Genomic DNA, 1,153,433 nt, shown 5'->3' with positions numbered 1-1,153,433 from the left:
TCCTGTCTGGAGGGGGGATGGGAGGATAGAGAGAATTGGAAGCTGGCAAAATTGTCACGAAAGGAGAGACTGGGAAGGGCTGACTCATTAGGGTGAGAGCAAGTGGGAGTACGGAGTAAGGTGTATATAAACTTATATGTGACAGTTTGACTTGATTTGTAAACATTCACTTGAAGCTCAATAAAAGATAATAAAAAAAAATACACAATCTAAAAAAGGTAAAAAAAAAAAATGTTTATTTCATTATTTTCTATCATCCCCCAGATTGTACACTCCATGAGAAAAGAGGAAGACCCTCAATGAGATAGACTGACAAAGTGGCTGCAACAATGGGCTCAAGCATAACAAGGATTGTGAGGTTGGCGCAGGACCAGGCAGTGTTTCATTCCATTGTACATAGGGTCGCTATGAGTTGGAACCTACTCGACGGTACCTAACAACAAAGGGTGGCCTAGTGCTATGTAGGTCGGTATGTTTCAGTCTGATTTACTGTGAAATCCCCAGCACCTACAACAGTGTCTGGCATACAGCAAGTGCTCAATAAACATTTCTGGAAGAATAAAACTGTTTCAGGATGAAGACTTATTACCTTAGCTGCCATATTAGAACCAGTGCTCCGTGACGGGGTGGATTATTCTATGCGCTCTTATTCTGACATTGCAAGAACGGTCGCGTTTCTCAAATTCACAGTGAAAAGCACAGACTTGGAGTTCACACCTCAGCTTCTAGCAACGTGACCTTGAGCAAGTCACTTCACCTCTCTCTGTGTGCCTCAGTTTCCCTGACTGTCAAGCAAGAATAATTACCCTCATGGTGATATTATGAGGAATAAGTGAGAAAATACATTGAGCATAGTGTCTGGTGCACAGAAAAGCACTGAGCATAAAGGAGCTACCCTTGTTCATTTGCTATACGAGAATGTTAAAAAAAAAAAAAAAGTAGAAGAAGAAAGCTGCATCAAAGATCAGATTTTTAGCCGTAGGCTGTGTAACAGCTGGCCTGTCTATGGGTCACTCGGAGAACCATCCCAAGATGACCCCTGGCCTGGCAAAGGAGAATGTGGAGACATCTGGGTAGACACCTGCCCAAGCCTTCCCTCAACTCCAGTGGGTACCTGGACCGGGCCAGGCAGGGCTGTTGCCCAGGAAACAGCTTCCCACTCCCCTCCCATCTGGGGCTTTGGGGCCCAGGGAAGCAGGAAGAAAACCCATCCTGAGTCAGAGAGCTTCCACATTCCCAAGGCCTCCCTGCTGCAGCAGCCACAGGAGTGAAAAGCTTCATGCCAAGCTGAGCTGGGTCTTAAGAGCTGCTAACTGGTAATAAGGGGAAAAAGGAAAACAGTGTTAACGAGCAAACCATTTGCCTCAAAGCGAATGGACCATAACCCAGAAGGATTTTATCAGTCTAGCTCTGCTTTTTAAGAGTTCTCATTTCAGGAGTGACTCAGACCTAAGGCAGTTCTCACTGGGACCCCGGCTGTGTGGTAATGGGGGGATATCTGAGGATTACAGGATTTGAGCTGTGGCAGCCCATCCTGCCCTCATTGGCCTGTCCTCCTGTTGAGCTTGGGGCCACTCCAAGGCCTAAGATGATCCCACCTGCCCTAGTGTTTCAGGCCCTTCCTCTTACCCATCTCACTAACACACCCAGGAGGAATTATCCCCACTCCAACAGAGGACTGCACCCTCATTTCTAGAAGAGACTTTATGCAGAAGGGTCAGGAAATGGGGTGCTCTCTTCAACTGAGAACTACCACATCTAGCATGCCTGAGTTGCCAATTTTCTTTTTTTCTTTTAAGATTCTCAGAGCAATATATATTTATTAAAATTTACACTGTACAGAAATATATAAAGTAGAAAGACAAAATATACTCTTCCCCATAATCCTATTCCTCAGAAGTAACCATTGGTAACATTTTGATATATAGCCTTCCAGATGGATAGATGGATGTTATGTTTTATATCAAGCATTTCAGAGATAAATGAAATGAATATCCTACTCCACATAAGAAGTAAAACATTACAGGCAAAATTGAAAGCCCCTGTGTTTTCTTCTTGTATCATTTCCCTCCCAGAGGTAAAGATTGATTGTCTTCCATATGTTTATTGGCCTTCCCAGTTTTTTCTGTGAACTGTCTATTCATACTCTTTGTCCAATTTTGATAGATGGATGGGTGGATGGGTAGACGGGTGGATGGATGGACGGACGGACGGACGGATGGGCAGGCGGGCGGGCAGGCGGGCGGATGGATGGATTAGATAGATAGATAGACAGATAGACAGATAAAAGATGAATTAGAATTCAATGAAAATATAATGAAATAAATTCAACATTAATCTCTTCTAGAGTTAATTCCTTCTTTTTCAAAAAAAAATTTTTTTTTTAACAATGTAAAAAGTAACCTGAGAACAGCTACTTTAAAATACATCTGGCAAGGTCTGTTAAAGCTAAACATGCATCTACCCTATGACCCAGCAATTCCACTTCTGGGTATATGTCCAACAAAAATGAGTTCATATGTCCATGAAAAGACATATATGAGAATATTCATAATTTATGAATTGTGAATAATTTTTAAAACTATGCACAATTGCCCCAAACTGAATATGACCCAAGTATATCATACCTAACTCATGGGGGTAGTTATAAAATTTACTAAGTGTAAAAACGTTTATAAAAACTGTCAGTCCAGTTGTCAACACTCAACAAAAATCAGTTTTCTTCCGTTCACCTTGGCAGAATCTAAAAAACCAGAAAGTAAAAATAATCAGGTTGTTTCTTTAAGAATTTAATTTTCATAGCATAACAAATATAAAGTATTCAGATCTTAAGGGTAAAGTTCAATGACCCAGATCAGACATACCCACAATGCAAATCAAGATGGAAAACATTTCAAACACCCCAGAAGGCTCCATTAAGCTCCTTCCCAGTCACTTCTCTAACTTCTAAACCCAAAACCCATTGCCGTTGAGTTGATTCCAACTCATAGCTACCCTATAGGATAGAGTAGAACTGCCTCATAGGGTTTCGAAGGAGCAGCTGGTGGATTTGAACTGCTGACCTTTTGGCTAGCACCCACAGCTCTTAACCACTGTGCCACCAGGACTCCTAAACTCTAACTCCTAGAGGTAGCCATTATCCTGGTTTCTAACAAGGGACATTCTACCTGTTCTTGAACATCATGTAAATGGAGTGATAGAGCGTGTACTCTTGTGTCTGGCTTCTTCAGTTCAACACAAAGTCTTCAGATCCATCCACGTTATCATACATATCCATTGTCTCAAGCTGGTCATGTCTTACTCTCTGGTTGCTTAGATTCTGGGCTAAGCATTTCCATAAATGTTGTTCCACTTAATAATTTTTATAACTATCCTCGTGATAAAGGTATCGTTGTTCCTTTGTTTATAGATGAGGAAACCAAGGCATGAAAAGTTCAGGTAACTTGCCCAAGGTCAGAAAGCCACCTAAATTCTATTAATAACTGTTTGAATTGGAGCTGTAGAAGGTGATATTTGTGAGGCACGCTATGTGTCAGGCATTATCCTAAATGCTTTGCAGGTGTTATGTTACATTCAAAATGAAACTCTGAGACAGGAAGCCTTATTACCCCCATTTTACAGATGAGGAAATGGAGGCACAGGTGGATTAAGTCACTTCCTCCAGGTCACACAGCCAATCTGTGGAGGAGCCAGGATCTTCTCATTTCTGTACTGACAAGTCCCAGTTCTAAGTTTGCTAGACTCATGGCTGTCTGTGGAAATTGCCTCCTACTAGATAACACCGGGGGTGCTTCAGTGATGCTGAAGTCTGTCTGCTTTGTTTCACTATCTTCTGGTGGAAGCCTGTGTTTATTTGTTGGCTTGTTTTTCACACTCACTCATCTGTTTAGAAGTTGGAAAACAGAGCTGTTAAGCATTGAAACCCAAACATTCCAAGATAAATTATCAGACAGCTTTCCCCAAGGAAAGAAGGCTCAGGCACGGGAGGGAGAAAGGGAGAGAGAGACAAGGAGGATTCCATCCCCATTGTTTCACTTTACACAGAGCCAGTCCTCATCACCCAGACCCCGGGGGCCCCAGGCCCAGACAACAAACTAGCAGCAAACGGCTTGTGGCTACATGTTTTTTGCAGAAATGGATATCACCTCAGGACTACATTTTAATGGGAAATATAATTTGATGGTGATAAACTTCAGGGGTTGGAGAAGAAATGCTAGCCTAGTAGGACCAGTTAGCCAACCTGGACAATGGGTAAGTGGGAGAAAACGTCTCTCTCACTCAAAGGAAGAGAGAAGAAGGGGCTGGGAGGGGTTGAGAAGGGAGGGAAGACGCCTGGCCCACCACCAGCTTATGGTCCAGCAGAGGCCTGAACAGCACCAGTGAGTCATCTTGTCACCCAGCCAGCCCTCCTCTGAGTTGCTATTCCTCAGCTCCAGGGCTTCTCTCAGGCCACGCTCCTCCCGTTGCCAGCTGTGAAGTTGTTTCCGCAGAGGGAGGCGAGACCCTCACAGATGAACGTCCTGACCCCACCCAGGCAGACTGCAGAGCGTGCCATAAGCATGTGTCCCTTTCTCCCATTTCAGCGGGAAGGTAGTTTCCTGCAGGGCCCTTGGAGGAATAATGAAATCAGGCTGAGAGGAGAAAGAAGCAGAGCCCCAGGGCAGCCATAGGAACCCTGGGCTCACTAACAACAATATCAGACACCACTTATTGAGGGCCTATTGTGTACCAGACCCTTTCCCATATATTACCTCTAATGCCTTCACTAACCCTACAAGAGACATATTCACCCTATTTTACAGAGAGGAAAACCAAGGCTCAAAAGAAGTTAAGTCAGAGTCACTCGCCCCAAATCTTGGCTTGGCTGACTCCAAAGCCCCTCGTTGTTATGCCCTTGACTTTCCTCTGCAGAGGGAAGAAGGAAGGAAATAGAGGGTTGTGACGGAAACCCTGGTGGCGTAGTGGTCAGGTGCTACGGCTGCTAACCAAGAGGTCGGCAGTTCAAAACCACCAGGCGTTCCTTGGAAACTCTATGGGGCAGTTCTACTCTGTCCTATAGGGTCGCTATGAGTCGGAATTGACTCGATGGCAGTGGGTTTGGTTGGTTGTTTGTTTTTTTGCTGGGGGGTAGGAGGGGCAGGAAGCGGGTAGCACCTGCATCGGCCCAACGCTTTGTACATATACCACCACCAGTTACGGTTGAGGATTCCAACTCACGGCGACCCCACGTGTGTCAGAGTAGAGCCACGCTCCACAGAGTTTTCAGTGGCTGGTTTTCCAGAAGTAGATCACCGGGCTTTCTTCTGAGGGATCTCTGGGTAGATTCAAATCTCCAACCTTTCCAATAGCAGCCAAGCACAATTAACCATTTTCACCACCCAGGGATTTCTTCGTACATATAGTAAGTGTTCATTGAGTGTTGGCTATTACTATTGTGATGGTTAACCTCACCATGTATACCAGTTAGAATCCAGCTTGCTCCTGACCATTTCCTGTGAGGAAGGTCATTGAGAGTCCACATCATCCATGGCCTCTCCTGGCCTGCACACAGGGGCGCATGCTTACTCAGCCTTCCCGGAGAATGTCACCTTGAGGGAGAAGTGACAGACCTGAGCATGGTGGAAGCTGTGGTGGAGGCATGAGCTTTGGATCCAGGCTGTGCTAATGCTGCAAGACTTGGAATCCTGAAACATGTTAAAAATGAGTTCTGCAGGTGGTCAGCTCTGCTGGAGAATGGGAGACGTTTCCCATGACTGGGAGCAGTTAATAACGCCATCTGGAAGGCTCCAAGGGGTCAGGAAAGGAGCCTTGAAGCCTAAGGTCCTGGTGATTGGAGAAAAGCTAGGATCATAGGTGGCCTCCATTTAGACCAGGGTTTCAAACTAGTTCATTCTGGTTCAAACCTCTGCTGAGAATTTGCATCTTCACCCAGATATACTGAATCAGAATCTTGGGATCTTGCCAAAATATCTATTCTGATTCAGTATATCTGGGATGGAAACGCAAATTCTCAGCAGAGGCTCGAACCAGAATGAACTGGTTTGAAGCCCTGATTTAGATACACCCACTCATCCCCCTTCAGTGACCAGGGATGTCACTCAATAGTCAAAATGGGAGAGGGTCAGCCACAGCTTCAGCCCTCACACAGCCCCATTCCCACAAGCTCTTCATGGTAGCAGCCAGGCGTCCTGGAGAAAGACTTTGCTCCATTCGCCTAGAGGAGCTGGAGAAAAATCACTGGATTGTCCCCTATGGGTGAAAACTGGCTATTCAACTTCTACTGTGTGAAGAAGGAAGCCCCTTGGAGGACACTCCCATCTATTGCTGCCCATCCATTCTGACTCATAGTAGGTTCGAACCGCTGAGCTTTTGGTCAGCAGCCGAGCACTTAACCACTGTGCCATCAGGGCTCCTCTGGGAGACATTACCAACCTGAAAAGAACTCTGAGAATACAAGAGGAAACCCAGGCTTCCCAGAAGAGAACTGGCAGAAAACCTGGATTCTAAAAGCAGAATTGTTATTATTCAGCATTTCCCAGTAATTACTTACAGGCAGTAAGGTCACTTCTAGCCAAACAATCACACCTAGTGGTCCTGGGGGTAATTTGCAGTTCTGAGCACCTGAAGTCTGGGCCCTGATTATACTAGCTGTGTAAAACAGCTGGCCTCTCTGAGCCCCCAGCTTCCTCATCTCTCTTAAACAGCCCTTCCTTCAGCTCCTCTGGGACTTGTAATATCATTTGCTTAGCTGCCAAAGGAAAAGTTCTGGGAGTTATAAAAGATTTGGAGTCCCTGTGTGGTGTAAATTGTTAATGGACTCAGCTGCTAACAGAAAGTTTGGAAGTTCAAGTCCGCCCAGAGGTGCCTTGGAAGAAGGAACTGGAGATCTACTTCCAAACAATCAGCCATTGAACACCCTAAGGAGCACAATTCTACTCTGATACACTTGGTGTCGCCATGAGTTGGAATCGACTCAATGGCAACCGGTATGAAAGACTCGCTCTCATGGTAGATAGAAGACCACAAAAATGGCCTAATTTCTTCACCTCCCTTGTACCTAGGCCCTTGGCCTATCAAGATTCGGATTCCATTTCCCCGCTCCTTGAATCTGGGCTGTCTTTGGGACTGGCTTTGGCCGATAGCAGGTGACTAAAATGACAGTTTGACATTCTTTTCATGGTTCCGCTCACTCCCTTCACCTCTGCAATTCCATGAGAACATGCCGGGGCTGGTCTCTAGAGGGTCAGGCTCATGAAGCAGAGCCATGTCCACTTAAGACTTCAGACTTGTGAGAGCACTCATCCAAGATTGGCAAAGCCACTTGCTGTCCCACAGCTAACCACAGACCCTGAGTGAGCTCTGCCAAGTCTATCTCAGAGCAGCAGAACCAACCAGCCAATGCATAGACTTGTGAGCAAAAGTCATTGTTCCTTGGTCTATGCCACCGAGGTATCAGGGTTGTGATGCAGCATTGCTGTGGCCACAGGTAACTGGTACACCCCTGCATACCAAGTCAATCACCGCAGTGAAGCACAATTTTTGAGAAGACAATGTTGTAGTCAGGCAGCTGGTTCCAAACCCTAGCTCCACCACTTACCCGATAATATGGCCTTGGGCAAGTTACCTAACCTCTTGGTGCCTCAGTTTCCTCATCTCAAAAAATAGAACAGCCTACCATATAGGTTGTTGTGATGATTAAATGAATAAATACATGTACATAAATATGTGTAGAACAGCACCTGGTGCATAGGTAATGCTATATAAGTATTTACTATTACTATCATGCTCTTTCCTAAATATTTTTTTAATCCATCTGTCTCTATCCCCCACTAATATCACCCTAATCCAGATCATTTTCTGGGTGGTTTTCTGCCCCATTTTACTCCCATTAATCCATTCTCTATAATATAGCCAGGAGTCCCTGGGTGGAGTAAAGAGTTAAGGACTTGACTACTAACCAAAAGGCTGCTCAATAGAACCCAACCAGAGGCACCTCAGAAAAAAGGCTTAAGCTTTCTGCTTCCCCAAAAGTCATAGCCATGAAAACCCTATGGAGCACAGTTCTACTGTGCAACACGTGGGTCACCATGAATGGGAATCAACTCGAAGGCAACTGGTTTATAATGAAGTCAAAGGGATCTTCTCAAAGTGCCCACCTCAATAGCATCACACTTTGCTTAAAACTCTTCATTGGTGCCCCACTGAGCTCAAGATGGAGTTTCAACTCCTCAGTGGACATGCAGGGCCCTGCAAAATCTGGCCCCTAATTAATTCTCAAGCCTCTTCTTCCCCCAGCCCCCACACATGACCTCAGTAATAATAGGAATGATCATAGCCACCATATTGAGCACTTACTCTGTGCCAGGCCCAACCCTAAGCATGTTGCTTACATTATATCACTGACTAACACTCATACCCACATTACATTATATCACTGACTAACACTCATACCCACATTGCAAAAGAAATAATCCAAAGATCACCCCCTGCTTTACTGCCTCTAATATGAGCAGGCAGCTCTAGGGGACAACTCCAGAGATGCTAGAAACTCTTGAGGCAAACCTCCTCTCTGCCCCGGCTTTGGCCTGTGGCCCAGACCCTGCTTGGGCCTCACTCCAGAAGGCATCCGTTTCCAACAAGGGTGAGGAAACATCCTTGTCATGGTTATGGATTTTCATTCCGTAAAGTGCAAGGAAGTTGGCAGAGCAGTGAATAATCAGAACAAGCAGCAACGGCCTGTGTGAAATGGTTGTGGTTCCTTGACCCTGACATCCCCACCTAAGCTAGCCTCCGACTTATTTTCACATGCACCTTACAGTCTAATGTATAATAGGTGCTCAGTGCTACAGGTAATAGAATTAATTAGAATAATGCTTACATAAGGCTTACTGTGTGCCAGGCAACTTTCTGAAGCATATTACATGTCTGGACAATTTAAGACTGACAATAACCCAGTCGGCTGGGTACTATCATTGTTCCTGTCTTACAGATGAGAAACTGAGCCTCTGAAGGGTTAGACAATTTGTTCAGGGCCAGCTTCAAGCCCAAGGAGTCTGGCTGTATAATCCATGCTCTCAATCACTCCACCATATTTCCTCCTGAGAATTAGAGGCAAGTTCTTGAGAACAGGCTTCTCTGAGAAGGTGAGGTATTGAGGGTTCCCAAGAAGGACAAACCACCTGGGATTGGAGAGGAGCAATGCAGAAAGGATCTAAAAACAAAGGCATAGCCTGAGCAGGCCCCAGAGGGGGTCTTCAGTGGAGCAATAGACACTACTGTTGGTCACCAGTATCCACTTCTCTTCTACTATGGACACGGTACTGTTGCTGTGTGCCCTCGAATTGATCCCAACTCATAGTGACCCTATAGGACAGAGTACAACTGCCCCATACGGTTTTCTAGGCTGTAATCTTTATGGGAGCAGACCATCAGGCCTTTTCTCCTGCAGAGCAGCTAGTGGGTTCGAACTGCCAACCTTTTGTTAGCAGCCAAGCATTCAACTATTGTGCCACCAGGGCCCTGCCCCTTAAGAGGAGTGACTGGGTGGCATAAATGATTAAGTGCTTGACATCTAACCGAAAAGTTGGCAGTTCAAGCTCACCCATAGAGTTTGCCTTGAAAGAAAAGCCTGGCAATCTGCTTCTGAAAGGTCACAGCCCTGAAAACCCTGTGGAGCACAATTCTTCTCTGCACACATGGGGTCACTATGAGTCAGAATGGACTCGATGGTAATAGGTTTGGGTTTTTTGCTTTAAAGTCAGGCTTGTCCCTGTGACTAGTCATGGACAGAGTAAGGTGAGTGGGCCCAATTCTCCAGCCACCTCTTTCCCTGACATCAAGAGCCGTGGAAACTTTGTGTTGAAATGTTAGTGACATAGGATGAGGAGCTTCCCTCAGTCTGAGTTCCTGAATGACGAAGAACATGGACAAGGGTCTACCCTCTCCTCACCCCCTCATTTCCATATGGAGCTGCGTTGGACATGAAGTGTCACTGAGTCATAAACCTTTGCTTGAGGCCAATGACATCTGACAGTTGGGGCTGCTTCTTACCACATTATAACCTAGTCTCGGAGAAAGGAGGCGGTTTCAGGTCTCTGATACTCTGGCGATCTTTAGGGGTTAAATGTGATGGGGGTGAGAAAAGGAGAAGGTGGGGGGATTCTGGGAAACTGCAGAGTCTTGTTACTTAGACTTCAATGGGAATAGCATGTTCTTTCTGCAGATGAGCAGACAGAGCTCTCCAATCTGACTGGAACACTGTCCAAACGTTAAAATTAGAGACAAAACTTAGCTGCAGAGAGAAATGTCAGAACATGACCCTTCATTAGACCAGGCTGAAGCAGATATGCCCCACTGCTTCTGTGATAACCTGTGCAGGGGGCTAGGCAGGCTGGCAGAAATGTGCTTCTCAAGGGACAGCTGACTTGGCTGGGACCAGGGTAGCCTCCCACTCTGCCACCACCACCCTTGTGGAGGGCAAAACCACCCTCTGGCCACAGTCCAGCCTCCTTTGCCCACCAAGTCATTGCAATAAATTTTAAGTTATGCCTTTCAAACATTAACAAATTCCCAGAGATCTGCTAATACCAGTGTCTTAGCTCTCTAGCGCTGCTGTAACAGAAATATCAGAACTGGATGGCTTTAACAAACAGAAATTTATTCTCTCACAGTTTAGGAGACTAGAAGTCCAGATTCAGGGTACCAGCTCCAGGAGAAGGCTTTCTCTCTTTGTCAGCTCTAGGGGAAGGTCCTTGCCATCAATCTTTCCCTGGTCTAGGAGCTTCTCAGAGCAGGGACCCGGGTCCAAAAGACACGCTCTGCTCCTGGCTCTTCTTGCTAGATTCTCTCTTTTATACCTCAGAAGAGATTGACTCAAGATACAACCTAATCCTGTAGATTGAGTCCTTCCTCATTAACATAACTGCTCCTAATCCTGCCTCATTCATATCACAGAGGTTAGGATTTACAACACAGAATAATCGTATCCGATCACAAAATGGTGGATAACCACACAATCCTGGGACTCATGGCCTAGCCAAGTTGACACACATTCTGGGGGGTACAACTCAATCCATAACATCAGTTTGGAGATACTGTTTTGATGCTTATTTCCACCTTCTTAGTTGGGGAGGGAGGCCATAAATCTCTCCCCACTATCTATTCTCCCAAGATTTCTCTACCATCCTAATGTTACCCAATTAGACCTGCAAGTCCCACCATAGTCAGGGGCTCTGACAGTTAGTACCAAATAAACTAGGGGAAGCCACCACCTTGAGAAAATGTTCCCTCTTACAGAGCCATATGCATAGAAAAAATAAGTCTGGAAAGCTTGTGGAAGTCAGAGGGAAGTTGTGTTTCTGTTCAGTTTAGGTTTGGTATGAGATTCTGGCCAGCACTAGGCCACCAATCCTTTGTTAATTTAGTCCCAAGTCGCTAAGCAGCAATGGAATAAGCAACTGATTGCAAAGGGTACAAATACTGAGGGAGGGAGAGTGAGAGATCTCCTGAAAATCTCATCTATGGACAAAGATATGGAATGCCCCATCAGTTGCCTAGCTCTGTTCCAAACCCTTCTCAGCTTCTAAAGTTAGGAAGCTGGAATCTGGGTCTTCCCTTGGCTCACTTTTTGGCTGTATGAGATCAGCCCCTACCTTGGATGGGGATGGGGGAAGGAAGGCTGGTGTCATCTGAAAACACCAGTGGCCTCCCCTGGGCTTTGGGATCCCACACCACAGGTATCTGAGCTGTTCTTCCTTTATTTTTGGGGCCAGAGAAGCATTTGCCTAATGAAAGTCTAAGCATCAAGAGCTTGAGGCCAGTGAACTGACTTGAGTGCCCCCAGCAGTGTCCTGCATAAAGTGACCTCAGTATGCCTCCAAGAGTCTATGTCACCCATCAACAGCAGCACAGCGGTGACACCTTCAAATGGGCTGGAGCCAGCAGGCAGAGGCACCCTCTTGCCATCTTAGTTCTCATATGGGATTCTTTGGTTAACGTCATAATGCCTTGGCTTACCACTGTTTGCCCAGCCCCCAGTACTACCTGGGCATGAAATTAGAGGTTCAGCTCATTTTATTCTGAGAGTAGAATGAGACTGAAAGAGGGGTTGCAGAAAGAAGCTAGAACTAAAACCAAAAGCATGGCAGTGGCTTCACAGGCCCTTTGTGGTGGTGAGCTTAGCCCCCAACCTATCCTGCCTTCCTAAAACACAGCTGCTTTCAAAGATAACACCAGACTAAGTCTTAATTTAACCAATATTTATTGGGCAATTACTATGTGCCAGGCACTGAACTAACAGAAGTTAAAAACAGCCAAACAGACTAAGCCCTTATCTGGACTAGCAGGAGCAGCTGATGTTAATCGAAGAATTACACAGGTGAGGTACAGATATAATTAAAAACCAAGGTTAATGCTATGAAAAGCAAAGAAGGTGCTGCAATTAAAAACAAAAAAAGGACATAGCTTTAGATTTGCAGCAGGGGAGGTACCAAGGAAGACCACTCTGAAGAAGTGATATTTCAGATGTGCCTAAAGGAGGAGTAGGAGGAAGTCAGGGGAAGACCTGGACTACGGAGCGTTTTAGGCAGAGGGGCTGGCATGCATGAAGATTCTGATATCAGACAGCACCTGAGAGTTTAAAGCAAGTGGGAGAAGGCCCCTGTGGCCAGGTATCTTGATGAGTGGGCAAGAGCGACTTCAGGTGAGACCTGGAAAGTCTGGGGGACTGTCTACGGGTTCTATCTTCAAGGGGTTGGCTCATGCGACTGTGGGGGCTAGCAAGTCCAAAATTTATAGGTCAGACAATAGGCTAGAGACTCCTGCAGGCTTACGGGATTGGAGGGTGGGGACCATAGGTCCCCACATAGGTCAAGTGGCAGGCTGGAGACTTCTACAATCTTAAATCCCATAGGTCAGATGGCCAAAAGAGTATAGAGTGCAGAGAGAGAGCAAGTTCTGCCAAAATGTTTATATGTAGCCTGGAGGCAGACCATATCCTAAGGCACTCCCCCTTTCAACTGATTGATTGATTGCATTACATTAAATTAGATTATGGAAAGTAGTTACATTACTTTGCATTAGATTACATTATGGAATAGCAACTAGTCTAGTGTTAGGCCAACCACTGGGAACCATAATGTAGCTAAGTTGACACACATAAAGTTAAACCATCATAGGGACCCAGTCAGGCACAAGTCATAAAACTATAAGAAGTCTGGACTGTAGCCGTTGTGGTGCAAAGCAAGGCAGGCCCTGGAACTTCTCATTGACCTCAAAGGAAGCCTGTTCACTTGCCCAAGTGAGTATGTTTCTTAAGGCTTATGTGTCCCCTGGACTTCTGCTATGTGTCCCAAACCATCACTAACATATATTGAGAATCTACTATGTGCCAGGCCATGAGAATACAATGTTGCACAGCCCCTGCCTTCAAGTAGCTCCTCGCCTAGTGGTAAAACTATCCTAATATGAGATGATTGCCGTATAGCGTACTGCTACCATGCAGATAACTCAGCCTGAAAGATCACAAGAGGCCTTACTGGTGGTAGTAACACTTCAGTTGAGGCTTAAAATACATTTTGGAATTGTTCATTGGAAGAAAAGGTCATCCCAGCCAGAGAGTGGAAGCTGTTGGTAGGCAATGGCACTTTTGCTCTACTCCATGGTTCTCAACCCAGTCACACATTAGAATCACCTGGGATGCTTTGATAACTTGGGCTATCCAGGCTTCACCCTCCGGAGATTCTGACTTAATTGGCCTGGGGTGGGGCACAGATGATTCTAAAGTGCAGGCCAGGTTTGAGAACAGAAACCCTGCTCCAGCCAACCCTTAGTGTAACCAGAACCTTGGAAAACATCACCCATTTGTCACTCAAAAAGCTTGTCTTTTTGCCATCAAGATGTTTGGGATCTGCCCCCAAAGCTCAAAGCAGCCATGAGGTGACTTCGGGACAAAACAGGTGTCCCAGAGGCCTCAGCCTGGGCAAGAAACACATTTACTCAACCATGACAAAGAATTCCTGGCTGGGGCAGTGGAAAGTGAAGGTAGTCCAAGGCAAAGAATCAGGAGGTAAGCAGGGGTAAGGCAAGGAGTGCCCCACATGCTGAGGGCCTTGGACCCAGCACTGGCTGTCCGGGATTCAGGTACCCCACCTGATGAAGATAGGGCTAAGGCGCCGATTCCCAAACGTCAGGCATTAGTTTTCCAGCTTCATGATTTTTGCTTTATCCATGTACGATCATTTACTTGCCATTTCCCTTTGCTTACCTAAAGGTATTTCAAAAAGAAAGTTTGTATCAAATATATATTTGAAAATGGTAAGTCTATATCCTTTGTCCTAAATAGAAGACAATCTTAAGAGTAAATTCATTTTTTTTTAATAATGTTATTATGGTGTGGTTAGATGTATTGTCTACCAAAGCCTCTGTGCTGGAAGCCTTTTCTTTGTTTTAAAGGGAGATTAAAAAGAGTTGGAGAGGTGTTAATGGCATATTAGCACCAAACTGAGACTCTCTTTTTAACTTAATTAGGATTGAAAGGGAGTTGCAAAGGCAGTACGTATCACTGTATCGGATTCAATGTTATAATGCTTCCAAATGGCCTCTCCAAAAACCAAACCAAACCCCTTGCCGACGAGTAGATTCCAATGCATAGTGACCCTATAGTACAGTGGAACTCCACCATAGGGTTTCCAAAGAGTGGCAGGTGGATTCAAATTGCCAACTTTTTTGTTAGCAGCTTAACTCTTAACCACTGCACCACCACGGCTGTTTCCATGCCCATCACCAAAAAACCCACAGTTGCTGTCATAGATTTCAATTCATGGTAACACCATACATGTCAGAGTAGAGTTATGTTCCATGGGACTTTCAAATGGCTGTGACCTTTCAGCAGTAGATCACCAGGCCTTTCTTCTGAGGTGCCTCTAGAGTGGATTTGAAGCATCTCTGTATGGATTCGAACTGCCAACTTTTCAGTTAGTAGCCAAATGTTTAACCATTTTTTGCACCACCCAAGAGACCACCCACCACCTACACCCTTGGTATTCACACCATAAGTTGCAAATACCACAGGACCAATCTCTAGGTTTCTTTTCTAGATCTCTGGTCTTCCAGCAAGCACATGATATATTCTGAATCTAACACCTGAAAGAGCCAAAGGGCAAGAACCAGCACCGTGTCCATGATTTCATTTCATTCTCCCAACAGCACCGAGAGATAGAAATTATTCCCATTTTACCAAAGAGGAAACTACAGTTCAGCAACACAACAACTTACCCAAAGTGACACCTAGAGCCCATGGCAGGGCTTATTGATCCAACCACAAGCCTCTGGCCCTCCCACCCCACTCTAGTGATTTCCATGGGGCAAGTCTCAGGAGAAGCAAGCCAAAGAAGATGAGCAACAACAGGGACCGTGAGCAAACAGGCTGCTTTGTGGCTCTGTAAATGCAGTCCACACACAGGCAGCAGACTCCTAACAAGTTAATCAAAATAAATCTGAACAATGCATGTCTGGGAAGAGCTCTTCCCGGAACGTAAATGGTCCTGGCACTCTCTAGCCATGGGGCCACCGAGCAGGCCCATTTAATGAATGCACACAGGAGACACTGGCCACCTGAAAAGGTGCCCCTCTGCACTTCCCTGGGGCCCACGCAGCAACTTCCTAGGCCTTCGAACCAGCAAATGGCTGTGCATACTCACTCCGTATTTGGGTGTTTCTGCCCCTGCAAGATTCTGATGCAAATAGATTTGACAAGTACACACAGCAGACCCCTCCCAGCTGAGTTCCTCTGTTTGCTGAGGTTTCAGCATCCTCCCCAGACTGCTTACCTTCATCTTTTGTGTTTGTTTAAATAACAGCCAGGTAGGGATCTCAGTTCAGTGTCTTCCAAGATGCCAGGATTGGCAGCATTCCCCTCTACTCCGCCCCACCCCCGACAGCCGGTTCTGTGTTTGTAGCAGCTTCCAGATCAGTTCTTTGGCTGGTCTCCATCTATTTGTGAGGCTGAGATGGAGCCACAGGAATAAAGCTTGCACATTAGTGGGAGCCCCTGTGTTTCCAGGCTAAGGAATGCAGCCAGGTACCTGGCTTGACCCTTCAGCTGCCTGCATGAGCTCTATTACCCAGGCCCCACTACAGGCATTAGCCTCAGAGGCCTCACACACACCAACACCCCAAGAAGAGTTTGACCATTTTCCCTTAAAATGAAATTTTTTGCATCTCCTTCTTTTTGGGGGAAGAGCGTTCCTTACTATAATGAAATTGACTTTTTAAAAAAATTAGTCTAAGATTTACAAAACCAAACCAGTTGCCTTTGAGTTGATTCCAACTCATGGCGATCCCATGTGTGTTGGAGTAGAACTGTGCTCCATAGGGTTTTCAGTGGCTGATTTTTTGGAAGTGGATCACCCGGCCTTTCTTCCGAGGTGACTCTGGGTGAACTCAAACCTCCAACCTATCTGTTAGCAGACAGGCGCATTAATCTTTTGTGCCACCCAGGGATCACCCTAAGATTTACGATTAACCCAAAATGAGCTCATCACCAGGTGTCGGGAGAAGGAGTTGCAACCCATCAAGAGACCATAGGGTGGATAAATGTGGCCCCCAGGACAAAGTACCAGGAACCAGGTTCAAATCTGAAGGCAGTTGTCTAGGAACTGGAAGAGTCTCCATCACCTCCCACGGGTTGGAGTGGCCACTGCAGCCAGACTGTGACTATGGCCTGGAGGTTAAGAGCAAACATCCTGGAATCAGACAGACCTGAATCCATGTCAGAGGCCCTTGGGCCTCTCTGAGTCTCAGCTTTCTCATCTACTTCGTAGAGGTGTCAGGATTCAAAGATAATCCATGTAAAGCCTTTAGCACAGTTTCCAACACACAGTAATTGCCAGATGCTATGGCAGACACCCTCAGTGAGATGAATTGACAATGGGTTCAAACATACCAATGATCATGAAGGTGGCACAGGGCCAGCCAATGTTGCGTTCTGCTCACAGAAGGCTGTCATGAGTTGGAGCTGACTTGATGGCAGCTAACAATAGCAAACAGCAGACAGAGGAGACCCTGGGTGGTGAAACAGTTAAAGCACTTGGCTGCTAACCAAAAGGTTGGAGGTTCAAGTCCACCCAGAGACACCTTGGAAAAAGGTCTGGCGATCTATTTTCAAATTAGCCATTGAAAACTCTATTTAGCCCTGTTTCACTCTGACATATATGGGGTTGCCATGAGTCAGAATCACCTCTCTGGCAACCATTTATTTTTTATGAAAGACATTGATGCCTTCCCACAATCTAGCCCCCTTCCCCTCTGTCTTACTTGCTGGAGGTTTCAGATTTGGTGCAGGGTGACTGTGTGCCCAGTGCTACGCCAGCACGGCAGGCTAGCTGCTAGAGAGTGGCTTTAAACAATGAGACATAAGGAAAATGTGCCAGCTGCTTTTAGAAAAGTTTTTTTTTCCTCCCTGATAAAAGTACAGCTTTTTCCCATCAGCCCCTTCTCTTCCTGCCTTTAATCCGGCAGCCATTTTGTGACAATTTCTCAAAAGTCTAAGAATGAAAGGCCAGCAGGCTGGGAACAGCAGAGGAGAATCCAGAAAGAGCCTAGGTACTGGATAATATTGCTGAACTCCTCGCCAAAACTGGAACTGCCCTTCTCCAGAACTCTTGTTATGGGGTAGGATTGAATGATTGTGTCATGTCGGCCTATTGGTTGGATCTTATATTTTCTTCTGCTATCTGCAGCAGAAAGCACTCCCGTTCATTGGACTCAGAACTACCCAAACTTACCTTTCTGCCTGGGGATCTGGGAAGAGCCATAGCAAGATAGACCTCCAAAAGAAGAACATTCACATTTTTAAAATAATTATTTTCATTTCTCAGTAGTTCCACTGGCCCAGGATAACAAAAACAAAAAACCAAACCCGTTGCTGTCCAGTTGATTCTGACTCATGGCGACCCCATGTGTTACAGAGTAGAACTGCTCCATAGGCTTTTCTTGGCTGTAATCTTTACAGAAGCAGATCGCCAGACCTTTCTTCCACATTGCCTCTGGGTGGGTTCAAACCACCAACCTTCAGGTTAGCAGTGGAGTGCAAAGCATGATACCAGCTCCAAAACCCAGCATAATTCCCAACCTGAGGGGAGGGGGTGACAAGAGCCGCATGGGGGTAACTGAGCAAAAGCTCTAGGCATTGGTGTGGAAAGCTGGCCTCCTGCCCACCACTGTCTGCCCCAGATGCCTCTGACGGAATGGCCTTGGGCAAGCCACTTAAATCCTCTATATGCCTCTGTTTCTTTAGCTATAGCAATGAGAATCATGATGCCTACCTTATAAAGTTGTTGGCAAGACCCTTCTCCAGGTAGAGATCCTTCTAAAACAAATCAGGTGCCCTGCTTAACTCCTTGGGCTCAGAGCTGCCTTCCTTTCTGCTCTGTAAACTCTCTAAGGGCAAGGATCAGATCCCTCAGGCTCACCATTGTACCTCTAGCATCTAGCACAGGCCTAACACATAGCAGACAATGAATAAATACGTATTTATTGGAGGAATGAACACTTACATGAAATAATGTATACAAAGAGTTTAGCACAACCCCAGGCACTTGGCAGGCATGCAATAAACATCAAGAGATACGTTAATGTAGAGGTTAAGTGCCCCTAACATGAAGCAATCCTGCCTGGGCTTGAATTCCACGGAACCACTTATTAACTGTGTGACCCTGGGAAAATCACTTAACCTCTCTGAGCTTTAGCTTTCTCGTCTATAAATGATGATCCTAATAATAACGACCTCATGGAGTTGTGAGAATTCAATAAGTCAGCAAAAATAAAGTACCTGGCACATTTGTCATTAGTTGCTGTTGAGTGGGACCCCTGCTCCTGGGACCACATGCACCATGAAATGAACACTGTCCAGTCCTGTGTCATGCCCATGATTGGTTGCAGATCAGACCATTGTGATCCACAGGGTTTTCATTGGCTGATCTTCGGAAGTAGATCACCAGGCCTTTCTTCCTAGTCTGTCTTAGTCTGGAAGCTCTGCTGAAACCTGTTCAGCATTATACCAACACACAAGCCTCAATGACAGATGGGTAGTGGCTGCATATGAGGAGCCCAGGCCAGGAATTGAACCCAGGTCTCCCACATGGAAGGCAAGAATTCTACCCCGAACTACCAATGTCACAGGTGCATAGTAAGTGCTAACTATTAATATGATTGTTATAAAGGCAATTATTAAGTCAGAGATGCCCAAAATGGGGGCTGGAGTAGGCCCACCCACAAGGGACTCCATCACCCAGGCTTTCTCCATCGCCTAGACTCTGCCACCTCCATTGACCCCCACTCTACCCCCAGCCAGTAAGCCCACCTACCCAAGACTTGCCCTAGACCCCACACTCTAGCCTTCCTCCCCGTCCACCAGCAGTCACAGACGCACTCGCCTGATTGATAAAGTCCCTATCTGGTCATTTACGATCTGGCTGCTGAAGAGACAGCGCCTGCCAGCTCGAAAAGCAATTAATCTGCAAACAAGCTGGGCAACAGCAGGCCTGGGCATTGCAGGCTCGGGCCACGGCCACTCCGGAGAGCAGATAAGGCTGCAGTTGGCTATTTATTGTACATTTTAATTAAGTGCTTGTTAACGACAGTTATTTTAACAGTCATAAAATTACTGTTGTAATGCGTTTTGTTGGAGGGAAAATGGAGGGGCCGCAGGACTTTATGAAAGCAACCACAGATTGCCTTCACTTTAAATCAAAGAATAAATTCTAAAGAGGAGGGACGATGCTGTGGTCCGGGCCCAGACGCTAATGGTTATTTAATGCGCTCATCAGTGTTTGTAAGTCCCGAGCATACGGCACGGACACAACAGCCTCCAAACCCTCTTTAACACTTATTTGAGATGACAGGAAAAATGAAACCGTTTGTGCTTTCAATGGCAAAGCAATCATTGGTACATTATATTCGCCTTGCCCTATCATGCTAATTCATGGTAAAAGTGCTACCAAATGTATTTAAGGGCCTGATGGACTGTTACCGTTGGATTCCTGGTACTGGACTGATTAATAAAAATCTTCAATTTGTATGTAAATGCAGCGAGGCCTCATATCATCCGTGTACCTGCACCCAGAGAAAATAATAAACTGGAGTTTAATGCAGCAATTATCAGCATTTATGGGGCTCCTAAAGCAGTGGCAGCCCTTGGAAGCAGGCGTGGAGGGAGAGGCTAGGTGTGGGTGGAGATGCTTCTTATGGGATGGGTGAGCTTGTCCCGAGGGCTGGCGCTGGCTAAGCTGGCCACGTCGCACCACAGAACCCTCCGCTCATGGAGCCAAATGGAGCTACTCTGCATGCTGAGCTGGGGCTGCTGCCAGGGAGCCGTTCCCAGAGACGGCTCCTCTCCAGCTAACACCCCCTCCTTGAGACACATGCTTGTGACAATCCGAGCTCTGATTTGGACAAACCCCACAGACCACCTGCTGGGCCAAGTCATGTATGGTGGTGAGAAGAACATACAGGATGCTTGCAGGGATCCGATCCCTTGGCACAAATGAATGGCAATGCTGACAAAAACAGTCACTCATCACATTACCATGTGTCAGGCACAGAGCGAAGCACTTTACGTGTTATCTTCGCTGTCATAATGTCTGAGGCAGAGACTGGCTCACTATTCACCAACCCCATTTCCTTTTCTTTTTCCTCCTGGACACACAGCTAAACTACATTTCCCAGACTCCCTTGCAGTTGAGTGTCCTTCAGCTGGCTGAGAGACAGGGACACAGACACCAAGGTAAGATTAGACATGCAAGAGTGTTATTGGGGGAAGGAGCAGAAGGCAGGGAGAGCCTTCAGGCCACCTGCAGTCTGACTCCTTTGGAAGCCAGGTGGGGAGGAAGCAGGAATGAGTAGGAAAAGTCTCAGACTGCAGCACAATTCCAAGAGCGTTTCTGCCAGCCCAATGGGAAGTCCTCGAGCCAGAACTGCTGTCAGGGATTGAATCGTGTCCCCTCAAAAATATGTGTCAACTTGGCTAGGCTGTGATTCCCAGTATTGTGTGATTGTTCACCATTTTGTCATCTCATGTGATTTCCTATATGTTGCAAATTCTACATCTATGATGTTAGTGAGGCAGGATTAGAGGCAGTTACATTAATGAAGCAAGACTCAATCTACAAGATTAGGTTGTGTCTTAAATCAATCTCTTTCAAGATAAAAAAAGACAGAAACGAGCAGAGAGATGGGGGGACCTCATACCACCAAGAAAGAAGAGCCAGGAGCATAGCTCATCCTTTGGACCTGGGGTCCCTGTGCTGAGACCTCAAGATAAGGAAAACAAAAATCCTCGCAACTGGACCAATAAGTAACATCAGGATAAACAGAGAAAACAATGAAGTGGTTAAGGATTTCATTTTACATGGATCAACAATCAATGTCCATGGAAGCAGCAATCAAGAAATCAAACAACTCATTGTGTTGGGCAAATCTGCTACAAAAGATCTCTTTCAAGTGTTCAAAGGCAAAGTTGTCTCTTTAAGGACTAAGTTGCACCTGACTCAAGCTATGGTGTTTTCAATCGCCTCATATGCATGTGAAACTGGACAATAAATAAGGAAGACCAAAGAAGAATTGATGCCTTTGAATTACGATATTGGTGGAGAATATTGAATATACCATGAACTGCCAGAAGAAGAAAAAAATCTATCTTGGAAGAAATATAGCCAGAATGCTCCTTACAAGCAAGGATGGAGAGACTTCATCTCATGTACTTTGGACATGTTATCAGGAGGGACCAGTCCCTGGGGAAGGACATCATGCTTGGTAAAGGAGAGGGTCAGCAGAAAAAAGAGGAAGACCCTCAACGAGATGCATTGGCACAGTGGCTGCAACAATGGGCTCAAGTATAACAATTGTGAGGATGGCGCAAGACCAGGCAGTGTTTTGTTCTGTTGTACATGGGGTCAGTATGAGTCAGAACTGACTCGACAGCACCTAACAATAACAACACATTTTTATGATGTCAGAAATGTTTCCGATAAACAAGAATTACTTCTAGAATCAGACACAAATTTAAAAAAAAAAAAAATTTTTTTTTTTTTTAGTATTGTGGGCTAGACACTACGATCCCAGGAACTATAGTAAAGGAGTGAGGAAGTGGGAGAGGAAAAAAAGGCTAGAAAAGACGGATAGTGGGTGAGTTGTTGCTATGGGCAACTAGGGCTCAATCTACTGGGGACTCTCTGAGAAAGTATATAGAACTCATCTCAGAGTTGCTCCACCAAGGAGTGAGGAAGCTGGGGTATTTATCCAACATCTCCTATCTCCCATCTCCCTTTGCCTGAGGGTGCTCCTGGGCGTGTTAACTCCCTGGCACTTCTGGCTTGTCCCACCTAGACACTGAGCTTACTCCTGCAGCCACAGAGAGCCTTCAGGCAGGAGATGAGATGCTCAAAGTAGGAAGCCATTGTCCAGGGGATTGTCCATGGAGGCTGTAGATGACCTCTGGGATAGACATCAGGGACACAGATGGCGTACCAACAGCTTCTGTTACGGCATGCTTCCTCTGCGTTCCACTGGGTCCCACACAGTGTTGGGCCCATAGTAGGGACCCAAGAAACACATGGTGAATTCAACTGAATGAAGACGCTTCAACTAGACTGGCAATTACCTCCAAAAATGAGAAAGCTTTTGACCTTTTTTCTCCATCTAGACAACATCCAGGACCCTAAAACAAGACAATAATATACTTGAAAAGGCCAATGACCATGTCTGGGTAGCTAATATGTGCCAGGTACTTTACATGCATGACATAATCAAATACAGCCTTCCATCCCCCATGAGGCACATGCTATCAGTAGTGGTTGTGCTCTTGACTATTGGTCCTATCCAATGGGCAGGCCGAGCATGAACTTAGGGTAGCAGCAGGGCAGGAGCACTGAAAATTAGAGAACAAAATTAAAACATCTGATAGATGCTATTTCAAGAATCATTGAAGTAGTCATTTGCAGAAAGCTTGGGACCTTGTTAAATTTTCTTACACCTTAGTATTAGCTGCATTTTGAATTACATTCCTGTGTGTTTTGAGATACCATATGCTTTTCAGAGCTTTAAGTTTCTAAAGTCTATATGGGGCACCACTTGGCCCCACTCTTACTGCAGCCCCTGCAGTGTTGAACAATCGCATGTGGGCTTTGACCAGCTTCTCCCAGTGACAAGTGGACAAACACTTACCTCAGCTCCACCATATTCCTCTTGCTTCCTGTTCTGTGGCTTCTCTGACACTGTGAAGTGGGAGCCTGTGTGAGAACCCACTCAGCATTTGCTAAGCCATGTGCACCCAAAAAGTACCAGGGAGTTAATACCTGTGGTGCCCCTCTTGACCAAAAAAACAAAACAGTTGCCATCGAGTTGTCTCTAACTTATGGTGACCCCATGTGTGTCACAGAAGAACTGCGCTCAGCAGGGTTTTCAGCGGCTGATTTTTTGGAAGTAGATTTCCAGGCCTCTGGATGGGCTCAAGCCTCCAGCCTTTTGTTTAGCAGCCAAGCATATTAACCTTTGCTCCATCCAGGGACACCCTTCACCAACAGGGGTGGAAACTGGTGGAAAAATGCTTCCCTTTCCATCCCCGGTGAACAGTACTGAGATGTACTTTACACTGCACCCTATTGGCTCTCCCACCCTCCTTGTTTCTTCCCACTCCCATCCAGTGCTCCTGCTCCCTTGGGTAGTCTTCCCAAATAAGCTACCTAGATATTAGCTTCCGACTTAGGGTCTGCTTTTGGAGGAGTCCAGACTAAGACAAGGTTTTAATAAAAAATAATCAAAGTTCCTACAGGGCTAGAGGTTAGAACTGGGATTTAAAGTAGGAAATAGAAATAGATTGGCAGAGAGAAATGGGACCAGGAGCCCTGGAAAGACAGGGAGAAAAATTAAGCCGAGAGAGAGAGGAAGTGGGGCGGCGGTGGGGGGTGCGGGGGGAACCAGCTCAATTTGCTGGTCACCTCTGCTTACCTCTCTTTTCTAAGTTCCAAATTGCCTTCACTTTCTCAGAATTCTAATCAGGGCCATGCCAGAGGAAGCAATTTCTGCCACAGCCTGGTTTCCCCAGCCCCAATCCAGGAGAAGATCTCAAAACTTTAGTAAGAGAAACATAGCAGACACCAGCAAATTAACGGGAAAAGAAACGCCTACCCACAAGTCATTGCTGAGCCTGCTCCACCTGACACAACGATTGCACTCACCACTGGAACTTTAAAGAGATTGTGGCCCAGGCCATTCCCCGGGAGCTTTGGGGCAAAAGAGGAAGGCGTCAGGTCTCCAGCAGCACACACACCAAAACGAATGGGGCAGTGGCCAAAGCACAAAACACACAATCATAAAATAAGACTTTTCCCCCGAATTTCAAAATCAAGCCATTTTTTCCTTATGGTTGTTGTTCTTCTTCTTTTTATTTTGTTGGTTGTTGCTGAGAACATACACAGCAGGACATACACCAATTCAACAGTTTCTACACGTACATTGATTACATTTTTCACTTTGTGCAACCATTCTCACCCTCCTTTCCCAAATTGTTCCTCCCCATTCATGTAAACTCGCTGCCCCCTAGGTGTCCTATTAACCCTTCAAGTTGCTGTTGTCAATGTGAGCGACCAGCCCTGGCCAGCTCTCTCACACCGCTTGCTCTTCTTCTTGAAGAGGAAGTAAGGCTAGGGCTTGACCACCCCTAACCACTCCCAACAGGTCCATGGCCCACTGCTGTTGGTCACCTGCAATGTCACCATACCACGTGGTCAGGGCATAAGCGAATGATGGAGTTGCCACCTGGGGCCACCACAGTCCCCAGATTAACAGCAAAGGGGACATGAGCAAAACTGAGTCCAGTAGTCTCTCTTTTGTGATGCAGTAGAGCAGAAACATTTTTTGTGACTAGAAATGGCCCCACAACAAACCAGAGGGAAGGAAGCAGGACAGTAGTTAGGGGAATAGATTTTGCTGTCAGAGAGGACTGGTTTCAAATCCTGACTCTTTCCCTTACTCTGTATCATAAAATAACGAACACTCGTTGGGCACTTACCACATGCTACTCTTCTAAGCTCTTTTACATATATCATTAGCTTAATTGGAAACCCCGGTGGCATAGTGGTTAAGAGCTATGGCTACTAACCAAAAGGTTGGCAGTTCAAATCCACCAGGAGCTCCTTGGAAACAGTATGGGGCAGTTCTACTCTGTCGTATAGGGTTGCTATAGTCAGAATTGACTCCCCGGCAGTGGGTTTTATTATCTTAATTAATCCCCACAGCAACTCTATAAGGCAGGTATTATTATTAACCCAGGAGCCCTGCTGGCACGATAGTTGAGCACTGGGCTGCTAACAGAAAGGTTGGCGGTTTGAACCCATCCAGCGGCTCTGTGGGTAAAAGACCTGGTGATCCGCTCCTACTCTGTCACATGGGGTCACTATGAGGCAGAATCAACTCAACAACACCTGACAAAAACATTATTAACTAGTTAAAAAAAAATTTTCCGGATGAAGAAGCTGAGGCACATAAAGGTAAAAAATGTACCCAAGTCCAAAGAAGTAGTAGAGCCAAGGTTTGAATCCAGGTAGTCTAGTTCCAGAGCCCACACAATAATAATACGAGCAACAACAACAACGAGGGCAACCAGTGATGACGATATGGTAATGATGAACCACTCTCCTTAGTGCTTACCCTGTGCCTGGCATAAAAAAAAAAAAAAAAAAAAGCATAGTTAGAACTAATTCATTTAATCTTAACTGCTCTCTGAGGTGAGTATATTGTTTTCCCTATTTTGCTCACAAGGAAACTGAATTTTCCAAATGGCTTCATCACTTGTACAAAGTCACATGGTAAGCAAGAAGAGGAGCCAGGATCCGAACCCAGAACCTTGTGCTAGCCAAGGCCCTTAGCTCACTCATCATGATCTCGGCAGGATCCAAACCCAGACCCTTGTGCTAGCCAAGGCCCTTAGCTCACTCATCATGATCTCGGCAGGAATCCCTCCATGAAGAGTGAGGAACGACTGGAGGCAAAGAGGGATCATGTTCTCCAGCGCTTCTCTCCTAGCCTGTTCTCCAGACAGAGCAGAAATTCTGGGACAACATCTGGTGGAAAGGCCATAAAGGGTGACATGTGGAAAGGAAGAAGAGGAAACGCCATGTAGGCTGGAGAAGAGGAACAGATTTGGGTGGCTTTGAAGAGTGAGCGCGTCCACAGCAGCTGCGGATGTGAGAGAATAAGAGAAGGGAGAAAAGGGGATTTGAAGAAGTGGGTTATGAATCGGATCCATCTTAAAGGTTTTGAGAGATATATATACATATATATATATATATATATACACACACACACACACACACACATAGTGTCTTAGGCTAGGTTCTCTACCATGTGAAGAAGGAAGCCCCTTGGGGGACATTCCTATCTATTGCTGTCGAGTAAATTTCAACTCATAGTGACCCTATAGGACAGACTTGAACTGCCCCACAGGGTTTTCAAGACCTTAAATCTTTATGGAAACAGACTGCCACATCTTTCTCCTGCAGAGCAGCTGGTGGGTTTGAACCACCGACCTTTTGGTTAGCAGCCGAGTGCTTAACCACTGTACCACCAGGGCTACTATAAATATATGTGTATATATAACCCATTGTCATCAAGTCAATTTTGACTCATAGCAACCCTACAGGACAGAGTAGAACTGCCCCATAGGGTTTCCAAGGAGTGGCTGGTGGATTCAAACTGCCAATCTTTTGGTTAGCAGCAGACTGCTTAATTACTGTGCCACCAGGGCTCCATATATGTGTGTATATATGTATATATATGTAAAAACATATGAATAATATTTACTTCCTTATATAAATAATATTTAAAGAGAGAGATTTATTTCAAGGAAATGGCTCACACAATTATGGAAGCTGGCAAGTCCTAAATCCATGGGTCATTGGCAGATTGGAGGCTTCACCTGACTCACGTAGTAGCAAGGGCTGACGAACCCAAAATCTACAGGTCAGCAGGCAGGCTGCTGGCTCACATTCCAAGATCTGGGGCTCAGAGGACGACAAGGCAAATGCAGGATCAAATGCAGGATCTAGAGAGAGTGAGCTTTACCAGAGCATCCATATATATTGGATGCAGTCCACATCCACATCCAGATTGGCTGCTCACATCAGATCACAAAATGGAGGATGATAACACAATATCTGCCAAACCACTGAGAATCATGGTCTAGCCAAATTGACACATAACTTTAACCATGACAGATATACAGACACACATACATATACTTATATATATACTTGTTAGGTGCTATCAAGTCAGGTCCAACCCTGTGTACGACAGAACAAAATACCGCCCAGTACTGTGCCACCCTCATAAACGTTGTTATGCTTAAACCCATTCTTACAGCCACTGTGTCAACCCATCTCGTTGAGGGTCATCTTCTTTTTCGCTGACCCTCTGCTTTACCAAGCATGATGTGCTTCTCCAGTGATTGGGCCCTGCTGGTCTCACATATCCAAAGTGCTTAAGACAAAGTCTTGCCATCCTCACTTCTAAAGAGCATTCTGGCTATACTTCTTCCAAGACAGATTTGTTCCTTTTTCTGGCAGTCCATGGTATATTCAATATTCTTCACCAACACCCTAATTCAAAGGCATCAATTCTTCTTCCGTCTTCCTTATTCATTGTCCAGCTTTCATATGCATATGAGGTGACTGAAAACACTGTGGCTTGAGTCAGGTGGACCTCAGCTCTCAAAGTGACATCTTCGCTTTTGAACACTTTAAACAGGTCTTTTGCAGCAGATTTGCCCCATGCAATACGTTGTTTGATTTCTTGACTGCTGCTTCTGTGGTCATTGATTGTGGAACCATGTAAAATGAAATCCTTGACAACTTCATTGTTTTCTCCGTTTATCGTGATGTTGCTTATTGGTCCAGTTGTGAGAATTTTTGTTTTCTTTATGTTGAGATGCAATCCATACTTTGATCTTCATCAGTAAGTGCTTCAAGTCCTCTTCATTTTCAGCAAGCAAGGCTGTGTCCATCTACATATTACAGGTTTTTAATGAGTCTTCCTCCAATCCTGATGCCCTATTCTTCTGCATATAGTCCAGCTTCTAGGATTATTTCCCCAGCATACAGATTGAATAAGTATGGTGAAAAGATACAACCCTGATGCACACCTTTCCTGACTTTAAACCACGCAGCATCCCCTTGTTCTGTTCGAACGGCTGCCTCTTGGCCTAAGTACAGTTTCCTCATGAGCACAATGGAGTGTTCTGGAATTCCCATTCTTTGCAATGTTATCCATAATTTGTTATGATCCATGGAGTCGAATGCCTTTGCATAGTCAATAAAACACAGGTAAACATCTTTCTGGTATTTTCTCTGTTTTCAGCCAAGATCTATCTGATATTAGCATATATATATATAATCTATGGGTATATATATATATAATCGACTCGACAGCAATGAGTTTTTTTTTTTTTTTGAGATAGCTATATCCATAATACATTATTACTGTAGTGACTGGTTCAACACCTGTTTTCCCCACTCAACTGTGAGTGCCATGAGACTAGAAAGAATGTTACCCACTGTGATAACCTCAGCCTCCAGGCCAGAGGCTGCATAGAGTGATGTGTGAAGACACAAGTAATCAATCGCCCTTGTCTCCAAGTGCACTCCTGCTTTCCTCCAGTCCTCCTGTCCTTTTGTCCCTGACTTGCTATGTTCAACAGACTCACAGTCACCAGTCAACACAGACCACAAAACCTAGCAACCATAGAACGGGGAACTTACAGTCTAGTTGGGGAGGCAGAACTAAAAAGAACATCAAATATTAACCACCCAGCATGGTGGTGCAGTGGTTAAAACACTCAGCTGCCAACCGGAAGGTCAGCAGTTCCAACTCACCAGCTGCTCCATGGGAGAAAGGTGTGGCAGCCTGCTTCTGTAAAGATGACAGCTTTGGAAACGCCATGGGAAAGTTCTGCCCTGTCCTATAGGGTCACTAGGAGTCAGAATTGACCCCACGGCAGTGGTAAAATTAAAGTAGATATATTTGTTAGGTCTCTTGGTAATAAGAAACAGAAACTCAATTCTAAGTGACTTAAGCAAATATGGAAAATGTATGGATTTCAGGCATGGCTAGATCCAGGAGCTCTAGCTGTGTGTAATAATGCCATCAGGCACATTCTCTCCCTCACCCCCAAGCTTCGTGTATGTCTCATTCTGCTGATCTCTGTGTTGTCTTCACTATCTACAGGATCTTCCCCTTGTGGTAGCAGATGACCACCTCAGCTCCATGCCTGTATCCCACCAGTTCAACCATCCCTAGCAGAAAGAGTGTCTCTTTTTCTAATAGTTTCAGGGTAAAAACAACAATGACAAAAACAGGATTTAGTATCACGGAACTAACTTGAGTCTTGTGCTCGGTCCTGAATCCCTCACTATGGCTTGTGACAATAAATATGCTTACTGGCAAGACCTGAGTTACACGCCAACCCCTTGAACCAGAGTAGTATCTGGACCATCTCAAAACAGGTCTGAGGTTGAGAAAGATGTAGTTCCTCAAGAAAGTGGAGGCGTTGTTAGCAGAGGTGGGACTGAATCACAGGCAGGCCACAGAGAAGCTATCGGCCACCTCAGCTTCAGACACTTCCTTCCTCTTTACTCTTGCTCCATCTATTATGGCATCCAACCCTCAGAACCATGTTGAAAAATTGGAGGAATCTACGTGATTAGCCTCACCTAATGAATGAGCAAGCTAGGCCCCACAGAGATAGAGCAAACTACCTAAGGTCACAGAGCAAGTTGGTATCAATGGTTTAAAACTTTAACTTAGGATTGCAATAGAGAAACTGGCAGGGAGTCAGGTGGGTGCTGGGGCTGGCATGGCAGGTCCAAGTTGCCAAGGTAGTGTCCTAATTTGGGGTCCCCAAAAGCAGACCCTGAGAAAGAAATTGAGAGGAGCCCTGGTGGCGCAATGGTTAAGAGCTCAGCTGCTAACCAAAAGGTCAGGAATTCAAATCCACCAGCCACTCCTTGGAAACCCTATGGGGCAGTTCTACTCTGTAGGGTTGCTGTGAGTCAGAATCAACTGGACAGCAACAAGTTTGGTACAGTATTTGCGAGGTGATCCCAGGAAGCACAAGTGAGGCAGCGGGGAAGGCAAGGCAGAGAAGGGAGAAAAACCAATGATTGGGCTGGAGTCCCCAGGTGGTGCACACAGGTAAAGTACTTGGTTGCTCACCAAAAGATTGGAGGTTTGAATCCACCCAGAGGGGCCTTGGAAGGAAGGCCTGGGGATCTACTTCTGAAAAATCAGCCATTGAAAACCCTATGGGTCACAGTTTTACTCTGACACAGGTGGGGTCGCCATGAGTTGGAATCAGCTCAACAGCACTTGGGCCACTGGGGCCAACCTCCCTGGGGTCTTCTGAGGAAACTCGTAGGGTATGCGTCACAATCACGAGTACGGGGGGAGGGGACATGGGTGTTAAACCATCAGTTCCCGTCACCCATGGGTTAGCTGACTAGTTATAAAAAAAAAAAAAAAAAAATGACTATAAATGCAAACACAAAATCTTATCATACTTACATATCACGTGTCTGACGTGCTGGGTTGTGTTTGTTAAATGTGCTTATTTGTTTGTGGTAAATGTTTAAATGAACCACAACCTTTTCGAGCCTTCTCTTGGCATGTCTTCACTTTTTGAAATGGCTGGGAAGCTCATGAGAGTAGAAATGGGGTCCCTCCTTGCCTCTGAGAGGCCCCACCCACAGTTGCCCTGGGCCCTGCAAGTGTGGCTGGGACATGGGGTCCCTGGGATGCTGAACATCCTGGTGGACTAGTCCAGGATTCGGATTTCATCAGTTTCAGATTTTCAGCAGCAGCTCCCTGGGGCTCAGCTGCACTTGATGCAGTGGCTGGATCATCAAAGCAGAGCAGAGATGACCGGGGTCACAGCCTGTTGACCCGACCCAGGTCACCAGCCCATCCGGCTCCCCAAGCTACCCCAGCCAGCCACTCTGCCGAAGAGTTAAACTTCCCTCCCGGGGGCCTTGAAGTACAAGTGCCCGGCTCTTGGACACCCTCTCCTTTTACAGTGCTCTTCCTTCCTTCCTTCTGGCTCGCACAATGGAGAAACCCCCCTTACCATTAATCACCTGGGGCCTCCAGGGACGGAACTGCAGGGTTTCTAAGCCATGAAAAGCCCACATCAAAAGCAACTGTGCCATTGGGATCCTGATTTGCTCTCAACGAAGCTTCAGAGCCAGGTTCAGAATTTGTGAGGTTTTTTTTTTATTTTAGAGAAATGAGCTTGGAGGGGAGGGATGAGGGGAAACTGAGGACATCCTTGCTGTCTTCAAGGTTTAGCTACTTCGGGGTATTTGGCATTCAGTTTCTATGTTCACCACTGGCTCCCTCCATCCTGACCCCAGCAGAGATGGCAGGATTCTTTCATCCTCTCCAGGAACCTCAACAACCTGGCAGGACCAGCTACATAGCTCAGAGCAAAATGAAAATGTGGGGCCCTTGTTCAAAAATTATTTTATGACCGCAAGAGTTGAACATTAAACCAAGTGTGCAGGACTGCACGCCCATGAGGCTGGCCCCGGTCAACAGATATTTCTAAACCAATAAATGATGTTCACTAGCCAGGTTTCCCTGGACCCTGTCTCCAGTGCTGCCTCCCTTCCCAAGCACTTTCTTCCCCATTTCCCTGATTTATTCTTTTCATTTTCTTATCATGCTCTGAAAATAATTTTTTAAATTTATTCATGTCCATGTTTATATCTGTCTCCCCCAAGAGGAGTTAAGTGCTCGACTACTAGCCTAAAGGTTGGTGGTTCGAACACACCCAGAGGTGCCTTGGAAGACAGGCCTGGTGATCTGCTTCCAAAAGGGCACAGTCTTGAAAACCCTATGGAGCCATTCTATTTTGCACGCATAGAGTCACCATGAGTCAGAATTGACTCGAGGGCAACTAACAACAACCCCTAAGAGAATGTAAGCTCAGAGAGGAAAGGACCTGGTCTGTACTCCACCGTGTCCCTGACACCCAGTTTGTGCCTGGCCACCCAGGGGGTGCTCAATAGATGTTTGGCAAATGAGCGAGTGGATGAGCCACTTGATCGTGCATGGTGGGTTCAGAGACTGTCAAAAGAGGTTGGATGCCAGGCTGTGCCCTCCCTGGGGTAACGTTTTCAGCATCAGCCCCACTGCTTTTAGCTGACTCCTTTGCCTTTCAGCTCTAACAAGTGACATCATGAAACCCACATGGCCTGCCCTTTTGGCCCAGTTTGCAGGAAGAGGATATCCTGCAGAAATTAAAGAAAGGTGGGATGTTTAACAAAACCCCATAAATAAGTCCCTGGCATGGCTTGGTGACTCTGTCTTCCACCAGGTCCAAATGACATCTTTTATTTCCAGTCAGTTGCCAAGAAGAGAAATTCATCACAAAATTCCCAGCCCCTAATTTCATTCCCAACATCACACAATGTCCTGGAAAAAAAAAAAAAAAATGTTGGAACACTGTTTGGCAGTACCTACAGAAGCTGGGCTTATGCAGACCTTACGATCCAGCAGTTCCACTCCTAGGCATACACCCAGCAGAAATGTGAATATATGTCCACCAAAGGGCACACACTAGAATGTCGCTAACAGCACCACTCATGAAAACTACCCTCAATGGCCGCCAACAGTAGAAGAGATAGTCTGCAAATGGAACACAAATAGTAATGACAATAAATGATCTACAGCCACAAACAACAACATGGATGAATCTCACAAACGTAATGCTGAGCGAAAGGTGCCAGACACAAAAGAACTCATGCCATATGATTCTATTTTCACAAAGTATGAAAATAGGCTAACTAATCCATGCTAGTGGAAGTCAAGTGGTGGTTATCCTTGGAGGTGAGGTAGTGACTGGAAGGAGACTCGGGGGGCTTTTGAGGGGCTGGACATCTTCTGTGTCTGGATCTAGATGCTGGTTACATGGGTGTTATCACTTTGTAAAAACTCCTGTCCTACATTTTTGATACACGCATTTCACATACATATATTATTCTTGAGGATGGTGGGGGTTCAGCAGTCGAATTCTCACCTGCGATGCAGAAGACCTGGGTTCGATATCTGGCCGAGGCACCTCAGGCCCAACCACTGCCTGTCTGTCACTGGAGGCTTCCATGTTGCTGTGATGTTGAACAGGTTTCAGGAGAGCTTCCTGACTAAGATGGACTAGAGAGAAAGGTCTGGTGATTCTCTTCCGAAAATCAGCCAGCGAAAACCCTAAAGACCACAACGGTCCTATCCATGACCCTGGGGATGGTGCAAGTCTGAACAGCATTTCGTTCTGTTGGGCATGGGGTTGCCATGAGTTGGGAGCCAACCTGATGGGAGCTAACAACAACAACTCATTATTCTTGGATAAGAAATTAACATTTTTTTAATGAAAAAGGAAAAACTCTAACTGCCCAACAAGGGACGAGTCATACATATTAGCAGAGCACGGTGGTTAAATGTGGGCATTTTGGAGCCTGAAACCTGAGTATGAATCCTGGCTCTGCCCCTTATTAGCTGTGTGGCCACAAGCAAGTTATTTAACCTCTTTGTGCCTCAGTTTTCCTTGTCTATAAAATGGGGAAAACAACAGTCCCTACTCCACGGGGTTGTTTTGAGGTTTAAATGAGCTAACATTTGTAATGGGCTTAAAACAGCAGAGAGTGACTATGCCTGTTAGTTTTTATGGAGAGGATTATGATAATGAAGGTATCAGAACATCCATTAAAAAAAAAAAAAAAACCCTTTGCTGTCGAGTCGATTCTGACTCATAAGGACCCTATAGGACAGAGAACTGCCCATAGGGTTTCCAAGCCTGTAAATCTTTATGGAAGCAGACTGCCATATCTTTCTCCCACAGAGCCGCTGGTGGGTTCAATCAGCCAAATTTTGTGCTTAACCACTACGCCACCAGGGCTCTAGAACATCCATCCATAATAATAAATGCAAAAGCTGTCTTGAAAAATATGTTAAATACTCGACTATAAGCCTAACATTAAATTATGTGTTCTAAGTACTTTACATGTACTGAGTCATTGAATTCTCCTCACACCATTTTACAAGTTGGGAAACTGAGGCACAGAGCTAGTTAGTTTCCCAAGATCCCCCAGAGAGTAAGAAAATAGGCAGAGCTGGGATCTGAGCGCTTACTGGTAGCCAGTGGGCCAGGTCATGATGGCCCCTGGATTATAACCTACACCATGTCTTGGTTTCCCCACGGAAGGAAACAAATGATTCTCACTGGTACCCAAAGAGCCAATAAAACAATCCTTTCAACCAAGAGGAGTCCCTGGATGGCACAAAGCGTTAAGCGCTTGGCCGCTAACCAAAAGGTTGGAGGTTCAAGTCCACCCAGAGGCTTCTCAGAAGAAAAGCCTGGTGATCTTCTTCCGAAAAATCAGCCATTGAAAACCCTGTGGAGCACAGTTCTACTCTGACACACATGGGATCACTGTGAGTCAGACTCAATGACAACCAGTGGCGGCGGTGGTGGTGGCCCCACCAGGAGATGGATTTAATGAGGAAAGGATATAAAAGCTACTAGATTGGTGCCCTGGTGAGAAGGAAGTGAGTCCATGGATCCCTGGTGAGAAGGAAGTGAGTCCATGGATCTAGAAACAGGAAGGGAGAAGTTACCCAATTAAGATTTCACTTTCCGGAGGAAAACTCCCAAGTGCAGATGGCACAGGCCGGCATGAACGTTCCAAGAGCCTGGAGTTTTTACTTCCTTTTTCCTCAAAGCCACGAGGATCCAGGGAGGGGAGGGAGGTTAGAACTCACACACATCCCAGCATGCCAGCCTGTGCCCTGCCGAGCAACCTGACTTGTCTACTGCTTCTAAACAGCTGGAAAAATGTCAAACTGTCGTCGGTGATTAAAGTGGGATTTTCCAAAGGTTTCAAAAATATTTTAGAATTCAAGACCTCATTCCTCTTGCAGAAAATAAATCCAAGCAGCATTCCTTTAGCGGAAGGCATCACAGGACATGGTTTCCCTGCTGGTTTTCCACTCTGGGCTCCAATGGTGGTGTAGGCCAGGCTCAGCCTTTGCTGTGGTTTCCTTTGTGGCCTCAATCAAGCAGGTCTTCCTGGCTCCTTCCACCCAACCAGGAGCACATGCTTCGGCCCAATGCTCCACCAGGATCCTTAGATCTCTGTAGTCATTGTTGGTTGGCCCACTCCCTGACTATAAACTGGCCTATAAGGCCCTTGAGGATCAGGAATTTGCTTAATCCACCTGTGCGTACAGGATCAGTTACAGAATGTGCAGGGCCCAGGGCAAAATGGACATAGCCTACTGTTTTTAACTTATTAAGAATTTCAAGATGGCGGCAGTGAACCACTGAACAAGCTCAGGGCCCTTCTAAGTGTGAGGTCCTGGGCTCAGGATGCACACCAGTGCAGCTGGCCCTGTCTGCATGCACAGGGCCTGGAACCTAGTCGAAACTTAATGAACAGTTACTCGTTGTACACCCTGCCATGATCATGGTCCCCTCTGACCTTATCCTTTTTCCCCTTGGACTGTGGTAATTTTTTCTAACATTTACTGAGTACTGACTTGGTACAAGGCTTTATTCTTGGGCTTTACATGTGTTACTTCATCCTTACAAAAATGTTATGAGTTATCCTCGTGTGTTGCTGGTGGGGATCTAAAATGGTGCAGCCCCTGTGGAAAACAGCCAGTTGCTCAAAAACTTAAACATAGGCTTACCATATGACCCAGCAATTCCACTCCTGGATTATACCCAAGTGACTTCAAAGCAACAACTGAGACAGTTGTATACCAAAATTCATTGCAGCATTATTCACAATAGTCAAAAGATGGAAACAATCCAAGTGTCCACGAACATAAGAATGGATAAACAAAATGTGGTATATCCATACGATGGAATATTATCCAGCTGTTAAAAAGAAATAAAGTCCTAATGCATGCCACAACATGCATGAACTTTGAAATACTATGCTGAGTGAAATAAGGCAAACATAAAAGGACAAATATTGTATGATCCCACTTACATGAAATATCTAGAATAGGTAAATGTGTAGAGACAAAAGGTTATTAGGCTACCTGGGGCTAGAGAAAGAGGGGAATGGGGAATCGTTGGTAAATGGGTACTGAGTTTCTGTTTGGGGTGATGTAAAACTTTTGGAAATGGTGAGTGGGGACAGCTGTACAACATGGTGACCAATCAATGTCATTGAATTGTATACCTTGAAGTGGTATACATATATATATAGTTGGAAACCCTGGTGGTGTAGTGGTTAAGTGCTATGGCTGCTAACCAAAGGGTTGGCAGTTGGAATCCACCAGGCGCTCCTTGGAAACTCTATGGGGCAATTCTACTCTGTCCTGTAGGGTCACTATAAGTCGGAATCAACTCGACAGCACTGAGTTTGGTTTTGGGTTTTTATATATATATATGTATATATATATATATATATGTATGTATGTATGTATGTATATGTATATATAACCATGATAAAAAAAAAAAAAGTTTTTAATGCTATGTGGTAGAAACTGTGTTATTGTCACCATTTTATAGATAAGGAAACTGAGGCATAGAGAACTGAATTTCTTGCCCAAGGCCACATAGCTTCTGGTGAGGCTGATTTCAACCCAGATGGCCTGGCTCCCGACCCTCCTGTGAGTTAGTTAGGATTGTTGTCTTTGGGTGCTGTCAAATCAATTTTGACTAATAGTCACCCCACGTAAGAGAGTAGAACTGTACCATAGGGTTTTCGTGGCTGTAATCTTTACAGGAACAGATTTCCAGGTCTCCCTCCCACAGAGCCACTGGGTGGGTTCAAACTGCCAGCCTTTTGTTTCCGTTTAGACATAAACAATCAGATTGCCTTCTCCTTGAATCAGAGACCGATACCTTATTCTTTTTTGTATCCTGTTCCCTCTTTCACCCCAAAAAGGAGCACAGACTCAATAGACATCTATGAATTCATTCATGCAGACAGCATTACTGGGTTTCTCTTCCGGGCCAAGCCCAAATCTGGCACCGTAGAGTAGTGGTGTGTTCTTTCCTCTTTCCATGCCCAAGTCTAAGGTGGAGGGTGTGGGATAGGTGCTCAGGGCTTTGTCCAGGGATGACATGCAAATATTTAACCACTGCCATGGCACGTGAACTGGCCAATCAACCTCAGAAACTCAGGAGGCTCTTGCCCTGCCATCCCTGTGCCCTTTGGTTGCTGGATCCTTGGGACAGACAGGAGGATGGGGCAGCTGGGGTAGCAGGAGGGCCTGGAAGGACAAGACAAGACAGAAGTGTTTCAATATTTTACAACCAGCATGACTGCATCTACATACCAGCTGAATGTCCAAGCATGTGGTCCTACCAGAGACTCACACTCCAGTCCCCCACTCATAGCCCCGTGATTACAGAGTTCTCTGTTGTGTTCCCAAGATGGCCCTGCTAACTCTAGCCTCTAAACCAAACCAAAACCAAACCCAGTGCCATCAAGTCGATTCTGACTCATAGCGACCCTGTAGGACAGAGTAGAACTGCCCCATACAGTTTCCAAGGAGCGCCTGGCGGATTCAAACTGCCGACCCTGGGGTTAGCAGCTGTAGCCCTTAACCACTATGCCGCCAGGGTTTCCTAGCCTCTAAAAAAAGCCACTTTAAATCCACAACCTTTTGACTCACCTGCAATGTACCATACACCAAGGAAGTGCTGGAGGGGGCAGTGGATAAAGAAATAAATGCAGCACTCTGAAATGTGATTCAGACCATGCCTAGCACATAGTAGATGCTCAGTTAATATTAATAAATTAAGCTAAATGTAAATTAGAAGCCTTGCCCCAACACATGCAAGCCCAGTTAGGCTTATTGTTCTGGATTTGGAAGTCATTGCGTTATCTATTGCTGTGTAACAAACTATTCTAAAACTTAAATCTGAATTCAGGGATTGGCAAACTTTTTCTTAAAGGGCTAGATAGTAAATATTTTAGGCTTGTGGGCCATACGTTCTCTTTAGCAACTACTCAGCTCTGCCACTGAAGCACAGAAGTAGCCGTAGACAAGGTGTAAACTAACGGGCACTACTGTGTTCCAATAAAACTTTATTTATGAAAACAGGCTGCTGCTCTGTACACTGTAGTTCACCAACTCCTAGCTTCAAACAGCAAACATTTATTGTTTCACAGTTTCTGTGACTCGGGAAGCCAGGTGCGATTTAGCTGGGTACCTCTGGCTCAGGCTTCCTCATGAAGTTGCAATCAAGCTATCTATCAGCCAGGGTTGCCAGTCGGTCAGGAGTGAAGAATCAGCTTCTGCGCTCACCCACATGGTTGCTGCCAAGCCTCAGTTCCTCACCACGTGGACCTCTCCACAGGTTGCCTGAATGTCTCGCGACACTCGGTGATAGTGCCTGAGAGAAGAAGAGCCAGAAGGTACCCAAGACAGAAGCCACAGCCTTTTTATAACCTAATCTCAAAAGTAGCCTCCGATCTCTTCTGTTGTATTCTATTCACCAGAAGGGAATCAGTAAGTCCAGCTCGTACTCAAAGAGGGGAGATTTCACAAAGGCATGGATCCCAGGAGCTGGGGACCATTGGGGGCATCTCAGAGGTTGGTTACCACACTCGTTCACTTTGTTATTCATTCAGCAAACATTCCTTACACACCTGCTAAGTCCCAAGTTCAGATTAAGCACTGAGAATACAGTGGTGACAAGATAGCCACTGTCCTGCCCTGGCACAGCCAGTCTAAATTTATTTTAAAACCGACCCTCTTATAATAAAACAGAGAAAGAGAAACAAACTCATGCAACCAAAGCACAAAAAAAGTGAGGAAGATCCTCATGTAATAAAAGATTTCCAAGAACTTGCAGATGTCTACTTCAACCAAGAGTCTCTATAATAGAGATGAAAACCCCACGGGCCTACTGGGGCTAGGCAGGCAACATGAAAAAGTGAAGACCCTTCCCCTCAGGTAACAGATGTGGACAACAGAGGGCTTGGGTCCCATCTAAATGGGGCTCGTACCAACTCAAGTCCAGGCTATTTGTGGATTTACCAGAATCTGGGCCCAGTGTTGCCAGATCTTATCCTTCATAAAAAGCCTAAAATTGGGATTTTATATTAAATCTCCTCATTTTTAAATATGGGCAATGGTAGTAGATTACATCACCGTTCACCTAGTCCATGTCTGTCTTAGCATCATTTCCCCCGAAAGCAGGTCTTGAGGCAAAGGGTTATGTGTAGGTGGCTTACCTGGGGAAATGATCCCAAATATGTACTGTTGGGCTGACCACCACTATAAGTGCTTGACCCTGCCGGAAACTTCCGAGGGGGCTTAGAGTATGCATCTCAGAACTGCCTGCCCTGGGAATAAAAGAGGGAAGCGTTTAACCACAGGCTCCCTCCCCTTACTACCACCCATCTGTCAGTTTGCCATGCTATGGTGGCTTGCATATTGCTATGATGCTGGAAGCTATGCCACCAGTATTTCAAATACCAGCAGGGCTGCCCATAGTAGATAGGTTTCAGCAGAGCTTCGAGACTAAGACAGACTAGGATAAAAGGCCTGGAGATCTACTTCTGAAAATTGGTCAATGAAAACCCTATAGATCACAACAGAATATTGTCTGATAGAGCGCTGAAGATGAGCCCTGTGGCTCAGAAGGCACGTAAAATGCACAGTGGTCACAATGGACTCGAGCATACTAATGACCGTGAAGTTGGTACAGGACAAGGCAGCATTTCATTCTTTTGTGCGTGGAGTCGCCACGAGTCAGAGCCAACTCGATAGCAACTAACAACAAGCCCTCCCCCTTGGTCAGGGATGGCCTCATGGGTATTAACTCCCCTGAACTTCCAGGTTATATGTGTATGAGTGCCAGAACATTCCCCCTGGCATTCCAAACCAAAGCAACAGAGAAGCAAGAGGTATGTACAGAGTGTTGTCAGTTGGACCTGCTCAAAACAGTGGCTGTAATAGGAGGTAGCCCTAAGTGGATTTGAAGTAGAACACAGAGTACCCCTCCCTGCAGGAGGTATATACGTCCCTACCCTATTGAATTCAGGCAGGGTCACATGATTGTTTCGGCCAGTTAAACACTAGCAGAGTACTATGTGTAACTTTTCAAGCAGAAGCTTCAAAGGCTTCGCTGTGGTTCACCATGCTCTCTTTGCCCCTGACGTGACATTTAGCAACACTCCAGATGGAAGCTGCTCTGTCAGCCTGGATCCTGGAGTAAAGACGACATGGAGGAGAGCCATAGCCAACAACAGGTAGAGTGAGTGATTATCAGCCATTACGATTTGGGGCTGGTTTGTTACTGTAGCAAAACCTAGCCTAGCCTGAATGACAGAAGAAACAAACCAACAAGAATCTTAAAACTGGACAAGATGAACAAAATATGGCAGGGTTAGCCCAGGCCACAATTTTGCCTTAGAAGAATAAAGTTCTAGCTTAATGAGTGAACTACCACGGGTCCTTGAAGTTCACTTTGTAAGCTGTTGTTTGGGGGTGGGGGGGAGGGTTCTGCTCCATAATACCATGGCCTTGGTGCCAGCCACCAACCTTCAAGGAAGCTTATGTAGGTGAGATGGACACACCAAACCAAAAGGACAGGCAGAGTGTGGGCCTTCTCTCTTCACCTGAAGTCTAAGTAAGCAGATGGGGCTGGAAAAGAGGAAGGAGACATCAGGTTGAAAGGCTGAATTTCATGACTTCCCTCTGGACTTAACAGGGGAATAAGACAGACACCCATACGCCCACCCCTTATTGGTTCAAGAGGACTTCTTAGATCAGCTCCCTGGGTTGAGCAACATCACCAAATAAATCTCAACATGCAGGAAAACAGAGTGACCAAACACACACGCTAATTCCCTACCTCAGTGCCTTTGCACTCACTGTTCCACTGTTTAGAACAACTCTGTCCAATAAAAATATGACCCACAGATAAAAAAAAAAATCATTTAAAATTTTCTAGTAGTTGCAATCAAAAAGGTAAAAATAAACAGATAACATTAATTTTAATAATTCATTTTATATAACTCAATATATTTTTTATTCAAGATATTATCACATCAACATATAATCAATATTAAAAAAAAGAATGAGATCTTTAACATTCATTCCTTTTCATACCTTTGAAATTTGCTGTTTATTTTATACTTACGGTATAACTCCTTTTGGGCCAGTCTCCCCTTGAGGGCTAGATAGACACTCATGGCCAGTGGCCACATATTGGACAGAGCAGCTCTAGAATATACTTCCCCCAGGTTTTTCATGACTGGTACCATCTCAGCTTAAATGTCACCTCCTCACCTCTCTAATAATTGTGCCACCTAAAGTCACAGCTTCTCCCACCCCTACGCTATCACACCACCCTGTGTGATTGTTTGCGTCATTTTGTAGAACTTAAAGCTATCTCAAATTGCCCTGCTTATTTTCCTGTCTACTATCTGATTGTCCCACTAAAATGCAAGCTCCATGAGAACAGGGCCCTCATCTGCCTAATTCTTCACTCCGTCCCCAGCACTTAACACAGTTTCTGGTGCATAGAAGGCACCGGATAAATATCTGTTGCAAAGAGAAAGGGTGGAGGAAGAAAGGGAAGGAAGGAGGGAAGAAGCAGACTTTCTGGTTTGACATTTCCTAAGATGGTGCATGGGAATCAAGAAAAGGCTGGGCCCAGAAGGGAGAATCAAGAAGGGGTTGAAGCTGGGAAACGGGAATCCAGAGGAGTTGGGGCTCCCCAGTAATTTCTACTGTGGGGCCAGCTTTCCTATTCTCTTCCCAGAAGCTTGAGAAGAGGTCCACCTGGGGCTCCTGGACAACCTCTCACAGGGGACAGAGCTATTCATTACTGTAACTCCTGAATCCCTGCCCTCATCCTTACCCACCATGGAAAGGCAGCTTCCCAGCTAAACAAGAGAATGGACAAGAGAAAAGGAAAGAAGAGACACTTGAAATCCCTGCCCAGTTCACACTCCATGCCATGTTCTTCATATTGGAGGATAGTGTGTGCCCTAGGGTGTCCCATTTTCCCACCTGAGGATACAAAGCAGGGCTACCAAATTCAACCTCCCACAGGTGATTGAAAGAAGTGGGCCAGGTAAGGGGCCAGGACAAACTGGAGCATGTCCAGGTAAAGGGGCAACAGCCATGAACTCCAGGTGATTGATCTTATAAAAGAGAGCCAGTCTTGTATTCCTTAACCTTCCAGTTTTTTGTACAATCCCTGAGCTCTAGATTTTTAAGTAAAATCTTCAAATTTGCAAGTGTTGGCAAGCGATACAATCTATAAAAGAAAAGAAAGAACACTATGGAAGCCAAAACAAATGACTGTGGCCAGAGGTAACCCCTAGTTTACAACCTCTGGTGCAAGCAATTCCTCAGCTTGTCTTTAAGAACCTGAAATATCTGAACAGTGTGGACAGGAGCGAGGCAGAACTCTGGTCCATAAACTCTTGCAGGTAGACTGAACCAAAGAAAACAAGGAGCAGGTCTGACACCCATACTTAGGCCTAAGCAAACCACAGCACCTTCTCCCCCTCCTCCAGCCCAGTCCTGAGCAGGGATAGTGCTCCTTGACCACAGCAGTAGTTTTGCCCAGGTCTTCTGCAAATATTTACACCAAGTGTGAGGACTGAGGTAGAAGAAAGCTGGGCAACCCAGCTGCCATTTTTCTTCAATCAAACCAGGAACTAGGCTTCCAGTATCCCCTTCCCGAATTCCCAGCACCACTTCTCTACACCCCCCAAAAGACCCTGTTCTTCCTGGTTAGGAAACAAACAGACCTGGATTCCACTCTGGGTTTTGCAAAGCTCTATCAGCCTCTGTTTCCCCATCTCTAAGATGAGATCAGAGCTGCTGCTAGGTCATACCCCACCTTTATGGAAATTAAAGGCACTTTTCCTCTAGGGTAGCCCTAAGCCAAGGCACACAGCTTGATAAGCACTGGAGGGCCCCTTCAGCCCCTCTCAGCTCCTCAGCTGGGAGCTGTTGTGCAGAGAACAACCTCTACAACCATACCTGGCCACCCTAAAAACCAAAACCAAACCCAGTGCCATCAAGTCAATTCCAACTCATGGCGACCCTATAACTATAGGGTCGCTATGAGTCTGGCCACCCTAGTCTCTCCCATATAAGCCTTTTGTAAGAATTAAATATGATAGATACTGTTTGAAAGACTGAGCACAAAAACCCGTTGTCGTGTTGATTCCAACTCATAGCGCCCCTACACACAAGTAATTGGTAAATAACATGAACTCAAACATTTATTTTATTTTTATATCTTAGATTATTTTGCATATTCTACAAAAATGTCACCAATTAAACCAGCGCCAAAGTTAGGGTCCTAAAGATGATTTAAAAGAAGGGTAAAATTTTTTTTTTTAAGGATAGAGAATTCATTAACATCAAATAGTGGAAAAAAGTTCCCTTTTCAACTGTCTCATTTCTTCTGTGAAAGAGTCAGTCTTTAACAACCCCAACACTTGCTAATACACACACACACACACACACACACACACACACACTTGCACCTCTAGAAGTCTTTCCCAAGCAATCAGCACAGGCTAAAATGTGCTAACATGACTTGGTTTTGTTTGTGTTGATCTTTTTTTTACAATTTCCTCTTATGGTGAGTAATCACTGCTTTCCCATTTACAGTAGTAGTATCAAGTTTTCTTTCCAAAAACATATATTTAAGTTTTTTTTTTTTTTTTTTTTACCTAGTTGATTTAAAGAAAAATGTTAAGTAAATAATCGGAGAGGTGGTAGTGGAAGGCTTGAAGTTGGGGAAACTTGACACTAGGCAATTCCAGACAAGGCCAGACCCTGACATTTTTGCTTTTGAAACAAGAGCTCTGGACTTTCCCTAGCATGAAGTGAAGGGAAAAAATAGGAGAATTAGGGCAAATGCTCAACTACCAGAGGTCCCTCGAGCGACTGTATCTAGAGCCTGGGCTCCAAGTTCTTCTGATTTCTCAGTCTAAGTACCAAGTAGGTTCCCTCTGAGCCCAGCTCAGAGTTAGCACCGTTGAAAGTTCCTGGTTTTCATAAACCTTTCCCTCTCCTAGAGCGCTTCTGGGTCCTATCTCCTCAGCTCCGCGGACCTCCTGGAGAGGGCCCGCCCCTCTCCAGTGACTGGGTCCCCCAGGTTGTCTCTGCCCCTGTTGTGTCCAGGTGAAAGCAGACTCCCAACAGTCGAGGGGCCTGCGCTCAACCTTCCCTGGCCAAGCGACGCCAACGCGCCCTCCAAGATTAACTAGCTGAGCGGCTGTGTTGTATCCCGCGACGTGTCATTCGGAATCGCAAACAATTTATCGCCATGAGACGATGTTGTCAGGCGCTAATTTCCTGGTGTCGCTCCATCACAGACCTCTAAACAACAGGGGAGGGCGCTCAGAAGTAGGTGGGCAGGATGCGCGGAGGAACCGTCGTGAGCGAGGCAGGGGTGCCAGTAATGAGGCTTTAAAGAGGAAAGCGCAGCCGGCCTTTGTGGCAGTGTTCAGGCCCGGCCCTCGGCGAGGACACCTCTTCCCTTGGACCCCGGGCGCCCGCAAGGCCCGGCGCCCACTGCGAGACTCTCTCGGGCCCACGCCACCCTCGCCAGCTCCGAACTGCGGCTGGAAACGCAGCATTTCCATGCAACAATGCAAACACGCTCATTACCATCTCCTCAATATGCATGAAGAAAATGCGCGACGCTGGCCGAGCCCCATCACCCGGCTCTGACCTCAGCATCCAATAAGGCGACACACTCATCTCCAGAGATGGATGGGGAGGAGCGCGGGGGAGGCCGACCCACGGGGGGAGGGGACAGATCCTGGAGAGAGAGAGATGGGGGGAAAGACAGAACAGACACGAAGAGGAGAACCCGAGAGACAGACCAAGAAACCGACAAAGGAAATAGAAGAAGATTAGGGTGAAACAGAGAGGAAACACAAAAGGAACGAGAAATGAAGGTGGGCAGGAAAAGTCACAGAGTCAGAGAAAGAGAGAGAGAAAAAAAAAGGAGAGACAGAAAATAAGGGGAGAGGGAGATAGCTGAATTGAGAGAAATTGTCTAAAAAGTGGTTCAGAGGAAAGGAGGACGGAATGAGGGAGAGGAGGAAAGAACAAAAATGAAGGACCAATAAATCGAATGTATAGAGTCCGAGAGATAGGGAAACACAAAGGAGGGGGAGGGGGCTGCTCAAGTCAGGTGAAAAAAGGATGATCCTGGAGAGAAAAGAAAAATAAAATCATTCGCGCTGAGGGCCAAGTTTTAAATCCAGGCCCCGCTGCGCGCTGCGCGTCGAGGGCCGCTGGGAGCCCCAAGAGCATAGCGAGGGAGCGAAGGGCCCGCCGGCGGCCTCGCGCCCCTCCTCGGGCTGCTGGTTCACCAGGGGGAACCTAGGCCTGGCCAGCCACCCACCCTGCGCGCCACCGCCCGCCGCCGCCGCCACGACCACTCCGGCGTCCTCTCCGCCAAGGAGAGCCAAGTTGGTAAAGTTTCCCCCAAAGTTTCCCCGTCGCTTCTCCGGACCCACCGAGGCCCCAGCAGCTGATGAGGAGCGGCGGCCGGTCACTGGGCGGCTCTGGGGCCCCCGACCCTCGTCGCCTAGGACGCTCCGGGTCCGGATTCCTGGCCAGATAGGAATTCCTCCCGGTGCAGACCCCAGGCCACGCACTCTGGTGTCTGCGCGGCTGCTAAGAGCAGAGAGAGAGAACGCCAAAGAGAGAGAGGGAGAGAGAAAAGGAAAAAAATATTCTCAGCTCAATTTAAGTCTCATGGAAAGGGCTTACAACTGTAATTAAATCATTAAATTCTTGTCTACGCTTCACAGAGCGGAGAGAAATTAACTTCCCACCAACCTCATTTTCTATTTGAACATGAAATAATGATTTTCTGCCCGTCTAATTACAAAGCCAACATCTGATCAAGCCAGCATCCAGAGGGGATTATCGCATGCACGAGTATTAGACCTCATTACCAGCTTGAGTGCAAAATTATTACATCTTGTAATTGGATGGTGAGATTTATATACAGATCGGCCCGGTTTCTGTAAGATTGTAATTACAAGCTTCGTTGGTTAGCTACTTATCAGAACTTTGCAGGAAAACAAAACAAATGACTGAGGAAAACGAGCATTTCATTAACCTGTAACCCGAGCGCGGGGGGAGGGAGCGGTGGGAGCGCGCGCTGCGGCTTCGGCAGGAAGCGGAGGGCTCGCCGGCTAGCATCGCCTCCTGTGGACTCCGGGCCTGGGAGGGAAGGACAGAAGATGGGCCTCAGCAGGAAGACCTAGGGCTGGGGGAGCGCCCCTGACCGGGACGCGCGCGTACCGTTGGGCTGGCCCAGGAGTGGGCAGGAAGGAGGCCTGGTGGCTCGGGGCTCGCGTGCGGAGCGCGGCGCAGCCCCGGAGCCCAGTGGGCCACCGGCGCTGGACACACGTCGGGTCGCGTCTACCTGTGCGCGTCTAGCGCGTCTGTAGCGCACAGCTGTGTGCGCCGAACGTGTGAGTTGGACACCCTCTCCGTGCACTCCGGGAGCCCTGGGCCGCAGTGAAAACGGACTCTACAACGAGCCTGCGAAGCGCTTTATGCTCTGGGAACCTTGGAAGAAGGCGAGATGATAGTCTTCTACATACGGCGCGTTTGTGCGCGCACATCTTTCCCAAATCAACTTCTCGTACACCTGCTTTTCCTCCCCGTGCGAGGGTGTCAATCTAGCCTAATCTCTTGGATTAAGAACCCCTGGAAAAGGTTCCAACTGCCCTTGGACCTGCGAGTTCAGTCCAGAACCGGGCCCCACTCGCCCGGTCCAGTTGAGTGCCAGTGCCACGTCGGGGCTCGGGTGCCTGGGACACTTAGTTCCGACGTGGGCCGAGTATCGCCCAGTCCGAGCAGGACTGTTCGAAGCTGGAGACTAGGGTAGCGATGGGGCCGCTTCTGCTCCGTGCTTGGGGCGCCGGGAGGGATCTAATTAATTGAGGTTCTTGGGTCCGCGTCTGGGTCTTCTGAGTCTTGAGATTGACCCTCCAGGCCAAGAACGCCCGGAGCCGGCGTGGCGGGTTCCCAGAGAACAGCCTCGCCCCTCCCCCTCGCCCTTTCCCGCAGTCCGGCGCGACCAGGTCGATAGCTGGTTAATCCGGAAGGAGCATCTTCGAGGCTCATTACTGTTGGTTTTTTTTCCCCCTTTACCTACCCGAAGAACTGAATTAAATAGAGGGCATTTCACCCGGGCACTTACTGCGCAGCCCCAACTCCCCCACCTCGGAATCTCGCTCTGGTCTCCGCCCTGGTCTGGTGCCACCATTTGTGCAAACTCTAGGACTTCAGGGTCGTCGAGGCTCGAGGTCTGACACCTAAGAAACACCCCAGGAAATAATGTTACCCTCAATTTTGTAACCCTGAGATTTTTTTCTAAGCAGATGAGCCCAAGATTCCCTATGACCCTCGCTAGGAGGTTTAACCGGAAACGAAATCAGGCGCCGGGCAAATACTCCAAGGCCAGAGAGGCCCCCGATAGCTCCCCCTTGGGCGAGGCTTCAGCTTAGGCCAATGCCAGGCACTAGGCAGAGGCGGCTGGGGAAGGGGATACGGGAGAAGCAGCTCTAGCTCCATTTGGGAAGGTCAGACCTCAGCTCGAACCCCAAACCTGGTCGCTCCCAAACTTTCCTTTGTGTCCCCCCGCCCCCTCCCTGTATCTCGGCTTTCACACCTACCGGAGCCCCGACCAGTACTAAGACTACTAGAAAGAGGTAGGCATGGGGGTGGGGGTCAAAACTGGGTGCCCGCCAAAGGCGGAAGAACCTCTCATTCCGGACCATGGCTCCCCTGAGATCGCGCCACCTTGGCGAGAACTGGACTTTATTCCTCGATCAATCAGTGCGATGCAGCCGGTTTCCCCCTCCCAGCAGAAGCCCGCAACTTCGCGGTAGAGTCGCCGCCTCCGCGTGGTCCCCGGGGCGCCCCGGCCGCAGGTCTGGCCCTAGCGTCCGTCGCCGCCGAGGCCTAGAGCGCTAAGCCCCGAGCCGCCGCAATTCCGGGGATTTCAACACCGCTTTCGGCTGCACGCTCCAATCCGTGAAGGAGGGCGACTGGATACCGGGATTTCAGGTTTGATTTAGGAAGATCCCACCAAAAAACTAAAGTTTCGCCTTCCATCCCCGCTCGAGGCGGTACGAGGACCAGTGCAGAAAGAAATCCGGTGGGCTCGGGGACCGGGGAGTAGTGAGACGAAGAATCTTTACAGATTGAAAATGCCAATACAGAAACTTCTCGAAGCGCTCTCCGAAAGTTTCTGGGACCACCGCCCTAACTCCGTGTCCTTCCCCCACTCCACTCCGTGCTTAGGGCTCCGGCTGGATCCACGTACCTGTCGCAACACCCCCAGGACCCCCGGGGCGTCAGCCCTTCATCCTGCCCCCGCCCCCCCGCGCCGGGCCGAGCCCGCCATTTCTAATTAGGGGTTCGCACCGGGACACTGGGGCAGCATTAATGTGGGTTATTTCAGGGTTCGATTCTTCTGGGTAGGGGGCTGCCTCGCCCCCCCACCCAGGCAGTGAAACGGCCTTTGAAGACTCTACTACAACGCATGCCCACCCCCAGCGCGCACTCTTCTAGCTCCATCCCTCCACCTCTAAGAGTGGCCGGGAGTCCAGGATTGCGGGCTAGAAGAAAAGGCCGGGGCAGAGGTGAACCCAGCGCCGCTCTGCTCCAGGGTCCGGCGCGACCCGGGAACCGTGCGGCAGCCCAGGGAGAGGCACTGAGGGGCAGGAAGCGGGGAGTGGCGAGCTGACCCGACATTAACCCGCGTCCTCGCGCCTCTCGCTCCCCCTCCCGGCGCAGGCAGGAGGGGCGGGAAGGGACTGAAGCGCCCCGGCTCCGGCCCCCACCCCGTCCCGCCCAGCGCGCGGTATCCGCGGGGGTAGGCGGCCTCGCCTGTAAGGCGCCCCGGCGATTGGCGACTTCGGAGGAAGACGCGAGGAAAAGTCGAATAAGAGGGCGCAACGTCAGATCCGAGATTTTGGGAAGGGTGAGGGAGGGGGGAGGCGGGGACGGACACACAGACACGGACACACCCCCTCCCCCGTACAGCACCCCGAGCGTCTACAACTCTAGGTCGCCTAGCAAGGGACACAAGGCCAGGAAGGGGGTGGGGAGGATTGTATGAGTAGAGAAAGAGATAAAAAGCCAGAGACGAAAGAGTGGAGAGACCCGCAAGGGGGGAAAGAATAGTGAGAAAGAGAAAGGGAGGGAGAGAAAAGAGGATAGTTTCCCAGCGTCCAGGAGAGCGACGGAGCCCAAAGGAGCGGAAGCGTTCCTGGGGGGAAGAGGAGCGCGGGGAGGGGAGGGAAGAGGAAGGGCGCGGAGGGGGAGTGAAAACTAGAGGAGGGCGAAGGAAGCGAGGCGCGACACTGCTCCGGTAGAGGAGGGCAGTGAGGAGCGAGGCGCAGGCAGAGGCAGCTCCGGCTGCCGAGAGGAGGGAGCACGGCGCAGAGAGGAGGGGCTTGTGGCCCCATAGAAATGTCAATCAGAGCCCGGAGCCCCGGGAACCTCCGCCAATCTGTTCGGACCTGACCTGGCTCCTCGCCGCCGCCGCCGCCGCCGCCGCTGCAGCGGAGCAGATCAATAGGCGAGCGCGGAGCGCAGCGCGGGAGGCAGCGCGGCCCCAGCCCGGCCCAGCCCCCGATGCGCGCCGGAGCCCGCGGGCGGCGCTGAGCAGGGCGGCCGCGGGGGCCGGGCCCCCTCTTGGTGGGTGTCCCGCGGGCCACCATGTCCTTCCCCCAGCTCGGATACCAGTACATCCGCCCGCTCTACCCGTCCGAGCGCCCAGGGACCGCCACCGGCGGCGGCAGTGCGGGGGCCCGGGGCGGCCAGGGCGCCACAGGCTCAGAGTTGACCGCCTCGGGGTCCCTGTCCAACGTGCTCTCGTCTGTATACGGGGCGCCCTACGCCGCGGCTGCAGCGGCGGCCGCCGCCGCCCAAGGCTACGGTGCCTTTCTGCCCTACGCCGCGGAGCTGCCCATCTTCCCGCAGCTGGTAAGAGCCCGGGAGCTGGCTGGGGTGGGGGCTGGTTGGAGCTTGGGTGCCAGGCGAAATGAGTGTGCAGGAGTGGAGCGGGGCCCAGGCCGGGAGAGTTGAGGCGGCGACCGCTGAGGCTTACCCGCGCTACCTCCGCGCGTATCCTCTTCCCTCTCCATGTGTGTATAGGGTGCACAGTATGAGCTGAAGGACAGCCCTGGGGTGCAGCACCCGACCGCGCCTGCTGCGTTTCCGCACCCGCACCCCGCCTTCTACCCGTATGGCCAGTACCAGTTTGGAGACCCGTCCCGTCCCAAGAACGCCACCCGGGAGAGCACAAGCACTCTCAAGGCCTGGCTCAATGAGCACCGCAAGAACCCCTATCCCACCAAGGGCGAGAAGATCATGCTGGCCATCATCACCAAGATGACCCTCACCCAGGTGTCCACCTGGTTCGCCAACGCGCGCCGGCGCCTCAAGAAGGAGAACAAGATGACTTGGGCGCCCCGCAGCCGCACCGACGAGGAGGGCAACGCTTATGGGAGCGAGCGCGAGGAGGAGGACGAGGAGGAGGATGAAGAGGACAGCAAACGAGAGCTGGAGTTGGAGGAGGAGGAGCTCGGGGGGGAGGAGGAGGACGCCGGGGGCGAGGGCCTGGCGGACGACGACGAGGACGAGGAGATTGATTTGGAGAACTTAGACGGCGCGGCCGCGGGGCCTGAATTGGCCCTGGCTGGGGCGGCTCGCAGGAACGGCGATCTCGGCCTGGGGCCCATTTCAGACTCCAAAAATAGCGACTCGGACGACAGCTCCGAGGGCTTAGAGGAGCGGTCACTGCCGGTCCTGAGTCTGGCCCCAGCGCCACCACCGGTGGCCGCGACTCCGCCATCTCCTCCCTCGCCCCCCGTCGGCCTGGACCCCTGCGCTCCGGCACCAGCAGCCGCCTCCTCCCTACAGAAGCCTAAGATTTGGTCCCTGGCAGAGACGGCCACAAGCCCGGACAACCCGCGTCGCTCACCGCCCGGCGCGGGCGGCTCTCCCCCCGGGACTGCTGTCGCGCCCCCAGCCCTGCAGCTCTCTCCGGCGGCCGCCGCCGCCGCCGCCGCCGCCGCGGCTCACAGACTTGTCTCGGGGCCGCTGGGCAAGTTCCCGGCTTGGACCAACAGGCCGTTCCCAGGCCCGCCGCCCGGCCCACGCCCGCACCCGCTCTCCCTGCTCGGCTCGGCCCCTCCGCACCTGCTGGGACTTCCCGGAGCCGCGGGCCATCCGGCCGCCGCCGCCGCTGCTGCCTTCGCTCGCCCCGCGGAGCCCGAGGGAGGAACAGGTGATTGCTGAGAGCGGGGTGAATAGGGAGGGGGTCTTTGGGGATTCCGCCCAAACAAATGGAGATGGGCAGGCCTCCGGGGCGCGGGGCGCATTTCGCTCCGCGCCTGCTCCCCGCGGCCCTGGGCCTCGGAACCGAGCGCACTAAATGTCCTTTTTCTTCCCTTGCTTCCCTTAGATCGCTGTAGTGCCTTGGAAGTGGAGAAAAAGTTACTCAAGACGGCTTTCCAGCCCGTGCCCAGGCGGTAAGAGACTCCGAGGTTGGGGGATTGGTAGGAAGGCCTGGCGAGGGAAAGAAAAGAACACGGGGCCTAACGTGGGCTTTTGCCCCAGGGGAAACGGGGTTGGGGCGTGTTATTAAAGGGGGATTAAATGCACTCCTGCGTCGCCTCTACGGGCCTGGAGACAGCTCACTGGCCCCAGCCTGGGCACTTAGGGCTCGGCCCGCGGAGAGCGCGCTGAGGGAACCGGTCCCTGGATCGGCCAAGCGACCCCTGGCGCAGGCAGCAGCTCTGTGACATTCGCCTCCTTCCAGCCCCAGACCTCGAATCCTGACGACTCTTGCCCAGCTGGACATAATTTTGCACTGAGACACCTCCTTGCCCCGAGTCCGGCCCCTGGTAGGGTCTCCCAACCCTAGGCAGCTTCAGCAGCCCAAACCTCACGTCCTTTGCTACCACCGTCTCTCTTTTTCCAGGCCCCAGAACCACCTGGACGCTGCTCTGGTGTTATCGGCTCTCTCCTCATCCTAGTTCTTTTTTCTAATTTTTAAAAAATTCTTGTAATAATTGTAAAAAAAAATCGCTCTGTATAGTTACGACTTGTAAGCATGTTCGTGTATGAATACCTAAATAAGAACACTAAACAAAAAGAAATAAAGCAAGTGCCCCCCCAGCCCTCCTAAGTCGCTTCTGTACCCCAGATTAGCTAAGTTTGTGAGGTTTGTTCCATTGATTTTGCGGGGTGGTGGAGTTTCAGTGAGAATAAGCGCGTCTGACGTTTTTGTATATACAGAAAAATGTACATATGTGTGAACCAAATTGTACAAGAAAGTATCTATTTTTGGCTAAATAAATGAGCTGTTGCCACTTTGACTATAACCCTCCTGTCTGCCCTTGGACGGATCTGTTTGGTGGGTTGTTTTTGGTTCGGGTTTTTTTTTTTTTTTATTATTCCTTCCCTGCCCCCCATGTTTGAAGAGTCGCCCGGATCAGAGCAAAAGGACGAGAGACGAGTCAGGACGCAGTAACGACGGAGGTGGCACAGAAGTAGCGGGCTGGGGGCGGCGCAGAAGAGGAGGTCGGAGAAGTACCTGGGGCTCCTAAGAGAAGGGGCGGAGGAGACAGGTGGGACTCCGGGGCAATATTCCCGACGAGGAGCTGGGAAACTGGGCCCAACCCGCCGGTCCACGGGAGCAACCGCGGGACTCTAGGCCTCCTCTGGTGACGTAGCAAAGGGCCTAGAGAAGGGTCTGGACGCTGAGGGGTTTGGATTGGAAGTTTCTCATCATCCCCCGCCCCCCATTTTTTGATAGGAACAACTGAGGTTTTCTCGGTCTTACATAAAGGTCAGCGCTAGCCCGCCTCCAAACCCCCCTTCCAACCACTTTGCAATGCCAGACCCCTCCTGTTAGAAGCGCTGCCTCTAAGGATGTGGAGTGACAGTGGCGGGGGAGGTGGGGAGAGTCTATGCAGGAGAGGGAACCCAGGGGTGTACAGCTTTCCCTTACTGACTGTGGGACTGCGCCCAGCTTGAGTTGAGAATGGGGGCCGGGTCCTGATGGCATCTGTGCGTCTTGGCACTCCAGTGGGTTGTCGCCAATGCCCTAGAAAGGGTAGCTTTCTGAAGGCCGGGTGCGGGAGCGAGGACGCTGCACGGAGGAAGCCAGGCTTTGGCTCCAAGCCGGACTGGGGTAGGCGGGCGGGGGTGGGGGGGAGGGAGCCGGGAAATTTGGAGCTGGAGCTCCCTCTACAGGACAAAAAGGCGGCTCCGCGCCTTGCCTCTGTGGCCTCTCCAGCCAGGCTGGATCTTGCACCTCCTCCGTGCCCTCTTCTTCTCTTCCAGGTCTCGGGTTCTTGTCCAACTTGTACCTGAAGACATTGTAGGGAACGCAGGAAGAGCGATGCCTCGGGGGTACTAAGTGTGTGCGTGGGGTAGTGGACATCCTTCCCCACCACGTTTACTTAGTGAATTACCAGGCAGCCAGAAGCTGGGTGTTTGGCCCTCACAGGAGGGCATGTGCAATCTCTCCGGTCCCGGGGGAGGTTTGGAAAGCGCTGTCACACCCGAAGCCACGGAACGAGGCATTGCATAATATTGTACACTTTTTGAGGCTTGGCAGGAGCAGAGGTGAGTCCGGCAGGAGCAGAGAACCGGTCCACGCAAGCACAGCTGCCTGCGCCGCGCCCCTGAGGGCGAGGCTGGCGGCAAACCGCCCTCATCCAAGGCTGGGGTGCCCAGAGTGCGGCGGCGCCCGGGGGATGAGTGAGGGCTGGTGTGTTGGTCTGCGGCCCCTCCGGGCGCCCAGAAGGCTGGGGCAGCGGAGGCAGACACCAGGCCAAGACGTCCCCAGCTGGGGCTTGCGCTCGTCCCCCCACAGGCGGAGGAGACCTCACCTAGGCTTCTTCCTCTCCCCCTCTTTGTTTCCGGTGTCTCCGGGTTCAGGCTTCTTCCCAGGCCCAAGGCCAGACAGAGGTTCCATCCGCTCTGGCCCTGCGATCATCTCCCCTCAGGCGACATGGAGCGGGCTCGCCCCGCAGTAGGAGACTTCAACTGTCCGAGCCTTGAACCTCCGAGGTCAGGACCCCAGGACCAGGACCAGGGCCAGAGCGGGGACCTCTGGGTAGCACACACTCCTAATACCCTCAACTCGCCCCTCCTAAGCTTAGCCATGGTACCGACCAGCTCGGGTTTACCGCCTGTGAAACCTGGGTCAGATAATTCACTTCTCTGTGCTCTTATTTCCTCTTCTGCAAAAAAGGAATAATGACATCTAATTTGCAGGATGGTTGTGAGGGTGAGAGATAAACAAGCCCAGAGCCAACACGTGGTAGTGAGTGTAAATAACCCCTACTTGGGACCCCACTTCTCGAACGTAAGAAGCCCCACCCCTCCCATCGCCAAATAAAAGTGAGGTCCCAGCGCCTCTGCAACTCCAGCTGAACCCCGGGAGCAGAGAAACCTCCCAGGCAGGGGGTCCTGAAAATGGAGGTGACTGCAGAATTGGGCAGCCTCTCCAAGCTGAACATCCACCAAAGAACCGCACCCGTTGCTTTCCAGTCGATTCAACTCACAGCAACCCAATAGGACAGAGTAGAACTGCCCCATAGGTTTTCCAAGGAACAGCTGGTGGATTCGAACTGCCGACCTTTTGGTTAGCAGTGGTAGCTGCTTAACCACTGCTACACCAGAGCCATGAACATCCACCAATGGAGGAGAAAATAAACCTGTCCGGATGGAGATGGGTGTGGAGAGGCCAGGGGGAGCTTTCGGAGGTCTGCCTGTCCCTGGGTCTCTGGCCAGTCAAAACCCTGAGGTTCAGTCAGTTTTTCAGTCCATGATATTCCAGAGATAATGGTTCTGGGGTCAGATCACCATCCTGGGATGAGAAAGAGCGGTTCGTGCAGGTGCCCTCTGGGGAGACTTGGTGGTAATGAAGGATAGCTCAGGTACATGTCTAACTTCTCTTATCCCAGAAAGCACATGGACTCCTCAACTGGCAGAGCCTCAAGCTGACCCCAGTGAGAAAATGTAATCAAAACAGAAAAGAATCTCATATGCTTTTCAGCTCAAAAAGGGAAGAGAAGACCGCTTCCCGCCCCTCTCCTTGGTGGTACTTTTATTTCAATTTCACATCTTCATCCTGTTCCCGGGACCTCATCCCTGGCCCTCCCCTTATCTCTCTCCTCTCAAGGTTCCCAGAAACTGCTTCTGTTCTCTATTGTTGGGTCCTAAAAATTACAACGGAAACCAGGGGAGAGAGAGAGAATGAATGTGGGAATCTCATGCCTGGTCCTGATTAAGCTTCAATTAGAAATAAAACACGTCAATCACTCTGCCAGGAAGGGTTGCTGCTGTCTGGGCTGGTTATGCAAAGCACTCCAAGGTGTGTGGGGATAATCAATTAGGTCAGAGGAAGGAGAGTGTGTCATCACTTCCCTCATTATCTGCATGGAGCCTAGGGGGAGGGGTGTTTCACAGGGCCAGGGAGAAAGAGGAGAATAAAATTATCTCCCTAAGTGATTGCCCACCTCTGGGACCAGCAAATTAACAGTTTCCAATTGAATTCATTTTCAGGGGGGAGACCAGGAGGAGGAAGTGGGTCCAGCCAGAAGGCAACATGGGAAGGCCAGAGGGCTAGTGCAGAGGTGGAGGGAGAGGAAGAATGCTCATGGCACACCCCTGCCCTGTGAGGAGTGGGGGGAGGACAGGGCTTACCCCTGGGGCCAGTGTTGTCTGGGCCCCTGCTGGCTGGCAGGGTCAGAGGGCCCACCGTCTTAAGCCTGCTGGAGTTCTGGAAGGTTAGGGAGAGGGATTGAATGTTCGGGTGAGAATTGGATGTCAGATATCTTCACTAGTTTGTTGGGAGTTTCAAAAACTTGCTTTGGGCCTCCTTATTTGTATACTTCTGGTAGAAATGTCTTCTGCATCTTAAAATCCTTGCCCACATGACCTTCCTCTTCCATCAAGAGAAAATGGGCAATTGCAGATGAGTAAAAATAGTATCTAGGGTCAGGGCTAACGCCACCTTGAAGGGGGCAAGTCACATACTCTCTCCAGGTCCCACTTTCATCATCTGTAAAGTGGGGGAATTGGAGTAGATGAATTTAGCCACACTTTCTTACAAGTTCAGAGTTGTCTAGGATTCAGAAAAATGAGTGAAGTGTGGATCCCAAGAAGATTATGGGAGCAAGGGGACAGTGTAACCTCTCCAGACACTGCCTCCAGATCCTAGTTATTAGGCACCTTCATCTGATCTGATCTAGACAGCCAACTTGACCTCTTCAATAATGTCCCTCTATTCTGTGACAAAGGTGGTGCAGTGGTTAAGTGCTCAGCTGCTAACCAAAAGGTTATCGTTTGAACTCACCAGCAGCTCCTCAGGAGAAAAGACCAGTAAAGATTTCAGCCTAGGAAATCCTATTGGGCAGTTCTACTCTGTCCTATAGAGTCGCTATGCGTAGGAATCAACTTGATGGCAATGGGTTTGGTTTTTGGTTTACTGTGTGACCAGCCTAGCTTTGATGCAGCTGCTGTTTCCTCTGAAGGGAGGCTGCAGCCCTTCTGAAGGCCATCCTGATTGTCTGGATGGAAAACTAGCACAAAAGTTTCCCTTCCTGAGGTAGGGGCAAGGCTGAGGAGCAAGGGGGTGAGCACTCAGACCTGGAAGATGTCCTAAGAGCAGAGCAGTGATTCTCAGTGGGGTGAATTTGCTCTCCCCTCATCCCCAGGGGATACTTGGCCTGTCTGGAGACATTTTTGATTGTCATGACTGGGGTTACCACTGGCATCTAGTGGGTAGAGGCCAGGGATGCTGCTAAGTGCACTACAAGGCCAGGACAATGCCCCACAACAAATAATTATCAGGCCCAAAATGTCAATAGTGCCGTGGTTAAGAAACCCTAGAAGGGTGGGAAGGGAGGATGTTTAGGGCAATCACACCCAATTTTTTTCCCCAAAATCCTCAGCTTCGCGGAGAGAAACGTTAAAACAGGGTGCTAATTGGGGCATTTTTTTTTTTCTTCAAAACTTTTGAACCTGTAAGGGGGAAGTCAGGATGAGGGAGAGCCGACAGGAAACCACACCAGCCAGGGAAAAGGAAGAGTGGGTTTCCACTCAGCCTGGTGCACATGAGCCTCCGGCAGTGGAATCTTCTCAGGTGAAATGTAGCCCTCAGGCCAGCTCCAAAGGGAGCGCTCAGCCCCAGAAAGGATGTGTGTGTACGAAGTTAGGGTTGCCCTCCGTGGATATTTGTATCAGGAGTAGGTTACGGGAACCTTCTCACAGATGAAAGTTTAATGCGTGTGGTTGTCACCTCATAATTACCACCACCTCAGCTGCTGCCAGCTCTTCCAGGCACATAAATGCACCTATTTATTTACTTGCTATTTTACCAGGAAGAGGAGTGTGTGAGTGTGTGTGTGTGAGTGTGTAAGTGTGTGTGTTTATATGTGTGTGAGTGTGTGTGTGTGTGAATGAGTGTGTGTATGTATGGTGCTGTGTGAGTGTGAATGAGTGTGTGAGTGTGTGTACAGTGTTGTGTGAGTGTATGTATGTGAGTGTGAGTGAGTGTGTGTGAATGTGAGTGTGGGTGTGAGTGTGCGAGTGTGTGTATGTGGGTACGAGTGGGTGTGGTGTCAGGGAGCAGAAGGGAGATAAAAGCAAGGTAAAGCCTTACTCTGGGGCCCTAGCAGTGGCTGGTCAGAAGGGGAAGGCTGTGATTTCATGGCTTTTGTGCCGACCGCCGAGGCCCGCATTCTCTCACTGCACTCAGCTGCTAACAAGTGGGCCCACAGCCCTCCGGGGCCTTTGGAGTGCACTCATCTGAGAGATTGTGCTTTTCTCAGCCGCTCAGATTTATTTTGCCAAAGTTACAGGGCAATTATGGAAATGCGCCCTTTGAAGCTGGGCTGATTTCTCTTTATTTTCTTCCCCTGACAAAGCAGAGCTTGCCTGTTCTTGTGGGTTTTTTTTTTTTTTTTTCTTCTCCCTCTCTCTCCCTTTCCCTTTCCTTTCTCTCTTTTCCTGATAATTATTAGATAGCAGGAGTTTCCAGGGGGTAATTTGAAAAAATTTTTAAATGGCAATAAAAATGTGTGTAGGTTAAAATAATGTTACTACTATTTTATTTATCTCATTTTCTAAATGGACCAAGGAAAGGAAGTCTGTCAGAGCTAAAATAGCCTCTACTCTGGGAAGGAGTTCCTGGCTGGTGTAAATGGTTAACGCACTCACTGCTGACCAGAAGGTCAGAGGTTCCAGTCCACCCAGAGGCACCTCAGAAGAAAGGCCTGGCAATCTGCTTCTGTAAAATCAGCCATTGAAAACCCTGTGGAGCACAGCTCTACTCTGACACTTGTAGGGTCATCGTGAGTTGGAGCTGACTTGATGGCAGCTGGTGATGGAACCCTGGAAAGGCCACAGAGGCCAAGACTCAGGTCCTGAAGGTGACAAGACTTTCTGTTGGTGTTCGTCCACAGATAATAATCTTGGTAACTGGCGCGGGGGGTGGGGGGGAGAACAAAACAGATTAATGATGGCAAGAGCAGACACCTCCTGCCCAGACTGTGGGTCCAGAACATCCTTGCAGAGCCTCAGGCCCAGCAGTAGGTGAGGCCTCCAGGAGATTAGCTAATAGCCTGGACTAGGCTTCTGCCCACTAGTTGCTCTTGAGTCAGTTCTGACTCATGGAGACCCCATGTGTTTCCAGGTAGAACTGCCCTCCATAGAGTTTTCAATGGCTGTGATCTTTCTGCAGTAGATTGCCAGGCCTTTCTTCTGAGATACCCCTGGGGGATTCAAACCGCCAGCCTCTTGGTTAGTAGCCGAGTGCTTAACTGTTTGTGCCACCTAGGGACTCCTGGGGGTCCTGCTATGCCCCCGGAATTGACAGCTCCATAAATTTAGCAGGATTGGTGGTTTGCTCCCCTTTCCTCACATCTCATGAATCAGAGGCCCAGAATCCACAGGGCTGTGTCTTCTGGGCTTTGTACATTATTTATCACTGAAGCGTGGAATCTGGAGGCTCGGTGTGAACCAGCCCCACTGATTTCTCTCCTCACGCCCCACTTTGTGGACACAGGGGTGCTGAGGAAAAGTATCTGAAGCCAGATGGTGTTGACTTCATTTCTGGTGAGACCTGCTGCAGGGAGAGCCAGCCTGGATTGCTCTGTGCCTGGTGGCCTCAGTTTCTTTCAGTCTTTTAGAGTGGCTTTGAAGTTTTCTTTATCCATTTGAAGTTTTCTTTATCCATGTGTTTGTTTATTCCTTCCTTCCTCTTTTGGGGGTTAATGCCTCATTATCTGTGGGCAAACACCAATAGGAAGTCTTGTCACCTGTGGGAGCTGGTTTTTGGCCTCAGTGGCCAGCCCAGTGTGGAAGCCATTTTAACTCTCAGTGACTTCCCTTCCTCGCCCTATTTTTTGAAAAAGATAAAATGAAATAGAGTTTAGTGAGTGCTTACGATCTGCTAAGCCCCATGCTGAGCACTTTCCATGGCTTTTACTTCATGTTCACAGCCACCCTTGGGGAAAGGTGCTGTTATTATCTGCCTTCACAGGTGAGGAAACCAAGGCTTTGGTGGTGGGGGGGAGGGTGTTAAGAAAGTCTTCTGGTGCCACAGAACAATCTCCAAGCTATGTGATAGAGTTAAAAACATCGAGGCACAACATTCCATGTGGCGTGCTACCATCCGAATTAAAAAGGGGAGGAGACCTCTGTTCGTTCAAGAACTTGGTAAGTGTGGCCACCACAGGAAAGGACCTGGCAGCTGGGGGCCAAAGGCAGGAGAAACATTTTTAGTGCCTATTCCTTTGCTCCTTTTGAACCACGTGAACGTGTTAGTTGCCTAACCCTGTGACCTTGGGCTAGTTACCGTAGTTCTCTGAGCTTTGCTCCCTTATAAAATAAAAAGAATAATTATAATATTACCTTCCTCGTAGACAGCTGAGAGAATTAAATGAATTAATTCATGCTTAGAATAATGTCTCATGCATAACAATTACTTACTAAATTACAGGTATTATTCTTATTAATTATAACAACAATCCTAAGCAATAGGTATCATTGTCTTCATTATGTAGGTAGGTAAACCAAAGCTTGGAGTCCCTGGGTAGCACAAATGGTTGTGTTCGGCTGCTAACCAAAAGGTCGGAGGTTCGAGTCCACCCAGCGGCACTTCGGAAGAAAAGCCTGATGATCTACTCTGGAAAAATCAGCCATTGAAAATCCTGTGGAGCACAGTTCTACTCCGACACACATCGGGTTGCCGTGAGTTGGAATCAACTCCACAGCAACTGATCCGGTTTGGTTTAAGCCAAAGCTGAGCCACTCACTCCTTGTGGCCAACAAAGCGGAGAGTAAATATTTTGACCCAGGTCTTTCTGACTCCAAAACCTGTGTTCACCTGTGCTGGAATCTACCATTTTTCCATACATCTGGACTTTGAGTGGCGTACTTTGCCATTGTTACTCTACTTTGTTACTGCCCCACCCAAGTACCTGGCCTACCTGATGTTCACAAGCCTGGCACTGTCTCGGACGGGCCAAGGTCATGTGCAGCCCCCACCAGCTCTCACCACCTCCCACCCTCTTCTACTGCAGAAGACCTGGCAAAATGCAAGGGCATGTGAGTGGCTTTGCCAGAGGCATCGCCTTGAATCTGTTCTCTTCCAGGTTACTTAATTTTTTTTTTTTTTTAGTAAGTACAGGATAGTTTGGGATCCCTGTCCACTTCACTCCTTTAACTCCTTCTCTTTGTCAATCTTGGAGAAGAGGGGCTTCCAGTGCATTTACACATCCAAGTTTGCTGTGAGCAGCCATCCATATCAGCAGAGGAAAGGCTTGTCTGGCTGCTGGAGCTTTGCTACTCAGCATGCAGTCCTTGGCCCAGCAGAATCAGCAGCACCTGGGAGCTTGCTGGAAATGCAGACTTTCAGGCCCCACCCCAAACCTGTTAATCAGAAGATACTTTTCCCAACATTCTCTGGGTACCTAATTAAATGCACTGGTCTAGATGCTCCTCAGTCAAACATGTGCCCCCCACCCCCACTCCGAACGGAGCCAGGAGCAGTCTCTGAGGCTTGGATCTGGATGGGACATGCCCACGGAGCTGGGGTGCTGGCAGGAGGGTGGGGGGCGGGGGAGGCAAGGAAGGAATGAGGGGGTCAAGGAAGAAGGTGCGGAGTGCCGAGCTGAGGCTGATTTACAGTGCCAAAGGCACTTTCTGCCCCTTCCTCCTCCTCTGAGCAGATTCGTGGCCTGCTGTGAGTCACACTGGGTTCTCATGCCTGCAGCCTCTGCCTGCACGCCCTTCCAGACATTTCTCAGCAGAGTCACCGGAGGCTTCTGTAATCAGGAACATTTAGGATTTTATTAACAGTAACTGATTTCTTACAGTCTTCGTCATAGCTGACCCCCACAAACTCAGGTATAGCTCATAAAGGCGGGGAGAAAGGAAGGAAGGGGGGATAAAGGAAGGAAGAGGGGGAGAGATGGAGGGAGGGAGGGAGGGAGGAAGGAAGGAAGGAAGAAGAAGGAAGGGAGGGAGGGAGGAAGAAGGAAGGAAGGGAGGGAGGAAGGGAGGGAGGGAGGGAGGGAGGGAGGGAGGGAGGGAGGGAGGGAGGGAGGGAGGGAGGGAGGGAGGAAGGAAGGAAGGAAGGAAGGAAGGAAGGAAGGAAGGAAGGAAGGAAGGAAGGAAGGAAGGAAGGAAGGAAGGAAGGAAGGAAGGAAGGAAGGAAGGAAGGAAGGAAGGAAGGAAGGAAGGAAGGAAGGAAGGACGGACGGACAGGGGAAAGACATTCTAGATGGGCGCAGAATAAGTAGGAGCCCTTAAGGGCAAGGATTGTCTCATTCTCTTCTTTTCATTCATTCATTCAACAATATTTATCACTCAAGAAGACACAATGTGAAGGAAGTCCCTACCCTCCTGGAGCCTCCAGTCTGCTGGAAACAATTTAACAACACCAGCAATGACAATAGTTGTGTTGCACTTGTGGGGCTATGAAGGATGAGAACACCATGTTACACACATGGATGACTTATGGGGACCTAACATAGTTTGCCGGGAGGAGGAAGGTATGATGTGGATGTACATGTGTGTGTCTGGGCACAAAGGAGGCCTGCAGCATAGAGGGAAGGGGTGAGCTGTAGGCCTGTGCCATCCATATGGCAGCCACTGACCATGTGGCTACTGAGCGCTTGACATGTGGCTGGTTCTAACTGAGAAGTGCTGTAACTGCGAGATACACACTGGATTCAAAGACTCAGCATATTAAAAGAAATAAGAACAAAACATTTCAATAATCATATGCTGGTCATGTGCTGAAGTGATAATATGTTGGATATATTGGGTTAAACACAAGATATTATTAAAATTAATTTTACCTGTTTCTTTATATACATATTTTTTAATGCAGCTACTAGAAAATTTTTTAAAGACATCTATGGCTCACATTGTATTTCTACTGGGCAGCATTGCTACCAGGAAAGTGAGATGCCCAGAGACCATATTCCAGGGCCACTGCTGACTAGCTAAGGGACCTTGAGCAAACTCACTTAGCCACTCTGAGCCTCATGTTCTTCTTCTGTAAATAATAATATCTAGCATTAATTAAGCAGATAGTATGCACTAAGCCCATGTATTAATTGCTTCGATCCTCACAGGGTCCTATGAGGTAGGCACTGTTATTCTCTCCATTTTGCAGAAGAGGAAACTGAGGCTCACAGAGGTATAATTCACCCAAGCCACACATAGGAAATGTTAGAGGCAGGAGTTAATCCAGGCAGTCTGGCTCCAAGGCCTACACTCTAAATCACTACCCTAACACGAACATAACAGTGGCATCTTCTCTTCAAGACTGCTGTGGAGACTTTTCACCAAGACAATAATCTATGTAAAGGCTTTAGTCCAGCACCTGACACCATGGAAGTGCTCAATAAGTCGTGTTGTTGTTGTTGTTGTTAGGTGCTGTCAAATCAGTTCCAACTCACAGCAACCCTGTGTACCACAGAACAAAACACCGCCCCACCCTGCGCCATGCTCACCATCCTTGTCACGCTTGAGCCTGTTGTTGTAGCCACTGTGTCAATCCATCTCATCGAGGGTCTTCATCTTTCTCATTGACCTTCTACTTTACCAAGCCTGATATCCTTCTCCAGGGACTGGTCCCTCCTGATGATATGTCTAAATTTTGTGAGACGAAGTCTCGACATCCTTGTTTATAAGGAGCACTCTGGCTGTACTTCTTCCAAGACAGATTTGTTCATTTTTCTGGCAGTCCAAGTGACTTAAAAAAAAAAAAAAATTCGTTGCCTTCAAGTTGATTCTGACTCGTAGCGACTGCACAGGACAAAGTACAACTGCCCCATAGGGTTTCCAAGGAGTGGCTGATAGATTCGAACTGCCGATCTTTGGTTAGCAGCTGAGCTCTTAACCACTGTGCCACCAGGGATCCGGTCCATGTAATAGTTGTTATTATTTAGTAAATAACTTTTTACCAAAAAAAAGAAAAAAATCAGATCATACTGTGTAAAGCACTAACCTTCTTTGGCAGTATTACATATTACAGCACTTCATTAATTATCGATTGTGACGTAGCAAATTCCTCCACCAATTTGTCAGTTTGTCCTACTGTGTTGGTTTGCATGTTGCTATGATGCTGGAGCTGTACCACCGGTATTTCAAATACCAGCAGGGTCACCCATGGTGGACAGGTTTCAGCGGAGCTTCCAGACAGACTAGGAAGAAAGCCTGGCAATCTACTTCTGAAAATTAGCCTGTGAAAACCCTATGGATCACAACAGAATATTGTCTAGTATAGTGCTGGAAGATGAGACCCCCAGGTTGGAAGCCACTCAAAATACACAGTGGCCACAGCAATGGACTTGAGCATACCAACGATCATGAAGATGGCACAGGACCAGGCAATGTTTTGTTCTGTTATACACAGCAGCCAAGACGATGGCAACTAACAAGAGCAACAAACAACAAATTACTTCAAAATGTAGTGGCATAAAATAATAATAAAAAAAAGTTATTCTTACACAGTCTTTGGGCATCAGAAACTCAAGAGCAGCTTAGCTGGGTGGTTCTGGCTCAGGATCTCTCATGAGGTTGCAGCCAGGATATCAGACAGGGCTGCAGTCCTCTGCGGATTTGACTGGGGCTGGAACATCCATTCCCAGATGGCTCCCTCACGTGGGTGTGGGCAGGGGACCTCAGGTCCTCACCACAGGACCCTTCCATAGGGCTGCTTGAGTGTCTTCACAACATGGCAGCTGGCTGCCCCCGAAGTGATCCGAGAGACAGCAAGGTGGAAGCTGCAATGTCATTTATGACCTAGCTTCAGAAGTCACACTCCATCATTTCTGCAATATGCTGTTGTAGCTCCAAGGGTCAGCCCTATTCACTATGGAAGCGGACACCCCAAAGGCATGAATACCAAGAGGTGGGGGGGGGTCAATGGAGCCATCTTGGAGGCTGGCTGTCACAGACTCTGACACATCTGTGTGACTTAGATTAGCACCTGCTTCCCTTTGTAAGAAAAAAATGCTCCCAGGATCCTGAGAGTGGGTACCTGGGTGCAAAGAACAGGACCCCAGTTCAAACAGTGTTTTCTAAAAAGAGGGACTTACTGGTTCATGTAAGGAAGCTATGGGTGGAATAACTAATATAATAATAGTAGTAGCAGTAGTAGTGATAGCTAACTTTTATTGAGCACATACTATGTGCCCAGCACATGAAGTTACTCATGTGACAGGTACTGAATTTAAAGCAGAATGACCTCCAGGGACATGAAGTATCACTACTTTCCTTTTTACTTTCCCACTCGTATTTCACTGTTGATCTTCTTCTCTCAGACTCTCCCAGGAGGCAGGTACACAACCATCTTTAACTCCGTGGCCATGGCTTTAGAGCTGGGGACCCAAAGGGAAAGAGATGGTTTCTCTTACCTACCTTCATTTATAAAATCCCAACAAAGAACTCTGACTGGCTCAGCTTTGGTCATGTGCTCATTGCTGGGCCAATTACAATGGCAAGAGGGAGTGACAGGAAGAAAGCGAAGGTGCTAATATCATAAAAAGCGGTGTGGAGAAGTATGCTGAGCACTCAGTCAATCCTGTCTACAACACTGGAATAGTAGGGGGAGGCTGCAGAGATGGGGCTAAGGGAAAACCTGTGAAGGGCTTTGGGGGCAAGTGAGAAGAGAGGGCAATCAGTTGCTTTGCCAAAGGTGAGTCTTCCAGGGCTGGTGACTGTGTGCAAAGGCTGAAATCAAAGGCAGGCAACCTCTTGGCTCTTCCCAAGCTTCTCAGACCCAGTAGTCACCAGTCAACACATCTGGTCACTTACTGGGATGGCATGGGACATACCACAACTTCTCAACCTTTTCCACTTGAGTACCCCTAGGAAAAGAGGTGAGTGAACTTACAGCCTGAGGAATCTATGGTCACATCCAGAATGTCCCTCCACAGGAGTGAAAGTGCTTCTATGTCTCATTTTGCATCTTAAATATATAGGCGTTTGCCACTTTCTCCCTGATATTTCCCTGTTTGTCTTGTTATAAAAGTAGCGTCCCCTGTGAATATCTTCAAGGAAAATAGATAATTTGGGGCTCATACTTATCCTGTGGCTTTGATACCTACTGGGGCATTGCTGAGTACCCAGGAGGTCTGGGTACCCCAATCAAAGAAGTGTGTGCACATGGGGTTGGCAAAAGCTAGACCCCACTGGCTTAAGAGGGTGGCAAAGGGCAGAGGATGAGGGTGGGGTGGGAGACTCCTGGGGGACCCATGGTTTGCTTAAACTCAGTAGAACTTTAGAACTTGACATTTCTCCTTCTCTTCATGGTCCCTCCATCTCTGTTTTCCCTTTCACACTTGAACCTGAGGGGTGGGAGGAGGGATGCATCTTGTGGCCGGGAATTATCTTGGCATTGAGTGCATCCCAAGACCTCGTACTACTAAGCGCTCAATAAATACTTACTGGATGAATTTCTGCTTTGGAATCTAGCAATTAAGTTAGACTTTTCCAAAAACATCTTCTAGATCTTTGTGCAAATCTCTTGCAAACATTTTCTATAATAAGAATTATTAAATATTATAATTATAAACAGAATTTTGGAAAAGTATTTTAATTATATGATACAATAACTGTTTAAATACAATTATAAAGTGTAATTATTATAAAGTGAGACCTGGTGGTGTAACTGTTAAGGGCTCAGCTGCTAACCTAAAGGTTGGTGGCTCAAACCCACCCAGCAGCTCCAGGGAAGAAAGACCTGGCAATCTGCTTCCGTAAAGATTACAGCCAAGAAAAGTCCACCACGCTGTTTCGCTGTCACATGGGGTCGCTATAAGTCAAAAATTAACTCAATGGCACCCAAAAGCAACAAGAATCGTGTGGCAAGGACTTGTCATTGTGTTTTCAAATACAAGATCAGCATGAGAGTATGGTTTGAAGGCAGCAACTACTCCATTTTTAGTTCTCGTGTCCTTCATGTAGGAGCTCTGGTGGCGCAGTGGTTAAGCACTCGGCTGCTAACCTAAAGGTTGGTGATTCAAACCCACCAGCCGCTCTGAGAGAGAAAGATGTAGCAGTCTGTTCCCATAAAGATTACAGCCTCGGAAACCCTATAAGGCAGTCCTATGGGGTCACTATGAGTCGTAATCCACTCAGTTTTTTTTTTTTTTTAAAGGGTCCTCCATCTGTCACACCTACCCATAACCCTATTGCCTTAAAGTCAATTCGACTCATAACAACCCTATAGGACAGAGTAGAACTGGCCCGCAGGATTTCCAAGGCCGTAATCTTTATGGATTAAGCAAAGATTGTGACGATGGCACAGGACCTGACAATGTTTCATTCTGTTGTACACAGGGTCACTATGAGTAGCAACCAACTTGATGGCAGCTAACAATAACAATCTTTATGGAAGTAGGCTTCCACATCTTTCTCCTGACGATCACCTGGTAAGTTCAAACTGCTGGCCTCCTGGTTAGCAGATGAGTGCTTAACCACTATACCACCAGGGCTTCTTCTGCCACACCTAAGCACCCTAAATATATATGCAGCCCCTGCCGACCCCCACTGAAACATTAAGGTGCAGACAGGACCATTTATGAAGTCAGTCGTTGAAGCTGGGCTTGGTCCACTTTGTCATATGCTCTCACTGAGAATCTTAAGCCTCTGTTTTCTTTTCCACATAGTGGTCAGGCAGGAGGTTCCCACACCAGGGCCTGCCCTTCTGGCAGTTCCCTGATCTTTTGTGTCCTGGAATCAGCAGAAGAACAGGATGGCATGGCCCAGCTGGAAATAGTAGTACTTTGGAAAAGGCCATAGCACGCAGAAGGGCTATTGCCAGAATATAATTATCCAGAAATATGGAACTGAGACACTGCAGGAGAGAGGGGCTGCACAGAGATGGTGGGGGAGGAGGAGAATTGAAAAGCTGACAGAAACAGAGCCAGTACTGATGGGTAGGCAGGGTCCCTCCTGGTGGCCCAGGGAGCACTGACTGAAGGGTAAGACAATGCACAAGGCTCTAGGGACTGATCTGTAAATGAAAGGCCTCTAAGGAAGTCATGTTGACTATCCAGCTTTTTCAGGAAAGAGAGTCCCTTCCTTCCTGCAAAATTGTGGACTTCAAACTCGCTTTGCAAAGGAAGAATCCAGGTGATTTCCCCTAGAACGAACCAGAGGAGGAATCCACCAGGTCTCCCTCTGTTTTAGTCAGCCCTCCTTACTCCCTGGTCCTCAGACAGGATATTTGTGCTAGGAGCGTTTGCCTGTGGGGAAACCACAGCAGAATGTTCTCGTAGCCTCTGAGATCTTGGGTTCAGAGGCTTTTGTGCAAATGTTGAGCTCATTCTGGCTCTAGTCCTCATTGGTGTGATAATTAGAGAAAAGCTGGCATTTCTCTTTGCTTTAGCAACACCCCCTCGAGGTACAAAACTTGATTATTAAAGACAAATTAGGAGACATCTCTGAATTGATATTAGTATCTCCAAGCCTGAGAATGCGTCATAACGCACACCAACACACAGGTGTGACATTCAAAATATTTAACAGCTGGGACCTCGCCAGCATCTGAACTAGCAGAATCCTGTGGCCTCCTGCTGTGTCAGGCATTGACCATTCAGTCGTTGAATTATGGGAATGTTCAGGAGGCCGGGGAAGGGACAGAGCGGAAGAGGGGGCACTTGGGCATGGAACTGTTTACCAACTGGCATGGAACTATTTCTGTATTTTTAAAATGGGAACAGCTGGATATTCACATACAAAAGAATGAAGTTGGACCCCTTCCTCACACCACATACACAAATTAGCACAAAATGGATAATAGACTTAAAAGTAAGATCTAAAACTATAAAACTCTTAGAAGAAAATACAAGTAAATCTTCATGACCTTGCGTTAGGTAAGGCCTTCTTAGATATGACACCTAAAGCACAAGTAGGGCATGTCTTTGTAAGAGAAAGGACAGGGAGATTTGGACTCAGAGATACAGAGGAGACACAAAAAAGAAGGCTGGGTGAAGAGGGAGGCAAATATTGGAATGATACAGCTGTAAAGCCAAGGAACAACCAAAAGTTTCTGGGAAGCACCAGAAGCTGGTAGAGTCAAGGAAGGGTTCTTTCCTAGAGTCTCCAGAGGGAGCATGGCTCTACTGACACCTCAGTTTCAGACTTCTAGCCTCCAGCATTGTGATAGAATAAATTTCTGTTGTTTTAAGCCACCAATTTTGGAGTAATTTTTAAGACCAACCTCGGAAATAAATACAAGTGGTAATAGAGTGAATTCTTGTTGCATAGCTATGGCTGGGCGGTCCTACTGAAAATACTTCCATATAATTTTACCTCCCCAAGAGAATAAGAAGCTGTCGTACCCCCAAAATATTAGAGTCCGAAGCTTTCTTAGCTGGGAAGCTCCCAAGGGTTGTACCCCTACCCTTGTTATTACTGTAAAGGGATTCCAAATGGCAATATTGGAAGGGAGACCTGCACAGAACGGATAAAAGCCTGGTACTGCTTTCCCCTGAAGAAGCAGACAGCCTTCCCTCCACACTGGCAAACTGCTACTGCCTAACATTAACCAAGGAGAGGCAATGGGGGAAGGTGTTTTCTGGAAAATTACAGTGCAGTGATGCAGATCTGTAGCCAGGAAAGATGGCGGCTTCAATGACTCCCAGCCAGGCTCAAGGAAGGGATCCCTGAGTTATATATGGTGTGGGGAGATTTGGGAAGGCAATTTGCCAGGCAGCTTGAACACATACCTTTATCTGGAGGACCTCAGAATCTATCAAGTGCACTCATTGGCTAAATGAAATTACAGGTCAGATTGGTTTGGGTTCAGGAAAGCAATGCGACCTTCTCTGTGGCTCCTCTTTCTTGCTGCTGCACAATATTGCTACTATTGACACTGTTACACCACTACTAAAGATATCTAACATTTGTTGAGCACTCTGATAAGCACCTTACGTGCTTATCTCATTTAACCCTCGAAACTACTATATGAGGTCAATGCTATCGACATGCTCACTTTGCAGGTTCAAGGGGCAGAGTGATGTTTTGAACCCACTTCTTCCTGACATCACTGCCAAGCTCTTAATCACATATGCTTCCAGAGTAGGAGCTCTGAATACTCACTTACAAACTAATGGAGGGGGGTGGCAAAGGAGGGAAGAAGCTTGTTCCTTTTATCCTTTTGCCATTGCATTGATTTGCTGTTGAAATTCTTGAGATGCAACATTTTTGAGTATGAGAGGAATATGAAAGAAGTATTTTCATGCAAGATACTGGGAATGGGGAAAGATAAGGGAGGGGATAATATATCACAGTGAATAAAGTCTCCCTGTATATGTTCAGGAAACCCTGGTGGCATAGTGGTTAAGAGCTACAGATGCTAACCAAAAGGTCAGCAGTTCAAATCCACCAGGCGCTCCTTGGAAACCCTTTGGGGCAGTTCTGCTCTGTCCTATAAGGTCACTGAGAGTCAGAATTGACTTGATGGGAACGGGTTTGGTTTTTTGGCTTGGTATATGTTCAGGGAAGACAGAGGAGACAGTGGGTGGGTGAGATGGAAGATTAGAGTGCACAGGTGCCCCTCAAAGGCTGGGCATGTCCCCCTTTGTCCACACCAGGACCCAGACAGAAACCTCCTTAACCTCTGCTCCAGCAGCTCCCAGATGATCCTGGAGACTTGGTAGCAAGTCTTTGGAGAGCACCCTCTCATTCTTTCTTCCTTCTCCCTTCACCGATGACAGGGACCCCGTCCATAAATGACTGGACTTAACTTGAAGCTCCTCAGTAGATCCTCACTGAGCAAGGAGGAGAAGCATGAGGGACAATAGAGAGAACAGGGGTCAGAAGGACTGGGTTCAACTCTCAGCATAAACTCTAACATGCCATCTACTTTTGTTATTCTCTTTTGATATAATTTCACATTTACAGAAAAGTTCCAAGAATTTTACAAAGAATTCCCATAAACCCTCATCCTTACCATCACATTACAGTCTAAAATGACTTTTGAAGCTCCCACTATCACGTTTATGTCCCAAGAAGGAGAAGGGAATAAGGGCAAAAAAGCTTTCCTTAGCTATCTGTTACTCTTTTATGAAGACTTCCTGGAAGCCTTTCCCAACAACTTCCCTGCACATCTCACTGGCCAGAATTTAGTCATAGCCCCAGATGGCTGTAAGAGAGGTTGGAGAAAAGTCTTAGAGCTGGCCACCCTACTGCCATCAATGATTAGGGTTCTGTTGATGGGGAAGAAAAGAAAGTGGGTGTTGGCTGGGTGACAATCTCTACCACATGTTACTGTAATTAACTTTTCAGCCTATCGCTACTGTGAGGAGTCCCTGGGTGGCACAAACAGGTAAGCGCTCAACTCCTCGCCAAAAAGTTGGTGGTTCGAACCCACGCAGAGGCGCCTTCGAAGACAAACCTGGCAATCTGCTTCTGAAAGGTCACAGCCTTGAAAATACTATGTAGCAACTCTACTCTGCACACACGGGGGTCACCATGAGTCAGGATCAACCAGACAGCAACTAAAAATCGCTTCTGTAAAACCACTGTATCTTTTGTTTGCAAGAGTGAACAAAACATGTCATCTCTCCCCCTAGAGTATTTTAGGCATTTTCATAGCACTGAACCAGCTTGGGGACCTTCCCCCTTGATGGCCCCCAGCTGCACAGGATGGCCAAAGCAGACACTGAGGACTGCCCTGATATACAATCCACTAGGAGGGTCACCTGTTTCAAGAGAAGAGGAAATACAGTGACCCTCCAACAGCACAGGAGATGAGCCCAGATGCCGGATGCCACTGTCTTTCAGCAGGGGTGAGAGTAACAATGTACTCACTGTTATCAAGAGAAGCAAGTATATCAAGATACATTAAAAAGTGCCCAAGCTCATCCCAGGGGGATGAGGACTGTCATACAAAACAGCACTAAGTACAAACTGAATCATATCAGAGGTGCCAGAAAAGGCGACGTATTTATGTGTGCATTGGGAGCAGGGGCTAGGGAGGGACGAGCTTATGTTTGGTAAGAGGAGTCGAGGCTGAGCTGTTTGACTTGTGCTTGGCAACAAGGAAAAGGAGACGCCCATGGTGGTTCCATGAAAAACACTGGGCTTTGGTGACCAACAAAGCCAAGTTCACACCCCAGCTTTATATGTGACATCCATAAAGTCACGTCACCTCTTTGGGGCCTCAGTTTTCTCATCCACAAACTGCTTCCTAGCCTGGAACTTGAGGAAAGAAATTAAACGATGGGTAGAAGATTAAGCAAAGTGGTTATTGGGAGTCTCTGGGTGGTGCAAAATGATAAGCACTCAGCTGTTGTGATCATTAAGGTTGTGTGTTAACTTGGCTGGGCCATGATTCTCAGTGGTTTGGCAGCTGGGATCTAGTTTGGCAATTGTATAATGATGTAATCACCTCCATGATGAGATCTGATACAATGTGATCACCTTCATGATAGAATCTGCTGTGAGTAGCCTATCAGTTGAAAGGGAGTTTCCTTGGGGGTGTGGTCTGCATCCAATATAGGTGGACTTCCTGGCAAGGCTCATGGGCTTTTGCTTGCTCTGGCTCCTGTTCTTCTGATCTCCAGTTCTTGGGACCTGAGCTAGCAGCTGACCTGCCAACTTGCCTGCTGATCTTGAAATTCATCAGCCTCTGCAGCATGTGAGCCAGAAGAAGCTTTCAGTCTAACCCACAGACTTGGAAGTTTCTAGCCTCTACAAGCGCACGAGCCATTTCCTTGATGTAAATCTCTCTCTATATATAACTATATGCTTTCCTGGCTTTTCTTCTCTAGAGGACCCAGCCTAAGACAGCTATTACCTAAAAGGTTGGAGGGTCTGGAAGTTCAGATGCATCAGAAGAAAGCCCTGCCAATCTACTTCCAAAAAATCAGTCATTGAAACCCCTCTGGAGCATAGTTCTACTCTGACACACATGGGATTGCCATGAGTTGGAATCAACTTAATGGCATCTATCATTTGGGTTTTTTGGCAGGGGAAAAGTGGTTATTATCACTAATAGTTACTCTTTTGAAGATTTTTGGTCAGTCCTCCTCCAGGTGTTAATGTCTGGTTACAAGGCCCTCCCCCATGTGGATGGAGGGTTAGAGAGGCTGAAAGGAGGGTGAGTTAGAGTCCACCAAGGAGATAAGGGTTGCAAACAGCACATAGGGGCTTCTCCACTCTTTGAAAGGCCGAGCCTCACTACCCTTTGCTAGGAAGGGCCAGACGGAAGACTACCTTTGGAGCAAACAGAGGCCACTCCAGCTCAAAATGTGGGAGGATATTTATAGGTTTTCTTTTCTGGATTTTAACATGCTGGGTCTAAAGGCATTTTGTTCCCAAGGGGACTGTTTATTAAGGAATCACTTCCCTTGTAAAGTGATTTCTCAGGATTCCAGAGATGCCAACCTATGATTTAGTTTTGTCCCAGTGTCTGTCTACTGGAGGTGCAGCCCTGGACACGCCTCAGCCTCTGGACCTGTTGCTTCATAGGGGACGCTTCCCTCTTGGCCCTTCACAGGTGCTTTGAGAAACCAACAGAAGCTCTGCTTGGAATGGTTAAAGTATTAGAAGTACTCACATCCATAAAACAAACATGTCCAAGAAGTACATTAGTTCTTACTCGTTAGACTCTTGGATAAGTTAAAAAAAAAAAAAAAAGCTAACATTTATCGAGCATTTATACAACCAGAACGCTCCTTAGAAATGAGGATGGCGAGACTGTGGCTCACTTACTTTGGAAACCTCTTCAGGAAAGACCAATCACCAGAAGAGGACAACATGCTTTAGTAAAGTACAGGTTCAGCAAAAACAATGAAAACCCTCGATAAGATGGGTTGACACAATAGCCGAAACCGTGGACTGAAATATACCATATAGATGACACAGGACCAGGCAGTGTTCTGTTTTACATGTGTTGGAGCCGACTTGATGGCACCTAACAACAACAACAAAACCAAGAGCTAATATGTCCCTATCCTTGATATGCATTATCTCATCACATCCTTACAATCATCCCATGGGTATGGGAGCAGGTATTAGTAGCTCCATCTTACTGAAGAGTGGTTAAGCGACTTGTCCAAGGTCACAGAGCTGGTAAATAGCACAGCTGAGATCCAAACCTAATGCTCTGTGACCCCAAAGTTGCAGCCTTAAAAAGCTAGGCCCTTTGGCAGAAGGCCTTCCAAAGGCTGAAAGGCGGGGCTTGGATGGGCAGGAGTGGAGCAGGTATCCTGGTGTGCAGCTTCCACCAGCCTCCCAGGAACCTCCATTCTACAGAAGGCCCCATCCATGTCCAATGACAGCTGCAGGGGCAGGGCACCCACAGCTTAAAATCCAGAGGTCTCCCTTTGCTTCTCAGCCGCAGTAAAACCAAAGTTTATTTTCATTCTCCGTTCCCATGTTAAAGGAAAACAGAGCCCAGGCCCCACATTCCATTCTAAATAAGGGACTGGAGAACTGTTAAATCTAATTAAGATGATTTTGTAGTTTTGAAAGAAATATTGCACACACACGCTCACACACACACACTTACGCCATTAGGTACACATGTCCTATCGTTTCCAGCCATGAGCTCTGATGCCACCCTGGGGCCACAGCAGCATCTACCCCACATCCCTGACTCTACCTGGAAGATTTGTAGACAGGTGTATATTTCAGGGGCTGTTCATTCAGATGTGATCTGTGAGTCCTCCAGGCCCTTCTTCTCTGTCCTGCTGATAGCCTACCTTTTCAGATGTCCACAGTTCACTGCCTCCTTCCATGCTTCAGATAGGAAGCCAATTGTAACTTGTGAGCAACTGTGATTCAGGCTGTGGGGACGGTACAAAAGGGAGGAAGAAAACAATGAATAATTGCAATGACAACTACCCACTCTGGCCTGAAGGTTCATTGCATTGCCCAAGGGGGATTGGCCAATTGAAAGTGGTCTTCTAAGACCCTCCTTCAAATGTGGTCTGTGGACCAGCATCAGCAGCACCACCTGGTTAGAAATACTGGATCTCAAGCTCCATATTAATGCATGCACACATGAAAGTGTGAAAAATTCTGATCGAAGACACTGAAGACCTGGAGACCTTCTCCACTCCAGGCCCAGATAGCTTGGCTTTCAGGGCTGAGTACCTTTCCAAGTAAACAAACAGTTCTGCAGGAAGATAAGTTTGAGAAGTATTGCATGTCATGTCTCTCTCCAGCACACAAAACACATCAGCTTACTGTTGTTGTAGGTGCCATCAAGTTGGTTCCGACTCTTAGTAACTCTAGGTACAACAGAATGAAACACTGCCCTGCCCTGTGCCATCCTCTCAATCATTGCAGCCACTGTGTCAATCCATCTCGTTGAGGGTCTTCGTCTTTTTTGATGACCCTCTACTTTACCAAGCGTGATGTCCTTCTCAAGGGACTGATACCTCCTTATAACAGGTTCAAAGTATGTAAGAAAAAGACTCACCATTATTGCTTCTAAGGAGCATTCTGCCTGTACTTCTTCCAAGGCAGGTTTGTTCATTCTTCTGGCAGTCCATGGTATATTCAATATTCTTTGCCAACACCATCATTCAAAGACGTCAATTCTTCTTCTGTCTCCCTTATTCATTGTCCAGCTTTTGCATGCATATGAGGCAACTGAAAATACCATGGCTTGGGTCAGGCACACCTTAATCCTCAAAGTGACATCTTTGGATTTGCCCAGTGCAATATGTCATTTGATTCCATGGGTATTGATCATGGATCCAAGTAAAATGAAATCCTTTTCTCTTCGAACTTTTCTCCATTTATCATGATGTTGCTTATTGGTCCAGTTGTGAAGATTTTTGTTTTCTCTATGTTGAGGTGTAATCCATACTGAAGATTGTAATCCAATCTTCATCAGTAAGCACTTCAAGTCCTCTTCACTTTCAGCAAACAAGGTTATATCATCTGCATATCGCAGCTTGTTCATGAGTCTTCCTCCAATCCTGATGCTGCATTCTTCTTCATATAGCCCAGCTTCTTGGATTATTTGCTCAGCATACAGATTGAATAAGTAGGGTGAAAGGATACAACTTTAAACCACATGGTATCCCCTTTGTTCTATTCCAACGACTGCCTCTTTGTCTATGTACACATTCCTCATGAGCACAATTAAGTGTTCTGGAAATCCCATTCTTTGCAATGTTATCTATAATTTGTCATGATCCACTCAGTCAAATGCCTTTGCATAGCCAATAAAACACAAGTCAACATCTTTCTGGTATTCTCTGCTTTCAGCCAAGATCCGTCTGACATCAGCAATGATATCCCTCTTTTCACGTCCTCTTCTGAATCCAACTTGAACTTCTGGCAGTTCCCTGTTGATGTACTGCTGCAACCACTTTTGAGTGATCTTCAGCAAAGTTTTACTTGTGTGTGATGTTAATGATATTGTTTGATAATTTCCACATTCTGTTGGATCACCTTTCTTTCGAATGGGTACAAATATGGATCTCTGCCAGTAGGTTGGCCAGGTAGCTATCTTCCAAATTTCTTGACACAGACAAGTAAGAGCCTCCAGTGCTATATCCGTTTGTTGAAACATCTCAGTAGGTTTTCCGTCAGTTCCTGGAGCCTTGTTTTTTGCCAATGCCTTCAGTGAAGCTTGGACTTCTTCCTTTAATACCATCAGTCCTTGATCATATGCTACCTCCTGAAATGGTAGACTAATTCTTTTTGGTGCAATGTCTGTGTGTGTCCCTTCCATTTTCTTTTGATACTTCCTTCTTCACTCAATATCTTCTCCATGGAGTCCTTCAGTATTGCAACTCGAGGCTTGAAATTTTCTTCAGTTCTTTCAACTTGAGAAATGTTGAGTGTGTTCTTCCCTTTCGATTTTCTAACTCCAGGTCTTTGTACATTTTATTATAATACTTTACTCTGTCTTCTCGAGCCACCCTTTGAAATCTTCCTTTCAGTTCTTTTACTTCATCATTTCTTCCTTTCAGTTTAGCTACTGGACATTCAAAAGCAAGTTTCAGAGTCTCTTCTAACATCCATTCTGGTCTTTTCTTTCTTTCCTGTCTTTTTAATGACCTTTTGTTTTCTTCATGTATGATGCCCTGGATGTCATTTCACAATTCATCTGGTCTTTGGTCATTAGTGTTCAGTGCATCAAATCTATTCTTGAGACAGTCTCTAAATTTACGTGGGATATGCTCAAGGTTGTACTTTGGCTCTCTTGGACTTGTTTTAATTTTCTTCAGCTTCAGCATACTAAAGGCCTGCATTAAAGGAATGTTCTTAATTTTGGTTAATCAAACGCTTCTCAAATGTATTTGACCACAGAATATTCTTTTCATAGAGCATCCAATTGTACAAATCATTTCGGAAACACTGCCCTTACTTGTAAGAGAGGCAGCCACGATCTTTTAAGCATTAGCTTTAGGAAAAGGCTGCTGTGGTGTCCATGTGACATTACATTTGAATAACCCATTCCAAGACCTTAGGATGTACAAATCAGGAACCTATAGTAAAGGTAATGGGAAAGCTTACATCAGTTACCTTGAACTACAGCCTCATCTCATATTTCCTACTTCTTGGTGGATATCTCCATCAGGATCTACCAGGATACACATGAAAGTATACACCTTCAGAAGTAAATACATTTGGAAGTAGATGCACACCTGGATTCCAACCATCCCCTCAAACTCAACATGCCCTACTCAATTTCATTACTGAACACTGTCCTCCTATAACAGCACCACTGTTCTCTAGTTGCATAAACTCAACATCCTCCCTAAAGCCCTCACTTCTCCCCTACCTTGGCCCTTTCATCTAATCACCTGCCAGGTTCATTAGATCTTCTCTGTTACATTTTCCTACCCTGCTCCTTCCCACTGTTACTCCCCTAGTACAGGTGCTCATTACCTTTAACCTGGTCTCTTGTACCCTAAACATCCCCCTGTCCTGGCTCCTCTCTAATTCATCCTACCCACTGCAACTAGAGGGATTTCTAAATGCATACGTGTGCTTCTGTCACTTGCTTGCTCCAATCCGTCACCGTGGGAAGCATTTATTAAGCACTTGCTTTATTCTCAGTTAAACGTGATATGCTGTCACCTTGAGTCCTCAGCATAATATCCAATCCATATTCAAATTTCTCTGATTGAAGAGAGATCTTTTAAAACTGTAAATCTCACTATGTCTCTCACCTGTTTTATTTTCATTGGCTTCTTGTTAACTGTGGGATGGAAGCTCCAACACCCAGTGGAGCTTTTCAGCCCTGACCATCCACTGTGCCAGCCTAACCTTATTCGTCATTTCGTCCTGTGCTCTGTTCCAGCTGTGCGGGTCCTTTTTCAATTCCTCAGCCAATTCCTTCTCAGGGCTTTGGTACAAGCTTCTCTGCTGGCCTCCTCACCACCCTGCTGTCTTTATCCAGATAACACCAACTCTTCCTTCCATTCTCAGCTCACACCCTGAGCTCCCAGGATCCTCTGAGGATATGCTTTCACTGAGCACTTTCTTCTTCATCTTTGCCTTTACTATTTCCTTTTAATAATATTTTATTGTGTTGTCAGTGAAGGTTTATACAGCAGTTTAGATTCCCGTTCAACAATTTCTATACAAATTGTATAGCGGCATTGGCTACAGTCTTCACAATGCATGACCACTCTCATTATTTCCTTTCTGGTTGTTCTGTTCCCATTAATCAAGTTTCCCTGCCCCTTACATTCTCATCTTTAAAGTGATTGTGGACCATTTGGTCTCATATACCTGATTTTTTTTTTTTTTTTTTTGTCGGGGGGAAGGAGCCGTATTCAGTGGTGATAGTCATTTTTTTGTAAGCCAATCTGTTGTTTAGCTACCAGGTGACCTCAGGGGCTAGTTTCAGTTCAGAGTTTAAAGAGTATCTCAGAGCAATAGCCTCAGGACAAGAGCCTCCAGCGTCAGCCAGTCCAGTAAGTCTGGATTTTTTAAGAATTTGAGGTTCTGTTCCACATCTGCTTCAGAGCACTAAAATGTTTGTAACTATGCATTTCATTGTGTGACTGTCTCATTGCTGGCCGACTCCCCACTAGATGGTAAGTCTGAGAGGGTGGTCTATGCTCTCTTTCTCATCTCTGAATCCCTGGCATCTAGCAGGGTGCTTATCGCATAGCAGGAGCTCAATAAATCCTTAGCAAATGGATGAGACTAATTTCTATTTGTTGAAATGGAAAATCCCGGAGTAAAGAGGCAGAATACTTGACTGTGCCAAGACAGTTTTCCCATCTAGTCCATCAAGCACAAAGAGACAAGGTTTTGAGGGGCCTACTATGTGCCACCACCACCCATCTGTCAGTTTGTCATACTGTGATGGCTTGTGTGCTGCTGTGATACTGGAAGCTCTGCCACCAGTATTTCAAATGCCAGCAGGATCAGCCATGATGGACAGATTTCAGCAGAGCTTTCAGTCTAAGACAGACTAGGAAGAAAGGCCTGACAATCTACTTCCAAAATTAACAAAGAAAACCTATAGATCACAACAGAATATTGTCTGACATAGTGCCGGGAGATAAGACCCCTAGGTTGGAAGGCGCTACACAATACCTGTAATAACGGACTCAAACGCAGCAATGATTGTGAAAATGGCGCGGGGCCAGGCAATGTTGTGTTCTGTTATATGTAAGATGACCATGAGTCAGAGGTGGCTTAATGGCAACTAATAACAACTATGTCTAGGCACTATAACTCATGGCATTTAATATTCACTACAGACTTGCAAGGCAGTTATTACCCCCATTTTACAGATGGAAGGAGGAAGCTCTGAGAGTTGAAGAAATGTGTGCACCCAGGGCCAGTCCTCACTCTTCCATGATACTGAGCTGCTTTTGTCCAGCTGGAGGTTGCTCCAGGCACCTACTCCAATTTCTAAGGAGCCCTGATGGCACAGCAGGTATAGCACTCGGCTGCTAACCGAAAGGTCACCAGTTCAAACCCACCAGCTGCTCCGTGGGAAAAAGATGTGCAGTCTGCTTCCTTAAAGATTACAGCCTAGGAAACCCTATGGAGCAGTTCCACTCTGCCCTATAGGGTCACTATGAGTTGGAATAGACTCGACGGCAACAGGTAGATTCAGTACCCTGGCTGGGTTGGCTCCATCCTTTTATTAAATCAGAAGTCATCATGCTTCCCCAAGGTGTGGCCTCCTGACACTCTTCCAGCCTGTCATTCAGGGGAGCCCTGCCTTGCTTCTCCCCAAAAGATGACCATGTCTGTCTCAGAAGCTGACCCAAAGGCTTCCCACATGCTGCTGTTCCACATTCCCACAATCTCCTGGCAGGGGCATGAGGGTGAACCCCGGCTGGCCCTTCCCACCGCCATACACTTGAACCCCAACGTACCACGCTTGCTGTGAGATGCAATTTCAATTCAACAAGAACCCATTAGGTTCTAGACGCTGAGAAGAGAAGCTTATCGACTAGAAAAGACCTAGTCCCTGCCCTCAGGAATGATAACAAGATTTACTATGTGTCTGGCAGTGAAGCACGGGACCCTCATAATATCTAATGAAATAAGGACTAGTCTTGTCCACCTTTTACGGTGAGGAAACTGAAACTCACAGAAGCAGGGGCACCTCCAAGCTCACACAGCAATAAACAAAAGAGCAAAAATTCCGTCTTGAGTCAACTGCTTCACTGGAGTTTTTAAAAAATTATTTTATTTTTTTAATTACAAAAGTAACATACATGTGTAAAAAATTCAGATGATACTAAAACACATAATGGTAAATAAAATGTCCCGTTTCCATTTCTGAAGTCACTGATACTGTGTATTTCATTACACATCTCTAAACATACAAGTGTCTACACACACACATACAAATACCCCCCACGCTCATACACGTGGAGTTGTATAAATATAGAAGCACGCCACACATCAGCTTCTGAACGTTTGCTCTATGCAGCCAACATTCTATCTTTGACGTTCTTCTAGGTTGGCCAGTGCACCAGGTGCTTTGCTTCAGGGCTGGGACTAGGGTGAGGCAAGTGAGGCACCTAGGGTGCAAAATTTAAGGGGGCACTCACTCTCAATTGCTGACTCTGCATTTTGCGCCCCTGAGAGCAAGTGCCTCCTTAAATTTTGTGCCTTAGCACCTCGCTTGCCTCACCCTAGTCTGGGCTCTGCTTTTTAGACATTTCATGCTCTGAAGCCTGTGTTGCAGGTGCCGTTGAGTCAATTTCCACTCACAGGGACCCATGTGACCCAGTAGAACTGCCCCATAGGGTTTTCTAGGCTGTAATCTTTATGGGAGCAGATCACCAAGTCTTTCTCCTGTGGGGCTGCTGGGTGGGCTCCAACCGCCAATCTTTCTGTTAGCAGCTGTGCTCTTAAGTGTTCTACCACCAGGGTAGGTATTATTATTATTGTTATTGTCATATCTCCATTCTACAGATGAGAAAACTGAGGTGCAGAGAGCAAAGCGATTTGCCCCAGGAGAGCATGAATTTGAACACTAGAGTGTCCATCTCCAAAACTGTAAACCACGGGGCTCTGTCTGATTCAACTGTGGTCCGAGAATAACACAAATGGAGTCGGTACTCGGCAGACTGTCGTGATGTCCATACGTGGAGTGCTGGGCGGTGTGCAGGAACACACTCGAGGGAGAAATGGAGAAGAACTCCTCGAGGAGCTGGCATTTGAGATGGGACATGAAGGACAGCTAGGATTTCAACAGGTGGTGCTTTTGGGGAGAGCAGGCCAGGAGGAGAGAACAGGAAGTGCAAAGATGTGGAAGTAGGCTCCAGGACGGCCCGAGTCTGGATCACAGACACAGCAGGGAGTGGGGAGCAGCAGCTGTGGGTGTGCCAACACAATGAGCCCCCTGGGTGGGGTGGGAGGGCTTCAAACTGCTCGGTGTAGCAGCTGCCCACATCTGTGGGCCCCAGACTAGGGCAGACCCTTCCTCTTTCTCCATGGAGAAGCAGCTCCCATGGGAGGGAAATTGGACAAGGCCTTTTGGCCTAAGTCAACACAAAAAGGATTACCCAGAAAGTGCCAGTGAGCCAACCCCCTCCACCCAACTGGGGCAGAATCCCAGGGTCCCATGGAAAGTGGTATTGAAGGAGATGGTTTCTAGGCCCCCAAAGGGGAGACGGCAAGTAGGCAGGTGTGAAGAGAGGGCTTGTTTGTCTGCACCCAATGATAGAAAATGGCCTCCTTCTCCCTTCCCTCTCTGTTTAAAAATACATCTTGATTTCCACCATCCTGTAAAGCATGAGGACTGCTAAGACTAGAAAGCCCAGGCCTTAGGAAAACAGGCGCGTTCTCATTATTTGTTTCCTGATTGCCTTCTCTGTGGATCATCTGTGAAAAATCATTAATCCTTAATGGGCTCCAGAGTCACCCAGCTCATTTCCAAGCGACTCCCATCATGCACTTGGTGTGGTCTCCCAGAGTGTCTGGCCTCCCTTTTGGGATCTGTGTCTTCAGCCCAGAGCAGCATGTCAGAGCCAGTGGGGAAGCAGCAGAGTCCGTGGCTCAGCCCCACAGGACCAGCTTCCCCCGAAACAACACCTTTCCTGACTCGAGTGGCCTCATTGCCCACCCTGGGCCCATCCTGGCCCACTACACAGCCTTGCTGCCTGGTATCTGGTAGGTGCTTGATAAATGCTGGAAACCCTGGTGGCATAGTGGTTAAGTGCTATGACTGCTAACCAAAAAGTCACAGTTCAAATCCACCAGGCAGTCCTTGGAAACTCTATGGGACAGTTCTACTCTGCCCTACAGAGTTGCTATGAGTCAGAATCGACTCAGCGGCAATGGGTTTTTTGGTTTTTTGGTAAATGCTCGTTCCGTGAAGTAATGAATCTTTTAAAGGCACCTCTGTTAAGTCCCCCTGCCCCTGATCTCTGGCTCTGAGGTGTGACCGGCCCTGGGATCATGGCCACCCTTGGTCACCTGGCAAAAGCCACTTGGGCAACCCTCACTAGTTACATACAGCCACTAAGTTTTTGCATTAGCTCTTCAAACTATCACTTTTTTTTTTCCTTTTTTATTGTGTTAAAATATATATTCATAAAACTTACCATTCTAACCATTTTAAAGTGTACAGCTAGTACATTTACAATGTTACACAACCATCGCCACTGTCTTGTTCCAGAACATTTTTATCACCCCAAAAAGATACCCCGTACCCAGTAAGCAGTGACTCCCCATCTCCCCTCCCCACAGGCCCTAACAACCACTGTCTCTGTGGAATTGCCTGTTCCGTATATTTCATATAAATGGGATCACACAATACGTGACCTTTTGTGTCTGGCTTCTGTCACTTAGTATGTTTTTGAAGTTGATCCATATGATTGCATGTGCCATTCCTTCCTACGGACACATCACATGCCACTGTATGGATAGGCCACATTCTGTTTATCTGTTCATCTGCTGGGCATTTGAGTTGTTTCCACTTTTTGAATAGTGCTGCTACGAATATTCATGTACCAGTTCTTTTTGAACAGCTGTTTTCCATTCTTTTGGGCATATACCCAGGAGTGGAATTGCTGGCTGAGTAAGATGGTGATTCTATGTTTAACTTATTGAGGAACTGCCAAACTCAACTGCCGCTTTGTTTTTTTTAATTTCATAAGACACATGTATGTGTATCATAGGACATTTGAAAAAATACATCCGGCAAAAGAAAAAGTTGAAATCACCCGTAGTCCTGGCACTCAGAGATAAGCACTGTCAACTTTCCTGAATGTTTTCTACCAGGATTTTTAAGAACGCCTAAATGTGTACTTACTATCACGCTTTTCATTTAGAAGTTTGTATAAAAATGGAATTAGGGGTGCCATTTAATACCACCTTCTCAAAAAGTTTTTTTTTTTTTCTCAGTGCAAGATTATTTAAAATTGCAAACTTAGAACTCCTTACTCCCTTCTCTACGTGGTTTTTCTCCCTAAAGCTTACATTAACCAATCACCTATATTGTGCTTATTGTAAACCTTGTGCATACTGGGATTGCTGACTGTGTTGTTCACTGCCTGGCACATAGCAGAGATGCAATATCTATTTGTTGAATGAATTAATATTTATTAACGAATGAAGCCACCGTCTGTTTACTGTGGTTTGTACAGTTTGCTGTACTGTGGTGACTTGAATGTTGCTACAATGCTCTGATGCTGAAAGCTATACCACGAGAATTTCAAATACCAGCAGGGTCATCCACAGTGGACAGTTTCCAGCAGAGCTTCTAGATTAAGACAGACTAGGAAGAAAGGCTTAGGGCATTGTCCAACTCGCTTGCTTTGGACATGTCACCAGGAGGGATCAGTTGCTAGAGGAGGGCATCATGTTTGGTGAAGTAGAGGGTCAACGAGGTTGAGGGAGACCCTTAGAGAGATGGATTGGCACAATAGCCCAACACGATTGACTCAAGCATGCTGATGATTGTGAAGATGACACAGGACTGGGCAAGGTTCCATTCTGTTGTACATAAGGTCACCTTGAGTAGGAATGGACGCAACAGCAGCTAACAGCAACAACAAATGAAGGACAACACAGCAGTTTGTTTAAAATTTGAACTACATCTTAGATGCATCTGCTGGAGTGCAGCTGAAAGTGCTCTGCTTTGTTCCCCATTGGCAACCATCACATTTGAACCCTGAAAGCCCTCATTCTTCTCCCAATGCCATTATCCCCAGCATGGACATACCAACCAAAAAACAGGGAATTCCATCAGCTAGGAATGCCCACCTCTGAACTTGTTCTATTTTGCAAGGAAAACCCTCATTTCCATCCTGGTCTCCTGAAAGGGGGCTGTGAAAAACAGTCCTGAAAATTTCCTAACGACTCACAGCCCATTTGGTCCTAATTTCAGAACTGGGTTTCTTCCGAACTCCAACCAAAGCCAAGTCCCCAAAGGGAGACCACGTCTCTGCCCCCACCTTCCTGTCCACGTCAGAGCAATTCTCCCTGCCACCTTGTCACGAGCCTGCTGCGCTGCTGATATTAGTTACATATGATGGCAATTAGAGGCCGAATCTCCCTGGCTCCTGGTCGAATATTGAGACAGAGCTACAGCTATTTTAAGATTTTAAGCAGATTTATACTTAGTGCTTCAAAGAAAGCCAAGCAGCAAGGAAAATATGGTAACTGTTGCTTTAAATTATAGCTATCATTACTTCAAAAGGATATTCAATCAGAAACCACTGAAGACTAAAACTATTTACATCTCCTGACACTTAAAAGCAAGCGAGCGGTTTTAGCCTGTCAGCCCTGGACATGTTGGCTACAAAGAGAGAGGTACCTCACTGGCCTGCAAAGAAAAACATTTTCAAGGGAGTAGGAACTGAGAAGGTATCTTGGTAGTCCTCCCGCTCGGGGCTTGCCTTCTGTCTTTCTCCCACAGCCTAGAAGATTCTGGTTCTGGTACACGTGCTCTGCCCAGGTCTGTAGGTGGCAGCCTCCGTGCTCCTAGAAAACCAGGCTTCCCCAATGCTAGACAACTGCCCTTTCTACCTGGCCTCTGGCCTTCAGGTCCCTGCCCTGGGGGAACGCTGTTTCATCGCATTAACAGAAGTCCCAGGACAGGACCATCTCCTGCTTCTTCACTGGCTCTATTGCAGGGGCCGGCCAGGAGGGCTGGGTTATGTGTCAATCAAGACTGAGAGCCATCAGAACCCTAAGTTGACACAGACGGTGGTCAAAAGCATGGACTTTAGAGACAGGCTTCTCTAGGTTCCAGTTCTGGCTAGGACAAGCCACTTAACCTCTCTGAGATGCAGCTTCCTCATCTGTAAAACCAGGGGGATTAGAGTCTCTGTTTCGTAGGATTGTTGAGATTAAATGAGATGGGGTGCATACAGCACTTTATTAGTTATGGTAACCAAAAACCCACTGACATGGACTTGATTCTGACTCATAACAACCCCACAGGACAGATTAGAGCTGCCCCACAGGGTTGTCAAGGCTGTAGTCTTTATGGATGCAGACTGCCACATCTTTCTCCCACAGAGCAGGTGGTGGGTTTGAACCTCTGACTTTTTGGTTAGTAGCTAACCTAAGGTTAGCAGTTCGAGCCCACCCAGCAGCTCTGTGAAAGCAAAGGCCTGGCCATCTGTTTCCTTTAAGATTACAGCCAAGAAAACCCTATGGGGCAGCTCTGCTCTGGAACACATGGGGTCGCCATGAGTTGGAATCCACTCAATGACAACCAACCACAACAAGATGCTGTAACAAATAATCCCTAAAATTCTAGTACCTTAACCTAATCATGCCTTATTTCTCTCACATGACAATTCAAGGCAGGTGTTTGTAGACAGTGGGTGCCTTTCCTCCCCGTGATGATCTGGGGATTCAGGACTCCTCCATCCTATGGTGATGACATCTTCTAGGCTCTCAGAGTCATCTGCTCCCAGCCTCCAGAAGGGGAAAGAGGCAGTGTGCCAGGAACTTAGGACACGGATGAATAAGATTTCACAGGTTATCCCACCTCTGAACACCAGTCAGCAGTTACTCCCCTCTGTGCAAGTGTCATCCCTTCTGAAAGAAAAAAAAAAAAATTTTTTTTTTTCTTTCAGAAGGGGAGTCAGACCATTCTGACTCATCGCAACTGTCATAGATTGAATTATGTCTCTCCAAAAATTTCTATATCCGTTGGGCTGGGCTATGATTCCTGGTATTGTGTTATTTTCCTATATGTTGTAAATCCTGCCTCTGTGATGAGGGAGGATGGGCAGCAGTTGTGTTAGTGAGGCAGGACTCAACCTACAGGGTGGGATTGTGTCTTGAGGCAGTCTCTTGAGATATAAAAGACAGAAACAAGCAGAGAGGCGGGGAGAACTCATACCACCAAAAAAGCAGTGCCAGGAGTGGAGTGTGTCCTTTGAACCTGAGGTCCCTGCGAGAAGAAGTTCCTAGTCTGAGGGAAGATTGATGAGAAGGCCAACAGAGGAAGACAGCCTTCCCTTGGAGCTGACGCCCTGACTTTGAACTTTTAGCCTACTTTACTGTGAGAAAATAAACTTCTCTTTGTTGAAGCCACACATTTGTGGTATTTCTGTTATAGCAGCGCTAGATGACTAAGTCAGCCACCCCATGTATGTTAGAGGAGAACTGTGCTCCATAGGGTTTTCAATGGCTGATTTTTTGGAAGCAGATTGCTGGGCCTTTCTTCCACAGTGCTGTGCCTCCTAGGTGGGTTCAAACAGCCAACCTTTTGATTAGTAACTGAGTACAAACTGTCTGTGCCACCCAAGGACCTTTTCCCCCTTTCTTAACCTTAAGCCTTCCTTAACCTCTTAGTCTGAACTAGATGCTCTTCCTACATGCTCTCATAGCACTTGCGTGCACTTGTATCGGTCACATTGGTGGGAAGAATTTAACAGTAAAATCCAAGGCCTTGCCACATCCCCACACACGGTAGGTAATTAGTAGATTAGTAACTGTTGTTGTTATTATTAGCTGCCGTCAAGTTGGCCCCAACTCATGGCGACCCTATGCACAACAGAACAAAAAGCTGCCTTGTCTTGCACCATCCCCATGACTGGCTGCAGATCAGACCAATTGGCTGTGACTCACAGGGTTTACATTGGCAGATTTTCAGAAGTAAATCACCAGGCCTTTCTTCCTAGGCCATCGTAGTCTGGAAGCTCTGCTGAAACCTGTTCAGCGTCATAGCAACACACAAGCCTCCACCGACAGTCAGGTGATACCCACACATGAGTCGCATTGGCCAGGAATTGAACCTAGGTCTTCTGCATGGAAGGTGAGAATCCTACCACTGAACAACCACTGTCCCTTAGTAAACGTTACTAATTGGCAAATCTGGCAAAAAGGGTATATCGGTATTGGCTCATGGGCCAAATTCAGCCTACCACCTATTTTTGTGAATAAAGTTTTATTGGAACGCATTACTACCTAGACACAGGGGGAACTGGGAAATGTGGTCCCTGGCTGGGCTACACTGCCTCCCAGGGAAACTTCACAGTACGGCAGGAAGAGCTCGACTTTTGGGTGGACAGGTAGCTGTCATCTGCCACAAGCACTTAGCACAGTATAACTCACTTATAGGAATATTATTTTAACTGCTTTTATTTTCTAACCCAACCTTCTAATCACACAAATGAGATCCAGAGAGATCTGTGAGTCATGCAAGGTTATGGCTAGTAAGTGCGGAACTGGGATTGAAACAGAGCTCTCTTGGCCTCTGACCCACACCCCACAACTAGAAGAAAGAATAAGAAGTTCCTGCCCTGGGCTATTTGCTTTAGATGGGCAGGGACTTTGGAAGGTACACTCCCCGGGTTTTAGGGAGCCAGCATTTCAGGGCTGCTGACAATTTTGCAGGACAAAGGAAGGATCAGTTTTGCTTTTTTTTTTGGCAGGGGTGGAGTCCTGGAACCAGGCCCTCCCCATCTGCCCTGCTCATCTGGAGTCCCTAGCCCACCCTCACCACCTCCCCACATGCCCCAGACCCCTTCTTCCAGCAAGCAAAGTCAAATCAGGCAGGACAGACTAGACCAAGGCCCCTGCTCCTGGTGGAGTTGGTGGCTGCCTATCCCTGCCTGGAAGCTGTTAGAAAAGGCACCTTCTCTGTGCCCTGACCCACGACCCACTCTGCCTCTAGGCTGAGGTGGGTGGGGCACAGCCCTGATTGTCCTGGGCTCACCTCAACCCCTCCCTTGCCAGGCGGTCCTTGGGTGGCCTGATCAGGCATGCATATCAGCACCGGCTGCCTGGCCTGAAGGATGGCAATGGTGGGGCAGGGTGGTTACGGCACAGGAGAAAGATAGATGCTGTGTGTTATCTGGGCAAGTCATTTCCCTCTCTGAGCCTCCACTTCCCTTTCTCTGTCATGAAGATGATGCCACCTGTTGTACCTTGTAGGGATGGAGAGAATGGGAGTAAAATCTGGAAATGTGACAACGTCTTGCACAGTGGACATCTGCCGCTTTTTCAACTTCTCATAATAATAAATTCCATCTTCTTTTAATAACACCAATTTGATTTCCTTTGGGTAGATTACCTCTCCCTCGAAATATGTGTAGTCTTGGTGGAACTGTCAATCAAGAAGCCCTGCCCCCTGCCCAATGGATGTGTACGTGACCCCAGATAAACCAATCAGACTCTTCCCTGGGATTTTGATCTTGAGTGCAGTCACAGAGGATGGGAGAAAAAAAGAGGATAGCTGGGGCTTTTTCTTCTCAGGGAGGCAGTCTGCCCATGCTCCAACCCACACAGTGGCATCTGAATCGTACAGCACCCATGACTGCTGCCTGAGCCTTTGCCTTGTCTACTCAACTAGACCATTAGTTCCTTGAGAGCCTGGAATTACATCTTACAGTTCTTCTGGATTTTCCTGTCCCCTGGGAACCCTGCGAAGCAGTGATATAGGGAAAAGAGAACCAGATTCCCCATTCAAGAAGGGGTGGGTTCCAGGCTTGTCTCTTGTAACATCAAGCTGTGTTGGCTTGGGCAAGTGCCTCAAGGTCTCCAGACTTGCGTCCACATCTCTTAACTACTTCGTACAAGTGTTCTAAGGATCAAATGAGAAACCAGAAATAAATTACCTAATGCATTTGGGTTATGGGTAATGCATTAAAAGGGGTTGTGGCTATGCTCACTAATATTATTAACACTCAAGCCTGAAGGCAAATAAATGGCTTTTTAGTAGCAAAGTGGATTTAGCTACTTTCCAGGGAATGGTTGGTATAAAGGAAGATTTTAATAAGAATCCAACTCACAGAGAACTATCTTTTAGGTCCTGCAACTCAGAGTCCACGGACAACTTCTTAGTACCTACTATATGCCAGAAGTCCCTTGTTAGCACAATCGGTTAAGCCCTTGGCTGCTAACGAAAAGGTTGGCAGCTCAAACCCAACAGTGGTGCCTCGGAAAAAAAGGTCTCGCCATTTGCTTCTGAAAGGTCACAACCCTGAAAATCTTATGGAGCAGCTCTACTCTGACACACATGAGGTCACCATGAGTTGGAACTGGCTTGACAGCAGCTGGAACTATGTACCAGGCACTACCCTGGGTGATCTCAAATAAGTTTCTAGAAGCCTGAATAAGTCCCTGTTATGGATTGAATTGTGTCACCCCAAAATATGTGTCAACTTGGTTAGGCCATAATACCCAGTATTATGTGATTGTCCACCATATTGTCATCTGATGTGATTTTCCTACGTGTTATAAACCCTATCTCTATGACGTTAACAAGGCAGGACTCAATCTACAAGATTAGGTTGTTTCTTGAGTCAATCTCTTCTGCCATATAAGAGAGAGAAGCCAGTAGAGAGACAAAGAGACCTCCTACCACCAAGAAAGCAAAGCCAGGAGTGGTGTGCATCCTTTAGGTCTGGGGTTCCTGTACTGAGACGCTCCTAGACCAGGGGAAAATTGATGGCAAGGACCTTCCCCCAGAGCTGACAGAGCCAGAAAGCCTCCCCTGGAGCTGGCACCAGGAATTCTAGCCTCCTAGACTGTGAGACAATAAATTACTCTTTGTGAAAGCCATCTACTTGTATTTCTGTTATAGCAGCACTGGGTACCTAACACAGTCCCCTTCAGTTCCAGCTGTTTTTCCACAAATTAGGAATGTGACAGAGAGATCCCATTGTCAAAATGGATGTGGTCTTCACCTATTTTCCTAAGAACTCCTTAATTTTCAAGCTGTTAGGATAGGCCTTTAAGCTCAAGGAAGCCTCAAATTCTGGTTGCTTTTTAGTGCTAGTTGGGCAGAGAGGACCAGGAAGGTGTCATTCGATGCTCCTGCCTGGAAGCCATCAATCTTCAGAAAGAGTCAGAGGCAAGGGCAGGAGCATGGACTCCAGCCTGAAAGGCCCCAAGTGTGCAGGTTGCTGGGCCTTGCTGGAGCACCCAGAGGACTGGCCCTTGGCTACCCAGAGGAGAGTGACAGTGTGGGGCCCAAGGGGACAACAAAGGCCATGGAGCTGTGCATGGTAGGCAGGGAAGATGGTTTCCCAAACAAAAGGGCTCTAGGCAGAGCCTGATTGTGTCCCCCTTCTGCTGCCAACCTCCTCCCCACCCTCCTCCCGGCTCCCCTGTGGCCCAGAAGGCCCATCTGAGTGGTCAGAATCGGAGTTCCCCTGCTCTCCCCACCACCACACACAGCTTACAGGAGAGGACGGAAGTGAGTGCTGGAAGCAGGAGGAGAGGAACACACCAAGTGAGCTGGGGTATTTATTCTCCCGTGGAAAGCCTAGAGCAGGCTCTGTGCCTCAGTAGCGCAGTCCTCACCATATCCTTCTTTCTTCTGGATTCTGATACCTCCTTCCTTGTCCCTTAGGACCTAATGGCACCAGCTCCACTGTCATCTGGAAGTTTCCGGGCACCCGGTCCATACCTTTGTAAATAGTGCCTTTTTGAAGCCATCTAGAGGTCTCTTATCTCCTGCTGAGGGCCTGCTCTACTGGATATCACATCGCCCACCCCTCCAGCCCATTGTTCATCAGCCCCCAGGATTGGAGCACCCCTTCCATCTTCATCATGGAGGGGGTAGTGCTCCACTCGGGGCGCACCTGGGGAACCTCACCCCTGCAGCCGTCAGGGACCCCAGTCATTCAAGGAAAGCCCACTTGGTAAGTAGCTGCTAACCATAGATCTTTCTAGTGAAGAATTCTGGAAGCTTTTCAGCCACAGGGAGTGCTGCGGTCAGAGGCGGGGCAGGGGTGGGGGTGGGTAGGAAAAAGGCTGAAGGATGCAGCGAAACCTTACTTAAGCTTCTCACCACCCTGGGGAATTCTATTTCTAAGCGATCATAAAATACCTACCTAATTTAGGAGGAAGTGATGACAAAAGATGTTACTGCACCAGGAGCACTTTGCGACAGACAGTCGTGATGATAAGTCACAGCGGCCTTAAAAGGCCGCTGACATTTTCGGTTATGTATCTTTTCATTAGAGGTAACTATCGCTTTAAGCAAATTGTTTCAGGGCCTGGAATGTAGCAATAACTGATCTAATTAGTGTAGGTTGTAATTTAGGAAGGTTCATTATGTCACAGACATTATGACTCCTGGGTATTACTAAAGGACTCATTTGTAGCCCTTGAAATGATTTTCTCATGAGCACACATATGTCACCATGGAACTAGTGGGGAGACTTAAGATAATCTGTCGTATACGAAACTCCAACTTTCTTGGGGGCTAGATTTCCAGGGAGTAATAAACAACTGACCAGAGCTTATACCAGATTTACTCCCGGTTTAAGGAATAGAGCAACATTGGACCCTTCAACTCTGTTACCCCACGTCAAGGGAATTGCTTAAGATAATTGTCACATTAGCTACTAGCCAAGAAGCTTCTGACGTCTGGATGTTTGAGACCCTGTGAAACCAGAGAGCGTGAGAAATGACTGGTTTGGAGGGTTTTATATATACATAGACTAAAAAAAAAAATAGATAAAATAACCGATATATATATCTGATACAGATATATATATATATATAATGAAAACAAAACAAATTATATATATAGGTGTATGTATAGTGGCGTAGTGGTTAAGTGCTATGGCTGCTAACCAAGAGGTCAGCAGTTCAAATCCGCCAGGCGCTCCTTGGAAACTCTATAGGGCAGTTCTACTCTGTCCTATAGGGTTGCTATGAGTCGGAATCGACTCGACGGCAGTGGGTTTGGTTTTTGGTATATATATATATATATAGGTGCATACATATAATTTGTTTTGTTTTTGTTATTGTTGTTAAGAACATACACAGCAGCAGAACATACACCAATTCAACAATTTGGTTTTGAGTTTTTGTTATTTTCTTTTGTACCCTCTCTCCCCCTAAATAAAACACACCTGTGATATCTACATTCACGAAAATACAGCATGCTTTCAACTTAGCCACCCACTTGGAATTATGTTACCAGAATGTGGCAGAGACAAGCTAGTTGTTGCCCACCTGTTTTTCCTGTTTCCTCTGGGCATCCAGCTAGACTACATTTCCCAGCCTCCCTTGCAGTAAGGGGACCATGTGACTGTATTCTGGCCAATGGGATGTGGGCAGAACTGATGTGCCTCAGTGCTGGGCCTGGCCCACTCAAAGTTCAGCACTATACTCCATGCTTTCTCTTCTTACAGCTTGCTGCTTTGAGTCAGTGGAGCTTAGGGAGTACAGAGGATGAAAGAGCCACCAGGTGGAAAGAGCCTGGACTTGGAATGACTGAGGGGAGCCGAGTCCCCCCTCCTGCTTGCCTTCAGCAAGACAGTGAGGTGAATGAAAAATAAACGTGTTAGTACATTAAGCCACTAAGTTTTACAGGTTGTATTTTACAGCAGGAGTTATGATAGTTGCTGCTGAGTCGATTCCGATTCACGGAGACCCTACAGCAGTAGTTATAGCCATTGCTATTGAGCTGATCCCAACTCATGGCGACCCCATATGTTACACGGTAGAACTGCTTCATAGGGTTTTTTTGGCCGTAATCTCTAGGGAAGCAGATTGCTGGGCCTTTTTTCTGCAGCGCCACTGGGTGGGTTTGAACCACCAACCTTTGGATTAGTAGTCTAGTGCAAACCATTTGTGCCATGCAGGGGCCTACTACAGTAATTATACGTTTGGCTAATGCATTGGATGATGACACACACACACATACACCCGCACATGTATACGCACATGAGTAAAGGCACAGTTGTAACAAATTTCTTGCAAAAACAACCGAAACACCGGGCTTTTTTTTTTTTTTTTTAAAGTAATAATGACTATTTGACTCACCTGACAATCAATGCCTCTGGTTCCCAATTTCTCATTTTCTTTCTTTCTCAGGTCTTCAGTGTGAAGTGAATACCAACTCTTTAAAACAACAAGAAAAATCTTTTTTTTTTTAATTAAATATCTGACCTTCTCCTCCTCTAAAGGGAAGTGGCTGGCCTGTGGTTGGGAACATAGTTCTCCACAATGGTGACTGGTTTCTCCTTGTTAGTCAGCTGTCACTTCAGTGAACTGTAGATTCATTTTCGTTGATTTCTACCAAACTCAGGCTAAAGCAAAAGTCTTTCCAGAATGTAAAATCCATGTAAGTTCCTCATATGAGTGTGACCAATGTCAACTAAAAGGGCCTTGCTGGTGAACAAATGAATGAGGTAAAACTAAATGAATTAGTCATGTTGTTGTTAGGTGCCCTCAAGTTGGTTCCTACTCATGTCAACCCTGTGTACAACAGAACTAAACACTGCCTGGTCCTGAGCAATCCTCACAATTGTTGTTATGCTTGAGCCCATTTTTGCAGCCACTGTGTCAATCCATCTTGTTCAGGGTCTTTCTCTTTTTTGCCAGCCCTCTACTTTACGAAGGATATTGTCCTTCTCCAGGAACTGATCCTTCCCAATAACATGTCCAAAGTACATGAGACAAAGTTTTGCCATCCTTGCTTCTAAGGAGGAAACCCTGGTGGTGTAGTGGTTAAGTGCTACAGCTGCTAACCAAAGGGTTGGCAGTTCGAATCCACCAGGCGCTCCTTGGAAACTCTATGAGGCAGTTTGACTCTGTCCTATAGGGTTGCTATGAGTTGGAATCGACTGACGGCACTGGGTTTGATTTTTTTTTTTTTTTTTTTTGGTTTGCTTCTAAGGAGCATTCTGGCTGTACTTTTTCCAAGACAGATTTGTTTCTTCTTCTGGTAGTCCATGGTATATTCAATATTCCTCGCCAACACCATAATTCGAAGGCATCAATTCTTCTTCTGTCTTCCAAAGATTAGTTGGAACACCAAAGAATTAGTCGTATACCAAACATATCAAACGTCTGTCAATGTAAGTTAAAACTTTGAGTACTTATGGTCAACCACTTGTATATCATAATATTTATCATTACAAATATTACTTATGTTTTCCCCAATGACATATTCACCACTGAGATTTAATATTGAGAAACTATTTATAGTATCTACATTAAAAAATAAAAATAAAAAATTGGCATATGTGAAGTCTGGGGCTACACGATGGATTCAAATTTTTAAATAATGAAAAATGGTGTCAAGGGAGAGAAGACAAAGTGAAAAAGAAGTGAGAGGGAAGCAATCTGGACAGTGACCCCCAAAGTCATTAGCAAATGATGTCACTTCTACTCTCAGGGTTGGCATCACTGAAGGATAGACTAGGGACAAGAGGCCCACCCAACTGTAGGTTCCTTTCCCCAGCACCTGTGACAAGGTGATGGCACCAGTCTTGGTGGCCCTTCAGATGCCTGTGGTGTTCTCCACTAAATCAGTGCTTCACAGCCTGCTAGCCAAGATCTTGTGGGGCTTTATTTTCTCTAGTTTGTGCTCTAAAAGCAATGGGTCTCTTTTTCAGTTTTCTAGATTTTTTTTTAAAGAATTACAGAAACTTAACTACATCCAAACTTCCAACTTGGAAATATTCACAAACATGAACAAAGCTAAGCATCAGAGTAAAAAACATGTCAAGTCCCCACCCCATGAGCAACAGTTGTTTATATGGCACCAGGGAATTGAGTTTCTTTGGTTTTGACTAGATCTGGGGTCATGTGTGCCCGCTAAACCAGTCACTGGGGCTAGCTAGAGGTATGTGATGTTCTGATTGGCCAGAGCTGGGTCCCATGTCCAACCCTAGATCTAAGACTAGTGTCAGTCCCCCAAGCCACAGGGCTGAGAGTGGGGAAGGGATGGTTTCATAAGAAGCCAAGACGCTGTTATCAAAATTAAGGAGGAATGGGAAAACAGTTTGGTGGTTCCTCAAAAATTTAAACATAGAACTAACTACCTTATGACCTAGCAGTCCCAATCCAAGGTATATACCTCAAAACACTGAATGCAAACAGAAGCCGGTACACCAATGTTCATTACAGCATTACTCACAATAGATGAAAAGTGGAAACAACGTGATTGTCCTCGATGAATGGATAAATGAAATCCAGTATGTTTATATGATGGAATATTACTCAGCCATCAAGAGAAACGAAGTCCTGGTATATGCTGCAATGTGAGAGAACCTTGAAAACATTATGCTGAGTGAAATAAGGCCTTTGCAAAAGGATGAATGTTGTACGGTCCCATTTATATGAAATAGGCAAATGTATAGAGACCAGTGCTTATCAGTGACTATTAAAAGTGGGAGGGAGGGGGAAAGGGGAGTCATTGCTTAGGGGGACTGACTTTCTGTTAATAGTGGTGGAATAATTTGGAAAAGGATAGTGGCGATGATAGTACAACATGATAAATGTAATTAATGTCACTGAATTATTCATGTCAAAATTGTTGAATTGGCAAATGTCTTGTTATATGTATATATTTTCACCATAAAAAAGGAGGAAAGAAAGAAAGGGAAAAAAAAAAAAAAAGGAAGGGAGAATGGATGCCGGGCAGGTAAAAAACTAGAGATATCAGCTATACCCACATTCACATCAGGAAACTAGAGAACATTCCAGTGGCTTGCCTAAGATGGACCAGCTATGAAGGACAGTAGGCAGAACCATCATCTGCTATTTCAGCTTTCCGCCCTTCGCCCTGTGGTAACGCAGGACAGTGTGTCCGTGGGGCAGGTGGTTTGGGTGAGATGACCCCCACAAGTGCCTGAGACTGGGGATGAGCTTAACCACAGAGGAACCATGCTCTCTAATGCATGGACCATAAAGCCATCAGCTGTCCTGAGGCTGCAGAGGGATTTATAAAAGGCCATTAATCTAATTAATAATTGGTCGGCTGCCAACTTAAGTGGTTTGGTGCTGTTAACTGTAAGTATATTTTTAATGTAAGGAACTTACTTCCATTAGCTGTCTTCTCTTGTGAAAATATGACCGAGCGAAAGGCTGGGATTTCACAAGCTGTGAGAATCACCTGGCTCCCGCTGGCCCGTAAAGAATTAACCTGTAGAGCTAAGTTTTTATCCAACATCTGGCTCCAGAGGACGAAATCCATTTTACGTGGAATAAAAGTTGAGGGAGAATCCCACAGATGGTGCTGGTCCTCGGACAATTTACTTTGTGCCGGGCTTGCCTGTGCAAACGTTATCTGGCTTATAATATCAGGGGCCAGGTGTGGAGGAAGAGCACCTGGGTGACATCCCATGGATGACAATGTTGCCTGCCTTGATGATCAGGACACTTACCTCCTTTGTGCTTCTTAATGCAGAAGTGTTCCTTGCAGGCATCATTTTGGGGAGGCTTTCGTGTCTTGGTTTATTAAAGGTTTTGAGGCTCTGGAGATGTAACTTGGTTAGATCCTTTCTTTCCTGCCAGTTAACCTGCTGAGTGCCCTGCCCTTAAACCCACTGCTATCGAGTCGTTTCTGACTCATGGCGACTCCATGTGTTTCAGAGTAGAACTGTGCATAGGGTTTTCAGTGGCTGTGCACCTCTGGGTGGATATGACCTGCCAACCTTTTGGTTAGTAGCTGTCCTGCAGTTAGGAGTAAAAAGAATCCTTCTTTCCTTACAGAACAATGGCAGTAATTCACTTCCAGCAGCCTTGCTCGTGGTGATACTTCCAAAGTGTGCTCAAGAATGTTCTTCTGGACCAGCTGCAAATCAGAATTCCTACAGCTGATGGTGATTAAAAAATTGAGTTATCGAAATGTTTAATTTGATCCAAAGCTTGCTTCAGCTGCTTGATCTGATAGAGTGAAACAAAAGGAAAAAAAAAAAAGTTAAAATCCTCCTAGGACGTTTCCAGACTTTCTCTTCTTGGCCAGGCTGTGATCTAATCCTAGAAACTTCTTCAGGACTGTTTGGGCCCAGTTAGAGTTATTTCAGGCAGGCAGGCTGCGCTTTTGCTGGTGGCACTCCACGCCTATCAATACGTCTGGGCCCGAGATGCTTGTATTTAAATGGCAGCTGCACTTTATGAACTCGAGGTTGTTTCATGCACCCTATAAACATTTGGAAGTTTCGGGAAAGCCCTTTACACAGGGAGAATAGAGCCAGTTTGGGGAGAATCAACTCTGATAAATCACCTCTCTAAACGTGAAGTGGCTTTATGAAGCTGTTAAGCATATTCGACATTTTCCCTCAGATCTCCAGCTGTTTCTTTCTAACTGTTTCCAGAAAACCCAGACAGAACCAGAAATGCTCTAAGAAAGAAGATTCTAGCATCATAGAAAAACAAAAACAACCCCCTCCCCCAGCCCCAACCGGAGAGATGTGATGTTTTCTTGTGACTCCATGCCCGGTGAGTGACAGGTGTCTGCCACTCTTGGACAGGTGTGCTGTCAAGCACTGGGACACGCGTCTCTTTCCGGGCCTGCGTTGCCCACAGCCCTATTCTGCCCACTCTTGCTTGTCTGCAGTCAGACCCAGCTGGAAAACAGATTACAGATTCTGTGTTTTTTTAAGAGCAAAAACAAAAACACTGGCGTCTCTTCAGTATTCCCTGCACTGAAACCAAGCTGGGGAAGTGAACCCCCGGGAGAGTGTAATCCAAAGAGTCAGTGCCCGACAGCTTGCCTTAGAGGTTGACGGCTCTGCAGGGCTGGAAACATCTGGGGTGTGGAGATGAGGTTCATCTCTCCTCCAGCTGGAAAACACACACAGCTGAGCCAGAGGCTGAGGGGAAGGCACTGGACTTTCCAGTTCACCCTCGCCTCCTGAGGCCGATATTCCAAAGGCAAGGACTTCATTTGAACACCATGTTTGTCATATGCCCTCACTTGGCTGGATAATTCACTTCATGCTTTTTAGCACTTTGGAAGCCAAGGGCAGGAAAAGGGCTGCAAACAGATGTTTGCACACCCAAAGCAACGATTCTGCACATTTGTGGCGTCATCTCTTTGGCCAAGCTCTTCAAACTCATTGCTTTATGCGATCCCCTCAATAAAGCTGCCCAAAGGGCAGGACAGTGACTGGCAACCCCATTTTATGGATGGGAAAACTTATACAGTTTAAATGGTCATAAGAAAGATCCTTGGGAAAATCCCCTGTGTTGTGTCTGAGATCCCCACAACACCATAACCCTATTAAGCTTAAGCAAGATCACCAAGGTCAGTCTTGCTTGCTCTACCAATTAGTAAGCTGTGTGACCTTGAGTAAATGTCTCCCTTTTACAGAGTTCTGTAAGATGAGGATAATAATCGTACTTACCTCATAGGGTTGTTGTAAGTAGTAAATTAGATAATTATATAAAACTCTTAGGACAGGGCCTGACACATAGTAAACAGTTAATGTTAGCCATTCTGATGGTGATGATGGTGATGATTTTGAAATACATATTTATATGTGTTCCTAGAAAGACTAGGTATAGGCTTGCGATCAGACTTTCCAATAAGATAAAAGAAGATTAAATTAAGGTGATACTGTGGACCTTTAATTTCTTCCCAATATCAAATAATGAGAGGGTCAAAACATGACCTCCCACCCTGCTCTATTTTGGAACAGTGTCCTGGTCCTATTTGAAAAGTTATGGGCTCAAGTGTCAGAAAAAACTCCTCTGCTACCCACTCCTGAATAGACCACGATTGATGCCCCAGGCCATTTGTGAAACTGAAGAACCTCCCCTTTCTGTAGCAGTCAGAGGTAATGCAGACAACACCCGCCTATGTTCTTAGGGAATAAAGGAAATCTGAAGGCCTTTGGAAGACCGAAGAAGAATTGATGCCTTCAAATCATGATATTGGTGAAGAACATGGAATACTCCATGGACTGCCAGAAGAACAAATGAATTTGTCTTGGAAGAAGTACATCCAGAATGCTCCTTAGAAGTGAGGATGATGAGACTTCGTCTCATGTATTTTGGACGTGTTATCAGGATGGAGCAGTCCCTGGAGAAGGACATCATGCTTCGTAAAGTAGATGGTCAGCAAAAAAGTGGAAGACCCTAGACGAGATGTAGTGACACAGTGGCTACAACAATGGGCTCACGCATAACAATGATAGTAAGGATGGCGCAGGACTGGGCAGTGTTTTGTTCTGTTGTGCATGGGGTCACTATGAGTTGGAACCAACTCGGTGGCACCTAACAACAATAAAAACAGAAGACTTTTGAGTCTCTCCTTTTCCTGGTATCTTACATTTTACTGTTTCTCTGTGATCAAAAACCATCCAGAGGCTAAGTGGCAGAGATAGCGAGCACTCACCAATATCCTTGTTCTTTCTTCCTGGGCACACAGCTGCCCATACTGTTAGGTATGACCATATGACTGAATTCTGGCCAATGAATGTGAACAGAAGAGATGTGGGCCACATCCTGCACTTATATACATACTCCTCCCCACCCCCAACCCATAACTAATCCTCATTCTCTCTCTTTCTTCACATACCAGCAGAATGGAAAAAGCTCCTTGGACTAGTTTCAAGATGGGAAGAGCTGCTTCCCTGAGTCACTACATGGAGGAAAGCTGCCCACCATCCAAGAATGCCTATTTGGGATCATGAATAGGATGTAAACTTACGTGAAGCCACTAGAATTGGGGGGCTATGGTTTTAAAAAGTTAGCCTGTCTCTGACTAATGCAGGCCCCAATTGGACAAGGTCTAAAACAATGACTTAGCCAAGTACACACAGCTAGTTAAAGATTTAAGCTTTCAACTTTTTCTCCAAAGCTCTCACCATTAAAAGTCCATTAAAAGATACTATTCATCAATGTCTGAAGCATAACAGACTCTCCAGAGTCTGGTGGATGATGGATGGATAGATGGGTGGGTGGATAGGTAGATGGGTAGTTGGATGGGTGGATAGGTGGATGGATGGACGGATGGACAGACGGACGGACGGACGGATGGGTGGACGGACGGATGGATGGATGGATAAGCTATGTCTCCTGTGGTCATTCGTCTACTAAGTTGTCTTCAGTTCACAGAGAAGGGACCAGAAACAGTTTGTTTCTCCAGAAAAGTGGGAAGGAGCTCTCTGGTCAACCCATAGCTCTCAGATGGGCAATCCTGGTCCAGGCTGTGAGGCCTGGGCAAGGCAGTTAGATGTGCACTGGAATCACTAAGGAAATTGTTAACAATTCAGACTCACAGAACTTCCAATTCAGTAAGTCTAGGGTGGAGCCAAGGAGTCTGCAGGGTCTTCCAGGGGCCAAACACTCCTCAAGACAAAACCGAACATAAATCTAGAAACTGAGACTGAATCTCTGTCCTCATGTTACAGCATTTCCCCTTTGCTTGCTAGGTGTGGGTCAGCCGAATAAGAATACAGTGTGTTATCAAGACAGAGGGCATCTCAGCCAGCTAGGGCACTGGCCACCTTCTTATCACCCCAGAATGCCAGTTCCTTGTGTCCAAGTGTGGAACACTCCAGGCTCTGCCTGGGACCGCCTCTATGCAGGGTAACAGGAGCTGAGCTCCCATGCTCAGCTCTCGCAGGGTTGGCTGGGCTTCTCTCCTCCTAGGGATGCATGAGCCTCTCTGCCTCTGGCAAGCAAGCCCTTTAAGCCCGTCTTTATGTCCTTATCAGAGCCCCCACGGCAGGCACAGGTGCCAGGCCTCATTCACTCAATTACCATCTTCGCAGGACACAATGCTCTCTTCTGAAAGCCTACACTGTGCACAGATAGAGACACTTTCATGGCAAGGGTTCAGAGCTAAATCCTCTTTTGATACTGTCAGAAACTCCCTGCCAAGCTGACACTGTACGTTAGCGGGAAAGGAGCTCACCGGCGCAGAAAGCTGAAATTAAATTAAACAGGATATTAATACCTAGTAGTTAAGGAAATGATATTTCCTTTCTTTGATTCCTCTCTCTCTCAGTGCCGAAGCCAAAAATGCATCCCAGCTTGGCTGAACCAGCCAGGCCGGGGTTTTCCAAAGCAAAATGGCAACGTGTCTCCTCTAGAAGAAGAGGGTTCAGGGGGGTTCCTGCCCCCCCGCTCCCCCCAAGCCCCAACTTTTTCCAGTCTCCCTCAGCCCTACTCACATGCAGTCTGTCTAATCCCTCTGAAGGAGAAGGAAATTGATATTTGGTCAAAGTGGTGGGATTATGGGTGGGATTTTTTTTTTCTTCTCTATTTTCCAAATTTTAAAAATTGAGGTTACATTAGCTTTATAATAGAAACTGCACTGATATTAAACATAGAAAAAGAAAACTCCCTTTGCCCTCTCTTTGCACTTGTGGAATTTTCCAGCAAGTGCTTGCCAATAGGGTATCATTAATAAGAACAGCTCTGTTATTATTGAATCGCTTTTTAATTTTTCCATAAGGCAGTTGAATATTAATAATAATAGCACATTCTGAGCATTTTCTTTGTGTCAGGCCTTGTACCTAGATTCTCTCATGTCATCCTCACCACAACTCTGTGAACTATTAGCCCCATTTTACATAGGGGGGAACAGGCAGACACAGGCTAAGTAACTTGCTCAAGGTTTTGCAACTGGAAGGCAGTAGAATGAGTCTAAAACTCAGATCTGTCTCCTGTCTCCTACATTCCTTCCTACCCACCCATCTCTATCAGAGTCTCAGGGAGCATCATGGGGTGATGAAATGCTCTAAAATGAATTTATGGTGATGTTCGCACAACTTGGCAAATTTATTACAGGTCACTGAATGGTACACTTGAAAAGGGTGAATTATATAAGTAAGCTCTGCCTCAGTAAAGTTGTTTTTAAAAAATACAGTCGAAGTTCTTACACAGACACAGCCCTACAGAGATGTCTCTGTTCTTTTCCTGACACCCTCCCCCTTACTAACTCCACACCGGCCTCCTCTCTGTCCCTTGAACACAGTAAGCATGAGTGCCTCAGGACATTTGCACTTTCTATGCCCTGTCCCTGGAATTAGGTTCCCCAGTCATTCATACGACTGCTAAGCCCAGGTTCTCAGCCTCCAAACTGCATGCCTCCTTCTGACCAGCAGCTGCCTCTCACTAGGTCCCACTTCAGCCTTCCTGACCACACCCCCCACCCCCCACCTCCACCCCCACCCCTACCCCGTAAAGTTGTTGGTTGTTATTAGGTGTGGTTGAGTCGAGTTTGACTCATAGTGACCCTTTCCCCGTTGGGTTTTCTTGGCTGTAATCTTTAGGGCAGCTGATTGCCAGGTCTTTCTCCAGCAGAGCTACTGGTGGGTTCAAACTGCCAACCTTTTGGTTATCAGCCAAGCACTTGACCATTGGGCCACCAGGGCGCCTTTAAAAAAAAAAACAAAAAAAAAAACCCAAACCCATTACTGTCAAGTCGATTCCGACTCATAGTGACCCTATAAGACAGAGTAGATCTGCCCCATAGGGTTTTCAAGGAGCACCTGGTGGATTCAAGCTGCCGCCCTTTTGGTCAGCAGCCATACCTCTTTTTGGGGCTTTGCAAATACCCCTTGGTGAACTCTCTCCAGGATCTGAAAATGGGTAGATCAGGGAAGCTATTGTGTGCGGTAGAGTGGATTCTGACTCAGCGACCCCTTGTGACAGAGTAGAACTGCCCCATAGGGTTTCCTAAGCTGTAATCTTTACCGAAGCAAATCCACAGGTCTGTCTCCTTTGGAGCTCCTGGGAGAGTTCCAACCCCCAACCTTTCAGTTAGCAGCTGAGCGCTTAACCATTGTCCCACCAGGGCTCCTTGAGAGAAGCTAGAACTGTCATTTATGTAATATCCTTCTATGGCCCCAGAGGAAGGGAAGGCTGGGGAAAGTCAGGTGAGCCAGGAAAGGGTCTGGGCTCATTCTCTACATCCCCTATTCTTGCATGGGACTGTATGGCTTTTCACTCATAGACGGTATAGGAGGTGGTGGAAAGAAAATGGCTCTCTGTCTCCCACATCTGCAAGCGCGCACTCCATGTTTGTTTTCTCTACTCTAGTAAAATGAACTTCTCTGACAGCCTCCTGGCATGGAATCCTGCGGAACGGAGACCGGCAGGAAGATTGATCCGCCATAAATCAGTACGGTTCAGTCTAACAAGTAATTACGTGATTGCAACAAGCACTGTCAGAGGGCAGAACGCCACCCGAGTCCTCCGCTCGCCCGGCTCTCCGCCACACCATCAGATGGTTTGTATTTGTTGTGTGTGTGAGTTTTTATACAAAAATAAATCATCAGAATTCATGAAAAATAAAATAAAGCCCAACCGGAAGCCCAACAGATGGGAAAAAAAGGAGCAGCAATAACTATTCGTTCAAGAGGAAATGAGGTGGGACTGGCTTCCCCCACGTAGCCTCTCCTCACCCCACGCAGCTGCCTGAGCACTTACCCAACTCACCTCTGGCCTCACCCTGTCAGGTCCCATCTTCATTTACGATTTTGGTATTTTGTTCACCATGGATTTTTGGCATTAATTTTTATTTCTAAAAATATTTCATTAAAACACCGTTTATCTTGAGTAATGAGTTTTTTTGGCCCCTCCTACGTGTTGCCTCACCCTAGCTGAATGCTCTGGCTGAATGAATGAACTTGTCAGAAGATGACCAAATCATTGAACGAGTGTGGAGTGCTGGTTTTCCTATAGGTGCGTGGGATGAGAGAGGACAGGGAGACAGGTATGTCAGCTGTATCCTCTCTCCTCCCTAAACCCCACTGAGTCCAGACAACTTCCAGAAAGATTAGCCCTTCTGGGGACTGGTCTCCCCTCAGGCAAGAGAGTGACAGGTAAGAAGAAGCACCAGAACAGCTAACATTTATTGAGCTCGTCCCACGTGCTGTGTGCTTTACATGCTTCTGCTCCTCCATCTCAAGACAGCTCTATGATCATGTGCTCTTAGGCTGAGCCATAAGAAATTGTCCTTCATTGACTGTGACCTACACTGTCTGCAATTTCGTGTGGTTTAGCCTCGTTTTTATCTCCATTTTGCTGATGAGTAACACTGAGGCACAGAGGGCTGAAGTAACTTGCCCCACGTTTCTGGTGCCCCCTACAGACCCTCCCCCATCACAGCAATCCTGCCCAGGTCAGGGAGGTGGACTTTGCTTTGCAAGGAGGGATGTATGACCTGATGGATCAAAGAAGAAATGCCCCAGCAGCCCTAAAAAGGGGCTCCCTGAAGCCTCCTCCACGCAACCTGAGGGATTTGTTACCTCAGTTGGCTGCTCAGCTGAAGGAATACATACAGTGGAGTTATACAGGGCCCTGAAACCAGGAGGTGACAGTGGAAGTGAACATGCCCACGACTTGTTATTCATGGTGGCTGCTGGGGACAGTAGGGCCACGGGAAGACTGACCACATTTGGTCCTGGAGTTCAGCAGGGCTCTGGAGTCCTCTCTCTCTGCCAGCATTTATGGGAGAAGGACACCAAAGCAATGTCCCTACTTTGAAACTTCCACCACCGGCCACAAAATCTGCCAGCTCCTCTGCTAACATCCCAGAAGTTGATTAGACATTGGGTAACTCCAGGTCAAGCGAAGGTGAAGCCACCAAACCACTGCTGTAGAGTCCCCGGGCACCCACTGGGCGCAGATCCAAAGATGCATTAAACCAGTGCACTCATCGCTTTCAAAGGTGCCAACCCAGAGGTGAACATAGGTACAGAGATTTGAGTGGTGGACGTTCTTTTTGTCATCATTACTTTTAACTCTACCAGCTTAGTAGTGACAACCAGCCATGGATCCCCAAGAAGCCCTGTATGCAGCCCCTGAGATGTGCGAGAGATCTTAGTTGCCACTTGCACCATCCGGGTGCATGCTGGTGAGCACAGGATTGTTCAAACATTCCTTCCTCTAGCCCCCAAGGGACATCTGGGCTCAAGAACTCTTAGCTGATACGTTGCAGCGTTCCACTAACGCCTCACCACCATTACCATTTCTGATTTAATAGTTAACACAAGGTGTCCGCCTGGAGCCCCAGAGAGCAGAGTCCAAAAGAAGCAAACCTGCAAATCGGCAATTACCCTCCTTTCTTCTTTCTTCCCCCATCTTGGCAGGCAGATGACTTGAGCAGGACTTAGGGAGTTAATATTTGAAGCTCCTTCCCTGGTAGCACCAGCCCCTTGCGTCTCTGTCTTTTGTGCAAGTTTAATAAAATAAATTTTGAATATCAATAAAGTAACGTTCTGTTTTTCTTGGCATGTCCTGGCCTCGCTCCATCCCTCTATTGCAAAAGTCATGCTATAGACAGATCACTTTCCACAGAACATTGATGTGGTGCCACAAGGGCTGCAGATGATTTGCTAAAATGCTCCAAAGGTATTCAAATTTCTTTAAAGAAGAAATTCAATTTATGTGCATTTATATTACAATGTCTGTCAGGAAGAAAGGTTATAATCACCAGCATATTTTAGATTTACATTTTCTTCTGTACATGAGGTAATGGTATTAGGGGGAAACTATGAACCTTGGAGTTGAATTGGACGCATGGTTCTATTTTCATTGCTGCTAAAAGCCTGTTTTTGAAGTTCTTGAGGAAAGCATATGTTAGCATATGTTAGGGAAATATCAAGAACAGGAGGCTGAGTGGACAAGAGTTTAAAACATTTGTCTTTCCTTCTGGCCTCCCCATGTGTGGCACAGCTAGGCTATTGCTCAGCACCTCCAATCCCTCAGGAAGCCATTTGGAGGTTCAGCACCTGATACCAACTCAGGGCCAGATTTCAGGCTCAATGGGTGTGTTCAAGAGCGCTGCCCAACGCACTCTGTGATGCCCAGAAAGGCAACTCAAGTTGTCTCCAGGGAGCAGAGGAGTGAGTGAACTACTAATTCACCCTAGAAGCAATCCTTGGTTCTGGATACTTTATATTGCTTCCAGTGCTTTATCCCAAGAAAACACATCAATCATAGGTGTCCAGGAAGCTTCCCACTTCAACTCTTCAAGCAACTGATGGACCAGTCCAAGCAAGATGGTTGGTCCTGGCTTCATGTAAGCAAAAGGCTGGAAGTCTCAGTTTCTTGTCCAAGATCCAAAGCTGATAAACTCCAAAATCAGGATTCCAATCCAAGAGGTGCATTGTGAATCCAGTTGCCTTGGGCCCTTCAGATGGAGACCACGTTGAGATTCCTTGTGCTGTGCTTCCTAAATGAGGATCAACAGGAGGCTGAGTTGACAGATGTCCCTCGGTGACACAGATCAGGTCCTCAACCTTTCACCCCTCGTTCCAGAGCAAACACTTGGATGGCTGGCTTCACTGCTTCCAAATTGTGCATTAAAAAGACTGGATGAGGGAGGGGAAACAACATCTCCCCAACTTCTTTTCCATGATCAAAAAAATATTTTCTTTGATGGGTATTTTTAAGTGAATGTCACCACCTCTTTTATTGTATTTCCCCGTATTATAAAAGTAATAATTATTCAGCATAGAATATTTAAGAAATATGAACAAGCTGACAAAAAAAAGAAAAGGAAAATCAACCTTAATTCTATCCCTAGAAGCAGCCATTGTTAACACTTCGATAAATACTTTTTGTATATTTCACACATTCATGTATCATATGTATAACACATATTTTTATATAAAATATATTGTTTCATAAAAGTACAATCATACTAAATCATTTTATAGATATTATTTTATAACAGATTATAAGCATCTTTTTATATCATTGAATAGTCTTCTACAGCATAATTTTAATGGCTGCATAGCATTCCTCTCTATGGCTGTACCCTAAACTATTTAACTGTTATCATTAAGATTGTGTGTCAACTTCGCTGGGCCATGATTCTCAATGGTTTGGCAGTTAGGATGCAGTTTGGCAGTCATATAGTGACATAACCACCTCCATGATGAGATTTCATATAATGTGATCACCTTCATGGTAGGATCTGCTGTGAGTAGCCAATCAGTTGAAAGGGAGTTTCTTTGGGGGTGTGGCCTGCATCCAATATAGGTGGACTTCCTCGCAAACTTGCAGGCTTTTGCTCGCTCAAGATCCTACAGCTGACTCTTGTTTATCTGACTCCTGGTTCTTGGGACTTGAGGTAGTAGCTTGCCTGCTGATCCTGGCAGTCTGTGAGCCAGAGGCCTGTTGTCTAACCTACTGATCTTGGATTTGCCAGCCCCTGCAGTTACATGAATCGTGAGATACCTCTAGCCTGACCCACAGACTTGGGACTTTCCAGCCTCTACAAACATGTGAGCCATTTCTTTAATATAAATCTCTCTCTCTATATGTGTGTGTGTGCATATATATATACACACACATATATATGAACACATTTATAGACCCTTCACTGTTTTTACTTCTCTAGAGAAACAAGCCTAAGACATTAACCAATCCCCTCTTGTTGTTTATACCTAAGGAACATACCAATATGTCGGCTGTACCTAACCAACATACCGATACAATACAATACACGATATACCAATACAATGTATATCCATGTAGCTCTATCTTTGCTAACACTCACAATTATTTACTTAAGATAAGCCCCTAAAAGTTAAATTGGGGATCACAGAACATGTATTTTTAAGACTTTTGATCAAGATTGTCAAATTATCTCCAGAAAGTTGTACCACGTACTGTCCCCATCAACAGTGTGTGAAAATCTACCTTTCACTGGCCTAAACCCGAACTTAATTGGTTTATAAGCCTCTTATAAGTTATTATTACCCCAAGGAGAAATATAGACAATGGATTTACTGGCAGCTCAGCCTCCTTCTGGGGCAATAGGAAAAAACACCTTTAGATAATGAAGGAGTTGGGGCAGGGGGTGGGGTGGTGGGGAGGAAGTCCATGGCTTATAAACAGGTGTTCATGTGACACTACCTAAGAGCCTCTTGAATCAACCTGGTAAGATGGAAACTCCTGGCTCGGATGGGAAAATGAAAGGGGAGACCTTGTTTTGTTTTTTAAAAGATATACAAATAAATATCACCAAATAGAAGGAGTTGGCTGGAATAGCACAATATATATTGTCCTGGGGATCCATGAACATAACAGAGAGAAGAGTATTTGGGTGACTACAAAGAAAGACACATGGATTGGCAAAAAGAACAATAATTCATTATTTCTCATGATTCTTTGGCTGGGAAGTTGCTCTGAGGGTTTTGCCTGAACTCAGTCATGCAACTGAATTCAGCTGGAGGGTCAGTTGGACAAGATGGACTGATATGGCCTCACTCTCAACTTGGCAATTGGTGCTGGCTCTTGGCTGGGACGCCTCAGTGCACTCATCCTCCAGGAGGCCAGACTGGCTTCTTTACATGGTGATCTCGGTTGTGATCCAAGAGGCTCAAGAAAGAAACTGCAAGACCTCTTAAGGCCCAGGCTCCAAACTCACCCAGCCTCAACTCTGCCACGTACCATTGGTTAAAGCAATCCTGGGGCCCGCCCAGACTGAAGAGCAGAGAAATCGATTCTACCTCTAGATGAAAAGAATGGCCACATCACATTGTAAGGGACATAGACACAGGGAGACCTGACTCACTGCAGGCCATTTTATGATACTGATCTATGACAGAAGAAAACAACAATCCTGAAATCCAAAAAGACCTTGACAGAAGCACAATAAAATATAACAGGCTATGAGTGAGAAGTCCAGAATGTTGTTTCAAAGAGTAATTTGCACGTGCACGAGAAGACAGTGAGAGTGTTTGTGTCACATAGATTCTGGATGAGACTTAAGTTTAACACCTGGCCTGTGTAGGAGGTGACATGGATTATTAGAAAAAGAGAACAGAGGACCTGAGTCCGAGTTCCCCCTCCCCTCAGAAGAAAAACTAGCCATGTTCCCTTAATTTCATACCTTCTTTGCTCTTAAGCTTTCTCAATAGTAAAATGGAAATCGTGATATCTATCTTGTCATGGGTAGACGGTGAACAAATGTTTGTGAAAGTCATTTAAAAAAAAGAAAGAAAAGGAAAGAAAAACACTATTATGGGTTGCTCCTTCCTCCTGCCCAGGTGATCCCTTTCAAGTGCCCACATGCTCTTTTCTGGTGTCCAATTCTCCCTTCTCTTCCATCTGGGGTCACTGACAATGTTCTTGTCTTTGCTTTATCTGATTTCTCTCTGAAGTATAGCCAGGTGCCACCTAAAGACTAAAAGCTAAGTTTACCAGGATTCTTCCTGGTACATTTTGATTTCAAAGTACACTGCAGGTTCTTAATGCATGTTAAACAGTAACAACAACCAAAACAGAAAGGGCCCATTGGCACCTTGCCTTGTCACTATTCACTGTCTCCCCTGCAGGAGTAAATGAACAGGTGCCCAACCGAGGATCACTAGGAGCTGGAGGAAGACAGTCTGCCTTGTCACTGCAGCCTCAATCAAAAGGCCTGGAATTACAAGGCAGGAAGGGAGGTAGCCTCACTGAGCCTCAGTTTCCTCATCTGCAACGTGGGGATGATGCAGGGCCAGGATTAGGGTAAGGCCGGTAAGGCAGGGCTGATCAAGTGCAGGGTAGGATCTGGTCTTTATTTAAAATGTTGGTATTTTGCTCATTGTGAATATTTGTGTTCATTTTGATTTTTTAAATTGCTCTCAAATATTTAACTGGATTACTAAGTTTTTTGGCACCCCCTTAAATTTTGTGCCTGAGGCAAATGCCTCACTTTCCTCACCCTGGCTCAGCCTTGGATAATAGTGCAGATCGCGTGCATTTGTTGTAATGATTAAGGGAGGTGATACATATGTGACGCAGTGACATGGGAGCACATAGGAGCTGTCATTGTCGTTCCCATGTCCATGTCATCTGTCCTCCTGCCTGGACAAGGAAACTGAGGCTAAGTAAGCTTATGCAATCTATCCAAGGTCACCCAGCAGCTAAACCCAGGACTGCCTGAGAAGTCACTGTAATCCATTTTCCTCAGTGCACACAGAGCCGCAGTTGCATGGGACACACATTGGGAGAGCGGGAAAGAGTCCATTTTCTCCCAGAGTGTGCAATGCATTCCATTGCATCTTGCGATCCCCAGGGATGGCCTCTGTCCAGGGATAATCCAGGGTATCCCTCTCTTACAGCAGCCTTCCCTACAGTCCTCCCCTCCCAATCCCATCATTCTCCCCCGTGGTGGCCTGCAGCTTCCCATCCATCCTCTGTCCCCTCCACCAGGTGGGGAGCATATCCTGTGTAGACTCCTTACCCATCTCGCTCATGCTGTACCTTGGAGACCAGTACAGAGCCTGACACAGAGCAGACAGCCCAAGAGTGCTGATGGAATGGAAGAATGCATGAGGTCAGGAAGGAGAGAACCACATTATCTGTGGTCCTGGGTTTGAAACCACCCCTCTCTTTTACACACCAGGTTTTTCATCTGCAAACCGGCATTATTTATAACACCTGCCCTGTGCGTCACTGTCAGGATTAAATGAGTGGAGGGGGGTGCCCTGTGCATTGTAGGATGTGTAGCAGTATCCCTGGCCTCTACTCACTAGATACCAGTAGCACCCCCATCCCCACTTTGACAATCAAAAATGTCTCCAGACATTACCAGATGCCTCCATTCTTAGGCTGGACTCTCTAGAGAAGCAAAATGAGTGAAGTGTCTATGTCCATATATGTATACACAGAGAGAGAGAAATTTATATGAAGGAAATGGCTCACGTGGTTGTAGATGCTAGGAAGTCCAAAGTCCACGTAGGTCAGGATGGAAGCTTCTCCTGACTCATGTAATTGCAGGGGCTGGTGAAACCAAGATCAGCAGGTAAGCTGCTAGCTCAGGTCCCAAGAGCTGGAGATCAGGTGAACAGGAGCCAGCTGCAGGATCCACAGTGAGTAAAAGCCCATAAGCTTTGCCAGAAAGTCCACCTATATTGGATGCAGGCCACACTCCCAAGGAAACTCCCTTCCAACTAGTTGGTTACTCACACCAGATCCCATCATGGAGGTGGTCACATTACATGAGATCTCATTATGGAAGTGATTACATCACACAACTGCCAAACTACACCATAACTGCCACACCACTGAGAATCATGGCCCAGCCAAGTTGACACACAACATTAACCATCAGACTTCCTGACGGGCAAAATTGGCCCAGGTTCAGAATCACTGATGTAGCCCAATGACCCAGACATTTTAAGAGAAAAATTGATAATCCATATATTGTTCTTTTTTTTTCTCAGTATTCTCTGTGACATAAATGAACCAGGGTTGCGTGAGCAAATACTAGACTAATAATAAAAACAATAGCAACAACAATTATGATAATAGACAACATTAACTGAGCACCTACTGGGTTCCAGATCTGTGCTTAACACTGTACGTACGTCACCTTGAATCCTCTTATCCCATTTCTCAGATGGGGAAACTGAGGTTCAGAGTGGTTGAGTGACTTGCCTAGGGTCACCCACCAATGAGTGGCAGACCTGGAATTCCAACCAGGTGATCCTGGCTCCAGAACATTTATCTTTCCCACAATTCCATTTATCTATTTTTCAAAAATCCTCCCATCTGCATTCCAAACTCTAGCTGAATCATCTAGTTAAGTAAGCTTCCCACCCCTCACCGAATGTTCAAGAATGAAAATATCTGAGAAAATAAGCTGAATTTCTAAAAACTTCCATCCAAAAGTCTGGAAGGCTCTTGCATGGGTGATTCAATTAAGAGAAAGTATGCTTAAACAGAAAGCGCCCCTGCCAAATTGAATTCTTCTTCCCCTTGTTGTTTTTGGAGCCAGAGCAGGGCCCTCCGTTTCAGGTTAGAGCCAAGATAAGTCTACCCATGAGCAGCACACAGGCTTTGTGTAGCCCTACACGCAGGACCCTTCCTCTACATTTCATTCCTGAAACTCCCTTAGGAAAAAGGTCACCCATTAGTGCCATCCAGGGTCATCTGTCCATCCCTCTATAGGCTTTGGAACCCACCAGGAAAGACCAAGGGTGGCTGTAGACACCAAGAGTCTTGGCACTGCCACTCAGAGTGTGGTTGCTGGACCAGCAGCATCAGCGTCTCCTGGGAGCTTGTTAGAAATTCATATTCTCAGGCCCCTCAATCAGAAACCCTGGAAGTGAGGCCTATCAACCTGTGTTTTCATAAGTCGTCAGGGGATTCCAATGTGTGCTAATGTCTGAGAGCCCCTGGTCTTGTCCAGCATCAGTCTTCAGCAATTTCTTTTAATGGATTTCTCTTCTTGAAGGAAAGAGATCTATCCAATTCTAGCCAAGATGAGGAATTTAGGATCCAAGAAGGGGAAGGGAGTTATCTGAATCCTGGAAGCAGAAAGATTTGGGAAGACGGGGATGCAATGGGAAGAACAAGGAGCAAAAGTGGAAGACGACTCAGAATGAGATGTCCCAGCAATGCCACTGTTCCTTGCGGGTAAACAAAGGACAGAATGTCAGAACAGAAAGGGACCAACGTCTAGGCAATATCACTTCTTGCCTGAATTTCCACAACAGACGCCCCCTTGGTCTTGCCCACAGAGCTATCAAAGGGGTCTTTCTAAGTCATGAATCAATTGTTTTACTTCCTTCAGAAGCTCCCCCATTGGCCTCAGGCTGAGGTCTAGAACTCCCTTCATGATCTGGCCCCTGCTTATCTCCCAGCCTCATCCCCCCACCTAATACTCAACACTCCAATGATGCCAACCACTTCTAGTTCCCACAGTGCACCTGGGCTCTCTGGTCTCCAGACTCCATATGCTTTTCCTTCTGCCTGGACTTATTCATCCAGGCTGATTCATCCACAGGCATTCCTTATTGGTACCTGCTCCCAAAAGGTCAAACTCAAAGTCAATGGCAGTCTGAGCCCCACCCCCCAACTCTCATACATAATATGTCCAACTGTCTCCAACTCTTCTTAACCTTAAGGTCAAAAGATACAACCTTTCAGTAATGCCACGCAATTCAGGGATTGCCAACAGGGGCTATTCAGAAAAAAAAAAAAGGGCACTGTGTGACACACTCGGTTTGGAATGAGCAAAGCGTCAGGGGTCCGATGCCTAGCTCTGGAAGTAAGTTGTAACCCTGCATCCCACTGCTCCAGCTCCTCTGATACATCCCTAGGGTTGGCCTCTGTCTTCACTTTCCAAAGCATCCCTCATGATTTCCAAACTGACTTTCCTAATTGCTACCAATGTCGAGCCTCTGCATAGCAAGAACCCGACTGTCAAGAAGCTAGAGCTCATTTTCTAGAAATAAAAATTCCAAGGTTTCACCCCACCCTGACTCATGAATAGAGATGTTGGTAAATTATCACACAACTTGCTTTAATATTTAGCCAGCCTCTTGGTCAGGGAGGAGTCATTTTTCACTGACGTTTACAGTGGTTTTCCACAATCTAACCCAACTTGGAGATGACTTTTTCCAACTTTACAAACTACACAGGATATGTGCTTTGCAGAGCCCACTCTTTGTAGCCCAACACAACAAGCTAAGCAATGCTGGGAAACACCCGAGGCAAGAATGGATGTCAGCTACAGAGAGCACTTAGCAGCTGGGCATCTCCTTGAGAAGAGCCTACTGTGGGGGAGAAGTAACAGAAAAGACGGAATCAAGAGAAGGCAAACAGTAGAGCCAAGCATTTAAGTGGCGAGTGGGTAGGCTGGGTGCTGTGCCAACTCATGGTGTAGTGGCACATGTTTTTGCTTTAAGTGATCAGTTTTTACTTTTAACATTGGAGATTAAAATTAAGTGCATTACCATAGATCAGTTTACATCTGTTTGGGAAATGTAAAACAAAGCTGAGTAACATCGTTACGTGTATTACCAGAATTGGAGTAAAGTATCAGTGTCAGCCTGGGCTACTTCCACGCTGCTACCTCCGCATTGTAGCAGTCCTTGCACTGGGTGGGGAAGACACTTGGACAAGGATAGTGGGAGAGCTACCCTCCAAAAGTGCAAGAACACAGTCCACTTCTCTTGGTGGCTGGGTACCAAATGCCAGCCATCCCTCCATCCATGATGGCGGGGGCAACTGGGTAAATGGCTGTTGCTGGAATTCAACAGAGACCCCAGCCGTCCCTACTCCCATGCCTGGCCTGACACCCCAGAGCAACTTGCTTGCCAAGAGTTTGACACTGACCTCCGAGGTCCAGCTAGAAGGCAGAAGACTGGCAAGTTAGATTATTGCTTCAATAATAAGCAAATGGTTTCTGGTTTGCTATTTACACTGCTCTCTGGGAGAGAAAACAAGTCTTCCAACTGAAGTACTCCAATTTCTACTATTTATCTAAGATTACACATATAATCCCATAATAAAACACCATTCCTGCCCAGAAAACAGAGTGATTGCCTACAGATGTGCCCAAACCAAAACATCTGCACATCCAAAATGGCCGCCAGCATTATATTTTATCTACTCTGGGTTGATAACCAGGAGCCCTGGTGGCCCCGTGGTTAAGTGCTCAGCTGCTAACTGAAAGGTCAGTGGTTGGAACCCACCAGGGTCTCTATGAATTGGAATCAACTCCATGGCAATGGGTTTTGGCTTGCGTGGATAACAAAAATGGCTAATCAACTTCTGAAACTCTTGGTGTGCAAGTCCCACCCAGGGGATAAAGAGGCATGCTGGTGACAAAGTCGCAGCTTCTCAGACGTGCTGCCTGAGATAAAAGGCCATGCTGTGCCTGACTTCGAGTAACACCTTGTAGTCTGATGAAGTTTGGCCTCAACAGCGTGCCGTCACTGACACATGAAAATAAAATGCTTTCCTAATGGTGCCTGGCACAGCATCAGGAAAATACCTCATCTGAATTTTTATGCAGCTGACAAATGGTGTGTGCCCCTGCCTTTATCTGGCAGCTTATATTGAATATCTAAGTGCAGCAAAGATTTCTTAATTTGCCCATTTCTCTTGGTGCCGTTTAGAATGAGAGCTTAAAATGAAAGCGAATCAAGAGCAGGAGAGATATCTACCTGCTCGGAGCAAACCTCTGGAAATTGCTGGATCCCTTTGGATCCTATCACATAATCATCTCAGCTCTACTTTGATTTGTCTTTCAATATATTGTTTAAAAATGTAACCTAATCACCAAGCCCAACAAGCAGTCTGTTATTATTACTTTTGATAGAAAGGTTCATAACAGCCTGTAATGGGTGTGCATTTTTTATTCTGTTTGGCTACTAGACGCTGAAACCATTGGGGACATTTATTAAAATGCATTCAGCCGCTCTTTAGGATGAGGTTAATGTGGGATTTATGCCTCTGTGCTGCGCCCTGCGCTAAGCGGTAATAATGGTTGTTTAGTACTTAGTTCACGTACGAAATGGTCGGCTGTAAAAATCGAAGGAAGACAAAGATTGGCTAAAAAAGCACAGAATAGGGAGTGATTTCTTCAAGTTGAGGACTTAGCTAGAAGGCCAGACAAGGAGGAGAAATTTGTTTTAATGGAAGCTTTAATTCTCTAGCTGTAGAAGACAGGCTGGGCGTGGGGGTTCCCAGATGCCATGCCTGGTCCAGTGAAGCCAGGCCTGCCAGCCTTTGCAGAGAATCTGTGCCCTCAGCAATGTCAAGAGCCGCTTTCTGCATGGCCCCACTTTCCCTCATGTCTCCCTAACTCCTTTCTACCTTCAAACAGGCTCGAGCCGGTCAGAGGTCCGGGTCTCAGCTCCTCCGGTACCAAACCAGATGGACTCAGCATGACGGGAATAAAAATTCCAAGCAACCACTCAGTGATGGGTCGGGCGTCTGGGAAGCGGGGTTCATGTTTTCTACACATGTGGGTAATGTGTCTGCTTCCAAGAGAAGCGATCCAGAAAACCGCGGAAACCACCCAGTGTCATCCCAGGAACACCTGCCCGTTCCTGGAGCTGCTTTCCAGCTGGCGAGGCTGGAGGCCAGGTTCTGCATCCCTTCAGAAAGTGGGGGTCTTGGGGACCTGGGAGTGGGAGGAGTCTTCCCCTTGATTGCATCTCAGCTCTCTTCACTGGGAGTCCCTGGGTGGTGCAAATGGTTAACATGCTCAGCTGCTAACTGAAAAGTTGGAGGTTTGAGTTCACCCAGATGCACCCTGGAAGAAAGGCCTGGCAATCTGCTTCCAAAAAATCAGACACTGAAAACTCTATGGAGCACAATTCTACTGTGACACACATGGGGTCACTGTGAGTCAGGATTGACTTGATGGTAACTGGTAGTTGCTGGCTTTGCCAAGGCAGGGGCACAAATGTTCCAGCTACTGCAGCTGGCATATGGGGGGACTGGACTCAGTGCTTCACTGTACTCACCCCCGGTGGGGGCCAGATGGAGGTAAGAATCAGCAGGGGCAGCTCCAGCTGCTAGCACCTCCCACTGGAAGACGGCAAAAGCCCTCTCACTGGGCTCCTTGTTCCCACTCTTGCCCTCACGTTAGCCAAGGAATCATTTATCTTAAAATAGAAATCAAAGCAAGTCACTTGCCCACCTGTTCAAATCCTCCCATGGTTTCCCATGGCACTCAGAAAACATCCAAAGTCCTTCCCAGAGCCACCGGGAACACGATCTGTTCCTGCTTCTTCCCACATTTTCCTCTCCCCCACCTTCCCCTGGTTTACTCTTGAACCCTGGCCTCCCTTCTGTCCTTCATACGCCAACCTTAGGGCCTTTGCACATGCAGGTCCCCTGCCTGGAATGCCGTTGCTCCAGATATCTTCATGGCTGCCTCCTTCATTATGCAGACCTCAGCTTAGCTGTCGCCTTCTCATAGAGATCTTGTCTTCTCTCCTAATAGAGTGGGCCCCAGCCACTCTCTTTTACCTCACCCTGTGTTAATTATCAGCATAACGTTTAGCCCTGTCTTTTTTCCCTTGTTTGTTTATTATTATTATTCTTTGTTGTTTGTTTAGCATCTCTGTGCTAGGACACAAGCTCCTTGAAGGCAGGAGCCTTGCCTGCCTCATTCACCCCTGTGTACCCAGCTCCTCAAGGAGGGCCAAGCACAAACTGAGTAACCTAACCTAAGCAGTTGCTGCAGAGCCCATTCCAACTCATGGTGACCCCGTGTGGGTCAATGTAGAACTGTGCTCTACAGAGTTTTCAATAATGTATCACTAGGCCTTTCTTCGAGGTGCCTCTGGGTGGACTTGACCCTTCAATCTTTCAGTTAGCCACCAAGTATATTAACCACTGCACCACCCAGAAACTCCTAAGCACAGAGCAGGTCTCAATAACTAGTTGTTGAATGAATGAAGGGCAGCCGTCACCACACACCAGGCATATGCATGTTTTACGAACATGATCTCATTGACTCCTCATGACAGCCCTGCTCTCTGGGGATGTACAGGCTCAAACAGGTAAAGCACTTACCCAAGGTCACACAACCTAGCAAGAAGGGGCAGAGAGGACTAAAGCCCAGGGCGGTTTCTCACCCCAGAGCTTACATCTTGACCATGAGGCTATAGGACCTCAGTGTGGGGGTGACCCGCAAGGAAGATGCTGTGTCTCCTGGATGTTGTTGTTGTTAGTTGCCATCGAGTCAATTCTAACTCATGGTGACCCCATGTGTGCAGAGTAGAAATGCTCCATAGGTTTTCAAGGCTGTGACCTTTCAGAAGCAGGTGGCCAGGCCTGTCTTCCAAGGTGCCTCTGGGTGGGTTTGAACCACCAGCCTTTCATTTAATAGCACTTGGCCAGTTGCTCTACCAGGGGACTCTGCCTCCTGGATAACCTGAGTAAAAGGCAAATCGGTCTGTTTTACAAGAGCTTTTGTGCAACAGGTCCTTGTAACCACTTCTCTGCTTTCCCCACCCCGGACTTGTCTGGATTCCTGGCAGTTGCCATGTATAAATTTAGCTTATGTGAGGTCCAACAAGGCTAATTCAAGACAGCACATTCTATTCCCTGGCCCTCCCTTTGTGACAACAGGGTTTAGCGCTTCCAGCAAACCTGCACGTTCTGAGACCGGCCCTGGGTGTCCTTTGTCTTGCCTTTCCTACTACCACCCCCATGCCCACACACACACCTACTCTCCTTCCCCATCCTCCTCTGGGTCCCCTTCACCCCACCCCCTGCCCTGAAGTGAAAAAAAAAAAATTTTAGGGCTGTTTTAAACCCGCACAGTCTGACCCACAGCAGGCCATGAGAAAACTGTGGAAAGAGGAGCAAACTTGCCAATCACAGCTTTAAAAACGGGTCCTCTGGCTCCACTGGCTTTCACTACATGCCCGGGCACCGCTGGTGCCCCGTCTCCACCACAGGTGTTAGACACGTCCCAGGGCAGGCCGCTGTGCTTAGTGCCATTGGGTGACAAATGTTTCCACAGCTGCGAACGAGGCACTGCTACTAAGAAGTCGGGGCTGTTGGAGAAGGCAGAGGACCTTATTGTTGGTCAACCCATAGACTCGATGGCACCTAACAACACAACCCTAGACCTGTTAAATCAGAAACTCTGGGAGTGGAAGCCAGCAATTGGTGTTTTAACAAGCCCTCCAAAAAAAACCAAACCCACTGCCGTCGAGGCGGTTACAACTCATAGCAACCCTATAGGACAGAGTAGAACTGCCCCATAGAGTTTCCAAGGAGCACCTGGTGGATTTGAACTGCCAACTTTTGGTTGGCAGCCGTAGCTCTTAAACACTACGCCACCAGAATTTCCAGCAATTCAGAAACATGCTACAGTTTGAGATCCACTGTTCCATCTAGACTATAAGCTCAATGAAGGCAGGGACCTTGTTCTTGTTTTCACCTATGTTCCCTAGTTCCAAAATACTAATGAATGAATGAATGAAAGAGTGACTCCGTACAGCATGATCTGGATGTTTCCATTACAGTAAAAAATCTTTCACTAGTAAGGATTAAGATCTTCCTTCACAAAGTCAGTTAAGGATTCAATCAGCTATCTATATTGTCAAGATTAAAATCTTTGCCGTCCAAAAGTGTTTACTTAGTCTGTCTTTTTCCAGCCCACTCTTTCGCAGGGGACTCACCTATACCAAATCCCCTGCCACCGAGTTGTTTCCGGTTCATAGCGACCCTATAGGACAGAGTAGAACTGCCCCATAGGGTTCCCAAGGCTGTAAATCTTCATGAAAGCAGACTGCCACATCTTTCTCCCACAGAGTGGCTGGTGGGTTTGAACCATCCACCGTTTGTTTACCAGCCAAATGTTTTAACCACTGCACCAGGAGGGCTTCTTTCTGCAGGGTACAGAGACAGTGAAATTAATACCAACCACCAACCGCAGCGGTAACTGCTAGCCTGGCCCCTACTGTTATTAGTCCTGTCTAAGTAGGCAGGACTACTTTTTTTTTTTTTTTTAAGTAGGCAGGTAGCTAGTCTGCAAGGCTGTTTCCTTTTCTGCCCTCACACCCTACGCCCGAGGGAGGAGGGCCTCTTCTCACTGACGAAGACTGTAGCTTAATCAGAGAAATTAACTTCGCTTCCAGCTCTACTCATTAAAAAAAAAAAAACTCATTAGATGATGGAAATTTGCTGTGTCTTTCTGCGTTGCTGGCTTCTCTCACAACTCCCTTTCCACACATCCTGACCACAATTTTACTGCGTATGAAAAATGGCTTGGAATTGCAACAGTTCTGCAAGGCAGCGGTGATTACATTTGTCCCCACAATTAATGTGTCTGTGATTGGCAGAGGGGAGGGCTGGGAGGGCTGGCGAAGGGGGCGGGCGTTACAGAGCAATCTACAATCAATGGCTAGAAGGTGACCTGACACCACAATCTTCTGCAATTGTAATCAATATCACTCGGGCTGCAGCCAAGCCCCTCTCAATCTCCGCTGCTTCATCTCGATAGAGTTTATTCGGGCAGCGACACCTCAAATAAATAGCGCCAGGAGAACACGCAGGGCTACTTTCAATTACTTCCATAGCGTACAAAGGCAAAAGCGAGTTGCACTGGGGAGGATCTGTCTCTCAGAACCAAACAAGCTTCTCCTTTAAAAAGCCCATAACTGGTTATTTACACACGCCGCAACTTTGCATTGATGCCACATCCCGATTGTCATAAGCATTGCCAAATTGACAGAACCCAACTACAGGGGATCCGCAAGCTCTTCTAATTTCTGATGTGACAAACTGCAGATGGTGAGGAGGGATCATTTCTTTCTTTGCCGTTTGAATAGGAGAATGAACGCTTGTATGGTCTCAAAGCCACGGCTAGTTTCTGGGAACATGTGTTGTCTTGAAACCTTGGCTGACACTCTTCAGGAATCATGAAAATTATAGGAAGTCAGTGAGTTTTGCTGATGTTACTGGGATTTTTTTTTCCTCTTTTTTTTCATCAGGTAGAGCGAGGAGGGGCGTCGTGCTGAGCAGTTGTGCTCTGGAAAACAATGCGGTCCCATTGACATGGGTCTGGTTTGCAGGTTGGCGAGAAGCAACATCAATTAGGGGCAGATCAATTTAATCGCAAATGCCAGAGCAGATTGCAAACAAAGGCAGCGCTGCTAACTCAGAGGTGCTGGGACTTGCAGGGATAGTGGAGAGGCAGGGGAGACAGGTAAATAGAGATCTTCCTGGAAATGCTCCTATTTATAAAAGCTTTTGGGAAAGGGTCCCTGGATGGTGCAAACAGTAAACACGCTTCACTGCTGTGAATTGAAAGGTTCATGGTTTGAGTTTATCCAGAAGCACCTCAGAAGAAAAAGGCCTGGCATTCTACTTCCAAAAAACACAGCCATCAAAAACCCTATGGAACACCTTTCTACTCTGACACCCACAGATGAAGCCACCGTGAGTGGGAATTGACTGGACAGCTACTGGCTTATCAAGAAAGGAGCTTGGAACCCTCAGCAGCTCTACTGTTGAAGAGTATCCTGAATTTACCCCTTCTCTCCATTTCTCCATTTCCACTGCTACCACCAAGCCTGCATCACCTCAACTATTTCGAGAGCCTTCTAACCCACCTCCCTGCTTCCACTCTTGCCCACCTCAACCCATTCACCACAAGGCATCCTAAGTGATTTTTATTTATTTATTTGGTGTGTAAGGTAAATATATATGTAACAGAATATTTGCCGTTTCAACATTCTTCACACTACAATTCAATGATATTGTGTTCGTCATGTTCAACCACTACCATGACCTGTCTCCAAGTTTTTCCACCTCCCTTAACAGAAAACCAAAAAAAAAAAAAAAAAAACCATTGCCATTGAGTCAATTCTGACTCAAAGAGACCCTATAGGACAGAGTAGAACTGACCCATAGAGTTTCCAAGGAGCACCTGGTAGATTTGAACTGCTGACCATTTGGTTAGCAGCTACAGCACTTAACCACTACACCACCAGGGCTTCCCCCTTAACAAAAGCCCTTTATAAATCAGTTCTCTATGCCCCTATGTTTAAAACCATCCAGTATCTTCCCATCACGCTAGAGTACAAGGCTCTGCAGCCAGGGGCCCCAGCCCACCTCTGCAACTTCGATGCAGGCTACACACCCCTCAATCAGCTATGCTTTGTAGAGTAAGGTCTTCTCTCTGTTCCTTGAGCACACCAAGTTTCTTCCCACCTCTGGGCCTTTGCCAAGGCTGTTCCCTCTGCCTCGATGGCTTTGTGCTTTTCCTGTGTCTTCATACAGCTAGCTCTTCTCATCATTCCTGCCTCAGCTCAAATAGCACCTCTCCCAAGACGCCTTCCTTGATGCTGCTTCCCAGCCCTTCTCTCCATCCACCCCATCATTCTCTATTGTATCACCATGAAGTATTTTCTTCATGGCATGCTCTCATTTGTGTAATGCTGTTGTCCCCTGTCACCAGGGTGTTGGTCCCCTGAGGGCAGAGACTCGTCTGCTTGTTTCCTGCTGCTCCCACAGCATCTAGAGCACTGCCTGGTGCTCAGGAAACATTTGGAAAGTGAATGAATGCATGCATGAATGAATGAATGAGTGAATTCCAAGAAGGATGCTCAGTAGCTAGATGCCCATCGGCCCCACCTTAGTCCTGGTTCCACCCCCTTGACTTAGAGACTGCTTCTTTACTATCAGTTTCTCCACCTACAAAACTGTGAAAATACACCATGAAGCTCCAAAGCAAAGATGCTGGCCACTTTGAGCACCCCACTTCCAAGTCTTTGCCTCTGCCTTCTTCCCTCTCTATGCTGCTGGCTCAAACCCTGTATCTTTGGAGACCCAATTTAAGAACCGTGAGACCTTCTCTATCACTTGTACCACCAAGATATTTGATCCATTTAAGGAGGCTAAGCCCCAAAGCTTCCAAAGCCCTACACAGAAGAGTTCATGGGCTCTATGCTGTCTCCATCCGCTTCTGTCACCTTCAATTCCTTTCTGTCTCAGCCTGTGCTTGGGAGCTTCCTAGTCATCCTTCAGTGTCTCTGGAGGGAGAGAGTTCTGCACTCCCAGCATCACTGGTCCTACACCAGTCAACACATTAACCAAAAACAACCCCTAGGCTGGAGAGCTACTTGTCCAGCTTCACTTATACCTGGTTTTATGTGTAAACCATGTAATGGTTAAAAGCATGGACTCAGGAGTCAGAGAACAAGCAGAGTTGTGATCATGGCCCTTCACTTACTAGCTGTGTGACCTTGGTCAAGTTGCTTAACCTTTCTGAGTCTTGACTTCTCCATTTGTAAACTGGGGATAATAATATTTAAAAAAGAAAGCGGGGTTAATTCTGATCATGTTTGTAAAATGCCTGGCCTATTATGTTGTTGTTAGTTGCCATCAAGTCAGCCCACAGCTCAAGGCAACCCCATGAACAATGAAACATTGCCCAATACTGCACCATTCCTGTGTCAGTTGTGGATCTGACTATTGTGCTCTGTAGGGTTTACACTGGCTGATTTTCAGGTAGATCAGCAGACCTTTCTTCCTGGTCTGTCTTAGTCTGGAAGCTCTGCGGAAACCTGTTCAGGATCATAGCAACATGCAAGCCCCCACTGACAGACGGGTAGTGGCTTTGAATGAGGTGCATTGGCCAGGAATTAAACTCAGGCGTCCTGCGTGGAAGGCGAGAATTCTACCACTGAACCACCTGTTATATTGCTGAGTAAAAACGAAAACACACAGACACATAGATTTCTGTTATTTTCTCCTCTCAGCCTTGGTTGATTGTATGCGGTGCCCCATATAAATAGAATTCTTCTCCACTGCCCCACAGCTATAAATTCTCAATTTTTCAAGCATTATAGCATTTTAATCTTTGAATTTTTTTCTTTAGTGGTTTCAACTACCATTTATTCAGCAATTATCTCCTGAGGGCCCATTTATATGCAGGTCCTGTGCTTGGTGGTAGAGATATAAATGTATATTGAACAGATTTGGGTTTTGACCTTGATGAGGTTTACAGTCCAGTGGGGGAAACAGGCATGAGACAAGGAAACAAATAAGTAAACGCGTGATTACAGATGGGATGCATGTCATGAAGGAAAGCGCGGGGTACAGAGACAAAGAAAGGTGAGGCGCTGAGGCCAAGAGGGTACTTGCTTCAATAGAGCCATCAGGGAAGGGCTCTAGGAGACAGTGACATTCAAGTCAAGATAGGAGTGAGTTTCAGTCAAAAGAAGGGCAGAATGTTCCAGGGGGAGGGAATAACGTGTGAGAAAGGGCCCAGGTGGAGAAGAACTGGGGGGTGTCTGAGGCACTGAGAACCCTGTTGGGGAGGAGAACTGGACTGCAAGGTCAAAAGAGTAGGGACTGTGTCTTCTTCTCACTTCTGGATATTCTATAGGACCCAGCTTGTTGAAAGAAGAAAGAGGTGAGTCTGTCCTTTGGAGCCTTATCTGCCCAAGCACTATCCTCTGGAATCCAGGGGATCCAGCCCCAGGCCCCAGGAGATGATGGCATGTGGTCCTGGTGGCCAATCACAGAGCGAGAGAGCAAGTAGCCTCAGTGAGAACAGGAAAGAGGAGTGAAAGGAATGGCCAACTCGTTCACTGCTGGTGGGAATGTAAAATGGTACAGCCACTTTCTGACCTTCTGACAGTCTCTTACAAAGCTAAACATTGGCCTACCATGCGGTACAGAAACCATACTCCTAGGTATTCACCCAAGTGAGTTGAAAACTTATGTTCACACAAAAACCTGCACATGAGGGCCTCCTGGGTGATGCAAATGGTTAAGCGCTCGACTACTAGCCAAAGGGTTGGCGGTTAGAACCCATCCAGAGGTGCCTCAGAAGATAAGCCTGACAATCTGCTTCTAAAAGGTCACAGCTTTGGAAATCCTATGGAGCAGTTCTACTCTGCACACATGGGGTCGCCATGAGTTGGAACAGACTTGACTGCAACTAACAACAACAACAAAATAGAGTCAAAATCAACAATAAAAACCCACACATGAATGTTTGTAGCAGCTTTATCCACAATTGTAAAAAATTGGAAGCAACCAAGTGTCCTTCAACAGGTGAATGGATAAAGAAAATGGGATACATACATACAATAGAGTATGTTGTTGTTAGGCGCCTTCCAGTCGGTTAGGACTCATAGTGACTCCATGTACAACAGAGCAAAACAGTGCACGGTCCTGTGCCATCCTCACAATTGTTTCTATGCTTGAGCCCATTGTTGCAGCCACCGTGTCAATCCACCTCCTTGAGGGTCTTCCTCTTTTTCACTGATGATCTTCTCCAAGGACTCCTCCCTCCCGATAATAAGTCCAAAGTATGTGAGATGAAGTCTCGCCACCCTCACCTCTAAGGAGCATTCTGGCCGTACTTCTTCCAAGACAGATCTGTTTGTTCCTCTGGCAGTCCGTGGTATATTTGATATTCTTCGCCAACACCATAATTCAAAGGCATCAATTCTTTTTCAGTCTTCTTTATTTATTGTCCGGCTTTCATATGCATATGTGGTGATTGAAAATACTATGGTTTGGGTCAGACACACCTTTTCCTCAAAGTGATATCTTTGCTTTTTAACACTTTAAAGAGGTGTTTTGAGACAGATTTGTCCAACGCAATGTGTCGTTTAATTTCTTGACTGCTCCTTCCATGGGCATTGATTGTGGATCCAAGTAAAATGAAATCCTTGACAAATTCAATCTTTTCTCCATTTATTATGATGTTGTTCACTGGTTCAGTTGTGAGGATTTTTGTTTTCCTTATGTTGAGGTGCAATCCATACTGAAGGCTGTGGTCTTTGATCTTCATCAGTAAGTGCTTCAAGTCCTCTTTACTTTCAGCAAGCAAGGTTGTGTCATCTGTAAATGATAGATTGTTAATGAGTCTTCCTTCAATATAGTCTGGCTTTTTAGATCATTTGCTCAGCATGCAGATTGAGCAGGTATGGTGAAAGGATACAACCTGATGCACACCTTCCCTGACTTTAAACCAAGCAATATCCCCTTGTTCTGTTCAAACAACTTCCTCTTGGTCTATGTGCACATTCCTCATAAGCGCAATTAAGTGTTCTGGAATTTCCATTCTTCTTAGTGTTATCCATAATTTGCTATGATCCACACACTCAAATGCCTTTGCATAGTCAACAAAGCACAGGGAAACACCTTTCTGGTATTCTCTACTTTCAGCGAAGATCTATCTGACATCAGCAATGATAGTCCTCATTCCATGTCCTCTTCTGAATCCATTCTGAATGGAGTACTTTTTAGCAATAAAAAGAAATGAGCTATCAAGCTACGAAAAGATATGGAGGAACCTTAAATGCATACTGCTAATCGAAAGAAAAGCAGTCCTGGTGGCATAATGGTTAAGCACTTGGCTGCTAGCTGAAAGGTCGGCAGTTCAAACACACCAGAGACTCTGTGGGAGAAAAGACCTGGCAATCTGTTCCCGTAAAGATATGAGCCTAGGAAACCCTACGGGGCAATTCTACTCTATCCTATAGGGTCGCTAGGAGTCAGAATTGACTTGACAGCACACAACAACGAGTGAGAGAAAAGCCAATTGTCATGGAGTGGATTTCAACTCACAGCAACCCAGCGTGTGGCAGAGTAGAACTGAGCTCCACAGGGTTTTCAGTGGCAGAATTTTTTGTAAGTAGATCACCAGGCCTTTCTTCTCAGGTGCCTCTGGGTGGACTCTAACCAGAGTCCTTTAAGTTAGCAGGCAAGCATGTTAACCATTTGCAATACCCAGGGACTCCAAGTGAAAGAAGCCAGGCTGAAAAAGCCACATATTTTATTGTGGAAAAGGTAAAACTATAGAGTAAAATGTCGGTGGTTACCAGTGGTTTGGGAGGAGAGATGGATAAGTGGAGCGCAGGTCATTTTTAGGGCAGTGAAACTGTTATGTAGGATACTGTAATGGTGGATCCATGATATGAATTCGTCAAAACCCACAGGACCGTACAACAGAGAGTGAAAGCCAATGTAAACTGCAGACTGTAAAAAGCTCTCAATATCGGTTGATCAGTTGTAACACATGTGCCACCCAAATGCAAGATGTTAGTAGTAGAAGAAACCGTGTGCAGGGTAAGGGGAAGTACATGGGAACTCTCATATTCTTTCTGTACATTTTTTCTATAAGCCTAAAACTGCTGTAAAAAAAAAAAAAAAACTCCATTAAAAAATTTAAAAATCGATGGCCACCATATGTCAAGGATGTGGACTCAAAGATGAGGGGCTCAACCTGTGACCAGAGACCTTCTCAATTCTCTTCAGAGTAAAGCCAAGCATGATAGGCACCTCCAGCCTGTGACACACCCCGCCCTTCCCCCGGGTAAGGCATTCCCCCAGGTCCATCCAACCTGGAGTAAAATGAGCCAAGTGTGCCAGCATTCTTGGCCCTTGGCTCTCCCAGGTCTCAAGAGAACTGCTCCTCTGTGGCCCCATGGGTTCCAGGCTGGGGCCAGTCCTCTCATCTACCATCCATAGACTCAGGGCCACCCCTCCGTCCCCCATGGTGACCACTCAATTCTCCCTGGAGTTACTGGCTTTCTCACAGCAATTGGGCTGTTGACCCTTCCCCCACACTTCCTAAAGGAGTAGGTGGTGCGACAGTTTAGCACTCAGCTGCTAATCGAAAGGTTGGTGGTCTGAACCCACCCAGGGGCTGTGCTGGAGAAAGACCTGATGATCTGCTCCCGTAAAGATTACAGCCTAGAAAACCTTATAGGGCAGTTCTACTCTGTTACGTGGGGTCACCATGAGTTGAAAATCGACTTGACAGCACCCTCACCACCACTGCCATTCCAAGGAGGCTACTCTCGCTGAATCCAAGGAGACTGTCCCTGGACCTGGGACCTCCTTCTAATGAAGAAAAGGGAAAGAACACAAGTTTAATCCCTAGCAGGGCACCCCTTTTAGAAAACCCAGCTAGGCGGTAATGCAAATTATGGCAACCAGGGCTTGCCTTGCCAGTTTGCAAAGGAACTTATGCCACTCAGGAGATAAAAACACCCTCTCACTACTCTGCCCAAAGCTACCACTTCCACTTTCCCTGTATTTCACCATTAGTCATTCACTTATTTGTGCTGTCCAAGTGCAGTATTAAAATACAGATTACTTGGGAGAGGGCGGTAATTCATACATTCGCCTACATGAAGGGGAGGAAACCTTGGGCCAGTAGCTCTCAACCCTGGCTGCATATCACCTAAGGCTCTTTTTCGAAAACACTCAATACCTGGACCACACTCCAGAATAACCCGAACCAAATCCATTGCGGTCAAGCCGGTTCCGACTCATAGTGACCCTATAGGGCAGAGTAGAACTGCCCCATGGGGTTTTCAAGGAGCAATTGGTGGATTCAAACTGCCAAGCTTTTGCTTAGCAGCCGAGCTCTTAACCACAGCGCCACCAGGGCTCCACACCCCAGAATAATTGAAATTAAATCTCTGGAGGAAAGGCCCAGGCTCCCGTAGTTAGTAAAAATTGTCTAGATTGTTCTAGTGCAACAGAAGTTCTGAGAACTACTTCCATGGACAGACCTTCACCCACTAAAATGTTGTACCAGAGAACACACTGTTGATTCCTTTCACTTGGAAAACTGCCCGAAGGAGGGACCAGCTACCATTCGGGTGGGGCACTGGGCTGGTCTCTCCCATGGCAGAGCTCTCCCTGCTGATAGGTGTGAGATAGTTCCCCTAACCTACCTGTGGTCTCTCGGTTCTCTTGTCACAAGGGATGGAGCAAAGGACCTTGGAGCATATGGGGAAAAGAGAAGAAGTGGATGATAAGCGAACATGGAAATGTAGCCAAAACACTGAGCAGAAACACTGTGGCAGAGGGGTAAGATGTCTCAACCCAGAAATCAGAAGCAAATCACTGTGGCACATTTCAGTTTGAAGTGAACACTCCGGCCACCACTGCTGTGGCCTGCAGCCTGCCTTACAGGACTTGGGGGAAATGAAAATTAATGGGGTGGAGAAGGTAATCAGCAGTGAGTTCCACTTTTGTTAATAACCACCCTCCATCATGGGTAGAATGAGACAGAACATCCATTCAAGGCCAAGGTCACCTTGGGAAGGGAGGGTGGGAGCCTCTGAAGGGTCTCTCTCTAGTCCAGTGTCTTCCCAAGTCCTGGAAGATGGTTTCTGCCATGAGACCGTCCCTTGTGAGCTTTCGTGAACTGAGCAAACTTGGAAGCTCCATGGACTGGACTAGAATTGTCCATTGAGACTCCCTGCAGGGAGCCTCCCGTTCCGCCTACACCAAGTGGTCAGGCCTGCCCACCACCATTTCGCTTTTGCTTCCAGTATCGTTCAGCTCTTGTGTTGTTAACCCCACCACTTCTATCCGCACATCCACATCACCACTGAGAAAGTCGCCATAAAAATGGAGATATTTTGTGGCTGGTACTGTTGCAATCTGGTGGAGTCTCCAGTTTCTCACCCTGGAAACTGACTCCCCAGCCCTTCATACCCCAGCCTGGGGATAACTCCCCACTGCCAACTCCCCACCCTGCCCGATACCTAAAACTCAGAAAGCAAACAGCTCTCCCAGTTTGGCTCTTTGTTTCCAAGGCCATTTTCTCTTCCCATTTGCTTACTCAGCCTCCCCTGTACCCTGTTGCTTGGTGATGGGTGAGATGGGCAAACAGGAGCCTACAGCAGCCACCCTTTGATGTGTGCAGTGGAGAGCTGGGAGCAGCCTGCCATGGAAACCCCACGATGCCACTCATCTGGCTCATGCGGCCTTGGGCCAGGGTGGCCAACCCTGCCTATGAAGTCACAAGTCAGCAGGGAAGAGGGTGAGAAAGGAGCCCAGTCATTTCCTGAGCACTTTCCGTATGCCAGGCACCATGATAAGCCATGTGCATAGAACATCTCATTTATTCTGCACACTAAGCAATCAAGTACGTATAGTTTAGTGGTTAAAGCTTGAATTCTCAAGCCAGGTTCCCTGGTTTCAAATCCCAGCTCTGCCCATTACTGGCTGTGTGACCTTGGACAATTGACTTAACCTCTCTGGGCCTCATATTCCTGTAACTAATCTTTAAAACACAAGTAACAGTACCTTACATCATAGGGTTGTTATGAAGTTTCAATAAGGTATATACGTATTGTTGCAAGCTGGAGTCTCCAGTTGCCCCAGAGTCCTTTGCTCCAGCCCTTGTGACAAGAGCATTGAGAGACCACAGGTAGGTTAGGAAATCTATCTCACACCAGTTTCTTATCCTGGTGGCACAGTGGTTAAGTGTTCAGCTGCTAATCAAAAGGTCAGCAGTTTGAATCCACTAGCTGCTCCTTGCAAACCCTATGGGGCAGTTCTCTTCTGTCCTATATGGTCATTATGAGTCAGAATCGACTGACAGCAACAGGTTTGGTTTTAGAGAGAGAGAGGGAGAGTTTAAAACAAAGCCAAGCACACAGTGTGCTCTATAAATGTTTCTCATCGTGAGAAAACTGAGGGACAGAGAAGCTACAACACTTGCCCAAGGAAATGGCAGAGCTGGGATCTGAACCCAGGACTAGACTGACTTCAAAGCCCATGGCTGTAAAAAAAAAAAAAAAAAAAAAAATTGTGGCTGTAACTCGATGCTAAATGCTCGACTCTTCCCACCAGACCTGAGGGCTCTCAACTCCCTACCACGTGCTTCCTGAGTGCCCTTTGACCAAGGCCCATGCTCCTACAGGCAGTAGACAAACTTTTGGCCAAAATGCTGAGATTGTCAGGTCATGGACAGGGGCTGCAAGCCAAGCCCAGCAACGCCTTCCCCACAGGGAGCTGGAGATTTGCCCTTCCTTGTCCCTCCCCAGAAACCTGCATCTATGGCCTTGTTCCTTCTCAGCTCTGGGTGAAACAAATGGTTTGCTCTCAGCCACTAAGCTAACGGTTGGCAGTTCAAACCCACCCAGCAGCACCACGGAAGTAAGGCCTGGCCATCTGCTTCCAGAAAGATTACAGCTAAGAAAACCCTATAGAGCAGTTCTACTCTGTAACACATGGGGTTGCCATGAGTTGGAATCAACTCCACAGCAACAAGTTTGGGCTTTTGTTTTTTTTTTTTTTTTTGTTTGAGGTGAGATTTTTTTTGGTTTGGTCAGGTCAGGAAAAGGGAAAGAACCTAGCCAGGCTTGGCTGTGACAGAGCAGCTGTTCCCTGTCAGTGGGCTTCCCCTGTCCCCTCAAGAACTGAACAAGTCTGAACGGAAGATTTCGCAGGAGGGTCCTTCTTGCCCTAATTGTATCAGAAAGAGCCAGGACCCTCCACTGTCCCATAGCTAGGCTTTAGTGGTAAGTTATGTAGCAGACATCTGTCTGCCCAGCACTTATTCCTTTCTTATGGAAACAGCACCTAGTGTTGCTTTAAGGAACCATCCCTCACACATTCTGCCTATGTGACTTGAGTGGGGCAAAATCTAAGCTGTCATGTGACCACAGTTTGACCAATCCAAGCACCATACCTTTCCATACCTTTCTAGATATTATAATTCGTTTAGGAATGGGTACATGTGCATTTTAGGCAAATCAGAGCTAAAAAAGACACGATTCCAGGATTATCATTAGCATAATCAGGGAAGAGGCATTCCCTTCACTGAACTGAAGTCTGAGAGTGCAAGAGGTCAGCCGGGAGCTGCTGGCCGCCATCTTGCCACATGAGAGCGGAGCCAGAGGAGAACAGAGCTGAGGGAGAGAGACACAATCCAAATGATGTTGTTTAGCCCCTGGATGTAACTGCTTGAAGCAGAATCCTAAGACATTATAGTTACCTGAGTCAAGATAGTCCCTTTCTTGATAGTTTGGCTTCAGTTTGGTGAGTTGCAAGAGGCCCTTAAAACGAAGGTAAAGAGAAAGGAATTTGAAATTCTGAAGTAAGGTAAGGTGTGGGGTTCCGGATCCTAGCCTGTCCATGTGCTGGGAAAAGAGAGTAATTGCTATCTCCTTTTCCCTCATGGGAAGCCCTAGCATAAGCCAGAGAATATTCCAGAAATCTTGGAAAGATCTCCAAAGAAATGGAGAGAAATACCATGTCTGGCTGAGTAGACAGTCAGTGCCCTCCAGAGTACCCCCAGTCGGGCCAGAAAAGACAATGGGAATATCAGCATTGCAGTCGGGAGGCACAGGGTTCTTTATGGCCCAGAAATCAATGCATCCTCACAGGGAGCCGCCATTTGAGAAGAACACGGCATTGATTTTAGGTGAGCTGGGCCACAGATACATCAGGCAGACCTGACTGATCTCATGGTTGTATGCCCGTCAGAGCCCGCTGGTCAGAAACGTTTGATTCCAGGCAGCTAATGAATCAGGGGTCAATAGTCAGTTAGAAGGGAGAATGGCCCCCTCTCACTCCTAAGCCTCGCTCTGCGCCAGGGTCGGGACTAAAGCAGCTGTCCCAGAGAAGGCCCAGGTACCAGGAGGATCTGGAAGCCTTCAGGGAGCAAAGGGCAGGAGGGGTCTAAGGCTGAGGGGTTCAGGCCCCTAGAGGCTGGGAGGAAGGAAATGCGCCTCCTCCCCCCACATTCTTCTTGCCCTTGAGGGTTTGGGGATCTTTGGGAGAAGAGGGAAATCACAGTGAGTCCCCTTGCCCATGGTAACTCCTTTCTCCCCACCAAAAATTAGGGCCACCCCTGCAAGGAGGACCTCGAATGGCTACATTCACTGAGCCTTGGGAAACAGCTAACGGGAGACGAGACAGGACAAAAAAAAATGCAAGCAAAGGCAGGAGGAGAGCTGAGAAGGATCTGAGCACCAGAATTTGAGCAAGGGATTGGGCTGCAGAGAATGTGGGGATTAATTAAGAAGGCAAAGCTAAGGACACCTCTCAGAAGAGCTTGCCCAGGGTCAGGGAAGTCAGGCTGATGTGGCTCACACAATGTTTCTGGGCCCCCTTCTCAGGACAAATTCACGAGGATCAGCCCCTTGCTATGGGATGAGGGAGGCAAGACCTGAGGGGAGAGGAGGGGAGCAGCTGAAGGAATTGTCCTCCCTTCCTTCATCATGGATAACCAAGAGATGTTTGCTCTTGGTTCTGCTTCCCTCCTTTAACACCTAAGGGAGGCAGGGGGTATCTGGCAGGGCTTTTGGGTGACAAGCAACAGAAACCAACCCTGGCTGGTATAAGCACAGAAGGGAACTATTTGGAATGGTATAGGGCAGCTCTCAGAATTGTAAGAAAAGTCAAAGCCTAGGCTCCAAAGGGACAGGTGTGAGGGACCTGAGGAGCGAGAGCCTGTACAAAGTCTCCACAGATTGAATGGAGCTCCAGTCAGTTCTCATTTTGAGAGACTGAATCTTTTTGGCTGAGCTCCTGTCAGGTGCCCAGCCACTGGTCAGGACCAAGGGTTCAAACACCGGAAGAATCTCATTGACCAATCTTGACTCATTGTCCCACTCATTGGCAGGGTACCTCGATGGACAGTTCTACCAAGCTCACCCCATGGGGTGAGGTCAAATAATCAAAAATAAAACCAGTGGTGTCACTGGAAATGAAGTGGGAGGCAGGGGAACTGATGTTATACAAAGAAAACAAGAAATGGCCATAACAAGGGTCATCCACGCTTTAGTATACATAATCATTAGACTTCTAGCTCTGGGAAGATCATTTTCCTGAGAATCCTAATTAAGAATTTTTTCTATCTACTCATGCCCCATCAAGTGATTGGAAAGTGTACCTTCTAGTCCTGACTAAGGAAAGAAGGGAGTCAGTAGGAAGAGATGCTCTTGTAACTACATTTATGGAGCCCTCACGCGAGTAGTGCAAATGGCGACCATGCTCAGCTGGAGATTCTAGTCCATCTAGAAGTGCCTCACAGAAAGGCCTGGCGATCTGCTTCCCCAAAATCAACCGCTGAAAACCCTATGGAGCACAAGTCAAATCTGACAACTCTGGGGTTGCCTTGAGTCCAGTCTACTGGACAGCAGCTGGATTGGGTTTGCACTGTGGGCCAGGCAGTGTGCTGAGCATTTTGCACCCATGATCTCATTTCAACCTTTTGACAGTCATGAAAGATTACAGACTTTGTAGATGAGGAAACTGAGACTTGGCTGAGGGACTGCCCAGAGCACAAGGCTCCTAGGGCCAGGACTTGAACCTTGGACTGTTGGACTCTACGTCACACCGATTTTACGGAGGGAGAATGGGAGTACATGTGGGGGAAATTCAGGAAAGATGATAAGGAGGAGAAAACAAGTAGGAAGAGCAGGAGGAATAAAAGCAAGAGAAGGAGAGAATTTGGGAGAAAACTCAAGGAACCAATATGGTGAAGCTTGAAATCTCAGCCCCCGAACAACAGGCCTGTCCCTCTTGATGCCAACACTTCCTCTCCTCACCATTGGGCTCCCACCTCACTTCCTTTCACCGCTTGGTAACAGTCACATGTAGCATATACTGACTGAGCCACAGAAACCCAATGCCGTTGGAGGCCATTGCCTCACCCGTGGATGCCCCTAATATGCTTGGAGAAGAACAGAATTCAAAACTCCACAGCTGTATATGCTCTGGACAACATGATGGAATTTTCTGGCTGCCTTTTGCTCTTCCCCCACCCTCCACTAGGTATCTTAAAGCGCAAGGGTCAAAATCAGGGGAAGCTGAATGGAGTTCCCATTTGTTGAGCACCTGCTAAGTGCCAGGTGCTTTCCCACATTATCTCTAAGCCTTATGAGAACTTGGAAACCCTGGTGTCACAGTGGTTAAGAGCTTGGCTGCTAGCCAAAAGGTCAGCAGTTTGAATCCACCAGGTGCTCCTTGGAAACCTATAGGGCATTCTACGCTGTCCTAAAGGGTCGCTATGAGTCGGAATTGACTCAACAGCAACAGGTTTGGTTTTTGGTTTAGGAGAACTTTGAGAGGTGGGCATGCTGCTCCCCATTTTACAGATGAGGAGACTGAGGCTTGGAAAGATGCACTTGGATTTGAGCCCACGGTGAGTAATACTGAAAGCCCCACTGGAAGGCATGGGGGTGAGGAGCAGAGCTGGCTCCAGGGAGAGGGCACACAGGTTAGACCACTGGGTGGCCTGGCCCCTGCTCTGTCTGCTGGGCACAGGGTGCAGGACACCTGGAAACCTGCCCTCGCTAAATTACAGCCTCACTTAACCAGTTTGCAAAAGGGCACCCTGAGAGAAAAACCAGGCTTACCTAGCCAGAAGCCTGCTAAAATCCCTATAAGCCCATTTTGAGTTGGAGATTGAAGTGCGATTTTGGCATCTCTCCTCTGGTGTGGAAAGAGATTACACTGAGTCATATTTCAAAAAGGCACAGCTGACAGTGTATAATCTCTGGTCTTAACTTCTCCTGACCTAGAGAGAGTGGCAATCAAGCACAGGGACTGCAGCCATTGGGAACACGGATTGAGACAGTCACCCAGAAGCACGGCTGCTAGGGGACCCTCATTCACCCCCATCTGGGCCGTGTGGAGACAGATGTTGCTGCAGGGGCAGCTCCAGAACCCCTTCAGAGTGAGGGCTTTGGAGCCCCCCCCCCATTTGGGGTGAAGCTCTCAAGGACTAAGGCCCAGCCTCGGTTTCCCGGGATCCAAGCCCACCGGCCCCAGCCCTACTGCCTACCTCAGCTCTGCTCCAGCCCCAGTAGCACCCCACTGCCTTCAAGCCACGGAGGACTCACCAGCACCTCTCTCGACTTCCTCCATTTCTGCTCCCCCGCCCCCATCCCTTTTCCAGTGACGGTAATGAAGCAGAAACTGTCGCCAGAAAAGGCATCGATCTGTTTATCTATCTATCACTTGCTAATCAAAAGTTTCCTGCCTCCTGTTAAAATATCAATGATTTCCTTTGCAGAATCAAACAGGTCTGCTCCCAGAGACTGAGCACATCTGTGGGGACAGTTTAATTACCGGCTTTGATGCTCCTTCCCTGAATACCAATCTTTCATGAGTGACTTGATGAACACACTTTAGGGGAAGGATTCGCTCCAAAAGCAGGAGCTGACTAATGGCAGAGCGTTTCTCATGCAAGGCGACTTCCCCGCCACGTGTTCCCCGGCTTCCCAGGGTTTCTGAGGAGCCAGGTCTGGAATTCCAGCAGAGACTGAGGGAGGTGCACTGTTTACACCGGGTTCTTTTGAGGTACCGTAAATGCAGTGGTGAGCTTATAGGCTTTGGAGTCAAAGCCTGGTCTTACACTCCAGTCCCAGCTCTGGCAACTTAATTTCTGACAGCTTCGGTTTCCTTGTTGTTGTTTGGTGCCATTGAGTCAATTTCGACTGACAGCGACCCCATGCGACAGAGTAGAACTGCCCCATAGGATTTTCCTGTCTGTAATCCTTATGGAAGTAGATTGCCAGGTCTTTTTCCCACGGAGCTGCTGAGTGGGTTCGAACCGCCAACCTTTTGGTTAGCAGCCAAGCACTTGAGTTGGAATTGACCCAATGGGAACAAGTTTGTTTTGTTTTTTTTTAATTATTATTATTACCATTAATTATTGCAGTAACCAAATGTTTCTATTATATGTTATTATAAAATATACTACTAAATGCTCATAAATGTTTATAACGTTAGGCTATTATTAGAAAGTATAATAATCAGACTTTGCTCCCTTTGTGCGTTGCTGTGTCCCCAGTGCCCAGGACTGTGCTGCTCATACCACAGCCTACCCAGTGCCGTCGAGTTGATTCCAACTCACAGCGACCCTATAGGACAGAGTAGATCTGCCCCATAGGGTTTTCAAGGAGTGGCTGGTGGATTCAAACTGCCAACTTTTGGTTAGCAGCCAAACACTTAACCACTGCGCCACCAGACCCCTGTGCTACCCATAGGAGGTGGTCGATACACATGAAAAATAATGATGAAGGCAGGCACAGTGAATGGCACAGAGTAACATGCTTGAGTACTACTCCTTCCCCACCTGACTCTAATGCAAAGATGAAATCCACATGGTCAGTTACATGGTGTTAGATCTCTCTCATTCTTATCTCTCTCTGACCTTGATGTGCCTCACTGGGCCTTTACTTCAAAGCTATTCTGCAGAAGAAGTGGGAGAACCTCCACGCTGTCAATGGGCGCACTTAATGAGGATAACCACAGTGTGGGAACTTCCTCCCTTCCCCACTGCTGGCTTCATTTTGACAGCCTTCCTTCTTTAGTACAAGATATGTATCAAGCTCCAAAAAACAGAGTTTCCCTTTGGGTGCACACAAGCACACACATACACTGGTGCTGCCAATGATCACAAACAGTACAGCAGCAACAACTGTGCACCTGGGGAGCACATCATACCTTCCCAAAGCACTCCCCTTACTGTCTCCAGTGTCCTACAGGTGGATGGGCAGGCCCAGGACTAGAATGCTGGCTTCGAAAGGTGCTCTTCTTCAACAGACTGCCTCACAGGTCGGATTGGGTTGGAAACTTGCAAACTCATTTCCTATGCTTCTCTATCAATAAAAATGGCCTTCTCAAGGAGCTTGCCAAGGTGTTTGTTACAGAGTTATTTATTTAGAGTTAAGAAAAAAATGGGAAATAGCCGAAATATCCATCGATAAAGGACTGTAATGTAACTTACTGTACACCCATACAGTTGGTCGCTAAGCAGGTTGTTTAAAAAGTTGTACCTGGATTGCACAAACGGTTCAGCACTCAACTACTAGCCAAAAGGTTGGCGGTTCAAACCCACCTAGAGGCACCTTGGAAGATAGGCCTGGTGACCTGCATCTAAAAGGTCATAGCTGTGAAAACCCTATGAAGCAGTTCTACTCTGCACACACGGGGTTGTCATGAGTCAGAATTGACTCAACAGCAACGGACAAGATCAACGTATCTTCTTCGGAGAAATGCCTATTCAGATCCTCTGCCCATAGCTTAACTGGGTTATTTGTCTTTTATTATTGAGTTCTAAGAGCTCTTTATATATTCTAGATACAAGACCCTTGTCATATATACAATTTTCAAATACTTTCTCCCATTCTGTAGGTTGTCTTTTCACTTTCTTGATGGTGTCCTTTGAAGCACAAGTCTTTAATTTCGATGAAGTCCAATTTATCCTTCTTTCCTTTTGTTGCTCAAGCTTTTGGTGTACAAATGGCCAATAAGCACATGAAAAGATGCATGACATCATTAGTCATCAGGGAAATGCAGATTAAAATCATAATGAGGCACCACTTCACGCTCTCCGGGATGGCTAGAGTCAAAAAGTCAGATAACAACAAGTGTTGGCGATGACATGGAGAAACCGGAATCTTCATGCATTGCTGGTGGGAATGTAAAATGTTGCCGCTGCTTTGGAATACATTCTGGCAATCCCTCAAAAATTTAAACAGAGTTACCATAGGACCCAACAATCCCACTCCTAGGTATATACCCAAGAGAAATGAAAAGATACGTCCGTTTAGAAACTTGTACACTAATGTTTATAGCAGCACTTTTTTAGAATAGCCGAAAGGTGGAAACAACCTAAGTGTCCATCAGCAGATGAATGAATGGATAGACAAAAAGTGGTATATCCGTATAATGGAACATTACTCAGCTATAAAGAGAAAAGAAGTTCTAATACCTGCTATGACACAGATAAGCTTTGAAAACATTATGCTAAGTGGAAAAAAAGTCACAAAAGACCACATACTATATGATTTCATTCATGTCGTTGTTGTTAAGTGCCTTCGAGTCGGTTCCGACTCATAGAGACCCCATGCACAACAGAACGAAACACTGCCCGGTCTTGCGCCATCCTTATAATCGTTGTTATGCTTAAGCTCATTGTTGCAGCCACTGTGTCAATCCACCTCGTTGAAGGTCTTCCTCTTTTCCACTGACCCTGTACTCTGCCAAGCATGATGTCCTTCTCCAGGGACTGATCCCTCCTGACAACATGTATGTAAGGCACAGTCCTTGCTTCTAAGGAGCGTTCTGGTTGTACTTCTTCCAGGACAGATTTGTTCGTCCTTTTGGCAGTCCATGGTATATTCAATATTCTTTGCCAACACCACAATTCAAAGGCATCAACTCTTCTTCAGTCTTCCTTATTCATTGTCCAGCTTTCACTTGCATATGATGCAATTGAAAATACCATGGCTTGGGTCAGGCGCACCTTAGTTCTCAAAGTGACGTCTTTGCTTTTCAACACTTTAAAGAGGTCCTTTGCAGCAGATTTATCCAATGCAATGCATCATTTGATTTCTTGACTGCTGCTTCCATGGCTGTTGATTGTGGATCCAAGTAAAATGAAATCCTTGACAACTTCAATCTTTTCTCCGTTTATCATGATGTTGCTCATTGGTCTACTTGTGAGGATTTTTGTTTTATGTTGAGGTATAATCCAAACCGAAGGCTGTGGTCTTTGATCTTCATTAGTAAGTGCTTCAAGTCCTTTTCACTTTCAGCAAGCAAGGCTGTGTCATCTGCATAACGCAGGTTGTTAATGAGTATTCCTCCATTCCTGATGCCCCATTCTTTGTTCATATAGTCCAGCTTTTTGGATTATTTGCTCAACATACAGATTGAATAGGTATGTTGAAAGGATACAACCCTGACGCACACCTTTCCTGACTTTAAACCACTCAGTACCCCCTTCTTCTGTCCGAACAACTGCCTCTTGATCTATGTACAGGTTCCTCATGAGCACAATTAAGTGTTTCGGAATTCCCATTCCTTGCAATGTTATCCATAATTTGTTATGATCCACACAGTCGAATGCCTTTGTGTAGTCAATAAAACACAGGTAAACATCCTTCTGGTATTCTCTGCTTTCAGCCAGGATCCATCTGACATTAGCAATGATAGCCCTAGTTCCACGTCCTCTTCTGAAACCGGCCTGAATTTCGGGTAGTTCCCTGTCGATATACTGCTGCAGCCGTTTTTGAAAGACCTTTGGCAAACTTTTGCTTGCAAGTGATATTAATGATATTAATCCATAATTTCCACATTTGGTTGGGTCACCTTTTTTGGGAATAGGCATAAGTATGATTCCATTCATATGAAAGCCTAAAACAGGGAAATCTATAGAGACAGAAAGTAGATTAGTGGTTGCTTAGGGTTTTTTTTTTAGGGTTAGGAATGGGAGACTGGGGGGGGTAGGAATATCGGAGGTGACATCTTAAGGGTATGGGGTTTCTTTCTGAGATGCTGAAATGTTCTAACATTGTAGTGATAGTTGCATATATATGATAATACACCAGAAATTATTGAACTGTATACTTTAAATGGACGAATTATATGATATGTGAATTATACCTTAATAAAGCTGTTTAAAAAATATTTTTAAAAAGTTTGTAATGGATGAGTAATAATATGGAGATCTGCCACATATACTCTTTGTGTGTGTGTGTGTGTGTATCAGGTGAAAGTTTACAGAGAAAATCGAATTCCCATTCCATTGTTTGTACATAAAGTGTTTCATGGCCTTGGCTTCATTTCCCACAATGTGTCAGCACTCTCCCCATTTCCGCACTGGGTTCTCTGTTTCCTTTCGTCCGGATTTTCTACCCCTTCCTGCCTTCTCATCTTTGCTTTTGGGCAAATATTGCCCTTTTGATCTTGTATAGTTGTTAGTTCTAAGGAGCACGTTCCTCTCATGTCTTTGTTTATTTTATAGGCTTGTCTGTTGTTTGGCTGGAAGTGGTCTTTGGGGATGGCTTCAGTTCCAGGTCAGAAGGGTGTCTTAGGGCCATAGTCTTGGGGGTTCCTCCATTTCTCTGTCAGACCAATAAGTCTGGTCTTTTTTGTGAATTTAATTTTTTTTCTACTTTTTTCTACCACTCTGTCTGGACCCTCTGTTGTAATCACAGTTGGAGCTATCAGTAGTGGTAGCTGGGCACCATCTAGTTCTTCCGGTCTTGGGGTTATGTAGGCTGAGGTTTATGTGGTCCGTTAGTCCTCCCTTAGGTCTTTGGTTTTTCACCTTCATTTACTCGGGACTGGAAGAGACCAATAGTTGTATCTTAGATTCACCTTATACTCTTTAGGGAAAATAGCAGGTTACACGTCTTGGTGTCCTGTACAATTCTACCTTTTATGTTTTAGCATATCTATTTGGGTGTTTATGCATAAAAAGTTATTTGGAAGGGCTGGGAAAAACTTGCAAAACACACTCCAAAATTAACAACTATAATCTCTGAATAGATGGATTGTGGGTAGTTTCAATTTTTTTCTTTGTACATATTTGTATTTCATTTTCTACAACAAAACATGTACTGCTTTTTATGTTTTTAAACTTTTGATTACCCAGGATGTGAATGCACTCACACTATTTTAAAAAAATTCAAATATTACAAAGAGAAAACCCCCTTGGCCACTATCCCAAGCTTTGTCTGCTCCCCAGAGGCAACCTTTGTTACTGAATCAAGGGTCCTTCCAGAACTTGTCTTATGCAACATGGTTTGTAATGGCAAAAATTAGGAAACCCATTAAGTGGCTATCAATAAGCAGTTGGTCTCTGCTATGGAGTGCTACCCAGTGGCGAAAAAGGGTGCTCTATTTCCAAGCATCCACAGGAAAAGAGACCTAAGATAGGTTGTTGATTGGAAATGCAAGTCCTAACCGGAGCCCTGGTGGTGCAGTGTTTAAGAATTATAGCTGCTAACCAAACAGTTGGCAGTTTGAATCTACCAACTGCTCCTTGGAAACCCTATGGGACAGTTCTACTCTGTCCTATAGAATCGCTATGAGTTAGAATCAACTCACTGGCAACGGGTTTGGTTTTTGGTTTAAAGTGATAACTATTACAATAAAACCTGCGAAGCCAAAACCTGTGTAAGGCATAAACCTGTCAGAGAAGGAAAATTTAAATATTTTCCAGCAATAGAGAAGGAAAGGGATAAGACGGCACCCTGTCAAAGACGAGAAACTTTCAAGACCTGGAAAAACAAGGCAGTCCCATTGAGTTCTGGCTCTCACAGGTTTCACTGTATATGATACTAATACTTATGGAAAAGAATACACACAAAAATAATTTTAGGATCATACCTATTCTAAGAATAATGATAAAATTATTTACAAATGTAAACAAAAATAATTTGCTTTTCTGTCTGGGGAAAAATGCCAGCCACAGCCCCCATGTCCCTCTACCATCCCCAGGCCTTCATTTTTCTCTCACTTAAACACACACATACTCTCTCTCTCTCTCTCTCTCTCACACACACACACGCACACTGTTCTCTTCCAGCAATGATAATTCCTTCTTCCCATGTGAAGGGAAACTGGGTTTCCCCTGCTATTCATCAGTGCTCTGCCCACAGACACGTTGCTGGGCTCCCCAGTCAGGGGACCAGTTGGGAAGAAGTGTCACCAAATTGCTGACTCTCACCTTTCATTGTTAATGATATCGCTGAAGCCCGCTGCTGTCAAGTTGATTCTGACTCATAGCAACCCTATAGGACAGAGTAGAGCCGCTCCCATAGGGTTTCAAAGAGCGGCTGGTGGATTCGAACTGCCGACCTTTGATTAGCAGCCGAGATCTTAACCACTGCACCACCAGGGCCCCTCATGACATAAAAAAAAAAAAAATTTCATGACATAAGGAAGCATCAATTTGCTTGAAATCTACACCTGCCTAACCCAGGAGGCAGGTCTGTTTTCACCTTGGCTGTGAAGGTTCTACGTATAGGCTCATAACTGTGTGCAGCTTCCTGTCCTTCCGTCCTGCCTAGTGTCGTGAGTAATGTCAGTAGAAGAAAAGAGGGAGGCTCTTCCAGCTCATCCATTTCTCCTGGCACTCACTGCCACCACCCCAGGGCACAGGGAACATCTGTGTCTGCTCTTTGCTTTTCCATCTAAAACGTAGCCAGGGGGAAACTAAGGTTTGACTGGCTTCTTTTTTCCCTTCCCTGAACCTCAGACAGAAACTAGATAGACTGTTTCTTTAGGTATTTTCCTCCAAAAGATCACAAAGCCTTCAAATATAAAAATAAGGAAAAAGATCCTTTTCTGAGGATTCTATTAGAAAAGATTAAAATCGTTCCATACAGGTCACAAATATGTGACAGGTCCCTATACATACAAACAATGTCATACAATGGTGACTGAAACAGACCACTACCCTCTTGGAGCATAGAATACCCTGGGAAACAGACAACTCAACAGACAATTAGAACACAGTGTGCTAAGTCTGAAATAAGGGAAGGCTAGAGGTGTCATGACATAGGGAAAGACCATGGACCATTTCCAGGAATCAGGTAAAGCTTCCTGGAAGAAACTGAGTTGCAAAGGATAAGTAGAGCTTAGCCAGGGAAATGCAAGGTATACAAGGGTAGAAGGTAGGAAGGGGTCAGATCATCCAGGACCATGTGCACATAACATGGGGATCCTCATAATATTCTCTTGAGGTCAGTTGGGGGTGTCAAGGTCAATGAACTCTTGAGGTCAGTGGGGTCTCAAGGCCAATGGACTCTTGAAGTCAATGGCAGTCACTAAATAGCTTTGAACAAGAGAGTGACATTGTCAGGGATTAAATTGTGTTCCCCCAAAATATGTGTCAACTTGGTTAGGCCATGATTCCCAGTACTGTGTAGTTTTCCTCTGTTTTGTGATTGCCTATGTGTTATAAATCATAATCTCTGCCTGTGGTTAAGGAGGATTAGGGTGGGATGTAACACCCTTGCTCAGGTCACATCCCTGATCCAATGTAAAGTGAGTTTTCCTGAGGTGTGACCTGTACAAACTTTTATCACAGATAAAAGGGAAGCAAGCAGAGAGTTGGGGACCTCATACCATCAAGAAAGCAGTGCTGGGTGCAGAGTGAGTCCTACAGACCTAGGGTTCCTGCATGGAGGAGCTCCTAGTCCAGGGGAAGATTGATGACAAGGACCTTCCACCAGAGCCAACAGAGAGAAAGTCTTCCCCTGGAGCTGACACCCTGAATTTGGTCTTCTAGCCTAATAGACTGTGAGAAAATTAATTTCTCCTTGTTAAAGCCATCCACCTGTGGTATTTCCATTATAGCAGCACTCGGTGACTGATACCATGGCAAATTATAGGTATTTGAGAAAAGATTCCAGCAGGACATTGGTTTCACTCATACCATAGGAATGGCCCCCCTTCTTCCCTGGAAGACTGGCAGCTTCCTGGCTGACTAGAAGAGATCCATATTTATGCCTATTCCCAAGAAAAGTGATCCAACCAGATGCAGAAATTACAGAACAATATCATTAATATCGCACACAAGCAAAATTTTGCTAAGGATCATTCAAAGGCAGCTGCAGCAGTATACTGACAGGGATCTGTCAGAAATTCAGGCTGGATTCAGAAGAAGATGTGGAACCAGGGATATCATTGCTGGTATCAGATGGATCCTGGCTGAAACCAGAGAATACCAGAAGGATGTTTACCTGTGTTTTGTTGACTATGCAAAGGCGTTTGACTGTGTGGATCATAAGAAATTATGGACAATATTGCAAAGAATGGGAATTCTGGAACACTTAATTGTATGCATGAGGAACCTGTACATAAATCAAGAGGCAGTTGTTTGGACAGAACAAGGAGATACTGAGTGATTTAAAGTCAGGAAATGTGTGCATCAGGGTTGTATCCTTTCAACATACCTATTCAATCTGTATGCTGAGCAAATAATTTGAGAAGCTGGACTATAAGAAGAACAGGGCATCAGGAATGGAGGAAGGCTCATTAACAACCTGCTTTATGCAGATGACACAACCTTGCTTGCTGAAAGTGAAAAGGACTTGGAGCACTTACTAATGAAGATCAAAGACCACAGCCTTCGGTATGGATTACACCTCAACATAAAGAAAACAAAAATCCTCACAACTGGACCAGTGACCAATATCATGATAAATGGAGAAAAGATTGAAGTTGTCAAGGATTTCATTTTACTTGGATCCACAATCAACAGCCATGGAAGCAGCAGTCAAGAAATCAAAAGATGCATTGCATTGAGCAAATCTGCCTCAAAGGACCCCTTTAAAGTGTTGAAAAACAAAGATGTCACCTTGAAGACTAAGGTGTACCTGACCCAAGCCATGGCATTTTCAATGGCATCATATGCACGTGAAAGGTGGACAATGAATAAGGAAGACAGAAGAAGAATTCATGACTTTGAATTGTGGTGTTGGGGAAGAATAGTGAATAAGCCGTGGATGGACTGCCAAAAGGATGAACAAATCTGTCTTGGAGGAAGTACAACCAGAACGCTCCTCAGAAGCAAGGATGGCGAGACTGCATCTTACATACTTTGGACATGTCAGGAGGGATCAGTCCCTGGAGAAGGACATCATGCTTGGCAAAGTACAAGGTCAGCGGAAAAGAGGAAGACCTTCAACGAGGTAGATTGACACAGTGGCTGCAACAACGGGCTCAACCATAACAATGATTGTAAGGATGGCGCAGGGCTGGGTAGTGTTTCGTTCTGTTGTGCATAGGGTCTCTATGAGTTGGAACGGACTTGAAGGCACCTAACAACAACAACAACAATCCACCAGCTCTTTGCGGGGCCTCCACTTGGCCGCTTGCTGCTCTCCGCTGTCCCTGGTCTTTCCATGACTCCATCTCCAGCCTCCATCCTTGTCTCTCCCCTTCTCTCCCTTGGTCTCTCTTTCCTCCCTCCCTCTACTCTCATTTTCTTGTGTTGCTCTGCCTCTCCCACTCACCTCCACCTTTCTCCCTCTTTCAGTTCTGCCATTTCTCACTTCCAGCCTCCCGGGACTCCCCACTCACACCTCCTGCAGCCGCAAATGCTGAGAACTGGATGTCATTTATTTCTGTGATTTTTTTTTCACTGTTTGCACGCACACAATCCCCATCCAGCTTGTAGTGTAAATACAACTTTTCCAATAGTCATTATCAATTAAGGGAACAAATTCCCCTCTTCAAGAGTCCTCTGAGCAGCACAAGAGACCTTTCCAACGGAAAAGCACAAAAGGGCCTTTTACACTGACGTCCAGATTGTCTGTCTCCTGTCTCTCGGAGGGCTGCGTGGGTGGGTGGCAAGGCTGGCGTAGACAGGGCCAGACAAACAGAACAAATGTGGTTGGAAGTCCCTCAGACGTCATTTGGTGGATTGCCCTGCATGGCAAATTTTTAAGCCCTCACAACAATCACAGAGAGTCAAAGGAAATTGGGCGTCTTCAGCTTTTTTTTTCTTCGCTTCTGTGTTGCCCACACCGGTGTCCCCAGCACAGGCCAGTCTTCTCGCACAGGTCACCTTCTGCTGAGCTCTGGCCACCAAGGCTTCGGAAGTTCTCCTTTGGCATGCCCCAGGAGTTGCTCCTTCCCCACCGCAGTCGATGGGAAGCTATCATTGTCTCTCAGCCAGAGACAGACAGATCTACAGCTCATGGAAGGAAGCAGCTCCTGGGGCCCAAATCCTGGTACCTTGAAAAAAATTTTTTGTTTTTTAATTTTATATTATTTTTTACATGAAGCCACAGAAGCCATCTGGTGTGGAGCTGCACTTTCTCTGACTTTCTCACATTGCCCAAACCTGCCTCTTCCTCCTTTCTGGTTTTCCATGCCTTCTCCTCCTCTGCCTTTTTCTGGGTCTCCTTTTCCTCCCTTCTTGTCACTCAGCTCTGAAAACACACAGTTCCCCCAGGACACCATCTCCCTGAGGAACCAAACAAAAGACATCCAAGGAGGCCAGGGACCCTGCGGAGGCATTTGATTTGGGCCCCTGACTGGTTTTCAGCCCTCTTAAAGGCCTTCCTCTTGCCTGCTCTGTGGCCCAGGTGTGCTGGAGAGAGTGAGTCCCCGTAAGCCAGGAGAGGAGGAGGGCTGCCTAGGATCAAATACAGCCCCTATTGCTCGGTCAGATGTAGGGAAGGTGGCCTCAGAGAAACGCCCAGGCTGTGTCCCTTGGTGCTATCCCACAACAACCTCCCCAGTGCCATTCTTCCCGGTTCCCCTGGGCCCTGGGGACATAACAGCCAAGGAGGAAAACCCCAGACACCACCCCATCCCATATTGCTGTAACAGCCATAGCTTAATTGCTGACTAGGAAGGGGCAGTCGTTCCCTGACATGGCCTGTGTGGCCAACTGGGTTAACCACACCCATCTGTGAGCATCTTGTCGGGGGACATGCTGTGGGCATTAGAGCCTCACTGTCGGGCAAAAGGCATTGGGCATGGTGGTTGAAGATGCCTGTTTCCCATTCCTCAAACAGTGTGCCCACCAGCCCCCAGAAAAAGAAGGCAAGACTCTGCCTGGAGTTAAATGCACATTCTAAACAGGGGAGGGTGACTGCAGACAGATGGGGATGGGGTGGTAGGAGAGAAAACTCAATAGGCCCAAGTTGTTAGACAATTTGGTCTGGGGTTATGAAACTGAGTGTGTGAGCTGCCCAAGTTGGTTCACATTAGTCACTCCTGACAATGAATGGTTTCTCAAAACTCAACCCAACAGAGAACAGGTGATGTCTCCTGATCCTGAGCCAGGATCTCTTCCTGTGCCCTCTGTGGTCCTCGGAGCCTGAGGGCCCAGAACACTCATCCTGTGTCTGCCCTTGCGATTCCTTTCCAGGTGAGGGTGGAGCCCAGCACACCCAGGCCTTCAGTGGCTGCTCCCTGGAAAGACCCATGGTTTCCTTCAGATGCCCAGTGCCGGCCCTTTGGAAGGTCCCTTGGGCGGACTTCCTCAGCATCCTGCGTCTTCTCCTTCCTTATAGAGGAGGTGCGCTCTAGTGACACCACAAGGCAATTCAGGGTACTGCAGTAGGAAAGGCCACATCTGGACTAAGAGGAAGACCCCAAACTGGCACACTGCCTAAGGAACACACACACACACACACACACACACACGCCAGGAGCAATTGTATGTAGCTGACAGCCTGGCCAAATAGCATGGGCCCTTCCATCTGGGCCACATCCCTCCCCCAAACCTTTGGGCTGGCAATCAGGCAGGGACTCCATAAAGCCTCTCCTTCATTCCCCACCCTCAGGGCATGATTGAGCTCATCTAACCTGAGTATCTACCCCCACCTGCTCGCCCTTCCTTTGCAGCTCCTGGGACTCCTGTCCTAAAGGATATCTCCCCAAATTCAGAAAGTGAAGAACTAGAGGCCAAGGTAAATACCCATGGCAGGAATTTACCCTAGGGATATACAAGGCAAAAAAATTACAGAATGTGATCTTTGGAGTATTACTTACAACAGCAAAATAACTGGAAAGAACCAAATGATCCATTGGCAGGATCTGGTTGAACACTGTCTTGCGCCTGAGAAGCAGACTACAAAGCAGGGGCTAGGGCAATAGAAACAGTCATACTCTAGTCCCCTCCTGCTCCCAAAAAGCTCAAAGGCCAGTAAGAGACTGGGAAGAACATACCTGAAGCTCTGTGAAGGAAAAGAATTTCCTGGCCCCTCTTGCTTTCCTCACCTGTCCCATCTCTATCCAGCTCTGTGTGGTATTCTTTCACTGTGGACACTTTGATCTGGTCCCTGGAGGGTCCCCTTACCCAGAAAGCATGGCCACATCCATGTGAGGCAGCTGACATCAAAGTATAGCGATCATGGGAAGATCTTAGGTAAAGAAAGTACAGTCTAGGCATGGAAGAATTAATCTGTGAGCTTCTTTCACTCTTTACTGAAATGAAATATTCCTTAAGCTAAAAGTTCAGCCACCAATGACTACGTTTTTTTCCCGTTCTAAAAAACATTACAATCTGCTGAACAGAGGCCAGACAACGAGTCATTTTGGTAATTGCATTAGCTATCTACTGCATATCTATTGCATAAATAAGTACACTAAATGGAATCAAAATGGATTTCAGAAGAGACTCTGAAACTTGCCCTTGAACATAAAGCAGCTAAAGCAAAAGGAAGAAATGATGAATTAAAAGAGCTGAACAGAAGATTTGGAATGGCAGCTCAAGAAGACAAAATAAAGTATTATAGTGAAATGTGCTAAGACTTGAAGTTAGAAAACCAAAAAGGAAGAACACGCTCAGCATTTCTCAAGCTGAAAGAACTAAAGAAAAATTCAAGCCCTGAGTTGCAATATTGATGGATTTTATGGGCAAAATATTGAACAACAGAGGAACCCTCAAAAGAAGATGAGAGGAATATACAGAGTCACTGTACCAAAAAGAATTGGTTGACATGCAACCAATTTCAGGAGGTAGCATATGATCAAGAGCTGATAGTATTGAAAGAAGTCCAAGCTTCACTGAAGGCATTGGCAAAAAACAAGGCTCCAGGAATTGATAGAATACCAACTGAGATGTTTCAATAAATGGATGTAATGCTGAAAGTGCTCACTAGTCTGTTCCAAGAAGTTTGGAAGATAGCTACCTAGCCAACCTACTTGAAGAGATCCATGTTTATGCCTTTTCCAAAGAAAAGTGATCCAACCGAATGCAGAAATTATCAAACAATATCGCTAACATCACATGCAGTAAGGTTTTGTTGAAGATCATTCAAAAAGTGGCTGCAGCAGTACATTAACAGGGAACTGCCAGAAATTCAAGCTGGATTCAGAAGAGGATGTCAGATGGATCTCAGCTAAAAACAGGCAACACCAGCAAGATGTTTACTTGTGTTTTATTGACTAGCAAAGGCAATCAGCTGCATGGATAATAAAAAAAAATATGGATAACCTTGCAAAGAATAGGAATCCAGAACACTTAATTGTGCTCATGCAGAGCCTGTACATAGACCAAGACCTGTACATAGTAAAATCCATCAGTATTGCAACTCAAGGCTTGAATTTCTTCTTTAGTTCTTTCAGCTGGAGAAATGCCGAGCGTGTTCTTCCCTTTTGGTTTTCTAACTTCAAGTCTAACTTCAAGTCAAGACCTGTACATAGGCAGTCATTCAAACAGAACAAGGGGATACTGTGTAATTTAAAGTCAGGAAGTGTGCACGTCAGGGTTGTATCCTTTCACCATACTTATTCAATCTGTATGCTGAGCAAATAATCCGAAAAGCTGGACTATATGAAGCAGAGCGGGGCATCAGGAGTGGAAGAAGACTCAATAACAACCTGTGATATGCAAATGACACAACCTTGCTTACTGAAAATGAAAAGGACTTGAAGCACGTACTAATGAAGATCAAAGACTACAGCCTTCGGTGTGGATTACATCTCAACATTAAGAAAACAAAAACCCTCACAACTGGACCAATAAGCAACATCATGATAAACAGAGAATATATTGAAATTGTTAAGGATTTCATTTTACTTGGATCCACAATCAGCTCCCATGGAAGCAGCAGTGAAGAAATCAAGTCTGCTGGAAAAGGCCTCTTTAAAGTGTTAAAAAGCAAAGATGTCACTTTGAGGAAAAGGTGCGACCGACCCAAACCATGGTGTTTTTAATCACCTCATATGCATGAGAAAGCTGGACAATGAATGAGGAAGACCAAAGAAGAATTGATGCCTTTGAATTATGGTGTTGGTAAAGAATATTGAATGTACCATGGACTGTCAGAAGAACGAACAAATCTGCCTTGGAAGTACAGCCAGAGTTCTCCTTAGATGTGAGAACGGGGAAATTTTGTCTCATGTAATTTGGACATGTTATCAGGAGGGACTAGTCCCTGGAGAATGATCATGCTCGGTAAAGTAGAGGGTCAGTGCAAGAGAGGAAGACCCTCGTTGAGATGGATTGACATAGTGACAGCAAGGATGGGCTCAGGCATAGCAACAACTGTGAGGATGGCACAGGACCGGGCAGTGTTTTGTCTATTGTACGTAGAGTTGCTATGAGTTGAAACTGACTTGACAGCATCTGACAACAACAACAAACTTTTTAAGCCTAAAACTTAGTGGCTTAAAAAAAAAATAAGCATTTATTCTCTCACACCATTTCAAGAGTTCAAGAATTCAAGAGCTGGAATTTGGGGTGGTTCTGGTCTTGGGGTCTCTTTTTAGGTTGCAGTCATGATGTCAGCTTGGGTTTTAATCATCGAAGGACTTGACTGGGGTTGGAGAGTCCATTTCCAAAGTGGCTTACTTATATGGTTGTTAGCAGGAAGCCTCAGTTCCTTACCACATGGACCTCCCCATAGGACAAGTTGAGTGTCTTCATGATATGGCAGCAAGCTGCCCCCAGAGCAGGTGATCCAAGTGAGAGTAAGATGGAAGCCACAATGCCTACATGCACTAGCCTTGGAAGTGGCGTACCATCATGTGTGCACAGGTCATACCTATTCAGTATGGAAAGGAGTGTGAATACCAGGAGGTAGGGATTATCAGGAGCCATCTTGAAGGTTGGCTGTCAGAATAATTAACATTCATAATCAGCAACACTGAGCACCACCACCCTGACCCACCCCACCACTGGCCTTCTATCCCCTCCTCCCCTACAGAGATTCCCGCTTGCCACCCTCTCTCAAATCCCTTTTGGAACAGAACAAGGTATAAATAGATTCATCCCTTTATTAAGACTGTGCTCACCCTATTGTCCTATATTGAAGGTCCAAGAGTATCTAGCTCTGACACAATCTCCCATTTTGTCTCTATCCTTTCGCTTCCATCACCCTGTGTTCCTGCCAAAATCAAAGACCTAAAGATCCCTAAATGTAGATGGTCACCCCTCTAGCTGCATGTTTGTTAAGACTAGATGTGTGAACTTTGGAAGGTTTCTTAACCCTCTGGGCTTTCCCTTTCAAATATGCAAAATGGGGTTAATAAGAATACCTGCCTCCCTGAGATATTATGAGGATAAAGGGAAATGACATGTGTCACGTACTTAGAAGTGAATGACCAATAAATGGTAATCATCTCCCATAATGCCTAGAACTTGATAACTGTTTGTTGAATAAATCAGTGAGAAGAAGAAGGAAAGAGAGCAATGGGGATGATTGTGGCAGATAAGCATTTCCAACTAAGCCCACCAAGAGATTTTTCTTCCTGTTCTCTTTCTAATGGAGGATCTCTATATGTATAGTCAGTACACATTATTAAAAACTCTGGTTTGGAATGAACCAAAAAGAGTCAACTTCCTCAAAAAGTTAAACATAGAATTACCTTGTCGTCGTTGTTGTTAGGTGCCGCCAAGTTGGTTCTGACTCATAGCAGCGCTATGTACAACAGAGTAAAACACTGCCTGGTCCTGTGCCATCCTCACAACTGTTGTTATGTTTGAGCCCATTGTTGCAGCCACTGTGTCAATCCATCTTGTTGAGTGTCTTCTTCTTTTTCACCTACCCTCTACTTTACCAAGCATGATATCCTTCTCCAGGGACTGGTCCCTCCTGATAACATATCCCAAAAGTGCATGAGACAAAGTCTCACCATCCTCGTTTCCAAGGAGCATTCTGGCTGTATTTCTTCCGAGACATACTTGTTCATTCTTCTGCAGTCTGTATGATATTCAATATTCTTCACCAACACCATAATTCAAAGACATTAATTCTTCCTTCATCTTTGTTATTCATTGTCCAGCTTTCAGAATTACCATATGACCCAGAAATTCCATTCCTAGGTGTATACCCAAGAGACTTGAAAGCAGGAACTCAAACATATAGTTGTATACCAATGTTTATTGCAGCTTTGTTCACAATAGGCAAAAGATGGAAACAACCCAACTGTCCATCCACAGACAAATGGATAAACAGAATGTAGTATATACATACAATGGAATACTCTTCATCCATAAAGAGAAATGATGTTCTGATATGTGCTATGACATGGATGAACCTTGAAAACATTATGTGGAATGAAATAAGTCAGGCGCAAAAAGGACAAATATGGTATGATCTCACTTATATGAAATATCTATAATAGACAAATACATAGAGACAAACGTATACTAATGGTCACCAGGGACTTGGGAAAGAGGGAAATGGAGAGTTCTTGCTTAAGGGGTCCCCAGCTTCTGTTTGGAAATGGATAGTGGTGCTGGCTGCACGATACAGCAATATAATTAGTATCATTGAATTGCACACTTAAAATTGTTAAAATGGCAAGTTTTGTATTATATATATTTTACCACAATCATTTTTTTTAAAGAGCCACATGTGTGTATATGAATAATCACACACACAGCATTCTTATGGCATGTGGCATGCATATATGGAATCTCACCTGAGTGAAGGGAAGTGATGGGGGCTCTGACCAGTGTTCTCCAGAGACCAGAACTACAGTCTTCCATCTTTTAACCTGTTCCAGGTAAATCAACACTTCACCTTCTATAGAAAGGTCATAAATTTAAAGGAAAAAAACGACTTCATTATGCTTACGACGAAGTCCAGTTCACTTGGGTTTCCTCTACAAATGTCACATGATAATTTAAGTCCAAATCCATCTACTACATCATTCCTCCATCCTAAAAGAACCAGAGAAAAGGTTTACGCACAGCAAACCCACGCCACAAAATGCCTCCAGGGATAGCACCATCCCCTGTGGAAACTCTTCTACACTTAGTGTTCAGAAAAGAAAAGACAAAGATCCCTCTGGTTGCTTCCTAAACCTCGCATGGCAGTTCCGCCATGGAAAGGCAGCATGGGCAAATCTGTTTGGGAGAATTGCTTACAGGCTTACTTGCCATGGATAATTCTCTAACCCAAGGCGTGAGGCTTACAGCCCTAGTGGAACCTAAAGAAATTTTCAGTGGCACACAGACATTCCATTAAATGACACTGAGTCACATGGTGGTGAGAGTTATTCCTTTGTCAATACTTCTGATTAGTCCAAAGAGAAAGTCTCAGTTTGGGGCTAGTGTGTTTTTAACATCTCTCCAACCCTGTTTAACAAAGGCAGCCAGGTCTCAAGTCTGCAGCTTTAGATGTCAACAGTACCCAGTTAGAAATTATAGTGTTGTTTTATTTTCATTTTTTTTACAGAGATATTTTATGTACTGCAAGTGATACTGATTTTCCATTTATGAAATCGATACAAACTTTCATCTGAAATATTTTATTTAAATAAAGAAGTAATTCCTTGGATGAAAGTAACAATAGAGTAACAATAGAGGGAGTACTCAGATATACTGTAAGTCTCGATGGCTGTAATGACAGTAATGTTTGGGAAGAGTAATCTAACCAGCCAACTGTCCCCCAAAGCACAACCTTTTGGTTTACATGCGTTCACTTAGCCATCAGTTACTTGTTGTTGTTGTTTTTGTTGTTGTTAGGTGACACCAAGCCAATTCCGACACATAGTAACCCCATGTGGGAGGGTAGAAGTGCTCCATAGGGTTTTCTAGGCTATAATCTTTATGGGAGCAGATTGCCAGGTCTTTCTTCTGCAGAACCGTTGACTAAGCTCAAATGGCCAACCTCTTTTTTTTTTTGTTTTTTTTTTGGTTAGCAGTCAAGCACTTAGCCGTTGTGCCACCAGAGCTCCTTATCAGTTCTTTAGTTAGTGCCAATTACTGTTCAAAGAGTGATTTCCAACTGGGCTGTTGCTGTCTGTTATCAACACAACATCACCATAATCTCTTTCCAAGGATTCTTCAGCAGGGCAGAGAAGCTAGGAACTACATTTCCCAGAATCTCCTACCCAATATGGTTCTAGCTTAGAGTTTGCCTGGGAAAGGCACTGGTATGAGATTTGGAAAGGTAGGGGAGAAGGAGAATCATTTTGCTTTGGAGGCAATTTCGGGCAAACCAATAAGATGACATGAGGTTGATAGCAGCTTTCCAGAGAACTTTGAGAATGACTCCCTTTGGTGCTGCAGACTGATGGAGTTGGTGGGAGCTTGAGAATGGCAGAACCTTCCCAGCAAACTATTGAAGATTCACTCACTTAAATGCTTCAGGCTGAGACCTCTGGTGGAGTTTTCCTCGCTTCACTCTCCCAACTCCTCCAATGGTTGTGCAAGCCTTGAGTCCCAGCTTTAAATACTCATACCTTGAATGGATAGAGTGGCTTCTGTTTCCCTGATTAAGTAATCAATCTTTGGGAATTCTCTTACCTTAGGTTCCCTGACTAAGTAATCAATCTTTGAGAATTCTCTTCCTTTTTAGGTAGGGAAATAAGACACAGATACACCCAACGATTAAAGAAAGTATCATCGGCTCTCATCAAAATTCAGGAAAGTGAAGTTCACACTATATGCCAACTCCTGTGACAATCCAAAATAGAAAAGACAAACTTCGGTGGCAGATGTTGGAGATGATGATCTTGACCCATAAAATCTCATATGTGCAGTCCATGAGGCAGTCCAAAAAAAAAAAGCATTGCCCTTTCACTTGCCTGAGAATTCTTCTGGTATCAAAACACAAAAGTCAATGAGAAAATAATGCTTTGTTTTCCAATAAGACCAACAGCACAGATCACAGATGCTGGCTTTGAGACAATCTATTTCAAGATTCCGGAAGAGACTGGTGGAATAAAGATGGTGTTGTCTAACCCCCACCCTGCCCGAAACATCAAGCTGGTGGAATAAGAGAGGCAGGGCTGCAGCCTGTATTCAGAGGGCTTTAGACCTGGGTTTCACTGGGCATTGGTGTGACTCCTTGACTATTTGAGAAAACACAAGACTTCTGTTTCAGTTGAGCTACATGCAAACTAGGAGCCCCAGAAAGCCTGCAAAAAGCTTAAAGTAACACTTCCCACACTGTGCTTAGGAACATGAGTTCTGAAAGACATTGATCCTTTGGAGAAAAAAAAAAGCATTCTATGGTCAATCAAGTCTGGGAAATGCTAGCTTTAATAAAATTGAACAGGTTACTTTCTTGAAAGGCTTTTTTTTTTTTTTGTACTTTAGATGAAGGTTTACAGAACAAACTAGCTTCTCATTAAAGTTAGTACACATATTGTTTTATGACATTGGTTAACAACCCCACGACATGTCAACATTCTCCGTTTTCGAACTTGGGCTCCCTATTACCAGTTTTCCTGTCCCCACCTGCCTTTTAGTCCTTCCCCCTGGTCTGGTGTGCCCATTTAGTTTTGTTTTGTTTTATGGGCCTGTCTAATCTTTGGCCGAAGGGCAAACCTCAGAAGTGACTTCATTACTGAGCTAAAAGGGTGTCTAGAAGCCATACTCTCGGAGTTTCTCTAGTCTCTGTCAGGACAGTAAGTCTGTTCTTATTTTGTGAGTTAGAATTTTGTTCTACATTTTCCTCCAGCTCTGTCCGGGACCCTTCATTGTGATCCCTGTCAGAGCAATCAGAAATGGTAGCCAGGCACCATCTAGCTGTACTGGACTCAGTCTGGTGGAGGCCATAGTAGATGCAGTCCATTAGTCCTTTGGACTAATCTTTCCCTGTGTCTTTAGTTTTCTTCATTCTCTCTTCTTCCTTGCAAGACTTTTCAGAGTGTTTAATATGCCTCTGTTCACAGGCACCATCCCAGAGAGGAATATAGCCAGCTGTGTTTCCCAAGCTTATTTGAGCAGGAAATCTTCTCTTCCCTTTCCTCTTTCCCAGAGCATCTTGGGAAACTAGTACCCCAAATTTTGGTAAATGCTGGTTCAAAGGATAGAGGATTCTTAGAGTTCTCGAAGCATCTTGTTTCATAAAGAACCTTAAAAATATTCATGCTCTTTCACCCAGAAATCTGACTTCTGAAGAATTTTCTTCATGAAATCAGTGATCTTGAACGTGGGTGAACAATTACTACAGAGATTTATTACAGCAAATCTGTAACTGTAAAAAGTTGGAACAAACTATATGTCCAACAATTGTTGTTATTGTTTCTAGGTGCCACCCAGTCAGTTCCAACTCATAGCAACCCTATGTACAAGGAATGAAACACTTCCCATTCTGCGCCATCCTCACAATCATTGTTATGGTTGAGCCCGTTGTTGCAGCCACTGTGCCAATTCATCTCTTTGAGGGGCTTCCTCTCTTTCGATGACCCTCTACCTTACCTAACATGATGTCCTTTTCCAGGGTCTGGTCCCTCCTGATAACATGTCCAGAGTATGTGAGATGAAGCCTCAACATCTTTGCTTCTAATAAGCGTTCTGGCTGTACTTCTTCCAAGACAGATTTGTTTGTTCTTCTGGCAGTACAGGATATATTCAATATTCTTTGCCAGCACCATAATTCAAAGGCATCAATTCTTCTTTGGTCTTCCTTATTCATTGTCCAGCTTTCATATTCATATGAGGCAATTGAAAACACCAGGCACACCTTAGTCCTTAAAGTGATATCTTTACTTTTTAACACTGAAAAGAAATCTTTTGCAGCATATTCGACTGCTGCTTCCATGGGTGTTAATTTTGGATCCAAGTAAAATGAAATCCTTGACAACTTCCAAATTTTTTCTGTTTATCATGATGTTGCTTATTGGTCCAGTCTGAGGATTTTTGTATTCTTTGCGTTGAGGTGTAATTCATACTGAAGGCTGTAGTCTTTGATCTTCTTCAGTAAATGCTTCAAATCCCCTTCACTTGCAGCAAACAAGGTTGTGTCACCTGCATAACACAGGTTGTTAATGAGTTTTCCTCCAATCTTCATGCTGCATTCTTCTTCATCTAGTCCAGCTCTCGTACTATTTGCTCAGCATACAGATTGAATTAGTGAAAGGATACAACCCCGATGCACAACTTTCTTGACTTTAAACCACACAGTATTGCCTTATTCTGTTCAAATGACTGCTCTTGGTCTATGCGCAGGTTCCTCATGAATACAATTAAGTGTCCTGGAATTCTCATTCTTCACACTGTTACCCTTAATTTGTTATGATCTGCACACACACATATATATAACAAAAAATTGCCATTTCAACATTTTTTGCACTTAAAATTTAGTGACATTAATTAACCATGTTGTGCATCCATCACCATAATCCATTTTCCATACTTTCCTATCATCCTTAACAGAAACTCAGTGACTCCCTTTTTCTCCCTCCCTACCACTCCTGGTAACCACTAACAGACTTTGGTCTCTATGCAGTTACCTATTCTAGATATTTCATATACGTGGCATTATAAAATTTTTGTCCTTTTGTGTCTGACTTACTTCACTCAGCTACTGTTTTCAAAGTTCGTCCATACTGTGTCAGGACTTCATTTCTCTTTATGGTAGAGTAATACTCCATTGTATGTATAACCATTTTTGTTTATCCATTCATCTGGATAAACTCGCTTTTAGAAAGCAATCTCTTTTAAAATTAGACCTCGTAATTGCCAGCGATGGGATTTGAACTCATATTGCTTTCCAGTCCACCATGCTGTCTTCTGTCTCAGCACCAGATATCTGCTCTTCAGTCTCTTTTCTTAGAATGGACTTTTACCCACGGGATGCCCACTCGCAAGACAATGCCTTGCTGAGTTCCCAACTCACAAATTCAGGTCTAGGAAGTCTTTTTTAGGTTAAGAGAACCTGAAGTCCCATCATTCATTTGGCTTCATTTTTGGATTTTGGACTTGCAGTTGACTTAAGGCTTTTGCTATGATATGACGGGGTGAATATATTTTACAAGTGGCAAGGATATGAATTTTTGGGGATCAACAGGTAGAATGTTATGGATTGAACTGTGTTCCCCAAAAATGTGTGTCAACTTGGCTAGGCCACGATTCCTACTATTGTTTGATTTTCCACCATTTTGTTATCTGATATGATTTCCCTATATGTTGTAAATCCTACCTCTATGGTGTTAATGAGGTGTGATTACTGGCAGTTATGTTAATGAGGCAGGACTCCATCTACAAGGTTAGATTATATCTTGAGTCAACCTCTCCTGAGGTATAAAAAAGAGAAATGACGGGGGTGGCATGGCAACATCCTACCACCAAGAAAGCAGTACCGGAAGAAGAGCACGTCCTTTGGACCTGGGGTGCCTGAACTGAGAAGCTCCTGGACCAGGGAAAAATTGATGGCAAGGACCTTCCCCCAGAACCAACAGAGAGAGAAAGCCTTCCTCTAGAGTTTCGTTGTCGTCTTCAGATGCCATCAAGTCAGTTCTGACTCATACCAACCCCAAACACTGCCCGGTCCTGCGCCATCCTCACAATTGTTGCTAAGCTTGAACCCACTGCTGCAGCCACTGTGTCAATCCATCTTATTGAGGGTCTTCCTCTTTTTCGCTTACCCTCTTCTTTACTAAGCATGATGTCCTTCTCCAGGGACTGATCCCTCCCGATAACATGTCCAAAGTATGTGAGACGAAGTCTTACCATCCTTGCTTCTAAGGAGCATTCTGGTTGTACTTCTTCCAAGACAGATTTATTTGTTCTTTTGGCAGTCCATGATATGTTCAATATTCTTCTCCAACATCTGTATTCGAAGGCACCAATTCTTCTTCAGTCTTCCTTATTCATTGTCCAGCTTTTGCATGCATATGAGGCAATTGAAAACACTATGAGTCAGGCATACCTTAGTCCTTGAGGTGACATCTCTGCTTTTCAACACTATAAAGAGATCTTTTGCAGCGGATTTGCCCAACGCAATGCATTTATTGATTTCTTGACTGCTGCTACCAAGGGTGTTGATAGTGCATCCAAGTAAAATGAAATCCTTGACGACTTCAATCTCCTCTCCCTTTATCATGATGTTACTTATTGGTTCAGTTGTGAGGATTTTTGTTTGCTTTATGTTGAGGTGTAATCCATAATGAAGGCTGTGGTCTTTGATCTTCATCAGTAAGTGCTTCAAGTCCTCTTCGCTTTCAGCAAGCCAAGTTGTGCTATCTGCATACTGCAGGTTGTTAACAAGTCTCTCTCCAATCCTGATGCTCCATTCTTCTTCATATAGTCCAGCTTCAGCATAGAGCATGCAGATTGAATAGGTATGGTGAAAGGATGCAACCCTGATGCACACCTTTCCTGACTTTAAACCATACAGTATCCCCTTGTTCTGTTCAAATGACTGCCTCTTGGTCTATGTACAGGTTTCTCATGAGCACAATTAAGTGTTGAGGAATTCCCATTCTCCAAAAAGTTATTCATAATTCGTTATGATCCACACAGTCAAATGCCTTAGCATAGCCAGTAAAGCACAGGTAAACGTCTTTCTGGCATTCTCTGCTTTCAGCCAGGATCCATCTGACATCAGCAATGATAACCCTGGTTCTACATCCTCTTCTAAATCCGGCCTGAATTTCTGGCAGTTCCCTGTTGATGTACTGCTGCAGCTGCTTTTGAATGATCTTCTGCAAAATTTTGCTTGTGTGTGATATTAATGATATAGAGTTGGCACCCTGAATTTGGACTTCCAGGCTCCTAGACTGTGAAAGAGTAAATTTATCTTTGTTTTAGACACCCATTTATGGTATTTTTGTTATCCTGTCATTTTGGATAACTAAGATAGTTTTCTATTCTAATTATCTATTACGCCAAATGTAGCTTTTCTGCATATAGATGATGAATATTCACCATCATTTCATTTACAAAATAAGAAGCTACTCACGATGACCAACACAACTTCTTCATGTCTTCTCTGGATCTTCCTTCACTAATCATTAGTACAAAAGCCAAGAATCAAAATGACCAAACTGTAACAGCTAGATATTCTCATTTCTGAATTTGTCAAGGTCTTTTAGCAAATTTCCTCTTAAGTTTACATGATTTCAGCTAGCATCATTTTCCCCCAAGGGACTTTTGGATATCAAGCATAAACAGGAAATATGAGTCAGTTCCTTCACCTTTGCCAAAGCCAAATTAAATCAAATAAAAAAAGTAATAAAATAAAATGAATGATGGTCATCACCTTGCCATGCCTATTTCACAATAAGAAGGGCTGACACGTATTAATTCACAATGCAGCCATATACATGCCAGACTATATGAAGCTATACTCACTCCCTTCCCATGTTTCCATCCCAAAGAATATTTAGAATTCAAGTCTATAAACTTTGAACCATGCAGTGTCTACAATAATAAAATTCTACCAAGGATGAGATCCAATTGCAGCCAACTGATAAATCCTTCCACTTGGCATTTGCTGCATTTAAAAATGAAACAAACCTCATCACAAATCCAGGAGCACTTTGCCACCCAGAGTAGAAAACAGAGCCATCTCAAAGTCATGTACTCAACCAAGATGCTAAACCCCTGAAATTATTAACTTGGCAAGTGGAAAAAGATTCATTTTATACTTGAGGGATGTGTTGCTTTCTGGCACAGACTCTTTCAAGTTTCAAGAGGGCCTCAATACATAGAGAAGTGACATTCTCCATTGGAGAACTCAATGTGGGTTCATCTAGCTTCAGCAGAGCAGACAGCTGAGAGGGTGATCTGCACTGAGTCCTAGGGCTTCCTGGGAAAGAGCTCATGCCATGGGAAGTGAGAACCAGAGTACAGGCGTGTGGTGCTCAGACAATGGGTCAGTGTGGGAGTTGACAATCTACTGCCCAGATTGTTGTCCAGCCCAGCCCAGCTGAGAAGACTGGAATGTGAATATACACCCGAACTCTAAGATCTAAGCAGAAGTGAAATAAAGAGTGAGTGAAATGTGAAGAGCTGGCTCACTAACATCTCTGTAAAATATTGAGAGCATAAGTTAGACCTCCTCTGTAATTGATGCAGAGTGGAGTCGGGGGAGGTGAGTAAGGGGAAGGAGTTAATATTAAAGCTATTAATGGACTCAGGAGACTGAACAGCCTACATAAGTGGTGGAGAAGTGAGAGAGAACTTAATGAGGTAGCTTCAGCAGCAGTGGGCATAACAAAGCAATTAGTAGTAGGAACGAGGAACATGGCGGACCCCTTATGGTAGCTGAGAAGACTGGAGTGTGAATGCATGTCAGACACTGTCTGGCTGCTCCCAGAATGAATGGGAATGAGTTTGAGGGGCTGTGGGATCCACAGAACTAGCAGACTTACAACAGGCTTAGAGAAAGGAGACTGTCACTTTTATTGGGACCTTTTTTTAGTGCCTGCCTTATTGGGTAGCCTGGGAAACAGGCAAGTTGTTTGTACACACACCTGCTCTCACAACAAGGTCAAGGACTTGGTTCGATTCTGTTGGAGTTTGTCAATAGAGGAACCAAGAAACCAAGTCAATCACTTTTAAGGAAGCATCTTCTGAAATATATTTTGAGATTCTTTTGCTTCGATGACGAGAGACAGCTGTCAAACACAGGTGGGGGTGAGGGGAGTGGAAGGGGAGGAGGTTGCTATGAAAGAGAATTTAGTCACACAGAGACAGAAAAACAGCAAATAATCCATAACCCACTTATTCCACACCCTTACTTCCTCTTTATCACAAATAGATCTGTTTCCCTTTGATAGGGGCAAGTCTGGAAATAATGGTGACATGGGCAAATTTTTCCCTCTTTAATACCTACTTCTGTCTTCCATCCTTTTCAGACTGTTTCCAAATGCATCTTCTAAGGAATCTGATTACCTAAATATTAACTGGCATTTGCATTTTAGTAGAAGATTCTAATTAGTGTAAGATTTTTCAAAACTCAAAGAAATAGAATTTCTAATGATAGGAATTCCATACAGGCTGCAGTGAGCACAAAGTGAGATCACTGGAGCATCTAAAGTAAGACCACAGGAGCTAACACTAGGCCCTGAGCCTGCAGGTCCCTATGCCCTAAGGATTAGGAACATGAGTATGAAACTTTTCATTCAAGATGGCAGCCTGGCTTCACTTTAGAATGAGACAGATCTGAAACCAGTCATGTTCTGTTCTTATTAGATAGGTGACTTTGAGCCTCTGTTTCCTAGCTGTATATTGGGTATAATGTACAACCTCTGAGACACTAACACAGTGCCTGGGACATGAAAAGCTTTCCATAGCACTATTCTTTGAATTATTAATATTGTTCTCCTTCGCATCACTCCTACGCTCACGAGTCCCACTTTCTAATTCAAACTGTTTTCTAATAGAGTAGATGAAATGAAATCTCTCTAGTAGGTCATGCCCCTTAGTGATATCAGAATATATAATGATCAGGATTCTTTTGGTTTCAAGTGATAGTGAGTCAAATTGACTTAAATAGAGTAGGACTATATCATTTCACATAATTGAATATTTTAGGGGTAGTCTTTTTTTACTGGCTTTATGGCTTCAGGCATGGTTGGATCCAGGGGCTCTCGTGGTATTATTAAGACTTAGTTTCTCTATCTCAAACTTATTTCTCTTTCCTCTGCACTGACTTTATTTTCAAGCTGGGTCTTTCTACGCAGTGGTTCCGCTGGCAGCTCTTTACGGCCAACAATCTCAGCATAAAAAGAAGGCTCCTTTTCCCAAACAATTATAGAAATCCCAGAACCTATAACTGTGGCTGGAGTGATAGGATGCTCAGCTTAGCCAGCCTGTGTCATATACCTACCCTGGAAGGCATCTGGACTAAGTCAAAGGGGGAGGGGTCATTCTCCCAAGGGAAAATCAGAATTCTTTTAACCGAAGGAAAGGGGTAGTGCTAATGAAGCATAAAGAGCAGATGCCCCATACAGTCAACCTCTTTAAAAGATCAAACAATGAAGGAAGCCTCAGATTTCCAAGCAGAGGTTGAGGAATGTACCCCGCTCTCTCCAGTAACAGTCACGAGATACAGAATCTAAGGAACAAGAATCAAAGTCTAAAAAAAGTTTGATGTTCACAAACAAAAACTACTTTTTTTTTGTAGTAAGCTAAGGCCTTAAACCAAGATTCTAAAAGGGAAAACGTATGAGTCAAACCTGTACCAAAGGAAGGCAAAAAAAAAAAAGAGGGTGTCGGTACCACCTGAGGGGCTACAGACTTTTCAGGGGCCTATGAAAACATTTGAGACCCAAAATCTATATACTTCATTGGCTCCAGAATATACAAAGAAAACCACAAGATTGAAATTAATAGGTGTTTAATTAAATGTCTGCAAAACTTAATATTATATCAACTTCATTAATGGCTAAATTTAGTACTTATAAAAATTCCATTATATTGGAAAACAATTTGATATTTCTCACTTTGCAAAAATTCCTAAGTGGGTCCTATGATTCCAAGAAATCTCAGCCACTCATAAATTAAAAGAAGTACTCAGCCAAATCACTTCAAAGGCAAAATGATTTTAAGAAGTCCTTTCAAAACACACTTCACCTAAAACCAAACACAGTTACCGTCGAGTTGACCCAACTCTTGGCAACTCCGTATGTGTCTGAGTAGAACTTTGCTTTATAGGGTTTTCGATGGCTGATTTTTTGGAAGTAGACTTTTCTTCCGACATACCTATGCGTAGACTCAAACTTCTAATCTTTCAGTTAGCAGCTGAGTGTGTTAAATGTTTGCACCAGCCAGGGCTTCCTCTCACCTGGAACAATCATATTAAAGTGAACCGTGCGTGCATTTGAATATGTGTGATGTGATGTGATGTGGGTGGGGTCTCCCAAGGTAAGTGTGCCTGGGTCTCAAAGCAGTAGGCTCAGGGAGGCAGCTGCCAGGGACCTCTGCTCTGCACCATCCCCCACTGGCCTTTGGGTGGCTTAAGCCCTGCCCCTCTCTCAGCACCTCCCTGGCTGAGCCCCCACCTTCCTTTTAAGCCTCGATCATAGCAACTGCCCCAGGGCCAGACCCCCTAATTGCCAGCTTCTTCTAAGTGCCAGGAAAAAAGGCCCTCTCTAGCCCCCAGCCCCCTGCCCAACACAAGCCCAGGGGGTCAGGCAGGTTCAAAAGGTGAAATAAATGAATCTTTACACATTATAAGGACCCGAGCAACATTCTCTGTGGCATTAGTGCCTGAAAAGGCAGCAAGTAAAAGCAGGTGTGCTGGGCGTCCTGTCAGCTAACGACACTGATAAGCCTGCCATGCCGGGTTCTGCTTCATTTCAAACAGACTGCTGGAAAAAAAGGAGGGGAAAGCCAGAGCAGAAATAATTGCTGGAGCTGCGAGTGAGCCGGGAGAGCCTGCAGGCAGAGATCTGTGCGCCCGATTTCACCCTCTTCCTTTTATTTCTATAACCTTAAACGTTCTGCTATTATAAAAGTCATCATGTCAGCTTTCTCCCCAGCCTCTCCAGCTGCCCATTTTCAAATTGTATCAATTGGTAAGGCTTTGGGGCTGAAGGATTTTCATCTTGATTTATGGTTTCTGTGCTTTAAAGATGAAGCAAAACGTCACTGACCTGATTCAAGCATGAAGGCACGCTGTCCTGGGCATCTGTTTATAATCAGAGCCTCCCGGAACAGTGGAGGAACTCGGGAAGGCCCGGTGTGTGTGTCTTTTCTGTCTTTCTTTCTTTTCTGTTCTTTTTTTTTTTTTTTTTACGATAATGATACTAAGGCAAATTGCAAGTGAATAACATTTGTCATGAATCTCTCTCTGGCTAAAGCGGGTAAAGGGGAGTCTTTGATTCTTAGCCGTCATTTGGGATTGAGATCCCAGGCTTTCAAGTTCTTGAGGATATTGACAATGACTGTTGGTGTCAGAATGGGGAAACTAAGAAATAAAAGAGGTGTGGGTTCCCTCTCACCCCCAACTTTCCCAGTAAAGAAAGGAAAGGGCTAAGAAACCAGGGCTTTTAAAGCAGCAGACTGCATAAACAGTAAAACATAAGTAAATAAAAAACGCAAGCATAGACTGCCAATATGAGCTTGTGATTTCAGTCTTTGCAGAGAGAGCTCACACATTGTTCTTGAAGGCCTTGTGGCGGATGCCCCAGAGAACATGTTGTTAAAATGTCTCAGCACATCAGGGCTGCAGAACAGATGCCAACTTCCACGGTCCTCTCCATACAGCGTCCATCAGATACTGGGGAGTAAATGACCCATGGACTTTGTAATGCAAAAAGGTGTGCCCGGATCCCACCGTCACCCGTTATCCCCACCTGGGCAGCAGACAGTAAGTAACCAAAAAGGGAGATAATATTCGGGAAAGGAGGTTAAACCAGAAATAAGGAATGAGATTGAGTTCTCCTCTAGGCTCTCAGGCAGAGGATCTCAAGCCTTTTGGGAGCTGTGGGGTGAGCCCGGTGCAGTACAGGAGAGACAAGAGGAAGACTACTTAGTGGGAATCGTAGGATGGGATTCAAAGGCTGGGCAGACTGGACACAGCCATAAAGAACAAACAAACGAACAAAAACCAAACCCCTCGTCATCCAGTTGATTCTGACTCATAGCGACCCCATGTGTTACAGAGTCAAACTGCTCCATAGGGTTTTCTTGGCTCTGATCTTTACGGAAGCAGGTCACCAGGTCTTTTTTTTATGGAGCCACTGAGTGGCTTCGAACCACCAACCTTCAGGTTAGTAGCCCAGCGTAAACCGCTTGCACCACCTGCATATTAACCAGATGCCGCACCACGAATTTATCAACAGGACTTGCAGGGCAGTAGAAATGGTGAAGAGCTATGTGGCGCCATCTCTGAATTTCCCCAGAAAAGATCACGGTGGCTCTCGTGATCTAATTCTTTACAATTCTTTCCTAATTCTTTACAATTCATCTAAGCGGGTAGATTACAGGCCTATTGAGTTACAGCAGCTTCAAAACCATGCTTTCCTGTGACTTGAGCCTTCTTCTCAATAATGAGAGAGGTGGCTCTCCACAGCACAGGTAAAGAAGAGGTAAGAAATAAAGCTCTGTGTTAAGAAAGAAAGAGAGAGAGAAACGAGAGAGAGAGAGAATGCTAATTGTGCTGAGGACGCCTACAGACTTGACAGAAAGTGTCTTCATTGAGAAATTGTGTTCTGAAGTCCCCCCTTGTTCCTTCAGAAACAGGAGGGGATCAGCTTGAGGGAGCCTGACAGGAAGTGAGGAGTCGAGACTTCAAATACAAACATTATGAAAAACAAGCAACATCTGCAAACAGTAAGTACTTATTTATATTTTATGGAGTGTGTGCTTGGAATTCTGACAGGTTTTTAAACAGAGACCATATTAGGCCCCTCTCAGAGGCGAGAATGTCCCTTTTAAAAATGCATTACCCTGCTGTACGGGCAGGCCGGCCCTGGCACCGCCGGCCTCAGGTGAGCCCTGACCCCTCCCGACCTGGTCTAACAAAACACACATGCCGGTTGGCAATGGAACCGTTTACGGCTCCTCTGTCAAGGTCAGACCAGGCAGGCACTGGAGGCTTAGTATTCAGCAAGCTTTTCCCTCAGCTGACAGGGCGGCTTTGAACTTTTCCCTTTTGAACAAATAGGAAGGGAAACTGCAAGGAAACAAGAGCTGGGAATCATAGAAGAGAGTGCGCCTACCAAATAAATACATAAGCCGCAAATAAATAAATAACCGGCCAGCCTTGTCTCTGGCAAATAAAAGGCACCATGCGTCCATTTCCAGCCTTCCCCTGTATTTGGTGCCTATGAGAAACTTTAAAATAAAAACCATATAATAAACCTGCTATTTTTTTTCCCCCTCCAAAGGATGAGCCCTTTATTTTTGACAACAAATAAGAGGCAGTTGGCAGGTACGGTGTGCTGTGCACCATGAAATATTTAGTAAGGCAATAACGACTCCCCGGACAGCTTAAGAAAACCACGATTATATTCAGAGAGAAAGCCATGAACAAACAGAGAGGGGGGAATACAAAGAAAGATAAAGGAAGGCCTTTCATCAGGACTTTCTGTCCAATAATACAGTCAGGCTTGATCCATATGTTTTGAGAAAAATCAAAGTGTCACAACGATCCAAAATGTCAATAGCTCCAGTAAGGAATATTGTCTAACATTTTCTATTACACTGTTCAAGAATTTGCCTCCCAGCACAATTTGGAAGAAAAAAACTCTTTTATTTCGAAAACACTAAAAGAAAAGAAAGGGGCAAGGGAGTGGGGGGAGGCAGAACAAGGCGCATTTCAGTGCCCTGTGTAATACAATCACGCCCTGGGCTCCCCAGCCATCCTGAAAGCCGATCTTCTGATGAAAGTGAGTTCCCTTCCACACCTCTCGTATGTTCTGTCCTTTCTTTGCGGACACTCTTGCCAAGGCCCTTTCTGGACAGTTGGACGGACCTGAGCGATTTCTATGTGGTGGGAAACCAGAGACGCCCAACTTTCAGCAGCCTTAATGGTTGGATAATTCTGCGTAATGATTTCAGAACTGAGTCACAGAGACCTGGACTCAATCTTCTATACGCTAGGCATGCGGACCACCGGGTAGCCTGTGCTAGGGAGAAAAAGTAAGACTAAAAGAAGATCTTTGTCTGTAAAAAATTTATTGCTGCTTTGGCAAAATGTTAACAAACAAAACCCACACACCTTGCCCTGGGGGGCAGTTGGCAATAGCTGGTCTGACGGAACTTCCTGTGTGGCATCTCTTGGCCTCGCCCCCTCAACACCCTGGCAATTCTAGAAGGAAAAAGCAGGCGTGATGCTGCCATCTGTGCTTTGTGGAATCTTAAATGGAACGGAGCAGGCCTCTGACAATCAATATTAATGACAGATTAATCTCTGTGACTACACTGTAGTTAGCTTCAAGGCTGTCCTGGGCCCCCAAACCATTGTTAAAATGAAGTCAAGGCCTTTTGCCAGTTTGGTGGCATTTTTCCTGGTCATCTACCTTTGGGCAGCACTTAGATTACCCCAAGCAACTTGGTTTCATAAAATGAAATCATATAGATTGACCCCGACCTTGCCCCTTGAACTGCCTTTCTGCTAGGGCCTTGTCCCCGCTCCCAAGCAAATCCTCCCACCGGCCGCTGAGAAGACGCCCTTACCTCACCTTGAGGAAGACGGGCAGCAGGAGGAGGGCAGGCGACACTTTGATACGTTTCTGCGCAAACTTGAGCGTTTATCAGAAATAGCTGGGAAGCATAACGTTTCAGATTTCTTGTTTATTTTCTCTTAAGGACCGGGAAGGGCATACAATACTTCAGGCTCTTTTTTGTTTGTTTTGGCGGGCGAGGGGGGGTCCTCATATCCAGAGCTAAAATTCAACCAGTCAGCACCACCATTAAATATTAAGATACTTTGCACCAATTGCTAAATAGCCATTACTACCAAGCCCTCTGCTGCTCTCGCTCTGGCCCTTTCTCCGAAGTTAATACAGCACCTGAAGTGTTCACATCTGACAAAACAGAGGGGCCTCCAGGACACCACCACCCCCAGTGCTGATTGGTCGGGGGAACCAGTGCCCACTGATGTTAAATATTTTGAACACCAGCCTTGGTCACGTTCATGGTCACCACCCCACCCTGAAGTCATTCGGTCCGTTCTTGGTCCCACTCTTGCGCTGTGTGCTTCTCTGCAGAACTTTTTCAGGCGACCAGGCCAACCAGGCTTTTCTGAGCTCTCCCCTCCTTGGGGCTGAGGCTCTGACTGGCCTGGGATTTTCGAAGTGGCCAGAGGTGCCTGGATGCTCAGAACACCTGAACAAGCAGGCGGGGCTCCAATGGCCCTTTCCTAAGTCACCAACAGTGAACAGCAGCAGAAATCAACAGTCACAAGGGTATAATTGTCATTACTATGTAAATTTTAAAAGCTCAGTCAAAAATATCAATACCTCCCACTTAATTTATTACTTTATAAAGATGGATGGTAGTGAAGTCTACTATCGATTTTCAGAGCCCTTAAAAAAAAAAATGAGGAAGAAAATAGTCAAAGACAACATGAAAACCATGTCTCAAAATTAATCATTGTTTTTTTTTTTTTTTAATGCACTTACAAAAACACTGTACCAGCAGCCTGGGCCGTTCAATAGTATTTCATTGCCTTTTCTGAAAATGAAGAAATGGGATCAGCCATTTATGTAAAGAACCCTTTCAGAATGGATTAGATGTGAAGACGGGGTTAGCATTTCTACTGTATCGACAGCAAACCAATAGGCAGCCACACTCCAGCCCGGCCATGGAGAGGAAATCGAAGGGAATAGTGCCCCAGCAGGGCTTGGCAGGCCAACTCTCAGCTCCTGGCCTCGGCTGACCAGGCTGTCACCGAGGTCCCAGCTCCTCTCCCTGCCTGGTATGATGACACCGTCACCCTCGTATTTACTAAAATCTTACTAGAAATAATCATGGCCACTAAACAAATAAGTAAATTCATCATCAGGTTGTAAAGTGTCCCGGAGAGCCTGGGCATCGTGCTGCGTCTGGATGACGCCAGCTCCGAGCGTAATCATCCCCTGGGCGGTTAAATGGTGGGTCACTTCTCCACTTTGGACACTTTGAGATGTTGGTGTTCATTCAGAGGGCGAAGAGAGGTGGACAGAAAAGACTGAGAGGGAGCAACAAGGGAAAGGAAACCAGGTGTAGGTGTAGGGACGCATTCATTTGGAAGCGTCTGTGTAGCCATGTTTGTTTTGTTTTGTTTTGGGGAACAGTAATTCGGCGTCTTTTGAACAGTATCCTGATTGAAGCTGGCACATCTTTTTGTCATCTGGATAGGGGTTCCATCTTTCTACATGTCCTGGAGAGGTAGGATTTCCAAAAAGAATAGGAATGCCCATGTTTTAAAATTTCAGATAGAAATACGGTTGGTCACCTATTTCCAGAATTCCAGGGCTCTCCCTCCCACCTTCCTGAATAAACTCTGTGAACTACGGATGATTCATTAATGTCCTGGGCTTTATCATGGCATCTGGGGGTGACTTATTTTTTATCAAGATCTTCCAGCAACAATCAAGGTACAAGCCAAGAACAGTACCTCACATTCCTCAAACTAGAAATATGCATCTTTTAGAAAGTATTTTGTCCAGAGAACTGCAGTCCCCAGTGAGGGCTGTTCATCAGGGTCTGCACTATCAAGCTGGTATGCTAATTTATCAGCATGCTGCCACTGTATTTAAGCAACATTGTCGTTCTTGTACTGCCGTTGCGTAGGGTGAGGAGCTGCGGTTCAAAATAAACATCAGGTTGCTAGATGTTTTCCTGCTATAACTGCATTTAAGTCATTATCTTTCATTTCAATAAAATCACCACCAAACACAGGGATGTAAATGTGTAGGCTAATTGCTTATGGAAATCAGGTGCCGCACTTGGTATAAATTTACCCTTTGCAAGAGAAAGACATGGTTGTGCCATTATTCCAGAATTTTACAACAATATGCAATTATAGAGAGAAGCAGGTGTAATTAGCAAGCCTTGCCACAAAGCAGGTAGCTTTCTTGGTTAAATATTCACAGCTGCACAAACAGCCAGAAACAACAAGATTTTTCTCAGCCACACATTTCAATGCAACAAATATTGCGAAGAGTGGTCACTATCAGCCCGGCAAGCACTGCTTTGCCTTCCAGTTGGTGGGTGGATACTTCTGCCTGGTTTGCAGGATGGGAATCCAGGCTGAGTAGAAGGTGCAGTTTCAATGGTGATGAAAACAAGAAACTAAGATCGCACCCTTGCTCGTAGCTGCAAAGAGAGGAGCAATTAAAGCTGCATATTTAGAGATGACATCAGCCAGGAATCCTGCACAGAGAGAGAATTCCTTGCACTTTTTTCCTTCTTTCTCTCATGTTCCCTTTTCTGTCCAAAGGCAACCCACAGCAAACGCAAAACCGCCCAAAACTGCAGGCGAGCAAACTCCAAACCACCTGACCTGCAGCTGTTGCGCAAGATAAAATCAGCTGGGCAAACAACCTCTGTGCCTCTTTATTATCAAATGATACGAACTTTGACCCAGCCTGAACCAAATTTAATATTTTCTCCCAAATATTTAAAAAATTCATTCTGGGGCTCCAGAGGAGTCAGGGAGTCTGCGAGCGGTCATTTGACGTGTGAATTATTCTGCGGCTAATACGGAGAGCTAGTCAGCAGCTTATTTGGAGATGTGTCAATCAAGATACCACTTGTGCCGGAAGATGGACTCTGGCTTAGGTCTGCTGATAGCTTTCAGGGAACCACAAAATAAACGGAAGGGAAGCTCTGATGAATATGTTACGTCTTAATTTACGATGATGGCTTTTTTTTTTCCCCCCTTGATCGGGAATACAAACCTAAGAGAGCAGGGTCCCAGCCACATGCCTGCCTCCACACCTGTAAAAACCACTTTAACGTTTATTAAAAATGATAACCATAAACAACAAACATGGTGTCGAAACTCGCCTCTGCTAATTTCAATGCGCTGATTAAGATTTTAAGCAACGCTTCTAAATTAGACTGTCAGGCCACCATCCTGGATGCAGGGCTGAGGTGCTGAGCTGGCGCAGGCTAGCCTGGGGTGATTTCAAGCAGGGCCAGCCACGTTCACTCTCCTTGCATTCATTTTCGGTGAGATGGGGGTGATTCAATTAGCCTTGATTGTCCATGAGATGTGGCCCCAAATAAAATGACTGGGCTCCGATGTCCTCATCCTGAGGTATTTCCCAGCTGACAAGGAACAATGGTAATTACCCATAGTCATGATCTGAAAAGACACTGGAATTTTAATTATGTAAATTTGGAGCCATTTTGTACCCCGATAAAAAAAAAAATATTTTTTAAATTTTGTTCATAGGAGCAAAAAATCAGTGGACACTGTTTTTCTTGGAGGGAGCGTTAATCCCTACTTAGAATCTCTGCAAACTTAACTGCAATTTGTGTGATGTGTCAGGAGAAGCATCACCTCCATCCATCCCTGAGGACCCCGGGGATGACGTCTTCCTCGAGAGACAAAGCAGAGGACATTGTCTCTGACATTTCGTTTCTCCTGGCATCATTCTCGGGAAGCTCTGACAGCCACTTTGCTTGGCCAGGTCTGCTAACCGAGAGGGTGCCTATAATGAATGGCTTTGCAATAGGCAAACGAATGCCTCCAGCTTCAACACCTGGGAGAACCCAACCGTTACCAGACATAAATAACATCAAGCACCTTCTATAGATCTCAAAACAATGAGTTAGAAAACCTTTTTGGCTAACAAAACTCTACACTGAAAAATTCTGCAAACTGGGAAAATAAAATTGATTTCTTTCCAAAGTGGTGGAGAGTTCAGGAATCTTTCCATTTCCCAGGAGAATTCTTTATTCTAGAACTATGCTTTCCATGGCTATTTGCCTTCACTGCCTCCATCATTAGAAATTTGTCAAATGTCCAAGGGGTACATGATAGCAAGGAGAGCGTTCAGGTACTAATGGGGTTCAAGTTGGATGTGATCTCAAGCTGAGATCCTCCTAGCTTCTTGGGGTTATATGGTAGTTTGACTTGGAGCCCTGGGAAAACTAAGCTAGAAAAGAACATATAATTTTATTATCAGGTTAAAAAGGACAGCAACGTAGTATGGACTCGATTTTAAATGTATTAATCTGTAAGACGAAACAGGAGACTTCAAAGACAATATGCCCTTGGAGTACATCACAAAAGCCTGGCCCCCTTCACACCCCAAGCCCCGGGAGGCTGGGTGAAGGGTGGTTCAAGGTCATTCTCCTTTGCTGGAGTAAGGTCATTGAGAGAGTTTGAAAGCATCCCTGTTATCATACTCAAAGAGTTTTCCGACTGCTGTCTCTTTTCCTGCTTCCTAGTCTGCTAAACTATATCACAGAGGATCAGGTCCAACCACTTAGATCATCTTTAATGCGAGGGACCAGGAGGGGTAAGAAAAGGAGGGGAGGGAAATACGGAGGGGAACAGGGCCGAAGGAGAAGGCATTTCTTACATATAAAACCAGACCCCTTGTCGTCAAGTCGACTGCAACTCATAGTGACCCTACAAGACAGAGGAGAACTGCCCCATAGGGTTTCCAAGAGTGTAATCTTTATGGGAAGAGGCTGCCACAACTTTCTCCTGCGGAGCGGCTGGTGGGTTTGATCTGCTGACCTTTCGTTTAGCATACCAGTCAAGCACTTTAACCACGGTGCCACCAGGACTCCTTTCTAACATATAACAAAAACCAAACCCAATGCCATCGAATTGATTCCAACTCATAGAGTCCCTATAGGACAGAGTAGAACTGCCCTGTAGGGTTTCCAGGGAGCAGCTGGTGGATTCAAACTGCCAACCTTTTGGTTAGCAGCCTGAGCTCTTAACCACTATACCACCAGGGCCCTACTATACCACCAGGGCCCCTCCAATGTATGGGCCTCATCAATAGCCTAGAAAACATCAAACCAAATTTTATCTGCAGAGTAAGGGAGTAGAGCCAGGGACATCACAAAAAAAACAGTCCTGCTTTCAGTAGGATTTTGACAGAGTTGACAGCAGGTAAAATAAAAATATAAGTAAAAAATAACCTGTAGGCAAGCCTACCCCAAGATGATAAATTAAGTCAGGTATGTGAAAAGAAAGGAAGAAAAAGTAACCACGACTAGTTGAGCACCTACTAGTGGCAAACTTATTACCTTCTCACTTGATCACCATCACAGACTCATTTTCCAGATGAAGAACTGAGGCTTCTCGTCCAAGAAGACACAGCTGGTAATTGGCATTTTGCGCTTTGCCAACTTAGCCACACTGCCTGCCTCACGTGCAATTCTGTGTTCTAGGTGCTTGAAATTTGGGATGTCCTTAGCGATCACTTGGGGAAGAAGAATGAGAATTGAAAAGATCTCAGTTAAAAAGACACAACCATGTAATCATTCCTGATCATTGAATTCATGGCCTCCTAACCGGGGCTGCTCTCTCTTGCTTGGTCTCATTTACCTCTTTCTCTTCTGCATTTTCTCCTACGATCACTCCTTTCTCGTTGACTTCTTGTTGTCATGTACCATCAGGCGATTCCGACGCAAAGTCGAACTGCCCCATAGGGTTTCCTAGGCTGTGATTTCTACAGGAGCAGATCGCCAGGTCTTTTCTCCTGCGAATCTGCTAGTGGATTTGATCTGCTGACTTTTGGATTAGCAGCTGAACTCTTAGCCATTGCACTGCTGGTGCTCCTTCCTTATGGACTTGCTCTACATTGAATGTCAGAGCTTCTCAGGGCTCCATCCTAGACTCTTCTCATTCTGCGTTCTCTGTAGATCAGGATTGCCTCAACTTGGGCACCGCTGACATTTTGGGCCAGAAGATCCTCTGTTGTGAGGGGCTTTCCTGTACATAGCAGGATGTATCCCTAGCCTCTGCTCACCAGTAGCAATGCCCCTGCCTCTGGTCTTGACAACCAAAAAGGCCTCCAGATGTTGTCAAATGTCCCCTGGGTGAGGGACAAAATCGTTCCCCAGTTGAGAACCACTTCTCTAGATGATTTTATCAATTTCTATTTATTTAATTACCAACCACACATCTGACCATCTTCTAAATCTGCTTGTCTGACCAACCCTCTCTCCCAAGTTCAAACTTATTTACTGTCACTTAAAATTGGACCTTGGCGATCTTACAAACCCCTCAAATTCAGCACATTTCAAACTGAACCCATCATCACCCCTGACCCCCAGACCTGCTCCTCTTCCAGATTCCCTATCCCAGAAAACAGCACCAGAAACCTAGGAGATGCCCATCATTGCTCCATTTCTTCCATCCTCTCCCCCCTCCATAAGCACACATTTCTAATCCATTACTAAGTCCTATTGGTTCTGTCTTCTCACTTTCTCCTGCATCCATGCATCCAATTGCTTCTCCCCATTTCCACTGCTGCCATCCTGTTCAAACCACCAGCCTCTCATGCTAGAACAACTGTACTGGACAAACCGGCTGACCTGCTGTGTCCTGCTCCTCTCCAATCCATTTGTGCACAACATCCATCGTGATACATGTGCAGTCATCGGATCAGAGTTACTTCCCCACTTACAACGTTCTGGTGGTTTCTCATTGCTCTTGGGATGAAGTCCAAATGTCCATCATGGCTAGTGATCTGTGTGATCTCAAGCCAGTCTCCCCAGGCTATGCCATTTGATCAAATGTGGCCAGCAGCCCCTCACGCATGCAGTTCTGCCTGCTAGGAATGCTCGGTCACTTCACTCAACTGACCTTCTTTCATCCTTAAGTACCCAACTTAATTTTACCCTAAATTAGGTCCCTCTGCCATGCTGGGTGTCACCACCATGTTAATGCTCAGTGTGTTATTTTGTCCCCTTGTGCAGTTGTTGGTCTTTGCTAGGCTCTAAGCCCTGGGAGGGCAGGGACAATGATCATCTTGTTCATTATACTCTGGCCCTGTGCTGTTCAATATGGTAGCCGCTAGCCACAGGTGACTCTTGAGCACTTGAAATGAGGCAAATGTGAATTAGAAACCCTATAGAGCAGTTCTACCCTGTCCTATATGGTTGCTAGGAGTCGGATTCGACTCGACAGCAATGGGTTTGGTTTGGTTTTGGTAAGCACAGAATACTCACTGGATTTCAAAGACTTAGAACAATAAAAGGAAAGTAAAATGCATCACGCAATTTCGGACTTACTGGGTTAAATAAAATATACTAAGTATTTTATTTTTATTTTTTTAATGTGGCCACTAGAAAAGCTGGAGTCCCTGAGTGGTGCAAACAGTTAATGTGCTCAGCTGCTAACTGAAAGGTTGTTGGTTTGAGTCTACCCAGAAGTACCTTGGAAGAAAGGCCTGCTGATCTACTTCTGAAAAATCGGCCATTGAAAACCCTGTGGAGCACAGTTCTACTCTGTCACACACGACTGGTAGGGAGGTACGCTGCTAAACCAAACCTGTTGCTGGTGAGTTGATTCTGACTCATAGCAACCTTATAGGACAGAGTAAAGCTTCCCCATATGGTTTCCAAGGAGGGGCTGGTGGATTCGAATTGCCAACCTTTTGGTTAGCAGCCAAGTTCTTAACCACTGTGCTGCCAGGGCTCCAGGTAGGCTACTAGCGAATTTAAAATTGCATAGGCGGCTTGCATTATGTTTCTATTGGACAGACCACCCTGGACTCAGCGCAACACCTGGCCTATAAAACAAAAACCAAACCTGTTGCCATCAAGTCAATTCTGACTCATAGCACCCTATAGGACAGAGTAGAACTGCCCCATAGTGTTTCCAAGGAGTGACTGGTGGATTCAAACTGCCAACTTTTTGGTTAACAGCCGACCACTTAACCACTGCACCACCAGCAAATGAGTTCATCCTCCATGCAGGTGACCTAAAATGCAAATCATATCTTGTTGGTTTACTGCTTAAAATCCTTCAGGAGCTTCGAGAAGATATCCAAGCTCCTCATTATGGTCTGCAAGGTCCTCCCTGACCTAGTATCTGGAGGCCACTCCAGCCTCAGGCCTTGCACAGTGGGGCACAAGCTCTACACACCAGGCACACAGGAGCACTGGCAGTTCCCAGCTATGCCATGGCCCCTGTACCTTAGCATCTTTGCACACGCTGTTCCTTCTGGCTGGGCCGGCCATTCCACCACCTCTCTGCCCAACTTTCTCTGACTTCCCTTCAAGACCATCTCCAGGAAGCTATCCTTGAGTCTCATGGGATGGAATAAAGGGTCTCACTGTTTTACAATTCTTTCATTCATTCACTGTGTTCTCTGCTGGGGATCCAGTAGTGAGCAAAATCGGAGGTGCTTCCTGCCCTCCAGGAGCTGACAGGCTTCCCCATTGGACTCTGGGCTCCTGGTAGGGCCCACGTCTTTCACCTCAAAGCCCCATCCCTAGCATGGAGCCTGGTATATGGTACATGCTCTAAACGTGTTTTTATGGATAAAAAGTATTGGACAACAGGTCTCACAAGGAAGTGTTCACCAGCAGGTGTGCTCTTTCCTGGGGCTGAGACCTCCTAGTTCCTGTTCGAGCTTCAGCCTGGAGTGCTGGGCTCACCTGGCCCCTTCCTGACTCAGCCCCTGGGGAAAGGGGCTGGCTCAGCCATAGAGTTACCAGTTAGGCCAGGCATTTGCTCAGGGATTACTGGACCCCTTCCAGGAGAGGATTGCCTTGTGTCCAAAACCCACCAGGCACGGAAACAGCCCTCCAAATATTTGCTGAGGGTTCCTGACCTTTACCTTCTGTCCCACAGCCCCACGGGGCCCTCGCTAAGAAAGGGCCTCTGCAGCTGAGTGACAACTCAGGGCTCCTCCCTCCTCCCAGCCCAGCTCCTGCCGGTGTCTCTTTGGTATTCAGACCAGGCCTAGCTGGAAGGGCAGTGCTGCTGCTTAGTCACTCTTAATATTAAACAGGGAATGCACGATGCCGTCCATGTTGACTCTGCTAAGACCATTAATGCTCTTGGTGGCATCACTTTAATTTGTGCTCTTGAAGGCAAACTGCTGTCGTCGGAGCCCCGGCTGGGAGGATATTGCTTATATTAAAGATCAGGATGAAGAGGAAAACCAGCCCTGACCTGCAGCAATGCAGCTGGAGACGATCGTCTGGAGCCCGGTGCTCCAGAAAAGACAGGCCCATTATTGAACATCTGGAAGGAGATCCAGGATGTGGAGGGAGGACCTGTGGCTTCTGGGAGCTCAGAGTTCCCCTCTGGTCCCCCACACCAAGATGAGCCATTCGACTAGTCCCAAAGAGTTGTCAGCAATGTTGGGGTTCTCCCCGGAGGCAAAGCCAAGGGGACTGGGCAGCACAAAGAGTCTCAGGCAGTCACTCCACGCTATCCAGGCTGCAGGCTGGACTTAGCGACATGGAGGTCATTGGGTTGTTGATGTGAGAAGCTTCAACGGATTGGCCTAGTGTGGAGTGGATTTAGGAGGAATGGGAGGAGAGAAACTGTACGGACAACAATCTATCCAATTCTGAATGGTGAGTTACACACTCTCCTAATTTACCATCTTATGATCATGCGTGTCTTGTCTCCCTTGGAGAGGGTGAGCTGCTCGGGGGCAGGAATTCTCTCTTACTTCTTTTTCCTCCCCCACAGCACACAGAAGGAACCCAGTTAGTACTTGTCAATATCATGGACTCTATAACCATCATGAGAGAGCCACACATAGTGTGCAGCTGTTGTCCAGTTTTCTGGAGGTGACATTATGGTGGGAGCCAGGCCTCCCTCACACCCTGCATGTTGCAGCCCTGTCTTACTCCATGGTCACCTCATTTCAGCTGCTAGGAAGTGCCATGCTCCTTCCTGCTGCAGACCTTCATACATTCTAGTGGATGGATGCTGTGATGCGCCACCCCGATCCCTCTCAGAACTGAGGACTTACTCCCCAGCTGCTGGCTGTGCTGGTGGCAGACCACCCTTGGCTGTCAACTCTCTTCAAGAATTGCCTCAGTAAAGAGAGCTGCCTTGCTCAAGGGCCCCCTCCATCCCTGAAGTAGCCTGCATCCAGTGTTTAGTCACTGCTGGGGTAAAAATGCCAGCACCCTCGTGCCAACTCAGGACAAGTCCGAAGGCCATTCCAGCTTCACAGCTCCCTGTGGGGATGGCTGAAGCCTTCATTGAAACTGCGTTGCAGCCCATCTTCTCCCTCTGCCTTGTGCTGCTTCCTGCCCTCCCCTCCCCTCCCCTTCCTTCCTCTTCCCTTCCCCTCCCCTCCACAGGCTGTGATCTTAAGTGCACCGCTGTACTGACAACTGTCTGAGTCTGCTCCTGGGGACTCCAACCTGCCACACAAATGCTGATCCCTCCACCTGGAATGCTCTCCTCCACCCCTCCCATCACCTGTTAACTCCCATTCATGTCCCAATTCACTCAGTGCTTCCTCAAGGGAGCCCCCCACCCCAAGGCAGGGTCCTGCCATTATTGGCTTCCCTAGGACTCCAGTCCTCCCCGTGGAACGGATCTCAGCTTGCGATTGCACATCCATGACCTGGTTAGTGCCGGTATCTTGCGTTAGGCACGGGCACAGGGACAGTACCCAGTTTTGTTCACCCCATTTATCTCCAAGGCCATCGTGTGCCTGGCACGCAGTAGGTGATCAGAAGACATGTGTTTCATAAACAAGACCCCAGTAGTGACAGGGGTCCAGGCTCTGGCCCGGGTTGTGTTTCCTGCCCGGTGAAGGCCTAGCCTAGACTATTGCACTGAGGCTGAATTCTCCCCTGCGGTGAAGACCCCTCTTCGAAGATGAGCTTTTCTTTCTCGCTGAAGAGCAGCAGGCTGTTTTTCTGATCTTCCTCCCCACCGCAGCCAGGTGCCATCACGTCAGCCACGACTCGTGGAGACCTCACGTGTGTCAGACAGAGTAGAACTGTGCTCCATAGGCTTTTCAATGGCTGATTTTTCAGAAGTAGATCACCAGGCCTTTCTTCCTAGGTGCCTCTGGGTGGACTTGAACTTCCAACCTCTCAGTTAGCAGCCGAGCATGTTAACCTTTTACCATCACAGGGACTCCATCTATCTCCCCACCCTCTACAAACAACCGGCCAGGAGTCCTGAGTCCAGGTACACCGACGCCTCCTTGTCTGGCCACCCCCCCCATTACACCCTGCCCTGGGCTCTGGTCCTGACTTAGTGCCAAGTTTTTCCTCCTTTATACACAGGTTACTGGGAGGGCTGGAAGCTGGTGGCCCCACCAGGGCCGAGGGCTCGGCGCCTCTCATAATGGGAGGTCAAACGAAATAAAAATCCACCTCCCTTGCCCCATCATCTGAATTCCTACATTGGCTATGACATGGCTAAGGGGGAAATATTGGATTTATCTTTATGAGTTAGTCATAACCCTAAGGCCTCGAAGAGGATGCGTACGAAGTGAATCCATTCAGAAGGTCAGGAAGGTCACAGCTAACTTGTAAAAATAAATCCAATATTTTTCACTCTGTCTTATTAGATTTATATGATGCAGACATTCGAGGGAGGTTTGTTTAAAAAAAAAGTCATTTTCCAGCGTTATTTAAAGTATTTGTTCCTAGCCTCAACCAGACACCCGTCCTACCTCCAGTTCCCTCGTGATCATCTGGCCCTGTGCCATTTTTGTGATTTTATTTTATTTTTTTGGAATTTTAAAGAGGGACCTGGGAATCTTCACGTGCCCCTTCCATCAGTTCATCTCCCCTGGAACCAACACCTGTGTTTTTGCACTCCAACCTGGAGGTTGGAAATTAAAAACAAAACAAAACAAAACATTTGATGGAGGTGCTACTGGCAAGTTCAAAAATTCACTTTTCATCTAAAAAAAAAATATGTCAGTAGTTTAGGATCAGATGAGACCATTGTCATCACTCAAGAAAGGAGCCCTTCTGTCTTGAGTTCTCTGGGCTGGCTCTTTCTCAGTCAGCGTCTCTCAAAGAGGACTAGTCCATTGGTCGCATGAGGAATTGTGGGGGAAAGTTGCTAAGCAGGTGAAAATCTATGCCCAGGTCAGGTCTTCCCTCCCCTCGCCCATTTGCCACTCCCTCTAGAAACACTTCAACACGGTGACCCTTGTTTTCTGCACCTGGATCCATTCTCTCCTCCCAGGCTGGACACTAACCTTTCCAATGAAAAGGAGTCTGTCTTCAAGTGGCCTTCATGCTCCTCAAAGCCCTGCATGCTGCCAAGTGCAGAACGAAGTACAGAACCAGTCAACTCCAGCTCATGGCGATCCCACGTGTGTCAGAGCAGAACTGTGCACCATAGGGTTTTCAATGGCTGATTTTTCCAAACTAGATCACCAGGACTGTCGTCCAAGGCATCACTGGGTGAACATGAACCTTCATCCTTTCAGTTAGAGCCAAGTGTGATAACCGTTTGCATCACCCAGAGACTCCACAAAGGGCAGAAGGGGCTCCAAAAGACTTGTAGGGTTAAGTCTTCACAAGAAGAGGGCAATGCTATTTGAATTATCTTCAAGACAGGATCATAACTAGCCATCACTCTTGTTATTTAGTAGTGCATGACATATTTTATTTGTGTGCACACACCCACATATGTTACCTTCTCCCAGATCACCTCGCTTTAACTACAAAGCCACTTTGACAAAAAAAGAAGTAACAGGGTAGGCTGATTTCAATCTGCCAATTATGAACAGTGGGAATATTGATAGTCCCCATGGTTCATGGTGTTCTGACCTTTCTTGAAGCTGAGATTTCAAATTATTACACGTTCTCAGGAGAAAAGCTACTGGTCTCTGCTCTGAATTTCCAAGGCCACTGTCCAGCCTGTAATACCCAAAGCTAGCCAGATGGATCCCAGCTATTCTCTCCAGGTGGGTGTGCCTCAGCTCACCTGGAAAGAACAGGAGCAGCAATGTCATCACATACCTGCCTTGCCTGCCAATCTGGTCTGCTCAGTCCCTTCTGGTGGGTTCAATGGAGAGAACAAAGCCCACTGGTTAGGCCAGGTGGCTTGGAAGGAAGTAGGTTTTGGTAGTCCTACAACATACATCATCTGATGTTTTAAATTCTATTATATATAACATCTATTACAACATCACAAACTTCATCTTTCTAAGGGCCAGGACTGTATGTAACCAAGGAAGAGACTGTCTGAATGGGCACTGAAAGGCCCTCTTGCCCCCAGAATATCAACTTTATGAGATATTCCTGTGCCTCCAAATTCCACCACTAAAGCCATTCCTTTGATTTAATGAAGCTTTTCTCCAAGTGTGTCCCATGGAGCACTACCAACCAACCAACCTGTTGCCAAGTCAATTCCAACTAATGGCTATGCCAGTGTAGAACTGTGCTCCATAGGGTTTTCTTTCTTTTCTTTTTTTTTTTAATTGTGCTTTAGGAATTTACAGAGCAAATTGGTTTCTCATTCAAAAGTTTATACACAAACTGCTTGGTGACATTGGTCACAATTCCCACAATGTGTCAATACTCTCCCCCTTTCTACCCCAGGTTCCCCATGTCCATTCATCCAATTTTCCTGTTCCTTCCTGCCTTCTTATCTCTGCTTTGGGGCAAGCGTTGCCTGTTTGATTGCTCTAAGAAGCACGTTCCTCACGTGTGTTACTGTTTGTTTTACAGGTCTGTCTAATCTTTAGCTGAAAGGTGAACTTCGGGAGTGGCTTCGGTTCTGAGTTGGAAGGTTGTCTGGGGGCCATAGTCTCAGGGGTTCTTCCAGTCTCTGTCAGACCAGTGAGTTTGCTCTTTTTTGTGAATCTAAGTTTTGTTCTACATTTTTCTCCCGCTTTGCCCGGGACCCTCTATTATGATGCCTGTCAGAGAGGTTGGTGGTGGTAGCCGGGCACTATCTAGTTCTTCTGGGTTCAGGCTGGTGGAGGCTGTGGTTCATGTGGTCAGTTAGTCCTTTAAACTAATATTTTCCTTGTACCTTTGGTTTTCTTCATTCTCTTTTGCTCCGGATGGGATGGGACCAATAGATGTATCTCAGATGGCTTTTTGAAAGCTTTTAAGATGCCAGACACTACTCACCAAAGTAGGATGTAGAACATTTTCTTTATAAACTATGTTATGCCATCTGACCTAGATGTCCTCCAAAACCATGGTCCCCAGCTCTCAGACCCAATAACTCAGTCCCTAGAGGTGTTTGCATGTGTCTAGGAAGACCCTCAACAAGGTAGATTGACACAGTGGCTGTAACAACAGGCTCAAACGTAGCAATGATTGTGAGGATGGTGCAGGGCCAGGCAGTGTTTCTTTCTGTTGTACAAAGGTTGGCTATGAGTCAGAACCAACTTGGTGGCACCCAATAACAACAGGAAGCTTCTACAACTGTGCCCCCTTTCCACTCTATTATATATATCAATATACATGTTGTACATACAAATATGTATGTAAAAATATTCACAGCCTAACCTATATATGTACATGGGTATACACTTTCCTATACACCCTCCTTCCGCTATCCAGCTTCTGTATCTGCATGTGTAGTTGCCTGTAAGTTATTATTTGTTTTTACTGTTGTATGGTTGTATATGGTATAGTATTTACTGTGGCTGCTGCTTTTTTTTTTTCCTTGTGGTCCTCTAAATATCTTCCTTTGCCTTGGTCAAGTTGTGCTGACTCCCCTGTATTTGTGTTGTCTTTTCCTTTACCAAAGTTAACACGTGCCTACTATCTCGTTAATGGTTTCTACTCTCTACCCTTCCCCTTCCTTGTGACCATCAAAGATTGTTTCTTTCTGTGTGGGAATCTTTTCCTGAATTTTGATAATATTGTAATTTATAACAGTTTGTCCTTTTGTGATTGACGTATTTGACTCAGAAGAGTGCCCTGCAGATTCACCCATGTTGTAAGATGTATCCCAGATTCATCATTGTTCTTTATTGCTGTGTACCATAATTTGTTTATCCATTCATCTGTTGATAAGCACGTAGGTTTTTTCCAGCTTTTTCTATTGTGAATAATGCTGTAATTAACATGGGTGTGCATATTCTATTCATGTGACGGCTCTTATTTCTCTAGGATATATTCCTAGGAGTGGAATTGCTGGATCATACGGTATTTCTACTTCTCGCTTTTTAAGGAAGGGTGGTTGCACCATTTTACATTCTCACCAGCAGTGTTCCAATCTCCCTACAACCTTGCTGGCAGTTATTGTTTTCTGAATTTTTGATCAGTGCCATTCTTGCAGGGGAGAGATGGTATCTTATTATGGTTTTGATTTGCATCTCTCTAATGGCGTAGCGGTTAAGTGCTACGGCTGCTAACCAAAAGGTCGGCAGTTCAAATCCACCAGGCGCTCCTTGGAAACTCTATGGTGCAGTTCTACTCTGTCCTGTAGGGTCGCTATGAGTTGGAATCGACTTGATGGCAATGGGTTGTGGGCTTAATGGCTAATGATTGTGAGCATCTTTTCACGTATTTGTTGGCCATCTTTGTGTCCACATGTCCTCTTTGGTGAAGTGTCTGCTCATGTCCTTTGCCCATTTTGTGATTGGGTTGCTTGCCTTTTTATTATTGAGTTGAAGTTTTCTGTATATTTTAGAGATTAAATTTTATCAGATATGTTGTTGCCAAAGATTTTTTTTTCCAGTCTGTAGTTTCTCTTTTTACTCTTGGGAAAGTCTTTTGATAAGCAGAAATATTTAATTTTTAGGAGGTCCCAGTTATCTGGTTTATCTTCTGGAGTTTGTGCATTTTTAGTTAAGCTTTATATTCTATTTATGCCACAAATTAGTGCCCCTAGCATTGTCCCTGTGTTTTCTTTCATGAACTTTATAGCTTTAGGTTTTACATTTAAGTCTTTGATCCATTTTGAGTTAGTTTTTGTGTATGGGGTGAGGTATCAGTCCTGCTTCATTTTTCTGCATAGTGCCCTCCACATTCATTCATGTTGTGAGACAGATAACCAGATTTTCCAGCACCGTTTTTTGAAGAGACTATCTCTTGCCCATTTATCGGACTTTGACCCTTTATCCAAGATCAGGCATCCATAGGTGGATGGATTTATTTCTGGGTTCTCAATTCTGTTCCATTGGTCTATGTGTGTGTTGTCATACAAGTACCAGGCTGTTTTGACTACTGTAGCTGTATAGTAAGTTCTGAAACCAGGTAAAGTGAGGCCTCCTAATTTGTCCTTCTCTTTCAATAATGTTTTACTTATCCAAGGGCTCGTTCCTTTCTATATAAAAGTTGGTGATCAGTTTTTCCATCTCATTGGAGAATGTTGTTGCAATTTGAATCAGGATTACATTGTATCTACAGATCGCTTTGGGTATTATTGACGTTATCACAATGTTAAGTCTTCCTATCCATTAGCATGGCATGTTTTTCCATTGTGAAGGTCTGTTTTTGTTTCTTGCAGCAGTGTTTTGTAGTTTTCTTTGTATAAGTTTTTCCACGTCCCTAGTTAGGTTTATTCCTAAGTATCTTATCTTTTGGGGAGCTATTATAAATAGTATTGTTTTCCTGATTTCCTTTCCAGGTTTCTCTTTGTTAGCATAGAGGAATCCATCTGCTTTTTGTCTTTGATCTTGTACCTTGCCACTTTGCTGAACCTTTCTATGAGTTCCAGTAGCTTTCTTGGGGGTTCTCTGGGATTTTCTATGTATTGAATCCTATCTTTGAATAGGGATAGTTTTACTTCTTCCTTACTAATCTGGGTGCTCTTTATTTCCTTTTCTTGTCTTATTGCTCTAGGTAGTCTCTTTCCATTTGAGAATAATATTGGCTGTTGGTTTTGTGTATATGACCTTAATTATGTTGAGGAATTTCCCTTCTATTCCTATTTTGGTAAGAGTTTCTTTTTTTTTTTAAATCAGGACTGGGTGTTGGACTTATCAAATGCCTTTTCTGCATCAGTCAAGATGATTGTGTGATTCTTTTCCTTTATTTATGTAGTGGATTACGCTGATTAATTACCTCATGTTGAACCATCCCACTTGGTTATGATACTTTTTTTTTTTTGATATGTTGTTGGATTCTATTGGCTAGAACTTTGTTGAGAATTTTTGTGTCAATGTTCATGAGGGATATTGGTCTGTAATTTTCTTTTTTAGTGGTGTCTTTGTCTGGCTTTGGTATCACGGTTATGCAAGCTTCATAGAATGAATTAGGGAGTATTCCTTCCTTTTCCGTGTTCTGAAATAGTTTGAGCAGTATTGATGTCAACTCTTCTCTCAATGTTTGGAAGAATTCTCCAGCGAAACTCTCTGGGCCAGGGATTTTTTTTTTGTTGTTGTTGTTGTTGTTGGTAGGTTTTTTTTTTTTAATGACTTCTTCAATTTCTTATTTTGTTATGGGTCTGTTCAGATTTTCTACCTCAGTTTGTGTTAGTTTAGGTAGGTAGTGTGTTTCTAGGAATTTTTCAGTTTTCTTTAGGTTTTCAAATTTGTTGAAGTATAATTTTTCATAGTAATCTGTTATGATTCTTACTATATCAGTTGGTTCTGTTGTGGTGTCACCCATCTCATGTCTTATTTGAGCTATTTGCATCTTCTCCTTTTTTTCTTTTGTCATTTGGGCCAGTGGTTTGTCAATTTTATCGATCCTTTCAAAGAACCAGCCTCTAGTCTATTTGACTGTTTCGATTGTTTTGTTGTTGGTTTCTGTTTCATTTATTTCTGCTCTAATCTTTATTATGTCTTTTCTTCTGGTGTCTGTGGGCTTCTTTTGCTGCTTTTTTTTTTTTTCTATTTGCTCGAGTTGTAGGGTTAAGGTATTGAATTTGGCCCTTCCTTCTTTTTCTATAGGATTTCCTATGGCTGTGATCTTTTGGAAGTAAATCACCAGGCCTTTCTTCTGAGGTGCCTCTGGGTGGAATCAAACCACCAACTTTTCAGCTAGTACCTGAGTGATTAACATTTTGCGCCAGGGAACATTAAACCAAAACCAGAACCAAACCTGTTGCCACCAAGTTGATTCCAACTCATAGTGACCTTATAGGACAGAGTAGAACTGTCCCATACAGTTTCCAAGGCTGTAGAGCCATGCAAATCAGTATCATGAGAAGAGAGTTCTATAAGGGAAAGGATAGACCACATCTTTCTTTTACACATTGTTTTTTAGAACCTAGCATGAGGCTGCCACATGGCCTATTCAATAAATCTATGTAGAATGCTTCATTAAATGATAAAATAAGTTTGTGAAACACCAAGTGAAAGACAAAATTCAATGTGTTTCCTTGCTTTGGGCCTTCTCAGACCTTTCATAAACGGATGTACCTTAGGAAATGCCAAGAGAGGGAGCTGCTCTGCAAACATATTTATTTGGATCTAATATCCCAAAATGCATTTAACCACCAGACTGAGCTATTCTTGTCCTATGGTAGAGCGGTTTTACAGATTTAAGAACTAAGTCTTCGTAGCTGTGCTGAAAAAGTGCACTGAAGGGGAAGTGAAAGGGCATAAACCTGGTAAAGGGCCTTTGGGGTGGCTTGAGAAGCAATCACCTGGACCTGGAGGTTTTTGAAACTTGGAGGCCTCCAAAGCACATTTCGGGGAAATGCTGATTTAAGACACTATCTCTAGAAGGTACCTGATTCAATATGTTTTGGTTGCGTTGGGAGTGAGGAGAGTACAGAGACAGAGGCCCCTCAGACTTTGGATGCATTTGTCACCAGGTCACCAGCAGGGTGGCAAATGTCTGTTGTTGTTGTTGTGCGCCGTCAAGTTGATTCCAACTCATAGTGACTCCATAGGACAGAGTAGAACTCCCTCACAGGATTTCCAAGGCTGTAGTCTTTACAGACGCAGATTGCCACACCTTTCTCTCCCAGGGCAGCTGACTGCTCACCTTTCCCTTAGCAACCGAGCACTTAACTGTTGTGCCTCCAGGGCTCCTTGGCAAATGTCTAGGGTGGGTAAATCTTTATGGGGATGGGATGTCTCCAGGGATGGAGAAGGGCAAGGAAGGTAGGGAGCCAGTAAAACAGAGCCTTGCAGCCTGGCAGAGCCACAGAGATGGGCAGGAAATGAAGAGCTGAAACCCTAAAGAACACTGAAGATAGGAGGTGTTGCCTATTTCACAGTTAAGGAGGCTTGGTGACGCAGTGGTTAAGCATTTGGCTGCTAACCAAAAGGTAAGTGGTTTGTGCCCACCCAGTGGCTCCGCGGGGAAAAAAAAAAAAACCTAGCAATCTGCTCCCTTAAAGATTACAGCCTAGGAAACCCTACGGGACAGTTCTATCCTAGGTTGCTAGGAGTTGGAATCCACTCAACGGACACACAACAACAACAACAACAACATTCCACAGTTATGCCCAAGCCAGACCCTGCTCCCCATCACCACCAAATAAACACCATCACATTATCAAGGAGCTAAGACCATTCTTCTCATTCTGGATAAAGGGAGCGAGACAGAAAGACAGACAGAACGGCTCTTATTTCTCAGGGCTTCAATCTAGCTTTCCCTTTGATGAGCTGCTGCCACGAAGCACACAAAATGAGTGCAATTTAAAAATCAGGAACTCTGCTTTCAATGATTCCCTGCTAGGTTTCCATCTGTGGAGGAGTAAATAACACAACTGCTACAAATGCTGGGAGCAAAGTCTCCAATCACGGCTGCGTGCTTAGGATAACTTTCCCAATTTTCTGCAGTCTCCACCGCTTCTCTCTTGACTTGGGTCTCTATCAGATTTTTTTTTTTTCTTTATTGAACATCTGCCTGGGGAGCCACTGTCACAAAAAGTAATAAACACATCAATCCAAAAGAAACAGAGAGAACCGTGCGGTCCAGACTACTTAACCAATCAAATCGGCAGCTGGTGGGATGAAACGGAGGCGTGAGAGCTGAGAGACCCACTTTCCAGAGAACGTTTCTGACCATGGTAAGCACCCGCGGCAAAAGATGTACCCAAACTGCACACCGCTTCCTAATAAGTTAATTACAGTTTCTAACACTAATTACAAATTTCCACCTTGGTTGAGATTTCAAGCCCTGGGATTAATTTGTCAGTCTTTTGCTCAGCCAAAACTTGACAGCTATTTCTTTGCCTTTGTCTCCCCCAAAATAGAAGGGAACAGACAAGAAGATCTGTCTTGGACTAAGCAACTCCTTTCCTTTAAAAAAAAATCCAAACAATAAAAATGCCTTCTCAACTTATTACCCGTGGACTCAGCAATCGTGTACTGGAGCTGGCAATTATGATGTTCACTGTCCCTGAAGGTTGCCACCCCCCTCCCCAATAACAACAACAAAAAATTATGCCTGAAAGGAAAACAAAAGCAATTTATGTTTTCCAGTTATCGTCCCAGAAATAGCCAGAGATTACTTGCATACCGAGCAGAGGAAATCAAATCTTTCACTACTGCTTAAAAAAAAAAAAAAATCCTATTACAAATTACATTTAACTCAGATGTGTATAGTTTGCCCGTTCTTATCCAATTGTAAATTAGACCAGGGCTGCCTGTTGGGAGGGAAAAGTGGCTTTTGAAACATGTCTTATTGACTGGGTATAAATTACCTGCAGCAGATTTGTGAAGCAAATTTGAAGCAGGAGATGCCTCTAGGCAACATTGTATTGATTGTAGGTTGATATTTGGCTGATTTTTAAGGTGAAAAATAAATACTGTTTTAGCAGCAATTTAATTACCAAATCATTGCACAAATGGTGAGAATATTGTGTTGTCTAATACAGGTATATAAGTTGTTTGTGACTATTTTTTGTTTCGTTTTGTTTACAATTATCTGATAAATGCTTACTTTCACATGTAGACTAATTGTCTTATCACTCTAAGCTTCTCTGGGTAGCCGCATAAAGCCAACTAACGGTTATGGACACCCTGCTCATTTTTCTCTATGCTCTTGTAGTGAGGTTTTCCCTCTGCCTAAATGAGATAAACTTCTATCTACAACTGCTAACCAAAAGTTCGGCAGTTCGAATCCACCAGGCGTTCCTTGTAAACTCTATGGGGCAGCTCTACTCTGTCCTATGGGGTTGCTAGGAGTCCGAATTGAGGAACAGGTTTTCAGCACTGGCAAGAATTGAGTTGTGCTGTTTTTAGCACAGTCCCGGTGGGACAATTGGAAGCCAGAGTGAGCCGGAGGCCTGGTTGTCAAACCAGAGCCATCACAAGCTGCTGTGTGACCTTGGGTGGGTGACTTCACTTCTCCCAGCCCCAGTCTTTGTGGATTAGATCACCCCTAAAACAGTGGCGTGCTGTGGAGGGGGGAGCTGTGATTTCCAGCATTTGCCAATTTCCATGGTGTAAATATTCCCACCTTAGCTGATTTCAAGCTACCAATTTGACGTTACTGAACACATAGTTGAGTGGTGCGCTCCAGCTCACCACTGCCCCTACCTAATGTCCCTTCCGGTTCAAGAATTCCATGGGTTTACAAATGTAAGGTATATAAATGGCTCACAAGTTTTTAGAGCATTAAATTCAACAAAATTTAAATGCACATACACAGGAAATAATTACACTTTTTTTTTTTTTTGGATGGTTCAGCAGATATTTCTGAATTGTTCAGTGTAGCAGGATTATAATGATGAATATCAACATGATTTCTGGTTACTAGCATGTCCAGGAACCCTAGTTTTTTGTTTTTTTTCATTCTTCTTATTTTGTTCTTTTAGAGGGAGGGAAAAAAGGCAAAATAGTAGCAAAAACCATCTAATAAGGAGATAATGTCTATAAGTGTTTTCTGAAATCCTCCAAGGAACTGATTTTTTTTTTTATCCTTTTTTCCCTTAACATAAAGGTACTAAAAAAGTGTACGTTAAAGAGAACGAAGATGAATTCAGGAAAGTGAAAGGAATAAAACATTTCCTTAGCTTTATAATTATCTCTTCCAGAGATTAACACATTGGTGTATTGTTATCCAGTTATCTCTCTCTCTGTCTCTTTCTCTTTCATATTCCTGCACTATTTGTAATCAAGATTTAATCAATCAATCCTTTATTGTTGGACCTCTGGGTGGTTTCCAGTTAATGTGAGACAACTGTGTATTCACCATCATGGGGGTGACTCCTTCTACACAGCTGTAATTATTACTAATGAATCAATCCCAAGAACAGGTGTTGCTGCATCTACTAAAATACTTTTTTAAAAAAGATAAAGTTTGTCACCAAAAGAAACCAGTTATTGTTATCTCTATATGAGATCAAAGAATACCTATGGCCCAACATTGATTGACATTATATGGTTTAATTTTGTTTCTCCCAAAAGGCAACAAAAAGCCAGAAAGAGTTGGTCACTGTCAGCCTATCAATCGAAGAACCACTGGCCTTCACCAGGATGACCCTTAGACATGGGGGAAGAGACAAAGGAGACCAGCTCTCGATCCTTCTTCCGATTTCAGGGCAGCATACTCAGGAAGTAAGTGGAGGAGGTTTGACAACCCCACAGAGCTGACCTTCCTTGGAGGGGAGACAGCAGGAGTAGCCAGACCTCCCGCTAGGTGGACAGAGTGGGCTTCACACACATAGGGACTTCTGTGGGTCTAAGGAAAGCAGGCTGCCCAAAGGCAACAGAAAACACTCTGCTGCCTGATACACTTACTGCAAGAAAGAGATGGCTTTAGGGCATTTCGGATTTGCCTTTTCGCGTTATTCAAGAGGACATGGAATCCAGAAACCAGAGCCAGCAGTTGTGAGAGGAACAATCTGAGGTAAGGAGAAAGTGAACGAGGGGAAAACACAGTCGGTTAATTAACAACTATCGCGTGAACAGCGGGTTGGATACTGCAGAAAATCAATGTAATGAACGGAAAGACAAATTCAAGGCATTTTCCATTGTACACATGGGAAAGTTTGATAGACACCAACGTGTAGTGATAGAGAAAAATATCAGATGCATTTGAAAACCTAAAAGTTTGCCACTACAGAAAAATGGGGTATGTCCTTCTAAAGGAGCCCTGGTGGCACAGTGGTTAAAGGCTCAGCTGCTAACCAAAAGGTCAGCAGTTCAAATCCACCAAACACTCCTTGGAAACCATATGGGGTAGTTCTACTCTCTCCTATAGGGTCGCTATGAGTCAGAATCAACTTGAAGGCAACGGGTTTTTTTTTTGTTGTTGTTGTTCTACATGATTTTTTTAAAGGATGAAAGTAAACATAATTTGAATAGAAAAAAAAAAAGGAGGGAAGGGAAATCAAAGGAGCCTACAAAATAAAACGAAATAATAGATCAAGTATTACTGTTATATATGGGTTAACTCTATTAAATATAAACCCATATAAAGGAGTCGATCCTATTATATTCAGATTCTTAGAATAAAAGAAACACTGCTATTTAAGTAGACCCCCCTAAAACAAAAGGACTCAGGAGTATTAATGACAGTAATTAGTAATATTTTAGTAACAAAGATACAGAGCATTTGAATAAGATAATTAATAAGAGTGCTTTAATATATACATATAAAATTGTATTCCCTACAAAGGAAGACTATATTCTTTTAAAATTTCCATAGAACATTTACAAAAATGTTATCTTCTAGGTTCCAAGGATGACTTTAATAAATTCAAAAAGAAATCACACAGCTCTGGAGAGGTGGTTTTAAGATGGAGAATTGGACCCAACATTTATCTCTTCCCATTTTCAAAATTCCGTAGAAATTATTGAAGACATCTAAGAATCACAAACAATCTGTAGCTCTTAGAAAACTGGGAAGAATGCAACCAATGGACCCCAAATCATAAAATACTTCTGGAATCTAAAAAAACAGAAGCGAAAAATAATCCAAGGAGTTAGAAAGAGCCCATGTTCAACATCAGCCATGGAGGAACCCTGAGAAGGTGCCGGATATGACTCAAGGGCGTAGGAGAATCCTCAACACAAGAAGGTAGGCTAAGGTAGGCAGGCTGTGGGGCAGCCAGCTGGGTTGCTTAGGAAGAGCCCTATTTGGCTTTTAGCCTGGGATCTTCCTGACAATAGATCAGCCACTACCAACGGATGGAAATGTCAGCTGGGTGAAACCATGTCCCCTTTGCAGTCCACAGTGCTCCCTGTGGCCCCTGGGCACTGGACCCTTGCCCTCTGGATGGTGCATTATTGAGCATCAGAAAGCGTTGGCCTAGTCTCAGCCCAGTACTATAAAAATTATTGTACAGTGAAGACCCACAGAAAAGTTATCATTGTAGAAGGATATTTTTCCAAAGTATGAATTTGCTACAGTCTCTGTTTGAAAATGCAACATATTCTCAGATTCCAAAATGCTGAGTTTTAGAGATTAAAAAAAAAAAGGTTGAGGTGTTAAACAGGAAACCAAGCCGTATCTCCATTTGGAAAGCCAGCCCAGTATTCTCATTTCCTTCCCCCCTCCCCCCACCATGAAAAAATAATATCTAGGAATATTTTTTTAGCTGTTTTCCCAAATAGTATCTGGGAATACTTTTAAGCTGTTTCTTAAATTCAAAATGAAAGTAAAATACATGGTAATATTCTACAAAGTGCTTTGAGACATAACAATTTCATTTGATCCTCACATGAGGCCTTTTAATTAGCTAGCACAGGCATTATTATACCCATTCAACAGATGACAGATGAGAAAATGAGGCCAGTGAAATCAAATGGCTTGCCCAGAATCACAGAGTGGTAAAGCTGACTCTTGAGTCCAGAACCTCTGACTCTCAGTGCAGTGATCTTTGCCCTTCCCCAAGGACCATAAAACCTTGACCTGATTAATGAACTGTTTGAAGGAAGAGCCTTGGCCACATACATGAGAGCTGAGATGGTTCTCAAAGCCTGAACATAACTAATAGGAGCAGCTATTACACATGAACTTTTCTGTTGAGAGCTCACCCTGATCTTTGACTCATTCTTCTCTTTAATTAAATCAGAGCTTCGAGAACCCCTGTCTAGTCCCTTCCCCAGTGAACCTGCCCCCCTAGCCACTCATGTGAGCCGATGGGGGATACGACACAGCAGTCTATCACTCAAAAAGAGGCAGCCTCGGTGACTTCACTACCGCAGGGCAGAGTGGGCAGGGGCCACAGGGAGGGGAGGGTGTCTGCCCTCCTAATGCAGATTAGGCTCAAAACCTTTTCCATACGACTTGCCTATGGCTGAGGACAAGGCTCTCTGAACTATGGAGTTAGTTAGCTTTTTAGTCCAAGGCTTGGCACCAAGATTTATGTTCCTAGTGTGACCATACTCACCATCCATCATGATTAGTTACAATAAAATCTCTCTTCGTGTTTTTAAAAGCCCTTCGAGTTACATTCCATTATGCAGTTAACATATCGCAGATGGTTGGGCCATTGTTCAACCAGGGAACCATTTTTTGATCTCTGAAAAGGAAGGCAGGGAACCAGCAACTGACCTTCCCAGAGGCCCTTGAGACCCTGTGCCTGGAGGAGAGAAGAAAGAACAAAGACGGGGGGCCCTGGTTCGCCCCTAAGAACTTGGTGGTCAGACTGAAATGAGCTGGAGGAACAAAGCAGAAAGGCTTGGGTTACCGGCCATTTTCTTAGGGAAAGTTAACCTGGATGCCCTACGGTCTCTCTAATACCCAGCCTGTCTTCTCTGAAACATTTGAACCACACAGGACTACTGTCTCAGAGGCACACTCCCAGGCTGGTCTGTGTCCAACGTGTTCAATTAACATTTGATCGAAGCACCTGCTGGGAACTCAGGTGGCAAGAGGTGAAGGAACAATTACTGATGTTGTCCCCCCCAAAAACTGCTGCTCTATTCTTCCTCCCCCCACTCTCCATTCCATTCTTTACCATCTCAATAAATGGCACTACCATTCACCTAGGTCCCTGGGTGGTGCAAATGCTTTGCCCTGGGCTGCTAACTGAAAGATTAGCAGTTCGAATCCATCCAGCAGCACCGCAGAAGAAAGGCCTGGTAATCTACTTCTGTAAAGATTACAGCTGTGAGAAACCCTATGGAGCAGTTTTACTCTGAAACATATGGGGTCACCATGCACTGAAGTCCACTTGATGGCAATGTTTTGTTTTGTTTTTACTGTTTACCTGAAAGCCCAGAGCCTGTGGTAGATTTTGTCACTGGTCTCAAATATTCACCCCCCTTCTTGTGGAAAGGAGCCCTGGTGGTGCAGTGGTTAAGTGCTTGGCTGCTCACGGAAAAGTAGGCTGTTCGAACCCGCTCCTCGGGAGAAAGATGTGGCAGTCTGCTTCCTTCAAGATTACAGCCTTGGAAACCCTATGGCGCAGTTCTACTCTGTCCTATAGGGTCGCTCTGAGTCAGAATTGACTTTACCTCAACGGGTTTGGGTTTTTTGTTTTGGGGGGTGGGTTTCTTGTGGAAGATTCTACATCCCTGCTCACGCTCTCTGACTTGCAGTGCTGCCTGTGGGAGGCATATACCACCCTGCTCCTGAAGTTGGGCTTGCTTGAACCAATGGCGTGTGAGTGGACAGGATGTGGACAGACTTTAAGGGCTGTTGCATGTTTCTGTTAATTCTTTTTTTTCCTCAGTCCATCCAAAATAGGGGTTGTTCCTTCAAGCTGGCTCCTGGAATGAGAAAGGCCCGTGAAGCAGACCCCACAAGCAACCCACAGTGACCCACACCTGACGTGTGACTTGAGTGAGGAATAAACTTTGCTTTGTCAGCTCCTGAGAGTCTGGGGTTATTTGTTATGTGGCATAACCTAGTAAAAGATGAAGAATTCAGGCCCCAAACTGAGGTGTCAACCTTGACAACTCTCTTTCCCGAAGCTTCCACATCAACCTATGCCAAGGCCTGTCATCTCTACTATCAAACTCTGTCTTGAGCCCATCTACTTTTCTCCATCTTGGCAGCCCACTATAACCCACAGCTGATATGTGACATAAGTGAGCAATCAGCTTTGCTTTGTTGATCCACTCGTCTCTGGTCACTCTAGTCTTCTTCTCCCAGTTTGTATTTTGCTTCTCTCCAATCCATTCTGCCCTCAGCAGCTGGACTGTCTATCAAACAGGGAAAATGAGATGATGCCATTCTCGTGCTTACACCCCGTTCTAAGACTTCCTGTCTTAGTACCCACAAGTTGAATGGCTTAGAAGGACAGAAATTTATTGTCTCAAAGTTCTGGAGGCTGGGAGTCTGGAATCAGGGTGTCAGCCATGTTGATTTCTTCTGAGGCTTTGAGGGAGAATCTGTTCAATGACTCTCTCCTAGATTCTGGTGACAGCCAGTGGTCCATGGTGTTTCTTGGCTTGCAGCTCCAATGTCTGCCTTCATCATTATGTAGTCGTCTTTCCTCTGTATGTATCTCTGTGTCGTTGTTCCTTTTTTATGGGGACATCGGTCATATGGGATTGGGAAACACCCTAGTCCAATATGACCTCATGTTAACTAATAACATCTTCAAAGACCCTATTTATTTTGTCATGTTCACAGGTACCAGGGGTTAGGAATTTAACATATTTTTTTGGGAGGGGGCACAATTCAATTCATAACACTCCCCATAGTTTTCACAAGAAAATCTAAACTCCTTGTCCCCCTCACAAGACTCCCCAGGACCAAGCTCTTTATACCTCTCTACTCCAGCTCAAACTATTGTCTACCATGTTCACTAGCATCTGCCACCCTGACTACCTTTCTCTTCTGCAAACATACTACGTCCTTTGCCACCCCCAGATCTCTTCCTGGGATGTTCTTCTCTAGATCTGACCACTTTTCCAGGAATTGGTGCAAATGTCATGTCCTTGGAGATGCCTTCCCTGACCACCTGCCCCCAACTCTCATTTTCAGCACAGAGGTAGTCCTTATCCTCATTTGTAATTGCCTTGTTGGTTGGCCGGTTTGCTTTCTGTCTGCCACCTACACCCCAGACCAGAAGGTAAAGCCCATGGAGAAGGGACCTGGCCCACGGGTACTTGATAAATATTTGCTGATAAATGTCTAAATAAATGGATAGACCCTAGTCAACCCTCTCATCTTATGGATGAAAAAACCTATTAGTTAGCTAGTGGCAGAGCCTAGAGGAGAAACCAGATCTCCCAACCCCATTCAACACTCTCTTCTACTACATCACACCCCCTCTCATCCCTCTAAAGACCTTTAGTCTCCTTTCTTTATGTATTCCTATTTTTAACATGCAGCGATATCAGAAAATTCTTCCCTATGTGTAATATAGAGCCACCAAGCATCCGCTTATATCCCCATGAACTAAACCACCAACCTATTAGGAATCTGCCTAAGGAAATGACCATGACTTCACTCCTCGCCCTGAAAAAGGATCACACTAATAACTAACATTCATTCAGTGTTTGCATGTATTAGCTCATTTAGTCTTCACAGCAGCCTATGAGGTAGGTAGGTACAATCATGGTCTCCATTTTATAAATGAGGAACTGGAGGTACGGAAGGATTATCTAACTCACCCAAGGTCTCACAGCTGGGGAGTGGTGGACATGGGATTTGAACCCAGGCAGCTGGGCTCTAGAGCCTGAGCACTTAACCACTGTGTATCCTGACCAGATCAATGGGCTAGTGGATGGAGCTCTCATGAGTCACACTCAACCAGAGAAAACAGCATTAGTCAGTGCAACTTCCAAGAAAATATACACATTTTTCAAAGTCCAACCACACTTCTTCCTTTCTGTCTCAAGGTCCCTATGATATTATGAAAAGAACTAGGACTCTGGACAGACCTGGGTCTACACCTTAGCTGTCATTTATTGAGTAGAGACTATGTGTCAGACATGGGGCCAAGGACTTAGCAAGTGTTATATCATTTAATCCTTGACATAAGTAGCCTCGTTTAAGAGATGGGGAAACTGAGGCTTAGGCAGGTAGAGTAGGATGTATAAGCTCACAAGCAAAGGGAATATTCCAGTTCGGGCAGCTTGACTCTATGACTGCCGTCCAGATACTTAATCCCTCTCAATCTCAGCTGCCTCACCTACAAAAGGATAAAAATGAATAATACAAACTCAGAAAACATCAGCACATACTAGGTCCTAAAGCGGTAGCTACAATTAGCAAGGTGGCTTCCCCATTGTTGCACACAATTGCTCATTAGAAATAACTGCCCGTCTTTCAAGGGGCCATCTAAGATACATCTGTTGGTCCCATCCTGTCCAGAGCAAAAGAGAATGAAGGAAACAAAAGACACAAGGAAAATATTAGTCCAAAGGACTAATGGGCCACATGAACCACAGCCTCCACCAGCCTGAGCCCAGAAGAACTAGATGGTGCCCGGCTACCACCACCCACTGTTCTGACTGGGATCATAATAGAGGGTCCCAGGTAGAGTGGGAGAAAAATGTAGAACAAAACCAAATTCACAAAAAGAAGACCAGATTTACTAGTCTGACAGAGACTGGAGGAACCCCTGAGACTATGGCCTCCAGATACCTTCTAACTCATAACCGAAGCCACTCCTGAAGTTCACCTTTCGGGCAAAGATTAGACAGGTCTATAAAACAAACAACAACACGCGGGAGGAATGTGCTTCTTAGAGCAATCAAATGGGCAACACCTGCCCAGAAGCAAAGATGAGAAGGCAGGAAGGGACAGGAAAACTGGATGAATGGACATGAGGAACCTGGGGAGGAAAGGGTGAGTGCTGACACATTGTGGGGATTACAACCAATGTCATGAAACAACGTGTGTGTAAATTTTTGAATGAGAAACTAATTTGCTCTAGAAGCTTTCACCTAAAGCACAATAAAAAGAGAAGAAGAAGAAAGAAAAAGAAATAACTACCCAGGCTCAACTATCAAGCAGCCAGGGATTTCAGGGACTCCTAAGAAAAGTATTGATCCACCAACGACCCGCCTAAATCACTAGAAAGCCATCTGCAAACAAAACACCCTTGAGAAATCATCAGTTGTCATTAGCTCCTTAACCTTCACAGCCTATCCAGTCAGACGGCAAACTTCATTTCCTAGTGTTCTGGTGCCCTCGCCTTCCTGGGCCTCCGAGTTTGCTGGTTAACTGCTTTGGGGACAGGATACTAACGTTTCCAGACCCTCCACCTTGCAAATAAAAGGAAATCAAGCCCAAAGCCGACTCCATAGAGCTTCCAATCAGATCCATTTTCTCTAAGTCCTAATAAGCGAGAAGGAGGCAGGGGGGTTTCATCTCTCTCTTATCAACTGCATGACCCATTAATATGGCCACGATGCTGGGAGCATGGCAAACCCATCTCATTGGGTGGTGAATGCATTGTATCTCCCATCTCCATTCTAGGTGCCTTCTCATCCAGCCCCCACCCTGCTTCCCTCTAACTAATACCTACTCAATAGCACAGCTATTGGCCAAGCCACAAAGTCTTGAAAAACACTAGGGCTTTCTTCTTTGAAGACCTTACTTCATTTATTTCCATATAAATCTAGAACTCAGACTGTGCCTAGAATGCTGGTAGGAAGCTAGTGGAGAAAAAAAAAAAGAGAGGTAGGTGAAATGGGGAGAGAAAGCAAGATGGAGGAGAGCAAAACTCTGACTTTAAACCTCACACCTTAGTTTTCTGGAATCTTAGTAAAATGGACCATAACACATTATAGATAACATTCTGAAGAATGGGAATTTCAAGACACTTAATTGTGCTCATGTGGAACCTGTACATAAACCAAGAGGCAGTCATTGGAACAGAACAAGGGAATACTGCCTGGCTTAAAGTCAGGAAGGCTGTGTGTCAGGGCAGTATCCTTTCATCAATCTTATTCAATCTGTATGAAGGGAAATAATCTGAGAAGATGGACTAGATGAAGAAGAAAGTGGCATCAGGATTGGAGGAAGACTCATTAATATCCTGCGTTATGCAGACGACACAACCTTGCTTGCTGAAAGCGAAGAGGGCTTGAAGCACTTACTGATGAAGATCAAAGATTACAGCCTTCAGTATGGATTACACCTCAACATAAAGAAAACAAAAATCCTCACAACTGGACCAATGAGCAACATCATGATAAACGAAGAAAAGATCGAAGTTGTCAGGGATTTCATTTTACTTGGATCCACAATCAACACCCATGGAAACAGCAATCAGGAAATCAAAGGACACATTGCATTGAGCAGATCTGCTGCAAAAGACCTCTTTAAAGTGTTATAAAGCCAAGATGTCACTGTAGGGACTAAGGTGCACTTGACCCAAGCCATGGTGTTTTCAATCGCCTCATATGCATACGAAAGCTGGACAATGAATAAAGAAGACCGAAGAAGAATTGATGCCTTTGAATTATAGTATTGGCAAAGAATATTGACTATACCATGGACTGCCAGAAGAACAAATAAATGTGTTTTGGAAGAAGGATAGCCAGAAGACTCCTTAGAAACAAGGATGGCAAGACTTCTCATGTATTTTGGACATATTGACAAGAGAGCCCAGTCCCTGCAGAAGGACATCATGCTTGGTAAAGTAGAGGGCTAGCGAAAAAGGAGAAGACCCTCTACAAGATGGGTTGACACAGTGGCTGCAACAATGGGCTCAAGTATAACAATTGTGATGGTGCAGGACCGAGCAGCATTTCATTCTGTTGTACATCGGGTCACTATGAGTTGGAACCGACTCAACTGCACCAACTACTCTCAGATCAAGAGAAGAAGACGATCTCCCTGAACAGACTAGACAAATTCTTCAAATTCCAGAGCCAAGATCTACCTAGGACTCCTGTTGGGTCCTTCCTGTCCTTAGATTTCCCTAAGAAGCCCTGGTGGCACAATGGTTAAGCACTCAGCTGCTAAGTGAAATGTTGCTTCTGTAAAGATTATAGCCAAAAAACCCCATGGGGCAGTTCTACTGTGTCATATGGGTCGATAGGAGTTGGAATCAATGCAAGGGTACCCAACAACAACAAGGATCCTAGGAGAACTCCAGTTGTCCTGTGAGTGAGTTCTACGCAGGGCCCAGAATCAGGCTTTGTCAGAATCACGAACTTTTGGAGAGCAAAAGCTATAACTGGTCACACAAAGAGACAAGTGCTGCTGTGTCAGAGTGTCTGCCCTGCAGAGAACAGGGCACACCTGACGGGACACCCCTGAGCTGCCAAGATCAGCTGAGTTCACCACAGAACTGGATTTAAGTGCCAAATAAGGAGGGCTTTTTGCTACCCAAAACCTGCTGTCCATGAAGGAGAAAACGGTCACTTGGTCAAACCTTGACTGAAAGCCAAGAGAAGAGCAAAAGATTGGGAAAAGCTCACATAAGAGAGCTCAATACAGGACTCTATCTTCCCCCCTCCCTCCTTTCCTTTCATTTATCTATTTGTCTACCTGTCTGTCTGCCTGTCCACCCAGTCAGCCAGCCAACCATCTACCTATCTACATATCTTTTACATTTAAAAGAAAATATGAACTACTTGCTTCTCCTATAAGAGGTAAAAGAGATGTTATTGGATAGGGCTCTGGCCCATAGTTTCTTCCTTTAAGAGTTAATAAAGGAGTCAGAATACCTTCCCACTGTAAGCCTTGGAAGCAGTTGCCCAGCTTTGCCTACAGAGCAAAACCCTCCATGTCCTACCTTAAGACCATTTTGGGAATTCTGGCCAACTCAAATAGAACAAGATCTCTCCTTAAGGCAGAGATTTTCATTACCATCTCAGAGTTGCTCAATATCGTCTTGGACAGGAAATAAAAGGGTCATTAGAAAGCTTTGAGAGATATAACACCGAAAGCACAAGCAACAACAAAAAATATGAATTGTTTCAAAGGACATCATCAAGAAAGTGAAGAGACTACCCACAGAATGGGAGAAAATATTTGCAAATTATATATTTGATAAAGGACTGGTGTCCACAATATATAAAGAACTTTTACAACTTAACAATAAAAAGACAAATAACTGAATTAAAACATGGATAAAGGGTTTGAATAGAAATTGCTCCAAAGAAGACATACAAATGGCCAATAAGCGCATGAAAGGATGCTTAACATCATTAGTCATTACCAGGACCTTAGTCATTAGGGAAATGCAAATCAAAACCACAATGAGATACAGCTTTACACTCATTAAAAAAAAAGAAAAAAATTTTTTTTTTTTGGATAGCTATAATTTTTTTTTTATAATAGAGAAAAGAAGGACAATAATGAGCACTGGTGAGGAAGTGGTGAAATTGCAATTCTCATAAACTTCTGGTGGGAATGTAAGATGGTGCAGTTACTTTGCAAAATAGTTTGGCAGTTCCTCAAAAAGTTAAACCTAGAGTTACTACAGGACTCAGTCATTCCACTCCTAAGTATAGACCTAAGAGAACTGAAAACATGTCCACATAAAACTTGTATATGAATGTTGATAACATTATTTGTAATAGCCAAAAATCAAAACAACAAAACATCCATTAGTTGAAGAGCAGATAAAAATGCAGTGTATCCATATAATGGAATATTATCCAGTCATTAAAAGGGATGAAGCACTGATACATGCTATACCATGAATGAACCTTGAAAACACTATGCTGAGTGAAAGAAGCCAGACAAAAAAGGCCACATATTGTATGATCCCATTTATATGAAAAGTCCAAAATAGGCAAATCCATAGAGAGAAAGTAGATTAGGGGGGCTGAGAGAAGTGAGGAATGCGTAGTGACTTCTAATGAGTATGAAGTTTCTTTTTGGGATGATAAGAATGTTCTTAAGTTAGATAATGGTGATACTTGTACAACTTTATAAACGTACTAAACATCATTGAATTGTACACATCAAAAGAGTGAATTTTATAGTACTAAATTATACTTCAATTGAAAACAAATTCCTTGACAGTGATTAAGGGGATCAATGTCAGTTAAGACTGAACCTAGAGAAGGGTGCATCCACTAATTTTAGCAGATCCCAAGAACGTAGTGGGAGCCACTGTTAGAACTTGAAAGTGGGTGGGTATTGACCAGCCAGGGAGCGTGGAAGATGGCTGGTGGATTGAAGGGGAGAAATGGAGGGTGGCAGACAGGCCAGGCTGCTGACTCATTGGGTAGGTAGTCCAGTCATAAATGAGCTGGACCTGGGTAAGTTCCTTCTGCTTCAAGCTGACTTAAGCCCTCATGACCTCAAGGAAGATGGATCCTTCTGTGTCCTTTGAAGGCTCAGGCACTGACGAGTCCCCTGAGAGTATCCATTTTGCCCATGCCACACGCTAAGGACTGGAAGTCAGGAAACCTGGTGATAGGCCCAGTTTTGACTTAACTACCTGCATGGCCTTGGCCAAGTCACGTAACTGTTTTGGAGCTCAGCCTCCTTCTCCAAAATAAAGAATTTGGAACAGTTGAGCTCCAAGATCCTCTCAGCTATAGAGTTCCAGGATTCTGCTACAAATTCCCAGAACAAATACACTCTAAGACGTTGCTCAATGATGCTTTTCCTGTTAACTGGAGTCTCACTTTCTGAATCAGTCTTTAGTTATGAATCATATTGTCTTATTTCTGCAGTATTAACATTTTCCCCCTCAAGCTGGGCTGAAAGCTCATTCAGGCCAAACCAAAACTCAGTCTGTTGCTGTGAAGTCTCAGTTCCAAATTACGGTGACTCTATGTGTCGCAGAGCATAACTGCTCCATAAGGTTTTCTTAGCTGTAATCTTGATGGCAGAAGCAGATGACCAGGCCTTTCTTCCGTGGCACTGCTAGGTGGGCTCAAACTGCCAACCTTTAGGTAGTAGATGAGTGCAAACTATTTGCACCACCCGGGGATCTCTAGACCAGAGTCTTGAATTCCTCACAGGACTTAGCAGGCAGTGAAGCTCGGTAGGTGTTCCATGAATGCCTGTTGGCAGTAGATTAAAATATTCTCCAGGGTCCAGCCCAGTGATCTGGCCTGAGCTTCCGCACAGCTGTGGAGGAGAACAGCTACTGAGTAGGTTGAAAAATAGGAGGGATAGCAGGGTTGTCTGAGATTGGACCTAAATATGTCTGAACTCCTACCAGCAACAAGGGTTGGTCTTAGGGGTAACTCCCACTTTGGAAAGGGCCATTTGGTGGGTATGTCATTCATGCTGAGGTTAGTTTAAGACATTCCCCGCTGTTGGAACCCTGGTGGCACAACAGGTAACCGCTCGGCGGCTAACAAAAAGGTTGGCAGTTCAAACCCACCCAGTTACTCCAAGGGAAGGGAGAAAGGCCTGGAGATCTACTTCTGTAAAGACTGCAACCAAAAAAACCCATGGGGCAGTTCTGTTCTGTCACATGCAGTCACTAAGAGTTGGAAACGACTTGAGCACACCTAATAATAACTCCCACTGTGCTCACTGTGCTGGGAAGTGAAGTCACCCTGAGACACTTGCTTCCAAAGAAACGCTAAGACTTTTGCTTCATCATGTCAAAGGTGGGCCTCATGGAGGACAGGGCATATCTCTGCAGAAACTATGATTTAAAAAAAAAAAAAAACATTGCCGTCGAGTCGATTCTGACTTATAGTGATCCTACAGGACAGAATAGAACTTCCCCATAGGGTTTCCAAGGAGTACCTGGTGGGTTTGAACTGCCGACCTTTTGGTTAGCAGCTGAACTCTTAACCACTATGCCACCAGGGTTTCCAAAACTATGATAGGAATTGAATTTTAAAAAACTTTCTCTTAAAAGAGGTCAACAATGAGCCATTTGGACTGAGGACAAGGAAAGAGAGGACAAGAGAACTTCTTCTCTGGGGAGAAAAGCTAGCTCTTGCAATATGGTCATAAGCTCAAGCTAAAGAGAGGGGTGGTAGGCTTAGCTTCCCTTGTGAAGGGAAAGGAATGCTGGTTTCTAGGTAGGGACAATCTGGTGTTCAGAGCTAGGTTCCTCTTTTGAGTGTTGTAGGTTCCTGTAGTTACTATCAACCCTTCTTTCAACATTTGATAAGCATTGCAGCTCCGGTCTTGACTTTCCTAAGGGGTACTATGGGATGGGCCCTTGTCTTTCTTTTTTGGGCAGGGACCTAAAGGAGGGTGTGTTTCTCTGTGATGGCTCTTCTTCATGACAAGAGAAAAGGGAGCCCTGGAGCCTCAGGAAGTGCCCAGGAGCAAAGTGAGAGGCATCCGAAGCAGAGTGGAGAGATGGGGGCCAGGCAACAGCAGGTTCCAGACAGCATGGCTCTTGCCTGCAAATATTCTAGAGGAAAAGGAGGAAGTGGCTATCCCGGGAGCTGAAAGCCGCTACAGATGTCAAGTCCACGCCATCCCCACTCCTTCGGCAGAGTTACCTTCTGTTAACTGGCTTTCAAACAGGATGCAACCAGCAATCAGAGCTACTTATGATCAAAGAAATGACCAGAGCTGGAAAGTCTAACCTTTCTGGAGCCCATGTTACTGGCTGTGGCTCCACGCCCTGGACCTCCGGGTGGTGGCAGGAAGCAGCAGCCCCCAAGTGTCCATGTTCAAAGGCTCAGGAGCCATGATGCCACTTTGGTTGTCACTCTGGAGCACTTCCAAAGCAAATGGATGTCACATTTGAAAACGGAATCTGACAAGGCCTGGCTGACCAGATACCCTCAACTAGGCCTCCTTCATGACGCCTTATGCTCGTGGTGCCCAGATGGGTCCTCAGAGATCCTACCCAGAATGTCAGGACTCACTGTCAGGCCCTATTAAAGGTTTAGTCCCAATGAAGATGCTGAGCTTTAGAGTTGGGTGTCATGTGTTCTCAGGGAAACTTCTGGGCAAAGTCATGTCATTGTGCTGTCATGAAGCATATCCAAGAGGACCTGAACCCAAAGACAGTAGACAAGGCAGCAGCACAGTGAATTGATATAGCCCTAATTCAGGAGCTGCCTTATGGGAATGGGGCCTTCTTTACATGAGGCATTATTGTCCGTGGGATTTAACTTCAGGGGTACCCCACCCCCAGAACATTTTCCTCACTGAGTTTGGACTACTGTTATCAGCAATGCATTTCCTTGTGTGAAATCCTTCCTGTGTAAACAGCAAATACTCCCAGAGGTCTCACTGTCTTGTCAGTGGAAACGAGTGCTTTAGTGTGGAAGAGGAATGGTAAGAAGGGGCATTTGGAAAGCGGGTAAGACACAGGAAGAACAGGTATTGAAGACTGAATTCATCCATGTCATAATTTTGCCAAGGGCTGCTTTTATATTCAGAGCCAATCTGAATGCATTTCTCTGGGACAGTGACAATTATGGCTCTATTCCCTCTTAGAACAAAGAATGAACTGGTAGCTGAAATGTGGGCCCCTCTTTCTTCTAGGAATACACTTACAATCAGGTTGAGATTAGAACAGAAGATGTATAGGTTGGGATAGGTTAGGTTATGCTGGGTAACAAGTACCACTAGATATTCTGGCTCATGGTACATGTCCATCGTGGGTCTTTAGGGAGAACTCTACTCAAAACAAACAAAACCCATTGCCATCAAGTCTATTCTGACTCATAGCGACCCTAGAGGACAGAGTAGAACTACTTCCACAGGGTTTCCAAGGAGCAACTGGTAGATTCGAACTGCCGACATTTTGGTTAGCATCTGAACTCTTAACCACTATGCCACCAAGAATCCTACTCATTAAGGGACTCAGCTGGCAGAGCAGCACATGCCAGAGGGAAAAAGATGTCTGAGGAGTCATGTACCAGCAAGTAAATGCTTTGGCTCGGACATGATATGCGACACTTCTGCTCAAAACTCTTTAGCTAGAATTCATCCCATGGTCTCACTCAAGGCTGGGAAGTGCAATCTTACAATGTCCTCAGAAGAGGGAGGGCCAGAAATCTTTGGCAATATGCACTAATGATTACTGTACATGTAAGAATAGTCAAGGGGTAGTGATGTTCTCATTTCCTTTGAAATTAAAATGTCCTGCTCCTATCCAACCATTCATCCAAGCATCCAGGCATCTAATCACTCATTCATCCCACGCACCTTTTTTGAGGGCCTGTGATCTGGACAGGGCTTTCTTTGTGGGCCTGGTCACGTCTTGGCATCACGGATGGTTTCTGGTTCCACCGAGGAAAAGCTCAGTTTGTAAGTCACCAAGGCCTAATTCCAGGGAGGGGGTGTGTGGTCTTTGGTGGTAGCCAATTCTCTCCCCTCAACCACCCAGGCAAGGGCTTCTTCAGGGCTCTAATCACTTCTTGCCACCTAAGATACTCTCTGGCTGTTTCATGTGATGGCTGAGCAGGCCAAGCTCTGAGGATCCACTGGTAACCAGGGAAGGATGAGAGTTCTCAGAGCCAGCAAGTCCACCACCTCCACACTGGAAGAGGTATTAGAACTCTCCCTAGAAGCATTTTACTTGGAATCTTGAGTAAAGGCTGAGTTGGGGCAACATGTTTCTAGCTCCCCAGGCTGCTGATTGCATCCGGGCTTGTACATGCATCAGACTGGAACATTGAGGCCAGCCATGCCTCTCATCCTCTATTTCCTAGTCAATCTTCTCATCTCCACACTCCTTGTACTTCCTTCTCTCACCCTCTCTACTCTGACCTCTCTCTTAACTTGCTCTACTGTGTCATCTGGAAACTTCATTCATTTGCAAACAAGCTCCCCAACATTCATTCATTCTTCCAATTAGTACTTACTGAATACCTCCAATGTGCCAGGCACTTTATAGGTGCCAGAGATAAAGCAGTGAACAAAAAAGACAAAACCGCCTGCCTACATGGACCTATTTCAATAACCCACACAAGAAGATAGGGGCTTGAACTAGATTGGTGGCAACGGAGATGATAAGTGCTTGGATTATACATACACTGGACAAACTCCACCATTCTTCTGGACACCTTGTCTTAATCAAAACCTTCTCCATGGTGAATTAGTTTCTACAGATGCCCTATTCTGTTGCTTCTCTCAGCAAAAAAAAAAAAAAAAATAGGTGCCTACTTCTTTACACAGAAACAGAGGCTTTCAGATGTAAAGTCTCCCAACTTCCTGCTGTCTCTCCGACATATGACATATTACTCGTATGAATACCCGTCCTCACATTCTTCCCTCCAGCACTCCCCACCCCCGCCATTCAAGAAAACTCTATTATTCTCTGACCCAATTCCCTGCCATTGTTCAGAATCAAGATGTCTTCCAGCATTCCTTGAACCCTCCTGAACTCTTCAATCTCTTCCTATATACTGGATCCTTCCTCCATATCTCTAAACATGCTCAAGATGATTCCCTTTTAAAAAATTTAAATTTAGAATATAAGAAAAGTGGATTTTAAAATCAATTTCAGAAGCATTGGCAACTGGTGCTAAGGCATTGGTACATTTGGGGGAGTGGGGAAGAGCCAGAACCTTATCTCACTTCTTTGACCAAGTAAATGTGAAATGAATTAGAGATTTGAAGATAAAACTAAAAAGAGTAACAAGAAAAGAAGATAAAGCACAGAAATAAGAGGCAATAATGGAAAATATTAACAGATTAGACTGTATTAAAAATTCAAATGTGTATGTATGATGAATGGTACCATTATATAAGACACCATAAACAACATTGAAGTACAAATGATATGCTAGAAGACAATATTTGTGATAAATACAACAGAGTGATAATATCCAAAATATATAAAGAGCTCCCACAATTTACAAAAAAGAATTTACTGTTGTTTTGAATGAGTCAAAGGATATGAACAGGCAATTCTCAAAAGAAGAAATTCAAATGCTAATATGCATATAAAATATGCTCAAAAATACCTTTCTTTAACCCTGCAGGCCCACATCCAAATTCCCACACCCTATCTTTCCTTACTCTCTAATACAGATTATTTGAACTAGTAAGGTCTGCTCACTGTGTTCGCTTTGTCTTCATTGCAATGAAGTCTCTACCCCAATACCGCCACTGAAACTGCTATAGACAAAGCACCAATGGAAGCTGTTTAGGGCCCTGAAAGGACCAGGTGTATTTGGAAAACGAGAAGTGCTTTGTGATTGGAACCAGGAGGGTTTGGTAGGGCTGGGGTTTGGGGAAGGCTGCAGAGATAATGACATGAGATTAGAGGGATGGTTTGGGACCCTATGGGAAGTGTGGCAATCCGTTTACTTTTTTTTTTAAGAATCTAATTCTGGCCTGGTGGCACTACGGTTAAGCACTTGGCTGCTAACTGAAAGGCTGGCAGTTCGAACCCATCCAGCAGCTCTATGGAGGAAAATCCTGGCGATCTGCTTCTGTAAAGATGACAGCCTAAGAAATGCTATGGGAAAGTTCTACTCTGTCACATTGGGGCACTATGAATTGGAGTCGTCTCAACGGCATCTAACAACAACAGCAATTCTGGCTACCACTATGGATAACAGACTAGCAGCGCCAAGGGTGGAGGCAGAAAGACCAGCTAGGAGGCTGTTGCCTTTGTTCCAGTGAAGATAATGAGGACTAGAAACAAGGAGTTGGTTAGTGGAGGAAGACTGGGATCCTGAGGCAGTAATGAGGAGGCTGACTCATTGAATGGTGGGATGGGCAGTGGGGGGAAGACCAAGAAGGAGCTGAGGTGAAGCCCCAAGCTGCTCTTCAGAGCAGTGTGGCTAAACCACAGTGAGAAAATTGCCCCAGGTCCGAACACACCTTCCAAAACCAAAACCACACCTGTTGCCATCAAGTTGATTTCGACTCATGGCAACCCCATGTGTTAGAGAGCGGAACTGCCCCATAGGATTTTCTTAGCTATAATCCTTACCGAAGCAGATGGCCAGTCTTTCCTCCTACAGCGCTGTTGGGTGGGTTTGAACTGCCAACCTTTCGGTTAATAGATGATCCCAAACCACTTGTGCCACCCAGGGACCTTTAAGAGATGCTTATTCCTTCACAAGGCCTTTGCACGAACACCCAGATTGTTTGTCTGTTTTTGAAATGCAACCAACATAAGAAAGAGTTATCACTAAGTAGTATGGTGTTTTCAAGGATATGCCTACTAATGTACTATGATTAATAGAATTTCAGATGCATAGAAAGTGTTATTTGGGGAGCTATCTACCTACAAAAACATCCAAATTCACCTTCTGATGTCCTGTAAAATCAGTCACTGAATATTTTATAGGATCCCTTTTCCCCCCAGTGCAATCTTTATACGCCAGGAGACAATCTTCTCTACGTCCTCGCCCTCTGTAGGAAGTGATTGACCCGATAACACGAAGTGTCTTCTCCGCAGCCTGAGTCCAGTTAATTGTGGATCTGATTCCAACGATATGGTGCCGGCAGAATGAGCCCGTCTTCCCAGCATTGATTCCTTCCCCCACCCCCTTACCAAGCTGGGAGCCCTCCAGAAAGAACAATAGATTTATAATATGAGCAAAACAAAGGAGTCGGGAATGAACAGCTCTTGGAAATAAGTAGGTCAAGACACAATCAATTTCCAAATTTAAAATTATGTTTGAAAAATAGATCTTTAATACAGGAGCCAGCCTCTTCCCTATGGGGGAAAGCATGTAAAGTTTCAAGTTCCTGAATGGCTGCTTTATCAAGTAGCCCGCAGTTTACCCTGGAGGTTAAACAATAAAATGGAAACAAAAATAATTGAACGGTTTTGCAGTTAGTTTAACCCAGCAACAGCTCCTTCAATGGCTTTCACCTTTCTGGAGTTTGCTGTGCTGGCAAAGCTACAAGATGCATTTCAAAGCTATGAATTTGCTAAATAGAACTTCATTTCCTCTTCTTATTAGAGGTAATTAAATTTATTAGACGTCAGTAAAAGCCTTGTAAACAGAAAATATGAAGGCTTATAAAAGTCTGCCCTCTCTTTTCAGCCTAATAATTAAGATGCAACGAGAAAGAAGCTCATAACAGCTCATAATTTATGAGGTGCCATTCAACCCTGAATCTGAGACGTATTGTGGTGGAATTAAACACTGAAATGAAAATAATACCCACTGAAACACATTATTTATTAAGTACAGAAGCACTCCAAGAAATAAACACATCACACAAAGAACGTGATATTTCTGATGGAAACAGTATATATATCATCTCCTGCTTCGGATATATTACCTAGCCAGTCAAATGCTTAAATCAAAGTCACAACTTGTTTAAATGCAAACTGCCTGTGGCGGCCCAGCAAGCCCCAAATTTCCAGGAGACCTTCACCTTGATATCAGTTTTCAAAGACTGAGTTACCGTGAAGGTGGTTTTTTTTTCTTTTCTTTTCATTATTTTTGTTTTTACCATTCTGAAAAGAAACCCCCCAGCAAGCCTAAGAGAAGGAGAAATACAAGAGAAGAGAGGGAAAGAGTCTAAAAAGAATGGCAAAATGGCAATGAGAAATTAGGAAAAAATTTCTCACCCTCTAACACCCATGAAAGGAGCCCTGGTGGCACAGTGTTTAAGTGCTCTACTGCTGACCGACGGAAAGGTCAGCGGTTTGAACCTACCAGCCGCTCTGTGGGAGACTGATGTGGCAGCCTGCTTCTGTAAAGATTTCAGCCTTGGAAACAATATAGGGCAATTCAACTCTGTCCTATAGGGTCGCTATGAGTTGGAAATCTACTCGAAGGCAATGGGTTTGAATACCCATGAACTCTGAAGCAACTGTAGACCCAAATGTTTTCCCCCATGACGTTATCTAACCCCAGGTGGAATTTCTTTTTAATGCAGTTTAAGGGTGAACTTTACCTCTGTATCAACAGTCCAGCTGAAACCTGTACTTTGAGCTCTTTCGAAGAAAATGACTATGAAAACCTTAGCTATATTTCATCAATTCAAAGATGTCTTTGATTATAGGTGTGCCATTATTTTATGTATCAGCAAGAAAACGCTACCAATTCAACTATGACATGCTATCACTGTAAGGTGTATCTCAATGTCAGAGAGGTTAAAACTGAAAGAAACATGCATTTTAGAATCCACGAAATATGGCCCATAAAATTAAATGAGGTAAAGAGAGTAAGATCAATCTTAAAATTGTTATCTTGGTTATGGTATCTGAATTACATTTCAATAAAGCTGTTATTTAAAAATGTTATGTTGGACTTAATGTTGAAAATCTTAATGCTTGATTTTGTAGAGGGTGGTCAAGAAATGGTTCATTTTGAAAGTGACAGTGAGGGAGCAAGCTGTCTGGGTACCTGGGAGAAGAGAGCTCCTGGTAGAGCCAAGAGCAAGTGCAAAGGCCCTGAGGTGGACAGGTGCAGGGTGCAAGGGGGTGGCTGGTGCAGAGAGAGACAATGGGGGTAGAAGGTGGTGGAGAGGACTATAGGACAGAAAAAAATAAAAGTTTCCTCTAGTTTCCTGTGAAACTGAACAAAACATTCTAAACTATTCTTTTTAAAATTTGAGAATAGGGTGGGACTGTCAATTTCACTCCAAAACTCTACCCTGGCAGCATCGAGAATAGTTGAAGAATCCATTTGTCTTATCACCTCTGCCATCCTTGCAGGTGACCCTCCCCAAGGTCTCGTTTCACACATAGACTTGATGCCTGAAAGCCATCCCCTTGTCTGTTTCCATCGCCCCCTTTGTTTCAGAGAGGACATGTTAACTAGACTGGCTGCAAGCTACAGAGGGCACAGATGACTTTCAAACAGCTGGACTCTTGAGAAGTTGCCTTGTTTTTCTTAGGGACCAAAAATTGCTCTCTTTTATACCATCCTGCTCATGCAGAAGCTGCCCCCGCCCCGCAAGTTACCACTCAACACCAAAAAAAAAACGTAAAAGCCAGGTTTCTCCCTCAACAATAATAGTTAACATTTTTCAGCAATTACTATGAATCTTGCACTGTGCTAAGAGCTTTGTATGCTTTCTCTCTTTTAGCCCTCAAACAACTCTAGGTCACAGATGTTGTCTGTGACCACATTTTACAGAAGGGAAACTGGGGCACAGAGAGGTTAAACAATTTGCCTGTGGTCACACTGTTGCTGCTACTACTGCTGCTGTGGTATGTGTGTGTGTGCATGTGTGCGTAGCGGGAGCCTGCTGGGACTGGAATCTGGGTACCATTCACCCCAAAGCCCAGGTATCTAACCACTCTGCTACAGTGCATTGCTCTCAAGTGGCAGCAGCTGAAACTGTCTCTTGCCTCTATCAGATGTGGCATCTTCTATGTTTGGTGGAAACAATAATTGGATGGAATTAAAAATGTTGCCAAGGGCAAGCTGGGAGAGACAGAGGTTAAATGTTTAAGCTCTGAAGCCAGACTGCCTGGGTTTGAATTATAGCTCTGCCGGCTACTAGCTGACAAGTTATTTAGCCTTTCTGTGCTTAAGTTTCCTCACCTGGAAAATGGTGATAAAAATAGTATTTTTACCACTCAGGGTTGTTGTGAAAATTATGTGAGATAGTCTATGTGAAGCACTCAGAGCATTGCCTGGCGCAGAGAGTGCTCTAGGCATATAGTAGCTTATTGTTTCTACTTCTGGGTTTCAAGGGAGACTTACCTTTCAAAGCAAGGAGCATGGTCTAGGGCAGTCCCAGATATATTTGGTTAAAAGTCATTTCAGATGGCCAAAGGTCCCCGTGACCAACCACTCTACCTTGTCAGAAAGAGACTCACCCCAGTGAATGGGGAGATGGTCTCCTTCTGGCAGGATACACGATGATATGGCAGTAACGTCCAAGGCAAGCCAATTCACTCAGTTGGCACTGCCCTAAAGTACAAGCATGAGCAAGCAAGAGTCCCATTTATAAGGGGTCCATGCAAGAGATGGAAATCATGGACTGTGAAAATTACTCTTGTGAATCTCCTAGGGGGTTTCCATGCTGGAAGCCAACACATTGTCTTTTATTTTGTCCAGCCTAGACAGCTTTTCTTTTTTAACTTTTATATTGGAATAATTACAGATTAACAGGAAGTTGGAAAAAAAAAATACAGGGAGGTGTCGAATACTCTTCACCGAGGTCCCCCAGTGGTAACATCTTGCATAACTATAATACAATATTAAAACCAGGAAACTGATATTGGTACAATTCATGGAAGTTACACAGATTTCACCAGCTTTACATGTACTGGTGTGTGTGTGTAGTTCTACACAATTTTATTACATGTGTAGAGTCGTGTAACCACCACCACAATCGAAATACAGAATTGTTCCATCATCACGAGGTTCCCTTATATTATCTCTTTATAGCCACTCTCACCCCTCCTTCTCATCCCTAGCTCTAAACAACCACTAATCTGTTCTCTAGCTCTATAGTTTTATTTCAAGGATGTTAGATAAATGGAATCATACAGTATGGAACCGTTTGAGATTAATTTTCTTCACTCAGCATAATTCCCTCGAGATTCATCCAAGTTGTTGCGTGTATCAAGTTTTGTTCCCATTTCATTGCTGAGCAGAATTCCATGGTATGGATGAAACACTGTTTAACCATTCCCCATTGAAAGACATTTGGGTTATTTCCAGTTTGGGGTTATTATGGATAAAGTTGCTGTAAGTGTTGTATACATAGGTTTTCATTTCTCAGGGATAAATGCCCAAGATTTCAATTGCTGGGTCATATGGTAAGTGTATGTTTAGTTTTTTAAGAAACTGCCAAATTATTTTCCAGAGCAATTGTACAATGTTATATTCCCACTAGCAACATATGAGCAATCCAGTGTCTCTACATCCTCACCAAAATTTGGTGCTATCGCTATTTTTTTAGCCATTCTGATAGATGTGTAGTGATATCTCATTGTGATTTTAATTTGCAATCCCCAGTGGTTAATGATGTTGAACATGTTTTCATCTGCTCATTTGCCATCTGTACCTACTCTTCGGTGAAAAGTGTGGCCAGTCTTTCCTTTAGAGCTGGAATGGATTGTTGTTTCTTCTAGTAGCACCAGGTGAAGTATTTGGCTTATGTTTAGAAGCCATGTGGGAACTTCCCAAACGAGAAAACAGAGATTCTTGTCTCCCACCTCACTACACTCCATGGTCTGAAAAGGAAGGCTTGGGAGGTGCAACTCTAGAGAGAAGCTGGGAATAGACTGCAAACACCCTCTTAAGCTACGGCCAGACAACCCAAGAGGAAGGAGGGACTACAGGAAGTTTTAAAGCAGGGTATGGTGATGATCACAGCAACACGTAAGCCACCACAGTATGAGAAATTGACAGACAAGTGGTGGCGTCAGGGTTGAAGGAAGACTAACGACCTGTGTTACGCAGATGACACAACCTTGCTTGCTTAAAGTGAAGAGGACTTGAAGCACTTACTGATGAAGATCGAAGACTACAGACTTCAGTATGGATTACACATAAAGAAAACAAAAATCCTCACAACTGGACCAATAAGAAACATCATGATAAATGGAGAAAATATTGAAGTTGTCAAGGATTTCATTTCACTGGGATTCATAATCAATGCCCATGGAAGTAGCAGTCAAGAAATCAAACAATGCATTGCATTGGGCAAATCTGCTGCAAAAGACCTCTTTAAGGTGATAAAAAGCAAAGATGTCACTTTGAGGACTAAGGTGCACCTGACCGAAGCATAGTATTTTCAATCTCCTCATATGCATGTGAAAGCTGGACAATGAATAAGGAAGAATGAAGAAGAACTGATGCCTTTGAATTACGGTGTTGGCGAAGAATATTGAATATACCAGGGACTGCCAGAAGAACAAACAAATCTGTCTTAGAAGTACAAACAGAATGCTCCTTAGAAGCGAGGATGGTGAGACTGCATCTCAGGTACTTTGGGCATGTTATCAGGAGGGACCAGTCCCCGGAGAAGGACATCTTGCTAAAGGAGAGGGTCAGAGAAAAAGAGGAAGACCCTCAATGAGATGAATCTACACAGTGGCTGCAGCAATGGGCTCAGACATAGCAATGATTGTGAGAATGGCACAGGACTGGACAGTATTTTGCTCCGTTGTATACAGGGTCGATTGAATTGGAGCTGAGTGGACAGCATGTAATAATAGCATGGTCATGATAGGAGCCCTAGTGGCGCAGTGGTTAAGTACTTGGCTGCTAACTGGAAGGTCAGTGGTTTGAACCCACCAGCTGCTCTGTGAGAAAAAGATGTGGCAGTCTGTTTCTGCAAAGATTTACGGCCTTGGAAATCCTATGTGGCAGTTCTACTCTGTCCTGTAGGGTTGCTACGAGTTGGAATCGACTTGACAGATGGGGTTTGATGTTTGGTTTATGGTGATGAGCAGATTAATTTTGCTCTGGCAGTCAGCCAACAAATTCTTATTGAGCACCTATTATGTGTCAGATAAAAGTTAGCTGGATTGATAGCTAATAAATATTAAACAATTTGGGGATATTAAGTGCGATTCTGAGAACTGTGGAATGTAATAAAATGGAAATAAAGATTTGATCCTGTGAGTCCTGACCTCTAATAATTTATAATCCAATATGGAAACCAAATCTGACAAGTAAAATTGTATTCATAAATACTCTGGTAACAGAACAAATGGAAATGATCAACATGGCACGACTTGCACATGGCCAGAAAGGCAGTTTGGAAGCAAAGGTCCAAGGCACTCCTGGAGAGCTTGGACAACAGAAGCAAACTGCAGAGGCTTTAAGGGGCCTCCAAGAACTGAGCCAGGTGTGCTGGTGGCACAGTGGTTAAATGCTTGGCTGCTAACTGAAAGGTCAGCGGTTTGAACCCATCAACCATTCTGCGGGAGAAAGATGTGGTAGTGTGCTTCCATAAAGATCTCTAGCCTTGGAACCCCTATGGCGCAGTTCTACTCTGTGCACAGGGTCACTTTGAGCGGGCATCAACTCGATGGCAATGGGTTTGGTTTTGGTTTTAAGAACTGAGCAGCGTCCCACAGGATGGACAAGTGAGCTAGGCTCACTCCGCAACCATCTCCCTCTGGGATTCATAGTTACATTATAATGTCTGAACGAAAGTGAGCGATTTGGATCCCATTAATAGAATAACTAAGAGCCAGTGGCTGCTGGGTAATAAGTCAACCACAGAGTAAGACACAGCTACTTTTTACTGACCCTTTCTAATGGTGTATTAGTCAGCCCTGTGAGGTAGAAATCATAGACACCCACCCCTTAAAAAAAAAAAAGAAGATGACGATCACAGACCAGATCACCACCTCTCCCAATGAGGCATTAGAGTAAACGTTAACACTGTTACCAAGACCAGACAGGCTCCTGAGCACTCCATTTAGTTCTACAGGGAAGATGGGTCTTCAGCCGGCTTCTCTCTAACCTGTCGTCCATTGGGAGTGTTATACAAGATGGCTATACCTGAAAACCTGTGGGCGGCTCTCCACCCTCTTGGGTTGGCTTCTTTTGGTCCCCTCACAAAGTAACTGAGGCTTAATTCAGAAAAGCCTTATTTAGGTTCTGCTCCTGATTCTATTTTGCTCCTTAATACTGTTGATCTTGAATGCTTTTTTTCCCCATGTTTCTCTATGGAGTGGTTTTGGCAGGAGTATTTAGGTTGAGATATCACTGATGATATTTATTATCATAATGATGTGTATATATTAAGTGACTACGTACTAGATATGATGTTAATCACTTAACCCACATAAGCTCAGGTGATACAGCAATCCTCTGATCTAGGCTAGGGGTTGGTAAACCATTTCTGTAAAGGTCCAGTTAGAAAACTTGTTAGGCTTTGCAGGCCTTAAGATCTCTGTCTCAGCTATTCAACTTGGCCATTGTAGTGCAAAAGCCATTGTACATAATATGTAAACAAATTAGTGTGGCTGTGTTCCAATAAAACTTTATTTTACTAAAGCAGGTGGTGGGCTGGATTTGGCCATGGGGCCCTATTTTGCTGACCCCCGCTCCAGATTTTACTACTGTGACATTTGCTTGACCTGTCACTGTTAGGAATGATGGATCTTGGCCTCATCAATTTGAATATTCCACACCATAAATTTCAATGGCTTGTTTGGGGAGTTAAAATCACCCAACTTTTGTAGACCTTTGTGGCCAAAGGAAAAAGAATTAATGACACACACACACTTTCCCAGGCTAATCAAATTTCTCTTTTCTGGACTGGAATTGGAGCGTAGGCTGTTGCCCTACTTGTAAGCAACCTGGAACCATCTTCCTCTTCAACAAGTTGTTGTCGTTAGGTGTCATCAACTCGATTTCAACTCACAGAGGCCTCACGTGACAGAGTAGAACTGCCTCGAGTATTTTCTAGGCTGTAATCTTTACAGATGAAGATCTCCAGGTCTTTCTCCCACAGAGCCCCTGGGTGGGTTTGAACTGCCAGCTTTCAGTTAGGAGCTGCGCACTTAACCACTGGGCCACTAGGGCTCCTCCTTTTTCAACATACTTTACGTTTATTTGGGAAAGGGAAATCAAGAATGTTTATATTTTCCCCAAATCTTAATGTATACCAGAAACTTGCAATCCAATTTCTAAACCTCACCTTAAATAACAACTTTTCCTAAATAGGCTTCAGTTGCCCCATCTATAAAACCAGTATGACATATGAAAACTTCTCTTTGAGACATATGCCTTTTAAAACGTGGTAACTATCGCTGAGTCGGAATTGACTCGATGGCAGTGGGTTTTGGGTTTATTGCTTCTTTGGGCAAATTGTTTTCCTAATCTCAGGCTCTGTATTAAAATGAGCAAGGGGCTGAAACCAGAAATGCCAGTTATACACAGGACTTTGAGGATAAGATCCTTTTATCTCTACTAGCACAGAGTCTGGTATTTAGGATGATTTTGGCTGAGGCTGAGGAGAAATGCAATACTACCAAGAGTTGGCAATATGGCAGCCAAAGGAGACTGGCCTATGGCCTTGGCTAACTTCCCCACCTGGCTCTTCCCAAGTAGCTTCTGCTCCGTAAGCTAGGCCCCAGTGAGGACACCCCTGATGTGGTCACACTCTTCTCCTGCTTTGTCCCGGGCAAAGAGTTCTGCTGGCCCAAGGCCGTCAAACTCACTTTGATTTGGGCTGTGGCTGGGCTTCATGCTTTCAGAAAAATTTCCCCCACTGTCTTTCACTTGAGGTCCTTGGCAGGGATGCCTCTCCCATTCTGCACGCACGGCTTACCTCATGGGCACCAAGAAATGGGAGAAAGCGCAGGAAAAAAAAAATAACAACCCGGCCCAGTCTAAACCTTGGGAAATCTAACAGGGTCTGCATGTCTTTAAAAACTATACACAGACATTTCTGGGTGAAGTGAAACCATGCTTCTCACAGAGGACTGGAGACAGCGAATGGAGGCTTAGTCATACACAGTTAGTTTCAAACTTATATTGCTGCTCTCAGGGAGAAATCAATGTACAGTATATTAAAAACAATCACTGCGGCCCTTAAATGATCCAATAGTTTAGCTTTGAATGCATTCAAGCTAATGGGGGCTTTAATGGCTTCTGACAGATCATTCCATTGATCAAGAGGCATGTATGCAATGCGCTGCCTACTAAACTCTGTTTTGATTTGGAGAAAAGAAAACTAAACGTCCATGGTAAACAGGGCTTGATTGTTCACATGCTCACCGAGATCTCGCTCTGCCTGACCCTGGCCAGCAGCAGAGGAGCGGAGGACAACTGGAATTCTATATACCTGGTTTGCTTCTTTCCCGGCTCTAATCAAGGCGTAATCAGCTAGAAATGTCTGTCTGAAGAATTGAGGGCGGGGGGTGGGGACCAAGAAGGTCCAGCTTTCTGTGCTGGATGGATTACGAGTGGTAGCTCTAGCTGCGCTGTGAAATTGATTCATCCCTTGCAGGGTTCAGGGTTGGTAGGTTAGCTCTGCTTCCTCCAAAGTGAAAACCTGAACTCACTCTTTACAAGGATAAGCAGGATTTTCACTTGGGGATGGCAGTTTTGCAAAGGAACAAATGAAAGCGTGCTTCCTCCATCCACATGTCCTGTGGCTCCAAGGTTATTTTACAAAGTGCTGAACATACCTCTAACTCAGGTGTGGGACTTTTCCCAGGGTGCATGGAGTCTGAAAGATTTAAAAAGGGGGCTTCAGTATTAGTCTTCGAGACTATTGTGCAAGAGACGTGTATGTTCTGTCATTCTCTGGCTGCTTGTTGTGCCTTCAGATGTGTGCCCCATGGTGATCCTGTGTCAGATTGACCTTGCCTGATCAGAAGGGATAAACACGTGTGAAAATTCTCCCATCACTCCCCAAAGTTGAACTGGTTTCATGAAATAAACAGTAAATGTTAATCCCCCTCCCTTGGGTGTGCAAAGGGCTTTAGTGTTTATAAGGTCCCTGGGTATGCAAATGGCTTGTCCACTAACCTAAACGTTGGTGGTTTGAACCTACCCAGTGGTGCTGCGGAAGAAAGCCCTGGCAATCTGCTTCCTTAAAGATTACAGCCAAGAAAACCCTACGGGGCACAGTTCTACTTTGTAACGCATGGGGTCACCACGAGTCAGAGTCGGCTTGACAACAACAGGCTTGGTTTTACTTTTTAGTGTTTACAAAGCCCTTCTAAATGTTATCTCCATCAGTAAAGGTGCTGGCTTTGCAGTGTGGGCGGGTTTCACCTATGGGGTGTGAGCCGGCTTGCAGACCCTCTCCTCTTAGAAGCTGGAGAGCCTTTGAAATTGACCCTGCTAAGGGAGGATCACCTGTGGTCTCTACTTGTCTTTAACACCAAGGGAGACTGTAAAGGAGCTGGATGGTACCCGTTACTAATCAAAACCAAAATGAAACCAAACAAAGAAAACACATTGCCGTCGAGTCAACTGCTACTCCTAGTGACCCTGTAGGACAGAGTGGAACCGCCCCATAAGATTTCCAAGGCTGTAAATGTTTACAGAAGCAGACTGCCACATCTTTCTCCTGCAGAGCAGCTGGTGGGTTCCAACCACCAACCTTTTGGTTAGTAATTGAGCATTTTAACCACTGTGCCACCAGGGTTCCTGTTACTAACTAAGCAGTCACAGGTTTCTGTTACTAACCAGAATTGCTCTGGGCCCTGCTTTCCCTAAACTTCCTGAAGAATGGCCTTGACCTTTCTGTCCCCATCTGTGGGGCAGAGTGCTGTCCTAGGCCAGCACTTCCCACCTCTCAGCAGGAAGCCGCCTCACTTACCAGCTTAAAAACAATGGGAAACCCCGCATGCTAGAAGCACTTCATTTGTATGGGGGCCATGTGTAGTCAGTAGCTTCTGTAAAATTGATGAATTTTGTCTAAAGGCAAGTGCAGACAGGCAAACAGATCTGTATCTCCTGTTATCCATTTGCCTTGACGCACGTGTGTGGAGGGAAATGCAGGCAGAGTCATGAACTGTATCATTGGAAAAGAATCACTGACCCGACTGCTGGAACTTAATTAATGCCTCCCTCCCCTGGAAACAGACTGACCCCAGTACCGAGACATTGGGCGTCAATAAACAATGGTTGTACACAGAACATCCATTAGAAGGTGACGACGGCAAGACTGTTTTTAAAGCAAATCTAAAATTGCAGTGAGTGACCTAATCCTGTTGGAATAATGGAGTACTAAAGCATCATTTTTCATAGTATCTCATTTATAAAGAGTACTGTGCCATCTCCCTAGGAAAATTGGATGCAATGAGGGGCAAATAGGATAATACGGGATGGCAATGTACAATTCTTCTTAGAACAGACCAGAGCTGTTTAGCCTCTTTCTTTGGTGATTCTTGAATGTTCTGGTTAAGATACTGCTGGTAATATTTCTCAGCCTAATAATTTACAAGCACTAAGTAACTGCTAAGTTCCAGGCCTGATGCTAATCACATCATAATAGGCATGATGGCAGGTGATACAGCAATCCAATGAGCTAGGCATTACTACCCTCCTCGTTACATAAATGAAGACTTTCCAGCACTGAGGCTGTGATGTCCCAAGTTACATACCTACAACCGTTATCACAGGAAACTGGGATGATGATGATGATGATACTAAGAACAATAATAGCAGCTAGCACCTTGCTGAGTACCTGGACGTGCCAGGCACCGCTGGAAGGACTTTATATGCACATTATCTTATTTAATCTCTACAACAACGGTAGGTAGTAGATAAATTACTGTCATTCCTATTTTGTACGAAGAAAACAAGTTTGAAAGGGTGTGTAGTCTTAGGGTCACACACAGTGACAGGACTCAAACCCAAGAGGGCTACAGCCAGAGGCCTCTATGGCTTCTAGGAATCAGAAGATTCTGAAAAGGCGGTGGCTGTTAACAGCATGGAAGGGGCCCTCATGGCACAGCGGTTAAGAGCTCGGCTGCTAACCAAAAGGTAGACAGTTCGAATCCACCAGCCACTCCTTGGAAACACTATGGGGCAGTTCTACTCTGTCCTATAGGGTCGCTACGAGTCAGAATGGACTCAACCGCAACAGGTTATGGAACAGCATAGATAAAACAATGGGTGCAGAGGCTACTAGTTTTCAATCCTAGGAGGAGGGTTTAGCAAGACATCAGGAAGAACTTCTTGCCTCTAAAAGGTTCTGAGTGGGAACTGGAACCCTCCCATGAGAATGGGGAATCCTGGTGGTGCAGTGGTTAAGAACTCGGCTGCTAACCAAAAGGTTGGCAGTTTGAATCCATCAGCTACTCCTTGGAAACCCTATGGGGCAGTTCTACCCTGCCCTATAGGGTTGCTATGAGTCGGAATCGACTTGACAGTAACGGGTTTGGTTTTTTGGTTTGTGAAAATGGGGCCAATAGCATGAAGAATTATGGGGACAGCATTCCTTGGGAGCCCTGGTGACGCAAATGGTGAAGGCTTTTGGCTACTAACCAAAGGGTTGGCAGTTTGAACCCATCCAGTGTCTCTGCAGGAGAAAGGCCTGTCGATCTGCTGCCATAAAGATTATAGCCTAGAAAACCCTAGGAGGCAGCTCTACTCTGTCACGTGGGGCTGCTGTGAGTTGGAATTGACTGGACAGCACACAACAGCTACAGTAACACTGGGAACACAGCAGGAGAGAAAGCTGGCCCTTCCAGGCTGCCATTCAAGGAGGGGCTCTTAGGCTTTCCCTGTTAATAAGGGAGAAATGAGAAGCCTATCCTTCAGATGCTCTTCCTGGAGTTCCTAGCCAGCTCTGGAATATATGAGGGTCTCTCTGGTGAGCTAGAGAACCAGGTGTGTTCCTTTTCCTGCTCCCAAGCAGCAGCCACCATGGGTGCCCTTGCTGTCTTGCCGGAAGTCATTATTTGCCAGCTCTCCCCCCCCCTTCCCCACCATGTCCTCTTCAAGATGCCCAGCTTTCCCGACAGCCCCAATGGTTACAACACTGCTGCGCCTTCTCTCTCCCTTTATGGTTGTCAAATTGATTTAGCCACTGCGATACCTATGGCTCCCAATGAAACTTAATTAAAAATACCATTTAATCACAAAGGAACAAAGGCGAACTGGATAAACAGCATTACCACTTCAGCGCGTTTTAATCCACCGCTGCTTCTCTCCATCTGAATCGGCTTGGATGAGAATTGCCTTTTCAAATCAGAATCCCTTGTCTTCCATGGGCTTGCCTCTGACAGATCTCCAAAATAAACAGTATTTAGCATGGCATGGATCCAAATGTATGCAATTTGCCCAGTGGTAAAATCAGCCTGAACCAGAGCACGGGGGGAAAAAAAGGCCCATTCAAGAACACCTTCCTTGGAAACACCCCAAAAATCTTCTACTGAATGTGTGGTACCCATTAGATAAAAAACCAAAACCAAACCCGTTGCTGTCAAGTCGATTCTGACTCATAGCGACCTTACAGGACAGAGTTGGACTGCCCCATAGGGTTTCCAAGGAGCAGCTGGGGGATTCAAATTGCGGACCTTTGGTTAGCAGCCAAGCTCTTAACCACTTGCAGGGCCTATGGAATCTCATTTCTAGCATCCCTCCACTCAGTTACTGATGGATTTAGAAGCTTGTTACTAAAATTGTGTCACTAACTATGCCACGACCCTGCTCTTTTCCTTTATGTCTAGAAAACTCTCCCGGGCTGGAGGCGACCAGCGAAAGCAGGAGAAACTGATGCTGTTGTAAGTCTAGAGGGTGGCTGGTGGGGAAGCTGCAAACAGGACCAGGTGGCTGCTCAGTGCAATAGGAGGGTTTGTCCAGCCTCTCTCCAATTTGAACCCATCAGACACAGCATGGGAGAAAGAGTGGCAGTCTGCTTCCACGGATATTATAGCCTAGGAAGCCCTGTGGGGCAGTTCTACTCTGTCCTATAGGGTCACTATGAGTTGGAATCAACTCAATGGCACACGAAAACATCACCCTCCTTCCCCGACCTGCTGATCTAAACGGCCCTTCATCAGTTGCCAGTTAGGCTCTGTCCCCTTACTCAGTTGGCCCCTTTCCAGCACTTAGCCAATCTGGATTACCGTCTGTCTCCCTACCACATGGAAGCCCCTATTTTGGTCAGCCATATCCCCAGCACCCAGCACAGGGGCCGGCACAGGAGGGGCCCTCAGGCAGAGAACTGCCCTGGGATCCCCAGGGCTCACCACCCTCCTGGCTGTGACAGGCATTTAAGAAAGGTCTGTGGGAGGGAGGGAGAGTCAGCAGTATCTTAGGGCAAAGAGATCTCTTAAGACGACTTTTCTCAAGATGGCTGGGGCCAGGTACTAGGAAAGCCCAGCAGGAAGGCAGGTGGAATTGCTGCCTGCAGCTGGTCCCAGGGGCAAGCCTGTCCTGCTCCCTCAGTCACACGAATGGGTGTGGGGGTTTGGGAAGCTCTGGGTCTATTTTCCCAGGAAAGCCCTTCGCTAGTTCACAGGGAGAAACAGGTCTCCCTTGGGCCTGCAGGAAATGACTTGGTTGTCAGTGCTCCCACTGGTTCCTTTCTGATGGTCTCTTGCCGCCCCTCCTTCCACTCACCTGAAATGTCCCTAGAAAGCACGTGCAATTCTCAGACACACCAAGCTCATGCTCACTGAAAGCCATCAGGTCTTCGGAGAACGTTTCCTCTCACCTTTCAGATTCACTGAAGGCAGTGGTTCCCCCAAGCCTGGCTGTACATCACTTAGTATGCACCAGGCCAATGTTGACGGCCAACCCACTGGCGTGCAAGAAGAAAATGGTAGAACCTCTTTATTTTGTATCTCATCCTTTTAATATTTTTATTGTTTATGAATGTTTTACGGTGTACATGACGTATTAGCACAAGCAGTCCATGAATAAAATTCAATAGGGTATATATATATATATTGGGGCCAGCACTACACATTAGTATTTTTTTACTATAAGGGTGCAAGCAAACAGGTATGGAGAGGACTGACATAAAGGGGTACAACAGGTCAAGTTTACAATAAATGATAATGGGGACCAGTAGGGACGAGGGCAAACCATAGCGGGGTCATGCCTCACCTACTAGAGGTAGACACTACTTAGCTTGTTACCATGCCAGAATGGAGGCCCAGGGCTGCCAGGTGTTCTGAATTTTAAAGAGAATGCAGCCACCTGTATGTATGTGAAATCTCCCAATTTTAAAATATTGGCACCTAATGAAAAACATGTATATCTATAAAAACAGCATTGTGAGAGCAAAATCAAACAGTGGGCTACATGGCCCTGAAGGTACTCAATCTGTGACTTCCATGTGCCTCACACCTTGCACGCATTATTCCATTTAATCTCTACAACAATCCATTGAGGTAGCGTCTGCCATGTCCCTTTTACTGATGAGGAAACGGACACTCAGAGACATCTGGAAATTAATCCAAGATCTGAAGACTCAAGTCTCAAGATGATGCAAACCTGGCTGCTTTGTGCAACATGACTGTCCTGTGGTTATTAGCTTGGTGGGAATGAACGCATACCTTGAACCAATGTGATCCTGACGGCAAGGAGAGGTTTGGTTCTTGCTGTGCCTCTCAACAGGGCAAAGCTCTTTAGCTTCCAAACTACTATGAACAACTTCAAGAGAAGGCAAATGGGTTTGGGAGAGGGGCGAACTATTCTCCCAGTTTCTGGGGACACCAAAGGGCAGGAGCCAGGCCAGAAAGGGAGAGATGAGTTGATGGCATCATGAAACAAAACTGGCACAGGGATCGAGGACGGAGAGAGAAACGTCTGCATCTGCTTACTGACCATATACTGATGCTAATATTTATTGGTTATTTAATGATGCTAACATTTACTGGGTAATTAACGATATGCCAGGAAGTGTTCTAAGTCTGCAGTTGAATTATTTCACTTAAGCCTCACCATGTGCCTTCAGTGGATTCACTGTAGATATGAGGAAACTGAGGCACAGTACTGTGGCAAAGGTCACAGAGCTACTGGGGGTTCTAATGCATACTCTGAAACCACAGCCTAGTTTTGAACCTCTGCTTTCCACTGTCTCTGGATATGTCACTGTCATCAGGATGGGGCAGTGGGGGTCCTCAAGCCCCAGTTCCACCTGTCATTACACAGGAATAGGGGAGTTATAGAAAAAACTGTACTGTGCTGGCTAAGTCCACCAAGCAACCTAAATAGGGCTGCTTCTCTCTCTTTCATTAGATGAGGGAAATGTCCTAAGGACTGGATGTCAACTTTATTTTTTAATACTTCCTCATCTCTGTGCAGAGTATAGGACTCGAGACTTTTACTTAGGTTGTCTTAGAGAAGAGAATGAGGCTGCTTTTCAGTGAGTCGTTTCCCCCTTACTCTCTTTCTCCTATGGGCACAGCTGCTAAAGAGAACTAGAGAAGAGACTCTCCTGCTATCACACTCTTTAAAGCGCATTGTCTGACAGGACTGTTTACAATGATAAAAAACGTTCTGTATCTGTGCTGTCCAATATAGTAGCCACTAGTCACATGTGGTTATTAAACCCGTACCAAACCAAACCCACTGCTGTTGACTCGATTCCAACTCACAGTGACCCTATAGGACAGAGTAGAGCTGCCCCATAGGGTTTCCAGGGGTAGCTGGTAGATTCAAACTGCTGACTTTTGGTTAGCAGCCTGAGCTCTCAACCACTGTGCCACCAATGCGCCATGTGGATATTCAGCACTTGAAACAGAGCTAGTGCAACTGAGGAACTAAATTTTTGATTAAAATTAATGTAGCCACATCTAGTTAGTGACTGCCATATTGGACAGCACAGCTTTTATAGGGTGTGGTGAGAAAATTGGGATGAACGTATCTGAATTTTGTTGTCCTCCAGATGACTGGGTCCACTCTAGTGTCTCTGAAAAGGCTTGGGGAGGATGAAGTAGGTTAGGCTTTGTCACAGGCTGGGCTCACTGCTATAGATCCCTTGGCCCTTGCTTGGGGGCTGAATGGCTCATATCAAAAGTCCAGTTGGAAAGTTTTTGCATTTTGCGGGGGGGGATGGGGGGAGTAGGTTCTTGTTTAACACAAAATCAGACTATAACACTGTCTCATTTTAAAAATTTTTCATAGTCGTGAACTCCATTTCCTGGCTGTTTCCATCTAGGACCCAGGTTTTACAATCTAATGGCCAAGAGAAGTCTACCCACACTGCCCTTGCCCATGCCCATGCGAGAGTCGGAGGAGAAGTGCCAAAAGTATCTTCTCCTCCCCCACCTAAGGCTTGTGCTCTTTCTAGGGTTTTGCTTCCAGAAGTTGACCTCTGAGCTCTGAAACGATGTCTGTGAGATCGAATGGTAGAGGCATTGAAGGGTCATCCTTTTCCCAATATGGATAACATTCTGGTTTCTGATCCACTGATAAAGTTCGGGCAATTCGGGACTGGCACCTAGAAGAATAAGAATAGGCAATTAATTCATGGGAGGAAATTCCTAGAAGACCCAAACCCACAAGAGGCTTAGAGTAGCACTGGAAAATGCTCCACAAACAATCTTCCATGATATTGGTGGTGGTGGTGGCGATAAGGAGGAGGAGGAAGAATGAGTTTGTGAGGCAGAACACAGGGGTTTATAAGAAGGAGGAACTGTTCTTTATGGTGTTCTGGAACTTCTTTTATTTCAATTCCCAGATTTGTGTTATCTCCAGTGGCTTCCTAGAAGCCAACCATCAGGGAAATTCAGTTGCTCTGCCTTTAAAACGGTGAATTATTTTTTCATTATCTCAACTGTTATTTAAAGTGTGTGATTAAGCCATTATCAGATTTAAATGTTTGTGGGATTTCAATGTATTACTAGATTACTGGGAAAGATTAAATTGAATTTACTGCATTAAAACGTCCAAGAATAGATTAAACAATATTACAGACCAGGATTGACTTTGGAGATCCTGGGGATTTACAAGTGTCCCAGCTTGCCGTGTGCAGAAAAAGGCACTCCAAGGAGAGACCGATTCATAAGGATATATGCAAATAGGGGTTAATAATCATTTCCACTGATGAATAGGTGGAGAAAACTTCCACAAAATTAAATTAAGAGGCTAGCAAGAGTTAGTCCCTAAGGAAAACACTTAAATCACAGTTTTTATTAAATGGATTATTCATCAATAGTAGAGAAATTAATTATCATATGCAACTGAATTAGAGCCTTGTAGGAAGAAAGTTGGGACGACAACATCACACTTTGGCGGGCATCTGTTTCTCCGAGAGACCAGCTTATTTAAAATGAGCCTGGGAAAAGCTTAGTGGCTTTAGCTTTATTTATCTGAAAAAACGGCGATCAGAGAGAAGGCAACACAAACTGCAATAAAGAATCTCTCCATCCTCTTGAAGCTTGCGGAAATGAAAGTGTGAGGACTGAAAAGGCAAACGATGAGTACCTCTGGGAGAGTCCCTGCCTCCCGCCCCCCGCTTTCTCTCCATCCTTCTCTAAATCAATGTAAGAAGTGGTCATACCCAGTATTTGTCATCTGACTGCATCGGACTATGAAGAGATGGCAGAATGGAAGATCCTGTCCATTTCCCAGCCAGATGGTGGAGAAGGTTCCTAACTAAAGGATGTCTCCTTCTCTGGGGAGTTATTAATGGTGAGGGTATCCCCACGGGAAAACATACTTCAACTTTACACCTATTTTCGCGTGTGGTTAATTGCTCTACCGGCATCCTGCGCACTCAATCCGTCGTCCATTACCCGTAACGTTCCCATCTATCTTCAGCTCTCTGCGTCAGGCCCTGATAATAGCGTCTGTTAACATGCACCAAGCACTATTATGTAGCACATCACTTCATAAATAATAAGATTAGCTGACCTCGGGGCCCCAAGAAGAGTAATGTGTTTAAATGTTCTCATTATTTATTTAAAACAAGAATTAAAGCCACAGAAGCTGCTTTTGACAATCCTCTTAGCATAAATATTAAACTGTTTGCACTGATAAGCCCCGCACCGCACTGAAGAACAGAGGGTGTGTTCTGCCACTACTCCGTAATAGGTGCAGTGGTTCTGAGGGTGTGTCTCTCTGTCCTAGAGACAGCCGCTAAATCACATGAAAGGGCTGAGGGGAAAATTAATATTCAAGGGAAGCTGCAGCTAATTACAAAGGCGCTCGGCAAAGCTTTTTAAACGGTGCTTTCTCGGTGCCTCGGAATCAGAGAGTAATGGTGAATTTAGTGCGTAAGGAAAGTTATTCCAGATTGAGCATTTCAGCCGCACAGTGGATAAATCATCTATGCACATGTTATCCTGGCTGGCAGATTAAAGGGCTATGATAAGTGTCGCTCCACCTCAATAGATATGCCTTTTCACCTGTCACATGGGTTTTGCCCCCTCACTTTGGGAAAGTATTGGAAATATTAAAACCTGCTGCAGAGCCTTCGTTATGCCACGTTGTAAAAGCTTCCCAAGGCCACTCACTGGCTTTTCCTCTGTGCAGGAAAAGTTGCTACACAGCTTTGTGCCATTGTTCTCATCACAGGCCCGGCTGGTGTGGGAGCCACCTCCTCTCCACGCAGGCCCTGATAGGCCAGGAGTGGTACCTAGCTACTGACGGCATCTAGGCAAGGACTAGAACCCTGCTGGGCTTCTTCAGGACCTCAATTCAGAACTTTCTATATCCCTTTAAAACTCTGAACGCCCAGCACTCCTTGCCAATTTCCAGATGACAGGGATTAGGCCCAGCAGAGGGCCTGTTGTTAGAGGTGATGTGTTTACCTATGAGAGAGAACAGGTATCCCAACGTAAATAATATTGTCTCATTCAGCATCATGCCAGACTGTGGAACTGAAAAAGAAACGGTTGAGACTTGAAGCCATGTTCTCCTGTGGGCTTTAATTCCTTTTGCCCACTTCACTCATTCTCTCTCCTGTGCTATTTTCATACGATGGGGCTATAAAACTATTGCGGCACCAAGGGTGTGCCCTCAGTACTGCCACTGCACTTCCCGGAGGCATGACACCTTGGGCAGGGTCCTTAACTTCGCTGAGTCTCAGCTTCTTGCCTGTCAAATGGGGATGATGATCATCACAATAATATCTTTCTTATGGGGCTGCTGTGAAGATTAAATGAACTAATACATGCCAAGTGCTTAGTAATTGCCTGGCACATACTAAGTGCTGAATAAGTACTAAACATTATCATCACTATCAGTACTTGGGGGCCCTGGTGGTGCAGTGGTCAAAAGCTTGCCTGTTAACCAAAAGGTCAGTAGTCCGAATCCAGCAGCCACTCCTTGAAAATCCTGTGGGGCAGTTCTACTCTGTCCTGTAGAGTAGCTATGAGTTGGAATTGACTCGACGGCAGTGGGTGACGGGTATGGTTACTTGTAGTGCTACTACTAACTATTGTGACAGGTGAGAGATGCCAATGACAGTGCTGCTGGGTGTACCTGTGGCAATTCCCCCACATTAACTGGGTGGGCAGCCTCTGGATTGGCATTTTCTAGGGGAAGCTCTGGCGATACAGGAGCAGCTCTTTCTGGCTTGAATCAGATTGAGTCCGCGGCTGAATCCCAGCAAAATGTGACATTCTGAAACACTGAGGCTTATATGTTCATGCTGCTACAACCTTCTGGTGACAGGCTAAGACATTCAGATTCAGAAAGACTCAGCAGTTGGTCCTGAAGACCTAGAATTCATAAAAGGCACCAACGTCAGACTTTTTAAGTAGTGGTTATATAAGACTGATTTGGCACTTACAGGAAGCAAAGCTGGATTGTCTCTTAGCATACATACTCTATGGATTTGAACTGCCAACCTTTTGGTTAACAGCTGAGCTCTTAACCACTGCGCCACCAGGGCTCCACATACTCTACAATCCCTTGCAAAATAAAGGGGCCCCAAGTTGTCTTAAGAAATGTTTTAGGAACACTGACTGTGGTGGACATTTGTTGTCTAGTATCCATTCCCACCTTCCCCACCAACAGGATTCTAATTTTCCTGTGGGGACACCAACCCTTCCCTGTGCTTAGTCATGGAGTTTGTGTGGGATTGACTCCACCTCTATGGTCAGGGGATCCAATCTGGGGCAATAGAGAGAGAGAGAGAAAATCAGAGGACAGGTATGAGAGCTGAAGAAAGAGACTTTCTCCTCTCCTGGACTGTGAACTGTAAGGATGTGCTACCTGGAACTGCCATAGTCATTTGCTACCATGCAGAATACTGAATATACATACCATGGATAGCCAGAAACCGAACAAATCTGTCTTGGAAGAAGTACAGCCAGAATGCTCCTTACAAGCAAGGATAGCGAAACTTTGTCTCATGTACTTTGGACATGTTATTGGGAGGGACCAATCCCTGGAGAAGGACAGCATGCTTGGTAAAGTAGAGGGTCAGCGAAAAAGAGGAAGATCCTCAATGAGATGGATTGACACAGTGGCTGCAACAATGAGCTTAAACATACCTACTTTATCATGAGGATGGTGGAGGCCAGGGCAACGTTTCCTTCTGTTATACGTGAGGTCGATATGTGTGGAGCTGACTCAATGGTACCTAACAGCAACAGCAAGGGGCTGGGTCCTGGGTGATACTGTGTGAGTAGCTGGATCAAGCCTCATTTGAAGATAGTTGCACTTAGACTTTTTAGTTTCATGAGTTAGGTTTTCTGTCACTTGCAACCCGAAGAGTGCTGGCTGATGTGCTGGCCATACTCTTACCTCTCAGTCACTTCTGCCTTTTACCACAACCACCACCACGGCCCTGCCTACCAAGTGGCTGCTGACAGTCCTCTCTGCGAGCTGAGAGTTGCTGCTGATGCAGTGGAGTGTGTGTGGAGACTGCCTGGGTACAAAAGCATGAAACGCCGGCCTTTGTTTTTCGTTCAAATAATATTTCTATTTAGGATAAATTTCTACCTGGAAGGCCAGGGAGTGCTAGATGTAATCCAAACTAGCTTTTGCATGAAAGTAAACCCGTTTTCCTAACTATAGCGCCATGATCTTTCTGAAGAAAGTTTCAAAAATTTTCTGTAAAGTCAATGTTCCCAAGAACAGCGGGCCATTCTCAATTCCTACTGAACCCAGCTACACAGTAAGGAGGTTACAGTTTTCCCTTTCGACCTTGTTGTCTCTACTTCTCTCCTAAAGAAAAGCCCTACCTTTAAATGCTTCTTGGGTTGTAAAATAAAAGTAGATCTACTTGTATTTTTTTTTTCCTACTAAGGAAATATTGCCCCTTCCATGAGGCATTTCAAAGGGAGCAAAAGAATGTAATATACGCTCCATCTCTCTCCTCTCCTAAATTCATGTTATTTAGAATCTAAGGACTCGATTAGATTCCAAAAATTCTTTGCAGCTAAGGAATGATTCTCTCCAAGTGACTAGTCACATACAGGAAGCAGCTGAAAGGTGTCTCGCTGGCCGGCCCCTTCTTAGCTGACCCCCCGCAGGTGTAACTCACACAGGCCCCATCGCCCACTGACTTCCCCCAGGGCGGCACTTATATTTGGAGGATCGGGGTGGCAGCTACATTAGTGAACGCTGGTCACCATGCTAAAATTAACCACTTTAGCTAAAGTGTGTGTTAATTATGGGTATGCAAGCAGTCAATAAAAGGTTAATGCAAAAGTCAAAGGATAAATTTCCTCCCTTATTGCATCACTTCACAGACTAAATGACTAACATTACACTTTGTGTTTTTAATCAATAGGTTTTACAGTAATGTGTTGGCCATTGATTTTTAAGAAAACATACACGGTCCTCTTCCTTGTCCCTAAACTTTGCAACAAATAAGGAAAGACAGGTAACATTTCCATTACTCTTGATGAAATGATAAAAGAAATGGAGAAATGCTTTCTGCTAAAAGACTGAGAATCAGGATAAACAGAAATTAAAAAGCAAAACCAAACCAAAACAACAAAAACTAGAACTTCATGGAGAAATACTACAAGCATGGCGTTGCTAATTAAGAGAGACAAGAAAAAACAAACTCCTCAAAGAGAGAATTCTTTAATGGGAAAGAAGAGAGTAACTCCTGTTTAAAATAACAATTATATTTTGTACATTATTCAAAGGTCCCAAAGAATTTCAATACACAGCACTGTTTCACTCAATTTTCACAATAGCCTGAGAGAGATGAGGAGAGAGTGATATGGATCCCCCTTGGTAAGTGAGGCTGCCTTACTCAAGGTAATCCCATGGTAAGTGGAAAGCAGGGCTGGGCCACACTCCAGACATCTAGCTGGCTGCCCTTTCCACTACATCCCTCCTTTTTCTGTTTGGACTGAGGTGGACCCCGTCCCCTTACTACTTAGCTCTTCTTTCCAAATTTAGACATTCAAGGGATCCCAAGGTATTTGAGGGGAAATAAAGGAGCAAAATGCTTTTCTAGTTTCCAGAAGGACTATTATTATGGCAAAGGACTGACGTAACTTTTTTCTTCTTTTCATTCTATGACTTTGAGGTTCTTATAGCACAAGTACCTATATTCTATGGAAATAAAAGATACATGTTCACCTTTTGAAGGCATAAACTATCTCTGATCATTTTCCTATATGACCTTGGGAAGGTCCCTAGGTGTTGCTTCGTGCTCGCCTGCTAACCTAAACGGTTGGCAGTTCAAACCCACCCAGCGGTACCAAGGAAGAAAAAGCCTGGTGATCTGCCTCCATTAAGATTACAGCCAAGAAAACCCTTTGGAGCAGTTCTACTCCGTAACACATGGGTTTGCCCTGGGTTGGAATCAACTTGATGGCAACTAAGAAAAACAAAATGACGTCGAGAAAAATTTCTCTCTCAAACTCTTAGTTTCCTCAACCGTTACATGAAGTAAATGCTTCCCTGCTTCACAGGGTTACCCAAAAACCAGTGCCGTCGAGTCGATTCCGACTCATAGTGACCCTACAGGACAGCGTAGAACTGCCCCATAGAGTTTCCGAGGAGCACCTGGCGGATTCGAACTGCTGACCCTTTGGTTAGCAGCTGTAGCACTTAACCACTACGCCACCAGGGTTTCCTTCACAAGGTTAGGTGAAGATAAAATCAAATCATATATATAAAAATCTTTTAAAATATGTAAAGTACCATGTGTGTATAAATGTATAATTACACCTCAATTCCCCTCTTCCTATATACAGGTTCTATTTTTAAAAACACAGCTAATTATGCAATGTTGACCAGAGAGGTTTGTAATGCTCATAAAAAAATATGAAAGAAATCATACTGTAAAGATTAGAGCAGTTTAAACTATCAACTTCATCAGAAAAATATTCAATGACTAAGAAAGTACACTCTTCTTCAAGTCAGAGTTTTTCTCTGGAACTTTAATTTACAATGAGGAGTTGACAGTCATCGTGGTTCATGTTAAACAAGAGTCTGTTTTAGGACATTAGCCACATCAGAATGTTTTCCCTCAAACAATAAAAGCCAGACTTCAAGGCTTAAAAGGCTTCACGCAGAGCCCCTAGTGTTGTCCATGTTTTTTCTTCCATGATCTTTACAGTTTTAGGTTTTCCATTCAGGCCTTTGATCCGTTTTGGGTTGGTTTCGTGTATGGTGTGAGGTATGGATCTTGTTTCATATTCATACAGATGGATACCCAGTTTTGCCAGCACCATTTGTTAAAGAGACTTTCATTTCCCCATTTAATGGACTTCAACCCTTTGTCGAAGATCATCTGTCCATAAAAAAACAAACCAAATCTGTGGTCGCTGAGTCAATTCTGTCTGACTCATAGCAACCCTATAGAACAGAGAAGAACTGCTCTGCAGAGTTTCCAAGGAGTGGCTGGTGGAGTCAAACTGCCAACTTTTTTTTTTTTCCAACTGCCAACTTTGTGATAAGCAACTGAACTCTTAATCACTGCGCCACAAAGGCTCCCATCTGTCCAGAGGTGGATGGATTTACTTCTGGGTTCTGAATCTGGTTCCATTGGTCTATATGCCTATTGTTGTACTAGTACCAGGCTGGGTCCTGATAGACAATATAAATAGTGTACCAAACACAACTAAAAATGTACAAACACCAGAAGATAAACTAGATAACTGGGACCTCCTAAAAAATTAAACACTTATGTTCATCAAAAGAACCTACAGACTGGGAAAAAAATTTTGGCTACGACATATTTGACAAGTGGCTAACCTCTAAAATTTATAGAAAACTTCAACACTTCAACAACAACAAGACAAACAATCCAATTAAAAAATGGGCAAAGGACATGAACAGACACTTCACCAAAGAAGACGGTCAGGCAGCTAACAAACACATGAAGAGATGCTCACGATCATTAGCCATTAGAAAGATGCATATCAAAACTACAATGAAATATCACCTTTACCCCAGCAATAATGGCGCTGATCAAAAAAACAGAAAGCAAATGTTAGTGAGGTTGTGGGGTGACTGGAACTCTTATACACTGTTGGTAGGAATGTAAAATGGTATAACTACTATGGAAAAGACTATGGAACCTTCTTAAAAAGCTAGAAATGGAAATGCCACATGATCAGGCAAGCCCACTCCTAGGTATATACCCAGGAGGAATAAGAGCTGTAACATGAATAGATGTCTGCACACCCATGTTCACTGCAGCCCTATTTACAACAGCAAAATGACAGAAACAACCTAAATGCCCACAACAGATGAACAGATACACAAAACATGGTATATACACATAATGAAATATTACACAACACTAAAGAATAATGATGAATTCACAAAACACCTCATACAACATGGATGAATCTGGAAGGCGTTATAATGAATGAAATAAATCAGTCACAGAAGGACAAATATTGTATGAGATCACTATTATAAAACATCAAGAAGAGGTTTACACAGAAACATTCTTTGATGATTCCTCTCCTTTCGGCTCACTCCTCTTTTTCATATCTCAAAAGAGATTGACTCTTTTGGCACAACATAATCCTGCAGATTGTGTCCTCCTTCATTAACATAACTGCCTCTAATCCTGCCTCATTAACATCACAGAGGTTAGGATTTACAACACATAGGGTAATTACATCAGATCACAAAATGGTAGACAACTGCACAATACTGGGAACCACAGCCTAGCCAAGTTGACACACATTTTTGGGTAACACAATTCAATCCCTAACAACAATCAATAATTTGGAAGTAGATGCATGGGCTAATATGTATGCTAAAGAGGTGACAGGGGTCATACAGGAGTACATCCGTGTATACATACAGGTATGGTTGTGGATATTTCTATATACATATTTGTAAATGCTACATGTATAGTCATATATATATAATAGAGTATATTAGGGGGCGCAGTTATAGAAAGTACTTAGACATCGGGACTGAACTACTGGACACGAAGGCTAAAGACCATAGTCTTGGGGGACACCTAGGTCAACTGGCACAACACAGTTCACAAAGACAATGTTCAACATCCTAGCCTGGTGACTAGCATCTGGGAACTTAAAAGCTTATGAGTGCCCTTCTAAGAAGCAACTATTGGTCTCTTCCCACCAGAGGCAAAGGAGAACAAAGAAAACCAAAGACCCATTGAAGCAATTAATCCAGAGGACTAATGGCCCACATGAACCAGAGCCTCCTCTAACCTGAGACCAGAAGAGCTAGATGGTGCCTGGCTACCACTACTGACCACTTTGTCCAGGATTACAATAGAAGGCCTGAGTATAAGGGGTAAAAAAATGTAGAACAAAATTCAACTTCAAAATAAATAAAAAGACCAGACTTAACTGGTCTGAAAGAGGCTGGAGGAATCCCCAGGCTATTGCCCTAAGACAACCCTCTAACTTGAAACTATAGACGTTCCCAGAGGCCACTTTTCAGCCACATAATAGATGGGGCTATAAAATCAACAATAACATCCGTGAAGAATGTGCTCCTTAGAACAATGGACTATACAAGACCAAAAGGGCAACATTTGCCCAAAACCAAAGATGAGAGAGGGAGGGACAGGGAAAGCTGACTAATGGACACAGGGAACCCAGGGAGGGAATGGGGACAGTGCTGACACATTGCAGGGATTGCAACCAAGATCATGAAACAATTTGTGTAAGAATCACTGATGGAAAAATTAATTTGCTATGTAAACTTCCACCAAAAACACAACAAAATGTTTAAAAAAAAAAAAAGGTTTCATGTAGAAAACACTGACACATGAAATCTATATTCAACTTGCAAAACACAACTGCCAGGGACAGCAGGAAATAACAATGTAAAGAGGGACAAAATTTCCCTCAATGGCCTTATACTCTAGAGCAAACATGAGGCCAATATGGGATCAGAGTTCTCTGAGTCTCAGTCTCCATGAGCCCGTCAGAGTTGGAGGATCTTGCCACACAGAGTGCGACTGTAGTGTTTAAAGGTAAGTAAATATGGAAAATAAAAAAATTTTTATTTTCCATATTACATGGATCTAAATCCCTGATCATACTTTATGCACAATTTGAGGCATTTTCATATATAATTTTGAATTTATAGGATTCTTACGTTAAATACTACATTGAGTCAGAGGCTACTCTATTGTATGTTGCTTTTCATGGTCTCGCTATGCTTCTCCACCAAATAACCTGTGTCAATCTGTGAGGAGAAGAGTCTGCAGTCCAGTTTATAATAACCTTAAACCCTTGACATTCTAAATCCTCTGAAAAGATAAGAATGAGTTCATGAATTTACAACTTGTCTTCTTGGACTTTTTATTCTTGTTATCACGGAACTGTGGACCACTCTGCAAATAAATAGTCGATTTAACATCTGTCATAATGATCTACTTGGTCAAAGTACAAAATCAGCTTGCTAAACATGCATAACTCAGTTTACCTATTTTGAAACCACTAAGCAAAACCAATTTCTAAACCTTGAGTTTCAACAAAGGACACATTCACTTTCTCTCTGAAAGGCTTTTAGCCTTCTTTCCTCTGAGCCACACATTAATGTTTCTAGATCAGTAAAGTCAACATACATCAGAGTGAGGAAAAGCCAAAGTTTTGCCCATGGGTCTGCTTTGTTTTCAGGTCAATATACCTTTTTAGCAAGTAGCATTTTTCAACCACGGCCACTTGAGAAGCTGGGCTTGACTTGTAGTTGTATACAAACCTACTTCTGGGCGTCATACTTCAGGGAAGAAGTGAGAAACCCAATACAAGATGGCCTGTTTAGGTGCTTCAAAAATGCTCTGAGCATCAAATGTAACCAAAGTGCTTCTGAATACCAAGCTGATACCCTTGAGCCACATGTACGATATCCAGCCATTTTTCAAAATGTTGTTAAGCTATTCATCACGGATACTGCTGCTGCCTGGATCACAGCCAAACAAGCCACATATTTGTGAAGTGCCTACTGTGTGTCCATATTGTCCTTCTACTCATTGAGAGAAGAACAGAATAGTACAGGCAATGCCCAGCTGCTACAAATGGTTCGTGTTCATGTTTGTTCAGAACTCAAAAGGCATTTTCCTTATAAACAAAGGTTTTCATGGTTCTCAATTCTTCTCCTCAACACTTGGCTATAATGTCTCTCAAATATAACATTAATAATACTATCTAGGCTAATAAAGGAAACCCTGGTGGTGTAGCCGTTAAGTGCTACGGCTGCTAACCAAAGGGTTGGCAGTTTGAATCCGCCAGGCGCTCCTTGGCAACTCTATGGGGCAGTTCTACTCCGTCCTATAGGGTCGCTATGAGTCGGAATCGACTCTACGGTACTGGGTTTTGGGTTTAGGCTAATAAATGTAAATATCATATATTTTTTTTTTTTAAATGAAAAAAACATTTGGAGTTCCATCTTAAGATTCTGAGAAGAAATTTCCCTTGATAAGGGTTTTCCTCCTCTTGGACCTCTTCCCATTCCAAGTTACTGCTGAGTTCCCCTGGCCTGTGGCAAAGGTTCCCCTTAAGAAGAGAGGACCCTGGGGTGTGGAATGAAGGTACTCAGATGGTTTCTGCAGGAGGCCAGGAGACGAAGAGGCAAAAGACACAAGAGCTTTTGTTGGTATAAAAGTCAGGGACACACCTGGTCACCGAAGAACTGAAAGGCATCTCGATTCTTTCTTTTGAGGTCCAGTGGAATCCTGTGCCCTCTTCCCTTCTACTACTGGCACCTGCTGTTTCCACCATGGCCTCTTCCCAACCCACATGATTTCCATACTCTGGTCCCTCTGAAACTGCCCCTGTAAGTTTTTCAGGCATTTGTTGATATGGGAGATACTACACAGAAATTGTATCTCATGCCAATTCTCCTCCAATGACATCTCTCAGACCAAGGAGATGGTAACATTGCTAATGAAAACATTCATAATAACCTATAATAAATAGTGAGGGCCTGGTACTGTAAACTTCTTCTATTTAAATGCTTATCCTCAAAACAATCCTATGAGAAAGGCACTATTCTCATTCTCATTTTACAGATGAGAGAAACCGAGGCCCAGGTTAATTAACCTGTCCAAGATTTCACAGCCAAAAAAGGGAGAGGGTCAGGATTTGAAACCAAAATTGTCTCATTCCAAATCTGAAGCTCTTTGCACTATTCTAAAACACAGACACCAAAAGCATCACTTTGGGCACTTGTTAAAAATAGAGATTCCCCAAAGCACCTCGCCCCAAGTCAGACTCTCCAGAGGCGGGCCTTGGGAATCTTAATTTACACACGTACCCCTGGTGGCTCTTAGGATTAGGCCAGTTTGTGAAAACACTGTACCACGTTAAACTGCCACAAGGACCACAAAGATGCTGAAGGTAGAATGGGGTGGGGTAGGGTGGGGGGCATGTGAGGTCCGTAAAGAGTTCACATTAGATTCATCTCCATTTCCGAGGAAACCATACTCAGGGTTGGCTCTTGTAGGCCTGCCACTTGAACACCCCCATCCCAACCCCAAGCAGGCAACGGTGATTTCCCAGGGCCCATCACACAGTACAGGTCTCCTGGAGTCTTTCCTCCTACTTAGGGGATTCTGGTAGGCACTTGGAACCACTTAACACGTGAGACTGCTTGGCCCACCACTGGGGTGTAGGCCCAGGCAGTAGAGGGTTGAGAATAATTTTATCCTCAGGTTCATTTGTCAGCTTGTGAGTTACATAATGATAGTGATGAATGGGCTACCTTGACAGCGGAACATTTAGGAGCTGCTGACCTTTGATCTCTGGTCACATGATAGGGTCACCTGAAACTTGCATGACTTCTGCTTGCCCAAGGTTAACAATATAAAGGTCAAATGGGCTGGACAATTATATGTATCAAGTCTGAGGCAGCTTGGTTAGAAGCTTTAAGAGAGGCCGGGTTGGGTTCCCCAGCACACAAAGCTATGGAAGCGCTGCAGAAATGTGCTAAACAAAAGATATACAATTTCAAAGCAGTCTAGAGTAACTTTCCTTGCAAGGGAATAGAATGAACTCATTATTTTTAAAGGGCAACAATGAAAACAAACACTTTGGAAGAAAATGTATTCTGCCAGTGACTCTGCCATTGGGGGGGAAGCATACACGCGTACAACTTAATGAGTGACATTAATGCTATACCTTCAACATGGCAGAAGGTCCAATTTGATGCAATTACTGGAACAGAATCCCCACTGGGTAGTATCAAGCCCTCCTTTCAGCCACAGAATACGGTCTCTGCTGTCTTCTGTCAGCACAGTACCCCATGAAGGAGCATGATTGACAAAAGATAACCTTTCCAAATTTCATGGCTTCCCAAATCGCTTGAAATTTAAATAAAGTTTGCATGGTACAGTTTCAAACTTCAGAAAGATTCCAGAATAACTCATAGTCAGAAATTCAAGGCCACTGTTGATTTTTAGATACACTATAACTTTTTTTTTTTTAATTTCTTTTTCCATATCTGAAGATTTTGCTTTCTTAAATTTGGTTAAATTCTATTTACTGAGAATCAGATAATGGCATCTCATAGAGGTTATGAAAAAAAAGCTAAAAGGCCAATGACATTGACTTCCAGCATGTAGAAACGTCATAACCCACGGAAGCAGCAGACATTACAGAGAAATCTGATTTATACAAAGAGTCTGTTTTCTACAAAGGATTTTCCCTGAAAAGACAAAGACTGACAGACAGACCGCCAGTGGAGCATAATCCACTCACACTCCTGAGAGAGGAGCAAAGCAAAGGACAGTGGCCTACAGAATAAAAGGCCAGCTGTTCTGACTTTGGAATGCTCATTTGAGTTGTAAGCTGTAAGATAAATTTGAGTTGATGGTCCCTCCATCTGCTCACCTGTCAGTCTATTTCCACAGTATTGCTGTTTTTAGAAATACTTCCATGTAACCTGCTTAATTGGTTTCTGGATGCCAAGAAACATCTCTCGAGTTTATTTTAACCTTTTTCAGAACATGAGGCAACTGGGCCCTTGTTTCTCTTCTCTTCGTTAAGAACATTCACTAACAGGTCAAGAGCAATTAAGGTGGAAAACTCAATGGTGTCCAACACCACCAAGGTGAGGTAGTTCAAACTCCTCACTATTAGAGCTAAAATGGCAGGCAAAAGTAAAAATGCTAAGTTTCTCAAGAACTTACCAGTATTCTGATGAATTTATGCTTTGCATTGATTCAAAAGTCAAGTAAAGGTCACAATTCTTATAATGGTCTCTCTGCAAGGTCCTACATGATCTACCCCTTGCCACCCGATTCTTTGATCTTCCTCTCCGTTCACTTGTTCCATTGCTCACACTTTGCTGCAGTCATACTGGCTTATCTGCTCTTCCTTAACAGGCCAAGCGCACTCCAGGTATTAGTGCCTGCTCTTCCTTCTACCTTGAAATGCTTTGTAGATATCAATGCGACTTGCTGCTCTATTCCTTTAGGTCATTGGTTTAACATAATCCAATTAGTGAGGCCTTCCCTGACCACCCTATTTAAAATAGAAACATCTCTATCTCCAACATCTGTCCCCGTTCCCACCAACCCCAATGCTCCCCATCCTCCTTTCCTGCCCTATTTTTTTCCACAACGCCTGACACCATCTGACGTGCGTGTGTGTGTGTATGTGTGTGTGAGAGAGAGAGAGAGTGTGGGTGTGGGGGGGGGCACCCCAAAGTAAGCTCCCTGAGGGCAGAGATCTCTGTCTGTTTACTCATCGTTACATCCTCAACGCCTAGAGCAGAGGCTGGCACATAGCAGCCACAAGAAATAGTGCAGAACGCACAAATGACTGAAAGCACTTCATATAGGAACTGTACCACCTTAAAATGGAACTAATTTCTCTGCTACAAAGCAATTTATTAATAATGATAAGTAAAAATATAAGGCACAAAAGAGGTCTAATAATATCATCATCAGTCAGAATTAGGTAATAGCGATAGCATGATATAACAGAAAAAACATTGGTCTGGGAATTTAAGACTCAGCTCTGCCACTATCTTATCCTGTGACCTTGGGCAAGACCTTGACTTTATGAGCATCAATACTCAGATCTGTCATATGAGGAGCTGGGTGAGACAATTCCTAAAGTTATTCTCATTTCTAAAAAATTGGGATTTTACATATAAATATTGGTTTATCTCCACATACGTTATCTTATCAATGTATCTCCACATACATTACTTATATTATCAACACCTTACTACTAAGGCAGGAACGAGAGGTGCTATCCCAGTTTGGGAGATGAAGCTGAGACTCATACAGGTTACGCAACTTGCTTGAGGTCACACAGCTAGGAAGTCACATAGGGCTGGAACTCAGGTCATTTGCTAGTCTAGCACTTTTCTACTAAACTATACTTTCTCTTTTGGTAAAATTGGAAGTTCCACCAGCCACTGTTACTCTGATTCAAAAGCTACTTTTGCAGGTAAATTCTAATCCCCTCAGAGGTAACACATGTATATCATGAACGCCACTTCCTGGGCACTATTCTACTCTAGCCAAAGAATCCCTGGATTTTTATCTGCCATTTTACTCAAAGGCAAGAGGTAATAAACTGCTCCATTTCTCTACAGACGTACAAGATGGGGAAAGAGTGACATTTCGGTAGCTCTTCTGCAAAAGTGGAGGAAGTCTAAGAAACTGTAGAATCAAGGCCATTGTGCTAACTAGCAAGCCCACTTGATCAGGTCCTTCAAAGATGTCAGAAACATCCTAGTCTTAACCCCAAAGCATATCTGTATTTTATACTCCTAGGAATGGAATGACACTGTTTCTGCAGCTACCATTTGGAAGTTAAAATTGTTTTTGTCCCCATGAATATCTATGCTACTGAGTTTAGTGATCAAGAAGGACGACAGCTCAATGCAGCTTACTAAGTGCTTGCCTACTGGTGAAGCCAGGGTTTAGGCCAGAGGGGTCTGTATTTAATATTAATTAACTCACTATTTAACAAATATTTACTAGGTACTGGGATCTAGAGATACCGTAGTGAACTAGATAAAACCCCAGGCTTCACGCAGCTTACATTCTGCTGGGGGAAGACAGACAATACACATGTGTGTCAGTTATAAACTGCATTCAGCTGCTAGTAACTATGACTAGAAACAACAATGGTTGAAGATGGAAATTTATTTTTTGCTCAAATTAAAGAAGATGTGAAAGTAGTCCAAGGCTATAGGGACCCAGGCTGCTCTATCTACCTTTTTGCTCTGCCAATCTTAGCAGGTGGCTTCCATCCCTGGGGTCACCTAATAGTTCAGGATGGTCCAGCTACTATATTTAAGTCCCAGGCAGCGAGAAGGAGACAGGGCATATGATAGTTAACTTTATGTCAACTTGACTAGGCTAGGGCACCTAGCTGCTTGGTCAAACACTAGTCCAGAGGCTGTCATGAAGTAGTTACACGTGATTAAATCAGTCGGCTTTAAGTAAAGCAAATCACCCTCCACAATGTGTGTGGGGCTCATCAATCAGTTGTAAGGCCTTGAGAACAAAAACGGAGTTTTCCCTAGGGTATAGTCTGCCTCCAGACTAAATGGACATCTTGCCAGAACTCCTACTACACTCTTTTCTTTCTGTCGACTGACCTACTGATTTTGGCACCCAAGACTGCAGGAATCTCTTCCCTGTCACTTGACCTATGGATTTTGGGAAAGAAAACTGACAGAATATAACCTACAGATTTTAGACTTAACAGCCCTCACAACTGCACAAGCCAATTCCTTAAAACTTCTCTCTCTCCAAAAAAACCCATTGCCATCTAGTTGATTCTGACTCACAGCAACCCTATAGGACAGAGCAGAACTGCCCCATAGGGTTTCCAAGGAGTGGCTGGTAGACTACGCTAGCAGTTGAGCTCTTAACCACTGCACCACTAGGGATCCTATATATATGTATATCTATACACACACACACACACACACACACACACATACATATATCTAGTTACGTTTTTCTAGAGAAAGTTAAGACAGGCGAGATGGGTAAAATATGCCCTTTCTACCTACCTGTCCTTTTTTTAAGGGGGTATCCAACCAACCTCCACCCGTATCTCACTTAATTTAGTCACTGGGCTGCAAAGGAGACGGGAAGTCTAGGTTTTTAGCTGGACATACTGTCCCTTTCTTTCTCCCATCAAAACTTAGATTCTATATTGCAAAAGGAGAAAAAAAATGGGGACTGGATGAAAAACCAGAATTCTCTGCCACAAGACATAAGCCAAAAAAAAAAAAAATTAAGATAAGTCCTGCTAGAAATAAATACTCTGGAGCAAATCAAACGGGGAAATGAAGGAGAGAGAGAATGGAAAGGCTGGGAAAAGGACTTTGGCCAGGGTGGTCGCAGAAGGAGTCTGTCTGGGGTGAAACGAGTTAGGCGTGTTCAAGGGACAGCAAGGAGGCCACTGTGGCTGGAGGAGGGTGATGAGGGGAGGAGATGGGATCAGAGATGGAACCAGGTCCCTGGAAGCCACTGTGAAGACTGAATTTTATTCTCAGATGGAAAACTATGGGAGAGTTTTAAGGAGGTGAGTGCTATGCTCTGTGTCACAGTACCCTGCAGAGAGCCTCCAGATTCCTTTAGGAATTGGGTGATTTTGTGAGTAAATGTCTATGCTCAACCTACACACAGCATTTGGTTGAGGAAGCAGAATAGATAGCTTCCTTAAGACTCTTCCCTGGTTTGAGAGGTCACCCCCTACTCTGGGGCTGGAGGGGAGGGAGGGCTGTGAGCTTTATCGTTCAGTGGCTTTGATGCATTGTTCCCCTTTGCATGGGAATAGAAAAGAAACAAGGCCAAAGCCTCCTTGTATTCCCAAGTCTACTTGATGTCTATCTTCCAAACTCAACTCACATCCAGTCTACGCTGTTCTTTTTCTTCTTGGGGCAGTGGATTCAGGCTGAGGAAGAAGGGTAATTCTATATGCTGAGAGCCATGGAAGACTGAACAGGCTTTCTGAGTCAGCGCTGGGTTTGCTTCTAAAATGACTTGGTTTGAAAGGAGTTGTTTTGTTTTAAATCGTGCTTCAATAGACAACAGTCCAAATTCTGAAATCCTACGACTGAAGTTTCTGCTGTGCGGCTAGCGATGCCACCATCGGACAAAGCCCCTCGGAGCTCAGGAAGGAAGGATGAGGACTTGCCAAAGAGACTGCCTTAGGGTGGCAGCACAGCCTCCAATCTCCAGGTTAACTGGGCAGATTCATTAATTAATCATCAAGTCCACAACATTCCCATTTGGGGCACTGGCATCTTTGAGGAGGAAGACTGCAGAAAAACAAGCCATTATCTATTTATTTCTTACCGTCTCATGCTCCCTGATCTTCAATGGGCTGATGCAAAGGCTCACTTCAGATCTCTGAAAGCGTGGGTCTGTGGTTTCTACCCTGGTTAGGGGTGATCTCATTCTCCCACCACCAGTGTTTGCATGCGGGGTGACCTTAGGAAGGGCATTTAAGCATTATTTTCTCATCTGTCAAGTTGAGACAACCGCAGGGACCTGGAGTCCTGTCTGGTAAATACCAAGTGTAGAACGGTACTGGCCACTTCATCTCAAAGCCCCTGGCCCCGGGAAGAAGGCTATTTTCCAACAGGGAAAATGAACAAGGCCACGTCCCTGCCACGTGCTTGGTGTGGGTGGAGGGTGGAGGGTGGAGGATGAGAGTGGCTCTTTGTGGGAAAGACACCCTTAGGCCCTCACTGAAGATCCCAGGCACTTTCTCATTTGCCAAAACTCAGAAGGTCATAAGGAATCAAAGAACGACATCTGCTTGTGCAGAATGTCATTATAGAGGAGTCTGGGAACAAGAGGCCTATTACAAGTCACCTTTCCAGCTCCTGAAAACAGGCGATTAACGGAGCAGCCTGGCTCCTCACAGAGCCTTACAGGAGAGGGGTCAGCTGGGAGCTGGCCAGGGCTCGGCGGTGAGGCAGGACAGCACAGCACGGACCTGATTAGCTGCTATAACCTCCTGCCCCACGTCTGGCCTGCGAGGGAGCCAGGCTTCACTGCTGACTGCTAAGTTAGAATGTGCACTTTTTGGAAGAACAGTTCCGCCGTGAAGACCATCTGGGAGATGGCCCAGAATACCTTACCAAGGAGCCATCATGCTTTCTCTGCAGTGCTAGCTGATAGGTTAGCATGGGCAGGACTGCAAGACCTCAGAAAACTTGCTGTTCCTAATTTAAATAGCTCTTTCTAACCGGAGACTGGCTTACAAAGGTCCCGGTACCCAAAGGCCCCAGTAAGTTATAAAGCCAGGCTCGCTGTCTAAGTGCCATGAGCAGTTGCCTAGGCGGTGTCTTGCAGAGAGAGGTACCAGGACAGCATTCTGGCCTTCAACCAATGGCAGAAAGCCTACCATTAATTCATCTTTTCAAGTATATGGGGAAAAAAGAGGGAGCAGCCTTTGCTAATGCAACTACTCGAAAAGGAGGGTAACCTTTGAAGTCATCTCGCCGCTAGGTTGTGTGGCTATCTGGTGTGCTGGAGGACCCTGTGAACTCTGCAGTCCTCAGGGGGAGGGGAAGAGGCGAGGGTCTCCAAAGCCCAATTTTACCTTCTTTCCAGTTTCACCGAGGCCTGGCTACGTGGACAGTCTTCTGGGAGAGATTCGTTCAGGAGGCCAGCAAATACAGACTCGAAGCAATTTAACTGGTTCCAAGTTAATGTCCTTTTCCAGTTGGTCTCATGTAAGCACCTGGGAGTTATGGTCACTAACTTAAAATGATTTATCAAGTTCTTTTCCAGGAGATGGGTCTTTGGGCAGGCAGCGAGTCTGTGAATTATGTCTCCGTCGTGGGTACAGTGTGGGGATGAAGGGACAGGTTAAACTGTAAAGAATCTGAAGCGCTCTCCTCAAAGGGAGAGAAGTCTCATTTTTCAGCATGGTAATTTTTGACAGCCTCAGCTGGCTCTTCTACACTTCAAACTTGACAGAATTTCGGCTCTTAGGAGCGGAACTTATCCACCCTCTGTTTAAAGGTGAGGTCAACACGCTTGCCCGGCACATTCGTGGCAGAGCCAAGACTAGAATCTGTGTCTTGGGATCCTTAGTTCACTGTTTGATTGCTTGTTTCATTTTTAATGTCGTAATTGTTAACAGCTAACATTTTTTGAGGAATGACCATGTGCCAGATGGCATTCCAGGTGCTTTACATATTTAACTCATGTGATTCTAATAATTTGATGAGTTTAGAACGATTACTAGCCCCATTTTACAGATGGCAACGCGGATGCCCTGAGCAGTTATGCACCTTGCCAAGGTCACACAGTTTGTGAGTGATGTGGTCAGATATGAACCAAAATAGTCTGGCCCCAGAGCCCAAACTCAAAAACCTAGTATCTCAAAATGTTACTGAAACAATGCACATAAAAAAAAAAAGAAAGAAAAAGTGCTATCAAGTCGTTTCCGACTCATAGCGACCCTATTAAACACCCCATAGGGTTTCCGAGGAGCACCTGGCGGACTTCAACTACAGTGTTAAATCTAATGGCACAGAAGGGTTTATAATCAAAACCAAGAGTTTCCCAGCCTTGTCCGTGCCATCCCCAGATTTGTTTCTTAAGGTGGTTACTTTCTGTGTTTCTAACAATTTTAGGTATCATCCGTTGGCTTCCTGTAATACTACATGAGAATTTAGCTCCCCCCTTATTCCATATAGAAGCCCTGGTGGCGCAGTGGTTAAGAGCTACGGCTGCTAACCAAAAGGTCAACAGTTTGAATTCACCTTGGAAACCCTATGGGGTGGTTCTACTCTGCTCTATAGGGTCACTCTGAGTCAGATTCGACTCAACGGAAATGGATTTTTTACTTCTTTTTTTTTAATTCTGTATAAGGAGTACCTGGTATGCAGTGGTTAAAGCACTCGGATGCTATCCAAAAGGTTGGAGGTTTGAACCCACCTGCGTTAGTGGGAGAAGGATGTGGCAGTCTGCTTCCATAGAGATTTAAAAAGAGCCTTGGAAATCCTGTGGGGTCACTATGAGTTGGAATCAACCCAATGGCAGTGTGTTTAAGTAAGGAGTTATTCTGTATATGTGGGAATGGTGTTTGTGGTAATAAACCTCCAAACATGGCCCTGATAAACCATGCCTCCTACACTGAGTCCTGGCTGGTCCTCCCTGTGACTTGCCTTAAACGATAACTTTCACAAATGCCTAAGATCTGACTGTGTATGTGTCTTATTTATTCCATTAGCCCAGAGGGAACTGGTGAGTATCTCCATACCTATCCAATTCTAGTCCAGAGGAATGACAGCATCTTAGATCCCTAGAGAAAAACTTCTCAAGGGATTCACCTTTCAAACCTTCTGGCAAAATATTCTGGTTCTTTAGAAGAATTTCCTGCCATCTCCTACTGGATTTGTAAGAGACTCTGAGCAATGCTTATTAAGGCCATGTGTGCATATCCTGACTGGAAAACTCTCCTTTACATGGTGAATAACACCCCTTTACAGCAGGGGTGTAGAAAACAAGGCAAATGGTGATCCCAATACCACGTAGAATGGTATCACAAGGATTATCCCAATATGAAGTTGTAGCATGGGGGACATAGTTTGTTTTTCTGTATAACCGAAGCTGTGTAACAAGAAACTTGTAATAATGATGTTTTCCTTGCATAACAAGCTTTACTTGGGCATTTCTGACAGCAGATTATCATTTTTTCCCTATCCAAAACATCTAATTCACTGCCGTGTTTGGAAAGTCTATTTATTTGTAGGGCACTTAGGATACTAAATGTCTCATAATTGTTTTTGTCCTTACCATCAGAAAGGAAGTGTGGCTTGAAAGAAAACAGAAAAAAAAAAATTTTTTTTTATAACTATCAAATCAGTATACACATTCTTCAAACTGTATTTGCAAAACCTAGCACACTCTTAAGACAATTCTAGGAACTATCTCAGTTCCAAATAGATAATGATACTTTGCAGAATTGCTTAAAACCTGAAAAACTGAAAGCAACCTAATGTCTATTATTGCAGGAACGATACTAAACTATGATATGGGCATACTATGAACCTCTCTGTGGTAAATAAATAGAATAAAATAGATTTGTATATTCTAACATGGAAAGATTTCCAGCCACAAGACATCGAGTAAAAAAAAAAATCAAGTTGTGTATTGATTTGTTCAGCATAATTACCATTTATGTAAAACAAAAACCAAAACATGTATTTTTCTATGGGTACATCTATATGTACATAAATGCGTGGAAACATATTGGAAAGGGCAAGAAGGTCTGAGACTGGGAGTAGTGGTCAAAGAGGACTTTAGCCTTATCTATGAAGTCTTCATTATTTATAAGTGAGTATATTTGTGTATTACTTGTGTAATTAAAAATAGACAACAATGCTAACAGTGGTGGCAAATAAAACTAAATACCTCAGCTAGGGATATGACTCAGTTATTACAGAATATTAAAGAATTAGAACCATCTTCACTTCTAATTTCATCTCTACCAGTCAAAATTCTGGGAATTCAGCAAGAATCAGTAAATTCTTGGCTTGGTCAATACAGAGGTTTGAAGTCAAGGAGGCAAAACAATTCTTTTGCATCTTGAGGGAGAATTTGCCTACAGCATTCTCTGATGTTTTACTAAAGGCACGGTCATTGAGGACTGGAGTAGAAGAAGGGAGTTCTTTTGATTGTCTCTCTCACCTTTTTCAAACTTCTGCCATCCAACTGAAACTGAAGCTTTGGAAGGGAAGGAATAAAAATAAAGGACCCATTACTCTCCTTATTTTAAACACCTAAGCTTTCTAAGAGTTCTTTCATCTACATGTCTGTTAAGAAAACTGTCAGAGCAACAAAGATGCAAAGTGAAAACAGATGTTTTTCCACCCAAAGTGCTCTCGGGGATGGTTTTGGATATTCGTGTTTGTTTTCTCAGTAATGGTACCAACCTACGTTTCCTGCCTACCACTCTAGCCTCCGGCATGTTTCTTGGGCCAACCCTCCGGGCATACACACTCAGACAGAGCTTGGCCAGGCTGCCTAGGTTTCCTGCAAGCCCTGAAGATGCTGGATAAGGCCTGGGGCTCTTGGTCTCAACTCTGCGTCAGAGCCCCCGGAACAACAGGCCTGAGAGCACATGCTTAGCACAGCCGGGAGAGCGCAAAGGCACTTTATTCTCTAGATGATTTTGTTTTTCCCTTTTGGGGAAGGGCAGCCTACCCCGACTCCTTTGTGACGTGGAGGGAGACTTGGGAACACAAGCTGTCTCCTCAGTTCACGACCTCCCGCCCCAAGACTTTGCTTTTAGGCACCTTAGTTGCTAACGGCATTTAACTTTAATTCCATGTGACTTCAATTGTGTCCAAATTACTGTAAAAAGGAAGAAGACAACAAGCTGTAAATATGAAGAGAGACAGAAAATCATTGTGAATCCTGCCTTTATGAATATTTGATGAAGAAAGGTTAGATCCATAGCTGGTAAATTATAAGAAATTATGTCCATCATGTGACTCTGTCAGCAAAGGTTAATACAAATGGGTTGGGACTTAGTTGGGATGACAACGCAGATTAAAAAAGATTTGTCCTGTTCTCATTGCAATTAGTTTTTGCCCTATTATTAGTGTAATAGAGTTGATCATTAGGATTATGGCAACAGGATGACTGCTCAGCGAAATTATTTTGTTTTCCGGACCGTCATCGCATTTTCACAATAAATTTTTCATCTCTACTAATCTTGCCCTTAATTGTGTGGTCACTGTGGGCAGGATCCAATTATTAACTCTTTCGATGCTATAATGCCTTTGCCATCGAGTCGCTGATTATACGCAGACTGAAGGGGCAATCCTATGCTCTTCTACAGCTGGATACATGGATCTTGTGGTTCATTTAATGCAAGCAGAAAAGTGGTTACTTTTGCTCAAATAACAGCTCCAGTCAAGTGTGAAATTGTATGTAATTGTGTTATAGGATTCTGCCCAGGTTAAAGGGTTTTTCGGGGCTTCCATTATGAACCTCATTTCTCAGGTATTTATGATTGGTTTTCCACTTAAAAAAAAAAAAATCTGAATCAGGTGCTTAACGTGCTTGGCCTGGAGGCATTGTTGTTACAATTATTATCATTACTTTGCAAAGGGGATTAAAGTATTCATCCTGCACACTTTGTACCAAGGAGGAGAATGTAATTGATGTCAAGCAGAGTAAGCTGTGATGTTGAACAAATGGCACCATGGACCCCAACAGCTGAAGGCATCATTTGTCCAAGGGGCAGTTTGGATTTCCAAGGGTACCTTTACGCCCTTTCAACACGTCCTCCCTTCCACCAGAAAAGCTGAAGAGCTTGGAGACTGAAGCCAGAGAGAGGGTGAGGTGAATAACCAGTGACTGAAGAAAGTGGCAGTCAGAGGGTATTTCTGTTTCCAGCTCTTCCATACCAGGTCCTAAGTAAACAACTTGCAAACAAACTTCAATGACATGGCACTCGCTAGCTTATTACCATCACTATGTGCCTGTGGAAAACTCCATTGCCCTGGCCTGGGGTCACCCTTTTTGCTGATAACTACATCACGAATTATATGCCTTTCACCATCCACTTTTTAAATGAGGAGCATGGCTGGTGGAATGTTTAGAGATGGGTCTAGGATGAGGAGAAAGGCAAATGTAATTTCTGCCATGGAGGGCACGTGAAGGAGGAAGAGATAAAGAGAACGGAGTATGCTCACAACAGAACCAAAACCCATTGCCATTAATTCTGGCTCCTAGTGACCCTAGAGGATGGAGTAGAGCTGCCCCATAGAGTTTCCAAAGAGAGCCTCGTGGATTCAAACTGCTGACCTTTTGGTTAGCAGCCATAGCACTTAACCACCACGCCACCAGGGTTTCCTCATAACAGAAAGGCAAAGAAAAAATGAAAATCTAAGCACACAAATATAACATCTGCTAATAAATAAAGAGAGCCTAGAAGCTCAATGCAGAAGACATTGTTTTTCCTAATCTCAAGGAAGGCTAGAGAAAGAGGCAACTTGGGGGAAAATGTCCTAGGAAGGGTTAAATGTGACAGCCAAAAGAATAATTGGAACTGTCATGCCCGCAGCGTCTCAGCAAGGTCCACTGAGAGTTCCCCCAACAGAAGCACACACCCTGCCCACACTTACAGTCATCCAAAGGTAGGAAATTTAACACATCAGGGAGCCTGCTGGATTATCAGATCAACTAATCAATAGCATTGACAATATTTCTGGCTAAAAGCATAAGGGAGCAGTAAGTAAAGCACCAAAGCAGACAGGATCTTTGCCAATACATTACCTTGGACCTTTGACTTCTGCCAAGGGCCCAAGAGGCACAGTGACTTTGCTTCCCAAGACGTGGGATTTTCTGCCTAAGTGACTTTGACCTGCTTGAGTTGAGTCAATTGCATCCTTCATCAGGAATTGGTACAGGGTACGTATGCAAATGGCACAGGCCCGGTCTCCCCGGCATCTGAAGCAGCATGTTGGGTCATGCCATTACCCTCTTCCGGGTAGTACCTCCCTCCCGACACCGTAAATCTCAGTCGTGTGTGTGCAACATCACTGGGCTCAGTGGGATACAAATGGCTTCTCTGTGTATCTGGATGACTCCTGAGATTTCAGCAACCTGAAGAGTTCTGTCCCCTCTGTGTGACCTACACCTGGCAGCTCTGAAAAGGCATTTTGGCCACTCTTAACTCACTGAATTTAATGCTCCAGAAAGCAACCGGATTTCATCACTGAGGTTGAAGCTAACTCAGAGCGACAAAGAGAATACACTGTTTACGTCCCCAAGACTATAAAAGAGCATTTGGGCCAATACAGAACTCAACTCATCAAATCTACCACCAAATATGCTCTGTGGAGGTGACCATCTCCCCAAACTGCACAGTAGCCCACCCCCCAAATATCAGGATGAATCCCATCTCTAGAAACACATGCGTGGTAGGCAAAAACTAGAATGTGACTATCAAGAGGGCTAACATTTGTTAAGCACCTGCTATGGACTACGGTCTATAAGGTTGCTATGAGTCAGAATCAACTGGACAGCAAAGAGTTTGGTTGGGTTTTTGGTTTATGGACTAGACGCAGCTCTAGTGGTGTAGTGGTTAAGAGCTACGGCCGCTAACCAAAAGGTCGGTGGTTCAAACCCACCAGCCGCTTCATGGGAGAAAGATGTGGCAGTCTGCTTCCGTAGAGATTTCATCCCTGGAAAACCTATGGGATAGTCCTACTCCGCCTCATAAGGTTGCCATGAGTCAGAATCAACTTGATGGCAATGCGTTTGGTTTTTTGGTATGGACTAGTTGCTTTATTTCTTTTACCTCATTTCATTCTCTTAACCCTATGATAATTCATAATTTACTGCTCAGGAAACTGATGTTCAGAAAGGCTAGATAACTTGGCCAAGGCCACAGAGCCAGTCCAAGGAAAGACTGGGATTCAGGTCCAGGCCTGCCAGCCTCCAAAACCACTACCCTAAACTCTACGTACCACCCAATGTTGCCTCACTTCTCTCAGGAGAATTAAAGATGGTTTACCAAATGGAATAAAGGCAGACAGAAAAAATGCCAAACCCTCCAAAGCTTCCAGAATCTCAGAGAATAAGATGGCTAGGGAGTGGCAACCTTTGGAAGGAGCCTTGGTGTTGGCGCTTTTCCTGCTCTCTGACAGGATATACTGGGAGTGTCATAATGGAACCTGAAGAGGTAAAATGCAGGACTTATTTAGAAACGGATTTCTTGTGGTCCACATCTGTGCCAGTCGTTGGCTCTCTAAGGTTTTCTAAAACTGGCATATCATTGTAGTCTGCCTGGCTGTGGTGTAACTATTTCAAGGACTATTAAATTAAACCCTGGAGACGGTTTCCCTTAAGATAAAGAGCATGCTTTTTATTGTGCCATCAAAGGAGACCAGAAAACCTGAATCTCTCAGCTTTAAAGACAACATAATGAGATCAGAGATTTTGCTTGCAAAGAAATTAACTCTCGGTTAATTAACGAAAGTAACCTTAAACAGCGGGCGTGTTGCCAACAAGCAGGACACTATAATAAACGGGGGTAGGGAGCAGGGTGGGGGGATAATGGACTGCTTTCAAGGGGCCAGGGCTCAGCAGCCCAGAAAAGAAATTTGATGAGGATGCTGCTTGTAAATTTGATCTCAAATTCTTAAGATGAACAAATAATGGTCTTATCTGTAATAAAGTCGGCTACAAATGCTTTCTTTTCCCTCATAATTTTCTGTTCAATTTAGATAGAAGATTTAATTAGATGTCGGTGAAACACCAGTTATTTAATAAAACCCTTAATAAAAATCTAATCTATGGTACATAGAAGCCACTGCAATATAATCACAATTAAAAAAAATACATTTTAGAGTATTTATTTTTTACAATTAAGAAGATACATGTATGTGATGTATTCTGCTTTCCACTCAAGAGAAGGGCCAAGAAGGCAAACCCAGTTTAAAAAAGCGCCCCAACTGCAACCCTTTCCCCCTTCTCATAAAGTTTTCTTTTAAAGGTTTTGTCAGCTGCAAACCAAAGGGGTCCTTGAACCTGAATGAAAGGATTGAAAAATGATCCCTCCCATTTCATAGTTTCTACACTAAAATTGCCATCATAAGGGACTGACTTTGAAAGATTTCTAAAGTTATACGAGAAACAATATGGGCCCCTACATTTGATAAATCTAACCACAATTTCACCATTATAGACTATCAGCAAATCCTGAGGTAGAGATAAGGGCTCCCCCCTGACGAGATATCCTCAGTCTATGGCAGTATGTAAATTCCAAAAGGGCATGATAAATTTATGGAGCTTGAGTGACCAACAGTACATATTAAGGAGATATTAGGGATGTTTTGAGTATACCCCTAATCTTCTAATACCTTATCCAAAGGCATAACTCTGGGCTGCACATCCTGAGTCCCAAGTTTCACTCAACATGGTAATTCTTAGGGGCCCTACATAAACTTTCAGTATTGGTAGAGATGTTGGTTTCTATGTGAGGTTGCTCCTGAGTTTTCAGCCTTGGGAGCAAGATTCAAGTAGAATTGGGATTCGAACTCTTAAAAACATCTGGTGGTCTGTTTTTTACAGGCTGATTGGAAGGAGCTGAACAGCTTGGAGTAAGGCAGTCCTTGATTCAATAGCTCAAGTTGTGTTTCCTAAAAGTCATGTCCCTTTATGTCACATCATATAGTTCTCATGCTCTTTCAATATTTAGGCAGAAAAATCTGATTGAAGTAACTTCTCAGATAAACAGGGGGCAGGAAAGTGGAATCTAAAGTAGGAAAGCAAAACTCTCCTGGTCTGAAGGGACATGTAGACATTGGTGGAAATCAGTCTATTTTTCTGCAGTACCTCCACTGACCTAGCACCCGGTATAAAATGCCTATAAACTAACTCTGTGTGTCCTTGGCAGGGCCACGTGGCATCTCTGCCCATGTCTGATTCGAGAAGGTCACTGCTTAATGCATCTGGATGTTGTGATCATCCAGATTTAATCATCAGGATGGAGTTCCACAGGCTTCCACTGTATATAAATTTAAATAATGGCCCCTCCTCTCAAGAAGGAAGGGAAGTCCACAGACTTTGCCCATCTGTTCCGAGAGGCTGTTCATTTTGAGTTTCTGATTAGATGCCTCCTGCTATTCCTATGCGTGCCATAACCTAAAAACAATGCCAAGGTGTTTGGGGGGCATTTAATGATGCATAGTGCTGGTTATTTTCTGTTCAAATCTGATTCCTCCTTGGCTACTGACACAAGGACTTGGCATGGACTGAACATGGCCAGTGTTTATTTACATGCACCGTGCCCCAGAGGCAGCCAGCGAAGGCCCATCAGGCACTCAGGCCACACAACTGCTCAAGAATGCGCCCTGATTGGGTGTCAGATTGGATTTCACTTCTGTGAAGTGCCATGTCACTACCTGCATGGCTGGCTCAGCCACTTACACAAGCCTAACCCCAGACTGGGCTAGAGGACAAGAGAAATTGAGGATCTGCCACAGAGCTCCTGGAAAATGGAACAAGGACACACTAAGAAAAACTATCTAAAACAATATTTAACTGCCTCCTCTGGGGAGGGGATGGGACTGCACCACAAACCCCGGTCTTGTATCTCTTTCCCATGGGTACTGACTTCAGTCAGTCACCTCCTCTCCCTTCCTCTACAAGTCAGCTTCACCTTCTTTGCAGCCTTACCATACTCAGGGACAAGAAACACATTCTTTTGTTCGGGAGGAAAAAAAATGTTGATGCACTTTCAGGTCCAAAAAGCAAAAGAGAGAGAGAGAAAAAAAAAAAATCCCACCCTTTTTTGGTATAAAGCATAGAGGCAGCTTCTGAAGCTTTCTTAAATATTAACGTTATAATTACGAGACATGTGGTTTTGCTCCGCTTGTGGTTTTCGCACAACATCCTGCCTTAACAGGATCCTTTGGAGCTTGTGACGCCTCCAAGCACGAGCTGTCCTTCCAGAGGGATGTTGACTTCCGTGGTCTACTAAGCAAGCAACGCGTAAGTCAAAGTGTACCCTTCAGGAGCAGAACGCTGACGCAAGGGCTTCAGGTCAAAGTGCACGTTAAGTCAATGCCTTCTCTCATGGGCTTTGTTAAAGACAATTTTCCATAACAGGACAACGTTAACGACAAACTTTGGTGTTTAAACAGCTTTACCGACCAGGTGACAAAAACCACCTAACGAGTCTGTTCATCTTTGTGTTGCCGGGCAAGCCGCCAAGGCTGTTGGGGGATAGGTCAAAACCTAAGAGAAAACCTGATGAACTGCTTCAGAGGAGTATTCAAGGCAAACAGCTTCTTCGTGTAGCTAACAGAGTCCCCCTAACTCTGAGCAGCTAAACATTGGTGGTTGAGAACCTGAGTTTTGAAGTCCAAGAGAGGTTTGGGTTTGAGTTCTGATTTTGTAACTCCAAAACCTTGCTATATTTCTTTATCTGAAAATGGGGATAAATATACCCATTTCATAGAGTTCCTGTGAGGATTCAGTGAGATCATGAATGTTAAGTGCATATCACAATGCCTGGAATATGGTAATTAGCTCAATCAACGGTAACTATTAGTATAACATCTTCCCTGGTAGTTGGTGACTGTAGCCTGTGACTGTTTTGTGACAGCCATGCTATCACTGTCTTTAACATACAGGAATGTGTCCACTCTTCTATGAAGTATGATTATTAGCCCTCTTCAGCATTCTAAAGCGTGAATACCATCTATGGTTAGTACTAAGGGCCGGCCACCTGGAACTGTTTAAGGCTCTGGCTCCTTGTTGTTGTTAGGTGTGTGGAGTCGCTTCTGACTCGTGGCAACCCTGTGTACAACAGAACAAAACACTGCCCGGTCCTGGGCCATCCTCATAATCCTTGCTATGCTTGAGCCCACAGCTGCTGCCGTTATGTAAATCCATCTCATTGAGGGTCTTCCTCTCTTTCACTGGCCCTCTACTTTACCAAGCATCTGTCCTTCTCTAGGGACTGAACCCTCCAAATAACATGTCCAAAGTATGTGAGAAGAAGTCTCGCCATCCTGGCTTCTAAGGAGCATTCTGGCTGTACTTCTTCCAAAACAGATTTGTTCATTCTTTTGACAGTCTATGGTATATTCAATATTTTTCACCAACACCATAATTCAAAAGCATCAACTCTTCTTCAGTGTTCCTTATTCATTGTCCAGCTTTCCCGTGCATATGAGGTGACTGAAAATACCATGCTTGGGTCAGGTGCGCCTTAGTCCTCAAAGTGACATCTTTGTTTTCTAACCCTTTAAAGAGGTCTTTTGCAGCAGATTTGCCCAATGCAATATGTCGTTTGATTTCTTGACTGCTACTTCCATGGGTGTTAATTGTGGATCCAAGTAAATGAAATCCTTGAAAACTTCAATCTTTTCTCCGTTTATCATGATATTGCTTATTGGTCCCGTTGTAAGGGTTTTTGTTTTCTTTATGTTGAGGTGTAATACACACCGAAGGCTGTAATCTTTGATCTCCATTAGTAAGTGCTTCAAGTCCTCTCTGCTTTCAGTAAGCAAGGCTGTGTCATCTACGTATCACAGGTTCTTAAAGAGTCTTCCTCTAATCCTGATGCCATATTCTTCCTTATGCAGTCCAGCCTCTCCGATTACATGCACAGCGTACAGTCTAAGTAAGTATGGTGAAAGGATACAATCCCAACACAAACCTTTCCTGATTTTAAACCATGAAGTATCCCCTTGTTCTGTTCAAACAACTGCCTCTCGGTCCACATACAGGTTCCACATGAGCACAATTAAGTGTTCTGGAATTCCCATTCTTCACAACGTTATCCATAATTTGTTATGATCCACACAGTCGAATGCCTTTGTATAGTCAACAAAACATAGGTCAACATCCTTCTGGTATTCTCTGCTTTCAGCCAGGATCCATCTGACATCAGCAATGGTATCCCCGGTTCCATGTCCTCTTCTGAATCCAGCTTGAATTTCTGACAGTTCCCTGTCCATGAGCTGCTGAAACAACTTCTGAAACTTGCTTTTGAACATAAAGCAGCTAAAGCTAATGGAAGAAATGATGAAGCAAAAGAGCTGAACAGAAGATTTCAAAGGGCAGCTCGAGAACACAAAGTAGAGTATTTTATGTAATATGTGCAAAGACCTGGAGTTAGAAAACCAAAAGGGAAGGACATGCTCAGTATTTCTCAAGTTGAAAGAACTGAAGAAAAAATTCAAGCCTCAAGCTGCAATATTGAAGGATTTTAAGGGCAAAATATTGAATGATGCAGGAAGCATCAAAAGAAGATAGGATGGATTCACAGAGTCACTGTACTGAAAAGAATTGGTTGATGTTCAACCATTTCAGAAGGCAGCATATGAACAAGAACCAATGGTACTGAAGGAAGAAGTCCAAGCTGCACTGAAGGCATTGGTGAAAAACAAGACTAAGAATTAACAGAATACCAATTGAAATGTTTCAACAACCAGGTGCAGCACTGAAGGTGCTCACTTGTCTATGCCAAGAAATCTGGAAGACAGCTTCCTGGCCAACCGACTGGAGGAGATCCATATTTGTGCCCATTTCAAAGAAAGGTGATCCAACAGAGTGTGGGAATTATGAAGCAATATTATTAACATCGGGGAAACCCTGGTGGCGTAGTGGTTAAGTGCTACGGCTGTTAACCAAAGAGTCAGCAGTTCGAATCTGCCAGGAGCTCCTTGGAAACTCTGGGGCAGTTCTACTCTGTCCTATAGGGTCACTATGAGTCAGAATCAAATCGATGGCACTGGGTTTGGGTTTTATCAATACCACATGAAAGTAAAATTTTGCTGAAGATCATTCAAAAAGTTCTGCCTCAAAGATGCCAAAATGGTGACTCAGGGACCATATTAAGCCAACAGACATTTACTATAGTCCAAATAGTATGGTTCCTGCAAGCTTAATTAGTTAAAGTACAAAGAAAAGAAAAAGAAATCCCAGGATTTCACTCATAAAGTCAGATTTAGGCATTACTTGAAAACTTGGAAGGCCTGGTTATCTGGGCCAATATTCCCTCATGGCTATCACTGGACAGAGCTGTAGATAAGACACACACTCTTCAGTTTAAAATAAATCCCACCTTTCTGTATTTGGCCTGCTTCATTCATCTGTTACCAGGTTCTGCTCCAAGTCATTGGGCTATAAAAGAGCCAGGTCATTTAGTGTTGCCATTAGCCATCCATTATTCACAGCTCCACCATTTTTCTTCCTAGATTTGTAGCTTAGGATGGCCTTGGAGTTGCTTTAGTATGGTCTGATACGTTGCCTCATCCCATAGCAATTACTTGGGTGGCATCTACATGCTTTTCCCAGAGTGGCCATCAACAATTAGTCTATCCACCATTTGCTTTGTTCTCTAATTCTAGCGAAATTTATTTACATATTTCCTTCAGTGGTTCAGTCCTGCCTTCACTTTGAGGCCAGTTCAGACACAGAAATCTGCAGGGAGATACCAGTTCATATAACTCAGAATCAATGTTCATTCTTGGCCTTTGCCATCCTGTGCTTATATTACCTTATTTCTACTGATTAGCTCATGAGGTGCTGTATTCATTAGGCACTCCATAAACACTATCCCATCTCCAGGGACGTATCTAGCATATTTGACACCTGAAGCTGATCAGTTTTTACAGCCCTCTCCTCTACCCAACAGAATTATTTCCAATAATAATCATATAATAATCCGTAAAAATAATCATTTTCTCCGTTTATTCTTTAGTTTAAAAATAATTAAGAATTGAAGAAATTTCCATTTAAAAATTTTGTTCAAATTCAGTCAAATATTTCATGTAGAAAATTAAGTGAAAAACATTACACCAAGTAGTTAATATACTGTTTCATGGTTTTAAATATTAAGCAAAAATTAAAACTTCAAGTGGTCACATGGTATGATGGAGTTGAGGTACCTTGCTGTTGTTTCTTCCTCTTAACAATCACTGTTGATCACTGTTTATTTTGAATCTACTGTTTAAACGCTGACCCATGTGGTGCCCTAGGGTTAGGAGACACAAACTACGCCTGAAGTGAGCTCAAAACAATTTCAAATGGTACTGAACTTACACTCTTGAAATGATTAAGTACAGAGTCTGCATGTGTAAGCGGATGACTACATAACTGAGAATTCTCTGAATTTAAGTCCATGCAGAATACAATGTTTATTAAGGAATATGCTAAACAAATGTGCTAATTTGAAGCTTAAAGAAGTATTAGTAAAATTTAGGAGTAACTTCAGAAATTGTTTAGAACTTAGACCAACAAAAGAATTTTTTAGGAAGGGGTATTTTATCACTGAAGGAGCCCTGGTGGTGGAGTGGTTAAACACTCAGCTGCTAAATGAAAGGCCAGCAGTTCAAATCCATCAGCTGCTCCTTGGGACAAAGATGTGGTAGTCTGCTTCCATAAAGATTACAGCTTTGGAAATCCTATAGAGCAGTTCTACTCTGCTCTGTGTGGTTTCTATGAGTTAGAATTGTCTTGATGGCAGTGGGTTTGAGTTTGGTTTTATTTTATCACTGCCATTGTTTAAAATTGCTGGTGAATGGTGATAATACAAAGTGTACCGACTCTTATTTTTGTTTTGAAATTTTTTATAAACAATGCACCCCCCTTATTGCCAGCATGGGGTGGGAAAGGAAACTTATTGTTGGTTGCAGACCACTCCCACTGCCTCATCCTTGGTACCCCACTGCCCATCTCTTAACTAGTTTTCTGCTTTTTACTGTTAAGACCTTCTGGCCTGGGTTCTTGATCCCTCTTGGCCCAGAACTTTGGTCTGAGTCTTTGATCTTCTCTTCCCAAATCCACTAATCTGGATTCTTGATCCAACTGCCTGCCATTCTGGCCTCCAGTCTTACTTGCCTCTTCCTTCTGATTCAGTTTCCTGCACCCATCTGTGCCCTTGAAATCTGCTTTTTTCGGCTCACCATTCTTTCCTCTCTGCCTTTGATGGTTTCTCTGAACATCTGCCTGCCTGAGAAGATGCAACCAGCTTTCTTTCCTGTCTAGCTGAACTTTTAACACAAATTCCACATTGTCCGAATGCTGCCTAAATCTGTGACAATCATATGATAAGCATATATTGATGTTGGTAGCTTGGTGGGGAAGTTGGCTAGGAATTGGAGATCCTGGCTGAATACCTTATGTGTGACTCACATAAGGAGCCCTGGTGGAGCAAAGGTTCAAGCACTCAGCTGCTAATTGAGAGGTTGGTGTTTTGAACTCATTTAGCAGGTCCACAGGAGAGAGACCTGGAGATCTTCTGTGAAGATTACAGCCTAGAAAACCTTATGGGGTAGCTCTACTCCATCACATGGTATCACTATGAGTTGAAATTGACCGGACAGCACCTAATAACAACAACAAATGTGACTTGCAGGTGATGCTAATCAGATGTTCAAGGGGAATGGATGTGTTACAAATGGCAGCCAAGGCTTACCAAAACTTAGAAGAGTACAAGAGAGGGAAACTCTGTAGGTACTGGGCTTGGTCTGGGGTTTAATGCTTCATCTGACTTCTCATTGCATTTACTGGGTTTCCACAGACAGCTTTGGCATTCACTATGTCCATTCCTTACCACAATATACTGCCATTTCTTAGGACAGTCCATATTGCCCAATAGCAGAATTTATGGTCTTAATTCTGAGCTGTCAATAAAATCACAGGCCACGTGAGGGCTTTCTCTAGTACAATCCAATATAGAACGCTTATCTTGTTCAGGCACAACATCGGCTTTTAATATCCCACTGACTCTGCAAACCAATCTGAGATTTTTAGGATTTCCGTGAGAATAGTCTTAGGCAGCCTGGAGCTCCTTTATATATGGAGATGATGATGATGCTCATTAACTTTGTCAGTTAATCACATATGTCAATAATCACACGTATCAGTTAACCTAAATTGTTTTCCTCTGGCTTTGCTTAAAAATTTGACCTATTATTAGAAGAAACAAGAGCCTTCATAAAAGGGTGGTGGCTGTGCCTCATTATTCTGGAAAACCAAAACAGAGGTTCAATATTTAATTCTAAATCCTAAGCATCCATACTAACACATCTGCCGTCACTCATTTGCAGTAAGGAGTAACAACTCTGGCTTTCCTTTCCCTTTTAAATGAAATAATACCAGGGAAGCATTTGATAGGCTGGGATAACAATTCCATCCCCTGTATTTAGCCCCTAAAATCTAATAAAATATCAGTATCCAATCACACATGCTGCTTAACTCCATATAATAATTTATATACACATACATACATATATATACACGCATATGCATAAACACACACACGTGTATATAAAATGCATAGGACTATCTGACAAGGTTTCCTGTCATAGACAGTTTCAATGTGGAGTATATCAGTGTGTCTGAAGAACAGTATTCAAATGATTTTCTGATATTATTTTCCATACACACTTACTTTGTGGAATTCAAATGTTGCCTGATTCTGTATAGCTATTATTGTTTCTAGGACGCTGCTTTGAAAAATATGGGCTACTTTGAGAAATTTTATAAAGTGAACTCCTTTCTCCTCACGAAAAGCAGAAAGGCAGGCTAACTGTCTATTGACTCCTCCGTCTTATTACTGGTATAAAGCTCTGGCTTTGCCAAACTTCCTCTTTTGTAGTTACCTAACAAACATACATCACCAGGAGGTGCAGATAAAGATCGAAAGATTAAGCTTTGTCACTCAAATGATAATTAAAAAGAGTATTTTAAACACACTGTAAATAGACACAAGACATCATAAAATCATCAAACCTCTGCCAGAGCTCACCGCCCTCCAGAGTACATAGATTATCAGGGAGAGGGATATTGACGTTAAGTCCTGCTTGTCTTGGAAGACTGTCATTAGCTGTCCCAACCCTGCACTCTGCCAGCCACCTGAGCTGGGGGAAGAAAGGGACTCTAGCTTCACACATTCTAGTGGCAGATTAGTGGGGCTTGAGGTGAGCACTTCAGCATGCACTTAATAGTGTTCCTTTTCCATTCAACTCTCAGGTTCCTTAAAAAATATTATTCTAAGTACTGTAAATAGAAACAACAGAAATAAAGATTCCGTTGTCCTGCTTTTACGAAAAAACTCAAGGACGGGCAAGATTTAGGGAAGCAGGTTGATTATACAAAGATTCCATTTATAACATGTCATAAAAAGACACATGAGCCCACATATATTAGAAGCATGCAGCAACATTACCTTTCATAAAACAGAAAAGCTTGTCATCACAATCTTATTAGGACGTCATGCACTGTTAAACGAGTAAAACATTTCTGTATATTCCAATTAGTACAACCATTTACTGGCACAGACATTACAGTCAAAACTATCTTCTTTAAAAAAAAAAAAAAAAGTCCTTTCCACAGGGAACTAATCTTTTGTTTGACAATTCAGAGAACGTTATTTAGAGAATTTTAATTGCTCCGTTGATCTGTGGCTGGATCTCAATAATCAAAACAATAAAATTGTTGGGTTTTTTTTTTAAACAACTGTAATAAAATGTTGGTAGTGTCCTGGGATAGTCAGCTTGAGCTGGATTGACACTGTCAGATGGTTTTTCATATATCTTTCTTATCAAAGGGAAACCAACCATTTTTAAAAAGTTAAAAGGGTATTAATAACATCGCCATTATCAACAGATATTCCAAATGTAACTTAATCTCTACTTGACAAATCCAATCTGATTACCTGTAACAATCTAATCTGTGAAAGGCCACAATTCTTAATTGAAAAAAAAAATTCTTTAAATCAATTAGAAAAAGCCAAACATGCCAATAAATATGAGCAAAATGTATGGACAAATATTTCACCAAAGAAGAATTATATATAGTCATTAAATATAAGAAAATACTTCCACCTTATTAGTAATCAAAATAAATCAAATCAACAAGACATCATTTTTCTAATCTATCAGACTGAAACAGCTTACACATGTGCGCACACACATGCAATCACTGAAAAGAGATTTCAGCACAAACACTATAATATTCTCAGTGGTTACCTCAGGTGGAGGGATTACAGACTTCCCTGCTTTGCATTTTCAAAAAGTGTTTTTAATTAGCACAGATTACATGTTAATGTAAAACATGTTAATTTAAAAAGCAAACCCCGAAACATGTAGCTTTAAAAGATGTTTTCCTACCATATTTTCTAAATAAATTGGCTAATGGAAAGTAGACTTAGATCTAAATAGGCTTCTTCCTTTTTTAGAGAAGAGTATGTGGTGTCTTCACAATGACAAATCTCACAAAAATATGGAGACAGGCATTTTTGAAAGTATTCAGGGTGGAGCTGACAGAACATTATATAAGAACTGTTCCTTATGGAATGTTAATCCACTGGACAGAGTAGGACACCCCAAAATGTGACATTTTGGTGCCAAGAGCATTTGGTATGGTGCAAACAATTGGCTATTAACAGCAGCCCACAGGCCAAACGGAAGTCAGATCCAACTTTGTACTCTATTTTGATTCTAAAACTCTATAAATGACAAAATTCTTATTTTAACCACTCACGTTAAAAAGGAGAACTCCTCTCAGCAACCACTAGCCTTCCCACTTCCAGCTTCTCAACCCCAAAACACACATGGAGGGATTTTCTGCAACTTCCTTTCTCAGGGACTACGAAAAAGCCACTGGGCATGGACTCAGGGACCACACTCGTTGTCTGCGGCCTACTGAAAACCCAGGCCGAAGCCTGACCGTCAGGAGGAAGGCCGTTACGACCTTGCTTCTGTGAGATGTTTCAAAGTCTTGGGATTTTTCACTCTGAGAATTAAACTTAACTAACGCCCTTACTGAAGAGTAAGGTCAGAGAGATATCATATTCTCCAACTTCACACGCCTCTTGCCCAGTATCCCTGCTTCTAAATTTTCTCTTTTCTATTGAATTCCTGCTGGGAAGAGAGTGTCCCAAACCTTGAGAAGGCTATATACTCTGGTCTATTTCGAGGATGAGAAGGCAGAGAATGCATGGGGGATGCAACAGGACATGTATGTGAGGAAAAAAAATGATGGGGCGGGGGGTCAACACTTACTGGTTAATTGGTTGAGTACCCACTATGTGCATTATCTCATTTGATTTCATATTATCCCAGAATACCAAACCCCAGCTTTATAAAGTCCTTTCTTCCTCAAACTCCCACCAGAATAATTCCTGGTAGCTGTCAATATTAAGGAATGACTCAAAACACAAAGCATAAGAACTTATCTAGCCATAGGCTCATTCGTTTTTAAGAACAGGGGATTAGCTCCATGTCCAGTGGCAGACGTTATAAAGGTGGCCAGCTCTTCTTTCTGAAGTAGTCAGAGGGAAGCTCCTCTAAAACAGGAAGCCCACTGTGGCACTTCCTGTAGCCAGTCTAGTGAGGAGGCCGATAGGATTGGGGCAGCACAAAGCTACAGCTGAGGAAAAGGAAGATGAACAGTCTGCCTCTGAACCATGCCTCGTGAACCTGGATATGTGATTTAGCTTTTGTTTGAAAACTCAAGATTTCCAAATTCAAATGCAGAGTAGAATCCTTCTTCTTCCCCCACTTAAGACTGCCAAGACCCCTATACTGCTCCCTAAGCACTGCTGTATAAATAATAGGAAGGAATGCTTTAGGCTTGGCCACCCCTCCAGCAAGAGACAACTGGCTTTCTCGGTGGTGTTCAGCGAGCCACCGTGGACGCCTCATTAGAACGCAAGACACTCCTGCCAGCCCTGGGCGCTGGCTGTCGGCTGCCTGTGGTCTACATCTGCAGTCGTGACAGACGGCTGAGACTGCTGCCTTCCACTGAAGACCAAGTACATGATCCACTGCAGTTAATCAATAGGATAATGGAATGAATCAATAGGAAAGATTTTTAGAAGGTCTTAATTAAAGAAACACTTGCAGATACAAATGATGTCTTCAATCTATTGATAGTGCCAAGGTGAAGGGTTAAACACAAACAAAACCATCAACTTTATTTTGCCGGCATGCCTTCCACAAGAGAACAACCCAGCAGCCTCCTGGCCCCAGGGTCGGCCCATTAATCAGTCCCTTGTCAATTCCGCAGCCACACTGTATGGGAAAATTAGTCTATGATCAAAAATTTTAATTACTAAACAGCAGCTCAAAACAACGATGAAAAATAGATGTGAGCACCCTGTCTGGCCTTCTTTGCCCTGAAAGTAGGGGTAGCAACCCCCATGAAAACCAGTTCTGCAGACAAAGCCCCCTTCGAATGTGATACACAGAATTAGAATAATTAAAGAAAGCCTAAATTGATGGATCCCATTTAGGAAGGGGAATTCTCCAGTGGGCCTTCTGCTCAAACACGTTACATCAATATTTTTGATTCCCTGGATGGTCCTGCACTAGGTACTGGTTTAAAGAGACATCAATCTGTGATGTCAGCATTTATCTAATGAACCTTCAAAAATCAATGTCCAGGACGGCCGTTACATGCAGGCACCCAATTGGCCACTCTCCTAGCCTTGCTGGCTAAACCTAAGGCCATAATGACAGTAACTGGTCAGGCCGATGCTTAGACCAGAAGAAGCTGAGATAATATAAGCAATTTCAATACAACCCATTGCCGATGAGTTGACTCCAACTCATAGCGACCTTACAGAACAGAGCGGTACTGCCCCACAGGGTTTCCATGGCTTTAATCTTTAGGGAAGCGGATTGCCACATCTCTCTCCCATGGAGTGGCTAGTGGGTTCAAACTGCTGACCTTCTGGTAAGTCGCCGAGTGCTTAACCACTGTGACACCAGGGCCCCCTAATTTCAACCCATAAAACTCAAATGGCACAGGAAAAAAATCAGGAAGCCAAGGTGCCCTTCTAAACTTTCCATGTGCTCCCTGACATGCATATCCTGAAACAACTGCTTCTGAACATCATTCCCCCTCAAAAGTCACCTTTCCCCCATTCCCATTATTGTGACCTGACAGAGTTTTGGTCCCATTCCTGACAGCTGTGGTAATTCCCTGCTTTTTGGGTTTCTTGGCTGGGATTCCCATTTAGCTCCACTCAACAGGAGGCCCGTGCTTAGCTCTCTCTCGTTAGTGTTTATGCTTAACTCATCCCTGCGCTTCTGTGAAGAGGACCCCTTGACACTGATATCCTGACACCCTAACAGGCAGAGGAGAAGGGCTAAGTTTGTTTCACTTCTTTTTGCCTTTTTAAAATAAATTGGCCTGTACTGGCTGCCATGAGACTGAGCTATTTATTTCAAGTGCATAACATGGGGTGACAGGTATGCCATTCACAGTGCCTGTATTTGGTCTGCCTTATCATCTCTTCTTTTATTTGCTGCAGTGCTCTCTCTCTTGACCGAAAGAGTCAGCCTTCGGAGCAGTGTGGAGCTTGGACAGTTCGTTGTAAGATGTGTTGTGTGGGCTGAATTAGTTGTTGTAGGATTCCTGTCTGTCTTCCCTGGAATACAGCTTTCGCGGCCCCTCGTGCCAAGTTTGAGTCCAATTAAACTACAATGAAAGGTACCATGATTTCATTTGCTTGGATTGTCACATTTCAGAAGTTCAGTAGCCTGCAAAATGTTCACTGTCTCTCATTAAGCCGGTTTCAGCAACTGTGTAAAGTCTCTAATTTAGCTGCTTTTTATACTCTGCTTTCAGCCCTGAAGATGGCTGCCTGCGGGGAAGGATCCCATGTCATCCATGGTATTAGAAAGTGTTTCTGACCCTACAAGTGGAAAATGCTTGAGAATAGCAAACGGACTCTATGACAAAAAGAGGTGATATTCTAAGGATTCCTGTTTGTTTTATACCGTTTCTCTGGAATAATTCTTATTTTGGGGAGGAGGGTCTGTGTGGGTGTGTGTTTGTGTATCTGGGAGAGGGGCACATTCTGTGCTAAAGAACTATCCGTAAAGTGACCATACTTTCAGAACCATAAATAGAGACCTGTAAGTTTTTTCTCCTGATACATACATACATTTAAAAATTCCTATAAAAATATAAACATAAAATTCTAGTTTAGATACATATTTAGGAATGAATTGCCTTTAATCAAAGTGGGCTATGTGAAATCAGGTTTGTCCCAGAATATCTGATATGTATGAGACACTGGCTAGAACCCAACTGATTCTCACTTGGGCTGAAGGAGAAAATAACAGTCCCTTCTGTGGGTTGTGTGTATGCTCATTCCGATTATGGTTCTGGCTTGATTAGGAAATTGCTATACAAATGTCAATAATGACAACTGGCATTTATTGATTGCTGCCTAGATGACAGGCACTTTTTAAGAGTTTAGATATAATGATCTTATTTACTCCTCTCTCTAACCATTTTCCTGATGAGGAGATCAGGCACAGAGAAATTAAGTGACTCTCTCAAAGTCACAGCTGGCAGGAGAAAGAACCAAGAATCAAATCCAGCCTGCCTGCCTGATTCTGAAGCCCTTCCTCCTAACCACTTTACCCTTCTGTCTCAGTGGCAAAGGCTAGTGCAATCCACAATGGAGTCTGTATTAATTTCCCAGGGCTACTGTAACAAAGTACCATAAGCTGAGTGGCTTAAAACAACAGAAATATATTCTCTCACAGTTCAGAAGGCCAGAAGTGCAAAATCAAGGTGCCAGCTGGACCATACTCCCTCTGAAGGCTCTAGAGAAGAATCCTTTCTGGTCTCTTTCAGCTTCTGGTGGCCCCAATTGATCCCTGGCTCTGAAAGTGCATCACTCCAATCTCTGCCTCTCTTGTCACATGGCCTTCTCCCTGCATCTCCTCTGTGTCTCTGTGTGCAAACTTCTCTCTTCTTATAAGGGCACCAGAGCCCTGGTGGAGCAGTGGTTAAGAACTCAGCTGCTAACTAAAAGGTTGGCAGTTTGAATCCACCAGGCACTCCTTGAAAACCTTATAGGGCAGTTCTACTCTCTCCTATAGGGTCACTATGAGTCGGAATCAACTCAGCATCAACAGATTTTATATGGACACCAGTCACTGGACTGACCTCATCTTAAACTTGACTCTATCTGCAAGACTCTATTTCTAAATCAGATCTCATTCACAGGTACTTGGGGCTAGAACTTCAACACATCTTTTTGGGAGGACAAATTCAACCCACAACAGGTTCACAAAATAAAATCTGGCAGGTGCTGGGTGACAGGAGTGCTGTCCGCCCCCTTCCCCAGAGCCAGAGATCAGCATGGCCTGTGAGACAATTTCCACCCCGGCTAACGCATTCACTTTGGTAGGCAGGGATCTTCTGGAGTGCCCATCCTTCTACTAACCTTCTTACTTTTCAAAGCACTTTTGAGTAGGAGTCTGTCTTCTAGTTACAAAAAAAAAAAAAAAGAAACTGTAGAAATGCCCAAAGAACAAATAACCTGCAATTCCACCATGCAGAGATAACCATTCTTGGTGCAGATTCTCTTCTGCCTTTTTTTTTTTTTGCCTATAAGACACCTGATATCCAGTACTCTTTGCACAATATTTGGTGTTTTTCTCAATAAACATACAAATCCCCCCAAACTATGTGTCTTCACCATGGGCAGATGTGGTTATACTCACTGTGTTAGGTAGGACACTCAGAAAGCACTCCCTAAAGGTTGAAGCCCTGGTTCTCTTCAACACCCTGCTGTCTCAACTGACTCCAACGAGGCAAAAGATGGAACTTTTTTAAGCCCAGGTGGTGAGAATACCCCAGCTGGCTGAGAACCCAAGGTCAAAGAGACCCACGGTCTGGCTAAGCGTGCCAAACCCTGAATCCCAGAAGCTTAAAATGTAATCAGAGTTCCTCCTGCCAGTTCAGGGATGCACAGGTCTTCTAGCATTCCTTAAAAAAAAATTACAGGGCAAGCCCAACATAAAACTGAGGAGATCAGTTTAATCGTGTATGCGTAAAAAAATAATCAAGATCAAAAAAACGTGTTCATTACCTTGGGTTTTTTTTTTTGAAACATATATGGTTGATAGTCTGGCTTGGAAGCTGGTAATGATACCTCAGTTTGCAGCAGTCAAGGGTTTACAGAACTGGGGCTCTGCTCTTTGCCTGGCCCCGGGAAGGGCGTGATGAACACAATCTGAAATCAATACCAGGGAACAGTTACTGCATCTCAATATTATTTGCCGAGACGGGCTGCTGGAAGAGGAGTGGGGGAAGAGAGATATATGTCAATAGCTTTAACGAAGCACTCCACAGCCATACACAAAGGGAGGTCAAATAACTATCGGCCGACCAATCCCCATTGTAAGTAGTAAAAATGATAAAATCAATATTATTAAATAAAAAGTTAGCACTGCTATTGAACTCTCTCATGATCTTAGCAGTACCTGGCTGAGAATGAAGGAGGCTATTTTCCAATCTATTTGGGGGCAAATGTTGAAGGTCATAAACGTTTGCAAAATGTCGGGGCAGAGAGGTATTTTTCACACATGACCTCAGCAGTGGGGAGAAGCTGAACAATAGAGCCAGGTAACTGTCACCTTGCTAGAAAACAACAATCCTTCCCACCCCTGGGTGAGCATATATTCTGAGGGCCACTGAAGGCTACAGCTTTGAGAGCTGAGCTTTAGCCCTCTGTCCTTCAGGGTGACAGGGGCTGGGCAGGCTCAGGGCTTGCAAGGAAAAGGAAAAGGTCCTTTCAAACCTAAAGATTTGGAAATGAACCAAAAATAATCATGGTGGAGGAAAGAAAAGAAGAAGAAAAGGAAGAAAACGACAACAAGGGCATTTCAACAGCAGAGGGTTGACCTGTTCTTGTCGTCAGCCCAGAGGACTGTGGGGAAACTGCTGCAAGCCAAAGATGTGTTCTTTGCTGCTGGCGTCAGGTGGTTAATTGTGCAAGCTGAAGGTAGCGTGCAGCCAGGTACTGGAAAGGATAAATTTAGAATAAAGATAGTCCAGCCAAAATTTCCTGTGAAAGCGGCAAGCTCCAGTTACATCCAGAAGAAGAAGGGGGGAAAAAAGGAGAAGACAGAGAGAAAGAGAGAAATACGTAAAACTGAGCGACAGCCCACCGGCAAAATCGCATTTGCTGCTCTGACCTGCATTTAAACACTGAGCTGCTTAGCCTTTAGAACACCTAAAGTTCGCTCCCTTGTTTGCATTTCATAGAAACTACTATGGAAAGTAAACAAGAACGTTTGGTGAATTATTTAGCATACAAATAAGCCAGCAAAGAAGGCTAAGTAGGCCTATATGAACTAACTGGATTGAAATATTCATCTGTAAATAACCCTCCAATCTGGTGCTTTCACGTACAAATACTACATGGAACATTAGACACAACTAGCTTCTAGGGATATTTAGGCTCACTAGAGAGCAATTTTTATGTCTACTGGCATCTGTGGATAGTGATATGGACTGACTGTTAATATAACTAACATAAAATTTATGTGAACGCTCACTGAAATAGCAACACACTGTCAGACAGCTGGTGGCTGATGCAGAGCACATGCGGATTTTACATGCACTGCGTAAACTAACCTTTGCAATAAAGATTTAGCAGGTTTATTAGTTTAGGAAATCGCTATAATTAAGGATAATTCATAATGGCCGCTTAGCCACTCTCCGGCAATAGCTAGCTTAATTTAGGCTCCATTTCTTTGAGCCATAAATAAGTGAGCTGCTATCTTCTGCACAGATGTGGCATTCAACCTGTTCATGTTGGCTGGTTTTTGCTTGTGTTTTAATCAAAAGCATTAGTAGATAAGACTATAAAAAGCACAGGGTTTGAAATAAATTAGCGAGAAATGCATAGGCAAAGTTTTTTTTTTTTCCTTAACTTCTCGAAAACAAAAAAGTAACCTCTTCCCCTCCAAAGGTAAAACAATTAAAAAAAAAAAGTTTCAAATGTACAAAAGGAATTTTCATTTAGAAACCCAAGGAGAGAGAAAGTGACAGAGCAATAACATTAATGAAGGCCACAGAAATACGAGTGTGGCCTCTCTACAGTGCTCCCATTTAACTGCGCATATAACTAAAGCGTGACCTTTGCAAACGCAGCACGCTCTGACGGACGGTAACCTTCCCTGGGATCTAAGCAGGGGCTGCCGAGACGGGAGGTTTCCATGGCGCAGCCTCTGGCCTTCCATGTCTGCGGGGAGGAGGGACTGCTGCTTTTGCTGTCTGTCCCCACTGACGGGGATGCCTTTCCTGCTGGTCCTCAGCTACACCTGATACTCTTCTTCCATACAGCCATCTCTGTGTTACTGCCCACGCACTGCAAATGCTCAGGTAGGAGTCAGCAAGAGACAAGCAGTGCAGGAATCCATGCCAAGCCCCGGGAAGCATGCACGAGGTGCGGGGCGCTCCGCTAAGCCTTCCCTGGCCTGGTCTGAACATCAGCCAAAGGTGACTTTCCCCTTGCTACATCTCCCTTGGGAGTTTCCACTTGATTGACATGGGAATTTGGGATCATATTAAGAGTAAAGCTATACAGAGACTTAAGGGTAGCTTTGTTCTTGAGATTTTCCTGATTGTGGAGTTAATCCCGGTGTAATGGAAAGGGCGTTGGTCTGAGAGCTGGAAGGTCTGGGATGCGTTCCCAGCTGTGTCACCTGTCAGCTGCCATGTCCCCGAGGCAGTCAGTCAGCCTTCCTCGGCTTCAGGCTCCCCATGTGCAAACTGGGACACCACCACCTACTGCACCGACCACTGCGAGGGCCCAGGGAAACAATACCCACAAAGGTCTCCTAGGACAGCCTGATCACTTAGTAGTGGGAACTCTCCTAGTCTCCCCATTGTAAATCAGGGCCAAGAGTATCTGCCTTACTCATCTTACCGTGTTATGAGGATCAAGAGAAATAATGCGTGCAAAAGTGATCAATAAACCTTAAGGAGCTTTACTGTGTGAGATATTTTAACCAGGTATTAGCCCATGGGTTCCAAACACACTAAACTTCCTCAAAGTCACTAAGACCAGAGAAGGGTGGTGAAGAGAACCTGGAAGAGTCTAAAGTAACCCGAAGTGCTGATGGAAATGAGGCATTGACCCCTAAGAATGGGCTGGGCATATCCATTTTTTTTTTTAATCTACTATAATTATATATCTAATTAGATTTTATTACCAAAATAATTTTTCCATTCCTGGAAAACCACACAGGTGTCTCAGTGTCGTCTGTGAACAGCTCTACCTGGGGAAGACAGGGAGAGCTGGCGAGTGGGTGAATTAAACTCTCCAGAATAAATCTCTCTCCCAAAGAACTCTCATCGAGAGGCTGGATTCAGAGCTAGAATGGAAGATATTAGCATCATTTGAGGCTTTTTATTGACAAATTCTGGTAGTCAGTGTCCTGACTCCAAAGTTGGCATATATACAGAAGAACAGCAGACAAACAGGCAATACAAAGAGCAGTTGTGGGAACTGTTAGTCCAACTTGGCTGTCCTGGCTTCAGTGCCCCTTGCTGTGGTCCCCCACTGACAGTGGCCACCGTGGTCAGGAAACCCTGGTGGCGTAGTGGTTAAGTGCTACAGCTGCTAACCAAAAGGTTGGCAGTTCAAATCCACTAAGTGCTCCCTGGAAACCCTACAGGGCAGTTCTACTCTGTCCTAATGGGTAGCTATGAGTTGGAATCAACTCGAAGGCAACGGGTTCATGAGACAAGGTGGGTAGGAACCAGACAACTTCAAGAGAATCCTTGCAAATCAAATGAGGAGATCCCCAGCCAGAGAAAGGCCAGTGGCTTCCATTTTATTGCCAAGATCTTAGCTCTGGAGTTACTGAAAACAGCCACAAAGTTCCCTTCAGTCTACCGTGCTCTGGTTACTTGGCCTGATTACCTGTAACCTCGCCATGGCAAGTGGCTCACCTTTTTTTTTTTTTTTTTAATTCACATGCAGCCCTATTTAATCAGGTATACACTGGGAGATTTATATCCCATTACAGGAGTGATCCTGGCAAAATAAAAATCTAATGCTGCAGGTTGTAAAATAGTACTGGATCACAGAATGAAGGAGCAAGTGGGGTCAAGCAGTGGCCTGGCCTTGCCCCATTCAAGCACTCAAACTGAAAATATTAGCCCCAAATGAGGAACATATTTATCAGGAAAATCTTTTATTTATTTTTTTTTAAATAGAGTTTCCTTTAGGAGTCAAAGTTCACAGGAACGTTTACCATTCTGGTGCACAAATTGACATCGTTAATAAAGCTTCTGGAAATCCAGGATTTAAATCATGGTTAGAATGCTAGAGTCCAAACAGTCAAACTAAGAACCTAGGGTCAAAAAAAAAAAAAGTTTTCATTACAGCCTGATTTCTTTAAAATATTCTTAGGCTCTAAAAATTATTAACAAAAATAAAGAATCATAAAAATAACAAATAGGATCCAGGGTTTTCTAAAAAAAATACCTGGTTACCAGGATGTGCCTAGGCAGGAGAATAAATGTTTTAAGTAATAACAGTAACAGCAGAAGAAGTAGCAGTTAAGCTACACATAACCATTTTTGAGAAACCAGTAAGGAGCCTGTGTTAAGCTCCTAGAAATAAAATTAGCAGGGTGAGAATCACTGAGATCAAAGGCATTTCCCCTGATGATAAAGGTAGGTGGCAAAAATGATAGCAAAGGAACAGGGAAATAGGACTTATTTTTAAAAATAGCTTATTACTGTGATTTTTTTTTTTAATTACTACATTAAAAACTGTAAGAACAAGGATTTGGTAAGTGGCTCAGTACCTTCCACATCTTATTAACACTGGCAATCCTGATCACTGCTATAGAAAATAGATGCTTAAATACTGGTTTGCTTCCATTCCTGCCTCCTGCTAAACTGAACAGGACGTAGGACCCATCCCACTCGAAACCTCTGGGTCCCTAACACAGTAATGCTTATCTCTGGGGTCGAACTAACTATTCTTCCCACGTAAAAGAAAGAAAAGAGCCCTCATTGGCTACACAAACCCTCCAGGCTTCTGTCCAAATCCCTGACAATGACCCAACGAGGTTTTTCTCCTATCACTTATGTTTATTTTTCACCTCAAATCGATTGCATAATTGTCCAGAAAGATTATAGGGCACGGCTCGGCATCCATGGCCTCAAGAATAATTAAAACGAAGACGGTTATAGTCTGCCTAGTAACAATGGATTTCAAAACTGTAAACCTCAAGCCAAGTGCGAAAGAGCTGTTCCAGCAGACAGCCTGTTTTTTCAAACTATTTCCTCAGAATTTCTTTCACTGAAGAAAAGCAGATCCTCAACCAGAAATAACAAACTTTTCCAGCACAAAAGATAAATATGAGGCCCCCTGCTTCCGCCTGCCCTTTGCCTGGTGCCACCGACACCAGCCGCTTAGCAGTAATATTTTGCTAACTATCATAACTTGGATTAGTTTGATTTGCAGATGGGGACCCCTATTGGTATGAAAAAAATCCCAGGGAAAACAGAAAGTAAACATAACCTTCTGAACCAAATCTCTCTGAACTCACCATTAAAAAGACACAACGTCCAGGGTTTCATCTCACAAAGCAAAACAGTGTTGAAATCCTCTCCTCCCACCCCCACAACACACCCCTCTCTCCAGAAAGCCTCACCCCTCCCAGGCAAGGCTCTGAAATGAACCTTCCGGCGCGCCCCTGCAGGCCGTGTGCGCGTGCACACTCACTTTACTCCAGCTGCCTGTGTCACCAGGTTGCAGTCCATCTCTTTGCTGACAGATCTCCGTGTTGGGCAGGATTTCCAATCCTTCATGACTATCTATTTGTCACTGCAGTGAGTGGTGGCACTCAGCCTGATCCCCAGCCACTTTCACAGTTACTTATCTGTCTTTATGGATTCATCCTGTGTGTCAAGCCAGCGCATAACAGCATTACTGTCAGGGTGACAAAACTGTCCCCAGAGTGCCACAAATGATTCTCTGTCCTTATGGCTGCTAGCAGGGGGAAGCACAGCGACACACCGCCTTGCTTCCCTCATCTTTCCAGCCCCAGCCTGCTGCAGCACCTCCTCCTGCAGGTATAGCTAGCTAATGGTGGGCTCCAAAAAAAGCAGCTTCCGGAGGGTTCTCAAAATCATAAGGAGCAAAGAGGCAATGCTGGTGCTGACTGCAGGGAGCTAACTTCACTGCCGCCCACACTCTTGTCACCTGCTCTTAGGTGAGACACTCAAGTGTTTAGATATCTATCACTGAGGAAGCCAGAGTGTGGGCTCCCCCTGCTCTTCAGCCCCTGAGGCCTGTCAGTTTCCCACCCACTCAGCACACATACAATAAACAGTGAAGGGGGCTTACTCCGAGAGGCTGTTCACCGCTAAGCCCCCATGTCTGAACTGCTCTGGCAAGCCGAGGTGTGAACGTTGTCATTGGTAGAGCAGAAATATTAACTGGAACTAATAATAAATGAGAATTGCAAGGGCGCTCTCTACTTGCCAAATGATTTGTAATCATTTCCAGGAGTTGACTGTTTCAGAAATAACATCTCATTTCTCTTCTGTTTTCAAATGAAGCCCCAGTTCCATTTCCTTCCACCGGCTTTCTTTACAATGTAATTTTGACAGCGACGTGCTGCCTGTGGCCATGCTACTTGGAAGGAAGGTTTCTGCTACCCCTTTATTTTAATCCACAACAGCATGCCAAAATTAACGCATCAAGTGAAATACTGAATTTTATTGCTGCCAGAAACTTGCTGGAGGATCCCACATTAAGACATGCTCGTCCTGAATCAAGTCCACAATCATTTCACTGGCCTGCCTAGAGTGGCTTTCTAATGGCACTCAACAGTTTCACAGATCCCTCCAAAATCAGTGTCAGAGGAGCATCACTTTGCTCGCTGGGGCAGTCACACTGTATCTGGGGGCTTCAGTAAGTGTTAGAAAAAGAGATAGTCAAGAAGGCACTCTACTCACCAGGTGGGGTCGGGGATGAAGTCTGGTTGGAAGGCTTTGCTTTCCTTTAGAAAGGTCAACTGAAATACAAGTGCTCTTGCGTGCGCACACATGCATGCACGCACACACACCAGTTCAGGCGTGCCTGTGCCTCAAACTCGGCTTTGTTCTTATCCTGCTGAGCACTCACTGTCTGAGTTTTTCTAAATAGGTTCAATCTGATTTCTGACACTGGAAAAACAAACCTAAAAGCAATTTAGAAAACACCTGCCCGTGAAGTCAGATGGCAAAATATCTAAAGCTTCTCTCGAAATCTGTGACCTCAGAGGCTGACATGGTTTGATGGGAAATTTAATGTAATAGGCTGGGAAAGCCAAGAGGCCTGTTGTCAGCAATGAAGTCTGAAAGTTAGCAGAATTAATAACACTGTACAATGGAAGAGCCCTCAAGGGACAAGGCTGCAGAACCAGGGCAGTGGGGAAAAATGACTTTTGAAGTCATTTCACTCTGACATTTTGTCATCACTGCTAAACGGAAATAAAAAATCATCCGAATCACCACATGTTTCTTTGTGTGTCCTTCCCTTATCTAATATAAAGTAATAACACCCCACCCAGGCTGGGAACGGACCCTCGAGGGATTCCAAGGGCTCCATTTTGAATCACTAAATGCAATAAGAATAAATGCAAGTGGGAGTCTGTTTAGCAGAGAGTGATGCCTGGTCTGTTGCCCATCGAAAGCCAATAAATCTCAATGCTTCAACAAGAGATGAAAATGGTTATCTCATCATTGCAGTGCCAGGGCGAAATTTTCTCCGAGCCAGAGTATTTTTATAGATGATTTATGTCTGGGAAGGATAGTTATTTAGCAAAATGGCAGATAATGATGAATAGAAAGTAAATATGAATAGCGGCAAGGGAGTGGTGCTTTGCTGCCGCAACAGACCCAACAAAATACCTCCATAAAATACATGCCACAGATAATTGCCATTACATTGAAACTACCATCCCTGTATAACTGGGAGTGAAATACAAATGAGCCAATCTGACTTAGTAAGTGATTGCTTTTTGTTCCTCTAGAATACATGCCCCAGGAGTCTGCTAATTTTCCTTGAAAGCATACTTTGTGGCTATAGAGTACCAGTGAAGAGTGCAGGCTCTGAGCTACAGCGACTGGATTCAAATCTCGGGACAACTTCCTAGTTGTTACACCTTGGAGAAGTTACTTAGCCTTTCTAATCCTTAGTTTCCCCATCTGTAAAATGGAGAGGTAGATGGTATCTATCTCTTAGGTATGTTGGGAAGATTAAATGAGGTGATCTGTATAAAGAGTTTACCATGATTCTGGGCCCAAAGTTGATGACACATAAATATTAGCTATTTACTATTATCTAGGGATCAGCCACCTGGGGAACTATTTATTACTCTGAATTTTACCCAGTGTTCTTCACTGACTGAATCTTTCACTGAACAGGAGCAATATTTGAAAAGAGGAGAATCACACGTGGAGAATGAATAGGCAGAGGTCAGCACTCCACCATCACTACCCTTAATTCTCAAGGCACATGAAATGGCCACATTGTCATGGTTGGAAGAAAAGGCAGGAACAAAAGAAATTATTCAGGGATTTACATGAAATCTATTTTAAAAATAAACAGAACTGAGTTTTTGGAGCCTTTGAATAAAAGATAAATTGTACATAGAATGTCACAATGGAAGGAAGGAAAGCATCTTTTCTTAAATCCTTTTTTGGGGGGAGGGGGGAGCTGAAGTACTGTGTAGGGGAAGAAAAACAAAAAACAAAAAAACTAATTATAGTTTTAAATGTCCAAAACACCATGTCCACCAAAAGCCCGATGCTCATTAGTACTAGTAATTAACTTTACAACTGTCAACACAAACAGCACACAGGCTGACAGATAGAGAGGAGCTCTGAGGCTGCTAATAAATCCGGAAATAACAACTTGACACACAGATGCACAAAAGGATGCAGGTGATAAAGAAATGTTGACATCAAATCTAATTATCTTCGCAACGGCCAACTACAGCACGAGCCACAGTAATGCAGTGTTATTGCTAGTGATGAGCCCCACTGGAACAGTGCTTAACCACTGCCTACAATCCAGCTTTTACAGCCCCTTGTCAGAGCTGCTGAGGACAACATCAACCAGGACATTACGAGTGCCATGACCCCTCCCGGTCGAAACTCCAGCCAGGAATATGGGCTCAGCAAGGCATAGCAGATTACCCCCTCACGAGTTCTAAAGCTGGGATGATATATGACATTTTTATCAGGCACTTTCTCAAGAATGTCACCAAGAGGGAAAATAAAGGCCCTGCAAAGAGACGACTAGGTGAATTATGCAACTGTAATTGCCGATCATAACCTGATATGAGTTGAAATTGCTCTGTTTTCATATTGAGATAGCATAAAATTGTCGGCAAATGCAATGGCTCCTTAATGTGGGCTAGATGAGTCTAATATTCTGATCATTTTTCACTCGGCTGCAAGGTAAATCGAGCTTCTTTAACACAGCCACTGTGGCCCAGGGCAATCGAGGGGCCCAGTTTTACACTTGAATTGAGCAAATATGTGTAAACTACGATTTTTCATATTTTCTGCATGCATAAGAAGATGAAACATCTTTATCATCTGTATTGTCTGGCTGAGCTTATACAAAATATTAGTTTATCTCTCCTACTTTGGTTCATTCCATAAGCGAGACACATAGATCTGAAGGACAGGCAATATTCCATATATAAAACAAGTCCATCTTTTATGCAGTCTCATTTCACAAGTTCTCCTATTTAAAACAACACTACCACAACAAAAAATAGACACAGCAGCAGCATACAAAGGAAGATTTTTTTTTTTTTTTAAGGGAAGAGAGAGAGAAAAAAGCAAATAAAAATCCTAACTACCACCAATTACTCCATCCTTCTCCTGTTCATGCACAGGAGGTGGGAAAAAGCCCAATGGTCTGTGGTCTTTCCCAGGCTGTCCCCTTTCCCCACTGAAACCAGCTACACTGCAGGAGGATGGTATCAGCATTTTATTGCTTTCCCACCACAGCCTGAGGCAAAAGGAAAAACAATGTGTAGGCTTTCTTCCTCCTTGGAGTCATCTCCGAACTTGGGAGCAGATTGACAGTATTGTTGGGGTTCTCTGGTGCCTGTTCCTGATCTTTCTTGTTCCTGAGCCTCACCCCTTCGAGGATGGAGGACTCAGGCCCAGCAGAGCTGTTTCTTTACTGCAAGGCGAGTTTTCCCTCTACAACTCGTCATTCATCCTCTGCGTCTAGGTCAGCCACATAACACCATCAGTGTACAGGGTATACTCTGTTTAGCCCAGAGGCCAAGGTCCTGGCCATGGGACTACTGGGGAATCAGCCCAATAAGGGCCACCATGGAAGGGTCTCTAAGGAGATGTGTTCCTATCATTATGATTTATTACTGACCATCAATATATTAGGGGTTTATTGGCTGATGTCTTTATTGTCATGACATTCTTTAGAAGTATCCTATTGGTGGATGGAGCTGGATCCAGGGCAGGACTCATATTCTTCTGCCATGTTCAGCCTCAAGCCACAGGGAAACTTATATTTCCACACCCAGCAAACACACAAAGCATTGAAATAATCTCATGTGTTTTTCGTCCTTTTGAAAATAACCAAACCATTTGGCTCTAATCAAAAGACCCTGAGATAATAGGGTGTTAATGACAGAGAGACCAGGGAGTAGTAAAGAAAACTGACAGACTGGCAAGAGCTGCTCAAACTGAGTCAAGTTCAACATGAGATGCTCATACCCAAGGAATAAGAATATGTAAATATAGTGGAAGATCTATGTCGAAGTTCAGTAACATGACTGTTGGCTCATGGCCTCCGTTTCTTGCCGTGAGGGATTCTCCAAGGGCTGCTCACAACATGGCAGCTGGCTACCCCGAGAGTGAGTGAGTGGTTCAAGAGAGAAGAGAACACAAGTGCAAAGCCACACTGCCTTTTATGACCCAGTTTCCCCCACTTATTCTATTGTTAGAAGTGAGTCACTAAGTCTAGCCCACATTGAAAGGGAGGGAATTACACAAGGCTGTGAACACCAGGAGATGGAGATCATTAGGGACCATCCTGGAGGCTGGCTAACACTGCCAGATTCTCAGATAACAATTCAATTCAGCCAATATTTCTTTAGGGTCCTCTATGTGCCAGACCCCATGCTGGGTACTGGGAATCAGGAGTGGATTAACCAGTAAGCACAGTATGCACCCGCCTGCATTGAGCAAGGTGCTCAAGGCTTAATTGTATTTACTTGCTAATCTGTGGTGGGCAATTTCACGTGGGTTTCAGCACATCTTTGAGGTGATGGGGGACAGTGGAATTGTGCACAATAGATTGGTGGGAAGGCACAACTGGAGCCATGTGGACCTTGCTTATTGGGTAATCATCCGTATGTATGAGTGTTACCTAAAGGAGAGGGATGGGCATGGGGGTGGGAACGTAGGAGCACAGAGCACCTACACAGCTTAGGATACTGAAACTAGAACCGTAGGCCATTAGACAGCTTGTGTTATTATGCATGTTATTATTATGCACTAGCCATTATTTTGTCTTCTTCCCAAATAATTATACACTGTCCTGAAAATACAGCGCTCTCTGGTAAGTGAAGGAAACCCTGGTGGCGTAGTGGTTAAGAGCAGGGGCTGCTAACCAAAAGGTCGGCAGTTTGAATTCACTAGGCGCTCCTTGGAAACCATATGGGGCAGTTTTACTCCGTCCTATAAGTCAGAACCGACTTGATGGCAGTGGGTTTGGATTTATTGTAAGAGTGAAGGTGAGCCCTTTATAGGTACTAGGCAACACTCAGAGATGGTTATCAGCTTTCTCTTTCCAGTCAGGAGCCTCCAGGCCAGAAGGGCAAAGATTTTCTCAGTTGCACAGTAAGAATTTTGTATCAAAACACCTTCATTCTTTGGATAGAAAACAAGTCATAGGTGGAGATAAAGTCTGCTTTCTGAGCTCTAAAGGAAACTTTCTAATCACCAGATAATGGGAGACTGAACTGTGCCCAAAATCACCTGTACCAAGCAAAACCAAAGCAAAACCTTCCTGTGTAATTTACTTTCTAATTTGTATTTCCTTCATCTATTTTTAAGGTAGTAGAAAGAAGTGAGCATCAATTCTTTTCTTTTCGGTTTTGTTTTTTTAATCCGAGAATCGACTTCTTCCTTCCCAGGGAATCTTTATTGAGTTGCAACACACTCGATATTATTAAGAATTCCGATCAGAGGTAAACATGCAAAACACTCAGCCAAAGGGATTAAGACTCTTTGTTAGTGTTTACGTTATCTGTTTTTAATTCCTATATATCCTTTCTTTATCTCAGTGTTTCAACACTAATTGCAAAACAGCCCTCACTAACAGTAATGAGCCCCTGGACCTTTGCAGACCTCCAGACATAGCTCGTTGAGTAGATAAGGCAGCCCCTTAACAAAGCTCAGTATCTGGATCAAGGTCTTTTACCGCTTTTCCACTTTCCTTTGCTCATCTGGCCTTCCAGAGGCTAAACCAGCTGACTAAATCATGTAGTTCAGGGTGATATCTTAGTCTGCTCAGAGTCTCCAAACTTCGCTAAGTCTAATGAAACGAATATGCTGTTCCTTGGCTTCTTCAAGACACTCCCCTATTTTAAATGGAGCGAGACTAAACACCAGTGTACTAGAGCACCAATTCCACCTGGTACCACAGCAGGGCTGAATCAAAACCCTGCCCCTCAATTAATCCTAGGTCACTGGTATAAACTGACTGATGCTAAGGGTTTCAAGAGAGCGTAATTTGATTCTCCATCTCTTCCTTCCGTGAATTTTCATGCTGCACTTTGGGTAAATGACGCTTCCTGAGTTCTGCTGGCATCAGAGTCACAGTAAAGTGTCAGAAAAGAGGATGAGCGCTTACATCACCGTGGGTGTTCAGCTGCCATTTATTTACTTAGCAAGAGAGGAACTGCGTTCTGCCTTCCCTTAGCCCCAAATTTCCACTCAGTCATCTCTATGATTATGGATAGCTTTTTCTCTTTTTCATAACCGACTCACCTATACACTGAAATGGTCCCTATTTCATTTTCCTGTCTTGTCTCTTCCTGTATGCCCCTTCCAGAGACTTAATTCAGGGAACGTTGCTAAGCAACTCTACATTGTAGCAGCCAGTCACCAATTACTAATTGTCCTCAGCACTTTAGCCTCACAAATCTGGACTGCCTGCGACAATGGCAAGTAGTTCCGATGGCCAAAAACACACCCACAGGTTTCTTAGCTCGAGGAAAACAGAGGCGCTGATGGCAAGGTACGACCATCACGGCAGTAACAAAGACTTTCAGTCCCATACCTACCGAATCGCACAGCGATAAACCCACCAGCTTGGCACAGTCCTCTCCTTTCTGCTCAGGAAATAAACTGAAGGTAGGGCTGGGGTATCTGAACACATGCTGGATGTGGATGCCGACATTTCCCAAGCATTCACCTTCCTCCCCACTGGTACTCCCCGATTTCTACAGTTGCGAGGTGGACTAAGGATCTATTAGTAATCAAATTTCAGCCTCAATTTTATGGTTAGTGTAATGGAGTTAATTTTTCTAATGCTAGCAGTTCATGGAAGGGGTCTCTGGTGGCAGCGCAGACCTGGGATTCGCGGCAGCTGTCAGAGATGCCGCTAAGGAATTCCTTATTAGCTAAGATGCAACCAGGCAGAAAACTCATTACACAGTGCTAAATATACTTAATCACATCTATTAGAGAAAAATGAACTTGATAATTACAACAAATAACTAAACTGCAGAAAGTGTTCAAGGAAAAAAAAAGCCTACACCAGGATCTAAGAATACCACGAATCTGAGATGCACAGAGGAACAGGAGGCTAGGAACGCAGCTTTGTGCTGAGGGAGACACCAGTCTCAAGGTAGGTGGAGCTGATTTAAGTTGCCAACGAAAACGACAAATTTACATTTCAAAAGTGCCCTTGCTTATTCGGTATACGTAAAATTTTAATTAGGAGGAAATCCTCAGAGGATAGACGCTTTGTAGCCAGGTTCTTGGCGTGGGCAGTGGGGCGGGGTGGATCTAAGGGGGCCCACAGTAAACACTCACTTTGACAAATAGAGATTTGAAATAGCTCAGTGGCACACACAGCTCCTCTGGAACCTAACTCATGTTGAGAGTCAATTTTGTCTTTATCTCTGGCACAAAAATTGATGTTCCCCGGGGACCTTTACCATCCCTGATTGGGGGATGCTCACGGGGAGCCCCTGAGTGAATGCTGCCTATCAATTTTTCTAGTGCCTGGCCTCGGTCAGAAAAGGAGTCCCCACCACCAGAGGTGTCCGACCAGTGTAGCTTCCAGCAACTCGGCCACAGAATCCAGTTAACTTTGGCCGAGACCTGGCAGGAGATGATCTTTGGGAAGTGGTCACAGTTAATTGTGAAAGAGTTATGGGACTTCTGGGAGACAGAAAATTAGGGCGGATGGAGATAAGGACCAGAATAAAAGCTGAAAGCAGGTGCTGTCTCATCTTAGCATTAAGGAGAGCTGCAAGGACACAAAGGAACCAGGCCGAAGCTGGCCCGATCCTAGAGGAGTGTGACTCTGGCAACTTCTCTCTTCAGAAAGGGGAGATGCACGTGGTGTTTGAACACAGAAGCACAGGCTGGTTTCATTTCCCTGAAGTCTATGGAACAGTTCTTACCCTTGGCCACTGATGACAGCAAGAGAAGAGGCCCATCCACTCCAAACACTGGGGAAATCAAAAGTCAAGCCCATAAATCTGTGCTGCATAAAAATTTCAAAGCTTCTTAAGGAGAATGAAAATGGAAGCGATGAATGTGCTTCACCTAAAACCTGGGCACTCAATTTGCTGATCAAAGAGTTCCACTTCCCTGCCCCCCTGTTTTGGTGGAATGACCTTTGGCATAGATAAAGGATATTCCTTCTTTTTGTCACCCTGTAAACATCTAACATGTCCTAGTTTCCCTCCAAAAAACCTTCCCCAGCATTTAGTCCAAGGGTTTCTAGTGTAGTTGACTCTACCCTTGGCATTTTCCCTTTCCCCTGGCTAGGATAAAGGCAAATGGGCACCTCTGTTGGGAATGCAAGGACAGACCTCTCATTCCTTCCCCCACTGAATGTGAACATGGAAGACGTAGCCATGAGAGAGGCTGGCAACCACCTTGTGACCAAGAGAGGAGAGTCTGACTGAAGGAAGACGCAACACCAAGAAAGTAGAATGTTGTTGTTAGGTGCTGTTGAGTTGGTTCTGGCTCATAGCAACCCTATGTACAAGAGAAGGAAACACTGCTTGGTCCTGCACCACCCTCATAATTGTTATGCTTCAGCCCATTTTTGCAGCCACTGTGTCAGTCCATCTTATTGAGGGTCTTCGTCTTTTTCATTGACCCTCTACTTTACCAAGCATGATGTCCTATAGAGCTAAATAACACAGGTCATAGACACCTCATTTAAGCCTGAGATCACACTGTACTAAAGTCAGTTACTTTTGACCTTTTCAGACAAAGGAGTCAATAAATCATCTCCCTCACCCCCCAAGTAGATTTTTCCCTCCTATTTTCAACTGAAAGAATCCTAACTGATTGAGCATCACATGCCCACTATCAACCATAATGCTTCACAGGGACTCAGCTTGCCCTTGAGCAGGAATGGTTAAGAGCACAACGTGACTCAAGAGGAAAGACCTAAGCCAGGCGACCACTGACTTTGTGCTTGGCACCTGCATTCTGCAGTCCAGATGCCCGGGGAATGGGCATTTCAGAACCTGGGCGACAGTATGGCAGATCACCCTGCACTGGCCCTGAGAGCTGGGTGGGGAGAACAGAGGACATGGGAGTAACAGCCCAAACCAACCACCCAGCTGTACTGTGTTTCATCACTTATCAATTTTTACTGAAAAGAAAACCATACAAATTTAATCAGCTCTTCATATGGAAATATTTAACTTTGTTCCCCTGGAGTTGTTTGATATTATTTTAAGAGTCAGGATTAAAAAATCAAGATGTGTGATAGTGGTGGACACAGAAAAGCATCCATTTCTGGCAAGAATGAAAGTCCTATTTCCAGTAGACTCAAGTCTTAACTGCCTTGGCGTCTCTGTCAATCGCCTGGCTCAAAGAAGAGCATATTACATGCCCATAGCCATGAAGTACAAGACAAGAATGATTCATCTTGCACACCCTCATCCACGTTCAAGGCAGGAGGCTATTATCAGTGAGAATAATATGATCTCAGAAAAGCTCCTGATGCTCTCAAGTTTAGGGAGTGTTCTGCTCTGACATCCAAAGCTCTGATGCTCTGAAGTTTCCATTTTCTCCTTCACCCTTCAGAGATGTTATCAGACAACCCTGTTTCAGAACTTTTAATCTCTAAAAATTTATAATGTGTAACTTTCTTACATATATACCTATTAAAGAACTATGCTCTCTCTCAGTAGTCATAAAATGTAAAACACCTCTTAAAAGAGACTTCCTTTGTTTTCCAGCCAAGGGCACATAAGACAATAGACTCTGCCTTTTAAATAAAATGTAAAAAAAACTATATGAGTACTGATGTACAGGGTGATTTAAAAATGAGGAATGCTTTTGAGATCATGGGCTTTTTAAGTGCAAAAGGAAGCTGTAGGCCAAAGCCCAGAATTTTCCATCCCAGATATGGGTCATTAGACACTTAAGCCAACTGGTTATAGTTGGGTGGATTCCAACTCACGGAGACCCTACAGGACAGAGAACTGCCCCATAGGGTTTCCAAGGCTGTAAACCTTTATGGAAGCAGACTGCCGCATCTTTCCCCCGTGGAGCGGCTGGTGGGTTTGAACCACCAATCGTTCAGTTGGCAGCCGCATGCTTTACCCACTGCGCCACTAGGGCTCCTTATTAGAAACTTAGGGATGGGGAGAATATAGTGCATTGTCACCAACTACATTGGGAGGACACAGAAATTCGAAGACCACATCACCTATGCTAGTTGCAAGGAGGGCAGGTCAACAGCAACGTCTGGCTCAGGGCCAGACAGGACAACTGTCCTTAACCACCCCCAAGCATGGTCTCCAATCCTTAGAAGCCCTGAGATACTTGCAAAGCAATAACGTGCATTGGCTATGCAGCTATCAGCACTATTTTGTTTTATGGTGAGGGACTTGTTTACTAAATGCCACAGTATCTGCCAGGTAGACGGAGTTAATCTTCCCGCACCTGAAGATTTCTCCTGGCCTTCCTCATGTCAGCAACATTGACCTTGTCAACTGCAGGAGAAGAAATGGTAGAAACTGTTAGCAACTGAAAAGATATCGGTCCATCCTTGAGGCAAGGCCTTTTTGGAACCAGAGCACAGAAAGCTTTATGTCAATGTTCTGGATAATGTGTTTTTAAAGGAAAAAGAAATCCCATTTCTATTATGCAATCCGGAAACTGAAGATGTCTATCTCCACATAACCAGCTGCTCGTGGTGCCATTTCAGTTGGGAAACTTTCATGTAGAATGTTTTCAGACTGTCTGTTCTGCTGTTTCTGTCACTTCACATTGACTTTTGCTCTGTGTAGCAAATAAATCAGAAAGCTAATAGTTCTGTTGATTTGTTGGAGTTTTTCTTTTTTTCCCCCTCTTTAAAAAAAAAAAGAATAGCTTTAAAGGGGGAAAAACTGATCCCGGTGTGTTAACAACTCCATTGCGGTTTCAGGCTGCAGTCATGCCAACTGTCTAGTAAAAGGAGAAATTCCACTGTAGCAGGAGTAATAAAATCTTCTTTTAAAGCCCAAATGCCATGCAGGGAGGAACTGTAAACCCAGTATTAGGACAAGGGAGATGGGGGGGTGAGGTAAAATATGGACTGGAGTACTGGGGATTCCTGGGTACCACACTGCTTTGAATAATCTTTCACCAAAAGCAGCTGTTTCCATGACCCAGAACCTTCTCTTCCTCTTAATCCATCACCCAGAGGATTTTAGAAAGATGCAAGTTATTATCTGAAGCTATCTTCATTGTTATTCACATGACGAACTATTTATCACCCACTATTCTTTCAAAGAAGCTGATCTCTGAGATGGATGGATAGAAGATTCTCGTCAGCATGGCAGCATGCTTATGGCACGCCAGGGGCAGCTGCTCGGGGAGAGAAGGGTAGATATGGAGAGGACACTTCCATATCTTCAAGTTCACTAACACTACCCATCCCTAAACCAGAGACCCAGGCACTAGCATCTGTGGGTCTCATATCTGGATTTCTAGGACTCATAATTGACAAATAATGGACTTTCCTTAAATCAGGGTCAAAGCTCCCCAAATTACCACCCCTGGTGATGAACACACTGGGCCGACTGTTCCCCAGGCAGCCAGGAGGAATCCTGTCTGTCCCACAGGCCCCACTCAGTTACTCCAACAAAAGGTAGCAGTTGAATGCAGAGAAAAGTCAAGTGAAAAGAGCTGGGATCCTGTGACACCATGCATTCAACAGCCAGATTGTTTTCACACAATCACTCAATATCTCTGAAGATGGCCAGACTGGGAAGGGGGATCCATTTGCCAGGTAATGCTTTGACACTGAGAGCTGGCGAGCTGGAAGCAGAATGGAAAGTCAAATTCCTGTTGCTTAACTCAGGCTCTTCATAAAACATCCACTACCCTGACCCACAGCAGAATTTTGGGAAAAGAGCCCCTGAAGCAACAGGGCAGGGCCCCTCTGGATGGATGTCTTTGAGTTTCCACCTCCTGATTTGCTCTCTTTCTCCTCTTTTCTTCCAATGGGGGCGGGGGGGGGGTGGAGCCCAGCTGCTGGGGAGGCAAACTGCAGTAGCAGCAGCAGCCTGGGCCACCACCTTAACACTTGAATGAGTTAAATGCAAAGATACAAAGACCTGTATTTCATTTCACCTGGTATTTCCTCAAGCCCTCCCACCACATTAGCTGTATGTAAACATTACAATTTCCCCCCCTCACCACATTGGATTTAATTGTATTCCTAATTGAAAATGAAAATTAATTTGCTTTTGATCAATTCCAGGTGGCAGATCAGCCTGAAATGAGAGCAGAGCGTTCTTCTCAGGGAGTGACCACACGCACGCACGTGCCCGTGAACAGCGGCATGTGCTACTGGCTTAAGCAGGCAGCTGCCTCTTTTTGCACGTGGTCTTCTAATGTCTCTATCTCTTCCCCTGGCTGATTGGCACCGTTCAATTTTTAATAAAAGATTTACAAAAGTGACGATACTTGTGGAAGTAAACTGCTGACAGGCTTGCTGAGTTAAGTGAGCAATTAAGACTGTGCACGTACAGATGTTGAACAATGGTGGCTTACACCAAGATGTATGCGGTGGTACCACAAATAACCCAGCATCTGGTTTCTTTATCTAAGTACCTTTCTTACGGTTTGGATCTTAATTTTTTACAGTTGACAGCAGTGTTATTTGAGCCAGTCAGTGGCATCTGGCTGCTGGGGGAAAAAAAGAGGAAAAAAAAAAAAAAAAACTCTATGCACTTTAATTAATTGTGGAGAAATTACATGGTCCTTCAACCGTGTAGTTTGTCATCAGTGCATATTACAGATTTATATTAGATGTTTCTCCACAGTGTCAGGAATAATTAAAAGGGGGTAGGAAATGAAGCCAACCAGCAATGCTTTACATCAGTGGTGAAAGTTTTATGTTTATTACAGCCAAACAATTTTAGAAGAAGATGTCAACTCAGAGGCTTGACTGTGCATGGAATACGTATCAGGCTGGCAAGAAAGCCAATGTTCTATGGCTGCCGAAGTAATGAGAGTGGGCTCATGTTTAATCTATCAGGCTGACCAGAATTGGTGTGGCGTGCCAGAGTTATTAACGACGCGGCATCCCCTTTTCTCATAAAAAACATGCAGCCAACACAATAAGTAACATATGCTTTTTTCTTTTCCTGAATTGATCTCCATCCAGTTGCTCTTTCTGATCCTAATAAGACCAGAAGTGCCAAATGTATGCGAATCACTTTTTTTTTGGCTCAATTAATTTGTGCCACACTTATGGCTCGGGCAGCACTGGCGGGATTATTTAGTAAGAAGAAATCAAAATGACTTTTGTCTGCAATGAACACATGATTATGGCCTCCCCGCTAGGGCCTTCCAGGGAAGGAGTCACACGCAGACAGCAGCCAACATGAATGGTAAACGCCAACCCCATCCTGCAACCCACGCCAGGTGAAACACTCAAATCTTAACGTCTTTATTCCTAACCCAGCCGTGGGACAAACCTGGAGCATGTACCTTTGTCTTTTCCAGAGATCGGAGTCGGGGACTACATTTAGACACGAAAGGTTGCAAAAAAATTTCTTCGGAACATCCCAGTGATCCATGTCAAAGGCAACAGTCATCCACAGGACATCGATCTTCTCATCTGCTCTTCGAATAGAGCAGATTTCCTTTTGTATCATCGGCCCATCAGGCAGCACATTTCAGGGGGATTATTAGATGCCCTCAACCTTCAGTGTGTGTCTTGCGGGAGAGGCAGTGCCCACAATAATCCACTAATATGCGATGCCTGTCACTTCTTGTTTATTAGCTTCTTGCCCTGGATATTTTCATAATTTCCATTTAGCTAGTGTGGCCCCAGAAGTGGAGACATCCTGGGAATCACCACCTCAGGAGAGCCTCACCTTTGCCCTCATGGACTCATATGACAGCAGGGCAGTCAACAGGGATTCTCTCCTCAGGGGCTGCGGGTCTAAACGGTGGGATCTTCCTTCCTTAGGCTTTCACAAGATACAGGAAATGGCATTAGAATCCACACAGCGATGCACTGCTCAGGAAACTCCCGGTGGATCTAATTGGGAGAGTTTACTTATGCTTAAGGCTGATTCTTCTAGAATAAAATACTAATACCCTCAATTATGTTAAAAACTTTAATAAAAATATTCATGAATTTAGAGTGCTTTAAAATTTTCAAAGTACTTTTATAAATAATATTTCCTTTCACTAATACTTGTGAAACTCAAGGTGGTTTCTGTTAGTTGCCATTGAGTCAGTTCCCCACGTCTGCAGAGTTGAACTGCTCCATAGGGTTTTCAAGGCTGTGATCTTTCAGAAGCAGATCACCAGATCTGTCTCCTGAGGGGCCTCTGGGCAGGTTTGAACCACCAACCTTTTGGTTAGTGCTCCTATTTCCTGGCTCTGAAATTATTTATGTATTTGTTTAAATATAGGTCTCTCCCACTGGAATTTGAGGTGTAAGAGAACTTGGGAATAGTAAAACTGTAGGGTGGATTTCTCTATGTGCTTAAAAGTAACCTGTTTACAATTAGTTTCAAATATTTGATGTGTCAAATTTGTCTTTAATTCAGCAAAAGTCTTTCCCTAGTTAGTGTAACTGATGTTTTACCATATGAATGATTTTTCTTCCTCTCATCTGGATTTCAAAGCCACTGATGAACCTCTCTTTTGGAGTGATCTTAATGGAACTAACCAAATTTAAAGAGATGTTGACTTAAAATTATTATTATTGGAAAGAAAAGGCCAAACCACTGCATCTTGTGTCCCTAAAAGGATTATTTTAAAGTCATTTTCTCCACTGATAGTATTAAAACAGTTGACTCCACCAGTAGCTATGTCTGGACTCTGAATTGACGTTTGCAGTAGTGCAAACAAATTCCTGCTAAATCCAGCTTCAGAGGGGAGCAGCTAAGAATCCTTAGCTTGCAACACTCCAGCCTGGGACAGCAGGTACCAATAGGAATCCTGCACACTGAAGGTTGGCCAGGGCCAGATGGAAGGATGTCTAATTTAGAAGAGGCAGATTTGAAACCAATATGAGCAATAAAGTCCTACAGGAAGTGAGAGACCTGACAGGTGACTAGAGAAATGGTCTGGAGAGACTGAGAGCAAGATAAATCCTCTCTGATACTTGTCTTTCTTGAAGATTGTGTAGGGTACACTTACGTAGCTCCTCCTAGTACCTAACACATACTAAGCACTCCAGACACATGTGGTGGACAGAGCTTGAGCTGGTGTGGAGGACAGGCCTAACTTGTAGGCTCCCTGAGGGCAGGGCATGTCCTTCTGGTTCTCCGCTGTAGGCTCCATACTTGGCACAATGGGACACGTTGAGTAAACATTTGTTGAATGAAAAAAACAAATGAATAAATCAGTCATTGAATGAGTGAGGCACATTAGCCCTGTAGGCCTAAGATCTCTGATAAGCCTAAAGAGGTGAAAATCCTACCTCCACCCCCGTGTTTCTCCCTTGAGCCCTATAGTGTCTTTCTAGAAAGCAGAGTGTCTTCCTGTCTCCTCCTCCTTCCTCTGTATCAACCCTGAAACAAAAGACTCCTACTTTTGGAGAATCAGAAGTGCCTCTGAGGTCGCTCTGACAACCCTCTCCTCCTCATCAGAATTCATTAAACATTACCTTCATTAAGCCACTACCACATAGCGCTCTGCTATGTGCTGTATAAAGAGCTACAAAGAGCAGGTTCCCGGGGTCTGGAAGCTAAGAGTTTAAAGGCACCTGACAGGCGGGGCACGTGTAATGTCAGCTCTGCTCCGGTCCCTTCCCTCCAATTCTCCTCCTTCTCGAAAATCCTGTTTGCCCTTTTCAAGGAGAGGCAAAGCAGCAGTGTAACCAGAAAGCCCCCCTTTCCAAGGTAAAAGCCTCCTGCCCTCACAAGCCCTGCTGGCTGCTCTTATCGCCCCTGGCTGCTCTACAGGAGGGCTGTGGGGGTGGGGGGGCAGATTAGAAATCAGACGGTATCTAAGAGACTGGATTTTCTACCCCAGTTTTGCAATCAGGAGTAGACAGTGGGGCTTCTGGGGGAGCACGTGGGGACAGACGCCTAATTGGGGGGTGTGGGTGGGGTGGGATGGGGTGCATGTAGGGTGGGGCAAGTAGGGTGCGTGCCCTGGGCACCGCTTGAGTCAATGCGCCAATTAGTTTCTACTGGCCATCACTGCTAACCGAAAGGAGCCCTGGTGGCTCAGTGTTTAGGAGCTCAGGCTACTAAACAAAGGTCAGCAGTTCAAATCCAGCAGCCACTCCTTGGAAACCCTATGAAGCACTTCTACTCTGTCCTATAGGGTTGCTATGAGTCCAAATCGAGTTGATGGCAACGTGGTTTTTTTTTTGTTTTTAAATAAATACCTTATAATTAAAAAGCTTCTAAATACTAGGAAAAAATAACATCTGAAATAGATGCAGCTGTGACATGGCAGAAGAAAAGTGAATAAAGGATATATTAGACGATGCTCTTAACTAACAAGATGATCATTGAGCACTATTAATTAGCTTTAGGACCTCTAGAAAGTTAATCGCTTTACTTTTGCCTTAGTTTGTTCAATGTGACATGAAGAACAGGATTTAGTGAACTTTAAAATACCTTTTTACTCTGAAATTTTATGCTCATTCTTTAAAGCAACTTTCTTCTAAGGAGTAAAAACAGCTCTGAGTACTTTTACTCCTTAAAGGAACAGCAAAGTAAAAATCTATTGGGTTGTATCCCTTGTTCCCCCTTTTCAGGAACCAACCCCCCCAACATGCCTAGGGTTCAGCAGCAGGTTTCTGGCAGCCATGTGTGTTCCGTGTGGCCTCACCCGCTAGCCAGAGTTTGTTGGTCTGGCAGTGGGCACCTAACCCAGGCTGAAATAATCAGAATTCCTTTTCTAGGGACCTGAAATCGAGATCCTTAGGAGATTCTGTCTCTACCCAGGTTGCTGGACCCGAGACATGAAAACTGGCAGCCATCTTTTCAGCCATGTGGACCAGAGATACAGCAGAAGCTGGTGTAGAGAAAGACGGGAGAAAGCGGACATGCAGGGGAGGTATAGAAATGAAAACGGACAACTTCCCAATCTGAAGTCAGGTTTAACGATGAATCCTGTATCCATATAGAATTCTATCAAAACAATCACGTCCCTCATTTCGTTGGTATAGCTCACCTAACAAGAAAGACTCATAGTTAACAAGTCTTCCTGAAGTGTCCTCTATGTTACTACACATCTATACCCCTTGGTAAGAGAGAGATGAAGCCGTATTGTTACCTCCATCTGTGGAGGAGGAACTGAGGCGATGAGCTTGTAAAAACTCAACTAACAGAGATGCACTGGCTGAGCTAGAACTCAAACCATGGGCTCTTGTTCAGCACAAAGGTTGTCTTTATTTGTTAACTATTTCTGACCCTACAGCTTAACTTCTATTTTATGATGTGAGAAACCAGCAGAAGGAGCTAGAGCTCCCTAGACTTCAGCGTTTTCAGAAATGAACTAATTTCTGAATGACAATGGAGCTCTGGGCCCTAAGACAAAAAAAGGCTCAATTTTTTTTAGTTTTGACCCTTCCATCTATCTTTATGACTCAGAGGGATCCTCTCAATTCATTCTGCTGGGGCCTGGGATTTCTAGCCACAAGAAATACCGCCTGGCCTTTTGGTGGTTTTCCCTCAACCCAGCCCTAATGGATACCCCCTTCTGCATGCAGAGATGTTAACAGAGACAGGCAACATGGAAGCTGGGAACTGAGTCCAGCCAAAACGTTTTAAACATAAAAGAACTAAATATTAGATTAGGACTAACTTGGTAAATTCAGAATACTGAGGGGCAATAAAAAACAAAATAGGAACATTAAAATAGGACAGCTGAAAACATGAGCTGTGTGTGTGTGTGTGTGCGCGCGTGTGTGTGCGTGCGCGCGCTTTGCCTTGATCCACCAACCTATCTGAAGGTTTAGTCTATCAGGTATTTCACCATATACCAGAGATATTTCCTTCACTCCCTGGGGGAAGAAGGCAAGGAGGGATTGTTTCCATATGAAACAATGTGATCTCTATTACATTTCTAAATTAAAGCTTTGCAGGCCCTGGATGTGGTAATTGTGTTTGTTCATCACACCATTTCTACCACTACCACTACCACCAACAAAAAAAAATCCCCAACCCCAAAACAAAGAAATTAGAAAGGGGAAAAAAAAAACGTATTCAACGTATATCTAGCAGCCAGGCGTCTGTGTACAACTGAGGTTTGATTTAAAGATGAAGGGGGTGAGAAGATACAAAAACCTCTGAAAATTCCAGTTATTTAAAAAGAACAAACCTAAAGAATGTTCTTGGGCCTGTCTGCATCAAAATTTTCCCAAAGTTTCCTGTAAGTGGCAGGAAGCTGCTTTGTCAAAGACCCTGAAAAGGTCTTGCAACATGTGGGGACAATGCTCTACAATGACGTGTTCTCCAGCGCGTCTCAGCAGGACAAACATAATGGCCCCAAAGGCGCCCTTAACCTATTGTGTCAATGAGCCCCAGAAAGCACAGGAATTTAGAGTTATGGATAAGACCTTTCAACCCTTCTCCGCCCTTCAAAATACCTCAAAGACCCTTCCCTCCCAGGGGAGGAGTGTTCTAATCAGTGTCTGGCTAAGAGATCTTTGTGAAGTCACATTCAGTCATGGTTACAAGGCAACAAATGAAGACTCTGCATTCAGTTGAGATACTTCTCAGGCTGCCATAAGCCAGACTGAGGGGCCAAAGCCACAGTGACCTCAAAAATGAGACCTCTGAGGGGGTCTCATTTCATTTCTGAATGTGAATAGCTATGTGGCCTTCAAAATGATATATATATATTTTTTATGCTTTAATTTTTGTATCTGTAAAGTGCCAATGTGGCCTCTTACCTTGCAAGTTTGTATTAAGAACTACCCTAAAAGTAGAGTAGTTAACTAAAGAGAATATCTGCTTTAAACCAAAAATAACAAACCAGATCCTGTTCAGTCAATAAGACATTTCCTTGCTGAACATCAAAGAGCTCAGGTGGCACAGTGGTTAAGCACTCAATTGCTAACCGCAATGTTGGAGGTTCGAACCCATCAGTTGCTCCATGGGAGAAAGATGTGAAAGTCTGCTTCTGTAAAGACTTACAGCCTTGGGAACCCTATGGGGCGGTTCTACTCTGTCCTATAGGGTTGCCATGAGTTGGAATCAACTTGACAGCAATGGGTTTTGCTGAACATCAGTTACTTTGAGAGATAAATGAATTCCTTCCAATCACAAGGAAAGGGTTGGAACCAACTCTCCATTTCCTGAGTGGAACGGTTACAGTAACACAAAGATGATATCAAAATGGATAATCCCAAAGCAGACCATATACTATTATCTTGGAAGGGATTCGCTTTTCCTACTCTGTTTTGCGTGTGACTCAATGTGCTTATTCCCTAAGCACATATTGCCAGTGGGGGTCGATAATCTAACAAACACCAGCTTAATATTTAAAATTCATTCAAGCTAATTTACGTGCAAATGTGAAACACGACTGTAGGAAACTATAGCTGCTAAACGTCAAAGATACTTCAGTGGCTTGAAAACATTAATGATCCTTTTCAAGACCCTAAAACTAGTAGGAGAACAGCACAGTTACCTGGTCTTAAGTTTGCTCCATCCGACTGGTATTAAAAGCTCAGTTCATTCCCTACCCGTGGATGAACAAGTTCCAGGGCACAGTATAGCACACAGCATTTGGGGAACTCTTTGGCTAATGACTGCAACAGAACAGGCAATCATTAGTTCCTAATAAAAGCTTCCTCCTTCCAACGAACTCATGCCAATAAGCTATGGTGAGGAGCCAAAGCAAGGCACATTTTTCTTGCGAAAATATTCTATCACTCTTCCTTTTCCTTGTATAGCAAGGGATTTCTTTTCATTTTAAAATCATAAAGCTCTTAAACTCAGGTTTTGAGATGGAAAAGTAACTTGGTCTTTTATGAGAAAAGTGCAGCTGAGAGCAGCTTTGTTTCCTAGTTACACAAACATCTGCCTTCTCCAAGAGAGGAAAGTCAGTGTTTATTGTAGAGTCTATTAAAAAAGGTGAAAGCAAGACTTCACATATACTATTCAGTAATAGGGAAAATAACCACCTTTAATTGTTACTTTCAGATTTTTAAGTGGTTTTAAACTTGGCGAGCACTGCTATGCCCTTACAAAGTGGCAGTGGGCCCTCGCAGCAGACCACTCAGAAGTGATTTTGGGATTGCTGAAATGCAGGCAAGGCCATACAATGTCAGACACACTGTACATTAGAGACCTGAAAAGGTGGGGCAAGGACATTAAAGGTGGGGTGCCCATAAAAATGTTTGGACTCAGCTCTTTCTGACCAAAGTAGAACTTTTTCGATTCCCTGGAAAGGGAGGAGTCTGAGTTTTAAACAGTTTTATACTGGACAACTATATACCCTCAACTCCTTCTTAAAGCTGGGCAAAGGGCTTGGCAAAAGGTACAGGGTTTTTCTGTTCTATTTCTCTTCAGACTTGTAGGCGTTGCCCCAGAGATTTCCCAGTTCCACAGCCTCAAGGACACTGTTCCCTGTCAGCTGGATTGCCTTGCCACGACTTCATTTCTCCGGTAGAGAAAAAGTGGCCAGTTCTTCAAGTGTTATATAGGCTTAGTCGCATCAATGAAGAAAATCACTAGTTCCTAAGGGACAACAGTATCTCTTTAAGTAGGTGAAAAGTCAGTCCAGATTGCCCTGGTGGCACAATGGGTAAGCCCCGGCTGCTAACCTAAAGGTCGGCAGTTCAAACCCACCAGGTGTTCGCTCTTCGGGAGAAAGATGTGGCAGTCTGCTTCCATAAAGATTACAGCCATGGAAACCCTACGGGGCAGTTCTACCCTGTCCTATAGGGTCACCATGAGTTGGAATCAACTTGACGGTAATGGGTTTGGTTTTTGGCAATTTACCAGTTTCTGAAAACCAAGGTGATGTGAAAACTTTTTAATCTAAACAGGGATGAAGAGGGAATTGGGCCAGCAAATGATAACTGAACTACAAAGCCTGCAAGAAAATAGTCAAGACAATTATTAGCTTGCAACGAAATACCAAATTCAACATTTGGGAATTTTCATTTTTCTTTTCATTACTAGCTTAGTACTTTATCAGTACACATCAGGTTACTCAGTTAATACGAAGGTTAAAGTAGTACTTTGAGGCATAATCTCCTAATTTTGGAAAGAGAACATCAAGGCTGTACTTTGTTCCTCGTACCTTAGGTCTTGCCAATAGCTACTTACATGGCTGTAGCCATAAAACTCCCCATACTCAAACAAGGGCTGGAACACACAACCCCTTTTCCATATGTCCGCTTATTTCCAAGTCTGAAATCAGAGAATCACCCTTGACCCTTTCCTCTTCTTCATCCCCACAAGCAATTGGTTATGAAATTCTCTCACATCAGAAATTCCTCTGAAGTTCAGACTTCACTTATCGCTGCTTCTACCTAGCACATGCCCACTTTACCTCATTTGAAGGCTTCTCAGAACTTCGCCATCTTTTAGAGCCTCCCACATATTTGGTCTAAGTTTCCTGATCTTTCTGTCTCAGCCAATTAGCCTAACACATGAACCTGGTTTATACTATCCTATTCTCACACTCATACCATTCTACCTGGCTTGGATGACCTCTCTCCATCCAAATGTTTACATCTTAAAACAAAATCTGTTACTATACAGTCCATTCTGACTCCTAGAGACCCTATAAACAAACAACCCCAAACACATTGCTATTGAGTTGATTACGACTCATAGCGACCTTACAGGACAGAGTAGAAATGCCCCGTAGGTTTTCAAAGGCTGTAATCTTTACAGAAGCAGAATGTGTAGCAGCTGGTGGGTGCAAGCCGCCGACCTTTCAGTTAGCAGACAAACATTTTAACCATGGCACCACCAGGGCTCCTGAGTGACCCTACACCCATCACCCATTGCCGTTTTTCATGATGTTGCTAATGGTCCAGTTGTGAGGATTTTTGTTTTCTTAAGGTGTAATCCATTTTGGCGACAATCTAAAATAATGAGTTTATCAGTTACATAGACCAGATTTCTCATTTGCATTGAAATTTCTAAAATGAAAGGCATTTTTATAGAATACTTCAGTTTCTTAATGCTTGAAGGATTCAGAATTAGTGTCTATAAGCCCCTACTACTGGAACGGTTCAAAAGCATTTTTTTCTTCTAAAAGAATTTCTTAAATACACATACCAATCACATATTGTCTTATGACATATCTCCCCTAGTGTTGTCTTGAACTGTTTTTTTAATATTCCTTATTAGCATTTACTTTCCATGTTTTTATGTCTTATTTCCCAAATAGATGGTAAACTCTCTGTCTTAGACTTCTTTGGATTCCTGATGCACCAATCATAATCTTGCAAAAAAAAAGCAACTGCTTGGTCAAAATTGGTTGCTCTGGCTTTGACTATGAAGGCCTGATCTGGTCTTCATTGGATGCTAGGGAAAAAAAACAATGATGGCAGAGTTGCACTAGATATTAAAGTGAAAACTATGGAAAGGGAGCTCAAACCATCGTCCAATGACCCTCCTCTGTCCAAATGTCCCTCATCTTTCAGAGTCCTTCCCTCCACAGTCCCAAGTGGTCCCGGATAATGCTTTTTATACAATAGGTCTTTATTATTCCTTCCTTCCCATAAGACAAGAAAAATCAAGACTGTTTATTAGCACTATGCAATAAAACTGAAGCATGTCTTTCTCATGCTGGTTGAGAGGTTCCAGAAAAAAATGGTTGGTGACTCCAAACTGCTAAGTCTGACTACTCTTCATGTTTCTGAGAAGTCCTTGATCTGTGTTAATCTCATGCTATTGTACAGAAAGTCTAGAACTATGATTCATCTCCCGTATGAACAAGGTGATCCTGTGTGTCACTCTAACTTTATTAGGCAAAATGAAGTCACAGGGAGATGACAGGAGAGATGATTAGCAGGAGAACCTCAAAATGGAATTCTCCCACTTGAGCTGGGAGAGGGCAGGAAAATTAATTGGCCACTATCCATACACAGTGCTCCACTGGTTACCTGAAATCTTTTCTCATGCAAATGTGTAGAGTTGACTTACATGGATTTACAAAGCTTACTTTATTTGGGTGGCAAGGGAGAGCAGAGGCCAGCACAGATAAAGCCATGGACTAATTTACTAAAAGGGAGAATATTCTTTAACTAGTGTCTTTCTCATTGTTGTTACCTACAGACAGGAATGGGATCGACCGGGGAGCATGGAACAAGACTGTTGAAGGGATATTAGTGAACACCTTTCTCTTCTTCACCACAGAAAGAACCCTGTGGAGTTTCATGTAGAGCAAAAAATCAGGGATGGGAATTGCTTGAATTTTACCAACCAGCAACAGATAAATAAACACAAATTTTATTTTGTAAAGACAGTTCCAAAGAATATGCTAGGATTATGGAAAGTAGGAAGAGAATGATAGGAACGAATGATGAACTTCTTGCAAAACAGCTTGCTCTTAGGCCTCCTGCCTCAACCAAAAGAAAAGGGGGGGTGGGTGGTACCTTTAGAAAGATAATAACTAATGCTAACGCTACAGGCAAAGTGAGAACGGTTTTCTTCCACCGTGAACCATCTTTGTTCTGGTGCTACTGCGTGTTCAGCATGAAAGCTAATTAACACACTGCACACTGTTGCCTGGAACGCCTTGCATAATTACACCTGGAGTCTAATTAGGTAACTCTCCACTATCTCTTGTCTAAATCATCCAAGCTGCAAATCTCTCAAACTGCGGCTGGCATTCATTTAGTGAGGCTTGCGACATGCCTGTGAAACTGAAAAGATGTCACTTCCAACATACGGCATGCGCTAAACAGCTTAAATGAATTTTCTCATATGTGTTTTATGCAGAGAGTGAAACCCTGAGAGAAGTAGGATCTTTGTGTGTTCTTTGGGATTCTCTTCTGGTGTTCTACAGACTCCAGAAGGGCACGGCACATCGAATCAGACTTTATTGATTACACTGTCAAGTAATCACTCACTGAGGTATTTGTGTTTTTACTTATTTATTTTTAATAGGATGACATAATGTTACTATTGATTAACTCAGAGTTGATGGGATTATGTGAAATTTAAATTTTTTTCTTCAGACATTTCTAGAATTTTCTAAGCTTTCTATAATAAGGAAATATCTTTATACTAAGATTAATAAATGTAGAAAGATAAAGAAAAATTGGTAAAAGACTCCACCATAAAGTGATTTCCCACAGTAATGTACTGATGACTATCACATGGTATAAACAGTATAACTTATTATTTCAGGATTTTATATCAGAACTTTAAACACTGTTTACAAGAAAATATCAATCTACAACAAAAACATTCATTTATCTGATCAAACTGAACAAATATGCAAACTATGCTATAAATCACCCACAAGAATGTATTGTTAAGTGCCATTGAGCTGGTTCTGACTCATACTTACCCTACGTACAACAGAATGAAACACTACTCAGCTCTGCACCATCCTCACAGTTCTTGCTATGTTTGAGCCCACTGTTGCAGCCGCTGTGTCAAGCCATCTCATTGAGGTCTTCCTCTTTTTCACTGACCCTCTGCTTTACCAAGCATGAGGTCCTACTCCAGGGACTGGTCCCCCCAATAACACGTCCAAAGTACCTGAGACGAAGTCTCGCCATCCTTGCTTCTAAAGAGCATATGGCTGTACTTCTTCCAAGACAGATTTGTTTGTTCTTTTGGCCCTCCACAGTATATTCAGTATTCTTCATCAACATCATAATTCAAAGGCATGAGTTCTTCTTCGGTCTTCCTTATTCATTGTCCAGCTTTTGCATACATATGAGGTGAGTGAAAATACCATGACTTCAGTCAGATGCACCTTAGTCCTTAAAGTGAGATCTTTGCTTTTTAACACTTTAAAGAGGTCTTTTGCAGATTTACCCAATGCAATACATCATTTGATTTCTTGACTGCTGCTTCTATGGGCGTTGATTGTGGATCCAAGTAAAATGAAATCCTTGTCAACTTCAATCTTTTCTCCATTTATCGTGATGTTGCTTATTGGTCCAGTTGTGAGGATTTTTGTTTTATTTATACTGAGGTGTAATCCATACTGAAGGCTGTAGCCTTTGATCTTCATCAGTAAGTACTTCAAGTCCTCTTCATTTTCAGCAAGCAAGGTTGTGTCCTCTGTATATTACAAGCTGTTAACAAGTCTTCCTCCAATCCTGATGCCCCGTTCTTATTCATATAGTCCAGCTTCTGTGATTATTTGCTGAGCATACAGATTGAGTAAGTATTATGAAAGGATACAACCCTGATACACACCTTCCCTGATGTTAAACCATGCAGTATCTCCTTGTTCTGTTCAAACAAATGCCTCGCGGTCTATGTACAGGTTCCTCGTCAGCATATACGTGTTCTGGAATTCCCATTCTTCTCAGTGTTATCCATAATTTCTTATGATTCACACAGTCAAATGCCTTAGCACAGTCAATAAACAGGTAAACATCTTTCTGGTATTCTCTGCTTTCAGCCAAGATCCATCTGACATCAGTTATGATATCCCTGGTTCCACATCCTCTTCTGAATTCAGTTTGAATTCCTGGAATTCTCCTGTCAATGTACTATTGCAGCCACTTTTGAGTGATCTTCAGCAAAATTTTATTTGTGTGTGATATTAACATTGCTCGATGATTTCTGCATTCAGTTGGATCACCTTTCTTTGGAATAGGCATAAATATGGGTCTCTTTTAGTCAGTTGATCTTCCAAATTTCTTGGCATAGATGAGTGAGCACTTCTAGCACTGCATCCATTTGTTAAAACATCTCAATTGATAGTCCGTCAACTCCTGGATCCTTGCTTTTCGCCAGTGCCTTCAGTGTAGCTTGGACCTCTTCCTTCAGTATCTTCAGCTCCTGATCATATGCTACCTCCTGAAATGGTTGAACATCAACCAATTCTTTGTGGTATAGTGACTCTGTGTATTCCTTCCACCTTCTTTTGATGCTTCCTGTGTCATTTAATATTTTGTGCACAGAATCCTTCAATATTGCAACTCGAGGCCTGAATTTTTTCTTCAGTTCTTTCAGCTTCAGAAATGCGGAGCGTGTTCTTCCCTTCTAGTTTTCTAACTTCAGGTCTTTGCATATTTCATTATAATAATTTACTTTGTCTTCTCCAGCTACCCTTTGAAATATTCTGTCCAGCTCTTTTTACTTCATCATTTCTTCCATTCACTTTAGTCATTCCACATTCAAGAGCAAGTTCTAGAGTCTCTCTGACATCTTTTTTTTTTTTCCTGTCTTTTTAATGACCTTTTTCTTTACTTATGTATGATGTCCTTGATGTCATTCTACAACTCATCTGGTTTTTGGTTGTTAGTGTTCAATGTGTCAAATCTATTCTTGAGATGGTCTCTAAATACAGGTGAGATATACTCAAGGTCGTATTTTGGCTCTCACGGATTTGTTCTATTTTTCTTCAGCTTCAATTTGAACTTGCATAGGAGCAACTGATGGTCTGTTCCACAGTCAGCTCCTGGTCTTGCTCTGACTGATGATATTGAGCTTCTCCATCATCTCCATCCACAGATGTAGTTGATTTGATTCCTGTGTATTCCATCTGGCTAGGTCCACATGTATACTCTCCGCTTATGCTGTTGAAAAACGGTATTTCCAATGAATAAGTCAAGAAGACTGCAGAAGACGGTAAAAATCTTCAGTCTCTTCATCCTTGGCATTAGTGGTTGGTGCGCAAATTTGAGTAACAGTGATATTAACTGGTCTTCCTTAAAGGCGTATGGATATTATCCTATCACTGACAGCGTTGTACTTCAGAATAGGTCTTGAAATGTTCTTTTTGATGATGAATACGACACCATTCCTCTTCAATTTGTCATTCCTGGCATAACGGACCACAGGATTGCCCAAACCAAAATGGCTGATACCAGTCCATTTCAGATCACTAATGCCTAGGATATCGATCTTCAAGCATTCCATTTCATTTCTGACAATTTTCAATTTTCCTTGATTCATACTTCCTACATTCCACATGCCGGTTATTAACAGATGTTTGCCACTGTTTCTTCTCATTTTGAGTCCTGAAAGCTTGACTCCATCCACATTATTAAAGTCAACTCTACTTTGAGGAGGCAGCTCTTTCCCATCCTATTTTGAATGCCTTCCATCCACCTGAGGGGCTCACTTCCCAGCAGTATATCAGACAATGCTCCACTGCTATCCATAAGGCTTTCTTTCATTGGCCAGTTTTTTCAGAAGTAGATCGCCTGGTCCTTCTTCCCAGTCTGTCTTAGTCTGGAAGCTCCACTGAAACCTGCCCACCACGGGTGACCCTGCTGGTATTTGAAATCCTGGTGGCATAGTTTCCAACATCAGAGCAACACACAAGCCACCACAGTACAGCAAACTCAGACGAGTGGTAGTACAAATTTTAGTGCCATGTGATGTGACAAAGAGTAACATTTAACAATATACTAAGTTTTTTTCTCTAACCACTATTTCTAAGTGATACCATAAATCATACTTGAGATTTGTCACTTGCCTTGGCACACCATTGTTATCAGGTGAAAATGACAAGGGGAGCACCCCATGTTCCCACACCTATTGCTCACTTGGGTAGGTTCATAAGAGCTGAACTTCACCGAACCTATTCTGAGAATTGGTGGAAGGGGGAGAGAGGGCTAGGGAGGGTGAGAAATAGAACTTAATTAGTCACAAGCCTGGTCCACTGCTACAATCAGTGATGCTACCCAACTGGTAGACCAAGCCAAAGGGATCAGAAACAAGTCTACCATTGCCAAGTTCGTACTTTGCCCACAGCCACTGTCAACTAATGATAGATTAGACAAATCTGATTGCTCTATCAAAACATTCATCTCAAATCTTGATTAGTAAACCTATTGAATTATGATTAATTCACAAGGGTGTTGCTGACAGATAAGATACTTTATCTGACAATGTGTACTAGTTGCTTTGCCTGAAGCTAAAAAAAAGCAAAAAACCTCCTGAAGTTGCTAGTAAAATAAACAGTACCAAGTATAGCACATTGAGAAGGCTAATGAAGATACATGTAACTTTTCATTTAATAAAGAGGTTGTTTGTAAGAACTCAGCCTTAATACAAAAAACCAGAGGTACTTAGGGAGAGAAATATACTGAAAACAAACAAAAAAACCAAAACAAGCCTGCTGCCATCGACTCAATTCTGACTCACAGCTACCCTATACTGAGAACAATACACTGTAAACAAAGAGAAAATCAGGGCGCCCTCTTGTCTTCTTCAGTAAGGAGCGTCCAAGAGACATTAATTTGGGATTGCCTTAAGAAGCGTCATCCTTCGTTTGACACAGTAGGCTCACACAGTGGCTGCAACAATGGGCTCAAGTGTAACAATGACTGTGAGGGTGGCACAGGACCACATATTGTTTTATTCTGTTGTACACCAGGTTGCTATGAGTTAGAATCGACTCAAAGGCACCTAACAACCACAACAGCATCATCCTCAGTTTTGGTGACATTCCAGTTACTCAGGCCAGAGGCAGAGCAGAACTTGCATGCTTTTTTCAACGTTACCATCCAGTTACTCTTCTTGTCTGTTGTATGAAGACATCTATCTGTGCATAGAAACATCCAGCAGACCTAAACTCTTGGGATTTTCAGAGGGCAGATTTTTTTCTCTTTAGGGAGTGAAGTGATGGGGAGGAGAGAAGGGAGTAGTTCTTTTATGTTCTGTTTTCTTCAGGAAAGGCATAAAAATGAGGGTTTTTAATATCTTTCTTTCTTTTATCTTTGTCTGAAACATTTAATAGAATATATGCTAAAGTTGTAGTTTAAGGAGCCCTGGTGGTGCAGTGATTAAGGCATTCGGCTGCTAACCAAAAAGGTCTGTGGTCTGAACCCACCAGCCGCTCTGCGGTAGAAAGATGTGGCATTCTGCTTCTGTAAAGATTCCAGCCTTGGAGGCCCTATGGGGCAGCTCCATTCTGTCCTATAGGTACTCAATGTGCTGGAATCGACTCGATGGCAGTCGGTTTTGGTTTACAGTTGTAGTTTAGTATGCCTCTAATACTAAAAAAAAATACTAAAATATGACCCTACATTCCTTTAACAAGCCAGTTTATCAGTCCTGGGCCTAACTGAACACATTAGGCCATGTCCATTCCCAGCTTTGCCAATCCCTCAAATTTAGGTATGGCTGTTAGGAAGCAGGAGGCTGGGGAAGGCACAGTCATGGAATGCCAAGTAGTACTCAAAATCCTGCGTACGTTTTCATGGTATCGTTTTCTTATCCCAATCTTACAATTTTACAAAAAGCCTAATGTCCCATAATCATGTTTCTCTTTAGCTAGTATTAACCTTTCGGTGACTTCTCTCTCTCTCTCTGCTCTCACTTCTCTCTCTCATAACTATTCTCTGTTAATCAATTGTGCACTGCAGATGAGGTCAAGGAAACCTACTTCCTCCTTTGATAGCCTCCAATGTTTCTACTCTTGGGGATAAAAGTGCTTTAAATGGAGTTATATTCCAGAAAAATCAATATATGATTACTGCAAAGATTTGTATTGATTGTCCTGTTGCATTGCAAAAAGGCTAAAGAAAAATGGCATGGCACATTTTCCTTCAATTCCTACTCCACAGAGTTTGCTGTGAATGTTTTGGGCAAGAAGAAAATGTTGGAACTTTATTTAATGGCCTGGTTTTCATCATTCAATCCACTTCGCTCTCTACTCTAGAAAGTGCTTCGTTATTAGTTTCCTGGCTTCTGGTCTATAATATGATGGACATAGTGGGCCGCAGGGAGGGTTCACTGAGCTGGAGACTGTCTACTTCAAACAAGGAGGCTGTGCCAGAAACTGCTGGTTGCCTTCCTAATATCCCTTCTCCCTTCCCTACAGAATCCTGATTTTGTTGGAAGCAGCAATGTGCTCATCTAAAAAACATTTCTTAGTTTTCCCTTGATAGGTGTGACTAAGTGACTAAGTTTCAGCCAGTTGAATCTAGACAGAGATTGTTGGGTAGGGCTTCTGGGAAAGTTCCTTAAAAAGGAGTAGAGGGTTGACCCAACTGGCAGGCACAGTTTGCTCTTTCCTACCTTTCTTCCTTCTTCCTGCCTGTAATGTAGATGAGATATTAGGGGCTATGGCAGTTCCCTTGTGACCATGAGGGGAACCTGAAGATAAAAGCCATGTCAAAGCATGGCAGGAGCAGAAAGACCGAAGGAGCTGTGAACATTGGTGATGTTGTGGGGTCACATGAAAGAAAAACAAACCTCCTTGTGGCTTAAGCCACTGCCTCTCAGGTCTCTGATATTTGCAGCCAAATATGAGATACTCGTCTTGCCAAGTACCGATTATGTGGGTCATCAATGTCATACAGACTAATTAAAAAAAGATAACATTTATGTCTAAGGCTAACGTCATGGGCAATGACCACCGGGTGGTCCAAATACTTCATAGTGTCTGTGACTATTTTTTTATATTCCTAATCAATAGTGTCGAGGAAGTTACTGTAGTAATACAGTCTCTAAAAAGTTCAGCCTACCTTTGTTATTTTTAGCTGTCCAGCCTCCATTTTCCCTTCTTATAGTAACAGGACCCCAGTTTTCTTTGGGGTAACTTCTTCCCCCCATAGAGTGCAGTTTTAGTGGAATTGCCATCAAAGTGCTCTGGCCTCCCCTCACTGAGCAGCAGGCAGAAGATCCAAGGTCGGCCCCATTTGACTTTGATTCGTGAGTGGAGTGTCTCAAGGATGGAAGAAGGTTTGGAGCCCATTCCTTCCAACAGCAGTACCCTGACGAGCGCCTACTCATTCCTGATGCCTGGGTCCTTGGTGCTGCACTGCTTCCTGTCCTGTCTATTTTTATGGGTACCCTTTCAAAAAAGAACCTCTGTGTTTGCTTAAGTTAACCAGCATTTGTTTCTGTTGCTTGCAACCAAAGAACTCTAACTCGGGAACTGTAAGGCATCTACATTCCTTTTGTCTAAAAAAAGGTGTCAAGAAAGTAATTTCCAGACTGTGCCTTGGGTAACTAATGCCCAGCTGAGGGCAGAGTTTGACCAGGGCCTCTGTGATCACCCAGGGAAAACTGCTTTAGAAAGTGCTATTATCAAGTTTCAGTAAGATACAGCAGATGTATCTCATCAGAGTCATCCCATGGAATAATAAAATTAATTATGGTTTTTCTTTGAGAAACAACATATTTGAAAAAAATTTTCCAAAATTAAAGGACTCAGAAAATCAGTGCTTTGTCTTACTTAAATATCAGCAGCTACCTGATACTGCTATTCAACGCTGAGCAACCCAAGACCCAAAAGGAGGGAACCTGGGTTCTCACTGAATATGAGAATCACAGAATCATCGCATCACAGCCCTAACACTTCAAGGCCCATCGAGATCATTCTAGGATCAGTTATTTTGCTGTTATAAATTAAGAGAAAGTGCTTCCAAAAGTCTTTACCTTACAGGCAGAATACTCATTACTGTGAAGTTCTTCCTAGTGGGTGAATCTACCACCTGCCTAAGTGATTTAAATTTTTTACTGAATAGCAAGTTGCTGACTATGAATTCTACTGACTACCTAGATTCAGTGGCTTACTACAGCATTTGATCTAAAAGCTGAAGCTTAAATGGAAGGTGATATTAATTAGTAGAAAAGTTAAATTTTGGTATAATAGCAACATTGAGTGCTTCCTTTGTGCTAGGCACTATTCCAAAAACTTTACATATATATATATATATTAATATAACACTCATGACAACCTATGAAGTAAGCATTCTTATTATTCCATTTATACAGATGAGAAAACTGAGGCAGAGAGGTTAGTGACTTAGCTTGCCTAATATTTAGTTTGTAAGTGGAAGAGCAGGATAAATCCCAAAGCTACTGTGATAAACATATACTCATACATTGCTGATGGCAATATAAACTACTATAAATAGTTCATACATTTGGTAATGTGAGGCAAGAATCACACAGATGTTTACACCATTAACTTAATAACACTATTTCTAATAACATATTCCAGAGAAACAATCTAAATAAAGAAAACACCTACAGAGATTTTTATTACAGCATTATTCATAGCAGTGAAACTATGTGGAAGTAACCTAACTTTTCAATAATTGAGAATAATTAGATAAAACATAGTATAGGAACTTAATGGAATATTATCCAGTTATTAAAATGCATAATTAATGAATAATTAAAAGCATAAAAGTGGTTTCAAGAAAGGAAGAAAAAAGGCACAAAGTTTCTACTGCCCCAGGATGTTTCTGGGTCTTGAATGGGAGAGCCTATTGTCCCCCCGCCCCCCGCCCCCTTCACTGCAGATTAACCAGACTACTACAGGGAAGGGCAGTTTAGCAATGGGAAGCTCTTTATCCAGTCAAGGTAAATGAAGTTCGGCTGGTCAGGGGAGTAAATAAGATTAGTTATGGGCTTCAGGTCATCCACTCATGGAGGTCAGCAAGTATGAGATTATTATCCTTGGTAGAAGAGCAGCAAAATAGCATTAAGGAATAAATTAATGAAAAAGGTAGGAGATCATTTGAACTAAAGCCTTAATCAGTTTAGAGATTTCACTCAACTGCTCTACTGGCCATCAGTCAAGCTCACAAAACAAATACGCTTGTTTTCTTAAGTAATAACAGGAGATCTCCCTTTCTGGCTTCAAAGACATCCAATCTAAGGAAAGTCATGAATAAAGTTACCCCAGTTTGCTGTTACACTCCATACAAAACCCGCTGAGGCTTTAAGGTGCATGCAACTAAAACAGTAGGCCCTTAGAAAGCAGACTCTTTACACTAGAGGCATAATTGCTGCTCCGGTTTGGCCTTTGATTCCAAATAGAACATCATTCCATATCCACTCAGAAACAACGAATTCACCAACATGCAAACTGCATATTTTATTAAATAAACACAAACCAGGAGATAATGACATACATTTGTTTTCATTACAAGTAGTAATGCAATATTTCTCCGAGGCTTACTGCATTAGCATTTCTCTCCACGATTCAAGTGCCTTTGAACTTTCTGAAAAGCTACATCTGTTCCCTCCCATGTATACAGCAGAAAGTTACCAAGTGAATTAAGTTTTAATATAAATTGCTTTGTTCACTATTAAGATTGATGTCGGACACACTGTACTGTAAGTTGCAAACTGCAATTACAATTCGTTGCAATTATCTTTGGTTGTTAATAGCACAAGATAGCATGTCACTTTCTACCAAGTATATAATTTATCATTTGTGTTTTTTTTTTTTTTCCTGTGAACTCTTGTGGTATTCCAAACGTATAATCTCGTTGTATTTATTTCCCAGTGGTCCAACAAAATGCACAGCAAGTGCTGACTGGAACAAACCTAAAAAGCACTGCTATTGACAAGCCGTCACTCGAGCAGTAATGAACATTCTGCCTCCACTTTCACCTCAACAAACCAGCAGCTTTAATTTATGATAAAGCAAAGGAGAGGCAACCTCCAGGTTTATTATACCCTCAGTGCTGTTTCAAATAAAGTAATTAGAAGGTCAAGAGACAGGTCTGGAAAGCCAAATATAAATGCAACCCTTCTGTACCGACATTAAAAAAAAAAAAAGACTCGTGTGTTCAAAGAGCATTTTATCCATCTTTCTTCTCCAAAGCAGGGCAAGTTGTTTTTTTTTTTTGTAAATACCACCGTAACCAATCAGAAACAGTGGCATTTCCATTCTTTCACTCTCTAATTTGCTCCATATGGACTATGTGCAGCTCACCTAAGAGATACCAGCCTTAGGAAAACCTGACTGACTAGTCAAAAAGCCCACTCTGAACTGCAAATTTAGGGCAGGTGACTAGGATTTTTCTTCTTTAAATAAAGAAAAAAAAAAATAAGTGAGATGATGCAAAGGCTCTGGTGAAATACAGTAACCCACAAATAACTCAGAAACTCATTGCTGTCGAGTCGATTCCGACTCATAGCAACCCTACAGGACAGAGGAGAGCTGCCCCATAGAATTTCCAAGGAGCGCCTGGTGGATTCAAACTGCCGACTTTTTGGTTAGCAGCCATAACCCTTAACCACTATGTCACCAGGGTTTCCAACCCACAAATAAACATCTTAAAACATCTATTTAAAAACATGTTGGTTTAGAAATGTTCTAGAGAAAAAACCCAAGGAAAGGGGATTGACTAGGAGATACATTACTCTTTCAATGTATCTCGTTTTCTGTGGCAGGAAGAAACAATTATAATAAATTAGCATGTTGTTTCTAAGGAAATACCTGTAGTATCACACTTTGTTTTAAGGGCTCCTAATTTTGTATAAGGAAACCCTGGTGGCACAGTGGTTAAGAGCTATTGCCTGCTAACCAAAAAAAAGGCAGGCAGCTTGAACCCACCAGGCACTCCTTGGAAACCGTACGGGGCAGCTCTACTCTGTCCTATAGGGTTGCTAAGGTTGGAATCTACTCGACGGCAACGGGTTTTTTGTTTTTTTGTAATTTTGTCTAGGGGCCCTGCTGGCACAGTGGTTAGGTGCTCAGCTGCTAACTGAAAGGTCGGTGGTCCGAACCCACTAGCTGCTCTGCCAGAGAAAGATCTAACAGTCTGCTTCCTTAAAGATTTCAGCCTCGGAAACCCTATGTGGCAGTTACACTCTGTCTATAGGGTCGCTACGAGTCGGCATCAACTTGACAGCAATGGGAAATTCTGTGTACATTCCAGTCTGGCGTTGATTTTCCTCTTCAGTCTTTTGTCTCCCATATAACAGTGATACCACACTGAAGATTCTCCTAAAGGTCACAAAACCCAATAGACCTTCACTTGCTACCCAGACTACCCTCTGAGGAGTAAGCTAGACAATTTTAAAGACCATGGTAACTCTTCTAAGCCAGCCACCCTCAAACATTTTGATCCATGGATCACTTTAGTGGGAAATACTGTCCCATGAATCTGCTCCATTCCTCCCCACTAGTCTGCAGTTTCAAACCCTTCTCCCAGCCCCTAATAGGATAGAAGGGGTAGCAAGGAGAAAGGACAGTTGGAAAAAGAAGTGAGGATGGAAGCGCAAAGGGAATGAGATGGGAAGGTGAGGGGAAGGAGACAAAGTCAGGACAACTTTTTGTGCACAGGTAGCTAGGTTGTATAGCATTAGTTGAAAAGCATTTTTAAAAGGATGAATCTTCCAACATGACACCAGTCATTCTTGGTGCCATAACCCACGAAAACTCTCATAGTCACTTAAAGGATATTATATCCATTCTGATCCACCTCTTTTGGGGGTCTGTGGAGCATATACTTCAAATGTTTTCTGAAATAGCATTCAGTTGTGCAATTTTTGCTTCAAGTAATTTTTACTATTGTCTGTTCAAGTAGTCACTGTAATTACACCTGATTATATAAGTGGTGGAAATATATGTAATCTCATAATTGGAACATGTAATTATGTTGTAAAAATCCTTATGAAACTATAAAATGAAAAATGCAGGAGTACAGTAGGTGAGGTTGGTTTTTTTTTTTTTTTTTCCTAGCTCCACCCAGGAAAGTAACTGAAGCAATGACTCCATCATGGTATGGGAAGAAATGGGAATATCTTGGGCCCTCAGCTGCCTGGGTGAAGGAATGAGCAGCTTTGTTCCAAGATTGTCTTGCTATCCCTGGTGCCAAATAATACTTGCCACTTAGGCATTAGTAAAGAGACAATATCCCTATCCTATAACCCAGCTGTGTATGTAAAACCCATAACAGTCCTGAATTTCTCAGGCATACAGTATCCAGGCTGGTGTCCTTGATTCAGGAACATGTTTTCTGCTGCCACTGCCATTTTTGTTTTACTTATTAATTTTACTCTAAAATCTAATACTGCTAATAATTTGTCAAGGAGTCCTGGTGGTACAATGGTGAAATGCTTGGCTGCTAACCTAAACGTTGGTGGTTCGAATCCACCAGCCCCTCTGTGGCAGAGAAGACATGCTGATCAGCTCCCATAAAGATTATGGCTTAGGAAACCCTATGGTCCAGTTCAACTGTCATATAGGGTCACTATGAGTCGGGATCAACTCCATGGCACACAACAGCACAGTAATTTAATTAGTGGGAAAATAAGTGTAGAAATAAACTAGATAGTTTTCTAAATACCTTTTGAGGCAATAATTTCAGCCATTTCTCCCAATTAGAGAAAACAAGATATATTTGACTGATCTAAGTTCCTCAATTCTGCCTTCTTTTCCGGTCTTTCCCTGGAGGTGCTGGTGAGCAGTGAAATGCCCAAAATGCTGGGCTGGCAGTGGAAGAAGAGGCACAGAGCTGAGTCATCCAGAGGCTGCAAAGCCAGACCTGTTCCATCTCTGCAGAAGCCCTGCCAGTGGTGCCACTAGGTGTTAAGTCTCTACCAAACAGGAAGTCCTCCAAGAGGAGAAACAGTTCTCCAATTTCTTTCCTGCAGCAGGTCTGCATATGCCAGGCACGATGGAATAGAGCAGTTTCCGGTTTCTATCTCAGGGGCCCAGCACCGAATAGGCTTTTAGGAAAATGAAAAAGATATAAGGAGCATGGTCCCTGTGCACAAGGACCTCATAAGCTGGGCAAGGCCCAGTACACAGAGGATCTGCCAGCAACTGGTATATATCCACCATTACTGAAGAATATGAACTGGCTATAAGACTGTGCCAGAGGCTGAAGAAAGAAAATCATGGTGCCTGAAGGAGACGCTGTTGGTTGCCTCCCAACAACTACTGCTTCCATCTTCCTTGCTAACCCCACATACCCACTGCTGTCGACTCAGAATTTTATTCAGGTATTCAACACTCATAGGACGTTGACCCCACTGCCAGCTCAGGAGTAAATCTTATCTGATAAGCCAGCCGTTGTGTTTCCATGTCCCTTGACAGTACTTGGTTTAGGGGTGGATATGTGACCCAGAGCTGAGCAATGAGACTGAAGAGGAGGTCACCTGGGAACTTCTAGGAAGAATTTCCTCACTTTTTTTTATGAAGGAGACACTAGAAAAGTTGATCTCTTTTCACCTCTGTTGTTTCTACACCTGCATGTGATGCCTGGAGCTGCTTGAAGCATGAAGGAAGACAGCATAAGAGTAAAGATAATGATAGCAGAGCTTGAAAGAGAAGACTCCTGGTCTTCAATGACATCCTTGAGCCTAGGATCATATCACACCTACAGCTGTCCTATTTCTGTCTGAACTTCTTGTAATGTGAGATGGTAACTGTCCTTGTTTAAGCCAATTTGAGTCAGGGCCCAGTTTGATACTGTGCCCGTTTGTCCATTGTGGAGGGGTGACACTGATATTTTTAGCTTAGCTATGAGCATGCCAATCCATCTGAATTGAGATCTCCCTCACTAAAACGAAACTGGTATTTGCATATGTTACTGTTTTTTTTAAGTTGGTACAATTCTTTCGGAAAGTGGTTTGGCAATACGTATCAAGAGTTATAAACAGGCTTATAAATTTTGACTTAGTGTACCATGGACTGCCAGAAGAACGAACAAATCTGTCTTAGAAGAAGGACAGCCAGAATGCTCCTTAAAAGTGAGGATGGTCCACTTTGAAATGTGGCATCTGGGGTCTTAAATGCTAACAAGCGGTCATCTAAGATGCATCAATTGGTCTCAAACCACCTGGATCAAAGGAGAATGAAGAACACCAAGATCACACGATAACTATGAGCCCAAGAGACAGAAAGGGCCACATGAACCAGAGACTTACATCATCCTGAGACCAGAAGAACTAGATGGTGCCCGGCCACAACCCATGACTGCCCTGACAGGGAGCACAACAGAGAACCCCTGAAGGAGCAGGAGATCAGTGGGACGCAGACCCCAAATTCTCATAAAAAGAGCAGACTTAATGGTCTGACTGAGACTAGAAGAATCTCGGCAGTCATGGTCCCCAAACCTTCTGTTGGCCCAGGACAGGAACCATTCCCAAAGACAACTCATCAGACATGGAAGGGACTGGACAATGGGTTGGAGAGAGATGCTGACGAAGACTGAGCTACTTGTATCAGGTGGACACTTGAGACTGTGTTGGCATCTCCTGTCTGGAGGGGAGATAGGAGGGCAGAGAGGGTTAGAAACTGGCAAAATTGTCATGAAAGGAGAGACTGGAAGAAGGGAGCGGGCTGACTCATTAGGGGGAGAGTAAGTGGGAGTATGGAATAAGGTGTATATAAGCTTATATGTGACAGACTGACTTGATTTGTAAACTTTCACTTAAAGCACAATAAAAATTATTAAAAAAAAAAAAGTGAGGATGGTGAGATTTCATCTCACATACTTTAGACATGTTATCAGCAGGGACCAGTCCCTGGAGAAGGATACCATGCTTGGTAAAGTAGAGGGTCAGCAAAAAAGAGGAAGACCCTCAACAAGATGGACTGACACAGTGGCTGCAACAATGGGCTCAAGCATAACAATGACTGTGAGCATGGTGCAGGACAGGCAGTATTTTGTTCTGTTGTACATGGGGTCGCTATGAGTCAGAACTGACTTGACAGCAGCTAACGATACTTTACTTTGGGCAATCTATCCCAGGGAAACAATCCAAAACAAGTGGAAAAGATATGGGCATAGAGATGTTCACAGCAGTGTTTTATTGTGGGGGCTGAAAAAGAGGTAAGCAACCTAAATGTCCCCAAATGGGGGAATTACTAAATGAATTACATTCTCTGTATTTGATAGAGTATTATGCATCCATTAAAAATGATCAAAACTGTTAGTAAAGTGAAGAAATTATTATTATTACGTGAAAAAAGAATACCTGAATAATAATGACCACAACAACACAACAACAAAACTCACTATGTTTAAACTCTTAGAAACAGTGTATGTGAGAGCTCAGAAGAAAATCTACCAAAACGCTTACACAGGTGGTGTCATATATAAACATATATAAATACATATATATATGTATACACACAGACACACACACACACACATTTGAAATTTCCACCTTGCATTATTCAGCTGCTTAGTACAATTTGTAGACAAGGCTGATTGAAAATGTCTAGAGAGGAAGACTGGGCTAGCCTGGGGAAAAGACCTGAGGCAGATGCAGAAAGCTCATTAGCACCAGGATTTCTTTACAGTTAGCTGGATTTTTCTTTTAAATTCTGACTTTTCTTTTGAGAAAAGAGAGAGAGAAAGAGATGATTATTCCATGACTTGGGAGGGTGAGCAGAAATAGTTAACAAGTATAAAATGGAGAGCTAACACACCATCACTGAGAGAAGCCCACTGAGGAAAATTCCTATTTCTAAATAAGAAAAAGAAAATGCCTTCTGCTTTGATTTGAGGGTTCTGCATGAGAATAAATTTGTGCATAAGGGTGCAAGGTGGGGGCTGGGAGGCATTAGTAGTGCATCCTTTTAAATAAGAGTTGGGGGTATAGATGTTTCTCCCAAGTAAGCCAACAAGGGCACCATTGACAGAGTCCTGAAGACGCTTCCGATATTCCACATAATTAAGAGGGATTGTTGGCATCAAAAGGACCAGATATGTTCTGCAGATTAACTGCTTGCTTCATTGCTAATGACTGCCCAATTTCTTTAGACTAATTGGTGCAATCTACATTTCTGCAGCAAAGATGAAGTATCAACTTGATTTGGTGTCGATAAAAAATTGATGGATGCTTCTGACGGCTACTTCTCAACAATACACTGATTATTACTACTATAATTATCATAAATGACAAAACATGGGCAAGTGGTGATTACAAGTCTAATTCTATCTTGAGGTTTTAATGGCATAAACCACTCAGACTTTACACTCATGATTTACTGCATCATCAAAATCCCTGAAAGGATTACTCTTGGGTGAATGCCACTCATTATCTTACCAGTAATGCATTGGTTTGGCCGAACATGGAACAAATAATCAAGACTGGGTTCTTAGAAAAGCCCTTTTTAAATATAAAAATCTCTAGTTTGAGGAGGCGGCACGTATGTGCTGATTATCTCTTTCTTCATTTCTGGATGTTAGAGTTGTATTTTGCTCTGACGGGTACAGAGGCTGGGTATCTGAATGCCACAGGATAGTCCACCAAGCTGGAGGCCAAAGCCTGAGATACTGGTCCAACCAAGCACTACCAGACTGCCATCAGCCAGCAACAGGGATAAAGGTTAGAAACCTCATCTGTTCCCACCTGCTTAGATGGAGATCCTCCACCTGCAGAGTTGCCCTTCTTTGAGGGGCGCCAAGTCAAGGGGAAAAGGTCCAGTTATTTTCTGGGAAAGCTTTTAGAGAGCATAAAACAGCTTGAGCTACGATGAAACACACAAAACAGACAGACACTGAGGCTGCAGCAGAGGCAGCTCCAGGACTAGGGAGACCCCAGACTAGGAAATAAAATGCCTCCAAAATCCAGGTGGGCAACCAAAAAGTAAAGCAGCCCAAGTGGGGGTAAGTGGACAGGGGGTGCATCCTTTACAATGAGCAGCTCCCCATAGCTGCCAAAAGATTGTTGGCAGGTGGAAGAATGGGACAAGTGTTGTCTGATCTTGTTTTTTAAGAGAAGCCAGACATCTTCATTCTGTGAAATACCTAGGTTTTAAAACGCTAGTAAACAATTCCATTTTTAGTGATTATTAAAAGAGTGGCCTCTGGGGCCAGGCTACCTGGATTTGACTGTTAGCTCTGCACCTATTGATTGTCTGATCTGGGACAAGTTATTTAACCTCTCTGAGTCTCAGTTTGCTCATAACCCAAAAACCACCAAATCCACTGCCGTCGAGTCGATTCTGACTCATAGCGACCCTATGGGACAGAGTAGAACTGCCCCATAGAGTTTCCAAGCAGCGCCTGCCAGGTTTGAACCCACCCACCAAATCTGTGGGAGAAAAGACCTGGCGTTCTGCTTCTGTGACGATTACAGCCTAGAAAACCCTATGAGGATGTTCTGCTCTGTCATATGAAGCCATGGTAAGTCGGAATCCACTCGATGGCACCTAAAAACAACAGATTTGGACTGCTGACTCTTAGTTTGTGACCCCTGCTGTAGACAGAAACGATATGTAATGGCAGGATAGCAAAATGGCTACGTGCAACAGCTCTGAGGCCAACTGTGGGTTCGAATCCGTCTCTCCTACTTGTTGGAGACTGTCTGACCTTGGGTAAGTCACTTTCCACTTCTAAAGCCTCAGTTTTCTTATCTGTCAGTAAAGATAACAAAGTATCTGCTCCAGGGAGTATTGTGAGGAGGAAATGGGACATTCTATGTAAAGCATGCAACACACTGTTTGGCACGTGGTACACACTCAGCAAGCACTAGTAGTCATTATTCAGGGTACTAAGTTGCATTTTCCCAGTCTTTGGGTCTTAAATCTTTTTTAAAAAAGCTGGTCCAAGTTTTCTGCCCTAGCTCCATTCCCTCCTGGCATGGACATTTTTTGCCATGGGCTCAGCTTTATAACTGTATTATTAGTTATTAACCACAGGGAATTCACTTTTGAAAACCAATCCATGCTGCTTCTTAACGTGCTACTTCAGCTACTACAACTGTCACCAAGTGCCAGAAGTTGTTGAAAACAAACAACTCTTGTGTGCAAACCCTGCAGGTGACACATATTCTTCCTGCGAAGGTCGCTAGGATCACCTTGGAGGTGATGTCACGTAGACATTTAATACTTCACATAAATCGTAACTGATTTTATAATATGCAAATATCTGATAACATTCAGTTCACAGGTATCTTCAGCTGAAATGTCCAGGACTTGTCTCTCCATTAAAAAGTGACTGAATATCCATACCTGTTTTATTGCACCAACTCCAGAAAAGCTAGACTGGTACGAATGACGTGAGGGCACCATTCTCCGGTTGGGCTGAGAGGGCGATTACTTGGTACAGTTGACCAAAATTTGCGCACATGTGAGACTTCAGTAGGTGTCTCCATGTGCCTCACAGTGCAGCTCACACAGGGGGGTGAGGTGGAGGGGAGGAGGTCTCCAAGTTTCCTCTCGAAAACAGATGGAGAGAGCTTTCACCGATGCACTACAGCCTCCTGAGAACCAAAGCTCATATATCGCTGGCAAAGGAAAACGCATTTCCCTTAAAAATCCTTGTGAGAATGGATGCAGATTATACTACAAGTATCAACAGGGACACTCTGCTGCAAGTGGACATGCTTCAAGTCACCAGAGGTCCTCTATCACTTACTTTTTAATGTGACTTTCAAATACCCTTCTTAGCGCATGGAGAATCTTATATGTTACAGCTATTTGGGAAAATAAATTACGGATATGATCTGGTATTCTGAGAACCACCAGACTGTCCGGTATAGGCTCCTGCTTCCTAACATCCAGTTTTGCCCTGTGACTCACCAGGCAAATCTCTGGGCCTCTGCAGGTCTCACATCATAAAAGTACAAAAGAACTGGCCTTGCAACTGAAAGTTATCAGAAATTTCCCAAAAGAACTCTCTCCTATGGACAAGACTCTGCATAGCACAGCTTCTTGTTTTATATTCCTAGTCATGCATATTACAAGTGGATGTAAATTAACTTTATTTTCATTGAGATTAACTGTGTATCATTTAGATATTAAAAAGAGTAATACTCATAATGGCACCCTCAATTACTTCAGCGGTGTCACCTTATGAATGCAGAGATCATCTGAAACACAAGAGTCAGAGGTGGGTGAGATTAAAGTGTGATGATCCCTCTGGAAATATTCTAATGTAATCCTCCCCACCCCTTCCTCTCCCCTCAACTCACAATTGTAAAATACCCAAATCCAATAAGAGACATCTTTTACTGTCGGGGATGTACATACCAGAGGAAGTTCTGGGGATAAAGGAAATCTGGGAATCAGAGAAAGATGTTGGTATGCAAGATTGAAGATAGACCAGCTGGCCCCCTGCTTCAGCTGGTTTCCAGAGGCCAGGAAGAAATTAGTCTCACAGTTCAGTTGAAAGAACACCTGGCCATTCACCCAGGGGCACAAATTCACTGTAGAACAGGGTTATCTTTGTTTCCATACCAAACACACCTAGGAATTAAGCTATTTAAAATCCTGTGACTCGCACTGTCCAAAATCCCCTGCCTTCATAAAAATCAGGAGGTGGGGGAGAGTGGTGAAGGATTGGTTGCAAAAAATATAGGTGACAACAGGACCAGTTTTAAATGCTACGATGGTCAGCCCCTGACTATTAACAACTGGGTCAGAGCATGTCATACTCATTTCCCACGTACATTCTACTGAAGATTGACAAGTGTGAATAGCTAGGAAGGAAGGAATTACGCATTGTATTAAAGCTAAAGAGTTAGCATTATACCCACAACCAAAAAGTCCTATTAGAGCTACTGAAAAACCCACCTTAGTAAAATGGCTACATTGGCTCAATGGCCCCTATCTTTGTCTGCACAAAGCTCATAGTGACAATCAAAAATAGACTTGCGTTCCTCGTTGCCATGCAAGTTTAAGAGTGTGGGAAATGTCATTTTCCAGATGAACCTTCAACTCTGACAGTAATTCCTCTCTATTCAAAGAAGAATCAAGTTGAGTCTTGCCAGGAGGCACTGAGGAGTGTGGTGGGGTGGGGTGAGTCATATAGGAAGCTGCATGATCGTGGAGATTACTGTGCTGGATTCAAAGCAGAAAGGCCAGATGTGAGTCTTTGAGGCAGGTGGGACAGGGTGGTGGTAGAGAAGCCAGCAACTTGTAAAGGCAGAATGTGCTGGCAAATATCACTGGCACAAGGCTTGGTGGGAGGCCTGGGCAGACCCAGTCTGGAATGCTACCTGGTAGCTGGGCTCTTGCGAGACACCATTTTGGAACCAGTATTAGGCACTGATCTTTGGGAAAATCCCAACATGCTGATTCTGTTGCTCATTTGTTCTTCCTGCCAGTAAACTCTCATTCCCTTTTTTGGACCTAACTGTTTATGAACATTTCTCCATTTTTCTTTTTTGTGCCTACCTCTTAGGCTTGCCAACCCTTGCAATATGTTTTTTAATGACTTTCCTGAGGTATTGGGGCCCTGGTGGTACAGTGGTTAAGATCTCAGGCTGCTAACTAAAAGGTTGGCAGTTTGAATCCACCCGGTTACTCCTTGGAAACCCTATGAGGGCAGTTTTGCTCAGTCCTATAAGGTCACTATGAGTCAGAATTAATTTGATGGCAACAGGTTTGGTTTGGTTGGTTTTACTGAGGTACAGTTTTCACATTTTAAGAGTTTGATGAATTTTTTTTTTTTTTAATTTGGAAATAATTTTAAACTTGCAGAAAAGTTACAGGAACACTCTTAAAAACTGCTCATACACACTTTATCCAGATTCATCTACTGGTAACATCTCCTGCAATATTTTTTGCTGGGGCCATGTGCTGCTCAGCTAAACCAGAGCTCATAGCATTTGATGTGCATTTACTGAACACCCACTGAATAAGGACCCTGTGCTGGGTGCCAAGCAGAATACAAGGATGATAGGGCCTTTCCTCACAGAATTTATAATTCATTTGTTAGGTACCAGCAACACTGCCGGTGCCACACTCAAGTTGCTAGACCCCTTGAAAATAAAGTCTGAGCCTCGGAGATACCTTCATCTGTGGATGCAGGGTGGGGAAGACACTGAAATAAACTATCACTCTTAGTGGCACATGGTTAACCACGCAACTGCTAACGAATGGTTGGTGGTTCAAACTCACCCAGCGGCTCCATGGAAGAATGACCTGGCAATCTACTCCCATGAAGATTAGAGCCAAGAAAACTCTGTCACATGGGGTTGCTTTGAGTTGGAATTGACCTGATGCCACCTAACAACAACAATAGTCCTCAGCACTAAGGAATCTGACCATCCAGTATTTTCCCTAATGGGTTAAACAATACCAGTAATTCAGCATATTAAAATGCATTAAGTAAGAAAAAAAGGGGAGGGTAGTGCTTGGTCAAATATATTTGAGAAACATTTGTTTAGACAATGTTTATCAAGTACTTTTTTAAACTGCAGTTTTTTCCTCAGAGCCTTTAACAGGTTCTGCTAGCAAATCTCCAAGAAAGGGGGGAAGGTATATATCATACAGCCTATTTCCCAAACAACGCTTGATCAGCTCATGGAATTAGTGTTCCACTGAATACCCTTTGGAAGTGTAAAGGAATTTCATCTTTTCACAGAAAAAAAACAGAAAAATTTATGAAGGACCATGCAAACAATTGCAAAACATTGCAGTCCAGGTTCATAAGTACTGAAAAAAGAGGTGATATCAAATAAAGAGTTAGGATGACTAATCAGAGGAAAAGCAGGAAACTCACATGTAAGGGGAATGGAACTTTAGTAGAGTATTTCTGTGACGTTGTTGGCTGGTTCGTTAGTTTTTAATTACATCACTATTACCACTCAAGAAGAAGGGCCTGAGTGATGCGAACAGTTAAGTGCTCGGCTAATAACTGAAAGATTGACAGTTCAAATCCACCCAGAGGCACTGCAGAAGAGAGGTCTGGAGATCAACTTCTGAAAGATCAGTCATTGAAGACCCTGTGGAATGGAGTTCTATTCTGAAACACGTGGGGTTGCCAGGAGTCAGAATGGACATGACGGCAACTGCTTTGGTTTTTTGACTTATGACTCAGAAATCTAAATTAGCTCCCAAATACTCACTGAGTCAGGTCTAGGCTCATTAAAGGTAATTGGAGGAGCTGGGAACTTACATGCATTAAGTGTCATTAAGCGCCAGCTATTACTGTCCAAAAATCCTGTGAACTAAGTATTTGGGTTCCTCAGTTCGTCTTGCTCTCTACCATACCCTTAAAAAGAAAAAAAAAAAAAATTTTTTTTTTTTAGCACAGTAGAAACTCAACAAGTATTTCTTGAATCAAAACGAATCCCTGTTTGACAATATGACAAGAAATTAATCGGATAGATTCCCAATAGCTACATTCAACTGAGTTTCATTATTAGACCAAAGAGATCATTCATTCATGGCCCTTACCCTGCAGATAGTGTTTTTCATTTGGCTTGTAGAGTATTTTTTAAAATAAAGTAACAACATTTAAAAGTGAGAGATTTTCAACACAATCCAGATGTCCAGCTCCTTCTGAAACATCAGAAGATCTGGCAATACTGGACCAGCATTTCCATAAGGCAACAATCAGTACAGAGTGAAGTCGTGGCTGCAGCTGAAGGACTATCTTTCACTGTCCCTCCCACTCTCTATTGTCTCCCCACTACTGGGGCCATGTCTCTGTTGCTAGTGATCACTGCGCTGGTACTCCTGGACTCTGTAGGCATTTGAGCTTGTGACTTCTGACCTACAAGAAGAATAACTAACTTATATGGTGATTACTATGTGGCAGCTACTGTCCTAAGCACGTTTATATCTATTAACTCACAGTTAATAGAAGCAGGTACTATTATTATCTCCGTTTTACAGATGAAGATTCGAGCAAAGAAGGGGTAAATAGCTTGCTCCAGGTCTCACAGCCAGTAAGTGGCAGGGCAAGTTTTGAACTCAGGCCATCTTCACAACCATGCTCTGCTGCCTCTGTTACCCAGCTATATTTTATACTCTAATTGTTCACGTACGTACAAATTGTATCCCCCCAAAACCATCTTGGACTCGATGGCAGGAAATGCATCGTATTTCTTTTGTACTTTACTTCAGCAGATTTTATTTTCAAATGCCTTTTGATTTCACCTGATCAGACAGTCTGTATAAGTAAACACGTTTCATAATTCCCCTAACCTCCATCAGGAAGCCAGCCAAAATCTGGCTCCCCCAAAGCAAGCTCAATATTGACGCAAGCTGCCACAGGCTGGCAGCCCCACACAGTGGAGAATGGAAGCCTGCTTTGACACTTCTCACAATGACAAACATCACTGGCTGGCGTTACACATACTTTAGGGCGGATGACTGGAATACACACATATTAAGTTTCATCAGTCTCCCATTTGGTTCAGTGTGGGTTTACCCAAACAGCTGGCTTGAAGCCTATCCTTTCACTTAAATTAGTTCTAGTTCTCTACAGTTTTGATTTACTGACAAAACACTCTTTATCTACTAGTGGCATAAGCTTTTGTCTGGGCAGAAGCTGTGGTGGGTATAACTGGCCCAGTTGGGTCACTGAACGTTTCCATGTGGGGCAATGACTACAGAGAAAGGTATTTTAATTCCCAATTAGTCCATACCAGCAAATGAAATGCATTTTCCATTATTTCTTTACTGTGGATTCTGCTTCACAAAATCTCTTAAGGAAAACATATTTTACATTACCGAGCCTTTGATTTCTCGGGGAAATTAATAAATAATCAACAAAAATATGATTAAAGACTGCTTGAACTATCATCCAGAAAGGAACTCTAGCTGTCAAAGAATCTTTCTGATGCCAATCTTTTTATTCCTAGAAACAGAATTCTTACTTAGCCTTTCAAAAGCCTGACGAAGGCTGCAGATAAGTTTTGACATAAGATTTTCGGATTCAAAATATCTGTTGAAATAAGGGGAGAAGGGATGTGGATCTGGAAACTGCATGAGTTTGAAATAGAGCTTAGTAAGCTAGAAAGGGAAATTACTTCTCTGTAATTGGAATTCTCTTCTAAAAAATCCCTTTGAAATCCTGCTCAGCGACTTTCCCATTACGTGTCCCAGAGAAGCTAGCTTTAACCCTTTCTGAAACTATCCATCACAAAGATTATTACCTATTTTATAAATTATACAAATGGTCTTATTTTTGCAATAAAAAATTAGGGCCATGAGAGGACAGAGGCTATTGTTCCCTGTTTCAGAATACTACTGCTTAACGCTATCACAGAGATTGTATTTATTGTTAGAAAGGAACAACATTAAACATGGCACCCACTAAAGAGATGCCTCACCATCTTTTCGAAGAATGAATATAAATTGTAAAATGACTTAAGATAATTTTTAATAGCAATGCTATCAACTATATGTCATATATGTGTGGGGAAAACATATAATCCTCCTTTTTAAAACCTGAACTATTTCTATAATATTTTCTCCTTTCCTCGGACAGTGTCTTCACAGAAAATTCAACATGGCGATGTAGGCCAAAGGACTATAACACCAGGAAAGCCAACATAAATTTCATTTCTCTATTACATACTTAGTGGTAAATGGGTGACATGTAATGTCAATAAATTAACTTGTCTGTTTAAATATATTAAGAGATGTTGGCTGGAGTCTCTGTTCTTCCCACAAATCCAAATCTAGGACCTCGAGATCCCACTTGGGGCTCATACCAACAAGCCTTTGAGGAGGCCTTCTCTCACAAATGTCTACTCCCTGGCATCGGAAGTCTGTCAGCAACTCCTGAGGGCAGCCAGTCCCAAGGCCCCAGAGTCTCCCCTGCCATCCAGATTTGGTAAAAGGCAGCAAAGAGTACTGTTATCTCTTTAGTTCTTCTCAGAATTCCGTAAGGGGTCACCACTAGGAAGCTTGATCCAGCAGTTCTGAGAAAGGAGAAACATCTATCTCATAGTACTTCCATTTTCTCCTAGGCCCCAGCACAAGGCTGCATGAAGAATGGAGGGACAGCTGGCTTTCTATACCAGAGCCACCACCTAAGGGAGGGCTCGCCAAAGTGAGCCCACCTGCTTCCTGTGTAAAGTCAACACAAGCCCCGTCCCCCGGCTTTTCTCACAGGTTTCTCCACTTCCCTAGCAGGCCAGGTGGTATACAGGTAACCTCCAAACACACCATAACACCACTGAGATTAACAGAAAGGGCAACTACTCTGTAGAGTAAAATAAGCATGAAGGTCCCCAGAATGAGACTCTCTAAAATCTAACTTAGCACCTTGGTATCAGAGTCATCTGAGTTTTTACAAATGAGATTCAAGAGTGTATGCTCATGAGACATATGACACTGTACATGTTTTGAGGACACTGGGCAAGCAATAATCACCTTTACTATCTTCAAGGAGCTTTCATGAGAATGTTATACAGAAAGAGCAAATGAAGTCACCAAACTACAACGTGTAATTTCAAAAGTGTAAGAGGGGGAAGAGTTTCTGAGACTAAATGGATGGAAAAGAGGAAATTGAATCATGAACAGTATTTTGCAAACTCCCAACTGAATCGTAATTTCAATGTCCATTAGTTTTTTTTCCACGCGTCCCCTCTGGCAAATACGAACGCTACACCTCAGCCTTCCCTAAATCTTAGAGTATTACAAAGAAAGGAAATAAAGGTGCCCAGGTGAAAGGCTTTGAGCAATTCCCAATGCAAAGTACCACTGTACCAAAACCGGGATATCCACTCCCAGCTGACGAGCAGAGCACACTGTAAAGCTCATTCGTTCATCTAACACACAGGTAGCGAATCCACATGCGTCAGGCACTGAGCCAAGCCCTGGAGCTACAACTGTTGATAAGACAGACATAGTCCCTGCTCCCATGAAGCTTCGTTTTAGTGGGGGAGACACAGGATAAACCAGTAAACAAGCCAAGACAAATTTCAGATGGAGTTCAGTGCTCTGAAGGAAAAGGGACAGGATGGTGTGATTGACTGTGTAGGGGATGGGGAGGCAACTTTACCAGGGCTGTCAGGGAAGCCCTCTCTAAGGACGTGACATTTGACTGACAAAAATATGAAGATCAGAGGGGCAGAGCATTTTAGGCCGAGAGAACAGCAAGTGCAAAAGCCCGGAGACAGAAACACACTTGATGTGTTGAAGGAAGACAAAGGAGACCTGTGTGGCACGATGAATGACAGGTGCACAGGCAGAGTGGCAGGCTGGGCCAGATCCTGGTAAGGAGACTGACTTCTCTTTTAGGTGTGACAGATGGAAACGACATGGCCTGACATAATTTTTTTTTTAATTAAAAAAATTTTTTTTTGGTAACAGCTTCATTGAGGTATCTGCCGTACAAGCCGTACAATTCACCCATGTAAAGAATACACTTCAGTGGTTTTCAGTATACTCCTCCCTTCCCAAATTCTAGCCCCTGACAACTACTAATCTACTTCCTGCTGCTACAGATTTGCCTATTCTGGGTATTTCATATAAATGAAATCATACAATAGGTGGTGTTATGTGACTTGCTTCTTTCATTTGGCATAATGTTTTCAAAGTTCACTCATGTTGTAGCCTGTATCATTACTTCAATCATTTTTTATTGCTGAATAATATTCCATAGTATGGAAGGGCCACATTTTTATTTTCTATTTATCATTTGATGGACATTTGAGTGGTTTTTCTACTTTTTGGCTATTATGAACAATGCTGTAATGAATATTCATGTACAAGTTTTTGTTTGGACATAAATTTTCATTCCTTTTGGTTATAGACCTAGGAGTAGAACTGCTGGATTACATGGTAACTCTGTGTTTAACCTTTCAAGAATTTTCTAGGCTGTTTTCCAAAGTGGCTGCACCATTTTACATTATCACCAACAATGTATGAGAGTTCTAATTTTTCCCCATCCTTGCCAACACTTGTTATTGTCTGCCTTTCTGATGACATAGTTTTTAAATTATCACTTAATTTTTATAAAATATCACTGCTTTAAACAAAAAACTGTAAAACATCACTGTTTATTAACAGCTTTGAAAATCTGAAGTGTTTCTGAAATTCGAAAGGATAATGTGTTACCAAGAAAAGTAGGAATCTTTTTTCATGAAACTGCCACCAAGTGAAAAATAAGAACAAAGAGCTTAAGTGGAATATATATCGTTGCTTAGAATTTGATAAAAATGCATTTAGCTTTATAACCAGATAAAGAGACTCTAGGACATCTGTTGGCCTCTTCTCCTAGTCTCCTTCCATAGTTTGTTTCAGGTGATAAAAACTATGGAAAATTGTCTCTTTCCTGAAGTGTCTGAAACACAATGTCACCAATCATCTGCCCCAAAGGAGGCCTTTTCTGAGGTCTCCCAGAGTTTGGAGGCTCAGCACAAAGCTAGTGGCTTGCATGTTTTCTAGAACTACAAGCTGGTGATGACATGCTGGGAAAGAATGAGTCTTAGGAAGACCAGTTCCACAGCCTTAAAGCCATGAAGGACCAACAGAGCTAGGTGTTCTTCTTCCATTGGAATGTATTTGTTCAGTTAAGAACCAAATGAAGTAGTTGCCCTATATTTAGGGGACATGTTGTTTGGGGTCGGGGGGGGACCTTTCAACTGTAAAATCACACTCAGAACAGATAGATATTTACCCACTGAGACGCATGCATAAATTCCTGATTCCCATCTCATACTTACCCTAGGGCAAATGGTCATGGAATGGAATGGCGGGGGAAAAAAACAAAAAACTACCGAAATCGCTCTTGCTATTTCTCTTTCTCTCTTAAGTGTAATATCAGCTTGTTAAAAATATGTATGATACAACTTACTGAAATCAGTCTCAGACACCCAACGTTTAGTCAACAGTCATCTTTGCCACAGATTATAAAGGAAGAGAGGGACTCAACTGCTAGAAACTTAAGATCACAGAATTCAGTAACAAAACTGAAGAGACTAGAAAAGGCCTTGGAGCAGTCAAACTTAGAAGTGCAAGGCCCTTTAGATATTATCTAGTTTAAATCCTTTGTTTTATAGTTGAGGAAAATGGGATCCAAAGAAATTAAGTGACTTATTCAGTCACAGGGCTGATGAGTGGCAGAGCCCAGCTCCAAGTACAGACTTCCCAACTCCTATTTTATGTTGTTGGAAATTCTGATGAATCAAAGCTCAAAGGTAAAAGTATACCTAGTGGTTCCAATTTTACTATTCATCACACATTACACCAATTAAAATGCAATATATGGGTGACTATTGCTGTACTTTAATCATATTGTTTTCTAAGACATGCTGATGGACATGTGTTTTGGAAAATCAAATAAAACCACAGGGGTGGTTGTCACTGGCTCTATTTCTTTAATTTACATAGTCTCAGCTTGCCTTTGGGGAATTTCTAGACCAAAGCAAACCTGTCGTCTAGAGACCCCAAGGAAACAGCTCTTCAAGCCGAGTCACTCTCTTTGTTATAGTCACTTATGATCAGAGAAAGCAGAATGTTAGCATGATTCCATAGAAGTACATGGCAACTTGAGCTGGACCAGAATCTCTCCCCCATAGCAGCCCCAGGAATCATCAGTAGCTGAGAAAAATAGCCACAAATCCAGGTTCTGACTTAGGTCCAGGAACCAAGAGGGCTTTTCCCCTCACAAAATATCTGTTCTCCATTCTCCACCCTAGCTCCCTCCTTATCTTTGAAACTTGAGTACAACTTCTACGCCTGGTGACCTGTTGGAATATACTGCCTTGTTTGCTTTCTCCTATGTTTTTCTCAATGCAATAACTTGAAATGTCAACATGAGGTGACAAGCAAATCCTCAGTAGTCAAGATAAGTTTGCAACCAAACAGAAGGAGGAAAAGAAAATCCATGCAACGAGCCGGCTGTGGAAGCTGTTGAATGGCAGCCAAATCCATCGCCAAAGCAGTAATAGAGCACAAGCGTGTATCACCATATAAGATCATCCCGGTTCTCTTATTCAGCAGGCTGCACGCTGGGTCCCTTCCTTTGGGAGTCACCATATGCCCTGACTTTATTGCAACAAGTAGGTAGAGAGATCGTGTCACACTGTTTGGATTCTGATTCTACTGACATTTCTCAAAGTCAGAGGCACCTATACGAGAATGTTAGTCAATCCAGAGAAAAAAACAAGGGTGTTGGTTTTTAAAATTTCCCTGTGTCGAGAAAACTTAGCAAATTAATGATGTTCTCTGTGGTGTGGGAATGGAGAGACTCCAGACCTTCCCATTCTGACCTACCACATACTTTGGGAGAATCCAGCTGATTTAATGACACAGTCTGTACTAGAGGAGAAATGAAGGTCAATGAGGTTGTAAAGGAAACCCTGGTGGCATAGTGGTTAAGTGCTATAGCTGCTAACCAAAAGGTTGGCAGTTCGAATCCACCAGGCGCTCCTTGGAAACTCTAACAGGGCAGTTCTACTCCGTCCTATAGGGTTACTATGAGTCGGAATTGACTTGATGGCAACAGGTTTGGCTTTTTTTTTTTTGGTTTTGAGGTTGTAAATGGCAGAGAAGGGGCAAGGCCTACCAGCCAGTGACTGGCTGCTTTCATGGGGTCTTTAACAACTCAGGGACTATTAACGGTCCTCAAAGCAAAAATGTGCACGTCACACATTACCAAACGTCACCATTTTAAGCAGTTTCCATACTTTCGCCATAAATTCTACCCCTTTCTTCCTCAGTTTGGTTGTGTTGACTCCATGGCAGCTTGTCTCCACAGGACCTAAGCTGAGAAGGATGAGTTACAAACCCAAATCCTGGTGTTTGTTAAGGGGATTTATGCATTAGGTTCTCTGAAACTTTACCCAGAAAGTCTTCCCCATTCCTCTGCTGGGTTTCCGGAAAAGAGAAATCTCCTTTGCAGATCTGCATTTGACACGATGTTGGATGCAGGCACGTATAAATCCTGCTAATGACTTCTGCCTGTGGCTGACAGGTTCTGGTCTTGGGTGGAAGCTGGGTTCCCCAAAATTGCTTTTTGTTTATTTCCAAAGAGGATTTATTGCATGACTTCCTCGGTTTGCATCAGTGTTCCCCATGACGGCTGTCAACGCCCTTCACTTACTTGGGTGCTTCCGAATGGAGGGATCTAATTCATGCTGTCGGATCTGGGACCTTACATTTCCCGACATTTACGGTAAAATCTGAGGGTTATGTTATGGGAATTTCCTCGTTTGGTGGGGGGTGGGTACTTAACATTCCTTACTCTTGAGATACAACACTCAGTTTTCCTTGGAGGATTCCTAAAACTTGGGTGTGGATTTAGAAGTAGGAGGTGGGAGTGGGTGGGTCCTGATCAACAGAAGCAAATCAGCACATGCTATATCTCCTGTTCATAGGAATTGGTTCAAGGATAAGGCATATAACTGAATCGGACTAAAAAAGCTCGGTAAGAAGCCGAATCTTCTGAGAAGTATTTCTTCTTTTACGGGATTTGTGGTTTGATGGTAGATGTGAAGTCTGGAGCTGCAACCATCTTGCAACTATAAAAAAAGACCTTAAAGTTGCCAGGAACCATGAGGAACCTGAGAATGGAACCAACCAAGAAGAAACAGAACAGTGAAATGGGTCCTGGTGATATGATTAATCCCTGAATGTGGTGATGGCCCTTCTAGCCGTAGTCTTTGTGACTCACACACAATGATTTGAGTGGGACTATGCAAAAAAGGGATATGGAACCTGTGATGGTTGCGGTTGTATGTTGGCTTGGCTGGGCCATCATTCCCAGTATTGTGTGGCTGTTCTCCATTTTACGATCTGAAGTAATTATCCTCCACTTTATGTTTTATAAATCCTAACTTTTATATGTTAATGAGGCAGGATTAACGTGGGGTGTATCTTGAGTCACAGCCTTGCAGGAAGGTATGACTTGAATCCCACTCTTACTCAAGTCATGCCCTTCCCTGGGGTATGGCCTGTATCCAACATCTATGTGTAGATGCTCTGGCAGGGCTCTTTCTCTCCGCATCTGGATCCTGCATTGTTTTGTCACTAGCTGCCCTCCATTTCTTGGGACTTGAGCCAGCACCCTGCAGTCTGACCTGCCGATTCGAGGGTTTGCCAGCTTCTGCCACCCCATGGGCCTACCGTCTGACCTGATTCACCAGCTTATGCAGCCTTGTGAGCCAGCAACCTGTCTTCTGGCTTGCTGATGTGGGTTCGTCAGCCTCTGCAGCCACGTGAGTCAGGAGAAGCCTACGCCTGATTCATGGATTTGGGACTTGCCAGCCTCCACAACCGCATCAGCCATTTCCTTGATATGGTTTGTGAATTCTGTGAGATGTTGCAATGAATTACGGAACCTGAAGATAGGAGGGGGAGTGCTGAAGCAAGGAGGAGTAATGGATGTTAGAGATGATGGAGTGGTACAGCAATTTGGAAAAGCTGGACATTTGGGATATCTTTAACTTCTGCCTCATAGGGACCACTTTGTGCTGATCCTTATAAAAGAAATTATTTCATTCACTGGATCAAGCTAGGCCTGAAGCTAGCTAACCATGTACCTCTCAGTTATATGAGCCAATAAACTCTTTTTACTTACATCCATTTGAATAGGGTTTTCTGATTTTTGCTTCAGGAAGAATACTGATAGACATAAATTCAGTCAGTAAACTCTGGTAAATTCAATAAGTCTCTGACCTTGGGTCCTACCTTCTCCTGCAACACTGAAATGCAATGTAACAGTGATCCTGACATCTTCAACAGAGATTCTAGCAGAAGTCCTAAAGGGATATTTCATCCCTCTTGTAACCTCAAGCACCTTGCTTGCCCTATCAATTATCCTCCCCTGCTCCTGTGTCTTCAACCTACTTCTTGCCCTTGACATATAAACATGTCCTCGATTCTCTCATCTTATGAAATAGCTCCCTTTACACATAACCCATTCTAGTTGCCACACTGTAACTATACTTTCCTTCTCCATCAAGCTTTCAGAAGTAGTCTATACCAACCCTTCCCAATGCCTCAGTTTTGCAGTTAGTTACGTAAAAAAGGGTGTACGTCAAATATATTTTAGGAACTGCTCCAGGTAGTAGCCTCCTCTTGGAGAGTAACAGTGAACACGAGAATATCAAAGATTCTGGGAACTCTTGCAGTAAAAAAACTATCAAATTTTATTTAACCCAATGCTTACAAAACTTATATGACCATGGAAGCCCCCTCTTTTATTCTGTTTAACTAATTCAGCATCCTATGGACTTAGTGTTCTGAGGAAAGAACATTGGAAAATGATCTTTAATACACCTACTGCTCACTTATCAACTACCGTGTTAGCCAACATTCTGCACTTATGACAACAGTAAAAAATCTACTATCTGACTATTTTGTGCATTAAAAACGTACGTCTGGCAGTAATCCTCTCCTGACCAGTGGGGCATAGAGCCCACCTACATTTTCCACCTCTTAGGTGTCCCACATAATATTTTGTGATCTGATGTGGTCATCCTCTGTTTTCACTAACACGAATTTTCGCAAAATGACCTGGTCTTTGGAACCCAGCCATGTTGATAAGTGAGGAGTGGGTGTACTCATTGCCTTCATCTCTCACCTTCTATTTATTCACTTACTGAAAGGATATAATGAACACATTTGTACCTACTATCAACTTTTGCCAAATCTTGATAAAAAAGAAAAATATCTGAATGAAATATGGCAAGATATTAAGATTTACAATTTTCAAATGTTCTGTTTCTTTCATGCCTCTTTCTTAGCACATGCTCTCTCTGCCTTGAATACCTTCTCTCTTTCCCCATCTTTTTTTTGCCTGGTGAAACCCTATTCCTTCTTCAAGACTCAGCTCAGCTATTACTTTCTTCAAAAAACCTTCCCTGCTTTCTCCTATCCCCCAAACTGTCAGGGTTCCATGGTCCTCCTCTGAATTCCCATAGTACCCTGAATATACTATGAAAAGATAACAATTATCATAGTTTTGGTAATTGTCTGCTTACTCAGAGTTTTCCTTGCTAAACTCTAAGTTGCTTAAGGATAGAAACTGTGTTTCATTTCTGTATACTAAGCATACTATAAAAAAAAAAAATTTTTTTAGCATACTATACAGTGCCAGAAATACCAGAGATAATAATTTAATGTTTCTTGCATGATGAATGTTCTAGACCTATTCAGTAGGACTTCCTTACACCTAAAAGGAGAATACAGGTCAGCCACAAATTTCTTAAATGCTATGTTGTAATAAAACAAAAAAACAAACCCACTGCTGTCGAGTCAATTCCAACTCAGAGTAGAGCTGCCCCATAGTGTTTCCAAGGTTGTAATCTTTATGGAGGCAGACTGCCACATCTTTCTCCTGCAGAGCGCCTGGTAGGTTAGCAGCCAAGCACTTAACCACTGTACCACCAGGGCTCCTTACGTTGTCATGACTTCTGTGTATTTAACCCTGTCACCATCTTTCTTCTCAGGACGCTGCCTCCATTTTTACCTTTGCCTCTAAAAGCAACTGAATCAGTTAGGATATGTTCTGCTTCAAGTAGCAGAAAACCAACTATTAAAACTTTAAACCGTCAGGACATTTATAATTTATTTAACAAGAAGTCTGAAGGAGGGAGGTTTCAAGGTTGGTCATCACAGTTCCAGGCTCTTTCCATCTTTCTGTTCTATCAACATTAGTAATAAATAGCTAATTTGTTGCTATTTATATGAACTAGGCAGGGTAGGAATGGAGAACTGACTGTTGGATGGGCCATAAAGTATGCCTGCTAGAATAACACTGGTACGGTTGCCAGGGTACCTGGCTGTGAAACCAAAATATCAAGTTTCTAGGCCCAGGTTTCTCACTAACCAAACGTAGGTTCTTAGCCAGCTCCTGATGGTCTCTGGGTTAAATGTTCACTAGCTCCAACATGAGATTTCCTCAACAGTGGCTGACTAATGACTTTTAAAACAGCAAAATGGCTTCTATTCACTCAATTTCTTATGTTAACCATCTCTTAACATTTCTTAAGGCAAGAATACATGTGTTCATGCATTCATCTGACAGCTTCTGTGGATCTCCCATGTGGCAGTTTGGGGTACAGAAACAGGTAAGACAACCTCTGCCCTCAAGAGGCTCACCTGTCCAGTGAACAGAAAAAACACGCACAAGTAACTAAGCTTAACATCATAAGTGCAATAATAAAGGTATGTAGAAAATATAGACCAGAGGGGCAGGCCAATTTGCTGGGCAGAGGAGGGGTCCTGCCAGGGCCACTGCATAGGGTTCTACAGGCTGCCTTTTGCACGTCTTGTATAGGTGTCCACAGAAGCCCTGGATACTGAGTCCAAAAGGCCTCTTACAGAAGATCTGCACTGAATGCAAAGGAAGAGTGTCATTTCTGAGGGTAGGAAAAAGTAAAGAAAACAACATGAGCAGAAGGAAAGGGGCCTAAAAGCATACCATTTGGAAAATTTGGGAAACTGTAAATACTTTGGAGACCTACCATTCAGGGAAGCGGGGCGAGGTGGGAGGGTGTAGGCAGGTTAGCTGAGAAAATAGGAGAGGAGGCTGGAAAAACATGTAAGGCTTTTTAAAAGTTGGACTTTATCCTGTAATAGGCAATTGAGATGCAATGAAAGTTTTAAGACATTAAAAATAACTCTTTTCTTCAAAGGTTAGGGAGGCCGATCTCATTTGCAAATCAAATAATGCCTAAATTGCTGCACTCCTAAATTATTACAAACCAACTTTATAAACACAAAGAAGTGGTTGTAATGTTAGAGAAATAATTGTCAACTGCATTTACAGGTTTTTAAGGAACCATGATAAATCACATACCTGTATTCTGTCCCCCCATAAAACTGAAGAGGTTAGGGATCTATCCTGTAATTAAAGCATAAGGCGTAGCTTTACTGTGTTATCACTTTTAAATAACACCTCACCAGATTCTGCTTCCTAAAACCACTTTGGGGAAAAATGCTTTCCTAAGTGACATCACACCATTTTCCATATAAAATGGAAAAAAAAAAAAAAAAGGCTCATATTCAGAAGTGGCAGACTACAAAAGGAGTCTGCTATGGAACCCTCTACTACCCTGAAAGAAACAAAGAAATAAATTAAAAATCTAAAAACCCCCAAATACACATAGTTGGGCTTAAAAGAGGTGGGCTGGTTTTCCCCAAATCCATTAATAAAATAAATCACTGTATTTCATATTCACAGTCATCTCTGAATGTTCTGCTAATTGCTCCGTGGCATCACGTTTTATTTTAGTAAAGTTCAGCTTTTATTGCCAGGGACTAATGGGTATAGAGTCCCTGAAGAACTTGTTTTAAAACATTGACCAGTCAACCATAAAAGGGATATTAAAACAGCTACAGAGGCTAAATAAGAATTAAAAAGTAGAGCCCCTTGTTTTTAAAGTAGAATCCTCTTTCATATTTAGGAATATAATAAAACGTGTCATAAACTTTCTACTTTCATGCCAAAGTATTGTTGTAAGAATCGACAGTAATGCAGAAACAATCCTTCAAGGTTTAAGCAGTACCCATTAAAATCAAGTGCTGTTTTTAAGCATTATTAGAGGCATTTTAATAAATGATCACAATGTCATAAAAACCCTCTGAGAAGCAGAAAAAGTGAAATAGGGGAAAACCTAACGAATAAGGCTGTTAATAAACATATACCATCAACGGATCAAAATTCACAAGCTAAGTGGGGTTAAGTCCTAGTACAGATATAGACAAAACTTTAAGTTCAACCAAACAAACAAACAAAAAAACAAACCCGTTGCCTTCGAGTCAATTTCAACTCATAGCGATCCTACAGGACAGAGTAGAACTGCCCCATAGGGTTTCCAAGGAGTGGCTGGTGGATCGGAACTGCTGACCTTTTGGCTAGCAGCCCAGCTCTTACCCATTGTGCAACAGGAGTCTATAAAACGTGTTCAGATGACATCTGTGTGGATCACTTTTGAATTATTTTGTGTCTTCCCTTACGGGGGAGATTGTAGTCTTAAACCTTTTTCATGAACATATATTACTTACTTTACCAGTATATCATGTTCTTTATAAGAGTTTGGTATGATTAGTGAAGTAGCCCCATTCATAAGAGGGAAACTTTGTTGTAGTTGTTGGTACTGTCAAGTCAATTTCTGACTCATAGGGACTCCACATAAGAGAGCAGAACTACCCCCATAGGACTGTAATCTTTACAGGAACTTATCTTTCTCCTGTGGAGCCGCTGGGTGGGTTTGAACCATCAATCTTTCAGTTAGCAGCCAAGCGCTTAACCACTGCACCACCAATACTCCTAAGTGGGAAACTGTTGTTGTGTGCCATTGAGTTGGTTCCGACTCATAGGGGCCCTATACGACAGGGACGAACAGCCCCACAGGATTTCCTAGGTTGTAATCTTTATGGGAATAGATTGCCGGTTTTTTTTCTCCCTCAGAAAAGCTGATGGGTTCGAACTGCCAACCTTTCAGTTAGCAACTGAGTGCTTAACCATTGGGTGACCAGGGCTCCTTCTCCAAGGAGGCTACCCTCACTGAATCCGAGGAGACTGTCCACCCCTGAACCTTCATCAGCCTCCTAATGAAGAAAAGGGAGAAAACACAAGTGGGAAACTAAAACCTGTTGCCATCAAGGTGATTATAACTCAGCGACCCTATGGAGTAGAACTGCCCCGTGGGGTTTCCAAGGAGTGGCTGGTGGATTCCAACTGCTGACCTTTTGGTTAGCAGCCAAACTTTTAACCTCTGTGCCACCAGGGCTCCAGTAGGAAACTAGCCCAGGTGGAAATAAATCTCCTCACCTTGCCTCAAAGGCAACCCAGGAGGGCCCTCAGATCCCCAAAACTCTATAAATAATGGGTCACAGTCCCTCTGTTTATCTGGTGGCCAAGAGCAGGGTAGGATTTGTTCACCCAAGAGGGAACACCCACTCTGATAAGCTGTGCTGGGCCCAATCACACACAGAATGTGGAAATGACTTTCAGGCTTCCTTCTGAAATAGGACACCAGGCACAGAGAGAAAGAAGATGGCTTTTCCTGACAGAAGCATTATCTAAGCCAAATAGGACAGACACAGGATGTTCAGCAGAAAGGCACCATCTTTCAGTAAACATGATCTCTGAAAAGACCCGAAACAGAGATCTCAGCAGAAATCAGGTTGGTGACAGAAACAAAAAGGCCGCAAGCTTGGGAGCAGGATGGAGAGGCCCACATGCCACCTGATTTCTAATTCTGCAGCATCTTCCGTTCCCCGAAACAGTTTTAAATAAAAGCATCTTGAACTGGTTTAGATCAGTCCCCACCAGGCACATTTGTAAATTTAAAAAGAACATGGCTGTTTCCCTTCCTCCTGAAGGGGGCTGGGAGAAGAGAACAGGAATGTTCAGTCTGCTCTTAGGGAGGAGAGAAAAGAAGAGGCACGCACGTTCTTATGTCCACATTTAAAAACAACCAGGCCAGGTCACTCTGAAACGCCTAACTCTCCAAGTTGTCCTTCTTTTAATCCTTCCTGGTCAGAAGCAAGGTGGGTAGGTGGAGGTGGGGAGAAGTATGTTGTTTTTCCCCGTCCTGTACTTCCTGGCAGCAAATAACCTGTGTAAACATTCAGTAGCCCATCTGAACCCTATTTTAGAACAAAACAATTTCAGTTTTAAAGTGTTTGAATCGCTTTCACTAAATCTGAGGATTTGCCTATTGAATCTGGAGCTGTTCCCTTTCAACTCTGAATGAAGGAAGAATTATGAGACTGGACTTATTCAATGAGAGCTATCCATCCTGGCACTCAATCAAAGGGATTAGGATTTGGAAAGAAAAGCCTACAGGTGATCCTCCAGGAAGCATACCAAGCAGTTATCAAAAACATACAAGTTCAAAGCAGCTCAATTTTCATATGTTAAATGTACTTGGATGCAGCCCCAGGCTCCTTTCTAGGTAAAAAATTGTGTTAAAGCTGTTTGTACTTGCATACTTAGCAGACAAGGGAATAAAAAAGCTTGTGGCCCAGTGGTGCTAGATCTACCTCACCCTGGTACAGCACAATAAATCCATCCTGTTCTCTTAGTTAAACATGATCTGATCCTGTGTCCGGGCTTCCCAGACTCATCCTGACTCCTGCCATCACAGCAGACGCTCATTTACCTCGTCAATGCAAAAGAGTTGTCACCACACAAATGCCAAGAGGTCAGACACCCAGCACCAGCAGCTTAATGACGAACAGAATGAGTACTCGTTGCAGTCTTGGGTGTTGTTTTCTCAAGCACCATGATTGGGATTTAACAGCGTATTACCTACTTAATAGCTTAACTTGGGCACGTTGAAAAAGGAGGAAGAAAAGGACATGCTGAGATTTACGTTACAGAAGAGGGGACATTTTGGGTGGCCTTCCTGTAGTGGCAAGTCATCAAGAAATACAATTTATATTGCCATGATGATGCTGGCCAGGCACACACAAAAGGATACAACTGCCTCTGGAGTGCCCGAAAGGACTCTGGAAAAATAAGTGTCTAATTTATAGAAAGTAAGTAAAGGGAGCAAAATAAAACCTCCATTTAGTCATTAGAAGTGTATACAAAGCATGTGATAGTATGCCAACAAACATGTGCTCAACACACGACCACAGAGGGTAAGAGACGGTACCTGCCTCTGCTACGTCCAGGCACTACAGAGGGAAGGTCAAAGCAACAGCACCACAGACTCTGAGCCCAACCCCTTCACTAGGTGATGTGCAAGTACCACGAGCACTATGCCTTACTTTTCTTACTGCTGCACTCAGAGCTTCTAAAAGTGGTTTTTTGAACTGGAAAGGAAAGAGGACAAGTGAGGGGGAATATCTGAAGATTCTTTCCAGGTCAAAGATACTTGATTCAGATGACAAAACAAAAACCTTACTATTTTATGAGGTATAGAGAAGTACTGTTGGTAAAATTCTAGGTTTTAGAGCCAGATTGTCAAGGTTAAAATCTTAACCGGACCATTTAATAATTACACAACATTGGGAATGATTCTTAACCTATCTGGGTTTCATTTTCACCACCCGTAGAATAGAAAATAACAACAGTACCTGCCTAACGTGTTTGCTGTAAAGGACTAAATAAGATCATACGTGAAGCGTTCAGAATAGCACTTAGCACATAGTAAGTGCTCACTGAACAGTAGATGCATCATTACATGGTAGAATATGTCTTTGTCTTGCCACTTACAATACTAATTTCTTTAAACGGGTATGAAAGAGAAGAAAGCACTACAGTCCATGCTCCTTCTTTCAGAATCAGAAATGAAAAACCCCTAGAAAGTTGGGTATTGCAAACCCTGTTAGATTTTTTTTTCCACAGCTCAGCTTGAGGCCCCAGTGGAAAAAGAGCAATGCCATAAAGCCGGCTCCTCCTGGCTTCTTATCGTCCTGGCACTGAAAAATCAATTTGAAAGTACATTAAGTTATTTAACAGGTCACCAAGTAGCAGAAAGCTAAAAGTTTAACCATATTTACAAGAAGAATTATATGAAAATATTTTTATTGATGTTATAAAAAACCACCATTAAAAATGACTGCATTGAAAAGCTGAACATGTATGGAACAAATGGGCAACTCTTAAAATGTTACCTGGTTCCAGACAGTCCAAATTTTGTGTCTCGTTAGCAAGTAAGATAAATGACTTTGTCTGAAATGATGTTTTATAAATCCTATTAGCAGGCTATATAACGGAGGCAATAGCTCCCAAAGCGGGAGAATTAATTCCTGAGTTCAACTGCCATTTATGCACAAAAATGTGGGCGGAACAAGGGGGCTTACTGGTCATGCTGTTTGGAGACCAGTAAGTAATAACACTCTTTAACAATTACATTTTATGCTTTTCAAGTACCTGTACATCCATTATCACAAAAAGCCAATGAGACAGGTTGGACAAATATGATTACTCCTTGCTTTTTGTTGGTTTTGCTTTCAATAAGAGAAGGGTCAAGTGGCTCCAGCGCAGTTGGTTTAAAGCTGAGCTAGGCTCAAGTCCTGGCTGTTCCTTGACTCCACTGCACACGGAGTCATACAACGAAGTGTTTATGACGTGGAGACAGATGCATCTCGGCCTGCTCGAACCCACATAACGGGGTAAGGTTCACTGTCATTTTAAACACAGAATCCAGATAAATTACAAGGCAGTCATTTGGGGTTTTTTTTGGATTTTTTTTTTTTTTACTTTTTCCCCCACTTCTCAAAAAATAGAAGTGCTGTACTCTCACCATCACATAAATAATGGCACAGTGCTTTATATATGCTATTTTTTTGTATTTTAAGAAGGAGACATACTGCAATGATTGGTGCAATTTTGTTTTTTTCCTTTTCTTGCCAAAAAGAAAATATGGCTTCAATAGAAGTTTACATCTGCGTGGTATTACATGCATGTAAAACAGATGTAACCTAATTACATTTTCATTTAAATTGCTAAATAGCTACTTAAGTAAAAAAGCTAAAATAACATACAAACAACAGTTACTATAATAACAAGTGTACTTAGAATTAAATGAAAAGGATCAAAGCTGCAGCATACAGAATTCGAGTTGGTCTTTCAAAAAGACATAGTGACATAACAACGCTGCCTTCATTTACTCAGTAATTTAATGTCTCTACAGCTCAGCCTGAAGACACAGCTCCGCTCAGCCTAGACACATGGAAGAAAATCCATAGAGTTTATATAAAGACTCTGGGTTTCATGAAGATTAGACACACTCTACTAGAGATTATATAGCAAAACCCTAAATTGGAAATTAGAATTCCAGGGCAATACAATCAGCTTGATTATAGTTTTAAGCACATCCGTCTAGGCTGGAATCAGAAATCGGCTCCCGACTCTGAGATCAGAGCACCCCTTCTGTATTTTTAGCAGAAGGCAACGTTACTTGTCAGTGATTGCATATTCATGGCCCATCCCTTCCTGTGTGCTACACACAGACTCCTCAGAAGGCTCCAGAGCACTTGGGATGATATCTAGCTTTGGTGCCCGGTAAAAGGAACACATGGTTACTCTCCACAAAGAAGCAGGGGAGACACCATGTTGCCGGTCTGACACGGCTGAATGGGAAGCTGAAATCCTACACAGGGTGTTCTGGAAAAAATCAAAAGTTTAACCTAGATTTGCTGGGTAACAGCCACTCCTAGCTTTTCCTCTTCCATTTCAATCTTTTTTTTTTTTTTTTAAACTAAAGTGGACTTCAGGTGTTTGGTGGTAGTGGTTGTTATTTTAAACAGAATGAGAAGAAAACTGAACTTTCAGACAGTTAGAACAGCATACATTTATTTCAAAATTAGCACTACGGAAAGTAAAGGGATGGAGAGCACCTAGGTATGCCTGAGGAAAACACTTCTACGTTAGCTTTATTCTCTAAACTAGACCAGCCAACTTTTTTTCTGAATTTTGCTCAGGAGTGCAGAAAATAAAGGACTTAGATCCAGTCAGCCGCTTTTGATCATGGGTCTGAAATGTTTGAGAAGGATTTTAAAAATCAGAACAAACATCTCTGCTAAAACCGAGAGTTACACTCCTCAAGCTAGGAACTTCCTTATCAAAGACATGGACGCATTCTTTCAAAAATTAATTTCTAATAATACCTCAATATACCTGACCTAAAAAAAATAAATTAGCTTCTGCCTCCCCTTTCCATTTTATTCAGCGAATGGCCTCTCGCTAGAGGTGGAAAAGGATGGAAAGACCAACGGTTAGAGGTGAGAAACTGAAAGGGGATTGGGAACAGAAAGACCATCTAGGGCCCACATTTGGTGTGAACCTTGGCGTTTATGTCCTCAGTGCCACCACACATGGTATATTAACGGGAGAGGGGGCGGCTGCCGAGTACCACTGCCTCCCAGTTACTGTTCTTTCATTAACAGTACTGTGCCTGAACCTTAGCAGGACCAAAGGGCCTCTCATGCATTTAAAATTTAGTGGAGTAGGGTTTCTTTGTTTCTTTTTTTTTTTTTTGTATCTAGGTGTCCTACAATAAAAATTGTGGTGACACCCTGTCCAAGACTGCCTCTGGATCCAAAACAACAGTGAGGTTTATTTGTGAAGAGAATGGAAGACAGACTTTGAGAATCTTCTATCCCATCACTATTCCCAAGTGCTTTGGTTTGGTCTCTTCAACCTGGCTGCTCCTCACTTTCCGCAAAGGGTGCTCATAAAGTTTCACAATGTGTTGAAAACAAGTTTGTAAAATACAAGTGAAGGCTTGTCATGATTTTGTAACCAATTAGTTCATTCGTACTTTATAAAAAAATTGGTCATAAATGCCATTGACTAATTGCTACTCTTCCCAATAGCCTTCTCCCCCTCCCCCGCCCCCTCAACACTGGGACAAACAGGCACTCTTGTACCACTCTTGCCAGAGGCCAGGAATTAATAGCAGGTCTTAAACTAAACTTCACCTATGTGGAAGGACATCAATGACAGCCTAGGACATACTGCAATTGTTCTACTTCCCGCTACTCCTCTCAACCCTGAAAAGCAAACACACTTCCATCAGTACACTCTCTGCCCAGGAAACTCAGATGCCAGGAGAAAAGGGACAGCTAGACAACCAAAAAGAAACCAAAAGAAACAACATTCAAATAGCCATATTATGATATCACAGACTTAGTCAAGGTCTCCTCTTGTCTAACTGATCATTACTAAACCAGCCATTACGCAGTCAAAATCACATATTAGCTGGTGATTTATCTGCGGTGCGGACACTATCTTCTGTTGATGCGTAGTAGCTCCGGGAAAGGAAATGTAAATAACGTCTGGCCTCAGAATGCACTATAAGGAATAACCACTGCAAAGGCTGATGGGGGAAGAGAAGGAGACGCAGTAATTACTTTGGGGTAAAAGTCAGTAGGAAAAAAGAGCTGAGGGTAGTTCTGCCCTATCAACTTTTCTGGAACTCTACTCCTATAAGTCTGCTCTGACGAAGGATCTATGTCACTAAAAAGAAATGACATAAACGTGGACAGGCTGCCCTCAATTCCACAGTAATTCTGCATTCTTCACAAGAGGGTTTTAAGCCACAGAACTGTATCTGTTCAGAATGCACCAGACTGTAAACACCCGACCCTGGGAGAGTGAGAAGGTTCTACCGTTTGCAATTTTTGAAGGGTGAAGTCACAAACTCGTGGCTGGGAAGATGAATGTAGCCCTCAACTATGTTTTCACACAGTTTTTTTTAAATTAGTTGCCAAGATACTCATATTGGGACAATTTGTATAAAATTTGAAATTTCTGGCTTCTTCTTTTTTTTTTTTAGGGGGAATAACCTGAAGGGCCCATAGTATTGGGCCCACACTCCATCAAAGCAATAATTGGCCAGAGCAAACCACTGGCTGTCCCCTCTCTAGACTGAAGGGCATGCTTCCTAGGTCTGCCTTGTCCTCACAACTTCCTATTGTACCACACCTAGCCTGCCTCATTCCTGTACATTACCTGCCAGCTGCTGTAGGCGCTGAGCCATTTCTGGTATCTTTTGGTAACTAACTAAATGATTGCCCAGAAAATAATTACCATCCCTACTTAAAGGAAGAGAGAAAAGGATTTCAGTAGCTTTAAGTTCCGTCTTGTAATTCTAACCAAACCAAAAAACCAAACTTGTTGCGGTCGCATTGGTTCCAATTCATAGCAACCCTGTAGGACAGAGCAGAACTGCCCCATAGGGTTTCCAAGGAGCGGCTGGTGGCAATTCCGACAGTGATCAAAATTCTCCTCCACTGAGACAGTTCGTGTTTGATTTTGAGAACAATGTATGCCACACATCCTTAAGCTTGCCTGAAGACATCCGGGGCCCCAATTCACTCGGACTGGCTGACCAACAGGTCGGCATTCCCTCTAAAAATTAGCCAATACCCTAGGGGTCTGTTGCAGGTTTTAAAGGCAAAATATGAAAATGAACTAACTCTAAAGGAAAATACATCCTCTAAAGGAAAAATACACCCTATCCTGATTTATTACTGCAAAATTAAGCGTGTTAAAAGATGAACTATCAGATATGCATCTTTGGCTTGACTCCTTTCACAGTTACTATGGAGAAAAACATCATTCCTCATGACATATATATATATTTTTTTAATAATGAGAACCACAAAAAACATAGAAATCTCAGGATCTTTGCAAATAAAAATGAATACATATTTTGCACTAGCTAGCAGTAATTATCTTACCATGTGAGGCTCAGGGTAGGTAGTAACGTATAATACCTTTGAACTTGGAGCTATCCCAAAAAACAAACAAAAAACCTGACCTCTCACCCTGTTTTGAAGCATTACTACCTGCTCCGGTAGTGTTTGCATGCTGAAATATTTATTTCATTCATGAAAAAAATCTATCTGAATATCCAATCTCTCAGCAGTAAAGAGCCTTCTTTCCATGTTAGCAGAAGCCCTTAAGTAATTTGGGGCTATGATCTAAACACTCTAAGCTTTACCCACTTACAACTTTGCCAGCTTTGAGCTGCATATTTTTCTCACCAGCTCCTCATCTGCAAAACATGGTAGAGATTTGGGTGAAAGGTGATGAAGTTTCAACAGCTGCGGAGCCCAGTTAGAAGATGGCATTGTTTGGGCATAGGTTCCAAGAGAGCAGTGTTTCTCAGCATTCTGTCACTTGAAGACATGAATTTGTACAGGCGAGGATGAACAAGTCTTCCCGAGCAGGTATAATGGTAACTTCTGGATCTGATGTGGGAGAGGAGGACGTCTTGCTTAACCCCAAAGGCAATCTATTTCCCAGAAACACCTCTGATTAGAGCACAAGATATCAAGTTTCTCTTCATTTGTTCATTGGTGGCGGTATTTAAACAAGATGCCTAATAAAATTACTTAATATTTAATTTACAGCAAGGAAAAGAAAAATCTAAACCTCACAAAAACCATTCTCCTACATCATATTCAAGAACGTGGGCAGACAAAAGAAAGGAGGTGGCCCTGAGGTGTGCAGGCCCTTTCAGAAGCGCATGGCCCTCCGCCTTCACCCGCAATGAGGCTGCAATGAACCCCGACACCATCTCCATACTGCTTTCTCCTAAGAGAGAGTGGTGGGGTGAGCTGTGGCTGAATTTTTCTCTGAGGTCCAGGACCAGAATATTAAAATTAAGCTTGGAATGGCTCTTAAAAAGCAGAAATTCTTCATATATCTATTTTCATTATTTAGAAGGGAAATGGGTTTGCTGTTTTGGTGCAATGATCAGGGGTTGCAAAGGAACATGCGCATTGTCAGATGCCATTAGAATATCACCCTCAAATTTATGGACAACTTGCGAGGCCAGAAACGATCTGAAGAACTCGTGCTGCTTTTCCTGTGAGGAGCACCGGCTACCCTCAGACTAGACTTGTGTTCAACTTGAATCTGTGAGAATTCAGATTTTATAATTCCAAGATGTATCAGTAAGTGCTGTTTTTACATCTAATCCTGTATTCATTATGGATGCTTCAGGAAAAAAAACAATGTTGCAATAAAAAAATAAACCAGTTGTACATTGAGCCATTTAAATACAGTAGCTTCCCTACATAGGAAGTTTCAGTTTAGGCTTACTGATTAAGAACAAACCTAAATACTAAAGTAAAAGTGTGTCCCCAACAGATTGTCTTGCCAGTGGCTGCTCAGTGCCACTTTGGGTTTACAAACAAACAGCTTTTTGGATCCCAAACTGATGGTATGGATCCAGGAGCTTCTGTAAATTGTACATGCTGTTGATCAGGGTCTCAGCTAGCCTTTTAAGGGTCTTTAGGCAAATTAGAAAAAGGTGGCACAGTGGTTGAAGTGATCAACTGCCAATCGAAAGGTCGGTGGTTCGAAACCACCAGCAGCTCTGCAGGAGAAAGATGTGGCAGTTTGCTTCCACAGAGATTCACGGCCTTGGGAGCCCTATGGGGGAGTTGGAATTGACAGCAGTGGGTTTGGTTTTGGTTAAAGAGCTGACAAAGTCTTCCCAGTTTGGAGAGGGAAGTGTTCGCAGGATTTTAGTCCCTCTCTCCTCCCATGAAGGAGCCCTGGTGGCTCAGTAGTTAAGCGCTTGGCTGCTAACCTAAAGGTCAGCAGTTCGAGACCACCAGACAGTTCTTGGGAAAAAGATGTGGCAGTCTGCTTCCATAAAGATTTACAGCCTTGGAAACCCTGTGGCGCAGTTCTACTCTATCCTACACGGTCGCTGTGAGTCAGAATTGACTTGATGGTAATTAGTCTTTTTTTTTTCCTCCTCCCACGCCAGATTCCCCTAACTAGGAACTCAGTACAGGGTCTAACCTGTTTGCCTAGTAATGAACATCGAAAATGTATAAAACAGTTCTTTTTCAGGCACTTTGGTTTCCAAGGGGTATCAGTCTGTCAAACAATTTTACCAGAAAGCAGAGGTCAATGACTGACTTCACAGTGGTTTGGTTAAAAAATCCCAATAGCATCAAGTTAGAAAAAAAGAATGAAGAATAAATCAAGAACTCCAGTCAGGAAAAAAAATAAATAAATAAAATTAGGAGACCCAGTAGGAAGGGGCAAAGTCACAGGGGTTTCATTTCATGGCTGACCATTGCTTCTCGACTTAAGGGTAGGACTGTGTCTATCTTCTTCATTTTTCAACTCATAAAGGATACAGAGAGCTGAGATCCGCAGGTTTTGTTCTTGTGGATGAAAATCCATGGGCAGAGTTCTACTGGTGAGCATCATAAATTAGGAAGCCAGGTTTTAAGGTCCAGAGATCAGATTTAATGAGCCAACATGCTTTGGCTAATGGCTTCCTGTAGAAGCAAATAAGCTCCTGGGGAAAAGGCAAACTGACAGCCTCCATGGAAGGTCCCGAGTACAGAAGGAGCTTCAAAAACAGCCATGAGTTGGCTAGAAGGCTAGTACTTCATACAGAATGTAATTCAGGAAAGCGGTTAGTGAAAATAAAGTCAGGTCAGATGTACAGAGACCTTTTAGTTCTCTTCTTGGGCTCCAAGTTGGGATTTTTCTATCAGTTGCAAAAATTGTAAATTAATAATGAAGAGTACAAAGCCATTGCCAGTATTAACAATTACCATGCTTACCTCAAACAGAAGGAGAAAATCGGCAGAAAACTCAGAAAATTCACACATACACACCCCAAAAAACACACACACACTTTGGCCAGTAAACATGAAAAATGTTTAGGCATATTAATAACAAAGAAATGAAATGAGATATTACTTTTTCCCATAAGATTGGCAAAGTTTTTTTTCTTTTTTAATGGTAACATTCCATGCTACTAAACATGAGAAGGGAGAGGCATTCTCAAACACTGTTAATGAAATTGTAAACTGTTACATCTTTCTAAAAATCAGATTGACAATGTATTATTCAAAATTCCTTGCACACATACTTACCAAGTACCTGTTATTTGTAAGGGTCTTAAAATGTATATTTCCTTTTACCTATTAATTCTCTACCTAGGAATCTGTTGAGAAAGGGTCAAAGATTCTTACAAAAGGATGTTTACTGTAATATTTAAAATAGTGAAAAACAAAAGAGATATAGCTAAATAAATTACTTTATATTCTGAGTGAAATTGTTTTTGAAGAAAATGTAATGAATGTGAAAATAACATAATATTCTGTGAAAAGATGGGATACAAAAATTTTACAGAAATATTTCTACTCATATGCCAAACCTTAGCAGTTCTGCATGCTATGGGTAATTTTTATTTTCTTCCTGTGCCTTTCTATGTTTCACAAATTTTCTATAAGTGTTTATTAATTTAAAAATTATAAAAAAGTGGTTAAGAATTCTGGGAAGATAATGGCTTAAACAAGCCACTGTTCTGACCCTCCCCATATAAATACAACAAGAAATACAACAAGGGAACAGTGTTTGGCTTTGAGGGATTCTGAATTCGGGAGCAGAGGAAAGCAGTGGAGAACCGCAGACAGGCAAGAATCAACAAATCGACAAGTCGTACGCAGTAGGAAAATTGCTTTTCCCACCATCCCTGCCCCTCCTCCAGCCATGCAGGCCACCAGCTGCTGTGAACTGAGGTAGTAGCCCCAGAAAGAGCCTGCTTCCTCAACCACCATAGCCTCTGCCTGGACAAACGGACAAGACCCTAAACTTCTGCCCTAAAATCAACGAAGCAGACCTCCCTGGAGGCCCATTCAGAGTGTGTCAGCACCTCCCCTACCCAGACACTGTCAGATGCAAGCCAAGAAGGCTCATGTAGCGGCGTCTGCTCCCACAGTCAACACTCTACCTGCCTTCTTGCACACCCCACAGCTAAGGTCTCTGAAACCAACAAGACAGACATCCCAGGGAGTCAGTTCTGGTCTGTCTACACCCCTGTCAGATAGTGCTGAAGACTGCTGACCGAGGCTGCTGTGTGCTAAAAATCAGGCATCTTTAGTGGAAGCTACACCCATAGCCAACATACTCCAGGCAAGCCCTGAGAGCAAAAGGCCGAGCTCTCTGGGGGTCCGCTTAGAGTGCACAAGCACTTCCCCCACCCGGACACTGTAGAATGCAAGCCGACTGTGAATTGCAACAGAAGGCCTGTGCAGTGGAGTCTGCCCCCATAGTCAACACTCCACTGGCTTCCCTGTGTACCTCATAGCTCACAACTCTGAAACCAACAGGACAGATCTTCCAGGGACTCGGTTCAGGTCTGTCTGCTACTCCTGTCAGTGCTGAGGACTTCTAACTGAGGTTGCTGTGTGCTAAGAAGCAGGAATCTTTAGTGGAAGCTACACCCACAGTCAACATACTAGAAGGCATGACCAAGTGGAATTTATTCCAGGAATTCAGGGAAGGCTCAGCATTAGAAAATCAATCAATATAACACACCACATCAACAGAACAAAGGAAAAGAACCACATGATCCTCTCTATGGATGAAGAAAAACATTTGATCAAATCCAACACCCTTTCTCTTGGGCTAATATTTTCCTTGCGTTTTTGGTGTTCTTCATAACTGATTCTTTTTGGTACGGTGGCTCTGTGTATTTCTTTCATCTTCTTTTGATGTTTCCTGTGTCATTCAACATTTTGTCCATACAATCTTTAACTATTGCAACTCAAGGCTTGGGTTTTCTTCAGTTCTTTCAGCTTGAGAAATGCCTATCGTGTTCTTCCCTTCTGGTTTTCTAGTGCCAGGTTTTTGCACATGGCATTGTAATACTTTACTTTGAACATTTTGATCAAAGTTTCCATAAAGAATCCTGATCAAAAAGGGGAAAATGCAGGATGGAATTTCAAATTCTCATGTACTCTAGGCTTTCTGGAGCCATGGAGGGTATATGAACCCATGAAACTATTACCCTGAGATAATCTCTAAACCTTAAACCAAAAACATCCACTGAAGTCATCTTAAAACGGAACAACAGTTTAGCTTAACTAATAAAAAAGGTCTGCCTTGAGCATTAAGCTCTTTTAAGAACTATCTATACAGAATCAAGGACACAATGGTGGCACAGTGGTTAAGAGCTACGGCTGCTAACCAAAAGGTCAGCAGTTTAAATCCACCAGGAGCTCCTTGGAAACTCTGTGGGGCAGTTCCACTCTGTCCTATATGGTTGCTATGAGTTGGAATCGACTAAATAGTTTTTTTTTTTTTTTTTTTAACGGGGTCAAACTGACAACAGCAACTCAAAAGATTAAACGGGAACCTTACAGGGCAGTGAGTTTATGTATGATGGAGGAACAACTCAGAAAAGGAAGGGGAGAATGGTTGCACAACTCAAAGAATGTAATCAGTGTCACTGAATTGTACATGTTGAAATTGTTGAATTGGTATATTTTTTTGTGTGTATATTCTCAGCAACAACAAAATAATAAAATTCAGAAAAATTTTAGAAAAAGTATTGTACAAATTAGAATATCAAAAATATGTAATTGAACAAGAAAATAGTAAAATGGTGATATGAAAATAACAAATGCACAGTGTAAGGGAGATTTACAAAACCAGAAAATATATAAATCTTGGTGCCTGAAACAACATTGTGGGAGCATGTGTAAAGAGAAAACATTCACGACAGAAGATCCACAAGCAATCACCTAGTTTAATCTCCTCCTTGTATAACTGTGAAAACTAAGATTGGGTACTGAAATGACTTCATCTCACAGTGCAAGCTGGGAGTTGAAAGCCTAGGACTCCTGGCTCCCAAGCTATACTGGTACAAACAGGAACCCTTGTAGCCCAATCATTAAGCGCTCGGCTGCTAACCAAAAGGTTGGAAGTTAGAACCCACCCAGCAGCTCCACAGAGAAGAGACCTGGCCATTTGCTCTGGTAAAGATTATAGCCTAGGAAATGTTATGGAGCAGTTCTACTCTGCTTTACGGTGTCGCCACGAGTGGGAATCAACTCAATGCCATACGACAACAAAAGGACCTGCAAAATAGATTCAGTCTAAGTTGCAAGTGCCAATCCACTGGTAGAAGCTGTTTGAAATGCTGTGTTGAGAAGGGGGAATACAAACTCAGGATGAAAACCTGCGTTAAGATAACACCTGCCAGTGGCACGAGAAGGGGAGTGGTGCTATGCATGCCATGTATCTGACATTCCTGCTTAACTCTACATAAGACTGTCTTCTCCAAACCAGGTGTTTCTCACCGTAAAATAGTAAATAACTATTTCTAGGGAAACATTTGATACAAATTATGACTAAATAAGGCTATAATTTCAATGAGCAAAGAACTAATAAAAAGAAAAATTGCTCCTTTCCAGCTGAAACGGGCAGTTACAGGTTTTATAATGGTGCAGCATCACGTTTCAACGAAATATTTACCCTAACTGCTTTTCATTTCTTTCCATAAAGAAGCTGGGAGGCAAGATCAAAAAAGTTGAAAATGCAAACTCTTGCCTTTTCTCTGGAAAGCTATAAATAGAAATAAAGTTCAAAGATTTGAAGGAAGTTACATGCAAAAGCCCTGATGCTAAAATGGCCAAAAGCCAATCAAGCCATGGACAAACTTCAAAAGGGTCAACCTCACAGGAAAGTTAGGAATGAATGAGTCCTACTGAGATTTGCTGAGAAGGAGCAGAGCACCAGAGAAGATCTTTTTAGGGAAATCTCACCTATGTATTTGGATATAAAAATTGTAAATAAAATACTAGTAAATCAAATCCATCATTACATCAGGATCAAGAAAGGTTTATCCCAGGAATGCAAGGATGGTTCAACAGTATAAAATCTAATAACACCATAAACCACATTAACAGATTAAAGGAGAAAATCCATCTGATCATCTCAGTAGACACCCACTGCTGTCTTCCCCCACTCCCCTCCAAAACAGAATCTCATTAAATTCAATACTCATTACTGGATGGAAACTAAAAATTCCTTTACTTAATAAAGGGTATTTACTAGAAATCTCAGCAAACCTTAAATTTAATTGTAAAACATTAGTACTATTCCAATTAACATCAGGAAAAATATATACATTACCCCTACGACTATGCAACATTATTCTGGAAATCACAGCTAAGAGAGTAAGAAAGAGAAATTTTAAAAGTACATATATTGCATAGAAAAAAGCAACATCACTGTTATTTTAGATTATGTAATTCCTTACCTAGAAATTCTAAGGGAATCAACCGAAAAACTACTAGAACTAATAAAAGCTTTAGTAAGGTAACTAGATAAACATGAAACATCAGCAGCTCTTCTATATACCTACAATTCCATTTCAGTAGCAAGAAACACTACAGAATGTCTAGAAATGAACTTAGTAAGATGTGATGAAAAATTCTAAACTCTGCTTAAGGACACAAAAGATGATATAAATAAAGAAAGAGATAATCATGTTAAAGAACGGGGAAACTTAATTTTTTTTAAAGCTCTCCAACACATAAATCTATAAATTCAATATATTCATAATAAAAATGTCAACAAGATACTTATGATGAAATCTGACTATCTGATTCTAAAATTAAACTGGAAGAAAAAGGTGTAAGAATAGTTAACAGTTTTTAAAAAGAAAATGGGAGGGGGTGGGCCCTATTACGAGGAGCCTGGATGGCACAATTGGTACTTATGACTGGCTGCTAATCTAAAGGTTGGTGGTTCAAACCCCCCCGGTGGCTCCACTGAAGAAAAGCCTGGTGAACTGTTCCTGAAAAGCCAAGAAAACCCTATGGAGCAGTTCTATTCTGTAACACAAGGGGTCGCCATGAGATAAGGACCAACTCAATGGCAGCTAACAACAACTGGCCTTATATCAAAACATAAAATATGGGTAATTAGATAAAAAATATAAATCAAATAGAATTGGTAGTATAGAAACTGACTCATCAATTTATGGGAATTTAGTATATGGTAAATCTGTCCTTTCAAATCAATGGAGGTGAGGACACTTTACTCGATAAATGTTGTTCTGCCAACTGGCTATCCACTTAGAAAAAAAAAAAATAAAGTTAATCTCTACCTAGTGACCCATCTCAAAGGTGAAGCTCAGGTGGATTAAAGTAGACATTAAAAATAAAACTACAAAAGCATCAGAATACAAGTGTATTTATTTTCACATGGCATAAGAAAAGTGGCCTTAAAAAAGATACAATATGGAAACACTATAAAGGAAAAAAATATAATTGACTACATAAATATTAACACATTTGTAAGATAAAAGAAATCAAAATGAAATTTAAATAACAACTGACAGACTGAGAGCATATCTGTATAATAATAGTACAGATTAATAACAAAAACATAAAAACCAAAAAACCAAACCCACTGCTGTCGAGTCAATTCCCACTCATAACGACCCTACAGGACAGAGTAGAACTGTCCCACAGGGTTTCTAAGGACCGCCTGGTGAATTCGAACTGCAGACCTTTTTGTTAGCAGCTGTAGCTCTTAACCACTATGCCACCAGCGTTTCCTTATAAATCGATAGGAGAAAGATAAACAATCTAACAGAAAAACACGTATAAGATATGAACAGACAATTCAAGATGAATTTAAAATGTCCAGTAATAATGTGAAAAGATGGTCGACCTCACTGGTGATCTGGGAAATGCATATTAAAACAAGATAGACTTTGTCACCTATCAAAATGGCAAAAATAAAATAAACAAGAATGATAAATTGACATCAACATTTCACACAAAGTTGATAGGAATAGAAATTGGCACAGCTTTTTTAGAGAGCTACCTGACAGTTACCAAGATTTTAAGCGTGCCCACACTTTAACTATTAATGCCATTTCTTGAGATCTATGATCAAGAGGTATGAAAAAGAGTGATCACTGCAATATGGTTTGTAATGGTAAAAAAAAAAAAAGTGAGGGAAGAGAAAAAAAATTAAATGTCATCAACAGCAAAATAGTTAAATAAAGTTTTTATACCATCCATATTTGGAGCCCTGGTGGCAGAGTGGTTAAGAGCTTGGCTGCTAACCAAAAGGTCAGCAGTTCGAATCAACCGGCTGCTCTTTGGAAACCCTATGGGGCAGTTCACTTCTGTCCTATATGATGGCTTTGAGTCAGAATCAACTTGACAGCAATGGTTTATAGGGTTACTATGAGCTGGAATCAACTGGATGGCAACTGGTTTGGTTTTGGATTTTATCATCCATGTTATAGAATATGAAACAGCAGTAAAAATAATGAATTAGATTTTTACATATTAAGATGAATAGTTTTCTAAGTCGGATTACAGCAAGGAAAAAAAAAAAAGCAAGTTGTGGAACTATATAGACCATACCAATTTCATAAAAAAGAAAGAGGGAAAGAAGTAATGAATGAACAAGGGAAAAAAATGAAGATAGGACATTGTATGGGAAAGAATGAAAAGAATAAAATAATACTGTACATTTTCTATTGGTATGTATATAAACGTATGTATTATGCACATAAGTGGAAGATGTGAAAGGATATACACCAAACTGATTACATTAACTTTTGCAACAGAGAGCAATACGCATGGTGGGGGGAGCCAAAGGAAGTTTGCTTTTTTCAGAGAGGCAGCACAGAGCAGTAATTACAGGCACAGGCTCTGGAGCTAGGCTGACTGGCTCTGACAGTTACTTAGTCAACCTGTGCCTCAGTTTTTCATCTGGAAGTTGGGGGTAATAATGGTACCAATGTCAAAGGGTGGGGGTCCCTGGGTAGCGCAAACAGTTTATGAGTTTATGTGCTCACCTGTTAACCAGAAGTTTGGCAGTTCAAGTCCACCCAGAGGAGCCTTGAAAGAAAGGCCTGGTGATCTACTTAGGAAAAATCAATGGCTGAAAACCCTTTGAAGCACAGTTCTCCTCTGACACACATGAGGTCGCCTTGAGGTGGTTGGTTATGTCATAGGACTGGTATAGTCAGTAAGTGAATTAATGCATGTCAAGCACAATGTAAGTGTTACTGGTAGGGTGAGCCATATGAAGTTGCTGACGTGTAACTGTTTTTGATGTACAAAGATGGCAGTTTTGTATGGCTCGACCTAATATGATCATTTATATTGTTTTTATTTATTTTTTAGCCCATATCACGTGCCCCTTTTTTAATAGAATGTAGAGTAGGGAGGATGGGGTAGGATAAAGGGGTTTGAAGGAGCCACTCTGGTATAGACATAGTGAATATTTTCAATTTCAGGGTGTCTAGAAAGATCTTATCTTTAGGGAAGGCCAATATTTAGAATAGAGTTGCCAAATAAAACATAAGACATGCTTGGAAGCATGTCTAGTTTATGCATATTTCCGTACAAATCCACAGAAGCAAATCTTGATGCAAATGACTAAATTCTGTGTTAATAGTAATACTTCTATTAAGCCTGGCATTACAAAGAATTAACAAAGATGAAAAATGTAGCTTAGCATAAAATAAACAATGAAATTTCTTTTGGCAGAGTATTAAATACTACTTCATACTATATAAACAGCATGTCTTAAATCTGTTATAACACCCACTGAGTATTTAACACAAACCTGTAACACCAAAAAAAAAAAGAATATTATAATATTTGAAGCCAAATTAAGTGAATCTTTATATTTTAAAAAATGTCAGACTGGCCTTAGTTTTAGTTTTTAAATGCTAACATTATCAACTTTTAAATGTGCTCTATCTAAAAACTAAAGTAAAACATCCTCAGCTGAAGTCAATTTAGAAAAGAGAAAAATGTACAAACATAAAAACAAATCTCTAGCATTAGACACACGAAAACTCAAGGAGAGTCGAGATTCCCAGGAAATGTTTCTATAAATAGTGTGACATTATTGCAGTCTTCTCTGCGTATCTCGTAATGGAAACATTGCTATGGGTGATTTACAAAATAAGCAGCTCTGACATTTCTAGATGTAAGTTGAGGAGATTATTTCATCATAAAGGATTGGGAGAGAATATACTAACCAACAACTCAATATCAAAACTCTCCTTGCAACTCTAAAACAGTGCCGAATGACATTTAAGATAATCCAGTTATCACCCTCCAATACTGGCTGCTTGCTCACAAAATGTCAGAGACAAGGCTGGGGGACCCCGATACCTAGGCAGTGAGTGCATGTGACAAGGTATCTTTAATATAGCACCCACTTCATTTCCCTGCATTCCAGCTCCCAGAACTCCTGTATTTCTATACAAAGGAAATGCCTTCCCTTCTTGCCACACACAACAGAAGCACTCTCCTCCAAGGATAATGAAAAGTCGGCATGGTCACTCACAGGCAAGCAATTTACTCATGGTGAACAGCTAAGGTTTTTTACTGGCCATCTTTTAAAAGCTTGGTGATTTAATTCTGAACAACAGCAACTCACACTCTAAATAACTCTTTATAACAATGATAAAAAATAATAAAAGTAATAGTAACTTGCACTTACGTTACTATTTATACAATATACATACACCATATACACAATAACATACACAAATGTTATTTATTTGTGTCCCAAAGTGCTTTTGCACAAGGTAATTCATGTGCTCTTCACCAGGTCTCTGTAAGATATTGAGAGCACAGAACCTCCTAAGTTGTGGCTCTTGTTACTTGCTACCCAGCGGATTTTGACTCGTGTGCAGACTCCGTAGGTTTAGAGTAGATCTGCGCTCTAACGTTTTCAAGGCTGTGACCTTTCAGAAGCAGACTGCCAGGCCTGTTCTTCTGAGGCACCTCTGGGTTGCTTTGAACCATCAATCTTTTGGCCAACAGCTGAGCACTTAACCCTTTGTGCCACGCAGGGACCTTACATCCCTGTAAGAGGAGTCATGCATTATCAACATTTTAGAGATAAGGAAGATTGAAGAGTAGACAAGTTTAATTTTTTCGTTCAAGGTCTCATAGTAAACCAGAATCATTCAATGCTGGAGCTGAAATGACTCCCAGGGTAAAATTAAGAAGCCCCTCGTCCAGAAATCACAAACGGGTATTCTGTTTGACTAAAAAGAACCCACAAAACTACATATCCCAAGATTTCATATAAATATATCTTGATTTCAGGTTTTTCTTGGAAATGTAGCAACACTGGGCCACATTCTGAACTGGCTAGAGCTCATTGCTGTACTTTACACTTGTTTTAGAGACAGTAAAACGTAAAGGTCTGAAGTATGAGTTCAGTGAGTTTTGAAAAATGTCTATGCCCCTGTCACCATCACCCAAATCAAGATACACACTTCCACCCCTGTCCAAAAGTTCCCTCGTGCTCCTTCCCAGTTAACTACCAACCCCTCCTCATTTTTGTTATCTGCCCAGTAGCATCTGAATTGAAATCCTTGACCCAGTCTAAATCCCTTCACGTTACAGAAAACCCTAGGGAGAGGCAGAGCCAGAAGGAGAATCCACGTTTCCAAACCTCTGTGTCTAATCCCGTCCTAGAAACTGTGCCTTTTCAACCTGTGGCCTGGGGGTTGACCTCAAAGAAAATACCAAGATACCATCATTGCAGGCTTCAGAGAGACACCCAGGATGGGTGACAACTACAGTTGTTACTTCTCTCCGAATGAATCTGACTGGGAAGCAACAATTAAGTAGCAAACAGGAGTAAGTTTAGATACTTTTCTGTGAGTGTGGCTGTGACCTACGTTTGATCAAGCTGACAGCCAGCCGAGGAGGTGGGACTGTGCCATCCCTACCAAGGGGAGAGCTTCTGGGGTCAGCCTCCTGCGGTGCAGCCTTGCCACTGCTAAACTCTGAGATGGCGGGAGCCCAGCAGCAAAAATAACCTCTGCTCTCTGTGCCAGGACACCTGCGCCTCGTCTATGGCTGATGATCTTTAGGTAGGAGGCTAAGTGCCATATGGGTCCTGAATCCCTACTTTTAAAAAAACAAAACACAAGAACCAATACGTATGAAATTAAGCCTGAACGCATTTTCTGTGCGGAGCTGACTTGGTGCCTTGCTTTCTCCGTCAGCCACTTTGGTTAATTAAGTTCCCACCTGAGGATGAGGTAACAGAAATAAAGAACATTCCCCTTTCTATATGTAAGAGGTGACAATATCCTCAGAGCCAAAGTAAGCAGTTCCAGATGGTGCTAAAGTGGCCAGTGGACGCTGGTATCTTAACCGCCCATTCATGTGAGTTTCCCTGTGCCTTTCTGCACACAGGAGAGTGAAATCCCTCCTTCCTAAAAGTTTCCACTTCTTCCCAAGAAGCATGGCTCAGAGGGACAGTTGTACCTGGAAGGCTGTGACTGTGTGTGCGGTACGCACAGCCCCTGGGAACCACACAGGCTTTGTTCACCAAGATTTGAGCCTGTGAAAATGAGGAAATGTTATAGTCGAAAGTAACCAATCAATATAACCTGATTCAATACCTACATTTTATGAATGAAGAAGCTGAGGGTCAGAGAGGCAAACTAGTTAGCAACAATCTATTGTATGTGCTGAACTTCAATACTCAACGCAACTTAATATACACATGACATCATTTTAGTTCCAGGCCATTGCTATGAGATAAAGAGAAGCAATTCCATTTTGCAGACGGGGAAACTGAGATCCAGAGAGGTGAAAACTCCATTTTAGCTCAGACAGACCAAGTGTGATATAGGACAAGCATTTCATCTTTCTGAGCCTGAGTTTCCTCACCTATATGGGGATAATAATAGTGCCTGCCTCATAGGATTGTTTGGAAGATTCAACGACATATGAAAAATGCTAAAAAGCATTTCAGAACTCGATAATTATTTGTTACTGTTGTTAAGCCATTATTGAACAAAGGGCAGAGCCAAAAATGGAAGCCCAGTCTTTATACTACTGGCTCAGTGCCCCTTCCATTAGACTACGCTACAAAAAACTCAGATAATATATCACTTGTCATTAGAATATGCACCGAAGCGGGCTGGTGAAGGAGGGAACAGGCAGGGTGATGGACAACAACTGTCTAAGACATGGAGATTAGCTGTTACCAAAAAATGGCATCAGGTAACTATCATCCAATTTTGTGACTATGTTTCACAGAACAGGGCAAAAGGGGATTTTATCAGATATCTCTGCCAAAAACATATTGGCAGATACAGCCCTGAGCTTGTGGTTCGCCAGACACACGAGAGCCCCATTTCAGGAGGGGATCCTGCTTGGGCCCTGGCCCACCTCCAAGTTAACGCACAGTTAAAAGTAGCAGCTGCACCAATGCTGCAATAGAGGGTCCCCCAGAGAAGGGGCTTGCCAAGGAGCTCTTCCTACATTACTTATCAACTGTTAACAGAGAACTTATTTGGGGAAAAAAAAAACAATTCAACAAAAATTCACTTCAGAAAATACAGATGTTATATGGGAAAACCTCAAACAAGTAGGCACTCAAACTATAATGAAGTCCCATGTTCATTTACCTACAAATTTAGCGGAAAGCTCTCTAAAATATAATAATGCTGGCAAGGATATAGCAGAAACTCATATACTCATATTTTGCTGATTGCAGTGTAAAATGGTACAACATTTTCGGAAACCAATTTGGCAATACGTACCAAAGCCCATAAAAAATTGCTACCTTTTGATTTTGTAATCCTCCTTTCAGAGTCTAAGGAAATAATCCAAAATAAGGAAAAAACAATATGAGCAAACGTGTAATTACACCATTACTTATAATGTTAAATCAAAAGCAATTTAAATGTCCAACAGAGGAATGACTTTGCATATTGAGCTACACTCTCCTGACGGAATGCCCTGCAGCCATTATAAAGTATCTATGGAAACCGCCTATAACATGCATTTTGTAAGTGAAAAAACACAAGCTCCTATGATTACAGCTACTTCAAAACGTGTATATAAAATGCCTATGCAGTAAACAAAATACTCAAAGGGAAATATACCAGAACACTAACAGTTGTTTAGGGCTGAGTTTCCCTCTATTCTTTGAAATGCTTCCACACTGCCAGCTTATTATTTGGTATATCCCCACTTGGGTAATGTTACTGCATTTTGTGCACCAGTGTGTGCAAACCAGCAGGCCATAAAGTACATCCTACTTGAGAGGAGTCTTATCTGGCCTGCACTGCTGTAAAACAGTGAATTATCTGCTAACACCCAAAATGCAAAGATTTCACATTCACAGCTTCTACTGAAAAATCTAAGGATTTGCAGCCTTGGGCCCACAGCCCCCCACCCCCCAACAAGGTAAACACTGGCTGGAGTTAAGATGCAACTGTCCTCTGTAGACAGTGTAAGTGCTCACCTCTTCACCGCAGTCCCACCACTCCTGAGTCTTTCCATCCAACCCTACACCACTCTTCTATGTTGCCTACCAGGTTTCTAGTCTGTATGACAACGAAAAGTCGCTGGGTGGTGCAAACGGTTAATATGCAAGAGGTGGGAGGTTCGAGTCCACCCAGAGGTGCCTCAGAAGAAAAACCTGGACACCTACACCCAAAAAAGCAACCACTAAAAACCCTAGGAAGCACAGTCCTACTCTGACACATATGGAGTTGCCATGAGTTGAAATCGCCTCGATGGCGGTTTTTTTTTTTTTTTTATGATTAAGAAGAAGAAGAAGAAAGATGATGGAGGATTAGATCTAATTTGAATTCCCTTTAAAAGTGAATCACATACGACACTTGAGCCTTAGTTTAGACTGTTACGTTGCCAGAAAATCAGTCCGCTCTTTTATTCTCCTCACTAGGGCACGGGCAGCTCAACAGCTAGACCCACCTCTTCTCCTCCGCCTGGACATGGTCCTCAGCCAATAGGATCTGGGGGTACCACCTTCTCACTTGCTCCTCAGAGCTAGTCTCTCACCACCTTCCTTCTCAGGACTACAGAGGCTAACATGCTTTTCGATCACAGTTCACAGCCACACGGCCCCAGCTGCTTTCCTGTATCACGAATCCAAATTATATTCTGAGCTTCAAGAGACAGAGATCCAGCAGGTTAAGGGAGACCGTTTCTTTCTCCCTGTCCATACGCTAGCTGTGTTTTGGCACAACTCTGGCTCTGCACGTGGCAGGCGGTAGGGGCAGTTTTTTCTTTTCCCAGGGGCACGGGGTATAGAAATAAAGACTGCATAGTAGCAAAGTGGAGGGGTGGCATTGGGGGATATAGGTGCTGTTGGGTCTATTGCACAAAGATGCATGGTGATGGGAATGCCTGGCAACTTGCTATTTTTGAATCTGCCCACACACACAAACACACAAGTCACAAAATACCATTAACAATATATGTTCTACTCATTTCTATAAGTCTTTACAAAAGGCCATAATCCTGGTAGGTAAATGAACTAGACAACAAGCAATGACAACAAAAAGACTACTTCCTTACTCTACATGCCTAATCAAATGAAAGCTGAAGGACAGATTCTGGTCTGAGAACCTTTAGTAAACATCAGGACTCTGGGAAGAATGTCCTTAACTGTTTCCTAAGGCTCAGGAAACTGTTCTCCAGGCAAGAGAGAAGATTTATTTCAGATAAAGGACAAATGCTGTCCTTTAATTAACAGCATCTATCTCTGGGACAAGCACATCAGGTATACGATGCAGAAGATTCCTTTAATATAAGGGACAGATGGCAACTTCACTCCTGGGGTTTTCAAGGCTGCCCCAGAAAAACACACAATTTTAAAAGGCTTTGAGAATCCTCGAAGGAGGGCCAGTCAGGGGACAAGAAGGCTTCATGGCCCCATTTACAAAGTAAACCAGAAAGGTGCTCAGAACCATTCCAAGACACTTGCAGAAGTGTCAGACAAACCTGAGAGAGAGGAGACTAATGTTTGCCTCGCTGTCTAGTTGTGAGTATTGTGACAGTTTCCTTTGCCCTAAGCATGAATGGCACTCGATGAAAAGGAGTGTTAACGTGAAGTACTGACTAACACGTTGGGCTCCACGCTCAGGCAACAAGAGAGCACAACAAAACGTTCAAACATCCTCTTTATGCTAATACTGGAATCTTCCAAACCAGGACATTTCCACCCAGCCGAGCACTAGGTTTGCTTGGTTAAAGGAGGACTGAATTGAGGCCCCAGCTTGAGTGGAATGTCTCTCCTTTTATGGTTCTCATTAATCTGTCTCAACACACACACACGTGTTGGTACAAGATTCCTACAGCATGTGTTATACCTGCCTAACTGGGTGCTAACATTATAAACCACACATCAACACTTCTTGCAGGAGTGTTAATGTCTATTAATGTCCTGCTGGGGAACAGTCTCTTAGAGCCAGCTTGGAGCCACAATTCAAGGCTGCCTGTGACAAGTTCTCATCTTGGCGAGATGATTTTAGATGGAGGATTTCATTACCAGATTTGTGGAGAAGGAAGGTATTACAGAGTATTACTTGGTTTCTCGTCACTGAGATTATCTTCACGTAAGAGGCTAAAAAAGCCACATAAATCTAAAGAAATTTAGGGCTGGAGAATTAACCCTATGGAGTTTGGCTACTGATACCAGATACCAAAGTCACTTTTTTCTGCTACATTTTGATGTTCTATAATACAGTGATATGGGAAGGAAACGGGCTTACCAAGGTCATGGTAAGCCTCCTTGTCTGTACATCTACTATACAGCCTTTGAAGTGGTACACATTATCCTCAAATTGTACTTACCAACTTCCCAGGTGTACATACAATGTGCTGGTATATGTAGTGTGTATCTATGTGTGCCCCAGGGAGTGGAATAAAGAATATATTATAGATGTATTTTATACAACAGATGAAGAATGTATAATACTACATGAATACATACACAAACACATTAAAACAAAATACTAAAATGATAATTTCACAAATTTTGTGGCGTTTCCTCAAGCTCTGCTTGGCACCACACAAAGTGCATATTTAAACCACACAACTCCATTCCCACACACACACACACAAAAAGACATATACACAAGCACAACCGTCAAAACCGGATTTGCCCTTCTCTAAATTAATCCAATTATTCAAATGTCAGTTATATCTGTCACAGCCTGGCTCTTTGGGCCAAACCAAACTGTTAAAAATTAAAACTGTTTTACTTCGTTTAGTCTTTCTGCCTTTTTACTGCAAAATCCAGGGTCTTGACAAAAAGTTGTGGGATTTGACACCCAGTGCAACACAACCCTATTGCTGTCATCCATGCATAATTCACTTTGGAAATATGCACTTGCTTTAAAATATTACTAAAATATACATGTGACATATGCTAATTTCACTGCGTTGGCTTGTAGGCTCTAGCCACTAGGTTACATATAAACTTCGCCAAGTGCATACACTGTACATAAAGGGATTATAAATGAAAGGAAATATCTCTGTCCCTAGCTCTCTGTCTCCAGTCTTGGCCAAACTGACAGCCCCAAATCCCAGCAACATCTAACATGCCCTTCCCGTGGAGAAGACAGCCTGTTCTCAGAGTCTTAATTACATCCCAGCTGACTGCCCAGTGTTGCCAAAATGAGGCAACAAACGCTGGCCCTTCACTCACAATATGGTCTGTTAAACAGACTCCCGGTCACACACAAAGAAACTTTCACAATGTGGAGAAATAAAAGGACAAGCAGGAGATCAAGAGAGAGCACAAATAGTAACCTAGGGGACGTAAGAGAGGAACAATTCACCCCCACCATTCAAAAGGAGGAAAAAAAAAGGGGGACAGGGAGAAAAAACTTCTCCACCCAGAATCCTTGTGGAAACCCGGTGGCATAGTGGTTAAGTGCTACGGCTGCTAACCAAAGGGTCGGCAGTTCGAATACACCAGGCGCCCCTTGGAAACCCTATGGGGCAGTTCTACTCTGTCCTATAGGGTCGCTATGAGTCGGAATCGACTTGACGGCACTGGCTTTGGTTTTTTTTTTTTTTTTGGTTTTACCCAGAACCTTAGGCACCACTGAGCAGCAGTGTTTAATAAAGCTATCCTTATTACGATGAAATCAAAGCCCTACTCATCCAGCCAGATACTGCTGCTCCTCAAGATGGGCCGTTGAAACTAAGACTCAATAGATTAATGATTGTTAAGCAAAACTCACCTGCCCCACGTGGATCCGACCATTATAACTACAGAAGAACAGCATGCAACATTCTATCATTGCAAATGGTATCATATGTTTTCCTGGCTGGCTTTTTGGGAAGGGTTTAGCTCATTTGACATGGGCAGAAGGTACTAGAGCCTTACATTCACAGCCACCTGTCCCTCGAATTCACATACTGTACATAAAATTAAGTTTCTTTCTGTTTGTGACTGTATCACATGTAAACGACTGCAAGGACGGTCATCACATTTGGATGCTATGCTTGGCTTGGTCCAGTTCTAAATACGAGCTAACGGCAAATACATAATATACTTTAGGGAGCTTTGGAAGGCAGCTGTCCTCCAGAGTAACTAACACCAAGACTCAACAAAAGGTTTGAAAGAGTACTGGTAGAGACAGACCTGTCCAATGTATTAAAATGCTGTAGACTGAGAAAACAAACACTAGTTTCAAATATGAGCTCTAAAATTGAAAGTTACAAAGGCAGCTACTTGGAACTTTACTGGGTTTTAGTACTGATTTTGGGTTTTCGGGGGTGCCATTCACTCAACACAATGTGGATAGTTCCCCCCGGCATTCTGCCGTACGGTGACCCTGGCTGCTTTGCAATGAAGCTGCTTCTCACATGGGCAACTCCACGTGACATGCTCCAGGGTGCACAGCAGCATGGATTTAGTTATCGTAATGATGGTAAAGGGTTCTTCTGAACAAGACAGGGCCAGACGGCTAGTTGAACAGTAAAAATAACTCGAACATGAGAATACAATTTACAAAGCACTCAAACATACATCCTCGTTAAGTCTCAAAATTATTGTATAAAGTTTGCCTGATTCTTCTGATTTCACAGGAGAGGAAAACAGAAGGTCAAGGAAGTTAAACGGCTCATCCAAATAATGTAGGTTTGGATTGTGAAACGCATGCTCTTTCCATGGCCCCGTGTCATTGTTCTAGACGACACAGAGGAAAGGCAGAATGAGGGTGAATATCTCACACACCCTGAAAAGCCACCAAACCTGTTGCCCTCGAGTCAATTGCAACTCACAGTGACCTGACAGGACAGAGGAGAACTGCCTCACAGGGTTTCCAAGGCTGTAGCCTTTATGGATGTAGACTGTCACATCCTTCTCCAGTACAGCAGCTGGTAGGTTCGAACCACCGACCTTTTGGTAGCAGCCAAGCGCTTAACTACTCCACCACCTTTCACACGTACACTGTTGTATAAACCAAGAGAACCCAGGTACCCTTCTTTACAGTAGGTCTAGGGGTCGGGTCACTAAGGCATTCACTTCAGGCAGGTCACAGGGAGGCTGGGATGTTGAAAATGCCAGGCCTGCTGACACCACTCCTCCTTCCCCAACACAGCTGCCCTTGGGTGCGGAAGCTGAGAACACCACTGATGCCTTTATCAGAGGGTTTAAAGGGAAAGGCTGGCTGCCCAAACATGCCACCCAGTCAAACAATACTTCTGCTACCACCAGCACCGTTACTAACGCTGTTTTTCTGAAAGATGCTGATGCTACTACTAATCCTTATTATTAGGTGACAACATGATGGGATTTTTATAAAAATAGGCCATTACCACAGGAATAAAATAGCAAGGAAACTATTTAAATTGTTAGGGCAAATGATTCCTGGACTCCGAATCCTACGAGAAAATGCTTACTAGTGGAAAAAACTGCTGCGTTATAACCTGAGTTTACCATGGCTTAGCTACAAAATCATACTCTAATGCCTCATATAGAGCTCTAAAATAAAGACCTTCATGCTATTTCATCCTTGGAGCTGATACAGAGCTACAGGAAAACAAAGGATTCCGTATATCTTAACAGTGCTGAGTAACAGGCATTTCAACGATCCATTATTTTCTATAGAACTTAAATAATGAAGATTTGGGATCCTGTTTCAATTATAGAAGCAGACTACATTCAAATTGCATCTTGAGAGTTGATACCAAACATCCTTTGGGGATAAATTCACTGCAATTTGAAGTCTGGGAAAGCAACCAAGACATTTAATGGAATGAACATGAACACATTTTAACATGTGCTTAAATAAAAGATTTTTATTTAAAAAGAAAGAAACAACAACAACAAAAATCTCATAACTTTAAAATCTCAAACCAAAGAAAAAACCAAGCACACTGTTGTCGAGTCGATTGCGACTCAAAGCGACCCTGTAGCAACCCTACAGGGCAGAGTAGAGCTGCCCCATAGAGTTTTCAAGTCTGTAAGTCTTTACAGAAGCAGACTGCCACACCTTTCTCCGGCAAGCAGTTTGTGGGTTCGAACCTCTGACCTTTCAGTTAGCAGCCGAGTGGTTTAACCACTGAGCCACCAGGGCTTCTGCTAAAGAAAAGGGCTTCAAATTATGCTAAGAGAACATCTTTCTCACCAGCAATCTATACAAACTAATAAATTAAAGAAGAATAAAACATTTGTTGTGTTCTGATTCCCTTAAACGTAGCCCTTCCTCATGGTCTAGGCCAGGGGCTGGCATACTGAGGCCTGAAGGCCAAGTCCTGCTACCTGTTTTAGTAAATAAAGTTTTATTGGAATACAGCCATACTCATTTCTTTGTGTACCGTTTACGGCTGTTTTTGCATCACAACAGCAGAGTAGAGCAGCTGTAACAGGCTGTATGATTCACAAAGCCTAAAATATTTCCTACCTGGCCCCTTTACGTACTACTCTTGCTTCTTCAGAACATTTGCCATCTTAAGGGTCTTTTTACCTTAGTGATCCCTCTATACGGGTTTGAATTCTTGGTACCAAGAGAAGGGTCTGTGTTTTCCTTTAATTTTGCCTCTTGAGAGCCTAAAATTCTGTCATCTTCTCTGCTGTCTCCATTTCAGGAATCTTCAAAATTCTCTTATTTTAAATACACTGTTGTAATAACCAGCTCCCAAACAACCTCTCATACAGGCTTATTTGCTAAGTCTCCACCATGTCCACGCAATCCACACAAAACCGAGGTCAAATAATCTGTGCCCTAACAGTAACTCAAAACACACAGAACTCTAAATCCAGGTAACATCTGAAGGCAGGAGCTTACTGCTCATGCTGGAGAGATAGAGAGAGAGAAGAATGGAGAAGAATCAGTTCTGGGTCTGCATTTCACAGACATTTATTACAGAGCAACTTTTAGTTGTGTGATTATGGTATCATTTAGAATCCTCAAATACCAAAGACAAGAATGAAGGCACATCTGAAAGACCCCTGGGAGCAAGTCAATGTTTGCCCATGAATATATTGTTTTAAAATACCTAAAACTGTTGTACATTTGATAATTTAAGAAAACACAACAAAAGATTATCCTTAGTTTGCTTTTGATCAAAATGTCAGTTTTTCCTATTGGACTTGAGGGTGAGAAAATAAATTTCCTAGTATTCTGAAAACATATTCTATAAGACTAATACTTCTTTCATTTTCTCAGTGGGGAAGGAAAATACATTTTTCTCGTGTTGAGCTTCGCTGTAAATTACAGTAACCCAATTTCAGCACATTTGAGCTTTCAAAACAGCTTCTTTAAACAAAGCTTAGCATATGTGAAATAATGCAGACTACCACACATGCAGTATGTTTAAGGGCCCACAGACTGTATGGACTACAGCTAGCAATACGAATCCTCCACTGTAGACAGTCCCACACGAGCCAGCAGCATTCAAAGGGCAGATGTCCATGCCAGGTGAGGAAGCACCTGAACAGGACTTTCTGGTGACTTCTTATGAGCTTCCCAGGTATCCTTTTATCAGGGGACCCATGAACTAGTATGCAGACTGCCCATAGGTATCGGAGTAGAATGATGCTGCAGACATAAGAGAGGCACAGGGCGCACAGCCCTATGTCTATCTTGCAGCACTCTGATGTCTGAGCTTCTCATGCTTCCCTCTAATCAAACTATGGAGTGGAGCCTGCCTACAGCTTCCCAGTGGGGAGAGTGACACAGTCTTGAGATTCTAAAAATGTAAATATATCCCTGTAGTTGACGGGGGCCCTGCTATGTCTGTCAGATGCAGCCTTCAGGTAGAACTGGGTTCACTTGCTTAAAAGAAGAAAAATTAAAGTAACATTATGATACTTAGGAAACCCTGGTGGTGTAGCGGTTAAGTGCTACGGCTGCTAACCAAAGGGTCGGCAGTTCAAATCCTCCAGGCACTCCTTGGAAACTCTATGGGATAGTTCTACTCTGTCCTATAGGGTAGCTATGAGTCGGAATTGACTTGACGCCACTGGGTTGGGTTTTTTTTAATGACACTTAGGGTCACCGCCCCCCCCCCCAAAAAAAATCAGTAACAAACATTAACTTAAGGGCAAACATAATACTTGTACCACTAACCAGACTGATCAGCCCAAAGGAAAAGGATCTGAAGTCTCCTCTGGGTCCTACCTAGAGCTTTTACCACCAGCTCTGACCACACACTACACATACGAGTAAATGGTACAGAAGGAATGGTTTCCCACGCTATCTCCTGCAGAAAGGGAGGCCTTTCAGACTGCCCTGAACTCTAAACATGGTCTACATGCTGATATTATGGAACGTCTACAAATGATTTCCTCTAATTCTAGGAAGAGACCTGATGAACGAGGTTAATGGAAATTAGGAGACAGTGAACATTCATAGGCCGTGAGGAGCAGTGTCAGATGCTTTGGGAGACTGAGAGACATTATAAAGCATTGTACAGGCACCATACTTGTTCCAATGAGTTGTCATTGTGGTGGTACTACCTGAGGTGCTCATGGACTCCCAGCTAGAGCTATGGATTCCAGTGGTGCCCAGTGGGAAGCCTTATTTCACATTGCCCATTTACCTAAGCATATACAATGCAAGAGACTTACAGATAACCACCATGTACGTGTCATGGATCGACCAGACTAGTGCAAATCCCTGTCGATGTTGGTTATCCTAACTGGATTCCCTAGGGCAGGTTCCGACATATGCTGACTGAATTAGTAGCAAAGTGGACTTTAAAACAGATTTCAGGTAAAGCTGATAAATGCCTGACCAGACCTCAAACTGAAATGTCTCTGATAATAATGAAACACAAGCCGGTGCATTTGCCTGGCAAATTCCGGCTTCCCCAGCCTTCAGCAAAAGTCAGGATCTACCTTGGAAGAATGCACAATAGAACTCCCGTGAATCAGCTCAAAGAACTTAATACCTGTTGCAATTTTCTCCAATTTAGTGTATGAAATAATAACACGGAGAGCAATTACCATAAAGAAAAACTTCAGGTGCAACAGCATTAGTTCAACAGCTAGGATCAAATGTCAGCCCAGAATAACAAATTTCATTCATTTTATCTCCAGCACTGGAGACATGCTGCTACTAGCTTTAATAGTCAGGAATGTCTGTGGGCTAAATGACTCTGCAGAGCTAGTCAAGTGAGGGCAGCCTGCGACAGTTTAATTGGCTGCTCACTATAACTCTATCTGGGGGCTATAAGCAGTGGACTATAAACAAGTGGAAAGCTGCAGTCAGTGCTGAGCCCAGCAGCCTGCAGGAGGTGGGGGAGGGAGAAGGAGAGCTTCTGATGGCAGGAGCTCGCATTTACACTGGCGTCAGGTTGGCTACAGGTGAACCGGAGCAATGTAGCCGCTGCAGCAGAAGAAACGTGGGGTTAAGAGAGCAATCATTTATCTTGTATTGATTTCTGGACACTGTGTCCTAGATCCACTCCAAGATAGCATGGCAGTTTTTGGATTTGTGCTTGCAAGAGACAAAAATGGCTTGCACCAGTCCCACTGTTTTCTGATCATATTTCCTTTAGAAACACACCACCCATAGATTTTTTTTTTTTCAGACAGGGAAATCCAAACAAGTTTATCACTGAAAAAGAAGGTTAGGGGCTGGCTAATCAGCCATTTGTCTTTGCTGCTCTGGATCTGGGAGTCAAGGGGTCAGAACCAAGCACAACTGGGCCTTTTGGTTTTATCGCAGGTAACCCCCATCTCTGGTAATTGAACCCATTCCTTGTGGTCAGAGTTCCCGTCACTCATATTCAATGTCTGTCATTACTGGGAAACGCTTCATGTCATATTACACTGACAGAACCACTACAGCAAGGCTAGCAAGATTCCCCCAGCACCAGAGGTAAGACAATGGGAGGCTCTTTCAGACCAGTGATGTTTAACATTTTATGTGCTGACACTGTGTCTGTAAGCAGGATATAATGAAAGTCTAGTAAATGGGAGATAAAAATTCATACTTTCCCTCCTTCAGGGGCTGCCAGGCGATATCAGAAATAAAACAAGTTGGCAGCTCTGACGGTACCATTGCACCAGTGTCATGGCAGGCATTTTCTAAGTGCGGTCCATGGGTTTAGACACGGCCACACTCACAGACATGTGGCTTGAGTAGGAAACTCACTTTTCCCCTGGCAGGGCATGGGTCACTGTCGCAGGGCTGCTGACTGTGGAAATCAAACTCTTCTCTGAACATACTCCCTGATAAAGAATGACTCTGTCACTCTGCTCGGAAGGGGAAGAAGCTGTCCCAAACAGGTGCTCAAAAGCTCAAAATCCAGTCTTGAGCATCATCAATGGCTCCTCATTTTCAAGGTCTTCAGCCTACTCTTCCAACTTAACCTTCTGTCATTTCTTTCCACGCGGTTTACAAAGAAGTCTCCATGTCATTCATTCCCTATCACATCTTACACTTTCATGCCCCTGGGCCTTTGCACACATACATTCCACTCGGATGCTTTCCCTCCTTCAGGGCAATCCTCCACAGACGGGACTCAGGTGCCCCTCAGCTGTTCACTGTTCTCTTAGTGGCTAAGAGCTCAGACTCGAATTGGATGGGGAGAGTCAATCCTTGTTCTGTCACTTAGGCAAGTTTCTAAATTGTTTGTGTCTCAGTTTCCTCAACAGTAAAACGGGGTTAATAACAGTGTCTACGTCACATGGTGGTTGTGAGGATTAAATGAGATAGCCCGTAGTAACAGTTTTAATGGTTACACGGTTACCGTTATACAGGTGATGGTTACATGGTTACAAAACAGTGTTCTGAACAAAGCAAACAATAAATGCCAGCTTTAACGACGATAAGTGATATTACTGCTATTGGTGTTCCCAAAGCACTCTGTTTATATTAGTAATATGATATTTCACTTTTCCTTGCTTTCTAGTAGCTGTTTTCCACTGCTCCCTTCCACTTAGCACAGAGCCGTGAGCATCAGCATCACTTGGGAATTTGTGATATAAACGCTCAGGCCCCACACAGGAAAGGCCAGCAATCTGTATTAACAAGCCCTCCAAGAGATTCTGCTGCTAAAGTTTGAGAACCACTGGCATAGGCTTGGGAACCAGATTTCCTGCTTTGGAATCCCAGGTCCTTTGCTCCCTAGCCCTGTGCCCTTGGGAATGTTACTTGACTTCTTTTTGCCTCCGTTTTCTCTTCTTAAAAATAAGGATAATAAAATACCTACCACTGTAATAGCTGATTTAACTTACATAAAGCACTTAAAAAGTGACAGGCACAGAGAACCAATCAATAGGGGCTACTGTTGTTGCTGAGAGCCATCAAGTCAATTCTGACTCACAGCGACCCCATGTGACAGAGCACAACCGCCCCATAGGGTTTTCTAGGCTGTAATCTTTATGGAAGCAGATCGCCAGGTCTTTTCTCCTGCAGAGCTGCTGAGTGTGTTCAAATCTTTTAGTTAGCAGCTGAGCACTTAACCGCTGCGCCTTCAGACTAAGGGTTAACCAATAAAATTATTTAGAGTTAATAATGCACGTAAAACACTTGGACACTTTAGTAAGTGTTCAATAAGACTTATTATTTTTGTTACTCAACTGATTTCAAACCTCCTGAGGGCAAAGATCTCTCAACTCATCTCTAACCCCTTGGAGTTTAGCCCTGGCTTTGCTTTTTTTTTTTTTTGCATTAAGCAAGCACTTTGAACAAGGTTTGCTGCCTGGACCTTGCAGCGAACCTGGAGGCCTAGGGGCCAGGCTGCGTATTTATTTGGGGTTAGGGCTCTGTTGGCTGGAAGACAGAGAAACAAAACAATTCACTTTGGCTTTGGCAGCTTTCCCGAGGTCACCAGCCAGTGCGCCAAACGTCTTTTGCACAGATCTCTCCACCCCGGTTCCGAGGCTGCTTTCACGAAAGGTCACACCCCCTAAGCCTAGTAACTTTGGATTTAAAAATCATCTTGACTTGATATTTTACAGGGAACATGGCAGGCTTAGTGAGTTTAATCTCTCTCTCTTTTATACACTGGGGGTGGGACACCTTTTAACCTATCTGACAAAGCTTTAAAACAAGCCTCTGCTCAGAAACTGACTGAGCCTGAAAAAAAAGCAGAACGTAAAAGTGGGCAGCTAGTTTCCACGCTGGAGGGGGTGATCCTACAAAGAGTCACAGTTGCTCGGCACTCAGCTAGCATAAACCAAACTGTATTCACAAGTCCGTCTCCCTTTATACTCCTCACGGACAAAATCCAAATCTGGGAGGAAAAGAAAGGGCCATCTAGGCAGTGGCTGGGCCTCTCTGAACAATCGCCAGGTGTATACAATACCACGGGCATGGAAAGCTTGATTCTGCAGCCAAGGAACAAACTAACCTACTTGGGAACTGTTCCCGTTTTAGACAAGTGCCAGGACCATCACAGTCAATAAATGGTACATGTTATTTTATTAGATGAAAGAAAACACGCTGCTACACTTAATATAAATAAGACTCACATAGCTCGTCACCAGTCAAAACTATAAATAGTAAGTCCACAAGTGTCTACTATTTATCCAATTAAAGATAAGATTCTCCCAAACACAGAATCCTAAGTTACCAACCACCAGCAGTTAGCAGGAGGTGGGCTCTATGTCTAAACAGGCAACCCTAACCACCCTGACAGCAAAGGGGATGCATGCACTACCTATTTCCTAAAATAGCATTCAAATCTAATAAATAAATTAACAAACCCTAATAGCATAAGGAAGGCACTGTTTGTTTTTTTTACTACTACATTGAAATCTAATGAATAAACAAACAAATCCCATGTTTTGGTGACCATTTCTGCTGTCATTCCCCGTAACAGCAGGTTACTATTGATTTTAGTTTTTTCCTAACTTTTGGTAGCAGAAATTTAGGTGACAACAAAACTGAGAATAAGCTATCTTTTGCACCATGGGCGCAACATCAGGTAAAGCCAGGTAACAGGGAGTGAGGCTGAAATTACAGTGATATAACAATAATTCAAGTTTTTCTCCAAATGCATTATCACCATCAAATTGGACAAATCATATGTCAAATGCAGGACCAGCATTTGGGCCAGAAACTATTCCCACTAGTACTCTCGAGCAGTCCTTAGCTGGAGCCTCAGATATTGCCCAGATCCCCACACAGTCCAGTGGTAACCATTTTCTGGGGCCCCACGATGAACCAAGAGGGAATTCAGACAGGACAGTTCCAGGTCTCAAAGCTCTGCACTCTGAAAAGCAAAAATGAATGATACTCACAAAGCCAAGTGGGGAAACAGCATTGCAAAGATATTTCTAACGCTGAAATACTACATTGCCAAATGCTCCTGTCAAACCATGGTTTAATTGCCTGGGCCCCCATGCCTCGTATAATCACCTGTCATTAGCGACAATGCTCACATCTGTTTACACGTCTGTCAGAAGTGCCAGCCCAGCTGAAGCCAGAGGATAAGACAAATTTTACTGGGATATGGCCTTGGGGGAAAAACAGGTCACCTTAAAGTTGACCTATCTACACCCAGGGCCATCCTTCAAAAGACAATCTAAGGAAAGGATCTCTGAAGCAAATATCTAAATATTACAGAAACAAATTTTGAAAAGAGTTATTTAGGGACCAAAAGACCAAAGAGGACAATGTTGGTATTTCCTGGCTGTATGATGCCTCCTCTTACGGCGTTTCTGCTTGTCTCCATGCAACACACGTGTAATGATGTGAAATGCATTCCAGTGTCTTCAGGGTCTTGTCACCCAGATACCCTCCTCAAATGTGCAAGGTCACACCTGGCACCTACTTCTTTGATGAATTCTCCTTTCTACCTTGCAGCTGGCTCCAGAGACTAGTCTGCCTTTCCTGCCATATAGGAGCTGCCAATACCTACTCCATTCGAGGGAATTTTCTCCCAAAGACTCGTTTCATAATAGACCACTATCTCCCTAGAGTCCCCTTTCTTCCCCATATCCCTAAAAACAAACACACAGATCTCTTTTGTTCTGACCCTTTAGCACATTGACAGCAAGATATAGAATATATCATAGGAATATTCAAAAACATAAAACATTTTTAGCTAGTGGTCAGTGATTTTTACGTTTTGATTCCCATCCAAGATGTTAGATGGGTCTGAGCTGATGTGTTGCCAATAACTATCTTTACTTAACTTCCTGTGAATTCAGTTTTATCATCTGTAAAATGGGGTCACTCACACTAACCTTCCTATAATTACTGTAAGGAATAAACAGGAAATTACATATGAAGCGTCAACATATAGCAGATGCTCAATCTATTCTGAGCTCCATTTTGATTCCCTCTTTCTTTCCATAAAAACTTTCCCAACTCATAATGACTACTTATTTTAAAAAGCTTATAAATTACTAATGGCATTTATCTCACCATCAATTATGTCCATTTTCCAATAACAAAAATATAACCTTGATTAAAAGGACTGTATTTTCCACAGCACCTAACACAGCACTGGTCACACAGTAGAAACTTTTGAAATATTCTGTAAACAGAATTTGGATTCAATTTTTATACTGAGTCAGCAAATACCATGATGAATAAAATCTTGACCCCACCCCTAAGATCTATCCCCCCTTGCCCCTCTTACTCCATCTCACTCCACTTTCCCCTCGGTCACTAAGCAATGGCTGGTTCCTTTTCCTCTTCTCCCTTTAGCTCAAATGGCGCTTCCCTGGAAATCCCTTCAGTGGCTTGCCTAAAAAACTCCATGCCCCTCCCCAGTTACCAACCTGTTTGCTTTTCTCAGTTGTGCTTACTCATTACAGGAATCCAGGTGTTGCAAAGGTTAAGTGTTCGGCTGCTAACCACAAGGGTGGCAGTTTGAATCCACCCAGAAGCTCTACGGGAGAAAGACCCGGTGATCTCCTCTTGTAAAGATGACCACCTAGAAAACTCTATGGGGCAGTTTTACTCTGTCACATAGGGTCACTATGAGTTGAAATCAACTCAACAGCACCTAGCAACGACAACTTAACCATTATCTGACATTATCTTATTTCTTTATTTGTTCTTATTCTGTCTCTCGACACTAGGCTATATATAAGCTCCCAGAGCACAAGAAATAGGCCATGTTTTTTGTTCACCTTTGTATCCCCAGTGCCAGGCACACAGTAAGTGTTCAATAAATATTTGCTGAGTGAATACCACTTTGCTTTCTTCTTAACTATCCATCTTCACTGTTATTGGATAGTTAGACAAAAACTAAGGGCCCAAATGACTAATGCCTGACTCTATTTCCAACTGCACTAATGTTTAAAGAGATACTTCATAGCACAAAACGACCAAGAGTTAGTCAAATACTAACAGAAACATGAGACACTTTTTGACTAGTCCTATTTTTTTTATTAGAGAAGTAACAACTTGGGTGAAGTTTTTTTGCCCTAAAAAAGAGGCCTACCAAAGACTCAGAATGAATCAGGTCTTCACAAAGCATTTCTTCTTTCACCAAGCCTATCTCTGTTACCCTAAATCAGGCTCTCACTCTCGTTTCTGCTGATCAAGTTTTCTCAGCTCTACTTATTGTTTTGTTGTCATCAGGTGCCATCGAGTGAGTTCCGACTCAAAGCGACCCTATGTACCACAGAATGGAACACTGCAGATGTAGAGACAGAACAGCTGTGTGCCATGCTCACAATCATTGTTATGCTTGAGCCCACAGTTCCAGCCACTGTGTCAATCCATCCGTTGAGGGTCTTCCTCTTTTCCAGTGACCCTGTACTCTGCCAAGCATGAAGTCCTTCTCCAGGGGCTGATCCCTCCTGACAACATGTCCAAAGTATGTAAGATACAGTCTTGCCATCCTTGCTCCTAAGGAGCATTCTGGTTGTACTTCTCCCAAGACAGATTCGTTCGTTTTTTTGGCAGTCCGTGGTATATTCAATATTCTTTGCCAACACCACAATTCGAAGGCATCAATTCTTCAATCTTCCTTATTCGTTGTCCAACTTTCGCATGCACATGATGCCACTGAAAAGACCATAGCTTGGGTCAGGTGCACCTTAGTCTTCAAGGTGACATCTTTGCAACACTTTAAAGAGGTCCTTTGCAGCAGATTTACCCAATGCAATGTGTCTCTTGATTTCTTGACTGCTGCTTCCGTGGGTGCTGACTGTGGATCCAAGTAAAATGAAATCCTTGACAACTTCAATCTTTTGTCCATTTATCATGATGTTGCTTATTGGTCCAGTTGTGAGGATTTCTGTTTTCTTTATGTTGAGGTGTAATCCATACTGAAGGATGTGGTCTTTGATCTTCATTAGTAAGTGCTTCAAGTCTTCACTTTCAGCAAGCCAAGCTGTGTCATCTGCATATTGCAGATTGTTAATGAGTCTTCCACCAATCCCGATGCCCCGTTCTTCTTCATATAGTCTAGCTTCTCAGATTAATTGCTCAACATACAGATTGAATAGGTATAATGAAAGGATACAACCCTGATGCACACCCTTCCTGACTTTAAACCGCTCAGTATACCCTTGTTCTGTCCAAACAACTGCCTCTTGATCTACGTACAGGTTCCTCATGAGGACAATTAAGTGTTCTGGAATTCCCATTATTCATAAAGTTGTCCATAATTTGTTATGATCCACACAGCCAAACACCTTTGCATAGTCAATAAAACACAGCCCTACTTGGGCTCCTTAAATATTGTTGTTGTTAGGTGCCGTGTAGTTGGTTCTGACTCATAGCGACCTTATGTATAACACAACTAAACACTGCCTGGTCCTGGGCCATCCTCACAATTGTTGCTATGTTTGAGCCTGTTGTTGCAGCCACTGTGTCAATCCATCTCATTGAGGGTCTTCCTGTCTTAGCTGACCCTCTACTTTACCAGGAAACCCTGGTGGCGTAGTGGCTAAGTGCTACAGCTGCTAACCAAAAGGCCGGCAGTTCAAATCCGCCAGGTGCTCCTTGGAAACTCTATGGGGCAGTTCTACTCTGTCTTATAGGGTCGCTATGAGTCAGAATTGACTCGACGGCAACGGGTTTAGTTTTTTGTTTTTGGTTTTCTACTTTACCAAGCACTTTAAACATTAACCTCCATCTTCTCCCTGGGTCCCCTAACACTGCGAAGCTTGCTTAACTGACACCCCTGGTGCCATCTTTCCTGGCTCTATAACGAAGGCTGAAGAGAGGCCAAGGTAAGAACCAAACCCAGCTAAAACACTTAATTTTACTCCAAGCTCATAAATGTTGAGGATTTTACCCCTGTCTACCCTGATCCAAAGCAGGCCCTTCGTGAATGCACACCCTCTCTAGAACTCTGCGCTTATTTTTTAGGTCAGCCTATTTCCCTGACCTAAGCATTCAGCTGCTAACCAAAAAGTCAGCAGTAGGAATCCACCAGTCACTCCTTGGAAACCCTGTGGGGCAGCTCTACTCTGTCCTGTAGGGTTGCTATGAGTCAGAATCGACTCAACGGCAATGGGTTTGGTTTGAGCTTTACTTCCCTTTCACTTTTTTTTTTTTTTCCTTTGACTTTAACCTTTATCAGTGATAGTTATCTCATTAACCCAAGTTTCAGGGCTGGTCAAGGTATATCACCTTACCTGAACCAACAAGGTAATACTGGTGTTTCTGTTCTAGGAAAATGATTCAGAGCCCTCTGAGGTAGGTAGGTTTAGGTGAAAACATCACATCTCCTTTCAAATGAAAGAGCCGTCCACAGGGTGGCATGTTTATAATATGTCCTTTAAAATAAGATTTTTTTTTTTGTCCCACCAGAGAAATCAGAGAGAACACTGAATCTCCCTTGGTGGTGATTTTAACAATTCTACTTGCTAACTCCTCATTCTTAAAACATGGTTAAGTAGGTCCATTTTCCCCGTATCTACTTTTGTCTCTTTTACATTTTAAAATGAGTAGGAGAGAAAACCGTGACCTTTCTTCACATGTGCCAACAATCTATGGACATCCATTCCTTGCCAAGCATGAGAGCCAGTTCCTGGGCACTGCACTTCCAGGTGCACCTGGCCTTTGTTATTAAGTTGGAAGATGTGGCTGAAGAAAAAAAAAAATGCAGTTGTTTTACAAATGCCCGTTGGGGGCAGCTACTAAATGGCATTTTACTAGTTTGATACGGTAAAAGAAATCAGCCATAGCTGGCACCACCACACATTGTTTCAGAAAAATGCACTGTGGAGAGCTGACACTGTACCCATAATTTTAAAAGATTTGCTCATTGAAACCAACTGGCAGCATTTTATGCCACATAATGGAGAAAGTCACAGGATGCTGGGCCCCCTCATGACTTCTGTGGCTATAAAAGCCCCTTTATGTTGGATTTTTTATATTTGGTAAATTAATAGTTTACTATTCCAAGATTCCTATGTGTTTATATTATTGCTTTTGTGACATAAAAGTTTGCAGTTGTTATGGAAACATATGGTAACATTTGCTGCTAAATTTTAAATGCATTTTCTACCCCCGTTACACACCTGAAATGAAGCCAAAAACTCTCTTTGCTTTACATTAGAGTGAAATTCAAACTGGTCTGGGTGACTATAAACGGTTACTGTTTGTCTTGGCTCCTACCTGTATCAGATTTAGACTGAGGAATCTTAGGGAAGAAATTACATGGGATAAAATGGATATTTCTAAATTACAAGGCCTGCAATCCTAGTGGCTCCAAATATCAGCTTTCTGTTTCATCTCGGCTTGCCAGAAAGAAAATGGTGGGGCTGGACAATAAAAGATCGACACACTTTATTCTCCAGAGCCAACTGCTTCTTGTTTTGATTATACTGGAAGAGGCTGCAGATCCTGATCAGTTAAGTCTTGTTAGCAAATTAAATGCTTGTAGATTACAGTGGTGCAAGACATGAGTTTTAGCCCCTGGCTTCAAATCGAAATGATAAAAGTATAAATTCTATCAACCCCTCTCGTTCTGCAATTTCCCTCTTAGAGCACCTCATGATTCTCAAGTAACTGTTCATGATGACCCGGGACCCATGGGGAGGTTGGCCTGGAAGCCTTCACTGGAAGGGTTTTCTAAGTGCCCAAATTACCCATGTCTCCATACTTTAATACCTCACCCAAGTCAAGTTTCCTTATGCAATGTAACTTGTCATAAGTAATACTTAAGAAAGCTAGGCACTTTGCGTCAGAAAAACATCAGATAAGAAAGACAGTATGAGAATCTTCGCTTGTTCGAGCATTTTCTTGGGGCTTTAAATCCAGATAAACCAAGTCACAGAAGAATTTCAAATGTGTGCATTTGGTTCTTGTTCTGGGATCTGGAGCCCTGGTGGCACAGTGGTTAAGACCTTGGCTGCTAGCCAAAAGGTCAGCGGTTCAAATCCACCAGTTGCTCCTTGGAAACCCTATGGGGTAGCTCTATTCTGTCCCTATAGGGTCAAGGAGATCTAATTCCCCCCTACATTTCAGTCCCATGGGTTGTGTTCTTCCATTCATTTCAGCAAATTTGTTAAGAGTCAAGATTAATTTCCATAGGTTAGCTCTCTGTCTTTTCTCCCTGAAAATATAACCACACTATTTGCTAGAGGTTTACTTCAAATTTTCTTAAGTGACTGTTGTTGTCGTGAGGTTTACTTCAAATTTTCTTAAGAAGTGAGTGTTGTTTTGTTGTTGTTAGCTGCCATTGAGTTAGCCCCTGACTCATGGTGACCCCATGTACAAGGGGATCGGATTGTTGTGATCCACAGGGTTTTCAGTGGCTGATTTTTGGAAGGAGATCACCAGGCCTTTCTTCCTAGTCTATCCTAGTCTGGAAGCTCCAATGAAATCTGTTCAGCATTACAACATTCAAACCTTCACTGACAGACGAGCAGTAGCTTCACTTGAGGTGCTCTGGCTGGGAATTGAACCCATCTCCTACATGGAAGGCAAGAATTCTACCACTGAACCACGACTGCCTCTAGAAGTAGAAGGGTTACTTATTCCCTAATAGACAGTGCTATGGCAGTCACTGAAAAAATAAAGTAACCCTCTCCCTCTGCTCCCCCTCCCCCTTTTTTCCCATTAATTCAAATAAAGAACTTCAAGTTGTAAGGCATCTGTTCAAGTGTATATCCAGGATGTTATCTAAAGAAGCCAAGGGCTCAGAATACAGTCACGGCAGGGCCCAATCAGCAGCCTAGGTTAGAGACTTCACAAAACAGGATGATCACTACATTATTTTATGCAGTGTTCCATGTTTCCGTGTTTCTCCACCATTGCTCTTCTTCAGACAGAGGGTAATATTTCTGAATCTATCAAGACGCAGATAATGCAGTGATTAAAAAGAAGATACCAGAACCTTGCTGCCTGGGCTTAAATCCTGGTTTAGATACTTATAACCTATGTTATCTTGAGTAAATTCCCTAATCTTTCTGGGACTCAGTTACCTTAACCATAAAATGAAGATAAAAGCAGTACTTCTTTCATTGGGTTGGTGTAAGGATTAAATAAGGAAATACTGGAAACTTAGAACAGCGACTGGCATGATGACTCAGTAGAAGTTAGCTGCTATTATTAATTATGATGATCATCATCATCTTCAAAATCAGCAGCACGATTATTATTGAGATGTGTGTTCCTGGCCCTTTCAGTTTATAAGGCCAGTGTTGCCTCAATTTTGGTGACGTGGGCCACCATCCTGATTTTAGCCATATCCATGAACCACCTACATTATATTTCTAGCATTTGGTTTTGAATCAACTTAAAAATAATATTAAAGGCTGACTGTAGCCTTGCCCTCAACAATATTATTTCAGAAATGCTGATGATGTTTTCCTTATGCACACACTAAAGTATACGTAACTTTTAAAATAAAAAGACTCATCAGTGCTTTACAGAATCCTCTGCTGTGACACCAGCAGTAAGTGTATTATGCTTGAGAAGCCTCTGAGCTAAGCCTTGGCACATTTCAGAGGGCTGACCTGTAGACGTGCAAACGCTGGTGGTGTAGTGGCTCAGTGCTACGGCTGCTAACCAAAACTTCAGCAGTTCGAATCCACCAGGCACTCCTGGAAATTCCACGGGGCAGTTCTACTCTGTCCTGTAGGGTCGCTATGAGTCAGAATCAACTCCATGGCGACGCGTTTACTTACACATGAAGGAGCCCTGGTGGCGCAGTAGTTAAAGCAATCAGCTGCTAACGGAAAGATCAGTGGTTTGAAATCGCCAGCCACTCCATGGGAGAAAGATGTGGCAGTCCGCTTCCATAGAGATTTATAGCCTTGGGAACCCTATGGGGTCACTATGAGTCGGAACTGACTTGATGGCAGTAGGTTTTGGTTACCTATATATGAACTGGGAGCCATTTTAGATTCGGCAGAAATCTACCACCACAATTACCCACGTGGGCAATACATACCCTCGCCAAGGGCCTGAACATGAATGACTGTCACTAAGCTGACTTCACTTAGCAGATACTGAGGTCTGAATTCTGTCTCATTGCTAAAGGACTGAAAACAGTTTCCTTTCATTAGCCTAAATTCCTAGTAATCTGAGCACCGTGCTGGTGGGTAGGCTGCAGGCAGAGTGAGGCCCTTTAGAATGAAAAAAACAATACTATAATCGGAGGTCTCATCCAATCTCTGCAGGCTGGATTAAATGCAGTTTGACCCTTGTGCTAACCTATTTCCATGTGATACATCTGGTACAAGAAGAGATTAACTAGTTAAGAAAAACAAGCTAACATCTCTGCAGCAAATATATTATCGCTATGTAGAGCCAGACATAAAGGTTTGCACTTGCGTCATTAGCTCAGCTATAATAAATGAGATGCTCTATGTGATGTATAATATGGAAAAGAAAACACAGCTGTTTGCTTCTGTAGGCAAGTGCATAGGTGCACTGCACCTGAGTCTGCAACCACTTAATAAGCCCGCAACAACAAAGCAGCATCACTCAGAATGGCGATGGCTGAAAACCATTATCCATGGATAATTAACTATGTCAGGACACTGAGGTCCTAACATGAGGTCCTCATAATTCCCCACTAAGGGAAAGACAGTAAAACATTATTATAATGTATTACTAAAATTGAATAAGAAGACTGTTCTATTTGTGTGTTATTAATGCAAGCTGTAAGTTACAGCAGCACTTGAATTATCATTAGTTCTGCGGGCACTCTATCACTTGAAGGGCAAAGCAACCCTCTGAGCTTAAGAACCATGAAGAAATGTTTCCATTTGGGATTAAAATTTTCAAAATGTATTTGCAATTTGTTCTGTTCATTTTCCCCCCACATGCACGAACGTATACATGGCAGACATTGATCACTGGAAAAGTCATTGCTAAGACTGCCATTATTAAGGAAGTCCAAAGCTATGAGCCTGTAAAACATTTCTACTGTACTCATTCGCTCTTTAGAGGAGCCCAGCATTTTGCTTTCTCCAAGAGTCTTGGTCATTTTGAGACTCTCCCCTATAATGCCAAGTATTTAAATTTCTCAATAACAAGGCTTTTTGACTTGAAGACAAAAAGCTCCACTCCATTTAATAAGACGACTTCCTACTGTGTGGGGCTGTTCTTTACCTCATAATTAAAATAGCACCTGAACAGGACCATCTGTGAGTGCGGATTAAGTTTTTTACAAAATGTGAATATCCTTTCATTTTTTTTCCCTACCCTCTAAACATTCATATTTTGTGTGACACGCACACAAGCTTAATTAAATAAACTTTTCCTAAAAAAAGAAAAAAAAAAAAACAGAAGCATAAAGTAGTTGGGTAAATGTTTCGCTCTTCGCTGCAGTCTTCAATGCATCAATAAATAAATGTGCAGCTCTGTAATTTGCTCAACAAATAAATGAACTGTCAGTCTTGACTTTCTGTTTCTAGGGTTTTGTCAGTTTATGGCAACCCAGAGACACCGTTTGCCACTTGATTTTCCTCTTCCTTTTTCAAATACACTCATTTTGGAAAAGACATTATTTATCCAAAAGGCTGCCAAGACATTGGGTTAGGATGGGTTTGGATATACAGTGTACAGACTATTTCACAAGCTAGTCTTATTTAACCAAGATACGGTCTCTTTGGGAGTTTTTTGCACAAACTGCAAATCCATAAATGTAGAGATTATAAACATTGATACAGACATTTCTTCCAGAGGGTTTTCTGACCTTATGTTAACTTTACCATGGAAATTCATGTTACTCTGCCAATGCTGGCTTATTTACTGAAATGGTCCCTTTGGTGCAGTTGGGGCTGTGATGTCAACGTGGCTCCATTCTAATAACCCTTATGAAATATTTACAATGAAATTTAACCACACATGTGTAACAGCTGACTTTAGCGGCAGCCAAGGTTTAGGCTTACCCTTTTCTTTTTATTAAAGAAAAAAACAACACAAAACCAGTTTTTATATTTTCCTCTACTCCAGACGATCAAACCCACATGAATTTAACAACTTCCCAAACGACATCTCTGTGGAACAGTGAGACTCAAGATTATACTCACCAAACGGTGTCTTTGTGCTAGCTTTGCTTAGGCCCTGAAATGACAGTTGGCTTCCTCCATGGAGGAGCTGAGGGGTAAGGCAGAAACTTTAGGGTGTAACAGGAAAAACAGGATTTTGCAAGAACAAAGTCCTGCTCTTCTTTTCTGAGAATCAAACTCTTCATCAGATTCAAGACTGCCAATAATTCTGTGGACTCCCTTTTTATGGTGACAATGAGCACCATTTACATCTCGCTCCCTTTTGAGAACTCATATACTTTCTCTGCAAAAGGAAAGAAACTGCCAAGTTTAAGCAAAAAAATGCACACAAATATTTTTGCCAAGCGAGAACCCATATAGAATAGAACAATGTCACAAGGTGACAGAAGACCATACCAAGACTGCAGGGTCACTGCCTCTGTCCTTGAGAAGACTGAGGAGATTTCTGATTCAAATCAGTCAAGACTTAACATTTTATATCTGAATCCTATCCACAGCCTCTTGTCTACAGACATGTTTCAATTAGCTTGAATAACAGTTACAAACAACAGAATTAGTTGCTAACGTTTAAATAGTTGGGAGCCTCCATAAACAAACACACACACACACACAAGTGTGCACACATGTGATCTGAATTTTCTACTTGTCTTGAAAAATGGAAGACCTAGTAACAGGGATCCAGCTGCAAGCACCTGCCCTCTTCACACAGGGTGTGAACTCCCCTCCTCAATGGCTTCATTCATCTCCGTTATCTGCCAGGCCCTGTAAGTATTTGAGTTTGCAACCCCTAATCTGAATTCACTAGAATCGATTCTGACTCACTGCGACCCTACAGAACAGAGGAGAACTGCCCCATAGAGTTTCCAAGGAGCGCGTGGCGGATTTGAACTGCCAGCCTTTTGGCAAGCAGTCTGAGTTCTTAACCACTGTGTCACCAGAGTTCCCTCAAAAATTCACAAATATCCAAATATTATGCCCCTACTGGAAACCCTGGTAGCATAGTGGTTAAGAGCTCTCACCAAAAGGCTGCTAACCAACAGGTCGGCAGTTCGAATCCACCAGGTACTCCTTGGAAACTCTATGGGGCAGTTCTACTCTGTCCTATAGGGTCGCGATGAGCCGGAATCAACTCGAGGACAATGAGTTTTGTTGTTGTTATCAAGTGCCCAGAACACTTAAGAAAGCCCAGTGCCTCTTTCGACGTGATTTTACCAATTCCACGGGCCCTCCTAAGCCCTCCAAACCAGTTCTGGTTCCCTAGTTACATAGCCCAGCTGTAGTGATCTTAGGTACTCTGGGTACAAAAGCTAACACATACGTGAATACAATAAAAATGCTCAGAAAGACAGAGGGAGAAATCACCAGCTCTGAGAATGGGCTAGGTTACTCAACGATACAGTCGTGCTCACGCTGCCACCCAGGCCAGCACTGTTTGTGTCTGCTTCACTCAAGCTCGCACTTGGATTTATACATGCAGGCGTCCTTTCTCAACACACTCTCTCTGACTTTCCTGCCACATCCTGTTTCCAGTGCTCTAGAAGATGCTAGCTCCCAATTCTCCCAGGCCCTCACAAAGCTTTTAAAGCTAGCATAACATGCAGAATTTCAAATGAAGACCCAACAGCAGAAAGATCATTTACAGTAACTATACAAACAAGCTAAATGAAAGACTTGTGTTCAGTCATTAAAAATAATAATGCTAAAGCCCTGAGGGCTGAAATGTAAAACTTAGACTCGGTGTGAGGAAGCAGAAAAGGAGTGTGTTTATTTTCCCAATAAGAGGGCCTGCTAATTTATTTAGTAGACAATTTTAGAGTACATTTGTTCACAGTGATATCTCACTTTTTCAGAGTATATGAAAAATAGTCACCACAGATAAAATGCTCATTCAAGCCAAAGACTTCTGCAAGATAGAAATCCCCAGGTGGGAGATGAGCAAGGGGGCTGCTGGCAAGTACTGCCACTAATAACTTCCACCCCTCTGCCTTCCAACTCCCCTGGACCAAGCCCAGAGTTAGTTATAGAGTTCTCTCTCTCACACTTTGCAGATGATGCCTAACATCATGACAACAGAGTAGAGAAAAGGTCTCTGGACTGCCTACCTACAACAAGTTTCTGTAAAGTAATGAATACAGACAGCTCGGGGACCATCCATCCACCTGCGCTGCCTGCCTCTTCCTGCCTGCAAAGTGAAGCCACCAGGGATCGGCAGAAGGTACCTGTCTGACAGGGCCAGGCCAGCCTTTCTCCTCAGTGACAGCCCGGGTCTACCCTCTCCAACCTGACCCACCATAACTCCTTCACCATGCAGCAGCAAGGCAGCTGACAGTAGCAGCTGCAGCTCCTAAGCGAGATGGATGGAATTTTCATAACTAGTTCCCCAAGTTACATTTTACCTTCAAGATAATTTATGAGCTGTTCTGGAGCCTTGAAGAGACAATATGCTTGCCATAAAATTAACTGTAACAGTCTTGTAGGTTATAATTAACACTGGGAGGGTAGCACCAACTGGATGAAACACATGGCATAATTGATGGTGAAACTGGAAATGAAGCGAGCTAACAATATCATTACTGTGCACGCTGCCTTAGCAAAACCTCTGCTTTCCAAGGGTTAATTACAATTGCCTTCCAGGGCCCATATTCTAGTAGGGAAGAGGCCAGGGCTGGGCAAAGAGGTGGAGGTTTTTCTGACAAGGCCATGGAGCACCTGGACGGACACAAAGGCTGTCAACGGTCTGAAAAGAGAGGCATGCTGAACCAAGGGCCATGGCAGAGCATCTGGCAACGTGCTTCCTGTAGTACAGGCCAATCCCTCCATAAGCCTTCCTTGTAGACGTGACTTCATTTTCTCATGAAAAAGCATCTTTTCGAGGGAAGAAAATAAAGAGAAAAGAACGCAAACTCCCAAAATGCCCTTCAAAGATCTGGTATTTAGAATACAGCAGAACTGATGCATTTCAATTTAACATGTGCATATCTTAGCAAAAAATTAAGATGGTTGATTAAGCTTAAAAATAACCCTCCTGAACACCCTGTCCAGGGGAGACTATGGAAAGAAAGTTATAAGCTGGTGAATTAGACATGTCATGTCAACCACTACCATCTTGAAAAGAAACACTAAACTCTTTTCTTTCGTGCATGGGTACTAAGCAGTCTGAACAATACTCAAGAAATATCAAATCTTCTAAACACAATGGAACCATTCAAATAATTTCACTGAGGTATGGTAAGGTGACTGACCTATTTTTTGTTTTGTTTTGTTGTCTTGGGACAATACACTGGAAATCACTGATAAATGATACAACAGTGTCCCCTACAGGCCAACAGAGCTGCTCCTTAACCCTCCCCCCGACAACTGAAAGCCAGAGTTACACTTTTATCTCTAACCTGGAATGCACATTGCAGAGTAAATTTGTAAAATACACTGGGGAAACCCCTGAGACAGAATAAAATTACTATTCTTAACGCGCAGTAAATTGTTTCATAGATACAAACATACTGTACAGCTGGTGATTAACCCATTATGGAGTAGATAAATTGCTACCCTTTCACCTTAAGGGCACCAACTCAAATCAACCTTGACTAACCCAGCCCCCAAATTACTTGACTTAGAGGATTTACAGATTCTTGGAGGCTAAACTTTGATGTTCTCATCTTTGCCCCTACTCTCCCACCTTCTAAAAGATTGTAACTAATATAAAAGAAATGACATAGCTATAAAGGTAATAACTTTCCTTTAAAAGATTTATGGTGGGGGAGGGATTTATAAAGCATAATCTGGAAACAACTTCCTTATTATACAAAGAGATGCACCCACAACAACAAAAAAAGTGTAAAATATGCTTAGGTACTAGAAAAAATAAATATTTACAGATACACACCGTGGCCCTCTCCATACTGGGAAGGATCCTGGAAGATCTCTAAGCCTATATTGTGTGACCCAAGTCAACGTACTCCATGAAGCTGTGAGTGCTCCACCAAGAGTAAAACTGTTATTACCCTGGTAGCACCCATACAGCATGGTGGTCTCAGCTGGGCTGTCTGGGCTTAAATTCTATCTCCACTACTCACTAGCTGAAGCCCTGGTGGCAGTGTGATTAAGAGCATGGCTGCTAACCAAAAGGTCAGTAGTTCAAATCCACCAGCCGCTCCCTGGAAATGCTACTCTGTTCTACACTGTTCTACAGGGTCTGTACAACAGCAATGGGTTTTGTTTCACTCACTAGCTAAGCTGCCTAGGGCAAGTTTCTCACCATATAAAGCATTTAAAACTCTGTTTGGCACTTCGTAGGTTCTCAATAAACGTTACCTGCTGTTATTGTTAAAAATCATACAACTAAAGGCTTCAAGGAAGGTGGAGGTAGTAAGGGTAAAAGCAACCAGGAATCTCGCCTACCTTTGGCTGTTCCCTGGAATCTGACTTACAGAGTCATCCTGGTCAGAGCTGGATCACGCCACTTCCTTTTTAGATGAAGTTGCTGAGGTCCAGAGAGCCTGTGACATGCCCAGAGTTCTACAGCCGGCTGGAGACAGGATTCCAGCTGGAGGCTAGCCTCTCTCCATCAGTTCTCTGTGAGAGTGCATACTTAGCGCACGGCCTGGCATAGAATGATCTCCAGTGCAGTGTTCCTCCCTACACCGATTCAGCAACACCAGCACCTACCTTGAGGTTAGGGTTGTCACGTAGGAGACTCTCTCAAAGGAGAAGCCAGAGTGGATGAGTGTTGCTGGGTTTGTTCTTGACTTTCTTGCTTTGGTCTGAAGAAGATGATGATCATTAAGTTTTACTGAATACCTTAGTATGTTACAGGTACTTGCTTTAGGTGTTTTACTTGGAATTGTCCCATCAACCTTCTGAGATAGGTTATATTATTATCCCGAGGCAAGATACAAATGAGAAAATTGAGGCTCAGAGGGGTTAAGTAACTTGCCTAGTTACAATCTATAACTGTAACTCAGTCAGGGTTTTTGAAGTGGGCCCAAGATTCAAACCCAGGTAATCTACACTCCAAACCATTATGCTATATTAATAAAATTTTACTCCTGAGGAAAACAAAATTTTTTTTTCGCATTCAACATTGAGAACTAGGTCCTTCTAGAGAAAGAGTCACACAAATGCTGTCCAAAGACCCATAATCACATATAGATTTCTCCCCTATCTCCCATGCATATTTGGAGACAAAATGCTGCCACCATAGTCAACACAATTTGGCAATGGTGCATATTCAATGGTATTCCCCACAGTGCCTGGACATGCAGTGAGGGTCACACAAGAACACTTAGACTTAATGGAGAACCTGACTCTGTCTGCCCTGAAACAAGGGTTCCCATGACATTGACTCATCCTCTTTCAGAGCATTTATTATACTACATTGTTTGACACATTTCCTCAAATCGAGTGTTACTCATCTCTATAACTTCAGGGCCTAGGATAGTGTCTTGTACCGGATAGGCACTAGATAAATATTTGTGGAATCAATGCATAACTGACGGATCACTCGCACAAAAATCACTACCATTTATTGAGAGCTTGAGTGCACGATCGCATGTGAAGCCCTACTGTGAGATAGATGCAGCATCTCCCTTAAGAGATCTTTGTGAATATAACATGGCCTGATTTTGAGCCTTCCTTTAAAGTGAAGACCATTAAAGTGACACATTTCTTGGAAAAAGAAGTAGGTACCAGGGTGCAGATAATCTAAGGAGACAGTCAGGCTGTGGAGGCCCAAGAAAGGCGAGGGTTTTTTTTTTTTTTTTTTTTTCAGTTTCTCTAAATTATTTTTAAATTCCTTTAAAATAAAATAAAATCCTATCATCTTGCCTATATTTCGATCTTACAGAAAGCAGATTATTTTTGGAGATTTTTTCCCTTGATATTTTATTTTTTTTAATTGTACTTTAGATGAAGGTTTACAGAACAAACTAGCTTCTCATTCAACAATTAGTACACATTGTTTCGTGACACTGATTGCCAACCCCACAACATGTCAACACTCTCCCCTTCTCAACTGTGGGTTCTTTGACCAACTTTCCTGTCCCCTCCTGCCTTCTAGTCCTTGCCCTTGGGCTGGTGTGCCCATTTAGTCTTGTTTTGTTTTCTGGGTCTGTCTAATCTTTGGTTGAGGGGTGAACCTCAGGAGTGACTTCATTACTGAGCTAAAAGGGTGTCTGAGGGGCCATACTCTTGGGGTTTCTCCAGTCTCTGTCAGATCAGTAAGTCTGTTTTGTGTGTGCATGTGAGCTGGAATTTTGTTCTACATTTTTCTCCAGCTCTGTCTGGGACCCTCTACTGTGATCTCTGTCAGAGCAGTCAGTGGTGGTAGCTGGGCACCATCTAGTTGTGCTGGACTCAGTCTGGTGGAGGCTGTAGTACTTGTAGCCCATTAGTCCTTCAAACTAGTCTTTCCTTTGTGTCTTTGGTTTTTCTCCATTCTCCCTTGTTGCAGATGAGGTAAGACCAGTAGAGTATCTTAGATGGCTACTCACAAGCCTTTAAGATCCTAGATGCTACTCACCAACATAGAATATAGAACATTTTCTTTATAAACTAAGTTATGCCAGTTTAGCTAGATATTCCCCGAGACCATGGTCCCCACAGCCCTCAGCCCAGCAATTTGGTCCCTCAGGGAGTTTGGATGTGTCTACGGAGAGAAAGGCACTTCTTAACCAAGTTCCTCAGAACATCCGTATTCCCTGAATCTCTCACAAAGAGAAGCCACGAGAACTAGAAATGCGAGTTTTATAACAAGTGACCATTTTACAACGGTGATCAGGAAGGAAAAGCTAATATTTTTAACTCAGCTGAATGACTTTATTTTGATTCTGTTGAGTGTTACTGACTATGCAGATGTGGCAACTATACACTAACAGGAATGTGCAGAGTCCCACACAGGGAACCAGTTCTTGTCTGTCATTCCACTAGAATATAAGCTCCATGAGAGAAGAATTCTTGTCAGTTTTATTCACTGCTGCATTCCTAGCACCTGAACCAGTGCTTGGCAAATAGTATGCACTCATTAAATATTTATTGAATAAATAAATGCATGAATCAATGTTTTCTCAAAAAGTTTAAGAAGCCCTACCCCGTAAGAAGCAGCCGGCAACTAACCACAGTCACAAACCTGCCACTTGTTCCACTGGAGCAAAGCTCATACTGAAGCCTGTGTGTTGATTTTATAAATAAGATGCGCAGAAGTCAATTGGCTTTTGTCCCTCATAAAACTGTTCAAATAATGACAGTAACAAGGCTAATAACATTAACAACACTTGCCTCCTTAAGATAAGTTGCTGTATCTTGGAAAGAAAGGTAGCCCTATCTCTAGACACATTTAATCCTTGCTCTGAATTTATACAATGTTTCAATTCCTACACCTTTATGAGGGGGTTTTATGGAGTTATTGGGTTTTATGGAGTAATCTGGTTCAGAGACACAAAGGACATTCTTCTGCTAAGGGCAACAGAAAGCAGAGACTACAATCACAAAAGGAGAAGGGACAGATGCATTAAAAAAAAGAAAGACAGTTAATGACAACGAGCCGACCAGGGCTTCCCTCTGTCTCTCTCTAATCTGCTTCATTTATTCCTCCTCCCTACCCACAACATCACAAAAATTCAGCTAGTTGCAATGAAAAGCTGCTGAACTGTAGACCCTGCAACTTCTCACTCCTAACTCTGCCAGAATAAACAGCCACTGTCTCTAGCGGCAGATGCAGTCAAATGGCCCAGTCACATGTTGTCTCAGCAGATAACTGCATCACCTTACCATCCTGAGCCCATCCTCAAGTCTAGTAGTTCCACTTTTTGTGACCACAACTCCCTAGGGCAGAAAATAAATTCTGACCCAAACATCAGGGGACTAGGGCCCATGCATATCACTGTACCAATATCATGGCACATCATGACATTAGCAGGTAACCAAGAAAGAGCAGCAGATGAAATACAGACCTGAAGCCACACTTCACCTCAGTGTTGCCCCCTACTGAACTGAAACCCATCTCTTTATTCAGAAGCATGCTTCCAGGGATGCCTTTACAGATTCCTTCTTAAACCATCCCTCCCCCCTGAATTCTTCCTTTCCTCACCCAGCTCCATTTCACTTTCAGGAATGGCAGGGAATCAGGAATGGCTGGCTCAGGGCTGTAAATTATTTCAAAGTTGAGACAGTTTCATGCTCATCTTGATACTTCCCACCGCATCTAGCACAGTCACTTGTATACAGTAAGCACTAAATAAATAATAGCTGACTGTTAAATTGGATGGGGCAGTACAATTCAGGCTGGCCAGGAGGCAAAAGGAGAGACCAGATAGCCACAGAGGAAGCCTCACGCACTGGTCTCAGCACCACAGCTGATCCAGTGCAAGTAACTTACACAAATCGTTCTTCTGTTGCACTCGATCAGAGGCCAAGATGATTAGCTTAGCAAAGGAAATCCAACTTATTACAAGTTCTAGGTTATCAGAACTAGATTTTTGAACCCTAACAATGCTGTCCAGAATGGATCCATCCTGGGGGTAGGTGCTGATGATGGTTGGGTTCCTGGGGTTCAGGGAGATAGTCAAATAACCAGATGGTTGTTCTACTTGTCCAGGAAAAAAAAAAAAAATGCTAACTTGGCAGTTTTTTGAGCTGCCAAAGCCCGAGGAGGCTGGAGGTAAGAAGTTCTAAAAGCCTTTCTAAGAAACTGCCATAACATTTGTTTAGGTTCTCAGCACCATTTTAAGGCTCCTTGGCCTCAAATGAAGCTATCACCTGTACTTTGGGGGCACACTTAAATCCTATTTGACCTATATAAGTGGACCAAGTTTCCATTTAATCAGACTACGTTCCTATCCAGTGTGCAATGCTCAGAGATGCTGTAATAAAAGAAACTAAGAGAATGACAGAAGAAATACGGAGGGACTCTCCGAAAGGAAATAAGTTGGGCCACATGCAAATAAATGATGCGCCAGGCTAACCCAGGACAATGTAAAAATGAGCGCAGCCGTGATCTCACGATGGCTTGGTTGGAGTCCCATCCCTTCAAGAAGCCAAATGTCCTTAACAAGCTTGTAGCCTCTTTACCACTGACAAGAGGGATGAGTCCTTAAGTCTGCCATGTCTTAAAATCTCCTATTAAAAAAACTAATGGCCTTCAATAAGCACATGAAAAGATGCTCAACATAGTCACTAGGGAAATACAAATCAAAACCACAATGAAACATCACTAAAAACCCATAAAAAACCCATAGCCATTCAAATGATTCCAACTCATAGCTATGACATATCACTAGGACGGTTTTAATTAAAAAAAAAAAAAAAAGGTGGAAAATAACAAGTGTTGGTGAGGATGTGAAGAAATCCTTGCTGGTGGGTATGTAAAATGGTGCACCCACTGTGGAAAACAGTCTGGTAGTTCCTCAAACAGTCAGACATTGATTTAACACACGATCCGCATTCCATTTCTAGGTATATACTCAAGAGCACTGAAAACATGTGTTCACTCAAAAACACACAAATGTTCATATCAGCATTATTCATAATAGCCAAAAGTGAAGCAACCTAAATGTCCATCAACTGATGAATGGATAAGCAAAATGTGGTATAAAAATGGTGCAGGGGTGTGTGACCTCCTCTAACTTCAAAAGAGGGAAGGAGAATCAAGGTCAACAGTCCAAGGCTGATTCCTATGAGGCAGAGGTGAGACATACCTCCTCTCTCCAACCTTTTTACCAATTCTGACCCCAGCCTTCCTTCCCATGGCACTCTCTACTTCTTTGCTGGGTTTGATAATTCACTACAACAGCCACACACAACTCACAGATAAGACTCATGATTATGGGGTTTATAAGGGAAGTAACACCTTGGAAACTCTATGGGGCAGTTCTACTCTGTCCTATAGGGTCGCTACGAGTCGGAATTGACTTGACAGCACTGGGGCTTAAGGAAAGTAACAGGCTACAGTTCAGGATCAGAAATGACTGAGGATATAATTCTTCTATCAGGGAAGCTTTTTCACAGCCATGTCTGTAGGCAGGCCTCTCTCTAGCCCTAGGTCTCTGGGCCCCCGCACCGCTTGGGCAAGAGTTACAAAACTCTTTAACTCCATCAGTAAGTGGCCAGGGGTACCCCACTCCACTGGTAAGCTTCAGGCCGAAGGCGCTCAGTTTTCTTGCTCCATGGGCCCGTAAGCCTAGCTCCGCCAAGTACCCAGAGGCATGCCGCTCCACCAGTGAACCTCCTGCCCAAAGGTGCTCAGTTCTCTCCCTCCGTGGATTGGTACACCCACTACAGGCGCCTCACCCTGTAGGCTGGCAAGCCCAACGGTAGTCTCACACTGGTCTCTGGGTTCTGCTGCTGCTGTTTCTCTGCTGTTACTTCTCACTGCCTCTTGCCATCTCCCATGTTACAGCTCTGTCTCCTGAGTCTAGGGGCTTCTCAGCGCAAGGACCTCGGGTTCAAAAGATACGCTCCGCTCCTGGTTCTTCTTCTTGGTGGTAGTGAGGTCCCCTCTTTTTGCCTCTGGGATGGCTCATTTTAAGCCTGGCAAGATGGCAAAACTGACCAATTTCCTTGTTAGGGTTCCATATACCTTATTTGCATAACCCCACCCCTACAAGGGTGCCATGAACCTTATTCGCATTATCAGCAAGCTATCTAATCCTGCTGGTGGGCCACAAGCACCTTATTTGCATAGTCCCACCCAGTCATTTGGTGGGAGTTACAAGACCATGGCAAGAAGGACCATATAAAAGTGATCCATCACACCACATGTGCTATATCCACCCAAAGGAATATTATTCAGTGATAAAAAATGAATGAAGTACTGATACATGCTATAACATAGATGAACCTTGACAGCATTATGCTAAGTGAAAGAGGCCAGCCACAAGAGGCTCCATGTATATGATTCCATGTATATGATATGTCCAGAATAGGCAAATTCATAGAGACAAAAAGTAAACTAGCAGTTACGGAGATTGTGGGGGAATTGAGAGTGACTGCTAATAGGGTAGAGGGTTTCTTTTTGGGATGATGAAAATATTCTAGAATTGGATGGTGTGATGGTTGTCCAAGCTTGTGAATATACTAAAAATCACCTAGGTGTACACATCGAAATGGCGAATTTTATGTTATGTGAGTTATATCTCAATTTTTTTTTAAGTCTAATGGCCTTGCTTTTGTTTTCTTTTTTGTATTTGAAATTAACTTAGCAGAAATTTAAAGGCACAGCTTTAAAGTGAAAAAGTACAGTTAATTCTCAAAGCATTTCTCATCTCCCCGAATTATCCTTTACCTAGCTCTCTGCTCACTCTAAATCCCCACGGACAGACATACAAAGTCAAGTCAAAACCTAAGATGAAAAACATGTTAATTTGGGATAATGTTTAAAAGCTTTTTATTTCTATTTTCTAATATAATTATTGACTGGGTGAGACTTACATAATGTAGATAATGTGGTTCAATATAAGGGGTTCTCTGTATTACAACAATTCTAATCTTTGAAGGGAGCCCTGGTTGGCAGTTCGAATTCACCAGCTGATCCTTGGAAACCCTATGGGGGGGGGGGGCTTTACTCATTTCTGAAGGGTCGCTATGAGTCAGAATTGACTTGATGGCAATGGGTTAGTCTTTTAAGACACCTACTTACTTCCCTTAAAGAGTAAGAGCAACTTCCCACTCTGCTGTGGTAGCAATGACCACACTGCCTTGGTCACTGCTTCCACAGCCTCTTTCTAGGCACCTCCTGAATTCTCACTGCCAGATATCCTTAAGCCAGCTGCCTACTATGCTATATTATGCACAGCACCTTATGCAATATTTTGTACAGAGCAGGTATACAAAATATACACAAACATTATGTTTATTGAATAAAATCACTCTTGTTTCAGCAAGGACAATCATGGGACATGCCAGCCATCTCTGCAGAAAAACACAGTGCTTCATGGTCTCCAGTGTCACTGCTCTGAAACCAGGATTCTTCATCTCTACAGGAAACTGGGGGGAGGGCTTTAAATAGATTTTCCTTATCAATCAGCAGTAAGTGAATATACAGCTTGGAACCTATTCACTGTTGGCACTGATTAGCATGCTGGCATTTTTTTTTTTTTAAAGGAATAAAGAAGGGAGCAGATATATACGCAGTTAACAAATATTATGTACTTTCTTACTTGTACAGAAAAACTGCCAAGTTATAGTAGAAATAAAATAAGTGTTCGGGGGGGCAGGGTGGTGATTCACCAGCTGGCTTCATCTGATGCCCCCTTGGATTTGCACCTGGGGGCAAATGCTCCCTCCTAACCCTCCCCTCTTTATGCCTCAGTTCAGGAGTCACACACATATTCAGTATCAAAAACTGCATAATGGTCAGTGGTCAGATGCTGAAATGGGCACCAAGTTTTTTGCGAAGTGTTTTCTCTAACACTTGATTTACCTGAGCTACGCAAACTGAGCAAAGACGCAGAAACAAAATGTTTGATTCTCATTCTGACATGTTCAAAGAAAAAGGAGACCCTTTCCTTTCCTTAAGCTGACTACAAATAATTATCCCATAATAAACAAAGACTGCAAAGTTTTCAGCAATCTAGGGAAGATGCTGAGGCTCTGTATAAAATAAACAGGCACTGATTTTTATTGTATTTTATTTAGAAAAACAAGTCAGGCATGGACACTGAACTGTACCTTCTCTTGGGTGTACTTTTCAAATGATAATTTCTTCCACTGTCACCATTAAATCTTAATCCATTCCAGCTCCTCGCATGGGTCATTGAGTCTATATGTATCGCTGTTATTTTAAAATGTTTCCCCTTGGTAGGGAAAGGGGGAGAGAAGATGTTGAGAGCCAGATGGGCCTCTTCACAGTTCATTTATCAAACCTAATACGTTGGGCTCCACCCTCCTCTCACTCACTACTGCAGTTAAACTTCCATATAATTTGGTAATCATTTTCATTATCAGAGAGTGACCCTAAAGCAGCCTATCCTGGGATGCCCAGCCCTTGCAGCTGCTCCTTTCCTGCCTTTTCCTACAGTAGACCCTAAGAACCTCAGAGTTTATTAGCTGCAGACTGACCTTTGGGCCGCAGAGGTCAAGAAGGGGTCAGATCAGAGGGCTTGCCCGGTTCTTTAAAAGCTATAACAAGCTGTCCATCAGGCAGAGTGGACTGTATAAACAAAGCCAAATCTTCAGAAATTCTGTACCACTTCTGTTAACACTTACCCTGCATTCACACAGCTTCTCCTCACGTACTTTGGATCATTCAACTCTGGGGAAGTGAATAGACAGCCCTAATGAGCCTATTTGGAGAGGGTTGTTTATGGGATTACCGGGCTTGGGGAAGGAAACCCACAGCACTCAGATGTGCCTCTACAATTGCAGAATTGTGTGACACTGTGACAAACTCGGTTACTCCATCTCATGCAGAATTGACACTTTCCTCCCAAAGCTAAATTACAGGGCACATGTGCTTTCAGTTTAAGAAACTTCAGTGAACCCCAAACAACGGCTCAGCTCCTGGCCTAAGAGAGAGATACAAATACTTTATAACCAAGAGACAAGTTTCACTGTAAAAAATTCTAACATCATTATCGCAAATGAACCTGCCGAGAAGGGGAAAAAGCCCTGTATTCCAGTAGACTTATCCTAAAGTTACTGCCAGCTGTGGAATCTCAGCTGACCTAAATTTCTTGAAGCTGTACTATCCATAACGCATTCTCTAATGTGCAATATAAGGTAATTAGAGTCATCTGTATTTAACTTTCAGAGGAAAAAAATTTCTATTATCTAATCTAACTGATCCCCTGATAGCTTTGATGAAAGTAAAATACTGTAACCTACTGCTTGGCCTTTGGTGAGTGCTAATTATTTTCTGTCAAAGCACATTTTTCCTTGTGTAATTCCAAAGTACACAACAGGCCAATCTCGCCAACACAGGCAGCTCAGGAAGCATGGCGGCGGATGCTTTATAACTTTCACCACCACGCGCTTGATGGCTACTCAAGGCCATGCCCGATTGCAGACGGCCGATGAAGCTTTGATGAAGAGAAGGAGGGGGGATGGTAACAGTCTGTTTATACAGATCATATGGATGAGTCTTTTAGATAGGTCTCCAGGATGGGAAACATCAAATGGGGGGAGGGAAGGGGTGGGGGAAGGATTATGGTTATTTAAGACTCTAAGGACACTTTTCCCTCTGAGCTCTCAGGACATCACCCTCTTGAAATTTTCTTTCAGGTGTTTAGTTTTAAGGAGGTCTGCATAGTGTCAGCTGCTGAGCTCTTTCTTTTCTCCTCCCCTACCACAAAAGACTTGAGAATTTTTGCTTCAGATGCTAGACTACATCAACTTCAACACTGGCTCCAGCTCCTGATTAAATTGTTAGCAGTAAGGGCCAGAAATGCCGAAACAAGACTCCTTTTAAACGGGCCATTTTGGCCATGCCTGTCTGATGATTTGGTGTATTAGGAAATTATTGTTAACAAACCAAACACACTATACAAAAGACATCATTCTCAACACTTGGTCTCTCTCTGTGCTGTGCTGTCGATGGGGGGTGGGGGGCGGGAGAGGGCTGACAGGGGAATTGTCCCTTTCTCCTTTTCCTATTTAATAAGAATCACCAGGAGGAAAAATATAAAAGGTCAAACAGAGAGAGAGAAGAGAGAGAACCCTCTTAGATGTCCCCACACTGATATTCCATTAGTTGATAAAATATGCCTACTTTTATGACTATACATACGTAGACTGTAATACGAAGAAAATTTAAAAATTAATTATTAGAAGTTAAATTGGAAATCATTTAATTACTCTAGGTGAAACCGCCTCTCATCTACTCTGACCACACGACTAAAAAGGGGCAGGGGGTGTCACTGGGCATTTTTCAAGTATTATTTGAATGTGAATCTGAACTTAGAGCTAATATACATATTTGAAAAAGCAGCTTCCTAATACCCAATCAAAATCGATAGTGCATACACTTTACTGACTTCTTTCTTGGAACGGCTCATCTTCAGCCTTGTTCGGAGGAATCTATTTTTATGATAATTGTACTAGTGAAGCTATCAATTCTTGTAGATTCTGTTGCATGAACTCATTTGGAGAATATTACAGCTATCAATAAATGCCCTTGACTCCCAGACACATAGAATGTTTAAGCATCAAATAAGATTCCGGGACAAAATATAGCATAATCTTCCTGATTCCTCTCCCTCTTGCTTTGAGACCCATCATAATTCAACATGTTTTACAAACTACAGACCTAAAGGATAGCCCTAACATTTTGAGGAGCTGGTTTCCAGCCTTCCACAGATCAGATCAGCTGTTTTTCAAATAAGAGCAGGATAACGTGATATTTACTATGCAAGCACCATTTCTGGAAAAACCGACTATCTGTAGAAGCTTTCCACCAGTAATAGCCTCCCAACCACAGATAAGTCCATGTGCAAAGAAACTAGGTTGAAGCAAAAATAATCCCTACTTGGTCAATTCTAAGAACAGGGTTGATAAATGGACCACTTCAGGCAATCCACCCCTCATCTAGTGACATAAGGGCACTATGTGGATTTTCCAACCTCTGTCCTAACTAAACGCTGGTCCTTTAGACTGCTGATTAAAAGGGTTCTTCAGCACCAGGTACTTATATTACGCTCAAGATGCAAACATGTGCGCTCAACGTTACACTCAGGGATAAAACATATACAACAGGTGACGTCATGGAGTCGTACCATTAAGTGTTGGTACTGGGTGCAGGAAAGCTAACTCTGGCTGAAGGCATCTTAAACTTGCTTATTTCTCACAGGCTCACAAGTGAGAGGGATGAGACCAAGCAAACTGAAAGGTTTAGCTAAATACAGCTCTTGTTTTGGGGGGGGACAACAAATCCTGTTCCACGGCAGTACTAACCTGGCCTGCCATTCCCGCCTCAGGTTCTGCCGGGTGGAGAGCGAGGCCAGGATGGCAGTCAAGATTTCCTTCCTTTGTTTCACAGGGAGCCCTTCTTTTCTAACTTCACGAAGCACAGCATTTGTCTAGAAGAAATGATCCAAAAAAGAGAAAGAAAAAGGGAAAAATTAATAATAAAAAAAAAGCCCATAAGCAAATAAGGACAGTAAATCAATGCCTTTTTTATTACAGTTCCCCTGCTAACAAATCAATACAGTAAATGATGGCCCAAAATGGCCGGCATATATTTTGTATTTAATCAATGTACATGGCACATAAGGTAAACTCAAAAGCTCCATTGCCTTAAGTAACACATCAAGATACTATGCGTTCTCACTCTAATTTTCTCAGTGCACCAACGATTTTTTCCCTGTGAACTGCTTACCATGAGCTATTATTAGAAATGATTTTCATGTACACTTCACTGTGAGTTGTTTTGCCTTTTTAAAAAAGAGCAGTCTCTGGCTTTCCCTCTCTCCGCTTCCTGACGCCCAGCTGAGGCTTTCTGCTCTGCCTCTCTCATTTGAATCATTAATTTCTATTTCCAGCCATGCTGGCAAGTCTTTTTTGTGGGGGAGGTGGGGGGAGGCTCACTCCTTTTGCTTGCTTGTGGAAAATCAAGATCTTGCAAAGAAAGAAACAACAAGACCACAAAAATTTTACAAAGCATGACATATCAACGAACATTTTCCCAGCTCTGAAAATCCACTGCACACAATTATATTTCAGATGAGTTTCAGGGACTCTTACATGTAGGAGACTAGCCATTTGGGGAAGAACCGTTTATTCTATGGCCATGAGAAGAGTTCTTAAAAGAAACTAGGCTCACAAAAAAAAAAAAAAAAATCAGCTGTGGTCGCGTCAATTCCAACTCACAGGGACCCTACAGGACAGGACAGAACAGAACTGTCCCATTGGGTTTCCAGAGATCTCCTAGTGGATTTGAACTACCTACCTTTTGGTTAGCAGCTGTAGTTCTTAACCACTATGGCATCAGGGTTTCCAGGCTTACAGGTAAGTATGAAAACACTCAAGTCTCTACGTAGCCTTGGGAAATGTCAGATACTGCTTTTAAAAGCAGCTGAGGCTCAAGGACATCACATTTTGTTTAATGAAGAGAATTAAGTAAAAACTCAGCTTTGAAATCGTAGTTTCAATTTTTACCTCCAACACACCCCTTTACGCTCTTTTTGTATACAGGTATTTTAAACACTTAAATTTACGTAACATTATAAAAATAATTAAAGACACAACGAAAAGTATTAAATTGGTACTTGAAATTTGAGCAACCTCTTTCCAAGGTTTAACCATAGAACTTTTCATCCCATGTTGTATCTTCATAGAACTGGAGTAGAAACCTGCAGGATTCATAAATGTTTTTAATTTAAATTTAGTGCAGCTTCCTTGGAGATTTTATAACCATGGCTATTCCTAGAAGAAGTGAAATGGTCACTCTTTGTGTTCTAGTCACTCAATATATTCCTTATCTAAGAGATGCCAATACATTTGCTTACTTAAAGGGCACCTACATACTTTGGTTCCACGTAACTTGAAAGACTACGTCCTTATTCTGTATTACATTTTCTGTTTTGTTGTTGTTGTTAGGTGCCATCAAGTTACTTCTGACTCATGTGACCCTATGCACAACAGAATGAAATACTGCCCAGTCCTGCGCCATCCTCAATTGTTGCTAGGCTTGAGCCCATTGTTGCACCCACTGTGTCAATCCATCTCATTGAGGGTCTTCCTCTTCTCTGACCCTCTACTTTACGAAGCATGATGTTCTTCTCCAGGAAATGATCCCTCCTGATAACATGTCCAAAGTATATGAGACATAGTTTCACCATTCTTGCTTCTAAGGAGCACTCTGGTTGTACTTCTTCCAAGACAGATTTGTTAGTTCTTTTGGCACTCCATGGTATATTCAATATTCTTCTCCGACACCTAAATTCAAAGGCATCAATTCTTCGGTCTTCCTTATTCACTGTCCAGCTTTTGCATGCATACGAGGCAAATGAAAACACCATGGCTTGGGTCAGGCGCACCTTAGTCCTCAAGGTGTTATCTTTGCTTTTTAACACTTTAAAGAGGTCTCTTGCAGCCAATTTGCCCAGTGCTATGCATCTGTTGATTTCTTGATTGCTGTTTCTATGGGTATTGATTGTGGACCCAAGTAAAATGAAATCCTTGACAACCTCAAACTTTTCTCCATTTACCATGATGTTGCTTATTGGTCCAGTTGTGAGGATTTTTGTTTTATGTTGAGGTGTAATCCATAGTGAAGGCTGTAGTCGTTGATCTTCATCAGTAAGTGCTTCAAGTTCTCTTCACTTTCACCAAGCAAGGTTGTGTCATCTGATAATGCAGGTTGTTAATGAGTCTTCCTCCAATCCTGATGCCCTGTTCTTCATATAGTCCAATTTCTGGGGGTATCTGCTCAGCATACAGACCGAATAGGTATGGTGAAAGGATACAACCCTGACACACACCTTTCCTGACTTTAAACCATCCAGTATCCCCTTGTTCTGTTGAAATGACTGCCTCTTGATCCATGTACAGATTTCTCATGAGCACAATTAAGTGTTGAGGAATTCCCATTCTCTGCAACATTATCCATAACTTATTATGATCCACACGGTCAAATACCTTTGCACAGTTAATAAAACACAGGTAAACAATTTTCTGGTGTTCTCTGCTTTCAGCCAGGATCCGTCTGACATCAGCAATGATATCCTGGTTCCACACCCTCTTCTAAATCTCGCTTGAATTTCTGGCAGTTTCCTGTCAATATACTGCTGCAGCCACTTTTGAATGATCTTCAGCAAAAATTTGCTTGCAAGCGATATTAATGATATTGTTCAATAATTTCTGCATTCAGTTGAATTGCCTTTCTTGGGAATAGGCATAAATATTGATCTCTTCCAGTCGACTGGCCAGGTAGCTGTCTTCCAAATTTGTTGGCATAGACGAGTGAACACTTCCAGAGCTGCATCCCTTTGTTGAAATATCTCAATTGGAATGCTGTCAATTCCTGCAGCCTTGTTTTGGCCAGTGCCTTCTGCACAGCTTGGACTTCTTCCTTCAGTACCATCGGTTCCTGATCATATGTTACCTCTTTAAATGGTTGAATGTCGACCAATGCTTTTCGGTATAGTGACTCCGTGTATTCCTTCCATCTTCTTTTGACGCTTCCTGCATTGTTTAACATTTTCCCCGTAGAATTCTTCAGTATTGCAACTCAAGGCTTGAATTTTTTCTTCAGTTCTTTCAGCTTGAGAAACGCTGAACATGTTCTTCCCATGCTCAGCATTACATTTCCTACTACTGCACACTGAATATCCTCATGGCAACTCTGAGAAGAGTAGTGAACAAGAATTTCTTGTTTTTGTTGCTCACCATCCCTACCTGGCCCCTCTTCCTTTGGTAACAGCACTTAGATCTCCTCTTAGGGAATTCCTTTCTTCTGTTTCAAACAAAGAGATTCCTGGGTGCCTAAAACAGTTTGCACTTGGCTGTTAATCAAAAGGTTGGCTGTTTGAGCCCACCAAGAGACTTTGCAGGAGAAAGTCCTGGCAATATGTTCACTAAGGATTCTAGCCAAGAAAACTCTATGGATCTCAGTTCTCTGAAACACATGGGGTTGCCATGAGTCGGAATCTACTCAACAGCAACAGGTTTGGTTTTTGGTTTACTGTGTGCAGTACTGGAGGGACTGTCAATCAAGGTGCTCAGCCCACCTTTATCAAGGATGTGGGCCAGGCCAACTTGAATCTCTTTTCTAGGACTTTAGACTCTTCAAAGGAGTAACAAAAAAAGGGAAAATATTTGGAAGCAATTTATCAATTTTCTTAGTTTCTACCACCCATAGTCCTCAGAGTATTCCTGGTTTCCTGAACTTTCTGAGTCTAAATCACTCTTTTCCTTTGATACTATGAATTATCCAAAACTCTTTCAATGAAGTTCCACTTTGCCTAAATTCACCAGAATTCATTTCTGTTGCTTACAATCAAGAACCCTAACTGATATAAGGAGATAAGACAGGAAATACTGTCTCTAATGTGAAAGATCTAAGATGACCTGAGTAGCGCTAGCCAAGAAAAGGACCCTGACTCTGCCTCCTAGGTCCAGTATTACATCTACTGTACTGAGATATATACCCAATTGGACTCTCCTCAGTTTCCACGGCAACGTTTTCAGTCCACCAGCACAGGGAGGAATGCTAAGCCTCTCTAGGCAATTTCCCTGCATGAAGCCCAGGGGGGTGCAAATTTAAATACTCACTGGGGCCAGGCAGGTAACAGGAATGAGTTAAGCAGAGGTTACCCCTAAAAAGCCATTCAGAAAGGCTGGCTCAATGATGCCAGATTCTCTGAATTTCCAAAGTAAATAGGAAAGAAAAATTAATGCGAACACTTAGGTTTTAAATGTTGGAAACTAATTTTTTAATATAATTAAAATATCAGGTGTGCCAAGCTGAACAGAACCCCGGTGACTGCCAATTTGTGACCTCTGGTAGCAGAGTGGTTAAGAGCTCAGCTGCTAACTAAAAGGTCCACCAGCCACTCCTTGGAAACCCTGTGGGGCAGTTCTACTCTGTCCTATAGGGTCAGTATGAGAATCGATGTGACGGCAGTGGGTTAACTTAAAAGACGTCTAATTTCAGAGAGGCCCTGGCCATCAATGAGCATTCTAACAAAATACTGCTCCTTGGCTGTGAAACCCTACTGCATGTACTTAAAGTTGGAAGGGATCTCAAAAAGTCATGTAGTCTATCACGATGTCTGCAGGTACATGATATTTTGCCCAAATGCAAAAATGTGTCAAATAGAAAAGTGCACACCTAGATGGCGCCAAGGTGGTGTCACACAAAATCATTTCTCCCCTTAAATCTATTACAATATTAAAAAAGAAAAGAAGTCATTGCGCTCTTCCTTGCCTTTCATATTATTTAAATTTTATCAGGGGTCCCATTTTTCCGTGGAAGGATTTAAGACAGTAATTTAGAGAGGGCATGCATTTTGTCTTTTTAGTTCACCACTGTATCCCCAGTGTCCCGCCTAATGACTTTTAGTAAATATATGTCAAATCAGTGAATAAAGACAGGATCTGAAAAACAAGTACTGTAGAAACAAAGAACAATGGGACACTGTCTTCTTTTAAGAAATTACTCATAAATTGATAACTTCATCAAACAGATTAATTAAGAAACAATGTGTGCTTTACCAAGGAGCACTTCACTTCACAAAAGAATTCGCTTCAAGGTCTCTTTAACCAGATCCTTTAGTTTACAATTTCCAAAACTTCAGTCATTTGAGTATTCATAATTCTTGCCATATTTGTGTACAAGCTATGCAATATCTAATATTTCTTGAAATTGATACATTTTTTGAAATATCTTCAATTTAAAAGAAAAAATGGAAAACCAGTATGCTTGTCATAAATAAGATAACCATAAAAATAAATGCGTATATTTTTAAAAGTTGTATGTTATTTAATTCTAGATCGATATTACTGCTTGCTGAAAGTCCTGAGACTGAAGTCTCAGAAGCTCTTTATACAAGGCCATTTAACAAGACTTAGAGAATGTTAAAGACTTCAGATCTAAGTGAAGCCTTCCTTGACATAATCACATGACTGAGAGCTCCTGGGGCTCCACATCCTCACCAGCATATGGCATTGTCAGGGTTTTGTATTTTAGGTGTGTAGTACTATCTCCCACCAGCCACTCCTTGGAAACCGTACGGGGCAGTTCTACTCTGTCCTATAGGGTTGCTATGAATCGGAACCAACTTGACGGCAACAGGTGTTTTGGTTTAGTGCTATCTTGGAGCCCTGGTAGCGCAGTGGTTAAGAGCTCAGCTGCTAACCAAAACCAGCTGCTCCTTGGAAACCCAATGGCGCAGTCCTACTCTGTCCTACAGGGTTGCTATGAGTCAGAATCAACTCAAGGGCAACGGGTTAGTGCTATCTCATTGCTGTTTTAATGTGCAATTTCCTACTGACATATGATGTTGAATATCTTTTCATATGTTTATTTGCCATCTATACATCTCCTTTGGTGAGGTATCTTATTCAGATATTTTGCGTATATTTTAATTGGCTTGTTAGTTTTTCTCACTGTTGAGTTTTAAGAGTTCTTTGTATATTTTTATATATTTTGGATACAAGTCCTTTATCAGATACGTGTTTTGCAAATATTTTCTTCTAGTCTGTGGCTTGTCTTTTCATTCTCTTAACAGTCTCTTTTTCAGAGTAGAAGTTCTTAATTTTAATGAAGTCCAATTTGTCATGTTTTTCTTTCATGGACAGTGCTTTCTGTGTTCTGCTAAAAACTCCCTGCCAAACCCAAGGTCGCCTAGATTTTTCCCTATGTTGTCTTCTAGAAGTTATACAGTTTTGCATTTTACATTTAGATCTATGATCCATTTTGTGTTAATTTCCTTGCATTTTCAGGGCAAGAAAGAATATAAAAAACAAGTCTATCAGTGATCAAACACAACCAATGATAAGTAGTTAGTAAAAATATAGAGAAATACATCTGGATGATGAAAACAATTCTGTTACAGCAAAAATAAGTAAATAAAATTAAATTTAAAAATAACTTGAAAAAAGAAAGGTGAACTTCAGCATTCAGACCCTAAAATATAGTATTTCGTAAAATTTAGGGTGAAAAGAAGCTGCTGTACAAAAGGAAATTTCAGAGTTCAAATGAGTATTCCTTTTTTTTTTACAGGACAATTAATAATCTTTTTCCCAGAGTGCTGGCTGTAAACTGTAAACGCTTTCCACAGCTGCAAAATGGAGATGAAAATAGAACCTACTTCACAGGTTCTTATGAGGAATAAATGAGTTAATTTATCTATATAAAGCTCTTAGACCAGTTGCATAGTACGTGACTACGATTATTATTAAAAAAAAAACGATTATTATTATTTATCGATTATTATCTTAAACTTGGCTAATACACCTTACGCTAGGTTGTGCAGGAAACCCTGGTGGTGTAGTGGTTAGTAGCTACAGTTGCTAGCCAAAAGGTTGTCAGTTCGAATCCACCAGGTGCTCCGTGGAAACCCTATGGGGCAGTTCTACCCTGTCCTATAGAGCTACCATGAGTCAGAATTGACTCAATGACAACGGGTTTTGGTTTTTGGTAGGTTGTAGTGTTTTAACGAAACGATTCCTGCAAGTGTCTATTACTTAAAATAAAAAAATTCGAAAGTAAATCAGGCAAGCACTAAAGGATTGCAACCATAAAACTTCCATATATGCTGGGAGCCAGAGGCATAGTCTTTTGCATATCCCCAGGGGTAGAAAATCTTTACCCTTTGAAGAAAGAGAAAAAAAACTTTTTTTTTTAAGGTGGGTTTTATTGTAGAATCAGTCCTGATTTCGCCTGATCTCTCCCCTAGGTCCTGCCCCACACTTCAGCCTATCTTTCTTAGTCTCCCCTGTAGGTTCCTCATCCTGAGACCCCCAATTGTTGTTATCCCAGAGTTATGTGTTCCCTTGGTTCTTTTCTCATCTCTTCCACCTACTCGCTGTGTGGTTGATCTCCCGCTCCAATGGCTTTGTGTCCCCTGTAGACAAATGACATCTATACTTCTACCTTCAAGCAGACCTTCCCTCTGAGCTCTTGCCCCTTATAGCCAATTACTAGCTATTTCTCCTTAAACATGCCACCTCAAACATGGCATCTCAACCTCAACTTGTCCAAATTTGAACTGATCATCTCTGCTTACCAATCTCTTTCTCCTGCATTTCCCTAGCACGGTGACCAGCTCCACTATCAAAGCAATCACCCAAATCAGAAGCCTAGGAAGCATCTCAACCTCCTCCTTGTCCCATCCCCACACTCCCAACAGCTCAACACTAAATCCTGCCAATTCTTTCAATATGACTCAACCGTATCCCTTCCCCACTGCCATAGGCCTAGTTCTGGCCTATCTGTCATCTGGTCCCGCAACAATATCCAAACTAGTCTGTGTCAATCTCACCCCTTTCCTGCATTTTCCTGCTGCAAGCGTGATTTTTCAAAACTGTCAGAACACATTACTTCCTTGCAATATAATTCAGCATTATCCACAGCAGTGGTTTTTAAGCTTTCTTCATGAAGCCCTGCAATTTCTAGGAAGTATCTCGGGGTCACCAAGGAGACAAGGACCTTCAACCTCCAAAAACCCACCGAAACCAGAGCAGTTCTGATATGCTTCAGTTATTGGCATTTGGGGATACCAAAACTTAAAACAAAGAGCCCAAATTCCTTAACATGGCAAAAAAAGTCCTTCCTGATACAGGTCCTACTTAGTTTTCAAACTTTGTCTTCTGCCATCTTCTATGCCATACCAAACTAAATGCAGTCCCAGAAACCGCACAGTTGTCCTATGCCATACATTCATCTGTACTTCTGTTTTATAGGAAACCCTGGTGGCGTAGTAGTTAAGAGCTACAGCTGCTAACCAAAAGGTCATTAGTTCAAATCCACCAGGTGCTCCTTGGAAGCCCTACTGGGCTTTTCTACCCTGTCCTGTAGGGTTGCTATGAATTGGAATTGACTCAACGGCAACAGGTTTGGTTTTTTTGTTTTGTTTTGTTTTATAGCTGGCCAGTAACTACTCATTCTTCAAGAAACATCTCAAATAATACTTCTTCTGTGAAGTCTTCCTTGAACCACTCCCTTATATAAACCAAACGAAGTAGAGTTGATCACTGCTCCTTTTGTACCACCTCTGAGCATCTCAGGAACCACAATGACACTCTGCCATACTTATTTATTCATTAGACGTCTCCTCCTCCAGAACGTGAGCTCTGTTAGAACAGACAGAGTCTACACACATTTCTTAATATCCTCCCAGGCACCTAGTATGGCCCCTTATTGTGAAAGTAGACTCCTGATAGCTGCTTTTTGAATAAATGAAGCTAAGTGACATGCAGGAGCATGTTTAGTGAATAAGGCAAAGCATCAAGCTAAAGAGTACTATTCAAGGTCAAAAAAAGTATGTGAAACAAGCTTTGCTTTGAATCAAACTATTTCTGAAGTTGTAAAAACTATTTTTAAGCAGCAGCATCAAGAAAAATAGTATATGCCCTCCCTAGGCGACTACTCAGACGGATGGATGTGTCTAAAAATACCTAGTTTCACTACACTATGATCATACTTCATCTATGTATACCCTCCTAACACACCAAAGAAAGAAGTCTCACTTTTTCCATTTCAGGAAAGAAAAGCTACTTTAAACTCTGGCAACCCATACCGTCTTCAGGACCCCGAGAATTCCCTAGTGCCTTTCATTTCTCCTGGTTCAAAACTCTGAACATAAAACTAAAGTGAGAGAGTGCGTAAGCGAGAGAGATTTAAAAAAAGAAAAGAAAAGAAAAATCAAAACTTGAAGAAGCCACAACTTTAGGCTTTCTTGGAAAAAGCCTCCGAAGTCTGGATTTGTTGCATCTGATGCATCAGTTACAACTGAGCAATTCATCTAATTCTTGTTGGGTACATGGTCCCGTTCGGTAACGGGCTGTGTGTCCTGATGCTGGTGTACGGTAAGGAAAGTGCGTGTGGGCGTACATGCAACAAAAATTTTGTTCCAGGTAAGGTTTTCAGAGAGGAATCACTGAGATTTCAAAAGAGAATCACAGCACTCACTGCTTACTAATAATTCTAGATAAATCTTTACTTCTTTTGGTCTCTCTCTGATATTGAGTAAAAGTTTCCTGTAACTCCAAATCTCAGATTTAATCCACCTTTCTTACAAATCAGAGAACTTTGTCTAAGGAAATGCATGAAAACAGGATGGTATTCTGCAAATACGGCCGGTAATCCCACCGCTTAGTACATAAACAACAAAAACTTCTGCCACCATTCTTCCAATTTCAAAAGACATAAATGCCAGGATCCCAGAATTGCATACTTTTCCCATCTTCTCATCCCCCTACTCTCACCACCACCAAAAAAAAACCTAATACTGTCATTATGGGGAAAACGCTGTTCTTAACACTTTTTATATACATAGCTGTCTCATGTTAGGGCTCTATTTCCCTTTTCCCTTCTGCTCACACAAATTACAAAGCTATGCTCTGACTGATAATGAGGGCTAAAGGTTCAACTTGTGAAGAAACTTGGTTTAAGATGTTATCAGCTGGGAAAGCTATTTCCTCACATCAACATTGCCAGGGGCTGTCAAAAACCCAACCAGGGCATCTCTTCAAAAGTCCAGAAACACTTTTTTTTTTTCTTTCTTTCTTTCCTTTTTTTTTTTTTTGAAAAGAAGAAAGGCCCAGAACCCACTGAGATAGCCTTAGTCCCATCAAAGAAAGGTCGATCTCAGGTCTTCCTTCATTTACTGACTGTCAGTTTAAGGTGGCTGTTTTGTGAGGCCTGTGTAGCTCAATGCTGAGTGATGCCTTCACATTTTCTAAACTGGACTGGGCACCACCAAAGATTTCCAGCATGCTTGGATCCACAGCCCAGCAGAACAAATAAACATTCCTCCCAGCTCTTCTGCCTACCTTATCTCCCTCTCCGGGAGCAGGAGGTTTTGGGGGTGCTAATGTTTACACAATGTTAAAACTTTCTTTCCCCTGTTTCCTGAATTTGAGAAAACACATCCTGGATGACCTCGGCCAAAAGATAACACAAGTCACCACTGGATGCCTCGTCTACGGGATCACTTAAGGCTGCTGTCTTCATCCCTCCCCTCCCCAGCCACCACCCACCCCCATAGTCTACTCATCCAGGAAAGCACAAGATAAGCAAGACTGTCTTGAAAGGAAGGTACAAAGGCAGAAGTCTTCAAGATGCCGCCAACAAAGCAGGCTTTTATTTCCACGTAAAGGTACACTTGGTTCAGTTCATTTCAAAGACCCACTTTATTTGAATGAACATCTCGGCAGAGTTTACCAAATGAGTCCCCAAAACTGTCCCAGTAAGACATATTTTACCGTTTTTCCATTATGTTCTACTGGGTTAAGAGAGCGAACTGAGAATAATTAAGAACATTTGTGGCAAAAGAATTCAGGGAAAATGTTTCTTTGATCATTTTCCTCATCTGTAAAGGGGCGCAGGTAATAGCACCTAATTTGTAAAGCTGTTATGAAGGTTAAATGATACAATTCAAATAAAACACTTAGCACTATGCTCGGCACATACAAAATGCTCAATAAATGTCATAAATTATTATTCTTATCATAAAATATTTGGGGGGAAAAGATCCCAGAAGAAATGATATGGCTACTGATTAGAAAACACAAAATCCTAACATGCCGCAGCCATAAAATCAAATCACTTAATCTGTTTTTTCCAAAGCACTTTCATAGTATCTCCCATTTTTCTCCTTCTACCGGGACAAAAGTCATTCTACTTCATCTGTTTTACTAAAAGCCACTGAGCCACCCACGGCAGCCCGCTCAGGCACAGTCGTGTGGCTAACCACTGGCGCACCCAAGCTGCTGGAGGGAAAGATGGCCTGCCCTGTGTGTGTAACCCGGCCTCCGGACGGAGGAGCGAACGCGGATGCAGGCCTCAGAGCTTCAGCTGGCAACTTTGGTGTTTCAGATGACGGTGAAAAACAGCCCACATGCTTGTCAAGGAAAGCAGAAAAAAGAAAGAAAGAAAGGTGAAGAGGAAAAAAAAGTGTTGTTTATAGAAGCCAGCTGCTTGGGCCTTGGCGCCAGCAGCCCCTCATCCTGCTATTTTACGCCTGCAACCCCGCTGCCCCCACTGGCACAGGTACAACCAAATGTTGACTTCAATGCTTCGGAGAGCACTCGACTGATTTTGTACATGATTAATTGCCAAAGACATGGCTGGCCATATGGAACAGAGAAAGCATCAAGTAATTCATACTTCTGTATGTGATCACTTGGCCCCTGTTGTTTTAATGTACAGGAAAGAGCTAGTAGAGCACAGCCCTGGTGTCTTGCCCCTGACAGCCCATTAAGAAATCTCAAAGCACCTAGTCGAAGTTATGCTGTGGGCTTTTCAATAGCAGCCTAATAAAACAGAAGCAAAGGTTTCCAACTAGTCTTAAATCTTTCACATACAGTACATTAACTACTGCAGCTAAAACAACGGGCTTCTTATGATAGGAAATGGGATTTGATTTCTAGTCTCTGCTTACTTACTGAAAGCCTGTTTTTGACCTTTATGGAGTTTACAGAGTCATTGTTCTTTTTTCCCTCTGTTATCCAAGTAGCCTAATAGATTCATTTGTTTCAGTAGCGTCAACTCTTAGTTACCGTTCCATGCAGCCTGCAGAATAATGACTGATTCACAGAGAGGTGAAGGAAACAGCGTAATTATTCTTACCAAGAGAGCCCAGGAATCATTCTAGCTTCTGAAGCGTTCACTTCCTTTAATAAGAAGGAAAAACAGAACGCATACACTGGGGGGAAGCCTCACAAACACACTCTTATTACTCCCACCTCCTTCCCATCACTCCTGGAAATGAATCCAGCTGGGTGGGAAAGAATATCAATTAATTTTCCAGCTGTTCTACTGTTGGTTCTGGGTCCCATTCTACTCCATGCTGAAGAGGAAGGTGCCACCTCAGGTGCAGTTCTATCCCAAGGTGCTTTACCCACTCCTGAAATCTTTGCAGATTGTTACTTTCTACGGGGAATATATACATTGCTACAATGTTTTCAAGGACTGTCAAATGACAGCACTAAAAACTGTAATACCTTCACAGTGGTTTCCTTCATCAGTTCTGACACGGTGTTGGTGGGGATGACTTTGTTGGTACTTTTCGTTAGAAAATATTTATATAGTATTTTCCTGCCTGTAGATTTTTAGGTGTGGAAATTATCCTCACATGAGAAGATACCACAGAAGGGAAATACCACCTGACTGCCCACTTATTAGCAATGTTGTAATTGTCTCTACTCCGAAATAAGCTAACAACTCATTGAGAGCTCTAAGCCAGTGGGAAATTCCCTGCCTCCCTGCCGCCTCTCCCTCCTAGGACTATGCTGGTGCTTGCCAGGATGAGCAATCAACTATAAGCAATATCATGAAACACGGAACACAAGCAAGACTTTTAGAAGAAAAAAAGAAACATGAGTGTTGAAACTGAATTACGTGGAAATCAGGACACTAACTAAGATTTCTATAAAGACAAGGGAGGTGTTTTCACCGGCCATTACATATAAAACAGTTACTTGATTTTAACATGGTAAACACTGTAAGGTATGATGATAATATATTTCCCACTTTGCAGATGGGAAAACTGAGATTGGGAGGGTGAAATGGACAAAAGCAATGCAAATCAGTGGCAGAAGCATTAGTGTGCTAAATCCTTTAATCTCTAACTCACTGTTCAGGGCAATTGCAGCTCTGGCCGATTATACATAAAAGCAAGCCTCTTTAGAGAGCCTCATCCACAGAAATAAACACAACCACGCCTACGGAACCTTCAACAAAGAAAACAAAAATTTTAAACTCTAGCCATGGCACACAGCAATACTGTCTGGATCTAGAATTAAGTACGGACATACATACATATTCCGCAAAACAAATATTAGAACGGCAGCTGACTTCTCTCCAATTATTTCAGCAGTGCCTTATCTTTGTGTATTCATCGAGAACTATTCGCTCTACAAATAAAATCAAGAACTCCCCCAGCCCCACCCCAACACACACATGTTCCCGATTCCCAGCCGCCACTTCTAAGAATCTTACTGCACTAATCCATTTGTTGGCCTGTGAACTGAAGGTGAAGAATGGCTAGCTACACCAAGCACTAAATCACTGAGCCACTGCTGACGCTTGGCCTAAAAGTGGCTTCGCATCGTCTGATCCTCAGGCAAGTGAAAAGTTACCCCAGCTCTCCATCTGATCGGCTCCCTCCTTCCACAAAGGCTGAAGTGGTCTGTCATGCACACTGGATTATATGAAGTGTAAAACATTGGGGGAGAGCGGAAAGGGGGAAGGCCTTTGAAAGAGAACGGGAAAAAGAAATCACACTTGCCCGAGGATCCAGCTGACAGCTCAGTCCCTAACAAGTGAGACAAGTGAATATGTTGGGAAACATTGTGAATGCAGGAAGAGCGCGGGCCTTTTGTCTGCGGCCCTACAGTGTGTCTTTAACCCAACTGCTGCCTGCATCACTGAACATATGTTTTCTGCGCAAGAACTGAAGCAGAAAAGGCTCTTTGTTATAATTCACCCTTTTGTATACCGCCCCCCGCCCCCCGCCACCCTTTCTTTCAGGAGCATCCAACCCAAAGCCCTAGTAGAAATTTCAACTGCTTGGTATCAGGATAGGGAAGCCAGAATGCCCAGCTGAGACCCCACTACTGCCCCCAGGCCTAGAGAACTGCCCCTCAAAGTGGCAACAATAGCAAGACCTACATTTATTTAGCACTTTTTTTACTGGATGCCAGGCACTGCCACAAACATTTTATCGATATTATCTCATTTATTCCAGCAATAACTGGATATGAAGCATCTTGAGTTTAAAGATCAGGACGCTGAGGCAGAGAGAGAGTGAATAATTCCCCAAAGGCGGGCGGGAAGGAAGGGTGCCCTCAGTTTTAGATATGTGATTTGAGGTGTTTGTGGGGCATTTAGCAGATAGAGGTTTGGAGCACAGAGAAAGGTTTATCAGGAAATTAATAATTTGGGAAAATGACACCCACACACACACACATCAACCTGCATGTAAGTATCACTGCATCTGAGCTGGGATCCAGACGGTACAGAACTCAGATTTAAGCAAAGTTGGCGGGGTGGGTTTCTCAGCTCTTGGCTGTACTGGAGAGAAAATTATGGCTGGCAAATCACAATGTTTCACTTTTCCTTGCAGACTTGAGCGTGGTGATGAGTAACAGGAAAACTCAGGCTCTGGAGTCTGAGTGCAGTTAGTGGATGAACTGGCCAGGGGCAAGTTAGTTATCCTCTCTGTGCTTCAGTTTCCTCCTCTGTAAAATGAGGATTTTCATAGCACCTACTTCACAGGATTGACAGGATTCAATTTTTACACATAAAACTCTAAGACAAGCAGTTAATAAATGTCAGCTATTTTTTCCCCTAGAATTTTACTACTGAGATTCAGGATAAATTTAGAGTCCTGGCCATTTGCAGCCACGTGTTGCTGTTGTTAGTGGCCGTCAAGTCAATTCCAATACATGCCGATCCCATGTGTACAGTGCAGAACTCTGCTCCATAGGGTTTTCAAGGCTGTGACATTTGGGGAGCTGATAGCCAGGCCTGTCTTATAAGGCATCTCTAAGTGGGCTTGAAGTGCCAGCCTTTTGGCTAACAGTTGAGCACTTAACCATTCGTGCCATCCAGAGCCGCATATAGCTACTAAAACCAGTAATCATTTTTTATACTACCTGTAGCCTTCATCTCCCGCCCCTCTTCCCCTGGTTTAGGGTTGATGGTGTATCTGTACCAGGGAAGCCAATATCTCTTAGCCTGGATGCCTTCTGATGAATGATAACGATAACAGTAATTGATGACAACGATGATGATACAGCAGCGAACGCTACTGAGTGCTTTCCACATGCCAGGCACTATAAAGCTGCTTGCATGCATCATATTGCATAATCCTAACAATAACTCTGTGAGATAGGTATTATCTCTATTTTTCAGATGAAAAAACGGAGACAGAAAAGGTTAGGTAATTTACCAAACTTTACACCATTAGTAAGCAATAAGAGAGGAACCTAACCCAGGCATCAGACTCCAGTGTCCAAAGCCAAAATATGTGTAAACTAATTTACACTTTACAAAGTGTGTTCATGAACATTATCTCATTTGATCCTCATAAAAACCACATGAGTTAGGCAGCATTTGGATTAAGACACACTGTGGAGATGCCTTGGTGGCCCAGTGGATAAGCACTCGGCTGCTAACTAAAAGGCTGGCAGTTGGAACTCACCTCCACTTCATGGGAGAAAGATGTAGCAGTCTGCTTCCATAAAGATTATGGAAACCCCATGGGGGCAGTTCTACTTTGCCCTGTAGGGTCGCTATGAGTCAGAATCAACTCAATGGCAATGGGTTTTTTTTTTGGTTTAAAGAGCTTCAGACAGAAGTATTATTGGCTATATTTGAACAGATAAGGAAACTGAGGTTCAGTTAAATTAAATAATTTGTTCAATTTCAAAATTAGTAAATAAACAGAGCTAAGATTAGGAATCCGGTGTTCTAACTCGAGGCCCAGTGTGTTTTACACTGAACACACACAGTACTGAACACACAAAATAGGGGAAGCCTTGGTGGTACAGTGGTTAAGCGCTTGGCTATTAAACAAAAGGTTGGCAGTTGGGACCACCCAGCCACTCTGTGGCAGGAAGATGTGGCAGTCTACTTCTGTAAAGATCTACGGCATTGGGAACGCCATGGGACAGTTCTGCTCTGTCCTACAGAGTTGCTATGAGTCAGAATTGACTTGAAGGCAGTGGGTTTTGTTTTGTTTTGGTACACAGAATAAAAATGTATCAAATGCAAATTCCCATGTGATAAATCAATCGATGATCTATTCAGCAGATATCCTCAAGGGTACAGTTATCTGGCCACTAGGAGCTTACAATCTAGGTAGTGAAATTAAAGACATACATGGGGTGAAGAGTAACTATGGCGGATACATGAATTTACTGTCCAATTTAATTAAGCTCTTGGAATTGATTCTGATTTATGAAATGGTTAATTACTATCCTCTACTACAATGTCCTGTTTGTTGCCTATCATACTCTTAATGTTTAACACCTACACCTGCTAAGTACTTTCATCCTGTTCATTATGAGGCAATGAAAACTAAAATGTAGACTATAAGAACAAAGAAATAACTAAGAAATTTTACCACATATACTCAGCCCATGCTTAAAAATCTTATTTTTCTTAAGATTCGTGAGATCAGAGCTACTTCTGACTGTAATAAAGTAGCTTATACAACTGACAATGTGACCATTAAAACTCTAAATGAAATAAGAACCTGCTAGGAAAGATAATTCAGTGAAAATCACATGGGCAGAGTTGCTGCGCTTGTCCTTAGATAGCATCTACCCAAGACAACTGCTGTCCCTGCCTAGGCCGCTCTCTGTAAACACCACTATCTAAAGAGTCCTCAGTGTCAGCATTATCTGCTACTTGGCAAATATTTATCCAGAGGAGACAGACAGACACTAACACACACACACAAAAATGCCCATTACTGTTGATTTGATTCTGACTCATTGTGACCCCATGTGTTACAGAGTGGAACTGCTCCATAGAGTTTTCTTGGCTATGATCTTTATGGAAGCTGATCACCAGGCCTTTCTTTCATAGTGCCACTGGATGGGTTCAGCTCACCAACTTACAGGTTAGTATACAATCACAAATTATACTTGTGCCACCCACATGTATAATTTTGGGTATAATTCTCAAACAGGTATTCAGGACCTTTTAACCAGTAATTTAAGCATTAATATTAGCTATGGGAAGAAAAACATATCACAGTGGTCTTATAAAACACATAATTGGACATGTCTTAACAACAAAAACAACAGCAGTAATAATTATCACTGATTGAACATTTACCATGTGCCAAGCCCTATTCTAGTCACTTCTGATGTATTCCTCATTAAATCCTCATAACAATTCAGTATAATCGGTTATTATTATCCTAGTTCATAGATAAAAAAATCAAGGCACAGAGATATTAAGTAACTTGCCTCAGATCACACAGCTCGTAATCTGGGGCAGGATTCAAACTCAGGCAGTCTGGTAGCAGCATTCACTCCGTTAACCACCAGCTATGTAATGACTTAGTGTAAAGTGGCCTACCCTCTGTGAGGTAGGGATGCAGCATTTTGTTTAATCCTTCCAACAATCCAACAACGCTGGGTGCTATCGTGTGATCAAACTCATTTCACAGGTGAAGGAACCACGTACTGTTTAGTAGTTGGCCAGAGTCTTACTGCTAGTGACAGGAAGAGTAAAGGATGCTTAGCAGAGCTGGGGTAAGAAATGATAAGCTCTTGACAATGGCTGCAGTAAAGACCAGGGTTTCCGTGAAGGGTCTCTACTTAGAGAAGAAACAGTGGTTCACTCCCTAATTGTCTGGAGTCCTGCTTGGACCCACGGACAAAAGACCTGAGGTCACAGTAAATAACATCTTTTAATATAGAAGACAAAACCGTTGTTGAGGCTCAGGTTTAACAAACTATCTTTCTGTCTAGTTCTACTCCAAATATCTCAGAGCCTGCCTAGCTATCATGTTCCCAAGTCAAGGACAAAAATGATAATATCTTTGAGAATTTTTTTTACTCTCTCCCCACATTTATGAATATTACATATGAAAGGAACATGAGTGTCAGATGGAAACACTACCTTCTGAAGGCCAGGATGATACAGAGGCTTTAAAAGTTCTCGTTTGGCAGATGTCTGTCTACACATTTACTGCCACTGAAAGCAGCCATCACTGGATCTCAAGTGTGGCTTAAGCAGGAGAAATGCAGCCGCGCTTCTTTCTGGTTAGGAATACAGCCAATATTTACATGAGCAATTAGTGTAAAAACATAACCCAGAATCTGAAAATGATTGATAGGACAAATTTTATGTTGTGTATATTTTACCACAGTAAAAAAAAAAAAGAAAGAAATGTTCCATAAAACATGGCTGAAGGAGTATCCATAAAATTTATCAGAATCTATATCTGAAGTTTATGGGAACAAGATTTTCAACTCCAGACTGCTCACGAATTTATAAGAGAGAACTTAATGCTACAAGTCATTCTTTTTTAAAAATAATTCCAACAGTGGTTTGGAACAAAAATACGACCATGGATGGCTCTGCGTGATCAAGAGGCACCTGATGCATGAATGGGATAAAGGTACCTGTCATAGTGAGGAGGAGTTGAGACTTGGCCAGTATTCTGCCTTTGCCTTTTAAGTCATTGTAATGCCTACCAGCTAGGGTACCCAGAGGTTTAGCGTTTTAAGCTACATTTCCTTCATTTTTAGGGAAAGAAAACAATTACTTGAATCTCTATTATTAATCCCTTTTAAAAGCTGTACCATCAATGAAACACCTTGAGATACACAGGTAAGGCCTGTGAGGAGTTTAACCTTGGCTTTTGAAAGTGAAAGTGGTCATTACAAAATTGTTTTGAGAGCCCCATGGACATCAAAAGCCATACTTCTGTCTTGATTAATACGATCTAAAACCTGCAACATGCTATTGCTGTTGGCATGGATCCCTACTTAACTCTAACTTGCCACGTTCAGAACAGTTTTATGCTTTGATAAGCAGATATTATCGGCTCATCTTATAGAGATAATTGCGTCTTCTGCCTGGTTTAGTGGTTATAAATTCCATACCCACAGATTAAGCCGTTGTAGAAAACCAGGGTTGCTAACAGTTCTTTCATGCTGAAACTGTGTCCATGAGACCGAGCAGGAACACTTTAACTTTGGGGTTTAGACAATGGGTATTCTGAAAGGATTAGAAAAACGGACAACAAGTGGACCTCCTCCTCCCTCCTGGGTTTGAGTCTACCACCTGCTGTGGTATTTTTGTTTCAGTAACAAAGAAGCCTTCACGTTTGAAGCTCATATTTAATGTTTGCTGAACTGGTCCCTTTAGTTTTGGTTAACTCTGAAGAAGCAAAGAAAGAAACATTTCTTGCCTGGCCAACAAGTTAACTACACCAGCATACTTTACAAACTGGCCCCCACAGATAGATACGTGTATCTATGAACATCCGTGTTCTCTGCCTGCTTACCTTTATACACCACCCAGGAGTCCAGGGGGTACTCTATGTTTACTGAAGTACTACGGTCAGTAAGAGCTGCTTAACATCTGTGACATCACGGCTCGCTACAGTCCCAGGCACTGTGGTAAACAGGGAATGTCAAGGGTTAAAAGGAAAGGGGGGCATCACTTCAGAGACATTAAACAGCTTTAAACACTGACAGCAGAAAGGGAAAATTTTTAAGCAATTTGGTCGGGTCAGTAAAAAGCAACACAGGTCAAAGGAACAAAATGGAAGCGAAAACTTGTGCCTGTTGATAAATGAGCACTGTCTTGTGGTTGGGTGCACAAGGCAAAGGCGAAACAACTGCTGTATGGAAACAAAAATATGCTCTCTTTGTGGCACTTTTACAATAAGTTACTTCAGCTTGGTGAATGCTTGAGGCCCCCATTCTCCCCCATAGATGCGGCTTGCGTGCACATTAATAAAAACAAAAGGGTCCATTTTCATTGTAACCATGCAGAGGGGTTAAGCATTTGACCTTCAAGTATGGTGTGCTTGTGCTCAGTGGAAAAGTTCTTGACAATATAAACAAGAATTACTGCTGTTAGAGAAAGGGGACACAATTAAAAACAATCTCAGATGCTTGTTGTACAGCTGTTCAAGTTTCAGCTCTGTCTGACCTCTAAGGGTGCTACATGCTTAAAGGAGACAATTTAAGATATTTTAGTGAGCCCCTTGGCCATTCACCAGGCTTCCACTTGGGAATACCTATCCATAAACGCACAGCACTTTTCCAGTAACGAGATCTGACACTGCGAGGTTCGCCCTTAAAGCCGTATGCCTTCCCAATATGTCCCCGGCTTGCTGTCTGGCCACCCTGAGAAGCAGCCAATGGCCAGGCCTTATAGGGACCTGGCAGGAGGAAAGAATCTTTGACTTTGGAGAGCACAGTTCCTTTAAAATAGTTTTAGCTGAAAAGCAAAATCTTATCATACCTCACTTTCCAAAAAGGATGTTGTTGAAGGAAACCTTTTTCTCTGTTAAACATAATTTATCTGAAAAGTATTTTTTTCTTTATTTGAACAAAAATACAGTTGCTTATTTTTGATCTGCAGAAGAGAAATCACTGAGACATCCTGAACGCAGTTAGAAACAAGCAAAAAACCCAAACCAAACCAGCAGCAACAAAAAGGCATTTCTTCTGAGCAAGCACAGAGGGTGGTTTTAAATGAAACAGAAGCTCCAAGGAAAAAGACTAAATCCGAGGGGAAACAACTCTCTTCCTCTTGTTTGATCTTCTTACTGTCAGCAAAAGGCTCTGAAACTCTTCCACCTTAAGAGGGTCCTTGGGGATGGGACCGTGAGAAGGCGTTGTCCTCCACTGGGGAAGGACAATGGTGGAAAGATGAGGGACTGCTGACTAGGCCTACAAGCAGCTTAAAAGGAACAAATTATCACAGCTTCCTCTAGGTTTGAGGAGGTGATACTTCCCATTTCTCGGAAAGGAAGGAAGTCACGGAGCCCTGGTGGTGCAGTGGTTAAGTGTTTGGCTGCTAACTGCAAGGTCAGCAGTTTGATTCCATCAGTCCCTCCTTGGAAACTATGTGGCAGTTCTACTCTGTGGAATAGTTTCCCTATGAATCGGAATCGACTCAACAGCAACAGGTTTGAAGGAAGTCATACCGAAGGGAAACGGAGAGGCCAAATTTCACGAAAAGCAGGGAACAGAGGAAGTTGTGCTTGTCAAATACACTTTAATCTCTGAAGTCACTGGGCTTTGATGTTGCCCCAAACAGAAAGCCTACATGGTTTGCAAGAGCTACAGCATTTCTAGCAGGAACGGTTTCACGCTCCAGGGTTTTTCCTTCGGAGATTAAGGTTATTTTATTCCTGATGTTCAACATATCTGACTTTAAGAGCCTCATCAGAGACAAGGACTTTTCTCTGCCCTCTCTGACTCACCAAATACACCAAACTTGTACTCATCAAATCAAGTTAGTTTTTTCAGGGAACAAAGCTGCTAGAGATGTTCCAAACTGTGGGGTAATCACTATAATTCACTGACGAGACAGAAGGGTTTCTTTACAAAGAGTCAGATCCAAAGGGAGATCACAAGAAGCAACGTCAGGGTGGCTGTACTAATTTCTCTCCTATAAAGGACCACATGATTCATTCAAGTGGAAATGAGGAGAAGCAAAATAAATGGGTGAAGAAAGAAACAAACTGCCACCTCTGTGCACACATCAAGGACTAACCACCACAAACTCAGGTAGTCAAATAACTATAAGTCACATAGAACAGAAGCAGTATAAAAGGGTCACATAGAGGCCCAACTTACTGGGAGAAGCTCTTAGCATTTCCATGAACCCTCCTTTCTCTTAGCTAGATCTTATTCTTCTGACCTCAAAGTAAGACTTGATCTGTAAGGAAGCTCTGGGTGGTGGAAAGAGTTAACGTGCTCGGCAGGGAACCAACAAGCTCAAGGGCTGTGCTGCCCAGAGGTTCCTTGGAAGAAACACCTGGGGATCTGTTTCTGAAAAAATCAGCCACTGAAAACCCTATGGAGCACAGTTCTACTCTGACACACATGGGCTTGTCAAGGGTGTTGGGACTGATCCAATGGCAATTGGTTTAACGCGGTCTGTTGTAGATGATTTGTTTGCCATGGCAAGCAGGAATCATTCCAGCCTTTGCGAAAACAAAAGGCAAAAATAAACAAATGAAAATAAAAACAAGAAAACACTTCCTCACACTCTCCTCTAAAAGTGTGGGTTTAACGGCACAGAAGTGTATTTCTACTTCTAGAATGAAAAACGCAAACTAGCCTCTTGGGTGTCTTACTCATAATGATGCTAATAGAAGACACTCCTTTTTCACTCACTTACGTCAAGGGATCTCTGAAGTACTAACACAGAAAACCACCAATACAGCAGGGGTGATCAGCAGAGGCTACAGTGTAACCCTGTATGGGGGCTTCTGACTGCACATCCCTGCAGAGATTACTCCTTGAGGCTGCCTTAGGACACAGAACCCTTGGTGAGGTTTTATTCTAAATTGCAACCATTTGATCCTTCTCCTAGTACCCCCAGCTACACTATATTTATACCCACCCGTTTTCCTCTGCTTTGCCACAAAAGACACACACTGGTGAAATAATGGAGGTGTGTTTCTCCCTTTGGGGGTCAGTTTTCTTCCGTGCAATTTGCAACAAAACGCACCTTGGATTTTAAGAGCGCTATCCAGCAGGTTATGATATTGATTTTTCATCTTGATCCACAAATGTCACCACAACTTTATAATTGGTATGCAGCATTAAAAGTTTCCTTGGCCTTAGTGACCAAATTAATGACCAAATCAACAACCTGTTTTTGTGCTACAGAGTTCAATTTTACTTTTCAACATAAACTGCAAAGCCACAGCTAGCGCCCAATGCAATTTTGGAGATGCACTGCGAAACTGCCTTCCATTTGTGATTTCATACAACAACGGTCTTGCAAATTAAAATGTTTATGGCCCTAGGTCAGCCTTTATTTGGCCAGCTACCAGGCAACTGAATGTCTACAGGCTGATTTCTGCAAGGACTCAGAATAATGCTAGCTGGAATACCCCATCAGGCTAAAATGATGTGTTTCTTTCTCAGGCACCTCAGGTTGACTGTAAACATTAAAGGCAGGCAAAACTGCTCAGAGAAACGTCCCTCAGATCTCTTCATTTACAAAAATGTATATGAAGATTCACCCGTCTTCTCCTACCCTGGCCTTCTGCCCTCCCCATTCTGCTGAAACTCTTCCCATGCTGAATCCAACAGTCAGAACAGTCTTGACCAGGCTGAATTTTCTGTAGGGGTTGACACTATTTATTCCCCTGCCTATTTTGAAAGTCTCTCCTCCTCTCAATTCTACCATCCACTCCTGGTTTTCTTCCAACCTGTCTGCCTCTTCAGGTTGTGTGGCTCTCTTGCACATGTCCTTTATACTTCCTCCCAGACTCTGCCTGTGAGGCCCTTTATCCTTTCATCTTCGCTCTCTCTCAGTCACTCTAGTTACTTCAGCTTTGCCTCTATGTAGATGAATAGCATGCATGAGGTGCTTTCAAACACAGGTTAACCTATGAGAAGACGTTGCCTGGGACCTGATAAGCACATCAGGAATACCTGCTACAGACATGAATCAAACACCCAAATCTACACTTGGCTCTGTCTGCCCTCACTACTAAGCTCCAAACCAGTGTTCCCAGCTCTTCTTAGATGCTCTACTGGCTTCTCAAACTCAGTATGCTCCTAAACTTACCACTCCTCTATGCTTCTTAGCTTAGTAAATCATATCATTCATCTAACAACTGAGACTAGAAATCTGGTAAAACTCCCTATGACTCTTCCTCTCTCTCATCCCTAACATCCAAATGACTGTGAATTCTATGTACTTCTTCACAAAACAAAAAAAGAAAAAATCCTCTGTAATTCATCCCTCCTTTTAATTCCCTCCACTGCCACCCTGGTTCAGAACCTCGTTATTTCTCCCAGAATTTTTATAACAGGTCTCTGTGCCTCCAGCCTCTCCACAAACTATCCACTATGATGCCTCTGGTTCTAATTTTGAAAGATGGATCTGACTATACCATTCTGCTATTCAAATATCTTTGACTCAAGCTCCCACCACTGTCTCTGGAATAAAGTCCAACTAGGCATGTCATTCAAGGCTCTTCAGAAGTGGGCCCCATTCTCCCCTTTCCACAAGTTCTCTAGTTACTAGGTAATGTCCCTTCTTCTTCCCCTCCACCCCAACCAGATCCCTTAAACACTGGTTACAAGGCACCAATTGTATTTCTGCAAATACGTCCTATTAGTCTTAAATGCCATGACCTTGGGCCTAGCGTCTACACTGCATAACGCGAGCCCTATCTCTCTTTCTGGCTCACCAAATCTCTGCCTGTTAAAATTCAGTTCATCCTTCAAGGTTGAACTGAAATTCACAGCACCTCCTCTTCCACGAAGTCTCCCCCAGTTTCCTCAACCTAACCTTTATTCTCCAGGCACTCTAATAACATTTTGTTTCTCCCTCTCATTTGCCATGCCGCATCTTGCCTTACGTAGGTGGGTGTCTGTTTCCTCAACACCCAGAGATCCTCCGCAGGAGCAGCAACTCTGGGTTTTCTCCAACGCTTGACACATTAAACCTTAAAAAAAAAAAAAAATTCAATAACTGCTGGATTGAACTGAGGCCCTACCTAGACTTTGTGACCCTCTAGAAGATGCCAGCGGAAAATAAACTGTACTTTGTCAAAAAGACAAGTATCAAATCTCTGCTGTATACTCTCCAGCAGAAGAGGATGGAACAATTAAGAAATGGCAATCTGGGCACTGTCCCAGGCACGCTGGTAAAAGCAAGTGGGACGTGGGACTCTCAGAGAAGGATGCTAAGTTATCTTAATTTCAGTCCATAGAGAAAACAAATGGACATTCTCTGGGGGATCCAAAGGTTATCACATTTCTCCCTCGTGCACAAGACATGTTTATAAACAAAGAAGGCTATAATAAAACTCATGTGGGAGACAAAACTCAACTTCAGCAAATGTTTACATTGTAATCAGGACAACAAATCACTTCTCACCAGGAAGTTCCAACTCAGTCAACATAAAGATTCTTGTTCATTTGCCAAGGGCACCCTGGGCCAGAAAACTGCCTGGTCCCTTCAAGCTGGATGGAGATTTGGAGCACAAGTACAAGAAGAGTAAGAAAAGAATGGCATCTAAATGACACTTCTGAAACCACTGTCCGGATTCTTCATGGCTCCTAAGTACCAAAATATACAGGCCTTTAATATTTCCTGATTTGCCACATGACTCTCAATCTAGACAAGCATAGGGAAGCATCAGGAATGATGCCTCCAGACCTTCCTGACAGGAAAAGGCTGTCAAAGCTCCCGGGGCTGCCTACATTTGATGAGGAAGAAAAATGCGACTGTTCCCAGGAACTCTGGCCTTTCTTTAAGTCTGAGGTGAATGACATTTGGAAGACACTAAAATTAGGGATGGAGCATTACAAGGCATAACTGAGGGTCCACCAGAGGCATCTTATTTCCAAAGCGCAATTCTGGTCAATTCACTCACGTGCTCATGATTTGCTAAGGACTGGACAACGGCTTCACCATAATGCTTGAGTAGAATGGTTGCATATTTTAGACTTGTCCCTTACAAATAAAATCTGATGGCATCTGCCTCATTGCAGATTGTTGTTATTGTTGTTAGGTGCTGTCGAGTTGGTTTCGACTCATAGCGAACCCACGTACAACAGAATGAAACACTGCCTGGTCCTGCACCATTCTTGAGCCCATTGTTCCAGCCACTGTGTCAATCCATCTCCTTGAGGGTCTTCCTTCTTTTGTTAACCCTCTACTTTACCAGACATGATGTCCTTCTCCAGGGACTGATTCCTCCTGATAACATGTCCAAAGTATGTGAGATGTAGTCTTGCCATCCCTGCTTCTAAGGAGCATTCTACCTGAACTTCTTCCAAGACAAGTTTGTTCATTCTTTTGGCAGTCCACAGTATATTCAATATTGTTCGCCAACACCACAATTCAACGGCGTCAATTCTTCAGTCTTCCTTATTCATTGTCCAGCTTTCGCACGCATACGACGCGACTGCAGATTAACAGTATCCAAATGAATACTGTGGTACTGGCTTGTATTCTAAGGATTGAGAGAAATTTGTACAAAGAAACTGCATGGCCATCTACATTCTACTATAGTATGATCAATAATCCTCAGTTCTTCGTCAAGGGACAGTTCATGAATTCACAAATTAACTACCTAAATTTACCTCAGCTATTTTAATGTCGCCAAAAGCACTGGATCTTCATGAGACAGATATGTGCTTGCAAATTCTAGCTGCCATAGATACTCAATGCCTTCAGAATAAAGCTTAATCTCCTGGGTATGCTTTCATAAGGGAAATGGGAAAAGTATAGCACAGCAATCTGACCTAGTCTGATAAGTCAAGGAGTCTTTTCTAAGGATGTGACAATTGAGCCAAGATCTGAAAAATTAGTAGAAATGATTAAAGTATATGTGTGTTTGGTGATAGGCGGACACCCTAGGAAGAGAAAACAACATATACAAAGGGCTTGAAGAGCAAGGGGACACAAGCATTGGATTCACTGAGAATAGGCCAGTGTGGCCAAAGGATAGGAATGAAGAGGTTAGGGTGAAGGCAAGGGTGGAGAGGTGGGCTCAGGATAAAATATAGTATTCTTTATCCTAAAAGCAACTGTAACCCATTAATGAGTTTCACAGAGAGGGGTATGACTAAATCTGCATTTGTTAGCATTATTCTGGCTGCTATGTGAATACACCTGGTGGCGTAGTGGCTAAGTGCTATGGCTAGGGTCGCTATGAGTCGGAATCGACTCGTCGGCAATGGGTTTTTTGTTTTGTTATGTGAAAACAGGCTGCTATGCGAATAGCAGACAGTAAGCTACTGCAATAGCTCAGGGGACTGATGGTGATGCCTTGGATTAGGCTAGTAGCAGCAGAGATGAAAAGAAATAGACTCAAGAGGTATTTCAGAGGTAAAAATTCTCAGATTGGACATGTAGAGTGGGGGAAGGAAGTTTCAAGGATGATTCCTCAGCTTCTAGTATGAAGAACTGGGCAGGTAGTGGTATCATTGCTTAAGCTAGAAACTCTACAAGGGGACTAGTTTTGGGGAACTATCAGCCACTGGGCCACTTTAGGACTCCTGAATATAGCCTGCATTTCCCTGACTCTACCACTACACGTGCTACTCCCTCTACAGGAAATGTCTAGTCTCTTTCTACCCTCATCTTCACCTGTCAAAATTCTACCCATTCTATAAGACTCAACTCAAAAGTACCCACGACCCATTTTTGTTGTGCTCTCACCCCTCCAGTTGTCTCTTTCCATCCTTGCCTTTATTAGAAAATAGAATTCTAAACACTCCCCAATCATCTCAATTGCCCCCAAAGTCTTCTTGAAATAAAGTCTTTTCTAGGAACAATGTGTACCGGGTAAAGGCTTCAACCCCAAGGTCTGTGGCCAAGGAGGAAAAGGTTCAGTAGAGAATGAGTCAGTAGTTAAATGAACCTAATGAAGACTGACAGGTGGAGGAGGAATGAAGGCGAGCAGGAAAGGCCAAGGAGGCTCATCATAGAAACGTGACAACTGAAACTCAAGACCTGAACAGAATCCAACAGGAGCGTAACTTTAAACAGAAAATCAGGCAAAATGCCATGTTTCCAGAGGCAAGGAGCCCTCCCTACACCTTCCATCAACAAAAACAGCTACAGCACAGAGTCCTAGGTCTCGGCAGAGTAAAAGACCACCAAGATCCGGTATGGAACTCAGTTCCACCATATAATAACATCACAGGATGCCAGGGTAACCCCAGTAGACTGACTCAGCTGATCCGGCACACAGCTCCATGGTGAAAGAGGACAAGTTTCCCACATTTACCACCCAAGGATATGTGAGTGTTCCTTGCTACAACCTCCATTATCTATCAGGATTATTTGGCTGCAAGTAATAGAACAAAGCTTTGGCTAAGACTTATCATAGTGGTAAGACTTCCCGTTTCCAGTCCAGCATGTAAGGAGCTTGGAAGTCATTCCTCCCATCCCCACAACAAGAAAAAATCTGAAAGTTAACAATTCTTCTTAGATATATCAGAGTATTGAGGTCACAGAGCAAACCACTGCTCTGCAAGCTGGAGAGACAAACAGACACTTAGAGAATCACCACTTATCAAGAGCAGGGACTCCACTGCAGCTGCCAGCACAGTACCCAGCATCAGGTGGGAATCCTTACAGAAAAATCGACAAATTGCTAGAGTCTGAGTATGGAGGAGTTTGAGAGACAAAAACTCTCCTGAGTTTCAGCTCCAGAAGCTCCACCAGGTTTTCACTGTGAAGCTTGGAAAAATTCCCTTCAGTGAGCTTCTGGCAAGGGAAGGAGAAAAGTAATTATTTTGAAAAAGCACTCTGCTCCCCTTGACAATGGCCTGCTCTCAAAAGAAACTGCTTTACCAGAGTCTAGTCAAGGCAGATTTTATTAGAGCCTAACCAGTTTGGAGGAGGGGAAATATCCAGCTCCAGCATCATCAACGCATTCCACATGGGCAAGGAGGTGGCCATGAGTCCTAATCAACTCTATGACAGCTAACAACAGCATGATTAGTAAGCATAGGGCTCTAATAGAAAAAAGTAGACAACATGCAAGAATTAGATGGGTAATATAAACAAAAAGAATGAAACTCTAAAAAATACTCAAGAGGAAATGCAAGAAATAAAAAACACTGTAACAAAAATGAAGAATGCCATTGAAGGGCTCCTTAACAGATTGGATACAACCAAAGAAACAGTCAATGAGCTTGAAGACATGTCAGTAGAAACTTCCTAAACTGAAAAGTAAAAAGACTGAAGAAGAAGAGAAAAAAAAATCCAAGAACTGTGGGACAATCACAAAAGGTGCAACACATGCATAATGGGAACACTAGAAGAAAAAGAAAGACAGACGGGATTAGAAAAAATATTTGAAGAAATGATGGCTGAGAATTTTGAAAAAATTGTTGACAGACACATCACAGACCCAAGAAGCCCAGAGAACCCCAAGCAGGATAAATGCAAAGAAATCTGTACCTAAGCATATCATATTCAAACTGCAAAAAATCAAAGGCAGAGAAAATCTTGAAAGAAGACAGAGGAAAAAGACACCTTATCTATAAAGGAACAAGGATAAGAACAAGGACTTCTCTTCAGAAGCCATGCAAGCAAGAAGAGAGTAGAATGAAATATATAAAGTGTTGAAAAAATTCTGGAATTCTGTACCCAGCTAAATTATCCTTCAAAAATGAATGAGAAATAAAGTATTTTTCAGACAAAAAAAATTGAAGGAATTTCTCACCATTAAATACATTTTGTAAGCAATGTTAAAATATTATTATAGCAGTGAAGAAAGTGAACTCTGGAGCCAGACTGCCTCTGCCTAACTGCAAAACCCAGCTCTGCCACTCACTACTTTTGCGACATTAGTTAAGTCACTTAGCCTCTCTGTGCCTCAGTTTCTTCATTTGCAGAAACTGAGAGAATACGGAATGAGAGAATACAAATGAAAACTCTGAAATGCCATTTTTCACCTATCATATTTATAAATGGTGAGAATATGGGGAAACAGGCACCTTGTCACATCACTGAAGGGAGACTATTACAAACTCCATCTATGGAAGACAATTTGACCATCTCTCTTAAAATTAAAAACACACCTACCCTTTGAACTGCCAATTCTACTCCAAGGTAGCACCACAGATCTCACATGGGAAAACGTTATGTGTTAGGATATCCACCACAGCATTATCTGTACAAGCAGAAGACTGAAGACAGTAGGAGGCTGGTTAAACAAATTCCGAAACCATATAATGAAAAGCTATGCAGTCATTAAAGAGAAAGTACAAATATGGAGAGAAATCTAAGAGTTTTAAATTTTAAAAAAAAGCAAGATGTATGAAAATATGTGTAATATGCTACTGTTCATGTGAAAGACAATATATAAATGTTGTGAAGTATATAGAATATCTCTGGAAACTGTAGAAGAAACATCTAATAGAAATAGGTGGCAGGAGACTGAGTGGGGAGAAAGACTTACTTCCACTGTACATGCTTTTAAACCTTTTAAATTCTGTACCATGTGGGTGTGCAGGCAGAGAGTCCTGGGAGAGCTCATCTGAAAGCCTTAGCTCAGGTCACATGCTCCTGGAGTGGCCAAACTAAGGCCATGCAGCTCACACTGTAGCCAATGAAGGCAGAATTCCACCACAAGGCAACATCAGGATGCTGTTACAGAAGAAGGGGGAATGAATGCTGAATGAACAAAAACAACTGTCCACCTCAACATCGAACAGGCTAATTTTGGTATGTCAGGCCCAAAGGGCAGAAAAAAGTTTCAGAGAAACATTTAGTTTATCATATTTCTTTACTAGCATCCAACGGAAAGTTGGTAGAAACACCAGAGAGGACAGAGCCACTGAGTGATTTTTGGGAATAGTGGAAAACACTGAACAGGGAATTGAAAATTCTGGAGTCTATGTCCATCATTATCTGGCTCTACACCCTTGGACAAGCCTCTATACCCTTCTGAGCTCTTCCTTTTTAAAAAAGAAGGGAATAAGATGATCATTTCTACGGCCCCTCCCAGCTCTGACATTCCAGGACTCCATGGCAGTGGGACCTCAGCTTGTCTTGAGTCTAGCAGTTTGGGTACCACCAGCGTAGTCAATAAATAAGGCACAGAAGACACATGCTCCAGGCACTGGAAGAAACTAAGCAACGCCAAATATGACTACATCTCTGCTACCTGTTCCTCTGGCATTGTGAGGAATAAAGAGATATCAAAAGCAAAGACATTCAAAAAACATAAAATATTGTTTAAAAATGTTTCACAAAAGCCCACTTGTTCACTAGTGAACCGCAAGTCAGGTGTGACCCCTGTAAGGTTCCCTGGTAAAATGAAACAGCAGCCCCCTAATATCTCCTTCTATCTCACTAACATGAAAAAAGAAAGGTGGCCTCTACATTAACCCACAGACCTTGGATCCTGAAACAACCATAGTAAAGGCAATCCTGCAGAAGCCCAAGTCTGAAGAATAAACTAACAAGAGTTATTAATCACTCAAGGGTTAACACTCTGTGCCTTATGTAATAAAACCGGCCACTGGGAAAGTTTAGCATTTTTTTCAAGAGCATCTAGCACAAATCTACCTATAAAGGTGGGAGAGACCAGAATGAACAACCACCATTTACATTCTGAACATTCACTCAGCCTTTCTGGTGGAGAGACTGACACGCCCAAGTGCAATGGCATATACAGGACAGCCTGGAGGGCACAATCACTAACGGGGAGCTATCAGCCAAAGGACAGGGAGAGATGCGCGGGAAAGGAACCACTCTTCCTCAGCGGTGGAAACGACGAACTGCTACCACATCTGCTACCCTGAACCAAGTCAAATAAAACGTGAGTGACACTTTGGTTGCGTTTCAAAATACTTTTCTGTAAGTATTTAAGTCCTCAAGGCCGTCTCCTGGACAAGACGTGGTGGAGATGTCATTTCCTCCAAACCACAATTCCGGTATCCAAAAGATGAAATGAAATAGGTCTAAGGTTCCGAAAGAAGGAAGAGAATCGTGAGTGATTCACACTGGGAATCCTGCCTTCTGATCAAAGGTCAAAATGATTAGCCTGACATTAAATTCAGAGGAAGAAAACATAAAAAGACCACACTAAGAAAAATACTTAGCTTATTTATAATTCCCATTCTGAAAACATGCTGTGTAGCTTGTTTGCTACATTCAGAATGCAGACAGGTCTTGATATTAGTGCAGATAATTTGGCTTTTCTCCCAAGTAAAACCTTTACAAATACAAGAAAACACTTCTCATTTTATTTTAGCTGTACATTTTTACTACCTTGCTTTATATGACTTGGATCTGAAGGCAGTTATTAAGGGGTGAAAGCAGGGTACCTTGCAAAGAAATGCATTCGAAAAAGAAGGTCTTTGCTAATCTTCCTAATCTCATCTCTCACTACTCCACACAAACCAAACTCCATCCAGTCTCATCAAGTTTGTGAGCCAACCTTGTGTGTTCCCATTTGAGTGTCTTCACTTCTGCCATCTTTGAATATCCTCCACCCATCCGCATCCATCAAAAACCTACGTATTCCCAAAGGCCTAGGTCAGAGTCTGCTCTTCTTTGATTGTTCTTCCTCTGAATTACTTACTGCCTTGTGACTTACCGGCCTGGGAGACATAAGTCCCAGCTCTTTGTGTGACTTCATGCATATCGGCACAAAGTGGAGCACATGAATGATTAAATGGCTAAAACAAAGCAAGAACATTTGCTGCTGCTGCTGTATGAAAATAAGTTTCAAATATAATCATTGCCAAATTTTTAAGTTACCTTTCATAACAATATCTCAGTAGCATGGAATCATAAAAACTTTATATGCAAAAGGAAGAGGATTCTGAATTTTCAGATTTAAAGGACAGAAGTCAAGGGTCATACACATTGCATTTTTTATGAGAATATTCTATTTCTAGGTTTTTCAGGCTGCTCAATATTTTTTCAATAAAAAAAGTCAAGTTATTCCGAGCTTTATCTACCCCCTAAAATGTAATCAAGGCCAAGGCGGAGCCAAGATGGCGGAATACACAGACGCTTCCATCGAGCCCTCTTTACAGCAAAGACCCGAAAAAACAAGTGAAACGAGTATATTTCCGACAAGCTGGGAGCTCTGAGCATCAAACGCAAGCTTAGACAATGAACTGAGGGGCAGGGGAAGGAAGAGACCATTCAGAAGTAGAGAGGAGTTACTGGACCTGAATCGCGGGGAGCCCTCAGGCACCATTCCCGGAGCTGCGGCAGTGGCGGCAGTGGGCTTGTACTAGCGTTGGGCCGCAGTTTCCTCAGGGAGAAGCAGCCAGCCACCCAGCCCACTCACACCTCTGGGACCTGAGGAGAAGGCCGCTCCTGACAAAAGCTAAGTACTTGCGTATATTTTACCGCACCCCCCCCACCCCCAACCCAGCTTCAGCAGCTCAATCCCTAGGCCTGAGATAGACCCTGGTGAGCACCTGAAGCCATCCTCCCAGTCTTGGGGAAGGAAAAAATTTGCAACTGGGGGGAAAAGATAATTTGCTAGCTCCATTAACTGGGGAAGCTCAGGACAGAAGTGGCTCCTGTTCAGGCATAAACCGTCCGTGGACCTTCAGCACATTTCCCTTCTGCATGGACCTGTATGGGCCTATATCACGGGAATAGGCCCTTGTTGGCAAACTCCAGCCATTTCAGTGGTGCGGTGGAGAGGTGGGTGTTTGACGATTGACATTGCTTTGCCTATTAAACAAGGTCCTCACCTACCCACAACAGGGACCGAAGAACTGTTGGCTCCACTTGAGTCGCCCAGCCACCCGTGACAGGGGTCCAAGGATAACTGGTACCTCCCAGTCCTTACAACAAAAACTTTGGGTGCCCATGGTCCCTCTGCAGAGCCCACCCATGAGTATGCTCTAGGGAACAGAGAAGTGTTTTCCTCAGAGACACTTGGGGGTCAGTTCTCAGCTCCCTGTCTTATTCAGGGCATGACCCCCTGCTGCAATTAGATACCGGTATATACGCCAATCACCCCTGCCCCTCTAAGACTATAGGTCAGAGCCTGTACCACACACTTGGTATCAGCTACCTGGAAACCTGAGCTGAATTCATACAAGAAAACCGAACGGACTCCTAGACTGATATACCTGATAACAGCTCTAGCCTGCTGGGGACAGGACATCAGAGCTCCAAAGGTGAAAATAATCCAGCTCGCTCACTCAAGCAACCCATAGGGGCATACCAAAACAAAACAAAGCAAGCAGCTACGACACAGTAAGCGAGCATAAACTAATACAGTAACTTATAAATGGCCTGGAGACAACAGTCAATATCAAGTCACATAAAGAAACAGGCCATGATCACCTCAACAGGCTCTCAAAACAAAGAATCCCGGGATCTTTTAGATGAAAGTGCATTCCTAGAATTACCAGATGCAGAATACAAAAGTGTAATATACAGAACCCTTGAAGACATCAGGAAGGAAATGAGGCAATACACAGAACAAGCCAAGGAACACACAGATAAAGCAACTGAAGAAATCAGAAAGATTATTCAGGAACATAATGAAAAGTTTAATAAGCCGGAAAAATCCATAGACAGACAGCAATCAGAAATTCAGAAGATTAACAACAAAATTACCAAATTAGATAACTCAATAGGAAGTCAGAGGAGCAGAATTGAGCAAGTCGAAGCTAGAATTTCTGAACTCAAAGATAAATCACTTGGTACTAATATATTTGAAGAAAAATCAGATAAAAGAATTTAAAAAAATGAAGAAAACTTAAGAATCATGTGAGACTATATCAAGAGAAATAACCTATGAGTGATTGGAGTACCAGAACAGGGAGGAATAATAAAAAATACAGAGAAAATTGTTGAACATTTGTTGGCAGAAAACTTCCCTGATATCGTGAAAGATGAGAAGATATCTATCCAAGATGCTCATCGAACTCCACGTAAGGTAGATGTTAAAAGAAAGTCACCAAGACATATTATAATCAAGCTTGCCAAAACCAAAGATAAAGAGAGAACTATAAGAGCAGCGAGGGATAAAAGAAAAGTCACCTACAAAGGGGAGCCAATAAGAATAACCTCGGACTACTCGGCAGAAACCATGCAGGCAAGAAGGCAATGGGATGACATGTTTAAAAAATTGAAGGAAAAAAATTGCCTGCCAAGAATCATATATCCAGCAAAACCGTCTCTTAAATATGAAGGCGAAGTTAAGACATTTCCAGATAAACACAAGTCGAGGGAATTCATAAAAACCAAACCAAAACTACAAGAAATACTAAAGGGAGTTCTTTGGTTAGAAAATCAATAATATCACGTATCAACCCAAGATTAGAACACTGGGCAGAGCAACCAGAAGTCAACCCAGACAGGGAAATCCAAAAAAAAAAAAAAAAAAAGGCCCAACACAGGGTAATGGTGATGTTATTATATAAAAGAAGACAACATTAAAATAATAAACAGAAACTAAGAAATGTAATCATATACCTTCCATATGGACAGGAAGATACGGCGATACAAAGCAATAAAAGTTAGTCCCAAATTTAGAAAAATAGGGGTAAATAATAAGGTAACCACAAAGGAGACAAACTATCCTACTTATCAAAATAAAATACAAGGGAAAATACAGACTCAGCAGAAACAAAATCAACAACAACAAATATGAGGAAAGGACAATATACAAAGAAAATCTACTCCACACATAAAATCAAGTGGGAAAAAGAAGCTGTCAACACACAAAAAAAGACATCAAAATGATACCACTAAATTCATACCTATCCATAATTACCATGAATGTAAATGAACTAAATGCACCAATTCAGAGACAGAGAGTGGCAGAATGGATTAAAAAACAAGATCCATCTATATGCTGCCTACAAGAGACACACCTTAGACTTAGAGACACAAACAAACTAAAACTCAAAGGATGGAAAAAAAATATATCAAGCAAACACCAATCAAAAAAGAGCAGGAGTGGCAATATAAATTTCTGACAAAATAGACTTTAAAGTTAAATCCATCAGAAAGGATAAGGAAGGACGCTATATAATGATTAAAGGAACAATACACCAAGAAGATATAACCATATTAAATATTTATGCACCCAATGACAGGGCTGCAAGATACATAAAACAAACTATCAGCATTGAAAAGTGAGATAGACGGCTCCACGATAATAGTAGGAGACTTCAACATACCACTTTCGGTGAAGGACAGGACATCCAGAAAGAAGCTCAATAAAGACACACAAGATCTAAATGCCACAATCAACCAACTTGACCTCGTAGACATATACAGAACACTCCACCCAACAGCAACCAACTATACTTTCTTTTCTAGTGCACATGGAACATTCTCTAGAATAGACCACATATTAGGTCATAAAGCAAGCCTTAGCAGAATCCAAAACATTGAAATATTACAAAGCATCTTCTCTGACCATAAGGCCACAAAGGTGGAAATCAATAACAAGAAAAGCAGGAAAAGAAATCAAACACCTGGAAACTGAACAATACCCTTCTCAAAAAAGACTGGATTATAGAAAACATTAATGATGGAATAAAGAAATTCATAGAATCCAATGAGAAGGAAAACACTTCCTATCAGAACCTTTGGGACACAGCAAAAGCAGTGCTCAGAGGCCAATTTATATCAATAAATGCACACATCCAAAAAGAAGAAAGGGCCAAAATCAAAGAATTATCCCTTCAACTGGAACAAACAGAAAGAGCGCAACAAAAGAAACCCACAGGCACCAGAAGAAAACAAATAATAAAAATTAAAGCTGAACTAAATGAAAAAAAAAAATGAAATAGAAAACAGAAAAACAACTGAAAGAATTAACAAGACCAAAAGCTGGTTTGTTGAAAAACAAAAAAATTGATAAACCACTTGCCAAACTGACAAAAGAAAAACAGGAGAGGAAGCAAATAACCCGAATAAAAAATGAGATGGGTGATATTACAACAGACCAAACTGAAATTAAAAGAATCGTATCAGATTACTATGAAAAACTTTACTCAAACAAATTTGCAAACATAGAAGAAATGGATGAATTCCTAGAAACACACTACCTACCTAAACTAACAGAAACAGAGGTAGAATAACTAAACAGACCCATAACAAAAGAAGAGATTGAAAGGTAATCAAAAAACTCCCCAAAAAAAAAAAAGCCCTAGTCCAGACAGCTTCACTGCAGAGATCTACTAAACTTTCAGAGAAAAGTTCACACCACTACTACTAAAGGTATTTCAGAGCATAGAAAAGGATGGAATACTACCAAACTCATTCTATGAAGCCAGCATATCCCTGATACCAAAATCAGGTAAAGACACCACAAGAAAATTATAGACCTATATCCCTCATGAATGTAGATGCGAAAATCTTCAACAAAATTCTAGCCAATAGAATTCAGCAACATATCAAAAAAATAATTCACCATGACGAAGTGGGAGGGATGGTTCAACATTAGAAAAACAATTAATGTAATCCACCACATAAATAAAACAAAACACAAGAATCACACGATTTTATCAATTGATGCAGAAAAGGCATTTGACAAAGTTCAACACTCATTCACGATAAAAACTCTCAGCAAAATAGGAATAGAAGAAAAATTTCTCAACATAATAAAGGGCATTTATACAAAGCCAACAGCCAACATCACCCTGAATGGAGAGAGCCTGAAAACATTCCCACTGAGATTGGGAACCAGACAAGGATGCCCTTTATCACCACTCTTATTCAACATTGTGCTAGAAGTCCTAGCCAGAGCAATTCGGCTAGATAAAGAAATAAAGGGCATCCAGATTGGCAAGGAAGAAGTCAAAGTATCTCTGTTTGCAGATGACATGATCTTATACACAGAAAACCCTAAGGAATCCTCCAGAAAACTATTGAAACTAATAGAAGAGTTCAGCAGAGTATCGGGATACAAGATAAACATACAAAAATCAGTTAGATTCCTCTACACCAACAAAAAGAACATCGAAGAGGAGATCACCAAATCAATGCCATTTACAGTAGGCCCCAAGAAGATAAAATACTTAGGAATAAATCTTACCAGAGATGTAAAAGACTTATACAAACGAAACTACAGTACACTTCTGCAAGAAACCAAAAGAGACTTATGTAAGTGGAAGAACATACCTTGCTCATGGATAGGAAGACTTAACATTATAAAAATGTCTATTCTACCAAAAGCGATCTATACATTTAATGCAATTCGGATCCAAATCCCAAGGACACTCTTTAATGAGATGGAGAAACAAATCACCAATTTTATACGGAAGGGAAAGAGGCCCCAGATAAATAAGGCATTACTGAAAAAGAAGAACAAAGTGGGAGGTCTTACTTTACCTGATTTTAGAAACTATTATACCGCCACAGTAGTCAAAACAGCCTGGTGCTGGTACAACAACAGATACATGGACCAATGGAACAGAATTGAGAATCCAGACATAAATCCATCCACATATGAGCAGTTGATATTTGATAAAGGCCCCCAAAACAGTTAAATGGAGAAAAGACAGCCTTTTTAACAAATGGTGCTGGCATAACTGGATATCCATCTGCAAAAAAATGAAGCAAGACCCATACCTCACTCCATGCACAAAAACTAACTCAAAATGGATCAAGGACCTAAATATAAAATCTAAAACAACAAAGATCATGGAAGAAAAAACAGGGACAACTTTAGGAGCCCTAATACCTGGCATAAACAGTATAGGAAACATTATAAAGAACGTAGAAGAAAAACTAGATAACTGGCAGCTCCTAAAAATCAAACACTTATGCTCATGGAAAGACTTCACCAAAAGAGTAAAAAGACTACCTACAGACTGGGAAAAAGTTTTTAGTTATGACATTTCTGATCAGCGCCCCAACCCAGTGCCCGATCTCTAAAATTTACACGATACGGCAAAAACTCAACTGCAAAAAGACAAATAACCCAATCAAAAAATGGGCAAAAGATATGAATAGACACTTCACTAAAGAAGACATTCAGGTAGCTAACAGATATATGAGGAAATGTTCACGATCACTAGCCATTAGAGAAATGCAGATTAAAACTACAATGAGATTGCATCTCACTCCAACAAGGCTGGCATTAATCCAAAAAACACAAAATAATAAATGTTGGAGAGGCTGTGGAGAGACTGGAACACTTATACACTGCTGGTGGGAATGTCAAATGGTACAACCACTTTGGAAATTGATTTGGCGCTTCCTTAAAAAGTTAGAAGTAGAACTACCATATGATCTAGCAATCCCACTCCTCGGGATATATCCTAGAGAAATAAGAGCCTTTACATGAACGGATATATGCACACTCATGTTTACTGCAGCACTGTTTACAATAGCAAAAACATGGAAGCAACCAAGGTGCCCCTCAACAGATGAATGGATAAATTATGGTATATTCACACAATGGAATACTACTCATCGATAAAGAACAGTGAAGAATCTGTGAAACATTTCATAACATGGAGGAACCTGGAAGGCATTATGCTGAGTGAAATTAAAAAAGTCAGAGGCAAAAGGACAAATACTGTATAAGACCACTATTATAAGAACTTGAGAAATAGTTTAAACCGAGAAGAAAACATTCTTTTGTGGTTACGAGAGGGGGAAGGGAGGGAGGGTGAGAGAGGGGTATTCACTAATTAGATAGTAGATAAGAACTAGTTTAGGTGAAGGGAAAGACAGCACACAATACAGGGGAGGTCAGCACAATTGGACTAAACCAGAAGCAAAGAAGTTTCCTGAATAAACTGAATGCTTCAAAGGCCAACGTAGCAGGGGCAGGGGTCTGGGGACCATGGTTTCAAGGGACATCTAACTCAATTGGCATAATAAAATATATTAAGGAAACATTCTGCATCCCACTTTGAAGAGTGGTGTCTGGGGTCTTAAACGCTAGCAAGGAGCCATCTAAGATGCATCAGTTGGTCTCAACCCATCTGGATCAAAGGAGAATGAAGAACACCAAGGACACAAGGTGGTTATGAGCCCAAGAGACAGAAAGGGCCACATGAACCAGCGACTATATCATCCTGAGACCAGAAGAACTAGATGGTGCCCAGCTACAACTGATGACTGCCCTGACAGGGAACACAACAAAGAACCCCTGAGGGAGCAGGAGAGCAGTGGGATGAGACACCAAATTCTCATAACACCAGACTTCATGGTCTGACTGAGACTGGAAGGACCCCGGTGGTCATGGCCCCCAGACCTTCTGTTGGCCCAGAACAGGAACCATTCCCGAAGCCAACTCTTCAGACATGGATTGGGCTGGGCAATGGGTTGGAGAGGGATGCTCGTGAGGAGTGAGCTTCTTGGATAAGGTGGACACTTGAGACTATGTTGGCATCTCCTGCCTGGAGGGAAGATGAGAGAGTGGACGGGGTTAGAAGCTGGCAAAATGGACACAAAAAAAGAGAAGGGAGGGAGAGAGCAGGCTGTCTCATTACGGGGAGAGTAATTGGGAGTGTGTAGCAAGGTGTATATGGGTTTTTGTGTAAGAGACTGACTTGATTAGTAAACTTTCACTTGAAGCACAATAAAAATTATTTTAAAAAATATATAATCAAGGCCATTTCAATCTAATACAAAACAACACTGCTTAATTGACTAAACTAAGTAAGATTCTTTCTCCATTAAAGGGAAAAAAAAATATTTAAAAGACAAGTCCCAAGACCTGGTGTTACTCATGCCTCGCTATGCGGATACTATATACATATACTTTGTCTCTGGGGAAGAGAGAGATGGAGTTCCCTGGAACCAGACAGAAGACCCAGACATCAGCTGGAAACATAACTGATTTCTCCCCTTCTTCCTTAACAAGGATCTTCAGCCTCCAGTGGTGCTCACACCATTCGACTGCCTGACTCTACTCAAGGAGTCATGTCTGCTTCATGTACTCAGGCAACAACAACAGTTCAGCTACTTATAAAATTACATCCAAACTTTTCCCTTTGTCCTAGCAAAACACTTCCTGTGAGAAAGCAATAATCCTTTAAAGCTTTCTAGTCTGGAAGGTCTCTCCTAGTTCGTATTCCCTTCATTCCAGCCCCCAAAGGGAAACCTCAACCACATCCTAACACATTTCTTGGTTCTAAGCATTATTGGGTCTCCGGGACTCATGGCGAGAAAAGAAACTGGTCATTTGTACACCCTTTCCTGGGATCTGTCTGAAGTGTAGACAAGCAGCAAAGATGAATATTAACATGCCCTCTATCATCAAAGGGTACTGCATACCCAAACGATGCGGAACATTTAAATCCTCAGGGATTTCCCTACTTCCATGCCCACAATTTGTCCAGTAAATGCTGCATTCCACTTGCAACTTTGGAAATTAGTAACCAAAAGTCGAAGCTTCCTTGGAGAACTAACCCAATTTTGTGACTCAATTTCACTCTACTCAAGTTTATCACAAATAGAGAAATCTAAAGTGTGAAGGATGGCAACAAATGAGAAAACACACCAGGATTCTAAGTTTCAGCAGTACTGCTACTGAGGGAAACAACTGACTTGCTCCTCTCACTTAAAGAAATGTTTTTCCACATTTGCATAAATTGTTCAACAGCGATTGCTCAATCTTCTCAGCTGTAAATGCCAAAGGCATAAAACAGGACACCCTCATGCATCCTCTGTTCCCTAAATATGACTCAAAATAAATCAATAAATCAAGTCAAGACGCTTTGGAGCATTGTCATTAAAAATAAAACTAACCCCAAAATACACCTGCTAACCAAAAAAAACAAACCAAGCCCACTGCCTTTGAGTTGATTCTGACACGTGGTAACCCCACAGGACAGAGTAAAACTGCCCCACTGGGTATCGAAGGATCGGCTAGTGGATCTGAACTGCCCACCTTTTGGTTAGCAGCCGAGCTCTCAACCACTGTACCACCAGGGCTCCATTCCTGTTAAGCAATCACTGATATTTTAGGAAAATGTGCAGAGTTTAACAGAACTTATTAAAGATGATGCTGATTAACACTGTTACTTTAACAAATGTGTGGAGCGCTCATTATGCATCAGACATTATTCTAGGAGCTGGGGAAACAACTGTGGATGAAACAAAGGCCCTGCCCTCAACAGATTATATTAGGTAAAGGTAGACAATAAACAAATATATCATGTAATGGCAGGTGGACAGCGATATGAAGTCAAGTGGGGCAGGGGAAGAGGCTCTCTAGAATGAGAATTGGGTCTGGGAAACTCTCCAAGGAAGTGACATGAGCAGAGAGACCAGAATGAAGTGAGGAAGTAAGCTATGGAAGTAACAGGGAAGAATATTCCAGACAGAAGCAACAGCCAATACAAAGGCTCCCATGCAGAGGTGAGCTGGGCATTCTAGGCATAGTAAGGAGGCTGGTGGGGAGGGAGGAGGAAGAGGTGGTATGTGGCCAGATTTTGAAGGACACTAGGCCATTGTAAGGAAGTTGGATTTCTGAATGTGATGGTAGGCCACTGGAAGGTTTGAACCAGGGCAGTGAAATGGCCTGATCTGTATTTTAAAGGGGCGCTCTGGCTGGGGTGGAGGTGGGTGGTAAAAGCACAGAGGCTGGTTAGGAGGCTATTTCTACAAAAGGTGGTGGTTCTCACCAAGGTGGTTAACAGAGGAGGTAGTCAAGGATGGTCAGATTATGGATTTATTTGAAAAGCGGAACTAAATGAATTTGCTGATGCTTTGGATGTGAGGTGTGAGAAAGAGCGAAGTCAACAGGATCCCAAGGTTTTAGGCTGGGCAACTGGATAGTGACAATTACTGAACTCTGAAACACTGGGTAAAAGGGTTGGTGAATCATGGGAATCAAGAATTTGGTTTTGGACATGTTAAGTTTGAGATATCTATTACTGGATGGCTGAATATTAGCCACCTGTCCCAACTACTGTTCAGGTGGCCCAGGATATGAGATGCCAGTACCAAAAAATACTAATTCATTTTAGGCACAAGTGTATTCCACCGTGTCCATTCTTTAAAAAATTCACTGTTTGACTACCTGAAAAGTTTGTAACATTTAAAAAAGTGCAAAACTTCTTAACCTCCCTACATCTGTGAAAGAACATCTGAGGCAAAATCCTGGGTACTTCCTAATTGTTACTTTAAATTAATAACATTCAAGTAAGAAAACCATGTATTATCAAGCGACCACCTACTCCAATTCTTTATAACCAAAACACACGTCTAAAATTGGAGCTTAACTTTGAACAGCGCCCCATTGCGGTTGAGTCAATTCTGACTTACAGTGACCCTACAGGACAGAATAGAACTGCCCCATAAGGTTTCCAAGGAGCAGCTGGTGAATTCGAACCACCAAGCTTTTGGTTAGCAGCTGAGCTGTTAATCACTGGGCCACCAGGGCTCCTAATTTATATTATCCCAATACTCCAGATTTTTATATGAAGGCTAAGTTTATCAATCAAAAACAAGCAGGAGATTATCTGCCTGAGATTGTTTATATACATCAAGAAAGAATTTACAATTCAGATTGTCACAGGTGGTTCCATATAGGCCGAGGCCATACAGAGAAAATTCAAAAAAGTCAATCGTAATTTACTTGTTTGGAAAAAGATGGTATTAAAAATATCATCTACAAATTATAAAGATACTTTTAGGAATACTGAAAAGGCAACATATCACACACAGTTTCCTTTGGTTTAAAAAAGGGGTCATTATTTTGCAGATATCAACGAGGAGGGAGCAGGATGATGGCTATGTTATCCTTAATGCATGAAAGAGCTGACTTAATGTGTTCCCAGACCTCTTTGGTAAGTCCACTTTGGGCACTTAAAGCACATTTCTCCATAGAGATATTTTTGCAAAATATGGAAAGATTCCCAGCCCAGCCTCCAGAATTATTTAACCCACAGTGGAGTAGAAACATTACACAAGTAACACCGAGCTCCAAATCTTTCTGAGTCCCTTTAGCTCCAGGATTGAATCCCAATTCTAGAGGAAGAGAGTTCCAAAAGGGGAGGGACACTGTCACTACAGCAGGCTGTGTCAGATGACCTGTAAGCAAGGGTTCCAAAGTTGAGGCCTATTCACACTTCCTTCTAAAATCACTTCTAGTGATGCCTTGCTTGTGTATAGTATTTTATATGTTATAAACTTTGTCATTTGGTCATCACACCCATTTTCATCAGAATAGTTTTAGGGAACATTCTTTATTCATCTTGGGAAAAAAGATCCTAAAATCTTGATAATACGTATTTCCGGTAACTGTAGGCCTTTTTTTTTTTTTTTTAACACTACTGAATTCTTCAAGAATAAGAGTCTTCTAGAATATTCCAAAGGTATTCATAATAAGGTAAATGATAGATTACAGCTGAATTTAATCACCCCTGCCCCTCCAAAAAAAAAGAAAACAAGGTATACATTTGTTTTATACTGTATCTTTACCCAGGAAAAATGGACATTTCTAACACCTCCTTCTGGCACCAGGATGTCTGGGCTTGTATCTAAAATGCTATGATGGTCCGCTAGTCAAAACCCACTGCCGTCGAGTTGATCCCAACTCATAGCAACCCTACAGGACAGAGCAGAACTGCCCCATAGAGTTTCCAAGGAGCACCTGGTGGATTCGAACTGCAGACCTCTTGGTTAGCAGCCATAGCACTCAAACACTGCTGTTCAAAGCAATGCCAAATAAATTCCAGCAGCCAAGGCTACAACGGCACCCACTTTTACATCAATGTGAATTTCAGTACAGTTAAAATTATTTAAACAATGGAATTCATCATACATACACACCTACATAAATATACACATACATAGATATAATGTACGAAATACTTGTATCTAGGTACATAACACAAAGCAAAGGCTGACAAATTTTAGCCAAAGCCTGTGAAACTATGGCTCAAACAGGAACCGTGGCTTTCCATTCTGGTTTTGCTCTCCACATACTAACAAGAGTTAAGAGAGATGGCAAGGCTTTCACCTGGCATTTCCTAGCTGCTGTCACTTTGTCTCACCATCTCCAGCTTTTTTTAGCCTCGTTCCTACTGCGTGCAGAGCAGAGGCCATGGGGGAAAGGGTCGTCTTAGCATTCCTAGCACGCAACAGGCACATCCTAGTACCCGGTACCACTAAAGCTGCTGTAAGGGTTAAAAACCGCAAGTCCTACCCACTGGCTTGCTCTGATGTTCCTGGAGATACTGTCACTGGATGTACCCTCAGGAGACTTCTATTCAACACCTCTGTCTTTAAGTACAAAGCTGTAGGCTGTAGCAGCTTTAAGAAACATAAGTACCCCTTTTTTCTGCGGCACAGTATCTGTGCAGGAAATTCTCTAAAGGGGTTTAAGTATTTACCCTGAACACTATCAGACAGTTTCTAAAATTTTCCTTATCCAGTTGCAAAAACGCTTCAAACAGAATCATAAACACAGGCCTTTGTGCTTTCGATGCACATTCTGTTTTTGAGGCTTATGCCTGAATTCTCTTGGAATTGTAAATTTTTTTTCCCAAAAAGATAAGATACACACTTTTCTAAAAAATTCATTACTAAGTATACAGCAACTAAGAAGAAAAAAAAATGAAAAATTTGAGTTGAAGAAGTTCAGAAGACAGGACATGAAACAGCAATCAAACCTCTTAGAAATTCATTGCTAAATCGCGTGCACAGTTTCCCCAGATATTTTATTCTTAATAGAACTTCGCAGCTGTGGGGCCCCAAAGAGCAGGGCCTAAGTACCTGTGCCAGCACTCAGGGTACTGGGTCCTCATGACTGTTTACCTGCCTCTGATCTGTGCTCATCCTGAACTAGTCAGCATCGTTCCAATCAAAAGAGGGAGAGGGGAACTGAAACTTTAAAGTCACTAGCCAAATCACACCAAATTCTAAGTTACTGTAATATATTCTGCTCCTAAGTCAGAAATGCAAACCCTGGAAAATGGGAGAAACGGTTATGTTAGCAGATGTAACTTAGTCTGCGCACTGACACAAACGGGGCAGGGGACATACATACACGTACATACATCACATATACACACACTCACATACATATACATACATGTGCGTGGGCATGTATGTCTATATATACGAAAGAAACTGGTGGCTTAACCACTAATATGAACCATAAATTAGTATTTATATCACTTTCCTCCTCCCATCCCCCAAAATCTCTAAATTTCTAATCCTGGAAGAAAGTTTAAAATGAATTTAGCGAACTGAACTGTGATATATAATAGCAAACACCAGTGGGCTGAGTAAATATTTCAGTGTATGAAAAAGCAGCCTTGCTCCTCTATTCAGTTAAAAGGAACGTAATCTAAAGCACTGTGATAAGAGCTTCATTAATCTCTCCAAAAACAAACAAACTGCTAATCAGTACCATCTACACGGCTTCCTACAACTGTGTAACCTCTACTAAGGAGGACTCAGCTCTGCACCAGTGGACAGACTCCCGATTGAGGCAGGCCAAAATGACAGGGAAAGTAAACTATTCCAACTGGCTTGTAAAGGACAACCTTTTCATCCTTAAGTACATTTCTCTCTTAAACCATTAACAAGAAGAAAATGGGACTGGTATTAAATAAAGCACCTACTCGTTTTCCACATTTCTCTGCTCTCCCGTGCCAAATTTTAACATAAATGGGTGAAATTAAATGTAGCCTATAGCTTACCTAACATAATTATATGTTATGTTTTACACTTTTTCAAAACGGATACATTAAAATAATCCAGACTTGGCTCCTACCCACTAAAGTCAATAAAGGTTATTAAGGCCAACTGCCATATGAACACACAGCTACCCCAGCACAACCAACTGTCAAGACAGGAACTGCAATTCAAAATGTTCACAATGATCAGGATCTACTCTTTCTCTTCTAAAAGGAAAAAACCAACAAAAGAAGCATGGAGAAATTTCTCTCCAGTATACAAGTCATCAGTATTTTTAAAAATGTTTACTCTGTAAATGATTCTAGAATATTTCCATTGGATTATACCAAATTGACTTTTCTTTAAGGTCAAAAGGAAATGAATAAATGTCATCAATTTAGAGGATATCACGCCTTCCAGTCTTTTCTGTATCACTGTGAATTTGATAGTGTTAAAACATTTTTATAGGTAAAATAAATGTCAGTTTTGTGAAGCGCGATACCAGACCCTGAGAGACAAATGGCCTATCCGCTGAATCTCTGGCTACAGCAAGACTTCCTCACCTCACGGGAGATTTCGGCTTTTCATATTTCTCTTTACCCAGAAAGCAAAGCTTGTACAGTTTCTTTCAAATGGTAACTCTCTCTTACCCTGAAGAGTCTCTTCATAATATGCTAATCTTGGATGAGGGATAGTGGGTTGGCTTAAAAAAAAAAAAAAATACAACACAACGTTTTAATGGTGTTCTAGTGTTTTAGGACTTTCCTGAATAAGGAGCAAAGAGGGGAGGAAGGGCTAGGCTAAATTCCTGGGTTATAAGAAAGGGTTATGTTGCTTTGGGCTTAATGCCTCATAAATTCATGAGGTAATATTCAGGGAAAATGTGATATTTTATCAGAATGTCATTCAAATATAAGGTTTAACATTTACATCACAAGAGCATGCACAGAGTAAAACTATCCTCCGGGAGAAAAATGGCAAAAATAAACAGCGTGATAAAAACGGTGCCTGCTAGAACAGAGGATGTGAAGTAGAGGCTGGGGGAGTCATACAGACAGCTGACTAAACTTTTTGAAATATGTGACTGGTGATGACATGTGAAGCAATTACCATTAATGGAAGAAAAGTGATTTCAAAGCTCTTTTTCCATTTTTCTCCTAGCTCCTACCTGAGACTACCCCTTCCAACCACAAAGTGAAAAAAAAAACACAAAGACTGAGAGAAATTACAACCCAAGTCTCTTCTCTAGCACTAGGGCTGCCAAAGGTTGCTTTCCTCATAAGCAAAAGGTGAAAAGTAATGCACGTATTGCCTGAGGTTTTTTGTCTTATTTTCTCACCAAAACAGATCGATGCCGTGTTGCAGAAAAGACAAAATGCATGTATTAGAGCAGTCTTTGCACAACACACATGTGATTTTACAATTCAAGCAAAGCAGAAAGATAAGGAAAAATCATTTGTCTAAAATGATAATAATTTGGGTAACACAGTACCTGGAAGCCAAGTGAGTACATTCAGAAATGTCTTTTAGATTAGCCTAAATCCAAATGTGCACCAAACACTGTACTTTTTATGTTAAATTGCTGTTGAATTTGTTAACCCACAACTGATTTCCTGTGCTGTGGAATCTTGGCGATTACAGCTAACTTGAAGCAACAGGGATAATTCTTGACAGTTAATGGTACATTTGTATGCATTTTCCTGAAAGCCTAGAATCTTGCAGCCTCAAACTGGTAGCTCAACATTGCCCCCTACCGCTAGCAACTGAAAAAATATGAGACGGGCTGCTAAAAACACATCGCCCTCAAGTCGATTGCAACTCACAGTAACCCTATAAAAATAAAAAATAAAAAAAACCCTAAAGGATACAGCAAAAGTGCTTCAGAGGGTTTCCAAGGTTGTAATCTTTAAGGAAGCAAACCGCCACATTTTTCTCCCATGGAGCGGACGGTGGGTTCGAACCATCGAGCTTTTGGTTAAGTAGCTGAGTGCTTAAACACTGTGCGACCAGGGCTCCTTGGCAGGCTGCTACGGAGTACAAATCTTATAGTCAGGACACAAATAACCAGGTGGAACTGCGCCAAAAGAGCCACGAAGTCTAGGCCTTTCCAGTGCTTGTTCTCTTCTGTCTCTTCCAATAAAAAAAAAAAAAACTAAATTATTATGAATTTGTCATTTAAAAAGGCTTGAAGCAATTCTGTAATTTAGAAGTACCATTCCTTTTATCTTGGCCCAAACCCTCACTCTATTGATAACGATCATCCTGAGGCTTGCTGAGGAGAGACACTGAGACCATTGATTTCACTCAGAGCACGCGGTGATGCCACACCAACTGCAAGAAAACCAACTTCGGAAAATTCCCGAGATCGCAGCTCTTTTCAGTATTTTTCACACAAGAAAAAATAAACAGAAGACATTCCCTCTAACTAACGTGCCACTGCCACCAAATAAAAACATACCTCACTCTATTCCATTAATTCATAAAGAACATCACTGGTAAGCTCACAATACCAAAAATTTCACTGACAAAACAAAATAACCCTTGAACAAAAGCAATTTTATTTCATTTTTTTACAAAACCAGTAAGAGTTCCCTTCTTGACTTGCTTGTCAATCCTAATCCACAGCATTGTCAAATTACCATCCCAAAGTCAAGCTGACCTCCTAGAGTTAAGAAATGGACAAAGCCAGAATTACACACATGGCAAAATAAATAAATGAATTAAAAGTTTCTCTGAAACTGAAGTTGCCTTTATACATGTATCCCAAGAAAATGGAGTACACTCTGCCCAGGCTGAGTTTAGAAACAGAACTAACTAAGGAGATTTAGGCACGGACTTACACTAGATCCAACTGAGTTTTACAATGCTCAGTTTTGCATTGATTCAGGACTTAAGAGAAATCCACTTTAGTGATACTATGAATACACTAAAAGAAAGATTATAACATATGTCCATGAAAAGGCATGGTTTGAGGAGATGCCTGGAAAGCATGGACTTCTGAATTCAGACCCAGACTTTCAACCTGAAGCCTTCAAGGATTTTCACTTGATATTTCCATTATTATAAAATAGGCATTAGCAATAGCTGCCCATTTTTGCAGATGAGTTCATTGTTTCCAGGGCATTCCAAATCCTGTCACTGGTGTTATTTCCAGGGTGTAGCAGGTTTTTCTCACTTTCCCACAACATTCCAAATTCAACTGTTTGGAGACAGAACGGCGAGGTGGTAAAAGGTAAGGACCTGAGAGCTAACCTTCCTGAGTTCAGATCCCAGCTCCCTCACCTACTAGCCGTATGACCTTGAGAAAGTTACATAAACATTTTGTGCTTCAATTTCCTCATTTGTAAAATGAGGAAAAAATAATATCTGCTTTATAGGGTTGTCATAAAAGTCAAACAAGTTATATAAAAAACACTTAGAATAATGCTTTAGAATAGCTACTTAATAAGTATCATGAAAGTGTTTGCTGTGACTAATATTATTTAAATTAAAACTTAATCAAGACCTCCAAGTGGCCTTAACTTGCCTTCTATCTACATCCCTACTATATGGCTTCCCCTACTCACACTGCAAGGAGCGCTGGGTGGTGCAATGGTTAAGCACTTAGCTGCTAACAGAAAGGTTGGCAGTTTGAAACCACCAGCTGCTCCATGGGAGATGAGACCTGGAAATCTGCTCCTGTAAAAATTAACCCATTGCCATCGAGTCAATGAGGACGCACAGTGACCCTAGAGGACAGAGCAGAATTGCACCACAGGTTTCCAAGGCTGTAAATCTTTATGGACGCAAACTGTCACATCTTTCTTCCGCAGAGTGGCTGGTGGGTTCTAACCACCAATCTTTTGGTTAGCAGCTAAGCACTTAACCACTGCACTACCAGGGCTCCCTGTAAAAATTACAGACTCAGAAACCATATGGGGCAGTTCTACCCTGTCCTATAGGGCCACTGTGCATTGGAATCTACTCCACGGCACACAAGAAGAAGTCACGCTGGACTTCCACACTTCTGAGCTTGTATTTTACAGTTTCTGGAGCCCAATGTTCCTTTCGAATGTCCTGTTCCACCTGACCCCTCCCTATCCAAAGTCCCTAAAAGCCACCTGTAACATTTCACAACAGTCCCAGTTCCAGTGGTCTGAATTTCATACTCCCTCTTCTTAATACCTTTAATTCAAGATTTCCTTTCAGCTAATGTATTACCCAGCTATATTCATGTCTCTCTCCTTGGTTTTTTTTATTACCCAGCTATATTCATGTCTCTCTCCTTGGTAAGCTGTTTGAAAGTAGTGGTTAGGAGTATAAGCTCAGAAGTTAGACTGCCTGGGTTTAAATCTTGCTCTGTCAGTTACCATGGCACCATGGAGAGGCACTTAAAATTTCTCAGTGCCTCAGTTGTCATATCTATAAATTAGGGCTCATGACAGCTCTACAGCTCATAGGAATATTGTAAGGATTTTAAAAGTTAATACAGGGAAGATCCTTAGAATAGCGCCTATTGCACGTTGTTATTAGATACCATCGAGTAGTTTCTGACTCATGGTGGCCCCGAGTGTGCGGAGTAGAAAGGCTTCATAGGGCTTCCAAAGCTGTGAGCTTTTGAAAGCAAATCGCCAGGGCTGTCTTCCGAGGCACTTCTGCCAAACTGCCAGTCTTTCAGTTAATAGCCCAGTCTACTACCAACGAATTCGTGCCTACTGCACCTATAGAAATGCAAATGGATTTTAGATATTATCATTGTATTCTCCCCTCATCACCACTTTTCAGTGTATGTCTAGCACAGTGCCTTATACATAGGCAATATTCAATAAATGTTCACTGACTTGAACTGAGGTTGTGCTGACAAAATCTTGGCCCTTCACATTGCTTACCAAGAATAACCTCATTTAATAATACAGAATAAATAATTTTGCATTTACCTATGCAAAATAAGCAGTACAGAATTTGTATAGCACACCAAAAAAAAAAAAAAAAAACCTGTTGCCATCAAGTCTATTCCAACTTATAGCAACTCTATAGGACAGAGTAGAACTGCCCCATACGGTTTCCAAGCAGCAGCTGGTGGATTTGAACTGTCGACCGTTTGCTTAGCAGTCAAGCTCTTAGCCACTGTGCTACCAGTGCTCAAGCACATAGTGTAGCATACCAGAAAATATGGTTCCCAGACCCCATGTACTCACCACACCTTCCATCTTCTTCCACAGTCCTTCCAGTTGAGTCATGGGTTGACACCACCAATCGGTGCACTTTTTATATCGACTGCCTTGAAACCAAAACTGTCTCAGCCACTCAAACTCTACCTGTGGACCGTAAAGAGAAGGCAGTGGTTATAACGTCCTTGTGATAGACAAGCAAGGACAATGACTTCGTCACTCAATTTTCCTCCAAGAACTTAGTAGTCAGAGGGTGAGGAAAGGTGAGAAAAGCACAGCCTAATGGGCTCCCAATATAACTTTGAGTCTCCAGAGCATTTCTGCAAAACCAAGCAAAGAGGAGCCTTAAAGCTGCAGTCCTTAGTAAGACTTGAGAGGGGTTTTCAACTACCTTCATTAGCTCAGCTTGAGAGGGGTTTTCAACTACCTTCATTAGTCAGATATGAGGAAACTATAAGTAATAAACAACAAATACTGAGATACTAGAGTAGACACAGCCTGCACCATGTATGTTGGGAAGGATAAAATCAAACAGCAGATTTTCTTTATGAAATGTGTTATTAAAGACTGGTATTAAAAGCAAAATACAGATACATATAATAGGAAATACCAATTTTAATTTTCTTAGATCTAAATTAAATAATTTACCCATTGGCCACAAAGACTTGGTGATGATTTCAGGTCATATAACTAAATAATATAAAATTCATTATATCGGCACACATTAAACCTACAGAGTCATCCAAATTGTCACTTTGCAGCCCAGACAGGGTAAACAACAATAGCCATAAAGAGTAGCAAAGATGTTAATAATTTATTTTCCTTCCTATGAACCTACTGTAGTAAACTTTGATTGTCCGCCTTCTTAGCATTCTTCTTTCTGCTAGCAATAATACCCCAGCTATTCATTTGGTAACTGTCTCACATTATCTAGGGCTGCTATAACAGAAATACCACAAGTGAATGGCTTTAACAAAGAGAAATTTATTCTCTCGGAGTCTAGGGGGCTAGAAGTCCCATTTCAGGGTGCCAGTCCAGGGGAAGTCTTTCTCTCTCTGTCAGCTCTGGGAGAAAGTCCTTGTCATCAATCTTCCCAGGTCTAGGAGTTTCTCAGCACAGAGACCCCAGTTCAAAGGATGTGCTCTGCTCCTGGCACTTCTTTCTTAATGGTCTGAGGTCCCTCTCCTCTCTGTTCAATTCTCTTTTTTGTATCTCAAAAGAGATTTACTCAAGATACAACCTAATCCTATAGATTGAGTCCTGCCTTATTAACATAACTGCCTCAGATCCTACCTTATTAACACCACAAAACCAAAAACCAAACCCTATGCTGTCCAGTTGATTCAGCCTATAGGACCCCATAAGACAGAGTGGAACTGCCCCATAGGGTTTCCAAGGAGCGGTTGGTGAATTCGAACTGCCGGCGTTTTGGTTCACAGCTATGGCTCTTAACCACTGTGCCATCAGGGTTCCATTAGCATCATAGAGGTTAGGATTTACAACACATAGGATAATCACATCAGATCACAATATGGTGGACAACCACACAATACTGGGAATCATGGCCTAGCCAAGTTAACACATATTTTTGGAGGACACAATTTAACCCATGACAGTAACCAATCCCTTCCCCCGTCTCAGTCCACTTGGATAAGCCAAGAAGTGGAATGTGTGACCCAACTCTAAGCCAATCTAGGCCACCACATTTTTCTGGTCACAGAACTAGGTAAGGGGAGAGTAGGCATATGTTCAATCACAAAATATCTCAAAACTTTATCAGGGGTACAGGAAGAAGATTCTACAGCCATTTTGCCAACAAAAAGGGAAGACAGTCAACACAGTAGGAATTAGCTAAAAGATGAAAAAATAAAAACCAGATCCTGGTGACATCAACTGACCCTTCATCAAGCTTAAGCCAACTCAAGTTGAGTTTTCTGTCCCTTGCAACTGAAAATAACCCCAACATATTTAGATGAGTGGCTGAGTAAAGCTTTAGAAAGACGTGGCTTCCTGTCTATTTTCCAAGTCTTCTATCACTCATCTTCAACTTGAAAATTAGATTTTACCATCAAAGTACAACTCCAGCTCAAAAACTCTTTCACGTCTACCCTCTAGAGAAATGTAGAGCTCCCACAGATTAATGCTGGGTCATCTGGCTTTGCTAAGGTAATCACGTTCCATGTACAGAATCAGGGCTATTATAATCATCACCTGTTACCACAAAGAATTTTTTTGTTTGTTTATCCATATTGAACTTTCATGAGGCAAACAAAAGCAACTTGTGAAGATTTAACAATGGTGAAAATGCCTCATATAAGTAACCTGAGAACACCAAGTCATATGAAAGGGTTTTAGTTTACATTAACTAAATGTTTGTTGGAAATGTAGGATTTCAGTTAAAGCTGTTTAAACAAAAAAAAAAAAGGAATATAGACAATATTAAGACAACAGTTGCTAAACCTTATCTGTGGTATTAAAAGACAGTGGTTAACAGAAGTAAACGAGTGCTTTGAAATGAGAATGAATACAACTGTGGATCAACTTTTGTGAAAATACAGGTTTGACAACATCTTTATCACCAAGAAAAGAAAAAAAAGAGTCACTTTTAATGGACTTCACATGAAATTTGTTCACACTATAGGTAAAGACTGTCAACACAGCATCAAGCGCTATGTTAGGAAAAGCTGAAAAGATTTTAAAAGATTTTCCTATATTTAGGCTGATTATTTCCATTGAAGAAGACAAAATACATAAGCCATGACAAGGATATCTCAGGAAATAAAACAGATTACCATATGTAATCACAGGTAGTCCCTGACTCATGACAGATTTCCATTCCAATGACTTCGTCATAAGTTGTTCTGACGTAAGTCGAATATATCATTTTTTTTTTAAGTTTTCATTATCATTGCCTTTTATTATCAGTATCTTTTTAAATCCAAACTTTGTCTTTGAGGGTTGGAAATATTACATATAAACATCTGCAAGTGAACATTTGAGGGTGATAACGTCAGCAAATTATACATGGCAACACTGTATATAGCAAAAAATGGACAGTCGTAAGTGCAGTTTGTCATAACTCAAATACGTCCCAAGTCAGTCAGGTACTACCTCTAATTCATTCAACCTTTCAGGGTACACTTCAGTCTGGATTTCAGTAAATGAAACTCAGGAGCAAGGAGAGGAGCATACTGGGAACTTTGCTGTAGACAAGAGACCAAAGAAACAGTCCTGGCCATTTTAATAAATAATGACTTCATTTTATTCTCAGATAGTCAACTATCTTCTGAGGCATGGTTAAGAATAAGGGCCCTGGAATCAGTTAAAAAGTGGGCTCCACCACTGAATAACTGAGTCATCTATAAAATGAGGACAACCACATAGGTTAGTGGTAATGATTAAATTGGTTAATACAGAGAAGCACTTGGAACAGTGCCTGATAAACAGCAGTCAATAATATTAGTAATTAATTATTATTTTTATTACAGGGTTCTTACTTTCTCAATTGAAACATTTTTAACTTAAAGTATATGTGTGTGTATAGGCTTAGTACATAGTAGTTGTGCATGTGTGTCTATATATATATTTACACACACATACATACAAACACAAACCCTGCTATACGCTAAATTAAATGTTGGAGATACAAACTGAACAAGGCCTAGAATTTACTGTCCATAAGGACATCACAATCTTCAGAAATCTTCTGAGGGAGAAAAGTTTTAACATTCATGTCAATTCATGCCCATCCCCCTTCCATTAAAGCCAGTCAGAAAGCGCAACAGCGAGGACCTACTCCCAACAGAGCCTTATTCACGAGTTGATTGTTGTCCATGAGACAATCTTTGTGGGAATCAAATTCATTGGCCTGCATTTTATTCAACTCCATTGCCTGGCTTTTTCATTTCAATGTTGTGGGTAAAAAATATTACAGAATTTTAATTAAATGCCACCCTCACCAGTTCCCCCATTGCCAAGAAAAGAAGTAGGCACCTTTCTTAAAAGTAATCAAAGAAACAAAACATATTTCCAACTTCTTGATTCAAAGTATGAATTTTTAAAAAATTCTTGTTGTTTTTCCTAAATTCTGGGGATTAGGAGGGAAAGCTGCAGGGTGAACACTGCACAAAAACCAAAGAACCAGGACTCACAATAGAACGGAAGCCATATTACTTCAGGCCTAAAAAAAAAATCAAAGCCTAACCATACTGCCTGATTGATGAAGTTCTAACCATGACAGGGGTAGGGTCTTCATCCCTGCTCCAGAGCATAGTCCCTTGAGGGAGGCTCACAGCTAACAGAGCAGAAATAAGAGACAAGCCACCAGGAGGGCGGTAGCCGACTTGAGGCCAAGGAATACTCTACGGGTGATGCAGATTTCCTGAAGACCTGAGCAGCAGGGAGACAACATATGGTAGCTCGTCCTAGGTTCCCTCAGAGTTTTAGTTATGCTTATAAACCAAACTCCCTGATTTTAGACATGCACTTAATGAAAATTCACTATTACCCAATCATTTAAGCAGTTACAATATAAGGGTAATTTATGCCCATGGGCCTCAGAAGGCATAATAACAGCCTAAAGGATCTGTAGGATCTTCTGCTTCAAACGGGCCTTCTGAATCATCAGAGAAGATAAAAACATGCTCATGATGGTTTTAGTTTCACAGCTGTGATCCAGAAAGCCATCTCTATCGCCCTCTTAACTGCACCTTCCTTCTCCATAGACTACTGAAAAATGAGATCAATCAATAAAAGCATTTTGGAAGATGGCAGCATAAATAAACCATTGTTCTGACCCTCCCCCACAAATGCAACAGGAAATACAAGGAAACAGTGCTCATCTTTGAAGGATTCTGAATCAAGGAAAAAAGAAAAGCAGCGGGAACCTACAGACTGGTAAGAATCAACAAATCAAAAATGAGTCACAAGGAAAATCACTTCTCCCACCATCTCTGCCCATCCGCCAGCTATGCGGGCAGCCAGCTGCTGTGAAGTTGGGTAGTGGCCCCAGAAAAAAGAGCCCGTTTCCCTAACCACCACAGCCTCTGCCTGTACAGAGACAGGACCCAAAGCTTTGGCTCTAAAATCAATAAGGAAAACTTCCCCAGGGGTCAGTTTGGAATGTGCCAGCACCTCCCCCACCCAGACACTATCAGCTACAATCCTAGTGTGAATTGCCACGGAAGGCCCATGCGGTGAAGTCTGCTTCCTTAGTCAACATTCTACCTGTGCACCCCATAGCTCAGGTCTCTGGAACCAACAGGGCAGGCCTCCAGGGGAGTCAGTTCCAGTCTTTCTGCTCCCCTTTCAGTCAGTGCTAAGGACTACTAAGGTTTCTGTGTGCTAAGAAGCAGGTATCTTTAGTGGAGGCTATTAAAAAAAAAAAAAAAAATTTTTTTTTTTTTTTATACCCACAGCCAACATACTCCAGGCAGGGCTTCTGACAGCAACAAGGCAGGCCTCCCTGAGGGTCTATTTGGAGTGTGCCAGCACTTCCCCCACCCCACCTGGACACTGTCGGCTCCAAGCCTACTGCTATGCTATAGAAGGCCTGTGCAGTGGAGTCTGCCTGAAAAACACATGCTCACAGAAAGAAAAAGACTCAACATTGTGAAAACGTCAATCCTATCCAAAGCGATCTACAGATATAATGCAATTCCAATCCAAATACCAACAGCACTCTTTAACAACATGGAAAAACTACTCACTAACTTTATATGAAGAGGAAAGCGGTCCCAGATAAGAAAAGCATTAAAAAAAAAAAAAAAAAAAAAACTGAAGAAAAAGAACAAAGTAGGAAGCCTCATATTTACCTACTCTTAGAACCTACTATACAGTCACAGTAGTCAAAATAGCCTGGTACTAGTACAATGATGGGCACATATACCAATGGAACAGAATCAGGAACCCAGATGTAAATCCATCCACCTATGGTCAGATGATCTTTAACAAAGGATCAAAGTCCATTAAATGGGGAAAAGACAGTCTTTTTCAACAAATGGTGCTGGCAAAACTGGATGTCCATCTATAAAAAAAAAAAAAACAGGACTCATACTTCACACCATACACAAAAATTAACTCAAAATGGATCAAATTTTAATATAAAACCTAAAACAATAAACACCATGGAAGTAAAAACAGGGACAACACTAGGGGCCCTAATATACTGCATAAAGAGAATACAAACCATAACAACGCCCAAACACCAGAAGATAAACTAGGTAACTGGGAGCTCCTAAAAATTAGACACTTGATGCTCATCCAAAGACTTCGCCAAAACAGGAAAAAGTGTACCTACAGACTGGGAAAATTTTTTTGACTAAGACATCCGATAAGGGCCGAATCTCTAAAATCTATAGAATATTTCAATTCTTCAATAAAAAATGACAAATAATCCAATTTAAAAAATGGGCAAAGTACACGAACAGACACTTCACCAAAGAAGACACTCAGGCGGCTAAGAGACACAAGAGGAAATGCTCGCAGCCATTAGTTATTAGAGAAATACGAATCAAAACTACAATGAGATACCATCTCACCCCAACATCACAAATCAAAAAAACAGAAAATGACAAATGTTGGAGAGTTTGTGCGGAGATTGGAACTCCTATGCACTGCTGGTGGGAATGTAAAATGGTATAACCACTATGCAAAACAATATGGCACCTCCTTAAAAAGTTAGAAATACTGTAAGTCCAGCAATCCCACTCCTAGGACTATATCCTAGAGCAACAAGAGCCATCACACAAATAGACATATGCACATCCATGTTCACTGCAGCATTATTCACAATAGCAAAAAGGTGGAGGCAAGCTAAGTGCCCATCAACAGGTGAATGGATAAACAAATTATGGTATATGCACACAACAGAATACATCACAACAATAAAGAATGATGAACCGTGAAACATCTCACAACATCGATGAATCTGGAGGGCGTCATGCTAAGTGAAATAAGTCAATCACAAAAGGACAAATATTGTATGAAACCACTATTATAAACCCCAAGAAAAGGTTTACACACAGAAAAAAACAATCTTTGACGGTTACAAGGAGAGGGTGGGGTGGAAATCACTAACTAGATAGTAGACAAGTGTTAACTTTGGTGAAGAGAAAGGGAACACACGATATAGGTGAAGTCAGCATAACTTGATGAAGGCAAAGCCACAGAAGTTTCCTGGACTCATCCAAGCACCCTGAAGTACTGACTTCACTGGTGCCGAGGGCTGGGGACCATGGTCTCAGGGGACATCTAGGTCAACTGGCATAACATAGTTCATAAAGAAAATGTTCTACATCCTACTTTGGTGAGTCTTAAAAGCTTGCAAGTGTCCATCTGAGATACATCTGTTGGTCTCATCACGTTCAGAGCAAAACAAAGGAGAATGAAAAAAACCAAAGGCACAAGGAAAATATTAGTTCAAAGGACTAATAAATCACGGCTTCCACCAGCCTGAGTCCAGAAGAACTAGATGGTGCCCAGCTACTACCATCTACCGCTCAGACAGGGATCACAATAGAGGGCCCCTGACAGGGTGGAAGAAAAATGTAGAACAAAATTCAAATTCACACACACACACACACACACACAAAAAGACCTATTTCTCTCAGAATAAAAACGGAAGTCGCTGACTTTACAGACACCTCCAGGGACTACATAATCTGCTCCTCCCTAGCCCCCAGCACCATCTCTGAGAGCTCATCTTCTACAGTTTTTAGGCCTTGCTCCCTCCACTCCAACCACACTGGCTATCCCATGAACCCCAGGCATTCTCCCACCTCACGGCCTTCAAAGTGGCTCTGCCTCAAACACTCTTCCCCAGACATCCACATGACCCACTCCCTGACCTCCTTCAAGGCTCTGTTTATAAGACATTTTCTCAATGGGGGTGCTCTCTAACTATTGCAATCTCCATTACCTTGCTCTGTTTATTTTCGGGAGTACTCAATTTCTAACACACTATATGATTTACTGATGTATTACATTTATTATTTATTGTCATCTTCCTCCACTAGAATGTCTATTTTATTTACTGTCATATCCTAAGAACCTAGAACAGTGCCTGGCACATGCTTGGTAATAATTTATTGAAAGAATGAATGAGAACATTTTTCTATTTCAAATTCTTCATGAATCCTTCTGGTTATAGGAAAAAGAAAGTCTCAGGTTGTTGATGACCTTCAATGATTCTTTACCACTTGCTAGTCTCTTATTTTTTCTTTTAGCCATTTTTTTGAGGTATAATTTAACACCCATAAAAATTCAGCTATTATTAAGTGCAGAATTCAATAATTTTTAGTAAATTCATGAAGTAATGCAACCATCACACTAACCTCCCTTTTAAACATGAAGAAAGCAGAATTTAGGTTTAGAGCTTTCTGCAGGCAAGGGTATCTGCTTGAATGTAATAATATTCCTATTTTCAGTGTATATGTTTTTGTGGTTTCTTTCTCTTTTGCCTAGTAACACTGGCTTTCCACTTATAGTGATGATGTAAATTTTTCTTTTTTCAAAAAAATTATCTAAGTAAAAAATGAGTTGATTTGAAGAAAAACGTTAAGTGCATAATAGATACAGCCAAAAGATAGATAAAAAATTGAGAGTATTAATGAGAATAGTAAAGTATGAGAAACATTGACTCATAGGACCCAGAGACTGCGGAATGGCAAATAATTTCATAAGTGAAAAGCAAGGCACCGACTCACACACCCAGGACCCACCCTGAATTCCCATCAGTCCTTTTTGGGAGACTATTTTTCATGGGTCTCTCATATTTCTGCCTGTCTGGCAAGCAAGGCACTGAGTGTCCTTTGTTCCAAACTATCTTTGCAATATTTGTAGAGTGAACAGCCATGGAAAATTGAGACAGTGTGCCTCCCTCCAGAAGAAAGGGCAGGTTTGCTTACAGTCTTAGAAGACAAAGATAGTGTTTTGATATGGAGCAAAGAGCAGGCATGGTTACTGCCCATTATAAAAGACTCAGATTCCCTAAGGTCAAGGTTTCTCTCGTATGCTGCAACCCCTCCATGTGCATGGGTTATCTGGCCCACTTAGGGTTGCCCTGTGGAAACAGAAGATTGGGAAACTGGCACAAAAATGCAGATACTCTGGCTACTGCTACTGTGCCTCACTTTTGACCTAGGAGTCTTGCATCTTATACCAGCATGAAACTGTGGCAGCTTAATTTGTTAGCTTCCAAGAAGGACAGAATCTCATTTCCTTTCCAGTTCTTGAAAGTCCTTACCTCATTGTGGATTTCTTCTCCTTGTTTCAAAACTGTAGGCTCCAGGGATTTCAAGGAGACGTCACCATCATCCACCGCATCACGCAAATTCTGCAGAGCCAACTGGCACCGCTGAAAGATATAATCCAAGGTGCCTGTGGAGCACTGCGAAGACAGAAGCAGCAATCAGAACTGGAGCAAAATCCACATTTATCGCACCACTCTTCCCAGGACTGCCCACAGTTGCCCCTTCCTCTGCATTACCCTGCTGTGCCCATAGCTCAGTCTATACTCCCCAAATCGAGAACTGCTGCTGTGGCCTGCTCACTGGGTTCCAGGCTGCCAGCTTGGCCTTATCCGGGCCACTCATCTTGCTTGGGTCCTTTTTTTTATGTGGGGCTCACATCTCTAACTAAACACTAGGCAATCTGAAGGCCAACATCCTATTTTTATATCATTTTTCCAGATATACCACAGCACCTAGAATTGAGTCCTATATGTAAAAGATGGAATAAATAATTATTGGATGACTGACTGATTAACCAAGATGTCAGGGACCCTGACTTTATCTCAAGTGCTCTGGCCCTAACAGTGGGAAAGGACGGTAACCAGACTGTAGAACCAGTTCACAAGTACACCCAACAGAAAAATAATGGTGGTGGGGGGGGCGGTGGTTATAAACACAAGGCAGAGAACTCATTTCCCTTTTCTACAAAGGTATTCACTAGGCAGATGCAGTCCCTGGCAGAACATTCTTCAAATAATGGAGATGTGGCTCATGCCCTCAAGCACTTGCAACGGCATAACTCAGCACCTAGGTATTAGCGAGGGCACAGAAAACTACTTCACCTCCCTCTGAATCTGTGGAAGCAAAACAGGGGTCAAATGGACAAAGCCCTTCTTTGCATGACTGTGTATCAGAAAAGAAGAGGATGCAGATGGAGTAGGTACTCGTTTGTTTTGATAATGACATGATTTCCTAGAATGATAAAAAGCAAGCTATAAATATTCTTTTGACCCAAACAGGGAAATGCATCCCTATAATATTTTTATTTTAATATTTGTCATTTAAACTGAACCCTTGGAAATAACCTCGAAGGCTAACCCTCTGGTACAAATATTCTTTGCACGGTTTTTGCCATTTTATACAACGTGACATTGACAAGCCTCGGAAAAACAAAGTTTCTGTGCCAAAAACAGAGCCTTAACTAATATGACTTTTAATATGAAGATCCCAGAGTGCTGGGAGCACAGAAGCAGACAGCTGCAGACAAAAAACAAAGGGTGGAGGTGAACAGCCACTCACTTTTGTCCCCACGGTTACTCCCTAAAACTTCTTAAATGACCTTCTGTCTAGGAATTTCATTTACTAGCACCTTTACTTTCCCCAGTACAGAATGACTACATAAGAGGTTGTTAGATGTAACACCACTTATTATTGCAAAAGGCTGGAAACAACTTAAATTTCCCATTATTTAGGGAACTTGTTAAATGAACTATGGTGGAGCCATACTGTATAGCTGGCCCAACAAAAGGAACTTTTTTTTTTTTTTTTACAGCTATAGAGTTTTATTTGATGTAAAGAACTTATGATCAGGCCTAATATATAAATGACAAAAAATACATACATATATATATATAGTAACAGCTTTGCTGAGATATTACTGACCATAAAATTCACCCATTTAAAGTGTACAATTCCATGGTTTTTAGTATATATCACAGAGTAGTACAACGGCCACCACAATCAATTTTAGAACATTTTCATCATCCCAAAAGGAAATCTTTAGAGTCACTCTTTAGCAGGCAGCCCCCACTCACTACCCCCAACCTCCCCTGCACTGTTAGATTGCTGTTAGGTGTCACTGAATCAATTCCAACTCATAGCGACCCCATGTGACAAAGTAGAACGGCCCTATAGGGTTTTCTAGGATGTAATGTTTACAGAGCAGATCAGCAGGTGTTTCTACTGTGCAGCCGCTGGGTGAGTTCGAACCACCAACCTTTTGGTTAGCAGTTGAGTGCTTAACCGTTTGCATCACCGGGGCTCCTTCCCCTGCACTAGGCAACCATTAATCCACTTGATGTGTCTATAGATTTGCCTGTTCTGGCCATTTCATATAAGTGAAATCAAACAACACGTTATCTTTAATGACTGGCTTCTTTTATTTGGCATGATGTTTTCAAGATTCATCCATGTTGTAACATGTATCGGTATTACATTCCCTTTTATTGCCAAATAATATTTCACTGAACAAATATGCTACATTTTGTTTATCCATTCATCAGTAGATAGATATATACATATGTGTGTGTGTATGTATGTATGAATGTATTGTTTCCACTTTGGGGCTATTACGAAATCAAGCTGCTGTGAAAATTCATGTACAAGTTTTATTTCTCTTAAACATATACCTAGGTGTAAATTTGCTGAGTAACTTTGCTAACACTATGTTTAACCTTTTAACCAAATGCCAGACTATTTTCCAAAGTGGCTGAGCCGTCTGATACTCCCACTAGTAGTATGTGAACATCCCAATTTCTCTACATTCTCCCCAACGCTTGTTATTACCTGTCTTTCTGATTACAGCCACCCCAGTGGGTATGAAGTGGTGACTCACTGTGGTTTTGATTTGCTTCATTTACCTGTTCAGCATCCTTGCATGAGCTTACAGGTTATTTATATATCTTCTTTGGAAACATGTTTATTCAGATCCTTTGCCGTTTTTAAAAATTATAATATTTATCTTTCTCATTATTGAGTTGTAAGAGTTCTTACACTTTCCAGATACAAATCCCTTATGAGATATGTGATTTGCAATTATTTTCTACCATTCTGTAACTGTCTTTTCACTTTCCTGAAGGTGCCCTTGAAACACAAAAGCTTTTCGTTTTGATGACGTCAAAGTTACCTCTTCTTCCCTTGGCTGCTTGCGCTTTTGGCGTCACAGCTAAGAAACCACAGCCTACGCCAAGCTAAGAATTATATGTTGATATGTAATTCTCTCCAAAATTTACTGTAAAAATATTATGTACAAATGTTTTATGAAAGACACACAGGTATTCACATATATATATATATAAAATATCTCTGAAAGAGTTATAAGAATCTGATAACCTTGGTGGCCTCTGGGGAAAGACGGCTGGTTGGCTTGTGGAGAAAGACTTTGTCTACTTATACATTGCCTTTGGTACTTTTTGAATTTTGACCTATTTGAATAATCACCTATTTAAAAAATTATATAAAACTTAAAAAATGGACATTCTGAGTTGAATTTCAAGAATGTTCTGTCACAATCAGAAAAACCTAGTATCAAAAAAAGGTCGAGAGCCTTCAGACTTAATTTAGTCATATGAAACAAAACAAAAAGGAATAGATCTCTCCTCTGATTAACTAAAATGAATTTCAGAACATCATTTCCTTAAGACAATCTGTTTCCTACATATTATGAAAAGGCAAAAAATAGCAAATCATTTTGTGTGGCACAGATAAGACATGTAATATTAATTGAATATGAAGGAGAGGACATTTGTAGAATAAGTGAAGGCTATAAAGTTGTATAAATTTTTTTCCCTCTTCTATTGAGGGAAACAATAATGTAACTTTATCACTGGGGAAAAAATGTTTTCCCTCTTCTACCATTGAAAGCAATAATATAAGACGAATTAAAAGTTTTCAAATACAATAAAAACATAATCCCACCACCTTAATCTATTTTCCTTTTTTTAACTGTACATGAGTTTTTGTTCACTAATCAATGTATATGTATCAATATGTGTATGAACCGGAATTGTCCCGACGGCAGCGGGTTTCGGTTTATGCTGTTTTTTTACATGTTTGTACACTGTATTCACAACTACCATTTTCAATGTTTGCTCTAAAACTCCACTGATGTTAAAAAATTTATTAACTGGTCATATAATACAAAGGCATTGAGGTTCTGTTTAACCTTTCACTACTATTGATCATGCTGGATAAACGCTGTTTTATATATATATATTATATAATATATATAATTATTTCCTAAGTTTGAGTTCCAAATATGTCATGATATCAAAGACCTAAGTATTCTCATATAGCTTTCCGTGAAGTTTACCGATTAGAGAAACTACCAGATGCATAATAACGTCCCAGTTTCACTGTAACTTTACCAGCACTGAATATTATCGTTTTTTAATTCTGGTAAAAATAAAAACTTACCTTAAAACTCATTTTTCTAAAAATTACTTTAACTCTAAGGTGATTTTTAAAACCTTGTTCATACAGTATCACATATAACAGAGACCAGCAAACTTTTTCCTAAAAGGGCCAGACAATAAATATTTTAGGCTTAAAGTATTAATAAGATCTGTGTCACAACCTGTCGGCTCAGGCACTGTAGCACCAAAGCAGCTATAAACAATATGAAAGTGAAGTAAAGGGAAAATAAAAAACACAGATTTGGGATTATGTTTTTCTCCCAAGAGAGTTACTATACATTTCCCTCTTTTTTAAAAGTCAATTAACGCTCAAAATTTGAACTAAAAATTAAAAGATACAACTATGATCATCTGAGCAGAAAAAGCTAAGCCTCAGGAGAGTTTGCAAGCACTGCTACTCTAATGATAGTATGAAACTGGTCCACTGGAAAAATGGAAACAAAACCAGAGGGCTGCTTTTCAAGCGATACTCCAAAGGGCTCCTTTTGGCGGGGGTGTGTGTGTATGTGCGCGCGTGCGTGCATGCACGTGTGTGTGTGTGCGTGTGTGTGTATGTCACTGCAGGGAGTGGAGGAGGAGACGTTTCCTGATCTCACAAGTTCTAGTCCTACATTCTCATTTGTCTGTTAGACATGGCAGCCCCAGCTCAGCATGTTCAACATTGAACTCACTACTGTTTTACTCTAATGAACCCTCTGTTACTACTGATGGTAATGCCATTCCCTGAATCATCCAAAATCATCCTAGAGCCTGACAGATGGAAAGCATTCAACAAACAATTAATTCATTTATTACTGCATTCCTTCTTCCTCTTCAGTCAGTCAGTGGCCATGTCGGACACTATGCCTCCTATTCATGGTATTTTTTTTTTTTTCCTGCTGCTACTATCTTGGTTTAGATCCTGCTAGGGTTAAGTAATGTTCCTATCAGTTTCACTTTCCTAAAGGTACCTCCAATATGCCACTACCAATACAAAGTATAACCAATAGCCCATACCAGCCAACCAACTTTAGTTCAAACACCTTATCTGATATCCAAAATTCTTCATAATGTGCCCCCATGCAGGAATCTTATCTGTCAGCACTCCCTTTCTGAAACCCTGGGATCCAGTCAAAATATAGCCACTCAATATCCCTGTACAAACTGTATCCCTCCCTAATCCAATCCCAAGATTTCCACCTGGGTCCTAGCTCCCAAGTCTGCGCATTTAACCACTATTGTATATTTTTCCAAGCACTTTATTCATAACGAGTTCATCTACTCTTCCAGAGCACACCAGCAAAGACACAAGAAGAACACACTTAAGTTGTCACACACTCATATAATCCACAAGAAAAGGGCTCTTTCCACGTTCCTCACTGGCCTTTGTACTGTTTGACAGAAAAATCTTCAGCAACAGCTTCAGGTAGAGCCAATGTCAAATACAATCTACAGCACTGAACATTACAGATCACGGCCCTTATAAAGGGAATTGTTCCTGGGGCTATGTCCAAGGCTAAGGGTTAAAGCTAGAAAGACAGATACCTATAGCACAAGAAACCAAGTATTTTTATATAATACTAGGAACGTGTTGGATGCTTTATAAACGCTTGCTTGCTTTTTCCTTTCCTCTCTCTTCCGTCTTTCCTCCCTTTCTCCCTTCCTTCCTTCCTTCCTTAACTCTTTCCATCCTCCCTCCCTCCTTCCCTTTCTCACTCCCCTCCCTGCCTTCCCTCCCTTCTTCCCTAGAAGACTTACTGTTAGGTCTCTAAGATAATTATTTGGTGTTTATTTGTTTAATGTTTATCTCCCCAAGTGAGATCTAAGTTCCACAAAGGAAGGGGCCACAGTTGCCCTGTCAATGGCTCTATCTCCTGGGCCTGCAGTGCTGGACACACATCAGGCACTCAGGTATCTGAATGAGTGAAAGGAAGAAAGGGGGAGAGATGGAGAATGAGAGGAAGGAATGCTTACGGGCTTCCTGGCCACTAGTATTAAGTAGTGACTCAGGACCTCTCTGCCACATACCGACATGGCCAGGCCACCAGTGAAACTACTTAATTTCCGACAGATATGACACCTGACTCACAGAATCACATAGTCTCGGGATGGAAAAGGCCTTGTTCTTGTGCCTTCCTGCCATTTTGCTGTGTCACGTCTGCCACCTTTCTTATATTTGTCACCTTGTGATACCATGGAGAGTTAAACTATAAAGCAGAGCTAAGTAGCCAGACAAAGCTCTGATAACAAGCTTGGGTAGGGGGAAAAGTTGTGATCCATTCTGAATCCCTTCTTAGTAAGCACACAGCACCTCTGAGTGACTACCACGGGTTTTTCTCACCGGAACTAGTCTGATCAGCTGAACTTCAGCCTCTGCAAGTCGTGGCACAGTTAATCAATACAGTCTGGGCTACAAACATAACTGTGGAGCTCAGAAATCCTTGGCACCACTCTTTCTCCTTCATTTACATTCCCATGCCCAGAAACCTGACCAAAAAGTTAAGGGAAATGTAAATTCTCAGCCATCTGAGCCCAGACACAACTGAAACATGCACAAGCACATGACTCAATCCATTTCCTTTTGGCCATCTCCTGTCCTTGACCTTGACAGATACAACCCCCCCTTAGAAAACCTCTAATTAGCCACACCTGCCAATGGTATTTACCCACCCAAAAACCAAATAAGCAGAATATTCTTAATCCAAATGCTATACATATTTTTTAACTGTAGCCAACACAACCCAATGATTTTTTAAAAAAGCAAGTAAATAAAGGCTAAAGTCAAGTTAGATGGAAGCAATTTTCCTATCAAATACCCTTCTAAAGCTCCATGATAAATTGCTCATTCAACCACTTCTGTCACATTCAATTAGATCTGCATCACATTTTTATTTACACTTACCTCTGCCACTCGGTGGGTCGAACTGAACCGAGGCTGTGAACCAGCCAAAACACAATGCTGGTGGGTGGCATTGAGATCATCTGTAGGAAAAATGGCAAACTTTAAAAACAAAGAAAAACACATTTATTAGTCACTATAACTGTTTAACTAAAACACATATCCATCAAGAGGAACAACAACAACCAAAGAATTAACATTTACCTGGTATTCTTTAAAATATTCCTTACAAGTAAGATGACTATATATATCATTACACAAACTAAAACACTTTTTGTTTCCTTTTTTATTGTGGTAAAAAATATATATACAACAAAACACTTACCAATTCAACAATTTTTACATGCATAATTCCACGATATTATGTTCATCATATTGTGCAATTATTACCACTATCCATTTTTCAAATGATTCCACCACCATGAACAGAAACTGAATGTCCTCTAAGCAGTGACTCCCCCTCTTCCCTCCCTGTCACCCCTGGTAGCCACTAAAAAGCTTTGGTCTCTACACATTTCACTACTTCGTATAAGCAGCAACATACAGTCTTTGTCCTTTTGTTACTGATTTACCTCACTCAGCATAATGTTTTCAAGGCTTATTCACGTGTAGCACCCACCCAGACTTCATTTCTCTTTATGACTGAGTAATATTCCATTGTGTGTATATATTACATTTTGTTTATCCACTCATCTGTTGATGGACATTTTGGTTGTTCCCACCTTGGCCTATTATGAAAAGTGCTCCAATAAATATTGGAGTACAGGCTTCTGTTTGTGTTCCTGCTTTCAATTCACCTGGGTATATACCTAGGATTGGGATTGCAGGGCCATATGGTAGTTCTATGTTTAACTTTTTGAGGAACTCCCAAACTGTTTTCCACAGTGGCTGTACCATTTTGCACTTCCACCAGCAATAGATGAGGGTTCCAGTTTCTCTACATCCTTGCCAATGCCTGTTCTTTTTCTTTTTTTTTTTTAACCATAGCCATTCTAGCGGGGGTGAGGTGGTATCTCACTGTAGTTTTGATTTGCATCTCCCTAATGATTACAGAGGATCCCTGGTGGCACAATGGTTAGGAGCTTGGCTACTAACCAAAAGGTCAGCAGTTCGAAACCACTAGCTGCTCCTTGGAAACCCTATGGGACAGTTCTATTTTGCCCTATAGGGTCACTATGAGTTGGAATCAACTAGACAGCAAAGGGTAATGATTAAAGATGTTGAGCCCTTTCTTGTATGTTTGTTGACTGTTTGAATATCCTCTTTGGTGAAATTTCTATTCAAGTCCCTTGTCTATTTTTCAATTGGATTTTATCTTTTTGTTGTTGTCAGAGCTCTTTACATATTCTGGATATTAAACCCTTATCAGACATATGGTTCCCAAAAATTTTTGCCTCAATCTGTAGGTTGTCTCTCCACTTTGTTGATAAAGTCCCTCGGTGAACAAAAGTAAAACTAGTACACTTTCAAAAGTGAACGGGGATGCTATTAATCATTATTCCAAGACAACAGGAATAAACTAGGACTGCCTTTTGGCAAGCTGGATATATGTTTACTCTACTAAAGTGGTCTTTCGATAGTCACCCAACACAAAGTTTACTATTTGTAGACTGACCGTCTTTCTCTTTCTCATGGTATATCTACTCCTATCTATGTCTTTAGAATAATCCAGGATTCTTTATATTATTTGAAGGTGAAAACTTTCATTTGAGAGCCTGTTTTTCTCTTCCCAATCCAAATATTGGTTTTGCCCTACAATTTTCCAGGCAACAAACCAACCAGCTCAGCACGTCACAAGGCTTTGGGTCTCAGAACAGAATCCAAACCTGCAGTGCGATGGATCGTTTTTGTGTGGCCTTTCTCGTCATGGTTTTATAACTTCCACCAAATGACTGGGTGAGACCATGCTAAAAAGGTATATGGAACACTAAAGAGGGGACTGGTCATTTTCGCCATCCTATTAGGCTTTTTTTTTTTTTTTAGGCTTAAAATGAGCCATCCCAGAGATGGAAAGGAGAGGATCTCACCACCACCAAGGAAGAATGGCCAAGAGGGGAACATGTCCTTTGGACCCAGGACCCCTGCGTTGAGAAGCTCCCGGAACCAGGGGACAGAGAGAGAGAGAGCTGTAATAGTGAAGATGACAAGAAGCAGTGGCACAGAAACAACAGGTGGAGAAACCAGCAGGAGCCAGTACAGTGGGCTTCCCGGCTCACAGTGTGAAAAAGCAGAGCACCTTTGGACAGGAGCCTTGCTGGAGAAACAGGGTGCCTCTGGGCACTTGGTGAAGCTGCATGTGCTTCCCCATGGAGCCAGAGCTGACAGCCTTCAGGCCAAGGCATACTGGCAGAGTAGGGTGCCTTTGGTCACTTATCAGCAGAGTTGAAAGAGTTTTCTAATGCTTGCCCAAGCAGCCAGAGGCCAAGGGGTCAGCTGAAAAGAGGCTGTCCTGAATGGAAGAACTGTATCCTGAGTATTCCTGAATCTTAATTGTAACCTGTTACTTCCCTAAGGAACCCCATAATTATGAACATTGTCTGTGATTTCTGGGGGGGGGGGGGGGGGTCACTACAATGAATTATCAAACCCGGCAGAGAAGTACAGAATGCCATGGGAGCGACAGATGGTGTCAGAATTGGTAAAGATGGTGGAGAAAGGAGGCATGTCTGACCTCTGCCTCACAGGAATCAGCCTTGAGTTGTTGATCTTAATTCTCCTTCACCCTTGTGAAGTTAGAGGAGGTGGGATGCCACCCCCATGCCATTTTATAAAAACCTATGGATTCACGACCCAAGAATGGAGGAAATGGTAACCTTATCAGCTGAAGTATACTCCAAAAGCCACACACACCATGAGAATAAATCAATAGCCAAGTTGTAGTGTATTCTAAGAAATGATGCCACATGTCAGGAAAAATCTGTATTATCTCTGCTTAGGACATCATTTCCCCTATAATAAAGAAGAGAGTTGAACAGTACTGTTTCCCAGCAACGCGTGATTTCCTATGTTAGTTACAGGCTGCTTAACAAGATACCAAGAAACAAGGACTTAAACTATGAGGCCAAGAACACCACACTCCTCATGTGTCAGCAAACCAACATACAATACCACCACTAAACGTAGAAGAGGAAATGCAAAATGAAGGACTTTCACTTCTGGACATTATGAGTAACAGTGACCAGATTTACCCTCCTGCCTTAAACACTATAAAAACAGACAAAAAATATGAAACAAAGGTTTCTGACACTGGAGAATGGAGGAAGAAATGATCCCATAGATGAGAGAAACACAACAGGAGAGCCCTGCACCTAGCATACTGCCTGGAAACAGATTCAAAGCCACAGAGTAGCGAGGGGAAAGTCAAACAGAATCCAGAGTTCTCCATTTTCATTCTTGCTGAGCTGGGAAGACAGAGTGATCAGATTTCAGGGAGGCCAAGGCAACTAGGGAAGCCCTGGTGGTGTAGTGGTTAATTGCTATAGCTGCTAACCAAAAGGTGCACAATTTGAATCCACTAGGTGTTCCTTGGAAAACCGTATGGGGCAGTTCTACCTTGTCCTATAGGGCCGCTATGAATCAGAATCAACTCAGTTTGGTTTGTGTTTTTAAGGTAACTAGGATTTGCAAGGCAGAATACTGATATAGAGAATCCACATAGAGAGAAGCAAGCAGAGATTGGCAAAAGGTTCCTTCAAGTCTGTAACTGATTACTGATCTGTGCATAAGTGAAAGAAAACTACCCAAGGCCAGGAAAAAAAAACAACAGAAAACAGTAGACTGAACTAATTTCAGACCTCACACAGGGCCAGGAATACTTTGTGTCCCCAGAAAAAAGAATGAAAAGACTTAAGCTATTGGGTAGAGACCTCAGAAAAGAAATCACCTTAGGAGTAGGCCATTGGTCCTAGACTAAAGGTGTTCTAGACCCACCTAACAAAGTGTGGAAGTAACAAAGCAAGCCTCAAAAGTTTACAAACTATTCCAAATAATGACTCTTTAGAGCAAAGGTCAACATTATTTAAAAGAATACAACATCATCAGGAGCCCAAGTAGAATTTTCAATGCCCAGCATCCAATCAAAAAGTAAGAGAGGAGAGAAAATCATGTATGATTTTATATACAGCCACTCCTCACATACTGACACGGTTAGGTTCCAAAGACCAGATCTTTACGCAAAAATCAGCATAAGGTGAAAACAGAGATGACCACATTCTATGAGTAGGAATCGACTTGATTGTAACCGTCTTAAAGCAAAAATAACAAAATACTGAAAGGTTCATAATGCACATAGAAGTAAATGTATGAAAACAGAACAAAGGAGGGAAGGAAACAAATAAACGTATGCTATGATTCTTAACACTATATGAAAGGTGGGATAAAAATATTTGGAGTTATGCTTCGGTAAATTAAAGATGTATTTTGCAAACCCAGAGCAATAATTCTCAATCTGGGGTAATTTTGTTCCCTCCCTCCAGGGGCTATCTGGCAATGTCTGGACACATTTCTGGTTGTGACAACAGGGGAGAGGGGATGCTATTGGCATGTAGTGGGTACACGTTAGAGATCTAAACATCCTATACTGCACAGGACTGCCTCCACGACAAAGAACTATCCATCCCAAATGTCAACAGTGCCAAGGTTGAGAAACCACACCCTAAGAAAAACACAACAAAAAAATTAAAGAGGTATAGTAATAAACCAAAAGTGGAAATAAAGTGGAACAAAAAAAATTTTAATTAACCCAAAAGAATCAAAAGGGAAAATAAGGATATGTGACAACAAAAAAAAATAAACAGCAAGATGATCTAGCCTTCTAGTTTAAAAAACTAGAAACAAAAGGATAAATCTAACCCGAAGGAAATAAATAATTAAGAGCAGAAACAAAAAGCAAACAAAAACTAAATAACATGTTGTCGTTAGGTATCTTCGAGTCGGTTACAACTCACAGCAACCCCATGCACAACAAAAGGAAACACTGCCTGGTCCTGTGCCATGCTCACAATTGTTCCAATGACTGAGTCCACTGTTGCAGCCACTGCGTCAGTCCATCTCATTGAGGGTCTTCCTCTGCTGCCACTCTACTTTACCAAGTATGATGTCCTTGTCGAGGAGGACACATCCAAAGTACGTGAAACAAAATTTCACTTTCCTCACGTTGAAGGAGCCTTCTGGCTGTACTTCTTCCAAGACAAACTTGTTCATTCTTCCGGCAGTTCATGGTACATTCAGTATGCCTTGCCAACACCATAATTCAAAGGCATCAATTCTTCTTTAGTCTTCCTTATTCACTGTCCACCTTTCATATGAATATGAGGAAACTGAAAATACTATGGCTGGCAACAGGCACACCTTAGTCCTCAAGGTGACATCTATGCTTTTGAACATTTTAAAGAGGTCTTTTGCAGCAGATTTGACTAACACAATGCATCCTTTGATTTCTTGACTGTTGCTTCCATGGGTGTTGATTGTGGATGCAAGTAAAATGAAATCCACGACAACTTCAAACTTTTCTCCATTTATCGTGATGTTGCTTATTGGTCCAGCTGTGAGGATTTTTGTTTTCTTTATGTTGAGGTGTAATCCATACTGAAGGCTGTAGTCTTTGATCTTCACCAGTGTAATGGTTAAGTTTGTGTGCCAACTTGGCTAGGCCATGATTCTCAGTGTTTATATGTGACCACTCCCATGATGCAATCTGCTGTGAATAGCCAATCAGCTGAAGGGGAATTTCCTTGGGGGTGTGGCCTGCACCTGAATATAAGCAGATGTTCAGGCTTTTTGCTCGCTCTGTATCTTGCGGCTAGCAGCTGCCTCCTGTTCATCTGACCTCCAGGTTTGGGGACTTGAGCTATCAGCTTATCTGCTGATCTTGGGATTTGTCGATCTTCACAGCCTGTAAGCGGGAGCCCTGGCCTCCACCCTGCCAATCTTGGATTCGCCATCCCCTGCAGCTAAGTGAATCAGGAGAAGCCTTGTGATCTTCCTGCCAATCTTGGGATTCATCGGTCTTCGCAGCCCATGAGCAAGAGCCCTGCTTTTCGGCCTGCTGATCTTAGGTTCGCCAGCCCCTACGGCTACGTGAATCGAGAGAAGCCTCTATCCTGATCCAAGGACTTGGGACGGTCCAGCCTCTACAATCACGTGTGCCATTTCCTTGATATAAATCTCTCTCTGTGTATATATTTATATGCTTTACTGATTTTGCTTCTCTAGAGAACCCAGTTTAAGATATTTGGTACACAGAGTGGGGTGCTGCTCTAACAGATACCTAAAATATGGAAGTGGTTTTGAAACTTTGAATGGATCACAGACTCAGAAGGAAGTGAGGAGAATAATTAACATCTGAGAGGGCACAGATGGTGAGAAACAGCAGCAGGGGGCCAGCAGCAGCAGAGAATCGGCAGCAGTAGAACCAGGAGTCTAGCATGGCACTGCACTGGCCCATGAAGCAAGAGATCTGAGTGCCTGTGCACAGGAGGCTTCCTGGTGAAGTGGGGTGCCTCTGGGCACTGATCAGTAGAGCTAGGCTTGCTGACCCACGGAGCAAGAGAACTAAGTGCCTTTCAGCCAAGGTTTACTGGTAGAGTGGGGTGCCTTCAGGCACTTATCGGTGGAGCTACAGAGCTTTCAAACACTTACCCCAGCAAGGCAGATGCAGGCATGAGGAACCAAGAAGCAGAATCTGAAGGGACAAAAGACACGGGAAGCCAAGGTGCCTCAGTCTCAAAAGGTATGGCCTTGACCTCTGCAGTTTCAAAGGGTGCAGCCATGGCCTATGGTGTTTCTAAGGGTGGAGTTGCCTTCAGATGGACTGAGACAATGGTGCGCCTAAAACCAAGGGAGCAGAGTTACTGTCCCAGTGAGCCTGCAAGGTGGAGCTGAAGCCCAGGGCCAAGGGGCCTCCACTCAGAATCCAGAGAGTGTGGCCAATACCTAAAGCCTGGAGGGCAGGGCTATTTTATAACTGGTCTCTGAGAACAGAGGATTATTTTCAAACCTTAAGGGCTAATGTAATGTGTTCTGCCAACTTGCTTGGTGCCTGTTATGCCTTCTTTCCCTTCAATTTCTCCTATTTGTAATGGGAATATTTAACTTGTGGCTGCTGCACCATTGTACCTTGGAAGAAGATAACCTGTACTCTAGATTTCATAGATGAAGAGGAATTTTTGGATTTTGGACTTGGAGTTGATTTAAGACTTTTGCTTTGATATGATGGGGTGAATATGTTTTACATGCGGCAAGGACACGAATTTTTGGGGGCCAAAAGTTGGAATGTCATGGATTGAATTGTGTCCCCCAAGGGTGTCTGTTGGCTTGGCTGGATCATGACTCCCAGTGTTGTGTGATTGTCTACCATTCTGTCACCTGATGTGATTTCGCTATGTGTTGTAAGTCCTGCCACTATGATGTAATGGAATGGACTGGCAGCAGTTATATTGACGAGATCTTTAGGACTGGATAGTGTCTTGGGCCAATCTCTTTTGAGATATGGGAGAGAGTGGTGAGCAAAGAGACAGAGGGACCTCATACCACCAAGAAAGCAGTGCTAAGAGCAGAGTGCATCCTTTCGACCAGAGGTTCCTGTGCTAAGATGCTCCCAGGCCAAGGGAAGACTGATGACAAGGACCTTTCCCCAGAGCCGACAGATGAAGAAGGCCTTCCCCTGGAGCTGATGCCCTGAATTTGGACTTGTGGCCTACTAGATTGAGAAAGAATAAACTTCTCTTTGTTGAAGCCATCCACTTGTGGTACTTATGTTATAGCAGCACTAGGTGACCAAGATAACCAGTAACGCTTCAAGTCCTATTTCCTTTCAGCAAGCAAGGTTGTGACATCTGCATATCACAGGTTGTTAACAAGTCTTCCTCCAATCCTGATGTTGCGTTCTTCTTCACATAGTCTAGGCTCTGAGATTATTTGTTAGGCATACATATTGAACAAGTATGGTCCAACCCAAAACCCAGTGCCGTCAAGTCAATTCCGACTGATAGCGACCCTATAGGACAGAGTAGAACTGCCCTGTGGAATTTCCAAGGAGCGCCTGGCGGATCTGAACTGCCAGCCTTTTGGTTAGCAGACATAGCACTTAACCACTATACCACCAGGGTCTCCGAATAAATACGGTAAGAGCATACAATTCTGATGCACACCTTTCCTGATTTAAACCACGCAGTATCCTCTTGTTCTTTTCGAATGACTGCCTCTTGGTCTAAATACGGGTTCTGCATAAGCACAATTATGAGTTCTGTAATTCCCATTCTTCACAATTTTATCCATAATTTGTTATGATCCACACAGTTCAGTGTTGTTTTTATCACTACGGCCATATTTTCCAACTATTGATCCTTCTTCTTTGTTTCCAACATTTGCATTCCAATCACCATTAATTATCAATGCATCTTGATCACATTTGATCAATTTCAGACTGTAGAAGTTGGTAAAATCTTCAATATCTTCATCTTTGTTATTAGTGGTTAGTAAGTAAATTTGAATAAAAGTCAAATATTAACTGGTCTTCCTTGTAGGTATATGGATATTTTCCTATCAGTGACAACACTGTACTTCATGACAGATCCTGAAGTGTTCTTTTTGACGATGAATGTGACGCTGTTCCTCTTCAATTTGTCATTCCCAGCATAGTAGAGCACATGACTGTCTGACTCAAAATGATCAATACCAGTCCATTTCAGCTCACGAACACCTAAGACACAGATCCTCAAGCATTCCATTTCCTTTTTCACAACTTCCAATTTTCCTATTTTCTTACTTCGTATATTCCACATTTCACTTATTAATGGATGTTTGCAGCTATTTCTTCTCATTTTGGGTCATGACACATCAGCAAATGAAGGTTCTGAAAGCTTGACTCCATCCACATCATCAAGGCCAACTCTACTTTGAAGAGGCAACTCTTCCCCAGTCGTATTTTAAGTACCTTCCAACCTGAGGGGCTCATCTTTCAGCACTATTATCAGACAATGTCCTGTTGCTGTTTATAAGGTTTTCGCTGACCAATTTTTTTAGAAATAGATCGCCAGGTCCTTCTTCCTAGCATGTCTTAGGCTGGAAGCTTCACTGAAACCTATCCACCATGGGTGACCCTGCTGGCATTTGAAATACCACTGTCATAGCTTCCAGTATCACAGTACTATGCAATGCACCACAGTACGACAAACTGACAAATGAGTGGTGGAAGAAAAAAAAACAGAGAAAATCAATTAAATCAAAGCTAGTTTTTGGAGAAGATCATTAAAACTGATAAACTTCTAGCTTGATGGATCAGGGAAAAGGAGAGAAGACCTAAATTACCAATTTCAGGAATGAAGAAAAAATCATTGCTATAGTTCCTACAGACATTAAAAAGGACAATAAGGGAATAGTATGAACAATTTTATGATAATAAATTCAACAACTTAAATGAAATAGACAAATGCCTTGAAAGACACAATCTACCAAATTTCACTTAAAATAAATAAATAATCTGAAGAGCTCTATATCCTATTCTATAAACCAAATTTGTAGTTAAAAATCTTCCCACACTGTTGATCAAAGGACTTTATCAAAAGGTGAAAAGACAACCTACAGATCAGAAGGAAATTTTTGGTTGAAACCTTAATCCAAAATACATAATAAAATTAAAAAAATAACTCCTTCAAATTAACAAAAAGAAGACAACCCCATAAAAAAATGGGCAAAGGATCTGAACTGAGAATTCATCAAAAAGGATATTCAAAGCACACGAAAAGACGCTCAACATCTCTGATCATTAGGGAGATGCAAATCAAAACCCCAATGAGATACCACCTCAACCCATTAGAACAGCAATGATCAAAAAAAAAAAAAAAAACCCAGAAAACAACAAGTATTGGCAAAACGTGGGGAAACTAGAACCCTCATCCACTGCAGTGGGAATGCAAAATGGCAAAATAGTTCGGGAGTTCCTTAAAAAAATGAACATAGAACTACCATATGATCCAGCAACCCCAATCCTAGGTATATACCCAGAAGTGAAGGCGGAAATGAAAACAGAAACTCCTACACCAATGTTCATTGCCGCACTTTTTACAATAACCAAAATGTGGAAACAAACGAAATGTCCACCAACAGATGAATGGATAAACAAAATGTAGCATATACATACGGTGTAATATTGCTGTTGTTGTTGCTGTCGTTAGGTGCCGTTCAATCTGTTCCTACTCATAGCAACCCTATGTAAAAAAGAACGAAACACTGCCCAGTCCTGTGCCATCCTCACAAACCTTGTTATGCCTGAGTCCACTGTTGCAGCCACTGTGTAAATCCATCTCATTGAGGGTCTTCCTCTTTATTACTGACCCTCTACCAAGATGAAGTCCTTCTCCAGGGACTGATCCCTCCCGAGAACATGTCCAAATTATGAGATGAAGTCTCACCATTCTCGCTTCTAATGAGCATTCTGGCTGTACTTCTTCCCAGAGAGGTTTGTTCGTTCTTCTGGTATATTCAGTATTCTTCACCAACACCATAATTCGAAGGCATCAATTCTTCTTCAGTCTTCCTTATTCATTGTCCGGCTTTCTCATGCATATGAGGCAATTGAAAACACCAAGGCTTGGGTCAGGTGCACCTTAGTCCTTAAAATGATATCTTTGCTTTTTAACACTTTAAAGAGATCTTTTGCAGCAAATTTGCCCAATGCAATGTGTCCTTTGATTTCCTGACTGCTGCTTCTATGAGCATTGACTGTGGATCCAAGTAAAATGAAACTTTTTAATATTTTCTCTGTCTATCATGATTTGCTTATTGGTCCAACTGTGAGAATTTTTGTGTTCTTTAAGTTGAGGTGTAATCCATACTGAAGGCTATGGTCTTTGATCTTCATCAGTAAGTGCTTCAAGTCCTCTTTACTTTCAGCAAGCAAGGTTGTGTCATCTGCACGTTGCAGGTTGTTCATGAGCCTTCCTCCAATCCTGATGCCCCACTCTTCTTCATATAATCCAGTTTCTTGGATGATTTACTCAGCATACAGATTGAATAAGTATGGTGACAGGATACAATGCTGACACACATATTTTCTGACTTTAAAACATGCAGGATCCCCTTGTTCAAACGACTGCCTCTTGATCTAAATACAGGTTCCTCATGAGCACAATTAAGTGTTCTAGAATATTACTGAATCATAAAAATGAAGTCTTGATGCATGCCACAATATGGATAAACTTTGAGAACATGCTGAATGAAATCAGTCAGTCTCAAAAGGACAAATATTATTTGATCTTACTTTGTTCCAAAAGGGATGGGATGAAGAATTTTTGAAATAGGGTTGATGGTTGCACAACAGTGTGAATGTAACTAATGCATTTGTACACTTCAGATGGTTAAAATGGCAAAATTTATTTTTTACATGTATTGAAATAAGCAAATATATAGAAACCAAAGATTATTAGTGGTTATCAGGGGTGGCAAGGAGGGAAAAAGAGTGAGTTTTTGCTTAGGGGACACTGAGTTTTTGTTAATGGTGGGATAATTTGGAAAAGGATAGCAAGAATGGTTGCGTAACTTGGACAGTCTAATCAATGTCACTGAATTACACACACAGAAATTGGTGAACTGGCGTATGTTTTGTTGTGTATCTTTTCATCACAACAAAAAATAGTTTTTATTTTAAAAAAATTTTTCCCACAAAAAAATCTTAAGTCCCAGATGGCTTCACTGGTGAATTTTACCAAGCACTCAAGGAAGAAATAATACCAATTCCAACCTAACCCTTCTATTTTATAAGGCCAGAATTATCTTGTTAACTCAAAATTGATCAAAGATTTAATTATAAGAGCCAAAATCATGAAACTTCTAGAAGAAAATATGTTGTGACTACATATTAAAAGATTCCATTGAAATGATATTCTAGAAAAGGCAATACTATTGTGGCAGAAGGCAGATCAGTGATAGCAGGGGCTGAGGGTCAGGGGAAGGGATTGACTACAAAGGGGCACAAGGGAATTTTCTGGGGGTGACAGACATTTTCCACGTCATTACTGGAGTGGTGGTTACATGGCTGTATATCTCTTTCAAAACTAATCAAGTTATACAGTTTGAATAAATGTGAATTATACCATTTAAATATGTGAATTATCATATTATACCTCAAAAAAGCCAATTAAAAAATTATCAACTGAAAATTCTCTGGAAAAACTTTTAACAGCATCTTGAGACCAATAATACGTAGTTATATAACTAAATAAAGTTATTTTCTCAGAAGTGTTCTCATAGCAAAGTGAAACTGTCAGTGCATTCCTTGATCCAATATATATTTACTGATCGGATACTAGATGCCAGGCATCTTAAGGCAGAGAGAACAAGACAAAGCCCCTGCTCTCAGGTAACCTCTGTGAGAGAAGAGATACAATAAACAAATAAATGAGAAATTCAGATGAGAAGTGCTATGGAGAAAATAAAGTAGGATAATTTCACTGCTTACAAATTAGTGGGGGTATAAGAGAAGAGGGCACTACTTTATATAGAACCGTCACTTGAGGCAAATAAGCTGAGATCTGAACAAATAGAAGAAGCCAGCTATGCCTAGATCCGGGATGTCAGGAATGCGGGCAGAGGAAATAGCCTGTGGCAAGGCACTGAGGCGGAAGAAGCTTCCTGGATCTGAGGAGAAGGAAGGCAGTGTGACTACGGCATGGTTAGCCCAGTGGAGAGAGTGCTACAAGGGGAAGCTGGGCAGATTATGGAGGTCTCATTGGTGACGGTAAGAAGTTTGGGCTTTATCCTAGATACAACAGGAGGCCTTTAGAAAATTTTAAGCAGAAAAATAATGTGATCTGATTTTGAACAGACCACTCTGGCAGCTGTAGAGAAAAGAGGAAGGTGCCAAGGGGAACAAACGTTCAAGCAGGAAAGAAGTCAGGAAGCAGCTGCAGTAGTCCAGGCAAGGGTGGACAGTGACCGGGGACTACAGTGACAGCAGGGGAGACAGCAGGACCTGCGACTGGACTGAATAAGTGAAGTGAATGAAAGAGAGGAAGCAAGAACAACACTTAGGGTTTTCATATGAGCAAATGATGGGCAGGTGAATAAAATCAGAACATATTAAGACATTCTGTAAACAATATTATAAAATGCAATGAATGGTGAGGACAAAAACATCCCTGACATGTGCAGAGTTTTAAATGCAAATATAAACACAACAAGGTAGCTAATATAGAGAAGATCAAAGCAGGTCCAGCCCCTGCAGACTGGGGCTCAAAAGTGTGGCTTTAAGGCCTGACAGTAGCTGAATGACCATTCTTTCTTCCAGTTCGCCCTCTCAGGGCACCTGAGTTAAGGACACACCTAAAGCATTTCTGGCTGATCCTGACTATCTTGCCTATCAGAGTCAAGTAGAAAAAATGGGAGCGAGGGCTGTCCTTTCACAGGCCAGTTTTCCATAAAGGATTAAAACAATTCCTAGGAAATACATAAATGCCAGTCTCATTTACCCCGATTATTCCTTATTCCTATGCTATCAATACTAAGATCCACTGACATCATTAGGGGAAACCATCTTAATGAACAGATCTGTTAAGTGCTTGTGCTCCACTGAGGGGCAATTAATCTGATGCAGGCCAAGTGGCAAACACAACATACGAAGCAATACTTTGGGACCTGTGCCTTTACGTAAATCCTTGGCAACTCTGTAATTAAGCAACTCTTTTTTGAAATTGCTTCCAACTGTCTCTAATCCTTTATGACTTTTTAGAAAGAACCCTGTAATTTTCATTTAAGAGCTTCTAATTTATCCAAACTCTATAAAAGAGGCTGAAGCTTCCTGGATTATGCCTCTCAAAGGAGATGCTAAATGAGACATTTCCAGCTTTAAAAGATTATTCCTAATAACTTTTAGGAAGACAGCAGAGATACCTCAGAATAGAGCTGGAATCAGCATTTGCAGAATTTATTCAACAAACAGAAAAGGGGTCACAGTCCTCGCTGGCTAATTACTGTGCACCCCAGAAGTAGGTGAGAGAGCTCTGGACATTCACTGTGGTATGAGATGTCATCTCACATGAAAGGCCACAAATGAAAAGGCCTAGGTTACACTCAGGTGATGAATTCACGCCCAGGACTTCCCTGGTTTTACCACTGGGAATCATCCCGGGTCCTGGACAAACCGAGATAATTGTTTGCCCTAAATTTATTCAGCACTTATATCCTTGGTTTTGTTGTACAGTGTGTCACCAGAGCTACTGGATCCCAAATTTGTTAAAGTAACAATCAGGAGCTTTGCTAAAGGTTCTTTTGAGCTTAAATAAGCCCAATAGTGAAATCCAATCTCCCTAGCTTCACACAATCACTGAAGCTTTTCGTTCTTACTCACCTGTCCATTCTCATCCCTCAATCTTAATACTTATGACCTTATTTTTCCTAGATGTGGGGACACCCATGACTAAGAACACTTTCAGAATTTAATAGCCAACGAAGGGGTAGGGGAAGCTCCCTGGCAAGACATTGGCATAAACTCAGGTCTCTATCTACCCCATTTCTAGATTTCCAATGAGATGATCGATGGAATATAAAAACAGATGAAAGCCTCTTCCAGCATTAGACACCTAGGAAAGGTGCACAACATGCCAGAAGCTACGAGAAATTGTGCTGGATATAGTGTAGGTGGGATTAGATTAAAAAGGGGCAAAGAAGGCAGACATATGATCGCCTACTCTAAAAGAGCAGCACGCCAAATGGCTGCATTGAGGAAATCCCAAGAGAAGTGTTCATCCTCCTAGCTCAGAAGGTGGAGGGCAGGAGAGCAAGGAGGCTACGGGACACCCAGTGGCAGCCCTCTTGCCTCTGCAGGGCAGCACTATATGCACACCACCTGTGGTATACTCAGGCCCCAGCATGTGTTGCTAGTACAAGCTGCCACTCTGACCAGAGAACCGGGCATTGCTGAGGAACTGGAGCAAGTGGCAGTACCAGGGGTGGTCCTAAAGCTTAAAAACAAGTTATTCAGCACACATCCATGTATCAAATCTCTAATCTGGCTGTGTAAAGCTACATTTTCTTCCATCCATCTTCAATTAAAGAATTTCACCAGGGTTCCATACTAATCTCTTACAAGACCAACCTGAACACCTACTTGCCTATGAGCCAGTAGTAGTTCTCTTTCTTTAAGGGTAAACAGGGAGAAATCACCAGACCTACGCAAAGCTATTACGGTCCAAAGGAAACAAATAACTTTTAGAAAAGATCAAAACTATCTCTTCTAAAAAAGTTTATTCAAACTGATGGGAAAACATTTGAAAATTCCCAATTTTTCAAAAAGACCCTTGGTTCAAGAAGGCACTGTGTCTGTGAGAATGGGGCATGCAGACAGGAAGATGGAACAGTAGGAAGTATTGCTTGGTACAGTTTTTTGGTTTTTTTTTAAATATTATTGCTTTGTTTAAAATGACAGACAAAAATGAAGAGCATAATGCATCCTACAGAAAGTCCAGTTGTTGAAGTGGGTGATTAAACTCAAGAAATTCTCCCAGAACTCAGATGGAAAATGAAAAATTGTTTGACAGAAAAAATAAGACATGAGAGACAGATTCTGTAGGCCAACATACGTATAACAGGAATCCCAGAAAAACAAAGCAGAAAACAGAGAGAGAAAAGAAAAACAAAGAAATAATAGAGTAGTTTCCAAAGTTGCAAAAAGGCCTGAGTCTGTACTACAAAGTGGCTGACCAAGTACCTAAACATACTCTGGTCAAATTTTAAATTCCAAAAAATAAATGTAAAATATTACAAATGTCCAAAAAGAAAACATAGGCCACCACAACACAACCAAAATAAGGATGACCTCAGACACCTCCCTAACATCAAATGTCAGAAGTCATGGGAATAGTATCTATAAAGTTTTAAGGGAAAAGTACTGTATGTTACCCCAGAATCCTATAGCCATTTAAGGTGACCCTGACATGCAAAGATGTTAAAAGTATATGCGACTATAAAAAATAACACTTGAAAGTAAACATGCTTCACCTAAAAAATAATACACTAAAAATCTAAGTCAAAAATCCAAGATAACATATTTAAAAATACCTGGGAAGTGGGCAGAATGTTAAAGAAAACACTAACATCTTAACAGAAAAAATGGGCAAAAGCTGATTCACCAATGAATAATAGAAAAAAGTACAGTTTTCCACCATTACCCAAAAGTCATGTGTCCCTATGAAACCTTCCATAAGCAAAAATGGCATAAAGCGAAGAAGCAATTACATTAATTTATATGGGAAAAATTATTAAGCGTTCCCAAACCCAAAAACTAACCTACCACATGATACCAAATAAAACCTAAAATAACACTAATATATAGTAAATGCAGGAACACTGAGTGTAGTTCCCAGGGAAGAAGTTTGGCAATGACATTCTGGATGCTCGGGGTGTGCCATTACTTTTTAATAGCTTGCTGCAAAACAAATACTGAACGCTATTTCTGCTTTTCACCTTTTTGCATAAAAGCAAAAATCCTCTTCTGATTTAGTTAGCAAAAAAAGTACTAAAGCAGGTCTTTCATAAAAGCAAAGTGGCATAAAATGAACTTTCGAAAAGCAGGAGATACCTGTACACAAATGGCCGCCAAACAAGGGAAAAGCTCAACCTCGTCAATAAATCAAAAAATGAAACTTAAAACAACAGAATGCTATTTTCACCTATCAAATAGGACAAATATTTTTAAATTGTAATACCTAGCATTGTCTAGGGTGAGGTGAGGTAGGCAGAAGTATAAATCGATAACCACAATTGTAGTAGCAATGTAAATTAAAAACAACCCTTCTGAATGATTCTGACAACATAATATGTAATATGAACCATCAAAAAAAAAAAAAAAAACCCACTGCCATTAAGTCGATTCCGAGTCATAGCGATGCTACAGGACAGAGTAGAACTGCCCCATAGAGTTTCCAAGGAGCGCCTGGTAGATTCGAACTGCTGACCTTTTGGTTAGCAGCTGTGGCTCTTAACCACTATGCTACCAGGTTTTCCAATATGTACCACGAGTTTTAAAATATTCACACTCTCTGACACAGGCATTCTACTTCTAGTAATTTTTCCTAAAGAAATAATCAGAGACGTAGACAAAGATATATGTACAAGGATGTTCACTGTAGCAACAGTTATGAAATAAAATTTAAAAAGACATGAATTAAGTGTGTGAAAATAGGGGATTTGTTTTTAAACCAGTTTTTTAAAAACACATTTTCAAGGAATATTTAATAAGGAAAAATGCTCAAGATATAAAAGTATTAAAAAGAAAAAATAACACATGAGATCTAATATACTAATTTTCTAAAAACAAAAAAAAATGAACCATATATTCTGAAATACAGAAGCAACACTAAAGGAATTAGACAAAAAACGCTATAAATGTTATTTATGTGTGGTGATATTATGATGGATTTTTATTCTCTTCTTTACACTCTCCTCTAGTTTGTAAGGACCCCTGGTGGTACTGTGATTAAGAGTGTGGTTACTAACCAAAGGGTCAGCAGTTCAAATCCATCAGCTGCTCCTTGGAAGCCCTATGGGGGCAGTTCTACTCTGTCCTACAGTGTTACTATGAGTCGGAATCAACGTGATGGCAATGGGTTTGGTTTGGTTTTATAATTTGTAAATTCTCTACCATGAGCATGTACCATATTTTATCAATTCTAAGGTACACAATTTTACATATTTAACATCTCTGAAATTGGAATGCATCTTAAAATTTATGATATTTGGATAGTATATATTATCGCTTTTGTACTTACTAATAAAAAATAAAACAATTTAGGTATGATTATTTTTTAAGGTCCAAAGGGAAACATTCAATGAAGAGACCCTTAGAAAAAAGGTATTCACCAAATAAAAAGGAAAAGATCTAATGCAGGGTGTCTTTTACAGCACACAGTCAACAGTGAAGGCAGTAATAGCTTTGGGTAGTTTTGTAAATCATCCCCGAGATATAACTTTCCATGGGAGTGAAAACTCTTTTATAAAAATAACTGCCCAGGTGAAGATGACACAGCTTTCCTTTCCTGCTTTTTTAAATTAACTTTTATGGAATGCTTAGTTTGTTTGGGGGTTTTGAAGAGAACTAGATTCTTGAGGTTAATAATTCATTTTTGCTTTCTAAATATGCAAAAACAACTTTAATCCCACTTTGGCAAGGGCTGCCTTCCCCTTTTACTTTTCCAGGCTGAAACTGTAAATAATCTTCCCAAGAAACCTGAGGGCAAAAGGGGGTGGGGGAAAAGGAAGGATGAGAAGAGATGGGTTAGGCTGACAGGAGAGTTGTAAGCAGCAGTTTTCTTCTTTACTCCCTCTGTATACGCACGGCCATCACTTCTGCCCACTGCTCCAGTGAACTGTGGGGACCAGGACTTCCGAAATAAAGTTAGTGAACAAAACCGATGCAACCGCTTAAGACCTCTAATTTCTCTTCTTTCATATACCTCCTGACCTCCCTCTTCATTCACTCCTATCTCACGTCCAATTTTCCACGGGCAACTGAGGAAGAAGGAAGGTGCATATTATCTCTACATACAGTCATGTGCCACATAATGTCCATTTGGGCAACGTCCAACTGCATACACATCCGTGGTCCCATAAGGCTATATATATCAGACTTCAGAAATCCCAAATGGAAGTGGTGAACACAACAGCTTCCCATACGCAACACGTGTATTTCATGTCTCTTGTATACAAAGCGACTGCACTGTCATGTGTATTGCGGTACAGTCCATATATAACCTATAATACATATGTCTTGATAAGTCATCGTAAATGCCTATGTTACTGGCTTTTGTATGTACTGTACTTTCTATCATTATTTTAATGTGAACTTTCCCTACCTAAAAATAAAAGTTTACTGTATAACAGTGTTTGCTTCTACTTAGAGACAGCTGCATCTAATCTTTAGTATCGCACATCTCTTGACCGCTATAGCATTATCTGTTTAATTTTCTTTTGAAAATATTACTGTGAAGTGCATCAGGGCTCCCAAATGCAGGCAAACCAGTGCCAGTGATGGCAACAGCAAGAAGCAAAGGAGAAGCGTCAATTTGGAAGTGAAACAAAAGGTTATTAAGCAACACAAAGGTGGAAAATCTGTGAATGCTATTGCTCACAATTTAGGGATGTCGCACTGAACCATCAACGATCCCCCAAAACAAAGAAAGAGCTCTCCAAGCAGTTAAAGGATCGGCTCCACCAAAAGCTCCGAGGCCAATGAACATGCAAGAGGAGCCTATACCAGATATGAAGAAATCGCTAATGACATGAATCGAGGGCCACACACAAAAGCAAATCCCTCTGAGCAGAGCTGACGATCACTGTTAAGGCATGAAGCTTGTTCTAGATGCTTAAAGAAAAAGGAGGACCAGACTACAATACCAAGTTAGCGCTAGCTCTGGGTGATTCAAGCAACTCAAACATTTTTCGCTGCATAACGTGAAAGTGATTGGTGAGTCTGCGAGCACTGACGCGGAGGCAGCAGAATACTTTGTTGAAACCTTAGATGAACTAATCGGAGTGGGAAGTTATGTGTCCCAGCAAATATAAATACAAACAAAACCTCCTTATTAAGGAAGTGAATGCCTGAAAGGACCTTCATCCATAAGGAGGCCAAGTCAATACCAGGCTTTAAGGCTTTTCAAGACAGAGTGACAGTGTTGTTAGGAGGCAATGTTGTACATAATGCAATGTTCACACAAGGTCCAAATCACATAACGTCCTGTTTCGAAGAACGTATCATGGACGTTAAGCAACATATGACTGTATGTGGTGGTTTCTACTCAGTGTGATGCACCAAGTGCTGTGTGTAGTACAAAAATATATATAATATAGTACTGGCTCTCAAAAAGTTTAGCAGCAGTAGGTGAGATAAGACATCCATACCAATAACTACAGAGCAGAAAGAAAAAGTGCCGGCATGCACGCTGATTGGTTAGTACCCCTGCCATTCTAGGCATTAAGTACTTTTTAATATCATCCCTGAATAGGTGAGTTATGCATATGTCTAGATGAGGGGAAAACATGCCAAGGTGGAGGGAACGGTATGAACAAAGTTAAGGAAATAGGTTTGTGCCAGGACTAACATTAGAACAGACTACAAAGCCACTAAAGTCAATTAATCAAAGCCTAACATTAATATTTTGAAATAAAAGTTAAGATGTTTGTTGGGCCTAGAAGAATTACCTACCACAGGACGACATAATGAATCTTCCATCATGGGATATATAGTCTGATCCTGAAATCTGCTGTAGGTACTGAGTGAATTAGGAAAGTCAAGTTCATTCCTGGTCTAGCCCTAAGTCCAAAACCTCGGCAAGAATCAATAAAAAGAAAATGGTTTTGTTCATAGTCATTCTTCCACTGCCTATAGAAGGGCAAAAAGAATACACAGAGGATATGCAACCTAATTAAAAGCCCAAAAATTGCTTTGCCATAGCTCATGCTTTTAGCAGTTATGCTACATAAACAGAGAGCAAGCAAAGGAGGGCATATGAAGACTGTCAGCCAATGGAAAAAATCCCCACCACCCAACCCAGATGTAGAATTACCCCAATATGGCATGACTCTGACTGAATGAAACATGAGAGAACAAGAAGATGTCACAATTCACAGTAACGCATCTGTCCCCAGGTTCAAAGAAACCAACACAAGATTTTTACCTTTGGTAGTTTTCTCATAAAAAGCTTTGGAATAAAAGGCACAGGTTGATTCTGACACTGTGTCCATTTTGAAAATTCTGTGATGTCACATGGTTATTTCGACCACATATAGGGAAGTAAAGCACAGGTCACTGCATAAAGGAATAGGCTGCCATGGAAGATTCTAAAAAGCTGTCTCTGGAGATTCCCAAGCATTATGTGGACGACCATCTGTTTGGGGAGGGACTTCAAGGCCTTTTCCAGCCAGGAACTTTCATGGACAAGCTGTATGGCCTGTTATGTTTGTATCGCTAAGCCATAAAACAGAAGAAAAGCCAATCCTTGGTTCATTCACTTACTCATTAATTCAATAATTATTTATTAAGCACCTCCTGTGTTCAAAGTACTGTGTTAGGTGCTATAGAGGATACGAACCTAAAACGGTCCTTGCCTTTAGGAATACAGAATAGTAGAGAGAAAGCATTTTTAGAAAATTTCCAAGAAAGAAAAAGACATGGAATTGAAGAAAAATGGATTTAACAAAGGAGTATAATGAGAAGAAATCCCAGTATGGTAACTGTGCTAGATGGGGCTTGAAGAAGCCAGAATTTACTAAAGCATTAGGCAAGTAAGAGCTCTGCTGCCAACCCAAAGGTCAGCAGTTTGAATCCACCAGTTGCTTCTTGGAAACCCTATAAGGTCAGTTCTACCCTGTCCTATAGGGTCACTATGAGATGGAATCAACTTGACGGCAAAGAGGTTTATAACAAAACAGCTAGTGACAAAGAGCTACCACTATAACATGATTCTTCTATCAATAAGAATAAAGAAAGGCAATTATAAATTCCCAGGGAGAGGGAGAACTACCTGAGAAAGTCATGGTTCAAATACAAAGCAAACAAAAACGTGCCACAATTCTGAGTCTTGGGTGAAGGATAAAACCTTGACCTGACATTTGTAACATTACCCTTCAACTGACACAGGTTCAGTGACTACTACAGAGGATAACATATTCTATTTATGGATCCAGTCACTCTTATTTGTTTCTTCAGTAAATAATATATACAGAGCTTCATTATGTACTGGCTTTCAAACTTTAGAATCAACCTACAGAGAAAGCATGCTAGTCTTAGCAAAACTACAAACCAGAATGTGAATTGTTATAAACCTTGATAATGTGAAAACAACAATATAGCTAAAAGAGAAGAACTTTAAGTCCCTATCTTACATACTAAGATATCGAGAGCATCTATAAATTGGTTATAAAGAAAAAAAGCTTCCATTAAATGTTAACTAACAAACTTAACAGGAATAAGACACTACAGAGTGTTAAAAGAGCTAATTCCTCATTTTTCTTAATGGAGAAATGACTGATGGCTCTTAAAGCTGTTAGATGAAGAAAGAGAAGTATAAGCATACGTTTAAGAGTTATAAGAATGGGTGCATATTTCACTGCGTATTTTTCACCAAAATAAAAGACAAAAATAAAAAAAGGTTATGCAGGTAAGCAGTTAAAGAACAAAAACCAAATGCAGTTATAAAATAGTTACCTCTAAGAAATGGGTCATGAGGATAGGTGGTAAGGAGTTTTTCACTTTCCACTTCAGGTCTTCCCCAGCTGTTTAAATTTTCATTTCATAATATACGTATGGAGCCCTGGTGGTGCAGTAGTTAAGAGTTTGGCTGCTAAGCACAACTGGACTAAACCAAAAGCAAAGAGGTTCCCTGAATAAACTGACTGCTTCGAAGGCCAGTGTAGTAGGGGCAGGGTTTCGGGGACCATCTAGGTCAACTGGCATAATAAAATCTATCAAAACATTCTGCAACCCATTTTGGAAAGCAGCATCTGGGGTCTTAAACACTAGCAAGCGGCCATCTAAGATGCAACAATTGGTCTCAACCCACCTGGATCAAAGGAGAATGAAGAATACCAAAGACACAAGGTAAGTATGAGCCCAAGAGTCAGAATGGGCCACATAAATGAGAGACTACAACAGCCTGAGACCAGAAGAACTAGATTGTGCCCTGCTACAACTGATGACTGCCATGACAGGGAACATGACAGAGAATCCCTGAAGGAGCAGGAGAACAGTGAGATGCAGACCTCAAATTCTCCTTACCACCTATCCTCATGACCCATTTCTTAGAGGTAACTATTTTATAACTGCATTTGGTTTTCGTTCTTTAACTGCTCACCTGCATAACCTTTTTTTATTTTTGTCTTTTATTTTGGTGAAAAATACACAATGAAACATGTACCCGTCCTTATAACTCTTAAACGTATGCTTATACTTCTCTTTCTTCAACAATTGGTCTCAACCCACCTGAATCAAAGGAGAATGAAGAATACCAAAGACACAAGGTAAGTATGAGCCCAAGAGTCAGAATGGGCCACATAAATGAGAGACTACAACAGCCTGAGACCAGAAGAACTAGATGGTGCCCTGCTACAACTGATGACTGCCATGACAGGGAACACGACAGAGAATCCCTGAAGGAGCAGGAGAGCACTGAGATGCAGACCTCAAATTCTCATAAAAAGACCAGACTTAATGGTTTGACTGAGACTGGAAGGACCCCAGAGGTCATGGTCCCCAGACCTTCTGTTAGCCCAAGACCGGAACCATTCCCGAAGCCAACTCTTCAGACAGGGATTGGACTGGACTATAAGACAGAAAATGATAGTAGTGAGGAACGGACTTCTTGGATCAAGCAGACACATGAGACTATGTGTGCAGCTCCCATCTGGAGGGAAGATGTGAAGGCCGAGGGGGTTAGAAGCTGGCTGAATGGACACGGAAATACAGGGTGGAGAGGAGTGTGCTGCCTCATTAGGGGGAGAGCAACTAGGAGTATATATCAAGGTGTATATAAGGTTTTGTACGTGAGACTGACTTGATTTGTAAACTTTCACTTAAAGCACAATAAAAATATTTTTTAAAAAAGAGTTTGGCTTGATTTGCAATACTGAAAGATGCTACGGGGAAAATATTAAACAACGCAGGAAGCATCAAAAGAAGATGAAGGAATATACAGAAAAAGAACTGGTCAACATTCAACCATGATCAGGAAGGAAGAAGTCCAGGCTTTATTGCTCCATTGAAGGCACTGACAAAAAAAAAAGTTCCAGGAATTGATGGAACACCAATTGAGATGTTTCAACAAACAGATGCAGTGTTGGAAGTGCCCGCTCATCTATGCCAAGAAATCTGAAAGGCAGCTACCTGGCCAACTGACTAGAAGAGATCTATATTTACAATCTAGATCTATATCTATTCCTAAGAAAGATGATCCAACTGAATGCAGATATGATGAGCAAGTTTAAGAGATGGAACAGATTCTCTCAAGATAGTACCCCGGAACACACTCAGGTCTGTCTCCTCAGAGCATATTCCACAAGCCACGACCCTCTTCCTATAGCTACTGAAAGCAAAAAACAAAATCAGGTATCAAATCAAATAGCACAAGTTTGAAAAGGTCAGCATTTGGGGCCATATTTTAGGGTAAAAGTTTTGGAAGGAGCGATACATCCTCGGCCCTGTAAAAAGGGACTAGCAAGACGTAAACCCTGCAGTTACCGAGAAGGTAGGAAGAACACCATAAGCTCATATTGGACAAGCAGTTGAAACTGTACTGTCATGTTTCTACTTTTCAAAGTGAAAATAAACATGACAGGTGCTCATTTGGCTGTTCAAGCACTTTCCACTTAAATGGCAATTCCTCAAGCTTACCGACTGCGGCCTGAAGTTATAATTTATGACTGTTTCTGTATTATTCCCTTGCCTCGGCAGAAAGCAGAATGTAGCACCTACATTTCAAGACACAGGAGAGGTAATAAAGCATAATTATTTTGAATTTATGATTAAGCCATAAATTATATGTACTTTTTACTTCAGTTGGTCAGTCAGAGGTTGGGGGAGGGAGGAAATGGGGTCAGAGAAAGAAATAACAAAAGCCTTTTGCTTTGAGTAAAATGTCTAAATTGGGGCAGGATTGAGGGCCACCTGGAGGATTTATGAAGATACCACAGTCTCCAAGTTAAGTCCCAGGGGAGCCCTAGTTAAAAGCCTTTAAACTCCTGGAGGCCTCTGATCTTCCCACTCCTGGGGCCACAGACTCCAAGTACAGTGTCCACATTGATGCCAAAAATTGAAGCATGGCATATTTTCAGGTTATACCACATCAAGCATTCACAGTGCTCTGGGTCCTCCTGCCTGCCTGTCAGCCACAGCTATGTCAAGGAAGGTGAACCTAATCTGTAAGAAACTACTGGCCAGGCTCCGTAAGTAAACTGAGCTTTAACCGGGGGAAGACTGTGATTACCACAGAACTCTGATTCAACGATGGCTAGATGTTAACGCTCCTCACCCTCAAGGATCAGTTGGTGAGATTTCCCTTTCTTGTGGCTCCTTTATGTGGCTACAGAAAATACAAATGGAGCAATTAGGCGCAAAGCTTGCAAAACTCAGGGCATAAAGCAGATGAGAACACAGCATCCAGCACTCTTCTACCATGTACTCGTCTTGTTGGGTCTCCAATATACCATAGCCCAGATCCCAGTCTTCCTAATAATTCCCTACATTTGAACTATAGCTTGCAAAGCACTTCCCCATACATTTTCCAATTGGGACCTCACAAGAACTCTGGGAATCAGGTACCACTAAGTACCCGTCTTACAGTAGAGGCAGAGACAAAGGGAAGTACTAAGAAGTACAGCCAACAGATAATGCAGTAAACCTGGATCCTGGTCACATGATAGTAAATCCCATGGCCTTTCATTATTCTACACTAAACCCTTGATAAGGTAAAGAAAATTTAAATTAAAAAAAAAAAATTGTGCATTTAAATTTACATTATTTTTTTTCTTTTCTTTTCTTTCTCCTTTTTTGCAGTGGAATTTTTACTAAGCAATTGAAGTTTTGAAATTATTGATTAGTATAGTTGGAACTGATCATTCAAAATGAGATTTAATTGGGTTTAAAGAAACAAAAAAAAACTACACAGAATAGAGTTATGAATGTTGTTATTGTCATTAAGTGCCTTCGAATCAGTTCTGACTCATAGCGACCCTATGTATAACAGACCAAAACACTGCCTGGTCCTGCGTTGTTATGTTTTAGTCCATTGTTGGAACCACTGTGTCAGTCCATCTGCTTGATGGTCCTTCTCTTTTTCACTGATGCTCTACTTTACCAAGCATAATGCCCTTCTCTAGCGACTGATCTCTCCTGATAACATAATCCAAAGTACATGAGAAGAAGTCTCGCCATCCTTGCTTCCAAGGAGCATCCTGGCTGTACTTCTGAGACAGATTTATTCATTTTTCTGGCAGTCCATGGTATGTATACACATTCTTCTTTGCCAACATCATGATTCAAAGGCATCAATTCTTCTTTGGTCTTCCTTATTCACTGTCCAGCTTTCGCATGCATATGAGGTGACGGAAAGTACCAACAAACGCACCTTATTTCTCAAGTTGACATCTTTGCTTCTTAACACTTTAAAGAGGACTTTTGCAGCTGATTTGCCCAATGCAATGCATGGCATGTAAAAATAATTAATTAATTGGAGGGAGGGGAAGTGGTTTGCTCCAAATGTTTACCTAGCCCTTACCTTTGTCCTGAAACAGCCTACCCCCACATTCAGCTTCTGGTTAATGAACACAATTGCAGTTGATGTCCCTTGAACTGTATAATCTGTTCCACAGAAAACAAACCCAGTTTGTCTCCTAGCCACTGTTAAGTCCTTAACTCCTCAGTTACATTCAGTCTATAGAAAACATCTGCGGCAAAGTAAATCATCCTAGTCTGAAAAAGACCAGAGCCTGTTTGTTTTGTTTTGTTTTTTGTTTTGTTTTCTAAGTATGTTTTAAAGTCCTAGTTGGAAAATCAGTGAAAACTGTAAATCTGTTTGCAAATCCGGTCATGTCTAACTCTGAGATTAGGGTAAAGATTCCAATTTAAAAGAAAAACCGTGACAACCCCAGTTAAGCGTGTCCTCAGGCACTGCCAGCAGGGCCTTCACTCACTTCCACGGGCAGTGGATTTATTACAGGCACCCGCCACATTCTCCATCAGACGCCCCTGGAGGATTTACTTGAGACAGCAGGGTTCAGTCTGCACTTCCTCTGCAGACCAATATATTATTATAAATTGAGCTAAACTGTTTCCTTTTCAAAAGTGCTATGAAGTTCAGATTTCAGATATCAGCTCAGTACTGAGTTCCCTCCATGGGGCTCCTTGTGCTGTGTGGACTTAAAAAATAACCAGAAAAGGCAGCACTGCAACAATGGGCTCAAGCATGGCAACGACTGTGAGGATGGCGCAACACTAGGGGTGTTTCATTCTGTTGCATGTAGGGTCGCTATGAGTCGGAACCATCTCGCCAGCACCTAACAACAGGTTACCTTTAGTTTTGTTCTGTTTAAAAGGAGATGGACGAAGAGTTATTCTAGAAATCGAATGTGAAATCTTAACAAGAAAATATATTCTAAATGCAGGCTTTGGGTCCACTGTGCTGGGCTTGGCACAGTTCAGTAGGACACCAGCTATTTCCCTGTATCTGAAGGCAGTAATACTCATTTCCTCTGTTTACTACCTGCAATAGCTAAACAAACTGAATGCGTATTTTTAAATGAATGCTTATTATAGGTTAAAAGGAGAGTGTAATTTTTAAATATTTTCATTATTAATCTGTCTGAGGCAAGAAAAACATAATTTCGGAAAGAAATGAAAACAAATGGAGTCTCTTCATCTTCCTTTCTTTTCTTCCTGAACAACTTAGTCCTGAAACCATTAGGTGAAGCAGAGAGAGGCAATTACGCAGGGTACTGTGTGTGGAAGGGCAAAAGGCTGAGTGGGGTGAGGAGGGCACCCATAGGCGTGTAAGGGTAGACAGGCAATGGGGTGTCAGAGCCTGAGTGGGGTAAAGTAACAAGTGCTAATTCAGGCTTCTTACTAGTTGTGTAACCATGACTAAGTAACTTCAACTAACCTTGATTTCTTCTTTTGCAATATAGCTAACATCAGTTTTTCCAGATTACTGAGAAGATTAAAGAAATGTTTGACTGGTCATCAGTCTCCAACAAATGTGGTAGTTATTTATATTACTACTACTATTACATTCATATATATTTATACAAAAAAAGACTAGAAAGGAATATACTAAATCAAGCATGAATACTGATTTTTATGTTCTTTCATTTTATTCTTTTCAAAATTTTTTTTCTCTACAATGAGCATGTATTGCTTTAATTGAAAAAGAACAATAAGATACTGTTAAATGTAATTTGCTCTGTAAACTTTCACCTAAATCACAATAAAAAAGGATACTGTTGAATAAGTGGCAGGTAGCAGAACGTTTACATTGAGTACTTATTACTATTATATCCAGAAAAAAATAATAAAGCTATTAAAAATGGCACCATTCTGACCCTCATTTCTTTTAAAGATACAAGTTGCTAATAGAGACTCCTGAACAAAGTAACCAAAGGAAAATTTTGATCTTCCTTATTGGGAAATTAATACCCATTTAGTCTTAAGCCAAATCATAATATTTGAAAGTAACTCCCTATATAATGATCTTCCAATCCTCCCGCTAACATTAAAAAAAAGTCTCAGATTGGTGCCATAATATGGTTAACAACTCTCTAACAGTTCCTGGGAAACCCTGGCGGCATAGTGGTTAAGAGCTACTGCTGCTAACCAAAAGGTTGGCAGTTCAAACCCCCCAGGTGCTCACTGGAAGCCCTATGGGGCAGTTCTGTTCTACAGGGTCGCTACGAGTCGGAATTGACTCGACAGCAATGGGCTAGGCTTTTTTTTTGGAACAGTTCCTAATCTCCTTTTTAACAAAGACAGAACAGGACTCAGACTCAGGATCTTCATCAAACAAAAGTAAGAGACACTCAATAATATTGTTTTAGTTTCTCGATATTTATAAAACCCATCTAATTTTTTTTTTAATTATGCCATGTGTATGTAACTAGAAAGTGGCTACTTCTTAGTTTTCCTTTAAAGTAGTCATAGAAAATCTCCTTTTAAAATAAATTCATTTCAGTAAAAGAAAAAAGTGAGATCAGGTAGAGAGAAATAGTATGTTAACAGTAGTATAGAGAGCACATGGATATGGCAGCCACCACGAGGCTGATCTGCGAATGACTAAAATTTGGAAAACACCTAAACGGCACTGAAGTCCCAGGATGCAAGGACCATATTGATTCATCTCCATGTTTCCCCCAGAATCTTTTTTTTTTTTTTTTCCGAGACCAGTGACTGGGTATACCTGAATGTTGTTAAAGTGAGTAGTGGTGGGCAGCTAATGGAGGCCCAGGTGGGGTAACTCCTGGGACAGAGGAGAGCTTGTCCTTGCGTCTACCCCCATGTCTGGGCCTGCATAAAATATGGGCAAGTTGCTGCTATTGCTTTCAATGGGCTTGTGCTGGAGGAAGAGGGGCCTTCATGTGTGTGGGAGTCATTGCCTAGAAAACAAACCCTGTCCCCAGCTAACAGGTATGCAGTCCTTGGGGAGCCTCCAGTGGGGACAGGGCCAGGTTTCACATTGACCCTGAGGACACTATGAATTTTTCCTGCAGGAGAAGGCATTGAACTTTTTCAACTGTATCAGTAGCATAGTAATTTTGTATGAAAAGTGGGAGACTTCTGAACAGTAAATTCATTTAAGTGTTAACATTTTAAAATAAAAGAGTAAACAAAAACAGTACCAGGGACAACTGCCCAATTAATTAGAACTTAATTCTTATCATAAATACTATACTTGAGCCCTGGTGCTTTCTGGTTCCAAAACCAACACATGAGTAGATCCCCCAGGCAGGTAGGAATGAGATAAATGCTGAAAAATCAGGAGCTAGAAACCAGGAGAGAATAAGCCCTAAGAAGATTTGTGAGTAAAAACAGGTGCTGCCTGCACACTGTGCACCAGAAAACTAGTAGGAAGTCTAAAACAAAACAAAGTACCTACGAGCAAAGAAATAAAAATAAAGCCTGTAAAACTCCACAGCTTCATATAGCCTAACTGCAGCTGAAATACAGCTTTCCCAGAGAACTAATAACAAGTGGAGAGAAAGGCCGTGTTGTTAGGTCAGCTGTTCCCGAGAAGAAATTACATTCAAAACTAGAAAAAAAAAAAAAAACTCTCTTACTACTAGGAACTTGTATACACAGTAAAATACTTAAGAAACTTCACACTGGTAAATTAGTATATATCTCAATAAAACTAGTTACACGTTCTTATAAAGAAGCGTCATTATTACTAAAAAATGCTTGAAAAGACATATTCAAAATATGCACCCAATAATCGAAACTTGGACACTAGAACATCAATATAATTTTGATCCTAAGATTACCAAGCATAAAGTAGCAGTCTCCTTGGTGAAGGGGTATTGCCAAGCCAGGTGTTTCTATGTCCCAAGAGATCTTAAAGCCAACATGCCAAGTATCAGGATCTCTGCCTTCAAGGTCAGGATCATCCTCACTTTCCTCTTCAGAGCCTGTCAAAAGAGAAAAAAGTGATCAGAAAGGAAATGTCTTATCTAAACTTCTAGGTTGTACAACAGTTATTTTAGAAATAATTGAAATTTTAATTAAATATTGATGATAAGTATATCCTGCTTTTGTGTCATATTTTTTTAAAAACATACTTTAGAATATTTTTAACATGTCATGTATTTTTTCATGTACATTTCATAAAATACAATGGTATAAATAAAGAAAATAGAGAAGAAATAACCACTGATACCTTGGAAGATAAAAGATTATTTTGCTCATTTCCAAGCAAATAAGTTAGAAAATATGAATTAAATGGATAATATTTAAGGAATATGTTAACTACCAAAGTTTACCCCAGAAGAGGTAGAAAACCTAAACAAACCATAGAAGGAATAGAGGAAGTTGTCAAAGAACTATCTCCCAGCAAAATATAGGCCCAGAGAATTTCAAAAATGGAATTCTACCAAAAATTAAGGAATAGTCATTTCAACACTTTAAACTGTTTAAGAGCATTGAAATTTTAAAATTTCCAAAATATTTTTCATGAAGACAGAATAAAATGTATCATAAAAAAAATGAAAGAACACACATATAATGACCAATCTCTCATGTGAAAATCAATGCAAAATTCCTAAACATAGGGAAACAGAATCCAAATTAGGCAACATATTAAAAGAATACTGTTCCATGAACAAGTAGAATTTATTCCAGGAATACAAGGATAGTTTAATAAGCAAAAATCCTATACAGGTAGTCCCTGACTTACAATGTATTCAAGTTACGAAGAACGGCACTTAAGACCACCTGCTTTTTGGTTGGTGTTTTTTTGTTTTTGTTTTTGTTTTGTACATCTTATTATTAGTAATATGTACTACATACAATGCTGCAGTGTGTAATTTGCTGATGTTATAATTCTCAGATGTTCACCTGCAAATATTTATAAAGATACTGATAACAAAAAGCAGTAATAATGAAAACTAAAAAAAAAAAAGAGGTACTAGACTTACGTCAGAACCAACTTACAACAGAGTCTCTGGAATGGAGCTCTGTCATAAGTCAGGGGCCACCTGCACTTAAAATTCATGATAATAGATCAAAATAAAAAAATCATATGAATCACCAGAGATACAAAGAAGTACATGATAAAACACAACATAATAAAAATACATCATTATATAAACCTACATAAAATAAAAATAGGTGGCTACCTCCTTCACATGAGAAAGTATAGAACTGTCTCAACACCAAAGTCAGCATCATACTTTATAGGGAAACATCCCCAAAGTTAAGAATTAGAAAACGATGTCCTTCATTACCATAATGACTTCTCATCATTCTGGATGATATGGCCAAAGAAATGGTACCCTCTGGAGTTGGGTTATCAAAGCAGTTCTAATCAGACAAATAAAATATGAGGTGTAAAATTTTCAAAATACAAAAAACAATTTTTTGCAGATGATATGATTATTTATATGCAAATAAACCATGAAAAATACATCCCAAGCAATAGGCAAATTAAGAAAATGCTAGCTACAAAATCACAAAAATTAATATCTTACAAACACAGAAACAAACAAAAATCCAATTTATTAAAATATCTAGGAAGATTCTTATATATGTGTTGTCTATGCGAAGAGAAAGAAGCCCTGGTAACGAAACAGTGGCTCTGCAGAAGGAAAATCTGGCAATGTGCTTCCATAAAGATAACAGCCAAGAAAACCCCATTGGGCAGTTCTCCTGTGTCAGCTGGGGTCACTGTGAGTCGGAACTGACTCAAGGAAATGCAATAACAACACCACCATATGAAGAGAACTTTAAAATGTTATTACATGACACAAAAGAAAATTTAAACATGTAAAAGACCTATTATGTTCACGGAAAATGAGACTTAACATCATGGAAATGTCAGTTCTTCCTAAATTGATTTATAAATTTGATTCAATCAAAATAAAAACACCAACAAGGTTGTTCTTTAGGTAAGTAGGATGGGTAACTAGACAAGCTGGCTCTATAATTCACCTGGAAATAATAAACAAACAAGATTAGTCAGGGAATGGTTTTCCTGACATAGGAAGAGCTCCTATATAGCAATAAGATAAAGATCAATAACCAATTAGAAAAAAAGGACAAAAGTTATGAAGACAAAACATACAACAGAAATAAAAGATGTTCTAACGTATTCATATGAGAGGAATTCAAATTAAAGTCATAATAAACCAAGAAAACAAAACCTATTGCTGTTGAGTTGATTATGACTCATAGTGACCCTGTAAGACAGAGTAGAACTCTGTAGGACAGAGCAGAACCCTTTAAGACAGAGCAGAACACCCCAAAGGGTTTCCAAGGAGCAGCCAGTGGACTTGAACTAGCAACCGTTTGGTTAGTAGCCTGAGCTCTTAACCACTGCGCTACCAGGGCTCCAAAGCCCTAACATCATTTTTTATCTATTAGATCAGACAAGGTCAAAAACTTTGGTAAAATACAGTGTGTTAGTAAGGGTGCAACAAAATGGCACACTCATACTCTCTATAGAGACCAATTTGACAATAAAAATACTTATCAAAATTACAAATGCATAAGCCCTTTGACCCTTACAGGAATTCCACAGTTCCACTTCTAGGAAACCCTGGTGGCGTAGTGGTTAAGTGCTATGGCTGCCAACCAAAGGGTCGGCAGTTTGAATCCGCCAGGCGCTCTTTGAAAACTCTATGGGGCAGTTCTACTCTGTCCTATAGGGTCACTATGAGTTGGAATCGACTCAACGGCACTGGGTTTTTGGTTTTTACTTATAGGAATGTATACTAAAATTCCTGCTTCTTGCTGTTGTTAGCTGCTGTGAAGTTAGCCCATAAGTCATAGTGACCCCAACGAAACACTACCTTCCCCATGACTGGTTAGGGATCAGACTGTTGTGGCTTCTTTCATTGGCTGGTTTTCAGAAGTAGACTGGAAGTCCTTTCTTCCCAGTCCATCTTAGTCTGGAAGGTTTGCTGAACTTTATTCAGCACCATAGCAACGCGCAACGCACCACTGGCAGATGGGTGGTGGCTGTGCATGAGAGTCACTGGCTGGGAATAGAACCCAGGTCTCCCACGTAGAAACCAAGAATTCTACCACTGAACCACCAATGTCTCATTTCCTACTTCATACACTACAAAGTGACTGCTGAACAAGCATATTTATTATGGCATTATATATAAGAGCAAAAGGTCAGAAACAATCTATACATGCATCAATAGGTTACTACTGGTTAAATAAATTACAATATATCCAAATAATAAAATACTATGTAGCCACTAAAAATAATATGACTATGTACCAATATGGAATTACTGGATATATTTTTTAGAGAAAAAAAAACTGTATATGTGGGTATAATGCTTGGAAGGATATCCAAGACTGGTTTTCCTTTGAGAGGACTTGGTGGCTAGGGTGCAGGGGTGGAAGACACATCAAAGAACCGGAAGGTACACACTAAGTAAGAGTTAGTGTTAGTGTTAGTGTCCTACACTTACAATACTAAAGGAATGGACCTATACAAAAGCTTTTGAAAGTTCTTTTAACCCTTACTGTATACTCAGCACCATCCCAGGCACTTGGGATGTGTCAGTAAATAAAACAAAGAGCTTTGGCCCAGTGGAGGTCTCCTTCTGTGGAGCTGTAAATACCCGTCACTGATTACTATTACGGGGGGACTCCAGAGCAACTAGTTTGTTTTTTTTTCTGGCAGGGTAGGGGAGGGGGTTTACATTCCATCAGACTTTAAACTACCCTCCGAGACCCTGGTCTTCAAGGGCAGGGTCTGTGTGTTCATTTCATCCACACTTAGACCTCTGCTGTCAGGCACAGAGAAGGTACTCCATGAACATCTGTTGCACTCAACTGTTTGCTTAAAAGCAAAATGTTCTTTCAGTTCCTACCATTCAAATCCTCACTGTGCAAGATGGCAAAGAAAGATAATGTTAATTTGGAAGGTAAGACAAAAGCACCTCAAATTAAATTTAAGAACATAACAAAGCAGGACATTACTACTAAATTCATGCGGTCCTTAACACTAAAGAAGTTCCGAGAAGAGAGGGCCAATTAGGGTTGAAATGCTTAGAGCAGACTTCTTAGGGTAGGTCAAACTCAAAAGCCAAGTTAGCATTCAGACTGGCAGAGGGCACAGCAGGAAGTTAGCAGGGAAGTCAAAAGAGACAAAGTTTTATGTGATCAAAATCGACAATAGAAGATGATTTACTTGGGCTGCATCATGTATAGATCACATGCACAATCCCAAAGTACATCCATCCCAGGTGACGCATACCCATAAACCGCATTCCTAAATTCTGAACTCTATGATAACTGGGCACGAGGGGCAAAGGCAGTAAAAGAAAGTGAGAAAAAGGAACTCCCTTTTATAACTAATCATTCACTTTACTATGTACGACATATGGTAAAAAAGAACAGACCATAAATCTAATAGAATTCATGGTCTCTGCAAGGTAGAAATACTTACTAAATGAACTTTAAGGACATATCCAACTTCCAACCCCAGATACTTTTCAATTCCCTAAGCTTAAATCTAAAATCTGATACTATCATATGAACAGAATTGACTAAAGAGTATTTCAGAAAACACATCAGAAAGAACAAATATTTTTTAGAAAGTAGGAGCATATATTTAATTAGACTTCTCTAAGAATAAAGTCATATAATTAAAAATCCAAAGCTATTTTCTAAAAACATTTTCAAGAGAATTCCCTGGGACAGAGATGACAAATACTTTGGACATCAGGGGGTACAACTGACTTGGTGATTGCAATTTTTTGAGCCCTGGTGGAGAAGGGCTCTCTGAAGCCTTCTCCGGGCTGAGTGGGAAAGAGTGGTTTGACCAATTACCGATGTCTGTCACAGGCACTGTAAGGGTTGGTGGCAGCACCTGCACCAGATACTTGCTATCCATGTCTAATTACATTTGGCAGGCAGTTCTTATTTATACATAATACACACACAAAAAAAAACCAAACCCAGTGCACCTGAAAATACCAAAACTTGCAAAACTAGAGGACCATGAAGCAAAAAAGAACCCACAGAAGTACTGACCTGTACTATATTTCCTTAGCAAATCTAAATTACTTGCCAAATGAAAACAAGTCAGATGACTTTGCATGAAAATTCAAATTTCCAGCTACTCCTGAATTTCAAGATCTAGTATCACTGAGCCAGTCACAGGTGGCTGTGGGTGAGAAGTAACTGCCCGTTTTAGACAAGGCATGTGCTCTCTGCTAGAGACAGTCCCCAGACAGCCACTTCACTCATTTTGTGGTACCTGCTTGGCCCCTACAGGCACTTGAGTCTGCGAACCTTGGTCTAGAGCAGAACACAGACCATCATTTGTTTTTGTAAACTAAGTTTAAATGGAACACAGCCACCCCCATTCACTGACACACTGTCCAGGGCTGCTTTCGGACATGACAGCAAGACTGAGTAGTGCCATACAGGCTACAAGGTCCCCAAAACATTTACTATATGGCTCTGTTAAGGACTGAATTGTGTCCAACAAAAATGTGTGTCAGCTTCCTAGGCCATGATTCCCAGTACTGTGTGACTGCCCACCATTTTGTGATCTGATGTGATTATCCTATGTCCTGTAAATCCTAACCTCTACGATGTTAATGAGACAGGATTAGAGGCAGTTATGTTAATTAGGCAGGACTCAATCTACAGGACGAGGTTGTATGTTGAGTCAATTCTCTTTTGAGATGTAAAAGAGAAAATCCAGCAGAGAAGGACCTCATGCCACCAAGAAAGAAGCACTGGAAGCAGAGCACGCCCTTGGGACCCGGGGTCCCTGTGCTGAGAAGATCCTAGACGAGGGGAAGATTGACGATAGGGACCTTCTTCCACAGTCGAGAGAGAGAGAAAGCCTTCCCTTGGAGCTGGCACCCTGAATTCAGGCTTCTAACCTCCTAGACTATGAGAGAATAAATTGCTGTTTGTTATAGCCATCCACTTACGGTATTTCTGTTACAGCAGCACTGGGTAACTAAGACAGCTTCTTTATAGAAATCATTTGCCAGCCCCTGCTCAAGAGTCTTGTGATATGATAGAGATGTCCACTGCACATATTAGTGAGGAAGCTGAGACTGAACAAAATAATAATGATGTAATGCAATTAATACCTAATGACATAAAATGACATAATGTGACTAAAATTAATGCGAGATGATTTGATATCCAGATACATTTAGAAACACAATACTGATATGAGAAATTGCGTGCTTATATTTGTGATGCCCCAAGGCTTCAGCCTGTTTTCGTTTCAGGGGCCCTACTGATAACAGATGTAGTAAATGGTACAAGAAAAAAGAATGGAAATATTTTTAAAAGATTTTTCATATGTCCTTTTTTGGTCAAATCAATTATAACTTAAGTTCTACTAAAATAATGATTTTGAAACTGCAAACACAATGGTTTTTAGGCAGTTTTAAAACCTCTGATTCTGGGTGTTCTCACCAGTGGTCATCTTTATAGGCTAAAAGGTTGGCTGACTACTTTCCCCTCCAACTTTCATCCCGGCACTCTTCTCAATATGGCACCAATAAAGTCCTGGAGGACGCAACAATTTCAATCAGTGTTTCTTGATGTCTCCCATATATCCAGCACCTCTGAAATGTGCTCATTAAAATAATGTTTGGTTGAGGGTTTCCTCCCCCTTGGGCTGGAAAGGGAGAGGGGACATTGTATGTCTGATAAATTTTTTATTGCTGAAGTATAGTGTGGCTCCCAAACTCACTATGCCAATGAAATCAACTTATCATTATCTACAGCAACTGCAACTGGGTGTTCTTGCTTGTGTTATTTTGGAAGAACAGAGGCAATGGGCTCCTTCTTGCCTTTAAGCCTCAGTGTGTTTGGTACATTCCCAGCTCCCATTAACCAAACTGCTGAAGAAGTAAAAAAAAATGTTCATCTCTCTAATACCTGATTATGTATTTATCATTTTCACACATTAGAAAATAGCCCTATTTCCTATTGTTTATTCCATTAGCCAAGGGCTAAGACTTTTAGAACTCCCACCCTTGCAATTATTTTCTCTGTTCCCTTGACCTCACATCTAGAGGAGCTTTGCAGGCCCCTTCTACCCACGTCATAGGCAAGAAAAAGCCAGAAGTTGCAGATGGGCAGTGATACATGGAGCCTAACAATGCCTTATTTGTCCAGTGCTGATACACCACATTCTAGCGTCTAGGACCAGAAATCCATTTTTAAAAACGGAGGGAGACAAAAAGTGAAAGTAGAAAGCATGAGGTTGAGACGACACACTTGAGAGAAGTAGCATGTGAGTGCAAGAACACAAGCAAGAGCATCACAGGAATGACGTTAATTTGCAAGCGAACGGACTGGAGGGGTGGGCAGAGGCCAGGTCACAGAGGGCTTTGATAACCACGGGAAGGACGGAGCCACTGAAGACTTTTTCATAGGTAAGATTTGTATTTCAGAATGATCCTTCTGGAAGGTACAATGTTTCTGGACAGGTTGTCAAAGTAATGGCAAATAGGTACTGCTTAACCCAGAGAACATTTGGGAAACACTATGGAAGGATTCTCCCTGTGAAAGGAAGGTTAGCCAAGGAGAAGCCTCTGTGCCAGAATCTACAATTTAGAAATGCTTTCCTTGGTTTGTTGTGAAAAACAAGGAGTCAAATCTGCTGCTGACACAGAGCACACGCCTCCTCTGCCACTGAGGAATGAATGGTCTAACGAAATGGAGAATCCAGAAAAGTCTGAAGGGTGGGAAAAAAAAGACTAATCCATCCCATTTCAGAATCTGTAACAAGAAGCTGCTCTCAGGTGCCTCAAGACAAGTTATTCAGGACAAGCACAGTCCCTTGCCACAGATAAGCTGTAAAATTAATTATGTGTTCTAGGATTTCAGGAGAAATACTGAAAACTCTTTACAGAAAAATCTAAAACCATTCAACATGACATCTGGCTCTGCAAGCTTTCAGATTAAACTTTTGGAAAAAAAATTTAAGGTATAAATATTCACATATATAGGAGAACCTCATTACATCATGCTTCATGGACTTGGAGGAAAAAAAGGAAAATGGGGAAAGGAGAGGAAAACTGCTTTTGGGGTCCTCGGCTAAAGCTTCAAAACCACTACCTTATCTAAGGAAAATATGAAATGAGGACAGGAAACAAGATACTTCTCAAACAATACATTGTCCAAACCAGAGCTTCCGACAATATAGGCTGCAATTCCTAGGGCAACTTACAACATTGCAAAGAGAGTGATGAAGTCTTACAGGAAATCTTTATGTTGTAAATAACACAGAAGACCAGAACCAAACTGTGTTAATCCAAAGAAGATAATTATTTGTTCATCTAGCTTCAGGCAAAGCTTTATCCAGTGTTCAAAGTACACGTCCAAGACACAGTTTCCCTTTTTCCCGATGTTCATGAAAAAGAAAGAGGGTGGCCACAAAAACTGGGGGCAGCCATTTGGGAGCCATAAGAAGTTCGCCTGTCTCAATAGAGGAAAGCAGACCCAATCGAAAAGAAGCCAGAAGACAGAGGAGAAGGAACTGGAAACTGATCACACCATTACTGTTGAAACAAGGTTCCCTTGAAGCCAGTCAGACTTCTGGTCTTTGTATTAAGTGAGACCACTGCCTCCCTTTTTAACTGAGCCTGTTTAGGTCAGGTATCTGCTACTTGTAATTGAAAGAATCCTAATACCAGAGATTGCAGTCGCAGAGATCAAAAAGTTATTGGACAGTGGCCACGAAGCACTGCAGTAGCACAAACTCCCCAAGAATAACAAACTGACTGATTTTTCATTATATGCAGATGCAAAGGAGGATCAAGACACAAATCATGCCCACAGAACTTACAATTCTAACTGAAATATGTGCAAAACTAATCTACGGACTCAGGAGTGAGGACAGTGGTTACTGTTGGAAGTAGACACCAGAAGGGAGCATTTCTGGGACGCTGGTAATGTGCTATTTCTTGATCCGGTTAATGGTTACACAAATGTGTTTACTTTGTGACAATTCAATAAGCTGTATGTTTATAATGTATGCTGTATTTCAATTAAAAAAAAAAAAAGATTAGAAAATGAAGCAAAGGAAATCTCCCAGACAGTAGATTAAAAAACACAAAAAGATCAAAAAATAAGAGAATAAACAAGAAAACTACAGAAACAGTCCATAAGGTTCAACAACCAAATGATACGGATTCCAGAGAGAAGAGAAAATTGAAGAGGAGAAAATAATTAACAAAGTAATTTATAAAAATTTTCTGCAATTGAAGTTCATGAGCTTTCAGATTGAAAGGACCCATCGAATGCCAATATAATGGATAAAAAATCTCACTGTGACATTACAAAACATACACAAAGGACAAAGTCACATGCAAAGGACAAAGAAAAAAAATCAGAATCCTCAGCATAAACACCGGAAGATAAGACAGTGGTGTAATGCTCTCAAAATTCTGAAGAAAAATTATTTCCTACCAAGATTTCCATACTTAAATATCAATACTTGTCAAGGTAGAACAAAGACAATTTAAGACATTTGAGATCTCAAAATTTCACTTCCCAAATACTCTTTCTTAATGACCTTTTGGAGGATATGCTCCATCAAAATGAAGAAGTAAATTAGTAAAAACAGAGACATGGGATCCAAGAATACTGACATCCAAAGGAAAGAAATGAAGGAGGGAATCTACTGGATTATGATGAAGAGGTATCACAAAATGGGACAGGTATGCATTAGGCATAGAATGCAACCAGCCCAGACTGGAGTAGATCAGAACATCTGGGAGATATTTCTCTAAGAAAATGAAACTGACAGAATCTGTGATGGTTCTGAAAGTCTTGATAAGAGATTTAGACTACCAGAAGACAGTATGGGGTTCAATTAGTAATAACTACATACTCTGTAAACAAACGGAAACCCTGGTGCATAGTGGTTAAGTGCTATGGCTGCTAACCAAAGGGTCGGCAGCTTGAAACCGCCAGTCGCTCCTCGGCAACTCCACGGGGCAGCTCTACTCTATCCTGTAGGGTCGTTATGAGTCAGAATCAACTCGACTGGACGGGGTTTGGTTTTGGTTTTTTATGTAAACAAACAAAACAAGAACAACACTACTAACACAGGAAAAAATCAAAGTTGTAAACTTTTCCTTAAACTGATCACAGTTTATGACAAGGCTCTGAAGATAATGATAACTATGTGGCTAGTAACTATACTGGCTGAATATTGACATAACCAAAATTACAATATATCTATGATGAGAGAATCAGAAAAGAGTGCATGTGGAGGCTGACAGGGAGAGAAAAGAGTAAGTAAATTCAAGTAAATCTTCATCTTCCATACCAGGAAGCCAATAGATGATGCCCAAACACAATATAAGGATGCTATTTCCTACCAAAAGAATTAACTAAAAGAATAGAAATTATTGCCTCTGGGGAAGTGAAAAGGGGGCAGATAAGCTGTTTGCTTTCTTAACAAACCTTACAGAAATATTTGACTTTTTAAAATTAGATGAATGCCTAATTTTAATAAAAACTAAAAATAAAAACATATTGAATATATATATGTGTTAAACACTGTTCTTAGCACTTCACCTGTACCCAATCTTCCCAATCCTGAAGTGGGTACTGTTCCTATCACCATTTAATAGATTAGAAAACTGAGCCACAAAGAATTTAATGAACATAAGATCTCACAATTAATATCAATAGGAATGATGTCATTTAATAACACAGGATTAAAGTACCAATTAATTTTATAGACAGTGAAGTCTGCTCCACTCTAATTTGTCCTCTTATCCCCTGCTCATCATATTAATACATCATTAAAAATTCAGTCATTCTGAGATTAGAAGGACCCCAGAGGTCATGGTCCCCAGACCTTCTGTTAGCACAAGACTGGAACCATTCCCAAAGCCAACTCTTCAGACAGCGATTGGGCTGGGCTATAGGACAGAAAATGATACTGGTGAGGAGTGAGCTTCTTGGATCAAATAGACACATGGGACGATGTGGGCAGCTCCTGTCTGGAGGGGAGATGAGAAGGCAGAAGGGGACAGAAGCTGACAGAATGGACGCGAAACTAGAGGGTGGAGAGGAGTGTGCTGTCTCATTAGGGGAGAGCAACTACAAGTACATAGCAAGGTGTATATAAATTTTTGTATGACAGACTGACTTCATCTGTAAACTTTCACTTAAAGCACAATAAAAATTAAAAGAGAAAAAAATTCAGTCATTCTCTCCTTCAGCACTGTGCTCTTTTAAAGAACTATCTATCTGGGATCAAATTGACAACAGCAACTCAAAAGAATACGAAGCTTTAGGGGCAGTGAGTTTATGTGAACGGTGGAGGAATAATTCAGAAGAGGATGAGAATGGTTGCACAACTTGAAGAATGTAACCAATGTCACTGAATTGTACCTGTAGAAATTATTGAATTGGTGTTTGTGTTTTGCTACGTATATTTTTAACAACAAAAATATACAAAATTATTTTTTAAAAAATCCAGTCATTCTTGTTGGCCTAGCCTTCTCTTGACAAATGGGAGATGGCACTGGGGTCTTCCTTCCTCACAGGCACTGAAACATTGCCACTCTCTTTTTGGTAAAAATATATGGGACTATATACTTTTCTCAGCACCTCGGCCTCTTTGAAGCTGCTCCATCACCTCTAGTCCGCATCACTGCAATTGCCCCTTTCAGGCTGCCTGCTTACAGTGTTACCCCCTTCTTCTACTCAAAACCCTGTAATGGCACCCCATCTCATTCAAAGAAAAAGCCTGTAGTCACTTATAAGACCCTATCTTCTGGACATCCCCTTTTCTTCCCCATTGCTTCTGTTGTCTTCACTTCTGTTACTTTTCCTCTTCTCTCACTCTGTTCCATCCATACTGTTGCTTCTAAAACACCCGAATCATGTTCCATCTCTGGACCTTTGCACTTGATATTCCCTCGACCTAAACTGCTCTCCCCTTCAAATTTCTGAGTGACTCACTCTCTCCTTCAAATGTTTGCTAAAATGTTACCTTCTAAATGAGGCCTTCCTTCACCTTCCTATTTAAAATTGTAAGCCTGTCCCCAGCCTTTATGACACAATCCACTCATTTATTAATTTTCTGTCTCCCCTTGCCAGAATGGAAGCTACACGAGGGCAGGGATTTTTTGTCAGTTTTGTTCACTGTTGTATCCCAACATCTAGAAGAGTACCTGGGCAAATAGCCAATGCTCATAAACTGTTTGTTAAGTAGATAAATAACTGCATGGGGCAAAAAAAAAGTGACTTATGAGACCAAACAAGTTTTACTGAGCACCAAAAGTGACTTCAAAAATAACTGTCAGGACATGGCATGACACAATGAAAAAAGGCAGAAAGCAAACGAGACGAGGATATTGGGAGGCTAAGAAAAACATTAAATGCCATGGCTTTTTTAAAAATTATGAATGCTGCAAAACTCCAAGCTGAAATTACAACCTAGCTTTTCATGCTCTCAAAAATGAGCTAAGAAATATAGAGCCACTCATTTCAAAATAGAGATTCAAGAACTATGGGAGAAAATTTCCATCCTTAAGTGGACTCAAATTTTCCCCAAAGACATGAATGGCTATTCTAAAGTTCTAAGAAAATTACCGTGAAATCCATACTTTGTAACCTATCACATATTCAACAAGAAACACGGATTGGCCTCTCTTCCTTTTCTGAGTATACTTGGCCCTCCACGGGTGATCTGGAAACTAACACCCCAGAATCTACAATACATGGAAGTAGTTAAAAATCTTAAGAATTGTTCTTTTTTCTCTAAAGGCAATGTCCTAGAAAACAAACAAAAACTGTAACCAAGAGTTATCTTAAATGATCTTTTCACAGGTATTCCAGCCAAAGAACAAGGTGTTGGACCATATTAACAATGGGTTTTTAATGTGTTCCCTGCTAAAATTCATTTTTTATACATAGAGGTAACAAGCAATTGCCAGTAAATCTAGAATAGGAAAATCAAATACTCTGCCTATTTACATATGGTCCCCTGAAGCCATTCCTTATTAAAAATTATACCATTTCAGCCTTCCTACTGAAGGTATCTATTAAATAGAACTGCATGTGAAAGTCAATAAAGTTAGTATAAAAGAGCACATATCCTATACAAATTACTACTCGGTGACCTCTACCCATGGAAATAAACCAAAGTAGATTGATCGGCTCATCATAAATCTATGTGAAGATTTCATCGGGAGAAGGTATTGAGGGAAAAGACCTGAAGAGATGCTAAGCTTCAATTTATTTTCAAAAGGAAGTAATCACTTCTGTATCTTAACTCCCAATGCATTTTACCTGAACCTCTCCTGTGGCACTAAACACTCTCCAACTCACATCCCTTTCTTGTCACAAACTATGTGACCTTCAGCAGGTCACCTCCGTTCTCTCCAGATCAGTGTTTTGATCTGTAAAATGAAAAGGCTGTACTAGGTAATTTCAAATGCTGCTTCCAAATCTAACATTTCATCATTTAAAATTATAGCCACAAGTGCACACCTTACCTCACCTACTCTCTCTAGGCAAAGAGGGCATTTGATTTACCTTTGGAGTTCCCATACTGTCTAGAACCAGCTCAGTGACCTTTCCTTAGCAATTGCACAACGAATACATTCAGGGACACAGAAAACAGTACAGTCATCTGAAATTTCCATTCTCCCTGTCCCCCTTTTAAGCCCTTCCCAACCAACAATCATTTTAACCCAAATGGCTCTCTTCAAGTCCACTCCTACCATAGCTCAGGCAGGACTATGAGAAGGCCAGAGAACTAAACATATCACTTACCACTTGGAAGAAACACACCCACCAGAAGTTCCAAGGTGTATGTTTTGCAAAACATCTGACTCAAAATCACACACATAGCCAGAGACCTAGAAGAAGGTTCCATTTCAAAGAATAAGCTAGGCTGATACATTCCAGTCATCTGAAAGTGTGTGCTAGAAAGCTCCAGCAGATGTTGTGGGGGAAGAGAAGTGGACTGTGTGTGTATGCAAGTGAGGAGTGGGGGGGTGTCAGGACATGCAAGGAAGAGTAAATAGGGCATTCCTTTGACCTTTCCAGTAGGTGGATACCCTTAAAAAAAAAAATCCCAGAGGCAGCTATACTGCTGATATAGAAAATACCTGTTCGTAAGGTGCACAGCCTAGGTGTTAAGGACTTGAGAGCCAAAATGACTGGATTCAAACCCTAGCTCTGTTAACTACTAGACACATATAACCTTGTGGAAGTTAATCATGCTTCCGTGGCCTCAGTTTCCTCATCTATAAAATGAGGGTGACCACAGCACCCCGCTCATAGGTCTGCAGTGAAGATAAAAGATGTCCATCAGGTAAGATCCTCTAACATTGCCTGGCACACAGCAAGTGCTCAGGAAGTGAGAGGGCACAGTATTGCCATTACTGCTAGAAAGAGTTCTGGGGGAAAGAGAACAAGGACATCACACTGCTTACACAGATTTAAGTTCTATTGCCTCTTCCTGGTGATCATTTAAAGGATTCCATCAGCAGTTTGGAAGCCCTGGTGGTGCAGTGCTTAAGAGCTCCGCTGCTAACCAAAAGGCTGGCAGTAGGATTCCACTACCCACTCCTTGGAAGCCCTACGGGGCAGTTCTACTCTCTCCTATAGGGCTGCTATAAGTTGGAAACAACTCGAGGGCAACAGGTTTTTGTTTTATCAGCAACCTGAGAAAGCCCTGGTGGCACAGTGGTTAAGGCAGTCAGCTGCTAACTGGAAAGTCAGAGGTTCAAACCCAAAAGCTGCTCTGAGAGAGAAAGAAGTAGCAGTCTGCTTCCTTAAAGATTTACAGCCTTGGAAACTCTATGGGGCAGTTCTGCTCTGTCCTACGGGGTTGCTATGAGTCAGAATCCACTCACTCGTTGGCAATGGGTTTCGGATCAGCAATTTAAGGAACCCTGGTGGTGCAAAGGTTAAGTGCTCAGCTGATAACCCAAAGGTCAGTGGTTCGAACCCAAAAGCCATTCCAAGGGAGAAAGATGTGGCAACCTGCTTCCATAAAGATTTACAGCCTTAGAAACCCTAAGGGGCAGTTCTACTCTGTCCTACCGAGTCACTACAAGTCAGAGGGGCTCGACAGCAACGGGTTTGGGATTTTTTGTTTCGTTTTGTCAGCAATTTATACTTCTGTATTTTATCAGTCTTAACTCCTCCCAGCCATAGAAACTATTCATCAAAAATTTCAATTCCTTTCTGAAAGATATTCTAGGTTTCAAAAACTACTTGATCACCCATGCTCTGGAAGTACAATAGGACCATTAAACTGGAGGGCAGAGAGTAAGAAGGAGCACAAAGACACCTTTGTAGCAGTTTGCGCTATCGCATACCACCACTTGGGTTTCTGAGTGTTGCCTCCTTAAGAAGGAAACTAACAAACTCCATTGTTCGTTCACATCAGAGTTCTTGGACGTGATAGTTCTTAAGTCCCTGGCAAGGCCTTATTAAAGATCAGAGGATCTCAGTTCTTTCCATTAAGACAGCATCGAATCCCTTCAAGTGATTTTCTTAGGTCAGTATCATTATTTGAGATGCCAGAGAGGCTGGTGAAATTTCCAACCACTAAGCCTGATCTTTGTTTGGGGCTGAAGACGTAAGGTAAAGTTAGAAAAGACATTAGTTATATCCTGTGGAAATTTCTGAAACTAGATGATGGTAAGACATTTAAAGAGAACCATGAGGTTTGGTTTTAAGTCCTTTTTCCAAAATAGCCATTTTAGTAAGTAAACAAAAAACGAATGGAAAAAAGAACGACAACGAAAAAACTCCAATTAAATAACTAGAGTTATCAGAAAACCCACCCACTGCCGTCAACTAGATTCCGACTCATAGCAAGCTTAGAGGGCAGAGTAGAACTGCCCTACAGGGTTTCCAAGGCTGCAAATCTTTAAGGAAGCAAACTGCCACATCTTTCTCCCTCAGAGTGGCTGCTGGGTTTGAACCACTGACCTTTCCAGTTAGCAGGCGAGCACTTAAGCACTGCGCCACCAGGGCTCCTTATTAGAAAACGATGACCCCTAAAAAGTTTCAGTTCAGTCCCAGATTGGGGCATCTAGAATTCTGGTTTTCCAAATATTTTTCCATAAACAAGTAGAATTGCTGAAAAGGCAAAAGAACTAATACTATGTAAATCTTGAACTCCTTTGTCAAATAATCAGGCAAAAAAGAGTAAGCAATGGTCAGGCTGTCCTCAATATGTTCATCTAAATACCTGTTTGTAGTCCTGTTCTGAAAAACAATGGGAACCCTGTTGTTGTTGTTGTTGTTGTTGTTATTGTGAGCCATTTCCAAATCACAGAGACCCTATAGGTCAGAGTAGACCCTAAACACCCAGAAACTGAACAATAAAAGAAGGAAAATGTGGGTAGGCCACTAAAAGGTAGACTTAGCACCTGTGCCCCTGATCTTGGTTCCAAGGGAACCAGATTTCAGAAAATGCAAGAACACGTTAATTCGCCACAACAACCCTAACAGGTCCAAAACTGCCAAACTGGGTAAGGGGCTAGAGTTTCACGAAAATAGAGGACTGCCTGTTTACAAAATCCACCACAAATGCTTCTGGCAAGAAACAGCAGTAGTAAAAACTGCATGAAGACAAGAACAAGTCCGTATTTGACAAACCACTCCCATAAAGACAGTGATGTCAACTGTAATAAAATATTTTGGCAAGACTGGAAATGTGCACCTGTGGGAACCGGAGAGATTTGACAGATTTTTGTTTTCCAGGCCCTTTATCAGCAAGTTAATTATAGCAACTGTACAGTCTACTCTGAGCTTAGAGAAAGGTAGTTAGCTGTATGAAACCAAGATGCTGCTCTCCCAGGCACGGGAAAGACAGGGTGACAGTAGTGCTTACGCACAAAAATATTCCATGTCTATGTACAGTGTAACGATGAGCCAGACAGCACAGCTAGGTGAGAAACAGGTATGTTCTGCAGATGTAGGAGTGTACCAAGACTAGGAAGGACACAGGACACATACACACACACACACACACACACACACACACACACACACACAGGTACATATATCTCCAGGCAATCAACAACTCTGGTCATCTTCCCAGAGCAGACTGTACCTTCACAGCTATAATTGTATACTGCCACCGCTGACCTTTCCACCAGATTCTCATCATGATGCCAGCTCACCGCCATTTTTCCCATCCCAAAATAGGGCTCCTCTTTCAGGTATGACATTTTCTGGGGATCCATGAAATTCAACAAAGTTACGTTGTATGCTGCTCTGCTCTTAACATCCACTTCATCCTGTCGATCAAAGGATGACCCGATACCAATTCTGGGGAAATCTGGAGCTATATACACTGGTAGAGCCTCATCACTAGATTTCTCTTTGGAAGCCAGTTCTTCCAAAGCCTGGATGGTCTCAGTCTGCAGATAGTCATTCAGCTTGAGGAAGGTTTGACAAGCAGCACCAATTTCATCCTCAGTATATTTTATGGTGGAACCTTTCGTTGGCCAGGGTACCGTAAAGAGCCTGGTGTTCAGGTACTTGTAGGTGCAGCCTGGATTACCAATGAGGATGCGAGATACTGGAGTAAGCAAATCTTTGCCTTGGATCCTAACCAGGTCCCGAAATAAGCAGCCATGCTTGTGCAATGTGAGAAAAGCTTCTTGAACCTCTTTATGGAGCTCCTCAGGTACACGGTCAGCTTCTCGAAGAATGAGTTTAGGATATTTCAGATGCCACTAAAATAAAACCAAAACAAAAATACATATTTATGGAGAGCTAAAACTTTACTATTATTCCCTAAGGTATATTTCTTTATAAGCATTAGAAATAAAAAATAAAAAAACTGTAAGGTGGCATTTCTAAACAGGAAAAAACAGAATGAAACCAATGTCACCGAATTCTCCAGCCAAGCTGTTCAAACCCCAGCACACACTACCAATAATCTTCAGGATAAACAAAACAATCATAATAATCTAGGCTCTGCTCTCCCAGGCTCCCTGTGTCACACTTTTTCCCCACCCCTCAATGTCTTCCAGCCTCTGGCCTAGAAAACACACTTAATTAATTGCTTACCATTAATTTACTAAGTGCTTACTATTAAGAAACAGTTTTAATTCTCCTGGAATCCAGATTTCTGGTGTCCATGGAGTTGGAATAACCTGCCAAGGCCACTGTCTATTAAATGTCCTTTTGAATCTTGAGCCTTGAAGAAACTGGTTTCTAGAAGTCACCTTTGAGTCAAACAACGGTCTAGATAAACTAACATTTTGCTTTGGGTATTATGTTCTGTTGAAGAATCCAGTCAGTTTCAGGAAACAAGACTCCAAGGGTCAGACTGGAGCTGTGTTTAAAGGCAAATCAGTAATTATTTTAATTGTTCTTCAAAACAATGTGGTATGAAATCCTCCCTGACCACAAAGTGTTTATCAGTTCTGTTCCAACCCTTCATCCATGGCAGTGCTGATAAGACTGGGCATAAAAGTCTTTGGGAGTTCTCTCATCTTTGAAACATTATTTGACTCTCTAATTGAAATGTTACCCCAATGTACAAATCATATATTAAATAAACTTCAATCAATTGGTATTATCCGCTTAGTATGGTTTTTGTTTTAACACTATGCACCGAGCACTATTCTAAATGATTTATATGCACCAACTCATTTAATTCTCACAACAGCTTTACGAGGTAGTACTGTTATCTCCAGTATACAGATGCGAACACTGAAGCACAGAGACCTTTAAAACTTGCCCAAAGTCACACAGTTGATAAATATTGGAACTGGAATTTGAACCCTCTGGGTTCCAGAGTCTGGCTCCAGAACCTGAGTTCTTAACCACTCGACTGGACTTCTCAGTAAATAACAGCTTATATCTGCTTCAACACTTTCACTGAAAGGGAACTCACTTCTCTTTGGAAGTTAGATACTAAATTCCATGAATGAAAAAAAAAAAAATTTTTTTTTTCCACGAGCTGTAACAATTTTGTCACTACTATAATACTAGTGCCCAGAATGTACTCATTAAATGCTGAACAAATGAATAAATGAGGTATTCGATGGCAATTCCACAAAGCTGTAACAATTTTACTGGTGTCACAGTAGAATACTATAAAAAAAACTCCCTCCTGGTGGCATAGTGGTTAAGCGCTTGGTTAGCAGCTGGAATCCACCAGGAGCCTGCAGGAGAAAGATGTGGCAGCCCGCTTCCATTTACAAGCCCTGGAAACCCTATGGGGATAGTTCTACTTTGTCCTATAGGTTTACTAAGAGTTGGAATCGACTCAACGGCAGTGGGTTTGGTTTGGTTTAATATAGAAATACTTGGCTTACTGGCCTGCCAGAGACTGGAGAAACCCTTAGAGTATGGACCCTGACACCCTTTTAGCTCAGTAATGAAATCATTCCTGAGGTTCACCATTCAGCCAAAGATCAGACAGGCCCATAAAACAAAACGACATTAAAGGGGCACACCAGCCTAAGGGTAAGGACTAGAAGGCAAGAGAGGACATGAAAGCTGGTGACAGGGAACCTAAGGTTGAGAAGGGGAGAGTGTTGACATGTTGTGGGGTTGGTAACCAATGTCACAAAACAATATGTGTACTATTTAATGAGAAGCTAGTTTGTTCTGTAAACCTTCACCTAAAAAAAAAAGAAAAGAAACACTTGGATTTATTGACACAGTTTAAGACTGCCTAAGTGTTTCAGCCACCACTTTTGGCTCCCAGGACTTAACATATAAATTGATGTCAAGCGACAGTCTCCTGATTCTGTACAATGCAACCAGTTTTTTGTTAAACCTAAACACAGGATTTTACATTTACCCCTATAAAGTTGAATCTGATTTGTTTCCTCTCACTGTTTTAGGGTGAGTCCTGAAGGAAGGAACCAGACACGATCAACATGGAACATGTCCTCTTAGTTTTGTGCTGCCCACCATTTTCACACGGAAACCGTGGTGGCATAGTAGTTAAAGAGTTCAGCTGCTAGCCAAAAGGTCAGCAGTTCGAATCCACCAGGAGCTCTTTGGAAATCCTACGGGGCAGTTCTACTCTGTCCTATAGGGTCGCTGTGAGTCGGAATCAACTGCAGGGAAATGGGTAATTGGGTAATAACCATTTTAACACACCTCCCCCTTCTATGCTGCAGGGCTTCAAAACAGTTCAGATCAGTTCTGTTACGGTCAACAAAGCAAAACAGGAACTGACCTAAAGACTGACAACTGGGCGATTCTGCGCGGTATCCAGAACAGGCGGAATTACGGGTCAAAGTCCTGGAATGCGAGACTCAGAAGAGGCATAATAAGCCCTTTTAAGAGCCTGATGCATGAGACTGGATTGTTGGCAGGACTGTGGTGAGGAACATACATTCAGAGTGGTGTGGCTGGCCACCACCTTTGAACGGAGTATTCAAAGGACTCTCTAAGGAGATAGCATTCAAGCTGAGATCCTCAGGAAAGGAAGTCACCAGCATGTGACAAGCTAGGAAAGAGATTCCCAGGAAGAGAAACCAAAAAATTCAAAGACAATGAGGAAAGTGACTATCCTATTCTAGGGGCAAAAAGAAGGTAAGTTTTACTAGAGCATAAAAACCAAAGGCAGAGAAGTCACAGTAAGGAATTGGGATTTGATTCTAAGTGCACTGGAGGATTTCAAAGGGAGAAGGATAATGTGATTTACATTTTATAAAAATCACTCTATTCATAATATCAGGCATAGATTGGAAAGAGGCAAACATAAAAGTGGAAAATCCTATTAGGTGCTATTACAACTGTCAAGGAGAAAAGTGATGACAGTCAGGATTGTGACAGAAACACAGATAAATGGCCAGATAAAACACATATTTTGTAGGCAGAGCCAAAGAACACGTTTATGGGTTAGATGTAAGGTATGAGGAAAGGAAAGAAGTTAAAGACGACTTCCAGATTTCTGGATCTAATAACTAAATAAACAACTGGCTATTTTTTGAAATAAGGAAGACTAGGGTAAAACAAGTATGGTAGGAAGAAGAATAGGGACAAATGAAGAGTTCTATTTTGGAGCTGGAGCTGTTAAGGTATCTATGAAATATCCATCTAAGTGAAAACAGTAAGGAGACAACTAGATACACACTTCTGGAGCTCAGAGAAAGTCAGGATAGGGAAATAAATGTGCGAATTGTCAGCACACAGCTGGTTTTTAAAAGCCTAGAAATGAATGGGATCACCTTAGGGCAACAGCACAAACGAAACAGGGACCAAAGTCATTTCCTGAGTCACAAAGGAAGGCTCAGCAAAGGAGACTAGGTAGAAAATCAAGACAGTATGGAAATGCAGACACTAAAAGGAAAGAGCATTTCAAGAAGGATGTACTATTGTCAACTGCCAAGAAGAGGTCAAGTGAGATGAGGACTGAGATTACCCACTACTTTTGGCAGCATGGAAATCACTGATGGAAATGACCACAGCAATTTCAGTAGAGGGGTGGGAAGGAAGTCAGATTAGAGTAGGCTGGAGATGGAATGCAAGATGAGGAAGTGGAGATGGCAATGTATAGAAGTCTCTCTGATTTTGCTATGACGGGGAACAGAATAATGGAGTTGTCAGGGAAGGGGAATGCTAGATCAAGGAATGATCTTTAACAATGGAAAATACTAGAATGCATGAGAGTTTGTAATGATGACAGTGATACAAGAAAGAGGAAGAGGTTGAAGGCAAATACCCAAAGGAGCAAGTTCTGGATGTCTAGAGCAATAGTCTCCCAAGCAGGGTATACACACTCTGTGGGAGGTATAAGCAATGTGAGAGAGAGAGAGAGAGAGTGTGTGTATGTAGTGTGTGTGTGTGTGTGTGTGTGTGTGGTGGGGAGGATGGTAGAACTGTTTTCTGGGGTTTTTTTAATCTAAAAAAAATCAAACTGTACTATAATACACATGCATCCATGAGCACACACACATGCATATATACACCTACACGTGCATTTAACATGACAATCATAATGTGTCTATTTTATAAACAACTACCAGTGACACGGAGTCAGTTTGTACTCAAGAAAGCTCATTGTGTACATCTCTTCCCAACTCCATGTTCAGTGACGTCGCGATGGTAAACTGTCCACCAGTATTATTTACTCCATGGAAACCAGAAAACACTAAAAATCAAGCATTTCTTTTTCCCCCTAGAAAGCCAAGTGATAAGCATTTAGTAGCACATCTGGTACACGCTCGGCATTTGTTACTGATAGGAGTATGTGATCAAAAACATTTGGCTAGGAGAACAGATACTTCCTGTATTGGAATAGGCTACAAACAAAAACCCAGTGCCGTCGAGTCGATTCTGAGTCGATTCCGACTCATAGTATAGGAATAGTACAGCAATAGGCTAGTAGGATAAATAAGATATAAATTCAGTTAGAACTATAAATTTGAAAATGGGAGATGGGGAGTTTTGGGGGTGGTTTTTGCCAGGTAGAGGCTTCAATTTTCTCTTAGTCATAAGCTAAGAATGTGGGCTGGTCATTATTTGCCAAATATTCTGGATCCTCTACCCCCATCCCATTCTTCAGGCCCTATGCTGATTACACTTTCTGTTACCCTCATGTTAAATAAAACACAGGACTACTTCTGTCATGAGAAATAGTGACTATCAGTTCTAGCTTGGAGCATTTTGTTGCCAGTGGGAGACTCTCTTTTTCCCTTTGGCACAGTAAACAGCTCGTGGCCGTCTGGATCCCTGAGTTACTTCAATGGTTAGTGACTCTGCCAACCCACAAGTCAGATTTAAAATGAACAAGAAATACTGTTGTGTGAAGCCACTGAGATTTGCAGGTTGTCTGTTACTACAGCATACCTAGCCTATTCTGGCTGATCCAGAATGAAAGAGATCAAAGTTCGAGGAGAAAGAGGAAAAATGAAATAGTCAGGTCTGAATGTGGGAAATGCCTTTACTGGGTAAGCACAGTAGGTTTGTCCCCCTTTTCACAGTGCCTATCTGAGATATGTTATCATGAATTTAAAGTGACGAAGGTCAAAGTCATGGAGCATCCCACTGTGGACTGTCTTTGAAATTTTAAGGGATCTATTCAGGAGCTATGAGTCAGAATCGACTCGATGGCAACGGGTTTTTTTGTTTTTTTGTTTTTTTTTTTCGTTTACACCTCAATTATCCCAATTGGAAAACAGAATCAGTGCTTTCATACATCTCATTTACAAAGTTCATGAGGAGAGCAAGGCAAATCAATAAGCAGAAGACTGAACATTCTGGAGCCATGGGCAGTGATTTTCATTTTATCACTAAACTAATGTTATCCTCTGAGCTAGTCTCTGAGGCCTCAGTGTACTCTAACTGAAGCACACCTGACCAGCAGCAGTGATAAGGGAGAAAATTCCTTAACTCCTGTGTTCTTTAAAGGGCTCTTAGTATAAAACATTAAAGGAAAGTCAGATAATTCCCAAGAACTCTGATTTTTGAATATACTACCTCTGGGACTAAGGCGGGAAGAAGACTGGGTATGACGCAGAGACATGATTTCACAGGTACGTGATCATTCTTGCTGCTATCATGCAATACACGCTGGGGTTTAACTACAGGTGATATACTTAACAAGGGAAATCATAACTCTAAGGATCGCAGAAATCACATAACTATATGAATATCATATAAATACCTTGACACTAAAAAAATTCTTTTTTTTTTTAATAATGACATGGAAAAGTATGCAAAATATATTTTTTCACTGGTATCTTGACAGTCCTCTCCTCTCTGCCCACAACTGCTTCCTTTCTATTCTTGAAGAGCCCAGCACTTCAGCCCCTTTCCTCTCAAGGCACAATCTTTCCCCTGGCTGGACTACACCTGGCTGGACTAACTCCTTATCCACCAGGTCACTTTGTCAAAGAGAGTGATACTTTCTCAAGAAACCTTCCTTGTCAAACAGGTATCCCCTTTATCATTTGTCACACACTTTACTAATCCTTTATGTTGTTGTTAGGTTCCAACTCATAGTGATCCTATGTACAACAGACCAAAACAAAGCCCAGTCCTATGCCATCCTTACAATTGTTATGCTTGAGCTCATTGTTGCAGTCACTGTGTCAATCCATCTCGTTGAGGGTCTTCCTCTTTTTCCCTGACCCTCTACTTTACCAAGCATGACATCCTTCTTCAGGGACTGATCCCCCCTGATAACATGTCCAAAGTATGTGAGATGAAGTCTTGCCATTCTTGTTTCTAAGAAGCATTCTGGCTGTACCTCTTCCATTGTAGATTTGCTCATTCTTCTGGCAGTCCATGGTACATTCTATATTCTTAGCCAACACCATAATTTAAAGGCATTAATTCTTCTTCAGTCTTCCTTATTCAGGATCCAGCCTTCACATGCATATTAAACTAAACCAGAAAAACAAACCTGTTGCCATTGAGTCGATTTCAACTCACGGTGACCCTATAGGACAGAGTAGAACTGCCCTGTAGAGTTTCCAAGGAGCGCCTGGTGGATTTGAACTGCCAACCTTTTGATTAGCAGCCACAGCACTTAACCACCACGCCACCAGGGTTTCTGCATGCATATGAGGCGACTGAAAACACCATGGCTTGGGTCAGATGTACCTTAATCCTTAAAGTGACATCTTTGCTTTTCAACACTTTAAAGAGGTCTGTTGCAGCATATTTACCCAGTGCAATGTGTCCTTTGATTTCCTGACTACTGCTTCCATGGGCATTGATCGTGGATCCAAGTAAAATGAAATCCTTGACAACTTCAGTCTTTTCTCTGTTTGTCATGATGATGCTTATCGGCCCAGTTGGAAGGATTTTTGTTTTCTTTATGTTGAGGTGTAATCCATACTGAAGGCTGTAGCCTTTGATCTTCATCAACAAGTGCTTTAAGTCCTCTTCACTTTCAGCAAGCAAGGTTGTGTCATCTGCACAATGCAGGTTGTTTTATTATTTTTTTATTTATTGTGTTTTAAGTGAAAGTTTACAATTCAAGTCAGTCTCTCATACAAAAAGTTATACACATCTTTCTATATAACCCTAGGTGCTCTCCCCCTAATGTGGCAGCACACTCCTCCTTCTCCACCCTGTATTCCCCATGCACATCGCAGGCTTCAATCCTGATGCCACATACCTCTTCACATAGTTCAGCTTCTCAGATTATTTGCTCAGCATACAGAGTGAATAAGCATAGTGAAAGGATATAACCCTGATACACACCTTTCTTGATTTTAAACCACGCAGTAGCCTCCTGTTCTGTTCAAACGACTGTCTCTTGGTGTATGTATGTACAGGTTCCTCATGGGCACAATTATTAAATGTTCTGAAATTTCCATTGTTCATAATGTTATCTATAATTTCTTATGATCCACATAGTTGAATGCCTTTGCATAGTCAATAAAACACAGGTAGACATCTTTCTGGTATTCTCTACTTTCAGGCAGAATCCATTTGACATCAGCAATGACATCTCTCGTTCCACATCCTCTTCTGAATCCAGCTTGAATTTCCGGCAGTTCCCTGTCGACATACTGCCACAACCACTTTTGAATGCTCTTCAGCAAAACTTCACTTGTGTTCAATATTAATGATATTGTTCAATAATTTCTGCATCCCGTTGGATCACCTTTCTTTGGAATGGGCACAAATATGAATCTCTTCCAGTTGGTTGCCCAGGTACTTGTCTTCCATTTCTCTGTATAGACAAGCGAGCACCTTCAGTGCCGCATCATTTGTTGAAACATCTCAACTGGTCTTCCGTCAATTCCTGAAGCCTTGTTCTTCACCAATGCCTTCAGTGCAGCTTGGACTACTTCCTTCAGTATCATCAGTTCTTGATGATATGCAACCTCCTGAAATGGTTGAACATCAACCAATTCTTTTGTTGGTACAGGGACTCTGTGTATTCCTTCCATCTTCTTTTAATACTTTTTTGTTGTTTAATATTTTCCCCGTGGAGTCCTTCAATATTGCAAATCGAAGCTTGAATTTTCTCTTCAGTACTTTCAGCTCCAGAAAAGGTGAGCATGTTCTCCCCTTTTGGTTTTCTAACTCTAGCTCTTACACATTTCATTATAACACTTTAGTTTGTCTTCTGGAGCTACACTTTGAAATCTGTTCAGCTTTTTTACTTCATCATCCATTCGCTTCAGCTATTCTACATTCAAGAGCAAGTTTTAGAGTCTCTTCTGACATCCATTTTGGTCTTTCTTTCCAGTCTTTTTAATGACTTCCTGCTTTCTTCATGGATGATGTCCTTGATATCATTCTACAACTCGTCTGGTCTTCGATCATTAGTATTCAATGCGTCCAATCTATTCTCGCGATGGTCTCTGAATTCAGGTAGGATATACTCAAGGTCATACTTTGGCTCTCGTGGACTTGTTCTAATTTTCTTCGGTTTCAACTTGAACTTGCATATGAGCAATTGATGGTCTGTTCCACAGTTGGCCCCTGCCCTTGTTCTGACTGATGATGTTGAGCTTTTCTATTGAGCTTTTCTTTCCACAGATATAGTCAATTTGATTCCTGTGTATTCCATTTGGCAAGGTCCACGTGTATTGTCGCCATTTATGTTGATGAAAAAAGGTGTTTGCAGTGACAAAGCTGTTGGTCTTGCAAAATTCTATCATGAGATCTCCAGTGTTTTTTTTTATCAGCGAGGCCATATTTTCCAACTATTGTTCCTTCTTCATTTCCAACTTCTGCATTCCAATCACCAGTAATTATCAATGTATCTTGACTGCATGTTTGATCAATTTCAAACTGTACAAACTGATTAAAAAAAAGTTCAATTTCCTCATCTTTGGCATTAGTTGTTCATACGTAAATTTGAATAATAGTCGTATTACCAGGTCTTCCTTGTAGGTGTATGGATATTATTCTATTGTTGACAGCTTTGTACATTAGGATAGATCTTGAAATGTCCTTTTTGACGATGAATGCAACGCCATTCCTCTTCAAGTTGTCATTCCTGGTATAGTACACCATATGACTGTCCGATTCAAAATGGCCAACGCCAGTCCATTTCAGCTCACTGATGCCTAGGATATTAATGTTTATGGGTTCCATTTCATTTTTGATGACTTCCAGTTTTCCTAGGCTCATACTTCTTACATTCCACATTCCCATTATTAATGGATGTCTGCAGCTATTTCTTCTCATTTTGAGTTGTGCCACATCAGCCAATGAAGGTCCCAAAAGCTTGACTCCATCCAAATCATTAAGGTCGACTCTACTTTGAGGAGGCAGCAGCTCTTCCTCAGTCGTCTTCTGAGTGCCTTCCAACCTGAGGGGCTCATCTTCTGGCATTATATCAGACAACGTTCCGCTGCTTTTCCTAAGGTTTTCACTGACTAATTTTTTCAGAAGTAGACCGCCATATCATTTTTCCTAGTCTGTCTTAGTCTGGAAGCTCAGCTGAAACCTACCCACCACCCTGCTGGTATCTGAATTACTGGTGGTATAGTTTCTAGCATCACAGAAACAGGCAAGCCACCACAGTATGACAAACTAGCAGAAGTCTTCCATAGGACTTATCAATTAGTAACTATATATTTATTTGAACAATTACTTGTTTAATAATTTGTCCCACAAAACTGCAAGTCCAAGGAAGAAACAGGAGCAAGTTTATTCTCCATCATATCCCCAGTACTTAGCTCAACATAAATGCTCAGAGTTATTTCTAAGAACAAAACTGTGAAGACTGATAGAAAACAGATCAGTGGTTTTCTGGGCTTAGGGTGGCAAAGAAGACTTACTGCAAATAGGCATGAGGGATCCTTTTGTGGGGATGGAAATGTTCTAAAAGTAAAAGGGTTGCACAACTTGTAAATTTACCAAAATTCATTGAATTGTGCAACTTAAAAAGGTCTTCAAGCAAGGTCTTTAATGAGGAGTAGATGTTCAACAGACAGCAAAGGGGAGGAGGACACTGCAGATTCAAGGAACGGTAGGCACAAAGGTGATGACAGAGCATAGCAGGGTCAGGATGTAGCAGCACTTTGTTTGACAGGAATTAAAGGTTGTACATAGTCTAAGGAATGAGTAGAGATGAGACAAGAGACACAGTCTAGGGTTATGTCAGGCTCTCTGGTCAATGGCCTTATAGGATATGCTAAAGAGTTTGAACTTCAACTTGGAGGCAAGAGAGGCCCAGCAAAATTTATAAAGCAAGGAGTAACAAATCAGACATTTCCAGGAAGATCATTCTAATGGCACTCAGGGAGGGAATAAGGAATACCCATTAAAGTTAAAAAATGTATAAATGGAAGGTGATAAAAGAGGGCCTGAACTAACATCATGTCCGTGGGAGTGGAAAAGAAGAAACAACTTTAAAGACTCTAGAAGGGCAGAACTGCTAGGGGCCAGTGACTCACTGAGGGATGGAAGCATGGGGAGAAGTTGAGGACAGCGAGCTTTATAATTTCAAGAATAGGAAAAGGGAGATGCCAGCATAGAAGTGAATGAACAGTATCCTTGTAAAAAGGATCCTTACAAAAATGCAAGTCAGATCCTGTCACACTTGTACTCCAAATCCTCTCACATCTTCTCATCTTGCCTAGAGTAAGACAATGTTCTTACAATAGTGGGCAAGTTCCTGTATAACACGGCCTGTTACTCTTTGCTTCCATCTCCTTCTGTCCTCCCAACTCTGCCACTCTGCTCCAGGTATGTGAGCCTCAGAGCCTTCATACTTACTGTTCCTCATGCCCAGAACATTCTTCTCCCAAGTTTCTACATGGTTTGCACCTATATCTCCAACAAAACTTTCTTCAAATGTCACTTTCTCAAGAAGGCCATCTGTAGCCACCCTATTTAAATTGGCAATCCCCCACCAAAGGGACTGGGGTTTCCTATCCCCTTCACCTGCTTTGGAAACCCTGGTGGCATAGTGGTTAAAAGCTACGGCTGCTAACCAAACGGTCAGCAGTTTGAATCCACCAGGCACTCCTTGAAAACTCTATGGGTTTTTTAACGTGATGGAGAAACAAATCACCAACTTCATATGGAAGGGAAAGAAGCCTCGGATAAGTAAAGCATTACTGAAAAAGAAGAAGAAAGTGGGAGGCCTCACTCTACCTGATTTTAGAACATATTATACAGCCACAGTAGTCAAAACAGCCTGGTACTGGTACAACAGGCACATAGACCAATGGAACAGAATTGAGAACCCAGATATAAATCCATCCACGTATGAGCAGCTGATATTTGACAAAGGCCCAGTGTCAGTTAACTGGGGAAAAGATAGTCTTTTTAACAAATGGTGCTGGCATAACTGGATATCCGTTTCCAAAAAAATGAAACAGGACCCATACCTCACACCATGCACAAAAACTAACTCCAAGTGGATCAAAGACCTAAACATAAAGACTAAAACAATAAAGATCATGAAAGAAAAAATAGGGACAACGTTAGAAGCCCTAATACAAGGCATAAACAGAATACAAAACATTGCCAAAAATGACGAAGAGAAACCAGATAACTGGGAGCTCCTAAAAATCAAACACCTATGCTATCTAAAGACTTCACCAAAAAAGTAAAAAGACCACCTACACATTGGGAAAGAATTTTCAGCTATGACATCTCAGACCAGGGCCTGATCTCTAAAATCTATATGATTCTGTTAAAACTCAACCACAAAAAGACAAACAACCCTATCAAGAGGTGGGCAAAGGATATGAACACGAGCTTCACTAAAGAAGATATTCAGGCAGCTAACAGATACATGAGAAAATGCTCTCGATCATTAGCCATTAGAGAAATGCAAATTAAAACTACGATGAGATTCCATCTCACTCCAACAAGGCTGGCATTCATCCAAAAAACACAAAATTATAAATGTTGGAAAGGCTGCAGAGAGATTGGAACTCTTATACACTGCTGGTGGGAATGTAAAATGGTACAACCACTTTGGAAATCTATCTGGCGTTTTCTTAAGAAGTTAGAAATAGAACTACCATACAACCCAGAAATCCTGCTCCTCGGAATATACCCTAGAGAAATAAGACCCTTTACACGAACAGATATATGCACACCCATGTTTATTGCAGCTCTGTTTACAATAGCAAAAAGCTGGAAGCAACCAAGGTGTCCATCAATGGATGAATGGTTAAATAAATTGTGGTATATTCACACAATGGAATACTACGCATCGATAAAGATCAGTGACGAATCTGTGAAACATTTCATAACATGGAGGAACCTGGAAGGCATTATGCTGAGTGAAATTAGAGGCAAAAGGGCAAATATTGTATAAGACCACTATTATAAGATCTTGAGAAACAGTATAAACTGAGAAGAACACATACTTTTGTGGTTACGAGGTGGGGAGGGAGGGAGGGTGGGAGAGGGTTATTTACTGATTAGTTAGTAGATAAGAACTACTTTAGGTGAAGGGAAGGGCAATACTCAATACACGGAAGGTCAGCTCAACTGGACTGGACCAAAAGCAAAGAAGTTTCCTGAATAAACTGAATGCTTCAAAGGTCAGCGGAGCAAGGGCGGGGGTTTGGGGACTACGGTTTAAGGCGACTTCTAAGTCAATTGGCAAAATAATTCTACTGTGAAAACATTCTGCATCCCACTTTGAAATGTGGCATCTGGGGTCTTAAATGCTAACAAGCGGCCATCTAAGATGCATCAATTGGTCTCAACCCACCTGGATCAAAGGAGAATGAAGAACACCAAGGTCACACGATAACTATGAGCCCAAGAGACAGAAAGGGCCACATGAACCAGAGACTTACATCATCCTGAGACCAGAAGAACTAGATGGTGCCCGGCCACAACCGATGACCGCCCTCACAGGGAGCACAACAGAGAACCCCTGAAGGAGCAGGAGATCAGTGGGATGCAGACCCCAAATTCTCATAAAAAGACCAGACTTAGTGGTCTGACTGAGACTAGAGGAATCCCAGTGGTCACGTTCCCCAAAACTTCTGTTGGCCCAGGACAGGAACCATTCCCGAAGACAACTCATCAGACATGGAAGGGACTGGACAATGGGTTGGAGAGAGATGCTGACGAAGACTGAGCTACTTGTATCGGGTGGACACTTGAGACTGTGTTGGCATCTCCTGTCTGGAGGGGAGATAGGAGGGCAGAGAGGGTTAGAAACTGGCAAAATTGTCACGAAAGGAGAGACTGGAAGAAGGGAGAGGGCTGACTCATTAGGGGGAGAGTAAGTGGGAGTATGGAGTAAGGTGTATATAAGCTTATATGTGACAGACTGACTTGATTTGTAAACATTCACTTAAAGCTCAATAAAAATTATTTAAAAAAAAAAAAAAACTCTATGTGGCAGTTCTACTTTGTCCTATAGGGTTGCTATGAGTTGGAATTGACTCAGCAGCAACGGGTTTTTTGTTTTGTTTTGTTTTGTTTTACCTGCTTTACTTATCTCCATACCAGTTTTCCTTCTGACATATTCATGTTTTAGTTATTTCATTGTTTATTTCTATCCACCACCACCCCTGCCCTACAGGAAATAAGCTGAAAGAAGGCAGGGATCTTTGTCAATTTTCACAACTTCATCTCTAATGCCAACAACACTGCCTGGCAAAAAGTGGGAGCTAAACTGTGAGCAGCCACCTAGGATAGTCCACTGGTCTCATCCCTTCGGGAGCAAGGAATAATGAAGAAAACTAAAGATACAAGGGAAAGAATAGTTCAAAGGACTAATGGACCACGTCTACCACGGCCTCCCCCAGACTGAGTCCAGCACAACTAGATGGTGCCCGGCTACCACCACTGACTGCTCCAACAGGGATCACAACGGAGAGCCTCGGACAGAGCTGGAGAAAAATGCAGAACACAGTTCTAACTCAAAAACAAAGACCAGGCTTGCTGGCCTGACAGAGACTGGAGAAACCCTGAGAGTATGGCCCCTGGATACCCTTTCGGCTCAGTAATGAAGTCATTCCTGGGGTTCACCCTTCAGCCAAAGATCAGACAGGCCCATAAAATAAAATGAGACTAAAGGGGCACACTAGCCCAGCGGCAAGGACTAGAAGGCAGGAGGGAACAGGAAAGGTGGTATTAGGGAACCCAAGGTTGAGAAGGGAGAGTGTGGACATGTTGTGGGGTTGTTAACCAATGTCATAAAACAACATGTGTACTAACTGTTTAATGAGAATCCATCAGGGGCTTCCTAACTCACTTATCGGAGTTGCAGAGCTGGAGTTCGGATCCATATTTCTCTGTCTCTAAAGGCCCTTGCCTTTTCTTTTACACTATACGCCCCTCAGTACGTCTTGTTAAATTCAGAACACCATCAGAGAAGGTTTGCAGTTTCTTCTGTGAAGACCGTAGAGAAAACAACCACCACCATAACAAAAACTCAAAGCAGAAAAGCAGAGAGCCTCTATTGGCTCACCAGGGACCACAAAGAAATGAGGAATTAAAGTATTAGAAAATGAACTCTGGCTCCCATATCTGTGAATGCTGCCCTTTTATCCAGAGAAAATGCTACGCTCCCCCTTGCTGTCATCTGTTGTACGCATTCCATGTACTGATAAGTGACTTATTGTTATTGTTGTTAGTTGCCATCAAGGTGATTGACTCATAGCGACCACATGTGTTACAGAGTAGGACTGCTCCATTGGGTTTTCTTGGCTATAATCTTAACAGAAGCAGATCGCCAGGCCTTTCTTCCATGGTACCACTGGCTGGGCTCAAACCACCACCCTTTAGATTAGCAGTCAAGCACAAATCATTTGTACCACCTAGGGACCTTAACTTAGTCTTACTGATTTCTAAAACAGAAATGATGATCACTCCTCAAACCCCTGGCACCACTGCCTGAAGTAGAATAGATACTCAATACATAAATGTGGAATAAGTGAATGAGGTTGTTGTGGGGATTTCATCAAACATTTGGCACAGTCCCTGGCACACTGCAGGAATCAATAAACAATAGATGATCCAGACTCAGTAAGGAAGCTGCAGAAAGTCTTGTGTTTTTATGACTGGCAGTGGACTGGCATTCCTGTGGCCAGGAACTATTTAAGGGACCTAATGTCAGGTCTGAACTTTCTATTTACTCATGTCATTAAAAAGTGTTTTCACTTCATCTTTTAGGAGAACAGATTTACTTTTACTAAGGCTTTGTTGAAGCACAGAACCTTGTTATAAGGTGCACTTAAAGTGATTAGATATTGGTATCGGGGTTTGCTGTGGGTCTTGGAACCGTGAAAGAGAAGCTTTGATAGTTGTTCTATTTGCATTTGGGTTTCCTTTTATCCCCCAGTGTATGGCTGGTTCAGAGCAAGGTGGGCTGATAACCTTTTGTGTTTGATTCTTCATGTACTACTTTCACGATACAAAAGCTGAAACAGCTCAGCAGTTGCTTTACAACAATGCGTGTAATCATGTACCATGAGGCTTATATCTGTGAAAATATTAGTTAAGAATTTAAGAACTGATTGCATTTTGTGGGATCACCTATCTTAAGGGTACTTTAATTTTTTTTTTTTTTTTTCCTGATTGCAAAAGAATACATGTTCATTACAGATCATTTGAAAACCAGAAAAGCTCAAAGGAGAAAGCCCCACCACCCTGGGATATAACATTTCTGTATATATCCTTGAGACCTTTCGCCATGCTCCCTCCCACGGGAGGTGTGACTGTGTATAAACACAAAATTCACATCATACTAAACTTATATAACTTGCTTTTTAAACTAATTCGTATATGCATTCATTCATTCAAACAAATTAATTAAGCACTTGCTAGGTACCAGGCACTACACAAGGCACAGAGGATGAGGACCATAAATATACACAGAGATGATTACAATAAACTAAGATAAGTGCTGATAAAGGGACAGATAAAGTGCTACAGGACCACATAAGAAGGAACAGAGACAACTCTCTAGGCTGTAGAGGTGTCAGGAGAGCTTCACATGAGAGATGACAACTGAGCTGCTCCAACCAGGTAACACTGAAGTTCACCAGGGAAGAAGAGACCAGTAAGGAGAAGGAGGCATGTCAGCAGAGGATGCAGCAAGAAGTCCTCCAAATATGAAACCACATAGCTAATGTGAGATACTGCAAAAATCCAGCGTAGGTAAAATGGTGGAAGAGTGGAGGAGATGATGCTAGAAATCCCGGAGCCAGGTAATACACAGCCATTGCAGGATCTGAAGCAGGGTAGACAGGCTCAGGTTGACGTCTTGGTTATAAAGTATGCTGCATTAAGAATGGGAGGATCAAGAAAGAGAGCCAAAGAAGAAAACTAAGCACACCCATAAGAGGGCTGATCAGGTGAAAGACTGTAGATTTAATGAGAATGCAGGTGAGAGACACTGGATGCCAAGAGACCTGGAATCTAGATGGGTGAACTTTCATCTCCTTCCACAGTTACTGAGAGTATGCTACATACAAATGCATACTAAGTGCCGGAGATACAAAGATGTTATGTCCCAATTCCTACACCCCAAGGAGCTTACATTCCAGTAGGAAAGAATAGGTAAAGATGTATTGGTTTTGCTGGTCCAGCTTGTATTCCTCTCTGTCTTTGGTAACAGTACTCCATCTTCCTTTGGAGAAACCATCTATCTCTGACTTGCAATCCATGTAGTTGGGGTGGGAATCTCCCTATTGCAACCTCACTCTAAGAGTGAGTACATGAAATAAGTCAAGTGAACAAGAGCATCACAGCCCTCTGGGTACAATGACTGGTTAGGGGAGGGGCACATGACTCTAACCAGGCCAACATATCATTTCCCACAGAATCTGATGGAACCAGGGAAAAGGAAATCACCATCACCTTCTAAGACCCCAGATGCTAAAGACCACATATCCCTTGGGCTGGCAGAGTCATCTTACGCTGTCAGGTGAGAGCCCATTCAGTATGAAGTCACACAGAGGAAAACCAACCCAAGAAACAGAGAAAAACTGATCATATAACATCTTTTGAGAAGCTGGATTTAGCCATGACACAACCTAGACATCTAAGTAACAAATTTCCTTTTTTTGCCACGAGGAGTTTGATTTGGACTTTTGTCATGTGTAATTTAAAGGTGTTGTTGTTAGCTGCCATCCAGTCAATTCCGGCTCATGGCGACCCCATGTGTGGGAGATAGAACTGCCCCATAAGGTCTTCAAGGCTGTGACCTTTCAGAAGCAGATCGCTAGGCCTATTATCCAAGGCACCTCTGGGTGGGTTCAAACCACCAACCTTTTGGCTAGTAGTTGAGCACTTAACCATTTGCACCACCTGAGAACTAACTGAGGAGGACAGATACAGAATCCTATAAATGTAATACAACATGATAGATGGTACATTGAGGTGTTTACAAGGTACAAGTGGCACAGAAGGTTAGGTCAGATGGGGAAGTTTTCGCAAAGGAGGTGACGTTAGGTGAACTCTTGCAGAATTAGCCATCTGGTAACAGGATAAGGGGCAAAAGGATATTCTAGGCAAAACAAACAACATAGCAGAGGCAAGGAAATGGGAAACTGCATGGAACACCTGAGGAACTAAAGACAGTCCACTATGCTAAAGCACGAAGTTCACAGCAGAAGGCAGACTGTGAGTTTATGTGCTTTCTAGGTGATGAGAAGTCCTGGATGGATAATCGGATCAGGTCATTTCACCTCTCACTGAACCTCTTTCGATCACAGTTTCCTCACAGATAAAATGAGGGATCGGACTAGATTACCTCTGGGGTTCACTATCTCAGTATCTCTGCTAAGTGTATCACTACAGATTGATAAAAATATTAAAATAGCTTACCTGCTGATAGAATTCATCATCTTTGGGGGTCAGATAAGGAAGCCATGTGTCTTCAAGTTCTTCAAGAAGCCTCAGTTTCTGTTTAAAAATAATATTTACATATGACTGAATATAAATAAAGTAACCCAAAATGTTTAAGACATCCCCTTACCTTTTCAATGGAGGAAATACCAAAATAACTTAGTCAACTCGAATATATACTTTTAGACATACAAATTAGTCAAAAGCCAATTATAATATATATTAATTACACACATCTTAAATTACATATTATGTGAAACATTAATTTAGAAATACTGATTTTATTCACTCTCATTTCATGAGATAATTTGACGTAAACTCTTGACATGTATCTTTGACCTCACGATCTTTTTCATCACTAGTGTCACCGTTTAAGTCATCTAATAGTTTTCCAGAGCAAATCTTCCAGTCTATATAAGCAGTTTGAGACACAGTAGTTTTTGAATCCTTCTATGATGCTATCACTGGAAATACCAACCCAAGCCACAAGTACCCACTTGTATGACATTAGGATGTTTGAAAGTTTTCCTCATCCTGTAAACATTCACTGGAGATCATATTCACTTACAGTATTGCTTTTTTAAAGCAATCTTTGATCTCTAGGATAATTATTAAATCTGTATTAAACATCTTTGCTTCTTTTCTAATTCTACCAAGAAACCACTGTAAGCATCCACAGCTTCTGTGAGGCCATCTCAGACTTCTATGGCTTCCCCAAATAGGTCTGTAATGTTCAAACAAAGTAACTATGTTATATAGTATTTTATAAGGAATCAAATGCATATAAGGTGACTCCCTCCTTCCGAGGGATTTTTTTCAAAGACTTGTAATGGTAACTATAATTCACACACCATTAGTTCAGACAATTAATTGGTTAACTGGATTATCTGTTTTCAGCATTAGCCGTTATTTGGGGCACAGAAAGAACAAATGCTATGTCTAGGCACACATGTGCACGTTTATACACCTCCATGACTACTGCAGTCAAAATCTAAACCTCAATTTTCCCTTCAAGCTCAGTGAAGCCTTCTTTTTCCTATGAATCTTTCACTTGTTCTCCATCCTTTCTATAGGCACAAAGCACCAGAAAATTTGTAAATGCAAAAGAAAAAAAAAAATTTTTAAGTCATCCTTAAAAGCAGTGATGTCTCCAACCTTGAAATGGCTCCACCTTATAAAGATCACCTTTAGATCTCTTCATGAGAATCCACCGACAAAGCTAACCTGTGCATAAGGAGGTGCCAGAGGGATGGATTCCGGAAAGGAATTATATACTCCACCCAAGTCAGATTAAACAGCAACTGATCTGTCCCAAAGGTCAACAGATACCAATGAAGGCAGGAACTCTGCTTATAATTAATGCTTCAGCTAAATTATTGCAAAAACAACCTCTTAGCATCTCAGTTCAGGCCCGGAGCATCAAACGGTATACAACACTGTAACTTAGAAGGCTATATCAAAAGAATAAAATTCTGTAAGAATGTTCTACTATAGAGCAAGCAGGATATAAATAATCTGTCTCCACTGAAAATTTTTCATTTTAATATTGTGAACATCATTATATCCATGTGACAGGAGAAAAACACAGGTTGAAAAAGTATCCAACTTAAGACCACAAAGCTGAACCAAGCCTGGTGTGTACATCAACATTCACTACTTGCAATTTACCAATTAAATGACAAGACAAATTGCAAATTATTAACTTAAAAAGAAGTTTTAGTCATGTTTACCTTGGTGAAGCCAATCAAGAATCAATATTCAATTACATTGGATATGAAAATCAAAATTTGAAAAATTGGCTATAAATTGCTTTTATAAAGCAATTAAAATAGCTTAAAATTGCTTGATAAAAAGGCAAAGTCATTCCTGGCAAAACTATGGGGAAACAGGCCCTCTCATACTTTGCTGTCAGGACTGCAAAACAGTACAATCCCTATGGAGGGCAACTGGCAATTCCCATCAAAATTCACTTTGACCCAGCAATCCCACTTCTGAAGCTTTCTTCTACAGATATACTGGCACCATGTTCAAAGGAATATATGCACAAGGTTACTCAGTGCATCGCTATTTGTAGAACAAAAGCCTGGACACACTGAAAACCACTGAATTGTACACTTTTAAGGGTGGATTTCATGATACATGAATTTTAGTTCAATAAACAAAAAAAGAAGGGGAACAACACAGGTGTCCACCCACAGGGGAAATGAAAAAAACTGCGTTACAGCCACACAGTGAAACACAACGCAACAGCGACAGTCAACAAGGATGAGGAACCTGTTAATGAAATAAAAGGCCCTCCATCCAGGATACATGGGCAAGTGAAAAAGTAAAGAATAAGAGGGAAAAGTAACACAGATATTCACAGCTGCTTCCATCTGCACAGAGAGACAGAAGGGGCAAGTGACACAGTAATAAAGTAGTTCTCTGCCAGGGATGGAGCTGGAAAAGGAACAGATGGAGACAAGGATGGGAGCAAAACGACTCCAAACATTCCATTTTATATTGTTTTGATGTTTGCACTACATAAACATATTACATATTCAGAATTTTTATTTAGTTTTTTATAAAAAGAATCTAAACAGAACAGCTTTAAAGAAAAAAACAAAGTCAAGGCTATTAATCTTTATTTTATATTGTTTTGATTTAGGAACTATGCAAACATAATACCTAGTCACAATTTTTAATTCAGCTTTCTTATAAAAAGAATCTAAGTGGAACGGCAATTTTTACGGCAAAGTCAAGGCTATTAATCCTTAACATGGAACTCAGTATAAGGTTGAAGAGCATATAATTTTTGGTTTGGGTCTGGAAAATGCACACTTTTGTTCATGTACAATGAACCATTTATTTGAGAGAATATCACAGACTAGCACACTACAGAGTAAAGGCGTAGGGCAACAGCTCTGACAATTTCTTTGTCTATGTCAAATGCCAAGCAGTTGGTAAACACACACAACATTAAAATGCACTGTGGAGTGGAAGTTGAAGGAGCTAGCGTTTGACTGTCAGAGCTGGCTAACTGCTGCTCCTCGGCCTGACATACAGATAAATCCACACAGCTGGGCCCTGCAGCACGCTGCTCTGCTCAGGCGCTTCTTTGCTGTCACAGTCATGTCAAATACATCAAGCTGCTCACAAATGCCACAGAGAAAGCCAGAGAGAGAGCTCAAAACCTTGGCTCTCCCCCCTGGCAGGAGGAGCATTTGAAGACCCATCCACGTGGGCTGCCGCCCACTGCCACAGCTTCCAACAAGGAAAAGGGGTGTAAGACCTTCCCCAAAACACTGTGTAATTCCAAACCATAAAGTTTGTAACTGGATGTCAGAAAATTTACTCTAACCCTACGCCTCTGCCTCACTATGAAAAGTTAAGCTGTATCTGAGCTTGCATAGCTTGTCAAAGAGAGATTTGGCTTGAGAGTCGTAGGGCAAATGCATGACAACATCAAACTGGCGACGACTCACAACGTGAACTCACAATGTGAAGGTGTATCTCACCTACAGATGAGGTGCTGTATTTCTCCTCCCACTCTGTCTCTTCAGGCTTGTGCTACTAACTGCTCTTATTCTTACCCCTTTGTCATTTTCCACACAATGCTTTTTAAACTATACATCATGTTTAGTCAGTTTCAATACACATTTAATTTCGCTGAGTCTTTTCAAAACACAATCACAAATAAAGGCTAATGAGTTTTCAGGGTAAATATAATTATGTGATCTTGTGAAGACTTCAAATACTAAGTCGAAAAATTGACCTAGTCCTTTAGCAAGGCATGAGTGGTAAAGCAGGCCTCACTAAGGAAGACACAAATATTTCATATATACTTATATTTCCTTTAAATAAAAGAAAAAAAACAATCACTTCAACCATTTCAACCAGCTCAGCATTCCCTCTCCTATTCTCACTGAGAATATGACATGGTAAAGATAAATACACAGTTATTACCAAAAAAATGAAAACTAACAAGTGTTTGCAACGATATGGAGAAATCAGAACCCTTACACATTGCTGTTAGGAATGTCAAGTGGTACAGCACTATGGAAAATAGTTTGGTGGTTCCTCAAAAAGTTAAAAATAGAATTACCATATGACACAGCAATTCTACTCCTAGGTATGTACCCCAAAGACTTGAAAGCAGAGACTCAGTACTTGTAAACCAGTGTTCACTGCAGCATCATTCACAACAGACAAAAGGTGCAAAACTCGTAAGAACCACTGCCGTCCAGTCGATTCTGACTCATAGCGACCCTATAGGACAGAGCAGAACTGTTCTATAGAATTTCCAAGGAGTTCTATGGTAGACTCAAACTGCTGACATTTTGGTTAGCAGCCATAGCACTTAACCACTACACCACCAGGGTTTCCTAAAAGGTGCAAGCCACCTAAATGTTCATCAACATACGAATGGATAAACAAAACATGGTAAATACATACAATGGAGTATTATTCAACCAGAAAGGGAAATTAAATTCTAACACATGATACAACATGTACGAACCTCGAAAACATTATGCTGACTGAAGTAAGTCATACACAAAAGGACAAATATTGTACAATTCCACTTATATGAAATGTCTAACCCAGTAAAATACCTAAAATATCTAGATGTTCTATCTAGGATCTACCTAGAATAAAGAATAGATTCTAGAATCTATCTGGAATAAAAAATATCTAGAATATCTAGAATAGGCAAATGTATGGAGACAAATATTAGTGATTACCAGGGGCTGCGGGGAGAAGGGACTGGGGAGGCGTTAACTGAAGGGGAACTGAGTTTCTGTTTGTGGTGATGTAAAACTTTTGGCAACGGAGAGTGGTGATGGTATCACAACGTGCCGAATGTAACCAACTATACACTTATAATCATTAAAACGGCAAACTTTTTGTTATGTATATTTTACTACAATAAAACTTTTTAAAAGGGGTGAGAGAGAAGGTGAGAATTACCTGTTTGTTATATACTGCCTATAAAAAGGTCTGCTGTCTTTTGGGGGACAGACTTGATTATCATTCAGTTGATTTCATTGCTTTCTTCAGATTTCTATTCCTTCTTGAAGCAATTAAGTAATTTATGTTTCTAGAAATACATCCATTTCACCTAAGTTCTCAAATGTATCACATTTTCTTATTATTTTCAGAAATCCATAGTCAGTAGTATGTCCCTTTTTCTGTGTCCCTAATACTGGATCAGAAACCCTGGTGACGTAGTGGTTAAGTGCTACGGCTGCTAACCAAAGGCTCGGAAGTTCAAATCCACCAGGCACTCTTTGGGAACTCTATGGGGCAGTTCTACCCTGTCCTATAGGGTTGCTATGAGTTGGAATCGACTCGACAGCACTGGGTTTGGTTTTTTGGTTTAATACTGGATCACACAAGTTTTGTGTCTTCCTTTCCTGCATTCTCCTCATTGATTACTGTTATCTAGAGTTTAGCTTTATATTTATTTTAAAACAAAAAATTAGTATTTTTAATCAATGGTAATGTGAGTTTTCCCAACATTTTATCAATTTCCGTACTCAACCTTGTTTCTTCTATTAAAAACCTTCCATCTGGATTCACTTTTCCTTTTGACAATCCCAGTGAGGTTTCATGGATGGTAACTCTCCTAGTATTTTTACGTCTGAAAATATATTTTTCTCACTAAGGAATCAAAGATTACTTGAGTTTAAAATTCCATATTAACCATAATTTTCCCTCAGCAGTTTTAAGTTATTTTTCTGTTGTCTCCTAGCATCTGTTATTGCTAATAAGAATCTTTCTTTTGTAGGTGATCTGCATTCTTTGTCATGTCTATTAAGATTTCTTTTAGAATGAATACAATTAAAAAGAGAAATGGTGAATTAGAAGAAGTTCTGAGGAATTCATCCAGATTGCAGCATAAAGACATGTAAGATTTAAAAGAAATAGAGAGCAGTTAGGAGAGTTGGAGGATAGACTGAGAGGCTCCAACATATATCTAATAGGAGTACCAGAAAAAGAGAATAAAGGTCATGATGGAGAAGCAATATTTGAAGAGCTAAGAATTGAGATGCAATGGGTTTGATGGGTTAAGAATTAAGAGTTTTCCTTATTTGAAAAAGATGAGTTCTCAGATACTGTGAGTAGTATCATGATAAGCCCTCAGATACTGTGAGTAGTATCATGATGAATCCTCAGATACTTTGAGTAGTATCTTGCTGAGTTCTCAGATACCCTGAGTAGTATCATGATGAGTCCTCAGATACTCTTAGTACCATGATGATACTACTCAAAGTATCTGAAGGCACATATCTTTTTCAAATAAAGAAAATTCTCAATTCTTAGCTCTTCAAATATTGCTTCTCCATCATGACCTTATTCTCTTTTTCTGAAACTCCTGTTAGACATATGCTGGAACCTCTAAATCTATTCTCTAACTGTCCTAACTGCTCTTTATTTCTTTTAAATATTTCATCTCTTTATGTTACAATCTGGATGAATTCCTCAGAACTCTCTTCCAATTCACCAATTCTCTTCAACTGTATTCATTTTGAAGTTCACTCATCTATATTATGACTCAATATGACTACATTTTGCATGTCCAAAATTTGTAACTTGTTCTTTTTCATGTTCCATTTTGGCATGTTTTGTTTTGTTTAAAATGTCATTTTTATCAATATGATGCTTTCATTTAACCTTCTGAGTATTTTGAGCATGCCTACTTTAGTCTTTGACTGACTTGTCTATAAAATTAATCTCATCTGGAATGTATTCATGTTCTCATTGTTGATTTTGTTAGCTACCTTTCTCAAAATTTATGTTGATTTTGTTAGCTACCTTTCTCAAAATTTATTTTCTTCAATTATTTTGGTATTGTGCTTTGAAGGCTAATTCTGAGTGAAAGGTTTTTTCTGTCTTTCTTTTGGCTTTTTCCCACCTCTCCTTCCATCTGTGCTCACCTTTCTCACCGGTCCAAGGCCAAGTCTCACATAACGGTGATCTGGGGCATCACATTCTCTGCCCATTAAATTCTGCAAGCAAGCAGCCTGATTCAATTTCTATTCTTGAAGTTGTATTTGTCTTCTCCTGCCTCTCAAAACTCACAACTTCATAAAAGTGATAGCCCCACATGGTAGCCTTTTTCAGTTTCCTTTTATGAAGTGTAGAGCTTTACCCCCGCTGCTGGTTTCAAGCAGTGAGACTAGTAATAGCCCCATCTCCAGTGGTAAACTTTTAGTCCCTATCACCACACAGGAACTAAACTCAGAATTGCCACTTTTGTTTCCACACCTGGAGCTCTTACAGAACCATGGCTTCAACCCAGTTTATCCTTTTATGTTTACTTTTCTTTCTGGTCCACAACAATATGCTATTTGTGAGCCCAGCTATGTCTTTTTTCTTTTCTTTTAATGTGTTATCTCTCATTGCTATGTGTTTGAATCAGAAGGCATTCACAAATGTGAGCCCACTGAACCATCTTGACAAAAAGATGCAGATGATTTCTTTAGAAAAACAATTCTTAGCAGGGGATTCACTGGGTCAAAAGGTATACTCTTTAAGACTTTTGATTCATATTGCAAAATTGCCCTCCAGAAAAATGGTATCAATTTATATGCCCATCAATAAACAACACCCATTTCTTCACATACTCAAACACTAGTTATTATCTAACTTTTACATCTTTGGCAAGCTGATAAAAAAAAAAAAAAAAAAAAGGATCTCACACTTTAATTTACATTTCTTCAGTTCTTAATCAGGTTGAGTAACTTTTCAGGTTTATTGGCATTTTCAATAGTTCTTTTATGAAATGCCAGTTCACATCTGTTCTCTCGTTTCCTGGGGTAGTTATCTTTTCCTTAAAGACAATGGATCTAGGTTTTATGCAAGTTGATTGGTTAGAATCCTCTTCATTCATCCCCTTATTTGAGCACCTTTGCAACTACTTGGTCACTAGTGGAATTTCTCTCTCTTGCATGAAGCTCTAACACTACATTTTCCAGCACTTTTAAAATGCCCTTCTGAAGACAGCACATTCTCTCCCTTTTACCATAACTCATACTTTCCCAGTATTTCACATAACTAGCTATAGCATTCTTTGATCTTTTAAAGGAATTTTTTAAAAATAAATAAAATCCTCAGGTACAAAATACATACTTTAGCTCTTCAGATAATTATTTGAACATTATTATCTATTTGTCTCAGCAACTTGGTCTTAAACTCCCACTTACAGTCATAAATTTTAAGAATGCAGTCCAAGTTTCAAAGGGAGAAAGATTTCCCAAAAAAAAAATTCCTATGATGCAAAGAACCAAAAAACAAAGGTTGGGGAGTGATTATGAAAAGGACTGGAATATTGGGGGGAAGGGCAATTTACGCATCTGAAGAATATAACATTAATATTAAAACAATAAGTACCTTTAACAGAAAATAAATGCTGGATCCTTTACTCAGGCTAATGACTCAGACAGAACAATTCTAACTCTTTTGACCTCATCAGGAATAACGGTCTTTTAAACTATAATTTCCTGAAAACAGAGAAAACCACTTATCCAAGATCTTCCTTCACAATCAAAATACTGTCCACGATACCGTAAGCAACTACAAGAAGAGGGCAACGCTATTCCCAATCAGAAATGAAACATAACAGAGTTAATGAAAACTCCTTCGTTGCCATTGTACCTACATTTTCCAAGGTCCTAATAACATACCCCTTGACATTTCCAGGAGGAGAAAACCCCTCCTCTTGGCTACACCTGTTCAGATGAAAAAGCCAAATTCTCTCAATCATATTTCAATCTTCAGGGAACTTTCCACCTTGAAATTTTATACCTTGAGAGTCTGCTCAAAAGTCACAACACAGGGCTCAGTGAGTTTCACCAAGTGTTTTACCCAGTTTAGAATTGGTCCAGCTGTAAATAATAACACTTGGACCAGTATGAAGTCTGATTTCTTAGTAATTTTGCAAAGCTTTAACCATTAAACCATGATCAAACAATCTTCCATGGAAAAGAAGAGGCACATGATGTTGCAGTAAAGACATCAGTAAGTGATCCCAATGACTGTCCCTTTAATAATCTTTTGCTCTCTATTGTCCGTCTCTGGCTCTCTGCTGTTGCCACAGGGAATGCTGCATAGTCAGACATTAAATACTTCCCCTCATGTAGCCACAAATGAATTACACAAGACATGATACATTACTTTAATGGACAAAGAAAATCTCATGGCCGCTACAAACAGTTATGCCAATTATTAGTTTTGCCTTGCAGTGAAGTTAAAAAAAAAAAAAAAAAAAAAAAAAACCTTTAAAATAAGTTACTTAGCAATTATTTTATTTTTTAAAGCAAAAAAAAAAAAAAGTTTTATTATCAGTAAACCGTATCTTAAAACAATTACAATTCTGAGTACTCCGATAACCCTAACAACCATCATAGAATCTAAGTGATAGGTATACAGGTATTCACAGAACAGTTTTTTCCACTTTTCTGTATGTTTTAAAATATTTTTTTCTTTATTCTGCTTTAGATGGAAGATCACAGCTCAAGTTAATCTGTCATATAAAACTTTATACACGTATTGCTTTGTGACATAAGTTGCAATCTCCACAATGTGTCAGCATTTTGAGACTGACTTATTTCATTCAGCATAATGTCTTCAAGCCCTCTCCATAGTATAGCATGTATCAAGACTTCATTTCTCCTACTGGCTGAACAGTATTCCATTGTATGTATGTATCATATTTTGTTTATCCATTCATCTGTTCTGTTGGATCACCTTTCAACAGAACAGATGAATGGATCTTGCTGAAACGTGATCCAACAAAATGAGGAAACTATCAAACAATATTATTAATATCACACACAAGTAAAATTTTGCTGAAGATCATTCAAAAGCAGCTGCAGCAGTACATCAACACCTTTTTTTAAACAATATGAATGGCAACTATACACACAGTACTCGCCAAGTGGAATACACAGGAATCAGCTCGACTACATCTGTGGAAAGAGACAAAGGAAAAACTCAATATTACCAGTCAGAACAAGTCCAGGGGCTGACTGTGGAACAGACCATCAATTGCTCGTATGCAAGTTCAAGTTGAAGCTGAAGAAAATTAGAAGAAGTCCACAAGAGCCAAAGTATGACCTTGAGTATACCCCACCTGAATTTAGAGACCATCTCAAAAATAGATTCGACATGTTGAACACTAATCACTGAAGACCAGACGAGTTGTGGAATGACATCAGGGACATCACACATGAAGAAAGCAAGATTTCATTAAAATGAAAGAAAAGAAAGATGAGACCAAAATGGATGTCAGAAGAAACTCTGAAACTTGCTCTTGAACGCTGAGTAGCTAAAGTGAATGGAAGAAATGATGACATCAAAGACCTGAATGGAAGATTTCAAAGGGCAGCTCGAGAAGACAAGTAAGGTATTATAATGACGTATACAAAGACCTGGAGTTAGAAAACCAAAAGGGAAGAGCATGCTTGGCATTTCTCAAGCTGAAAGAACTGAAAAAATTCAAGCCTCAAGTTGCAACAGTAAAGGATGCTATGGGGAAATTATCGAACAATGCAGGAAGCATCAAAAGATGGAAGGAATACACAGTCACTGTACCAAAAAGAATTGGTTGACCTTCAGCCACTTCAGGAGGTAGCAGATGATCAGGAACCAATGGCGTTGAAGGAGGAAGTTCAAGCTACACTGAAGACATTGGCTAAAAACAAGGCTCCAGGAACAGACAGAATACCAATTGAGATGTTTCAACAAACGGATGCAGCGCTGGAAGTGCTCACTTGTCTATGCCAGGAAATCTGGAAGACACCTACCCGACCAACCAACTGGAAAAGATCCATGTTTATGCCTGTTCCAAAGAAAGGTGATCCAACTGAATGCAGAAATTATCGAACAATACCATTAATACCACAAGTAAGTAAAATTTTGCTGAAGATCATTCAAAAGCAGCTGCAGCAATACATTGACAGGGAACTGCCAGAAATTCAAGCCCGGTTCAGAAGAGGTCACGGAACAAGGGATATCATTGCTGATGTCAGATGGATCCTGGCTGAAAGCAGAGAGTAACAGAAAGCTGTTCACCTGTTTTTACAGCCATCCTAGTCAGGGTGAAATGGTGTCTCACAGTGGTTTTGACTTGCATCTCTCTGATGGCTAATGATATTGGGCATCATTTCATGTGTCTGGTAGCCATTTGAATGTCCTCTTTGGTGAAATGTCTACTCACGTCTTTTGCCCATTTTATGATTGGGTTATTTGTCTTTTTGCTGTTAAAGTGTCAAGGTTTTATATATGTTGGTTATTAGATTCTTATTGGATATATGGTTTCCGAAGATATTCTCCCAGTTGGTAGCTTGTCTTTTCACTTTTTTGGTAAAGTCTTTTGATGAACAAATTTTTTAATTTTTATGAGGTCCCATTTATTTATTTTGTCTTTTGCTGCTTATGCTTTTGTTATTATAGTAGATATTCCATTCTTAAAAGCTAGGCCTGGCAGCACTGCCCCTGCATTTTCTTCTAAGAATTTTTTGGTTTTAGTTTGCACATTTAGGTCCTTAATCCATTTTGAATTTGTTTTGTATATCGTGTGAGGCATGGATCCTGTTTCATCTTCTGCATGTGTTTTCTCTTGTGTTTTTTTATCTTAAGGTGATGCCATCACCAGCAAGACTAAAAATGTTGGCGTTCCATTCCACTGTTCCTTCTCCCACATCTCATTAATACTTCTTTATTATATCCGGCACTTTTATCTATGCTAACTCTTTTAACCTTTAGAAAAACCTTATGATGACAAGGCAGGTAGCATTATCCCCATTTTACAGAAGTGAAAATCAAGACTAAGACAGAGAAAATAACTGACTCAGGATCACAAAGCTGTTAAATGCCAGAGGTGTGATTTTAATTCACATGTTTTGTCTGCCAAGCCCAGGCTGCTCATTACAATACACTGGGAATGTTTATTTAAACCTAAAGATCCACTCTCCAGCCCCTGCTTCTATTGAGATCCATGACCCATGAAGACAATAGCCCCGTTGCCGTCGAGTCAATTCCAAATCACAGCGACCCTTTAGGACAGGGTAGAACCACTTAATAGAGTTTCCAAGGAGCACCTGGTGGATTCAAATTGCTGACCTTTTGGTTAGCAGCCATAGCGCTTAACCACTTTGCCACCAGGGTTTCCATGAAGACAATAGTGATCAAAACAGATGTGGTTCCTGCCTTCATGGAACTCAATACATAGACGTGTCAGACAAACAAGCAAATTATAATCAAACACAGGAAGTTAGTTCCATGACACAGGAAGCAAAGAGTAGTACTGCAGCACCTAACTTAAAAGGCAGAATAGGGAGCTCTCAAAGAAAGCTTTCTAGAAGAAGTTATATGTGAGCTGAGAACTAAAACTCAGTAGGTGTCATCCAAGCAAAGGGAAAGGTGGGCAAAAATATTCCAGATACTATGAATAATATGTGCAAAGATCAGAAAGAGAAAAAAAAACAAAGGACGTGGCAAATTTGAGGCAATCAAAAAGTTCAGGGAGGCTGGGAAAAAAAAAAAAAAGACCAAAAACACATATATACAGTTGACATGATTTCTAAACTAGATATGATCTTAAATGTCTGAGGCCACATACTGTTCTCCAAATAGGGCAACCGTGTATGATTTCTTGGCATTGTGGAATTAGACCAGGAAAATGTTAACAACTGCTTAATCAGAAATGAGAGCTTTTCCTAGCTTCAAAGTTATGAAACTTTCATCAAATTCCAAGAGTACTGTAAAGTTTTTCTAGAAGAGGGTACAGAGGAACCCTACTCACATTAACTGTAAACCACAAAGGGCCTTACAGCTCCATGACAGCTCTCTGAAAAGACAAGTAGTGCTTGCTGCTTTGGGAGAACCACCTAGCTCATGAGGGGGAAAAAAAATGCTTTTGCCTACGTTCCCTGAAGTATTTTACAGATCTTAAGCTCATGTTGCGGTTCACTACAGGTCTGTCTGCTAGTCAGACTACACACAAGGTCATGCCCATGGTTCCATCTGCAGGCTCTCTCTCATCTAGAAAATTCAACCCAGGCTGAAATCTGGCACACAAAGCACTTCAGAGAATATGTTTGTACACACGCATACACACATATACACACATATCATCTATGTATACATACAGACACATACACAAAACAGAGGCAATAATTAACAATTTTAAAGTTTAAACCTTTCAAACAAAAGATTTTAAGAAAGCTTTTATCACTGCAATATATTACAGCTCTGAAAATATATTATAATCTTAAGATAAAATATTTAACTTCCAAAATGAAATTTGGCATGTGATTAATTTACACGTGTACCTGGTTCTTATACGATATGTTTGAAAGGGAAACTACAATGTCTTTGCACACTTAGTGACAGAGCATAGTGTATGTACAAGTGAGAGACACTTCCTCAAAGTCTCCCTACTCGCCAGCAGGCAACTGACCCCTGAGACTAAAGAAAATGAAGCAGAGGTGTCGGTCCCAAACATAATCCAAAAAGACACGGAAATGGTCATAGAGGTTCAGCATAAATACAGTCAATTTTGTATCTAAAGTAGAAGAGTACATGGCCAAGGAGGTGGAAAGAAGAACAGGAGGTTAGGAAACCCTGGTAGCATAGTGGTTAAGAGCTATGGCTGCTAACCAAACGGTCGGCGGTTCGAATCCACCAGACGCTCATTGGAAACCATATGAGGCAGTTCTACTCTGTCCTATAGGGTTGCTATGAGTCGGAATCGACTTGATGGCAGCAGGTTTGGGTTTTTGGGTTTTAGTTAAGGCTTGAATTTGAAGAAGATCCATCACATAATTTCCTAAACTCAGAAATATCTTCTTTTTATTCCTAATTCAGGGCAAATATTATATAAATGCTGATAAAACATCACTTGCTAGGAGAGAATATAGCCCATTTTGCTTTTTTCTTATTGATCTTCATACCAATCTTGCTACTCTTAAACAAAAGCATGGTCTTTCTAAATATCTGCAATATGGCAGCTAAGTGAAGGACGGAGACTGACTTCAGTAGGACAGGAAGCAAGGGGCCAGCCCTGGAATTGTGCAATCACATGGACTCACTGTAACACATTTCTGGTTTTACTCTTCTGTAAAGCAGCAACAACGAATACTTCAGAGTTCTTGATTTGTCAGAACCTCCACCACTCACCATGGAGTCTAGACTCATTTTCCTTATCTCTGAAATTATATTTATTGGCTTGATTTAACTATAATTTCATTTGACCCACCTACTCTGGTAGGGCATACTATACAGTCCAAGATGAAAGGTGTTTATTTGAGTAGGTAAATGTATTAGACTTGAGGATGAAATTTTAAAAAGTGAAAAAAAAACTTGGAAGCTTAGAAAAAAATTTCACCTGCTAACATGACCTTAATCTCATCCGTTCTTAGCAACGTCATGCCCCATTCTGTTCAACACTAGGTCTCAAATTTAATCAGCTGAAACTATGAGTTAGTCTGAGGTGAACAATCAGGTTTCCTACCGAAAACTACTCCTCTGAAACCTAACCAAAAGAAATAAAGTGTTTTTTGGTTTGTTTGTTTGTTTGTTTTAATTCCAGTTGCCCCATTTAACTTGGGCCAACTGGTACATCTATGCTTAGTGTTTGAAGTCAGACAAACCCTTAGTTTTCTTATCTGCAAAATGAGTGGAAGTAGATGACCTCTACCTAGAGTCCCTCTCAGGGTTATTTTATGCCTACCAAAATAAGCTAACAAACACTGGTTGCATTTTCCATTAAGAGGAACCTCATTGCTTTGCCTCATCCAACGTTTGAGCCATTTTCACCTGACTTTTCCCTTTGGTCCTTAAGGTGATGGTACAAACCGCAAGCTCCCCCAACAAAGGCACTCAGGTTGAAAAGCAAACGCTGCTGCCCTGGAAGCTAAAGGTATGTGCTTTTTAAAGGGTGATGTTTCTAAAGAACCAATGCTTAAATTACACTTCTGGCCCCTCTGCTAGCTTACGGTCCAACATTACGGCAGGAGTAATCAGCTTCAAGTGAATCGTTCCAGAGTACCAGCTATTAGCATTTCAGTTTGCTTTTATGTTCTTCCACTCCATTTCTGACTGTTAACTATTAAAACTTCACGGTAACAGAGACTATCCAAGTGGATCACGGAATTCACAGCAGTCAAAAGAATCCAGAATAATAAATCAGACACTCTAAATGCATAACTGAGGTTTGTGCTTATAAGAAAGTACATTATCTCATAAACTAGATTTGAGATCATCTCTTCTGAATCCTATTTCATTCAAAGGCCAGAGTTGAATTTTCTGATTTTATTTTCATTATGCTCTGATCTGCCAAAAGATGCAGAGTGTGTTTTGCCATTCTGTCTGGAAGCCATGCTGTCAAACATCTGGAACCAGAGCAGCGCCACCCTGAGTAGCACAGAGCTCACTCTCTCCTCTCCTACTCGCTGTAGTTTAAAAAGAGGCGTTTTCTTATTCATGGACAAGAATCTCATAATCCAACGAACATTTTTAAAGAAGGTTCATCATGAAAAAAGTATGTGTGTATCAACTTCTTTCTCATAAAAGCCTCTGAGACTATTAACAATTTTCTCTATTCCAAAATACATTCAAAATCCATCCACTTCTCTCCATGTCCACTGCTACCCTCTTGGAGCGGCTATCACCATTTCTCACCTACCATGCTCCAGTAGCCTCCTCCTGGTCTTCTTCGTGTCTCCTACCTAAGCTATGTTCTCTACAGCAGCCAGAGCAACCTCTTTAAAAAGGAAATCAGCTTAAAGTCTTCAGCCTTCTTAATGGCTCCCTCTGCATGTAGCAGAAGATCTAAACTCTTATCATGATCTAGCCCCAGCCTACTTTTCCAGCTTCATCTCAGAGCAAGTCTCCTTCTCATTTGCCATTCTCCAGTCGCACAGGCCTCTTTCTATGCCTTAAACATACTTTTCCTCCCAGCTTTGCATGACTATCTCTTTATCATCAATCCATTCCCAAACTGGCCCAATCCTGGATATCCCATCAGAAGCAGCATCCCTACCCCAGTAACTGTCTGATATTCTCTTTATGTATTTTTACTTATTTTTGGTCTCTCTCACTAGAATGTAAGCTCCATGCCATCGGGTCGATTCTGACTCATAGTGACCCTATAAGACAGAGTAGAACTGCCCCATAGAGTTCCCAAGGAGCACCTGGTGGATTTGAACTGCTGACCTTTGGTTAGCAGCCATAGCTCTTAATTACTATGCCACCAGGGTTTCCCTGTTGTTGTTAGCCGCCATCAAGTTGCCCCCTCCGGCTCATGGTGGCCTCATGCACAATGCTGTTGTGACTCACAGGGTTTTCATTGACTGGTTTTTGGAAGTAGACTGCCAGGACTTCTACCTAGTCTGTCTTAGCCTTGAAGCTCTGCTGAAACCAGTTCATCATCATAGTAACACAGAGGCTTCCACTGAGAGACCAGTGGCAGCCATGCGAGAGGTGAATTGGCCAAGAATCAAACCCAGGTCTCCCGCATAGAAGGCGAGAATTCTACCACTGAACCACTACTGCCCACGTAAATAACATATCAAAAAAAAACCAAACCCAGTGCCGTCGAGTCGATTCCGACTCACAGCGGCCCTAGAGAACAAAGTAGAACTGCCCCATAGAGTTTCCAAGGAGCGCCTGGCGGATTCGAACTGCCGACCCTTTGATTAGCAGCCGTAGCACTTAACTACTATGCCACCAGGGTTTCCAAATAACATATAGGCTATGATAATGTCAAAAATCTCAGCCCTAACACAGGTAGTTATGGTTACTTAAGATTCACGACTCTTATAAGAAAAAAATTAGTTTATCAATCCTAATCCCTTTTCTAGTTTCTCATGAACCACAGTCCCTCCCAGCTTCCCCTCCCTCGCTGCTCCTACACACCTTCCGCCTCCCTGACGGAAGTGACTGAGCTGAGCTAACTGATACGCTGGAACAGTTTTGATATATGTAACCACATCTGTAATATCTGAACCCTAACTCCAAATAGATCCTTTTTCTTTCTTTAGTTTGGCTTTGTTTTCTAACATAAGGAACGTCATTTATCTATTCAATGTCTGGTAATGAAGCCTACTTGGCAATTACCTGTTAGATCCGTCACACTCCATTTAGCACTCGGAGCAATTATAATAAGTAAAGCTTGAATGTGAAATCATTTAAGCCTAGTGTCTTTTTCGCTGGTAGGACGCCCTGAGTCCCACCCAGAGGAGCCTATCACTGCCAACACCTTGACAGCTCACCTATTTTCAGGCCTGCTAAGATATCCCTGGTCATCTTTCAGCCAAATCAGGAAAAAGAAATCCTGGAAAACCACAAATCCATCTCTCTTGTTCCACAAAAAAAGTATTCACTCTTGAAAATCACCATGAAACCAATCCATACTCATTTTATATGCTGAATCCAGTTAAAGAGCTAACCCACACACAAGGAAAGCCAAATGGGAATACTACCAGAGTAATACCAAAAAAGTATTATTTGTTGATGTTCAGCATTCATTTGTCCACATGATTTCAAGAAATTTTCAGAGTGTAAGAGTACAGAGAGCAAGCACCCTATTTAACTTTGCAGAGCCCTATGCAACAGAGCTATTTACTGAAAAGACTATAGAAATCTTTGAGAAGATGAAGATTCTATTACTACAGAAACCAAATATTGATGCTCAACACTCACCCATCCAGCCAGACCTGACTGCTCATTACGCCTGCCTGGGGAGGTACCGCTTTTCGGTACAGTTCCCTATGTCCCACCCTGGCCGTAGGGATTCAGAATCTCCACGGGTAAGGTCTGCATGGCTGTGTGCAAATGTTTCTGAAGCTCCCAAGGTGAAGCAATGATCAATCAGGTTGAAAAACCACTGATCATAAAGAACCTGAATCCTGAACTCAAATGCCATCAGAATGCAGACAGTTGAATGAACAAAGCAAGTGGGTAAAAGACATAGGAAGTAATGGAACATGTATTCATATTAAATTTTAGAAATATATATTGTGGGCCAAGTTCCGTCTACAAGCCTTCATTTTATTTATTTATTTTTTATTTAGACTATGAATCCTTGAAGCTGAGCACCACATCTCATTCATTTCTGTGCCTGGAATAGTATCCGAGATATGATAGGTTCAATTGATGTTTTCTGAAGTACTGATAAAAATTGGGTGAAATTCCAACTCCTTTAACACTCTTAGGAAAACTGCCAGGGAAATTCTTCCCCATGTATTTATTCAACTGAAATTTATTACATACATATTACGTACCAGCTCTAAATATACTGTCTCAGTTATCTAGTGCCGCTAAAACAGAAATACCACAAGTGGATGGCTTTAACTAACAGAAATTTATTCTCCCACAGTTTAGGAGGCTAGAAGTCCGAATTCAGGGCACCAGCTCCAGAGGAAGTCTTTCTCTCTGTTGGTCCTAGAGAAAGGTTGTCATCAATCTTCCACTGGTCTAGGAGCTTCTCAGCACTGGGACCGTGGGTCAAAAGGACACTTTCCACTCCCAGTTCTTCTTTCTTGGTTGTATGAGGTCCCTCTCCTCTCTGTTTGTTTCTCTCTTTTGTATCTCAAAAGAGATTGACTCAAGATACAATCTAATCTTATAGACCGAGTTCTGCCTCTAATCCTGCCTCATTAATATCATAGAGGTTAGGGTTTACAACACATTAAGATAATCATGTCAGATCACAAAATGGTAGACAATCACACAATTCTGGGAGTCATGGCCTAGCCAAGTTGACACACATTTTGGGGGGACACAATTCAATCTAACACATACTAAGTTCAATAAGACAGACAAGAGTACTGTCCTTGAGGGGTTTACATTTCTAGAGGATGAAGGAAGAGACAAGGAATAGACATCCATAAATAAATAAGCCAAGTTTAGGCAATAATGAGTGTCATTCAGCATTAAAATGGCTGCATTTGTCTCAAGGTTTTTAAGCTGCATAGAAGTCAGTAGAAGTTACTGGCTTTCGTGGAACTGAAGAATACTCACTTGACGTGGGAGGAACCATAGGTTGAGAGTTACATGCCCCGAGATCCGTTACTAAACCAGATTGAGTGACCTTGGACAAATCACTTAACCGAACTGGAGGAATTCAATTAAATGATCTCTAAGACTTTCTAACTCTAAGATGCTTTATATTCTATTAGGAAAGATGCATAATCAAAATTTCACACACTGTGAAGTTCATGCCCAATTGCCAGTGCCCAATACTTTGAGATGTCATTCCTCAATGGATGGCTCTTGACACTTGCATGTTATTATAAACCGAAAATATTTTCCAAACATTTCATGAGTCCACCTCTGCAGTTAACTAAGGCAAAACCACAGGTTCAGATAGTTATTGCCACAGTGCAATGGCTACTGGCGTGCCCAGACTAGGCTGTGAAGTTGGCACTGCTGCAGGTCCTCGGGCAAAGGAAACCACATGTCAAGCTCAAGGTGATTAAGGAATCCAGAAATTAGTCCAATTCCCTCACTCAACAAACAGTACTAAAAGACTGCAGTAACCCAAGCACTGACGGCGCTGGGTGGGTGAGCATTAGCCTCGATGTCAGGAGAGAAAAAAATACAGGCTCTTCCCATGAGGACACTGGTCCAGTGCAAGTGCTCTTATCTGGGTTTCTAAGGCTCCGTGAGCTCCATGAAATTGAATGCAAAGTTTTGGGTATATGGGCACTTTTCTGGGGAGAAGAGCCACAGCTTTCCTTAGAATCTCAGAAGGTCAATGACTCAAAATGGAGACACTACACAAGACACTTTAGACAAGCTTTCTCTTTTAATTGCCATACAAATTTCCATAACATAAACAAGGAAACTGAGGTTCAGAGAAGTTAAGAAACGTGCTACGACACAGCCAAGAAGTAGCGCTGCAGACATTCAAACTCCAATCTACTTGCCTCCAAAGCCTGTACCTCTTCCTCTGTGCCATGCTCTCTTACAGTGTTTTCATGGCTTATCAAAAAAAAAAAAATGTGGGGGGGGGGGTGCTGTTCAAAAAAATCAGTCAGTGAAGCCCCCAAGAACCAAGGACTGTAATCAGTGGAAAAGGCAGACTCAAACCTACTATTTTCTAGAGGCTACAGGAGCTAACATCTTAACTCATCAACTTCTGCCTCCACCCCACTAGAATACAATGACAGAAGTACAAGTGCCAAAACGAGGGGCTATGACTTTAGAGATCCTTTCCACCAGAAGTCAGAGCACATGAATTTCCTGGGGCAGCCAATTCCCAAGGTCATCAGTCCCAAGGTCACCAACCAGCTCACCCCAAGGCAGGGTAACTTTGATTCCAGCCCTCAGTTTTGGTGGTTTGCCTAGAACTCACTTTCCTAACTTGCCTCTGGACCTAACTCTTGGCCCTGACTGCACGTATTTGCACAAACGACTGTTTCCATTTCACAAGTCATATTGAGATTTACATAAAAATGCTAAAAACCATGTCAAACATGGCAGAGTTTGAAGTAAAAAAATATCTACTATGTACTGTGTTGTAAAGGAAAGATCATGGTCTTTGGGATCAGAATTCAGTCTAAATCCCAGTACTGCCATTTAGTATCTTTGTAACCTTGGGTAAGTTACCCTGATTACCCCATTTGTAAAATAAGAATAATTACATTTCAGTTTTTAATAATAAACAGATTTAGTGAGTACCTACTACATGCTGGGCACCATTCTAGGCTCTAAAGATACAGTTGTGAATGTGATGAATGAGGTTCTTTCCCTCACAAAGCTTGTATTTTAGATGGAAGAGACAAATAGCCAAATAAATAATCAAGACAATATAAAATAATTTTAATAACACTAATACATTAAAATGATAATAGCTAACAATTCTTGGACATGCACTACATGTCAAAAACTATGACAAGAGATTCTAAGTATTAATTTGTCTGATTTTTACAATTGGGGGACACAATGTTATTTCCATTTTATAGAGGAACAAACTAAAGCTCTGAAAGGTTATATAATTCACCCACTGCCACACAGCCAGTAAGTGGCAGAGCCAAAATTTCAACCCAACCTGAGAGAAGAGCCACACTCTACACTGCACTGAGCAATTTAATCAAAATAAACTCTAGTGATGCGAACAAGAGGCTGCTATAACTTGGGGGCTTAAGGGAACTACGCTGAGCAGCTATCACTTCAGGTAAGACACAAATCACAAGAAGAAGCCAGGCCAAGAGCAAGGATCTGGGGAAAGAGTGTTTCAGACAGGAAAAACACCTAGTACAAAGGCCCTGAGGAAGAACCAGCCTGGTGGCTTTCAGAGACTGAAAGAAGGCCAGCAAGCCAGGAAGACAGTGGACAAGCCAGGGGAGTGTGGTGGGTGAGTTCTCAGAGACAAGAAGCAGCCAGGTTGTGTTGGAACTTGTCAGCCATATGAGGAGGATTTCATTCTGTGTGCAATGCAGAGCCACTGAAGAGGTTTAAGTAAGGAGGTGACATAATTTGATTTATATTTTTAAAATGTGAGTCTAACGCATGGCAAATGGATTATAAGGGTGGAGAGGCTGTGAAAAGTTGAAGTAGGGTGACCGATCCAAGGATGCAAAAGTCTAGGTAAGACATGATGGTGACTTGAACTAAGGTGGTATAACAGAGGTGGAGAAAAATGCTCAAGTTCAAGAAGTATCAGACAGTCACCACGAGGATTAAGTGAGGATGTGTAAAATACACCTGGTAGAGCATCTAGCACATGGCAGGCCCTCAGCAACGTTCCTTACCTTCCCCATGTTCAAGAGGCTTGGGATAAAACTGCAAACCCTACCCAAAACGGCTTAACCTTTTCAACACCCTGCCCAATTTCTCCAAAGATGCCCATGGCTTAGAGAGTAAACTGGGAGTGTACCAAACTCAAAACACAATAGAGAATTGATCTATTAAAGAAGCTGGACAGTTAAATTAAAACCGTTTTGGTGTGCCAAGTTGAAACACAAAGGGATCAGTCTTCTTTAACAATGAGGACCAGTTAAGAGGAGACTCCAGTTACACAATCTCCTCGTCTTCACTGTAAGGCACTTAGATGGAATTTTCTTTTAATAGAAAAGATAAACTCTAGAGTAAATGTGATAATTGTTTCAATAATGTACCCCAGCCACCCAAGAAGCAAAAAAAAAAAAAAGAAAGAAAGAAACTGGTGGAAGATTGGAATTCTCCCATTACATGATAAGTTAATTACTGCCTCAGGTCCAGGCTATATTCACACCACCGAAAGGATGATAACATTTGGGAGATCTGTCATTGATTCAAGAATCAAAAAATTACCTTCTAAAAATAAACAAGTAAGCAAAGAAACAAAACAAAGTCTCATAAATGAGGCTAACAGCTGAAATGAATTTTCACGTTGACCCAAAAATAGGTTATTTTTAGAGAAGGCTTTCTTCACAAATGTCCTAAACAGATGGTGCTATGGTGGTCACAGTTATCCCACAACCCATCTATGTGGCATCCATCATTATTTTTCTACCAAAAAAAAAAAGGAAACATTGCACCCCCCCCAAAAAAAAAAACACCATCACATTGATCTGAGTTAAACATTAATTATCGCCAAAGGCAGGTAAAGAATCTCCCTGCATTTCTTAGCTCAAAAAAATCAAGCCATAAGAATTTCAACCCTTAGCTAAGAGCAAACCCAGAATAGGAGAAAATTTTCTCTTCAGGATTCCCTCATTCAATCAGAGTTCCAGGGTAAAGAGGAAACTGGCCTTAAAGAAATAAACAATAAAACTATCCTTTCAACTCTTTGACTTTTTAACTATTCAAATTTTCCTAACTGGCCTAGTGCAGTGGTTCAGCAAGAGATACTCAAGATCAAGTGCTTCAAGATAACACAATTCTTTGCTTTTTTCCCTGTCTTGATGGTTCAAAAGGAATAGTGGGTAAAACTGCAGGTGCCTTGGCACAAGCCAAGCCTGTGGCACCAAACTACCAAAAACTAAAAAAAAAGTGGTCACTATATTCTTCACCATCACACACTCACAGGAAAAAGAAAAAGAACAATGGTTTCGCTTAAGAATGTCCGTGATGAAGCAATAAAAATTTGAGATTTAATTTTATTAAATCTCAAATCTTAAGTAGCTGTCTTGAATATCCTGTGTGATTAAATGGGAAGTATATATAAGGCACTTCTGCTACACAACGTAAAAAGGTTGTCTCAAAGAAAAAGCATTTGTGCAACTTTTTGAGCTGTGGACTGAACTAGCCACTGTTTTCATGGAACACCATTTTCACTTTAAAAAGTCGCTAGCAGGCAAACTATGGTTAGTCAGACTTGTTTTTCTGGCAGACATTTTCTCAAAAATCAATGAAGGGAGGCTGTCACTTCAAGGAAAACAACTTACCATACTTGCTGCCAACGATAAAATTCATGTTTTCAAGCAAAAATTAGAAATTTGGAAAATCTGTATTTGCCACCTTAAGCATGACAGTTTCTCAATACTTAAAGACTTTTCTGCTAAGATCGGTGGTGATATCAATGCATGTGATTTTTTCATATTGTATAATGAAATGTGTGAACATTTGAGAGATCTGTATAACTTAACTCCAAATGATTCAATAATGATGTTACAAAAGAGATCTATTCCAAGTGCAAGACAGATTAGATTTTAACATAACAGAGTAGAAAAGTACAATGATACAGTTTCATATTCCATGCTGCAACTAATGTTTAATATCGCTTGTTGAGTTTTAGTGTAATATCAAAGAAGAATATCCCTAAGTACCTGAAGAAGCTATTAAAATACCTCATTTCCATTAAACGTCTGGGTGAGGCTGGATATTCTTCACATGCTTCAACCAAAACAACATGTTGCAACAGATTAAATACAGAGGCAGATATGAGAATCTAGCTCGACATTAGAGATCTGCAAAATGTAAAGCAACGAATGCCACTCTTCTTGCTAATTTTTTATATTGGAAAATAGTTATTTTCATAAAAATATGTTATTTATATTAACATGTAATGGACTTGTTTTTGCCATTTTTTTACTGAATTATTTTTAAATCCCTCAGTTTGGGTTTCTAATATGGTAAATATTGATAGATATAACCCCTATAAACCAAAGCTTTTTAGGGTCCTCAATAATTTGAGGAGTATAAAAGGGTAGTAGAGCCAGAAAGTTTGAGAACCTCTGGCCTAAAACAAATACATAGTTGTTGCCTTCTCACACACACCCTCCAAAAAAATTGAAAAGCAGAAGGAAGACAAACTGAATTTCTTTGGACTCTACTGTGTAATATATTTAAGGCCCATGGGCCTCGCTAATTTGCATGTCTGATTTACTCAGAATACTTTCTTCTTTCTCATCTCTGGCAAGAAACCACAAGCAAATTCCATTGCTATTTCACAACCCACACTTAAGCAAACTGCAATGCAGTGGTATAGACATAGAGCTCATCCAGCCTGGCAAACAGGGATAAGGAGCTCAAATCTAGGGTCTTCCATTCAAGGGCCTTTTTCAAATATTAAATCCACAAAATACAAGCATTATTTTGCTCAAAGCAAATAGTTAATTTATCCTTTAAGTAAAAATCAAAAGGACAAAATCAGACAGCTAGAGTATGGCTTCATCCCCCACCCCTGCCCTCCGCTATCTCCCTTCTTCCAAGCAAGTGGATGTCTGAAGCATAAAGGATCAACAAATCAATCAATCTTTAACAAATATTTATACTGTCTACATGGAAACAAAAAGAGGATATGTACTCATAAAAAAAAAAAACTAACAATACAGGTAATATTAAAAAAAAAAAAGCCTGAGTAAACAGTGCTATAAAAGTGTGGAAAAATTAAGAAAAACTATGTGCTAACATGATCAGGGTATGAATAAATGGGAAGAAGAAAGTAGAATATTAAATGCAGGTAACAAGGGTAGTAAAACAGAAGACACTCTCAGATGTCAAACCTTTTGGCTAAAAATTCAGTTTCAGCTGGGGGAAAAATGGAAAATAAAGCTAAAATGGTAGATTGTACCCTGATTGTGGAGGGCCTGAAAGTCAAGCTAAGCAGTCTGGCTTCTATCCTGGATGTAAGGAAGAGCCACAAAAGGTTTTTGAGAAGGACAGGAACATAATGGAAGCATTTTTTTTTTTAACCTGTTTTATTTCTTTAAAGAACTCTAATCTATTAACAGTAAGGTTGAGTTAAAGAAGCCAAGACTAGAGGCTAGGGGGCCAGATAGGCAGGCTACTGAACAAGCCCAGCCAGATGTGGGCAGGGCTTCAACAAGGTGATGGCATGAGAATGAAAATTAACAGTGAGCTACAGGGAGGGAGACAGATCTGAGATCTAATACGTTGCCAAGACAAGATGACCGGGAGAAAGGTGGGGTCATACACAGAAATAACGAAGTCAATGTCATTAACAACTGTTTTATTGAAGGCTGTCTTAGTCATTTAGTGCTGCTATAACAGAAATACTGCAAGTGGATAGTTTTAACAAAGAGAAATTTATTCTCTCACAGTCTAGTAGGCTAGAAGTCCAAATTCAGGTTGTCAGCTCCAGGGGACCTCTTTCTCCTTCTGTTGGCTCTAGAGGAAGGTCCTTGTCATCAATCTTCCCCTGGACTAGGAGCTTCTCTGCGTGGGAACCCTGGGTCCAAAAGATGCACTCTGCTCCTGGCACTGCTTTCTTGGTGGTATAAGATCACCATGTCTCTTGCCCAATTCTCTCTTTTATATCTCAAAAGAGATTGACTTAAGTCAAAATCTAATCTTGTAGACCTCATCAACATAACTGCCGCTAATCCATCTCATTAACATCTTGGTGACAGGATTCACAACACACAGGAAAATCATATCAGATGACAAAATGGTGGAAATCAACAATACCGGGAATCATGGCCTAGCCAAATTGATACACATATTTTTGGGAGACACAATTCAATCCATGACAAAGGCCTGCTAAGCTAGTTGCTGTGCTGGGGAGTAAACGAAATACTGATTTGAAGGTAACGATGTGTAATTTTAAACATACTGGTGTTGAAGGGTGGATATGATGGATTAGACTAAGCATCCTATCCAACCTCCAATTATTGAGCCTACCTATGCTACAGAGGATGGAAAGCTAAAAACTTTATTTCCCTGAACCCTCTGCAGGTAGGGCTCTGGATGAGAATTAAGTTCTACCTATTAAATGGCCCCACGTGAGATTTAGAAGGCAAAAATAAGACGGAGACCATCTTGCTGTTTGGACATTTTCCACAGGTAACACAGTCATTGAGGGTTTTCTGCAGTAACATTCCAGCCATTAGCTTTGTAGGTTATCAAAAGATAGTTATAATGATGCTGCCTTCATGATCCCTGAATTGCAGGAACAGTGGTATGTTCTTAAAAATCAACAGTTCTAGTAATGGCTTCCTAATTCCTGGTCCACCTGAGTGTCACAGATTAGCAGCTCACCTGGCAAGCCAGTTCTTCAATATTGTTTCAGAAGCCACCTCTAGAGGTTCAGGCTAGAGTTCATTTCTCCAGTCCTCCCAACAATTTTATAAGAAACCTATTTCCTGTCTTGATGGTTTCTGTTTCCTACAACTAAATCCAGACATATACAATGCGTTTTAATGGAGGCAGAACAACCTAGTGAAGGTATCTGATACATAGTAAGAAACCGTTTTAATTCTCCTGGAATCCAGATTTTTGGATCCATGGAACTGGGATGACCAACCCAGGCCATTTGCCCTTCGGTGTCCTTTTGAACCTTGGAGAAACTCGTTCCTGGGAATCACCTTTGAGTCAAACAATGATCTAGGTAAACTAATAAGACCGTTTTGCCTTGGGCATTGTTCTCTTTTGAAGAATTCAGTCAATATGGGGGAAAAGACTCCAAAGGTCAGACTGGGAATTATGTTTAAAGTAAACTGGTGATTATTTTAATTATTCTTCAAAACAATGCTGTATGAAAATCCTTCCTGACCACGAATTTGTTCATCAGTTCTGTTCCAACCCTTTTTTCCACAGCAGCGTCGATAAGAATTGGTCTAAAGGTGTTTCAAGTTCTCTCATCCTTGGAACATTTTTGACTCTCTCGTTGAAATGATACCCCAATTTGCAAATCATATATTAAACTTCAATCAATTCATATTATTGGCTTAATATGATTTTTGTTTTAACAACAGTTAAAAGAATGGAACTAAAACTCAGAAACAAAGCCAGGCCCGAGCACATGAATACAGGTATTACTTGCACAGATGCAAAAGTCAGAGACCTAAGACTGTATTAATCCATTCACTAAAATTTCCACAGCTCATCTTGGAATGAACAAAGGAAAAACTTTTCAACTTTCTTAAGGAATTATAGCAACATCTTACATTTATATCTGGAACTCTGAATATGAGCAAGAGTATTTTAAAGAGTTTTCACTTCATTTTTACCTAGTCTAAGAGACTAAAAAGGTGGGTATTATAATTTCGATTTTAAGAAAGGAGAGAACCAAAGCACAGAGAAGGTAAACAGTTTGCCTAAGGTCATAAAGGGTGAGTTAGTGGTCTAACTAAAGTATTTCCTGCTTTAAACCTATTTCCTCCTGTTTGGACTTCTGTCAGTTAACTCTGACCGTGTTCTAAAGTAAATGCTAAAATTGTTGGTGTAGAAATATTAGGAGCCTAAGAGGACTTGTAAAACCACAAAGAATTAAATGGGGCCTGACTTACTAGCATGGAAAAAATAAAAATTCCATGTGCAATTTTCTTCTCCAATTTTAACCTAAAATGTGGTGCCTGTGGCAGGCCTGCTGTTCCCATGACAAGCTTCCAACACACACATTTCTGAGTAGAGAGTGTCATCCAATTATTTCGTCAGCTATTCATTTATTTTTCTATCATTCTAAGAGTTGAAAAATTAACAGTGTTGTGTTTACAAACCTTCACTAGCCCATTACATAAAAGCTCAAATATGTTTACATTACACACTACTCCGGTTTGAAGAGGCTCGAAAGCAAGTTAATATAAACCTGTTCTGAACAAATGTGCAGAAAGTAGCCCTGTTAGACAGAGGTTAAGCTGTGACCTTCCCAGCTTTTTCCACGGAATGTACAATCCATCACGTACAAAAACACGGCGAAGATGTGAGGTGTTGGTAAGTACCCCTGTTAGCGAGAAATTCTGCTAATTATTACACCCAATAAGCATAGTGAACAGGCCATGGCCACCAGAGGGGCATGTTTCAGGACGTTAAATAGCTGCCTAGGGTGGCGATGAATATATTACACTATGCCCTTTACCAATAAAACAATTTCCCTGACACCTAGCCATCCAGTCAGCCAGGGTGAGATAGCGACATTATTCTAAGTCTCTCCTGTGCGGAGAATGATATTTCAGTGCCACCTAGTGACTTGCACATTTCAACTTCCAGGGTTCAGGGCAACTGCGGTGATCTTCAACCCAAGCTTAGAAGTAGGAAAAGGCAACAAGGGGTAGAAAAAATCAGATTTTGAGGGCTCCGCAAACTAAATGCTTGCTTTTCAAAGCATACATATATTTTTTCTTTCTTCTTCCCCATCTCAGCCTTCCTAAACAAGCACCAAGTAGGTCGGTCTCAACATGAATCCCCCCCCAACCAAGTCAAAGGTCCAAAGAAATCAGATGCCTTCTAAAAATACCATATTAACTATAATATTAAATACTATTTACATTATATTAAACCTTAAGAAAGTCTCAGGGGAGAAAAGGACAGCTGAGATGCGGTAAATTAAGACTAAAATTGAGAGGTGGTAGATTTCCACCAGACATATAAGAAAATGAGTAGACTTTTCACATAATATTAGCATAACACAAAATGTTTAAAAAGCAGCAGAATTTGCCAATCTACAGCAAGGAGGTATCTGACAATAAAGGATTATTTAACCTCAAAGAAATTCCACTGTACTTTTAAACCAAAATTTCTCTTCCCATAGACTGCTCCCAGGCTGCTAAGTTTTAATGCAGCCTCAGATACACTGAACATTCCACACGAATGCAGTGTATTCCCAGAAAGCACCAACGTCACACAAATCCATGTCTTACTCATGCTGACGGTCTAGTTAAAGGAGATCCAGCCTAGACTGCAGCAGATACAGTAACGAACAAAGCAAAGTCACTGACCCGTGGAGTTTACATTTTAATGGATGGAGACAGACAAATAACAAACAAAACATATGGTATATCAGACGATGGCAAGTGACAGAGAAAAACAAAACGAGGTACAAAACATAGGGAATAGAGAATATCACCAGGCAATGAGATGAGAAGTGCTATTTTAGGGCGATCAGCGAAAGCTCCCTGAGAATGTGATGTTTAAATAGAAACCTAAAGGATGTGAGGGAACCAGCCATGTAGATAATCTAGGGAAAGAAACTTCTAAGAAGAGAGAACAGGAGGTACAAAGGCCCTGAGGCTGGAAGCACTTGCCCCCAGTGAGGAAGAGAAAGGAGGTCAGTCAGTGTGAGTAGGTAAGAGAGGATGCGTGGGGCCAGATTAGCTGGGAAGCTGAAAGAGGTTTTGTGTTTTGTTTTGTTTTTCAATAACAGCTTCACTGAGTTATAATTCATATACCATACAATTCACCCTTTTAAAGTATACAATTAAGTGTTTTTTTTAGTATAGTCACAGAGTTATACAACCATCACCATTATTTAATTCCAGCACATTTTCATCACCCCCAAAAAGAAAACCCCACACCCAGCCCCAGGCAAACACTCATCTCCTTTCTGTTTCTATCGATTTGCCTATTCTGGGCAAAGAATCACGAAACATGTAGTGTTTTTTTAGTGGCTTCTTCCACATTGTAGCACATATCAGTACTTCATTCCTCTTTATTGCTGAATAATATTCCATTGTACGGATATCTCAGATTTTATTTATCCATTCATATCAGTTGATGGACATTTGGATTGTTTTCAGTTTTTGGCTATTATGAATACTGCTGTCATAAATATTTCTGTACCGGTTTTGGTGTGGGCATAGGTTTTCAATTCTCTTGGGTATATACCTAGAAGTGGAATTGCTAGGTCAGATGATAACTCTCTGTTTAACATTTTGAGGAATCAGAGGATTTTTTTTAAGCAGAGGAGTAACCTGAGAGAATTTTTTTAAAGACTCATTTTAGTTACTGTGTAGAGAGGCCAGGAAAGAGGCAAGGCAAGTGAGGAAGAAACAGAAATCAATCGGGAGATAAACGCTAATGGAGAAGAACAGAAGATGCAGGGGTGGTGAGAAGTGGTTGGATTCTGAATATATTTTGAAGGTAGACGTGAAAGAATTTGCTGGGCAATGAGATGTGGAATATGAAAGAGAGTCAAGGGTGTCTCTAAAATATATGACCTGAGCCAATTGGAAGGACAAAGGTGACATGTACTGAGATAGAAATGACTGTAGGAGAAACAATAAACAGTAGTTCCCTACCTATCCTCTCTGGACTGGACTGTTAGGGATTCCTGCAATACTTAATCATCACAAGCAATTGCTGTATTTCTTATTTTGCCTGTCCCATTCCAAAAAGCCCTCTATCATAGCCCCAACCTGTACCAAAGTCCCTTCAGAGGTGTTAGGAGTACTTTCCTTTTGTGATCAAAAAATCAAATTCCAATTGACAGGACTCTTGCTAAATGCAAAAAAAGAGAAGAATCAAAAGCTACTGTAATGAAGTAACACTTCACAAGATGCATCACAAGAGGTGGTTTCTGAAACCACACCCACCAAATGCCTGCTCAAACGTACCTTACTGTAGAAGGACAGGGGGATTTAGGAAAAGAAGTCCGAGAGGCCAGGGCTGACTCGGAAGGAAGACCAGTGAAACTCCAGCCTTGAAACACGGCAGGAGAGAGGAGAGGGTACTTTTCCTCTCCCACATTTGCATCTACAAGACCATGCGCCTGGGTTACTGAATGTGGTGTAATGCAAGTTCTTGATATCATAGTAGCAAATACCTTATTAGAAACTAAAAGAGGAAGCGGAAAAAAAGAGGTGCTTAAGAAGAAAAATATCTGAGGTCAAGATGCAACATTGTTTAGTCACTCTCATCACGTACTTTTTCTAGGCAACCAAACGTGTCTGCACAGACTGGAATCAACAAGACAGGTTGAAGACCTTTGTAAACCATGATCACTGCTACTTTTGAAGGCCCCACTTACATCAAAATAGACATATTAATCTGTACAAACATTTCACATTAAAAGGTTTCTTTACGATAAAAATAAGTTTGCGAAGTTTTTTTTTTTAATTTTGCATTTAAATTTATTTAGCTTTGAGAAACTCATTTATGAATGGCGGAGTTCTCAGCAATCACTCCGCATACCCAGGGATTTTGAGAAATTAGAAAATTCACTTTACAAATTATTTTCAAATGTAATAACATTGTATGCATTCTAAATGTAACAACTTATAAAGCTTATAGAAGGCTCCATTTTATAAACATTTAATTAAATGCCCATTCATTTCAATTCTGCAATTTCATGATTGGAGTTTGTAGTCAATATATTTTTTTCAGGTCATGAACATTTTCACAGACTCCTGAAAAACACTGTGGCCAAGACTGGTAGCTGCTGCTTTCCTTCCTTTTCCTGCTGAGTTTTGGCCAATGGAATGTGAACAGAAATGATGACGGCCACTTCCAGGTCTGGCCCATAAAAAACCCTCCTAAACATATTTCTACATGCTCTTTTCCGTTTTAGGCTAGCTGGAATGGAGACGACCTTAGGTGACCTTGGAAGCCATGTACTGAAGATGGCAGAGCTCTCTTCAGCTTGTATCCCTAAATGAATACATGGAGAATGCCATTCCACCAGTGTGTTTAACAGCTCATTAGTGTTACATAAGCAAGAAAGAAATTTCTGTTCTGTGCAAGCCATTATACAGTGTTTTGATGTGATTTTTGTTACACAAGAAACCTACCCCAACTAATATAAAGCCATGGGGCAAGACACAATGCCTAAGACCTACGTGGCCCTTATTAATAATTTACACCTCGTCTTTTTTATTTGGGCAACTACTAATTGCTAATAAAAATAATCGCTAACCCTTATATAGAACTTACTATGTACTGGGTCCTGTTCTAAATGTTTTACATAAATTAACTCACTTAACTCCTAACAACCCTGGGCGGTAGTGACTGTAATTATCCCTACTTTACAGATAATGAAATAGGTACAGAGAAAGTAAACTACCTGCCCAAGTTTACACAACTGCAAAGTACAAGCACCAGGACTCGAACCCAAGCAATCTGGCTCTGACATCATGTTTTAATCAGTATGCTATGAAGGTGGAGAAAAGAGGTAAAAACTTGAATTCCAAAGTAGCTTAATTTTTTTCTCTCTCTGCCTCTCTGTGTCCCTCACCCGTAAGAAGGCAAGATAAATGGACATGATAGAATATTCAGCACTGCTTCCTCATGGTGTCATATACATGTTCATTATTAACCTTAAAGAAAACTTCAGATAACTCAGGGCAGTTACGAGTTAGACTGAATCTTAACTTCAAAAAGAAAGGGAGCCACCCAGTGCATATGGAGGTCGATGGGTCCAAAAGTCAACTATATACTTATTTTCATGAAAATGCAAATGTCTCTGAAAACAACTAATGAGTAAATCTGTACTTTTCCAAAGAAGCAGGGATTAACTTCGTTGTGGGTTAAATTAGCTGAGCATCAGGAAAGGACATCCAAAATAAACAGTCATGTACTGGTGGTAGCCAGGGGTGATGTGACCAAATGCACACTTGAGGAGGAATTCCAAATGTGGTTGTGAACATTTTCCTGATTCAAAGTAAACAAAGAAACAAGGCAAGTTTTGACATGGACAAGACATTTGAGATCATAAAAAAGCAGCAGTCTCACCAGCAGGCCACAAGTCTAGATTAAATGCATATTTCAGATGACTCATAAACCACCCCAAAATGACTGTGCTCAGGAGCCAAACAGAGGCCATTTCTCCATTTATGAAGCTGCCTATCCATTCCACCAAGGCCCTCTCTGCATAGTTGCCCCTTTGTCCATTATCAGGACAATTTAAAACACATATTGGATCCCCTTGGTATCAAAAATAACTACTTCAGAGGCAGAGCCAAGATGGCGGCTTAGTCACACGCACCATAACGTTCCCCTGCACCAAGCGCACACACAAAAAAAATATGCAAAACAGAAGGAGATAATAATCTAGAAACCCTGAACATCAAAAAAAAAAAGGTCTAAGAACTGAACCAAACACTGACTTGAAGGAAAAAGTGAGTGAAAGCAGTGAAAGAGGAGTAACACAGAACAGAGGAGTTCAGTTAGCCCACATGGCCATCTTAGGACAAAGCCAACAGCAACCCCAGGAGAAGAAAACAGCAAGGCAACTTCACGACTTTCCCAAAAGAGACAGAGAAACTCTACAGACATAGAGAAAGAAGCAGAAGCAGGAAGGGAGCCAGGATACAGAACTGAAGACACTCAGGAGCAGGAGCCCCTGACCTCAGGGGTGTGTTGCATGAATGTGGCAGTGGACCAATGGGCTGTCGGCAGGACATCTCTCACACAACCAGTCCCCAGGAGACCCTCCTTCCTCGCACTCGAGAGAGGACAGATCCCAATTACTGGCTGCAATGGATGAGATGTGCCCAGCACCTGAATATCCTAGCCAGAGGGATGCATCCTCATCCCATCCTCCTGATCAGAGGTAGCAGAGGGTCCCATACTCTGACCGCCTCGGCTGTCTGGGGGACCACAACATGAACCTATTCTCTTACCCCCATCTCACCCAACCTGTCCACTACCTACCCTTGCCCATGTGGTGAATGAGACTAGACATGCCCCCTTGCACACACACACCCACCACCTATACCCCCCCAAGGGTCCAGTTGGGAGACAGCCATCTGCAAGAAACACACCTAGTCACAAAGGCATACATAAACTAAAACTTAGAGGGTGGAAAAAGATATATCAAGCTAACAACAAAAAAGAGCAAGAGTGACAATATTAATCTCTGATAAAACAGACACTAAAGCAAAATCCACTCTAAAAGACAAGTAAGGACATTATAAAATGACTAAAGGGTCAATCCACCAAGAATACATAAAAATAATAAATATATATGCACCAAAATACATTAAAAAAAAAACTGTAACAGCATAGAGAAAATACATAGACATTTCCACAATAATACTAGGAAACTTTAACACACCACTCTCCGTGAAAGACAGAACAACAAGAAAGAAATTCAAAAGCGACACAGAAGATCTGAATACCACAATGAACCAACACAACCTCATGGACATACACAGAACATCCACCCAACAGCGGCAAAGTATACATTCTTCTCCAATGCTCATGGGTCACTCTCCAAAACAGGCCACAAGGCAAGCCTCAACAGATTCAAAAACATCTAAATAATAGAAAGCATCTTCTCTGATCACAATGCTATAAAACTAGAAATTAATAACAGGAGGAGAAAAAAAAATCTAACACATGGAAACTAAGTAACACTCAGCTTAAAAACTCCTGGGTAATAGAAGAAAACAAAGATGTAATTAAAAAATTCCTACAATAAAACGAGAATGAAGACACAGCATACCGAAACCTTTGAGACACAGTAGAAGTAGTGCTCAGAGGTCAATTTATAGTAATAAACACATACATCAAAAAAGAAGGGCAAAAATCAAAACATTAACCCTACAACTCAAATAATTAGAAAGACAGCAGCAAAGGAAGCCCACAATTGCCAGGGAAACTGAAATAATAAAAATTAGAGCAGAAATAAGTGAAACAGAGAACAGAAAGAATAAACAAGACTAAAAGCTTATTCCTTTAAAGAATCAATAAAACCGACAAACCACTGCCCAAATCAACAAAAGAAAACTAGGATAAGATACAAACAACCTGAAGAAGAAACACGATGGATGGCATTACAACAGAACCAAATGAAATAAAAGGATCATAAGAGAATACTACAAAAAACCGTACTCCAACAAATTTGAAAACCTGGTACAAATTTCTAGAAAGCTACTATCTTCCTAAGCTAACAAAAGCTGAGGTAGAAAGTCTGAACAGACCCATAACAAAAGGAGAAACTGAAAGGATCATTAAAAAAAAAAAAAAACTCCCCCCAGAAAATAAGCATCAGCCCAGACAGCTTCACTGGGAAATTCTACCAAACATTCAGAAAAGGCATGACATCAATTCTACTCAAACTATTCCAGAATATAGAAAAGGAAGGAATACTCCTGAATTCATTCTTTGAAGGCAGCATAACCCTGATACCAAAGCCAGGCAAAAGCATCACTAAAAAAAGAAAACTGAAGACCAATAAAAAAAAAACCCAAAGACCAATATCCCTCATGAATTCAGATGCAAAAATTCTCAACAAACTTCTAGCCAACACAGCTAACAGATACATGAGGAAATGCTCACGATCATTAGTCATTAGAAAAACGCAAATAAACACTACAATCAGATACCATCTCACACCAACAAGGCCAACATTAATCCAAAAAACACAAAATAATAAATGTTGGAGAAGTTATGGAGAGACTGGGACACTTATACACTGCTGCTGGGAATGTAAAATGGTACAACCACTTTGGAAATTGATTTGGCACTTCTTTAAAAAGCTGAAATAGAACTACCATATAATCCAACAATCCCGCCCCTTGGAATATATCCCACAGAAACAAGAGCCATCGCACCAACAGATATATGCACACCCATGTTCACTGTAGCACTGTTCACAACAGCAAAAAGATGCAAACAACTCAGGTGCCCATCAACGGGCGAATGGATAAACAAATTTTGGTATATTCACACAATGGAATACTATGCAATGATAAAGAACAATGATGACTCCATGAAACATCTCATAACATGGATGAATCTGAAAGGCATTATGCTGAGTGAAATCAGTCAGTCTCAAAAAGACAAATATTGTATGAGACCACTATTATAAGAACTTAAGAAAAGGTTAAAACACAGAAGAAAACATTCTTCAATGGTTACAAGGGTGGAGAGGCAAAGAGAGGGGTATTCACTAACTAGAAGTAGACAAGAATTATCTTAGGTGAAGGGAAGGACAACACACAATACAGGAGAAGTCAGCACAACTGGACTAAACCAAAAGCTAAGAAGTTTCCTGAACACAACCAAACTCTTCAAGGGACAGAATAGCTGTGATGGGGGCCTGTGGACCATGGTTTCGGGGGACACGTAGGTCAGTTGGCATAACAAAGTTTATTAAGAAAATGTTCTACATCCCACATTTGTGAGTGGCGTCTGGGGTCTTAACAGCTAGCAAACGGCCACCTAAGAGGCATCAATTGGTCCCAACCCGCCTGGAGCAAAGGAGAATGAAAAATACCAAAGACACAAGGAATGTATTAGCCCAAAAGACAGAAAGGGCCACGTAAACCAGAGACTCCATCACCCTGAGACCAGAAGAACTAGACAGTGCCTGGCTACCACCAATGACCACCCTGACAGGGAACCCAACAGGGAGTCCCTGACAGCGCAGGAGAACAGTGGGGTGCAGAACTCAAATTCTAGTAAAAAGACCAGACTCAATCGTCTGGAGAAACCCTGGAAGACATGGCCCTGGGACTCTCTATTAACACAGAACTAAAATCATCCCCAAAGTCAACTCTTCAGACAAAGATTAGACTGTCGGAATATATATATGAGACTAAATGGACAGCTCCTGTCCGGAGGCGAGATGAGAAGGCAGAAAGTGACAGGAGCTGGTTGAATGGACACGGGAAATCCAGAGTGGGAAGGAGGAGTGTGCTGTCACATTATAGAGAGAGAAACTAGGGTCACATAACAATGTGTGTATAAATTTTTCTGTGAGAAACTGACTTGAGCTGTAAAATTTGACTTAAACACAATTTAAAAAAATTAAAAATTCTAGCCAACAGAAGTCAACATCAAAAAAAAAAATACATCACAACCAAGTAGGATTCATACCAGGCAGCAAGGATGGCTCAGCATTAGAAAATCAATCAATGTAACCCATCACATATATTTAAAAAAAAAAGGAAAAGAATCATATGACCATATCAATTGACAATGAAAAGGCATTCGATACAGTTCAACACCCATTCCTAATAAAAAACTCTCAGCAAAATAGAAACAGAAGGGAAGTTCACCAACATAATAAAGGGAATTTATACAAAACCTACAGCCAACACTATCCTTAAAGGAGAGAGTCCGAAAGCATCCTCTTTGAGAATGAGAACCAAACAAGGATGCCCTTAATCACTATTATCAACACTGTATTGGAAGTCCTAGTGAGAGAATAAGGCAAGAAAAAGAAATACAGGGCATCCAAATCAGTAAGGAAAAGGTAAAACTATCCCTATTTACAGATGACCCTGTACACAGAAAATCCTAACGATTACACAAGAAAGCTACTGGAACTAATAGAAGGATTCAGCAAAGTGGCAGGGGTACAAGATCAACATAAAAAAACCAGTTGGATTCCTCTACATCAACAAAGAGAACTTTGAAAAGGAAATCAAGAAAACAATACCATTTACAATAGCCCCCCAAAAGATAAAACACTTAGGAATAAATCTAACCAGGTATGTAAAAAGCTTATATAAAAACTACAAAACACTACTGCAAGAAACCAAAAGAGTCCTACATAAATGTGAAAACATTCCATGCTTTTAGATAGGAAGATTTAACATTGTGAAAATATCAATACAACCCAAAGCGACATACAGATATAATGCAATCTGGATCCAAATTCCAACCGCACTCTTCAAAGAGACAGAAAAAATTCCAACAGCACTCTTCAAAGAGACGGAAAAACTAATCACTAGCCTTAAACGGAAGGGAAATAGGCTCCAAATAAGTAACGCTTTACTAAAGAAGAACAACAAAGTAGGAGGCCTCACACTACCTGATCTCAGAACCTACTATATAGCCACAGTAGTCAAAACAGCCTGGTACTAGTACAACAACAGACACATAGACCAATGGAACAGAACTAAGAACCCAAATATAAAACCACCCACCTATGGACAGCTGATCTTAGACAATGGACCAAAGACTATTAAACGGGAAAGAGACAGTCCCTTCAACAAATGGTGCTCGTAAAACTGGATGTCTACCTGTAGAAAAATGAAACAGGACCAATACCTCACACTATACACAAAAACTAACTCAAAATGGTTCAAAGACCTAAAACCTAAAACCATAAAGATCATGGAGGAAAAAATAGACACAACATAGGGGCATAAACAGAATCCTAAACATAACTAAAAATGCACACACAGGAAGATGAACTAGATAAATTGGACTGCCTAAAAATTAAACACGTATGCACAACAAAAGACTTCTCCAAAAGAGTAAAAAGAGAACCTACAGATTGGGAAAAAATTTTGGGCTACAACATATCCATCAAGGGTCTAATCTCCAACATTTATAGAAAACTTCAACACCTCAACAACAACAAAAATACAATCCAATTAAAAAATGGGCAAAGGATACGAACAGGAAAGAAGACATTCAGGCTGCTAACAAACATACAAATAAATGCTAATGATCATTAGCAATTAGAGAGATCCAAATCAAAACTACAATGAGATACCATCTCACCCCAACATTACTAGTGCTAATAAAAAAAAAATAAAATAACAAATGTTGGCAAGGTTGTAGGGAAACCAGAACTCTTACACACTGCTGGTGGGGAGGTAACCACTATGGAAAACGGCATGGTGCTTCCCCAAAAAGGTAGAAATAGAAATATCATATGATTCAGCAATTCCACTCCTAGGTATATATATCCTGAAGAAATAAGAGATGTGACACAAATAGGCATATGCACACCCGTGTTCACTGCAGCATTATTCACAACAGCAAAAAGGTGGAAACAATGTAAGTACCCATCAAAAGATGAATGGATTACCAACTGTGGTATACACACACAATGGAATCTTATGGAACGATAAAGAAAAATGACAAATCCAAAAAACATCTCACAACATGGATGAATTTGGAGGACATTATGCTGAGTGTAATAAGCCAATCACAAAAAGACAAATATTGTATAAGACCAATATTATAAACAACAAAAAATTTACACACAGGAAAAGAAAAAAATTCTTTGATGCTTATCACGGATCCCTGAGAGGGGGACGGAGGGAAAATTACCGAATAGATAGAAGGCTTGTGCTAATATTGGTGAAGGGAAAGGCAATACATAATATGGGAGAGATCAGCCCAACATGATCAAGCCAAGAAAAGACACTGAGAGGAACATAAGAATAAAGGGCAGCTTAAAAAAAAAATTTTTTTTTTTTTTTCTTTTATGGTAACTATTTATAGCATAGAGCCCTGGTAGTGCAGTGGCTGAGAGATCTGCTAACCAAAAGGTCGGCAGTTTGTATCCATCAGCCACTCCTTGGAAACCCTATGGGGCAGTTCTACTCTGTCTTATAGGGTCGTTATGAATCGGAATCGGCTCGAAGGCAATGGGTTTGGGTTTTGGTACGGCAACTACTATAGCATAGACAATCCTGCAACAATAGTATTAACAATAATTTATGAATGGAAACACAGACAGATAGATATGCCAAGAGGTATGGGAAGGTGAAAGGGAGCACGCCCACTGGCAGATACAGATTTGGTGGTGGATATTTCTACGTATATGACTGTAGATGCTCCTCATATGTTAATATAGCCAATAGAGCACACACGTGGCACAGTCAGGGAAACCTCTTAGACATAACCAAACAGCTTGCTGGATAAAGTTCCTAGGCTTGAAGGCAAAGGACCATAGGCTTGGTGGACATCTAAGTCAATTAGCCCAACATAGTTCAAAAAGACAATGCTCTACATCCTACTTTGGTGAATAGCATCTGGAGTCTCAAAAGCTTACAAGTGATCATCTAAGATACAACTGTTGGTCTCTTCCAGCCTGGAACAAGGGAGAGTAAAAAAAATCAAAGACAAGGGAGCAATTAGTCCAAAGGGCTAATGGACCACATGAACCACAGCCTACACAACCCCAAGACTAGAAGAACTATATGGTGTCTGGCTGCCACTACCCACCACTCTGACTGGGATCACGACAGAGTCCTGGACACAGTGGGAGAAAAACATTAAAAAAAAAAATCAAATTCACAAAAATGACCAGATAACTGGTCTGACAGAGACTGGAGGAATCCCTGAGACTATGGCCCTAAGATACCCTTCTGACCTGGAAATGAAGCCATTCCCAGAGACCACTTCCAGCCAAACAATAGACAAGCCCATAAAATAAACAATGACACCCGAGTGTTCTGAAGTGTTCCTTAGAACAATTATACACGATCAAGAGAGCAACATTTGCCCAAAATCAAAGATGAGAAGGCAGGAAGGTGTAGAAAATCAGGACAAAAGGAAATGAGGAACCCAGGGCAGAATGGGGAGAGTGCTGACACATTGTGGGAAATGAAGCCAAGGCTATGAAACACTTTATCTACAAACTATCGAATAGGGAACCTAATTTGCTCTGTAAAATTTCACTCAAAGCACAAGAAACAATAAAAAAAAAAAAAAACTATTTCACCTCTACCTACCTCAAAAGGAGGCACAACCCCACTCCCCAGCATTGTCTCCCTGAAGGCTGCACTGACCAACAGTCGTGATTCTGAGTCAAATGGCTTTTAGCTATTCTGTGCCAGGCACTGAACTAGGAATGTTAACATTTATTATCCCTTTTAACTGCAAAGGATTTAAAACCTGAGTCCTATCTGGTAGCTAACAAACAAAACAGGCAGATACGGAAACCATCAAAACTCATGCAGACCCTTTTGAGAGTAACTCTGTGAACAATCAAAGGATGCCAGGTGCTTAGAACATTTTAGAAATGACATAAAATAACCTGTGATTTCCAAGTGTGGAAGGAAATCCTAAATGTTGGAGACATCAGTCACTGGTATCACACTGTGTGCCTAGGCCTGCGCTGGGTATTACAGAAGATGCAAAGGGAGTTTGCAGCTAACATCACCATCACTGCAGTAGCTAATAAAAAAATAATAATAGCTAACATCAATTGAGCATTTACTATGTGCCACGCACTAAGTATGGTTGAGGGCTCCATAGCTCAGGGGTTAGAGCACCGGTCTTGTAAACCAGGGGTCACAAGTTCAAATCTTGCTGGGGCCTAGCCTTGGCTTTTGGAAACCCTGGTGGTGTACTAATTAAAAGCTGGTCAGCAGTTCCAATCCACCAGGCGCTCCTTGGAAACCCTGTGGGGCAGTTTTACTCTGTCCTATAGGGTCACTATGAGTCAGAATCTACTCGGTGGCGCACGGAGGTTTTATGCACTAAGTATGGACATAGTGCCAGACTAAGTGCTTTAGCCTGTATTAACTGATTTAATCCTCACATTAACCCCGTCAACAATCCAGCCAGAATTTCCAGACACAGGGGAAAAATATGTGAATGTTATTACAGTAGAAAGCCAAAACTTTTCATAAGAAGCTGTAATTTTTGGATGATTTCTGGAGGCTATCTATATACTTTTGGCCAGTGAACAATTTAATCCCTTGATTGGTCAAAATATCCCCAGAGCCTGATCTATAAATCTTATAAAACAATGGAGTATGGTGAATGCAGCAGATCACAATAGCCACAAGGAAATTCCTTTCCATGATGCAACATTAAAATTGAAGAGTCCCAAGGGCTTAATAATGGTACCATTAATACAGGTACCTTCCCCTGTTTAATTAAAAAAAAAAAAATGCATAAAGTGAGCCTTACCCCAAAGTAGCTTTTGGGGGGAGGTGGCGGAGAGGAATTCAGATTGTGGAATTTTAACAGGAAGTTTCACATGAAAAGATTCAACACAAAATCCACTGCTACTGATCAGAAAATAATTCAAAACAGTGTCAAAATAGTCTTCATATTTACAAAGAACAAGTGGGTTAGGTTCCCATTTTGAAGGTCAGATTAAGGTAAGAGACAAGCTGGATTGAGCCATCCATCAGGTAAAATAAATGCTTCTGGACAGTGCCTAGACTAAACAGGGCCAAGAAAAACACCACTTATAACAGTGGAGGTCAGCACAGAGGCCTGGCCCAGTGGAGAGATGCCCTGTAGCAGTAGGTCTAGAAGGCGACCCTGCAAATTCTCATCAGACGCTTAATCAGTGTCATGCCTTAGGACCTGAACTGCTACTATAAAATCAATATTACCTTTATTTTAAGTAGGTGGAAGAACAATGAGATTATCTTGTTTCTTACAAGTCTGTCACGGAAAATCTGGCTCATGGTATTTGTCATCTTCTGCATTTGCCTTCAAGGAATGCGTTTGTTGGTCTGAAGCAATGCAACCCAGAGAAAGGAAAAGGTGAAGGAACACTTTAGTTCAAGAAAGCTGGGGCCTAACATTTAATTACAACCTAAGGAACAACAATTTGTAAAGAGAAGAGTTCTGTGGCTTAACTCCATCAGCCATATGCTAATGACTCCTAAAATTTATAACCCTGACCTCCAGATTCCAATATCCAACAGCCTATTTGACAGCCTCTTGGATGTCAAATAGGTACCCAACACGTGACTGTCCGAACCCTGATTTCACCCCCAGGCCAGCTCCTTCCCCAGTCCTCTGATCTCAGGAAATAGTCACAATCCATAGTTGCTTCAGCTAAAAAAACCTAGACATTATCCTTGATTCTTCTTTTCTTTCAAACCTCCTCATCCAGTCTATCAGCAAATTTTGTCAACTCTGCCTCCAAAATGTACCTTCAAGTCCTTCCCTTCTCTCCACTTGGGCCAAAGGCATCAGCATATCTCTCCTCCTCATTTTTCTCCCTAAGTCTACTCTGGCCTTCCAATAGCAGTCAGAGTGATCTTTACAAAACACAAATCAGATCAGGTCAACGCCCCCCACCCCCCACCCCAGAACTCCCCACCTTAAAACCCTCCAATGGTTTCCCACTGGGCTTGGAATAAAAACTCAAGTCTTTACCACTTTTTAAAGGTTGACTTGGCTCATTCCTTCTCCTTTTGGTCCGTTTTTGCTTAAATTCTGGCCACTTACCACTTCTGTTCTTCCTACATGCAAAGTCTGTCAGTACCTCAGAGCCTTGTCCCTGTGGCTGTAATGAACATCCTTGTCATTCTTCAGCTCTCACCCCCAAAGTCACCTCAGACTACTCTGTCTGAAGTAGCCCCTCACCTCAGTCATTCTAATATTATACTGCTTAGCACTATTAAACATGCTCTTATTTATTTATAACCTTAAATATAATTGATTTATTTTCTGCCTTTCTTCCCCTAACAGAATGTTAACCTCCAAGAGAGGAGGGACTTTGGTCTGTCTGTCACCATTGAATCCCCATAGTACAGCACTGGGCATATAATAGGCCTCAGTTAATATTTGCTAAATTAATATGAGGTAGCACCTGGAAATCTGGTATTCATATCATGATAAAGTATCAACGGACACAAAGCCACAATTCACTTCTCTCTCAATGTATTAGGGTCAGAGACAGAATATAAGGGCAGACAAACCTTTGATTTGCCCTTTATTGGGTGAAACAATAACACTTTGCACTTAAAAAGAGTAAAGGAGATGTTCAAGAAGAGGGGAGGAAGAAATAAATTCTCAACTTGGCATAGTCTCTCTACTCCAAATGTGAGGCAAATAATAACAGTAGAACTTCAGAGGATGTGTCATCCCCAAACTACCAATATCACTTTTGCTTCTGCAAGTCAGTGAATTCAGTCTATCTTCCCCCCACTGCCTGTCCTTCTGTCCATCCACAGTCTCCCTCTCCAGGACACATATATACATACCACTTCTCACCTCTCACATGGTTGCCGCAGGCCTCAAGTGTCCTTCTTCTGGTTCACTGAGTCCCTCTCTCCCTCCACCAATCAAGAGCTTCTAAAAATCTCACCTCCCAGATAATAACTTTTTGGTTTAACTGAAGGGGAAGGGGGAAGGAGGTAATTTTTACCGAGTGCCTCCCACATGCTGGGTACTGTGCCCAACACAGACATTTTAACAAACCCAAGAAGTATATTATCATTAGCCCCATTTTTAGAGACAAGAAAACTGAGTCTTAGGTCAGTGACTTGCCACATGTCAAACAGCAAGTAGATGGCTGAGGCAGGATTGAAATCCACATCAACTGAACTCTAAAATCCCATTTCTTTCCAGGGTACCATCTTGGCAACAAAAATAATAATATAATAGTATTATTTCACTTCTGCTATTTCAATTTTGGAATTAAAACATCCTTTCACAAACAGATCCATGTCACATTTCACTGTGACATGATGTCTCCTTAGACTATAAGCTTGTTTGTAGGCAATGAGTTCCTAAACATTACAAACAGTCAACTCATTGAAAAGTTCCTTTACTTAAAATCTACAGACAAAATATTACAGTTACAAAAGAAAGTCTCACCAAAGTTTCCCTTCCAATATTACTGGTTTCACCTTACAAGTGATAGAAACTCACCACCCTAAGTCAATGTGATCACAGGAACAAAAAACCTAGTTTAGCATAACATATATCAAACATCCAGGGAGCTCATTACGGACACCAAAGCCCCTAAAGCTAAATGATCCCCTTGAAAGGCCATCTAAGGTCAACCTGAGCTTCCTAACTGATACATGATTCAATTGCTTCTACCAAAAAAAAAAAAAAAACCCCAAACCCACTGCCGTCAAGTCAATTTTGACTCACAGTGACCTTATAGGACAAAGAAGAACTGTTCCACAGGGTTTCCAAGGCTGCAATCTTTACAGATGCAGACTGTCACATCTTTCTCCCATGGAGCAGCTGGTGGGTTCAAACCGTCAATCTTATGGTTAGCAGCCGAACATTTTAACCACTGTGCCACGGAGCTCCTTCAGTTCTTTCTACCACCCGTCAAAATCAAAAACAGAAAAGATTCAGACTGTCACATCTTTCTCCCATGGAGCAGCTGGTGGGTTCAAACCGTCAATCTTATGGTTAGCAGCCAAACATTTTAACCACTGTGCCACGGAGCTCCTTCAGTTCTTTCTACCACCCGTAAAAATCAAAAACAGAACTACTACGCTAAAATACTTCCCAAACGCAATCTGCGTTGTTTTTTTGTAGATAAATCACGAGTGAAATTAAATAAAGCACATTATTCCTTGTCAGCCTTTCTTTCATCATTAACAATAACTGTTTTTAATAATATTATGTAACACCAGGAAATGAAAAAGGTTTATCACTATAAGAAAAACTGTACATAATACTGGTCAGGAGGACAAAACCAATTGGTCTGGCATAAATTTTTTTAGCCCTTTTCTATACTGAAAGGTATGAGGAATTCTCTCATTCTCAGTTTATCTTCCAAACTTTTCCTAAGTAATCCTGACACGTCTTCCATTATGTTCATTTTCTCTGTAGATCAGTATGGAATAAATTGATCACAAGCCTATTTAAAATGACATTACATGAAAAAAATTGCATACTTTTTTTTGAAGGTAAGAACATACTAGCCCATTCTGTTCTTTGCTATTCAAGCCTATATCCCTGTAGAAAACGAGGGCTTTTAATCATGTTACATCATGAGACGTTGATTAATATCTTACAGAAACAAGAAATCATTCTCTCTTAAGGACTGAATACAAGTTGACTCTTACTAGGGCTACCGTCTACAAAAGGAGGCTTGCTTTTGTGATAAGATACTGCAAACAAGAAAATATCCAAATAAATACTCTTCTTTCCTTCTTTATTTTCCTTTTCTCCTCTTAATCTCTCTCTCCCTTCCCTCTCTCTCCCAATCTATCTGTCTCTCTCTGTCTCTGTCTCTTGCTTTTAAGACCACAGAGTGCTGGGTTGTACGGCATCAGGTTCAACCCAAACGATAAAAACCCACACACTCTCCTCCTCACCCTAGTATGCTCTCTGGGTGTAAATATTTCATGGCATCACCATCATTCACTCGGTGCTTATATTGTCTGATCAAGCCTCTATTTCTGTCTGTTAGAGACTCTGGAGGATAGCGTTTTTTCATGTCTGCTGCTCAGTCACATAAAGCCCCTGCTTCTCAAAGGTTCTTCAAAGTTCAATAATTTATTAAACACTGTGCTGGAGTCGGCAGCACTCACAGAAATGCATAACTACAGAATGTGTGAAGCTATTAAAGAATTTCTTTAATAAAAAAGGTGACTTTAGAGAAAATGGCAGCATTGGTACTTATACGAGAGGCAGATTTTGAACATGTGAAGCTATCCTGCACTAAGAGGTAAGCTTAAAATAAACAGGAGTACCTGCTTACAGGTAACTGTCACTAGGCCAACCCACTGTGAAACAGGCTATTCTACCCAAGTCTGAAATCAGAAATTAAATTCTAGATTTTCCCCTCCTCAGTATAATGACTAGTCAAATCTCCTTTTCTCCTCTTCCTAAATACAACTGAAAATTTGCAATTTCAGTAAAATACTTTTAAAGCTGTAGACCAAGGATATTGTCAACTTAACGATGCTACCCCAAAGTCTACTTGTTATACCTATTCCTTCCTACTGATCTCTCAGCAATAGGCTAAGGGGACGTTAAAATGGAATCACATATAACCTATTGTCATTGAGTCAATTTCGACTCATGGTGACCACAGAAGACAGAGGAGGTTTCCAAGGAGCAGCTAGTGGATTCGAACTGCTGACCTTTTGGTTAGTAGCCAAATGTTTAACCACTGTGCCACCAGAGTTCTACCAAAATCACATGTGACACATATAAAAACAAAGTAAGAGAACGTGAGTAGTGTACTTTTCATCAGAAAGTTATTTACTCAACTCAGATTCATCAGGAGCCATAAGGAAAACATGAGCAGACTAGGACATCACCCTATGCTCCTGGAGGCTACAAAATCCGGTTGGGTAATTGAAGCGTACTCCAAATGCTCAGAATAAGACCAAATACAGTACAGAATTTACTGCTAAACTGAGCAGGTGTCTTCGAGTGCCACACTGTTTTACGGAAGGCAAAAACAAACCAACCTGACCTGTAGGAGACGAAGACTGTAAGAAGGAGAAAACTACTTTCTATATATTAAATCTTGTTTTCTTATGTTAATTTGATTTTCAAATAAACCTTAGAAAAAGAAACTCTGATATCCAAATTAATGATTAACACAACTAATTAACTTCCATTTAAACATGGCAGATTCAAAACATGCACTTAGCGCCTTCCCAAAACCTCAATGAAATGGACGTAAAAAAAAAATTTTTTTTTTTTTTTTATATCTGAATCTTCGAGGAAAAAGAGAATGGGAGAGAAGATGACAGCAGATAAGAGATGTCAACCACATTTTAGAAAATGAAAAGGGGTGAGTAGTAACTAATGTTAAATAAAGAACAGAAAAGCCTAACTGGCAGTGCAGAGGTTGAGGGAGAAGAGGGGTGGCCAATGAGAAGTGCCACTATCTCCAGAAAGGCTCAGGAATTACAAGAACCAGGTACTTCTGAGGACAGGTATGTTTCAGAGGTAGGGCTGAATACAAGAAGACTGCTTGGAAGTCTACAAGGAGAGGTTAGAGCCCAGATCCTCTCAGTCTCAATAGCCAACCAACTGCCACATCTCTGACCAAGCAAAAGATGGGATTACTGGCTGGAATGGTTGGATCAGGAGTCCCAGCACCCTAGAGTACCCAGCCCAGCTGAGGGCAGGAATGAGATGTTGCTTGTCAGCTCTTAGGACCTTCTCTTTTTTAGTGGGCTCATTTTTCATCCCTTGTGCTGGGCACTCGCTGGGTACTTTTGATCTGGAAACTCATGTCCTTTACTTCAAGTAAATTATCTTCTTTATTTATTTGATAATTTCTTTCCTGCTGATATTTTGGTTCTCATTCTAGAACTTCTAGAATTAGATACTAAACCATTTGGACTGATCCTTTAATTTCATATCTTTTTTCTCTTATTTTCCATTGCTTTTTTTTAGCCTTTTTTGTTCTACTTTCTGAGAAAATGTCTTCAACTTTATTTTCTAATCCTTCTACTGAAATTTTTATGTCTGCTATCATACTTTTAATCTACTCTTTCTTGCTCTCTAAATGTTCCTCTTTTTTAATGTTTTACAATAGAAAATCAGAAGCACAAATTCAGAGAGAATTGTATAATTATAAATCCCCATGTACACATTATACAAGCTTCAATAATCATCAATATTTTGCCAATCTTATTTCATCTATCTCCCCACCCTACCTTTTTTCCTGGGTTATTTCAAAGTAAACCTCAGATATCACAATATTTCAGTGGTAATTCTTTAGTATGTAACTCTAATACACAAGGACATTTTTTTAATATACATTATCACAATTAACAAAATTAACAAGTTCCTTTTTGTCAGCATCTTGTTTTCGTTTCATGTATGTAGCATCTACTCTTGTCTACGACTATTGATTAAAACTTGTTTACTTTGAAGTTTTGAACTTGTCTTCTGCTCCCCACACTGCCTTGTTCCCCTGGGTTCCTTTTCTTCTGTTTGGTTGTTTTGTATTCTGTCACTCCTTTGAAGGCCTTCCTCCAATGTCTGATGATCCCTGCCTATCCATAATTCTGAGTGAGGCAATACAAACGTGACTGGCAGCTGTATGTGCAAACGATGAGTTTTTCAACTGGTGGGTCTTGCTACAGGGTAACAGGATAGAAATCTGGCCTTTTCTTTAGATATTCCCAAATGCCAGCCTGTATATTTTTCTCTGGGCTTCTCAGCTTTCCTGAAGAGGAATCCTCATGTCTCTTTCTCTGGTCACAATGTTTATGCAACATCCCTAAATAACAGAGGTCACAAAAGGCGTGCCCTCAGCTGTTTCCAGCCTGTAGATATGGTATATTTGGACCATAGAGGTTTTAAATTTCAATTAGTAAATTGCTCTTTAAAACCAAGAGCTTTCAAATAAAAACCCACATTTTCAGCTTCTTTTGAAAAACCAGAATATCTGCACACACTGGACCCACATCTCACATAGAAGCCGAGTAACAACTGGGTCCCTTTAGACAGTACATATACTTCTTATTTGGCCACTGGCACCACGAGTCTCTGTTGTCTCCTCTAAACTGAGACAGAGCTTCGCCTTTCATTAAGCACCTTATACCTATCTGGCCCCTGAGGCAGGCAGACTTTGAGACTTCTGCTGTATAATGAGATGTAACTACTTAAAAAGAAAATACATTTGCAAAATATACTTTGATTTGTTTTATGTTTGCTACCCTGGAAAAAGACTGAAAAATCTGGATGAGACAAAACACATCCTAGCACTCTGCAACAGGAGACAAGTGTGTATTTCACCTCCCAAACAATAAACAGAACTCTAACACCTGGGCACCCTCATCACAACCAGCTCTTCTCAAAAGGCCATATGCCAAAAACCCAGGTTTCAGCTATATAAGATGTCACAAGGGAGAAAGAAAGAGAGATAGAGAGAGAAAGAAATTGAGATTTGTTCTCGTAAAAAGACCAGACTTAATGGTCTAAGACTAGAAGGATCCCAGAGGTCATGGACCCCAGACCTTCTGTTGGCCCAAAACTGGAACCATTCCCAAAGCCAACTCTTCAGACAGCGATTAGACTGGACTACGGAACAGGAAATGATACAGGTGAGGAGTGAGCTTCTTGGCTCAAGTAGACACATGAGACTATGTGGGTAGCTCCTGTCCTGGGGGGGGGGGGGGGGGCGGAGATGAGAATGCAGAGCGGGACAGAAGCTAGCTGAATGGACAGAGGGAATACAGGGTGGAGAGGGGGAGTGTGCTATCTCATTAGGGGGAGCACAACTAGGAGTAAATAGCAAGGTGTACACAAATTTTTGTATGAGAGACTGACTTGATTTGTAAACTTTCACTTAAGAAACAATCAAAAAAAAAAAAAGAAAGTGAGATTTGTTCTTTGCATTCCTATAGGGAAAGAAAATTCCCAAGGACCCTATTTTTCCATCAAAGGGCAGTCTAATCGTAACACTTTACAAGGGGTGCAGATGGATCAAGTTCTGAAACCAGAGACTTAGAAAAGCCCCAAAGGCTCTTTTCTTAGATAATATACTTGGATGTATATGTGTGTGTGGGGGTGTGTGTGTGTGTGTATACACACACACACACAGTAATGATTGGCAAATGCCTAGGGGAAATTTCTGGAAGTTTCTAAAGGCAGTTTAGACATGTCCAAATGATCTTTTAAAACAGAAAATGATCAGCCACTGAAAATATCCAGTGACATCACTTTTTTTACTAGTTGAAAACACAGACTTTACTCAGCTTTAGACTTAAAAGTCATCTCTGTGACTCCTGGCTGTATACTTATTAGCTAAAAACAACAATGCTACAAAACTTGCTTTCAGATTAACAGCCCTGTCATTTATCCTTTAAGTGTTTATCTCCTTTGGTCACAATTTTATTATGGTTAAACAGCAACTAGTGTGTGACCAAAAGCACTCAAACACTCAGAGCCCACAATGAGCACACTGTGCTGGTTTCCAGCTGAATGGGCTTTCACGCGTGTGAACAAAAGACAAGATCCTGCTATTCTTCAAATTAAAAGGCAAGAAACAGCAAGGAAAAACACTGCCCAGAAAACCTTCACTTTACAAATGATAATGAAGACAGGGAGCCAAAGGTTTGCTTTCCTCTTTCGAAAGTTTTAAAAATTATGGAAAAATGTCAGTAAGAAGTACACAAGAACAAGAGATATTTTTGATAAATGCTATAACATAAACAATCTTGCAACAACCAAAAAACATTAAAGTGTGGTTACATATGTAGCTATATGTGCATGTATGTGTACAGATAGGTACATGTGTGTATACATGTGTGCATGTATAGGTGTACCTATATGCATATGTACATAAATGTATGTGTATACATGCATATATATTTATATATATAATAAAGCACACAAGGGGCTCAGATATGGATACTTCTTAGACATAACCAAACACCTCGCAGGAGTGGTTTACTGAGTTTGAAGGCTTAGGACCATAGTCTCATGAAACAATTGGTCAATTGGCATAATAAAGTTCATAAAGTCTGTGTTCTACATCCTAATATGGCGAGTAGTGTCCGGCATCTTAAAAGCTTGCGAGCGGCCATCTAAGATACAACTGTTGGTCTCTACTCATTCAGAGCAAAGGAGAAAGAAGGAAACCAAAGACTCAGAGAAGAAACTAGTCTATAGAACTACTAGCCTACACAAACCATGGCCTCATCTACCCTGAAACAAGAAGAACTAGATGGTGCCCAGCTACCACTACCAACTATTCTGATCAGGGCCACAATAGGTAGATCCTGATATAATGGAAGAAAAAATGTAGAAGAGAACTCAAGTTCTTAAAAAGTCGAGACTTACTGGACCGATTAAGACTAGAGGACCCTCAAGACTATTGCCCTGAGACACCCTTTAAACATTGAACTGGAACTACTCCCAGAGGTCACCTTTCAGCTAAGTAATGGAATGGCTTATAAAATAAAGAATATCATCCATGAATACTGTGCTTCTTTAAAAAATCAGATAATTTTTTAATTAGATATGAGAGCAAACAGACAATATTTATGCTAAAGCAAAGATGACAAGGTAAGGGGCAGGGCAACTACATTACTAGAAACAGAAATAATGAGAATGCTGATGTACTGTAAAAAATGTAACCAATGTCACTGAACAATTTGTATACAAACTGTTAAATGGGAACCTAATTTGCAATGTAAACTTTCATTGAAGACACAATGAAATATTATTTTAAAGAAAGAAAGCAATATGGCCCTGCTGACGTCTTGATTTTAGGTCAGTGAAACTCATATAAAGCTCCTAACCTACCCAAAAAAAAAAAATCATGAAAAAGAATTGCACATCTCAGCAACTCTTTTAAAGGGTTGTGTTAATAATTTGCAATCCACCATAGATAATATAAGGAGCCCTGGTGGCACAGTCATTAAAGAACTCGCTAACTGAAAGGTCGGTGGTTTGGACCCACCAGCCACTCCACAGGAAAAAGATGTGGCAGTGTGCTTCCATAAAGATTTACAGCCTTGGAAACACTACAGGGCGGAATAGACTCGACGGCAATGGGTATAGATAATAGAGTGCATATTATCCAACACAGATATTATTAGGAGAAAGGCTGCCGCATGCGAACATTCTAACCAGTAAGAATGTTCAAGAAAAATATAAACAGCAGTAACATGCAAGGAGTCTGACATCACTGAATAAAGATTTGACATTTTAAACCTGAACTCTAAAAAAGCTCCCAAAGGCTTTAAGGAGACAGATGAAGGTGAATCCTTAAGAATCTCATAATCTAAGAAAAGATTATTGCCACCAACGCTGGAAGGCGGTGAGGGCTCCCTGACCTAACTCTTGCAGAAGGCCATTAAGGCCAGTCCTAATTATCATTTTCATAATGAGTTATTTTCTTGTTCAGTTTCCTCACTAATCTGTCTCTCATATGTCTCTCATACTAATATATGTCTCATATCTTTAGCTCCTAAATAAATTAGCACATTGCCTTTTTTGTGAGTTGTTTTAATGTGTACGAGTTGAAAGAAGGGTGAAGAACCTTGTTTCAATTTTGATGTTAATATTTAAAATGGGAGAAGGAAATCTAAGCACTTGGAATTCATTTTCCTCTTCTGCAGTGTGTGGAAATGGTGTATTGTCTAGGATTAGGTTCAGCTGCAAGTGACAGAAAATCCAAAATAAAAGCGGCTGAACCAGGCTGGTATGGTGGCTCTTATGACTCTCAAGTCCTGAGAGACTCAGGCCCCTTCCAGTTTATGCCTTTCCTACCCCTAAGATTTGGCCTTCATGACTGAGACTAGAAGGACTCCAGAAGTCATGGTCCCCAGACGTTCTGTTAGCCCAAGACTGGAACCGTTCCCAAAACCGACTCTTCAGACAGGAATTGGACTGGACTATAAGACAGAAAATGATACTGGTGAGGAGTGAGCTTCTTGGCTCAAGTAGACACATGAGACTATGTGGGTAGCTCCCGTCTGGAGGCGAGATGAGAAGGCAAAGGGGGACAGAAGCTGGCTGAAGGGACACAGGGAACACAAGGTGCAGAGAAGAAGTATGCTGTCTGATCAAGGGGAGAGCAACTAGGAGTACATAGCAAGGTATATACAAATTTTTGTATGAGAGACTGACTTGATTTGTAAACTTTCACTTAAAACACGATAAAAAATTTTTTAAAAAACTAAATTAAAAAAAAAAAAAGATTTGGCCTTCACCTTCAAGATCCAAAAGTAGCATTTATATTTCAAACAATAAGATAAAAGGAAGAGCCTGAAAAAAAGAAAAAGGTCTAAGGGCACATAGTAACTTTCTCTTAGGAACCATCCCAGAAACTATCATGGGATACATCCTCCTAGTCACATAGCCACACCTAGCTGCAAGGGAGGCTGGGAAAGGCAGCTATATGCCCTGAAAAGTCCCTGATAGAAGGAAGCAAGAAAGGATTTAGGAGTTAATGCATAGTCTCTACCACAAGATTTCCAAGTTTTATAACAGTAGAAGTAGTTGATAATTTCAGTGAAAAAATTCCTCTTCAGAGTAAGAAACCTGCAATTGCTCTAAGTAGAAGACCAAGACCCAGTGCTGTCGAATCGATTCCAACTCATAGCGACCCTGTAAGACAGAGTAGAACTGTCCCATAGAGTTTCCAAGGAGCGCCTGGCGGATTCGAACTGCCAACCCTTTGGTTAGCAGCCGTAGCACTTAACCACTATGCCACCACGGTTTCCCCGAGTAGAAGAGCCACTGAAATATATGGACTTGACAACAGAGCCCTTGAACTACTCCCTACAATTCCTCAAGTACACCTCCATGATCTGGATCAGATAGCTGAATGTTCTCATGTTCTTTCTTCCTGAGAAGTGAGTGTCCTATTCCTGTGACTCCTGCAGACCTGGAGGGACTCTCCTCTGGGTCGTGTCAATTGTCCAAGTTCCTCAGCCTGCAGCCCAATCACCTCTCGTCATTAAGAAAGAGAGGCCTTTCACATCCAAGGGGCAAATCTCATATAAGTGACATTTGGCTGATACCCAAAGGTGACAAGGATGAGAGCAGGATAAATAAAGAATAATGTAGAAGCCAGTTGGGGCAGCCTTTCATTATAGCCCCTTCAAGAGCTATTAATCTTGGTCATAGTCAGTCAGCTAAAAATAATTACTTCTTCTAACAGATGTTATACACACAACCAGCAATTGTAACAGGTCAGCCCTTTCACCTAGGAAAGACATGGCTTCTGGCTTGCCTATAGCCATCTGAAATAATGTTTGTACCGTTGTTCTAGCCCACGTTCCTTTTCAGTCCTGTGTTGTGTGCCTTTACCTAACATTAATGTGAAAAGGAAGAGTCATACCAGCAATAATGTCATATTCTCAGTAAGTTGTTGTAGAGTTCTCTGAAAGAATATTTAAAGGCTATTAGAAATAAATTAAAAGGTTTGTTATTTCCTCTGACTATAATGATGGTAAGCAAAATTTTAAATATTTCAGCACTATTTTTTTTCCAAAGTACTTCATCGCTGAGGTATTTTAATAGACTACCTAGCTACGTATCACTCAGTTCCTAATTCACCATTAATTTATAGAATCCACTTAAATTCAAAGAATCTTTGAGCTTTTAAGTCAGGTTAGTTTATGGAAAAAGCTCTAGACCTAGAATTCTAAATTACAGGCTCAGCTCTGTAATTAAGTATCTGTGTAAGCTTCAGGAAGACACCAGACTCTGTGGACCTCAGAGTGCGTCAAGTGTACTACGGAAAGGTTTGACTCCAAAACGTCACGTGGTCCTTGACAGCTTTAACAGCACAAATGGATGGGCTCGTGTCAACAAGAGTGGTAACAGCAATAATCATAAACCATCTAAACTCACACATTTCATAAATAGGGGCCTGGTTGAGGGACAGATTATAAAAGGATTCACAGCGGGGTTTACTTAGGATACGGACACCCCTAAACCCAATCCTCTGACTTTACGTGCAAGATATAAAAATTAAACGAAGACCTGAGTTGCAGAAAGCAAGGTGCCCTGTAATGCAAATGGAGAAGCTGCCGCAGGAGCAGCTCCTGGCTGTGGGTCAGTAGGGAGCAGGCGGCAGGAACATGAAGAAAGTGGAATACCTTTAAATGAAAACACAGCCCCTGTGAGCAGTCAGATCTCCTGCAGCTGGAAAGAGAGCATGGAAATCCTGGCTTCAAGTGTGACAGCAAGAAGCATGGGATATAGGGAGCCAGGGAGCTGTTTCTACAACCCTACACTTCCCAGCTATGGAAATTGTAGGATTTAGGCCCATGAGCTCTCTTCCAAAGAGACATCTAAAGTACAGTAGTGGGCACTGTGTCAAATACTGGGAACACAATCACTCTGAAGGTGGCAGTCTTACCGAGTGAACACACCTGCGGGCTGAAGGCTTTACAATAATTAGGAAAGACACAAACCAACAGTGACACCAAATACTAAAAAACAGGAGTTACAGTCAAATTATGGGTCCTTCTGGGACCAAGACAAATTACAGGAAATACTGTGTAAGTTACAAGGGAAGAACTGTTTCAGCAAGATCAACAACAAAAAAGTCCAAGTTCCTAGAGGGGCAGCTAGAAATCTCATATTTTCATACTTTACTCATTCTTATCAAGTTTGATCAAATAAGTGCCCACATTTTTCCCTGGTTTAAAAGGAAAAAAAACAAAAGATCTCGATGAAGGATTCTGAGAAACAGGGTCACATTTGACTATGTGGATTTTACTTGAATGCTCTTTGTACCTTAGGGGCTTGGGTTTACTTTTATCCTAACCGTAAACTTCATTTATCAATTCACAGAAGGCATTCAAATACTTGTGGGCAGTCCAACACTATCCCTGGCAAGCCACATTTCTGCTCTGCAGACACACCACTACCACACGGCTGGGTTAGAAGACAGTGTTAAAATAACCGCGGAATCACAGAATGGCTGCATCATTAGTGGCTGGGGGTGGGGGGAGTGGATGAGTCCTACAACAAATTGCTCCACGCTGATCAAAAAGGGGTATCAACAAACAGATGCAACATTGTTTGCTGAGCTGCAGTTCAGAAATAAACTTTAAAAAAATTTTAATATTTAAATATTAACTACCCTCTTGAATTAAGATTCCTGAAAACAAAACTGATTCATATTTAAATCCCTTTTGATCCAGCTACTCCATACATGAATGTATAGATATACCAGAAACCCTGGCAGCGTAGTAGTTAAGTGCTACAGCTGCTAATCAGGAGGTCGCAGTTTGAATCCGCCAGGTGCTCCTTGGAAAATCTATGGGGCAGTTCTACTCTGACCTATAGGGTCGCTATGAGTTGGAATTGACTTGACGGCAGTGGGTTTTGGGGATAGATATACCACATTGTCCTTATTCATTCATCAGTTGATGGACATTTGGGTTGTTTCTACTTTTTGGCTATTATGAATAATGGTGATATGAACACACAAAAAAAAGTGTACCAAAAAAAGGCTGACTCTCTCTCATTGCCTGACTCACATTTTCCCTCCCACAGAGGTAACTACTGTTAAATATTTCCAGAGATAAACTACCTATATACATAAATACTAATACAAGTATTCTCGCTCCTTGTTTTTTTGACTTAAATACCTTGCAGACTGGCTCATATTGGTACATGATGTCAGGCTACAAGTCTCAATTTATTTAACATGTCTCCTACCAATGGACATTTAGGTTGTTCCTTATGTTTTGCCACTATTAATAACGCCGCGATGAATATTCTGCACATGTGTCTTAGTGCACATGTCCTCACATAAATGGTATAAATTTATGTAAGTAGAGAAGTCAGGTCAAAGGGGATTTGAATGTAAATCAATTTTGTTTTCAGGAGCTCTTAATTCAAGAACGGAAAATAGAAGAGATTCAAATGCTCACTGCTGCTTGAATAAGAGGGTGTATAATCAGCAACATTGCTAGAAAACAGGCAACCCATTGCATAATTACTGCTTTTTATTATTGTACTTTAGATGAACATTTACAGAACAAATTAGCTTCTCATTAAACGATTAGTACACACGTTGTTTTGTGACACTGGTTACCAACCCCATGACATGTCAACACTCCCCCTTCTCAACCTTGGGTTCCCAATTACCAACTTTCCTGTCCCCTCCTGCCTTCTAGTCCTTGCCCCTGGGTTGTTGTGCTTCTTTAGTCTTGTTTTGTTTTATGGACCTGTCTAATCTTCGGCTGAAGGGTGAACCTCAAAGATATGGAATGCTTCATGAATTTGTGTGTCATCCTTGCACAGGGGCCATGCTAATCTTCTCTGTATCCAGTTTTAGTATATGTGCTGCTGAAACGAGCACTGCATAATTATTTCTGTTAATATCTTTGAAATTCAATTCACATACCGTAAAATTCACCCACTCAACAGTACACAATTCAATGGTTTTTAGTACATTCAGAATGTGCAACCATCACCACAATCTAAGTTTAGAATCTTTTCATCATCCCAAGAGAAACTCCGTATCCATTGGTCATCACTCCTTATTCTCACCTGTCTTGGTTATCTAGTGCTATAACAGAAATACAAGTGGATGCCTTTACCAAACAGAAATTTATTCTCTCACAGTTTAGAAGACTGGAAGTGCAAATTCACAGTGTCGGCTGCACGGGAAGGCTTTCTCCCTCTGTTGGTTCTGGGGGAAGGTCCTTGTCATCAATCTTCCCCTGGTCTAGAAGCTTCAAAGCTCAGGGATCCCAGGTCCAAAGGACGTGCTCCCCTCCTGGTTCTTCATTCTCCGAGGTAGGAGGTACCTATGTCTCTCCGCTCGCTTCTCTCTTTTATATCTCAAAAGAGACTGACTCAAGGTACAACCTACTCCTGTAGATTCAGTCTTGCCTCATTAACATAACGGCCTCTAGTCCTGCCTCATTAATATCATAGAGGTTAGGATTTACAACACGTAGGATTACCTGATCACAAACTGGAGGACAACCATACAATACTGGAAATCATGGCCTAGCCAAGTTGACACATTTTGGGGGGACACAATTCAATCCATAACACCACCCTACCCTACTTCCAGCCTTACGCAGTCAATTTATATATATATATATATATATATATATATATATATATATAAAACACCTTTGGGTTCCCATTCTCAAGGAACTCAGACTCTATTGAGTATGATACTTGTCGACAATAGTGTGTAGAGATTTTGAGGGTATAAACCAGGGGTTAGCAAACTTTCTGTAAAGGTCCAGATAGCCAATATTTTAGGTTTCGTGGGCCACATACAGTTCCTATAGAATATTCTTGTTCTTTTTTGTTTGTTTGTTTTTAACAAAACCATTCTAGCTCAAGGGCCATACAAAAACAGGCCACTGCAATTGAATTTGTCAATCTCTGGAATAAACTATAATCAAAGAGAAAAATTATAGGTTCAAAATCTTACCACCTAAATATGCCAGACGCAATTCAAAATTCATTAAGATGAGTCACACCAGCCATTAACTCAACTCTGGCCCTTCTTACTAATTATTCTCTCATTTCCACAACTCTGTTAGTATCAGTGCTATTTCTCCCACAGGTCCCTTGGTAATTAATGAAGCACAATTTTCTTCTGCCCCTATATTGGGTCTACCCTTCAGTTCCCAATTAAAACTACATTCTGGAAGGTAGCTGAAATCCTGTTGAATAACAGATCCTAGATAACACAAACACAACTTTTCCTTCGCTAAACCAAAACCAAATCCGTTGCTGTCAAGTCAACCCCAACTCATAGCGACACTATTAGGACAGAGTAGAACCACCTCATAGAGTTTCCAAGGAGTGCCTGGGGGACTGGAACTGCTGACCTTTTGGTTAGCAGCCATAGCACCTAACCACTATGCCACCAGTGTTTCCTTTCCTGCACTGGTCCATCTGTATTAGTGAGAACAGTCCAGGCTAAGCTATAGAAACAAACCAACCTCAAAATCTCAGGGGCTTAATTAAAAAACAGACAAAGGATATGAACAGGCACTTCACCAAAGAAGACACGTGGGCAGCTAACAGATATGTGAGGAAATGCTCACAATCATTAGCCATTAGAGAAATGCAAGTCTAAACTACAATAAGATACTATCTCACCCCAACGAAGCTGGCACTAATCCAAAAATCACAAAATAATAAATGCTGGAGAGCTTGTGGAGAGACTAGAACACTTATACACTGCTGGTAGGAATGTAAAATGGTACAACCACTTTGGAAATCGATTTGGCACTTCCTTTAAAAGCTGGAAATAGAGGTACCATATGATCCAGCAATCTCATTCCTTGGAACATATCCTCAAGAAATACGAGCTGCCACATGAACAGATATATGCACACCCATATTCACTGCAGCACTGTTCACAATAGCAAAAAGATGGAAACAACCAAGGTGCCCATCAACAGATGAATGGATAAACAAATTATGGTATATATTCACACAATGGAACACTATGCAACGATAAGGAACGAGGACGAATTCGCAAAATATCTCATAACATGGATACACCTGGAAAGCATTATGCTAGGTGAAATTAGTCAATCGCAAAAGGACAAATACTGTATGAGATCACTATTATAAGAACTGAAGAAAATGTTTAAACACAGCAGAAAACATCCTTTGATGGTTACAAAGGTGAGGAGGGAGGGAGAGGGGAATTCACTAACTAGACAGTAGACAAGAATTATCTTAGGTGAAGGGAAGGACAACACACAATACAGGGGAAGTCAGCACAAATGGACTAAACCAAAAGCTAAGAAGTTTCCTGAACACAACCAAACACTTTGAGGGACAGAGTAGCAGGGGCGGGGTCTAGGGTTTCAGGGGACATCTAGATCAATTGGCATAACAAAGTTGATTAAGTTTATTAAGAAAATGTTCCGCATCCCACTTTGGTGAGTGGGTGTCTGGGGTCTTAAGAGCTAGCAAGTGGCCATCTAAGAAGCATCAATTGGTCCCACTCACCCGAAGCAAAGAAGAATGAAGAACACCAAAGACACAAGAAAAATATTAGCCCAAGAGACAAAAAGGGCCACATAAACCAGAGACTCCATCGACCTGAGACCAGAAGAACTAGATGGAGCCCAGCTACCACCAATGACTACCCTAATGGAGAGCACAACAGAGAGAGCCCCCGATGGAGCAGGAGAAAAGTAGGGAGCACAACTCAAATTCTAGTAAAAAGACCCGACTTAATGGTCTGAGACTGGAGTAACCCCAGAAGATATGGCCCCCGGACTCTCTGTTAACCCAGAACTGAAACCATTCCCAAAGCCAACTCTTCAAAGAATAAATGGAACTATAACACATAAAATGATACTCATGAAGAGTGTGCTCCTTCAAGTAGATACACGAGACTAAACGGGTAGCTCCTGTCCGGAGACGAGATGAGAAGGCAGAGAGGGACAGAAGTTGGCTGAAAAGACACAGGAAATTTGAGGTGGAAAGGAGGAATGTACAGTCACATTACAGGGATATGAACTAGGGTCACGTAACAATGTGTGTATAAATTTTTGTATGAGAAACTAACTTGAGCTGTAAACTTTCACCTAAAGTACAATTAAAAAATCTCAGGCTAAATACAACAAAGGTCTTTTCCTTACTCAAGTTACCTTTCCAATATGGGTCCATGTCGGGGCAGGGCTCTACTCTACCGTCACTTATAGACCCCACCTAATGGAGACCCCACCACCTGGAACACATGGCCCCCAAGGCCACTAGAGTAGGAGAAAGGGAAACATGCAAAAGGTACACCAGCTCTTAAATGTCTTGACCAGGAAGTGATACCTATCACTTCCACTTACATTTCATTGTCTAGAACTGATCACATGATCCCACCTAACTGCAAGGAAGCTGGGAATTGTAATCTCCTAGCATAATCAGAAAGGGGAAAAGCACATACAAGTGACCACTAGAAGCTGAACAGAAAAAGCTGAAGCACATACAAGCCACCAGAGGCAAGCTCAGCATGGCTAGGTGCACCTCACTGATATCAGAGTTATATAATGTGCAGTATGATGCATGGTATATAGAACACTCAAGCATAAGTAAAATCCATATTCACCATTTCTAGATGTTTAGATTTCAGGCTCTTGACCATCCTTAGATCTGGCTGGTATGGCCAGGTCATATCACATTCCTGACCTCAGTGCAGCAGAAACAAACAAAATTTACTGACCCAGGCTCTGGGATCATATTATAAAGCTTATCCTGTAGCAGTTCCAAGATTAATCTAATTTTAGGCTTATCTAAAGCAATATAAAGGAGACCTGGTAGAGCAGTGGTTAAGTACTTAGCTGCTAATCAAAAGGTCGGCAGTTCCAGCCTGCCAGCTGCTCTTCAGTAGAAAGATGTGGCAGTCTGCTTCCGTAAAGATTACAGCCTTAGAAACCCTATGGGGCAGTTCTACTCTGTCCTATAGGGTTGCTATGAGTCAGAATTACCTGGATGGCAAAGGGTTAAAGCACTATAACCCTAACTCAACATAAACAACAGCATATATGTATTGAAATGTCAATTCTTCTACCTGGGAACATGGTGAGAAATGGTAACTGATCACAGAAAGGCTCCAAGCATCCACTCCAGGACCCCATGCCTGTCTTATATCCCCTACACTCTCTTTGAGGCTAGCACATAACATCTATGTCTGTATGCCCACAATGTCTACTCAGCACTTTGTACTTAATAAGCTACTCAATTAAGAGCTACAGCTGCTAACCAAAAGATCAGCAGTTCAAATCCACCAGCCGCTCCTTGGAAACCCTATGGGACAGTTCTACTCTGTCCTATAGGGTGGTTATGAGTCAGAATCGACCCAACAGCAATATGCTTTTTTTTTTTTTTAAGGTGCTTAATTTTTTTTTTTTTAATAAACATTTCTTTATTTGAATGAAACAATGAAGGAACTGAATCAATGAAATCAGTATTGCTGAATCTGGTTATAGCATTGCCTCTTTCATAGCAGCATTATAAGGCTAAAAAGCTGGACACAGAGCCTCCATGCTTCCCAAAAGAATTGGAAAAGGTATGTGGAGTGGGAAGCCAAGTTGGGCTTTGGCTCGCAGTGCCCCAAGGACACTGACAAATAGCCCAATAATAACCCATCTGAGTCTCAGATGTCACTCCTTAGAGCTGCTCTATAAAAGCCAAAGGGAATTATTCATCAGCAAGTGTGAGTAACACTAGACACCACCAGCAGATTGTGTTTGGCTTTGCTGAATTATTCATTAGCATTTGTGAGAAATGTACAATCCGAAGGGTGTTAAACCAATCCAGATTGTTCGGCAATATTTGTTTTCCTTTAAAAAGGAAAAAAAAAAAATCACCTCCAAGCTACAGTTCTTCTATTCAGGACCACTTAAAAATCTGGCTAAACCAGTAGGTGAAGAAGAGAAAGTCAAATAAGGAAGGGATATGGGCGATCTTATTTAAAATTCATCGTTATAATGACAGGCAGTAGACTGAACCAATGTTTGTTTACCTGTCCACATCTTGTCTTTTTTAGATGCTGTATGGTCAAAGACATTAGGAGTTCTACAATGAGATTCATATGTGAAGGAGGAAGAAAACTCCTTTGAGTCCTGTCACAGAGCAGATGCAAATTTAATTACTGTGCATTAAGCCTTCCATCTTGTCTAGGTGTCCTTGGAAAGCAACTGTAAATAAGAAGCACTCGGCAATCAAGTGTCAGGGGCTCATTTTATCTGCTAGGAAATATGTCACAAATCACTGGCAGGAAGTGAGTCAGGAAGGGGAACAAAGAGAAAGCGCTGACAGTGTTGGGGCCAGCTCTGGTGGGTGTGCCCGTGAGTGCAGGGGACTGCTTCCACTCTCAGTCCCCACCTCCCAGAGCAAGTGCTCCCTGCCTGACAACACTGTCTCATCTCACATTTGTTCTACATTTTCCTATGGTCTGCAGAAATCACTGCCACACCTGGGACTCAACTGGAGAGATAACTAAGCAGGATTAAATTATTCAAAACGAAAGAAAACCTAGCATGAGCAGATTTACTTTTCTAAGTCAATTGGAGAAGTCGGAAAATTGATGCACAGAATCTGAATTCAGGTAAAAGAGAACGTATCAGCCAGCAATCTCAAAGAAGACCCTCAGCCTCTCTGCCTCCCCATCTTTTTAATGTGCCTCTAATTGAATAAGGAAGAATGTTGCATTCTATGAAGCTCCAGGCTGGAACCTGAACTGGCAGATGCCCCGCAGGTCCTCTGATAACGGGTGCTGCATTTGTCACCGAGTGAAAGGAAGTGATTCCTGAGTGTACAGTTTGTCATTCTGCAAAGAGTCTGTAGCCTTCCTGAAGGGAGCCCACATCCAGAGCACACTGCTCACTTCTACAAGACAACTGCAGAAAATGAATGTCACACTCACAACTAACCTAGGGTTCCAGAAGTACTTCCTGCTGCATTATTTTATGAGAATTTAAAAACATATTGACTTAAGTCAACCTCTCCCAACCACTTGCATGAAATAACGACTACCAAATGGATGGTGGAATCTGAAAATACTCAAACTACTAAACTCTGATCAAATTGCCTCATCTCTAAAATCAGGTGGAAAATGGTAACTATGTAAGGTTCCTGGGAGGATTACAGGACATAATTCGTGTAAGCTGCAGCCAGTTATCATTATACCAAAGAAAAGGGAATTTAATATTAACAGTAATAACACAAACATTCCCATAATAAAAATGTATTAAAGCTGTACCTAAAATTCTCTGCAAACGTGTTACAATTATTCTATTACCTAACATATCTTGAGCACAGAAGTTTTTTCCCCCACTTCTCCACTTTTATAAATGAAAAGGAGATCAATAACTCATCTAAAAAAAAAAAGTTCCAGGGAATTGATCTATTACCTAAATGTCAGCCAGTAAGCAGAAGAAGAGGGAGCCCTGGTGGCACAGTGGTTAAAGTGCTTAGCTGCTGACTGAAAGGTCGGTAGTTCGAACCCACCAGCTGCTCTGCAGGAGAAAGATATGGCAGTCGGCTTCCCTAAAGATTACAGACGTGGAACTATGGGGCAGTTCTACTCTGTCCTACAGGGTCACTGTGAGTCGGAATCCATTTGACAGCGGTGGGTTTGGCTGGTTTGAAGCAGAAGAGGAACGGACGTGGAGAGTGAAGGACAAAAAGAAGGCAACTGAAATCAGCAGACGCACATCCCATTCATTTTCGAATGTCCTTGTTTAATCTTCCCTAAAAGTGTGCAGGCATAACGACAGAACCAAAAGGAGACACCTAGTGGCCAAGTAAGTTTCCACTCAGACTGCAGTTAAACAGCAAAGAATCTTAACTTAAATAACTTTATAATCCAAGAGAAAAAAAAATCTCTTTTTGAACGTGCGATACGTCTATTAAAAAGTGGAGAAAAGTAGAGCTATAAAAGAAATACAATACGTTATGTATAAAATGCACCAGCAATTTATTTTTTTTTTAGACTAACTAAAATTCACTACTACAAACATAAAAAGAGCAACTCAAGAGTTTTCACATTTTAATTCAATGGAATAAACAAAAAAAGAACTGAACAGAAGTTAACGGTGTCAATAAAAAGGGTAGGTTATAAAAGCACCCAGGAGGACCCCACTGCTTAAAAAGTAAACACACGCACATACACAAATGCACGGGGGGAAAAAAAAGGGCTTGAAGGTTACAGCCCAAACCAAACCAAACTCCTTGCCATCAAGCCAATTCTGACTCAAAGCGACCCTAAAGGACAGAGTAGAACTGCCTCATAGGGTTTCCAGGGAGCACCTGGTAGATTTGAACTGCTGACCTTTTTGGTTAGCAGTCAAACTCTTAATCACTATGCTACCAAGGTTTCCTATAGACCATAAGGCAGTGAGATATATATATATACTTTTTTTTTTTTTTAAAGGCCAGAAAATAAATACTTCAGGCTTTGGTGACCCTCAGTCTGTCCCAATTACTCCATTATGCCTCTCAACAAGAAAGCAGCCAAATACAAACAAATGAGTGGGGCTATGTTCTAATAAAGCTTTATTTATGGAAACTAAAATTTGAATCTCTCATGATTTTCACATCATGAGATATTATTTTTCTTTTGATTTTTTCAACCATTTAAAACTGTAATATACTTTTAGCTTATGGGCCATATAAAAACAGGTAGCAAGCAGGATTTGGCCCATAAGCCACAGTTTACTAATCCCTGTTATAGACCCAAAGGAGCCCTCGTGGTATAGTGTTGAACCACTCAACTGCCAGCCAAAAGGTTGGCAGTTTGAAGCCACCAGCCACTCCGCAAGAGCAAGATGTGGCTGTCTGTTTCCGTAAAGATTTACAGCCTTGGAAACCCTATGGGGAAGTTCTACTCTGTCCTATAGGGTCACTATAAGTCGAAATCAACTTGACGGTACCAGGCTTGGTTATAGACCCAAATGTCCAGAGTGATTATTATGTCTGGGAAGTGAGATTAAGATTCCTTAAATCTTTCAGCGTTGTTCTGAATTTATGATTCTGTATTTTATAATTAGAATACACAATGAAGCTTTCTTCATTTAGGGTGGCCAGGGAAGAGAGGGAGAAGTTTCGTGTGAGATGCTGGGTCTTTGAAATATTTTGGAAAGGCAACAGAACTGGTTCCCATCAGATCAGCAATAAAAACTGTCAACTAAGCCAGAGATAACATTTTGAGTGACCCTAAATGATTCTCCAAGTGGATAGAAACCATGTAGCTATTTGAAAGCAAGCCTTATGAGATGGAAAACAGAGACTGAGAGAAAACCTACTGTAAAATGTGCATGTTTTCCAAAAAAAAAATAAAATTATGCCACACTGAGTAGAAAGGCAAGAAAGATCTAAAGATATTATATAAACCACCTCTTCAATCCTATGTGCACACTAGAAGTTTCATATTTTCAGAAAACATTTCACTCACTTATTGGAAATATAACATGGAGATTTGTTGTTGCTAGCTGCCGTCGAATCAGCTCCCCCTCATGGTGACACCATGCACAACAGAAGGAAACTGCCCAGTCCTATGCCATCTTCACAATCCTTGGTATGCTTGAGTCCACTGTTGCAGCCACTACGTATTTTGTGTGCCTTACAACCTAGGGGGCTTATACACACTATATGGGACAATACTGTGTTGTGATCCACAGGATTTTCATTGGTTAATTTTTGGAATCATACCATGGACTGCCAAAAAAACGAACAAATCTGTCTTGGAAGGAGTATGGCCTCAAAGCTCCTTAGAAGCAAGGATGGCAAGACTTCGTCTCACATACTTTGCACATGTTATCAGGAGGGGTCAGTTCCTGGAGAAAGACGTCATGCTTGGTAAAGTACAGGGTCAGCAAAAAAGAGGAAGACCCTCAACGAGAAGGAATAACACAGTGGCTGCAAGAATGGGCTCAAGCACAATTGTGAGGATGGCACAGGACCAGGCAGTGTTTCGTTCTGTGGTACACAGGGTCGCTATGAGTCAGAACTGACTTGACAGCACCTAACAATTGTCAGAGGTAGATCACCAGGCCGTTCTTCCTAGCCTGTTTTGGTCTGGATGCTCTGCTGAAACCTGTCCACCATGGGCGACCCTGCTAGTATTTGAAACACTAACAGCATAGCTTCCGGCATCATAGCAACACATACGCCACCAGGGTACGACAAACTGCGGATAGGTGCTGGAACATGAACTCAGAATTTACTAGAAAAACATAATTTTCTTTTTTTTTTTTTCCAACTTATACTTAAATTTCTTCAGGGCTATAAAACAGATGTAACTCATCACCTTCAGTCACTATGGCCAGCTCTTTAAAAAATACACTCTATACCTACCCAGGTAACTACACATGTAATATTCAGCTTTGTCGGCACAATGTCACAAGCCATCCTAGCTGTCAGCATTCTTGTCGAAAAACAATAGGACAGGGAAAATACAAGTTCCGGTGTTTCTTGTTAACATTTACCGTCTGATCCCAGGGTTAGAGATGACACTGCTAAATATTCATGCCAGAATAACAAGGCAGGCACAGCCTTCTAATTTTGAAAACAGCTATACCTAAAAGATGGAGGAAATTGTCAACATAGTCATCTTAATTACTTCGAAGCAAGTGACTTTTGGCTTGCCTCTGGCCCTTATGTTCCTGCTACCTCTGTAGATCTATGATGATTCCCTGGAAGATAAACTATATTTCTCCTTTTTTTTTTTTCTTTTACGAGTATTTTAAGTGTATACAAATATTTTTAAAGAGAATATAATTATTAGAAACACTAAGAAAGAGGCATGATCAAGAGCAGTCACCTCACACGCTTTAAAATGGTTAATTTTAAATGGGGACATGTTTTGCTCTGTATATTTTCGCCAAGAATAAAATTTTTCGATAGTTAATTTTATTTTATGTGAATTACACCTCAGTAATAAATAAAGGCAAAAAAATACAATCATAGTAATAAAAAAAAAGTGAAGGTGGGAAATATGATAAGTATCTGATAAAACTTTTAAGTTACTTTCGGATGACTTGTTTTGAACTATCCATGACACTTCTTCCCCTCTATTCACACACAGATGAAGCATCTCCATTTAAGCACCCTGTTGGCTTGGAATTTTCGTCTATAAAATAACAGCAAGAATATGTTTCTTTGGTTAACTCACAGGATTATGAGAATTAAATGAAAGAGGTAAGAAATGGGCAATAACAAGCGTTGGTGAGAAGGCAGAGAAACTACAACCCTCGTACGTTGCTAGTGGGAATGGGATATGGTACAGTTGCTTTGGAAAACAGTTCCTCAAAAAGTTAAACATAGCCCACAGAGTTACCATATGACCCAGCAATTCCAGTCCAAGTTTATACCCAAGAGAAACGGAAACATACGTCCACACAAAAGCCTGTTTAGAAATGCTTATAACAGCATTATTCCCAACAGCCAAAACGCCAGAGAAACTCAAATGTCCATCAACTGATGAATGGATAAATAAAATGTTGTTAATCCACATAACAGAATATTATTCAGCCATAAAAAATGAAGTAATTATACAATGAGTCTGGAAAATATTACGCTAAAAGAAATAAGTCAGTCACAAAAGATGATATATTCTATTATTCTACCTCTAAGAAATGTCTAAAATAGGCAAACCTATGAAACTAGAAAGTAGGCCGGTGGCTGGTTGGGGCTGGGGATGAACGGTGGCTGGGAGGGAATCAGCAGTGACAGCTAATGGAGAGGGTGAAAATGTTCTAAAATGAGACTGTGGTGATGACTATACAACCCTGTGAATATTCAAAAAAAAAACATTAAATTATACACTTTAAATGGGTATGTAAATAATATCGCAATAAAGCTGTTTTTAAAAAAAGTCATCTCTATGTGGGAAGTTTGGGGAGGAAGAAGGTGGAGGCTGCTATTTTCCACTGTATTCCTCCTGGGTAATGTGGTTACTTTTAACACATGAATGGTATTAATGTCATGAAAAAATTAAAAGTAATTATTGGAAAAAGTACAGGTAAAACTACACAGACATCATAGAGTACACAGTCTTTTCTCATAAAGTCAACCTGAGACAACCAGTATTTGTATCGCAAGAGTGCGCTATACAAGCAAAGTAAACGATGGCTCATACTGCTACTGCATACACACATATACACATACATATACATCAATCGTAATACAGGGAAATAATAAAATTGTAACCATCATGTAAAAACATAGTCTCAGGACTCACTCAGCCCTTCCATAAGTATCGTGACAGGCCTTATGTTTGGAATAACAACACTGTGTGCTCTAGAAACAGGGGTAGGGCTCCTGCCCTCCAAGAGCTCACCATTAGGGACACCAAGTATACCAATGCAAGGGCCAAGTACAAAGACACCAGAAGCTGAAGAGATAAATGCGCACAATGGAAGGGAAGGGTCTGCAGAGACAGAAACTTTAGAGCTGAATCTTGAGGAAGTTGGACTGCCCCCAGATGAAGTGGGGGGGTGGTTGGAGTGCTGAAGGGGAAGTTAAAGGGGTTATCCCTGACAAAATAAAAAATAAATAGACGGGTCAAGAAGGGGGCAGGTAGGGAGGAGCAGAGCTGGAGAAGAAGAGGCTGGTTAAGTTAGACAGTGGCCTGGAAATAAAAGGACACCTATGTATCTGTGGCACTTAGACTTTACCCTAAAGGCACCAGGGAAGGATTCACCAACATTTAATTAAGACCAGAGTCGAATAATAAGAAAAACCACCTTGTCAGCAAAGCGGAAGATGGATTCGCAAAAGGAGAGGATGGTGGAGAGGAGGGGAGAACAGAGGCAAGAAAACCAGCTAGGAGGCTAACCTAAACTAAAGCAGAGACAATGAGAATGAGAAGAAGGGATCAGATTGTAGAGCTGCTGACATACTGAAAGAAAGACCAGGTCAATGATTGAAGAGAGAAAGGAAGGATGCCGCTAAGATTTCCAGAGAGGACTCTGAATATTGACTTGGGAGAGGGCAGAAACTACTAACTGATGGTGGAGCATTTGAAATGCACTAAGCTACATGTTTCACCTGGTTTATTCCGATATAGTAGAGTACAGAAAAGCACAGCCAGCTTACCTTACTATGATGCAGAGCTGTCTCAGTACAATGTAGAGCACAGATTCTAGAGCCAGAGAGCCTGTGTTCAAACCCCAGCTCCACCAGCTACTAGCTGGAGAACTCTGGGCACGCTATTCAACCTCTCTGCCCCCAGTTTCTTCATCTGTAAAATGAAGATACCAGTATGACCTATTCCATAGGGTTACCAAGTATATTAAATGAGATAACACATACAAAGTGCTTAGAAATGCCTTGCACATAGTAAGTGCCATATCAGTGTTTGCTATTTCTACTACAGCATCTCCACAATGATATATTACCTCCATTTCACAGAACAGGAAACTGAGGCTCAAAGAAACTGTTTCTTATGCAGCTAGTTAGGGGTAGAAACCTCATCTGTCTGGCTTCAGAAGTGATGTTGTTTTACACTGTGCTAGGCAGTTTCCTGGAGCCCTGGTGGCACAGTGGTTAAGAGCTGCTCCTTGGAAAACCTATGGGGCAGTTCTACTCTGTCCTATTGGGTCGCTATGAGTTAGAATCAACTCAACGGCAACAGGTTTATGCAGTTTCCCTAAGCACTCCTCTACTAACAGAAAGGCCAGCCATTCAAACCCGCCAGCCACTTCACAGGAAAAAGATGTGGCAGTCTGTTTCCACGCAGATTAAACCCTTGGAAACCCTACGGGGCAGTTCTACTCTGTCCTATACGGTCACTATGAGTCGAAATCAACTCAACAGCAACAAGTTTTGTTTGTTTGTTTATGCAGCTTTCTGAAGGAGTCCCTGGTGGCACAAATGGTTACGTACTCAGCTTAGTTCACATCTACCCAAAGGTGCCTCAGAAGGAAGGCCTGGAAACCGACTCCTGAAAGAACACAGCCACTGAGAACCCTATGTGCACAGTCCTACTCTGAAACACATGGGGTCACTGTGAGTTGGAATCAACTCAACGCCAACTGGTTTGCTTTGGGTTTGAGCTGGTGATTCAATTCCCCACTCCATGAAGTACGTGGAATTCTCAAATTGCCACTGTTTCCACATGAAGAGCATGCTTTATTGCCTTGATTTCCAAAAGTATTTCCAAAAGGAGCTTGGTCAATTCATCATTTTCTGAATCAGCTGAGTCCTATCTCAGGACTCTGCAAGGATGTGCCTTTCTCCAAGAGGCCTTCCCTAGCCCTGAGTCTGTGTAAGCGGATTTCTGCGTACTGCACGGCACACTGTGCCTTCCCGTTCCAAGCAGTCATCCCACACTTTTGAAACCACCTGTTTCCTGATCCCTCTGTCCTGCGAGACTATAAACACTATGTGTTCAGGGGTTGTCCATCTGCAATATTCCCAGCCTCTAGCAATGACCTGCAATATTTAAGTGCTAATTAAACGTGTTGAAATGATGTTGCATGGGTGATTCAAAGTCCCAGTCCTGGATTCTACTCCACGGTAACAGTGGCCACAGCCCTTGGCCATTCTGGAGTAACAGATAAAATCCCGTGCTCAGTCATACACTACTTGTGTTGCAGAAACCGCAGGCTGTCTATTCACAGCTATTCCTCCTCCTTCCCTGCTCAGAGAGCCAGCCGTGGATCATAAGCTCTTTTTGCACATGGGAATCTCATTCCCCTTTGCTAGATACTGGTTTTTCCAGCCTCCTTGCAACTAGTAATCTAGATCTGGCCAATGGGACACAATGAGGAGTGGGTTTATGGGAAAGATTTTCCTAATATTAAACTCTCTTTTTTCTGCCCACCTTCATCAACCTGCCTTGAACACAGTTACATGAGGACATGATTCTGGATGCTGTGGCTACCACTTTGTGATCACGAGATTACTAGCCAAAGGATCAAAAAACCCACATGCTAAAAAGATGGAGAGCAGAAAACTAGAAAGTGCCAGGGTCCTTGATTACTTCATTAAGCCAGTGTTCCAGATGAACTTCCTTCTTCCAGACATGTTAAGATTCGAGAAAATCATCTTTACTGTTTAACTGGGAATTCTGTTACCTGCAGCCAACATGAATTGCGCAAAGGCACAAAACAGGTTACTGCTCATCTACTCTAATGCGATACTGCCCATCCAACCTGAGTTGTAGAGATCTGGGATCTGCAATCAAGTGAATACTAATGCTTTTCTATTTCAGGGGAAAAGAACTGTCACTCTGGAAATGTCTCTTATTAGATAAATCCTTACATCACCATAGCACGTCTGTTCCTCTCAAATTTCATAAGGAGGATTCATAACATGTAAAACAGAATAGACAGTGCTTGGAATATATCTTACTTTAAAAAAAAAAAAAGAGAGATTGAATCTCTTATGCATAAAAAACCTAAATAATAGGCCAGAAATCCAGAATCTTAATCTGTGGTATTATCCAACTTTTTCACCACGTCCCAATTATGTTCACAAGCACAAAAGTTCCCATTTTAATGGAGAAAGAAAAGGCCTAGGAAAGAACTTCGTTTTTAGACGTGACCTGGCACTACCACTAAACCAAAAAACGCTTTCTTAGTATTTTTTCATTCTGAATACTTTTTTTTAAGTGTGTGTGTGTGTTTTAAGTTTTCATGAGCAGATTCAAACAAGGGAGTTTAACAAATTTCAAAAAATACCCTTCAATTTGTAGCATTTGTACATTTTTATGTGGCTTAAGTACTGTTTTTGTGGGTTTGTTGTTGCTGTTGTTACTGCTGTTGTTTATTTTTTAACCTTCTTTCCCATCAGTTTTCCATTAAAACAAAAACCTTATTCTGGCTAAAGTTAAGTAACAGTTTAAGGTTTTAAAATTCTTGAGGAAATCTTTATATAAAACTCTTTATAATAACTTAAGACTGTTGCCATGGTACACGAGACAAACTCAAACCTTTTCTGAGATACTTATTAGTGTTACATTTTTTTTATGCTGTCTTCATATAATTCATATTTCAAGATGACAAGTTAATCCACACAATTACCATCTAAAAAAAAAAAAAGCCTTAAATTGCCCCAAACAGCTCAAAATAACTACAACATTTTCCAAGAGTTTTCAGGCTCTGTCCTTAAAGTCAAGTAAGTGAATACATTTAGCTGAGGAGAAAATCCTTCTTCTTGCAAGAGCAGGTAATTATCTAATTTCCACAACAGCATCTTCTCAGAGACCACCAGCTCTATAGGTAGCCCTGTATTTAGTTCACCTTTAGAGGAGTCAGCCAAACCATGTCAGAGACTAGGCTCCAAACAAATGTGGGTTATATAAAAAACACTGAAAGAGGAAGCCCACCCCCACCCCCACCCCAAGAGTTTGAAGTCTTGGGGCTCTGCCAGTAGGCTGTTACAGAAGGAGGAGTTAAGTCCCTTCATGTCCTCGTATGAAGCTAGGCTCCTTTTTCTCTTCCTTACTCATTCCTCCCCCTGCAAGGACTCTCCCTCCTCCCCTGTGCCCAGCGCATTTCATCAGGAGCCAAAAATGTAAAACATTTCCATGGGTAAACTGAAATCTGCTAGATTTCTTTTTTTTTTCTTTTTTTTTTTAATGCCTGCTGTTGTTATGAGAGGTGACAATGTAATCTGCCTCAGGCATTTCTCTCTCCATCCATGCCAGGCAGGTCATTTTCCTTTTATCAAAAAAGGAGAGTAGGTCATCACATTTTAGTGCATGTTGACACCACTGCTAATAAAAGCAAGATAAGAAGTCACTGCCTTAAGGTGCCTTAACCTCTACTTTGCCTAAAGCAGGTGTCTTCACAGTGCCTACACTAGTTAGAGCCGGGAGGTGATTTGACACCACACTGCCTTAACCACATGGATCTCAGCCAGGTAACAGGGTATGTGTAAAGCGCAAAAGGGATGCCTAACCCAGGTGGGGTTACTCGTCTCTCATCTAGGCTAGTAAGATGGTTCCTTTAAGGAGGCAACAGTGAACTAGGGTACTGACTTCTCAAATAGTCATGAACAAGACAATTCCATGTAAATCACATGTGTGAAAATGGTAGTGGAGAGCTTTCCCACCCCATCGCACTGCCATCGAGTCATTCATTCTGACTCAGTGACCCTACAGGACAGAGGTAAACTGCCCCAGATGGTTTCCAAGGCTGTGATCTTTATGGAAGGAGCCCTGGTGGCATAGTAGTTAAGCACTCGGCTGTTAACAAAAAGGTTGGTGGCTCGAACTCATCAGCCACTCCACGGGAGAAAGATGTAGTAGTCTGCTTCCTTGGAAACCCTGTGGGGCAGTTCTACTCTGACCTATAGGGCTGCTATGAGCTGGAATCAACTCGATGGCAACAGGTTTTAATCTTTATGGAAGCAGACAGCCAAATCTTTCTCCCACGGAGCAACTGGTGGGTTCAAACTGCTGACCTTTCAGTTAGCAGCTGAGCACTTAACCACTGCGCCAACTTAGGGACCTACTAATCAGTGGCTTTCAAAAAGTTTTGAACTGTTAGTTTGAAAGAAATCTTACCCAAAAGCATAAACAAATAAAACACATGAACAGAAGTAGAGCTATCCTCAGGCCCCCACCTCCTGCAGCAGACCCCTTGGGGCACCCAGGAACACAGTTTGAAAACCACTGCACCAGAAGCTACATACCATTTGAGTAGTTCAAAATTTGAGATTTTATTGTTCTTTCTTTCTCTCTTTCTTTCTTCTTCTCTTGATACCCATTACTAAATTCTCCCCTAGATCAACTCTCACATTTGAAATCCCCAATTATATTCCAAATGTATTCACAGGTAACCTAAAGAAAACAACACTCTAAAACAAGAAATCTGTCCTCTTAAAGGTTTATACATCTTTTTCAGAAGGTATTTTGGCAATATGTCTTAAAAAAAAAAAATCGTTATCTTTTGATCTAGTTGTTACATTTCTAGGAATTCACTCATAAAAAAATTAAAAAATAGTGCACATAAAGATGCTGATTCAACAAAGTTATTTACGTTAACAAAAATAAATGAAACGAGTGAGATGTTCAACAATATGAAACTGTCAAAATAAATGGTTACATCCACATGATGTGTATACTAGGGTTTGACATTAAAATGCTTCTGATACAACGAAAAATGCAAAAATTCAGGACTCAACTTTATACACTATAATTTCAAAAAAGTAAAGATAAATGGATGACTAGATAAATTATAAAATTTACTTACTGTAAGAGAATACTACATTTTGCACTCTCCTTCCTGGCCAAAGACACATAATGTGTTAAGATTATTAAAAAAAGGCAACATAAAAGTTGACTGGAGTTAACTCCTTCACTGACATTACACTCTGGTGTTATTCTAATTATTGGGAAGTTAATTTATGTTAAAATAATATTTCTATTTTCAAATGTTTTCATACATTATCTTCCTTTCTTTTCTTTTTTCCCCCTTTTCTTTTAATATGATGTTGATTATTTGAGTTAGGCCTGAGGGAAGAAGTCTAACTAACAATAATGAAATATTTTGACTGAAGAGCTCTTCAAAAGGCATAAGCTACATGATAAATATGTTCCTAAATATTTCTGTAGAAACTTATGCCACATTTCCTGTCAAACAGTGACAGCTTTTTTTTTAAAATCTATTGTGCCTCAAGTCAAAGTTTACAAATCAAGTCAATCTCTCATACAAAAACTTATATACACCTTGCTATGTACTCCTAGCTGCTCTCCCCCTAATGAGACAGCACACTCCTCCTTCTCCACCCTGTATTCCCGTGTCCATTCAACCAGCTCCTGTCCCCCTCTGCCTTCTCATCTCGCCTCCAGACAGGAGCTGCCCACATAGTCTCATGTGTCTACTTGAGTCAAGAAGCTCACTCTAAGACAGGGAGCAAAGGCCCTGAGATCGAAGGGTGCCTGTCTGAGGAACAGCAAAGAGACCTAGTGTTGGTTAGAGGAGAAACAAGAAAAGAAAGATAGGCTATACTATCAGGAAGGTAATAGGGGGTTAGGTGTGGAACTGAAGGACTTACTAATAAGACAGAGAACAGAGAGCCCCCCCAAATCTGCAAATAAAGTAACAAGAAATGGGCCAGGGTGCAGAAACAAAGCCATTCCCCAAAACAATGGGGAAAATAGCCCACAAACTTCTCTAAAGTTGCCTTTCAGAAGCAGCTGGAGAAAACCAGCCGCACGGACATGTGCAGAACATCCACCTGTGACCGCCGTGTGACCTTCCACCAGGGGCATGAGGGGCTACAGCCCCAGCCAGGGAATCAAACACAGGCAGCGAGAGGCTGTGCAGGCACAACACCCCATAATAAGTCCTGCTACGAATCCCAGAGGCCTCCGGGACAGGAGCCATCTTGGAAAGCTGCTGCGCACGCACCTTAGTTAACATATCCCCACCTGTGTCCATGAAAAAACATGAATCTTTTCCCGCCCAAGAACTTTTAAAAACTGAGGCCGTCTTTTGTACTGTGAGACGAGGGTAAGCGTTGCTCTAGGCCCTCCTCGTCTCTGCTTGCAAGCCTCTTCAATAAAGCTTTGCTCATGTGGAAAACTCTACTTGTCTTACCTGCTCATTCCTGACCAGTGAGAGGCAAGAACCTTATTCCAGTAACAACTCCTCGTCAGTAACATTTTCTGTCTTACAGTCCAGTCCAACTCCTGTCTGAAGAGTTGGCTTTGGGAATGGTTCCTGCCTTGGGCTAACAGAAGGTCTGGGGACCATGACCTCCAGGGTCCCTCTAGTCTCAGTCAGACCATTAAGTCTGGTCTTTTTACAAGAATTCGAAGTCTGCATCCCAATGTTCTCCTGTGTGTTCTCTGCTGTGTTCCCTGCTAGGGCAGTCATAGGTTGTGGCTGGGCGTCGTCTACTTCTTCCGGTCTCAGACTGATGTAGTCTCTGGTTTATGTGTCTCTTGGGCTCATATTGGCCCTGTGGTCTTTGGTGTTCTTCATTCTCCTTTGCTCCAGGTGGGTTCAGACGAACTGATGCATCTTAGACGGTGCCTTGCTAGCATTTAAGACTCCAGACACCACTCACCAAAGTGGGATGCAGAATGTTTTCTGGATACATTTGGTTATGCCAGTTAACCTACATGGCCCCTGAAACCATGGTCCCCAGGCCCCCGTCCCTGTTACTCTGGCCTTCGAACCGTTCGGCTGTATTCAGGAAACTTCTTTTGCTTTTGGTTTAGTCCAGTTCTGCTGATCTCCCCTGTATCATGTGTTGTCTTTCCCTTCATCTAAAACAGGTCTTGACGTGACAGCCTGTTTTGTGCCAGACACTATACCAGATATTGAGAATATAAGGGATGGGTAAAAACACAGTCTTTATTTTCAATGAGCTCATTTACTAATCAAATAAACAGAAACACAACGTTAAAAAGAAGAAAAAGCTAAGGAAGTATATACGACACTGAGGATGGCCTAATCAGAGACATCCTCTCAAAAGAGGTTGCATCTGAGCAAATTGCTGAAACAAATGTAGTTGTCTGGGCACCAGTGCGGGGGAGAACAGGCTGGGCAGAGACCTTCTTACCTAAAAGCACAGAGACATACGTGTGTTCAGGGTACCACTTTCCTACAGGTGTAAAGCTGTGGAGGAGAGGAGGTGAGGGGGAGGTGATTAGCCACAGATAATTAACGAGGCTGAAATAATACGAACCTCATATGGCAAGTCCATATGAAGTTCCTACTATTGAGGGGTCTGAACTGTGACATGTGGCCAGTGGCAAACCTCTGAGAAATTGTGAACAGTAGAGTGACACGGCCACTTTACATTTTTTTAAATGGCAAGGAAGAACTTGATGAAAGGTGGAGAACCTAGGGAAATAAATAAAAATGGCGTGAACATAGCAGTGGCATGAGGATGAAGAGCGATGGCACTAGTACATAAGCCAGAGCTTGGTGACAACTGGGTGAGGGGCAGCAGACAGAAGCTCTGTTCCCTTAATTGTAAGTCCCTTCTGCCATCTTTCCAGGGCTCTCTCCCTCTCTCAGTCAGTTCTATGCTCAAAAAAATCCTCCACTGAGAGCTCTTCACTGACCACCGAAATAACTTCTTTTCCCTTATCCTACTTTAATTTTTGTCGTGGCATTTAAAACTACCCAAAAGCATATATTTATCGGTTTACTTGTCTCCCCCTCTAGACTATGAGCTCCACAAAGGCAGTGGCTGCTGTCTGGCTCACAGCTATACTCCAGAATTTACAACAGAACCTGGCCCATAGTAGGAGCTCAATAAATATTTGTTGAGTTAATGAATAAAGGAATGGGAAGAAAGGATAAAGAACAGGAAGAAGGCAGGCAGGCAATTCTGATTTGTCACTTGAGTGCTTGAGTAAAACGTGATGTCATTAACTAAAACTGGTAATACGGGAGAAAAAAAAGAGCTGAAGCACAAAAATAAACTGTATGGAGCATTTTTTTCCAGCCCAAGTATTGCTCTTTGATATTTAAATCTCTCCTGTTAACGCTGGATATAAAAGGAAAGACCAAAAGTACATCAGGGAGCGCCCACTGAGGGCCTACGTAACTTCACAAAGGCAAGTACTTCACAAACAGTATCTCCTTTCACCCTCACCACAACATTTCAAGGTACCAAGTAATACTACCCCTATTTTTGCCCGAGAGGCTCAGGGGTTAACTGACTTGCCCAAGGTGGCACAGCTAGAAAACGGGAGAAGCAAAACTCAGGTCTCCTAACAGCCACGCTATCCACTACATAATGCTAGAAGCCAAATCCAGTTTAGTTAACCAGAATTTGTCACTTATGTGAAGAATATTTTTAGACTTTTCCTCATCCTTATCCTTTTCGGGATGCTTTTCAATACAGAGTTTCAAAATTACAAGAATAGATGGCTTTCACTGCCATATTTTTCTACATTCAAAGAATGTATTGCTTAAGACGGACCTCTCAAGTTTCTAAGACTTGATCACAGCCAATTTAATGTCCTGTGTTTGAACTGCTTTCCCATGAGGAAAAAAAAGTCTTAAATGAGGTAACAGTCATATACTCCCAACACTCCCCTTCATTATTTATTTTAAATTTCAACTCCTGCTTCACAAATCACAGAAACAGACTCCCTTCCCTTTGTAACATTAAATAAAGACCAAAGTAAACGTTTCATCCTGTCAGCTAGCGCCTTACACCAATGCCTGAAAGCAGACAGAATATGCAAGACAAGTCTGAGAGTTTAACTGGCAGAGTGGCTCAGATCTAAACTGTGCTATTTGAAACTTAGACCACAGGAGACTACAGTTCACTTTTTTCACCGAGCCAACACACTCAACCTCTTGGCCCTGTGAATGTCAGTGGAATATATTTAACCAGAAGAAGAATGGAAAGAAGGAAAAAAAAAGAACAAAAACAAGGGGAAAACTTCCTATCTCCTGATTGAAGATATATTCGGCACTCCGATTTTTTATGCACATTTGATCACCCTGTTGACAGCCTTGGAAGTTAAGCAATATGGACTGTTGCACAGAGGTTTCAAACCTTGATGGAAACCAATGGCAGGCTCCTTTTGACAGTCAAATAATGACAAGCACGTTGCAGGCCAATGCCCGTCATCACGAACATTTCCAACCTGCTCCAACCGCTGCACAGCGACTAAGTGGAGGGTCAGAGGTTAAGCTCCAAGAAGCCAGCAATGAAGGGCAACTGTCATGCACCACTGCCTATTGCGAAGCAGCAAGGAGTGGCTGTCTCCTCGAGAACATGCAAAACGCTCTCATTCTGTCCAGGCAAAGACACATCTGAAGGTCCTAAATGAGACCACTGCCAATTCATAACGCTCCAAACTGACAGCGTGCCATTCAAGCTGTCTCAGACTTGACTTTTTTTTCTATTCCAAATCATAAATGCATGCAAAGTATACAGTTAAGCATAACTCTTCAGCCATGGTTTCAAGCATGCTACGCTTTTAGACACAGACATAGCCTCAGACACATACAGATTCTCAGATCCTAAAAAAGGAAAGAAAACACAAAATTTGGCGAGTCTCTAATAAAGTATGAAATTCAAAATGGCACAGAAAAACCCAGGTGTCAGTATTCTAGAAAAGAGTGTCCACAAAAGAAAGTACTAAAAAGGAATCATTTCATCACAATACTATCATACTACGATAAGAGCATATTAATACTTGCAATTGTATATATGTAGTTTTACTTAATGAAAGTAATATAATTTTAATTAGGTCCCTGGGTGGCGCAAATGGTTAAGTGTTCAACTACTAGCCATAAGGTTGGCATTTCGAACCCACTCAGAGTTGTCTTGGACGTCGCCTGGCGATCTGCTTCCGAAAGGTTGCAGTCTTAAAAACCCTATGGAACAGTTCTACTCTACAAACATGGGGTCGCCGTGAGTAAGAATCAAATTGACAGCAACTAACAACAACGATACAGTTTTAAGCACACGGTAATTCAACAATACATTTTATAATTTATTTTAGAATCTGTTTATAACAATGTAGTCCACAAATGATTCAGAGTTCAGCATATGACACAAATACACCCTTATACAATCCTAAATTAGGCTTCTTACTGCTTTTCATGCAGTGGAATTATATGATCTCACTCAGATGTGCATGTATGAACATACAGACTGCAAAGAGGTTTCTTCTTTATCCAGTACTGAATAAAAAGTAATGTCTCATTTTATTTAGAAGCCATTTGACTGTCACTGTGGAGCCCTGGTGACGCAGTGGTTAAGAGCTCAGCTGCTAACCAAAAGGTCGGCAGTTTGAATCCACCAGCTGCTCCTTGGAAACCCTATGTGTTGTTCCACCTTGTCCTACAGGGTCGCTATAGGATCCCTATGAGTTGCAATCAACTTGATGACAATGGGTTTGGTTTTTTGGTTAAAAGTGACTGGTTTGACCAAGAATTATGTTGGACAGGTCTTCTTATACCTTCTTCACCAATGATAGGATTTCTATTCGCAAACAGAGCCCTAAGTGATGCTCAGGAGGCAGCCTTCAGTGATTATGAATTTGAAAAGGAACTTTATCTAAAGGTACTGGCCTATACCAATTGCAGCAATAGAGTCTACTCCTCAAACCCCTGATCACTATCACTCGCCTTTCCTTAAGTGAACCTGGGGAGAGGAGATAACCCATCATCTATAGGGAACAAAGCCAAGACATGACATTAAAGTTTATACGGACAGAGGTGAACTGACTGCCCTGTGCTCTAGCAAAAAAAGTATGCCTACTTACTAACATATAGATGTAGATAACCAATATAAGTTACTTCAAGTAATTTATGAGCACGTATCAACCTCCCGGAAACCCTGGTGGTGTAGTGGTTAAGTGCCACAGCTGCTAACCAAAGGGCTGGCAGTTCGAATCCACCAGGCGCTCCCTGGAAACTCTATGGGGCAGTTCTACTCTATCCTGTAGGGTCGCTATGAGTCGGAATCAACTCGACGGCACTGGGTTTGGTTTTTTTTTTTTTTAATCAACCTCCCACTCTTGAGCAAAACCAGAAATTATGGTACATCAAGCCAGATTACTCTCTGCAGTTCTGATGAACAGAAATACCCCAAGACACAAGTAGCCATTCATGTACTAGTGGACAGCTAATTAAACAACTTTGGTATTCAAAATAAAGTAACTAGGTGAGAAATCTGCAATATGAGAGACTTGATAAGGGTTTGAATGTGAAGTAGCTTCTCTTTTCTGAGGGATAACTTGAGAGTAGGAAAATTCTTATCTAATATTCAGGCATATATTTTATACAAAATCACAGAGACTTAATTCAGAGACAGAAACTTCTTCCCCGAACCCTTGTATTTTAGACCTGGGTTGCATACCTCAAAGCTTAATGTGAGCTGATACAAGACAAATAAAAGGCAGTACACCAGAGTCAGACACCAGAGTCAACTAACAGCACTTATATTCTGAAGGGATAATACAGAACAAAAATAAAAACAGCTTCAAAAAAGATTTAGCTCATTAAGCAGTCACAGATCCACAATGGGTTACAAAAGCAAACTGAAAATTTAGGAGAGGCAGATCTCTGAGAAGACCCCCAAGAAACACTTTACATAGATAAGTCCAATACTCGAATTATTAAAATTTCAACAAGGCCTATACTGTAAGAGATAGAGAGCATGGTAACCTGAATCTGCTGTTCTCAACCCCAGATAGAGAAAACCAGGCTAAATTCCCCCCTCTAGCCTTCATGCTCTGTGATTTCACAAGAAGGGCTTCATCCTTTCATGCAGATAACATATATGAGGAAGAAAGGTTGTCCAGACCTCAACCTGTGGCCATAAAACCCCATTGCTGTAGAGTCAATTCCAACCCACGGAAACCCCATGTATTACAGAGTAGGACTGCTCCACTGGGTTTTCTTGCCTGTAAAGTTTATAGAAGCAGATCACCAGGCCTGTCTTCTACGGTGTTGCTGGGTGAATTCGAACCACCAACATCCAGGTTAGTAAAAAAAAAAAATACAAACCCATTGCCATCGAGTCGATTCCGACTCACAGCAACCCTATAGGACAGAGCAGAACTGCCTGGTAGGGTTTCCAAGAAGCGCCTGGTGGATTGGAACTACTGAGCTTTTGGTTAGCAGCTGCAACTCTTAACCACTACGCCACCAGAGTAGTCAAGTGCAAACCATTCGCACCACTCAGGGACCTGTGGTTATCTAACTCATCCTTTGTTTCCCCTCTTCCAATATGTTTGGGGTGGGGAAATAATGGCAGATGGTAAGAATGAGGCAATAGAGACATACTTTGGGTTTGATAAAGCAAAGTCTACATGTTTAGAACTCAAATAATTTTAGAAACATTTGCTGCATGCTCATGGCAGGCGAAAGTGAGGAGATAAAGCTATGTAGGAATACTGCTCAGCTCTTTATCTGCTTCTGTAAGGTGAGATGCTTCAGTGAAGCACCAGAGTGCTTCGAGATCATTAGTTTAGAAGTCTGAGCTAGCCCAAGCTGACGCCCTGCTTTCCTCCTTTCAGCTGAACAAAAGCCAGGCACAGTCATTTTACCATATTCATTGTGCGCTGAAATGCTTGGTGCAAGGAGTAGCAGTTCCCTCCAGGTCATGAAATAATACTAAAAACTTTATAATCATTCATTGATTTAGTTTTCAGCATACTATATCATTTGAATCCAATGGGAGCATAAAGAGCTATTTGTGAGGTCAACCACGGTACAGACAGATGCTGACATGCTATTGATGGCAAGATGGAAAGAAATTGCTAAATACAGCAGATCAATACCTCGTTTCACTGTTACAGCCTTCTGCAGGCATAAAGTATATATCTTTACAGCTACAAAAATAATAATGAAAGTGGGAGATAAATGCTTCCCTCAAGGTAAACTACTTGATTAGCTAAGGGCAAAGGTGACAGCAGCCGTTATACTAAAGTAACTTTACAGTGTTAAATAAAAACAGGAGGAAGAGCAGTAGATGAAATGGCAAAGTGAATCGGGACACATAGCTGGTGCAGATGTAACTCTTTTTAAAAACACAGTGATAGGTAAAGGGCCACCAAAATCTAAGAGGTTCCTGAGGTCTGCAAATATAGGTTCTTGAGATGTATTCTATCACATGGTTTTCCACAAAGCATTTTCTGAACAAAATATCTTCTACTGTTGGTGAAGAACAAATCAAGAATTGTGGATAAACACTCCATAAGATTAAAAAAAAAAACTCAACTTCAATTCTGTATATGCTTCCATTTGACAAGAAATGTTGAGAACCAACCATATCTTTAGCACCTTGCTAGATATACATGCTCTACCAGAAGCCAAATGCTGAAATGTCAGTAGTTATGTGAAGTCCTTCAGTGAACAATATTCTATAAGAAAACACTTAACGCCTGTAGAGAAAAATACTATCACTCTGCATTAGGACAGTGTTTAGCATTTTAACAACAATCTGTCAATCTAAAACTGACCCATCAGATGGCACTCATTTCCCCAAAGAACAGGAAAGCTCACTAGTAATTAAAAGCGAGAGGGAGATAATACGGATGATTGCAGTAATACTTTGATGATCCCCGTTGCATAATAATCCTCCATTTGCCGCTTTTTTTTTTTTTTTTTGTCTATAGCACCCCTTCAGAGAACAAATATATTTAAAATAACAATAAATCTTGGTGCCAGGAGAGCAATGAAATTGAAATAAAGAGAAGGAAGAATCATATATTTATGTTTCCTCTAAGTAAGACTAAAAATGCTGCTCTAAGACTTACAAAAGTGGAAAAGAATTTCTATCAACTTTATCACTTTTATTAATGTATAGAAATTACACTAGTTTATTAGACTGTATTTTAGAAAGAGTATAAGGTCTCCAGCTTTCTTCTGCAGAGGAAACGGGATTGAACCGAGGGGTTTAAGTCCTCAAGCTACGCACAAAAAAAAAAAAAAAAATTATGCACATGCATCTCCTAATTGCCTGTTGCTGCAGCTCTCTGGGTTGTCCCGATGTAAACCAAGAGCAGCTCCATGGCTGGGCACCGTGCTCTATCACAGTACTCTTAAGGAACGCTACTAATGAGCAAGTGAAAGTGAGTTTCAAAAGACATTCAATCAACAAATAATTACTACACATACACCATCAGAAAGAAGCCCTGGTGGCAAAACAGTTAAGCGATAGCTAACTCAAAAGGTTGGGGGTTCAAACCCATGCAGCCACTCCCCAAGAGAAAGACCTGGCAATCTGCTGCCATAAAGATTACAGGCAGGAAAGCCCTATGGGGCAGTTCTACTCTGTCAAAACGGGGTTGTCATGAATTGGAACTGACTCCACGGCACCCAACACAACCACACTGTCAGGAAGGTTTTTTGCTAGATATGGCAGAGGAAATGAGATTTTTTTTTTTTTTAAATAGATACTGCTCAAAAGAACTTGATAATTTCTACATGGATGGGGAAGAATAGAGGCCAGGGGAGTGATAAATAAGACAAAAATACTAAAACCCTTCTATTTTAAATCGTATGTCTATCTATATAACACTTGCAGGGTCCAGAGTTCTTTTACATTAACTTATTGACAACAGCGAGATGAAGCAGAGAAGGGAGTTGATAATCACCCCCATTTTACAGATGGGGAAAATCATAGAGATTGGAGGACTGACACAAGGTAATGTTAACAAGGTAATGGCAGAACTGAGACTAGAAGTTTAGCCTCGTTACTCCCAATGAAGTGCTTCATCCACTACTTCACACTACTAAACGAAGTATAGATACTAAAGAACCATAGCAGTCTACACACTACAGTTAAAGGTTTGGACCTAGTTACTTCCAGTGTGGTGTGGCGTGGCGTGGCGTGGCTGGCGTGGCGTGGCGTGGTCTGCGGCTGGGGTAGGAGGGTGAAGGGGCTCATTCATTCATAAAACATTTGTTTAGTGCCTATTGTGCTCAAGACTCTGCATGCACTGGGATGCAAAAATAGAATATAAACCAAAACCAAACTTGTTGCCATCAAGTCGAGGCTATACGAAAGAGAAGAACTGTCCATGGGGTTTCCAGGAAGTGGCTGGTGGATTCAAACTGCCGACCTTTTGCTTAACATCCATAGCTCTTAATCACTGTGCCACCAGGAATTAACAAGGGGAGAGGTTGAAAAAAATGATTATAATACTGAGTAATATGTGCTATAAAAACATGTACAAATTGCTACAGGAATTTAAAGAGAAAATTATTTTTAAGAATTTGAAATGCTTTACATATTAAGCAATAAAGAATGAAAATAAATGAATTAAGTACTCATCTCAAGAAGTTAGTAAAACAACAACAAAAGAAGGTTAAGGAAAGCAGAAAGAAGGAAGCAATAAAGATAAAGGTAGAAATTACTGAATTAGAGAGCAGAAGAACAGATTAGATAAACAAGTTCAACAGAGCTAACTTAAAGAAAATAAAAAGACTGGGGGGGGACAAATATACTCAATTTCTGAAGATAAGATCTGAATACATAAATCTAAAAAGTAGATATAAAAAGTGAATATGTAATTTTTTTAATTATAAAACTATGCACAACTCCATCCTAGTAAACCAGAGACTGCTATGTTCAATCCCATGCCAACGAATTTGAAAATTCCCATTTCTGTGAAAATATGCTGACTAAATTTCACTCAGGAAGAAGAAAATCAAATAGGGCAATAACTAGAGAAAATATTGGGAAAGTTGTCCAAAAACTGTCTTCCCCAACATCCCATAAAAAGTTTTCCAAGTAACTTAGTCCAAACTTCCAAGAGACAAGTAATTCTGATGATTTGTAAACTGCTCCAGAGCAAAGAAGAACAAAAAGACTGATTCATTTTATACTAGTATAACTACGGTAATAAAACTTGACAAAATTTGAAAGCACAAAAAAAGGAATGTTTCTCAATATTTTTACCCATTTCACTTCCTCTACTGCTAGCTTATCCCAAAAGAGCTTAATTATGTTTTACAAACTGTGGTTTGAATTATGATCACAATATGTTTGTTAAATGTGTCTCATCCAAAGATTCTGATGAAACCTTTAGGGGTACCACCCTCTAGCTTACAAGGGAATCAGCACTGCAGAGTCATCTTACTCTCCTAATTGAAATACTAATACGTTGAATTCAGCAGTGTGTTAAAAGATCAATATAATATGATCAAATAATCCAGGAAACAATTATTAGAAAGTCTATCATATTGTATTAGCAGAAGAAGTAAAGGCATTACCATCTAAATAGATGTCAAAAAAGCAATAAATTCAACCTCACTCCCTGAAAACAAACAAAAAAAAAGTAAATTAGAATAAAAATTATTGTCCAAAACTACCACTACACTTAATAATAGAATCCCAAAACCTAACTATTAAAGGATGGCTATCCGCTGTCACCACTATTTCTTAGAGGTTCTAGGCAATGCAATAACATAAGAAAAAAAGGTGAAGAGAGAAAAATTACTAAAAGAGGGAGGACTGAATTCCATTTGCAGATGGTAAGATTAGCTTCCTAGAAAACCAAAGAGAAGCAACTAAAAGATTTTAGAATAATAAGGATGCATTCTGTACTGTTGCCAATTACAAAAACAGCAGACACAAAAAAAGCATTCTTAATGCATAAGTTAAAAACATACAACATTTAAATATTTCATTTGCAATAGTAGTCAAAATATAAAATGCCCAGGAAAAACCCAAAAAGTAATAAAATAATATCTAACTGAATAAAATTACAAAACTTTCCTGAAGGTCATAAAAGAAAACTTAAATCGAAAAACAGACAAGCAGTGAGCAGCTAGTGAGATCCACCCGCTGACCTTTCTGTTAGCAGCTGATTGCTTAACCACTGCACCACCAGGGCTCCTTATAAGTACACGCAAGTGACTATTAACCTGATATCAGAGTAGAAAAGTTTTCCTATACATAAATGAAGAGAAACTTTCGAATAACAAAAATACAGAAGTAGAGCAGGCAATAAACTGGGAAAAATACTTCCATCACACAATCAACAAAAGACAATATCCTTTCCATCACGTGATTAACAAAAGATAATACAATCAGCCCTCCATATCCACAGGTTCCGGATCCAGGGATTCAACCAACCAAGGGTCAAAAATATGCGGGAAACAAAAATGGTGAGTTGTTCCTCAAGTGTACTACAGTAGTTAGGCCTACTACATAGTTAAGCCTACGATGGTTTTGTCTGTACTGAACAAGCACCAATTTTTTTTTCTTGTCATCATTCATCATTCCCTAAACAATACAGAATAACAACAACTTACACAGCATTTACATTGTGGTAAGTATTATAAGCAATCTAGAGATAATTTAAAGTATACAGGAGGATGTGCATAGGTTATAGGCAAACATTACGCCATTTTATATAGGAGTCTTGAGCATTCACAGATTTTGGTAGTGACACGGGGTCCTGGAACCAATCCCCCATGGATACAGAGGGACGACTGTATTCCTATGTATGATATGTTTTTACAGATCAGTAAGAACCACACAAACACACATTAGCAAAATGAACAGAGGAGATGAATAAGCAAATCACAAAAGAACTATACTTGACCAATAAAAATGGTAGGAAGGAATTCAACCATATACTTAGTTATTAAAGAAATAAAAATTCATTCTGCAATGAGCTCCTATGACTTCTCCCCCAACCTAACAAGTGTCTTCGTTTTAGGATAATTCCCAGTGTTGGCATTGCTTGGTAGATGGGAACTGGCATCACCACTCTGAATGGTAATTTGACAGTGAGAACCAGAAATCTTAAAGTGTTAGCCCAGCAACTCCCCTTCTTTTAATCTGCCCTGTGGAAATTACCAGAGATATGCACAGAGATTTACGTGCGAGAATGTTCACTGAAAAGTAATTTCTAATAGCAGGAAAAAAATGTGACAAAATACTAATTTTTTAAATCTTGTTATAAAATAACTTTAATGACGTGAAAAAATATCCAGAATATATTGCTAAGTGAAAAAGGTAAAGTACAACATACGCACATCATGATTCCAATTTTTGTTTAAAAATATATCCTGTACAACAATGTAACGAATATATTCTGAAATTATTGTCCAAAACTACCACTACACTTAATAATAGAATCCCAAAACCTAACTATTAAAGGATGGCTATCCGCTATCACCACTATTTCTTAGAGGTTCTAGGCAATGCAATAACATAAGAAGAAAAGGTGAAGAGAGAAAAATTACTAAAAGAGGGAGGACTGAATTCCATTATACATATTATACATGTAGTAGACATAATAAAAATATTCTAAGAAATACATGAATATAGTAAGTAACCATGGTCATTTCTAGAGGATTATCGGAGACTTTTTTTTGTATTATAGGTATTTTTGTGTATTTTTTTAATTTTTCTAAGATAACAAATTAGTATGTAATTGGAAAGAAATAGGATTTTTTTTAAATGTGTCACAATCTTTTATGTCATAGGTATTGTGGTTAGACATTTACAAAGCTGACCTTCATAAGCCACACATGAAAAATTATGTCATCACTTTATAGTCACATCCATAGTAGTAATAATAGCTAACAATTACAGGAGCCCTGGTGGTGCAGCGGTTAAAGCACTTACATATGCCTATCACTAGATGCTTTATATATATCACATTGTTTAATACTCTCAACCATTATCCCCATTTTACAGATGAAGACTAAGGCTTACAGAGATTAGATTACTTATCTAAGATCACTCAGCTAGTAAGCAGGGAAGCTAGGGGAAAAATGGAGGCAGCCTAGCTACAAAATACATGCTTTTTACTATCACAGGCTACTGTTCCTCCTGATAAGCTTCCCTCTAAAGCAACAAGACCAATTTGTAATATAAATGCCAGAACATAAACAATAAAATAAGCGCTATCCTCTTTAAAGTAGTCTCCTTGGGAAGCTCTATACATATCCAAGGATGTGGTCATTGATCAAAACATTTTTGGAAAGCCTTCCTTTGCCTCTCCCCAGGGGGTGGTAAACATGCCTCCTGTAAGGAAAGATGAGATTTCTTTCAAACAGCTAGGAGTCTTTCCAAATCCAGTTTTAGAGTATGATTAAACTGTAGAACTCTGCTCTTGGTAACACCACAAGGCTAGGTGATGAAGCTGATTTTTCTACTGTACCCAGAACTAGCACCCACTCCCAAGAACTATATGCACAAGTGGATTTTAGCACTTATTATCCTGCATTATTGCAATTATTTGTTTACATGCCTATCTCCCAACTGAACTGAGATCCTCAATGGCAAAGACCATACCTTATTCATTCTTGAACCTCTAACCCCTAACAATTCCTGGTACACTACGGGTATTAATTACTTCTGAATGAACTCTGCTGAGTATGCTACACAACTGCTTTGAGTAATGACAGTATATTAGAATAAAAATATTGCCAAGGGGGCATGGCATCTGAGTCTGTGTACAAATAAATATATAATACACGTGGAAAGAATCTATAATTAAAAAAAAAAAAACTATGCTAGACAAGAGAGTAAAGATCAGTCCAGAATAAAAACGGAAATTTTATGGAGGAATTCCTAAAATTCTAAATATTAAAGAGGAGAAGAATCAGTTAACAGGTCTTCTTATAATAAAGCAATGCCTAGCTGTAGTCATTTCTCACAAAACACAAGGAGGCAGTGGATATGCCTCATTGTCTAAAAAGCAATCTGCTGAACCAAGGATGCAGAAATAACCATAAACTTCCTCAGACAATGATGCAAAAACACATCTGCTACACAGAACACACAGGATGCACTCTGCCTATGGGTTCAATCGACGAAGCACAACCTGATGCCTGAGATATAAATCAAAGCACCTTACATCCCTGGTATTTATCGACGTTTGCTACCTGCAAATTTCTAATATGTGCAAGATGGGCCTATTTTTATTTACGGCACAAACCACAGACTGGATGTAAAACAAGATGCTTAATAAATCCAGAGGCACATAAAACACCAGCATAACTCAGACAGCAAGACAGACACTCACTCCTTAATTAAGTGGGTGATGTTCTGTTTAAAACAAAAAGACAACCCTGGGCTATAGCTAAGATTAAGCACTCAGTGTGGCGAGGGAAACGCCAACCGTTTTCAGGGCAATGGCTTTAAATCATGAAAAATAAACCATCTAATAGTCTGTATTCAATAGTAAGTAGACAGTCAGGACACAGACTGATTTGGATTAACACATTTTCAGTTATAACAAGTAATTTTACAGAGGATTAGTATCTTGATGGTCTGATCAATATGAGGCACCACTGCTATTACAGATGAAGAGAAAATTGCCCCTCTGGTAATAAAGTGTGCGTGTCTTCGTTCTCCTTCATTTGCCGACTCCATTACAGTGATGGTTCCAGCATTAACAGCTGGGGCAATTTAAGCAGCAGGGGTCTGATGAATTTAAAAGCTGGCAACACTGGCTACTCATCCTTCCTGCAGCTTCAGTCTGCATATGCAACTCCTCCGCCTGCCTGGTTCCAATACAAGGATCATGTTTTATGAGAACAATGACTACTATTTCCCAATTATTGTCTCATTAATACTGTTACCAGCCAATAACGTGACTAAAACAAAAATTGCTCGCAGCATATCGGCTGCTGATTCGGCGAAAAATTGCACATTATTTACCTAAATAACAAGATTGACATGACAACAGGCTAGAGTCCACGTAAACTGTAATCTTTGCATTCATTTGCCTGGGTGCTATTCTCAAGCAAAAAAAAAAAAAGGCAACGTTGGTGCTGACAGGGGAAAAAGAAAATTCATCAGCAAAATTTTCCATCTCTGTTTTCAAAAAATGGCAGACTGGAAAACATTGAGATAATAGACTGCCACGCATGGAAATGGAAAATCCATATTAATGCAGCTCTGAGACTTTAATCATGGCCAATTCAGCAGAGTGAGTTCACGCTGCAACAACAGCCCACTTCATATTATTACTGGAGAAATGCTAGCCCTTGAGGCTCAGCCTTGAATGATCCGTCATTAAATGAAGGTGCCAAAGGGCAGACTTAGGGCCAATGTGAGAATGAGAGCTCTGAATTTTTCTGATCACAGTTAGGAGAAAACACTCATTCACTGGCAAGACATCTTCTCTTCAGACCAGATGCAACAGAATTTGGTCTTTCAAGCTGAGTTTTCAACTTGGCTTCTATCAACTGTAAAGGTCTTAATTGGCCCTTCTCCGTATGGCAGTTCTTTAACATGAGGAAGGCATGGTCACTTTGGAAGAAAGTCATTTCCAAAACTATGGAGCAAATAATCGGCATGGCAAGTGGCATGGACAAAAGCACAGGCCTCTAGCACCTACTCAAGGTTCAGCTCTCAAACATGCACTGGCCTCACAGAGAAGTATTACGCCAAGGGCAAACGGCTAGAAACAAGTCCTTATTGACGCGTATGTTAATCTCCTAAACATGTCCTGGCCCAACCCAACAGTTTCCAAGATTCCTCCAAGCTTATACTGTGAAATCAACCAGTGAGACCATTTTGTAAAATAACACAAAATCAGTTTAATAACAGAAAATTAAGTGAATGAGCTTTTAGCAGGATTGTAAATTCGCCTTTTCTAAACTGTGCCTTGGAAACCCCGGTGGCATAGTGGTTAAGCATTACGGCTGCTGCCCAAAAGGTCAGCGGTTCGTATCCGCCAGGGGCTCCTTGGAAACTCTATCAGGCAGTTCTACTCCGTCCTATAGGGTCGCTATGACTCAGAATCGACTCGACGGCAGTGGGTTTGCTTTAGTGGGTAAACTGTGCCTTTGACGGTTCCAAAAGTACCATCTTAACTACAGTTATTTTCTTCTAGAAATTAGGAAGTCACACTTAAAATATAACTTTATCAAGAAATCTACCACAATAAACGAACAGCAACAACAAATACACTTAAGTTGGGAGGGTAAACTGGCATTTTAAATTTGAAGGAGAATGCCAGAAAACAGTTGACAGTTGTTAAAGCATGAGTTGAAGAGTCTTGTTTTTCAAAATTAATACCTATGTCTATGGTATGTTAAGTAATTTAAATTACATAAAGGGTACAACCATTTTTCATTATTTCTTCTCTGGTTCCAGTTCCACTTCTCATTATTAGAAAGCCTAAGGACCAATAGGAAACCCTGGTGGGGTAGTGGTTAAGGGCTACGGCTGCTAACCAAAAGGTCGGCAGTTTGAATCCACCAGGCATTCCTTAGAAACTCTAAGGGGCAGCTCAAATCTGTCCTATAGGGTCATTATGAGTCGAAATCGACTCGACAGTAATGGGTACCAGGTAAGGACCAATAACAAGCAGTGAATTTGGGAATTTATTCATTCATTTGATAAGTATTTATGGAATATCTACTAACTGCCTGGCACACAGTTAAGTGTTAGATATACAATGGTGAATGAAAAAACTAAAAAGACATGGTCTCTACTTTCAGGGTGCATATAGTCTAAATGCCAGAACCTGCATTGCTAAACTCGGCCACAATAAACCTAATCAACAGCCTGAGAGCCAGCAGTATAGTTACTAAGGGTCACACGTAACATATCAAGGGCTGGAGGCTCTCAATCCATTCATTCTCTCGTCAGCAAATATTCATTAATGTCTCTTATGTACAAGACATTCTGCTAGGAGAGATGCAAGGATGAATGAGACGCGATCTTGTCCTCAAGGAAGCTAATGGTCGTTCAAAGTGGCTGAGACATTTTTTTCTTAATTTTATTGTGGTAAAATGTATTTAACAAAAATTTTGCCATTTTAACCAATTTTAAGTATACAACTTAGTGACATTCGTTATATTCACCACGTTATCCGACCATCACCACTATCTACCAAAAGTTCTCCATCACCCCAAACAGAAATTTAATACATGGGGCAGACTGTTATGACCCACAGGGTTTTCACTGGCTGACTTTTCAGAAGTAGATTGTCTCCGTCCAAAAGCTCTGCTGAAACCTGTTCAGCATCGTAGCAACACACAAGCCTCCACGCACAGACGGCTGGTGGCCGCACATGAGGTACACTGGCTGGGAATCAAACCCGGGTTTCCTGCATGGAAGGCAAGAATTCTACCACTGAGCCACCACTGCCCCCTTCCCTTAAACAGTAATTCCCCACCTCACCCTCCCCTTACTCCCTGGTAACCACTAATGCTTGTCTCGATGCCTTTGCCTATTCTAGATATTTCATCTAAGTAGGATCATGCACTATTTGTCCTTTTGTGTCTGACTTTTTTCACCTAGCATAATGTTGTCAATGTTCATCCATGGCATAGCATGTCAGAACTTCATTTCTCTTTATGGCTAAATAATATTCCATTTTATGGATACAGCACATTTTGTTTATCGATTCATCTGTTGCTGGACATTTAAGTTGTCTCCATTTTCTGGCTACCGTGAATAATGCTGAAATGAACACTGGTGTACAAGGACCGGTTTGAGTTCCTGCTTTCAAGTCTTTTGGGTATATACCTAGGTCATTAGGTACTGGGTTATATGGTTTCTCTAAGTTTTTGAGGAACTGCCAAACTGTTTTCCACAGTGGCTGCACCATTTGACATTTATCACCAGCAATGCAGCAGGGTTCCAACTTGTCAGCATCCTCACCAACACTTATTATTTTCCAGTTTTTGTTTTGTTTTGCTTTGTTTCTGATAATAGCCATCCTAGTGAGCCCTGGTGGTACAGTAGTTAAGCCCTCGGCTATCAACTGAAAGATTGGCAGTTCACACCCACCAGCCAGTCCACAGGAGAAAGATGTGGTAGCCTGCTCCTGTAAAGATTACAGCCTCAGAAACCTTACGGGGCAGTTCTACTCTGTCCTATAGGCTCACTATGAGTTGGAATCCACTCAACAGCAACAGGTTTAGTTTTCGATTTAATGACTAATGATGTTGGGCATCTTTTCATTTATATTAGCCATCAGTATAACTTCTTTGGAGAAATATCTATTCAAGTCCTTTGATCATTTTTTCATTGTTTTTGTCTTCCTGTCATTGAGTTGTAGGAGTTCTGGCTAAGGCTTTTTTTGAATGGTAAATATAGTTTGCAAAATCAACACTAGGAATGGTTAAGAAACAGATCTGGAAATAATAGAAAGTAACGAGAACTCACTGTTACTCATTGGCTTGGCCAGTTTATTTTCAAGGAGGGTATTTAAAGCGGTTTGAAATTATGAACAAATAAACTACCCCTTCTACCTACAGAAGGCAATGAAATTATGATCACAAGCTGAGCCCTACATGGGAGGATAGATTAAGCAAATGATAGACTTCAGAAAAACAAAAATAAAAAGTAGAATCTGTTACACAAAATTTTAATTTTTTAAGACCATTTGTCATTGGTCCACCACAAAAAATGCCCTATACTTAATTCCCTAAATAGCCATCAGAAAAACTGGTGGTACAACCTAGGATGACCCATCGTGAACAAAGGGGCCAGGAAAATCTTCTCAGGACCTCACTAAAATGTAAAACTGCAAAAAAATAAAATAAATAGGTAAAAAGATCCAGGAGGCACAAACACAAATAACAAACTTCCTTTAATTGAGTTATTATCATATGCTAGCCTAATTTAAAAAACTAAAAAGTAAAATTTTGCTGAAGATCATTCAAAAGTGGTTGCAGCAGTGCATTGGCAGGGAACTGGCAGAAGTTCAAAACAGATTCAGAAGAGGACATGGAACGAGGGATATCATTGCTGATGTCAGATGGATCCTGACTGAAAGCAGAGAATACCAAAAGGATGTTTACTTATGTTTTATTGACCATGCAAAGGCATTCGACTGTGTGGGTCATAACGAATTATGGATAACATTTCAAAGAATGGGAATTTCAGAACACTTAATTATGCTCATGAGGAACCTGTACATTGACCAAGAGGCAGTCATTCAAACAGAACAAGGGGATACTGTGTGGAAGTCAGGAAAGGTATGTGTCAGGGTTTTATCCTTTCACCATGCTTATGCAATCTGTATGCTGAGCAAATAATCTGAGAAGCTGGACTATATGAAGAAGAATGGGGCATCAGGATTGGAAAAAGACTCATTAACACCCTGCAATATGTAGATGACACAACCTTGCTTGCTGAAAGTGAAGAAGACTTGAAGCACTTACTGATGAAGATCAAAGACTGCAGCCATCAGTATGGACTGTGCTTCAACACAAAGAAAATAAAAATCCTCACAACTGGACTAATAAGCAACATCGTGATAAACGGAGAAAAGACTGAAGCAGTTAAGGATTTCATTTTACTTGGATCCACAATCAATGTCCACGGGAGCAGCAGTCAAGAAATCAAACAACGCATTGCACTGGGCAAATCTGCTGCAAAAGACCTCTTTTAAAGTGTTAAAAAGCAAAGATGTCACCTTGAAGACTAAGATGCACCTGACCCAACCCTCGGTGTTTTCAATCGTCTTATATACATGTAAAAGCTGGCCAATGAATAATGAAGATCGAAGAACTGACACTTTGAATTAGGGTGTTGGTGAATAATATTGAATATACCACAGACTGTCAGAAGAACAAACAAATCTGTCTTGAAAGAAGTATAGCCAGAATGCTCCTCAGAAGCAAAGATAGCGAGACTTCATCTCCAGCATTTTGGACATGGTATCAGGAGGGATCAGTCCCTGGAGAAGGACATCATGCTTGGTGAAGTAGAGGGTCAGTGAAAAGGAGGAAGGATTGGCACAGCTGCTGCAACAATCAGCTCAAATATAGCAACACAGCAACAATTGCAAGGTTGGCACGGGACTGAGCAGTGTTTCATTCTGTCGTACACAGGGTCACCAAGAGTCAGAACCAACTTGATGGCACCGAACAGCAACAACCTAATGTGATGTTTATCTTAATAAATGACATTAAGAAACTGTCATCAAAAACTAATGACTGTTTTAATGATTTTATTTAAAACAAGAAGTTTATTCTGGATATTTCCTTCACTGATAAAAATGTACATCATTTAAACAAAATTCTCAAATGTTTTTATTATATGTATAACCATTTTGGCAGTGAACTATTTCTATTTTCAATATTTTTTAAGAAGATGATCTCTCCCAAGCCAGCATAAGAACTTTTGACGCTAACTTGGAATTCAATATCCACATCTTTTTATACCATGAAAAAAAAATTCTACTTTTTCCGAAAAAACCCCTAAAGGGGTTCCAGGCCTTCATGAGGATACACCTTTAAACAGATCTTCCCAGGAAGGAATTCCATGACCCTCAAACCATGTGAGGTCCTCCTTGCTACTATGCCCTGGCTCCATGATAAAATTCACCACTCTACTGTCAGTATTTGCTTAATTATCTACCTTTCTTGGACAGACAGCAAGTTCTTTGGGACCATATCCTCCATGTTTTACCCATGTGTCCCCAATGCAAAATGCACTGCTTACTCTTAACCAGGTTCCTCCGCTGAACCACAAAACACAGAAAATGGCTTGAATGACTATTTTCTTAATTCTCCCAAGGATGGTACACACCCGTTGCCATCGAGTGAATTCCGACTCATAGCAACTGCCCCATAGGGTTTCCGAGGAGCAGCTGGTAGATTTAAACTGCCAACCCCAGGGTTTGCAGCTGAGCTCTAAACCAGCAGACCATCAGGTTTCCAGGATGGTACATAAGTAGTACCACTGTGGATGCACGAGCTAGAAGTTAATGTATCACATCCAATGACTGTCTTAGGACATTAGGGCTTCATTCTCTTGGAGCCCCAGTTGAGAAAGGCTGCCTGAGCAGACACTCAATTTATGTTTACACAAAGGATGTCCTGAATACTGGGGCCGGACTGGTGGTGATGATTATGATGACAGTGAGATGATGTTGATAATAAAAAGTTTTATTTTTACTATGTGCCAGGAATGTTCTAGATAGTTTATATATATCTCACTTAACCCCCTCCACAACCATAAATTTCACCGTAATTTTACAGATGAGGAAACTGAAGATCAGAAAAGTTAAGTTGCTTGCCCAAGAAAGTGATGGAGTAGAATTCAATTCCAGGAATCTATATCTAACGAGCAAAATTCAATTGCAGGAGTCAACTTCTACAGCCCAATACTTTTATCCACTATCCTATGATTGACAGGGCAAAACTGGACAGTGGCAAACTGGAAAACACACTTCCCATCTAAAGGGGTAGCCACTATTTAGCTCTTGTTGGGGGACTGCATGCCCAATATTTCCAAATAATCTAGTTTTTCAAGAAAACCAGATACCCAGATTTTCACGTGAAATCTCCCAACTTTAAAATGTTAGAAAATAATCCGAAAATTTCCACAGTTCCTTTGAGCCAAACAAAACATATCTACAGGCAGGATGATATTTTCAATAGCCTCATATGCATGCGAAAGCTGGACAATGAATAAAGAAGGCAGAAGAATTGATCCCTTTGAATTATGGTGTTGGCTAAGAATACTGAATATACCATGGACTGCCAAAAGAACAAACCTGTCTTGGAAGAAATACAGCCAGAATGCTCCTTGGAAGCGAGGATGATGAGACTTCATCTCACATACTTTGGACATGTTATCAGGAGGGATTAGTCCCTGGAGAAGGACACCTTGCTTGGTAGTGTAGAGGGTCAGTGAAAAAGAGGAAGACCCTCAATGAGATGGACTGACACAGTGGCTCCAACAGTGGGTTCAAACATAACAATTGTCAGGATGGTACAGACTGGGGCAGTGTTTCATTCTGTTGCACCTAGTGTCACTATAAGTCAGAAGTGACTTGACAGTGCCTCACAACAAGTAGCCTATATCTTTCCTCAAAAAATATACATGCCAAAAATGCACAATCTGAATCTAATCATGAGAACACATCAAACAAAAATACAGAGACACTGTACAAAACAAATTGCCTGTTCTCATCCAAATGTCAATGTCTTAAAAGACAAAAAAAAAAGTGAGGAACCAATTTAAAGGAGATGAAAGGAGACCAGATTAAAGGAAACCAAAGAGACCTAACAACTAATGTATGATCCTGGCTTGGAACAGAGGACAGTAAAAAAAAAAAAAAAAAAATTCCTATAAAAGACATTATTAACATAACTGGCAAAATCTGAATATGGATTTGGGATTAAATAATAGTATTATATCAATGTCAACTTTTCTGAAATTGATCACTGTGCTGTGTTTATATATAAAAAGGTGTCCCTGTTCTTAGAAAACACATCCTGAAGTATTTAGTGGTAAAGGGGATTGAGGTCTACAATTTACTCTGATATGGTTCATTAAAAAAAAAAATGGCTTGTGTGTGTATATGTATATACATGGAGAGAGAGAGACAGCAAACGTAGCAAGATGCTAACAACTTATGAATCTGGATGACAGGTATAGGAGGACCCTTTATTCTACTCTTGCAGCTCTTCTGTAAGTTTTAAATCATTTCAAAATAATAAATTATGTCATCTGGGGGACAAAATGCATCGCTCTAGGGCAACCAATCTCCAACAAGGCCATGACCACTCTGCCCCTGGCATAGTAGCCAAACCTAATCATACTGGGCCCTTACAGCAACCTACGGAGGCAGCTGTTCTTCACCCCAATTTCTGGCTGGAGACCTGAGGCTCAGAGTGCCTCACGCTCATCCCCCAACAAGGAAATGGTAGAGGCCACCGTTCAACTCAGGTCATCTAATACTAATCTGGACTGTTTCATTTATATGCCTAACAAGAAAAATTCATTTTAAAAGTGCAAGAATATGCCGTGGTGCTCTCCTATGCTTTAACACAATTAAACAAATGTGATCACGGAAAGCTAGATAATATTTAGTCTAACCTTCTTATCCACCCTCCAGACTTGGAGACTGTATATGTCTGTAGCATCAGCAATCACAAGGAAGAAAATACAATTAAGCTATTTTAAAGGGAAAAGGGAAACCAAGAATTACCCATTATGGGGATAACCTGTTGCTATCAAGTCAATTCAACTCATAAAGACCCTAGAGGACAGAGGAGAACTGCCCCATAGGGTTTCCAAGGCTGTGATCTTTATGGAAGCAGATCACCGTATCTTTCTCCTGAGGAGCAGCTGTGGGTTCAAACCATCAACCTTTCAGGTAGCAGCTGAGCACTTAAACACTGCACCACCAGGACTCCTCTATTATGTTTGCTTTTTAAATAACATATAATTTAAAAAGAAACAAGAAATCTTTGCAACTTTGGAATAGGTAAAGATTTCAAAAACATGCACAAAAGCATGAATCATAAAAAGAAAAATCAACATATTGAAATTTAATCAAACTAAATAATTTCGCTCTTCAAAAGACACCATTAAGTAAAAAAAAAAAAAAGATAATGTTTGCAAATATATAGCTGACAAAGGACTTACAGCACAAAATACAAACAACTCATAAAACTTAACAATAAAAACAGAAACAAACTCCTCCAAAAAAAATAGACAAAAGGTATTGAATAGACACTTCACAAAAGAAGGCACACAGCAGGCTAGTCAGCAGATGAAATGATGCTCAGCATCGTCAGCCATTAGGGAAACGCAAATCAAAAGCACGATGAGATACTTACTCCATGCCTACTAGGCGGTCTGTAATCAAAGACAATAACAAGTGTTTCAAGGATGTGAGGAACCTGAAATCCTCAAAAACTGCTGGTAGGACTGTAAAATGGCACAGTTTGGAAAACATTTTGGCAGCTTCTTGAAATGTTAAACATAGATTTACCATGTGACCCAGCAATTTTACTCCAAGGTATCCACCCGAGAGAAAAAAGATTCCACACAAAAACTAGTACTCGAATGTTCATAGAAGTTATTATTCATAATAGACAAAAAGTGAAAACATCCCAAATCTCCATCAACTGATGAATGGATGAAAAATGTGGTATATCCATACAATATTATAGCATTCAGCAATAAAAAGGATAGATGAACCTCAAAAACATTACATTAAGTGAAAGGAACCAAACATGAAAGACCACGTATTATGATTCCATTTGTATGAAATGTCAAAAAAAAAAAAATTTTTTTTTTTCTAGATTTGTAGGGTAAATCCAGAAAGGCAAGAGGCAGAGTAGCTTATCAGCTACATAGCAATGAGGATGGAAATAGGGCATAACTGCAAATGAACAGGAGGTCTCTGTTCAGAACAATGGAAATATTCTAAAATAAGATTGTGGTGAGGGTAGCATAACTCTATAAATGTGCTATCAATCACTGAATTGTACATTAAAAAATAGGTAAATTTTATGGTATACAAATTATATCTCAGTAGCACCTTTAAAAAAAGACACTGAACCTCATTAGTCGTCATGGAAATGCCAATTAAAACCACAATGAGATACTATCATATGTCCAATAAAATGACTAAAATTTAAATGGCTGACAATATCAAGTGTTGACAAGGCTGTGGAGCAACTAGAACTCTCATACAATGCTGGTGGAAAGTTTAAATAATGTAGTGGGTTGAATAGTGTCCCCCAAAAAATGCATGCCCAAGTTCTAACCTTTAGTACCTGTAAATGTCATCTTATTTGGAAAGAGTCTTTGCAGATGTAACGAAGTTAAGGATCTGGAGATGAGATCACCCTGGATTTAGTGTGGACCCTAAATCCAATGATTAGTGTCATTATAAGTGAAAGAAAAAAGAGATTTGAAACACAGAGATACAGAGCCTTGTAAGGACAAAGGCAAAGATCAGAACTATACTGCCACAAGCCAAAGGATACCAGAAGCCACCAGATGCTGGAAGCAGCAAGGAAGGATTCTCCCTTAGAGCCTTCAGAGGAAGCATGCCTGAATGACACCTTGGTTTTGGATTTCCAGCCCCCAGAACTGAGACAGAATAAATTTCTGTTGTTTTAAGCCACCAAGTTTGAGGTAATTTGTTGTGGCAGCCCCAGTAAACTAGCAAAAATGGTAAGTTTACTTTCAAAAATTAGCAGTTTCTTATAAGGTTAAACAGAGAATTGCCATTAGGCTCAGCCATTCCACAGTGGGTATTTACCCAAGATAAACGAGAACATAGAGACTTACACATGAATGGTCAAATCTAGCAGCTTTTTTCATAATAGCCCAAAACCAGAAAAAAATCCAAATGTCCAGCAGCAGGTGAATGAGTTTAAACAATATGTGCTATACCCACACAATGGACTATTACTCAACAATAAAAGGAACAAACTATCGATAAACACAATAATGTGGCTAAATCACAAAAATCATCATGCTGAGTGAAAGAAAACAGGCCCAAAAGAGTATATACAGCATGCTTCCATTTATATGAAATCCTAGAAAACACAGACTCATCTTCAGTGAGAGAAAACATATCAGCGGTTGCTTGGGGGCCAAGGTGGAGGGATGGACTGATTGCAAATGAGCAAGAGAAAACTTTTGGAAGGGACAGAAATGTTCTGTATCTCAGCTGTGGTTTTGGTTTTGCAGGTGTGTAAAACCAAAAACTGAATCCCTTGTCACTGAGTCAATTCCGCATGGCAACCTCATATGTTACAAAACAGAACTGTTCCAAAGGGTTTTCTCAGCTGTAATCTTTACAAAATCAGGCTGCCAGGCCTTTCTTCCATAGCGCCATTGAGTGGGTTCAAGCTGCCAACCTTTAGGTTAATAATGGAAAAAAAAAAAAACATTTGCATGACCCCAGGACCTCTTGGAAGTGTATACATCTTATCAAAATCATTAAATTGTACACTATGAAGTAATGAAAATTATTATATGTGGATTATACTGCAATAAAATTGATTAGGAAAAGAAAAATAATTGGACATTTTCTATTTAAGATTTAACACTCACCTGCCTATACTTTGTTTTCAAAGTATAAATTTACTAAATTTATTAGTAAATAAATCTTTTTTTAAAAGATCAACAAAATGTTTTAAAGCAAGCAGGAAGATAACTTGCTCTACCAATCCAATATGTTTCATCAACAGGAAATTTAAAAAAGCTTTGAAAACTGGAGTCAAAAGACCTGGTTCTGAGCCCTGGTTCCACTTAGCAACCAAGTAGAAATGGGCAAATCACAACTTCTACTAGCCTCAGTTTCCACATCTATAGAATGAGAATGATATTCCTAACTACCTCATAGGCAATAGTTATGGTTTCAAAGGAAGAAGAGCTCCCCTGCGGGGGGGGTGGGGGGGGTGGGGGGATATATTTTAGCCAAAATTATAATCCCAGTGTCTGGTGAATAACAGCTGCTCAATAAATCTTTATAGGCTAAATGAGTAACTTTAAAAGTAACCCTGAAAGGTGAGACATCATGCACAATGCCAATGTGTGACTACATTTTTGTTTCTTTGCCCTTTTGTAAACTAATGCAGAAGGGTCTTCTACCTTGTTTCCATCTTTAGCCCATATCGGATGCAGGCTCAAGCATGGAAACCTCAAGACCTTGGTGAAACTTGCAGTAACTTAGGCCATTGTATAGCAGATTTTATTATATATTTTAAATTCATTGGGGTATTGCCCTAACACACTCACTTACAGGATTCTAAATTCCATGAGAGCAAGAAGCGTGTCTCTATTTTATCTACCGCTGGTTCCTCACTGCCAACATTTGCCTGACATAGAGCAGCACCAAATAGCATGTGCAAAGGCTCTGTGACCAGGGGAAGCACAAGGATGGAGGAACTGTTAAGAACAAAGTAGCAGACCGGCACGGAGCAGGGAAAGTGTCCTGTCTGATGAGGCTGTAGAACCAGATAATGCCCAAACCAAACAGGACCTTGAAGGCCATATGAAGTTTTATCTTTATCCCGAGAACAGAAGGCCATGGAAGATTTTTAAACAGGTGGCTGGCAGGGTAGGGAGGTAGGAAAGAGACATGATTTGATTTGCATTTTTAAAAAAAAAAAATTCTCTACAGTGTGGAGAAGAGACTGGTGGTGTAGGGGGAGGCAGGCAGAGGAATTTGGGTGAAGAGCAAGTTATAATAAGGAAGCTATTGCAACAGTCCATTAAAGAGATAATGGCAGCTTGGTCCAAGATGGTGGAGACGGGAAAAGGTGGACAGATTTCCAAGGTATTTACGCAATTCAACAGAACTTCATTTTGGAAGTGAGGAAAACACTCGATTATTCTGAGTTGCAATGCTTCACCTGTAAAATTGGACTGCTGATACTTCATTTGTAAAATATCTACCTTGCAATCTGCTATGGTGTATATATAATGCATCAAAGGCAGGCAGTGCCTGGTGGGCAATTAAGTAATTAAAAAAAAATTCGTATTGCATTATTATTGTCATCTCATGCAATGGCAACTACCAAAGGCTGTAAAAGGTAGAGAATAGCAACATAAAGATTCATATCCACTGTGCTGAAGACAGAATGTATCAGCCGGCCACGGAGACAACGTTCCAGATAAACACATCTGATCTCACAGCTATTTCATCTAATCCGATCTCAGTCCTCAGGGACCATTACTGATGAGAAAGCACAGGTGGTTATGCACACGGTCGTCACAGGGCCCGGGAAACTGAGGCACAAAGGTGGCCATAATTTTAACCAACGAAGCGGGGGCAAAGACAGGACAAAAAATGAGTGTCTTCGTCCTCATTGTTGAGCTAGTCCCACAGGACTCGGCCTGCACCCTGACCAGCAAGAATTTATTAACCCCCATGTCTCCAGCTCCCTTGCTGACAAGGCCCTGCCATCCCTTGGCTTAAGACGATGCGTCCGCTCGCCATCAAACCCTGCCCTTCCAATTCTCTGCTCCTATCTCCAAAAGCACTAAGGACCCCTGTTCCTGCGGAGCCCTGCATACCTTAGCTTCTCGCTCTCGCTCCTCGGCGGTCTGAGTTCGCTTCATGCTGCCGCTACAGCCGCCTTCGCCACCACGAGCCGCGTATATCCTTCGCCCTGGACCCCGCCTCCTGCATGTAGTTCTCTCAATGTCCAGTTCCCGCCCGACGCCATTCTCTCTCGGAGCCTCGAAAACTAGCACTCCCAGGATGCACCGCGGCGACTCCCAAGCGTGCACTGGGTTTCGAGCAGGAGGATTTACCAGGTTCGACAGCAGGACGAGCGTAGTCCGCTACCCAGCGAGCAGTCGGGCTGGGGCCGGAGGAGAACTACATTTCCCAGGTGGCAACGGGGCTCTGTCATGTTTTCCCGTGCTCCTCTCGCCCAGCCTTACACGCCATCGGCGCTATAGCAACGGTAGCTAGCAGCCGGAGAGAGTGGCGGTGAGTACTCTGGGGGGCGGAGGGGGCGAGAAGAGGGAAGCTGGCAGACCCAAACCCCGGCAGCGTGGGATAGGGTTCTGGGGTCAGCTGTGCGACCTGAAGAAGGTTCTGGAGTTCTGCTCGCGTGACAAACAGCCTAGTCCAAGACACCACCGCATCCCCAGGCCTGAGTCATAGCCCGTCCTATATCCCCACGCCTAGGACCACTTTGAAATTTTATATTCTAGCTCTAAACCCTAGGTGATGAGGGTTGATGCAGCTAATTGCCGTCCCTATCCAAATCCTTCTTCAGTGAAAGGTCACATAAACAGTTCCCTTGGGTTAGGAGTTAGTTGGCAGACCCTAAACCGCCTCAGTGACCTATTGTTTGCCTAATTACTTATTGTCTGAGTACCCCTATATCCCCGTAAAGGCGGGGACCTTGTTTACTATTTTGGTGTCAGCACCTAGTGTTCATTTATTCATTCCCTAAATATTAATGTTGACACCGTCCATGTGTCAGGCTCTGTATTTGGCCATCTGTGAACAAGACTAATTCCCATCTCAAGATGCTTATACTTTCGTAGTGGAGACAAACAATGAACTAGTAAACAAATAAGATAATTTATTTGTTAGGTAACCGTGACAACTATATGTAAAAGAAATGAAGTGATGCAGTCTAGAGGAAGACTAAGGTAAACTGATCAGGGAGGGATGGCCTCTCTCAGGAAGTGACCTTTGAGCTCAGCCCTAAAGAAGGAGGAGCCAGCAAAGGCCTTGAGCAAGACAGGGGTTTGGTGGATTTGAGGAACGTAAAGGTGACCAGTGTAAGTGCCCCATAGAAAGCAAGAGGGTTTAGTATGAGATGGTGTTGGAAGAACTCTTCAAGTTCTTAGGAGGCACCATCATCTTTTATTGTCTAATATTTCATTCATTGAAATTATCTGACCCCTGATCTGCATGGGTTCTTGAAGGCCATGATATAGGCCATCTAATTCATGTAAGCAGAGCACTTAGAACAATGCCTGGCAGATAGTAAGTATTTAATAAATGTTATTATCATTACACTTACCTCTCACCAACTATCTCGATATCTGACATTTCCCATTCATAGGAATATTAAAAATCTGTCAGACTATTTTGTGTATTAATGATATATATCTGGCAGTAACGAACACCAAGGTGTGAGGTGAGAGTAATGCTGGCTGTGATGGTTAAGGTTGTGTGTCTCTTTGACTGGGTCACGATTCTCAGTGGTTTGGCAGTTCTGTAACCACGTAATTTGGCAGTTGTATAATAATGTAGTCATCCTCCATTTTCATAAAACACCAATTTTCACATAACGATGTGGTCTTTGGAACCTAACCAAGTTGATAAGTGAGGAGTGGGTGTATTGATATTATAAAAGCTGCCTTAATTCTATCATGGAAAAGTAATCATTCTCACAGATGGACTCTGTTTAAACTTCTTGATAATTTGGGTCCTACAATTCAGTCTCAAAAAACTTGACCTTTTCTGTAGCAGTGTATTGTTAACTGTATGAATTGTGTCCACCAGAAATACGTGTTGAAATCCTAACCCCTGTACCTATAGATATGATCCTGTTTGGAGATAGGGGTTTTCTTTTGAACTCATACCAGTGTTGGGCAGATCCTGAACTTAATCACTTTTGAGTTATAAAGAGACCAGAATAGGCACATAGATACACATGGGGGAAGACATACACTAAATGAGGATCATCTATAATCCAAGGAATGCCAAGGAACTAAGGAAAAGCTAGAGCTACCAACAGGGAGGGAATCAACATGGACAAGACCCTGACTTGGACTTTTAGCCTCCAGAACTATGAGAAAATTAATTGCTTCTCTTTAAAGCCCTTCACGTATAGTATTTGTGTTAAAGCAGCACTAGGTGATTAAGACACAGTGTTTCCAAAAGAAGTAGATGATATCTCAGCCATACCTGTTAGCTGTGTCTGTTACAGCAAAATACGGTGGTTTTCACCCTTTTGTGAATTGTAATAGAAATTATGAACTCTCTCCCTAAAAGACATTGCATATACACATTGTATTGGTTTTCTTGGGGTACTGTAACAAAAGACCACAAATTGGGTGGGTTACAAGAACACAAATTTATTGTATCATAGTTCTAGGAGCTAGAAGTCCAAATCAGGGTATTGACTGTGTTGACTAGCTCTGAGAGAGAAAACGATTCTATGCCTCACTCCTAGCTTCCGGTAGCACTAGGCATTCCTTGGCTAGCAGCTGCAGCATCACGTAGTGTCCTTCCTGTCTCTCTGTCTCTGTGTATCTTTCTTATTAGCACACCAGTTGTACCAGATTAGGACTCACTGGACTCCAGTATAACCTCATGTTAACCTAACTAACAACATCTTCAAAGACCCCGTTTCCAAGCAAGGTCATTTTCACATGTACCAGGGGTTAGGAATTCAACATATCTTTTTGGAGGATACAATTCAATCCATATCACACATATGCATACAAAATTTTGTAAACCATTTCTGGTTTCACAGATCCTAAAGCCCCATGGACTCCTTTCATTGAGCGAAAGTCTACCATGTGCTAAGCAAGCTTTGTGCCAGCCTCTAAGAATACAAAGGTGAACAGAATAAGCTGTCTTAGGCTTTACATTCTAGATCAACATTCTCAAGGTTGAGAATCTCTTCCTTAGGGCATGTTCATTAGCAGTTTGTATTCTGTTTTCTGGGTACACAGAAACAAAAATTAACTTTTTTTTTTTTTTTTGGCATGATAGACACTGTATGAACCACACACATCCATGTGCAAGATAAACTTACTGTATTGCATCTCTGTAGAGAATAGAAACTTTAAAAATACCAAAATTAGCTAGGTAGCTTGTATGTTGAGGTAGAAAGCCCTGGGACCTAAGGCCTTATGGCAAGAAACAGAACACAACAAAACAAACTCAGTTGGTGAATTTATGAAACTCTTTCACTAAACTTGGGACTACCCACTCATTTGTACCTTGAACATAAAATTATTCTTCCAGTAATTGTTTAATATTTTTATTTTTGGTGAAAATAAACACAGCAAAACCGACTCCCACTGCACAGTTTCTAGACATAATGATCAGTGACATTGGTTACATTCTTCATATTGTATCAATATCCTCCTTATTTCTGTTCTATTTGTTCCACTTCCGTTTACTTAGTAAACTCCATTGCCTCCAACCTTCTCATCTAAAGCTCTTTAAAATAGCTGTTGACTCTTTGGTCTTATGTAGATTTTTTTTGGGGGGGGGGGAAACACAGACTGAAGGGTGACAATCTTTACACTTTGGGCTAAACTGTTACTTAGTTTAAAGGTGACTTCAGATGATTTCAGTTCAGGGTTGGAAGAGCAACTCTGGCCATAGTCTCGGGGACTCCTTCGGCCTCAATAGATCCACTAAGTCTAGAGTCTTTAGGAATTTGAAGCTCTGTTCCACATTTTTTTACTTTTTTATCAGGATGCACCTATTATATCCCTGATCAGAACGTTCAGTAGTGGTAACCAGGTACCATCTAGTTTTTTTGGTCTCAAGGTAGAGGAGGCCGTGGTTCATAGAGACAGCCCTGTAGTCCAGTTCCTTCTCTGATTGTTGGGTTTCCTTCTTTCTCTTTTGTTCCAGATAAATAAAGACCAATCTTTGTATCCTAGATGGCCACTCAGTAAGTTTTTAAGACCCTAGACACTACTCACCATACTGGGAGGTAGCACATAAACTTTAAGAACTATATTATGGCAGTTGACTGGCTTGACCCAGGAGACTGATCCCGTGAGGTAATTGTTTATATCTAATTAGTATTAGTATCCCCACCTGTAGCCTCTTCCCCTTTTTTGTTGTTGCTGTTGGAAAACCATGCACAACCTAACATTTGCCCATTCATCCCTTTTCCCTACATACAGTTTATTGACATCGATTACATCAGTTATGCTATGCAAACTTCACCCACATTTGGTGCCAATTGTCCCGTTACTATAAACAGAAAGGGCCTTCTACCTAAGGAGTCCTCCCTCTCCACCACCTCCACCACCCCTAGTAACCACTAATGAGCTAATTTCTGTATACTTACTTTTTCATGTCATTTCATAAAGGTGAGAAAGAACACACAGTGTTTATTTCTTTGCGATTGACTTATTTCAGTCAATATAATGCCCTCCAGGTTCATCCACATTGTAAGATGTTTCAGGAACTCATTTTTCTTTATCACTGAGTAGTATTACGTCATATGTGTGTACCACATTTTGCTTATGGTCATCTGTTGATGGGCACGTAGATTGTTTCCATCTTTTTGCTATTGTGAATAGTGCTGCAGTGAACATAGGTTTGCATATGTCTGTTCATGCCCTTTCTATTAGATCCCAGTATTCAAGTAATATTGACATCTCAGGCAATGTGCTAAGTGCTTTTAATTTACCATCTCTCTTACCCTTAGAACAACTCTTTGAGGGGTTGTTTTCCCCATTTTTGAATTAAGGAACTGAGACTCAAGTTAGGTGACACAGCCTACTAGTAAGTGCTAATAAGTTCAACCTTTTTGAACTCAAGTTCCTAACTTGAGTTTTGTTGAGATACCTGCTTTCTCTTTTTGGGGAGGAGAGGAGGCAGGGGATGGAGAGGAGATGTTTCTTAAATGTGGGAGAGTTTGTTTTTATATCAGATAGAAGAACAAGAAAAAGAGAGAAGGAAGAATGAATCTTATTTCATTTCCTAAACAAACTATAGGAAATATAGTGTTGAAAGGAACATTGTTTCCATGATTTAATGTAGTCTTAATTTTAGAATAGAAGCTTTTCGCTTCTTCCAGCAGCACATGTGGGCAATAAGATGTCCGTTAAAGTTCTAGTTCCGGATTCATTTTATCTGGCTCATTCCATTGCATAGTTAATGTTATAACTTCAGAAGATTTTATTTGCATTTTCTTTTCCACAGATAGGCCATGTCTGGCCCAACTGATGAGACTGCAGGAGACCTGCCTGTGAAGGATACAGGTCTAAACCACTTTGGAATGGGAGGGTTACAAGGTTTGGCCAGCTGTTATTTATTATATTTATGAACTTTGATCAGTGACTTAATTTAAAGTTTTTCTGATATTCATACACACCAAGCCATTTAAGTAACTATATAATTCTTGATTGAACTAAATAAGAAGTTAGAGAGTTTAGAACAACATGTGGTATTTTATTGTGTACATCAATTATCAACAGCTCATAGAAAATGTAAAATCCTCTGTTCTGATAAAGAACTGTTATAAGTCATCTTTTTAAAATTCCACACATCAGTAGAACTATGAAGAGTATATCAAGCCTCAAAATTGAATTGCCTGGTTTAAATCACATTCACCATTAAAATCTTTATGTTTAAAGTTTATATGGGAGGAAATGCCATAATTTAAAGTTTTTGCCTTTCAAGTAGAGTATCTCAAAATGGCTTGTTATTCCAAGTAATAGTGACTTTTTAATGAAATTAATATAAGTTAAAGGTTTTCTTTGTCCTTTTATCACTTAGTGGTTGCTTTAGAGCTAAAAATCACTTTTTAAATTGAGAAAGGAAAGGACTGCCTTAAAGAATACTTTAGACTGTAGAGCTTTTTGTTTTTGTTTCTGTGTACAAAGTGTCTGCCATGCTGTCATGCCACTACATCTGTTATTGAGAAGAGTAATGATATAAAATATATTGCACTAAGGAGTCTTCTTATACCTTTTAATTAGAGCATCTAGTCACCTTGAATTACCTCAGAAAGGAGGTCAGTGTATTGTCATTTTAAAAGTATGTATAAGCTTTGTTTAGATCTTTGAAGGAGTATCAGGGATTGAAATGCAAATAAATTTTCAGCATGAAAAGCTATTTACTGAAATTTTACCCACTGCCCTCAGAGTTGATTCTGACTCGAACTGCTGAACTCTTGGTTAGCATGTGTAGCACTAAACCACTACTCCACCAGGGTTTCCCTTACTGAATTTTACCCACCACGCACCCAGTGTTAAATTCAATTCTTACACTCAGTAACTCACTGTAGGGCTTTAATCTCTGTCCATTTGTTCTTTGTTTCTTTTGGGGGATTCTTGTTAATTGACTTACTTCACAATGACATGAGAAACAGCAAATTTAAGCGTAACTAAAGAGATAGCATATACACAGATCAAGGGTATAAAAGTTCTTATAAAATATATAAGGTAGCTTATAGAGGAAAGAGTCGGAATTGACTCGATGGCAACGGGGTATAGAGGTAACATTTGCAAAACTCTTAAACAACAATGTTTTAAATGTTGAGTTTTTGTTTTGTTTTGCTCTTGCAAATTTTATAGTTTAGTTTCTATAACCTAACACCGATAAAAAAAAAAAAAAACACCAATAGCTTAGAAAAATACCTTAATCATATTGTGTTCACCAAATTATTATTATACCCTTGGTTTGTAAAAAATAATAATGATACTTTCAGATACTCTGACTTTTAATTTTTTTCCCCAACTTTCAGCAAATAAATTTAAAAGTCTATATTAAATCAGAGCTTTGCCTTATGTTCTTTTTTTTTTTTTTTTAATTGTGCTTTAGGTGAAAGTTTACAGCTCAAGTTAATTCTCGTACAAAAATTTATACACATATTGTTAGGTGACACTAGTTGCAATCCCTATAATGTGACAGCACGCTCCCCTTCCACCCTGGCTTTCCCGTGTCCGTTTAATCGGCTCCTGCCCCTTTCTGCCTTTTCACTGTGCCTCAGACAGGAGCTGCCCGTTTAGTCTCATGTATCTACTTGAACTAAGATGCACACTCTTCATGAGTATTTTATGTTTTCTAGTCCAGTCTAATCTTTGAAGAATTGGCTTCAGGAATGATTTTAGCTCTGGGTCAACAAGGAGCCTGGGGGCCGTGTCTTCGAGGGTTCCTGTAGTCTCAGTCCCACCGTTAATCCTGGTCTTTTTATGTGAATTTGAGTTCTGCACCACACTTTTCTCCTGCTCTGTCTGTTGTGTTCCCTGTCAGGGTGGTCATTGGTGGCAGCTGGGTACCATCAAGTTCTTCTGGTCTCAGGCTGCTGGAGTCTCTGGTTTATGTGGCGCATTTGTCTCTTGGGCTGATATTCTCCCGTGCCTTCATTCTCCTTTGCTCCAGTTGGGTTGGGACCAATTGATGCATCTTAGATGGCTGCTCGCTAGCTTTTAAGACCCCAGATGCCTCCCACCAAAGTGGGATGCAACACACTTTCTTAATAAACTTTGTTGTGCCAGCTGACCTAGATGTCTCCTAAAACCATGGTCCCCAGATCCCTGTCCCTGCTAGTCTGTCCCTTGAAGTATTTGATTGTGTTTAGGAAACTTCTTAGCTTTTGGTTTAGTCTGTTTGTGCTGACTTCCCCTGTATTGTGTGTTGTTCTTCCCTTCACCTAAGATAATTCTTGTGTGCTATCTAGATAGAGGAAACCCTGGTGGTGTAGTGGTTAAATGCTATGGCTGCTAACCAAGAGGTCAGCAGTTCAAATCCGCCAGGTGCTCCTTGGAAATTCTATGGGGCAGCTCTACTCTATCCTATAGGGTGGCTATGAGTCAGAATTGACTCGACAGCAGTGGGTTTGGTTTTTGGGTTGTATCTAGATAGTGGATTCCCCCCTCCCTCCTTCCCCACCCTCACAGCCATCAAAGAATGTTTTCTTCTGTGTTTAAACCTTTTCTTGAGTTCATATAATAGTGGTCTCATTTAATATTTGTCCTTTTGTGATTCACTAATTTCACTCAGCATAATGCCTTCCAGTTCATCCATGTTATGTTTCGCAGGTTCATCATTGTTCCTTATCATTGCATAGTATTCCATTGTGTGAATATATCATAATTTGTCTGTTGATGGGCACCTAGTTTGTTTCCATCTTTTTGCTATCGTGAACAGTGCTGCAGTGAACATGGGTGTGCATGTATCTATTCATGTGATGGCTCTCATTTCTCTAGGATATATTCCAAGAAGTGGGATTGCTGGATGGTACAGTACTTTTATTTCTAGCTTTTTAAGGAAGCACCAAATCGGTTTCCAAAGTGGTTGTACCATTTTACATTCCCACCAGCAGTGTATAAGTGTTCCAGTGTCTCCACAACCTCTACAACGTTTATTATTTTGTTTTTTGGATTAGTGCTAACCTTGTTGGGGTGAGATGGTACCTCCTTGTAGTTTTGATTTGCACTTCTCTAATGACTAGTGATCGTGAGCATTTCATCATGTATCTGTTAGTCACCCAGATGTCTTTCTTTGATGAAGTGTCTTTTACCCATTTTTTCAATTCAGGTATCTGCTTTTCATTGTTGAGGTTTTGCAGTATCTTGTAGATTTCAGAGATTAGACCCTGATTGGATATGTTGTAGCCAAAAATTTTTTCCCAGTCTGTAGTTTATCTTTTTATTCTTTTGGTGAAGTCTTTTTGATGAGTATAAGTGTTTGATTTTTAGGAGCTCCCAGTTATCTAGTTTCTCTTCTGGTGTTTGTACGTTGTCAGTTATGTTTTGTATTCTGTTTCTGCTATGTGTTAGGGCTCTTAGCATCGTCCCTGTTTTTTCTTCTCTGATCTTTATCGTTTTAGATTTTATATTTAGGTCTTTGATCCATTGTCAGTCAGTTTTTATACATGGTGTGAAGTATGGGTCTTGTTTCCCTTTTTTCCAGGTGAATATCCAGTTACGCCAGCGCCATTTGTTGAAGAGACTGTCTTTTCCTCATTTAATGGACTTTGGGCCATTGTCACATGTCAGCTACTCATAGGTGGATGAATTTACACTTGGATTTTCAATTCTGTTCCGTTGATCTATGTGTCTGTTGTTGTACCAGTACCAGGCTGTTTTGACTACTATGGCAATATAATTGGTTCTAAAATCAGGTAGTGTGAGGCCTCCCACTTTGTTCTTCTTCTTCAGTAATGCTTTACTTATCCAGGGCCTCTTCCCTTTCCATATGAAGTTGATGATTTGTTTTTCCATCTCATTAACAAATGTTGGAATTTGGATCAAGATTGCATTGTATCTGTACATGGCTTTGGGTAGAATTGACATTTTCACAATGTTGAGTCTTCCTATCCATGAGCAAGGTATGTTTTTCCACTTATTGTAGGTCTCTTTTGGTGTCTTGCAGTAGTGTCTTGTAATTTTCTTTATATAGGTCTTTTACATCTCTCTTTTTATTTTGGTTAGATTTATTCCTAAGTATTTTATTTTCTTGGGGGCTATTGTAAATGGTATTGATTAGGTGATTTCCCCTTCAAAGTTCTCTTTGTTGGTGTAGAGGAATCCAAGTGATTTGTGTATGTTTATCTTGTATCCTGATACTTTGCTGAAATCTCCTATTAGTTCCAGTAGTTTTCTTGTGGAATCTTTGGGGTTTTCTGTTTATAAGATCATATCATCTGCAAATAGAAATACTTTTACTTCCTCCTTAACAATTCAGATGCCATTTATTTCTTTTTCTTGCTTTATTGCTCTGGCCAGGACTTACAGCAGCGTTCAATAAGAGTAGCGATAACGGGCATCCTTGTCTGGTTCCGGTTCCCAAGGAGAAAGCTTTCAGACTCTCTCCATTTACAATAATGTTGACTGTTGGCTTTGTATAAATGCCCTTTACTGTGCTGAGGAATTTCCCTTCTATTCCTGTTTTGCTAAGAGTTTTCATCATGAATGGGTGTTGGACTTTGCCAAATTCCTTTTCTGTATCAGTTGGTAAGATCATGCGGTTCTTGTCTTTTATTTATGTGATGGATTGCACTGATTGTTTTTCTGATGTTGAACCATCCCTGCATACCTTGTATGAATTCCACTTGGTCATGGTGAATTTTTTTTGATATGTTGTTGAATTCTATTGGCCAGAATTTTGTTAAGGATTTTTAAATATGTGTTCATGAGGGATATTGGTCTGTAATTTTTTTTGTGTGTGTGTGGTGTCTTTACCTGGCTTTGGTATCAGGATTATGCTGGCTTCATAGAATGAGTTTGAGAGTATTGCATCCTTTTCTATGCTCTGAAATACCTTTAGTAGTAGTGGTGTTAACTCTTCTCTGAAAGTTTGGTAGAATTCTCCAGTGAAGCTGTCAAGGCCCAGGCTTTTTTGTTGTTGTTGGGAGTTTTTTAATTACTTCTTCAATCTCTTCTTTTATAGGTTTATGTAGTTGTTCTACCTCTGTGTTAGTTTAGGTAGCTAGTATGTTTCTACAAATTGGTCCATTTCCTCTAGGTTTTCAAATTTGTTGGAGTACAATTTTTCATAGTGTTTTATTATGATTCTTTTAATTTCAGTTTGGTCTGTTGTCATACCACCTCTCTCATTTGTTATCAGGGTTATTTGCTTCGCCTTCTGTTTTTCTTTTATCAGTTTGGCCAGTGGTTTGTCAATTTTGTTGATCTTTTCAAAGAACCAGCTTTTGGTCTTGTTAAATTTTTCAGTTCTCCTATTCTCTATTTCATTTATTTCTGCTCTAATTTTTATTATTTCCTTTCTTTTGCTGCACGAGGGCTTCTTTCACTGCGCTTGTTTTTGTTCGAGTTGTAGGGTTAATGTTTTGATTTTGGTCCTTCTTTTTGAATGTGTGCATTTATTGCTATAAATTGACCTTTGAGCACTGCTTTTGTTGTATCCCAAAAGCTCTGGTAGGATGTTTTCATTCTCATTTAATTCTGTGATTTTCTTTATCCCATTCTTGATTTCATCTATAACCCAGTAGTTTTTGAGCAAGGTGTTGTTCAGTTTCCATGTATTTGATTTTTTTTCCCTTGCTTTTTCTGTTATTGATTTCTACTCCTATGGCTTTGTGTTCAGAAAAGATGCTTTGTAATATTTTGATGTTTTGGATTCCGTTAAGGCTTACTTCGTGGCCTAATATGTGGTCTATTCTGGAGAATGTTCCATGTCCATTGGAAAAGAAAGTATAGTTAGCTTCTCTTGGGTGGAGTGTTCTATATATGTCAATGAGGTCAAGTTGGTTGACTGTAGCATTTAGATCGTCCATGTCTTTATTGAGCTTGTTTCTGGATGTTCCATCCTTCACCCAAAGGGGTGTATTGAAGTCTCCTACTATTATTGTGGAGCTGTCTATTTCTCTTTTCAATGCTGTTAGAGTTTCTTTTCTATATTTTGGAGCCCTGTCATTGAATACTTAAAGTTTTCCTATGGTTATGTCCTACTGGTGTATTGACATTTTAATCATTTTATAGTGTCCTTCCTTATCCTTTGCGGCAGATTTTGCTTTAAAGTCTATTTTGTCAGAGATTAATATTGCCACTCCTGCTCCTTTTGATTGTTGTTTGCTTGATGTATTTTTTTCCATCCCTTTGAGTTTTAGTTTGTGTGTGTGTTCGAGTCTAAGGTGTGTCTCTTGTAGGCAGCATATAGATGGATCATGTTTTTTCAATCCATTCTGCCACTGTTTCTTTATTGGTTCATTTAGTCCATTTACAGTCAGCGTAACTATTGATAGGTATGAGTTTAGTGCTGCCATTTTGATGTATTTTTTTTGTGTTGTTGCCAGTTTCTTTGTTCCACTTAATTTTCTGTGCTGAGTCATTTTTCTTTATATATTTTCTTTTCATCATTTTCATTGTTGATTTTGTATTTGCCGAGTCTATATGTTTTTCTCTTTTTATTTTGATGTATAGGTTTGGTTAGTTTCCTTAAAATTTACCTCTGTTTTTCTGAGTTTAAACCAATCTTTTATTTCTTGATATCACCTGGACTTCCTCTCCATATGAAAGCTCTATGTCTACATTATTTAGTCCCTCTTTTTCATTTCAATGCTGTCATCTTTTACATATTGACATCTCCGTTTCCCTATTTTCAGTGTTTTATCTTTGGCTTATTTTTGTGACTTCTCTATCTGGGGTGGTATCTGGTTGTTCTGTCCTGTGTACTAGTCTTGGCTCGCTTTCTGATATTACAGTTCTCTAAATGGAGTACTCTTTAGGATTTCATGTAATTTTGGTTTGGTGTTTACAAATTCCCTTAACTTCTTTTTATCTGGAAATGCCTTAACTTGCCATCATATTTGAGAGACAGTTTTGCTGAATATATAATTCTTGGCTGGCAGTTTTTTTTCCTTCAAGGCTTTATATGTGTCATCCCATTGCCTTCTTGCCTGTATGGTTTCTGCTGAGTAATCAGAGCTTGGTCGTATTGACTCTCCTTTGTAGATGACTTTTCGTTTATCCCTAGCCACCCTTAAAATTCTCTATCTTTGGTTTTGGCAAGTTTGATTATAATATGTCTTGGTGACTTTCTTTTGGGATCTTCCCTGCATGGGGTTCAGTGAGCTTCTTGGAGAGATATCTTCTCGTATTTCACAATATCAGGGAAGTTTTCTGCCAACAAATATTCAACAATTCTCCTGTATTTTCTGTTATCCCCCTGCCTCACTCTGGTACTGCAGTCACTCGTAGGTTATTCTTCCTGATAGAGTCCCACATAATTCTTAGGGTTTCTTCATTTTTTTTCATATTCTTTTATCTGATTTTTCCTCAAGTAAATTGATGTCAAGTGCTTTATCTTCAGTCTCACTAATTCAGACTTCCATTGCCTCAGTTCTACTCCTGTGACTTTCTATTGAGTTGTCTAGTTCTGAAATTTTATTGTTAATCTTTTGGATTTCTATTTGCTATCTCTTTGTGGATTCTTGCAGTTTCTTAAATTTGTCATTATGCTCTTGTATAACCTTAAGTTCCTCTGTTGCTTTGTCTGTGTGTTCCTTGGCTTGGTCTGCATTTTGCCTGATCTCCTTCCTGATCTCTTAAAAACCTCTGTATATCAATCTTTTGAATTCTACCTCCAATAATTCCAAGACCTTATCTTCCTCTGGGAGGTTTCCTGGTTCTTTGTTTTGGTCACTTGCTGAAGCCATCATGGTCTGCCTCGTTATGTGATTTGATGTTGACTGTCACTATGAGTTGGAATTGACTCAACGGCACTGGGTTTGGTTTTTTGGTTTGGTTGTCTCCAGGCCATCAACAAGTTATTATGCTTATTTATTTTATGTTTCCTTACTGTGTCCCAGCTTCTTGTTTTGTTTTGATATGCCCAAATAGGCTGATCATGTGAGCTACATTGATTATTGGTATCTTTGAGGTTCTCGTGTCCTGTCACCAGGTGGTTAGAGCTGCTACTAGGTATGTGAGCGCAGGAGTCCATTTACTTTTCTTGTGTGGATTCAGCTCAGGTGTCCAGGTCATCAGTCACTGAGTGTGTGGTACAGGCTCTCACCTTCAGTCCGAAATGGGCAGGTCTACATGGTGGTAATGGGAGCAGGCACAGGTATCTGGATGCAATAGGAGTTTATGTGCTGAGCAAGGTATGGGGCTGATAGCAGCTACCGAGTGCATGGGTGGAAAATGTGTCCCTGTTCCCTAAAGCACGTGGGTGGGTGGGTGGGTTTTGCAGCCAGATTTTGGCACACAGTGCTGTTGGCTATAAGGACTGGGAGGCACCACTTATTCTCGGACCCCTGTCGTGGGTGGCTAGGTGGAGTGGGTGGAGCCACCAGTCCTCAGACCTCTGATGTGGGTAGGTGAGGACCCTGTTTAATGGGCAGGGCAGTATCACATGTCACAAGTCTGCCACTGCCCCTTAGCTGTTGCAGTTGAAAACAGGCTTCAGGTGTATACCCTGTTGCACTATGCTTATGAGGGTCTTTGCTGTTGAAATAGGCCCACACAGGTCTAGGCGGACGTGAAAGGCATTCAGAGTCCATAGACACTTTATGCCTGTCCCTAGGCAAAGGGGCTGTGCCTGCCCTGAGGTCCCAGTTTAGCAGAGCTGGTGGATTATTTTATCCTGTTTGTTATTTATTTGTTAATTTGTTCCCTCTCCAAAGCTGAGAGAATGGCTCAGGGCACATGACAGGTTCCACTTCTGGCCCAGGGGGCGCAGCAGTCGCTGAAGTGGACCGGACCAGACCGCAGCAGAGTGGGGAGGGGACAGATGAATGGGAAAGAAGTACTTCCCAGAGGGAGAAGGGTATTTTGATCCCATGCAGTATGTTAGACACTTGCACTTAACTTTCACAGATCCAGCGCTGCTTTCCCCTGGTTCTGGAGGGTTGTGGAAACTCTCTGCTGCTCAGTTTCTCCCAGTGTGGAAAATGACACCCATGTACTACTGCTTGCCTCAGCCCATGCATGCCAGCTGATCCAGCCTGCAGGGTATGGGCCATGTCAGGTCTGGCAAATCCTTGCTGCTTCTAAACTGTCTCTCCCTCCCACTGCCACTCAGTCTGACTCCTTAACTTTGCCTTTGATGTTCAGGGCTCCTAGATTGTCATTTGTAATCGATTCACTTGTTTTTTCAGGTCTTCGTTGTAACGGGGATCACAGGAAGCATCTGACTACTCCTCCATCTTGGTCCCGCCTCCCTTATATTCTTAAAGAATGGTTATTTGACTACATTTTTAATGTTGCTCAAATCTTTAATACCACATATAAAGTACTAAGAGCAAAGATTTTTATTCCTACCTCAGATCAATGGTATGAGCAATGCTGTAACATTTTCTAAAACAATTTTTATTGTCGTTCACAAAGTAAAAAATCTAAGATGAGTGCATCGAGATTATATTACTCTAAACAGTTATCATCTTTACAGACTATTTTAAGTAATCTCACAATTAATTACCTTGGAATTTTTGCAGAAACTTCAACAACTCGGACAATGAAGTCTCGCCAGGCAATGTCACGTGTCAGTCGTGAGGAACTGGAAGACAGATTTTTGCGTTTGCATGATGAAAACATTGTACTTAAACAACATGCCCGGAAGCAAGAGGATAAAATTAAAAGGTTATGATAAAAAGCTTTTAGATTTTTTTTCTTGACTCAGTAAAGTTTGGAGGATATGCTTTTTTATAAACTTAATTGAAAGCTTTACCTTGAATCTTTTTTGGAACAAGGTGGGTTGTAAATAAATGCAATTTTTAAAAATGGAAAATCTTGCAAACTAGAATAATAAACGAAAAGGGTTATGAGTATTTATTATAGCTGAAGTTGCTATTTGAAAGAAAAGAGCTAATAGTTAAGAGTGCCATGAGTGTATCATATCTATAAATAACTTTTGATTTAATATTTATGGTTTCCTAAGCAAATGGCCAAAGCATCTGTTTTTTAAATGTCTTTTTGATTTTAAAATGAAAGCTTAAAGAGGTAATCATTCTGACTTGTTCGAACGAATGTTTTCTTAAGATTTGAAGTTTATTAATGAAAACATCCCTTCCATCTCTGGAACATATTTAACTTTGCTTGGGTTGCTCTAGATTCCGTATTTATTTCAAAGAGACTCTACCGTTTCTGGAGAAACACTGTCACTTCTGATTTGTGTATAGAAAAAGTTGCAAGAACGATGTAAGAGTAGACATTCTATCATTTCTTCTTGTTCCCAAACACTATGACCACCTTCTCAATGTATGGCGTTAGAAGCGAGAATGCCATGACATGTCCAAGCATGAACAGATCTGTATTCATAGTCATGTTCTAGGTTCACTGAAAAGGTGGGACAGCCATTGAAGCAAGCAAGATGATAGGACTTTTTTCTGCTTAGAATTCACCCTGAAGGGATCATTCTTTTTCAGTTTCTACTCTGTGGATTTTTAAAAAAAAAAAAAACCCACTGACCTGCTGTGTGCAAGGCTTTCACTTTGAGTTGGTTTTTGAGTCATGATGGTGGCTTTTTCGAGACATCTGACTCACTTTCCTGATTCACTTTCTGACCAGTAGCACACATATGTTGTCCAGTCAGAATGAGGCATGTACTCTGTGACCACTGAGCAATTTTTTTTCTTTGTAAGCCTAATTGGTCAGTAAAAGAATTGAAATCACAACCTTGGCCTCATTAGTAATTTGTCCTAGCAGAAAATATAAAAACAACTTAATAATGAGCCATGTAGTTTAATGGAAAAAGGACTGGGCTAGGAGTCAAGCCGTATACATGTGTTCTGTTATCTCTCTGCTGCTAGCCTATGGTATGTTCAAGCCATTTAACCTTCTTGGATTTTATTTTACTCGGCCATAATAATAGTGATACAGTGATCACTGTGACCCAAAGCTCTAAATTCTTTCTCAGTATCACCCCAATGACACTGTCCTAGATAAAAAAATACATAGGTAGAATTACCTTTAAATTTATCCTCAAGGTGTAATTAGTATCACTTTCTTTAGTATAAGTATGGATTTGATGAACTGCCTTTTTGAATAAGTGCTCAAACTTTACCAGATCTCTAATGATTCGTTGGTATCATAAGATAATTGAATCGAATGAGTGAAAGCATTGCTATTACTGGACAAGCAGATACAATCTTTGCTTCTTGACAAAATTTGCTTGAACATCTTGGAAGGTAAACCAAAGAAAACCAAACCCAGGGCCACCGAGTCAATTCCAACTCATAGCGACCCTATAGGACAGAGTAGAACTGCCCCCATAGAGTTTCCAAGGAGCGCCTGACAGATTTGAACTGCCAACCTTTGGGTTAGCAGCTGTAGCACTTAACCACTACACCACCAGGGTTTCCACTCTTTGAAGGTAGTGATGTGCTTTTCTTGCCTTAAAAATTAGGGTCATTTATTTTTCTCTAAATGTGGACTGTTTCTTTGCATTAAACCTCTTTTTAAATGTAATCTACATCTGTATATGAAAGTCTCTGTGTAACAGAAGATTTACTTATTTAGGTTGACATCTCATTTGCACAGCTACCATATTTTGATGCGTAGGTCATTGGGTAGGGCTCAGGACCCTAAACTCATTAAAAGGCTAGGTAGAGTGTGTAGTTCTGTTGGGCTGTGATACCTGGCCAGATTTCCCAGTGATATATCATTCTCTGGAGTAGGTGGAAAAGGAACTAATCCATTGATTATCTTACTAGGGTGTTTGTGGTCCCCTTGGATCTTGGTTTCTATTAGCCTGTATCCCTTATAAAGCATGCATAATGGATGTGCCTCAAGGGAAAAAGAAAACAATCTTCACTGATTATGTTCGGCATAGCTCTCCCTGATGCCACATGCTGTAGGCTGCACAGCCAAAAGTGTAGATAGACGTGTATTACTACTGCATTTACAGAGGACTCTGCTTAGGGCAAAAAAAAAAGGTGGTTCTATGACATCCCAAAGCTATTAAGGATTTTTTTATTTCACTTTTGTTCTCTTAAGTAAAAGCTTCTGTCCATAACCATGCTAAAATAAAGCAAACCCCATTTAAAGAAAAATGAAGTGTTTTTATTTTCAATCTCCTGTCTGGGCCCTTGTAAAAATAGATTCACTGTAAACGAGAATCAGCTATTGAAGATGTGCGACCAATTTTGTAAAGTCTTGAACTTGTGTCTCTCATCAAAGCCACCTTTTCTTTCTTGTCCTGCCAAGATTTTTCCATTCACTGTCAGGCATGTTTTCCGTGCGTGTATATTACATCACCCCCATGTGCCCTTTCTGTCTTTTGTTCTGTCTAACCAGTTTTTATCAAAACTTAAAAGAATCAAAGGTATAAACTCATGACATGTCAAAAGCACAATTTATGCCTAAATTTAAGATACCGTGTCTTGCATCTGAATATTTTCTGCCTTTAAACAAACATGTTCCTTGAGCACTAAGTAACATTTCATGACGCATTGTGGTTTCTTTTGAATTTTTTATTAGGTTTTATATGTGCACGTTGGTGCATTTGAACATTTTTATATTTCTGATATATCTTAATCCTAGAGAAACTGAAAACAATATATCACTTAATGGTGCATAGTCTTAACACACTTTTCAAAAGTTTTAACTTACTGTGGATTGCAGCTATAACCTGCCACATCCACAATCTGTAGCTACGTTTAAGTGCATCCAGCATTCCTATATAAGGTCATGCGTTAAAAATTGTATTTGAGGCACATATGGAGTAAATATGTGTCCTCTCTTTACTAACCTTAAATGATAAGCCTTAGGAAACTGTTATTTGTCAGTGCTATAAAGCAGATTGTTGCCCAGTGGTTTCAATTATCATCAAAGGATTCTTCACAGGCAGTAATAGTTACATCAAAACCTGAAATTTATTATTCAGGTTCTGCACTGAAGTCTTCACAGTGATTATGTTCCTTTCAACAGAATGCATTTTATGCTGACTTCTCACATTCCTTTTCATCTTTTTATTATTTCCCCAGAATGGCCACCAAGTTAATACGGCTCGTTAATGACAAGAAAAGATATGAGCAGGTTGGTGGCGGCCCCAAGCGGCTGGGACGGGATGTAGAAATGGAAGAAATGATTGAGCGGCTGCAAGAGAAAGTTCACGAGCTTGAAAGACAAAATGAAGTCCTCAAAAACAGACTAATTTCTACCAAACAGCAACTTCAAATTCAGGGCTACAGGCAAACTCCATACAATTACGTGCAATCACGTATTAACTCTGGGCGTAGAAAAGCAAATGAAAATGGAGGCATACAGGAATGCCCCAGAAAAGGTAAAATAAAGTCCTAAGTCTTTTACTAGATTGTTTGACACATACACACACACACACACTGTTTTATTGCTGTATTATTTGTGTTTTTAAGTGTCTTTAGAATAGTTTTTTAATTTGCTTTTTCATAAAGTCATATTAGTATTTCCGTGAAGATCATTTTATTTAAGAATCACTAGATCACTCTCAAATTTGTTTAGTAAAACGTTCAACATTAGATCACTCTCAAATTTGTTTAGTAAAACATTCAACATAACTATTCATCCTAACTGGTAAGAAACATGTATGAAACTAAGTAATGTTTTAGTTTAGTTTGATTTGGTTTTTTATTTTATATTATGGATGGCAATCACATTGACTCAGGCCAGTGGGGAAACCAGCTAGTTTGTTTATATATGATCACCCTTAACTGTTTTGAATGAAGCATTCTAAGTTCTCCATCCAAAGATCTTTTATAAAATTCTAAAATTATTTAAGTCTTCCTCATTGCATGAGGGCAGCATGATGGTGAAATCTGTACATAACTAAAGGTTTAAAAAGTTGAGTTCTTGCTCTCGTGACCTTGGACAAGTTACCTAATCATTTTGAACTTGAGTTGTCTTTATATATAAAATAAAAGGATTAAAGCAAGTGATCTCTTCCATCTGCAAAAATTATTATAGGTCGCTCTCTCCCCGTTTTTAAAAGGAATGATCTGAATCTACCCAGGCTACGAGGCATTTCAGTTCCGTAGACAAGATTCAATATACAGCCCAAGTATTCTGAAATTCCCAATTCTCTAAACCTGCAGACAAAATTTATTTATACTGAAACTAAAAATCAATCAATATTTTAAGTAACTTTTTTATTTCAACTATTAGGGGAGGAAATAAAATTTTAACTCAAATTATTCCTCTTTTGGAATATACTTCACATAGAGTGAAGATCAGACATTTTTTAGGGACATAAAAAATAATGTAAAACTTTAGTTTCAGTTCATCGAGGAAGAAAAAAACACCATATGAACAGAAAGGGAGAAAAAATGGTTCTAGTTTTCTCTCCAACCCAAAATGTCAACACTGTCTGCTCCTAGGTAGAGTTCCTTTGAAGTCTACAAGACCTGTACATAGACAGCCACCATAGGCAGCTGCAAGATGAAAGGGCTTGGCCACTCCTAGCTATATGAGATTGGCAATAGACTCTGAATATACCCAATATGATCATCATAAGTTAGAAAATACATTCAGCCACTGTTAACTTTTTTACCTGGAAGAAAGCACTTGACCTCTCAGAGCCTCATTTTGCCTATCTGTAAAATGGAGTGATAACACTAGATTACAGAAGAGATTACATGATAGCTCCATAATAATTTGCCTCCCAAAAGTCACGTATCCTCCCTAAGCCTTAGTTTTGTCATCTGTGAATGCAGACAGGCTGCAAGATCTTTTATACTAAATAAAAAAAAAAAAAAAAAGCCTGTTGCCCTCAAGTCAATTCCAACTTATAGCAACCCTATAGGACAGAATAGAATTTTCAAGGAGCACCTGGTAGATTTGAACTGCTGACCTTTTTGGTTAGCAGCTGTAGAACTTAACCAGGGTTTCAAATAAAAACAGTGTTCAAATTTTAGATTAAAGTAACAAATTAATTTAGTGCTATGAATTGCTATTTAAACAGAAAAGTTTGATAGAAATGTCTCTGTTAAAAGACAGAGAGAAGACAGAGCAGCAGTCTTTTAAAAACTGTGATGGCATAGTTGAAATTTCTCATTTGTTTGCATACTGTTAGTGATTCAGACCTTGGTCACGGTTTGATACAGAGCCCAGGACGTAGAAGTTACAGAAAGTGTTAAATAATGACAAATACCTTAACCACTACCTTTCTGAGTAAACTCGAGGCATCATTACCAAAGTCAATACCTTGGTAACCCTAATAGACTCTTCAGGACTACCTTTGAGGCTCAGAGTTAGGCCAGAGTTGTCAGAAATATATCTTAGTCAGGGATGACTAGATGAGAAACCCAGGTGCTCTCTCCCCACAAGCCTTTACCCAGCCTACTGTACAAATATAATCATTTTGTATTTGTGCCTTGTTGGAGAAAAGGATGGGAAGCGCTAGCCTAAGGTGTGATCGATGTAATGAAGAAATAATTCTTATTGTGAAGAACCGGTGAAAACAAAGATTTTCCTACAGTATGTACATTTTAAAATATAACCACTGGCAGATTATATCACCATAAGACCATAAGTTTTAAGGTGTATTTTGAATATAGTTTGTTTTTTTGTTTCCACTAGTGTTGAACTTTTTCATGATTGTGTAGGAAAAGCTTATGAATTAGCATTGCTGCTAAATTAGTATAATTGGCAATTTCTAACACAGTAAACTGTTTTAACGTTTTAGGCAGTACCTTTACATTCTGAGATACAGCAGTAGGTGTTGAAAGTTTTAGAAAAAGCAAATAATAGTCCCATTACTCTCATTAAAATTCTGATTTAAAAAAAAATTAAGCTGAACTACTAACTGAAAGGTTGAAGGTTTGAACGTACCCAGAGGCACCTTGGAAGAAAGCCTGGCTATCTTCTTCGGAAGGGTCACAGCCTTGAAAACCTTATGCCACACAAGTTCTGCCCTGCACACATGGGGTCGCCATGAGTCAGAATCAGCTCATTCAACAGCAGACGGTTTGCTTTTGGTTATTCTTTATCTACTTTGCTGTGGTTATATGCTGTGGAGCCAACTCCGACTCAAAGTGACTCCTAGTGACAGAGTAGAACTGCCCCATAGGATTTTCTTGGCTGTAATCTTTATGGAGGAAATCCTGGTGGCATAGTGGTTAAGTGCTACAGCTGCTAACTAAAGGGTTAGCAGTTCGAATCTGCCAGGAGCTCCCTGGAAACTCTGTGGGGTAGTTCTGCTCTGTAGTATAGGGTCGCTATGAGTCGGAATCGACTCGATGGCACTGGGTTTTTTGTTTTAATCTTTATGGAAGTAGGTCACCAGGTCCTTCTCTCACAGAGCCATTGGGTATGTTCAAACTGCCAACCTTTTGGTTAGCAGCCGAGCACTGTACAAACAGGGCTCCTCTTAACTACCTTAAATTCTAATAATTTAACTGTTATGTAAATGCATAGTACACATTTAAAATGTGTCTCATTTTTAACAATGCAACTATCCCTGTAAAATTGTGTGTGACCATTTTTATAAGAAAATTATATTTAAAGTACATCAAGGAAATGTTTTATTTAAAGAAATCTATTGACCCATTCTCAAGTTACCTTTGGCTTAAGTATGGATTTTCTAATTCATGTGAAATAAACCAAAGTACAGGAAACATTTTACTTAAACCTGTGAGGTCAAGGGATGTGAATTGCTGCCAAAAAAACTTTATCAGAAATACTAAAAAACAAAGTCAAATTTTTGAGACTTTTTTACGTCATGCTTCAGTTTATATTGTAAAAACCTGAACTGAAGATCTTGGTTCTTTCAGAAACTACTGCAAGCGTTCTGAACCTAAATTGGATCAAATTATTTCTAGGTAATTTGGTTTCTGTAGTAGAAGCTGATAAATGGGCAATACTTGCTGCTGTGTTTTATTTAATGCCTGATGGTGGCTGAGATCTAATAGTCCCTCTGGTGGTATATTTCTAATTCTCTGTACTATAGAGCATATATCTCTTAATATTTAATAAAATATTGTATTATATTATAAATATTCTTCTAATAGTAAATCAAGGGTGTTTCTTTTCTAGCTTCACTTCTATAATCAAATTTTATTAATTTATTTTTAGGCATAAGATTCCAAGATGTAGATGTAGCAGAAACTCTACAACCCATGCTTACAAAACACGGCAGCAGTTTACTTGAAGAAGCCAGAGGAGAGATTAGAAATTTGTACGTATTCTTTTCCATCGTCATTTTAGAACTTTATTGTGTCTTTTTTGATCCCTCCCTATCCTTTATTTTATACAAAATTAGGTTATGTATAAATAATTTTCTCCACTAAAATACAGCCAATTCTGTGGGGTAAAAAGAGGTATCGTATAGCATGTTTTTTAGTAAAATGAAGAATATTAACAACCTACACCACTGCATTGATGGAAGAGTTTATAGAATCGTTGTCTTTATTAGAAACCCTCACCCCAGAAGGAATAGCCTAAAACCCAGTCATTTACAATAGTAAAAGCTTTAGAGGCAATATTCTCATTCCCAGGAAAATTACAGGTAATTTTTTTTTTTTTTAATTATGTCCTGAATTCATTAGCTCTTTTCGTGGTTAAAAAAAAAAGTTACTGAGAGGAGTGGCCTAAAAGTATGGGGCTATCTGATACATACGGATTTCAGATTTTGTTTCTCTGTGATTCTTTGGTACTGCATTCTTCATCATACCATGATTTCATAAAAGTTACTTTAGCCGCATTTAATTTTCAGTTAGTCAAAGCCTCATGGTATCAGTGTCTCTGAGTCAAAGATGAAGGTGAGGTTCTACCTTATCTTGTAGGTAAGGATCACCCAAAAGAACCTGGATCATCAAAAAGAACCACCTCTATCTGTTTCCAAATTTTTTCCAACACGATAAACATAATTTCACTGGATCATACATGTAAAAACTGCTGAAATGGCAAATGTTTTGTTATGTATATATTTACAACAATAAAAGAAAAAAATTACAACACTGAATGAGGATTAAAAAAACCTACAAAGACAAAATATGATGCTTTAGATTGTTGCTTAAGAATAATATGGACTTAAAATTATCTCTTTTGGATATTTTAAATATCAGTTACAGTAATGATTAGGCTGTGAAAGGATAAAACAACGAAAGACTCGACGTCGTCTTGCTACCTGATAATCAGATGAAAAGCCAGAGTTTATAGCAGTTCTCTGACGCTCGCTATCCTGGGTTGCTGCTAGACATGGAGGAGATAAAAGCATGCCAGGGACCACTAAGTTGCGTTTAGTGTCTCATTTCCCTTGTTTGGATGGTGTAGGCAGATGTACATATGAAAACACAAAGGCATATACATAATCTGAGGATGAAAAGATTGTGCAGTACATAGTAGGTGGACAGTAAACACTTAAGTAACTGAATTTGGAGCCCTGGTGGCGCAGTGGCTAAGAACTTGACTGCTAACCAAAAGGTTGGCGGTTCAAATCCACCAGCTGCTCCTTGGAAACCCCATGGAGGAGTTCTGCTCTATCCTGTGTCGCAGTCAACTCGATGGCAACAGGTTTCTAACTGAATTAAACCAAAGTCCAGTCCGTTGCGTAGGACATTATCTTGTAAAAAGTATTATCTTGAATTGTTCCATATGTATTTCTAAATACTCACATTTAATCTAATGTTTTACTATGTGCAGAGGCACTTAAGCTAAAAGTCTTAACTTACTTGCTGTTTATATGGAGAACTTTCTTTGCCCTGATCTTAAATACTGTAAATTTTTCCTCAAACTACAAATTCTTGTAAAGGCTCTTTATTTCAGAGAAAATATTATTCAGACTCAAAGAGGCCAGATAGAAGAATTAGAGCACTTGGCCGAGATCCTGAAAACTCAGTTGAGGAGAAAAGAAAATGAAATTGAGTTATCTCTTCTTCAACTTCGAGAACAGCAAGCTACAGATCAAAGGTATGTTAAAAGCAGAAATAACACTTGGATAAGGTCAAAATTAGTTTAAAATATTTTGCCATGTACCCAAAAGGACAATTTTATCTAGTCTATTTTAAAATCATGTTTTTATTTAACATTCTTCGTAAATGCTTACTCTAGCCCTCTAACTGCTCTCAACAACTCTAGCTTCAGGGACATTTTCCCTCACCTGCTCTGCTGTTGTAGCAGCTTCAGATGAGTGCAAATCACCCTCATCTTGTTTCCTCCACTCTTTTGCCCCTCTTGCCAAGATTGCAGGAAGTTCTGGTACCATTTGATGGTGGCTACCCCTTTACTGGGCTTGGGGTACCATTAGAAGTATAGATGACAAGGGCTCAGCAGTTAGCTTACCTTGTGTATAACTCCAGGTTTATTTAATTTTTTTGCAGCCTACCAAGATTTTATTTTATTTTATTTTACCAGGATAGTATATTCCATACTATGGCGTCGGTTTGTGATCCCAAAAAAGATGCTACCCTTCCTAATAGTCCACGTTTGCATCACACTCTGTTGACTGTTATTGATGATAGTACTCTCCTTGCTGCCTCTTCATTTTTGACATTTTATGTAATACATAATTCTTTTTTTTCCTATTCTCCTTTGGCATATTTTGGTTCCTAATACTTGTTACTATTTTTTATGCTTTCACATTGTACTTTCAACAAGACTTTATCTTTTTATGTTTTTTTAATTATTTTCTTCCTTTTATGGTGTTTTTCTCTGATTTTTTTTTTTTTTTTTTTTTTTGGACCAAGCATACCTAAAAGTAAAAAGAGTAAGCATAATGAACCCCCATCTATCCATCACCCAGCTTTAGTAATTATCACCATTTATCAGTTTTATTTCATCTATCCCCTCACCTTCTTTATCCTTCAGTTAATTAGCCCCAGATATCATGTTTTCTTACCCTAAATAGTTTAGTATATATCTCTAATAAGACATTCATTTTTGTTTTTCTTTTTTACATAACCACCATGCCAGTATTACACCTAACAAAATTAACAGCAATTCCTTAATATCATCTAATAACCAGTCCATATTTAAACTTTTTTGAAGATGTCTTTCTAGTGTGCATTTGAATTAGAATCCAAAAAAGATTTACACGTTGCATTTGGTTGTTATATCTCTTATGTCTTTTATTTCTTTCTTAATGTCTTTTTTTAAAACCAGACTAATCCCTCTATTTATTTTTCCCCTTTCCAATGCATGTCATATGCTTATGTGACGAGATTCTTATTTATAAAAACCGAGTACAGATACTTAGTTTTTCATTTCAGATTCAGAGTTTGTCCTCTTTTAACAAACTAACCTTACATGATAATATATGAAGAAGCTAAGAAAAGATGAGTATTTTCAGACTTGTTAAAAAAAATAGTAAAGTGGGCTAAAAAATATATGAATAACTGTATAGTTCAGAGATTTCAAACACTAGAATTTATTATCCCTAATCATTTCTGTTCCTAAAAAGTTATATGTAACATTAAATTATATAATGAAATTCTGTGTATCTACTGACATTTACATACCCTTCTAAGTGCAGGACAAAAGAAACATTAATATTTTTGAGAAAAATATTTAAATTAGGGGATGTAATCTGAACCCTGGCTTTGAGGCAGCTTAAATACCTAGGAGTTATACATGTTCCCCTAGGAGGAAGAACTGATTTAGACTCAGCCTTCTTAGAAAATCAAGGAATGATTCCTTATGAGAAACAGTGCTGAAGGACCAGACCCCAGCACTGGGTATGGTGATCTTTGTAAATTCCCAAGAGCCGTATCTAAGACGGTATATGAATATAAAAATAATACACTTCAACCAAGCTCAAGCTTGGAACCCATCCATATCAGCTTTACTCAACTGTGAGCACAAGCCAGGGACTGCTTTCCCTGTTATATTTCTCAAATTCCCAGAGAGAAAAATGGACACTGTGTTGGCTGTTCCCTCTTCCAAAGGGACGTGATTACCTAGGAGCTAAACACCAAGAGATACCAGCATACACACATAGAGGAGTTTACCTTGGAAACAAAACCAACTGTGGCCCTCCTAAGGTAGCTGTATCACCCACTCAGTAGCAGAATGTTTGTTGTCACGTCAATATCTAGAAGCAGAGGCAAAATGAATATTACAGGTAAAGGAACTTTTGTTGCAGAGGCCAAAGAAATAAATCAGTTTATACCTTATTGTGCTGATTTTATAAAATTGAAAATTTATGTATTATTTGCTTAGAAGAAAAGATACCTGTAGTGAACAGTGTATTGTTTCTTGAAATAAAATTGTTGAAAACCAAAGAAGTAACTTAAAATAAGGAATTTCAGGGCTTTTTTTTCTGTTTACACATAGCTCAGTATTTTATGTGTAACAGCATTTTTTTTTTTTTTTTTTTTTGAGACTAATAGAAAACTGTTGAAAAATGTTGGGGAGAATATAAAACTTGGTATAATTTACTGTAGAGAAAAATCACAAAATGGAAAACATATTTAAGCTTCTCTTTCACGGATACATTATTTCAGATTTGAAATTCTAGAAGTCTGATCTGGATGTTGTACTCCTTGTTCTAAACACGAACCTAACGTAGTTGTAATCTTCAGAGCGACGGTGCTCAATATTTACAGCAAAGAGCCTTTTCATAGAATATTACAGAAACTCTTCGTAGTATGTGTTTAATGGACCAGTTTGGTTTGGCATCAGCTTGACATAAACTCTTGGTTATCCAAAGCCCTTAATTGCTTTGAAGTAAAAACCCAGTGCTGCTCTTTTTTATTAAAATCATGTTTTTTCCTGTTGTTGTGGTCTGTTTGGGAAGACTGAGTTGTGATTTTTGCATATGTTCTACATAATGCCTCATTAGCAAAAAATCTTGTATCATTTACAAGTAGCCTGAATGTCTGTGTTGTTTTGAACAAAAATCCATATTAAAATTTAAACAATATAAAAATGCACATTTTCTGCTTATTAAAAAGGAGGTCTTAAATGCAAAGCAGTAACCAGTGAACACATGTACATAAACATTAAAATCGGAATGATTTTTACCTTTTATTGACTTTTTCAACTCCAGAAATATTTATATGCTCACCAAATATGTAACCAGTTTGTACTAAATGTTTTGTTTTTTTTAAATAAACGTTAGAGTGTTTACTTTGTTAATTAAAAATCATGGAAGTGCTGTACTGTCCCAATGGCAGAAATTTAACCCATAAATGTTTCAGGCAGTCTAACTTGCCCTCTCCCCTCGGGTGGACAGCAGACTGTCAAGTCTTCTGGTAACGGAGAGGCCTTCTGCAGCTGTGTAGAATAAGAAACATTTGACTTTCGAGGCTCTTCTTTCCGCTCTGTGCACAGATACAGAATTACTTTCTAGCACCCTAAGTTCTTCCCTAACTTTCTAGTTTGAGAATTGCAAAGCTACAGAAAAATTGTAATAGTAAAATGAACACTCACATACCTTTCGTCCCTTTGCATATTTGTGCTTGCACAACAAGCCTGGTTCTGCATGCTTATGCACAAGCAGGAGCTCTGGTGGTGCAGTGGTTAAGTGCTCGGCTGCTTAAGGTCAGCAGTTCAAACCCACCAGCCACTCCGAGGGAGAAAGATGTGGCAGTATGCTTCGGTAAAGATTACAGCCTTGAAAACAGTATGGGGCAGCTCCACTGTGTCCTAATGAGTCACTATGAGTTGAAATCAACTCCACAGCAATGGGAACGCACAAGCAAGCTCTTTTTCTATAAACCACTGAAGTTGCCACAATTTTATACATAAGTGTGTAGGGAAAGTTAAAATTTAGGAACATTTCAGAGGAAGGAAACAGAATAGTAGGAAGAATTCACTTCTTCAGAACTGAATTTGAGCCCTGGCTCCATCATTTAAGGACTCTGGCCAAATTCTTTGCTCCTCTGAGCTTCAGCTACCTCAACTATAAAATGAGGAGATTGAAATGGATAAGTAGTTCCCTACCTTTTAAACAGCAGCCACTTTTCTCCCTGTAGATTTGTTTTTGAAAGACTGTGTCTACCAAATAAGTGGTGTTTATTGATCAATTTATTTATTTTGTATTCATCAAAGATTTATATCATGTCAATCATTCTCTTGATGATTATGAAATAACTCACGCTGTTACACTGAATTGGTATAATTCTGTCAGAAAAATAAAAACAAAACAAAACCTTTAGTTCACTTTTCCAACTTAATTGCTGTTAAATCAGCAGTTCCCTTTGAGCTTTGTGAAATATTGAATACAAGTCCCAGATTGCTGTTACTACCATTGTAAATTCATCTAAAAATGATACCCTTAAGATGAGCCAGGTTGAGCTCTTCCTGTCCCTAACCAGTCCTTGAGAGTGCTCCCTGCATTCTCATCTGAGTGTGATAATATGCATGTATACAGCTTGTCATAGCTATCCCCCTCCATTCCTTGTGCGTGGTGGTGGTGTTTAGTTGCCGTCAAATCTGTTCCAATTCATGGCAACCCTTTGTGTCCAGAATGCAACTACTTCATAGGGTTTTCAAGGCTGTGACCTTTCAGAAGCAGATTACCAGGCCTGTCTTCCAAGGTGCCTCTAGTTGGGTTCAAACGGCCGGCCTTTCAGCAAGTAGTCAGTCATTCAGGGTGAGAGGATACTGACCTCTGGTTTATGTTTTGACCGAACACCACAAGAAAGTTATCATCCAGAAGCAAATAAACATGCACAATTTTTTTTTCTTTATGCAATCTTAAATCAGGAAGCACTATTTTTCACCTGTGATCTCAGGTAGCTATTTTGAGCAAAACCGTTACCTTTCAGATAGGCTTTCCTTAGCTACCTCAGTAAAGCTTATCCCATTCAGTTTACTAGCAGCATTCTGTAGTCCTATTCAGAAGTGGCGCCCTTTCTAGTGATTATTATCTGTGTCCCTCTAGTAAGGACTGTGAATGACCTGTATTTCTTTCAATAATGCATACACAGAATGACTGCTGCTGTTTAAAAACAAAAACTTATGAGTTTTTTTAACAGTAAGATTGTTTTCAAGCATATCCCCCAAATTTAGTCAGCCTAAAACTCTTACACACAAAAAAGTCTGCATTCTATCTCACAAATATTTGACCTAGCTACTTCCCAGAATTACATAGCCTAGTTTCTGTGTGCTAAAGCCTTCTAAATGGTGTTAAATACTATATTATAACATGTTAGTCTCAAAAACCAAGAGGCTTTTTAAATTTCACGGTCCTTACTGTAGCAAAGAGTGACTTGCCGGCAGGGGTGTTGGGCCTGGGGAATGAAGTATATGAAACTTTCACTGGAGCAAAGATTTTCGCTTCTTAAGCTTTCACATTAGACTATACATTACATAGCCCCACTGAAAGTTTTTCCTTCTCCAGTGTATCTGAGGTTTTAAGTTTCTGGATTTATTATGGCACCCAGTAGCAAAGCTGTAGTCAAGTGTTTTTCAAGGCTTCTATTAGAAATTCCTTTTTCAGAGTTTATTACTTGACTGTTTCAAATTATATGAGAGAAACTTGGCACACAGGTTGTTGAGCTGGATTACTTTTTTCAACATGAAATCTAATTTATTTCAGTTTGTTTTTAATCTAGAGATGAGCCAACTCTTCTCATAGTTTTAGAAAATTTGATCATAATTCTAAATCATATATGTGATATATGTGTTTTCTTTATAAAATAGAAAAGAAATTGCAGTTTCTAACTTAATTGTTCATACTGTTTTCAAAATCCTTGTTGAAAATTTGAGAAATTTATTTTTCCAAAGCACTTAATTAGCGTGCTTGATATCTGTTTGCAAGTCATTTCACCATGTGTGATGTAGCATGCGTGAACTGGTGCATGACTGTCTCAGAGTTCATCTGAGTGTTGCACCGTGCATTCTTCTGTCTGTGAAAATGCCATCATCCTGAAGATAGATGTTTTTGCCATACTGCTGTGGAGCAGGGCAAGAAAATCTTATGCAGAGGTCATTAAAATACTGCTCGTAAAATTAGCCCTGTATCTGTTCTTAAAAGGAAACCAACCTGGGGCCTTGCTCCACATGCAGAGAAATCGAGGAGTGGCCACTTAGCAATGACTCTAGCACCATCTTCCCTCCAACAGCCTTCTCACATTCCTTGTCATCTATTTATGGCATTTCCTTCCCTCTTTTCTTTCTCAATCCCACCCTTTTTCTTTTATGACATTTTATCTGTGTAAAAATATTGTATTAATTGTCAGGTTTGAGTTGATTTGCATTGTACACTTTCAACTGATTTTTGACAAAGGTGCTAAGTCCATTCGATGGGGAAAGAAGAATCTCTTCAATAAATGGTGTAAGTTCGAAATGGATTAAGGACTTAAATATGCAAACCGAAATCATAATATTCTTAGAACAACAACCAGGGGCAATGCTGTCAGGCCTAGCTTTTAACAGTGGATTAGCTAATATAATAACAAAAGCACAAATAGCCAAAGACAAAATAAATAAATGGGACCTCATAAAAATTGAAAACTTGTTCATCAAGACTTTACCAAAAAAGTGAAAAGACAAGCTACCAACTGGAAGGATATCTTCAGAAACCATATATCCAATAATCTAATAACCAAAAGATATATAAAACTTTGACAACTTAACAGCAAAAAGACAACCCAACTTGAGTAGGCATTTCACCAAAGAGGACATTCAAATGGCCACCAAACACATGAAAAGATGCTCAGCGTCATTAGCCATCAGAGAGATGCAAATCGAAACCGTAATGAGATACCATTTCACTCCCACTAGCATGGCTTAGGTAAATGTTAGTGAGGATGTGGGGAAATTAGAACTTTTATCCATTGCTGGTGGGAATGCAAATTGGTACAGCCATTGTAGAAAACAGTGGCAGTTCCTCAAAAAATAGAATTACCATACCAAAAAGAAAAAAACCAACCCGTTGCCTTTGAGTCAATTCTGACGCATAACGATCCTGTAGGACAGAGTAGAACTGCCCCATACTGTTTCTCAGGAGTGCCTGTTAGATTCAATCTGTCTACCTTTTGGTTAGCAGCCGTAGCTCTTAACCACCATGCCACCAGGGTTCCCAGAACTACCATATGACTCAACAATTCCACTCCTAGGTATATACCCAAAAGACTTGAAATAAGAGACTTTAAAAGATACTTGTTCACCCGTGTTCATTGCAGCACCATTCACAAGAGCCAAAAGATGGAAACAACCTAAATGCCTATCAACAGATGAATGGATAAATAAAGTGTGGTACATACATATAATGGAATACTTACTCAGCCAGTGGGAGAGATTAAGTCTTGATACATGCTACAATATGGATGGAGCTTGAAGACATTATGCTTAGTGAAATAAGCCAATCACAAAAGGATAAATATTGTATGACCTCACCTATATAAAAAGACAAGAAAAGGCAAATGTACAGAGACCAGCATTTATTAGTGGTTACCAGGGATGGGAGGGAGGGGGAAAAAGGGAGGCGAAGTGTGATGGGAAAATCGCATTATTAGGGGTGGGGTTGCGCAGTCAATTGTAATTGCTATCGATAAATTGTACACTGAAGAACGTTGAATTGAATATACAGAAACTTGTATGTGTTTTGCTGTGTATATTCTCAATAACATCAAAATAATTTTAGGACAAAAAAATTATAATAAAGACGTGCAGGTTTTGCATTATCCGAAAATAGGCATACAGTATAGTGCACTGACTTTATTTATGAGTACCATATTGTTATCATTTTCAAAAGACTACTTATGTTGCACATATACCCACTTTTGGGAAATTATTAGTATAAAATGCTGTTATTTTTCTTGTCAATATTTTAATCATTTTAAACTCCAAGGAGCTTTGGAAAATATTCACGAAAGCATCTACCAATTAAGCTTACTGGCCTTCTGTCTTAACAAAGAATAAAACTTGATTTTATCTTTTTTATGACCATATGTGACTGAGGGTGTAGTAGTTAAGAGCCCAGGCTGCTAGCCAAAAGGTCAGCAGTTTCAGTCCACAAGCCACTCCTTGGAAACCCTGGGGGGCAGTTCTGCCCTGTCCTGTAGGGTCACTATGAGTTGAAACCGATTTGATAGCAATGAGTTTAGTTGTTTTTTCGTATGTGACTGAGTGGGCTATTGGGCCTTAATTCTTTGTTACTATCACTAAATAATAGTTATTACTTCAAATATATCTGAATCTTCTTGAAAATACTAACATATTTAAAAGCAAGAATATAAAATTCCAGGGACAACTGAAAATAGAAGAAAAGATTTAAAATTATTTAAATCGTATTCTTTCCTCCCATGCCAGTAAATGTCATTTACTGAGTGGTCAAGCTGAGTATTCTGGGGAAAACAGGTAAATTATATTTTGACTGCTAAATCTGGGAGAAAAAAAAAAATAGATTTCTTTTATACTTTATTTAAAATACGTCTTTCTTCATGTTACAGTTTTTTTTTTTTTTTCAGGGAAGCAAAGGTAGTACTTAAGGTAACGATAGTGAATGTACTGTTGACGATATGCTCAGATCTACTAGATAACATGTTTTAAACACATAATTATTTTAACATTGTGTTAAGACTGTGTTAGTTGTCCTCACACGGAAGATAAACAAGTACAATATCCTGGGCAAGATCCAGGTTCTTGTACTTGTTTATCTTCTGTGTGAGGACAGCTAACTGGCCAATGCCAAAACACAATGAACTTTCAAATATCAAAGAGGGAAATTAAGTATTTCAAGTCCTCAGCTGGTATACAGATGTGTGAGCTTTGTAGTCCATTTTCTGGTTCCAGTAGGGCATCGTGACAATCTTTCCAATATGTGTGCACCAGATAAGTTTTGGAAGTGAAATCTCTTACTTTAAATAGTGAAGTAATTTTCTGAATTTAAATTTTTTACGTGATTTTTCTTTAAAAATCAGGTCTAAAACCGAGCTTCACAATTTTTTTTTTAATTTTTAATGTAAAACATGTTTAATTAGGGAACTTTGTCAGGGAAAGAAATGTGCTTTGAAAAAAGGTATTCATTTAGATCTCTGATTAACCTTTAACAAGATCTTCCTGTTAAATTCTACGTTTGCTTTAATCTCAGTAGGAAAAATACAAACTAGTATTGCAGCATATAGGGTTTCTTTGTGCCCCGTGGACGTCAAATGATCTCTTACAGCTAAAGGCACATCTGCAGCATATTTAAATGCCGGCTTTGGGCATTATTAGTATAAAATGCTAAGTCACTTTTTTGGGGAAATATTTTCAAAAGTTTAAACTCCAAGAGGAAACTCCAATAAATGGTAATCCTATGATACCATCTGCTTCAAGAGAGTAGTGGGAGGATGAGTGGCTGTGTTGCATATTTTTCATTTAGGGAAAAGTGGTCTGATTGTCCTTAAAATAAGTCTTAGGTTTGGTGTGGAATCATTGCTGTGCTAGAGACCTATGTACTTTCATGCCATCTTTCAGGACGCTGTAAAATGATTTTAAATTCATATTATCAATCTTGGAGAGGTGACACAGTCATCAGGTTTGGGGGCTCGCTTCGAACTGAAAGTATGAGTTTTTGAAAGTTCAGAAATGATTCTTGATTGGTTTAAAATAATAAATCTGTCCTAAGAGCTTCTGGCTGCTAACCAAAAGGTTGGTAGTTCAGATCTACCAACTGTTCCTTGGAAAGCCCTAAGGGGCAGTTCTACTCTGACCTACAGGGTCACTATGAATCAGAATTGACTGGACAGCAATGGGTTTTGTTTGGTTGGTAAGTATATAATAAGCTAAAAGTCTTGTCAACTGATGTGCAAGTCTAAATATTTTCTAGATAGCAGTAAGTGAAAAACTGTGATTCCACCATTGATTTTTTTTTTTTCCTTGCCTTTTTGCCACTATCTCTTAAACACAACTTTGAAGGTCAAACATTCGGGACAACGTAGAAATGATTAAGCTTCATAAGCAACTAGTGGAGAAAAGCAATGCTCTCTCAGTAATGGAAGGAAAATTTATTCAGCTTCAAGAGGTACTGGGATTATTTATTTTATTATGATGATGCGTAGATGGAAAGAATCCAAAACTAATATTTGTTGGTTGTTTTTAAAAAGTAGAATTGTCATAACACGAAAGCATAATTTTATGATTGCTCTTTTTATCCTTGAGTTTATATAATTTGCCTTCATTTATTGTTGGTTATTTATAGTTTAATAACTAAAGAAGTAACCGTTTGCTTGGACTTTTGTGACTATCTGTGTCATCTTAAAAAATGAGCACATTTATCATAAATCATCTCATGCTAAGAAAATTTATTTTTAACTCCTTTTATCTGAATTCATCATCTGTACATAGTGTTGAAGGTTTCGCGGCTGTATTTGCATGTATCTTCAATTTTAAACGTTTGTGAAGCATCTAAAGTAGGCCAAAGTTTTGAATAGGTCAAAAATAGGTTCTGTTTACTCTTTCCTTTTGGGGGGTTTGTTGTGGGGTTTTGTCTTGTTTTTTGTGGTTTTGTTTGTTTCATCACTACCATTATTAGAAAATAATTGCTTATCTATAATGTCAGCTATTGATGTATTAACTTTAAACATTAAACATTAACAATTCATGTTGACAGTACTTGAAACTCTTCTTCCCCGTGGTGGTTTTCACGAGGACTGTGGCCCCACAGGAATGTGCCATCAGAGGACTCCTATTTATTGGCACTGCATAATTAACATGAGTTCTGGAATTAATGAACTCCGAAACATTCCAGATGAGCAGAATGCATATAAAGCAGTACTTCTTTGAAGTACTGAGACAAGGCGAGCAGTAAATTGATGCAAAGCATAGGGTCATCTGAAGACTAAGCTCTCTATTGAATTAGATAGTTAAATACTTTTAAAGCAGACACTGGGTAGAATTTTTCATGCCGCAGGAACCTCCTTAAATGCCAAGTAATAACTACCTTCCGTATAAATGTCAGAGTTTGTAGGTGAGAGAGGAATGAAAGCACTCACTGCAGATAGATAGAAGAGGGGAATTGAAAAATACCTGTATTTGAAAGCCATGTCTAAAATGAGGAATTAAGAAAGCCCGCGAAAATTGATTTTACATTCTCTTAACACTTTAACCATTTTAATTTCCATTTACCAGTGATTCTAGGTATTTGTTTAAATACTGTTATTAACAAGTGTCTCTCTTTTGGGGATTAACATTGGGTATAGATTTGAGAACTTCAGGCCAACAGCCTGAATGAAGTCAGAAGCCCAGGGAAAGGTGGCTAAAGGTAGTAGTCATAGCAATACCAAAATTAAAGAAAATTGTCCTAAAGTAGCTCAACAACCATTTTTCTTTTAAATGAGTAAACAAGAGCCTCAGGAGAACTTTAGTTATTTTGCCGGTGAGGCATAACATATTATAGTCATATAGCCATTATGAAGAAAATTTAATGCAATCAACTTCAAAAAATTTATGAAAGAAGCATGTAGTATTTAAGTATATAAAACTGAATTCAGAGCATGGTCATAAACAGGCCATTTTAAAAGTTAAGAGTTTAACTATTTTACTGAATTGAGAAATTTAGTTATATTAAAATTAAAAGCTAACCATCCAAGGCTGTTTATATGGTGTGGTGGCAGATCCTTTCGGTTTGAATATCTGTGGTCAGCATTTATTTTTGACCCATGCTGCAGCATTTTTAGACAGCATGTCTAACCACTGAAGCCACAGCAAACAGAAAAAAAATTAATTGCTGAAGTTAATTTACTTACTGGTCACTATCAACAAGTCAGAACTAGGAAGAAAGAAAATAAAAGCCAAAAACTTTTTGCATTATGTGGGCTCTGCTAAGATAACTCTGTAGTTTCTTCCTCGTGTTACACATAGATCAAGAGCGTCTCTTATGGACAGGTAGCCCATATGCATTGTTAGTGATGTAAAGAATAAATTGTATCGTGTGTACTTCAACAGTAAATATATTCTTAGAACTGTAATCATTTATTCAAAGTATAATCCAGAAATAATTCTTAAACCATTTTCTTTTTGTTTTATAGAAGCAAAGAGCTCTCAGGATCAGCCATGATGCCTTGATGGCAAATGGGGATGAGCTAAGTACACAGCTTAAAGAGCAGCGTTTAAAATGCTGCAATCTTGAGAAACAATTACATTCCATGACGTTTTCTGAAAAAAGAATAGAAGAGGTAAGCTCCCAAAGAGTTTAGCCATCTGTTGCATTAAAACTTCTCTGTGGCTGATTTGAAAAAAGAAAATAGAGACATTTTAAATATGTATATTTTAGAATTATAAGCTTTGTATATGACTTGTTGAGCACAATACAATTTGGTTGTTAATATGGTATGTGAGTGGCAAATCAGCACTTAAAAATACTTGCTAATGTCTTGAGATCCACTCTTTACCTGAGAGATTAAGGGCTTTTGAGTAAAAAGAAAACCTTATGAAACTGATGCAGGTTACATATGGAACTTAATTTTCTCAACTAGAACAGCTTATTCATCGTTGCAGATACCAAAACAAAATTATGGCAGTGTATCTGTGACTGAGGAGGAGGATGCAAGTGCTGCAACATCAGCAGTTTTGTGCAATTAGCTTGTTTTTTTTTCTTCAGAAGTTGTTTGAAACTCATCTTCTTACTGTTGCTGCCCATGTCCCCTGCTCGCACCATCTTCTTCTGTAGTCTCTACAAAGTATCTCCGTTTAAGGAAAATGGGAGTCAAATAAGATGCTGCCATTCTGTTCTGACCTTGGGAGAATCTTTTCTCTTACTATTGTGTCTCTTACTATCATCAGAAGAGAATTTTGGGAATGGAGATGAATTTTAAGAATATTCTGATTCACGGGAAAAGATTGTAGCTACAAAATAGACTTGTGAATAAAACTTAAATTCTAGAGTATGGACATCTACATTTTAGTCATAAGATGCAATTATTTTCCTAAGTTTATTTCTAAAAATATTATTCAGTGGGATAAAATAAGGTGTATAATTTTATTAATTTTTTTCATTTATTCCTAAGGTGTGCTATCGGCTGTTTGTAAATTCTAAGTTAACCTGAGAAATTGTCTTCAGAGTAAATAGCGATTGACACAATCTGTTTACACCATGAAGCCCCAAATAGTCCTTTTCTTTCTTTATGGACCAATTAGAAATTAATATAAAATGAATATAATGAGGGAATTCATAGGGATAGGAGGAGTGAAAAGTATTATGTTGCCACGGACTTAACAGCAACCTTTTATACATTCTTTACTGTGTTCTGACACATGTTGCCATAATGCAGGACATACGCTTCTACTGAATTAAAACCAGGAATATTAATTTCATGTTTATTTAACAACTTGGAAAAATCAATGCTGAATTAAATGCAGACAATGTAACGACCTACTTAGCAGCTACAATTTAGAAATCAGGATTAAAACCTGCTAGCCTCCTCTCTTCTATTTTTTTTTTACCCCTATGTGGTTTTATGTAATAATCACCTAACATGTAATTTTCTCTTCATTTTAGCTGCAGGATAGAATTAATGACTTAGAAAAGGAACGAGAACTTTTAAAGGAAAATTATGATAAACTCTATAACAGGTAAATCACGGTTCCATGTGTTCCCTCGTTGTCTCGTTTGAGCTCTGTTTATGTATGTGTATATATATATATATATATACTTGGTAAAGTAAAGGGTCAGTGAAAAAGAAGACAACCTTCAACGAGATGGACTGACACAGTGGCTGAACAATGGGCTCAAGCATAACAACAATCGCGAGCATAGCATAGGACCAGGCAGCGTTTCGCTCTGTGGTACATAGGGTCATTATGAGTTGGAACTGACTCAACAGAGCCTAACAACAACAACATATGTATATGTATATGTATATGTATATGTATATGTATATGTATATGTATATGTATATGTATATGTATATGTATATGTATATGTATATGTATATGTATATGTATATGTATGTGTATGTGTATGTATATATACACACATATACTATAACAGAAAAATATGCTCTTTTTTTTTTAATAATTTTTATTGAGCTTTAAGTGAACGTTTACAAATCAAGTCAGTCTGTCACATATAAGCTTATATACACCTTACTCTTTTTTTTTTTCCATACTCCCACTTAATCTCCCCCTAATGAGTCAGCCCTTCCAGTCTCTCCTTTTGTGACAATTTTGCCAGTTTCTAACCCTCTCTACCCTCCTATCTCCCCTCCAGACAGGAGATGCCAACACAGAAATACGCTCTTTTTAGGCTTTCATAATAAGTCCTTTAACCTGAGCAGTATTCTGTCACTACTAAGAAAGCCATGTCACTTTGTTGCCTATAACAACTGCTTTCGTTTATTGTACATAAACCATAGGCTAGCAGACACTGTGCTAGATACTCTGTGTCCAGTGTTATAAATTCCTCACAACAACCTTGAAATGTAGATAGTATAAATGCCCATTTTACAGACAAGGAAGATAAAATGGGATTAAGTAACCTGCCTGAAGTCTTAAAACTATGATATAACAGGGCCTCTTTCAGTCTCTCCAAGCCGGTCTTCCTTCCACTGAGCCACCCTGCCTGTCAGCAGAGAGTAATTTTGTTGGGTGAAAGCAAAGGTGTTCGTTCACAGTTTTCTCTGGTCATTATAAAGAGAAACACAAGCATGTTTATATCAAGATAAATTTTATAAAGAGCTGCTTCCGTTTTTTGTTTGTTTCTTAATTTGCTTAATAATTATGGTATTTTAGAAATTGGTCTCTCCTGGTAATGTTTGAAATGAAATTCTCTTCCAAAGCTAACTTTGATGCAGATATCTATATGTATTGTTAAGTCTTTGCAGCATATGATTAGTACATGTTTATATGAAAACAGATTTTAAATATATTAAAATATATGTTGTATTCAACATTCAATAGTTGTTTCTATTGGTCAGATGCTAGAACATCAGAAAATAGCCATCTGAGCTAAAGATGTATCTTTAATCTTATTATGGTATTTTTTCACATTCTAATTTAAACAAGCCATACCCAAAAAATGTGGGGATAGGCTTTTATTTTGTCGCCTAAGTTAATGATAAACATTATCCCCATGTGCTATATCATCTGTGTTGTTTACCTGCTGGTATTAACCATCTTTGCGCAGTGGCTCATTATATTAAGGGCTACCAAGTGCAAGTTCCAGTGCCAGCTAAAATAATACTGTGAATCCTCTAGCAAAAGTGGACAAACTAAAATATTTATGTGGAATTGGTCTTGGACCCTGTTACAGATCATTCAACCTCCAGTGTCTTATATTGGTTCCCCCTCTCTCATCAGCCCTGATTAATTTTATCTAAAGTATTTCTTACTCATTACTAGCGTCTCCTGTTTTAGATTTCAGCCTCTGTGGAATAATGTGTCAATTTATATTGGCATATACTTAAATATTTAATAATTATGGATTGGAAAAAGTAAATGTTAGTATACTGATCACACAGCACCCTATTTTATCCTCATATTTGATAGATGAGGGAACTGAGACGCAGAAAAATTAAGAAGTCACATAGCATTGCTGAGACTTTAGTACAGAACTAGAACCCAATTCTCCTGATTCCAGAACTTGAATTTTTTTTCCCCCTATGCTTTACTTGGAGCACTGGTAGCCCATTAGTTAAGAGTTCAGCTGCTGATCATAAAGGTTGGCAGTTTGAATCCACCAACTGCTCTTTGGAAACCCTATAGGGCAGTCCCACTCAATCCTATAGGGTCGCTATGAGTCGGAATTGACTTGACGGCAACAGGTTCGGTTTTTTGTTGTTGTTGTTGTTTATGCTCTACTACTCTCATTTAAGTGTCTTAGAAAATTGTGTCAAAGGGGAACATTCATGGAATAATGGGATAGTCAGGAATTTTTTTGTTTTATATTTATCCTCAACAGCTTGTAATTTCAGATAATTTAACACTCTAAATGCAAGAAAATATGTGCCATTTGACCATTACTTCTTAATTTTCTACTCCCTCCCATTTTGAGAATTTACTGAACGTATCTTCTTGGAATAAAAAGCATCAAACCTAGCTGGGAATAATGCCTAAATGGAATTTTGAGAGAGACATATTTTATTCGTGTTTACCTTATCATCATAAAAACTTTATCTTTCCGTATTGGAAAATGACCTAAGAGTATAAATCTGACTATGAAGGTTTTTTATTTGTTTTATGCTTAAGCTACATTTTTTTTTCTGTCACATTAAAAGCAGGCTTCGTTATGCTGCTTACATTTAACTTTGTGTGAGGTGTATGGAAGTAAATATGTGCAATGAGTGTCAAAACATTTAATGTCACTGAAATTCAAGACCTAGCAAGTACACATGATAACAAATTGTTGTTGTTAGGTGCCATCGAGTTGGTTCCAACTCATAGCGACCCTGTATGTAACAGAACAAAACAGTGACCAGGCCTGCACCATCCTCACAATCATTGCTGTGCTTGAACACATCGTTGCAAGTATAAAAATCCGTAATACAATTTTTAAAATATATGTATGTATATATATACACACACACACACATTTGTAGCATATTTTCACAACCATCGAAGAAACTTGACAAAAATCAACATCATTCCTTAAGAGACTTTACGGCTCTTCTGTCTCATGGCACTGTTATTCATCATTGCCAACAATTAATGTTCATCAGACACTGTGTATACTTCCTGTTTGGTTAGTCAGAATGACAGGATGTTGTAAAAAGGAGAGCATTTGTTTGTTATTATAAATTGGCTAGTTTTCAGGAGAAAAAATATGATTTGCAGATTGCATTCTCATCTTCTTTTTCAAATGAAATTTTGAATGTGTTTATTACTTGAAATATGGCATATTAGAGAATCATCTGGTAAGATAAAACCCTCCTGTTAGTACAGTCGTTGCTGACATAATGTCCTCTCGGGCAACATTCAACCACATATATGCCCGTGTTCCTACAGGGTTATAATAGAGTTACAGTATTAACCTACTTAACCTATATATTCCCTTGCCAGATACATTAGTTGAAGTACAGTACTATATGTGTAGGATAGGAGCCCTGGTGTCACAGTGGTTAAAGCACTTGTCTGCTAACCAGAAGATTGGTGGTTCAAACCCACCAGCCACTCCAAGGCAGAAAGATATGGCAGTCTGCTTCCGTAAAGATTACAGCCTTCGAAACCCTATGGGGCAGTTCTACTCTGTCCTGCAGGGTCACTATGAGTCAGAATCAACTGAACAGCAGTGGGTTTGGTTTTTTTGTTTGTTTATGTGTACAGTATCTAGGCTATTTAGTCAATACAGGTACACTACAGTATCCCATATAGCTTTGCTAAGTACAGGCAGTCCCCGGGTTACGAGCACCTGCCTCGCATACAACTCATAGTTATGAACCAGTCCCCATAAAGCCTAACGTATTAAAATTTTGAGGTACATACAATGGTTCGTAATAACAAACAGGTGCTACTTTACGGTGCGTATCAAAACATTATTATTATTATTACTACCATATTATTATGTTAAAGATGTTTTAGTGTATCTGGAAGTATTTCTTTAATCTTCTTTATGCATAAAAAGGTACAGTATATACTAAGACACACATTTGACTAATGTTAGATACAAGCCATACCTAACTGTTACGACTTACATAAAATTACACTTAAAGACAGACTTAGGAATGGAGCTCGTTCATAATCTAGGGACTGCTTCTGTGTAATATGGTGTTCACGCAATGTCCAAATCACATAATGTCCTGTTTCACAGTATGTATCATGGACGTTAAGCGATACATGACTATTTTGGGCTTGAGCTGTTTTTAATATGCTAAAGCATTTTAATACAAGGCCACGAAATAAGTGTAGCTATTTAAGAAATGTTTAATTTAAAAGTTCAGAATAGATTTTTGCAACTAAATCTTTCTATTTGCTCAGAGAGAAACTTTATAATACAGTATAGTATACCTCTGTCCCCTTTTTTAAGTTAGTATAGTTTTAGGGTCATGTAATTGTCGAATACAGTGATCCTTCAGCTATAATGTATAAGAGTAACCTGAAATTTTTATCAAAGTACAGGTTTCATTATCCTACCATTCAGTTCTGATTAAGTCAGTTTGAGTTTGGGTTCAGAAAAATCTTCTGAAGGTGGTGTTAAACTGTTAACTTTTCTTGAGAAACACTGATCTAATGCCTATAAGAAATAAGCATTCATCTCATTTTGTTTGTTGTTTTTTTTGTGGTTTGTGTGTGTGTGTGTGTGTGCGCGCGTGCGCGTACATTCTTTAGATGGTTTACAGGGCAAACTAGTTTCTCATTAAACAATTAATTTGCATATTGTTTTGTGGCATTGGTTGCCAACCCCATGACATGTCAACACTCTCCCCTTCTCAGCCTTGGGTTCCCCATGACCAGCTTTCCTGTCCCCTCCTACCTTCTTGTCCTTGCCCCTGGCTTGGTTTGCCCATTTAGTCTTGTTTTATTTTATGAGCCTGTCTGATCTTTGAATGGAGGGTGAACCTGAGGAGTGACTTCATTACCGAGCTAAAAGGGTGTCCAAGGGCCATGCCCTTGGGGTTTCTCCAGTCTCTGTCAGACCGGTAAATCTGGTCTTTTTTTGTGAGTTAGAATTTTGTTCTACGTTTATCTCCAGCTGTATCTGTGACCCTCTATTGTGATCCCTGTCAGAGCAGTCAGTGGTGGTAGCCGGGTACCATCTAGTTGTACTGGACTCAGTCTGGTAGAAGCTGTGGTAGTTGTGGCGTATTAGTCCTTTGGACTAATCTTTCCCTTGTGTCTTTGCTCCAGACGGGATGGGACAAGTAGAGTGTCTTAGATGGCTGCTCACAAGCTTTCAAGACCCTAGATGCTACTCATCAAAGTAGGATATAGAACATTTTCTTTATAAACTATATTCTGCCAACGAACTACATGTCTCCCAAGAGTGTTGGTCTCATTTTTTAAGATATTAATCCTTTTAAAAATTGGCTGAGTCAATGAAGGAAATCAAAGACACAAGGGGAAGATTAGTCCAAAGGAATCGACTCGACGGCACTGGGTTTTGTTTTGTTTTGTTTTGTTTTAGGCCCTAATTAACCAAACCAATTAAACCCACTGCCATTGAGTCAATTCCGACTATTAGCGACCACATAGGGTTTCCAAGGCTGTAAATCTCTACAGAAGCAAACTGCCACATCTTTCTCCTGCGGAGTCGCTGGTGGTTTCGAACTGCCAACCTTTTGGTTAGCAGTTGATCGCTGTAACCGCTGTGCCACCCGGGCTCCTTAGGTCCTAACTAAAAAACCTATGAATTTCTTTGTGGATGATTTAGAGGTTATTCTTCCCAAGGCCCTGTGACGCATTGGTTAAGTGCTTAGCTGCTAACTGAAAGGTTGGTGGTTCGAACCCACCTGGTGGCTCCACGGGAGAAGAGACCTGACAATCTGCCCCTGTAAAGATTACAGCCTAGGAAACCCTATGGGGAAGTCCTGCTCTTCCCTATAGGGTCTCTAGGAGTCGGAATTGCCTGAATGGCACCTAACAACGGCACTTGTTCAGATTAGGATACCCTTGAACATTGAAATAAATGGAATTTCTTCTGTAAGAAAAAAGTCTTAGGATGATGAATTCTTCAGGCTTTTTTTTCCCCCCGTCTTACCATGTTGTTCATCAGGGATGTTTTTTACGGTATGCTGACCCCTAGCTGCAAGTGGGCATGCCAGTGACCACAGGCGTCAATGGGCATTTTACTGCAGACTGACGTTTTATCACTCCTGCGACATAATGGAACAATGAAATGTGCACAAAGACCAACTGTGATCCCCCCCTCAGTTGTCACTGTAGGCAATATATAAAAACATTTTCATGAATAAAAGGTTCTCAAAGACTGTTCTCATATGCAGATCTAATCATGTACACAGCCCTTGCAGAGAAAATGGAGCCAGATGTGGTTCACCATTTATAGTTACACAGATGGCTCCGAGCATAGAGGAATACAGTAAATTCAAAAAGAATTCCTCATGAAACTGTAGTGGAATGTAATCCTAAATTTAGAGGGAAGATAGCAGTGGGCTAAATTCAGATTGACTTATGCTGATTTACACTAGTATTTTGTGGGTTTGGAAAAACCAGGCTGCTAAATTGTTCTTAATTTAAACACATACAGCTTCTGATGTTTCTGCCAGATTAGCTGTTGGTGATCTTTTTGCTGGTACTAATGCTATTGGAACACTACTGTTTCTAATTTTTGGCATCTGATATAACGTATATATAAAAAAAATAGTTGTGCCTATTTCATCATGCTAATTTTTTTCCGAGTGGTACATGTTTTCAATAATACAAACACACACACACACACATACACACACACATGCACTCGTACGTATCCATGTACACCTCTATGTTTGGTGTGTATAATTTGGCCAGACACAGAAATTATATTTGTTCTTTATTAAGAATGAAAGGAATCTTCTTTCTTTAGTATTTAGAGTATATATTTTATTTGTATTTCATTTAAGCCTAGGTAATTGTACCTTTGATAAAATTAACTTAAAATATTGTTATATCAGATCCATGTCCTTTTTAAGGTTGCATATGTGAAATGAGAACGTTGATAGAAGAAAGAGCTGTTTTATTTAGCGAAGCTTCTAGAATCCCACTTATTTTCAAGATCACATTATTTTAAATTCAATAAAAATATTCAAAATGTAAAAGGAATATACAGTTTTGCTATCTTGAAAGCTCTGCCCACCAGAAAAGTGTGAATTTTCTAAATAATATCTCTTTTTGGAATAAAAATCTTGAGACTAGCTGGGAGCAACAGTAAGTAGAATTTTCAGTAATACATTTCTCTCACATTTATTTCATCATTATAAAAGCATACTTTATAAATTTTTGTTTCCTTTACTGGGTTTCAGATAAGCAGAAGGGTCAAAGCTGCTGCTAATTATTCAGTTATATCAAGCATCACAGCTAATGATTGCTATGGATAGAATTGTGTCGCCGAAAAATATGTGTTGTAAATTCTAACCTCTGTGGTTATAATCCCATTTGGGAACACGTTGTCTTTGTTGCCTTAATGAGGCAGAATTATTGTAGAGTATATCTTGAGTCAGTCTCTTTTGAGATATAAAAGAGATGAAACACAAGCTAGCAAAGAGAGACAGGGGAAGAGTGATGCCAAACACATGAAAATTGCCCAGGAGCAGAAGCTCAGAAGAGACAAGTACCTTCCTTCATAGCTGACAGAGAGAAGAAAAAAGCCTTGCCTTAGAGCTGACACCCTGCATTTGGACTGCTAGCCTCCTAAACTGTGAGAAAATAAATTTCTGTTTGTTAAAGCTATCCTTTTGTGGTATTTCTGTTACAGCAGCAGTAGATAACTAAGACAGTGGTTTTCTGCCAAAATATAGATCAAGGTTAAGTTTTTCCAAAACCTGGCTATCACCTGGGGGCTTTATAAAACTATGAAATCCTGGGCCTTGGGGTCTGCATTTTTGAATCTCCCTTAGGAGATTATTGCAGCTGGTCTAGCATTAGTGTTTAGAACAGCACTTGGGAAACACTGGCCTAAAAGAATGTTTATTTTATGCTTTCTGCATACCATTTAATTATTTTTTTTTTACTGATTCTTTGTTCCAATATGCTGGGTCACGGCATTAGTAGATTTTAACCCTAGTTTAAACTGCAGTACGTTTTTTTAAGAATACTAATTCTGTCGTTGTCATTCTTATCAGGCACAGAACATTGGTTTTCATCCCAACCATGTGTTACAAGTAAAATCATTTTTGTTTTTTGAGACAAAAACTACATTATCGGTACTTCTTAATATCAGAATTACTGTGTTGTAGTTCAATATGCTATCATTTTGTGGCCAGGATTTTATAAATGTTCTTACTATCACAGACACTTAAAAAGTTTCATAGATTCTAAAATTAAAGACCAGGTGGAGAGTGATTTTTCTCTGTATTCAGATGACTCGTATGTGGGAGAGAATGGTTTTGTGCATTGTCTATTGCTGAGGTTTGGGATTGTGGATTCCTCTGGAGCATGTACAGTATCTGAATTCCTTTACTAGTCCCACAAAAGCTCCACACTGCCAACTTCTCTGACTTTAGAGCTCTAAATTAAGGCCAGTTCCTTTACTCATCCCACAAACTCTTTCATGTTCTCTAACCGCAGCCTGAGAAAGGCGCCTTGGTTTCAACAGCAGCAGACCAGCATATGTTTACTTAATTCCTAAGACATGATGACAGTGGTCTCTGTGCCACTAAAAGCTTTTCTCTTTATTATTTTCGGTTGAAGCTGATTTCCAAGCTTGCCTTGCATGTCACGTGTGTTTTGCAGTGCCTTCAGTGCTGCTCATGAAGAGCAATGGAAGTTCAAGGAACAGCAGCTGAAAGTACAGATTGCACAGCTCGAGATGGCCTTAAAATCTGACTTAACAGACAAAGCTGAAATCCTTGACAGATTAAAAACGGAAAAAGGTACATAAAAGTAACCACTGACTTATTCACTTCAGACATCTGATGTTTATTCCCTGAACCAGTCAGTATTTATTGTGGTGCCTGTTGTTTGTCAGGCACCTTGCTATGTGTTACGGACATAGCCTGTGTTAACAGCCATCCTGTTTCATGAATTTGTTGGTGCTCAAAATTTCCCTTCAGGCAGCCTAGACTATATATATCAAAGGAATTATTTTTTTCTCAAGGTTAACTCTTATTCAGGTTGTCTTTAATTTGTTTCATTTTCCTGAATTCTGAGCCTTTCTTTATTCAACAGTCAACAAGTGTTTATTGAGCACCAGCATATGCTAGACACTGTTCTAAGTTCTGGGGCTACAGCAATGAATAAAACAGACCTTGCCCTCATTCAGCATTCATTTGACAGGGAGAAATCGACAACAGGTAAATAAATATGTCCTGTGTCAGGTGGTGGTAAGTAAAATGGAAAAAGAAAAAAAAGCCATGTGAGACAATGGAGAGTGGTAGAAGTGGTTACTTGCTGTTTTTGATTTCTTAAACAGGGAAGATCTCTCTCTTCTGATAATGAGATGTTGAATTCTACTCTGTGATTTAAAAAAAAAAAAAAAAAAACCCGAACCCGTTGCTGTCGGGTCAATTCCAAGTCATAGCAGACCTATAGGGCAAAATAGAACTGCCCAATAGGGTTTCCAGGGAGCAGCCGGTGGATTCAAACTGCCAACCTTTTGGATAGCAGCCAAGCTTTTAGCTACCGTGCCACCAGGGCTCTGTGATAGAGAACCTAGATACCAAGAAGCCTTGTCAAGGTGTCCCTGTTAAAATAATGGTCATAAATGAGCCTCATGTCATTAATCACAGATCTCAACCTTCTTGCCTCATAGAAGTAAAACAATGTATAGCTAAAGTAGATGTCAGAATTGGTGTAGTACACACATACGTACTCACACAAATACACAAGGGAAATGAATTATTTGCTTCAAGTGTTGAATCTGTTCATCTGCCAGAGAAACTAAGTGCTGTGACACTAAAGTATCTCCTTTTGTACGTTTGCAATTCAGTTGCATGAGAAGATTTGAAAGTTTAATGCAGGCTCAGTAAAAAAAAAAAAAATACCTGTCTAGTTAGTACTTTTGTATATTGATGTAGATCACAAATGCCATATTTCATTGGCTGCAAGGAGCATTTCTTTTTACATTTTAACATCTCTGAAACCAGGATGCATATTGGTAGTGATTGCATTTTAAAAGTGCAGTCTGCAATTTTTTTTCACATTTTAACAAATCTGAATTTGGAGTACATCTTATAATTGATGGAATCTTAATTTCCGTGAAATACGTTACTATAATATTTATTCACTGAGTGATTGAATCTGATGAGATTATATTTGCATTTTCCAGTAGAAGATTGTGAGTAGAATAAAATATTGACGTGGCTTTGGATCTGGTGGCCGTTTAAAAGTTGTGATGTCAAAGATACGTAGCTCTCGATTTTAACGTTCTTTATCAAATACTTAACAGAATGCTTTCTCTTAGTAGTTGCTCAATAAATTCTTGTTCACAGAAGGAAGTAGAAGTGCTCTGTATTCCCTCCCTCTTTTTCAAAAACAGATCTAAATCGCTAATTCTTGGAAAAGAAAGGGAAATTAAATAACCCTTTGTTATTTCTGCTCTCTGTTACCCTAGATATCAAGAAACTTTACCTGTGTCATCATGTAATTCCAAAACTTACCTTTTAGACAACTGAATTCATCTCTGAAAAGCAACTTTTCTTAAGGCGAAAGAATCTCCATGTTTCTTTCCTTTTTTTTTTTTAACCTATTTATTATTGTTGAATTAATTCTGAGGGTTCCGCTTAATTATTAAATACTGCAATTGCTGAGTTATTTTAATTCAATGAGTCCTTTCCTCGTTTTTTTTACTGGTTCTTTTTTATTTTCATATAAAATGCAAATATCTTTTTTGTATGTTTTTGGGTAATAAAAATAACGCATAGCCGTTGCCATCGAGTCGATTCCGACTTATAGCGACCCTATAGGACAGAGTAGAAATGCCCCATAGAGTTTCCAAGGAGCGCCTGGTGGATTTGAACTGCTGACCTTTTTATGGTTAGCAGCCATAGCACTTAACCACTATGCCACCAGGGTTTCCTAAAAATAATGCATGTGTCCTAGAAAAAAAAATCCAGCAAGCAATAAGAAGTTCCTAAAAAATCACTCAGTCCCCAGTTTCTGAGATAATCACTATTAATGTTTTGATGTTTGTCCTTTCAGAGTTGTTTCTGTACGTACGGATACAGCTCCATAGTGTGCTTTTCTCTTTATTGTGAAATCAGTCCTTGAGTATAAACACGGGCCTACAGCAGCATCATTGACAATACCTGTTAGAGTGTTCCAGTGCGTAGATGTGCCGTAGAATATTTAACGGTTTTCTACTGATGAAGATTGAAGTAGCTTCAGTTTTTAAATACCATAAAGAGTTGTTTATACACAAATCTTTACACGTGTATCTACTTATTCTCTTAGTAAAAATTGCCACAACTGAAATTGTATTTAATGCAGCTTTTATTTTTCTAACTTATTTCTGTTTGAATAACCTGAAATTTGCCAGTCTGTGGGTTTAAGTTTTCATTTCTTTGTGAACATGTTGCAATAGGTTATAGGATGAATACTGCAGCCTTTACTTCCTTTTTCCAGGGAAACGCTAAGCAAGAAAATTGAAATTGTCTATTCAAGGAAATCTTTTATTTAGAAAGTTCGTTTTTGTGTTACCGATTTTGAGATTGTTTAGTGTTACTTCGAAGTCCCTTCACACATTTACATTTTCATGGACCAAGAAGGTGTTTCCTTGGCTTCTTGTAGTCATTCATCTAACTGGCAAATTATTTTTAGAGACTACTCACCTCTTTATTCAAGGTACAAATTAGTTTCAGATTGTGTAAATACGTGGGGGAAGGATATGTAAATGCAGTTTGCATTTGGTTAATGCTTAAATTAACTGCATGTGTTTAAGGGCCTGCTTTTGAAAGTTCCTTTCTATCTTTAGTTGAAATGCATAATTCAGCATAATGCATATGGTTATATTGATCACAGCTGAAGATATTAGCACAAAGGAGCTCTGCAAATTGTTTAGTTGAATTGTACTCTGCACTCTGCTTATTAATGGTATGCTGGAAGAACATAATTTTAAAAGAATGAAATGTTATCTCGTTTGAATAAAATGCTGTTTACCTTAACCTGCTTTTTGTCAAATCATAAGGTAAGGAGGGTATTTTTCATCTTGCACAGGGTGCTTTGATTTTTCATATTATAATTCAGCAAGTCTGTTTCCTCTTTGAACTAGAGCGTCTCAATATAGTTCAGGACCCAGGAGTTATATCCCCAACAAACAGTTGGAGAAAGAAAAAAAAATATCTATATACTGGATAGTTCTACATAAAATTCAGTAGAGAGAAACTTACTGGTATTCAGGAACACCTAAAGTTATATTCCCACTGATAACATCCTGGTTTTAAAAATGTCAGTGAAACAGGGACATCGCTATTGAAATAGAAATCAGTAAAGGACAGAAACATTTGAATAACTTTATGCCTGTTAGCTTATCATTCTTAGGAACCCTGCTCTGAAAATTGGAGAGGATAGAAAAACTGAGTGTAAAAATAATCAAAATACCATATGTCTGGATGAAGATGGAGCAGTCGTGTCCTTTACACTTTAGCTCAAGGTTACCAAAAACCCTTTGCTGTCGAATCGATTTCGACTCATAGCAACCCTACAGGACAGAGTAGAACCGCCTCATAGTGTTTCCAAGGCTGTAATCTTTACAGAGGAGCCCTGGTGGTACAGTGGTTAAGAGCTCAGCTGCTGACCTAAAGGTCAGCAGTTCAAACCCACCAGCTGCTCCCTGGAACCCCTATGGGCCACTTCTGTTCTGTCCTATAGGGTCGCTACGAGTCGGAGTCAACTCGACGGCAACAGGTTTGAGTCATGTGTGTGGGTGGGTGTACCCTAGGATCACAAATTATTTTACTTTTTATAGTTTGCCAGGAAATATGTGATATTAAAAACATCCAAATTTAATCCATCTTTTTCTTAACTGTGTAATTTTAACGTTTTTACTTGTATGTAGTATTTATAGCTTGGGAACACAATGCATTATAAAAGTCAGAAACATTTTTGTATAAAATGCGGTCAGTGTGCAAATGTATTTATGTAAAAGAATTCTTGGCAAATGTGTTGATTTATTTTAGTTTTTTAAGAAAAGGAAACAAAAATGTACAACTCGGATTGAGAACTTATGATAAACATAAATCTTTAAGAGTAGGATGAAATTAGCGGAGACACTTCGGATGACATGGTTTAGAGTTGGTCCACAGGGAGCTAGCAAAGGATACTTGACCACCACAATGAACTCCAGTGAAGAGTACACTTAAGAACATGAGACTAAAGAATGCAGTAGATTTGTTAGCTAGCTGTCATGCTTTTTTATAAAAGGTAGACATATTTGATACTCATTAAACTGGTTGCCGTCGAGTCGATTCCAACTTGCAGCCACCCTATAGGACAGGTAAAACTGCCCCATAGGTTTGCCAAGGAGTGGTTGGTTACCTCATACTGCCAACCTCTTGGTTAGCAGCCAAACTCTTAACCACTGTGCCACCAACCAAAAACCAAACTGTTTGCCGTCAAGTCAATTCCGACTCATAGCAACCCTATAGGACAGAGAAGAACTGCCCCATAGGGTTCCCAAGGAGCAGCTGGTGGATTCAAACTGTCAACCTTTTAGATAATGGTCTATTTTTGGATTTGCTGTCTTCCATACTCCACACTCCTGTTAATTGGTCATGACAAGTGAGTGCCTAGGTCATTGTAGCCCATCTTCATTCCTTAGTAATAGCTCTAAGTCCATGTCCTACTAATTAATAGCACGAACTCAGTGATTAAAGAACACACGTGAATTATTTCCAACATGCACTGGTCCAGAATCCATGTCTTTTTGCCTGTCATAACAGATTGGTTAAAAGTGTAGTTGATTGAAATTATGGAATCAGCGTTTAATTAGCAGAGCCATGATCTTGTTTTAACGCAAAGACTTCATGCTAAATTGAGAAAATTCAAGGAAGGTAATTAGAAAACTAAAAGACAAAATTTTTCTTTGCATGCCTTTCAGGACCCTTAATAAGTAAGTAAAAATCATAGATTTAGAAACATATTTTCTTAGATATTTTAAATAGAATCTTCCTTTGAAGTCCCAGAAGCCACAATTTCCTTATATTAAGACAATGAATTTAAGTCTTAAGTTTTTGCTAAGCAAGTGGATCATCTGGTAGACACATGATAGTGTTCATTCATTTCTCATTCCCCTGCTGCCTTTCTCTAGGTGCTAGCTCAGTTTCCTTTCTGATGAGAACAACACTAGATCAACTGTGGGGTGTGTCAGGAATTAATTCAAAATGTGCCCTTACACCTAATTCTCACTTACCTTTCTAAATGTGTTGACTTTGTTTTTAAGACCAAAATGAAAAACTCATTCAAGAAAATAGAGAACTACAGTTACAATACCTGGAACAAAAGCAACAACTTGATGAACTTAAAAACCGTGTGAAGTTTTTCAACAAGGTAAACTCTTCTTAGGAAATAAACGCAAAATTTTGATCTAAATATTTTAGAAAACAATGTACTACAAAGCAAAAGAATACAAATAATGTTACTTAGATTATTAATTTATGGTATCAGGCAGCTTATATTCTGAATAGTTGGAATCTCTCTGGTACTTTCCATTAACATCTGTGGGCTTTTACTTACTGTCTTTATTGCAGGAGAGTGATATTAATGCTGATGAATTGAGTGAAGCTCTCCTGCTTATAAAGGTAACTTTCTGAACTTCACCATGAATTTCATGTCTGCATATAACTGTTGCAGTGTAATGAGGACTCTTATCTTTAATCCTTACACTTGGAGAGAGTATTATTTGTGCATCTTCTGAAATTTAGTGCATCTTTATATGCACGTGTGTCACTTTCAACTCTACTAGGACTCAGGAAAGTGGTCAGGTGACATTCAGTTACAGCATATACATATTTCATGATGACATCAAAATTACATTAAAACAGACCTCAAAACCCTTATGTAGAGCGCTTTCTGTAACCGTAATAAACATTTTACTTTTATGTGCCTCACTATAAAACTAATCAGCCATTTTCTGCACCCTATTATCTTAAGTAAAATATTGAATTATAAATGTAACAAGAAGAAACCTTCCAGATCCAGGATAGTCTATTATTTATAAGAAGACACACACACACACAAAATACATTTCTTTCCTTTCGGATCATTGCACTATAGATTTTAATCAAATAAAGAAATAGAAATAACTGTAGGCTCTTTTTACATGTCATGAAATAATTTTTTTTTCTGCAATAGTTCCAAATGTCTATCCAAATATATTTTCCTTATCAGGACTGCTTTATTCTTTATGAAAAAAATGGAAATAAATCTGTTTTCAATTAATGGTTTTTCCTTGCTATATCTATATTAATTCACATGATTGCATTTTAGAAACTCGTGTTTCGGTGATAAAATATATTTTTGTTTTAGGCTCAAAAAGAGCAAAAAAATGGAGACCTTTCATTTTTAGAGAAATTAGACAATAAAAGTAATAAAGATCTAGAACGTTCCATGAGAGAGCTGCAAGCAACTCACGTGGAAACAGTGCAAGAACTTGAAAAGACAAGAAACATGCTAATTATGCAACATAAAATTAATAAGGATTATCAGGTAATGTAATACACTAAATCAGGAAAGTAGGTCTCTTAATAGTCTACCAATGGTTTACTTTTCTGAGAAGTATCATGTATTGTCATTTAGTAGAGCGTCTATTACCAGATGCCTGGGATTTAGCCTTGTAACAAGATACTTAGAATAAATAGTTTAAAAAGAAATGTTTTTTGTTTTTACTCTCTGATCGTGGGGAACTAAGAGTGGCAATGAACTCATCTTTACTAGTATTAGCCCGTTCTGCACATGGGTTGCAGTTATCTTAAAGTTCTGACACAACTGTACATTATATTCATTTTTGTTGGGTTTTTTTTTTTTTAATTGTGTTTTAGGTGAAAGCTTACAATGTAAATTAATTTCTCATTCAAAAATTTATGCACAAATTGTTTTGTGACGTTGGTTGCAGTCCCCGCAATATGTCAGCACTGTCCTCCTTTCCCTTTCTGCCCTGGGTTCTCCGTGTTCAGCCCTCCAGTTTTCCTGTCCCTTCCTGCCTTCTCATCTTTGTTTTTGGGCAGGTGTCACTGACTTGGTCTCATATACTTGATAGAAATAAGAAGTACATTCCTCACATGTATTATTGTTTGTTTTATAGGCCCGTCTAATCTTTGTCTAGAAGGTGGACTTTGGGAGTGGCTTCAGTTCTGAGAAGCAGGGTGTCCAGGGTCCATAGTCTCAGGGGTTCTTCCAGTCTCTTTCAGACCATTAAGTCCAGTCTTTTTTTGTGAATTTTGTTTTACGTTCACCTGCTCTGTCTAGCACCATCTATTATGATTCCTGTCAGAGTGGTTAGTGGTGGTAGCCGGACACCATCTAGTTTTTCTGGGCTCAGGTAGTGGAGGCTGTGGCTCGTGTAGTCCATTAGTCCTTTGGACTAATATTTTCCCTTGTCTTTGGTTTTCTATATTCTCCATTGCTCCAAATGTGATGGTACCGATAGATGTGTTTTAGATGGCCACTCACAAGCTTTTAAGACCCCAGATGCTACTCAGCAAAGTAGAATGTAGAACATTTTCTTTATGAACTGTGTTCTGCCAGTTGACGTAGATATCCCCCAAGACCGTGGTCCTCAGCCTTCAACCCCAGTAACTCAGTCGCTCAAGGTGTTCAGATGTGTCTAGGAAGCTTCTGTAGCTTTGCCTTGGTCGAGTTGTACTGACTTCTCCTATGTGGTGTATTGTCTTTCCCTTCACCAAAGTTAATACTTGTCTACTGTCTAGTTAGCGATTTCCCCACCGTTGTAACCCCTCCATTGTAACCATCAAAGATTTTTTTTTTCTGTGTATATACGTTTTCTTGGGGTTTTATAATGGTTGTCTCATACAATATTTATCCATTTGTGATTGACTTATTTCACTGAGCATAATGCCCCCCACATTCATACGTGTTGTGAGATGTTTCAAGGATTCATCGTTGTTCTTTATTGTTACGTAATATTCATTGTGTGTATGTACCATAATTTGTTTATTCATTCACCTGTTGATGGGCACTTGGGTTATTTCCATCTTTTTGCGATTATAAATAATGCTGCAGTGAACATGGATGTGCATGTGTCTATTTTTGTGACGGCTCTTATTTCCTTAGGATATATTCCTAGGAGTGAGATTGCTGGAATTTATGGTATTTTTATTTCTAGCTTTTTAAGGAGGCACCACATCATTTTCCATAGTAGTTGTACCATTTGACATTTCCACTAACAGTCTATAAGAGTTCCAGTCTCCCTGCAAGCTCCCCAACACTTGTTATTTTCTGTTTTTTGAGTCATGCCAGTAATGTAGGGGTGAGATGGTATCTCATTGTAGTTTGATTTGCATTTCTCTAATGGTTGATGATCCTGAGCATTTGCTAGCTGCCTGAATATCTTCTTTGGTAAAATGTCTGTTCATATCCTTTGCCTATTTTTTAATTGGTTTGTTGTCTCTTTGTTTCTGAGGTATTGAAATATTCTATAGATTTTAGAGATTAGACCCTTGCCGGGTATGTCGTAGCCAAAAATTTTTTCCCAGCCTGTAGATTCTTTTTGCTCTTTTGGTGAAGTTTTTTTTTTTTTTTTTGGTGAAAAAATTTATATTTAGAATTAGCCAGCTGGACTCAGTTTATATGATCCCAATTTTGTTGGCAACATCCAAAGCATCATAGTCAGGAGCCAGTCGAACATACGCCTTCTTCTCTCCATCGGGTCTAATCAAGGTGTTGATCTTGGCCACATCAATGTCATAGAGCTTCTTCACAGCCTGTTTGATCTGGTGCTTGTTGGCCTTGACGTCCACAATGAACACAGTGTGTTGTTATCTTCTGTCTTCTTCATGGCTGACTCAGTGGTCAGAGGGAACTTGATGATGGCATAGTGGTCAAGCTTGTTTCTCCTGGGGGCGCTCTTCCGAGGATATTTGGGCTGCCTTCACAGCCTCGGTGTCTTGGGACGCCGCAAGGTGGGGGAAGTGCAGATCTTCTCTTTTTTGTGGCTATGGACGCCTTTCAGCACTGCGTTCTTCGCCTTCAATGCCTTTGCTTTGGCTTCAGTTTTGGGAGGGGCAGGGGTTTCCTTCTTAGCTTTCGGCGCCATCTTCGTAAAAAGGCTGGTGTTTAATTTTTAAGGGCTCTTAGTTGTCTAGTTTATCTTCTGGTGTTTGTGGATTGTTAGTTATGGTTTGTATTCTATTTATGCCATATATTAGGGCCTCTAGCATTTCCCTGTTTTTTCTTACATGTTCTTTATCATTTTAGGTTGTATATTTTTTAGGTCTTTGATCCATTAGGAATTAGTTTTTGTGTATGGTGTGAGGTATGGGCCCTGTTTCTTTTTTTTGCAGATGGACATCCAGTTTTGTCAGCACAATTTGTTAAAGAGACTTTCTTTTCCCCTATTTAATGGATTTTGGTCCTTTGTCAAAGAGCAGCTGACCGTAGGTGGATGGATTTATGTCTGGGTTCTCAATTCTGTTCCGTTGGTCTGTGTGTCTGTCATTGAACCAGTACCAGACTGTTTTGACTAACTTGGCTGTGTAGTAGGTTCTGTGATAATATATTAAAAAATATATATTAGCTCTTAATAAAAGGAAAAGTCATCTTCATAAAAAAAAAGTTGTTGCTTTTTTAGAATTTTTTTTTTTACTTGATTTACGAACATTGACAAGCATAATTTTCTCAACTGAAAGCTGTTTGAGGTCAGGAAACCATAGTTTACAGCTCTTGGTATCCCCAGGATCTAGAAAATGCTTGAATCATATTAGCTTTGAAAAATGAAGATGAATCAAGTCATAGGTACTGAAATTTGTTGTCTCTTATTTTTTAGATGGAAGTTGATGTAGTGACCCAGAAAATGGAAAATATGCAGCAAGATTATGAACTCAAGGTGGAACAGTATGTTCATCTTCTTGATATCAGGGCAGCACGGATCCAGAAACTAGAAGGTACAATATGCTCAGCTCTTTGTCCACAGTAACCAAAGCACTGGATTTTATAACGGTTAAAAATATCAGCCAAATCTACACTCACAACTTCTTTTTGCTCTATTTTTTTCCCCCCCAATTCATGGCTATAATAATAATCTACCAGAAAGATTGTTTTTTTTTTTTTCCTCCTTCTTTTCTACTTAAGAATTTTTAGTAATTGCCTACTGCTTTTTTAATTCAGTGTTGCAGGCATGATTTCAGAGTACTTTATAAAGTACCACAGACCCAAATTTACCACCTCATTTCTGATTTCACTTCTAAGCAACATATGCATCTTGGCCAAGCTGATAGGCTTACTCTTTGTCAGATTCATCTTGCTTGGTCCCACTGCCATGCCTTTGTTCACACTGTTTGCTCCACCTGGACCTCCTTTTTCCCCTGACTACTAAGATATACCTTTCTCTCCTTCGAAATCTAACTCAACACACCAGCCCCAGGAAGTTGGCTCTGAGTACTCCTAGCCATTCCTCTGCTTGAAATGCCCTTTCAGTGATTTTCAGACTTTAGCAAGTATGAAGATCACCTGGGGAATTTGCTGAACGTGTAGCACCCTGGGTCCTACCCCTAGAGATCCTGGGGCTGTAATTCTGTATATTGAACAGTACCACCAAGTAATCAGGGTGCATGTTCAAGACTATACTGTGAAAAATCTATCATTCAGAATTTATCCTCTCATATTGAGTAAATATATGTTTGAGGATTATATTATATAAGTGCTCTTCACCTATTGGAGTTTTACCTGTTGTCTGTGACTACAGTATAAGTTCCACAATGATGAGTACATTGTCTCTCATTACCCTGCTATACAATACTTAATTCAGTGATCTGTGCCAGCAGTAATTTTGTACTCTTGAAAGTTATTGAGGACTCCAAAAAGCTTTTGTTTATATCATTTATACTGATTGATATTTATCGTATTAGAAATTGGAACTGAGAAATTTTTTAAAAACCTATTTTAATTCATATGAAAATAATAATAATCTACCATAAGTTAATATGCCAAACCAAAAACCAAACCCATTGCCACTGAGTCAATTCCTACTCAAAGCAACCCTATAGGACAGAGTAGAACTGCCCCATAGGGTTTCCAAGGAGTGGCTGGTGGATTCAAACTGCTGACCTTTTCGTTAGCAGCCAGGATCTTAACCACTGCACCACTAGAGCTCCACAAGTTAACATAAGTAACAGAATTTATGAAAAATAAGTATATTTTCAAAAAAAATAGAGGAGTGGCATTGTTTTATAATTTTGCAAAATTTTTTAGTGTCTAGTTTATAAAAGACAGTTAAATTTTTATACCTGCTTCATTCAGCCTGTTGTGATATCACACATCATGTAGTCTCTGGAAAACTCCGTTGAACATTTGTAAGAGAATAAGAGTAAAAGGTCAGATAATGTCTTACTATTATTAGGAAAATAGTTTTGACCTCACAGACCTCCAAAAGGGTTTCAAGAACCCTCAAGGAACCCCAGACCACGCTTTGAGAACCACTGCTGTATGTAAAAGGGCTCTATAAATATCTTTACCTGACTGAACAGGGTTTTCCAAAAACCAAGGAGCAGTGTGGCATTTCATTCAAAGTAGTACTCAATAAAAATTTGCTGAGTGGAATTTTCTTGAATAAAAAAGAGGTTATAGCGTTAGAATTTTCATTCCTTTCTTTACTAATATATTTTATCTGTCCCCTAAATTCAATGATTCATTCCACAAACATGATCAAGTTCCTACTGTGTCCTAAGCAGAGTGCTAGGTACTGAGTATACAAATAAGAACAAAGCTGAGGCACCACAGTCAAGGAACTTCAATCTAGTACCTGATGTGGACAAGTGGAAAGTTAATTACACTTTACTGTGAAGAGTGTGAAGTTAGGAAAATGCAAAAGCTATCAAGGAAACATTGAGAGAATGCCTATTTATACCTGAAGATTCAGGAAGACTTCACACGGTAAGTGTAGGGTCTTTAAAGATGGCAGAATTCACCAGTAAGTAAAAGTAATAAAAGACATTCCAGGGAGTAAATGAGGTATGTAGAAATGCCTGAGTGTGAAGTATTGTGGTACAGTTGAAAAACTGCATGTGAGTCCATCTGATTGGAACTCAGGATTGGTAAAGACAGGAAAGCCTGGAGATAAGGCTGGAAAGAACCAGATCATGAAGCCCCAGTGGGCCACCTTGAAGATTATAAACCTTATTAACCTGGAGATCCACTGAGGGATTTTTAAGGTATGGAATGATAAGCCCAAAATTGCTATTTAGATTATGTTACTGGTTTTGTGACAAATGGGTAAGATTTGAAGGAAGGGAGAAGATTGAGTTCCGTGATAATCTAGGTAATAAACACTGGGGGTATAAATGAGGTGGCATCAGTGGAAATAGAGAAGACAGAGACAGATCTGATAAAGACAGCAAATAGTGTTGAATAGGAGTGACTCATAGATTTGTGGAGAATAAAAGCAAAAGGGGAATCTAAGATGACTCTCTGGTATCTAGCTTGGGCAACTAGATGAATAGCAATACTATCACTTGAGATTCAAAGTACAGAAATAACTAGAAGACTAAAATGATGTATTCTATTTTGGTTATGTCAAGTTTGGCTTGCCTAGCAGGTATCTGGAGCCCTGGTGGCGCAGTGGTTAAGAGCTCAGACTGCTAACCAAAAGATTGGCAGTTCAGATTTATCAGCCTCTCCTTGGAAACCCTATGGGGCAATTCTACTCTACTTTAGAATCTCTGTGAGTCGGGTTTGGTTTTTGTTTGTTTGTTTTTTAGGGGATATCTAGATAGAGGTGTTCAGCAAACTGTTAGACATATGGGTCTGGGATTAAGGAAAAAATATGAATTAAGAGTAGAAATATGGGACCATATGAACCGCAACTTCCACCAGACTGAGCCCAGAAGAACTAGATGGCACCTGGCTACCACCACCAACCCCTCTGACAAGGGTCACAATAGTGGGTCCCAGACAGAGCAGGAGAAATATGTAGAACAAAATTCAGTTTGACAGAAAAAATACCAGACTTACTGGTCTGACAGACACGAGAAGAACCCCTAAGACTGTGGACCCTGGTCACCCTGCTACTCAGAACTGAAGCCACTCCCAAAGTCCACTTTTCAGCCAAAGATTAGACAAGCCTATAAAACAAACAATAACGCACATGAGGAATGTGCATCTTATTTCAATCATGTATGCAAAACCAAATGGGCAACACCTGCCCAAAAGGAACGATGAGAATGCAGGAAGGGACAGGAAAACCAGACAAATGGACACAGAGAACCCAGGATGAAAAGGGAAAGGGGGAGAGTGCTGACACATTGCAGGGATTGCAACCAATGTCACAAAACAATTTGTGTATAAATTTTTGAATGAGAAACTAATTTGTGCTGTAAACTTCCACTTGAAACACAATAAAATTTTTAAAAAATACGGAAGTCTTCAGCATATTGATAGTAGCAGAAGTCATAGAAGTGGATGAGGTCACCCATGAGAATATGTAGACTAAGAAGAGGATTAAAAACAGCCCAGCAAACTAGCACAGAAAGAGAAACCCTGACAGGATAAAAAAAAGAGATAGGGGGAGATGAGGCCACAGAAGCCAAGGTAGAATAGAAGTTTACAAAAGGGAAAGTAGTCATCGGTGTCAAATAAAGCAAAGAAAGTCCGTTGGATCTAGCAGTCAACTGGTTATTGTGGGCGCTTTCCGGAGTAGTTTCACAGAAAGGGTAAGGCAGGTGCTGTTTGCAGGCGCCTGAAGCGTGTCTGTTAAATGAGGAGTCAGAGATACAAGAATACGTTACTCTTTCTAGAAATTTGGGTCTGACATGAGAGGGAATAAATGTATCTAGAAAGGGAATTATCCTTTATTTGAAAAAGCTTTGTAGAGGTAGACTTAACATTCTTTTAGTTGCACATGTTTAAACTATAATTTCATCAGTTTTGGCTTATGTATATACTTGTGAAACAGCTCAGCTGCTAAGCAAAAGGTTGGCAGTTCAAATCCACCAGCCACTCCTTGGAAGCACTATGGGGCACTTCTACCCTGTCCTGTAGAGTCGCTATTAGATAGAACCAATTTGACAGCACCTAACAACAATATCACCCCCCAAATTAGAAAAGGATATATCTTCATATGGTGAAGGATAGGAGCCACTGGAAAGAGAACGTGAGTATAGGAGAGAAGATAATGGAAATAACAGAGGCTGAGGAATAAGTAAATATCCAAATATTTACCTCAGCTATTCACTCAAAGGCCTTTTTTCTTTTTCCTTAGTTTAGGAGTATATTACCACTTACACTGTTTAATAATGTAAAAATAAATGGTAGGTTTCTACATAGTACTGTATTGTGTACAGAAAAGTAGTGTGTGGTCAAAGAAGTTAAGATTGAGACTATTCACAAAAAGCACTCTTGCAGACTTCCTACCACTTCAAAAGCCAGTTTGTGTCTTCATATGTCAATATTTAAAAATCTCTGAACTGTGTATCTTCTCTTGCAGCCCAATTAAAGGATATTGCCTATGGCACCAAGCAGTACAAATTTAAACCAGAAATCATGCCAGATGACTCTGTCGATGAATTTGATGAAACCATCCACTTAGAACGAGGTGAAAATCTATTTGAAATCCATATCAACAAAGTAACCTTTTCTTCTGAAGTTTTCCAGGCATCTGGAGATAAAGAACCAGTCACTTTCTGTACCTATGCTTTCTATGATTTTGAACTACAGACAACTCCCATAGTACAAGGCCTTCACCCAGAATATAACTTCACTTCTCAGTATCTTGTCCATGTGAATGACTTATTTTTGCAATACATTCAGAAGAATACTATCACTCTTGAGGTCCACCAAGCTTACAGCACAGATTATGAAACAATTGCAGCATGTCAATTGAGATTCCATGAAATTCTAGAAAAAAGCAGTCGAATATGTTGCACAGCAAGTTTGGTTGGTAAGTACAATCCTATAAAATTTTTACATATGAATTTCTAATTTGACTTATGCATTAATATGGTTCTACATTAGTGTCTTCTCTTAGAAATTAAAAGTGCCTGTAGGGAAACCCTGGTGGCGTAGTGGTTAAGTGCTACGGCTGCTAACCAAGAGGTTGGCAGTTCAAATCCTCCAGGTGCCCCTTGGAAACTCTATGGGGCAGTTCTGCCCTGTCCTATACGGTCGCTATGAGCCAGAATCGACTCGACGGCAGTGTGTTTTTTTATTTTGTGTGTGTGTGTGTGTGTGTGTGTGTGTGTAGGGTAAGGAGAGCATTCCTTAATTTAGCTGCCGAGAGTTGACTGGGTTCTCTTAAATGTCATTGATGATGTCAGTACAATGGCTTTTTTTTTTTTCAATTGTGATAAAACATAACAAAAAACTGCCATTTTAATCATTTTTTAAGTGTTCAATTCAGCTGTGTAAATTATATTCCCCATTCTGGGCAACTATCACCACTATCTATTTCCAAAAATTTTCCATCACCCCAAACAAAAACTCAGTACCTTTTGCAATAACTGCCCCTTTCCCCCTCTCCTTTGTCCCTGGTAACCGCTAAAAAACTTTTGTCTCTATGCAATTGTCTATTTAGATATTTTATATAAGTTGGATCGTGCACTTTTGTGTCTGACATAACTTTACTTAGCATGTTTTCACCAAAAAAAAAAAAAAAAAATTTTACATTGTAGCATATATCAGAATTTCATTTATCTTTATAGCTGAGTAATATTCCATTGTATGGATTTGCCACATTTTGTTTATCCATTGCATCTGTTGAGAGACACGGGTTATTTCTGCTTTTTGGTAAGACATGGGTTATTTCTGCTTTTTGGCTATTGTGAAAAATGCTGCAGCAAACACTGGTGTACAACCATCTGTTTCAGCCCCTACTTTCAAGTCTTTTGTGTATATACCTAGGAGTAGAATTTCTGTATCATATAGTAGTTCTGTGTTTAAGTTTTTGAGGAACTGCCAAACTGTTTTCCACAGTGGCTGCACCATTTTAAAATCCCACCAGCAGTGGAAGAGCATTCCAGTTTCTCCACATCCTTGCCAACACTTATTTTCACTTCTTCTGATAATAGCCACCCTACTGGTGGTGAAGTGGCATCTCATTGTGGTTTTGATTTGTATTTTCCTAATGGCTAATGACGTTGAGCATCTTTTCATGTGCCCATTGTCCATTTGTATATCTTCTTTAGAGAAATGTCTATTCAAGTCCTTTGCCTTTTTTTAATTGGATTGTTTATCTTTTTGTTGTAGAGTTATAGAAGTTTTTTATTTACTTTGTATATTAGACCCTTATCAGATATATGGTTCCCAAATATTCTCTCACATTCTGTGGGTTCTCACTTTAATTTCTTGATTTCAAAACCTACTGATGCACACAGGTTTTATTTTGATGAAATCTAATTTATCTATTTTTTTTCTTTTGTTGCTCATGCCTTTGGTGTCATAAAAGCTGTTTTTTTTAACGTATAACTGCCAATGTTTATTTACCAAATTGATACCCTTGTCTGATTGAACATTAATTTTAGTATACTCACCAAATATTTTTTGAGAGGTTATCATGTTACTAGGCACTGGAAAAACAGGCGTACTTAAATTAGACAAAGCCCCTGCCCTTGTGGAACTTACCTTCTAGAGGGGAAGATAGGCAATAAAACAAATTGTGTGTGTGTGTATGAAAAAATTAATCAAGACAAGAGGCTACAGAGAGAGAGGAAAAATTGCTGATTCAGATAAGGGCTTCCCTGTGAGAGTGACATTGGTAAAGGCCTGAATGAGGACCCATGCCAGGATCCAGTGGAAGAATGTTTCATGCAGAGGAAACAACAAATACAGAGACCTGAGGGCAGAACCAACTTGACGTGTTGGAGGAATACCAGGTGGCTAGAGCAGAGCAGAGATCAAAGCAATAGGCAGGGACCCATTCATACTATAGAGCCTCGTAGGTCATGGTAAGGAGCTTGGATTTTTTTTTTTTTTTTCCAAAACGATCAAAGTTAATGGAGGGTTTTGAGCAGAGAAGTGACATGATTGCACATAGATGTTAGAAACATCACTCTGGGTCCTGTAGGAAGAATACTGTCTAGGGGGCAAGAGGGAAAACAGGAGCATTATCAGGCTGTTGCATTAATCTGTGGGAAGATGGGGGTGGCTTGGATTAAAATGGTAGTGAAAGAGAAAAGGAGAAGCGGTCATGTTCAGTACATATTTTCTTAACTCTTCCTTTAAGACTTGCTTATCATTTGAATGTGGGGTAACAAGGGAAGAGAGGAGGCAAGAATTTTTGACATGAGCAACCAGGAGAATGGTGATACCATCTATTGAGCTGGGGAAGACTGGGAGAGGAACAAGTCTGAGGAAGACAATCACGAATTCTGTTTAGACAAGTTAAGATTGGCCTGCCTATTAGACATCCAAATGGAGATGTGAGGTTGTTGTTGTTGTTGATGATGGATTTGACTCATGGCGACCCCACATGACAGAGTAGAACTGCCCCATAGGGTTTTCTTGGCTGTAATCTTTACGGGAGCAGATCACCATATCTTCCTCCTGTAGAGCTGCTGGGTAAGTTTGAACCACCGACCCTTAGATTAGCAGCGGAGGTAAGCAATTGTATATACAAGTCCGACAGCCGTGAATGGAGATGTACAAGGGGAAGTCATTGGCATATGTAATATATTTTAAGCCTTGGGCCTAGATAATATCACATAGAGAGTGAGAAGAGAAGGTGGCCAAGAACTGAGACTTGGTATGTAGGGCAAACAACATGCCAGGGTATATTGCATACCGTATGTATTTGGCATAGCTGTGGCATTTTTTCTTCTACTTGTGGTACAGTAGAGAAGTGGGAAAGTGCCAAAGATTTATTGAAAGTTGAATTAGAATATGGAATGTCCTATTTACAATTTGGGGGTTTCATATTATATCTGTCAGACTACATTGAGTGAAACTTGGTGAAAAAAAAAAAAGAAAAAAGTACCGCCACATCAAAAGAATCTGTGGAGTATTTGATAAAATGTTTAGATTCTTCCTCATACTCCAGAAGGCTGGAAATAGTATAAATTGGAATATCTCAAATATAGCTTGACATAGGTAATATAATATTTAACATACAGTGCAACTCATACTTGCAGAAGTAACTTTATTTCCTTCATCTCTGTTATTTGCCAGTCACACATCATTTGTGCAAGTCACATATTTTACTCAGTATAAAAATTTTAGTTTTAATGCTTAATACCATTGATGTCTTTTTATTAGTATATATTTTAACTTATGGGATGGTTTTAACATTGGGTTATGTATTGATTTATAGGAACTAAAGGAGACATCCCAAATTTTGGCACAGTGGAATACTGGTTCCGCTTAAGAGTTCCCATGGATCAAGCGATTCGACTTTATCGAGAACGAGCAAAAGCTCTGGGATATATAACATCCAATTTTAAGGGACCAGAGAAAATGCAATGGGTAAGCTTGTTTGACTTTAAGACCCTTTTATGACACAAAAAATTTTATATTTATATATCATGCTTTAAATTGAAACCATTCTCTTCCACAGCCACCATATGGGGTTTTTTCAAAACTTTTTTAAGTTTTTATTTTGAAATAATTATAGATTGACGGGAAGTCGCAAAAATAGTACAGAGAGGTCCCCTGTACCATCCTTTCAGTTGTAACATCTTACATAACTATAGTTCAATATCAAAACCAGGAAACTGACATTGTTACAACACTATTAACTAGACTACAGACTTTATTCAGATTTCACCATCTTCACAAACAAACGTGTGTGTGTGTGTGTGTGTGTAGTTCCGTGCAGTTATATCACGTGTATCAATTCGTGTAACCATGTAACCACCACCACAATCAAGTACAGAGCTGTTCTGTCACCACAAAGGAACTCCCTTGTACTACCCAGGATACTTAAAAATATAGTTGCAATATACACATCAAACGACTTTTGTTATAATTCCTGCTGCTAAGGAAATAAATAGTTATTATTGGAGTATCAGTTATTGTCCTTTCAGTTTCTTCATTTTAGGTTTCTGAAATCCAAAGTAGAATATAAAATGGAAAAAAAAATCCTCTTGCTAAGAACTGAGAGTTTAAATACAACTCCTAAGGACAGCGTTTTCCAAACTATGCTCCATGGTGTCTTTAATGGCCATTATTTCCAAAAGAATTCCATGATCCATTGACTGCAGAGAGCACTGAATTGAGCAAAGATAAATAGGATTCTTGACTTCAGGACTTCTCATGTATAATGTGAATCTCAAAAGGAAGCGTAAATTATGCACTTAAGTTGAGTGACAGGGATAGAATATAGTAGAAACATTTTGGAATGTTTACTCAAGTCATAATTATCTTACCCTCTTTCTTTGGAACTTTCCCACCTAGTCATACCTAATCATTCAGGAATATCCATCTGACCCCAGTTGGGCCAATCAGATTCTGCCCTCTCTTGGATCAAGAGCAAGCAAGATTTCTGGTTGCCTGAACATGTAAAATTGGGAGCTTTGGGTTAGCCATTTTCTACTATGTTAACAACCAAAGGAAATAAAATGGGTCTGGAGAGAGGATAATGAGCAAGCATATAGAAAGAAATAGACACCAGAGTGTAAATTTCTGATGGTTTTCCAGTCGCACTACCTTTCTAAAACCCAACCACATTTCTCCTTCACAGTTCCATGAACTATCCCTATAGCCTTATATTAAAGTCACTTTTTTGTTTTTTATTCTAGATAGAGTTGGTTTCTATAACTTTCAATTAAAGAACCTTGACTAAAAGGAGCCCTGGTGGTACAGTGGTTAAAGTGCTCAGCTGCTAACTGAAAGGTCAGCAGTTCGAACCCACTAGCTGCTCCATGAGAGATAAATGTGGCATTCTGCTTCTGTAAAGATTTATAGCCTCGGAAACACTATGGGGGCAGTTCTCCTTTGTCCTGTACGATTGCTATGAGTCGGAATCGACTTGACAGCAGTGGTTTGGTTTGGTTTTTTTGGCTAATACAACACCGATTCCCAAACTTAAGAAACAATGGCACCCTTTTCCCAGAGACCATCTTTCAGGACTGGTATTCTTCGGAACACACTTTGGGAAGTGAGCATTAAAAATTGAAAGACCAGATTATTTATTTAGTTTTGTAGTTTAAAGGTTTTCAGACTCCCAGTTTCTGGCTTGATTGAGTCATTTATTGGTGGAATTTCAGCTTCTGTGGTTAAATTTAAGGGGCGAAGAGGAGGGGGTACTTTATACAGCTTTCCCCTCCAAGGTTTATCTCAAACTCTCTTCTCTTGTTCTGGTAGCATTTGGACTTTGGTATACAGCCTAAGGAAACCCTGGTAGCATGGAGGGTAAGAGCTATGGGTGCTAACCAAAAGTTCGGCAGTTCAAATCTACCAGGCGCTCCTTGGAAACCATATGGGACAGTTCTGCTCGGTCCTATATGGTGGCTATGACTTGGAATCGACTCAGTGGCAGTGGGTTTGGTTTTTTTGGTTTTATACAGCCTAAGCTTGGCACCTCGGGTATCTGCTTTTCTAAAACCCCAGCAGTTCAGAATGATGGCCAACCCAGGTCTAACAAAATCATCAGTCTGGGTGGCCCTCACCAAATTCATTGGATTCTCACTTAAGAATGGGATATGATCAGAATCACTGAAAGGATTAGCTCATGATAAAATTGTAAACTAGAGGACATTTATCTTTGGACCCATCTGTTCACTTTACTCTTTAGTTATTGGATAAAATTTTTAAAAATCAGGATTTTTTTCTTGGTTTGTGTTTTTGTTGTTGTTGTTGTTATAGCACCAAACTCCAAATGTAGGCTGTCTTTCATGTTTGTTCCTACTAGCACAGAATCATTTGTTCACAGATGTTCTAAAGAACATTGATTTCAAATAAAAATCAAGAGTCTTTGTTACTGAGAGATGCACTATGAAGTGAAAATATTCAACTTCGTACACTTACAAAATTATTTTTGCTTGGGGGGTTGGCACTGCTGTTTATTTTTTAATTGTATTATTACTGTGATTTAAATATGTCTTTTTCCAGTTAAGTCAGCAAGCACCTAAAACTGCTCAGCTCAGTTCTACAGATTCCACAGATGGCAACTTAAATGAACTTCACATTACAATAAGATGTTGCAACCACCTGCAGTCCCGAACAAGCCACCTGCAGCCATACCCGTATGTTGTGTACAAGTTTTTTGATTTTGCAGACCATGATACAGCCATCATTCCCAGTACCAACGACCCACAATTTGATGATCATATGTGTTTCCCAGTGCCGATGAATGTGGATTTGGACCGATACCTTAAATCAGAGTCTCTGAGTTTTTATGTGTTTGATGATAGTGATACTCAGGAGAATATTTACATAGGAAAAGTCAGTGTGCCTTTAATTTCACTGGCACATGACAGGTGTATCTCAGGTAAGCCTCTGTTCTTGAATCTATAATCTTGAAAAAACCGAAATTGTACCTCCGTGTTGTGAAAATGATTTGTTTGTGTCTAATCTTCCTAACTGTCCCAGATAATCTTGTAACTTTGGCCTGAAGGTAGTACATTTTTTGAGTTATAGTTGTAGGGATTACAGTATGCATCTTAATTTATCACAGTCTACTTAAAATTAATACTAAATATAGAAATTCTGCTCAAATAGAATTCCATTTTCTCCTCCTCCTCCTCTGTGCTGTTATTGTCATATGTATGTCTGTAGTATGCCGATATATATTATAAACCCAGCAGTACAGTGTTGTAATAATTGCTTTTATAAATCTCTTAGTGATTTTTTTTTAATTTCAGTAACTGTACTTTTCAGCTCCAGAAGTTTTATTTCATTCTTTTTTATAATTTCTATCTGTATTTGATAGTTTTTGATAAGTTATTGTCATCATACTTTCCTTTAATTCTTTAAGCATGGTTTCTTTTAGTTCTTTGAATATATTTGTAATAGCTGCTCTTAGGTCTTTGTCAATAAGTTTAACATCTAGGCCCCCCTCAGAGAGTGTCTGTTGACTCGTTTTATGAGTATGTGTATATCACATTTTCCTGTTTCTTTGCATGTCTCATAATTTTTTTGTTGTTGAAAATTGGATATTTTGTTTTATTTTCATTTTTAATTTTAAGCCTCGGTCAGCATAATTTAGTGGTCAGCCAATGATTGGTCAAAGGTTGTACCTAACCATCTTGAGCCTATAGGCTTCCACTTTTGCCAGTTGGTCTGTGTGTGCCTTGGGGAATGTGTTCAAAGTTCAGTCTCAGCTTTTACTTTCTGCAGTCATAAGGTTTCTCATTCAGCCAGCTACAAGCAGCTTACTAGGGTCCTCTTCGGTCCCTTCTAAGCATGCACACAGCTTTGTGCATGCTCATAGCCTCCCAGACCAGCATTACGTAGAACAGACTCTTTATCAAGGCCCACTTTGAATTTCTCGTCCCTGGATCTCCTTGTTAAATTTTTGAGTACCATTCTAATCTTTTGCTTCCCCCAACCAGCGTTGAGACCTCAGGATGGCTGCGATCTTAGTCTTTCCAGATTTTTTACCACTGAAATTGCTATTGTTTTTAACGATGCTTCTGGCCTTGAAACTATTTGCTCTGTGCTCCAAATAAAGTCAGCCTCCTCCAGCAGAGGTCACCAGTCTTCATAGCCTACTTCACCCTGATACAACTTCTGCACCATGGAGCTGGGGGAGAGAAGAAAGGATGAGAGCAGTCCCGTAGATTCCCACTGTTCTTACTGAGATTCAGACTTTCTTAAATGTTCTCAATTTGTTGTACACCTTTCATCAATTTGCAAAGTACTTAAATGGCTGTTTTGGACGATTTTTTTGCAGTTTTATCTTTGCACTTTACGGAAAAGATTTGCCAAGCTTCTCACTCAGCCATACTGAAAGTCCTCCTATGACTGTAATAGATGCTTATCACCTCTCCATATTCCAACTATGAAAACCCTGGTGGCATAGCGGTTAAGTACTACGGCTGCTAACCAAAGGGTCGGCAGTTCGAATCCTCCAGGCACTCCTTGGAAACTCTGTGGGGCAGTTCTACTCTGTCCTGTAGGGTCACTATGAGTCGGAATCGACCCGACGGCACTGGATTTGGTTTTTGGTTTATATTCCAACTATATCCGTTTGTTCTGCTTAAAGTCTGGAATTTTATTTTCAGTTAGCCATTCAAAAAAGTATCAAGCGCCCCAGTACCAAGTAAAGGATACTTCTAAGCAAAAGTTACACTTGACATATAGGTTTCTGTTATTTTTTTAGTCAGGGATTGTTTATACCTAAAAATCTAGTACAGTGATTATATTTTGTGACTCAATAATGTAAATTCAGCTAGGTGATAGCTTTTGTTACTGCTGCGTGTTTTCAGTAGTTTATTTTATGAAAACTTTTGCCATACCACTATGAATTTGGAGTAATTTAACCAATCCTAGTAAAATATATTTATTATAATAGAATTATACAGAAATATAAATACTCCTTCAGATATACAAATCATTTGAAATTTTGAAATTTAATGTGTTTTTCTTTAGAGAAGTATCTTACAAGAATATTAAAGTCAAAATGAAGGTTGATACTTGAGTTATAACTGAAATAATGTCTTAAAGGGAGGCTAAGAATTCTGAATAATCTCTGAATTTAATTTCAGTGAATTAAAATATTTATAAATTAATTTTCTCATCATTGAGTCAGTATTACCTTTGAGGCCTTAACTTCTGAAAGCAGTCTGCTTGAGAGATGAACCTATCACAGATTCTTTTGTCTTTATTTTATTCTCTTAGTCATTTGAGTTGTGGCTAAAAGCCAAAATTATCTTAAAAGTTGGGGTAGGAGAGGTCAGTTGTCTTTGTTCCTCTTTAATTCTTATGGTAAGAAAACTTCAGTCTGGTATTAATTAAGATTATTTTTTAATTTGACAGGAATATTTGAGTTAACAGATCATAAAAAACATCCTGCAGGCACCATCCACGTTGTATTAAAATGGAAATTTGCCTACCTTCCTCCAAGTGGATCAGTAACAACTGAAGACTTAGGAAATTTCATTCTCAGTGAAGAGCCAGAAGTTGTTCAAGGACTACCTCCAGCATCTTCTGTTAGTACATTAGTTGTAGTAAGTAACAGTGACTTTCAGTTCCCTGTAAAATTTAGAAAATACTCCTCCCCCCTAGAAAAATAGCTGATGCATTATTTAAAATTTCATAGTCATCATACTCAGTTTGACCTATTGGTTTATCTTAGGCTCCAACACCTAAACCACGACGGCGTATAACACCTGTAGATAAGAAGGTGTCTTTTGTGGATCTGTTGCCACGTCAGAGTTCTGTAAGTAGTAAAAACTGAAATAATGACTTTTTTTTTCTGTAACAAATATTTAAAATTATATTGGTATAGTGTACTCTCTCTGATTTAAATAGAAATGCGTGAGTAAAGTGCGTGTTTTCCCTTTAAAATGTTAGCTTTGTAATTTGGTACTTTGATCTAAACCACCCCTTGGTGCCATCTCTCTCCTCAGCCACTGTCCTGTGTCTCTCCCCAGCTTTTGTCCCAATCTTCTGCTCCCATTTACCTCAGAAAAGTTATTTAAATTGTCTCCCGTTCCTTACACTGTTTCTTTCCTGAACTCATTCTGTCAAGCTTTTATCCTCATTAAAACCACCTTGCTATTATTGTGAAAAGACCAGACTTAATGGTCTGACTGAGACTAGAAGGACCCCAGAGGTCACGGTCCCCAGACTTTGTGGTAGCCCAAGACAGGAACCATTCCCAAAGCCAACTCCTCAGACAGGGATTGGACTGGACTATGGGATAGAAAATGATATTGGTGAAGAGTGAGCTTCTTGGATCAAGTAGACACATGAAAGAATGTGGGCAGCTCCTGTCTGGAGGGTCGATGAGACGGCAGAGGGGGTCAGAAGCTGGCCAAATGGACATGAAAATAGAGAGTGGAGAGAAGGAGCGTGCTGTCTCATTAGAGGAAGAGCAATAGGAGTATATAGCAAGGTGTATATAAATTTTTGTATGAGAGACTGACTTGATTTGTACACTTTCACTTAAAGCATAATAAAAAATTTTTTTTTAAATCACCCTTGTTAAGGCCACAATGACTTTCCTTTTGCCATATCTAGCAGCTGATTCTCAGTCCCCATCTGTTCTCCCAGTAGCATTTGACACAGTTAAGTACTTGCTCCCTCTTTTCTTGGTTTTCCTCCTGATTTATCCTTCTTCTCACTGTCCTGGACCATTCTCTAAATGTTGAAGTGCCTCAACAGTCAATCCTCAGACGACTCTTCCTCTTTAGCTATATCTACATAAGAGATTTTATCCAGTCCTGTGGCATTAAAGGAAACCCTGGTGGCATAGTGGTTAAGCGCTACAGCTGCTAATCAAAAAGTCAGTAGTTCAAATCCACCAGGTGCCCCTTGGAAACCCTGTGGGGTAGTTCTGCTCTGTCCTGTAGGGTCACTATGAGTCAGAATTGACTCGATAGCAGAGGGGTTTTGTTTTTTTTTTTTTTTTTTTGGTGGCATTAAAAAGCATCTATGTATGTTGGCACTGTCATATTTATACCTCTATTCTCAACTTTGCTGCTGATTTTTACTTTTTTTTTTTCCTTACTGCCTATTTCTTATCCACTAGATATCTAATGTTGTTGTGTTGTTGTTAGGTGCCGTCGAGTCGGTTCCGACTCATAGTGACCCTGTGCACAACAGAACAAAACACTGCCCAGGCCTGCACCATCCTCAAAATCGTTGTTATGCTTGAGCCCATTGTTACAGCCACTGTGTCAATCCACCTTGTTGAGGGTCTTCCTCTTTTCCGCTGACCCTGTACTCTGCCAAGCATGATGTCCTTCTCCAGGGACTCATCCCTCCTGACAACATGTCCAAAGTATGTAAGACACAGTCTCGCCATCCTTGCCTCTAAGGAGCATTCTGGCTGCACTTCTTCCAAGACAGATTTGTTCGTTCTTTTGGCAGTCCGTGGTATATTCAATATTCTTCGCCAACACCACAATTCAAAGGTGTCAACTCTTCGGTCTTCTTTATTCATTGTCCAGCTTTCACATGCATATGATGTGATTGAAAATACCATGCCTTGCGTTAGGTGCACCTTAGTCTTCAGGGTGACATCTTTGCTCTTCAACACTTTGAAGAGGTTCTTTGCAGCAGATTTGCCCAATGCAATGCGTCTTTTGATTTCTTGACTGCTGCTTCCATGGCTGTTGATTGTGGATCCAAGTAAAATGAAATCCTTGACAACTTCAGTCTTTTCTCCATTTGTCATGGTGTTGCTCCTTGGTCTAGTTGTGAGGATTTTTGTTTTCTTTATGTTGAGGTGCAATCCATACTGAAGGCTGTGGTCGTTGATCTTCATTAGTAAGTGCTTCAAGTCCTCTTCACCTTCAGCAAGCAGGGTTGTGTCATCTGCATAACACAGGTTGTTAATGAGTCTTCCTCCAATCCTGATGCCCCATTCTTCATATAGTCCAGCTTCTCGGATTATTTGCTCAGCATACAGATTAAATAGGTATGGTGAAAGAATACAGCCCTGACGCACACCTTTCCTGACTTTAAACCAACCAGTATCCCCTTGTTCTGTCCGAACAACTGCCTCTTGATCTATGTAAAGGTTCCTCATGAGCACAATTAAGTGTTCGGAATTCCCGTTCTTCACAGTGTTATCCATAGTTTTTTATGATCCACACAGTCGAATGCCTTTGCACAGTCAATAAAACACAGGTAAACATCCTTCTGGTATTGTCTGCTTTTAGCCAGGATCCATCTGACATCAGCAATGATATCCCTGGTTCCATGTCCTCTTCTGAAACTGGCCTGATAGAAATTCAGCCATTCAGTAGATATTGAAATTTAACATGTCCAAATCCAAACTCCTGGTTACATCAACCCTCTTCCACAATTTTTGCCTCTTTCAGTGTTTCCCATTCTCAGTAAATGACATAATCATCTCAGTAAATGACCCAGTTCTGCAAGCCTGAAATTTTGGAGACACAAGGGTGTCTCCTCTCTTTTTCTCACACCCGTATGCAGGCCGTCCACAAAACCTGTCACCTGTACTTTCAGAAGATATCCTTGATTCAAACCCTCCACCTCACTTCTAGTGCTGCCACTCCAGCCACCATCATCTCTCATGTGGACTTATTAAAAATGTATTTTCTTTGTAATTGATCTATAACTCCTCATATATAGTAAAGGACACATCTCAAGCATACAGCTCAATGAATTTTCACGTATGTATACACCTGTGTAACTACCACCCAGAAATAATACTGTCTCCACAAAGCTTAGGATAATATCTAGAATATACAGAACACTTAATATATATATGCTAAATAAATTTGGTAATTATAATTCTAGAGTTATAAAAAAAAAAAAACTAACATTTATTGAGGGCTAATTATGTTCCAGGCACTGAACTAAACACTTTGTATACATGCACTTATTTAATCCTTAAAACAATTCTATATATAGTTCATACTAGAGTTACTGTCATTCAAAGATGGGGACAATGATGTGATGTTTAAAGAGGCTAAGTAACTTACTCAAGGTCAAAGTGGTAGAGCTGGTACTTGAACATATGTAGCCTGATTTTTAAGTAAGTGATCGTTAATATAAAACATATACATATAGATGCATGTTGCAGTGTTAGTCATAGTAGCTAAAAATTGTTGACTCACAGTAGTAAAAATGACTCATGAAATCATGATACAGCCATTCAGTGCAATATTCTATTGTCATTTTAAATATTTTCCCAAAATTTCCTATCAGGAGAAAATGTTTAATGTTGAATTTTTTTTAATGCAACAGGACATAATTGTATTCACAATACAGATACCACTGTGTAACAAAATTTTTTTATTCATATTGAAAATTAATTATAAAGAAATCTAACAAATTATTAAAAGATAATATCATTGGGTAGCAGGAATATGGATTTTTATGATTTTCTTTTATATTTTCTTCTTTGTTTTTATATTTTCTATATTGTGCATGTTTACTTTTGAAATAGTAAAAATGATAAACTGTATTTTAAAAACAGTTTATGAATCCTGGAAAAATAGTTGACTATAAATTGATATTTGATACAGTAAAGAGATAATCCTGATTATAGAGAGCACATACCTATTCTAGCATACGCCAGTGTTTTCATTACATAAGTAATACATAAATCATTATAGAAAAACCCATCTCATTGCTGTCGAGTCAATTCCGACTCATAGCAATCCTATAGGACAGAATAGAACTGCCCCGTAAGGTTTCCAAGGAGCAGCTGGTGGATTCGAACTGCCGACCTTTTTGATTAGCAGCCAAGCTCTCAACTACTACACCACAAGGGCTGCATAGAAATGTTAGAAAATACAAATAAATGGAAAAAAAAGGGGGAAGGGAATAAATTTAAATTTTCCTAAATCTGTATCACAGAAATAGAATCTTGGTGAACAGCCTGTCATACTTTTCCTGTGCAAATATACACACGTGTGTGTGTGTGTTTGTTTAACAAAACAACTATATGTATTGTTCTCTGACCAGCTTTTTTACTCAACGCTATATTATATAGTTTCTTTAATGGCAGTAAATACAGATCTACATCATTATTTTCATGGCTACATAGAACTCAGCTGTTTGCATGTCCTGTATTTTATTTAACTAACACACTATCGTGGAACATTTGTGTTGTGTTCAGTTTTTCTTTGCTGTTATAAACAGTGCTTCAGTGACCTACACTTGCCAGCCTTAAATTGCATGTACATAACATGAGGAATGTCAACCATTTTACTGAAATATACTAACTAAATTGTGTCATATGAGTAGCTTTTATTTGCTCCCAGTTTTTATTAGCGCATTAATATGTAAACATATGTAAAAGGCTTTATATGATTGGGGATTTAGTAATAAATACAAAATGTCATACATGCTTGCCTTCACATTAATATAAGGAGACTTCTAGTCCTCCCGAAGATCAGAAGGAAATGTCACCAGAAGTGGAACCTACACCAGAAATAGAAGTCAACGTGACAACTGCTTCATGTACTCCAGAGGTATGTATTTGTATTAAAATTATTTTGAAAGTTTTAGTTTGTTCTTAAAGACCTTTACTTGTGAGTATTGACATGGTTCAGGAAATCATAGCATTGATCCTATTTTTGTATATGACTTTCTTGGAATAGAAAGATTAAAAATATGACAAGGGTAACAGCCACGGTTATATTGATATTGATAAGAAGTAAATAGATATGTGAGTTAAAGTCTTATGTCACGTTCATTTTGAGATTAATGAATTTTTCATTCTTACTCGATAATCAGATTTTCATTTATCGTATTTTCATTTGCACAGTTCAAGTGATTGTTTTCTAATGTGTCATATATATGTTATCTATCTGTATATCTCAGTCTCAAGTTTACATGTTTTGTTATTCACATTCTTCAGCAAGAACGTTATAAATGAGATCTAAGCAATAATAAATCTATCACCGTGCCTCCGTTTCCTCAGATTTCACAAGAAGGCCGTGTAGATAAAGTAAAAGAGAATACTGAGAAAACGCAGCAAGAAAAAGACAACGACGTGTCTTTATTATCGGAGGGTCAGCTTGCAGAACAAAGCTTGGCTTCTTCTGAAGATGAAACAGAAATAACTGAGGAATTGGAAGCAGAAGGTGATTTTCTTTTTTTAAATTAATGTTATTTACTGAACTCTTTGCTTTGTTTAGCCATTGTTCGAGTTTACCTCACTGAACATTTTCATTTTAATAGTAGGAGCTACTTCATGATACCAGTTTCCTAAGAGACATGATGGGATATAGTTCAGTCTAGTCAGATCAGGTGAAATTACCGCATCGCTTCTTATTTCAACCAGAAGCGCCACAGAAGAATGCAAGTATGGTTGCTGACCAGGTTCCCAATTTAGGTCAGGTTCCCAATTTATATTTTAAATGGCTTTATGTTTTCCTTGGGCTTAGTATTGTTCTCTGGATTATTTTAGAGGTCTTCACATTTTTTAAATGAAAACTAAGAAGCCAGGCCAAAAAAAGAGAACTTAACTGTATGATTCCAGTTATATAAAAATCTAGAAAAAGCAAACTAACCTGTAGTGACGAAAAGCAGGTTAAGTGTTTGCCTGGGAAAGGAAGAGTGAGGGCAGGGAGGGGCAGAAGGGAGAGAGAGCACAGGGGAGTGAGGAGACCTGGGACTGGCGCATCCACCCACTGTGCTCACTGTAGTGTTTTCATGGGCTTCTATGTACGTCAAAACACCACATTTTGCACTTGAAGAGTGTGCAGTTTATTGTGTGTCAGTTTCACTTCAATAAAGCTGTAAAAAATTTTTTAACTTTTTAAGTAATAACGTTGGTTTTTACACAGTATTACTGGTTTGGGATCTTTCTCTTTAATTTCATACTATAACAAACTTTTTTTATGCCCTTTGTTTCTGCCATAAATTAAACTTGGAATTTTCAATCATTTTTCTCTCTTTCTGAAAACATAATGTAAATATAAACATCTTTGCTGCTAAAAAAAAAAAGATCTAGGCTTGATTATTATATTCTTTTTTTCAATGTTTTTTTTTTTCTTTTTGCATTGTTTTTTATATTGTTCTTTTAAGATGGTCCTGCAATGTATGCTTGTTTCTCTCTGCTTCACAAGGCACAAATATAAATTGATATAACTTGTATAAATGTTACTTTTTTTTTTTAAACAGGTGATGAGGACAGATCAGCTTCTGACAGTGACGATTGTATTATTCCAAGTTCTGTCTCCAAGAATATCAAACAGGTCAGTAACTTGATCTAAATGAGAAATGTTCTGAAGTAAAGCTGCCTTTCATGTCATAGTACATCAGTCTTCTTATATGAAAATCTTAAGACAAAGTATTTCTGAAAATTTTTTAATGTATTATCAAAATCTTAACCAAGTAATTGTCTAGAGCAAGAACGTTTTATTTACAGTTTTGTTATGTAATGGTCCATACACATACATGGAAGTGTTGTTTTTGCCAAAAGCACCTAACATCAGTAGCTTTAGCAGTTAGACTTGATAAAACCAGTTGAGTTCTCCGACTCCTTTTCAGGACCAGTGTACAAAGCTGTACTGAATCAGACCTGAACTTTAAAGAATTCAATTTGTGAGGCTGCATGTAAAACTATAGTGTCTCGCCTACGTGAATTCACAGACTAGTCTTATCTAAATATGTCTGCTGATAAACTGTTACTTAATTTCTGCCAAAAAATTAAATCTTCATAACCCAAAACCAAACCCATAGCCATTGAGTCGATTCCAACTCATAGCAACCCTATAGCACAGAGTAGAACTGCCCCACAGGGTTTCCAAAGAGCGCCTGGTGGATTTGAACTGCTGACCTTTTGGTTAGCAACCATAGCTCTTAACCACCATGCCACCAGGGTTTCCTAAACCTTCACAGAAGGTAATTAATCTTGTGCATATATACTTTGCTTGTTTTATAGTAGATTATTGAAAAGTAGTACATAAATTGAAATTTTGAAAAGAGAATTATACTTTAAATATTATATGGAAAATGTACCACTTACCAGAACATTTTTATTGTAAGAGTGAAAAAAGTTCTTATAAAGTAAACATAAGTAAGAAGCCCTATCATGTTCTGTTAATCTACATTAATTTTCCTGAAATTGAATATGTTCTTTTTTTTAGAATTTCTACTTTATTCGTGAGAATTGTAATACTCCTTTGAACTTTTAAAGTCTCCCACATTCTTAGCTTAATCTCTCTGCAAAAGAAAACCACAGGACATTTCAATTGTTGCCATAGATGTCCCCATGAAATAGAAAAATCCATTGTCTATGCTTAATAAATACAAAAAGAATAGTTCATCTGTCCAAAGTAAATTACTATTATATAGTTATTAATTACGATAACATCACCTAACATGTGGCAACCTGATATATAGATTCTTCATTGTTCAAAATTAGTAAATTAAGGAGAAATCTTGCCTATGGTTGTGTAAAGGCTTTAGTCACTGCATTCCATTTAATTGTATTTATTATTTTGCTTTATCAAATCTGAAATTTTAAAATTAAATTATCAAACCAATGAATGGAAATTCTCCACCCTCTTTTAGGACAGTTTGATAATGGGTATCAATGAGAAAATGGGTCCCTTCCCTGAGCTTTAGCTTTATAGCCATCTTATAAGAACCCGCCATTTGTCATATCAAGAATAGTTAATGGTTAAGCACTTGGCTGCTAACCAAAAGGTCACCAGTTCAAACCCACCGGCCACTCCGCAAGAGAAAGATGTGACAGTCTGCTCTGTAAAGATTATACCCTAGGAAACCCCGTGGGGTGGTTCTACTCAGTCCTGTAGGGTCACTGTGAGTCAGAATCGACTCGGGCACTCAATAAGAAGAAGCCAGCATGTTTGACTCAGACGTTCCTTTCTCATGTATCAATAGTGCAAGACTGCCTACTTAATCAGGTTTTTTTAGATAACTATATGATGTAGTCTTTTGAACATAAAAGTATAAGAAATGAGCTACTGAATCAGTCCTGGGATCGATGAAGACAGGTGTCAAGAGATGTATTTGTCTAGTCAACCTCTGAACAGTTCTCTTACCTCTTGTTATAATGCGGTGATTCCCCAGGGATTCGCTGCCTGCGGTTTCTGATCACTCCTGGTAAAGAAGTAAATATAGTGTTCTGGCCCTCCCCTCAGGGAACATCTACATTAGTTGGGAAGATTCGTGCTCAGGAAAAGTCAAGTAGTAATTCAACAGTTAAATTACAATATAAAACAATGTCAGGAGACCGTACCAATAATTCATATCATAGTCATACAGTTAAGCTAAAAAATACTTAGAAATTTTCTGGACCATTCTTCTTTTCCACATGAGTAAACAGATATAGAGAGATGAAGTGACTTACTCACAATCATGCCACTAATTAAGAAAGTTCAGAGGAAGGAAAAATTTAGAGTGATTTTTTAATAGATTTCATGTAGGTTGTACCCGTTAAAGAATAGGTACAATTCAAATAGGTGCAGTAAATGAAGGAAGGGGTAAAGGGCCCATATCACCCTGCTGCCCTCGTGTGCTACAGGGTTTTAGGGATCATTTGGTTCTAAATGAACTCCCCACCCAAATTGGCTTAAGCATGAAAAGGGGATTTGGAAGGAAAGTGCAAAGATACCTCCATTCTAAGTAGTGACAGCATAGCCGTGCCTTACAAGAGCCTGGAATGTGACCTGGAAAGTACTTAGGAGCCCTGTTCAGAATTGCGCATGTTCTTGTTCACGCTCTATTTCACTCTTCCTCCCTCCCTGCCATTAGCAGCTTTTCCTCCCCCTTTCTCTCGTGCTGCAAGTCTGTGTCTTCTCATTGTAAGTTGAATTTCTCTGCTTCATTTGCTTTTAGCCCAAAGATGGCCACACAAAATGTTTCCCCAGCCCCAAGGAGAGAGATCGGATTGGCCAAGCCTGACTTCTGGGCTGGGCCCATTTTTATCACGTGTGTACCCTTGATCCATTCAGCCTGGCCAGTCACTCAATAAGGGGTGTCCTGCTGTAACTGTGACATTTCAAAGACCGGGACTGGGCAGCAGGGAAAAATTGGTGTGTGTTCCTAGTACAGGGAGGCATGCACGTTATGTGTTTCAGAAGTCAAGAACACACTAACTGGGGCAGACTCTGTGCAAAGAAAGAAAATGATAGAAGTCCTCAGTTACAATCCAAATTGCTGTACATTTTGTATTTTATCCTATAAATACTAGAAGGATAATTCAGTAATTAACCCTATTTTCTAAATATTTTGTCCATCATCTGAAAGTAACTTTCAACATATGGGAAAATGTTACCTAAATTATACCATCTTAGACCAGTGATTCTCAACTGGGGACAGTTTTGTCCCCCAGGGGACATTTGGCAATGTCTGGAGACATTTTGGTTGTCACACTTGGAGGTACTGCCAGTAGCATCTAGTCAGGGTTGCTGCTAAACATTCTGCAACGCACCGGACCCACGATAAAGAATTATCTGACCCAAAATGTCCAAAGTGCCAAGATTGAGAAACACTGTCTCAGACTTACAACAGAACCATCAGTTATACTGGCAACGTCACTGGCATCTCAGTGGAGTTGTGTCCTGCACTTAACTAAGAAAAAATAAAGAGATTTGATTTAAAGAAGTTTGGTGTAAGAAAGACCTGTTTCTCTAAAATATTTGTCTAGTTCTAATGTACACGTACTTTTTTTTCCTTTGGAATAAACTGGGTTTTTGTTTTTGTTTTTTGCTTGTTACTTCAGGGAAAGTAGTTTTTGTTATTCTGCTACAACCTAATACATCCTTCACTACCATTCCAAAATGTGATTTCCTATAATGGTTTTAGAGGCTACCTCAAATGTGTGAACATCAGTTAAAGCAAGCAGCTGCTCTAAGCAGTGCTTCACGCCTCAGTAGCCATTAATCAGCCCCACGTGCTTCTAGAAATTCTACTTTTAGTAAAAGGTACTGACAAGTATCTTATGTTAATGGAAGAGATTTAGTTTTATTAAATTGTATACCAAATCAAGTAAAATGGTATAATCTGTAACCATGGGAACACAACTCAAGAGGTCATTACAATGGCGAAATACAGGAAATCTCCGAGTTTCGAACAAGATCTCTTCCTAACTGTGTTTAAGTCGAATTCGTAGGGAAGTCACAGCAGGTGCAAACAGTTCTTACTCAGCCTTACTTAAAAAAAAAAAATTTTTTTTTTTTTTTTTTTTTTTTTTTGGTGCGGGAAAAGGCTCAAAGCCTTTTCAGTGATTCAAAAGCTGCATGTATAGCAAGTGCCCATGATTGGGATGAAGACTTTGCTGTGAGTAGGGGCTGGTGCACTCGTTCCAGACGGAGGGCGGATTTCCGTAACATCAAAGGGCAAGTATGAGTGTCCGTAAGTTGGACATTTGTAGCCCAGGAGCTGCCTGTATTGCATTTTCTAGTGATTGTACCAAGTTTTCGTATGTACTACTCTAGCAAATCATTTAATACGAATCATGGAGCCTTTTTCTTGAAAGGCTGCAGAAGTTGTAAAAAGAACTGTATACCCTTTACCGAGATTCACCAGTTACTAATGTTTTCCCACATTTGTTTTGTCATTTTTATTTTGTGAACGTATGAATATATGTACTTATTTATATGCACACATTCTTTACATATAGTTCTTATGAATCATTTGAAAGTTGCGCAAATCATGCCCCTTCACCCCTAAATACTTCAAAATAATACTATTATCTCATCTAGAGACCTCATTAAAATGTTGACAACTGTCCCAGTAATGTCATTTGTAGCATTTTATTAATCAATCAAGGATCCACAGCAATTCATCATTGTTTAGTATCTACTGGGTGTGAGGCAGACATAAAAGAAGCAATCCCTGCCCTGAAAGACTTCATAGTCTGGGGGAAACACAATTACGATGCATGGCGGCGAGTGCTGGGAGAATGGAATGCACATGGTAGTGTGGGAGCACTCAGGAGGGTGTCCAACTCAGCATGACAGGCCCTTCATCAAGGATGACGTCCTAGAGTCAGTTAAGCTTGAGCCAGTGGTGAAGACCATTAGGAGGTGGTGAAAGGGAGCAGTGGGGGCATGGGGGGTGGGAATCACTGGGCCAAAGGAACAAAAAACTTGACCGTTTGAGAGACTGTGGATCATGGTTCTGGAATTTGGAGTAGTTTCAAGGTAGAGTAAGCCTAGTGTGTTCATATGCAGAGCCTGAGAAGAATAGACTGGAAAGATAAGTGTGGTCCACATCTTTGAGGCCTCAGTGTACCAGCTCAGAGTCTGAAGTCAACCCTGAAGTTCTGTGAGCAGCCAGTGAAGAGTTTTTTAAGGGACACATGATGCAAATTATTTACTTATTAAACAGATATTTTGTGAGCGTTTACTATGGGCCAGGCCTTATTTTGGGCCTAGGAATATGCCAGTGAATGAGAGAAGCAAGACTCCTGTTTTTATGGAGTTTACGCTCTGTTACTGCATTCTAAATATCACTCTGTCAATAACGTGAAGCACAGAGACTAGTTAGAAAGTAATTAGATAACCTTATTCCATGGTTATCACCACTTTATAGATTTTTTTTAATTGGCTGTACCCTATAATGTCACATAATTAGAACTAGAAGTAGTGTCCTAGATAAATATCATTTGTGCCAATTACACTGTGAATTTGAATTATCTAATACACTGTGTAAGCAATGTAAGATCATTCCAATCCTTTCTCTTTTTTATGTTACAGAATCTGACAGCTCCTAATTATTTCCTAGTACTGATGATCCTTAAAAGGAATCTAACAGATTTCCCAGGACTTAGACATACTACTTGGTTCTTTCTCTTTCCTTCGTGTCTGTGATGTATAATTAATCATAGATTACTTCATTTTGTTTCATTTCATTTACAACATTTATGAGCTTCACTTTGTCGATATGAAATGCTTGTCCCCTCTTTTCCTTTCCAAAGTGGCGTAATTAGTGTTAGCATCTTTTTTAACAGGCTACATAAAGTTTAGTGGCTAGATTAAATCAAGTCATTAACATAATGTGCTACCCAATTTGCCCCTATCTCTCTCGGTTTCCAGGACATCAAAGTGCCACAGAGTGCCAGTGTAATTGGGCCTTGCTGGCCTGTCATATTCTGTCAGCCTGATGACTGCCGCTTTTTCTCAAAAGCTCCTAGGCATGATAATTAACGGGGGGCTGGAGTGGGGGGAGTCTGAGAAATGTAGAACTTGGGACATTTCTCTATGAATATTTTATTAATTTGAATAATCAGAAGTTAACAGTATCAATTTGATGTATAATACATTGATTAAAAGCCTTGTTTCAGGTTCTCAAAATAGACATCAAAATCAAGAATCTGCATCTGCCACGGAACTCAGTAAAAAAGGGTTAGCAGTCCTCCTTTTACATGATTTCTCATTTTATGACTTAAGAGGTAATGGCAGCTTTCAGTTTTCACAACAAAATGTGTTTCCATCAGCTCACAGATTTCTTGAAGTGTGCCCACGGATGAGAGTGGGAATTCAGAAGCTGAAAGAGCCACGGACTCCTGTGCAGTGTGTATTCACAGCTTTCTCTTTTCCTTTGCTACTAACAGCAGTTTTGTAAAAGCTGCCGTATACTAACAGCAGTTTTGTAAAAGCTGCCATATTTATTAGGACTAAATTGCAGTTCCACCTAGAAACTAGGTTCTCTTGAACAAGGAGCTGCCCTTCCCAGGTGACTGCACTAATGGTGTGCAGCAAGCTATTTTTTAAAGCTTTGGAAGGAAAAATGCACAAAGCAATTCATTGTTTTTAGAATTCTTCTATTAAAAATTAGGAAGTCACTTTAGAATCAAGTACAGGGGTAGATAAACCCAATAAGCAAGGCATGCATGGGCTTACCTGTGCATACTTACTAATCTGTCCTGAACAGTTTCACATGGGTTTCATGTAATTAGGATTAGTAGGTAAGCACAAGTAAGCCCCTGAGTACTTGCTTACTGGGTCATCTGTCCCTGTCACGGACTGTAAATTTGAAAAAAGGCTTTGATTCTATAGGAAGATGCTGTGGGGTTGGGAGAGAGACAGATGCCAGCCATACCTAGAAGCAGAATCTTCGATGTGGTGAAAACTGTAAAATTGCTCATTGCAGAAGATTTGGTAAGCAAGGTAAGCACCATGCTTACCTTGCCTATTGGATAATCTGCCCCTGATCAAATATGATACCCTATCGGTGAGTAAAAATAAGTGCCCCGCCCAGCCTCTTACATATGGAACCTTAAGCCACATATTGTGGATTTTAAAATATATGTTTTATAAAACCGTAAGTGTGGAATTGCTCTCCTAATAATAATTGCTTTTAAAACTACTTTTATGTTTTGCAACTTAACTGTCTCTTACTGGTATACCGTGGACATCTTTCCATAGCAGTATACTGCATTTCTGTTAACACGTGCGCAATAGCTATGGTATGGCTATATCATATTTATTTAAATAAGCCCCCTTTGGCCCACCCTTAGGTGTCTTCCAGTTTTTGCTAATACAAACATTTCTAGATAAAATAAACATTTTTATATATAACGGTGTGTGAAAATTCCTGTTTCCTCACATCACACCCTTTTACAGACTAATGGATAAGAAATTGTACTTCACTGTTGATTCCATAAGAAGCCCCCATAGCACAGCGGTTAAAGCACTCAGCTACTGACCAAAAAGGTTGTGATGGTTCAAACCCACCAGCTACTCCAGGGGAAAAAGGTGTGATAGTCTGCTCCCGTAAAAGTTACAACCTTGGAAACCCTGTGGGGCAGTTCTACCCTGTCCTATGGGGTCACTATGAGTCAGAATCGACTTGGTAGCAAACAAACAGAAAGGTGTATTCATTTGTATGTATGCATATTTTTTTATACACACATACAGACATAACATTTAGGTTTATGTAAGCAAAGAAAATGATTGGAAAGATATACAGCAAACACTCAGCAGTGTCTCTGGGGCATCCGTTAGTATGGGGGTCAGGAAACCATGACCCAAGTGGCAATTCTGCCTCTTTGCCTGTTTTTGTAAATAAAGTTTTATGGGAACACAGCCACGCCCTGTGGCTCTGACAGCTGTCTCTCTACAAGGGCACAACTGGCTAGTTGCTGCAGAGACCGCATAACCTACAATGCCAAAAATATTTACTATCTGGCTCTTAACAGAAAAAGTTTGCCAACCTGAGTTAGAAGAAGTTATAAGTTAGAACTTATATTGTTGGATATTTTTTTAATGATCAGCATAGATTGCTTTTAAAAGGAAATAATTTATTAGTAATTCTATACTGTCTTAGTTATTTAGCACTGCTATAACAGAAATACCACAAGTATTTGTTTAACAAATTTATATGCTCACAGTTTTGGAAGTCTGAAAGTCCATATTCAGAGTGCCAGCTCTAGGGGAAGGCTTTCTGTCTCTGTTAGCTCTAGAGGAAGATCCTTGTCTCTTCTGAGCTTTTACTCCTGGGCGGTCTTCAGGTAGCTTTGCATCTCTTCCCCCAACTCTGCTTCTGTTAGCTTATTTAATCTCTTTTATGTCTCAGAAGAGATTGACTCAAACTTAAACCCTGGTGGCATAGTGGTTAAGTGCTATGGCTGCTAACCAAAAGGTTGGCAGTTCAAATCCGCCAGGCGCTCCTTGGAAACTCTATGGGGCAGTTCTACCCTGTCCTATAGGGTCGCTATGAGTCAGAATCGACTCGATGGCACTGGGTTTGGTTTTTGGTCATACCCTACACTAATCCTGTCTTATTAACATAACAAAGACAGTCCATTCCCAAAAGGGGTTATAACCACAGGCATGCTGTCGTCCTCGTCGTCGTTAGGTGTCATCAAGTTGGTTCCAACTTCCAAACCCACTGCCGTCAAGTTGATTCCAACTCACAACAACCCTTTAGGACAGAGTAGAACTGCCCCACAGAGTTTCCAAGGAGCACCTGGTGGATTTGAACTGCCAACCTTTTGGTTAGCAGCCATAGCTCTTAACCACTACACCACCAGGGTTTCCTTCCAACTCCTAGGCTGATTCCTCCTGTTAACATGTCCAGAATATGTGAGATGAAGTCTCAGCATCCTCGCTTCTAAGGAGCATTCTGACTGTACTTCTTCCAAGACAGATTTGTTTGTTCTTTTGGCAGTCCATGGTACATTCAGTGTTCTTTGCCAACGCCATAATTCAAAGGCATCAATTCTTCAGTCTTCCTTATTCATTGCCCAGCTTTCACATGGATGTGAGGCAATTGAAAACACCATGGATTGGGTTAGGTGCACCTTAGTCCCCAAAGTGACATCTTTGCTTTTGAACACTTTAAAGAGATCTCTTGCAGCTGATATATCCAATGCAATGCATCTTTTGATTTCTTGACTGCTGTTTCCATGGGTATTGATTGTGGATCCAAGTAAAATGAAGTCCTTGACAGCTTCAGTCTTGTCTCCGTTTATCATGATGTTGCCTGTTTGTCCAATTGTGAGGATTTTTGTTTTCTTTATGTTGAACTGTAATCCACACTGAAAGTTGTAGTCTTTGATCTTCATCAGTAAGTACTCTAAGTCCTCTTCACTTTCACCAAGCAAGGTTGTGCTGTCTACATAACGCTGGTTAATGAGTCTTCCTCCAATCCTGATGCCACATTCTTCTTCATACAGTCCAGCCTCTTGGATTATTTGCTCAGAGTACAGATTGAATAAGTATGGTGAAAGAACACAACCCTGACACACACCTTTCCTGACTTTAGACCATGCAGTATCCCCTCATTCTGTTCAAACGACTGCTTCTTGGTCTATGTACAGGTTGCTCATGAACACAATTAAGTTGCTCTGGAATTCCCATTCTTCGCAGTGTTATCCATAATTTGTTATGATCCACACAGTTGAATGCCTTTACATAGTCAATAAAATACAAGTCAGCATCTTTCTGGTATTCTCTGCTTTCAGCCAGGATCCATCTGACGTCAGCAGTGTTATCCCTCGTTCCACTTCCGACTTCAATTTCCTGCAGTTTCCTGTTGATGTACTGCTGCAACCACTTTTGAATGATCTTTAGCAAAATTTTACTTGTGTGTGATATTGATGATATTTTCAATAATTTTCACATTCAGTTGGATCACTTTCTTTGAAATAGGTATAAATATGGATCTCTTCCAGTTGGTTGGCCAGGTAGCTGTCTTCCAAACTTCTTGGCATAAATGAGTGAGCGCTTCCAGAGCTGCATCCATTTGTTGAAATATTTCAATTGGTGTTCTGTCAATTCCTGGAGCCTTGTTTTTCGCCAGTATCTTCAGCGTAGCTTGGACTTCTTCCTTCAGTACCATCAGCTCTCGATCATATGCTGCCTCCTGAAATGGTTGAATGTCAATCAGTTTTTTTTGATACAGTGACTCTGTGTATTCCTTCCATCTTCTTTTGATGCTTCCTGCGTCGTTCATTACTTTGCCCATAGAATCCTTCAGCATTGCAACTTGAGGCTTGAATTTTTTCTTCAGTTCTTTCAGCTTGAGAAATGTCAAGCATGTTCTTCCCTTTTGGTTTCTATCTCCAGGTCTTTGCACATGTCATTATAATACTTTACTTTGTATTCTCGAGCCTTGAAATCTTCCATTCAGCTCTTTTAGTTCATCATTTCTTCTGTTCGCTTTAGCTACTCAACATTCAAGAGCAAGTTTCAGGGTCTCTTCTGACATCCATTTTGGTCTTTTCTTTCTTTCCTGTCTTTTTAATGACCTGTTGCTTTCTTCATGTATGGTGTCCTTGATGTCATTCCAAAGCTCATCTGGTCTTTGGTCATTAGTGTTCAACGCATCAAATTTGTTTTTAAATGGTGTCTAAATTCAGGTGGGATATACTCAAGGTTGTACTTTGGCTCTCATGGGCTTGTTTCCATTTTCTTCAGCTTCACCTTGAACTTACATATGGGCAATTGATGGTCTGTCCCACAGTCGGCCCCTGGCCTTGTTCTGACTGATGATATTGAGCTTTTCCATCCTCTCTTTCCACAGATGTAGTCAATTTGATTCATGTGTATTCCATCTGGCAAGGTCCACGTGTGTATTCGCCATTTACGTTGTTCAAAAAAGGTATTTGTAACGAAGAAGTTGTTGGTCTTGCAAAATTCTATAATGTGATCTCTGGCATCATGTCTATCACCAAGGCCACAAGCATAGAGGTTAGGATTTACAACACATATTTTATTGGAGGACACAGTTCAATCCATAACATATACTAAAACATTAAATAGTAACTAAAAAACAGTTAGAAACCCTGGTGGCATAGTGGTTAAGAGTTCAGGTGCTAATCAAAAGGCTGGCAGTTCAAATCCAGCAGGCACTCCTTGGAAACCCTATGGGGGCAGCTCTGCTCTGTCCTGTAGGGTCGCTATGAGTCAGAAGTGACTCGACGGCACTGGGTTCAGTTCAAACAGTTTAGTTCTGTACTATCTTGGAAGAGTCAGTAGATGTAAGATGAGTCATTTTTTACTTAAAGCAGTGGTTCTCCAAGTGTGATCCCCACACCAGCAGCCTGAGCATCAGCTGAAAGTTTGCTAGAGATGCAAATTCTTGGGCCCCACCCCTGACCTAACAAATCACTCTTAAAGGTAGAGCCCAGCAATCTGAGGTTGATCACAACTTTCAGGTGATTCTGATAAATGCTAAAGTTTGAGAGCCACAGCTTTAGGGAAAAGCAGTACTTCTCATGCTTGGCTGAATATTAGAATCACCTAGGGAGCATTTTAAAATGCCGGTGCTGGGCTCCACCCAGATCGGTGAAATCAGAATTTTGTTTAAAACTCCGTTGGTGATTCTAATGTGCAGCCAAAGTTGAGACCCATCATACTACAACATCTGTTCTCAATGATGATGAAGTGGAATAGCATATCAAAATCACCTGAAATTGAGGGTAATTTTAACAATTCTTCCTTCACATTACTGCCATCATAAGCCACAGTTAATGATGGAAATGTGTCATATCCCTCAGGTGTATTAAGACAGGAAAAAATATTCCAACCCACTGCTTTAGAACATGTGGTAACAAACTTCTATAATTTGCTGGCCATTATAGGGACAGTAATTTAGATGGTGTATAAGGGAGTCCATGACAATGTTTGATAAATAAGCATTCTTAACCCTACCACCATTTTGATCCCCATCACTGAAGTTTTCGACATTATATTATTTGTTCAAGGTAGTGCATTTAAATAGAACATATTAGAAAAGACAGGTTACTGCCACTGATGAAAACTGGGTTTGTTTTGTTTGTTTAAAACACTATTACCTTGACAGCTTGAATTTCTGGAATATCACCTTTCTATTTACTCTTATTTCCCCCTAAGAGCTACTATCTGGAAAACCTAAAACTTTTCTATCAAAACTTACATGAAGAGTGGATGTGATTTCTGATAAGAGGACACTTTGGAGCCCAGTGTAGGATGGAGAGGAAGACTCTGCATGGGGCGGGACTTCTGTTGAGTTTTTGATGATTCTGCCCACCCCCAGCCTGAAGAAGGGAAGGTGTATGAACCACCATTAATCAGCATGCATCCTCGCACTGGAAGGAGCCCTGGTGGTGCAATGGTCAAGCTGTCAGCTGCTAACGAAAAAGTCTACATTTTGAACCCACCGGCCATTCCACGGAAGAAAAGAGCTGGTGATCTGCTCCCCAAAAGATTTCAGCTTAGGAAACCCTATGGGGCAGTTTTATTCTGTCCTAAAGGTCAGTATGAGTTGCAGTTGACTCACTGGCACTCAACAACAGCATCCCCACTCTACTTACATATGGCTCCATCAATACCAATAGTGAGTTTGATTATTTGAACCAACTATTTTGAACTTAGAGCTCACATCAATTAGAAGATGAATTCTTACAGGGTATAGACTTTGTTTTTTTTTTTTTAGCTCATCAACTTCCATTTCCATTTTGAATATAGTTTTATTACAGAGTACCAAGTTTTATGTACAGTGGTTCCTGATACCAAAACCAAACCTGTTGCCATGGAGTCGATTCTGACTCATAGTGACCTTATAGAACAGATTAATACTGCCCCATAGGTTTTCCAAGGACCGGCTGATAGATTGGAATTGCCGACCTTTTGGTTAGCACCTGAGCTCTTTAACCACTCTGCCACCAGGGCTCTATGGTTCCTGATAGGTTGGCTTTATTTCTATTTATTTATACACACACACACATATATAAAACATTATTATAGTGATAAAAGTAATATCAAGGAAAATTGGTTTAACCATCTGGAATTAATTTGGCCATCAAATTAAAATTGAATTTCTCATACTCTATAACCCAGCAGTTCTACTCCTAAGAGAATCACACACATATACAAGAAAACATAAAAGGATATTCAAGGCAACATTGTTTGTAATAGAAAAAAAATTGTAAACAGCCTAATTGTTAATCAGTAGGGGAATGAATAAAGGGACTATAAATTATATATGTAGTATAAATGGAATTCTATACAACAGTTGATATGAATCAATCAGATTTTAATTGTAAACAAATAAATCTTAAAAACAGGATGTAAAGCACAAAAACACAAGTTACAAAATGTTTAATAAAGAGTATGGTGTTGTTGTTCTTAGGTGCCCTTGAGGCTGTTCAGCCTCAGCAACCCTATGTGTAACAGAATAAAACACTGCCCAGTCCTGCACCATCCTCAAAATCGTTGCTGCGTTTGGCCCATTGTTGCAGCCACTGTGTCAGCCCATCTCTTTGAGGGTCTTCTTCTTTTTCAGTGACCCTCTACCAAGCATGATGTCCTTCTCCAGGGACTGATCTCCTGATAGCATGTTCGAATTATGTGCGACCCAGTCTTGCCATCCTCACCCTAAGGAACATTCTGGCTGCACTTCTTCCAAGACAGATTTGTTTGTTCTTCTGGCATTCCGTCAATTCTTGGAGCCTTGTTTTTCACCAGTGCCTTCAGTGCAGCTTGGACTTGTCCTTCAGCACCATCAGGTCTTGATCATATAGTACCTTCTGAAATGGTTGAACATCGACTAATTCTTTTTGGTACAGTGACTGTGTATTCCTTCCATCTTCTTTTCGTAACTTGCTGAGTCGTTCAATATTTTGCCCATAAAAATCCTGTTGCAAGAGAGCCAGTTTTGTCTTATAGCAACCCTATAGAACACAGTAGAACTGTCCCATAGGGTATCCAAGGAACAACTGGTGGATTTGAACTGCCGACCTTTTGGTTAGCAGCCATAACTCTTAACCACTGTGCCACCAGGGCTCCATAGACTCCTTCACTATTGCAACTTGAGGCTTGAATTTTTTCTTCAGTTCTTTCAGCTTGAGAAATGCCAAGTGTGTTCTTCCCTTTCAGTTTTCTAACTCCAGGTCTTTGTATATTTCATTGTAATTGTTTATTTTGTCTTCTCGAGCCATCCTTTGAAATCTTCTGTTCAACTTTTCTACTTCATCATTTCTTCCCTTCAGTTTAGTTACTCTACGTTCAAGAGTAAGTTTCAGAGTCTTTTTTTAGTATCCATTCTGGTCTTCTCTTTCTTTCCTGTCTTTTTAATAATCTTTTTGTTTCTTCATGTATGATGTCCTTGATGTTATTCCACAATTCACCTGGTCTTCAGTCATTAGTGTTCAGTGTGTCAGATCTGTTCTTGAGATTGTCTCTAAATTTAGATGGGTTATACTCAAGGTCATACTTTGGCTCTCGTGGACTTGTTTTAATTTTCTTCAGCTTCAACTTGAATTCCTATATGAGCAATTGATGACCTGTTCTGCAGTCGGCCCCTGGCCTTGTTCTAACTGATGATATTGAGCTTTTCCATCATCTGTTTCCACAGATGTAGTCAATTTGATTCCTGTGTATTCCATCCAGCAAGGTCCACATGTCTAGTTGCCATTTATGTTGGTGAAAAAAGATATTTGCAATGAAGAAATCGATGGTCATGTAAAATTCTATCCTGCAATCTCCAGAGTCGTTTCTATCACCAAGGCCATATTTTCTAACTACCGATCCTTCTTTGTTTCTAACTTTCACATTCCAATTACCAGTAATTATCAATGCATCTTCATTGCATGTTTGATCAATTGCAGACTGCGGAAGTTGGTAAAAATCTTCAGTTTCTTCATCTTTGGCATTAGAGGTTTGTGTGTAAATTTGAATAATAGTCATATTAACTGGTCTTCCTTGTAGATGCATGGATATTATCCCATCACTGACAACATTGTATCTTGAAGTGTTCTTTTTTTGACAACGAATGTGATGCTATTTCTCTCCAATTTGCCTTTTTTGACATAGTAGACCATGTAATTGTCTGATTCAAAATGGCCAGTACGAGTCTGTTTCAGCTCACTGATGCCTAGGATATCAATCTTTATGTGTCCCATTTGATTTTTGACGGCTTCCAATTTTCCTATTCATACTTCGTACATTCCATGTTTCAGTTATTAATGGATGTTTACAGCTGTTCCTTTGCATTTGGAGTCATGCCACAGCAGCAAAGGAAGGTCCCAAAAGCTTTACTCCATCCACGTCATTAAGGTCGAGTCTACTTTGAGAAGTCAGCTCTTCCCTAGTAGTATTTTGAGTGCCTTTCAACCTGAGGGGCTCATCTTCCGGCACTGTATCAGACAGTGTTCCACTGCTGTTCATAAGGTTTTCACTGGCCAGTATTTTCAGAAGTTGACCACTAGGTCCTTCTTCCTAGTCTGTGTTAGTCTGGAAGCTCTGCTGAAACCTGTCCAGCGTGAGTGACTCTACTGGCATTTGAAATACCAGTGGCATAGCTTTCAGCATCACAGCAGCAACACAGAAGCCACCACAGTGCAACAAACTGACAAACAAGTGGTGTTAGAGTATGATACCACTTTATAAAATCAGAAAACAATACTAAATGTTGTTTATGGACTCACAGATATGTAGTAAAAAATATGAAAGTGTATTTGAGAATAATATATACCAACTTCAGAGTAGTGGCTACCTCTGGGGAATGACGAAGAAGGAGAAAGGAATTGGGAGGTGGGGGCTTTAGCTATATCTGTAATATTTTATTTCTTCAACAACAACAAAAAGTTTTGAATCAGATATGTCAAAATGGTAACACCTGTTTAAGATGATGAGTACTTGAGTACCAAATTATTTCCTGTACTTTTCTGTTTGAAATGTTTTAAAATTAAAGAAATGCTTATTCACTGTGGAAAACACAATATAAAGAAGGATTTAGAATGAAATAAAACTCACCTGTAATGTCACCATGGTTAGATTTAAATCTAACTGACTTAAACAAGTTTCAAAAACTGTATTATAGGCCATTCTCTTTTAAGCAACGCTGTTTAAGGGCTGTCAGGTTGAATTAGTTTTTAGAAGCCTAACACTCCCACTCCAGTGTGGCTGCTATGATGATTGAAACCAGAGGAAGAATGAGCAGGATCCTCTGAAGTGAAACATGAAAAGCTTGAGCATGCCAGTAATAAGCCCAAGTAAATACTGTTTAAAGATACATATACACATATATATGCGTGTGTATAGTATGTATGTGTGCATATACATATATAGGTACATATCCTAAAATGTGTATTAGCCTCAGTCACAAAGCAGTAGTGGTATTGTGCCAAAATCATGAGAGGTATGATTCCGTTTTCTCTGAGAGTAATACAACTTGTCATCATATTTCTAGATCATTTAATCACATAACATGTAGTGTCCATCTAAAAACATGTTGCATGCAATTCTTATTTGAATGACTCTTATTACTTCTGTCCACCACAATCAAAATTTATAAATGCCTTTTTTGCATGCTGATGTTGACATTTTGCTAACTAGGGAATCCAGTAGGGCAATTGGCAAATGAAATAAAAGTACTAAGTAGCACCTTACCTAGTAACAAAGGTTCATACACATTGAGAGGAAGCACTTACTGTTGAAAATCAAAGACTACAGCCTTCAGTGTGGATTACACCTCAACATGACAAAAATCTTCACAACTGGACCGAAAAACAACATCACGATAAACGGAGAAAAGATCGAAGTGGTCAGGGATTTCATTTTACTTGGATACACAATCATTGCCCATAGAAGCAGCATTGAAGAAATCAAACAACATATTGCATTGGGCAAACATGCTGCAAAAGACCTCTTTAAGCAAAGGTGTCACTTTTTAAGGACTAAGGTGCACCTGACCCAAGCCGTGGTGTTTTCAGTTGCCTCATAGGCATGTGAAAGCCGGACAGTGAATAAGGAAGACCAAAGAAGAAGTCATGCCTTTGAATTATGGTGTTGGTGAAGGATATTGACTATACCGTGGACTGCCAGAAGAACGAACAAATTTATTTTGGAAGAAGTACAACCAGAACGCTCCTTAGAAGTAAGGATGGCAAGACTCCGTCTCACATACTTTGTACATGTTATCAGGAGGAACCAGTACCTGGACAAGGACATCATGCTTGGTAAAGTAGAGACCCATCAGAAAAGAGGAAAACCCTCAATGAAGTGGATTGACACAGTGGGTGCAACAGTGGGCTCAAATAGCAATTATTATGAGGAGGGCACAGGTCCAGGCAGTGTTTCCTTCTGTTGTACATGGTGTGGCAGTTACTATACATCAGAACCAACTCGATGGTATCTAACAACAAGTAGCACCTTGCCTAGTAACAAAGGTTCATACACATAGACAGGAAACAAAACAGGAAAAGCCTAAAGGTTGCTCTGCCTGGCCAAGTTACTATATTGGAAGGATACTGATACTCTACAGAGGTACGACCTGTCAGGTTGCTCTAGTAATTCTGAACAGACATTAGTATGCATTTATCTGAAAAGACTTTGCTTAGATCACTGTCATTTGAATCAGTATATTGTTCTCCCCTTCTAATTCTCCTAATTGAATAATGTTTTTCCCCTATTTTTTAATATGAAAAAAATTCAAATATACAGAAGAGTTGAAAGAATAGTACCCTGTCACCTAGATGCAGTGATATTGGTGTGTCATTGAGATAGAAAAAATAAAAAACCAGCCCCACTGCTGTCAAGTCTATTCTAAATCATAGTGACCTAATGGGACAGAGTAGAACTGCCATATAGGGTTTCCAAGGCTGTAAGTCCTAACAGAAGCAGACTGTCACATCTTTCTTCCGTGGAGTGGTTGATGGGTTCAAACAGCCAACCGTTTGGTTAGCAGCTGAGTGCTTTAACCACTGCACCACCAGGGCTCCTGTCCTTGAGATAGTCTTCAACTAGAATCTAGAACGGCAATATGTCTACATATTTTGCAACAGTTACTAATAAGGAACTTCCCGAGACATACTTTTTTTCTTTGATTTTTTTTTAATTGTAGTAAAAGAATACATAACAAAACATTTGCTAATTCAACAGTTTTTACATGTATAAATTCAGTGACATTGATTACATTCCTCATGTGCAATAATTATTCCTATTCCTTTCCAAATTTTCCCATAAACCATGGGATAAAGCTGTGTTTGCCAAGATGTGGTCACCAGGTTTGGGACTGGGGTGGGAAGAGTGAGGCATCCACTTTCAGAACAAAATTTAAGGTGACATCATTAACATAGATAGTATTTTAATGCAATATTTTTTTTAAAAATCAAAAGTGAGGCCAAAAAAATCCGTGATGAACAAAATATCAACATTATAAATAAAGAACCTGCAGGGTTGGAACTAGGGTGAGACGAATAAGGTGAGTTGGGAAAATGTGGAGATAGATTCTTTCTTTACAGATTTGACATCCTGTTCATCATGGACTTTTTTGCATTCTTTTTTTAAACTGAGGTCAAATTTACATAACATAAAACGAATCATTTTAAAGCGTACAATTCAGTGGTACTTAGTACATTCACAGTGTTGTGCAACCATCACCACTGTCTAGTTCTAGAATAGTCTCATTGCTTCAAAAGGAGGTGCAGTTCCATTAAGCAGTCACGCCCCATTTCTTCCTCCCACCAGTCCCTAGGCAACTACTAATCTACTTTCCATCTCTATGGATTTACCTGTTCTGGACATTTCATATAAATGGAATCATACAGTTGTGGCCTTGGTGTCTGTCTTCTTTCAATTAAGCTTTTTTTTTCTCTCATTTAATCCATGATTTTTTTTTAAGTTTTTTTTTTTTGTATTGTGCTTTAAGTAGAAGTTTACAAATCAAGTCAGCCAAGACATACTTCTTCTTGTTATGTGCCATCAAGTCAATTCTGACTCATAGCAACCCTTAAGACAGGGTAGAAATGCCCCCATAGAGTTTCCTAGGCTGTAATCTTTATGGGAGCAGATCACCAAGTCTTTTCTCCAGCAGATCCACTGGGTGGGTTCAAACCACCTGCCAAACTTTTGGTTAGCAGCCAAATGCTTAACTGTTGCGCTCTCCGGGTTCCTTCAAAACGTACTAGCTGCACAGTAGATATTCGCCAAGTGAAAACACACTAATAACTACAGCTTCTGGTAGCTCTGATAATACATAAAAGATATTCTGAATATGTAAAAGATATTCAGGGTCTCTTGACTCTATTTCATTCAGCATTTATTGAGTCTGCTAGGTGCCATGTGCTGGCGAGAATGTTAAATAGGAGAAGATGAATACAATACAATCCTGCCTTCCAGGAGCTCACTGTATACAGAGGCAGATGTATAAATAAATCCACGTATTACAATGTGACCGAGGAGCGCAACTCACTCTTTTAGAGAAGCAATGCTCTCGCAAAGGAGAGCATGTGCGTTCAGGACCTCAGAGAAGTGGCTTTTGATGAGATTTTCAGACAGAATAAACGAGATGCAAAAGTCGAGCAATATATAAATAGCACATCACAAGTTGGGAGGAATGGCTAGAGTATAGGGTAATAGAAAGATTTTCAAGCAGAAAGATGATACCTGCTTTGTTTTTAGGTAGAGAATTCTGCCACAGTATGGAGAATGATTGGAGTTGGGGGTAAGGGTTTAGAGGCAAGGGTACCTCCGCTCTCTGACAGTCGTGAGTACCAGCTGCTGTCGAGTACATCCCAACTCATGGCGACCCCATGGGTATCACAGTAAAACTATCCTCCATTAGGTTTTCAATAGGTGATTTTCAGAAGTAGATCACCAGTCCTTTCTTTCAAGACAGCTTTGAGTGGACTGGAACTTCCAGCGTTTCGGTTAGCAGCCAAGCATGTTAACTGTTTGCGCCACTCAGGGACTCTGTCATAAGAGTAGATCCACTCATTTAACAGATTTTTATTGAGGGTAAACTGTGTACCACAATGGAAATACGATGAATAAGATAATGTCCCTACTATTATTCAGCTTATAATCTCATACTATCTGTCTGCTTACACTTCTACCAACCAGTTTTCTTTTATGCTAATCCCCTCTATTTTCTCGATCTTTATTCTTTCAGATTTCTACTGTGTAATAACAAGGAAGCTGTTGTATTCATTGCCCCTCAAATCAAATGAGAACCTAAAGAAATTTCTCTAGGGATAGAAAGGAGGAAACCGTATCTTTTCTGTCTTTATATCTCCGACAGCTGACACAGTGTCTGAAATATTACAGGCTTTCAACAATTCAATGAATCGTTGAGATACTTAGGAAGTAAAATTAACAGGAATAGGTAAACTATAGGACATGTTGGGTATGAAAAAAAAATGGAGGTGGCAAAAATTGCTCCAAGGTCTCCTGGTTATAGATGATGAGATGGATGATCATGTCATCAGCTGAGGCAGGAAATAAGGCTGGGAGAAAGGAGAGCTGGAGAGGAGAGATAATAGCAAATTCATTTCCGACGTGTTGCGTTAGAGATGTCTATTAGGCAGTTGTGTGGTTCTTAAGCTTCAAAAATCTTCATATGTACGTAATCTAGTTGAACTTTTGGTTCACAAGGGTTTGAACACAACTAGAATTGTTGCAATGTTGAAAAATAATTTTGGTAGCAGCACTAGCCAAAATGTATAATGTTTGGAAAGTTCTTTATTCAGAGCTGCTTCCCTAGATATATACTAGATATATACTATGTGAGATTAGTCTTTTTGATTTAAGTTGAAACATATAGCATCAAATGAACAACAAATGATAACTAATTAACTTCTGTCAGTAGTCTTGGTCAGAGAATTAAAAAGGACATATGAGAATGTAATGAGGGTAGGGAAAGATACTCGAAAAAAACTGAACCAGAAAAAAAGATAGATGTCATAAAAAGAATTTTAAAGCTCTTTAGCTCTTTGGATAATATGGTGGGGTGGGAGGTTGTGTTCTGTTTTGTTTTTGTTGTCTTTCTTTTTTGGCTGTGAGCCAAGTATATACTTTCATCTAGAATTATATTTTAAACTTTAAAGAGTTGCTAATAGTTTTATTTGGCAGCCTAACTTAGTTCTTACAAGAATGCAAGTTTTCATACTGGGATTGTATAGTTAATATATTATTAATAAAATAAGCATTTAAATAACTTGATTCCCCTGCTATTTAGAAGTTTGTCTTTTCATTGGATTCTGTGATAATTCTAAATCCCTGTCTTCACAGGATAGAAATAAATGTTTATACCTCCTTTGCCTTTTTATAGCTATTTTCCTGTAATTCTCTTATGCAGAAGCATGAATGTTTTATATTATTATTATAACAATTATAAGTTTGTCAAATTCCAGGTTATGTAAAAGACTTAATTATACGTTGTAATCCATCGGAACCAGAATCATAAAATACGTGTGTGCAATATTTTGACAACCACAATACATTTTAAAGAAAAATATCACTTAGAATATTTTCTTTACCCTGTCTTCAGCAAGCAGAGAAGGTTTTTCTGAAGTGAGATTAGACAATAGAGCCAACTTCATTTTTTATGCACGTGAACGAAGAGGGCTTGAGGTTATTAGTTGAAACCGAGTAACCTTTCTGTGCTTTCATCTCTTTCTTTTCAAATTTGAATATGAAAAGCATATTCAAGTCAAAGACCATCACTTTAATGACATTTGGCAGTCATTTGATTTATTAGGTTTTAGAAAAAATTTTCCTTTAAATATTTCATCATACTATGCTAATCCTAGTAATATTGCCAGCTGCAGCCTTGTACCTGTATTAGTGGAGACAGAATGGTGTGGAATTTTCTCTGTCATCGTAGTAAAATTTCCATGAATCTACTGAATAATAAAATAACCTTATTGAAATATTCAGATTTGAGTTTTTAGTTAAAGTATCTTAGAATACATAATAAAAGAAAATGTGTTTTGAAAGAAGGGGGTAAAATTACTTCATCAAATATTGAGGGAGTTTGACAGCAATGGAAATTGTTCTTCATGGAGATATTTTTACAATAGGATACTTATGCTTTTCAGTTAATTAATTATATGCTTTGAAATATCTAAATAATCACTGCGGTGAATTTGACCTCAGATTTGTATTTAACAATGCATTCCTAAAAGCTGATCATATAAACAGGTCTTATTTTCAGGCTTTTCTAATTTCTGTTTGAAGTTGTATAATTTATAGTAACATGCCTCTGAATTTGGTAAAGAGGGATTTTGACAATGAAGAACAGCTTCAAAAGTGTAATTAAAAATAATAACTGAGAGATACCTTGGTGTGATCTAGTTTTAAATCATACTCTATTAATTATTTGAAATCATTACTCAAGGAAACATTTGTGACTACCATAATAATGTCCATGACACCAAAATCTTTTAAACAAGGATCGAAGTAAAAAATAAAACAAGCAAACAACATCTACTTTAGTTGCTAATCCTATAAAAATGAAATGGAAAATAAATTACAAGAAAGTCCATACGTGTTAAATTAGATATAGAATTGGATTTCTCTTGTGTTTGAAAACGTATTACTTATTGAATGAAATGTGTTTTGGCAGAATATATGAGAGACTGAACTGCAGCTTCTGCTCTAGTTAATATGGATTTATATAGCTAAATATATTAACATAATAGCTATAAAGTATTCAACAGGCTTTGGTCTCTGAATAACTGAAACTTTCTCAGATACTGTCAATTAAATAAAAGCAGTAATAAACATGTACTTCGTTACATAGTTTGAAACAAAGCCAACTGATACTTGTCATTCTGAAAGCAATTGGTGATGAAGATCTCATAATCTTCACTCCTGACAGACTACTAGTGGGGTATTTATAGCCTCAAATGTAAATCGGGAGACTATTGCCATGACATTGTTAACTTCAGACCCTGGGGCATTAGAATCTAATTCTCTCCATTCTGTCGTGAATAATCTATCATGTGTAACTATACAGTAGTGTACAATGCTTTCCAAAAAAGAAACCCATTGGCCTTCATCCTTTATTTAAAATTGATGGTAAAAGAGAAGAAAGTATTTGGGATTGGTTTTCTGTATGGTAATTTGTTTTTTAGGTTTTTAATTTTTGTTGGTGGTTCTTTTCTTTAAACAGCCGTCAGAAAAAATTCGAATTGAGATCTTAGCTCTTAGCCTTAATGATTCTCGAGTAACCAGAGATGACACTATTCAACGGCTGTTTGTTGAGTGCCGATTCTACAGTCTTCCTGCTGAAGAGACACCTGTATCACTTCCAAAACCCAAGAGTGGGCAATGGGTTTACTATAACTATAGCAATGGTATGTATGATTCATTTGTAATAAAGACTTTTTTTGTCTTTTTTATCTATGAAGGAAGCTGAAAGAACAAGGAGAAAGTTTAATTCTTTAGCGTTCACATAAACTCATGGAAGTCTTGTCAGAGTAGATGGATAAAAGTTGAACCTGTAGCACAGGATTAGCAAAATGAATTTCAGGTATTACTAGAGTTAAGAGAAGACAAGAAGAGTAGAAAAGCAATGTTTCTAGTTGTTCCTGCTGTATAATAGTATCAACAGAAAATACCACCTGGCCTGTAATTGAGTTAGTAGAAAAATACGATATTTCAAGGGAAAAAAGTGCTAGTTTTGTTATGATTCAAAACCATTTAATGGCACAGTTTTTTTCCACCTTTCTATTCAATGTCATATCACATTCCTGTGTTTCAAATATGTATCTATCTCTCCTAGCATCCAAGATGCTCAGGATTTTAATTGAATGAAGCATTAGTTCTTACAATGCCTTTTATCATTTAGCCCACTCACCTATTCGTAGCAGTAGGCAGGTTTTCCCTTTTAAGGGCTTGCTACCGGCCAGTTGACATGCAAGTCCACTTGGCCAACACAGACCCAGTAGGCACTTTGAAAATTCTTAGGTGAGTCCACTTTAAGGAGTTTTTAAGAATAGTATGTGATCATCAGCGTATGGCTAGCGAAAAATTTTATATCATATTAAACCCTCATGACCCTAAGTTAAAACTATTTAGTAAGCTCTCTTAAATCTTTGTATTAAAATAAGATGGAGTATTATGTTCTCTTTAACAAAGCAGGTCAGTTCATGCTAGTTGAATGCTAGTATTTTTTTCTCACCAGTATTACAGATTGCATTATAATCAGCATATATAATCATGCTGTTGTCTCAGCAGGACTGCAAACGCTCATCATTCCTTTTTTTTTTTGCAAGTGACAGTTTTAGAAATGTGTCTGTTGTTAGAAGAGCAATCTTAACTCTCCAGAGATATAGTCTAGTTCTGCCTATATCCATGATTCTTACTAGTTGTGTGAACTTTGGCAAATTGCACGATTCCTGCATTTCTTATCTATAAAGTGTGGAGTTCTCTAAGATCCCTTCCAACTCACATTCTATAATTCTGTAATGACAGGTGGGTTGAGAAACCACATGGGAAATAAGTAGTGAGGTCTGGACAGGAACCTAATTCTTCCTTCCTTTCCTTCACTTAATAGGAACATTTCCAAAACTATATTCTTTAGCTTGTTGGAGGTCCTCAGCTGCAAAGTACCAGGAGCATAAAACACACCAAAATATTATCAGTAATGAGAGAATTGTTTAGTCAATTAATTTTAATGAAGAAACCCCAAGAAAAGAGACAGAGAACCTCCTCTGGTTTTTATGCTATTCTTCATAAGGGTCAACAGTAAAATGTTTCATTGAACTGGCAACGAAATTGTTTTTAATGTTTTAGAATTTGATTGTACACTGAGGAACTTGGTCATGAAGCGAACGGATGTTTCCATTTGCTTAAAGAAATGCAAACCCTTCTTTGGAGTCAACCTTTGATACTTGCTCAAGTCCTGAATTTTGTTCATTCTCACATGGTTATACCTAGATTTGTTTGGGGAGGCGGGGGGGTTATTGTTTGGTTGATTGGTTGGTTTTTAATTTTATTCTCTTTAGTGCAAGGTACCGTACTATCTGGCATTTTATAAAGTGCTTATGTTTCCAGTGAATTAGCCACTTGATAGCAAGAAAGCAATAATCTCTTAGAAATTAATTCAGTAGAAGTATTCACTGTAGCTTTCTTCAGCTTCTATTTATACCTAATGACATTTGTCTGTGTAGACTCTTCAGCATTAATTGAAAAGAATTTTAAGATGTTCCTAGAAACAGGGGAGAAGAAATGTACTTAGTGTTTAGAAGCAAAGTATTGCTGTTTTATACCTACTATATATGAAAAAATTGACATCCTAGATCATAAGCAGATTTGAAAAATAATGTTATTAACCTTGTGGAAGATTTTATTATTTTATTTTTCACTTACAGTATGACGTAATAAAAATGTTTACTTTGAAATTATTTGCATCTCCTTCATTGCAGGGGGATCCCCTTGAATCTTTAGTTAATAAGTAACTATCTCATCTAATCATTGCAATGATTTGTCATTCGCTTGTTACTTGATATAGAAGGTCAGTATTATGTAGCCTTACATCTTCCAAACCTCATTAAATGTTAATGAAAGTAGTTTTATTTCCAAACCGACTTTGTAATTCCAATGGAAAATTTAGAAGACAATTACTGCATGCTCCCTGCTGTTTGAACACCATACCAGTGGAGATGTTAACCGAACCAGCAGTGGGTTTACCCTGCAATATTACTTGGATCTATACAAAGGGACTTGTATGCTGAGATCTCAGTTGGGTACATTTATGAGGTACATTTCTGATGGGTTTAGTCTAGTGATCCCCAGGATCATTCACAGCCTAATTCGGTCTTTATTAATAGTTGTTAATACCAGTTTCACTTACACCAAAAAAAAAAAAAAAAAAAAATCTATAGAGAGAGAGAGATCAAAAAAAAAAAAAAAAAAAAACCCAAATCCACTGCTGTCAAGTTGATTCCAACACATAGTGACACTATAGGACAGAGTAGAACTGCCCTATAGGGTTTCCAAGGCTGTAATCTTTACAGAATCAGACTGCCACATCCTTCTCCCACAGAGTGGCTGGTTAGGTTCAAACTGGCAACCTTTGGGTTAGCAGCTGAGCACTTTTAAAAAAGAGCAGCTGCACTGTCAGGGCTCCCATATATATATATATATATATATATATATATGTATATGATATATATGTATCTCCTCAGGGCTACCATCAGTGAAAAAAACTAAAGTTGAATTCACTTGCTAGGCATTGGTAGCAAACACAAAACATTTTTATTTTATTGGGCTTGAAAATATCGCTCAGAGAATGCTGAGAAAGCAAGAAAATAGTTTGGAAAAAAAAAAGATTAATGGTAGGTCTGAAGAATGTTGTCTGGGCTGAATAAAGCCTTCTAGGGAATTGACAATGGGAAGAAAAAAGATTAATGAAATCGTCCAAAGTTTTTATGAGACTTACACAGATCTGGGCCCTTAGTCTCTGAGGATTGAGCGGTCTGGTTTTTGGAACAATTAAAGTTTAATTCAGATAATGAAGAAGGTACAGAACTTCAGATTTTGTTACTAATGGGAGGAGAAATTTGGCTAATATAAGAATTATAAAGAGATAATACCTTAATGTAGAAGTTATCTGAGATTCAAGGTTAGTGACCCTTTATAATTAAACCATCTGCATTTCTTATTTCTACCATTATGACATTGATCAGGAATATAAGGATTTCTCCACCCTACAGAAGCAAGGGATGTGCTTTTATTGGTAGACAACTCAAAATCAACTCAAGTATATGGACTACTGGTTTGTTTGTTCGTTTTTGAGACATATGCTTTGAGTAAGTTTATAGCAAAATCTAGCAAGTCCTAAACAAATGTGTCCTCTGATAAGAATGATAGGTAAATAGCTTGACTTTTTGAGAGTTCTAGTAATTTTCAGAATCAGTAGAACAACTTTTTGAAAGGTGTATTTGAAGTTTTGAAATTGTAGCATTTTTTGTTTTGTTTTATTTGGTTTTATTTAACCATCTAGAGTTTTAGACAGGGCTTTTAACCAGTTTAGTCAAGACCAATGAAGCAAAACTGGAAGAGACCGAATTTTTTAAATCCGGGTGATCCGAAACCATAACCAGAATGGGAGAAATTATAGGCCGAAGCCCTGGAATGAGAGACTCAGAAGAGGAGTAGAGAACCCTTTCAGGAGCCTGGTGCATGAGATTGGATTATCGCCAGGACCAAAAGAGAGCGACATACAGAGCTTGGTTGGCTGCCATCGTTGAGCCAGGCACCACTGTTTCCAACTCTGTGCAGAATCCCACAGGCAAGAGATTTGGTTGCTGTGCAGCACATACACTGCCCTTGTTTTTCTACAAGTTTGTAGCAGGGCTTCATAATTTTTCCCATTCCAGCTATGGTTTCGGGTCACCCAAATTTTAAAAATTTGAGTCTGTTCCAGTGTCACCTTCTTGGTCATGAATGAACTGGGAAGAACCAGTTCAAAGCCCTGGTTTTAAAACATCAAATGAATGTCCTCAGGGCCATGGTTTAGTTGGAGGTGACCAAAATGTCCTTATTTCCCATAAGGCCTAATGGACAACACAAAAGCATTCACTAGTTTCTGATCGCATTTAAAAATTGGGCAAAGAAATACATTTCTCAGTGGTTCTAAATGTGTGGTATCCTATTCAGCAGCATCAGCATTATCTTAGAACATGCTAGAAATGCAAATTCCCAGGCCCTATCCCAGACCTGCCGAATCAGAAACGGGAAGCGAGCTCAATAATACATGTTTTAACAAGTCCTCCAGGGGATGCTGATGCACATTAAAGACTGAGAACCCTTGGGCTAGATAGATTAGATATCCAGTCTCGGCCTTCTTTTGGCAAGCCAGAGAGCCTAAGTTTGGTACACCTTTACAGAACTAAATTTATTGTTAAATAGTTGAGTTTTTTCAAAAAGGAACTTTTAAAAGTTTTCAGCCAAGGGAGTTGATTTAAGGCATCTGAACTAGATGTATATAAGCAATCTCTGTTTTTGAAAGAGTAAAAGAAAAATGAGGTGGTTTCTCTCGATATACCGTGTGGGACCATTTCTCAAACCCCTGACACCTTGCACTAACAGAGTGCAGCTTACACAGCAGGTATGGTTTAGCTTCATACAGAAGAAAGAGGAATTACAGCATGGGGATTAAAAGGCAGACTTCTGGAGGGACACACTGCAGGATTCAAATTCTGGCTCTCTGGCTTTCTAACTAGGTGACCTTGGGCAAATTACTTTTCTAAGTCTGTTTCATCATCTGTAAAATGTGAGGCAGCAGAGTTTTTAACCCATTGATTGCAGTGAGAAATGTATTGAGTATAGTGACTTATACAGAAACATCACTTAACAAATGGTGGCTATCACTATTTTGATGTTTGTTAAGAGAATAGGAAATACAATCTACTGGCCAAACGGATGAAGCGGAAATAGAAGGCATTTCCAACTAAACCAATTTTTTACCAATTTTAATGGTAAATTTTTTTTTTTTTTTTTAGAGCCATTGAGATTAATCAGAGCTGGTCTAGGCTCAACTGAAAAACCCATTATTTGATGCTGGACTTTGGAATTCATGGTCTTTTTTTTTTTTTTTAAGAGCCATTGCAATTCATCAGAACTAGTCTAGATTTAATTGAAAAAACAGTTATTTAATGCTGGACTTTGGGATTCATGGCCTTTTTTTTTTTTTTTTAACAATCACTGAGATTACCCTTGTCTTCAAACGATATCTTGAATTGGTAAAAATTAGCAGCAAAAACAAAAAATTCCCATTTGGAAAAAAAAAGTTCCCATTTGGCTTAGTATACTGGTATCCACTAAAAAATGAGGTACTAAAAAAAAAACCCATTGCCATCAAGTCGATTCTGACTCATAGCATTTCGAGCCCACCAGCTGCTCCACGGGAGAAAGACATGGAAGTCTGCTTCTATAAAGATTTACAGCTTTGGAAACCCTATAGGGCAGTTCCATCTGTCTTATAGGGTCCCTGTGAGTTGGAATTGACTCCACAGCAGTGAGTTTTGGTTTTTATCTCCCAGCAATTGTGGAACACATCTATTAGCATGGTATTTTAGCACTGATAAGTAAAATACTATATTTACAAAATACCCTGAACCGTTTGTGCTGGTCTGTTAATCTCAGTAACCTATATAATTACCCATTGCTATCAAGTTGATTCCGACTCATAGCAACCCTATAGGACAGAGTAGAACTGCCCCATAGGATTTCCAAGGAGAAGCTCATGGATTCGAACTGCTGACCTTAACCACTACGTCACCAGGGTTTCACCTATATAATTAGTCACATTTATTAATGTAGTATTGTACAGACAACGGTAAGCTGGGAGTCAGTGTTTGACCTTGGTTATCCAAAGCATCTTCAATGATTTTTACGTTGTATTGTCTTTGCTTAAGCCGCTATCCCACCCCTACGTAAATATCTTTGTGTCCCCTACCCCACGTGCCTAAATCAGTGCCGAGTACTTCTTTGGCACTCAGTATTTGCTCAACTGAGCCAATCAAATGAGCTGATAGCGTCATAATTTGGGATTGAACTGAAACTGTCCAGGGAAACCTTCTCAGTATGAAATATGTTTGTTCCTGGCGGAGCCCGAGGAGAACTGGCTTTCGAATTGTCATGGTATCTTTCATCCTTTGTGTACTTTTGATCAGGGATAATCTCTTAAGTTGAGATCTGGTCACAGGGGAGCCTTTACCTCCAAAATGGCATCAGAAAAAGAAATATCTTCAGAAGCTAAGGCATGGCTGAAAGTCTCCCAAGCTGAGAAAAATTATCAGGATGAAAATTGGAGTGTTCACACTCTGAGATGGTGTTTTCCCAAAGTGTAGATGCTTAACAATTTCAAGCGTCTCCTTCCCAGCAGGATAGCAGATCAGTTCTCTAATTCAGTATTTTAGCCAAGTGAAGTCTGGCCACATTCCTGCATGCCAACATGTACCTTTAAAAACCAAAGACAAACTCCACACCTGAAAAATCCCCTCTGTACCTTCTTCCACATTTCTCTCCTGTACTCCCACCCAAGCACCAACAAACGTCAGCCTGTGGATTTCCTCAACCCAATACACTAGATGCCTCTTTTATTGCATGTTGTGGCAGGAGAGAAGGATTAAATTACCGAGGCTGTCAGGAAGGACAAGCACTCTGCCATACATTATCATTATCACTCGCTCCGTGGGTGAAAGAAAATGCAGTAAATCCCTCAAATACAAAGCAATAAAGACCACTGGCTTTTACCGTCATGACTGCCAGTGCCATTAACAGGTAGTGACAGCAATGTGGCACTCTCAGATGTTGCTTGTATCTTTTCTGACAGTGTGCACATAAACCTGCCATTGACATGACATTAGATCACATGACTATTCAGATTTGATTCTGATTTCCAGAGCTGCTTCCTTTTCCCAGGCATACAAGTGAGTTAGCATGACTTGCATCTTTAAAAACAGGTATTTATAAACATACAGAACGGTACTTATTGTGAGCATACTCCTGAGCGCCTTCCTTTTGTGAATTTTTTTTTTCATCTAGTGATCTACGTGGATAAAGAAAACAACCAAGCAAAGAGAGAAGTCTTAAAGGCTATACTGCAAAAACAAGAGATGCCTAATAAAAGGTACATTTTAAGCATTCTCAATTATTTAGTGGTTTGTATAAAGTGGATCTTACTCTGTGGCATGGTGCAGCGAAAAACCACAAGATGAGAAATCAGAGCACTGGGGTTCTCCAGCTCGATCTGCGACCTTGAATGATATATAACGTCTCTGGGTGTCTTTCCTCCTGGAAATATAGTGGTCTTGCCTGCCTTACAGAGTAACCGTAGGCATACTATAAAAACCTGTTGTGGTTGAGTCAATTCCAACTCATAGCAACCCAATAGGACAGAGAAGAACTGCCCCATACGGTTTCTAAGGAGCAGTAGTGGATTCAAACTCCCAATCTTTTGGTTAGCAGCCATAGCTCTTAACCACTGCACCACCAGGGCTCCAAGCATCCTGTAGTGCTTTAAAAACCGAAAAACTGTACACCGTATCATAGTGCCATTCAGGTGTACTGTAAGAAGTAGAACAGTGGTTGAAAGGAGTATGCACCCGGGAGTGAGAGAGCTTGGGTGTAAATTCTTGTTCCATCACTTACTAGCTGTCTGATCTTGGACAAGTAACTTGACATCTCTATGCCTCATTTTCTCCATCTGTAAAATGGAGATAATAATACCACAGAGGATTGTTTCGAGGATTAAATGAGTTAATGCATGTAACATGGTTACATTCCATTAACACAGTTACGTGATATATAGTGTTTAATAAGTGTTCATTGCAATCATTATAAATAGTAGTAATATTAATGTTATTATTTATGATAGCTCATCAGCCTTTCAGACCAATTTTTATCTTAATATCACTGTTTTATAATTCATCATTTTGTATGATTTTTAATGCCTTTTTATTTTTGCAAATTTGTATAGTTTGGTTCAGAAGAGCAAACATGCCCTTTTGAGAAGACAAGAAAAATTTTGGTGCTTTCACGAGCACTCCCCTCTGTGCAGTTTGAGACGTTATCTAAGTGCTGCTCATTAAGCCCTGAGCTAGGTTTCTCCAACACCCCTGGGCTGGCTCTCCTCTTGGCTTGGGCAGACGCTTTATCTCTCCATTGCCCTCTTCTCCTGGACTCTGTGGTCTGTAATGACACAGCTCTCACTGCCTCCAAATTGGAGCTCCCCCTGCCACTTCAGAAAGAGACTCAGGCTCTTTCCTTTCCTAGAGGTCATGAGGTGAATTTTAAAGATATTATATTTCTCAAATGAGCTTCCAAACTACCATTTTTATCTTCTGTTTCAAGAAGGGAGACTGACATTCTTAGCTCTTGGGATCTGATAGTGGCTTTTTCATTAACTCCTTAAAATATGCATATCATATCTTTGCATCTCAGTTTTTACGTTCTGGGGAAGGACTGGTGGTTGTTGTCAGCCGCCATCAAGTCAGCCCCAGCTCATGGTGACCCCACACACAACAGAACAAAGTCCTGCCTGGCCTTGCACTATCCCCATAATTGGTTGTGGATCAGACCTTTGTGATTCGTAGGATTTATATACATACAACAAAAACATACAGTATTTCATCAGTTTTTACATGTACACTTCAGTGACATTGATTACATTTTTTAAGTTGTATAACCATTCTTGCTGTCATTTTCCAGATTATCCCACCACAACTAACATACATTGGAGCCCTGGTAGTGTAGTGGTTAAGAGCTTGGCTGCTAATCACAAGGTCGGCAGTTTAAATCCGCCAGCCGCTCCTTGGAAACCCAGTGGAGCAGTTCTATTCTATCCTATAGGGTCGCTATGAGTCAGAAGCAACTTGACAGCAAGGGGTTTTTTATTAACATACATTAAATGCATTCTAGGCAGAAAACCTCCACTCTTCCGCCTCTCTCCTGCCCCTGGTAACCACTGATTACATACTTAAGGTTTCTATATAGTTGCTTATTTCATATAAGTGAGATCATAGAGTATTTATGCTTTTGCAACTAACTTACTTTGCACAGCATGATGTTTTCATGGTTCATCCATGCTGTGACGTGAATCAAGACCTCATTCCTCTTTATGGCTGAGTAGTATCCCATTGTATGCGTGTACCACATTCATTTACCCGTTCATCATTTCATGGATATTTCAATTGTTTCTACTTTTTGGATATCGTGAGTAGTGCTGCAGTGAACACGGGTGTATATGTGTCTGTTCAGGTTGCTGTTTCCAGGTCTTTTGGGTATATGCCTAATACTGGGTTGTGTGGTATTTGTTCAGCTTCTTGAGAAACCACCAAACTGTTCTCTACAATGGCTATACCAATTTACAGTCCCACCACCAATGGATAAAGGTTCCTGTTTTTTTGCAGCCTCGCCATACCTGAACCATAGGATTTTCAGAAATAGATTGCCAGGCCTTTCTTCCTAGTCCATCTTAGTCTGGAAGCTCTACTGAAACCTGTTTAGCATCATAGCCACACACAAGCCTCCCCTGAAAGACAAATGGTGGCTGCATATGAATGAGTATTAAAACGCTATTAATGCCTGAGGTTCTGTTTTTCCCAGGAGGGTACATTATCACTCAAGTTTTACTTATTTGTGTATTTCAGCTTTTTTCAAACACCACTGGTCCCCGGGGTTAGTGGCTAAACAGAATTGGCCACGTCATCCCATCTGCTCCTTTGCAGTCATCAAGCTGGGCCATCATTGTCCATCCAGGACTGAGCTCTGTTCCCATGGGCAAGCACTGGGCCAGGACTCGTCAGTCTATCTAGTCTTACTTGTCTATCTCTCCACACTTTTAGAATGTACTCTGAGTAGAAGTCCTCGTTGAAAAAGAGCGATTTTGTTCTCTCAGAAGTTTTTTTTTTTTTAATTATTCTCTGCTTTAATTTTACACCTGCCTTTCCTTCAAGACCTACTTATTTGTACCAAAGTAGTTTTTTTTTTTTTTTTTTTGACAAATCCTTGGTAACTGTAATGACTCCCACTCCCCCATCATTTTTCCCTAAAGAGCTCCAGACGCCCCACAGAGATACAAGTATTTGTATCATTTTGGAGAAAAACTGAGGGTGGCTTTGCCAGTGCAGGGTGACTGGCATCTGGCTGACGTGACAGCTGAGTGCATGCTGAGCCTGTGTACTCCACTGGCCCCCCACCCTGGGAGAGGATGGCGTGTCCCTCCCTGTTCCCTTGATGGTCTGGCTTTCTTAAGGAAAAAAAGGAGTTCACCTGAGTGAATGTTCTCACCTTATTGAACTACTCAGAGGTCACATGACTTCAGGCACCTCCTAGTTTATGAGAATTTATTTTCCCAGACAGGAAACCTCTGGAACATTGATGACGCCACAGTTAGAGAAGTGGGGCCGGTCTTCCCTGACATGTGTAAAGTTACATACATTGTATAATGAATTGTATGCACTGCCTTTGCACCCTGTACCATGCTGTATTTGCAAATATACAAGTGTCACTAAACAAGGCAGACACACATTAAAGTGGCACTTTGAAATTTATATATTTGAAGTCATGGGTTTGACACTAACTCAGAGTTCCTTTTTAGTTTCTTCTGTTAGCAGTATTGTATTGAACAGATCTAACACAGCCAGCAGCGTGCACTGTGTGAGACATGGTCCTGCTTTATATAAAAATGGGTTTGTCCAGAATGAGGAAAGAAGTGAAAGTCGTGCTAAAGGATTTCAGGAGTTTTAGTACCTTCTACTTTCCTAAATAACAGCAAGTAATGTTTGAGATCTGAATCTTAAGGCACAGCCCAAGGTCACCCTTCTCTAGGAAACCTTCCCCAACTGTACCAGCCTTCAACAAAGGCTCTTATTTTGCAGCTCACAAAGTAATTCAACAAGTATTTATACAAAGCATCAGGAGTAAAATGGTGAACAAGGCAAATTCTCTGCCCTCGTGGAGTTTATATCCTAATGAGGAAGATAAACAATAACAAGTAAATAAACCAATTACATATTTCATAAGTATTAGGAGAAAACTAAACAAGGTGCTAAAATATAAAATAACAAGGAAGGCAAATCTTGAGGAGGTGACATTTAAGCTGGTTAGTGAAGGATAAGAGGGCCCAGTCACGTCACAAGGTACCCAGGAAGATCCTGGTGCAGAGGGAGTTCCAGGCCTGGAGGAATATACAGAGGCGTGTTCTAGGCCCTGACGGGGAGGCTAGCAAGGCTGGAGCTGGAGCAGTGGAGGGATGCAGGATGGGGAGGTGGGATCAGGAGGCAGGAGCAACGGAGGTAGCACTTTCTGTATTTATCTCTGCTTGGCTACTTGGCACCTACTTCACATGTAGGTCCTGGTCCTCAGACTAGACTAACATTCTTGAGGACATGGAACATGTTTTGGCAGGTTGACAGGTAAGATATAAGGGAGGGAGGCTGTGTGTGTGTGTGTGTGTGTGTGGGTGGGTGGGTGGGTGTGGATTTTAAAATATTTGAGTGTTCTCTCTTCTTAGCTTTATGGTTTCTAAATTTGGTCTTTGTGATCTCATTTTGCTCTCTATAGAATTTAAAATGAGATTTTTTTTTTTTCTAGCCCTCTCTCTGACATTTAGAAGGTTTTTTTTTTTTTAACCTCAGAATTTTCACACATTCAGTGGAGTAATAGCCTGCATTTGTAAATTGATGTGTACATGATTCTTAGATACCAAAAAAAAAAAACTAAACCCATTGCTGTTGAGTCAATTCTGACTCATGTGAGGCACTGTATAAGGATAACACTTAACATCATTATTACAATCTGTGTAGCCTCTGTCTTTTCTGTAAGTCTCTTGATATAAAATGTGCATCGAAATACCATTTTTAACATGATGAAAGTAATTAATGTCACTGAATTATATATATAAAAAAAGTTGAAATGGCAAAATGTTGTTATATGTGTACTCACCACGAAATAAAATAATGTAAAAATATATCACTTTTATTTGCCATTTTTCTAAGCATATTCATTTTAGGGTAATTTTTTTCACCATCATTCGTGTTTAATTGAGTGATAAAGTGAGTGTATAATTTGGGAATCTGGGTTTTAAGTTGAACCAAGCTTTTCCCATGGCTTCTTTTTCTTTCCCCTTAGAAATAAGCTTAAGCAGTTCTACCAATACTAGAAAATGGTAATATAATAAAAATAGCAAACGTTTACTCAGTGCTGACTATGTTTCAGGCACTGTTTATATGTATCGTCTCATTTGGTCCTCACGTTAGCCCTATGTGGTAGGTATAATTATCCCCATTCCACAGGTAAGAAAACTGAAACCAGAGAGGTTTAGTAATTTGCTCAAAGTCACAAAGCTAATAAGTAGAAAAGCAGAAATTTGAACCCAGAATGGATGCTCTTAACTACTTCATCTTAATCCTTCTGTCTTATGCATCTTAGCCACTTACAGGAGCCCTGGTGGCACAGTGGTTAAAGCGCTTGGCAGCTAACTGAAAGGTCAGTGGTTTGAACCCACCACCCACTCTGCGGGAGGAAGATATGGCAGTCTGCTTCTGCAAAGACTTCCGCCTTGGAAGCCTTAGGGGGCTGTTCTGCTGTGTTCTGTGAGGTCGCTGTGAGTGGAATCAACCCGACAGCAATGGGTTGGGTTTGGCTATCCACTTACAGGCCAGGACCTACACTGTTCATAAATCTTTATCGTGTAAATAAGTGTCAACTTTGATTTCAACTTAGGAATGTCTATTTTCTAATCGAAATGTACTGCTAACTAAAAGCAGAAACTTAGTAAAAGGATGGAATGTCGAACATTTATTTTCAGCAAATTAGTTAAAAATATCGTGTTGTTTACCTCAAAGAATTTTGAAAGGATTTTACTGTTGATTATTTTTCAAGGCCTGATCTCTCAGAGACTTAGATTTTTATGTTTCTCTTTTTGTTTCTGGTTTGGAATGGATACATTTTGCAAAGTTTAAAATTATAAAGTTTACAAGCATGCATGGTTTAAGCTATCCTGCCAAGACATATCAAAAGAGTTCTTAACAGTAAATTCCTGTCATTTGGTCAATCCAAGTGTGTTTGGCCCCAACACAAGCCACTAATTCAAATCAGTTCCATCAGAGCCCTACAATTATGTGTTTAAAAGTAAAATAAAACTTGGACGTGATGATTGAAAGTTAAAAAGATTGCTGAAGTAATACAAACATTCAATATAGCTGTTGGGCAGAGCTACAACATTTATCTAACATGATTCAGAATGCTACCCAGGGAGCGTAGTAATCCGTGCGTTTTGTAGAATACACACTCTTGGTTTAATTGCTTAGTAGCAACTCCAAAGTTGTACTAAACCTTGTTGCATTTCGACAGAAAATGCTGACCCTACCTCCAAGGTCTTTATTTACTTCATCCTTTTAGCATTAAAAGTAAATGTGTCAGAATGTGATCAGATAGTATGTAATCGACTGAACATTGTGGCCCTTGTCTTTGCCTAGTAATTTTCTGTGATTCTAGAGATAAATGTTAATCAGTTCTTAGAAAAGTGAATTAATGTTCATCTGAAGGTTGGGTGTCCTGTGATAATTCTAATAGTTCACATAATAACTTACTAAATGAGTATCACTTTCTTTTTCTTGGGCTAATTGGAAACTTAGAGGTTTCACACTTGGTGATAAACGCTCATGTGGGAGTTTTGCTTGGTGGTGGTGTGCTCTTACTTTGCGGTGACTCTCGGTGTTCATTCTGTGTCCTCAGTCTTCGCTTCACCGTGGTCAGCGACCCCCCAGAGGAGGAGCAGGATCTGGAGTGTGAGGACATCGGCATTGCCAACATCCACCTAACTGACATGTTTCTGGAAGGGAGAGACATCGTCGAGCAAGATATCGACGGTACAGGAGGACATATTGTTCAATTTGTACAACCAGCACTTGCCAGAATCCCAGCTCTTTATTAAAACCTTCTTTTCACTGGCTGCAAGGACATCAAGTCACACATGAGTTGAATCCTTTGCAAGCTCAAGCTGGCTTTTCGTTGAAGCCAGAAGCCTCTCCCCACATCCCTCCCCCACCCTCCCTTCTGCCTTCCTTTGAAATAACAGAAATTTTACAAATTAATTGAGCTTTCACAAGGAACTTTTTAGTGTTGGTAGAGGGTGTGATAAAAATTTGGCCGTTTGTGTTTGAATGTTGTTCGTGGAAGCCTCATGCTGTCAAGCCTTATTTCCAGTTAAAGCAACTTTAGCTTTAGCAGGTTATTCTGAGTGACAATTACAGTGTCTTTCTTAAGGCTTCTCTTCAATCCAGTGTTAAAATCCAGTGATGTAGTCACTGCAAATAACTCTAAATAGCTTCGGTCACTGGTTTGCCATCAGAATTCAGGGTGTAGTAAAAGATTCCTGACAAAACGTATTCCCCTGGATTTTCACCTCACCAGGTGTGATTCCCAACAGTGCCTTACTTTCCACCCCTTTTTATATATGTAGAACATGCTGAAGGAATTGTACTTTATGAATCAGATTTTTTTTTTTTTAACCATGATCAGGGATGCCGGGGCTATGTGCGATAAAGAGAGGAAGGAGGCTGATTCCTAGTCTCATTTGTAAACTTGAGAAAACCTTCGGGAAAGTGTACATATCTCTAACCACACAGCATTTGGTCACAACTTTGTTTGACAGGTGCAGAAGAAAAAGATGAGAGGATTAAAATATTAACCGAAACCCTATTAAAGATACCAGGACCAAGAGAGTCTGGCAGAAATATCCCAAATGATTTCTGCTTTATGTTCTTAATCTTTTTTCCAGTCAGTTCTGTTTAGTTACCCATCTATCATTCCGTGAGGCCACATATGACCACACTGATGTGACATACACAGCTGTACAAAGCTTGTGTCTTTGTTTTGGGAAAGAGTCAGAAGATGAGGCATTGGTCAGCTCAGGATTTTATTGCTTTGACCTGTGCCAGGCACAGAAGTGAGAAGTCCCAGAGAAGAGGCGAAAACTTTGGAGAAGTGAGTTAAGGAGCCGTGTGTGTTACTGCAGTCTCCCTGACTGCTCATGTCTTCACCTAAGGCTTATATAGCAAGTTCTGTTGGAAGGTTTCCTTATAAATTTTCTTGCAATTGAAACATACACATATTAAAGTCCAAGGAAAGCCACAAGGAATAGAAACAGGAAACTCTCAAGTGCTTTTAAACTTACGAAGTCCAGGGTTCTGGCCTTTAGTCTCTAGCAAGTATCATTGTCCACAGAGGGATGGGGTCTCCGTTATTGCGTCTGCATCCCATCTAGCCACCACCCCTGGGCTCAGTGTAGGTCCAAAGCTTCAGTCAAAAGTTTTACCTTCGGAGCATCACTGGAAGCTGTGGCCCTTCCAAGAAAAGCCAACGTACCTTCAAAAGTTTACATCCACTTTGCAGCAGCATCAGTTCATGGAACCTCAGGGCCCATCCACAGACCTTCAGATGCCTGCATCTGCCATCTTAGCTTTTTCCAGTTTCACATAAGATTTATTTTAAACAGAATGTTTTTCTTAGAAAGATAAATAACCATTCCAAATTATGATCATGCCCAGCAGCTTGCCTTTCTGAAATTTGTTATTAACACTATATGTTAGAACCAAGTATCCTGATCCCTTTTAGACTTTTTATTTCTTACTAGCTCAAAAATTATGATTCTATGTGGGAATCACTGTCCCTTTTCACTAGGTAAATGTCAGGACTAGATCATTAGTTTTTCAGCACCACAAACAGTGTGGACATGTTTATGCAATACATTTTAAATGTGTCTCTTCATGCACACATGACAAGCTTTGTTTTTGAGATTTCTGAGAGGGCAGTGACTTCGGACTTTTGAAGAGCTATTTTCATTTTTTTAACTACTGTTTCAGCTAGCCTATCTGAAGAACAATCTATTGAACAATATTAACACGTACTGCTCTTTTTCTCCTCAGTTTTGGATGTCCGAGCAGATGGTGAAACTATTGGTAAGCTGAGGATAACAGTCGAAGCACTGTATGCCCTCCGGTCTGTCTACGAGGAATACAGAGAGGACTTGGAGACCTGAAGGAAACTGCTCCAGAGACTTCTCCCACTCCTGAGTAAATGCGCGCTTGAAAGCTCCGCCATGAGATTTTTGTAATTACACTGGCATGTGTAATCTATAATTCATGGGAAACTGGGAGGGAGGGCCTGGCTTCGAAGTGTTTAAGTTCTGTATACTTTTTCATTTGTTTATTTTTCTGTTCCCTACTTCCCATGACTGCCAACCATCAGGATTTAAGTTCTCCACAATGGCCAACACCTTCTCAATAATTTATACCTACATGATAGCCTGAGAAAGTCTATTTGCATTTTCAACATTTTCTTATGAAGAACTGCAATGCAATTCCCATTTTATTTTTAATAAGCAAAAAGCATAAATCTTAGAAAAATCTATGAAAAAGAAATACTTTTATGTGATCCCTAATCATCCCACTAAATGGGATGCCTGTGATTAGCCTCATTAAGAGTTTTACACTGTGAAGATTTTATTAGAAGCAATATATGAAAATTACTTGGATTAATGTGTTAATCTTCCTCTTTAAAATGCTAATATCCATTTTATGCACATTAAAGCTCAGTATGCATTTTCTTTGATGCACGCAATCCCTATCAATTAAATATAAAGAATGAGATGTGGCACCAACTTAATAAATTACCGCAGATTTTCTGTTCTTCTCTCTTAAAAATTACAGTTCTTCCTACTCGTATTATTTTATTTGTAATGGTGATATGGGATCCAGGGGTGTGTGTATATAAAGAGATATATAGATACAGATATATATACACACGTATAATTTACATTTTGAAAACTTAGTTTATGACATAGAAAGAAATTATTAAAAATGCGACTCAAATTCTGATATGCTTAGTTAGACCCGAAAGAAGTATCTTTTTATCATTTTTTTTAAATTTACATCAAGCTTGTACAATGCTTGGGTGTATCTGGATAACCAGATCCTCGAAAAGTAGCTCAGAAAGTTCATTTTCTAGCTTTTACCCAATCTCACTGAAGGATTTAATTGATATTTTTAATGGAGCCGTGAATCAGTGCTGCGAAGGAATTGTCTCTAGAGGGCTAGGATATAATGCATTTCATTTTTTAATTTACTTTTTTATTTGTCATTTTCTTCAAAGGATTTTTATAGGCTGTGGGTTTTCAGTGTTTGCAAACAGGCTATGTTCCTTCTTAAGCATATGTAAAGTATTCAGGGAGATAAGTAATTTATTAAAATCTACCTAATTTGCCGTGATATATTAAATCTCTGCTTCAGTGATCACAGACCATTTCATTTAGAGAATTAGGCATTCCCTCTTTGTGTGATTAAAGCTCTGGAAAATGAGTTCTTTGCTCCTATTTGTGAACATTCAAAGTCTGCTAATGGCAAGAAGATGGAATAGATTATGAGACAATTCATTACAGTTCAACAGGAAAAAAAAAAGCAGCTATAATGCAAAAATGCAAGTATGAATATCTGCATATAGTTTGAACCATCTGTGCTCTAATGGCTTCAATAATGACTCTCGTCTTTAGGAGGCTTTGAAATGACATCCATACAATATTAATTTGTTGATGTACATTGTGGGACCAGTAGAGTATGATCTGACCACAGAAATCTATAAATTCTGTCTGTACCATTGGGCCTCGCTGTCCTGGGGCCTGCCATCTCCAAGGAGAATCTTGCTCTCATCAAACTCTGCAAACCTTCATAACAACTCATTCCTCTGGAACCTTCTAGAGACCACAAACATCTGCAGACTAAACCTCTCCAATCCTAGTAAACAGCCACATGTTTGTTGTCACTTTGGCTGGCTCTGAGCTCATCTTTTTGGCCTCTCTTTCTAGCTTTCTTTGGCTTTATGCAGCTATGGTGTCATTAAGGCCCTTAATATTCCCCGCAGTAATTTAAAACAGCCAGATTATACCCTGAGATTAACTGAGTGGTTTTTGAGACATTTATTGTGGTATTCTCCCAGGAGGTTTGTATTATTGTTTTAAAACATTACATCCCAAACTAAATACCCTTTCTGCAGGGAGAAGAACCAGATTGCGCTAACTTCTTAGGATCTTTACGTAGAAGGAGGAAGTTTGTATTAGAAAACTTCTGGGATCTAGTCAACTGTATGGAACGTATACCTCAGATAAGATCAGAAAGTTAGCCATGTCTCTGTCATGTTCGTGTTTACTGTAATATAATATTAAAGATCACTTTTCTGGTTTTAAAATATTCCTCTTCAAACAATTGTAAATTTTCACACCACTCATTTTCATAAGTAATCAAATACCGCCAACACATCTTGAAGTGGATTAGTGGTGTTGAACACAATCCTATGGATACATCAGTTGTGTATCATAATTTGGCAGAGGATATTATTTTGGCTTGTTTTAACCAGAGTGCGTTGAAAAGTTCCCACTTCCTAGATTACAGCGCAGTGATTTTCTCTGGGTGAGCTAACCCTGATCCAGTAAGTGTGGCTTGGGGGCAAAAGGACACCTGGAGTGGCCTTGGTTACACAGATAAGCCAGTTTAAGGTAATGTTGGTGTGACTTTTCAGCTCTTGGTGTCAGTGTACACAGTACATCCAGCACTTTTAGCTGTAATGCTTTTAGTGTGGATGTATAGAGATGTGATGTGGTGTGTGGGAGGGTGTCCCTTCCATGCTTTTTGCCTACTGTAGTAGAAATGTGAAGTTCCCAGCCACCGTCATGAGAAGCAGTTGACAAAAATAAGTTTTATGGTTTACAGTGTGGTTTATGTAGAGAACATTTCTCTTCACTCTCAATTTCAACATGTTTTCTAAATTATCATGGTTTATTGCTGCTTAGCTTAAAGTAGTTTTTTTTTTTTTGAGAATAAATAGAGAATATGTTTAATCGAATAAAGAAAGGTCATGTTGAAATTCTGCTGTTCCTGCCACTCATTCATTACCACAAAATACAAATAATTTCTAAGTGTTATGAAAAAGTGTGGGCTGAGAGGTGGTCATGTGACTTGGGAGGTTTTGCAGGCACCCACATTCCCACAACAAAACATAAATTATTTTAGTAATCTGACATCAAGAGCTGTGACAATGAAAACCAGTTCTTACACATGTTCTAACAAGAATCTGATTAACATTTTTGTGGATATGGAAAATAACTTTTTTTTTTTTTTTTTTTAGTTAAACTGGCACTTTTGCTGAATTTAGAATGATTTCCTTATGCCGTAGACAACAGAATGCGAATCATGTCTGCAAACAAGCCTGAGTAAAGTGTCATCTTTGTGCAATACAAAACAACCAAGGGAGAGCTTTGGGGATTCAAAATTATCAAGCAATTGACAATATCAGGATAATTCATCCCCAACTCTGAGAGTACGTTGTAATAACTCACTCATGCCTGAAGGCCTCTGACTACCTTCACAAAGAAAACCTAAGCCCATGATTTATTATAGATAGGCCAACATGCCTAATGAGATCCATGAATGGGAGCAAACACAGCTTTAAGTCTCCTTTGTTCAGAACATAAACAACCTCCAGGGTCAACCAGAAAGCTAAAAGATATCAAAGCCATACAGACAAGTGTTTTTAAAACCGAAAATGTCCAATTAGAAAACATCTCATCTTAATCTGTTTTATCTTGCAAGATGGAATTTTCACTTCTATTTCGAAGTGTTGCTAACAGACTGAACCCTATAGCCTAACTCCTGGAAAACAGGGCCCAGGTTTCGGCTGTTGTTACACCTTTTGTTCTTCCTTTTTTATTTTCCATATAAAACCAGAAAAAAAAAAAAAAAACCATTGTCGTCAAGTCGATTCTGACTCATAGCAACCCAATAGGACAGTGTAGAACTGGTTCATAGGGTTTCCAAGAAGCAGCTGGTGTATTCAAACTGCCGACCTTTTTGGTTAGCAGCCACGTTCTTAACCATTGCACCGCCAGGGCTCATTGATTAATATACAAATAATCAGATAAAATCTGGTGCTGTCAAACTTAGAATATGGCCTCTTTTGTGCTAGACACCTTGTGGCCTTTCTTCTGCTTTTTGCCCCTTTTCAAGAATTACCGAGATTCACCTTTTTCATCCCTGTAGGAGCATCACCTCTGTCTTCACTCTAAACACCATTTGTTTTTTTTAATCAGATTTAACATCTTGATCTTTTAATTCTGTCATCTATTCTGTTCACGGAAACCCTGGTAGTGTAGTGGTTAAGTGCTACGGCTGCTAACCAAAAGGTCAGCAGTTTGAATCCACCAGACGCTCCTTGGAAACTCTATGGGGCAGTTCTACTCTGTCCTATAGAGTCCCTATGAGTCGGAATCAACTCGACGGCAACAGGTTAGGTTGTTTTTTTTGGTTATTCCGTTCACATTGATACTCACCTGAGCATCTCCTACATGTCAATCTCCTACTCATTTTTAGTTCGCCAGAGTACGTTTCCTTCGTTCCTGTTTATTATCTTGGTGCTACAATAACTTCTTTAGATACCAGCTCCAGTGGCCTTCCCAAAACATTCTTTTGTGTTAAGACTTTTCTTAATTTAACATGACAGTGGCACACCAAGTCAGCCATTATGAAAGCTGAGGAAACAGTAAGCTAATTTTTATATCTTTGCTTCTTTTGCCTTTTCCAGTGAAGTAACTATAGCATGTATCAAGACTTCACTTCTCCTACAGGCTGAGTTGTATTCTAGTGTATGTACGTTTCATATTTTGTTTATGCATTCATCTGTTGATGGGCGTTTAGGTTGTTTCTACCTTTTTTCTTTTTTAATTGTGCTTTGGGTGAAAGTTTACGGCACAAATTAATTTTTCATTCAAAAATTTATACACAAATTGTTTCATGACATTGGTTGCAAGCCGCACAATGTGTCAGCACTCTCCCCCTTTCCACCCCTGGTTCCCCGTGTGCATTCGTCCAGGTTTCCTGGCTTTTAGTGCCATTTCGTCTTTGTTTTGGGGCAGGTGTTGCCCGTTTGGTCTCGTATACTTGATTGAACTGAGAAGCATGTTACTTGTGTATTATTGTTTCTTTTATGGGTCTTCCTAATCTTTGGCTGAAAGATGGATTTCAGGAGTGGCTTTGTTCCGACTTACTTGGGTGTCAGGGGGCCATAGTCTCAGGGGTTCCTCCACTCTCTGTCAGACCATTAAGCCTGGTCTTTTTTGCGTGAATTTGAATTTTGTTTTACATTTTTCTCCAGCTCTGTCCAGGACCTTCTATTGTGATCCCTGTCAGAGTGGTTGGTGGTGGTAGCTCGGCACCATCTAGTTGTTCTGGGCTCAGGCTGGTGGAGGCTGTGGTTCATGTGGTCCTTTAGTCCTTTGGATTAATATTTTCCTTGTGTCTTTGGCTTTTATCATCCTCCTCTGTGCAAGATGAGATGGGACCAATAGATGTATCTTAGATGGCTGCTCGCAAGCTTTTAAGACCTGAGACGCTACTCACCAGAATAGGATGTAGAACATTTTCTTATGAACCATGTTATGCCAATTGACTTAGATGTCCCCCAAGATTATGGTCCCCAGCCCTCAGCCCCAGTAACTGAGTCCCTCAAGTTGTTTGCATGTGTCTAAGAAGCTTCTGTGAGTTTGCCTTGATCAAGTTGTGCTGACTTGTGTATTTATTGTCTTTCTCTTCAACCCTGGTGGCATAGTGGTTTAGTGCTACGGCTGCTAACCAAGAGATCAGCAGCTCAAATCCACCAGGAGCTCCTTGGAAACTCTATCAGGCAGTTCTACTCTGTCCTGTAGGGTTACTATGAGTCAGAATCAACTCAACAGCAGTGGGTTTGGTTTGGTTTTTTTTTTGGGTCCCTTCACCAAAGTTAACACGTCTACTATCTAGTTAGTGATTTCCCCTCCCACCCCTCCACTCCTTCGTAACCACCAAAGATTGCTTTTTCCTGTGTGTAAACCTTTTCTTGAGTATTTATGATAGTGGTCTCATGCAATATTTTTTCTTTTGTGATTGACTTATTTCACTCAACATAATGCCCTCCAGATTCATCCATGTTGTGAGATGTCTCGCAGATTCATCACTGTTCTTTAATGTTGCACAGTATTCCATTCTGTGTATGTACCATAATTTGTTTATCCATTTATCTGTTGATAGGCACTTAGGTTATTTACACCTTTTTGCCATGGCGAATCCTAGGAGTGGAATTGCTGGATCGTATGGCATTTCTATTGTTCCCACCTCTTGGCTTCTGTGAAGAGTGCTACAATAAATTGTACAAGTCTCTGTTTGAGTCTGTGCTTTCAAGTCTTTTGTGTGTATTCCTAGGAGTGGAGTTGCTGGATCATATGGTAGTTCTATTTTTACGTTTTTGAGAAAACGCCACACTGTTTTCCCCAATGGCTGCACCATTTTGCATTCCCACCAGCAATGGATTAGCATTTAAGTTTCCGTTCATCCTTGCCAACATTTGTTATTTTCTGGTTTTTATTGTTTTGTTTTATCTTAGCCATCTGTCTTAGGCTGGGTTCTCTAGAGAATCAAAACCGATGAAGCATATGTGTATATATATAAACACAGAGAGAAATTTATCTCAAGGAAATGGATCACATGATTGTAGAGGCTGGCAAGTCCCACGTCCATGGATCAGGCATCAGGCTGGAGGCTTCTGACTCATGTAGCTACAGGGGATGACAAAATCAACATTGGCAGGTTAGACAGCAGGCCACTGGCTCATGGGCTGCTGAGGCTGACAAATCCAAGATTAGCAGGTAAGATGGCAAGGTGCTGGCTCACAAGCTGTGGAGGCTGAAGAATCCCAAGATCTGCAAGCAGTACAGCAGGCAGCTGGCTCAAGAACCAAAGGTCAGATGAGAACAAGCCAGGGGCAGGATCCAGAGCAAGCAAGTGAGCTTTGCCAGAACATCCATATAGATACTTGAGGCAGGCCACACCCCTGAGGAAATGCCCCTTAAAACTGACTGGCCAGTCACTTCAGATCACATTATGGAGGATGACTACATCATTACATAACTGACAAACTGCATCATTACATAACTACCAAATAACTGAGAATCATGGCCCACCCGTGTTTACACACAACCTTAACCATCACAGTCCACCCCTTGTCAACTTGGCACCTGTACACATCACATTAAACCTTACACAATCTCTAAATAAAGACAATTACAAAGTCATACTTGAACCTGACGTGATACAACTAACACATGTATAACCGAAAACATACTAGCCCCATTTACATCTTATGTTTTATAAGTGAAAAAAACAAAAATATCGCATGCACATATACAAGGAAGAAATACTCATAACAATTACAGTCCTTGTTTCTACAGCTGGTCACGTGGTCAAAACTGGTATTTAGAAATACCCTCTCCCACCACCCATTCCGTATTCCCACTACACTCACCAAGTACCTCAACTGGTTGTGGTTCTTTGCCTAGTGGAGTAACCCAGCCTTTGTTTCTGAAGGGTCTGGCCGTTGCTAGTCATGTCAGAGTCAGGTTGCTGTAGTTTTCCATTGTCTTTAATCACAGTGCATGATAGTACTAAAAGACACCCAAGTGGTCTCCTGTATTCCAGACATAGTCTTTTTTTACCTCCATTATGCAACATCGATCCAATTTCCCCTTGGTAGTCAGGGTCAATCACACCAGCCAATATGGTAACTCTCTTCTTTGCCTGTTGATCCAGAGTCACAAGGAGCCCAAAGTGGCCTGGTGGCATTCTTAACTTCCAGTTCAATGAAATCTGTGTTGTGTCTCCAAGTGGAAGCATTCTTCCCTTTAGAAATAAGACCTCTGGACCCACAGAGCATAGAGTTGCAGGGGCAGGAAGCAAAAATTTTGCAAGTGGGTCACTAGGGATAATAATGAGTGATACATACCACTCCCATTTCCACCCCTTGATTCCTGGAACCATGAATCCTGGCTATAGGAGGAACAGCACCATATATTGGATGCTGGTTTAGAGCATATACAGCCTCCTTGAGAACATTGCCCCAACCCTGCAAAGTTTTGCCACCTAGCTGGTGCCATAAATGTGTCTTTAGAAGGCCATTCCATGGTTCTATCAAGCCAGCAACTTCAGGATCGTGAGAAACATGGTAAAACCAGTGAATTCAGTGAACATGGGTCCATTGCTTTACTTACGTGCTGTGCAGAGTCCCTTGATCCAAGGCAATCCTGTGGGGGATACTGATGGTGGATAAGGCATTCTGTGAATCCATAGATGGTAGTTTTGGCAGAGGCATTGTACGTAGGGAAGGCAAATCTGTATATAGAGTAAGTGTCTATCTCAGTAAAAATGAAATGCTGCCCTTTCCATGATGGAGGGGGTCCAATGAAATCAACCTGTCACCAGTTTGCTGGCTGATCGCCTCCAGGAGTGGAGCCATATCAGATACTCAGTGTTGGTTGCTGCTGGCAAATTAGATATTCAGCAGTGGCTGTAGCCAAGTCGGCCTTAACTGAGTGGAAGTCCACGTTGCTGAGCCCGTGCATAATATCTCCATTCCTGCCACCATGGCCGCTTTGTTCATGAGCCCATTAGGCAATGACAGGAGTGGCTAGGGAAAGAGAGTAACTGGTTTCCACAGAACACATCATGCTATCCACTTGATTGTTAAAATCCTCCTCTGCTGAGTTCATCCTTTGGTAAGTATTCACATGAGACACAGATATCTTCACTTCTTTGGCTCATTCAGAGACAACTATCCACATACTTTTCCCCATACCTCCCTGTCAACAATTTTCCAATCATGTTCCTTCCAAGTCCCTGACCATCCAGCCAAACCATTGGTCACAGACCGTGAATCAGTATATAATCACACATCTAGCCATTTCTCCTTCCAAGCAAAGTGAACAACCACGTGCACTGCTCGAAGTTCTGCCCATTGGGAGTATTTCCCTTCACCAGTGTCCTTCAGGGAGGTTCCAGAAAGGAACTGCAGTGCTGCTTCTGTCCACTTTCAAGTGGTACCTGCATATCATGCAGAACCATCTGTAAACCAAGCACAAGTTTTCCCTTTCTCAGTCAGCTGATCATAAGGAACTCCTCATGAGGCCCTAAATGTAGACTGGAAGAGGACAGGTAATGTGACAGGAATGAAGGCCATGGGCATTTGGGCCACTTCCTTATGCAAGTGTCTTCAGATCCTGTTCAAGCCCAATCTCATACATAGCACTACCATTTAATGCTGGAGTGCTACTGTGCACATCTGACTTTATGACTCTGTGAGTCAGACGATACCCAGCTTATGATGGGCAGCTCAGGCCACATGGTCACTTGGTAGCCCATGGTTAAGGGTTCAATCTCTACTAAGGCCCAGTAACAAACTAAAAGCTGTTTCTCAAAAGGATAGTAGTTATCTGCAAAGGATGTCAGGGATTTCCTCAAAAATCCTGAGCCTGTGGTTCACCAATACCTGCCTGCCAAAGACTCCAAACAGCATCTGTGTCTTCCATTGACACTTCAGGCACCATTGGATCAGCTGAATCATATGTCCCAAGTGGCAAAGCTGCTTGCATGGCAGCCTGAACCAGTTGCAGAGCCTTCTCTTCCTCTGGGCCCCACTCAAAACTAGCAGCTTTTCAAGATACTTGATAAATAGGTCAGAGTAGCACACCGGCATGAGGGATGTGTTGCCTCCAAAATCCAAAGAGGCCCACCAGGCATTGTGCCTTCTTTTTAGTTGTAGGAGGGGCTAGATATAACAGCTTATCCTTTACTTTAGGTGGGATATCTCAACATGCCCCACACCACTAGACTCCTAGGAATTTTACTAAGGTGGAAAGTACCTGAATTTTTCTCGGATTAATTTCCTACCCTCTAACATGCAAATGTTTTACCAATAAGTCTACAGTCATTTGACAGTTCTTCCTTACGAGATCCAATCAGTATAATGTCATCGATATAATGGACCAGTGTGAAGTCTCGCAGACAGGAAAGGCGATGAAGCTCCCTGTGGACTAAATTATGACGTAGGGCTGGAGTGTTAATGTCCTCCTGAGGTTGGACAGTGAAGAAGTATTGCTGGCTTTGCCAGCTGAAGGCAAACGTCTGGTGTTTCTTCAAAACTGGAGTCAAGAAAAAGACATTGGTCAAAACAATAGCTGCATACCAGGTAACAGGTATTAATTTGCGAAGGCAATGAAACCATACCTGGAACGGCAACAGCAATTGGAATTACCACCGGGTAAAGTTTTCAGTAATCCACTGTCATTTCCCAAGATTCATCTGTTTTTTGCAGAGGCCAAATAGGTGTGTTGAATGGGGATGTGGTGAGAACCACCACCCCTGCATCCCTCAAGTCCTTGATGGTGGCAGTAATCTCTGCAATCCCTCCAGAAATGTGGTATTGCTTTTGGTTTACTATTTTTCTAGATACGGGACAGTTCTAATGGCTTCCACTTGGCTTTTCCTACCATTATAGTCCTCACCCCAATGTCAAGGATTCAATGTAGGGGTTCTGCCAGATGCTGAATATATCTATTCCAACTATGCATGCTGGAACTGGGAAAATCACTACAAGATGGCCTTGGGACCCGCTGGAGCCACAGTAAGACAAACCTGAACTAAGACTCCATTAATAGCCTGAGCTCCATACACACACACTGTGACTGGTGAGCCACAGTGACATTTTGGAATTAGCATTGGAATTCCTGGAATTAGCATCAGTTCAGAACCAGTATCCAGTAATCCCAAAAAAGTCTAATTATTTCCTTTTCCCCTGAACAATCACTCTCGTAAAAGGCCATAGATCCCTTTGGGGAAGGCTGAGATAAACATTAACAGTATTGTAGTGGGGTCCTTCTTCAACGGGATCCACCCTTCCCTTCAATTAAGGGGTGGTGGGTCTGTAAGCTGGCTCAAGGCTGGGAATTGATTTTTGTGACTCTATTCTGACAATTCAAGTTAGACTGCTGTTCACTTGACCTAGAATTCTTCTGCTTATGCAAATCAAGTAAATATTAATTAGATTTCCCATCTTTTACTGCTAGGGACACCATGACTAAGTAACCAATGTCATAAGTCCATATAAGTCAGATTATCCTGATTACTGCTTTGACAGTAACCACACCCACCTTGTCTTTGTCAAGTGAGTGCCCACACTTGGCCCCTAACACCATGAGGTCCAATCAGCCCCATTGTAGTTAGATGTCTTAATTCAGTTAGAGCAGTTCCCACCGTCAAATCTGACTTACATAAAATAGCAATCATAGCAGTCTTGAAGAATGCTGGGGCTGCCTTCACAAATTTGCTCCTCACTGTTGTAAAATTTGTGTCCTCTGGGCACTCCATGTGTGGATCTGTGGGTCTAACCTTATAAATCCACTCTAACATGCCAATTTTCCTAAGCCTTTGGATACCTTCTTCTACAGTATACTAACGTGTGTACTTCAGCTTGATTTACTGTAGGCCACCATGTAATCCATGCTTCAGCAAACCAACCAAATAAACTATTAGACACTTTCCTAACCTCTTGAGCTGAAACATTGAATGAAGAATCTGTGCTTAGTGGGCCTGATAAACTCAGGCTGATCCAACTTTATGTTCTTTGCACCATTATCCTATACCCTTAAAAGCCATTCCCACACATATTCCCTAGGTTTCTGTTTGTACATATTAGAAAAGTCAAGATCTTTTGGAGTGTAGCGTACCTCCTCCTGGGCCACACTTTGTACGTCACCTTTTGGGGTTCACTTGGACTTAAGTCTAGATGTAGGTCTAGAAGCAAAAATGAATGGTGGAGGTGGGTCTTGGGAACATTCAGCAATGTCTTGTAAGGCATCTACCTCAGATGATGCCCCAGGCAATGCCCCAGGTGTCATCACAGGTGATATCTCAGACAACAACTCTTCAGGCACTTGCTGAGTTCATCGCATCAGAAGGGGGTGGAAGAGATAATGGGTGGCTTAGCTGACAAAGATAGAGTGATCTCAATGGAATTTAGATCAGGAGTGACTCAATGGAATTTAGGGGCTCAATGTCCCCTGATTATCTGCCCATATGTCCCCTTCCCAAGTTTCATGATTCCATTTCTTCCCAATCAGTATCCTCACTTTAACTTCAGACACCATTCAAGGTTGAGAATTCAACTGCATTGTAATTCGGTCACTGTTATGGTAAGATTCTGGTTTTGTCTTTTGGCAATATCAGCTGTTACTACAAGAAATAAGGCTTTCTTTCAGGGCACAGCTAGCAACTTTGAGGTCTTTCGTGCAGCACTTGAGCTATGACTCTGAAGCCCTGAGCTCATCTCTTTCTTTCACCACTTTGTCTAGTGAAAGTTGGACCAACCAACCAGCTTCCCTATACTTCTCATTCTGACAAAATTGTAGAAAAGTATCAAACATGCAATCACTCAGAGCCTCACTTCTCACCAATAGTTGATCTATTGGTGCTGATGTTTTGCATATTAATATTGCCACCTCATGCCATGAATTAGAAGCTCTCTCTTTACTACTGGAGGCAGAGCCATCAACGCCTTTAAAACTAGTCAGACTTGTGAACCAATTTAGAAAACTCATCCTTATGATTTTGTTTCTCTAGAACCATTCTTGGTACCAAATGTCTTAGGCTGGGTTCTGAAGAGAAGCAAAACTGGTGAAGTATATAGAAAGACAGAGAGGGATTTATCTCAAGGAAATGGCTCACACGGTGGTAGAGGCTGGCAAGTCGCAAGCCTGTGGGTCAGACATAAGGCTGGAAGCTTCTCCTAACTTATGTAGCTGCAGGGGATGACAAACCCAAGATTGGTAGGTCAGAAGGCAGGCCACTGGCTCACAGGATATGGACGCTGATGAATCCCAAGATTGGCAGGCAATATGGCAGGCAGCTGGCTCAAGTCCTGGAGGTCAGATGATGATGAGCTGCATGCAAGATCCAGAGCAAGTGAGCTTTGCCAGAATACCCATATAGATATTGGATGCAGCCCACACCCCCAAGGAAACTGCCCTTATAACTGTGTGGCTGATCACATTGTGGAAGATGACTACATCATTACATAACTGCCAAATTACACGATGACATGACTGCCAAACTACATCATTAGCATAACTGCCAAACCACTGAGAATCATGGCCCTGCCAAGTTGACACACAACCTTAGCCATCACACCATCCTAGTAGGAGTGAAATGGTGTCTCATTGTGGTTTCGATTTGTATTTCTAATGGCTAATGATGTTGAGCATCTTTTCATGCACTTGGTGACCATTTGAAGGTCCTCTTTGGTGAAATGTCTATTCAAATCCAAAACATATCTATCACTCCAAAATAAATTCCTGTAATTAAAGTTACTCCTCGTTCCTCCCTTCCACAGCCCCTGGCAACCACCAATGTACCTACTCTGGATATTTCTTATAAATGGAATCATACAATATGTGACCTTTTGGGCTTCTTTTCACTTAGCATAATGCTTTCACGATTCATCCATGTTGTTGAATGTATAGGTCCTTCATTCCTTTTTCTGGCTGAATAATATTCCATTGTACTGATATACCACATTTTGTTTACTCATTCATCAGTTGATGGGCTTTTGAGTTGTTTCCACTTTTTGGCTATTGTGAATAGTGCAGCTATGAACATTCAGGTACAAGCATTTGTTGAATACCTGTTTTCAGTTATTTTGGAATTACTGAGTCAGTGGTAATTCTATGTTTAATTTTTTGAGGAACCACCAAACTGATTTCTACAGAGGCTGTACCATTTTACACTCCCAACAGCAATGTATGAAGGTTCCAGTTGCTCTACATCCTTGTCAACACTTGTTATTTTCCTTTTATTATTATTATTATTATAGCCATTCTTGTGGGTAGGAAGCAATACCTCATTGTGGTTTTGATTTACATTTCCCTTATAACAAATGATGCTGAGCATCTTTTCATATGCTCGTTTATAGAAAACAATTTTAAACATGCAAAAATTCATGGAATATTGTTCTCATAAGTCCTTCCTGAGGAATCTACTAGAAGATGACCTTCATCCAACTAAGAGATGATTAAGGAAATTGTAAAAGAACTGGAGGTGAGCACCAAATATTTTTAACTAAAGATCTTAGACAAACCAAACGTGAAGAAAACAGTGGAAGAAAAGTATGTAGATGTCATATGTTCTGACAAAGTGGAAATAACATGTCTTTAAATGAGAGTAAAATGGAAAAAATTCTCACCTGTAGGTGACAGTCAAAGGTGTTATTTAAAGCAGACAAACCAGGTATTAAAAGCCAAAGTAAAGAAAAGCAGTTATTATATAAAAATATCAAGGCGTTCTTGTAGCACAAAGGTTAAGTGCTCGGCTACTAACCAGAAGGTTGGCAATTTGAACCCATCCAGCAGCTCCGCAGGAGAAAGGCCTGGCAATCTGCTCTGTCTTAGTCACACCTAGTGCTGCTATAACAGAAATACCACAAGTGGAAAGCTTCAACAAAGAGAAATTTATTCTCTCACAGTCTAGTAGGCTAGAAGGCCAATTCAGGGTGTCAGCTTCAGAGGACGGCTTTCTCTGTCGGCTCCGGAGGACAGTCCTCGTCATCAGCCTTCCCTGTACTAGGAGCTCCTCCATGCAGGAGCCCCAGGTCCAAAGAACACGCTGTGCTTCCAGCAAAGCTTTCGTGGTGGTATAAGTTTCCCCCTTCTCTGCTTGCTTCGGTTTCCTTTTATCTCTTGTAAGATAAAGGTGGTGCAGGCCACATTCCAAGGAAACTCCCTTAGTAAGGGTGTTACAATCCCACCCTAATCCTCTTTAACATAAAATTACAATTGCAAAATGGAGGACAACCACACATTACGGGAATCAAGGCCTAGCCAAGTTGACACATATAGTGGGGGGACACAATCCAATCCATGACATGCTTCCTTAAAGATTACAGCCCAGGAAACCCTATGGGGCAGTTCTACTCTGTCATATTGGGCCCCTATGAGTGGAAATTGACTCAATGGCATCTAAAAGCAGCAACAATGTAAAGATATTACTCCAAAGATAACTGCTAAAACAAAAACAAAAATCATTCTAATAAGGAGCTCTGGCGGTGTGCAGTAATGAAGCGCTCGGCTGCTAATCCAAAAGTCAGCAGTTCAAACCTACCAGCTGCACCGTGGGAGAAAGATGTGGTAGTCTGCTTCCGTTTTTTAAATTAAAAGAAGCAAAGAAAACATACCATGTAGCAAAAACACATGATAAATATAATATGAACAGTAAATATAAAATAATATGAAGGAACTAAAACGGAGCATTTCAGTTGTAGCAGTAAACATAAATGATCTTAGCTAGCTTTTGAAAACTAGCTCAAAACTCTATTCTGTAAGAGACACTCCTAAAACAATGTACAATAAAAGTAAAAGAATGGGTAAAACTACACCAGGCAAACTCACGTCAAGAAAGGATGGACTGGCCTGAGACCAGAAGAATTAGTTGGTGCCCGGCCACAACCCATGACTGCCCTGACAGGGAGCACAACAGAGAACCCCTGAGGGAGCAGGAAATCAGTGGGATGCAGACCCCAAATTCTCACAAAAAGACCATACTTAATGGTCTGACTGAGACTAGAGGAATCCTGGTGGTCATGGTCCCCAAACCTTTTGTTGGCCCAGAACAGGAACCATTCCTGAAGACAACTCATCAGACATGGAAGGGACTGGACAGTGGGTAGGAAAGAGATGCTGATGAAGACTGAGCTATTTGTATCAGGTGGACACTTGAGACTATGTTGGCATCTCCTGTCTGGAGGGGAGATAGGAGGGTAGAGAGGGTTGGAAGCTGGCAAAATTGTCACGAAAGGAGAGACTGGAAGGGCTGACTCATTAGGGGGAGAGCATGTGGGAGTATGGAGTAAGGTGTATATAAACTTATATGTGACAGTCTGACTTGATTTGTAAACGTTCACTTGAAGCTCAATAAAAGTTAAAAAAAAAAAAAAAAAGAAAGGATGGACTGGGAACTTGATATCTGACAAGATGGAATTGGGGTTGGGGTACTTAATGAGACAACAAAAAAAGACACTCTGTCATGCCAACAGCCATAATTCACAGTAAAGATATAAAAGTTATTCACGACTATGCACCAGATAGCGCAGCAGTAAACTTCATAAAGCATAAATACAAGAGATATGAAGAGAACTATATGGAAGCACATTAATTAAAGGAGGCTGTGCAAGACAGGGCAAATGGCCCAAAGATAAAAATAGAGAAAACCTAAAACAAATAATGGATACACATTGAACTCCTGTCTCTTATTAAAGAGAATATATCTTTTCAAATGTGCATGGAACATTCATGAAAATTGACCATATATGAGGTCACCAAGAAAACTTCAAGTTTTATGAACTGGAAACACTGCAAACAATGCTGTCTTATCACAATGAAATACAGCTGGACATAAAATAATAAAGCAAAAGGTCTTTTCCATCTGGAACTTTAAAAATTACTAAACAACTCTTCAATCAAGGGGAAATTTTAAATTGAAATTGCACAATTTCTTTTAAAAATAATGACTCTGAAAACACTATGAATAAAAATCTTTGAGATATTATTAAAGCAAAAGTTAAAGGAAAATTTATAGCTTAAATATTTATATGAATAAAAACAAAAAAGTCATAATGAATAAATAAGCTCAAAAAATTGGAAATGAAATAAAAAGTAAATCTGATGAAAGCAGAGGTAAGGCAACAATAAAGATAAAAGAAGAAATCAGTTAGAAACCAAATAGTAGAACTGACAGTTCTTTGAAATAACAAAATAGATCTAATCATTATAAAAGAGGGAAAGCATAATTTGAAACATGACAACAAATATGACAACAGGGGATTAACCATTGAATCAGGATATTCTAAAGTATCACAAAAGTCTAAGTTGTACAACTTCATGGAAATACATTTGAAAGCGTGGATGTAATGGATAATATTCTAGAAAATACAGCTTACCAAACTGACCCTGGTAGAGACAGAATGTTTAAAAGGTTCATTTCCATAGAAGAAATAAAGTTATCAAAGACCTAACTCCAAAAAAGCCATCAGGCCCAAATGGTCTCATAAGGCATTCTCACAGGCCTTCAAAGACCAGATAATATTAATGCTATTCAAACTGTTTCAGAGTGATAAAAAGAAGGAAAACTTCCATAATATTTTAATGAAGCAAATATATCATTGATATGTAAACCCAATAAAGACTGCAAGTACTTTCACACACAAAAAAACTACAGACTAATCTCACTTGTGAATAAACCAAAAAAACCAAACCCATTGCCATCAAGTCAATTCCGACTCCCAGCAACCCTATAGAACAGAGTAGAACTGCCCCATAGGGTTTCTAAAGAGCGCCTGGAGGATTTGAACTGCCGACCTTTTGGCTAGCAGCTGTAGCTCTTAACCACTACGCCACCAGGGTTTCCCACTTATGAATATTGGAGCAAAAATTCTAAATAAAATATTAGCAAATGTAATTGAATATCACATTAAAAATATAATACATCATGACCAAGAGGAGTTTATTCCAAGAATGCAAACAGTGTGGCTTAGATCTAGAGACAGATCCAAATATGTACAACAACTTGGCATATCAAAGGTGGCACATCAAATTAGTGGGAGGAAAGTAAACTATTATAAATAATGTTTATAGCAGCATTATTTATAATAGTCAAAAGATGGGAACAACCCAAATTCCATCAATGGATAAATGGATGAACAAATTATGGTATATACATACAATGGAATATTATTCACCCATAAAAAGGAATGAAGTTCTGATACATGCTACGACTTGGGTGACCCTTCAAAACATGCTAAATGAAAAAAGCCAGACACAAAAAGTCACATATTATATGATTCCTTTTATGTAAAATATCCAGAATAGGCAAATCCACAGAGATAGAAAGCAGATTAGTGGTTGCCAGGGGATGGGGGGAGGAGGGAATGGGGAGTGTTCTAAATGGATACAGGATATTCTTCCGAGTTTGTGAAAAATTTTGAATCTGAGTGGTGGTTACACAACATTGTGAATGCACTGATGCCACTGAATTGTACACTTTAAAATGGTTGATTGTATGTTAAGCAAATTTATATACACATACGTACACTCACAACAAGGAGCCCTGGTGGCACCGTGGTTAGTCACTTAGCTGCTAACCAAAAAGTCGGTGGTTTGAGCTCACACACGTGCCCAAAGGCCCGGAGGCACTGTAGAAAGCTCCGAAGAGGCATGAACTAGAGAAAGAGTGAGCCTCTCTCGTACGTACACTCACACACAGCTTTTTGCCTGAGGGTTGGTGTCAGTCACCCACCACGCAGATGGCAAAATTCAAATAGAGAACTTCAGTCTAAGAGGTAAGAATAACCAAGAGTTTATAGTGACCACAGACGCTGGGAAGCTGGGGGAATCCTGAAAAAAAAAAAAAAAAAAAAAAAAGATCCAGAGAGGGGTTAGCTCTAAATTCAGAGTATTAACTCTGCTGAAATCTCTCACTGCCCCCTGATCTACACATACAAAGAGCAGAGATCAAGCATTCCAACTAAAGATACCCAATTAAAGATAAAAGAACTGAATTTGAGATTTTAATTGCTTTTCACTACAGAGGAGACAAAATTTGGGGTTTGAATTCACCGAGGTTGCCCAGCCCAGTGCCGTCGAGTCCCCGAGGTTAAGTGCCCATTAAACAAATGAACAAAAAATTAGTAATCTTTAGAGGATTATAGTGAATCCAGAGTCTCTACAATATACTGTCCAAGATATCAAGGATACTATCCAAATTTATTTGATATACAAATACATAGGAAAATGTGAGCCATACTCAAGAGAAAAGGTAACCAATGGAGACTGACTCCAAGATGACACAGATGTTGTAATTAGCAAAGAAGTCTCTGGATGGTGTACATGGCTTGTGCTTGTCTACTAAGCTAAAACTTGGCTGTTCCCACCCACCCAGCGGCACTGCAGAAGAAAGGCTTGGCAATTTGCTTCTGTAAAGATTACAGCCAAGAAAACCCTATGGAACAGTCCAGTTCTGTAATCTGCGGGGTTGCCATGAGTCAGAATCGACTCAATAACAAAGGGTTTGGTTTGGTTTTATTATGACTATGCCCAAGAATATAAAGAAAAATATGAACAAATAGGAAATTTCAGCACAGACATTAAAAAAGAAAATCTTGCCACCAAGAAATGAAGACAGTTAAAAAGAACCAAGTGGAAACTCTAAAACAAAAAAAGTAAATCATCTGAAATAGAAATAGACACAGATGAGACCAGAAGAACTGGATGGTGCGTGGCTACAACCGATGACTGCCCTGACAGGGAACACAACAGAGAACCCCTGAGGGAGCAGGAGAGCAGTGGGATGCAGTCCTCAAATTCTTGTAAAAAAGGCCAGACTTAATGGTCTGACTGAGACTAGAAGGACCCTGGTGGTCATGGTTCCCAGACCTTCTGTTACCCCAAGAGAGGAAACATTCCCAAAGCCAACTCTTCAGACAGGTATGGGACTGGACTATTGGATAGAAAATGATACTGGTCAGGAGTGAGCTTCTTGGATCAAGTAGACACATGAGACTATGTGGACATCTTCTGTCTGGATGAGAGATGAGAGGGCAGAGGGGGTCAGAAGCTGGCCAAATGGACACAAAAATAGAGAGTGGAGGGAAGGAGTGTGCTGTCTCATTAGGGAGAGAACACCTAGGAGTATATAGCAAGGTGTATATAAATTTTTGTATAAGAGACTGACTTGATTTGTAGACTGTCACTTAAAGCACAGTAAAAAATTTTTAAAAATAGACAGCTGTTTGTAGATAACAGAGTCAGTGATCCTAAAGTTGACTCAATAGAAGCTATCTAATCTAACACAGAGAAAAAAGGATTTTAAAAATGAACAATGCTTCAGTAATCCGTGGGACAATATCAAAAGTTCTAATACATGGAACTGGAATCCCAGAAAGAAAAGAGAGACAAAACGGAGCCTTAAAAACTATTTGAAGTAACCTAAATAGGATAATTACAAAGAAAACCATATATAGACATATCACAATCAAATTGCTGAAAACCAGTGGTGAAGAGAAAATCTTTTTTAAATAACATTTTATTGTGTTTGAAGTGAAAGTTTACACAGCAAATTAGTTTCCCATTTAACAGTTTCTACACAAATTATACATTTGTCACAAAGTATCATCGTTCTCATTCATTCCGTTCTGGTTGTGCAGTTCCCAGTATTTTCATTTCCCTGCCCCCTTGCCTTCTCATCTTTGCTTTAGAGTAATTTTTGACAACTTGCTCTCATATAAATGGTTTTTTAAAGGAGCTCATTGCTCATGGTGATATTCTTGCGCAGCGATAGAGAAGTAATACATTACATACAGAGGAATAACGCTACAAGTGACCCCTGTTTTATCATTAGAAAAATTAGAGACCAAAAGACAGTAGAACCACATTTTTTAAAAGCTGAAAGAAAAAACTGTTAACTCATAATTCTAGAGCTAACAAGAATATCCTCCAAGAATGAGGCAAAATGAAAACACTGGCTGTAAATAAAAGGTCAGAGAATCTGCAGCCAGCAGAGCTGCCCTACGAGGAATGTTAAAGGAAGTTCTTCAGTCTGAAGGGAAACAAAAGTGGATGGAAACTCTCCATTAAACCTGCCATTAATGTGTCAGAGAGGTAGGACAGAACATCCCAACACTAGGCAGGACAAAAGGATGTCAGTCTGCTTCCATCTTTGTTGTTAAAAGTGTGTACTTGAATGTGTACACGTGTATACAAAACGTCCAGAAATATATACTCCAAAATGTCAACAGTTAGCTACCTCTTGGATTGTGGATGATTTCTTTTTTGTCCCCCTCATCTGTATTTCTTGATTCTCCAAAAACAAATGCATATTATTTGTGAACTAAAGTTTTATCTTGCCTTACCGCTCTAGCTAGAACTTCCAGCACGAAAATAGGAGTGGTGATAAAGGGTATCCTTGTCTTGTTCCCAAGGGGGATGTTTTCAGCCTCTCTCCACTAAGAATGATGTTGGCTGTTGCTTTGTATAGATGCCCTTCATTATGTTGAGGAATTTCCCTTCTCAACCTGTTTTATTGAGAGTTTTTATTGATTGATTGATTGTGCTTTAGGTGATAGTTTACAAATCAAGTCAGTCTATCACACAAAAAGTTATATACACCTTGCTGTGCACTCCCAGCTGTTCTCCTGCTGATGAGGCAGCACATTCCTCCTCTCCACCCTGTATTCCCCATGTCCATTCAACCAGCTCCTGTCCCCCTCTTCCTTCTCTCCTTGCCCCCAGACAGGAGTTGCCCACATAGAATCAAGTGTCCCCTTGAGCCAAGAAGCTCACTCATCACCAGTATCATTGTCTCTCTTACAGTCCAGTCCAATCCCTGTCTGTAGAGCTGGCTTCAGGAATGGTTCCAATCTTGGGCTAACAAAGGGTCCTGGGACCATGACTGTCAGGTTCCTCCAGTCTCACTCAGACCAGTAAGCCTGGTCTTTTTATGAGAATTTGAGATCGGCATCCCACTGTTCTCCTCCTCCATCAGGGATTCTCTTCCATGTTCCCTGTCAGGGCAGTGATCAGTGGTAGCCAGGCACCATCTAGTTCTCCCAGTCTCAGGCTGGTGGAGTCTCTGGTTTATGTGCCCTTTCTGTCTCTTGGGCTCATCTTTACCATATGTCTTTGGTGTTCTTCATTCTCCTTTGCTGCAGGTAGGTTGAGACCAATTGATGCATCTTAGATGGCCACTTGCTAATGTTTAAGACCCCAGGCGCCTCTCACCAAAGTGGGATGCAGAACGTTTTCTTAATATATTTTGTTATGCCAATTGACCTAGATGTCCCCTGAAATCATGGTCCCCAGACTCCCATCCTTGCTACTCTAGCCTTTGAAGCATTTGGTTGTATTCAGGAAACTTCTTTGCTTTTGGTTTAGTCCAGTTGTACTGACTTACCCTGTGTTGTGTGTTGCCCTTCCCTCCACCTAAAATAATACTTTACTATCTAGTTAGTGAATATCCCTCTCCCTCCCTCCCCGCCCTCTTAACCATCAAAGGATATTTTCTTCTGTGTTTAAACTTTATCTAGCGTTCTTATAATAGTGGTCTTGTACAATATTTGTCCTTTTCAAACTGACTAATTTCACTCAGCATGTCTTCCAGATTCCTCCATGTTAAATGAAATGTTTCACAGATTCATCATTGTTCTTAATTGTTGCATAGTATTCCATTTTGTGAATATACCATAATTTATTTATCCATTCATCCGTTGATAGGCACCTTGGTTGCTTCCGTCTTTTTGCTATTGTAAACAGTGCTGCAGTGAGCATGGGCACGCATATATCTGTTCATGTGAAAGTTCTTATTTCTTTAGGGTATATTCCAAGGGGTGGAATTGCTGGGTCCTATGGTAGTTCTGTTTCTAGCTTTTAAGGAAGCACCAAATTGATTTCCAAAGTGGTTGTACTATTTACATGCCCACCAGCAATGTATAAGTGTTCCAGTCTCTCCACAACCTCTTTACTGAGAGTTTTTCTTGGGAATGGGTGTTGGACTTTGTCAAATGCCTTTTCTGCGTCACTTGAGATGATCATGTGATTCTTTTATTTATGTGGTGGATTACGTTGATGGATTTCCTAATGTGAACCATCCTTGCATACCTGGTATGAATCCTACTTAGTCGTGTTGTATTGTTTTTTTTATATGATGCTGAATTCTACTGGCTAGAATTTTGTTGACAGCGAACTGAAGTTTTAAAAGCAAAACAAACAAACACAACAGCAACAACAATAAGAAAGGGGGGAGGAGGAGAAGAACAAGTCTGGAAATTCAGGAATCAAATGAACCCTAACTAGGAAAAAGGCACAAGGCCAGCATTATACTGAATCACCTAGTGGAAACTGAAGCTCTCCTTTCAGAGCATGGGAGAACCCTGAAAGAATACCAAAAAAAGCAAACCAAACTCCTTGCTGAAGAGTCGATTCCGACTCATAGTGACCCTGTAGGAAGAGTAGAACTGCCCCATAGGGTTTCCAAGGCAGCAGTCTTTACAGAAGCAGATTGCCACATCTTTCTTCCAAGGAGTGACCATTGGGTTCGAACCACTGACCTTTTTTGGTTAGCAGCCTAGTGCTTAACTGCTATGCCACCAAGGCTCCTTTAGAAGAATACAGGTAAGGTTTTCTCCTTTTCTAGTGCTGTGTATTTACCACTTGAAGAATAATGTGTTATTGTAAAAGGAAGCTGTTGAGCATGAAACTTTAAGATCCAACCATGTTCAAGAAAAATACTTCTGGAGCCCCAAATACATAGAATGAAAGATCCTGTCCTACTTTCTGTTGCCCTTTAACAGCATGCAGCACACGCTTAGCTGCTAACGGGAAGGTTAGAGGTTCGAGTCCACCCTGAGACCCCTTGGAAGAAAGGCCTGGTGACCTACTTCCAAAAAATCAGTCACTGAAAACCCTGTGGAGCACAGTTCCACTCTGATGCATAAGGAATTGCCATAAGTCTGAATTGACTTGAAGGCAACTGGTTTTTATTGACAATCATCATTAGCAAAAACTACGGTTCTTATTAGGCCCCTTCCAGGCATCTGTACGAATTTCAAGTGCAATTCTAATTTGAGAGAGTCAATCTTTTGATGGAAACAAAGATTTAAGTGCTCTTTGGTATTTTATGTGTGATTCTCAAAGCCAGGTGTACTATACAGTCTATCAAGTAATAAAGTTGTTCTTTTATGCAGTACTTTACGAAAAATTTAAAAAGAAAGAATGGCTAGAATTCTAGGTCTTGAATCTTCTGCCAATGCATCTTATTGAAAATGATCCAATTCCAATTCCACCACCAGCCAATTGTACGATCCTGGCTGAAATCCTTTACCTTCTCAGTCTCCTTTTCTTCACAGTACAATGGAGAGGGTGCAGGGTTGGTTGGCCAGGGTTGGATCATAGTGTTGGACTAGTCAAACTCCAAGAGCCCGTCCAGCTCCAGTGTTCTGTAAGTTCAGGATTCTAGGGAGTTCACATATCTCGCTTAACTCCCAAATCCTGGCGATTCTATTTCGTGGTTTGCTGGCTGAATAGAGGTTTAGAAAATCTCTAATAAATGAGAGTTCAAATATAAGCTTCAATAATTAAATAATGGGGAGAAGCTAGTGTTGACCAAGATGCAAAACCAAATCCATTTAAAAAGAAATAGGCCAGCTCAAAGAAACAAATCATCTTCCTGCTAAAACTCTGCCTGCTGCACTTTCCCTCTAAGCTTTATTATTCACTTTTCTCGCCATCAATAAATAAGAACTGCTTGTTACATATGTAATAACTTAGTGTTTTCCTTCAGAACTATCGTATACTGTAGTTAAGGGGTACATATTCTTTCCACCTGTTCTGATTGCCATTGGTGTTATTAAAGGGGGGGAGAAAAGCCTTCCCACTTGGGTTTATTCAGAGAGAGTTAGCATCTGATTTAACATGGAAATCTTCAAAAGAAAAAGAACAACATGGCTGCAGCACTTCTAGCATATGGTGTGGAAGTATTTGATGTCCTGGTGGTTGTTCATAAAAGAATGTTGTTTTGAAATGTGCAGTGAAGTCAGGGAAAGAGATCCAAAGAAAGTTCCCATTGATACTAAATCAAATCAACCCACCGCCCCACCCCCAACCTAAACACTTCCCTCTTGAACCAGTGGGCACGTTGGCTCTGTGCCCACCATCTGGACCCTAGATCCCAGCGAGGCCCCAGCATTGCTGCCAGCAGTGATGTGTGAACATGGGGCTTGTCCCCAGTCAGGGGCATTAATGGGCTGGGGAGAGACTTTGTCAATGGTGAACCAGAGCCTCGGAAGCTATTCTGCAAGAGTGTGTATCATCCGGACATCCGCCCTTCCCCATGAAACCACAGGCTCACGGATTACTCTTTCTTTACAGCTGAATAAAAAGTCTCGAGCTCCCATGCAGGGAAGGACTAGGGTGAGGTGAGTCAGTGAGGCACTCGCCTCAGGCACAAAATTTAAGAAGATGGTGACAAAAGGAGCCCTGGTGATGCAGTGGTTAAGAGCTCGGTTTCTAATCCAAACGTGTCTGAAGTTCCAATCCACCAGCCACTCCTTGGAAACCCTATGGGGCAGTTCTACTTTGTCCTATAGAGTGGCTATGAGTCGGAGTCAACTGGATGGCAACAGGTTTGGTGTCTGATTTTGTTGCCAAAAAACTCAACAACCAAGATAAACAATATTTTAAGTGACACATTTTTAAACCTCTTCCAACTAAGTCATTCTTCTGGGGCATCACACTTTTCTTATTCTGGGGCATCACACTTTTCTTATTTACACAGGCCCTTTAAAGAGGTCTCAACAAACACAGTTCGTGTTCTCCCTCTGTGTGGATTTCTGCCACCAAGGCCAACTGGCTCCAACTGCAGCAACTTTTACACCAACCCATGGTTTGATTTGGTTGGGGGGGGGGTGGATGAGGAAGCTTCTGGAATGGCTTTTCTGTAATAGAACTTGATGGCTCTTTCTTGTCTTCAGTGACTGCCTTTGGCAGATACAGGCTCTGGAATCTGTTGGAAAGCTGGTTGTGTTCACATAAGAAGTAATCCATGAAAATGTTTTGACAGTGCTCCTTCTAGTTCATTTCTTACTCCTGATGCTCTGATGGGGCACTGAGGTTTAGCTCTAGGTTTACATAAACTCCTTCACTCCTCATCCAAGCAAGGGGTACTTGGAACCCGAGGTTGGAATTTGTATTTCCTTCTCAATTAAACTTCTCTGCTTCAACAGATTTCATGTTAATGGTAGCTATAGCTGCCAACTGGAGCTGTTCATATACATGCTACGGATTGTGGTGGGGACAGGAGTTTACACTTTGATCTCAGCAAAAAGAATAAGTAGCATTTTTCATCCCCCCACGTGGAGGAAGTGGGAGCTGGTTTCCTGCCTTAATCACAGAACTCTGTGGAATCTACTTGTCTGGAATGGAAAGTCCTGGACTTTTGGCTGGACTTTCATGTCTCTCAGTAGGCGATACAGAAAGACTGTGAACTGGAGAAGTAACCAAGTGTGTGCTTTGGAAAGCCACCTCTCCCAGGAGGTTCAGTGGAGACTGGGCACGGCGAAGGCTACCTGGACTCCGGTTGGAGCTCTGCCTCTCACTCATTTCCTCTTGGGCCCTTGGCTCCTTCAAAAGTTAAGATGTTGGACCTCATTAGATAACTTCTAAGGGTCTTTCCGGCTTTAGGATTCTAGGATTGAGAAAAAAATCTTGAACAACAGCCACCAACTACTTATACAGTATTCATCTCTGGGAGGTGAGATTATTGAAGACTAACTTTCCAGGTCAAATATTTTTTATAATTTTGGATTTTATACAACGAAATATATTCATTTCTTTAGAGTGATCCTATTGTTTCTCTTTCTCAGAAAAAAAAAACAAAAAAAACCTTTCTATGATGGAAAATTTCAAACATAATCCAAAGTAGAGCACATGGGAAAATGAACCCGCTGTATCCCTCACTCAGCTTCAACAATTATGGCTCATGGCCAATCTTTCGTCACCTGCGTCACTTACTCCCCCACCTTCTATATTATTTTAAAGAAAATCCTAGACATCACACCACTTCATCCACATATATTCAGTAAAACATGTATTCATTTTGTAATTAGAAATAGAAAGAATCGCCTGACTTATTCTGAAACTAACAGTCCATAGTTCCCTGTAGAAACACCAGAATAGGTTGGAAATAAAATGTAACATAGTCTTTGGGGGATTTGGAAGAAATGTGTTTCCTACCCATGGTTGTTAACAATGTTTAACCCAAAGAAAATGATTGTTAACAGTGGAATTTCAGAAATCTATGGGAAGGGCTGTATTTTGGGGCAAGGAATAGAAAAAAAGGCCGGCTATTGCATTGTGCAGTTCCGGTGTTGGTGGGTAAATTGCTGTTCATTATCTATCCTTGGGTCCCTGGGTGGTTCAAGCTGTTTGCGATCAGCTGCTAACCTAAAGGTTGTCAGTTCAAACTTACCCAGCAACACCGAGAAAGGCCCAGCAATCTGTTTCTGCAAAGATTAAAAACCAAACCCGTTACCACTGAGTCAATTCTGACTCATAGTGACTCAATAGGACAGGGTAGAACTGCCCTGTGGGGTTTCCAAGGCTGTAATCTTTATGGAAGCACACTGCCACATCTTTCTCCTGTGGAGTGGCTGGTGGGTTTAAACCACTGACCTTTCCATTAGCAGCTGAGCGTTTAATCACTATGCCACAAGGACTCCTTCTGTAAAGGTTACAGCCAAGAAAATCCTATGGAGCAGTTCTACTCAGTGACACAGGGGGTAGCCATGAGTTGGAATTGACAGCAATGGGTTTGGTTTTTTGGATCAGCCCTTACCCTTCTCTGGAAACCCTGGTGGCGTAGCGGTTAAGTGCTACAGCTGCTAACCAAAAGGTGGGCAGTTTGAATCCACCAAGTGCTCCTTGGAAACCCTATGGGGCAGTTCTACTCTGTCCTATAGGATTGCTATGGGTCGGAATCAACTTTACCACAACGGGGTTGGTTTTTTGTTTGTTTTTTGTTTTTTTTCCCGTTTTACCTTTCTCACACTTCACTTAATAAGTACTGAGGAAATTATTTTGAATTATGCTTAGGTGTTCACCAGCCTTTCTGTCCTTACCAAACAAGAGGAAGTTTTAGAATTGCTGCAGGTACAGAATGCCATTGCCCTCATCAAACTGTGCTTATTAAATGTCTGTTGGACTCACAGCCCTGGCTGTTGCCTACTGCGATCTCTCCTTGACGTAATTCCAAGGGTGAGCTGCTCTTGGGCCCTGTTCATTTGGGTTAGAAACCCCCATGGTGTTCCACTGAGCTTCAATTTTTCCTTTTCTTTTTCGGGACAATCAAAATGGTTCTAAAGGATTCTGGACTGCATTAGATGCCCATTTTCAATTGTCATATAAAACATATGGAGAGACTTACCTCCATTTAGAGCTTATTCCCCAAGATTAACCCACTCCGACCACTATTACATGGAAGCGTCCTTCCACGCAGTCAGGCCGAAGCACATTCCCACCTGTGTCCTGCATGAGCTCAGCTCAGGTCAACACGCACAGCAACATTGGACCTTGACTGATGCTCTGAGCTGTGGAGACTTTCAGTCCAGGGGTGCCCCTGCTCACCAAGCCTGGAGGCTGTGGCTCATGCTGCAGGAAGTAAGTAACTCTGCAACATGAGATTGGACCCAAGCTTGGGAGTGGAGTGGGGTAGGGTGAGGCTGCACAGGTGTTTCTTTTTTGTTTGTTTGTTTTCTTTGGCAAAGTGAGAAAGGCCAGTGGGATTTGTTGCCATTTGGCTGTGAGGCTTCCTTTTTGTCTACTTGAATTAATGGAGAAAATCCATAGAAGGCTTGTCTACTTAGGTATGTTATGTTTTCCTTGCAAATAAAAATGTAAATTATTCCAGCATAGAGGGTTTTAGTGGCTGAGTAAATGTTTGGCCTTCAATAAGCTTCCAAAATTGAGGTGTTTGGGTCTTTTTTGCATCATTTACAAAGCATATGCTTGCACATAACAAGGGGTGGTGGAAATACAGACAAGATTATTCAGGGAAAAGGGGAGTAATGAGGTGAGAGCTGGAAAGCCCTGTGTCTGCCTTCAGGGCTCATGAGCCTTTTGATATGGGTATTAAGATTAGCTGCAGAAGAAGGCTGCAGTAGGGAGATTTTACAGAAAGGATTCTTTGGGTGGAAAGCAAGATTGGATCTATGGAAGGAGATCCTGCTCCCCAGCAAGGTGAGGTGGGAGACTTGGGGAGCGTAGAGAGAGAAGAAAGGGGAAGCTTAAGGTTGCCTTGGTGTGTGGGGGCTGGGGGAGAAGGGCGAGGGGGAGAGGGAGATGGAGGATTGACCGTTAGGAAGTTTTGCTGTGGATATGCCTGGAATCTTTTGCGTGTTCTTCCATAACCAGTTTCTGTTGCATTGACTTCCACTCATGGAGACCCCACGTGTGTCAGAGTAGAATTGTGCTCCATAGGGTTTTCTATGTTGGTTTTTCAGAAGTAGATCACCAGGCCTTTCTTCCAAGGTGCCTCTGGGTAGATTTGAACTTCCAACAATTCAGTTAGCAGCCAAGGATGTTAACCATTTGCACTACCCAGGGATTCTGTTCTCCCATAGACTACAGTTAAGACTTTGCTTTCTTCTCAATTGCTCTTGGTGTAATACTGATCGGCTAGGATACGGATGGAAGCCTGGACCCTGGGGTGATCCAGATATATTTGGGTTATAGAAGTTCTGAAGACAGGCCTTTCAGGAGAAGAATGGGAAAAAAACAAAGTGTTGGGAGACTATGGAACAGTTTTCACTAAGAAATGAACAGTGGCTTTTGGCTGGAAAAGAGCAGACTCCTCTTTCTTCTTTGATGAGGAGCAGGTCGTGAGATGGCTGCCTCCTGCCCCTTGGATCCAGGATCATCCAGAGTGTTCCCAGCAATGTGAGGAGGAAGGGCATGGCAGGAAACCACTGATCCATCAGAGCTGGTTTTCCCAGCCTTGTGTTAGGAGTCTCATGGATTCCGCTTGCAGTACTGAGGCAGGGAGGGGCTGGAGGGGGTAGGGCAATGAAGGACAAAGGCATGTGTCAGCAACTCCTCCATTCCTCAGTCCTGGGGACTTGGCGGGCCAGCCAGAGTTTCCTGGCACTTGGTTCTAAAGTAGGTAAGGCCAGCTGGCTTCGGAGAGTTTTGTAATGTTTGTGTCAGATTGCGGCTTGGGGTCTTGTTTGCTGCCTGGGAGGTGATGGTGCTGGCTGGCTCTGTCCCAGTGTTTCCTTTGGGGCCCACGTGGAGGCTCTGGCCATTGATGGGATCTTTCAAGCCAGTGAAGGATGGGAGATGGGAAGGCTGGGCTGGGGATGGAACACAGGGTGGGTCTACCAGCCAAAGCTGGTCTCCGGGGCTTAAGCAAGTTCTCATCCGTTGCAGAAGAGAATTCGTACTGACCTAGGGGACAGACAGGGAGAATTCCTCTTTCCTTTCTACTGTGAGGTGTTCACATGAACTACAGGCCCTGCCTGGAGGGGCTCCTCCATATGGGGTATGAGGCATGCTTTGGAAAGGCAGTCATGACCTGGTGCACCCACAAAGGTTTCTCCTCTGGAAACAAAAAATGCTCTAAAGCCCAAGTATTAAGCAAACACTTAGGAAGGCAGTTTTTCTGCCTCTTTGCATTACTATCACTCGGACGCGCTCCATTCCAGGCCCAGCCTGGGAGAGGGGTGGGGAATTTGGGGTTTGCTTCTGAAGCCAGGGATCTGTTTCAAGTGTTGTGTGTGCATACTTGATTCCATCACTCAGGCCTTAAGGTCAATTTGCAATTGAGGTTTCTCCTTCTTGAAGCAAAGGGCTCTTTTTCCAGGGGCCTCCCAATCCCTCTAAAAGTACCAAGAATCAAAAACACCTAAAAAGCCAGATCTGTGGCTGTCAAGCAGATTCTGACTCGTAGCGACCCTATAGGACCGGACAGAACTGCCCCATAGGGTTTCCAAAGCTGTAAACCTTTAAGGAAGCAGACTGCCACATCTTTTTCCCACAAAGCAGCTGGTGGGTTTGAACTTCCAACCTCCCAGTTAGCAGCTGAACTCTTTAATCACTGTGCCACCAGGACTCCTTCAAAGCCACCTACAACCCCCTAAAGCTACTTCCAGATACATAGCCATCTCTCCCCACTTGAAAGCCAGAAAGAGCCTACAACTTTCTCATTCAGCCATATGTAATGACAATTTTGTTGTTTTAACCATTTTTAAGTGTACGATTCAGTGACATGAATTAACATTTACCACGTTGTACAACCAACACCACTATTTGTAAAAGTTGTTCATCATCCCAAGCCAAAACTCAGTGCCCCTTAAGCATTAACTCCCCATTCCCCTCCCCCCGAGCCCGTTAACCACTAATCTCCTTTTGCCCCCTATACATTTGCCTATTCTAGATATTTCATGTTAAGTGGGATCACGTGATATTTGTCCTTTTGTGTCTGACTTATTTCACTCAGCGTGATGTTTTCAAGGTTCATCCATGTGGCCCCATATATCAGGACTTCCTTTCTCTTTGTGGCTGAGTGATATTCCATTGAATGGATATACCACACTTTTGTTTACATCCCTATTCTTTTTTTTTTTTAGTAATTTTTATTGAGCTTTAAGTGACCGTTTACAAATCAAGTCAGTCTGTCACATATAAGCTTATATACACCTTACTCCATACTCCCACATGCTCTCCCCCTAATGAGTCAGCCCTTCCAGTCTCTCCTTTCATGACAATTTTGCCAGTTTCTAACCCTCTCTACCCTCCTATCTCCCCTCCAGACAGGAGATGCCAACACTGTCTCAAGTGTCCACCTGATACGAGTAGCTCACTCTTCGTCAGCATCTCTCTCCAACCCATTGTCCAGTCCCTTCCATGTCTGATGAGTTGTCTTCGGGAATGGTTCCTGTCCTGGACCAACAGAAGGTTTGGGGACCATGACCGCCGGGATTCCTCTAGTCTCAGTCAGACCATTAAGTCTGGTCTTTTTATGAGAATTTGGGGTCTGCATCCCACGGATCTCCTGCTCCCTCAGGGGTTCTCTGTTGTGCTCCCTGTCAGGGCAGTCATGGGTTGTGGCTGGGCACCATCTAGTTCTTCTGGTCTCAGGATGATGTAAGTCTCTGGTTCATGTGGCCCTTTCTGTCTCTTGGGCTCATAGTTATCGTGTGACCTTGGTGTTCTTCATTCTCCTTTGATCCAGGTGGGTTGAGACCAATTGAGCCATCTTAGATGGCCGCTTGTTAGCATTTAAGACCCCAGACGCCACATTTCAAAGTGGGTACATCCTTATTCTTAACAAGCCAGACTGATAGGGAGTTCTCCACCTCTGACCTAAATGCTTTGTAGGATTGACAGAAGCAGAAAGAACATTTCTGCAGAGCTTGCATTTCTAAGTTTTAATCGAAGTTGCCAAAAATAACAGCCCTCACTGGCCCTAAAGGCCTGTGTATTCATTTCCTAATCACGAACATGCTGGCTTAAAATAATACAGATTTATTAGCTCACATTTCTGTAGGTCAGTAGTCCAGATGGGCTCAACCGGCTCCTCTGCTCAGAGCTGGCAAGGCCAAAGTCAAGGTGTCGGCTGCCCACGCTCTTATCTAGAAGCTCTGGGAAGAATCTGCTTCCAGGCTTATTCAAGTTATTGGCAAGATCCACTTCCTTGTAGTTAGAAGACTAAGGTTCCCATAGTTTCCTTCCTGGCTGTCATCTGAGGGTTACTTTCGCCTCCTTAAGGTCACCCATATTCCTTGTCACATGGCCCCATCCACCTTCAAAGCACCAATGGCATGTCCTACTCATGCTTTGAGTCTTTCTGACGTTTCCATCTGCCATATCTCTCTGCCACCAGCCAGAGAAAGTTCTCTGCTTTGAAGGGATTGTGTAATTAGATTTGGCTTTCCTGGATAATCCAGGATAATCTATTTTGAGGTCTATAACCTTAATTATATCTGCAAGGTCCTTTTTGCCAAATGACGTAACATATTCATAGATTCTGGAAACAACTTTGGGGCCATTTTGCCTGTGACACCTGCTTTTGGGGGAGGTCTGTTACAGGGGTCGCCAGTCCCTGCTTTGAGGGACACCAGCTCAGTACTCCCACTGGGCGTCACTGGTCCCACCTGAGGGCAGAGGGAAGCCAGTGGCAGTGAATTTGGTTCCATGAGCCTCTCTTACAGGAGGTACTGGGATACAGAAGGCCAAGGCTGAATAAGTCCCACACCGTGCCTTCGAGCAGCTTACAACAGAGAGGAAAGCAGGTGAAGACAGACACAGATGAAGGAGGGAGAATAATGGCCCGCCTTCTTTGCTGGCCTTCAATGGGAATGTCTTTTTCGCTCCAGTGTAAGGGCTTCCTCATGGTTTCCTATTGCGTCATGCTTGGTTCCTTTCTAAAAGCCTCCTTTGGGTTTATATTAGTTTGGGTCCCCCCAGAATTAGACCTTGAGATAGTTTCCTTTGAGGGCATCTCAAAAGCCAGTAGGGAAGTGGTAGAGTGAGGCAGGGAAGAGCAAGAAGCTAAAAAAGGAGTTCAGGCAGTCCCTGGGTTACAAACGAACAAATGAGAGGTCTGTTCCTGAGTGTGCCTCTTAAGAAGTTGTAGGTAAATCAGAACAGGTGCATACAGTTGTTATTTAGCCTTGCTTTAGCGTGAGAGAGGAGCCCCGATGGCGCAGTGGTTAAAGACCTCACTGCTAACTGAAAGACGGGCAGTTCAAACTCACCAGCTGCTCTTTGGTAGAAAGATGTGGCAGTCTGGTTCCATAAAGATTTACAGGCTTGGAAACCCTATGGGGCAGTTCTACTCTGTCCCGGAGGGTCGCTATGAGCTGGAATTGACTTGACAGTGGCGGGTATGGTTTGGTTTTAGTGCAAGAAAAGGCTTAAAGCCTTTTCAATGATTTAGAAGCTGCACAGGCAACATGTGAAGGTGGTTCTGATGAAGAATCTGTTGCGAGTAGGGGTTGGTTCAGTCATTTCAAAGCGAGGGCAAATCTACATAACACCAAAGGGCAGGTACAGTTTGTAACATGGGACTGCCTATATTACCCAGCAAGTCACCTTGTGGGCAACTGGGCTTAATCTCACTGGGGAGCTTTGAAAAACAGTGTAGCGTGCACACACACACACACATGTCAGAGTTATCCCACATGAGGGGCAATGGAGCTGGGGTATTTACATACCAACCCCCATCAGTCATTAGGTGGGGGTGCTGGGAGGCCAGGAGTGCATCATTAAATCCCCAGCACTTCTGGCCTGCCATGTGAGTGGACAGCAGTCTGGCAACCAGAGAAATCCCTCTGACAAAGAGAAGTAGGTGCTGGTAGAAGGTAGGACCCCAGGGCCATGGTGGAGGGAGGGGGCACCCACTGCTTCTGCTGCAGGGCCTGACTCTGTGTGCCCCTGAGTCCCTCCCGTGCTGTGTGGGAGACCGGAGACTCTGCAAGGCTAAGGCCTTTTCTACCTGGGCCCATTCTGTTGCTGCTTGGTTGCCTCTAGGCTCTGCTTTCTCTCCAAGCTCTACCCAGGAAGTGAGCCTCAGGGACCCTCTGCCTTGAGATCCCATCAAGTTGTCTGGGGATCGGAGGTTTCCCAACCCATTGCCCCTAGGGCCAGGTCTATGGGCCAGGGCATGGCCTCTTCTCAAGTAGCCACCAGCATCTATGCTCCTATCCTCTTTAGCTCTCCCTGTGCCTAACCCCTCCCAGCCTGTGGACCTGACATCCCACCTCACGGATGGGAAGCCTTCCTCTTTCACCAGCACATAGTTGCCTAAAGCTACTGATTTTGTCAGAGACTACTCCATCCCCAGCAGGACCTGGGACTTCCCTCTGGAAGCTCAAAAGCCCAGGGAGAGAGCCCTTTGTCTCTGGCTATACTCCTCCCACTTCTGCTACAATAAGCCTACCACAGCATACAAGGAAATCAGGGAAACCCTTCAAATTATTATCTCATTACACAGATGTGCACCCAAGTAGCCAGAATCCAGGACAGATGTAGTATGTGCCATGATCAAGTCCCCAAGGGAGCCCTTCCACAAGAGAAATAAATGCCCACTGGAGGCCAGTAAAGGAGGCAAGGACATTTGACCTGGGCCTTGAAGGCTAAGTAAAATCTCAACCAGTGAAGGGAGGAAGCACCGAGGTGGCCTAAGCTTAGGGCAGTGGGGCAGCAGAGAAGAAGGGAGGTCTCTACCCTGAGAACATCAGTTAAGGTGGTTGGATTGCCCTCAGATTGATAGCAGGCAGAAGCCATGGACTATTTCAGAGGAAAGAAGTGGCATGATCGAATATAGCAAGTTAGTGGGAAGACACAGCTAGATGAACGCGGAAATGGCCTTTGTTTCAAGGCTCTGGCTTCAAGGATACATATATGTAAAGAGAAAGAGGAAAGGGGGTGTAGAGAGAAGAGAGGGAGATAGAGAAAAGGGGGTACAGAAGGGAGTAGAGAGTAAGAAAGGAATAGACAGGGAAGAGAAAAAATGGGGCTAGAGAAGACAGAAGTTAGAAGAGAAAGACAAGTTAGACACCAGCCAAGTCAGGGAGGTGTTTGAAGCCAGACCATTTTCCTCCATTAGTTAAGTTTAGGCCTTTACACAGGAAAGGGGCCATTGCCCTCACCCAGCTCACTGAGCCCCCTGTCTGTGGGTCTGAAAGCACAACATGAGCTTTGCACTGGCCAAGAGAGCCAGGTGGGTCCTGGGCTCCTCATCTGTGGGCGGTTCTTGTGAAAAGAAGGGCTACCAAAAGAAGGTGAGCTCTAGAAGGCAGAGTCAATTGGGACCTGATTTTCTAAATGAATTCACCAGCCCAGCGGAGACTGACAGCCCTGGGATGCCCTGGAGCAGAGAGATTGTCATAGAAGAAGGTGAGAGCAGGTGATAATTGCTGGGAGAATGAAAGCTGAATTCACCCCAGCGAGTCTTTTGGCTTCTACCGGCCCCTCAGCTTCTGAGGAAATAAGGAGGTCTGAGTTTTCTGGTTGTTCACACTCAGGGACTAAAGCCGAGTTCTTGTATCCCAGAAAAAACTCCCAAACATCTGGCTCTTACAGCACAAAACCCCCAACTCTGGTGCACGGATAATATTTAGCAATGCTATGGCTCCATCTACAGCCTGAAGGAGGATCATCTTTGCTAGATTTCTCCAGGAGCTTCTCGAACTCATTGCAATTAATGCTAATAAAGCCCTTTATCTGCAATGTTTATTCAAAGCAGACTTGGAACTACTGCTGCAAGTTGTTCCAGACTTTGTCTACAACAGCAGCTGGTCAGAATATACTGGTATCCTTTTGGCCAAAACTGGCTTGGAGTTTCTATTTTAAACCACTGTTGCAAATTAAGTGAGTTAATTTTCCCTCTCCCCTTTTTTTCTATTCCAACGAAGAAACAAATAGAAGCCCTTAAGATAACATAATTGCATTTCTTTCATTCATCCAACAAACATTTCATTAGTACCTACTATGTTATGTGTCAGGCTCTGTGTTAAGCACAAAAAGTCAGATCTGAAGACATCCCATAATTTAGTCATCAGAGAGTATTTTGGCTACTTCCTGGTGTTGACGGAGCATTTCCACATGGGTTAAGAGGCAGGAGGAAGACCAAGGCAACCAGTGACTACAGAGGTTGAGCCAACTTGAAGAGTCAGTGAACGTAGCATCCTTTGAGTCATGACAAAATGGAAGCTGGAAGTCTCTTCCATAAGGATCTGTAAGAATTTTGTCCCTGTTATTTTTTTTCTCAGAAGTGTAATATAATAAGCCTTTTCCTAATTACAAAAGTAACACAAAAATAGTAATTATTTGCTTTGTGCAGAAAACTTGGAAAACAATGAAAGGCAAGCAAAAGAAATAGAAAATCTAAGTCATTCATAATCCTAGCAACCAAAGATGACCACTGATAACCATTTAACGTGGCCCTGATGTAATTTTGTCTTCATGTAAATGATTTTATAACCACACTAATACAAGATGTTAATAGCAGGAAAAACACTGTGAGGTAAAGAGAGGGCTTATGGGAGCTTTCTGTGCTTTTGCACAATTTTTCTATAAAACTAAAACTGCTTTTAAAAATAAAGTCTATTGAAATTTTTTAATGGTATTGTATTTCCACTTACTCATAGAAACGAGCATTTTCTATGTTACTACATATTCTTCAAGGAGTCCTGGTAGTGCAATTGTCAAGCACTCAGCTGTTAACTGAATGGTTGGCATTTTGAACCCACCCAGTAGCTCCATGGAAGACCTAGTGATCTGCTCCCATAAAGATCACAGCCTAGGAAACCCTATAGGACAATTCTACTCTGTCACACAGGATTGCTATGATTCAGAATCAACTCAAGGGCACCTCACGGCAACATGTACTCTTCTACATGGTTGTGAATGGCTGAGGAGTATTCTTTCTTACGAACATGCCATCATTCATGTACTCCATACATGATTCCCAGTTTTCACAGTGATAAGCTTTGTTCAGATGACATTCCTTAAGAAAAGAAAGCCCTTAGCCATGGACCTTTTGGATCAAAGAGGGTATGTACCTTTATGGCCTCTGAGACATACAGGGCCACCTCCTAGAATTTCACACGATATCTGAGCCAAAATCTAACTTCAGGAGCCCTGAGTATGCACAGATCCAGAAAGACCTCCAAGCCATGGTAAGTGGTGTCCTCAGTGTCAAAAGGAGCTTTGCAGAGCCTCAGAGTTGGCGGTGGCGAGAGTGAACACTGGGGAGTGGGCTGCTCAGAGTGTTTCTTGATAAATTCTTACCTCCTACGTGATCTAGACTTGGATGCCTCTGGGAAAAGAGGCAGCAAGACATGTTTTGACTTGGTAAGCATTTAGTCAATAAAGCGTTTATCAAGGGCTCCGTAGATTAAGAAAGATCGGATCATTGTCCCCCTCTTCACCCCTGCTTTGTTATTTCTTCTCCCACATCCTGCCCTCAGTTCGTTCCCACAGATACTTTGCTCTGACCTTCTGTTTTATAGATGTGAGTGTGGTTCCTCTGGGGGCCCCAGAACAATGTAAGAGGCAACTACATTTGTTAGGCCTTAAAAAAAAAAAGAAAAATCCCGGATCCCCTCCAATGAGAGGTGTTCAAGATGCACCAACACATTGGGCTAGGGAAGAATTGGAGATCTTTCTTCCATAGAATAGAAACATTTTCCATATTATCTTTCAAGTCCTTGGGTTCATATGGAGTGGAAACAACTCAAGGCATAGTCAAAAGGAGATCTTACAAGAGTAGGATTGCATAGCAGAAGTCATTTTGAGTTAATTTTGGAAAGAAAATGGGCAAAAATAACCCACTTCAAGTGAAAAGGAGAAAATATATTGTTTCTTGTATTTTACTGTTAGCTACCATCGTGTCTGCCTTCAACTCATGGCAACCTCATGCACAAAGGAACATTGTGATCCACAGGGTTTTCGTTGGCTGATTTTAAGAAGTAGGTCACAGGCCTTTCTTCCTAGTCCATCTTAGTCTGGAAGCTCTGCTGAAACCTGTTCAGCATCATAGCAACAACAAACCTCCACTGAGAGACAGGCGGTGGCCGCGCTTGAAGTGCAATGTCCAGGAACTGAACCCAGATGTTGGACATGGAAGGTGAGAATTCCACCAGTGAACTACCACTGCCTTCTTTGTTTCTTTCTTTCTTTTATCTTAGTGTGTGCCTCGTTGATTATTTCTCGTGAGTCACCAAAAAAAGTGAATGTAGCAGAAAATTCCCAAATTCTAGCGCCAAAAGTCACCTGAGGAGAAGCTCAGGCAGAGACCAGGCTTGCCCAAGGTCACATGGCTGGAGGTGGAGGTAGAGACCTGCCTCTCTTACTCCTGGTCCAGGGATCCTTTCGTGTTTACCCACAAGAGGATGATTTTACTGTGTAAGTAAAATGTGGCTGCCTTGGTTGTTGGGGAGTAAGAAGACATCCAAAAGGAGAGGTGAAAAGGGGAACCCAGTCCCCATATCTAGAGTCTGGAGCCTCTGGTGAAGGGATGATTTTCTGCCATGTTTTCCCCTGCCTGTTTGGCTAGGGTGATGGGAAACTGCAGAGAATGACAATGGACCTCACTCTTGTATTCAGATTTCCGCAGGTGAACCCCTTTTAGGAGGAGGAGATGAAGGACTGGCTTCAAACCCAGAGCTCCTGCCTGAGCAGTAACTGTACAGAGCAGAGAGGGGTGGGGTAGGCAAGTAACCCAAGGCCTTCTCTGTTTTTCTTAAATGTTCTCATTACCTTGACCTCCTTCCCGATGCCCTTCAAGGTTCCCTTAAATGCACAGATGCTGTGCTGAGAGTTCAAATGACTATCTAGTGCGCATGGCTCCAGTTCATGCTGAAATCAGTGTTTTCCTACCCGGTTCCCTGCCCCCACTGTGTTGGTCAACATCTTCATGTGTCTCAGGGGCCCTACGGGTGTGCGGTGGAGCAGGGGCTGAAGTGGACTCTGGAAGGCAGAGCTGTTCACAGACAGGCTCCCTCCGCCATGCTCATATTGGGGTATACCCCAATGGATGGAACGTATCACAGGCTTTTGGTTCCTCTCTTTCATTCTTTGTCCCAGTGGTAAAATCATGGGCAAGGCTTGAGACAGGGAGAATCTCCTTATGACAGATGAAGAATCTCCTTATTACAAGGCACAGGTGATCAATACTCTATACTTTGTAGCTTATGGGGGCTCTCCAGCATGCCAGACCAAACATCAAAGAGCTTTGCCACTGCTAGAAATAACATACGTGGCCAGGTACCTTCAACCAGTCCACCATTAAACCATACAAGCTTTTACTTTAAGCAGCATTGCATAAACCATTTTGAGGCTGACATTTCAGCAGGTCCAAGATTCTGAATGGAATCCCTGGGTGATGCAAATGGTTAATGATCTCAGCTGTTAACTGAAAGGTTGGAGGTTTGAGTGCACCCACAGGTGCCTCAGAAGAAAAGTCTGGTGAGCTACTTCTGAAAACCCTATAGAGCCCAGTTCTACTCTAGAACATGTGGGGTCACTATGAGTCCGAAGTGACTCAATGGCAACAGGTGTTTAAGATCCTGAATAAAGCCAAGCATGATTCTTTTCTGGGCCATAATTTCCTCAGCTGAAAGGAAGGTTAATAACCTTGCCTCACGTCCCATACATACTCCATCACCACCTCCTTCTCAGGGACATAGTGATGATAAAAGAGGCATTTGCGGTGTTTCCCAAATTTCCCACTACCAAGAGTCACCTGGGAAACTTAAAAATCACAGAATCCCAGCCCACACCCTGGACTTACTGAGTCAGCAGTTCCAGGATGGGCCTGGGCATCTGTGTTTTTTATAAGTTCCCAGCTGATTCTTGTGATCGAGTTTTTGAACAAGTCTGAGAAATGTTGAGATGCAGTAATAGACATGAGCTCTGAACACTCAAAGAAGCATTTATTTTCAATATTCTTCTTCTTATTAAAATGCAAGCCTGTTGTTGTTAGGTGCCGTTGAATTGGTGCCAACCCATAGCAACCCTCTGTACAATGGAATGAAACACTGCTGAGTCCTGAACTATCCTCACAATCGTTGTGCTTGAGCCCATTGTTGCAGCCACTGTGTCAATCCACATTTTTCACTGACACTTTACTTTACCAAGAATGATATTCTTCTCCAGGGACTGGTCCCTCCTGGTAACATGTCCAAGCACTTGAGACATAGTCTCACCACCCTTGCTTCCAAGGAGTGTTCTGGCTGTGCTTCTTCCAAGGGAGGTTTGTTTGTTCTTCTGGCTGCCCATGTTATATTCAATATTCTTCACCAACACCATAATTCAAAGGCATCAATTCTTCAATCTTCCTTATTCACTGTCCAGCTTTCACAGTCATATGAGGCGACTGAAAATACCATGGTTTGAGTCAGGTGTACCCTAGTCCTCAAAGTGACATCTTTGTTTTTTAACACTTTAAAGAGATCTTTTACAACAGATTTGCCCAATGCAATATGTTGTTTGGTTTTTTGACTGCTGCTTCCATGGGCATTAATTTTGTATTCAAGTAAAATGAAATCCTTGAAAATTTCAATCTGAAATGCAAGCCTTGAGTTGCAATATTGAACGATTCTATGGGTAAAATATTGAGTGATGCAGGAAGCATCAAAAGAAGATGGAAGGAATACAAAGAGTTATTGTACCAAAAAGAATTGATCAGCATTCAACCACTTCAGGAAGTAGCATATGCTCAAGAACAGATGGTATTAAAGCCAGAAGTCCAAGCTGCACTGAAGGCATTGGTGAAAAACAAGGCTTTAGGAATTGTCGAAATACCTACTGAAATGTTTCAACAAATGGGTGCAGTTCTGGAAGTGCTCAGTCATGTATGCCAAGAAATTTAGAAGACAGCCACCTAGCGAACCGACTGGAAGAAATCCATATTTGTACCCATTCCATAGAAAGGTGATCCAACAGAATGTAGAAATTATTAAACAATATCATTAATATCACACATAAGTAAAATTTTGCTGAAGGTCATTCAAAAATGGTTACAGCAGTACATCGACTAGGATCTGCCAGAAATTCAAGCTAAATTGAGAAGAGGACATGGAACGAAGAATATCATTGCTGATGTCAGGTGGATCATGGCTGAAATCAGAGAATACCAGAAAGATGTTTACCTGTGTTTTTTTTGACTATGCAAAGGCATTCAACTGTGAGGATCATAACAAATTATGGGTAATATTGCAAAGAATGGGAATTCCAGAACACTTGATTGTATTCATGAGGAACCTGGACATAGACCAAGGCGCAGTCATTCAAACAGAACAAGGGGATACTGGGTGGTTTAAAATCTGGAACGGTGTGTGTCAGGGTTGTATCTTTTCACCATACTTATTCAATCTGTATACTGAGCAAATAATCCAAGAAACTGGACTATATGAAGAAGAACAGAGCATTGGGATTAGAGGAAGACTCATTAATGACCTGTGATATGCAGACGACAAAACTTTGCTTGCTGAAGTGAGGAGGACTTGAAGCACTTACTTATGAAGATAAAAGACTACAGCCTTCAGTGGGAATTACAACTCAATGTAAAGAAAACAAAAATCCTCACAACTGGACCAATATGCAACATCATCATGACAAAAGGAGAAAAGACTGAGATTGTTAAGGATTTCATTTTACTTGGATCCACAATCAACACCCATGGAAGCAGCAGTCAAGAAATCAACTGATGGTATTGCATTGAGCAAATCTGCTGCAAAAGACCTCTTTAAAGTGCTGAAAAGCAAAAAATGTCACATCGAGGACTAAGGTGCCCCTGACTCAAGACATCATGTTTTTAGTCATCTCATATGCATGCAAAAACTAGACAATGAGTACAGAAGACCAAAGAAGAATTGATGCCTTTGAATTATGGTGTTGGCAAAGAATATTAAATATAACATGGACCGCCAGAAGAATGAACAAATCTGCCTTAGAGGACGTATAGCCAGAATGCTTCTTAGAAGCGTGGATGGTGAGGCTTCATGTCACGTACTTTGGGCATGTTGTCAGGAGGACCAGTCCCCGGAGAAGGACATCATGCTTGGTAAAGTAGGGGTTCAGTGAAAAAAGGACCCTCAACAAGATGGATTGACGCACCATCTGTAACAATGGCCTCAAACATAACAACGATTGTGAGGATGGCGCAGGACCAAGCAGTGTTTCATTCTGTTGTGTGTAGGTTGCTGAGTCGGAACTGACTCAATGGCACCTAACAACAACATTATTATTGCAAACTAGGTTTACCAGGTTTAACAAATAAAAATACAGCGTGTCCAGTTAAATTTGAATTTCAGATAAACTAGCAGTGGTTTTTATCATAAGTATATCCCATACAATATTTGGGATATACTTACACTAAAAATCTATTCCTTGTTTATCTGGAATTCAAATTTAACTGGGCATCATGCATTTTAACTGGCAACCCTGCCAGATGCCATGAACCCCATTCATTTCATCATATGAAGAAGGTAAGGCGAAATCTTATAATTTAAAAAAGAAAATATGTCAATGATGGAAGAGTGTCCATGTGAAATTCCTTTCTGTGCCCCACTCCTGCTTAATAGAAAGAAGAAGCCTTGGTTCATCATTCTGACCAAAAAAAAGCTACCATCACCGAAGAAGAGAAAGAAGCCTCTTTAAAAGATAAAACACGGAGGTTTTAAAGCATAACATAGCATTTTGTTTGTTCATGACTAAGGAGACAATGAAGCAGGTAAGTATGTTATGCCACTTACTTGTTAATGTGTTAATTTCAAAATAATTTAAGCATTTCCAAGCTCTATTCAGGAGTCCCTGGGTGGTACAAACAGGTGCTCAATTATAGGTGAAAGGTTGGTGGTTCAAGTCCATCGAGGGGTACCTTGGAAGACACCCCTGGTAATCTGCTTCCGAAAGGTTACAGCCATTGAGAACCCTGTGGGGCAGTTCTGCTCTGCACACACGGGTCACCATAAGCTGGGATCAACAGGACAACTAACAACAACAACAAGCTGTGTGCATTTTTCCTCTGACAAAATATCCCAGCCCCATCTTTTCCACACTTCCTTTGACAAGTGACACCTGATACCTGGTTGAAGGTTCCTCCCAACACAGGTAGATTACCTACTTGCCTCTCAACTGGAAGAGTTTACAATAGTAGCAATTTGGGAATCCTATCATCAGTTATAAAACAGACCTCCCTGAGGTGAGAGGAGGAGAGAAAATGTAGGGATGAATATGAAAATCCAAAGGACTGTGTGGTCTAAGAATGAAATGTTTTCTAAATCACATTAAGCTACACAGTGGAAATTGAGGAGAAAGTCCTTAAGGTGACTTTTAAATGAAAATGAAATGTCTGTTAGTAAGTTACAGGGGTGCAATGATACCAAGTGGCAGTCTTGTGTCTCATTAATTTCAAACATAGATTTTTATGTGAGGCTATTTGATTATAATTTGATTATCTGACCCTGTAATTAAAGTTTATTGCCAATTTGGAAGCTTATATGTAAAATGAGCTGGTTTTCTTCAAAGCAATATACAATCCTTTGGACTCATTGACTTCTGGTTTTGCATTTAAATGGAAAAGTCAGTTAGAATGTGACAAACAGGTTGGGGTTTTGATCATTAATCCTGCTAAAGTAATATTCATAAATTCAATTCCGAATCAGTTGGAATACTTTTCTTTTATTAGTTTCTGTGTTATTAAATGAGATTGTTTCTGACTAATATATTTCTGGACTCAAACTGTAGCTCCGAGCTGTTATTCAAATCAAATAACATGCCCCTTACTTGTGCCTAGCACTAATAAATGCCAACTTGTGATACATTTGCAAGAGACTGTCAGCGATATTAAAGGAGGCAATAATGCCACGGAGGTCTCCAAGTGAGCTGATTTTTCTAAGGGCTGATATCCGTCATTTTTCTTTAAAAAACCCAACAACAACAGATACTCAAATCTTTCAGTCTTAAAGCCAAATGCATGCTGTGAGTCACATAAACATAATTTGTTAGCATTTAAATGACCAAGACGCTGGAATTAGAAAACTCCTAACTTTGGGGTCAGAAGTAGGAGAAACCAATTTCAGAGCGGGATCAGTGTTACAATGAGAAGGAGAAAGTGCTGCTTAATTTGGGAAAGGGGTAGGTCTTTCTTTCAAATCCTCTCATGGGAAGGAGATGCCGCACTGCTTTTGAAATTAGAAAAACTGTTCACAAATCACCATTGGGTTCACAGAGCAAAGATAGGTCTTGGAGACCCTCTTTCCCAGCTCCATTTTACAGATGAGGAAACTGAGGTCCAGAGAGAAGTAGTGGGTCAGAGTTACACAGCGAGTGGGGTGGCAAATCCTGAATGGAAACCCTTCCCTATTACTCCCTGTAATTATTCCCCACGCTTTTCCCACCACCCATGACGAAATGTTCATGACTATCTGGGGAAACTTCACAGGGGCTGCAACGAGGCCCAGCTCCATCCCTCTGGCTGTTTGGCCTCCAACAAATCACTTACTTGATCCCCAGGAACTTCCCTCCCTCAGGTGCGGGTGACACCTGCCCTTTCTCCATTTTGAGAAGTAAATGAGACCTACATGTAAACTACAAGTGTCAAGTGGCTTATAATGACTTTTTTTTTTTTTTTTCCAAATGCTGTATTGTAGCATTGGGATACAACTAATGGTGCCTGTTTAAATTATATTTAAATTAATCATAATAACATTGACTTTTTCATTGTTTTGGGCAAATTTTAGCTGGATACTTGTATTTGGGCCTCAGAGATTACCCTCTGGACTGAAATTTTGGGAGGTTCTTCTCTTCTTTACAGGCATCCCAGACGTTCACATTGCTGCTATAGTTAGCATATTTTCCATCAACGTTCCTTTGATGGTTCGGATTGGGCGTTGCTGGGTTTACGACTTATCACACCCTCATTATGGGCAGGGAGTGTCTCTCCTGCCCCAGAGGGAATTTGTTCAATCTCATTTCTCGAATTCCAGAACCTCAAAGAGACTTTAGAACCCACCCTCGGCTGACACCTCCCCTCTTCCCTCCAAAAAACTCAGCTGCTCTGGAGTTGATTCTGACTCATGTGTGTCAAAGTAGAACTGTGTTACATATGGTTTTCAGTGGCTGACTTTTTGTAAATAGATTACCAGGCCTTTCTTCCAAGGAGCCTCTGGGTGGACTTGAACTGCCAACCTTTTGGTTAACAGCCAAGTGTACTAACAATTTGTATCACCCAGGGACTTACCTCTTCCTTCAACACCTGCCAAATCCTTGAGTCTCCCCCCACCTGCCGGCCCCACATGGTGCCCCAGCTTGCTCAATAAAGCCTCCTCCTGACCTTGGCTTAGATATGCTCATGGATCCCAGGCTTGTAGGGGAGGGAGGTATCCTCTGAGTCACCCAGGCGGGAAATACTGCCCAGTGCTGTGCCCATCAGCTGCCAGGTGTGGCCATACTGACCAAGCAAACACTGACCAAGAGAGCGGCCAAAGGCCCTTCCGAAGCAGCACTGCAGCAAGGTAATAAATAGAAACAGGTGCCACTTCTTGAGCGGTTTACTCAGTGCCCAGCCCTCACCTAGGTGATTTGCATCATCTCATTTCCTCCTCCCAACAGTCCTTCAAGGTCAGTGTTACTACCCCCTGGCAAAAGGTAAGGAAAATGAGGCTGGGTGAGCTGGTTTGTAGCCGATATTCACCTATCCCTTTGTCCTCCAGGGTAAGCCAAAGTGAAGAGAGCTTCCGGGAGAGAGACAACCCAAAAGTAGGAGCCGGTATGTGTGAAGGGGACAGGGCAGAGGAATGATGGACTTTGGGATGTTAGTCTATTTCAGTGTGAGCTCCCCACCTGCTAGAGGGCTTGTCTTGGATTTTGCCCCCCAAAGGTCCAGACCCCACCCTTTCCACTCAGTCCGTGGGTAAAGAGCTAGATCTTGCTGACCCCAGGCTGTAGTGGAAACAGCAACAAGCAAGAAATGGTTGGCCCTACGGCTGTGGTAGAGATGGCTGCAGGGAGGAGATGGTTGGCCTTAAGGCTGTGGTGGAGATGGCTGCAGGGAGGAGATGTTTGGCCCTAAGGCTGTGGTGGAGATGGCTCCAGGGAAGAGATGGTTGCCCCTAAGGCTGTGGTGGAGATGGCTCTAGGGAGATGGTTGGCCCTAAGGCTGTGTGGTAGAGATGGCCCCAGGGAGGAGATGGTTGGCCCTAAGGCTGTGGTGGAGATGGCTCCAGGGAGGAAATTGTTGGCCCTAAGGCTGTGTGGTGGAGATGGCCCAGGCAGGAGATGGTTGTCCTTGGAAATGGGTCGCCTGGCAGGCAGGTGTCGATGCCTCCATGACTGCTGATGTTCTGGCCTCCTTGCTGCCTGGTTTGAACTCTGGCTCAAGGCTGACCATGTTCCCAGCCAACTGCTTCTGTGGAGGTTATTGTCCCCACAGGTGGCTGAACAGGTATGATGTCTTTAGTGCTGGGCTTGGAGGTCAAGCCACCACTTCAGAGGAGGTATTCACAGGTATTTGGGGATGCTGAGTTCATGCAACAGCTTCTCATGACCCTGAGAGAACAGGCTAACTGGAGTCTCAGTGCTGGCTGCTCATTAACACCACCTGGGGGGCGCTTAAACTATCAGCACTCAACCCTTCCTCTGCTGTGAGAAAATAGGCCCTGAGCTTGGCAGCCATTACTTTGCTGCTTGGCAAATATGTGTAACCTACACTCAATTGTGTATACCATTATGGAAAACGTCATATAATGTACACACTGCCCTCTCCCTTTTTTTTTTTTTTTTGAGATATAACTCACATACCATAAAGTATCTGTTTCAGTGGTTTTTCAGTACACTCACAAGGTTGTGCAGCCAACCTCACTATCTGTTTCCAGAACATTTCAACGCCTTCACAGCACAGCCTGCCTTTTGGGTGGGGGAGTCTCTGGGTGGTTAGCTCTGCTGCTGCTAACCAAAAGATTGGAGGTTCGAGTCCACCCAGAGATGCTTGGGAGAAAGTTCCATTCTGACATAAATGGGGTTGCCATGAGTCAGGATCAACACCATGGAATTGAGTTGGTTTGGTCTTTTTTTTTAATGGAGAGGGACGATGGTGGTGGTACCAGTAGCTGTCATTGAGTGCTTACTAAATACCAGCCAATGTGCTGACTGTTTACGTATTTAATCTGCACCACACTCAAACAGGTGGACAATGTTATCTTCGTTTTATTGATGAGGGACCCAAGGTACAGGTTGAGGGAGCAGCCCAATCTGCAGAACTTGATTCCAGATGGCACAGGGGTTTTTCCCTCCCTGCTTCTAAAGGGTCTGCTCTTTGTAGATCAGAATGCATCTTCCTCAGCCTGGAGAGGCCCGGTGTCCTTGGCTTGTTTTTAGATGTCTCAGAAATAGAGAAAAGGTGCATGTGTTAGGGCACAGGGAGTTCCCCACAAAGGGGGCCGATCTGGTAAGGAGCAAAGGCATTTGATCTGGGTAGATCAAATGGCAAGTTTTCTGAACCCATGTCCTCAGCCTTGACTGTCCCATCAGAATCACCTAGGGGGCCTTTCAAGCCACAGAGGCCAGCAAGGTAGCCATGTGGGAGGGGCCAGTGGTGGTAGTTTCTAAACCCCCCACATTATCCACATGTGGGCTCTAAGTAAACATTGTGGGGTGTATCAGCACCCAAACTGCAGGACAGCTGGTTTGCAAAGCTGTGTTCAAGAGTGTTCATACTTTTTTTGGGGGGGAGGGGGGTGGGCAGTGTGGGGTAACAGCTTTATTGAGATAATTCACATATTATACAATTCACCCTTTTAAATATTCAATTTAGTGATGTTTTAGTATGTATACAGACTTGTGCTACCATCACAGTCAATTTTAATGTATTCTTATCACGCCAAAAAGAAACCCCATACCCTTTGTCGTCAACCCCCAGTCCTTCCTCTTCCCCTCCAGCCCATGGCAGCCACTAATTTGCTTTCTGTCTCTATGGATTTGCCTAATCTGGACATTTCATAAGGAGCCCTGGTGGCGAAGTGGTTATTAAGCACTCAGCTGCCAATCAAAAGGTCAGCAGTTCGAACCCACCAGCTGCTCAGGTGAAAAGATATGGCAGTCTGTTTCTATAAAGATTTACAGCCTTGGAAACTGTGGGGCAGTTCTACTCTTCCTGTAGGGTAGCAATGAGTTGGAACTGATGGCAATGGATTTGGTTCTGGTTTTTGGTGGACATTTCATATTAAATGGAATCCTACAATATGTCATCTTTTGTGGCTGACTGACTTCACTTAGCATATTGTTTTCAAGGTTCATGCATGGTATAGCATATATCAGTACTCCATTCCTTTTTATGGATGAATGTTCCATTGTGTGGTTATACCACATTTTATTTATCCATTCACTTGTTCATAGATGTTTGGGTTGTTTCCACTTTTTGGCGATTGTGAATCATGCTGCAATGAACAACTGCATACAATATACTGAGGGCACCTTCCAGCCTTGAAGGGACCAATTTACTTGATTCTGTCCCATTATAGGAGACTCAGCTCTAATTTTTTATTATAAGTGATTTATTTACAAAGATCAAGAAATGCAGTATGTATCTCAAAACCCATCCATTAGGGTTGTGGTTATTGTTTTGGGGTGTCATCGAGTCAATTCTAACTCATAATGACCCAACGTAACAAAGTAGAATTGTCTCATAGGGTTTTCTGGGCTGTAATCTTTACGAAAACAGATCGCTGACACTTTCCCCTATGGAGCCACTGGATGGGTTCGAACTGATAACCTTTCAGTTAGCAACTGAGCACTTAACCATTGTGCCACCAGGGCTCCTTTCAGCTCTAATTTTTCATGAAAAAAAATTGAAAACCAAACCCCACGTTCTTTCTTTCAAAAAAAACAATATTCTCCAAAACGTTCATTGCTTTTAAGTGTTCTGTATAGCTATTGTTTTGTAGTCTTAAACCCACTTGGACTCAAAATATCTCTGAAAATCATCTCAAGACAGTACCTTAATTTAGGCCCACCTCTTCCTCTGGCATGCTCCTTTGTCCCTTCTTTAAAACATAGGAGAAATTTCGTTAATTTAGCAACAGCAGTAAACTGGGCATAACGTGCCACCTTTGTTGCTAATGTTAACTGTCCTCATTCTCTTGCTGGCTCTTTTCCCACTTTTTAGGGCATGACCTCTGCCAGAGACCAGGAGGCCTCTGGTAAAGGATGCAGAGATGAGTAAGTCATAACCCACGTTTCCCTAGGAGCTCAGTCAAGGGGAGCAGGAGGAAACTCCTAAATAAATTGCAATGCTTGCTAGGTTGGCAGTTCGAAATCACCCAGCAGCCCCTTGGGAGAAGGACCTGGCAATCTGCTTCCATAAAGATTCCTATTGTTGTTGAGTGGATTCACATTTATAGCAACCCTATAGGATGGAGCGGAACTGCCCCATAGAGTTTCCAAGGAACTGTTGGTGGATTTGAACTGCCAACATTTCGTTAACAGCCGAGCTCTTAACCACTATGCCACCAGGGCTCCCCCGTGAAGATTACAGCCTAGAAAACCTTATGAGGCAGTTCTACTCTATGAATCAAAATCAACCAAACAGCACCTAACAACAAAAACAACAACAACATGCTAAATTTGGCATTTCCCAAAGGGTGGGAGGAAAATGGTCCTAGGTAACTTATAGGCACTGCGTTAAATAACATCGAATCAAGAAAGAACAAAATTATTCCCTTTTCAATTATCTTTTGCAAGCCTTCAGATAAGGCAAGGAGAACATCTCAGTTTGGTGCTAAATAGGCCTTTAACACTTCTCTTCAGTCATATTGTGGGTGTTAGCTTCCCCAACTCATGGAGATCTGGTGAATAATCAAGTGAAATGCTGCCCCTGGTCCTGCACCATCCCCATGATCAGTTGTGGATCAGATTATTGTGATCCACAGGGTTTTTGTTTAAGATAATATTTTATTGTGTTTTCAGTGAAGGTTTACACAGCAGTTTAGGTTACAATTCAACAATTTCTACCAAATTGTTCAGTGACATTGGTTACAGTCTTCATGATGTGTGAAAATTCTGTTTCTGTTCTGGTCGTTCCCATTTCCATTAATCTAGTTTCCTTGTCCTCCTACCTTCTCATCATTGTTTTAAAGTAATTATTGATTGTTTGGTCTCATACAGGTGATTTTTTTGTTTTTAAAGGAGCATAGTACTCACAGGTGATATTCTTTATTTTGTGAGCGAATCTGTTACTTAGCTAAAAGATGTCCTCAGGGGCTAGTTCAAGATATAAAGAGTATCTCACGGCAATAGTCTCAGGGAGCCCTCCAGTCTCAACTGGTTCAGTAAGTCATTATTTTTTAAGAATTTGAGGTTCTGTTCCACATTTTTCTTCCATTCTATCAGGATCCATCTGTTGTGGCCCTGATCAGAACAGTCGGTAATGGTAGCCAGGCACCATCTAGTTCTTCTGGTCTCAGGGTAGATGAGGCAGTGGTTTATGTAGGCTATTAGTCCAGTAGACTAGTTTCTTCTTTGAGACATTTGTTTCCTTCTTTCTCTTTTGCTCCGGATGAGTAGAGACCAATAGTTGTATCTTAGATGGCCGTTCACAAGCTTTTAAGACCCTAGACACTACTCACTAAACTAAGATGTAGAGCATAAACTTTATGAACTATATTATGCTAGTTGACTGAGTTGTCTCACGAGACTCTGGTCCTAAGACTTCAAATCCAGAAAACCAATCCCATGAGGTGTTTAGTTATGTCTAAGAAGTATCTGTAACTGTGCCCCCATGTGCTTTATTATATATACAAATATATATGCATACACACATATACATATGCATACACCTATGTATACAGACATATATACTTACATATACATTTTTTTTATACATACCTATACACATAAAAAAAAAAAATACATACCTAAAAACCTTCAAAAACCCATTGCCATGGCATCAATTCTGACTCATAACGACCCCATAGGACAGAGCAGAACGGCCCCATAGGGTTCCTAAGGCTGTGATCTTTACAGAAGCAGACTGCCACATCTCTCTTCTGTAGAGCCGCTGCTGGAATTGAACTGCTGACCTTTCTGTTAGTAGCCGAGCACTTAACCACTGTGCCACCAAGGCTCCTTACATGTATGTCTAGATACATACATATACTCCTGCACATATATTTTTTGGTGACTGTTGCTGTTGTTGTGAAATGACATATGCCACAGCAATTACCAAAATGTCCTTTTTTCTTACATATGTCATAATGACATCATTTATCTTCGTCAACCTGTGCACCCTTCACCTTCATTTCAGGTTACCATTCCCATCACCAAAGATAACAAGCGTCTACTATTGTGACTCCCCCCCTCCATCCCTGGTAGCCACTAATGAATACTTGTTTCTGTATATTTACCTATTCATGTCATTTCATACAAGTGAGAACATACAATATTTTTTTGTGATGGATTTATTTTGCTCAACATAATGTCCTCCAGGTTCATTCACGTTGTAAAATGGTTTGAGAACTCATTTTTTCTTCATCACTAGTAGTATTCCATTGTATGGATCTGTAGGATTTTCACTGGCTGATTTTCAGAAGTAGATCACCAGGCCTTTTTCCTGGTTGAAACCTGTTCAGCAACACACAAGTCTCCAATGACAGACAGGCAGTGCCTTCACGTGAGGTGCATTGGCTGGAAATCAAACATAGACCTCCCTTGTAGAAGGTGAGAATTCTACCACTGAACCATCACAGCCTCCTCTTCAATCGTTGTTGTTGTTAGGTGCTGCTGAGTTGGTCCCAGCTCACAACAACCCTATGAACAACAAAACAAAATACTTACCAGTCCTGTGCCATCCTCACAAATCACGCTGTGTTTGAGCCCACTGGTTCTGTCTCTACCACTTTGCAAAACTCTAAAGATGAGGCTTGCTTATCAAGGACAGTAGAACTTTGTTCTCCCTTTCTCTCTAGAAGTAAGACAGCAACATCGCTGTGACTTCTGTAATTGGCTGTTGTGCTATTTAGCAATTATTTCCAGTTTCCTTCCAGGTACATGGTAGGATTGTACTTTTCTGTCCTTGCCAGATTTGGGGATATTTGTTAATGCAGCATCAGGTGACTAATACAGAGTCTGGCTTTTTTCACTTGCCGTAAGACAGTTGAGATTTATTCACGTTGTTGTATGGATCAGTGACAAAAACCAATTGCTGCCCAGTTGATTCCAATTCATGGTGATCCCACATATCAGTAGTTGGTTCCTTTTTGTTGCAGAGTAGTATGCCATTGTATGCCTATATCCCAGTTTATCTATTCAACGGTTGATGAATATTTGCTTTTTTCTCCTATTTTGGTACAGTTATGAATAAAGCCATTACAGAATGATTTCTGACTTCAAATTGTTCTTAATGTGAAATCAGTAGTTCTCACTGTATCCACAAGGCCGTGTATGAGCCGGTTCTGCTCACTGACCATCTCTTCTCAGGCCACAGCCTCCTCCCTTAACTGTTCTGTGAATATGCCAAGTGCTTCTCTCCCAAGCGCTTCGCACCTCTGTCCTCTCAGCTCTTACCTGAGCCTTCCCAGAGCTGGCTTCTGGTTCAATGCCACCTCCACAGGGGCCTCCCCTGAGGTCTCTCTAAAGTCCTCACGTACACTCCCCCTCCCTCCACCACTGGGTCCTCTCTATCCCCTGTTGTTGTTGTTATAGCTGCTGTTGAGTCACCTCCAACTCACGGCAACCTTTCGTATACCAGAAGGAACGGTTGCTCGGTCTTGCGTCATCTTCGTGAGCTTCGGTATGCTTGAGTCCATGGTTGTGGCTATTGTATAATGCCTTCCAACCTAGTGAGTTCATCTTTCCACGCTGTATCAGACAATATTCCTCGGTCCTCTAGCCCTGTATATTTTCTTCATAGTATCTATTAATGTAAATACAGATTTACATTATCATTCCCCCCTCCCACTGCCATCAAGTCTATTCCAACTCATAATAACCCTATCGGAAAAAATAGAACTGCCCTATAGGGTTTCCAAGGCTGTAATCTTTACGGAAGCAGACTGCCACATCTTTCTTTTTGGAGCAGCTGGTGGGTTCGAACCGCTGACTTTTGGTTAGCAGCCGAACGCTTTAACCACTGTGCCACCGGAGCTCCTTCGTTTCTCCCCCGTGGAATGTAAATTTTAGGACGGTAGAAGCCTTGCCTGTCTTGCCAAGGTCTTAACGCATATTCTGGTACTTCATAGGTATTTTCTGATGGAACAAACAGATGAATGAGAAAATAAGATTGGGAAAGTAGCTTAGGTTCAGTTATACAAACCTAGAGTGCCATGTTACAAAATTTGCACTTTATGTAAGCAATGGGAAAATATTGTTGAAAACAGTATTTTGGTGAAATGTTCCGCTCTTTTCAAAATAAAGTTTTGGTTACAGTAGGCCATAAAGAAAGCAAGGATTAGGGTGAGCATACTTTATAGACATCAAATATACCACAGTTGTAGTTTCCGATTCTGTTGCCAGAACACAGGGAAATAGCAGTTAACATTTAAGATACATCTGGCTGATTTTATCCCTTGAGATTTCTTACAATTTAAAGACCTATTATTCCTAAGGAGCCCTGGTGGTGGTATGGTTAAGAGCTCAGCTGCTAACCAAAATGTCATCATGTTCGAATCCACCAGGTGTTCCTTGGAAACTATACGGGGCAGTTCTGCTCTGTCCTATAGGGTCGCTATAAGTCAGAATCAACTCGACAGCAACAAGTTTGGGTTATTCCAAAAAATATATATAGCCTTGTTTGTTTTTTTTCCCTCAAGCGAGTATTCAAAATTAAATAGGGAATGATATTATCGTTGTGTGTATTCTTGAACAGAAGGGCTTAAAATGTATTGATGGGTGTGTATCTCACTTTTACTAGCAATAAACTATACTTGTAATGACGTGAACAGGAATATGCAATACTCCGGTTTTTTGCACTGTAAGCTATAAACTTATTTTAAATGACAGACTTTTAAAATAGATGCTTCCAGAACAATAACAACAAACCAAAATAACTTTTTTTTCTAAATTTTATTTAGTTGTCGTTTTTGAGAATATACACAGCAAAACATACACCAATTCAACAGCTTCTACATGTATAATTCAGTTACATTGATTACATTCTCTGAGTCAAAATGATAACAATTTGTTAATTTGTCTCTCAGGTTTCTGCTTGTTAGAAAAGTCGTAAAAGAATACACAAAAAGTGTTTTGACTCATTTAATGTAATGATTTGACATGGTTGGGTACCAAATTTAAGATTATTCACTGGAATCCATTACAGAGATAATTCAAAGGAATATGGGACATTGGCACTTGGCCCACATAACTTCAGATTAATCTCATGTCACTTTATTGAGCACCTACTATATGCCCTGGTACCCTGCTAGGACTAGGGATGCACCAGAAGAGGCCAACCGTTCTCCACCCTCCCAAAGCTGTCTAGACGGGAGGTCAGGCAGGGAAAAGCAGTCACAAGGACAGCCCCACCCTCGCGTGGCATGGGGACCTCCAAGTTCAAATAATTTGGCTTGGCTTTTTCGTAGTCTCATGTTGATTTGCTCATCAAAGCCCAGAGTGGCTCACACAGGCATCAGCAACGAGGATGGGTGATAGAGGCTTCTCAGCAGCTATCAACTGAACTCTGAGAAAGCAGGTAACTCAGTGCCCATCGCTGTCAATGGAGGATGTGGGGCTCAACAAAACAACCTCTTAGACAATTGGCAGGCAGCAGGATGAGTATTTTTCAAATATAGCTCACAGTGCAAATACAGTAGGCTGGCTGGGGCAGTGGAGGCAGATAACAATTGTTTCCAGAAGGAAAGCGAAGAGAAGAGAGTTATGCTCAGTTTTGGACACTCAAAATTGAGTTTTGTGTGTCAAGGCAGACTTAGGAAGATTTTCTAAATCATTTTATCTCCTGACTTTGCATATCAAGGGCCAAGCTTGAAAGACTCAGTGCTTGGAGATCTCCCAGTGTAGAGAAAATATCCCTGTCTCTCCCAGGATATGTGGATTGTTGCTCTGTGGAAGGAGACTATTATAGAATAAGATAAAGAACAGTGGCTTTCAAACATGTTTTCCATGACCCACTGTAAGAAATGCATTTTGTATTTTAACACACACTATATACACACACACACAATATGTATCTATATATGTATATATATGAAGCAAACATGTCAGAAAACAATTCTTAGCCTTATGTATGTTTTTCCTTTTAAAAATTCTCTTGTATTTTTTTTAATGCTTGTCATGATTCAATTTAATTCAGCTTCATCAAGGGCTCATGGCTAAAGTTTGAAAAACACTGATGTAGAGGACATGATCTTGGCAGATGTGGGAGGATGAATTAGGAAAGACAGAGGTAGAAACAGAAGCAGTCAGATGTCCTGGTTCTCTGTTCACCTTGGCCTGGAGTGACATAAAGGAATGGGGAGGCCAAAGGAAGACGTACATCTGACCCAGCTCCCACCAAGACATTGGAAACAGACCAACTGCCTTCGTATCCACCTGCAGATGTGGCCACATCAAACCAAAGGGAGTAGTATGTGGTTGGGCAGAGGAGAAGCACAGCTTTCCTGAGCTGCCTTCTATTCCATTATAGTATAGATACAACCTGAGTTTCCCCAGCTCCAGGAGTGGGCGAGGAGACTCCAGAGCAGAAGATGAGAGAGATCTACCCAGGCCAGACGGCTCCACAGAGGACGATGGAACAGAGGCTAGGGTGTGGGGGAGGAGAACGAGGGTCCCTACCTGCCAGAGGCAACCCAGGTGTGGTTGAGGCATTAGGAACAGTGACTAGGCTGAGGGAGACCAGGTCATGAATTCTACCACATAGAATAGCAGCAAGGCAAGCAGTGGCCAGTGGGCAAGGGGCATCTTCAGAGAGACCCAGGTACACCCAACACACTCTGCCATACCCACCCCATTCACTCAAGGGCTACCTTGGACTTTGGAGAGGAGCTGGCTGGGCAGGTGGGAGACTGAAAAATCAGTGGTACTAAATCCTTTTTTTCAAAAGAGGTAGAAATTTACCTTAAGAAGTTGTTAGAATTACTGTATCAGGTTGGACTGAATCTAGTCTTTTTTTTTTTTTTTTTGCCTCTTGCTTTGCACTAAATAGAGGTTCATGAAGAAGACTAGATCAGTTTTAGACAAAAACAGGTTTCTATGACCACAAGAGACAATACCAGGAAACGTTACAACCCAGCTGCTTGGTGCAAATGAAGTCCCTACCGCATGTTGCCCTGAGTCAGCCAGTGGAGTGCTGGTAAATGTTTAAACACAGGGCTGGAGTAGCTCTGATTTATACTGTCTGCCAATGGCCATGGTGTAAATGCGCCCACCATAGCCTAGCTACAAGCGAGATCACTGAACTAGGAGCTGAATGTGGCCTTGGGAGACCAGGCCCACAGTGCACTCTGAGGAGCCTGTACCAGGTGGCTCTAGCATGCCAGGCTCTCTGTCCACCTGGTCTAAGCTGACCAGTGTTAGGAATCTGGCAAGTGATCACGAGCCAGGTAAACTTCCCAGCAGTAAAAATCCCCTCCTCGGGACCCTCTGGTTTAACTTTATGGAAGTGACTCTCCACCTTGTGTAGAAAGCACTCAGTGTTAGCAGGCCTCCCTTGTTCACATTTGCTTCTCTTAACCTTGTCTTCCAGGCAAACTTTAGGGTCTTCGCCCACCCACGACACTTTTGTTTGAGACAGTCTGGCTGACAGAATCAGAGCAAACTACCCCCTGAAGGGAGCTCCTGAGGTCATGGTGGCCAGCCCCCTGCCTCCAGGCAGGCTCCCCCTAAATGGTCCTAGACCGAGCCTTCCCGGTGCTGGGCCGTTGGCTCCGAGCGCCTGCAGCAGCCTAGTAAAGTTTAGTGCTGACTCGGTGGAGCCCTGTCGGCAGCGCGCGCTCCGCGCTCTCATGAGGGAATCATTAGTGAAGCGCAGCGGAGTACGAAGGCCCGAAGGCCTGTGGCAACTAATCGAGGTTCCTCACTCAGCAGCACCAGCTGTCTCCCATGCAGCCATCCTCCAGGTAACCCTTTAATTGTCCCCAGAGAATGCAGGTGGGTGAGGGGCCACCTGAGCCAACCCTAGACGCCCATCCTCCAAAAAAATAATAAAAAAAAGAATATTCAAATCTCTCTCACATACTTCCTAGAGTGTTATTGGTATAAAGGTTGAAGCTCAGGCAGCTTAACTGTTATGTGGAATGACCTTTACTTTTAATATTAATATATTATCGTGAAGTCTATGCGAATCATGAATGCAATTTTGGTATTCATATAAAATGCCATGTGCTGAGCTCATTGCAACTTCCCCCCCCCCCGTCCTCCAGTAGGGCTGCAAACTGGTGAATTAATATGCATCGTATTGCTCACCCCTTTATTTACTTAGAGAGGGTGCCAGGCAACTTTATCAAGAGTAACATTACCAAGAGCTTTCCTGCGAGCTTCTTTATCATATTCACATCCGCGTCCGCTCGACACTTGTCAGTGCCAATCAAATCGCAATAATACGCAGATGATTTGCTCATTTGGTTTAATAAAATCTTTCAGCTTATTTGCGCTGCCGCCATTACACCGCATAATTGCCGTGCCGCGGAGGTGAAAGGCAGCCGGTTGCCTGGGGGATAAGAGGAGAGTATTGCTATATGAAGGATTTGTTTCCTTGCCTCTGTCTCTCCCCAGTCACTCATATTCCTAAAATTAATATTGTATTTGAATCCAGCTCTGCTATTCTTATGCAGGCTAACATTGTTATTACTTATTATTTCGATGTGAAGTCATTTATTTTTAGTTTTATGTCCAAGCTGTCAAGCTAAATTTCATTGTGAACTGCCACATAAAATTTTTAACTGCCATTTAAAACGAGATTCAAACTCTAAATTATGGAGTGAGCGTGTTCAAAGGACCGGCCTGACAGGAAGTGCAGCTAGAAGCCCTGATTTCCCTGGAAATCAGAGGGGCTCCCGGTTATTATTTTTGTGGCAAGGGAGGCACAGAGCCTTGGTACTCGGTAGTCACCTTGATGATGGCTGGACACCCAGCTTGGCGCCCAGAGGGAGAGGGGCTTGGAGGCAGGCGAGGAGCCAGGGGCTGTGCTCAGCATCCACTGGGTGTCTGCGCTGCAGTGTACGCTGCTCCTTGGGGAGAGCTGACCATCTTCAAGGCAGGTGCAGGAGCCGAGGACCCTGTGTGAACAACTAAGGCAAGCAGAAAGGGCTGCTTGTAGCCATAATAAACAGAAGCAGTTGCTGCAGAGTTTATTCCAACTTGCGGTGACCCCATGTGTGACCAGCAGAACTGTAGTTTTTTTTCCCTAGTAGATGATTTTTCAGAAGTTGATTGCCAGACCTTTCTACAGAGATGCCTCTGGGTGGACTTGAACTTCTAACCTTTCAGTTAGCAGCTGAGCATATTAACTATTTGCACCACCGAGGGCCTCCTGGTTGAAGCCATGAGAATGACTTTATGTTGAGCCTGGGGGCTGCTGCGTGGCCCCCTGGGAGGCAGAGCTCTGCCAGGCTGTGGCTGTAGAGAAACCACGTAAGTTTTAAAGGTGTTGATAGTTATGCTTTGGTGTTCCTGCAAGGAATACTGTTTTCGTAGAGTGTAAACAAGCATTCAGAAGCATGGAATATCACCTGAGACTTTGTCTTGCAGACTGAGCAAGAGCCTGGTCATTGGGTGATAATGGACCCATGGACCACTGCCCCCTCCACCACCTATTCACACCGCAGGCATAACAATTAGGTGGGAACAAACTTCCAACCTATAGCATCTACTTGGTGGGGGTTCGGATGCAAACTGAAAAATTGGAGGTTCAAGTCCACCCAGAGGTGCTGCTGAAGAAAGACCTAGTGATCTACTTCCAAAAAATTAGCCATCGAAAACTATATGGAGCACAGCTCTACCCTGATGCACATGAGGTGCCATGAGTCAATTTAAGAGGCAACTAGTTGTTTGTTTGGTTTTTTTTTGATAGCAACTCCACAAAGGCAACTATTTATGAAGCCCCTATGTTTGGCATGTTACATGAATTAGCTCACCATCTGGGATAAGGAACGTGATTGTTCTGCTAATGAGAAGTGAAGATGCTGAAAGCAGCCATTTAAGATGTATCAGTTGGTCTCAACCCACCTGGAGCAAAGGAGAATGAAGAACACCAAAGACACAGGGAAATATGAGCCCAAGAGACAAAAAGGGCCACATAAACCAGAGATTTGATTCCTTGGTTTGGAGGTTTAGGGTCATGATTTCATGGGACATCCCAGTTAGTTGGCCTAATAACATGCTTAGTGCTTCTGTTCTACCTCCTAGTTCGTTGTGTAGTGCCTGAAGTCTTAAAAGCTTGTAAGTGGCCATCTAAGGTACAATTGGTCTCTATTCTCCTGGAGCAACAAAGGAAGAAGGAGAGTCAGGAATAGAAGAAGGATATGCAATGTGTGGGCAACTGCTTCCATGAACAACTGCCTCCTTTGCCATGAGACCAGAAGACCTGGATGGTGCCCAGCTACTGTTTCTGAATATTTTGATCAAAGATTCCATAGAAAGAAAATGTGGAACAAAATTCTAACTCACAAAAAAAGGCCAGACTTACTGGTCTAACAGAGAGTATGGCCCCCGGACACACTTTTAGCTCAGTAATGAAGTCGCTCCTGAGGTTCACCCTTCAGCCAAAGATTAGACAGGCCCATAAAACAAAAGGAGACTAAAGGGGCACACCAGTGCAGGGGCAAGGACTAGAAGGCAGGAGGGGACAGGAAAGCTGGTAAAAGGAAACCAAGGTCTAGAAGAGAGAGTGCCGACATGCTGTGGGGTTGTTAACCAATGTCATAAAACATTATGTGTACTAACTGTTTAATGAGAAACTAGTTTGTTCTGTAAACCTTCATCTAAAATGCAATAAAAAAAAAAAAAAAGATTCTATAGAAGAATCCTGAGCAAAAGGGGAAAGATGCAGAATTTCAAATTCTCATGGACTCCAGACTTTCTGGAGCCATGGAGGCTGGATAAACTCCTGAAACTATTGCCCTGCAGTAGTCTTTAAACTTTAAACCATAAAAATCCCCTGAAGTCTCAAAACCAAACAATAGTTTAGTTTAAGTAGTAAAGAATGTCTGTCTTGAGCAGTATGTTCTTTCAAGATCTATCTATAGGAGATCAAAGTTACAACAGCAATTCGAAAGATAAACTTAGAGGGCGGTGAGTTTCTGTTAAACAGGGAGGAACAACTCAGAAAAGGAGAGTGAGAAAGGTTGCACAACTGGGATGTCACTGGATTGTGCACGTAGAAACTGTTGGTGTATGTTTTTGCTATGTATATTCTCAAGAACAAAAAAAGGCACTTGGCATAATACTGACAGTGGGGGGAAGAAAAAAGGTGCCAGTGCTTAGAAATGGACACAGAGGATCCCTGACTCCCATTTTCCTCTCCCCATGACCCCCACTAAGCTGGACTACCCTAGACAGACCCACAGCTTCGTGGGCTGCTCTGACACCAGGTCCCGGGTTTCAAGTCACACCAAAGGGCAAGGAAGAGGGAGCATTTGATTTTCCCCTCCTTCTCTTCTCAGTTGATTCCGCACCCCCCGCCACCCCCCGCCAATCTCTGGTAATAAAAGGGCCTGAATTCTTAGTGCACACACTTTGTCTTGGGTGCTGACTTGAGTTTATGAAAACACAACACATCCCCTGGGGCTCTAGCTGCCACAGTTTCTGAGGAAGGCTGAGCAGGGTCTTCCCTGGTAGTTCTAGGGGCACGGGGTATTAACAACTTCTCTGACCTCTAGCCTCTTCCTTGCTTTGACATTGAAAAGAGGCTGGTGGTCTTTTCACTGATCCCAGATTTCTTGAGTTGGTGGGGTATTTAAGGGAGCTTCTAGACCAACCCCCTGTAAACCAGTCCCTCCCCCCACACCTGAGCATGGCTTGGGTGGGATTTTCGGTGGATGAGCGGGCCACCAAATTTGTTTTTAAACAGCTTTATCTAGGTGTAATTTATATACCATACAATTCACCCATTTAAAGTGTAGTATTCAACAGTTTTTAGCATATTCATAGAGTTGTGCATCCATCACTACAGTCCATTTTAGAACATATTCCTCACCTCAGAGAGAAACCCCGTATACTTCAGTTATGACTCTAAACCATATCTTCCCAGCTCCTGGCAACCACCAATCTATTTTCTATTTCGGTGGATTTGCCTATTCTAAACAATTCGTACAAATGAAATCATGGAATATATGGTCTTTTTGGCTGACTACTTTCAACAGCATAATGTTTTCAAGGTTTATCTATGTTGTAGCATGTATCGATACTTCATTCCTTTTTTTAAATTGTAGTTTAGATGACGGTTTACAGAACAAACTAGCTTCTCATTAAACACTTAGCATACATATTGTTTTATGACACAACCCGACGACAAGTTAACACTCTCCCTTCTCGACCTCGGGTTCCCTATTACCAGATTTCCTGTCCCCTCCTGCCTTCTAGTCCTTGTCCCTGGGCTGGTGTGTTCCCTTAGTCTTGTTTTGTTTTATGGGCCTGTCTAATCTTTGGCTGAAGGGTGAACCTCAGGAGCGACTTCATTACTGAGCTAAAAGGGTGTCCGGGGGCCATACTCTCAAGGTTTCTCCAGTCTCTGTCAGGCCAGTAAATCTGGACTTTTTTTGTGAGTTAGAATTTTGTTCTACACTTTTCTCCAGCTCTGTCCGGGACCCTCTATTGTGAACCCTGTCAGAGGAGTCAGTGGTGGTAGCCGGGCACTGGACTTAGTCTGGTGGAGGCCATGGTAGATGTGGTCTGTTAGTCCTTTGGACTAATCTTTCCCTTGTGTCTTTAGTTTTCTTCATTCTCCTTTGCTCCTGAAGGGGTGAGACCATTGGAGTATCTTAGATGGCCGTTCACAGGTTTTTGACACCCCAGACACTACTCAACAAAGTTGAATGTAGAACATTTTCTTTGTAAACTATGTTATGCCAATTAAGCTAGATGTTTCCCAAGACCATAGTTCCCACAGCCCTCAGATCAGTAATTCCGTCCCTCAGGGAGTCTGGATGTGTCTGTGGAGCTTCCATGACCTTGCCTTGTACAAGTTGTGCTGAATTCCCCAGTATTGTGTACTGTCTTACCCTTTACCAAAGTTACCACTTATCTATTTAGTGTTTTTCCATCCCCACCCTTTCCCTCCCTCGTAACCATCAAAGATTGTTTCTTTTTGTGTGTAAACCTTTTCATGAGTTTTTATACTAGTGGTCTCACCCAATATTTTGTGCCTTTGTGATTGACTTATTTCACTCATCATAAGGCCCTCCAGATTCATTCATATTGTGAGATACTTCACAGATTCATCATTGTTCTTTATCGTTGCATAGTACTCCATTGTGTGTAAGTACCATAGTTTGTTTATCCATTCATCTGTTGATGGGCATCTAGGTTGTTCCCATTTTTTTGCTATTGTGAACAATGCTGCAATGAACATGGGTATGCATATGTCTATTTATGTGATGGCTCTTATTTCTCTAGGATATATTGCTAGGAGGGGATTGCTGGATCATATGGTATTTCTATTTCTAGCTTTCTAATGAAGTGCTGTATCGTTTTCCAAAATGGTTGTACCATTCTGCATTCCCATTAGCGGTGCATATGAGTTCCAGCCTCCCTGCAGCCTCTCCAGCATTTGTTATTTTGGGGTTTTTTGATTCCTGACAGTAATGCTGGGGTGAGATGGTATCTCATTATGGTTTTGATTTGCAGTTAGCTCTCTAATGGCTAGTGATCTTTAGCATTTCTTTGTGTGTCTGTTAGCCACTTGAATGTCTTCTTTGGTGAAGTATCTGTTCATTTCCTTTGCCCATTTTTTAATTGAATTATTTGTGTTTTTGTTGTAGAGGTGTTGGATTTTCCTGTAGATTTGAGAGATTAGACCTTTGTCAGATTTGGAATACCAATTTTTTTTTACCCAGTCTGTGGGTTCTCATTCCTTTGGTGAAGTCTTTTGATGAGCATAGAAGACCCCAGTTATCTAGCTTATCTTCTACAGTTCATGTGTTGTAAGTTATGGCTTGTATCCTGTTAATGCCATGTGTTAGGGCCTCTAGTGTTGACCCTATTTTTTTCTTCTATGATTTTTATAGTGTTTGATTTAATATTTAGGTCTTTCATCCATCTTGAATTAATTTTTGTGTATGGTGTGAGGTATGGGTCCTGTTTTCATTTTTTTTGCAGATGGACATCCAGTTTTGCCAGCACCATTTGTTAAAAAGACTGTCTTTTCCCCATTTGATAGACTTTGGGCCCTTGTTGAAGATCAGGTGACCGTAGGTGGATGGATTTACATCTGGGTTCTCGATTCTGTTCCGTTTGTCAATGTTCCTGTCGTTGTACCAGTACCAGACTGTTCTGTCTACCGTAGCTGTATAGTAGGTTCTGAGGTCAGGTAATGCCAGTCCTCCTACTTTATTCTTCTTCCTCAGCAGTGCTTTACTTATCTGGGGCCTCTTTCATTTTCATATAAAGTTAACGATTCGTTTTTCCATCTCTTTAAAGAATGTTGTTGGTATCTGGATCAGAATTGCATTGTATTTGTAGATGGTGAGGGGTAGAATTGACATTTTCGCAATGTTGAGTCTACCTATCCATGAACATGGTAAGTTTTTTTCATTTATGTAGATCTTTTTTGGTTTCTTGCAGTAGTGTTTTGTGATTTTCTTTGTATAGGAATTTTACATCCCTGCTTAGATTTATTCCTAAGTATTTTATTTTTGGGGGGCTATTACAAATGGTATTGTTTTCCTGATTTCCTTTTCATTGTTCTCTTTATTGGTGTGTAGGAATCCAACTGATTTTTGTTTTTTTTAATCTTGTATGCAGCTCCTCTGCTGAACCTTGCTCTTAGTTCCAGTAGTTTTCTTGTGGAGTCTTTTGGGTTTTCTATGCATAGTATCATATCATTCACAAATAGGGACAGTTTTACTTCTTCATTGCCAATATGTATGCCCTTTATTTCTTTTTCTTGCCTTATTGCTCTAGCTAGTTCTTCCAGCACAATGTTAAATAGGAGTGGTGATAAAGCACATCCTTGTCTTGTCCCTGTTCTCAAGGGAAATGTTTTCAGCTTCTCTCCATTAAGAATGATGTTGGCTGTTGGTTTTGTATAGATGCCCTTTATTATGTTGAGAAATTTCCCTTCTACACCTGTTTTATTGAGAGTTTTTATTAGAAATGGGTGTTGGACTTCTGCATCAATTGAGATGATTTTTTGATTCTTTTATTTATGTGGTGGATTACATTGATTTTCTAGTGTTGAACCGTCCTTGCACACCTGGTATGAATCCTACTCGGTTGTGGTGTATTATTTTTTTTGATATGATGCTGAATTCTATTGGCTAGAATTTTGTTGAGGATTTTTGCATCTATATTCATGAGAGATATTGGTCTGCAATTTTCTTTTTGTGTGGTGTTTTTGCCTGGTTTTGGTATCAAGGTTATGCTGGCTTCATAGGATGAACTTGTAAGTATCCTTTCCTTTTCTATGTTCTGAAATAGTTTGAGCAGTATTGGAGTAAGCTCTTCTCTGAATGTTTGGCAGAATTCTCCAGTGAAGCCATCTAGGCCAGGGCTTTGTTTTTGTTGGAATTTTTTTTTTTTTATTATTACCTTTTCAGTCTCTCCTCTTGTTACGGGTCTATTCAGATTTTCAACATCATTTTGTGTTAGTTTGGGTAGGTAGTGTGTTTCTAGAAATTGGCCCATTTCTCTAGGTTCTCAAAGTTGTTGGAGTATAGTTTTTCATAATACTCTGTTATAATTCTATTTATTTCAGTCAAGTCTGTTGTAATGTCCCCCGTTTCATTTCTTACTTGGGTTATTTGCATCCTCTCTTGTTTTTCTTTTGTCTGTTTGGCCAGTGGTTTGCCAATTTTGTTGATCCTTTGAAAGAACCAACTTTTGGTTTTGTTGATTCTTTCTATTCTCTATTTTGTTTCTGCTCTGACCTTTATTATTTCTTTTCTTCTGATGGCTGTGGGCTTTCTTTGCTGTTTTCTTTCTATTTGTTCAAGTTGTGTAGCTAATGTTTTGATTTTGTCCCTTTCTTCTTTTTTGATGTGTACATCTATTGCTATAAATTGATCTCTGAGGACTGCCTTTGCTGTGTCCCAAAGGTTTTCGTATGATGTGTTTTCATTCTCATTTGATTCTAGGAATTTTTCTATTCCATCTTTTGAGTTCTTCTATTGCTCAGTGGTTTTTAAGCAGGGTGTTATTCAGTTTCCATGTAACTGATTTTTTCTCTTGCTCTTTCTGTTAATTTCTACTTTGATGGTGGTGTGATCAGAGAAGATACTTTGTACTATCTCAGTGTTTTTGAATTTTGTTAAAGGTTGCTTTGTGTCCTAAGATGTGGTCTGTTCTGGAGAATATTCCATGTACATTGGAAAAGAATGTGTACTTTTGTAGCTGTTGAATAGAGTATTCAATATGTCTATGAGTTTGAGTTGGCTGATTGTAGCCTTTAGATCTTCTGTATCTTTGTTGAGTTTCTTTCTAGATGTAGTTGATATAGTTGAAGGCAGGGCTGCGTCAGATTTGCTGACAGTTAAACATGGAGTGTGAGTGAAGATAATTCCAAGGTTACGGACATGAGCACCTGGAAAGGGACAGATCCATTACAAAATGGGAAGCCTGTGGAAGACTAGTTGTCTGGCGGAGAGGGAAATGTTGAGTTTGAGATGACCATTTGCTGTCCATGTGAAGACACTGAGTAGGTAGTTGAATACATGAGTCTGGAGTTCAGGAGGGAGGTACAGGCTGCAGACACAGACTGGGAGGCCCCTGAGCGTGAGGGAAGGAGGTCGCCAAGGGAGTGAGTATAGACAGAAAAGAGTATAGTGTGGTGTGTGTGTAGACAGAAAAGAGAGGAGGTCCAAGGGCTGAGCTGGGGCTCTCCAGCAGTTAGAGACCAGGGACATGTGGGGAAACAAGCAAACAGAACAGCAGGTCAGTTGCACCAGGGGTCAGAAGTTATTCCCCATCCACCTTTTATAGAAAACAGAATTGGATAAAAATGGTCTGCTGAAAAATGTGGAATGGAACCTCAAATTCCTAAAAAAAGAAAAAGAAAAAAATCAGACATATGAACTGTTTGAGACTGGAAGACTCCCCGAGACTATTGCCCTGAGATAGTCTTCAAACCTTGAACTGAAACCAACCCCTGAGGTCACCTTGTAGCTAAATAACAGATTGGCTTACAAAATAATGAATATCACCAGGGAGCACTGTGCTTCTTTAAAAAATCACCTATATGAGACCAAATGGTCAACAATTACTTTAAAACAAAGATGCTAATGTAAGAGGGCTGGGAAACTGGATTAATGGAAATGGGACAACCATTGTAAAGAATGTGATCAATGTCACTGAACAATTTGTGTAGAAATTGTGTTTTGTTGTTTGTTTTGTTTTATTGTGCTTTAGGTGAACGTTCACAGAGCAAATTAGTTTCTCATTGTTTTAGACATTGGTTGCCAACCCCACGATGTGTCAGCACTCTCTCCTTTTCCACCCCATGTTCTGTGTTTCCATTCATCCAGTTTTCCTGCCCCTTCCTGCCTTCTTGTCTTTGCTTTTGGGCTGGTGTGCCCATTTATCTCCTGTGCATGAATTGAACTACGAAGCTCGTTCCTCACGTGGGTTATTGTTGGACTATAAAACCAACCAAAACCAAACCCGTTGCTGTCGAGTCAATTCTAGCTCATAGAGACCCTATAGACCTGTCTAATCTTTGGCTGAAGGGTGAACCTCAGGAGTGACTTCACTACTGAGTTAAAAGTGTGTCCAGGGTCCATATTCTCGGGATTTCTCCAGTCTCTGTCAGACCAGCAAGACTGGTCTCTCTCTCTCTTTTTTTTTTTTTTTTTGTCAATTTGAATTTTTTTCTACATTTTTCTCCCACTTTGTCTATATTTTTCTGCCATTCTATCTGGGGCCCTCTATTGTGATCCCTGACAGAGCAGTCAGTGGTGGTAACCAGGATCATCTAGTTCTTCTGGGTTCAGTCTGGTAGAGGTTATAGTAGTTGCTGTTCATTAGGCCCTTTGGACTAATCTTTCTCTTGTGTCTTTGGTTGTGTAGAAATTGTTGAATTGGAACCTAAACTGCTGTGTAAACCTTTACAAGAAGCACAATGATATATATATATATCTTTTTTTTTTTTTTTTTTAAAGTGGTATGCTAACTTATTTACCCAACTGGCATAAAATACAGCATTTTCTATCTCAACTGCTCTGGTGCCAATTTATAGCTTAAAATTTTGTAATTTAATTTTTGGGTGTATTATGTTATACTCCGGAAACACTGGCAGCGTAGTGGTTAAGTGCTACAGCTGCTAGCCAAAAGGACAGCAGTTCAAATCCACCAGGTGCTCCTTGGAAACTCTGTGGGGCAGTTCTACCCTGTCCTATAGGGTTGCTATGAGTCAGAATCAACTCGACAGCAACAGGTTTGGCTTTTTGGTTTTGGTATGTTATACCCCAAACCAAGATCTCTGGTTTCTTACATATCTTTCCAGAGGTGTCCTAGCATATACAAGCACGGGTGTGAGTGTGTACACGTGTGCTCGTGCATACAGTGTTCTCCTTTGCCTGTTTTTATACAGATGGTTAGTGTGTGCCTACTGTTCTGAATCCTGCTTTTTTATTGAGCACATTTTGAACATCATTCACTATTAGGACATAAAGAACTTGCTCATTCCCTTTTTTTTCCTGTAGTATTTTATTTTATGGGTATACTGTAATTTGCTTTACCAGCCCCCCTACCAAGAGGCTTTTAAGTTGTTTACATCTTTTGTGGCAATTAATAACCTTACACACTTGTAATTTTGCATGTTGCAGCATCCATCAGGACCTGACTTCCCTTTATGGCTGAGTAACATTCCATTGTGTGTACGTACCACTTTCTGCTTATCCATTCATCTGTTGATGGACATTGTCTTAGTTATGTAGTGCTGCTATCATAGAAATACCTCAAGTGGGTGGCTTTAACAAAGAGAATTTCATTCTCTCACAGTCTAGGAGGTTAGAAGTCCAAATTTAGGATGCCAGCTCCAGGGGAAGTCTTTCTTTCTCTGTCAACCCTGGGGGAAGATCCTTGTCATCAACCTTCCCTTGGGTCTAGTAGTTTCTCAGTGAAGGGACCCCGGATCCAAAGGATGCTCTTTTTCCTGGCTCTTCTTTCTTGGTGGTATGAGGTTCCTCTCTTCTCTGCTCACTTCTCTCTCTTTTATCTCAAAAGAGATTGACTCAAGATACAACCTAATTCTCTAGATTGAGTCCTACCTTATTAACATAGCTGCCTCTAATCCTGCCTCATCAACGTCATAGAGGTAGGATTTACAACACATAGGATAGTGATGTCAGATCACAAAAAGGAGGACAACCACACAATACTGGGAATCATGGCCTAGCCGAGTTGATACACATTTTGGGGAGGGGGGGCACAATTCAATGCATGACAGACATTTTGGTTGTTTCCATCTTTTGGCTATTGTGACAAAGTGCTGCAATGAACACTGGTGTACAGGTTTCTGTTTGTGTTCCTGCTTTCACTTCTTCTGCGTATATGCCTAAGATAGGATGGCTGGGTCATACGTTCAATCCATGTTTATATCTCTCTTTTGTCATATGTGTGGATATCGGTTCTGTATAGCATGGTGTGGGATCCTGCCCTTCCCTGCCCTTCACTCCTGAAGTCAGACGCTGGGGAAACTGCCCTTCTCTAGTTATTAGCTAGTTGCTCTGTGCTTGAAGTAGCACACATGGGATGGAGACACCCATTTCTTTTTCATTTCTATGTAGTTTCCGTGTCTAATTTAAGGAGGGCATGAAAAGTGTAAACAATTTTATGATGTCTTGCCTTCCTTAAAATTCTGAAATTACTTCGGTCTTTGTTGGTCATCAAATAAATTAATTTTCACTTGAAGAAACATCATTTTTAATGCCTGTCATTCTGGCCTGGCCTCATCCCATGGTCCAATTACTGAGGTAACTATCGCCAGCGAGGATACCGTGGGAGCCATACAACAGAAACTGTTTACCAGACTTGCAAGCATCGATTTATTCAAGCTATCTGACACAGTTGATCATATTTTATTTTCCCAAATCTTCTCTCTCAAATTGATTTTTCAGAAAGTTTTTAGTACAGGCTTATTCACCTGGCTAATCCATTTATCTTCAGTTCCACCTGTGAAGCCAAGAAAATCTCTGGAGTCTTCTGTGAAAGGAAAGAGACATTCTCTCCGTGCCTCTCCCCGTCCTTTCTGACCTGCTTGACCTCTCCCCATACACATACACACACACATCACCCCACTCCATCCCCACCACACCACTCCCACACACACCCCACACCACCCCCACCCCTCACAACACACTCCCTCACATCCCTCTCCCACACCTCCCATTCCCAACACACACACCCCATTCCAATGCCCCCTACCTCCCACTCACATCCCCACAAAACCCCACCCCCCACATATCCCATATCCCCCACACCCCATCACACACTGCACCTCCCACATACCCCACACCACCCAGGCCCACCACCCAGACCTGCCCCCACACCCCCCAGACCTGCCCAAACAAGATACACAGGCAAGCAGTGAAAGCTTTGCCTTCCTAGGCCTCCATTCTGCAAAACTGGGAGATTGCACTGTTCTATCTTTAAAGTCCCTTCTAACTTTAGATCTTTAGAATCAACGTTTAGAGCTGGAAGGAATGAGGGTATCAAGACCAGTCCCCTCATGTCACAGTTTGGGAAGCTGAGAGCCTGCCCACACATCAGTGCACCCAAGTCCCAGCTGACAGTGGTAACCAGGCAGGACAGGAATTGGGGCCAGGCTGTTTGACCACCCCCCTCCCAGTCTCCCTTTCCTGGGTTCTTTTCTTCCACTTTTCTCAAGAACAGAAAGACTTGAATTTGTCGAAAGAACTGGAGGACTCATGCAATGGGCTGGGTGGAGAGCCACTGAGAAACAATACAAAGGACACGTGGAGGGTGCTGCGGCTGTGTGTGCTCTCATGAAGGGCGTTGTCATCAAAGGATCATAATACCACCCCAGCTCCTCCTGGCTCATGAAGGTGTTAGGTGTGCCCAGGAAGTAGGCTATGTGTTATGAAAACGTGGCGGAGCTGCCGTTCCAGGGTAACCTATTGATTGGTGTGCATCTGCATCTCACTTCTGTGCCACATTCAGTAGGTCCAAGCTGTAAAGTTAGTCAGATAATTTGTGACCTGACCCAACCTGAATTAGGCAAAAATCACCCAGGACTCTTCTACCCGTGGGTCTCTGGAACCCAAATGTGTGTGTGATCTTTAAGGATCTTATTGCAGGTAGGGTAATCCTTTGGCACCAGTCTGCCTTTTCCTCGATACTTGGCAGGACTTCTTGGGTGTGTAGTCTGCAAACGGGAGGGGACGAGCAGAAGTTGTTGTCACAGGAGATTCTTCACATTGTCCCTGTGGCTGTCAAACCCAACCCAACCCAACATCATCAACCACAGATGGCTTTGTGCTGAAATCATTCTCATGCTTGCTCTGTTTTCACAGCACGTAGTCCTAGTTCTCATTTGTAAGCAACACTGGGTGGTGCAAACAGTCAGTGCTTGGCTGCTAATCGAAAGGTTGGCAGTTTGAACCCACCCAGAGGTGCCTTGGAAGAAAGTTCTGGCAATCTACTTCCAAAAAAATCAGCCATTAAAAGCCACATGGAGTATAGTTCTACTCTGGCACACATGGGGTCACCACAAGTCAGAGTCAACTCATCAGCAACTATATTCTGGTTTTTTTTTATGGTTATTGTTGCTATGATTACTTCTACTTCTGCTAGCTTGGGTAGAGTGGCCTTTATGGCCCCTCCTGGTTATAGGGTTTCTGTTTCAAAGTGTGGTCACACCGAGATACTCTTCAAATCTTGAACTGAATCTAACCCCTGAGGTCACCTTGTAACTAAATCACCAATTGGCTCCAAAAAACATTGCATTTCACCCGTAAGTTCTATGCTCCTTCAAAAACTCACCTCTAGGAGACTAAGCAGTCAACAATCACTTTAAAACAAAGATGGGAATGTAAGCGGGCAGGGAAACTAGATTAATGGAAATGGAACCACCAGAATGAAAATGATGAGAATGTTCATGCATTGTGAAGAACGTAACCCATGTCGCTGAACAACTTGCATAGCAAATGGTGAATGGGAATTGTTAACTGCTATGTAAACCACCAAAAACACTATATTATTTTCCTTAAAAAAAGAAAATCTAAGAAAAAAAATGTGGCCAGAGCACTCCGATAGGAGAAAGCAACAAACCCTGCTGACCCAGCTGCTACAGGTCATTGGGTAAAGAGTCTTTAGAAGCACCTTGGTACGATTATCTGATAGCCTCCAGTGTGACTGGTCCACATTGCAATTTAGAGTTTGGGGTAGCCTTAGTCAGGCTGCTTTCCCTGGGGCCAACATACTCCAGGAGTGAGGGCATGCTCATTTCAACCACTGGCAAACCAGTGAGGCCAGGCCCAGTGGTGGAGGAATCAACAGATCAGGTCTTCCAGAGACGTTCAGACAGTCAACAAATACTTAAGTACCTGCTCTGTGCCACATTTCTTTTCTTTTTTTTCTTTTTTTTTAGGAGTAAGGGCTGTAGACGTGACCAAAAACAGAAAAGAAATCCCTGCCTTTGCTAGCTTACATGGAGGGGCATGGGGGAAATACACCATAAACAGACACAAATACTCATATGTTTGATGGTAAAAAACGCTACAGAGAAAAATAAAGCAGGTGCTAGAGGCCGGGGAAGGAGCTGCTGTTGTAGATGAGGTGGTCAAGGAAGACTTCAGCGATCAGGGGGCATTAAGACAGAAAAAGCGAAGGGGTTGAGGGAATGAACTATGCAGATACTTGGGGGAAGAGCATTCCAGGCAAGAGGGAGCAGCAAGTGCAAAGGCCCTGAGGCAGGAGCGGACCTGGAATGTTCCAGGAACAGTAGAGGCCAGTGAGGCTGGAGGGGAAGTGTGCTAGGGGATGAGGTCAGAGAAGGGGAAGTGCAGGACAGGTAAATTAGGTGGGACCCCCTAGGCCTTTACTCTGCATGAGATGGAAGACCATTGGAAGGGTCGGAGCAGAGAATGACATGACCTGACAAGGTTGAACATGATCCTTCTGTCTGCTCTGTTGAGAACAAACCAAAAGGAGGCCAGGGAGGCTCATGCCATCAACCAGACGGGAAATCATGGTGGCTTGGAGCAGGTGGTTCAGTGGCGATATATAAATGGCATATAATTCTTTAATCACAAACTGAGTGGCATATAATTCATATAAAAGGCATATAAATGATAACAGGCTATCTGTCTTGCAGAGCAATCTCTTCCCGTGCTTCCTCTCCATCTGTGTGACCTTGCGTTTTACGCTGAGTGATATTTCTGGTCAGGAAGCAATAGCTACACACCCTCTAATCAGTCCGCATTTCCTGAATAGCTGCGTCTGGCACCATGGCCCAGTGTTGAGGGATGGTGGCTTTCCAGGGGGTTGAGGAGCAGAAGATCAAGCCCCGGAAGACCCTCACAGGTGTGGTCCCGCACCCCCTGGTGCGTGATTCAAGGTAGACAAGGATTAATACTACCAGTTGGCATTGAGTGCCCACATGTCCTCATACCATTTCCTTTGGAGGGTGGAATTCGTTACTATGCTGTAAGCCAATGCTGGAAATTCCACCATTGGTGCTTCACCTCTTTTATTTAGGGTCATGAACCCTGGTCCGTGCGAAGGGGATAAACTGTCATTAAACCTATTACCCTGTGTGGTGAAAGGACACCTATTACCCTGGTGTCCTATTCTGACTCACGGAGCTCCCATGTGTGTTACAGAGTAGAGCTGCTCCATAGGGTTTTCTTGGCTGTAATCTTAACAGAAGCAGATCACCGAGCCTTTCTTCCGTGGTACCCCTGGGAGGGTTTGTACTGCCAACCTTTAACAGTCAAGCACAAATCATTTGCACCACCTAAAGACATTCAAGCTGTCATTAGTCATTTCTGTTTTAGGGAATGAAGATCCCAAAGTCTGGGTTTGATGGGAAGGAATGTAGTTATAGACAGGTAAAGCCAAAGGTGAGAAAAATACCAAAGGGAAAACTTGGGCGGCAATATTCTTAGGTGCTGTTGTGTCGGTTCCAACTCATAGTGGCCCCATGCACAACAGAGTGAAACACCACCTGGTTCTGCACCATCCTCACAATTGTTGCTGTGTTTGAGCCCATTGTTGCGACCACTCTGTCGACCCATCCTGTTGAGGGTCGTCTTCTTTTTTGCTGACCCTCTACTTTACCAAGTGTGATGTCTTTCTCCAGGGACTGGTCCCTCTTGATAACATGTCCGAATGCTTCTGAGGAACATTCTGGCTGTATTTCTTCCAAGACAGGTATGTTTCCTCTTCTGGCAGTCCACAGTATATTGAGTATGCTTCACCAACACTATAATTCAAAGGCATCAGTTCTTCTGTCTTCCTTATTCATTGTCTGACTTTTGTGTGCATATGAGATGATTAAAAATACTATGGCTTGGGTCAGATGCACCTTAGTTCTCAAGGTGACATATTTGCTTTTTAACACTTTAAAGAGGTCTTTTGCAGCAGATTTGCCCAATGCAATATGTCATTTGGTTTCTTGTCTGCCACTTCCATGGGTGTTGATTGTGGATCCAAGTAAAATGAAATCCTGGACAACTTCAATCTTTTCTCCGTTTATCATGATGTTGCTTATTGGTTCAGTTGTGAGGATTTTTGTTTTCTTTATTTTGAGGTGTAATCCATACTGAAGGCTGTGGTCTTTGATCTTCATTAGTAAGTGCTTCAAGTCCTCTTCACTTTCAGCAAGCAAGGTTGTGTCATCTGCATGTTGCAGGTTATTAATGAGTCTTCCTCCAATCCTGATGCTGCATTTTTCTTCATATAGCTCAGTTTCTTGGAATATTTGCTCAGCATACAGATGGAGTAAGTATGGTGAAAGGATACAACCCTGACACACACCTTTCTTGACTGTAAACCATGCAGTATCCCCTTGTTCTGTTAGAACGACTGCCTCTTGGTCTATGTACAGGTTTCTCATGAGTACAATTAAATGTTCTGGAATTCCCATTCTTTGCAATGTTATCCATAATTTGTTATGATCCACCCAGTTGAATGCCTTTGCAGAGTCAATAAAACACAAGTAAACATCTTTTTGGTATTCTCTGCTTTCAGCCAGATCCATCTGAAATCAGCAATGATATCCCTTATTCCACGTCCTCTTCTGAATCCAGCTTGACTTTCTGGCAGTTCTTTGTTGATGTACTGCTGCAACCACTTTTGAATGATCTTTAGCAAAATTTTACTTCTGTGGGATATTAATGATATTGTTTGATAATTTCCACTTTCTGTTGGATCCCCTCCTTGGGAATGGGTACAAATGGATCTTTTCCAGCCAGTTGTCCAGGTAGCTCTCTTCCAAATTTCTTGGCATAGATGAGTGAGCACTTCAGCCCTGCATCCATTTGTTGAAACATCTCAGTTGGTATTCCATCAATTTCTGGAGCCTTGTTTTTCACCAATGCCTTCAGTGCAGCTTGAACCTATTCCTTCAATACCATCCATCCTTGATCATATGCTACATCCTGAAATGGGTGAATATCGACCAATTCTTTTTGGTGGTGCCACTTTTTTATCCCATCTTCTTTCGATGCTTCCTGTGTCATTTAATATTTTCCCCATAGAATCCTTCAATATTGCAACTCGAGGCTTGAATTTTTTCATTAGTTCTTTCAGCTCGAGAAATGCTGAGCATGTTCTTCCCTTTTGGCTTTCCATCGCCAGGTCTTTGCACATGTCATTATGATACTTTGTCTTCTCAAGCTGCCCTTTGAAATTATCTCTTCAGCTCTTTTACTTCATCATTTCCTCCTTTATCTTTTGTACTCTACATTCAAAAGCAACTTTCAGAGTCTCTTCTGACATCCATTTTGATCTTTTCTTTCTTGTCTTCTTAATGACCTCTTGATCTCATTCCACAACTCCGCTAGTTTTGGCTCGTTAGTGTTCAATGCAGCAAATCTGTTCTTGAGGTGGTCTCAATTCAGGTGGGATATACTCAAGGTCATAGTTTGTCTCCTGTGGACTTGTTCTAATTTTTTTCAACTTCCACTTGAACTTGCATATGAGCAATTGATGGTCTGTTCCACAGTTGACCCCTGCTCTTGTACTGACTAATGATATTGAGCTTTTTCATCATCTCTTTCTACAGATGTAGTCGATTTGATTCCTGTGTATTCCATCCGGCAAGGTCCACATGTATGTGGCAGTTTATGTTGTTGAGAAAAGAAGTTGTTGGTCTTGCTAAATTTCTATTCCATTATGTGATCTCCAGTGTCATTTGTATCACCAAGGCCGTATTTTCCAACTACCAATCCTTCTTTTTTGTTTCTAACTTTCACATTCCAATCGCCAGTAATTATCAATGTATCTTAATTGTATGTTTGATCAATTTCAGGCTCTCCCTTCCCCTGGTAACCACTAATAGACTTTGGTCTCTATACATTTGCCTTTTCACAAAAACTACAATATTTTTCCTTTTGTGATTAGGTTATTTCACTCAGCGTAATATCTTCAGGCTCCATCTGTACTGTAGCATGTATCAAGACTTCATTGCTCCTACTGTTTGAGTAGTATTCTAGTGTATGTATGTGCCACAATTTGTTTATCCATTCATCTGTTGATGGGTATTTAGGCTGTTTCCACCTTTTGGCTATCGTGCACAGTGCTGCAATGAACATTGGTGGTATACACGTCTCTTTTTGAATCGCGCTTTCAAGTCTTTTGGGCATATAAAAAAAAGCATATACTTAGGAGGAATTAGGATTGCTATGAGTCGGAATCAACTCAACAGCAACAGGTTGGTTTTGGTATGGTTGTTCCAGTTTTAGTTTTTTGGGGAGCTGCTACACTGCTTTCTACAATGGTTACACCATTTTGCATTCCCACCAGCAATGGATTTCCATGCATGCTTGCTGACATTCGTTATTTTCTTTTTTTATCTTAGCCATCCTAGGGGGAGTAAAATGGTTTCTCATTGTGGTTTTGATTTGCATCTCTCTGATGGCTAATGACACTGAGTATCTTTTCATGTGTTTGGTGGCCATTTGAAGGTCCTATTTGGTGAAATGTCTATTCAAGTCCTTTGTCATTTTATGATTGGGTTATTTGTCTTTTTGTTGTTGTTGAAGTTTTGTATATATTTGGTTATTAGATTCTTGTCAGATACATGGTTTCTGAAGATATTCTCCCAGTTGGTAGTTTGTCTTTAGACTTTTTTGGTAAACCTTGTGATGAATAAATGTTTTTAATTTTTATGAGGTCCCATTTATTTTATCTTTTGCTTTTTGTACTTTTGTTATTAGATAATCCATTGTTGACAGCTAGGCCTGACAGCATTGTCCCTGCTTGTTCTTCTAAGTATTATGGTTTTAGTTTGCATATTTAGGTTCTTATCCCATTTTTAATTTGTTTTTGTGTATGGTGTAAGGCTTGGATCCTGTTCCATTTTTCTGCATGTGAAATCCAATTTACTTGTTTATTGAAGAGACTTTTCTTTTTCGATTAAATGGACTTTACTTTGCACATTTCTGCTTTGTCTTCTCAAGCGCCAAGCCACCCTTTGAAATCTTCTGTTCAGCTCTTTCACTTCGTTTCTTCCTTTCACTTTAGCTACTCTGTGTTCAAAAGGACTTTTCAGAGTCTCTTCTGACATCCATCTTGGTCATTTGTTTCTTTTTAATGACCTCTTACTGTCTTCATGTATGATGTCCTTGATGTCATCCCACAATTCATCTGGACTTCAGTCATCAGTGTTCAATGCATCTAATTCATTCTTGAGATGGTTTCTAAATTCAGGTGAGATACACTCAAGGTTGTACTTTGGCTCTTGTGGTCTTGTTTTAATTTTTTTGAGCTGTTCCACAGTCAGCCCCTGGCCTTGTTCTGATTGATGATATTGAGCTTTTCTATCATCTCCTTCCACAGACGTAGTCGATATGATTCCGTTATATTCCACCTGGCAAGGACCACATGTATGGTCACCATTTCTGTTGTTGAAAAAAGATATTTGCAATGAATAAGTCATTGATCTTGCTAAACTCTATTATGCGATCTCCAGCATCGTTTTCTATCACCAAGGGCATATTTGCCATCTTCTTCTTTTTTTTCCAACTTTTGCATTCCAATCACCAGTAATTATCAATGCATTTTGATTACATATTTGATCAATTTCAGACCGTAGAAGTTAGTTAAAACCTTCAGTTTCTTCATTTTGGCATTAGTGGTTTGTTTGTAAATTTGAATAATACTCGTATTACCTGGTCTTTCTTGTACGCATATGGATATTAAACTACCACTGACAGCGTTGTGCTTCAGGATGTATCTTGAAATGCTCTTTTTGACAATGAATATGCCATTCCTCGTCAATTTGTCATTCCTGGCATAGTAGACCATATGATTGTCCGATTCAAAATGGCCGATACCAGTCCATTTCAGCTCACTAATGCCTAGGATATCGATCTTTATGCATACCACTTCATTTTTGACAACTCATTTTCCTAGATTCATACTTTGTACATGCCATCTTCTGACTATTAATGGATGTTTGCAGCTGTTTTTCTTCTCATTTTGAGTTGTGACACATCAGCAAATGAAGGTCCCGAAACCTTGACTCCATCCACATCATAAGGTTGAGTACTTTGAGGAGGCAGCTCTTCCCCAGTCTATTTTGAGTGCCTTCCAACTTGAGGGGCTCATCTTCTGGCACTATATCAGACAATGTTCCACTGCTATCCATAAGGTTTTCACCGGCCATTTTTTTCAGATGTAATTGCCAGGTCCTTCTTCCCAGTCTGTCTTAGTCTAGAAGCTCTGCTGAAATCTGTCCACCATGGGTGACACTGCTCCTATTTGAAACACCAGAGTCAAATCTTCCAGCATCACAACAACACGCAAGCCTCCACAGTACAACAAATGGACAGGTGAATGGTGGCTCCGGGGGTGAAAAGTATGAATTTACCTGTGTGGGGCAACTCTGAGTAATACACACAGGGTGTTTAAGGCATCTTAGATGAACCCATAACCCATTGCCGTCGAATCGATTCCGACTCATAGTGACCCTGTAGGACAGAGTAGAACTGCCCCAAAGGGTTTCCAAGGAGTACCTTAACCACTGCGCCACCGGGGTTTCCTCTTAGATGAAAGGCTCAGTAAAAATGTTTCTTTTGAATCCACCCCTCACCTCCATGTGCTTAAACTGTAGGTGAGGGTATTACCCTGTTTGAGACCACTAAGTACCCTGTTCAGGGGGCATTGGTGGCTCAGTGTTAGAATTCTCGCCTTCCATGTGGGAGACCCAATTTGATTCCCGACCAGTGTACCTCATACACAGCCACCATCGTCCCTCAGTGTGGCTGTGATGCTGAGCAGTTTTAAACAGAGCTTCCAGACTAAAATGGACTAGGAAGAAAGGCCTGCAACCTTCTTCCAAAAATCACCCAGTGAAAAGCCTTTAAATCACCCAAGGTCCGATCCCATTTTGCATGGTGTCCCCATGAGTAAAGGACCAATTCCACAGCAGCTAACAATAACAGCACCTTGTTTAAGGGAAATAAAACTCTTCTAGGCATGAGTTTTTTTCAGGAATGCAAATATAGGATTCTTCTAAGGGCATAGATTTGTTTAAAAAGTCTTCATAATATTCTCTATGAGAAACACCTAGGTGAATTGTTTTCGCTGCTTGCATTCTTCCTTATATCCATCAGAGGGCACTCCACCACTTACCACGAGGAGTTCAAGTCCACACCCCTGGGTTTTATATATGTTTATATAAACTTGCACAATGCCTTCCTTCCCAGGCAGACTTGGAGCCAGCAGTAGACTTGGTAGAGGAAAATTTGACCGCGTGTCAACTGGAAGGGGAAGGGCCAAGTAAATGACGTCAGGAGAGGCTGCTGCCTGTTTCTGGGGAAAGTACATTCATATGAACCTGTTAGGATGTGCAGCAGTGGTCTCTCTGCTGTCACCTTTGTGTAGATTCATATTCAAGAAAGCAAGCGATGGCATGTTTCGTTTTAATATTCCTACAAGCAATCTTTATTCCCTTCTCTCCACACTCGGGCACGTTAGGGAACATTTTGTACCACGTCCCATCAAAGAACAGGGGAAAAAATTAACGTTCTTGAGAGAGTGGACAGCGTACTTGTTATTAGACACCTACGGCCTTCGGCTCCACCTGTTCCCAGATTTCCCACAATAAGGCTTACTGCATGTAGGATGCAGCAGATATTTAAGCGTAAACTGCACCAACACCGTCTCGAAGATCCCACTGCTTCCCTCACCAACATTCACTGGGACAACAAGCGCTGCTCGCCACCTAGTGTCCTCTGAGCCACATTCAGTTTCTTTTTAGTTTGGCTTCAACTTGACTAGCCTGAAGTATCCAGCAAGTGGCCCAAAGAACAAGTCTGGACTCACTGATATTTATGAGAACAAAGCCATTGATAGCAATTCAGTGTTAAAGGAAGAACACGGGAATGGCCAAAATAACTGAGAACTTCAAAATTTAATATATGCAGCGCCAGATATTCAAGTATTTGGCATTAGTGCAGAGCACACTTCTGTTTTAAATTGTTGGTTCCAGCATGACCATTGGGATTCAGTTCTACGAAAGCAGTCGTTCAAAGAGTCATCATAACTCTCTTCATCCATTAAGTCCTCCTGCCCAAAATGCCAAATCTAAGCAGAACTTCAGACCTCACAGTTTGTAAGAAATAACAGGGGTAGAAGATTAAGTTAAACAACATCACAAGGAAAAAGTCAGCCAAACACAGAATATGGAATATCTTGGTCTGTTTAAAAAAAAAAAAAAAAAAAGTTGGGAGGACTGTTCTAGAATAAAGAGATTAAAGAGACATAAGGACCAAATGCAATGAATGAATCTTGATGGGATCCTGGTTTAGAAAAATCATAAATATAAAAGTTGATTTTCAACTTTTTATTGAAGTGAAATTCAAATCACATAAAATCAATTAAGTGACATTCAGTTCATTACAGTGTTGTCCAGTCATGACCACTATCTCATTTCAGATTATCTTCACATCAGAAGAAAACCCCATACCCACTAAGCACTCGCTCCACATTGCCCGCTACCCACAGCCTCTGGCAACTACCACTTTGCTTTCTGTCTCTATGGATTCGTCTATTCTGGACGTGTCATAAGAACGCAATCATGCAGTATGATTCCAGCTTTCGCTTAGCATGATGTCTGTTTATCTATTTATTCATTCATTCATTTTTCTAGCTGCTTTCACTTAGCATAATATTTATCTACTTATTTATTCAATCATTTTTCTAGCTTTCATTTAGCATAATGTTGAGTTATTTATCTAACTACTTCTTTATTCATTTATTTATTAACTTTTTTAAATTAATATTTTATTATGTTGAAGGTAAAAATTTACCCAGCAAATTAAGTTCCCATTTAACAATTTCTACACAAATTATTCAGTGATGTTGGTTAAATTTTTCACAATGTGTCATCATTCTCCTTCATTCCGTTCTGGTTGTACTACTTCCAGTATTCTAGTTTCCTTGCCCTCCTTACCTTCTCATCTTTGCTTTAGAGTCATTTTCGGGCATTTGGTCTCCTATAGATGATTTTTCTTAAACAAGCTCGTTACTCATGGGTGATATTCTTTATGAGTCAGTCTGTTATCTGGCTAAAAGGAGGCCTCGAGGGATAATTTCTGTTTAAGGTTTAAAGCGTATCTCAGATAGTTGTTGTTGTTAGTTGCCTTTGAGTCAATTTTGACTCATGGTGACCCCATGGTGCAGCGTAGAACTGCTCTTTAGGCTTTTCAAGGCTGTGACCTTTGAGAAACAGATCGCCAGGCCTGACTTCTGAGGCTTCTCTAGGTGGGCTTGAACTGCCAACCTTTCAGTTAGTAGAACAGTGCCTGACCATCTGCACCACCAGGGAGGGACTCCTGTATGAAAACTGGGGCAATTTAAATAGGCCTGGCATAGAAGGAGGCTAGGGACTTACAGTGAATTTTCTCAGGATGATTATAGCTCTGTATTTCTGCAGAATGCCCGTGCTTTTAGGAGACACACTGAGGCACTTAGGGTTAAAGGCCATAACGACTGCAGGGAAAAAAAAGAACTTTGATGTTGGTTGCCATCGAGTGTTGTTGTTGGTTGCCGTCGAGATAATTCTGATTCATGGCGGCCTCATGTGTTACAGAGTAAAACTGCTCCATAGGGTCGTCTTGGCTGTAATCTTAACGGAAGCAGATTGCCAGGCCTTTTCTTCCGTGATATTGATGAATGGGTTCAAACTATCACCTAAGGACCTAAAAAGACAAAGAAAAAAAAAAAAGATAGAAAAAGGAAATTAGGCAAAATTAAGGATGCTTGCTGTACTTCTCTATATGACCGAAGGTTTTCATAAGAAAAAGTTGGAGTAAATGATAGTGATAATGTCATTTGATTTGGGGAGGGGCTCTGAAAATTACTGAGACTGTCTTTAACAAATCACTACTTCCTGTTTAAGTTAGGAAGGTATCCCTGGCTGGCATAGTGCCCTGCCCACAGCAAACCCAGAATTATTTGTCAACAAATGAATATCGCTTTCTCTCTCTTTGGTTTTCTTTTTCTGGATCTGCTGGTCTAGTGAAAATCAACATGTAGCCTTTATCATTGTTCCAAATGCTTTGAAACCACAGAGTGAGGTGGTTTTCCAAAGATAACGTCCATCAAAGAGAAGATTGCTCTTGTGGCTTGTGGTATAGTCAGCAGCATGCTAAGAGCCGGTGGTTATTCGTATTGCCATGCCATGTTCAAAGCACTGCTTGATCATGAAAGGAAATCAATTCCCTTCCAGGCCCTGTATAAGCAGTAACGTTTATTTGTTGCTTTCCCTTAGGCATAAATATTTAGTGGTCCATCAGCTACTCTGATTTTGTTTTGACATGTGGTCTGCCTGTAACATTCATCCTTCCCTCCACGCCTCCATCCATCTACCCACCCACTCAACAGCTGAGAATTATGGGGAAGAGGACAGGAAAGAAAACGTGATGCAACCAAAAAGTAGGAACACATTCGTGATGTTGTGAGCCAGAACCGTGATGATCAGTGAGGATGTAGAAAGGACAAAGAGCACATTCTCCTTCTGTAGCAGTGTTTCTCAAACTTCACCAATTCTAAAGAATTCCATTTGTCTGCCATACCTGAGGATCATTATTAGTGAATGGACTATTAACTATTTAATATTTTTTCTTAAATCCATTTGCTTAGAAAACAAACGAACAAACTTAAATGCCTGCTTTGGTCTCAAACATTAAACCCATTGCCGTCTAGTCAGTTTCAACTCATAGTGACCCTATAGGACAAGTAGAACTGCCCCATAGGGTTTCCGAGGCTGTAGTCATTACAGAAGCAGATGGCAATGTCTTTTCTCCCATGGAGAAATATTACTGGCCATAAAAACCATGGTTTTGATGTGCTGATTATATTTTTTCTATGACATATTAACATAAATGCCTGGCTAGATAATCAGCTTGTTATCCTGAGTGATAATTGTAATCAATGTACCACACTGTATAGGAATCTACCTTTCAGAAAAGGATTTAAGGATAGATTGACCTGAAAGCATTGACTTATATGCACACACACACACTTCAACTAAGCATTATTTTGCCCCTTTGGTCTTTTAAGGCCTTTAGCAGTAGCGAGTGATTTAAATTGTTTTATAGAATTGATTTTCCAGGCCCCAAAGGGAGAATGAATACTTTGAGTATTTTGCTGGCTAGAACATGAGCAGGAATCCTGAAAACTCATAGATCACATACCTAGTAAGTCCTGATGAAAAATGAATGACTCTTTTGACACAAATATGGTATCTGATATGCTTCTAAAATTTAGAGTAACAAATGTAATGTGAAGTTATGGAAAATGTTTTATAGTTAAGGTTTAGGGTCAGTTGGGTTTTTTGTCAGTACTTTATAATCTAGTCTTAAAGAAATATTACCTTGAGGCTGTCTCCTTTTTTCCCTTTGAATAAATCATCCTGATTTGCATGATGAGCTAATTTCTTGATGCGCAACTGCGGGTGTACAGGTTGGTAGGCATTTTAAATATAGTCACTCTATCCTTCACCTGGAGCCTTGGTGGCGCAGTGGTTAAGAGCTTGGCTGTCGACCTAAAGGTTGGCAATTCAAATTCACCAGCCATTCCTTGGAAACACTATGGGGCAGTTCTACTCAGTCCTATAGGGTCTCTATGAGTTGGAATTGATGCGATGGCAATTGGTTTGGTTTGGGTATCCTTCGTTTGTCAAATATTTATTGCATACCTATTATTATAGCCAGGTGTTGGGCTGGATGTGGGGAGGCAATGGAGAACAGACAGACATGGTGCCTGACTCATGGAGCTCACAGTCTAGATGATGTCACGTCATCTCCGAGATCAACAGAAAATTGGCCTGAGGAAGTGTTTGAGCTGAGATTTGCTCACCTAGAACAGGGAAAGAGAAGGGAACATCCAACACGAAGGCACCATCCTGTGGTGGCAAACAAAGTAAGGGAGCATAAATCCTGCAAGGAACTGAAGAAATGCCTGAGTGGCTGGACCCTGGGGGCAGGTGGGCCTGGACAGCTGTTGGCCCTGCCATTCTGGGCCCATAGCCATTGTAAGGAGCTGGGACTTTGCCTAAGGGCAATGGGGAGCCATCAAAGGGCTAGAACTCCTCACCAAAATTGAGGCTCTATCAGCAATGAAGAAGTGGAAATGGGTAACAGGTACATTGGCAACATTGCTTGCAGAAACATCCCAAGCATGACCTAGCCAAGACAGAACTCATTATTTACTCATTCCCTTCATTCTCAAACTTGCTTATGGTCCACTGTTTTCTCATCTCAGTGAATGGCGTCATCATCTAGCCAGTAGCTCAAGCCAAAAATCTAAGCATCGTCGGTGATAACCTCCTTGTTCTTCTTCCTCCCATATTGCAATCCATGGCCAAGCCCTGTCCATTCCACCTCCTCGGTATCTCTGGAACTCATGCACTTCTCCATCTCCGCACCAAATTCATGCAGTCATCTCTTACTTGAACTATTGCAATGGTTTTCCAACTCCTCTCCTACTCCATGGTACAATCTGTTCTCCACTAGCCACTGTCTTTTTTATATTGGTTGAGACTGATATTAAGGGGATTATAACATCCCTAAGTATATTCAGACCAGACAAAAGGAAGTGGCTCAGGGGTGTTTTCAGCTGGGGGAAGAAGCCGGATTTCAGAAACAACCCTTGGGATTAACATCAGGAAAGTTTGGCTTCTTACCATTTTACCAAGTAGATCATTGCCAGAATCTCAGAGGCAACCAATAATAAATCATCTGGTCAGAGAATATTTCCCCTTTTCTGAGGGTAAGATGCTGTATTAGAAGGTGTGGCAGAGAGCAAAAAGTCAGTGCCATGAATGTCCATGAGAAAGGGTAGAAAACTTTTGGGGGGCAGGGTTTTTCATGGGTATTTAGAATTCCAATGTCAGAGGCTGGAGGGACTTCTCAAGAGGAGGCACCCCTGACAGGGAACACAGCAGAGAGTCCCTGATGGAACAGGAGAAAAGTAGGGTGCCAAACTCAAATTCTAGTAAAAAGACCAGATTTACTGGTCTGTCTGAGACTGGAGTGAACCCAGAAGACAAGGTCCCCAGGCTTATCTGTGAGCCCAAAAGTAAAACCATTTCGGAAGCCAACTCTCGAGACAAAGATTAGAGTGGACTATAAGACATGAAATGATATCTGTGAAGAGAGTGCTTGTTAGCTCAAGTAGATACGTGACACTAGGCGGGCAGCTCCTGTCCCGGAGGCGAGATGAGAAGGCAAAAAGGGACAGGAGCTAGGTGAACAGACACAGGAAATCTGGGGTGGAAAGGAGTGTGCTGTCACATTATAGGGAGAGCAACTAGGATCACGTAACAATGTGTGTGTACATTTTTATATGAGAAACTAACTTGAACTATAAACTTTTGCTTAAAGCACAATAAAAAAAATTTATATATATATATATAAACACACACACACACACACACGAAGCAGGCACGATTATGAGAACAGGCCTGGAGGTGTGAATGCCGATGGCAGCCGTCACAGAATTGGTCTGGAGTCAGGCGTGCAGAGTGACGAGGTCCTAGGGAATTCGGTCTGAACAGGGTGTGCCTTAATGGCTGGACTGAGTTTAGATTTTATTCAGTATGAAATGGCCCCCGTTGAAGGCTTCTGAGCAGTGAAAAGTTATTCGTGGTAAGGGTGTTTCAGGTCAAAGTGAAGGCTGATAGGTTTTTTAAAAAAAGACCAGGGGCAACGTTGCCATGCGGGAGGTTCTCAAACTTTGGTGCGCACCAGAATCGCACTGTTAAAATGGGAACTGGTTTTTAAAAATGTAGATTTTTGGTACTCGCTGCCCCCCAGATTTGGATTCTAGACGTTTGGACCGACGTGTACGTTTTTTAAAACCTCCCCTGGCAGCGACAGGAGATGACTGGAAGTTTGGCTCTCATCACCCATCTCCAGTAGCCCGTCCTGCTTTGCTAAGGAAAACGGACGTGTCAACTTCGTGTGAAGCGCTCTTCCACTTCCAACCTGACAACCTCCCCTCGGGCCCGCCCCTTCCAGGCCCGCCTGGGACCCCCGAGGAGTCAACGTGGCGGTGCCACCCGGAACCATAGAACGCAATGTTCCGAAGGTCCCGGGGCCAGGTGGCCGTCAGGCGTCGCCCTTGCCGTAACCAGTGGCCCAACATTTGACCGTCTGGTCCCCAAAGCCCCTCTTGGGGACAGCAGCCCAGAGCCGGGCCGTACCCGGCCCAGGCTGAAAAAGCCCGCAGTCACAGGCTCCCTGAGTGGCTGGAAAGCCTGTCCGCATAAGCTGCTAGGCGGGGCTCCGCAGTGATTGACGGGCGCCGTGGCCAATTATGTCCGAGCGCTTGTTTGTCCCCCTCCTCCAACTGCCCAGACAGGCCGATACTTCCGTGATGGCGAGGTAGCCCCGAGCGCTGTCATATAAGGGGGAGGGTCAAGTGCGGCCCCACCCGAGCGGAGCGGATTGGATTGGCAGAACGGAGTGCCACCGGCCAAGGCCCCCGGAAGAACGCTCTTGACGGGCAGGTGCGGGAGCCACTTGGCACCAGGAGGCTGGGGCGGAAGCGGCGAGGCCGGGGGCGGAGCCCGACGCCAAGGGAAGGGCGGGGCGGGGAGCGGGCAGGGGCCGGGCAGGCGCTGCGGCTGGAGATGCTGTCGGGCTGCGACCGCGCTCGGCCGCCAAGCGCGTTGCGTTGAAGGCAACCGGGAGAGGCGCGCTGCCAGGCCGTCCGGTAGGTACGCGAGGGCTAAGGAGGCCTTAAACCCTGGCTCTTGGCGTTGGGCTCGGCACTTGTCTGGCCTACCGAGCACTCCCGACTCCACAGCGACGGCGGCCGCGCATGGACACGGGGACTGGCCGGGCACCTGTCCGCGTTTGCAGGCACCTGCTGCGCGCTGGTGGCTGCCCAGGCCTGGCCCTGGGGACTGCGGCGGGAGCTGGGCCAGGCTGGCGTGGAGGCGGGCCTGTCTGCTCGCCCCGTCTGGGGCCCGTCCTCTCCAGCCCAGTCCCTGTGTCCTCACTGAAGGGGGCCGTCGCCGAGCTCCGAGGCCCTCAGCCGCCGCCGGTGGGCCTCGCCGGCCCGGGTCGGCTTCGCGGGCCCGGGTCGGCCTCGAGCCCTCGTCTTGAGATCGCAGCGAGGCCAGGACGTGGCCTCTGCCATGCAGCACCTCGAGACAGGTTTGTCCAGATTCTCTGTGTGCGCGAAGATGAGTTTCCGCCCTGGGCGAGGGCGCCTGTCCGAGGCCAGCTACCTGTCCGGGAGCTGATGCCCATCTGGGACTGGGTCGTTTTTGTCTTTGTCCCTGCACCGTCGCCTAACTTGGAATTTATTAAGCGTCTTTCAGGATGGTATTAAGTTAATGCCTATGGGGCACCGGGGCGCATAGGAGAAACAGCAGTCATCTCCAGTTTGGGCTCGTGCCATGTATGGGTCTCAGCTGTATAAAAGAAAACAATCATGTTTTGTTCCTATGGCCAAAGGAGCAGAAATTCTAAAATTGTTCCCAGTGACTAGGACGTATTCCTTGTATCTTCCTTCCATCTATGGCGCTACTGTTGGAAAATACCCGAAAAGTAGAATATGATTTCTCTTGGTGATTGCGTGGCTGCTGGAAACGTTTGATTTAAAAATCTATCACAAGGGTAGGCAGTAGTAGACAAAACCTTCTGCTTAAAGATTGGAGGAACTGGGGGCAAGACTCAAAGAGTCTTCTTCAAGGCCCAGTCATGCAGTCATAATCAAACAGGGCACTGGGGCCCAAGGAGTGGGAGTCCTGCTAAATCAGGTCTGTCCAAGTCAATAGTGTGATGTTGTACAGTACTGCTGGATCTGAAAACCTGTATTGTTTTCATTTGGGCCAAACGTGAACATGCCCGCACACATTTTTGATGTCCACCTATTTTCATCTGTGTCATAAACCCAATGGTGTTGAGTCAGTTTGGACTCATAGCAACCATCTGCATCATAGTCACCTTGAAAGAGAGATTTGCAGAGAGCTGTTGCTGCTTTTTGGATCTAAGTCAGCAGGTGAGTGGAAGAACCGGGTTCTTCATTCCTCTGATGTCATTACTGGGTGGCCTCATCTCTTGGAAAGCCAAACAGCAGGCACAGGTACCGGTGGAGTATGGGAGACCTGGTACCCACCCCAGGAAGTCAGGCTAGGCAGAGAGAGAACATTATTGGTGATTAGAGATGTTTGGTACATGGCTCTCTGCTGATTGGCTTATGAATTTAGTAAAATGTTGCTAAATTTTGACCCTTTCACCTTACACCCTTTTTATTGGTGTAAGTAGGAATTCAGAGAAGGAGCTTAAATCTGTTTTAAATCTTAACAGCCTGGGAAGAAGTCACCAGAGCAGAGAAGTTGCTGTTCTTACTGCTCAGCTGGCTTCTTTTCCTTTGCCTCTTCTTTGTATTTTTAGTAAATGACCTACTGACTTTGTGACCTTTGAGACATGTTGTCTGATCTACTGCTTGAATCTTGTTGTGGCAGATTTGTGCTTGTAAAATGTCTTTTTTATTTACACTCCTCTGTTGCATCTGTATGTATTGATTGGCAGTTCCTTAAATGCCTAATCCTGCAGTTTTCCATATTTTTAGCAGCTGAAAAAGGCAGTTTTATCCGAATGATTGGACAGAACAGTTAGCCGTGACTGCCTATCAAGATATGCGTGCTGTACCCTCCCTCTCTGCTCTTATTTCTTTGGCTACTAGTTTCCTTGGAGTCATTCTGTCCTCAAGACAAGTAATTTAAGATACTTTTAAGTCAGCCACCTTGGAATGTCGTCATTGTTCCCAACACCCTAGGAACGGTGATACAGCTTTGGTGTATGTGGGTACAGTGCCTTCTGAACCTGTCTTTTCCAAGAGTTAAAGGCCTGGATACTATGCTAGTAGCAAGTGTCGTAGTCCATATCTTCTGAATTTTTCGCACCAAAGCCAAACTACCGCTGGATATTCTGATCTGTGGACAGGGACCCAGTTCACAGACTCCTGCAGGTATCTATAGTAGGGGAAGGGAGTGGAGCCAGAAGAGGAGGCAATATTGAAAGAAACAATTTCTGAAGATATCAGAAGACTTCCCCCCACCTAGGTTTATAACTATATATTATATACTGTTTTATTGTTACCTCTGTTTAGACTTTTTTTATGAACTCTTTTTTTTCTGGTGCTTTAAGTGAAAGTTTACAGTTCGTTTCTCATACAAAGGCTTATACACACATTGTTATGTGATGTTAGTTATCTCCCTATAATGTGACAGGACACTCCCCCTTTCCACCTCGGATTTCCTGTGTCCATTCAACCAGCTCCTGTCCCTTTCTGCCTTCTCAGCTTGCGTCCAGACAGGAGTTGCCCACTTAGTCTCATGTACCTACTTGAGCTAAGAAACACTGTCTTCACGAGTATCATGTTATGCCTTATAGTCCAGTCTAATCTTTGTCTCAAGAGTTAGCTTCAGGAATGGTTTTAGTTTTGGGCTAACAGAGTCTGGAGGCCCTGTCTTCCGGGGTCCCTCCAGTCTCAGTCAGAACATTAAGTCTGGTCTTTTCACTAGAATTTGAGTTCTGCATTCCACTTTTCTCCTGCTGTGTTGGGGACTCTCTGTTGTGTTCCCTGTCAGGGTGGTCACTGGTGGTTAAAAAAAAAAAAACATTGCTGTTGAGTCCGTTTCGACTCACAGTGACCCTATATGACAGAGGAGAACTGCCCCATAGGGTTTCCAAGGAACGCTTGGTGGATTCAAACTGCCAACCTTTTGGTTAGCAGCCGTAGCACTTAACTACTATGCCATCAGGGCTTCTAGTTAGAGACTATTTAGAGTGTCAGATTTCGTTCACAAGCATTTCAGAATTCTTAACTGTTGGTGGTGTTATGTTTTTATGTTTTCCCCATCTTTTTTTAAGGTAAAGTGAATGCTAAGGACCAGAATTTGATGACTCAGACCACTGAATTTCTTTGTTCGGAAGACACGTTATGAACCCTTTCTGGAGCATGTCTACAAGCTCTGTACGCAAAGTAGGTACAGTCGAGAGATTTAGTGAGGAAACCCATTTGCTTCTCGGTTAGGAAAAAGGGCCATAATAGAGGCCAAAATAACTCATACCAAAGTTGCTTATAATTTTTATGGAATTACCTGGTTTTTCTGGTTTAGGTTTACTATTGAGAAATAATAATTTTGTCAGCTAAAGTTGGTTTCTGACACTGAGATTGTGTCTCCAGTAGAAATCTTTCTGGTAATCCCAGTGCTGAGATTCAGTTTATGGGTACACACATGAGATCTGTGACACATCACTGTAGTAGGTTTTGTACTAAACTAAAAGTTAGATCCCCTGTTTAGAGAAGACTTGGAAACGGCCAGTCCAATGTGGTCAAGTCAGACTGGAAGACACTAGGTGAATTTTTCTAAATAAAATATTTATTTTTTTTGTTGCAAAAATAATACATTTTCACTTTAGGAAAGCTTAAAACATGCAGCTAAGCAAAAAGAAAATAACCCATAATTCTCTAAGAGAACACTGCTGTTAAACATCTTTTTTTCTATACATTTTCTACGCAGCTACTTAAAAAACCCTTTGGTTGTACGTGAGCCAAGGAAGCACCTCTGAGATGGCAGTTTGGCCTCTGACTTATTAGATCTTTGTCATGGCAGTTTATGCTGGTGGTATTCCAAATATGGGAACACAGCCTTTAGGAACAAGATCAGGATCAGACCCAAGTAAACAAGGGGCCAGCTGCTTGGTTCGTTTCTAACCCAGGTGTTAACATCATCAGGTAGTACCTAATTTTAGTCGTCCATACTCTTGACTTTATGTTGAACTTCTTAGCACCTGACTGTCTACAGTACCAGGGTGCAAGGGGACTTTTCTAGGTCTTCTACAGCGTTTAATGCTGGGGAAACCCGTTCCCCTCTTTTGGGGGGAGGGGCATCAGGGGAAGCCATGTCTTTCTCTGGTTCAGTTAATCCTGGAAATCCTGGCTTTATTGCCCGTAGAGGATACAGCTGTGGAAAAAGTTTTCGGAAGATTTTACTCTTGCTTTAGCTTTGTTCTACTCTTTGTAGGGCCTGCCTGCTCTCGATCATGGTGTGACAATGTCCTTGTAAAAGAGTAATTCCAGCTTTTAGGTCATGGAGTTAAGATTATACTCTCGTGATTTAAGAATCAGCCTAACAAACATTCTTTGTCTTGAATAGCGATCTGATGGTGAGGAGAAGACATTAACAGGGGACGTGAAAAGCAGTCCTCCACGCACCGCCCCCAAGAAACAGCTGCCTTCTATACCCAAAAACGCTTTGCCCATAACTAAGCCTACATCTCCCGCCCAAGCAGCACAGTCAACAAATGGCACACATGCTTCTTACGGACCCTTCTACCTGGAATACTCTCTTCTTGCAGAATTGTAAGTTCTCAACAAGTTATTTAATTTCGAATGATCCTTAAGGCAATGTATGTCATTTATTCTGATGGCTTCAGTAAATGGCAGTCATTAATTTCAAAGCTCGGTTCACCCCGCCCCCCATTATGAGCTTTAATGTATGGAAACTGTGGAGGTGATTGCTTGTGGTGTATGTGTCTTAACCAAGACCTAGGTAGTTACGTAAGTATCCTCTCTTCAATATAACGATTCATACTTGGTGCTTGGGTAAATAAGATTTAAAACCAGACGTGTGCCTTAATTTCCACAGCTGTTTTGGAGAGAAAGAGGAAGAAGAATCTAAGATTTATGAACCTACGGTAGGCCAGGACCTTAATAACTTCAGTTTGGTCTTCCTTTTGAACTTTATATGAAGTGAGGAATTCACCTCCTGAAGAGGCTTTTGTAGGGGGCAGGCCAGTGGAAGGGTGGCATCTGTTATTTCTTTGGTCAGACTTACCACCTTGTGGGAGGCATCTGGACAGGCTGACCACCACCTGAGATGGTGGTCCCAGGAGGGAGAGGTCAGGAAGCCAGACCTTAGATAGAGGTCGGCAGTTGGAGGAGCTGGAGACACTGGCTTGGAGATGAGAAGATGTAGCACGTACTTACTAAAACCATCCTCATCTTGAAAGTCTGGTATTAGAAAGGTGATTTGACTTATTCTGTATGACCCCCGAGGGCAGAACCGGGTAATTACAGGGAAGTTAGATTTGGGCTCCATGTTAAGAACCTGACTAGTCACGGAATTCCAAAATTGGACTAAAAGTTGCACAGATCTGTAGCGAGTAAGGAAGTAGGCACTTGTACAGAGGGGCTTAGTAGTGACTCACAGCACCTGGCACGTTACAGGGGCTCAAAATCAAGTGACTTTAGATGGCGTTTGCCTTGATCATTTGTTAGAAGGATATAAAATTTGGAGAATTCTCAGTAGCCATCATTGTAAAGTTCCTTTGTATATGAAGTTATTTTAAAAGCACTGTGTACCCATCCCTGTCTGTGTATGTGTGTTGCAGAGGGTCTGAGGCTGCAGTGTAATTGACTGGCTGTGATTTGGTAGCAGCGGCCCCTTCAGCTTTACAATCAAGGCCTTGTGCTTGAGCCTGGGCAGGGAGTTGGGGCAGGCTTCTATCGTAGTGATTAAATCTGCTCTCTGTAGCAGACCACAAAATTGCTTTTTCTGGCAGATCAGACTAGTAGATAATCTGCCAGCCACTGCTGCTGCTGAATTTTAGCAATCTAAAAGCGGAACAGATAACTACTTTTAAAAGGTTAAAAGTAAGCAAGTACCATGGCCAATAGGTAGTAAAAACAATTGACAATGGCCCAATAAGCTACTTCTGGATAAAATTCAAGATTGGCGGGTTAATGTGTTTTCAGGCTCTAGGAAAGCATTGTTCTTCTCAAGGTCTGGTCAGAGCCTTACTTATGTAGGCTCACAGCTGCAGGGACCAGAGCAGAGTGGCTGTCAGTGGGTAACTAAGTTCCAGAAAAGCCAGTGGGCCCTTCCTGGCAGTGCTCCTGTCTTCCACACTCCCCATTACCCCACCCCCGTGGGGCCCGCAGAGTGCGTGGGTCGGAGTTTTGGGGGCGACTTGGGAGCAGAGTACAGCACGAGAGCCCCACATTGATGCCTGCCTTTACCAAATAACACTGCAAATCAAAAACTGCCCTCCGCTGCACGATCTGCTGATTCAAACTCGAAATGACACCTGAGTGACAGCAGTGCCGTGGAATTTTTATCAGATTACCTAAAATGGCATTTTAAAATGACTTCTGAATGTGTGTGTGAAATCTGGCCATCTCCAGTCACACAAGCAATAACAATTTTACAAATACTCTCATTTATTTAAATCAGGCTGCACTACTCAGAATTACCTAAGACTGGTTTCCAAGGTGATGTTTTGGGGAAGCTGTGGTTTCTGGAGGAAAACCTGGTCCTTGCGTGTCCTTTTTGGCTTTACTTTCTCAATCTGGGGCCCTTTTTTGGCTCGTGTCTCTCCTGTGAGATCGTGTTAGGAAGCCAGTACCTGGGCAGCAGCCAGGCCGGTGCTCACTCAGCGTGCCCAGCGACAGATTATGGCAACTGGGCGTGTGTGCCTGGGACATCGGCTACCTCTGGCGGGACCATCCCTTGCCCCCAAAAATGATCATGGGGTGGTTTGCTCTCTAAGCATGTCATTTACATCCAGACAAGTTAATTATTCTGCTGCTTCTCTTCTAGTACCTTGGTTGTGAAGCAGAAGTTACCAGGAGTCTATGTGCAGCCATCTTACCGCTCTGCGCTAAGTAAGACGAAGAGTCACTCTTATAGCCTATTTATGGTTCCTCTGACACACACATAAACCTTAACCATTTTTATTTTTTCCTACAGTGTGGTTTGGAGTCATATTCATACGGCACGGACTGTATCAGGATGGTGTATTTAAGTTTACAGTTTATATCCCTGATAACTACCCGGATGGGGACTGTCCAGTAAGTAGAGATAGGCTGGCTTAAAGAGCTTAGAGATTTCCTAATAGTTCTATGATTTCAGTTTTCCAGAATGCTTGTCTGCCCCCTAGTCGTTGAGGGGATTTTTTGCTTTGCAGCCCCTTCTGTCGGGCTGTCCTCTGCCTATAGCTTTGTTTCTCTGCCCAAGGTGTGCAAGTGAGGCTGGAAGCTGCACCCCAGCACTTACTATGTGAATGGCGGTCATGGTGCTTTAGGGGAGGAGAGTGACTGTTGTTTTCATTGCAAAATTCATTTTACAGGAAAATGGTCAAAGCAGTTAAGTATCCCTCTTGAGGCTGCTTTTTGACTTTTAACGTATGTGACTGCCTTGTTCCCTTGAAGCTCCCTTGACGACTGTCTCTCTGGGTCTAATAAGCTGTGGGTTTTCCTCCACTGCTTCCATTAAAGGATATGTCTCTTTTTAAATACAGCGCTTGGTGTTTGATATTCCCGTCTTTCACCCGCTTGTTGACCCCACCTCAGGTGAACTGGATGTGAAGAGAGCGTTTGCAAAATGGAGGTTAGTAACTAAGTGTTTCTTCTAATGACGTCAGACCGCAGTGGGGGCCTCAGTAATGGTGCACTTTCCGTTCAGGCGGAACCACAACCACATCTGGCAAGTGCTGATGTATGCAAGGCGAGTTTTCTACAAGATCGATACGGCCAGCCCCCTAAACCCAGAGGCTGCAGTACTGTATGTCACTTTTGCTCTGTCATTTCAGAAAAATTGGAAAATGCAACTAAGTAGATTAAATTGGTAACTTTTTTATTATTTAAACTGTAACACAGGTACGAAAAAGATGTTCAGCTTTTTAAAAGTAAAGTGGTTGACAGTGTTAAGGTGTGCACGGCTCATCTGTTTGACCAGCCTAAAATAGAGGACCCTTATGCAATCAGGTAGGTGCAGTGTCCTTTGATAGACTGCACCTTTGCAGTGCTGTGTCCCCGTTTCCCAGGAGTCTTAGGATGGTGGTTTGAAAGGGATATGTATAATTTGTTACCTACAACCCTTATAACATGGTGTCACCTTGATTTCTGAGGCCTGCTGGACTCTTAAACAAGAACTTGACTTTGTCTGACACATTGTGCCAATAGCAAGTCCTATGGTGCTTTTGGTTTCCTAAGGGTCCCTGTAACGTGCTCATCCATTCACATCTGGACTTTTCAGTTGGCAGTTTTGGCTGGAGCCCCTCTTGAGCTGCCACACTGACATTCAGACATGGTGAAAGGACGGAGATGGAACAGTGTATGAGGTGGGGGGTTCCTCCCGCACTGATATTCACTGTTGGGGACAAGTGTCTGGGAGAACACCGACATCTGACGGACTGGTGATTTAGCTCTTTGGCAGCGCTGGCACTGTGGACAGGCAGCATAGTTCAGAGCACGGGCTCTGCTGATAGACTGGCATTTAGCTTTGGTGACACAGTAGTGACTAAATTTTACTGTCTCTCACTTTCTTCATCTTTAAATAGTACTAGGGATTGTTGTGAGGCTTAAATGAGACAACCCATGTAAAGTGCTCTATAAGGGATAGATACATGAGAAAATCATTTGGATGTCTAAAATTACATGTTGACAACTGATTATTAAAAGATCACTTTTTAAAAAGTATTCCTTAAGTTTTATTTGTTAGGGGTACTGGCTTAATTATTGAAAAACTGACGTTGAGTTAGCCAAAAGCAGTTTTCAATATTTTTCTCTCCCTTCAGCTTTTCTCCATGGAATCCTTCTGTACATGATGAAGCCAGAGAGAAGATGCTGACTCAGAAGGTAAGTGGATAACCATTTCTGAGATGGTTAACTCACTGTTTCTTTTCTACAATGTCTTACTAGGAGACCACTCGTTATATACAAACAACTTTTTGGGCAACCAGTCTGTACAGTGCTGAACTTCCCTCAGTGTGTTTTTTAATGCCTGTTTTTGATTGTGCCTAGAAGAAGCCTGAAGAGCAGCACAATAAAAGTGTTCATGTTGCTGGCCTGTCCTGGGTAAAGCCTGGCTCAGTACAACCTTTCAGTAAAGAAGAGAAAACAGTAGCAACCTAAGAGGTGGTGAATCGGGTGCACCGTGCACTTTCCTGCTGGACTCTGGCCTAGTTAAAGCTGACCAATGGCAAAGGACTGCCTGAAGAGTAAAACTGTGTGGACAATGACAGAGATCAGTGTTTTCCATGCACGCTTAGGTTCGAACAGCAGGGTTTGGAAACCTCTCTTTAAGTAATGCATTACTTCTGTCAGAAGTGTCTTTAGGGTGGTTATCTAGTTCAGTACTCCAAATTGTTGGGGACCTTGAGACTTAAATATTTTTCTGAACATAATGCTAAAGGTAAGTTGCGTTCATTTAAGCTGATGCTAGAGTAGGAAGAGTTCAACACTACAACTGGCTTTTAAATCGGTGGTTTCAGGTGTACATATGTTAGCATGTGGGGAGAAGAGAGCAAGTCCCATGGCTCAGCACCTTTAAGCAGAAGAGCCTTTGAAATGCAGTCCCAGCCTGCTGTCTTACTGATTGATAAACTGCTGTCACTGGGGTACATAGTAGTTGAGTGAGAGGAAACCAGACACTTATTCATAGTGGTTTGTTTGTTTTTTTTAAGCAAATGACTTATTGTATTTTTATGGCAGGAGGGAGAAAAAGTGTTAAAACGGTTTCTAATGAAGTCAGATATTTAAATGATGAATGACTAATGTGTTTAGTAGAGACAAAATAAACTAATAAATGATTGTTCTTTGTCATTTATGCAGGAAACTAAAGACCTTTCCCTCAATATAACTAAACAGATCAGTTTATAAATGGCTTTATTGAAAAATACACTTATTTTCATATAAAATTACAGTAGCAGTAAGTATCTTAAGAGCTTTTATAAATATTTCTGTAGAACACTATTCTCATTGAACAGTGGAAGGTCCGTATTTCTTTTGGAGCAATATGAAGTTACCTAGTAACTCTTTATACTGATTTCAATTTACAATTGAATTTTCTCCCTAATAAGATTATTAATTCAACTTTAAAACTGCCGGGAATAGGAATGATTAATAAAGGTATAGATCGATAATTCAATAGCTGTTAAATAACATTTTCTAATTTGTATAAACGGTACTATGTACTAATGAAAACCTAAATTCTCCAGTCTTTTTAAACTACCAGGAACATACCCAAAGATACCATAAAATACATCACCTTAATAGACAGGTCTTCTGGATAACTACCTCCTAAAGGAAGAGTCATAATTTTTCACATTAATACCCTTAATTCAACTTGATTTAAAATCTTAGCCAGCTGATCCCTATATAACAGCAACAGAAACTGGAGAATTTAAAATTACATGCCCAAAAGGCGGCTACTGGGGCTTTAGCATTCAGTTTTTTTTAAAAGTAGAAAATGATAAAAGAAGATAATGGATATTTAGCCTAGAAGTTCAGTACTTAATAAAATTTGCATTGTAGAAAGTGCCATGGCAAATATACAGCAGAATCTGAGTTAAAAAAAAATCATGCTTTTTACAGCCCTAAAGTGCCACTTGTATACAAGTTCACTCACACATTGCACAGCTGAACAACCAAGCACTTTCCACACTGCACCACACCTACTGGGAGAGCACTAGACACAGGGAACGAGGGCTGATGACCAAGCACTGCCGAATCTGGGTTCTCCCTTGTTCTGTTTCAGGAATGTAAAAAATCTCACACTCCTACAAAGTGATGGAGGACAAAATACCTAGTTTTTTTTGTTTTTTGTTTTTCGCTTTGCATGAGGACCAGAGGTGACCACAAAACAGGTAGGAATGAATCTGAAATACAGTTCCTCTGTTGGAGCATGTCAACAGAAATTTCTAATACACATATTTGAACTTGCTTTGTTCTTTGCAATATTTGTGAAAGCTTTGCCCAATAGTTAAAAATCCAGGTTTGGATTCTAAGCAGCCTTGATGGTAAGCATTGAATGGTAGACAAAAAGACAGTTGGGATAAATAAAAGTATTGTGAGGATACTGGAAGGAATAAGTTCAAAATCTCACAGAAACTTCTCTTCATCCTTCTGACACGCACTAGTTGATAGGCTGGGTTAAGGAAGAGAGCCCCTAGTGTGCATCAAAGGCTGCTAACCAGAGTTGGTGAAAAGACAGTTCCAATGCAAAAGACTAACCTCAGTGGGAACCTCGATCATTAGCTACATCTTGCAGGCGGCGTAATAAGGCAGAATGGTTTTCTGGGCACATTCTTTTTGCAGGTGATTCACTTCCATCTTCCAAAAGAATCCCTCTCTTTTTGGTTGGAGTTTCCCCTGTCCGTATCATACTGTTAATTTCTCTCAGTCTCTATAGTGGGGAAAACAGTAGATAAAAAAAAAAAAAAAAAAAAACTTTAAAATGCTAACGCACATTAAATCAGATCATCTCAAATGAGTCAAACAGTTTACCTTGAAGAGCATGGACACCTTGTACAGAGAACAGAACCACTAAGATTCACTTTGCTAATGTCACTTAACTGGCAGGACTGACTAACTGGGGGGGCAGAATATTTCTATCTTTAAAAAGCTCCATAGGTGATTTTGAGCTACACGTTTCTACAATGTGGACGAGTTCACAAATTTGTGATTTTTAAAACAGTTACAGAGCATGTTACTGTGCCATATTTCATCACTCCCTTTTAAGTCCATAGTGCTTTTAAAATAGAAAGCATTCAGCATAAAGCACAGAGCAGTACTCCCCTCCCCTTTTTCAGTCTAGTGTTACTCCATTTTTAGCAGCCATCCTCAGCTGGGATTTCAGAGAAGCCTTCATTCCCTAAGGCGTCCATGATCAAGAGTGGTACTAATTAGCATGATCTAGAATGGTACAAGTTATATCATTCTTGGGAGAAGTGAAAAAAGATTTATGCAGCTTCGTTCTGTGGTTGAGATAAGGAGCCCCGATGGAGAAAGGCACTGCTGAAGTGTAGGGAGACTGACCCTTTTACAGTGCCTTCAGGCTTACATTTCTCCAAAGCCCCAAAAGTCAGTTATCCTATTAGTTTCTGGTAGCTTACTGGTTTAAACTATTATTTTAATGTGATGCTTCACGTTCCATGTTTCCTTATGGAAAGTATAATAAGCACATTCACATATATTCATTGTAGAGAACAGCAAATATACCAAAGTAGAAGGAGGAGTTGTGAATCCCCACATACCCATCACCCCACAGTTTCCCACTCTTGTTGGCTTATTTGACCTATAATCTCATTCATTTTTTAGTGTATTCTGCATGTTTTGACTAATAGATAGTCATTTAACAATCACACTACAGTTCCTTCACTCCAAAAAATCCCTTCATGTCCCCTTACAGTTAGCTCACCCCCAAGCAACCACTGATGGTTCTTGTCCCTATAGTGGCGCCTCTTCCAGAACGTCACAGAAATGGAATCATAGTTAGTAGCAGCCTGTTGAATCTAGTGTCTCTCACTTCAGCATTAATGCATTTGAGATCTATTTATGTTGTTCAGCGTATCGTTGTTGTTAGGTGCTGCGGAGTCGATTCCAATTCACAGCAACCCTGTGTGATAAGAGTAGAACTGCTGTATAGTGTTTTCTAAGCTGTAATCTTTATGGGAGCAGATTGCTAGGCTTTTCTCCCGTGGAGCCATTGGGTGGGTTCCAACGGCCAACCTTTCGGTTAGCAGCCAAGTGCTTAACTGTTGCACCACCAGGGCTCCTTTAGTGTATCAGTAACTCTTTTTTATTGCTAACTAGTAGTCCACTGTCTGGATGTACCACAGGTTTGCTTATTCATTCATTAGTTGAAAGATATTTAGGTTGTTTTCCACTTACTGGCAATTAGGAATAAAGCCGCAGTAACGTTCACGTACGTGTTTCTGTGTGAACATGTTACAGTTGACCTGGCTGTGAACACCTAGGAGTGAGATTACTGGTTTGTATAGTAAGGGTATGTTTAACTTCATGAGAAACTGCCAAACCGTTGTCCAGAGAGAGTGGCTATGCCATTTTGCATTCCCACCAGCAATGTATAAAAGTTCCAGTTGCTCCACATTGTTGGCAGAACTTGTTACTGTCATTCAAAAAATTGTTAGCTAGGCTAATAAGGATGTAATATGTCAAGTGTGTTCAAATCTTTTGCCCTTTTTAAATTTGGTTATCTTCTTACTGAGTTTCGATAATTATACATTCTAGAAACAAATCCTTTATCTGATATAGGATTTGCAAACACTTATCTCAGTGACTTGTCTTTATTCTCTCGTAGTGTCTTTTGAAGAGCAAAATTCTTACTTTTGATAAAATCCAACTTTTTAATCATCTTACATGAATCCTCTTTTACTGCTGTATTCTAAAATCCTTCCATAACCCATGATCACAAAGATTTCCTCCCATGTGTTCTTCTAAAAGTTTTGTAGTTTTAGGTTTTATTTTACATTTAGTTCTGTAATCCATCAGAGTTAATTTCTGTATATGGTATAGGGTATAAGTGTTCATTTCTAAGATAACCAAAGTAAGGGACCCTTTGTCCTTGGCTCTGGAGAAATAGGGATGCTTTTGTCTGAGAATTCGTGCCGGCCGCACCTGAGAGAGAATTCGTGCCGGCCGCACCTGAGAGAGAATTCGTGCCGGCCGCACCTGAGAGAGAATTCGTGCCGGCCGCACCTGAGAGAGAATTCGTGCCGGCCGCACCTGAGAGAGAATTCGTGCCGGCAAGTCAGAGCCGGCCAGAACAGAAAAGACTCAGGTGAGAGGCCGATGTCAGCTAGCCTCAGGAGGCATGATTTAGCCTATTAAGCAGGACTGGCCAACAAAAACCCTGATCACAGAGGCTCAGAAAGCTTCCTGGTTGACAAGAATTTCTGCTCTTAGAAGGGTAGGGCATCCCCTGCGACACAGAAGTTCGGTGTTGGGAACCCTCCCAGACCTCACCTTATGCGCCTCTTCTTAGCTATAATAAATCTGTAGTCATAAGTATGGTATTAAAAAAAAAAAAACAACAATGCCACCAAGTTGATTCTGACTCATACTAACCCTATAGGACAGTACAACTGCCCCATAGGGTTTCCAAGGGTGTAATGTTTATGGAAGCAGACTGCCACATCCTTCTCCCATCGAGCGGCTGGTGGGTTCCAACCACTGACCTTTTGGTTAGCAGCCAAGCCCTTAACCACTGCACCAGCAGGGCTACTCAACTGAATTCTGTGAGTTGTTCCAGTGACTTACTAAGCCTAACGGTGTAGTGGGAGCCGGCAGGTCAGAAAATAATGGTCGAGCTTGTGGCTGGCATCCTTAAGGGTTAAGCATCTGCCCATCTGGCAGTCTGTAGGACAGTGTCCTTTTAACTTGTGAGCTCTGACCTAGTTTTGGGTGGCCAGGGCCAGACAAAGTGCAGTGGGGGTAGCTGGTGATGGGAATGGAGAAGTAGGAATGGATCAATCTCCACATTTTGGGATTGGATTCAAGCCAGTCCTTACCATGCAACATCTAATTGTTGCCATGCCGTATGCTGAAAGAGCTATTTTTTCCCCCACTAAATTGCCTTTGCACCTTTGTCAAAAATCAGTTGCCCATATACAGGTGAGGAGCCTATTTCTGGCCTCAGTTCTGTTCTGCTGATCTATGTGTTTATCCTTTTGCCAGTGCCACACCGTCTTAATTATTGTAGTTTTCTTTGTCGTAAATCTTGAAATCACTGAGTCCTCCAACTTTGTTCTTTTTCAAAAGTGTTTTGGCTATTGTAGTTCCTTTGCTTTTCCATATAAATTTTAGAAGCTGAATGCATCAACCACTCGTGCCACACGGGGACTTCTTTTCATTCCATGGACATTGGTATTTGTCTCCATTTTCTCAGTCTTTAATTTCTCTCACCAATGTTGTATAGTTTTTCACAATACAGGCCTTGCACATCTTTTGTCATATTTATCCCTAAGTAATTTTTTTATGCTATTGTAAATAATGCTTTTAAGATTTTACTTCTGACCGCTCGTTGCTAGTATGCAGAAATAACATCTGACTTTTGTATGTTGGTATTTTGTCTTTTTACCTGGCTAAACTTATGTAAGTTACAAACATTACAGATTCTTTGATTTTTCTGTGTAGAAAAATCATGTCATCTGTGAAGAAGAGAGTTTTATTTCTTCCTTTCTATTCTGTATGTCTTCTTAACCTTGCCTTATTGTGCACGCTAGGCCTCCAGTACAGGAGTGGTGAGGGCAGACATCCTTGTCTTGTTCCTTAGGCATTTGTCATCTTTCACCATCAAGTATGATGTTAGTTGTAGATTTTTTTTTAAACATCCTTTTTGTCAGATCGAAGTTCCCTAAGAGTTTATTATGAATGATTGTTAGACCTTTTCATCAGATGCTTTTCTTCATCTATCAAGATGATTTATCATCTTCAATTTTTGGAAGTTTATATAGAGATGGTTTTATTTCTTCCTTAAATGTTTGGTAGGATTCACCATTGAAGCCATCCAGGCCTGCAGTTTTCTTTGTTGGAAAGTTTATGAACTACAAATTCAATTTCTGTAATAGATACAGGGCTACTATTTCTGGATAGTGTTTTGGTAGTTTATTATGTCTTTTAATCATTGAATTTATGGGCATAGACATTATTAATCTTTTATTATCCTTTTAATGTATGTAGGACCTGTAGTGACATCCCTTTTTTCCTGATAAGTCTGCCTACAGCTTTATTTTGTCATCTTTAAAAATAAAAATCCAGCTTTTGATTGCCTTGAATTTCTTCGCTGTTTTTCAGTTTTCTATTTGGCCGATTCCTACATTTTTTCTAGTTTAAGGTGAAATCTTAGGTCACTAATTTGGGACATTTTCTAACATAGGTGTTTAGTACTATACATTTCCCTCTTAGCACTGCTTTAGCTGCATATGTTGGGCTTACATTTTCATTCAGTTCAAAAATACTTCATAATTTTTTCTTTGACCCATAGAAGTATGCTATTTAGTTTCCAAAAAATTGGGTATGTCTAAATATTTTTGTTACTCATTTCTGATTTAATTCCAATGTGGTGGTCTCTCTTTGGTAAATGTTCCATGTGTAACTTGGTACTCTTGCAGTGTTTTATAAATAACAAGTTGGTTGATAATAATATTCAAATATTGTATATCCTTACTGAATTTCTCTACTTGTTCTACTCGTTCAGTGTTGAATCTCTGGCTGTAAGTTGTAGATTTATTTAGGATTATTTCTTCTCTATCATTAGGATATAACCCTCTTTATCACTGATAATATTCTGTGCTATGAAATCTACTTTCTGTAATACTAATTTAGCCACTTCAGCTTTCTTTTAATTGGTGTTAGCATGGAATAGTTTTTCCATCCTTTGATGCCTAATTCATACACATACAATTAACCCATTTAAAGTGTAGAAATTCACGACTTTTAGTATATTACCATACTCAATTTTAGGACTCTTTCATCACCCAAAAAAGAAACTCCATACACATTTAAGCAGTCAGTCCCATTCCCCCCAATTCTAGGCAACCACTTTCTGTCTGTGTTGTTGTTAGTTGCTGTTGAGTCATTTCAGGCTCAGGGCTACCCCATGTGTGTCAGAGTAGAACTGTGCTCCATAGGGTTTTTCAGAGGCAGATCACCAGGCCTTTCTTCCAAGGCATGTCTTGGTGAGCTGCTAAACTTTTGGTTAGCTGCTGAGCACGTTAACAGTATGTACCACCCAGGGACTGCTATTAAGAAAAACAGTAATGATGAGCAGACACTGCCTCAAGTGATTTCCATGTTATCTCATTTCAGTCTCAGGATGGGCCTCTGACATAGATGCTATTTAAAATTCCATTTCATACATAAAGGTACATGCACAGATAGGTTATGTAACTTGCCCATGGAGGCTAGAACTTCCATTATAGAAAAACTCATCTTTTTCTAGTTCCTCAAGGTACAAAGTTATTGATTTGAGATCTTTCTTTTGAATGGAAGCATCTACAGTTTTAAATTTCCCTCTGGGCATTGTTTTCACTGTAGCCATAAATTTTGTGCTTTCATTTGTTTCTAATTTCCCTTGTGATTTCTTCTTTGACCCACTGATGGTTTAAATCCTTTTAAAGTATATGCACCTTTATATTTAAAATGCGTTATTTGTAAGCAGCATATAGTTAGGGTCTGCTTTTTTTTTTCCCCCAAGTTTCTTCCTTTTAACTAGTGTGTTTAGACCATTTACATTTAATATGATTATTGATATGGTGGGCTTTAATATAAATATACCATTTTGGCATATTTTCTACTCTTCCCTATGTTGTTATTACCTTATTCCTTTTACTTTTTTGCTGCCTTTTGAATTATCTTTATGAATTCAATTAATCTCCTTTATTACCTATATTACCAGTTTTTATACTTAGTCTTTCTTCAGAATCAAACTAGCAGCAATGCATATTATCTTCTAGTTTAATAACTCATTTTTCCATTTAATGGTTTAATCCTTTGGAATTTATTTAGTTACATAATGAGAATCTAATTTTAGAAAAATTGTCAAGTCATTCAACTCTACTTGCTTTTTTGTCTCTTAATGCACATTTATGTCAGTTCATCATTATGTTTTAGAAACAGTCCCAATGGAGTTAGATTAAACCTATATAATGATTGGAAAAAATTATATAATAGCTTTCATATTCAGCAACATGAGTATCTGTTTATTCCAGTTTATTTTCAAATTTGTTCTAAGGCATGTGATACTTTCTATTACTATGTAGGATAAGTTGTTCCATTTTTTATTACACTTTCTAATAAGTTTTTGATGCCTTTTGTTTTCCTTACTCTTTCTGTAAAAGAATAGTACACTGAACACCCATACATTAGTGTTTTGCCATATTTGCTTTCTATACGTATATACTTTTTTTTCCTTTAAGCTGAACCATTTGACATTGGGACATTTTAACTCTGAATAACCAAAACCAAAAGACCAAACCCAGTGCCCTCGAGTCGATTCCGACTCATAGCGACCCTAGAGGACAGAGTAGAACTGCCCTGTAGAGTTTCCAGGGGGTGCCTGGTGGATTCAAACTGCCGACCTTTTGGTTAGCAGCTGTAGCACTTAACCACTACACCACCAGGGTTTCCTTAACTCTGAATACTTTCTGCATATTCTCCTACATAATACAATACCAAGGAAATTTAATATGTTAGGTAACATTAGAATTGAAGTCCACATTCAGATTTTCCCAGTTGTCCCCACATTTCCTCTAGAGCTGTGTTTTCTGAGGCTGCATCTAGAGATCATGCATTGCATTTAGTCGCATATGTTAGTTTCCTTTAACCTAGAACGGTATCCCCTTCTGCCATATTTTCATGATACTGACATTTTTTATTTGAAGAAACCAGACCATCTGTTAGGTAAGTATGTGTTTATTTTTCCACCAATCTTTATACTTTACAAATCCTATCATGTAAAGGCCTGAAGATCAGAATCTACTCCTTAACACAACATACGATTCTCTAGCGTTATTGCCTGAAGGACGTCATTTTCTTTTCACATTATCTGCTTCCTCCTGGATGTTCTTCCCATGTCTTATTAATTTTTCATCCATTAAACTGGCCCAAGCATCCCTCCCCACCTCATACTGAGGCAGGTATTACCACACAAACCTGTGCTAGTAGTACTTTTTTATCCTACTGCACTGTACAAAATGTCCGTTTCTCCCCTTGACAGAGTCTGAGCACAGACAGTGCCTGTTCCAGAAACAGGCACTTAGTAATCTGTTGAGGGATCCAAATTTTCTTTCCCTAACAGAAATTTGTAAGATTAAAATGACTACAAATGGAATAATAACCTCCAGACTTAGAAATGTTAAAAACACACAAATAGAATAAAAATGAATCCAAATCCTTTACCCTGTTTCCAACCCTAAAGTTCTATTCTAAATGATGTAAAATTGTTTGCCTTTTTTTTTATAGCAGTCCTATCACTCCGAGCTAGTGCCCCCCATTTAGTGTAAATTCTGTCTCTAGTGTCGTCGTCAACATGCTGGGATAGTAGGGCCGCTGATGTACGTAGACTCACCTTGGAGGGACTGTTGCTGAAGTAGTAGAAGATCTTCTCTCGCGGAGTAAGCAGTGGTTCATTCTTACGCGGGGAAACGTAGATGTGGTGGTTTTGAGAGAGCTGCACCCGGCGGGGGGAGCCTGTCCTTATACAGGGGTAAGGCGAGAGCGGGGGGGCGTCCGTCTGCGAGAGAAAAAGTTAGTTCTCAGAAAGGCAAACAAACGTCTCCAACCAGGTATTTTTATTGAAAATGGTCACTTTTGTTCAGAGTAAAGAGGTATAACAAACCGTTACAAATAGTAAACATTATATATTTGCAACAATTAAACCTGAAGAAAATTAACAAAATCAATACTAAGAGCATTAACACTTCTAAGTGCTTACTTTGTGCCAGATGCTATTTTAAGCATTTTATATATTTTAATATTAGACATACTCTGTGCCATTTATTTCTCACAACAACTTTATAAACTAGGAACTACTGTTTCCATCTGATACATGAGGAAACACGAGTCACAGAGAAAGTTCAGCAGTTTGCAAGGTTACCACTGCTGGTAACTGTCGGGCCATGTGGACTCATGCCTCATGGCAACAGGAGTTGTTAGGCGAATTAATTCTGTTAGAGACTTCCTCAGTTTTAGTTAACAACTAGTTTATAAATGGGATAGCGTAAACATAAATGATGCCTTATCCCTCATTGATAAAATAAGTATAAAATAATCCCCATCAAACTTACTGTGTTTGCCTGTGAGTACTTAATAGCAAATGTTTTAATTTGTTTTATGTAGATGCTGTTGTAGAACTGAATGAGGTCTCCCCTCTCCTCCTCTTCCATGTCACTGTTGGCACCTGTGAGCCGAGTAGGCGTGGGAGGGGCACTGCTAGGCTGTGGAACTGGCAAGGTGCTGCTTGACCTCATGACAGGACTGGAGTCTCTGCTGGCTGCAGCAGTAGAAAAAAGGGTGTTAACCACAAAAAAGGCTACTGCGTGGGATTGTGTTAAAGAAAATCCAGTAGGGAAAAGTGAGCAATGACCTGCACTTTGATGACAGTAAATGGGGTACTCCATTATTCATACTTATTCATACCAGAGGAGCAAAGCACATATAGATGAATACTTTTAGCCCCATGCTGTAAACACAGCAGAGGTAAGTAGTTAATAAAGTTACACCAGGTTTTCGAGCCCTGCACTGAGTGGTTCAAGCCAGAAATCAGGACTGGTATTTCTGTCACAGGGTTCCAGTTGATATGCCAGACCTTTCTGGAACTCAGACCGGCAGATGCCTGTCTCAAATCTTCTCTCATTCTCCTGGAGAAAAATGTTATGAATGATGTACCTCAGAGCCATGGGATGAAGGACAACTATTCCACTAAATTTAGAATTTGGTTGTTTCAACAATTCCTTGGCCAAGGAAACATTTTCATAGTTTAATAATCTTTAGTGCTTCTCTCATTTCTTAGGAGGCCTGGAAGACTCATTTTGTTCTGTAAGAGTTCATAAACATTGCACTTACTTCTGTCTTTGTTTAATTCTGTTGGAGAATTCTGATGGCTTCTGCTATCACTGCTTCCAGAATTCCTCCTTCTTTTCCCTTTTATCAGAACACTTCTGTACACCTTTAGTGACACAGTGAGAAAGGGACAGAAATTAATACATTTATTAAGCATAGACTAGATTTCAGAGCCTTGACACTACTACCCAGGGGAGGTTAAGATATGTATGGGGCCATGATCATACACCCATTAAATACCAGGTCCAGGATTTAAGTCAGGGGCCTGTCCAACTTCAGATTCCAATTATGGCCTATAATTACACAGCAGTAATAGTTTAAAAACTGCCATCAGGTCGACTCCAACTCCTGGCAACCCCACGCATGACAGAGAAGAACTGCTCTATGTCGTTTTCTTGGCTGTATTTTTTTCCAGTGCCACTGGGTTGGGTAGTTTCAAACTGCCAACCTTTAGGTTAGTAGCTGAGTACAAACCATTTGTCCCACACCTCTGCAGTAACTGTACCCAACCGTAAAATCAGGTCAGACTGAAAACTTTATAATTCATGCCATTAAGATGGCAATCAAATATCACACATGGATACCTTTCAAGGAAAGATGACAAAGTAATCAACGTGAGGTGGTTTCTCAATGACTAAAGCAGAGACTTCCCTTAAGGAAGAGTCTTAGTACCTTACCCTGGGTAAAGAACCATACAGTCAACGGTGACTAATTTTTAAAATTCACTACAGATTTGTAAGCTTTATTTTCAGTCCTGACAGAAAACGTACTTACCTGACTCCGGGCCTGTGGCTGAGTCCTGTAACAACGCATAATATGCTGGAAGGACCGGTCATCTTTTGTGACCTGGCAAAGAATGACAGTGTTTTCAGAGGCTGATTTCCAGCAAAACAGCAGGAGGAGCTCTGTGGACCCCTTCCCAGTGAGACTGGTGAAAATTATTTTTTAAAAACTAAACCATTTAATATCTCTGTAATGGCTCTAAGAGTATACAGCAAATGAAGAAATACCTACTCAAGAAAATCTACTAAAATCTGGCCAGAACAGTGCAAGACTGCTCCCTATCTACAAGACAGAAATTTCAGTCCAGGCTGTATAGCCAAGAACAGGGCTCCTTCTCCCCCCAGCTCCCACTTGGAGGGCTTTCTTTATTTCTCATCCTGCCCCAACATTTAAGGAAGGAGGCTCTACCTTGGGCACAGTACCACTGAGAATACTGTGGCACTGAACACCGTGCCCCAGCTCATCAAGTGGTGTGCTTCCACACCAAGACAGGCAAGCCAAGAAAGCCGAGGAACTGTCCCCTCCCCTCCCCCCTAGCACTCAGCTCCTAAAGTGGGGGTGTCATGCAGAGAGAAGTACACCACCCCCAGCATCTTGGCTCAGAGATTTTTGCCTGGGGGAGAAGCATGCTGTACACAACAGGGCCCCTAATCTCTTCCCAAAGAAACTGCCTTCCTTTACAGCAGAGCTTGGAAAAGTTCAAACCTAAACGTGCTCTCAAAAACGGTGGTGTTTGTGATGAAAGGAAATTGGTAAATTCATTGGCAATAGAGATACAAGTTTGCAGGAGACAATCAGGAAGAGAAACAGCTAGGAGGAGCCATGGGGTCATAACAAACCTCAAACAGTGACCTCAGCTATCCCTTCAAAGGAAACAAGCTTGATTAGTCTGTAGAGCAAAGAGCCTGCAATTAGTGAGGTTTAACAGCTGGGCATGGTCAAAGAGACAAAGATGAGCCCCCGCCCCAAACCACTAGCATTCCAGAGTAGCGTGGACATACTTGAGGCTGTGCCCCAGGAGGACCAATGTTGGGGACTTAACACTGCAGGAAGGGAGTGGGGAGTAGATGCAATACACAATGTATTATCCAAGATGCACGGTTCCCAACAAAAAATTAGACTAACAGGAAAGTATGACCAATACATTGAGAAAAAAGCAGTTAACAGAAACTGCCTGTCAGAGTAACCAAATGTTGGCTTTAACAGACAAGTAGCCATTATAAATATGCTCAAGCAATCTATAAAGGCAGGTATAATGACAACATTGCATCAAGTACAGAATATTAATAAAGATATACAAGTTATTAAAAAAACCAAGTGGAAATTCTGGAGTTGGAAATTACAATAACAGAAATAGAAAATTACTAGAAGGTCTCTCAACATTAGATCTGAACTGGCAGAAGAAAAAACAAACTTGACATTGATAGAGACTGTACAGTCCAAAGATCAGAGGAGAAAAAAGAAAAACGGCCAGCGCCTCAGATAAATGTGGTCCACCACTAAGCACGACAATAAACACGTAATGGGGAGAGTACTAGAAGGAGAGGAAAAAAAGGCAGAAAACTTCCCAAATTTATTAGAAAACATTAATTTACACATCCAAGAAGCTCAACAAACTCCAAGTAGGATAAACTCAGATACATACAAATAGTCCCAACATAATAAAATGCTGAAAGCTAAAGACAAGGTGAGTATTTTCAAAGCAGCAGGAGCAAAACAACTTATCACTTACAAGGAACCACAATAAGAAACATTGTCTCCATTTCTGAGAAGTCCAGAAGACAGTGGGATGACTTACTCAAAGTTCTCAAAAATGTCAACCAAGAATCCAATATCCACCAAAAACTATCTATCTTTCAAAAATGAAAGCGAAATAAAGACATAGCCAGTTTTTGTTAAGACATAGCCAGATAAAACAAAAACAGAAAATTTGTTGCCAGTAGACCCACTTTATCACAAATCTAAACAAAGTTTTTCAGACTGAAAGCAAGTGACCCCAGATAGTAATCTGAATCTACCCGACAAAACAAAGAGCAATGTCAGGGTAATTATGTAATTATAAAAGATAGTATAAATGCGTATCTCCTCCATTAACTGATTTAAACAGCAGTTATGTACAAGAATGTGTATATAATGTATTTAGCCTACAGTACATAGAAATGTGATATATTTGCCAATAACAGCACAAAGGATGTGGACAGGAACAAGTCTGTGGGCTAAGGCAATGACTCCAAGTGGCAACTCAGATTCACAGAACACATGTAAAAGAACCAGAGGTGATTAACAACAAAAGACAAAATGATGGAAGTAATTATGACACCGTATCTGTTGGGTTTGTAATATTTATAGATGTAACATGTGTAGCAATAACACCACAAAAAGGGGGACAAGAGAATAGAGCTATTAAAGATTAAGGTTTCTGTATATCGCTGGAATTAAGCTCTGAAGCTGATTCTGAGAAGCTAAGACGTACACAGTGAGCCCACCATCCACCAGGGGTGTAACAGAAAACAGAAAGAAAATCAGTGAGGAAGTTAAAATGTGACATTACAAAATATTCACTTATTGCAAAAGAAAGCAGTAAGAGAGGAATACAGGAACAAAAAAAAAAGACACATAGAAAACTAAAAGTAAAATGGCAAACTCAAACCCACCTATAAATCAAATCAAAAGGCAGAGATTGTCATCAAACCCACCTATATATTAATATTAAATAGGAAGAGATTAAACAGCCAAATCAAAAGGCAGAGATTGTCAGATTGAACAGAAAACAAAATCCAACTACGTGCTGTCTACAGGTGTACTTAAGTTCAAAACACAAAATAGTTTTAAAGGATAGAAAAAGACAAATCATGCAAATGGGAGTCCCAAGAAAGCTGAAGTAGCTATACTACTATCAAACAAAACACTTTAAAACAAAAAGTTGCTAGAAATAGAGGGGCATTTTATAATGATGAAAGGGTCAATCCATCAAGATGATATAACAATTATAAACATGGGTGGTGCAAATGGTTAATGAACTCTGCTGCTAACTGAAAGGTTGGAGGTTTGAGCCCACCCAGAGGCACCTCAGAAACAAAGGCCTGGCAATTTATTTTCAAAAAATCAGCCACTGACACACGTGGGGTTACCATCAGTTGGAATTGACTTAAAAGCAACTGGTTTTCTGCACCTAATTAAAAAAAAACCTGTTGCTGTCGAGTCATTTCTGACTTATAGCGAACCTACAGGACAGAGCAGAATTTCCCGTTAGAGTTTCCAAGGGGCGCCTGGTGGATTCAAACTGCCAGCCTTTTGGTTAGCAGCCGTAGCTCTTAACCACTACACCACCAGGGTTTCCTAGTAACAGAAAACCAAAATACATGAAGCAAAAACTGATAGAAATGGAGAGAGATGCATTTCAACAATGACAGCTGGAGACTTCAACACCCCACTTTCAATATTAGAAGAACTGGGCAGAAGGTCAATAAGGTAATAGAAGACATAAACAACACTATGAAACAGCTAGACCTGAAAGACATCTATTCGGCACCTAACAGCAGCAGAATATATGGTCTTCTCAAGTGTACCTGGAACATTGTCAGGGCAGTACATATGCTAGGCCATAATACAAACCTTGATTTAAAAAAACTGAAATAATACAAAGTATGTTCTCCCAACAACAATAGAATGAGAGATTGGAAATCAGTAACAAATACGGGAAACTCACAAATATGTGATTAGACAACACACTCCTAAATGGTCAATGGATCAAAGAAGAAAACACAAGGGAAATTAGAAAATACTTCTTGAGATGAATGAAACTGAAGATACAACATACTAGAATATGGGGGGTAACAGTGCTTAGAGAGGCAAATTTATAGCAGTTAATACCTCTATTAAAAAGATCTCAAATCACTAGCCTAACCTTCCACCTTAAGACACTGGAAAAAAAGCAAAATAAACCTAAAACAATCAGAAGTAAAGAAATAATAAAAAATGAGGGCATATATTAATGACGTAGAATAGAAAAACAATAAAGTGAAACCATAAGTTGGTTCTTAGAAAAAAATTTTAAAAATTGACAAGCCTTTAGCTAGATTGGTCAAGAAAAAAAGACTCAAGATGCTAGAATCAGAAATGAAAGCAGGAACATTACTCTCAAGCTTACAGAAATAAAAAGGATAAGAGAACATTAGGAACAGCTGTGCCAACAAGCTGGATAACCTAGACTGTACAAATTCCTAGAAAGACAGACTACCAAAAGTGGCCGAAGAAATGTCAGTTGCCATGGATTCGATTCAGACTCATGGCGACCCCCACGTATGCAGAGCAGAACTGCTCCATAGGGTTTTCAAGGCTGTGAGTTCTTAGAAGCAGATTGCCAGGCCTGCCTCTGGGTGAGTTCAAATCGCCAACCTTTCAGCTAGTAATCGAGCATTTATGAGGAAACAGACCATCTGAATAGACTCATAGCAAGTAAAGAGACTGAATTACCCATCAGTAAACTACTCATCAGTAAACTATCCACAAAGAAGAGCTCAGGCCTAGATGGCTTCACACCTGAATTCCAACCAGGCGCAGATGACCAAATAAAGCAGGCACAGGCTTACTTGTGCTTACAGTGAAATCCATGTGGAATTGTTCACTACAGATGAGTAAGCAAACACAAGTAAACCCTTGCTTACTGGGCCATCTGCCCATCAGGGACTGTAAATTTGAAAAGAGGCTTGGATTCTGTAGGAAGGTGCTGTGGGGTTAGGAGACAGATGGCAGCCATACATAGAAACAATCTTTGGTGTGGTGAAAAAATTCACAGCACCTGATGGGGCGGATGACCCAGTAAGCAAGGATTTTACTTGCGCTTACTATCCTGTAGAGAACGGTATACTCTGCTTACCTTGCTACTGGATAATCTGCCCGATTCTAACATTTTAAAAAGAATACTAATTCTGCACAAACTTTTAAAAGTCAGGAAAGGAGGGAATGCTTCTCAACTCATTCTGAGACCAGTGTTACCCTGAATGCAAAACCAGAGACATCACAAGGAAACAGACCAAGATCTCTTATAAATATGAATGCAAAAATCTTCAAAACATTAGCAAACTGAATATAGCATTATATAGAAAGAATTACAGGACATAATTGATGTCATTGAATTTTACATGTAAAAAATGTTGAAATGGCAAATGTTATAATATCTATTTACCACCTGTTGTCGTCAGGTTGATTCAAACTCACAGTGACCCAATAAGAGAGTAGAACTGCTCTATGGTGTACCCAAGGAACACCTGGTGGATTTGAGCTGCTGACCTTTTGGTTGGCGGCCTGAGCTCTTAACCAGTGTGCCACCAGGGCTCCTCGATTTACCACAATAAATTTATGTATTTTTAAATTATACCACACCATGACTAAGTGGTGACTCCAGTAATGCAAGACTGGTTTAACATCAGAAAATTAATGCAATGTATCAATAGAAAAAAAAAAAAATCCATGTGATCATCTCAATAAATGCAGAAAATCCAACTTGAAAAAACTCTTAACAACACCCTTTCATGATTAAAATACTCAATAAGGAACCCACAGCTAATGTTGTACTTAATGGTGAAAGACTGGTTGCTTTCGCCCTAACATCAGAAACCAAGACAGGGATGTTGACTCTTGCCATTTATATTCAACTTTGTACTGGAGATTCTATCCAGAAAAATAAGGCAAGAAAAATAAAAGGCATTCAGATTGGAAAGCAAGAAGTTAAAACTATCTCATTAGCAGATGACATGACCTTGAATACAGAATATCCAAAGGAGTCCAGTAAACCTCGCAGCATTACCAAGATCGCAGGATACCAGAGGAGATCAGTATACGAATATCAATTGTATTTTGATATGCTTGCAATGAGCCAATCAAAAATGAAATTAAGAAAACATTTCCATTTACGACAGGATCAAAATGAATAAATTAGGAGTAAATTTAACAAAAGTGTGAAACATACTCTGAAAACTACAAAATATATCTGAAAACATTAAAGATCTAAATAAATGGAAAAACATCCCATGTCCATGACTTAATATTGTTAAGATGGCAGCATGCCCCAAGTTGATCTATAAACTCAACCCAATTTCTATCAGAATCCCAGCTGCTGCTTTGTAGAAACTGACAGCCCCATTCTTAAATTCATACAGAATTGCAATGGACCTAGAATAGCAAAAACAATCTTGAAAAGAACAAAATTGGACTACACACACTTCCCAAATTCAAAACTCACTACAATGATCACAGGAACCAAAATATTGCCCAAGGGTAGACATGCAGATTAACAAATATAATTGAGAATCCAGAAACACTTTTGTGTCTGGTCAACCATACAGTGGGAAAAGAACAGTCTTTTCAATAAATGGTGCTGAGACAGACAACTGGAGAGACACATATGAGAGAATGAAATTGAACCACTACTTTACAACATATACAGAAATTAAAATAGATCAAAGATCTAAATATAAGAACTAAAACTATCAAACTCTTAGAAGAAAACACAGGTGTAAATCTTCATGACCTCAAATATGGCAACGGATTCTTAGATTTGACACCCAAAGCACAAGCAACAAAAGAAAAAATAAATTGGACTTCACCAAACTTAAAAACTTTTGTGCTTTAAAGGATACCATCAAGAAAGTGAAAAGAATGCACAGAAAGGGAGAAAATGTTTGCAAGTCATAGTTCTGTTAGGGGACATGGATGTAAAGTATATAAATCCCACAACTTAATAATAAAAAGATGGGCCAAAGAACTGAACAGACATTTCTCCAAAGATAATATGCAAATGACCAATCAGCATGTAAAACAATGTTCAACATAATTGGTGATCAGGGAAGCACAAATCAAAACCACAGTGAGACACCACTTTGTACCCAGTATCACAAAGTCAGGTAATAAGTGTCGAAGAGGACATGGAGAAATCAGAACCCTTATACTCTGCTAGTGGGAATGCAAAATGGTGTAGCCACTTTGGAAAATAGTCTGGCATTTCCTTAAGTGGTCAACATAAAGGGTAATTAAAATATAGGTACACACAAAAACTTGTGACTGTTAATAGCAGCACTGCTCACAACAGCCAAAAGGTGGAAACAACCCAAATGTTCATGAAGGAATGAACAGATAAAATGTGGTAGAGCCATACAACAGAAAATTATTCGGCTATAAAAATGAAGTACTGATACACGCATGAACTTGGAAAAGATTATACTAAGTGAAAGAAACCAGTCACAAAAAGCTACATATTGTATGATTCCATTTATACGAAATGTCTAGATTAAGCAAATCTACAGAGACAGAAAGTAGATTAGCAGTTGCTTGCAGGGAATGTGGGATGGTGTGAGAGACAGAGTGACAGCTAAAGGGTATGGGTATCTTTTTGAGGTGATAAAAGTATCCTAAAATTAACTGTGTTGGTGATTGTACGTACCCGTAAACATAAAACATACTTAAAAACCAGAGTTGTGCACTTTAAGTGAGTAAATTATATGGTATATGAATTATATCTCAATAAAGCTGTTAAAAAAAAGTATTCTAAGAGTATCAAAGTAGCATCTTTGTTTCCTTTTCAGTTCCATACTCACCTTTGCCATCACATAAATGGCACACATTAACAGCTGGTCCAGATGTCTGTCCATCATAAGTTCAGGACACTGAATTATGGAGAATTCAAAGCAGGTCCAGATTTTTTTCCTCAGTTCATTGGAAATATCTAATTTAGCACAAAGATCCCGAAGGCGGACACCTGCTAAGTGGTAGACCTGGGAGATAAGCAAAAACATTTCAAACTTTATCTAACACTTATATTCCCCCCAAGCTCATGCCCTGGTAATGGTATGTGAAAAAATTACCTTTCTAAAGAAAAGTGATAAAGAGCTGGTCTTCCTGGGTCTAATACTGCTGCTGTTTGAAGGTTGGCCTTGTTGCTGCTGTTGTCCACCTGGGGAAATCTGTTGAATGGCCACCTGACCTGGGACCTGCAAGGTTGTTCCTGTCCCCTGCTGAGAGCTCAGACTCCCAGCCAGGGCCTGAGCACTGAGGGGCTGGATTGAGCCAGTCACAGCTTGGGCCTGTCCCCCAACATTGACTTGGACTGGGAAGAATGTTATCCCTCCATTTTCATTGGCAATACCTAAAGTTTGTTACAGAAAGAGAGAGGGGGAAAAAAAAAAGCACAAAGAAAATGCTGGTAATACAGGGTTCTCTAGGTAGAGGTTTCCAATCTCCACCCTCACAGCCTCCTAATCACCATTCCTCTGACGCATATGATCACTCCTGTCACATCTTTTCAGTAAATGTCACAGAGAAGAAACTCAATATCCAACTCTACAAACCTTACCTTGCACAGGAATGGTCACCGTTTGTCCATTGTTGGCTGTGACAGTGGCTGTTGCCATGGTGACCAGTGTCTGTCCAGGAACTGGTGTGACAGAAACAGCCTCCCCAGACACATTCTGCACCGGGACAGCATTGACTAAGGGCTGTGGGGGAATGCGCCCAGGTGTTCCTCCATCAGAGGGGCTATCATTCTCAACAAATAGCCGCCTTCTGGTAGTGCTGGCTGTAGGGGAGCTGTACCTATCATATAATGTGGCTGGCGAGGTCATGCCTAAGGGCAAAACAAGAAATCAAACCATTTAACTCAAGGAGAGAGATCTGACTTCCATCCAAACTGTTATGGTTAATTTAAAAAACAAAAATTATAGACTATATTAAACTATACCTACTCCTCACTCTCTCATCATCTGACATTTCACATTTATGACAAAAGCAAAAAAATCTGACTATTCTGCGCATTAACAACATAAACGTTTGGCAGTAACAAACATCGAACTGTGAGGTGAGAGTAACGCTGGCTGTGTGGTTAAGGTTATGCGACAACTTGGCTGGGCCATGATTCTCAGTGGTTTGGCAATTATGTAATGATGTAATTTGGCAGTTAAATAATGATGTAGTCATCCTCCATTTTTGTACAATGCTGACTTTCACATAACGACCTGGTCTTTGGAAACTAACTATGTCAATAAGTGAGGAGTGGGTGTAATGAAAATTCAACTGAACACGAAAGAACAAAATTAACAAATGGAATTTTTTTGTTTGTACTTCTGTACTCCATTCTCCATCCCACCTTTGCCTAAATCACCTCAGCTTTGGCTTCAACTACTTCAGGGCCTTGATGATTTAGGGGAAATTTAAGGAATTGTTCTATTTTTCTGTAATATTTTTTACAGTTTTACCTACAACTCACGTATTCAGTGATTTCACTGACAAGTCACTACTTGATAAAGGGATGTGATGGTACTATATGGATCATCTGGGAGCATTTCTCCCCAGTCTTATGAATATTCATCTTTGTCATTTCCCACATATAGAAAATTACTAAAATTCAATAATATTCTTCAGCAAGGTCACACATACATGGGTTTTGATTCAATTAAGCTTAGCCTATGTTTAAGTGTTCGCACCAATGTCTGCATTTTTTTGAAAAGTAAGCATTTATTTCCTTTAACATGTCCACCTGTGAAAACTAGGTATCAGTAGGTATTTTCAATTTAAAAATTTATGTAGGAGGGTCTTAAGAGGTATTGACAGGAATAGGTCCTGATGTACCACGGCTTAACATTTCAATTTCCTGATGATGTAAAAGCTAGTAAACTCACTAGATTTGTAGTTGACACAAAGCTGTAGTCAGAAGAATGTGTTATGATCATTATCCTGCAAGGTATTAAAAGACCTCAGGAAAATGGAGAAGTGATATATATAAAGAAAATGAAGTATAAAATCAAGTACTAATCAGTAGATTTGAGAAGAAAAAACTCTACAGAAATAGAACTAAGACTAGCTTTCAGATCTATGGGTCTGAGTTGATAATAGGTAGAAAATTAGTTAAGCCATTGTGACTCCTCTTTCAAAAATGAGGACACGTTCATTAGATCATCCATTTTTATTGACCATACAATCGCTTTGAGTGACACCTGATTTTAAAACTGATCTTTCTCTTATACTCAGTGCTTATCAATTACATTTAAAAAAACTAATACAGAAACAAGAATACCCTTCTAATGGCATCCTAGTATTCAGAAGTCTCTGGATTTACAGAATTATTGTTTAAAAACTAGTTATATCTCAAGTATAATCTAAAACCTCATACTTGGCAATCTTCTAAGGAGCTGCCTCAAATGTAGACCAGATGCATGACAAAGTTTCCCTTTTCCGTACTTCTTGGGCCAGCATTGTTGTCACTTCAACCAAGGTAGCACAGCTCAACTGAGAGTCAAAGCTGAACATGTTCAGGCCATAGAGTTCTCCTAAATGGCCTGTCTGTACCCAATTGAACTATGCAGCTTTATCTTTAAAAAGGTTTTCTATTTCTTCTGATTTTAAAAGTAGTATCTATTGGTCTTTAAAAATGTACAGAGATAACCAGGAATATTATCACCCAATAATCATCATTGTTAACAGTTTGGTTTTTCCATTTCAGCCTTTTAGTATGTTTATAAATTTTTTTTAAAAAGGCACTTAAAAAATAGGGAGCACATTAAAAATGTAGTATTCTACCTTTTTTATAAAACACTTGTTAAATCATACCTTTTCCTAGGTTCTGAAATATTTCTTAAAAGCGTTATTTTTAAGTGACCCATGTGGTGTTATAATGCACAGAATAATTCTTCTATATTAACTTCACCTGCAAGTTTAGATGAAGTTAAATCCCTAGATATCATCTCCAAAACACCCCCCTTGTATTTTAAACTTACTTCTTCCATGTCCTCCAGCATCAGCACGAATTTCACTCACTCTTCGGGGAGTCAAAGGGGAGCCAGCAACACAAACTTCATCTGCTCTTTCCAGGTTCTGAGGTGGCATAACCTATAAAGGATTGTTTACAAAGAATGCTAATATTTGAAAAAGCATTTAATTAGAAATACACTAATAACCTAAGGCAGAAGAAAAAAATTTTGGCTCATCCGTTATTCCACCTCAATAAAATCAGCTGATTTTTCACTTTCACGCTATAGTTAAAATATTTCTGAAGTCTTAAAAAATTCAAAACCTGATAATTGGATATTAAATATGAATTAACCTTCATTACTGACTTGGAGAATTAGAATATCAGCCACTTTATGGTACAAAAACTTGGTTGGGAAATCAAGACAATATACTGAATTTTTAATGTCGCTGACACCCTGGGGCACCCACAAAGTATTTCTGTGACTCTTGTTTCCTCTTTGGTACAGAGTGATTATACCATAATACAGCCAGCTGCCACCCTTCCATCCTCAGAAAAAGAGGTAAGCTTTGTTGTTCCCTGTGAAAGGGGATTATGAGTAGTCTAAATACTGATGTACTTTTCTTATAGAAAGATATGCAGAAATTGTCACAAACCTCTTCACATGTAGGAACTCTGTTGTCATTGTCTCTAATTCTGTCCCACAGCGGGGACCCTGGTTTCCATGCCAAATGGTCTAAGATCTGTTCTTCAATCTGATTCAGGTGTTTTACCACCTCTCTGCAAAGCCCCTCTTCTGCTCTAACAAATACTTCTATCACCTGAAATAAAGAAAAATACGCAGTTTGTTTAATACTTATTTCAATCGTACATAAAAATTACATACAAACTTTTGTATCATGATATATTTCAAAGTTTTTTAAAAATAAAAAAATGCCTTTTATAGAGGCTGAAAAATATTATTCTTAAAATTTCGTATTAAAAAACTAAACATTCAAATCTATCTCACTATAAAAATTAGTTTTGCCTATTGTATGAAAGTTAAAATATGCTCATATAATAAATCAATATCCAGAATGAAACCACCAAATCAATGCTATAATTCTGTGCCTCCGTATAATATGTGAAAAAGAACTTTTTTTCTGAAGGACACTTTCAATGTTATTTAATACGAGTCGACAGCAACTACTCTGTAAGAGAAGCTAGTGATGTGCTTGCTAGTTTTTTTTTCAGCCTTCTTAGCTCATAAAATCACAGAATTCTAAAAGCCTTTATCAGATAAAGGGAGGAATGCAATGAAGTTTTTAACCATACTATCTTAAGAATATTGATACAGTGCTTAATTAAGACTGTCCTATTTCTTCTCTGCTCCCCAAATAGATGAGAGATTATTAAATCCGTAATTAAATATAGAAGGGATGTACTTAGATTCTAACATGAACTAAATGATGAACAACAGGAAGTCTGTCTCCTTTACAATTTCCTCACCAGTATCAGATTTTTAAAAATACCTTATAAAAGTGATAAAGTGGCACATCAAATATTTCAGTAATAAATGGAAAATTCCCTGGAGGCCTATAAGAAAAAGTGACAACTTCAAGGCAGCAGGCCAAGAGCGATTTATGGAATGCATCCTGCTCCAGAATAACCTGTAAAACAAGGTTATTAACATTTAGAAACATTAGCCCACTCTAAAGACATTTCATACCCAGTCGAGCTCAATAAAAATACCACAGGAAGTCATATTTTCTGAGTATGTGCTCATTTTCTTACAAAAATTTTCTTAGCTTTATAAATAACCCCATTTTTTATCAAAATATATATTACAGGAATTTATAAGAACTTTTAAAACTCTTAAATATTGGGAAATATAGACAATAAAAAAGATTAAATCCCCAAAACAAAGAAAAAAACTGATGCTTGGGAGAATTCTGATGTGGAAAGATGTTACAAAAGTGTTTACATTAAAAACCACTATCATAAAAAGATAACTGGAAGGACGGCAAGCAGGCACATGACTGGCTAGCTGTACCAAAAGTCAACATGTTTATGTCAGGGTGGCATAATCTTAGATGATTTTTATTATTGTTTTTACTTATTTTCCAAAATTTTATTTAACATTGTTTTTTAACTGAAGTTACTTAGGTGAGCATACAGGTGTTCACTTGTTGTTAGCCCCTAGATTATAGATATGTTTTAAATACCATTTTGTATGTAAGCTTCACAGTAAAAAAATTTAAGTCATTTAAATTCATGTAACCAATCTTTCTATATATACAAAAAAATGTAAAGTCACCAGGATTTAGAACAATTATTGGTGAATTTTATAATTTTGTTTTAAATGTTATTGAAAAATTATTTTTATTGATGTTATTAAAAGTAAATACCATTTGTTTAAAAATCAATTTATATTTCTTAATTAGTAAAACTGAAGTGGAGTCTAGGAAAAATAATTATCTTAGCCAAAGAGGAATGGTTGAATATTTATGTTAAAGTGCGTTCTACTCAATTTATTCTTGCTATATAGGTTTGGGGAAACTCTGGTGGCGTAGTGGTTAAAAGCTATGGCTGCTAACCAAAACGTTAAAAAACCAAAAACCAAACCCACTGCCATCAAGTCGATTCCAACTCATAGCGCCCTTACAGGACAGAGTAGAACTGACCCATAGGGTTTTCCAGCAGCACCTGGTGGATTCAAACTGCCAGCCTCTTGGTTAGCAGCCATAGTACTTAACCACTACACCGCCAGGGTTTCCACCAAAAGGTCAGCAATTCAAATTCACCAGGAGCTTCTGGGAAACCCTATGGGGCAGTTCTACTCTGTCCTGTAGGGTCGCTATGAATCAGAATCAACCCGACAACAACAGGTTTGATATAGATTTGGAGCCCTGGTGGCGCAGTCATTAAGAGCTCAGCTGCTAACCCAAAGGGCAGCAGTCTGAATCCACCAGCTACACCTTGGAAACCCTATGGGGCAGCTGTACTCTGTTGCATAGGGTCAATGTGTGTCGGAATCAACTCGACGCCAGTAAGTTTGGTTTGGTTTTATATAAGGTTTGAATAAAATATCTAAGTTATTTAAAAACTCAATGAAATTTAAGCCTGAATGTCCCTTAATCCCTGACCACAGAGTCTGCCTACCCACAGAGGTTGTAAGTTATATAATACATGGCCTGTTTTACTGAGAAACACTAGAGGGGGACTGAAGGTGAAAGGGCTCAGAAGTCATTTCCTTAGATGCCAGTCTTATTCCCTCAAAGCCATACATTATTTCTTCAGGAATAGCTTTTCTGTGGGTGGGTAGGACAGAAAGTAAACTACATTTTTACTGTGCTGATCGACGCATTGGCTATTTTACTCACAGATAAATCTGTGTCTCCCAATCTTTTCTGTTCCTGCTCAATAACAGTTTCCAGTACTTTATAGTAAAGCATCTCTGCAAAACGGAAATGTCTGCTGGCAATTTCTGTAGAAATAATAAAAACACAAAAATCACATGTAAAGAAAAATAAATATCGTGGGAGATGAGGGCTCACCCCCATCCCCATACACATGCAAAATAAAAAAAACCAACCTAGTATTTCAGATACATGCACTGCCTATGGTTACTGTTTCAACCACCCTTGTTATTAGTCACCCTTAGGAGTCCTTCATGGTAACATTCACATTTTTTTTTTTTTATTGTAAAAAGAAATTTGCATAGAAAGAACTATATCATTCCATTAAGAGTCATACCATTTTTTTCCTGTATGTTTGAACAAAGCAGCTTTATGCCAGGAGATATGGAATTGGTCTACTATTCTACATATTTGGTTCCAATTCATGATATCAAACAACTCCTGGGCCAACTTTGGACATGTAATAGCTATATCTTCTGTGTTCTTAATAAGCTGAAGGGTCACTATACTTCCATTTAATTTCCATCTTAACAAATGAAAACCAAAGACTTTGTAAGTAAAAAAGTACTAGAAGTCTGACATACCAAGGATATCAGTCTAAAATTTATCTCTTACTAAGAAGGTCCTAGAAACCACTTGGTTAACAGAAAAATTGAAAAGCCATATTCTAGACTTTAGTCTAAAGTCATAAATCTTTTCCCAATATGTCTGACTCAGTTACCAAGAAGAGTCCATGTAGTTCAACTCTGAAGTTGAGACCAGTATAGACGATATTAAAACCTTACCTTTAGAACAATTACTGAAATCCTCATCTGGCTGGAAATGCTGAGAATATATTTCATACATTTCTTTCAATCTATTAGCAATAGCCTGGGTGGGATCTCTGGAACATGTCCTAAGAAAGTAATAGGAAATTATCTAATTTAAAGCCTAGCCAAGTCACAGAGATAAACTATTTTAAAATTCTGTACTTCACTAACATGGAAATATAAAATATTTTGAATAGAAACTTTGCAAGTGAATCCCAGGGATCTCATACTTCTTTCTCAAAGGTAGTGCTATTAGCATTTCAAGTGGAAAAGTGTCTCTTGTGTGGGGCTGTACTGCACTGCAGAAAGCTGAGCAGCCTTGGCCCCTACCTACTTGATGTCCATGACCAGGCCCCACCCTACACATCCTGAATCACCGATCACAACAATAAGTGATTGCAGATGTTTCCCTAGAGGGCAGAGCAATTCTCCCAGACAACTCCTAGGAGAAAATGGAATGAAGGGGTACTCGAACTGTTATTAGCATTCTACATTTTCCCCAAAAAGACATTTATTTCATTGATTTTCTTATTAGAGAGGCAACATATGTTCAATGCAGAACCATTATATAAATTATCGTCACATGGGCTTTTGTAACAACTATTTTTTCCTTGATCGTAAACATACATACTCATATTGAAAGTGCAAGTTAAAAAAATTATAAATAAGAAATTATAATCCTACTAGAGGTAAGAATTGAATATCATAAGCAAGAAGTCTGTCATTTATGAACACATACATACATGCACCTTTCTAAAAAAACAGGACCCTTGGTTTTACCTCATACCTATTGGCAATATTTAATCCCACTAACTGCCTGATTAGAGACTGTGAAAAGATCCAGAAGATACAGAGATTAAGACAAGCTTAAAATGTATTTATGTTTCTGAATTCAAGGAGAACAAGGTCCACCTGGGAAACATGACTTAGGAAGAGGCCATATAGACATAGCTTGTTGAGTGTTAATCACAATCAAGCTTATAAGAAAAGCAGACTCCATGAAAATGTAAAGAAAAATTAGTTAGCCTGGGCATTTGATAAACCTAGCTATGAGTGGAAAATTACTAATATATATGTACACTGAGCCTTCTTGATACCATACCAACAGAAGTGAAATGGGCTCCTATGAGGTTTTATGTCATCGAATCATAAACTTTCAGGGCTAGGAGGGGCTCTGAAGTAATGTTTTCAAATCAACTTGCCAAAGGTTATGCAGGAGGTAATGCGAGTCAGTTGACTGTGCTTTACACTGAAGTTCACTGATATTCCTACCAGTCTCGGGCAGATCAAAGGAACCAAAGGCAGTGTACTTCCTTTGCAGGCTCAGTGTGATTTATAGAGCTCAGAAGACTTGCTTTTGAACATCAAAGGTGGTGGGATTCCTCTCTACCTTTTCAAATCTGACCCACCATTATGAACTTTGCTTAGGTCCAATCTTCTTCATGAAGTCCTTTGACCCCTCCCTTCCCTGAAATCTTATGATAAAACAATTGGTGATACAGAGTTTGGTGCTTTATGCTATAGTGTCTAGTATTGTCTCCTGTACTATACTAAACACACCTGAGGAAAGGTGATCTTCTAGTCATATATCTTATATTGCTATGTCTATACAGTAAAAACAGGACTAAGCATGCACTTGATAAAAGTATTTTAAATAAAATTGTTAATAGGTGACTTAAGACACTAATAGTAGAAACTTGGAAAATTCTCAACAACCAATTCTTGGAAGGCAGACAGGGCTCGAACTAACCTTAGAATCCGTTCCAGTTTCTCACTTGGTACATTCCGGAGACCTGTTAGCATGGTGTGAAGACGACTCAGGCTATGTGTAGCTGTGGAAACTGGGGTCACACAAGGGCTGCTCTCTTTAATGGGCCTTACCCCCGAAAGTGGTGTGGAGACCTTAAGTGCTTTAGACTAAAAGAGAAAAATTAAGTGGGAGAAAAAAAGAACATTATTTTAGGTCAGAAATACTTTCAATCACTTTACAAATGAGAGCACAAGTTAACTAAACTTCATCTTTACAATGTCAGTAAATTTCAGTGATTCACAAATCACCATTCTTGGAGTTTAAACATAACAACACTAACAGCTGCCACTATCCATCCACGTGACGATGTTTGAAGGGACAATTTGTATTTTAGCCAACTAAAAGGTTATCTCTTAAAAGTTAGATCTTTAAAATAAGGTGTAACTCCCTATTATCCCATCCCCAAAATTAAAAGCTCGAAGGCAAGGGTGAGCGTTACATTCACTTTAAAAAATTAAGAAACATTATTCTCATCCCTGAGAAACAATTTCACAGCTCCCATCTACCTCTATTTTTGCAAATACACAAATATTTATAAAAGAAAGCTGTGAATTAAATTGTTCCCAAATAAATCCACGATTTAGCAAAAGTTCATCAAAATCATCAATCTGCTTCAGAGAGAAAGAGAGGAGAAAACATACACACGTCTAACGAAGAGTAGCTGGCATCGGGCTCCTTGGCCCTACTCGACCTTTAGTTACTAAAATCTATCACAGTCTTTTTTCTCCTCAAGTGGACAAATCCTTAGAGAAATAAGTTAAAGTTAACATTTTTTAATATAATCATGAAAAAGATATGGCTTGGTATCAAAGAATTTTAAGTATGAGTACATAATGCTAATAGAACATCTTATTTTTCTAAACAAACCCTGAAAGGTTAGGATAGCATTAAAAAAAAAACAAAAAACAAAAACAGTTGCCATCGAGTGGATTCCTACTCCTGACGACTCCATGTGTGTCGGAATAGAACGATGTTCCACAGGGTTTTTGATGGTTGATTTTCCGGAAGGAGATCACCAGGCCTTCCTTCCCAGGTGCTTCTGGGTAAACTTGAACTTCCAACATTTTGGTTAACAGTTGAGTGCATTATAACTGTTTGCATCACCCAGGGAACAGTGCCTTTTAATTTTCTAAATAAACCACATCTCCCTGTGTATTAAATAGACTTATTCTAGGGGTAGCTTTAGAAACAAATTTTTTACCTGGCAACAGATTATTCAAGTTTCATGAGATAGAGAAAAGCACAGAAATTCACCATATAGAAATAAATCTATATGCTTTTTCTGTTACTTAAGCAGGAGTAGGATCAAGACCTCCATTTTGTTTCAAAAAAATCACGCTATAATTTTAAGTCAGTAAGATGATCTGGGCATATTACCTTTATTCCGAAGGTTGCTCCCTGCTCTGGTCAGCTTTTCTTGCAGCCAATTTCTCCCCTAGAATATGAACTGTGGCCTGTGCTGGCAGGGGAAACAGCTTTTACATTCACAGGAGAAGCAGCAGCAGCAGCCAGCAGCATATAACCCCACCACGCACAGGCAGTGGTTTCACAGAGGAAACTAGGCATAACAACCACACACAGCTTCCTGCCCAGAGTCTCAAGGTCGGCATGGAGCTTCCTGGTAACACTGTTATCACCTTAAAATCTTCCTGTGCATTTTGGTCAAGAGGAACCTTTCATTAACTCAAGTATACGAATTAGCTGATATGTAAAAGATATTAGAACGTTCCTTCTGCAAGTGAGGACTTTTAAACTTGGAGTGCCTCAGCACTCTGTTCTTGGACTGCCTTTCTTCTCTATAAACTCATACCCTTACATAATCTCTCTTCATTCCCTGGCTGTAAAAGCCATCGTATCTTGATGACTCCTGAACATACATACTCATCCCTAACCTCTGCTGTGAATCCCTGCCTAGTGTATCTAAACTTATACTCAACTGCTCTACTTGGATGATGAGAAGACATCTCAAATTTTAACATTCTCATAACCCTAACCTGATTTTTCCCTTCAGATTTGCTCTTCCCTGGATTAAAAACCAAGCCAAACCCGTTGCTGTTGAGTCAATTCCGACTTATAGCGACCCTATAGGACAGAGTAGAATTGCCCCATAGGGTTTCCAAGGAGCGCCTGGTGGATTCCAACTCCTGACCTTTTGGTTATCAGCCATAACTCTTAACCACTACACCACCAGGGTTTCCCTTCCCTGGATTACCCCTCGATAAACGGTAATAACAGATACTCATAGAATACTAGTGCTCCCAAGCACTACTCATAGCCCTCACGAAGCTTATATTCTAATGCGAGGAGACTAACAATAAACATCTTTCTCTCAACTTACCACTTACTGTTATTCATTTCTGTCAACAGTGGTAAATGCTAAGAGAAACACTAAAAGCAGAATAAGAGGAAAGGAAGTCCTGAGAGTTGGTGAGGATATTGGTGGTTGTTTTATATAGTAGTCAGGTTACTAGAGACCTGAATGAAGTGAGGAAATAAGCCACATGAATATCCTGAAGAAACATTCTAGGCAGAGGAAACAGCAAGGGCAAAGGCTTTGAGCTGGGGGTATGCTTGGCCTATATGAAGAACACAGGAGGTTTAGTGCAGCCTGAGTGGAATGAGTGCAGAGGAGAGTGGTCAGAAATGAACTCAGAGAGAGGGCAGAGCCTTACAGGTATTTGTAAGGGTTTTAGCTTTTATATCATTCACCCAACTGGAATCATCATTGTTTTCCTTTCTCTCACACCTTAGATTTAAACCATCAGTAAATCCCATGGGCACTATCTCCAAAATACATCCCCAATAAAATCATTTCTCTGGTGCAAGCCACCATGAACTTAATCATCAGAATCACCCCAACAGCCTCTTAATTTCCTGCTTCCACTCCTGCCCTTTACAAGACCTTTAAAAACGTAAGTCAGATCGTGTCAGTCATTCTTCTCAGTAACAGCCTTCCATCTCACTCAGCAAAAGCCAAAGTCCTTCTTTCTGGAGCCACTGAGGCTGGATGACCCTCCGAAGCTATTACCCCGAGATAATCTTTAAACCTTAAACCAAAAATACCCCCTTACATCTTCTTTAAACCAAACAGTATTTTAGCTTAACTAGTAAAGAACGTCTGCCTTGAGCACTGTGCTCTTTTAAAGAACTATCTATATGGGACCAAATTGACAATAAAAACTCTGTAGGTTAGAAAGGAACCTTAGGGGGGCAGTGAGTTTATGTTAATGGAGGAGGAACAATTTGAAAAGGAGGGTGAGAATGATTACACAACTAGAAGAACGTAATCAATGTCACTAAATTGTACATGTAAAAATTGTTGAATTGGTATATGTTCTGCTGTGTTTATTTTCAAAAACAAAAATAAACATATTTTTAAAAAAGCCAGAGGTCCTTACAAGGGCTTCCAAAGCCCTACATGATCCACCTGTCTTGCCACCCCCAACCCTTTCTACCACTTTTCCCCTCACACACACTACTCCCACCACATTGTCTTCCTCGATGTTCTTCAAACAAGCCTGTCACGTTCCTACCTCATGACTTTGTGTTTGATCTTCTCTTGGTCTGGTATAGATTTCTGCAGATATTCACATGGCTTGTGTCCTCACTTCCTTCAGATCTGTGCTAATATTACTTCCTCAGAGACACCTTGCCCAACCAAAGTATCCAAGTAGCACAGGGCCCTCCCTACTCTTTCTCTCCATCCCCCAACTACTTTCTGTTACTATTTTGTTTTTTTTACAGCACTGTCATCATCTGATATACTATATATTTACTTGTTTGTTATGTATTGTTTATCTCCCTACACTAGAATATAAGCTTCTTTAAAGCAAGATATTCATTGCAATTTTGCTCTGTGTGGTATCCTGTGTGTCCAGGTCACAACCTGGCTTATCGAGCACATTCAGAATATTTGTTGAATGAATAAGCAGACCACTCTCAAGTCTGAAGTGGCTCACTTACAGGTACGTTACTCCCTTGAAATTACCTACACTATCTCTGGACAAAGGACCCTAGTGATGCAGCTGTTAAGTGCTCAGTTGCTAACCGAAAAATTGGTGGTTCCCACCCACAGAGAAAGATATGGCAGTCTGTTTCCGTAAAGATTACAACCTTGGAAACCCTACGAGGCAGTTCTACGCTGTCCTATAAGATTGTTCTGTGGTCACTATGAGTCAGCATCGACTCAGTGGCAAGTTCTGGTTTGCCCTAGAGGCACTTGTCAGGTGTTGCATATATTCTGTGAACACCACACAAGAGAACGGCAACTATTATAGTCTCCATCATCCTAAGTGTGTGCTTGAAATAATACCACACAATCCTGTACTCAATGTAACAGAATTTTCCTACAGGCTGAGGGTTCTCAATTTCTCACAGTTCAGTCTCCTGGGTGAAGCCACGAATTCATGTCAATCACTGAATTTTCTAAATTTCTGCCATGTTCATTACATGTTGTTGTTGTTAGGGGCCGTTGAGTCAGTTCCAACTCATAGCGACCCTATGCACAACAGAACGAAACACTGCCCAGTCCTGCGCCATCCTTACAATCCTTATGCTTGAGCTCATTGTTGCAGCCACTGTGTCAATCCACCTTGTTGAGGGTCTTCCTCTTTTCCGCTGACCTGTACTTTGCCAAGCATGATATCCTTCTCCAGGGACTGATCCCTCCTGACAACATGTCCAAAGTATGTAAGACGCAGTCTTGCCATCCTTGCTTCTAAGGAGCATTCTGGTTGTACTTCTTCCAAGACAGGTTTGTTCGTTCTTTTGGCAGTCCATGGTATAGTCAATACTTTGCCAACATCACAATTCAAAGGTGTCAATTCTTCTTCAGTCTTCCTTATTCATTGTCCAGCTTTTACATGCTTATGATACAAGTGAAGATACCATGGCTTGTGTCAGGCACACATCTCTGCTTTTCAACACTTTAAAGAAGTCCTTTGCAGCAGATTTGACCCAATGCAATGCGTTGTTTGGTTTCTTGACTGCTGCTTCCATGGCTATTGATTGTGGATCCAAGTAAAATGAAATCCTTGACAACTTCGATCTTTTCTCCGTTTATCATGATGTTGCTCATTGGTCCAATTGTGAGGATTTTAGTTTTCTTCAAGTTGAGGTGCAATCCACACTGAAGTCTGTAGTCTTTGATCTTCCTTAGTAAGTGCTTCAAGTCCTTTTCACTTTCGGCAAGCAAGGCTGTATCATCTGCATAATACAGGTTGTTAATGAATCTTCCTCCAATCCTGATGCCCCGTTCTTCTTCATATAGTCCAACTTCTCAGATTATTTGCTCAGCATATAGGTATGGTCAAAGGATACAACCCTGACACACAACTTTCCTGACGTTAAACCAATCAGTATCCCCTTGTTCTGTCTGAACAACTGCCTCTTGATCTATGTAAAGGATCCTCATGAGCACAATTAAGTGTTCTGGAATTCCCATTCTTTGCAGTGTTATCCATAATTTGTTATGATCCACACAGCTGAATGCCTTTGCATAGTCAATAAAACACAGGTAAACATCCTTCTGGTATTCTCTGCTTTCAGCCAGGATCCGTCTGACATCAGCAATGACATCCCTGGTTCCACGTCCTTTTCTAAAACCAGCCTGAATTTCTGGTAGTTCCTGTCCATATACTCCTGCAGCCATTTTTGAATGATCTTCAGCAAAATTTTGTTTGCATGTGATAGTAATGATATTGTTATATAATTTCCACATTTGGCTAGATCACCTTTTTTGGGAATAGGCATTAATATGGATCTCTTTCAGTCAGTTGGCCAGGAAGCTGTCTTCCACATTTCTTGGCATAGACGAGTGAGCACCTCCAGTGCTGCATCTGTTTGTTGAAACATCTCAATTGATATTCCGTCAATTCCTGGAACCTTGTTTTTCGCCAATGCCTTCAGAGCAGCTTGGGCTTCTTCCTTCAGCACCATCCATTCCTGATCATATGCTATCTCTTGAAATGGTTGAACATCGACTAATTCTTTTTGGTATAATGACTCTGTATTCCTTCCATCTTCTTTTGATGCCTCCTGTGTCGCTTAATATTTTCCCCATAGAATCCTTCACTACTGCAACTCAAGGCTTGAATTTTTTCCACGGTTCTTTCAGCTTGAGAAAAGCAGAGTGTGTTCTTCCCTTTTGGTTTTCTATCTCCAGCTCTTTGGACATGTCATTATAATACTTTGTCTTCTCAAGCCACCCTTTCAAATCTTCTGTTCAGTTCTTTTACTTCATCATTTCTTCCTTCTGCTTTAGCTGCTCGACGTTCATGAGCAAGTTTCAGAGTCTCCTCTGATATCCATCTTGGTCTTTTCTTTTTTTCCTGTCTTTTCAATGACCTCCTGGTTTCTGCATGTATGAGGTCCTTGATGTCATTCCACAACTCGTTTGGTCTTCAGTCACTAGTGTTCAATGCGTCAAATCTACTCTTGAGATGGTCTCTAAATTCGGGCGAGATATACATCAAGGTCATATTTTGGCTCTCGTGGACTTGCTCTGATTTTCTTCCATTTCAGCTTGAACTTGCATATGAGCAACTGATGGTCTGTTCCACAGCCATCCCCTGACCTTGTTCTGACTGATGATATTGAGCTTTTCCATCGTCTCTTTCCACCGAAACCCACTGCCATCGAGTCGATTCCAACTCACAGTGACCCTATAAGACAGAATAGAACTGCCCCATAGAATCTGCCTGGCAGATTCAAACTGCCGACCTCTTGGTTAGCAGCTGTAGCACTTAACCACTATGCCACCTGGGTTTCTTTCCACAGATGTAGTCAGTTTGATTCCTGTGTGTTCCATCTGGAAAGGTCCATGTGTATAAGTTGCAGTTTATGTTGGTGAAAGAAGGTATTTGCAATGAAGAAGTCTTGCAAAATTCTATCATTCGATCTCCAGCATTGTTTCTGTCACCAAGGCCATATTTTCCAACTACCGATCCTTCTTCTTTGTTTTCAACTTTCGCATTCCAATCACCAGTAATTGTCAACGCATCCTGATTGTATGTTCGATCAATTTCAGACTGCAGCGCTGATAAAAATCTTCTATTTCTTCACCTTTGGCCTTGTGGTTGGTGCATAAATTTGAACGATAGTCATATTAACTGGTTTTCCTTATATGCGTATGGCTGTTATGGCTGTTATCACTGACAGCGTTGTACTTCAGGATAGATCTTGAAATGTTCTTTATGATGATGAATGGAACACCATTCCTCTTCAAGATGTCATTCTAACATAGTAGACTATATGACTGTCCAATTCAAAATGACCAATACCAGTACATTTCAGCTCACCGATGCCTAGGATATTGATGTTTACGTGTTCCATTTCATTTTTGACGATTTCCCATTTTCCTAGATTCATACTTCGTACATTCCAGGTTCCGATTATTAATCTATGTTTACAGCTGTTTCTTCTCATTTTGAGTTGTGCCACATCAGCAAATGAAGGTCCTGAAAGCTTTATTCCATCCATGTCATTAAGGTTGACTCTACTTTGAGGAGGCAGCTCTTCCCCAGTTGTGTTTTGAGTGCCTTCCAACCTGGGGGGCTCATCTTCCAGCACTATATCAGACAATGTTCCACTGCTATTCATAGGGTTTTCACTGGCTAGTGTTTTTCAGAAGTAGACTCCCGGGTCCTTCTTCCTCATCTGTCTTAGTCTGGAAGCTCAGCTGAAACCTGTCCTCCATGGGTGACCCTGCTGGTATCCGAATACCGATGGCACAGCTTCCAGCATCACAGCAACAGGCAAGCAGCCCCCACAGTACAACAAACTGACAGACATTATCATTACATATAAGCCTATATATTACTGGTTCATCTTTTCAAAACCAACTGCATGGTATAGTCTTTTACATTTATATTAAATTTGCCTTTTCTCAGACCTAATCTAAAACTTTGAAAGCTGATGTTAACAAAAATTAAATCAAAAAATATAATCTTTTCAAATAAGTATGATGGAAAAAAAATTTTTTTTTCCATATTGGGGGCAAGTAAAACACACAAAACAAAAATAAAATAGCACCTCCAGCATGTCTGGTCTTTTATTCCCATTCTCAACTCACCTTGTCAAAGTGCTGCTGCAAGATATTTTTCACCTGCACCCTCTCAGCAGTCTCTGTTCCTGAAGCAGTATTCAGACACCTCGAGAGAGTCCCAATTTCCTCCTCAGCATCCTCTCCAAGAAATATCCGCTCGTCTAAATTTCCGACAGATAAGACATACTCCTCATAGGCCTTACTGATGGCTTTACTATGGAAAAAAAAAAAAAAAAAAATACAGACAAGAAGTACACTGTCACAAAACTGCCATTTAAGTAAATGTTTTAGGCCATTTTCATCCTTTTATTTACTAAAAGTTCTAAAACTTTTTTTTTTTACGTTAAATTATAGTGGAATCACTGTAAAGCATAAAATTCAAGAGTATAAAATGTAAGCTGCCACATTATGATTGCCCATAACACCGTGTAAGTACATTTTGCTGACACTGTTTTAGGGTGGGTACCCTGTACCAAGCTGCTTCAGAAGACCTCGGTACCTTCCTCACCATCGTTTTTCACCTCTATAGCTTCAAAAGAATTGGTTTATTTAAAAAAATTATAATCTGGATGCTTAAAAGAAGCTTTAAAGAGCACAAAATTCACTAAGTTTATAAACTCGGTGCCTGTGGCAGCAGCAGAATATTTGTCACCCCCATGCTGTCCCACAGATCACAGTCTACATTCTTAGGGAGAAAAGTAACTACAGTGAACTCCAAGGTTGAGGATATAATTTAAATAATTAGAAACTTTTCATAACAGAAGTACTCACAAAGTGTCTCCAAAGTTCCCAGGCTCTAGAAACCCAGTAAGATTTTCTTCTTTTCCCTTAAGGAGCTAGGATAAAAGAAGAGATCCGTAAGTCATCATGGTAAATCAAATTTTTCCTCAGGAAATATTTTCACATTACTTCTTTGTTGTTTACAAACCTTTTTCTCATAAAGTTTCCTAATATAGGGCTTCCAGAAATGTTCCTTTATTCCCTTTGCTTCCAAAACTAGGCCATCATGTAAGGAGCACAGTTTTTCAATGACACAAGGTGGGTCTGAGGAAGGTTTAGAATCCTTACCATGAAAATCTTCAGAGAAGCCTATAATGTATGCAGAATTAAAACAGATATATTAGTTAGCAGTCATTAAACCAAACTGCTAATAAACCAAAACAAATAACAGAGAGTCTTATCAGTACTTAGGATATGAACCTATTAGGAAGTAGTACACATGGGCCCAATTTTTTGACTCTTTAAATATACCTCACAAATAGCAAATAAGGTAACGTGTATCACTATTCAAACAATTTCAATTATTCAGTTATACATCTAGAGATGGTTAAGAGAGAAAAACTAAAATAATAATAATATATTGCCATAAGATCTAAAAAGCACGAAAATAAAACACAACTTTGTCTCACATTCAAACGAAAAACACAGCTGTGGAAAATAATTACATTGTTCAATCAAAGATTGCATACTCTCAATTATACTAGATGTACTTATCATAATAATTTACAGCTTCTTCTTGCCCTAAATTCAGAGCAAGAAAAAAAATCCAGGAAAAATGAAAGAACAGAAAAGAGAAGGGAAGCAACTATACAGAAATAGAAAAGGCAGTCAGGGAGAGAATTAGAGAAAGGACAGAAAATAATACAAGGAACATTCATTCACCAAACAAGGAGCAAGTGAAGTAACTAACTTTAAAAATCTACTTGACAGTCAGGGAAGCTACAATTCTAATTAGAACTTCCCCCAAACTGACAACCCCCTAGAATCCTACCATGGTGATTATTCAAATAACAGCAGTATTAAATAACTAGCTCAATAAATATCTGAATATTTGCTTCGTAAATCATACTTTGGGCTGCTACAGTATATCATTCATAGGAATCCCATCCTTCAAAGCCTTCTAAATGCACTACCAAAATAATGATCATTTCCATTCATCTGTTAGTTTAGAAGATGAAAATTCATTTTACTTATTTTACAGCCATAACTACTCCTCTTCTGTAGCAAAAATCTGAAATGAAGATTCCTTCAATAAGTCCTATTTGGCCTCTAACTGTAGGTCAGGCTGGAAGCTTGGTAATGTAGAAAAATACTTTCGGCTTTAATGTCATTGTTTTTGCTTTTCGAGGTTTCTTAATGCCGTCTCCTTATAAGTATGTATTTCAGAAACTTCTAAAATTGTTATCAAAGATTTTAAAGTTTGTTATATTTGCAATTGCTTTTTCCAAAAATGTTTTTATAGAGAACTTGACTCCTAGCTATCCCATGTTTTTACACAAATAACATGCATGTTATACAGTTTTTTGCCAAGAGCACACCTTCCCCGACCCTGCTATTTTCAGAAGTGTGCTATGTTGCACATTACGCGTGGGCACGTTATTTACACGGATGTGTTATTTGCCAAAAATACAGTAAGTACTTGGGTAATTATGACAACAGAAGCTTTTCAAAAAACTTATGTTCTCTGATGCTGGGAAACCTGTCCTATATATACAACTCCCCAGAGTAAACATAATGTAGATATGTGAGTTGTCCAGTAATCTTTGATATACAAACTTACCTTTAAAATTAGGGTTCACAAGTTCCTTACGGTTGGGACACTGAAGGGCATTTCCATAAACTAAGTCCAAAGCACACAGCAGAAGATGATAGGAATTGACCAAATCATCACTAATCATGGGGAAATTACCTACAGGATTAGAAACATCTTACAGTTAAATCTGCATCAACTTTACAATATTTCAAAATAATTTCCTTTATAATGACGTTATGCAACATTATACAAAATTGATTCAAGATCTACAGTAAACATTTTGTCAATTCTTTTTTTTTTTTAAGCATCTTAGTTTATTTCAACCTCTAAGCCAAACATAAAAATAACTGGCAGTGGGTTACAAGTAGCCCTTTCCAGCTCTGGTCATTACCCCAAAATTATAGCAAAAGCTAGGTGATTAGCTCTGTGTGTGTGTGTGTGCATGTATGTGGTTAGATATATTTAAATACTTTAAATACGAAGGTAATTTTGCATATATATTTTTTATGTATTGTGTTAAAAATATACATGCCAAAACATTTGCCAATTTTACATTTTTGCATGTACAATTCAGTGGACACCAGTTACATTCATTATGTGATGCAATCACTCATTTACATTTTGAAATATTACTCATAGTTTAATAAGCTTCTAAGAGTTTAGTGTAAACTAAAACTACTCAAAATGTCATTGATTAATTCACTCAATGCTCATTTAATAAGTATTTATTAAATGCCTAGTAGCTGACCAAAACTTTATTATCACTGGTCTTTTCTTCCAAAATTCTCAACACAACTTCCCCCCAAATCTCAAAGAGTAAGAAATTATTTTGCAAGAAAACATACTTTTCTATAATAAAAATTATTAGAAATACCAAGGCAGGACAGCTGAAAAAATGATTCACATAATTATTTTTCTCATTTATGTGCTTATAAAAGACTAGAAAAGCTAGAATCAGAGTTCTTGACAGTAACACCTTTAATGCAATTGGAGCACAGTTAAAGATATTTAAGTTCTGGAGCGAATATCCCAGAAAGAATTGTTGGTAACAAAGAAATAAACCAACACCTAAACCTACAGAAACATGTTGTTTTGCAGTACTGGTTTAAGTCTACCACTGAAAGCAGTTTTTACATACAGTTAAATAGTTTTATTATTCTCAGGAATTAAATACTTCTAGATTTTTTTATAACTTCAAGCATATCCCTTTTTGGATATGTGTTTCATATTTCTTTTACATTCTTATAATGTCAGTTGCACTGAATTTAAATAGCTAATGTACATCTGAATGATCAAGATGATCCGGGCAAGACAATTCTTGGCATTTTCACAGTGCCTACTAAACGCATGTGTACACACACACACATTATGTTTCAGTTTTTTCTCTCTGCCTTCCTCCAGAGACTTCCACTTACCTCAGTATATGAGGATAAACAATTCTTTTTTGTAGAAATGAAAATGTTCAACATATCGACTTAAGTGAATTAAAGAGAAAAAATATTTTTTCTGTTGCCATAAACGCAAATGAAAATTAGTAAATTCTGCACTTAAGCAACCAAACTAACTAGCTTGCTTCCACTATGAGCAAGTTTAATATTAAAATATACTTATATGCGCAACAGGAAGTGGGACCTACTGGTTTCAAGTTACAAAGCCCAACACACTGACAAGCCTAAACTCCTATTGGTGTGTGCTTGTCAGAGAAGGCAAAAACTACGTGCACTTAGACTCAGTCACTTCTAACCCAGAGCTGAGATGCCCCAAAAGACCAGAATTTAAGGTCAGCTCCAGGGTGTCCCAACATGACATGCTTTCTGTTTCAGATTCTGACCTTTTTCACTTTGTGAGCTGTTTTTATGTTCCAATGAACAAAAATAACAGGTAAATGGGAGCTTGTGTAACATCCAAAGAGTTGGCTTATTTATTAGAAAGAAGATGACTTGGGATCTCAGGACAGACAGAAAGTGATACCTATTGGTTTTCAGGCCACAAAGCCTTTCCCACTGACAAAGTTCAAAGATGTCACTGGTGTGAGCTTGACAAAAACAGGTCAACAAAGATAACAAAGAGATGGCTTATTCAACAGGATTGACGATAATCTGGCATGCTTATATGCTGCAGAGAAAGTCATAAGAAAAATGGGTATAGAAGAGTAGATTTCTTCAAACTAAATAGTTTAACTTAACTAGGAAAGAACACCTCCCTCAAGCATTGTGCTCTTTTAAAGAATTATCTGTACGTGATCAAACGACAACAGCAACTTGAAAGGTTAGCTGCTTAGGGACAGTGAGTGTACGTTAATGGAGGTGGAATAATTTGGCAAAGAATGACAAGAACGGTTGCACAACCTGAAGAATGTAATCAATGTCACTGAACTGTACATGGAGAAACTGCTGAATCGATGTGTTTTATTGTATATGTTTTCACCAAATAAAATAATTAGAAAATATACATATCATTATTTTTACACAACTAACACATATCTTCTATGTCTGTTTGCTAATCGTGACCTCCCTCCACAAGTTACTTCCATAAGCACCCTATGCTATTCTTTTTTTACAGTATGTAAAAAAAAAAAAAAAGGCATGGTGGTGCCTATGAAAATACCTCATGAGGGGAAGGCACAGCTGGCAAACTTAGGAGGCATACATTATTTGTGTAAAAATACAGCAGACCTACCCTAAAAATAAATCAACCAAAAACTGAATAAAATTCATGAAGCTACTTTATCAGGAAAAAACCACAGTAGGGCATGCTGGATTGTGACAGGATAAAGGCTTTTCAAATGAAATGATTATAGACTAAATTAAAATAGAATTCAAACACTGAGTTAATTGCAGGGACAAAAATATACCATTCCCATTGATCAGATGAGACCAAAATCTAAATAATGATAATGAATTTATTTTTTAATAGTTTATATAGCACCAAACACATTTACTCCTAAACACACATACACTATAAAAGATATAAAGAAAACAGATAAAAATTCTACAAGTCAGATATACCTGCCCAATACAATCATATGAGAAGGTTAATATCATGTATAATACGAGCTATAGCAAGCGAAGACTTCTTGCAGCCGTAACAAAAAGTTTATATGCTCCTAAACCTTACGATGTACAAAACAGGCTTTTCTTCATTCCATGCTACTGATTATGTCACCTTTGTGACCACTGAAGAAATATGCTAGTGTGATGGTAACCACAATGACTAAAATGGGGTGCATTTGGCAGAAGAAAGATTTTTCTTTTCAGTGAAGCATTCAGCTCAGGGAAAGATGAATTCTCACTTGCAAGAAAGGACGAGCTATAATCATACACAACAGACTTGGAGAACAACGGAGTAACTCATTTTTTGCCAGAGTGCCTTCATATCAACATGAAACCAAAAGCCAGGAGATCTCAGTTCAAATCCCAACTCTGCTCCTAGCACCTAGTTCTGGGGCTTCAGTTACTTCATAGGTAAAGTGAATCAAGTTGAGCTAGTTGATCTAACATTAAGAGTCCCTTATATTTGATTTATGAAACTCCTAGCTCTCTGATTCTTTAATTTTAGCTTCACATTTTATTGGGATATTTCAGTGGCAAGGGCATGCCACATGTTCTACAGTAAAAAGCTACATAACTAATGTAACTGTCTTTTATTTTATTCTTTAGATTACTACAAAATTATTTCTACACAGAAATACACAGAGGACAAAATGTAATAAGGGATGTAGTTAACTGAATGCAGGCCGTGGGCAGGTTAAGTACAATCAGATGAGAAGGAAGGGAAAACAAATTGCATCTAAAGCCCATCCATCTGAATGAGACGCAGTGCAAAAAGTAACCTGAACTACTCCGAGGGTGACTAATCTTGGACTTTATGACAGCCAGAGTCTTACTCAACCCAGGAAGATATAACCTTCAAAAAATACACCTAAAATAATAAGCACATCCAGAATGATGTGTATTTTCAATCCAGAGAAGAATAAGTTAGAGGGAAAAAGATATAAGAACGAAATTAAAGGATTTTCCATTTATAAGGTTTAAATATTACAAAAAATTTAAAGACCATTTTATGAAATGGCAATATTTACATATTTACAACTCACCAAAAGACAAAAAAATCTAATCAAAAATGAACGGAACAAGGTGATTATGAGCCCAAGAAACAGAAAGGGCCACACAAACCAGAGACTACATCAGCCTGAGACCAGAAGAACTAGATGGTGCCCAGCTACAACTGATGACTGCCCTGATAGGGAACACAACAGAGAAGCCCTGAGGGTGCAGGAGAGCAGTGGGATGCAGACCCCAAATTCTCATAAAAAGACCAAACTTAATGGTCTGACTGAGACTAGAAGGACCCCGGTGGTCATGACCCCCAGGCCTTCTGTTACTCCAAGACAGGAACCACTCCCAAAGCCAAGTCTTCAGACAGGGATTGGTCTGGATAACGGGATAGAAAATGATGCTGGCGAAGAATGAGCTTCTTGTATCAAGTAGACACATGAGACTATGTTTGGCTTCTCCTATCTGGAGGGGAGATGAGAGGGCAGAGGGGGTCAGAAGCTGGCGGAATGGACACAAAAAAAGAGAGTGGAGGAAGCACTCATTGGGGGAGAGCAATTAGGAGTATATAGCAAGGTGTATATAAATTTTTATATGAGAGTCTGACTTGATTTGTAAACTTTCACTTAAAGCACAATAAAAATTAAAATGAACAGACATGTCTCCAAAGAAGATATACAAATGACAAGTAAATACATGAAAAGATGTCCAATGTCATCAGTCGTTAGAGAAACAGAAATTAAAATCACAATAAGATACCACTTCACAATCATTAGGATGTCTGCTCAAAAAAAAAAACAAAATAACAAGTGTTGGGAAACTGGAATGTTCTCACATTGCTGGTGAGACTGTAAAATGGTACAGCTGCTGTCGAAAACATTTTGGCAGTTCCTCAAAAAGTTAAAAATAGAATTACCATATGATCCAGCAATTCCATTCCTAGGTGTACACCCAAAAGAATTTAAAGCAGGGACTCAAACAGATACTGCTGTTCCCTGCATTATTATTCACAATAACCAAAAAGTGTAAACAACCCAAGTGTCCATCAACAGATGAACAGATAAACAAAATGTGGAATATATGTACAATGGAATACTATTTTGCCAAAAAAGAAAATTTTAATACATACATACCGTGATATTAATGAACCTTGAAAACGTGATGCTAAGTGAACTAAAAGAGGCACAAGAGGGCAAATATTGGATAATCCTCAAACCCACTGCCACTGAGTCAATTCTGACTCATAGCGACCCTGTAGGACAGAGAAGCACTGCCCCACAGAGTTTCCAAGGAGCGCCTGGTGGATCTGAACTGCTGACCTTTTGGTTAGCAGCCTTAGCTCTTAGCCACTACACCACCAGGGTTTCCTGGATAATCCCATTTCCATGAAATCTCTAGAACAGACAAACGTACAGAGACAGAAAGACTGGTGGTTACCTTGTGCTGGGGAAAGGACAGGAGTTGCTGCTGAATGAGTTTCTGCTCATTAAGTTGTTAGATGGATGAACAATATTGTGAGTGTGATTAAAGCTACTGGATTGTATGGCAAATTTTATGTTGTGTATATGTTTCCACAATTTAGAAAGAAAACTGTCTGGGATATTAAAACTCTTGAGAAACTTGCCAGTAAAAATCTTTTCTCCATATATGAGTTGACAAAGTTAATATACAACTATTTGAAATAATCTAATTAACATCTGAATATGTATTACTATTTTCTTACCTTTTGCGTATATAAAAAGCACCCAACAAAACTGGAAAACTTCAGACACAGTACAAGGCTGTCGCCTAAGGGGGAGAAAAAAAGTTACAAGACATAGAAAAATTAGAGAAATGCATCCCAAATGATTTTAAATTAGATGAGAAACAAAATCCACAGGTAGAGGAAGTGATGCCAGGTTAAGTTTCACATTGAAAACGTGCAAGAAGTTCTGTCCCAGCCAAGCACTGGTAGAATAGCTGGAAGTCAGAAAAAGCTCATTTTAGAAAGAGAATTCTGAGAAATTTTAAAAGCTTTTCAAAGTCAAGATGGGTAAGGTGGAAAAAAAATGAGTAACAATGGTTCTGCTGATAACATCTGGGAGGCTAATGCTACTTAAGACCAGTGTATGCAGCCAGATACTTACCCATTCTTTTCTCTATCCCAGCTGATAAACTTACTCTCCTCCCCAAAGATAGTACAGACCATCTCAAGTCAGGAAAGGTCTACTTAAGATAAACTCTAGGGTTCCTATAATCCCTTATACTGTTGTATCTTGCCAAGTTGACTGCTAATGGGCATTTCAGACCTGCTTTAAGCTTGGCTTTTCTATCAAAACCTCTGCCAATGTTTAGAGAAGACATCTGTAGTTTTCACATCCCAGTAGCCTTACACTAACAAAGTGCCTTGAAGAGCAAAGTACCCTGGAGAAGAGTCTGAAGACTCAGTTTAGTTCCAGCACTGCCATTAGTACACCTGCTCTCCCAGTGCCTTAGTTTCTTCTTCTGTCAAAGTTATTGTCTTCCCAATTTATTCCTGGTTTGTTACCTCTCTGTCTTTATTCTTGCATTTCCTCTGCATAGAAGGTTCTGCTATACCTCCAAATTTATCTGGCAAAACCCTACCCACCTTTCACGACCCAGTTCTACATTTTCTCTGAAATCTTACCTGACTGACTTATCCAGAATTGATTTATTTTTGCCCCAGAACTCCTAAATTTCTGTTATGTATTTCATTCATGTGACTTTTATCATACGTTACACTCCACAAACTGGAATCTTTATGTATTTCTTTCCTCAAACACTGTATAAGCCCTCAGAAGAAAAGACTGTCAGGTTTTCTTTGTTTTTTAAATACTTATGCCCTGCATAATACTAATATAGTACTTGACACAGTATTCAATAAAAACTTAGTAACTTTCAAAGAATACTGTATGTGAGAGACAGTACAGATTCTGGGTGACGTATAAGGGTTCGGTCAGACTACCTGAGTCTCCATACTTGCTAGCTGTGTGACCTTGGCCAATTTACTTACCCTCTCAGGGGCTCATTTTCCCTATCTGTAACAACTTCACGAGTTTATCATAGGGATTAATTCAGGTAATATACATTTACGTTAAGAATTCTCAGGAAGTGCTATACATTATATTATTAGCAAAAAATGCTAATAAAAATTACAGAGTGATATCTGTGTATAATTTTCAAATAATCTCAAAATTTTCTTAATTAGAATGAAGAAAATATAATTATAAAAAATTATAATTATACACACTGATAAATGTCATATTTAAAGTCATTATCTACAATTCTCCAAAGAAAGAAGACGCTCTATATTTTTCTCTAAAGAGTCACATTGCCCTCACCCAGAAAAAAGCTTCTACCCAATTTTTAGGGTACTTAACTATAGACAGTCAATTGCCCTTTCCTAACTGCAAGCAAATGGGACGAGCTATTTCTATATCTGTGGGGTCAACTATATAAAATGTAATGGTTTGTTTTATTTAAATCCTGCTCACTTACTGTACACATAAAAAAAAAATTTTTTTAGAAACCTTTTATACATGAAAAGGAAATGAACATTATTTATTCTATTCAAATAAATATTTACAAAAAAGACTATGGCTGCTAACCAAAAGGTCAGCTGCTCAAATCCACCAGCCGCTCCTTGGAAACCCTTCTCTGTCCTGTAGGGTTGCTATGAGTCAGAATCGACTGGACGGCAATGGCTTTTTTTTTACCAAGTAGTCAACACTGACTCATGGCAATCCCACATGTGCCAGAGTAGAACTTGCTCCATAGGGTTTTCAATGGCTGATTTTTTTTCAGAAGATTGCCAGGTCTTTCTTCTGAGGTGCCTCTGGGTAGACTTGAACCTCCAACCTTCCAGTTAGCAGCCAAGTGTGTTAACCATTTGTACTGCTCAGGGACTCCTAAACAATTGTAACGACTCCTTTTCTCCCCTCTTGTCAACTTTTTTCTAGTTCTATTTTAAGAACAAATTTACATTTTTTGCATGTTTTGCATTTATAAACAAAACTTTTGTAATAAAGGTACATAATTTGCATCTCATAATTGTTCTTATGTATCGGTAAAGGTAAAAAACACTGAGCTAGAGTTAGTTTACAGACTTTGCAGACCTTTCCAGAAAGCATAAACTCATAGTTTCAGATCCCCAATCCGGTTTCTCTACTTCTGACTGGTTGTAAACACCCAACTATGTAAAGACGGCATTTAATTACGAAGGAGGATTGTTTACTACTCGGTTTGACACACGCTCCATAACAGAAAATACAGTGGCCAAATTTCGTACCTAGGAGAGCTACCTGGTGAAAATTTCTGAGGTTTGACTTTTCCAGTCTGCATTTTTAATTGTTTAAATAAAAAGGGAAAGTTTAAATAAACAAAGACCCCATACATTTTGCAATATAAAAGAACTTGTCCAACTCTTCATGGTTAACACACAATGAAAAGCAAAGGACTGGTATCAAGAGAAAACCTCTGTAATAAAGGTAGAGAATTTGTATCTCATAATTGTTCTTGTCTATCTGGGCAAAAAGGATTGTTAATGAAATCAATTATTTTTTAAAGACGAACAAAATAAACAGAGGGACACAAATTTAGGGATCAAAACTGAGCATAAGTGCATAATATTCCCAACTAACAAATATAAGTAAACGCATACCTCTGTTTTCTTCCTCTTTGCTGACGAGGTTGCTCCTCTTGAGGATATTTAAAAATGTCCCGAAAAATGGGTTCGTATTTCTTAAAAATTACAGCAGAAACAGTGAAGTTTCTTTCTAATCTCTCAGTACGTTCTCGGAAATGTGGGGGTAGGTTTGCCATGTCTTCCCACTTCTTCATCTTGTTAAAAAACTCAATTAAGCTGATATTTAAGATAAAAAAAGACATTTTCATAATTAACATGAAGGAAAAGCGTACAAATATAAATAAAGGTAAAACAAAATTACCTCATTATATTATTACTTTTAGACAGTAATAGAAAATCATAACTCATGCCTCTGGCTAGCTTAATATCTATTCACCTGAACCTCCTAATTTTTTTTCTGAGACTACCTGACTTTGTTTTTAATTAATATTTTAAAAATACAAATTAATTAACAAGAGTAAGATTTAACAAATGTTAACGTTTGATGAATTTTGCCGTATTTGCCTCAGATGTTTTAAGAACTAAAAACACCACAGAAATACCCAAAATTCCAGGTTCCCATTTGTACTCTTCCCAATCCCATTCCTCACCCTCTTCGCCTAGGATAACCCATTCAAAAGTTAGCCTGAATGCTTCCCAGGAACGTTTTATACTTTGTCTACATGAAACAACAAGTACTATCTTTTTATGTGTATTTTTACATTTTATAATAAATGGTATATTTATCACTCTGCAACTTGCTTTTTCACTGTTTCAGAAATTCATTAATGTTGATACATATATAAAAAAATAGCTTTATCTAATTCATTCATTTTAATAGCTCAAAACATTCCCTCATATGAAGACATCACAATTTTTTTGTATCTACTCCACAGTCAGTGGAAATTTAGGTTGTTTCTAAATTTTCAAGACCAAAAGTGCTGTAATGAACATATCTTTGTATGTGTAGATTTTACTTTTTTGGTGAAAATATTTAAATTTTAATTTATTACATACTTGTATGGGAAAAGTTTCTTCAGGGGCTTATCCCAAGAAATGGAATCGCTGAGTCAGAGAATGCTCAGATTCAATTTTATTAGATACTGCCAAACTTCCCACCAAAGCAGTTGTCGATTTAGACACTCACCTCCGTACACCAACAGTATAATGAGTTTCTGTTTTCATTACACACTGACCACACTTGGTGTTGTCAGGCTTTAAATTTCCCTAATCTGATGAGAATGAAATATTATTTTATTTTTACTTTGAATTTCCTTGATTACTAGTGACAGTGAGCATATTTTCCTCTATTCTTTAGCTATGTGGGTTTCAGCCTTTGTGAAGTCATATTCTTTTATCCATTTTTTAGTGGGTATTTGTCTATTACTTAACCATTTGTTAGTAATTCTACTTCTTTGTCAGTTATATGCACTGTAAATATCTTCTCCCAATCTGCTCTTTTTAATCCAGTGAGTCCACTATGGCAGAAAAGTATTAATTTGAACCTATATGTAAAAAATTAAAGATAAAAACTGAAGGCTTTGAAATGGAAATAAAACTTTAATATGCTTGCATTTAAGTGATAGATAAGTTTGTCACTACAGTTTATTACGATGACCCCATAATTTGATCTTTGCCTCTGAAGTTCCTTCTCTTACACTTAATTGGATTACTCTGCCTTTATTTTTCTTACTAGTAAATGATTATGCTGTTGAATCTCACTTAAACATAGATTTACAGCCCAGTGTTCAACTATCTATGCACTGTCTCTTGTTCTTAGGCCTAAATATAACTCTGGATGGAGTTCATGGTTAATAAATAGGCTACAACTAAAACATTACATTCCTTGTTAATTATTTTAATATTAAGTAATTTTTTAAATCACTAAGACCATAAATTTTGACAGAGGTATTCCCAGCCCATCCCCTCCCTCCAGTGCCAAACATCCTTTTCCATCAATCTTACTGAGCCAGAAAGGAAAATTGACCCAGAAAACACAAAAAATAAATGGAAACAATTCAGTTGCACAATAGGTAGAAAAAGCAACTTCTGCCTCTTCTTTTAAACATTAATTTTGACCCTCTCTATAATTGATTATAATAGTGTTACTAATCCCCAAACAGCAAGTCAATATATATTTACACATTCCATATATATCAAGATACAAGTCCTACGTATGTAGCTCTAAGTATAATACCATATAATCAGTACTGTATTTACCTTTTCAACATAAAGCATCTCCTATGTTAAAAAGGTAAACACAAAGTTTCTCCATGTCCTTATTTAGAATCCTCCCAGTATTACCATAATAATGAGTCACACCTTCAAGAGTAAACTCTCCCATGTAAGCACCTAATACATTAAAATTTAAATATTTTTCAGCAAAAAATTAAAATATAGTGGATGCTGACCTGGATGTAGTAAAGGAAAACCATAACCTAGCTTCTAAATTCAGCACTCCACGGGTACAAACGCTTGGAAAATAATGAGAGAGAATTCTTACTTACGACTAAGATTTATGAGCTTTTTTATTAGTCACATTCTACTCTTCAAATTCTAACATAGTTACCTCTGCTCTGAACATCGCAGGATTCTAGTTAAAGATACATAGTTTCCTTCAACTGTTCCTTTGCTTACTGTTGGAACACATTTTCTGCAAGCCACATATAAGGCACATGCTAACCAATGAAGATCATTTCCCTGTAAAAGAAAAGTGAATTTTAGCTAATGTGCCATATATATCTCAATATAAAAGAATTCTTACGTTCAAATCAAAAGTATTGTTTATATATCTGTGGCAAACAATTTTCCAATGATGGCCCTATCCTATATGCTCTTTTTATAATGTGATAATGACATTCTCCCACTAAGAGGTAGGAATCTGAGCCTGGGCAGACTTTTTTTTTGGCTCCATAATATCACATTTATTTAAACTGAAATACATATTATTATGTTGTAAAATAACACGGATGATTGATGATGTAGGACAAAAGGCCACGTGGGTTCTCATTCACCTGGGAACATTTTCCAGTATTGGGCAGACTTTTTTAACTGCTTCAACCAACAGCATAGGTAGAAGCAATGCTATGTAGCTTCCAAGATCATAAAGGGCAATAGAGATTCCACCTGGCTCACTATCTCTCTGGACATGTGCCTTGGGAAATCTGGCCAACCAACACTGAAGAAGTCTGGCTGTCTTGAATCACGCCATGCTAGAGAGACCACATGCACAGGCCACTCACATATACAGAGAGATACCCACAGAACCCCAGCTGTGCCAGCCCCTGTTCAAGTCTTCCAGGTGTAAGACACCAGGCTTTGTCAAGCAGGAACACGACTTCTCTACTGTGCCCTGTCTGAATTCCTGACCCAGAGAATTTGTGGGCATAATAAATTGTTTTATGCCACTACGTTTTATGGTAATTTGTCACAGAGCCATAATAACTGGAACAATATTATTGTTTATATAGTTTTTATCTTACTCAAAATCCAGAGAGTGAAAGAAATAAATGAAAAATTAAGCTTTAATATATATTCAACCACTAATTTTATACCTGATCAAACTGTACACACAAATACAGATACATAAAACTTCTTTCTGTAACCACAGGGGCTACTGTGGATCCACTTCTGAACAGCATCCACAGAAATCATTTTTAGGGCATCATTTCTAAAAGATCATCTTCAGCATTATTTCTTTTCAAGATGTGACACACTTTACTCTCCCTATCAGGCCTTTAGTTACACTATAGCCAATGCTGATCTAAATGAAAATGAGAGGAACTGGAAATTCTCTATTTTTCAGGTTACCACATAAACTTGCTTAAAAACCAATTACAATTATTACGACATAGCCACACACACACAAAGATCTGTGTATTAAACATATCTCTGGGAGATTCCTGATTTATCAGATTGCAAAGTAAATTCAGTTTTATAATTAATGAATTTCTCTACTATATCCAGATTTCTTACTAAAAGAGATAAAGTTAAGCAAGTCACACAATTATCCTGTGTTTTAATGAAAGGTTAGTAGATTATCTATAACGGTCCATGTTGGTCCTAGGGAATTCACACCTATATAATACCTACAAAGAGGAAAAAAAACTAGGCTTACATATAAAATTCCATAGTGCTTAAAGAACAAAGCAGAGTGGGGAAGCTCTTTGTAATCTATGCTAAATAGGCCACAGACAACATTAGAGAAGGCTCTGCCTGGTTTATCTTGGTCCTAAAATATATTTGTTAAAAAAGTGCCTGATGCAAAAAATAAGATAGCAGCCATCCTCAAAATTAACAGCCCATAGTCATATACCTATGGGTTTAAACGGATCTGGGTTTGAATTAAGGGTGTGCCATATATTAACTGGAGCCCTGGTGGTACAGTGGTTAAGAACATGGCTGCTAACCAAAAGGTCAGCAGTTCAAATCCACCAGCCACTCCTTGGACACCCTATGGTGCAGCTCTACTCTGTCCTATACAGTCACTATGAGTCAGAATCTACTAGATGGCAACACATTTTTTTTGGGGGGGGGGGGCAAACTACTTAACAGCTCCAGAGGCTCAGTTTTCTTATCCGAGGACTATGAGAATTAAATGAGTTAACAACTGTAAAGCACAGAAAATACAAGAAATCAAACAGTTAAATTCTTCAACCAGTATTCTGTTCTAAGTATTATATGGGGTGAGCTTTATACTCCATTGTACAGCTCCACGAGACTAACATCCCATGTTATCTCACATTATACATAAATATAAGCTTCATGTGGGTAGAGATTTTTTATCTGTTTTGTTCACTGCTCTAGCCCCAGCACCTGTAACAATGTTTGGGAAATCATTTGCCAATGGAAACCCCGGTGGCGTAGTAGTTAAGTGCTATGGCTGCTAACCATAAAGGTCAGCAGTTCAAATCCACCAGGCGGTCCTTGGAAACTCTATGGGGCAGTTTTACTCCATCCTATAACCCTGGTGGCCTAGTGGTAAAGTGATACTGCTGCTAACCAAGAGGTCGGCAGTTCAAATCCGCCAGGTGCTCCTTGGAAACTCCATTGGGCAGTTCTACTCTGTCCTATAGGGTCGCTATGAGTGGGTTTGGTTTTGTGTTTTTTTGTAGGGTCATTATGAGTCAGAATCGACTAGACGGCAACAGGGGGAAGGGGCAAGAAATATTTGACCAAGGAGGGAACATTCATTTACTAGGTAAACTGGGCTAAGAAACTGAGACTAGAGTTTTAAAAAAATATCAGGTAATCAAACATGAGTTTTCAAAAATAATTCACTTACCATCTACTATGTGTCACTTATGTTTAACACTGGACTTATAAAACTTAACCTCCATTGAGTTGAAACACTTTAACTACATGGTGATAACGCTTGTTCTACTTAACGTACAGGATTATACTGAAGGTAAAATAAGAGCTTGTTTAGTGGTGCTTATGCCCTTGACAAAAACCAAACCTAGTGCTGTGGAGTCGATTCCGACTCATAGCAACCCTATAGGACAGAGTAGAACTGCCTGGAGGATTTGAACTGCTGACCTCTTGGTTAGCAGCTGTAGTACTTAGCCACTATGCCACCAGGGTTTCCTATAGCGACCCTATAGGACAGAGTAGAACTCCCCTGTACAGTTTCCAAGGAGCGCCTGGCGGATTCGAACTGCCGACCCTTTGGTTAGCAGCCGTAGCACTTAACCAGTACGCCACCAGGGTTTCCTACAGGGTCGCTATGAATCGGGATTGACTCCACGGCACTGGCTTCTGGGTTATGCCCTTGCCAAAAAAGGGTCCTCCTCTTTGCCTGACCACAGGGGGCATGAGGGATAAACAGGAACATGGCCTATCCAGTTAGATCACCCGAGTATGTGAAAAAGCTTTGTAAACTCTAAAGCGCTGTCAGCACGAGTGTCTACTATGAACCACGAACTACACATTACCTTGTTTAACCTTCAGAACAGCTCTGTGAGGCAGGTACACACATCTTCACTTTAAAAAAAAAAACACATCTTCACTTTACATACCAAAAAACTGAGGCTTGGAGTGGTTAAGTAAGTTGTCCAAAGCCACCTAGAGGGGTCAGGTTCTAAGGCCACTATACTACTTTTTTTTTCCTGTAGATATAACAAAGGGGCGTGGGAATTAGCAATTGAATTAGAAGTCTATTAACGCCAGAAGAGCAAAAAATGACTTTACTCAGCAGGGTGACACCTGGGCAAGAACACCCTATTAAGACAGTAAGACCTCGGTTAGGCCTTTGCATCCTGAACATTTTTGCCCGACTCCTTCCACAGACTGTAAATGAAACGACTTCAGAAAACCAAGTGGACTCGTGTTTAAATGCCGCACATACTGGCAGTCGAACAGCTGACAAGCCATCGGACTTCCGTGTCACTCCCCATTGGCCCGGGAAGGGGAGGTGCCCGAGGCGTTGACGGTCACTGGCTAGACTGCCCGTTTTTCTCATCTGCAGCCCGGTGCGAAGAAAAGAACAGAACGTGCCCGGGTCCCGGAGACTGTAAGAGCCCCCTCGGCGACGTCTGGGGTGGTCCCAGTCCTGACCTCCTAGTGACAGGTGGGGGCGTGGGTCTCTGACCGGGTAGTCACTTGGCCCGGGGGAGACTCGTCGTAAAAAATAAACACACCCCAAAATTCAGCAGCGCGTGCACTTAAACGGACGCAATGCCTGCACGAAGGCGCCTAGAGACGGGCTGCACGCCGGGGTCTGGCAACGCGGGCACTGCCCCCTGGCTCCCCACGGGCTAGCGGCGCCGGTGCGATCCCTGGCAGTCGGCCCGCGGGCCGGGCAGGGGGCCGGAGGGGTCACGCCGACCCATCTCTGAACCGGCGACCCCAGCACGACCTCGGCCTGGCTGTCACACGCCGAGAAGAGCAGCGAGAGCCGGCTGGCGTTCGCTCGGCGCCGCTAAGACGGCTCTGCAGGCGCGGCGTCCAGGCTACGGCGCGGAGAGCGCGTCCCCGCCTCCCCGGCTGCGCTCCGCGGGTCCGAGCGCTGCCCGGCACCGACCCCGGGCAACAAGGGCCCCGGGCGACAAGGCCCCCGGCGACAAGGCCCCCGGGCGACAAGGGCCCCGGGCGACAACGCCCCCCCGGCGATAAGGCCCCCGGCGACAAGGCCCCCGGGCGGGGCGCACTAGGCCGGCCCGGCCCCAGCCCCGGCCGGCTCACCTCCAGCGTGTAGCTCTCGCTCATGCGCCGGTAGCTCTCCCAGGCCTCGGCCCGCGCCGTCTCGTCCATGTTGAGGCGGCCGCACAGCTCCTCGAACCGCAGCTGGGTCTGAGCGACCGGCGACAGAGCCGCCTGCGCGGAGTCCTCCGCCTCGCCTTCGCCCTCCTCCTCCTCCTCCGAGGCCGCCGCGGGCGGCGGGGGCGGCGGGGGCGGCGGCGACTGGTCGCTTCCCGACGGCATAGCGCACTCTGGGCGGCAGGTCCTCAGACGAGCCGAGGGCCAGGGCCCGGAGCCATTCAAACCGCGAAGGCCCGCCTGTCGGCCGTCCTCGCCGGACTGCGCCGCCTCCAACGGCGCCGCACCTCAAATAGGCACCCGTAGTTCTGGGCGTGGCCTGCCGGGAAATGTAGTCCGGGCCGGGTGCCCGCGGGGGCCAAACGCAGGACCGACAACCACGTCCGGGGCAGTGGGTGGGCGTCTCCCTGCGACCGAGCTGGAAGGGCACCTCTGCAGTATACGTACCTCTCGGTCGTGAGGGGGGCCATCGTGGCTGTACTGCCTAAAAACCTAGCCTAGTGCCGTGCTGTACTGACATCCAAGAAACATGGATGGATACACGAAGGCTTATTGTCCGAGCTGTTCCCAGAAATCATACTTGCTCGTTATCTGAGTTACTTTAGCTAAAAAAAAGAAAAATAGCAAGGGGCTAATTTGCCTAAATTCAAGTCACAGCGCCATTCCTAATTTCGAGTTTTTCCTATGTTTTAAGTTTATGTGACCTTTTAAAGTAATTATTGTTTTTTTTTTTAAATCTTTCTTTAATGCAATAATTCAATTTTTCCAGTGGGCAAATTTGCATTCTCTATAAGTGACATTGGAAACCCTGGTGGTAGAGTGGCCAAGAGCTACGGCTGCAAATCAAAAGCAGCAGTTCGAATCCACCAGGCGCTCCTTGGGAAGTACCAGGCAGTTCTGCTCTGTCCTATAGAGTCGCTATGAGTCGGAATCGACTCGACGGCAATGAGTTTGGTTTTTGGTTTTATGAGAGACATAAAGCCCTGGTGGCGTAGTAGTTAAAAGCTATGGCTGTTAACCAAAAGGTTGGAGCCTGGAATCCACGCTATGGGGCACTTCTACTCTGTCCTATAGGGTCGCTATGAGTCGGATTGATGGCAACAGGTTTGATTTTTGGTTTTCATAAGGGACATATTTGCACTATCATCAACTACCTACCCAGTTGGCTTAACTTTATTCCCTTTTTTATGTTTTTACTTGTTCTTTTCATATGTGTAGTAGACTTGAGTCACTTTAATTCCAGTTCTGTTTGTTTTTAGGGAGCCCTCGTTGCACAGTAATTAAGAGCTGGGCTGCTAACCAAAAGGTCACAGCTCAAATCCACCAGCTGCACCTTGGAAGACCTGTGGAGCAGTTCTGGTCTGTTCTACAGGGTCCCTATAAGTTGAACTCACCCACGACAGGTTTGGTTTGGTTTTTGATTCCTGCCTGAGGAATTGTAAGACATTGCTGTTATTTTTATTTTGCTCAGTGGGTTATCTAAACTGAGGAAAAGAACCCAAGTGCTAGGCCAAAAGAAGGAATTTTTGGAAGCTATAATGTATAGGAAGGAGAGACCTGGGGTAAGAAAAGGAACTAAAGCAAGTAACAGGATGTTTTAGGAACAATTTTTATTCTATTGTTGTTGAAAGTATACACAGCAAAACACAGACCAACAGCTTCTGCAGGTACAATTCAGAGGCATTGATTGCATTCTTTCAGTTGTGCAAACATTCTTGTCCTCCTTTCCCAAATTGTTGCTCCACCATTAACATAAACTCACTGCCCTCTAAATTTCGTATCTAATCATTTGAGTTGCTGTTGTCACTTTAACCCCATGTACACAGTTCTTAAAAGAGCACAATACTCAAGGCGGGCATTCCTTACTTCACAGTTCTTAAAAGAGCACAATGCTCAAGGCGGGCATTCTTTACTCATTAAGCTAAACGATTGTTTGGTTGAAAGAAGACTGTAGGGGATATTTTTGGTTTAAGGTTCAAAGATTATCTCAGGGCATTTAGTTTTGGGTTAGGAACAATTTGAGACAATGAAACCCTCTCCCTGAAACCTTCATTAAAATTAATGTTAATTAGTATGCTTTTAGATTTGGATTTGCTAAGTGCTGAGTCTCAAGGTGACTATGGGGCAAGAACAGAGGCCCAATATGAATGGTTTATAAATTTTTTTTTTTTTTATAAAAAATTCTAGTACTTTCCTTACATTTAGGCTGAGGACACTAAACTTAAAAATAATGATCTTGTTTATTTTGGGTACCATTATCAATACTGTACTAGAGGAAAAACTTGAATTGTTTACTGAGGTAAAATTACCTTTGCCATATTTAGTAGAGTTATTTTTATTACCATCAAATATGTATTTTATTAAAATAATATTTGCTTGTCAATATCAATATTTTCAAGTCCTTCTGTGGTGGATTGTCCCTAAAATGGCTACAATGGTATTTCTAGTCTCACATGCTCTTCTAGAACTTGCCATTGAAACCTGAGGGTGAGGGGAGGGGGCTCTTGAGATAACGTGATTTCTGAGGCTTGCTCATAAAATACAATACAGCTTTCATCTCCTGCCACACCTCCCCCCGCCCAGCCCCCAGATGTTCACGCTTTCAACCCAGCCACGACACTGAGGAAGCCTGGATCACATGGAGGAGCCCATGGCCCTCAGCCCTAGCCATGTTCAGTGAGCCAGCTTGGAAGCAGATCTTTCAGCCTTCGGTTCGTTGTCCCAGCTGGTTGACCCAGCTGACACCACAAGAAGCAGGGAGTTGATTCGGAGTCATAGCGACCCTATAGGGCAGAGTAGAACTGCTCCATTGGTTTCCAAGCCTGTGATCTTTATGGATGCAGACTGCCACATCTTTCTCCTGCAGAGCAGCTGATGGGTTCAAACCTCTGAACTTTTGATTAGCAGCCTAGCCTTAACCACTGAACCACCAGGACTCCTTAAACTTGCTATAAAAAAACAAAACTTGCTACACAACCCAGCAATACGACCTCTAGGTATTTACTCAAGAGTAATGAAAACTTAGGAGCTGGTCCATGAGAGAAAGATGTGGCAGTCTGTTTCTGTAAAGATTTACAAGCATGGAAACCCTATGGAGCAGTTCTACTCTGTTCTGTGGGGTCGCTATGAGTCGGAATTGACTCGATGGCAATGGATATAGTAAAATTATATTAAATGTCATGAGAAATGGCCAGACTTTATAATGGCTATACCATTTTTCATTCCCTCTCACAATGAAATTAAATTTTTTTTTTTCCTTTGATCATAAGGCTCAAAGTGTTAAAAAAAAAAAAAATTCCTTCTGGATTGAGTTATTAGAACCATGACTTCAACTGTGTTTGTGATTTGTTTCCCATAGGTATTAAAAAAAAAATGTGTTGCTATCAGTAAGAGCTGTTTGTTGGTTGGTTCAATTTCCAATTGAGGGTGCTAATTTATATTTCACCTGATATGTGGAGTCTCTTGTTGATACCTGAGTTTATTCACACCTTAATTCTGGTTTATTCAGTCAGGTATTCGTGTCCTTACGGACTGATACTGTTGAGAGAGGGTCATGCTAGAACCCTTTTGTTAACCATCTGATGTTCTCTTCTCCCAAGAATTGTGTGCCTCGCTAAGAGCCACAAAAACTGTTTAGAATCAGGCTTGACCGGTCCCAGCACCCTCTTGGTGACCTATAGAACATTAAGTGCCTCATGCTTATTAACTCCTCTGCCCCTAGGTGGAGTATAGCTGCCATTTTTTGAATATGTGACCTATGTAACAGTATGTAGGCCCCACTACACCTGTGTAATATGACCAAGAATGTTGTTAATGTGAGTTACACAATCTCTTTGGATGTCAGCCTTATAAAAATAACTGTCCACTACCCCTCGCCAAGCAGGAGGCACTACCCCCAACTGTTCCTTTCCTTGTGAAACGAAATAAAGGTGCCTTTCTGATCTCTCACCTCGGCCTCTTGGTTATTGGCTATGACAATTTGTGCCAAGCAAAACCTGGGGTTTCCCACCTGACAATGCTCTGGGCTCAGTAAGTCTGCCCCTTAGACCAGCTTTGGGTATTGTGAATGAGAATTTGTGGGCTAAAAATTCAATCTACAGTGTAAACTATGAACAATTAACTAGATTTAATACACAGGGAAACCTTGGCACTCCAGGTTAAACACATCCTGTCCTTTTGGCCCATTCTGCTTTTATGAACAGCTATTGCCCACAAGGCTCATTGACGTGGGCTTTGCTCTACCTCCTCTCAACTGAAGGAGCTCTAGTGACACAAAGATAAAGCTCTCACCTGCTAACTGAAAGGTCTGCAGTTTGAACCCATGAGCAGTTCTGCAGGAGGAAAGACCTAGAGATCTACTCCACGATCTGCTCTTCTAAAGATTTCGGCCTAGGAAACCTTGAGAGACAGTTCTGCTCTGTCATATATGGTGTTATGGATTGAATTGTGTCCTTCAAAAATGTGTGTCAGTTTGGCTAGGCCATGAGTCCCAGTATTGTGTCATTTTGTCATCTGATGTGCTTTTCCTATGTGTTGTAAATCCTACCTCTATGATGTTAGTGGAGTGGGATTAGTGGCAGTTATGTTCATGAAGAAGAACTCAGTCTACAAGATTAGGTTGTGTTTTAAGTCAATCTCTTTTGAGATATAAAAGAAGCGAGCAAAGAGACATGGGGACCTCATACCACCAAGAAACAAGAGCCAGGAGAATAGCATATCCTTTGAACCTGGGGTTCCTGCACTGAGAAGCTCCTCAACCAGGGAAGATTAATAACAAGGATTTTCCCCCAGAGCCTATATAGAGAGATAGCCTTCCCCTGGAACTGGTGCCCTGAATTTGGACTTCTGGCCTACTAGACTGTGAGAGAATAAGTTTCTCTTTGTTGAAGCCCATCTACTTGTGGTGTTTCTGTTATAGCAGCACTAGATGACTAAAACAGAATTTGGTATCGGAGTGGGGTGCTGCTCTAACAGATAGCTAAAATGTGGAAGCAGTTTTGAAACTGTGAATGGGTAGAAGCTGGAAGAGTTTTAAGTGCCTTGAGGAGACTGCTGATGGAATTAGGGATGTAAGACAATTCTGGTGAGGGCTCAGAAGGAAGTGAGGGGAGCTGTTACACTGGCGACAGCACAGATAGAAAGAAGCACCATAAGAGAAACAGCAACAGAGAACTGGCAGTGGCAGAACCAGGAGACCAGTATGAGATGGCACTGGAGCTGACCTACAGAGCAAGAGAGCTGAGTGCCTTCTGGCTGAAGTTTACTGGTGGAGTAGGGTGCCTCCAAGCGCTTAGCGGAAGAGCTACAGAGTTTTGGAACACTTGCCCCAGCAGGGCAGATGCAGGTGGTGAGGCCTGAGGGGCCAAGAGGCCAAGGAACCAGGGAGCATAGCTGCCTCAATCTCAAAGGGTGGAATCACCACTCAGATGAACTCGGAGAATGGGGTTGCCCAAATTCAAGAGAGCAGAGTTGCCATTCCAGTGGGCCTGGAAGGTGGAGCTGAAGCTTAGAGCCAAGGGGCCTCCGCTGAGAATCCGGACAATGTGGCCAACACCTAGAGTCTGGAGGGCAGGGCCATTGTCTAAACATTTTTAGAGAACAGAGGATTATTTTCAAGCCTTGAGGGCTAATGTAATGTGTTCTGCCCACTTGCTTGGTGCCTTTTATGCCTTCTTTCCCTCCAGTTTCTCCTATTTGTAATGGAAACGTCTAGCTTGTGCCTGTTCCGCCATTGTACTTTGGAAGCAGATAACTCGTGTTGTAGATTTCACAGATGTAGAGGAATTTAGATTTTGGACTTGGAGTTGATTTAAGACTTTGCTATGATATGATGGGGTAAATGTGTTTTACATGTATCAAGGACATGAATTTTGGGGGGCCAAAGGGTGGAATGTTATGGATTGAATTGTGTCCCCCCAAGAATGTGTGTCAACTTGGCCAGGCCGTGATTCCCAGTATTGTGTGATTATCCACTATTTTGTTGTCTGATGTGATTTTCCTGTAAATTCTACCTCTGTGATGTTAATGGAGTGGGATTAGTGGCAGTTATGTTCATGAAGAAGGACTCAATCTACAAGATTAGGTTGTGTTTTAAGTCAATCTGTTTTGAGATACAAAAGAAGTGAGCAGAGAGACATGGGGACCTCATACCACCAAGAAATAAGAGCCAGCAGAATAGCACATCCTTGGAACCCAGGGACCCTGCACTGAGAAGCTCCTCGACTGGAGAAGATTAATAACAAGGACCTTCCCCCAGAGCTGACACAGAGATGAAGCCTTCCCCTAGAGCTGACACCCTGAATTTGTACTTCTAGCCTCCTAGAGTATGAGAGAATAAATTTCTCTTTGTCGAAGCCATCCACTTGTGGTGTTTCTAGTGGCAGCACTAGATGACTAAGACGTATGATCACCATGAGTCTGAATTGACTCTATGATGCACACACAAACACACAGACATCCTCAACTGCTTTGTACTGCTGTGTTTTTGAACACTTTCTATCTATATCTATTTTTGTCTTCTTTCTTTCATTCATGCTGTTTCTTTTCCCTGCTGTCACCGCATCACCCATTTTCTTCTTTTATTGGGGGAGATGGAGATTTGCAGACTAAGTAACTGGGGTGACTGGGATTGTGTGCTAAGAATCAATAGGCCATGAGCAAGGGCCTTGCCTTGAGCAGAAGGCATGGAAATGAATGATTGGGTTTAGGGAGTCAATCTTGGTTATTCAGAGGTTTAGCTCTTGGGTTCTGATTATTCATTCACTCATTCATTAATTTAGCTGGAGATCCTGCTATCCACCCATTCAAATATTCAGCAAGTGTCTACTAAATGTCAAGTACTTTATGAAGCAATGAGACTATAGTAGTGAGTAAGACCAACATGGTCTCTGTCCTCAGGAAACTTGTAATCTCTTGGGAAAAACATGTGGGACAAGTCTGTTAATTGTCAAGTGTGAGTATATTAGGAAGTAGAGATTCAGGGAGCTATAGGACATTAACCTCTTATGTGTGTCTGTGTTGGGGGAGGTGGGCAAAAAGGCTAGGATCCTTTCTTCCCCCTTTACTTCATTGAGGAGGAACTTGGAAGTCATAGCTAGAGAAAGGTAGAAGGATTCCTTGTAGGCAGAGGAAAGAACTTGTGAAAAGACCCTGGATCAGGATAGCATGGGTGGTTCAAGGTGTTGAAGGAATGTGAACGTGCTTTAAGTGTAAAAAGCGAAAGGGAATAGGCATGAAGTGAAAATACACAGGAAGTCCAAGGCCTGGAAAACATTTTGGACTTGATTCTAAAAGTTATTGGGAACCACTTAAGGTTTTAGGTTAAGGAGGGTGGGTGATGTTCCTCTATCCCCAGAACTTAGAACAGTGTTTGGGACATAATAAGCGTCCGACAAATATTTATTAGCTAAACCTTGGTTTGCCTTCTGTCATGGATTGAATTGTGTCCCCCCAAAATGTGTATCAGTTTGACTGACTGACTGAGACCAGCTAGGCCATAATTCCCAGTACTGTGTGATTATCCACCATTTTGTCATCTGATGTGATTATCCTATGTGTTGTAAATCCTACCTCTATGATGTTAATGAGGCAGGATTAGAGGCAGTTAATGAGGCAGGGCTCAATCTACAAGATTAGGTTGTATCTTAAGCCAATTCTCTTGAGATATAAAAGGGAGACGTGAGCAGAGAGACAAGGGGACCTCATACCACCAAGAAACAAGAGCCAGAAGAATAGCATATCTTTTGGACCCGAGGTTCCTGCCCTGAGAAGCTCCTACACTAGGGGAAGATTGATGACAAGGACTTTCCTCCATAGACAACAAAGAGAGAAAGCCTTCCCCTGGAACCAGCACCCTGAATTCAGACTTCTTGCCTACTGGACTGTGAGAAAATAAATTCCTCTTTGTTAAAGCCATCCACTTGTGGTATTCTGTTAAAGCAGCACTAGATAATTAAGATACCTTCCAAACCACAGCTGGATTGTGTGGGGCCCAGTGCTCTTGAAACTAAATATACCATGGTTATATCACATGGTTATATTGGTTATCATCCAAAATGAAAGCCCTTCCAGTCATTTCTCTCTCCCAATTTTCTTAGGATGAAATTTTCCTCTCCATCCCTATCACCCAAATCTTTTCATTGTGTTCTCTGGGAACCCCCAGCTCATTTCCTCATGTCCCTTATGCTTCAAGGCCAGGGAGGGCCTGTGTCCTCCCCATTGCCCACTGTGCTCAGCAGACCCTCATTCCTCTATCCTCTTGAATAAAAATTCTTCGTGGAAGTTTTTGCCCCAAGCCCGATTTCCTCACCTGTCTTCCCTGTCAGGGAATGGTAATATTATTTTTCCAATTGATCAGGCCAAAGCTTTACTTCCTACATTTAGTCCGTCTGCAATTTCTGTCAGATCAGTCTTCAAACTATTTAAAAATATGAACAATTTTCATCTCCTCCATTGTTAATCATTTCATCCAAGCTACCGTCATCTCTCACCAGAACCACTGCGTTTTCCCCCATCTGGTCTCTCTGCTAACCTTTCTCCTACTAGTTTCTTCTCAACTTATTAGCTAAGGTTACTTTCAAAAACATAACTCACATCCCATCTCTCCTCTACTCAAAACACTTCAATGCTTCCCATCTGATTCAGAGTAAAAGCCAAAAATCAAGAAGATGGCCTTCTAAGAACCTTCAGGATCTGCCACATTACCCACCTCAAAGGCACATCTCCTCCTCTTCTATATCTTTGCCACTCGTCTATATAAGTAAAAATAGACAAATTTGAGATTCGTCAGCATGCAAATGGTGTTTTCAAAGTCACAGGATAGTGGTGCAATCAGCAAGGTAGTGAGTGCAGAAGAGAAGAGACTAAAGGTTGACTCCAATGTTAAGAGGTCTGAGAGAAGGGGAGGAAAAGTCAAGGTGAATAATGGGGACCAAAAAATGACCAATAAAGTAGGAGCACCAAGACAGCATAGTGTCTTGGAAGCTAAGTAAGGGAAGGGTATCAAGAGAAGGGAGTTACGTACCTGTATCCAATGATATTAATGGGTCAAATAAAATGACTAGGAAATGAATACTGGACTTAGTAACACTGAGATCTTCCACGGAAGAGTGGTTTTGGCAGAAGGGTGAGAAGGAAATGGACTGAGATGGGTTTAAAAGGGATTTGGAGAAGTGATAAAATATAGATAATTCTTGTGAGTTTTACTGCAAAAGGGAGCAGAAAAATAGTGTGGGAGCTAAAGAGGGAATATGAGGTCAAGAGAGTTGTTTTGGTGGTTGCTTAGTAGTAGTATTGTTGTATTAAGATGGGAGAAACAGGGCATGTTTGGTGTTGATAGAAATGATTTAGATCCACAAATCCCTGGTTCTTTCTGCTTCCTGTCCCCTTAAAGCAGAAGATGAATCCACTGCCCCGTTCTCTGGATCTCTTCCCCTCCCATCCTCTCAGAAATCTTCTGCATTTGATTATACCCTCATTCAACATGCTCCATTGTAGAATCCAAAGCCTGTATTTCAGATTCCTTTTGAGAGCCCAGGGTATAGGGTGGATTGGCTATGAAAGAAATTAGTTGCCTAACCTTGCTCTCATTTCTTGTTTCCCAGTACAACTCTTGACACTAATCTACATGCTTCTTGTACTGCTCCACAAGTAACTTTGTCTCTAAATCCAGTGGTTATGTTTCTATCTTCCTTATATTTTTCTCAGCAGCATCTAACGCTAACATTGTTTCACACTAAAACTCTTCACTTTTCTGTTGGCCTCCATGAAACCACTCTCATTTCTCTGGTATCTCCTTTTTTTTTTTTTTTTTGGCTCTTCCAGGACTCTGCCCCGGATCTTTTCTTTTCACCCTACTTTCTCTCCCTAGGCAATCTTGACCATTCCCTTGGCTTTGTTCACCATTATCTACATGACTCCTAAATTCACCTCCAGGTTAGACCTGCCTTCTGAGCTCCCAAGTGCCTACCCAACATCTCTACTGGCATGCCTCATAAAAACAAACAACAAAAAAAAACCCATTGCTGTCGAGTCGATTCTGACTCATAGTGACCCTATACAACAGAGTGGAACTGCCCCATAGGGTTTTCAAGGAGCAGCTGGTGGATTCTGACATCCTTTTGGTTAGCGGCCGAGCTCTTAACCACTCTGTCAGCATGCCTCATAGACACTTCAAAATAAGCATGTCCAAAAGACTCATGATCTTTCTTCCAAAATCTGCTTTGTCTCTAGCCTCATCAAGTCTCATTACTGAACTGCCACCGCTTACCCAGTTGCTCAAGCTAGAAACCTGAGAGCCATTTTTCTGTTTTTCATCCATTGAATCACTAAATCCTGTCAACGCCCCTGCCTAAACAGACAATAAAAAGTTTTACTTAATGGTCAACAAGCATAGACTCTGAATTAGACTGCCTGTGGGTTACTCTTAGCTCCACTGCTGTGGGCAAGCGGCTTAACCTTCCAGCATTTGTTTCTTTATCCGTCATATGGGGTCTCCATGAGTCAGAATCGACTAAATGGCAACTAACAAAAAATGAGTTGAAAATATGTATGTCTACATAAAAACCTGGACACAAATGTCTATAGCAGCTTTATTCATAATTGCCCAAAATTGGAAGCAATCAAGATGCCCTTCAATAGACGAATGAATAAACAAACTGAGGCACATCTGGACAATAGAGAATTATTCAGGAATAAAAAGAAATGAGCTATCAAACAACCAAAAACAAAACCAGGGAGGAACCTTAAATGTATATTGTTAACTGAAGCATTTTTAGGACATTGAAACTAACCTCTATGACGACATGCATTTGTCAAAACCCATAGGACCCTACAACAGAGTGAGACCTAATGTAAACTATGGACTTCACTTATTTTAATAATAATATATCAATATTGGTTTATCAATTGTAACAAATGTACCACACAAATGCACGACGTTAACAGGGGAAACAGTCTGCGTGGCGGAGAGGGGCAAATGGGAGCTCTATGTATATCTGCTGCAAAAGACAAAATCTATTAAACACACACACATACACACACAAGCAAAATTAACAGAAAAACTGGGGTTAATATTTACCACTTGTATAACAGGTCTCAAAAAACATAGTTTATCCCCAGCTGAAGAAATATAAATGGCCTTATGAAAAGATCTGTATTTCTAATAGCCAAATATAAGTTAAAATAAGAACCTATTTTTTAAGCTATCAAATTGACAAAGATTAAAAAAATGATAATGTCCAGTGTTGGCAAGATTTAAGGAGGCAATTTCATGATCTGCTGTTGGGGTATAAAATTGTACAATCTTACTGGTCTTAAAATTTGAACACAACAGTTTTACATCTAGGAATTTATTCTAGCTGAAGAATCATAAATAGGTGCAAAGTTTTAACTACAAGCATTATTGCTTAAATAGCCCCAAACTGTAAAAAATTTAAAATGCTGAATAATAGGGTATTAAGTAAAATATCATGTACCTATATAATGGGATATTAGAAAACCTTTAAAAATATTGCAGATTTTTTAAAGACATGGAAAGATAATCACAATATGGTAAATGAATAAAGTTACAAAGTGGTATGTACAGAAAAACTCCATTCTTACTAAAATAGTTATATTAATACGTATATGCAAAGAAAGTGACCAAAAGGTTAACAATTATCTGCATCTCAGCATTGTGGGGGATTTTTATTTTGTTGCTCCTCTCCCCTTGGATATCCTTAATATGCATTAGCTTTTAGAAAAAAGATCAATAGGTTAATTTTAAAGATCAAGATGTTATTTTTGATTAGTTTGGCAAAGATTATTTAAAAGGACAATGCACAGTATTGGTAAAAATTTGTGGTAAGGCAGCATGCACAGAACCTATGCTGCTGATAGTCATATGAATCGCCACTTAAATTCTTTAAGAAAAACAAATTTCTATGTATGGACGCAAAAATGCATAAACCCAAAGAAGAACTTTTAAGCAAATGGCTAAATAAATTACACATGTATGAGCCAATAGCATGTATTACAAATCATATTGCAGGGTATCTGATTTAGGGCTGTATATTAAGGGCAGCACACTAAGTATTATGCCTCACATGAAACTGATTATATATAAAATGTATATAACATATATAAAAAAAAAAACCTGACATATCCACAGTGTGTATCTCTGGACTGATATATATACACGATTTAAATACTTTTCCTTGGTGTTTTCAGCATTTCTTATAAATAGCTTATGTACTGGAGTTGCATTTATGTAGAGATTAAGTTATAAAATTATTGCATAAAGTATTACGTGTAGTCTCTCAGGAACATCCAACACACCAGTTCTTTCTCCTGCACTGGAACAGATTACCATTTCCCTGGGCAAAGCACTAGATGAAGCAGTTGGCTTGTTTACATGCTATATTGTACAAAAAGAAAAAAAACGGCTTTCCAAGCATGAGAGTATAATTGAATGTGTACAAGTGAAATGACTGTATGATGAGACTCCACTACTTTACTTTTGTAATGAAAAGAAAAAGTTTTCTTTAAAGTTTACAAAAAATGTTATCAAAAATGGCAGGAAAATCTCTTAAGACCAGGAGAAAAATATTTCCAAAATGGATGTCTAAAAGAGGTAGGTGTATCTCCAAATATCTCTAGCATTATTTTAAAGGTGTAGGGAAAGAAATCTTGAGGAAATAATATATGCTGGACATGGGGTAGGGATTAGGCTGCATAACTGAGTTTAACAATTAAATTTCAAAAAGTTTTTTTTTTTTTTTTGGAACAACCATTGGTATCAATGGGTCAGCAATCAAATCAAATTGAAAAAATTAACACCATTTGTAATATTGTGGATATAATTATAGCCAATTCCTGTGTTTTAAATTTTTTCAGTGTATACTTTCTTTTTAAAGATTTATAACTGGTTTCTGTCATAACCGGTATAACATAAATTATACATAAAATTCAATTAAAAAAAAGTATTGTCATGTACAGAGGCTGACATCATGGGTAGTCAAAGAATATGTTTAATAAAAAATAATTAAACTTCCATTTGCTCTATAGAACATCATAGAAAGTAATTTAATAAATTACAAATGACTTTTAAGACGTTTGCTCAACTACAGAAAGCAAATTCGGACTACACAGAACACAACTGGTAAATATTGCAAATGTCCAAAAGAAAACTTGGACTAAGACTTGGGAGCATGAAACCTGAAACAAGGGCTATAAACACAAGGCAATAACAGCTATAATTTTTTTTAGTAACTACGAACACATACTTGGATACCTTTCAACTGTAACTTTAGTATTATGTAATTCTATTGATTTTTTTTTTCCTTATAACCCTTAACTTTACACAACCATACTTGCATTTTTTTAAGCTGATAGCTGGACTTTCCCCCAGTGAATACTAAATAGAAGTGTCTTGAAACCCAAGAGAATGTTTAAAGTTATTATTAACCATAATGCTTTGAAAACTGTAATTGCCTTATTACATAGAATCACTAGGATGTTAACCAAATTCACTTGACCATAATTAGGAAAATACTTTATCTCATAAATTTGATATAAATTAGATTTTAGTAACAAGATCTAGGGCTTTTTTTTTCCTTTTTTATTTTTTTAAATTGGGGAAAAAAAGGAATAAAGACTATTGTGGGTAGATCTAGAGGGAGAGAAGGGAAGAATGGATGGTGTTGAAATACTCCACTGGCAAACTAAGTTAACTGTGAAAAACTTTGGCTATTTCATAGGTGTACTCTAGTTAAACAAAAGTGCAATACTGCAAAGGGAAGATACTAAATATGTAATATATCATTTTCATGATGAAGAGTTACTACCCACCTCTGGGTGGGCATTATAATGACTATTGCTAAGACACTGCATAAAAGACCATCGATTAAAAGTACTGTTTTGGGAAAATACAAAAATCAATACAATCCCAATGGAACTTATATAATTTTGTAAATACATATAACACTGTTTCTCTAATAATGGGGTTAGTATTTTACATACAGAAACATAATTTACTGGTACAGGTCTTGGTAAAGCCAAATGCAATTGCTGAATTCATGGTAAAGCAACAGAGTTCCGTCAAAAACGTATGTTTTCTGTGGGAGAGAACTGGGATAACTTTAACCCCTAAATTTATCCCCTTGCAAACTTTATCACTGACTTGAGTACCAGAAAAATGCTGACATTTACCTCTCCTTAGAATGTAAATAACATTTTTAAGTCCAATTTAGTTCTAATTGTTTTAAATGTACACGAAGGTAAACCTGGACCTCTACCTTGTCGGAATAATAGCAGCTTATGCAGGAGAAACTGTATCACAAATCAAATACCAGACAAATTTTACATGGTAAAGGGTTCTAAGAAATTGAACAGAAGCCTCTGGCTTCGTTTTTGTGGTTTACAGGTATAACTTGTTTATCTTTTTGAGATTATTCAAAGTGCATTTTCAAAACGGTCAACTCAGCATATTTAATATAAACTGATAACCCAACACTGATTCTGGGCAATGTTTTATCTGCTTACACCTAGAAACTCAAATGAATTTAGACAGTCTGCATATTAGTTTTCCACTATTTGTTAATTTTGGAAGATTTCCATGACATAAAACACAAAGAAAGCAAACAAACGACTTCTTGTACATGAAGTATGCTGTGTTGAAAGTTCTTTACAGTGGCATTCATGAGTTTGCCTTTTCTGAACCCTGGAAACAGACACTACTCAATCAGAGACATAATTATTTCTAATAGGAGGCCAAACTTTGAAAAGTTAAAAATAAGTATGTCTATAGGGTGCCAAAGTCACATGACACAAGATTATTTTATGACTTACTTTCACTGATATCAGAGTTAAGCTCAGCAAAAAAAGCAAGTCATATTTCTTGCCAGATTAGCATGATATATAGGATGTGTTTAAAAAACCCCTGAAAACAAGTATAGAATTAGAAACGAATGTAAACTTCCTAAACTAACTCAGCTGAGGTAACAGGTAGCCAGTTAAATTGGCTGATTGGGAAACTTATTTCTTCTTTAAAACACACTTGTACCTGAATTGGAAACATCAGCAGTGCATCACAACACTAGAGCATTTTCATGTAATTAAAGCAATGGATGGTGATGTAGATTCTACAGCTTTCATGACATTCATTAGCTGCCCAAATTATTGCTGAGTTTTGATCTGTAAATTATAGGTGTCAAGGAGGCTGTAAAACTATATTCAAATTAAATCAGTAATATGCATAAAGTATTCTGTGTTCACTGCAAATATATTAAATATACAACTCTTATTGAGCATAATTTTCATAAAATTAACCCCCAACAAAATTATAATGCCTTTTGTTGTAATTTTACACCTTTATGTATTTGATAGTACATACGAGTTCGGAAACTTATGAATCTTAAGAAATATTACATGCAAAACGTCTCTGAAAGCAGTTTGCACTTCTAAACAAATAACTGAAATGTTCGGTCAGTAAGTTATTGATGCACTCAACACTGGGATATTTACAATTAATAATTAAAGAATAAGAACCCAAATTCAGTTCATAATTTAAGTGCAGAGTTAGGAATCAGTCTTCATTACTAGAATCTGAGTCCTCGGAGGATGATGACGTACTATCAGATCCAGATGAAGCGTCAGCTTTCTCTGAACCCTCATCTGTGCTGTTTTCATTGAGAGGACTCAGCTCAGTTCCCCCTTTGTCTTCCTGATCTCTGCCTCTGGAATCTTCTTCCTTTACTTCTACAGACTTCGACGAGCCTAAGTCATTGTTTTTGTTTTTCTGTACATCAAAAGTATTGGACTGGGACAAAGTTGGAATATGAAGATTAAGGCCTGGAGTGAGAAGCATCCCTGGATAAAGTATATTAGATAGTAACAGTGGGTTAATAGCTAATGGGTTGGCAGCTGCAGCTGTATTTAATGTAGCAGAAGAGGATGTTGAAGGAGAACCTGACACTGAGTTTTCTCCACCATTCTCTGAATTTTGGCTCTCTGTCCTTTCTTTTTTTCCTTCTAGCTCCTTAGAGTCATTTCCCTTTTTCTCTTCTGTCCCAGATTCCGCAGGCTTTGTCAGGAGTCCTCCCATGCCCAGCAGATTTGGTAATCCAGCCATTCCTGACAGCAGCATGGGGAACATGGCGGCCATGTTTTTAGCTTCTCCTCCAGAAGACAGGCTAGCAGGCATTCCCATCAGCCCTGCAGTTACTTGTAGTGACTGCAAATTTTGCAGGTTTTGTTGTAAGGCCTGAAGAGTTGTCAGATCCACACCTGGAAGTAATCCATTGGCTAACAAAGGACTGCCTGAAACACTTGTCACGTTTGCAGCTGCTGCTGCTGCCGCCGCTGCAGCAGCCTTCGAAATCCCACTTTTAGGCCGTCTTCCTCGCCTGCTTACTTCCTCTCTTACGACAGGACCAGTGAGAATACGTTCATACATACTTTCTGGAAGAAATCCCTGAAATAAATACATATATATATTTGTTAGTAACAGCTATGTAAAAAATAAAATCAGTAGCTATTAGCTGGCCATACAAATAACATACTAATAACAGGTAATTCATAAACTCATTCTGTATTGATACAAAATAATCGATCATAAAAGAGATAGCCTATTTCATTTTATCCTAAGTAGTGGCTTGAAAAAGCTTGTCTACTTCTCGTTCTGCTGTACAGTAAGCCCAGAAATAGGTTTTGGCTCTTCCCTCCACAACATGAGGCATGAGTCTGTACAAGAGTTCTAGAAAATCTAAGATCCAGAGACACTTTTTCATTTTTCCATAAACCTTACATGTTTCAGGAAACTCTGGTGGCATAGTGGTTAAGAGCTATGGCTGCTAACAAAAACATCAGCAGTTTGAATCCACCAGGTGCTCCTTGGAAATTCTATGGGGCAGTTCTACTCTGCCCTATAGGGTCGCTATGAGTTGGAATCGGCTCAATGGCAATGGGTTTGGTTTTTGGTGTTATATGTTTCATATCACTGCTTGCTCTAGAAGCCTGAATGAGTGGCCGGCCCCCTTCTAATCTGGAAGAGCAATAAGGAAAACAGGGAGAAGTAAGGGAAAAGTTAAGGCTAAAACAAGATGCTTCACATGAATCTTCTGACTGTAACTTTGGGAATAAGGGAGTTAGAGCCAAGCTGAACAATATTACTCAAGGGGGGAAAAAGTCACCTGGCTCAAGAACAGCAGTAACACCAGCAGACTGGGAGCCATTGAGCCCAGGATAAGACAGAACAATCTGTGCTATATTTCTTGCAGTTTTCCCGGGGCTCAAAACTCCTAGATGTTTTAGGAGTTGAGAACCTCTAGACTAGTATTGTCCAACAGAAATACAATGCAAGCTACATAAGTGATTTTAAATTTTCTAGTAGCCACACTAAAAAAAGTTAAAAAGAAAAAAAAAAAGGTGACATTAATTGTAGTAACATAGACTAAAACAAAACAAGAATATCATTTTAATTTGTAATATGTAATATGTATTTTTGAACCACCATTTTTTGAGCTAAGACTGAAATATAAATCCAGTGTGTATTTTACACTTAAAACACACCTCAATTCAGACTAGACACATTTCAGGTACTCAATAGCCACATGTGCCTAAAACAACCAAAACCAAACCTGATGCCAAAGAGTTGATTCCGACTCTTAGTGACCCTACAGGACAGAGTAGAACTGCCCCATAGGGTTTCCAGGGAGTGCCTGGTGGATTTGAACTGGTGACTTTTTGGTAGCGGCTGAGCTCCTAACCACTGCGCCACCAGGGCTCCTGTGCCTAGTGGCTACCAATTGCCGTGGTGCTGCTCTGGATAGCAGTTTAAAGAATCTCACGGAAATACTTTTTTTTTCTTTAGTTTGAATTAACCAACTTATTTGTTCTGTTAAAAGAAAGTATTAGTGCTCATTGTAGAAAACATAAAAAACAAAAAATAATACAAAGAAAATCATCTAAAATCTCATCATTCCGATATAATTATTGCTAACGCTCCAGGATGTGGTCTTCCACTTTTTTCCTGTGCATATATATACATTACACAATTCTCCCCCACCTCTTTCTAAACTAAAACAAACGGGAATCATACTGAAGCCTGCCTTTTTCATCCAGATATCTGTAAAAATAACAGCTATTATTTATTTAGCACTTACCACACAGTTAGGCTTCACTATTCCAAGAGCTTAGCTACTTTCCCATTTGATATATTGTGAATTCCTTCTCCTTTGCCGTTAAGTGTTTTTCTAAGATATAATTTTTTTAAATAGTTGTACAATATATTAGTTTATCTCCAATTTCTCACTGCCTTCCCGATGAACACTGGTCTCTGGGTGACGAACAATTTGCCCTTGACTACTAATGTGATTCAAACCCACCCAGCAGCACTGTGAAGGAAAGGCTTGGAGGTTGGCTTCCATAAAGATTACGCTAAGAAAACCCCATGGAGCAGTTCTACACTGTAACACGTGGGGTCGCCGTGAGTTGGAATCAATTCAATGGCAACGGGTGTGTGTGTGTGTGTGTATATATATATAATTTATACCATGAAGAATTTCGTTACATGTATTTCTTCGCCAACATCTTTGATTATTCTTTGCAGTATTGTTCAAAAAGTATCTTAGAGGCTAAAATAATAACAAATCAGTATACAGTAGATTCCCCCTTACCTACAGGGGATATGTTCCAAGACCCTCAGTGGATGCCTGAAACTGCTGATAGTACAGAACCCTATATATACTATCATTTTCCTAGACATACATATCTATGATGAAGTTTAGTTTGTAAATCAGGCAAAGTAAGAGATTAACAATAACAAATAATAAAATAGAACAGTTATAACAACATACTGCAATAAAAGTTATGTGAATGTGGTCTCTCTCAAAATATTTTATTGTACTATATTTTGGACTGTAGTCAACTGTGGGTAACTGAAACCAAGGAAAGCAAAACCACGGATAAGAAGGGACACTACTGTATACTGATGCTATATTCTAATTGAATGAGCAACTGAGAAATGTGCAACCTGCTCTGTAAAATAAAAGTTAGGAACTAAAAAACACTGGCATATGTTCTTAAAATAGTTTGTTAATTTTTAACTTAAAGTTCAGTCTAAGATATAATTAAGTGGCACCTGATTTTTAAAATGATGACTGAGTTAATATTTGCAAAATACTCACAGATTGCTTAACCACGTCTCCCCATTCAGGAGCTACTCCATATTCTGAATTTTCTTTCAGGAATCGACATAAATCTTTCAATGGGGGAGCAAATGCACCTCCAACCTATAAATGAAAACCAAAGACAAAACAATGTTAGATACCTGAAACACTACTAAATACGGAAATGATATATTTCTTCAAAACATGGGTACTCTTTGAACCACTTTCAATAATTTTTATGATTTTGTTAAAAAGGACCACCACAACCCACAGACTATTGATATACTATATACACCTACAGTAATATAACTTTTAAGTATTTAAGTTCATTAATGAATAACTTACATTTATTGTACACTTACTATGTTGGATACACAGTATAGCCTAGTTAAGAGTATATACCCTTTGGTGTCAGAATTATCAGCTATGTGAACTTGAGTAAATCAGTAAATCTCTTTGAGCTTCATTCTCCTGATCTGTAAGATGGGATAACAGTAATACTTCCCTCACAGGGTTTTATCAAGATAAAATGAGGTAATTTGAGGGCCTCAGCACAGTGCCTGGCACACAATAAATGTAAGTTATTACTATATGCCAACAGGACCAGTGAGAATCTGTTCATACATGCTTTCTAGAATGTGTTATGCCAAGTATTGTTATGCTGCAATATATGCCCAGTATTGTGCAAATGACTTTAAATATATAGTTTCTTTTAGGTTTCACTTCATTCTTATGAGACAGTATTACTTCTATTTTTCAAATGAAGGAACTGAGCCTCAGATCAGTTATATAATTTGCCTAAAGTCAGGATCCAGATTCAACCCCAGGTGTCAAAAGTTCATGCTCAGCCGCTGACTTCAGGATCAATGGTATGAACCCACCAGCTGTTTAAGGGAGAAAGACGTGGCATTCTGCCTCAGCCAAGATTACAGCCTTGGAAACCCTGGGGGGCAGCTCTAACGTCTGCCATTGAAACATCTGTAAGGTTACAGTTCAGGGACTTTACATTCACCAAACATTGCCACTATCCATTTCTAAAAGTTCTCACCACCCCAAACAGAAACTTAGTGTATCTTGAGCAATAAATCCCAATTCCCTCCTCCCCCAAGCCCATAACCATTAATAAATTGGTCTCTGGGCTTTTGTCTATTCTAGATATTTCCTATGAGTGGGCTCATACAATATTTGTCCTTTTGTGGCTGATTTATTTCACTTAGTATAATGTTTTCAAGGTTCTTCACGTTGTAGCATTTATCAGAACTTTATGACTGAATAATCTTCCGCTGTATGGATATACCACATTCTGTTTAGCCATTCATCTGTTGATGGATAAATGGGTTGTTTTCACTCTGGGGCTATTGTGAACAACGCTTTAATTAACATTAGTGTACAAACAGCACCATTTTTTTTTGAAACACTATTGTTTGTCAATAAATCCCAAGAAGCCAATTGATACTATAGCTCATACCATTCCTATATAACCAAAAGGTTCTTTTTTTCCTGAATAGTATGTGATAATATGAGAGAGTACTCCAAAGCCTGGAAGAATTAGAATGTAGACTTCAGGGTGTCCGAAGAATCAGAATAGGTGTTGGTATAGAACTGGGTCTCCTCCTCCTGCCAGGTCGAAAAAAGTGGTGTTAAGGTTGCGGTTAGTTAACAGTACGGTGATACCTGCTGCTAGAACGGGAAGGGATAAGAGAAGAGGAGCAGCTGTTACTAAGATGGACCATACGAATAAAGGTGTATGATACTTGGATATAGCTGGAGGTTTTATATTAATAATAGTAGTAATAAAGTTAATTGCACTTAGAGGATACTTCTGCAAGACGTAGTGAAAAGATTGTTAGATCTACAGAGGCTCCTAAATGGGCTAGATTTCCTGCTAAGGGGGGATAAACATTTCAGTCAATACCCGCCCCGGCTTCTACTATAGAGGAAGCTAGAAGTAGAGGGAAGGATGGAGGTAGTAATCAGAAGCTTATATTATTTATTTGAGGGAAAGCTATATCAGATGCCCGAATTATAAGGGGAACTAATCAGTTTCCGAATCCTCTGATTATGATTGGTATTACTATGAAGAAAATTATTACGAAGGCCTGTGCTATAACAATGACGTTATAAATCTGGTCATCTCCAAGAAGAGAATCTGGTTGACCCAATTCCGCCCGAATTAGGATGCTAAGGGCACTTCCTACTACTCCAGCTCGAGCACCAAATAACAGGTAGAGTGTTCCAATATCTTTGTGATTTGTTGAATATAGTCAATGATTAGTGAACATAGGTAAAATGGCTGAGTAAGCATTAGACTGTAATCTAAACACAGAGGGTAATTCTCTTTTTGCCAGGCTTTGACGTATAAACATGTCAAATTGCAAATCTGAAGAAGCAGCTTCAATTCTGCCTGGGCTTCTCCTCGCCTTTTTCTTTTTTTTTTTTAAGGCTGGAGAAGTAGATTGAAGCCAGTTGTCTAGGGTGTTTAGCTGTTAACTGAAGTTTTCATGGGATGAGAGCCCTCCGATCTAGGAGGGCTTAGCTTAGTTAAAGCGTCTGATTTGCATTCAGTTGATGTAAGGTGGTTATCTTGCAGTCCTTATTTCAGGGGTTAAGTAGGATATACTTACTTAGGGCTTTGAAGGCTCTTGGTCTTTTTAACCTGAACTCCTATTCTAGTACTGAAATAATTGGGGTTGGGGGAGTAGTATGTTGGAGAGGACAATTAGGACAGGTAGTGTTATTATATGTTTAGTATTAATGAATCGTCTATTTTTGTATTGTTTGTGGACGGAAGGATTTTGAGTGATGAGGAGTAAATTAATCGTACGTAGAAGTATGTGTTTAGTAGTAGTAGTGGCATGATAATACTGTTGTTTTTAGTTAATTCATGGATAATAAGTCATTTGGGTATAAATCCTGATAGTGGTGGTAGTCCTCCTAAGGATAGTAGGGTAATCATGAGTAGGATGGTTATTGTGGGTGTTTTATCTCATAGGAGGGTTAGGGATGATATTGAGGTTGTGAAAGTGTTTGCTAGAATTATAAAAATGGATAGTGTTAACATGATATAAATGATTAGGTTTAAAAGGGTAAGAGTGGGATTAAAAGTTAGGATAATAAGTATTCAGCCCATGTGGGAAATGGATGAGTAGGCTAAGATTTTTCATAGTTGTATTTGATTTAGACCTCCTCATCCTCCGATTAGGATTGAGAGTAGGCCAGAAAGAAAAATTAAATTAGTGCTAATATAGGTAGTTATTTGATATAATAGTGATAGTGGTGCTAGTTTTTGTCAGGTCAGCAGAATTATTCCTGATGTTAGTTCAACTCCTTGTGTTACTTCTGGAACTCAAAAGTGAAATGGAGCTGAGCCTAATTTAATTATTAGGGCCATTAGTGCTATATTTGATGCTATAGGGTTGGTTATTTTTATGATTGATCATTGTCGTGAATGTATTAATTGTCAGGGCTATTATGAGTATTATAGATGCTGTGGCTTGGGTTATGAAGTATTTTGTAGCAGCTTTTGTGGATCGTGGGTTGGTTGTTTTTGTTAGGATTGGGATCATAGTGAGTATATTTATTTCTAGTCCTATTCAGGCTATTAATCAGTGAGAACTAAGTGTGGTCATTAGTGTTCCTATAAGTAGGGTTGTTAAGATTATACAGAAGATTAGTGGGTTTATTAGTACAGGAAGGGTATAAACCAACATTTTCAGGGTATGGGCCCGATAGCTTAATTTAGCTGACCTTACTAGTAGAATGTAGTGTACTTGGTAGCACGGAGATTTTTGAGTTCTTAGGTTTAGGTTCAATTCCTATAATTCTAGAAATAAGAGGATTAAAACCTCTATAATTTACTCTATCAAAGTAATTCTTTTGTCGGACATATTTCTATATTTGTGGTGGGATACACACTAGCGCAATTAAAATTGAGGTTATGTCGTATACATAGGGCTATCGTTAGTGGGAGAAAATTTTTTCAGAGGAGATGCATAAGTTGGTCATATCGGAATCGTGGATAGGATGCTCGTACTCATAGAAAGCAAATAGTTAAGATAACAGTTTTTATAACAAAGTTGATAGTGCAAATCTCTGGTATTTGTGGATTATGAAGGGTTCCCAAGAATAGAATAGCAGTGAGAGCATTTATTCTAATAATATTGGCGTATTCAGCTATTAAAAATAGGGCAAAAAGGCCAGCGCGATATTCAACATTGAAGCCAGAGACTAGTTCTGATTCTTCTTCAGTTCAGTTGAATGGAGCTCGATTGGTTTCTGCTAGAGTTGATGTAAATCATATCATTGCTAGTGGTCATATGGGAAAAATTAGTCATAGATGTTCTTGTGTTGTGGCAAGGGTAGTTAATGTAAAGGATCCATTTATTAGTATTATTGATAAGATAACGGTCGCTAGGGAGACTTCGTGGTTTGGTTTGGGGTACTGCTCGTAAAGCTCTGATGAGCGCGTATTTGGAATTTGATGCTCAACCTGATCATAGGATGGAGTAGACAGCTAGACTTGATACTGTGAGAATAAATAGTATGCTTAGGTTTAGATTAATTAGAGGGTACGGTATTGGAAGAGGAGCTCATATAGTTAGGGCTAGTGTTAAGGCTAGAATTGGGGCGATGATAAATATAAATTTTGAGGAAGTTTGGGGGTAGAGGGGTTCTTTCGTAAATAGTTTGATTGCGTCTGCAATAGGCTGAAGAAGGCCACAAGGTCCTACTACATTAGGGCCTTTGCCGAGTTGTATATAACCTAGGACTTTTCGTTCAACTAGGGTAAGAAAAGCTACTGCTAATAGAATTGGTGTGGTCATTATTAAGAGATTAATTAAGAACATGGTTAAGAAGAGGAATTGAACCTCTGTGAATAAAGACTTAAGTTCTACGCAGTTACAAGGCTCTGTCATCTTAACAAATCCTAGTCTTGGATTGGGTAGACTGGCTTATCTAAATTGAGACTGGTTCATAAATTTAGCTGAAGGCGCCTTGGTAAGGTTGGCCTTATTTCTCCTGTCCTTTCGTACTGGGAGAAATTGTTTATAGATAGACACCGACCTGGATTGCTCCGGTCTGAACTCAGATCATGTAGGACTTTAATCGTTGAACAAATGAACCCTTGATAGCAGCTGCACCAATAAATCAATTAGCCTTAAATGCATGGATTTATCACAGGACTGTCAATTCTAATCCATTGGTCCTTATGCCAGTACCATACAGTTGTCATTACTGTGGCTTTGTAATAAGTGTTGAAATTGGGAAGTGTGAGTTCTCCAATTTTGTTTTATTTTTCAAGATTGTGTTAGCTTTTTGGGAGCCCTGGTGGCTAAGTGCTCAACTTAACTTGGCTATGGTTAAAGGCTAAGTGCTCGGCTGCTAACCGAAAGGTCAGCGGTTTGAACACCAGCAGCTCTGCAGGAGAGTGATGTGGCAGTCTGCTTCCATAAAGATTTACAGCCTTGGAAACCCTATGGGGCAATTCTACTCTGTACTATACGGTTGCCATGAGTCGGAATTTGACTTGACTGCAATGGGTTTGATTTTTTTTTTCCAGTTCTGTATGAATTTGAGGATGGGCTTTCCCACTTCTTCTTCAAAAAAAGGCTGTTGGAATTTTATAGGAATTGTGTTGAACCCGCAGATCACTTTGGATACTACTTCCACCTTAACAATACTAAGTATTCCAACACAGGATGCCTTTCCATTTATTTCAGCAATGTTTTGAAGTTTTTGGTGTTTAAAGTCTTTTACCTTCTTGGTTAAATCCATTCCTTGGTAATTTATTCTTTTGATGACATTTAAAGGAAATAGTTTTCTTAATTTCCTTTCCAGGTTGTTCACTGCTGCTGTATAGAAATACAGCTGATTTTTGAGTGTTGATCTTGTACTTTGCAACTCTGATAAATTTATTAGCTCAAGTCACTCTCTTGTGAATTGTTTTGGATTTTGGATATATAAAATCATGTCATCTGTGAATAAAGGTAGTTTTACTTTTTCCTTTCCAACTTGGATGTTTTTTATTTCTTTTTTCTTGCCTAACTGTTGAAAGCAAACATCCTTGTCTTGTTCTGGATCTTAGAGGGAATACATTCAGCCTTCTCACTGAGTCTGAAGTTACCTGTGAGTTTTTCATAAATTCCTTTTATCATGTTGAGGAAGCTCCCTTCTATTCCTAGTTTTCTTAGTGTTTTTATCATGAAAGGATGTGGCACTTTGTCAAGTGCTTTTTCTGCACCAAGATAACCATGTTTTTTTTTCTCTCCTTCATTTCACTACTGTGGTGTGTTACGCTGATTGATTTTCTTATGTTGAACTACCCTTGCACTCCTGGGATAAATCTCACTTGGTCATTACCTTAGTTATCTACTGCTGCTATAACAGAAATACCACAGGTGGATGGCTTTTTAACAGAGAAATTTATTCTCTCATAGTCTAGGAAGCTAGAAGTTCAAATTCAGTGTGCTACCTCTAGGAGAAGGCTTTCTCTCTCTCTGTTGGCTCTGGGGGAAAGGTCCTTGTCGTCAATCTTCCCCAGTCGAGCAGTTTCTCAGCACAGGTGCCCCATGTTCAAAGGACACTTTTCTTGGTGGCATGAAGCTGCACTGTCTCTGCTGGCTCCTTTCTTTTATATCTCAAAAGTGACTGACTTAAGACACAACCGGTTCGGGATTCAGTCCTGCCTCATTAACATAACTGCCTCTAATCCTGCCTCATTAACATCACAGAGGTAGGATTTACAACCACATAGGAAAATCACACTGCATGACAAAATGGTGGACAATCACACAATACTGGGAGTTATGGCCTAGCCAAGTTGACAGATATTTCTGGGGGACACAATTCAATCCATGATAGTCATGGTGTAAAATGTTTTAATACACTGTTGGATTCACCTAACAAGTATTTTGCTTAAGATTTTAACAGCTATTCATAACAGATACTGGTTTGTAATTCTCTTTTCTTGTGATGTCTTTATCTGGTTTTGGCATTAGGATAATGCTGGCCTCATAGAATAAGTAAGGAAGTATCCCTCCTCTTCTATTTTTTTGGGAGAGTTGAAAAACATTTGTGTTAATTCTTCAAATGTTTTGTGGAATTCACCCGTGAAGCCATCTGGTCCTGAAGTTTTCTTTGATGGGAGGATTTTGATTACTGATGCAATCTCTTTAGTTGTCACAGGTCTCTTCAGATTGTCTACTTCTTTTTGGGTCAGTTTAAGTAATTTGCCTGTTTCTAGGAATTTGCCCGTTTCATATAGGGTATCTAACTTGTTGGCATAATTGTTTATGGCTTCCTCATAATCCTGGTTACATTACCACAAAAGAAACATAACAACAACCTAACTTTATACCTTGAGAACCTAAAAAAAGAAGAGTAAACTCAGCTCAAAGTTTAGAGAAGGAAAATATATTAAGGATTAGAGATAAGTGAAATACAACAGAAAAACACTAGAATCAATGAAAGCAAAAGTTCGTTCTTTGAAAATTTCTAAACCTTTAGCTAGACTGAGAAAAAAGGTGAGAAGACACAAACAACTAAAATTAGAAATGAAGGTGGGGCCATTACTACCAACCTTACACAAATAAAAAGGTCTCTTAGGCTCTGATCAGTTTTCTTTATTCTTTTTGTTCTTCAGATTTGATAATTTCAATTATCTTATATTCTGGTTCTCTGATTCTTTCTTCTGCCTGTTTAAATCCATTGTTGAACCCCTCTAGCAAATTTTTCATTTCATTTACTGTACTCCTCAGCTCCAGAGTTTGTTTGGTTCCTTTTTGTAATTTCTATCTCATTATTGATATTTTTACTTTGTTCATATATCATTTTCCTGGTGCTTATGTATTTCTATCCCAGCAGTAAGGGCATTTAATAGAGAGCAAAACAGAATCAGGGAATTAACATGACTTACGTAAGGTAATTTAGTTTGTGAATGACAGAACTTGACAAATTTGCTCTTCTTACTCTAATGTCATTTTTTTTCTTTATTATTTACTTCATTGCCTGCTTATCAGAATAAACAGGGTGTCAAAGTGATAAATTTACAAATGGGTGCCACAAGTCCTCTATCATTTACTGTGAGATAAAAAGGACCTAGACCCGCTCCTCACTTATCGACATGGTTAGTTTCCAAAGACCTGGTGGTTACGTAACCTATCACAGCAATCATTAGTCTCACTTCGCACCCTGGCATTTGTTACTGCCAGATATACATCATTAATGCATAAAACATTTTGACAGATTTTTTCTACTATTGTTGTAAATGTGAATGTCAGATAACAAGATAGTCAGTAAGTGGGGAGTAGGTATACAGCAATCCAAACATAAAGCAGAAGCAATTTGGCGAAACAAATGTTAAGGCATATTTGCTTCAGAAATACGCTTTTGGAAAAACTTCAATTTTTACCACTCATCAATCAATAGAAGAAGGTAAGTGTATTACCTGTAAGTCTACAAGGTACCTTCATGCAAATTGAAGGTATTCTTTCCTTAAAATATTTTTCTTCTATCAGATAATTATGATGATATTGATAGAAGAGACCTGTCATCTCCCAGAAAACTGCAGAGATGAATATATAAATTCACAATGGCTAAGATGTGAGTAGTGTCCCCTTCGGTCAAGGTTTCTCAACCGTGGCACTACTGACGTTTTGGACCATGTTGTGGGGACCGTCCTATGCACTGTTTAACAGCATCCTTGGGTTCGACCCACTTGATGCCAATATTACCCCCCTCCATGCCAAACTGTGACATCCCAAAACGTCTCCAGACATTGCTACATGTTCATGGAAGGTAAAAGTGTCCCTGTGCAGTGCACAACCATATGTAACGGCACTGCACTGCTCAGGCACGGATATGTTAAGTGACATGCTTATTTCATTCAATAGCTTAATCAAAGATGTGCGATTTGAGATTAGGCTGCCTGAAATTACAGTCCATGTCTTTCCCCACAAATCTGCTTGGTTCAACTCATTTCCAGTTCTGCTGGAAAATACTGTATAATACTGCATAATGTTCTAGAGATTTTTTATATTGAACCAATATAAAAATCAACTACAAACATACAAATACCTTTCTAGCATTTCTTCTGTTAATCAGCTGAACACGTTCTTCTCCAGTGAGACTATTAACATCTAATTTATTGGGGTTTCTGCAACGGTGCCTTTTCTGTTTCGGCCTTCCTTCATGAAGCTGCATTCTCTAAAACAGACACACAGAGAAACAGCTTTAAGATCCTCACCCACACAAAACCACTGGGAACACTGTAAGTCAGCTGGCACAAGTGAGCCGATCCCACGTAATGCGGATGCATCTACCACTTAGTTACCCACACATAAAAAATTCATTAAAATGCACTACCTGATTCTCTTCCTCAAACTGTACATTTAAAAAACTATTCAAAGTCACCATAATGACCACAATTATGGTTCTATGTGAAAGTAGGGTGCTTTGGCTAGCTCCTGGAATGAGAAGAACTTTTGTTAGTTCTTAAAGACCACCATCTCCCTGGAGGGCGATACTTGAAGGGGCAGTTCCCTCTAAGTTGTATGGTTCTTTACTTTTTCTCCTGTTTCTTAAACTTATCGGATTTTCCGTTCTACTTATGGTTTTTATTATCTTCTCTCATGTAAATCTCACCATAATACCAAGAGCTTTTATTCTTGTTTTACAAGGGGAAACCAGTACTCAGAAAGGTTATCTTCCTCAAGATCATACATGTAGTAAGTGGCACAGCCAAATTAAGAACTCATATCCGATAATACAAACAAAAACTCCATCATACTATTCCGCTTGCTACTCCAACTGTTCACAAAGCAGGGCTTGATGTTTATAGCTATTTTCAACCAATCAAAACATTACAGGAGACTAACACTCAAACTCTTCAGCATGGTATATCGGTCCCATCATTGCTTAGATCTAATTCAGGTTTTCCATTCAGTACTATTACTCCAATCATTTCCCCCCACACACTCTAGAATATCAGACTTTATTGTTGTTGTTAGTGTCTGTCAAGTCGATTTCGACTCATGGCGACCCCACGTGTGCACAGTAGAACTGCTCCATAGGGTTTTTGAGGCTGTGACTTTTCGGAAGCAGATCGTCAGGTCTGTCTCTCAAGGCGCCTCTGGGTAGGTTTGAACCACCAATCTTTCAGCTAAACTAGTCAAGCACTTAATCATTTGTGCCACCCAGGGACTCCTGCATATCAGACTGTTGTTGTGTGTCGTTGAGTTGATTTGGACTCTGAGAGCCTATCCTCAGTCTAGTTGCTGTTTTATGAATATGCCCAGAGTTGTATCCTCTTCTAGCTGTCTTCATGTTGTCTATAATGTCTAGAACATACTTCTCCTCTTGTGTTAACCTAGTCAATGCCTATTTATTCTTCGTTCATCTCCCAGTAAATGTCAGCTCTACTTTCTTTCTGTCTTTCCCTACTGTATTTTGCCCAGGCAGAATTAAATGTTATTTTATCTTTTCTCATGGCACTTCAAACACACCTCTGTTATAGTACATACTACATCATATTGTGATTACTTAGCTATAGAGAACCACAATGGACCATTAATATAAAGTACACTTGGAAAAGCATACAAATTATTATCTTGCATTCTTTACTGCAACAAACACTGCTTTTAAATATAAAATTTTTTGTTTTTTTTTTAAATGAGGTAATATGGTTTGACTAAAGGGACCTTCTAAACAATGGAAGGAGTGATAGAACCTCTTATGATTAATAAAAATAATAATGGTCCTGAAATAGAAAACTTTCTAATTTTTTTCCCCTTCTCTCTTGGCTGCCACCAAAAACTTCAGCCAAGAGATGATTTGTGCAAAGTAACTGGTCTGACTTCTTTGGAAAAGAATACACATTTAGAGGGCCTGGGGAGCCGAGAAGGAGACACAGGAAGGAACTGGTTTATAGAATTCTAAGTGCGACATTTGGAGGTACAGGAAAGCATTAATGCAAGTTTCTGTAGGGTTCTGATACAAAGGCTTCATACAGAGGATGGGAATTTGGGTAATGCCTTTGGCATCAGATGTCTTATGGGTCAATCAAATTATCTACATAGAAATTAATTTGATCATTCATTCACTCACTCGCCCATTCATTAATCCATCCCTCCTCTGGAGGACACATCTCACACAGCTATGGTTTAGGAGAACATGTTTTAAAATCTTAATAATAAAGCCTTATATAAAGTATCACGGTAAAAGGCTTATTTGCAGTGAAAATAATGAATGGCTATACAAGTTAACAAAAAAATTAATATTGTTTTGCAGTGACAAGAGAAAAGCTTGTGAATCATTCAGAAATAAGGGCAAGAACTTTTTATCTTGTTCACTGTTACATCCGCAATCCCTTAAAATAGTAACTGACACACCATAGTCATTCTACAAAAATTTGTTGAATAAGTGAATGTTACTTTGTTAACATGTTAATAAGAAGCTACAGAGTTAAACTAGCGATTCCCATTATGTTTAAAAATTTACAATATTCATTCTGTAATTGTCCATCCATTTTATTTAGTGAAAACTCTTCCCACTACACTTACAAGAGACTATCTGCCATGTTTTTTTTAAAAAAAAAAAAAGAAGAATTAAACAAATGCTATTTTAGAACATGACACATCCTCTGAGAAAACTAGAGATACGAAAAGCATCTAAAAGCCAAGATGGAGGTTTTTTGTTTCTGACTGGCAGGTTGTTTCCTGGTGACAACAGTAGCAATGTGAAATACTAGATCTAATTATCACAAAGATCATTCTAGGAGCTACACCTTTCATGGTTCTTTTTCATGAACCTCCCCCCACCAAATAAAAAAGAAATTAATTTTTTTTGCTAATAAAGTAAGAACCATTTTTCCTTTATATAGTGCTTTGCAGTTTTCAAAGGATTTTCATGTTTTAATCATCTACTCAGTAAATATTTATGGGGTACTAGACACTATGCTGTACATGAGGAATTATGTGTTAGGTCCTGAGGATACAAAGATGAACAGGACACAGTCCTTAGGAAGCGCAGAGGATAGTATAGAGCTTTACTTGGGTTATCTATTCAATCTTCAAAATAGTGGTAGACAGGACAGGCCTGCTAGGTTCACTGTATAGAGGATATGCTTTACTTTTTTACCTTATGAAGTACACAGAATATCAGAGGTTGCTGACACAAAATCTGGTACATCAGCATCTGACAATGAAGTATTGCAAAATCAAATATAGATTTCTATGTGTAAGAAAGGGTACATATGCCCAGAAGAAAATGATAAGTAAACAGCATTTCAGAGAATAAGCAGAATACAAACTAATTATAATGATTCTCATCTTTGATTAATGGTAACTCACTGTGTATTCCTATAGCTTGAAGATGAAAAAGAGTTTAAAATTAATTAAACACTGAGATTATAGGTCTAGAGTTGGACTCTGGAGTTTAAACTGACTAGCTGTGTGGCCTTGGACTATTTACTTAAAGTCTCTGTGTTCCAATTTCTTTATCTAAAAATGGTTATAATGATGCCACCCTTACAGGATTGTTGTGTTAAACGGCAGAGCAAATTGCTAAGTATAACGCCAGACAAATATCACAATAAATGTTCACTATGATCAATTATTATAACTTTAAAATAAACTTCCTGAGGGAAAGAATTAGATATTTTATTCCTTTGTAACCTTTACTAAGCCTGATATTAAAAAAAAAAAAAAAAAATGCTGTCGACTTGATTCTGACTTCTGACTCATAGCGACCCTAAAGGACAGAGTAGAAGACCCCATAGGGTTTCCAAGGCTGTGATCTTTTACGGAAGCAGACTGCCACACCTCTCTTCCACGGCACGGTTTGTGGGTTTGAACTCCAGACCTTTTGGTTAGGAGCTGAATGCTTAACCACTGTACTACCAGGACTCCCCCAGAACCTAACATAGTACTCTGTGTATCAGAGGTGATGTTCATTACTAAATACATATAGCATTTGGAATGGAAAACCAGAAAATGATGCTGTATTGTAACAAAGGGGAGATGGTAACTTATTTTTTTCTGTAAGTTTCCTAAATCTAGACCAGGAGACATATTTAGCACAAGCAGATGAGAATTCAAGTTTCATCATCATACTCTGACAAATCATACAAATAAATACACCAAGATTTTCAAGGTTATCACCTACAGGAATAAACGCTCCTAAATCTTCCACATAACCCGGGTGCTCCTTAAGCCATTTTTCCAAATCTTTTCTCTTCGGTGCATCATCACCTGCAAGTCTCGTCCCATCTTTAAGGTTAATAACTGGAACTGGACTCTCCGTATCAGGTATTCCTTGAGGTTGAGTATAGGAAAGAGCTGGACTTATCCCTGTAGAAACCTGTGAGGTGGTTATGCCTATAGTAACCTGTACAAAAATACCACATGAAAATTTTATTTACAAGCTTTCTCATTCGAATTTTGATCCCAATGAAAGATTTTGAAGTAAAAAAATTCTGCTAAATTTTTCAAATCTAAAATTTTCATGAACCTTGGCCAGTGTCAGATTCTACTGATATACTATCTAAAACTATATAGTACATTTCCAATTTCCTTATTATTTTAGAAAACATTCACAAAACAGTCCGAAGTATGTTTATTACATTGATTGATTTCCAAATTCAAGAGTCAGTAGTTTTTAATTATTGCTTTACTTACATGATTAGGTGGTTTGTTTCTGTTAAAAAAGAGGATGTCAACACCTTCTACATTCCTCCTCCTTCCTCGCCTTTTTTTGACTATAGGCTGGTTGTCTAGTATCACTCCATTGGCACCAAGAGCTGATTGAATGGAAGTACCTAATCAAATAAAAAAGGTAAATTAATGATAAAAATCTACTTCTTAAAAAAAATTAAAAGTAATCCTAATTCTAATTCTATGGAAATGTTAGTTTTTATTTTACACATCTTAAATTAAGCAATTGTTAGACTAAACACATCCCCTCCAATTCTCATTAAAAAATTTGGAGAACTATAATCTAAGGCCTCTTTCCACTTCATTTTTTAATGTATGACGTAATATTTTAATGTATAGGCCTAGTTAATCAGCTGAAAGGAAGAGACAGTGTCTATTTCTTTACTTTCCCTTTAGTGCTATCCCAGTGCTATATAAAAAAGAAGAGCACTTATAAATATCTACGGAATAAATTACTAGAAGAATAGCTGCCTACACACCAGACTATACATTTATAAGTACCTCAGTTTGGCCATTCTCTGTTTAAATCATACTACTAGAGGGTGATTTTCCCTAAATATTACTGATTCATTTTAGCTAGAATCCAAAACGGAAAATTTAGCCTACTTTATAAAGTCCATGTCTTTATCTTAGGATCTAACTATAACAATATTAGAAATAGCTTCCTTTTACTAAATGCCTAGGGGTTCCTGGCATTTAGTTAAGTGCTTGACTACTAGCCAAAAAGTTGGTGGTTTTAACCCACCCAGGAAGTCTCAAAAGTTGGCCTTTCACTCTGCACCCGAGAGGTCAGAGCCTTGAAAACCCTATAGAGCAGTTCTACTCTACACACATGGGGTCGAATGAGTCAGAAGCGACTCGACACCAACTAACAACAAAATCACACTCAGTGGTGAAAGGCTAAGAGTTTTTTTTCCCTAAGATCTGAAACAACAAGGATACCTGCTTTCCCCTACTGCTATTCAACATTGTACTGGAAGTTCTAGCCAGAGCAGTTAGGCACCAATGCTGAATGCCTATTAGGTGCCAGACACTAGACTAGACTTCATAAGTGCTACCCTTTTTTTTTTTTTTTTTTTTAACTTACTGTATTTTTTGTTGCTGAGGATACACACAGGACATACACCAATTCATCAGTTCCTACATGTACAATTCAGTGACACTGGTTACATTCTTCAAGTTGTGCAACCATTTTTAATTGCCTTTTTTAAACTATGCCTCATCCACTAAGGTAAACTCACTGTTCCCTAAGTTTCCATCTAATCTTACAAGCTGCTGTTGTCAATTTGACCCCATACAAATAGTTCTTAAAAAAGGACAATGCTCAGAGTAGACATTCGTTAGTAGTAAAGCTAAACTACTGTTTGGTTTAAAAAACACTTCAGGGGAGATTTTTGGTTTAAGGTTTAAAGGTCATCTCAGGGCAATAGTTTTGGGGGTTCATCCAGACTCAATGACTCCAGAAAGATAAATGCTATCTTTAATTACAACGGAAACAAAAACAGAGGTATTATTAAGCAGATTTTTAAAGCAAGATAGGAAGTATCAAGTTACTGGCCCAATGTCATAATGGCTAGTAAATAACAGAATTCAAACCCAGATGCTTAGCTTTATAATCTTTTCTCCAGTATTCCAGACAATTTATGGAATGGGCTCTTCAGTTTTGTTCTCTTGTTATATTCTCTGGTATTTTACTCTTTCATTAACTAATTTTACATCTTGTATCTTTACTAGAGCTTTCAGATAAAATTCGAGGGGTATACAAAAAAAAAAAAAACAACAAAAAAAAACAAAAAGCCACTGCTGTCAAGTCAATTCCAACTCATAGTGAGCCTACAGGACAGAGCAGAACTGCTTCAAAGGGCTTCCAAGGAGTGGCTGGTGGATTCAAACTGCTGACTTTTTGGTTAGAAACCATAGCTTGTAACCACTGTGCCACCAGGGCTCCTCAGGGAATATACCAAGATGAAAATAAAAAGGGCTTCGACTTTGAGAGATAAAGAATGTCAATAATAGTATCTATTCAGTATTTAATTCTAAAATCTATCTAATTTTAACATTTGTCCAGCATCCAATTATGCGCTAAACTCTCTACTAGCCATAGCCACTTTATACCTACTGTTTTATTTAATCCAGCAACCACTCCTCCATCCTGCACTATCCCATTTCACAAACAAGGAAATTAAGCCTCAAAAAATGTTAATAAATTTGCCAAACATCATGCAGTAAGACAGATCTAGATTTCATATCTGTAATTATTAAAACAAGTCAAATATAATAATCTTCAGTTGCAATAGCAATAAAATGTAAAGATTATAGTGGAATTATCAGAGTACATGTAGCTGTATTATTGAGCCCCTTGTTCAAATCCGACAGGCACTCCTTGGAAACTCTACGGGACAGTTCTACTCTGTCCTATAGGGTTGCTATGAGTCGGAATCAACTTGACGGCACTAGGTTAGGACTAGGTATGATGGGCAAAAGAGCCCGCTGCTTACCTTCCCCATCTGTTCCCATTTTCTAGTGAAAAAAGAGTTGCCTAACAAACTATAGGGTTGCGTTAAGTCGGAATCGACTTGACAGCAACAGGTTTGTTTGTTTTTTTTTTTTTGTAACAAACTGTCATTGTAAAGGATATTTTGTGGGTTTATAATTTAGTTATAAAAGGCTGGTTCATATCTGAACTCCAATGTAAACATGTCCGAAAGTCGAGCAACTGGAAAATTACACTGATGATTAATGAATGCACAAGAAACAAATTGATACCGAACTAACTAAATTATAATTAAAATTGGCGGTAATAGCAGCAATTGGAAACAGAAATCAATTTAAAATGACACTTATTAATAAAGCATTGTTTTCCCAACTGTAGGAATTCCACATAGTGTGCACACGCACAGTAGGAGCTTTGAAATGTTTCCCAGTGTTGCACCGCAGCCAGACTTACTGGAATACTGAAATAGAGTCTTTAGGCCTTACGTGAAAGGAGGATATAAAGAAAACTAAAGCTCTTCATCGGCTTTAAACTTGCATTTGGGGGATTAGTATGCTGTGGTCCACACCGAGCCTCAGTTAATCTTGAGCATCATTCTCAATTCTAGATACAAAACTTTAAAAGGGACACAGACAACTGAAACTACCAAGTAGACCAAGATTAAAAACAAAACAGAAAAACTTTTGATATATTCCTGAATGCCTACATAGCACATAACACTAATCAAGTATTTAATAAATATTTTTTGACTCAAGTTGTCAAAAGGTTAAAAGAAACAGTCCCAAAGAGAGATTTAGCAACTGCTTTAGAAATGCGAAGATTTATCATGTAGACATAGGAATAGATTAATTCTGTGCTGCCTTTGAAGATAGAAATCCAGTCATTGAGAAAAATGTATAGCAGGCAAATTCTGCTTCCAACTAAGAAGACATTTTCTGACAATTACATCTGTACAACAATAACCAGGGCTGTTTAACCTAGTGAGATCCCTGTCCTAGCAAGTACCCCATAATCTCTCAGGGATTAGTCATAAACAATTCCTCTATCCTGTAGATGCCTGGACTATATCATCTCTAAAGTTTTTCTAAAACTTCTCATTTTAAGTTCCTCTACCAAAGACAATTAATTTGTAATTTAAGTGTTTGTTTTTTAAATTTCCAATATGCTTTCGTATTGAAATGTTGTTTGAACTTTTATCTATATAAAGCTACTTTACAAAATGACATTTCTACCCACATATTCAAGCCCCCCCAACTAAGTTTCTTTCCATGCTTTTAAATGTCTTAGTACAAGTTCCAATACATATTTATATTTATTAAGACTTAAAAGCTAGAACAAAATATACTGATTACAGACTTAAGAGAAAGTCCTAACATTAAGAGGTAAATGCGTTCTTACCACGGGAATCTATATAAAAAGAGGATCTGGAAATAATGGGGAATGTTACACACTAAGGAAACACTGGTGGTGTACTGGTTAAGAGCTATGGCTGCTAACCAAAAAAGGTCAATAGTTCAAATCCACCAGGTGCTCCCTGGAAACTCTATGGGGCATTTCTACTCTGTTCTATAGGGCTGCTAGGAGTCGGCATTGACTCGACGGCAACGGGTTTGATTTTGTTACACACTAAAACTATTTTTACTTGGATATTCACCTGATACTGGTGGGCATCTTGGAAAATTGACAAGGCTGGTCTCTGATGCACTTTGAAGCTCCCGAAGGCGTGTGAGGTACTGTTGCTGCCCCAGAGCACCATCTTCAGTATCAAATGATCTCTTCTGAGCAAGTCCTTGCTTCTGAAATGTCAATTTCAAACCACCTTCCTGTTCAATAAATACCATTATTAAGAAAGACAAGAGTTAAATCTCATTGCAGGATATTAAGAGAATTTTTTTTTACTTTGAAAGAGTGAAGTAAAAACCCTGAAACAGTAATCGAATTCTCTTGTACACAAATCAACTGAAGGAAATATTTTCATTAATTTCTAAAAAGAATATTAAATGCCCTGTATTAAATGAGGGAAAAAAAAAAAAAAAAATCCAGTCACTACATATACACTTTCCTGAACAAAATAGTTTTTCGTGTGACTAATACATTGTCACACTGTCAGCTTTAGACATACATCTCTCTGTACATTATTCATATTGTCTTTTACAGGACATTACTCATATTATAGATACAGAGTAATTAATCCAGCTTCAAAAGCTGTTTTCAAAACTGAAGTGCTACTGGCAACAGTGCATGCTAAATGTTTAAAACAGACGAATGCATGGACGAACCATTTAAATATGATACAGAAGGACCAACGTGGTTAGAAATTGTCAGACCGTTTAAGAAAGCATCTTGACCAGCAGAAGTACTACTTTCAGAAGTATAGGGAAAGAAACTTATTTAATGATGATACCTCTAGTAGAATAATCAGGTTTAATAACCTGGATAACAAAAAGAAACCAATCCAGATACCAAAAAACAAGTCTGTGAAGGAAGTAAGAGTAAGAGCAGGCAGCCATTTGCAGGAAAAGCATGCTGCACACCGCAATCGCAATCAGGTCCTAGGGCAATAAAAATAAACATACGTCTTTGATTTTCACTGTAAACTCCTTTTCTCGTACATGCTTCTTCACCTTTGACATCTGTGGTGACTGATCATGTTCTTCTTTAACACCTGCACCTGGGGGAGTGGGTACACTGGGCTCGCTATATTCTGTAGCTGCTCCAGGGCTGTCCAGCAGTTTTGTGGTATAGAAAGAGGCCACTGTATTAGCATCATAACTTCTTCTAGCTGAAGGCCACTTCCCTTTCAGAACTGTTTGACAAATACTGTCCAACCGGTTGATCATCACGCGATCCTAAAAAACATGCAACATCAAAGTATAATTTAATAATTGTGCCAGGCCTTTGGGGACTAAGCAGTCCAAGATTTTTAATAGATTTAAACTGGTACTACATATGTATATGTGGTATGTATACATAACCTCGTACACATATTACAGTTCTTAAGAAATTATTCAAGTACAAATTACCTTTGGTGCGGTTCAAAAATATTTTATCAGAAAGATAGCTTCTATCAACCTTTTTTTTTTTTTTTTTCAATCTATTTATCATGCTTTCGGTGAAAATTTACAGAGCAAATTAGTTTCTCATTAGACAGTGCACAAATTGTTTCGTGACACTGGTTGCCAACCCCACGATGTGTCAACATTCTCCCCTTCTCGACCTCAGGTTCCCCATTTCCACTCATTCAGTTTTCCTATCCCTTCCTGCCTTCTCATCTTTGCTTTTGGGCTGGTGTGCCCATTTAGTCTCCTATACATGGCTGAACTACATGTATTATCATTTGTTTTATAGGCCTGTCTAATCTTTGACTAAAAAGTGAACTTTATGAGTGACTTCAGTACTGAGTTATAAGGACGTCTAGGGGCCATACTCTTGGGGTAGCTTTTATTTTTATAATTACAAAACTACTACAGCTTCCATGTAAAAAAAATAAAAAAAACTCTGAAGTCTATTAAAGAGTAAAGAATCTTCCATTTTCCCATTTCTCAACTTCACTCCAGGAGATACACACTGATAACAATGTGGTATGTAGTCTTCTAAAATCTTTTCTTTACATCTATTCATAAACATATCTACTCTAAAACATACAAACAACTCCGACATTGTTTTCTCTTTCATAAAAAATCAAATTGCACTATATATATTCTTGTAAAATATACTTCTAAAATTTTATTTATCACAGACACTTTTCCATATGATTGTAAAATTTTAAATTACTATTCTTTGCTAATCTCATGGGAAAACTGTAGCTTCTTATTGTCTAATTCACATTTCATTGATTATTAGTGACGTTCAGCATCTTCCTTTGGCCATTTGTATTTTTATGTGAATTAAGAGGCAATTTCAAAAATCTACTAGCTCAAAAGCATGAATTCTAAGCTTTAAAGCACATTTGTCCTAAATTTTAATATAAAACATTTACATTTTACGTGCTCTACTTTGCACATTTTATATATTAATAGCAATTACACTACTTGGTATATATGCAAAACAAATGCTAAGAATCTTGAAAGTTCTCTGGTTCAGAGGCAGCACTATGTTAACACAGAACCTGTACTACTCTAGTCACATACTGGAAGAAGGATTGCATTAATCCAATCTTAACTTCTTCTATCACTAAATATACATGTTCTTAAAATTAACTTTTCTTCCTAGGTACAACTGCCTAAATTAAACTTCTTCAAGGAGACTCAGTTGGAATTATCTCTTCATAAAGAAGCACTTGAATATTAACTTGTCTGTGACATGAACATTTGTTATAATTTCTTCTAGACATTTTAAGGTTATGTTGAGAAACACACACATATTAAGCAGACCTAATGTACTTGGCAGTAATGAAATGTCATTCTACATTTTCCAATGACCTATTTTTCTACATAATAAGAATATCATACCATTAAAGCAATAAAGAATACTCAGAAAAATGGCCTATCCCAACAAGAAATTACTAATTTACCTTTGGCCAATATGATGCTGCCAGCATATAGCCACCTTGTAAGATGTAAGCAGACTCTGGTGTCCCATTGTTCATCTGGAAACTATCCTGAGTCTCATCCTGCGTAGTGCTCAGTGATGCAACACTTTCTTCATCATAGGCTTTCATGTGAGGGGTACCTTCTGCTAAGAACAATTATCACTTACACAAGACTGCATCAAACAATTTTATTATTTTTTTCAAATCTTATGATTATTCAAACATATTGAAAAATAAAAACAAATAATAAACTCACCTAAAAAAATAAAGGACTTATTATTTTTAAAATTAGCACTAAAGCAAAATAAGTCGTGGTTAAGTAGGGCAAAGTTTAACAAAACAATTTCTCTTCTGCCTGAAAACCTGACCCTCAGGTCTGTGTCCTTGGAAACAGATAAGGATGGTATATGACAATTATGTTACAGGCAATACTGCTGATGATAAAAATAACTCCTTATTGGGTGCCTGCATCTGGACTAGGACTATAAATACCTGCTGGAGACAACACAGTGCCCTAAATGACTTGTAATGGGGCGTGTCCCTGTGGCAATTCTGGAAGCTATGCCTAGGGAGCTGTTACAGGAGATTCTGGCTCCTGTGGCGTATGAGACTCTGTGAGCCAGAGTGGTTCCTGTAGCCACCTGATGTGGCCTCTCTTCTCTGCACCTGCACTGTTGGATTGCTACAAAGACACCTGCAGAACAGGGCCACCTAATACTTCTCTGTTGACAAGCTGTAGTTCCTGTCTTCTTGCCTTCTGAGTAGATGAGTGCTGAGTATGGCCTCTGATATTCTTTGAGTCTGAATTTCTTTTTAATCTAAGAAAACTGCTGGTGGGTGTTACAAAATATTATCTTTTATATGTTCACTAATCAACCTGTTCCAGGGAAAAATAAAATACTGAATTTGAGGCCACCAAAGAAAAAATTATTATGTAAAACCTCTAATTCCTGTGGCTGGCTAATCCATTTGGCAAGGCCTGGAATACTTCTGAATAGGCAATGTGTTTACCAGTAATTCTAGTTTCCTTTTCAATAGTACATCTCTAAAAAATTGGGTACATAGAAATTTTAAGTTAACAATTTTAAAACATGCTCATCTAATTTTCATTCTCGCTTGAAGTTTTGTCTTAAAAAGGGTAAAATCAATTTATGCATATACCTCGCTTTTGGATTTCCTCTTCTTCACTGTCACTCTCTTCGGACGAAGATGAAGAGGATGATGAGGAGGAGGAGGAAGAGGAAGAAGAAGATGATGCCGAAGAACAAGATGAGGATGAAGAAGAACTAGAACCTGATCGAGAGTGGGAACAAGAAGAGGAGGAGGAGGAAGAAGAGGAAGATGACCTGGAAGAACAAGATGACCTCTCGGAATCAGAGTCAGAATCAGAACTAGATTCTGACCCTCGTTTGTGGACTCGCTGTTTCTTAGAAGCTGGGTTTGGAGTTAGGGGTTCTGTTCTGGCTGCAACCATGCGTCTGTCTGTTTCTCCTTTTCCACCAGATTTCTGGTCTCCAGTAGCCTGTGGTAAAACACCATTCTTTGGACTGACAGGCTCAGACTTTATTAGTGTCCTGGTTTCCTCAGAAGACATAGATTCTTCTTCAGAAGACTGAGGCTCCTCTTTAAGGTTTTCATTTTTAACTTTCATATCCTCTAGAATTATACCTTTAGCATCTAGGACTCTAGGTAGAGAGGTGAGAGAAGAAGCAGAAAGTGCTACTTGATATTGCTGTAAAAGTGGGGTAGAAGTCCTGGAATGAGCCATCTTACTTTGACTGTAGTTCCTTTGAGCTGCCATAAATGAGAGTTCAGGATCACGAAGAATGTGATAGTCTGTTCGGCTCACTCCGTGTTTAGCAGCTCCAACAAGTAAATCCCTATCATGAGGGCCACATTCCCACCAGATGGGTAAGTCTGGATTTGGATGGCAAAGCTTTAAGCGTTCAAATAACTGTGGATGTCGGAGAGCCTGTTCCCGTACTTTTCTTAGAAGTTCAATGCGATACAAAGTCCTAGAAGCACGTTCTTCTGTGATAGGCTGGATAAAAATATTTGGATCCACCAATTCTATATTGAAACAAGAATAAAAATATTAACTTCAAAAATAAGTCATTTTAGACTTAAAACAAATAATACTTCTATATTTACTTCTACTTAATATCACTGTATAGTTTCTAGCATTTCCCTAATATTCTTAAATGAGGAGAAAAAAAACATTTTAAAAACAAGTAGTACTAGAAATCATGTAACGTACATTTAACATTGGCTCTTCTGAAAGTGAGTAAAACACGAGACTATTTTGGAAGTACGTTAATATAACTACGAATTTATTTTTAAGAAATTCCCTATGAGCTATGCCTTTGGAAACAGTTGTCTTTATCAAAAAGAATTTGTTCAAACTCATGAATACAAATTAATATTGTTAAATGATACTTCAATAATAAATATAAGTCTGCATTTCCCAAACTGCACTGAGGTAACTCAAGGCATTGCAGTGAAAAATGGGAACCAAAGGTTTCTTAAGTGTCTGAGGGGAACACAGTAGCATGTGCACAAACTACTAGCTTGAGGTACGGTACTTCAATGTCAACATTAGATCATGTTACATTCCTTTCAAAGTAATATCTTTGTGAAGCTGGATTACTGGCATCTGGGAAGTACTTAAAAAAAGATAGGGCTGTTGAAAAAAGGAGCCCTGGTGGTGCAGTAGGTAAGAGCTCCGCTGCTAACCAAAAGGTCTGCAGTTTGAATCCACCAGCTGCTCCTTGGAAACTCTATGGGGCAGTTCTACTCTGTCCTGTAGGGTTGCTATGAGTCAGAACTGACTCAATAGTAATAGGTTTCTTCAAAGAATGGAGGGACCAACCTACAGGAGCCCTCAATGGTTAAACTGGAACAATTCGAGCAACAAAATAAGTGACAGTCTTGGATTATAACCTCTGGAATAAAATAAGTATCCACGAGACCATACTGACATAAATAAATGATTAAGCAGACAGGTGGGGTAGAAGGGAGAGTTTCTTCCTTGCACTGGAGTTCCCCAGTAGTAACTGTTGTAAACAAGACCTATTGATGGATACTGAAATTGATGGTTTAAAAGTTTGAGGGGATACACGATTTCCACAGTTTCAAAGTAGGGGAGATGACAGTAATTTCACAGTGTAAAACCGAGATAAACTACCTTAACCAAGTGATCAAGACCAGCCTCATCTGTAATAACACACACTGACATCACGAACCACATGACACATCATTTCTGTGGTGTTCTTACTCAAACTGCATAACCTCAACTCAATCACGTGAAAACAGAAGCCAAACCCAAACTGAGGGGCATGTGGCAAAATAACTAAACAATATTTTTCAAAGGCATCAAGGTCATGAAAGACAAAGGAAGACTGAGGACCTGTTCAAGACTGCAGGAAGCTAAGGGCAATAACACACACAATGTGGGATCCTGAAACAAAAAAGACATTAGTGGAAAACTGGCAAAATTCAAATAAGTATTTAGTTAATGGTACTGTACTTATGTTAATTTTCTGGTTCCAATAATTATACTACAGTCACTCATGTAAGATTTTAACATTAGGGATGGCAGGGTGAGGGACATATGGAAATTCCCTGTAAGATTTTTTGTAACCTTTCTATAATGGTAAAAGTACTTCAAAATAAACAGTAACAAAACAAAACCAAAACAAAACAAATCAACATGGAAAGGGAAACGAGGGTGGTGGTGTCTAATTTGATTCCAAGATCCGAGAAGCCGCACAGTGCTTGACAGGTGCACACGTCCCACTAGTAAGTCAATGTGGTTATTTAAGAAATATAAGTAGCATTTTTTTCCTTTCAATTTATGTTATGTTTTCAAACAATTACTGGATTGTTAGGACATAAATACTTATTAAGTTGTCCGGACCTAATTACACTTTAAACAGACTGTTTGGGAGTTCTTTTGGCCTAGGATACTGCAGGAAAAAACTACTCAGACCTCAAAGAGCACTGTAAACTAAGAAAGTCTGGGAAACCCTCTGGTCTACGTAAAACTTCACTCACATATCTAACAAGGAATCCTTACTTTTTCAATCATTATTTAATAATTAAGCCCCCACCACTTTAAAAAAATAGAATCAAATGTGATAAATTCATCCGTATCACTTTATATTGCTGATGGGGACTAAGAAAAGAAAAAAAGAATGTGGGCTTCTTGGCAACCATAAAGAATAAATAAAAGGCACAATACTTTGTCTTTTTGAACCTATTATGGTCTACCAACAGACTTTAGACTGAAACCTACCCCCAGACTACCTGGTATTTGGGTAATGAAGTGATTGGCTACTTTATTTAGTGGACTGACAAGAAAATTGTCAGGTCAGGAAACACAATACCAAAACAGCCAAACAAAAAAAACCCAAACGTAATAGAAGTCCTTTTCACCCCAGAACAGTTCCTTAGCTGAGCATTAGAACCTCTGAGTAGCTTTTTTTTTTTTTTTTCTTAAAGAAGGCCCTGGGTAGAGATCTTTTCACACCAAAATTCTTTAAAATGTCTTTTGAGTGGGAGCCTCATCCCTTGTAAAATTATTCATGTATATAAGCCCTCTAGTCCAGTTCTTATAAAATGGTCTCAAAATATAGGTTAGTGTGCTTATCAAAAGCTATCCTTTATCTTCCACCTCCCTTTAATCATAAAGCCCACAATAAACACTGGCTATTTTCTTAAAACTCAATGTGTACCTTAATTCTCCTTAGATCTCATTTTAAGAGTGGGTCCTTCAGCACAGCTTACTTACAGTTTTGAAAAATTGCTGACATGCTGAATTAGATGGTACTGAAATCTCCCATAAGAGATAAATTGAAAATTTCTGAATTTTTGTGGTTTTGTTACTTTGACCAAAACAAGAAAAAAAAAAAAAAAAAAGGAATCTTTATACATACCTTCTTTGGAAGGAAGACGGCAAACCCTTCGACACATAGACATGAATGCATACAAATACTTCTCCAAACTATCATCAGTTTTCTTATGCAGCCGAGCCATAGCTCGAAATTTTGTCCAATCAAACTGGCCTCTGTCAGGATCAAATACCACTCCGAATGTAGATACAACTCTATAAAAGTCAGCTTCTTCTCTCCTTGTCCATCTAGTTTGAAGTTAAAAAAAAAAAATTAACCCCATATAGGTCATTAAAATAAATAATAATACTGAATACAATGACTAGAAGAAAAACCTAAAACATTTCTAGTACCTAAACATTTTAATGGATTAAATCCAGGATTACTGCCTTGTAAATATACTTTTAAATGCTACTTGACTTTTCCATCCAACCGTGTTTCCTTTGGTATGTACGCTGTTCCTTCAGACAACAATAGTTTATTACACAGTTACCATGTGAGACAATCTGCACCGGCTACACAATTATATAATACAAGGTGGCTCTGCGTTCAGGGGGAAGAGAAAACATTTTCAAACATATTTATAACATAAAACAGTATTTCTCATTTAGACGACAACCAAAGCAGAAATCGACTTGTCTTCTATAAGTTGTTATCTTTCATAAATGTTTTCACGTAAAATAAAAACATATTTCATTACATTATTTTACGTGAAAACATTTATGAAAGATAAGAAAGTACTAATTTAAACTTCTCTCCAATTGATAATTCAATTCTTGAGTTTGCTTTTTCCTTTTTTTTAGTATCTCAGTGTTCATAAACATGACAAAAGAATGATAACATATGAAGTATGGCTAGTAACTATAAGATAAAATTATCTTTATTAATTTTACCTTATTTCTGTATGTTATGTGTGTGAGTACATGTGTACACAGGTAGTCCCTGACTTAGGATGGGGTTCTGTTCTGACGAATCTGTCTTAAGTCAATCCTGATGTAAGTCAAATACCTCTGATTTTAGTTTTTGTTATTATTGCCTTTTATTATTAGTATCTTCAGAAATCTGATCTTGAACATCTGAGAATGATAACATCAGCAAATTATGCACTGCAACATTGTATGTAGTACATATTTCTAATGATAAGATGTACAAAAAGGAATAAAACAGGTTATAAATGCAATTCTTCCTAACTTGAATACGTCATAAGTTGGGAACTACCTGTATACGCATAAAGCACTTTGTGTTGACCAGTTTCTCTACCTATACATGTTTTTCACAAAGGGAGATAATCACACCTGGACAGCCTTGAAAATGAACACCTATATATTAAAAATTCAGTCCTACCTCTGCTGTCTTTCTATTTTGGCTGCCATTTTAGGGTTAAGAGTGGCTTCTTCGTAAAGAGGCTGCATGACACTGGCAGGCATTGGGAAGGCTGGCGGCATCTGCTGGATCTGTCTGTTTTTATTGGTACGTTGATATGCAGTGATGAGACGCCTCAGCCGCGTGGTTAAAGCTGACTGAGTTGGCCAATAAACTTTATCACCCTCCATCAGTTGACCATCTGTATTTAGAAAAAATCTTGTCAATAATGAAGGAAAAAAAAAAAACCTAAACAAGATACTGGAACAAGCTCACAAAAGTAGCAAGATTTCATTACCAAGTCTATCATCATGAAGAGTGACCCAACAGAATACAGTAGAACTGCCCCATAGGTGTTTCTGAGGAGCAGCTGATAGATTCAAACTACCAACCTTTTGCTAAGCTTTTAACCACTGCATCACAAGGACTCTTTCTTTTAACTACAGCTCCAAAAAAACATTAAAATGAACTTTAAGAACAGTTATGGCAAACTTCAAGAACAGCTCAAAGTAAAAAGGCCACTGCAACATGAAGAACCACAATGTTATCTATTTAAAAGGAACGTTACTTTCACAGAAAATGCAACCCGGGCATTTCCAAGTATAATACATATTACTTCAACGCCTTAACTTAAATGGAAACTCTGGTGGCATACTGGTTAAGAGCTATGCCTGCTAACCAAAAGTTTGGCAGTTTAAATCTACCAGGTGCTCCATGGAAACCCTATGGGGCAGCTCTACTCTGTCCTACAGTGTTGCAGAGAGTCTGAATTACTTGAAGGCAATGGGTTTTAACGTAAGTAAATCAAAACCAAGCTGAAATTCTTGAGAAGCTGAATACTGTAAACTCTTCTAATTGAAGCCTTCTGTTTTAAATTTATTTCAATTTAATTAGAATCAAAACATTTTAAGTCACTAAATACAAACATGCATTTTTTATAAAATCTAGTATTACAATGCTGTGTCCTTTAAATTTTTTCACCTAATAAAAACTAATAAAGTGAAGGTATCCTATTATAACTATATACCTTATAATCAAGCTGTAACCATTCATCCCAAGCAAAAACTACGCCCTCATTCCTAGCTGAACAATGGGAAGGTGAGGCACTGTCCCCTTGGGTACCAGCAGGGAATGAGTGACACTTTTTTTTTTTTAATTTTTACTGTGCTTTAAGTGAGAGTTTACAAATCAAGTCAGTCTCTCATACAAAAATTTATACACACCTTGCTATATACTCCTAATATACAGGAGTATATATTAGGTCTCCCACTAATGAGACAGAACACTCCTTCCCTCTACTCTCTTTCATGTCCATTCGGGCAGCTTCTGACCCCCTCCGCACTCCCATCTCCCCTACAGACAGGTGTCTACTTGACCCAATAAGCTTACTCTTCACCAGTATCATTTTCTAACCCATTGTCCAGACCAATCCATGTCTGAAGAGTTGGCTTTGGGAATGGCTCCTGTCTTGGTCTGACAGAAGGTCTGGGGACCACGGGGTCCTTCTAGTCTCAGTCAGACCACTAAGTCTGGTCTTATGAGAATTTGGGGTCTGCATCCCACTGCTCTCCTGCTCCCTCAGGGGTTCTCCTCAGGGCAGTCATCGGTTGTAGCCGGGAACCATCTAGTTCTTCTGGTTTCAGGTTGATGTACTCTCTGGTTTACGTGGCCCTTTCTGTCTCTTGGGCTCAAAATTACCTTGTGTCTTTGATGTTCTTCATTCTACTTTGCTCCAGGTAGGGTGAGATCAATTGATGCATCTTAGGTTACTAGTGTTTAGAGACCCCAGATGCTACTCTCCAAAGTGGGATGCAGAATGTTTTCTTAATAGATTTTATTATGCCAATTGACTTAAATGTCCCCTGAAACCACGGTCCCCAAACCCCTGCTCCTCCAACGGGGGCCTTCTAAGCATTCAGTTTATTCAGGAGACTTCTTTGCTTTTAGTTTAGTCCATTTGTGCTGACCTAACCTGTACTGTGTGTTATCTTCCCCTTCATCTAAAATAGCTCTTATCTACTATCTAATTAGTAAAAACCCCTCTCCCTCCCCCCTTGTAACCATCAAAGAATATTTCCTTCTCTGTTTAAACTATTTCTCAAGTTCTTATAATAGTGGTCTTATACAATATTTGTCCTTTTGCAACTGACTAACTTCACTCAGCATAATGCCTTCCAGATTCCTCCATGTTATGTTTCGCGGATTTGTCCTTGTTCTTCTTCGATGCGTAGTATTCCATTGTGTGAACATACCATAATTTATCCTTTCATCTGTTGATGGGCACCTTGGTTGCTTCCATCCTTTTGCTATTGTAAACAGTGCTGCAATTTCTCTAGGATACAGTCAGAGGAGTGGGATTTCTAGCTTTCTAAGGAAACACCAAATCAATTTCCAAAGTGGTTGTATCATTTTACATTCCCACCAGCAGTGTGTAAATGTTCCAATCTCTCCACAGCCTCTCCAAGAGTTATTATTTTGTGTTTTTTGGATTAATGCCAGCCTTGTTGGAGTGAGATGAAATCTCATTGTAGTTTTGATCTGCATTTCTCTAATGGCTGATGATCGTGAACATTTCCTCATATATCTGTTAGCTATCTGAATATCTTCTTTAGTGAAGTGTCTATTCATATCTTTTACCCCATTTTTTAATTGGGTTATTTGTTTGGTTTTTACTAATTCCCTCAACTTGTGTTTATCTGGAAATGTCTTAATTTCACTTTCATATTTAAGAGACAGTTTTGATGGATATATGATTCTTGGCAGGCAATTTTTTAAATATGTCATCCCATTGCCTTCTTGCCTGCATGGTTTCTGCCGAGTAGTCTGAGCTTATTCTTATTGGTTCTCCTTTGTAGGTAACTTTTTGTTTACCCTTCGCTGCTCTTATAATTCTCTATCTTTGGTTTCGGCAAGTTTGATTATAATATGTCTTGGTGACTTTCTTTTAAAATCTACCTTATGTGGAGTTTGATGAACTCTTGGATAGATATCTTCTTGTCTTTCACAATATCAGGCAACTTTTCTGCCAACAAATCTTCAACAATTTTCTCTGTATTTTCTGTTATCCCTCCCTTTGTGGTACTCTAATCACCTGTAGGTTCTCTTGACAGAGTCCCACATGATTCTTAAGTTTTCTTCATTTTTTAAAATTCTTTTACCTGATTTTTCTTCAAATATATTGCCAACTGACTTATCTTCGAGTTCTGAAATTCTAGCTTCTACTTGCTCAGTTTTGCTCCTCTGACTTTCCACTGAGTTGTCTAATTCTGTAAATTTTATTGTTAATCTTCTGAATTTTTTATTGCTGTCTATGGATTTTTCCAGCTAATCAAACTTTTCATTATGTTCCTGAATAATCTTTCTCATTTCTTCAGTTGCTTTATCTGTGTGTTCCTTGGCTTGTTCTGCGTATTGCCTCATTTCCTTCCTGATGTCCTGAAGGGTTCTGTATATTAAACTTTTGTATTCTGCATCTGGTAATTCCAGGAAGGGACTTTCATCTAGAAGATCCCTGGATTCTTTGTTTTGAGCGCCTGTTGAGGTGATCATGGTCTATTTCTTTATGTAATTTGATACTGATTGTTGTCTCTGAGCCATCTATAAGTTATTGTATTAGTTTATGCTTGCATACTGTGTCGTAGCCGCTTGCTCTGTTTTGTTTTGGTATACCCCTATGGGTTGCTTGAGTGAGCTAGCTTGATTATTTTCACCTTTTGGACCTCTGGTGTCCTGTCTCCAGCTGGCTAGAGCTGTTATCACTATATCAGTCTAGGAGTCCATTCAGTTTTCTTGTGTGAATTCAGCTCAGGTTTCCAGGTAGCTGATATCAAGTGTGTGGTACAGGCTCTGTCCTACAGCCTTAGAGGGGCAGGGGTGATTGGCGTATATACCGGTATCTGATTGCAGCAGGGGGTCACACTCTGAACAAGGCAGGGGGCTGAGAACCGACCTCAAGTGTCTCTGTGGAAAACGCGTCTCTGTTCCCTAGAGCGTGCTGGCAGGTGGATTCTGCAGAGGGACCATGGGCACCCAAAGTTTTTGCTGTAAGGACTGGGAGGTACCGGTTACCTTTGGACCCCTGTCGCGGGTGACTGGGTGACCTGAGTGGAGCTACCAGTCCTTAGGTCCCTGACATGGGTAGGTGAGGACCTTGTTTAATAGGCAAAGGAATGTCAAACGTCAAACACCCATCTCTCCACCACACAGCTGAAAAGGTTGGAGTCTGCTAACCAGGGCCTATTGTCCTGAAATAGCCCCACACAGGTCCACGCAGAAGGGAAAGTTGCTCAAGGTCCACGGATGGTTTATGCCTGGAAAGGAGGTGCTTCTGTCCTGAGCTCCTCCGGTTAATGGAGCTAGCAAATTATCTTTTCCCCCCAGCTGCAAATTTCTTCCTTCCCCAAGACTGGGAGGGTGGCTCTAGGTGCTCACCGGCATCTATCTTAGGCACAGGGATTCAGCCGCTGAAGCCGGCTTGGGGACGGGGGCACAGTAAATGATACGCAAGTACTTAGCTTTTGCTGAGAGCGCTCTTCTCCTCAGGTTCCGGAGATGTGAGTGGGCTGTGTCGTTGGCTGCTTCTCCCTGAGGAAACTGAGGCCAAATGCTAGGACCTGCCTGCCGTCACCACCACCACAGCTCCAGGAATGGTGCCTGAGGGCTGCCCGCGATTCAGGTCCGGTAACTCCTCTCAGCTTCTGAATGGTCTCTTCCTTCCCCTGCCCCTCAGTTCGTTGTCTAAGCTTGCCTTTGATGCTCCGAGCTCCTAGCTTGTCACAGATATACTCGTTTCATTTGTTTTTTTTTTTGGACTTTTTTGTAAAGAGGGCTCGATGGAAGCCTCTGTCTATTCCGCCATCCTAGTGTTGTCTCTATTTTTTCTTCCATGATCTTTATTGTTTTAGTTTTATATTTAGGTCTTTGATCCATTTTGAGTTGACACTGTTTTTATCTTGATATCTGGGTCTTTGAGCTGAAACCAAACTTTCGTTCAGAGGGAAGGAAAAGCAAAGTCCTATAAAGAAGAGCTCTGGAGAAACTGGGTGATAGGGAATGGCTCCTGATGTGCATACGGAACTAGTAAGAAGCTGAATGTATTACTGAGTTAACACTTAAATAATGAAATCTCACACAGAGTTTTAAAATCAAACCATAAAGCCATCAAAGGCCCTATTCTATAAAATCTCAGTGAATCACTGTATATCTGTAGTAACTAAAAATACCGTTAAGTTCCCCAGTCAACTAGTATGTTCTATAATGATTACAACTAACATATTAAATGAGGGTGGCACTACTTCAGTGCAGAATTCTGGCTGTCCATGCGGGTCGACCAAGGTTTCATTCCTGCCCAAGGCACCTCAAATGCAGCCACCATTCATCTGTCAGTGGAGGCTTCAGTATTGTTGTGATACTGAATAGGTTTCAATGAGGTTTCCAGACTAAGACATACTAGGAAGAAAGATCTGGCAATCTATCTGCAAAAATCAGCCAACAAAAACCCTACCAATTACAATGGTCCAATCCTGTCGTGCATGAGGTCACCATGATCTGGGGACTGACTCAGTGCCAGCTAAGAACAATGTCTCCAATAAAAATTTCATATATATTGTTGTTGTTGTTGTTAGGTGCCGTTAAATTGGTTCTGACTCACAGTAACCCTACATAAAGCAGAATGAAACACTGCCCAGTCCTGTGCCATCCTCACAATCGTTGTTAATGCTTGAGCCCACTGTTGCAGCCACTGGGTCAATCCATCTGGTTGAGCGTCCCCCTCTTTTTCCCTGATCCTCCACTTTATTAAGCATGATGATCTTCTCTAGGGACTGATTCCTCCATATACATGATAAAGATGTCATTATTGACTTCACAGTATCAAGAACAATGTGCATTTACAACAATACTAAGTTCTGAAATAAATGCAACTTACCGCCATCTGCTATAACAAGGTCGCCTGGTGAAGAAACATCATCCTATGAAAAAAATAATGGAAATTTGTAACAGGGTAATCAGATCAAGACACATAAGAACAAAAGAGAATCAGACCTTTTTACATTATGGAACATTTTTATAAGAAGATTTTTAATGATTAATTTAGCAAAACAATTTTTAATTCCTTGTTCTCAAGTTTTATCCTTTCCCATTTCCCTGATTTCTTCCACATTGTAGACCAGTCATTATTTACTAAAATCATTACCTTTTCTGTCATTATTTCTAGGCCAGTTTCCTTTCCTCCCATCTTCTAACTGCGAGTATGCCCTAGTTTTTAGTATCGGCCAACCACCTTTTTTTTTTTTTTCTCTCCCTGTGTGCCAACTCACAGAGAATGAATATTCTCTTATTTGGTTATTACTGCAAACTGCAAGTCTTTTCTTCTTCAGCCCTGAAAATACCTGCTTGTGCTGCAGACCCAATTTTTATCTGTCAAGAGAACACCTCTAATCGTAACATTACCTTAAATTTTGGTGATTTTATTCCAATGGCTCCTAGTTTCTATTGTTTTAGAACAGCCCGGTGTTAAAATACTGTCATTCCTTTGGAGGTAGGTCTATTCTCTCTGGTTGCTTTTAACATCTTCTCTATGTTCGGTTTATTTGCCATTTCACCACGACATGGCTTGTAGTGGATTTAGGTTTATTTATCCTGCCAAGATTCACTTTACTTCTTTAATCTGAGGATACACGTCTTTAAACAAATCTGAAAATGTGCATCGGGTAGCTCTTCAAATTGTACTTCTCCCTATTCTCCCTAGCCTGTCCTTCTGGAACACCTAGTAGATATATACCAGACATTATAATTCTATTCTCCTTGTCTCTAAAATTTTTTCATATATTCCATTGTGCTGGTTGTTGACTTATTGCCTCTCAGCTCCAAACTTATTGGTGTTCTATCATAAGGAATCTGGGCTCTTTAAATATTTGTTCCTCTACAAGCCAGTACAATCTAAACTTTGTCAGTAGAGGGAGGTGTAGAGGCACTGCAGGAGGAAGTGTTTTACTTCCTCTGCTCCAGTAAGCTCCCCTACAGCCTCTGCAGCATGGATAGTTTGCCCCAGGCCCAGCTGATGCACAGCAGGCAGCTATTCAAGGCTCAGTGGACAGTAGTGCCCAGTAGCACCCAGCAGTTTCCACTAGTACTCTAGGCTTCACTGGGGGGTGGGGTTTAGCTGAGTGCCTCTAGTGCCGTATCTCCCCAGAAAAAGCTTTCCTTGGCACCCTAACCAAAAAAAAAAAAAAAACAAAAAACAAAAAAAAGCTGTTGCTGTCGAGTTGATTGCAACTCATGGCGACCCTACAGGACAGAGCAGGACTGCTCCATAAGGTTTACTAAGGAGCCGCTGATGGATTCCAACTGCTGACCTTTTGGTCAGCAGCTGAGCTCTTAACCACTGTACCATTAGGACTCTAGAGGGTGGATTTCCATGAAGTTGCAACGTTGTGGCAGCACAGCAAACTTTACGCCATCCAGTGAGCCATGGCCATGCCTCCCAACACGGTCTGGATTTCAGCAAGGGGTAAGGGGCAGGACGAAGGGGACTCTTCCTTGGGTGCTTATCTCATCCCTAGCGGGTGGTAACTCTATATATCTGCTATTCCTAGATAGTTTTTTTTTTTTCCTTCCTTTTTGAACTTTTTATTGTTGTTCAGGTAAAAGCTTACAGAGCAAATTAGTTTCTCCTTCAACAATTTATACACAGCTTGTTTCGTGACACTGGTTTATTCCTATATTCTCTAGAGTTTTCTTTACTGCATACTAGCCAATCCCTTGCCACCCTACTCAACCATGTTCCAGTTAAGAATCCTATGTTCCAATTACCAGATGGTTTCCCTTTCTTGATTGGCTCAGGTTGATATATCCATTACACTATGAACGCAACATTTTGGTAATTTTCTCCTATCTATCTTCCAGATCATTTCTTCTCTCACGAGCTGTTTCTAACCTGTTTCTCCAGTAGAATGCTTAGCCTATTTGTTGAATTAAAAAATTTCAGTATCTGTACTTTCCACTTCTAATGTTATACATAATTCTTTCTTGTATTGTCATTCTCTTTTTGGATCACAGACTACCCTTTTTTCTTTTGTTCCTCATTCTTTTATAATCATTTAAAAATGTATTATTTTCTATTTCATTGATTTATTATCTGAGGTTCTTAGGGGTTCATCTTGCTCTTAGCTGTATATGCTAACATTCAATCATGGTCAACTGTTCCTTATATATTTTATTTTTTCCTTACCCTCCCCCCCCAAAAAATTTCTTTGTTGTCACTGAATATATACAGCAAAACATACACCCATTCAACAGTTACCATGTGTACCATTTAGTGACATTAATTACATTCTTTGAGTTGTGCAGCCATTCTCGCTCTCCTTTTCTGAGTCGTTCCTCCTCCATTAACATAAACACACCGCCCCCTGAAATTCCTAGTTAATAATCTTTTTAGCTGTTGTTGTCTATTTGGTCCTTATAGGTAGTTCTTAAAAGAGCACAATGATCAAGACAGATCATTTTTACTAGTTATGCTAAACTATTGTTTGGTTTTAAGATTTCAGGGGATATTTTTGGTTTAAGGTTTAAAGATTATCTCAAAGCTGTTCCTGATATATTTTTAAATATTGGGATTTTGGGCTCATTTAAGGAGGGCTTTATCTCCAGGACTCAAGTATAGTCTGGATTGAAGTTGTTTCATCCAGAGTTCTTTTTCTTTTTTCTCTTTTTTGCATTTTCCCCAGGGGTATTACCAGCCTGGGATGCCTCTTTATATTACATTTTTGACTTGAGGGTTCCTGGACCATGTAGATGAAGTATAAGAATAAAATCATAAACCCATGAGAAGACAGGCTGATAGTTATGAATCCTCAGTGGAGACAATTTTTATTTTCCTACTCAAAGGCCATGCTGAAATAAATTTTTCATTTCCCTGTTTGACAGAAGATACTGCCCTTTGAGGGTCTTGGCTTTGTAAGGGATTTTAGTTCTAACTGCCTACATACTCACCTAAGCCTCACCTCTTGTCCTCATATAAGCACCAATATTCAAGTCCCGTGGCCACCAAAACCAGCAAACCCTAACTGACTGCTGTTGCATCGTCAAGGCTTTTACCATACGCTCAGAAACATTACAGAAATTTCTCATCTCCTTTCCACCCTTTCACAGATTATTTTCTGAATTATCATCCAACTCTTTTTTCCCCCTCTGACGTTCTGTAAGTAGAGCACGTGGAAATATGCTTTAGCACCTCAGAGAATTCCTCGAAGCTCCACCCTCTAGGTCAAACCTCTTTATGTAAGAAGTTTCCATCTGTTGCTGGGTACCTGTAGTATCTACTTCTTATTCTGCTAAGAGTCTCTGGGATTTTGCCCCCACGATACTGTATTTCTTAGTTCCGAATCAGTGCTACACACGAGTAAGTCCCATTCCATCCACATATCCAAACCAGGCTCTAGCTTTTGGGGAGGGGAGGCAAATTCTGAAGGGTTATTTGGGCTGCTTCTCAACCCAAGTTGATCATTTACTTAGCTAATCTTTGGAGGAACAGAAAAATTATTATAATGAAAACAAACAAAGGAAAATGCCAACAAAGAAACAACAATAACTGAGGGTTTGAAAGATGACACAAAGCATACCTCTATATCATCTTTAAAGACAGCTGGGGCAGGTTTGTATTCCGGATCTTCCCCATCCCTGTTAAAACACCAACAAATGCCCTAAGTATTGTGACGGACTTAAGGTTTCTCCTGACAGGACAAACAAATAGAGTCCTGATGGAAGGATTTTTCAGTTTGTTTTAAAGGCTAGACCAAAGTCCCCGTTCTGTAGCCAGAGAAGCCCAAATCACAATATGAAAACTGTTACATGGCAGGTAAGACTAAAGCAGTTCAAGTTCACTTTTAAATATGGTATTAATAACATTAACATAATCTCTTACGGTGACAAAAAGACAATAAAGGCCTTAGAACAGCATCACATTTACCTGTATGTGTAATATCCTTGGCCTTTCTTTTTCCCTTTTGTGCCCCTAGAACATTATAGCCTTAATAGCCATGACATACTTGCTACAGTGAGAAAATGAGGGGTTTATCAAAAGAAAGGGTGTCCCCAGGGCAGCTCCATCTGCTTGCTGGTTGATCATACTCTGCGAGACTAGTGCTAACTTAAAAAAAAAAAAACAAACAACTTACTAAGGTATAATTAGCTCTTTTAAATTTAAACTCCATTTCTCTTACTATCATATTACTTCAAGATAACCATCACTGATACAGAACGTGCTGATGTTGAGAAGAAGTTAGAGATACACAGAGAGTCCAGGACTCTGAAATGCACATACCCATCCATGTAATCATTTGCTCTCTGTTCAGCGGCAACTGCTTTCTCATCAGGTTTCCCCACTCTTTCCAAGAAGCACAATGCTGGGTCTGCTCGAATAGTGTTATATTTTTCATAACCTGGAAGGATCGCCAATTACAAAAGTAAAAAGGATAAAAAGAAAAACGATGTATCAATATTAAAAAAAATACCAAACCCGCTGCTGTCGACTTGATTCCAATTCACAGCAACCCTATAAGCATTCCTCAAATATATGGTGGATGATATTCCTGGACTAATGGAGTCATATGTTAAAATGATATAGGTTAAATGTGTTTTCAAGAAATAATCACAAACGTTATATAATCTAGAAATGTGTGTATTTTAAAATCAGGTTAAATTTACAAGTTAATATTAAAAAATAGCAAAAGCTGAATATATACTCCAGGTAGGAAAGGGTAACTTATGTGACTACTTACATCCTGGAGGGACAGGTCACGTACCCTGCCCTCTCATGAGGAAATGCAGTGGCAGTATATGCTTTTAACACAGATACAACACCACGAGCGCTACCAGAACACAGCTCTAAGCAGGAGTCACTGAACTGAGAACTACTTGAATTATACTGCACACAGAAGGAATCTTACCTACCTCACTTCTTACTTACCGTGTTTAAAAACTCCAATAAGGAGTGATTTATCAGCATCAAAATCCCACCACTCAGCAGGAACTTCTGAGTGGTCTGGCTCTGGGACCCAAACATCAATGTCACTTAAAAAAATAAAATCATGATATGTCATTATGAATTATTATAAAAAAGTAAAAGAGGGCGTAAAATTCTACCTAGCTTCTAAAGCTCTATGATTTTTTAGAAAAGGAGGTTAAGGCTTTATTTTCATATTTTGGTATTATTTTCCACAATTACCATGATTTAAAATTATAAAATTGTACAGTACGAGCACAAGACACCATAAAATGTACTAATAAATATACTTAAGCTCGACAGAAGAAGTAAGTTTCAACAAGGTTTACTGTGTAATTTTCTTAAGGGACTCATATTCTTTCTAGTGATTTTCTTTAGAAATAGAAAACGGTTCTATTTCAAAGTAGGATCTTACATCAGCAAAAAACTAGGTAAAAATGACCTGTTTCAAAAACTTCATTTTGTATGTGAGGGAACTGAAGCCCTAAAAGGGGAACTGAGTTGCTTTACGATACAAGGCAAGTTATGGCTTTTTATTGCTAAGAATATCACGCTGAAAAATTAAACATCACCTTAAGTAAAGGGAAACAGCAAGTTTCTCATTCGTAATTTAAACATTCAAAATGCTATTTTAACACTGTATGTAAGTAATGTCATTCTCAAACAACCACAAAATGAAAATGTAATAAAGTAGTAAAAACTATCATATTAAATCCATAATGCTTTGGTAATATGGCTGTTTTCATAGTATGAGATAGCTCTAGCACCTGTAATTTTGTAATTTGGCAAGGATTAATTCCCTAAGTTTGGTGAACTTTGCTGCTTCTAAATTTCACTGACTTCAACTTTGCTTCTTCTAAATTTCACTAAGGAGCCATCTCATATGCAATTTTATGATTATATAATTTTGTTTCATCGTGTTACTGAAAAAGATACACAAACATGTTATTTAACTTACCTTGCATCAACGCCATCAAATACTTTTTGACACTCATTTCCAATGACTTCTTGCTTTAGATAATACAGCATCCTCACACGAAGCAAAACCCTGAAAATGAAGGAAAATAAAAGGCACAGAGACATGAACCCTTAGGAAAAAAATTCACCCATGGGGTTAAAATTAGGGTGTAAATTGTATACAGAATTTTTATAACAACAGTAATTACTTCTGATGAAATCAATCTCGTTACTACCATACATTTAAAGCAAGTTTCTCTAAAATCCTCACAATCATTGTTTTATTTCTCTAGGACACAAGGGGTACGATGATTTGCTTTAGGACACCCTGTAAGGTTAAGATTAGAACTGGTTCTAGACTATGCTGTGTCTGTACTCAAAATTGGCATGCTTTAACATTGTTAATAAATTCAGAAAAGTAAACTTTTATAGAACTGTATTAAAAATACCCTACTACCTACTTATTACAATGGTGTTTTATATGTTTTTTATAGCCTTCATCTTGAAGTAGCTGCTCAGGATTATATTTTCGAAGCCATTCTGCTTTTTGTATATCAAATGAGCTTGTTTGAGTTTTCACCTTCTTCCCTTTACGACCTCTGGGTACCGGAGCTGACAGGCCTGTTAAAATGAGAAGGACACGTGAAATCAGGAATAATTTGTGGGAAGAGCTACAATTTGAAATACTTTATAGGCCTTTGATAGGATGCTAGATTCATATAGCCACTTTTAACAGCAAATTAAAGTTTTTATGAAAATTTAAAATGTATACCTGTTTCTTAAACTTTAATATGCATACTAATCACTGGTAGAGACTTGTTCAAATGCAGATCCTGAATCAGTAAGTCTGCATTTCTAAGCAGCTTCCAGATGTTGCTGTTGCTGATCCACAGACCCCACAGACCATACTTTATACAGTGAGGATGCATATATTCTGTAACTCCACAATTCATTTCTTGATATTGACATTAGTGAAACATTTACTTACGTGTACAAGGAGGGATGTACTAGGTTCTTCACCTCTACCTGTTTTTTAATTGTCTAAAGCTGGAAACTACCTTAAAAAAAAAAACAACCAAACCTTTTGCAACCAAGCTGATTCTGACTCTTAGTGACTCTACAGGACAGAGTAGAACTGCCCCCATAGGTTCTCCAAGGCTGTAATCTTTACAGAAGCAGACTGCCACATCTTTCTACTGCACAATGGCTGATGGGTTCAAACTGTCAACCTTACGGTTAGCAGCAGAGCACTTAACCACTGTGCCACGAGGGTTCCTTGTGGAAATGACCTAAATGCCCATTATTAAAGGACATGTTAAATATATTATGGCGTAGCCATACTATAGAATACTAAGCAGGATATTAAAAAAATGAGACAAATTTTACAAGTGTTTTACAGATTCCTTTGTTTCCTTAAACACAGATAGAAGGACGTCTAAGACATACTATTGGGTCAATAGCTTGCAAACCAATGTATTTAGTCAGTAACAAATACGTAAAGCCCACCAAACCAGTAACACGGGTATTTTCTGAAGCTGGAATGTGAATTGGGAGGTGGAAGTTAACATTATCTGTAATGCTTTAATTTTTTTTTGAGAATATGTTAAATACTACCTATACAAACTTTAAAAGAAAACAGTGTTCTTACCTAGATGATTCTGCAGCTCCCTTGTTTGGCCATCTTCAGTTGGAGTAATGAGATCCCATATGAACCCTTTAATTTTCTCATCTCCTCGGTAGTGAACAAGGCAATATGCTAAGAGGGCTCGGCAAATTATCTCAACATCATGCTCATTCAGCTGCCTTTTAAAACGACCGTGAGAGAGAATCTCTCTCCATCGGCCCCACCTAGTTAAAAAAAAAAAAAAGATATATGCACATTAATACAGAGTTGAGTTCTAAAGAAAAATATAACTCATGGATAAAACCCCTGAAAAACGGCAAAAACACATTTTGTCATTAATATGATTTGCCTAATGAAGCTTTTTCCCCCCAAGAGTAAAATGCAAAGCCATAGCACAGTAATTTCCAGTATATTTTATTCAGTAACATTCTCCACTTTGTATTACTAAACATGCAAATATGAGAACAACTAGGCATTGACTTTGGGGATACATTTCTAATTTAAACTCTTAAGGATATCCCAGCATTCTGCTATGAAATTTAAACAGAAATTTAGACTACTCTTAAGTAGATGTTATTCATCAGAAACAAAATAAAAATATACTAGAAAACAGTATAGGTTTTCTGAGACTTTAGATATCAGACTACTATAGTATACTGAATATAATACTGAAAATACCATGGCCTGGCAAAAGAATGAACAAATCTGTCTCGGAAGAAGTACAACCAGAATGCTCCTTAGAAGCACGCATGGCAAGACTACATCTCACATACTTTGGACATGTTATCAGGAGGGATGAGTCCCTGGAGAAGGACATCATGCTTGGTAAAGTAGAAAGAGGGTCAGCAAAAAAAGAGGAAGACCCTAAATGAGATGTTTTGACACAGTGGCTTCAACAATAGGCTCAAGCATAAAAAAAATAGTTACCCATAAACTAGCAGATTTTTCTCTACTCTAAAGCATTCAGTTCTTCCATAGCCATTGGAACGGTCACATGGTCTCCGGAGTTTGGGCTTCTCATCTCCTTCACTTTCAGCTTCAGATAACTCAGCCAATTCATCTTTTGTGGCACTAAAGGGTCTTGTTTGCTTCCTAATTCTTGGAGTGTCAATAACCAAGCTGTTCTGTAAAATATAACAGCTATTACATGAAGATTCTTTTATGATTTTACCTATAACAATGTTTTATATTTTTCCTTTTGAAACTGCACAAATAAAATAATTACAGACAGCCAGAAGAAGAGAAATTTCTAACAGTTCTGCCAACTCACCAAACCAACTGAAAAATGTGTATGCTTCTAACAAATCTTAGTATAATACATGTGTAATTTTACAACTTTACAGGCATAGGATAAATATCTGGTATTTTGCCTTATTATTAATATAAAACTTGCTATAATGCCACAACAAACATATTTAAAACTAAATTTATGCAAGTAACTGTCCTTAACTAATTAATTTATAATTTACTTTGTTTCCAAATTTTAAAATAAATGTTTGTGATCTAAGTCTATTCTAAAGATAAAGCCCAAAGAAGGAAAACATCCAGAAATGGAAATACTGGCCAAAGGGCATGAATATTTTTTAGACCTAGAAGCATGTAGTTTCAGTGCTTTCCAAAAGAGTTATGCTAAACATAAACTGATTTTCTTCTATTTTTATACTTCAATTTAAATAAAGAAATTAAAAAAATTTTTATCACAAATTGGAGTTTACTTGGCTTAGAGTACCTTATTACAAGGTGTGGCTCTATTGCTTCTCCGGGTACTAACCCAGTATCTTAATAATCATTTACTAAATAACCCTCCTTCTCTAATACTATTTTCATATTAAAGTCTTATTTTTTCTGTTCTTCCCACTCTACTCTTTGCTCTTCATCTTTCATTACCATTAGTTAACTCATACTTGGGTTATAGCTTTCAGTATCACTACAGAAATTATACTGTTTCCTTATATTTTAATATTTTAAACATATAGTAAGTAATGCTAGCCTGTCTTCATCATACTTTATTTTCAGAAAATTCTTTATTATTTTTCACAATGCATGTATTTAAAAAAACATAATTGCACAAGTATTAAATCACTATATGTTTATTTATAAAATCCTTACCTCTTTAAGATAACCTACAAGGGCCTATGGATTTGATTCTTGTCTATGTTCTCTGACCTTACCTATGACCACTCTCACTAACTCCTGACATCCTGCCACAATACCTTGTTTGTTTCTGGAATACACTAAGCTCATTTCCACTCGAAGACTTTTGTATTTCTTGTTTCCTCTGCCTGGGAAGCTTTCCCCTATGTCTTTATATTTCTGGTTTCTCATCATTCAAGTCTTAGCACAAATGTCACCTCAGAGTGACTTCCGTTGACCACTTTATCTAATGCTATATCCACTCCTGCAGGCGTTCTCTGCCATCTCACTCTTAATTTCTTCACTATCTGAAAGTTGCATACATATTTACTTACTGCTTATTATCTGTCTTACCCATCAGGATATAAGTTCTATAAAAGCAGGGATTTGTCTGGTTTGTTCATCATTTAGCCCTAATACAAGAATGGTCTGGCTCATAGTGTGCTCTTGTTGGATCCACACACACACAAATGTATATTAGTGTGTGTGTTACCAATATATACTTTAGAAAAATCCTAAGTATTATTTGGCATCTCCCTCTCTCTTAAATTTTCAGTAACTACATGTCTTGGAGCTCACTGTGCATCACTACGTAAGTGTCTACATCATTATTTCTAATTACTGCACCAGACAGCATGATGTGCCATTCCTCCACTGCAGAGGATTTAGTTTCTGGATTTTTGCTAGCGCAATGCTGCAATGAATGTCATTATGCAACGTATCACAGCAAATTTTAGAAATATTTTGCCCGTTTATATGAAAAAAATTATTAATATTTTGATTTGGGTTGCTTTAAATCTACAAAGCTTCTGCTATAGACTAACTTGGTTACAATGTTCAAATTATGTGGGTTTTTCTTTCTCACTGACAAATCTCCCAATTAAATCTGGAATTTCACTTTATTAACGTCCTATACATCTCTCTTTGGAGCCCTGGTAGTGCAGTGGTTAAGAGCTCGGCTGTTAACCAAAAGGTTGGCAGTTTGAATCCATCAGCTGCTCCTTGGAAACCCTATGAGGCTACTATGAGTCAGAATCAACTTGATGGAAATGGGTTTTTTTTTTCCAAACATCTTTCCACAGATATATTCTTAAATTTCCTTTACCTTTTTCCTACTGAAGTAGACCTCCTCTTGCATTATATTTTCTACCTCTTTTATTACCTATATTTAAGGGAGGCTAGAAAATATATTTATCTTCTATCCAATTCATTTACTAAACTCACTTACGAATTTTAAGTGTTTTGCAGATTCCTGTGCCTTTTTAGACACATAAAGGTATCTTTTAACAAATACTGTTTTTAGAACTACCTTTTCAAATTTACTTGCTTCATACAGAATTACATATGTTTCTAAAATACATCAAATAACGATTAAAGATGACAGTGGTTTTATTCCTGCCAAATGTAAAGCTTTACATTTTTAAAGGCCATGTATCAAAACATGGGATGCAACAGTGCTTAATAGAACACTGCTTTAATCATTTAGCTGTGATTTTGATAGTGGGTAAAGCTCACAAGGCTGGATTCCCACACAATTATTAGACAGGTGTCCTAGAAGATGAATAGTTATATTATCATGATGACTTTCATGAATTCAATTTTAGCTCCCCAATCCCTTTTTTCTTTAGATCTAAGGGAAGTCTTAAAGGAAGTACCTTAAAATTCACTTTCTTAACTGCTTTTTCTTCCTTTTGTATTTGCCTAATGGGATCTGACACTGAATACCTGATACCAAGAAAACAAAGCAAAAGAGCCAAAAGTATATAACCCATGATCTTGAAGACATTTTTAAAAACTAAAAAAGCAACTCTATGAGAGTAGTATTAAATTGAAGCAGTGCCTGATCACTCTACTACTCCAAAATGTACTTATGCAGACATTTATTTCATTAACTGATAACTAAACACTTTTAAATATTACCAAAGCATACTCCCTAAAAGATAATATTTTTTTTTTTTTTAAGGAAAAGAAATACTTACTCTGCCACTGATGGCATCTATATCTATTTCTGCCTTTTTAGCCCATTTCTGCCAGAAGTTGGGATCATCTAAGGAAATATCTGTCCGGTTCCCAGAGGCCACAAAACTTGCCTGAAATACATAAAGTAATTTTCAAGAAGTTTTGAAGCTTAGAGGAAAAAAATCTATCAAAGCTTATTTCAGAGGCAATCCTCTCACACTGACCATGGAATAGCATACATACATACATTCAAAGGCTACTTCGAGAGCAAGGGTTTGAAACAAAGCACTGCACCTTTTAAGGCAAACAGCTTAGTATCAACACAGGCTAGGAGGATAGAAATAGAGCTAAGTCAGTCATGACTATTGGCTAACTCTCAAACTTTTGGTAAGCAAGGATCAAGCCTCCTTATTGGCCAGAAAATGACACAGGACAGAGATATGCTTTCTAAAGATACCAGATGAATACTGAGGTATTAGGTTAAAACAAGAATTTAAAATCTTTCTGTACTATACAGTTCCATTTTCTGGTATACTTGTCTTTTATTTCCATCACCTTTAAACAGATACATCTCCTTAAGAAAATGCAATGTAGGATACAGTAAATGAAGAAAAATAAATCCCTGTCTTTAAAATAAAAACAGCAAAGAACAACACTTTTTTCAAATATACTGCATAACTATTTTAAGAGAATATAGGGAAGCAAAAGAAGAAAAGAGAAATACTTTTTTTCTTAAATCCTGTAGAAATTATAAAAATTTTAGTTAGAAGAAACTTTAGGTCAGGTAGTTCAAAACTATAATTTGTGAGCTAATAACCATTATTTTTAATGTTAAGTTCCTGAAAGTAGATACACTAAGTTAAAGTGCTTTATACAAACGAAAGAAGCAGTGAAAACACAAATGCTTTCACAGAAAAAAAAAGTGCTCAGAACATGCATGCCAAATCTCGTACCAATGAATGGAATATGGTTAAATAAAATGATTTTCAGAGAAGAACATAACTGGTAAATGATTTTAAGACAATGCCTAGTGACTTTCATTAAATTTTTTTCTTAGGGGAATTTAAAAATGCAGAAAATTACACATTTTAAAAGATACTAAAATTATTCAAAGAAAACAGGGCATTTATGACATTCATAATACTTGGAAGCTTGAATACTGGGTAACTGATGACATTAAAGAATTGCTGTTAATTTTACTTTTAAATGTGACATATTATGGTTATGCTTAAAAACATTTTTATCTTTAGCGATACACAGGAAAACAGTATATAATGATATAGAGATGATATGATATATAGACAATATGATATCTGAGATTTGCTTCAAAATAATATGAAAGATGAGTGGGGTAATGATTAAAGAAGTCTAGCATGAGTTGATAGTTCAAGCTGGTTTCAGTATCTATTTGGTCTGCATTTATATTTTGCAAATTATGAAACTTCTAAACAATGGCTAAGAACAATATTAAAATCCTAAATTCCTCTTGCTGAGCGTTAAGATTCTGGTCATGATATTGCTTATTAAATAGTAAGTACATTCATTCCATCTAGCATTCTTCTGAGGGTGGTTTATGAAAATATTTTTATATAGCAAGTGTTTAAATATTATAAGTGAATAAAAATATGAATTATGCTAGTATATTTATAAAACAGAAGAAGTAACATAAATAAAGGCTTTAATGAAATGAATTTAAATTCTTTTGGGGGGTTTGCTCTAAATAGCTTAATACTACTAAACTACTTAGATTTAACAATTTTTAAATTTCTCCTAAATGATGAGTGTGGTAAATTGAATAATGGTTCCCAAAGATATCCAGGTCCCAATCCCTGGAACCTTGTGAATGTTTCTTTATATGACAAAAGAGACTACGAGACTTTGCAGATGTGAGTAAATGAAGGACAATGAAATGGGGAGATTATCCTGGATTACCTATGGGGGCCCTAAATGTATTCACAAGTGTCCTTATACAAGGCGGAGGGAGATCTGACTACAGAAGGAAAAAGGCCACGTGATGACAAAAGCAGAAATTGGAGTAATATGGCCACAAGCCAAAGAATGCAGGCAGCCTTAGAAGCTGGAAGAGACTAGGAAGGGATTTTCCCCTGGAAGCTCCAGAAGGGGCCCGTTCTGCCAGCACCTTGACTTGAGTCCTGTAAGGCTCATTTCAGATTTCTGACCTCTAGAACAGGTAGGAGGATAAACCCGTGTTGTTTTAAATCACTCAGTTTGCAGTGATTTGTTAGAGAGACAAAAGGAAACTAATAAGACTCATCTTATGATAAACCACATATAAAAATTCATTGCTACCTTGAAGGAGCAAAGTTTGATAAAATAAAAACTAGACAGCCATCATCATTTGAATAAAAGTAAGTATATTATGACAACTCATGTTCATATGAATGCGTATCTATGAGAGAGAGACAACTGTGAGGCCAAAGTGATCCTTTAATTATGAGGGGCCTTCATCTTATTAACTGAGAAATGGATTTCTCATAACTGAGGGTATACAAAAGCCTCACTTTTAAATCTTTTTCAGTATAAACTCAACAATTTTCAGGAACAGTAAAAAGTTCACCAAATTAAGTTCATAAGGTTTTTTATTTTGTATTGTGGTTTCAATGGTACATACCTCTCAAGATTTAACAACCTAGAGAATGAGCTTCACAAAAATTGAAGAACATTTAAAATGAAAAGCCATTAAACAGAAAAAAAGGTAACTTGTTATTTGAAATACCTTCCCTGCCATGAACTAAGCTTCATGATTAGCTTTTGTTACGTTTGTTATAAATTTATTTTCCAACTAAAAACTTTTTAAAATTCTAAATAATTTAAGACACAGTTATTAACTGACAAATAATCTATTTTCAAGATGAATGGCACAATTCTCTAGGATTGTGACAACAGATAAAATCCTACGAAAATAAAATACCTGTTGTGAAAGAGAGCACCAAATGTAGGGTTACTGACTGTTTCCAAATGTTAAATTCTAATATCCTAGCTCTCCCCAAAAATCTTCTTTCTCAAAATGTAGCCCTCCTTTTATTATTTTCAAGAGAAGACTTTTAAATGGTGAAATCCATCTTCCTACAACAGAAAGTAGCAAATGTAGAAGGAGGAAAACGTAGAAAGGAAGCAAAGTAGAAAAACCTCGATGAATCAGTACACAACACCGAAATTAAAAAAAACAAAAACAAAAAAAATCTTCAGATGAATGCAAGATACAGATTTACCATTAAAAAAGGAATATAAAGTCAGTAAACTTTTTACGTTTTCTCCAAAGAGGGTAGATGAGGAGGACAGACATTTATTAATGCCTCCTCTTAGGACACTAATTTATTCCCCCAAATTAGATTTTAATATTAACTGAAATAAGAAATTCATTCTTTTCTTTTAGTACTTTAAATTACTACAAGTTAATGTAAGATGACAACCTTCTACATAATTACTTATGTTTTTCTCTGACTTGGGCATCCATGTTCTTTTGATTTCAAATCTACTCTGGTTAATATTTACAACTATTTCTAGTTATTACCCTTATTCCATTTCACTAGGATGTGAAGGGTACACATGAAATTTGGTATCAGAGATCAGGAAAAGAGTGTTATCTACAACTTTTGAGTTAATTCAGTATATTTGAACATTAAGTAGAAGTTTCTGCAAATTATGAGTAGATTAAGAGACAGCTAAATTTGATCAGCAGTGAAGATGTGAACATTGATGGCATATTTGTACAACAGTACTCACTGATACCTTGGCAAATGTTGACCCCCGTCCTTCTGATTCAATTGTAATAGTTTTTGTACGACGTTGTAAAATCTGATCAATATCCTCTTCACAGAATTTAGAGCCTTCATCTTCTTCCTCCATAATGGCACCATACGCACCTCTTCGCAGCAGGTCTTCTATTTCTTTTTTAGAAAGCTGTTGAATCTGAAAACAAAATTATTTTGGTAACAATCATTTTTTAAAAAGTTCATAAAATGAGAAAATATCAGTAAAAAATGTCAAGGGACCAAAGAGGTAATGCTTAAACTGCACTTGGGATTTGGGATGCAAATAAAATTCTCTGAAAGAATAAGAGGTGACATTGTTCACTCTTCTTCACTGAGTCTTTAAGAATTACTCATATGCCTAAAATGGCTTCAGTAAAACAAAGCCTACGGGGCCAGAAACCTACCCAGATTGTTTTTAGTAATAGGATTCAAATACCGTAGCAATAACAAGATATAAGAATCTTGACGGAAAAAAATGTCAAAAGAAAAAAAACCCATCATTTATAATAAGAAAAAGCCAATGCTAATAGTTTTGGTACTAAAAAATAATTTATGGAAATAATGCAAAAAATTACACAAGTTTTGTTTTATTTTATTATGCCATAATACATGTCTTAAAAAGAATGCAAAGAATTTCTATTTTTTAAACACATTCTTAGAACTCACAAGCATGGAGCTGGACAGACAGGACATGTTTTAAAAGTATTAAGTAAGCACAGCTCTATTTAGAAATTGCTTCCTATCATAAAAAAGTATTATTCAGTGTGGTACAAAATTAAATGACACACTTCCCAAGGTAAAATTAAATGTACAGGAAAAAAAAAAATACTCCAAGTGAAAAAGAAAATATACATACACCACCGCCATTGCTTTCTCTTCCACTCATGCTCTGTAACACAGCTTTATCCAGACCCAGTTTCAAGCTGGCTCGGTCAAACATCTCTCTCTCATATGAATTACGAGTTACCAGTCGGTAGACTTTAACTGCTTTGTTCTGACCAATTCTGTGGCAACGAGCTTGGGCCTATTATAAAAATGAAAAGTTATGCATTAAGTTTATTTCACAAAAGTCATTTAATAGTAAACTATCCCAAAGGAATATAAAAGTATTTAAGAATTTTTAGATATTCTTGCTTTTAAACTAGATTCAAAAGTTTTCTAGAAATTAAGGTAGGATTTCCTGGAATGAGGGGGAAAAAAAATTTTTTTTTTTTTTTTGAAGGATTCCACAATTTGAAGTTAAAAATTTAAGCTTATATTTCAGAGAGTATAAAGTCACAAACAGGTTTTTAAAGGGGGTGCTGTCAGTATAATTCCAGAAAGGCACATGAATTCAAAGAACAGATTTTTAGCTGATAGCAACTCAAGGTACGAAGACTTAAAATCCAACCCTAAAATGCCTTTTTTTACTATATTATCAATAATAATCTGCCAGGCGCTCCTTGGAAACTATGGGGCAGTTCTACTCTGCCCTATGGGGTCGCTATGAGTCAGAATCGACTCCACAGCAGCAGGTCAGGGTTAAGATCAATAATCTCTTCTACATATTTGAGGAAACCCTGGTGGCGCAGTGGTTAAGTGCTACAGCTGCTAAAAGGTCCGCAGTTGGAATCCGCCAGGCGCTCCTTGGAAACTATGGGGCAGTTCTACTCTGCCCTGCAGAGTGGCTATGAGTCGAAATCGGCTCAATGGCAGTGGGTTGGATTTGGTTTTTTGGTTATATATTTTAGTTAATCTGGATAATTTTGAGAGAAGGCAAACAAACTAAAAAACCTAAGGTGACTAACTCTGGAGACGTAAATTTATTTAAACAGAGAAAGAACTAATTCTTTAATATTTAGAAATGTTGGAAGTGGCGATTTCAGAGACTACATAAAAGCTACATATTATATACTGAGTTCCCACTAAACATAAAATTAGTATGATAAATCTTGACTTGAAATGCTATGAAGACTCTACAGTCATTCACCAAATTATTAACCATCCTTGTATTACCTTTATAAAGATTAAATCATGAACTGTGGCTTTAAAATCTACAAGGAGCATTAACTCTATGCCGTCTGTTGACATATTTCGTCTATCCATATCTACTTTGTGCTCCTCGGAACCCAGAATCTTGAATGAACAATGCTCTAGGACTAGAAAGCATAAGAGGCCAAAATTTTTGTTCGTCTATAGAAGCTTGTTGTTGTTAGGTGCTGTTGACTTGGTTCTGACTCACAGTGACTTTATATACAACAGAACAAAACACTGGCCGGTCCTGTGCCACCCTCACAATCATTGTTATGCTTGAGCCTGTTGTTGAAGCCACTGTGTCAATCAATCTCATTGAGGGTCTTCCTTTTTTTCTGCAACACTCTACTGAGCATGATGTCCTCCTCCAGGGACTGGTCCCTCCTGATGATGTGTTTAAAGTACGTATGACGAAGTCTTGCCATCTTTGCTTCTAAGGAACATTCTAGCCGTATTTCTCCTAAGACAGATTTGTTCATTCTTCTTGCAGTCCATGATATAGTCAATATTCTTTGCCAACATCATAATTCAAAGGCATCAATTCTCTGGTCTTCCTTATTCAGTGTATTGCTTTGACACGCACATGAGGTAACTGAAAATACCATGGCTTGGGCCAAGTGCCCCTTAGTCCGCAAAGTGACATTTTTGCTATTTTAACACTTTATAGGCATCTTTATAAAGACTAACAGTTGGAAAAACCAACAGACAGAGAAGTGGGAAAGAGAAATCGGGGGATCCAGTAGTTTTTCCACTTCCTCCTCAGGTTCGAACAATGTGATTTTATTTTAATTGAACTTTTGGAATATTACATCCCTGTGATCATTTATAAGAATAAACACACATTCCAAAGTTTTAACCTAGGGATTGGCAAACTAAGGCCTATGGGCCAAATCTACCCTGCCAACTAAGAATGGTCTTTATATTTGAAGAATGAATTTACATTTATATAAAAATGGCTTTTGAAAATTAGATTGTAGAAACAAATAAATATGTGTTACAGAGGGCATACATGGCCCACAAATGCTAAAATATTTTGTATCTGACCGTCTACAGAAAGAGCTTATCCCTGGTTTCTATTATTGTTATTTTTTTTTTTTTTTCATTTTTATTGTGCATCAGGTCAAAGTTTACAAAGCAAATTAGTTTTACGTTTCATAGTTTGTACATAAAATGTTTCGTAGCATTGGTTTCATTCCCCACAATGTGTCAGCACTCTACCCGTTTCTGTTCTAGGTTCCCCATTTCCTTTTGTACTGATTTTCTATCCCTTCCTGCCTTCTATCTTTGCTTTTGGGTAAATGTTGCCTTTAGATCTCGTATAATTGACTGTTCTACGGAGCAAGTTACTCTCGGGTATTACTGTTTACTTTACGAGCCTGTCTATGGTTTGGCTGAAAGGTGGTCTCCAGGAATGGCTTCAGTTCCAGTTCAGAAGTGTGTCATAGTCTCATGGGTTTCTCTAGTCTCTGTCAGACTAGTAAGTCTGGTGTTTTTTGTGAATTTGATTTTTTGTTCTGTAAGTTTTCTCCTGCTCTATCTGGCACCCTCAGTTGTGATCCAAGTCAGTGTCGCCTGTAGTGGTAGCTGGGCACCATCTAGTTCTTCTGGTCATTGGGTCATGTAGACTGTGCTTCATGTGGTCCATTGGCCCTTTGGACTACTTGTTCCCTTTAATCTTTGGTTTTCTTCACCCTCCTTTGCTCCAGATGGTACAAGACAAATAGATAAATCTTACATGACCATTCCTAAGCTTTTAAGACAAACAGATGTAACTTAGATAGCTGCTCCTAAGCTTTTAAAACCCCAGGCACTACTCATCAAAGTAGGATACAGAATTTTATCTTTATGAACTATATTGTGCTAATTGATGTAGATGATCCTCAAGTCTATTATGGTCCTTTGCCTTCAAGCCTAGGAACTTCGTCCCGTGAAGTGTTTGATTATGTCCAAGAAGTTGCCCTGACTGTGGCCCTTGTGTGCTCTATTGTCTATATTAATATATAAGCAGCACCTATTGGTATGTACGTAGAAATATCCACCACCAAACCTGCAGCTGTAGGTGGGTGTTAACCTATTAATTTTAAGTAAAGCTTTGATATTCTGAAATAGATTACACATAAGTTACACAAGTGAGCAGTTTAAAAATTTACCTATTATTAAGCCAGGTATATTCTCAATTACAATTTACTTTTGGTGTTACAGCTATTTAAAATGCATAAATTATACTACAGTTAACACGAACAACAGTTTCTCTTATAACTTGTTCTTTTCATAGTCCTCCTAGGTGCTCATCTTCTGTAAACTTTTACCCTATCTTTCTAATTAATACCCGTATGTGTCTGTGAAGTCCAAATACAGTCTTAAATTATATGCATGCCTTAACATTCTACAGTATTTTGTAAAAAGGCATGCTATATTACACTTCTGTTCTATGCATACTATACATGTGACAATTAAGAAGATGAAATTAGGAAAAGTAATTATTTTTGAGCAATTAATATTCTAAAAGATTTACTTATTACAAATAAGTTATTCTTACAGCGTAAGCTTCTAAAAAATTTATGTAATATTCTTTATTAAAATACTGTACTCAACTAGGTATATTCTGTATTTCAGCCCATCTTTTCTTTTTTAGAAGTCACTAAAATACAGGTTATAAATAAGTATATTTTGTTATAGTTTACTCTCATTAAATTAATTTCACCATTTCATTTGGCATACATATTTTTTAGGGAAGCATACAATTAAGATAAAATTAAGATGTGGATCACCAATATGTGTTTTTAAAAGTTTTCATAGCCCAAGAATTTATTTACCTGAAGATCATTTTGAGGATTCCAATCAGAATCAAAAATAATACATGTATCAGCTGCAGTTAGGTTGATGCCTAACCCACCAGCTCGGGTACACAGAAGAAAAACAAATCGATCCGAATCAGGTTTGCTAAATCGGTCTATAGCAGCTTGTCGCAGATTCCCTCTGACTCTTCCATCAATCCGCTCGTATAAATATCTATCAAATGAAAACACAATAAACTCAGATAGATGAATATAATGAAGATACATTCTACCACATGGGAAGCCAGCTCTTCTACATAATTGTTTACTGTAAAATTCAGAAGCAATATCATCCCAATAGTCTCTATAACTTTATACTTCTTGGTATTGGTGCTAAGGGGAAAACACAAAAGTAACATAAGCATAAAAAAAACTCCGCATTCCTGAATACAATGGTGAGTTGTTTTAGATGTACAGGTAAAGTATTATAATGAGTATCATTTTCAGTAGGTGGAATAACAAGAGATCACATTTCCACCTCCAGAAAGATAGTACCCGTTTGTTGATCTCATTATAATAAACACCACACAAGACTTTATATACATACACAAACGTTCTTTTCCATTCTCAATCCATGTTACTCTCAGCTGATATGCTTGTACGCTATCATCAAATGAGGGCAAACTGGAATATGGATGAATTCTTGTAATTACTACTTGTCTATCAATTATTTTTTAACTTATTTTCTTTCCCTATTTAACAAAAACAAAACTCGGAAATTTCAAGAAATCAACAAAAACAAAATGCATAAAAATTCAGGAGCTAAAGAGAAATGTAAGTGGTACACTTGTAACACTGGCCACAACTCTTTTGGATCAAGATGTTTGATCGGTTAGAGAGTTTCAGCAGGAGCTTCACTGATATCACTAGTACCTGTGAAACAGGTGTGACTTCTAACAATGTTACTTGTAACAATAAATACACTTTTTTCCCATGAAATTCATCATAATTGAAATTTACATGTATAAACTGCTTTAAGAGTTCTCTGTGTGAGATCAAGAAAATTTTAGAATGACTATTTTTAGGAATATTGCAGTTAATCTTCCTTCCACTTAAATGGTAAGAATATAACATAGATTTTGCATTGAGGCTAAAAAAGGTGAAGCACTAACACTAAAATGGAACTAGAAATAACAATGAAAAATAAAAATGAGCCACACAATCTCTATAATACAAGCTGGTATAGACCTTTATGTATCTATAAGGGTTAATATCCATTAACTAAAATCTATAGCTGAATCTTCAGTTTCCCTTTTGTATCAATATGCTGACAATTGACTGGGCCATTAACGCTCTAATAAAAGAAACACAATACTGTAAAAGAATCATATCCTATTTACTTAAATACTAATTAGATGGTGAAACAGACTATCTTGCTGTTATGTACACACATAACAACCACATTAAACAAATCAAAAAAGATTAAAGCATGCACAAATTTCATATAGTTTATGATAATGGCCAAAGTGCAATGAGTTACAGTTCTAACTGTAACAATGAAATAGATCCAAAAAAGACCATAAATCACTCTTTATTTTTGAAGACGGCTATGTTAAGCACAAGTCCACCTAAAGTGACATAATTACCAGAAAGTTTACAAATCATGTAAAATGTACACTGATAAACCCACTTCCCTAGGTCAACAAATAGTTGGCAACTTGCAAGGTTTTCTCAATCAGTCTCCTTAGCACATCCCTACTATAACAACGTATGTATGTTAAGAAAACACATAACATACAATGCTAAGCAAGATGTGAGTTAAGTGAAGTTACAGAACCCCCACTGCTGTCAAGTCAGTTCCAACTCATAGTGACTTAATAGGACAGAGCAAAACTGCCCCAAAGGGTTTCCAAGGCCGAGTTGTTTACGGAAGCAGACTACCTACCATATCTTTCTCCTACTGAGTGGCTGGTGGGTTCAAACCATCGAACTTTGGGTTAATAGCCAAGCGCGAAACCTCTGTGCCACAAGGGCTTCTTGGTTACAGAACAAATTGCAAAAACCTTAACAACATATACTTAACATAATTCATAATACAATTCAATGGATTATATAGCATGTCTTACCTTTTATGTATAAGATAGTCCTCCAGGATGTCAAGGCACCGTACCATCTGAGAGAAGATGAGCACTTTATGACCCCCTGCTTTCATTTTGGGGAGCAGCTTATCTATAAGGACCAATTTACCAGCGGACTGGATCATTGCTTGAAGATGAAAATCAGAAGCAGCTGGATTATACGTATCTCTAAATTCTCCAAGTATTTTCTCCTCAGCACCTGTCAAGATAACATCAATACACAAATGCAGGCAACTCCTGGTTGCTTTCTTTTTTAGTCAGAATAGTGTTCCTTCGTGCTTCTGTAATGTAATTTTCTGATGGTAATTACATTACTTTTATTAGAATTGTTTATATTTGTAGCTAAATCTCTACTAATACCAGACCGTAACTCCACTGAGGCTAGGAAAATGCCCTAAGCATCTCCTAATAACCCCAGGCACCTGTCATAATGCTTCCTATAAATTTATGCTCACTAAGTATTTAATGAATGCTATTTATTAAGGAAACGATGAAAGGAACTGTCGTCCCAACCCAGATAAGTAAACACATTTATTCCTAAACATGTACCTAATATTTAAACACTAATCATAATAGTGATCATTACTCAAGGGTGATCATAGTTAATCTGGATGTGTCTAAGGGTATCCAGTTGGCCGTTACAATAAGGAAACGAGAAAAAACTAAAGGAGAAGTCTTGTTACAGATCCTTCATACGTATTTCCTCCAGAGAGTCTAGACCAGCATTAAAGAGACTCTCAGCCTTTCCTTAGTCTGTTCAGCTACAATTAAGTACCAGAAATGCAAGAAGAGACTTCAGTTACTGGGCTAAGAAACACACTGTCTGAGATTTAGTAAGTAAATCAGGAGTATATTCCTAGAAATTAAGTGAAAAGACCCAAATACTGTGCAAAGAGAATGCTGGCAGAGAACAGAGAAGACCTTAAGAAGCAACATTAAGAATTACTAAAGCACAAAAATTGAGAGACAGACAGTAACCCCCGTAACTGGGCGGGGGTGTCTAATGGGAAAGGAAACGGGGGAGGGGAATAAATAAATCCAGAGGTTCACAAGGAAGATTAAATCAGAGGAGGATTAACAAGTCCAAATTAAACTGAAAACAACTTCTGCTATTGTAAACTACTGTGCTGCCATGGGACACTGCAGTAAGGCAGTTCTCACTGCTTGTGGCTTTAAAACACCTGTTGTCCCTCAGAAATTCACCATTGAGGAGTTACAGCATCACAGCCTTTCCTTATAAAAGCCACTACAGCTACAGTGGTAGTTTGTTTACTCAGGATTGTTTGTTAACATAATAGAGTGCATTTGTCTGTAATGCTGTCTAGCTACCTTTAATAAGGTATGGATGGTTACAGCACTTCCTGAGCTCCATCATGGTGTTCACCAAGTTAGGTACGTTAGTCTGTCCTGCTCCTTTGGACAAAAACGAAAAGTTCTTCTCCAAAATAGCCCGGTAGTATTTCTTTTGAATGTTAGTAAGTTCTACTTCAATGATGGTTTCTTCCTTAGGTGCCAACTTTTTTTCCACATCTTCTTTCAATCGTCTCAACATCATTGGTTTCAGGATAGCTTGAAGTTTCTGTACCTGCATAAAAAATGATAAGGAGATATTTAACACGTGCACACACAATTACACATACAAATTACAATGATAAAAAATTAAAAAAGGGCCATAGGACACCTGTTCTTCTGTTTTCAGATCCCCAAATTCTTGCATAAATGTTGATTCAGAGGGAAACCTTAAGGGTTCAAGAAAATGAAGAAGACTGAATAGTTCTTCAACTGTATTTTGGAGAGGCGTGCCAGTCAAAAGCACCTTGTGTTCCTACAAAAGACAAGAATAATTCACATTAAATGCCAAAGTAACAAAATTATATAAAAGCTGATTTAGGGTCTTAGCGTTTGAAAAGGAAATATTTTTCTCAGCACAATTTTCAAGAATCAACTCAAAATATACCTCTACCCAAAAGTCAAACATAGCAGTAATCAAAAAACAAACAAAAAAACCGAACCCATTGCCGTTGATTCCAACTCATAATGACCCTGTAAGATAGAGTAGAACTACCCCATAGGATTTCCAAGGAGTGGCTAGTGGATTTGAACTGCTGAGCTCTTAACCATTATACTACCAGGACTCCATAGCAGTAGCAGAAGTAAATAAACACAGGAAATTTTTTAATAGTTGGTGCTACAAGTTAATATAATTTAAAATTCAACTTGAAAACAATAAATATTTGTATATCTTCATATATCTGTAAATGCTAGTAAGTAATATAGAAAGATACACGCCAAATTGTAAATATGGAGAAGAGGAGCTGACTGGGGAGTGATGCAGATGGAGAAGGGCTAAAAAAGGGGGCTTCAAATGTTTACTGTACATAATTTTGTATATTTGAGTTATTTGCTCAAGTGTTCATATACTAATATGTGACTTTATTAAAAACCAAAATATAAAAGGAAATCTTTATTTGAAAGCAGCAAACACATAAACAAGAAGATGATTTTTAAAAATCCTACTTATTTTTTAGTTATAATCAATACGTTACAAAAAACAAAAAAAAACAAAAAACAAAAAACTAAGCCTGTTGCCATCTGATCGATTCTGACTCATAGCAACCCAGTAAGACAGGGCAGAACAGCCCTCTAGGGTTTCCAAGGAGTGGCTTGTAGATCTGAATTCCTGACCTTTTGGTTAGCAGCCACAGCTTGCTGTAGCTCTTGAACACATCTTCTTTCAATCAGGGCTCCTAATATATGTTAGGCTAGTAGAATTGGGTAGGTACTTTATCTGTCATAAATCGACTGAATAGTATTATAACCCTGACAGATAAATGGACTTTAAATTAAGGAATTTATGGCATAAAATTTATAGTCTTATTTTCTTTTCAATGGTAGAGAGGTTTCTCTTTTTTAAATTCTAGAAATTATTTTAGCATTTGGAGAAAAGCCAAAAAAAAAAAAAAAAAATTAAGCCTGAGATAAGGATTTTCCTTAGTAATTAAAGCGAGAAATGTTAATTATCACAGATAGTATTCAGATATACTTATATTTTAAAATAAAAAAAGTAAGTTTTTAGCATTAGCTCTATGGCTTTCTGTGACATTTTATCATATAGGGAAGAAACTGAAATAAGTCATAATAATAGCATTAAATTACTTACCAGATTCATGAGTTTCAGACCTTCCAGGAGTTTACAATTTTTATTTTTTAACCTATGTGCTTCATCAATAATCACACATCGCCATTCAATTGCATTAAGTTCTCCACAGCCTCCAAGAATCATTTCAAAAGTAGTGATGATGGCTTGGAATCTGTAAGCTCCTCGAATGATACGCCCCTAGAAATTTATTATCAGATACAATAACTTGTCAGATTGACTCAGTTAACTGCATTTTAAAATTCATGTCAAATAGCATAAAAGTACATCTAGTGACATCTGCTGTAACACATTTTCCACTGACATTTTAACATACGCGCAGATGCTCCAAAGAACTAGGGGTTTATAATTAAAACTGTATTAGACTGCTGTGTTTTCAAGAATGTTGTTAAAAATGTCAACACACTTACATAATTTATAATGGTATCGCAACAAGCTTTCCCTGGTAAAGTGTTTTACATAATTTTTGAGAGCTGTGATGACAATTTTAGGTGAAAAAAAGGAAACGATCATTACAAAATCTGGTGAGATTTTAACGTGAATGTTTGTTAATTACAAACGTAAGTTCAAACATATAATAGCCAATAAGTAGCTAATAGCAAACTTAGCCATCCAAATTATTTGTTCAGCAAATATTTATTGAATGCCTATGTGCCAGACCTTGTTCCAGTTCCTAGAGATACAGCAATAAACAAAAGAGACAAAAATAATTACCCAAGTAGAACTCACACCCAATAATTCTAATGCAGGACTCAGTCATTAAGAAAACAAACAAAAAGCAACAACAGTAAGTTAAAAGATGATAAGGGCTGTGGAATAAAATCAAACACAGATGTGGAAAAGGTAATATACGGATAAAGGTGATCACTGCAATTGTATATACAGGGTGGTCGGGAAGACATTACTGAGAAGTGACATTCAGGCAAAGACCTGAAGGTGAGGGAGAAAGTCATGTTCATGTCCAGAGAAGAAGGCATTAGTGGCAGAAGGAGCAAGTGTGAAGGCCCTAAGGTGGGAGTATCTTTGGGAGTATTCAAATAGCAAAGAAGCCACAGTGGTTGACAGAAAGTGAGTAAGGCGGGGACAAGGCAGGCTGTACACGGGCTTGAAAGTTGTTGTAAGCACAGGCTCTTCCTCTGAACAAAAAGCTATTGGAGGATTTTAAGACCAGAACTGTCATTATCTGACATACATTTTAAAAGAGTCACTGTGACTGCTGTGATGAAAACAGCATGGAAGAGGTCAAGGACAGGATCATGGAGACCAGTTAAGAAGCTGTCATTATAATCCAAGCAGGAGATCATCACTGGAGGCCAGGAGAAGTGTCCGTTCTGGATATATTTTGAAGGCAGAGCCAACAGAGTTTGCTAATGGACAGGTGTGGCATGACATAAAGAGAGGATTCAAGTTTGACTCTAAGATTTTTAAATTGAGCAATTGGAAAATGGTGCTGTTACTTACAAAAATGAGAAAGTTCAGGATTTTGTGTTTGAACATGTTACGTTTGAGATGTCTATTAGACAGTAAAGTTGTAAGGCATTTAGATATGACTCTGATTAGAAAAGACGTTAGTGATATAAAGTTGGCAGTTTCCAGCAGTATAGATGGCATTTAAAGTTGTGAGACAAGATGAAATCTCTCAGTGAATGAGTATAGATAGAAAAGAGCCTGAAGACTGAGTCCTGGGTTACCACAAAGTTTAGAGATAGTGAAAATGAGAAGGAACCAGTAAGGAGGCTTGAGAAGAAATAGATAGTGATGTAGGGGTGTATGAAGTCCTAGAATCCAAGTGAAGAAAGTGTTTAAATGCACTTGAAAATTATAACTGCTAGGGATTAAGAGAAAGAAAAGGTTACGAAAGATCGTGTATTCTGATTTAGATTAATTCATATTATCTTAATTACCATGTTGGTGAAAATAACATGTGCCTTCTATGTTTGCTTGCCAATAGTACCCCCCGCCTTGCTGCGAGTTATTTTTATAAGCACATTATGCTACTTTTTTTTTTTTTTTACAACATGTAAAGAAAAACTGGCACAGTGGTGCTTATGAAAATACTTCACAAGGCCGGGCGGGGGAGAGGTAGTGGCAAACAAACGTAAAAGGCACGTATTATTTGGATAAACATACATAGACTAATTTTAGATTGTGTACACTTGCCACTAAGTGTCTATTAGGTTGAAAAATAACTCCATTAGAATATCATTAAAATAAGTTTAAAGTATAAATCTACGGTATTTATTCAGTTCTAAAAAAAACTGGGATAAGACATATTCACCTAAATTGATACCACAGTGTTTAAGAAGAGGGCTCTTGATTACCCTTTGTTTACAACTCCCACTTTTTCTCTGTGATTTTGGGGAAACTATATAACTTCTTTATGCCTCAGTCTCATTTCAAAAATGGAGACAGTATTAGCTATTTTACAAAGTTAGTATTGTAAAAATTAAGTGAACTAATACATGTAAGCTGTTTGGCATAATGTCTGGCAATGTTAACAACTCCATAAATGTTTGTGGTATTAGCGTTACCATCTCAGTTACTTTTCTAGAGAAATTTACAAACTGTTGGCATAGTTTTACAACAATTGTGATTTCAAGCTATTTAATAACCAAAAAAGAGCAGAGGTTAAATTTTCTAAATGATTTATATTAAAATATATTTGAAAAAGCTAACTCTAAAAGTTATTTTTATTTTTTAAATTACAGATCTATTTATCTCATTACATGACACATTTTTATCTTCTGAAATTTATAACCTCTTCAGATAATATTCTTGCAGAATCTTTAACATTTACCATAAAATATAATATTCAATATATATTATTCAGTTTATCACATATCACGAATCTTTTAGCTTTTTGCTATTTATATTCAACTCATGAGACATATATTAAAGTAAATTGACCCGGTTAACAATCTCTTAAATTACCAAGATTTTAGTTGCACTATTATAAAAATGAGAAGGCTGAACTAAATCATTTTTATGATACCATACAGCTCTAAAAGTCTACAAACATATGATCAAGAAAAAAAAGAAAAAAAAAACACCATAAAGGAAATTAGACTATAACCTAAAATGTCACATACTCCTAAGATATAAAGATGGCAGTATTTGGTAGACTGAGAATAATTAAAGGATTATATATATATATTTTTATACATCCTTAATTTCCTAAAAATGTAACTGTTTCAACCATGAAATTAGGGGGTAAAAAATAGGTTAGAGGAACAAAATCTGTTAATTCATCCGTTTTCAGCTTGAAATAGGTAGGAAGTCAGGTACAAATGAAAGGCAAAAGTAAAGGCTAGCTAGGTACATTACATTATTTCAACCTCTATCACATCACATGACCTGGTTATTTGTTAACATGATCCTTATAGGACAGAAGAATTAGTGAAAGATAAAAAAGTATTACCGAAGTAGAGTGCTAGGTGATAAAACTTTTCCAATTAAAAAGTAAAATTTGGTGGGAATTGTATCTTTTACTGATTTTCTTCCTTCTTTCTTAATAAGATCCCATTCAAGACTAACGTGGCACTTCATGCTTTCTAACTTTAACTTAATAGCTAGAAAATTCTTTCTTATGCCGTCATCTCTTAATTTTATGACTGTGTATTTAGGAGAAAAATAGGAAATCCCTTAAAGAGTAAGAGGCCAAAGTAAAAGTGCGCCTTTAAGACAAAGGAAAGAGAAAAAACTTCGAATCACTACCATCAAATCACTATTTAGAATATCGAAAAGATCAATCCAAAGAGGAAAAAGAATGAAGGAATGTTCGTACCAGTACAAATACAACACACCAAATGTCTAAAATCAAGATCCACGGAACACAAAAGAGAACCTATGTTGTCACCTCAATGGGCATTTAAATGTATGGGCTTCACTACAAATTTGAGTTAAATTTTAAAAAGAGAAGGAAAAAGGGGAAGAAGATCAAAAGTGAAAGTCATTACTCTAAAAATAAATTTAATGTGTATTCAAACACCATTAGCACAATCATTACTCTGGTTTGAAAAAATTTAAGGCATACAATTAAATTTGTACATTTGTATAAATCAGTATACACCTTTGGAGTTAACTAGAGTATGAAAACTGACTTGTCATTATTCTCTTAAGCCACTAAAGTAATTCCAATATAAATATGATAAAGAGCTTAAACTAAGATCCAAGAAGGCAATTCAAATCTCTTGTAAATTTGAAAGTAGTTGGTATGTAACGCTTGTTTTTTTCCAACCTGATCTTTCAAACTAGTTATAAGATGAAACAACAAATAAAATGATCAAAAAAACACACCTGGGAGTCCCTGAAGTACATCTCATACTGCTGTATCATTTGTCTGCTAACCAGGCTCCCGTGATAGACCACCACATTAATATCAGTCCATGTACGAAACTCTCTCTCCCAGTTTGCGATAGTGGAAAGTGGAGCGATAATCAGGAAAGGTCCTCGTATACCGGTCAGGAGGATTTCGTAGAGGAATGTAATTGACTGAATGGTTTTGCCAAGACCCATTTCATCTGCTAAAATGCAGTTTCGTCTGAAACAAACAAATATATTAGCCATGAATACGCTAGGTTTTTCTGTATACGTTTTTAAAGATCAATATACAAAAATAATCGAAGAGCAGATAAAAAATACTTGCATTTATTAAAACATAAAAGGTGCTGAAGTGCAGAGTAGGTTCAAGATTACAATTTCAATAAATCCTGCAAAGATAAACTATAGATTTTTGTAGCTCCAAAATAAAGATACTACTTACAAAATGTTTGCTTTTTTAAAAGAGTGAAATGGAAAGAGCAAGGCAAGCTAAACGCAGTATTCATTCAGGAAGTATTTACTAAATACCTTCTATGTCTCAGGGACAGTACGAGAAGATGGGATACAAAAGAAATAGAACATGTTCTCTGCCTTCCAGGGGCTCGTATCTATTAGAGAAGCAGACATGCAAATAAATAAATGAATAGTCACATAATATACTATCATAGAAGCTCAAATAAAGCACTGGTTTCCAACCTTGGCTGTGCATTAGAGGAGCCTGCAAAGCTTGAAAAAAAGATTCAGACACCAGGTCCCTCCCCTGTGATTCTAATTCACTGTGTATGAAGTAGAGTCAAGGCAGCTGACATTCTTTAAAGAGCTCTGCCAGTGATTACGATGTGTGACTGGTTAATAATCAGTATTTACTATGGAAGCTCAGAGGGTAAGTGCCAAAATCTGGCTAGAAGAGATGAGAGAAGGATTCAGAAACAAAGTCAGTAAAGTGTAGGATTTTGCCAGAGGTACAGCAAAGGAGCAGAGGTATATAAAATACTATCATCTGGAGACCACAAGATTAATATGATTTGAGGGAAGAGTGAAGGGAGGTGAGATTACTAAGATAAGCCGGGGTCATATATAAAGGAAGTGAGATATCATTCTATTATTTTAAAAGAAACCTGATGAGACTGGACTTGTATTTCAAAGTTTACTCTGTTGGTATCGTGGACGTTAGAGGGTGAGGTGGGTGGAAGCTGGGACACTAATCATGAAAGATCTGTAATTGTGCAGGGAAGAAAGGGTGGGATTAGAACTAAGGGAGGGGGGCTAAAAGGAGAGAACTGATTCAAGAGTTAATTTTGAGTTAGCATGAATCGGATCTAGCGACCAACTAGATATAAAGGGTGTAGGATGAAAGCCAGATTTCTGGTCTGAACGACTAAGTGAATTGTGTTATTATCAACTGACATGCAAAATACGGAGCAAGAACAAATTTAATATGGAGGAAAAAGGAAATGATATGGTTAATATTTGGATCTGTTGTGTTTAAAAAATCACTGAAACAGACATTCAGGAAGCAATAGACAAACAAATACGGGCCTGCAACTCAAATTTATGCCTTAGAGATGGAGTATGGACCACTAAAATATAATTGGTAAACGAAGGCATATAGGTGGTGTATGGAGGATGTATTATGTTTAGAGGGCTAAAGAGAGAAACTTGGGCAAGAAAAAAACAAGGTTTAAAGAACAAGCAGAACAAGAGGAACCAGCAAAGACTACTGAAGGGAATGGCCACAGGAGTATGAGAGCGCTAAGACAGAACCACACTGTGGAAGTCAGCAGGGAGTGTAAGTTTAAAGAAAGGAGTAATCCAACAGAGAGAAACAACAAAAAAAAAAAACATTGATAAATACTCTGTGGATTGAAAAATCAAGTCTTTCAGGGCAGTGACAGCATCAAAATCCAGACCAGAATACCGAAAAGAGAATTGGAAGTGAAGAAACGGAGGAAGCTTGCCCAGACGACTCTTCTTAAAATTTTGGCTGGAAGTTACGAAGACAACTTGAGCTAGAATGACAACTGGAGCCAAGAGAAGTTTTATCTTTTTCCTTTTTAGACAGGTTGAACCAATCTTGTTCACAGACTGAAGGGATAACACTAGTCTTCAGGGACAGCTTTAAGATGTAAGAGAGAAGGCTGGTAACTGACTACAGTGAGGTTCTGAGAAGACCGAATGAGACAGCATACAAGAGTTGAGGTGGAAGTACTAGTCTTGGTCCTGGAAGAGGATCTTTTAATTGTGATACATGAGAATATCGGTAAGAATGGCCATGGATGGAGGTATACTTTGCTTAAGACTGAGTATGAGTGCAGGCAAGAAGTTGGAACGAGTTCACTTGCTGGGCCTGGGCTTCTCAACGAAGCAATCCTATACAGAGAGTGAAAGGGATAAAAGGCTCCAGGAAAATGATGACAGTTTAAAAGAAGCAATAAAAGGCTCCAGGAAAATGATGACAGTTTAAAAGAAGCAATGTAGGAAATGGGAAAGGGAGCTAATGAGGGAGAAAAAAGTGGAAAAAAAATTTTTTTTTTGCTAACTATTTTACCTGAATAGTTCTCTTAGAATAAATGATCAATACATAGAAAATATAAACCAGGACAAAGAGTTCTCTACATATAATTAAACAAACAAACAAACAAAAAAAACCAAACCCCTTGCCGCTGAGTTCATTCCGACTCTCAGTGACGCTACAGGACAGAGTAGAACTGTCTCATAGGGTTTCCAGGGGAACGGCTGGTGGATTTGAAGTGCCAACCTTTTGGTTAGTAGCCGAGCTCTTAACCACTATAACACCTGGGCTCCTCTACATATAATGGGTCACCTTAATTTCATCAGACTGAGTCTCATGACTCACCATTACTAAGTTTAATAATCAGAAAAATCACGTGAGAAGTAAAAACACAGAAACATGATTGTGAATAAAGGTGTCATATTTGATTTTATTGCTAATAATAGTGCCTTCATTTGTTCTTTTTTACACACCAATGTACTTTTTCCTTAATCATGGTACCATGTTTTACTTCTGTTGCAACTGTCTTTCCATCTCAATAGGGAACATGATGCAAAGTTCTATAAATCCTTTTCAACAACAGAGAAAAGAAATAATTAACAAGAATGGGGTAATTCATTATTTCTTGTTTTTAGATGCCGTCGAGTCAATTGACTCATGAGAACCCTATGTGTGCAGAGTAGAACCACTCCACAGGGTTTTCAAAGCTGTGACCTTTTAGAAGCAGAATGCAGAGAGGGTGGATTTGAACAGCCAAACTTTCAGTTAGAAGTTGAGTGCTTAACTGTTTGTGCCACCACCCAGGACTCCTAATTAATTTATCACTAGCTTTCTATATTTTATATTCTATTACTAAATGACCACTTGCTAATATTCTACTTCTTTAAAGTCTTACATTAAAAAATAGTGTTTCCCACAGGAATAAACAGCTGACAACTCAATGACTAAATCTAATCAGCAGACAGTAGTATCAGTTAATAAATATTTAGTATAAAAAATTCTGTTAACACAGCAGACATTTTAGTACTCTAAAAAAGGTATTTCAAATTTGATTATTAATCATCATATCAACATTCCTCTATTCTGAGTGGTCAAATTTAAAGGATGCAACTGTAGTTAAAACCCTACATTGTAATTCACATATCTTCCTGCAGTAAACTGACTTTACATAATAAAGACTCCATGGCAGTAACAGTACAGCAACAACAGTACATGTTTTACTTAACATATTTTAGCACACATATAAAAAAGAGAACAACTAAGAGCCCAAGAGACAGAAAGGGCCACATGAACCAGAGACCTACATCATCCTGAGACCAGAAGAACTAGTTGGTGCCCGGCCACAATCGATGACTGCCCTGACAGGGAGCTCAGCAGAGGACCCCTGAGGGAGCAGGAGAGCAGTGGGATGCAGACCCCAAATTCTCATAAGAAGACCAAACTTAATGGTCTGACTGAGACTGGAGGAATCCCGGCGGTCATGCTCTCCAGACCTTCTGTTGACACAGGACAGGAACCATCCCTGAAGACAACTCATCAGACATGAAAGGGACTGGTCAGCGGGTGGGAGAGAGACGCTGATGAAGAGTGAGCTAATTATATCAGGTGTACACTTGAGATTGTGTTGGCAACTCTTGTCTGGAGGGGGGATGGGAGGATAGAGAGAGAGGGAAGCCGGCAAAATTGTCAAGAAAGGAGAGACTGAAAGGGCTGACTCAAGACGGGGAGAGTAAGTGGGAGTAGGGAGTGAGATGTATGTAAACTTATATGTGACAGACTGATTGGATTTGTAAACGTTCACTTGAAGCTTAATAAAAGTTATTATAAAAAAAAAAAAAAAGAGAACAACACAATAAAATTTTTCGGTTAAGGTATACTACTTACCTATTGTACCAATTGAACAACAGCCAGTTGAGTCCTTCTAGTTGATATTCCCTGAGTTGGTTGCCATTTTTGTAGTCCCTGGATTGATCTATTTTTTTCCAAATATTAGAAGGCGGACGATCCTTTGCGGAAAAACAAAGAATGAATGATGAATATTATATTTTTTCTCATACATTTCAAATCTCCAATATATCTAATTCACGGTAAAAAGTATTGCTTTTAAAATAATCCTGAAAGTAAAACACAGTATGATGTTATAATAAATTCTACTAAATATTTAAGAACCAAATTAATTCTACACAAACTCTTCCAGAAAACTGAAGATGAAGGAATACTTCCCAACTCATTCTCTGAGGCCAATATTGCCCTGATACCAAAATTAGACAAAAACATCACAAGAAAACTATAGATCAATATTCCTCATGAACATAGATGCAAAAATTCTTAACAAAATTGTAACATGGAATATAATTACTGTATAGAAAGGTTAATGTATCCTGACCAAATGGGATCCTCCTCAAGCAGGGAAGGTTGGTTTAAATTTAAAAATTAATCAGTGTTTATCAATAGATTTAAAAAAATATTATAATCTCAATAGATATAGAAAATAAAACAGCGATTCCTGATAAAAACTCTCATCAAACTATGAATAGAAGGAAATTTAATCTGATAAAAATGCATCTACAAAAATCCCACAGTTAATATCATCCATAATGGAAAAAGGTAAGAATATCCACCAACACCACTTCTACTCGACATTGTATTGGAGGTTCTAGCCAGTGCAATCAAGAAAAAGAAATACAAGTCATCAAGATTGGGAAGGAAGAAGTAAAACTGTTTTTATTCATAGAAGGTATGATTTTCTATGTAGAAAATCCTATGTAATCTATAAAAAAGCTACTAGAACTAGTAAGCAATATTAGCAAGGTTGTGATAAACATACAAAGGTCAATTGCAATCTATATTCTAGTAACAATCATTTAAAACAATACCATTTTATAACAGCATCCAGCATATGAAATATTTTGGAATAAATCCTGTAAAAGATGTGCACGACCTATACATTTAAAACTACAAAACCCTGTTGAGAGAAATTAAAGAAGACCTAAATAAATGGAGAGACTGACCATGTTCACAGATTGGAAGACTCAACATTGTTAAGAAATTCTTCCCAAATTGAACAGATTCAACACAATCCCAAACTAAATCCCACCAAGGCTTTTCTGGAAACTGATAAGCTATTTCTAAAATCATATGAAAACGCAAAATACCTAAAATAGCAAAAACAACTGGAAAAAAAATGGGCTGACTTAACACTGAATGATTTAAAGACTTGTTATAAAAGTTACAGTACAATCTATATAAAGATAGAAAAACAGGTCAGTGAAACACAACAGAGGTTCTGAAATAGGCCCAAATGTATATAGACAATTTATTTTTGAAAAAGTTGCAAATACAATTCAGGGAAGAAAAAATAGTTTTTCAACTAATGGTGTGGGAAGAATTGGATATCCATGCACAAAATATGATCTTTAACACATACAATGTACTATATAACAAAAATTAAACAAAAATAGAGGATAGATCTAATTGTAACTAAAATTTCTAACAGACAAAGGAGAAAAACTTTGTGATCTCTGGGGATGCAAAGATTTCTTAGATGGGATAAGAAAAGTGTAATCCAGAAAGAAAGGCAGATAAACGGGAATTCATCAAAATTTGCAACATTTGTTCTTCAAAAACATTGTTAAGATAATGAAATGACAAGCCATGGACTGGGAAAAAATACCTGCAAATCATATACCATATTTTTATGCAAATAACATGCACCTTCTACATTTGCCAATCATACTTTTCCCCCAGCAAGGTATTTTCTAAAGCTGCTATCCTGAACTTTTTTTTACATGTTGCTCTAAAAAAAATTAGCATAGCACGGTTATGAAAACACCTTGTGTGGGAGGGTGCTGTTGGCAAACAAATGTAGAACACATGTTATTTGCATAAAAATATGGTATCTGATAATAGACCTTTATCCAGAATATGTAAATAATCCACATAACTTAATTATAAAAAAACAAGCCAATAAAAAACAGGCAATATATTTGAACACTTTATCAAAGAGGACATATTAATGGCAAAAAAAAGTATAAGAGATGCTTAATATTATTAATCATTAGGAAAATGCAAATTAAAACCACAATGAGGTGCCACTACAGGTCCATTAGAATGGCTAAGATAAAAAAGACCGACTATACCAAGACCTGTCAAAGACTTGAAGCAACTAAAACTCCCATAGGCTGCTAGTGGGAATATGACCACTTAGAAACAGTTTGGCAATTAAAAAAAAACTTAAACATATACTGACTATATGACCCAGCCATTTTATTCCTAGGTATTTACCCAAGAAAATAAATACACGTTTGTACAAAGACTTGTATACTATGTTCATAGCAGCTTTATTTTTAATAGTCAAAAACTAGAAACAACACAAAGCTTTATCAATAGGAGAATGGATTAAAAAATTGTGGAATACTACATTACAACAGCATACTAAACCAAAACCCATTGCCATTGAGTTGATTCTTACTTATAGCAACCCTAATAAAAACGACTGAAATGATACATACAATGTGGATAAATCTCAACATAATTGTGCTTCATCACAGAAGCCACACAGCAAAAAATACACACTGCCTCTAGTATTTATATAAAACCCTAGAAAATGGGGGGAAAAAAAAGGGAAAATGACATAAAGAGATCAGTAGTTGCCTGGGATGAGTATGGAGTAGGCAGGTGACTATGATTACAAACAGGTATATGAAAACTTTGGGAAGTGATAAATATATTCATTATCTTGATGGAGGTGATGTTTTCATATCTCAAAAGTTAACAACACATAGATATTTAAATATGTAGAGTTTCGTGTATGTCACTTTAACCTCAGTAAAGCAATTTTTGAAAAGAGTGAATGGAGGTGGGGCCAAGATGGCGGAGCAGTCAGATGCTTCCAGTGAACCCTCTTATAACAAGGAACCAAAATAGAAGTGAAAAGATTACATTTATGACAAGATAGAAGCCCTGTACATCAAACACAAAATTAGAAAACGGACTGAGCAGGAGGAGGAAGGAGAGATGGTTCACAAGCAGAGAGGAGTTGCCGGAACGGAATCGCTGGGAACCCTGAGGCACAGTTCCCGGGAGTGGCTGCAGCGGGCTGGTGGTATCATCTGGCTGCAGTTTCCTCAGGGAGAAACATCCAGTTGCACAGCCTACTCACAACTCTAGAACCAGAGAAGAGCAGCACTCTCCGCAACGGCTAATTACTTGTGTATATTTTACCGAGCCCCCCCCACCCTGAAGCCTGCTTCAGTGGCTGTCGATTTCCCTGGGCCTGAGATAGGTCCTGTTGCACCATCTGAGCCATTCTCCAGGACATGGAAAAGGAATAAATTCACAATTGGGGAAAAGATAATCTGCCAGCTCCACTAACCTAGGGAGCTCAGGACAGAAGCAGTTCCTGTCCAGGCATAAACGGTCTGTGGACGTTGAATACTTTCCCCCCCTGCATGGACCTGTGCGGGCCTATTTCAGGAGAATAGGCCCTTGTTGGCAGACTACAACGGTTTCAGCTGTGCGGTGGAGGGGTGGGTGTTTGACGTTTGACATTGCTTTGCCTGATAAACAGCGTCCTTACCTACACACATCAGGGGCCGAATGACTGGTGGGTCCACTCAGGTCACCCAGCCACCACAACTGGGGTCCAAGGAAAACTGGTAACTCCTAGTCCTTACAACCAAAAGCACTGGGTGCCCAAGGTCCATCTGCAGAACCTATCCACCTGTGTGCTCTAGGGAACAGGGACACGCTTTCCTCACAGACACTTGGGAGACGGCTGTCCGCCCCTGCCTTGTTTAAAGCATGACTCCCTGCTGCAACCAGATACCAGTACCTACACCAATCACCCCTGCCCCCCAAGACTGTAGGAGAGAGCCTGTACCACACACTTGACGATCAACTACCTGGACACCTGAGCTGAATTCATACAAGAAAAATGAATGGACTCCTAGGCTCATATACCTGATAACAGCTCTAGCCATCTAGAGACAGGACATAAGAACTTCACAGGCAAAAATAATCAAGCTAGCTCACTCAAGCAACCTATTTGGGCATATCAAAACAAAACAAAGAAAGAAGCTAGGATACAGTGAGCAAACATAAAAAAAACTAATACAATGACTTATAGATGGCTCAGAGACAACAGTCAATATCAAATCATATAAAGAAACAGATCATGATCGTTTCAATAAACTCTCAAAACAGTGAATTGAAGGATCGTCTGGATGAAGGTGCCTTCCTGGAACTACCGGATGCAGAATACGAAAGATTAAAATACAGAACTCTTCAAGACATCAGGAGGGAGATCAAGCAACATGCAGAACAAGCCAAGGAACACACAGATAAAGCAGCTGAAAAAATTAAAAAGGTTATTAAAGAACATAATGAAAAATTTATTAAGTTTCAAGAATCCATAGAGAGGCAGCAACCAGAAAGTCAGAAGATTAACAATACAATTAAAGAATTAGATAACAGAAAGTCAAAGATGCAAAACTGAGGAAGTGAAAAGCAGAATTTGTGAGACTGAAAACAAAGCACTTGCCACCAATATACTTGAACAAAAATCAGATAAAAAATTTAAAAAAAAATGAAGAAACCTTAAGAATCATGTGGGATTCTATCAAGAGAAATAACCTATGAGTGACTGGAGTACCAGGACAGGGAGGGATAATAAAATACAGAGAGAATTGTTGGAATATTTGTTGGCAGAAAATTCCCAATATCGTGAAAGATGAGAAGGTATCTATCCAACATGCTTATCGAACTCCACCTGACATAGATCTTAAAAAAAGGTCACCAAGACATATTATGATCAAACTTGCCAAAACCAAAGATAAACAGAGAATTTTATGAGTGGCTAGGGATAAACAAAAAGTATCCTACAAAGGAGAGTCAATAAGAATAAGCTCGGACTACTTGGCAGAAACCATGCAAGCAAGAAGGCAGTGGGATAACTTATATTAAGCATTGAAGTAAAAAAAATTGCCAGCTAAAAATCATATATCCAGCAAAACTGTCTCTCAAATATAAAGGCAAAATTAGAACATTTCCAGATAAACAGAAGTTTAGGAAATTCATAAAAACCAAATTAAAACTACAAAAAATACTGAAGAGAGTTCTCTGGTTAGAAAATCAATAATATCAGACAACGACCCAGGACTAGAACACTGTACAGAGCAATCGGATGTCAACCCAGATAGAGAAATCACAAAAATAAATCAAGACTAAAAAAAAAATTCAAAACAGGGAAACAGTGATATTATGTAAAAGAAGACAATATTAAAACAATAAAGAGGGACTAAGAAATGTAGTCATAGATCTTTCATAAGGAGAGGAAGACAACAAGGCGATAAAAAAAAATAAAGGATAGATTTAAACTTAGAAAAATAGGGATAAATATTAAGGTAACCACAAAGGAGACTAACAGTCCTGCTCACCAAAATAAAATACAAAAAAAAAATAGAGACGCAGCAGAAACAAAATCAATTACAATGAATAAGAAGAAAAGACAATATGTAAAAGATGAGCTACTCAGCATAAAAAATTAACTGCGAAAAAGAAACTGTCAACAACACACACAAAAAACACATCAAAATGACAGCACTGAACTCATACCTATCCATAACTATGCTGAACGTAAATACAGGAGAGGTCAGCACAACTGGACTAAACCAAAAGCAAAGAAGTTTCCTGAATAAACAGAACGCTTCGAAGGCCAGTGTAGCAGGGGCGGGATTTTGGGGACTATGGTTTTAGGGGACATCTAAGGCAACCGGCATAGTAAAATCTATTAAGAAAACATTCTGCATCCCACTTTGGAGAGTGGCATCTGGGGTCTTAAATGCTAGCAAGTGGCCATCTGAGATGCATCAATTGGTCTTAATCCACAGGAGAATGAAGGAGCACAGGAGAGTGAAGAACACCGAAGAGACAAGGTAATTATGAGCCCAAGAGACAGCAAGGGCCACATAAACCAGAGACTACATCATACATTAGCCTCAGACGAGAAGAACTAGATGGTGCCTGGCTACAACTGATGACTACCCTGACAAGGAACAGAACAGAGAACCCCTGAGGGAGCAGAGAGAAGTGGGATATAGACCTCAAATTCATAAAAAGGTCAGACTTAATAGTCTGACTTAGACTAGAAGGACCCCAGAGGTCATGGTCCCCAGACCTTCTGTTAGCCCAAGACAGGAACCATTCCCAAAGCCAACTCTTCAGAGAGGGATTGGACTTCACTATGGGATAGAAAATGATACTGGTTAAGAGTGAGCTCCTCGGATCAAGTAGACACATGAGACTATATAGGCAGCTCCTGTCTGGAGAAGAGATGAGAGGGTAGAGGCGGGGCAGAAGCTGGCCGAATGGACATGAAAATACAGAGTGGAAGGATGGAGTGTGCTGTTAATTAGAGCAGAGAAACTAGGAGTATGTAGCAAGATGCATGGAAGTTTTCGTATGAGAGACTGACTCGGATTGTAAACTTTCAAGTAACGCACACACACACACACACACAAAAAAAGAGAATGTAGTATATCACATTTTTTCTCATTTTTAATCTACCATACATCTCTACAATACTTTTAATATTCACGGTATAAAGCATTTCTTTCTGATAGTTTGTTTAGAAGTATTTATTGGTCAAATACAATTGTTGTAGGCAGGAGCCAGGCAGACAAACGGCAACAAGGAGTAAAAAAAAATTGTTACAAAGCATTCCTTTTAAAAGAAACCTGGAGGCACACAAACATAGCACTACATATATAAGCATTCATTTATATAGAGAGTTATATTTAAATTTTCTTCCTCAGCAATAAAAAACTTTCGACAGCTAGGAGATAAATTTTCAGAATAACATTAACCTAGACCCAAATTAATAGGGAGTAGGGTCTAGGTCTTAGTAAGACAAAATGTTTTTAGAGAAGTAAGCAAAAGGTTACCTATTGTCTTCTGCTTTAAAATTATTTAAAATTACACTATACTGAGTTGGAACTGACTCAAGTGTAATGGGTTTGGGTTTTTTTCAGTTACGACTCAGCAAAATTATGCTTCTAAAAATTATCAAGATGATCAGAGTAAATGTAGGTTAATAAAAAATAAAACAGTCTATAAAAAACAGAACAGGCTAAATAAAAAAAACATATTGGAAACAACTGGTTATTCGACTTCTGTAGGTAGCCAATGAATTTTAAAATAACAGTATTTCTCAAATTACTGCTTAAAATAAGTTCCACATTAAGTCACATTCAGAGTGTTTTCTTAGCAATCCAATCACTATTAGTATTTCATTAGCTTGGGTCTGGGACAAATTTCATTTTAGAAACTCCAAAAATATTCTATATGATCTATATGCTACTTAATTTAAAAATGAGGGAGGAGCATTTTTTGTCAAATCGATTTTACATTCATCACAGGGGTTTAATGCCATTGGCGAAATCCCAATTAACAAGGACTATACCACATTTTTTTTTTTTTTTATACCACATACCACATATATGAGGCAGTGGTTTTCCCTGGCATGGGCCTCCAAATTGCACATGTTTGGGTTCCACTCTCAGAGATTCTGATTCTTCAGTCATCTGTGAATATTTAAAAAGATCGAAAAGTGATTCTGATGTGCACCGCTGGCTGAGAACCACTATCTAAAGAAATGGCTTACCCAATAAGGCTGAACACTAGGTTATCATTAAGACATAGTCCCCACGCCAAAAAGAAAATCTTTCCCTTCCACAACATCCCTTGACTCACTCCTCTCTGAACTAGCTGTGGCTTCTGTCCCCTGGTTCAAGGAAAGGCATTTGGAAATAAAAAGGAATTGAGGTGACCTGCTATGCAACTGGTAAAGATCTAGGGGCATTACTGGAAGAAAGAGTAAGCAAACCGGAAAAAAATTATTATAAATACAGTATTATCTCTTCCATGGAACATTTAATTCATTTCCTTCTCTTACTTCACTACTCTACAAATATTTCTCATGGCAGCCTTTCACACTCTGGCTAATCCAAAAGTGATCTGCTCCTGTCTTTTCAAATATAAACTCCCTTTTTAGTGAAGAAATTTCAATGACCAAATTATATTTAAAAGAACAGGTCAAAATTTTTGATGAAATCATAGTATGTCTCCTTGATGTGAATTTCTTTTGGTTGGCTGACGTTAATGAATTCATATGGCAACAATCTTGTTTTGAAAAAACGAAAGTAAAAACTTTAAATTAGCAATATCACAACTTACTGTAGCCTTCTATATTTTTTGTAGTAGAAAAATAAAAAACCTACTCAAGTTTTTTTTTTTTTTTTTTTGTAGGGAAAGGAGAGAGCTATGCATGCAGTCAATAAAAAAATCTGTGTACCTAATTTTAACAACATTATGTATGGAAGTTTCTTCTAAAAATAAAGCTACTAAGAAAGTAGAGGTGTAATCCATACTAAAGACTGTAGTCTTTGATCTTCATCAGTAACTGTTTCAAGTCCTCTTCGTTTTCAGCAAGCAAGGTTATGTCATTTGCACATTGCAAGCTGTTAATGAGCCCTCCTCTAATCCTGATGTCGTGTTCTTTTTATTATCTAGCTTCTTGGATTATTTGCTCAGCATACAGATTAAACATGGTGAAAAGGATACAATCCTGAAGCACACCTTTCCTGACTTTAAACCATGCAGTATCCCCTTGCTCTGTTCGAATGAATGCCTCTTGGTCTATGTAGTTTCCCTATGAGCACAATTAAATGTTCTAGAATTCCCATTCTTCCAGTGTTATCCATAATTTGCTATGATCCACAGTTGAATTCCTTTGCATAGTCAATAAAACACAAGTAAACATCTTTCTGGTATTCTTGGCTTTCTGCCAAGATCCATCTGACTTGAGCAACTATACCCCTCGGTCTACGTCCTCTTCTGAATTTGGCTTGAATTTTGACAATTCCTTGTCAATATACTCCTACAACCAGTTTTTAATTATCTTCAGCAAAACTTTACGTGCATGTGATATTGATATTGTTCAATAATTTCTGCATTCCACTGCATCACTTCTCTTTGGAATTGTTACAAATATGGATCTCTTCCAGTCAATTTGCCAGGTAGCTGTTTTCTAAATTTCTTGAAATAGATGAGTGGGCGCTTCCAGCGTTGCATCCATTTGTTCAAACATCTTGATTGGTATTCTGTCAATTCCTGGAGCCTTGTTTTTCGCAGATGCCCTTGGATTTCTTCCTTCAATACCATCAGTTCTCGAACATATGCTACCTCCTGAAATGCTTGAACATGGACCATTTCTTTTTTGTACAGTGACTCTGTGTATTCCTTTAGTCTTTTTTTTGATGCTTCCTGCTCCGTTCACTATTTTCCCTGTAGAATCCCTCAATACTGTAACTTGAGGCTGTGTTCTTCCTTCTGGTTTTCAGGTCTTTTACATCATAATTTCTTCTGTTCGCTTTAGTTACTCTATGTTCAAAAGCAATGTTTCGAATTCTTCTCTTCTGACATCCATTTTAGTCTTTCCTTTCTTTTTCATGACCTTTTGCTTTCTTCATGTATGATGTCCTTGAAGTCATCCCACAACTTGTCTGGTCTCCAGTCATTAGTGTTCAATGTGTTAAATCTATTTTGAGACGGTCTCTAAATTCAAGCAGAATATACACATGGTCGTACTTTGGCTCTCATGGACTTGTTCTAATTTTCTTTAACTTCAACTTGAACTTAAATAAGACTAATTGATAGTCTGTTCTGCAGTCAGCCCCTGGCCTTGTTCTGACCAATGGTATTTGGCTTCTCCATGGTATCTTTCCACAGATGTAGTTGATCTGATTTCTGTGTATCCCATATGGCAAGGTCCACATGTATCACCATTTACGTTGCTGAAAAAGTTATTCGCAATGAATAAATCGTCAGTCTGCAAAATTCTATCATGTGATCTCCAGCATCATTCCTATCACCAAAGCCATATTTTCCAACTACTGATCCTTCTTCATTTCCACTTTTCCCGTTCCAATCATTAGTAATTATCAATACATCTTAATTACATGTTTAATCAATTTCAGATTGCAGAAGTTGGTAAGAATCTTCAATTTCTTCATCTTTGGAATTAGTGGTTTCTGTGTAAATTTGAGTAATAGTTCTATTAACTGATCTTCCTTGTAGGTGTATGGATACTGTCCTGTCACTTTCAGTGTTGTGCTTTAGGACAGAGCTTGAGATGTTCTTTTTGACAATGAATGTCCTGCCGTTCTTCTTTAATTAGTCATTCCTGGCACAGTATACCCTATGATTGTCTGATTCAAAATGGCCAATACTAGTTCACTTCAGCTCATTAATGCCTAGGATATCCATCTTCAAGCATTCCATTACATTTTTGACAACTTCCAATTTTCCTGGATTCATACTTCGTACATTCCACATTCTGGTTACTAATGGATGTTTGCAGGTGTTTCTTCTCTTTTTGAGTAGTGCCACATCAGTAACTGATGGACCCGAAAGCTTTACTCCATCGACATCATTAAGGTTGACTGTACTTTGAGCTGGCAGCTCTTCCCCACTCATATTTTGCATGTTTTCTAACCAATGGGCTCAACTTCTGACAGTATATTAGACAATGTTCTGCTGATATCCATAAGGTCTTCACTGCTCAATTTTTTTCAGAAGGAGATCACCAGGTCCTTCTTCCTGGTCTGTCTTAGTCTGGAAGCTACACTGAAACCTGTCCACCAATAAACAACATCATGAGAAATGAAGAAGATACTGAAATTGTCAAGGATTTCAGTTTACTTGGACCCACCATCAATGCCCATGGAAGCAGTACTCAAAAAATTAAACAACATATTGCATTGGGTTAATCTGCTGCAAAAGACCTCTTTATAGTGTTAAAAAGCAAGGTACTAAGGTACACCTGACCCAACCCATGGTATTTTTAATTGTGTCATATGCCTGCAAAATCTGGACAATGAGTAAGGAAGACCGAAGAAGAAATGATGAATTATGGCGTTGGCAAAGAATGTTGAATACACCACGGATTGCCAGAAAAATGAGTAAATCTGTCTTGGAAGAAGTACAGCTAGAACACTTCTTAGAAGCAAGAATGGTGAGACTTCGGACATGCTTTTAGGAGGAAACAGACGCTAGGGAAAAGCATCACGATTTGTAAATTAGAGGGTCAGCGAAAATGATGAAGATCCTCAACAAGATGGAGTGACACGGTGGCTGCAACTATGGGCTAAAACTTAACAATTTTAAGGATGATGCAAGACTGGGCAGCGTTTCATTCTGCTGTGTGGCTAAGAGCTGGAATTGACTCAATGGCACCTGACAACAACAACAACAAAGAAAGTAGATGAAATGTATCGCTATGGACAAATAACTGGATGGGAGAAAGGAAGGAAAAGTGTACATATATAGAATTTTCTTTGAATAGTAAATTGATAACTGTAGATGAGGGCCGGAAATGATGTTATTGATATTTACATATATGACCTGAGAGAAGAGTAGTAGAAAACTTTGAAATTCAGAGATCAGGTAGAAACGTTAACTGGAGTAACTTCTGGAAGGAAATTGGGAAGTTAATACTCATAAAAATTTTAAATGCATATACCCTCTGGCCAAGCAATTACATTTGAAATTTATCTGACAGGTAAATTTACAAAAGGGCTCAAGAATGCTCAATACAGCATTGTTTATAACAGCAAAAAAACTGGAATATTCGCTAATGGAGAAATAGGTAACATACATAAAATACTATGTAATAATTAAAAAGAATAAAGTATTAATTGTATAGCAGGAACTAAATTCAAATTTCAAAACTGACATTAAACCTGCTACATAAAGAAATGCTAAGATTTTATCCAGCTGTCTAAGACATACTCTTACCAAGCGTCTTGTGTCAGGCCTTGAAGCTTGCAATTGTTCAAACTCTTCTATTTTTGCAAGATCTACATCTTCTTTTAGTTCCCAAGTACTATCTTCATATGGCAATGAGCACCACTTTACTAAGTAGTAAATAACAGGCTGTAAACAAAAATTTTATTTTTTCATTTAACCCTTGTGAAATAACCCGTGTGAAAGTAAGAGACAGCTTAAACAGGAATTAGTTTAAATATACTAAACTATGTCAATAAAAAACAATGAAACATTTCTTACGGTTTTTAGGTCATTAGCTTTTAAGAAGCACTGCTTTACTATTTAGACAGTTCTAGGTTTTTCTTCGTTAAAAACATTTTTCTGAAATATTTACCTCACCAGTATCCTTATCTTCACAAAATGAAACTTCCAATACTCTGTCTACTTCAACATAGTCTGGGTTAAATGGTTCTTCTTCCATCTAAAATTAAAAAGGAACTTAATTGGTATGTGCAAAACCACTATAAAGATCAACACGAAATAAAGACAAAATTACTAGCTGTCCACCTATAGTAGAAACACATAAGGTTGATTTCTATTAAATTTTCAGTTTATAGAATTCTTTCATTCAATTTCCAAAGAATATGTGGGATACCGGCATATATTATAAATCACCATGTTAAATGAACCAAATAACACTAAGAAATAAGGTACTCCAGAGAAGTAAATTGCTATAAAAGCTATATTCTTTAAAAATGTCCTTAAAAAAAAAAAAAGGTAATGAACTGTCTTAGTATCCACTTCTTACTAATTTTACAGCTTCAGTAAGTTATTTTCCAGATTCCCGGTTTTCTCATCCATAAAATGTGGCTAGTCATTCATGCACCTCAGAAATCTTTTTAACAATTTAAGAAATATGTACCAAAAAAAAAAAAAAGTCCTAAAATCAGTCTCTGTATTTTTCCTTTGTTACTTTCCTTCTTTGCTTGATACCAATCACCCTACCTCCCTTCTACCTGTGGGTATATTTCTTAGCGTTATCCAACACTCTCATCTACTGATGGTGCGTGTGCTGAAGATCCATTTATCTAGACAAATGCAAAGATCTCTACCTAAGCTACCTCAAACTCAACTGCACTCCTTAACTCTTCAGCCTATACCTACCCCCAGTTGTACAAGCCAGAAATGGAGGCATAATCCTAGACTCCTCTTTCTTTACCTCCCACATCTACTCAGTCACCAATTCCTACAGATTCCTCAAATTGGTTCCTGTATTCATTCTCACCACCTCATCATTTCTTACTTGGAACTTTACAAATAACCTCCTAATTAGTCCCAACTCATGTTGTACCTCCCTCTAATTCATTTTTCACATTGTCCCCAGAGTGATCATTCTCAGACGTAAAGCTTCCCATGTTGCCCCTTGCTTAAAATCCTTCACTTGCTCTGTTTGGATTATCAGGTCCAATACTGGAGCCCCCTTCTTTGTACTGTACTTTAGGAGAACGTTTACAGCAAATTAGTTTCTTATTCTACAATTTATTCACAAATCATTTTGTGACACCACAGTGGTTTTAAGGGAGTGAACAGATTTCTGCCTTTTCTTCTAGCCTCATCTCTTACTCATGCTCCAGAAGTATACGACTAAAAGTTTTCAAACACCACGCTCTGTTTTAGGAAAAAACCTCTCTGCTTTAAATGCATTCTTCTTTCTTCTCAGTAGGCTGTCACTCCTCCTCTTACCTACTTGGTAATTCCCACTCATCCTTGAAAGCCTTACTTTCAACAGCTCATCTCAGCTTCTTTTGCTGCTCCTCTCCTTTTGCATACCTCCTAAATGATGTTAATACTCTACGGCTCTGCCTTCAGTTATCTTCACTGTCTTAAATCTCTCTTGAGTGATATTAGCATCCTCATGTTTTTCTACAGGATATATTACCTAACACAGGAACGGTAACGTGGCACTTTAAGAAAATCTGCATAGCTCCTATTTATGTTGTTTCTGGGACAGGCTAGAAAGAGTAGTCTTCGTGAAAAATTAAAATATCATTAGCTAAGTACTTTAAAAATCTTAAGCCCATTAGGAACTTCTGTATATCAGAGTGTGGAGTTAAGGTATTTTTGAGGAGCTGGGAGAACCTCCTAGTATCCATAAACTGATATGTTGTTAGAATCACCAAAATTTTGAACTGGATTTAATAATTCCAAAGGAATAACAGAAACTTCATGGTGGAGAAATCTAGCAGTGACCACCTTAATCTCATGATCAAAGTTATCACCATCAGTCATGGGGTAAACAGGTTTTATGTGCTTCCTGATATGATTCACCGAGAAAGAGGCTGCTTCACTTCTTGATCTAATCATGAGGAAATATCAGACAATCCCAAACTGAGGGACAATCTATAAAATATACAACTGTACTCTTAATAAAACGTCCAGGTTATGAAAGACAAAGGAAAAAGGAGCAACTTTCTAGATTAAAAGGGACATGACAACTAAATGCAACATGTGGTCCTGGATTGTAATCTGGACAAGAATAAACGCAAACACAATCTTTTCCTATAAAAGACACTAGTGGAAAACTGAGTGAAATGTGAACAAGGTCACTAGATAACAGCACTACATAAATGTTAATTTTATCATCATATAAAAGTTTTTTTTCTTTTTTTTAAGGAAATAAACATTGAAGTATTTACAACCTACTTTCAAATGGTTCAGACAAAAATATGTGGGTGGGAGCAAGACAGTGACAGAGACAGAATTGAGAAAGAATGAATAAAAACGATAAAACAAACATGGCAAAATGTTAACTGGGGAATCTGGGTGAAGTATATTGGATTTCTTTATACTAGTTTTACAAATTTCTGTTAAAAATAATAAAATTTTTTGAAAATAAAAAGTTTAAAAATAATTCAGAGCTAAAAAGGACATCAAACGTTTAGTGAGGCCTAGAGAGATGAATAAATTTTTCCAATACAGTTCTGTTCACACGCATAAACACACACCCACATAATACTGGGTATATATTTCATGTATGGAAAAATCTTATTTTCTACTTGTTTGCTACATTATCACTCTTCTTAAATAACTTTCCTGATAAATACTCTGTGATATTTAACAGACCTGTCAAATATAAGTATTCAAATGCATGCTAACATAGAAATCCAACAGTTACCCACTACTCTGAATTATCAGTGCTCCTGTTTCAGGTATTGTTTCCAAGCAGAATTTGGAGAGAGGCAAAAACCATACATACGTATGTAGTATGAATACATTTGTACTCAAAAAATATATTATTTGGGAGCCTAAGAATATGAATAATACTTAAATTTTTGGTAAGTAATATAGTCTAACACATAATAGTCTCATGTATTTTTTTTCTTACATCTGAGAAGAAATGTGCTCTTTGTGCTTGTCTCAATTTAAATCGTTTGATTTTCTGCTGGATCCTTTTATCTTTCAAAAGCTGTTCTTCTGTAGCCCATTCACAGTGAAGATAGGAGCTATAAATTTTATAAAAACAAGTTATTAGAATGACATAGAAAACCATGCTATGATTTTTGAGATTTAATTTAATCACAACATCCAATACAAAATATTATCTTCAGCTTTACAAAGAGGTAGTTCACGATTATGTTGTTTAATAAGACTTCCATATAATTTTAAAAATATAATCATTAAGATCACTATATCCTGAAGAGGCTGTAGTATAAAGGTCTGCAATTTGCCATGTAGAAAGAGAAGGGTAACAGCAAGCTGAGATCTATTGTTTCTTTACTGTAAGAGTTTTGTTGTGATCAGAAAACTTGCTTTGAAGCCAATGTAATTTTATTTCAAACACTTTAACTGAAATATATTGAAAAAAGTTGGAAAACATAAAAAAGAGTAAAGAATTATGCCACAATTAGGAACACCTATTTTTTTTTATGAGTTAATTCACCTATGTCAAAGAATAAAATTTTAGTCAAATCATCATGATACAATAACCTAAAAGATCAAAAAGAATTTTTTACAAACAATATAATTTGAAAAGCCCAACAATACAAATAAAACAAATAGTATCCATAATTGTAAAAGATTTTATGAAAAAACTCATTGCATTCTGAGGTTAATAATTAATACTTTCTGAAATAAAAATCATTTAAATTTTGACAGGAAAAGTTTTCAGTCTTTTCACTTTAATTTTTGAGCTCATCATTTTACATAATACAAACAAGTGGAAAATCATAATTAGTTGGAATCGACTCGACAGCACTGGGTTGGGTTTTTAGGGGTACTTTATATTTAAAGGTGCTCTGGTGGCACAGTGGGTGAAGTACTCGGCTGCTAATCAAAAGGTTAGCAGTTTGAGCCCAGAAGCTGCCCACAAGAGAAAGATGTGGCAATCTGCTCTGTAAAGATTTACAGCCTGGGAAACTCTATGGGGCCCTTCTACTCTGTCCTACAGGATGGCTATGAGTCAGAATCAACTCGACGGCACTGGGTTTGGGTTTTTTATATTTAAATCAACATCTTTCTATTATTTGTTTTCTAACTTGTATACTTACTAATTCTTGTATTTTACAAAAAATTCTTCTATATCAATCATCACTCCAGGGGACATCTAAGAAAATAAAATTAATAATTATGACTCTTTAAACAAGGCCATGGAATGTAAATGTAACATGTAATGTAACATTACTTACTTCCTTTTTCACAATTCTAGAAGATAATATTTTGTCCACAATTGCAGCATCTTCTTCACTGGGATTCTCCTATGAGGGAAGGGGAAAAAAAACATGATGGAACACGTCCTCAAAAAATTTTTAATTATCATGTTGTATATTTATGACTATACTAAAATTCAAAAACATTTATTTAGTGTATGTGCAAGGCAGTCTGTTAAATGACAGGATACAAATATGGAGAAAGACATCATGCTGTTATCGTCCCCATCACCATTTGTATTATCATCATGGGAAACACTGTGCTTTTTTATGTGCCAAGCACTTTACAAATATTAAGTAGTTTAATCCTTGTAGCAACACCATGAGGTAGATACTATTATCATCTCCACTGTACCAATGAGGAAACTCAGGGTAGAGAACATCAGTACTTGCCCAAGGTCTTGCTATTAAGTCACAGATGAGTGGTCAGTTCACAATGCAGTGAAGGTGGATTAAAAGAATTTTAGAAAGAAGGAAATGCATATGCCTAGCATAGAAGTGGCAAAATAGGGTATTCAGGCTTCCATTTTCGTAAAGATAGGGAACTGAGTGCTTTTAGAGAAGTCAGAGAAATAAGGGCTTTATAAACTGTGCTAACCCCCAAAAAACTCTGCCAAGGTAGCATTATTTTTTTTAAGACTTAGAAAATTATTAGGAGTTTTCAGTAAAGTAGTATGATCAGACTTATAATTTACAAATGTGCAGAAAGGATAGAGAGGCTGGAAGAATTTCAAGAATATTGATTTATGAGGTAGAAAATATGATGACAAATTAGATGAAGAAAAAGGAAAAAGAGGAAGGGATGAATCCTACCTAGGTTTCTGATTTGGATGACTATTCTATTACCTACAATATGGAATTCAGGTTTCAGGAGGGAAGACAATGGGAGAATTTTCAAGAATTTCTGATAGCTTAAATGTTTTATAGTCACAATCCTAAATGTATCTTACCACAAATAATTGTAAGGGCTGTTCACCAAGTAAAGGAGCTGAATTTCTTTTTATTTTCATAGAACCTTTAACTGCTTCTTCACATTGCTTCCCTTCTGCTTCTTCTGCATATTTTTTTCTTTTAATTTGTCGATTTGATCTTCTTTTCTGTAATGAACCATAAGGATCAGATTTATATAATTTATTTCAAAGGAAAAAATTTTAAAATAATTACCCCTAAAGTTAGCAATTTTGTACAGCAAACTTTGAAAATTATATTCAACATTCATCCTTTTTTTTTTTGTCTTAACGAATGGAAGATTATAATTTGTCCTTTGCCACAACAGGCTTACAATCTTCCTAGAAGTTTATTTCCTAAAATTTTAAACAACAAAGGTTAGTAATGCCTTTATACTTTCCAAAAAAACTGTTAAGAGTAAAAAGGTCTGTTACATTGTACTGCACAGTTTGAGCAGAAACAGACTTTATTAGTATTATCTTTATTGCTCTACCACATTTCCTTAGAAAGTATTGTTAAGAGTAAAAAGGTATCTATTTTATTTAACTATTTCATACCTTGGACAACATATATTTTAAATTATTAATACTTTCACAGTTTATGTCTGAAATCCAAAAGTACATTAGATGAATACTAGTTAAAATAATTAACTGGGAGCATAAACCTAGAAGAATAAATTAAATAATACTTGTCATGAAACTGTGTTTAAAACAAACTAAAACAATACAAAATGTTTTAAAAGATATAAATTAAATCTACCAAATAATTAAATTTGAATGAAGGAGGAAACAGTGTTTTACTAATCTTACTAGCTTTCCTTAAAAATAAATAACATCACCATCATAAAAATAGAAGTAAACCTTTTAAAAATATTGTATGTAGTAACATTTAAAAATAATCTAAGTAATTTTAAGTCAGGTATCAAATACACATGGCTTTACTTACCTCCCTATCTAATTTTTTTTTTCAGATATTTTATATTTCAAGGAGAATTTAAAAAAAAAGTAGTTATCTTTCGATGTTCCCACCAAAACCCCCAAAATCTCAGGTTGGCTTTAAAGTCCCAAAGGGCTCAGATTTACTTTTTTTTCCCCTCTCTCAAATCTCTTGGGTTGAGGCATCATAGCCAACTATTCTCAGTATTTGTAACTATTTTCAATATTCGGTAAATCTATTCTTTCTTCCTTTTTTTCCCCCCTGTCTTCTGTGTGTTCAGTACTCTCCCCATCACCCCCAAAAATGGAATGGAGGAAATAACCCTACTGCTCTCCTTTTGGTTTCTGCCAATGATTCCTATACAGGCGGTCTTTTGTTTACTTCCATAGCCATGACAAAAGAGGCTGAGTGATCACAGCAGTGTGGGGACAAGCTGTTATTTGCAACCAATCAGGTTGCTGTGGCCTTTAACATCCTGCTGCTGCTCCTTTCTCTTACAAGTGGGATACTGGGAGAAGGAAAGGCACTAATATGGTTCAGCCAAATGCAGTAGATGACTCCATGCCTCACTTAGGATGCCCATTCACAGGTTCACCATCTCTTGGCTGTGATAACATCTATATTTTCAAAACTCTTGGTAACACTTTTGTTAATATGGGAGACAGGAAGGTAACAGTATAAAAATTATAAGAAAAGGACTCTTATTAATCCAATTTTACCACATCCGATTTTGAGAATAAACCAACCAAACCAAACCCATTGCTATTGGGTCAATTTCGACTCATAGTGACCCTATAGGACAGAGTAGAACTGCCCCACAGAGTTTCCAAGGAGGGCCTAAATGATTGGAACTGCCGACCTTTTGGTTAACAGCCACAGCACTTAACCACTATGCAACCAGGGTTTCCATTTTGAGAACAGATATGAAATATTCATTGTTCCGGTGGGGGGGAATCTTATGAATCTCTAAATTAACACTAGGCTAAAAGAATATTTAGAATTTTGTCATGAGTATCATATAGATCTAATGTTCAGGAATAGTTTAAATTAACAACCAGTTTATTATTCTACCAATAACACAGATTCTCAATATAATGTCTCACTAGTCGTAATCCTTCTAAATGATAAAAACAAAACAAAAAGCCCAAATCCATTGCCATTGAGTCGATTCCCATTCATAGTGACCCTACAGGACACAGTAGAACCACCCTGAAGGGTTTCCAAGGAGTGGCTGATGGAGTCAAACTGCTGACTTTTGGTTAGGGGCTGAGCTCTTAACCACTGTGCAACCACGGTTGTTTAGGAATAATCCAGTATATTTTTAGAAGATATTGTTAGATGTTTTCAGCATTATAGATTAAGGTTACTTAGGCATCTATGAGTACTCTGAAATGCCTAACTTACACTTTAATAGGTAGTAAATGAGTCTAGAAGACTCTTTGAACTCATAAAAGCACACACTCAGATAATTCTTCACAACTTAGAATAAGGGTCACATATTGTAAACTCCCTCATTCTATGAAGACTTTATCAGTCTAATTGATTAATTAAACTCTATGAGTCATGGTGGAGCAGTGGTTTCGATCTTGGCTGTCAACCAAAAGGTAAGCAGTTCGAATCCACCAGCCGCTCTTTGGAAGCCCTACTGGGCAGTTCTACTTGACGGCAACAGGTTTGGTTTTTTGGCTTTGTGAATCATGAAGCTATAGCTGATTTCACCATAACCTATATTCCGCTAGAGTATATAGTCACACATTGGGTAAGGCCACAAACAGTGTCACTTTGAACAATTATCCTTTTCTGTCATGTAGCATTCTCTACCGATTTAAAATATAAAAAGTAATTTGATGCCCATAATTTTGGCCAATGCACTTTTTTTCTAGCTCATTTTCTTTATAATGTTGTTGAAAGCACAATTTAAGATAGTGACAAATTCTCCCTTCTAATTTCTTACGGCTAGTTTTTTTCTTTTTCTGCCTTACAGGCTTTATAAGATCAGACCACAGGACTTTACCTAAGAGGTTAGAAGCATTATGCTTTTAGATGACTAAGACTTCGTTATGATAGCATATCACTTGTTTCTTATAATGATCCTAATATAATCTGCTGCAGGGGCATTTTCATTAAATTTATATCTCTCAAAACAGACTGCTAAAAAATTCTCTATTAAGGTTAAAGTAACAATATTAAATACCATATTCACATTTCTACATTTCTATCTGATTCCAAACCTTAAAACTTGATTTGTTTTCAAGCCTTCAAATCTTGAGAAGCCACTGTTGCTGTTGAAAGCTACACGGCCCTCTCTACCATTTATAATAACAATGCATTTAAATATATCAATAATACGGTTTTATAACTGATTACTAGAAAATATTTTGTTCCTTCACAATTTAATTTTTTGTGTGTTAAAGCAACACACAGGTCACAGCAACCTAATACTATACTGAAAAAGCATGGAAAAAATGTGCATGTTAACCTATTCTACCATTTCATTGTTTGGAAATTACATAATGGAAAAATGGCCAGCAGTATTCTAATAAAAATTAAACTAAATTTTGTCATGTTGAATAAGTTAAATATAAGTTTGCCTAAGTTAAGGATAACATATGAAGAAAAAGCCAGGCCATATAATATTAGGAGCTTTGGTCACTGCCCTTACCTCAACTCTTGCAGCAGCCCAGGAGCCTTGAGCCACTACTCTCCCATTGGACAAGAAGCTGCATAAGGAAGAAGAAAGGCCATTCAGGGGCTTTCTGGCCCCATAATCCAACAACTGCCACCACCCCTACGGCCTACAGTAGTAATTTAATTATTAGAGAGCAGAGGGTGGCCTGATTTATTATGACCTTCACTATATAGTTTTTTCTAACTTCACAGGGTTATTTTGAAAATCCACCTATTCAAAAAAAAAAAAAGCAAAATGCATAGAATTTATGTCTAGCTTAGGGAATTTTGAGTATAACTGGTTGTCTTTTATTCAACACAAGCAGATCAAAGTAATTATTTCTAGGAACGATTCAATCCATTTGCTTTATCATTTATATGTGATTTAGAAAGTTAGTATCTCCATCATTAAGTTCAATCGAAAGCACACTGCAAGTGCAGGATAATATCAGCAGATACTTGGCCATGCTAAAAGCCATGAGGGACTCTGGACTGTTACTTAAACTCTCTGGGTTTCAGCTTCATTATCTGAAAAATGAGGGAACTGGAGAAGATAGTTAAGTTTCCTCTTAGGTCTAACATTCCATGGTAATACTAAGAGTATATTGTAATAATGCTGTCATATAAGTTTTACTACAAAATGCCTTTTTAGTATTAAACTGGAGTATAAGTAAGTATTCATAAGGCAATATTATCCTACCTAAATAATTCTAACAGTGCTTCATTTCTACAAAAACTTAATACTCACTTGAGAGTCCTCATCTTTCAATGCATGCTGTGTCATCTGCTCTGTATCAGACGTTTCATCTGAAGACTCATTCTTTCTTTTTTGTTTCTTACCCAATGTAATAATGAGTTTCCTGTTTCAAGAGGGAAAGAGTAAACAGTAAGAACTCTTTGCAATTTTCCATTTTTTGGTCAAACTAAAACGGCCATGATAAACTTTCTTCCACTTTATATTACTTGAATGTTCAACCAAAGATGATAATTCATAATATTTTTAAAACACAAACTCTAATGGAATGAACATAAACTAATACTGCAGTTAATATATTTCTAAGAACAGAAAGACAGTCAAGTCATGCCACTTGTTACTTACGATCAAGATTACTTTTTGCCTTCAGAAGACATCTAGGTCAAGCGGCATCACATAGTTCATAAAGAAAATGTTTTACATCTTACTTTGCTGAGTAGTGTCTGGGGTCTTAAAAGCTTGTGAGTTGCCATCTAAGACATATCTATTTGTCCCATCCTGTCTGGAGCAGAGGAGAATGAAGAAAACCAAAGACAAAAGGAAAATAGTCCAAAGGACTAATGGACCACATGAACCGGAGCCTCCACCAGACAGCACCCAAAAGAACCAGATGGTGACTGGCTACCACTACTGATTGCTCTCACAGGGATCACAATAGAGGATCCTAGACAGAGAGGGAGAAAAATGTAGAACATAATTCAAATTCAAACACACACACACACACACACACACAAAAAGACCAGACTTTCTAGTCCAACAAAGACTGGAAGAACTGCTGAGGGTATAGCCCTTAGACACCTTGCTAACTCGGAACTGAAGCCACTCCAGAAGTCCACCTTTTAGCCAGAGTTTAGATAAGCCTATAAAACAAACAATAACACATGTGAGCAACATGCCTCTTAGTTCAGTCAAGTATACAAGACTAAATGGGCAACACTTGCTCGAAAGCAAAGATGAGAAGGCAAGAAGGGTTAGGAAAACTGGACAAATGGACAGAGAGAACCCAGGGTAGAAAAGGAAAGGGGAAGAGGGCTGACAGATTGTGAGTATTGCAATCAATGCCATAAAAAAATCTGTACAAATTTTTGAATGAGAAACTAATTTGTACTATAAACTTTCACCTAAAGCATAATAAAATAACAAAAACCTTACCCTTAAAAAAAGATTACTTTTTGTGAGGAAAATGCCAGGTGATAGAACTATATTTAATCATAAAAATAGTTCATTAATTTTATTATCTTATAGATTTGGAATAAGGGATCTTTCTTCCTTCTACTTCTTATTAAATCCAAATTTCTCTTATTGTTCTTGAATCACTCCTATTCCCTGAAGGCTTCTACTTCTGTCTACCCTACAGCAATTTCTCCCTTACTTAAAACAATCTAGCAATTAATTGCTCTTTAATTATTTTAGTTAAGACTTACCTATACTATATATTTCTGAAGCATAAGAATTATATGTTTATATTTCCCACAGTATGTAGATATGTCAGTATATATTTATATTTGTATACATATACATATATATCAATATACATCAAATACAAATATCCAAAATGAAAATGTTTTTGTTTTTCTTCCTCATCAGAGGTACAAGTACAGAGCTCACACATTTCTTTATCAGCTATGACAGATGTGGCAAATGATTTTTAAGCACCATACTAATCACAAACCATGGTAATTACTAATCAGCAAAATTCTATTTTAGATATCTACATTCCAAAAATAGAAAACTCCCCAAATATTTTCTGTGTCAGGTATTCATTCATTCTTTCAACTATTAACTATGAGGGAGAACCTGGAGGTTAGTAGCATGCACTCTGAAATCGCTGGGTCAACGATTTAAATCCTGGCTCTACCATTTACCTATCTGTGACACTGGGCAAATTACTTGACCTCATCTTTTAGCCTTAGTTTCCTTGTCTTGAAGATGATATTTTAATAGCTATCTCCATTGTTTTTGACAATTAAAATTAAGTGAGATAGTATATGTTAGCTTTTAGTGCAGGCCTGAGCGGGAGTAATTTCTTATTAATGGTTGTTGTTGTTAGCTGCAGTCAAGTCATACCCCGACTCGTGGGGACCCCATGTACAAAGCACCAAATTCATAGGGTTTTCTTTCACTGGCTGATTTTTGGAAAGAGATAGCCAGGCCTTTCGTCCTAATCTGTCTTAGCCTGGAAGCTCTGCTGAAACCTGTTCCGTATCACCGCAGAACGCAAGCCCCTGCTGACAGACAGGTGGTAGCTGCATATGAGATGCAATGGCTGGGAATCTCTGGCATGGAAGGTGAGAATTCTACCACTGAACCACCAGTGCCCTCTTCAACTAGTGGTAACTATTTCTAATTATTATATATAAGGCACTTTCATAGGATCTGGGATTTGAAAAAAGTAACACAGTTCCTAACCTTAAAGCATTGCAGTTATTACTGTTATAATGTTATTACAGCCAAAATGCTAAAGTGGATGGTAGAACAGGCTATAATGTGGACATAAAGGAAGAAGTGCTGAAGTCTACTGAGCTGAGTAAAAGGCTTTACAGAAAAGGTAAAATTTGAGATAGGACTTGAACGATGAGCATGTTAACAGCTAGTCAAAGAGGGAAGGGCTACATTCAGGTAGGATGTACCACAGAAAAGTGAGGAGAATATGGAGTGACAACAGCATGGCAGGAACACACAGAGGACTGCAGAAGGAGAAAACCAAGAGCTGGATGGTAGGTAGGGTCAACGTCACCGAAAGCAGCGTCTGACATACTAAACAGTTAACATTTTATTTTAAGGCCAGCTTTTAAGCTATACAGGGAAGGAATTTAAAATGTGTCATTACTGGCCACAAATGTTTAATGAATGGGCACTGAGATACTCTTGAAAGTATGGAAAAAAGAAGGCAACGGGAAGACAAAAATTTTGAACAAGGGAAAAATATGACCGGACGAAGTAAAACGCAAGGCAGGGAAGCCAGTTATAAAACCACCACCCACTAAGGTGAGAGACAGAGTGTAATTTAGGGCCACGGCAATAACACATGAAGAGGTGAAAAAAGGCACAATTTTCTTATGTTGGAAGCAGGGCCAATAGGACTTGATTACTGGCTAGATGACTGGATATGAGATGGGATAAAATAATTCTAGAATGATTTATTTCTAGAATATTTTTGTCTTGGTATGATTACCATGTTCAAAAGGATAATGATAATTTTTACTTGCTATCTTCCTTGCTTGTCAAGTTCTGAGTATGTAAACAAAGTAAAAAGATAACTTACGTTAAAAGCAGGGAATCAGGAAATACCAAAAGATATTCTGAAACAACATTAAGGAAACAACCAAAGTTACACCCTATTCTCTCTCACCACTTTCACTGGTCATTTCCCTTTTCTTCTGGTCTCCCATCCTAAAACAAAAATCTCCCTTGAGGTCAAATCTACTGTTAGATACCACATGATCTTTTTTTTCAATCCTTCTCATCGCAGTTCTCCAAAAAAATAAAAAGTTGTCTATACTGTTTCATTTTCACTCCTCAACTGAAAAGACATACGTACTTTTCTGAATTTACATTATATAAAAATATTAGTAGACTATTATACTATAAGGCTTAGGGAAAAGGAGGGATTGGACCTGGGGGTATTCTGAGACTGAGATACCTAAATGGAACATTTATTTTCATATGTCTGTCATGGATTGAATTATGTCCCCCCAAAAATGTGTGTATCCACTTGGTTAGACCATGATTCCCAGTATTGTGTGGTTGCCCTCCATTTTGTGATTGTAATTTTATGTTGAGAGGATTAGGGTGGGATTGTAACACCACCCTTGCTCAGGTCACCTGCCTGATCCAAGGTAAAGGGAGTTTCCCTGGGGTGTGGCCTGTACCACCTTTTATCTCTCAAGAGATAAAAGGAAAGGGAAGCAAGTGGAGAGTTGGGGACCTTATACCACCAAAAAACCAGCACCAGAAGCAGAGCACGTCATTTGGACCTGGGGTCCCTGTGCCTGAGAAGCTCCTCGACCATGGGATGATTGAGGACGAGGACCTCCCTCCAGAGGTGACAGAGACAGAAAACCTTCCCCTGGAGCTAAGGACTTGAATTTGGACTTTTAACCTACTAGGCTGTGAGAAAATAAATTTCTATTGGTTAAAGCCATCCACTTGTGGTATTTCTGTTATGGCAGCATTAGATAACAAAGACAATGTCTAATAAGTAGTTGGTTATAATAAAAACACTTGAAACTACTTTTCATATTCATGTTGTTGTTAGTTGTCAGCGAGTCAGCTGTGACTCACGGTGACTGTAACAGAATGCAGTGTTCCCCTGTCCTACATTACCTCCATGACCTTTTTTATGTTTGAGCCCATTGTTGAGGCTATTGTGTCAATCCATCTCACAGAAGGTTTTCCTTGTTTTCACTGACCCCTGTACTTTACCAAACATGATGTCCTTTCCTAGCCATTGGTCTTTCCTGATGACATGTCCAAAATAAGCAAGATGTAAGAAGCATTTGTTTTATTCCTTCTAAAACTGATTTTTTGTTCTTCTGGAAGTCCACGGTATATTCAATATTCTTCACCAACACCACAATCCAAATGTATCAATTCTTTTGTCTTCTTTATTCATTGCCCACTTTTGCATGTATATGAGGCAATTGGAAAGATCATGGCTTGGGTTGGATTAAGACGTGAAGAAAGATGCAATTTTCTTATCTTGGAAGCAGAATCAATATGACTTGGTGCACCCTAGTCATCAAAGTTGTATCTTTGCTTTTTAAAAACTCCAAAGAGGTCTTTTGCAGCAGATTTCCCCTACACAATTTGTCGTTTGATTTCTTGGCTGCTGCTTCCACGGGCACTGATTGCCGATCCAAAAAGAACAAAATCCTGGACAACTTCAGCTTTTTCTAATTGAGATGTTTCAACAAACAGCTGCAACATTGGAAGTGCTCACTCATCTGTGCCAAGAAATCTGGAAGACAGCTACCTAACAACCAGACGGAAGAGATCCACATTTGTGCTCATTCCAAAGAATGGTGATCAAACTGAATGGGGAAATTATCAAATATCATTAACCCTGCATACTAGCAAAATTTTGCTGAAGGTAATTAAAAAATGACTATAGCCATACACTGACAGGGAACTGCCAGAAATTCAAGACTGATTCAGAAGTGTAAGTAGAATGAAGGGTATCAGTACTGATGTCAGATGGCTCTTGGCCAATTACAGAAAGATGTTAACCAAATTGATTTCAACTCATGGTGACCCCATGTGTGTGAGAGTAGAACTGTGTGCCATAGGATTTTCAATGGTTGGTTTCTGGGAAGTAGATCACCAGGCCTTTCTTCCAAGGTGCCTCTGGGTGAACTCAAACTGCCAACCTTTTAGTTAGCAACTGAGCATATTAACTGTTTGCACCACTCCAACACATAACTGATCACTTTTTCTTTTTTGTACACTTGGCTCCATAACACAATTGTCTCCTGGTTCTCATTAAACCTCTTTGGCTATTCTTCCTACATCCATTCCTCGAATGCTGATATTCAAGAGGATTCAGTCTTTGACAACTCTTTTCTGCTAGTCTCTTTAACACTGATGTTTCTCAAAGTTCTGTCTTCAGCCTCTCTATATATACCGTCCCTAGGAGACTTGATCTATTCTCATCTACCACTTAAAAAGGTGAAGATTCTCAAATCTCAATCTCTAGCTTAGATCTTTTCCCAAGATTTAGGCTCATACAACCAACTGCTTATTAAGCTTATCTATATAGACGTCCCATAGGTATTTCCATCTCAAAATACCTCCAATTAGGGTGGGATTGTAACACCCTTACTCAGGTCACATTCCTGATCCAAAGTTAAGGGAGTTTCCCTGGGGTGGAGCCTGCACCACCTTCTCTCTCTCAAGAAATAATAAGGAAAGGGAAACAAGCAGAAAGTTGGGGACCTCATACCATCAAGAAAGCAGCATCAGGAGCAGAGCGCGTCCTTTGGACCTGAGGTGCCTGTGCTTCAGAAGCTGCTCCGCCAGGGGAAGATCAATGACAAGGAATCTTCCTCTAGAGCAGACAGACAGAAAAAGCTGTCCCCTGGAGTTGACACCCTGAATTTGGACTTGTAACCTACTAGACTGTGAGAGAATAAATTTCTCTTTGTTAAAGCCAAAAAAAAAAAAAAAAACAACTTGCAGAAACAATGCCTCATTTTCCCTAAGCCCAATAGGGTAACAGCCTACTAGCATTGACATATAATGTAAATTTAAAAACAAACAAAAAACACAACTCTTATGAGTACAGCTTGATGAATTTTCTTAAACTAAACACACTTGTGTAACCAGCTTCTAAATCAAAAAACAAAACACTAATAGTTTCCCAGAAACCCCTCTCATGGTTGCTCTTCCAGTAACTAGCTCCTCCTAAGGATAACTATTACCCTGGCCGTGACTATTTGATATAGCTTCAAGTTAAATGCTTATTTTAGACTAGTTTGTAGAAGAAAACAATACTAGTGAAAGGAAGTTTAGTTACATAAATAAGTTTCTTACGAAATGCAAAAGGAGGCTTGCTAAGATCCTTCCTATTGTTTAAAAAGGCATTTTCTGTGTTTGGTAAGCTATATTATGTGAAATAAACATCTGATGTGCTATTTAAACAGTTGCATAAAGACTAAAATTCCACTGAATAAAAAGTCCAATGAAATGAGAAATCAAAGATATATAGTTATAAGTGAATATAAATACAACCAGAACGCTCCTTAGAAGCAAGGATGGTGAGATTACATTTCATATACTTTGGACATGTTATCAAGAGGGATCAATCCCTGGAGAAGCACACCATACTTGGCAAAGTAGAAGGTCAGCGAAAAAGAGGAGGACACTCAGAGAGATTAACTGACTCCGTGGCTGCAACAATGGGCTCAAGCATAACAACTGTGAGGATGGCACAGGAGTGGGCAGTGTTTCGTTCTGTTGTATATAGGGCCGCTATGAGTTGGAACTGACTCGATGGCACCCAACAACAACATTTAGAAGCGTAAGATAATTAAATGGACATCTTTAAGCACAAATGACTAAGCTGCTTAAACATAATTTTAGAGGTAAATATTGCCTGTTTTTCAAAACAATAAATACTAATAAGTGCTACCAAATCAATCTTTAAACATCTACTCCTTTTGGGGCTGGGGGCAGGTTAGGTAAAAATGTTTCCAATAACACTGTAGATAAGCCTTCATCATATGATTTTACTTAAAAATAAAAACAGACCTTTTATTCTATTTTCTATAAATTTGGTATTTTTCTCCCAATATCGTTTCTATAGGCCTAGAAGAACATCTTACTTCATAAACTCATCAACCACTAACAACAATCCGCGCAAGATCCTTTTCAAATTCTAACTCTATAATATAGGGATATTTCAGATACAGTTGTTTCCTACTAAACCTTTTTAAGTCCAAAATATCTACATATGCCCTTTCTGCTCAAAAGGGCGTATTTCCATGACAGGAAAAACCGATCCAAAAATTTGAAGGCATTCTTGACTGACATAATCCTAAGTAGTGTTTTGTTTCTAAGACTGAAAAACTAGAGTTACTTAAATGGAACTCTGATTCTTGGAAACCGAGAAGTCATATCAGTTTACCATCATCATTAAAATGGTATCTAGATGATATTACAAAGGAGAACAATTAAGTTAGTATTAGATCAGTCCTTCCTAAATGTGTCCAAGCTTTATTAGAAGGCTGTCTGTTACAAATAGAGATTCTTCATGAGGAAAACTTCTGACAGACCCAAATTGAGATACAGTCTACAAAATGACAATAAGAACATTTTTCAAAAGTAAAAAGGTCATAAAAGACAGACTGAGGAATGATTATAAATTGATGGAGACTAAGGAGATGTGACAACAAAATGAAATGTGGGACCCTGAACTGGATCTGGGCCAAAACCGTAGAACAACTGGCACAATCCGCATGAGGTCTGTAGATCACTTCATAGGATTGTATCAGCATTAATTTCCAGGTTTTCATAACTGCATTGTGGTTATGTAAGATGTTAACATTTGAGAAAACTGGGTAAAAAATAGCTGAACTCTTTTTCCCACTTTTTTGTTAAGTCTGAAATAATTTCAAAATAAAAAGTAAAAAGAAGATACAGATTTGTAGGTTTAAAGCCCAGGATTATGATGCTGGGGTAACAGAACTCCAATTTGACTTTTAAAAAGTCCCTTTAGAGATTCTGATTCTCTACCAGGCTTGGAAACCACTGGCTTAAAGTATGGTAACTAGCGTAGAAAACTCTAAGAATATTCCAGATAATAAAACTATCTTGTATTTACAGAAAACTTACAATTTCAAAGTGTCTTTGCCTACAACATCTCAGTTAATCCCGAGAACAACTCTGTGATATGCAAGGTGAATACTAATCCCACTACAGATAGGGAAACCTCAGCTCCAAAGATGAAACAAACTGCCAAAGACAGGAGTCTGGTAAATACAATAAAGTTCTCTTTATTCCCAGTCTACTCTTTCTAATGTATCGTACTGATTTTAAAATAAAACGACAAGTACATGTATTTCAACCAGTCAACAGATATTTAACGTCAATAAACAAGGCTTAGCGAATAGGGAGACTCGTGAGCAACCTATGATATGCAGATGACACAAACCTGCCTGCTGAAAGCAAAGAGGACTTGAAGCATTTACTGATTAAGATCAAAGACTATAACCTTCAGTATTTTTTTTTATATATACGTTACACCTCAACATAAAGAAAACAAAAATCCTCAACATAAAGAAAACAAAAATCCTCACAACTGGAGCAGTAAGCAGGTATCATGATAAACGGGGAAAAGCTTTCAAGGATTTCATTCTACTTGGATCCACAATCAACGCCCACAGAAGCATACCAAACCAAACCAAAACTGGTTGCTGTTGAGTTGATTCGGACTCATAGCAACCCTATAGGACAAAGCAGAACTGCCCCATAGGGTTTCCAAGGAGCACCTGGTGGATTTCAACTGCCGACCTTTTGGTTACCAGCTGTATCACTTAACCACTAGGCTATCACGGTTTCCCACAGAAGCACAGGGGTCAAGAAATCAAATGACATATTACATTGGGTAAATCTGCTGCAAAAGACCGCTTTAAAGTGTTAAAAAGCAAAGCTGTCACTTTGAGGACTAAGGTGTGCCCGCCCCAAGGATGGTATTTTCAAACACCTCACATGCACGTGAAAGGTGGACATTGATTAAAGAAGATCAAAGAACTGTGCATTTGAATTAGAATGCTGACAAAGAATACTGAATATGTATACCATGGACTGCCAGAAGAACTAACAAATCTGTCTTGGAAGTATAGATAGAATGCTCCTTAGAAGCAAGGATGGTGAGACTTTGTCTCACGTACTTTGGACATGTTATCAAGAGGGACCAGTCCCTACAGAAGGACATCACGCCTGGTAAAGTAGAGGGTCAGCAAAAAAGAGGAAGACCCTCAATGAGATGGACTGACACGGTGGATCCAAGAATGCGCTCAAACACAGCAGTGAGGGTGAAGATGGTACAGGACCAGGCAGTGTTTTGTTTCGTTGTACACAGGGTCACTATGAGTCAGAACTGACTCAATGGTACCTAACAACAATGAAATTATTATCTTTAGTAAATAATATTTTTAGTAAATTATCAAGGCTATAGTTTATCTGACTTTCAAACAACCAGGAATCTTTACAGCCTATACAATGACAACTGATAGCCTTAAATGTTATCTGAAGGAAATCAGATAATCCTAAAATCTAAAAAAAAAAAAATTTTAATCAATTAAACAAAATATCCAGTTATCACAAAGCATTCCTTTCTTCCATCATGGATTACAGTTATCATATTGATTCTAAAATAAAATCTCATTATAAAGGAAATTAAAATCTCATTATAAAGACATTCTTGAAATAAATTGATTGTTAACCTAAAGAGAAATATCACCAGAGAGAAGCAGCTAAGTAATACAAAACAGATTAATAATAAAGGTTTCCTGCAAGTTTGGTTTTTTTTAAAGCATTACAGGGATCTGTTATCAACATTAGCAAATTGCAGCACCAGATATTTAAGCAACTAAAATCAAAACATGGGTTGTTTCAGGCAGCAAAGGGCAATTTTAAAGTAAGGTTTGAATGTGAAACGTTAATTCATTTGCTAAGTCTAGGTACTAGAAAACTGCAGTGTTTACACTTGACATGTGTATAATTGATTCTCAGGTGTAATTTATCCACTCTAAATCCTGCCCACACGTTATTAGAAGATGCTGTGCAACAAGATGCATTCTGCACTGTGTCAATCTGTAATTGCCCCCTGTTGATTCTTTCATTGCAATCACTGGACTAACAATGGACCTTACTCAATTAGCCCATTTGTTATAACTAATATAGCCAATTCATCATAAGTGAAGGAAATACAGGCAAAATACTATTTCATATTATAATTTTTTCTTTGCAAGCCAAGGGAAAGGCACTAGGGCTATTTTAAAGTCACTGGATATAAATTTTTCTTTTTCACAAAAACGCATTTAACTCCATGAAATGACTCCAGTTTAAAGTTCAACTTAAGAACCTGGCTTAAATTCATCCGGGAAAAACAAGCAAGTTTCAAAGGGGTTCTTTATTTTAGTTAAAACTGTAATCTTTAAATATGTGAAAGTAACATCGTATTGTAAGCTTTTGGTGACCATTACTTCCCGATTAAGGTTTGGTATCATTTTTTCCCCCCCAAAAAGTTAAATTAACCGAGTTGTTTCATATAATTACTAATGATGCAAATATTAGCTAAATATTAATCAGAGTCACTGTATTTATCAGCATAGTTTTCTTTTAATTCTTAAAAACTTAATATTTCTCCTTTTAAATAAAAGAAAATGGTGTTTATGTTTAAAAATATCAGTGAAATACAAATATTAAATCCAGATATTTTCCTTTAGTGTTTCTAAGGTATATGGAAACCCTAGTGGTGTAGTGGTTAAGAGCTACAGCTGCTCACCAAAAGGTCGGCAGTTCAAATCCACCAGGCACTCCTTGTAAACTCTATGAGGCAGTCCTACTTTGTCCTATAGGGTCGCTATGAGTCGGAACCGGCTCAACGGCATTGAGTTTGGTTTTTGGTTTTTTAAGGTGTATGTTTTCTTCACATATTATTTCTGAAATCTAGATTCTTCTAACAATCAGGGCAACAGTTTTAATTTGCAAAGTTATTTTTTTTCCTTAGTGACACATAAAATAATGGTACATCCTATAATAATGACATCTTAGAATCAATGAAATAACAGCACATCTTTTTGCTAATAATTAAACCTACGAGTAAAAAATGAAACTGTAAATTTTAGTTGAAATTAATAATATTAAATAATGTATTTATTGACTTTTTCTACAGATGGTAATATTTCAGATTTCCACTGGGTTTTATAATTTAGCCATAAGCAGTGAAATCAGTAACACTTTTCATCTACTTACCTTAAAAAAAAAATATAGAACTTACACAGATATGATAAACAAAAAATGCAACTGTAAAATCGCCTGGTATAAATTTATGTATTTTTATTATTAAAGAAATAATCAATAAATACTTTTATATTTTATTCAAGCAGATACTGAATTTCTATTATTTGGAAAACCCGCGTTAGGGCTCACTTGTCTTTTTACTGTTATGAACTATGAAGTGATAATTCCTATTTTCTGACCATTCAGTTCATTTTCCCCACAGATTTTGTTCATGCATCTTACTTTTTGCTTTAGATTATATTAAATAGAGACGCATGTAAAAAAAAAAAAATAGATGTAAGGACACATTTATCATAGTTTTGTTTTTAAAAATTCATATATATGTACACATGCATCCAAAACCAAAAACCAAACCCATTGCCTTCGAGTTGATTTTGACTCGTAGCGACCCTTAGGACAGAGAAGAACTGCCTCCTAGGGTTTCCAAGGAGGGCCTGGTGGATTCGAACTGCCGACCTTTTGGTTAGCAGCCATAGCGCTTAACCACTATGCCACCAGGGTTTTCAAGGTGATAAATACTAGTTACTTTACTTTTTCTTTCTGGGGGTTCAAAAAGACAAGAGCAAACAAAAGGCAAAATACAATTTCTAGATCTAATTTAATGTTTTGTTTATAACATGAGTTATACTTAATTTCTACTCGAGTTTGACAGATGTCTCATAATTTAGATGATGTGTGCTTTGACTGAAGAGAAAAGCTACTTCTAGCACAAGATAACTAGTATTCTTGTAACAAACAGAATAATGAATACATAATACACAATGAAAAGAGTTTATGTTTAATAATTAAGTGCTATTACTGACTAAATTTTTTCTGCCAAAAGAATATTTTCAAATATCAAAACCATTCTTGGTATGTCAGTCATAGATACTCTATAACATAAAGAAGTGAATTAAAAAAAATTTTTGTAAACACTTCAGTCAATTCATGTGAAATCTTATTACATATTCTAAAATCTTATAGAGCCATAAGAAAATTCTACTGGAGGTTCTAGGATGAATTTTACTAGTTTATTTTAGAATCTAACTACCTAATATTACTAAAACATTAGTTTATGTCCCTGTGGTTTTACAAAGGATTACCTTACCATTTCTGTTATCTATTTAACAAATCAAATTAAACCATTTGGTGTCATTTAATATTTAATCTTTTCATTCATTCATTCCATAAAATATTCACGGTGCATCTAATACATAGTATTATTGAAGAGATATCTGTATTCTACTTTAAAGGCAGTGTTTCAGAACCTGATTGCTAAGACTATGAAAAATGCCAAAGTAGAAAAAGGTTTGCCTTCCGGTCCTAGTTCACCCTTTATTTTGCATCTGCCATTTCCACTTGAACTTACCCCCTTCTCTATAACCGTGGAAAGCCCCATCAAACTCCAAGCATATTTTTAACAAAATTTACCTGTCCTTAATGTTGCTCTAGCTAATCTGATAAGCAGAAGCATACCCATGTGAAAACAGCAATTAATAAGTTAACCTAAATCCCTTTAGGAAACCCTGGTGGTGTAGTGGTTAAGAGCTATGGCTGCTAACCAAAAAAAGGTCCGCATTTGAATCCACCAGGTACTCCCTGGAAACTCTATGAGGCAGTTCTACTCTGTCCTATATAGGGTTGCTATGAGTTGAAATCGACTCAACGCAATGGATTTGGTTTTTTTTTTTTATTACCCTTCAACAAGTATCAACTATTTTTTGGGGGGGGGGGGGTTGCTCGTTTAACCTGTCCTATTTAGGAGTAATGTCTTCATGGAAAAAGAACTTAGGCAGCTGAAAGAAAACTGAGGCTTATAGGAAGAGGCCTGGTTCCTGGCCTTGTTGTTTTTCCTTAAATAGCCACATGCTGTAATCTTTTATGTTGTTTTAGAAAACAGTAATGGCTAACATTTACTGAGCATTAAATATTTCAGGCACTTTATGTGGTTTCCAGGTACTATGTGTTTTAAGTATTATTAGCTCATTTCATCCTCAAAACAACACTACATGGCAAATACTACTGGTATCCCAATTTTACAGATGAAGAAACTCAATCTTAGAGAGGTTAAGTATTTTCTCAAGGTCACACTGCTTGTAAGTGATAAAACTGGGCCTTGAACAAATGTGACTGGCTCCAGGGCCAAAGAACTTTAACCACATTATCATATTGCATGCCCAATCTAACTCACAGCAATTGAGATTATATATGAAGCAGCTCTGAAAAGGACACTGTATTCCTTGTATTTTTTACAACATCAATCTATACGTAAACTTTCACCAAAAACACAATAAATTTCATTTTTAAAAAAAATCAATCTAAAAGTGACATAAATAATGAAAAAGTTCCCAGCACACCAGCAAGCAGAGACAATATTATTTTTCTTCAGATTATATTCTTCCTAGTTTGTGTTAAATCTATGGGTAAAACAGATACCCACCCTGAGTATAAATAATCATAAATTACTGCTTACAAATTAAATTACTTCTTAAATTTTTATTTCACACTGCTGGTGATTAAGTTCCAATGTACATTCCTTTCAAAATTATCTGATATCAGTAATTTGATATTAGCGAAACCTCAATTCTTCTGAAATTGACAGAAAATAAATTTATTAAGAAAATGTATACTACATCATAAAATGCTGGTAGTTAAAATGATGAAACTGAACTAACTATTTAATCGATAACTTTTATGTGACTTGCTGGTAGGCAGGGAATAAGATATTTAAGTTGGCTAATATTGGAGCTCTGGATTGCTTATTTATGAACTTCATTTATTCCAACTATGGCTCTTCCTCCAACATGAATGATAATCTTTGCTTTTGATTCATAAAGATGCTCAAGAAATTACTGCCTTACTCCAAAAGCTTATTAACAAATAGTAAGCTTCAATTTTACTTGCCTACCTACTACGACTTATAAACTTCTCTATCAAAAAGGCCTGTAGTCCCAAGAAATTTTCTTATATCCTTATGTCACCATATATTTAGCCAAAATAGAAAAAATATAATTTCAAGAACTTTCACCTATTTTCTGATTTTTAGAAAAGGCTACCTCTTAAAAAAAAAAAAAAAAGATACTAAATCAATGAATACCATGCAATATTAAAATAGTTTGTAAATAATCTACCTATGTCTAAAATATAAATTATTCCTAGTTTTCCCTTACGTACACTGTTTTATCTTGAACCAGATTCACTTCTGGTATCTTTTGCCTCTAGCCGGTCTACCCACAGTTTAAAGCAAATAAGAGTTACTTTAACTTTTAAAGCTTTTATGATGATTTTCTCCTGTTTTATACATTATTTCTCAAAATGTTACTTTTCCAAAGAGTACGCTAGTTTTGCCTGTATCTCTAAACAAGTTAAAATCGAGAAACTTTAGTTCCGTTAACTTTTAACATGGTAAAGGATTAATGTGGGGTTTCCTAAACTAAAACTGGGCAAACTTTCTGCAAAGTTTAAGATTATTTTCACACCGAAAACCTTTAGAAAATAAAGGGAGTAGAAATTTAATTTTAAAATGTCATTAGCTATCTGCAAATAAAATGCAAAAATTAATAATACCATTTATTGATCTATTACAGTAAGAGAATACAGGTTATTTAATGGTTTGAATGAACAGCATCATCAGCAAACAAATAATTCAGTTTGCTTGTTGTAACACAATTTATAAAAATGTGCTGGTTCTAAATATCCACATAATGTATTAATAATTTTCTAGGCAAATGAAGATTTTCATAGCATGGAACTATTTTTTTATTGTGTATTTTTTGTGAAAAGGAGAAAACTTAGATGAAACGGCATCTAAAATTCCATTAAAAAACCTCCAAAAATGACCAAATAGTCCTGCAAAAAAAAAAATTCTACACTGTATCTGCCTTGGGTTATTTTTACCCTTGCATGCAAACTAAACATACATATAAAGCCCAATAATAACTCTTACTATATTGTATTTTTAAAAAATGCATTAGAGAGCAAACGAAAATACCCAGGATTAATGCATTATCCTAGAGCAATTCTTTGTCCTTATAGTTCTCTTGGAGCATTAATCCTCACCTGACCTCTTTCATACGTAAGGTAAATCACAAGGGCTGTATGGGAGAAAATCAGTAAGAGCCTGCTGCTCACTGTTGACTTAAATGGTCTTGGTTTTCCTGCAGTCTCATATAGTCCAAAGTTGTGGTTTTTAAGAAAATAGTATTTCTTGTTTCCTAATTGTAAGGTGCCGACTGAGGTACCATTATGACTAAGAGGTAAGGAAATCTCAAAGAAATTCAATGACATTCGGTAAAGAAAGTGAATTTCGCACTGGCACTGCAATATGGGTGTAATTTTGCTTGCTTTTTTCCTTTTTCTGTTTCATATACTAAAACATTTTCCTATTTTAAGTTTTACTGATATTAATGTGTAAAAATCTACGTTCACAGAACAGTACAACTTAAGATAGTTTGGAATATTACCCGATTCATTCAAAAACGAAATATGGTACATATGATACCTAGCAATTTAAAAACCCAAGGTGGGAACAAATCAAAAGTAGGTTAGGCAGTTTGCGCTTTAACAAAAAAAAAAATAAAAGGAATTTGATTTTTAACAGACTTACCCAATTTTTGTCTTCTCTTTTAATCTGGAACAAGTTTTTGTTTTTTTGCTCTCTTTGTCCTTGGGCTTGGATTTCATCCTTCTGCCTTTTTTTTCCTCTTTTCCTTCAACTGAAGCACTAGGAAAGTTTTCAGGGCTCATTACTCGTGGAATATTGCGCTCCCCACGCTCCTTTGCTTTTGCTATGGCCTCTGATATTATACGATTAGCCTTTTCTTGCTTGCTTTCTGATTCCATCTTTTTTCTTTGCTTCTTCTCAGACATGACCCTCACCTGGGTATTCTGCAACTTAGTATATGTCCCAGAACCATCACTCTTCTTGGAAGATGGAGGCTAGAGAAACCAAAACATTTTTTATAGAATATACCAATGTACATCTAGAACAATTGACATAAACATCTGAAAATTTTAAATTAGGCTTAAATGGGGAAGTAAAACAAGCAAGGATGTAAGTGCTATAAACAAATTTAAAATTAAAATATTCTTCTCTGGAAATTAGTTAGGCATAAAACAAACAGCTCAACTGCTCCTTTTTAAAATGGAGGCTAAAATAGGATAATAGAGATTCACTAATATTTTCACAGCATTCTTGGCCACTTAGTTGATTCAAATTTTGTCCTATAAATATTATGTACATTTGTTATAAAAGTCTATTCTTTCCTCTTCTTTTCAGAACTCCGAAAATTATTAATAATTTTAAAATGACAATTTTAATTTAGAATGACTATTCCTCACAGTTCATTAGGATTTTTAGAAGAGAAAAAAAAAAAAAAAAGCCTCTCGTTTTACAAGAGACTGGAATATGAAATCATTAAACCATTTTAATGTGCAATAGATGCAGCAACACAGCTATAGTTAGTAAACAGGCATTCCCATACTTAATATTAGAGAAAGTTTTAGTTTTTCCATGAAAGAGTTAAACTGTGGGGTTTCCCCCCCTCTTTCTATATCATAATTATTTTGCTCAAGCAATTCTGGGAAAAAACAAGTTTTACATTAAAATTATTAATATTTTAGCAATCTCACAGGAAGCAGATCAACAACTTTTTTCAAAGAATTTTCTCTTCAAACATACATTCATCCACATATACTTAGATCACAGTTTTGTTATGTTCTTACCCGTAAACATGCCTCTGACTATAGCAAAGGAAAAAAACACCAGGAATTTCCAAACACATTTTCATGCCGATTCCAGTGTACTTCACTGGATACCTTTCCTACACCCGCCTCATCAAAGGTTTCATAGCAGTGCTCCAGCACTGAGAAAGGAAGAGGGGTTTAGAATTGCTCACTAAAATGCCACCTTAAGGCCTACAGGCTATAACAAATAACCAAGACTCCAGAAAACAGCAACAAGCTCAAGATGGCGATGCAGTACGACTCCCGTAGCAGCAGCCAGTAATAAGGAAGGTTATTCAATCCCATTAGCCTTTTAGCCCAAAGAACCCCTCCTCCTCCCACTCATTCAGGCTTTCACTTACCCTTCCTCTTGGCCTCTTCACTGAAGACATTTTTGGCGTCAGACAAAGGCTTGCCCTCTGCTTTTTCACCACCCCAGGCAGTGCTCAAGAAAAAAGCATTGAAAGAAGATTCCTAAATGGCCTATTTAGCAAGCTGCAACCAAGAGATGCACAACCCTCCACAAATACACATTGTGATTTATCAACACATTTCTGCCCTGGCAAGTTTATATCCACTGTTCATCCTATTCAGGTATGAAAAAGGCTGTAAACCCCTCCTAAAAAGCTGAGTTTCCTCAATAGCTGTAAGCAGATAGCCAGATTCCAACAAAGCACAGAAAGAAATGAATGCACAAAGCATCAAAATGCATCAGCATGAATATTAGAGATGTCGTTAAAAATACTGACTCCTTCTGCGGAAGTAGGCCAGCAGATGGTGCTACCAGTTATTATTCCATTAGACTCTGCAATTTAACCCCCAATGGACTGTTCTGCCCTCCATGTACACATTAACTCTCACTCAGCCATTTCCTGCAGTAAAGTTTTTTAAAAATATGCAAAAGAAACCTGATTTAAAGAAACCATCTAAAAACTAAAACTGTGATGAAATGGCTTTATGCGGCTATCAGTATTAAAAAGAAAACCTAATGCAATTTCTTTAGGAGAAAAAAAATACTTTTCTCAGTAATACTCTAAAATGTGAAAATAGCTGGAGCTGATCAAACCAAAGGGTTAAAGAGCAGGTCATGCAAATGAACACTTAACAGTGACTTCTCTTTAACAAATTAGATAAGGTCTCTTATGATTCGTCTAACAAAAAGCTAAAGCAGGGAAATGGAGCTACTTTCATTTAAATTCTAAAAAGAGGCTTGAGATTTTGAAATGAACAAAAGAGAGCTATCTATAAAGAATCACTAATCCCATTTAAACTTTCTACTTATCTTAACTTCAATGAACATAAACTTATCTTCCTATCATAAAAAAATTGATAAAACCTTCCTGACCTTTGCCCCTTACATCCTATTTTAACCAAACTGTTGAATTTTTTTTGTTTGTTTTTTTGTTGTTGAATTTCTCAGATAAAACTTTAGGATTAGTCCCTTGCTAAAAGTAAGTGAAGAGCAAGTCTACCAGAATTTAATCATTGGTACAACTTTTCCTTCTATAAAAAGTTAGGATTATTAGCAGAGACTACATCAGCCTGTGACCAGAAGAACTACATGGTGCCTGGCTACAACTCATGACTGTCCTGACAGGGAACACAACAGAGAACCCCTGAGGGAGCAGGAGAGCAGTGGGATGCAGACCCCAAATTCACATAAAAAGACCAGACTTAATGGTCTGACTGGTCCTTCTAGTCCCTGGTAGTCATGGTCCCCAGACCTTCTGTTAGCCCAAGACAGGAACCATTCCCAAAGCCAGCTCTTCAGACAGGGATTGGACTGGACAATGGGATAGAAAATGATACTGGTGAGAAATGAGCTTCCTGGATCAAGTAGACACATGAGACTATGTTGGCATCTCCTGTCTGGAGGGGAGATGAGAGGGCAGTGGGGGTCAGAAGGTGGCCAAATGGACACGAAGAGAGAGAGTGGAGGGAAGGAGTGTGCTGTCTCATTAGGGGGAGAGCAATTAGGAGTATACAGCCAAGTGTATATAAATTTTTGTAGGAGAAACTCACTTGATTTGTAAACTTTTACTTAAAGCACAATTTAAAAAAATTAAGCCAAAAAAAAAAAAGTTAGGATTATTTTAGCAAGCAAAGCCCTTAAATAACCAACAAAATTTACCAATTCAGATTTCATTCAAGTTTACCTCATCAATACCATCATCTGAAGTCTCTGCCAAAGAACCCTGGTTTTTTTTTCCCCCTTATGGGTAGGCACCAAAAATCTCAAAAGAGACAAGCTACATTATCTGAACAGTGTCCTAGAAAGACCAATTTGGACAGCAGGAGGGGAGATGAAAAGCAGAGGACCACTAAAAGCAAGGAAAAGATGGGACTGATCTGAGAGGTCATCAAGATAAAAACCATAATAACAATAATGAGAGTTAACATTCACTGAGAGTTTACTAAGTATGCGCCAGGCAATATTGGAAGCACTTTACAAGTAATAACTAATCCTGAGCGATAATAGCAAAATTACAGTGGCAAATGCTAAAGACACTACTGCAGCAACATTACAAAGTAATAGAAGGGATCTGAGAGGGGAACACTTACAAAATCATAATAAGAGTTAACACTTGTTTAATGTTTACTATGTACCAGAAACTACCCCTAACATTTTATATATATTAATTCATTTTCAGAACCCTGTGAGATATGCATTGTTACTATCCTCATTTTATAGATGAGGATACTGAGGCATAGAGAAATGCCTTGCCCAAGATCACACAGTTCCTGAATGATGGCGGAGGGACTAAAAGACAGGAGGCCTCATTACAGAGACCACGCTCTTAACCACTATACTGTATCACATTTATTTCAAACATCAGAATTTACAGAGAATAAGTTGAAGACAAAAGAAAGTAAGTGACATTCTCAAAGTCTCCGTTACTAGTAATAAAGCTCGTACGAAATTTAGGTTTTTGGCTGGTGCCCTTTCCAAGATATAGAAATCAACTAGATATGGGTGGAGGGTGGCTCAGAAGCAGGAAGAGCCAGTATTTGGATTCTAGACTAAGTACTGGAACAAAAGAAGGTAAAGGAAATTAGTTCAGAAGAGAGGGGGAGAGGGGTGTGTGTGTGTGTGTGTGTGTGTGTGTGTGTGTGTGTGTGTGTGTGTGTGTGTGTGTGTGTGTGTGTGTGTGTGTGTGTGTGTGTGTGTGTGTGTGTGTGTGTGTGTGTGTGTGTGTGTGTGTGTGTGTGTGTGTGTGTGTGTGTAGGAAATTAGTTCAGAAGAGGGGGGAGAGGGGTGTGTGTGTGTGTGTGTGTGTGTGTGTTAAGTTAAATTCTTTTCATGCTGAGTTGGAGATGGAGAGCTCTATCAGCTGGAAATTTGGTACTGGATCCTCAGAGAGAGGTCAGGGCTGAAATCTAAGACGTGGATACTCTGGATGCTTTCTTTCATTACACTTAACTCACTGATGCTCTCTATTTGCAGATCCCAGGGTGATTTCCGAAATATCTCACGAGACTCCTATGCCTTAAATAAGTTTTTCTTTCGATTCTATTACCTGACTCAAAAATCCAAATTGTTTAACCATAAATCTTAACAGTATACAATAGCGAACTTGTGATCAAATATTTCTTTGGCTATTAAGATATTTGAAAACTATACTCCACAGAACATCAACCTTGGAGTGTTAAGCAACTAAATTTATTTTAAAATGTTGGTCATTTCCCAATTCACACATACAAGCAAACACAAAAAAGTAACTGACAACCTCGTCTCAATGTTAAGGTTTTTCTACCCCTTTTCCCCCTAAGTAGCCATCAAATTCTGGCAGATCTACTTAATCGTATTTTACTTTGTTTGCCTCCTTCACAACTACTGCTGTACTAATTTTCCATTTGTTATGGTTACATTGTGGTTATGCAGGATAATGTCCTTAACTATACAAAATACATAATAAAGTCTTTGGGGGTGGTCTGCAACCTGCTCTGGAATAGGGAATGATAAAAGAATTTCTTTGCAGTATATTTGCAACTTTTTTGTAGTTGAGAAAACTGTGATAGTTTCAAAATAATCATGTTAATGAAAAATGATACATAAAAGGTGCATATATTAATTATTATATCCAAATATTCATAAGATGAAAAATTAGAGCAAAACATAAAGATGATATGTAATACATTTAATTATGTTAATAGCAACTAAGAGGAGATCTAGGAGATTCTGGGTATCATATTTAAGTATTGGGGAGACTCAAGGATTTATGACCTAAGTGTTTTTCAAACCACAGGTCATGACCAAATAGGAAGTCCAGCAATAATGTAGTGGCGTCAGAGTAAACTACTACTAAAAAAAAAAAAAAAAAAAAAAAAGACTAAATAGGAAAGAAGGACATCTAGTACTTATGGATGCACTTAACACCTCTTAGGAAATTAAAGTTCTCACACCACTTGTTACTCCCCTTTTTCCTTCACGAGGGACACAAAAATAGTTGGGCAAGAAATCAGAGGTTTTAAATTCAAAGTAGGGACTCAGGTCTCTTCCCTCTCAGTGAAATAATTTCCCTACCTACTCATTCACCGACATTGGTGAATTCATCCATTTCAAATATTTTAGTTGTACACAATAAGTACAATTATTTCAACAATATAAAGCTACCTTGTAGCTAAAAATATTCCAGCTCAGGAGAGGGGAGGACTCTGGGGTTTCTGGCCTTGGGGACTGGGTAGATGGAGTGGAATGGAATATAAAACAGCATATAGAGAATGGGTCTGACTGCTAGAGAGACAATGTAGAATGACAGAAGATCAACAACGAAACAAACAAAAAACACCAAGTTTAAGGGGCTAGCAGATGAAGAGGAGCTAATGAAGGAAAACAAAAAGAAACCGCAAGAATGGTAAAATGAGTGTCAGGAGAGAAAGGTATCATGAAGCCAAGAGAGAAGAAGTTAAAATCTCTGCAGTTAAAAGCAAAGTGGATATCTGAAATAAATAGTTCCTAGTAATTTGGTATTATAAAGATGATTTATAAAAGGCATTTTGGTTATCTTAAATTGCTTATGTTAAGCCAGCGTGCTAGTTCTTAATCCCTTTATGTTAAAAAATAGAGGCATAGCATTTATTAAGTATTTAGGTTAAATCAACCTTCTAAAAACAATGAATTTGTTGTTAATTTTGGTAATACGTGCCAAAAATTAGTATGGTGATTTCTTCATTATTTATTGCACATAACATTTTTTCCCAAGGTACCAATAAACATTTGCTTTTAAAAGAGAAAAGGGTTAGAGAAAACAAAAACAAAAATTCAAGAGCAAACGATAATCCATCAAGTATTTTTCTGAGTTTATCCTTAGATTTGTTTTCAGTTTTTAAAGGAAGTGAAGCAGTTATTTCATTTCACTTTCCTCAATCTGTCAATGATCACATTCACAAATTAAAAGATTTTCATCTTGTAACTTATAATAGTATCCAGTCTTCTACTTTTAACTAACCCTAACATTCTTTTTTTTATTAAAGTGTTATAATCTTCATTTTTACATTGATAAAGTAAACACTGGAAGTATTACCTTTAGTTTAATCATTCATATAGAAACAGTCTTGGCAAATTATAGACATTCATAAAGTGTTTTTAGTTTTTGTTTTTAAGTAAAAAGTTGTATTTTGACTTACAGGAAATACAGGGGAGAAAGGAACATGTTAATGGATACCATCGGGATGCAATCACCAAAATTCAGGATGTGGGAAGCTCTATAGGTCAAATGACTCAATTTCTTTTTTTTTTGCTTTCTTCTAAATTTTATTTATTTTGTTGTTTTTGTTGAGAATATACACAGCAAAGCATATACCAATTCAACAATTTCTGCATGTGCAATTTAGTGACACTGATTACATTTTTGGAGTTGTGCAGCCATTCTAACCCTCCTTTTCTGAATTGTTCCTCCCTCATTAACATAATCTCACTATCCCCTAAAGTTCCTATCTTTTGAGTTGCTCTTGTCCATTTGATCCCATATAGATAGTTCTTAAAAAGGGTGTGTAATGCTCAAGGCAGAACTTTTTTACTAGTTAAGCTAAACTACTGTTTGGTTTTAAGATGACTTCAGGGGGTATTTTCAGTTTAAGGTTTAAAGATTATCTCAGGGCAATAGTTTCTGCAGTTCACCCACTTTCCATGGCTCCAGAAAGACAAATAACTCAATTTCTTCAACAAAGAAATTGCAAGAAACAAAGACAGAGAACCATGGATTAAAAGAGACTTAAGACTAATCGGAATGCCAAAATGAAAAAGAAGAAAAAAAGTAAAAAATGAGAGACTTAATCTGAGACATAGCAAACAAATACAATGTGTGGGACTTGTATGGATACTGACCTGGGCAAGACAACTGTAAAAATACACTAATTAAACTGGGAACCTTCAACTCTGACCACTACTTAATTATGAAGAAACTATAGTTATTTTTTTTACGTGTGGAATAGTTTGAAGTCGTGTCTGAAGAACAAAAAAATATTTTCCTTTTAGATATATAAATTGAAATATTTACAGAGGGAGTAACATGACTGAGAAGTGCTATAAAATAATTCATGGGGAGGGAGGGTGCATATGTTAGTTGGAGGGAGATATAGATGAAACAGTGGCCATAAATTGATAGCTACTGTACCTGGGTGATAGGTATTCTACTTTTGTGTACACTTGAAATGTTACAGGGGGAAAAAAAAAAGCTTGGAACAGTTATATTCTGGGAATAACAAGTACTAGTTTGGGCATAACAAGAAATCTGAGTGCATGTGGGAAAATAATAGGCAATAAGGACTGAAAGGTAACTGGGGTTAGATTATCAAGACTGTTATAGGTTGTGCTAAAATTTCGATTTTATGCTGAGGAAATTAGGGAATCAATAAATGATTATATAGACAGAAGTAGCCAGATGGTATTCTTAGAGTTGCTAAGTGGTTTCAATAAAAATACCAGAATACTTGACAAAAATTTTTTGCTTTAAATAAAAGCCATGGGTAATACGAAAACAAGTAATATTTTACCTTCTATTTTACATTAGTGTCATTTTTTCAATGTTTTATTGTTCAAAGGCTCATCTTTTGCTTCCAATAAGTCAAAAGTATATTTTTAAAACACCAAACCACAAAACCTTACAAAGTTCACTACTTACTGACAACATGAAATATGTTGAATTCATCAGTTCATAAATTACTCATAACACTAAAAGCTATTCTCAGCATAATGTTGTGATTACAAGAACGGGATTTTGGAATCAGCCAGCACTAGGATCTAGTCCCAGTTTCATCATTTCCTAGATATGCGACCTTGGGCTAGTTACCTAAGCCCTAACTTCCTCATCTGTAAAATGAAGATAAAAATAGTACCCACATTATAGGGTTGCTGTAAGAACTAAGAGATAATGCTTGTAAAGTGTTTAGCATGGTGTCTAGCGCACAGAGATTTTAGATATTATTATTGATACTGCTGTTTTCTTAATAATATTTGCGTTAAAACAATATACAACCAGTTTTAACAAGTTTGGAAGCAGCAACTTCTGTATTGGGAAAGCATTTTTCACATATTAAGGGATATTACTCCTTTAGCAGAGGGAATATTAAGTTATCAAGGTACAAATTTCCACAAAGAAAATTGGAAGGCACTTTTTTCCCATGGTGAAATATCTATAATTGAACTACATTATCAGAAAAAGAGATGATGGAAAGGCTCAATATCATCAGTCAGAAAAAGGCTAGGGGCCAACTGAGGAACAGACCATTAATTGTTCATATTTTTCAAGTTGAACCTGAAGAAAATTAGAACAAATCCACAAGAGCCAAAATGTGACCTTGAGTATATCCTACCTAAATTTAGAGACCAACTCAAGAATAGATTTGATACGTGGACCACTAATGACCAAAAACCACACGAGTTGTGGAATGACATGAAGGGCATCATACCTGAAGAAAGCAAGAGGTTATTAAAAAGACAAGAAAGAAAGAAGAGACCAAAATGTCAGAAGAGACTCTGAAACGTTGCTCTTGAACATCGAGTAGCTAAAATCAAAGGACGAAATGAAGAAAAAGAGCTGAACAGAAGATTTCAAACGGCAGCTCGAGAAGACAAAGTATAATGAAATGTGCAAAGAGCTGGAGTTAGAAAACTAAAATGGAAGAACACACTTGGCATTTCTTGAGCTGAAAGAACTGAAGAAGAAATTCAGCCTCAAGTTGCAATTTTGAAGGATTCTACTATGGGGAAAATATTAAACGATGCAGGAAGCATCAAAAGGAAATGGAAGGAATAAAGAGTCACTATACCAAAAATTGGTCAATATTCAACCATTTCTGGAGGTCGTATATGGTCATGAAGTGATGGTACTGAAGGAAGAAGTTCACGCTGCACTGAAGACAATGGCAAAAAACAAGACCCCAGGAATTGACGGAATACCAATTGAGATGTTTCAACAAATGGATGCAGAGGTGGAAGTGCTCACTTGTCTTTGCCAAGAAATTTGGAAGACAGCTACCTGGCCAACTGACTGAATGAGATCCATATTTATGCCTATTCCCAAGAAAGGTGATCCAACCGAATGTAGAAATTATCAAACAATATCATTAATATCACACATAAGTAAAATTTTGCTGAAGATCACTCAAAAGCGGCTGCAGTAGTGTATTGACAGGGAACTGCCAGAAATTCAACTTGGATTGAGAAGAGGATGTGGAACCAGGAATATCATTGCTGATGTCAGATGGATCCTGGCTGAAAGCAGAGAATTCCAGAAAGATATTTATCTGTGTTTCACTGAGTATGCAAAGGCATTTGATTGTATGGATTATAACAAATTATGGATAACATTGCGAAGAATGGGAATTTCAGAACACTTAATTGTGCTCATGAGGAACCTGTACATAGATCAAGAGGTAGTCAGTCTCTTGAACGAACAAGGGGATACCGCTTGGTCTAAAGTCAGAAAAGATGTGTGTCACCATACTTATTCAATCTGTACGCTGAGCAAATAATCCGAGAAGCTGGACTATATGGAGAATGGGGTGTCAGGGTTGGAGGAAGACTTGTTAACACCCTGTGTTACACAGATGACACAACCTTGCTTGCTGAAAGCAAAGATGACTTGAAGCACTTACTGATGAAGATCAAATACCACAGTCTCCAGTGCACATTACACCTCAACATAAAGAATACAAAAATCTTCACAAGTGGATCAATAAGCAACATCACGATAAACGGAGAAAAGACTTAAGTTGTAAAGGACTTCATTTTACTTGGATCCACAACCAACCCCCATGGGAGCAGCAGTCAAGAAATCAGATGTATTGCATTGGGCAAATCTGATGCAAAAGATTTCTCTGAAGTATTAAAAAGAGGTCATTTTGAGGACTACGGTGTGCCTGACCCAGGCCATGGTATTTTCAATTGCCTCATATGCATGTAAAAGCTGGACAATGAATAAGAAAAACCAAAGAAGAATGGATGTCTTTGAATTATGGTGTTGGTGAAGAATATTGAATATATAATGGGCTGCCAGAAGAACAAACTAATCTGCCTTGGGAAACATATAGCCAGACTATTCCTTAGAAGCAAGGATGGCAAGACTGCATCTTACGTACTTTGGACTTGTCAGGAGGGATCAGTCCCTGGAGAAGAAAATCATGCTTGGTAAAGTACAGGGTCAGCAATAAGGAGAAGACCCTCAACAAGATGGACTGACACAGCGGTTGCAACAATGGGTCAAGCATAACAACGACTGCGAGGATGGCACAGAACCCAGTAGCTTTTTGTTCTGTTGTACACAGACAGGGTCGCTATGAGTCAGAAATAACCTGATGGGATCTAACAACAACATCAGAAAAAAAAAAAGTTTCTCAATGAGTGCTTTCTACAAGCATCCAAAACATTTATGGTAAAATTTCGGAAGAAAATAACATCTTTAGTTATTTTTAGGATCTTGTACAGGCATTTGATACTTCACAGGTAAATTTACTGACCATGTAGTACAAATCTAACTTTTATTCTTAAAAACTTACCAATTTTTGTCAAAGAATTTAAAACTAAACAAATAGTTTTGAATTACTGAGTTAAGATGGCCAGAAATTTTTATAAAGCTGAGTAATATTCCTTACTTTAAAAGAGAGGTGGAAGATATGATATAGATGGAAGTGAGATAAAGAAAAACAGCTATCATTTATTGATTATTCACTAAGTTTCAGGCACTGTGCTGTGTTAATAAGCACTTAATCCTCACAGTTACCCTCTGAAGTGGAAATATTATCCTCATTTTATAGATGAGAAAAACGAGACACAAAGAAGTAACTTACCTCTGCTGGCAGGACTGGAATTAGGGTGAGGCAAGCAAGGTGTCTGTGGTGTGAAATTTAAGGTGCCACTGATGCAAATGCCTCCTTAAATTTTATAGCCTAGGGTCTTCATTGTGCCACTTTAGTCCCTGCTCTGTGCTCTAAACTAAAGAGCTAGAAAGTGGCAGAACTCAGGCCCTTTTGAATCTAGAGCTCATACTTTCAACCAGCATATACTTCACTGCTGACAACCGTGCCTTAGTAAGGTGTGGTGAGAAGAAAACAAGGCAAAAATCCACAGTTGCATACTGTTTGTCCAATGGTCAGAACGTGAATTTAGAACCATGTCTACCTATCCCTGTGCTCTGAGTAAAGACAGGCTGTAAAGACTTTGTGTCATACCCAAGCAACGAATTGTCACAGTTATGTGCAACTCATGCCTAAAAAGTAAGAATACTGTATTAGAAATGCATTTTTTATTCCCAAGCTGAGATCAGGAGTCCTGGTGGTGCAGTGGTTAAAGTGACTGACTGTGAACCGGAAAGTCGCTGGTTCAAAACCACCAGTGGCTCCATAGGACAAAGATGTGGCAGTCTGCTTCCGTGAAGATTTATAGCCTCGGAAACCCTATAGGGTTGCTATGAGTTGGAAGTGACTCGACGGCAGTGGGCAGATAAGCAGAGGTCACAAGTAATAGACTGCTCGATTGAAAACCTGATATCTAGAAACGGTATTTTAAAAAATCACTCTGGCAACAATGAGAAAGATGTATTAAAGGCAAGTGAAGATGGATAAAGAGATCCAGTCAGCAGATCATTTTAATAGTTCAGGAAGGAAATGGTAAGAATGTGAACTAGTACAGAACTAGTAAGGATGATGAGAAAGCACAGATCCCACTGGTCTTACACTGAGGTCAATAAGATAAAGAGTGTAGGGTCCAGTGATTTTTCCACTAGGTAACTGTTATTGGCCTCTGTAGCAATAATTTTGTTTTGATAGCTTATAACTTTTTATTGTTTTGAGATCATTTTACACTCAAGAGTTCCCGTATGTCCTTCGCCCAGCTTTCCCTAATGTTCACATCTTAATAATCAGAGTACAATGATCAAAACTAAGAAGTTAATACTGATACAAAACTATTCACCGAACTATGGACTTACTTGAATTTTGCCTGTTTTCCCACTAATTTTTTCTTTTTTCTAGTCCAAGACCAAATTAAGAACCTCACATTGCTTTTAGCTGTCATGCCACTTGAATGTCATCTAATTTGTGGTAGTTCTTCAGTTTTTATCTTTCATGACTCTGACTTTTGAAGAGTGCTGGTCACTCATTTATAGAACATTCCCCAGTTTGGTCTTGTCTACGGGGTTCTGTGGAAGACAAGGCCTGGTGATTTGCTTCCGATAAGATTATAGCCAAGAAACCCCTATAGAGCAGTTCTACTCTGCGACACATGGGGCCATTGTAAGTCATTATTGACTCAACGGCATCTAACAATGTTTTCTCATAATGAGATTAAGATTATACATCTTTGGCAAAAATACCACAGAAGTGACGTGTCTTTTTCAGTGCATATCATATAAGGGGTACATGGTAACGTTAACTTTGATCACATTGGTTAAAGCAGCATCTACCAGGATTCTCCACTGTAAAGTTGCTATTTATCCTTCTGTAATTAATTTTAACTTCCATTATGGTTCTTGCAAACAATTATTACCATGGTGTTTGCTTGATGGTAATTTTCTACTTCAGTTAGTCCTACATTTTCAGTTGGAATTCTACTATAAAAAGCTGTTTCTTCTTTCCTACGTATGTATGTCTTCATTCATTCGATTATTTATTTCTATCAGTATAGACTCATGGATATTTATTTTATATGGGTTATCATCCAGTACTATAACTATTTATTTGTTGCCCAAATTGTTCCAGCTTTGGCCACTAGGAGCGCCTTCAAGTTTCCTCTTCGTATATGCCCGTCCTATTTTGAAGACATTCTTCTTATTTTCTGGCAGCACAAGATATTCCACGCTCATGGTAAGAATAGTTTAATGGTTGCAGCACTGGTTACAATAGCAAAAACATGGAAGCAACCAAGGTGCCCCTCAACAGATGAATGGATAAATAAATTATGGTATATCCACACAATGGAATACTACACATCGATAAGGAACAGTGAGGAATCTGTGAAACATTTCATAACATGAAGGAACCTGGAAGGCATTATGCGGAGTGAAATTAGTTGCAAAAGGACAAATATTGTATAAGACTGCTATTGTAAGAATTTGAGAAATAGTTTAAACTGAGAAGAAAACATTCTTTTGTGGTTATGAGAGGGGGGAGGGAGGGTGGGAGAGGGACATTCACTAATTAGATAGTAGATAAGAACTACTTTAGGTGAAGGGAAAGACAGCACACAATACAGGGGAGGTCAGCACAACTGGACTAAACCAAAAGCAAAGAAGTTTCCTGAATAAACTGAATGCTTCGAAGGTCAACATCTAAGTCAATTGGCATAATAAAATCTATTAAGAAAATATTCTGCATCCCACTTTGAAGAGTGGCGTCTGGGGTCTTAAATGCTAGCAAGCAGCCATCTAAGATGCATCAATTGGTCTCAACCCACCTGGATCAAAGGAGAATGAAGAACACCAAGGACACAAGGCAATTACGAGCCCAAGAGACAGAAAGGGCCACATGAACCAGAGACTACATCGTCCTGAGACCAGAAGAACTAGACGGTGCCCAGCTACAACCGATGACTGCCCTGACAGGGAACGCAACAGAGAACCCCCAAGGGAGAAGGAGAGCAGTGGGATGCAGACACCAAATTCTCATAAGACCAGTCTTAATGGTCTGACTGAGACTAGAAGGACCCTGGTGGTCATGGCCCCCAGACCTTCTGTTGCCCCAGGACAGGAACCATTCCTGAAGCCAACTCTTCAGACATGGATTGGACTGGACAATGGGTTGGACAGATCCAGATGCTGGTGAGGAGTGAGCTTCTTGGATCAGGTGGACACTTGAGACTATGTTGGCATCTCCTGCCTGGAGGGGAGATGAGAGGGTGGAGGGGGTTAGAAGCTGGCAAAAAGGACACGAAAAGAGAGAGTGGAGGGAGACAGCAGACTGTCTCATTAGGGGGAGAGTAATTGGGAGTGTGTCGCAAGGTGTATATGGGTTTTTGTGTGAGAGACTGACTTGATTTGTAAACTTTCACTTAAAGCACAATTTATATATAAAAAAAAAGAATAGTTTAATGGAGTGGTTTAGGTGGAAGCCATACCACAGTAGGATAAACAAAAAAAATAATATAGTAATTGCCAAATACTCTTCCGAAATCAATGAAGAAAATTGGTAGGTACTTGGGTATGTTTACCGGCCGTGGAAAAGTAGCCAGTCGAGTGGTTGAAAATATGAGAGCCAGAAAGGTTAAGAGAGAAGCAGAAAAAGAGAAAGAAAAATTAGAGAGTGAGTTTTAAAATTGGAGTAGAAAATTTAAAACGCTTTCCATACAAAAATTCAAAATATCGTATCACCAATAAAAAAACAAAGTGTGAGATGAAAATTATTTCATATTTTCAAAATTATTCTATACATAAATATTGTTCTGATAAATTATATGAACACTTCACAGTACACTTTCTAAAATGCTTCTTGGGGGAAAAAGCAAACAAACACTAAAGACTTCATGGTTCTCAACAAAATAACAGCTACCACGAATTGAACATGTGGAGTCCGTGGGTTACACAAATGATTACATGCTCAACTACTAGCCAAAAGGTTGGCTGTTCCAAACCACTTAGACGTGCCTGGGAAGACAGGCCTGGCAATCTGCTTCTGAAAGATCACGGCCTTAAGAACTTTATGAAGCAGTTCTACTCCGTACATATGGAGGTCGTCACGAGTCAGAATCATCATCAACAGCAACAGTGAACACCTACTCCACACCAGGCATTATGATTTGTTCGTGTAATGGGTACTATCCTCCCCATTTTACAGACAAGGAAGCTGAGAGGCGGTATCGCATAAGGGAAGGAGCATGGCTTTGGGATCCAACAGAGCTGGCTTCCAATTACAACTCAGTGTCTCTCTACCTGCATGACTCTGAACAGTTCAATAAAGTATCATCTGTAAATTGGGAAACATAATTCCTACCTTTAGGACTATTTTAAGGGAGTTAAAAAAGAAAACAGATTTGAAGGTATATCATAACTACTTAATAAATTATATTGTGTTCCCATAAGGAGCCGCCTGGCGCTCCTTGGAAACTCTATGGGGCAATTCTACCCTGTCCTATATGGTCGCTATGAGTCGGAATCGACTCGACGGCACTGGGTCTGGGTTCCCATAACTCTCATTGGATAAGCTAAATCTCGTAGGATAATGGTTTCCCAGAATTTATGAAAAATATCCACCATATGCTTGTCGGAGGATTTAAAAAAAAATTCTGATTAGCAAAACAAAACTCTTGAATATGCTGATTCACAAACCACCTCCCCCAAAGTTTCCACAATTTGTTATATTTTCTTATTTGATTTTACATCATTCTTATGTACTAAGAAAAGAGGGAAAAAAAAGAATTAAGTATTCCTTGTTTTGCAAAGAATTCAGGAACAGACAAGTACTTGTCTATCACCGTGAATTAATAGTAGAGGACCAATTTAAGAAAAAAAAAATCATTTTGCTAAATATTGTCATCTCTTACTACTCCCATCTGACTTATGATCCAAAGTTTACAAAGAATTATATTTATGACGCCCTATAAGGAATCAGTAACCTTTACAAAGAGGTAAACCAAATGGCCATCACCTACTCCTTCCTAGACTCAGAGAGAGCTATTAGAGTGTGTGGTGGTGGTGATGGCAGTCTGACAAAGCCCACAGATAAATACCTGTTACAGCTTTAATAGGTCCTGAGACAGTAGGTAAGAAACTTGGCTGCTAACCAAAAGGTCGACAGTTCAAATCTACCATCCGCTCCTTAGAAAACCTATTGGGCAGTTCTACCCCATCCTTACAGGGTTGCTGTGAGTTGGAATTGACTCCAAGACAACAGGTTGGGCTTGAGAAAGTGAAAGTGCCATAGTGTAAGCAAATAAACCAAGTAGTTGCATAACTGGCTTGATTACTCTGTCCTACAGGCTTGCGTAATGTTTAAAAGCTCAGCTGCTAACCAAAAGGTCGACAGTTCGAATCTACCTGCCACTCCTTGGAAACCCTACAGGGGCAGTTCTACTCTGTCCTACAGGGTCACTATGAATCAACTTAAATGCAAGGAGTTAGATTTTTGGTTTGGTACAGAGTTGTTATGAGTCGGAATCCACTCAAAGGCAATGGGTTTGTTTTTTTTTTATTTTTATAGGGTCGCTATGAGTTGGAATTGATCCGATGGCACTGGGTTAATCAGTTGACTAAAGAGCCCTGGTGGCGCAGTGGTTAAGTGCTTGGCTGTGAACAGAAGGTCGGCAGTTTGAATCCACCAGCAGCTCTTCAGGAAAAAGATGTGGTAGTCTGCTTCATAAAGATGTATGGCCTTGGAAACCTGATGGGGCAGTTCGACTCTGTCCTGTGGAGTCACTATGAGTCAAAATCAACTTGATGACAACAGGTTTGTTTTTTTTTAATCACTTGACTTTGGCTGATTCAATGAGATTATTTTAATCAAGACCGACCTAATCAGGTGAACATATACTACATGATTCCATTGGTATAACTTTCTTAAAATGATAAAATTATATAGAGAAAAGATTTGTGTTTGCCAAGGGTTAGGGATGGGGAAAAGGGAGGGAGAGAGCCAGATGTAGTTATAAAAGAATATCACCAGAGATGTTTGTGTTCTGTATTTTGACTATGGTGGTAGATGCCTACACACATGATAAAATCTCATATAACTAAATGCGAACACACACACAGAATACATGAAGAACTGGGGAAATCTGAATAAGATCAGTGGATAACTATATCAATTTGATTTCCTGACTGTGATATTGTACTACAGTTTTGCAAGATGCTACTTATTGCAGGAAACTGGATGAAGGATACACAGGACCTCTCAGTATTATTTATTACAACTGCAGGTGAATCTGCAATTCCTGTATCTAAAAACAAAGAGTTTAATTTAAAAAATGAGGCAATTAAAAATTTTTTAAATAAAAAAATTAAAAAGAGAGCTTAGGTCTTCCTTGTTCATTTCTGATTTGTGTAACTTTCTGCATGTATATTGTATCCCAATAAAATTTACATTAAAAAAATTTAACTCTCAAAGTGAAGAAAATTATCTGATCTTATTATCATTAATCTGAGAAAACAAAAATTCATTAATGTTGTGGTATTTAAGAAAAAGACTAACTGTTCTCCCAATTCAGTTTGATATTCAAATTATTTTTCTTTATTATAACAGCGTATTTCAAATTTTTCATTCAGAAAGAAACCAGTAAAATAGAAATATAATGTTGCATATTTCATCTAGGACCAGGAAAAAAACTACAAGATGCTGAATGAGGCATGAGAGTTGCGTAAGCCAGTGTTATTACTGATGGGAAGAGACAGGTGGGAAGGAAAGGAAGTTTTTTAAACTCATAATCAAATGTGAAGGATAGAAAAGGTCAGAAAACTGAAACAATGTTTAAGTCTACTCATTTTAATGCTTTATGTCTAAACAGCATGGGCACTGTCTCTCTCTCCAGATACATCTCCAATTCTCCAACGCCTTTTTTACCTCACATTCCAGCAGTACTAAACTACTTTTAATTTCTTAGGCATATTATGCCCAGAACTTAAATTTCAGTTCTAGTTGTCTAGAATGCCCTTTCTTCAAAGGATAGCCTAGCAAACATCTCTTCAAAATCCAGTTGAGATATTACTTCCCTTCATTTACTATATATATATATATATATATATAAAAAAAAAATTTTTTTTATACCGTTATAATTACCATGTTGTTGTTGTTGTCAGGTGCCACTGAAGAGGTTCCAACTCACAGTGACCCTACAGGACACAGCTGAACTGCCTCACACAGTTTTCAAGGGGAACCTGGTGAATTCAAACTGCTGACCTTTTGGTTAGCAGCAGTAGCTCTTAACCACTAAGCCACCAGGATTTCCATAATTACCATAAAAAAAACCAAACCAAACCCACTGCCTAGTCAGGTGGATTCCGACTCATAGTGACCCTATAGGACAGAGTAGAACTGCCCATACAGTTTCCAAGAAGCGCCTGGCAGATTTGAACTGCCGACCTTTTGGTTAGCAGCCGTAGCACTTAACCACTACGCCACCAGGGTTTCTACAGTAATTACCATAGTATATTCTAATTATTCGTAAGCCCAGATGATACCCAAATGTGTTTATTTCTAAAACCTATCCAGTATTTGGCAGTTTCATCATCTGTACAATATAGATAACAATCATAGTACCTAACCTAATATGGTTGTTATGAGGATTAAATGAAATAATTTAAAAACCTGACAGTACCCCATGTGTATGAGTACTTGGTAAATGTTAGTGTTAATTACTGTCATTAAGATTAATATTACGCATGTAAAGAAGACTCCAAACTCAATAATGTGAAAACAAATAATCCAATTTAAAAAATGGGCAAACGATTTGGACACTTCACCAAAGAAGACAAATGAATGATAAACACATGCAAAGATATGCAATATAATTAGACATCATTATTGTTGTTAGGTGCTGTCGAGTCGATTTTCGACTCATAGTGATTCCATGTGACAGACTAGGCTGTCATCTTTACAAAAGCAGATTGCCAGGTCTTTCTCCTGTGGAGCCAGTGAGTGGGTTCAGACCAGAGCTTTGAGTCAGTTTGAACTAGTTCATTCATGGCCAACAAAGTGAAATTGGAACAGACCCGAACTTTTACAATACAACAGGAACCGGAAAAATTATGGGTCGAAACCCTGGAATGGGAGACTTGGAAGAGGCATAGTGATCCCCGTCAGGAGCCTGATGCATGAGACTGGATTACTGGCAGGACTGTGGAGAGAAACACACATTCAAAGCAACGCAGTCGGCTACCATCATTGTGCAGGACACCACTGTTTGGTTGCTATACAACAAGTATACTGCCCTTGTTTTCTAAGAGGAACATTAGGTTTCTAGCAGGCCTTCAACTGTAATTTTTCCTGTTCTGGTTATCATTCTGGTTCACCCAGATTTTAGAAATTTGAGTCTGTTCCAGTTTTGCTTCCTCAGCCATGAGTAAACTGGGAAGAACCAGTCTGAAGCCCTGGTTCTAACCACCAACCTTTCAATCAGCAGCCAAGTGCTTAACTTTAACTGTTGTGTAGCAGGGGTCCTTCATTAGACATTAAACCAAACTCACTGCCGTCGTGTCGATTCTGACTCATAGCAACCCTATAGGACAGAGTAGAACTGTCCCACAGGGTTTCCAAGGGGTGGCTGGTGGATTTGAACTGCTGACCTTAACCACTGCGCCAGCAGGGTTCCTATTAGACATTAGAGATATGCAAATTCAAACTACAATGCGATACCACTACATTAGGATGGTTAAAAAATATTAACAATACCAAGTACTGACGTGGATATGGAGCTACTGGAACTCTCATACACTGCTGGTGGGAATGCAGAGTGATAATACCATTTTGAATAACCGTTTGAGAGCCTCTTATACAGTTAAACGTACACTCAACAACCCCACTCCCATATATTTACCCAAAAGAAATGGAAACATGTTAACACAAAAACCTGGACACAAATGTTTATAGAGGATTTATTCATAATTGCCAAAACCTGAAAACAAACCAAATCTCCTTTAAGTAATGAACAGATAAACAATCTGTGATATACTTATATAATGAAATCCCACTCAGTAACATGAACAAAATACTAATAATATACACAACAAATATACTATATCAAGTAGAAGAAGCCAGACTGTACTAAAACTACAGGGACAGAAAGTTAATCATTGGTTGCCAGGGTCTAGGACTGGGGGAAATGGCTGAGACAAGGAGCATGAGGAATTTTATTGGAATGATGGTAATATTTTATATCTCATTGTGGTGTGGTTACAAAACTGTGCACATTCGTCAAAAGTTACATAAGTATACATTTTTAAAAAAGGGAATTTTACTTGATATAAATTATATCTCAATAAACCTGTCCTAAAAAAAAAAAAAAAAGATTAGTTCTTCAGACCTCAATCCTTATACTGAAAAGCTAATATCACTAGACCTCTAAGTCTAGGTGAATGCCTTGGTAGTCCTTCCTCATAATGCCAGTAGCTGTCATTGACATCCTGTCCTATGTCTCTAAATGGTGCCTACTCCTAGATTTCTAGGTGCTATTGTCTCACTCATCTGCTTTCAGGACCCTTGCTATATGTGGCTGGACCTCCCTAATACCACATAACTGCTATAAGCCGCTGCTGGGCTTTGCAACTCCCACCTCATTCTTCCTACCCACTGCCAAACACAACACTATATAAAGATAAACACACAAATATGGCAAGTACATACTTCTTTTCCAGGTCTCAGCCTTGTCAGTGACATTATCTCTTCCATGCCTGACTGTATGAAAGATGTGAAAAGATGCTTAACAAAGAAGACATGCATTTTTGGCTAATAAGCCCATGAAAAGATGCTCAATGTTATTATTCATAAAAAAATTAGAACTGTAACATTACCAATACATATCTGTTCAAATGGCTAAAATTAAATACACTGATAACACCAAGGGTTGAAGAGGAGGGAGCACCTAGAACATACATTACTGGTTGGAATGAAAATGGTACAACCGCTTTGGAAATAGTCTGGCAATTTGTCATGAAGTTAAAAATACACTTAACATATGACACAGCAACCCCATTCCCACATATTCAACCCAGAGAAATGAAAACATATTCATACAAGAAGACTGAATGTGAATGTTCACAGACTTCACTCTTAATAGCCATAAACTGGAAACGACTCAAATGTCCATCAAGAGATAAATGGATACATAAGGGCAGCTTGAAGACATAAAGTGGAACAAAGCTCTAATTCATAAATAAGATTAGACTGTCTGGTCTGATAGAGACTGGAGGAACCCCTGAAACTATAGCCCTAAGATCCCCTTCTAACCTGGAACTGAAGCCCCTCCCAGAGGTCACCTTTCAGCCAAATACAGACTGGCCTATAAAATAAACAGTAACACCTGTAAGGAATGTGCTCCTTAAAGCCATCAACTATAGGAGGAGACCAAAAGTGCAACATTTGCCCAAAAGCAAAGACGAGAAGGCAAAGAAGGGCAGGGAAACTGGACAAATGGAAATGGAGAAGCCAGGATGAGAATGGGAAGAGTGCTGACATACTGTAGAAACTGCAACCAATGTCATGGAAAATCTGTACATGAATTATTGAATGGGAAATTAATTTCCTGTGTAACTTTTACTTAACACACGATAAAATATTTTTTAAAAAAAGAGATAGAGAGAACAGGCAAATGTAAGAGACCAAAGCTTATTTGTGGTTACCAGGGGTGGATGGGGAGGGAAAGGGGGTTATTGCTTATGGAGCACTGAGTTTCTATTTAGGGTGATAGAAAATTCATACTGAGTATGGGTAAGGACTACACAGCCAATTAACGTAATTGATGTCAGTAAGTTGTATATCTGTAAAAAGCTGAATTGGCAAATGTTGTGTGATATCTCTATATATACATATATAGATATGCACACACACACAAACAACAACAACAAAAACAGCAAATGCTGAGGCTGCTTATATACAACCAAACACTTCATGGGATTTGGTTTCTTGGTTTGAAGATTTTGGGTCATATTTTCATGGGACATCCCAATTAATCGGCCTAATGTCATGTTTTAGGAGGTAATAATATATTGTACTTCTGTTCTACCTCCTAGTTTGTTGGGTAGTGCCTACAGACTTAAACGCTTGCAAGAGGCTATCGAAGGTATAACAATTGGTCTCCATTTGCCCGGACCAACAGAGGAAGAAGAAGAGTAATGAAGAGGAGGAAGAAATGGAAGTGCGGCTAATTGCCTCCATGAGACCAGAAGAACTGGAAAGTTAGTGCTTGGCTACAATTACTAAGTGTTCTGATCAAAGATCCAACAGGAGAATCATGATCAAAAGGGGGGAAATGCAGGATAGAATTTCAAATTCTCATGGAATCCAGACTTTCTGGAGTCACTGAGGCTGGATGAACTCCCAAAACTATTGCCCTGAGAATAATCTTTAAACCTTTAACCAAAAATATCCCCTGAAGTCTTCTTTAAACCAAATACTAGTTTAGCTTAATTAAAAAAGAATGTCTGCCTTGAGCATTGTGCCCTTTTAAAGAACTATCTATATGGACCAAACTGACAACAGCAACTTGAAAGGTTGGAGCCCTGGTGGCACAAAGGTTAAGGGATAGGGCTGCTAACCAAAAGGCTGGCAGTTCAAATCTACCTGCCACTCCTTGGAAACCCTATGGGGCAGTTCTACTCTGTCCTCTAGGGTCGCTATGTGATCAAATTGACAACAGCAACTTGAAAAGTTAGATAGGAAGCTTAGGGGAAGTAAGATTAGGTTAATGGGGGAGAATCAATTCCAAAAAGGAGGGTGAAAATGGTTGCACAGGTTGAAAAATGTAATCAATGTCACTGAATTCTACATGTGAAAATTGTCGAACTGGTATATTTTCTGCTGTGTATATTTTCAACAGTAAAAATAAAATAATTTTTAAAAAGGAGGTAAATGGATAAACAAATTGTGGTATACCCATAATTTGGAATGCAAATCAGTAATAAAAAGGAATAAACTACCTATTTATGCAACAACATGGTTAAATCTCAAATGCATTATGCTAAGCGAAAGAAGCCTGACTCAAACGGTTACATATTATATGATTTCATTTATATGATACGCTAAAATACAGCTAAATAACAGGGGCAGAAAATCACTTATCTCCAGATGCTGCTGGCTGGAGAAAGAGTTGACTACAAAACGGTATGAGGGAATTTTGGGGAGTGATAGAACTATTTTATATCTTGATTAGAGGTGGTAGTTACTCAACTGGATACGTCTGTCTAAACTGTACATTCAAAAAACACTATCTTTATACCATAAATTATACTTGAATTTAAAAAAAAGAAATGAACTACTACTGATAAATGAAATAAGACAGGTAAATCTCAAAAACACTTGGTTAGTGCAAAAAAAAAAAAAACAGACACAAAAAGTGTACATAAAAAAGACTGATTAATTATATTTACATAAAATCTAAAACAGGAATAACTAACCATAGTGACACAAAGTAAACCAGTGACTGCCTGGATCTGGGGATGAGAAAATGGCTGTCTACAAAGGAGCATAAGGAAAATTTTGGGGTTATAAAATGTTCTGTATCTTGATTGTGGTAACGGTTAGTGGGCGCACACATTTGACAAAAACTTATCAAATTACACTCAAAATGGGTACATTTTATTTTATCTAAATTATGCCTCAATAAAACTGATTTTTAAATGTACTTACTAGGTGAATATAAAGATAACAGGAATAATTGTTTAAATAGGACATATTTATCTATTTTAATAATTTCCGTTCTTTTATCAGTTTTATTATTTCACTCCAAACTGAATTTAAGATTACATTATCCTAATTTCTATAATTTATGGTGTAAAAAAAAAATTTTTTTTTTTTTATTTTTTTTTATTGCTTAGCGCGAGACAAACAATTTAGTATTTGCTAAAAACATACTACATATGCAACAACGCACTCTCTGGGGAACAGAAGAAAGAATATGAGATTGAATACTGCCCATAAAAAAGCTGATAGCCTTATATAAAGATAAAATATATATTTAATGTTTAATATATGAGAAAAGAAAGCAAAGCAGTAAATGACGAGGTGTTTAGGGGAAACAACTAAATCACTATGAACCAGAGAGGACAAGGAAACAAGGAATTTGTTAATTTTATTACAAAAAGATAATGACAGGTATTCAGGGAAGAGAGACAAGCATGAGCAAAAGAATAACAAGTCAAACGAGATTTGTATAGAGCAGAATTTCCCAAGCTGTATTCTTAGACACTGTGTGATATTAAAACATTTATAGTCATATAAAATCATGAGATGCTGCCTTGTATTTCCCCCTTCTTGCGGCACCATGATAAAGTTTAACATATTAAATGCATAATCTGAGAAGTCCAGAGAGAACTGGTAGAAAATGAGCTTGAATAAATTAGAGCAAAATTATGAAAAACCTTTGACTGTCAGGGTAGACAAAAACACTCTTCTGTATCTTTTCAAAGCCATTTAGTTTCTTTCAAAGTACAAAATGTTTCTTAAAAATTAAAAAAGAAATTAGGTTTGTCCCCACCCATCCCCACTTCCCAGATAGAAAGCCATACTGTAAACTGATATATTTCTAGAAGCAAGAGGGGTTTAATCGTAATTCATCCTTCAATGTAGAAAGAAGACCTTGAGAATGAGGTGGGGAACCAATGTGTACCAGAAGTTTGTTGGTTCTGTTCTAATTTGTGTGTTTACGGCGAAGAGGTGAGAAGAAACCACAGTTCAATGTGGCACTTTTAGAATAGGCAATAGAGTATTATTAAGTAAGAGGATGAGTTAATGAAAAATTTAATAGTAAAGTATATCCCTGGAACACACACACACAAAAAAGTCCCGGACCTAGGTCACAATAAACTGATAACATTAAACTTAATCTATTTTATTGCCCCGAAGTATTTAAGGAAAAATTACTTGATCTTCATTTACATCTCTCCTACCCATTACCAGGTAAGACAAAGAAAAAAGCTGCAAAATGAAAAACACTACATTTTGACAAAAGGCTGTAAACATATTTTGCTAATTGAGTGCTCAGTTTAAATGTAATCATTCCAGATAACCTATAAAAACCAGAAAACACTAGTATGGATAACGTATTTAAACTAAAGACCAATGCCTCTTATGACTATAAACACAGATATCCTCAACAAAAATCAGAGCAAATCAAATCCAGCCATACATAAAGAGGATTGTCTATCATGACCAAGTGGGATTTATCCCAGGAATATAAGGTTAATTTAACATCTGAAATCACTTAACGTAATGCAACGTATCAACAGAATAACGGATAAAAACACATGATCATTTCAATAGATGCAGAGAAAGATCTGACAAAATTCAATGCCCCTTCATGATAAAAACACTTAACAAATTAGGAAGAGAAGGGAACTTCCTCAACCTGATTAAAAAAACAAAACAAAAAAACCTGTTGCTATAGAGTCGATTCCAACTCATAGCAACCCTATAGGACAGAGTAAGATTGCTGCACTGGGTTTTCAAGGAGTAGCTGGTAGATTCAAACTGCCAACCTTTTGGTTAGCAGCTGAGCCCTTAAGCACTGCGCCACCAGGGCTGCTGACCTAATAAAAGGGCATCTAAAAAAACCCACAGCTAACATCATACTTACTGTTGAAAGCTCCAATGCTTTCCGCTTAATATCAGGAATAAGACAAGGATGTTCACCCTTACCACTTCTATTCAACACGGTACTAGAGATTCTAGCCAGGGAAAGGAAGAAGTAAAACTATCTGTATTGGCAGATGATATGATTTGTATATAAAAACCCCTAAAGAATCTGCTAAAAAACTATTAGAACTAATAAAACAAGTTCAGCAAGATTTTAGAATAATCAATTACATTTCTATTTGCTAGCAATGAACAAATTGAAAATGAAATTATGAAAATAATTCCATTTACAATAACATTCAAAAGAATAAAATACATAGGAACAAATTTAACAAAATAAGTGTAAAATTTATACTTTGAAAACTGCAAGGCATTGTTGAAAGAAATTAAAGATCGACAGTATGGGGTTTTTTAAAAAATAAATGAAAAAATATCCAATGTTCATAGATAGATGCCCAAGTTGATCAACAGATTTAATGCAATCTACATAAAAAATCTCAGATGGTTTCTTTCCAGAAATTGATGAGCTGGACAGATACGCAGATCAATGAAATAGAGCTGGAGGTCCAGAAATAAATCCATGAGTCTTTCAACAAATGGTATTGGGACAACTGGATACGCACATGCAAAAGAATGATGTTAAACTCCTAGCTCACACCACATCAAAAATTCAAAATTAATTTTTAAATTTAATAGCTAAAACTATAAAACTCTTAGAAGAAAAAATAAGGGAAAATCTTTATGACCTTCGATTAGGCAATGGAGTCTTAGATATGATACCAAAAGAACGAGGATCAAAAGGAAACTAAATTAACTAGACATCATCAATTTAAAAATTTTTGTGCTTCAATGGATACCATTAAGAAAGTGAAAACTCAATCCACAGAACAGGAAAAAAAGTCTTGCAAATTATGTATGAGATAAGGGACTTGTATCTAGAATATGTTAAGAATTTCTACAACTGAATAATAAAGACAACTCAATTTAAAAAAATGGGCAAAGACCTAAATATAATAAATCTTCTCCAAAGAAGATACTCAAATGGCCAATAAGCGTATGAAAAGATATTCAACATCAATGCAATGCAAATCAAAACCACAACGAAATACCACTTCATACCCACTAGGATAGTATAATAAAAAAGACAGATAATAACAAGGGCTAGAAAGAAACTGGAACCCTCACACATTGCTGGTGGGAATGTAAAATGATGCAGCTGCTTTGGATAACAGTACAGAATTTACTCTAAAGGTTAAAAATAAAGTTACCATATGACCCAGCAGTTTCATTCCTGGAAATATACCAAAGCAGTATGAAAACTTGTCCTGGAATGTTCACAGCAGCATTATTCACAATAACCAAAAAGTTGGAGACAACCCAAATGTCCATCAAATGATTAATCCATAAACAAATTGTGGTATATCCATACAACAGAGTACTATTTGGCAATAAGAAAGAAATGAAGTACTGATACCATGCTACATGTATGAACCATAAAAACATTATGCTATGTGAAAGAAGCCTATCACAAAAGACCACATATTGTATGATTCAGTTTATATGAAGGGTCTAGAACAGGCAAATCCAGAGGCAGAAAGTAGCCTAGTGGTTGCCTGGGTGTGATTTAAGTAAACTACTACTGATAAATCTCAATTTGTAAATCTGATCCCTTAGGCAATAAAATTTATACTTCACGAGATTGCCAGTACATATAATTTCATTGATGCATTTGTTCATTCAGTTGTACATTCATTCATCCATTCAACAAAATTTATTTATACTACTGTTACGGAAACAACTTTGAATAAGTCAGACAGGTTCCTGCTCCCAAAGGGCTAATGTTCTAACGGTGAAGAGATTAAAAAAAAAAAAAGTGCATATATGGAGAGAGAGAAAATCAAATAATTATAGATTGCCACAAAACCATGAAATAAACAGCTGAACTAGAAACCCAAAGGAACACTTATTTTAAATAGAATGGATCAGGGAAATTAATTTTTTGTGTTTAAATCACTCATTAAAATCACACAGCTGGAGGGCTAAGGGAAAGTGGTAGAAACCACTGTCAACTGAAAATGAATCAGAAATTAATAGAACACCTCTGAAATTATAATACAGATCAATGGGAAAGTATTTTGAGTTTATGTTCTTATAAGGCAAGGATCATATCTTACTCATCTTTGTAACCTCAGTGCCCAGCAGAAACTCTTAAAATGGTAGACATAGAATAAAAGCAGTAAAACTGCAAAATTTCCAAAACAAGGATGTTCCATAAAATTGTCACTGACAATCTACACAATGTATACCTACATTTCAGAAGCTACAATAAGGGTACATTTTTAACATTAAAAACATAGTTTAAAAAAAACTTAAGACATATTAAAAGTTACATACATAAAAAAACTTTAAAAGTATTTCTCAATAATTTAAGACACCCAATTATAACTGTATTTTACTAAACACCACATTTAAATATGTTTTTGACCTTAATGTGCTATTACTCATTTTTGACCATCCTTAAATACTAGAGTTTAACCTTTTATAAAAGGAATCTGCTAACTAGTTATGTGACAGCAAGCAACTCATGACCTCTCTAAGCCTTTTTTTTTTTTTAAGCTAATTCAGAATTATTTTTAAGCCTGTTTTTCCTTTTTGTATATGATAGAATAAAATTGCTCAGCTCTAAAATGCTATGATTCCATGAAATGGTCAATGTAAACTTGTACTATTTTCAGGTATACAAAAATACTTAGGAAAAAATCTCAAAGATTTTCACCCTTTCATAATGTATAAGGCATTACTCACATATTAAATGTGGAAGGTTTTATTTGCATAGTTGAGCATAGCAAATTACCAGATTTTATTTAACTGAAAACGGCAGTCCATGCTTCCTATGTGCTCACTATTTCTTTCCATATGTTATCCACACCATATTGTATTAAAATATTTCCATAATTTGAAATTATTTCAGTTCAATTATCCAGCATCCAATAAAGAAACGTGGTCACCCATATTTAAATATTCCAAAACAGCTTTGTACCTGGCGTTATCATAATAGTATGAAGTTTGGTAGTGCTGTAGTTTCTAATTCTCACATTATTTTCCAATTTCAGACACTAATATTGACAACTAAAGGTATCTGAGAGTAAACTTCACCAATAAAATTAAATACAACAAAGAATTTTGTTAAATCTACTTTGCAGTTTGGCTTCAATCTCACATGCTCTTCCTGTACTGCACTAATCCACAAATTTCTCACCAACTGCTACCTCTTCCCTATCCTTAGAATTCACTTCCTGTTCACCTCTCACCCTTAAGCGTGCATGCTGGAGGCCAATTGTCTTAGAGCTCCTGTTAACAACTAGGGTTTCTGTTACTCAGCCTCCTGGCAGGCAGTACAGAGCTCAACACTTCTACAATATGGTACCTCGCTTAATAATTAAGATCATATTTCATAACTAACATTCCACAAATTTCCCAGTTAAAATAGAACATCTTAATCTAGAAGATCTGATAGAAATGTTAAAACCAAACACTAGTCCAGTTTAACTGAAACAAAGCATCTAAAAGGGAAATTCCTGGAGAGTATTTCTACTCTGTGCTTTGGCTTAGTCAGACAATTAAAAACTTTAAAACTACTTATCAGGAATACCACGCCAAATGCATAAAGATTTAAACAAATTCTGATTTGTCCTAAACACAGGGATGGTAACTTCATAAAAAATTTAATTACTCAACGGGACAATCTAATCATTACTTAGGTAGTTTTTCCTCTCCTTTTTGTCTAGGACGTAAGTGGTGAGAAAAGTTTCTTTTTATTGTACGCATATCTGCTATTTTTTGACTCAAGAAAAGTTCCTACTGTTCAAAAAAAAAAAAAAAAAGAAAGGATAGTAAAGAGCTTGGGATCTTCTCAGCTCAATGGGTATGACCAAAGTACAGCAAATCCATTGCTCTAGTTTTACATAGGTTTCCTTACATACAAAATTAGCTATGTGCGTACTTAAGAAAATTTTTAAATATCTAACGTGTTCTAACAGATTCTTAAGAGAAGATAACTCGCTATAAAAAATCTGTACATATAAGACCTCAGTGATGGGTATTTTTATGTACCTACTAAAAAAAAAATTTTTTTTTTAACTTGGCTAGGCTATTAAAAAAAAAAACACCTAAAACCAAACCCATTGCCATCAAGTCGATTCCAACTCATAGTGACCCAATTACTTAATCAGACACTAATCTAGGTCCCTGGGTGGCAAAAACAGTTAATGCACTCAGCTACTGGCCAAAAGGTTGGAGGTTCTAATCTACCCTGAAGTACACCTCAAACAAAGTCCCAGCGATCTACTTCTGAAAAATCAACCACTGAAAACCCTACGGAGCATAGTTCTACTCTGACACACACGGAGTCACCGTGAGTCAGAATCCATTCGATAGGAATATTAGGGGGCAGTAAATGTATATTAATGGAAGAAAAACTCAAAAAAGAAGGGTAAGAATGGTTGCACAACTCAAAGAATATGCAATCAATGTCACTGAAATGTACATCCATAAACTGCTAAATTGGTGTATGTTTTGCTATGTATATTCTCAACAAAATTAATTTCTTAAAAATAATCATAATTTAGGGGAAGACACAGGCTAAAGTACTCAGGATAAAATGTTACCATGTCTGCAAACTATTTTTGGATCATCTGGCAAAAGATGTATGTGTGGGAGACAGAGAGAGATGAAAGAGATTTGACTAGTGTGGAAAGGATAACAACAGTTAGTGACAGGGGTATACACATGTCCATTTTATTGTTCTTTCAACTTTCCTGGGGGTTTGAAATTTTTCAAAATTAAAAAAAAATATATATATATAGCTATTCACAGTACCCATGACTTTGCACCAACGTAAAAGATCACATAAGAGCTGTAGCAGATATCACAAAATATTGTTTACATACATCATCTTTAAATTATGTTAGTTACTAGATTTTGTTATTCACTCACTGTATTAATAAAGAAGCACATGAATTATCATATAAAAAAGAAATAATAGTTAACTTGAGGACAGACTTTCAATAAGTCAAGAAGTATCCAAAACTGACTGGCCTTTTATCAGTTTTTGGACATGTAACAAAAGTAGCATTCTGTAAGCAAAACACCTTGAAGCAAAAGGGTGAGTAGACTTAAAAACTTATTATCAATGTAGAGTAAGATAACTTATGAAATGTTGCTTATGTTGGTTCTGAAAAAAACTCCTCTCAGATGGAATGCTACCTCTAAGTTGTTGTTGTGTGCCATCAAGTTGATTCCAACTCATAGTGACCCAATGTGCCAAAGTAGAACTGCCCCATAGGATTTCCCAGCCTGTAATCTTTACAGGAGCAGATGCCCAGGTCCTTTCTCCTGCTGAGCAGCTGGTACGTTTGAACCACTGACCTTTCAGTCAGCAGCCAAGTGCTTAACCATTGCATTACCAGTGCTCCTAGGGACTACTTTAAAAAAACTACTTTAGTACTTAATAATTTCCCTCCATTTACTCCAAATCTATAAAGTGAGGGAAATATGTTTAGAAAAACATGAATTAAAAAAAAAAAAAACCCACAAGTTAAAATGACAAAACCTTAGAAAAATAAAATTACGAAGTTAACAAACCACAGGCTCCATAACTTCAATTATACTTTGGCCAAGGTGGTTAGTCAAACTACATACAATGTGGACAGATAACCTTAGATTCAACCAGTGGACATTTTCCCTGGAGTCCTTCTGACTAAGACGCTTGTCCCTGCTCCAGTAGAGGGTGCAGAATCATGACACTCAACTCATGCCACACAAAAAAGCAGGGGGAGAGTTTACAGGTGCCTTTTTTATCTCTACATCTAATTAGTGAGTTCAAAAATGTACTAAAAATACCATTTTAAAAAATACTAAAATCAACCCAATGGAAAAGATAAAATTTTTATCTTTGTCAAATACTTCAAGACTCTAAAATGAAAACTGGTCCCAAAATACTTAATTTCAAGAACACTGGTATATTTTACTGTCTACGAAATCTCACAGGTAACCAGGACACTGAAGCACTTCATGAATCCTTAATTTAACACCAGGATTTCAGAAACAAGTCATATTACATTAAGCAGTTTTTTCTTTATAAAAATAATATACTCACAAGACAAAAATTGTAGAAAGTAAAGTGTAACTGCACTGCACTAAAACAACCTATTTCCTTCCAGTGCTTTTTCATATGAATATCTTCATATTGCTACAGAAAAACGTATAATTATAAAAACATTTATTGAGTACTTACTATATACTAGGCAGGAGTCCTGGTGGCGCAGTGATTAAGAGCTATGGTTGCTAACCAAAAGGTTGGCAATTCAAATCCACCAGCTACTCTTTGGAAACCTTGCGGGACAATTCTACTCTGTCTCGTATGGTCGCTATGAGTTGGAATCAACTTGACAGCAACAAGTTTGGTTTTTTGTTTTATATACTAGCTTTAAGCACTTTTTCATGTTGTAACTCATTTAATCTTCACCAAAGCCCTATTAACCAGTAACCAGCTGCCACTGAGTCTACTTTAACTCATGGCAACCCTATGTGTGTCAGAGCAGAACTGTGATCCACAGGGTTTCCAATGGATGACTTTTTGGGAAGTAGACTGCCAGGCCTTTCTTCTGAGACCCCTCCGGATGGACTCGAACCTCCAACCTTTTAGTCAGCAGCCTATGCATTAACATCACCCAGGGACTCCAAAATCCTATTACATAGATCTTATTATTATCCCCCATTTTAAAAAAGAGGAAAATGAAACAAAGAGAAGTTATATAACTAGCCCAAAGTCACATAAGCTAGTAAGTAACAGGAGTCAAGATTCTAGTCCAAGAAGTCTGGTGCCAGACTCTGCATTCTTAGTAATTTTACTTTACTATGATCTTAATTTTAAATTACGCTTTTCCTCATTATTAACATTTTTTCAGTGTTAGTCTTCGAAGTCTTTTTAATGCCTATAATAGGCATTATGGATATGTAATATGGATATGATCATAAACTATGCTGATTCTAGTTGTCCCTTATAAATATACTAAGAAAAAAGCATCTTTGTGCATATTACTTTTGTGATGTTTAGATTAATGTAATGAAGTATTTTTATTCTCTTAAATATACCACCAAATTGCTTTCCAAAATATTTCTGTCAATTAACAAAGCCATGGAAATACCAATTTCACCACACATTTTCGATAAAATATCTTTCTAATAATGGCACTTATAATTAATTAAAAGTTCCAAGGTCTTAAAACCTTAGGATTTTCTAAATGTAAAAATTAGTCCACTGCTTTGAGCACATCAATGCATCACTTTCAGATGCAAGACTGTTAAAGCAATACAAATCTATGTCAAAATACGCATATACACTTAACAACTTGCCGAGTTTCAGAAATCTTGACTATTTCTCATGTACAATTAACTCAATAATTAAAGAACGCCCTACCCCCATCACCAAAATAATGGCAAAGAGCTACGCACCTGTCGCTGTAAACACAGGCGGTTTCTGTCCTGTAAGTGCTGCTGATGAACAAGCGAGGAATGCCAGCTCCGGGCCTGACTCTGCAGCTGAGCTTGAGCCACATCCGAAGGCCGTGTTACAAGATGTGAAGTAAACTGCTGATCAAGGTCGTGATCTAAGACATGACTTGAACTATCTTGCCCAAATGCTGACTCATCATATTGGGGAAGGAGACCCTCCTGAAGAAGGTCCTCTGGGTCAAGTCCTGTGAACGGCTCGGTTTGAGACTCCACTTGATGAAGTAAATTCTCTTCTAAAGACGAAAAGCCATTAGTTTCTACGTGATCATTGAAATGGCCCATTTGAGTTCCTGAGTCAACAGGATCTGGGAAGTTCATGTGCACAGGAGATAATTTTGAATTGCTATAATTACCCTGAGGATGTGACGGATGCAACATTTGGAAATTATTAGAATTCAACGATGATGTACTGGGGTTTAGGATATGCGGAGTGGATTCTTGCTTGATTCCCCTGTGAGGTGAAAAGGAATTACTTCCAGTAAAATCAGATAAAGTCTGATTTGTATGATTAGAAGCAAGAACTGCAGAGGACTGAAGAAGACTGTTTGATGAGATATGATTACTGGAAAAGGAATAATGTGAAGAAAACTGCTGCGAATTACTGACAGAACAAGAAGTCAGATTTGGAGAAGGTCCGTTAAAATTTCCTTCTTGATGATTACTACACTTGAGGAAGTGTACTGAAGGGTTTGACGTCTGAGAAAACTGCTGCATCGAAAGAGACTGTTGTGAAGCAGATGCATTAGTAATTTGTGGTGGGTGGTTAACACTGACTCTGTGTGGACCAGAAACATTAACATCCATAAAATTTTTAGACTGGCTAAGAGAATTTTGCCCTGGGTTAAGATTATTTCTGTTTTGTTGTGAGCGTAGTGATGTACACTGTGTCGGTTGTTCGTTGGCCTGAAATAAGGTAAAGTCATGGTGTGCCACAAAGCTTTTATTTTGATGCATAGAGTGTGAATGTCCTCGTTGGTGAAAAGGAGACCCATTTTGATTTGAGATGCTAGTAGCTGTCTGATGGCCCCACATTGGACTGCCATCTCCTACATCTGGAAACAAACCATTGGATTGGTTTTGGGGGTGGATCGGAGAGCAATTAAACTGAGAGTGTGGAGACAACACATGTTCAGCTGGGCTACCAAAAGACTGATTAACTTGATGAAATTTTAGTGAATCAAACTGATTTAACTGTTCGAAATCAGCCATCTTCTGATGTGTTGGAGTACCCTGAACATGGTTCAGTGAGTCTATGTGCAAAGGTTCAAATTCTGCACCCAAGTTCAATTCATCAACTAGTGAGACAGGTCCTGGTTGTACAAATGCGTCATCTGACAAACCTTCTAAGGTCTCACCAAAAAGATTGGCATCATCGAAAAAGTCCATCATTGGGTCTGTCATCTTGAAACTTCAGTAACAATCTGGGCTGTTCACTCCAAATGGATTATACTCGGCTTCTCCACAGCAGATACTGGATCATTTCCAAAGGTCATCAACTAATCCAAAACAGGTCAACGTTCATTATTGCTCTAGAGAATGACATGGCACGAAGTGTCAAAGTTCTACAAAAATAAGACAAAAAAAGGGCAATTTAAATAATGCATACTCATTAAAATTCAATATCCAAAGTTTATATATGGTTTATGGCCTAAAAAATATAAATCTTAGTGTCCAGTATTTTTATGCTGTAGAACTTATTGTAAATGGTTCATTAACGTTCCCTACAGGGAAAAAAAATACTGCTCCTGCAGGACATAACTACATGCATTTAGAAATAATAACTCACGTTACTTCCTTTTCAAGTTCATACATTATGATAAAAGAATGTAAAGTAAAACTGGGACTAGTAGTCAGACTCAGCCTTACCAAGAAATGCCCATCACTCCACAGCAGCTCTAGTCAATGTATTACACTTCAAAGTCATGTCTTGTTAAGAGAGCTGACATCTGACCCTCTTAGATTAGTACATTCACTGGGATCGTTAGTGCTAGACCTCTCGAGCAGACAAACCTAATATTTCATACAGTGTGTGTAGAAATCCCTCAAAAGGAGCAATGAATTGCATGAGGTCGTGATAAACTGGCCCTGGATAAGATAAGCACCACAGACGTGTAGTATGTTGGTGTATAATTCTTTCATGGTCTTCTTGCTCATGGAAGATCATCCTTCCTGACCATCAACTGATTTGGACATCTATGAGGCAAAAGCAAGCACCTTCCTGTTAACATTTGTATTCATTTCTCTGCCCCTGAATTCCCTCTGCTAAATGATTCAGAATACAAAATTTGGCTTACTATATTTACTACACTTTTCAAAATAAATGTGTCCTGAGAATAAAAACTGAAACAAAAACCACCAGTAGCGTGAGCTAAGCAAAACACTGGTCTTTTGATAGTTTTTAGAGGAAAAATTACATTTATGTGTATGTGTGTATATAAAGGAAGTAATAGGTTACTTGCTAATATGGAATAAACCAAAAACCAAACCCACTGCCATCGAGTCGATTCCGACTCATAGCGACGGTATAGGACAGAGTAGAACTGCCCCATAGAGTTTCAAAGGAGCGCCTGGTAGATTTGAACTGCTGAGCTGTTGGTTAGCAGCCGCACCACTTAACCTCTACACTACCAGGGTCTAGCTGACCATCATTGTTAGTTAGGGGCTGGTATTGTTCCAAATATTTCTAACAAAGGTCATTTGTGGTTCTTGGTCCAATGCATAGACAACCGCAAATGGAGGTACTTGCCTTTCTACATATTAGTTTATCTAAAGATTTAGCAAAGGCCTTTGAAATGTTCACAAAACTTCAAGTTTGGAAGGTCCATGTTAGAAATATAAATTTCATAAACGAAATGTCTGCTTACAATTTAAATGTACAAATACATTTTTTTTTTAATTCTGAGAAGTAAAAACTGTCAAGATCTACCTTCACCTAGAGACTTACTATCAATGATAACAGCACCTAAGTGCTTTAATATATGGGACTTTAGACTTTAGTATTAATAAAATGTAAAAGACAAGAAACTATTTTTTCAGAATTACTTTACAATTTTGAGTCCAAGCATATAGAGAGCTATACAGTCTGTATTGAACAAAGAATTAGCCAACAAATAAGGTAGGTTAAGTAACTTCTCTGGAATATACCTTATATTCAGCTTCAGACTAAGGAACATCTATGTATACCTAAGCCATTAATTGAGAAAGCAATGTCTTATATTTTTATATGGCTATATCATTATCAAGTGGAACATTAAAAAAAAAATACAATCAAGTTACCAAATCTAATGTCATCAATTATAAGGTACATCATAGCTGACATAACACGAAGAAACAATGTTGCAAATTAAACTATGAAACTATACCACTTAGAATTTTCATTTTATAATTAATGAAATAACTTTCAAAAAATGTATTTAGACTGAGAATTATCCCGAGGGATTTTAAAATTTCTTCTAATTTCTTCTATCTTGAGGTACTTTGTTTGGTCCATAAAACGTCTGATTGCTGCTTTGTAAAAAAAAAAAAAGGGGGAATTGCTGTCATTTCTTCGACAACAAATATTTGCTTCACTGATACTAGTATTATTATTATTATTTTTATTATTCACTGATACTAGTATTATCATTATTATACTAGTATCAGTGAAGCAAATATTTGTTGTCGAAGAAATGACAGCAATTCCCCATTTTTTTTTTTTTACAAAGCAGCAATCAGACGTTTTATGGACCAAGCAAAGTGCCTCAAGATAGAGGTCGCCATGAGTCGGAATCGACTGGATGGCACTGGGTAATACCAAATTTTTGTTTTGCTGTTCTGTTTCTCTGCCTTTCTGCATACTCAATAGCTTTTCGGTTAAATGCTGAATAACAGTGTAATCTTTTCAAAGACATTTTAAATGGCAATTACACGTGTGTAGTACCAACAATGTACATTGCTCAACTGAAGTGACAGAAATATAAATAGCTATGAATAAATCTGGGTACACATAGGCAATAACAACTGCTCCGTGAAAGCCACCTGGTAGACAGTGACTAAGACACATCTCAATTTCAGACATACTAAAAGTGAAAAAATATGCATCTTTGAATTGATTTAAGTCATTTCTTGAGTATTTAGAATGTTTAAGAGTTCCAAACCCTGAACTATAGAAATCCACTGCCCAACTGAATGTTGAAAGCAGATAATCTGAATGATACGACATTAGTTCATACATTCCTACTTATTCTTATTGTGATAGGAGCGAACTGAAAATGGAACTATAAAACATTTTATTCTGAATTTATACTGATTTATTATAGCCTTCTATATTTGTCTTATTCTCAAAAAGTAGCTATAGAATTTTTAAAACACTGCCCTGGAAACAAGTTTTTTACATTCCAGAAGCAAGAATATCTCACACAGAAAAGAACTGATATGCTCTTTAAATTTTGTACATTTTTGTAGATTATGCTAGAAGAGAGTTTTTCTAAATTTATATAACACTAGGAAAAGTAGAAATTTTGATGAAGAAAACAGTTGTGCCATTCACTCGTTCATTCATTCATCCAATATTTATTTATTGATAGGCAACTTCTAAGCACTAAAATGATGAATAATAACTGACATCTGAAGAAGGGTACAGACAACAGAGCATTACTAACATGTTATTTGTGGTTTGATAAAGGTAAGCATAATGGTGAAGAAAATAAATACAGATACCAATACTAGTATTAAGATGACACATATTTCATATATGTGAAGACAGTAAACCAAAAACCAAACCTGTTGCCCATCGAGTCGATTCCGACTCATAGCAACCCTATAGGACAGAGCAGAATTGCCCCACAGAGTTTCCAAAGAGCACCTGGTGGATTCGAACTGCCGACTCTTTGGTTAGCAGCCGTAGCACTTAACCACTATGCCACCAGGGTTTCCAAATATTGCCAGTTTATTCAAATGTGAAAAATTATATTCAAAGTAGATAAAATAAAAGGTTAAATGTTTAAAGTCTCAGCTACTGGCCTGAAATTACTCATTTCCTGAGGGTTCCTACAAGGTTTCTAAGTACAGGGCTAGTAGATAGTACAGCATTTGACGAGGTTTACTAGCTTCATGCTGATAAAATTATGTGACAATATATTAGTAACTAATTGAACTACCATGCCCAAATAGTACTACAGTAAAAACAGCAAAAGCCTGAACCTGTCTGTGGTGGAAACCTGTCAGAGAAGGAAATCCCAAATATTTTCCACTAAAATGCATGATAGAAAACTGATAAGACTACACCCTATCAAAGGCTGAAAACCTCCAAGACTCAGAAAAACACGGCAGTCCCATCGAGTTCCGCTCTCACAGGTTTCACTGTAATTAATTTTTTACTGGTGTAATGCAGAATTTCTGTCCTCAGCCTGTCCTGTTCAATCTCAGACTTATATGAAGGTATAGGAAGTTTAACAGGTGATTTTAAGTTGGAAAGGGAAAAGAACACAATCCTTAACAGAATCAAGATAGAAAACAATTGCAAGAGGATGATACAACGGATCAAATCTAATTATCTGTAACTATGAAGTCCTGTTTTTAGTACAGATAACCAACTCTGCCAAGCACATTTGGGTTGCAAATTCTACAGAGACCAGGCAGGTTAACAAACATGAGAGAAGTAACCGAGAAACTGTAGCTAGCTAAAAAATACAAGCTTCACCTAAAGGGGGCAGCCAACAGTCACCTTCAGTTGATTGTTGCTTCTAATTTTCAAAAAGGAGCTGGAAATGCAGGCTTTTATGAGAATTTTCCTGATTTTTAAATGTTGGCAACTAATTGAGGTTCATTATATGCCATATTCTTGAAAAGAAAACTCTCCTTAAGTTAATTTGTGAAATTAATGTGGTCTCAATGAAAATTCCAACAGTTTATTTTAGAGCTGCACAAGGTGATTCTATAGTTAATACAGAAAAATAAACAAAAAGACAATGGCAGAAAAGATCCGAAAGAGAAGAAAAACAGGGACAGACTAACACTGCCAAATGCTGAAGCATTACAAAATCTCATTCACCAAAACACTGTGGTAGCGGCATGTGAGAAACCAGAAAAACAGGACAAAAGACAAAGTCTAAAAACAGACCTAAACATATGCAGTAAATTTTTAAAATACTCTCATCATTAAAAATAACCCACCAAAAAAATCCCTTGGAAAGTATGCTATTGTGTTAATTTTATCAATCAAAATTTAAAATGATCCCTACTGACTCTGTTACAGGTGATTAAGAAAAAAATTTTTTTTTATTACTAGAGACCTAAAAAACTGAAAAAGCAAAGACTTACCCAAAAACCCTCTGCCTATTTTATATGTCTGATACGACTAAGTGATACAATGCGTATTAAAATGCTTTCTATATAAATGCAAGATGTTTTATTATCATTAATGACAGTAAGTGATGTCAGAGTTGGGAACAGTTTGCTTTAGAACGTCACAAGAATTCAGGAAATGTTAGCAGAGTAACAGTGAAAGTTGGGTTTTGAACATCAGTGCTAGGGTGTCCAGAATTTGATTTTATTTTTTAAGGTAGGAAGCTGAGAGACTTTTAGACAGCAAATTTTAATCGAAGGAATGTAAATATTAAATTAATATGGACTCAACATTGTCCCTTTAAAAGGTTACAAGGATCAAGGAATCCTGTATTTAATAAGGATTAAAGTAGACAAGCATCTGTGCTCCTCCCACCCAGGTTTTTATATATACTTCTAAATTGGTTTTTCTGTCCTCTCCTGGGGACCTTACTTGCTAGCATACAGATACTCGCATCCTAGAATAACTGAGTTTCCTACTTTGACTTGTGAGTCAAAGTACTTTTGAACAACTTCCCTAAACCACATCACAAATAAATCTGGAAATTATAGAGACCATTACTTTTTTTCTCATTTCCTCCTACTGTTTTAGAGTTTTTTTAAGTTACAAAATGTTTGCTTTTTATAACAAAACAAGCAGTAAAATGTTAATAATCTCTTTCCCCTGCCTTCCTTCTCTACTCCCACCTACTCAAGGACATTGATCCAGTAACTTTTGCCTCTTTCCTGAGTCTCCTGATTTTTCTCATTCTTAGATCATTCCCATAGGCATAAAAGTTTCTTTCTCCTATCTTAAAAAAATCTCCTCTTGACCCAATTTCTCACTCCAACTTCCTCCTCACTTTTTTCTTCCTCTTTACAACAAAACTTGAAAAAGTTGTTTACATTTGCTGTCCTCAATTTATTTCCTGCCATTCTCTCTTGAAAGCAAGTTCTACTGCCAGCATACCTCACCAAACCACTCTGATCAAGGACACAGTGACCTCCACATCACTAAATCCAAGGGTCATTTTTTTTTTATCTATCATCTACCATTACCTATCAGCAGTATTTGACACTGTTATCACACAGTCCTCCTGGAAACACTTAACCTCACTTGGTTTACAGACATTACAGAAACACTAGTTTCTCCACTACTTTTTCAACTGTTCATTCTCTTTTACAGATTCCAATCTCTAAATGCTGGAGTGCTCCAAACTCTTCTTTTCCATCTATATTCACTTCCAACGTGATATTATTTATGGCTTTAAATACCTGTACGTTGGCACTCCCAAATTTATATCTATGTCTAGGCTTCTCCTTTAACTCCAGAGTCGTGTATACCTAACTACTTGAGTTGGACACCTAATAGGCAACTCTCTGCTACTGACTTTGCCCTACTTCAGCGCAGCAGCCAGTGAGATTTTATTAAAATGCAAGCCATTTCAGGTTGTTTGTCACCTCACTTACATTAAAAGCTAAAATCCTTATTACGACTTGTAAATTCCTATACTACAGCCCTTCACATCCACCTCAACAGCTCTCTGACGTCATCCTCTTCCTCCCTGCTTCAGCCACAAAGGTCTCTCCAGGTCCCTCAAAAATCCAGGCATGCTTTTACCCCCAAGGTCTTTGTGGCTCCCTCTGCTGTATGTGCTCTTCCCTCAAAAGGTTAGTTCCCTCATTTCATTCAGTTTTTTTCCCTCAAAAGTAACTTTCTCAGTAGGCCTTTCCTAACCATCTTACCTAAAATGTCATCATTTCCCCTCCAAAACTTCACATTCCTCTTCCCTGCTTTTTCTCCCATGTTGTTGTTGTCCTTGAGTCAGTTCCAACTCATAGTGACCCTACGTACTACAGAACAAAACACTGCATGATCCTGTGCCATCTTCACAATGTTGCTATGCTTGAGCCCACTGTTGCAGCCACTGTGTCGTCCATCTCTTTGAAGATCTTCCTCTTTTTCACTGACCCTCTACTTTACTAAGTATGATGTCCTTCTCCAGGGACTGGTCCCTACTGATAACATATTCCAAGTATGTGAGACTAAGTCTCACCATCTTTGCTTCTAAGGAGCATTCTGGCTGTATTTCTTCCAAGACAGATTTGTTCATTCTTCTGGCTGTCCATGGTATAGTCAACATTCTTTGCCAACACCATAATTCAAAGGCATCAATTCTTTTTTGGTCTTCCTTTTTCATTGTCCAGCTTTCACGGGCATATGAGGCAAGTGAAAATACCATTGGCTTGGGTCTGGAGAATCTTAGTCCTTAAAGGGGCATCTTTGCTTTTTAACACTTTAAAGAGATCTTCTGCAGCAGATTTACCTGATGCAACGTACCATGTGATTGACTGTGGATCCAAGTAAAATGAAATCCTTGACAACTTCAATCTTTTCTCGGTTTATTATGATGTTGCTTATTGGTCCAGCTGTGAGGATTTTTGTTCATGTTCAGCTGTAATCCATACTGAAGGCTGTAGTCTTTGATACGTCACCAGTAAGTGCTTCAAGTCCTCTTCATTCTAGGCAACCAAGGTTGTGTGGCCTGCATATCGCAGGTTGTTAATGAGTCTTCCTCCAATCTTGACGCCTTATTCTTTTTCATACAGTCCATCCTCTTGGATCATTTGCTCAGCATACAGACTAAGTAAGTATGGTGAAAGGGTACAACTGTGACACACAGCTTTCCTGACTTTAAACCACATTGTAACACCTTGATATGTTAGAACGACTGCCTCTTGGTCTATGAACAGGTTCCCCATGAGCACAATTGTTCTGGAATTCCCATTCTTGGCAATGTTACTCTTAATTTGTTATGATCCTCACAGTCAAATGCCTTTGCATAGTCAATAAAACACAAGTAAACATCTTTCTGGTATTCTCCACTTTCAGCCAAGATCCACCTGACATCAGCAATGATATCCCTTGGTTCCACATCCTCTTCTGAGTCTGGCTTGAATTTCTGGCAGTTTCCTGTTGATGTGCTGCTGCAACCACTTTTGAATGATCTTCAGCAAAATTTTACTTGTGTGTGACATTAGAACTAGCTAATATTCTATATAACCAAAACCAAACTCATTGCCATCGAGTTGATTCTGACTCATAGCAACCCTACAGGACAGAGTAGAACTGCCCCATAGGGAATCCAAGGAGCGGCTGGTGGATTCAAACTGGTGACCTTTTGGTTAGCAGATGCAGCTCTTAACTACTGCACCACCAGGACTACAATACTCTATACAGTTTACTTATTTATCTTGTTTAAAGCCCGTGTCCCCAGTAAAACAGAAGTTCTAGGAGGTCTGAAATTTTCATTTGATATATCCCATTGTTATGTGCCATCGAGCCGATTCTGACTCCTAGTGACCCTATAGGAGTGAATTATGGTATTGACAAAGAATACTGAATATACCACGGACTGCCAGAAGAACAAACCAATCTGTCTTGGAAGAAGTACAGCCGGAATGCTTCTTAGAAGCAAGGATGGTGAGATTTCATCTCACATACTTTGGATGTGTTTGGCGAAGCCATCATGTGTTATTTATATATTCAACAGTATATTATTTATACATTCAACTATTTCATTTGAAAATAAATGAGATTCACCAATCAATTACAAAGTATCTGGCAAATATAAAACAGTCATAGCACAGCTGAAGGGGTTGAGGTGTGGGTTCAAATTCTAACAGCAATCTCTTGGCTCTGTAACCTTGAGTGTTTCTTGGAACCTCTCAGAGCCTGTTTCTTCATCTAACCATCTACATCGCAGGGGTGTTACAGAGTTTAGAAAGAACATATTCAAAATCCTAAAACACAGTAAGAACTCAATAAATATACATATCCTTCTCACTGCAGAACTAGGAACATGGATCAAGATTCTTGGTGTGCTTAAAAATTATCAATATCCAAGCTTACTATATCTGATTGTACTTATTTTTCAACTTTTTAAAACTGTTATACTAATCAACAGTATCATTATATGCCTAAATTTATCTCTGCCCTTCCAACATATACACTTGCTTATTTTATTTCCTTTCTAAAGATATCAATGCCCCTTTAGCCTTACTTCCTTTTTCCTTCTATTCCCCCATAGGTAGGAAACACTGGTGGCGTAGTGGTTAAGTGCTACGGCTGCCAACCTAAAAGCTGGCAGTTCAACTCTGTCCTATAGGGTTACTATGAATCGGAATCGACTCGACGGCAATGGGGTTTTCCCCATACGTAATCTATGCTTCAACCACATTGATATGTTGCCTGTATTCACCAAACTTTCTCAAACCTCCATTAATGAGTACAGGTAAGTTCTTTAAGCCTGTAACCTTGTCCCCCTCCAGTCTTCCTCCACTGGACAAAGCAATGCTCAGGTGCAACCACCTCTAGGAAGCCTTCACACACACACACACACACACACTTTTTGTATTCCATACCTTTCGAGACTGGTTCTTATTCATCTTAGTATCCCTAACATCTACTAGCATATACCCAGACCCAACCCAGTGTGTCGCAAATAATAAACGCTTTCAGGATTTCAATAATGCCATAACATAAAACATAACAAAACTCCTCAATCTTTAATAGTTATTCCGAAAGCTGAGATTCAGAAGGATTCTTTTAAGCAATTCTGTAAGCAATCATTTTGATATGTATTTTTTATTTCATTTTTTTAATGACTAATGATGCGATTTGAAGTATAATTCTCAGCTATCTCTCAATGAAAGAAACCTGCTTTCATTGATAAGTGATTCTATAAGCAACCCTGCAACGCAGTGGTTAAAAGCATGAGTTTAGAAACAGACTGGCAAGGTTGGAATATTGGCTTCATCACTTATTAGCTCTATGATCCTAGGTAAGTCACTTAATCACAATGAGCCTCCGTTTCATCATCGTAAAGTGGGGATGGTAACATTACTAGTGTCACAGAACTACTGTTAAAATAATCCATATAAAGCACTGTGTAAGCACTCGGTAGGAACCCTGGTTGCCCCATGGTTAAGTTCTGGGCTGTTAACCAAAAGGTCAGTGGTTGGAACTTACCAGCTACTCTGAGGGAGAAAGATGTGGCAGTCTGCTTCCGTAAAGATTACAGCCTTGGAAACCCTATGCAGCAGTCCTACTCTGAGTCGGAATTGACTCAACAGCAATGGGTTTGAGTTTTTTTTTGGAAGCCCTCAGTGTTTTCAAACTGTGCTCCTTAGAGTTCTACTCTGAGTCGGAATTGACTCAACAGCAATGGGTTTGAGTTTTTTTTTTGGAAGCCCTCAGTGTTTTCAAACTGTGCTCCTTAGAGTGCTGGAAACTCTTTAGCCACTGAAAAACAGAACCTTAGGCCTCTTCTGGCGCCCCCCCCCATCAAAGATTTCACCCTGAATATTCTTTTATTTATTTTGCAAATTGAACTTTCAAGTAGGATATTTTAAAAAACAAAGGATTCCTTGGTCTAAAAGAATAGCACTCATCCAATGCTTGTTATTAACATCTCCCTCTGCAGAGAGTCATTTACTAAATTCAATTACTTTGCTGGCATTCACAGTTAATTTAGTCTTACTCTGTATCTCACAGAAAGGGAAATGTTTACAACACAATCATCTCATGGTAAAAACTGAGGATACAGAATTTTTGGCTGATGCTGAAAACAGATGTTTCTTCAGGTGAGGTACATTAATTTGTCTACACTGAAGTAGTCTTGAATATCAACCCTACCAATAACCAAATTAAGTACAAATATATATTCTATAGTTAATAATTTTCAATTATTTCAATATTTAAAAACAGGAAATTGATATAAAAATAAAACAATTATTTCAATATTTAAAAGCAGAAAATTGATATAAATATCGAATTTTCAAACATTTGAAATATACTAAAATGAGACCCAGGTTGATCATCACCATATTCCTTGCAGGACTGTTGCAAAGTTTGTCAAGAATACATTCAAAGTTCCTAAAATATAGTAGAAGCTTAATAAATACAGCTTTCCTTCATCTCCATCACCTCTATTCTGTCATCCAAAGAGCCTACCTCCCACCCCCTTCAATACCCTTGTGATCTTTTCACTCACTCAACCAACCATGTTGCATTTCTCTCACTACATTACTTTTGTCTCCAGGCCTCAGTCCAATTCAACTTAATTAACATTTGGGAATATTTTTTATATTTATATTCATTATATGCCTGGCACCTTATTGGAGCCCTAGTGGTGCACATAGGGTCGCTAAGGGTCAGAATCGACTCAAAGGCAGTGGGTTAGTGGGTTTGTGGGTTAGTGGTGCACTGGTTAAAAGTTTGGCTGCTAACCAAAAGGTCAGCAGTTCGAATCCATCAGCGGCTCCTTGGAAGCCCTATGCGACAGTTCTATGCTGCTGCCCTCAGGGTCACTGTGAGTCAAAATCGACTCAAGGGCAATGGATTTGGTTCTTTTGTTTTTGGCACCTTATTAATATAAGGTTAATACTAATTTATATACTTTACATACGATGTGGCCCTTGCCTCTGCTTACAAACTGCTTAGAAACTGTTAAATTCATCCGTCTATGATTCTAGGCTGATACCTCTTTGTAGTTATATTTTCTCAAGTCTTCAATCCTAACTCCCCCATTCTCACTCAAGAACAATCTTATCTCTTACACTTCCGAGGTTTTCCAGGTAAAATTCACCAACCATCCTTTCAGAAGCATGTATCTGTCTTTGCATTTATCCTTTTTTTCTCGTCTTCTCAGAAGAGGAAGTATGACTCTTCTCCAAAGATTAATCTTTCACTTCTTAATACCATTCCATCTAGCCTTCCAAAGGGACTTACACCCACACACATGCCATCTCTCTCTAGGGTCTTTAATTATCCCCTTACAAATGCCTGTTTCTCTTCTAATTTGGAGCATCATCAGTTTGCCTTTGCTTAAACAAAAATGTACAAGTCAAATATATTATTTTGATCTTAGTGTATCTAATTATCATCCTATTTCTAGCCTTCTCAATATCAAAGATCAAAAACTAAGTGATCTACTCCCATGGCCTCCATTTTCTAAATACCCATTGGCCTGTTTGTTAACCTCTAGTAATTTAGTTTCTGCCCCACAAAATTACTGCAACTCTGGTGGTGTCGTGGTTAAGAGCTATGGCTGCTAACCAAAAACCTGGCAGTCTGAATCCCCAAGGTGCCCCTCGGAAACTGGATGGGGCAGTTCTACTCTGTCCTATAGGGTCACTATGAGTCAGAATTGACTCAATGGCAGTGGGTTTAATGGGATACTTTCTAAGGTGACCCATAATCTCCTAGACAAATCCAGTGCTCTCTCAAGCCTTGTCTTTGACCACTAAAAAAACACTTGCTGTCACTAACCACTGTGACAACAGAGGCTAAACACAAATGTTATCTTCTACGTGAAACCTCCAATTGTCTATGACTTCCCATTGATAATACGCTACTTAGGCTTTGAGTGCTTTAAGGACAGAGATTATGATTTCTTCATGTCAGGTACCAGGTACTACTCTGCTTAGCCCACCGGAAAACCTGTTCAAATGTTTGCTGAAATCAGTTCAATTAACCCCTGGGCTTTCTGGCAATTCTGTTCGTTTCTATGACACTACACTATCTTAGATTTTCTTTCCTAGCATTTCTGATTGATGTAGTCTCTATGAAGTGATTTCAGTCCTACCAAATGCATTTACTTAACATTTCAAATTCAGTCAAATCTTGACACATCTTCCTTAATATATCCTCTAAGATGTGATTTCACATTTAAATCCTTGAAAAATTCAGTTAATTTTCTTAAAATATTGTAAATTATTGTTTAAAAACTTTTTTTTTAACTACTTGTATAAAATAAAGATATAAAACCCAATTTTGCACTACCATAGAGCATATCAGTGTCCTCCTTGAAGTCTCTGACCTAAAGTATACTAAGAAAACAATAACTTGGGTCCCTATTTATACCATGTTTATCCCTATCAGTAGAACTGGGAACTGTGGTCATTTCTGACAAACGTCTATTCATCTCAGAGATAACACAGATCTTTGTAACACATTTCTCCCTTATTTCCAGGGATCTTATTTCAAAGTATACTGCACACTTCACCTAACAGCTTTCAAATTCACCTAGCTCCTTCAAAATTTCTTTGATTAAACTATATATATATGCATTTTTTTCATTTTTCACAAACCATATCCCTAAAGTGATTTTTAAGAATCAAAAAAAGGCAGTGTCAACTGTCATTCAACTATAACTTCGAGAACATAAAACTGTGTTCTGCCTGAAATAATCTGCTGCAATCCAAAACCAATCTGAACTAGAAATTTTTATATTTGTTATTTCATATTCCTTTGTATCTCATTTAGGTGGGCAGAGCTATTCTGCATCAAATTTTGCCTTTGAAGATAAAAGTATCACAAATATTTTCCAAAAAGTCGTATTTTAATCTAACTGCATATATGAATATGGAGTAACTAGCACACTCATACTGCTAACAGAAGCATAAACCGACTAAACAAATTTGGCAAATCACATGACAGTATTGCTAAAACTGAACATACGTACACCTATGACCACCTATGCCACTCCTAGGAATATTCAACAGAGATGTGTGTACAAAACCAAAAAACCAAACCCTATAGAACAGAGTAGAACCACCCCATGGAGTTTCCAAGGAGTGCCTGGTGGATTTGAACTGCTGGCCTTTTGGTTAGCAGCCACAGCACTTAACCACTACGCCATCGGCGTTTCCAGCATGTACACATGCACCAAAAGACACACACAGAAATGTTCACATCACCACTATTCATAATAGCTCAGAGCTGAAAACAACCAAAATGTCTGTCAATAGTACTATATTCATGTATTGGAATCAACAACAATGAGAACTAATGAACTACTACTGCATGGAACAACACACACTAGTCTCAGAGACTTGTGTCATAAGAGAACAAATACTATTTCATCCCACTTACATTGAGTTCAAAAAACTGGCAAAACTAATCTATGGTTTCAGAAGGCAGGTCAATGGTTACCTCTGGGAGATTGGAAAACCAACCAAACCAAACTTGTTGCTGTTGAGTCGATTCCGACTCATGGTGACCCTACAGGACAGAGTAGAACTGCCCCATAGTTTCCAAGGAGCACCTGGTGGATTCAAACTGCCGACCTTTTGGTTAGCAGCCACAGCACTTAACCACTATGCCATCAGGATTTCCGGGAGGTTAGAAAGGGAGTGGTAATTGGAGGAAGCATGAGGGGAGCTTCTGGGGGTGCTGATAACATTCTATTTCTTGACCTGGGTGGTAGTTTCAGAGGCCTGTTTATATTTTGTTAAAACAGAAAAAACAACCCTTAAGAGTAAATGCCACTCCCCGCCCCCCTCCCCCGCCAAAGGCAAGCACCTTATGAACTTAGGGTCTCTGAAAGAAATCCAGTAACTCTAATTTCAACACAGACATTAAGGAGAACTAACAATGTATTCATATATTTGGATATATAGTAAATTAACTAAACCATAGAACCTCTGAAGTATTCTCTAATACTATGAAACCTCAGGCTACTGAGTTTCCCTGTACCTTGGTTTCTTCACCTGTAAAACAGACTAAATAAATGCTCCAAACCTATAATCCTAAATTCCTAGATTTGTCTTAGATAAAGTTAGTCAATCCCTTGAATCGAATAAATTTTTTTAATGAATAAATATTCAATGGCATTTTTGTAGATAATCATCGTAAAGGTAAAATCGTAACAGGAAAAAACATAGAGAAATATACTGAATTACTGTCAGCTAATTCTATGAAAAACAGAATTTTTAATTTCATCTGTGATAAAACACAAAATTTTATGATGAACATTATACAGTATATTTGAAAATTTGACTTCTTTCCCCTTTGTTATAAAAGAACAAGATTAGCAGTTATCTTTCAGAAGCACAGCCATCAATTTCCAATAGAATAAAATTTAATACACTTTCAACTGCTGTTGCTTAGTCAGATGAACTAAACTGAAATGACAGAAAACATATTTTCCCTCAAGTTTCAAATTACATCCCTCTGTAGCAATAACAATGTTTAAGACTACTGATTCACAATATTTTAAAGTATAGCAGAAAACAGTATTTGCTTGATTAACTTCACTTAATAATGCCAATTATAACAATCACCATTACTGGACAGCTATTTGATAAATAGTTACTGAGAACCAGAAGCCTCATTAAGATAAGTTTAATACCAGGTTGCCTACAAGCTAATACTGAAGAGTGCTCCTGCCCTGAGAATATCAAGACTAGAAGATTTTTGTATTCTGCACCACCACCAAAACTTAAGCATTTAATGCTATATTAGAGTTGTTTTTCTCAAATCTTTGTATCTACTGTAATCTGAAAATATTCACAAATAAACTTTCAAACACTAAAGGGCATTGTTAAAAAGTAACATCACTTCAGCGACCAGTTTTTTCCATTACAAAACTTAACATAAATATGAAGCTTACTCCTTCCTCTCAAAACACACACTATAAAGTATGTCATCATGTGGTGTCCTGATGGAGGCACCTAGCACTCAGATAAAAGCAGTCCCTACTTTGTGAAGTGTTTGTCTGGGTATAGTGTGCAAAACTTGATTTCTGGACTTCTTCCCCTCATCTTCCTTATCTCAGGGAATCACAACACAACCACCTCGCTCTTCAATCTAGGACACCTGGAGTTCATTTTTTACATCTTTCTTCTTCCCCTCCTCCCCCCACCCATTATGAGCTGCCAATTTATTTGTATAAATTCCTTCTAATGGCCACCATCATGTCTTACCGGGTAAACTGCAATATCACAATACCTGTTTCCACTCATGCTTTTCTTCAATTCATTCTCAAAGTGGTGTTTTTAAAATTTGAATTAATGCCTATTACAACTCTGCTTCAAACTTTTCAGTGACTTTGCTATTTTCCTACTAGAACTCCAAACTTTTTAACTAACCTGTCCTCTGCCTACCTCTCTGATTTCATCTTGCATGGTTTTCCTCTTTATCAGTAAGTTCCTGCCCCCCTGGACTTTTTCCATTTCTTCCAACATATTAAGTTCTTGCCTCAGCCTTCACTTTTCTCTCTTCCAGGAAACTCTCCCACCCTACCTGTCTGGTTCCTTATTCTTTAGGTTTCAACTACCCGAAATTGGTCTTCTCTGACCACATAGTCTACAATCCTTCCCATTTTTCTCATGTAGCACTCTGTGCTTTTCCTTCATTTTACATTTGTTCATTTACTTGGTCATTATCTGTCTCCAGTACCAGACTGCAGGTTCCATGAAGGCAGGGATGATGGATAGTATGCACTTAATAAACCTGTTTAATGAACGAATGAATGTGAATGAACTGGAGTCCAGACAATAAATTACAACTCAAAGTAGCTCTCCCTTCTCTGTACCTCCCATTGCCACTTAATCGGCTTTGCAACTCTGCTTCTAAATGGAGAAGCAAAAATGTTCCTGAAAATTTAAAGGCGATGGAATACAATAAAGGGAACATCAGGAAGTTGCACATATGTCAAACAAGGAAGACAAATAATAATGCTATTATCTCAAGGGAAGGAGAAATCCCTGAGGACTACAATGACAAGAGACCATTTTCTTCACAGGCGTTCTTCAGTGTACTCAGTTGCATTAGACAAAGGTTTGAATAGTTCCTAACAATACTTTCAAGTTAAAATTCTATGATTTCATTAATCTTGTCTTGTCATGGGCTTCTTCCATTTACAGCACTGCATTCTTACTGTTGATTCACACCTGCCCGCTTGAGGTTCTACTTCTAAAAATGCTCCTTTCACATAAGGCCAACTATTTCACTATTTGTCCTAAAGTTTCTGCTTCCTTACACTCAAAAAACAAATATAATTTTTGTATTTCACAGTATAAATACCTTCTCATGGGTCACTTAGAATCACAAAATTATAAATCTGCATGAAACTTTCAAAGTAGAAAACTAAGGCTCACAGAGGTTAAGAAACTTGGCGATAGTTACACAGGTGGTTAAGGGACAAAGTCCTGATTCTCTGCAGCCTACACAGCCCTTCCATTCTAGAAGACTTCTCAAGGAGCCTCCACCACCGCCTCAGGGTATTCTATTTTTCCTCTCTCTTAACTACTAATTCTTAACAAGTCAGAAGATGGTAGTTATACACCAGCAGTGTTCATCTCTAAGGCTATTTCCTATGCCCTTCGGACATCGCCTTCTCCTGTTGATCAATCAATCACAAGGCTTTTGTTTTTAGTTTATTTTTTCCACTCTACAATATCTGCTTTTTCCTTGAAACGTTCAGGGATGACAAGATACCTTAACCAAATCTGGAAATCAACTACTTTTCTTTCCAGTGCATCTTCATGTCTCTATTATACGGTTTATAGTTTACAGGAAACTCTCTGAGGATTGAAACCTGTCAATACTTTGTAGTACACAGTACTTAATGCAAATTGTTAAACAGAAGCAGAAATAGAAAAATCTTGAAAGAGAACATGTTACAGGGTTAACTTGCTTGGAGCAATAGATGTTTTTCATTTAACAAGTATTTATCAAATACATTTCTATCATACGTAAGGTTCTGTGCTGCCTGCTGTTGGCAAGGAGTTGCATTTAAAATGAATTTCTGTAAATACCACAAAAGGGAAGAAACACCATAATCAACTTTGGCATAGGAAAAGTAAAAAAAAATGTGGAATCACCCAGTAAATTCATCTTCTGTGTACATGCAAGTGTGTGTAGATTCAACGATTCTTTTAAAAGTACCTGTACGATTATATACAGAGTTATATAGAGGGCAACATTACACAAGATAACCCCTCTTCTGTTAAAGATCATGGTTCATTCAGTGTAACTACAGAGTTTAGAATCGGAAAAAAGGAAAGGTGGAAAGCAGCATGCAAAACTGAGAAACTAAATTGTGATAGTGGTTTTATTAATAAAGATAAAACTTTATTTCATAGGGAGAATTTTGAGGCATAAGTATTTCACATAAATGGATAGAACTCATAACAGTGTCAAATCCCCAGGCTTTCAGGAAAGCTAACTGTGTAGCATTGTTTAATATCACAATTTAGAAAAAAAAATCCTTGCCTACTTTGTTCTGAAAGTTTTATTTAAAAAAAAAAAAAAAAAGGCAAAACAACCACCCTCCCCCCTTCCCCTCCCCCGCCAAAACACCACCAACAGAAACCACCCAGAACTGCCGGCTACGACAGGCCAGTGAGACACTAGCTTTCTGGGCCCTGCTTGGCTTTGGGATGGATGTCGGCGGAGAGAGCCCCGGAACCACCCATTGCGTCCCACACCCAGAGGCAGCCGGACACGGACGGGGGCTGGGGGGTCCGGGCCCGCTGCAGACTGGGAGGCCCTGGGGGCGGGGGATCACGGGGCAGACAGCGCGGTCGAAACCCCAGAGGCAGGGCCTGGGAAAGCGCCGGCGGAGTCCCGGGCTCGGGGGCACCAGGCGCTCGCGCGGGACGCCCTGTCATGAGTCACGGAGGCGAGAACGCCGGGGGCGGCCGGGGGACACGCTGCAGGATGGAGGGAAGCCCGACCCCGGAGGCGGCCGAGCAGAGGGGAGGCCCCGCGCTGACGCGGGGCGGGGAAAGGGGCGCAGCCCACGGCCCCTCGGACCGCCTCACCCACGGCCTGCCCACCCTGCCCTCGCCCCCTCCGACGCAACAGGCGCGGCGCCCGGGTCCCGACCCGGGGTCTGCGGGATAGGGGGCGGGGGCAGCGGCCCGCAGCCATGACAGGCGCGGGGCGGGCCAAGAGCTGGCTGGGCCGCACGTGCGGGCGGCGCCCCCTCTCCGGCCTCCCCGCGCGCCCGCCGTCCCCGAGCCCCTCACCTCAGGCGGCCGCGCGGCCCGGCTGGCCCCGACCCCCTCCCTCCCACCGAGCGGCGGCGGCGGCGGCGGCACGTACTCACCGCCGCTCGCTGGCTCTCGGGCTTCGCCATGACTGAGGCGCCCCCGCCGCCCCCCGCCTCGACCGAGACTGACACGCGCGGCTGGCCGGGTGGGGGCGGCCTGAGGCGACCACCCGGCTGACAGACCCGCCCCGCCCCTCCCCACCAGTTGAGCAGCGGCCGCTGCCCCGCGGCGCCCCCGGGCTTCCTCCCCACGCCTGGGGCGGCGGGTGGCAGCGGCGGGCGGCGGCAGCACTTACCGGCGGCGCGGCCAGGCCCCCCTGTCAGCGCGGGGTCGGGACGGAGAGGAGGGAGGAGTGCAGGGGCACCGCCTCCCCCGCGCCGCCACGCACCCGCCTGATTGGCCCAGTTCACTCCCCCAGCGCGACCCCACCAGCCCCTGCGAGCGGCACTCCGGCAGCACCGGCGTGACATTTGCATATTTGTGCCCGCGCCGCTGATTGGCCCGGGAGCGGAGGGGCGGCTGTGGCCGCTGCAGCTCCCGCCGCCGCTCCTGTCGCGTCGGGCCACCGGAGAGGGAGGATCCCCCACGCCGCTCCCCTTCCCTCCCGGCCCGGCCCGACCCAGGGCGGAGAGCGGAGGAGGGCGGGGCCACCACCCTGCTCCAACATGGCCCCGCCGCGCTGCGACCCAATCGCTGGTGCGGTTACTTCTGGAGCCCGGGGCGGCCTCGGGGCGGGGAAGGGCTGGGACCGGGCGCCCTCTGGCCGGAGCGCGAGGCAGTGCAGTGTCCCGGGCTCCCCTGGCCGCGCCGCGGCGGCCGCCACGTCAGACCGCGCCCTCCGGCGGCCTCTCCCCTCCGCCCTCCCCGCGGCCCCGCCGCCACGTCAGGCCCCGCAGGCACGCCCGGCAGGCACGCCCGGCCGCCGGCTGACCAGCGGCGGGGTCGGCGCCGAGGTCACTCACACACGGGGCATCTCCGGGTCCGCTGAGGGGCGACCACGGCTTCTAGAGCCTCCCTCCTCAAACGACCGTGGGTTCGGACCTACGTTCTCCTTCCGCACGGAGACCCGAGCGACACGCGCCTGTGCGGGAGAGCCGGGAGCCAGGAGAGCCCGGGCGCGACGATGCAGCGACTCAGGCCAGGTGCTGAGCGCGCTGAGGACCTGCTGTGGCGGAGGCGCAGGCTGCGGAGACCGGGCCCGATCCGGATCCGGAGCGGGCGCGCACCTCCAGCGGGAGGGGGAGAGCCGAGGCTGAGACCTAGTCTTCCCGACCTTCAGCCCACGATCTAAATCACTGCACACTTAGGCAGGGAGGGCAATTACAAACGGAAAGGGGGAGAGGGCGACACTGGCCTGAGAGGGGGTGCATGGGAAAACCACTGGCCTGCGAAGGCGTCGGGACACCTGGGTCCCTCTCATTCTGTCACTAATTAACCGAATGACCTACAGTAAATCATTCTGTATCCCTGGGTTTCCTTATCCCTTCTGTAAAATGAAGTGGCTGAGCACGTTTTCTAAGAGCTTTCCAGTCCTAAACTTCTATGGGTCTCTCAGGCCCTGAGCTGGCTTTATACCTAATTAAATAATGAAAAATCCGTATTAAAATGTGAGATAGACAAAATAACGGAATATATGCATTTCAATCAGCCTACCTTGTACATGTTCAGAACTCTGACCTTATCGAATCCAGTGTGAATGATATTTGGTATTCAACTTACAGCGGTCAGATATCTCTCAAATTTTTGTTTCCCCCAAAGAGTACAGAGCCAGTCTTCCCGTTTTTTGCCTGACACTGGAATGGCGGTATACCTAGTGCCAGCTGCCAACTGATTTCCTTCTTTATATTCCCTATGAAGGCCCTCCGGAGTAGCTCGACACAGCTCTCTTTAGCTGAGACACTGAAGGGGCTGAAAGAAAACTCCCACAGAAAAAGAAGTTAGAATTACTGCTTGATTCTCCTCAAGGATACTTAATAACAACCACAGTCCAGGATAAGAATGCACAGAAATAGTTAAATCTTTGAGCTCCCTACACTATTTACTTGAATACTGTTTTAGTTTGCAAATTCAACCTGTTGAGTTGAATTTAAGGCCATGACATCTCATTTTATCTGGCATCATAGGAAAATAAGATATCCCCATATAAATAAGAATTTTAGCTAAATTACAGAACTTTTCAACCCTCAGCATATAAGATGGAAAACTCATGTTTTCTTGAACACAGCCCTCTGAAAATTAGACATTTATTGGCGATTCCAAAACGAACCAAACCCATTGCTGAAGAGTCCATTCCGACTCACAGCAACCCTGTAGAACTGCCCCGTAGGGTTTCCAAGGAGGGAGGGACTGGTGGATTCAAACTGCTGACCTTCTGGTTAGCAGCCGAGTTCTTAATCACTGTGCCACCAGGGCTCCTATTGGTGATAAGGGGCATCAAAAGTATACAGATCTATATAGATCTGAATTAAATGCCCTCTGAATGCTGTTTTTAATTTTTTTTAATTTATGTCTGTTTTGTATGTCTCCCTCCACACTACCAGGCAGATGCTTCTCCATTCTTTTATATAACACCTTTCTTCCCTACTTTTTTGATGGTTCTATTCTATTACAAATTAAGACACAGATAAACTTTTATTAGTTTAGACTCAGGTTTTAGAGTAAAGAGTTTCTTGGTGTTCTCCTGTGAGCTGAGTACGTATGTTGTTGTGACATCTATTTTTTGAGTGTTCAATGACTGGTTTTTACTTATTTCTTAGATCTTGGTGGTGTTCTGGGTCACTGAGATTTCTGGATATGCAGACTCTGGAAAAGTTACTGCAGAGGATAGCTGTGAGTCCCAGAATTTAGGGGTAAGATCAGTAAATATCACCCTCCACAACTGAAGTTAGCGAGAATCAACATCAAAATCTGGTAACTCTGGCCCAGCATTCCTATCGGGCAATAGAGAATGTCCAGGACCAAGTATTGGCCATGTTCTTCAGGTCCCCTGATCCAATTCTGGAGTTAGAATGGCTCCATTCCTACTCAACATCTTTCAAAGGAAAAGGGCTTTGTATCTGTGGACACAGTGATTCAGGTCACCAAAAAAATATGTGCTATGGCAGAGAGCGGCTCTCCTAAGCCTGAATGAAACATCCTACCAGAGTATCCAATAGGTACCAATTACCGAAAGTTTACTAGTCTCAGGTACTGTGTTAGCCATTTGTATTTGTTATTTCATTTTACCTCCACAACCACCCTAAGAGGAAGGGGTTATTATTACCATTTTATAGATAAAAAGGGTCTAAAACGTTGCCTTGGTTACGCAGCCATTGAGTGGCTGAAATAGGATTCACACCTAGCGTTCTCTGGCCCTTCCCAAAACCAGCAGCTCCTAACTGTTACGCTATATTCCCTCTCTTCAGCCTTAGTTCCAATTCCATGTTTATTAAGCAATCTTTTAATAACTAATTTGGCACCTTGGAAGGGGGAATTCCCTGCCTAAGCATTTTTGTTCAGGTCTCTAAAAAGGAATATCTTACAACATACACATCAAACTTGGCGTTTCTTCCAAGTCTGAGGGATATAGGTCAATGCCGTAGTCTCTGTTCACTTTGGGGGAAACGGATACAGTCAAGATTCTAAAACTGTAAAACTGAGGATTTAGACTGTGACCCAGGAAGACCTGGAAAAGGGATGCTCATAGACTAGTCAAAACAATCTTGCAAAAGAACAAAGTTGGAGGACTACTACTTCCCAACTTAAAAACTTACTACAAAGATACAGTAATCAAGACAGTGTGTTACTGGCATCAGGATAGATAATACGGATCAACAGAATAGAATTAAGAGTCCAGAAATAAGCTTTTACACATTTATGGTCAACTGATTTTTGACAAGGGTGCCAAAGCATTTGTCAGGAAAGAATGATTTTTTTCAACAAATTGTGCGAGGATAACTGACTATACACATGCAAGAGAATAAAGTTGCACACCTACCTCACATCATACATACACACAGACACGACAAACTCAAAAGGGATCATAAACCTAAATGTAAGAGCTAAAAATATAAAACTCTTATAAGAAATCTATGACCTTGGATTTGGCAATGGTTTGTTAGTTATGACACTACAAAACATAAGCAACAAAAGAAAAAATAGGCAAATTAGACTTCATTAAAGTTAAAAACTTTTGCAGAAGCAACCAAAGTAAAAAGTAGACACACCAGGTTTCATTGAACAAAAACACTTTTTGTGCTTCAAAGGACACCATCAAGGAAATGAAAAAATAACCCACGGAGAGAAAATATCCATAAATCATATATTTGGGTTTAGTATCCAGAATATACAAAGAATTCTTACAACTCAACAATAAAAATACAAATAACCAATTTAAAAACAGGCAAAGTATCTGAAGACATTTCTCCATAGAAGGTATACAAATGGCCAAGATGGACATAAAAAGATACTAAACATCATTCATCATTAGGAAAATGCCAATCAATACCACACTAGGATGGCTATAATCAAAAAAAGGGCAATAACAACTGTTGGCAAGGATGTGGAGAAATTGGACCCTCATTACTGGTGGGAACTAAAATGTTGCAGCTGTACTGGAAAACAGTTTGGCAGTTGTTCAAAAAGTTAAATGCAGTTAATATATGATCCAGCAATTCTACTCTTAGGTATATACTCCAAGAGAAAAGAAAACATATGTCCACGCAAGAACCTGCACATGCATGTTCATAGCAGTATCATTCATAATACCCAAAAAGTAGAAACAACCCAAATATCCATCAACTGATGAATGGGTAAACAAAAGTGGTCTATCCATAAAATGGAATGTTATTCAGCCACAAAAAGATTAAATGCTGATACACAGATGAACCTTGAACACATAATGCTGAATGAAAGAGGCCAGTTACAAAAGGCCACAATTACATGACTTCTTTCATTTTACTTGGATCCACAATCAACACCCATGGAAGCAGCAGTCAAGAAATCAAAAGACATTGCATTGGGCAAAACAGCTGCAAGAGATCTCTTTAAAGTGTTAAAAAGCAAAGATGTCACCTTGAGGACTAAGGTGTGCCTGACCCAAGCCATGGTGTTTTCAATTTCCTGAGGCATGTGAAAGCTGGACAATGAATAAGAAAGACCCAAGAAGAATTGATACCTTTGAATTGTGGCGTTAGTGAAGAATATTGAACATATCATGGACTGCCAAAGAATGAACAAAGCTGTCTTGGAAGAAGTACAACCAGAATGCTCCTTGGAAGCAAGAATGGCGAGACCATGTCTCACATACTTTGGACGTGTTGTCAGGAGGGGTCAGTCCCTGGAGAAGGACATCATGTTTAGTGAAGAAGAGGGTTAGCGAAAAAGAGGAAGACCCTCAACGAGATGGATTGACACAGTGGCTGCAACAATGGGTACCAAGCATAGCAACTATTGTGTGGATGGCACAGGACCGGGCAATGTTTTGTTCTGTTGTCCATAGGGTCGCTATGAGTCAGAACCAACTTGATGGTACCTAACAACAACAACATTTCTAGGAAATAACCAGAACAGGCACACCTATCAGGACAAAGTAGATTAGTGGTTGCCTAGAGCTGGAGTGGTGGTGGTGGTGAAGAATGGGTACGGGGTTTCTTTCTGGGGTGATGAAATGTATTAAAATTAGACTGTGGCTGTGGTGATGGTTGCATAACTCTGAATACACTGAAAACCACAGAAATGTACACTTTTTGCACATTTGTACAAAACGAATTTTGTACGTACATAAAAGTGGTGAATTTTTATGGAATGTGAATTATATTTCAATAAAGCTGTTGAAAAAAAGTGATGCCCAGCCTCTTCCAATTTATAGTATTATATACATGGAAACCAAACATATATGTATGATCACATGTTAAGACAAACAGAACAGATATATTTCAGTTATATTTATAAAATCAACTAAGCAGCAAGTTTTGTTTTTTTTTTAATCCAAAGATAGTTATATTGGCTCTGTCATTTCCCATATTGGGCTCACTGGTTTTGTAACTTTGGTATAATTTACCATTAAATTACGTCCACTTAAATAGCTATACCATGTATGTGTACTAGGCTGGGTACTGTGTCGCCTACAGAATGAGCAATCATTATTCCCATATAAATAATAATCAATACATGGTATAATATGGAACAAATACATCACTACAAATATATGTAGTGAAGTATATACATACATATACATGAAATATCTTCTCACTCATCTTTATTTCCGTTCATTCACAGGTTGAGGCACTAAAGAAAATACCCTTTCACAGATCAACGATAAGTACAGATAAATGTTAATGTATGCTTTTTTAATCTTTTACACATTTTATGTAGACTCATAATTTGAGTGTTTTATGGCCTATTATATTATAAAAATATTATAGCATATAACATGATTTCCATCTTCCTGCAGTAATGAATAGTAGCTTGAAGAGCTCAGACACTTCTCCACTCTAGAAAAAGAACATGGAAGGAACTTCAGTTGGTTCAGCAGTGAGTACAAACTAACTTCACGTTAGCCCCTGGGAACTGTGAAATTTCCTTAACTCAGGGAAGAACACAGGTTCTTTTTCAAACAGGAGTGAAAGATACCGTAGAAAGCTCTTTAGCCTTAACAGGGTCTTGCTCAGGTAAATAGAAAAGAGGACTAGGTAGGCAGTCAGCTGTAGTTTAAAGAACCTCAAAGATCATTTAAGCACATGCTCAGTACTGTTTTCAAATGTAGAGGCTGCTGATAATAACAACATCCAAAGGATACAAACAGCCAGGCAGCTGTTCTTCAGACAGCTTCTGTTATTAAAAAAAAACAAAAACAAAAACATTGCCTTCGAGTCTATTCTGACTCATAGCAACCCTACAGGACAGGGTAGAACCGCCCCATACGGTTTCCAAGGAGCGTCTGGTGGATTCAAACTGCCAATCTTTTGGTTAGCAGTCATAGCTCTTAACCACTAGGCTGCCAGGGTTTCCAGACTCTAAGGCCCATTTAATTAGGGGCAGATCTTACAGCCTCTAAGTTTTGTCTAGTTTATGCCCTGCTTTTGGGTAGGAATATACTTCAAAGCACAACCCGACTTAACAGTTCAAACATTCCACTGTTCTGCTTTTATAAATGGTTGCTTGTCCTAATCTTGAAAGGTCTTCAGGAAAAAAATGTTGTTTTTCTTGATAAGACGTCACGAGCATCTCATTCCCTCTTTGGGCATCTCCTTCACTCTGGGGAATATAAGCACTCTTGGAGAAGCTGCATCTAAATCAAGTTTGGAGGGATCAGATGCATAAAATGTGGCTGCTATTTGAAAAAACGAATTCATTCGGCAAAGACTTAAGAGTCTGTGATGTGTCAGGCACGGTACTAGGTGCCAGGAAAATGAGTGAACGAGACAGACATGGTCCTTCGGCCTCCCGGCAAAGTATTTTGTGAAGTGAATAAATAAATAAGCCCAAACAGTTGCTGTTAAGTCAATTCTGGCTCATATGGCAACCCTGTGTGTGTATCAGAGTAGAACTGCGCACCATAGGGTCTTCAATGGTTGACTTTTTGGAAGTAGATTGCAAGGCCTTTCTTCTTAGATGCCGCTGGGTAGACTTGAACATCCAACCTCTTAGTTGGCAGCTGAGTGTGTTATCCATTTGTCCCACCCAAGGACTTTGAAGTAAATAAATGCCCACTCATTAATTAATTTTATTAATCTTGGTAATACTTAACTAATGTTAAGTATTATAATGGGTGGGCTTTGAAAAGCATATATGATATAGGACACTTAGCCAACGGGCTGATAGAAACTATAAACATACATTTTTCTAATCAACTGGTTTGCTTTATAGGCATTATAGGCATCTTATTTCAAGAAAAAGCCCATCCTGGTGCAAATTAAATTCATCTTGTCTTGTTTAAGCTTCAAAAGAAAGGAAACAGCACTAGGTTTCCTTTGAATACTTCCTGATTTGTTTTTTTCTCATACATTTTATTACAGCCATGACTATAATTTGGTTCCCATTTTTCTATGATCCCACTGAACCGGTTTCGCACCCCTACACAGGTCTTGGGAAGAGTTTACAAAGCTCATATATCACTGTTAGGAATGAAACAAATCTTTTCCTTGGACAATTACCACAGTCTTGTACTTTCTATAACTAGCTGAGTTTTTTCTGGCCTCATATGGATTTCTTAAGAACGTCCACCTTTCTTATTAAGATCAGGTTTTGAAGCACTCCTATTTCATCAAGACATCACTATCATAAAAACATTTAGGGATTATTTGAATTCTTGGGTGAGCATGCACGCTAACTAGAGTTGCTTTCTTTGCACTGAATTCTATGGTTTGTTTTATAGAGGATGAGTAACCACATGCCAGCCATGAAAATTAATTCTAGGTTATGTAATAGGGAAGTTTTTTTTTAATTTACGAGCAGGGGGACCTTAGAAATTTTTTCGGAAGATAATTTAGTACAGTTTTTTGTCTACTTACCAATAAACCTTCTCACTTATCAACTATCTCATTAGCCAACATTTCACATTTATGACGATAGTGAAAAACCTACTAATCAACTATTTTGCACATTAACAATGTATGTCTGGCAGTAACAAATACTGAGGTGCGAGGCGACAGTAACACTGGCTTTGATGGTTAAGGTTATGTGTCAGCTTGGCTGGGCTATGATTCTCAGTGGGGTTGGCAGTTATGTAATGTAATTTGGCAGTTGTGTAATGATGTAGTCATCACCATTTTGTGATCTAACATGGTCATCCTCCATTTTCAATAGCACCAATTTCACATAAAGACTTGGCCTTTGGAACCTAACCATGTCAGTGAGGAGAGGGTGTAGATGTTAAGCAGTCATTAGCCTTACATAATTTAAGTAGAAGTCTTGTGTGGAAACAATGAAGGGGGCTAGGTCTGTGTTTCTTAAAATAAGAAATTCATAAGAAATATTTAGGCCTTACACAGGTACATATTTGATGTCTTCAACATTAATAATACCTGACAAACATTCCACCTTCCAGAAAGTTTGGTTAGGTAGAGACCTCAATAGTGTGTCAGAGAACTGAATATCTTCTAAAATGGGGCCAGTTCTGTCACACTGATAATCCAGATAAAGCCTATAGTCAAGTGATGGTTGGTTGTTGTTAGGTGCCATCAAGTCGGTTCTGGCTCATAGTGACCCTATGTACAACAGAATGAAACACTGCCCAGTTCTGTGCCATCCTCAAAATTGTTGCTATGTTTGAGCCCATTTTTATAGCCCACTGTGGAAATCCATCTTGTTGAGCGTCTTTCTCTTTTAACTGACCTTCTACTTTATCAAGCGTGATGTCCTTCTCCAGGGACTAGTCCCTCCTGAAAACGTGTCCAAAGAATTTAAGACAAAGTCTCGCCATCCTCACTTCCAAGGAACATTCTAGCTATATTTTTCCAAGACAGATTAGTTCATTCTTCTGGCAGTCCATGGTATATCCAATATTCTTCACCAACACCATAATTCAAAGACATACATTCTTCTTTGGTCTTCCTTATTCATCGTCCAGCTTTCACATGCATATGAGGCAATCGAAAATACTATGGCTTAAGTCAACCGCACCTTAGTCCTCAAAGTGACATCTTTGCTTTTTAATACTTTAAAGAGGTCTTTTGCAGAAGATTTTCCCAACATAATACATTGTTTGATTTCTTGACTGCTGCTCCTGTGGTCGTTGATTGTGGATCCAAGTAAAATGAAGTCCTTTACAACTTCAATCTTTTCTCTGTTTATCATGATGTTGCTTACTGGTCCAGTTGCGAGGATTTTATGTTGAGGTGTAATCCATACTGCAGGCTGTGGTCTTTGATCTTTACCAGTGTTTCATGTCCTTTTTGCTTTTAGCAGGCAAGGTTGTGTCATCTGCATAACGCAGGGTTGTTAATGAGTCTTCCTCCAGTCTTGATGCCACTTCTTTTTCATATAGACTGGCTTCTTGGATTATGCACTCAACGTCTAGATTGAATAAGTATCGTGAAAGGATACAATCCTGATGCACACCTTTTCTGATTTTAAACCATGCACTATCCCCTTGTTCTGTTAGAATGACTGCCTCTTGGTCTATGTACAGGTCCCTCATGAGCACGATTAAGAGTTCTGGAATTTCCATTCTTTGCAATGTCATCCATAATTTGTTATGATCCATACAGTTGAATGCCTTTGCATAATCAATAAAACACAAGTAAACATCTTTCTGGTATTCTTTGCTTTCAGCAATGATATCCCTTCTTCCACATCCTCTTCTAAATCCAGGTTGAATTTTTGGCAGTTCCCTGTCAATGTACTGTTGCAACTGTTTTTGAATTATCTTCAGCAAAGTTTTACTTGCGTGTGATTTTAATGATATTGTTTGATAATTTCCACATTTGGTTGGATCACCTTTCTTGGTAACAGGCATAAATATGGATCTCTTCCAGTCAGTTGGCCAGGAAGCTGTCTTCCACATTTCTTGGCATAGAGGAGTGAGCACCTCCAGCACTGCATCCGTTTGTTGATACATTTCAATTGGTATTCTGTCAGTTCCTGGAGACTTGTTTTTTTCCCAATGCCTTCAGTGCAGCTTAGACTTCTTCCTTCAGTACCACCGGTTCTTGATCATATGCTACCTCCTGAAATGGTTGGATGTCGACCGAGTGATGGTTAGCCACAGGATGAAAGACTAAAGAATTAGGCTAAATCCTCTGGATATCAACATGCAATTGATAGAATTTTTTCCTCTTTATTATTTATCTCAGTATCACTAAGGTTACTTAACTGTTTTTCCTCATTGTTATACCATTCTTAGCAATATTTGGCTAATGACACGGACTCCTATTTGTCTTAGCACATAGTACCCTTGAGGATGCTTCTCTTTGTGTTTCTTTGCTGAGTGTAAATTATAAGAAATGTCAGGCTGATGTGTGCTCACTGTCTGCCACTCCTCTTTCTAGGTAATTGAAAATGACTGGAGTCTTTTCTGTTCCCCCAAAACACCACCCTTCTTGTCTCAGGGCCTTTTCACTTGCTATTCCCTCTGCCTTATCATTGGCTCTTGGTACAGCTGCTCCTTCTCTTCCTTCACGGCTTGCAAAAGTGGCTCCACAGAACTTTCTGGAGCCATTGAGGCCAATGACCACCTGAAACTATTACCCTGAGGAAATCATTAAACTTCACATGGAAACTATCCCCTGAAGTCATCTTTGAACCAAATAATAGTTAAGCCTAATTAGAAAAGAAAGTTTGCATATTATACTTTTTAAAAGAATTATCTATTTGTGTTCTGATTGACAAGAGCAACTCGAAAAGATAGATGAGAAGCTTACGAAGCAGTGAGTTTTTATTAATGATGGTGAAATACTTTAGAAAAAGTTACCGAGAAAGGTGGCACAACTTGTCACTGCATTATACATGGAGAAACTGCTAAAGTGGTGTATGTTTTGTTGTGTATATTTTTATATATACAAATAATAACAACGAATAAGTGAATGGCTCCTCAGAAAGGCCTTTCTTGACCCCTAATCAGCCAGTGTGTTTCTTTCTTAACACTTATGGACAGTCCTGTTTGTGTATTTGTTTCCACTCACTAGAAAGGAAGCATCTTGAGGCAGAAACAGACTTGGTCTTGTTCCTTGGCATTTTCCCAGCACCTAGAACACAGGTGTTCAATAAATGTGTGTTTTATGCTGAATGAACTGTTCACCTAACATACATGTAACGTCCTGGCAAAGAGTTGCTGTCATTTGGGGTTATCCTATCTGATTTTGAACAAGACACTGGAAGCCTCTATCTGAGGGTCTACAACTTGACCGCACTTTAGAATCACCTGAGAAACTTAAACGTTACCTTTGCCCAGTCCCTGCTCAGACCTAGGGGTGGATCTCAGGAATCAGTATTTTTTAAAGCTCTTCATGTGACTGACTGTGCAGCCAAAGTGGAACAGTACTGCTCTAGGTGACAAAGAACTGAATCATCACCCGACTACCAAGTTCTTATCCTCCAGGTAAGTCTTTCCTATGTCACCCAGGTCTAGGGTACCCCTGTTCTTCAGACCACTCTCGTGGCTTCTAGATACCTGGCTTATTATTACAAAGGGGCAGAACTAGGAACAAACTAGATAAAAAATCAGCCTCTCAGGAAAGAGAAAAGGGATCCAAGGAACTTAGGATCACCTGTTAATACCTGCCCTGAAAACCTCAATCTAAAGAGGAAAGTTCCAGCACACTTTTCTTTCCCTTCTTAAAAGAAAACCCATTGCCGTCTGGTTGATTTCGACTCATAGCAGCCCTACAGGACAGAGTAGAACTGCCCCATAGGGTTTCCAAGGAGTAGCTGGTTAGCAGCCGAGATCTCAACCACTGTGCCACCAGGGCTCCTCTTAAAAGAAAGCCATCAACAAATCCCTTTATTTGGCCGTAGACGTCAGAGGCAAGAATAATAATGATGGTGATGATAAATAATGCACTTGAGCAACAAAGCAAACAAAAATAATGCATAGAAAAAAGTGCCCAAATTCCATCTTCCCTGCAAGAAACAGAGACCAAGTTGTGGAGGCTTCAGAAACTCTTGTTCATTTTTTCTGTTATGGCAAAGTCTAATCTTAAAGACATTATTTATAACTGGGACCTCTAATTTTCTCTTAAGGAAAAACAATGTTTTCCTCAAGCAATGCAATTAGTAAACGGTTTTTTTCAAAATCACCATCGGAAACACTAACAAAAACCAGACTCATGCTAAAAGTCAACCAGAACCCATTTTTCTCCTTCCACTTAGAAAAGCCAGATGACTATAGTAAAATGGAGAGGACACAGGAGTAGAAGGGGAAGTATCCACGTTGCAGTCCAGGTTCTCTACCCCTTGCCAACTGAACGATCAGCAATTTTTCTTGCCTACTGAAATGAGAATCATAACCCCTCTGCTGCCTGTCTCATGTCAGCTGTTGCTTATAGATAATATTTACAAACATTCTCTGAAAATGGTACACCATGCACATGTAAACTATGGGTCTCTATAACCAACTTCAGTGGTTACAGTGGTTAGAAATATTGACCTAGGATATGCTATGTGCCAAGCAAAGCGCTGAACAAAAGAAACTGTCCACGATCAATACCTGCGTTGTGCCATACTATCACTCTCAGCGTCTACCCACCGCTAGGGAAGCTGAGGCCATCAGACTACAAAAGTATTGCTGGTGGGGTTATAAAATGGGACAGCCACTGTGGAAAACACTTTAGAGGTTTCTCAGAAAGTCACACACAGAATTACCATATGATCTGGCAATTCCACTCCTAGGTCTATACCTAACGGAATTGAAAACAGGAATGCAAACTGATAACTTGTACACCAATGTTCAGTGTTCACTGCAGCACTATTCACAACAGCCAAAAAGTGGGAACAGCCTAAATGTGCATCCACAGGTGAATGAATAAACAAAATGGGGTACATACATACAATGGAATACCACTCAGACATCAAGAGAAATGAAGTCCTGATGCATGCTTCAACATGGATGAACCTTGAAAACATTGTGCGGAGTGAAGTCAGTCAATCACGAATGGATATATATCGTATGATCCCACTTACATGAAATATCTAGAATAGGCAAGTGTATAGAGACCAAAGTTCATCAGTGGTTGCCAGGGGTGGGAAAGAAGGACTCAATACTTACGGGACACTGAGCTTCTGTTAAGGGTGATGGTATAATTTGGGAAGGGCTAAGGGTGATGGCTGAGTAACACGATGAACATAATGTCACTAAACGATACATGGGGAGATTGTTTTTGAAATGCCAAATGTTTTGTTATATATGTATTTACCGCAATTGAAAAACAAAACAGAGAAAATAATTTCCTTTGCAGCATGAGAAACCCAGCTCAGCCAAATGCAGAAATAACATTTACAAATCACTTATTCACCCCAAAGTTCATCTCCACACCCAGATCTAAAGTCCTTTCATTTTCCACCAAAGATGTCCAAGCCATCCAAACCCAAAATTCAAACCCACTGCCACTGAGTCAGTTCTGATTCATAGCGACCCTACAGGACAGAGTAGAACTGCCCCATAGGGTTTTCAAGGTTGTAAATCTTTACAGAAGCAGACTGCCTCATCTTACTCCTGAGGAGCCACTGGTGGGTTCAAGCCACTGACCTTTCGGTTAGCAGTCGAGGGCTTAACCACCGCGCCACCAGGGCTGGACTATTAAATTCAGAAACCTTATCAGTTAAGATGAAAGTAACACACTTGAACAGCTGTGAGTGAACAAGCTTCAGTTTAAGGTTTCCAGTAGATAAGAGGATCTGGAAAGTTGAAAGCAGTTTTGCAGGTGATCCCAGGACAGCTTAAAACTGGAACTTCTGCCTCCTGTCTTCTAAGGCTTAGAGGTAACTTTAGAGACTGTCTGGTTGACAGGAAATACGCTGGGGCAGCAATGAGCTGGAATCCTGTGTGGTTGAGGCAAGTCTTCAACCTCACCCAGACTTAGTGTGTTTTTTTTGTTTTTAAATCCATTAGTAAAACAAAGACAAAAATATCTCCTTTGCTAGGTGAATAATTTGAAGCTTAGACATGATATACATAAAGTCTGTGCATATTTAAGTTATCAATAAATTACAGCTAATTTTTAAAAGCCAGTTCATTGATTTTCAGACTTAAGTGGCAGAGCACCTGGGAGTTGCAGATCACTGTGAAATATCAATATATTTTATCCAATATGAACCAAGAAAGGTTTTTTTTTTTAGTAGCAAATATGACTACATTGCACATGACAAATATATTACAAATAAGAACACATCTGTTCACCAGAAAAAAAAAAAAGGGAATTCCCCCCAAACAAGCTATTGAACTGGGTAATGTGCCATAGTCTTCCTATATTTTTTGGCTACCTGTTCATTTGATTTATGTCTTTGGATGGGAGTAGGGGAAATGGTAAGCAGACACACAGCAATAACAGGCCAATGGAGAAGAGTTACCATTTAGTTTAGCTGCAGGCTTCACGGAGTTTGCAAACCTCTGCTAATAACCCATTACGTAGAGCTGATCAACGAATCCAGTGGTTTTCAAACTTTTCTGAAAGCAGGAAAAACCTTTCTTCAAAAAAATTTTTTTTTTCCCGCAGAAGCCCAAGATGTAAAACAGAAAAACAGAAGTCCCAAATAGAAAACAGAACAAAGGCTGAGCTGCCCATCTGCAAGCCCTGGGGTCCCCCACCCTTGCAGGCACTCTGAAGACTTCTGGGCACATTTTGAAAACCCTTGAGTCCACAGCCTTCATTCTTCAGGTTCAAGAATTCAAGTTCAGACATGCTGAGGGATTTACCCAAGGTCGCACAGTGAATTTGTGGTGGAAGAATCAAGACTAGAACCCAGACCTGTCAACTGTCAGTTCACCATTTCCCCTCTGCTCCACCAATACTATTCAGACACCACTAGTTTCTCCAAAAATAAACTATTGGTTAAATAGGTGAGGCACAACCTTGGCAAAGAGGTCAACTTGGCAGGGGTCAACTCCCTTAAAAACCGTCTCAAACTGTCAACTTGACTGGATGTCCCTCCTTTGCCTATCTTATGTTCCACGCTGTACCAAAATTTCTTGTTTATGTCAGAGATATAAATTGGCCTGTACATTGTAATTAACCGTCTGAATTAGTTGCTAACCTTTAAAAATCAGATTTTGCCTAAAAATTTGGATTCTGTGCTTCTATTGAAAAATGAGACATTGTAGCAACGCTGAACCATCATACCCAACTGATAACAATCAGCAGGAGTTGAGCAGAGGTACGTACTCTCCAGTTTGTCACAGTCGCCGCCAGCCCCTATTGCCTTACACCTGATTATCCGTAATTGTGACTCCCAGTCTAAAGCTTATGTTTATAGAAGCATTTTAGGGAATTGAACTTGTAGGATCAAAGGTAAACCTAGGCGGGAGATACAGATACAGCCTAATTTCAAAAGGTGAGCCAAATGCCATCATAAATAATGCTGCTTTCCTCCACTGATTAAGGAGGAATTTTCAGGGCCGCCTTCCTGACGCATTTATTTTCTGAGGGTTATTAGATTAACCGTAGACTAATAGAGCTACAATGGGGGCATTGAGAGGTCAGTGGTAGAATTCTCACCTTCCACGCAGGAGACCTGGGTTCAATACCCAGCCTAATGCACCTCTCCTGTATAGCCACCACCCATCTGTTAGTGGAGGCTTGCAAGTTGCTATGATGCTGAACAGGTTTCAGTGGAGCTTCTAGATTACAGTGCATGAGGAAGAAAGGGCTGCTGATCTACTTCCAAAATCAGCCAATGAAAACTCTATGGATGACAACGGTCCAATTTGCCCTTGATTGTGGAGATGGTGCAGAACTGGGTAGCATTTTGTTCCGTTGTGCATGGGGTCGCCATGAGTTGGGAGCTGACTTGATGGCAGCTATTTTTAACAACACACTTTTGCAGTTAACACGCACATTTCCTTTCTTAAATATTTTCAAGGATGAGATACATTCTTCCTCTTTTGGAAAAAATCTAGAATGGATGTAGGGGAGCCCATCTGGGAAGCAGGATGCCGAACAGGATGACTTTTTTGTTTTTCCAAAATGTTACAGAATAACTGTACCATGCATATGGTGTGGGGTGTGGGGTGTGTGTGTTTCATCTCTAACTAGATTCTGAACCCTTCTTTTCCTCTGAGCTAACAATGATAGTGTTCAGTTCTTTATCTGAAACGTGTCCTAGTAAATACCTGTATTAAGACCTAATTTGAAAAAAGCAGACGATGTTCCTGGCTACTTAACTCTGCAGCACTGCCTTCCAGCTGCCTTCTGGGAAACAGCTGTTTATGGTTCTTTTGTTGGTATTTATGCCTTCTTACCATGCTTCTTTGAATTCCCCAAACGGCACACTTGGGAAACTCTTCATTTCCCAAATACAAACGTCATGAAGTCTGAACTCTGGGTTCAGGTGTTCTAACCTGGCACCAAGGTCAGAGCCCAAATTGACTGACGAGTCCCAGCCCAGTTTAGAGTCATAGTCGCAATACATGTGCCGTCTCTGTCGAACAGTCTGGCCACCGTGCTGAGCAGAGATGAGGTACTGGAGAACAGTGAGAACCAGACCATTTCAGCACAAGAAAATAACTTATCACTCTTGTGAACAGAGAGAGCTCACCAGGGAAAATTTAAGACCCAGGGCATGTAAGATTAGGTTACCAACCCACAGATCAAAAGAGCGTAGAACAGAGACAAAGAATGACCCTTCTTCTAAATATTTGCACTTATGAAATTTCCCAGACATAGTCTCATAGTAGATCCACAATTCCAGTCGTTAAAAGTTGCAAACTATCCTATAGAATACCACAAGTTCAAGGTTATTCGTTGCAGTACCGTTAATAATAACGAAAGTTAGGAAACAATCTAAAGTGACCATCTTAGGAGGCTGATTAACCAAATTATGGAACATTCATACAATGGAATACAGTGAAATCATTTTTAAAAAGAGACACACTTTCGTGAACTGAATGAGAATAGTCTTCAAATGGTAAAAACAAAATGTGGAATAATAGAGCATGTTACTATTTAAAAAAAAAAGGCAAAAGAAGAATACATAGAACTATATTTTCTTGTATGCACTTGAACTGCCTCTGGAAAAGGATATAAGAAACTGACATCTCTGGCTTCTTCTGGAAAGGGGCACTGAGTGATTGGGACATGGGCTCAGGGAGGTCCTTCACTAGGCATCCTTTCGAACTTTGAACCAGATAAACGTATTGCCTACTCAATACATTTTACAAGAAATAATATGGCATTAAAGAAACCAATCAAGCACTTCTTCATCTAGGAGGTATACAGAAGGCAGTTCACTGTAACGTTCTTGTACCATTTCTGGGTGTAAAAAAAGAAGCTCTGCACTAGGGTAATGAGCTGGGTGCTTCCAGTGAGAGGTTGTCCAGGAAGGGCAAGTGCCAAACCTAATTTGCTAGTTTCAGAGGTATACTTACATTGGCCTGAGAGCTGAGGGCAGAGTGGAAATCCCTTCTCGGCTGCCATGGTGAAATGGGTTTCCGATGTTGGCAATGCAGTTTCTGACTGTGCCATCAGAATCTAACACACAACCTTCACTAACTGCAAGTGGCACCTCTCCCCTGTGTTGGTCAAAAATACAGGGGGAGGGGGGATTGTCACACTTCACCCTTTTCCTTCATGTTTGGTAACAGAACACATAAAATGCCAAACATTTAGGAAAGCAGGGAAATGTGGTCAAAGCTTAGATTTTCGAAAAAATTCCCTTGGCCCATCCCTTGAAGGGGGGCAGCCCCTTGAGGTCTCATAGCAAAGACGTATTGCCTCAGTGCAGGCCTAGTCACGTACAACAAGGAGGTTTACAATGGAGCGGCACTTTGGTTAGGCTGCAGGGGCGTGGAGCAGGAATCAACACATTTGCATTTCCATCTTGACTCTATATCCGTGCTTGTCATATGACCTTAACTTCGTAAGCCTGAATAGCTTCCTCTATAAAATGGAGTCATAATAGCTGCCTCACCTCCCTTCCTGGACCATCCTGAGAATAAAAAGATAAAAATGGATACAAAAGCATTTTAAAAACTGTAAGGCATTAGAGGTGAATGTTAGGCTCGTAAATACAAGGACACACCTTTTTGATGATAATTTTGAAGGTATGAGTCAAAGGAACAAACGTGGTCTTTAGGGTAAGACAGATCAGAACTTAACTTCTAGCCCTACCCTCTCATCTGCTGTGTGACCTACAACAAGTACCTTAGCCTCTCTGAGCCTTGGTTTCCTCACCCCAAAGCGGGGTTTATGCTACCTGCTTAACAAGATGGCTATGAGAATTAAGTGAGGTAACTTTATATATATACATGTATATATATACACACACACACATATACACACAGACACATACATACATACACACACACACATATATATCTAAAAACAAACCCGCTGCTTTCGAATCGATATTGACTCATAGTGACCCTACTGGACAGAGTAGAACTGCCCCATAAGGTTTCCGAGGAGCAGCTGTTGGATCTGAACTGCCTACCTTTTGATCAGCAGCCATAGCTCTTAACCACTACGCTACCAGGGCCCCATATATATATATATAAACCACCACATATATATGTATATAAACCAAACCGGTTGCTGTCAATTCTGACACTACAGGACAGGGTAGAACTACCCCATAGGGTTTCCAAGGAGCAGCTAGGGGATTCGAACTGCCTATCTTTTGGTTAGCAGCCAAGCTCTTAACCACTGACTACCAGGGCTCCGTTTTATATGCGTGTGTGTGTGTGCTGGGCACGTAGCGAGCTCTCGAGTTCCCTTCCCACATCCCTTGGGTAATAAAACATGGTCTCATCGATTCACTCATTCATCAAACTCTATGTACTACCTGCTCAATTTCTGTGTAAATCTAAAACTGTTCTAAAAAAGAGTCTCTTAATAAATTACATTTATTTTTATTGAGGATGTAGAGTATAGTGGTTAAGAAGGGGGCCTCTGGAGCCAGACTGCTTGGGTTGGAATCCTGGCTCTGGGATTTATTAGCTGGGTGACGTGGGGAAATCTATGTAACAACCCTGTACTTCAGTTTACTCACCTATAAGCAAATTCCTAAAGTAAATTTTTGCTGTTAATAATAATAATAATATGCCACAGTGGTTAAGCACTTGGCTGCTAACTGAAAAGCTGACGGTTCAAACCCAACAAGCTGCTCCATGGGAGAAAGATGTGGCAGTCTGCTTCCATAAAGATTCACAGCTTTGGAAACCCTATGGGGCAGTTCTCCTGTGTCTTATACAGTTACTAGAAGTCGGAATTGACTCAACTTGATGGCAATGGGTTTTTGTTGTTGTTATTACTACTCAACATTGTACTCAACAATGGGAATACAGTCATGAGGAAGGCAGTTTTGGTCCCTGCTCGCTGAAGCTTAAGCAAGAAAAAAAAAAAAAAAAAAAAGCAAGGGGCTCTGAAATCACTACCACTTATCCCAATGTAGAGAAATTTATGCCCCCAAAAGGTTAAGAGCCTCTACTGAGGTCACACAGCTAGTTAGTGAGACAGGAGCAGTGAAGACCAGCCAGGACTAGGGAGAAACTTCCTGATTGCCAGAGATTATATCTCCACTGCCCCATGCAGTTCAACCAGCGTCATCCAGATTCAAATTTTCTGAAAACTGAAGAGCCCTGGAAGTGCCAGGGTAGATTCCAGAAGACAACTGGGATTGGCCCAGCAATTCTGCACATTCCTGACCTTCACCCTCTTTCCATATCTCATTCCTTACGGTGCTGTCCTTGCCTGGCCTACATGTGGATCTTTCTGCAGATTCAGGATTTGGAGTGAATGGTGGATACCACTTAGAAATGCCACATCCCATCTACCGCTTGCATCTTTGTGCTTGCTAATCTTAAAAAAGATAAAGGTTTGATGGGGCCCAAATGGGGTACACAATATTGCGAGCACTCTTTACATAATGATGAATATAAAAGTAGGTTCAAAGCCTCAGAAGGGACACATGTAAGTGAAGGGCCCTAAAGCTTAGAAAAGCATAATTAGTTTCCTGCTAAATCCAGTTCTGCTATGTTTCCTAATTTCCTGTCTCCCTTCCTCCCTCACCTCCTTCTTCCCTTCTTTACTTCCATCCATCCTACCATCCAGCACCCCCTCTGTGCCAGGCAGTAACTTCATAATCCTGATTTTAAAAGTGGACTTTACGCTAATCTGCAGAATTTTATCCAAATTATGATGAACACACAGCTTTCCTTGATATAAAGGAACAAAACGACGCACAGCTAACCTGTGGGTGGTGTGTTGTGCATGCTGTGTGCTACTGCCTGTTGGATGGTAGACCATAATATAGCCAGAGGCTGCAGCTTTCTGTTTACATTTGCAAACACACCCCAAGGCAGGTTTTTCTATGATGGGCACATTTTACAAACAAAATAATCCTCCCACGGGAGGGGGAGTGATTTAATAATCTAGAGAAAATAATACTACATAATTATGTATAATTAGATGTCCCTGTGTGGTGAGAACAGTTAAACGCTCAACTACTAGCCAAAAGGTTGTCAATTCAAACCCACCCAGAGGGGCCTCGGAGGTCAGGCCTGGCGATCTGTTTCTGAAAGGTCACAGCCTTGAAACCCTATGGAGCACAGCTCTACTCTGACACACATGGGGTCACCATGAGTCGGAATCAACTCCACGGCTGCTAACAGCAACATGTATAATTAACGTATTTCTATACACATCACCTGATTTAATGCTGACACCATCTGACATACTATGGCTTTATCAAAGTCCCCATATTACAGATTGGAGACTGAGGCCTATCGTGACTTGCTGAGGTCACAGAACTGCTAACTGCTAAAGCTAAATTCAGAGCCCCTTCTAATTCAAGTGGGACTGAGAGCTTCAGTTAATACCACTTTTTTACAGGCTTGATGCCCAAGGACAAGACTTAAAGTTTGAGTCTGAACACTTCCCTTTCAATTTGCTTTCCCACAGCACAGCCACCCCAGCCCTCCTCACATTCGAGGACACAAAGCCAGCACAGGGAGCAAGTGCACAAAGAGCCCATAGATGAAATCAGTAGAGGCCATTTTGTGGGTAATTTGGGGTGGGAACTTGCTCCTTGCAGGAGGGAAAGTTTCCTTGGCTTGGATGATCCTGATGAGTCATCTAGGTTTATATCCCATATTTGCATGGTTTCTCACATCTTCCTTTCCCCTGGACAGTAAAATCACCCAGCCACAAGCAGGGCTGCCTAAAGGCCCGGCTCCAATCTGCCCCCACACTCCCTCCCCAGCAGCCTGCTCAGCCGGCGCAGACAAGAGACTGGGGAGGGGAGGGGAAGGGAGGGGAGGGGAGGGGAAGGGAGGGGAGGGGAAGGGAGGGGAGGACCCAGTGGCTGTCAGATTTCCCAGCTGACTCAACTCGCCACTGCTCCTCCCCCGCCCCACACACAGACTCCTAACTTTCCATTTTCAGGCCTCTCTGCTCTCAGGGTGGGAGGACCCCTCCCGCCGACCAGGCACGGCGTCTGGAGTCTGGGGCTGCCAGCAGCGCAGAAGGCCGGGCACCGTGCCCGCTGGCCTGGTGGGCCCTCTCTGAGGACAATCAGAATTGGCTGTAATGGAGAGCTCATAATATAGGTCAAGGTGCTCTCCGGCGGGCCCAACGGAGGATCACCTGACTGGGAAGTGTGTGACTTGGTGGGAAGGGACACGGGATAGGAGCAAGAATCTCCTGGCCCACAGGGCTGGGGGAAGTCAAGTCCTCTCCTCTGGCTGACTGTCAAGGGAGGAGGAAGAGGCTGCAGGAAGCAGCGGGAAGGATAAAGTGGCCTCTGGTGACCTATCTGGAGCCCTGGTGGCACAGTGGTTAAGAGCTCAGCTGCTAACCAAAAGGTCAGCAGTTCAAATCCCCCGGCTGTTCCTTGGAAACCCTATGGGGCAGTTCTACTCTGTCCTAGAGGGTCCCTATGAGTCGGAATCGACTTGATGACGAGCTTGGTTTGTTTTTTTGGTGACCTATCTATGGTGGAATCTGAAGCCATGCCAGAGCTAGCTATCGCCTTTGGTGTAGCTGAAGCCACTCCCAGGGCCACCCGTCTCTGGGGCTGCCAAGACCTAATTAGCTGCCTCCCCTGCCAAAGTGAGAAACCAAATTCACAAAACGCTCATCACTCCAGAATCCACCGCCGCAGCCCCAAAAGAAAGAAACCAGAGCCGGTGGCCTCTCATACAAAGGCAGCCATCCCTATTAGAGGCAATTAGATTTTCTTCCCCCAATTAATTTTGAATATGAAAATGACTAACCCATATTATTTTACATCTCCACACAGCAGGGCCCTCCTTTCTGGGTGCGGCAGTGGCTGCTGCTGTGGGCCAGCAGCTGCTCCGTCGGAGCCTCACTTCCTCTGGCTCCAGCTGCAGGTTCCTCCCAGCCAAGCAGGGAGTTTCCTCATTAATGGGGCTTTCGACCTAGGCCTTGCTTGCTGGCCACCCTCACCTCCTGCCCCCCAGCTGCTCACCACCCTCTGTGGGTAGCACTCTGGGACTCCCTGGTTCCATGAGTCAGAGCCAGGCTGGAGACAGACAGCAGGCTTCCTTTATTCAATCAGACTTCTGCCCTGTACACAGCAGAAGGAAGCTATAATTACCCCTTGGCCCAGCTCTGAGGACTGAGTCACAAACGCTTGAGTAGGAGGGATGGTTCCTGATCCTTGCATTTACCCAGTGCACCCCAGTTTAGAAATAAGAATAACAGCCAGGGGTGAAGGGCCTATTATATGAATGTCAGATATGTTTGCATGTGGAATGGAGTGCGCTGGGCCTGGACACCAAGTGTAAATAGCAGCAGGGAAACATTACTATACAGAAGGTTCCAGGAGGTTTTTGTTTGTTTTTAATGCCTCCTGACTCATTGCTAGGAGCCCTGGTGGTGCAGTGGTTAAAGTGCTAACCAAAATGCCGGTGGTTGGAACCCATCAGCCTCTCCGTGGCAGAGAGGTGGCAGTCTGCTTCCGTAAAGATTTACAGCCTTGGAAACCCTATGGGGCAGTTCTACCCTGTCCTATAGGGTCACTATGAGTCAGAATCAACTCAGCAGCAGTGGGTTTTGGTTTGCCTCATTGCTGGAGTCACATTGCAGCCAGGCTGCTCATTGTTGATGTTGGTTTTTTCAGCGAGAAAGGAAAAGGCAATACAATGCTGTTTTGGGTCTTGAAGTCAGGATTCTTTTTTATCTCTTAGAATTATCAAAAAAAAAAAAAAAAACTCATTGCCATCGAGTCAATTCCAACTCATAGTGACCCTACAGGACAGAGTAGAACTGGCCCATAGAGTTTCTAAGGAGTGCCTGGTGGACTCAAACTGCTAACCTTTTGGTTAGCAGCTGTAACTCTTAACCACTACGGCACCAGGGTTTCCCGTTAGGAACTAGAGACACAAAATCTGAGGCCTCCCAGCTTTTCAATGGCCTACAGAAATGTTTGAAAACTGAAAAAATAATTGACTCCAAAATAAAAAAATAAAACCACAAAATCAAAATAATATAGTCAAACTTCATTAACTGCTCAATGCAGTATTCATGCGTTTGTTTGATCATTGATTCACTCTTGCAAGCAAGCATTTATTCCATTCATACAACAAACATTTGTTGAGCCACTTCTCTGTGCCAAACATGGTTATAGACACTTGGGATATATAAGAACTAAACCAACCAAAAATACACAGACAAATATGCCTGCCCTTGTGGATCAATAATACACAACAATAAGTAAATTACATGGTACGTTAGAGATGATAAGTATGATGGATAAAAGAAAAATAGAACCAGGGTTAGGGGAATTGTTGGTGAGGGAGGAATTCATAAACATTTCATGACAACAGAGAACAGATTTGTAGGTTCAATCTCTCTCACAGTGAAAGAGTTCTCAAGCATGCATGACGTCTGCCTAGAAATCATAAATTAAATGAGTTACATGTGACTAGAGTAAAATAATAAAAATTCATTAAGTTGTGTTTGTAACCAAAAATGTGTTTTAAATATATTTGATAAGAGATAAAAAGTAAAAGTGCCATGACATTTGACCCTGCCACTGGTTATAAGGAAACCATGGTGGAGTAGTGGTTAAGAGTTCAGCTGCTAATCAAAAGGTCGGCAGTTCGAATCCACCAGGCGCTCCTTGGAAACCCTATGGGGCAGTTCTACTCTGTCCTCTAGGGTAGCTATCAGTTGGAATTGACTCAGCGGCAATGGGTTTGGTTTTTCGTTTTGGTTCTGTTATAGGTAGGTAAAGGTACTTCATTCAAATATTTATTGGCTACCTATAATATGGTATTAGAGCAGTGGTTAAGAGCTCGGCTGCTAACCAAAAGCTTGGCAGTTCAAATCCACCAGCCACTTCTACTCTGTCCTAAAGAGGACAACTAGGAGTTGGAATTGACATGATGCCACCTAACAACAACAACATAATATAGGAGGAGTCCTTGGGTGGTGCAAACGGATAACACGTTTGGTTGCTAACCCAAAGGTTGGAGGTTTAAGCCTACCCAGAGGTACCTTGGAATAAAGGTCTGGTAATTTACTTCCAAAAAACCAGCCATTGAAAATCCTATGGGGCCTATTTCTACTCTGACACACATGGGGTCTCCGTGAATACAGCTGACTTGGCAGCAATTGGTGGGGTGGAGGATAATATGGTGGTTAAGGGCTTTTGCATCATGTGTCAGGGTTCAGATCCTAGTTTCATCATTTACCACTTGTATGATTCTGGAGAAGATACTTAATTTCAGTTCCCCATCTATAAAATGGAGTAACCTACCTCAAAGGATTTCTATAGTTAAATAAGCTGACAAAGATAAAAGTGTTAGCCTAGCCCCTGGCATTCAGTAAGCACTCAATAAATGTTATCTATTATTATTATTGTTTTTATGATGATGACAATGATGATAATGACTAAGTACCAGATGGAAACCCTGGTGGGGGAGTGGTTAAGAGCTACGGCTGCTCACCAAAAGGTCGACAGTTCAAATCCACCAGGCGCTCCTTGGAAACTCTATGGGGCAGTTCTGCTCTGTCCTATAGGGTCGCTATGAGTTGAAATCGACTCGACGGCAACGGGTTTGGTTTTTTGGTTTAAGTACCAGGCACTGTGCTGGCTATTAAGAACCCAGAAGTGAACAAAATAATGACACGGTCCTAACTGAGACAGGGTTTGTAAACATACTGTACTTCATTAAATCTTCATGGTCCCCTAGTAAGCTGACCTCTATTATACCACTGACCATTGTAAACTATACTTGGACAGTCAATAAACACATGACAAGACCACAATGAGATACCATTTAACACCCTTTCAATTGGAATAAAAATTAAGAGGTCTGATAATACCAAGTGTTGGAGAGGATATGGATCCATAAAACCAAAAAACCAAACCCCTTGCCATCGAGTCAATTCCGACTCATAGTGACCCTATAGGACAGAGTAGAACTGCCCCATAGAGTTTCCAAGGAGCACCTGGTGGATTCGAACTGCTGGCCTTTGGGTTAGCAGCCATAGCACTTAACCACTAAGCCACCAGGGTTTCCACGGATCAATAAAATATATTCACTGTTGGTGGGATTAAAATTGGTACAACCACAGTATCGACCAGAAGACATGTGTAAAAATGTTCAGCTCAGCATGTTCAAAGTAGTATAAAAGTGGCAACAACCCAAGTGGCCACTGACAAGAGGACAAATAAATAAACACATTATAGGATATAGTAGAAAGGACTATAAGACACTGGAGGCCCTGGGTGGTGCAAATGGTTAACAGGCTTAGCTGCTAACTGAAGGGTTGGAAGTTCAAGTCCACCCAGAGGTACCTTGGATAAAAGGCCTGGCAAGCTACTTCCAAAAACCCTATGGAGCACAGTTATGCTCTAACACATATGGAGTCTTCCTGAGTCAGAGTTGACTAGATGGCCCTGGTAATAGGGTACCAGTGAAACCAAAGGAACCATAACTATGTGCTACAGCGTGGATGACTTGGATAAATCTTAGCAATATACTATTATGAGAAAAAGGCTACATGTGGCATGCTATTATATAAAGAAAAATACAACTATTTTTTAGAAAAGCGAAATGGTAAGCTCAAGATTCAAGATGGGGTGGGGCAGGCAATGTGAAGGGTAAGGGCAGGAACACAAAGGAGGAACTAGCTGATGGTTCACAGGTGTTTACCACATTGAAAATAAACACTCAGATGAACAACAAATAACCAAATGTAGGTTATGCAAGGTGCAATGAATGATGAAAGAATGTCATGAATCACAGATCTTGAACAGCCTAGTTCTGTGCACTTAGATTCAATGAGAAGCCCTGGTGGCACAATGGTTAAGTGCTTACTTGGCAGTTCAAACCCACCCAGCGGCTCCATGGGAGCCTGCTCCCATAAAGATTACAACCTAGGAAACTCTATGGGGCAGTTCTACTGTGTCACGTGGCGCTGTTATGAATCGGAATCAACTTCACAGCACAAAATAGCAACAGATTCAATGAAAAAAAAAAAAAACCTACTGTTGGAGGCTGGTATGAAATACATCTATAAGGGGTACAGGCATGTGGGTAAAGGACACTGAAGAAGGGTAGGGTGTGTGCATTTCCATGAAGGTAGGCGGAGTTGACTAAGAGGTTCTGGAGGTGGGAACCCCTTGGCCCTTTATCAGTCACAGGCTGCTGGGCAGGTTCAGAATTGTTATCTAGGGTCAGAGGTGAACTGGGGGTGAGCTGTCACCATCATGGGGTTGGAGACACGCCCCAGGCTGAGCTGTGTTCAGGTCATCGGTATCCCTGTGCAGTGGCTGGCCCTCAGTGACCTCCCCATTTCTGCCAGTTCTCCCAGGACAGACTCCCTTGCCACTTCCCTCAGGACCGACTCCCAGTTCCTGTGTGTGGCGTTCTCAGACAGGACAGTCCTACCCGCCCAGCCTGACTGGTGGGGGGAAGCTGGGTGTGTGCTGTGAACCCCACCCCAGCTGGAGTTCCAGGCCCCACCCAGGGAAGATGCAGTTTGGTTACCCAGCCCACAGTGTTAGCCATCAGAAAAACACGCTGCTCTGTAGGAACCCAGGAGGCAATGCTCTCAGACAGTGGAGCCACCTGCTGTCACGGCCAGGTCCCACGGGCCACAGGCTGCAGTGAGTGCTTTTGTGTTAAGAAAGTCTCCCGCCTGGAGGCCCAGAGGCTAGAACCAGGCAGAGGGCACTGTTAGGCCCAGCTGATGGGCTTCATGGACAGAAGAACAGGGGCTTTCAGTGGTCCCCTGGCTCTCTCTCGTGCCCCTGCTGGTGGGGTTAGGGCTTACAGGGCTCTGGGAATGGCTTACATGCACCACCCCCCACCCCCCGCCCCACACTTCAGGCAACCATCAGTGCCCCTCACAAGACAGCACTGAAACTGGAGTCAGAAAGACCCCAGATCAAGTTATCCCTAGTCAGTTTCTAGCTGTCTCCATTAGCTTCATTCTCTCAGCACTCTATCTGTAAAATGGGGACAATCATACTGCCTTTGCCTGATTTAGGAAAATCTGGTGGTGTAGTGGTTAACAGCTACGGCTGCTAACCAAAAGAGTGGCAGTTCAAATCCACCAGTTGCTCCTTGGAAACCATACGGGGCAGTTCTACCCTGTCCTATAAGGTGACTATGAGTCGGAATCGACTCAATGGCAGTGGGTTTGGTTTCTTTTGATTTGCCTGACTTAAAAGGCATTTTCGAGGAACACATAACATAATAGAGATCAAAGTGCTGATAAAACAGAAAGGTGTAACACACCTATATTAGAATATAAGCCCCTTGAGGGCAGGAACCTTGTCGGACTCATTGCTATACTCCTAAGGTCAAGGATGGTGCCTGGCACATAGTAGGTATTCAATAAATAGGTGTTGAATGAATGAATGGGATTATTACAGATTAAATTAAAAATGATGATGATGATTACTAATATTAATTGCATCTTAACTATGTCCCAGGCATAGTGTAAAGGCTTTATGTAAATAATCTTATTTAAGCTTCACAATAACCCCATTAGGGCAGCACTATGATTACTCCCATTCTACAGATGAGTTAATGTGATTCAGAGAAGCTAGTGATTTTCCCAAGGCCACGAAGCTAGACAAAGTTACCCAAGTGATACCGATTACCAGTCTTGAGTGAGAGAGAGAGGTCACCAGGAGAGTGACTGGATTTTCATACCTTTTCACTCTGCAAGACTAATCTCTTCAAGTGCAGACGCCACTGGAAATGATTAAGCTTAAATTTCTAATGAGGGAATAACCTGGTGTATCTGCCTGCTTTCTCACTAAGTGTGGACCAAATAAATGGAACCAGTTGCCATGGAGTGGACTCCAACTCACGATGACCCCGTGTGTGTGTCAGAGTAGAACTGTGCTCTACAGGGTTTTCAGTAGATAATTTTTCAAAAACAGATCATCAGGTCTCTCTTCCGAGGTGCCTCTGCGTGGACTCAGACCTCCACCCTTTCGGTTAGCAGCTGATTGTGTTAACTTTTTGCATCACCCAAGGTCTCCGAAGGCTCTTTTATAGGGGTGGGAGGTGCCTGGGTGGTTGTGGGGAGAGGAGGGTAGGTTACACATGGCAGAAGGAGGGGTTCGCTAGGAAGGAGCTGAGAAGGTGGCCAAAATAAATGCTGACAATTTTGTTAAGATGGACAAAAGGGAGTCTGGGGCCCCAAATCACCTGCATGGGACAGCTGTCACTGAGCAGTCCAAGGACCCAGGAAGGGCCAGAGCTATACAATGACGGTGGTTATCTCAGCAAGGGGTAGCAGTATTGGAGCATTGTCAAAGGGGCTTTCTTTTATGTGTGACTATTTTACGATAAAATATGTATGCACATATTACTTGTGTGGTTTAAAATATATTTAAATGAATGAAAACCTAAATGTACTCGGGGGTGGGGGAAGGTTTAGAACAGGTTATGGGTTGTACTCTCCAAAGCCACAGAGCTTCTAGGACTGCACGGCCTGTGCCAGGCTGCAGCTCTCCAGGGCCTGGCTGATTTACTGCAGCCCCCAGCCTTCCCAGGGTGTTGTAGCCAATGAGCCTGATCCACAGCTGGGGGGAAGTATTTGCCTTTGCAGTTGGCAGCATCTCCCTGCCTTGGGGCCCTCCTCATGAGAGAATCATTATGCAGTTTGGTCACATGCCCTGTGCATTTTAATGAATGAGTCAAGGGACAGACTCAATTTGAAAGAGGAATCGCTGCTCTAGGCTGGGTGAAGGGCTCTCAAGGGATGTTCTTACAGCTTGTATGAAAAGGAAGAAAGAAGCTCCTTCCATTTAGACAGAAGAAAGGAAGGGCTGAAGGAGGAAGGTCAAAAGGAAGGAAGGAAAAAAGGTCAGAAGGAAGAAAAGAAATGAGGAAAGGAAAGAAAGACAGAAAGAAAAAAGGAAAATCACAAAGAAAGGACAGAAGGAAGGAAAGAAGCAAAGAAAGAAGGCCAAAAGAAAGAATAAAGGAAGGAAGGGATGGAGGGAGAAGGGGTGGGGAAAGGAAGGAAGGTCAGCAGGAAAACAAAAAAAGAAGAAATGGTAAGAAAGAAGAACAGAAAGGAAAACTAGAAAGGAAGGGTGGGAAGGAGGAGGAAAAGAAAGAAGGAAGAAAAGGAGGGAGGGAGGGAATAAGGAAGGAAGAGAGGGAAGGAGTGAGGGAGGAAGGAAGGCAAGAAGGTAGAGAAACAGGAAGGGGCAGACAGACCAGCTAGATTTCAGATACCAGTCTTGGAACAGGTACTGCCCACCAGGTACTCCGTTGGTCCTTTACCCTCCACTTATTTACTCCAGACATTGAGTGTTTTTTGTGTGTCAGGCACCACACTGGGTATAGCAGTTACAAGACAAATAACACAGAGTCCTTGCCCAAGAAGTCTGCATAAAACCAAATCCATCCAGTCATGTCAGAGAAACTGTGATACGGGTCCAATTTGGGGGATGGGGTGGGCAGAAGGAGATGGTGACCTCCTCCTGTGAGGGCACCCACAGGAAAAGTAGACGGTCCCTGACTGACTGACAGACTGACTGTCAAGAGCCCCACACACTTCCTTCCCAGGTGCCTGATGCCGGAGGGCGGTGATTGTTCCACAGTATCTCAGTCAATGCTCACAATAACCCCATTAGGTAGATCCTGTTGCTGTCGCATTGTTTTACAGATGAGGAAACTAAAGCAGAGAGAGCAGCTTGCCCAAGGTGAGCCAGGGATTTGAACTCAGGTCTGCCTGACTCCAGAGCTCCTGGCAGCTCAGTTCTATGCTGTCAGCCAACCACTGGATGGGGAATGCTGGGGAAGGCCTTTCCCTTCATAGGCTTCCTTCCAAGAACACTCTGAACACCCAGGAGGAAGAGGTTGGTGTGAATCCAGATGTAGTCAGCGCCAAGTGGCCTGGGAGCGGATCTGAAACCTCCCTGAGTGGGGCTGTGTGAGTGGCTGAGAGCCCAAGGGCAGCAGGGAGAGAGGAAGGAAGCGCAGCCTCACCGCGGTCAGTTGGGGCAGCATGCCTGTTCCCAGTCTCCACACCACAAAACACAGGGCAACAGCTGCTCAGCAAATGGGTGTGTGGGAGTGAATCTTACCCTTCGATGGCGGGTGGGCGGGCAGTGTCACCAAATTACTCAACAAAGCCACCTCAGCTTTGAACTTTGAGCCAGGCTCTGCTGGAACAGGGCAGCAGAGGGGGTGGCACTCACCACTGTGAAGAGGATGTCTGCCACCCCCAGGCCCCAAGAGGGAGAACACAGCCTGGGAAGACGCCAGGAACCGAGAGGCTGCTGCACACCCACAATCGCATGAATTTTTACAGCTGGAGAGAAACGGAGATACACAAGCCCAGCAGGACTCTGGAGCCCTGGGCTTCATGCCGGAGAGAAAAGCAAAGCCACCTGCCATGAACCTGGACGGACTGTACACAAAAACAGTCAGCATTTACTGAGTGATTACTGTCTGCCAGGGCTATCACACACATTCTTCCATCGAATCCTCACGGCATTCTTGTGAGGCTGTTGCTGTTAGCTGCTGTCAAGTTGGCCCTTGACTCATGACGACCCCACGCACAACGGGGTAAAATCCTGCCCAGTCCTGTGCCATCTCCATGCATGATGGGATTGGACCGCTGTGATCCATAGGGTTTCCACTGGCTGATTTTCCAGAAGCAGATAGCCAGGCCTTTCTTCCTAATCTGCCTTAGTCTAGAAGCTCTGCTGAAACTTGTTCAACATCATAGCAACACACAAGCCTGCAGTGACAGACGAGTAGTAGCTGCGGTTGAGGTCACTGATCAGAAATCGAACCTGGGTCTCCTACATGGAAGGCGAGAATTCTGCCACTGAACCACTGACGCTCTCTCCTTGTGAGGCAGGAAAGGCTATCGCCCTTATTTTACAGAAGCAGAAACTGATGCACAGAGAGGTTAACAGCTTGCCAAAGTCACACATTTTCCTTGATTCTGGTTCCCATGGGAAGGCATTTTCCCTCAATACATGTTTTGTTTTTACTCTCACTGCCCTGTGACAATGGAATGACTTTTCAGATTGGAAAACTTGGGACGGCCCTCCAGAACAATCCATTCAGCTCCATCCTTCTTCCACGTTCGGTTAGGAAGCCAATTTTGTTCTCACACTAAACTACCTCCTCCATGCTGGCTTTAGTGGTGATTAAAGTGATACTGGCTCTCTGCCATTCCTTTGTCTTAGTCCTCAATTTGTTCAGAATCTGGATGCAGAAGAGGGGTGCTGTTTTGGGGGGAAGACTCTTTGGAGACCCTAATAACACTTAGGAGGATGCTGAGGTGGCAGAAGCGCTCTGGCCAAAACCCCAGTTGATTGGGGGACCCTGCTCTCCTACCACAGCCTAGCAAAAGAAGCTCTTGGCTCTGGAACCAATTCCCCTTGTGGGAGGTCAGCCTTGCAACCAGTACCAGCTCTCTCTGTTTTGGGAACCCCAGTTCTTTTCTGGGACAAGACAAACCAAGTCCTGTACCCAGGTGCTCAATGTAAGGGAAGCAGTCATTAGAAGGTATTTCTGGGGTGGCAGTATTTTGGTCTACGTATAAGCTCTTTCCCTTGTCATCTACCACAGCATCTACAATGGGTCCTTGACACACTCAGACTGCCACCAGTCCCGGCTCCTACCGGTCCAGGCTGCTTATTTAGGAATAAACCCCGGCAGCGGATCCAAACCCCATGTTGTTTTTGTTAGTTGCTGTCCAGTCAGCTCTGACTCATGGCAACCCCATGTACAACATAACAAAACGCTGTCCAGTCCTGTGCCATCTTCATGACCATCGGCATATCTGAGTACGTTGTTGCAGCCATTGTATAGCGCCTTCCAACCTAGGGGTCTCATCTTCCAGCACCATATCAGACAATATTCTGTTGTAATTTACAAGGTTTTCAATGGTTAATTTCTGGGAGCCGATCACCAGGCCTTTCTTCCTAGTCTGATTTAATCTGAAGCTCTGCTGAAACCCATCTGCCATGGGTGACCCTGCTGATATTTGAAATACCTGTAGCATAGCTTCCAGCATCACAGCAACATGCAAGCCACCAGAGTAGGACAAACTGACAGATAGGGGGTAGAAACTCCATGTTAGCCCTGACTAACCTGTATATCCCAGTGTCCAGCCCCAGTAGATCTCCCAGGGAACTCAGATCCAATTATGACTTCGTGTGACTATGGGCAAAGTCCACACTACCTTGCTGTGTGATCATGGGCAAAGTCTTCACCTGCTCCATGCTATGACTGGAAGAAGTACAGCCAGAGTGCTCCTTGGAAGTAAGACTTTGGGCACATTAACAGGAGGAGCCAGTCACTGGAGAAGGACATCATGCCTGGTAAGGCAGAGGATCAGCGAAAAAGAGGAAGACCCTCAATGAGATGGACTGACAGTGGCTGCAACAATGGGCTCAAACATACCAACGATTGTGAGGATAGCACAGGACCAGGCAGTGTTTTGTTCTATTGTACATCGGGTCGTGATGAGTTGGAACCGACTTGACAGCACCTAACAACAAAAACAACAACAAGCTCTGGTTTGCTCATCAGTAAAATGGGACAATAATACTTATTATCCTGTTAAGAAGCTCAAATGAGATCAAATATGTAGAACTTCTTTGACAAGGAATAAAAAACGCTCTGTGAGATAGGAGAAGTGAACTCTCATTTTCTGAGCGTTGGTGGTGTACTAGATGACTCAGTAAGGATTCACAGTGGATACCTGCAGTTTTGCCACCATTATCTTTCAGATTCATTTTGGTAACCAGGCTTCCTCCCTGCAATATCCCTCTAAGGAACCATCCTTTCCCCACCTCCCTAGTCCATGTAGATCTAATGACACTGACCTAGGCCAGTATGTGCATCCTTGGCCATAGTGATTGCTGCAGGGATGTTATGGGACCCAGTCAGGATCATTGAAATTTTTGCTAGGATTTTTTAAAAAGAGACCCTCTCTGGACCTGAAACCTAGAAGGATACAGGGGCTAGAATGGATGCTGCCATCTTGCTACCATATTAAATCCAAAAAAAAAAAACCCATTGCCGTCGAGTCAATTCAGACTCATGGTGACCCCATGTGTTACAGAGTAGACCACTCCATAGGGTTTTCTTGGCTGTAATCTTTATGGAAGTCAACTGCCAGGCCTTTCTTCCATAGTGCCACTGGGTGGGTTTAAACTGCCTACCTTTAGGTTAGCAGCCAATCATTAACAGCTTGCACCACCCAGTGACCTCCATTAACCCAAGACTAAAGTTAAAACACAAAAGATGGCACCAAGAAGTAGGGAGAAACCAAGCCCTGATCTTAACATTTGAACCCTGAATCCAGCTAAGTCCACCCTTGGATTTTTCAGCTTAAGGTGAGTTCCCACATTCCCTTTTGGCTCAAAAGCATCTGGGATTGGATCCTCAGTCACTTGCTACCAAAAGAATCCTAGTGGATACGGCATCAGCTCATTTAATCCTTTCGACAACTGTGAGGTAAGTATGGTAACCCCCACTGTGTAGATAAGGAAGAGAAACTGAGGTGCAGAGAAGTTATGTGATGTGAGTCGAGGAGGCAGGATTTGAACCAGGTCTCCTGGTCTCTGGAGCCTACACCCTCTCCACTGCACAAGGACTTTGGGAGCTCTGATGGTAAATGAGTGCTCAGAGTTTCCTGCGGCCAGCGGCTGAGAGAGGATGTAACTGGTGTTCTCTGCCACATGTGTCCTCTCCCTGGAAAAAAACTACCAACAGGAGCAAGAGGAGGGCCTTAGTCAATTCCTGTGGGGCTTCTGCTTGATGTCAAGAGCTTGGAGGGTTCTCACTGGTCCATAACAGCTCCTTCCTCCTCCGGGGGCTTGATGCTTCAGTATCCACCTGTTAGAGCTTCACTCTTCTATCTGAAGACACTGGGTCTGTTAAAATGCAAATACATCTTGGGCCTCCCAGGGCTCACAATTTGAGGGGCCATCAGTCATGACGCTTTTTAGGAATAAAGGATCTGAGAGGGGGTTTAGGACACCAGGTGCATAGTGGGGATAGGCGATGGGCACTCTGGAAGGGTCAAAGGGTGCAGAAAGGGAGACCTGCAGATTGGGTAAGCTTCAGTTGGCTGGGGGAGCAAGTCAGCCACATTAAGTTCGATAATGGCATGAAACAATACGATAGCTAGTATTTGCTTCAAAATAAAGGATGGGGAAGGTGGATGGAGACATAGATGAAATAAGATTTGCCGTGAGTTGATCATTATTGAACCTGGGGTATGAGTGCATGGGTTTATTGTGTCTACTTGAGCACATGTTGAAATTTTCCATAATAATTTTTGAAGATATGTTGTAATTGTTGTAACTTGCCATTCATTTGGCCCCTGACTCATGGCGACCCCACGCACAACAGAATGGAGTGCTGCCAGATCCTGTTGCACTCCTGTGAGCGATTACACATCAGACCTTGTGATCCATAGGGTTTTCACGGGCTGATTTTTAGAAGCAGATCACCAGGCCTTTCTTCCTAGTCCACCTTAGTCTGGAAGCCTATTCAGCATCATCACACGTGTAATCCACCACGGACAGATGGGTGGTGGCTGTGCATGAAGCGCCTGGGCTGGGAAGCAAACCTGGGTGTCCCCCATGGAATGTGCGAATTCCACCACTGAACCACCAATGCCTCAAAGTATCATAGTGAATGATGCAAAAAAAGGACACGTGTTTTGTGCTTTATTCTTTGCAGAACGTTTTTGCACAAATCTTGGATGCAGCTCACAAATGCTTTTCCCCAACTTAAAGGGAGTAAGGAAACCCTGGTAGCATAGTGGTTAAGAGCTACAGCTGCTAACCTAAAGGTCGGCAGTTCGAATCCACCAGGCACTCCTTGGAAACCGTATGGGGCAGTTCTATTCTGTCCTATAGGGTCGCTATGAGGTGGAATCGACTCGACGGCAGTGGGTTTTTTGTTTTTTGTTTTTTTTTTTTTTGGGTGAAGGGAGTAAAGCTGAGGCTCCGAGAGGCTAAGCAATTTGGGCCAGGTGGAGCTGAGGAACTTTCGACTCCTGCATTCCAAGGTTAGTCTAGTGCAGGGGGCAGCAGAGGGAGGTTGGGCACCCCCTGTTTGATAGGGGTAGGCAGGCAGGGAGGGGTCTCAGCCCCGACTACTTCCAAGTCTTGTCAGAAGGCAGCCCAGCCTGTGTTTAACTGGTGTGGCACAGACCTCCTCCCCTCCTTGCAGCGCCCCAGGGAGTCATTGAGTACAGGGTGGAAAGCTCCCAGCCACGGATTTTACATGCTCCTTGGTAGTTAAGAAAACACTGAGTCTAGCCCAGCAGGCTCTGGGCCTTTCATTGGCATCTTGAGAACTGTTGCCTGAGCATCTGGGTCTGATGAAGGGAGACCCACGTGGGCTTCCCTGCCTCCCTTCCCATAACTATTTCCGCACGGACCCTTGAAGTTCCATGCGTGTGGCTGGTCTTTTCTCTTTCCCAAACATATGGCTTCCCAGCTCCTATTTCAAACTCCAGTGGTCCCCTGCTATAAACGTCCCAAAGCTCTCCATTTCCTTTTTCCATTGCTCACTCTTTCCTAAAGCACATGAAAAAGCCTCGCTTAGCTCTGGTCCAGTTTCCTTGTTTATGAAAGAAGAGCAAGGAGAACAGTGATTTCAGTGATCAAGGTTAAGCAAGGCCTGATTCCTTCCTTAGGAAAACACACCTCACTCACCTGGAAGACCGAAGCTTACCAGGTAGGAAGGACACATGACAGGAAAGCCCTGACTCCCCCCACATAGTCATCCTACAGAAAGCCTGACACAGTGCCATCTGCTCCCTTTATCTGGCTGACACGTCCTCTTTCAAAGTCACTAATGGAAGAGAAAAAAGAAAAGTCACGGGCATGATTCCCAGAAGGTTACTGCTGCAATGGGAGTGTGTTCTCTGGGAAGGGAGGCACAAGTCCTTGCCTGCTCCTTAGCCTGTAGCTTTGTATTCCTTCATGATGATGGCAACCCCATGGGTACAGAGTGGAACTGCTCTACAGGGTTTTCAAGGCTATGACCTTTCAGAAGCAGATCACGAAGCCTGTCTTCCGAGGGACCTCTGGGTGTGTTCGAACTACCAATCTTTCGGCTAGCAGTGCTTAACCATCTGTTCCACACTGAAATACTGGACGAACAGGCATCCATGGGGGCAGGGAGGAAAGGTAGTTTAACTTAGCATCAAGGGCGTAGGGAATGGAAGGTCCTCACCCAGGCAGAGGTCACAAAACCTCGGGTGCCTTCAGGGGCCAAGCAGGCAACATAAATTGCCTGGGGTGGAAGGATGAAATGATAAAAGGCAGCTGACACTGGTCTCAGCATGGAGGAGCAATAGAGAGTGGTGGGGAGTGGCAACAGCGAGTCCTGTCTGAAAGCGACAGCGACAGCAGCAACTCACCTCTGGCTGACTCTATTTGGGGAAGAATGTGAACCACTTATTGCCGTATCTTCCACTTTTCTAAAAGCAATAGACATCTGAATTTTACATGAAGTCTCCCAATGCTGGGAATGGAGTTAAATGAAAAAATATTGCAAAGGCCAACATTACAAGCCAAACAAAACCTGTTCTGAGTTCAGGAGAACACCCCCAGGTTGCAACCTTGACCTACACCTGCGGCATGGCAGGGAGCGCAGGACGAGGCGTGCTGCAGCCACACCACAAAGGGCCCCGACAGGCACACTAAGGGAAGGCTGCTTCTTGTTTCCAGAGCTCTGAAACACATTCAGGCTTCTGTGATTGTATCACGTTGCATCCTCTGCCAGCTGGATCCTTACCAACAACCCTCCTTCCTTCCCTTTCAGAAATTTTCCTCCTCTCCGAGGCTAGTTCATGGGGCCAGGTCAGAACTCCTTCTCTGAGTAGGGCAAGTTGTCACTTCACCCTCTGACCACAATCGAGTCAACCTGAAACACTTACCTGACCACAGAAGAATCAAGTGACACCTTCCTCTCATATTCAACAGGATCATGAGCACGCACTCTGCCTGTTTAAGGAGCTCAGAGGTCCCTGGGTGGGGCAAACAATTTGTACTCAACCACTAACCTAAAGGTCTGCAGTTTGAAACTCACCCAGTGATGCCTTAAAAGGCCTGGCGATCTGCTTACAGAAGGTCAAAGCCAAGAAAACCCTGTGGAGCTCAATTCTACTGTGTAACAAACACATGGGGTCACCATGAGTTGGAAACAACTCGATGGCAATGGGTTTAATTTTTGGTTGTTTTCTTCCAAAAGAACACAGTGTACCTCAAGGACGACTCCTATTCCTCATCTCTGTGAGACAGAAAAGGGGGAAACTGAGGCTCAAAGTAGGTGAGCTATTTGCCAAAAGTCCAAGGAGTTGGCAGAACCATGCACGAGGCTATTTTTAAAAGGTCAGGGGTGTTTCTGAATTGTACATGTTATGGAATGAATTGTGTCCCCCCAAAATATGTAATTCCTAACCTCTATGCCTGTGGTTATAATCCCATTTGGGAATGTGCTGTCTTTGTCACGTTAATGAGGCAGGATTAGTGTACCATAAATCTTGAGTCAATCTCTTATGAGATATAAAAGAGATTAAGCAAGTTAGTTAGCCAAGGAGAGAGAGGGTAAGATAGATATCAAGACACATGGAGATCTCCAAGGAACCAGGAAGCAGAAGCTGAAGAGACAAGGACCTTCCTTCCTCCTGAGCCAAAAGAGAGAGAAAGCCTTCCCTTAGAGCCAGTACTCTGAATTCGGACTTCTAGCCTCCTAAACTGTGAGAAAATAAATTTCTGTTTGTTAAAGTCACCCACTTGTGGTATTTGTTATAGTGGCACTAGATAACTAAGACCGTACATAACAAAGATAAACAGAATTTCCTTGCAGTAGAATGGTCCAGGAATCTGGAGTAGAGAAAAAGATGAGCAAAGATCTTAGGCAGAGGTATGATGCTCTCTCATCTCTCTCCCTGGCATTACCTTTTTGCTGCCAGTTAGGTTCTTTTAGTCTTGCAATTCCCTACATACAGGGAATGAGAAAGATGAAGGGGAGGAGATGACAAGAGGCATTTTGGAGCAAAGGGAAGTGTGCTGCACCAGCGATTGCCTGCAGCAGGGTGTGTGCATGTATGTCTGGGTGCGTACATGCATACATGTCTGAGTGTGTACATGCATGCATGCTTGCATGCTTATATATGCACGCCATTTTGGTGGAAGGAGGAGTTTGATTCTCATACTTCAATAAATACAGTGACCTCCTAAGAGAACCTTCATGTCTCCAGTCTCCCTCTCTCCTATCTCCCCAATACACTGCTGTCACTCATTTTACATATATCTATGTGTGTGTATATATATATATATTTAAATTTTTGATGAAAATATATGCAGCAAAACATACACCAATTCAACAATTTCTACATGTACAATTCAGTAACATTGATTACATTCTGAGTCTGCAAACCATTCTCACTCTCCTTTTCCAAATTACTTCACTACCATTAACATAAACTCGCTGCCTCCCAAGCTTCTCATCTAACCTTTTGAGATGCTGTTGTCACTTTGATCACACATAGATAATTCTTTAAAACAGCATAATGCTCAAGGCAAACATTCTTTCCTTATTAAGCTGAACTATTGTTTTCAGTGATATATATTTACTGAGCACCTTATCAGTGCCTGGAAACCCTGGTGGCACAGTGGGTTAAGAGTTCAAGAGTTCGGCAGCTAATCAAAAGGTTGGCAGTTCAGATCTAGCAAGCACTCCTTGGAAAATCTTGGGGCAGTTCTACTCTGCCCTATAGGGTTGCTATGAGTGGGAATCGACTCAACGGCAATGGGTTTTTTTCTTAGTGTCTGGCACTGTGATATGCACAGGGGGCTACATCAATGAACAAGGAAGACGCAGTCCGAGTTCTCAGGGAGCCCACAGTTTAAAGGGGATGCAGACAAATGAATGGGAAGCTACAAGTCTGTGGGGTAAGCACTCTGGTAGGGGAAGTATAAAGGGCATGGAGGAGGAAGTGTGACCTGAAAAGCAAAGCCAAAGAGTTAGGGAAGACATCCTGGAAGAAGTAAGGTCTAAGCTGAGATCTGAAGGATGAGTTGGCATTGGACAGATAAAAATGAGGGAGAGTATTTCAGGCAGAGGAAGCAGCGTGAGCGAAGGTCTGGAGGTCAGACTACCCCTAGCAGTTGAGGGAGATCTCTTGTTTGAGCCAAGGCAAGCCGCTTCCTGGGAACGGTTTTAGTGGCATTCTGGAGCCAAATATGGGACCGATGTGGCCTAGCCATAAGGCAAAGCTCAGAACCTTAAAAATCTTTGTCCTCATGATCATTAGCCATTAGAGAAATGCAGATCAAAACTACAGTGAGATTTTATCTCACTCCAACAAGGCTGGCATTAATCCAAAAAACACAAAATAATAAATGTTGGAGAGGCTGTGGAGAGATTGGAACAATTTATACACTGCTGGTGGGAATATCAAATGGTACAACCACTTTGGAAATCGATTTGGCACTTCCTTAAAAAGCTAGAAATAGAACTACCATACGATCCAGCAATCCCACTCCTTGGAATATATCCTAGAGAAATAAGACCCTTTACACGAACAGATGTATGCACACCTATTTACTGCAGCACTGTTTACAATAGCAAAAAGATGGAAGCAACCAAGGTGCCCATCAATGGATGAATGGATAAATAAATTATGGTATATTCACACAATGGAATACTACGCATCGATAAAGAACAGTGAGGAATCTGTGAAACATTTCATAACATGGAGGAACCTGGAAGGCATTATGCTGAGTGAAATTACTCAGCTGCAAAATGACAAATATTGTATAAGACCACTATTATAAGAACTTGAGAAATAGTTTAAACTGAGAAGAAAACACTCTTTCATGGTTACGAGAGGGGGGAGGGGGAGGGAGGGCGGGAGGGGGCATTCACTAATTAGATAGTAGATAAGAACTACTTTAGGTGAAGGGAAAGACAGCACACAATACAGGGGAGGTCAGCACAACTGGACTAAACCAAAAGCAAAGAAGTTTCCTGAATAAACTGAAAGCTTTGAAGGCCAGCATAGTAGGGGCAGAAGTCTGGGAACCATGGTTTCAGGGGACATCTAAGTCAATTGGCATAATAAAATCTATTAAGAAAATATTCTGCATCCCACTTTGAAGAGTGGCGTCTGGGGTCTTAAATGCTAGCAAGCAGCCATCTAAGATGCATCAATTGGTCTCAACCCACCTGGATCAAAGGAGAATGAAGAACACCAAGGACACAAGGCAATTACAAGCTCAAGAGACAGAAAGGGCCACATGAACCAGACACTAAATCATCCTGAAACCAGAAGAACTAGATGGTGCCTGGCTACAACCGATGACTGCCCTGACAGGGAACACAACAGAGAACCCCTGAGGGACCAGGAGAGCAGCAGGATGCAGATCCCAAATTCTCATAATACCAGACTTAATGGTCTGACTGAGTCTAGGAGGACCCTGGTGGTCATGGCCCCCAGACCTTCTGTTGGCCCAGGACAGGAACCATTCCCGAAGTCAACTCTTCAGACATGGATTGGACTGGACAATGGGTTGGAGAGGGATGCTGGTGAGGAGTGAGCTTCTCGGATCAGGTGGACACCTGAGACTATGTTGGCATCTCCTGCCTGGAAGGGAGATGAGAGGGTGGAGGGGGTTCGAAGCTGGAGAAATGGACACAAAAAGAGAGAGGGGAGGGAGAGAGCGGGCAGTCTCATGAGGGGGACAGTAATTGGGAGTGTGTAGCAAGGTGTATATGGGTTTTTGTGTGAGAGACTGACTCAATTTGTAAACTTTTACTTAAAGCACAATAAAAAATACTAAAAAAAAAATCTTTGTCTTCAGATTCAAACTGCTCAGGTAAAAGCATTTAAAATGCTCTCCTGTTCTTGGGGTACTCAGAATATTGGATGGAGAACTAAGAGCTCAAGGGACACTCTGGAATACAGTCCCTCCTCCCAAAAGGAACACAAACACTAAGGGTAAAGCATAGGGCCTGGGGCAAATGGACTTTTAAATTCCAATTTATAGAGGACAAAGCTCTTTCATTCATTTTGTCCCCCCTCTTATATACATGCATACACACTGACCCAGTGAGCTAGGCAGGGTACATGTTAGATTTTACACATCATGTTTTTATAGATGAGGAAACTGAGGCTCCAAGTGGAAAAGTATCTCAGGTTATTGGTTCATTCATTGAGTCTCTGATTCAACAAACATTAACTAAGCACCTGCTGTTGGCAGGATTGTGCCAGGCACTGTGGATAGAGTAGTAAATAAGACAGATACTTCCTGTTCATGGGAGCCAGGGTTTAAGCCCATGGCTTCAGATTCAGCATACTTTCTAATACACTGCACTCTCGGTTTGGTATCTTGTTTCTAGTAGCAGTGCTCTAATGGCTTGGGTGGGTAATATACTGCCCCCCAGAGTCCTCATCAGCACTGTTGTTGTTAGCTGCCTTCAAGGCGGCCCCCAACTCACAACAACCCCATGTACCACAGAACTAAATGCTTCCCAGTCCTGCATCATTGCCATGATTGGGTGCAGAGGGGGCCATTGTGATCCATAGCATTTTCATTGGTTCATTTTCAAAAGGAGATTGCCAGGCCTTTCTTCCTATTCTTAGTCTGGAAGCTCTGCTGAAACCTGTTTAGCATCTTAGCAACACATGAGGCTCTATTGACAGAAAGGTGGTGGCTGTGCATAAGGTGGATTGGGGCCTGAACATCAAACATGGGTCTCCTAGAAATGGAGAATTCTACCACTGAGACACCCCTGCCCCTTTCATCAGCACTGTCACCCCAAAAACATACAATCAAAGAAAAAAAACAGCAGAGTTGTTATGTACATGTATCTTCAAGGTAAATAAATCCTTTATGGATTGAATTATGCCCCCCAAATATATTTGTTGTAAATCCTAACCTCTATGTCTGGGTTGTCTTTGTTATGTTACTAACACAGGGTTACTGTAGGGTGTATCTTGAGTCAATCTCTTTTGAGGTATAAAAGAGATTAAACAAGCAAGTGAAAAGTAGAGATGGGGGAAGAGAGATGCCAAGCCACATGAAGACTGCCAAAGAGCAAGAGCTCAGAAGAGACAAGGACCTTCCTCCAGAGCTGAAAGAGACAGAAAACCTTCCCCTAGAGCTGTCACCCTGAATTTGAACTTCTAGCCTCCTGAACTGGCTCAGTGGTTAACAGCCCAGCTGCTAATCAAAAGGCTGGCAGTTCGGATCCACCAGTCGCTCCTTGGAAACTCTATGGGACAGTTCTACTTTGTCCTCTAGGGTCGCTCTGAATTGGAATTGACTCACTGGCAACGAGTTTAAACTGAGAAAATAAGTTTCTGTTTGTTAAAGCCACCCATTTCTGGTATTTCTGTCAGAGGTATTCCTGCTTTTCAAAGGTCTGCTTTATACCACTTTGCTTCTACGAAAAGCCTACATTAGTACCTGTTTTTGCTATCCGAAAGAAATCTGAAGAGGATTTTACTTTTATGAAAAGAGGCGAAAAGCGGATCTGGCGTTTAGCATTCGTTTTGCAGTACGCGCCCTGTTTGCACAGCTGCTTGACAGAACCAACACTGCTGCTGCTGTCACCAGTGCACAGGCTTCTCTCCACTGCTCATGGCTCCTCCTCGCTGGAAGCCACTCTGCCTGCTCCACCCCTTCCCCCTGCCTCATGTCTCACTTTCACACACTTGGCTGGCACCCCCGGCTCTCCCTGGGTGCCACTGGAGCTCCAGCTGGCCTCGCTGGAGCCTGAGGACGGGCCTTCCCCTCTGGCCTGTGCTGGGCGTGCTTCTGTAGGATACAGGCGGCTCTCTGGGCGTGCCATTGCTGAGCTTGCTCTCCTTCTTGGGCGGTCTCGTGCCTGCTAGAGGGCACTCCCCTGCCCCTTTCCCTGGCAGCCTCACTCTCACTGTGGCTGTCCTTGGAAGGGGACATGTCTGTGCTAGCTGGCGCGGGTGTGGATGATGAAGAAGAGCTAGAGTAAGAATAGACCTTGGACTTGTTCCGTGGGGTCATGATTTCTCGCAGGCAAACTGGTTTCTCAAAAAGTGGTGGAAATGCTTCAGAGTACATTTCCACCTGATCCTTTTTCATAGGGGACAGGTCTGCCTCTGGAGAGGGAGACCCCTCCAACTTTTTGTGACTCTCCTCTCTTGTTCACTCTGCAGGTCTTTCAGCCTGCAGCAGAGCTCCCCCACTGAAGTCTCGGTGTCTGAGCTCTGGTCAGACGCAGATCGGAGACCCTGGACGGCAGCCTGTTCTCCATTTCTTCCAGACTTAGGTCTGAAGACTTTTTCCTACTCTTTCCCCATTTCTTGTGAGCTCCTTTCTCCCAGCCCAGGAAAATGTCGCTCTCCTGTTCCTGCAGGTCATAGCTGTCATGGAGCAGCAGACTGAGGAGTAACGAGTCTAAGCCATGGCATCGATGCCATGGGCCTCAGGGCCTTCTGGAAAAGGGTAGCACCCCAGGTCTCCAACTAGACCTCCCTGCCTGATGACCCCCACCTTCCCTCCAGCACACACATTCCCCATCGCGCTTCTTTTGCCTGCCCCCTTTCTCTCCAAGATCTCAATGGGGAATGATTCACAGTCTTTAGCCTTCCAGAGAATCTGGGCAGATGGGCTGTGGGCTGGTCTCTGGGCCCTCCCCCAGGAGAAGGAGCCTGCCATGGGAACGCTCCCAAGCCAAGGCCAATCTCCCCCTCAACCAGTGGGTGCTTCTCTCCACTGGCCCTGACACCAGGCGCTAGTGAGGATGGGGGAGCAGCTGATTTGGCCCCTCCTTCCTGGCTTCCTCCTTTGCCTTTCCCCCCTTCTACCATCCCTGGGCTGCAGGCGTAGCTCCCAGTTCCTCCAGAAGGCTGAGATACCGGACACTCTCGGACTTCAAGCCATGGAGGGCAGTGAGCCGGGGGTGGCAGCCCTAACCAGCGAAGGGGGTGGTCCTCAGGGCCTGTGTTCCAGTTAGGGGATGTCTCTGTCCTGGCCAAGCTCCTTCTCTGGGAACCATACACAGCATCTCAGCATCAAGCCGCCATAGCTCTCCATGGTATCTGTGAGCATCTATACTTTATCTTGATTTATTTTATCATATCATTTCAGCTTTTACTATAAGCTAGTGTTATTTTTAGTGTTATTTTAGGTTTTATGTGTTATTTGGTAGGATCTGCCATTTTGCTGTTGCCATCGAGTCAATTCCAACTCACAGCGACCCCATAGGAGACAGAAGAACTGCCTCATAGGTTTTCCAAGGAATGGCTGGTGGATTCAAACTGCCAACATTTTCATTAGCAGCCAAGCTCTTAACCACTGCGCCACCAGGGCTCCAGTATGATTTGGTAGGTTATTTTTTAGGTCTGGGAACGCTCAAAATATTTTCCCATATACACAGCCTCATCAGACTGAGTCCAGCAAAACTAGATAGTGCCCAGCTATGACCATCAACTGCTCTGTCAGGGATCACATTAGAGGATCCTGGACAGAGTCAAACTCACAAAAAAGACCAGACTTACTGGTCTGACAGAGACTGTAGAAACCCCAAGAGTACGGCCCCCCAGACACCCTTTTACCTCCACACTGAAGTCACTCCTGAGGTTCACCCTTCAACTAAAGATTAGACAGACCCAAGAAACAAACAATAATACACATAGCTCAACCATGTATATGAGGTGAAATGGGCACACCAGCCCAGGGGCAAGGACAAGAAGGCAGGAGGGGACAGGAAAGCCGGATGAATGGACATGGGGAACCCAAGGTTGAGAAGGAGAAAAAGCTGATGTGTCTCGGGGTTGTTGTGGGGTTGGCAACAGCCTTAGTCATCTAGTGCTGCTATAACAGAAATACCGTAAGTGGATGGCTTGTTAAAACAAAGAGACATTTATTCTTTCACAGTCTAGGAGGCTGGAAGTCCAAATTTAGGATGCCAGCTTCAGGGGAAGCTCTCTGTCAGCTCTGGAGGAAGGTCCTTGTCTTCAATCTTCTCTTGGTTTAGTAGGTTCTCCACCCAGGAACCCTGGGTCCAAAGGATGCGCTCTGCTCCCAGTGCAGCTTTCTTGGTGGTATAAGGTCCCCTTGTCTCTCTACTCTTTTCTTTCTTTTATATCTCAAAAGGGATTGATTTAAGATAAAATTCAACCCTGTAGATTGAGTCCTGCCTCACTAACATAACTACCCCTAATCCCACCTCATTAACATCACAGAAGTAGGATTTACAACACATAGGAAAATCACATCAGATGACAAAATGGTGGACAATCACACAATACTGGAAATCATGGACTAGCCAAGTTGACACATATTTTGGGGGGACGCAATTCAATCTATGACGGTAACCAACGTCATAAAACAATGTGTATTAATTCTCCAATGAGAAACTAATTTGCTCTGTAAACCATCACCTAAAGTACAATTTAAAAAAAAATTTTTTTCCCATATAAATCAATGCTTCTTTGCTTTACGCCATTCTGGCTTATGAAAGTTTCCATAGGAACACTTTACTTTCAGATAATGGGGGAAACCTACACAGCAGCACTAGATAACCATGGTAAAGTCCCTCCCATGTATATATCCTATATCCACTAAAGGTTATCTGTGATAATCTGGTTGGCTTTGAGAGTCATTGGGAAGTTACCCCATTCTGTACTAGCCTAGAGCTACGGGTTTTTAAATCTCATCTTTTGAAAATCTTTCCTATAAACATGATCTTATGGAGGTAGAAGAGGTGGGATACAGGGAAGAGGAGACATCAGACTTGACTTTGCCAGCTACACAATTTTGCTGCAGTCAACTCTGGCCAAGGTCAGAGATGACGGGAAACTCAAACAGACATTTGGAGGTTTAGGGTCATGGTTTCATGGGATATTCCAGTTAACTGGCCTAATAATATGTTTAGTGCTTCTGTTTTACCTCCTAGTTCATCGTGCAGTGCCTGGGATCTTAAAAGCTTACCAACAGCCATCCAAGGCACAACAATTGGTCTCTATTCACCTGGAGCAACAGAGGAAGAAGGAGAGTCAGGAATAGGAGGAGGATACGGAACGTGTGGCTAATTACCTCCATGAACAACTGCTCCCTTTTCCATGAGACCAGAAGAACTGGATGGTGCCCGGCTACCATTACTGAACATTTTGACCAAAAATTCCATAGAAGAATCCTGGTCAAAAGAGGGAAAAAGTAGAAAAGAATTTCAAAATCTCATGGATTCTAGACTTTCTGGAGCCATGGAAGCTGGATGAACCCCTGAAACTGCTGCCCTGAGATAATCTTTAAACCTTAAGCCAAAAATAACCCCTGATGTCTTCTTAAAACAAACAATAGTTTAGCCTAACTAGTGAAAAAAGGTCTGCCTTGAGCATTATGATCTTTTAAGAACTATCTATATGGAATCAGGAAACCCTGGTAGTGCAGTGGTTAAGTGCTACAGCTGCAAACCAAAAGGTCAGCAGTTTGAATCCACCAGGAACTCCTTGGAAACTCTATGGGGCAGTTCTACTCTGTTCTATAGGGTCGCTACGAGTCAGAATTGACTGGACAGCAAGGGTTTTTTAAAAAAAATATGGAATCAAATTGACAACAGCAACTTGAAAAACTAGATAGGAACCTAAGAGGGCAGTGAGTTTATGTTAATGAGGAAAGAACAACTCAGAAAAGGAGGGTGAGAATGGCTGTACAACTCAAATAACGTAAGCAGTGTCACTAAATTGTACATGTAGAAACTGTTGAATTGGCATATGTTTTGCTACGTATATTCTCAACAACAACAAAATAAAATTTGGGAAAAAACCAACCAGACCCAACCCACTGCTGTCGAGTCGATTCTGACTCATCGTGACCCTATAGGACAGAGTAGAACTGGCCCAGAGTTTCCAAGGGGTGCCTGGTGGATTCCAACTGCCCTTTCGGTAAGCAGCTGTAGCTCTTAAGCACTACGCCACCAGTGTTTCCAGCAACCCTACAGGGCAGAGTAAAACTGCCCCATAGAGTTTCCAAGGAGCAGCTGGTGGATTCGAACTGCCGACCTTTTGGTTAGCAGTCAAGTTCTTAGTCACTGCACCACCAACCAGACAGATACCTCTAAAAGACCCTTGGGAGAGGCTGGTGTATCTCCCCAGAGACTGGGCAATGTTATTTCCTGGGGCAATGCTAGTCACCGAGGATGAAAGCTGATGACTGAATGTCTGGGGCAGGGTGAGAGGCTTTGCCAGGAGGTGGGGGGCGGGGGGTGGAAAGGGAGGAGGGGTGGAGACTTGGCTGGTTTTACACAGACAAATCTCTTCATTTTTCCAGACTGGAAAAAGCTGTTTGGGCTGTGCGCATTTGCAGAGAGTCACGGTATTTACTATGCTTCCTGGCTCAACAGATTTCTTTTTGTCATTCAGTCAAACGCAGCTTGTATTTTTCATAGCCAGAGCTGAACAGACCGTGGGGGCTCTTCCCCCGCTTTGTGTTCAAAAAACACATCACCAGTGACTCACAAAAACCAGCTCGCTTGGGCAGCAGGGGTGAATAGAGGTAGCATGCTGTGCAGAGAAAGGTTCGAGTTTGGATAAACAGTGTCCCCCCTCCCCCTCCTTTGGAAATGTTTACTGACAATCCTTATTTTCCAGCACACATTTTTTCAAGCAACCATAAGAACTGCTGAACTACAACTGGATTTCTACACTTTGTGTGTGACTCAGTTATCCATGTGGTTGGAGATACTGGTAATGTGCAGGTAAGTGGATGATGCAAAAAATGTGATTAATTAGAAAAAAAAAAAAAAATCTCTTCTTCCCTATCCAGAGTTCAGTTGCAGAAGTATTTTTCTGGCCAGATGTCAAATTATGAAGTCATTTGCTAAACCAGTTTATGTTCAGATGTTAATTCAATCTAACAAATGTTAATTGAGCACTTACTATGTAGAAGGGGTGGGATTGTCCAAGGGAACCACAGTTTAACATGCACTTTGCATTTTAAGAGAAACAAGGTGTGTGAGCCCAGTGGAATGCCTAGCCAATGGTAAAATTTAGGCACCAGGGAGGTAAGAAAATTCTTTGTGGGAGGTGGAAGAGGAGCTTTCCCAGCCCCCTTCAAATCATACTGCTGGGCTCCCACAAGGAGCCCTGGTAGCTCAATAGTTAAGCTCTTGGCTAGCTGAAAGGTTGGCAGCTCGAACCTGCCCCACTTTGCAGGAGAAAGACCTGGCAATCTGCTTCTGTAAAGATTACAGCTTAGAAAGCCCTATGGGGCAGCTCTACTGTGTCACATGGGGTCGCTATGAGTTGAAAATCAACTCAATTGGCATCTACCAACCAGGACAGACTCCCACAGATGGAAAGCAGCCAAACAACCACATTGGGAGTATAGTCCTCAAATCTTGCTCAGACAACCGTAGGAGTCACGCCAGAGTTGAAGAGTGAGATCCTCATCTTTAGAGGTGACGTAATGACACACGCAGACAGCCTCTGATCTGTCCAGCCAGGGGGAGAGGAAATAAACAGACACCCTTGGTGACGCAGTTAGCATCACCTGATGCAATCCAAGAGTCCCTAACCTTCTCCTCTTTTCTGTGCTGGCAAAGCACAAAGTCATCTTGCATTGATTTAAAGAGAAAGGACCCAAACAGGCTTCTCTTCAAACCTGTGTTGGGGCCAGGTACCCCAGGGAATTAAGAGGAGGAAAGCCAGGCAGGGCACATAGATGAGGATCTTTAGGGGACCAGAGGAGTTGGGGTGCTAGGAGTTCAGCAGAGTCCCAAGTGGAGAATGCCAGATGTGGCTCGATAGACATATTTTTTTCTTTTAAAAAACTGTTATGGGTTTCTTTTCCAAAGTGAAAATGCAGGGATGGAAAAATGAGTTTCAGTTGCTATGGAAATAGGAGTTGGCTGGGACCTGCAGAAGCAGCAGCTGGAGTGGAACAAGTGGCTGGGAGCCTGGCCCTGTGACAGAGGGGGCTTCCGGCGAGGGATAAGACAACAGGCTTTGGGGTGGGGGGGCGGGGGGAGAGAAAGGGAGACAGAGGCTGTGTCTCCAGACACAGAGGCCTATGAATTCTGCAGACATTTGGAATGGTACCAAATGGGGGGGGGGGGGGTGCGTCTGTGTTGCATGTGTGTGCCCACAGGCCAAAAGAAACAAGAAGCAAATAAATTCAGTGCCTTAAAAAAAACCCCAGAGTTTCAGCAGCTATCCTAAGGGCAAAAAGCCCCAAGACAGCTGACTGACAGAAGAGCAGACAGGCCTTTCTGGGGGCTGGGAGGAAAGCCCAGAGCAGGGACTGTGCTCCCTCACCTTTAGTGTCCCAGTACAGCTCTGCAGAACGAAACTGATGTGGACTAGAAACACAGCCAACAAAAGCCCCAGTTAGCAAGACTGTAAGGGTGGGAAAGCTGGCTGTTCTCTTTCCTCTGCATCTGATGACTGTTTTTACTTCAGGTGGAAAGTCTCCGCAACCCTGGGGCTCTGGGTTTTCTAGGGGATCTGAAGGCTCTCAGCATCCTGTTCTGAGGAGATGCCTTGGTTAGGCCTTTGATGACTACAGTCCTTTTCTGGGTCCCTCAGTAGGGCCCACCTGAGGGAATATTGTGCTCTTCCTAATCATATCCCAAGAAGAGGAAACACCCAGGGCCTATGCCCCCATCACAGTGGGAATGGGTGGGCAGGAGGATGTTACATTCATGAAGGGGCACAACGTTCAGCTTTTGACACTAGATAACCCTAGTGTCTGTACACACTGCCTCTGAGCCACATGGCCAGAATCAGACAGTTTAAGTCAACCACTATTTCGGTACTCTGCTTTGCATTTCTTCATTTTTTAACACATCAGGAACCTCAAAAAGTGGAAGTGACCCAGGGACAGCCTCTCGACCTCTGAGAAGTCCTTCCCTGGCAGTCTGCCCAGACAGGCTTCGTCAGCCCCCAGGATACAGCCTTCCCCCTACTTCCTTTGTCTTGTCAAAATTTCCACAGGTACAAACTAGACCACAGACATGTACGGGGAACCCAGTGCGTGCAGGCGGAATAAGAGATGCACAGAGATGAGGACAAGAAAGGAGGACAGTGTGAGCAGCACTCTACTTTAGCACAGGGTCTACAGTGAGAAGGAACGGTAGGCTAACATGGGCCTGGCACTCTGGTGGTCCAGTGGAGGAGAGGGGCCTCCTTGCTTGGCTCCTGTGAGGTGTCCAGGGGAAGTGGTGTTCAAGGCAGGCTTGAGGGAATGAGGATGTGTCACTGTGTGTGTTGGTAGAGGACACTGTGGGCAGGTCATTTGTTTGGCTGAAGTGTGGTTTGGCTGAGGCAGAAGTGTGGAGAATGCTGGACCAGCAGGGGAGAAGAGGTGACCAGAAGGAAGGTGACACAATGCAGGAACCTCTCTACACAAGCCTATCATCTTGGAAGGTAAGTGTCAGAAAGGCACACTTGACCTTGATTTATAACCTTCTGGAGCCAGATTCTGAATAAATTTGAATGCCAGACTAACAATAATGACAGCTTCTATTTATAGAGGACTTTTGCTATACATACCTTATTCAATAGCCCTAAGAAGGAGGTGGAAACCCCGGTAGCATAGTGGTTAAGAGTTTGGCTGCTTACCAAAACGTTGGCAGTTCGAATCCACCAGCCACTCCTTGGAAACCCTATGGGGAAGTTCTACTCTGTCTTACAGGGTTGCTATGAGTCAGAATCAACTCAACAGCAACAGGTTTGGTTTTGGGTTTTAAGAAGGAGGTAAGGAGCCCTGGTGTTGCAACAGTTAAGCACTCAGCTGCTAACCAAAAGGTTGTCAGTTCGAACCCAGCCAGCAGCTCTGGGGGAGAAAGACCTCAATCTGTGTCCATAAAGACTACAGCTTAGAAAACCCTATGGGCCAGTTCTATTGTGTCATGTAGGCTCACTGTGAGTCAAAAATCAACTTGAAGGTACTCAGCAACAAGAGTGAGATAGCAATTAGCTCCAATTTTCAGCTAAGAAACTGAGGCTCAAAATTAAGCAACTTGCTCAGGGGCACACACAGCCAGTAAGCGGTGCAGCTGGAATACGAACCCAGGCCCATACGGATCTCCTACTTTACTATGTAAAAGAAATGCTTCCAGAGCTGAAAACCCAAATTCTGCTTCCAATGGGCAGATTGGAACAACTTGAGCGATGAGACAAATGAAGTAGTACTGGGTTACAACCCAAAGTATAAAACAAATATCCGTGAGTCCATTCTGACGTAAATAAAAAGAGAAAAGAATAGAAGAGACAAATCCCCCATGCAGAAGAATTCCGATTAATTTATGAAGATAGTCTACCCTGAAGAAGGGGGAGTATAACTCCCCACTGAAGTGTGAACTGCGCATAGCAATTTATTTCCATAAGGTAGAGTATGGAAAGAGGAAGAAAAACAGATACTTTCTAGTGGAGAAATCTGACAAGCCCTGCTTCAGCTAGGTGATCAAGGTCAACATCAACAGTCATCAATTATGTCGACAGGACGTAACCTTGAGGTAATGCGACAAAGGTGGCACTTTACCTGTGTGGTCTTTCTCGCCCCAAATTAGACAAACCTCAATCTAATCATGAGAAAAATATGACAGAGACCCGCAGAGAGGCCTCCCACAAAAAAATATCTGACCAGTCCTCTTTAGAACTGTCAAAGTTCTCAAAAATAAAGTCTGAGAAACTGTCACAGCCAAGAGGAGCCAAAGGAGACAAGGCCATTGTGAAACGGGATCCTGGAACAGAAAAACGGCATTAGGTAAAAACTAAGAAAATTTAAATCAAATATGGGTTGTTCCCAGTTTCTGATGATAAGTAGAGCTGCTCCAAGCTATGTGGAACCCTGGGTGGCGCAAGCAGTTAACGCGCTTGCCTGCTAACGCAAAGGATGGAGGTTCGAGTTCACCTAGAGGTACCTCAGAAGAAAGGCCTGGCAATCTACTTCTGAAAAATCACCCATTGAAAACCCTGTGAAGCCCAGTTCTACTCTGACCCACACGAGGACTCAACGGCAACTGGTCTTGGTGGTGGTTAGTTAATAACATGTCAAAATCGGTTTGTTAATTTTAACAAATATACCATAGTAAAGGTAAGATGTTAACACCAGGGGAAACTGGGTGTACACGGGAACTTTCTGTACTATCGGCTTCATTTTTCAATAAATCTAAAAGTCTGTGAAAAAAAAAAAGCTCCTGGGCCACACCCTCAGCAATCCTGGGCTTCTAAGACGCATCTGCGCAGTGCAATGAGCTGTGAGTGAAGAGGGCCCCATTCCAAGTTTGCGTACTGACTGAGGAGGGGCAGCAGTGGAGACAGGGATCTCTGCAGCGAGGGGGCGTTGTTCCTGCAAAGGAAATCGTGTGCCTCTCCTCCATCAGACTCTCCGAGGTTTGAGATTGGGCTCTCTTGTTAGACGGGCAGCCTTCCTGGTGGGGTGGGAACTGGCTCTCTCCTGTTAGACTTGCTGTCCCTGAGAGCAGGGGCTACCTTTCTTCTTAAAGAGCTCAAGGATGCCTCCCTCCGTGGCCCCAGGGGCCAGAGATTCTCAATGTGTATTTTATTTTTCCTTCAGATATATCAAGGTCTCCATATGAGTGCAAAGAGAGGCCACGTACATAGTGTAAAAAATTTAAGGCCGGCAAACGGTCTGCTTGCTCCAAAATAATAAGACTCCTAACTCTTTAGTTAAGCACATCAATGTTCATAAACTGCAAAATCAGTGCTTTGTGGGGTTTAGTGCCTTCTAGGCTTCCTGCCCTGCCTCACGGCTCTCCAACACCCTTTGTTCCCCAGTCCCTAGCCACAGACAAGCAATAACAGCAGCAACAGCTGTAAATTGTGATGCTGCTGATTCTGTAATGGGACAAAACCCAACAGCCCAGCAAACTGCATCTTGGTTGCAAGAAGTTGTTACCGCGTACACAGTAAGAACGTGGGGAGACTGTATCAGTGGAATGTACACATAATATCTGTGACTGTTGGTCTGCAAAAGTCCTTAAAGACAGGACAGGATGTGTCTCTGGACAAAGCAGGAAGAGCAAGGCCTGGAAATCAAATCAAGACTTGACATTGAAAATAAAAAAGGCCAAATTGTATTAACATAAGCTGGAGGGAAAATAACCAGTTGAGGTCAAGTTGATTCCGACTCATGGTGACCCCGTGTATTTCAGAGTAGAACTGTGCTCCATAGGGTTTTCAATGGCTGATTTCTCAGATGTAGGTCGCCAGGCCTTTCTTCTGAGGTGCCTCTATGTAGACACAAACCTCCAATTTTTCCACTAGCAACCAAGCACATTAACTGTTTGTACCACCTAGGGACTCCCATGGTGGTATGTGAGGAGCATGGAAAACCAGTATCAAAGGGTAAGTCTTTGAGAGTCTATCTTGTTTCCCACATTGTTTAGAGTGGTGGGAGCTCTGAAAATCTCCTTGAGGGGCTCAGCAGTCTGGCCAGAGCTTCTTGGAATACCCTCTTGACAAGGATCTTAAGGTTGGTCAGAGAACAGTAGGAAGGAAAGACCACGGTAATTGATTACTCATGCCTATCCTGAGCACAGCAGTGGGAGATTGTAACAGCGATGCTGTCATTCTGGACTCCTGTATCCCTCAGATGGTAGAAATACCTCAGGCTTTCCTGGCTATTAAAATCATTCATCTTGCTCACCTTGCTTTGATTCCAGGAATACCAACCTTCCAGTTAGAATCTGGCTTTCCATGTGGACTTTCCTTCAGGGGAAAGAATGTGCTGACAAGAGAGATGACATAAAGGATTCCGGCTGCTTCTTAGTTCCTTGTCCCACTGTGATTTAATACATCTGTGGTCTGGCTTCCTCACCAGTCTCCTATGAATTGGGTTAGCCCGTCCCTCACAGCCTGCTTAGCTCCAAGTACGCTACAGAAGCTCCATCTCTGGCTCACAGAGGAGGATGCCCAGGCTCTATTCCTTGTGATGAGGAGTCCTCAGCCGCTAACTGAAAGTCAGCAGTTCAAAATCACCAGCCACTCTGCCGGAGAAAGACGCAGCAGTCTGCTGCTGTAAAGGCTGCAGCCTTGGAAACCCTATGGGGCAGCTCTACTCTGATCTGTAGGGTCGTTATGAGTCAGAACCCACTCGACGACAGTGGATTTAGTCCTTGCTTTTATGACCCTGAGCAGTTCTTCCTGACGGACCAGCTTGTCTCTCTTTTTTTTTTTTTTTATTGCTGTTGAAAATATACACAGCAAAACACACAATTCAACAACTTCTTCATGTACAATTCAGTGACTTTGATTACATTCTTTGAGGTTTACAACCATTCTCACCTTCCTTTTCCAAATTGTTCCTCCCCCATTAACAGAAACTCACTGCCCCCAAGCTTCCTATCTACTCTTTTGAGTTGCTGTTGTCCATTTGATCCCATATAGATAGTTCTTTAAGAGAGCACAGTGCTCAAGGCAGACATTCTTTACTAATTAAGGTAAACTACTGTTAGGTTAAAAGAAGACTTCAGGGGATATTTTTGGTTTAAGGTTTAAAGATTATCTCTAGGCAATAGTTTCAGGAACTCATCCAGCCTCAATGGCTCCAGAAAGTCTAGAGTCCATGAAAATTTGAAATTCTGTTCTGCATTTTCCCCCTTTTTGATCAGGATTCTTCTACAGAATCTTTGGCCAAAATGTTCAATAACGGTAGCCAGGCACCATCCAGCTCTGGTCTCATGGCATCACTCTCGAGCAGCCCTTTGCCACATCATCTACCCTGAGCCCGGAGCAAGCTGTGGGAGGACTGCAAAAAAAGTGTGACAGCAACAAAAATAACTTTATAAGTTCTACTGAATGAAAAATGAATAAGAGCGAGGTCCTGTGCTTGGGAGAAGATGTCAAGAGCACACAACAAAAAATAAGCAGAAGGAACTGGCAATGTTTAATCTAGAGCATAGAAGATTTGGGAGGGCCAACCAGCTCCCTGTCATCAAATATCTCAAGGGCTGCAGTGATGAAAAAGGGACAGATTTGTTCTCTGGGGCCCCAAAGGAAACAACAATCAAGTGGTGGAAGATACAGGGTGACAGATTTCGGCTTGATAAAAAAGGAACCTTTTAAAACAGCTTTCCTCTAACTTCAGCATCCAAATTTCTCCTTTGCATTTTCTTTGGTTAAATTTGTGAGAAGCAGTATAATATTGTGATTAAGAGGCATAAACTCTGGAGCAGGACCACCTACCTGGGTTCATATTTCAGCTCTGTTAAGTAGTAGCTTATACAACTTTGGGCAGTTACTTAACTTCCCTAAGCCTGTTTCCTTAGCTGTAAAATGGGGTTAATAATAGTTGTTGTTGTATGCCATTGGGTCAATTTTGACTCATAGAAACTCCAAGTGACAGGATTTTCTAGGCTGTAATCTTTATGGGAGCAGATCACCAGGTCTATCTCCTGCACAGCCGCTGGGTGGGTTCAAACCGCCAACCTTTCAGTTAGTAGCCAAGCGCTTAACCGTTGTGCCAACAGGGCTCCTTCTAATAGTAGTATCTACACCAAATAGTATTTAACCCATATGGTTGGGTGAGGATTGAGGTATACATGTAAAGTGCTTGACTAGCACCCAGCACACAGTAAGTGCTCAATAAGTGGTGGTTACTATTCTTTTTATTCTAGTTTCAAACTGTCTATACTATTATTTAATATTTCTCTTAAATAGACACATTGTTTATATACATTTATTTTTAAGGAAACTTTATATTACTTCTGTGCAAAACCAGTAACACTAGAAACTGTAAAAATAAAACAAAACAATGTTCTCAAAATTTACCTTGCGACTACTGCCTGATAACCAATTGCCACTGAGTTGATTCAACTCATGGCGACCCCATGTGTCTCCAAGTAGAAATGTGTTCTATGGGTTTTCAAGGCTGTGACCTTGCAGAAGCAGATCACCGAGCCCTTCTTCCAAGGTGTGTCTGGGTGGGTTCGAATTGCCAACATTTTGGTGATTAGTCAAGCACTTGACCAGCTGTACTACCTAGTGACTCCAGATGAATGCCCTGAATTTGAGGCCTGCCCTCTTTTCAACAAAAAGGGAGGCAAGGAAATATAACAAAAACATTCTAGTGCTTCACTGAGACTTCTGTCGCCCATAGTCAGAAGGAAAAGAGCCTAGTAAGTTCAGGGAACTGAAAGGCTGGTGTGGCTGGGGGCCTCATCTGGGGACAGAAAGCAGCATGCTGGGTGCCAGAGGGGTAGGCAGGGCAGGATCAAAGAGACAGTTAAAAAAAGGGAGTAGCTTTCCTCTCATGAGACTTCACGTTCTCTAGCACTATGTCTCTCTGCCTCACCAAATCATCTTGCAAGCTCCCAATGGCATGAGTAGCACTTCAGAAAACAAAAGCAGATGCTGTTGGGGCCCCACCCACACTCCTCAGCCCACCCCTGAGGTAACCTGAAGATAGCTTCCAGATGTACTGGCTGCTGCTTGCTTCTTTTCTGCCTGAAGTCATTTTCTGCCCACAGAGTACGCACAGCCCACAGTGAGGGGACCAGACAGAAGTGCCAGGGCCTGAAAGGCATGGGAGCCACCCTCAAAACGATGAGAGGCATGAGTTGAGGATAAATCCCCCAGTTTCCTGCTCCTGGGTGGGACACTTCTGAGATAGGATCCGAAGTCTCTCCAAGGGTCCCAACCAGGACTAAGCCTCAGCCGCCCCCAGCGGTAAGTCATTATTAACACATTCCTTATTGGCTTTCCTCCTTTCCCTGGCTCACTTCACTTTCTCACTGGGCTGCCTGGAATCACCTCCAAAACACACTCCTGGCACCCAAATCTTTGTCTCATGATGTGCTTTTGGGGAAGCCCAAACTATGTTTCACCAGTGAGACAGTAAGCTCCATTTTATCGGGCCACTCAAGAAATAGCTGATCTCTGGGACATCTAGGTCAAATGGCATAATGCAGTTCATAAAGACAATGTTCTACATTCTACCTAGGTGAGTAAGTGAATGGGGTCTTAAAAGCTTGCACGCAGCCATCTAAGATACAATTATTTGTCTCTTTCCATCCAGAGCAAAGGAGAGTGAAGAAAACCAAAGACTCAAGGAAGCAATTAGCCCAAAGGACTACTGGACTACAGGAACCACAGCCTTCACTAACTTGAGACCAGAAGAACTAGATGGTGCCCAGCTACCACCACTGACTGCTTTGACTGGGATCACAATACAAGATCCCAATTAGAGTGAGAAAAAAAATATAGAACAAAATTCAAATTCATAAAACAAGACCAGGTTTAACTGGTCTGAGAGAGACTGGAGGAACCTCTGAGACTATGGCCCTCAGACACTTCTCCAGCCTGGAAATGAAGCCACTCCCAGGGATCGCCTTTCAGCCATATAATACACAGGCCTATAAAATGAACAATACTCATGAAGAAAATACATCTTAGAACAATTATCTATATGAGACCAAAAGGGCAACATTAGGGCAAAAGCAAAGATTAAAAGGCAGGAAGAGGCAGGAAAACTGGACAAATGGAAATGGGGAACTCAGGGCGGTAAGGAGGAGAGTGCTGACACAATACATATATATATATATATTCAAATCTCAGGGTCCATTAATAAAGTTTTATTGAAACAAAGCTGCACATATTCATTTACGTGTTATCTATGGCTGTTTTTGTACTAAAAAGGCAGAGTTGAGTGGTTGTGACAGGAACCCTTTGATCTACAAAGACCAAAATAGTTACTGTCAGGAGCCTTGGTGGCACAGTGGTTAAAGTGCTCAGCTGCTAACCAAAAGGTTGGCATTTCGAATACACCAGCCGTTCCGCAGGAGAAAGATGTGGCTGTCTGCTTCTGTAAAGATTTACAGCCTTGGAAACCCTATGGGGCAGCTCTGTTCTGTCCTGTAGGGTTGCTATGAGTCTTAAGTCCAAGACCATTATTATCCCTTTGGGACAAGAGGCAGATTGAGGCCTGTTACTCTGCGTATGGGGAGCCCAGCGCTGCACCTAGTATGTAGGGGCAGTTTGTGCTAAACCTTTAGAGGTCTTTTTTCTACGTCTTGTGACCGCTCTCACTGTTCCTTTTGCCCTGTGTGGGTTCCTAGGACTCACTCATCGAGGCACTAATGTCTCCATGCCAGGATATTTTCATTTTTAAAAGGATCATGAGGTGGTAGGATAATTTAGAAAAGGACAGTGTACTGTCAGCACAACCTGAAGACGGTAACCAATGTCACTGAATTACGTAAGCAAAACTTGTTGAATTGGCAATGTTTTGTTATATATATTTTTAACACACACACACAAGGACCATGGCATCTTTTGTTCTCCACACCATGCCCACTCTCCCAGGTAATTTCATCCACGCTTGATACCAACAATTAGATAGTGATCCTTCCCCAGTCAAACCACACCTAGAGTCCCAGGACCACATCTTGAGGTCTCTGACTAAACTCCCAAATGCCTGCTCAACTTTGGATTAAGATGAGGCTGGGCTTTGCAGTTTACCAGCAGTGTAATTTAGGGCAAGTCATTACCTTCTTGGGGCATCAATTCTTTTATCTATCAAAAGGGAAAATCGATTCTGCCCAGCCTTTCAGGATCCTTGCACTAATCGGATGAAATGAGAGCTGTCCACAAAACGCAATACCACCGGGCCCCAGCCTCTCTCTAGCGTATTACCGCACCTCTGCTCTCTTTGGAGTCCCTGGGTATGTGGCACAAACAGTTAAGTGCACAGCTATTAGCCAAAGGGTTGGTGGTTCCAACTCACCTAGAGGTGCCTCAGAAGGCAGGCCTGGCGATCTGCTTCCAAAACTTCACAGCCTTGAAAACCCTACAGAGCAATTCTACTCTGCACACATGGGGTTGCCACGAGTCAGAATCAACTCAATGGCAACTAAGAACAACTGCTCCCTTTGACCACTGGTCTCTTTGAGTTCCCTGACTTTGCCAAGCTCTTGGCTGCCTCCAGGCCTTTCCACATGCTACTCTTTCTGTCTAAAACATTTTTTCTCACCTTACCCCCTGCAGTGCTGCTTCTCAGCCTTCCCACTTTCAAGCCAAGGCAGGCCCTTTCTGTGCTTGATTGCACATGCGGTGATGTGAATCTTTTCTCTGGTTTTTCTCATTCATTAGATAGTGAGCTCCTTGAACACTGGTCTACTTCTATTTTACTCACCATTTTATCTAGAGCATCTGGAAAATTGCCTGGCACATAATGAGACCAGAAGAACTGGATGGTGCCTGGCTACCATTACTGAACATTTTGTTCAAAGATTCTATAGAAAAATCCTGATTAAAAAGGGAGGAAATGCAGAGCAGAATTTTAAATTCTCATGGAATCCAAACTTTTCTGGAGTCATTGATACTGGATGAACCTCTGAAACTACTGCCCTGATATAATCTTTAAACCGTACACCAGAAATATCCCCTGAAGTCTTCTTTTAACGAAACAATAGCTTAATTAGTAAAGAATGTTTGCCTTGAGTATTGTGCTCTTTTAAAGAACTGTCTATATGGAATTAAATGGGCAAAAATAACTCGTAAGTGTAGACAGGCAGTTTGAGGGCAGTGAGTTTATGCTAATGGGGGAAGAACAATTTGGTAAAAAAGGGTGAGAACGACCACACAACTTGAAGAAAGTAATCAAAGTCACTGAATTGTACATGCAGAAGTGATAGAATTGCTGCATGCTCTGCTGTGCATATTTTCAACAATAAAAAAGGAATCATCTTTAAAAAGGAAAACGCTTAAGCACACACACACACACATACACAAACTGCCTGGCACATAGTAGGCTCACAATAATAAGTACTTTTTGAATGAGTCAATTCCGCGAAAGCACACTGTTCACAGCAATGATGGCTAGTTTCCACGGAGCCTGCGTCACGTACCTGCCACTGTGGTATGTGCTTTCTCTACAGTCTCTCAGCCAACAACGGAGACAGCCACGCGGGCACTGGAGTCAATTCTGACTTACAGTGACCCTCTAGGACAGAGCAGAACTGCCCCATAGGGTTTCCAGGGCTGTAATCTTTACAGAAGCAGGCTGCCACATCTTTCTACAATGCAGTAGCTGGTGATTTTGAACCCTGACCAGAATCAGACTGCCTGGGTTCAAATCCTGAATCTGCCCTTCATTAATTGTATGTTGTTGTTAGTTGCCGTCTCAGAGTCGATTTCGACTCATAGCTACCCCACGTGGGCAGAGTAGTTCGTTCCACAGGGTTTTCAGGGTTGCGACCTTTCTGAAGCAGATTACCAGGCCTGTCTCCCAAGGCGCCTCTGGGTCAGTGCAAACCACCAACCTTACAGCTCGTAGTCGAGCACTTAACCGTTTATGCCACTCAGGGACTCCATTGATTATATAACCCTGAGCAAATTCTTCAGCCTTTCTGAACCTCGGCTTCCTCATCCATCAAGCAGGGTAATCATTGTACTACCCCATGGTAAGGAGCCAATGTGGCAACACACAGAAAGCGTTTCACACTGGGTCTGGCACGAGCAAGCCCTTAACAAACATTAACTTTCAGTGTTACTAATTCCCACAACCATCCCAGGAGTCTTATACCATCATACCAGTTTCACAGATGAGGAACCTGAGGTGCAGGCTGCTTAGGTGGGTTGTCGAGAGTCACACGTAAGGAAGGGGTGGCTTTGGGGCCCCCACGCCCAGGCTGGTACCACTTTGCTCTTGTATAAGGGGTCATTTTTATTAGTTATGGGGATCTTACTCTGCCTGCTCGGCTACATTCACGGAGATGATGACGGTGGCTCCTGACAGTTCCCCGAGCTTCTCTGACTTCAGGGAGGAGGAACCCTCAGGCGGAATCTTCTCTCAGATTCCATATCTGTCTCTCCGTTCCCTGCCCACTTTCCCGTTCAACCCTTTCAGAACCAGCGCGACTCGGGGGATTTGGTTTGTGATCTTGGGTTTGATAGCTCAAAGGAAGAGGTATTTCCTGCCAGAAAGGCACATTTAAAAAAAAAAAAAAAGAGAGAGAGAGAGGAAGCCGCATCCTGGGCTGTAACAAACTACTCAGCTCTTCTCCAGCCCTTTAGCTCAAGGTTCCTCAGAGTCTTGGCTGCACGCTGGCCTGGGGAGCTTTTAAATATCTGGATGCCCAGGCCCCAGCCCAGACCAATGACATCGGAGTTTCCGAGGGTGGGGCCGGGGCATCGGCATTTTTTAATGCTCCTCAAGTGATTCGAATGTGCTGCCAAGTTTGAGAAGTGGTGCCTTGGATCTTACCAGCTCCCCCACTGAAGTCGCTCTGAGCAACAGTAACGCCTCTCTCCTTTCCGGACTTGCTGTTTGGGTATCCGGGCATGCCTTCCAGATGCACCCAATACTGGGGACGTTTGTATGTGCGCGTCCCGGCTGTTCTGCTCGACCCCCACCCCCCAGGCCCGGCTTGGAGACTGCGGGTCTCCGGGACCCCTAGACCACAACACGTGTGGCTGCTCCGACTTTGCTGGTTAACTCTGCAAACCGCCAGCGGGGCTTGGCAGCTGCCACGCTACCCACCCTAACCACAGAGGTTCGTAGAAAACGCCCGGGGCGCAGGAATCCTACCTTGACCGCCGGCGCTGCCCTCCGGTGCCCGGAGTCCTGGGACCTGGGCTGGAGCAGTCGCTGGGCTCCGCGGCGCTTTCGCCTGCCCCTGCCAGGAGCGCATTAGAGCGCAGGCGCCACCTAGTGGGCGCGGGAGTGGCCGGCGGGACCAGCGCTGGGAGGTGGGAGTGCAGTCTGGGCGGAAATGCAGTCTAGGGCTTCCCACGTGGGCGGTGTTCCACCACGCTAGGAGCCCCGAGCGCAGATCCGGACTGCGTGGGACCACCTTCACCTGCCAGAGGGCAGGGGGACCCCAACTTCATCAACTTCCCCTTGGCATGAAGGGGGCTGCCCCTGGCTGTGATCCATCCTAGGATTTTCCTCCTGGGTTTAGGGATCTTTCATTAAACACTTTCAATACACCCAATTTGGCATTGTCTGTCTTTTAATATGCTGGGAGCATCAAAAGATTTCTCTCAAGCTCTGGAAAGCCTTCCCTATCAGCAACCCCTTCTTCTTGTCGCCCCCATCCCCCTACCTTGTACGCGTTCCGTTCTCTTTGATTGAACTTTATTCAACATCCAGTCCGTGTCAGTCACTGTGTGGGGCCGGAAAGACACAATCAGGTCCCTCAAAAGTTGGAAACCCAGGCAGCGTTTCTCAGCAAGGTTACAATGGCATTTTTGGGGGAGTGGGGCTGCCACCTCGTTGCCCAAAAGGTCATGCACTTGACTACTATCCAAAAGGTTGGTGGTTCAAACCCACCCAGAGGTACCTCGGAAGAAAGGTCTGGCTACCTATATAGGAAAAGTCACAGCAATTTGAAAACCTTTTGGAGTGCACGTCTATCCTGAAACACATGGGGTCCCCATGAATTGGAATTGACTAGATGGCAACAGGTTTCTGGTTTGTCCTGGTACTGCAGGACATTAAGCATCCCTGACTCCCAGGCACTAAATGTCAGTAGCCACCTCTGGTCACTGTGACAACCACCACCAGTTGTCTCTCCAGGGCCGGGTTAGAACTACTCAAGGCTGAGAACCTATTAGCTGATAATTAAGATCAGGTGACATTTGAGTGAACCACAATGTCCAGACTAGTCTCATTTGCCAGGTTTTTTCAGAGCCATGGAGACCCTCAGCCACTTCCTTTTCCTGAGGCTTCTAATAGGTACATTAGACTTTGCCCAAATACCTGTTACTAAAATACCCGTTGCTGTTAAGCCGATTTCGACTCATAGTGACCCGATAGGACAGACTAGAACTGCCCCATAGGGTTTCCAGGAAGCACCTGGTAGATTCGAACTGCCGACCCTTGGTTAGCAGCCAAACTCTTAACCACCGGCACCAGGGTTTCCATTAACAAAATAGTGGACTATTTAAAGTGTTTATGGTTCATTAATTTCTTCATTCTACAAATGTTAGCTGAGCACCTACTATGTGCCAGGCACTTTTCTACAAATAAGGGATACAGCCAAGAACAAAACACAGAAAAACCTCTGCTCTTGTGGAGCTCACATTTAATGTAACACGTTAACACCTTTTAACACACATATAAATGCAGTACAGTGTAACTGGGCTCTTCCCAGGATAAGTAAAGTATCAACTTACTGGGCACCGAAGGCCTGGCCGTGTCTGTGTGGTGGAGTTAACGCATTCAGTTGCTAACTGCAGGTTTGGAGTTTTGAGCCTGGCCATCTTCTGAAAAATCAGCCATTGAAAACCCCACGGGGAGTGCAGTTCTATTCTGACACACGTGGGGTCGCTGTGAGTTGGAATCAACTCCATGTGGCACCTGGTTTGGTTTTGGTGTTTTGAAGACAGAGTGGTCTGGTAATGGATACAAGTTTTATAAAGTTATATGGGGAAAGTGTTCTTTGAATCCTGGCAGTTTATTTCTGTGATTATATTTGGGGATAGAGTCACCAGTTGAGATTTAAGGCTCTTTGTGAAAGGGAGACCTGGCCAAATGCCCTCCTCCCTGTTTCGTGGTTGTCCTAGCACACGGAGTGTGTGTGTGCCTTTTAATCTTTGGCCTCTCTGCCCTGGTGTAATTTGGTCAAAGAGAACAGCAAGGGCAGAGGAGGAGGAGGTGTTGCCCAGGAGCAGTGCCTGGAAGGGCAAGGGGTGGGGGTGTCATTGACAGGGGCCAGCCCCAGCCTCTTCACTGCAGGCTGGCGCCCTGGTGAAGGGGACACCCTGGTGAAGGTGATCAGAGAAATGCTGACAGGCCATGGCGAGCACCAGCTGGCAGGGACACTTTCTATTCTGCCACTTTAATGTGTCTCTGAGTCACTTCTAGATCACTCTTGCCCCAATCCTTGCAATAGCTTTCCTCTCACCTTCTCCTCGTGCTGCACCCCAATGCATGCCCGGGCAAAGTCCTCGATTACAACCTCTGGGATTCTGACGTCTGGTATCACCTGATGAGGTTAAAGGCTTCCTACTGACTCTCTCCGAATTCTCCTAGGCTTTTTCTTATTCCACTAATCACAGGGCTTTGGAAACTGCCGTTTTCAACAAGCCTGTCCTCCTCATTGGTTGTGATCTCCTTGAGACCAGCACAGTGCTTCACAGGTAGAAATAATGTTAATCATAATACTAATATTTAACATTTATTAAAAAAAAAAAACATTTATTAGTCACTAAGAATTCTACAGGAGACCTGGAGGCACAACGGTGAAGCACTCGAACCCACCCAGTGGCTCTGTGGGAGAAAACCTGGTGATCTGCTCCCATAAAGATTATTACTTAGAAAACCCTGTGTGGTAGTTCTACTCTGTGACATGGGGTCGCTACAAGTCAAAATCGACTCAATGACATCTAACAACAGTGATAATTTTAGAGTGTCTGCTTAGCTTAATTCTTATAATAACTTATGAAATAGGTGTTACTCTTACTTTCCCCATTTTATTGATGAAGAAACAGACTCAGAGTGTTTAAGGAGGGTAACCTGCCATAGTTGGAAGAGTTAGCAAATGATGTGGCCAGAACTTCAAACTGGATTGCTTGACTCCAGAGCACATGGCCTGGAGCACTTTACTACTGTTTACTGAGCACCTAGTATGTATTGAAGACACACCAGTGCTGGATGGTACCAGGACCCTGGCAAAAGGAGGAACAGAGAAGGAAGCAAGCATGCCAGGAGACTAAAGGGAAAGGGTGCCCATCCCAGGCAGGACACTTGGTCCCATGAGGCTGGCCCTGTGGACTGAGTGGCAACTCGACCAGAACATCTTTTGGGGTCACAGTGTGTCTGTGATTGGCAGGAGTAAGATTGGGTACTTTCTGGCCATGGTTGTACCTGCACACCGCACCAGATGTTATGGGGCATAATAATGGTATGACACACATATTGTCTCATTGACTCTTCTTAAAAGTCCCAGGAAGCAGTTATTATTTGATGCATCTTACAGGTGATGAAACCGAAAGTCAGAGAGCTTAAGCAATTGCTGAAGGTCACATAGCATGAACACTGTACAGTTGATTTTCAAGTGCAGGTTCTTCTCGTACTGAAACTGGTGCTTCTAACCCTGACAAATGTATTCATTTGGCCATGAGGTCCTTCCCTTCTCCACCAGCTAATATTCTGTTGAGGTAGACCACAACTGGCGATCTGCTCCGGTAAAGATTTCGGCCTGGAAATCCCTATGGGGCAGTTCTACTGTCAGAATCAACTCAGTGGCACACAACAATGACAACGTTTTTTGTAGGTAGTAATATCTAAGGAAGAGCCCTAATGGCACAGCGGTTAAGAGCTCAGCTGCTGACCAAAAGGTTGGCAGTTTGACTCCACCACCTGCTCCTTGGAAATCCAATGAGGCAGTTCCACTCTGTCCTGTAGGGTCACTTTGAGTCAGAATCGACCTGGACAGCAATGGGTTTGGTTTTGGTTTAATATCTAAAGAAGTCGTTTAAAACTGAAAATATTTTGAATGTGGACTACTCAGGGCCATCCATCTTTGAGTTGTCCATATTTCCTTTCTCCTTTCTTCTCCTGGCCTCATTCTGTCCCCAGGACAGTGTGGATCTGGCAAACAACAGTTCTCATCAGAGGCAAATCCATCTGAAGAATCAAGGAGGATGTTAGGTGCTGATAAGCCAGCTTCATGGGACCAGTGCTTGTTTTAATATTCTGCTGTCACTCTCTTGAAATTCTTAATGATTTTTGAACAAGGACTCCACATTTTTTTTTTCACTGGGTCCCACAAGTTATGTAGCCAGCCGTGGGTGTGTTAGGCGGGGTTGGCGGTCATGGAGCAGGACAAGGCTTCTTCTCACCAGGCTTACTTACCCCATTCCTGGCCTCTTGGGGACAGGACTTTGGCAATCTCTCCCTCTACCTCTTCCTGCCAACCATGCCTCTAAACTGACCCAAGCCCAATCTGAGGGGCTCTCACCTGGCTCCTGGCCGTTCCTGCTGCTCTTCTCTGGGACTGCCATGACGGTTGGCCCAGGTTCCCAACATCTTAATAAGGATTTGTCTCAATGAAGGAGTCTTAACTAGAAGGCAAATGTAATCTCCCTTCTCCGCCCTGACACCTCCAACTTGTCTGTACTTTGGGGTTTTTATATGGGAGAGGTACACGACAGAATCATAAAATCTTCTAATAGTCACTCTGCCAGGCCCAGGTAGCAAGAATTTCATTCAAAGAAAGGTGATTGATTTATAAGCAGGGCTTCCAATTGGTTCGTTCTGATAATTTGCATTTCTAACAAGTCCCCAGGTGATGATAGTGATGTTGGTCAGGGAGTAACAAAGGAAAAAAACCTGTGCTAGGAGTCAGGAGGCCTGAGTTCTAAACCTCCTCACTTGCTATTAATTTGTCAGTTTTCTTACCCCTAAATAGTAGTAAAAATACCTGCTTTGACTACCCTTATAGAAACTTCCTGCATTTCCACCTCAGATGTACTGAGTCACAATCTATATTTTAACAAGACCCTGAGGTGATTCTTATGTCTAATAAATTTTGAGAACTACTGCTCACCTGGAGCCCTGGTGGTGCACTGGTTAAGAGCTTGGCTGCTAACTAAAAGGTCGGCAGTTAGAATTCACCTACTGCTCCTTGGAAACCTTCTGGAGCAGTTCTGCTCTGTCCTATAGGGTTGCTGGGAGTCAAAATGGATTTGACAGCAAGGGGTTTGGTTTTTCGTTTACTGCTCTACTTGTGGTTCTCAGAACTGGTCCCTACCCTCTAACTGGCAATATTAGCATTGCCTGGAGACTTGTTTAGAAATGCAAATTCTCAGCAGGAGTTTGGGTGGGTTTGTTTAGAAGCCCTGTTTATAAGGAAGTTTTACCACATTATTGCTGGCCATTGAATACCTTGGGCAGCTGACCTAACCACACTGAAGCTCAACTTTTTCAATTCTACAGTGGGATTGATGACACTTCCTCTTAGGACTGTGTGATTGTGAGGTGTAAATGAATAGACTTGGGCAGCGTCTCTGGCTGGAAGGTACCTGCCCTCCATAGGTGGGCCAGAGGTGAGGTCAGATTTTTGACTGCTTTGTGCTTCTCTGAAGAGATCTGTTGGATCTTCCTTCCAGCTGCTTCAGGATTATTAGGCTCTTCTTAGAGATGTGGCACAGCAGTTAAAAGCTACGGCTGCTAACCAAAAGGTCAGCAGTACGAATCCACCAGGCGCTCCTTGGAAACCCTATGGGGCTGTTCTACTCTGTCATTTAGGGTCACTGAGTTGGAATCGACTCAGCGGCAATGGATTTGGTTTGGGGTTTACTAGAATGTTATATTGTTGGTGGCTGTCGTGGTGTTGGCCCCTGGCTTATGGGGACACCATGCACAGTGGAACAAAATTGGTTGGGGATCAGACCTTTGTCGTCTGTAGGGTTTTCATTGACTGATGTTCAGAAGCAGTTCGCCAGGCCTTTCTTCCTAGTTAGTCTGGAAGCTCTGTTGAATCCTGTTCAGCATCGTAGCAACACACAGCCACCACTGAACAGATGCATGGTGGCTATGCTTGAGGTGCGTTGGTAGGAATTGAACCAGGTCTCCCCATAAAAAGGCAAGAATTCTACCACTGAACCACCACTGCCCCCCACCCCATTACAGATAGGGAAAGGAACACTAGGTGAGTGTCAGAAGTTAATATAGAGGTTGCATATAGAACACAGGCATTCCTGACCCCAATTCCGGAGCGTGTAAGACTTTCAGACCAGAGATTCTTTACGGCTTTGACAAACCTTTACCTACGTAGCCCAGATTAAGAGAGCAATTACAGGTCTACCGAATTGATAACACCTGTGATGGTGTGCAGAGGCCCAGTGGCACAGAGGTTAAGAGTTCAGCTGCTAACCAAAAGGTCAGCAGTTCGAATCCACCAGCTGCAACTTGGAAACCTTATGGGGCAGTTCTACTCTGTCCTATAGGGTTGTTATGAGCTGGAATTGACTCTTCGGCAATGGGTTTTATGATGGTGTGCAAATGAAAGCAAAAAAAGCTACTATCAAACAAGACCTCTTCCTCCTGTCCACTATCATCAAGACCCTGAGCACTGCGTGTAACTCAGTTTTTGCCTTAAGCCAGCCAAAACCAGTCAAAATCAGTTTCCAAAACCCATTGCCATCAAGGTGATTCTGACTCATAGTGACCCTATAGTAAGTACAGAGTGGAACTGCCCCATAGGGTTTCTGAGGAGCAGCTGGTGGATTCGAACTGCCAGCCTTCTGGTTGCAGCCCTAGCTCTTAACCACTGCGACACCAAGTATCCTAAAGTAACCTAAGACTCATTAAGATCTAATTGAATATTAAAATCTCTGCCATTTTCTGTATATACTCAGGGGAAAAAAATGCAATTTGTCTTACCATGCCTGCGTGCCACGATAACCTATTTAGTTCTTCCTTGGGAAGGAACGTATAAAAGGTTCTGCCTCCCTTCACTTGGGGAGCTTGAATTGAGGTTTTCAACCTCCTTGCACCTTGCCTGCTCGCTTGCAATAAACTCTGTTCCTCCCTACTCACCTCTGTGTGTATTTATTGATGAGAAGGGCCTACTTCAAGTAACATGAAGATGGTCTGATCTGGTCTTTAAAATAACCACACCAAACCCACTGTCGTCGAGTCTATTCTGACTCAGAACAACCCCAAAACCCAAACCAAATCCACTGCCGTAGAGTTGATTCCAACTCATAGCGACCCTATAGGATGGAGTACAACTGCCCCATAGAGTTTCCAAGGAGCGCCTGGCGGATTTGAACTGCTGACCTCTTGGTTAGCAGCCATAGTGCTTAACCACTAAGCCTCCAGGGTTTCCAGAGCAACCCCACAGAGCTGTAAATCTCTATAGAAGCAGACTGCCACATCTTTCTCCCGCGGAGCCGCTGGTGGTTTCGAACTGCTGACCTTTCAGTTAGCAGTTGAAAGTTTTAACTACTGCGCCACCAGGGCTCCTTGGTCTTTAAAATAGCTAAGATTAACCCTTTGCCTGTTGCTATGGAGTTGATTCTGACTCACAGCGACCCAGTGTGACAGAGTAGAACTGCCCCATAGGATTTCTTGACCCGTAATCTTTACAGGCAGATTACTGGTGGCCACAGTGGTTAAGCACTCGCTCGGCTGCTAACCAAAAGTTCAGTGGTTCAAACCCACCAGCGGCTCCAGAGGAGAAAGATGTAGCAGTCTGTTTCTGTAAATATTTACAGCCTTAGAAAACCTATGGGGTGGTTCTACTCTGTCCTATAGGGTCACTGTGAGGAGGAATCGACTCGACGGCAATGGTTTTTTATTTAAATCTTTACGGGAGCAGGTAGCCAGGTCTTTTCTCCCACAGAGTGGCTGGTGGGTTCGGACCACTAAACTTTCGGTTAGTAGCAGAGTGCTTAACCATTGTGCCACCCAAGGCTCCTTAGCTAAGATTCCTGTCCTGTTGCTATTGAATCGATACTGACTCATAGTGACCTTACAGGACAGAGTAGAAACGCCCCATTGGGTTTCCAAGGAGAGGCTGGTGGATTCGAACTGCTGACCTTTTGGTTAGCAGCCTGAACTCTTAACCACTGCGCTACCAGGGCCCTGGAGTGATAAAGAGGGTGGGGGAAACCCTGGTGGTGTAGTGGTTAAGTGCTACAGCTGCTAACCAAAAGGTCAGCAGTTCAAATCCACCAGGTGCTCCTTGGAAGCTCCATGAGGCAGTTCTCCTCTGTCCTATAGGGTTGCTATGAGTCAAAATTGACTTGACGGCAACGGGTTTGGTTTTTTGGTTTTTAAAGAGGGTGGAAGCCAGATGACTTTGATAAATTAGTCAATCTCTCTGTGCCTCAGTGTCACCATCTGTCAAAGGAGGCTTAAATAATAAGACCTACCTCACAGAAGAGCCCTGGTGGCACAGTGATTAAGCTACTTGGGTGCTAACCAAAAAGTCAGCACCAGCTGCTCCATGGGAGAAAGAAGTGGCAGTCTGCTTCCACAAAGATTTCGGCCTTGGAAACTTTATGGAGCAGTTCTATTCTGTTCTATAGGGTTGCTGAGTCAGAGTTGACTGGGCAGCAATGGGTTTGGTTTTTGGTTA

At 41.0% G+C, this 1,153,433-nt stretch overlaps 6 protein-coding genes, 1 long non-coding RNA gene, 2 other non-coding genes and 1 pseudogene across 33 annotated transcripts; 4 read left to right on the top strand and 6 right to left on the bottom strand.

The window, feature by feature from the left end:
• Positions 1-36,595: 36,595 nt before the first annotated feature.
• LOC126065026 (uncharacterized) lies at positions 36,596-41,103 on the bottom strand. The gene is made up of 4 exons (XR_007514709.1): positions 40,612-41,103; positions 39,300-39,410; positions 38,273-38,455; positions 36,596-37,326 (listed from the first exon to the last, which is right to left on the bottom strand). It is a non-coding gene; the product is annotated as an uncharacterized LOC126065026 (long non-coding RNA).
• An 8,312-nt stretch (positions 41,104-49,415) lies between these two features.
• On the top strand, positions 49,416-52,876 carry IRX3 (iroquois homeobox 3). Its single transcript, XM_049864668.1, has 4 exons — positions 49,416-50,073; positions 50,245-51,379; positions 51,557-51,623; positions 52,076-52,876. Exons 1-4 carry the CDS (start codon positions 49,807-49,809, stop codon positions 52,128-52,130), a joined length of 1,524 nt encoding a protein of 507 aa, XP_049720625.1. The 5' UTR covers positions 49,416-49,806; the 3' UTR covers positions 52,131-52,876.
• A 170,768-nt stretch (positions 52,877-223,644) lies between these two features.
• Positions 223,645-636,028, bottom strand: FTO (FTO alpha-ketoglutarate dependent dioxygenase). 5 transcript variants are annotated; one of them, XM_049864193.1, is made up of 9 exons: positions 635,772-636,028; positions 532,206-532,283; positions 513,610-514,237; positions 496,328-496,471; positions 466,322-466,401; positions 459,262-459,405; positions 450,045-450,164; positions 398,358-398,482; positions 223,645-226,249 (listed from the first exon to the last, which is right to left on the bottom strand). In XM_049864193.1, exons 1-9 carry the CDS (start codon positions 635,814-635,816, stop codon positions 226,096-226,098), a joined length of 1,518 nt encoding a protein of 505 aa, XP_049720150.1. In that variant the 5' UTR covers positions 635,817-636,028; the 3' UTR covers positions 223,645-226,095. The 5 variants fall into 5 exon arrangements, 3 of the variants coding, with proteins under 3 accessions (XP_049720150.1, XP_049720148.1, XP_049720149.1); XR_007514648.1 differs by lacking the exon at positions 223,645-226,249 and adding an exon at positions 423,167-423,253 and having other exon boundaries at positions 398,436-398,482; positions 635,772-635,926; XR_007514647.1 differs by lacking the exons at positions 223,645-226,249; positions 398,358-398,482 and adding exons at positions 416,793-416,852; positions 418,106-418,215 and having other exon boundaries at positions 635,772-635,927.
• On the top strand, positions 573,257-573,329 carry TRNAT-UGU (transfer RNA threonine (anticodon UGU)). The gene has a single exon. It is a non-coding gene; the product is annotated as a tRNA-Thr (tRNA).
• LOC126065214 (U6 spliceosomal RNA) lies at positions 589,380-589,482 on the bottom strand. Its single transcript, XR_007514765.1, has one exon. It is a non-coding gene; the product is annotated as a U6 spliceosomal RNA (small nuclear RNA).
• A 94-nt stretch (positions 636,029-636,122) lies between the features above and the next one.
• On the top strand, positions 636,123-759,326 carry RPGRIP1L (RPGRIP1 like). 7 transcript variants are annotated; one of them, XR_007514646.1, is made up of 27 exons: positions 636,123-636,192; positions 641,128-641,219; positions 650,831-650,975; positions 654,320-654,618; positions 658,383-658,485; positions 660,075-660,218; positions 670,098-670,203; positions 672,209-672,355; positions 673,678-673,751; positions 682,497-682,636; positions 688,141-688,247; positions 688,448-688,498; positions 689,226-689,405; positions 692,701-692,818; positions 697,354-697,806; positions 701,170-701,321; positions 703,908-704,286; positions 706,776-706,966; positions 707,095-707,178; positions 711,812-711,913; positions 712,366-712,528; positions 713,571-713,644; positions 736,746-736,929; positions 744,131-744,215; positions 750,827-750,960; positions 753,019-755,261; positions 756,269-759,326. XR_007514646.1 is itself a non-coding variant. In XM_049864187.1 (27 exons), exons 2-26 carry the CDS (start codon positions 641,135-641,137, stop codon positions 753,129-753,131), a joined length of 3,813 nt encoding a protein of 1,270 aa, XP_049720144.1. In that variant the 5' UTR covers positions 636,123-636,192; positions 641,128-641,134; the 3' UTR covers positions 753,132-753,165; positions 756,269-759,326. The 7 variants fall into 7 exon arrangements, 6 of the variants coding, with proteins under 6 accessions (XP_049720144.1, XP_049720145.1, XP_049720141.1 ...); XM_049864187.1 differs by having other exon boundaries at positions 753,019-753,165; XM_049864188.1 differs by lacking the exon at positions 756,269-759,326 and having other exon boundaries at positions 706,776-706,948; positions 753,019-756,258.
• Positions 691,462-691,971, bottom strand: LOC126064828 (60S ribosomal protein L23a-like; annotated as a pseudogene).
• Positions 759,327-839,483: 80,157 nt separating the features above from the next.
• On the top strand, positions 839,484-849,500 carry AKTIP (AKT interacting protein). Of its 3 annotated transcripts, none has more exons than XM_049863838.1 (10): positions 839,484-839,600; positions 842,774-842,885; positions 844,063-844,268; positions 846,508-846,572; positions 846,658-846,758; positions 847,208-847,296; positions 847,372-847,470; positions 847,566-847,673; positions 848,486-848,546; positions 848,715-849,500. In XM_049863838.1, exons 2-10 carry the CDS (start codon positions 842,844-842,846, stop codon positions 848,820-848,822), a joined length of 879 nt encoding a protein of 292 aa, XP_049719795.1. In that variant the 5' UTR covers positions 839,484-839,600; positions 842,774-842,843; the 3' UTR covers positions 848,823-849,500. The 3 variants fall into 3 exon arrangements, with proteins under 3 accessions (XP_049719795.1, XP_049719792.1, XP_049719794.1); XM_049863835.1 differs by having other exon boundaries at positions 848,712-849,500; XM_049863837.1 differs by lacking the exon at positions 839,484-839,600 and adding an exon at positions 839,607-840,046 and having other exon boundaries at positions 848,712-849,500.
• A 58-nt stretch (positions 849,501-849,558) lies between these two features.
• On the bottom strand, positions 849,559-904,612 carry RBL2 (RB transcriptional corepressor like 2). Its single transcript, XM_049863834.1, has 22 exons — positions 904,250-904,612; positions 899,637-899,767; positions 897,104-897,304; positions 894,167-894,231; positions 888,416-888,544; positions 886,784-886,944; positions 886,627-886,691; positions 885,883-886,069; positions 877,752-877,918; positions 875,978-876,087; positions 875,157-875,260; positions 873,306-873,443; positions 872,451-872,615; positions 871,823-871,934; positions 869,407-869,676; positions 868,919-869,199; positions 868,652-868,828; positions 861,048-861,119; positions 860,277-860,379; positions 859,499-859,704; positions 858,781-858,945; positions 849,559-851,094 (listed from the first exon to the last, which is right to left on the bottom strand). Exons 1-22 carry the CDS (start codon positions 904,487-904,489, stop codon positions 850,924-850,926), a joined length of 3,420 nt encoding a protein of 1,139 aa, XP_049719791.1. The 5' UTR covers positions 904,490-904,612; the 3' UTR covers positions 849,559-850,923.
• Positions 904,613-917,326: 12,714 nt separating this feature from the next.
• Positions 917,327-1,145,015, bottom strand: CHD9 (chromodomain helicase DNA binding protein 9). 13 transcript variants are annotated; one of them, XM_049864852.1, is made up of 39 exons: positions 1,144,928-1,145,015; positions 1,062,110-1,063,731; positions 1,028,769-1,029,100; positions 1,012,652-1,012,763; positions 1,008,303-1,008,449; positions 1,007,332-1,007,400; positions 1,007,194-1,007,249; positions 1,006,032-1,006,149; positions 1,003,041-1,003,127; positions 1,002,677-1,002,814; positions 990,707-990,828; positions 986,287-986,530; positions 981,994-982,170; positions 980,515-980,658; positions 980,163-980,418; positions 978,822-979,032; positions 976,735-976,930; positions 972,762-972,929; positions 971,883-972,062; positions 968,150-968,260; positions 964,965-965,161; positions 964,062-964,261; positions 962,875-963,034; positions 962,415-962,504; positions 961,421-961,524; positions 960,776-960,893; positions 960,075-960,132; positions 956,381-956,423; positions 950,437-950,656; positions 949,138-949,340; positions 945,365-946,273; positions 944,186-944,349; positions 942,249-942,521; positions 941,327-941,495; positions 937,143-937,282; positions 936,631-936,852; positions 932,545-932,673; positions 923,488-923,592; positions 917,335-920,774 (listed from the first exon to the last, which is right to left on the bottom strand). In XM_049864852.1, the coding sequence occupies exons 2-39, from the start codon at positions 1,063,568-1,063,570 to the stop codon at positions 919,887-919,889; spliced, it is 8,721 nt and encodes a 2,906-aa protein (XP_049720809.1). In that variant the 5' UTR covers positions 1,063,571-1,063,731; positions 1,144,928-1,145,015; the 3' UTR covers positions 917,335-919,886. The 13 variants fall into 13 exon arrangements, with proteins under 13 accessions (XP_049720819.1, XP_049720816.1, XP_049720817.1 ...); XM_049864853.1 differs by lacking the exon at positions 1,144,928-1,145,015 and adding an exon at positions 1,083,363-1,083,539; XM_049864850.1 differs by lacking the exon at positions 1,144,928-1,145,015 and adding an exon at positions 1,082,613-1,082,880.
• Between the last annotated feature and the right edge of the window lie 8,418 nt (positions 1,145,016-1,153,433).

This window comes from Elephas maximus, chromosome 21, assembly GCF_024166365.1.
Source record: "Elephas maximus indicus isolate mEleMax1 chromosome 21, mEleMax1 primary haplotype, whole genome shotgun sequence".
NCBI classification, from domain to species: domain Eukaryota; kingdom Metazoa; phylum Chordata; class Mammalia; order Proboscidea; family Elephantidae; genus Elephas; species Elephas maximus.
Note: the sequence above shows the minus strand (reverse complement) of the source record. Positions and strands in the feature narration are given on the sequence as shown.

What these genes read in the sequence shown, in the direction of transcription:
- IRX3 (XM_049864668.1), top strand. Translation starts at nt 49,807, where the DNA reads ATGTCCTTCCCCCAGCTCGGATACCAGTACATCCGCCCGCTCTACCCG. An exon ending in TGCCCATCTTCCCGCAGCTG is followed by an intron (nt 50,074 to 50,244) that starts GTAAGAGCCCGG and finishes ATGTGTGTATAG; the next exon opens with GGTGCACAGTATGAGCTGAA. An exon ending in TTCCAGCCCGTGCCCAGGCG is followed by an intron (nt 51,624 to 52,075) that starts GTAAGAGACTCC and finishes CTCTTTTTCCAG; the next exon opens with GCCCCAGAACCACCTGGACG.
- FTO (XM_049864193.1), bottom strand. Translation starts at nt 635,816, where the DNA reads ATGAAGCGAACTCAGACCGCCGAGGAGCGAGAGCGAGAAGCTAAG. An exon ending in ATACAATTATAGCTGTGAAG is followed by an intron (nt 496,472 to 513,609) that starts GTACAGTCTGCT and finishes CTCTTTTGACAG; the next exon opens with GCTCTGAAGAGGAAAGTGAG. An exon ending in CGACCCACCGAGTGGCAGAG is followed by an intron (nt 459,406 to 466,321) that starts GTAAGTGTAAAT and finishes CTGTCTTCGCAG; the next exon opens with TGCTCCACAGGCACCTTGGA.
- RPGRIP1L (XM_049864187.1), top strand. Translation starts at nt 641,135, where the DNA reads ATGTCTGGCCCAACTGATGAGACTGCAGGAGACCTGCCTGTGAAGGAT. An exon ending in AGAGGAGAGATTAGAAATTT is followed by an intron (nt 658,486 to 660,074) that starts GTACGTATTCTT and finishes TCTTTATTTCAG; the next exon opens with AGAAAATATTATTCAGACTC. An exon ending in CGTCGAGCAAGATATCGACG is followed by an intron (nt 750,961 to 753,018) that starts GTACAGGAGGAC and finishes TTTTCTCCTCAG; the next exon opens with TTTTGGATGTCCGAGCAGAT.
- AKTIP (XM_049863835.1), top strand. Translation starts at nt 842,844, where the DNA reads ATGAACCCTTTCTGGAGCATGTCTACAAGCTCTGTACGCAAA. An exon ending in CTACAAGCTCTGTACGCAAA is followed by an intron (nt 842,886 to 844,062) that starts GTAGGTACAGTC and finishes TGTCTTGAATAG; the next exon opens with CGATCTGATGGTGAGGAGAA. An exon ending in GAGGACCCTTATGCAATCAG is followed by an intron (nt 847,674 to 848,485) that starts GTAGGTGCAGTG and finishes CTCTCCCTTCAG; the next exon opens with CTTTTCTCCATGGAATCCTT.
- RBL2 (XM_049863834.1), bottom strand. Translation starts at nt 904,489, where the DNA reads ATGCCGTCGGGAAGCGACCAGTCGCCGCCGCCCCCGCCGCCCCCGCCG. An exon ending in GGGAACTTTGGAGACACTTT is followed by an intron (nt 886,070 to 886,626) that starts GTGAGTACTTCT and finishes TTTTTTCCATAG; the next exon opens with TAAAGCCATCAGTAAGGCCT. An exon ending in GGTGACCATTCCTGTGCAAG is followed by an intron (nt 869,200 to 869,406) that starts GTAAGGTTTGTA and finishes AACAAACTTTAG; the next exon opens with GTATTGCCAATGAAAATGGA.
- CHD9 (XM_049864852.1), bottom strand. Translation starts at nt 1,063,570, where the DNA reads ATGACAGACCCAATGATGGACTTTTTCGATGATGCCAATCTTTTTGGT. An exon ending in TGAAAGATGAGGACTCTCAA is followed by an intron (nt 1,008,450 to 1,012,651) that starts GTGAGTATTAAG and finishes GGTTCATTACAG; the next exon opens with AAAAGAAGATCAAATCGACA. An exon ending in AAAATAGAAAGACAGCAGAG is followed by an intron (nt 949,341 to 950,436) that starts GTAGGACTGAAT and finishes ACTTCAAACTAG; the next exon opens with ATGGACAAGGAGAGAAGAAG.